Source organism: Lissotriton helveticus, chromosome 7, assembly GCF_964261635.1.
Source record: "Lissotriton helveticus chromosome 7, aLisHel1.1, whole genome shotgun sequence".
Lineage (NCBI taxonomy): Eukaryota > Metazoa > Chordata > Amphibia > Caudata > Salamandridae > Lissotriton > Lissotriton helveticus.
Window position 1 is genome coordinate 282,179,947 of NC_136068.1, and position 1,153,433 is coordinate 283,333,379.

The following is a 1,153,433-nucleotide window of genomic DNA, read 5'->3' on the forward strand; positions in this document are numbered from 1 at the left end:
CTGCTCAGCCTCTCCCTGCACTGTCCCTTCACTGATGCACTCTCTCTACAGCCTCTCCCTGCACCGTCCATTCACTGATGCACTCTCTGCTCAGCCCCCCCAATGCATCGTCCCTTCACTGCTGCACTCTCCTCAGCCTCTCCCTGCACCGTCCCTTCACTGGTGCACTCTCCTCAGCCTCTCACTGCATTATCCCTTCACTGCTACGCTCTCTCCTCAGTCCCACTGTACAGTCCCTTCACTGCTGCACTCTCTGCTCAGCCTCTCCCTGCACTGTCCCTTCACTGATGCACTCTCCTCAGCCTCTCCTTGCACCGTCCCTTCACTGATGCACTCTCTGCTCAGCCCCCATTGCATCGTCCCTTCACTGCTGCACTCTCCTCAGCCTCTCCCTGCACCATCCCTTCACTGACGCACTCTCTGCTCAGCCCCCCATTACATCGTCCCTTCATTGCTGCACTCTCTGCTCAGCCACCCCATCCAGGCTGCAGCCCTCACTCCTCCACTGCGCCATCACTCACTGCTGCACTCTCTCCTCAGCCTCTTACGGTACCATCCCTTCACTCTCTCCTCAGCTCCACTATACCGTCCCTTCAAACTCTCTCTCTCACTACCTCACTCTCACTACCCCACTCTCTCTTTCACTAACTCACTATCTCTCTCACTACCTCACTATCTCTCACACTACTACACTATCTCTCATTCACTCTCTCTACCTCAATCTCTACCTCACTACTCAACTCTCTTTCTCACAGCATCACAATATCACTACCACAGTAACTATCTCTCTAACACACTACTTCACAACTTCACTCTCTCTATCTCACTACCTCACCCTCTCTACATCACTACCTCACTCTATCTATTACTATCTCACTATCTCACTGCCTCACTATATCATGACACTCTCAAAAATTCACTACAACACTCTCTCACTACCTCACACCTTCACTCTCTCTCTCTCTCTCTCTCTCTCTCTCTCTCTCTAACTCACTGCTTCACTCTCTCTCTATCTCACTACCTCACACTTTCTCTATATACTACCTCACTCTATTTCTATCTCACTATCTCTCTCTCACTATATCACGACACTCTCTCTAAAGTTCACTACATCACTCTCTCACTACCACACAACTTCACTCTCTCTCTAACTCACTACTTCACTCTCTCTCTATCTCACTACCGCTCTCTCTCTCTCTCTCTCTCTCAAATACACTAACTCACTTTCACTCTCTCATACACTACCTAACTCTCTCTCTAGCTCACTACTTCACAACATCTCTCTGTTTCTATCTCAATACAGCACAACAACTCTCACCCTCACTACCTCATTCTTTCACTACCTCACTCTCTCTCACTACCTCACTCTATATCTACTTCACTCTCCCACAAAACAAAAATAACTACATCACTACTCAAATTATATCTATAACACTATCTCACTCTCTCTCTCACTAACTCTCTCCATAACATCACTCTATCTATTTCCATATCACTCTCAACTATAACACAAGTCACTCACTCAAAAAATAACTACAACACTCTCTCACTGACTCACTCTCTATCTCACTAGCTCACTCTCTCTCTCCAACTCACTACGTCACTCTCTATCTCACTAACACACTCTCTCTCTATCTCACTAAGTCACTTTCACTCTCTCTTAAACTACCTCAGTCCTTCTCTATCTCACTATGTCACAACATCACTCATTGTTTCTATCTCACTACCACCAAAATCACTCTCCATCACTAACTCACTCTTTCACTATCTCACTCTCTCTGTCTCACTACCCCACTCTCTCTATTTCTATATCACTAAGTCACTTTCACTCTCTTTCACTACCTCACTCTCTGTCTCTGTTTTCGTTCAGAGGTAAGCCATTTTGTTTTTTGTTTGCTAATCTTATGTTTATTCTCTCTTTTCTAGGTTCAACATGGCCCGTGGCGATTCCCTTCAGCGATGTGCACCGCTGTGCACGGAGTTGTTCAGACAGGTATGTATGTTGATTTTAGTTTATGTTAGAGGTAAGGCATATTTTTATTTTTACACTGCACTGTCCTTTTACTGCTGCACTCTCTCCTCAGCCTCTCCCTGCGCCATCGCTTCACTGCTGTACTCTCTGCTCAGCCCCCCCCCATCCAGGCTGCAGCCCTCACTCCTCCACTGCAACATCACTCACTGCTGCACTCTCTCCTCAGCCTCTCACGGTACCATCGCTTCACTGATGCACTCTCCTCAGCCTCTTACTGCACCATCCCTTCACTCTCTCCTCAGCTCCACTATACCGTCTCTTCCCTGTTTCAGTCCCTTCACTGGTGCACTCTCTGCTCAGCCCCCCACTGCACCGTCCTTTTAATGCTGCACTCTCCTCAGTCTCTCACTGCACCATCCTTTCACTGCTGCACTCTCTCCTCAGCATCTCCCTGCACTGTCCCTTCACTGATGCACTCTCCTCAGCCTCTCCCTGCACCGTCCCTTCACTGATGCACTCTCTGCTCAGCTCCCCATTGCATCGTCCCTTCACTCTCCTCAGCCTCTCCCTGCACCGTCCCTTCACTGATGCACTCTCTGTTCAACCCCCCATTGCATCGTCCCTTCACTGCTGCACTTTCCTCAGCCTCTCACTGCACCATCGCTTCACTGCAGCACTCTCTCCTCAGCCTCTCCCTGCGCCATCGATTCACTCTCTGCTCAGCCCCCCCATCCAGGCTGCAGCCCTCACTCCTCCACTGCACCATCACTCACTGCTGCACTCTCTCTCAGCCTCTCACGGTACTGTCCCTTCACTGCTGCACTCTCCTCAGCCTCTCACTGCACCATCCCTTCACTGCTGCACTCTCTTCAGTCTCTCACTGCACCATCCCTTCACTGCTGCACTCTCTCCTCAGCCTCTCCCTGCACCGTCCATTCACTGATGCACTCTCTGCTCAGCCTCCAATTGCATCGTCCCTTCACTGCTGCACTCTCTTCAGCCTCTCCCTGCACCGTCCCTTCACTGGTGCACTCTCCTCAGTCTCTCACTGCACCATCCCTTCACTGCTGCACTCTCTCCTCAGCCTCTCCCTGCACCATCCCTTCACTGATGCACTCTCTCCTCAGCCTCTCCCTGCACCGTCCCTTTATTGCTGCACTCTCTCCTTAGCCTCTCCTTGCACCGTCCCTTCGCTGCTGCACTCTCCTCAGCCTCTCACTGCACCGTCACTTCACTGCTGCACTCACTCCTCCTCCCCACTGCACCGTCCCTTCACTGCTGCACTCTCCTCAGCCTCTCACTGCATTATCCCTTCACTGCTACACTCTCTCCTCAGTCCCACTGCACCGTCCCTTCACTGCTGCACTCTCTGCTCAGCCCCCCATTGCATCGTCCCTTCACTGCTGCACTCTCCTCAGCCTCTCCCTGCACCATCCCTTCACTGACGCACTCTCTGCTCAGCCTCTCACTGCACCATCCCTTCACTGCTGTACTCTATGCTCAGCCCCCCACTGCTCCGTCCTTTTACTGCTGCACTCTCTGCTCAGCCCCCCACTGCACCGTCCTTTTACTGCTGCACTCTCCTCAGCTTCTCCCTGCACCGTCCCTTCACTGCTGCACTCTCTGCTCAGCCTCTCCCTGCACTGTCCCTTTACTGATGCACTCTCTCCTCAGCCTCTCCCTGCACTGTCCCTGCACTGTCCCTTCACTGCTGCACTCTCCTCAGCCTCTCCTTGCACCGTCCCTTCACTGATGCACTCTCTGCTCAGCCCCCCATTGCATTCACTCATCTATCCATCCTTTCCCTCATCATTCCATTCACCCCTTCACTCATCCATTCATACTTTCACTAATCCATCCAGCTATGGCTTCCTTGTATAACACATTTTGTCTGCAAAATGTCTGTAATATACATTAAAAATAAATTAAAAAATAAACTATTTCCAAGATTGTCTTTAAAAATTAATCTAAGTGATGAGCGCAAAAATCTGTAGAACAGAGCTAGCTCTTTCACACCACACCTCCCCTTCACTCCCACCCCCTTTGAAAGGCTGGGGCCCTGGGCCAGAGTCCACTTTGCAGATGCCTTAAAAGTTCTCTGAAAAAGTAGAGCTAACTCTCCCAGGAGGGGGTTAATTCACAGCGCTGAAATGCTTCAGCTGCAGTGGGAGGCAAGGGGTCTCCTCTACTAAAACTGAAAGCGTGTCTAACTTTCTGTAAGGCGAAACCGTTGCATTGTAAATGCTTGTTTCTAATTTGATTTCCCTGTTCAAGTGGTTTGTGGATTTGGTACTCAATGTAGATGCCTTTGCTGGCATTTGCTTCTCATTTGGGCTGACAAGCCTATATTTAACACCGTCTAGCATGATTGCTCTCTGATCATTTTCTTGAGTGTTATGACAGGGGATTTTAAATCCTTATCTATCTTGATGATTCTTTTTTGCTTTGTCTGTTGATTACAGTTTTTGACCAGATCTTTATTGTAGGTACAAAGATAATTGCTACACCTATCATTTGAAAACAAGCATATATGTTTGCAAGTGTATGAATTATTATCCCTCTATCTGTCTCACATAAATTATCACTGTCTCCTTTCTGCTTCTATTGCTAATTACATGAAATTGCGACTACAATGAGCGATTCGTCACATTTTCCTTGCAGGTTTTGACCTACTTTTTCCACAATGGCCCGAGCCAAGCTGCAAATTACATGTCATAAATATTTGTTAAGGTAAATGAACATGAGAGCTAATTGTTCATGTCTGTCTTTGATCTTAGTCATGGGTGTTATCAGGTTTACAATTGTAATCTCTCTGATCTTCTTTGTTAAGTCTAAACCACCCTTAGTGCCCGTTGATATTCAAAGATTTCAGGGTAGGAATCGATCAAATGTTTGCCTTCACAGAAGTTGATTAATGGTTGTTGTTTTTCGGGCGGATTAATATATTAGTTGAAGTAAATTTTAAAGTATTGAAATATTTCACGAAGACTGCTTTTGGGAAAAACGTGTAACCAAATTTAGTTGGAAAAACTCATTAACAATGGATATCACAAGGGGGCAGCCCAATAACCCCCGCAAGAGACTGTGTAAATATAATGCACAAATTATTCCCTCAAATAATTAATGTATACTTAAAAAATCGAATGCCTCTAGTTCCTTTAAATGGCTTTAATTTAGCTTCTAAAGTATACGCAAGTCATTTTGGAATTTATTTTGTTAGTTTAAACTAATTACCTGGTAAATATAATAGAACATGTTGACATTTGTTCTACAAACGAATACATCACCGTATACAGAGTCAATTACCTTGTTTTTCAATCTGTGGCACATTCTTCTGGAATTTTAACAAAATCTTCTGCCTTGTGACACAAGTGAACAGACCTTTAGATCCCTGTTGAACTTCACAGACTCTACACACACAGGGGGATATTTTTCAATAATGGGCGATAATCATCGTCAACCTAGGTTTACGCAATTTTACATAATGCCGTCTATCGTGGGAAACTATTGTCAAATGTCTGCGTTAAAATGACCAGGACGACAATAAAAAAGGAAACCCGAATGCGAAAAAAGTTGCGATGGGCCCAGCAGCGATAAAAACATCAGCGATAAGCAGCGCCAGGCTTGCAATTCCCACGTCAAGCAGGAAAAATCACCATAAAAGCAGAAAAAACAAAAAAGGAACCTAAACTACTGAGAAGCACCATGGAGGAAGCTGAAGCAACTACAGAAGCCAACAAAAACCCCACAAACTAAAAAGCACAACCCCTACAATCCACTCCAACACACATATTACCTCTTCCACCAATCATATCTAGCACAAATACTCTTAACTCATGTCCATCCCCTCTCACACACCATATGAACTCTTTTCCCAAACACATCACCACCCCCTTTATCTTTCAGCTTCCACACACCAATACTACTTTACATATAAATACTTCTCACCAAACAACTACATCATCATCTACTCTCACTACTCCTCAAAATCAAAACATAACACACACACCAACACAATAAAATCTCACACACACACTACCTCAGAATACTTTCCATAGCAAACTACAAACACACGCCCATTGCTACCCTCTCGACTACACAAATAATACACACCGTCATCCAACTCAACTGCCAAGCTTTCTCACTTCCCCAACACATATACAGCAACTCTCTTTCAACTGTCTCTCATCCATTGGGCAATTTAGAACCCTAGAACATTACCCACATGCTGCAACACCACCCCTAATTCATACACCTTCCACCCTAAACAGACAAAAACAAAATTAACAACATGCTACTCTTCATATTTTCGATTCGCTACATTTACTGCACAACAAAACTACTCTACAAAAACTGCACAGCTCACCAACTCACTCTCAAACACCATTTCCGCAACCTACACATTGCAGATTCATCAAAATGACTTCTTAGCCTGCTGGGTGAGGAATACAATACAGAAAAGCTACACTATTGCTATCCTCATACAGCTAATACTAACACTAAGCAAACACCTGCTACAAAGCCACAAAATACTGCTCACTCTTCTATAAAACGAATCTACACAATCACCAAAACACATTCTCTAAACTGACTACTAATAAATGCTTGATCACTCTTCAAAAACAAGTACCACATCTAAGGCCTTCTCACTGACTCTCAACCTGACTTACTCTTTATAACTGAATCATGGTTGGGATTTGACATTGTTCCAATGTTGCATGAAGCCACCATGTAGGCTGGCAAGCTATCACACAAAATCTTATAGGGAAAAGAGGAGGTGGCATGGCTGTTGTATTCAATCAAACATTAAATATCACTAAAGCTGACTACGCCTCCATACAAGGTTGTGACGTCCTTTCACCAGATGCAACCCTTCACCATCCTCCTTCTGTAACTTCCTACTCCTTTGCAGACCTCCACGTAACAATGCAATATTCCCAGCATCTCTGGCCTAGACGCACTGCACCTACATCAGATTGTGCAAAAACCTACACACATCACTGGACACACTCTAGATGCCAGTTTTGCTAATACAGAATGAATTATCTGTCAAACGATTACTCCTGTCACATGGTGAGACCACCCTTTGGTTGCTTTCTAACATAAAGCAACACAAAGCAATAATACCAACTTACATGCATCTATCTATCAACCGTTAAGCAAACTCAATTTCGAACACTTATAGGTCGATTCCGATCCGGTAAAATGCGCTCCGAATCGTCGTACGGAGAGTTTTTTCCCCCATACGAATCGTACCCGTAGACGTCCCGTACGTACGACGAAGTACGATCCGTACCAGGTGCCAAACTCCGTACGAGTCGTACAGGACTCCGTACGACTCAAATCTCCGTACGAGTTTCACTCGGAACCGGTTGTACGCGACATCACTACGGTTCGCGGCTGGTTTTTACGACCCAGCAAGTACGATTCGTGTCGGGTACGCGCCGTACGACCCTTTTCCTACGGGAGCCGAAAACAGTCGTAAACGCAGAGTTCGTGCCAAAACAGGTACGGAACGCCCCCCCGGGTACGGCACGTACTCCCCATGATCGCAGGGGTATGCGCCGTACCCCTGTGATCATGCGGGGTACGTGCCGTACACCCAGCGTACATGGGGTACGCACCGTACCCCATGTACGGTGGGTGTACGGCACGTACCCCATGTACGCTGGGTGTACGGCACGTACCCCGCATGATCACAGGGGTACGGCGCGTACCCCTGCGATCATGGGGGGTACGCGCCGTACGGTGTGTAGGTGATCGTGCACTTTTCCGTACGAATCGACGTGTACCGTACGAATCGCATCCGGGTCGGCCGATCGGGATCGGAATCGTCCGGTCGTACGGCGTCCGTACGAGTCGTACGGAAACGGCTCCGGATACGATTCGTACGGACGGGGATTTTACCGGATCGGAATCGACCCCCTAGAAACACAACTAACATCCAATACAGATCTAAGCACTATAGATTCTGTTCAAAACCTATACGAGTGGGTACAAGAAAGTTTTGATATCCTAATACCAGTAAGAACAACAAAATAGGACCAAAGAAAACAGGAACTTTGGAGAAATACAGAGATAAAGCAGCAAATTAGAAAGCTGCAACACACCTGGCTCAAAACAAAAGCAAATCAAGACAAATTTCACCTACAGAAATTTAACAGATTATGCAAGTCAACCATCAAAGAAGCTAAAAAAAGATACCATTAAGACAGAATTCAAAATGCTAAATGTGCAAAGAAAGAGTTCTTTCAAATTCTCACCGAATTTCGTAAACCAAATTGTCTAGAAGGAACTCATCCCATTACTTAAGAACTCACAGACAAACTGGCAAGTCATTGCACAACGAAAGCAGACACAGTGGACTCCTATTTAAAACATGGGAAAGGCACTAGCACTGACTCTTCTTCAAAAAACACTCCAAGGGTAGGCTAATCCAGCCTCTGCATTCCTTCCAACAAATATCACACAATGAGTTTATGGATCTGGTCAAAGAAAGCAGGCCTGACGGCAGCCATTCTGACCCAGGTCCACTATAGAAGTCCACTATAAACTTTCAAGAAAAATCTTCTAACTAACTCTACTGCCACATCAGTAAGAAGAATCATAAATAATGTATTAACTACAGGAATATTTTCAGAAGATCTAAACAAGTCATACATATCCCCTTTACTAAAGAAAACAAACTTGGACCCACTTAACCTGACAACTACAGACCAATTACAAGTGGACCTTTGCTTGACAAATTTACAGAAACAGCAGCATTCTTCCAGATTCAGACTTCCAAACCAGATTCCGCCCAGGAATAGGCATGGAATCTGCCCTCCTTGCCATCTGGGATGACCTTAAGAACACAGTTGACCAGAAGGGGTTTGCTGCACTACTTCTCATAAACCTCTCAGCTGCTTTTGAAACAGGTGACAATGACACTCTGGTACTAGAGGCCACATGCATCATTGTTGCCGTTTGCGATTTCTTAATTGCGAAAATTAAGGAATCGCAATTAAGAAATCGCAAAAGGCTATGCATCAAGAACTCGCAATTTAATTTGCGATTTCTTAAAATTCCTTAATTACGATTCACAATTTGCGAATCGCAATTAAGGAATCCCTTTCCATTGATTCCTATAGGCCTAGAGGCCCATAGGAATGAATGGGAAGTCATTCTCAATTTGCGATTCGCAATTTGCGAATCGCAAATTGAGAATGCAATTTCAAGGGTGCAGGGGGGTCCAAAGGACCCCCCCTGCACCCCTGAAATATAACGTTAAGTGCATTTTTCACACACACATGCCCCAAGGGCATGTGCGTGTGTAAAATGAAACTTTCAGAAATGCACTTTTGTGCATTTTTGAAAGTTTTCGCAAATTACCATGAAGGTCAACTTCATGGTAATTTACCTCTCCCTATTTGCGAATTCGCAAATTTAAAATGTTCATGCATTGCATTTAAGAAATCGCAAAATGCGATTTCTTAAATGCAATCGCAATTTTAGAAATCGCAACATGATTGCAATTTCTAAAATTGCGAAAAACATGATGCATCCCAATTTTGTCAAATGCATTCGCGAACGGCCGAAAATTGCGATTCGCACCGTTTGCGAATGCAATTGACAATGATGCATGTGCCCGAAAGACTCTATAAAGTCAGCATAGTGGGAACTGCCCTTTACTGGATCACATCCTACCTTCAAAACAGGACAAATGAAAGTGAAAAAAAGTATTGTTCAGTTAATAAAAACTTACAATAAAAACACCTTTATACAAATTTCATACATTTCATACATATTTATTATTGAACCATTTTCTAAAAACCGACATGATTAAAATAAGATTCATCAGAGTAAAACCTATACGATCTCTTTACTAGGCACTATTAGGCAATATCCTCTCTGCTATATCTACGAGCATCAAGAATCTGCCAATAAATTGTAAAAATTCTCCCTGCAAGCAGGCTATAATTGCTTGTTGACCTGTTTGTGTAGTTTGACTATTAAAATCCTGCCTCAACAGGCTTCTGCATTCAGCTATTAAAGCTGGGCAACTGCAAACTGATCATTAGCAAGGTATCTGGCTTAGAGAGTCTCAGAACAGTACACAATAGGTTATTTCCATAGAAGGAAATATTCATTGCAGCCAAATTGACAATTCCTTATATGTTTGTTTTGCATTATAGTATAGGGTTCCTTGGGGGCAGGGATTTTAAATTTAGCTGGTCAAGGAGCTTTGTATTTTTAGGGCTCACTAAACAAATTTTTCAGCATTTGATGGTGGTCATGGAGATATGTGAATCTGATTCTGTAAAAGATTCTCACTGTTGACATATCCTCATTCATGTTAATAATATGGGCTTCATTACATGTCATCCCACTGGACGGGATCAACTCCAAGTGATACTCGATAATCAGGTGTTCCTGGACAAGAAGTTTGCAGTTCTGCAAATCCCAGATCCCCTCCTGATTGCACCCGAGCTACGGCTCAGCCCTTGCAAGACCTAACAGACATTAACATATGGTGCTGTGTCTGTTGTTCATATACAATTAAAGCATTCATTATCCCAGTGAGGTTAAGAAAGGGACAGAAGAGGAGCCTGGCATGAGTAGTATATGTCAACACAGTAGCTGCACAGAGAGGAAACCTCTCCAGAGCCACAAAGGGAAAGAGAGGGGTTCCACGTGGAGATACAACCTCCTCAGATAAACTAATTACCACTATAAGTATCCTACCATACAAGTGGCTTAGGATAGATGAGAAATGCCTGTCTGGGATTGCCACTCAATCATGGGGAAGGAAGCAATTCCTTTTGTTCATGTAACCCTCACACAGTCTAGTAGTGTCATGCTTTATCATCAGGTTCACCCTGACTCCTAAAGGTCAGGGTGGTCTCAACCATATTTCAGGGAGCTCTTACTAGAATAAGGCCAGGGGGTATAAAGATTAAAACTCTGCCTACAGGTCCAGGTATCCCACTTTGCACAACAAAAATTGGACTCAAGGAAGTGTCATGAGTCTGGAAAACATATCAAATAGGTATGAACATTGACAGCTCCCACACGTCCCTCTTGAAGGATGAGTATGGGGACGTAGAGCTTATCATGAATGGATCGTTTTACATGCAAACAAAGGGTTTTTTCTGTGATACTTTCATTTCAGATGGAGTGACCATAACTCAAGGAGGGAACAAGACAAGGTATCTGTTTTCCGTTGTGAATGAGGAGCAGCTATCTGCTTCCTAGAAATATTAATAAATAAATAGGTCATTCCTATGATACTATAACTGGGGAGGATTACACTTTTTTACCCTGAAGAAAGTCCGGGACCCTTTTGGGCCAATTTGTGTATGGACTGAAACAAGTTGGCACCAGGGTCCTAGGACCATTAATCTCCTGACGACCCGTATTGATTTTTTAATATTTTAATTTCCCCTACAGTTCCATAATAAAGGGATACCTGGACTCATAGGAGGAGTTTTAATCTTTATACCCCCTGGGCTTATTTTTGTACGAGCTCCCTGAAATACGATTGAGCCCACCCTGACCTTTAGGAGTCAGGGTGAGCATGATGATGAAGAACGACACTACTAGAGTATGTGAGAGTTACATGAACATAAGGAATTGCTTCCTTTCCCAATATTGAGTGGCGAACCCAGACAGGCCTTTCTCCTTTCCTATCCTAAGCAACTTGTATGGTAGGATACTTCTAGTGGTAATGAGTAGTATATGGCCTTTACATTGCAGAATGTAGCATATATTGTTTCTGCCAAAATTCCTAATGCTCTTATCACTTTGTGTTAGCGGCACACAATATAGAATTAAAATGTGGTGCTGGTACATATTACAACAAATGTTTAATGAATGTAAATAATCTGTGCAACTATTTGACAGTCATAAATCCTATCTTGAAATCAACAAGGTATAAAGTGATATATGCAACCCATAAATTATCAATGTGATCTTGTCACAGCACAGCACAGCTAAAAAGAATTTAGGTACACAAAAGCCGGAATCATTCCAACCTTCTTACTCAGCCCCTGTACCTTGACATTTTCATAACTGTTTGGGTGTCTGAGTGTCTAAGTGGGTTTGCGAGTGCCTTCATGAGTGTGGGAGTTAGTCTGTGAGTGAGTGCATCAGTGTGTGAATGGGTCTGTGAGTGGATGTGTGAGTCTCTCAGTGGGTCTGTGAGTGGGTGTGTGAGTGTCTGAATGGATCTGTCAGTGGCTGTGAGAGTGTCTAAGTGGTTCTGTGAGTGGGTGCATGAGTGCTTGTGTGGGTTTGTGAATGGGTGTGAGAGTGTCTGAGTGCATCTGTGAGTGGGTGCATGAGTGGATCTATGAGTGAGTGTGAGAGTGCTTGAGTAGGTCTGTGAGTTGGTGTGTGAGTGGGTGTGTGAGTGCCTGAGTGGGCCTGTGAGTGGGTGTTCTGAGTATCTGAGTGAGTCTGTCAATCGGTGTGCAAGTGCTTGAGAGTGTCAGTTGGTGTCTAAGGGTGTGTATGGGTGTGCTAGTAGCTGTGTGAGTGACTGGGCCACAACGGAACTGCACTGGCCCATTTTTCCAACAAGAGTTCACAGTTTTGACAAAATATCCACCCAAGCAGAGTACTTTCTACTGGTTAATTACTAAGTGCCTCCTCCTTGGGAAAATGTCCAGTACATATTATACACTACAGCTGTGTAATGGAGCAAGAGGAAATATCACCAGTGACCTTGTTTACGATTTGGGAATGTGATTGCTCCTGTTGCGTCTTTATCCAGAAATATGCGATAACATAAATCCTCCTATGGAGAAGAAAACGAGACTATGACGAGGTAAAAGTGCTTCTATTTTATGTCCTCATATTCCTCCGCATCAACAACACCTTACCAAAATCGACGGGAACATGCTGTGGGGCACTTGTTAATTTTCCATCATCCTGGTAAAAGGCAGGAAGACATTTGCATACTACTAAGTAGGGCGGTGCCAAATGGCGAAGCTTCCAAGTGATTTGTACATTTGAATACTCATGACAATTTAAAGGGAGAACAATGGACTCTGCTCTCACCACAAATGGACAAGAAAGGACCCATTCACCATGGTCACTACAGATTGGGCTCCAATCGATCAACGAGGCATTTACCTCTAGGAAGCATTTCAGATGGTCTTCAATATGGAATTGCAGAGAAAACACACTTACTTTGCCTTTGCCAAGCCCAGGATTTAGCATAAGCTGTCCTTTATTGAAGTGGATCTTTAGCTGTGGCCCCTGCTATGTTAATATTTGTACGTGCATCCTGCTGAGGTATAATTTCTGTAAAAATGAGCATCAGGGTCAGACCAGCCCTGTGGATCCCATTCCCATGGACCCAGCCACAATTAATGGGGGAGGGGGCTGCTCGGCCCCACAAAGGGCAGATTCTGGCCCCGGAGACCCTATTCCCCGGGGCCTGGACATAATTCAATGCAGGAGGGAGGCCCAATTCCCCAGGCTGATTTTGGCCCCAGGGACCCCATCTCTCAGGGCCTGACACGACTTTCTGGGTGTCCTTGAGTCCTACCCAGGTCACCCAGTGACCACTGTTGGAAACCACGGGGGAGTCCCAGCCAGCTCCATGCCTCCTTCGGCAAGACCCTCCTCCATTTTAATAAGCCCCGCGGAGGTGGTGGTCGTAAGGGTTCTTAAAGCCACAGTTGGAGGGCCGTGCAGCCCTCCTCCATTTAAATAAAGACTTGGCCAGTCCCGGAGACGTGGTGATCCCAGCGGCCATGTTTGGCCATGTGGAGGGTGGCTTTGTGCACCCTCCTTCACTTATTGAAAAAAATAGGCCCCTGGGATCTGGTGCAACCAGGGGCTCCATTTAAAACAAGTGCAGGAGCCCGCACTTGTTTTTTTTTGTTTGTTTGTTTGCTACCGATTCATTACCCTGTCACAATGTTGGGGCAAATTCTTTTCTAAAAGTGCTTTTTGCCATGGCAGGGTCCCAGGGGTTCCCCATGAACAGGGCAAGGTGGTCAGGGTATTCCTACCCTGCCCCCTTTCCCCTTGCCAGCATAATGGGGGTGGTATTTGGATTTATGTATGGGGGCTCATTTCCCATAACACTTATCCACCCTGCAGGGCCAGGGGCTCATTGAGTGGACCAATTTGTGGTGTATGGAAGTCTGTGAGCCTGTCCCGCCTAGCCTCCTAAAGGATAAAGAACAGAAATAACTCTAAAAGAAAATCGAAAGGTGTGCTGGCACAGAAAGCAGGATAGATGTTTTCTGCTGGCTGGCTGAAAGAGTGGCAAATGCTAAGTGGAAACAAAAAGGCAAGAATACACAAGTTTAACAACGAAAAATTGCACAACAATCAGTATTTATTTAAGTACAGGATTGCAGCGCTTTTTTGACATTGAATTTAAAAAGTATAATCATACTGCTGTCCCTTTTGAAATTATTTACAACAAGGGGTGGTGAGGGACAGAGTCTCTGAATTAAGCAGAATACTCTCACCCAGTCAAGAGATCTGGGCTAGATCCAACACCGTTTTTTAGCTCATTGCACCATCCCAGTTTCAGAACCTGGCTGTATGCAAATTAGTCTGTCCCTGGCCCAGTGCATCATGGGAACAGGGCAGACCAGACTACAAAAGCCAATTCTTACACTGGGAAGGAAACAAGCTTCCGGGGACCGGTTTCTGGCATTACAGCCGTCTTCGGCCCGGCTTGCTTGAATCCTGATGGTGCAATGAGCAAGGGACTCATGTCTGAGTATACCCTTCCACGCTTAGGGTGGACAAAAATATTTACAACAAGGGGTGGTGAGGGACAGAGTCTCTGAATTAAGCAGAATACTCTCACCCAGTCAAGAGATCTGGGCTAGATCCAACACCGTTTTTTAGCTCATTGCACCATCCCAGTTTCAGAACCTGGCTGTATGCAAATTAGTCTGTCCCTGGCCCAGTGCATCATGGGAACAGGGCAGACCAGACTACAAAAGCCAATTCTTACACTGGGAAGGAAACAAGCTTCCGGGGACCGGTTTCTGGCATTACAGCCGTCTTCGGCCCGGCTTGCTTGAATCCTGATGGTGCAATGAGCAAGGGACTCATGTCTGAGTATACCCTTCCACGCTTAGGGTGGACAAAAATATTTACAACAAGGGGTGGTGAGGGACAGAGTCTCTGAATTAAGCAGAATACTCTCACCCAGTCAAGAGATCTGGGCTAGATCCATCAGGATTCAAGCAAGCCGGGCCGAAGACGCCTGAAATGGCAGAAACCGGTCCCCGGAAGCTTGTTTCCTTCCCAGTGTAAGAATTGGCTTTTGTAGTCTGGTCTGCCCTGTTCCCATGATGCACTGGGCCAGGGACAGACTAATTTGCATACAGCCAGGTTCTGAAACTGGGATGGTGCAATGAGCTAAAAAACGGTGTTGGATCTAGCCCTGATCTCTTGACTCGGTGAGAGTACTCTGCTTAATTCAGAGACTCTGTCCATCACCACCCCTTGTTGTAAATAGTCCCTTTTGAAATTGACACTCCTGTTTGTAATTGGGTATTCGGGAAGATGATTGAACTGCTGTGCTAGATAACATGGCCAATCGAAAGGCAGAGACGTTGACCCGTGATCAAGCGTCTGGAAGAGTAGATACACATTGAGTTTTCTTTTACATGTGTGCAGATTGCCATGTGAATTTAAGTACTTGAAACGGCGTTCAGTAGGTATCGGTGTGCCTCTCTTTAGAAAAGGGAGGTGGTGTTTAGATTGTATGGGGTGTTCCTTTCCCGTAACACTGACCCAACCTGCAGCATCTGGGGTTCATTCCTTGGAGCAGTTTGTGGTATACATATATATATATATATTAGGGGGAGGAGTGCCAGATGCTGGAACCATTATTTGAGCAGGAAGGAACACATAACGCACATGAGATTGATTACACGTGATCTTTCTACACTTAGGTCACGAAGAAAGACTTTTTCGAAATATTAAAGCTGTCTGAAAAGGACCCATTTCTATTGTCAGCGGTGGTTCCTCCGTGCAGATAGATAAGATTGAGTTCTATCGTCAAGGTAAAGAAATTAGCCTTTGGTACAATACTTATGGTAGTCCTGGCACTAGTAAGAAATAAAGGGGCACCTCTGTTTCTGTATCCTTTACAGACTCTCTTTTTTATAAAAACAACGGTGATAACTATTCGAAAAGTTCACATCAAGTTGGATAGCAATTGAAAAGCTCTCTCAACCCAAGATACAGGTACATTCGGTCATATCTTCGAGAACTAACTTAATGGAACTTGGTATCCAGCAGTAATATCCTGGGGTCAAATAGATAACATAAACAAGTCTACTACCGGGGTTAGGTAGAAGAATGGGATTAGCATAATGTGGATTGTCTAGATAATAGTCTTAAAAATGCAGGGCATGGATAAAATGAAAAAATATAGTACACAATGATGATAAAACACTGTTATTCATTTGTAGATACGGAGTCAAATGTCCTTAATGTCCTGATGAAGGTGTCAAGATTGATTAGCACCGAAACGCCGCGTCGACCTTTTATACTTTGTCTGTATTTTTATTGTGTTACCACTTTAGGTGGTATTTTAAATGTTTTGTATTATGTTTTAGAATGTGACCCAGTTGGGAGGCTAAAAATAAATTTTGCATACTTTTATAATTCTATGTAGCAGTGCCATTTACTCTTGTGTACTTTATTAACTTGGTTGTATTTAGCTATAAGTTTGCCTTGTAAAATCCCTACTAGTTGACAAAAAGACAAAAACCTAAGAAACCCCCCCCCCCCCCCCCCTAGCTTTCTTTCAGCGATCCTAGTCTGCTACAACCATAACAGGGACTTCCAATTTTCTGTGACTGAATATTCCCCTCCCTGGCATATATGACAGGGGAACCTCCCTTTCTTTGAGGTTGAAATGCATTCACCGCCATTGCTGAAATGAAGAAATAAACGAGCTGTCTGACCTGTAATCCCCTTTGGCCTCCGCGTTCTTCTTCGAGGAATGTTTGCTTTATATTTTCTGTGCCTGCCAGAGACACAGTACGGATGGCCCCGCTGCACCAAGAGTCTCGGAGATTCAACTGGCAATCAGCTGCTTGCAGCTTCAAGACTATCGAGTGATCGATATTTTCCGATGACCGCCAGAGGACACAGATTATTGTTGGGGAAAACGAGGTATTTCACTTCGGTGGGGGCGAATAGTCCGCATTGACTGCCCTGACTCAGCAGCTGATTTGTGTTGCGCTGGATGTAGCGGTTACAAGGGGACCCAGGACTACGGCCGTTGACTTTCCTCATTCCGGGGCATTGAACCTATCACCACCTACCTGTCAGCCAGTGGGACCCACAGTCTACCTCACTCCCCCACGCCATCAACCCAGTCGTGCCGGTACAGTGCCTTCTGGGAGTTGAAGTCCAGCATCTAAACGGACTCATACAGGATGTGTCGACCACATTAGGGGGAGGAGTGCCAGATGCTGGAACCATTATTTGAGCAGGAAGGAACATTTGTGAATAGGACATGCTGCAGTGTTGGGCGCTGAGGAAGGCTACTGATGCCGAAATGCATTCGCCGCCATTGCTGAAATGAAGAAATAAACAAGCTGTCTGACCTGTAATCCCCTTTGGCCTCCGCGTTCTTCTTCAAGGGATGTTTGCTATATATATATATATATATATATATATATATATGTGTGTGTGTATATATGTATACGTGTTTTATGCATATATATGTATATATGTATATATATATATATATATATAACATCTCTGAAAAAACAAAGGTTACGGGGGCGTTACAGGTATGTTCAGATTTCACTCCTACAAAAACATACACATTCAGCAGTTATAGTTACCTAAGTTAACTATAACTTACACCCCCACAATGCACTGCTTATGACCTTGCATATTACAATACTTTTGACCAATCAGTGACATTATTGATGACATCCCTGATGACATCTCAAATGATTTCACTGATGACATCATCCCGTAATTGTGTTTCATAAACATTTCTCAGACTTAAAGATATATCCTAAGCTACAGCATAAGTTAAATTAATATTCTTTCGGTACTAATTATTAGTCATTCTATTTCTAACCTATCTCATATTTTCTCGTGACGGGATAAATTTGTCTTTTTACCTCAGCTAAAATGCTTCACTATATTAGATAGGAGTGCATATAATATTTTATTTTCATGAGCCATAATGGATATTGTGACACCTCGTATATATGGGTCAAAAGCATTCCAATAAATAATTGAGAGGTGTTGTTGGATTTATTGTATACAAAATATATTAATGAGATTCAGAGCTATGGCAGAATTAATTCTCCATCGTTTTCAGGCAAAAATGACTCATGTAAGTTTAGAGTAAAAGAGATTAGGGCATGGTCAGGATTTGAAATAGGTTTAATGGCAGAATTAGTGATCATACACCTTAAGTGTCTAGAAGTAAGTAGATAGTAAATCCTAGAAAAAATGGAATGTGTGTTTGAAGGAAAGCTACATTTCCAAGCAGGAGGATGGACTAATCTCCAAAAATCAATCAATTTAGAGGTAGAAAAAAAAATTCAATATGTGAAAAGATTTATTAGGCCAAATTGACAGTAGATGAACAGCCTAAGAGTGGGTCTCGAATCAAGTTAAAGTCTCCCCCCATAATCAGAGGAGCATCATCAGTTTTGATAATTTCTGTGGTAATATTTTTCCACAAGAAAGGGTCATCGAGTGTTGGAGCAATGATGTTAAATAAATTGAGAATATGATGATCAAGTTTGACTTGGCCATATACAAATCTACCATCTGAATCACGATGGTGATTCAACAATTGTGCATGAGATTGGTGTGAGAAAAAGATAGCAACCCCATGTGTGCAACCCATAGCCAAGACAAAACAATGTAATGTGTCCATCCTTTAGAAAACAAATATCAGCACTGATTTGTTTTAGGTATTCCGTCATTTTATGCCGCTTGACTGGATGTGGTAGACCTTTCACATTAAGAAAGACAAAATGTAGGTTCAGTTGTTGACAAAAAAATATATAGAATGGTAAGGAAAAGATGGGAAACATAGGGCAAGAAAAAGAAAGTAGCACATAAAAAACCTGACAAACAAGACAAACAAAACATAAAAAGGTCAGAAACTAGGACCACATATTAAATGGGGAAGTAAAAATGAAGGTGCGTAGCAAGATAGAACACACTGCATGTACCTGCTATTGTATATCCCATATATATTATACTGTGGGAAACTGATATTAACCCGCAAAACTTGTGGGTTATGAGTCTAGCATAACAGGATTGTGTTGCTCTAGATATGTTATCAGTTCCGTTGGAGAGTTAAAAAGACTTAGCTATGTTGTTTTTCCAAATACGCATCGCTAACTGATCAAAAAGGCCATATTTACACACTCCATCTTTTAGTCTGGGTCTTAGATTCAGAAATTGATGATAAAGCTTCACTGTCTCCTTTGCAAAATCCTGGTGGATAAATATTCTGTTCCCTTCTATGAGTAGAGTTGGAATATCTCATGCTGCCTTTCTGATAAGGAAAAGATGGTGATTTCTTAATGTTTTTTATAAAATTCGCCTGGGCTTGAATTGATGTAGCTTGCGGAGAGAGGGGATGCCGAGAGCTTTATCAATTTAGAATTTTCTGGAAATGTAATATTAAGTAGTTTAGGTAATGTGGAATCCAAGTATGGTCGACAGTTCTGTCCTCCAATACTTCCTGCAACATTAAAAAGTTGTAGATTATATTGTGGGTTTCTGTTCTTCAGATCTAGGAGGGTGGTTTGTGTTTGAGATATCTGGTGAACTGGAGGGTTCATAGCTGAGATTGCCTTGACGTTAACCCGTATTTTGATCTCATTATCTCATGCATTCATTGAAAGAGAAGCAATGTCCCTTTGAATATGCTCTATGTCTGAACAGATAGAGTTAGCATTTAGAATGATGTATAGTTTGAATTTCTTCCCAAATTCTAGTAAGTGATTTTTCTTGAAATTCCACCACTTTGGATTTGTTAGGTGTAGAGGAAGTAGTTTGTTTCCATTTGTATTAATGAGTTGGCATTATTAGCTTCATCTCCATAGTGACACTTGTAGAGTTAATGGTAGTAAAATTTAACTTAATAATTGATGATGAGAAAAGGCAAAGCCCAGAGGTAGTGTCAGGCAGAGGCAGCCCAATATAGAATATGAGCTGCAGTATACAAGAAGGATAGAATACATTAAATGTTGTATTTGCAGTATTGGTTATAAATAGATTGTTTTACCATATGCATTATGAACAGTTATTTAACAGAAGGCCTCAAAAGAGTTAAGATGTAAAGTGTTATGACGCAAGTCTCTGAGGGTAAAACTTGTAGGCTTGTATAGTTGCCCCCATGTTAAGCAGCCTGCAACCAAGTTCATTACACAACAGAAGGATCACTTTAAAAAACAGGGATTAAACCCCTTAAAATAGAGCCAAAGTCGAAAGGAGGCGGGTTAAGCCAATAAAACTCTATGCACTAGACTGCCCCCTTCACTAGAGGAAACTGCTGTCGGAGGGGAGGAAAGCCGATGGAGCGTGATAGAAGGAAAATTCTACTGCTCTCATTAAGGAAATGCAGCGAAACCTCCCTGCATTTCCTCTGTGTTATCTGCCACCTGCCGGTCACAAAGAACCCCACAAATCCTGCCCCACATCAGAGATTACAGTGCAGCAGCCATATTGGTTAGCGCGCACTACTATCTCCCAAGCTGTAGTCCATTTGGGTTGGTATATTGGATGGGTGCCACTCCTTTGGCAATATCCACTTAACTACCCTAGTACTTTCCTTCCTGGAAACTCTGATGAGGGGAAAGGCCCAGAATGTCCTAATACATCTTTGCATCATTCCCAGTTTGTCATTTTGACTCACTGATTGACATTACACTTTCTGAAGCACAGGTAGCACCGGAAGGATCTAAGGTGATTTGAAGGCTGCTTAGTCTTGGTGATGCATGTGCCATAGATTTATATTGAGTGAACATATGAACAAATGGAAGGGTTAGTTGTGGGTAGGTACGCAACCATCTTTGGTCTTCTATCTCGGCATTTTGAGGTGCTAGGACTTTTCATGTTTGTTTTGGTCTCCCTATTATCTTCCCCATTTTCCTGTTTATAAACAAGGATTTATTCCTTGCAAAATAAAATGCTTAGTGGTTTATTCTACATTTAAACAAACCCAATACTACCTAAGGTAAGACACGAGTGTTTAATCAAGCTACTGAAGGAGTGTAAAACATACAAAGGGAGTCTCGACTAAACTTTTCAGTGCAATACTACTTATATTTATGGACACCTAGTAATCAACTACAATAAGCATTGTGGATATAGGCCAATAGTAACCAATTTGCCCAGAACTCTAAGAAAAGTTTTGACATACTCATTTTATGTATCAAATATCTCTATGAGGGTGGGATCTCTACAACCTACGCTACTCAATTCTTGTTGAAATATTTAAAAATGTTTTGACATTGTACTGCATAGGAATGCTGCCTTTCACTACTAAGAATAACAGAACATCACGTTCATTTTGTGACAAACAGAAATTTTTGAACAGCAGCATCTCCCATGGCCCTTTTGACGTAATGTTGGGGGTCTTCTTCTCAAATTCAGCATTAGCGCCGTCGATTAGAGATTTCTAGGGAGGTGTGGTCTAGCTACTATACTTTACTATACTTTACTGCCAAGATTCCATCCTCTCTGCTCCAGAATCAAGGACATTGTTCAGCCAATATTGATTCCTAATCATCGATTATCAGGAGCAAATATTTTGTTGACTAGATGTGTAGAGAATCCTTTCAAACTCCTTACTGATGCAAGATGCTTTTTGCTCCAAAAAGGTTCCATTTATTCATTTTGTTCCAACTGGTTCATGTTTGAAATCTTTTGTTTCTAATGCTAACCAGTGGGTTTATTTGATCATCATCAAGGTAGCTGGGATAGATGTTCCTAGAACAGTACACAATAAGTTCTTCACATAGAAGGACATATTCAATGCAGCCACATGGACAATTCCTTATATGGTTGTTTTGTATTATAGTATAGGGTTCCTAGGGGGCAGGGCTTTTAAATCTAGCTGGCCATGGAGCTTTGTATTTTCGGCGCTCACTAAACTCGCGTTTCAGAATTTGATGGCTGTCATGGAGATATGAGAATTTGATACTGTAAAAGAGTCCCACTGTTGACATATCCTCATTCAGGTTAAGAATATGGGCTTTATTACGTGTCACCCCACATGTTATCCCACTGGACGGGCTCCACTCTAGGTGATACTCGATGGTCAGGTGCTCCTAGACAAGAAATCTCCAGGTCTGCAAATCCCAGCACTCCTCCCGATTACACCACAGCTACGGCTCGGCCCTTGCAGGACCTAACAGACATTGACATGGGCCTGTTGTTCATATACAATGAAAGCACGCATTACAGCAGTGAGGCTAAGAACGGGACAGAAGTGGAGCCTGGCATGAGTAGTATATTGCCTTAAACATTGTAGAATGCAGCAGATATTGTTTCTGCCAAAATTCTTAATGCTCTTATTCCTTTGTGTTAGCAGCACAAGATATAGAATTAAACTGTAGTGCTGGTACATATTACAACAAATGTGTAATGAATGTAAATAATCTGTGCACCTATTTGGCAGTCATAAATACTATGATGAAATCAACAAGTTATAAAGTGATATAGGCAATCAATAAATCATCAATGCAATCTTGTCACAGCACAGCACAACAAAAAAGAATTTAAGTACACAAAAGCCAGAAGTACTCGAATCGTCTTACTCAGCCCCTGAACCATGACATTTTCATAACTGTTTGCAGCAGTGAAACCACTGTGCACTTCACTGCTTCCACATCTTTTTTCTCCAGACTAAACAGTCTGCATCTATCCGTATTACTGTACATAGACAGAAGACCATTCTATTTCTTAGTTTATTTGACAGTTATGAATCAAAACATAAGATTATATTAACGAATAAGGATGTTTATACTTCATCAACAGTTCACAGCCACAATTTATTTCTGACTGCAGATTTGATTTAGATATGATAAGAATATATGTAATCAATAGATAGAGCATTTATCATTATTCTAAATCAATGCTTAATTTCGCCTTGAGTGAGTTTCCTGAACAGTGGGCTTCATCACACTGATTATTACACTATAAATGTGTCTTGGAATTCACGCTTGAGCTTCAGCTTGATGCAGTTATGAAGCCCCTGCCACACTGATGGTCTGGAACCCTTTCATGTTCAAAAACGTGTTACACTTGATGTAGATCTGCAGCTGTCTGTCGCCCTTCTTGTATGGGATGAAGTCAAGGTGGATATGCATGGTCTGTTTGGCCTTCAATGACAGCCTGGAAAAAAGAAGAAACAAACCTCAAGTTTAGAACAGGTGCGCCCCAGTTTGGAACCCATGACACGAGGTCTTGACTAAGTGCTGCTGGGACAAACATGTGGGGTATTGAGGCCAAGTCCCAAACACAATGTTCTGCTAAGAAAGGTAGAAGGGAAAGGGAGCCCAGTTATATGTATGTGTTATTCTTTCACTAGGCTTCCATGCCATGATGTTTAAATGATACATATACACATATTCACACAGCCCAGAACCAGTGTTTTTATTATAATATTTATCCTGAGTTTATAACAGAACCACGGGCAAGATATACAAAGCATTTTTCCTGTCGCAAACAACACAATTAGCTGAATTGGGCAGTTTGTGATTGGAAAAATGCTTTTTCAGATGTACAAAATGTGATTCAGTAGCCTGATACCAAATGGCAATTTAATTATGTGATTCGGTATTTGAAAGGGGCATGTCCCTTCCAAATACTAAATCGGTATGGTATGTATAAAAGTTTTGCAACCAAATTCCGGTCACAAGCAGTAATACTTTACCACCATTTTAAAAGTGGTGGTAATCCATGCACAAATAGGAAGGGGCCCCCTTGGGACCCCTTGCAATTTGAGAATGTTTCAAAAATATCTTTTAAGAGCAGGGACTGGTACCATGTAGCACTCCCTGCTCTTAAAAAATTAAACTCAAAAGTTTCTTTTTAAATGCATTCCAATTTCTTTAAAGCTAAATAGGCTTCATTCAAATATATGGTCGCCAGCTGGTAGTTATGGTTAGGACCCAGTTTCTATTAAAAAAACATTTTTTCTTTTGCCAATATATTTGGCGCCGTTTGACTAATCTTCGCGACCAGCTCAGGTCAGCTCCTGTCTTGAAAGTTTGGGGGTGATTCGTCAAGCGGGAGCCGAGGCAAAAGAGGGGTCCCAAAAGGCGTTTTCCCCATGTTAATGTCCATAGGAATTTTGGAACAGGCTACAGCCCAAACTGCTGAACGGAATAACACCAAATTTGGCAAAGAGGTAGCTCTTGGTTCAGAAAGCACTCTTTTTTTTAAATGGTGTAAATCTGTTCAGCAGTTCCTGAGAAATAAAAAAACTAAAAATATCGATATATGATCTTCGAGGAGGATTCGCAAATCTTCCCGAGCACGAGTTTCATTTTGATTGGCTGCCAACACTCCAAACCAGGAAGTGTTGGCAGCCATCTTGTGACTTTGTACCCGAGTCACAAGACAGTAGTAGAAAAAAGTTGAAAAACAAGAAAAGGGGGCGGGTAGAAACACCCTGACCCCCTAGGCCCGATCACAGGGTCCCACAAGGACACCCAGGCCCAAAAAAGCATTAAAAAAACTAACAAAATAAGCAGAATTTGTGCTGGGTGCGCGAATCTTGGCAGAAAAAAAATGAAGTGCAGGGTCCCACATTTTGTTTTCTATAAGCCCCCAGGTGGGCCAGGTCCCGGGGCAATTTATAATTATGGTGTGGGGGCCCGGCCCTCAGCCCCAGGGACGTCCAGTTCCCGGGTTTTGCTCATAATTTGTGGGGGCACGCGCCCCCCGCAGCCCTGGGCACCACCACCTACTCGGACCTTTTTAGAAAAAATTTATGGGGGACTCCTGCCCCCCCATGCTTCCCCGGGGACTGCCACCTCCTTGGAGCTTTGATTTAATAGGGGTGGGGGCCTCGTGGCCCCCCAAGCGTCAGAGACCACCACCTCCCGGGGCTCCAATCAAATTAGAGGAGTGTGGGGGGACCTCTTCCCCCTCACACTGCCCCGGGGACCACCACCTCCCCGGAGCACTAATTATTTACATATGGGGGTCTATTGCGGACTCCCGGGCCCCTGGGACCACCACCTCCCGGGGCTTTAAAGAGTTAGGAGGGGGCGTCCTGGAGCCCTAGATGGCCCTCGGGACAGCCACCACCCAGGGCCAGCTCCTGCAATGTCCCGGGGTGCCCACCCCGGGCCATTGTCGTTTGGTATGGCTGGCCAGGAGCACGGCTCCCACCCTGCCACAGTAGCCACTGCTTTGCTTCATGTAAGAGAGAGCAGAAAACCTACTCTCGCTTCATGAATGCGAAGCAGGTTGCTTTTGAGCAAGGGGAGCTGCATGTCAGCAGCTCCCCCTGCCCAATAGCAATTCCGGCTCCCGCAGGAGGCTGCGAGCCGGTAGGGACAGTGGGGGCATTGAGGCTCCCTCCACAATCCCCATCAAAGAGGCCAGGCCCCGGGGGATGGGGTCCCCGGGGCCCATAATCAACCTCGGGAAGGGGACCCTTTCTTGTTTTTTATTTAATAAAAAAATATGGCGCAAGCCCTGGGCGATGGCGTCCCCAGGGCCCAAAAAATATTGACAGAAGCAGTGCTACACAGCCCCCCTTCTAAATAAAACCGAAGATGGCATCTCACCGGAGCCCCCGCCACCTCACTGCACCACTCTTCAAACGCGCCTCCTGGTGCGTTTTTGATTGGGGGATGCAGTCTCCTAGAGTCCTATGGGTCCTTAGGGGCCAACCAGGTAGGTCCAGTAAGCCCCACACAGTGGGATTGCTGAGATGTGGCATGAGGCCATGCCCCTTTTTAAACCATTCTGCATGAGTGCCTCTTGGTGCATTGCTGGCGGGGCGATGAGGTCCTTGTGTGTCCTGAGTTCCTCAAGACTTAAGTGGACCTCATCCCCGAGCAGCAGTGTGCCAGGATCCGCGATTGCAGAGTGGTGTAAAAAGGGGCGTGGACTTTGAGAACTCTCAGCAAACCAGCTGTATGTGGCTTAATGGCGGTAACAGGAGGGCTAGTTAGCCCACAGGGACCCTCAGAAGGAAAGGGAACTTCATCCCCAACCAAGAGCGCACAGGAGGTGCATTTGCAGAGGTCCTTGTGCGTCCTGAGCTCCTCAAGACTTAAGTGGACCTCATCCCCCGAGCAGCAGTGTGCCAGGATCCGCGATTGTAGAGTGGTGTAAAAAGGGGCGTGGACTTTGAGAACTTTCAGCAAACCAGCTGTATGTGGCTTAATGGCGGTAACAGGAGGGCTAGTTAGCCCACAGGGACCATCAGAAGGAAAGGGAACTTCATCCCCAACCAAGAGCGCACAGGAGGTGCATTTGCAGAGGGGCGGAGAATGGGGTGTGTCCTGTGTCCACCTCTCAGCAATTCCATTGTGTGGAGTTTACTGGAGGTAAAAGGTAGGCTAGTTGGCCCTTAACCGCCCCCCAGCAGCGAAGGGGACATCAATCCATATCCAAGAGTACGACAGGGAGCACGTTTTCAGAGTGGTGGACAAAGGGGCGTGGCCTGCTATGAAAACTTAGCAATCCTGCTCTGTGAAACTTACTGGAGTTAATAGGAGAGGTAGTTGGCCCCCAAGGATGTCCTTGTGGGTCAACTAACCCTCTTGTTACCTCCAGTAAGTCCCACACAGTGAGATTACTAAAACGTCTTCGTAGGCCACGCCCCCTTTCTTCATAACTCTGAAAATGCGCTTCCTGGAAGACTACAGGATGGGGGATGAAGTCCACTTTACTCCTGAGGGACTTTGGGGGGTAAGAAGCCCTCCTGGTACCTCCTGTAAGTCCTACGCAGTGGAATTCCTGAGTGTTGGTCAGATGCCCAACACCCTTTCTCCGCTACTCTGCAAAGTGACTACTAGTTAAAGACGCATTTGGAATGTAATAGGTTTTGCATAGTGAGAGTTAGAGCTATTGGCGTTGTAAATGTAAAAGTGTTTTAACAATATTTGCTTTAGTGGAGTGGATGTAGGTTGTGTGTAGTGGAATTATGTGGTATGTTGTGCAGTGAAATTGTGTGGATAGAAACTATCTGGTATTTAGTGTGGGATTATGTGTTATTAGAGTAATTGTGTGGTATGAAAGTCTGTGTTGTGGAGTTGTAACCTCAGGTTTAGTCTTCCTTGTTTCCATATAATCGAAACTATGAACTCAATGAGACAAAAAAAAAGGACCCACTGAGGAGCACTTCTGGATCTACTCAGAGGTATGAGCAGGGCCACTGGAATTATGTGACTGTTTGGCTGCACCAACTTTTGCAGAATTATACATTTACTGCATTTGCCACATAATTCATCATCTACTGACAAATCTGCAGATTTGAACAAAAAAAAAATTGTTTCTAGCTCAAACGGCTCACACGTTGCCAAAAATGCAGCGACAAGTGTTGCACCGTGGTGGAAGGCACTGTACAAACCTAGAATGGTCACCTGTTACTTATTGCTAAATGTGGGTATTAAATTGGTACTAATGTTATATAAACCACTTTTGCTTCTTTCTGTGCCTCTCTTGCCTCATTTGCATTTCTGTTGCTACTTTCTGAAATCCTCATACCTCTTTCACATCACTCTTCCAACTTTCCTGCACTCCTCTTCCCTCTTTCTGTACCTCTCTTGTTTATTTCTGTATCCCTCTTGCCTCCTTCTCCACCCCACTTCCCCCTTACTACATCACTTTTGCTTCTTTATATAGCACTCTTAATTGTTCATGCACCTCTCTTGCGTCTTTCTGCACCTCTGTTGTGTCTTTCTGTACCTCTGTCGATTCTTTCTGCACTCCTCTTGCTCTTTCTGCACCCTTGGTGCCTCTTTCAGCACCTCTGTTGCTTCTTTCTGCACTTCTCTTCCTTCTTTCTACTCCCCTCCTGCCTCTTTCTGTACCTCTCTTGCCTCTTTGTGCATCACTTCTATATTTTTCTGTACTGCTCTTGATTATTTATGCACCTCACTTGCCTCTTTCTGACTTCTCTTGCTTCTTTCAACAACTCTGTTGCTTCCATCAGCAATTCCCTTGCTTCTTTATGCACTTCTCTTGCTTGTTTGTGCACCTCTCTTACATCTTTCGGCATCTCACTTGCTTCTTTATGCATCCCTCTTGCCTCTTTCTGCAACCTTCTCCCCTCTTTCTTCACATCTCTTGCCTTTCTGCACCCCTGTACCCTCTTTCTGCACCTTTCTTGCTTGAATCTGCAGCTCTCTAACCTCTTTCTGTACCCCTATTGCTTTTTTCTGCACATCTCTTGCTCCTTATGCACCCTTTGGGCCTCTTTCAGCAGCTCTGTTGCTTCTTTCTGCACGTCTCTTCCTTCTTTCTGCACCCCTCCTGCCTTTTTCTGTACCTCTCTTGTCTGTTTGTGCACCTCTCCTACCTTTTTCTGGACCGCTCTTGCTTCTTTTTGCACCTCTGTTGGTTCTCTCTGCACTGCTCTTGCTTCTTTCTGCACCTCACTTGTCTCTTTCTGCACTTCTCTTGGTTCTTTCTACACCTCTGTTGCTTATTTCAACAATTTTCTTGCCTCTTTCTGCAGTTCTTTTGCTTCTTTCTGCACCTCTGTTGCTTCTTTTTCAAATTCTCTTGTCTCTTTCTGCACTTCCCTTCCTTCTTTCTGCACCCCTCCTGCCTCTTTCTGTACCTCTCTTGCCTCTTTCTGTACCTCTTCTACCTTGTTCTGCACCCCCTCTTGTCTCTTTTTGCACCTCTGTTGCTTCTTTCTGTACTTCTCTTGCTTCTTTCTGTACCCTTCGTGCCTCTTTCAGCACCTCTGTTGCTTCTTTCTGCACTTCTCTTTCTTCTTTCTACACCCCTTGTGCCTCTTGCAGCATCTCTGTTGCTTCTTTCTGCACTCTTCTTTCTTCTTTCTGCATGTCTTGTGCCTCCTTCAGCACCTCTGTTGCCTCTTTCAGCACCTCTGTTGGTTCCTTCTGCATTGCTCTTGCTTCTTTCTGCACCTCAATTGACTCTTTCTGTACTTCTCTTGCTTCTTTCTAATCCTCTGTTGCTTCTTTCAGCAATTCTCTTGCCTCTTTCTTCACTTCTCTTGCTTCTTTCTGCATCTCTCTTGCCTCTTTCAGCACCTCTCCTGCTTCTTTCTGTACCACTCTTGCCTCTTTCTGTACCGCTGTTGTTTCTTTCTGCAGTTCTCTTGGCTCTTTCTGCACCCTTTGTGCCTCTTTCAGCACCTCTGTTGCTTCTTTCTGCACTTCTCTTCTTTCTTTCTGTACCATGCAATTCATTTGGCATTAGATGGACCACAACCATCTAAAATTAGACCCAGGTAAGACAGAACTAGTCCTGACAGGTGGCACCCGCAATCAATGGGGCCCACACTACTGGCCAAATTATTTAGGACCCTCTCCAATTCCTTCCTCCTCAGTAAAATGCTTAGCAGTCACCATAAACAATGACCTCTCCTTAATAACCCATGTTGACACTGTGATCTCTACTTGCTTCTCTCAGTTGCGTAAAATTAGGAAGATAAGCAGACTACTCCCCCAAGCAGCTCTGATCCAGGTCGTGATAGCTCATAATCTACCTAGGTATGCCACTTGGCCCTACAAAATGGCTACAGCTGGTGCAGAACGAAGCAGCAAGACTGACTCACAAACAACATGCCTCCCCTGTCTTAAGAAAACTGCATTGGCTTCCTATTTCCCAATGTTGTGCTTTCAAAATCAGCTGCCTGGTGTTCAAATCCCTGAATGGCTGTGGCCCCAACTTTATAGACAGCCTTATCTCTCGCTATACCTCCTCACGTACCCTCCGCTCGGCTCATCTCCGACTTCTGACTATCCTGACCTTCAAGTTGAAGCGCCAAGGAGGCTCTAGGTTCGCAATTCTGGCACAGAGACTGTGGGACTCCACCCCCCTGGAAATCAGGTTAAGCACCGATCTACTGAGGTTCAGGAAATCCCTTAAAACCTGGCTGTTCACCCAAGCCTATGTATAACTGCGCTGGTCCAGCACCTCCTAGTATTGGCGCCAAGAAACCAACTGGTGTACAAGCACTTTACAAAACTATTTTAACATAACATAACCCCTTCTCCCTCTTTCTGTAGCTCTCTTGCCTCTTTGTTCACCTCTCCATCCTCTTTCTACAGTCCTCTTGCCTCTTTCAGCACCTTTGTTGCTTCTTTCTGCACTTCTCCTCCTTCTTCCTGCACCCCTCCTGCCTCTTTCTGCACCTCTCATGCCTCTTTGTGCACCTCTTCTACCTTTTTCTGTACCGCTCTTGCTTCTTTTTGCACCTCTGTTGGTAATTTCTCCATTGCTCTTGCTTCTTTCTGCACCACACTTGACTCTTTCTGCACTTCTCTTGCTTCTTACTATACCTCTGATGCTTCTTTCAGCAATTCTTTTGCCTCTTTCTGCACTTCGCTTCCTTCTTTCTGTACCCCGCCTGCCTCTTTCTGTACCTCTCTTGCCTCTTTATGCACCTCTCTTACCTCTTTCTGCACATCTCTTGCCTCTTTTTGCAATTCTATTGGTTCATTCTGTACTGCTCTTGCTTCTTTCCGCACCCCACTTGCCTTTTTCTGCATCCCCTCTTTTCTACTTCTGTACCTCTCTTGCCTCTTTCTGTACCCCTGTTTTCTCTTTCTGCCCCTTTCCTGCCTGTTTCTGCACCTCTCTTACCTCTTTCTATATCTCTGTTGGTTCTTTCTCTACTTCTCTTGCTCCTTCTGCACCCTTTGTGCCTCTTTCAGCACCTCTGTTGCCTCTTTCTGCACCTCACTTGCTTCCTTCTGCACCCCTCCTGCCTCTTTCTGCACTTCTTTTGCTTCTTTTATACCTCTCTTGCCTCTTTCTGCTCATCTCTTGCCTCTTTGTGTACCTCTGTTGGTTCTTTCTGCACTGCTTTTGCTTCGTTCTACACCTGTTTCTTCTTTCAACAACTCTCTTGTCTCTTTCTGCACTTCTCTTCCTTCTTTCTGCACCCCACCTGCCTCTTTCTGTACATTTCCGACCTCTTTATGGACTCCTCTTGTCTCTTTTTGCACCTCTTTTGGTTCATTCTGTACTGCTCTTGCTTCTTTCCGCATCCCTCTGGCCTCTTTCTGAACCCCTCTTTTCTATTTCTGTACTTCTCTTGCTTTTTTCTGCACCTCTCTTGCTGCTTTCTTTACCCTTCTTCCCTTTCTTGCATCCCTCTTGTGTATTTCTACTGTTATCTTGCCATTTTCTGCACTGCTCTTGCTTCTTTCTGCATCTCACTTGCCTGTTTCTATACTTCTATTGCTTCTTTGTACACCTCTGTTGCTTCTTTCAGCAATTCTCTTGCCTCTTTCTGCACTTCTTTTGCTTGTTTCTGCACCTCTCTTGCATCTTTATGCACCTCTGTTGCCTCTTTCTATACCTCTCTTGCTTCCTTCTGCACCTTTCCTGCCTGTTTGTGCACCCCTCTTGACTCTTTCTGTACCTCTGATGGTTCTTTCTGCACTTCTCCTGCTCATTCTGCACCCTTTGCGCCTCTCTCAGCACCACCGTTGCTTCTTTCTGTACTTCTCTTCTGTCTTTCTGCACCTCTCCTGCCTCTTTCTGTACCTATCTTAACTCTTTGTGCACCTCTTCCACCTTTTTCTGTACTGCTCTTGCTTCTTTTTGCACCTCTCGTTCTTTCTGCACTGCTCTGCTTCTGTACCTCACTTGCCTCTCTCTGCACTTCTCTTGCTTCTTTCCACACCTCTGTTGCTTCTTTGAGCAATTATTTTGCCTCTTTCTGCACTTCTCTTCCTTTTTTATGCACCCGTCCTCCCTCTTTCTGTACCTCTCTTGTCTCTTTGTGCACCTCTCCTACCTCTTTCTGCAGTCCTGTTGCCTCTTTCAGCACCTATGGTGCTTCTACCTGCACTTTTCTTCCTTCTTTCTGCACCCCTCCTGCCTCTTTTTGTACCACTCTTGCCTCTTTGTACACCTCTTCTACCTTTTTCTGTACCGCTTTTGCTTCCTTTTGCACCTCTGTTGCTAATTTCTGCACTGCTCTTGCTTCTTTCTGCACCACACTTGACCCTTTCTGCACTTCTCTTGCTTCTTTCCACACATCTGTTGCTACTTTGAGCAATTATTTTGCCTCTTTCTGCATTTCTCTTCCTTTTTTATGCACCCCTCTGTAGAGAGCCACTCGGGCTCTCCCCGACAATGTATCTACTCTACACGCATACATACACCCCTCGGGACGGGCTCGCTCCGAGGGTATAAATAAACAGGCGGAAGACCGCTCGTGGTCTACCGGCCAACTGTGTAGCTATAGTGTCCCGTATGATCTGTTGCAAGCATCTCTAGGGCCTAGTTCCACCCAGGCCCCGCCGCACCACATTGGCAATGAGGCTGGTTGCACCACACGCATGCCCGCCTACCTGCAGTATCACGATTGGGGAGCGCGCGGCGCCCACCCGCGACTGCCCTGCTCCCGTGGTCCTGCCTGCGACATGAAGAAGAGCTGCGGTGCACACCCGTGTCGCTCCGTGTGCTGCCGCCTGCTGTGACCACTCGACGCTGCCGGCTCGAGCCCGCCCACGCACCGCCCGCTTCACGGGAGCGCCTTCGGCTGGCAGGACTCGCCAACAGAGGCGCCCTATGTACGAAGACGATGACGAGGTATTCGTCGTGTCGTATGTCAGTCGATCGGGGACCAGGCGAAGACCACCTCCCATGTGCTCCATCTCCATCGAAGGCACGGATGTGCAGGCCCTCATCGACACTGGAGCCTCAGTTAATGTAATGGATTCTGATCAGTATGAGAGACTGTCGCCGAGGCCTCCCCTCGCACCATCCGATGCAAGAATCTACACATATGGAGGGACAGACCCACTACCGCTGCGGGGCATCATTCAGACTACCATTGTGAGTGGGAGCTACTCCACGGAGGCAAGATTTCACGTGACCGAAGGAAAGAAGGGGACTCTGCTCAGCTGTCACACTGCGGAGGACCTCGGACTCGTCTTCTTCGCGAACCAGGTGCACGAGTCCCATGCAGAAGCTCTGTTGAAGGAATTCCCAGCATTCTTCCAAGGCTTGGGTAAACTAAAGGGGAAGAGGTTCCGACTCCACATTGACACCTCTGTGTGGCCTGTGGCACTACAGCACCGGCGTGTGCCCTTCAACCTACGCCCACAGGTGGAGGAGGAACTCCGAAAGTTAAAAGAACTGGGAGTAATCGAGAAGGTGTCCGGGACCACACCATGGGTGTCTCCGCTGGTCGTGGCGCCCAAGCCCAAGCAACCAGAAGCGATTCGACTCTGTGTCGACATGAGGCTGCCTGACATGGCGGTAAAGCAAGAGCAGCACATCACCCCCACTATGGATGACATCGTAGCCGACCTGAATGGCGCGAAATGGTTCTCAAAACTAGAACTTAATGCGGGATACCATCAGTTGGAGCTGGAGCCAGACAGCCGGTACATCACCACCTTCTCAACTCACGTGGGTTTGCGCAGGTACCAGAGGCTCAGTTTTGGCGTATCCTCAGCAGCCGAAGTATTCCAAAAAGCCATTCGAGAGGTGCTGTCAGGGCTGCGAGGTGTGATTAACCTCAGTGACAACATCCTGGTGTATTCAGACATGCTTGAGGAACACCACTCGCAACTGAGGGCTATGTTGCAACGGCTGGTAGACTGCGGACTGACCCTACACAAGTTTAAGTGCTCCTTCTACCAAGAAAGCATTGATTTTTTCGGTTACACCTTCACCCGCGAGGGACTCCGGGTGGATCCAAGGAAGGCCGAGGCCATCCGTGTGGAGAGTACCCCACGAAATCCCATGGAGGTGAAAAGTTTTCTTGGCATGGCCATGTACTGTGGCCGATTCATCCCCAACTTGGCGGCAATGTCAGAACCCCTGCGGGCGCTCACGCGCCAGGACCACAAGTGGGAATGGTCTCTTGTGGCTAACAAGGCCTTCCAGGACATCAAGGCGAGCCTGCTCGACAAAACAGTGATGGCGTACTTCCATCCACAGCAAAAGACGGAACTAGTTGTTGATGCTAGCCCCGTGGGCCTAGGGGCAGTGCTCATGCAAGAACATGGCCCGGAAGTGTGGAAGCCGGTTGCCTATGCCAGCAAAGCCCTAACCGACACGAGACACGGTACGCTCAGATCGAGCGTGAAGCCCTGGCCATCAAGTGGGCATGCCAGCATTTTCATTTATATCTGTGTGGACAGGAGTTCAATGTTGTGACCGACCACAAGCCGTTGCTTCCACTGTTTGCGGGATCCTCCCGGCTGCCTCCCCCAAGGATTGAATGGTGGGCCGTACAGCTGCAAGGATATAATTTCAAGGTCATCTTCCGCCCTGGGGCTCACAATCCGGCAGACTACCTGTCCCGACACCCGGACTCGGCAGTGCCAGCCCGCCCTCCGGCTGACGGCTGCAACGAGGAAGCGTTCGTCCACATGGTAGTGCAGGCAGCATGCCCCAGGGCCATGACGCTGAAGGAGTTAGGCCAAGCCACCCAGGAAGACGCAACTCTGTCTCGGGTCCGGGAAGCCCTGGAGAACAACAGCTGGGCTCACTTTATGGATGGGGCGCCAACCCTCCGGCAGGAGGTCGGCCATACACGTCAGCAGTTGTGGCAGGTTAGGAATGGGCTAAGTGTGGGAGAAGAAGGAGTCATCCTTAGGGGACATCTCATCGTGGTCCCCGAGAGCTTACAGAAGAGGATCCTCGCATTGGCCCATGTGGGACACCAGGGAATGGCCAAGACCAAGGCAAGGCTGAGGAACAAAGTCTGGTTCCCGGCCATGGCCACCATGGTAAACGAGATGGTGCATTCATGCCATGCCTGCACAATCGCTGGGGGAGACCCAGCGCCAGCACCGGTGATCACGGAGGGACCGTGCAGTACCCCGTGGACACATTTGAGCGTGGACTTCGGAAGCTTCCCCGACGGTCGTCACATGCTAGTCATAGTCGACTCGTTCTCGAAGTTTCCCGTCGTCGAGGTCGTCACATCGACAGCCTTCCCTCAAGTAAAGAAAGTTATGGACTGCGTCTTCGCCATGATGGGGCTGCCTAAAGAAATCAAGTCCGACAATGGACCCCCCTTCCAGGGGCGAGAATTCCAGGACTACCTTGCAAATCTGACAATACGAAACCGGAAGATCACCCCATTGTGGCCCCAGGCGAACGGGGAGGTAGAGAGACTGATGAGAACCATCAATCATGCGCTCCGCATTGCAGTGGACAGCGGGGAAGATCCGGAGACAGCCCTTGATCAGTTCCTAGGCGCATATCGTCAAACTCCCCACAGCACCACTAAGTGTGCCCCCGCTTATCTACTGTTCAAGAGAGCCCCCCAAGACAGCATTCCGTCGGATCCAACGTGGGTGCCCTCGGCACGGGATGATGAGGCGGTCCAGGGGAGAAGAGAAACCACGATCCGGAAGGCAAGCGAGGCTCGTTGAGCGCAGGAGCTGAAGCTCAAGGTGGGAGACCCGGTGGTGATCAAAGACCGACACCCCGGGTGGAAGTTTCGGACACCCTATGAGCCGGAGGTATGGGTTGTAGAGTGGATTAAAGGGACGATGGTGACAGCCAGGAATGGACAACAACTGGTCACCCGCAACGTGTCCAGCTTCAAGAAGGGTACGGAGACGGAGGCGGACCCTGAGACCGTCGCAGATCAGGACTTGGCACCGATGACACCCCTCTCGGGGTCACCAACTGTGTGGAGTCCGTCAGCGGAGTTGTCCCAGCCATTGGGCCATGGGACAGGGGGCAGTCCCCGGTTGACCAGTCAGACCGAGGACGGCGAGTTGGCCGATGGAACCCCGGCTGGGGTTACGACATCTCCCTGTGGCCGAAGCCAGCGATACAGCCTCCAGCCAAACCCTGGCCCGAGTCAACGGCTCCGAGACTTTGCCTGTGCATCCCCATGAGTGTGGTGGAGTTGGTGGTATCGGACTAAAAGAAAGGAGGGATGTAGAGCGCCACTCGGGCTCTCCCCGACAATGTATCTACTCTACACGCATACATACACCCCTCGGGGTGGGCTCGCTCCGAGGGTATAAATAACCAGGCGGAAGACCGCTCGTGGTGTTCCGGCCAACTGTGTAGCTATAGTATCCCGTGTTATCTGTTCCAAGCATCTCTAGGGCCTACACCTAGGCCCCGCCGCACCACACCCACCTCCCTCGTTCTGTACCTCTCTTGTCTCTTTGTGTACCTCTCCTACCTCTTTCTGCAGTCCTCTTGCCTCTTTCAACACCTATGTTACTTCTTTCTACACCTCTCTTGTCTGTTTTGGCACCTCTGTTGCTTCTTTCTGTACTTCTCTCGTTTCTTTCTGCACCTCTGACTTAGAGGTAGTTTTAATCCCTCTGCCCTATTATGTACTAGGGCCTTACAGGAGATGTCATGCCAATCACAGGGGTACCCCAACCCATAGTGTGCCCTAGTGTATGTAGGTATTTTTATTGTATTCCAAGTGTCTTTCGGGATAGCACTGGTTCCGGGCCTGGTTAGTCAGAGTCAGTTACCACCAGTACCAGTCAGCAAAAAGTTGGGGGCACAGGATGACTTTGCAACAAGGCCTCTTTCTGCACCTCTGTTGGTTCTGTCTGCATATCTCTTGCTTCTTTCTGCCCCTTTCTTCGTCTTTCTGGACTTCTGTTGCCTCTTTCTGCATTGCTCTTGCTTCTTTCTGCACTTTTTTCCTCTTTCTTCTTATGTCCTACCTCTGTAGGCATAGTTAGAAGTTAGTATTTAAAAACCTTTGAAATTCACTGAAAAAAACATGGGTTTCAGGGACGTTATAGTGAGAAATTAGCATTTAAAAAACCTTAGAAATTCATTGAAAAAAACACAGGTTTCAGCGACGTTATAGTTAGTTGGACATTTCACTCCCACAAAACTAGAGAAATTTGGCCGCTATAGTTAGTTGAGCTAACTATAACTTGCGCCCCCGCAATGCACTGCTGATGACGTCACATATTACATCAGTCATGACATGATCAGTTACATCACTGATGACATCACTGATGACATCTCAAATGACATCACTGATGACATCATCCACTTGATAATCTGACGCACCTCCTCATACCCTAATATAACCTTTAATACACCCACTCTAAAATACACACTATCATTTTCGAAACCATAGACACACCAATACCAGTTATTACATACCCACTTACTGATTCCTAGGTCTACACACATCCACTCATTCACCCATACAGTCACTCATACATGCAGTCACTCATCAATACAGCACTAACATATGCACTTGTATACCAATAAAGACACTCACACACCGCCACTCATCCATAGAGTTACTCATACACCTAGTCAGTCATGCAAATAATCAATCACACTCCAGTTTATTCACCTCTACAGTTACACACACACCATCTCACGTATTCATACAGATAGTAACATATACTTACTGTCTTATACAATCACTGATACAAGGACACACTCATCCATACAGCCACTATCCCACTCACTCTCACATATAGTCATTTATATATTCCAACACTCACATATACTGCCTTTCCACATATGTAGTTACTCACACATGTACCACTGAGACATCCATTCAGTCACCAATACACCCATACACACACCCACCCATACAACCCTTCACAGATGCACTCATGAACCATACACCCAGTAATTCACCCACTCACACATCTATGCACAGAGTCAAGTCCCCCCCACTCACACAGACACTCATGCACCCATACAGATACTCAGACAACCAATAAATAACCCATACAGACACTCACCCACTCACAAATATATGCACAGTCACACACACGCCACTCACACAGATACTCAGGCACCCAAACAGATACTCAGACAACCAATCAATAACCCATACAGACACTCATGTAGCTACTCACCAACCCATGCAGCCGCTTACACACCAACTGACAGAATGATACAGACATTCACAAAGTCACTATCCATGCATTCGGTAAGACACGTTTAATCACTCACTTATACAGTCAGTCATGCACCTACTAAATCATCTATTCAGACACTTATACACCCACTCATTCCTCAATACACCATGGCATGTATTTATATATATATATATATATATATATATATATATATGTATATATATATATATATATATATACATATATATATATATATATATATATATATATATATATATATATAATTTAAACTTTACAGAAAGGCGCAGTCACTGGATGATGTCGTCAGTGATGTCAATTGAGATGTCATCAGTGATGTCACTGACCATGTCATGAATGATGTACGTTTTGTACATTTGAAGTAGCTAATTTTTTATTGGTGTTAGAAAACAGGGCTTATAAAAGATGTCCACCACCTTATTGCTCCCATTTGTTTTTTGACTCTGACCATGCACTGAAGCCTGCTAAGGAGGATCCAATGCTAATGCTCTCTCCCTAAAAGTGACATCTGTAATTAGCATCCCCAAATGACAGAAACCATGCACCCCTTATACATTGTCTCTGGTAAGTGGTACTGTGGTACCCAGGGCATGGGTGGTAAAGGGGTACTCAGGGTCTGCAGCACTGATTGTGCCACCCTCTGTGACCAAGGTAAACAGATGATATTAGACCTGACCATGTAGACTGCAGGAACAGGGTTCACTGCACTATTTCAACGTTGTCCTCACCATGTATAATAGGGTCACAGCACTGCTCTTAAGTATATGTCATTCACCCCTAGAAAAGGTTTCTTGTTCCCAAGAGGCAGGTTGCAGTATATTCAGAGTGTAGACATGTAAGTGCAAGCATACATGTCTCTATAGTGACTTTACCAGTACACTATAAGTAGGCTTTCCTGTTTCAGTTTCTATTTTTGGTAAATTCTGGTGGGGTTTTTTCAGTGTTTTCAATATCTTAAAAAACAGTTGTTATCAGTGGTTACACATTTTCGCGCCACTAAAAACAACAGAAAAAGTGTTTTTCCGGTGTTTATGGAACATTTTGATTTTATTATTGCTTGCTTTCTGCACTGAAAGAACATGGTATATAGACAGTGTACTTATAGTGTAAATGAGGTCCAAATAGAGTTTTGCAAATTAATCTTATTGTAGTACACAGTACAATACTTCTTCAGTGAGTCTTTGGGTCATGTGTGTTCGCTCTTTCCTTCCCATGTAAACTTCCTTGAAAAGGCCCTCTCAGCATTCTTAGCCCATTGGGCTGAGAACCCGCAGCTAAGGGACACAGTAGGGATGACTCTTTCTTTGATGCCACATAAAGCACGAAATTATAAATATTTGCGATTTAGTTCCTGTGCATTAGAAACCAGTGCACCGGAATGGACTAAAAAGTATGTATGTATGTATGTATGTATAAAATATTTTATTACGCGCTCTGCTACTACAGAGTATCCTGGCGCGATATGTGAACTAAAACAGAGCCAAACCAGAGGGAAAAGAAAAGCAACTAGATACTGAGATTAAAAAGGTGGGTTTTTAACCCCTTCTTAAATTCTGTCAGTGTGGCTGAAGCTCGCAAAGAGAGCGGCAGGGCGTTCCAAGATCGAGCTGCTTGGACAGAAATAGACTGACCACCCAATCTCACATATCTGATTTTAGTCGTGAACATCAGAAGGAGATTAGCTGATCGGAGTGCACGGCGAGGGGTATAGAAAGTGAACCTCTTGTGCAAATATTGTGGTCCTTGTTGGTGCAGGGCGCGAAAGGCCAGGACCAGTGATTTGAACACAATACGATGGGCCACTGGAAGCCAATGGAGCTTTCGGAGATGAACAGATGCGCTAGTTCTTCTCGGGAGATGGAATAGAAGTCGAACCGCCGCATTCTGAATGATCTGCATTCGGTTGATGAGATATTTAGGGAGACCGCTAAAGAGGGCATTGGCATAATCCAGCCTTGATAGAATCAGAGCACGCAGAACCGTCTCTTTTGCTTCCCTATGGAGCAGTGGAAGGAACCTTTTTAGTGACTTGAGGGTCGAAAAACAGGTCGCCGTAAGTTTTTTTAGATGTACTTCAAACTTAAGATCCTGTCCAAACCAGACCCCCAAGTTTTTGGCCGGGCCTCCAAAAGAGCTGGGACAAGCAAAATCAGGCGGCCAAATAAGATCCTTAAAATTGGCCGGAAAGTTGCCATAAAACAGCAGCTCTGTCTTGTCCTCGTTGCATTTAAGTTGGGCTGAAAGGAGCCACCGAAAGACGTTGGATAGACAGGAGCAGACGACACTGGCATCTAAGCACTTCTTAGGCCAGGTAAACAACAGCTGTGTGTCGTCGGCATACGCCATTATTTTGGCTCCCCACTGCTCAGCCAGATGGATCAGCGGGGTCATATAGACGTTAAACAGCAAGGGGCTTAACGTCGACCCCTGGGGGACCCCTGTGCTGAGCTTCTTGGGAGACGAGGCGTAAGGAGGCATCCATACTTGCTGCGTCCGCTCCGACAGAAACGAGGACAGCCAAGCCAGAACCGCGCCTGACAGTCCCACCTCTGCCAGCCGATTCAGCAGCAGAGCATGGGGTACCGTATCGAAGGCGGCAGATAAGTCCAGCAAAACCAGGACCGCTCTGCCGCCTCCGTCCAGACACTCCCTGATGGCCTCTGAAACTTCCACCAGGGCCGTCTCTGTGCTGAAAGCCGCCCTGAAACCCGATTGAGCCGGGTGCAGGGCCTGAGAGGACTCAATAAAATCAATAGCCTCACTCATTAACTCTTAAGATTGTAAAGATGCTTTCAGCATACCATCTAACAAGTGTCAAGGATCTACTACAGGGAATCAATTCAGCTCGGGTATCAATTTTGACAGGTCATCACACAACTTTTCTATATACGTAGCTGAATCACTGCAAATACAAACAATATCACTCCAATCTTTGTTGAACTTGGAAAGAACCTTTTTTGCAGAACATTACAAGTGACACTGCGTTCCATGTTTTCCAAAAGTCTGGTGTCATGTTTTCACCACTATCCCAGATGCTTGGTGATAAATATATACTTGTCACTATACCTTGCATTGAATGTTTAAAGCCTGAGGTGTTGGCAATTCACCTACTATCAATACTGACCCACTAGAAACTATGGTCTGATGTATTAAGGGTTTTTACCCATTCTCTGTGGGTAAATGTGATGACACATATTAGGAAAGATTTTTTTGAAACCAGCCATTTTACCTATCGGTGAAAGAATCAAATGCAGCCAAAATATCAAATATGAGTTTGACATTTCCTGATTCTCTATAGTTTACTGTACTCTGTACATAAAACTCTTTTCTTAATAAAATAATTTGAAATAAAAAATAAATAAAAAATAATTAAACTAGACCTAAAACATGAAACTAAACCCTGCATCTTTAGACCAAAGGCCACAAAACTGAAAAAGTAAAAGGAAGAAGAAACAATATGTTAGTGGCATCCCTAAAGAACAAAACTCAAGCAGAATAATGTTAGCCAGTCTTTCTTACTGCTACTTGTATAACAAATTTACATTGCATTGACCCCTTAAGGAAGAAAAAAATAACTTTCACTCTCTTTTTCCTTTCTTTGAATAACATTTAGTTTGTGGTTGTCCAGGTGTTTTTTCAGTGTTTATATGTTTTCACCGGTGAAGGCTATTTTTCTTACAGTGGGGTTTTATCAGTTATTATAGGTTTAAACCTAAAACCCCACAGCCTAACTATAAGTGATAGGTGGTCCATAGGATAAGACTGGGCTTGCACTCAGATATACCCAGGTTGCTAACTCCTTTATAGTACCACATAACCATGTCAAGTTTTGTGTCAAACAACATGCTTTCTGTCTCCTGACACAAATTTGATGCTAAGGGAAAGCTGACAGGCACCCCGGTGGCTACCTAGTGGTTGCGCACCTGGTTACCCCAGCTGACGTGCTTTGGCAAGCCCAGGTTTCACCACCCCAGCTGCCACCAAGACAGGTTTATGTAGGGTGACCAACTGGTACAGGCTGCAAATTCAGGGCGGTTAGTGTAAAAATTTAGGACAAAGGATCAAAATTCAGGACAAAAATTCAGGACAGAATACCCCACCCTAAATGATGAAGGGTAATACCCAGAAAACGGTCCCTGGTTGCTTGTTTCCGGTCCAGGGAGGACTTGGCTTGGCAGTTCGGTCTGGACTGTTCCCATGAGGCACAGTGTCAATTGCATATGGCTGGTCTAAAATTTGGTGGCATAGTGAGCAAAAGAAGAATGGATTTAACTCAGCTCTCTTGACTGGGGGTGAATGTATTATTTATTCAGCATTCCGTCCATCATTTGTTTGCGTAGTACTTTCTAAAAGTGCTATTTTCAAAGGCACAATTTAAAAACCACCCTTCTAAAAAGATGTATTATTAAATTCTAAGTTTAGAGAACCTAAACTCCATTTCTCTGTCTTGTCCCAATAGAAAGTTATACTTGTAAGATGTTACAAAACACCTCTCATGTTAGCCTATAGGACAGATAGCCTTTGAATAGTAAAAACGAAATTGGCTGTATTTCACTATCAGGACATCTTACACACACTAGTACAAGTCCTACCTGTCACATACACTGCATCCTGTCCATTGAGGTACCTTAGGCCTACTTGCGGGCGTCCTTAAATGTATAAAGAGGGGAGAGGAGTTGGCCTAACGGGTAGGGCGCTCGACCTCGGACCTGGGGATCTGGGTTCGAGTCCCGGTAACGACACCAAAAACTTCCTGTGATTCTGGGCAAATCACTTAATCTCCCCGTGCCTAAAATGAATGTGTGTCCGTCCTCATGTAACGTAACTGGTGCTATGTAAAGCGCTCTGATACCTGATTCGGTTCGGGTCTAGTTCGCACTATATAAAACTCTGCAAAAAAATAAAATAAAAGGGAAAGTTAAGGCCTGGCAAGTGATTTGATTTGGCAAGTGAGTGCATTTGCTAGATCAACATGGCAGTTTAAAACTGCACACGGACACTGCAGTGGCAGGTCTGAGATACCTTTACAGGGCTACTCCTGTGGGTGGCACACTCAGTGGTGCAGGCCCACTAGTACCAGTTGATGTACAGGCCATGGGCACACAAATTGCACTTTACTAGGGATTTACTAGTAAATCAAATATGCCAATCATGGATAGCTACCATTGATAACAATTTACACAGGGAGCACTTGCACTTTGACACTGATGAGCAGTGGCAAAGTGCTCAAAGCATCTAAGCCAGCAAAAATTAAATCCAGCATACTGTCAAAAATACAGGGGGTAGAGGCAAAAAGTCAGGGGAAACCATGCCAAGGATGCCAAGGCAAGTGTAACACCCTTAGATTGGTGGGACACGTCCCCTGCAAAGTGCAGGTAAAGTGGCGCTCTGCATCTGAAGACTCGCTGGCCATCAGGCCCTCTGAAGGATTACCCAAAGTAAATGGTGAAGTGCATTTAGGTAGTTGTAGTCTAGATTTCACTGACGTTACAAGCCGCTACCGCACTCCTGTAGACTGCAAGATATCCAAGGTTTTTTCCTTACCTTTACTGCTACCAAGGTTTGATGGTTACGAGTGAGGTAAATGACCTCCTAAACTCGACTCTGTGTCAAGAGGGCACTTCATAACACTGGCAACTGATGTCAGCCACGACTCGCTCTTCTGTATATGCATCCCCTTTTTGTCATCACTATGGTAAAAGCAGCTTGGGCACTAGTCCCGTTCAAAGACAACGGACAGCCATGACAACCACTGCACCTGAACTCCACCGGACAGGTAAAATTAAATTGACTGTTTGTCCATGGTTCTGGGACCCAAGGACCTACCTTGTGAGGGTACAATGTAACTCGACCCTTATGTGCCTGATTGTCACTAGCAGATTTTCCTGTTGACCGCCATGTTAAATGTCTGCTCTTTTAAATACATATTTTCTAACGCTTTGAAAATCTATAACTCTGGTTATATGTATTCTATTTAGTTTGTCTCGGTGTTTAAATTTACATGAAAATATACTCTATTTTTATACATTGGAGTTGAATTTTTCTCGAGTATTGTCGATTTCTTATGAACCCTTATGGTTCTATAAAATACTTAACACATGTTTATCCAGTAATGCCAGACTGCTCTTTACTAAGCTACCAGGACTGTGCTAAGGATTATTGCTATGAATCCAAGGATCATATTTGAAGCATTGTGATAATATTGCCTGGTAAGGGTACCCAACCATACCACATAATATTCAATTTTCCTACAATTGCAATTTGCAGGAAATCGGATATAGGAAATGTCTATTCGTAATCTTCGTTCATCTGACCCCAGATTACGCGACACAGGGAGATGAAATGATTTCCACAAAATCAAAGGGCGTTGAGTCAAGGCCAGGATTAGAACTTGGTTCCACAGGTCCAATGTCTACATTTCTAGCCTTTAGGCCACGTCATTTTCCCTATGTAACACAGTTAAGAATGAACAGGAAATAGCCACAAATGAACACATCTAATAAACAGGAAATAGCCACATTGGTGTCATGTTTTTGCATAGCCATCCCACATCCAAGGAGGCTGGATGTGTAGTCCTCTTCTGCAGGGCTGAGTTTCACCAGTTGTTATGCTTACCGTATTTGACTCTATCTCTCTATTTGCAAATATTTCATTATGAATAGGAATTCCAGACAGAGTAAAACTCATGATCACATGCAGTGGTGTCTCCTGTGGAGACACCATTCTGCACAACTTCGTATGATGGCCAGTAGAGTGCTGACAGTCTATGTTCATTCTTTGGATCTCTCATATGAAAATGTACTAATCCCTTTATGGGTTACACTCCATTTAGTGGAAACCATACATAAATGGTGACCGACTGTAGTCAGTTACTGTGAGGCCCTAGTCTAGGCAGACTAAAAAAAAACTCCAACAAGATGTTTTCTCCACGGACCGTAGTCTAAAAAGTCTTAGTAGGGTTTGCACTACCTGTAAATGGTAGCCATAACGAAACTTGCAGAAACAGAAGAAGGACAAAAGTATACAAGGTATAACAACTGGCCATAAGCTCAGTTTTCTACTGTTTTATATTGGTATTAAAATAGCACTTTGCAAACTCCTTGGTGAGCCTTAAGCGCACATCTATTTAAATAATCAGCACACCTCTGGGCTGTCACAGAGGATAGTGATCAGGACCAGACTGAGAACTCCTAGCATCAATGGCAATTTACTCAGACCAGCCCCTGGTGAAGCACTGCCTGGCCCTGGGAGGCTGGAACCGCTTGCTTGCTGCTTTTGTTACTGGGGGCAAAACCGGCTACCAGTAATAAAAACTGGCCCCTACGGTTGCAAACCCCCTCCCCCCCCCCCAACCCCCAACCCCCAGCCTCCCGGGCCAATGCCCGGTACGGCTAGTCCAGTCCTGATAGTCAAGATAGACCTCAGAAGCTAATGTACGTCTACAGTGTAGTTTTACATTTAGGGTTGGAGCAAGACATAATGCGCATGCAGGGTGCACTATTGCTTTATATATACTTCTTGTGTTTTTCAAGGGATGCAGAACATTTGGGGATACCACACCCGAAAAGTAAATTTTTCTCTAAATATACTTTTGCACGCTGCCTCTTTTCATTGAATCATATTAATTCATAAATAATGGTTCACCCATGCAAATACTAACAAGCAAAGAAACATGGTATAATGTAAGTTTAGAATACAAAACGAACGGTAGACTCATCTAACCGACATAACAAAATCCAGGGAAGGAAAAAACTCTGACCAGAACAAAACAAGGAGAAAGTAGCAAGGCCTGAAGAAGAACGAGACATAAACAAAGGGTTCAGGGCGTGTAGGAAATGGTGAAAAATACAGAAGCTCCTGGGAATAAAATATAAAGTGCAAGCTGTGCGAAAATCCTAGAGGAGAATGACAGATGAAAATAAAGATATAGAGAAATAGTGCGAAGCAGCAAAGCACATAAATAATTAATTGGAGGCCAATAAATCAGAGAAAATACGAAATACTAAAGGAGGTGTAGAACTTTATGAGCAGTAGACTCAACTAATGAAAAAAAAGTGTGGTGAAAAGCCACGTTCGAAAACTTACAATTTTATGACTTCGTTTGCAAACAGGCCACTGCCTTCTGCATGCATCTCACAGTCATTGAGCTCTTCAGAGAGAGGGTTGGAAAATGTCAGGTCCACCCGAGCTTTCTCATTCACCACAACCTGGCCAACAACCTGAGCAGAGAGGAAAGAAAGAGTCACAATGTGTGTGGTAAGCACCCCTACTATCACAGACCATTGTATTCATTGGATCGCCTCTGCCCACCCAAGTGTCTAAAGTTGGTCGGAAGACATCAGAAATTCCATCTGTCAACAGTGCACTAATCAGTCAGACTTTACAAACATGTGTTTACAATCACAACAGCCAAACAAGTAACAACTAGGAGTGTGCTAAATGTACATTTCACTTGCATGGTTGATATAAGAGTTAATGTAATTACTTCACTATTTTGGACTCCATACAACTTAACCTGAACTGGATGATGCTTAACAAAATGAATGAATGAATGAATACTCATTTCTATAGCGCATGGCTACCCAAGGGCATCCCAGCGCTTAATGTGACACCTTCAACACAGAGCCGATCACGGAAAGAGGAATGTTTTAAGCTGTTTTCTGAATGTAAGATGGTCAGATTCTAGCCGTAAATGATCTGGTAGCTGGTTCCAAGACTTGGCTGCACTATTCGAGAAACGCCGGTCTCCGATTTGTGACTGCTTGATCATAGGAACTGCGAGTAGTCGTTTACTGTCAGATCTCAGAGTTCTATTAGGACGGTATAGTTGCACCATTGAGTGAGACAATGGGGAACCCTTCCCAGAAATAGATTTATGGACAATGCACATTGCTTTGAAACTGATTCTTTCCTGGATGGGGAGCCAGTGCAGCATAGTAAGGGCTGGTTTGGCTGAGCTACGTTTGGGAGTGCCCATTAGAAGTAATCTGCTCAGTTCTAAACAATCTGTAGTCTCTTAATTGTCCGCTGTGGTGCTCCCAAATAAACTGCATTCGCGTAGTCCAGGCAAGACAGTATGAGTGCTTGGACCAAAATTCATCTGGCAGCAAAAGGATGAAGAGGGAGAATCTTCCTAATTGTCCTAAGAAGTCCATAGCAATTGGGGGCGGTTTTACGGGCTTGTACTTTGAAATCCAAGTTGCAATCCAACCAGACTCCCAGACTTTTAATCAGTTTTTTTGGTGACGGTGGGGGGGCCTATACAGCTGGGCCACAAAAAGTCTATATTTGTGGGTGCAGAATAACTCAGGAGCATAAGTTCTGTATTTGCTTCATTGAGTTTTAGGAATGACTTGTCCATCCACTCTGACACCTTCACAAGACATGATGTTAGGCCAGGCTCAGATTTGTCCTGCTGACTAAGGGAAACCACCAACTGAGTGTCGTCAGCATAGGTGACGATCTGAATCCCCCAGGGAAGCACCACATCAGCAAGGTACCTCATGTAGATGTTAAACATGGTAGGACATAAGGATGATCCCTGAGGGACTCCATACTGCAGAGGGATCAGCTCAGAGGAAGTATCCTCCTCGTAAACAGCGAAAAATCTGTTTTCAAGAAAGGACTGCAGCCATTTCAAGGCGATTCTGACCACCCCCACCTCCCTGAGTCTTTGGACCATAAGTCGATGATTGACCGTGTTGAAGGCTGCGCTGAGATCTAACAAGATAAGAGCAGCGCAGCCTCCACTGTCCAAAACTTTTCTATACTTTTCTATCACGGCGAGAAGAGCGGTCTCTGTGCCCTGTTGATAAATATATTTATCCGGAGAAATTCCCATGAAAATATTTGTATGGGTTAATTTTTGATTTAAAATGAAGTTTTTCTTGGGTTTCCCATACAAACAGGTGCAAATTTAGGGCACTATCATCCACCTTTTGAAAAATATGATAGCGTTGACAAAGTTAACCAAGTTAAAAATAAAACTTTGTGCCTTATTTACAAGAAAGCGACTCAGCGCAGTGCCGCAATCCCTTTTGTTGTAAATCTGGGAATGTGGCAGAATCCATAGGTGTTGAGTGGGAACACCCATAGCAACACCCATGGCATGCCCCTTTCACGCAAAGTACTGCATGAACAGGGGCTGTATTTACTAGGACACAAAAAGCCACTCAGGGTGGCTTTACATGTCCTTGTAAGTATGGGACAGCAAAATGCGCCACCGGCAAGTCACAAAAAGTGATGTACCAGCGGCGCAAGAAGCTAGTAGATAAGCTCCTTTGTATTTTTCGGATGTTCGAAGATGGCTAACTTAGCACACTGCTGGATATGATAAAGTGTTCTTGCAGCTATAGCTATAACATATTGTACACTTCATTAGACGAACAAGGGTGGAAGAGGAAAAGTAAACAAGTGTAAGCCCAGTGCCTATGAAACTCACACTGTTATCCCTGCTTGCTTATTGCTACCCTGTTGTTGTTCTACAAATCCCCCACTTCTGCATGAGCTTGACAGTCTTTTTCGTACTGATGCAGTCGTTTATAGATCTGGCTGAAGGGATATTTTGCATTCGCATCAGCAAAATGCATGTCCATTAACACATATGCTAAAGGCTGAAAGGGTGAGTCGGCCAAGGTTTTTGATGTGGGTTCCAATTTATGACTAGTGTGTCTTATTGTTAAGATATATTTAATGGTGCACCATGGGATAGGTCTTTTTGGCATTTCATTGGTGCAGTAGTAACTGTCCTTCTACTTTATGAACAGTTAACTGGACTGCTGTGCACTATTTGAGGCACATTGTGGATTGCATTTTTAGTTTTCCCATGTAGTTTAGTTAACATGCAAATATTAACTACCAACAACAGCCTCTCAGGCGTCTAATGTTGGTTGGTGGAATGCCTCAATTTAGGAAGGGATTCAGAAAAGGGGGTGGTGATGAACAGAGTGTCTGAATTAAGCAGACCACTCTTACCCAGTCCAAAGATCAGGGCTTGATCCATCACCGTTATTTAGCTCACTGCCCCATCCCAGCTCAGAACCTGGCTATATGCAAATTAGTCTGTCCCTGGCCCAGTGCATCATGGGAACAGGGCAGACCAAACTACCAGCCAATTCTTCACCAGAAAGGAGACAAGCTACTTTAATTTAGGAAGGACCTCAAGACTTGGCTCTTTGACTGAACTTCAGAACCCCTTCTCCCAGAGCCTTGAGACTTTTATGGGTGATTAGCTATGCTCTACAAGAACCCTCTTTGATTGCTTATGGTGCTCTCCCTGCTTTTATTGCTGTGTCCCAGAGACCCTGGGCTCCAACACATAGTCAACGAAAGAAGAATTTCAGTTCATCTACGTAGATCTATTGAGACATAGTGTCTACTCTCCCTTATAAAAAAACATAATTTATAACAAACTTTTTTAGCTTTCTTGAAACAATTTCACCATCCTACGCACATGTCCTTAAAAACAAGCTACAATGTCTGAATATCGACCACAAAAATATATTGCAACGTACACAATGTAGCAGGAATATCACCCAAAAATATTGTGAAGGTAAGTATATTTAGGTAAGTGTAGATTAACTATTCTTAATCCAAAAGTAATGTCATCTAAAGATATCTGCATTGTCATGATACATCGATGTGAAGTATAGTAAACCATGGTTGAAAAGGCATACCCTCAAAACGTATATAGTCATGACTTTTTTGTATTTAAAAGATATATTGATGTGCTTATAAAACATACTCTTCTGTCTATCCCTTTAACCTTCTTCGAGAAAGTCAGATCCATTGATTTTGATAACGTTTATTTTATCTGTGGATTTTTTAATTTAACTTCTGTAAGGTTAGATAAACACCTCACCACCATATCCCACCATAGGGACTGTGTTAGAGATTGGTAAGTAGGATACTTGGTCACAAATGAGACGAATATCCCATTCTCCTTGTTACAAGTGCATTATATCCTATGACCCTTATAATGAGGTGTACGTGAAATCTTCATAATTGTGATGGAGTACCCGTCTGCAAACTCTAGATCAGGCCTATAGTATTTACTACGGGAACTTCAGGATGCAAAGTTGTTTACCTTAATGTTAATGGAGGGACTCTTCAGGGTGATGGTCTGACTAGCCATCACTTTGCCCCCTTGACCGACATTGCACAGCGCAGACACTTCAATGACATGGTCATCCGTTAAAGATAGCTTGTACTGCGCATATGGAATATTCACTGGGAGCTCCTTTTCTGAAAAAGTGAAATAGACCATCAGACCATCAGTTAGAGTATCTAGCATTATTTTATCATCTCTAACATGAGGGGACGTGCTATATAATATTATCTGAAAAACAGCTAGCTACTGGGTGGAACTTGACTGTAGACTTGCACATTTATATTAATCCTTTCAAGTATCCCACTGATGTTGGTGCACAACATTGACACGAACAAAGACCAAGGGGCATATTATCAAGAACGGCATTAAAAATGATCGCTGGTTTAGTGGCAGAAAACTGCTCGTAAAGTGGTGAAAGTGGGCATCATAATATGCCTTTGAGAATTCCAATAGAAGTCCATGTTCTGGTGTGAACATGGGCTTCTATTGGAATTCTCCAAGGCATAATATCAAGCCCATTATCGCTGCTTTAGCTGCAGTTTTCTGCTGCTAAACAGGCGATAATTTTAACACCGTTCTTGATAATATGCCCCCAGGTCTCTTACTGCAGACATTGTTTCAATAGTTCCTTTAAGTCCAAGAAAGATCTGCCTAACCCGTTGTCTGTGCACACTTGTCCCATTCCTGACAGTCACCTTAAACATTTGTTCATGATTTCATAGCCCTTCACTACTCAAGTCCCCATTCGCCAGTTTGGGCTCATGCACAATTTATCAACAGGACAGGGTAATGGAGACCAGCCACCAGAATCACCCACAAAAAGAATCAAACACTTACATTCAAAGTCAGCGGGGTATTCAGACTTTCTGCTACTTTTCTATTTGTTGACAGACAATTCGCTGCCTACACTGCAGCACCTAATTTTAGTGCACTGCAGTTGAAGGTGGCAAAAGGCCTTCGGGCAGGGTCTGGAGGGTGGAGGAGACACAGGGATGTGGGGGAGGACACCCCGGTAACAAAAAGAAAAAGAAAAAATGGTCAGTGCAGCGCAAATACCACCATTGAAAGTGTGTCATTATTTGCCATGGAACCCCTCCCTGGGGCAAAGTAATGTAATGCAGCGATTTGTGCAGTGTTGCGCTGCTTGGGTTTATCAAGCCACTCAGGGCCACACAAGGCATCCTGTGTCATGGTGCAAAAACAAGAAAACCCTTTAATAAATATATAATCCTGAGGTCCAGATTTACAAACAGTTTGCACTGTAATTGAGTTACAAAAGTGACACAAAACAACTCCCCAAATTTTTTTATTTACTTTCCAGCACAAAAAACTTGCTTTGCGCTGGAAAGTTTCCGATTAGTAATGCAAAGCAACATAAACCACTGCTGTGCATTACTCACCGTCAAGGAGGCGTTACAAGGGTGGTATATTGGCTTTCCCATGCAATCACACATGCTTTTTTTTTTCAATCCATAGCATTTGACAACACATATTTAATACATAATTGTTCATGGTCATGACAAACATATATCGCAAAATAGGATAAAAACAAAACAGCACATACAGGACACATTTTACCTAGATCGTACACTTTAAGAAAATGTTCTACCATTGGGCCCCAGATCTGCATACTCCTTTTTTTCCGCTTCATTGACTTAAGGCAGTAAAGACTATATTCCAAATTAAAAATGTTATAAAATTTAACCCGCCATATCTCAAACGTAGGGGCGTCCCGCTGCAACCAAACTGATGCAATACATAACCGTGCCACCGCGGCTGCGATGAGTATAATATATCTGAATTTATATGCCGGCTGATCAATTTGTAGATTATCCCCAACCCACATCAGCATTATATCCCTTGTCATATAAATTTGAAGCCCTAAGATTTCCGACAAGTACTGGTCTATTTGAAGCCTTACTTGCTGAAGCACATATTGCAATCGAAAAACACATGCACAATGCCAGCTCTTTCCATACTACATCTAAAGCACTTCCCATCAATAGAGTCCCCCCACTTCATCATCCTCTCAGGTGTATGATACAAATCAAAAATTGTCTTGTACTGTTGGGCTTTCAGATTCGTCGATAACAAAATCTTTCCTACCATATCAATTGATTGCGGCACATAATCGCCTTCCTGGCCCAGCCATTCACTCCATTTAACAGTTTGTGCAGTCATATCATCTGGTTGTGTCTCAATTAATATAGCATACAATACCCCTAGCCGTACCCTCCTTCTAATTGCCTCAACCATCCAGGACGTGGTTATGCCCTCACCCATGTGATATTCAAATAGGAAATCCCGAACTTGCAGATATTAAAAAAATTCCTTTTGTTGGAGTCCATATCTATCCACTAACCCTGAAAATGAATCCAATACCCCCCCTCGTAGAGATCTCCTAATTGTCTAATACCTTTAGTCCTCCAACTCTGCATCCTAAAATCTCAAAATATAGCGGGGGGAAATAGATGACGCATTTAACGGCATATAATAACTAAACCGTGCGATGTCTAACATTTTCCGTACCGATTTCCAGAATTTATACACTGCGAGCACTACCTTAAAACAAGTTTTTTTCAAGTAACTTGGTTCATAGAACTTGGCTAAAAGGTTTCTAGCTTCTAATCCTAACAAGATCTGATGTATTGACAGTGATCCCGCTATTGACACATCTTCACCTGTCAACAATATCCGTATGTTTTGAAGTATACATACATAATATTAAAAGGTAAAATTAGGAACCAATCACCCCCCCCCCGATTGTATGGTAACATTATATATTTAAACGCCTGTCTCGCTTTCCTTTGTCCCCATATAAACCTATCACAAATAGATTGGACTCCCTGAAGTTGTATTTTGGTTAATTCCAGCGGTACCGCCCTAAAGTATTACATAACTCTAGGAAGGATAATTATTTTAAGCACATTGCATCTTCTCACCATCCTGAGATGCAAGCATTCTAAACAATCTAGCTGTTTTTTGATCCCATAAACAATACTACCCCAATTCACTTCCATCAAATACTGCTTTTTGACACAAACCTGTCTACAAACAATAGCAGACAGGGTTTTGTGTCAAAAATTAACACTGCTTGAATGCAGCCATTAAAAAGAGAAAGATTTTCAATTCTTCTTTATTTTCCGAATTTGCATGTGTGCTGCACTGTACAACACACCTACAAAGTAGGAAAAGTTTTAAAAGTTGTCTAGGCATAGTATTTTGTACTGAAATGGAACCCTTCCAGTACAAAACCTATTCTAGACCACTCTCACATACCCTTACACTATGGCACAAAGGTGTGTGCGAGGTGATCGGGAGCAACATTCTGTATCAGCGATAGGGAGGGGGGGAGAGTGCCCCATGTCTGTAGATATGGTTCTATCCTGGTCACTCCCTGTCACACAACACAGTGCAGCATTATTGGGTGCTGCGCTGTGTTGGGTGACACTTTTGTAAATCTGGCACTATGGGTCTGACTTTGAGTTTGGCGGGCAGAGTAGTGTCGGTCAGGATGGTGAAGGACATTACCTTCGCTAAGCCATCTATTAACATTGATTTAATCACCTTCGTATCAGTTCCTTTAAAGGCACAAAATGTTTGCTGGACAGCCACCGCTGTTTTGATTGCCACCCACTAAACATTTTTACATTTTTTGTTTGCCAAAAACCGCTCTCAAAGTTTGGAAAAAATAATGATCTTCAAACTCTGGGAGTTTTCTCCCTGATCATGGGGGGATTTATTGTTTTTTTTCCTGCCCTTCTGTGCCAGGTTTGTGATGTTGATGGTGTTGATGGATAGAAAAACTGTATTACACCATCCCCCCTAAATAGAGAGGTTGGTGTCTGACCGCACCTACTTCATTGGCCTGTAGGAAGGAGCAGTCAAACAGTAGAGCCAACTGGGGCTTCACGAACGAAAACCTAAGATCCACCGGGAAGCTATCCCCGAACATTCAGGTGGAGTGACTAAAGACACGGATTTTATTGTTTTTATTGTTTTTAGTGATTTAATCCATTTGTAGTATGCCCACTTTTTATAACTATTGAATGTATTCTTAATATCATGATTGCTGTATGTTCCCAATATGATGAAATGTGCCATTTTACTGTATTGTTTCTGCTTTTATGATTTTAATCAATCGAATAGAGCTTGTTTTGACTGAAGATCCACCCTTTTCTATATGCGGTGGGCAGACCAAGGGTTTGGAGGGTAGGGTACACTGCTACATTTGCGTCAGAGGACACATGTCCGACAAACTCTAAATCACGGCCTTTAATTTTTTATAGAACCCCCTACACGAGTCCTAGTAGGAGTCTTGGGGCTCCTTTTATCTTCAGCTATCACATTGCTCAGAGTTAACCTTCTGCATTCCTTGCTTTAATGTTTACTTATATTTAGCCCACATTAATAGTTTTATATTCTGATTGGTGAGGACACTAATGTTCTATCCCTTGCACCATCCTTGTTCATTAACGTGAAACGATTATGCAAATAAAAGCAAGGTCATGTTTATTGTCTTGTGAACTCATACCTTCCTTGGGACCCAGCGTGATAGCATGAGCGCTGGACATGAATGACGTCATCTCTCTTCGGGTGTAAGTGGTGCACGCTGCATCAATGTTAACTTTCACAGCCTTGGCAGAAGAAGTGCTGTTTGTCAATTTCAATATCAAGTTGACATCTTGACCGACCACCGGGGGATTGAACTTCATGAACTTGCAGGTAACTTCTGCCTCAGGTGCTACTTCCGGCCTCCTCGCAGCTACGCTGCCAGAGTCCACTTCGGCACTGAATGAAGTAAACTCCTTACCAAAAAGTTTTGCAGTAGCCTTTTCATACACAGCTCTCTCTTCCTCAGAACCTGGTTGGAAGACAACATGGCATTACTTTTATCATTGTCTATCAGACAGCCATTAATGATACCCCCATTTAATGTCAATGAATAATTGCTCAGGATGTGCAGCTTCCTGCAGTGCAGTAGCTCGCCGCACTCCAGTGGATGGCTGACCATCTGCCTCAGTTAGAAACTCACCGATGATGCTGGGTAGGTTTTGTATGTAAAGGTCGTTTTTGTTGGTAGGGAATATCAGAGTCAAAAGTGAATTACCGCATGGGCAACATGGGCCGCCTGTGTGCAAACTGACTTGCCCACAACCATTTTCCCCATGCAGATGTTACCATCTGATATGCATCAGGAGATGTAGATGTCCTATTATTAATTCCAATAAGTTTATATTTTTTAACCACTATTTAGGGCAGTGTATTTTTGTCAGACGAACTACTCCGTCACCAGCCTCGGACGCGCTGTGCTGGTGACGGACCGGTTCCGTCACGGCTCGGCCACCGTGCCTGCGTGGCGCGTTCTATTGAGCGGGCGGGGCCGTGACAGAACCGCTCCGTCACAAGCACAGCGCGCCCGAGGCTCATGACGGAGCGGTTCAGTCACGAGCATGGGAGCGCCGCACGCCCCCCCTCCCCCCTAGCGCTGCGGCGGAATTACCGCCGCAGCCAAGTTGTTAATTCTCCTTGCTAATTCCCCTTGGCATGGGTGCTGCATTTTGCAGCGTCCTATTCCATTTGTGACTCTGGCTTAGTGCATGGGGCAGTCAGTCAATTAATAAAATCATGTGTAAAAGGGAGGACTAGAAACATGGACCCTACCCACTTGCATGATTTGACAACTCTTGTAGCAGAGATGAAAAAAAGGACACAGAGTGAGGATACATTTCAAATATGTGATCCACTCCTGACCATTAGTTTGTATTTGAACGCAGTCATGGGATCCCAGGGAGAACTGTATTCTTGATTTGGTAGTCCTGGGGCCCAAGAGCTGGGTCTTCTATGTCTATGTTGATTTTTTATGCCATTCTCAATTAATTAAGAGGTTTTACTGGGTTCAGTTTTATGATCGGGATTATAAATATATATAGAGACCAGTTTATTCGAACCTAACCCTGTTTTGTCTAATTGGTGTCCATTTTAAAGTACAATGTTCACAACTTTTCATCTGGAATATAGGCTTGCAAAACGAGCAGTGAATATTATTTAAAATGTAAAAAACATGTTAGTGGGGCTATTTTAGCGTGCGGTGCAACACATCTAAAAGCAGACTTGCTGATGGAGAACCGTGGAACATTTAATGGAAGGGTTTCATATCACATGATTTAATTTCCATTTTACGACTTTAGATGTTCTTCCACTTAGTTCAATCTCATTCCAGAAGTCAGTTGTTCCATTTTTTCCTTTTCCAAAATGGCTAAATAATTAGTCATAACCCTACCGAAACAACATAAAATAGTTTATTTCCCATCCCAATCGTATTGCACAGTTATTTCTGAACTGAATGCTGCACTGTAGACACACTGCATTAAACCCTGTACTGAGACCGCCTCTGGCGGGGTGCCAGCTCGGGCAGAGCCACTGTAACTGGGGCACCTGGAGGGCAGAGAGACACATGGGACTCATTTATACAACTCGCTTGGTGCAGACCTCCAGGAAGTGTGGGCCAAAGAGGTCCTTAAATGCTTTATAATACTCTGCCATCAGATAGTTTGACCCAAGTGCATTCCCATTAGCCGTACTCATAATGGCGTGCAGTCATAAACCTCATCAGTGGTCAAGGGTTTGTTTTAAGGCTATCGGTCGTCATGTTCAAGACGGGCACAGCTAATGTTGTCTGGGTAGTCAGCTGACCATGTCCCACAGACAGTATTTAAAAGCAGTAGATTCAGCGGCGGCCACCACCAGTACATAAAATGAAAATAAACGGGTTTTAACCCCTTTGGCGCTGGTGACGGAACCGCTCCGTCACCAGCCTCAGTCGCGCTGTGCTGGTGACGGAGCGGTTCCGTCACGGCCCGCTCAGCGCGCCTGCGTGGCGCTGATTTCAAGCCTGCGCGGCGCGTTCTATTGAGCGGACGGGGCCGTGACGGAACCGCTCCGTCACAAGCACAGCGCGCCTGAGGCTCGTGACAGAGCGGTTCCGTCACGAGTACGGGGGTGCCGCGCGGCCCACCCTCCCCACTAGCGCTGCGGCGGAATAGCCGCTGCAGCAAAGGAGTTAAACCTGTTTTATTATCATTTTCTTTGAATCCTCTGAGCCCTCACTCAGGACTCTCATGAGTCTTGCGGGTGGGTCCAGGGGATGACACTGCTGATGGAAGAGTGGTGGGCTCTCCCTTCACTGCGCATTAGGGGGCAGATTTACAAGCCCCTTGCACCACTTTTGCAAAAGTGGCGCAAGAGGCTTGTAAATCTGCCCCTAGGTGTTTGGTCGGCCGTCTCAGGCGAGCCAAACCCCTCATGCGCAGTGAAGCTCGACTCCAGCCTCATCTGGGTAGATGGGGCTGGAGAGAGCAGGCACAGGCTTCCAGTCTGCATGGGAGTGCAAGTTGCCAATGCTAAGGCCAATCCTGAAGCTGTCTTCAAGTGAGAGCAGGTTCAGGATTGGCCAGAGGGCAGGCTGGGCGCCTGTGCCCAGCCTCAGTCCCAGAAGCAGGAAGATCAAATGTGTGGGAGGCAGCAGCTTAAGGTAAGTTTATTTTTATTATTATCATTATGTTTTTCACCCAAACTGTCTCCACCACCTTCCTCCTCTGACCCCAGCCCCCCCCCCCCGCCCTTTGGCATGGGACGGGGCGCTACTGAGTATATCTGCATTCAGACAACAGGCTAAGTCCTGTATACGGTGTCAAAATTCTGTCTATATCACACAGTACTGATTGACTAGGCCCTTTCCATGCAATGCGCTGAAACAGTAGGCCCTTTCAATCTTTACGATTTTTTGGGGAGTGACAATCCAAATGTACTAAAGCACAGCGCTCTATCAATGGAGCTTAAAAGGAGCAAAACGTGATTCCTTTCTTGGAACGCCTCAGGAGTTATGCGTCCTGCTTGCCGAGAAGTGGGTACCGTGAAAGAAAAAAGCAGCTTTTATCACTATTTCCAGAGATCCTGACCCACCTCTTCTCACGGGTTTTGTGTATGACGTATACTGTCTCTTTTTTAAGTTCTCGGAGTGTGTATTTGGCAGTGTGACAACCTGACATGTTGAACGTGTGGCACAACCTGCAGATATAACCCCTTACCCCAACAAACTCCCCAGCCTGCAACCCAACTTCGCCAAATGAGAAAGTAGCATAAAGACGTGCACAGTTGTTTCTTTATTTGCGTTTACAACTTGAAGCTGGTGTGTGCGACTGATTGGAATTTGCTGCAGTGCCACAGTAAAGGGATTGATCTGAAGGTGGTTGACTTCTTACAGCCAGCGCAAACCTAACCAATCCTGGAGCTCCTCTGATGCTGCTTTCAGCATGAGGGAAGCGCCAGGATTGGTTTGAGCAGGCTAGTACAGCAGTCCTTTTGAGCCTAGGTGCCTGTGCCAGCAATCCCCAGCAGTGTAACACCACTGGGATTGGTGAAGTCTGAAATGTGCATGTTGGGCTGTCCATCACAAGACAGTCAGCCAATCCAAGAAGCACACTGGCTGCCAGCCTCACAGGTCATTCTAATCATGCTGCTATCATTCATGCCCTCATACTACGACACTCACTGCCTGTAATAAAATGATAATAATGACCATTCTTTATTTACATGTATCTGCTGCACTCACAGCAGGCGGGCGACTCTCCTTCGCCCTTTAGGAGGAACCACCACTGCTTCTGACAAACACAAAAAAGGATATTAGATGAATGCTTGTAAATAGTTGAACCAGTGGCATTCCAGACCATCATTTTGCACCCACTCTGCCACTCTGGAAAGAGGCCCACCTGATGTATATCAGTACTGACCCTATTCCTCATGGAAACAGTCTAGTATTTGTTACCACTTCCTACTGAATGACTGGCCATTCCCATAGTATATGTATGGAGGTACTGTGTTGCCCACATTTTCACAGCCAGTTATCATTTACTGCTCTACAATATGCTGTGTAAAATTGTACTACTTTAATCTGAAGGTTGAACCTCATCAAAACTTCTCATTCCTACATGAGGGCTTGCTCTCATGTTCTATCATCAAATTGTCGTGTATCTTTTTTTCATTGCCTTTTCACTGCTTGAAGGTCTTTCTGTTAGTTGTAAGTATGATGTTTGTATAAAATATAGCTTTTTTTCATCATATGTGTTTAGTATTCTAATTTCTAATGGCGACTCTTCCATTTTAGTCCATTTTCCTGTGTCATTGAATAGAAGGCATGTCTCATTTGTATGTATTTTATTAGTCTATGTCTCTGCCATTTCATATTCAGTCCCAGCTCTCAAATCTCCTTAGGATGTCCAGCCCCAGAATGTTGTTCCCCCATCCACTGAGATACTGTAGGTGTCCTTTTAAGAAGCTTGTTGCTTTTATCGTCTTTCTCATCATGGCATTTAGTGTACAGTGAAATAGACATGAATGTAGCACAGTGTGTGTAGATGCACATTGTACACAAACAAAAAAATGTAAGAGTGCATTATTCTATATGCTATGAATGCTGCATTACCTTCTTGATATTTGTAATTTCCAGTGACATCTTCAAAATCGTCGGTGCCCACGGCCTTGGTCCTGGTAAACTGACCAATTGTGGTGGTGTCTGATTGGACCAGCTCCAAATCTTCATTTTCTTGATCGTATACCCATAGTTTGCGATCTGCATTCATTTCAGAAAATACGAAATGCCCATCATATAGCAAGTCGATATCACCATTCTTGACCGCTTTGACAGATGTCGGTCCCAGTTGGAATAATCCTATGGAGGACAGAGAGTGGTAATGTTGTCATTGAATGGTTGCACTCCATCAAGGCTTATTATGAGAAATACAATAACTTGCATCCTGTAACAGCAATTTCCTTTGGGCAGTATGAAATTAGTTACTGATAACTCAGGGGCATATTATCAAGGACCGGTGTTAAAGATATCGCCGTTTTATCGGCAGGAAACTGCAGATAAAACGGCGATAATGGGCTTGATAATACGCCCTTTTTAATTCCCATAGAAGCCCATGTTCTTGTGTTAACATGGGCTTTTATTGGAATTAACAAGGGCGTATTATCAAGCCCATTATCGCCGTTTTATCTGCAGTTTCCTGCCGATAAAACGGCGATAATTTTAACACCGGTTCTTGATAATATTCCCCCAAGTCTCATGTATCAGTAAGTTTGTAACTGATTCTTCATTTTCCAGATATGTGGCTTCTAGGATTTATTATGAGCACATCTCACCTTTGTCCAAATCAGTGCAAGTTGCAGACCTGACAAGTTCAAAAGAAATCTCACCACACTGAATTGGGTGGGGGGGCATGAAGGGGTTGGAGCTTCATGCCGAGAGTGCACTAAAAGACACTTCTGCACCCTCCATACTTTGACCCACCATCAACTCTCCCCAAGGGAAGTAATATCTTTTGGAGGTGGCTGCTGATGTCCTATGGTGTTTTTACGCCCCTTAATGGACATCTGCTGGTCAGAGCCTTCCGGGACAAGATGGACTGCATTGGGTTCCAGCTCATCTTCCCTGCCAGCTTGTGAAATTGGTTCCTCACCCGGTGACCATGGGAGGGGAGCCCATTTCATGTGACACACAATGGCATCATGTGAGTTGGCAGGTCTGCAGTTGTGTTAGATCCCATACCAGCAATGATCTCTTTGCCTGTTTCTTGTAAAATGTCAAAAATGTCCTGAGATATAAAATATATAATTGCGCCCTGAACTATCAGGCATATAGATTAGCTTTTATCTTCCCCAGTTTTACGTTTGCTTTCCCAAACCATCATGTACAGCTTGAGCAGCTGCTTTTAACACTTCAGGTGGCCTCCCCCCTCCCTCCTAACTCCTAAAACCAAATTAGTCAAAATAGTTTAGGCAGATGGGTTAACCTCTAAACAATGGCATTTCTTCTCTCCTTCCAATATTTTTGACTAATAAATTGGCCTCCAGCGTCTTCCTCCACTCTTTGAGATGCAAGCCTCGAAGTGTATTTTTCCTGCTCAGGGATAGAAATGAAGGCCTCCTTCGAGGCTGAGAGAGTGTTCTCCTTAAAAGGTCCCCTACATTTGAATCTAGCGTGACGGAAATGTAATGCTTATCAGAACTTTTTAGAGTGACATATAGAGACAGTAAAAAAATTAACATTATTAACTGCAAACTGCAGAAATCCTTCACTCAAAATGGTATATCTAGAGGACCAGAGAGCATCACATAATGCAGAGTTATATGTTAAATGTAAACAAATTGCAGCAGATTTACGAGGGGGGTCCGGCTGCAGCGCCGGGCAAGCCCTTTGGCTGTGCCACGCTGCGGCACATCCAAAGCACAGGAATGCAACATATTCATATGAATATGTCGAATTCCTGTGCTCTCCCCTGCGCTGGCGCACAAACAGCTGACATGCGCTGGCGCAGGCATCCTTGCACCATTCCTCGGAAATCTGGAAATGTGTCTGGTTCCATGGGTGTTGGTTGGGAACACACACAGCTACACTCATGGAACGCCCCTTTAACGCAAAGTGCTGAGTGTAATGGGGCAATATATACAAGGACAGGAAAAGCCACGCAGGGTGGCTCTTCCTGTCTATGTAAATATGGAGCAGTGAAATGTGCCTCTAGTACGTAACAAAAAGAGATGTACTGGTGGCGTAGGGGGCTTGTAAATCTGCCCCATTATATTTAGTGGCAAACTGAATAGCTGTAAACCCCTTAACTGTCAATCTATTGTGTCTCACCTTACACTCTTAAGAAAGGTAAGTGACGTCATCCGAACTGACGCCATCTTGTGCTATGAGATATCACCTACTGATACAAGTTTCTTGCAAACAGTCCTGCATTAGCTAGTTGATATTGCCTAAACATATATACCTCTGACCTGTGGAAGAGCGACTTGATCTCAGATGTAATTCAGTATTTGCACCAGGCCTGGTAACTGTAGTCATGTTCACCTTATCATCTGAAAACTAGATTTGTCAGTGCTCAATCAATCCGTTTTTTTTACATTTTCCCCTCTTCCAATGGGTCTAATCAGCAGATATATTTAGTGCTCTCCCAGTTTCCTTGAATATACTGTACTGGCTGCATGTTGTTATCTAGTGGATGTGAAGATCTTCCTATATTTCCCCGTGAGTGTATAGGCAGCTGTGAGTTCCCTAGGCGTTCTCTACACAGGAGAGTAACTGGCTCAAAGATTGCACATTCCCTGGCTCCAAAGGCCATTGCCACTATTCAGTAGTAGTCACTCCATTTCCATGTACCTGCTAATGGCTCATTCCTTTGGTTATTCTGAATTCCAAAGGCAACACGGGTACAAATTCTTTAGATATTTTGTCCGTATCAAAATTGGATGTTTTCTAAATGTCCTCAAATAATTCCTTAAGCACACGTTCTGTGAAAATGCAGGCCTAACACCCTTCGCCGCCATTGCTCATCCGCAATGGCGGAGCAGCGTCGCCTCACTGCCTGGCTCAGAGCCAGCAAGTGAAAAATAAAACAATGTAATTGTTTTATTTTTCATTTGCCGGATGTGAGCCAGCTTGCACGGGGAGCAGGGCATCGGGAGAAGGAGTGCTATGTGCACCCCCTAATAGCGCATATGTGTTTGGCGTGCTGTCTCAGGCCGTCCAAAACCCACATGTGCACTTAGGTTTCTCCAGCCCAGCTGTATTGAACAGCCAGGCTAGAGAAACACCCACAGAGTCCCTGGTCTGAGCGGATCGTCTTACCAGCCTGCCCAGACCAATCCCCGTGCTGGTTTGACATACGAGTAGCGCAGGGATTGCAGGAAGTCTGTGATGCGGTCCCATTGCTTGCTGAAACCAGGAAGGACGAGGTGCGACGCCGGATGCAGGCGGCATCTCCAGGTAAGGGTTTTTCTTTTTTTTATTATTACCCCCCCCCCCCACCCAGACGCTCCCCCTCCCGCACTCCCTCCAACCGCCCCACCACATCTTTATTGTGGCAGTCGCCACTGCCCCTTCAATTCGAAATTCAAAATAGTTGCCATCAGACCCTCCTCACTCAAGGAACAACATAGCTTACAAGGTTCCTGTAAACACTTCTCCTATTAATGTAAGTGTGTGTTCTCTATGTAACAGGCACAGAATACCTCCACTTAGCTCCTGAGGTGTGGCATCCAGAACCTGCCATCCATCGCACTGTGGTCCCAGGTCCTTTCGTTTGAACCAACATTCATTCCAAACATGGAAGTTCCTATGTATAAAATTACAAAGTACTGGTCAGCTTCTGTCATCTCAAGCACATCAAAAGAATATTTTAAAAAAACTTTGTATTAAGTGATGATTCCCAATCTACCATGTGAATTACTAAAGCTGTCATATATTATATTGACCAAATCCTAGAAGTGTAAGTAATTTGATGGGCCTGATTTCAAGCGCAGAATATGGTATTTACTCCATCAGGGCAATGCATTAAAATAGTCCGTCGCTCTGACAGCGAACCCATTCTCCGCATTCAGAGAAGTCCGATGGCACTGCGGTCATCTATTAACCGTGGCAGAAACCACTGTCGCAGCTCAGTCAAATAAGTCGGACACCCGTTAAACTTTTATTACGTTTTTTTTTTTTTTAAATACAAAACCCTAAAGGGGGATTTCATTTATTAAAAAAGCAAAAAGTAATGACCACCACACCATTGAAATGTCTCCTATGGTGAAGGGGTCATTACAACATTTTAAACTGCTTCTCACTGATGGGTTTTACCCAGCGGTTACTAACAGCAAAAAAAAACCTATAGCACGTTCAATGTAAAGCGGTTAGGCAGTGGTATATCTGGGAACCTGTGAAGTCCAGTACTACATTAGATTGTCGGAGGATTATGTCAGTGATGGCGCCAGAGTACGTTCCATCCCTGAAATGCTTAAGGTCCACCAGCTTGTAAATCAGGCGGGCAGACGGACGGTTTGGCAGACAGGGTACTTTTCCGCTGTTGCAATGGAGTACACTCTCCGCCAAACTCTAAATCAGGCCATACGCTGCAACTATAGTCAAGGAACCCTCTTGCGAAGGTGAATTTGCTATGCATATTTTATTTTTGGTTACTGAATGAAATCCATTTCAATATATTGAGGGTGTTCACTACAGTGGAGGTTGGAGAAAAGCAGCTTTGTGTCCCATGTAGTTAGAAACATTACATGGGTTTCTATTCCATTGCAACAATGGGACAAACAGTAGCATCTATCACTCTGAAGACATAAAGATTGTAGGTTTTGTGTTCTGTATCCACACATGGTGAATTAGCTTGCCTTCCATAGGAAGCCATTTTCTGACACACATTGATGGAAGAGAGAAGTTCCCACACTGTAAAATGTCAATAAATAATAAACCTTCAATTAAGCAAAAAGCAGTATACATCCAAGATGTAGGACCCTAATAGGCGGCGTACTCCTTTTGCACCATTGGTTTTAGAATGTAAGTAACTGTATTAAGAGAAACTGTTATACGTCACTTCTTTCCTTTTGATCAAGATGGGCTAGACCTCCATAGTTGAATTAATGTGCTGTGCTGTATCTTTTAGATTCTTCTTCATACACTGATGGATTCACAAAGATCTATGAATTGTATTTGCAGCATGTCACCCTTTGGTGTGCATAGTAGAAAGGATTTTATGAGACTGCCTGTAATGGGAAACATCTATTACAATGCAGGCATTACAACATAGTTCCTTTACAACACAGTCAGTACCACGACTGCAACGTTATCACTAGTTCCATTAAAACGCAAGTCATTACAACGACTTGCTTTAGGTAAAGCAGTGACAGACTGGTGTAGGATTTTAAGCCCAACACCTTCCCTACTGATACACAAACTGGAGTTGGAATAGTAATTTAAACTATTCCAAAGTCCAGCGCTTCCCTAAGCAAGTCGTTGCAATGACTTGCGTTGTAATGGAACTCAAGATAACAACACAGTCATGGTATTGACTGCGTTTTTAAGCCACCCGCTGTTTTGGCATGCGTGGTAACAGATGCCTAGCCCACCCAGCTCACCCAGACCAGGCAGAAAAATTAGCAACTGCCTATCAAACACGGGCCACATACTTACAAGCCGGGTCAGGGACACCCAGGAAGACACCCCTCCTTAGGGCCCCCTGGTGCATCCTTGGCACATCCCCTCTCTGAAAAGAAGGGATAAGGCAGGAGAAAGTGGAAGCGTGGCAGTTTTTTTCCCTAAGTACGTGTCTGAGCAGTTGTCAGACGATCCCCGGCAAGGTAATAGCACGGCACAAAACATCAGTTGTCCGCCAACGCACCTTATAATAAACAAACTTTACACCTTAGATGCCTATGCCCGAAGCTCGTCTCACCCTGGAGAGCTGCTCCTGCTACAGGGTACCCATGGCCCCAAAAAGAGGGAGCCAAAAACCAAAGACACAGGATCTGGAAATAATTTGCCAGAATCAATTGATACCTCCATGCCTATCCAGGGGGATTCACAAACTCCTCAATCTCAATGCGTCATGACCAATTCCAACAAGACAACGATGTCAACCCCAGTGGCTCCTGAGCCAACCCAACCTACTAAAGAAGCAGTTTGTGCACCTGGCCCTAGTCCTCCAATGGTAGGTTCAACATCAGCACCCATAGCACCGAAAGCAAAGGATAGTAAGGACATAACCAGGGGCAGCTTCAGAAACAATGGTTGCATCATAGGAACAACAAAGAAGACAGCAATAGCTGACTACTTCCATAGACAAACTTCCCAGTCGACCCAGCCATATATTCCCTTCTCAACCTTGAAATGGGGTGCCAACGGAAGTTCAGTGGCAACACTAAATCTGATGGCAGACATAATATCACTCATAACGCCATCTCCAGGAACCAAAAGAAGATGTAACCAGGTGCCTCAGCAGCCAGGAAACTGCACCATAATAGAAATGTAATCAGGAAGTCCTCCGGACAGTGTGCTGGCAAAAATCGAAGTTTTCCAATGTCATGGAAAATGATCAAAGAGGCGAGATTGCCACTCACTTTACAACCGACCTTCCAATTTCCATGGATAGCCTACTACAGACTCAAATTCCACTCAAAATAAGCATCAAATTAAGGAGCACTACCACGATTGCCCAGATAAATAGCTCAGGGGGGCAGGAGTCACCGGCCCATAAGCAGCAACTTAAGGACAGCAGAACAAGGTAACCCAGCATGCGATAGATGGGATCAATGGAGCCCAGACTAGGTCAGGGCCTAGATGAGGCTCTGCCCTGCAGCAGGGAAAAAAGAAAAAAAACACAACAAATTTAGAAGAGATAGTGGACAGAACCCAGAAGCAACATTTTCAGCACTCCCTCGTCCACAACCCCATGTAGAGTATGAGTATTCTGGAAAACCTAACTTCTTCCGCCGTTAAAAACACTAATGCCAGCAGTTAACAAGACAACTTAATGGCTTCCATAAGTACCACAATATTGCAGTACTACAGTAAATGCCCTGATATGACAGTCAGACAAATTATAACTGCAGCTTGACCTAATCCAAGCCTTGGCCATCTCAATAGTAAAAATAGAGGAAAAAGTCAACACCATGACAGGGAAGACAAAGTACGCCGGAGGCAAACAAACTTTTTGCTCCTTGTGCACCTGCCACCAGATTGCGAGAAGACTCTGTACTGTTCCAGAGGCATTAAATTCAATAATAATGGGTATAACATCGGCACTACAATCAGAAGTAAGAAGCAGCCCTAGGAGGCCCGACATAAAACCAATAGACAAGGGATCTGACCAACCTGAGCAAAATGCAGCCTATATACCGGAGTCTGTAGGCAAGGTAATCACATTAACAGCCTCAATACTGGGCATGACACCACCACCAAAATACACCCTATACATCTCTCTGCCCATCTTACCAGGAAACATTAATAAGGGGCCGTCCAACGTTTCCCTAGAACATGAACCAGACTCAGAAGTGAAGGACAAAATCCACCATGGTCATCTTCAGGACAGAACAACTTTTAGAGAAAACCAATGGTCCCTCCCCTGTAGTGCTACAGGCACTCCTGTGGTCTGAAACTATATGACGACCTTTGACTACCATCAATTTAATTGACTTTAGTGTGTTATTTTATCCCAGCCTGAATGTACGACGTCCTGCATATTCCTTGATTCTCTTCTCGTACCTTTGAAGTGGGAGCTGTCACAGTAGAACAGCCTTGCCAAGAACAGAACATCTGGGATGTGCATTTGAAAGCATGAGAGAGAGAGAGAGAGGTGTGGAAAGTAGTTGTTGGTCTCGAAGTGCAGTGTTATGAGCAGTGGTGCACAAATGTGCACTGTGCTGTACTTTGAGATATGAAATATGTGATGCTATATGCAGTGGTACACAAATGTGCATTGTGTTGTACATTGGCAAGTATTATTACATTCTTACTATTACCTTTGATATGGACTCATGTCATCCTGAATTCTGACTCTGCCTTGCTTGAGCTTTTCTGCGCACACAGACAGTGGTGCAAGTTGTTTGGGTTAATCACGTTCAAGGGATTGTTTTGTGAGAGATTGTTTAATGTACCCTGGAAGGCTTTTGTAAGCTACATCAAGATAAAGGCTGGAACATGTGAGAATATAGAGGTAATTTGGGAATCCTTCATGCCATGGAATGCTTGCCTGGAAGCTGGCCAGTTCCTGTAAGTTTCCTTGGCGTGAGTGGAAGACTCTCGAACCTTCTAGTGTGTGCTTTGAGATTATAAAGATGAGGGTTGTTGACTTAGAAACTGTGATTTTGGAATCCGAATAGGGAAGGACTCATCTACTTCGGTACAGCCGAACACTGGTGGCTGAGGCTTTAAATCCCCTTGTCTGGAGTGGGCTAAGGTGCAGATGCAGTGTTTGTACCAGGTGAAATGTTGAGTTTTGATTATTGCCATTGTGATGTGTGGCCTGTGGCTTTGAGCATTTGAGGTGTTTTCTTTGTGATGTGTGAGTGCACATCCAAAGTCATATTTAATGTATATTTCTTTCTGATTATTTGTTGCAGGACGTCCAGTACTATTTGCTGATTGTTTATTCATTAGTAATATTCATGTATTTAACTGTTGCATTTACCAAGTGTATTATTATTGCTTACATATAAATATATATCTCTATGTTTATTTGAATGCTGCTTATTGACATCTGGGAAGTTTTTTTGTTAGAGAGAATTGCATAAATAAAACCCCAAGCCTTATTTTAAAAAGAGAGTCTTTGCATTTTAATAAAGTGAAACGCTTTTCTAGGTGTTGTTGAGTTTTATGTCTCCTGCTCCGCCGTGTTTGGGCCACCGTGTTGTGGGATTATATGTAGAACTCTGTATTATCTGAAAGGCGGAGCAAGACATCCCTATCAAAAAGAGCAAAAAAAGACAAGAGAAGGTCAGAAGCAAAGCTGAGAAAGAACGACTCTCAAATCCACCCCCACTCAACCAAATAATATCAGACAAAAATTCGCCTAGCGTTTACCCAATGTTTAAAGGCAGTGGGAATAAGAAGGGGCATATTCTCAAGGACGTATCACCGAGTTATCGGCACTTTATCACAGCCAAAGTGGCGATAAATATATCACCCTATTCACAAGCTGGTGCTAACAGCCCACATCACCAGTTTACCTGCGATAGCAGCCGCAAATAATATCGCCACAGATGACCCTGGCAACTAACGCTAATGAGATGCAGAGTAGGCGTTTCCATGCAAAAAGCAGCAAACACACCACTCCGCAACATTCTCAGCGAACAGCAAGATTGGTGATGAGATCCCAAAATAAGGCGCGTTAACAGCAGGAATTAACACCTGCTTTGACCTGGTATAAAGTCGGACAACAACCTGCACCATAAAAGGGAGCCCAGCACAGCCCAGAGCCACACCAGAAGAACAACAGAAGCCATGGAGCCTAACGAACATGCAGCTCTGACATCCAAGCGTGCAAAACACCAATCCCCATCACCCCAGGCCCACAAGCCCCCCCGGACTCCCCTCCGACAAAGATATGTGACATCAACTTTACGAAATCATGACCATAACAATTTGCCTGATGTCGCGCAAGTACAACACTCATGTGAGTTCGAAAAAAGGAGAATCACTCAGTCATCTTTGAGTTACCAAACAAAACATTTTATTAAAATTAAAAACCAAACAACTATTTTGAAGAGCCATGGTGGGTCATCTCAGGACAAACTGTAAGTTACACCCTGCAAGACAAAATGCAATATAAGAAGGTGTGTCATGCTCAGATCAAAGGACAGAGAGAGAGAGAGAGAGAAAGAGAGAGAGAGGGAGAGAAAGAGAGAGAACGAGAGAGAGAGCATGAGAGAAAGAGAGGGAGTGAGAGAAAGAGAGAGAAAGAGAAAGAGAGAAAGAGAGGGAGAGAGAGAGTGAAAGGAAGAGAGGGAGAGAGAGAAAGCGAGAGAAACAGAGAGAGAAAGAGGGAGAGAGAGAGTGAGAGTGAGAGTGAAAGGAAGAGAGGGAGAGAGAGTGAGAGTGAGAGTGAAAGGAAGAGAGGGAGAGAGAGAAAGAGAGGGAGAGAGAGGAAGAAAAAGAAAGAGAGAGAGAGTGGGTGAGAGAGAGAGAGAAAGAGAGAGACAGAGAAAGGAAGAGAGGGAGAGGGTGAGAGAGTGCCGACACTGCAGACCCAGGCCTCACTGCTCACCTGCTGCCACCGGTGTATCTCCAACCACATGCTGGTACACACTGCAGTCCACAAAGTTCCTTATCTGAAACAGAGTCCAGATTTAGGAATGGCAGAGTACATACAATTGCACACGCCATCACCGCATGTTTGCCCCTGCACACACACGCTGCTGCACCCCAGCCCCTCCCACCGCCCAGCGGTGACTGCCCACCCCTGCGCACCCAGACCTCAGTGCTCACTTTCCGCCACCGGTGTGTCGCCAAGAGGGCCCACCATATGCCAGTGCAGGCTCCAAGCCCAGGCCCCGTGACCTTGGCAGCCTCCACATCATGCAGCCCTGCACAGTGGCCCAGCAGGTTGCATTCTTGATTATTGGTCTTGATATCGCAATGGCCGAGAACATATCAGTGCACAGGGCATCATCGCAGGCTGCACACCCGCTCAGCCCTTTAGGTTCTACTAACTCTGTGATTGGCCTCCTTGCAACATCACGTGGTGGAAGGCCCGCACTGCCCGCTGGCTCAGGCCTACACTGCGGTCCAGCAGGGCACACAAATCTTTAGCAGTCCGGACCGCCAGGATGGGGCATAATCGCAGGCGGCACACTGGCTCAGCACCTAAGGTGCCCCTACCCCAAGGCACCAAAAGTCACCGTCCCCTGGTGGTGTGCCTGTGCCGGCTGCAGCGTGCCCAGTGCCACCAAGTCTGTGACCCGCAAATCGTGGACCCTCTATAATTGAGTATCAAGGTGCAGTCGCCATCAAGTAACCTCCGGCCCTGGGGAATGTGTTGTGGTCGGGCCCTATGCCCTCATGCATAAATAAGAAGCACACAGACACACCCAGATGGAGAGTGGAAATGGGGTCCAGCATGTGCGCCCCGGCCTTTTTATTGGCAGGGTCACATGTCCTGTGACGCGTGTGCTGGATGAGTGTGGTGGTGTGGGTGTATACCAGCCCTGAGGGAGTGGCTGTGGCATGCTGACAACTAGACCTGTGATCAGCAGATCACTACAGGGAAGACCTGGGACATGTAGCGTTGTCATCCCCCCCTGTGAGTGTAAGAGGAGTGGGCTGGCCTGGCATGTGCCAATCCAGCGTAAGGGTGTGAACAATGACCCCGGGGCTCTGGGCATGGTTTCGTACTGGGCTGGACAAGGAAGTAACTAATGCGTGTGTCCCTGTTGTAGTGCCTGCGCCACCCGGACCAAATTCGGCAATGTTTCACCCTCTGAGCCAAGTCCAACGACATGAGCAACATGGATGTAAGCGGGAATCACTGATCCTAAATTCATCCATACTTCCACACTTGAAAGATCATAAACATGACTCATCTGTGTGATAATGAATGTTTAATGCACATTCAGTGTGGTGTTGCAGCTGGAGCAGTACAGGGCCATGCAAACCCCACATACCAATTAAGCCAGTGGAGGGCCAGCAAGAGTCCTTCACGGAATGGCACATCCAAAGGAAGAGGAATAGTTCAGTCCACAGTCTGAGTGCTGTGTCATTGGCAATTAAACAGAATATGGCAGTCCGTTTCGAGGTCCAAGGTGAGTGTCGCAGAGGGCATCAGGGGACAGTGGAAGGTGATGATGCTGAGGGCAGAAGCAAGCAGAAACCGTCCAAATGGCGCAGGTGAATGCTACTGCGTCCTTCTTACCACGCAGACAGATTCATCCGCATTAACGTCCTCTGCAGTGTCATGTGCCTCACGTGTGGGCGGTGGTGTTCTGTATCCAGCACTGTGTAGCAGTGATACCTCAGTGGCCGGAGGTGGAATGTCTGCTGCACTGTGTGGCACTGACACTTCAGGGGCGCAGATGTGGGTGTAGTGGTAGCAGCAGCATGCATCAGGGCCAGGCCTTGTAGCAGCAATGCCATGAGGATGGTCTCGAGGTCCTTGCGGAACCCAGGTACCTCTCGCTGGTGTGCAGCCATTGCAGACTCTCTTTCCACCTGCGTACGCTCCATGGTCTCCATCAACCTCCGCATATGTCCCAACTCCTGTGTGACATTGCTAGAGCCACTCTGACTGGACAGCTGTTCTAGTCAGGGCTCCAGCGATGTCAGACATGGTCCATTGGAGAGCATGTAGCAGACTGTGGGTGTCCGTTAGGGACTGTGAGTGGTCCCTGATGAGACTTAAACATCCACGTTTGGCTTTGAGTTTGGCTGCCATGCGGCCAAACTCCACCCACACCTGTGCAGCCAGATTCTCCTGGCACCCCAACACACGGCGTTGCAAGGCCATGTGTACTTCGTGGAGGTCCCAGGAAACATCTGTGGTGGTGGGTGCTGCCTGCTGTGTTGTCTGTACAGGAGATGGGGTCTCCACGTAGCAGCTGAACTGCCCTGCTCCTGGAGCTGGGCTTCGGAGGTTCTCCACAAGTTGTTGGAGGGCGTCGGAGTCGAAGGTGTGGTGGTCCTCTTCGTCATCAGAGAAGAGAGGTTCGGGCTGCTCTGCAGGAGGTGTTGGACTTCCCTCTGCAATATGAAGGGGAGATGCAGTTTAACATTGTGTTCACATGTATGTTATTGCATTGTACCTGTTTACATACAGACTGCATGACTGTGTACATTGTGGCTGTTTGTGAGGAGCTGCCTATTTGATGCGGGACAGTGGACATTTCGACAACATAACAGATGTGTGTTGGTACTTGTACATTATCAACTCACAATTCCCTGCAATGCCACATGTGAGTGGGCAGTTTCTACACACATGTGGCACCAGTTGTGTCCTGTGTTCTGTTGTGAACGTGTTGCGGTTTGTACCACATTGTTGTAATTGTTGATTTGCTCTGCATGTTATGTGTGTGTGCTCCATTTTGTGTGAGTCGCCCCTGCAGCTTTGATTTTGCTGCCCCTTCTCCCTTACATGCGGTGTGCCTTTGACTTCTGGGCTTGTACAGTGCTGTGATTTTGCTTACTTGGGTACATTGATCTCTGGGAAGGAGTTGGGGGTCTGGGGCATGGTTTGTCTGCAGATGTGCTCGACTTAATTGTCCATGTGTGCCATTGTGCCCAGCTCCACCGTCTCCCCAGTCCCTGGTCGTTACTCACCCTGGTGCTGTTGTGTCCGGTCATGTTGAGCAGTGTACAGTCCCCCAAGTCCTTCCACCGTCTCCCCACTGATGACTGTGGACACCATTTCCTCCATCTCGTCCAGGTCCTTCTGTGGCGCTGGACTCCCACCCCCAGTCTTCATTGCTGCCTTCTGGTTGTTGGCGAGTTTCTGCTTGGGTTTGCCCTTGACATCATTCCAGTGGCTCTTGACCTCTTCCATTGTCCTCTTCAGCACTCGGACTGCATTCACCTTGTCCACGATGGACTGCCATATTCCATTTTTCGTTGCCAATGACACAGTGGAGGTGACAAACAGAAGTTGATGGTGTTCTACCACCTCCGTTATCAGGATCCTGTTTTCCTGCAGACTGAACCGCTTCTTCCTACTCTTCTTGTCCTTGCCCTTCCCTGACATTGAGGTCCCAGGATGGTCCTCCGGGGGGCTTGTGGGGTTCTGGTTGTCCTCTGTACTTGCTCCGGCAACATCCATTGTGCTCTGCTGTTGTTTGGCTTTTGTTTGTATGTTTTTTTTCTACTTTTATGGTGATTTTTCTCTGACGTGTGTGAATTGCAGGCCTGTCGCTGGTTTTTGCTGATTTTTGTATCGCGATTGGCCTCCTTGCAGCTTTTTTTGCGTTCGCCTTTTGCAGCGTAGCATTGACTTTATCGCTGACCTTTGACGAGTTATCGTGGGACTATCGCATGGTACCTCTGTGTTGTGAATTCAACGTTAATGCATCGTTATTTGCGCGCGATAGACTGTGATATGAAGAGCTTCCTTAAGCTACTTTTGCGGTACTTATCACACATTCTTGAGAATATCCCCTGAAGAGCGACCCAAGTCAGAGCAAATGATTGCACCTCAAACCCATGCAACTCTTACCTCAGCATCTACCTCACTTAAGTTCAATACGGACCCAGGCAAGGCACAAAATATAGTAACCCACCAACAGAGGACAGAGCATCAACACATTCGGGAACAGATGGAAGCCTCGTCTAGAAACAAAGGAACAGAGAAGAAAGATCTAAAATTGGCCCAATTGTCAGCCTGCCCATCCCATGGTACCGAGATATTAGCCTTCTCAGCATGCACACAAAACATAGGTTCTTCAATAAGTCAAAGTTCACTCACTTCAATTACAGTAACCAACTGCTTTATACAGACGGTGCAGCATCCATCTGGCCGGGCTCCAACAGCTGCTCTGCAGTATAATAATGATGCCCTACAAAGAGCATTGACCCTGCTTGACAGGATTAGATCAACCTCCTCAGACAATCCCATTCTTGCCCAAGTTTGTAATAAAGGCCAACCTGGAAAGAACTCAAGCGGGGACAAACCAGCAAAGCTGGTACTCATTCCACATTACCCTTCAGAGGGGAGCCACATCGTTCTGAACTGCTCCAACCTACTAAGGCTGTTTCATGTCACCCCCAGCCAGTCAAAAAAGAACCTCAAAGACATTCTGAGCATTGAGTTCAAAACTATTCCGGAGTGCGAAATGGGAGGGAAGCTACAGTCTTAACCCTAAAAACAAATCAACTTGCTGAAGCAATACTAGAACAAAAGCCTGTCCTTGAGGAATGGGGCTTTGGAATCTCATAAATCTCAGCCCCCAATACCGTGCACCACTAAAAATGCCAAAAGACCCACCCAACCTAAAAGCTTGCCCCTATAGCATGTTAAGTGGGTCTGGGCATTCCTATGACCACACTCAGTCAGAGACCATATATATAGTTCTCTCCTATTCTCCAACAAGGGGCACCATTAGGAAAGTTGCCACAGGAAAAACTAGAGGAGAACATACACCAGACTGGAGCTGGGTTCCACTCACCCAGAGTAGCAACAAACTGCTCCTAGCATCAAGACTCGCCCATCCAAGACACACCAACACATAAAGCTCCTGACATGGAATGTCGCTGGACTATCAAGATTATTAAAATCAGACTCTGCAAAAACTTTGCTAATGGCAACTGATGTTCTTTGCTTACAAGAAACATGGCCACTTACCCCACTAATAATCACTGGCTTCCAAGGGGTGCATCAAGAAGCAAGAAAAAAGAATAACTTTCGGAGGCCATCGTTGGATCTGTCAACTTATGCCAACCTCAATCTGAAACTAACAGTAATAGAAATGCCAAATCAAGATGGGATTCTTAAAGTGATCGCACTGGAAAGACCTAATACAACATCTTCCCGAATTAGGATTCTTCTGATTAGTTTTGGCTCAGCGCGAGCAAAAAGGCTGGGCCAGCTAAGCAAAAAACTGGATCAAATACTCTCCTACCATGTGAACTAGGAAACAATACTCTGCTAGGATTTTCATTTGCGAAATTGGGATTTGTTCCCACTGGCTGTCCATCAACAAACTGTTTAATTAAACAACAGGACAAAACTTTAAAAAAAATACAGACTGAAGTCCATTCAGAACACAACTGAAAACTCCGAGCCATCACTTCAGTTTCTGAAAACCTACGTGGGCATAAGCACTATTGACTACGTTTTTGTTTCAGGAAAACTTGGGGAACGCCTCGAGTGCTTTGAAGTACTTTCCTTATATGAGGGCAACCACCTTCCACTTCTCATAAACTTTAACCTTAGTTTAGCCAAACATGAAAGCCACAAGACGCTAGGCAACTCTCTCCACGGTGAAGCTACATGTCTAATCTGGAGAATTAAGTGGGGCCTGGTCTTTCTGCAGAAAACAAGAGCATGAAAAGCTACTATAGGGCAGTCCTTCCAGGTCCAAAGTGGCAAACATGTACTTACCTATTGGAAAAATCATTAGGGCACCTAAAAATCGCTAGCCAATCCTCCAGGTCGTGGGCGCCTTTTGCAAAACATTTCCAACAAAAACCAATCTATTCTGATCAGTTCACCACAAATCCGTAAACTTATGAAAACATGCCACAGGACCCATAATCACCATACCAAAGCCGCTCGGCAACAGCAACTGAGGGGTGGAAGAAAACAAGACAAGCACTTGGTATGGTCTGTAAAAAAACAGCAGAGGGAAACGGAGTGGCAATATGTATACTCACTTATGAGCAACGCAATCAGGCCAATTTATGGAGGCATATCAAAAACAAAACAATTGGATGCCACCAGAACCAATGCCATCAATGAACCTACATGGACCCTGCAAGTAAAAAACTGTACAAACACCCGAGTGCTCCATTACCAGAAACCTTATACCCCATGGATGACCCAAAGGAATGTGACTTAATGTTTACGATTAACAACATCATGTTTCTAATTCTGCCAAGTCCCCGATAGCTGGAGAGGCTCAATATTGCATCCAATTATCGAAAAGGGTGACAAACAGAATCCCTCCAAATATCGCTTGATTGCCCTTTTGGACATAGACGGCAAGATAAACACCTCAGCTATATTAAAAGATCTGAAGTTATGGGCAACAACAAATGCAATAATCACATTTTGTCAAACAGGATTTAGATCAAATTCCTCACACTAGAGAGCAGAATTACCCTTTCTTATCTCATCCACCAGCCAAACAACCAGAAATCACAAGCTATCTATGCATGCTTTGTTGACTATTCATCAGCATTTGACCTGGTGGACAGGGGCATCCTATGGAGCAAACTCCAGGCGTGAGGCATTCGAAGCAGCCTGCCTAATGCTATTATCTCACTCTAATCAACTTGGGTGAGGGTCAAGCTCTCGGACACTGCTCTTACAAAAAAGATTAACACCAACCTAGGTCTAAAACAAGGATGTGTGCTAGCCCCAAGGATTTTTCATTTATACACGGCAGACATGTCTTTGTCACTAAACTACACCAATCAAATTCCCCCAAAAATAGGAACAGCAACGATTACAATACTGCACAATGTGGACGATATAGTTCTTCTTGATAATCTGAAAATAGGGATCGAGAGAGCCCTTAATGCCCTTCATACATATAATAAGACAAACAAGATGATAGTAAATGCTTCAAAAACTAAGGTGGTATCTTTGGAAGAATGCATAAGCAAAAAAATCGTCACTGGTCCCTAAAAAATGACAGGATCAAAATCTTATAACTATCTGGGCACTTGGACTTCGGCAAACAGAGGACCCAAACCACATTTGATTCAACTTAAAGATAAGGCCGCACTAATTACCACCAGACGTTGCCAACTGAATGCTTCCCTCGAAAGCCCCACTTTAGCCCCAATAAAAAAAGTTCTTAGGGCCACATTATCTCTGCCATCACTTATGGCAGTGAGGCCTTATGGGGCTACTCATTACAAACAAGAAATAGTGTAGCTAGAAACCTACAAAACAGTGTTTAGGCTTCCACATTACACCAGGGGATCTTTGGTGAGATAAGAATTTTGCTGAGTGGGTCTCTTCCTTGAGTGACTTTACAACTTGTACATTTGCAATTTCTTTTTTGTTTTTTTCTTTTTTTTCTTTTTGTATCTCTTCCTTGTGTGACTTTACAACTTTTGCATTTGCATTTTTTTCTGTTTGTATCTTTTATGTAACTCATGTAACCCTAAGTCCTTATGTATCGCAACTAGTTCTTATGTAAAGCGCTCTGACACCTTCGTGTAATCTTCGCGCTATATAAAATCGCATTAAATAAATAAATAAATCAGATGGACCAACAAGGGTTATATCCTAAAATAGTACCACAGATGCATCACAGTCACACCCAGTATGTTGAAGTTTGTCCTTAAAAACATATTTAAAACCAAAAACAGTCACATATTTATTGGCATCAGTAGATGCCCTTCAAATAGACTTAACCACACTAAATGCTCTCCTACTAAGCAGTGGAAAGTATACTGAAGAAACACACAAAACTTCTCTCGAAATTTGCTGATGTGGAAAATATCAAGACCGTTCCACCCTCACAAGCCCTGACAACTTCATATGCCAATGACTACCAGGTTGGCCTGAAGCCACAGAAATATCTTTGTTGTTCAATCAGGAAAACCTGCCCCACCCAAATCTTGGCTGTGAGGATGATGACACTGCAAATCAAAGACTTCAACCCAAACTGGTCGCTCCTCTCCAATATTGTGAAGTGCAGGCTGTGCAGTTATAAACTTGAAACCTTATCGCATTTACTCTGCTGCTGCCTGTCGCTACTTTACTTAGGTGGACACTGCTAAAGCCACTTTTTTAACCTATGTCTTAAGGACTTTCAGTGACGCTACGACATGGATTTTGAGTACCATGGTCCCTCCAGAACTGGCAAGAATAGGCAAATGCTTTCAGGCAAAGCAGGACCTCCTTAAAAAGCCACAACTAAGCTCAGTGATGACCGCTGAATAACAAAACACACCTTGCACCTTGGCTACAGACTCCAAACAATTATATAGCCTTTTATGTAACGATTGCTGATTTCAAGTTATGCATTTTATTCTCTGAAACCATAAGCTTGTGAAGGTTCTATTGTTCCGCAAACATCTATCCATCCCAATGAGCTGTGCACTTTGGCTCATATTGTCATTAAGACAACTATAGTAGATTTTACATTGCTTGTCCCATTTTATACTTGTTCATGCTATATGGCACTATAATGTACGAACGACTCTTTACCTGTCCATTGTATAACATGGTTTTCATTTTCTTCCAAAATTTTCTATATTGTCAAGGCTTTATTTAACCATACAATAAAATGTTCTACTACTACATTGTATAGCAGATGGCTGTGCCATACATCAGTGGTTTAGCAACAAGGACATTTTAGCCCAATTCAGTATTTCACTAACATAACACTTGTGAAATATTGATAGTTTCAGACACCACAGAAAATCTGCTACTTGATAGATAGGTTACATTTTTAATCTAAAACTCATAGAGACGCAAATAGTTGCTGACATTACCATACGCTGTCAGGGCTGCCGATGTATTTTCCAGCGATGTCATAAAAGTCATCAACACTCAGGTTGTCGTTTGCGTCGTGCGCAGAGTTGAAATTTGTAACAACACGAGTTGGGATTCCGAGGCACCTGAGAGCTAAGGAGAAAAATAGAACAAAGAAGAAAAAAATTTAAAAATAGAGTTGCTTAGAAATCTGTTTCAATTCCTGTTTCAAATGTATCTCCCATACTAGCAAGGTATCCTTAAATAAATCTTGTAGAAGGGCACAACATGATGCAAAGCAAAATGTGTTGATTTCTATTGTCAGTCAGAGACACTGGAATTATGCAGCAGGAAAGCAGGCTGGCTACAGGTTAACTCCCTGCAATTCAACGCAGGTAAAACTGAATTGCTCTTCTATGCGGGGAGTAAGATTTCACACTCTCTCCCTGATAATCTCTGGGCCACAGACTTTGCCACTAGGGTTTCTCCTGTTAAAACAGTGCGTAACCTAGATGTTATGCTGGACAATAAGCTGTCTATGGAGGCTCAGGTTGCAAAAACTGTATCGTCCTGTTTCGCCCTGATTAGGTCCCTTCACAAAATCATGCCATTTTTACCTTCCTCTGCCCGGGCCCTGGTGGCCAGATGCACAATTCTGAGTAGACTCGACTATTGCAATGCACTGTTGCTCGAGTCTCCCAGTTTTTTGCTTGATAGGCTCCAAAGAATTCAATCAGCGGTGGCCAGAATGGCCTTGGGGTGGCCCAGAAGAACATCAGCATCCGCGGCCCTGGCTGAACTCCATTGGCTCCCCCTTAGACAGAGAATACGATTTAAGTCTCTCTGCCTTGTTTTTAAGGCCCTCCTTGGGCTTGGACCCAGAATGCTGCAAGCTAAATTTGCATGGTATACCCCCGCCAGGGCACTGCGCTCCTCGTCAGCACACCTGGTGAGAGTCCCTAGAGTTAAAAAAGTCAGGGCAGGGGGAAGATCTTTTGGGGTGGCTGCGGCCAAACTGTGGAACAGTCTACCTTGGGAGATTAGGCAACTGGATAAACTTCTCCTGTTTAGAAAATCCGTGAAAACTAGGGTTTGAGTTGGCTGTTTTTTTGCTGTCCCTCCGTTTCATGTCTTTGGAGCTCCAGCGCCAGGATGCCTGCAACGGCGATAGTGCGCTCTATAAGTTCTATAAATAAATAATAAATAATTATGAGGCAGGATTGACAAAAATATGTGGCAAAAAGGGCAAATTATGTGGCACAATTTGTGATACTACTACTTTATTATTTTGTTATTTTTACACTTTTTAACACTTTCTGGACATAGGTTTCACCTTATTAGTACCAGTTTAACACCCAAATACAGCAAAAAGCAACAGTAAGGTGGCAAATCAACCTCGCCGAATGCCTTCACTGTGGGGCAACAAGTGACACCACATTTTAGTAACTTTTGATCCGTTTGAGCTAGAAACAACATTTTCTGTTAAAACCTGCAGATTAAGTAACAGATGTGTCAAACAGATAATTATGCGGAAAATGGCACTACTGCAAAACCGTACAATTCCAGTGGCCCTGATGTCAATCACTTTGCAACTTGCTTAGTACATTATGATTTTAAGAAAGATTTTGCCACACTGAAGAATCGAGCATGTCCTCCACGTTAGTGATGCTCAACTTGATAACTAGTGTGCTTGCAATAGCTCTCAACATGGCAGGATTATTATTCCTGGTGTTAAACTGCCTAAGAGCATTCGTATCCTGGCCGCTGCAGCGTATGGTGTCAAACTAACTATGCACCCTGAGTTTTTAATCAGTAAGTTGATCATTTCCTTACTCTTTCAGTCACTACAGTGCACCTCAATGCACCACAGTGCACTCTGACATCTCTACAGTGTTAAAGGGCAGCTCTTTTTTGGTATGGGCGGGTCATTAATAGCCCCTATACTTGCCGAGCAATGGTTTGGCCTCCTTTCCTGAGCCTCTCATGAATAGATTCTTACCAGCTTTGGGCACTTGGGGGTCAGAGTAGATGCCAAGAGCCCCCTCTTTTCCCCAGGTTCATCTACTCAAGAAGCAAACCTCCTGTCAGAACATCATGCTAGGGTGTTAACCTGCTGGGGCCATGAATCTAAAATAGGAATCTTGGGAGCAGGAAGTATCTCTGCTTTAGAAGGACTAAATGTGATAGGAGTTCAAAAAGAGGTGGACGAGTTGTCATACCCCACATGGTATTGCCTTGCAAAGTCTACACTGTGACACCACTTACTCTCTGTGCTTGGCAAGCAAAAGAGCAAAATAATCTCTTGTGTAGGAACCTATAATGGTCTCCATTATTAATCTACTTGAAGAAAGTAATAAAAGAAAGAGAAAAAAATCACCAACAGCCCACTTATTAGAAAAGGGCTCAGATAGTCTCTACAAACCAACGGCCTCTCAAGTGGCTATTTTCCCTTGAACTCCCTTTTTAATTACCTGAGCTGGCTTTGTTAGATCCTCTTATTTCTTCGGCAAATCTAAATCATTTGCAAAAGGTGTATAAACAACTAGGGATTTAAACTGTCTCCGCCAGGAGCGCTGAAACAGCACAAGTAGTATTGCCACCTTTGTTTGTGCTACCTCCATCTATGATCCTATGTTACAAAGGAAGGGCAAACCAGTAATACCTTGTGAGCTTGGGTAACAGAATTAACTGAAGTATATGGGCAACAAGGTGATCATTCACACAACTGATTATGCTTAATTCAGATCAGATTCTACAGTATGTGACGCTTTGAGTCAAACCAAAAGAATTCATTGCAATCAAACATTGAGCGGCATTAAATCAAAGACAAAACAAAATACATTTGATTAAAAAAAAATACAAATATGAAAAATAGGTGTAAAAAAACCATAAAGATGTTGCATTCACTTTGTGTGTATGCCAGATTAAATAAATTAATACGGGTGCAAACAAGCAAGTACGTAGACGACTTTATTATACAATAAAGTAGTTGTTCCTGATTTAGAACAAATATTGAAATATTCAGGAAACTTCCAAGCAGCTATCCATACTAAATCTTTGGCTGCCATTTCCATAATATCCAGAAAAATTCAGCAGATTTGGTGGCCTACCTTTAGAGACTTACTTTTCATGGGCCATTACCAGATTTGTCCTTCATCAGAAATAGGATGCTGGAGAACTGATGGAATGCTGGTTCACAGGCAACACTCCATAGTAGAGTTGTAGTTCTTGGAAATTACAGAGGTAGTAAAATGGCTTGAAGAAGAAGTATGTCTGATAAGAAGACTACCAGACTCTACTCCCTCACTTCAGCAAAAGATGAAATCCTAAATGACCCTCTTCTTATAGCTATTATTTAGTAGTTTGGAAATATGTTGATACATCATGAATATGCATCTTAAATTCTCCCTTCACCAATAAGACCACAAAACAAAGTAATCTAATAAAGACCGATGGACCAGGGAGCTGAAAGAGGACACACAGATCATACAGTCAAATGCATGCTTAAGTGAAACAGAAAAAGGGGGAAAGAAACCTTTGGTGAAAACCGACTATAATCATAGGCAATATTGGCAACAATATATAAGAACCTAAAATGTAGCATTGTTATCCTAATAGGTCCATCATATGAAGTGTATCAAGAATGTTACAGTAGGGTGTATTGTTTGTTTCTAACAGTTGCCCAATTGGAATTCCATCACCATTTTGTATACATTTATTGGATCATCTGCCTTCCTCACCACACTCCTCATCATCTCATGAAATAGGCTAGCCTAGGGCTCCAAGTAATGAACATTTCTGTTAAGTAATTGGGTCATTGGGCCTGTTCTAATCACAATGCTTTCAATCAATACTCATTGTTTCATTGGGTAACTGACGCACCATCCCTAAGACATTTGTTCAATACACGGTATCAACATACTGAGTGGAAGCTCATAAGGACACCTCTTCCATCAGCTGGTCAGCTTTTAGTCTACTGCATAGTACCTGTGCACATCACCCCAGCGAAGACCCAGCACTGCCCATATCGAACTGGTCCGGTTGAAGCATACTTTCTGAGTATCTCCACGCTTCCGTTCCACCTGGATGGACTTTCCTCCATTGTGTATTTACTGCTCCAGTTTCCTATCAACACTCCAGTATCATCATTGCTGTTGACCTGGAGAAGATACATTTATCAAATATCATGAGAGCATAGTGGAATTTTACAAGCTCAAGATTATAAATGGAAGGTTTTACTTTCAGGAAGAGTTAATGAAACTTTTTTACTTAATTGGCAAGAGTGGAGGGAATTACATCAGAAACCAGTTGACTCTTCTCTGATATCATTGGTTATGTCAACCTTAGCCTGTCAACAGCCATTTAGTTGCTGCTAAGGAGGTAGGGGCAAAGCAAGGAGCAGAAACTACAGACACCAAACATGGCTATGCTAACCCTGCTTAGTTTCAGTTCTGCCTGCTTTCTGCATGACCCCTGAGGTCAGGGGTAGCAAGACCAGCTCAGGGGTTACGAAATGGCAAGTCAGGGTTAAAAACTGTTGCCACTGGCTACTTCTGATGGCCTTGGGTAGCTTATTGAAGAAACCCATGGTTGTATTTTCTGAATCTATATTGAATGGGAAGCATTTTCTCTTTTCTGGGCTATGAGCAGACAACTCTACTAACATTGACTGGTTGGATTTTGCTTATATACCTGGTACTGGTGTTTAAGAGGAAAAACATTGTTAAGCCGGTTCCTTTGACTCGGTGCATTAATGTATCCACTCGAGGTGCCTGTATTTGACTTTGTGGTCACCTGTTCATATCCTGGTGGATCCATTCAGCCTTTATTCTTCCGATATCGAACAAAAACTACCATTGTGTGACATAATTGTATGTTTAATGAGGAAGGGCCTCATGTCTATTTAGTAAGGTACTGTTTTGCTTAGATCTATGAGTTAATGCCAAACCTTAACAAGAAATTGGTTGCTTCTTTTTGGTATTATTACTAAAGCATTAATTCATTCAAATCACTTGGACCTATTTAAAAAGAAATAGCAATGTTCTTTAGCTCTCTTTTTGCTGTGCATAGAAAGCAGGGGTGTGAACAAATTTGTTTTCTTAGTTTTTAAAATGTGAAAAATTAAACAAATATCTGTTTGCTACAACCTTACACTGAGGGTCGGTCTCCCCATCAGGCCTGGGCCAAATTTGAATTAAGCCAGACTATTCCTAGTAATTTCAATCATTTCATATTACTCAGGTGATGCTAATTTATATCACATTACATGATGATGTCCATTCGTGTAGTTTTGCGTATTTGCAGTTAAAAATGCCTACCCAAAAGAACACGAACAATGCGTGACGGTCTGTTAGCTATTGCTGTTTCTTTTCTGTTGCATTTAGCCCTATTTTCTTTTTTTAAGATGCATCCTTAGGTCCATCTTTGACATACGCTTTTTACGCTGTGTTCGAAGTAGGGGAAAAAAGTAGGGGGACTGTGGGAGGAGAATCAGAGGGCGGTATTAAACCGTGGATTGGGTCCGTGGGCGTAGTCAGAGGTGTGGCAGAAAGAGAAAAATATCCCAATTTTTAGTATTTGTTTCCCGTTTCACTAACTGGTTACAGCTTTTTACGTTATTTAATTTACCAATGGGTACACATGTTTATTTAAGGTTTAATATGAGTTATTGACATTAAAATACATTCACAAAGTGGGATGTTACCAAACACAGACTGTCCCAAATAGGCTTATAGGTGGAAGCACAAGCCATTGTCTCCCAGCCATGGAGTTTCTGTCATCAGCATTTCTCCTCCCTTTTTCCTGAAAAGCAGCTCAAACATAAATTGCAAAATATGCTAGTTTGCAAATGTTTTCCACATAATTATGGCTCTGCCATATTTTCCACATAATTTACGCTAAAAACATGGTTGTAAATGCAGGATTACGATCCTTGCATAATTCCGTGTAATCTTGCATAATTTTGATGTAATTTTAGGTAATTACCCTACAACAAATTACACGAGTTACATTCACCCCTGCTTCTCACAATAAGGTCAGAAGAATTAAACTGAAACCGACCAAATTGCAATTCAGTGCGAGCCCTAGGTGTCCACAAGTTGATTCGTGAGAGTGCATGCTTACCAGAGCACTAAATACACGCCCAATGTATCCTGGATCCCTCCGAAGGACGTGGTCTGTCGTAGAATTCTTATCCATCAAAGAAAGAGTGATGTTTAAAATGTCCGGTTCAAACTGTTAATGGAAACAAAACGAAATATATGAATATATTTCCCAGACCCCTACACAAATTGATTGACTGACTTAAAGGAATGAGGAGAGATCATTTATGTATATTAATGTTTTAACCTGGACAATAGTGGTCATTAATGTTCCAAAATATTATGAGAAATTGTTCCGAAATTCAATTTTGTACAGGATGCGGCTCAATAGTGTCTCTGTAGTGTCATGTACAGGGAATAGTATGTATGTTGTAATTATGAGGTAAGCCACCACATGAGTCAAAGACAGTAACACATGAAATGTAGAACAATTTTACTGGTCACTAAGATACCATTTGGTTGCAAAACGACAAACAATGTTAATCACATGAAAGTGAGGAGCCAGCAACAAGTAACACAAAGAAGCATTGGCAAAACCAATCAGTCGTGCCTACGAAAGAGCTGTTGGCTTTGCAAATGTCGTTTAGCCATGTCCTATAACAGCATAGCTGTTGTGCAGCATGGCTGAAATTGAGAAATGTATAATGATACCACCACTGCTGGCCGGGTGATAATATTGCTTTGTGTTTTTATTTCTGGTGGGATGGGAGGTAACATGGACAATGGAGGGTGCGGGAAAAAACTATATGAGGCAGCCAGGGCGACTCAGGAGGCAAGACAGACAATGGGGTGAGAGGGAGGGGTTGGGAGCCAGCACACGGACAACAAAGGGTTGGAGTGGGGTACAAGCTGACAGACAACTGATGATGAGAGCGGCTGGGGTAAACAACAGCACAGACAGTGGAATGAGGGAGGGCAGATGGGGACAAGAAATCACACAGAAAACAGCAGAAGGTTTAAGGGCAGATGAGGGCAAGTAAGAACACAGACAACAATGGGAGAAAATGGTGGGTATGGCAAGCAACAATACTGACAACAATAGAGGGAGGGAGTGCGGGTGGAGCCAGCACCACTGGCCAGGAAGGCAGGAATTGGGGGGAAGCAACAGACAAGGAGGGAGAGATTTAAAAAAGAACATGAATGGGAATGAAGTACTCAAGGGAACCAGCTGAAAAAGACTCTCTGGAAGATTGCTTGAATACAAAGAAAGCAAGTAGCATGTAAATAATGAGCAGTTGAAGAAGAACCCAAGTGATGCATCAATGCTCCATGGAGGGACAAACACCTAAAGAGAAAGCAAGCCTACAGCAGATGACCAGTAAGAATCAAACAAATGAGAGTGAGAATGAAGCCAACTAACTTTAAGCAATGGGTGGCCTCTAAGCCCACTGTAAGAAAACAAAATGACTACAGTGCATGCATTGTCTAGGTGAGACCTAAAAAGAGAGAGAAGAAATCCAGCTTGGGACCAAGGCATTTGAAGACAATTACATTTACCTATACCCACAGGCAGTTGTTAAGGCAGCCATAGATAAAATATAATCATAGCCCACAAGTCAAGCACTACACTAACATAGCTGAGAAAGTCTGACACTAATGCCCTCTGCACAAAAATTCCCCGACAACTATATAGTATTTTTCAATACACTGATTCCAGTAGTTCTTACTTCCAGTATTTACTTAATCAGGTGTGTCCACACTCTGAGATATATAACTGGTTATCCTACTAAACATTTCCATTTTTGGGTTTTGCATCTGACTTCCCTAAGTTGTGTGCTGCAATACCATGTTTGAATGATTAACCTACAAAATATTGGATTGATTTTATCAACTACCACTATGTCTTCAAACTAAGAGGTAGATTTATAAGCCGCTTGCAGCACTTTTGCTCCGCTGTTGTGTCACTTTTTGTGACACAGCGGTCGACGTAAACAATGCGTCAAGTTGCGGCCCATTTACAATGGGGCGCATCTAGGGAGAAGAGTCATGTTGTAAAGCTCTGAACTACATTATAACTGCATCAGGTATGATGTATGAAGTGTGGGCGTTCCCACGCAAAAAGCCATGTAGAACTGACGCAGTGAAATTTACAACATTTCACTGTGTCACTCTACGCATTCATTGCATCAAAATCCCCAAGCCTGCTAAGACCAGGCATAAGGAATGGCGCAGGGCCTTTCGAATGGGACTGACCTATCTGTTGTAGCGCAGTGCTTGAGTTGCATCACATTCATGAGCAACTCCATCAATACATCACTTTTGTGCCAACAGATGCATCAGAATTTCTGATGCATCTGTTAATCCTTGCGCCATGGAGCACTGTATAGTAAATACAGCGCATCCATGGTGGGGCAAGAACGTTTGGTGCTGGTGCAAAGAAAGTGAAGCATCTATGCAGATGTGTCATTGTAAATTAGGACCTGAATATATATAGGAAAGTATACATTTGCAATTCAGAACTCTACATCTACTTACTTTGTGGTAGTCGACAATGTGGATGCAATTTTTGTATGGGTCAATATTTTGACTGCGAAACAGTGGGCAGTTGCACCTTCCCTAAGACTCACCCTCAAGAATTCTGATGAAGGGAGACAGTTGAAAATGGAACAAGACAAAGCACCCTACAGCAAAACAGTGAACAGTTAGTGATCAGAGAATTACTTCCTTATGTTTTCTCATTTTCAGGTAATGACAGGTTGTGTTTACATTGTGCTTCATGATAACCGCTGAGTTGGTTCTGCAAGGATTAGAACTCTAACCTGCAGCCCACAGTTAACGACATAAGTGAACGTTTAACTCAGTTGGCCACTTTGTGAGTCGTTACCTATATATGATATACCAAGCAGTGAACCATCATTGGATTGTTGAGAATCATAATATGTAGAACAGCAAATGGGTATTCTAAAAGCAAGGCATCAAAACTGTTCTTAATGTGTAATATGTATATCTACCAACTACCAAAGAGTGGATGGACCTTATGCTGCTGTCAAAAAAGGCACCAGAAGTTGACTTAGGAAATGTTCAAGAAGTGTCTGAAGACCATTCACAGTTGATTAAGGCTTATCCTCCTGTGAGTGCCAGGAAAGCAAACAAAGTGGAGGAAATCAAGCCAGGGTAGGATTTGTTTTGCTAAGACGTAAGTACGGGGTTGTTGGAATCAGTGATCTTTTTAATTACCGGGCTTAAGATGCAGATTCTTCTCAACAGACTCCATGTCCAAGTTCCTTGTCCAGAGAAGCCATGTTGAATAAACTCATGGCCTCAACGTCAGCAACAGGAAATGATCAAAACCTATGTTGAAATGTAGCTTCAACTATGACTCCCCCCAATAGGAGTAGGTCGCACCTCTTTGAATGATCTCATACATTGACTGAACGCTATCAAAGAGCATTTATCATGCAAGACAAATCCAGAACAAACAAAGACCCATGCAGAAAACGTTCCTTGTGGTCTCAACCCACAACAGACATCCCCAGCGATGACTGAAATCCGGTATACCAAGCTTCACCAAAGGATCAGCCTACATAACCAGCAGCTTCCTCTCACTGTCAGCCTTAACCCTTCACCCCCAGCTCTCCTTCCTTCCTTCTTCTGTCCACTTATGGCCCCGCGTCCCTTCTCCGTTAACTCCCCATCTCTGTCCCACTGAGATGACTATGGCTGTCCCACACACTATTGTTCCATCTGATGAAATAATAGTGTTTCCAGAAAGACCATTGTAACCACAAGGCGTTTTCTCTTCCCCACTAACTTGTCCCCTCTTGTCCTCTCTCCTGGCCCCTCTTTTTTGTCACTCCTTTTCGCCTTGCGCGCTCTGAAGCATCCTTGTGGTGTCATAAAGCACTATATTGATATTCTTTTATTATGACAATGTTCAAAACGTTCGGGAATACATGAAATAGAAGCATACTTATTCAATTGTAAAAGACCAAAAGCCATGGAAAGGAATGAAAAGAGACGAGGAAAGTGCAGCATTATGGGTATTGTAGTTAGCTGTCTTACTCTAGTCACTGCAAGATGCCACACCAAGGAACAAAGGGACACAAAATGTCTCTACAACTAGATTAGAAGGAAAACACTAATGGCGAGCAATCCTTTTGGCTCGGTTTCAAATATATTTGCAAAACAGACAGGCACAAAGGACTATTTGTTAGTCCTTTGAAAACTGCCAACAACGCCTTGGTGTCACGCTGCATGCCTTCTACTGAGGTCGAGAACTTGAAAAACACCCAGGGCTGGTGTGCAGAAAAATGTTGATAAACACAGGAGTGACTCCAGAAGCGAATTAATAGTAATTAAGTCGTTAAGTACGTCGTCAACCTATACCATGTACGTGCAGGCGGCACCGTTTCCAGACTGCATTTTTTTACGAGTAACCAAAGAGTTGTGCTGAGCTGACAGCTAACTGCAAGAGGCTAAAAGAGTAAAACAACGACAACACCCTGCCATTAACAAGTCAATTGAAATATGACCGACTCCTGCAAGGGATGGAGATGAAACTAAAAGCCTTAATGGATTTTAACACAACTTGCAGGTCAGGCATTCAAACAGGGAATGAAAGAAACTAACACAGGCGGCAACATCTCTAACAATCAGTGTCATCTTCAGGATATGGGGGGCCTGGAAAACGCATATTTTGGGGGCTCCTGTATGCAACGAATTTTGAATTTCATTACACGTTTCCTGCTGCCTCAAGCCCGCATCTTGTCAAACAATTCTAAATTATATATTAAAGTTTAACTGGGTCGCAGTGGAAAAATGTCTAAAAATCCTTAAGATGGCAAGTGTTGGAAAGACAAGCGTAGAAGTAGGCGGAACGGCAAGAGGTTTAGATAGGGAAATGGAATAGACAGAGGTAAAAGAGAGAAAGTTCACTCTCCCAGGGGGCCCCCTGAAAGGCGGGGGTGGGGGATGGGGCTGGGTAATAACCCACTTGGATAATGCCTTAAATAGTCTCTGCTAACAAGAACTTGGGCTAAGGCACTCGTGACAGCAAATCCTAGCTCAACAATTCTTCACTGTCGCTCATTTCATAGGGGTTCTTCATCTGAATTCTTAAAAGTTGTTGGTCACCTAGGTGGTAAGAGCAAAGTCCATTCCGCCTTCACAGAATGGAAATTGTAGGATTCTACTTGCAAACTACCATTACACATATGTAAATTACACCAGGATAGTCCTGACATTGCAATTGTAATCTTGGATATATGCATCTAAAATGTGTATTTCCACCGTTTTTTAACATACTTTATTGCTTTTCTCAAATCATTAATCTCGTGCTACACTGCAGGATACATTGTGTAGCAAGTTGTTATTATGTCAGTAATACAATAGGTGATTGCACAGGACCAGAGAAACGAAACATGTTGAACTCACATTAATGAAGCAAGCATAACATAAAAGTGTGATGCAGGAAACAATAATGTGTATTTTCACATACGGAATTAAACAAGTGCACAATGGAAAGATGACAGAGAAGTATGTTTGCGCTTAAACCTATATATTGTTGGCCTCCTCTGGAACATGTTTTTAAGCTATGTAGAAAAACTGCCCCATACAACCCCATCACTTTTGAATGTGGCTTCTCTCCATTCCCATATACAAAAGGCGATGGGAGGATGCTTGGAACAAGTCTAACCACTGGCAACCGCTCAGGTAGTATTCCAATCCATTGTTCTTTTGCCCAGTATTCCACCTCACTTTGGACCTAGTCATATGTGAATAAATCTTTACACTGCTCCAGTAGGAACAGTCCAGAATGAACCGCCTGGCCAGGTCCTCCCTGAAATGGAAAACAAGCAACCCAAGACTGGTTACGCCCTAATTGGGGTTCATCAGTCGGATGTAGCTTGGTTCCAGTGGCGCAGTGAGCAAATAACTCATGTCTCGGCACACCCTTGCCACTTAGGATGTTACATCAAACACACAAAAGATGATGGGAAGAATGCTTGCAATTTGTCTAACCACTGGGGATTGCTCCAGGTAGCATGCCAACTCCTTGCTCCTTTGTTCACCATGCCAACTCTGCAAGAAAATAGCTTTACTCTTGCCTCTGACAAGAGACAGCTTTCAAATATTTCCCGGATGGCCATCCACGTGCAAATTGTTGATGGCTCTGCACAAACATACATGTTTGGTGGGTATTAATCAGCCAGTGCTTAATTTGCAAAATAATAAGTGCCAGGCCCCATATTTTGCTCAAAAGCTTGCATCTGGCACCACTGAATGTAAGTGCACCATGGTAATCTTGGATATATGCATCTAAATTGTGTATTGCACATGCAGAAATTAAAAAGCGTACAGTGGAAAGATGACAGAAAAGTACATTTGCGCTTAAAAAATATATTGTCACTTCTGGAATTTCTTTTAACTTATGGAGAACCACCGTCCCATATAACCCCATTACTTATTGTGAGGTGATGTGGTTTGTTGGCAGCATTCCATACACTGGATACAAGAGCCTGGTTTCGAGCTTGGTGGTAATAAAACAAAATCCCTAATGACTATCATTCTCCTTGATTATATTGTGTAATGTCATGCAAATTCATTCACCTCATTGTGACACAGGTCCCATTTCTGTTTAAGATTGGGAGAGATTAGAAAAAGATTCACATTATACATACCTTACTGCACATCTCTGTAAAATACAAATTCAGAATACCACGTAGCGTGGCATCATGTGCACTTTGCTTCATTATAACACTAATATATTTACGTATCCACAAGTGCTCCTTCTCAACCTGGGCTGCTCTTCCACAGATATCTTTACCTGACCGTAGTTCCATCCACGGTGGGCAATATGGTCCACGTTGCCTTGGTACACGATTCCATGCTCACTCAGAACATACTCCTGCCGCTTAGCCTCATCGGGTAGGTACACAGTGTCAGCTAGAAAAAGCAAAGGTGGAGCTTGTCAGTTCCTTCTTTACTAAGTTCCCACAGATTAAGGGGCATATTTACAAGTTCTGGCGCATCTCTGCATATCAGCAGGGATGCGCCAGAACAGATGCGTCACGCTATCCCCTCCTTGCGCCACCACAGATGTGCCGCATTTACAATGCGGCGCACGATGGTGCAAAGAAGGGCAGATGCGTGATGCATCTTGTGGTGTACGGGTGGCACATTGCTGGAGTCGCGTCACAAGCACGACGCGACTCCTGCAAGGCACAGGGGTCACCCATACTCAACGTGGAGCATCACTCCTTACGCCTGCTTCAAGCAGGCGAAAGGATTTGACGCAGCAGCGTTGTAAAACTGACTCAGTGAAATCTTGTAGATTTCACTGCGTCAGTTTTACGTGGCTTTCCTGCGAGGGAACGCCCACCCTGCGACAGAACGCCCACATGAAACCTGATGCAGGTTTCATGTGGCGCAGGGCTTTACAACGTGACGCATCTGCCTAGATGCGTCACGTTGTAAATAAGTCGCAACGTGGCGCATTGTTTACGCCGCCGCTGCGTCATAAAAGTGACGCAATGGCGGCGTAAAAGTGTCGCAAGGGGCTTCTAAATCTGCCCCTAAATGTGTTGTATGAGACTACATCTGTAACAATAATATCAACCTACTGCTAGACCGTATGGGAAGAATATAATCACTATTCTTACCTCCACTTATACTTAGCTAAACGTACCATGCAATTTTGTGGTTGGTTTGATGTGGTGGATGTGATATTATTGTTATGCAATATAACAGAAGTGTTATAGTGAGGGTTTCCCATTGTGTTTGACGAATTAACAAAATATAGCTGTCTGATAATCACTTATGCTTGGGAAGTTCTCATCATTCTAAAAGACATTATACACTCAAGGACATTGCTGGGTATGAATATGCTCTGTAAACATGCATGGGAAGAGAGGCAATGGCCAACATGCAACATCCTTCTCACAACCAGTAGAGAATTTTTGCTTCCGTAACATGCAAGGTCATTATCACGCGCCTTCCATGCATGTTCTCATGCTATCTTTTGCAACACAAGTGTTGCCGGTGCGGTGCACTACAATTAAGGCATAATTGTGCACATTTAGACTGCTTACATGTTGAACCTCCAAATCCTGCAGCGTCCCAGGAGCAAATTGGGTTTACGATCAATAATGAGGCTCAGATTTACAAACACATTGCACTAGGACTGCATTACAGAAATGATGCAAACCAGAGTGAAGTGTTATATTGAGATTTACCTTGCAGCACCAAACTTGTTTTGCACTGTAGAGTAGCTTTTAAGTAATTCAAAGTAGCATTATGCACTACTTTACGTCGAAAAGGTGTAATATGCGCATTCCCTAGAATCACACATGATTTCTTTTTGGTCAATTAGTTTTTATTTCCATATAAAAAAGACAAACTAAATAACAATAAATAAATAGTATACCATACAATCCTTTTATCCATCTGGAGGAAGAAACAGCGTTGATTAGAAGTCTTAAACAAGCATGGTGGGAGACCTAATGAGATACAACAAGATCTGCGTTCATTGTGAATTAAAAGTGCTGCGTTGGTGTACTATGGATCCTGGATCGGCAGGAGTGTAACATGGCAAAGTGAGAGGCTAATAAAGAGAGAGAGATAGGAATATAGGAATGAGAGGCTGAAAGATGAAGAAAGAGACACAGGTAAGGGGAAGAGGGCTGGGAAGGGAGGCTACACTCGGTTGGGCTCGCACTTCCACAGGGGGAACCATAATTCAGATGCGCGTATCCAAAAAGATGGGAAAGAGACCTTTACAAATCCTTGAGTAGGTTTAGAACTTGAGGTGAGTTCAGGATGGTTTGTTTTCTTGTAGGTATTTGTCTAAGGAGTCCCAAAGATGTCTGGTCCTGGGGAGGTATATATTTTAGAGTGCAGTATGTTGTTAGCCCCTCGGATCGTGTATAGTAGGTTCCACCATTTGTCAAGAGAGCTTTGGGATGTCACTTTCCAATCTGCGACTATAGTCTTATTCCCTATTGAGATGAGGAGATCCACTAGTAATGCAGTATTTCCAGTATTTTTGGAGGAAAGGGAGTTAGCTCGGATGCCCAGTGCTGGCGTTAAGAAGTCAATTTCTGTTGCTGACCCTGAGATTTTCTGTATTAATGATTGTATTCTCGACCACAGCTGGTAAGACATTCTGCAGGTAAGGAACATGTGTTGTAGGTCACCTTTGACTTCTCGCATCTCCTGCATATGTCCGAGTCTCCTAGCCCCAGTTTAGGCGTGGGTCTAGTAAGTGTTGTGAATATACCAGAACCTTGACTGTACAAGAGCTGATGTGATTCTTAATGAATAGGGGGACTACCCAATATTACCCCACCTTTTGTCAGTGAAATCCACTTGATGACATGTTGGTTGTGTGTGCGGTCTCCATTTCTGGGTAAAGAGTCGCAGTGGAAGGGTGTTGGGTGTGCCCAGGAGTTTGTAACATGTGAAGCGATGTGGCCCTCTCTTCCAAGTTTTCCAAGGAGGTCCGGTAGGTCTGGGTGGTGTGGAAGCTTCAACCTGCTCAAAGCGTATTTCAATCTCAGGAATCTATAGAAGTCTATGTTTGGGAGATAGAGATTCCGCTGCAGAGGTGAGAATGGAGTGGGGTTGCAGAGATGAGAATGGGGTGGGGCTGGTTTGTGAGACCAGGTCATTTATCAAGCTAAATACCTTTCCGAGCCCACGTTTCCCAGTAGACAGTTTTGCCCTCTATCTTGATTGCATGGTATTGCCATTGGGAGGCTATGGTGGAACCATATGTGTGATGATCTAATATAGCCTTATAACCCGCCGTAGCGGGCTATACCAGCTATTAAAATCCCGCCGCAGCGTTAAATGACCAAGCCGAAGGCGAGGGACTTTAACAAGTCAGCAGGACTTTAATAGCCAGTATAGCCCTGCTACGAAGGGCTATAAGGCTATTAGAACATTCTGCCACTTGAGGACAGAATGTTCTAACAAATAAAACAAAGCCTTCAGGGAGCGCGAGAGGATTGAAATCCCCTTTGGCTCCCTGAAGCCTTTGTTCACTGTCAGAGTTGTGAACAAAGAAACATTGGAATGTTGGAGCGCCAGGCTTATACCAGCCATTATAAGCCGGGAGCACGCCATTGTTTTCAATGGAGCTACCATCATTCCAATGTTCTAATTGGTTGTCTAGTAGTGGGAGAGAGGAAACAATATCTATTATGATACCTCTGGAGTGTTCCAAGTGGAGTTTTGACAGATTGTGTATTGTGAGGGAGTAGGAGAGAGGTATAGGATAAGATAAATCAGATTCTATGACAAGCCAAAATATGCAGCTAACTCTGAACAAGCAATTAGAAAACAACAATTCAGAAAGCAAAACCTGCCCTCCCCATAGCATTCAATTGATTGTTCTTTCTTTGCATTAAATGAACTCTGTAAATAATTATAGAGTAGAACTTTATAGAACACTCTCAACTGTACTTGTCTTCACACACACAAATAAATCATGAGATACTAAATCATGCTAAGTATAGTTTGTGGGGGTGCTACCATGCAGGGCTGGTGTTTCCTAAAGGAAAGTAAAGCAACAAGATGTCACCTAGAAGCAATGACAAATTATAGTAAAAGACAAAAAAATTACGTATTTCATAGTAGACATTGAGTGGGCCACCGGCAAAATGTCATTCCACTTAATGAGCAGAAACGGATTGTATCATTGCAGTTGTCACGTAAGGTGTATGGCCAGGTATTTGACAATGATGCTCAGAAAGCACTGTGTACACACAGCAAAGGTTAATTTAAATATGTGAGCTGGGCAGTAAAGGAATGATTTGCAGATGAGTAAAACATAAAAGGGATCTGTGGACAGAGACAGGGAGTCCTTATGTTACTTGAGAAATAAGATTACGTTTCCACTTAGTCACTCTAAGAAACTTAGAACTGTTTTCCTGTGAAGAGGGGGTACTTACTGGAAGTTCAATTAAGATCCTGAAATGTTGGTTTAAGTAGCTGATACCTCCAGTGTCACCACCATGCCCCCCACCCCTCACCAGCTGCCTCAAAACATCAGGAAAGTAAAACAATAATATACACGTTTTACTATCATTTAAGTTGTCCTTTCCTTTCCTGCTGAGTCTTTGGCAACGGTACCATGCACTGATCTGTGCGCATGACGGTTTGGCCATGCGCACTGAAGCTGTCTCCAACCCGAGCTGCATTGCAGGGTTGGAGACAGCAGGCACAGCTCCCAGTCTCACTGGGAACACAAATTCAGAGCCCCTTGTCGCTGTTTCAAGCAGCATGAGAACAGCATCAGGATTGGCCGCAGGGGAGTCTGGGAGCCTGTGCCTGCAGAGGAGAGGGGCAGTAGAGCATGACGCGGCCGACTGCAGGTAAGGTTTTTTTAATTGTTCTTTTTCATTTTGTCATTTGTCGTCCATCACCTCCTGACCCCTTCTCCCCCCTGCCCCACCACATTTCGACAACACCAGCCACTACCGGATACTTCTGGTTACAAGTGAAATTAGTTATATTTTACTGCACGTTGGCCTGCGTCCAGAAGCATTATATCCTTTGTAATACTTCTCATTTATAACTCATTTTCAATAAACTATCTCAAATTGAGGTCTTGCCGGGATATAACCAACAGAGAAGCTACAGATACTGAGACATACTGCAATTAACGCCAGTGCTTACTTTGTCCAGATGGTTGAAGGGGATGGGCGCAGAATCTCATTTGTGGGTACCAGGACTTATTGCACATCATCGGAATTTGGCTGTGAGGAAGAGAGTGCATGGGAGAAATAAAGAGGAAGAGAAAGATAGGAAAACAGAAAGATAAATCAGGGATGAAAAATGCCTTACAAGAGTGGTAAACAAACAGGAAGTGGAGGGTGGCAGAGGAAAGAAATAAGATGCGGAAACAACACCCTGAAGCCTTGGTGTTCCTGCGACAATGGACAGAAAGTGTCTGGTGTTGGACGAAAGAGGCTTGAGTTGGATTTAAGACTGAATAGTCTTGGAATGAGGCAACCCTCTTGTGTTGCACTTAAGGAATCTTTTTTTTTTTTTTTACAATTTAAGCATTGAGCACTGCTGTACACATGCACATCCTTTACCTGAAGCCCAAGGATTGAAAAGGACAATACAGTCCAAGAGCTTGCTGGAGGTGACGGTGCCCAGAGAGGAGATGATCACGCCCATCTTGTAGCGCCCAACGATGGCATCGGCTGAGATAGTCATGGTGACCTTGAGGGGGTTGGTAAATACAGGTCCATGCACAGCGCTCAAGGAGCCGCTGGCAGCAGAACTGGTCATAGGGGTGGTTAGCTTTGTTCCATTTGCTTCAGAAGGATTGGGCCCTGTGATACAAAATTGAATGTTGAGACCAAATTCTCATTGTTCGCAAGCCAGACCTAAAAACAAACAGTTGCATGAAGTAACTTTGGCAAACTCTCACTTCACTCATGCCAGACCTAAAAAAAAAAAGTGGCATGAAGGAGCTTAGGCAATCTCTCACTTAACTCATGCCAGATTTAAAACAAACGCTTGCATGAAGTAGCTGAAGCTCTTTTGTTACTTGTGCGTTGCTAACATGTACTTTGACTATATAAATGTGCCAGTCTTTGTGAGTCTGTTAGAGAGCATTAAAATGTGATTTTAAATTTAGAATAATCAGATGTGTACATCTAAATACAAAAGCTGAGGCATTTCAGCTGGAAACCAGTGCGAAAGCAGAGATGTGTTAAGAAATTAAATGAACAATGTGCATCAGAATATGAATTGTTCATAGGTATGTAAGGGGAAAGTCAATGCACTTAAAATGGATGATTTGAATTTGTGTTGCAATTTGTATGTTTGTGCTTACACACTACTTCACATGTGTTTGTCTAATGAATAGCTAGGCTGGCTCTCACCTTTGTATGAAGTAAGAGTGTGATCGGTAGAGGGCGCTTGACCGGAACTTAGACCAAAAACATTACCTCTACAAAAAGTATACGTAAAAGATGGATGGAATGCTGAGCGATGCAAAAATTCACCCCAGTCACAAATATCTGGGTTTATTCCACTGGGGTGGTGTGCTGCAAATTACTTGTCTTTAAAATAAATGTGACTATTCTTTTCTGCTAAGTGACTATGGGACTGACAGCACCATTAGCAACCAAAAGGTGGACAAAATACACATTAACTGTGGAGCAAATTTACTAACATTTTACATCGAGTTTGAGTGACAAAAGTGACCAAGCCAGTGCAAAATGTTTATTTGGGATATACTTTCAAGCACAAAGGTTTACTTGCACTCAAATATAGCCTTACACTATCAACATAGCACATGTGCGGCTTTGCGTTGCTTTATGTCACATCGCTGTTCCCATACAACCACCCATTGATTTTGATACAAAGCCCTATCTACTAACGTTTGGTGCCAGGGCATTGTGCCAAAAATAATGCCTCTCTGAAGCTGGCATGAAAAAGAATAATTTTTTTAATTTCTCCTAATTTGTATGTGTGCTGCACTGTAGGAAATATTTTAAGGCTTATCTAAACATAGTATTTTGTAGAGGAAGGAATAATTTAGCAGAAATGGGTCTGTCTTGCTTTCTCTCTCTCATGCAACTCAGCATAGCAACGTTTGTTGGACTGCTGCATTTTGTGACAACTTTACAAATCTGCTCTTTATGGTTCCGACATCACCAAAGTAATGTTGTCTGCAAAAATACGTTTTGGTTACAGTGGGAGTCTTCCTGCCAAGGACACAAAAGCCAAGTAGATGCCATGCGTAGTTGCCATGCATTGGTGCCATTTCTTACAAGGATTTTATTAGGCCAATGTAAGGCTTGGGAGAAAAATCACTGTGACAACCCTAACCAATATGTCAAATATGAAGTAAGTACATGTTAAATAGTGCAATCTATGAGTTGTGGATTGAATGCAATGATTTTTGTTTATCTGAGGCTAGTGTGTCCCTGACATTAGTGTTCAGAGGATTCCACCATTGATTTGCAGCGCTAAACAAAAAATCCAAAATAAAAGTTTTGAAATGTAAGTGTGATGAAGACAACCAGTCTAATAGTGGAATGAATTGATGAGACGTATCGGGGAACTATTCACTCAACATAACACTCAATCACTTACTCATAATATAAACTGTCTGTGAGGTGAGAGCCCCAAGAATATTGCTTGACTATGAGTTGAGGGTGTGACAGAGGTGTGATCCTTGTGACAGATGTTGCTTTTTTATCTGAAAGTTAAGATAGTACAGATGCTCACCTGTTGACATAGTAAAATATAGTCTGTCATCAGCCACGGGTGCTCTGTTGAACTTCATAAGCACGTCGAAGGGCTGTCCCCTCCTTATAATCAGCTCTGGGTTGCTTGTCAAGTCATCACAGTGGTGAGCAATCTTATTGGATGCAAGCTGGAAGTTCACGGATAAAAGCCTGAGTGCTACAAACAAACAAAAAGATTCTCATTTGAAGCAGCAAGATTGTGTTATGTAACAAAGTATGAGTTGCATAAAAAAAGATGAGAGTATACAGCCAATCACTTCAAAGCAGGTAGTTTTAATACACTTACATACGAATACAAGTTTCTGTAAAAGAAAAGAGCAAAAGATCTTACTATATACAGTATAGAGCAGAAACCTGATGCTCATCAGGCAACCAAGATGTGTTTCCAAACTACTTTGACACTCGACACAGAGGGGATTTGCTGGCCTGGGTGGCCTGGGTGCCATAGTCACAGATGATGTTCCAAATACGGACGCAAAGGAAGCAAGTAGTAAAAAGTTGGAGTCCACGGGATCAAACTGTAGTTACCCATGACCACTTGTGTTTGTGTGTGCAACTGTCTCTGTTTGTGTTAGTGTGTCTGTGTGAGCATCTGGGTGTGTGAGTCTGCTATCTCTGTGTGTGTGTAAGTAGTTGGGTTATTGGTTGAGGGTGGTGGAAGCCTCACTCAAGCAATAACCACAAACCTTGTCAGGGTGAAACACAAAAGTTGTTAATTAACCTGTGCTTAACTTTCTGGGAGCTTAGGGCAAAGCAGTCTGGCTTAACACAGCAGCAATGTGTGAAGTATTTATGCATGACACAAACAGTAATATAGTCAAAACACAACACAAGAAAAACCCCAAACCAATTTAGCAAAATAGAGTAAATTTTAATAAATAAAATAATACCAGGGCGACAAAAATCCAATCAGTAGAACTACAGTTTTAAGTGAAAATGGGGCCTCCTAGCACAAAGCACTACCTGTGGTCATCCGGTTGCGCTAGACATGGGGGAAGTCTCAAGTTCAGGCTGACCACAATAGACTACAAGTCAGATAAAGAGACCAGGTTAATCCTGCTGAAATGTTACCGTCTCAAATGTGGCACAAATAACTCCGTTCACGTTGTAAGAGACCCCAAGTAGAAGACTGACTGCCTCAGATGATCATTACTGTGGCGAGAAGAGCAGGTTGGGCATCGTGGATGGTCACTGCTGTAGAGCAGAGAGCTGGTCAAGTGTAGTGGACAGTTATTGCTGTGGCTTCACATTGAAGGTCATCAGAGGCTGTTGTTGCAATAGCACGAAGTGCAGTTCTTGCAGTGCCAGTTGCTGCAGACAGTTGTCGGCATGAAGATCAAGTTTTACTGGAGCTTTGCATTGGCAAGTGGCAGAGTTTCATCACATACAGGCTCATTCACGGACATGAGGAGCCCAAACCTCAGTATTTTCAACTTTTATTTAGGAGGGGTACACACTGATTTCATCCATCCAAGGGTCCAGGACCTCGAGAGGCACATCTTAGGGATCTGGACTCAATGCAGCAGAGGTCAGCAGGGCTCAAGCAGGTCCAGTTGCAGATCCAAAGACAGTAGGTCATCTGGGCAGTTGCAGTGAGGCCTCTAGAGCTTCTTGTGTCCCTGTAGTTAGAAGCTCAGCCAACTGATCCTTGAAGTCACTCTGATAGTCTGAAATAAAGACAGGCAGGTCCAATCTTCCTTCTCAGACAGTTAGGCAGTCCTTCAAGAAGCAAGACAGTTCTCTGGTGGCAGGATAGTCTTTCTTCTGTAACTTCCACAGATCCAGGAGTGTTCTGATGAGTGTCGCAATTTACAATTTCAATTGTAATATGAAATACGTGACTGTGGTGAAAAAGTGACAAATATGTATGACCTTATTATTTTAGCACATATGCTTCAGGATGCAATGACAAATGGGACTGTGATCATGAGCGTTGTGTAGACATTTACAATATGTGTATTGTATGTGTCTACACAGCGCTCTTGATCACAGTCCCCATTTGTCATTGGATCCTGAAGCATATGTGCTAAAATAATAAGGACATACATATTTATAAAATCTTTCTCCCATCTATTCATTGCACGCTCAATTGTTTCTGTATATAGTGTACTGTCCTTATCACCAATCACCACATGTCACTTTTTCCCCACAGTCACATATTTCTTATTGCAATTGAAATTGTAAATTGCAACAGCCATGATTATTTTATTTTCTCTGAATACAGTATTGAATTGTAATGTTGCTGTGTGTTATTTTTTTCTATGCAAATCATTGATATGTGTTATAAGTAAGCCGTTGCTACTTGCCCTAAGCAATTGAAAAAACACTGACAGAACCAATTTGTACTTTAAACAAAAGTGACTTAGGCATACTGATAATGGGAGGTGGATTGCCAGGTTAGGTCCACACTCCCCTATCAGCAAGCTTCTCCTTAGCGCTGTGAAATCATCGCTGGATTTCACACGCTATTCCTGAGAAGTGGCCTCTATTGCTGGATTTACATTGCCTGTTAGGAAAACATTCATGATACGTCGCTACCATGGCGATGTAATCCAGTGATAGAGTAAATCGCACTAAGCGCGATTTGCGATAATTATCGCATCTCCTAGATAATATGCCCCAAAATGTTATAATACCCCCTGAAGAAGAGACATGAGATCCTTGTGGTAGGATAATTCACTCAATCGCAATGTTATGAAAATAATACTTGATAAAATATATAGATAATGGAAAAGAAGTATGGATTGTGAAATTAACTGAAGCAATGCAAAATAAGTAATTATTTCAGCAGAGTGCATAAAGGAGTTAATTGAGAGGGTGATTATTACGTAGTATTTGGCTTGAGAACCACGCTGCTTTTCCCTTACCCTTCATCTCAGAGGCACTGCTCTCTTAGGAAATATTTCCTGTCCTAGGAGAACGGTGATCCAGTAGTCTAGTATGGCTGAGGCACAGTTATTCTTATTTCAGGCATGCCTTAGGTAAAACCAACACTGCTTCAAACCTACCAGGCTTAATGAAGCACCAGCCTGTGAAGAAAAATTCCTATGTTTCAACAGTTATATGCTTTTCCTAGAAAGATTGGACTAGTCAGAGGCAGGCTAGGTTTTCTCCACCCTTAGCTAATGCACCGGAAAGTGTTGATTTAGTTCCACACTAAGCACATATGTATGTCAAAGGCAAGCTCATGGGTGATGGGAGGTATCAAGAACATCAATTTTCTTCAGTCTGTGATTTTGTCAGTGGGGAGCATATGTGGACAGAGGCAACAGCAGCATTTAATATGTAAAAGAATAATAGTGTAGGAGCCTAAAGTTATTCTCGTAGCAGACGGCAAGTTCTGCCCAATGACGTGGTTGCTGATTACTAACCCTGCACAGTCTTGATTACATCTGATGCTTCTTTCTTGCATCACTCTATACTTCCGTCTCTGCATATCTTTCTTACTGGTTCTTTTTAATCCCTGTAATCTCTCTTTCATATCTTTCTTGCCCTACTTATTTGTCACCTTTCTGTCTTTCTCTCTCTTGCTCCTGATTAAAGTTTGATGATTAAAAATAAGTCCAGGTCCTCAAATGTGAGTGCCTCTGCACACCACCCACAGAAGCAACCACCAATTAAGTGCTGGGAAGAAGTATAGTATAATATAGTAAAGTATAGAAACTCATAGTATATTCTTCTCACATCGTATGCATTGCAAATGTCCTTAGCTATTACCCGGCAAGATTTCCACACTTTTCAAGGGTGTTACCAAAATGTATCAGCAGTGGCGAAACCTCAACACCTGTTGTCATATTAAAGTGAAATATTGAATTGACAAGATGTGACAAGATTGTTGGTTCGTGGAGCAGATGCGTTGGATATTTTGCCAGTGGTGGATGCAGGCATGATCCATTTGGCACAGAACGTTTAGTGAATGAGTCAACTCACTGCTTGCCAGAAAACATAAATTGACTTCTTATCACAAAGACAAGAGTGAATATCCAATTCAAATAACTGCCACACTAGTAGGAAGTAGGATGTTAGTATAGAATGATGTAAACATGTATTCCATGTGGTATATTAGTGAATTGTAGAATGGTGCAGTGGCCTTGAACCCCCTAGCCTCAGGAAAAGGAATTTTCTCTGCACCTGTCAATGGATTGATGATGCCCTTGCTTCACAAATGGTGGAATTGAAGGTTCCCCTATTCTTGTGTTTCTTAAGACGAGCATATTCATGTCGGAGAGTAGCTAGATAAGAGAGGAAGCATTTTCACCGAGATCTTGGAGAATGAAATCGAAGTTTGATCATTTAGCAACATTCATCTGTGCATTTCACAGTAAATGAAAGTACTATCAGTGATGGGGACAACACCTTATAGACTAATGTCATCCAACATGAAGAACCCTAGGGGCCTGGTAAAACATTGGAGTTTAACAGTCTAAACTGCAGAGATGCGAAGTAAATCAAGCGAAGCACGTAAAGGTGTGAACATTTGCAAGAGCTATAATTTGCAAGTAAAAAGTATAGAGAATTATTAGTTTTATTTTAGTTTTTTACTTTATTGCATTTATAATGCACAACACTATCCATAGTGGCACTTTACATATGACAATTCAATTTCAATCGATCATCATCATAAGTTCAACTTTAAACTGAATTATGGGGGAATCAATTTATTTATTTATTTTTGACATTTCTATAGCGCGCTGCTACCCAGAGGTGTCCTGGCGCTGAATGATCACTAGCGGGTATGGATAGGGGGGTTAGCGGGTAAAGAGCAGGGTTTTGAGTTCTTTCCTAAATTTAAGCAGATCGGGAATCTGTCTGAGGCTGGAAGGCAACGCATTCCATTCCTTAGCAGCCCCCAGGGATAGACTTCTGCCTCCCCAGCGGGCTTTCCTTACTCTCGGGACTACGGCCAGCCCCTGCTCGGCTGATCTTAGAGCAGGTACTGGCTTGTACCACTGGAAAAGAGGGATCGTGTATTGGGGGCCCATGCCATACAATGCCTTGAATATCATGCAGAGTGATTTAAACATGATTCTCTTGCGAACTGGCAACCAGTGGAGCTTTACTAGGTCCTGAGAAACTGAGACAAACTTGGGGGTGCCCGTAATCAAGCGTGCTGCTGCATTCTGCAGGATTTGAAGTTTATCTAAAAGTCCCTGCTGGGCATTCAGTAGTAGCGCATTGCAGTAATCTAACCGCGACATTACAAGCCCAGTCACTACTGTCTTCTTGTGTTCCACTGGCAGAAATGGCGGAACTTTCATGATAGTTTTGAGCACATAATGGGTGGATGAAGACAGAGCATTGATTTGTGGCCTAAAGGACAGGGAGTCCTCCATCAAAACTCCCAGATTTTTTACCTTTACCACCAACGCGGGGACCAGAAATTGTCTCTTGCTCCAAACAGCAGCACTTCTGTTTTAGCAGAGTTGAGCTTGAGACAGTTTCCTGCCATCCAGTTGCTCACCTCCGGCATGCAGCATCTAAACCGATCTGCTGTGCTGTCCAGTTCTCCCGGACTCAGCGACACCACAATCTGTGTGTCGTCAGCGTAAGATGTAAGATCAAATCCGAAGGATCTAATCACTGGCGCCAGGGTGGAGACATAGACATTAAAAAGAGTAGGACTCAGGGATGAACCCTGTGGGACTCCGCATGGGAGCTTAAATAGCTCGGACTCGAAATCCCGAGGGCCACCGAATGAGTCCTACCGGAGAGGAAGGCTTTCAAGATGTCAAGTGCCTTTCCTTGAATCCCGCTGGCCCGCAATCGGTCCACAAATAATGTGTGGTGGACCGTATCGAAGGCCGCTGATAAATCTAGCAGGATCAGGGCGGCTCTGCCCCACGCATCCAGCACCCTTCGAATGTCTTCGGCTGATTTAGTCAACGCCAATTCTGTGCTATGTCTCACCCTGAATCCGTGTTGAGAGGGGTCCAGTTTATCTCCTGCTCCCAGGAAGGTGCTAAGCTGTTTGTTTAGAATTCCCTCCATGATTTTAGCTGGGAGGGGAAGTCTGGCGATGGGATGGAAGTTGTTCAAGTCGGCTATGTCTAAGTTGGGCTTTTTTAAAAGGGGCAAGATAGAGGCTTGTTTCCAGCACAGGGGGAATTCTCCTCTGTCCAGCATGACATTGAACAGAGGGGTGAGACCTGAAGCAATGGTGGCAGGACCTAGTTTAACAATAGCGGCAGGGCAGGGGTCATGAGGGGAGCCTGATTTTATCCTCATTAGCTGACTTGATACCTCCTCCTCACTAATAGGGGAAAACTTCTCTAATGTATCATGTTTCCTATTAGTCTCTGAATGAGTATCGGTAGTGAAGTCTGAGGCGTTAATCATGATTTGGCTGTCCAGGGGATAAAAGATCTTCCTACCTTGCTCAAAAAGAAATTGGCCAGGTCTTCACAAAGTTGGCGACTGGGTGGTATATCAACTGATTTAGGAGCAACCAAGGAAGAAATTGAGTTGAATAGTTCCTTAGAAGAGTTGTTAGCTTCTTTGATACGTTTAGAGAAGAACTCACATTTGGCCTGGCGGATCATTTCCTTGTAGGCTCTCAACTCTGCATTGAGCAGTTTTTTATCCTCTTCCCTATAGTTTTTCCGCCATACTCTTTCTAATTTTTTGCAGAGGATTTTGTGGTTCCTAATTTGTTCTGAGAACCACGGAGCAGAGGGGCTTGTACGAGTGGAATGGTAGATGGTTGGGGCGCGCGTTGCACGCAGGCGGCGTCTAGCCAGTTCGTGTAATCTGTAGCTGCTTCCTCCACGTTGCCTGAGGTAGGCATTAAAGAGGATTTCAGAAGACCCTCCAGTGTCTTGCCATCTATGTTTCTCCATTTCCTGATCCTCTTAGGGTTTTTTTCGGCCTTACTGGGTCTGGTAGGGGGGGCTATGATGATGTTGTAATGGACTGCTGAGTGGTCCAACCAGGAGACCGGCTGAACTGTTGTAACCTCTAGGTTAGGGTGATTTGAAAAAATCCCGTCCAGGGTATGCCCTGCCTTATGAGTTGGGCCGCTGACCAATTGTTTTAGCTCCACCCCATGTAACAGTTCCAGGAGATCCTGCGTGTCTGGATCGGAGCTGTTCTCTAAGTGAAAATTCAAATCCCCTAGTAGCGTGAAGGAGTTGGCACAGATAGCTTCTTCTAACAAACTACTCAAGGCTGACCACCATTGGTAGGTTCCAATATTACTGGAACCTACCAACATGGCAAGAGAATACAAAGAAGAAATAATCTCTTAAAGTGTGTTTTAAGACTTTCCCCAGGGTAAGGAGTTTTGAAATGGTTCCTGGGAGTCATTAAGTCTTATGTCTTGCTTATCTCCTTCTTAGTGTCTGATCTTTGTCTTTCTTAGTGTCTGTTCTTTGTGGGGTGGAGTTTTTCTTGCAGGTAGAATGAAAGCACTGAGTGTAACACCTTGTGTGTTATGCATGTAATCTTGAAATTGATATACACCTCTAGCAGTTGTCAATAGAATTGCCTTAGGAGTGGAGTTAAATGACCTGAATTATTTGTGCTTGCTACCAACTGCTGCGTCGAGCAGTGTGGCTTCAGGGGTGAGGTCTTGCTGCTGGCTGTGAAGGAGAATACCAGAGCTTGAACAGATGATCTGAAGTCTTCTGGTGGGATGGAGTTCTTGATTTGTTCTAAGAGGGGCAAGTGGTGCAGTGGAATGTAGCTGTAACAGGCCAATCATGTTCAGACCGCTAGTACCATACACGGATGAGTGTCCGAGGACCATGTAATAGTTTGAACATCGTTGGAAAGACACTGAGGCAGTATAAGCTTGTTCAAAGGAGATTTGTACATCCAACGAAATTGTTGTAGGCAATGTTGGCACTAACCTGGTGGGCATTTAGAGACCCCACTTCTAACTTTTCAGGTGAGGAAAAGGGCCAGGATGTTAGGGAACTTGGAAAAGCTTCACAGGTAGTTGACAGTAGCCAGAAAGTCACTGCGATGAGTCTTTCACCTCAATCTAACATAATTCTCTTCCTACTAAAATATTGAGTAACTTTAAATGTCTAAAATCAGCCGAAATCACTTACCACCTATCTATCATCAGCTTGAAATGTAGTAGTCAGTCTCTGGTACTAGCATATTTAGTGAAAGAATTTGGTAGTTAGATTAGGTAATCCTCAAAATTTGTGTAGAACAAAATGAATGTTCAGTTCAAAATTTTCTCAGTCTATATTTTAAGCAAATGTTTTTGACAACTTATATTTTTTCAGTTTGTTTCAGCACACTACAGCCCATGCTCTACAATATAACTAGGATCTTTCACATGAAACATTCATTCAGACTGGCAGTGCCTAATGTCCCCCCCCCCCCTCAGTTTACTGATTTCTGAGTTTGGTAGTCATTCTTTTTTTGGCACGCATGGTGGGTTTGATTCAGGATGTGAGGGTTGTGAGAATGCAGTTGATGTCACTTGACACAAGAGAAAATTGGTAGAAGCATATGAGCAGGAAGAAGAGCTGATGGTCAGAGTTCAAGTGGAAGCCTTGGAAGGGCTCTTTGTCTTGGGGTAATTGAAAGAGCCAAGGGTGGTTTATACACACCGTTTCAGACTTGAAAGTCTTAGTAAGCTCATTTTAGATCATGGTGATGGAAGGCCTCCAAACTGGAAAGGAGGTATGTATTCGAAGTTGGTGGTGGATGGTGGATGTGGAAAACCTAAAATGATTCTGTTGTTTTTGGTGACTGATGTGGCTGTGTTGTTTTCATTTCGTGTGCATGTTATTTGTCCTTTAGATAGAAGGAGAGTGGTGTCTCAAGCCCTGGTTATGAGCAGGGCTGGGATTTCATACCCATTTGCATATTGCTGTTTGCGTAGAGGTCACAATTCCGAGTTGTATGGCATTTACAGGGTGCAATAAAGACCTCACCATTAATTACATTTAGTCACATTAAGCCTGCTAGGATATAAATGGAGGAAAGGTGTACAATATTTACTATAAGATGTGCATTTTGGTACTTACTGCACCAAAATCCATATGTCATTCCACAAAAACTCAGAATAAGTGATATAATTATAACACCCAATAAATTCCAAACACGATGGCGTCAATGCAATAATTATCGCATCCAAAATTGCCGACTGGTAATCAGGCCCCTGGGGTTTGCATAGGATTATGTTATGAATGGATTTCATAGAGAGCCTCTATGTTTTATTTCAATTTCTGAAAGTCATAACTCCTTGCTATGGCATCACAACATTTGATAATGAAACTGGTTATTATCTTTTGTGATATGATAAGTCCTTCCAGGCTGGGTGGCAGGTCTCTCTGAAAGCCTGTCAGCGCAGCGCTGCTTGCCTGCTTTGTTTGAAATCTGTAAGCACAGTGGCAGGAGGGGGAAGGAAGGCAGGGAAGGTAGTGGGTTTTAGTTAAGGATGGCAGGTAAAATATTTATTTTTCACATTTGCGTCCAGAAAGAGTGAGCATGTTATGTATAGCTCTCCCATTATCCTCTGCCCCTGGGCAGTGGTTGAAAGCTGGGGCAGATGATTTTGGGGACCATACATAGCATAACATTAGAGATGGGTAAAAAGTGAACTAAGGGAATGTGTTTCACCTCAGAGTTCTTAGTGACATCATAGACAACTCAAGTTCTGCTCTCCTTGTCTATTTGATGGTATTCAAAAACTCCTCCTTGAAAAACATCTCTGTAATTCACTGTTACTCATCCATAAATCTTTATATCTTTCCTCATGCGTGTGGGTGATTCCTCCTCTGCCTAGAATGAGAAATGTGACAAATTCACGGAAAGGCTGGAAGGTGGGAGGCAAGGATGGTGGATTATGTTATGCCCTGCAATACTGTGCTAAGTTTTGCTATGTTATATTTTTTAATTGAATACTGTGCTATGCAGTTTTATGTTATGCAATGAAATTCTGTTGTATTTTTTATGTTATGCTATGCTTTATTATGCTATTACATGCTTTGTTGCTATATTATTATACTATGATATAGTGTTATGTGTTGTTATTTTTGCTTAGGTTTGTTTGCTAGGCTATGGTATTCTATGTTGTGTTGTGATGCTATGCTATGCTGTTTTGCTATCTATTGTCCTTTTAAATTGTTTTAATTGAACTTTCCTGTACAGCGCTTTGTCACAGACATACGGTTTAGCCGCGCTTAAGCAAAAACCTCAAAATAATGAAATAATTGAATACACAATTATTAACTCACTAAATAAATAACAACAGTGACATGAAACTATTGGCAAGGGCCCCTAATTCTTCATCTGAAAGCTTCACACCTTCAGAGAGGTAAGAAATCAGGTAGTAGGTGTGTTTTTTCAAGAAATGGAGCTCAGCTCCCTGTCTTTCTCATCTGAATGGCGTTTGGAGTAAGAATCAGTCCATGGAACCCGGGATATCACACACATGCATAAACCTTCTGTAGCACAATGGGGTCCAACATTGCCAGTCGCTCATGCCAGGTAGTTCGTCCATGGAGCACTGAAAATGGCAACTGGTCAAAGCGCTAATGTCAGTAGAACACAAGGGGGCAGATTTACAATTCTTGGCGCATCCCTGCAAATCAGCAGGGATGCGCCAGGAAACGTGCGACACGCATCACGATCCTTGCGCCACCATGGATGCACCGCAGTTACAATGCGAAGCATCATGGCACAAGGAAATGCAGATGTGTGTCGCATCTGCCTTCGTAACTTTGGCACAGTGCTGGAGTTGTGTCACGGGCGCGACGCAAATCCAGCACTGTGCCAACCTGGCCTATCTTGCACATGTTGCATCACACCTTACGCCTGCTTCAAGCAGGCACAAGGTTTTGACGCAGCGGGGTCAGTGACTGAGTGAAATCTTGTAGATTTCACTCAGGCACTTTTCCGAGGCGTTCCTGCACCGGAACACACCGCCCTGTGCCGGAGCGCCCACATGAAACCTGACGCAGGTTTCATGTGGCGCAGGGCTTTACAACGTGACGCATATCCCTAGATGCGTCACGTTGTAAATCCCCCACAGCATGGCGCTAGCTTTACGCCGCCGCTGCGTCACAGAAGTGACGCAATGGTGGCGCAAAAGTGGAGCACAGGGCTTGTAAATCTGCTCCAAGGTTTTTTGGGAGTGACTCATAAATGACTGGACAGTTACATTATGGAATGTGTGCTATGAATTTCTGTAGTCACATCCAACATTTTGTGTTACCCCCGCTACTTGCAGCATATGTTTACCACCTCATCAGTAGTAGATTTCAACTAAATCCTCTTGTACCACCCAAGCCACTAAACGTCACTGTCGTCAAGTAACAGGAGTTGCTTTTCCAAATTGGTTTAAAAAGTGTGAAGTAATTGCAAGCCCTGCAACTCACAGCTATATTCCTACTACACACCTGTACTTGGAGTTAATGCACCGCGCATTCACCCAACCACCATGTATCCAAGTAAGAATTCCTGGGATTAAAAGACCTTGGGGCACATTACCAACAACTACCGATAATTAACGCTATGTTGGCTTAGCGGCAATATTTTTATCACCGAGCTTCGGAGATTTTTATCGCTTAGGAACCTTGCTATTATCAAGGTTTATCTCCTAAGCGATAAAAATCGGACGAAATGCATGAATATCGCTGAAAAGTCACCGATTTTCATGCATTACCGAGCTAATGCTCTTAGCCATGTTATCCACCTACCATTGGATAACATGGCTAAGAACTGCTCAGGGGCAGGTGTTAGCTTTTGGAGATAATCGCGCTTAGCGCGAATATCTCCAAAAGTTGGTAATAGGAGATAGTGATGTTAGCGACTGTTTCCAGTCGCTAACATCTTGGCACGCCCACTTTGCATGTCATTACTGATAAATTTCACTGACATGCAAAGCGGGGCCCAAGATGGTCGCTATCTCCTAGTAGCTGTCGCTAACTGGTGTTAGCGACAGCTAGGTAATAGGGAGATAATTTTATCTCCGCTTTCTTGGTTAATAGGGAGATCATTTTATCTCCGCTTTCTTGGCTTTTAAAGCCAAAAAAGCGGAGATAAACCCCCTTGATAATATGCCCCTCGTTTGTTTAAAAAACAAAATGGCCGACAATCAATCAATCAATCAATCAGGGATTTGTGAAGCGTACTACTCACCCGCGAGTATCTCAAGGCGCGCATGATTGAAGGTTTCAGTGATTTCATAATATGCATTATAATGATTAACAAGGTCATATGACACACTTAGCTAATATAATAATATTGTCAGTGGTTGATTTCAACTTGATGTCATGGGAACTGATTGGCGGGAGAAAAGAAAGCATGTCTTTAAAGAGGCAAACTCGTCGGGAGAAATATAGAGCTACAGTCAAGAAAACTGTGAAACATGTGCCCCATCGAACTCACCTTCCATGCTGTCTTCCGTGCTCTCTTCACGGCTGCCTGCAAGTGGATCTTTTGCTTTGGAGCTCAGCAAAAGGGTGATGAGCGTGCCACCGGCAAGGAACAGTGTCTGTATTTATAACCGACCTGTAATGCTATCTGCCAGGCTAGCCATGTGGAATGCAGTGGGTGAGGCAGTGGGCTTTGTTCCTGATCATCTTAATAAATGTAGTCATCCTTTGCAAAACAAAACCTTGCATAACAGCAGTTGGTTAATCTTCTCCAGACCACAGAGGGCAGGGAAGGATCAGTGCCAAGAGGTACATTCTGCTGCTTGCTACCTCAGGCATCTTTTAAAGCATGATCTTTGGTTTTATCATGCTGTCAAACCAGTTCCCTGTGAAACTAAGCAGCAACTGGACATCCCTGTGATCAGTAAATGGGTTGACCCATGAACCCCTGTAATCAAGTCCTCCTGCAAGTTCAATGACAAAAACTTTCTTTTTAGCATTTGACTTTCAATGGGTCCCAAGGATGAAGAGTAAATTCTAACCCTTGTAGGGCTGCATGGAATAAAAAGTTTACATAAGTGCAAAATATTGGCTTTCAGCAAAGGTTTTATGGACCAGTCAATGGTACATCTTTTTCAAAGAAGTTGTTAGCTTAGTATTCAGCAAAGCTTTATTCATTTTGGAAGTGCAAGCTACGACCTTGGTGACTCAAGAACTTTCTTGGTAGGAATGCCATCACCTGATTTTTGGTTTGCCCATGAACATAATTTGCACAAATGTGAGCATATATACATTACACACTAGGAGGCATTTTTAGAATGAACTGGCAGAGCGCAGTGCAGCTCAAATATTGCTAATGCTCTGCTCCGTCAGTTTAGGGATGCGCTGTATTCACAAGAATGCTGCCCACCCCTGCATTTCCCCTAGTGCTGACGCTAAATCTAGCTACCTATCACCAAAGCAGGCACCCTTACACCATAGTGCAAGGGTGTATGGTGTTGCAGGGAATGATTGTTCCTGTGCAGTAAGGTGTCCCTTCCTGCAAATAAACAATCACTAATGGCGATTTGTAACTTCTAAGTGTGCTGCAGAGTGCAGCACATATAGAAGTTGCAACTCATCCTTATTTAATGATTGTTTATGCGCAGGAAGGGGAACCATGAAACATCTACTGGCAATTTGCTCTTTCTACATGTGCTGCATAATGCAGCACACTAGAAACAGCAAAAAAACAAAGAGAAATTAATAATTTCTTGTTTCACCAGGTTTTTTTGGGCGCTGCTCCATATTTACCCCAGGCTTGTAAATAGGGGGCAGCGTCAAAAGCAATGGGTGTTGCAGTGGAATGTCCACTGCAACACTCATTGCCCGCAACTTTCACACTAAGTGCTGTGTGAAAAGGTGCCTTATTTACAACACGGCGTTGCTGCCTTGTAAATAAGGCAAAGAGATTATTATCACCAGAATGCCATAAAAAGTGACGTTCTGGTGGTGATAAGCCTTTGTAAATATGCCCTTAGGTTTCATGTCGAAAATAGTTATTGCCTTTTTCTTCTATATTCATCCTTTTCCATGGTGACAACCGCTTAGCAGTGAAAGGTTATATAGATAATATGTGTTTCTCTCCTTCGTAGTGCACAAACCTGAGGCTCACTCAAGGCTGCTTTTAAGTCAGTCAGACTTATTACATCTGCACGCACACATAAGGAGTTGGTTGTGGGGCAGCAGGGGGACGCTTTAGTTGGCATGGATTCCAACTGGGCAGTGTTCAGTCAGAATTCTAGTGATGTGTGTGGCAGTGGAAGGTACCAATACTGAGTTCCCTCTGCAATCCTAGCAATTGTTTAGACTTGTGACCGGGCTCTTCTGTGTCTCAATAATGATGACTGCTTGTGTATGATGTTTGCAGTTGTGTTGCAGAGATATAAATTGGATCATCAGCCTGCAGAGAGCCCACACCTGTAAGTAGTGTGATCCACAGACATTCACCAGGTGTGTCCAGCACTCACCGGGCACAAGCTCACTTGAGGCAACAAGTGTGAGGTGTGCAGTGTCAATGTGACCTTCATTGTTGGGCAAAGCTGGCTTGTGCACTATATGGGACAAGCATGCGAAAGCTGTCAATCTTCGTATGTGCACAACAAAAGAAAAAATGCGGTCATATGATGGGACCTGCATTGATATGAAAGCAATGTTTTTCAACAAAAATCATGACCAGTGGAACAAATGAAGGAAGGAGACTTAGTTGAAGCGCCTTAGATTCACCAATATTTAAGGATACTCTTAACTCACCGGAAAATGTTTTTAGTTTAGAAGTTGGGTGCCCTCAGAAAAAAATAAGGGTATCCGAGTCACCCACTTGTTTTCCCTCTCTTCTTCTTTTGCATGCACGTTGTGTCTTTGAGAATTAAAAATAGTTTACCGCCACAACTAGACTCTAGTGATTGAACCTACTAGGTCTTTTTTATTGTCATTTCCATTAAACAAAGTAATAAGTGTCACATTATTGATCCAGCGGTTCACCAACAACAGATACTCAATTACCATATACTCACCTGGGCCCATAAACTTCACAAGTGGTAAAAACCGCTGGAGGGGGGTCGGGATTCAATTTTTATGATTTTTCTACAGTGCTCAAGATTAGTTATTTAATACTCCTAACTAACCCTTCACTGATCAAAACGTTCTTTTTTCTGGTCGGTGGACCTTTAGTTGATCTAGTTGATGGTGAAAATTAACATAAGAACTAACTTCTCTTTATTCAATGTAAATAACCACAGACTCAGGAAAGTTTAAAATCTTTATCTAAAATGAATGCATGTGAACCATTCCAAAATACATTGCAGTCACTGTCACTCATAGGAGAGAAAATTCAGTTAATAAACACCAAGCATATACTTTGAACTCATACAATAATAAATTCTCAGAAGGGGAGAGGACAGAGAGAAAATTACATCAACTATTGCGAAAAATATAATTACCAAGGACCGTGTGAAAGACCAACCCCCTGACCAAAGGGCTGGTGAGGGTCCCCCGGGATAGGGCAGGAGACAAAGACTTCTGGACAGGAATCAGGACAGGATACTTGACCTCTCTAGAATACCAACGACTACGTCATACACCTCTCTGAAACTCTCTTTCTCCTTCAGATTCTTCCGCGGTCTTCTTATCTAACCCAATTATTTAGGATAGAAAGTTCTGTTCCAGTTCTGCATTTGGTTCTTCATCAGCATCTCACAGCATCTCTCCCAGCAATAGCATCTCCCGCAGCAACAGCATCCCAAATCGCGCTAACTAACTAACTAAGGCTATCTTAATTATACCTTTCGTTCTTCATGTTCCATCCATTAATGTTTCAGTATTGTAAAAATACGAAATCTGATTGGCCAGGCAAGGGGGAAGTTCCATCACACCATGCCTACATGTCGTTAAAATCAGTACAACTATTGTTCGCAAACCCTTCCCCTTAATTTTTATTCACAAATTTTATTTCTCACACATCTTTACTTTACTTTGCAACATTTTTATTAATATTATGAATACGAGTCTTCGTCATTGAACTCTTCACCATCCGTTCTCACGCTTGTTACACTCGAATTTGGCTTCCTCTCAAGTGCTAAGTCATGACCTTTATGGCTCCCTTCAGTGAGCATACGCAGGCATCGCGTCATATAATTCAATCCAGGTATACGGGAGAGGCTCAAATACACATTAGTGATAAAAGTCCGAAGACAGATGTTACTTTCACAAATAAAATGGTCGCACTATATACCACCCACCTCTACTCTAATCCAGTTTATTTATGTCTTTTCCCGCATTAGCATTTGTAAAAACCACTCGATTTAGTTCAAACAAGCAGCTGCCATGCACGCGAGTCTTCAAGACTCCATTTTAGTATCTTCTGCTCATGCGCCAGAATTTTCCTCCAAGCATTAGCTCGTCATACTGCATAGATGCAGTTGACGCATGTGCACATGTTTCCCCATTTCATAGCATTGTTAGTCCATCTTCATTGGTATCCACATTAGTACACACATAAGCAAGCTTCACTAAACTGCATGTTCAACGTGGTGCGTATTAGTTATTCACGAAACACGATTTAATAACTTGTTAGTAATTTAACAAGTGGATCGCATCTGAGCAAGTTTCTTTTCACCAAACCTTGCTCCATCAGTATGTCTCTGCATAATAACACCCAACACATTAGTTAGCTCACTACTGAGTAGCTTTGTTCACTTGGAACAGGCCAATGTTGTGTTGCTCATTCCGTGGAGTTGCGTGGAATGCTTCAGGGCATTACGTGGAGGTGCATGGAGCCAGTATATTCAGCTTATTAAAGTGTTCAACTTTAATTGAAATAATGTGTAATGTATATATCCTCGGCACACTTCCAGTTGGCGACGAGCTGGCGAAGGTCAGATTCAAATGTTTACAAGTAATTCAAAGGATGTACAAATTTACAGAGGAGAATATTCAAGGCAGGGCTAATATTCAACCCTTCCGTTGAAAAGAGAACCCGTAATTGCCAAAGAGAAGCGTGAGGAGAGGGCTGTACGGTGAGTATTGAGCAGGAGGGAATTAAATATTTATGAAAGCAGTGGATGTGAGGCGTACAAACTTAAAGAAAGCCAACCTCTTACTTCGGCCACATTTTTTGAGCGGTAAGTGGTATTCCCTGCTCTTGCATCCACTGTAGAAAAGAGAATGCGCACACGTCAGCTGCTGATTCCTATTGAGGCTGTCATCACGCACGGGTAACCTCTATGTTTGTTACATCAGAGCGTGACCCTGCGTTGCAGCCATATTTTTAAAGTTTTTTTTTATTTCTAAGTACAATGTGGCACCGAGTAACAGATACTGAGCGGAGCTCAGGATACGTCGCAGTTTGAAGTTCTTCGAGGACTGTACTAGAGGATCATGAAACAGGTAAATGCTCATATATATATATATATATATATATATATATATATATATATATATATATATATATATATATATATATATATATATATATGTTTTTGTGAGGCTTCTCTTTATATTGAAAAGTCATATTCACGAACTATACTTGAAGGTGGCATGATATTAAGGTCATGAAAGTATGGCTCTACAGAATTTCGTATCAAAAGGCCTTTTGGCCCATAGGAATCAATGGGAAGGGTTTTCCTTAATTGCGATTCGCAAATTGTGAATCGCAATTAAGGAAAAATACTGAATCGCAAAAATAAATGCGAATTATTCATGCATTGCAGTTTGCGATTTCTAAATTGCGATTCCTTAATTTTCGCAATTTAGGAATCGCAAACGGGTGCAATGATGCATGTGGCCGTATGTGATTTATAAAGTGTTAACTCGTTTTCAATCGTGTTTTCAATCGTGTTTTCTCTTGTCAATGTGTTTATATCAACAGAATTATTCCATTAGTCCTCTGCACACATTCTGAGGATCGGGAGTGGAGCCACGGATAAAGTGGATAGAGTCGAAAGATTACTTCACTAATTACATTTGTGCCATCGATGAGGAAAATGAGATGTTTATGGAGCAAAAAAAGAAAATTCTTTTGCATTCTTTGGGATCAGTTGGTCTGAATATCTACAATCTATGCCAAAGGCTGTAGTTGGTGGGGACATCAATGTATTTTCTGCAGCTTTGAAAGATTTGGACAATTACTTTGCAACTAAAGTGTGCATAGGCATTATTCGTTACACATTCTCAATGTAAACAGAACAAAAATGAGTTAGTTGATATGTTTGTGGCTGAATAAAAAAAAAATGACTACCGATTGCAAGTTTGGCTATTTACATGATGGCTCGATAGGAGACCAGTTGATCATGCATGCCAGCAATGCAGCCATCCAGGAAAGACTACGGATAAATGGGGATTCACTGCTGGATGAAGTGTTGGAGATCGTCCGGACGGCTGAGATGTCTGGAAGGTGTGCCATGGAGTTAAAGCAGTCAGATTCTGAGAAAGTCGCTGATGGTATCTAAAAAGTACAGGGTGCTAGAAGTAAGGCACCTATTAAAGAACAGAAGACATCAGCTCTGGACAAATTTATAGGGGATGACAGAAGATGCTACCGTTGCGGCAGTAGAGACCATTTGGCTTACAACAAAAGCTGTCCAGCGGTGAAGCAAAAGTGCAGCAACTGTGGGATCATTGACCACTTTTCAAAAGTAAGCAGAAAGAAAAAGCTAACAATCAAATGTGTGAATGAGAGATCCAATAACAATAGCAGTGAGAAAGAAAGTATATACCTTGCAGAGGTGATAATGAAGAGCATACAGGGCACATTTGTACATAATGTGGATGCTGGGCTGAATAAGAACAAAACTATGCGTGACATGTTAATAGGAGTTGTTCCTCTTCAAATATATGCAGACTCGGGGTTCCTGTTCACAATTGTGACTAAGAAAGTTTGAGAGAGGGATTCTCGTGGTATGAGTGATCCACAGTTGTTTCCATATGACATTATTCCAGAGAGTTTCACGGGGGACAAAATTGACATTTTGGGATTTAGACAGTTGTCTTTTTTCTTTCAAGGACAGGCACACGAGAGGTAAACTTTATGCGGCCAAACAGGGACCATTTGTACTGGGATGGGTAGATAAAGGAAACCTACACATTATTCTTGATCCCAACTGGTTTTTTTGGGTTTTTTTTTCCTCATATACCATTATTGGAAATCTTGATGGGAAACTGGCCGCCTCTATACAGTTGGTCATCCTGGTCCAACACTAGTTTCGTATACCACTGGTAAGAAAGCAGGCCTGATCCCTCAAGTTGCCACTGCTTTCCCAGTTCAACTCCATTTCACACCACGATTTTTGGGGGCCCTGTGTTACTTTGAAGGCAAGGGAACCATCAGTGCTCCAGATAAATCATAGGAAAAGGAAAAAAAAGAAACCGTTTAAATCATAAGAAATCCATTCACTTATCCTGCTAATCCACTAGGGCTGCCCATGTCTTAACGAAAGTTGTAGGATCACATATCATATCTGATTTACTTATAAGAATAATATGTTTGAAACAAGTTGAAAAGGAAGGAGGGATTGGATCCTTCCAGGCTCTGCAGATTTCACGCCTAGCCAAAAGAATAACATAAAAGACAAATCTCGTACGAGGTTCATTTACCCCATATTCCGTGCACAGCCCAGAAAAAATGGTTCTTGTGTTGAGATCCAAGGGTGCCTGAAGGACTTCTTCCAAAAATTCCCGAATCTTGATCCAGTATTCTCTGATCTCTATACAGTCTACAAACATATGGACATCGTCCGCTGCAGAATATTTACATCTTGGGCAATGGTACTCCGAGTTAGAAAATGTGCCCAATTTTTTGGGGGTAATGTAGGCCCTATACATTGTGTACAGGTGGTTCCTTTTCAATGTTGCAGGTTTTACCACTGATTGTAAGATGACAAAAGAATCAGACCATAGATCTTTGATATTCCCACTATTTGTGTTCAGAACATTACCCCAAAGTTTTTGTAACTCTGGTTCATTAACGATTTCAAGATCAAGCATAGCAGAGTACCAGAATGAGATCTGATTTTTCCACCTTCCACACCTAAATACTTAATCAAATTTCGGGTTTGGATCATTAGAGTCCCATGTTCTAGTCAACCACCATCCAGATAGCTGATAATATTTAAATCTGGTAAGGGTACCCCATGTCAGATTGGAAAGGGCCTCCCAACTTAAAAGCTGTACACAATCCCGTAAATCTCCCCACCTTTCTAGTCCTGCTAACTTCAGGGGTCGGGACAGTTGGTCGTCCAAACAGGCAGGAGTCCCAGGGGAATCCCAGATCGGGGCTTGTATTGCATAATATGGGATATCGAGCCTTTTTCTGACAAAAACCCAGTTTTTTAGGGCTGCCTCCAAAATCTTGAGCCTCACTTTCTTATAAAACTTGGGGTCTCCAAATTTAAAAAGAAAGGAATCCTGTCCATTCGGGATGTCCTGCAATAAAGCTGAATAGAGTATGCCGTGAAAAGATAAATCAATTTTACCGGCTAATAGTCTGAAGTTTTTAAAGTGAAATGCATGGCAGTATATGAGTAGATCAGGCAGAGCCAGCCCTCCTGTTCCTAGACTTCTCCTGAGCTTTTTCCATGATATTCGTGGAGATTTTGAGTTCCATATAAAGGATCCTAACTTCCCTTGTAATTTTTGGATTTAGACAGTTGTCTTTTTTCTTTAAAGGACAGGCACGCGAGAGGTAACTTTATGCGGCCAAACAGGGACCATTTGTACTGGGATGGGTAGATAAAGGAAACCTACACATTATTCTTGATCCTAACTGTTCAAAAAAGCTGTTGGTGGTGGACGAGGGGAGCAGATGAAGCAAAGCAATGGCAGAGTAATTTCCCAAAGTTTCCAGTAAAAACCTAGGGTTGTTAACGGGTTTTGAACATGAGATCATACTCAAAAGCAATGTGACCCCTAAATTACACAAAGGAAGGATGATACCGATTATGATACGAGAGGAGGTGTCTAAAGAACTGGACAAATTGATTGACTTGGAAGTTATTTAACAGATCGAAAGTTCAGACTGGATTAAGTCAGTTGTTGTGGCATGCAAGAGCAATGGAAAATGTGTTTGCGTGTCGACTTGCGCCACCTAAACAATAGTATTTTCATTGGCCAGTTTTCCCTTTCTAAAATTACGGAGATGGTAGCATCTTTAAAGGGGGCTATGTATTTTTCAGCCATAAACTTGTCGGCGGCTTACCATCAGATTCAACATGCCCTGAAGTTTAGAACTTGCATGAAGGCAGAATCCCAATGGATGATCCAGAACTTTTTAAAACTTAACGGAGAAAAGACGGAGGTCTTGATCTTCGGGGGTAGTCAAGACATTTGGTCAAACGACTGGTGGCCGGCCTCCCTTGGGGATTGTCCCCTTCCCTCCTACTTTACTAGGAATCTGGGGGTCTTGATAGATACCTCTCTTTCCTTTGACCGCCAGGTCAGTAGGACTGTGTCCACCTGTTGTGGTGTTATTAGGATACTCAGAAAGATTGCATCTTATCTTTCTCCTGATGCCCGAAAGCAAGCCACGGTGTCTCTCGACTCCTCGAGACTGGATTATTGCAATGCTCTGTATGTGGGCATTAACAAGAGCCTTGTTTATCGCCTACAGATGGTGCAGAATGCCGCGGCCAGGATGGTCCTAAATCTCCCTGGGCTTTCCTCTGTATCCTTGACCAGGAAAAATCTTCATTGGCTGCCCGTCCAGTCTAGGATTTCTTTTAAGCTTCTTTGCCTTGACCACGGGGCTATTTATGGCTCGGGATCAGAGGGCATTAGGGCCCTCCTTCATCCCTATTCTCCCAGTAGAGCCCTCCGCTCATCATGTAAAAATCTCCTCCTAGTTCCTAGATTCCACCCTGGTACCCAAGCTCTGGAACTCCCTTCCCCCAGAACTGGTACGACAACCCTCTCTGGTGCTTTTTCACAAAGCATTGAAAACCTGGTTCTTTCTAGAGGCGTACTCATAGACTTGCATCTGGTGAATTGAGACTATCTGTCCTGTTTGGCGCCTTGATGCCCTTCGGCTAAGTTGCGCGGTATAAGTCTCCCCTCACTCACTCACTCACTCTAGAATCAAGGAAGCTGACAGCTTTCTTCACCCGGTTCAGATGTTACCAGTTTAAACACATGTGTTTCAGCTTAGCATCCACCGCTGCAGTCTTCCAGCTCCTAATGCATAAACTATTAGGGTAGGAGGGTGGAGTGTTGTTCTTTCAGGATGATATCCTGGTGTTTGGTGTGGATCTTAAGGTTCATGAAGAGAGATTGCGAAGAGTTTTGATTCTACTATAGGATGTGGGTTTGACAGTAAAGATTAATAAGTGTACATTCGCAGAAAGGAGTGTAACTTATTTGGGTCATGTAATCAGTGAAGCAGGTGTCAGACCCAAACCATCGTTAGTAAATGTTGTTGTGGAGCTCTCTGCCCAACCAGCAAGGAAGAGGTAAGATAATTTCTAGAAATGGCGGAATATTGCCCCAAGTTCATAGCCAATTTTTAAGAGAATATGTATAATATTCGGCTATTGCTTAGGAAAAATGTAAAGTTTGAATGGTGTTCATTGTGTGATGCTTTAGGCAGCTTTGACCCCGTTTGGATTCTTGGGTTACCACTGACACGAGTAGTAAGGGCCTGGGAGCGGAGCTGTCACAAAGGGATGGAAAAGGGCAGGAAAGAATCATTTGGTTTGCCTCTAGATCCCTGTCACCAGCAGAGGAAAAATATCCCATTATAGAAAGAGAAGCATTGGCTTGCGCTTGAGCTTTAGAACATTTTCGAGCATTTATATGGGGCAAATCAGTCACAATCCATTGTGATCATAAACCATTGTTAAAACGTTTCACCATGGAAGGGAGTGTATCTGCGTCGGCAAGAATTGCTTGGATGTCTATGCGCATTAAGAACTTTGGGGCAGATTTACAAGGCTCTTACCGGCACTTTTGCGCCAATTTTCCCATGCTGAAAGTGACGCAAAAGTGGCACATGGGGCTTGTAAAACGGCCCCTTTGTGTTTAAAATGGTGGATGCCAGGCAGAGAGAATGTAAATGCAGACAGTTTGTCAAGGATGCCTGCTCCTTTGGATGAAAGTGTGGATGACTCGTGGAATGATCATAGGGTAGCACTAGTACATGACTCTGGATCTCCGGCCATAAAAAAGGGGCAGTTGGAGGCTGCACAGTATAAGGCAGTGATTTGCAACGTGTTTTGAAATGTTTACAGGAGGGTTGGCCACGAAAGGAACTAGTGTCTGAGGAGTTAAGGCCTTTTGTGAAGAAATGATGGAATTGCCAGTAGATAAGGATTTGGTTGTTAGAGAGAAACACATTATCCCTCCCAGTGGTTTATGTGATATATATGATTTTGGAGTTTTGCCTTGAAGGACATTTTGGGATTGTCTGGACCAAAGCTGTGGTCAAGGAGATGTTCTGGTGCCCATCTGCGGACAAAGTAGTGGAAAGATTTGTAAGATCATGCAAGGTATGTTCCTCGGCAGATAAGTCTTTGCGTTCATTGAGTCCCCCCATGAATGAGTGTTTAATTGCAAGGCAACCATGGGAATGGGTGGCTATTGACCTGTTGCGTCCAGTGGGGGAACTACAGGAATTTATTATTGTGTTGATGGACCTTTTTGCAAAATGGCCTGTGGTGGAATTTGTAGAAAAGGCGGATACTACCTCGGTTTTGAAATATTTATATAATGTGTTTGTGTCTGAGGGTATTCCAGCAGTACTGTTGAGTGACATGGAGTGCAGTTTACATCTAATGCAGCTAAGAGTTACTTTGAGAGGATGGACGTGAAACACAGGACAATGTCACTTTATAATTCAATTGGGAATGGCACTATGGAAAGATTTTACCGAGGCTAAAGGAGAGACCAAATCCTTTGAACCAGAGGAAGTGGTAAAGGTTTTGAGGAATGCGGTTCAGTTGAAAAGTGGTACGTTTGGAACCTTAAGAGGGTGGCTTTAAGGGTCAGTAACAGGAATTTTGCAGAGGAGAAAGTGGGTGAGAAGGAGGTAGGTAATAATAATACTGAGTGATTGAAGGATATTTTTGAAAATAGGTGGGGGGGTTCAAGCCTCAATGGATATGATGGGTTTGAATGGTAATGAGGAGAATTGTACGAGTATGGATGGTTTCCTTAGCGATGCGAGCACCACAGAAAGGAATAACAATACCATTGGGGGCCATTGGACCAGGGCACGAGAATTGTAAGGCCGGATGGTCTTTCTGGAAATTCTTTCTCAGAGGAAGGCTGCAAGAGAAGAAGAATTTCGCAAGGCTGGGTAAAAGACTATGTTAGGCGGGTGGATGAACAAATAATTTCTTCATTCCATAGCCTTTTTGATGGTACAGAAGTACTGTGTTGTCAAGTTAATTTTTTTTTTCTCTTTCTTTAGTCTCACTCTCCTTCTTTTTCTATTCTTCTTATTTTTCCTTTATCTCTTTCCTATTTTTATTTCTCTGATTACACCATTTTTATTATTTTGGTGAGGGAATGGGTGTGTTGTTCTTATTTTATTACTGTTGCAGTAGAAAGGGGGGATGTGTTGTGTTGTTTGTTCTGTGCAGGTGCGTGGAACGCCTCGGGCATGACTTGCAGGTGCATGGAATGTTGGGGGGATGACATTTCGGGATTTTAGGTTTTGAGTAGATCGTTGGATGACAGAGAGCCTAGCAGACCTGTTTCCTATACATGCAGCTTATTAAAGGTTTCAACTTTAACTGGAGTCATGCGTAATATACATATATATCTCCGGAACACTTCAGCCAATCTCTGATCAGTCGAATATGGTGTTTCTCTTCTATTGATAACAGCATTTGAAATAAGAAGAGAGCGGTGTGTTCCTAGGTTTTATAGACTATTAGAATGTTTAAAAGCTCTAAATTCTTTCAGTTGTTGCTGCTATGAGTGGCGTAAAAGGGAACACAGTGCATAATCTTAGGCTCCATGTGTTTAATAATATCGAGATTTTTTGCCCACCAGGCTGTGGAAAATCAAAATTTTCCAAGCACTCAAGACTGGAAAATATATATTTATTTTAATCTAAGAGAAGAACCAGCGGACGCCCCTATCCTGGCAGGGGAGAAAACCCCAACCCTCCTTTTTGCCGACGACACCCTCCTGATTTCCAAAACACCGGGTGGCCTGCAAAAACTCCTAAACAGGTTTAGCCTCTTCTGCGAATCTTGGGGGCTGTCAACTAACATCAGCAAAACCAAGCTAATGGCAATAAGCCCGTCAAAACGCTTTAGAAATGGCATTACCCTTAATGATACTCCACTTGACACCGTCGAGTCTTTTGACTATTTGGGAATCCGGGTCTCCAACTGTATGAAGTGGAGTTCCCATATGGCCAAGATGCTCTTCAGTCATAAACGGGTGTCTGGGGCTATCATAAGAGAACAACATCTTTCCATGAGTAGGCCAGTAACCCCGGCCCTGGCGGTTTATGAGAGCAAAGCGCTACCCTCAGCCCTATACGGAGCCGAATTATGGGGCTTTGAGAATACCATCGAACTTGTAAGATCTGAAAGGGTTGGTTTCACTTCCAACCTCTACACCATTGAAGCCCCTATATCAGGACATGGGTAGATGCTCTATTAAGGACATTGCACGCCTCCACCCCCTACTGTTTTGGGCACGTATAAGAAGGACTCCCGAGTTCTCCATCTATGCTGCTGCTTTAAGCGGATTAATAGCAGCAGACATAGGAGACAAGATCAAATGGATCTCTAACCTTAGGCAGCTTTTATCCGACATAGGGTTTGGGGAGGCTTGGGCCAATCAGGTTCCGCCATCCAAGCAGGATTTAAAACGCGCCTACTGGTTTTGGGTATTGGGTACAGGCAGAAGAGATGAGCAACTCTAACATGGGGAAACTCACAGAGCAGTTTCTGGAGCACAAACCTGTCCGCAAATTAGAACCCTTCCTGATTTCATTCAAATACCCAGGGACAGGGTTCTCTATCTGAAGATGAGAATTGGGACCCTTCCGTTGAATGAAACGACAGCTGCATGGAACCGGCGCAATCCATCATCTGCCTCCTGCCCATGCTACGCAGCTCCCATAGAGTCTATTGCCCATTTTCTCTTCGCGTGCCCAGCCTACAGGATGGCTAGAACCAAATGGCTCAAGCCCGTCTGCAGAAAGCTGGGTTCTAAGAACTATCGGGTGGCACTCCGGATTTTAAAAACCGATACCTCCTCCCTTACCTTGGTCTGTGGTGTAGCAAAATACTTAGGCTGCGAGTGGCTAATAAGAACAAAGCTCCTAGCGAAAATTAGCAGCCCGGTATCGGCTATGTCTGCCCCTGATGTATTGATTTTATGGTTATCCAATTTTTATTTATTGATCCTGTTTTATGCATTTTTAATATGGTTGTATGATGTCTAGTTGGACTGTTCTATGAAGTTGGATGTATATGGTTTTATGATAAAAATGTTATCGAATAAAGTTATTTAAAGCAGTATTTATTTTAAAGGCACAAGGGCTAGTGGAATCATATATCTCCCTAATTCTACAACAATGTAATCCAAGATAATTAAAATGGATGTTCACAATGCAAGATATGAAAGGTAAGGTAGTGTAACAGTCCATCAGAATTCTTCTAAGCTACTTGAGTCATAGCAGGTGAACTAAATCACAAATAAAAGGCGGTACCCCACAAATTAAGGTGTTAGGAGTCAGGAACTGGAGTGTTTATGTTATTTATTTGTGAATGAAGCACCCACAGTTGATTGTTTTAAGGTACAACTGCAGAGTCCAGCATGTGGTTTATGTGTGTCTACCTGTGCAAGTTTGTAGTTGTGTTTGGACTTAGACGCATATAAGCTTCCGCATTTGTGTGTGTGTGTCATAAATGTATCATTGAAACATTGTTGTGGGTTGCACACCTGTCCTTCCACCAAAAGTTTTTAACAATATTATTCGCATAATCTTTCATCGTGCGGCGTGCTCACTGCTAGACATGCCAAGCCCACACAGCATGTGACGAACATGAACATCCAGAATGTGGGGCTTCAGTTTTAGCCCCACTCCAGTGGCGACTGCCTTTATTCATTTTGCATTTGCATCATTTCCTTCTTCTATAGTTTGATTTTCTTCATTTTTAAACCCATCTTTATTTCTCTATTTAATTCATTTTTTCTTTTTTCGTTTAGTTGTCCTCCTTAATTCATCCCCAAGCAAGGAAATGCAATTATACGTAGTTTCTCATGCTTTGGTGGGCCAGAAGAACCTCTCTCCCCAAAACACGAACTGAAGCATTATTTTCTTTTTGAGCAGTTTATTTCTTTATCCAATGCATTTCGGGCCCGTATTAGGGTCCTTCGTCAGGGAAAACTGTTAACAAACAAACAATAAAACATACGTTTACAATCACTTACTTTTGTATATTCTCAAAGCAATTAGTTTAAAAAACTTCAATACAGATTGCTTACTCATAAAAATACTCATGAAAATACTGTTCGTCCCTCACCATGCTCGTCTTTTCTAACAATGTTAATATATTCAAATGCCCGGTTCCTTTCAACAGAATTGCTTCTTCACTCACAGCGGGTCTAAACGCCTCTCTATCTCATATCCTCGGCTGCTACTCTTAACTGTCTTCACTGTGTTATATCTCCGAGCCTTCGTGTCCCTCGTTATTTCCCTCCCATTCTCTCGATGTTACACTCTATGCATACCTGCCAAACATGAAGTCCGCCTTTACTCTCGTGATGCTGGAAGCGTTACCTTCAGCTGTACTTCCCGTTATTTAAATGGAAAAGCTCCCTCTCTCATTTCTCAGACCCGCCCCCCTCGTTATACTCCCCGATCATCCACTCACATTAGAGACAGCCTACATCTCCCATAATCCTCCATTACTGAACAATCTCATAACAGTGGCTTAACCAAACAATTAAAGCATTATGCAAACTGATTCCTCAGTATTTGAACAGTTTTTTCGATCACATTCTGAATCATATGTCCAAAAAAATATACAAAACGTTTTCACTCGACTCTTTTGTTGAATAAACTGGCTCACTAAACCGGATGTTTTCACCTTGCTTGAAGAGTCCAAAGATATTGAATTATACATCAGTCTTTCAATCCATTTACTTCTGTTGGGTGCAAACCCCATGGGGCATGAAAGTGGACGTTGAAACATTGTTGTGGGTTGCACACCTGTCCTTCCACCAAAAGTTTTTAACAATATTATTCGCATAATCTTTCATCGTGCGGCGTGCTCACTGCTAGACATGCCAAGCCCACACAGCATGTGACGAACATGAACATCCAGAATGTGGGGCTTCAGTTTTAGCCCCACTCCAGTGGCGACTGCCTTTATTCATTTTGCATTTGCATCATTTCCTTCTTCTATAGTTTGATTTTCTTCATTTTTAAACCCATCTTTATTTCTCTATTTAATTCATTTTTTCTTTTTTCGTTTAGTTGTCCTCCTTAATTCATCCCCAAGCAAGGAAATGCAATTATACGTAGTTTCTCATGCTTTGGTGGGCCAAAAGAACCTCTCTCCCCAAAACACGAACTGAAGCATTATTTTCTTTTTGAGCAGTTTATTTCTTTATCCAATGCATTTCGGGCCCGTATTAGGGTCCTTCGTCAGGGAAAACTGTTAACAAACAAACAATAAAACATACGTTTACAATCACTTACTTTTGTATATTCTCAAAGCAATTAGTTTAAAAAACTTCAATACAGATTGCTTACTCATAAAAATACTCATGAAAATACTGTTCGTCCCTCACCATGCTCGTCTTTTCTAACAATGTTAATATATTCAAATGCCCGGTTCCTTTCAACAGAATTGCTTCTTCACTCACAGCGGGTCTAAACGCCTCTCTATCTCATATCCTCGGCTGCTACTCTTAACTGTCTTCACTGTGTTATATCTCCGAGCCTTCGTGTCCCTCGTTATTTCCCTCCCATTCTCTCGATGTTACACTCTATGCATACCTGCCAAACATGAAGTCCGCCTTTACTCTCGTGATGCTGGAAGCGTTACCTTCAGCTGTACTTCCCGTTATTTAAATGGAAAAGCTCCCTCTCTCATTTCTCAGACCCGCCCCCCTCGTTATACTCCCCGATCATCCACTCACATTAGAGACAGCCTACATCTCCCATAATCCTCCATTACTGAACAATCTCATAACAGTGGCTTAACCGAACAATTAAAGCATTATGCAAACTGATTCCTCAGTATTTGAACAGTTTTTTCGATCACATTCTGAATCATATGTCCAAAAAATATACAAAACGTTTTCACTCGACTCTTTTGTTGAATAAACTGGCTCACTAAACCGGATGTTTTCACCTTGCTTGAAGAGTCCAAAGATATTGAATTATACATCAGTCTTTCAATCCATTTACCACCAAAAGTTTTTAACAATATTAATTCGCATAATCTTTCATCGTGCGGCGTGCTCACTGCTAGACATGCCACGCCCTTTTCTGGATGTTCATGTTCGTCACATGCTGTGTGGGCTTGGCATGTCTAGCAGTGAGCACGCCGCACGATGAAAGATTATGCGAATAATATTGTTAAAAACTTTTGGTGGAAGGACAGGTGTGCAACCCACAACAATGTTTCAACGTCCACTTTCATGCCCCATGGGGTTTGCACCCAACAGAAGTAAATGGATTGAAAGACTGATGTATAATTCAATATCTTTGGACTCTTCAAGCAAGGTGAAAACATCCGGTTTAGTGAGCCAGTTTATTCAACAAAAGAGTCGAGTGAAAACGTTTTGTATATTTTTTGGACATATGATTCAGAATGTGATCGAAAAAACTGTTCAAATACTGAGGAATCAGTTTGCATAATGCTTTAATTGTTCGGTTAAGCCACTGTTATGAGATTGTTCAGTAATGGAGGATTATGGGAGATGTAGGCTGTCTCTAATGTGAGTGGATGATCGGGGAGTATAACGAGGGGGGCGGGTCTGAGAAATGAGAGAGGGAGCTTTTCCATTTAAATAACGGGAAGTACAGCTGAAGGTAACGCTTCCAGCATCACGAGAGTAAAGGCGGACTTCATGTTTGGCAGGTATGCATAGAGTGTAACATCGAGAGAATGGGAGGGAAATAACGAGGGACACGAAGGCTCGGAGATATAACACAGTGAAGACAGTTAAGAGTAGCAGCCGAGGATATGAGATAGAGAGGCGTTTAGACCCGCTGTGAGTGAAGAAGCAATTCTGTTGAAAGGAACCGGGCATTTGAATATATTAACATTGTTAGAAAAGACGAGCATGGTGAGGGACGAACAGCATTTTCATTAGTATTTTTATGAGTAAGCAATCTGTATTGAAGTTTTTTAAACTAATTGCTTTGAGAATATACAAAAGTAAGTGATTGTAAACGTATGTTTTATTGTTTGTTTGTTAACAGTTTTCCCTGACGAAGGACCCTAATACGGGCCCGAAATGCATTGGATAAAGAAATAAACTGCTCAAAAAGAAAATAATGCTTCAGTTCGTGTTTTGGGGAGAGAGGTTCTTTTGGCCCACCAAAGCATGAGAAACTACGTATAATTGCATTTCCTTGCTTGGGGATGAATTAAGGAGGACAACTAAACGAAAAAAGAAAAAATGAATTAAATAGAGAAATAAAGATGGGTTTAAAAATGAAGAAAATCAAACTATAGAAGAAGGAAATGATGCAAATGCAAAATGAATAAAGGCAGTCGCCACTGGAGTGGGGCTAAAACTGAAGCCCCACATTCTGGATGTTCATGTTCGTCACATGCTGTGTGGGCTTGGCATGTCTAGCAGTGAGCACGCCGCACGATGAAAGATTATGCGAATAATATTGTTAAAAACTTTTGGTGGAAGGACAGGTGTGCAACCCACAACAATGTTTCAACGTCCACTTTCATGCCCCATGGGGTTTGCACCCAACAGAAGTAAATGGATTGAAAGACTGATGTATAATTCAATATCTTTGGACTCTTCAAGCAAGGTGAAAACATCCGGTTTAGTGAGCCAGTTTATTCAACAAAAGAGTCGAGTGAAAACGTTTTGTATATTTTTTTGGACATATGATTCAGAATGTGATCGAAAAAACTGTTCAAATACTGAGGAATCAGTTTGCATAATGCTTTAATTGTTCGGTTAAGCCACTGTTATGAGATTGTTCAGTAATGGAGGATTATGGGAGATGTAGGCTGTCTCTAATGTGAGTGGATGATCGGGGAGTATAACGAGGGGGGCGGGTCTGAGAAATGAGAGAGGGAGCTTTTCCATTTAAATAACGGGAAGTACAGCTGAAGGTAACGCTTCCAGCATCACGAGAGTAAAGGCGGACTTCATGTTTGGCAGGTATGCATAGAGTGTAACATCGAGAGAATGGGAGGGAAATAACGAGGGACACGAAGGCTCGGAGATATAACACAGTGAAGACAGTTAAGAGTAGCAGCCGAGGATATGAGATAGAGAGGCGTTTAGACCCGCTGTGAGTGAAGAAGCAATTCTGTTGAAAGGAACCGGGCATTTGAATATATTAACATTGTTAGAAAAGACGAGCATGGTGAGGGACGAACAGTATTTTCATGAGTATTTTTATGAGTAAGCAATCTGTATTGAAGTTTTTTAAACTAATTGCTTTGAGAATATACAAAAGTAAGTGATTGTAAACGTATGTTTTATTGTTTGTTTGTTAACAGTTTTCCCTGACGAAGGACCCTAATACGGGCCCGAAATGCATTGGATAAAGAAATAAACTGCTCAAAAAGAAAATAATGCTTCAGTTCGTGTTTTGGGGAGAGAGGTTCTTTTGGCCCACCAAAGCATGAGAAACTACGTATAATTGCATTTCCTTGCTTGGGGATGAATTAAGGAGGACAACTAAACGAAAAAAGAAAAAATGAATTAAATAGAGAAATAAAGATGGGTTTAAAAATGAAGAAAATCAAACTATAGAAGAAGGAAATGATGCAAATGCAAAATGAATAAAGGCAGTCGCCACTGGAGTGGGGCTAAAACTGAAGCCCCACATTCTGGATATAAATGTATCATTGACATATATGATTCTATAAAGGCCATACATGTTCAATGGCATTTAACTGCGAGTTAGGTATTAGCAATCAACCAGTCATTTTCAATTGTCAGGATTCTGTACAGTAGGAACATGCATGTGCCACCAATATTGCCATGGCAGGTGCATGTTGTTGACAAGTCAAATTTTACGGGTGTATGATGTGCCATGTTCCAATGAAGTATTGTCTTTAAGGAAAACAATAGGAACACAGCAGCTACCTCACCGGGACACATGATATATGACCAAGTGGCCATTATTTCTTTCACAAAAATACTGTTAATATTGATGTTGATGTGCGCAGTGTATGTACGTAAACAATTCGAATCGCTGTTGTCAAAATCTGCAGATATGACCATTCCATCCACCCCGAGTCCGAAATACATGGTCAGGCAGGCCCTGCGACCTAGGCCTGAGGCTATCAATTACAGATCACAGATCAGGTGGCACATAACCAGCAAGACAAATGCTTGAAAAGGAAAAACCCAGATTAGTCCCACAGATAGGCTGTAAAACTAGGTCCAGAAAGATTGGCCCCAATAAAATGTACGTGGCCAGAGGGGGGCTTGTTCCCAAGAAAACATAAAGTTAGTTGCTGCATGAAGTTAGGAATACTCAGCCAATCAGAACACAGCACACACAGCATATGCAGTGATCACGTGCTCCCTATGCCGGACATCTGGGCACATTACCCACTCGGGCTCATTGTGTCCACACAAGGTCGAGACCCATTAGCCTTTGTCATCAGGTGGTAATGATTTATGGCTCCATGACTAGATCTACATTCCTTTTCCAAAACAGGATCTATGAACAGTTTCATGATGCTCCAATAAATGTATATAAAGACGCTCGCTCAAACCAATTGTACTATAACACAGTCTGTAGTATCTGCCCAGCGTTTATGCTTACCCCGTGGGCAGTGTGATGCGTCATACTGGGGGTCGCGAGCTCTTTCCCAACTGACAATTGGGACTGCGAGTCGTGACCACTCGTTAACGGATGCTGATCTATGTCTGAGGGGTTTGAATTGTGTTTGACTACCAATAAACTACTAAATCTCATCGTAGTTCGTGCCTCGTCATTACATGCTTGATGTGGTGACAATTTTTAATCTAACCCCCCAAAGAACTCATGTTATGATGGTCTCTGTCAAATCGTGGAGTCCATCACATATCATTGTAAAGAAATCAAGGAGTGCCCAGCAGCATATGTCACGCTAATCTAATACAGCATCGGCTTCGGTCGTGTCAAGTCTCCGCCTTCAGGGGTGGATCAGAAAATTGCTTTGATATCCTGGAACGCCCCCTTGAAACTCTTCCTCCCATGGGTGGTCTCAAGTTTTGATGAGCTTGTGTTTCAGCATGGAAAAAGAGTGAAGCAGAATGTGCGGATATTTCCACATTGCGGAGCAGTAAATTGTGGAATACAGGATGTTTTGTACCATGGGATCTTGTAAGTACATTCCAACTTTACACAGCGCAAGGCAGATGTTTGAATTCCCTGCGGCACCCCCACTGGTATTTATATTTCAGTGTCTGCCTTGAGACACAAGGGCAGAGAAGTAAAGTAATAGCCCTAGGTATGATTATTGTATGACATTTGCGTGCAGATGCACAGCTAGGCTTAGCAGTGGAAGTATTCCCATATAACATACAATGCAGACAGTAAATCCACCACCACCATTTTTAGAGACACCCGGAGAACTCCTGTTCTGTGGTGCCAGTAGGTGGACACATTTGAAACATATCTTGATGCCATTATCACATACAGATTTAGAGCAGAAAGGAAGACTTTACTTTTACTCCATTCACTAGGTTTTGAAGGGAGGGAAACATTCAAACATTTACCTGCTGTGGTGGTGACAGATGATTCAGAGTTAGATGAGTACCAGGAGGCAATAAATAAATCGGCCAGTAGGTATGATGTACAGCCGAGTCTTGTTGTTTTGCATCACATGTTTTTTTAAAAGAGAGCCGAGAGGGGGTGAAGACATTGACACGTATATTACTGCTTTAAGAAAATTGGTTGCTGAATGTTAGTTTCAAAATTGTAGTGACCACTTGGTAAGAGATCAATTTATAAGTCACTGCTCGACAGAGCTATTCGACAAAAGCTGTTGACGTTAGGTAATCCTTCTCTAGAAGAAAATGTGAAAGTGGCCAAGAGTATTGAAATGACTCAAAAATCTACAAAAGAGTTAGAGGACAGAAAAACAGAATAAGTTAATCCGGTACATTTGACATCTGATGTAGCCAAAGGGAAGAGAGCTTTTTCACAGAAAAGTTTCTTCAAACGCACAGATATATGTTTCAGATGTGGCAATTCATGTCACAACAGAGTGAAAAAATTGTCCAGCCAAAAATGTTGTATGTAGGTCTTGTGGCAAGACTGGACATTTTGCCAAAATGTGTTAGGGTCATATGAAAACTAAAACACAGATTGGGTCTGTCAAAGACAATAGGTTCTGGATATTGGTGATGACAATGTGCGTACTGGTGACCTGCCAGATTGCGTCGATCCCTTTGTGGATATAGCTGTGGGTGACAAAAGTCTGCATTTATTGGTTGACTCTGGGGCACTCATTACTATGATTACACAGGCCTTATTTGAAAGTAAATTGGGAAACAGAGAATTATTGCCACCAGGTCATGCCCCAGTCTCTTATGAGGGTCACAAGATAGAGTTACTTGGCTATTTCGAAGATGTGTTGGAATTCATGGGAAGACGCATTCAAGGAAGAATATATGTTGCAATCAATGGATTGAATATACTTGGGTGGTTCCACCAAGGTCTATTTGACATGATGTTATACCCTGGTGCGCAAGAACAAGTCCTACCCTTTGGAGATGATAATTCAGTGGAAGAATGTCTAAGCAACTATCCCAGGGTATTTTCTGGAGACGTGGGAAAAAGAAAAATTTACAAACATTGCATATGGATTAAAGATGGTGCCATACCTATCAGACATAAGATGTGAGGTGTTCCATTTAGTGTCAGAGAAGACCTAGAAAGATAACTCAGAGTATTGTGTAGTAAAGGTATAATTGAACCACTAGAGACTTCCACATGGATTTCTCCATTGGTCGTGGCTCATTAAAAAAATAATGACCTTAGGATTTGTGTGGATCTTCATAGCTTAAACAAATAAATCTGGATTGACTCTCACCCTCTTCCCAACATTACCGAGATGTTGGCCATGGTTGCTGAGGCAAATCTCTTTTTTTTTACAAAACTGGATTTTGCAGCGGCATACCATCAAGTAAAGTTCGATCCTGAATTGAGACATCTTACAGCCTTTGTTTTGCTCTCAGGATCATTCAAATACTGTTGCATGCCATTCTGACATGCTTCAGCTGCATCAGTATTTCAGCATCTTATGGTCAATCTCTTAATATTATTGCAATTTTTCAAGATGATATTCTTATTTATGCTCCTGACAAAATGATCCAAGAGGCAATTTTGCACAAAGTGTTAAATATTTTTCAAGATCAAGGGGTGGTGGTGAAACGAGAAAAATATGAATTTAGAAAGGAGTCAGTAGAATATCAAGGACATATTATATCTGTAAAAAGAGTACAGCCAAGACTGGGTTTAGTTAAAGCAATTCTAGAGGCACCTGCACCACAAGATAAAAATTGTGTTAAATCTTTTTTAGGTTTATGTGAGTTTTATTCATGATTCATTCCTGATTACATAACTAAAGTCAGGCCAAATTTCTAATCTGTTGAAAAGAAATATTGATATTGAGTGGGATGATGGGTGTGAAGCAACTTTTGTTTGGGTAAAGAAACAGCTAAGTCAGGTTAAGTCTTTGAAGCCTTATGATCCTGCTGTTCCATGTGTGTTTACAGTTAATGCAAGTAACCTTGGTTTGGGTGCAGTGCTTACAGGCTGACAGGGAGGAACATACAATCAGATTTGCATCCATATTACTTAGAAATGCTCAATTGCGTTATTCTGTAATTGAAAAAAAGCTTCCAGCATGTTGGTGTGCTATTGAAAAATGTTAAAGCTATCTGTGGGGTAGAAGATTTGTATTACAAATGGACAACAAACATTTGGTGTTTATCTTGGGAGATGCATCTAGCAAAAAAAAACACCCCTTATAGCCAGATCAGCCACAAGACTGCATCAATATCAGTTCAATGTTGAACATATTCTAGGTGGCAAAAACATTCATGCAGATGTTCTCTCACGGTTTCCCATGAACATTGATGATTCAGGAAATACTAAAAACAATGCTGATTCAAGTAATGATGAAGATCCAGGTGATTGTATAGGAGCAGCATTAAAAATTGAAAATGAATGTGCAATTTTGGAGGAGGATTGGATAAGGGCTGTTGAGCACAATGATACTTTGAAATCTGAAACCAAATTCATTGTTGAAGGATGGCCTAAAGAAAGGAATCTTCAGGTAAACTTGCAACCTTATGCCATGGTATGTGATGAGTTGTCTGTAGAATCTGGTCTAGTGATGAGAGCTGAGAAAATTGTTCCACCAGAAAGTGTCAGAAACTGTTTGTTATCCAAGACTCATGATAGACAACTGGGGGATATTCTTACAAAGCGTAGAGTTTGTGAATATTTTTGGTGGCCATAGAGGGATAAGGACGTTGGGAGACTTGTACATAGTCGTGTAATTCGCTCGAGGAGTGACAAAGTATTGTGACCTTCTACGACTCCTTTGACTCCCATTCCTCTACATTCAAAACCTTGGGTAAAGTTGGCCATTTATCTTATGGGACCTTTCCAGTTCTCCCGCGTTTCGTTCTTGTCATGGTCGATTTCTTTTCCAGATGGTCAGAAGTTAAATTTATAGGTGTACCTGATTCAAAAGCAGTGGTAGACTTTTTGAAGGAAGTGTTCATGCATGATGTGTTTCCAGAACAGATTGTGTCTGATAATGGGGTTCAGTTTGTTTCTTCAGAAATGGAATTATTATTAATAGAGAGTAGAATAAAACACCTCAAGAGTTCATGGTCCCACCCTCTAACCAATGGCATGTTTGACATGGTTTTAGGGGAATGTATACGCTGGGCAATTATACATAAGTGTGTTGTACCAGTAGCTTTTAGAGCCATGTGGTTTTATCTAACAACACCACATTCATCTACTGGTGTTTCTACTTTCAAATTATTGAGGGGGAGAATGTCTGCTTCTGAGTTTAAGCCAGCATGAATGTCCAAATGTATTAAACTGAGTTCAACAGTGTCTGATTTAGACAGCAGTGTGAGAACCAAGGTTGAGCATGCTCAAATGAAACAAAGGATGTTTTATGACGAGAAAAATGTGTAACAATTAAAAGTTTTGAGGGGGGAGATGTTACTTGTATTAAGAAAAGTAAGTTTGTGAAGAAAGGTGATTCTAAATATTCTGAGTCATTGAGCATTGACAAGATTTGCGTTACTAAGCATTAGTACTAATAACTGGGTGGATAGTGATGCGGCAAGTAATGGCGCCTCTAATTTCAACGTTAATATAGTCCAACACAAGTTTTCAACAGTGCTACAGGTGATAGGATAACCCACAACCTCCAAATCGGACCGCAGTCCTCAAAACATAAATACAAAGGACTTGTGCACACGTAATTGTAAATATACAGTATTAATACTGAGAGTATTTCAACTATAACAAGATCACAAAATATATGATCCAGACGATGTTTTTTCTCCTTTGGCAGGTTTATTAGTTTTCCAGGTGCCCAGCTGTAAATTGACAATTACGTGTGCACAGGTCCTTTGTATTTAAGATTTGCGTTACCTCAGGGCTTGTAAATGGTTCCAATTGGTGGAACATATTCAAGGTTGTCAAAGTTGATTCTAAACTGTTGAATGGAGGGGCGCTGAACCTTTGTCCAGCAAATAAGACCAACTTGTGTCCACAAAATATTCCACTCATAGGGATAAGCTTTGTGCAGAAGTGTTAGACATGCAGGTGTGCCCTTGAGATATAGATAGGTTGTTTTCTCATTGTGAATCTGTACTGTGTGCTGTTTAATAGGACATACAGTGTTTAATTTATTAGTTTTTTTGTTTTCATTTTTTTTATTCTAGAAATGTTATTGTAGTATCCTTTTGTAGCAGATAACATTTGTGAAATCCTAGTTAATATAAATCAATCAATATATACTTTATTCGGCATAAAATACGATACCATAAAAGTACAATTTATAAAAACAAACAAATATTACAAAATCAAAGACCATGCCAAAAATACATATGCAATCCGTTCGCAAATGGAGCCCCTTCTCCAATATCTTTCTTGTGCAGGTCATTAATAAATAATCCTGAGTTCAAAAGGATTGGTGCGGATAAATAAGGGGGTAACACTTGTAAAAAACAGCCTCTTAACAAGATACACAAATAAATAATCACGTGTATAAAAAAATACCCTCACCCACCCAATTCATTACTGGAACCTTTAACCTGCCAATACTACAACCAGATATTTTCACCCCTCTCCTCTTGTATTTCTAAGTCTCAGTGCCAACCTTAAAAAGTTTACGGTTCAACAAAGTGTTAAAACCTCTGTGGACATCTTCAAAAACAGTAGGGCCACCTTAGCCTGCTTAAAACCAACGTTTTAAAAAATACTTTTCAGTAAATTCAATAAGAACTTTATTCGGATTAGAAAGTATCCATAAAAGTACAAGTACATAGAAAAATCACAAAACAATTCAAAGAAGCATCATAAATTCACATAATACATACAAGTTCATAGGTCAAGCATGGTCTGTCTAGCTCGGACTGCTGTAGGCAAAAAAGTGCTAGTGCGAAATATGAGTTCATCATTATCCATAGTTAATATCATTAGATATGCATTTTCCAAGTTAAGAGGTTTAAGTTTTTTGAAAAAAAAGAGTTAAAAACCATTTAATATATTTCATATAAAATGTGCAAAAGAATAAAAAAATGCAACGCAGATTGACCACTCAAACCATCACACGGGCAAGGCAAGTTCTTTCTGATGGCCAAGGGGGAAACAAAGTGCAAATTTAATTGAGCCTGCCCTTAGGCGGAATAATAATTCCCACACCCAATGGCTCATCGGAAGTGTCAGATAGTGAGGCATAGGCGAAGTTAAAAAATCAAAAGCGAGATATGTAGAAACAGTGATCTTAAGAGATTCCCACTTTGATCTTTCTTCGTCATACAGTGTGTACAGAGCATTTCTTATTTCATTTTTGTCTGGGAGATTATCTACAGTATGCTTAGTAAAAACATTCCCATAGTCGATGCTACAGAGACTATTATACACTCCAGAGAGCCAGGGAATATCCAGACATTTATCACAGTTCCGACAGTCAGTAATAATATCCCTGGTAAGTGATGCCGCCGGGTTCTTCCAAATAGAAAGCCAAAGAAGGGCAGGGCAAGCACGAATGAAGTCCTCGATGAAATTCAAGTTTAGCTCCTTGTGACAAACATATTGTGTAGTAGAGATGGGGACACAGAGCATCTTCCTAAGGAATCTATTCTCTTCCAATTGTATGGGTCCAGACTTGGCCACACCCCAGATCTCCGCGCCATATGTGGCAACGTGGGTACACTGGGCTTTATACATTTTTAAAATAGCAGATAAAGTGCCAGTTTGTTTAGAATGGGGTAGGCTAAGAATTGAGTTGATGCCATTTGAGAACCTAGCCCGCAATATGCTCAGTCCAGGAGTTGTTCGCAGCAAAGCAAAAACTAATACGGGTATCAAATAATATCCCCAGATATGAGAAAGTCTGTACTTTTTCCAGGCAGTGAGAGCCAATCATATATTTGTATTTCCTTTTCAGAGTTTTCCCCACCTCCATGATATACGATTTTGAGATGTTGGCAGACAGGTCTAAACTCTCCTTGAAACAGACAAAGCCATCTATCAGGCATTGTAGGCCTTGCGTCGTCTGTGTAAAGCAGACCGGGGATCCCTCTTATTCCTATCCTTGACGAGTCCACCCCGAGAGCGTCTAGCGCCTGCTCCAAGCCATTTATATACAGGGTGAATAAGAAAGGTGCCAAAATGCAGCCCTGCCTTACCCCCCCTTGAGCAAGGAAATTGGTCAGTAGTGCTCCCCTCCTCATTATATCTGACTTGGGTGAAAGTATTCAGATGTAGCTCTTAAAATGTTTACTAGACCAGGGTCCACACCAAGAGCCCCCATGAGATCCCATAGTTTCCTGCGGTTCACCCGATCAAAAGCTGTCGTCAAGTCCATGAAAGCCAAGTACACGGTCTCTTGACTAGCAATAGTGTACTTGGCTACCAGTAAGTATAAATTGAGACATTGGTCGCCAGTTGATCGTCCTGACCTAAACCCATACTGCGTGTCAGTGATTATATGGTGTTCCTCCCCCAGTCCAATAATCGGTTGAGGATAACCCTGCCTAAAACCTTCACTGTCACATCAATGAGAGAAATGGGACGGTAACACAGAGGGCTGGCCCTATTTCCCTTTTTAAAGATGGAGACAATTGTAGCTAAGGCTCTATAAAAGGCTTCACCTTCCACCTGAGACCATCTAAGCCTCCTACCTTGATCAGTGGCGTTTATCGTACCACTCTCCCCCAGTCGGACAGAGTGCTTGATTAAATTTGGGTCCCTGTGCAACATGACCAAGAGGTTAGGATCACTAAAAATACTTAAATGTATCTCAAAACCTAAAATCCACTGCTTTAACGTATTGGAAACAAAAATGAAATCAATAAAAGAATCACAGACTCTACATTTAAAGGTTGGGTGGACCAAACCATCCTCCTCTGCTTTAATCAGGTCCATAGTCTGTGTGAGGGCATGAGTACCTAACACCTTATTTAACTCCTTTCCCTCCCTTGTGTGCTCTAAATGCGGACCCTCTTCCAATGGGCAGGAAGACCAATCCCCCTTCTGAATTTCACATTTGAACAGAGGTGGCAGTTAAAGCCGCCAAGTAACACCAACTGGGAAATCCGTGCCCCGTGACCTTGTATAACTGCCGCCCTTCTCTCCAATTCATTCAATCTTATCGTGGGCTGTCCTGTTAAGACAGCGTTATAGAAATTAATAAAAATTATCTTATAACCCTTATTACACAGTCTAATCCCCTGCAAAAAATCTGAGTCCCAACCCAAATCGCCCCACCTCCCTTGAAGTCTCAGGTCCACATATGTTATCAGGCCTCCCCTTGCTCTTCCCGCAGCTACCTTACGTGTCAGTGCAAAATACATTTTGTAACCCTCAAGAGAGAACGCGCTACTATCCATCTCCCATGTTTTCCGGAGGCAGATAACCTGGAATTTCTTTATGTAAGCTAGCCAAATCGATGTTAGATATTTTGGATGAGAGTCCAGCTATATTCCATGAAATTATCTCAGTGTTACCCTGTCTAAGGACGTCTGGGCTTTCTAGTACCGGGCAGAAATTGGGCCTGGGAGATACAGTAGTTACTTGAGTATTCCCTTCAGTGGCAGGCCCGCTAGGGTCTCCCGAGATAGAAGGAGAGATAAACTCCTTGATCTTTGACATGGGTGTCCCTCCCATTCCTGCTTTGAGAGACAAGCACTCCAGTCTGTGGCCATCCCAGATTGATGTTCTCCTGTCGCGTCAACCTATGTCGTCTAGGGTTGAAACATTAATAAGAGTGGCATACCGGTTAGTTAGCGGGACCTGGGGACCCCCTCAAGCAAGTCCTACTAGATCTCTCTTCTGATTGTCATGATTATTTGCTTCCATCGTGTCCCTATAAAAAAAAACAGTGGTAACGTTCTGATAGTTGATCCGCCCTCCTCATGGAAGGACCCCTTACACTGGGTGAGGAGATCATATATCAGCCCTGGAAACCTTGGATTTAAAATCACGGTGTCTCCGGGAAAGCTCTTCCTGCTACATCCAATCCAGGACACCCTTCTCGCCATTAGTATGTGCCTGTGGTTTGAGATGTTAAAGTGTGCATTTCTGTTCAACCAGTGGGTCACCTTATTTATCAACATTCGCGGGGTTTCTTCTCTATTTTCACTGAGGGCCGGAACCCCTGTCAAGACTATTGTGTATGGGCAGGATGCCGGTGGTAGATCTAAAACTGGCAAGCCCGCAGTACACCTAACAAAGTCACCTGAGGCGGGCACGATTTTCTGTGGTATGAGTGCTCTACCCGCTAAGCCCTCTATGATTTTGGGGCCTACTTTAGGGCTCAAGTTTTGTGCTGCGGTTCCCCCCTCATGTGCCTAATATCTCCCACAGTAACTCTTAGTCTCGAGGCATTTCCGTCCCTGGGCCCCACCATTTGGTCTTTGTCTACACCCTCCTTTGTTCCCTCCAACTGTTCACATATGTGCATCCCACCCTCTTTTCTCTCTAGGGGCATTACAACCCTTGGAGGAATGGGACCATCTAATGCCCCCGCGCTGTTAGCTGTGTGCCCCATGACCACATTTGTCTGGGTGCTATTCTGAGCGATCAACAGGGACACTTTCCCTTCTATCAATTTAATTTTCTCATGCATGGGCCCTAGGTGAGTAGTTAACATTGTTTCCAACCTAGACCACAATCCCAAATCCGCCCGAGCCTTTTCTACCTCTCCGCAATTTGGACACTTGTCTAATTGCGGGACCTTCTGTGTCTTTAGACCTGGCTGATTTTAGAACACCCTTCTGCTTGGCTTACCATTAACAATATGACGCCTCACCCCCCAGGTTCGCTTTGCTACCACCGTGGGACCAGCTGAAGGAGTGACTACACTGTTTTCGGCGCTTCTATCTAATAAAGCCCTTTTGGACCGGGTAACAACCTCCCCGCCTTCCCTCAGGGCAATTTCGCACCTGGTTGGGGCCGTGGCCGGTGCAGGGACTCCCTCTACCTGACCTCCTCACTCTCTTCTACCAGAATCTCTGTTGAGTGTTTTGATTGGCGATCCCGCCAACTGTGGTGATAAAGGCGCAGGAATCAAGCTATTTTCAGTGTGACCACGTTTTGATTTATCCTGAATTGCTAGGTTACCGACGTTGGGTGACCTAGCTGTGGCTAAACGCCCCATTGAAGACCTCTTTAGCGACACAATTGAGTCCAGTGAGAGTCTCTCCTCGGCCAACTGGATCTCATGCACTAATAGAGAATCTGCCCTCAATAAGAAGGCATCAAGGGTCCCATTTACACTCCCTCCCACCATGGAATCCTTCACCTTCTGCTTACTCATCCTGCCAAATAACCGATTTGGCTGCCCAAATAGAAAGGGGACAGTCCATACAGTCCAGAGCCTTAAACGAAACTGGGTGAGACCTGTCCTGAGGACCTCTGTATTTTCCCGGGCCTAAAGTGTCCGAACTGGCCTTTTGGCCACCACCAAACATTTGTTAGTAAAACAAAATACAGCAATTAGACACCTTTGCCTTGTCCTCACCTCCTCTTCCAGTAAGTGGCAAATAAGTATCCGTACAACAGGGCAGTCATTCAGGGTTCTGGTGATGTTAGAGGGGTGGCCCAGGCTTTGCCCGGGCAGCACCCATGCACGACCACACGCGTTGCCGCTGCGGTAGCCTGTGTTGAATTTAAGCGCCTCCTGGCGCTATTACATAGCGTGGGCGCCGGTTCCTGTTGCTGCCGCTAGGGTTGCTTGGATATGTGGTCCCGACTGGCGATCTCCACTCCCAACTGGGACCGACACAACAGATTTGCCCAAGTAACTCGTCTGGTGGTGGGTGGCAAGAGAGCGGCGTCTCCACGGTGAGTAGCACAATGTAAAAAGGACTCCCGTGCTGCGGGAGCCCTGCGTTGAATTTAAGCGCCTCCTGGCGCTTTTACGTAGCGTGGGTGCCAGTTCCTGGGGCTGCCACTAGGGTTGCTGGGATATGTGGTCCCGGCTGGCGATCTCCACTCCCAACCGGGACCGACATAACAGATTTGCCCAAGTGACTCGTCTGGTGGTGGGCGGCAAGAGAGTGGCATCTCCACAGTGAGTAGCACAATGTAAAAAGGACTCCCACGCTGCGGGAGCCCTGCGTTGAATTTAAGCGCTTCCTGGCGCAGTCACGGAGTGTGGGTGGCGGTTCCTGTTGCTGCCGCTAGGGTTGCTGGGATATGTGGTTCTGGCTGGCGATCTCCACTCCCAACCGAGACCGACACAACAGAATTGCCCAAGTGACTCGTCCGGTGGTGGGCGGCAAGAGAGCGGCGTCTCCACTGTGAGTAGCACAATGTGAAAGGGACTCCCGCGCTGTGGGAGCCCTGCGTTGAATTTAGGCACCTCCTGGCGCTGTCACGTAGCGTGGTCGGGGGTTCCAGGTGCTGCCGCTAGGGTTTCTGGGATATGTGGTCCCGGCTGGCGATCTCCACTCCCAACCGGGACCGACACAACAGTATTGCCCAAGTGACTCGTCCGGCGGTGGGCGGCAAGAGAGCGGCATCTCCACGGTGAGTAGCACAATGTGAAAGGGACTCCCGCGCTGCGGGAGCCCTGCGTTGAATTTAAGCGCCTACTGGTGCTGTCACGTAGCGTGGGCGGCGGTTCCTGGTGCTGCAGCTAGGGTTTCTGGGATATGTGGTCTCAGCTGGCGATCTCCACTGCCAACCGGGACCAACACAACAGAATTGTCCAAGTGACTCGTTCGGCGGTGGGCGGCGGACGGCAAGAGAGCGGCGTCTCCGCGGTGAGTAGCACAATGTGAAAGGGACTCCTAGTTAATTTAATTGATTATCATCCTATAAAGATTATATTATGATCTTATTCTTGCATGCTTTTGTGTCATTTATATAAGGAAAAGAGATATGTAGCATCTGCCCCGCTTTGTATGCTTACTGTGCGGGCAGTGTGGTGCATTATACTGAGGGTTGTGAGTGCTTTCCCAGCCGATAGTTGGGACTGCCTGGTCTGACCACCTGTCAACGGATGTTGATACATGTCTGCAGGATTTGAGATGTGTTTGACTACCAATAAACATCCAAATATCCTTCTGGTTCACGTCTCATCATTACACAGTCCCCAGACCCCGACTCTGTAACTGTGCTCCTGGCTGCATTGTTTGATTCAACCAACTTTCTTGTTTTGCCAAAAGCCTCTTGTGTTTGTTTTTTCAAGGCAAATTCATAATTAAGCAACTTTTTGGTGAGCCAGCCATGAGAGATTGGTGCTTTGAAACCAATTGTAGCCGAAGGAAAAGACCCCACTCCGATTCACATCGGCGCAGAAAGGAAGTTGCAAAGATGCCACAATTGATTGAAAGTTCTGCTGAATCCATGGGGCTGATATCCGCCCTGAAGCCCCGTCAATTGGGTAAGAGACTATATCTGATCCTTAGTCCGAACAATTGGCGTATGGCAAAGTAGGAAAAAGTACTAAAATTCAACCCGAGCGTCCTGCCACTGACAGAAATCTGATATATTTCTTATTTTATGTGCCCGAACTGAGTGTCGCAATGCAGCCTTGGAGACAATCCCGCAGAGGTAATTTTTTTCCGATAGCCAACACTCTAAGAAAGGTGAAGGTTGTTAGTTGCTTGGACCGCTAAGTATGACACAGATTGTATACTTGCCTCCTGAGTGTAATACAGGGAAGAGGCCTCACCGCTTGGACCGCTAGTGTGATACTGATGGTACGCATAGACCCTGGGTGGGATAATGGGCCAGCACCTTGATCTTATTTTCTAGTCTAAAAGGGTTTTCTCAGTGCTACCAACACTGTTGGTATCTAAAAGAAGTGAGAGGTGTTATTTGCTTGGAGAGCTGGGTGTGATACAGATAGTATGCATGGAAATGGGTGTGATATAGGGTGTAATTAAGATATTAGGTAAAATTGGGACCTTGGAGATTAGGTGTAGCTTGTGCTTGGCCAAGGAGGGCTTGAGTTTGCAAGTTAATCCCCCTTTCCACTTAAATTGTTATTATCTTAGTCCCGGAGCTGATATTGACAGACTATCGAACTCACTTACTCCCAAGTACAGCGCAAAGCCTTCCCTTGTAATTGGGTAGCATGCCCTAAGGAGCAGGCAAAAGTATTTTTTTTTACAAAGTCATAATTTTTTCTCTGTCAGTTTTTTTCTCTTTCTTCATTGTGGTTATTAACTAATGCCTTCTTGATGTTATTGTGGGGTAAATTGTTGCCATTGCACATCCTGTAAAACCCAGACCCACAAAGCATTCCCACACTGCATGTACACAGGCAAGGACAGTCCCAGCCATTCATACCCCCTTCACTGAGACAGTGCTGGAATATACAGGGAATTTTTTCAACTATGCGGGTTAGCCCAGTAGTTGGCATGTCGCACACACCACATCCTAGTTGAAGAAGACAAAAGAACGAGAACCCTGAAAACCAACAGGGTTTGCAGGGAGGAAGGGAGTTGGGCCCACAACACGTGCATGCCACCTGGATCCGCTGAAACTGGGTTGCAAGCAGGGACAAGGTGAATAGTGGCACTGGCGGCAACAGCCATAGTGAGCGTACCCCCGAGATCACATAATTTAGCCCCTCTAGTCACCATGGCACCTCCACGCATAGAGAATTAGTAAAGACATAGTTGCCTGGTACTCTGTGGTACATTTCCCATGCCTGAAGCCCCCTTGTAGCTGCAAACGGCGGTATCTAGGTACGTACCAACCATAGAAAATTCGGCAGGAGGAGCAAATAGAAAACCACCCAGAGTAAATTTCCACTCCAACCACTTAGGGAGATACCCTGAGCAAGTCCAGAGAGACAGAACCATGTTGATCCAACACAAATTGAAAAAGATCACCCTCGACAGGGCCGTGTTGGCTCCTAACGTAGAAATGGCACCTATCTTGAAGGGAGCTCCACCACGGAACCCCAGAGGGTTTTAACCCAGTTATAACGGCAGAGGTCAGGGAGGATGGCAGCAGCAGGACCCCAGATAATGTTATTATTGTCACTGAATGGGCCACATGGTCGACAGATGCTGCTTGAAAGAATTTCATGAGCAGAGATCAATAAATCTGGGCCAGTCCCCTAAAAATCCCCATCCTCAAAAGCAAGCCTAAGGTAACCCGAATGCACTGTATGCTCAGCCACAGGGAGGGCAGACAGCCACTGCACCACCACAGCAGGGTTGGTCAAATACATGGCAACAGCCGCAACAGACAGGGACCCCAGCCCAACACGGACAACAGCAGGGAGGTGTACCTGTTATAAGAAAATAAGATTTTTTTTAAAGTGCCTGATTACACTAAGGCCAGTGTGTCCCCGCGCTATGGTATGGCTAACAACAGTTAAGAGTAACAAGTCCTTCTCTCTGTCGGGCGAAGCAATGCCTTTACACGATCGCGAAATGCACCTATGGAGTAAGTTCAAAGCCCCAATTCAGAATGTACACTTCACGCAAACCCCAAAAGACTTTTTAAAATAAAGACTAGTAAGACTACATTAGGGATTCCAAGTCTTTACTTGCGTTCAGGAAACTCAGGGCTGCTGCATGCTGTGTCGATTGGGAATCATAAAAGCAAGCACACAGGTCACTTCACCCAAGTCCAGTTGGGACAGGCTCCTATTACCAGGTCAAATGGACCTCACTCTTGGGAATCTGGCCTGGGACCAAAATTCCTTCATGGCATGTGGTCCTAACTACAGCACAACAGCCTCCGGGCCAATGGAGGCGCCTTCTCAGTTCCAAAATGAAGCAACGTTCCAGTCTCGGGAGCCAAGTTTCCAGCTCACTTGGGTTGATAAATGCCCCATAACATCCACAGCCGGGGCCAGCAAGCCCAAAAATTCCTATATAGGATGTAGTGGAAGGAGAAAAGGGGTGCCGCGAAGGAGAGAGTCCATATAAATCCATCACTGCTCCGTGCGAGATCGTCAGAAATAGGCTCATCACCATATGCGGCCTAGCAATCAAGCTGACAAACCACAAGGCCTTACACACACTGACTAGGGGAGCAAATAAGTCCAATCTTGGACACTGCAGGTCAGGTCTCCGAACTACTCGTGTACACGACAATGGAAATGGCCCAATCCCATGAAAACCTAGGGATACACCCAAGATACCAGCAAACAGAAGCCCAAAACTAGCCTAAAAAGAAACCTCTGGATAAAGAGTGTAATCAAGACACCTGGGGTTGTTAGGGAGAGTCCCATTATACACTGCATTCTGGGACTAGAGGGGTATACATGTAACCCCAGAGCACGCTGCCATCGGCCACAACAATTGGCCACAACACCCAATTATGGCATACCCCCTCTTTATACATCACCCCACGCACGTGTAGGTCAAAAGGCATGCGTGCACTCCCTCACTTGGGAAGGCAGGATATAAGACGTCGAGGGCCAGATGTAGGTATCCAAATACCGGTCGGTAACGGCCAAAAATACTGATTTTCGGCCGTTACCGACCGGTATTTGGATACTGAGAACTGAGATGTAGGGGCATAAGAAAATGCAGATTCGGTAATTTTACAGAATCGGTAATTTACCGAATCGGTAAATACCGATTCGGTAAATACCGAATCCTACCGATTCGGTATTTTTTACTGAATTTTTACCTACATTGGATTTACCGATTCATAAATAACGAATCTGTAAAATTCGGTATTTATGAATCGGTAAATCCAAATTACCTACATCTAGCCCTGAGTGACTAAAGTGTCACTGTAGCACTATGCATTGCACAGAGAAAATATTTGTTGGACACTTACTGCTGGTATCACAACAGCCTGCTGAAATAATACTGATCTCATCAAGATGTATCAATGTGATAAAACATGCATTGTATGCAAACACTATGTTATGCCATCCAAAGGTATGTAACTAATGTTTCCTTTTTGGTTTTACACTAATGTTGGATAGTTCTATCCAAAAGGGGAGATTGTTACAAAATATATATGAATATCCATATAAATTCATTTGCATGTACTTCCAAAGATCTCATGCTTATATAAAATCACATTAACATGAGGCCTGGAGCTCAAAAGGGCATCCTATCTGACCTTGACTGGACAAGCTTCAACAAGCTATTCTGTAACCCCTTACAGGTCACCTTGCTTGTCTTTGACTACATGATATGCAAGTGTTACACAGTACAGAGCCTGCCTTTCTGGTCTGCCCATATCTGGCTGTTTTGCATGACACAGACATTGTACATCCATGTCAGCCACATTTGGCTTGGTGCCTTATTCTAGTTCTGCTGATATGGCATTTCATACTGTATATAACACCTAGAAATCTGTCACTCTGGGAAGAAGCAGTCTAAGAGCCCCTAAGGTGGCAGATCTGACTTCTTCCTTGCTAATTAGCAATGATGCATGCTTTTGGTACCATTAAATAAATTTCACTCTGTTTCTGAGCAAACCTGCTATGTCTGGTGAGTTTCATTCATATGCTCCTGGGAGGGTGCCAGTATTTCCCCATCAGTAGCAGTGCCTGAAGTCGCGTCACCGTGGTGCTAGCAGTGAAATCACGTGGTTCAAGTATGTGTGGGAGCTGTCTATGTTGGATATCTATTGCAATATCTCAAATGCTTTTAGTAGGTGTTACAGTGGACCACAGCTTGGAGGCCATGATCCGGTGCAACAAGTTTAAAGTGGGGCAGGGTCACGGACCCGGAGGAAACTTGCCAATAAATAGAAATACCACTTCGCTTGTGTATATACATTTGTGACTGATGCAGAATCACAAGCCGCTGCATTGGGGGTGATAGCCTGGGGACACACCGTGGTAGGTAAGGTAGTCCCGGTACAGCCTGGTCACAGAAGTGCATACCAGATATTGTGCTGTACACATTAAGCATGCTGCTATGCCTCAGCTCTGACATCGGGCGCCATCTTGCTGGGTTTCGGCAAATTCCAATTATGGGCACTGGAAATCGGGTCCTCCGACATCCGCAGGATTCCGCAACAGGCCAGAGGGCTGCTCCAAGTGCTCCGGTGCCCGAAACTGGTGACGGTGAGCAAAGAGCTGCACCATAGCAAAGAATATTTAGGGTTTTTATAGCTCGGTTGGAAGAGCTGCCCGATCCAGCTGCCATCTTGCTGCCAGCAAAGCCACGCCCTGTGGATTAATAATCTTGTGTAGATTTTTGTTTCTGTTCTAGGTGGGAGAATGACTTATTAGTCTCACTCAGGTAAAATTCCACTTAGATGTAAGACCTGACCATTGCACGGTCATTTTGTGTGCATGTCGAGTGTGTGTGTATGAATGAGAGGTGTTTGGCAGATGTAAGGTACCAAGACTGTGTGTGCTGAAATTCTGAGTGCTACAACTAGATGGATTCATTTTGGATGGTACATGGCTGAGCATGTCAAAAGATGGAACACTGATACAGCTTCCCCAGGCAATGTCAGTGTATTGACTGCATTCCTGAAGGTATATGGCGGAGAGCCAGACACTGAAGGGATAGAGGATGGAGACAGGGATACCTTTAGAACCTTTAGAAGTGAAGGAACATGTAGACATGGAATCCCCTTTTGTCTTTTCCTGATTTCTACCTCAGGAAGGCTGATGAGGAACACATTCAGAGTATTTGTGACCATGTTTTCAATGCCCTGCTCAGAACAAGCATTAGCACTCTCTGCTTTGAGAAATATCACCTTGCACAAAGGTTGCGCCTGTCCTTCAGTCAGAAGTTGACATTTGATAGGGAACCATCCCAAAACAGTCCCTGTGTGAAAATAAATATAAAAGTGGGACTCAAACACTGCACTTTGTTCCAGTTTAAGCTGCTTCACTGAAGAAGGAAGGGAGAGCTCCACATAGTATTTAAAGAACTGTTGTGAAACTGGAGCTGATGTCTGCATGGGAGCCAGTCTCCAGAGGTGAAGGGAGGTCACCTGAAGTCTGTGCTATTTGCTTCACAAGCTGATAGCCTGTCTAGGGTATAGACATTTGCCAGTACAGAGAGAAAAGGATAATTCCATGTCTTGCAGGACAAGAGACTGTGTAGAAGACTCAGCCGTGTCCAAGCCATTTCCATAGTGGAGACCCTGCTCACATAGCCCAGAAGCCACAGCTGTCAAGGACAAAGCACCTATCTACCAGGACTGCTGTAATGTGAGGCCATGTCCATGATTCTCTCCCAATTCCAAAGACTCCGCTTGCACTAATCCAACAAACGCACCGACCGGAGCTGCAACAGCGGCATTACATGAGAACAAAGATCACATTGGCCTGAAAACAAAGGATTAAGGGGCCTATTCACAAAGGTAAATTTACATGAGCAAAGCTATATGTGTACATTTACTCTTAGCCTTTGTAGTAATTTTACTATTTAGTGCTATTCACTATTTCAGAGTGTAAAGTTACAACAAAGTGTATACTTTCATGCCTCCACACCCAGAATTCAGGGAAAGGAGCCTAATTTACTAAAGTTACTAGTACTATAATGTCACATGTCAAAACAGATCTCTGCTCCTTAGCAGAGATCTCCCCATTGTAAAATATCTGTTAATTATAAAAACTGTATTAAACCTTAAAAAAACTATATTTTTAATAATATTTAAGTGTTATATATATATATAATATTTGCAACATTAAATTCAATTGATTTATTTTCGTTTTATTTCCTTTGGGGTTATACTGTATGTCTTTATCTCCATTATTTTCGACGGGAGGGAGCTGCAGTACAAGTGGTTGGCCATATGTGGAGTTTGATTTCTTCCAAGTCTGAGCATGAGTGCATTCATGACTGTTTTGGGTCTTTTTTGGCTACTGTAACTATAGAAGTGTAGTTTTTGAATAGCAATTGGGTTACTCTTTTGTGGATGCATATCCAACCATAAACTGTTCCCTAACCCTCCCTAAAGCCCCTCTTTCTCCTCTCTTTACCCCTCCCATTTTGATGTGAGTAGTCCCCATTTTCCATATACTCCCTTTGTACATTCCACATTTACTACTAAAGCATAGGTGGACATGTGCTGAAATCGCTGCGGTCTGGGCGGAGATCTAATCACAGAGAAAAAAGGAGAGGCAGAGATGCAGACCTTCCGCTATAGGTTAGTGAACAGCATTTTGCAGTATGTGAGTTGTACTACTGTAGTCGTATTAAAGGTACTACAAAATGCAGTCTGTAATCCAACACCATTGTCACAATGTGTCCCATAAAGCAAGTCATTGTAGCGGCTTGTGTGGTAAAGTAACGCGTGGTAACGTCTCAGTCGGGATACTGACTGCGGTGTAAAGGCACACATGGTATTGATCTGCTGTGTAAAGTTTGTTTTCCAGTGGTGTGTCAGACAGTGCTACTGAACCAAACTTTTTAATTCAAATAAATGTCAACAAATGAATGAGACTAAGGAAAACAACCACTAGTAATTATTTTAAGCCACAGGCCTGCCGGATATATTTCTGCCTACCATGCCAACTCTGACAGGAACCAGCTATGCATAAATCAGATTTCGGCCTGCTTTACTAAAAACTACTGCCACACCATATTTCCACTGAACAGAAACTCAAGCAACCCTAGCCTGGTTTTGGCCAATTTACAACTCATCTTTAGGATGCAGCTTGTGTCCTAGGACACAGGGAACAGAGCCACATCTGGGCATATTTGTCACACTTTAGGCAATGTTATGAGGAAAACAAAAACGTGATGGGTGGATTGCTTGAATTAATCTCAACTACATCCGATTTCATTCTGTTTTTTCACCACCGTACCACCAAATTCGTCTTGGACCTGTTCCAATAAGAGGGGCCCAACCTGAACTACTAGACCAGGCTCTATCTCTGTAATTACCAATTACTGATAATTATCACAGCATTTCACTCATCACTTTTTTGTTTTCAAACGAATTAGAGCCATGCATATTGGTATAGATTACGGGGAGGCTCCTGTTCTTGTGGATAATTGTTTTTAACTGTGATATAAAAGCACTTGACTCCAACACATACAAGGGGGCAGACATATAGAGGCAATAGCAAAAGTATGAGAGAAATAATTAAAAATTACAGGGTGTTTTGCAGCGCTTGCTGTGAAATCACCACAATGTCACAATGGGTAATGTATTTCAGTCTCAGGTATCCAGTTATAACAAGCATACATATTTACCTTTTGAACTTCCTCATCTGAAAGTCACTTAAAGGTTCACGCCCGTCTCGGTATGCTGTATTGTCATATTTCATTGAGCCATGTGCTTGTTCTTTTGGTTGCTCGAAGCAATAATCTTATCTCTTCGCATTAATGTCTTAGTTATGTTGTTGTAATGACTCAGACAGTTTTATATAGGGGTTATCTAAACAAGCCAATGTCTTTCCCAGATAAGAATGCACTGTAAGCATATTCCAAATTGAAAGACTAATGCAGAGCTTACCATTGTATGTTTGATTGTACATTTGCATTGCAACGTATCTCCCAAGGTTTTCTGGCCACTCAGACAAGGAGATGGCTGTATGTCACCCACAGATCAATGGGGAGAATTAAAAAATAGAGCAGAGTCAGGTCAAAGAGCAGAAACTGTAAGTTATGGCATGTTTGGTACCTTTGATTGCTGAAGTAAATGAATTGTATAAGGAGCATTCATTGTCAAAGGATCTGTGTTCTCCTCTTTCTGTTCTTGGCCCCCAGCCTCCTCCAACCTACTTTGAAGGAGCCTCTTGGGATGTGTTGCATCTATATACAAATGCATTGGCAAAGACAATAGGTCTGGCCTCAACTGTGTCTTATACATGGCAATATTGAATGTATTAGAAATGTATTAAAAGATGAGAATGTATGTACATATTTAGGTTTCGTATGTTATAGTGCTTGCACCATTATTAGCTTTGGAGTGTAATGTTGCTTACACATTTGTGGCAAACATACTGTGTTCAACTCATACCCCATACATACAGAAATGAGTTTCAGGTCAGCCTTCTTCCAATATTGGCTTAAGCTACTGTTAAACAAATCGTGGACTATCCCACAGTAACATTTTGTTCACAAGTCTTTCTATCAGCTTAGATAGGTCCTTTTGCTTCTTTGTTGAATGAACAAGGAACTATTTTACCTTTGAAAGGCAGACTCTGTCATCACGCATTTAGTTCATTATCTCATTCATTGATTGTATAGACACATCAATTTTTTGTATTGCACTGCTGCAGGAATCTTTATATATTTACTTTTGTCATTAATGAACTAGGAGAAGTAAGTGTCTCCACAACCCAAAGACGTAAATGGCCTGGCCTCCTTTTTCCCAAAGTGCCATGAGGTTGCTACTGGCAACCAAGTTAGGACCAGGAAAGCTGCAGTTTTACTATACAGCCAACAGGTGAACTGTAAGGAGAATACAATTGCTTGGAAGTTGAAGTTGCACTATATCGAGCAAAAAGATGTAGTTATACAAGAATGCAATGGAGAGGGAAAGCTAAAGTTGCGCTATACCAAAAGATGTCCTCACAGAACATGGAGGTGTGATGTACTAAATGGAAGAATCTTGAATAAATTACCCCCCTCCCCAATCAATGGACCTACTGCAGCCATTGCTAGATTATGACGTTGAAGTAATGGCTCGATATTATCAGTGTTGGGGCCATAATAGTTAACCAGATTTAACAAATTATTTTCGACTGCCACTTTGACCCATAGCCAAAGCCCTTTAACAGCTCTGAGAACCTCACAAATTAGTCAATTATTGTATTGGCTAACACAATTGCTACGTTCCTTATGGTAGTGCCTGCCGAAGCATAAAATGAATTGGAATTTCTCTTACGTATGAAAAATTTGGGAAGGTTGTCTTTAAGGCGAGTCTCTTGAAGAAAATTTGCTTCTGGCTTGAATGTGAACAGACAGTTCATCAAAGCTTTAGCTTTACGCCTATTAATAAACCCACTGAAATTACATTAACTAATATTCAACTTTTGCATCATGGGATACATAAATAAGCTTTCTGGGATTTCCCTCCGGACCTTAACCTCTCGGTTTTATTTTGACACATATCCCTATCACCTGCACAGATAAAGGTAGCCAAGATATCAAAAATAATACAGATTATGGACCTCTTGTTTATTTAACTGCTCATTTTTTCTGCAAGAGTCCCACCCGGTACCCCCCTCTCCTAACTGCAAACCCATCCCGACTGAAGGGGAGGAGTGCCCAAGTTCCTTCCTCTCAACCCACTCTGTTTACTGTTGTGCCCTGACATAGCACTTTGAAGGAGTAGATGATCTTCTTGGCATGCTGTTGCTCTTCATAGTTGTTTTTTCAAGTTTTATATAGTGGGGACGTGACCCAAAAGCTTTACGTGAGTACCAATAGCATCAGCTAATGTAAGAACCAACATTCTTGGCAGGGTACTCCTCCAGAGATCGACTTCATGTTTGGTCTGATTTCCGTTTCTGGCTCAGGACCGTTGGTGTGGTTTGTTGTGTTGCGTTGGAGTGTCAGAGCGATTGTTCGGCGGCCGGTGGTCAGCGTTCGGCGTTGTGCTTTGGACAGAGCCAAGCCAAGCCAAACAGGGCATTGAAGCGGTGTCCACGTCAGAGCGAGCTGGTTATGGCCTATCTGTGTCTGTGTCTGCGGCCGCCGGATCGACTGTCCGCATCTATGCGGGCCCGCCCATTGCAAGAGGCAGAGGCGGTGGGGGAGCAGCTGTGCTACCTTCGCATCCCTACGGCCCCCTACTGCCCCCGCTCGGCCCCGCACACAAAAGGAGGCGGAGGCGGCCAGTGGCAGGCGGAGGCAGAGGCGGAGTGCATAAGGAAGCCGAGCACTGGCAGATGAATACTGGCTCATGCACCGAGCAGGCACTGAGTACTGAATACTGTTGTGTCTTGTGACTAGCATTCACTTGAGCTGCCTCGTGAGCTAAGTGGGCGAGGTAAAGCGAACCACAAGTCCTATCTGAAGATCCTCCAGTGGGAGAGGCCAGTGACTGCGTCCCGACGCTCTGCCCACAGTTTTTGCTACAGCTGCAGCTACTGTGAGTGGTGAAAAGAAAAAGAGTGGGAGCCAGGAGATGAGCAGGTGGCTTCGAGGTACTGAGGCTCTCTGCGGACTTGCGACCTTGCAGACCTGTGGCCTTGTGGTCCGGTGCCCCTTGCACTTTCTAACACTTTTCAGTACTCCCTAGTAAAGCTCAGTTGAGGGCCGAGAGCACTGATTTCCCCACTTCTCCACTCCTATTACCCTTACGCGGCCCGGTATGTCGCAATAATTTACGAAGGGTGCGGTTAATGACTGTGGGCAAGGTGGTGGGAGTCGGGGGGTGAATCCCTCCTCTTTAAGAGAGTTTGTGGAGTCAACGGAGTAATTGTAGAAGAGCAGAGAACTGGACTTCTTATCCTTCACACTCCCAGCCCAGTGGGATTTCAATGGACTATCATAGAACATAAAATAATATTATTGAGTATTTTGTAATGCCATCCAGGTGCTTGCGCTCAAACTCATCAGTAGAAACAGTACCAGGCCAGTCAGGGCCATCAGCCAGCTCAGTAAGTCACTTTACAAACCATAGTAGTTCCCTTAAACTCCAAAAAACCATCCGGCGTAGGAGAAATAGGGATCACCGTTCACAGTTGAAAACTCAGCCATCAGTGATGTCGATGCTTACAAAAGTTGTAAGATGCTCCAAGCGTGGTAAGGGGTTATAGGAAGAGAAAAAGGAGACCCAGGAAGATGTGGAGATGGACACCCATGTAAAATCAGAGAATGAGGAGTGCTTTCAGTCTACTAACCCAGAGGTTAAAGCAACCTTTTATGATTTATCCCGCTGTAATTATTCAACAGAACAATAATGGTAAAAATATTAAGTTGTCATCATATACACAGCCACCCGTTGAAATTGTTGTTGTTTTACAATCAGGAGGGGAGGATAGTAAGAAGGAATTGGATCTAGCGGTAGGCAAAGTAGAAGTCTCCCCAAAAGAGATCTTGAATAGAAAGGAAATTACACAATTTTTACCATTGGCACGGTTGGTATTTCTGTTTGACAATTCTCAAGCCAATCCAAGAAGTGCGATCGGATTTAAGTCAGGTCTCCCTTCGTTAAAATTGGGTGACCGATCACTAAAGGTACCAAATTGCACAGACCTTAGTTCTAGCTCTGAACTGGCAAAAATGGAGGACTATACTCTACCGGATATTGCTAAACAAATAGAAAAGAACACGGGTGGCACATATGAGAAAAACAAGCATCATGGAGATGGATCCGGACTTGGGAATGTCTCCGGTCTTATTAGCTGGTCAACCACATATGTCTGCCCTGTATAGTAGGACCCCCACTAGTTTATCACATGCTCATTCATTAGAATTTCCCGCTGAAGGGACATCAGCAGTATTGCTGGACAAGGGAGCAGAGAACATCATTAACTCATTTGAGAATACACGGAGGAGGGGAACCTTGGAGATTTTGTATGCATTGGAGAGCATTCTCTCAATTTTATCTTTTTTAGAAAAAAATGGTAAATTCTGATCATATATTGGAAGTCCTCTCTCCCATATTAATAGGGGTCCAAGAATTCAACCAGATCAATCAAGCCATAAATTAATTGGTAAATGTTCCTGAGGTAGCATGTCGCTCATGTCAGATGTGTAACGGGATGCCAAAAAGTGGTATTAAATTAGAGGATGGGGAAGGGAAGGAAACAAATGAGGGCTCTAATGTTGTCTCGCTCAGAGGTAGCCCAATTGTAAGTTTATCCCCAGCTAAGCAACATGCAGAGAGCGCCCAGCATACTAGCCGAGGGGGAAACTTAAATTTAAAAGTATCTCCGGTTACGCCCCATTTATGGGTATACCCTATATTTAAAAAAAAATCTTAAAAAACTCATGCTTACAGATAATTGAAGAAACAACAAATAATTTAGATATTGCACCCTTAGGTGAGGTCCATGTATTAAGAGAAAGTAATATCTGACTTGGTCGGAGGGGTAAGAAGAAGAACAGGATCTGAGGCATTCCAAAACGGAAACAGAAAAAATTGTGGTTTCCTTCCGTAAGTGAGGAGTTAAATAGTACAACATCTCCTCCAAGTAGGAAGGTTCCGGGGATTTTGGGGCAATCCACATCGAATACGGGTCAAAAAACAGGGCAAGATAATGATAACCAGCCGATCTGCTCAAACTTGGTGCTGATTAACTCACAGAGCCAAGAGCGACATGAAGAAAGTGGGATTTCTAAAGTAAACATAGGCGACAGCGAGAATCAGAACCAGAACCTTCCCCGGAATATTAACTTAGTTATTTATGAAACACATAGTGACCACATACCTGGAAACGTTTTGGAAAACTCACATGAGCCTGTAATAGAACAAGTCTTAGCTACTGGATTTGCCCCTCTTCGTCCCCGTGGGCGGGATACTTTCCCAGTACGGTTTGATTCCGGCCAGGTGAAAGTCGGGGAGGTGGACTTGATAACAGCTTGTAATAGTAACAGGGCTATGATAGAGAGGGGTCTGGTCCTAGGGCAGCCTGGTAAAAGGCCTATAGGGAATACAGGGCTAGTAGTCGGGCAGGTGACAGGACCTTGCTCTTTGTTTCTCTGTTAGAAACTTAATCAATGTTACTGAATAGAAGTGCCCTTCTACGGCTGTTAACAGAGATAAAGAACTTGGGTCCGATAACAAGCAAAGGCCTGGAGATGGTCGACTTAGATTGGAGGAGCACTCCTCCAAGCACTAGTGTTACATTTACATCAGGGGTAGTTTCAATGTTGGTAATAACTAATGTAGATTGCTTTAGGAAAAAAGGTATAGATGTGTTCCCTAGTGTAACCCCTTGCCTTGCTCCGTCTGAAAGCTCAGGAATGGTTCATCAGATGCAAGGGTGTGGGTTCTCTAATAACAGGGGAGCACAAATCCCTATAAACCTTAACAACATTGAAATAGTGGTAGGGAGAAATCTACAAAACAGAGAAATTAACATTTTAGGTGCCAAAGTCCGAAGGCTTAGTAGTCCCAATGTGGAGGATGAGGTGGCTAATTGGAGTTGGGTAGCTGGTACCCTAAATGGGTAAAAAATAACCACTACAAAGCCCAAAGCGCGGGTGTAGCCAATTGGGAAGTATCCTATCCTGGAATGTAGTGGGGGTAGGAAAGAAATGCTGCAAGCTTAAATCATTATTAGAATATGACCCCAAAATAATTTGCCTCCATGACACCTTGATGGGGGAGGATTTTCAGTTTGGGAACTTTTATGTGTATTGTTGTACAGCAAAAAGATCTGTAAAAGGGCATGCTTGTAGTGGTTTAGCTATTTTACTCAGCTGTGCTATGAGATAGGATCCTGTGATCTATAAGCATCCCTCAAAATTTTGCATTGGAGTGAAGTTGAGAATTGGTGAAAATAACTTGGGGCAAGCAGTTTTTCTTTTACTGGTAAACGCGTATATTCCGCCTGTGAGAGCATCGAACCCATTGGTCGATTCAATCAGTACTTTTGTGCAAAGGTTAAGTAATACTGAAGAATGCTCATGGATTATGACGGTGGGTGACTTTAATGCCAAATTATCCAACAGTGCAGTTATATCCTTTTGAAATCTTGAGTTGGAGAAAGTATGGTCCATTCCAGATTCTGTATTACCAGACCATGTAAAATCAGATAAACGAGGCTTGTTACTTCTGCATATTTTCAGAATTTTATACCTTTCCAGAGTACTCCCCTGCTGTTGACACTTTTTGGGGCTCATATGGGCACTCCTTAATTGATTACATAGCGGTATCTTACCAACTATTTAATGTATGCACCCATTTTATGGTATTGTCCACAAATATGTGCGACCACCGTATTTTTGCTGACAATGTAGATATAGAAATTGAGAAGCCTGAACTCTGGAATCAGAAGGATGAAAAGATCTTATACAATTGTAACAATGGGCGCACTTGCTGGTCAAATAATGCACTCCCAAATTTTAAGAAGGTCCTTGAAACTACTGCCTTTTCCTGCACCCAAGAAACCCCTGTTTACAGGTTAGAGATAACCTTGGGTGCAATTAGAACCTTTGGGAGAAAGAAGCAAGTCATCAGTTTTGCACCATTAGTAACTATATCAAGGAATATTAAAAAATGGAATCAGGAAATTAACTCCTTAATTATAGATCAATTTAGGCTGCCCACAATACAAAGGCACAGAGAAATGAATACTGAAACAAGTACGGAAAAGGAAAATGATATTGGATTGTAGAAGGATTGAAGACTCAAAATGGGTTATACTTTGAGAGGTTGCCCTGTCTGAAGATAGTAGGAAGTATTGGGCACTAATTGCAAAATGTTGTGGTGGGAGAGAGAAGTCAACACCTATTTTAATCTCGGAAGCAGAATGGACCGCATATATTTCCCAGTTTTATGCCTCAAATACCGCAGTTGAGCAGAATCTAAAGGTTAACATTGCCCCGACCGTGGGGAGCAATTATGGTGCACCATCATGCTTAGAGATTGAGGGTTACATTAAAGGGGCAAGATATTCCAGTGCAATGGGCCCAGACGACGTACCAATTGCCATAATAAAACAGGATGGTGAAGAGTGGTCGAAATTTCTGCATCAGCTCTTTGCCCATTTTTATACCCATAGTGACATCCCACAATCCTGGAAGGGAAGTATAATTGTTCCGCTGTATAAAAAGGGTCCAAAAAATTCACCTGCCAGTTTTAGACAGATTTCTCTCCTGGATGCAACTGGGAAATTATTTGCAAAGAGCATACTTACTCATCTGCTAGATTGGACATCTGGAAATAACTTCATATCTTTAGAACAAACAGGATTTCGTAAAAATAGTGGCACTTTGGATATTATCACCGCCTTGCAAACCTTGACTGAAAAATATCCAGTAAGTAGGGCAATGCCATTATATGCGGCTTTTATAGATTTCTCCACAGCATTCGACAGGGTAGATCAGGAAAAGCTGTGGAGGAAATTGGTCACAATGGGGATACCAGGGAATCTTTTACGATTAGTTATTGCTCTACACTCCTCCACTTGGGCTCAGGTTTTATTAGGGGGAACACAAAGCCTCGCGAGAAAAATAGAAACTAATAATGGGTTAAAGCAGGGGTTGCCTTTTGGCCCCTCTACTTTTTTCTATTTATATTAATGATTTGCCAAGAAGAGTGGGACTCATTAAAGGGGATTCCCCTAAATTAGGAAATTTAGAGCTGAGCTGTCTGCTATATGCAGATGATGCCATAATAATGGATTTAACCCAAATTGGACTACAAAGACGACTTGCTGAGTTGATCAGGTATACAGAAGAGCACTATTTAAAAATAAATATTTTAAAGAGAAAATTCATGATTTTTAGTTATCAAGGATGTAAGGTCAGAAAAAACTTGAATTGGTTTTTGGGAAAAGAGAAACTGGAAGTAGTACAATTCTATCCATATCTAGGAAAAATATTCACAAACAGGTGATCAGCTCACAATCATATGGATCATTGCAAAGGCAAAGCAATTTCACAAGCCTTTGCAATTAACTGTTTATACACACTGCGGGAAAAGACCCTTTTCACATATCATATAAGTTTATTAAATGAATATTCCACCCACACTGAACGACGCCAGCGAAACAATAGATGCACAAGAGTGGGACACATTTGAGAAAGGGGAAGGGCAAATCTGGCACCAAATTTGTAATTTGAACTGTGCTGCACCATTTGCAGCGCTTAGGCTTGAATTTGGTGTACTCTTCACTTATGTGCTATCGATGGCTGCGTGCTTGAGATGGAGCAATGCATTGTTAAATGGCTCAGAGAACCTGCTACGGGAAGCACTGTATAGAGAAATAATTGCAAATATGAAAGAAAAGAGTGCTCTTTTTAGGAATTATCTAAAAGCTTTAACAGTGTTCGGCTTAGATAAGGATGGGGCGGCGGTCCTCTGTAAAAGGGCTCTGAACATCAGAATTAAGAAAACAATCTATGGGGTCTCTCGTGAAAGAGATATTAAAATGTGCACAGAGAATAGTAATAATGACTGTATTGTGGGGAGTAGTATTGGCAAAAAAAAACAACCATATGTTTTATGGAATCTTAAACATGGAGTACGTAGGGTGATTCTGATGCTTAGACTGAATTTACTTCCTCTAAGAATTATAACAGGAGCTTGGGAGGGTATTCCTAGACATGAAAGATATTGTCATTTATGTAATACCTGTATATAAGACTTAAATCATGTCCTATTCATCTGTCCCGCATTACATTTAATATACCTAAGGAATTGTTTTTCTCCTAACTTTTCTCACGTCCACGGAACTGTCTGCTCTCACCCCATCTGAACTTATGTGTTTTAAATTTTTTACTTTTTTTAAACAACTCGATTAAATATGTATGTTCTGAGCAATTGCACTTCTTGACCTTTCTGCCTTAAGGTTAAGGAACAGTAGGGGCTGATTTATAAAATACGTAACTGAGCACGTGCACTTTTACAAACGTTTTACCAGCATGTTACGCGTCCTGTATGATCGTTTGCACTTTAGTAAACCCTTGTTTTGCAGCTACTTAGCGTGTGTTTCACGTTGAAAATGGCTCTTTCAAGTATTTAAATACTCTTGCTCTGCTATTATGCTTCTGATTATCTTGTACTTTTTAGTGAATAGACAAATTATTGTTTTTCACCACATGGCCACTCTGCTGGTTATCTAGTACTGTATAGCGAATTGTCAAATTCCCGCATTTTATAATAAGGTTTTAATTCTGAAAGTTTTATGATAGTATTACATTATAAATTTTGTACAAGTCCGCAAGTATTCATCCATGGTAATTTGATTTTTTATGGTTCACTCCTCTTGGCACTCAAAAATTTATAGAATGGCTGCTAGTGATATGTTTATTTGTGCTGTTATATGATATGTTATGATGAATTTAGTACTTGTAATTTCAATGGAATGTAATGTTGTTCTTAAGATGTATTTTTATGTGGAATTCTTCGGAATTCCAAATCATAAGAAAATAAATTGTGAATTGTGTGAGTACCAGTTTAGCACCTGTCCATGCTCTCATTGGGTCTCCCCTGATCAAGAACCGTCTAGAGCAATGAAATGATCACAATGTTTTGGCCTAAAAAAAACAACTATCATTAACAACCAAGTGCAAAGTACAAGAGATCAAGTGCAAGTGCATGAAGACCCAGGTATTGCATAAGCATCATAGAAAATTCCAATATCATCATCATAAGGAATATAAAGTGCTATGCGCGAAATATCAGGCTTAAAAAGGACCTACCGCACAAAGGTCATACATAACTATTAGAAAAATGTAGAAGGTGTCTAGTGCAAAGTACAAATAAATCTATTTATCATCTAAACAGGATGTTCATAGAGGCTCTAATTAACCCTGGGTGAAGCACTACGGTACGCTCGCGTAGTTTGAGCAACTTCGCACTACGCGAGCTGCACGTAGCACAGTGCGAACACGTGTAGCGCAGCGTAGCGTAGTGCAGCGGTCATTTTTTGCTTGTTCGTGGTCCTCAACGTCATGTTCGTGACCGCGAGCAGGCAAAATGACATCCCGGGGATGGTCAGGTTTCTCATTGCGAGTGGTCGTGCATGCTCGCGACCGCTCGTGATGAGAAACTACCAGTTCGCGTTGAGAAAGCTGCCGCTCGAGTAAAAATCTACTCGAGCGGCAGAAAACTACAGCTCGCACTGTGCAAGATGCCGTTTTCAATGATTGCACAGTGCCGGATGCTTGTTCGCACTGTCAATCATTGAAAATGCATCTTGCACAGTGCGAACATGCTACTACGCAGCTCGCGTAGTGCTACGTGAAGTTCGCGTAGTGCGAAGTGCACTTCGTGTAGCGCTACTTCGCTAACTACGCCCATGGTTAGCTCTAATATTCAACTCACAACACAGCATGCAAAACTGTAAAGTGCCACATGCTAGGCATATAACATTAGTCACTGAACTCAGCAATTTTTATATTTTAAGACTTTCTGAAGAACCTGTTGCGCCTTTTCTAGGGTAACACAGAGATAGAATCCTCATTTTGGATTGCTGGTCTATTATGACCAGTGCTCCAGCACTTTTAAACTGACCAATCAACCCTAGAAAATCTCTTCGTCGATGACCTGCCAGTGCTAACATATAAAAAAACTCTCTGTGTTTTATAAGGCAACAAAAAGGATTTCTTTTGGATGACACTAGAAGGAATTGCCTCTTAAGTATCAATAGTGGATAGAAGTCTACTTGTAAGAAACAACGCAAGATCATTAGATGCCCATCTGATAGGCGTAAAATGCATAACCACCACCAGCCATCTTGGGAACATGTCACCACAAAGCTGCATGTCAACCACAAGGTGCAGATTCTTCTTTATCTGTACAAGGAGTGGGCCCATGTACCTCTGCCAAGATAAACATCCTGAAAGAAACAGGGGAGCAAAAGAGTCAGATTCACAAATTCTGGTTGCATTTCTTGGAGATCAGTAATTACAGAGATATGGAAAGGTGAGGCATTTCCTGATGTCCTATTGTGCTCGTCTTTTGTAGTTTTTGAAGTCTGGATGTGATGCTATAAAATAATGATGTTCAAGCAAAAAAGGATTGGGTCCTTATTCTGCCTTGATGGGATCACTATAGTAATATATAATATACAAGATGTCCAGATAGAACATTCATGACACGTAAATGAGTGAACGGGACCTTAGACTACAATTCCAAAGTCCATGTGATTTATTTCACTTTTCTTTTAGCTTTTTTGAAAACAAGATTATGCCATTATTTTCATGTCATATGTCTGGCAACACTGTTTCAATAAACATTTTTGTATAGTGTTCACTTACATAGAAATCATACATGAACCAATTGTGATACAACACGGTGAAAATCAATAAAACGACATAATAAACAGGCAATGATTTTCATTATACTACAGGCACACGTGTAACAAGTAATTTAAACTTGTTCCTTACATGGTAGAGGTTGTCATTTGAAGCCATACCTGGGGTACTGACGAGCAAGTGAAACCTTCCTATTTACTTTAATTTCAGCTCCAGGTGAGTCACTCCCTGGACCTAACAATAAGACACTTTTTAATTACATTTTAAAACATGGAGTCTGATGTTATAGTAATTTCACATACAGGGTGCTCTAGTGACTGTCCTTATGAAGACCTGTTTTGAAGTGGATATATCACACACCTTCTAAAAGAGGCAGAACATCGACCATCATTGTGTTGGCCTTTACCTTATCACCATAGTGGGCAACAAAGGAGAAATGACCAAAACCCAGCTATGAGAGACTATATTTAAGTATATATGGCCAGGTTGATCACATTTTTTAACTGATTCTGTATGGATTGTGTATTCACTTGTTGAGCTTGATGCACTGCACAAGCACTTTTTCCCATATGACTTATAGAGCACTGTGTAAATTAATATTGTGAAATATTGCTGTTTGATTGCAATACATATTGACTACACATCAATCTAATGATTCAGATCCTCTGTCTGTTGTACATTACAGCTCTTCCATTTTTTCCTAGGATGAACTTGTCCATCAGTCATCAGTACCATAGGCGATCCAATGTACATTATTTCTATGAAATCCACTGCGAGATATTGGCAAGGAGGCATATTTCTCACAAAGGGTGTGAGGTTTTCACTGTATCATATTAACTGAGATGAAAGAATGGTAGAGCTTTAGAAACTGCGGTTCCCATCATCAGGGCCCTGATCTTTCAAGGTAGCAAACAAAGTAGTGGCTAGATGTCAACCTGTATTATGAAGCCGTAAGTAGGGCTTCTTAAAAGTTGTTTCTCCCAAACAACCATCAGTGCTTCCTGACACAGAAGCTACCAACGTCTCCAAAACACAAGCCGGACAATAGCACAAGGAACTACAGTCGGAGGGAAAATTATCATTATCCATAGCTTCAATAAATAAATGCCACAACTTTTGAACAAGTTGGCAGAGCCTTGAGGAAGCTCTTTTGGGTGGACTAGCAAGGTGGGATGAAACACGGGTTGACTAAATAGTTTTCTTGTGAGTATCACAGGAAAAATAAAAACAAAGATTTTGATCAAAAAAATTGAAAATCCTCTCTTATTTTTCTCTTGTCGCAACATCAACTCTTTATATTGGGCAATTAAGCCAATGTAAAAATATATATTGTGATTGTTCATACTCTTTATTCTAGCATCTAATGCATGGGTTTCCAGTTAATAATCTGACACACTAAGTAGCTCTTCCAGAATTGTATTGTGCAAGGCAGGTAAAATGGACAGCTTACTTCTTCAGAAATTAATTACGATATTAAGATTAGGGGTCTATGCAGCTATCATCCATTATAGGGTTTATTAGGATAGAAAACCTGTGATTATTTATATTTGTGCTGGGATGTTGTAGAATATGATCCCTCCTTGGGATATTGATCAGTGAAATTGATCTCATGACACGTCACATCTTGCTCCTCAGCAAGTCACCACTGTTAATAATATTTCAAGAAAATGAATCATGGACAATCTTATAGAGAAATGTGAATGAAATGGACACTTAAGTCCAGATTTACAAAGATGTCACAGAATGCAGCTCAGCACATAGTTGCTGTGCTGCCTTGTGTGACAGGAAGAGAACAGGAAAGAGAGAGATGGCAAGATCCTGCTTTCTCCTTCGAGTGGCACACAATCAAGCAGGCATACCTCACGCATACACATTTGCACCCTAGGGGAAGGATGTCAGATTGCATGAGTCTTGCTTAGGTTTTGTACTGAGGGGTGCCATTCCAGTACAAATTACTTTGCTTAGACTAACTTTAAAAGGTGTTCTACTTCAGATGTGCGCTGTACAGTGGAGCACACATGCAACGAGGGAAAAGTTAGGAGAAAAACAAGCATTTCTCCTTTTAACACCTGTTTCAAAGTGATGTTATTTTTTGGCACAAAACACTATATACTATTATTAGTAAAAATGGTTTTGTGTCAAAAAGCATGGGAACGCCCATGCACCATCCATGGAACACTCCCTTGATGCAGAGTAATGCAAATCAGGGCTAGACTAAGCCTTGAGTGCTCACCATGCCATCATTTGAATAATCAAAAAGTAATACTTAAAAGGAGTACGACCTGCATGACTCCCAGCACTATCACTACATACGCCTAACCCACGCACTACGGGCTCATATAGGGAGCGGCACGTCTATCCCAGAGTACTCCCCCATGGAAGCTAGGCTACTCCTGGACCCGATAGTGGAGAAGCCCACCTCCACAATATATAGTAAACTCGTAAACAACATGGCGGACCCACTGGTGACGCTGCGAGAGAGATGGGTGGGGGACATTGGACAATTGGAAGGCGAAGACGTGCAGGACGCCCTACAGAGCCCACAGGAGATAGCAATCCACTGCAGGTTCTGGTTAGTACAGCTTAAGATCCTGCACAGAGTATACTATCCCTGCACCCATCTATATGCTTGGGGGGGGGAGTCAGTCGGCCCTTTGTGCACGGGGATGTGGGGAGGAGGGCACCTTCTATCATATCTTATGGTAATTCCCGGAGATAGTTCCCTTCTGGACTAAGGTGATCGACATGATGACGGCAGTGGGGGTTTCACTGGTCCCGCTAGAGCCCAGATGGCTACTTTTAATGATTAGAAGTGACTCAGACTGGACTGGGCACAAGGAGATCTGGCTGGCACTGGCGGCAGGGGTGGCAAAAAGGAATATTGCAAGGGCCTGGGGCTCACGGACTCCGGCTCAGTGGGACCAATGGGTGTGAGGCATAGACTGGTGCCAAAGGGCAGAAGAAACCATCTGCAAAAGCAGAGGTTGCGCCAAGAAATGGCGGAAAATTTGGGGGCCATGGCGGAAATACAGGGAGATGAGGGGTGGTTTGGGACTGTAATACCAACTGTCATTTGTCTCACTTGTGCCATCAAAGGTCTGTCATTGTCCAGTAAACTGCAATTTCACTGCATGCACTGTGCTAAATTTCCTGTATTGTTTGATGATATGAGCAATGTTAATAAAAAGATTTATATAAAAAAAGTAATATTTGACACTTAGGCCCAGATTTACTAAGGACTTGCATTACGGTTGTGTCACACAAGGTACTGCAAGCCCTTAAAGCAATTTACTAAGCCACCTTGGTGGTTCTGCATGGCTTGGTAATCAGGATTAATGCAAGGCACTGCCCTTTGTTGATCTGCATTGGGAAGTCATTCTATGGTGGGAGCGTAGCTGTTCCACCGCATCCACCCATGGTTTTTGGTGCATTTCCAGATTGACTAAGAGCAGTAAACATGGGGTTGTGTCACAATGGTATGCCATCCTAACATAGGTAGAAAGAGGATAAATATTTCATTATTTATCCTTGCTATTTTCGCTTTCTACATGTGCTGTATTCTGCAGCACACATAGAAAGAGGAAAATGCCTCTGAGAATTGTTTTTGTGCAGAAAAGAGTTCCTCCCTGCACAAAAATAATTCTGCCTGTAACACACGCATCTATGCACCATGGCAAAGGGTGCCTGCATTGACACTAGACTGCAGCATTGCTCCAGTGCATGAAGAGAGCAGGAACCTGTCAATTCTTAGTAGATATGGGGCATTCCTTTTCTCTCCCTGTCACAAAGAGCAGCAAGTTGTCTTGCTGTGTTGTGCTGCATGACTTTTTAGTAAATCTGGGCCTCCATGATCAGTGCAAGAGCACACAAGGTCATGGATCAGCAGTTGAAAACACCAGAGAACTACCCAGTGACCAATGACTGTGGGAAAATGACTAAACAAAAGCTAACACACACAATTGACATTGTACTCGAATGGTAACCTGAAGCAACCCTGGGACATCTTACTGAGATCCTCACAATGCTGATGGGGCTCTTCAGTCCTCGTCTGCAAGTTCGCTGTTCTTTTAAGCATTGAAAGAACATAGCTGTTAAAATGAAATTCACAACAAGCACTCTGTGCCATGGGGAAACCCAGATTGCAATGTTAGACTTTAATGTAGCACAATAAATGATTCTGGGACATGTAGTATTGGCTTCATTCAATGTATTCCATGGGACTATCACACAGGGATTCAATGGTTTCTAAGAGAATGGTCCGGCAATGGAAAGCATGTCTCTTTTTAACACTGAGATATATGTATGACAATACACCCTAGTCCTGACCTGCTCCGGGCTATTACCTGCTCCGGGCTATTTGATTAATATTATGTGCCACACCTCTAATCATGCAGCTCAGTTCTGACCTGCAGTACTCCCTGTTAATCTCTAGCTGTGATCCACATGCAGCTCCGCCTATTCACATCAATTGACGTCAGATGTACAATAGTTATATCCGAATCCATGCATGCAATGATGATATTTTACAATTTTGAATGAACAAATCACTTTACCTTGCCACTGTTCACAGATGTGTTGATTGACTGCCACCACATCAACAGAAACCTGGCGCAGCCCTTTTAGCACAGGGGAGTCTCTTGTCCAGTAAAAAATAATTTTAAATACATATAGTGGGGAATGGGAGGGATACTTGGCACAAAAGCAGTGAAAAATTAGTTTGAGACAATGTGTTCAGTATGTATGCAGCACTCAAACAGTAATAAAGTGAAAACACAACACAAGATATTTCACAACAATTTAGAAAAATAGAGTAAAATGTAATAAATAAAATGAGACCAAAAAACGACAAACCTCTAATCAGTGTTACCGGAGACACACATATCCAATGGCACAGTTATACAGTTGGTATCAAGCAGAAATTAGGTGTCATTTAATTGACCAAGTATTCATATTGCTCTCTGTGGCTCTCTGTTGTAAGGTGCAAATCACACTCTCCTTGCCACAAAGAAGTGCTTGCTACTATGCATCTCTATAGTTTTCTGTGGGAAATGTACACAAACAGATGTGATTACTGCACACATTTCCAGATATAGGACATATTTTCTGCACAATTTCACACATTTCTTGCCGAAATTTGTCACAGAAAAATGTGGAGATGTGGTGTACCAAACTCCTATTTGACATCAGAATCCACAACCCACTCAGGTAAGAGACAGATAATTTGCAGTCTGTGAAGTAGTATAGTCCTGCTGCCCAAGTGGGCTAGTTCCCTACACATCCCAGGGTGACATAAGAAAGTGTGGTTCTCGTTAGAGCGTATACATCCCTACAGTAGTAAGGAGTACAAACCAAATGACAACGCATCTAACCATGACTCCAATAGTGTATCATCCAATGACAGCTCAGACCAAAGTGGAGATGAGCTTCCTAACCGAGGCAGAGGAAACTATCAAAATAGAAGAGGCAATCGCCGAGGCCGAACATCTTGCGATCCCCCCTTTTTTCAAACAAACACACAAGGGATGCATTTTCACCCTTTTAATCCACATTTTCAAGGCTGGCCTAACCCCTACTTCCAAATGCCACCACATATGAACCACCAGATGCAACAACAAATGGAGCACAACTACCAACAAGAGATTCCTTTTTTAGAGAATGGCCAATTAACACAACGGACAAGGAGAAGAGGAGTCACTTGGTCCGATCAAACCAGGCAAGTCCAGACAAGGAGTGTGACCAGGGCCAAAACAGGGTCGGGCACAACAACTTAATTGTAAACCTCACCAATAAGACCCTCACTATTGACCAAGAAAATGTATTGAACAAAGGCCTAGGATATGTTCCCACCCCAAAATTTGACCTTTTCAAAACAAAGTGTGAACTCGCGGAGTTTTGCCGGACATTAAAGCTAAAAGCTTTTTTCAAAGACCAGCAACCACAAGTTCCAAAGGGAGACACCTCACTGAGGAATAAATCCACCTTTTGTCCCCTCAACTCCCAAGTAGCTATCGAAATTTCCACCTTCGAACAGGCCCTTATGAAGGAAGTAGATCTGCTGAGTCAACAATCACAAAAACCATTCCACAACATAACAAGAGCGGAACAGCAGGCCCTCACTGAACTAAAAAATGACAGTGAAACGATCATAAAACCTGCCGACAAAGGCGGGGGCATTGTCCTACTAACAGCAGCTGGTTATGACAAACAATGCATGGATCTCCTGGCGGACACAATATTCTACAAAGTACTGACTACAGACCCAACTGTAGGACTACAAAGGAGCATAGCTATGATGGTAGAAGAAGCAGAAACCAACGGCTGGGTATCCAAAAAGGAGGCAGACTATTTAGAAACAAGATCCCCAAAGACCCCCTACTTCTACTCTCTCCCCAAAACCCACAAAGGGATAACACCACCCCCTGGAAGACCGATTGTCTCAGGGATACACTCAGTCCTCGAACCACTTTCGCAATTTGCAGACCAATATCTAAGACCTTTGGTTCAAAAGACACCTACATACCTAATGGACACCCGAGACCTCCTGAACAAACTAAAGGACATTGAATACTCACGAGACACAATGCTGCTAGTAGGTCTCGACGTCGAGAGTCTGTATACTAGCCTGCCTCAGCAGAAGACTCTGGACACATTGGAAACCATCTTATTCAACAGAGACTGGCCATATAAGAATCCCCGACATTTTGTATTAGAGTGCTGCAGACTAGCCCTAATGGAGAATTACTTCCAGTATAAAGACACACTCTATCTACAATGCAAGGGAACATCGATGGGCAGCACATTTGCCCCCAGTGTGGCTGGACTTTATATCAGTACTTTTGAAAGTACCTATATCCAACATGAGAACAATCCGTACCAGAGTAAGATCCTTTTTTGGAAAAGGTACATCAATGACATTTTGCTAATATGGGACGGAGACACTACAAGCCTGAAAGAATTTCATTCCTGGATAAACTCCCGAGATGAATGTCTGAAATTCACATACACTGCCAACAGTGATAATCTGGATTTCTTGGACATCACCATTTTTGCAGAGAACAATACCCTCCATACCAGAACCTTTTTCAAACCAACTGCTAAAAACAGTCTCCTCTTCTTCAAAAGTTTCCACCCACGCCCCTTGAGGGAAAATCTCCCATACAGCCAGTTCCTCAGATTGAGGAGGAACTGTAGCAAAACTTCGGATTATAAAAAACAGGCAAACGACCTATGTGAAAAATTGACAATCCGTGAATACCCGAGAAAAGTGATCAACAAATGTAAAAAGCGGGAACGCAATCAATCAAGAGAAGCCCTACGGAAACGTCACAAAAACAGACACAAGAAGATGTCATTACCTGCGTTACCACCTATAGCCCAGCAACCAATCAAATTAAGAAGATCATTAACAAGAATTGGAGAATCCTTACATCCAATACACTTACCTGGCCAAAACCAAGGTTTGCGAACAGACGGAGCCGCAATTTGAAAGACCTCCTGGTCCACACCAGACCTCCTCCTAAAAAACAAAAAGCACAGACTGGCCTGTGGAATCACCCACCAGTAATGGGACACTTTCCCTGCGGTTCCTGTTCAGTTTGCAGTCTCACAAAACCAACAAAAGAACTTCAACTGCTTCCAAATTTGAAATGGATAATAAAAAGACATACTAACTGCAATACTAGTCACATAATCTACATGATAACATGCCCGTGCCAAATGCGATATATAGGCATGACATGTAGAAAAGCTAAGCAGAGACTATGCGAGCATCGCAGCAATATCAACTGTAAGAAGATCACTACAAAAATGTCAAGCCACTATCTGGAAATGAACCACACCCCTGCAGACCTCCAATGGGTCATCCTGGAGACCTTGGATATTAAGGACAGAAATGCTGAAAAAATTCTTTTTGAAAAAGAACAACGTTGGATCCATAGACTTAAAACCGACACCGCAGGTCTAAATGACAATATACCCTGGCTGAGCCTCAATAGATAATTGATTACCCTTATACAACATCCATGACCTTTGTGAGACTCACAGTTAGACATTAATTAATTAAATACATGAGTGAACTAATATACAATTTTTTGGCTAAGCCCTCTGCACCTATCTCTTTTTACGATCAATGGAAAAAACCTACACCTAACATTGAACCACTTCATTTAACATCCCTTTTTTAAAAAAAACATTACCCTAATTCATCAATGTTTTACTTAAATCAAATTCCATATTAAATTCACTTCACCATATTATTTTCCCTTCACCATTAACTAAAGAAAATATAAGAAAGTAGTGTTTACATTGCACTCGACACAGCGTAAGTAACTTCTCGCTGTTCATGAATGTTACTCAAATAGCCACGGAAACAAACCCGGAGCATATCCGGGTCAGCGCAGGCAGTGACAGCACATGCTCTGGGTGAAGAGAGAAAGCCGAAGGTAGCGTCTTTGAGTGTCGCCGAGTATGCAGCACAACATAATCGCAAGTATTTCGCACCTCTAACCACTCCTCTCCCTTCCTCTCCTCCTCCCCCCCCTTTTGTAGAAAGGCTCCTTTTTCCATTCGCCTCCTGCCCGAAGAAGTTAAACCTAACTCTCCGTGAGGTATGTCAATGTTTCCACGTGTTAGCGTTCAAAACAACACGCCCTTCTAAACAATGCTAATTATCACTAGGACCTATCCGAAACAAACAGTCGCCCTATCACGTTACCGTTCTTTTCTAGAACCAATATGGATCACACCAAAATCGCTAAAAACAATTACAACAATCTACTAGTGAGCACTTGGTTTCGCAATCATATGTGGTCACCGGATGAGTGCTAATTTCACCGAGAATAGCCCCACCACCCTCACCAACTGAATTGACCACCGAAATGCATGTACCACATTGCCAAACACCTAATGCATCACCATTATAGAACTACAGTCTAAGGGTCATGGATATTTACTATATCTCGAGTATACATAGTTACCAGAAAAAGATATATTTCTCCCCCCAAGCATGATATCACCACAGAAGCATGAGGATGAGAGAGTTGACACCCCATGTGAGCGTGGTTAAATGTAAAGTATTGCCATTTTTTTGTTGTTTTACTCGTTTTCAAAATCCGCTTGGTTTTGATTTAAGTACAAATTGTACAAAAATGTGTGTCTCCCAACCTCCCCTATCCCTATATGTGTGTTTGTTAATTCTTCCAACAGGTACAATGCGACCTCACTCCAACTGAAGAAACAGGTCACAAATTTACCTATTTCTATTGTTTGTCTTTCACCACTTCACCATTTGCACTGGTCCTGAAGAAAGCTCACTGACCTATAGAGGCAACCGGAGCTGAAACATGTCGACCTTATTTTAACAATCACCCTTACAGTGCGCTTGAATTTCATAACCAATTCCATAGCTGCACAACAGCATTTTACCTCCATTTGGGCTACCCGAATCCAGACACAATAAAGTCCTATCTGGCTGTCCGGGTATTTTAACCCCCTTTCCCTATCACACACCATCCCTCATTTACGATCACTACTGTTTTAACCAATGGTTAATACCTCCAGGTGGAGGTTGCATGAATACTGACCCAAGGATTATGCACACACGTGTGTATCAAAGCGGGGAGACAACATATACCGTTACGAAAAGTTTACCTACACGTGCATGAGGGTCATTTATTTTGAGGGACACCACACATCGACCTGCAAACCTTGGTTATGCAGGACCAGTGATCCTTCCCCCATGATTATTTGAGTAACCACTAGGAGACTGAATGGATCAGTACTCTTCCTCCCCCCTTTTGATTTTGTGACCACAGAAATGGCAATAAAAGGTTTATCAAACCTGCATCTGAACAATGGTCAGACTTCTTTAGTTGGTGAGACCAGTCAGACAATATCAGAGACGAGACCGTGAGTGGGCCCCTTCAGCCTAGAATGAGAGGCATTCGATTTGTGGTGTAAAAGTGACTTCCCTGACTCTCCAGAAGGGTAATTCAGGATTAGTATAAATCAGGTGGCATGAAGGTTTAAACACTATACAACAGAGGCATTGATGCAATAACATTTGGAATTCTAGCAAAAGGTATTTTAAGAGTTTGTATATATATATATGACATACTTCGAAGGACTGCTGTACTTAGCAGCTCCCCTTCTTACGGTGTTGGTGACAGGTAACGCCAACCGCAACCATTAAATTTCTTTTAAACAGTTTCCAAAACGACATGGCTCAAAATTAGAAAAGTAAGGAAGTGGCACACCATATATACTTATTCTTTTGTGATTTGGTGTAAATCTATTCAGTAGTTTTAGAGACATTGAAGTCAAAATATATGTATATATTGTGCGGTGGATCTGCAGATCTATCAGATCAACAGATATATTATGATTTGCTGCCATCACATCAACAAAGAAATTAGAGTCAAATGTTATAACAACAAATATCCAATCAGTGGAACCAGAGATATACAATTTTAAATGTTTAAGTAAAAATAGCACCAAGAAGCTATGGGGTATATGGTCTTGCTAGACCCGGGAGAAGTCGCAAGCTTAGGCCAAAAGTGATGGATGGCATGCCCGACACAGGTACCAGGCTAGTCCCGCTGAAAAAGTTAGTCGGGCGAGCTGAGTTCAAAACTTCAGGATTTCACAGGAGGAGCTCAACTGATGCCACCCAATGGTCCGGGACCTGGGGAAGTGCCTCTTGCGAATCAAGAACTCACTCTTGCAGAGGTGAGAAGGGCTCAAGCAGGCCCAGTTGCAGGACCAGGCAGGGCCAGCTGAAGCAGGTCAGCTGGGCAGTTGCAGGGAGGCATATGGAAATTGTTGTGTCCCTGTAGTTCAGAACAGGAGGTCAGCTAACTCACCTTTGGAGTCACTCATGTTAGTTTTGGATGAAGGGAGCAGGTCTAGGCTTCCTTCTCAGACAGCAGGGCAGGCATCAAGGAGCAAGGTGGTCCAATGAAGAACAAGGCAGGCCTCAAGCTGCCCAGCAGTCCTCTGGAGAACAAAGCAGGCTGGAAGTAGTTGGGCATGCCACTGGGAAATAAGGTACTCAGTCCTTCTTATGTAATATCTAACCCTGGCCGTAGTTCGCGAAGTAGCGCTATGCATAGCTATGTGAAGTGCACTTCGCACTACGCGAGCTACACGTAGCACTACGCGAACTGCGTAGTACCCTGTTCGCGATGATTGCACAGTGCTGGATGCTTGTCCACACTGCGCAACCTTTGAAAACTGCATCTTGCACAGTTAAGCTATCTTTTACTGCCACTCGAGTAGATTTTTCAAGCTGCAATTTCTCAGCGCGGACTGGTAGTTTCTCATTGCGAGCGGTCGCGAGCATACTCGACCACTCGCATTCAGAAATCTGACCTCTGATGGAGCGAGATAGAAAACAAAATTTTGTTTAAACTCGCGAAGTCACATTTCCATAACTTGAATAATAATATTAATGATTTGTGATATGTCGTGCTAATACAACTTAGATTAAACTTTACACATGGGGGGACTAACATGTGTGCTCATAAACGTGCATAATTGTTGCATCTTTTTGTTCGTGCAAAATAATAAAATAATTTATTGTTTTCGTTTTTGTCATTACTAACTGCTGCAAACTTAAAGAAGCATGTGCTTGTTTTGCTTTTCCTTGTCTGTGTGATGTCATTTCTACTATTTTAGGTGCATATGAGTCTCATGGAATAACGGAGACTGGTAGATATAAACGCTGCTTTATTTGTTTGCAATGGCTAGGTAACATTTTGATTAACTGGGTGGGTTAATTAATTAGTAAATCCTGGGGTGGATACAGAATCTACATTATTTCTTACATTAATACTTTTCTTGTGTTTGTTTTATACTAGAAATCATAAGTTGCCTGCTTTTGGGCCTAGTCACTTGAGTCGCAGAAAAGAGCTGACTTGTAATTCTGCAAAAGTCACGAGACGCCCATTCTGAATTAAAGCGTTTATCAAAGCTGCGTTCACAAAGCAAAAACTAATGTGCTGTCATCATTCTGTCGGACATGGCCAAGGTCGAAAGTGAACATTTTGTCAGCCTTAACTTGGCATCCGCGGAAGTTGCTTGGACGTAGTGAGAACAAATTTGAACATTTGTTGCAAACTCAGGAAGCTCCTGGTTTCACGTGGAAGAGACAATGGTCTTTATGAAACATGATTTAATGGAACTTTTTGAAAAGTGGGTGACATGTCACTTGTCACTCTCAGCCAATGGGACGTCGAAGATTTCTGAAAACTTTCCTTTGCGTAGTTTAGTTAGCATAGAAAGGTATAAAAAGTCATGCCCCTAGGGATGGGCTGGCTGCTGCTTTCTGACTTTCCGGTGAGGGTGATGTGCTGTCGGACTTTGCGTGGAGCACGTAAGAATCCTCAAAGAACTTTACTTTAATTTCTATCTATTTAGCTCAGTTAGGGAATTAGATTTTAGAAATGCTAAACTTTAAATATTCACTTTGAATTTGATTCACTTGCTTAAATTGTAATTTTCTCATATTTCTTTACAATCATGCTTGCTTTATTGCAAATAAAATTCATTTATAAAACTATCAACTTATATACCATCATTTAGTAAATAAAATCTTACTTTTGACAAACAAGCTGGTCTTGCTTATTCAGAAGTGTAGGTTACTATTAGCTAGATCACGTCGCCAATGGTGGTCATTTAAATGGTTAAGTTTTATTCTAATGACAATATTCTTTCCGCAGATGTATAAAATTGTATATATTTTGTAGATAATGTGTATATAGATTTAATCTGACCACCTGATTCAGTAGGCCCAAAATATGTCAGGTTTATAAATGGGTCCATATCTAGTATAGAATTTTGTTTATAGGTTATGAAGTTGGGTAGCGTTGTTTATGATATATTTTCTATAGGCCGCTGGATCAATTCTCTGGTAGCAGAAATTGATGGTTGCTAAGAGTAACCAAGGTAATATGTTGGTTGCTAAGGGTTACTAAAGTATTATGGTATGGAAATAGGATCGATGTTTTAACACATGTTGAGTTCGTTTTTCGTGCTATCTGTAAGCTATACCGGTATAGATTGTGTGGCGAGAAATTAGTCACGCAAGCCATCTGTTCTGTTTGTAGTGATATCGCCGAGTATCACAAGAGGTATCGCCGTGTACCATAGTGTTGTCGCCGAGCAGCACAGTTTTAGGGCTAGGTCTGAATCTTGTATAGTGAGGGTTTTCTAAGAAATTAGAGCAGCATGAGAATAGGGACAAAGCGCCTTCCATAAAACTCACTGTGATGAGAGTATTAGTTATATCCGAGCTTGAGTGAAGGGTAAATTAGCGTCGGTGCATGATTATCTATAAACAGGTTAGAGTCCTGTACGGGTACATGTTTCATATCTATAAACAGGTGAGAGCCCTGTACGGATAACGTCGTTATTTTGCTAACGGTGCATGATCTCTATAAACAGGTGAGAGTCCTGTACGGATTTCATGTGTGTTTGAAATTAGGGAAATTTCAGTGTGAAAGTGCGAGTTTGAATTGTATTTTATGTTCAAGTGGAACTCTTAGAACTTTCACTTCGCGGTGGGTTCAGAGCAAAGCGAGTTCATAATTATACGTGTTAGAAGGGTGGGGTAAAGTTACTCTACTGACAATTGAATATTATCCTTAGTGTGAATAGCGCCGTCTATTCCGAAGTGTGGATACTTGAATGTATGTAAACTATCCTAAATATTGAAACGAACAGATGTTGTCTTTATAGTCATTGTTAAGAATTAATTTACACTAAAAAGTGTTCTTAAAATGGCGCTGTGAAAAGATTTTGTGAAGGAGGGGTAAGCGCCAGGAGTGAGAAACGAGAAACCGCAGCTGCTGTGTACGTCACAGAGCCGCGCTGGGATTGGGTGACCTACGTCACAAGCTATATTCTGATTGGCTCTTGAGTCTCTGACGGCCTGTGAGCTGATTGGTCCTTCAGAAAAACTCTAAATTTATTGGTTGAGCAGAAAAGTGACGTAGCTCAACTGTCATTGGCTTGTTGGTGTGTTTCGCGCACGGATTGGTTGTTTTACGGAACATCCCGGAAATATTTTACGAACGATTTTGTGAATTAGATTTAACTCCTAAAAATGAGTTATCATTTTAAACATGTTGAGAAAAAGCCAACATTATTTCAGAAGTTTAAGAATTTATTTTCACCTGACAAGAAAATCGAAACGCGAGGTGGTAAACTACTTCATAAGTATAAAACACCTGCAGCGTATATGGAAGGTGAATATGGATATCATACTGTCTTATGGTTCGATAGTTGGAAACGCTATACTAAAAACGACGGTGTTTTAACGTGGCCTGATGATGGTTCATTTAATGTAAAAGTCTTAAGAAATTTACGAGAGAAAATGAATGCTCTTGTTCCGAAACCGAGACCAACTCAATTTGAAGCTTTAGTTGAGTGGGAAGACGAGATGTATCAGTTGCAAAGAGAAGCTAGTGGAATTAAAAGACCTTCTAAAAATCCACCTTGGAAAAGAGAAACTCATGAAGATAGATTGCGAATGTGGAGACAGGGAAACATGAGTGAAGGATTGTATTTAATTCATGAAATGGTAATGGGTACTCCTACAGGGAAATCTATGGAAAGTGAATCTGAGGATGCAGTTATGGAAGAAATATATACAACTGCTAGAAAGAATCAGCCTTTGAGACCTCCTAGATCATGGTCTACTCCGGTGGTTTCTACTGAAACTTCACCGAGTGCACCTCCAATTAATGAAGCTCCTAAACTTTATCCAAATAATTGTGAAATTATTGAAACTCCTAGAAGACCAGAATTCGAGAATGCTCGAAATGAAGGTAGACATTTTACAATGGCTCCAAGAGCAAGAGAACCTCCAAAAGATTATTCAAGAGAGGAAAGAAATGTTGAAGATGTTGATTATAATGAATATATAAGATCTAAAGAAGAATTAATAAAAAGAATGACAAAAGGCATGGAAGCTGTGACAGTTCCAGTAACAATTGGTCCTGTTCAGCCCGTATTTAATCAAAAGGAAACAAACAAAACTGGATTAACTATTCCTTTAAATACAGAAATTCAAAAGGCTGCTGAAAAATTTTATTCAGATTTATCTGAAATAAACACTTCTAAATCGAGAATGCCTGATTTAACCTTTAATGAGGATTTATCTCCAAAAACACCAATGGGTGCTATATCAGATATAGGGAGTCCTGAAGTCAGGGTAACCACACCAAAACTTGATGTGGCCAAATTAAAAGCGAATATCGAAGAATTAATAATTGGAACAATTGGTCCAGATAGTTTAAATTACTATCGAGATGATGAACTACTGTTCATTTGCAAAAGCATTCAGTGGAAAACGAAAAACAAATATGATCAACTAGAGGATCTAGCAGCAGAACTTGAAATCGATGTGAGTAAACAAAAGAATTTTGCGAAACATTACAGATTAGACTTTTCAGAAAGTGACATCGAGAGTTTAAACTCAATGGGAAGAATAGTTCACATTAAAGATTTGATTGTCTATATCAAAAAGCTAGGAGAACTGAACAAATGGAGAGTAAAATGGACGAAAAAGAAGGAAGATGAAAGATTGGAAAAATTGTCAAAACAATTTCCAATGAGAGAAATTGCAGGTGGAGGATATGTTCATGTCCCTTGGTCGAGACAGGACATTCTGTTATTTACAAATGACTTTCCAAAATTGAGGGAAAAACCAGTTGAGTGGTACAGGCAAGTCGATAGATTTATCAAAGTGTCAAAAGTTCTGTGGATTGATTTAGATGGATTTTTTGACATTGTCGTTCCATCTGATCTTTGGACAGAATGCAAAATATCGATTAGTTGGCCAAAAACAGAACCTGAGCGAATTAAAGAAACAGGTGCTCCAAATCCACTTGTAATGGATTTTTATGAAAAAGTAATTGTTTGGATGAAAAACAAAATTCCACCCAAAGAAGTCGACTGGGTTAAAATAGAAAGGACAGAACAGGAAACAAAAGAATCAGTCCATTCTTTTTATGAAAGACTACTGTTAATCTTTAAACAATACAGTGGTTATGAAAAATTAGATGAAAAAGACATGAGCCTTTTTGTCTATAGATTTGTTTATGGATTAAAACCTGAAATTGGAGAAATGATCAGAAATAGTATTGTCGGATGGCAATCACTATCTGTAGATGATATTCTAAGAAAAGCAAAGTATTGTAGCGATGAAATAGAAGTAAAACAGAAGAAGCTGAAGGAGAAAGCCATGTGGGCTCAGGTAAAGGTGGCTGAGCAACAGATTGCCAGCATGGGTAATAAGAACACTAATTTTGTTCAAACTGGAAATACAAACCAAATACAAGGAAAGTTTAAAGGTAATAATTTCCCAAAGAAATTTAGCCCAAAGATTGAGGAGTTGAAACAAAGATTACCTTGTTTTAATTGTGGCGAAATTGGACATTGGAGAGACGAGTGTCCTCATCCTCCTAAAAACTTAAAGAATCCCTTATTGAATCCACAGATGCAGAATGGTGTTGACCTGCAGCGACAGCTACAGATGCAACAGGGGTTAAACGAATTTAATATTCAGCGACAGTTACAGCAACAGCAACAACAACAGGTGAATAATCGTCAAGACCAATTGCCACAACCACCTTTTCCGAATTGTGGGGGAGTTCAAAAATATAATCCAAACGTGGGATTTCAGGGAAGTGAACAGGTAATAAAACCACAAAAACAGCAAAAGCAGCAAAGGGTTCAAATGCAAAATGCTTCACAACAATTTTTATTAGCAGAAAGTCAAGACAGTGATTCTGATGATTATTGTTGACGGTGCCCGAGAGAGGAGGAAGAGTGTGTTGTTGGAGCCACTCTTGAGGTTGACCAGTCTGGTCCTTTTGTAAACGGGAAAGTTAATGATGTAGACATCACTTTTCTAGTGGACACTGGTGCTACCCGTTCTACTGTTAGATCAGTGGAAATTGAAAACCTACCTCTCTCTGGGGATACCATCCAAGTTGTCGGAGTAAGTAATCAACAAATTAAAACTGACTTAACTGATCCAGTACCAGTTGAAATTGGAAACTACAGAGATAAACACAGATTTGTGGTTTGTAATAGTAGTCCAGTAAATCTATTGGGCAGAGACATCCTATGTAAAATGAATTGTAGAATATATTGTTCTCCTGATGGAGTTGAGTTACAAACAATGGAGGAAGATGGTTTATACAGAATGACAATGATGATGATAGAAGCAGAAGAAACAAAATTGTTTCCTGCATTTGAAGAAAAGGATTTACCTGAAGAACTCAAAGAAACAGTGAAATCTGAAATATGGGATTTTACTGGAAATGAGATGGGTCTGATGAAAAACGTAGATCCAGTAAAAATTACATTGAAACAGGGAATAGAATTTCCAAACACTCCACAATATAAAATGAAAACAGAAACAATTGAAGGTATTATACCTATAATTGAAAAATTAATCAAGCAAGGTGTATTAAAAGAAATGGAAAGTAGCTCTTGTAATTCACCAATTATGGGAGTTAAAAAGTCTAACGGAACATTTAGAATCGTACAAGATTTGAGAAAGGTTAATCAAATTGTTGTTCCATGTTGTCCTGTGGTTCCAAATCCAGCAGTAATTCTATTTCAGATTCCACATGATGCTGAATGGTATACAGTCATTGACCTTTGCAATGCATTCTTTACTGTTCCCTTACATCCAGACAGTTATGAAATCTTTGCTTTCAGATTCCAAGGTAAGACCCTCGGATGGTCAAGAATCCCTCAGGGCTATACAGAAAGTCCTTCAATTTTTAACGAACTGTTAAAAAGATCATTAGAAGATCTAGACTTACCTGGTAGGTCTACGCTAGTGCAGTATATTGATGATTTGTTAATAGCTGCAAAGACAAGAGAAAATTGTGTAACAGACACAATAATTCTGTTAAATCGCCTTGCAGAAGAAGGACATAAAGTGTCCCCAGCAAAACTACAGTTTTGCAAACAAGAAGTAAAATATCTTGGTCACAGAATTGCAAAGGGAAAAAGACAAGTAACAATAGAGAGAATAAAAATGATTCAAGCAATGTTACCACCAAGAACACAAAGACAGGTCAGAATGTTCTTGGGAATGGTTGGTTACTGTCGACAATGGATAAGTGGATTTTCAGTAATTGCAAAACCACTACAAAGACTGACAAAGTCAGATGTAAAAGATCCAATTATTCTCAATGATGCTGAGATGGATTCTTTTGAGAACCTGAAAAAGAGCTTATGCCAAGCTCCTGCTTTAGGTATGCCAAATTATGAGAAAGATTTCGAACTGTATTGCAGTGAGAGAGAAGGATGTGCATTATCTGTGTTAATTCAGAGACATGGAAATTTAAAGAAACCTATTGCATACTTCTCTGCAGTTCTTGATCCAATTGCTAAAGCATTACCAGGTTGTTTGAAAGCAGTTGCAGCTACAAGTATCAGCCTCGAACAAAGTGAGGGGATCATTATGGGATTTCCTGTGAAAGTTTTTGTGCCTCATTCAGTTGAAATATTACTGACAAGAGGTAAGACTCAACATCTAACAAGTAGCAGATTGACAAAGTATGAGAAAATCATACTGGGAGCAGATAATGTTTCGATTTCAAGATGTTTAAATCTGAATCCTTCTACATTACTGCCTGATTCTGAAATTGTTGATGACATTGAAACAGAACATGAATGTTTAGATGTCATGGAATTCTGCACTAAACCAAGAAAAGACATCAAAGACAGACCTTTGTCTGAATCGGATTTTGTCTACTTTGTAGATGGGTCATGCTTAAGATCCGAAGGAGGTGTCTTGAAAGCTTCATATTCAGTTTGTACAGTCGTAGATGTTGAAGAAGCATCATGTCTTGAAGGAGTTCGTTCAGCACAAGTGGCTGAATTAATTGCTTTAATTCGTGCATGTGAAATATCAAAGGATATAAGAGTTACCATCATTACTGATAGTCAGTATGGGTACGGAGTTGTGCATGATTATGGACAACTCTGGTCACAGAGAGGATACATGACATCAACAGGATCACCAATTAAAAATGCAGTTTTCATTAGGAGATTAATTGAAGCAATACAATTGCCAAAAGAAATCGCCATTGTTAAGTGTGCAGCGCACACTAGAGGAACTGATTATATTTCCAAGGGAAATGCCTTCGCAGATGAAACAGCTAAATACTGCGCAAGGAAAAATTATTCATATAATCGGGAGAGGAGTAAAGAAACTGATTCAAATTCATTAATGCTAACAACTGTTGTAGAAACATGGCACGAGATTAGAGATTTACAAGATGAAGCAGAAGATGAAGAAAAAGACTTATGGTTAAGATCAGATTGTAGACCACGTGAAGAAGATGGAGTGTGGGTTTACAAAGATGGCAGAGTAGTCTTACCAAATTGTTTAATTGCTGACATGGCCAGATTATATCATGGTCCAGCACATCTAGGAAGAGATTCTATGGTTAGACTTTTCAGAGAAACATGGTTCAATACCAAGTTTAGAACTATTGCTGAATCTTTTTGTCAAAGGTGTTTGTCATGCCAACAAATGAACCCAAACAGAAAATCAGTGGTGGGGACAGGAATAATTGGTCGAGAAGGTGGTCCCTTTACCAGGTTACAAATGGATTTCATTGAAATGCCCTTACACAATTGTTTGAAATATGTGCTTGTAATTGTGTGCTTATTTTCAAGATGGGTAGAGGCTTTCCCTACACGACATTGTGATTCAATTACAGTGGCAAAACTAATGCTCAGAGAAATCATCCCAAGGTACGGTTTTCCAGTCACTATTGAGAGTGATGGAGGAAGCCATTTTGATAACAAACTGATGAAGTTAATTTGCGAAGCTTTGAGCATTGAGCAGAAAATACACTGTGCATACAGACCAGAGGCATCAGGAGTAGTTGAACAAATAAATGGAACAATTAAAAACAGAATTGGAAAAATGTGTCTTGAAACAGGTATAAAGTGGACTGATGCTCTTCCACTTGTTTTGATGTCATTAAGAAGTACACCAGATAAAAAGACAGGTTTGAGTCCTCATGAAATTTTAATGGGAAGAGTTATGAGGCAAGCTTTTGTACCTGTAGGTAAACTGTTGAGCATAAATGATAGTGCAATTTTGGATTACTGTAAAAGGTTATCTGATATGGTAACTTCTGTGTCTAATCAGGTGGGAACTGAAGCTCAATCAAATGAAAAGGTTTTGACACATGATCTGAGACCTGGCGATTGGGTCAGAACGAAAGTACATCGGAGAAGGAATTGTCTAGCTCCTAGATGGCAGAAACCTAGGCAGATAATCTTGATCACTACTAATGCTGTAAAGTGCAGAGGATTGAAACGTTGGATTCATCCTAGTCATACTATTCCAGTACCAACTCCTGAGAGTTCTGACGTTGAAAGTGATACCACAGATGATTCTGATTCTGAAGCAGAAGGCGAAAGAGAAGGTGAAATAATTCCAGATTCTGAAGATCGACAAGAAAGTCGACATCTGGAAACTGTGCCAGTGAATGGAAATTTGACAAGAAAAGACTTGGAAATAATTGAAATAGATTCTGAAGGTGAAGAGAATCTGTTAAAAGGAAAGATAACTGAGGATTCGGTTGTCTCCATTGAAGACAAAGAAGCTGAACAAAAAGAAGTTTCAGACCAGGAGAGTATCGAAAGGCAGAGAACAAACTCTGAAGTAAGGAACAAAAATCCGAAATCTGGGAAGTTGGAGGTAATTGAGGAAGAGGAGGAGAACGAATTACCGAGTACCAGTGATGGAAGACAAAGTGAAGTTCCTGAAGGAGTGAAATTGCCGAATAGAGAAGTTCCTGAGTCAATTGAGATTTCAGACTACGAAACTGAAGAAAGTGACGTGGAAGGTGAAAGTGAAAACAGAAAGAAAAGGACTTGGAAGTCAGAATCAAATAATTCTGAACCAAAGAAGAAGTACGTGAGAAAAGCAGACTACTGGCCAGGTGGAAGATTGAGAGTCAGATTGATCAAAAAGCCAAAAGAACAAGTTGAAGAAATCAGTAGTCAAAAGAGTCCTGGAAAAGAAGTTGGAGTTGGAAGGAAAATTGAAGTGATATCAAGAAAAGGGAAGAGAATAATAAGACCAAATCAAAAATACAAGTCTCCTGAGTGGACTTACTTAGTAATTCCACCTGTTATTGACATATATGATAGTAGTGAAGAAGAAAACGAAATCCAAGAAATTAGTGACAATGATTGAAGTACAGAAATATTAAATTGGCAAAAGGCTGAAGAAAATTTGTTAGTTGACACAAGGTCGAAGAAAAACTGTTTAGTTGAAGAAAACTTATGTATGACATAAGGTCGAAGAAATCTTGTTTAGGGTTTTAAAAAAAAAAAAAAAAAAAATATATTTTAAAAGGGGGGTGTAAATATAAATTTAGAATTTTAAAATTTATTTTTATTTTTTGAGGCTAAAACTAAACAAGAATGCCTTATGTTAAGGAGAGCACTTCAAAGTGTTCTGTTTTTAAAAGATGCTGTAAGATGACTCTGGTGTGTCTGCTCATTTTGGTTCTGCTCTGGTTGGTTCTAGCTGTAATTATCCCTTTGGAGATGAATAGAGAATTACACAAAGTTAACATAACAAGCAAAGCTCTGGTTAGCCAAACTAAACATAGTGCGTCTGCAAAAGTTATTGACCATCAGCCTAACATTCATCAAGATAAATCAATTGGTGATTTTTCAAGTAATACATTCACAAAGCTATTGAGTGAATATGTTAAGGTAATGGATGCAAAAGACTGCTATGTCTGCGTTAAGTTACCTGCTTCTGTTTCTGAGGGAGTAACATATAATATGCTTCCTCTCACTTATGCTGTAACATGTAGTGTATTAACTAGTTTATTTTATCAAACTGGACGTTTAGAATATTATTATTCGAATTATGATGAAATTTTTGCAAATATTAAGATTGATAATGCTTTAAATAAGCATAAGAAAGCAAAACAAATGAGAGAATTTTTCCTTGTTACTAATGAACTCACTTACGAGTATGCTTACAAGAATAATCTAACATGTAAATTAAGTGCTGAAGGAAAGAAATTTTTGAACATGGTTGAGGAGAGAAGAGCAATTTATAAGAGGAATGAATTAGTCAAGCAGACTAAGTCCAACTTCTGGCAGAAAGAGGATGAAAAGTTAAATGGCAAAATGCTTGAAAATATTGCAATTCACATAGACAAACCAGTTAGTGGAAAACTTTGCATTAGAAGAGATAATACACTTTTTGATAATTATTTTGTAGGTGCAAGTAACTGTGAAGATACTTATCAGATTATGGGAGGTTGGGGATTCAAAGGTGGAAAAGATCCTATCTTTCCTGGGATTTATTTTGTTTGTGGTGACAAAGCCTACTACAACCTTCCAGACCACTGGTATGGAACTTGTTATGTGGGAATTGTTTTTCCTAAAGTGTTTCATGTTGACAGAGATTCAGAAGGATTGTTTAAAATTCATAATTATGTAAATAGAGTTAAAAGAGAAACTTTTACTGAAGTTCTGGGAGATATTTTTCAAGCTGTAATACCTTTTGTTGGTATAACCCTAAATGCAGGGAGAATCAGAAAATTGTCCACTATAGTTGATAGATTATCAACTGACACAGCTGATGGATTTCAATTAGTGAATGTTGAAGTTATTGCAATTAGATCTATGGTAATTCAAGACCGCCTTGCTTTAGACATACTCCTAGCAAAAGAGGGAGGAGTCTGTGGCATTTTACATGTACAACATTGTTGTACATATATACCTGATGAAAGTAAGAATATTGAAATGTATATTAAGAATATTACACAAATGCATTCAGAGATAATTCCTTTAGAAGAAGATGATTTTACAGGGAAACTTTCAAAAAGGTTTCAAGCAATTAAAAACTGGTTTCATAATATCGGAAGTTCAATTCTTGGCAAGATTCTGGCACCTTTGATTATAATAGTATTCATTTTTATTTTGACTAAAATAGGTTGTTTGTTACATAAAAGAAAGAAACAGTTGAAAGAAAAGAAAAGAATCTATAAACTCAGAAAAGAAGAAGAAAGGGAGATCGAATTACAGGAGTTACATAGAGAGCGTTATGCTAATTCCAAAGATTATGCAGAAACAGACTTTTAGGTTTACTGATACAAATGAATTTGAATCGATTTCTTAGAAATTTAAATTATCAAAATTTTGAGTGCTGGTGTGGTGATTTGTTAATCACCAGATGAGGGAGTTGATGGAGCGAGATAGAAAACAAAATTTTGTTTAAACTCGCGAAGTCACATTTCCATAACTTGAATAATAATATTAATGATTTGTGATATGTCGTGCTAATACAACTTAGATTAAACTTTACACATGGGGGGACTAACATGTGTGCTCATAAACGTGCATAATTGTTGCATCTTTTTGTTCGTGCAAAATAATAAAATAATTTATTGTTTTCGTTTTTGTCATTACTAACTGCTGCAAACTTAAAGAAGCATGTGCTTGTTTTGCTTTTCCTTGTCTGTGTGATGTCATTTCTACTATTTTAGGTGCATATGAGTCTCATGGAATAACGGAGACTGGTAGATATAAACGCTGCTTTATTTGTTTGCAATGGCTAGGTAACATTTTGATTAACTGGGTGGGTTAATTAATTAGTAAATCCTGGGGTGGATACAGAATCTACATTATTTCTTACATTAATACTTTTCTTGTGTTTGTTTTATACTAGAAATCATAAGTTGCCTGCTTTTGGGCCTAGTCACTTGAGTCGCAGAAAAGAGCTGACTTGTAATTCTGCAAAAGTCACGAGACGCCCATTCTGAATTAAAGCGTTTATCAAAGCTGCGTTCACAAAGCAAAAACTAATGTGCTGTCATCATTCTGTCGGACATGGCCAAGGTCGAAAGTGAACATTTTGTCAGCCTTAACTTGGCATCCGCGGAAGTTGCTTGGACGTAGTGAGAACAAATTTGAACATTTGTTGCAAACTCAGGAAGCTCCTGGTTTCACGTGGAAGAGACAATGGTCTTTATGAAACATGATTTAATGGAACTTTTTGAAAAGTGGGTGACATGTCACTTGTCACTCTCAGCCAATGGGACGTCGAAGATTTCTGAAAACTTTCCTTTGCGTAGTTTAGTTAGCATAGAAAGGTATAAAAAGTCATGCCCCTAGGGATGGGCTGGCTGCTGCTTTCTGACTTTCCGATGAGGGTGATGTGCTGTCGGACTTTGCGTGGAGCACGTAAGAATCCTCAAAGAACTTTACTTTAATTTCTATCTATTTAGCTCAGTTAGGGAATTAGGTTTTAGAAATGCTAAACTTTAAATATTCACTTTGAATTTGATTCACTTGCTTAAATTGTAATTTTCTCATATTTCTTTACAATCATGCTTGCTTTATTGCAAATAAAATTCATTTATAAAACTATCAACTTATATACCATAATTTAGTAAATAAAATCTTACTTTTGACAAACAAGCTGTTCTTGCTTATTCAGAAGTGTAGGTTACTATTAGCTAGATCACGTCGCCAATGGTGGTCATTTAAATGGTTAAGTTTTATTCTAATGACAATATTCTTTCCGCAGATGTATAAAATTGTATATATTTTGTAGATAATGTGTATATAGATTTAATCTGACCACCTGATTCAGTAGGCCCAAAATATGTCAGGTTTATAAATGGGTCCATATCTAGTATAGAATTTTGTTTATAGGTTATGAAGTTGGGTAGCGTTGTTTATGATATATTTTCTATAGGCCGCTGGATCACCTCCCCGCATTGAGAATCTCGCCGGTAGGTTTATTTTTCACGCTCGCGATTGGCAACTTGATGTTGCTGATCGCGAATGAGGAAAAAGTCTAGCCGGGATGTCATTTTGCTTGCTCGCGGGCCAACTTGACGTTGAGGACTACGAGCAAGCAAAAAATGACCGCTACACTCTGCTACGCTACGCGTGTTTGCACTGTGCTACGTGCAGTTCGAGTAGTGTGAAGTAGCGCATAATTCACAAACTACGCGAGAGTAGCGTAGTGCTTTGCCCAGGGTTAGTAATTTCCGTATGTCCAAGAGTGTACTGATTAGTGGCTCAGGACGTCCAATATTTATACCTGGTGTCACCCTTTGAAGTGGGGAAAACTTCTAGTCCACATCAACATTTGGTTCTGGAAAGTTCATTTCTTCCCCTTTCTTCCCCTGCCAAGGCTCCAAGAGGTCTAGGGTGACAAAAGGCTGGTGTCAAGTTTCTTTGGAAGTGTGCTGGAGGCCGCCCTTTAAAATTTAAGGGACCAGCTTCCTCCTTTGATCCTGGTGGAAGGGTGGGCTCAGCAGATCTGGATCCCTCCTTTCTCCTCCTCTTTACAGCCTGTGACCATGGGAGTTCCCCAGGGTTCCTCACTTAGTCCCCTTCCCTTTAACATTTATATGATTCCTTTAGTCTATTTGGCCGAGAGTTTGGGGGCTAAGGTGATGGCTTATGCTGACGACACCCAGCTGATTTTTACGTGGGAAGATAGTGATGAGTCAGTTGCCTCGGTTCACCACTGTCTCTTTTCCATTTTTAAATGGTTGGCAGTTGCGCAATGAAAGTAATGACGAGACGTCAGAGATTCTCCTTTACGGGAAATTCCCGCCGAACTTTCGAGAATCTCGGTGGCCTCCAGAGTTTCCCCTGCCCACCTCTGCTGGGAAGCCGGCCAAGAATTTAGGGGTGTGCTTCGATGAGAGCCTCTCCTTTTCATGCCATATTAAGAAGTTTGCTGGCAACTGTTTTGGCCTTCTCAAGAAGTTTTTTCCTCTTCTTCTCCAAGCAGCGAGAGAAACAGTCACATGTGCACTTATCTTATCCCAGCTTGATTATGCCAATACTCTTTACATAGCCATCCCGGGATATCTGCTAAAAAAGCTCCAGGTGGTCCAGAATGTGGCAGCCAGACTTATTTTGGGTGTGTCCACCAGGAGCAGCGTACGACATCCCCTGCGATCTTTGCATTGTCTACGTATGGTGGCTCGGGTAAAGTTTAATGCACTGGTTTTGGCCCATCGAGCTCTGCATGGCCTAGGTCCACTCTACCTACAAAAAGGGTTCTCTTTCTATGTTCCAGCTAGACAGCTGCGCTCTTCATCCTATCGCCTTGTTCAGGTCCCCCGATTCAAATATCAGAGGCGAGGTGGCAGCCCGCTGGCAAGATTGGCCACTGTTGCATGGAATGCCCTGTCTCTTGCCCTCCGTAACTTGCAAGACCTAGCTGCCTTCAAGAAAAAATTAAAAACACATCTTTTTGCTTAAATAGACTCTTTTACCCTTCCTGCAGGCTTGGTGCCGGGACACTCGTGAGTATCCGTGCGCACTACAAATAAAGATAACATAACATAACATATCTTCCCCCTTCCATCCTGGTAGATGGCCCTCTCCCAGTTACACCCAGGTCCTTTTGTTCATAGTCTGGACCCAATACGCGTTCTTGATGGGCAAGCATTTAACAGGCTCAGGTACCTGGAAACTCCTAGGTGTCAGAAAGGTTAGGTCAGGAAAATGGCAATTTTCTTGAAGGGGCATTTTCAAAATTGTTATCTAAAATTCAACTTTACCATTAAAGAAGATTTAAAATTACAATCAATTTGAGTCCAAACATGATATTTCGACCTGCTCCCAATCAGACCCAATCAAAAGTTAGCACTTATTAAATGTAATAAGGTAGCCCAATGGTATCCTATGGAAGAGGTAGACCTAACAGTAGTGAAAAATGAATTGGTGATTGTTCACTACTAGGACATGTAAAACTTTAAAAAAACACATATCCTAGTTTTTAAATACAATGCGTCTTGCCCCATGGGCTCTCTAGGGCCTGACTTATATATAATGAAAAGGAAAGTTTAGGCATGGAAAAAGGTTTTATTTTCCAGGTCGAATTGGCACTTTAGAACTGCATATAGGTTGCAATGGCAGGCCTGAGACATGGTTTAATAGGCAGCTTTCAGTGGGATTTACGAGTGCTGCTGCCCACTAGTAGCATTTAATTTACAGGCCCTGGGTACTCATGGTACCAAAATATGAGGGACTTGCAAGTAAAATGTATCAATCAGTTGTAAACCAATTGTACTTTGTTTTACGGGGAGAGCACAAGCACTTTCGCACTGGCTAGTGGTGGTAAAGTGCACAGAGTCCTACAAGGCAATAAAAACGGGTTCAGAAAACAGGAGGGTGAAGCCAAAAAATTTGGGAGTAACCCTGCAGGGAGGGCCAAGTCTAACCCTGCAGGGAGGGCCAAGTCCAACAACGGGGTCTTGCTTGACCATGTCATTTTTCAGTCGGCAGCAACCATCTTCAATTTACAATTATAATTCAAACAAAGATGTGACTATGTACAAATAACGCTAAACAGCAATATTTTCGCAACACTTATTCAGATGTTCACAATCATTGATGCAAATGTCATCTATATATAGTTTCAAAACCGTCACAAAATAATATCACATAGAGGTTCCATTTACCTGAGGTCACTGGTCTTCATTTACATGGGGTAATATATACTTACTTATATACCTGGGTAAAACTATTGTACCTCAATAGCATATACATATCAGTTCACTGTACATTTGTGGTGGGGGCAAGAAGGGTGCTGTCTTGGGACTACAGTGTTGTAAGATCTATTTATGGTCACTATTTTCCATTAGGGAGTATTATGTTTAAATGTTTTGAGGTCCCTTGGGAAAGGGGGCCACTCAAACTCAGACAAAATAGAAAATGTATCCAACAAGGACAGAAGAGAAAACTAACATGGAACGAACAGCTGCATAATCAATCCAGAAGCAAAAAAACTAACATGGAAGGAACAGCGGCATAATCAATCCAGAAGTTTACAAAAAACAACAACATGGATGGAACAGCTGCATAATCAATCCAGAAGCAAAAAAACTAACATGGAATAAACAGCTACATAATCAATCCAGAAGAAAAAGAAACTAATATGAATGGAACAGCTGCATAATCAATCAAGATGCAAAAAAAATCAGGGATGGAACAGCTGCAGACAGTCGGTTGCTTCTATCAACATGCTAACTAAAGGGGTTGCTCACTTTATTAGGAGGCAACATGAGTTATGTGCTTGCTGCTTACTTCTACGTGATCTACAGGCCAAGATGCAGAATTCTAACAAAGAAACCCAGCATTTAATCATTATGGGGGGTCAGAGAATTATTACTAATCTCATTAAAAATATGTACAAGTAAAATTCTTGTTTTTATCCAGGCCCGCATATTTTATATAGAAACGAAGAGATATTCACCTATCCTGCGACCCTTAAATTAAGGCATTCTCGCTTTCGATTTTGGCAGAGAATGACATTTTAAGGAAAGGTGACTCTGAAACTGTATCAGTGCTCAAGCTCTGGGTCGGATCGTGTTTGCTCTATATCCTTGCTGAGCTACACTGTACGGTAAAGTATTAACTAAAGAGTGCACTGCCACAGGGCTGCTTTCGAAGTGACTTATGGGTGCGCCATTAACGGATGTACCTACATTATGAAATATAAGACACTGAAGTCGTGCAACGGCCCTTAGGCAAGTTCCCGTTTCAGTGTTCCTGTACTCTCCTGTGAACTCTGTTTTGAAAGAAAGATACAAAACACACTTTGTGACGATTGCCCGCATCTCTCCTGGCACTGGTTCAGATCTAATAGTCTCGGTAGAGTTGCAAATGTCAGGAGCTTCTCCAGTCACCTCAGGTTCTCTGAGGACGTGGCTTCTTTGAGGAAGTCTCAGTTGCATGCGGGATTCCAGGCAGTCTGCCACCTTCTCCGTGGCCGGATATGACCCCATTAGGGAACGCACAACTTGGTGACTCACCAATGAAGGGAGACGCGAAATGCATACATATTAATAGGTTTTCTGCTTGTTCTGACCCGGTCTGAGCTTCGGGAGTGGGCGTGAATAACTGAAGGACTCTTTGGGGGTCTTTGCCCCATCGCATAGGTGGGCTTGTGGTACCCTGGTGCAGGGCCAGGTGTTCTGGCCAGGTGCAGCAGAGTGGTTCTGCTGAAGGGAACCCTCCAATAATTATTTGAGGCACTGCTTGAGGCCCTCTGAGGGGGTACACTCAGCCATCTCCTCATGCACCGTAGCGTGTAGCTAGAGTGGCAGGGGTCCTAATGCAAAAAGGAAATTATGCCCCAACCCACCAGGTTCTAAGTAAAAAGTAGCTACCAACTGGGGTAAAGTGGGCCTCATACCCTTGGCCCTAGTGCCACTGCACCTGTTGGACTATTGACAGCTATGCCCCTGTCGTGTTGTGTCAGAGTGGCAGAAGAAACCTCAGATTTTGTCCCTGGATAGCATGACACCATAGTCCATGTGATACCGCTCGCTGTGCAGTCGTTTTAGACTATCCTGAAAAAAAAATCACCCAAAGTCTAAGAATAATGGATGGATGACATCATAAAAATTGTCGATTCCAAGCCAATAATGTGAAAAATGTGTACCGCTGTCATTATGTTATTAATACAATTGTGGATTTACAGCATGCACCATGTGGCGGGGAATTTTACAATATCAAAATTCTCTTAAGTTGTATCTCATGTCATATCCTTTCTGATAAAGCTGTTGTAACTTGCAGGGCTCCTGAAAGATCCACGTTATCCACTAATCATCTTACTAGTTTTCAAGCCCTTCATTTGCGATTATGCCATATACCATCTATAACCATATGCTACTGACAGTAACACATATATGTAGATGTCTATAGATCCCTTGGAATGTTTATAAAGCCCTGATAGAACACAGAACTGGATGTGGTGGAACTGGCTGTAACTTATTAGTAGTAATACAGACATCATTTTCTTTGGGAAGAAAGGGAGAACCTTCCTGGGTAATGTAGTGCAATGAGACTATGTGCTCTATGGTCCTTGACAGAGGAATTGCATACCTTGCTGGGAGGTGTTAAGATGTGGCTATTAACAGTTATGATGTAATCAGAGTGCAGTGTGTGATAGTCTGCTGAGGAATAAAGACGTCTGTTGCATACCTTCGTGTGTGGGGTATTCATTTGCATACATCAGGGCTAGGGAGGACTCTACGGGGCATATTATCAAGGGCTGGCGATAACATTATCGCCGCTTTAACGTCCGTTTTCGGCGAAAAGCGGCGATAACATTATTGCTTTATTAACAAGGACACGCTGGCGCGTGTTTCCTTGCCTTAGCGAATGTTGTCAGCACGCCTCGCATCACATCGTTAATGAGATGGGTAGCCATATTTGAAATCACGTTAACTATGCCTTAACGCAGGAATTTCATTTCTGTTAAATTCCTGACTAAGGTATACCTAACATGGGAGGTGGATTAAAGGGCTAAGGCCTCAGGGCCTTATCATCAAGCTATCACCGTTTTCCATTGAACATTGCTGGAAAACCAGCGATGTTCCATGGAAAACCCCGCTATCGCTGGAATATTTATCGCCATAGCGCTAAGCGTTGATAATACAACGCTAGCTTGGCGATATATTCCAGCGATAGCCGGCGATAATTTAAAGGGCGCTAAGCGCGCTCAGCGATAATTATCGCTGGGACTTGATAATATGCCCCTACATCTGGCAACGAGTAGGGGATATGTGTCCCAAAGAAATGTGAGTGCTCTCCCTGAGGGTTTGCAAAGGGACAGCAAACTACTTTTGCATGCCACATACACCCCAAGTCAATGCAAAGCAGTCTGAAGTTTGTGTATGTGGAGTCATAGCCCCGCTTCTGCCCAGGCACGGCCGTTGAAGATATTGAAGGCCCTACAAAGGAACATCTTCAAAAGCCCGTCAGAAATCCACTGGTAAGGCCAAAAGAAGAGATACTGCGCCACATCACAACACAGAGCCATTATCAATGCAAAGCAAATGCTAAAGCCAGCGATGTCCATATACAAAAGTGCAAAAATACAACCTCGAACCAGGTGTGACGACCCAGGCCCAGTTGAGAGGCCAATACGTGCACACCGCACAGTGGCATCCAGCGCACCAATTGCCATTGGAATAGTGAATATATTCAATGGCTGCAGATAGGAGCACAAATGACAATACAGGTGTGTTTCTGAACCCGGCATTTGACACCGCCAAGAAACAGAATATTGGCTCCAGGGAGACTATATGGATTGAGCCATTCATTGACTTCATAGATGCCCTAGAAGAAGTAGATAGGAAAATCATTAACTATTTAAAGAACCTTGCCGGTGACTGACGGAGTAAAAGAGGTGCCTAAGAAAATCTCACAGACTGATGTAATATCGCATCATCAGATCAAAGAGGGTACCAAGTTCAATCCAATGCCGAATGGTGACTATGAAAGGTACATTTTCAAACAAGTGAGACAGTAAGCTGGTAAAATGAAGGACGAGCTTGTTGAAAGACTTAACATGCTTATCAAACACTGCAAGTTCAGTAAATTCAATAATAAAGAATCCTTTCGCCTTAGAGTCATCGACGGATGTCTTTCAGACTTGTTCAGAAGATGCATGTTGAGACACACACTCATTTTAGAGAAAGAGCTAATGGCCGCAAGCACAGAAGAACATTCAGATAGACAGGCCACTTGTATGGAAGCTGGAATAATGTCGGGTGAGTCAGCATTGATAATGAAAGGCAAGCACAAATACAAGGTAGATGCACACAAGTCAATGTCTCAGAAGAAAACAAAATTGTGTTTTGGATTTGGATTTCCATTTCCCTTTGAAGGCAAATGTGTCCAGCCATAGGAGAGACATTCGAAGGCTGCAGGAAAGAAAAACACTTTATAATGGTGTGCAAAGTGAAAGAGAGACCAAATGCGTCACAGTAAGAAGGGTAAGTGGATGCTAGAATGTTCCAGAAGTATTCTTGCCACACACACCCAAGGCCAAAAAGCAATATAAGTTACAAGTAGAAACCAGACAAAGTTGATCATCATCAAGTTCCTCATACTAAGGCTCTTCAACATCATTATCAAGCGCCAGTGAAGAAGATAGATGTGCAATGATGGTATTGACCAAGGAACAACAGGCACATGCAGGTTTGGCTGCTTGCATGGAAGAACAAAAGACAAAGGCAAACAACCAAACAAAACAACCACATTAATTTGGACACTGTCCCAAGATTACAATGAAGGTCAACTGTTGCCCTATAACCTTTATAATAGACTGCTGTGCTTCAATTAACATTGTGACAATCAAAAAGTTCAATTGTGTGCCCCCTGTGCCACTCCTCAACCTGTTAAATGCAAAGGTTTATATGTGTGCTGCTTCTAAACCGATGCAGAGTTAGGTGTCATTCACAGCAACAGTGTGACATAAAGCAATAACAGTGCAATCGCCAATTCACGTTCTTCAAGGTACTTTGTCAAGTGCATGCCTACTCAGTATTGCTACTGCTGTTGACATGGGACTAATATATCTCAACTACAAATCGTACTCAGTATGAAATTGTGGGTTAGTACCCATTGTTGTTTCATGTCCTAAGAAGGCTCAAGACAATGAAAGTGCAACTTTATATCATTGAGGACATTTGCCCTGTTGCCCAAAGGCACTGCTGAGTCAATTGCCATTTACAATGAGAAAGAACTAGAAAGATTGTTAAAGCATGACATAGTTGAGCACTCCACCAGTCATACACATGGGTTTCACCATAGTGGTGAGCAAAAAAAAAGACAGTGGCGGTGGCGTGCGCATCTGTCTTGATATACCTATGCACTAGGTCAACAAAGAAATCAAGAGAGAAGGACATCCTGGTCTACACATAGCAGACATGATTATACAATTGAATTGCCAAAGTCTCTTGTCCTGACCTGAACAAGCAAAACCATCAACTTGAGTTGGAAGAGAACTGTTGGAACATCAATACTTTTTAGGCTCATGTTGGTGTGTTCAGATGCAAAAGGTTGAGTTTTGAAGTGTCGTCAGCTGCAGAATGTTATACATCGAATAATTCAACCTGTCACTCATTTTTTAAATATAGTGATGACATATTGGTATTTGGAGCAATGCTAAAGTAGCATGATAAGGCTCTTACACAAGTATGTCAGTTACTTTCTGATGCAGATCTCACTCTGATTGCAGCGAAGTGTGAGTTCACAACAAACTTAAACTCTTTGGGCACATATTCTCTGATGAGGGAAAGACTCCTGGCCCAGATAAAGTGCAAGCGCTGTGAGCTACTTGCTCCCCCTTCAAAATGTCACCACGCTACAATCCTTCTTGGCCATGGCCAGTTATTGCTCAAGATACATTTGTAACTTTTCTACTGTGAGTGTCCCATTGAGGGACTTGACAAAATGAAACGTCCATTTCCAGCGATCTGCTGCACTTAATCATAGTTTCAAAAAAATCAAGCATTCAATTGAGAATGCAACGAAGACAGACAATTTTTACTCTGAGTTAAATACTGAGATCACAGTAGATGAGAGCCCGGTGGGGCTGGTGGGCAATCCTTGATCAACATATTGGTCAGCTGAATGCTCAGAGACACATAGTGGCTAAACACAAGTCGAAGCCTGTCTGACACAGAGCATGCCTATTCTCAGCCGGAGAAGGAGAGTCCGGCTGTAGAGTGGACTTGTTAACATTTTCACGTGTTTCCATTCAGAATTTTTTCACCATTATTACAAACCACCAAGTGCTGTTCACTCTTTTTGTAAACCCGAAAGCCAAGCTGCCCCCTCACTTTGAGGGGTGGGAGTTGTGACTGCAAGAGTATGGCTATAGCAAAGAGTATGACTATAGCAACCTTACTGATTATTTTTCACGGGTACCGCTACAACGTCAGAGTTCAACAGCCAAACTGGGTGAGGAGTACATTAACTTCAGTGTGAGTTCCAGCACACCAGAAGCTATCCATTGCTGCTACTAATGTTGATAAGAACATGCTTATCCTCAAAGACATAATTACAGCTCACTCATGGAAGAAAAGTGCTCGACCTTTTGCTGGTGATGTTGAATAAAAATAAATCCAACATGTACAGGATGAACTGCCCATGACCAGGGAAAGTGTTGTATTGAAAGGCTAGAGAATTATCATACCTGTGCGCCTAAGACAGCAAGTAATTGAACTAACTCATTAAAGTCATTGTGGCATTGTAGCCACCAAAAGAACAATAAGAGACCGAGTTTGATCCTGTGCCTAGACGAGCCAGTTGAGCGGGAACTAAAAGAATGCCATCTTTGCAACTGTATTTCCCCCAAAGTGATGTAGCAGCCATTGAAAATGTCTGACCGTCCTGCACAGACTTGGAAAGAGTTGCAGTTGATTTCTTAGGGGCCTTGAGAAATGGACATAATCTCATAGTAGACATTGATGAGCATTCATGCTTTCCTTTTGTAGAGGTGTAATCATAAACAAACATGATAATGTCATTGAAGAGGCTGCATGACAACTTAGCAATAAGGTGTATCCCAGCCATCCTCAAATCTAACGCAAATAATTCAAGGAGTTTCTTGTCAGACTAAATGTTAAGCATCAAAAGAGTACACCTCTGTGGCACCAAGTCAATGGTGTAATGGTGTTGTGGAATGATTCACGGGCACCCTCAAAAGGGTAATTCAGTTAGCATCGATGGAGGAAATTATGTTGATCCAGGCCCTGTGTCAAGCCCTCTGTGCTTATCATTCAACACCTCACTCCACAACTGGTGAGAGTCCTCATACCTTGCTAATTGGGAGAGCCATCAGAACCAAACTGCCGCAGTGAACAATTCACCGATCCTTGAGTGCAGATATGGTTCGTGTCACAGACATGTTCTCAAAGGTACAAAATGAAAACATATGCTTCGCCGAGCTCAGGAAATAGTCTTCAATGAAGGTGACTGGGTCCTGGTCATGCAGAAATGAAAGCAGAATACAGACACTCCATTCGCTGTTTATCCTCTGAGACTTGTAAAGTGCAATGGATACATGGTGATGGCACATCGTCCCAGAAAGTTCATCAGATTGGGCTTGTCACACTTCAAGCACCTACCTCGATATTCATCAGCTCCAGCAATTATGAATGAGGCGATTCCGCCTAATAGTCCAGATCAAGCACCAGAAAATGTGCCATCTGTGCAAAATCAGAGAGCATATCAACCACCTCATACCACTCGATCTTGCCAACTACAGCAAGTGCCTCAATGACTTATTGAGGAAATGTCTTGTGGCTGTTGTTGGTACAGTTTATTTAACAAAAGGGAGGGTATAGTGTCATGAGTGCAGGGACAGAATATTGATGCAAAAATATCGACTTGCACATATATCGAGGTAAAAATATTGTGGGTCAGAAATATCGGGAGACAAAATATCGATGTTTAAAATATTGAAATGTTTAATATCGTTTCCAAAAATATAGTTGTTACAAATATTGATTTCTTAATAATGTTATGTATTTTAGTATATATTTTATATGTATGTGATGTATGTTTATTTGTATAAGAATTGTTTGTATTTTTATTATACGTGTTAAAAGTTTAGTAGTAATTAATTTTTTGGGGGAGAAATTTGCGTTTTTAGTTCTGTTGCATGTTGTGGGTTTATAGGGGAATAGGGTGGTAAGTAATTTAATTTTATAAAATGTATACATAATTTGTAGGTATTATTATCATTTATTTACTGAATTTTGCGTTTTTAGTTCCGTGGCAATAGGGGAATAGGGTGGGAAGTAATTTAATAATATTAAATGTATTGAATATATTTTATTTATTAATATTTGTTTAATTGATATGTTATAGTATTAAATGTGTACATTAATTTCCTATGAATTAATCAATAATCTGTTGTTAATTACTTTTAATTAATTAATTGGCAGTTAAATATAGTAATTGCGTAATAATGTTTTAGGTGTGTGTTGTAGTGTTTATAGGTGTAAATGGTGGGAAGGTTAGGAAGTAAATTATTTTTAATTGATAAATTAATAAGTTGTTAATTATTTTTAAATTATTAATTAGTAATTAATTATGGTCATTGTGTAATTAGTTTTAGGTACGTTTTGTGGTGTTTATAGGTGTAAATGGTGGGAAGGGTGGGAAGTCATTTATTTTTCATTGATGAATTAATAATTAGTTGTTAATTAATTTAAATTAATTAATTAGAAATTAATTATGGTAATTGTGTAATTAATTGTACCTATCCAGTACTTTCCCTACTGTTGCACTCACTGGAGTGGGAATATTAAGTTTTACCCCTCTGCTATCAAACACTTTCCCTGCTGCTAAACTCACTGGAGTTGGAATAGTACATTTAATTATTTTGCTATCAAACATTTTCCCTACTGTTGCATTCATTGTATTGTAAGTTTAACTTTATTTAAATAATTCAATGTTTTAATTTATTATAGAAATTATTGATATATATATATATATATATATATTATTTTTATATAATTTAAAAGTTTAAAAATTAAAAATTTGAAGTTAAATATATGTATATGTATAAATTATTATGTTTGTGTGTTTATATTTTTTATAAATTAAGGTATTACTGCATGAAAATGTGGTTATACAGCATTCTGAAAAATGCTAGAGCTTAATCTACAACTTGTAATGTGGAAAAGCATGTGACTGGTGGTCCCCAGTAGGTAGTTATATTTTGGACCAAAGCTTACCTAGGAACAGTTTTTTTTTCCTGCCAACAACTTTGGGGTCGCTTGACGAATCTTCATGAAAGCTTCACAAAACTTCCCCTTTTTGGTTCAGCTACTATGTTGAAAGTTTTTGGATGATCTGTCAAGCAAGGGACGAGAAAAATGGGGGGTCCTTAAATGTCTATGGGGATTTTTCATTTTTTGAACATGACTACAGCCTGAACTTCTGAATGGAATTACAAATTTGGCAGAATCCTAGATGTTGGTCCAGAAAGTGTGCTTTTTGTGATTTGGTGTAAATCTGCTCAGTAGTTTTTGAGATATTTAACTTAAAAGAATATAGATATCTGTGGGCGCGATTACTTGCAGTGGACTCGCGGATCCTACTAAAATGTGAATGGGTACCAACACTTCAACCAGAAAGTGTTGGCAGCCAGTTTGGGACTCGTCTTGAAGTCAAGTCTTACAAAGAAAGTAAAAGACAAAGGAAAGGGGGCAGGGTAGGAACACCCTGACCCCCCAGATGTGGTGGGGGGTCCCTGCGTGACCCCATTGGGCCTAAAAGAAGCATTTAAAAAAACCAAATTGCTGCAAATTTGCAGGTGGATCCTCAAATCCATGGCAACATTTTAAAAACAAGACATCTTTTTTCTAAAGCCCCGTGTTGGTCCAATCCCGGGGGCAGAAGGCAAATCAAGGAGGGTAATCAATCGTGGAACACCCCTCTTAGAGCTTTCTAAAGCCCAGAGGACTGCCAACTACCCAGACCACATACATTATTTAATTAAAAAAGAAGGCGCGTGAGACCCTATGGCCTCCCTCGTTGCCCCAGGGACTGCCACAGGGACCGCCTACTTCCAGGGCACATAAACATATTCTTTAGAATTCAGGGAGGCCCAATAGCCTCTCCTGCAGCCCCAGGGGGGGGGGGGGGGGCACCATCACCCTAGGGCTAAAATAACATATTGGCAGGGGAGCCATGCAGCTCCCCGCTGCCCCGTTGACCGCCACCTTTCTGGGGCACTAGCAAAATAATCAAGGGGGTCTGTGGTGGACCACTGACCCACGGAAAAACCACCTCCCCAAGGCAAAATAGTTGAAAGAGGGGGGGGGCGTAGATGGCCCTGAGGACCACAACTCTCCAGGGCCAATCCATAGAAAAGACTGCTCCGCTTTCAGCAAGTGAGAGCAGAAACATTTTCATGTTTGCCGAAAGAAGAGCAGAATTACTTTTGGACAGAGAGTGCTGCATGTTAGCAGCTCCCTCTGTCCAAAAGCAATGCCAGCTCCTGCAGGATATAGGGAGCTGGCAGGGACAGCGGGCCTTCAGGCTACACCCACAGTCGCCAAAGTGAAAGGGCACCCAGTATTATGGCTAGGCCCTGGGGGATGGTGTCCCCAGGGCCAAAATCAGCCCAGGAGGGGGGCCCGCAGCCCCCCTTCCTTGATTTATACATTAAAAAAGAATTTTAAAGGACAGGTTGCGGGGATGGGGTCCCTGGGGCCATAATAGGCCCAGGGTAGGAAAGCCACGTGGCTCCCCCTTCCTTTGATTACATAAAAAAAGACTATTTCAAAAGGGAGGGAGAAAGAGTATACGGCTAGGTTCAACCTCCTTAGTTTAAACTACAGCACAAAAATCCATAGGTAATGGATTGTGTTAACCTAGCCAGAAAAATTATTATAGGCTTATCCAGACTTTGGGTATACCTATTTAGAAAGGAAAAGAAAAATGTTCTTTTCTTGAGTCCCCTCACTCACCCAAGGTTGCCCCTAGGTGACGTGCTTCATCATTGGGGCCATCCCAAGCATCTACTGCTTGGGGCGTGCTGCGACTTGCGGAAGACGTAGGAGCACTGATTTGTGAATCTATGTGTGGTGCAGTGTATGGTGGAGTGGTGATTGTGCTAATTAAAAATACCTATGTAGTGAGCTTAAAACTTTATTAATGCTCTAAATAGGTATTCCCAAAGTCTGGATAAGTCTATAAGACTTTTTCTGGCTAGGTTCCCACGATCCATTACCTATGGATTTTTGTGCTGTCCATAAAAAAAGAACACTGGGCTTTGGGGAAGGGGTCCCCAAGGCCAAAATCGGCCTGGGGAGGGAGGCTGCCCAGCCCCCCTCCCGATTCTAAAAATGCCTGGGGTAGTTGGCCCCCAAGGACCCCAAGAGCAAAAGGGACTTCATCCGCTAACTAGTAGTTCAATAGGGGTGAAAAAACATGCGTTTTCCATGTTAATTTTGATAGGAGCTTTGGCATAGACTACAGCCTGAACCTCTGAACTGAATGACACAAAATTTGTCAGAAGGTAGATATTGCTCCAGAGAAGCGTCTTTTTCCGATCTGGTATGAATCCGCTTGGAAGTTTTGGAAAGACAGTCATCGTGCTCAGATCTGATTGGCAGCCATCTAGAGACTCGGCTTCCGTGTTAAACGTTAAAAAACAAGAGAAGGGGCAGGTAGGAATACCTGCTCTTTTAATATGTTTTTTATGCTCAAATCTGAAACAAATTGTACTATGTCATGTAGAAACTACGAGCCTGTTGTTCATATCACTCAAGTTGTAGTTTTAGAAAAAATTCACGTAATTCACTTTAACATGGCCACGATTTCAACTTTGTTTACCAGTGACAAAGACTGTGCGGCAGTCGAAACGGGTTTGGTAGCGGCAGAGAATAACATTTGAAAAACTGCACACAGCATCGTCATTTTTTATACACACATATATATATAGTGAAATAGTATTCCTGGACACCAAAATATATGTTGAAAATGGTCAATTGGAGACAACAGTCCACAGAAAAACAACTGCCACGAATAGTATACTTCATGGCCAAAGTTTTCATCCGGAAGCTCTAAAAAGGAACATACCTTATGGTGAATTCATAAGGATGAAGAGAAATTGTTCTAATCAAGAGGAAATGAACAAAAAATTCAAAGAAACTGCTGCTAGATTCAGGAAAAGGGGATACAAACAACATGACATTGAACAAGGTGAAAGGAGAGCAAGAGAGAAAAGTAGACTTGAAACATTAATTCCGAAAAAAGAAAAAGGAAAAGAGAACGAAACAACCGCCAAGGAACCGATCAGAATGATATTGACGTACACAAAAGTGAGCCACAAAATACGGAAAACATTACAAAAATTTTGGCATGTTTTACAAAAGGATCCTGATATAGGGAAGGAGCTTGTAAAGTTTCCACAGTTGACATTTAGGAAAGCTCCATCATTATCGGATAAATTGGTTAACAGCCACTTTGAAATAAAGAAAAAATCGAAAAATTGGTTAGATGGAAGACGGAATGGCTTTACAAAATGCAGCCAATGTAAGGCCTGTCAAGTGGAACGAAATCTTACCAAAATAAAGGACCCAAATGGAAAAATCTTCAAAGTGGAAAGTACAATCACCTGTAAAACCACACATGTGGTTTATTTATTACAATGTTTCTGTGGCCAAAGGTACATCGGAAGTACCATCTGCCCTCTCCACAAAAGGATATTAGAGCATATCCGTGCAATAGAGAATCACGATCAAAGCTATGCAATGGCAAAACATATGCTAACCCATGAAAAAGAAAAAAAGACATGGAAAGACATTACATACAGTGGCTTGGTAACAGTGCCAATAAAGGAGAGAGGGGGTAACAGACTGATGACTTTACGTCGCCTGGAATCAAGGCTAATCATTCGATTTAAAACTAAGATCCCTGGGGGACTAAATGGGGATGAGGAACTTTATGTGCACCTTTAAGAAGTTAATAAAATCTAAAAATAATAACAAAATCTGGCTATAAGAAGAACATTCAACAGTCAACTATGCAGGCTTTTTTTGGGAATAGCAAGGCACTGAGTCCCGAGATATATTTGTAAAATGTTAATGCAATGTGCAAAATAATATACACGAAAGATGTTTGGTCTATTGCTGCAAATAATATAGTATATAAATGAGAACAATCAACTGTTATTGATGCAGTCTGGGATGAAAGTAGGGCACTAAGTCCCGAGAAATATGTATGCTATCAGTAATAATGTTATAGCAAATAATGTAATGCTTAAAAACAGAACTGGTTTGCAACTTGCAGGTAACGTGGTGTATAAATTAGACTCACTTAGAGACTATGCACTTTTACTTTTTGAGCTTCCCTAAAACTGCTTTGCACTGAAAACAGGATATTTATGTTGATATTAATGCCAGAATGTTTTACACTTGATATTGGATGTAAGCAAACGAAATACGCCACGTTTTTGTAAATGATAAAATGCATAAAATGCAAAGAGTAACTACCAGGACCACAATGCCTCATAACAGGGCAATTGTGATTCACTGGTATAAATAGAGAGAAACAAACAAGGGACAAATGTTTGTAACCGTGAACAAGCAGCGGATGCTGCGAAACGCGTCGGTAAAGCTGTGTGCTGTAATGGCACAGAAATAAACCTGCTATTAACTATCTTCCTGGTGGAGTGCGAGTATAATTGTTTCTTTGGTGAAAAAAAAAATATATATATATATTCTTCTGGTTCAGAGGCAAGTGTTCATATATATATATATATGCAGCAGGAGTCGTCGAAACATAGAATCCAAAAGACGACAGCGGACCCAGAGATTTTGAAGGTGCTATATTTTTTTGTGCTTTTCCCCGCACCTCGGCCATGACGCATTTCAAGCCTAACGGCCCTTGATCACATGACTCCCTTATTAAGGAAAATTGGATTAAGATAATTTCGCCCTGCATTCCTATTTTTACAATTATTAGGAGAAGATTATATTGTTGAATTCATCTTAGTGTTTTTAAAGAATGTTGTAACATGTAGAAAATCCATATTGATGTGATTATAATCAAATGTACTTCTTAGATTTTTATGGGAATCTTTAATTGCCAATAGCTGTACAAGGAATGTATATATTTTTTTATTTCTGCTTTTATTATTATTATCTAAAATAATCGAATAAAGCTTGTTGAGTTGAGTATATATATATATTCATAACCTTTTGACTGAACATCCAATCTGGTGGCGCGTTCATACAAACACCGATCCACTCTTCAGGTCAGTTTCTCTGTTTTAGTTTTTTGGCATAGATAGTTTGACATTTCATATTCCTTCTAAATCAAAATCAAGGCCTATGCGTTTCGGCGTTCTGCCTTCTACTGGGTCACTGTGGGTTCGACGTTGTGCTGCTCATGTTACATGTCCATTTTCGGTGTCCTTGACCCTAAGTGACCATTAGAGCGATATTTCTTGCTACTTCTGGCAACTTCAGGCACATAATTTCCGCCATTAATATGAAGTTCATCAAAGTGCAAAAAATTCCAATACATTTAAGCACACATGAAATATATTTATTTTCCCTTTTCTCTTTTTTCCTCCTCTTTACTCATTTCTCATTTCTTATTTTTATCAATTTCTTTTTTCTTTTTCTCTTTTTCTTTACTCCATTTCACATTGTTGTTCAGTTTTCCTATTTTTATACATGCACATTTTAAAATAACATATATTCTGATCTCATTAACTCCAATTGTGTGCACCTATTGTCATATTGGTTTTTGTATAATCATGAAACCAAAGTAAGGATAAATCAAGTTACAAATCCATTGTTTCTAAGGTAGGCAATTCTTATTCTCAAGTGCACTTATGTTGAATGGAGCTGAATATTCCTGCTTGGGCCACACGACAAAGAGAGATGCTTTCTACATAATGAACCTTAAAGGTAATTCATAATAAATACGTATTATGTGATAGATAAAAACATGTAACGATAAACATAAATATATACTTTCTTAGTTGTTGTCATATTTCGTCATCCATCTTGAAGTGCAAATGTGCGTAGCACCCATTATTTTTTATCTATCTCAACAATAATATTTTACCCTAGTCCAGAATTCTCATCCTGAAAAGCACCAATCAGCTGTTTGTATAAAATATTCCCAATATTACCAAAGACGACCAGAGCACAAATAAAAAAGGAATTTTTTACTCCTCTTTGTTGATAGTAAATTTTCAATGAAGTGCCACGTGCAGTTATTTGAAGTGATGTGCTCCAAAGATCTTTTCTTCACTAGAGGTCATTCTTAAATAAAGTGTCATGTGCTAGTATTCAAAGTAACATGTGCCAAACCTAATAATGATCATTCATGATTAAAGTGTCACGTGCTGTCATCTGAAGTGACATGTGCAATGACTAATTCCCACTCTTGATAGAGAATGTCAATGACTGTTCGGAAATACTTCGCCATTGGCAATCATGATATTGCTGATCCACTCTCTGCCCTCCATTATTCCTTAGAGCCCTATTGCCCTTGTTAATTACAAAGTGCAAAGTTTTCAACTAAAGTGCTTGTGCCAAGTTCTACCTGCTATAACCAAATATTTCCTGCATCTTAGTCAAACGGTCAACAGTAACAGGGTGCTCATCATTGACAAATCTGTAGAGTCCTTGCAGGGTATTGTACTCTATTTGCTGAAGTCCAGAAATCTAAATCTATTATATATACACGTGTTCTCTTAAATGCTACTCAGTTGCAAAAAAATATCTTTAAACAATCCAAAATTTCATAATTTCTGTATCCACACTTGTCACAAAGGCTAATTTTGCACACTTCAGTTATCTTGGAGACACTGATGCTATCATCACCAATATGCATACATATATTCATAAATGCACAAAAGGTTCCGCATCCTTATTATGGCCCCAAGGTGTTTCCCATCCCATCATTAGAATCAATCGGGATTCTTGTTTATGCAGCTCACTTTCTCGGTTTCCACCTCTTGGATGGGGTTTGATGTGTTCGATGCCCCAATATGAGAAAGTTAACAATGATCGATTATGCATTTGATGAAAGTGGCAAGTCATTGGGTAGGACTTATCACCGTTTCTGATGGCTCTCATGTGCTGTAAGATTCTTAGTTTCAACTTTTTTTTAGTGAGGCCGATGTACAGCTTGATGCAGCCACATTTCAAAGCATAAATAACAAATTCTGTACTACAAGTTATTATTTCTCTGATTGGTACCTTCCGACCATCCATTGTGTGGAAGCTCTTGCTGTTCACTCCCTACTCACAGCCTTTACAAGTTCAAGTTTCAAAGCTTTATTCGACAGCATTGTCATAAAAGCATTTTCACCCTAATCTAAACATGAATAAATACTATACTAAGTTACAATCAGTTTAAAATACACATTAAATACAGAATGCTGGCGAATTCATGCTTTAAAAAGAAGATTTTTCAGCTAAAAATACAGAGTCACTATACCTAGTACACATGATAATAAAACCAGCTAAGAACATAATACTGTTCATCAATCACATTTCATTGAAGTTAAAGTGCGGGTGCGAATAATCCATGCCCAACCCAAGTATTTAGCTAGAGCAATTGCAAGACAAGGGGAGCAATTTGATCTTAAGATTCTAAGTGCGTCTTGGTATCTTCTTATCCCCAGATTCTTGCACACTGGTTTTAACCATCTATTTCTTGGTGCAGCATAAAGGGGGCATACAAACAAAAAATGTGGAATGTCCTCAGAATAGACCTTGCAATGGCAACACGTATTAACATTACTGGGTGACCATTTTAAAGTGAAAGCATTTAGAGGTAGGCAACCAACTCTGAACTGAAAATACAGCGTTTTGTCCAAGGGTTTTGTGATCAAATCCCAGTATTGTTCGCAAGTTGGGACAATTTTGGACTCCAGATACTGAAATGTCAACATAGACGGCTGATTGGAAGTCAAAACAGATTGGTGTATCATGTCCCAGTACATTTTCTTCAACAACACCTTAGATGGAAAGGCTGTAGTGTAAGTGATAGTCCATAAGTGGTCTAAATGCAGTTTTTGTAATAAGTTCCTGATTTCATTTAGCCAAGTTATTTTGTGGAATCGGTCTGAACTGATAATGTCCATGAGTGCGGATGCATAGTGGCCCAGTTCAGGTGTTGTCTTTATGCGCCTCCAAAATAACAGTGGGCGCAACCGAGCCAAATCCTCAATCTTTTTCCTCCCTAAGTCATATAAAAGTGGGATCGATGGAGTGCTCTGCGGGACTCCAACCAATCGGCGTAAGAATTTATTCTCTGCAATTGACAGCCCACTCACATTGGCGAAACCCCACAGCTCTGCTCCATAAAGACATGCACCCAGCACTTTCATACTATAAATCTCCAGGACAGGATGAATAGGTTTTGTTAATGAAGATTTGTGTTTCAATGCTATGGCCCCAGAAAGCTGGTGGAACTTTAAGACCACAGAATCAATGTGAGATTTCCAATTCATATTGCCCTGTAAGGAAATACCAAGGTACGTAAAGGCATCCACCTCTTCTAACGCTGCCCCATTAAAGTTTATTGTGCCCTTGAATTGTTTTGCAGGATTCATGTTCATAAACTTGGTCTTTGTGGTATTTAGTTCCAAGCTCCGAATCCGACAGAAAACCCCAAATGCATTAATTGTCTTTTGTAAGCCACTAGGGGTTCGCGAGACCAGAAGTGTGTCATCAGCAAACATTAATACTGGGACCCGCACCCCGTCAAGTATTGGGGCATCAGTTGGTGATTTCTTTAAATAGTTCACTACGCTGTTGATGTATAGGGAGAATAAGGTGGGAGCCAGGACACATCCCTGTCTCACCCCACGCTCTACGGGGAAAGAGTCAGTGACCTCGCCCTGGGTCCCCCACCTAATCCTGGCGTAGTTGTTTTAGTGCATACGGACTAGTAATGTCAATAATTTGGGGCTAATTCCAAGCTCACTAAGGACAGTCCATAGTTTTTGACGAGGCACTAGGTCAAATGCTGACTTTAGGTCAACAAAAACGGCATACAATGGGCCATTTGCCAGGGTCACATTTTTCCAGTAAAGAGTTATAAAATGGAATACCTGGTCGATAGAGCTAGTTAGGGGGCAGAAACCAGCTTGGTACGGGGAAAGAACATCCTTATCATCTATCCAGGCTTGTATTTTATTTTGTATCATTCTACCCATCAGTTTTTGTGCAGAGTCAATAAGGCTGATGGGTCTATAATTACTTGGTAAAGCCTTATCTCCTTTTTTAAAAACTGGAATGATCTCCGCTCCCTTCCACGAGGCAGGTGTCAAGGCTCCTTGTGCGATGGAATTCGCAAGCCAAACAAAATATTGGCACCAGTTAGCCCGATCACATAGAAATACATCGGCCGGTATTCCATCAATTCCTGGGGCCCTCCCTCTTGTCACCCCGTCCAGTGCTACATTTACATCCCCCAGTGTAAAGACTTCATCTTTATAAAATACCATAGGGGGGGAAGGGTGAAGCCCAAGGGGCAAACTACAAGCATATTGTGGCTTGAAAAAATCAATCCAGGATTCCTTTGCCACGTGGTTTTTTTGGACATTCCGCTATTCCACCCCTATCCCATTTTATAATTGTCCAAAACTCTTTTTGCTGCTTGGCTGCGCAGGCCTTTTTTAGATCCAGCCATTGATTTTCATCCCACAGCCTTTTGCCCTAGCTTGTGCTTTTCTATAATCATCCCTGGCCTTCAGCACACCTTCTTTACTTTTGCTCCTCAGCACTAAGCTGAGTTCCTGGCGTGCTCTTCTACAGGATTGATCATACCATCCTTTCTTAGTTGGGGGATGTGCACCCTTTTTTTGATTAACTTGTTTTAAAAAGAACCCCTGTATTTTTGAAAAAAACTTGGGGTGTGACTCTTCAATTAGTTTGTTAAAATTGGGCTCATCCTGCAAGCTACTAATCCCACTCACCACAGCCGCCTTTAAATCTTGCATTTTCTCTGGCTTATCTAACAATATTGCCCATTTAACATGGCGTTGATTATTGGTGGAGATAATGTCCAGGGTCGTAACGCCCATTCCTAAACTTGCCACTAATGCTCCTTGGTTTAATTGGAAGAGCAAACACAATGGGTTGTGGTCACTCTCCAATCTAGATGTAACCCTCATGTCTACTAGCTTGTGCCAGTCTCTGACATCTACAAGGATGTAATCTATCCGACTACTTGCCCTTGTATTGTCAAAGGTATGGGCCCCCAGTTGGTCGGACGGGGTACGTCCATTTGCTGCCCTCAGGCCCCGGGCCAAACACATACTCTTTAACTGTACTGCCACCTCGGTCCATTTCTTTATCGCAGGCAAATCTAAATGAGGGACTCCCCATTTAGTATCCTCCTCTTGGGACATTTCACTATCCTCCTGGCCCAATGGTTCGAATGTGGTATTCATGTCTCCCCCCACCAAAATTGTAATGTGCGGTGAGAGGTATTCCAGATCATTGTCTTATGCAGCTACCACCTCTGAAGCTTTACCCCCTGCTACTCCCCTGGCGTATATATTGTAGAGGGCCATCTCGTGGCCATCAGCCCAGGTGATCACAACTGGCAATATATCACAGTTATTAATCGATCTTGCTCTAATAGTGCATTGCAATGATTGGCGTACCCATATAATTAACCCCCCTGAGGGCCGCCCTATGGGATTCTTTTTTGCAGGGACAAAGAAATTTAGAAATCCCTGCCGATAGGCAGGGACAACTGCCCAGGTTTCCTGGAACATGATTACATCATGAAGCTCAATAAAGTCGCACCATTCTGGGGACACTAATTTATTCGAAATTCCAGCCAGATTCCATGATAAAAGTTTAAGACCTTCCTTAACTGGACTAACCCTCACTTGAGATGGCAATACATTTTGAATATAGGGAGGTTGGGCCAGATTAGGTGAGGAGGTGCTTGCCCTGGAATTGTCAGTGTAACAGGGAGTAAGAGCCAAATGCCCTGTAATGCTAGGCTGAAACCTATTCCGAGAATATATGCTCCCGTTATGAGGATTGGTGACAACAAACGAACTATATTTAGTTACTCTCTTCTCAGCAATGTCAATCTCACCAGTTGGCGTACCGACTATTCTATCTTGGGCAGCACTCTCCGGCCCATTCAGTCAGTCACACGCATTGAGGTCAGATAGGGCAGAGTATCTGTTTTCCAAAGACATACCCCAATTACTTTTTGTACCCAAGGACTTTCCCTTCCTTACCACAGTGTTCCATTTTGTTCTCAATACTGTGGGATTTAGAGTATTACCTTTCCTAGCATAGAAAAAGTCTAATGTTAGAGGAACTATCTCAGTGGATCTGCGCTGGGGAGGATATATGTTTGCCAAAATGTTTGGCAACACTTCTGGGTCTGAGAAGTGTAACACCACACAGTCCCCTCTAAATTTTTTATTACCACCCCCGATCCATTCTACTCTTCTTGCCTTAACTACCTCTTGTGCCAGCTGGTCCATGCCCCTCGGAGAGAAGGCCATATTCCGTGATAGCCAATGCAATGATTTATTAATTAGGGAGGATGGATTCTCTACTTGCCCTGATTCCAAGTGAGGGACATTAGCCAGAATCAATACTAGGGGAGAAGCCTCTACAATTAGTTCTACTGGTCCCTTCTCTGTGTTGCTGTCTATAGGCCTGTCCCTTTGCCCCAGCCCTTCATAGGCCCCATTATTTTCACCCAGTCCCCCGGAGACCCCCCTCCCGAATCATTGCTCAACGCAGAAATAAGGGGTGTATTATCCAAAGGTTCTGGCCTGGGGGCTGTCTGGGTTTTTTTGTCTCAACTCTACGCGTCTCTTGTTTGGGGATATTTGCCACTTCCTTCAATGTTTTTTGCAGGAGTCCCCCTAACCTATTCACCTCTTCAGTTAGATGGTCAATTTTGGTTAGAAGAGGTTTAGTTATGAACTTGATTTTAATGTCTAGGGCGTTTACTAATTTCTTAAATTGATCTTCGTCCAGTAATAACTTCCCCCCAGAAGTACCCCTCTCATCTTCTCCAACCCTTTTGGGTGGAGAGGTATCTGGGCGTTTTTTACTTGAACGGAGCCCACCCCGTTTCGGGAGACTCTTTCCCCCCCCCCTTAGCAGCTCTTGGAGCTGGTACCGGTACTGGGGGCTCATCTTCTAGCAATACTATTTCTTCATCGGGTATGCTCTCAGCATCTGACTCAGCTAAAGCTACTATTAGCTGGGTTAATGAATTACTCTCGTGGTTGGTCTGCTGGAAAACCTCATTGCTAGTATCAAGATCAGGTATGTCAGAAGGCACATTTTCAATTGATGGCAATAGAGGGGAGAGGCTCAAGCCCAAGGAGGATCTCCTATCATTATTTATTTTTGCAACAACCTGGACTAGGTAATTATCAAGAGTATTAACAGCTTGGGGTGTTTTTGATTTCGACATGTTAGGTGCTTATAACACTATTTTCCCCCAAATGACACCGTACAATGACACAGGTAGGTGCAGTGTTACTAATAAGGTTGCCCAGGAATAAATACCAATAATCACAGCAGAGGATATAATCAAAGGTAAGAACTCATGAATGATGATTTGGGCAGCGTACCTGGCCCAGTCCAGTCTCAGCCAGTCCCGGACTGTCACAGACTGTCCCGCCCTTGTCCCGGGCTTATCCCGGGCGCTCCCGCGCGCGACTCGCGGGGCGAGAGGTGCGCCTCCCTCTTATGGGGCGCTCTGAGTACAGCGTCACGTTGGTCGCTCCACACCCGCCGGGGCTGATGGGAAATGGAGTCCCTGCGGTGGTGTGGTCTTACGCGACTTCGTTGGCCGTTCCCCTCACGGCGGCAATGCAAACACAAGTGGCGGCGGTAGTACAGTGAAGAGCCGTTCCCCACACAGCAGCGTTTCAATGGCAGGTAGGTAGGTTGTTGCAACGAGCACCGTCTTTACAGGAAATGCATTTCACAAATCCCTCCTGATTTTTCAAAAGCCATGAGCCCATATCTGGTCGAACATTTCTTGGAGTGAAGTGACTGGCTGTCAGTATGTCACCCAATGACCTAACCTTCTTTGATGTCATGTGTGGGCCCTTTTCAAAGATTTTCATTAAATGTTCATCATTTTTCAGCACACACCAATGTTTTTTGAGGATTTATGCCACAGCCGACTGTGCCAAATCATACTCCAGGAAGATTCTCTTGGTGTTATTGTTGTTTTCTTCCTGGGGCTTTTGGGGATAAAGTGATTCCCTTCTTGATCTCTCCTTTACTATGTGTTGTACATCATCAAGAACGCTTTTAGTATATCCTCTTTGTTCAAACATTCCTGACAATCTATTTACTTCATTAATGTACAGTTCCTCAGTTGAGCAGATCCTTCTAGCTCTTAACATCTGTCTGTAAAGGATGCTCCATTTCAATGCATATGGATAACTGCTATTCGTGTGTAAAATTGAGTTTGTTGCAGTTGTTTCCTGTGAATCCTGGTGGTTAGTTCTTCCCCTTGGACCTCGAATTGTATATTAAGGAAGGCACAGTGCTGTTGACTCCATGTATAAGTAAATTGCAAATTACACTGATTGAGGTTCAATTTGTTCATGAAGAGTTTCAAGTCCTCCCCACTGCCCTCCCAGAGAATAAATAGATTGTCAATAAATCTGGTTTACAGGACCACCTGCTCCATGAATATCCTGTTCTCATCTGCCCAGGCAACCTCCTTCTCCCACCACCCCATGAAGAGATTTGCGTAGGTGGGGGCGAAGGAGGTGTCCATAGCCATACCTTGCTCTTGCAGGTAGAACTTCCCATCAAAAGTGAAAACATTGGGTGTTAGGCAGTATTCCAGCATTTCTATTAACATATATGAATGTTCTAGACTTTCCACGGGTCGATCCTTCATGAAATTTGTACTGGCTTGTATTCCCATTTCATGCTTGAGGTATACAATGATACAACATCCATTGTCACCATGATGTATCCGGTTTTCTAAGGGATGTTGTCTAGTTTTTTTTCCAGAATCCTGGAACTTATTTCAAGTAGGGAGCCAATGGAGCTCACTATTGGCCTCCCAGGTGGATTCACTGTATTTTTATGGACCTTGGGAAGTAAATAAAAAGTTAACACTTTTGCAATTTCTGTGCAGAAATATTGTAGTTCTTCCCAATCCAGTAGGCTTCTCTCAAACCATCACTTTAATTTCTGACAGTATCCCATTTCCAATCTGTTTGTGGGGTTTGTTTTCAAGCTGATGTAATGCTGTTTGTGTTCAGTTGTGGTTGTGCCTCTGTTATGTTTGTTACTTGATCCATGACAATAATATTTCCCCCTTTATCAGAGGGCTTTATAAGAAGGGCAGAGTTGTTTCTCAGTTCGTTACTATCCTTCCAGTCCCTTTATGTAAAGTTGCTTTTAGTGGGATCCATCTTCCAATCCTTCTGAATATTGTTCAGATCCTTGACCACAAGTTCATGAAAAAGGTCCAAATGATTCCCCGGTGGGAGTTGTGGACAGAATTTACTTCCAGGTCTCAAACCACTACTCACATGTTCATTCGTCATGAACTCCATATTAAGAAGCGGCTCAATTGACTGGACAGTAATAGGTTCTCCTTCTGGTGATTCATCTATGTCTTCTCCCTCATCCAACTCCTGGATATTCAATAAATCTGGAACATCAGCAATTTTAAATGAAGAATGTCTTTGTGTTTCAGTTGTTGTTCACAACTTGTATTTTTGTCTCATTTGGTGGAATTTATGCAGTTTTAGTTTTCTCACATATTTGTAGATTTCTATTCTTGTGTCCATAAAATCTGGGCAGGATACTGAACAAAATGTTAAGCCTAAATTGAACAAGAGTGTTTGATTACGATTCAATGTTATAGAAGAGATGTTGATGACTAGGGGTCTCAAGTCTTAATTTGTTGTTTCCTCATTTACTTCTGATTCCGGTTCCTTCCTCCACTTCTTCCTCTTGCCCCTTCTTGTTCTGGGTCTTGCTTTGGTTGTCCCTGTTGTGCACTCCCCTACCTCCTTGTCTCGCAGTCCTTTTGTGTAGTCTTAACTCCTTGTGAAAATTTAGCTTCTCTCTTGGTGCTTCATCTGCATATATATATACATCTATATAAAAATATTGTGACAATATGTTTAAATCGGTATGTATAGATTTACTATTCATACGTTCACACACAAACACATCCACATCCACACACACACGCACACACATAAGAATAGTTAATTTATACATCCTGATTTAAACATATTCTCACAATACTTTGATATTCAATATTCTGTCAATGATATTTCAGTAGCACATTTGGTAGTAGTGAATATCATGTAGGTAATATTGTTTTACCTTAATATCACAGCCAAACTATTGAGGACTAAATATGGAAAGGAAAGTGCATATTGAGAAGTATGGATTTACTTTTCTTAATTTCACATTTTTGGACATATTGTATTTCTATTCTCCACAATTACGTTATCTTCAGGGTGTGTAGATGTGAATGTGGAGTTAGGTATAGAAAATCTATACATACTAACCTGTTTATATTATTCTCCTTGATGTTTTAGCAAACTATTATGCTATCAAGTTATTTCCTACTTTAAATCCCGACCCACACTGGCAGCACAATATTTAAAAAATAATATTATGTGAGTATACCGCATATATGACAGCAAATCATCCACTCAGCAACTAATTCTTTCATCTATAATTGAAGTGATCTGGCCCCTTTAAAAACAAGCGATAAGAATGTTTTTGATACTATTTGAGCTATTAATTCTCATTTTGATATTAGAAAATCCATTTGTGTGTATATAGATTGATTCATGGAGCGTACATTTTATATTTTTTTGTAATTTTTATTATTGCAGTTTCTCTTACCCCCTGCTATTGCACAGTAAGCAGATGGGTAGCACACTACATGCTGTGACAACATTTTGTTGGAAGGATATTAAACAGCAGTGTTGCGTATGTGCTAAGTGTTTTGTTGGTGTTTGTGAGTGAGGAGAGTGGTGTTCTTATTTTGCCTTGGGTCACAGGACTGTTGGGTGTCATAGTGGGAAGCGGAGTGAGCTATACAAAGCAGACACTATATATTAAATTGATTGTTATTTTACACTGAGAAGGTATCTATATAATCCAACCAAGGAACAACTGTTCAAGGCCAGCACTCATACAGGCATTCATTAGATGTGATGAGTATTATCTTCCTGTAGTGGCAGTAGAGTAAGCTGAACACATCCACTATATGGAGCTAGCTGCGGTAAATGTTCTGGAGTCCATCTGGAGTTATGAGGAGTGGCACTGAGTCATGTACATAACACTGTTGGGGCATATTTCCAAGCCCCTACCACTAACAGAGAGTCCATTTTTTTAGGCTGTGGTGGCATAGTGCTCTTTTCCATATTTACAAGGTGGCACTAAGCCACTTAGCATGGCTCAACACCAGTTTGTAATTATGCCTATTTCCACCACTGTCCTCTGTGGCAAAGGGACATGCAATGGATCTTGCTGTGGGCGTTTGTCCAAAACACCCATTGATTTTTGACGCTGCCCCAGAAATACAAGGTTGAGGCAGCAGCAAAAACAAATGCCATGGAATACCAGGCGTTAGATTGGCGATACGAGGAGTCTCCTCATTTTGTGCTCTTTCCATATGTGCTGCATTCTGCAGCACACATAGACATAGACAGAGCAAATGGCCATTATTAATTGTTTATATGTAGTAAGGTGTCCCTTCCTGCACATAAACAACCGTCCCTTGCAACAATGCCTGCGTATGCACCGTAAATTTGTGAATACACCGCATCCCTGCAGTATCAAAATGTCAGAGCGTGTCGCTGTCAAATTTAGTGCAGCCCCACGCTCTGACATGGGTATTGACAGAAGCATACGTGCCCTACAAGGTCTAACAAGATCAAATTGGAACAGCTGAAGACAAGACCTGAAAGCAGACAGTCATCATTGTTGGTGTAAGAATTTTGTTTATGGTTGATGAATATTAATTGAATAGACATATAAAGAAGAAAGGGAGCCCTGCGTTAGAGTCTAGCCAGGAGCCAAAGAGGGTAATCCGCAGATAATAACTGGCTACAAACAGCCAAGGCACAGGGTCATATCTGGGCTTGCGTGACCACTAAAAAGGAATGTAGACAATACAAGGTAAACAAATGTGGTGAGCCACAAATCATGGATGCTATTTCCTAATGTACAAATTATACCAAAGTCTTTATCTTGTTTGTCATCGAGAATTAGCACTGCCAGGCAGATTTCACACAGGGATCTATAAAGGAGCAGCTCAAAGTTACTGCCAGTGGGGAAAAATGCTTTGTAGAGCCTATCCATGAGAGACAGAAGTAACCTTCAGGCATGCATTGGTTACAGGCAGCCAGGATACCTGCACAATAAACGGCTACCCAGGAGCAACTGACTACCAACCCACAGGCATTGTACTGTGACTGACAGCTGGGATAAAGGCACTGTAAAGTCCACTCAGGAACATGGAGGAGCAGCTCATTTCATTGAAGGCAGAATCAGTGCACAACAGAGACTACAAATGATGTAAGGTGCCCCCAATAGATTCAAGACCCCATCATAAAGAGAAATGGAGAGGGCAAGAGGAAACATTTTGAAGGGGACGAAGAGCAAAAATAACAGAGATTGTGGCACAGGCCTACTCCAGACATTTGAGGCTTACACAGGGAATATGCTACAGAAGATGCTCAAATACCTCTCCGTCTTCACCTGGGCACTTGGGCTAGGCACTTTGGAAGTGAGGTTAAGTAGGGATAGTAAAAGGTATCCAAAAGAAGGTGTTGGGAGGGGCAGCAGAAGAGGGTCGATGAAGTCACCTGCTTATCTTGGTAATGGCAAGTAACATCACATCAGGCACTGCTCTTGAACATCATGCGAAAAAACAACCTGCAAACAAAAATAAAAAAACACAAAGGGAAATTCTATAAACAAACTCAAGTATGTGTGCACACACACAGATTAAATAAAAAAAAGATTTAAATGTGCAAGGTACTCTTTTTGTTGTTAACTTAATAAGAGCAGTTCCGATTTGAAACTTTCAGGTTCAAGAGGGTAACTATTCAGTCAGTCATATCTCTTTTTTAAACTCAGTAAACGAGCTGTAAGAATGGGGAGGGAATGAACACTGAGAGTTTGGCGGGGGCCTGCCATCAGCCAGGTTGACAGAGATCATTATCTTAACCAGCCAGGTAGACTACTGCTCACCGTATTTAGAGATCTCTGCAGACTTGGCTAAGATCTCTCTGCTTTCAGAGGAGGCGACACCTCAGAAACTTCTCAGAAGGCATTTGCAGTTTGCTAAGCAACCCAGTGTTTTATGTGGAGATGAGTCAAGACTGATTTGAATATGACTTGATCCAAACAGGTGGTATGGTGCCTCATTTACTATATTTTGATACACAGCAGCGCAGCAAGCCTTGCCTGCTGCACTGCTGTGCGTCAAAATAAAAAAGCAGGAGTGTGTCTTATCTACAAGATACTGCGCATTCCTGTCCTTCACTCTTGTGCCGGTGCACAAACAGTAGCCGTGTGCCAACGCAGACAAGAGCGCCATGGTGCAAGGGTGCATGTGTTGCAGGGATGATTGTTGTTGTGCAGGAAGGGACACCTTCCTGCACAAAAACAATCCTTAATGGTGTTTTTCTCCTTCTATATGTGCGGCATACTGCAGCACACATAGAAAGAGCTAAAAACGAGGAGAAATAAAAGTATTTCTAATTGTTGCACCACCCAGGGAGGCGTAGGATTCTGGCACATTCTCAGGTGTATGACACTTTGAATATCTGGGATTGTGTCAGGTTCCAAGGATGTTGCATGGGAAAACCCACACCACCAGCAACCTTTCATGCAGAGTAATGCAGGAAAAGGGCCCATATTTACAAGGCCATGGAAAGTTATGCAGGGTAAGTTTGCATGGCCTTGTAAATCTGGGCAGGCACACTGCGCCGATTGTGCATCTAAAAAAGTAACACACCAGCGGTGCAATGGGCTTGTAAATGAGGCCCATAGTGTGCAAAATAATAATGGATTAGGATGCAGCACAAGTAATTGTCAGTGGCTGAGATTATTTCACACTTTCCAGCCTTCACTTTTGTAAGCTTTAGTGTGTCGCCCTGTGGCGAGTATGCCCAGACATAGGTCTCTTGGGAATTGTGTCACTGGAACCAAGCTATAGCAGGATGATGAGCCCTAACTCATGCAATACCTGTCCTGGGTTGCATGTGTCCTGTTTCTGGGAGGGCCTGGCAATTTGGTTTGGGCTGTTCCCATTGGAGCAGGGTCAAAACTGATTTGCACATAGCTGGTTCCAAACTGAGGTAGCATAGTGTGCAAATAACAATAGATTAGGAGGCAGTTCGAGTAATTACCAGTGACTGAGATTAAATCAAGCATTACATTCATCATTTTTTGAATGATTTACAATGACTCTGACACCTGGAAATTTTCTTTCGGTGTGTGGGGGGCATTTTATGTCTGTTCAGGACGAGCTTGGTTTACCAGGCAGTTTTGAACATAAAATAATTACATCAGACCATCCACTGTAAATTGGGAGGGCGGCCTGATGTATTTACATCGACGGCCCAAAGTCTGTTGGGCCTTTGGTGTAAGGTTTCTGCCAGCGGAGCCACAAGGGGCTCAACCAGAAAAAACATAATCTACCGCTCAACTCTAAACTTAATGAACAGACTGGAAATTTGGCAGACTTAGTACTCTGCCATGTTAATGAAGGAGTAAGATGTCCACCAAACTACAAATAACTCTCATAGGGGCATTTTTCGTTGGAAAATCAGCGCTTTTCCTTTCGCACAATCATCAAGGCACCGCTAACATGCATTAGCGCATGTTAGCTGCCATTTTTGTAACGCTTCTCATGTTAGCGATATACATCGCTAAGAGATGCAAAATAGGCGTTCTTACGAAAAACAACATGAAAAAAGTTGCAAACACAACATCGAGGCATTTACAACGCGGCTCCGGAACCGCGGAGCGTTAAAAAAAGCTGTGTAACCGCGGTTATCGCTGGATTTTTACGGTAGGTTACAACTTGACTTAAGCATGTTTTGTATGGGAGGTGGATTGTCTGGTTAATTCTACACTCTCCTATTAACAAGCTTTTAATTAACCCTGTGAAATCATCACTGGATTTCACATGCTAATGATGATTATCACAGTCTATCGCATGATTGTACGTCACCTGTTAGCAAAGCGTTGCTAATATTCCGCCAACACAGCATTATAATTCAGCGATAGAGGGAAATAATGAAAAATGCGCAAAGCGCGATTTGCGATATTTATCGCGTGTTCTTGGTAATATGCCCCATAGTGTTATAGACACTCATGAGAGAGAATTAAAATACTAGTACCCAATGGGGAATCTGCAGTTACTTTAGAAACATGAAGTGGGCATAAAATGTTATGTCTTAAGTACAGATTTACCTTTCTTCATAAAGGAACCGCTGCTTGAAAAACTGCTGAACTGCATTACACGAACGATAAAAAATTGTATGCATTAGACAAATGATAAAAAGTTGTAGAGTGCCAGATGTTCAAAGGGTTGCACGTCAAAGACGTCATCACCAATGCTCACATAAAAATACATATTTTGTGCAATACTCAGGCCAGTATTGTGGTGCAAAGGCAATGATGTAAAAATAGCCCCTCACAGACTGCAGTGCTGGGGGCCTTAGCTCCAGGGGGCCCCCTCTGGTACTGTGCATGGGCGGTGGGCCCCTGGCCTGAGAGCTCCTGACTGGGTTCGGAGCATGTGGGGCCCCCCTCCATATACTTTGCAGGGCAGCCCCCTCAAGTTTTGTTACACCACTGTGCAAAGTCAAGCCAGCACTGGTAGTGTGAAATATGTAGTCAAGGCACCCCCCATTATAAATTCAGATGCACAGACAGCTGCAAATGTTTATATGTGTAAGATACATGAATTAGCATAAATCACTTATGTTATGAATAGGTACATCATGCAATATACCATACAGGGAAGGGCGTCTTTGAACATTGAAGTTGTCAGAGTCTATTCGGGTGAATAGAATAAATCACTGTGTCTGTTGCCAGAGCAGGGTGTCCAAAATAGGTTCATGAAGGTTGACTCCAAGGCAGATTGTCAGCATATCCTAGAAAGATAAATATACAACTAATGAATCTTAATGAAAAATCTGCCATTGATGCGGCCGCCATGGAGCTATGTTGAATTTGACACTATAGTGGTAAATGAGAATATTAGTTCCCACATCCTACAAAAGATTGGATGAAGGAATACCAATCCAGACCACCAGAGACGGAATGAAGGTCGAGCTTGAGAGAACCCACAAATGAGCAAATCTGCAAGAATGTGGTAAGTGTGATGGCTACTCTACAAAACTTGATGACCAAAAGTGCCCAAAAAGCATGCAAAGGAAATCAACAATAAAAGTTTCTTATACTTGAATGTCAATTCAAGTATGACTTTCCATCTATTTATTTTCTTCTACTTTTTGGGCATGTTCTTTACTTATCAACTCCAATGCAATCAAAGAACTAGGCAGGATTTCTATTCTCAACATAGACAAAATCTGCAGCATCATCTTCAATGTGATTAGACACAAGCCTGATAGCAATTCTGGGTCTATAGATCTAATGTTAGGACCTAGGATATATCTTGATTTCCCTTAAAATCTGATGGACTAGTTGCAAAGAGAACAAAACACAGTCGCCCACACGACCCTGATTTTAAATACAGGGAAAACACCAAGCCAACACATCAAGAGTGGTGTTTAGAGGTCTGCATGTGTCCAAACATGCCCACTGCAGAGACGGTTTGATGTTCTTATGGTAGTAGCTTTTACAATATGAGCCTAAGTTCTATTTCTGCCCTCTTGTCTGTTCGTAGATTAAGGAAATCTGAAACAGGCACATGTAGGGCCGGACTGACTACCGGCATTTTGGAATGCTGCCGAGCTGGGGGCTGATTTCGTTGATGGAGACCTGCGTGAGCCTTGAAATAAACAAAGCAAAACGAATTTCATTCAGCACACGCAGGTCCCCATCAAAGAAATCAGCCCCCACCACAGTGAAATCAGTCCCCAGCTCGACAGCATTCCAAAATGCCCAGTAGTCAGTCCGGCCATACATGTGCTTGTTTCAGATTTCCTTAATCTACGAACAGACAAGAGGGCAGAAATCAGCCCCCAGCTCAGCAGCATTCCAAAACGCCTGGTAGCCAGTCCGGCCCTGGGCACATGCCCTTTTTCTGTTTGTATTGACCTGCTATGAAACGCATTCTATCTATTTTAAGAGACAGAAGATCATCCTTAGTTTAGCAAATGGCTTGACGAAACCTGATTATTTTAATTATAATTTAAGAAATGTAAGATGTTTTTCATACTGGTAAGGAAGTAATGTAAGGTTACGTCCTATCCTGGGCAGACACTTAAGATGCTGGCATGCTTAAGCTCTATGCGAGATAATTTAATATGATATCCTTTAGTGAATGGAAGAATCAACAGTTTATTGGCATTTCAAAATACGGTGCACAGACATAATATCGACTCCAAAATATCGTTTGGACAGAATATCGAGTCAAAAATATCGTTTGGACAAAATATCGACAGGACAGAATATAGACAGCCAAAATATCGTTTTTAAGGTAAGTGAAGTAATATCGACTGTAAATAATATAGAAAGTGAAAATATGTAAGTATATAATATAGATAGTAAAAAAAATCGTTTTTATTTTTAGGGTTCAGGGTCAGTTTTGGGTTTTTGGGTAAAGGGGTATTTTTAGGGTTCAGGGTCAGTTTTGGGTTTTTGGGTAAAGGGGTATTTTTAGGGTTCAGGGTCAGTTTTGGGTTTTTGGGTAAAGGGGTATTTTTAGGGTTTAGGGTCAGTTTTCAGTTTTTGGGTAAAGGGGTATTTTTAGGGTTCAGGGTCAGTTTTCAGTTTTTGGGTAAAGGGGTATTTTTAGGGTTTAGGGTCAGTTTTCAGTTTTTGGGTAAAGGGGTATTTTTAGGGTTCAGGGTCAGTTTTGGGTTTTTGGGTAAAGGGGTATTTTTAGGGTTCAGGGTCAGTTTTCAGTTTTTGGGTATTATTTTATTATATTTTGTTACTATATATATATATGTTTTAATAAATATGAAATAAAAAAATATTTATTTAACTTTCATTAATTATTTAATTATTATAAGTTAATTTAAGTAATTTTAAGTATATTTTAGTAATTAATTATTAATATTAATTTAATTTAACACTGTTTTTAGTAAATACGATATTTTTTACAACTATATTTTTGTAAACGATATTTATTTTTAACTCGATATTTTTGTACTTACCTGTTTGTAGATAGAAACTCGATATTTTGACTGTCCATATTTTCTCAACGATATTTTTGATGGTCGATATTCTGTCCCTCGATATTATTTCAGTGATCCTCAAAATACATTTCTTGACAACAACATTCAACAATAAAAATACACAATTTTATTTTCTTCTAAATGTAGCCAGTGTGTTTCAATCTTTATAAAGAACACTCATTTATGAGGGTCTTCCTCAGGATTGGGACTAGCAGTACACACCACACCTCAGTATTTATAGTGACTTACCCAGTTTGGTTGCTTTCATTTATTGATATTACCTGTATTGACTATGGGATACATCTGTTTACAGGTCAATAGTCAATATTCTTGCATAAGACCCTGTGAATGAGTTCTTACATTTTTCTGTCTCTCTCTCTCTCTCTGCAGGTCATACATTTTTATCTGTAGATTCATTCTTTCCTCAGCATTTGAATGAGATTTTCTAGAGAATCGTCAATTGAGCATTTCAGCTTTGCTTCCTTCCAAGTACTGCCGAGTGTCTCAGTCAGGAGGGCGGAGTCACTCTGAGGAAAGGGTGCGGCTGAGGCCTGGTCACTTTCCCACTTGGTTTTAGCAGATTCACATCCTCATAATGATCAGCCTTTATTTTAGTTTGTCTTATTTTTTAATAATGATTGCAAACAGCTTTAAAATAATTAGTTTCTTACTATGGAATGAAAAAATACTCCTGTGAGGCATAGCAAGCGTAAACAAAATACTTCTCCTCCTCCAGTCAAGTCTAAATTGGTAGAAGCTGGTGAACCTTCTTTTGCCATATTATTTGAGGAAATTCAAGCTATTCGTTCCAACACAGACACTATTGCATCAGAAATAAAAAAATATACTCAAAGACATACCAATGCAATCAAAATTCAGGACAATAAAGTCAAACTAGATAGTCTTATACCTATTGCAGTAAAAATAGTGCAGATAAGTAAATTATTACTTGATTAAGAAAAATCGTAATCAACAGTACAACTTGACAATTTTTAATATATCGGAAGATGTGGAAGGTAATGATTTGAGGATGTATTTCAAAAATCTATTGCCTGGCTTTTGCGCATAAAATGTCCTGATAAATGTGAGATTGACAAGGTGCATAGATTCACTTCCCATAGAAGTCCAAACCAAAACAAACATCACCAAATGATATTTAAAGTAACCCTGGGTATAGTTTGCGCTCCGCGCAGCTACGTGAAGTGCACTTCACACTACGCAAGCTACGCCTAGCTACGCTAGCTGCATAGTGCGGTAGGGAAAATGCTGTTCGCACTGATTGCACAGTGTCGGATGCCAGCCCGCACTGTGCAATCATTGCAAATGGTGCAAGCGGTCGTTTTCTGCCGCTCAAGTAGATTTGTCCTCGAGCTGCAGTTTTCTCAATGACGACTGGTAGTTTCTCATCGTGAGAAGTCGCGAGCATACACGACCACTTGCAATGAGAAACCTGACCTCCCCGTGTTGAGAATCCCACCGGGAGGATTATTTTCCACGCTCTTGATCAGCAACTTGATGTTGCTGATCGCGAACGAGGAAAAAAGGCTCGCCGGGATGTAATTTTTCTCGCTCGAAGTCGCCAACTGGACATTGAGGAACGCGAGCAAGGAAAAAATGCCCGCTACGCTATGCATTTTTTCACTGTGCTACGTGCAGTTTGCGTACCACGTAGTTGCGCAAGCTACTCACGCGTAGCGTACTCCTACACCCAGGGTTAATATAAAAATTTGCGTCATCATCATCTAGTGCCAACACAGAATACCGGCAAGGGAAATTCAATCCTTAATGGTCAATGGAAACAACATTTTTATTCATCAAGACTTTGCCAAGGACAATGAAAAAAATCCACAAAGAGTTCACTGATCTTCGACAAAGACTGAGAAGTTGTGGTTTCATATATGGTTTATTCGATCCCTCCACAATGCGAATATGGAAAGATGGCTTCTTGAAGTCCTTTCAAAGTCCTGATGATTTTCGTTTATACTTACTAATGAGAGTGATACTTGATAACTATGCTTTAAATTTCCTTATAAGTAGCCTAAATAGCTGAAATTCTTAAAAGGGCATTTCCGGATCGGTTATTCTTGTCATGCGTGTGTGCAATTCAAGAATTCTATTTATGTTTCTATGTTGTCTTTGTTATGTGTTGGTCCGTGTCTTTCCTTTTCTCCACTGCTTTTCTATTTGATCTATGTTTATTCGGTCCATTTTCTTGATTCTTTCTTCTCTTCTGTGTTGGATCTTTAATGAGGATTTCTAATATTAAAGGTATTAAAATTGTTTCTTTTACGTCAAAGATTTACTGCAACCTGTTAAATGTATCAAAGTTTCAGATTATTTAGCTAGACAAAAGGCTGATATTTGTTTACTTCAGGAGACACATATAGATGATACTGTTTTATCTTACATGAACAACAATGGGTTGGTATTATTATTTCTTCACCGGCTCTCAATAGGAAAAAGGGGTTGCTATTTTCTTTAAAAACTGCATCTTCAAATATTACACAAATGTTCTGATTCTAATGTTTGTTTTCTTCTAACTAAAATAAACGATGATACGGTTTTACACCTTAATAATGCATATTTTTCACGAAGGATGACCCCGATTTTTGGTCTCTTTTTACATCGAAAGTCCTAAAATTGGGTAATATTCCACTTGTTATTGGAGGTGACTTTAACCTTATATGTGATCCATATTTTGATAGAAATGGCCAAACAAAATTCTGTCCTTCAAAAGCTTACTTTACTCCTAAATCCTTTTCTAGAACTACTAAATAAGTGGATATTTGGCGTTTGCATCATCCAAAGGATAAACAATTTACTTTTATTTCTAATCCTCCCAAGAGATATTCTGGAATTAATTTTTTATGAATATCCCGTCATTTAATACCTTCTAGTTCTGATCCTACTATCCAAAATATTGATATTTCAGACCATGCACGTGTTTCATGTGTTTTATGCCCTAACGTTTCTCAACAATCGCGAGGAAGATGGCGCATGAAAACCAATGTGGTCCTTAGCAACAACAACCATTGGCAATTCATGAGTATTTTCCTTTTAATTCTGAATTTTCTACCTCAATTATTATTCAATGGGATGCATTGAAGGTATATATCAGTCTGTTGTTAAGGCAGGTTGGAATGTGGGCCCGTGGCAATGTTTTTCTGCCTTTATGACTGCCTTTTCCACACCACGAATGTACTGAACTATTCTAGCAATGGAACCCGCATCTGATGAATTGAAGCAGGTCAGAACTGCTTCCCTGAAAGTGCGCACCCTTTGCTGTTTTCAAAGGGGGTGCAAAAGTATCCAGCGAACTCCTAGTGTGATTGGGCACAGACAGATGGTGTGGACCAGGTTTTCGACTGTCAAGCCACATAAACTGCAGGCCATATCTCTAGCTGTCCTCATCCAAGGCTTAATAAATGGGAGCGATGGGAATGCCCAGTTGGCAGAACAAAAATAGTTTTTTGTCTTGGGATTTAGGGATTCCGCAAGGTACTGCTGAGGTCTCAGGGATGTGTAGCTGTTCAATACAACCCAGGCATGTTGGTGTTTTGCTAGGCCCTATAGTCTAACAATGCTGATATTTTAGATGATTTTGTTGACGCCTTTTTAAATTGATCTAGGCTTGCTTAGCCTAGCCACAAATCCTTCAGGGCTAGTAGTTCAGTGGTATCATTGTAATATTTGTAAAGGCGAGTGCGGCTTTCTTGCAATCTCCTCCCAAACATAGTAATTAATAGAATTGGGTTCTGCGTTTTTTTGCTTATAGCAGAGAACAGCGAAAGCTGCTCCCCTTGCATGAGTCTGCTTTGTTAGCCCAAGCTAAAGTCTGATTTGTGCTGGTGAAGTCCATTGGGGGAGATGAAATATTTGCCTGTATATCTGAAGTAGGATTTTGTCCAGGACCAAGTTGTCTCTGCCTCTCAATGCTTCACACCCATAAGCTAGGGTTGGTATTATTTTTGCTTTGGTGGTATCAAGAATCGTGGTATCGGAAGGTCCATTTAGGTGCCTTAATATCCCTGCCAGGCCTGTTGCGAGGGCCATCCCTTTCTTTCTGATCTCCTCTTTATGATTAAAAAAATCACTGTGACTACCTCTACTGTTTTGCTAAAAAGATCCGTAATACTGAAGTCTACAAAATTAATATTACAGTATTTTGACTGAATTTTCCAATCTCCTATGTCACTTACACTAAATTCCTAATTATGTTATATTCCTATGTTTAAACTAACTCTCAATCACAAGTGGTAGTACTCTTGGATTAAAGCTGGGTTTTTTCTATTTAAAGGATATTTATCATAACAATGCATTTTGAATCTTTTATGAATTACAACAAAGATGTAAGTTAAAGTCATCAGATAGTTATAAATATGAACTTTTATGTAATTTAATCCTTGATTCTTTTCCAAATAATTTTCCTAGGCATGATACCTCTGATTTTGCATTCTATATTCAAACAACTGCTTCATCATCTCACACTGTGTTGCTCTTTTATAAAAAATGGAATAGTTGTGCAGGGTATAATATCTAATTTCTATCTTCTTTTTGGAATAAAGAGTTAGATTTATCGCTTTCCCTAGATATGTGGAGAAACATTTGGCTAAATAGCATCTATGGATGGCTGCCCATTTCTTTATTATAAACTAATTCATGTATACTATACATTTGCCTGGGGACTCCTTTAAGGGTATTCAAGGCAAGAAATTTGAATTTGTATAATTGTTGGAATTGTTTTCTGCATATTGACTCATTAAGTCACATGCTTTATGAGTGTCTTGTTATTCACTTTTGGAAAGAGGTCTGAAATATTGTGCCAAAATATTGAATAGCACAAATAATTTTTCCTATTCTATATTAATTTGAAAGTCAGTGTCACTTTCAACAAAATTGTCTGATCTTAATGGCAAACTTCTGGATTTCTGCAGCTTTGAAATCAATTACAGGCAATTAGAAAAATGCTTTATTGATATCAATGTATACGCTGACCAGAAGAGGAGTCAATTTGTCTCTTTCAGGCGTTACCCATTTTAATTATAATTTATTATGGAAACCAATTGATGATTACATAGCTTTACAGGTATAAATATTCTTATTACTATTGATGAAATGTTGCATGCATAAGACATATTGGTTGAAATTTAGTAGCTCTAAGATTTAATATGGTAATGAATGTATTTATCAATTTGTTTTCCTTTTTCTTTTCTTTCCAATTCTTCTTTTAATTACAGGATTGGAATACTGTTTTATAGGTACTTAGGGGCATATTATCAACACCGGCGATAAAATTATCGCTTGCTTTATCGGCAGAAAACTGCCGCTAAAGCCGCTTTTGCGGCTGAAAACTGCCGCAAAAGCGGCTTTAGCGGCAGTTTTCTGCCGATAAAGCAAGCGATAATTTTATCGCCGGTGTTGATAATATGCCCATATTAAGCTGATGTATAAATATTTAGATAACAAGGTTATTACAAGGATGTACATCTATTTGACCCTTTTTTCAGTGCTCTTTCCTGTATGGCCTTTTCATCTTTATCAAATTTAATAAAACATTTTGAACATGACATTAAAAATTGTTACTGTTGAGAATGGGAGGGGAATTATAGACTAAATGGTAAAAAAGATGGCGGTGGTACTAATACAAATTCTAGGTTTATAATGTCTTCTTTCTCATTATTTTAGCAGCATATTTGAAAGTACCTGTCCTGTATTGCTATGAATGATGCATAATCCTCACAGTGACAGTGTTCATTATGGTGCATCATTAGATGCAGAATTGTGCATGGATCCATGGCCCACATGCATCATTGTGTCTTTTTGCATTTCTTAATTTGCGAAAAATAAGGAATCGCAAATTAAGAAATGCAAAATGATATGCATCAATATTTTCGGTATTCTTGTGGGATTCGGTAAAAATCGCATTTTTTACCGAATCCCAAAGAAATACCGATTTCTAAACTTAATTTTCGCAATTTCCATTGATTCCTATGGGCCAAAAGGCCCATAGGAGTCAATGGAAATTGCGAGTGGCACTTAGAAAATTTCATGGGTGCAGGGGGGGGTCCAAAGGACCCCCCCATGCACCCCTGAAATGTACTTTTCAGCATAAGTTACATACACACATGTCCTAAGGACATGTGTGTGTGTAACTTTACAGTTTAAAAAATGCATTTTTGTGCATATTTAATCAATTTCGCAATTTACCACGAAGTTGAACTTCGTGGTAATTTGCACTTCCAATTTTAAAAAAAGCATATTTTTCTATAATGATGCATAGCATTTAAGAAATCGCACAATTGCGATTTCTTAAATGCTAATGCAATTTTAGAAATCGTAAAAAAGATGCGACTTCTAAAATGGCATGATGCATCCCAACAAGCACTTTTGCATTCGCAAACGGCCGATTTTAAGGAATCGCACCGTCTGCGACTGCAAAAATGCTTGATGCATGTGGGCCCATGTCCGTGCTTTTGGACAAATAATAGAGGTTGCACATTTTTCAGTAAAGTTAAAACATTACCAAATTTGAAAGACAAGTTTTGACAATGAGTGGTGCATGCACTAGTGATGGATCAGGAGGCCATCCACGTATGTTTCTAAATCATGATTAATCTACTGATGACAAGTGCCATTAACGCAAAGACACCGGGGGAAAAATCATAATTGCTACAAACACCTAATATTCCCTACGTAAAGGAGGCTGCACAGGATGGGGATTCAATGACAGCATGATTTGTAAACCTTAAAAAGTTGGTGATTTTAATCAGTCCAACATTTTATTACCAATTATTTAAAATACTCCCAGAGCCAGCTTTAGCTCCCCCTCGAGAAGTATTTATCAATCTCTTCATGTTATTAGAAATATGCTGTATCAATCCATCTCTCATGGAGTGCTTAAAATGAATGAGGAATTATTGTACATTTAGACAGTATTCTCCCCATAGCATTTTGACACATCGGATTCTTTATCACATACATGGAATACTATTACAGCCACCAAAACTACAGTAACCAACGCTCCACCACTAAAATCATGACCACCATTACAAATACCAATACTACCACCATCATCACCGTTACCATCAGCAACGCCACAACTACCACCACTTCTGCTACCAAGCTTTGATAAAGCTAATAGAAAAACCTTCCTCCATGTAGGTATGTGCATGTGTTATTAAATTAAAGCTAGACCTATTGCTTTTGCCAGTTTCTATATAGACATGCTGAAAACCCTGAAGCTGACTACCTCTGAGCTTTCCTGTACAAATCGTTAACCCTAGGGCTAACAATGCTTTATTCACTGCTATTGTTTTACTGGAAGAAAAACATCTCCTCGTTACAGTATCAGGTTTTTAATAGGACAAGGATCACTTTAATATTCCATCATCTCATCTGTCCTCCTCTAACAAAGAGTTTTTATCTCACCAGTAGTGAAACTGAGAGGTGTTGTTCGAATCACTTGCCTGTGAATGGAAACATAACAGCCCAAGTACTTTAAGGCAAGTAATGTTAGTAGATCCATGTAAAAGTAAGTAAACATATGATCTTATTACAACCTGGGTGTCGTTGCTAACTCTGAACACACCAGTGTACAAAGAAAGAGTATATGCCTAGATATTGCCCAAAGAGAGAGAAAGAGAGAATGTGTGTGCTCACAGAGTTCTAATGCAAAAAAAGCCAGGACACGATAATCAGAACAGATAACTACACTCATCATCATAGGAAATATCAGACTGGGGTAGGTGATGGCAGAGTGGTGAGGCAGGCAAAATACGGGTGGTAATAAAATAAAAAATAAATTGCCACTAACCTTCCTGACTTGCCAGGTGACATCCTCCTCACTTGGAGGTTATCTTCTCTCCACGAGGCTCTAACGCGAGATCCAGGAAACTGCATTAACCAATCCTGGCACTGCTCTCATGCTGTTAAACAACATGAGAACAGTGCCAGTGGGCAGCGGGGATCTGAAGAACTGTGTTTCTTTCCCCCTTCCACTTTGCCGTAACCCTGTCTGCCGCGCTCGGCTTCAGCAGACCTGGACCCTGCCGTCGCACTCTGGTGTGGCATCCTCCAGTTTAACTGGGAACTGGGTCTTGTACTCTAGGCACTACGCCTGTGCCCATGGCGAAGCTCGACCCACTGGCATAACGAAAAGTGAGGGGGCCTCCCTGCACAGTACTTAGGGGGGCCCCCTCCGGGCTCAATCAGGAGCTCTCCCTGCCAGAGTTTAGTGCCGAGGGGCCCCCTTGGAACTAGGGCCCCCCCGCACCGTGTGGGCTGCGGGAGCCTGTGTTACGACCCTGGCTCAACCTGCACGTTTTGGCCCTGGACCGGCTTTAAGTGTGGTGAAGGGGTGCTGGGTGTGTATCGGCTGACATTCCAGTCAGCTGAGGTTTTCTGATCTGCTTTCCTTATCCCCTCTCCACACTGTTGTCGGTGCAGAGACACTCCTAGACCTCAGGGACCTTTCCTTCCTTTCCCTTCCCCTGCTTTGCTGATGCCCTGAAGCTGTGGAGAAGGAGCACAGAGGGCTGGCTGCCACTATGGGCAGCGGGAGTGCAGCTTGCTCGGACTCGTCCTCCTCCCCCATCTGTCCTGCATGAATGTCCAGGCACCAGACCACATTCACTCCTAAGGGGCTGCAGGCAGGCTCGCCGGTACTCCTTTTTGGGCCTCCTACGAACAGGGGGCACATAATTTAACAGCGCTGCAGCGGTGTGTCTGATCTGATAAGTGCCCTCTGTGAGGCCTTGGTCGCAATGGAGCAGATTGGCTGTCTTTTTGGACAGTAGGGGGGTAATTGCCGGGAGCCCCCCTTCGCACACCCTGCCACTTGGGACTGAGCGCCTGAAAAGAGGCGACCACTCACCTATAACGATGGAGATGGGCGCTCTCTCAGAATCTTTACGTCCAGTTTGGAGACTTAACACCTGGTTTCTCCAAGACAAGGACTTTAGGAAATCGGTAGGCAAAGAGCTCCCACACTACTTCACCACCAATCAAGACTCTGTCTCCTCCCCTGGTACCCTTGGGAAGCTGATAAAGCCACCATTCTTGGCTTCTCTAAGGGCCAGCTCACGCTCAAATGACTTGCGCAAGACTCCCGGATTACCTTCGTGGAAGCTCAAGCCACCCTCATCGAAAGTCAATCGTCTGAGGAGAGATCCGAGTCCCAAGACAGAAGATTGGCATTTCTGAGGGACGAGATTAGGCAGACTTCCTTGGAGGCCGCCAAGCTGTCATGGAGGTGCTCTGTAGCCAGAGACTATGGATGGAGAGACAAAAATGTGAAGCTCCTTCATTGACTGGCCAAGTACCCAATGGCCAACCGCATAATTCCGGAAGAAATAGCTCTGGATGGCGTGGCCCAGCACTCTCTGGTGGTGGTGGCCCAATGTTTCGCCACTTACTACGTTGCACTCTACTCCGCACAGCCTCCCAGTCTTTCACTCCTGGAGCTGCTTCATAAGGAGCAGTTCTCTCTTCCGTGGCTCAGTGAGCCTGAGGCGGAGGCGCTGGACCTCCCTATTACTTTAGAGGTCAATGTTGCCATATCTCGCATGGCCTTTGGCAAGACCACAGGTCCGGACGGATTCCCTCAGGAGTTTTACGCAGCCTACCGAGACACACTAGTTCCCCACCTTCTGGAGGTGTATGCTGAGGCGGCTGGCAGGGGCTTGTTCTGCACGGAAACTGATATTGCCACTATTGTGGTGATTCCTAAGTCTCTGCTCCCTTGAAGCACTGCTCTGACTTCCGCCTCTTCTCTCTCCTTTGCTCAGAGGTCAAGGTGTTCGCCTCCGTCTTAGCCAACCGCCTGCAACCGCATTTGACCAAGCTGGTCCATCCGGACCAGTGTAGATTCATGCCCTCTCAGGGCACCAGACACTGCCTCAGGCGCCTCCACATCGCTCTAGCGAACCACCAGTTGTTGACCCCATACTCGTCGCTCCTTCTCATTGACTTCGAGAAAGCCTTTGATTCATCGAAGAGGAAGTGAGAAGTGGACTTGGAATAGAGACAAATATAGTTGGTTTGAACACAGTGATGCCTATTACAAGTGATTCATCAATCATTCATCTTTCGGACCATTGTCTTACAACAGATGAATGTACAGTATTGCAAAAGGATCTATGTTTTTGTTCAACACAGGCTTGTAAAATCATTGATGTTATTGTTGATTTGTACAAATGTATACATATTTTGAAATTAAAGCATTTCTTCCATTCCAATCCAAAAAGTACTAAGACTGATGTTTCGAGGTGTGTACCTCCAAGTTATGCGGTGGAGATGTGGAGGGTATACATTAATCAATGTCATTGAATGAAGAAACCAATATTACGTTGGAGGAATTAAATATGTAATTGGGGGTTTACTCTAAGGCGGACATAGATAGTGGGTTAAGAAAACAATCTAAATTTGTGCCACAGATTTTGCACCCCAATATTGACTTGTTTAAGAACCGTGTGACAGAGGACCTTCACAAGTTATTCAATATTGTGTTTGATAAACAATGTTGTAAAAATTACATGGGTAACATTATTGTACAGATATGTTACAATGTTAGGGGGAGAACCTCATTGATTTATATGATTGTGAACAGCCAGTTCTGACCACGTTGAGGTATACACATTAGAGTGGATAAAAACAGGACCAGTGTATGTTTTCTTAATTTACAGGCATGCTATAATCAAAAGTGAAGTAAAGTGGAGGTAGAACAAAAATTGGACCAATGATTTATAGAGATGTCATATTGAATGTACTCTATATTTTATGCCAAATCAATTGGATTGTGGGAGGTATTATTAATAATATGCTAATTTTGTTATACATCGGAATATAACACTTATGTCTTGCTACCATCTATTCTTATTTTTTCTTTTTTCTTTTGTTCTGTACTTGACAAGACCTCTTAGTTTACACATTTCCGTTTTGAAATAGTGCAGTGCTGTAATTATTAATTTGCCACTGTGGTCATAAGTAGAAACAACGTGGGCAATGGAATCATTCCACTGATTAAGTGATTGCTCTGTAGGTGGAGCCAGAATCTCAAGACCAGGGAAAATTCCGAAAAGAACTAGCTCGTCACATGAGAAGAATGGTTTCTTTTTTATTTTGAATAGAAACTCATGAATTATTTTTCTAGGAACTCGAATATCTCAATATTTAATATTTTAATATTATGATAAGTATTTTGTTAAGTACTAACTAGAATATTATTAAGATAAGGACGAGGCATCAACATTATTAAGGATGAAGAAATGGCTATGAACAATGTTAGGGGTAAGAACACGCTTGAAGTCATAATAGCTTAATAGGCGTATATACAGGACTTTTAATTGAGTACCCTATAATGTCTATACGGCCTTGATTATTACACAGAAATTAAACATAACATTGGATGGGAATAGGGTGACCAACCGTCCGGAAATTTCATGGACTTTCCGTAATTTGGACCTCACGTCCGTTTTTCCTGAGGCTCCTTTTTACGGACGCCTTTTGTCCGTAATTATGGCCATTGAAGGGAGCGGCACTACTCTCCTAAGAGAAGCCTTAGCCCCCTGCCACCTCACACTCCTCTGAGCCCATTGCAGCCCCACCCCGCCCATTGTAATTCTGTTTGCGGCTGATAGCCACATACAGATTCTATTCAGAAAATGGCGACTGATTCAGTTAAGGACCCTAGAGGCTGGAATCTGTTAAACGTAAGACAAATGAGAATACCTCTGGGACCATAAATTAAATATTTTGCTCCAGACCTAGGCTGAATTATTTTACCTACGTCCATACATGAAATGCAATTCTTTTAACAAATTATAATCTTAGGTAGATCAACATCAACATATCTCTCCGCTAGTACAATATTAACCAATAAGCGGTCACATCTGCATATTCTTTTGTGGATATGATTTACTTAATATTTTTAATTTTTTAAAAAAAGATATACTTAATTCAAAAATCCAATATACATATCTTTATCTTAGTACTTATTTTCACATAGTTTTGTACATACTCTCCTACAAAAAATACTTTTCATGAGAGTTAAACATACATAGAAAACCAGTGCGAGAAACTTACTTACACATATTCATTCTTAAATCTTAAATGTCCTACTCAATTGTATATATATATCGGGATAGACTAAACACAACTTATCCTCGATAGTCTTTTAATGAATGGTCCTAAAAAACAATACTATGATCAAAGTACATTTCCAATACTTTCCCAATGTTTAGGCCATCTTAAGTTTGCTAAACTGCTAAGTCAATTTTTCAGTCACAATTTTGTTTGTTAATACTCTGAGCCATGTGAAATAGAACAGTGAATTGTGGGGGTGCCTTCGTGCGGGGGACCGGGAGGATTCTAGAAAGGTCTTCCTCAGGGCTGGGATTTTACGTGTAGGACTTTGTGATCTAAAAAAACATAAAGAAAAGTGATGGGGGAAAAAAATTATTCTCAGAATCAAAAATGTTGTGTTATTCTTAAACATAACCTCAATTTTGCTCATGTTCCATACCTAATGTGCAGAATTTCTCTTAGGACTGATCCTGTTGTCCAATTGTACTAGGCACTGAAGAATTACATCTTGTTCCTTCTCTTTATCTGTGGGTATGAACACGCAAATCGTAATGTTTTTGTCCCTATATGTCTAATCGTATTTTGGGTATTTGGTTAGAAAATATAAGTGCCGAAACGTCAAAATACTTAATTAGAAGTGTTGTCAGGAAGAATCAAGGCAAGCGTGAAGGATTTGGCATAGCAGAAGTTATACATGCAGCTAGTGCAGATTTATCGAATCTCTTCTGGTGTTTTCCCCTGTAAATAGTGAATTACTCATGCTCTGGCTGTTGTTTAACAGGTGAGTGTGACCGGGGCATTGCGCTCTTTATTTACATCTAGTTTGGGTCTTACGGAGTTACCGATAGGTATCCCTTCTCCATGCATAATCTGTGCCTCTTGGTAACATTGTGCCTTCTCTCATGCATGCCTACTTCTTTTAGAACACGATACCGACCCTTTACCTTCAGTATTGTGTAGAGTCAATCTTCATCTTTCTTAGAGCTCTCACCAGTTCGCTCTCTGGACGCTGCTACGGCTTTCCTTTTGCGGCTCTCGGGTTCTGTATTGGTCACGTGATAAAGATTGCATGCAGCTTTTTATTGGTGCTGGGAAAACGTTCATGTCGGTACGCTGAAGTGATTCGCGCAATAAGAACAATCCACACCAGATATTTATAGCAAAAAAGGTCACTTTTTATTTAACACAGTAAAAAACAGATATCAATTTCTTGCATTTGCTACGATAGAAAGAACACACATTACTAAAATTTTTCCAAAACATTTTCCATAATAAATGTAAAACCGGAAACATTTCCCAACAACTTATCACTCAATACCCCCAATACAGTACAATGCCCAACCATTGTTTTTTCCTCCTCATTACCATTTTTTCTCCTACCCTCCCCCCACCCCCAGAGGGAAAGGATAAGCCTGCTCTAGACATCCAGACCCCCAACAAAGCGCCTAATAACAGTATAAACCAAGAAAGGATAGAACTGTAACAACTGTCTTAACGTGACAATTTTCTTTTTTTTTCTTCTTTTTGTTATTTATTAAAACAAATAAAGAAAAGAAATAAAATTAAAAAAGAGGGAGGGTGGATGGGACAAACAAACTGCGCCACTCCTCCAGCCTTGCCGATGACACAATACCCGCCCACCACTCCTAAGTTCTACTAAGCCCCGCCCCTTTCCCCCTAACTATCCAATCGCGCTAACTTGAATTGTTCCACCGCGTTAATCTCCGAGGGGGACACCGGCTCACGCCACGGTCCCCCTGGGTCCCCAGTCTCCTAGAATTGCCTGACTTCCTGTTTTCGTTTTGGCCGTGTATGACTGTCAATTTTGTACTAAAGATACCAGATTTGCTGTCCACTGTATGTTAACATGTGGGGGAGCACGATTAAACAATATTTATTAAGATGGCTTGTATCCATCATTCTCCTAAGGTTTTCACCAGCATAATGGAGGACTCTATTGCGCATGATCTCAGAACGTTTGCTTAACCCATTTTTTATCGTTCCCAACTTCAGGATAAATTTTGCTTCATAGTTTGTCAGTAGATTTGTTGGCATTTTTCCTTTGATGTGTTTAAGAACTGTCCATTTCATTTCTAGTGTGGTATGATTTTTGTCCATACAGTGTTTAACCATCGGCGCTGATAGCGCTTTGCATTTAATTCTTGATTTGTGTTTTGTTATCCAGGTTTTTACTTGTTAGAGGTATTACAATTAGTAAATGATTTTGTTGCCATATGAAAAGTCCGTACCTTCCAGAGTGGTGCTGCATGCTATACAATTCCTGCATCGATGATGACCTTTAACTGGTGGAAGTGCTAGCATCGAGTGTAGGGTAGGTTGAATTTTTTTGTGTGTGTTTGCCCTAACAAACTGTTCCTTAATGCTTCTGGTTTTTTTCAAAGCAAATATCGGCAGTTCTTTAAATTCCTTTAGTCCTTTCACACATTGCCATTTCCGTCTGATGATTTTTTTGATGTCATTTGTAGATCCTGAAAAGGTGGTTACGCACATCAATGGCATTTCCTTATTTTTGACTTTTGGTTTTAACAGGGATTCTTTTGGTGTAAACCATGCTCTCTTCATTGCACTTTTTGTCAATTTTCGGGGATACTTTCGTTCTACCAATTTCTGAAACAGAATCTTGGCGTTAGAAAAGTAATCCTCCTTTTTGGAGCAATTCCATCTTATTCAAAGAAATTAGCCAAATGGAAGGTTATTCTTTAAATTCCTCTGGTGAAAACTCGAGAAATGCAGCAATGTGTTGCGATCTGTTTCTTTTGTGAATAACGAGGTAAAAATCATACCATTCTCATGCTTGATTTTCAGATCTAGAAAGTTGATTTCCTCAATACTGAATGTTAAAGTGAACTGAATGTTGGGGTTCTGTTGATTTAACCAGGTGTGGAACTAATTTAACATTTGTGGTGTTCCCCTCCACAGCATAACAATATCATCAATATACCTGTGCCATAGGGATCATTGCTATAGATCCACTGCTCCTCATATAATGCCATGAACATTATATCCATTTCTGGGGCAAAAGGACACCCCATCACTGTACCTTTCGTCTGTAGATACTGCTCCTCATTAAATTCAAAGAAATTGTACTTGAGACAGATTTTTTCCAATTTCTATCAAATATGAAGTGGGAATGGTGTGAGGTCTAGTTCTTGTCTCCAGAAAATAATGCATGGCTTCTAGTCTCTCTTCTTGTGGTATGTTTGCATACAAACGGATGATGTCTAGAGTGACTAGAAGTCAAGAGTTGCAGTTCAAAAGCTTTTGAACTGTCTCCCAGGGCACTAGTTGATTGGCTGTAATCCTGCTGAATTTCAATCCAAATAAATCAATTCTCTCTCGTTTGAATTTCCAAAACTATGAAATTTATTTCATCGTTCTTCATCAGTGTTTTCATCTCACATTGGTTATTTTGCTTTTAACCATGCCTTTGATGCATTTCAATCAATTACATTTTTTGTTACATCTTTACCATTCCCCTTTCATTCCCAATGCATTTCGGCATATGTATGCCTTCATCCGGGGAAAATCTGTAAAGTAAATAGCATTTGTTCAAATATCTTAGTAGAATTGCCTCCACCCTCCCATTTAGCGCCCTCGCGCTTGCGTTTGCGGTGTATTCTTGCCTCTCCTATGTCTGTATGGGATGTTGCTAGTTCGTGCTGTTGTTATGGGTGGTGAGTGTCCCTGTCTATACAAGCCCCTTAAATTATGACCCCGTTTGCCGTGTCACTGCTCTCTCGATGTAACTAATATTACATGCGATTATTTACTGAAGGCGCATTAAAAAGATTGTCCCTTGGCGTTTGTCCAGTTCAACGTTGCGTGTGCTTGTTCGTGATTCCTAGGCAGGACAGTAAAACTGAATAACCTTTATCTAAACACTGCAGTTCACACGTATTACTAGCAATTATTAGAGTGACTAGACGCTCATTTTCATGGTCGAATGTTTGATCTTCCAAAATATTGATGGCTTGCATAGTGTCTTTTATATAGCTTGTTGTTGAGCTCACCAATGGTTTCAAGAATGTATCGATATACTTTTCAGTGTACAGCAGGGCATTCTGTCAGATGGATAAAAGGTACAGCGCCCGTGCTGAAGGGTGAGAATACAGTTTACCCTTACCGAAGTGGAATACTACATTTAGTGGTTAACCTGTCTTTTTATAGCATTCGAAGACTATTTTATGCCAATATTAGTATTCAGTAGTATTCTTTTTGGGAAGGCTAGTGCATGAAGACTACTGAAATGTGAGTGGTATTTCTTGAATACTAACAGAATACTAAGCACACACTTATTTGTAATCGCATAGTCTTCATTTACAATGCAGAACATTTAGTGAATACAAACAATTTGAATACTACTGGACTTTATCCAGACTACTATTAACATTCTAGTCAAGCTGCATGCTGAATGGTAGATTGGTGCCATATTTATTATACTATTGTTATGCCTTATGTATTATACTATTGTGGTGTTTGTGTAGTGTAGGGTATTGTTTTAGGGTAGTGCTGGGGTATCGTGCAGGGTAGTGATTGAGTGTAGGGACCGGACTGGGGGTTGGGGGAGGGTCGTGCTAGGGGTAGTGTTTTAGCATTTAGGGTAGGGTTGTCGTGTTTGTGTAGTGTAGGGTAGTGTTTTAGGGTTTATGGTAGTGATGGGGGGTCGTGCAGGGTAGTGTGTAAGTGTGGGGACAGGACTGGAGTTCGGGGGGGTCGTGCTGTGGGTAGTGTTTTAGGGCGTAGGGTAGTGTAGTGGTATTTGTGTAGTGTAGGGTAGTGTTTTAGGGTTCATGGTAGTGCTGGGGGGTCGTGCAGGAAAGTGTTTGAATATGGGACCGGACTCGGGGTCGGGGGAGGGTCATGCTGGGGGTAGTGTTTTAGGGTAGTGTTGCTGTTTTTGTTTAGTTTGTTTGCCCTCTGGGTAGGTCGCTTCCCCACCGTTGCAGCGCCACCCGTGCCCCCGCCTGCTCTGCTCCCCTGTGTGCTGTTTTTCCCGCCGCTGCCTCCCGTGCAGCCCCGCCCCCCGTGCCCATTTGCTGACCGCCCTCCCGCCTCCCAGCTGACCCCTCCTCCCCTCCTCCCTTTAAAGGGCAGCCGCTGCGCGGTGGAGACAGCGACCCTTGACCCTCTGGATAGGTCGCTTCCCCACCGCTGCAGCGCCACCTGTGCCTGTGACCCCGCCTGCTCTGCTCCCCTGTGTGCCGTTTTTCCCACCGCTGCCTCCCGTGCGGCCTCGCCCCCCCCCGTGCCCATTCGCTGACCGCCCTCCCGCCTCCCAGCTGACCCCTCCTCCCCTCCTCCTTTTAAAGGGCGGCTGCTGCGCGGTGGGGACAGCGACCCTTGACCCTCTGGGTAGGTTGCTTCCCCACCACTGCAGCGCCACCTAGGCCTGTGACCCCACCTGCTCTGCTCCCCTGTGTGCCGTTTTTCCCGCCGCTGCCTCCTGTGCGGCCCCGCCCACCGTGCCCATTCGGCGACCGCCCTCCCGCCTCCCAGCTGACCCCTCCTTCCCACCTCCCTTTAAATGGCGCCCGCTGCGAGGCCGCGCAGCAGACGCGCGCAGAGGGCGCGCCAAAGGCAGGCCCGTCTGCGCCCATCCACGCCTGGACAGCGCCCACGCCAGAACCCCTGGCCCCAGCCGACGCCAGGGCACCCAACTGAGGTACGACAGCGCCACCCTCACCGCACTCAACACCGGACGACCTGCCGCCTGCCACCGAGCAACCCCGAGGCGCACCCACGGACCCTTCAACTGTCAAGCCTGCAAATTCACCTGCCTCCGAACTTGCACCCCGCCCACCGAACACAGCAACGACAACAACAACCACCTCAAGTGCATCCTGCTAAACACCCGCTCCGTCCACAAACACGCCGTCGAACTCTGGGAACTCCTCGATACTACAGCACCAGACGTCGCCTTCCTCACGGACACCTGGATGAACGCCTCCTCGGCCCCCGACATTGCCATAGACATCCCGGATGGCTACAAGATCACCCAGAAGGACCGCGTCAGCAAACCTGGAGGAGGAATAGCCATCATCTACAGGAACACCATCAGCGTCACGACCAACTCCGAAGAACCCTCACCGCCGCCGAACACCTACACTTCCAGATCCACACGACCCCCAGACCACCCTCAGAGGAACACTCATCTACAGGCCCACGTACACAATTCAGCGAAACCATCGCCGACTTCATCAGCCCGCACGCCCTAGCCTCACCAGAATACATCCTCCTAGGGGACCTTAACTTCCACCTGGAGAAAAACAACGACAACAACACCACCCTGCTCGACAACCTCGCCAACCTCGAACTCAAGCAACTGGTGGACATGCCAACCCACCTCGCCGGCCACACGCTCGACCCCATCTTCTCCGCCAGCAACCACGTCTCCTTCAGCCACTCCACCAGACTACACTGGACCGACCACAGCTGCATCCACTTCACCTTCAAGAAGACCACCTCCCACCACCAGACGCCACAGATCCCCCACAGATGCTGGAGCAAAGTCACCGCAAACCAACTGACCACATCGTTGAGCCAGAACCCGCCTGTAGGCACCCCCGACACCAATGACGCAGCACGCAACCTCGCACAGTGGATCACCAACTGCGCCGATGGCCTCGCTCCTCTGAAGAAACCCCCAGGCAAGACGAGCTACAGAAAAAACGCATGGTTCACAGATGCCCTCAAAGTCGCAAAGAAATCATGCCGAACCCTCGAGAAAGCATGGCGCCACGAACGGACAACAGAAAACATGACAGTCCTCAAGAGCGCCACCCGCGAATACCACCAGATGATCCGCACCACCAAAAGGACATCGTTCAAAGAGCGACTAGACAACAACGCCCACAACAGCAAGGAACTCTTCAGCATCATCAAAGAGCTCTCCAACCCCAGTGCCAGCAACAACGACATCACACCGTCGCAAGACCTCTGCAACTCCCTCGCCACATTCTTCCACCACAAGATCGCAGACATACACGACAGCTTCGGACTCCGCCTCCAGCCACCATACCAACGACCCCCATCACCAGCCTCAGCACATGGACCCCCTTCAGCACTGAAGACACCACCCGCGTCATGAACACCTTCCACTCCGGCTCTCCATCCGACCCATGCCCTCATTATATCTTCAACAAAGCCGACACCATCATTGCACCCCACCTCCGGAACATCATCAACAGCTCCTTTACGTCAGCCACCTTCCCTGGAAGCTGGAAACACGCAGAAATCAACGCCCTTCTGAAGAAACCAACAGCGGACCCCAAAGACCTCAAGAACTTCCGCCCCATCTCTCTTCTCCCCCTCCCGGCTAAAGTCATCGAGAAGATCGTCAATAAACAGCTGACTGCATTCCTCGAAGAAAACAACTCGCTCGACCCTTCCCAGTCCGGATTTCCAGCCAACCACAGCACCGAGACCGCCCTCATCGCAGCCACCGATGACATCAGGACCCTGATGGACAACGGAGAGACAGCCGCTCTCATCCTCCTGGACCTCTCGGCTGCCTTTGATACCGTCGGCCACCGTACCCTAATAACCCGCCTCTACAATACTGGGATCCAAGGAAAGGCCCTGGACTGGATCACATCGTTCCTCTCCGACAGAACCCAGAGAGTCCGCCTCCCTCCCTTCCGCTCCGAAGCCACCAAGATCATCTGCGGCGTACCCCGGGGCTCCTTGCTCAGCCCAACCCTCTTCAATATCTACATGAGTCCCTTCGCCACCATCGCACGCAAACACAACATCAACATCATTTCCTACGCCGACGACACTCAACTGATACTCTCCCTCACCAATGACCCTCCCACCGACAAAGCCAACTTCCAAGACGGAATGAAAGATGTCGCAGAATGGATGAAGCACAGCCTTCTGAAGCTCAACTCGGACAAGACGGAGGTCCTCATCCTCGGACAATCCCCGTCCGCCTGGGACGACTCCTGGTGGCCCACGACGCTGGGCACCGCACCGGCACCCACGGACCACGCACGCAACCTGGGATTCATCCTGGACTCCTCCCTCACGATGACCAAACAAGTGAACGCAGTCTCGTCCTCATGTTTCAACACCCTGCGCATGCTCCGAAAGATCTTCCGGTGGATCCCCATCGAAACCAGAAAGACATTCACCCAGGCCCTCGTCACCAGCCGACTGGACTACGGGAACACCCTATACGCAGGAACCACGGCCAAACTCCATAAACACCTTCAACGCATACAGAACGCCTCCGCACAACTCATCCTCGACATCCGGCGCCACAGCCACATATCCGCCCACCTGCGAAACCTGCACTGGCTCCCAGTCAGCAAGAGGATCACGTTCAGGCTACTCACCCACGCACACAAAGCGCTCCACAACATGGGCCCCGAATACCTCAACAACTGCCTCTCGTTCTACACCCCCACCCGCCAGCTCCGCTCCACCAGCCTCGCCCTCGCCACCATCCCACGGATTCGCAGAACCACCACCGGAGGAAGATCGTTCTCCTACCTGGCAGCCAAGACATGGAACTCCCTCCCGGCACACCTACGACCGACCCAGGACCATCTCACCTTCAGGAAACACCTCAAGACCTGGCTATTCGAGCAATAGCGCCCCCTCCCTCAGCGCCTTGAGACCCTCACGGGTGAGTAGCGCGCTCTACAAATGTACTGATTGAGTGTAGTGCAGTGTAGCGTTATAGGGTTTAGGGTAGTGCTGGGGGGTCATGCAGGGTACTGTTTGAGTGTAGGAACCGGACTGGGGGTCAGGGGAGAGTTGTGCTGGGGGTAGTGTTTTAGGGTTTAGGGTACTGTAATATTTGTGTAGTGTAGGGTAGTGTTTTAGGGTTTAAGGTAGTGCTGGGGGGTCGTACAGGGTAGTGTTCGAGTGCAGTCCTATACCTTTCCATCCCTGCTGTCGGATGTCCCAAGGCAGGATTTCCAGCAGCAGGGAATGGGAAATATGTGACTTGTCAAGAGGTTATTGAATTCTCTGTTGTTATTCAGACCGACAATTCCCTTCAGTATGTCCCTCTGTACTTACAGCTGCATGAAATAGGGCAAAACTATCCAGCTGAAGTTTAGAGTTTGCATGCTCCTCATTGTATGTTGTCAAATTGGGTGTTATGTGACATGATAATCAGCTCTGGGTACATTTGTCATCAGACCTCAATAACATGTTATACATTACTTTAAGTTACATATGTTTTGAAATAAAAACGAACATGCATGTTTAATACAGTCCTGCAAAACACTGCTGCATCCGACGGTTTTCTATGGGAAATAAATAACTCATGCTGGAATTATTCCTGCCGCACCTCGCAGCTTACGAGAAAGTGTGACTCCCTGTTAACACGGAGTGGCGGGAATGTTATGGGCCAAGTAACTGACTAATATCCACCACTGAAATTACTTCATATTTCACCATATTAGTTCACCACTAATCCTTTATAGGCTTCCTGAATAGCGTGCGTCAACAAGCGCTATATAAATACAAACCTTTGTCCTCCTCTATCCTTCTGCTATCATTCCAAATAACTGACTAACCTATCTACCACTTAAAATGTGCTTGCATGTTTCACTATACTAATTCAACATTAAACCTCTGTGGGTCCCGGAGTAGCGTGCTACTCGCCGAAAAAGCGATTTGAAGCCTCGTCAGGGGTAGTAAGAGCTATTTAAATGCAATTGCAATACAATACAGCCACTCAAGTGTCAACTCAGATAGCTGCTGCGCAAAAAGAGGCATCGGTTTTCATCGCGGGCGGTGGAGCAAACTAAACTGCGACCAAGCTGCGGTGGGACTGCAAATTCGTTTATTAGTGCCAGCGCGATCAGCTGCCTTCAGGTCGGTGTTCTTGTGCATGTTGATGCTGGGAGCTGCCGCGGGGTAGGCGAGGGGTTGGGCAGGCCTTCTCTAACTCTGTCTATTGTCTTTCAGCCATTAGACCCGTGAGAGCTGGCCTTCGGTTGCCGCTGGCACTGAGCTTCTTACAAACAGCAGCAGCTTCTTTCTACGCTAAGTCCTTGTCCTGCAGCCGCTGTCCCTCTTCCATACTGGATCCTGAGTGCTCATTCCTAAAACATGCTTTAAAACTGGGCAGAATGAAAGTGACATTCAGGCCCCTGCTGAGGAAAAATCAGGTTCAGATACTAACCAAACTAGTAATTTTTGGCCTTACTGTTTTACAAAAAAGTGTAACTGAAATGTGTTTTTTAGAATTTAGAACTATTCTTGCCAATTTTGTATTTTTCGTTTAAATGGTTCGAGGAGTTTGTGTGTATTTACAAGAAAGGTGGATTTGCAGCGCTTTAAATGGGCGGTACTCGCCGGTGGCACTCCTGAATGTTTTGTTCTCGGGTACCAGAGCTGGACCAAAGAGAGTACCGGTACTCGTGGGGCAACACGGCCAGCTTCGTGTGATGGCACTGGGTCCACTACAGCCTTTACAGTCAATCACACATAGTAGCGTGATGGGGCTTGCTGAGTGCCAGCATACATGCATATCAAAAGCTAACTCATTATTTCACTGTCACTATTCTCAACTTGTCTGTAACTACAAAATGATTACAACTTATAATAGAATCAGAATCAAAAGAAAATGACAAGTTTTCAAGGATAAAAAACAAGTTGGATGCAATTTTAAAATCTTTTTGGAGATTCTTGTTTCTCAACCGGGTGTAATTTCTGGTATTTGTATGTTACCCAGGTCTTCATTGCTTGATTTTGCTTGCGAGCAAGTGTCCGTCATAGTCATTGAAATGTCACTCATAATTACACTGGAATTGTGAAAATGTCATACGTAGCTATCTGAAACCTTGGCAGCTATGGGAATTGGTGTAGGAGAGATTCGATGGCCGAGGTGTGAGGCAGTTAATCCATGGGGAATGGCGATTTACTACACTGTGCAGTTGCTGCTCTGGTGTTTGTGTTTACAATCCATGTCATCTTCTAGCCAGGAGGTAGTTCCGATGACGCCGACCAGGCTGGGTCACCTTTGCTTTCGTGGACGTAGTTCTGCTGGGCACTCGCAATGCTGTCCATTTGCCACCTGAGTCAGCTAAGTGGGAGGGGTGAGCGGGCAGAAGTTTGTAAGTTTACCCCCCCACACCACCACACACACACACCTAGATGGGTCCCACAGTTCAATAGATCGCTTGTTTGAAAAAACGAAAGGCAGCGTACGTTTCCCATTTGAACGTTTGGATACACCCTCTCTAGTCAGGGCAAGGGAGTTGCACGCCAAAGATAACCCCTGCTCACCCCCTTAGCTTGGCACGAGCAGTCAGGCTTATTAGGAGGCAATGTGTAAAGGGAAGGCTATAACAAGTCTTGGTAAAATTTAAAAAGGAGGAATTAGGTCCCAGAAGTCCTGGGCAGCAAAGGTGGGGCACAACAGCTCCCCACAAGGAAAATCCTCCAGGCATCCAGGGGCTGGGCAGGGCCCAGGGAGGCAAGCTTTCCCCTGGGCCCCAGCAGCAGCACGCCCCTGATAGATTCAAGTCAGGACAAGAATTTTTTTATGGGGTCACAGCCCCTTTTTATACACTGACATCCTTTGTCCCCAAAGGTGCAGGCAAGGGGCGAACCAGATGCAACTGGTTCTAGAGCACTTTGTTTTGCTCAGCCCCTCTGCCTATTCACAGGGTGGGTCAGGGACATCACACCACGGGCGGTGGAGCCAGCATTGTGGAGGGAAGGCCCAGCCCTATTCAGGTCCCAGGTGCACTCCTCCCTCCCATCAACATGCAGATCTCTCCATTCACCACCGGGGCAGACCCATCCTGACGCCTGAAGCCAGGCAAACCAGCCAGCTCCAGCCAATCACAAGCCAGACAGTCAATTCACATTTACTGCACAGACATGGCAACTTCTAGAAGTGGCACTTCCACACTTGACACAATAAATGCGCGCAAATCATCGCGCAGCATTTAATCTCACGAGTTTGCACATTCCAAACTCGACCCTGCACTCCCCACACATCAGGAACTACCATGGACACACATATCCCCATGCATTCCTATGGGAGGGCAGGCCACTCTCACCACACATTCAGAGAGCGCACGCACTTTGCACTGGACCACATTAAAAAAGTGCACAGAGGCCTAAAATTCCCAAAACCAGGTTACAGAAACAGGCTAGGCAAATGCAAAAAGTTTCGGGGTGAACCTGCCGAAAGGGCCAAGCCCAACACCACCCATGAGCCCCAGGGGTGGGAGATCAAAGCACCCGCTACAAAGGCCCTCGTGAATCACAATGCACCGAGGAGCGCGCCTGCTCACACTGACACACCCCAACAAGGAGTCCTGATGTACTGAGGCATTACCAGGCAAAGACCCAAGGATGCGGGAGAGGAAGAAGGGAAGGGATTATTCATTGTAAATCCGTGATACGCGGTCAATGGCCACTCCAATGCGAAGCCAATCTTTGTTTTAAAGGGGGTGCTTACACCGGTTGTATGTCAATACAACGCGGTTGTTACACCGCACTACCATTACAACGCGTGCTTTACAACGCAAGTCGTTACCACGACTTGCGCTGTAGGGTGCTGGACTTAGGAATAGTAAGATTTACTATTCCAACACCAGCCTGCATACAGTAGGGAAGGTGTTAGAATAGTAAATCTACTATTCCTTAGCCTAGAGCGCCCTCCAGTGCAAGTCGTGGTAACGACTTGCATTGTATTGCCCGCGTTGTAATGGTAGCGCGGTATAACAACCGCGTCGTAATGGATGTTCCCAGCTTACACCTGGGAGCTGGCCGGTCATTGTGGAGTCCTTCAGTAAGTCAGCAGATGAGGTGTTTGGTCCCTGTAGGAGCTCATCCATACCCACAAACTGAGGTAGCTTCACAGCACCGGAAAACCAAAGATTCGTCAGTTATCACTTCAATTATTACCCTCTTCACATGTCGAGCGTTTGCCATGCTTCTCCAGCTCTGACAACAGAATGTTCAATTTAGAAGTAAAGCCAGGCACACCCAATTAAATCCCAATTTTTCTGGCCACCAACAGAGGTCTTCACCAGGGATTTAAGTGGGCCGGGTCCTGCCGGTGCTTAGCACGGACAGTTCTTAAAAGCACATGCTGAGGAGTCCCCATCGGGCTTTCCATTTTTGCCCACACCATCGGTATAAAAAATAAATCTTAAACCTTTATATTTTTACCCCCCCCCTGCCTTTAATGTAACTTCAAAGAGACTCCTTATCGTACTTTCACAATCTTATTTCCGAATGGAAGCATTTTCATTATTATATACAACGCATCCATAGTTGCTGCTTATTTACCTCATGGAACTAATAACCACTGACAAAGCAAATAGTCCTGGTATTTTGTAGGTGCAATGTTACATGTTGTAATATGTCTGAATGCAATGACAAAAGCAACAAAAATACCAGTGGTTGGGCATACTATGATGGGCCTATCAGAAAGATTGTTAATGTTTACACTGGTGTGGAGTCACTCATGCCTTTATTCACAACTACAGTTTTCACATAACAAGGTCTGTCACCACTGCATTGTCCAGTTATCCATGAACTCCTGCTTGCTGCTCTCATGCTCTCCTGTTTCAAACCCTCCCCCAGGCCGTGTCATTCTCTCCCAGTAGTCTCCTGCAGTCTACACAAAGGACTCGCGTCCACTTCTCCCAGGAGTACTAATCGGGGAACTTCTGCTGCCTACGTGAGGGAAAATAAAGGCAGCCTGGAGCACCATTTGTCATCGTGACAGCAGTAAAAGATAATCTAGACAAACATTTAAGGCTCTGTGAGTGCCTGAGGGAGTAGTGTTGCTCCCTTTGCCAACACTGGTGATATGCTGACCCCCCCTTCCCTGTGCGACCCCCCCTTCCCTGTGCGACCCCCCCTTCCCTGTGCGACCCCCCCTTCCCTGTGTGACCCCCCCTTCCCTGTGCGACCCCCCCTTCCCTGTGCGACCCCCCCTTCCCTGTGCGACCCCCCTTCCCTGTGCGACCCCCCTTCCCTGTGCGACCCCCCCTTCCCTGTGCGACCCCCCCTTCCCTGTGCGACCCCCCCGTCCCTGTGCGACCCCCCATCCCTGTGCGACCCCCTTCCCTGCGCGACCCCCCTTCCCTGCGCGACCCCCCTTCCCTGCGCAACCCCCTTCCCTGCGCGACCCCCTTCCCTGCCCGACCCCCTTCCCTGCGCGACCCCCTTCCCTGCGCGACCCCCCTTCCCTGCGCGACCCCCCTTCCCTGCGCGACCCCCCTTCCCTGCGCGACCCCCTTCCCTGCGCGACCCCCCTTCCCTGCGCGACCCCCCTTCCCTGCGCAACCCCCCCTTCCCTGCGCAACCCCCCCTTCCCTGCGCGACCCCCCCTTCCCTGCGCGACCCCCCCTTCCCTGCGCGAGCCCCCCAGTTAGTATTCAGTTAGTATTCAGTTAGTATTCAGTTAGTATTCAGTTAGTGCTCACAAAGAATACCACTAGTCTTCAAACAGTGGTCACAATCAATGAGATTAGCCTTCATTTTGCTCTTGAAATAGCACAAGAGCTGCAAATAAACCCTAACAGAATACTACTAAGCTTCAAATACTATTCTTCTAGAATACTACTAGTCTTCTTTTAGCAATCATTTGAAGTGTTCATTATGTATTTGAAGGGTAGTTGAGTAGAACTAGTATTCCCTCATTAGCATATTTCGGCTCGTGGGCATACTACTTAGACTTCATCCTTACTAAATGAATACTATATTTAAATAGTAAATGAATACTGCTTTAACCACTGGAATCACACTAAATGAAGATCTTCCATTTTGGTAAGGGTAGATAAAGATACCAGTGAAACAAGTAAAAAAGAACGCGTTATAGTTCTTTCACTGTCTCATCATTTTAGAACTGCTGCATTTTCAATATTATATTCAACAAAGCCATGATTGCTGTGTTTTTATTTTAAGCAACTAACAACCATTGACAAAGCCAATAGTCCTGGCTTGTTGTTGGTGTAATGATACTTGCTGTATTATATATCTGGATGCAGTGACAGAAACAACATAATACCAGTCGGAATGAACATTATACTAAGTATAGATTTTTAGGCTAGGTGTTTTAAGTCACGCCCTAAATTCCATCGAACACCCTCTTTGAAGAGACCCCCTCAGTTTTTTTACCCCACTTAAGTCCCTGGAAACAACACCATGTCACAGTCACCTCACGCCCTGGCACTGTGCATCATGTATGACTCATTACTTCTAAGTTTTCAGATTGCCTATGTGCAGGGACCTAGTGAACCCCACCCCTTGCTTTAGGAACTAAATGGAAGTGAAGTTCTTGATGAGCCTTTTCTGTCTGCAACTCTGTAGACAAAGGCTCAGCTCATACATTGAAAAGGTGGGTAAGTAAATAAGTGAAGGAATGAGTGAATGGCTGGATGGATTAGTGAAAGGATAAATGGATGAATGAAAGGGTGAATGGATAGATGATGAAAGACAAGATAGATGAGTAAGTGAGTGGAAGGATGGGTGACAAAAGGTAAATAGATGGATCTATGGGTGGATGGGTAGATAGATGGGTAAAAGGGTGGATGGGTGAGTGAAAGCATGGATGGATGAGTGAAAGGGTAGATGATGGGCGAGTGAATTGGTGGATGGATGAGTGAAATGATGGATTGGTGATGAATGGGTGGGTGGAAGGATGGATGGATAAGTGAAAGGGGGATGTAGAGAAAAAGGGAGGATGAATGACTGAAAGGGCGAATGGGTGGAAGGATATGTGACTGGGTAGATGGATGAGTAAGTGAAAGGATGGCTGGATGGGTGAAAGGGTAAATTGCTGGATGGATGAGTGAATAGATGGATGGCTATAAGAGTGGATGGATGAGTGTACGGATGGATGGAGTGAAAGGGTGGATGCATGAATAATGTATGGATGAATGAAAGGGTGGATGGAGGGATGGATGAGTGAAATGATGGATGGAACGATACATGATGGATAGGTTTGCAAATGGTTGATTATGTTTGGATGTAGATGGGCACACAGATGGGAGGACAGAATGAATGGTGAAAGACTGAATGATAGATAAAAGAGTTATTACACCTTGTATCACCCATTATCATAAGTTACATTTCCTATACATTGACTTTTGACGTTTATATGGGTTATTGTCTCTATATGATGTGTGTGTGATGTAACACGCTCAGACACACTGGCCTACATACTTGGGATGAGCAGCACTATAAGAGAAATTAAATACACATGAGAGACGGTCTATGTAAAGATGAGGGGCACCATTGGAGGGCGGTAGCAAGGCCGGACTGGCCGGACCGGGCATCTGGTGTTTCCCTGGGAGGCTGGAAGGGGGGCGGTTTTGTTACGGGGGGTTGGCACTACAAAGTTCATTGTAAATCCAGTAGTTTTCAATCAGCAATAAAAGCGATCCCACTTGAATTCAGGTGTGGTTCACCATTGTCTGGTGACTAATACCTGCTGGAGCCAGAAACATTTGGTGTCTGGCTGGAAATGAGTCTTCGCATTTTGCCTACTGCCTGCAAATAAAGAAGGTGATACTTACTTCCGTGTTTGCGTCTCTATGCAGGGCGACTTGTGATGTTTGGATATATATATATGTGACCAAGATCTTGTTTTTTATATCCTCAGATCTACAGTAAATGCTTCTGCAAATCCCTTTATTTGGGTTATTATTTAATCTGTTCTTTCTTCAGTCCATAATAATCTTGTATAGTCATATGCTGCTTGTCTGTGACTAATGCTCTAGCTCAGTGTAATGAACTAAAAATCAAGTGGACAGATGCATTAAACAAAAAGGCATGTGGTCAGACACAAGGATTAACCAGATTTACCAAACACAAATATAGGCTTAGTCATCAAGATGTTACAGTGAAACTAACATGAGGGTTAAGCTAACAGTGTACATTCTGAGCAGCTGACTGCTGACAAAATGGTGTTTTAACCAATTACAAAAATGGAGTATGGTTTAGAGAAGTCGATTCTATTTTTCAATTATGTATGTATGTATGTTTTGATATTTCCAAAGAGCAAACCTAACTGGCTAGCAAAAGAATGCTGTATAGGTGATCAGCAATATTACAAAAAGCTGATACAAATATATAGCCAATTTGTACTACGAATAAATATTCATGTACACTTAAACTAAATCATAAGTACAATTACAAATATTCTGAAGTAAAAAAAAGAAACAATAAATGAATTGTTTAAAAAGTGTATATAACAATAAAATGTAAAACACAATACTTTATAAAAGCTAAACACTCAATTTATGGTATGAATGAGCATACTTCTATAATGTTTAAAATAAAGAACACAAACAAATGCAAACAATGTATTGATATCACATTTAATAGTCACAATAAAAACTTAACCACATTGGAGATTGACATGGATATTCTGACTTCCTTATCTTGTAATTGACAGCTGCCTCACATTAGCCACCATCAAGCCCCTCCACTAATGACAATCCAGGTCACTATATAAACATCCTTAAGAACTGAAGAACAGCCTCTTCTTTCTTCTGCTTTATAGGTCAAGAACAATCTAAATATCAACAACATTTTAAATATTGCCTTTTATTGTGTTTTATTTTCAGATTGACATTTGCACCATGTTGATTGGTACTCCAAATACTTGATGTGTTATTTGGTTTGTACCCCTTTTGGTAATCCAGTGCCAATTTTTTGTCAGCATCTGAGGTTTCTCATGCTTGCTGCTCTTTCCCTCGTCTGCTCTGCTCCACATCAGATCCGTGCTGTGACGGCACAATGCTGCTTGAGTACACTGACACAAAGGAAATCCCTGAGGTGCCTCTGACATAATTTACCTTATCACTTTTTCTAGTGCAAAACATCCTGTTGGATTTTTCCATTTTCCACAGGGTCACCCCACATTTTTGCCTTCCTTTAATGTCCCCATTCTGGTTGGCTTCAAAACTCTGTGCATTTCCCCCAGCTAATAAATGGTAAGGTGTTTGTGCGCTCCTTTCTAAATATGGTTAAATTGGCCTCCCATGGTTGGTACATTCAATTTACTTATACATCCCCAGTAAATAGTATTACATGTACCCAGAGTCTTTAAATTAAATGCTTCTAGTGGGCAGCAGCAATCATTCTGGCACTCACTAAGTTAGAACTGTAAAACAAATTGCTGATCCGCTACAACAGCCTGCAGTGCATTCTTAAACTGTAATAACAACATGACAAACTAAACTTTTTTGGCAAGCCTAACCCTTCCTTTTTAATACTTAAAGGTCACCCCTAAGATAAGCCCTAAAGGCTCATAGGACAGGGTACATGGTATTTAAAAAGTAGGACATGTGTACTTTCATTTTGCATGTCCTGGCAGTGAAATATCCTTTTCACTGATCCCGTAGACTAACACTGATTTACCTTATTACACTTAATACGTGACAACTGTATTTGAAGTGCAATTTAAAATCCTCTCTCATGGTAAATTCAGATTTTAAGACACTATTCTGAAAATATCACTTTTAGAAAGTTGACATTTTTCTTCCAGAGTCATATGACCTGGAAGGGCTCTCCTGAAGTGTATGGTGTATTTCTTCCAGACACAGGGACTGAGAGGGGTCTGGGTATAGAAGAAACTGGTCTTCCTGACAGGATGGCTGGGGAGGAGCAGGGTCCTGCCCTGATTACACTTCAGAGGACCATGCCTGCAGCACACTCAAAGGAACCTTTCACCAGGCTAGCCATTGCCTGTGTCACCCTAGATAGCTTGGATCCAAACCCAAGGGAAGGGGAAGAACTGACTAGAAGCAATTTGGGAATATGCCAGAGATTTCACCCAACCCCCAATCAAAGGCTGTCACTGGGCGCAAGTGGCACCTTCAGAACCTTTCACCAGAACACTCCTCGACCTGTGGAATAGTCAGAAGGACTGCTTGCCTTGGATCTTGGACTCCCAGAAGAGACTCTAAGAATCAGTTGGCTGGCCTCCTGTTTGAACTACAGCAGTGGTTCCCAAACTGGGGTCCGCGGACCCCCAGGGGTCGGTGACACATTCCCAGGGGATCCGCAGGCAGCAGTTTTAAAAGCACTGCAAAGTTCCTTTGTAAGAAAGTGGTTCTGTATATACTGCACCAAAGTAAGGTACAGTGTGCACAGAGTCCAGCAGTCTCCAGAGGTTTAGCAGAGGCTAAAGTTAGATATAACCTTACTCTCTAAAGTTGTAGCTTGATCGAGCAGTAAGGCAGTATCAGAGAACAGTGTAAAGCATGTGCTGTACACACTCAGTCAGCAAATGGTCTCACACATTCAAGAACTGAACTCTAGGCCATTGTTTTGCATAACAAAATATACTGTTGTTTTATTTCCAGAACCAAGCAACCCTGGTAAAGGTAAGCATAAAGATACTTTTCAGTAGTAAATTACTTGTGTGAACACAGTTCAAAATAGCAGTGTAACTTGTACAGCTTTTGATTACAGTTTTCAGGAAGCAGTTTGCAACACATTGCAGGTATATTACATTAAATTGAATGGGCTTTTTAAGTAAAATGCAGTTAATTACTTTTCTGATTACTTTTGCTAACACAGGACTGGATCCTGGATTCAGTCCAGGGACATTTCCTGAAAACAGATGGGTAAATGTGTTTTGGTTAAAGGAATGTTTTTTAAGGAATAATTTTGCATTTCAAAAGTTGACCCTTTTCACATAGAATCGCCAATGTTATCCTATGGGAGGAAATTCACTTTGCAGGTAAGTTAGTTTATCGTTACTTTTTCTTACTCAGTGCTGGATCCTGGATTCTGCACAGGGACATTTCCTGCAAACAGTCGAGAAAATGCGTTTTGGTCATTCTGCTGATTTTTAAGGAATATTTGCAGTTTTCAGTTCAAAGTAAAATTTATTAGGGTATGAATTACATTAATACATAAGAAATAATGGCAAGGAAAGTAAAAGAATTACACACAATATAACAAATGTGGTATCAATAAACTAAGAGAGTCTGAGTTAAATACAGTCTAACATATCATGCATGCATAGGGGAATAACAACATATGAAAAAGCTATAACATGTAAGATATACAGAATTTTAGAGGATAAAATCGAATACAAATTAACACATATTATATCTCAATTTAAAGAACGTCATGGGGGTTTAGCTACCTCTTGTTGTTTAGGAGAAGGAGTCATAGAGCATCTTGCACTTGTATCAATGAAAAGCGTGACAGGTGACCACAGGTCTAAACGTTTTGTTGCCATTTGCAAGGGATATACAAAGGCTGTGTCCAACCTGTGATTATAGCAGACAGCATACCACCATGCTTGATAAGATAATTTGGTGAAGTCTTTCCAATTTTCGGTCACTTGCTGAAAGGCCACTGCTAATAAAAAGTCTATTATCCTAACATTGTAATCACAATTTTCCCAAATAGGGGACAAGCTACCTAGAAAGATGTGCGAATTAGAAAAAAGGTGATCGGACTTAAAAATGGAGTTAATTTGGGACCATACTCTTTCCCAAAAGTTCCGGACAAATTTACATGTGAAAAGCATATGATATAAGTCAGCATGCGGTGACGAGCAAGACCAACAAATATCTGGAAGGTGAGAATGTCTCATACTAAGAGTGAGTGGAGGAAGTAACTGTCTATTATATATGAAAAAGAGTGTCTGTGTGGCGTTTGCAGCCCTAGAGGACTTTCTAGGTTTGAGACAAATTTTAACCCAAAATTCCAAAGACCAGGAGCTCCCTTAATCGTTTTCCCACAACACTTCTACTTTGGTTTTGTCTCTCAGACAAAACGAAGTATGTAAGAATTTATAAATTGTAGATGCCTTTGATTCATAGGTAATAAGGGTTCTCAGTTTATCTGCGTGAATGAGCTCATGTGGAGTAGTTGGCTGAGACGGTATATATTGTGCTCGGGCCAGTTGAATAGCATCCGATAAAAGGGAGTATTTAAAACTGAAAGTTGGAGGTAAGGCAAATAAAGTGCTGGCCTGTGTAAAAGACATAATTTGGTCCAGATCATAGTGTTGACATACCCAGATTAGGCCCTGTTGTCTCCAGGATTTCCTAAAGAAAGATTTGTTATTTATCAAAATATATTTATTGTGCCATATAGGCAAGTTAAGGAATGAAGTTAGGAAAGCAGGCGGGATTATCTTGGAGGTATGTTTGATTATAGGGGTAGAGACAGACTGCAGTTTGGTGTGAAAGAGAGATACTCCTGAAATGAAAATGGTGAAAGGAAGGATTGTTCAAGCGCAGTCTACAGAGGACAGCTAATGGAGGGTTCAGAAAGCCACTTTGACGCTTGATGTAATAAGAAGGATTTGTGATAGGTATGGAGGTCAGGAAAGTTTGCCCCACCCTCTGACTTTGGACAAATTAATTTTGCGATAGACATGCGTGATTTCTTATTACTCCATAAAAAAAGAGGATACAATAGAATTTTGGGCCTGATGTAGGAACCCTAATACCAGTCGGTAATGGGCGAAATTACCGAATTTCGACCGTTACCGACCGGTATTAGGCATTTGGGATGTAGGTGGCTACATTTCAGATTTGGTAATTTACCGAATCGGTATTTTAGAATTCGGTAAATTACCGAATTCTTAAATACCGATTCGGTAAATTACCGAATCTGAAATGTCGGAAGCACTCAAGTGAGTGCTTTTCACCTGTAAGGATTCGTTATTTACCACCAACTACAAGTTGGTGCTACATTACGAAAACCCTAAAAAAAGCAATTTTTTGCATTTAATAACAGTGCCATGTGGCAGACATACATGCCCTTAGGGCATGTATGTCTGCCACATGTGTAACCATGCACAATTTAGGAGTGCAACAGGGTGTCAAAGTGACACCCTGCCACCTTTGAATGTTTCCCCCCTTTTACCGAATTGGTTAAATACTGATTCGGTAATTCCCATTTATTCCTATGGGCCTACAGGCCCATAGGAATGAATGGGAATTACCGAATTGGTATTTACTGATTCGGTAAATATCGAATTCTACCGATTCGGTAATACTTACAGAGTACCTACCTACATAGCATTTACCAATTCTAAAATACCGAATCAGTAAAATTTCGGTATTTTAGATTCGGTAAATGTAGTTTACCTACATCTAGCCTTAAGTTTCTTCAAATATTTTGAAGGAATGGGTAATGGGATATTAGAAATTGTGTATAAGACTGTTGGCGCGAGCATCATTTCAACGGTGTCTAAGCGACCAAGATAAATAAAGGGGATGCCATTTCGTTGTTAAAGTCAACAATCTTTGGATGCAGTTTTCTAAGCAACGAGATATCATCCCTGAAATAGTTGGAGTAAAATGCAGACCTAAGTACTTAATGTATTGAGGGCTCCATGTAAAACCTGAGGAAGCGAAATCAGCGCTAGGAGTATATTTGGTAAGGGGTAGAATCTCACATTTATCCCTATTTAATTTGTATTCAGAGACAGATGCGAAGGAATTGACTTCTTCTAAAAAATCAGGAAGAGAAACCTGAGGATGTGATAGAAATAAAAGAACATCGTCAGCATAAGCTGCCATTTTAACAGCGGTATCTTTAAAAGTAAAACCCTGAATATTGTAATTTTGACGAATCGTTAACAAAAAAGGTTCCAGGGCAAGATTAAAAAGAAAAGGGGAAAGTGGACATCCTTGTCTGACACCCCTACTGAGAGGGAAGTAAGAAGAAATGCCCCCATTCGCCCATACAGCTGCTCTAGGAGCAGAATACAGAGTGGATATTAAAGCAGTAATCTTTGGGCCAAAGCCAAACCATTGAAGCACACCGAAAAGATAAGGCCATTCAACTCTGTCGAATGCCTTTTCTGCATCCAAGGCTATGGCTTCCAGGGGATGGGAGAGAAGTGAGGCCTTAGACAGAATATCGAAAAACAAGCGAGTATTGTCTGTAATGAGTCGTCCCTTAACAAAAACGGACTGTTCTGTACCTAACAAATCAGGCAACTGAGATTCCAAACGTAAAGCTAAAGCTTTTGAGAATATTTTATAGTCTATGTTGACCAAAGAAATAGGCCGATAATGTTTACATTGTTGTGGATCTTTGCCCTCTTTAGGTATAAGGCAGATAAGAGCATCTGAGAAAGAGCCAGAAGATTCGCCAGACTGTAAAAAGGCGATTATGAGGGTATTATATTTTTTAGCGCTGTTAAGGCGGATAAAAGTTTGTTCTGTTTTAAATCCGCTTCTAAGAGCGAAAGATCCAAGTGAGTATTAGGGTTGTACCGTATGTTCAAAAGAAACTGAGCTATGGTTTGATCTGAGGACAAGTTTTCCGTGGTTTAAAGTGATTTATAAAATTGGAGGAATTCATTGAGGATGTCTTCGTCTTTAAATTTTAAATGATGATCGAGACCAAAGATAGATTCTATATTGAGCTTGTTTTGTTTGACCTTTAAATAATTAGCTAATAATTCTCTGGCTTTATTCTGGCCACCATAATATTTTGCACTAGACTTTAACAAATAATTTGAGGCATTGTTAGTTGCAGGGCCGGACTGGCTACCGGGCATTATGGAATGCTGCTGACCTGAGGTCAGATTTCGTTGATGGGGACCTGCGTGTACTGAACGAAATTTGTTTTGCTTTAATTATTTCAAAGTACACGCAGGTCTCCATGAGCGAAATCAGCCCCCACTGCAGTGAACTCTGCCCCCAGCTCAGCAGAATTCCAAAACGCCCGGTAGTCAGCCGGCCCTGGTTAGTTGTGTCCTGATAAAATTGAAATTTGGCCTTGAGGAGATCTAATAAGCAGTTTTTTTATTTGGAGGAGTAATAGGAGTGCTCCAAAGCTTTAATCTTGGTTAACAGGGTGTTAGTAACTTGTCGTGCCTTGGAATGTTTTTTTTAGACAAATCTAATAATAAAATCTCCGGTTGAGGCCTTAAAGGCATCCCAAACCACAGGGAAAGGCATGTTACCTACTTGGTTTAAAAGATAATATTCATTAGAGAAAGAGGTAAAGGATGATGTAAATATTGGATCTAATAACAAAGTGTTATTAAAGCGCCATTTACAGGATAGTTTAGGTTTGTAGAAAACATCAAGTTGAATAGTGACGGGAGCATGGTCCGATATTAAAATGGAAACGATATCTGCCGACACGAGTGAATGGGAGCGATTGTGAGACATAAAAAAAATAGTCTAATCGCGATTGGGTATGATGTGCCAGGGAGTAGAAGGAGTACTCTCTCAATGAGGGATTGCAGAGTCTCCAGGCGTCTGTAACATTATGTTGTTTAATTAATTATGTACAAAACTTGTGGGACTTGTGAGGGACGAAGGAAGACAATGAATTTCGATCAATGAAGGGATCGAAAACTTTATTGCAATCTCCTGCAAGGATAAAGTTATCATCATAGCATTGTGTCATTTGTAGGGCCAAGGATTTCCAAAAAGAGGGATCACCTACTGTGGGTGCATATATGTTTAATAAAGAAAGTCGGGCATTATCTACTAGAAATTTAGCAAATATCCATCTTACTGCTGGGTCAGCACAATGTGATATTACCTTAGTCAAAATGGATTCCCGAAAAAATAAGGACAGCATTGCGTTTGTCATTACCTGGGGAGAAGAGAACTTCACCCACCCAACCTCTTTTCAGTTTTGCAGATTCTTCAGCTGACAAATGAGATTCTTGTATACATGCAATATCTGTACCTAACTTAGCCAAATGAGTCAAGACTCTTTGTCGTTTAATAGGCGAGTTTAAACCCCTGACATTCCATGAAACAATTTTTAAGGGCGTAGAGTAAAACCGTAACAATATAATGCATACAAAATGAAGCAAAGCTTTAAACAAGTAGAACCATATTCAACAACAAACCAACTGTATGTAAAGTGAGACAATAAGGATGGAAAAGAAAAGGAGGAAGAAAAGAAAGGGAAACAATTAGACAGCATTGAAAGATCAAAAGGATAATGAAAGACACAGAAAAATGTTTTGAGAAGTAAAGACAAAGGCAAAGTAGTCAGACTAAAAGAAGGATGTGAAGAGAAGAAGATAGTAAAGAAAACAAGGAGAATAGTGAAGACAATAGACTTACAACTAATCCAGAACATACGAGAGGTGGAGGGATGGAAGGCCACAGGGAACAATGACATGCTCAAGACCCATGGGGAAAGACGGAAAGGAGAACAGAACCAACAGACTTCAGTACAAAGGGGAAGGGCGAAGACGCTGGAACAACCTGTGGAGCAAAAAGAAAAATGTCAAGTACGTGCTAAAAGCAATAGGAACAAAGGTTACGATAGTACATAGACATTAATACTCTATAATTGAATCATAACTAAAATTAAGATTTATGAGAAAAATAGAAAACAGAACAGAAACCAAAATGTCTATTTGAAGTTTGATGAAGAAGCAGCATCCATTGGTTCAGCCTGATAGGAATAAAGGAAACTTTTTAATTTCATTGGATCCTCAAAGTGCTAGTTTTGTTGTTAATGGTCACTTTAAAAAGGCAGGGGTGAAAGAGACCATACCGTGCACCAATAAAGCAGAGTTGAGGCCTTAGTGTTAGGAACTCTTTGCGAGTATTTGCTGTTGATTTAGCATAATCTTGGGTAAAAAATAAAGAGCTTCCTGACCAGGTGATCTTGTTTATTGCTCTAGCTGCAGACAAAACCTATAATAATCAGTGTATTCAAGAAAGTATAGAATCATTCCCCTTGGTTTTCTAACTGAAGAGGAGGATGCCAAGTGCGTTGTTGGACCGATGAGCTGTTTGGATGTTCAGAACAGTGCTTTCCGGTAGGTTAAGGAGTTTTGGAAGAAAAGTTTTGAAAAGGCAATTGGATCTGAGCCTTCTGTTCTTTCAGGTAAACCATAAATGCGGAGATTATTTCTCCTATTTCTGTTTTCTACATTTTCTATTTGCTTGTGTATCAGCGAAACCTGGGAACATAAGGAGTCCTCTTTAGAAGTGGAAGAAGTTAAGGATTGAACATTCTGCTCCAAAGTAGTGACCTGTTCTTCCACATTTGACCATTTATCAGAGAACACCTGGAGCTTGGAATTAGTCTTCTCAACAAATGGACGTAAAGCCCTGATTTCTTCTAACAGCAAGTCCATTGTAATTGAAGAGGTTTGTTTAGGAGGAGATGGAGGATCTTTTTTCAACCTTTTAGTAGAGACCTTGGTAACATTAGAAGTTAAGGTACTCGCTGGTGTTGACACATTGGTAGACGAAGTGCTGGTTGAGTCATCCATATCTAAACACTGGTACCGTGACCTGGTTTGAAGTAAAAACCTACGGGATGAAGACATAGGCTGAGGTAAACCTTTAAATTGCCGTCCCATAAATGAAGAGTTGTGATGTCCAAGATAAATGACCAATAATAGCAAGCTGCTACCTTACAAAAAAACCTGAAAGAAAGCACCACAATACAATAAGAGTGAAAAGACAAGCAGGTAAGTATACAACGTAAATATAACTAGAAAAATTACTACACCATTGCAATTGCACCACTAATAGTGGTTCAAGGAGACAGTGCACATTTGTCAAACAAGTGTTGAAAAAGGGCCTATACAAGGCTAATGCCGCACGAAGAAAAGGTGCTCTAAAAAGCCTATGTAATTATTATACACAAAAAATAGAGAACATACACTGTTTAAATAAAGAGCGATAAAAAATTAAGGAAATATGCGCTCATTTAAACATTAGTACTGGTTGACTACAAGGTTGAAGCAAACTAGAGTTGAGACAAAAGTACATGCAAGGCACTCTAACATATCCATACATAAAGTACCACAAAGCACCACGAAATTATAAGCGGTGAGTTCAGTATTCAACATGCATTGTGAAATTTCAGTTAAGCAGCGCACTTTTGTGTTGTGAGGAGGACATAAAAATGTGTTGATGTAAAAAAAAAAAAAGGCACTGTCCACAGTAAAATAGTACAAACAATAAAATGGCAAGCAAAGTCTCATCGTGGTTATAATATATCCTGGTTGTAAGAAATTAGGTATTGCAGGCCTTGAAAATGCTGCAGATATGGACCCTTTTATTAGCCTTGGAGATCGCACAAATCATCCGTGGAGAGGATGAGACTCATGATAGGCATCGCATTGAATGCAGCTGCGCCAACAAACATCACAAAAATACAGTCATTGGGTCCAATTACCAGCAGACATCGTAGAAGGCACTGCTTTAAACTAGTAAGCACTCATTTGTAGCATGTGGAGAAGAGTAGAAGTACAGCATTTGAAGGAAGCTCCGTCGGCGGTACAAGAGAGCAAAAAAAAAAGCAAGGTAGCAGGCAAAAGCTCAACGGAGCTGAAATGCACTATACATGAGGGAACGAGGTTTCATATGCCTGAAATAAGCCTTGAAATAGAATATCTTTGGCATACACGAAAGTCGAAGACCTCATCCCCTGTGCAAGCGGCAGGCGCAGCAACATAGAAACCGCGTTAGAGACAGCTCCGTCAGCGGTCGATATAAAATGGCAGGCGGACCCTTCACAAAGCCGCGCCAGTGCTTATACGAAAAGTTACGTTGAGAATGCAGAACTGGAAGAGGCTCGGGATAAAATGCCTTGGCTGCTTGAATGATTTGCATACCTTATTCTCCGTAAGCGCGCAGCAGGTATAATTGCGGGAGAACTGCCTTAGAAGCAATTCCGTCAGCGGTCACCTCAAAATGGTGTGCGCAACCTCCGTAAAGCCGTTCCTCACCCAGGAATTAAGATTAATAGCAGACCTGAAAACGGCTCAAAATGGACTTCCCTGGAGTCTTGAAAAGTTAACACAATTCATCCTCCGTTTTGAAGTCAATGCAGGTATGTAAAGCATCACATTGGTCCGTCCTCACCCCTATCAGCCCCAGAGAGTCACAGCCGCCATCCTCGCCGGGCGCAAGCCACGCCCCCCGAATATTTGCAGTTTTGAAAGTCGACACTTAGAAACTTTTTGGGAGAAAAAGTGTCAATGTTATCCAATGAGAAAAAATGAGTTATCGGTTTCAAGGTAGGTAATCGGTCTTTTGAGTTAGGGTTCTGGGGTTAGACTTCAGGGTCTCCCAGGGTCAGTGAAGCACTGTTGTTGCACCCTAGGCGGTACTAGGGCGGCCAGGTGCAGAGTGTTGAGGCCCAATGTTATCCAATGGGGGTTACGGGAACTCCGGTTAATGCCGGTTGGCACACAGGGTTGTGGAAGCAAGGCTCCTAGGGTTAAGGTCAGGGCACGTTGGGGACCAGGTTAGCACCAAAGGGGCACCCTCAGTGGCACTAGGGCAGCAAGGTGCAAGGTGCAGTTTTGAGGTTGGGTGCCCTGTTTATTTCAATGGGATTTCTCCGGGACAAAAAAACACTACAGACTCGGGATGAGGATCTTCCAGGAGTGACCAACACTTCGAGGGGTAAATTGTGATGTAGAGGGATGGTTAGGCACCTCTCAGTTGGGCACACAAGGCTGTGGGGCGTCGGGTGCAGGGGGGCCTTTGGACGTTGGATTTTCTTACCTGCTCTGGTTGCGGTAGGGGGGCCCTCTGGATTGAGGCTGCAGGCGTCGTCTGCAGGCTTGAGGCAGGTCAGGGGTCGCCAGATTTCGGGTCAGGATTGCTGGGGGGACCTCCTTGTGATGTTTTTCCACTCGAGCTCGTGCCTGGTTCTGCGGGTACAGAGTGGGCTAGATTCGCGGTTCCTGGCTGGCACAAGAAGCTGCAGTTCAAACACGTCCGGTGTTCACGGGAGAAACAGCTTGCGAAGTGAATGCTGGCAGGTCCTCCGGGGTTTGTGAGGTTGCTGCCCGCTCGACACAACTTGATTTCGCAGGATCATGTTTGAGGGGAGACAGGCCTGTAGGGCTGGGGCCAAGTCAGTGGGCGTCGTGCTATTGTTAGCTCTGCACAGCTTCTCGTCCTTCATCTTTTCTTGTCATTGCTTGATCTGAGGACGGAAGGTTCAGGTTGCCTCTAAATAATAAATTTAGGGGCGTTACAGGTAGGTAAAGGTCAGGGACCAATGGGTCCCTTCCCTGAGGTGGGCTTACCCCCTATTCTGCTACTCTCCAGTTGGAGGGGGGCAGGAGCCTGTCCCTGGTTGGCTAGGTCCCGCATCCCCAAGATGGCAGGGATACGAGCTTGTGCTTCACCTCGCCCCCCCCACCCTAGGGGTGGAGTTGGCTGAGGTGGGCACACCTCTCCTCCTCACTTTGTTTTTCCCGCCAGGTCTCCCGCCCAAAGTGGGGGGTTAAACCAGTGGGGACTAGTTGCTGAGTGCAGCAAGTGGTCTGGAGAGGCTCACAAAGGCAGTACGCCTTTCAAGCTTCTCCTTCGTGAACCCTGCCCATCCTGGCTTGGCACCTCATACCAGGATGTGCAATGTTTAAGGCCCCTGAGAGCGCCAAGCTCTCGGCCCAGGGGTCCAGAAACATGTCTAGGGGTGGCAGCCTCAACAGCCACTCAGTCAGGTCACTGGGAGTAGGTCGAGTTTCAGGGGGCATCTCTAAGATGACCTCTGTCGTGCATTTTACATTAAATCCCACACTGGCAGCAGTATGAGTTTAACGTGCTGAGAAGTTTGATACCAAACTTCTCAGTCTTCAGTGTAGCCATTATGGTGCTGTGGAGTTTGTAATGACAGCCTCCCAGCACCATATACTCTTAAAGGCAGCACTGCACCGAAAGTGGCCAGGAATGGACCTGGGTACTGTAGTGGTACCGGGCTCATGCACCTGTACCCTCACCACTGGCATAGGGCACCCAGCTAGAGAGGTGACTGATGTATGCCAGGGCAGTGTTTTGTGTGCATGACACGCAGGCATGTGTGCCATGTCGACTCTTTGTTTTGTTCTGCACCAAGACACGCACATGTGTGTTTGTCAGGGAACCGGGACTCTAAGGGTGGCGCAATAAGTGCTGCAGCCCTTAGGGGCCTTCTCTGGTCACAGTGCCCTGGGTACCTAGGGTACCATTTACCAGGGGCTGACATGTGGCCAGAGATGCCAATTGAGTTTAGGCTTCAATACAGTTTTAGGGAAGGAACACAGGCCCTGGGTACCTGATTTGCAGGAGCCCAGGGCACACTTAGTCAAAGCACATCAGCAATTTAGCAAAATACCATGCAAGAAAGAGGGCACTTTCTCACATCCTTGTATAATCAGCAGTTTTTGGGCAGCAATAAAAGTGTCACAATAGCGCCGGTGATTAATGTTCCTGCTGAAGAGAGATGGGGGTTTTGTCCAGTGGTAGCTTTGACTCACCTAAGGAAGCGCATATGGTTAATATGCCTGCTGCGAAGAATGTCTACAATGCTGGGTCCCGAAGGATGCGGGGAACCGCCTGGGACCGTGGAGGCATTTTGGCTCCCCCCACGGTCCCCAGCATTTTATGTAAGCCCCTGGGATATTAGAAATTACTGATAAGGGCTATTTTTTTATGGTAAAATTAGAAGTCGCGCACCCAGCACGGTGCTCAGTACAGCCCCCTGGTGTGCACGCGCTGGATGCACGACTCATAGGGGCAGATTTACAGGGCCCTTGCGCCATATTTGCGTCACTTTTCTAATGTTAAAAATGATGCAAAAATGGCGCAAGAGCATTGTAAATAAGCCCCATAATCTGTAGGGTGCGCGACTCCAGCGCCTTTGGTGCACAACTCCTACGCGTGTGGGAGCCGGAATTGCTTTTCCACATGGGGAGCTACTAACATGTAGCTCCCCATCTGAAAAAGCAATCTGATTTAGATTTTGAAAGAGAGAACAGATTTCCTTGCTATGGGAGGGTGGGATGGACACCCCGGGACACTGCTGGAGCCGGCCCTCCCACAATACATAAAGCCCCGGGGTGTGCTGGTCCCCGGGGCTTTGGAGACCTTGCAGTCCACCAACCATTTTTTTTTGTAGCCCTGGGGGGTGATGGGGCCCTCGAGTGCTCCAGGAGAGGGGCCACACAGTCTCCCTCCCACAACACATAAAGCCTCCGGGATGGTGGTTCCCCCGGCTTTGGGGACCTTGGTCCCCTCACCCCACCATTTTCTTTTTTTTAGCCCTGGGGGGCTGACAATCCCCAGGGCTGGGGGGCCCCTCTGGACCCCCCCATAAAATGTTATAGTTTTGCCATGGTATTTAGCCCCCCTGGGGGCTTTTTATAAAAAAAGCTCTGTTTTAATATATTTGGGTTTTTTTTACAGCAGAGTCCGCGTACCCTAAATGTACCTGCCGGTTTTTTTTTAACCCCTTGCGTGCTGCCGTCGGCCGTTGGCTGTCGCGAGCACTACCTTCGTAGTGCTGCGCAAGGAAACGCCCGCACCGCGGTGCAGCGGTTAACAGGTTAAAAATGAAATTGTGGGCCCTGGGGTCCTTCTGGGACCCCTGAGCAGGTCTAGAGGGAAAAAGTATTACTAACCTGCCCCTTTTCTACGTTTCGCACACATATTCCACTGACTTCTTCAGCCCCGCTTCTACCGAGACACAAAATGGCTGCCAACAGTTCCGGGTTTCGAATGTTGACAACCACTTGACAGCCAATTATCATTCAGCGCGTGATCGGAAGTGTGCGCTTATGATACACTCACTGTGTGCTCATAGTCTGCAGATCGTCCGCGCCCATAGATATATAAATGATTTTAACTGTAATTTTCTCAGGAACTACTGAACAAATTGACACCATTTAAGCAAAAGGCACAAGTCTGAACCGAGGACTACATCTTTGCCAAATTTAACGTAATTCCGTTCAGCAGTTCGGGCTGTAGCTGTGGCTAAAGGTCCTATGGGAAAACATGTTTGGGACCCCCATTTTTTCTCGGCCCCCGCTTGACGAATCACTTTGAGAATAGGAGCGGACCAGAGCTGTAAGTTTTGAAAATTCCGTGAAGATTCGTCAACCGGCGCCAAAATTATTACAAATAGAATGTTGCGGACTTCCTATGGAAAATAGGTCCTAACTATAACTACCTACTGGTGACCAGTAGGTTATATTCATAAATATATATATATATATATATATATATATATATATATATATATATATATATATATATATATATATATATATATATATATATATATATTTTACCGGTAAGTAGTTATAGTTAGAACCTTGTTTCTATTCAAAAACCGTTTTTTCTTTTGCCAATATCCTTGGCGCCATTAGACAAATCTTAGCGAAATTTTTAAAACTAATAGTTCACTCAGGTCAGCTCCTGTCTTAAAAGTTTCGGGGTGATTCATCAAGTGGGGCCGAGAAAAAAGGGGGGTCCCAAAACATGTTTTCCCCATGTTAATTTCCATAGGAAATTTGAAACAGGTTACAGCTCGAACTGCTGAACAGAATTACACGAAGTTTGGCAAAAAGGTAGTCCCTGGTTCAGAAAGAGACCATTTTTAAATGGTCTAAATCCGTTCAGTAGTTCCTGAGAAATTCAAGAAATAAAAATATCGATATCTGAGCACTGAGGAGGGTTTGCGAACCCTCCCTGGCATAAGTTTCACTCTGATTGGCTGCCAACACTCCAAACCAGGAAGTGTTGGCAGCCATCTTGTGGTTCAGTAACCGAGTAACAAGAAAACGAGTGGAAAAAAGATGAGAAACAAGAAAAGGGGGCAGGGCAGAAACACCCTGACCCACTAGGCCTGGTCAGAGAGCCCCACAGGGACCCCCGGGACACAAAAAAGGATTAAAAAAAATCCCCCAAAAATCAGCAGAATGTTCGCTGGGTGTGCGAATCCTACAGAGAAAAAATAAATAAAAATAAAGCGTGTCCTCCCGCGCTTCATTTTAATAAGCCCCCAGGTGGGCCAGGTCCCGGGGGCAGTGCCAAAATTAAATAGAGGAGGACCGCGGAGGCCCCTTGCAGCCCTTGGGACCGCCACCTCCCTGGAGCTATGCTAATTATATTCAGGTGACGCTGCCCTCGCTGCCCCAGGAACCGCCACCTCCTTTAAAAAATAATAAATATATAATTGCGAAGGATTGGGTCCCCGGGGCCAGAGGTGGCCTGGGATGGGGTCAAACAGCCCCACTCCTGTATAAAAAAAGTAAAAGAAAGAGGCAATGCCCCGGGGGAATGGGGTCTCCGGGCAGATAATTGACTCAGGAGGGGGGCCACATGCCCCCCCTCCATTAAAAGTTAAAATAAAATGTATGTGTGGCCATGCCCTCGGGGATGAAGTCCGCGAGGCCAAAATTGTCCTTGGGGCTTCTTTTTTGGAGGTGAGGGGGCTCCCAGGCCCCACAAGCACCAGGGACTGCCACCTCCCCGAAGTCCCGGGGACTGGCACCTCCCCAGGGCTTAAATTATTAAAAAATAGGTGTGGGGGGACCTCCTGCTCCCCCACACTGCCCGGGGACTACCACCTCCCTGTGGCACTAATTATTCAAAATCGGTGGTCCGTTACAGACACCCAGGAACCACCACCTCCCCGGGGCTTTAGCAATAGAGACAGGGGGGCCACGTGGGCCCCCTCCTGGAGGCCTTTATGGCCCTGGGACAGCCACCCTCCAGGGCCGGCTACTGCAATGTCCCAGGGTGCCCACCCCAGGACATTGCTGTTTGCTATGGCAGGGTGGGAGCATGGCTCCTGTCCTGTCATAGCAAACACTGCTTTGCTTAGTGGAAGCAAAAGCAGGAAAACCTGCTCTCGCTTCACCGAAACAAAGCAGAATTGCTTTTGAGCAAGGGGAGCTGCATGTCAGCAGCTCCCCTTGCTCAAAAGCAATGCGGGCTCCCAGAGGAGGTGGGGAGCCGGCGGGACTGTGGGGGCATTGGGGCTCCCACCACGGTCACCAATGCAAAGGGCTGGACCCGGGGAATGGGAGAGGGGCCGAAATCGGCCTGGGGAGGGGGGCCGCGCAGCCCACCTCCTTTAAAAAGAATAAATACATAATTGCGAAGCCCCAGGAAAGGGGTCCCCGGGGTCAGAGGTGGCCTGGGAGGGGGGTCAAATAGCCCCCCTCCTGTATAAAAAAAAATAAAAGAAAGAGGCATTGCCCCTGGGTCCCCGGGCAGATAATTGCTTCAGCAGGGGGGCCCCCTCCATTAAAAGTTAAAATAAAATGTAGGCGTGGCCATGCCCTGGGGGATGTGGTCCACGAGGCCAAAACTGGCCTCAGGAAGAGGGCCCCTTTCCCATTTTTTTTCTTTCATTAAAAAAAAGGTCAGGCCCTAGGGGATAGGGTCCCCCGGGACCCAAAAATAGTAAAATAAGGGAGCCACAGAGCCCCCTTCAGAAAAAAAAGCTGGCATCACTCAGGAGGCCCTGCCCCCTCCCTGCACCACTCTGCAAACGCAACACCCTGGCACGTAGTAAGATGGGAAATTAAGTCCTAATGATTACTGAGGGTCCCTGGGGGCCAACTAGCCCACCAGGTACCTCCAGTAAGCACCACATAGCTGGTTTGCAGAGTTAGTCCGAGGCCACGCCCCTTTGTACACCACTCCGCAAATGCGCCTCTTGGTGCACTGCTGGTGGGGCGATGAGGTCCTCTTGTTTCCTGAGGACCTCAGGACACAAGTCGACTTAATCCCCCAAGCAGCAGTGGGTCAGGAGCCGTGTTTGCAGAGTGGAGTAAAAATGGGGCGTGGCCTCAGACCACTCCAGGTGCGTGGTGCTAACTGGAGGTACCTGGTGGGCTATTCGGCCCCCAGGGACCCTCAGGAATGAAGAAGACTTAAAACCCCAACTTAGAACGCGCCAGGAGGCACTTTTGCAGAGTGGTGGGGAATGAGGGCATGGCCTTTGTCTACCTCTCAGCAATCCCACTGTGTGGGGCTTACTGGAGGCAAGAGGTAGGCTAGTTGGCCCCTAAAGGACCCCCAGCAGAGAAGGGGACTTCATTCCCCATCCAAAAGCACACCAGGGAGCACGTTTGCAGAGTGGTAGGCAGAAGGGACTTGGCCTGCTATGAGAACTTACCTATCCTGCTGTGTGCAACTTACTGGAGGTAATAGGAGGGGTTGTTGGCCCCCAAGGTTGTCCTTGGGGGCCAACTACCCCTCCAGCTACCTGCAGTGAGTACCATATAGTGGAATTGCTAACACGTTTAAGGAGGACTTGTCCCCCTTTCTCCATCACTCTGCAAACGCGCCTCCTAGCAGAATACAGGATGGGGATCAAGTCCAATTTATTCTGAGGGACTTTGGGGCCCAGGAAGCCCTCTTGGTACCTCCTCTAAGTCCGATGCAGCGGAATTCCTGAGCACTGGTCGAAGGCCCAGCACCCTTTCTCCACCACTCTGCAAACGTGACTCCTACTTAAAGAAGCATCTTTCTGCACCTCTGACCTTAGGTAGTTTTAATCCCCCTGCCCTAATATGTACCAGGGCCTTACAGAGGAGATCATGCCAATCACAGGGGTACCCCAAACGCATTGTGTTCCCTAGTGTATGTAGGTGTTTTAACTGTATTCTCAGTGTATTGTAGCGTAGCACTGGCTCTAAGCCTGGTTAGTCAGAGTCAGTTACCACCAGTACCCATCAGCAAAAAGTTGGGGGCACAGGATAACTTTACAACAAGGCCTCTTTCTGCTCCTCTGTTATTTCTTTGTGCACATCTCTTGCTTCTTTCTACACCTTTCTTCGTCTTTCTGGACTTCTGTTCCCTCTTTCTATATTTCTCTTTCTTCTTTTTGTGCCTTTCTTCCTCTTTCTGCACATGTCCTACCTCTGTAGGCATAGTTAGAAATTAGAATTTAAAAAACCTTTGAAAATCACTGAAAAAACTACAGGTTTCAGGGACGTTATAGTTAGGCATTTAGCATTTAAAAAACCTTTGAAAATTGTAGTCTGTATTATAGAGTGGATGTATCAAAGGCTATATTATGGTATGAGTAGGTGAATCAGATTATCATTTGTATGAAGTCATCAGTGATGTCATTTGAGATGTCATCAGTGATCTCATCAGTGATGTCACTGACCATGTTATCAAAGGGGAGGGACACATTTGTGGGCTTTAGTAGTTCCAACGTACAAGCCCTAGATGCATTTAACAAATGAACATTGGCAGGCACAGTGTGTTTTCCCTTTTTTGGCACCCACTTGGGAATGACATTTGAGTGTTTGAAAAAACCCGGAGCACCACCCTTGGGCTAAGTAGGACTACCTGACCCATAAAGCAACTTTGCATTTCGAAGTCCCAACATGGGCGGAGCAATATGGTAATAAGTCCACACAGCTGCCGGGACTTTCAAAACACGCCAGTGAACAAGGGCATGGAGCCCGAATCGTTTGGCGTCTAGCTGGAAATGAGTCTTTGCATTTTGCCTACTGCCTGCAAATAAAGAAGGTGATACTTACTTCCGTGTTGGCGTCTCTATGCAGGGCAACTTGTGATGAATGGATTTAAAGAGTGGTGCGCTTTGCCTCAGAGATGCCCCCCCGGATATCCAGCGGGCCTGCAGCGCCTGACAACACGGGCGCTTTGAGGGGAAGTAAGTGCCGAATTTTGCAGGAATTAACATTGGCAGGCACAGTGTGTTCTCCCTTGTTTGGCACCCACTTGGGAATGACATTTGAGTATTTGAAAAAATCCGGAGCACCCACCTTCGGCTAAGTAAGACTACCTGACCCATAAAGCAACTTTGCATTTCGAAGTCTCAACATGGGCGGAGTAATATGGTAATAAGTCCACACAGCTGCCGGGACTTTCAAAACCCGCCAGTGAACAAGGGCATGGAGCTCGAAACTTTGGCGTCTGGCTGGAAATTAGTCTTTTCGCATTTTGCCTACTGCCTGCAAATAAAGAAGGTGATACTTACTTCCGTGTTAGCGTCTCTATGCAGGGCGACTTGTGATGTTTGGATACATATATATATTTTTTTACTTTTGCGCGCAAGTTTGAAACATTGCGCAGGGGTGGTCCCAAACAACAACCCAAAGCAAGAAATCCCCAAAGCCATACTAGCACTACACAAATGGGAACCGACAGAATGAGTGATTCTTCGAGTGCCGCAATCAGTTCTGATCCGGACACAGATTCGGAAGCGGACCGCCGCAGGCAAGCACAGGCGGCAGGTCTACCGAAGCTCACACCAGGCCAGGAAATTATTTTTTTAGGCCAGGACAGACGGAACACCCTAAGGTCCCATACAAGGGTCAATCAAGAAAACACAGGGCAAATTACAGGCGCCGCCAGAGGGCGCGGGTGGCAAAAAAGAGGATCTCAGAAGAAGAAAGGAGGTGGAACCGGGCGAAGCAATGCCCGCCAACAGGAATAAATGGAACCACCAACCGCACTGTTGTGAACCTAACAGAATTGTCACTCACAGAAAAAGAGGAGAACATTCTTAAACTTGGCCTATCTTATGCATCCCCATGTGATTTTGATTATGCCAGTACACGATGCAATGTATATAAAGCGGTCAGAAAACTTAAGCTACGCAAGTTTTATGCCATGAAAAATAAAGATGGAACAATACCTGATATGCATCAAACAGTTGAAATAGAGGAGTCCGAAGCATCACAAGGAACTCGGATACTGAGGGAACTATGGGAGACTGAAGGAGCAGGGTATGGAGAAATCCCATGCAATAACGAAACCAGCAAGGGGATTGATGAGAGCGGCAATAGAATCTCAACTACCACCCAATTTAAAGCACCATCTACATTTTACCCTATCCTTCTAAGAGATAACATTGATATTTTCCATGAAAATGTTGTGGCTGAGTTAAAGAAGTTGCAAAGCCAAATAGGAGGCAAAAAACGCAGATATTCTGCCCAACAACAACAATACAAGGCATTGACTGACAAGTTGAATAAGGAAAAGAATTTGGTAATCAGAAACAGTGACAAAGGGGGAAACGTTGTCCTCATGACAAAAACTAATTATGACAAAGAGGCATATAGCCAACTGAATGACCATCTATGCTATGAGAAAATCAATAATCGAGAATTATTGACTATTAGAGACCAATATCATCGCAAACTTTGCAAATGGCAATCAGCCAAACTCATCACTGACACTGAATTCAAATATCTGAAGATTGAGCACCCTGTTACCCCAATTTTGTATTTTATACCTAAAATACATAAAGACCCCAACCATCCACCTGGAAGGCCAATTATATCTGCACGGGGGGGCCTTCTGGAACATACCTCAATTTATATTGACTACTTTTTGCAAGGTTATGTTCAACAATTGGGGTCATACATACGTGATACAGGGGACTTTTTGGTTAAGATCAAAGAAGTACAAATTCAGGAAGGTGATTGGCTGATAGCACTGGATGTAACAGCACTCTATACTAGCATCTCACATAGCGATGGGTTGGAGGCAATACGTTACTACCTCTCCAGAAGGGAACCAGGCAATGAAAAACATACCAAAATGCTGCTAGATATGTTAAGTTTCTGTCTTAGCAACAATGTTTTCTTGTATAATCAACAATTGTACAGCCAGAAGCAGGGAGTAGCAATGGGGGCCAGCTTTTCTCCGAGCTACGCATGTTTGCACATGGGGGCTTGGGAGGAGCTGGTCCTCGGCTATGGGTATCAACACATCATCAGGAACAATCTAGTGGCTTGGTTCCGCTTCATAGATGATTTATTCGTCATATGGAGGGGTAGCTATGAAGAAGCCCAGAAATTTGTGGAGGCAATCAATGACAATCCCCTGAACCTCAGATTCACAGCGACTCTGAGCCAAGAAAAAGTCACATTTCTCGATGCCGAACTCTACATCAAGGGGAGTCGTTTGGAATCTAAGGTATTTAGAAAAAAGACGGCTGGTAACAGCATTCTTCATGCTGCGAGTGCCCACCCTATACATTTGATCTCCAGTATCCCATATGGGGAGATGCTGCGTTTAAGACGCATATGCAGCAACCCCATAGATCTGGAGCAGGCGCAGAGTGAAAGCAGAAGTAGATTCCTTGAAAGAGGCTACTCCAGAAAAGTGATTGATCAAGCGATCCAGAAATCCATGAAGATGAGCAGAGAGGAGCTCCTAATCAGGAAAGTAGATAGGGAGCCAGACATGGTACAAGACACAGTTGTACCTGAAAAGATAGAGCCTGAGTGCTTCAGGTTAATAACGGGGTTCACTAATCAACATCGACAAATCAGAAAAATAGTGAACAAACACTGGCCTACAGTGCTTAAAGACAATGTGATAGGCAGTACTTTGCCTAAACAAATTTCATTAACCTTTAGCAGGGCCCCCTCTTTAAGGGATCACATTGTTAAAACTAATCCTGATCCCTTTGCTAAAACAGAGTGGTGGCAAAAAAACAAAGGCTTCTATAACTGTAAGGTCTGCAAGGCATGTACACATGGCATTAACATGAACACATTCAAGGATGGATTCACTGGAAAGAACCATGTGATAACCCAAGTCTTAACATGTAAGACAGAATACGCCATTTACGTCCTATGCTGCCCATGTGGATTACAATACGTGGGCAGCACGAGGAATGCTGTCCATAAACGCATATTACAGCATTTGCGAGCAATAACGAATGAGGACAGCACTTATCCAGTGGCGCGTCACTTCAGAGATCAGCATCAAAGTAACAACAAGGGTCTCAAATATTGGGTTATCGATTCGGTCATTAACAACAGACGGGGTGGAGACAGGGAAACCAGGCTCAGGAAGCTTGAAACAAAGTATATTCTTCTGCTGAATACTAAGGCGCCCTTTGGGCTCAATGTGACAGAGGATCTCCACACTTGCTTGCTCTAAATTAGAAAATAATTTTTGGGTGGTGGGCTCTCCCCCACGTGGGTAATGTCCAGGGCGATCATCCGGCTGGGTGATTGTTGTGACAGACCTCGTGGGGGCTGCGAGCACACACCAACTAATACTGAAGGAATTGCTGCTATAGGAAAATTATTCATTTAGATCAATTAAATTTTTATCACTGTGCACAATTTTAACCAGGTTAGGAACCAATATAATGAAATACACTACGGGGATCCTAACATTGGATACTTTATTGTTTTTTATTTAGGGCTGGGTTTTTGGGTCTTCAAGACCCGGTTTACTTTTACTCACTTTCTTACACTTATATTTTTAGACATACTAACAATGGCACCCACATAATGAAGAAAGTTTACAAGTTATATGCAAACAGGATTGAATCGAAATGTGACTTAGGAATCCAATATTAACAGTATGACAATGCAATATTTATGGCTATATTAGAGACGGTATTCGGTTAAGAACCTTTTTGAAATCTCTACCACTTTTTACACCAGATGAAGTTAAAAATCCAATTTTTAAAAATATCCAAGTAGGGCCTAGGAATTGTAAAATATGCATATTTGCACAGTTTTGCTAGATTTGCACATTTGTTAGGATGATGCACTTTAGCACGAATTTGCACTTTATAATGTCGGCACATAGCACTTTATATTATTCTGCATTTTTTTAGGTCCACAGGCAATGTCGCTGATGTATATAGTTAAGTGGTAGACAAATGATATGTTTTTAACAATAAGGTCCTTTTATACTATTTATCCGTTTTTACTGTCCATGGTATTTTACAATAACTGTTAGATGAACGAGTTTTGGATTCCTATCAGCATTGAAAACAACAATTTATTGTATTATACATGTTATTCTTTAAATGTATTTTTCAGTGTATAGAGGTTACGGATTCTGATTAGCATTGAGAACAGCAATTTAATGTATTTCACATGTTATTCTTTAAATGTATTTTACATCTATTGAAAATACTGTATTAAGACTGTTGGTTGCCCTACCTAGTATGTCTTTTATGTTTATTCACGTATTTGCACAGGTGATTTCAGTTAAATCACACACTAGCACTTTAAAAGGTGTACCTTGCATTATAATCGCTGTCATGTGATCAAGGCTCCGCTGAGCCGAAACGTCTGTGACTCTTTCTGCGCAATAAAGTTGTAAAGTACCTCGAGGTCCGTGTCCGGTGTCTACTTGCTGGCAGAGGAAGCTGCATGTGCTTGTGAGGAACGGAATTTAGGAGATATATATATATATATATATATATATATATATATATATATATATATATATATATATATTACCTACTGGCGGTCGCCAGTAGGTATATATAGTTAGGATTTTTTCCCTATGGGATTTTTGAAAATTCTATGTCTAATAACTTTGGCGTTTGTGGACGGAATTGGCTGAAATTTTCAGGAAAATGGAACATTTTGTTTCTGAGCAGCCCCTGGAAATTTGGGGGGGGGTTCGTCAAGGGGGGGCCGAGAAAAAAGGGGGTCCCAAAACGTGTTTTTCCCATGTTAATTTCCATAGGGCGGTTGGCCTCACTTTTAGTCCGAACGGCTGAATGGATTTGCACGAAACTTGGCAAAATTGTAGGGACTGTTAGCCAGATGTGCCTTTGCTAGGTCTAAATATATGTGCTCCAGTGGATTTTGAGAAATTAACGTTCACAAAAATATATATATCTGTAACAGCGCTCCGGGCAGCGCTCCGGTTCGCGTACTTGACGCGTAACGGAACTTCGCGTAGCGAAGCTGATTGGCTCTCCGGTGTCTGTCAACATTCTAAACAGTGCGGAGCGGCCGCCATCTTGTCTCTCGGTGGGATCGAGAGACAAGAGGAGGCCAAAACAAAGGGGGAAATGACCATAAGGGGGCATAGTAGATCCTCCCTGACCCCCTAGGTTTGATGTGGAGGCTTTAAAAGGGCCCCGCAGGGCAAAAAACCGCGAACCGGGAAGCGTTCTGGGGAGCGTACTATAAGGAAAAAAGAATGATAGACTTTTCAAATACTGTATGTTAATTGATTGTTGGTTTTGTTAATTATTTTTTAATTTCTTTATTTTTTAAGCAATTATTTATTATTGTGATTGTGTTTCAAAATTTAATAACATTTCTAACATTTCACTGTCTGAAATGTCGTCATTTTCATTGAACATAGCGTGTAATCTATGAGGGTGTAAAATGTCCTCATTTTGAAGGAGGTCATCTACTGCTTGCACACATTGCAGTAGTTCTTGGTCCCAAGTTTCATCCATAAATTCTATATAATTTGGATCAATTAATTCTTGGCTGCTCTCTTGCAGGACAATTTGAAATGAAACTTTCTGTTCGCCTTCCATGTTGCCTGAAATTTGGATAAAAAAAATATATATTAGTAGAGATAGGGCACTGTTGGGATTAATTTTAGATAGGCAGTTTTTATCAGTGAATTTATCTTTGGGCAGTGTATAGTATCAGAGTGGAAGTAGGAATATAAAAAAGTGTATGTGATTTAACGTAAGTAAATTAATAATTATACAAGAGAAGCCTAACTCCATCCATAACTATAACAGAGAAGTCTATCTAAATCTATAACTACTACAGAGGGATAGTATATAACTATCAGAAAAAGTTTACCATATTAACTGATAGTGCACAATATAGTTCAGTTTTTAAAATAACAACTTACCTTTACAAAGAAGTTGAAGTGATTAGTGAAAATCCAATTGAAATGTACACCAGGAAGTAGTAGTCAAAATGGCTGTGTTTCATTCTCTTCCTTTATATATATTCAGGTATATAACCAATCAAATGTCAGGTAAAAAAAGTAGAAAATGAAAGTAAAATTTTCATTGGTTGTCAATTCCAACACTTCAGATGTGTTGTGTGAAGTCCAGAGGTTTGTTTAAGGAGAGGCCTACTCAGGGTTGCAGATTAAATGGAGATGGGGCATCCCTAAGCCTTGCTGGACCTGCATGGCACTTGCGATGCAGCTCCAGTAATGTGCCACCTTTACGGCACAGATGCGTCACGCATCTGTGCTATTTTTGCCCCATGGTGCGCCGCATTGTAAATGCAGCGTACCATGGGTGGCGGAACAGCCAGTGCCATGCCATGCAGCTCCAGCAAGGCTTAGGGGTGCCCCATCTCCATTTAATCTGCAACCCTGAGTAGGCCTCACCTTAAACAAACCTCTGGATAGGCCACACCTTATCGTCATCCTGAATCAATCATTTAACATGTTAGGGACAGATTTATGATAGTCGTGTGCCTCTTTTGTGCCGCTGTGCGTCACTTTTGTGACGCAGCGGCGGTGCAAAAGATTTGCTATGTGGCGACATATTTAAAAATTGATGCATCTAGGCAGATGTGTCATGCTGTAAAGTCCTGTGCCACATGAAACCTGCGTCAGTTTTCATATAGGTGTTTTGTTGCAAGGTATGCATTAATTTGCAAGAAAGCCCTGTAAAACTAACACAGTGAAATTTAGAAGATATCACTGACTCAGCTTTATAGCATTGCTGAATCAAATCATTACGCCTGTTTGAAACAGGCATAAGGAGTGATGCACCATGCAATGTGTGGCTTGCTCCTGTGCATTGCAGTAGACATGTTGCGCTTACGACGTGATTCCTGCAATGTGCTGCTTTTTGCGGCACAGATGCGTGACGCATCTGTGCTGTTTTCACTCAATGGTGCTCCACATTTAAAATGCTAGGGACAGATTTATGATAGGTGTATGCCTCTTTTGCGCCACTGTGCGTCACTTTTGTGACGCAGTGGCGGTGCAAAAGATTTGCTATGTGGCGACAAAATTACAAATTGATGCATCTAGGCAGATGTGTCATGCTGTAAAAAAACCGTGCCACATGAAACCGATGCAGCAGTGATGCAAAAGATGCACCATGTTGCAAGACAGGCCTCACTTCATCTCCAACAAGATAAGAAGCTTAGGGATAGATTTATGATGACTGGTGCATCCCCAGGGATGTGCCAGTCATCCTGCGCCGCTGTTCCGCCACCCATGGTGCGCTGCATTTACAATGCGGCGCACCATGGGGCAAAAACAGCACAGATGTGTGACGCACCTGTGCCGTAAAGGTGGCGCATTGCTGGAGCTGCATCGCAAGTGCCATGGAGCTCCAGCAAGGCTCAGGGGTGCCCCATCTCCATTTAATCTGCAACCCTGAGTAGGCCTCACCTTAAACAAACCTCTGGATAGGCCACACCTTATCGTCATCCTGAATCAATCATTTAACATGTTAGGGACAGATTTATGATAGCCGTGTGCCTCTTTTGTGCCGCTGTGCGTCACTTTTGTGACGCAGTGGCGGTGCAAAAGATTTGCTATGTGGCGACATATTTAAAAATTGATGCATCTAGGCAGATGTGTCATGCTGTAAAGTCCTGTGCCACATGAAACCTGCGTCAGTTTTCATATAGGTGTTTTGTTGCAAGGTATGCATTAATTTGCAAGAAAGCCCTGTAAAACTAACACAGTGAAATTTAGAAGATTTCACTGACTCAGCTTTATAGCATTGCTGAATCAAATCATTACGCCTGTTTGAAACAGGCATAAGGAGTGATGCACCATGCAATGTGTGGCTTGCTCCTGTGCATTGCAGTAGACATGTTGCGCTTACGACGTGATTCCTGCAATGTGCTGCTTTTGCGGCACAGATGCGTGACGCATCTGTGCTGTTTTCACTCAATGGTGCTCCACATTGTAAATGCGGCACACCATGGGTGGCAGAGCAGCGGTGCACATTAACTGGTGCATCCCTGGGAATGCGTCAGTTAACATAAATCTGCCACTTTACATTTAAGTATGAGCAGGGGACACAGAGTTGGTGAGGCTTATCCAAGGTTAAGAAGAGATGAGTCCTGTTCACTGAAAACTTGGACATAGGCCTTACCTCCTCAGCATCGCTGGTCATGGCTAAATAATAGCTGCAAAATGTTACTCTTGTTAAACAATTTTACTATTATAGTCTCGGAGATTTGTGCCTTACTCTGCAACATCTCATTGTTGTTCTCTTTCTTTAAAGATAACGACAACATCAACATGAGCGACAATCAGCAATCAGTTGATCTCGACCTCATAATTGAACTCGTAATTGAAACATCAGTGGAAGTAGATCCCTTGGATGATTTAAATCCTGAGGATGAAGAAGAACATGATGAGGATGCAGATTTGTCAGAATTGTATGACATAGGGTGGGAAGCTGACGTGCTTGAGCCTATGGAACTATAAACATTTATTTTAAAAAATTTATAATAAATGAAAAGTAAAAATGTAAACCGTTTAATTTAAAAATAAAGACACCTTCAAAAACAGGTTATGTGTAGTGTCTTCAATAAAATATTAAAATATGCTCATAAAATTAGATCAGATTCACATATAAAACAGCACAGGTAAAATGAATATGAATTCCATTTCTTTTCTGCTATTTCTGTATTCTAAATTTGCCAAGCACTAAAAATGTCAAGTAGTGTGTTAAGTTTTTGATGACTGTTATTGATTTAGTGTTTGGTAATAGTGGTTAATAACATTTTTTATTATATTTTACCACAGATTCAACTGCAGATCATTTCAAGATTTCAGCATGCCAACTAAAGAAAGACTTAGAAAGGCTGCAAAACGTCAAAGACAGCAGGTAAATGATATAATGCAGCAGTCCTCTAAGAAAAAAACTTGTCAAGTCACCAAGAAAGCACCGGGTAAGAGCACAAAAACATTTATAAGAAATGTTTGTAGTAAAAAAAATATTACTACAGAAAATGTTTCAGTCCAGAAAAAGAGAAGCATTTTAAACGGAAAGGAAAGGCCAATCAAAAATTTTACTGCTAGAGCAAGAGATAACTCTGTGCATGATAGTAGAAGGAAACAACAGTTTAGGGACATTCCTAAACGAATGTTCCGCAACAGGATAATTGGCAATTTGTTAAAAAATATTAAGAAAGGTCAACAGAAAGTGGTTTTTTATAAGAGAAAAAAAAAGTTGAGAAAGTTATTGATCAGGCATTTGAAATTAAACGTAAGTTATTTATTTTGATAATCAATAGAATTAGGAAGCTAAACAAGGCAATTTATGATTTCAAAAGATATAGTAGATGGAAGAGAATAGTTAATCGGAGTAATTTTTGTGAAGTTTTTTCCGGAGAATGGATGCATAGTTCAAGTTGTGAGGCATTTTTTAATGAGGAGAGTTATTTCCAGGATAATGATTTGGTGCATGCAGTTGACACCAGTGGTCGAGCTTATGAAGTGAAAGATGGTTGTCCAGTTGAAAAAGAAAAACTTTTGACAACAGAGACAGAAGAGTGTTAGGTAATGAGGTTTTAGGAAGACGTCCTAAGGGTCCTGTGTACACCTGGAAGTGTAGTAGTATTTGCAGTGTGCGACAGGATTCCATCAATTTGCTTTGTGATTTTGTACGGACATTTAATAAGAAAAGTTTGAAGCAGAAAATGAAGTTGTTGCAAGAATTAGATCCTTGCAGAGTGAGAGAAGTGACAGGTTTGCATGGTCATTCACTGGCTTGTCTTTCCAGGAGAGTATGCCAGAGTGTTTTTCATCATTTCAGGATGCTAGCAGTGCATCATAATAAAGTGAGGAAATTAGTTAGAATGTTGTATTATGCTAAGAGTCCAGTAATTATGCTTTAACAATTATGCGCTGCTCTTTTGCATGGTTCAGAAGTAGATGTGGAGAATATTTGTGCAGAAATTGAGTTTGGTTACTTTGGAAGTAAAGAGGAGAATGTTGAAATTGACCAAGAAGAAGAGGGTAATGTGGAAGATAGAGTACAGGTTTCCAGTACAGATAATTTTCAGAGGGAAATTGCGACATTTCAGGTGAAATCAAGTGAGAGGCCTAATTTCACTTGTATGTGTTGTCGACGCCCTTATTATAAGAATCAGACTAAGTTAGTGGATTTATATGCAAAAAGTGAAAGGGAAAATAATAGTGAATGGAGGGATTTCACAACATACTTGATGGTAGAAAATTGTTTTGATTTGGGATCGGATCAACGTGTGTGTACTTATTGTTGTAGCAAATTAAATAAAAACCAGATGCCTGCTAGAGCAGTTCATAATAATCTGGAATTGGTTGAGATTCCTTCTGAATTGAAGGATTTAAATACTTATGAATCTATTTTGATTCAAAGTATCCATCCCTTTCAGGCTATTGTAAGAATGGAGCCAAAGACAGGGAAATTGCCTCCATCAGATTTACAGAGAGGATTAAAGGGAAGAGTTGTTTATTTGCCTCTAGATTTGAAGAAAAACATTAACACAATTGGAGTAGAAAAAGTGGAAGAGGAACCTCTGGTTATCTTAGTTAATGGGGTTCCGACAAAGAATAAGAAAATATGGCAAGATTTAGTGGATGTTAGGAAAGTCAAAAAGGCAACATTGTATTTGAAAAAAAGTACTATAAGAATGTTTATGTGGCTGAAGAGGAAGTAAGTGAGGAAGAGGATAGCGATTTGTGTGCTGGTCAAATTGAGAAAGTAGAACCCTCTACTAGTGAAGAAATATATGAACATTATAGTGTTCATCCTTTGCATTCCAAGGAAGTCATGGGGAATGCTATTGAGTTGTTTCAAATGAAACAAGCCAAAGGGAGTCCCATTAGTGTTTGGGAGGAAAGTTTGGAAGCTCGGTGTTTCCCACAGCTTTTTCCAACAGGTCAGGGAGGAAGATATGATGAGCGACCTCATCAAATTCCTGCTTCTGAATACCGGACTTTGCGATTGTATGCAGGAGATGCTAGGTTTCGACAATGTATTCCCTATTTGTTTCATCTCCTGTTTGAAAGCGATCTGTCTGGACTGTCATATGCAGTGAACCACATCTTGAAAAGTGGTATACACATGCAAAACATCTCGGCAAGTGACTTTATGGATAAAGTCAATGTCCAAGACAGTATTTTGGATTCTCACCTGATTAATCTCATGGCGTGTCAGCGTGGTACTAATGAGTACTGGTACCGTCGTCATGGTGATTTAAAATGTATGCTGAGGAACTTAGGAACTCCCACATGGTTCCTCACTCTGAGCTGTGCCGAGTATGGCTGGGAAGACTTACTTGAATTTCTACGAGAGGCAAATGGAAACATCGAAAACATCGAATTCAAGACACCCGGAGAACTGTGCTCTTTGGATCCAGTCAATGTATGCCGGTACTTCAATCATAGATTTGAAGCTATGATGTCTTTCATCATGAATAAGAAGAATCCACCTCTTGGAGAGGTGTTGGATTTCTTCTGGAGAAAGGAGTACAAAGCAAGAGGTGCTCCTCACATACATATGCTGTTGTGGATCAAGGATGCACCTAAATTTGGAACAGATCCAGAAGACTCAGTGATGTGTTTCATACAACAGTATTCTACGTGTGCTGTTCCAAACGCAAAGGAGAAGAAAAGCCTAAGAGAAAAAGTTCTACGTTTCCAAAGCCATCGTTGTGGAAAGTACTGTCGTCGTAAATTCCGAAACAAGGACAAGTTCTACACCAAATGTCGTTTCGGCTTTCCACGACCGGAGATTTCTAAAGGAAGAGTAAACAGTTTGATGTCTTCGCTGCGACATAATGTGATGAAGAAATCACCTAAAAACACATACAATTTGAAAAGGAACGAAGAGTCCAAGTACATCAACGACTACAACCCGGTGATTTTGTCCATGTGGAATGCTAACATGGATATACAGTTTGTGGCTGATAACTGTATGGCTGTGGCTCGATATGTCACATCTTACATCACCAAAAAAGAGAAGACAGAATTGAAGGATATGTGGGAGGACATTTCCCATGAAAAGAGCCTCAGCAAGAAGTTGTACAGTTTCAGTCTGAAGATGTTGTCGCATCGAGAAATCGGAGCTTACGAATGTTCTGACCGGTTGTCTTCAGCAAGTCTCTATGCCAAATCCAGGAGTATCGTTTGGGCGAGTCTTGGTCTTGCTGCAACGCGTAATCGAGTTCTGAAACCTGTGCGGGAAATTGAGTATTTGGCGGAAAAGGAGCCAAACAGTACCGACATTTTGAAGAGCAACATGTTGGATACATATTATCCAAATCGAAGCAGTCACCTCGAGAATGTTTGTCTGTATGAGGTTCTTCAAAATTACATATTCAAGAGGAACATCAAAGAAGATACTGAGAAAGGAGTGTATGCTGTAATTGGAAGTGAGGGATGTCTGGTCAAGCAAAGAAAATGCCACTTGGTAAACCATCGAAAATTGAGTGGCGAATCTCCTGAAAAAAAAGGAGTTTTTCTATTTAGCACTTTTGCAACTTTTCAAGCCTTGGCGTGCAAAAGAGGAACTGCTTGGAGATTTCCTCTGTTACAAAGACTCTTTCACTGCCGCCAAGGAGACCATAGAATGTCCTGCTTTTCCCAAATATGTAGAAATGTTGAATGCGGAAATCGAGCAGGAAGCAACGATTGCAGCCGAGATTGCCAGAGACAGTTCTCAGGACAGTCAGAGTTCTGCTTCATTGAGTCAGGATCCACTAGGAGGACCTGTTATTGAAAATGAGGCTGCCACTGCTATGAATGAAGTGGAAAGAGCCATGGCACATGCTCAGGAGGATGCGGTTAACTTAGAAGAGTTGGAAAGACAACTCAACGTTGAGCAGAGGAAAATATATGACGAAGTTACCATGCAAATTGATCATGGATTAAGTCATGAGAAGAAAGAGTGCTCATGTACGTCATTGAAGCCTATCCAACTCTACGTGAGTGGAGAAGCGGGAACTGGAAAAAGTTTCCTTATTAAAGCAATTTCATGTTATTTGCAGGAAAGGACTGAGTCATCGCTGTCTTGTGTTGTCACCGCTCCAACTGGACTGGCAGCACATAACATTAAAGGGATTACTTTACATCGTTTACTGATGCTGCCAGTGGAGCATGACAACAAATTACAATATCACAAGCTATCTGGAGATGCTTGTTGTGAAGTTTCAAGAATCTTGAGGAAAGTGAAACTTCTTATCATTGACGAAGTAAGCATGGTTTCCAATGTCATGCTTGCCTTTGTGCATTTGAGAATGCAAGAAGTTCTCAAAACAGAGTATGATGTGTTATTTGGTGGCAAACACATCATTGTTTTCGGAGATCTTCTGCAGCTGACACCAGTGAAAGGGCAACCTGTGTTCAAAATGCTCATGCATGAAGATACCAGGAAGTGCCTAGGGAGCATTGGCAACGTCAATATATGGTTAAACTTCAATTATGCTGAACTGCATGAAAATATGCGTCAGGCGAAGGATGAAGTTTACAAGAATATTCTACAAGATGTTAGAATTGGAAAAGTGACCGAGCATGGGAAAGAAGCTTTACATGCACGATTACTGTCAAATTTATATCCAGAACAAGATGTTGTGCCTGAGAATATTTTTCAGAAAATTACTGAGAAGAAATCTGGAATATGTTTGATGCCAACTCTTGCAGAATGTGCCATCTTCAACAACAAAATGTTGAATTTAGAAAAGCAAGAGATTGTGAAACTGGAAGCTATTGACAGAGTAGAGCATATGGGATCAACAATTATTTTGTCTGAGAATTTGAAAACAAAATTGGATTCATTAGAGAAGACTATATCTAAAACTGCAGGTTTTGAAAAGACTCTGAATGTGTGCTTGAACTGCCGTATAATTTTAAGAAGGAATTTACATGTTGAAAGAGGTCTGGTAAATGGATCAATGGGTAATGTTGTTGATTTTGAGAAATACAGAAATAGAGATGGAATTGAATTTTTAAAAATTTAATTTGATGGCATTGAGGAAGTACAGCTAATTGGTCGTTGTTCTGCTAGATTTTTGCTTGTAAAAGACTTATATGTTCGCCGTAAGCAGTTTCCTGTTTGCTTGGCATATGCGGTGACAATCCATAAATCGCAAGGTTTAAGTGTAGACAGTGCATTGGTGAATATTGGCAGTTCTGTGTTCAAGGAGGGTATGGCATATGTGGCATTGTCAAGAGTTAGAACTTTATCGGGATTGTACTTGATTGAGTGTGATGTCACAAACATTTGTGCGGATCTAGATTGTGTTAAGGAATACAATAGGTTGAGAAGAGAGTATGCGCCACATTTGCCTCAATATCCTTTGTTTGAGAAACGTGTGGTAGGCCGGAAACGAAGAAATGTGACCAATACTGGGGAGGTTGTAGCAAAAAGACGAAAAGTCGATGAACATGAAATTATAAGCAGAAACAAAAAGGATTCTGTTGAAGATGTTGTTGGTTTTCAATTTGAAAACAGTTCTGGTGTCAACTGCTATGCTAATGTAGTGGTTAATGTTTTGTTTTCTCTAGAAAATTTAAAAGAAGAGATTGTGGTCAATTCTGATCAAAGATTATGCAGTTTGTTAAATTCTGTGTTAGAGAAATGTAGCACTGATAGAACAAAAATAGAAAGTGTGTCTGAAATTCGAAATCTGTTAGACAGATGTTCAGGCCAAACACAATTCTCTCAAAATATTCAGCAAGATTGTCAGGGGTTTTTAATGTATATGCTTCATGTATTGCATGCTGAAGGTGTAGATGTAGATCACCTGTTTGGGCTTTCTTATCAATGGCAGCATGACTGCGAGAACTGTAGGGTATCAAGTACTACTAGTGTAGACTCAGAAAGATTTATATATTTAACTTTGCCAGACAGTAAATCAGTCTCTTTTAATAAGCTAGTAAAAGCAGCTGATCACAACATGGAGTGTAGCCAATGTAAATCTGAAATGATGTCAACTTTATTTATACGAACATATGGCCAGTATGTCATTTTAATGTTCCAACGATGTAGGTCTGATGGAACAAAATTGACAACTTTAATTAAAAATTTTGTGGCTTCACAGTTGTCAATATCAGGAAGGACTTTTGTAACTGTAGCAATTATATATCATGACGGTCCTTCAATAACATCAGGACATTACACAGCTTATTTAAAGTCTAGAAATGGCTGGTCATTCTGCAACGATTCTGTTTCAATTTTCAAAACAAAATTGCCTTTTGACCTTAAAAATTCTTACCTGGTGTTTTTAAAACCAAAATTTTAGGGAAAGAATCTCGGGATGTGCTCTGAGGAATTTCAAGAAGTTCTAATGGCTCCTACACGATTTGGCCTTGAGGATAAGTGTAGTACAGAGACATAACTTCTTACCATAACACTGGACATCATGGAAAAATAAGTGCACTTTGAATGAGTTCAGAAAAACTATTTCTTTTTATAACCTAATTCAAGCAGCCAATCAAAACATGGAGTAGAGGGAATGTAAGTCTGCAATGCTGTCTACTGTTTTATATTGCTTTGTAATTAAAAGTGATGTAGAGAATTAAATAATTGTAGTAGTCATACAGGTAGTGTAAGTCTGCTTCATAGTAAGCAGTATCAGTGTCATAGGAAATGTAGAACATGAGTGAGCAAGAAGGGTAAGATATTAGTAATCCAGGATTGTGAAAATGATCTTCAACATTTTAATTCTGAAAGTTGCGGAAATACAACATGACGGGATTGGCTTACAAGAATTCCAAGAGTTATAAATGTCTCTGACATGATTTGGCCTTGTGGAAACGTGTGGTAGAGAGCGAGAAGTCATTTATTGTATGTAACATATTTTTCAAAACGATGGAGGTTTTCTTTCAGAAAGTGGCGGGCTCAAAGTAATACCAGCACAACAGAGTGTAAGCTGTTCATAGGACATCCTTCGACGTCATGGAAAGTAAGTTAACTTTAAGGAGTTCTGAATTCTGATTTGTTATGTTGTATGGGTTTTTTAAACACAATCATTTTGATTGTGGTTTTTTTCCCCGCTGTTATATGATGAATACCTTCAAGACACTGTTTTTAGTGAAATTTGATACATTCTGAGAACAGCAAAAATAAACCATTTAACATGTATAATTAATTCTGTACTGTTTGCATTTATGATGTACATGTAGAACTGTGTAGGAGGCATGGAGAAGGTGAGGCTTCTGTAAGTGTCAAAGTTGTTGCATACAGTGCTCATATTCTACGTAGTCTTTCATATGATAGACTACATTTCCTCAATGAGATACCTAAGCAAAGGAAACACAGGTGATATGATTGTGGAATGAGCAAAAAAAATTGCACGTTTTTCAATTATATTACCTGTGTTTCCTAACATTACACATCACATTGTGTAGATGAGGTTTAGGCCTGTTCCTGGAGACAGAGGAGGTCTGACATTTGTTCAAGAGTGCAGTGGACATGACACACTTGGTTGGTAGGACTGCACATGTATTTTCTCCTCTGTATTCTTCAACAAACCTAAATTTCATCTGCAACTCTGAGTAGGACTTACCTGAAACAAATCTGTGAATAGGTTACACCTTATCGGCATCTTGAAACAATGATTTAAAATGTTAGGGTCAGATTTATGATGGCCGTGAGCCTCTTTTGCTCCGCTGTGGGTCACTTTTGTATAAAAGATGCACCATGTTGCAAGATAGGTTTCAGTTCATCTCCAGCAAGATACCATCAGTTTGAAATGTATATAATTAGCACTGTGTAGGGGGCATGCAGAAGCTGAAGCTTTTCTAAGTGTCAAAATTGTTGTATACACTGCTCAACTTCTGTGTACTGTTTGATATGCTAGACTCCATCTGCACTATGAGATACCTAAGCAAAGGCAACACAGGTGATGTGATTGTGAAATGAGGAAAATAAACTCCACATTTTTTAATTACATCACCTGTGTTTCCTAAGTTTACGAATGACATTGTGCAGATGAAGTTTAGGTCTGTCCACGGACACAGAAGAGGTCTGGCCTTTGTTCAAGAGTGAAGTGGACATGACTTACTTCATTAGTAGGCCTTCACATGTATTATCTCCTCTGTATTCTTCAACAAGTGTAAATTTGATCTGCAACCCTGAGTAGGCCTCACCTTAAACAAACCTCAGGATAGGCCACACCTTATTGTCATCCTGAATCAATCATTTAACATGTTAGGGACAGATTTATGATAGGTGTATGCCTCTTTTGCGCCACTGTGCGTCACTTTTGTGACGCAGTGGCGGTTGAAAAGATTTGCTATGAGGCGACAAAATTACAAAATGATGCATCTAGGCAGATGTGTCATGCTGTAAAAAAACAATGCCACATGAAACCGATGCAGCAGTGATGCAAAAGATGCACCATGTTGCAAGATAGGACTCACTTCATCTGCATCAAGATACTGTTAGTTTAAAATGTATATTTTTAGGACTGTGTAGGGGCATGGAGAAGCAGAGGCTTCTGTAAGTGTCAAAGTTGTTGAAAAACTGTTTGTCCTTCAATCTTTTCCCTTGTCTTTTCTAATTTATTAAAAACATGTTTTAATATTTTTCAAATGTTTGTTCTCTCTTTCACAGATTGAAAGTATAAAAATAACAAATGACTAACTTAACGACAATTATAAGGTAAATGTTTTGTACTCTTTTCGTTATATTTCTATCACATTTAACTTCTATTAGTTCCACTGCTTCATTTCTTTAAGCATCACTTTCCTGCCTTTGCTACTTCCCTCATTCCTTTCTCTATTACTTAATTACTCTACTCCTTCCACTATTTTTCTTAGTCCCTCTCTTCTCATACTTCTTCACTCTTGGTCACTCACTCTGTCTCTATTACTGTCACTGTTTCTGACTGATCAAAATTTTTTTTTTTTAAAAGAACAGTAAGTATAAGGGAAGGAAACAGACAGTTATGTTAAAAGAAAGACAGCTATAGGGAGTAAACTAGGGATACTGTTACCCGCAATCCTCTGCTGATGATGTCACTGACCATGTCATGAATGATGTAATATGTGACATCATCAGCAGTGGATTGCGGGTAACAGTATCTCTAGTTTACTCCCCTATAGCTGTCTTTCTTTTAACATAACTGTCTGTTTCCTTCCCTTATACTTACTGTTCTTTTTTAAAAAAAAAAAAATTTGGTTCGCTCCCGGTTCGCGTACCGGCGAGCGAACCGGGCAGCGAACCAAGAGAAATAGAGGTTGGCAGAGTTCCAAATATTCTACCAAATTTTTTATAACGGGGAGGTAGTTCTGAAAAGAACTTTTTTTTTATTGTTTTTGTTGTTTTACAATTAGGAGCAGGAATAGGGTTGTCATTTGAGATGTCATCAGTGATGTCATCAGTGATGTCACTGACCATGTCATGAATGATGTAATATGTGACATGACTAGCAGTGGATTGCGGGTGCGCGATATATAGTTAGTACAACTAACTATATATGGAATTTCAATGGTTTTGTGTGAGTAAAATAAGGTTTTGTAAATGCTAATCCCTAACTATATATGGTCTATAACCTATGGTTTTTTCAGTGAATATATATATATATATATATATATTCATTCCGTCTGGTCCAAGTTCGAGGCTTCCGGGTGCTCTGGGGCGGTGCACGCGAGGCGTGGCAGGACCCGCCGCGAAAATATAATTCCACTTTTCTCCTTTCAGAGAGGTTTTTCCTCGTGCACTCCTGTGTGCTTCCAAATTACACCACACAAATTTTAGTCGAGTATAGGGTTTATTTTCTCAGCAACCAGCAACACCTTACGCGTTTCGGTCTCCACGGAGACCTTGCTCACAGGTTAACTGAATCGACATTTTTTTACCATTTAAATAAAGTGAAAAGTTACTCATGCAATTACATCACTTCCTGTTTATCGCACAGGATTTGTGGGACATGTAGTTTTTTAAGAAACATGATCTTACATATAAATTCTATCATACATTCCATCCCTCCATATCTTGAAACAGCAGATATAAGGCAATTCAATAAACTCATGTAAGGCAAATCAAAAAACTTTAACTGAAATTGAGCCCTCCAGTGGGCTTAAACATTAAACTAACATTGAGCCCTCCAGTCGGCTAATGTTTCTTGTTATAATTCGATCCCGCCATATGGGTAGGACGTTTTTTCCGTATATATTCTATGTATCGATTTTGTTAATTATGCTCGTCATGATTGTTATTACATGTCCTTCATTTTTGAAAAATAAAAATAATTTTGATAACATAACAGTGCAGGTTAAAATAATGTTTTACAGGGTAGGTGTCATTGTTACTGATCAATTTTCATTAGTTCTCTTCGAGTCAGTTTAAAGGTGGCAGTGTAATTCCTCATCCTGGTTGTGCCCATGCAGGCTCAAGGTTCGAAAGCTCATAATGTGTTTCGATTCTTTTTGTCTCATCACTTTTTCGCGGTCTCCACCTCTTTGATTAGGTCCAACACTTTCTATTCCATAGAATACTATATCTTTCCAATTTCCTTTGTGTTCCTTTTCCATATGTTTTGCCATTGCGTTGCTGCGGTCTGAGTTGATAGTGGCTCGAACATGCTCCAAGATGCGTAGTTTTAGTTCCTTTTTAGTGCTTCCGATGTACTTTAAGGAGCACGGACATTCCAAAGCATATATGACAAATTGTGTTTTACAATTGATTAATTGATCAATTTTCCAGAGTTTTTTATTCGCCATCTCCAGTTCCTTAGTTGTTTTGGCAATACAGCAAACTTTGCATCCAGAGAATTTATAAAATCCTCTGGGTCTGCGCCACGCTTCGGGTTTTTTTTGTTCTTGGAAGTGACTGTGGATTAATTTGTCTTTCAAGTTTTTAGCTCTCCGATAAGTCACATTGGGATAATCCCCCACTATTTCAGCAACTTTTGGGTCCATATGTAATATGTGCCAGTTTTTCCTGAGGATTTTGGTAATTGCTTTGTTGGCCGTTGAATGAGTTGTAATGAATCGAATTTTTTGATCCTCTGTATTTGATATTTGTTTTTCTCTGAGCAAATCAGTTCTTTTGATACTGGAGGAACGATTCAAAGCTGTTTGAATACATGCCGGAGTGTATTTGCGTTTCTCAAATCTTTTCCTGGCTAAATTTTTGTGTGTTTGCCAGTCTTCCTCATTAGAACAAATCCTCTTTATTCGAAGAAATTCTCCGTATGGAATGTTATGTATTAAACTGGATTGGTGAAAGCTTTGAGCATGTAGAACCGCATTCATTGCGGTACTCTTGCGATGTAATGTTGTTTGTAATACATTGTCTTTCACAAAGATTTCAGTGTCCAGAAATACTACCCTTGACTCACTGATTGTGTAGTGAATTTTAGACCGAAATCTGAGTTGTTGAGGATTTCGAAATAAGTTTCAAACTCTTCATTTGTGCCGTCCCAAATTAACAGCAGGTCATCTATATATCTTAACCATGCTATGGTTTTTGATACCGCTCCATCGTTTTCAGATCTCCATGCCCATGTTTTTTCCCATTGTCCCATTGTTAGGCACGCATATGATGGACTAAAAGAAAAGCCCATCGCTGTGCCTTTAGATTGACGATAAATCTCCTGTCCAAACAGAAATATGTTTTGCTCCAAACATATTGAAATCATCTCCATAAGCATGGTGTTATGGTCTATAAATTGTATGCTTCAGTCCATTAAGAAAGATTTGCAGGCCTCCAAGCCAATTTTGTTCTGGATATTAGAATACAACGATACGACGTCCATCGTGATCAACTTATATGATGGTTGCCATGGAGTATCTTGTAGTCTTCTCAACATATCCCCCGTATCTTTTATATACGAAGTTAAGCCTTTGACATATGGTAGCAAAAACACATCTAGGTAGTTTGCAATGGGTCCCAGTAGGGCTCCTTTGGCTGAAATTATTGGTCTCCCTGGAGGTCTAGTGGGATGTTTGTGAATTTTAGGGAGAAAATATATTGTGGCCATTTTTGGATGTTTAGTTTGAAGATATTTGTACTCATCACTGTCAATAAGATTTTGGTTGAACCACTTATCTAGTTTTTTGTCTAAGTCTTCTTTCAGTTTTGGCAAGGGGTTGATTTTCAATTTTTCATAATATTCCTTGTTCTGTAATTGTGAGTGGGCTTCTCGCATGTATGCCTCCTTATCTAGAACAATCACATTGCCACCTTTGTCTGCCATTTTGATTTCGATGGTATCATCTTTTTGAAGTGAGTTTTACGCTTGGCGTTCTTGTTTTGTTAAATTGTCTTTGATGCATGGAGCTTTCAATTGATAAAGATCCTTTACAACACATTCTTGAAAAAAATCTATTTTATTTCCAGGTGGCAGTTGTGGATAGAATTTAGATTGAGGTTTCATTTTGGAGATTCCTGCTCCTAATTGTACACAGTATGCCTGTACTTCTCCACCCCCCTGTTGCGGGGCCTGGCTTAGTTCCATGAGATTTACAAAATGTTCAGCATCTTGTATTGGTATTTGCATTGTTGGTTGAGAAATATTTCTTCTATAATTGGCCATATCTGGTTTGTCAATAAACAGTTTCGCTAATTTTATCTTTCTCACGAATTTGTAGAGATCTATCCGTGTCTCAGCCAAGTTCATTCCACTCATTGGACAGAAATTCATACCTCGTTTGAGAACTTTTAGTTCCAATTCACTCAGGTTTTTCGATGATAAATTGATTACTTGTAATTCTTGGTCGTCAGGTGTAATATTTTGTTCTTCATTTGATAATGCCATTTCTTGTGATTCTTGATCAACCAATGTAATATCGTGATGTATGTTTAGTGATTCCACTTCTTTCTCATATTGCGTGCCATGGTTCCTACGCAGCCTGCGCCAGAAGTTTGTGCCGTATTTTCGTTTGCCTCTTCTGGTTTGTTTTGGGGTGTATTTACCCGTCCCCTTCCTCTCCCCCTTCCTCTTTGGTTTTGGCCTTTCGGAGGGCCCATTGTTTTTTCCCAAGTCTTTTGGTTGAATGCTAGTTTCATCTCGTCTAAAAAGGAATTCCTTGCTCTAGCTTCTCTTTGTTCCTCTTCCCCTCCGCTGATGCTTGGTTCTGTTGATGCGAGGGACGATACTGAGGACATACTTCCCAAGTTTCCAGGTTCATTTTGTCTGAATCTCTCGTACTTTCTGGCATAAGTAAAAATACGACCATCCTCGTAATCTTCTTTATCCCGTTGGAACTTAATTTGTTTTCTCATTCGTACATTTTCTTCGTGTTTCTCAATGTGTTGTTCCAAATCATCCTTAAATTTTTTCATTTCTGGATTTAGGTCTATTGTGGCCAATTCTTTTTCCATTTCTCTAAATTGTTTGGTAATTTTATCCAACGCAATCTCTATGTGTTTGACTAGGATCTCCATTAGTCCTAAAGAAGATTTTAGGATAAATTCTCCCCATTCGGTTAATAGTTCATTACTTGTGTCTTGATGGCTGGGCATTAAACTGATGCGTAAACCACGCGGTATACGTTTGACATCCAAGTATTTTTTGAGGGCTGCAACTTCCAACCATTTGTTAATTTCTTTTTTTGATAATTTTTCCCATGTGCGCAGTTTGTTCTTAACATCTGATTTTCGAGCGCCACCGCCTTCTCTAATGGCAGTTGTTTCCTCTTCAAAACATGTCTGGATCAGAGTATTTCGTGATGCCTCCCTTTTATCCATGATGTGCTGGTATTATTGATATTTAAGCTGTTTCTACACTTCTTGATTATTTATTTGTGTGAACAAAGTTTATTGTGATTTCTTTCCCACACGACTCAATATGTCACTCTGAAGCCATGTCAGGTTTCTTTTGAAACTTAAATTGTCAGGAAATTCAGTTCCTCAAGTTTGTCTTTCACTCGTAAAATTATCAAAGTTCTGTGACATATATTTAAGGACCAACCGACAAATTGCAAATTGTGCTTTTCATAAATCTTATAATTGCAGGCGAGTCCTGCTGAGGTCGCTTACCGGCTACAGGGTACTTCGGAGAAACCCGCTCCCTCCGGGACCGCCGTCTCCCGTTTCCAGCCTGTGCTTGCAAGTTTCCCTCAGCTTTTCTCCGCGACACTTGTATGTTCAGTGTCAATCCTGTTGTCGGCGTTCACCCGAGCCTCCTTAGAATTCATTCCGTCTGGTCCAAGTTCGAGGCTTCCGGGTGCTCTGGGGCGGTGCACGCGAGGCGCGGCAGGACCCGCCGCGAAAATATAATTCCACTTTTCTCCTTTCTGAGAGGTTTTTCCTCGTGCACTCCCGTGTGCTTCCAAATTACACCACACAAATTTTAGTCGAGTATAGGGTTTATTTTCTCAGCAACCAGCAACACCTTACGCGTTTTGGTCTCCACGGAGACCTTGCTCACAGGTTAACTGAATCGACATTGCATGTAATTGCATGAGTAACTTTTCACTTTATTTAAATGGTAAAAAAAATGTCGATTCAGTTAACCTGTGAGCAAGGTCTCCGTGGAGACCAAAACGCGTAAGGTGTTGCTGGTTGCTGAGAAAATAAACCCTATACTCGACTAAAACTTGTGTGGTGTAATTTGGAAGCACACGGGAGTGCACGAGGAAAAACCTCTCTGAAAGGAGAAAAGTGGAATTATATATATACTCAGCCTTGGTCTAACCTTTTGCTCCAACACTCCCCTAGAATACACCCAAACCCGGATCGATCTCTTCCGATTTACACGCAAGCTCAAATTACATAAACACTTCAAGTTACGACCTCACCTGAAAGAAACTGGTGACAAGGGTACAAGACTTACAGCTACGGATGCCCTGACGGGCAGAGAAATTGAAGCTCTCGAAACTCTTGAGGAATTGCGGGAAGAAAAGTCTGCACATAATCCATCAGAGACCCCCAACAGAGCACAGAGAGCGCAGGCCCTTGGAATTGAGCAAGATCGGGAAGAGAGCGGGTATAAACCTCCTTCAATGTTCATACCACAGATGCCCTGGGATGCTATTGACGCCTTTACTGAGGCCATGACTCAAGAACTAATGCAGTATAGAAAAGCGAACCATCCCATGAAACATAACATCACTGAGAAACAAAAACTGGCTCTACATAACCTCATGAAGGATAACAACATCATAATCAAACCCTCGGATAAAGGGGGGAACGTGGTGCTGTTAACAAGAGACTATTACAGATATGAAGCACTACGCCAGCTTTCTGACACCAACTTCTACATCAAATGTACCAATGCTATATACCAAGACAGTATCCGGAGTTATGACAGACTAATAGGGAAATGGCATGAATGTAACATGCTGAATAAGGACGAATTTCTCTTTCTCCGAAACAGCCAACCACTCACACCGACATTTTACCATCTACCTAAACTACATAAAGACAATAAACATCCACCGGGCCGCCCTATCGTGTCATCTATTGGCAGTCTCACTGAAAACACGTCCCTTTTCATTGACAAGTTTTTATTCCCTTTGGTACTAACTCTATCCTCATATGTCCAGGATACCAAGGATTTTCTTAACAAAATTCGGAATGTGAAATGGGATGACGAATGCCAGTTAATTGTGTTGGACATCACAAGTTTGTACACAGTCATAGAACATCAGCATGGCCTGGAAGCTATACAGCATTTCCTGAACTTAAGACAATTAAGATTTACTCAACATAATACTATGATCCTCGAATTTACTGAGTTTTGTTTGAGTAACAACATTTTTTTGTTTGAGGATCAACTGTTCAGGCAGGTGTCTGGAACGGCGATGGGTACCTGCTTCGCTCCCAGCTATGCGAATCTTTTCGTTGGCTGGTGGGAGGAGCAGGTACCCAGGAGCTGTATTGTAGATGGTTCAGAGGGTAGAACTGAGGGTTGGTTCAGGTACATTGATGACCGGTTCATCGTGTGGCGGGGCACATCTGAGACAGCACAAGTCTACATCAAACTACTTAATGAGAATGATTATAATCTACACTTTTCAGGGACGGTGAGTCCGGTGGCGGCGGACTATCTTGATCTGAAAGTGTTTTCAGAAGATTATCACATTCACACAGCCCTTCACAGAAAAACCACTGCAGGCAATTCTACACTTTTTGCCAGCAGCAGCCACCCCCGCAACTCATTAAGAGCATTCCTTACGGAGAGTTACTCCGACTCCGGAGAAATTGCTCGAGATTAGAAGATTTTGAAGTGGCGGCGAGGGAATGCGTGAGTAGATTTGCTGCCAGGGGATATGGAGAAGTCCTACTTAATAAAACCTTGAAAAGAGTGAGGGCCATTCCAAGAGATTCCTTACTGACACCCAGATCCACCACAAGTAAGGATCCCAAAACATCACTAACTGACAGCGGAAAGTTCAGACTAATAACTCCTTTTTCCGCTGGAGCTGAGGATTTGAGGGCCATGCTCCGTAGAAACTGGCATATTCTCAAGACAGACAACACACTCAAGGATGACTTACCTACCCACCCACTTATTACCTTTAGTAAAGCCAGATCTCTTGGGAACCACCTAGTGACTAGCCATTTAGAGAAACCTCCTCTGAAGAGTAATACCTTAAAAACTATGAGTGGGTTTTACCCATGTGGAAAATGCAAGGCCTGCGCAGGGAGCAAAAGGGTCCTCTCTATTGAGGTGCCTGAAACCGGTAAGAAGTTGCGGATCAAGCAATTTATTACATGTAGTACACCCCTAGCGGTCTATTGCCTGACCTGCCCATGTGGCCTTCGCTACATAGGGAGCACTATCAATATGCTAAAACTACGGATCCTGGAACACCTAAGAGCGATTGATAAAGCTGATTCATCTTATCCAGTCGCCCGGCACTTCGCCGAGAAACATAACAGAGACCGTAGTAAGTTGAAATACTTTGCTCTTGACACTATCAGAAATAACATCAGGGGAAGAGATTGCCTACGACGATTACGTAGGCTAGAATCATGTTATATTATAGATCTTTCCACAAAATGGCCTAAAGGTATGAATAGCGGGGAGGAGATGGTATTTCACCTAGGTAAATGATGTATGTGCTTTCTATGAGTCTCCATTTATAAGATAGGTTTCTGTTTGTTAAACTTTTGTGGATCTACTGTATGAACTGTATATATTTTATGTGCCCAAGACAATTGGCAGAACCACCAATCTGATGAATTTTAGATCGGACAGCTGTTGTCATACTTAGTCTATGCACATGAATGATTATTCTTGGTTCAAAGTAATTGCAATGATGATTTATAGGTTCAAAGGGCTCTTTGATTCCTAATAGAACATGACTTTTGTATTTCAGTACAACCTAGATATGGCACTTTTTCCGTGTTGACCTTTTTCTTAGTTTATACATGCTGACATAGACCCCTTCTTTTTCATTACTTTGGTTATATACCCATTCCAGTGTATGAGTTGGACCCACCTCTAATGAGCTAGAATATTTCTCGAGGACAATTGCCGATCCACGGCTATATCTTTCAATGCAACCTCAGCATAGTGATGTATGTTACCTCTCCCACTATAGCGTGTTTACCTATCTACAGGTTACATAATGCCTCACTGCATCTATTGTGAGTAATGTATATGGTGGATATTGACCAGTATAAGATGGAGCTCGCAATTGTTGGGAGGGACATAGTCCTCTTTCTATGCTCATTAAGAGGTGTAACCCTTACACGATTTGAATGCTGACCAAGATAAATGTACCTGGTTGTGCGTGTGGATACACACACTGATGAAGGCAAATCGCCGAAACGCGTCTGTGGTGTAGCTTGTAGTCAAATAAATTAACTCTGTGAGAAGGAACCTCCCGAGTGCTGTTTTCATTCCTGGGGATCTGCCGGGATTTGACGAGCGCAATATATATATATATATATACATATATTACCTACTGGCGGTCGCCAGTAGGTATATATAGTTAGGATTTTTTCTCTATGGGTTTTTTGAAAATTCTATGTCTAATAACTTTGGCGTTTGTGGACGGAAGTGGCTGAAATTTTCAGGAAAATGGCACATTTTGTTTCTGAGCAGCCCTTGAAAATTTGGGGGGGGTTCGTCCAGTGGGGGCCGAGAAAAAAGGGGGGTCCCAAAACGTGTTTTTAACATTGAGTTTTCCATAGGGCGGTTGGCCTCACTTTTAGCCCGAACGGCTGAATGGATTTGCACGAAACTTGGCAAAATTGTAGGGACTGGTAGCCCGATGTGCCTTTTGTAGGTCTCAATATATGTGCTCCAGTGGATTTTGAGAAATTAACGTTTAAAAAAAGATATATATCTGTAACAGCGGACCGGTTAGCGCTCTGGTTCGCGGACTTTTCGCGCAACGGAGCTTTGTGAAGCGAAGCTGATTGGTTCTCCGGCGTCTGTCAACATTCCAAACAGTCCGTAGCGGCCGCCATCTTGTCTCTCGGTAGGATCGAGAGACAAGAGGAGGTCAAAACAAAGGGGGAAATAACTATAAGGGGGCATAGTAGATCCTCGCTGACCCCCTAGGTTTGATGTGGAGGTTTTAAAAGGGCCCCGCGGGGCAAAAAAAAATAATAAAAATAATAATTGAACGGCTGAATGGATTTGCACGAAACTTGGCAAAATATTAGGGACTGGTAGCCCGATGTGCCTTTGCTAGGTCTCAATATATGTGCTCCAGTGGATTTTGAGAAATTAACGTTCAAAAAAAGATATATATCTGTAACAGCGCTCCGCTTCGCGTAACGGAGGTTTGCGAAGCTAATTGGTCATTCTGTCACTGGGCTATAGTTGGGCTACATCTGGCTGATATTTGGGCTACATTTGTTTTTTTGTGTGTCTGGCGGCCATCTTTGGGCTACATTGGGCTACATTGGGCTTCATTGGGCTACATTCGGCTAATTAGCAAATAGCTCATCGCAAACTAGGAATGGTAAAGAATCGCTATTTATTCCTTAAAGTTCGCTATTTAGGAAATGCAAATAACTTTGATGATACATATGGCGGTTCATCTCTAACAAGATAAGAAGCATAGGGATAGATTTATGATGACTGGCGCATCACCAGGGATGTGTTAGTCATTCTGTGCCGCTGTTCCGTCACCTATGGTGTGCTGCATTTACAATGCGGCGCATCATGGGGCAAAAACAGCACAGATGCGTGATGTATCTGTGCCGTAAAGGTGGCTCATTGCTGGAGTTGTATCGCAAGTGTGATGAAGCTCCAGCAAGGGTCGGGGGTGCCCCTGTCGCAGGGTTTCTGTTCTCACACAGAACTGTGGACAGAGGATTGGAACCTCGGCGAATTAGGGTGTCCCAAAACTCACGTTAGTAATCAAAAACTATTTAGCAAGCTAGGTACAGTGTCACATTGGATATAACAAACTCTCAATGTTTAGACAATCCAGAATATGAACTTATAGTACCTCAGGATACGTGGAACTCATGAACAGTCGGTCGTTATAGATTTCTTAGAAACCAGAACATGGAGTTAAGAAGAACAGATGTGTATTTGAAATGTTTATTTACTAATGCCGTCTTCTCAGGCGTAGTACCTTAGATAATAAAAGTACACATATTATCAGTAGCAAAATTACCAGCATAGTTACTAGTACATAAAAAGCGAATGGTGACAGTATGTTAACATGCTGTAAATGAATAAGAGTTAGCAACACTTATAAGCAGCCGCGGGCCGTGGAGGGAGTTACGGTGGGGCAGGGAGGCGGGGAGGGGGAGGGGCAAGGTAGAGAGGGCTCCACCCTGCTTCTCCCCCTCCCCGCCTCCCTGCCCCATCGTAACTCCCTCCACGGCCCGCGGCTGCTTATATCTCACCCTCCCTAATACACATATTATATTATTTGCTAAGAAGGTCTCTTTGTGTTGGTTTAGGGCGTGTCCATACTTTAGTGTCTTAGATTTGAAGAAATCACATCAGCATACACCAGCTCTCTCTTCATGTGAACCGCATCAACTGTTGTGTATGTGTGTTCGGCAAAGCAATATAAAACCCGCCTCATGCCCAGAATTGGCAGAAGTTGCACTTATGTTATGAGTATGAAGTCGTGGAGATCAGACCTCATAAAAATTCTGTATCGTGTTGTTCTTGAAACTTTAGCACTCGCTGTACAGATATAGTTTAACAAGTAAAGCAGATAGTAGACCAATAACATATTATTCTCATGTAAACCACGATGAACTACTAGGTGGAAAGCTAAAGCAACAACTAAGTGTCGTGTGCAGAAGTTGCAAAAAAGGAAAAATGGCGTTTAAACCGGTAATGAGCCCATGCTAACTTAACACGGTGTAAAGATATCCAGGACCTAGATGACACCTCCTCATGATCCGGAAACGAACTGAATAAGATAATAGAAGTGCCATCTCATGAGAGCAGATTGCAAGTTTATATGTGGACGGTCCGCAAGGTAAAGCATTAAAAACTAGGAAAATTCAATGCTAAAGAAAAATAAAACAGCCAAGTACTTTATCGAGTCTTAAGCCAATAGGCAAGGTAAATAATAAAAACTTGACAAATAAGTCAATGAATTGTCAATGAAATGCTAGTACTCAGCATATCAAACATGAAAAAGGTCTATGACATAACTGTGTATGCAAAATAAGCTGCAACAGCCTCCAATAGGAAGTCACCGTCTTCATCCGAAAACAGTTCAGCCATCCAATTTAAAAGCGGAAAAGAACATACGTGCTCTCCCAGCACCGGATCCTCTATCACCATCAGAGGACAGCTCGGTGGGTTTTCAAGAAAGCTGTGTTCCAAGAAAGACTGTGCTGCCGCCAGTAAATTCCAGGGACCAAGTAGTCCATGCATCAATGCCACAGCCATAATCCTTTCGCCAGGACAAATCAACTCGTGAGTAATGATAGGAGTCCTCAGCTGATTAAATTCGACGTCAGGAGAAACCGGTCCGCAGAGACACAAATCAATGGCCCAATCGAAATCACAGGTCAGGCAGTGAAATACAGGCTGGACACAGGTGAAGTAGGAGAACCGAAAAGATAATCCATATGCCGTGCTTAATATCGCCAACGGCATTGTGCCATAATATTCTAGCATGCGATTGCGGAACAGTGTCAGCAGCTGCAGGGTCGGAGGTTGCATAGGAGGGACATCCATATTTAAAAATGTAAAAAAGCACAAGAGCGTCCGCTGGTAATGCAAGTAAAAATGCCAATCCACGAACCAGAGTGCAGAAAATACAATGAAAGGGAGCAGGGATGACTCCAAAGATTTTCTCAAATGAAGTCACGAGACCACTGGTAACAACTTTAAAAAAGTGTGCCAGGGATTTTGTGGAGGATGCGTTAAAGATAGTCGGAAACATGTTGCTGAAATTGAAAGGCAAACCTGTGTACGGGTGTTCGCTATGTGAAGTACGAAAGTTTCACGGGCCGAACTCAAGGCCACCTCTCTCTGAGACAAAAGAGCTCTTATTCTTGTCATGCCGTTGAAACGTGTCCCAAGGTTGGTATTTGTGGCCAGATTGAAAACTCCCTATGTTCATGTGTGGGAGGAAATAGAACATTTCTGCAGCAAATAACCCGTTCACTTACTGTTACGATAAAAGGAATACTTTTAATTAACTCAGAACAATCTTCATTATTGAGCATCAAATAACTACCATTTTCCAACAACTTGAACGTGGGGATGATAGCAGGAACTGGCGTGCCTTGCAACACGCAAGCCATATTTGGTCGGTGTTTGTTGCATGAATCGTGTAACTGTATGTGCCTACACATTAGTGAATGATCTGGCGTCTCAGTGCATTCCTCTCCATTCAGATAAACTTCTTGATCATCTTTGAAGCATCTGTATGTGTATGGAAGCGACCAGACCTCATGAACAAAAGCACTACCTAAAGGTTCATAAAGACCTATTGGTATATATTTCATACAATTTGAAAACTTATATAAAGCAAAAGGCAGCGTTATTAAACCGTGGATAAGGCATGTTGCCAAAAAACCCGCAATCCTCTGCTGATGATGTCACTGAGCATGTCATGAATGATGTAATATGTGACATCATCAGTAGTGGATTATGGGTAATAGTATCTGTAGTTTACTCCCCTATAGCTGTCTTTCTTTTAACATAAGTGTGTGTTTCCTTCCCTTATACTTACTGTTTTTGGTTCGCTTCCAGTTCGCGTACCAGCGAGCGAACTAGGAAGCGAACTAAGAGAAATAGAGGTTGGCACAGTTCCAAATATTGTACCAATTTTTTAATAACGGGGAGGTAGTTCTGAAAAGAACTTTTTTTTTTATTTTTCTGAACATTTTTTTACTGTTTTTGAATTTTTCGGAACAGTTTTATATTTTTTGGGGTTTTTCTTGGAGGGGGCAATGAAAACGATTCATTGTAAAGGGCTCAACAGGAGCAACAAAACAAAAAAAAGAAGTATTTATTATTTTGGGCGTTTCGGACAAACTTGCATATGATAGTCAATAGCTCTGTTGATCAGAGTGATGCTTCTTTCTCCGTAGGAAATGAATCCATCGCAAAATACGCAGGTGTGTTTTACTTCACCAAATCTCATTTGTATATTTGGCACCATCTCCCTGCCCTCTGGTCCCGTTACTTTCGGTACAACAGATCTTCTGGCCATAATAGGGAGATTATCTAGGTCGTTCCGAAACTGTGCAGCACTGTAGTTGTTAGGATGCCACCTAGTCATATGGCGATGCATTGTGTAGTTTCCGAAACTGTATTTTTTGTCGGTCCCTCTGGACAGTCTATCTTGACATATAAGGCAAGTTACGTATCTTGCATTTACTTTTTTCTGACCTTTGGGAATTTTAAAAAATTGCCAAATGAAGTTTTCTTTCCGGTGAGACGTCTTGGGCTGCTCAGGCAAAAACTGCCTCTCTTCGTGCTCGTCCTCCTGTTCCTCTTCTTCTTCTTCTTGTTGAATTACAACTTGAGCAGGTGGTCCACTCTTCCTTGGATGTGGTGGAGGTGGTGGGGAAGCACCAGCTGAAGCTACTAAAGAAGCCATTGCTCAGTGATCACAAAGGGTCTTTCTCTCACAATGATGAAAGTCAGAGTGAGGAAAGAAGGAGGGATTTTCATCATTTGGGAAAAACAAGAGTTCTCAACCAATCAAAAGTGTTCATTTTAGATTATATGACCTAGTCTTACATCATTAGGAAACCAAAAGTGAAATGAACCAATGAAAAGTGTTATTACCAAGTCACATGACTTGCTGTGTTTACGTTAAGCGCTTTGCAGGGCCTCCCGGTTTGCTTCCAGAAACCTGCGCTTTGGCACTCGCTTCGCGTACCAGTTCGCTAACGTAGCACGTCATATGACGTATCACGCGACAACGTGGAACGTCATGCGGACGGGAGGCGTCACGATGTTGTTTTCTAACGCGGCACTTGCGGTAAAGAAACGTTTACCGGCTCGCGGTCTATTTCGCGGCATCAAGGTCAGCTAACGGGAAGCTTCCCGATTCGCGAAGCGGGAACGAAGAAAAAAATATATTTTAAAAAAAAATTATTCATAAACATATAAAATATATTTTTGGATTTAAAGAAGAATACATTTTACAGCTACAGATATTAGCTGTTAAAAAACCAATGAAATTCACAGAAAAAACCATAGGTTATAGACCATATATAGTTAGGAATTAGCATTTACAAAACCTTGAAAATTCACTGAAAAAACCATAGGTTATAGACCATATATAGTTAGGAATTAGCATTTAGAAAACCTTATTTTACTCACACAAAACCATTGAAATTCCATATATAGTTAGTTGCACTAACTATATATCGCGCACCCGCAATCCACTGCTGATGATGTCACATATTACATCATTCATGACATGGTCAGTGACATCACTGATGACATCACTGATGACATCTCAAATGACATCACTGATGACATCACTGATGACAACATCCAGTGACTGTATGCTTCTGTAAAGTTAAAATATGTCTTACATATTGAAGAATGAGTGGATGTATAAGTGTCTGGATGAAGGATTTAGTAGGTGCATGACTGACTGTATAAGTGAGTGATTAAATGTGTCTCACTGAGTGCATGGGTTAGTGACTAAACTGTTTTAAATTGTGCATCATTGTGTCTGTTGTTTTGTAATCTGATGCATGTGTTGATCATTAGCTATATGACTAACTATATGGGTTATTGATTAGTTGCCCAAGTATTTGTATGGGAGACTGAGTGTGTGTGTGGGTGTCTGGGAGGTGTATGACTCTGTGCATAGATGTGTGAGCAGTTGATTCACTAGATGTATGGGTTCAAAAGTGCATGTGGAAACATCTGTATGGGCGGTTGACTGTGTGCATGAGTGTATTGGTGAGTGAATGGATATCTCAGTGCTACATGTCAAAGTAAGTACATATGTAAAACACAGTACATGTGATAGTTGACATATATAAATAACTGTGCATAAGAGCCAGTGAATGTGTGAGTGGCTGTATGGATTATTGTGAACTTGTATCAGGGATTGTATAACAGAGTAAATATGTGTTATTATATGTTCCAATAAGTAAGGTGTGTATAACTATATAGTTGAGGAAATCGAGGTGTGATTGATTCTTTGCAAGACTGACTAGGTGTGTGAGTAACTCCATGGATGAGTGACAGTCTGTGAGTGTCTGTTTACACTGAGTGTATCTAAGGTTATATTAGAGTCTGAAGAGGTTCATTGTATCATCACATGAATGATGTCATCAGTGATGTGATCAGTAATGTCAAATGAGATGTCATCAGTGATGTCATCAGTGATGTCATTTGAGATGTCATCAGTGATGTCATCAGTGATGTCACTGACCATGTCATGAATGATGTAATATGTGACATCATCAGCAGTGGATTGCGGGTGCGCGATATATAGTTAGTGCAACTAACTATATATGGAATTTCAATGGTTTTGTGTGAGTAAAATAAGGTTTTCTAAATGCTAATTCCTAACTATATATGGTCTATAACCTATGGTTTTTTCAGTGAATATATATATATATATATATATATATTGGTTGTTGTAACTGGTATGGGTATCTCCATTTTTTTGAAAATTTTTGTTTCTATTTTTGAATATGTGTTTCAAGGGTTAGATTACAGTGAAAGGAGGTCTGTCACTGTGTCACAAGGATGGTGTCATCAGTGATGTCATGAGTGATGTAATATGTGACGTCATCAGCAGTGCATTACACGCGCAAGTTATAGTGAGTCCAACTAACTATAACGTGGAATTTCATTGGTTTTATATCAGTAAAATTTCCAGCTAACTATAACTGGTGTCAAACCTATGTTTTTTTCAGTGAATTTCATAGGTTTTGTAAATGCTACTTCCTAACTATAACGTGTGTAAAACCTATGGTTTTTTCAGTGAATTTCATTGGTTTTTAAAATGCTAATTCAGAAATATCTCGTGTATAAAAACTATACTTTTGTCAATAAAGTTCTGGCAATATTTTTTTCGGAAACAAGCCGTTTTCTTCACTGTTCAAGTTGCATAGAGACTCCTTGTAAAGCGATACAGAATTAGAAAGTCTGTACCTTGCCTTTTTTTCAACGCATTAAAATTTGTCTGTAAATAAAAATTGCCTTTCTAAACTTTCGTGCACGACCCGGTGTGCGCACTCTCGGCAACAGTTCTCAATAAAATGGATAGCGCATTTCCAGGCTTTTGTGCGCGACCGACTGCGCGCACCCGCCTATATATATCGTGAAAACTTTGCAATCTGAACTTATTGAATTTCTTCATAGACCCATCAAAGAACTTATAATACGTCAAAGAGACTAAACCTAGGCTTCTTTTTTAATATTATGAAAATGTTCATTAAATGGAGCCGAATGTCTTTATAAACTTTCGTGCGTGACCGAATGTACACACCTTGGTATTTTTAAAAAAATATATAAAAGGTTTTATACTTTAACAATTGTATGCTTGAATCGAGCTCAGAAGATATATTCAATCCGGATGTGTTTGGATTTACTCCTTTTCACGTTTTGAAACTTCGCTGAATTAGACCGCTACTTCCAAATGGCGTACGTGACCAGATACTATCACCGCGTACACGTCCTGAGACGCGCATGTGAAGTCATGTGACTTGAAAACAACACTTCCAATTGGTTCCTAGTAGTTTCTATGCTGCGTCAATACCTACGCCTGCTTCAAACACATGCACAGTTTTGAAACAGCATGGGCCTGAAAGTCACTGAGTGAAATATCATACATTACAGTCAGCCACTTTCAAGACGCATTCCTTCAGAGGAACACTTACCGTTTATTAGAGGTAGATCGTCCGACTCCACCGGAGGACACCCCTAATAAAAAAGACATATATATAAAATGCGGACTAGCTGCTGTATCGTACTAGCAAACTTTAACTTAAAAATCGTTAGAGAAAACAAAAGGAATAGAACTAAATCAGTAGGCCACTGATAGGATCTCTCTTTGACCTCGCTAAAATAGAAACATTAGGAACAACCCCTCATGAGAAATATGAAACTAGTGAGAGAAACCGAGCTCGACGCCATCTTGCCCCCTTTTAGGCCCCATCACGAACATAGATAGCCCCACATAGCAAAACGTGATCTTATCGCCTGCCCAACTTCAGATCTGACCCCCCCCTTTTGCTCTCATGTCCTGTCGGAATGTCCGGCTGTAGATTACAATCACATGTTACATTTGGGAGGGGAAACGACATCAGAGCGACAAATATTAGAAATATACCACACGACAGCAAAATAACAGGTTAAAACGTTTTTATTCTTGAACAAAAATATATTAAAACAACTATTTACATGACAAACGGCCGCAGCAACAAACCCACAATGCATTTCATCATCTTCTTCACGCCGTCCCTGTCCCTCCTTCCCCAAAGTAGCAATGTTGGCCTACTTTCTAGTAGGGTTTTTGAGCGTCAGAAAGTCTACAAAAGCCGTCGGCAACGGCCTGGGGTGGAGAACCATTACGCGAATAGTCCGGAGGCGACACCACGCGCCAAGGCCTGTCCCCAGGATGAACCAAGGGATCCGTTCCTGGGGCCGTGGCAAAGAGCAGCCGGCCGCCTTCGGCCGGAGAAGGCATGGGCCCGACCCGAGATGTAGTTGTCTTCCCATTCTCTTCCTCTTTCGGCGCCTTGCAGGCCACGAGGGGGGGATGTCTTGCATATGCCTCCGACCCCCCCCTCTCTTCATCGCCCGGTCCGGCCATAACAAATGTCAGCAAGACGCCGTGGGGTGCACTGGGAGGGAGTGGCGGCGCGGACGAGCCTCTCCCGCCTCCCCAGGTGGAGGCCCCTCAGCTGCACCCCCAACGCTCCACGCACCCGTCAAAGGACTCGTCCACTCTTGCGGTGCAGCGACGCTCCACGCACCCGGCAAAGGACTCGTCCACTGTTGCGGTGCAGCGACGCTCCACTCACCAGCAGGGTCTCGTCCACTGTGGCGGTGCAACGATGCTTAGCCCGACAGACTTGAGTCCATCTGCTCCTGCAACCCAGTGACTGCCGGTGGTTGCAGATCTCCTAAAAATGGCGGTCGACTTTGCAGGAATGGGCCTGGCGTGAAAAGTTGGCCTGGTCGCCCGTTAACCAGAAAATGGGCCCCTGTCTTTCCTTTCAAAATGCTGCCAACAATATTTTCTGAATGGAAGACACCTGTCCAGAGGCGTTCTCCTCAACTTTGAAGATTCTACGAGAGCTGCGGAGGGCCCTCGGCCTCCGCGGGCCTCCGACCGCCCCCGATGGAAAAGGACTGCCATGATTGCCCGCAGAACGATCAAAGCGTAGCCACGAGACGTTGGCGCTCTCATGCTGACGCCAGCCTCAGTTTGAATGACCAAAAATCCTGCAGACTACTGATTCGATCGGTTCCGGTGGAACATCAGTATGACCCGGTAGGAAAGATTGTTGCCCCTCAATTTCTTTGATTGATGGTTCATGTCACCGGTCCCTTCTGTTGCCCCTTAACGGAACTTCTGGACTGCCGAAAGAGATTCTGGTCCAACCCCGAGTTGGTGGAGACATTTTGACTATACTTGGGCCCGCCTGACCCCACCCAAAATGGCGCCGATATAAACGAAACTCGCAATTCCCCGTTGTGTTCCGGATGCTCAGACTTCAGATCATGAAATATGGATGCAGTTCTTGAAGCACATGGCGGGAGGGGATGAGTATTGCTTGAACATTCGGACAATGAATTGATATTAAGTTCTGACGCATCATTAATTACAGTATTATTGAAAGGTCGATTTTTCAACACTGATGGTACTTGCCCACAATGAATTTTCGATATGATTCTATTGCACTTATCGTACCTTGATGAAATAAAATGACCACCGACTCAGTTATGTTTTCCTCAGATAAATATGCCCTCTTGTACAGCCCCAGTCTGCTCCGTGGCTGGCCCAAGTAGTTTTAGGCCTGCATTTGTGCGTCATCACTTACGTGGTTGTATGCCTGCATTTGTACGTCATGATTTTGTGAAAACCAAATATAATAGTAGCTCTTGAATTGGTAAGTTCGAATACATAGCCATTGTTTCCAATCTACGTAAAATACAGGCGAAATAAAGCAAGTCGGTTACTGAAAGGTCAAAAAGCAAAGTGCCCAGAAATAGTGAAAATGTAAATTATCCAAGTCTGTTACGTGTATTTTTTTCTTTTGTGCAACATAACGCAATCGATAAAGGTCCCGGTGTTCTGTTTTACCTTGTATGCCACATATCTCAGGGAAATTGTTTCAGGTGTACACAAAAGAAAAACTCGAATTACTAACAATTTTTGGGGCAGATTTACAAACCCCTATCTCCATGGGAACGTCACTTTTTGCGATATTCCCGTGGCGATATGGGTTTTGCCCTATGTACAAGGCACCGTTGAGCCACTTACTATGGCTTAACGCTGCTTTGCAAATAAGAACCACTTTCATGCAATACTTAACGTGAAAGAGGTGGGCAGTGGGTGTTGGGATGGGCGTTCCACTGCAACAGCCATTGATTTTTTAACGCTGCCTCCTATTTACAAGGGCAGCGTAAATAGGAGACTGCGCCATAATTAAAACCAGGAAACACCTGGACTTAACTTGACGAAACGAGGATAAATGCTTTATTTCTCCTCGATTTTGCTTTTTTCATGTGTGCTGCCTTATGCAGTACACATGGAAAAAGCAAAACGCCTTGGATTTTTTATGTTCAGGAAGGAGGATCTTCCTGTACATAAACAATCTTCCCCTGCACGCAGCCACACTTGTACTATGGTGCAAGGGTGCCTGCATTGCCGCTACCCTGCTAAGTGTAGCGCAAGCGCAGGAGGAAACACAGGGCTGCACCATATTCTTGTAAATATGGCCAAAACCCTCGTTTCCGAAGTGGTGGACCGTGTCATTAAGCCAAGGAGGATAACGACACGCTCCTCCACTTCTGTGAATTTACAAAAAACTAAATAATTTAATGGGAAGATTGGTGCTGCATCCCAGTGACAAACCTTTACATGGCTGGTTTTATTTTGCTGTTCGAGGCTCCTGCTCCTGCAAGGGCCAGTCTGGAAACCAAAAGCAGCCCTAGAAAATGTTTTCAGACCAGTCCCCATACGGTGCATACCAAGTGCAATGAGTGAGCCTGACCACTACAGAGGGTGCTTTGGAATGCTCTCCCCAAAGGTTTTTGGGAAACAATGGTGCAGTCTACAACACAGTTATCATTACAGATTGAATTTTATTAGCTTTCAAAGAATAGTAAATGAAGACCTTATTATGCACAAGGATACGACAATCTGGGAAGAAAAATAAGTTACTTACAAAAGCAGTAAGTAACCCACTGACCTATGCATATAAAATTTTTTTTAATTAAATACATGGTACATATTCTTTGCAGTAACCCTCTGTGCTGCATTAGATAAGTTGAAGTTGCCACTGGACAAAACTCTCCTCTCTCCAGCAGGTACATTAATCACTGGTGTTATCTTGACACTTTTATTGTTGCTCCAAAACTAATAATTCTGCAAGGAACTTTGAAGTGCTTTTAAAACTGCTGCCTGCGGACCCCCTGAGAATGGGTCAAGGACCCGTGGGGGTCCGCGGACCACAGTTTGGGAAACACTGGTCTAACCACTAGCATTTTCATGTATCGTTCCTAAACTGAAAGGCCAGAGACCTTCATCCATTTATTAACATATAATGAGCCTTATTTATGTTAAAAGTAACGCACCGGCGGCGCAAGGCCTTCATAAATCTGCCCCAATATACTTCCTCATAAGAGTGTATAATTAATTTTGCTAAACCATATTCATTTTTCATCAACTATACCGTTTGTATTTTATGTACTAGTGGCTATACCGATTACTTTGTTTTTTAAAATGTCTGCACTCGTATTAGATAAGAAACTTGCCTTGAAAACAGTGCATTTCTGAATAAACATTTCAAATATACACGTTCTCTCTTTTAATCCATAATCTCAACTAAAATGATTGTATATTGAAACAGTATTCATGAGTTCCACGTAACTTCAGCTGTACTAACTTAATATTTTCTTTTGTCGACCTGATTTACTCATACTAGAACCCACAGGCCTATAACAGCCCGTGAACCCTTTCTTTTACAGTACATGACAAAACAAACAATTACAGACTTACCTTTACCAATGCTTTGTACGATGTACAACAGTGACAGTCACAAAATAGATATTCATTTGACGGAAGTCTCAATTATGCTGCTATCACTGCAACCAAAATTCAATGGCACAGATATCCAGTCAATACAGACTCATATATGTCTCTTCAGCCAATCATATTTCCTCCCGCAAAATTTTGTATTCAAATTTACATTTCAGTTGGTTGTCCCACACAATATTTTCAATGTCACATAAAAGTCACCCATCACCCACTGCCATCTCTGGCTGTTTCCATGGTAACACCTCATTCTGCACCTGGCTGAAGGCACAGGTCAAAAGTTCATATCTCAACGTTCTACAGCAAACTAACAACACTGTTTTCCCTCCAGAAACACCTGCCTATCCACAGCTCTGTTACATGTCATTTTCTTCACACCCAATACTACTTTTTCTTTTACATAACATTAACATGCAACGTAGTCTTCAATCTTCACGTATTAGAATCAACCAATCATCTTTTGTTTTTCAACCACACCAAGCCTCATCCATTTTTTTATCCTGAATTTCAGCTTCTAACTGCCATTCCACTTCCACAACCCATCGGAGCACGACTGCATCTGCCTTGAAAATGAAGGTTTGGCTTTTAGGACACAGCTATATTCACTGGAGTGGAAAATATGCAGCAAGCAGACGAATTTCCAACCTTGATTTACCAAATGTGCAGATAACGTGGATTGGGCAAAGAGGATTAAGATGTCACCAATTAATACCATTGGTGAAAACTTTTATGCATCTCCCGGAACCAGACCTTATAATTGTGCACTGTGGTGGGAACGATCTAGGCACATTGACTGGGGTAGGTCTGGAAATGCTTCTAAAAGACACCTTTAGACAATTGATGACACTTTTTCCTTGAACTGCCTTGGTATATTCCAATATATGCCAAAGACAGAAATGGAATTGGTCCAATCAACATTGTGCACAAATTGAGAAAGCAAGGAGACATGTTAATAAATCTGTTTCTGCTTTCCTCAGAGATTATAGCATGGGTTCTATTTACCACAACAACTTGCGTTACCACATGCAAGACATCTATAGGACAGATGGTGTTCATTTCACGGATGAGGGAAACAAAATCTTCCTCTGCAACATCAGACTCTGCATCGGTACTTACTTATAAATGCAGAAACAACTCAATAAACACAAGGGCTCTTTTCAGAGCCACCTTATATCAAAGCACTCAAACTTCTGATTTATCTCCATTTTCACGCTCTTGTAAATAGGTGTGCGCGCACCCCGCAACTTTTTTTCGAAAAAAAAAATATATATATTTTCGCCTTTAAGGACCTTACTGCACACCCTGAGAAAACCTACGCAGCAAAACAATCTCTACCTTCTCCCCTTTCCATGTTCCAACGCTTTGAAATGACAATATATTTACTCGCAGTAACAAAATGGCGGTCAACACTTCCTGATTTCCTTCGAATCGAACGTTAACAGACGTCACGCAGCAACAAAAACAATTCCGCTCGCGCGCAGCCGCTCGAGTGCGCGCACCCGTCCGCGCTTATAGATATATAATTAACTTTAACTTTCATTTTCTCGGCAACTACTGAACGGATTTACACCACTCCACAAAAAGCGTAATCTGCGAGCCGGACTCTACAGTTTTGCCAAATTTCTTATAAATCCATTCAGCCGTTCGACCTGTAGCCGTGTCTAAACGTCCTATGGAAAATAACATGGAGAAAACACGTTTTGGGACCCCCCTTTTATCTCAGCCCCCACTTCACCAATCCCCCCCAAATTTTCAGGGAAGGAGCGCAGTGGACCGAGCCATCTTCTTTGAGAAATTCGCAAAGATTCATCCACCAGGGCCAAAGTTAATCCAAATAGAATGTTGACGATTTCCTATGGAAACTAGGTCCTAACTATAACTACCTACTGGCGACCGCCAGTAGGTAATATATATATATATATATATATATATATATATATATATATATATATATATATTACCTACTGGCGGTCGCCAGTAGGTATATATAGTTAGGATTTTTTCTCTATGGGATTTTTGAAAATTCTATGTCTAATAACTTTGGCGTTTGTGGACGGAATTGGCTGAAATTTTCAGGAAAATGGCACATTTTGTTTCTGAGCAGCCCTTGAAAATTTGGGGGGGGTTCGTCAAGGGGGGGCCGAGAAAAAAGGGGGGTCCCAAAACGTGTTTTTAACATTGAGTTTTCCATAGGGCGGTTGGCCTCACTTTTAGCCCGAACGGCTGAATGGATTTGCACGAAACTTGGCAAAATTGTAGGGACTGGTAGCCCGATGTGCCTTTTGTAGGTCTCAATATATGTGCTCCAGTGGATTTTGAGAAATTAACGTTTAAAAAAAGATATATATCTGTAACAGCGGACCTGGCAGCGTCCCAGGACGCGTACTTTACGCGCAACGGAGCTTTGTGAAGCGAAGCTGATTGGTTCTCCGGCGTCTGTCAACATTCCAAAAAGTCCGTAGCGGCCGCCATCTTGTCTCTCGGTAGGATCGAGAGACAAGAGGAGGTCAAAACAAAGGGGGAAATAACTATAAGGGGGCATAGTAGATCCTCGCTGACCCCCTAGGTTTGATGTGGAGGTTTTAAAAGGGCCCCGCGGGGCAAAAAAAAAAAATAATAATAATAATCGAACGGCTGAATGGATTTGCACGAAACTTGGCAAAATATTAGGGACTGGTAGCCCGATGTGCCTTTGCTAGGTCTCAATATATGTGCTCCAGTGGATTTTGAGAAATTAACGTTCAAAAAAAGATATATATCTGTAACAGCGCTCCGCTTCGCGTAACGGAGGTTTGCGAAGCTGATTGGTCATTCTGTCACTGGGCTATAGTTGGGCTACATCTGGCTGATATTTGGGCTACATTTGTTTTTTTGTGTGTCTGGCGGCCATCTTTGGGCTACATTGGGCTACATTGGGCTTCATTGGGCTACATTGGGCTACATTTGGGCTCCAACATATATATAGGCCAATGTAGCCCAATATATATTTTTCAAAGTTAATTTTCGTAAAAACCACTGGAGCATATATCTTGAGACATAGCAAAGGCACATCGGGCTACCAGTCCCTACAATTTTGCCAAGTTTCGTGGAAATCCATTCAGCCGTTTGAGCTAAAAGTGAGTCCAACCGCCCTATGGAAATGAAGGAAATGAATGGGTAATTTGTAATTAGCAAATAGCTAATCGCAAACTAGGAATGGTAAAGAATCGCTATTTATTCCTTAAAGTTCGCTATTTAGGAAATGCAAAAAACTTTGATGATACATATGGCGGTTCATCTCTAACAAGATAAGAAGCATAGGGATACATTTATGATGACTGGCGCATCACCAGGGATGTGTTAGTCATTCTGTGCCGCTGTTCCGTCACCTATGGTGTGCTGCATTTACAATGCGGCGCATCATGGGGCAAAAACAGCACAGATGCGTGATGTATCTGTGCCGTAAAGGTGGCGCATTGCTGGAGTTGTATCGCAAGTGTGATGAAGCTCCAGCAAGGGTCGGGGGTGCCCCTGTCGCAGGGTTTCTGTTCTCACACAGAACTGTGGACAGAGGATTGGAACCTCGGCGAATTAGGGTGTCCCAAAACTCACGTTAGTAATCAAAAACTCCTTAGCAAGCTAGGTACAGTGTCACATTGGATATAACAAACTCTCAATGTTTAGACAATCCAGAATATGAACTTATAGTACCTCAGGATACGTGGAACTCATGAACAGTCGGTCGTTATATATTTCTTAGAAACCAGAAGATGGAGTTAAGAAGAACACATGTGTATTTGAAATGTTTATTTACTAATGCCGTCTTCTCAGGCGTAGTATCTTAGATAATACAAGTACACATATTATCAGTAGCAAAATTACCAGCATAGTTACTAGTACATAAAAAGCGAATGGTGATAGTATGTTAACATGCTGTAAATGAATAAGAGTTAGCAACACTTATAAGCAGCCGCGGAGGGAGTTACGGTGAGGCAGGGAGGCGGGGAGGGGGAGAAGCAGGGTGGAGAATACAAGTACACATATTATCAGTAGCAAAATTACCAGCATAGTTACTAGTACATAAAAAGCGAATGGTGACAGTATGTTAACATGCTGTAAATGAATAAGAGTTAGCAACACTTATAAGCAGCCGCGGGCCGTGGAGGGAGTTACGGTGGGGCAGGGAGGCGGGGAGGGGGAGGGGCAAGGTAGAGAGGGCTCCACCCTGCTTCTCCCCCTCCCCGCCTCCCTGCCTCACCGTAACTCCCTCCACGGCCCGCGGCTGCTTATATCTCACCCTCCCTAATACACATATTATATTATTTGCTAAGAAGGTCTCTTTGTGTTGGTTTAGGGCGTGCCCATACTTTAGTGTCTTAGATTTGAAGGAATCACATCAGCATACACCAGCTCTCTCTTCATGTGAACCGCATCAACTGTTGTGTATGTGTGTTCGGCAAAGCAATATAAAACCCGCCTCATGCCCAGAATTGGCAGAAGTTGCACTTATGTTATGAGTATGAAGTCGTGGAGATCAGACCTCATAACAATTCTGTATCGTGTTGTTCTTGAAACTTTAGCACTCGCTGTACAGATATAGTTTAACAAGCAAAGCAGATAGTAGAGCAATAACATATTATTCTCATGTAAACCACGATGAACTACTAGGTGGAAAGCTAAAGCAACAACTAAGTGTCGTGTGCAGAAGTTGCAAAAAAGGAAAAATGGCGTTTAAACCGGTAATGAGCCCATGCTAACTTAACACGGTGTAAAGATATCCAGGACCTAGATGACACCTCCCCATGATCCGGAAATGAACTGAATAAGATAATAGAAGTGCCATCTCATGAGAGCAGATTGCAAGTTTATATGTGGACGGTCCGCAAGGTAAAGCATTAAAAACTAGGAAAATTTAATGCTAAAGAAAAATAAAACAGCCAAGTACTTTATCGAGTCTTAAGCCAATAGGCAAGGTGAATAATAAAAACTTGACAAATAAGTCAATGAATTGTCAATGAAATGCTAGTACTCAGCATATCAAACATGAAAAAGGTCTATGACATAACTGTGTATGCAAAATAAGCTGCAACAGCCTCCAATAGGAAGTCACCGTCTTCATCCGAAAACAGTTCAGCCATCCAATTTAAAAGCGGAAAAGAACATACGTGCTCTCCCAGCACCGGATCCTCTATCACCATCAGAGGACAGCTCGGTGGGTTTTCAAGAAAGCTCTGTTCCAAGAAAGACTGTGCTGCCGCCAGTAAATTCCAGGGACCAAGTAGTCCATGCATCAATGCCACAGCCATAATCCTTTCGCCAGGACAAACCAACTCGTGAGTAATGATAGGAGTCATCAGCTGATTAAAGTCGACGTCAGGAGAAACCGGTCCGCAGAGACACAAATCAATGGCCCAATCGAAATCACAGGTCAGGCAGTGAAATACAGGCTGGACACAGGTGAAGTAGGAGAATCGAAAAGATAATCCATATGCCGTGCTTAATATCGCCAACGGCATTGTGCCATAATATTCTAGCATGCGATTGCGGAACAGTGTCAGCAGCTGCAGGGTGGGAGGTTGCATAGGAGGGACATCCATATTTAAAAATGTAAAAAAGCACAAGAGCGTCCGCTGGTAATGCAAGTAAAAATGCCAATCCACGAACCAGAGTGGAGAAAATAGAATGAAAGGAAGCAGGGATGACTCCAAAGATTTTCTCAAATGAAGTCACGAGACCACTGGTAACAACTTTAAAAAAGTGCGCCAGGGTCTTTGTGGAGGATGCGTTAAAGATAGTCGGAACCATCTTGCTGAAATTGAAAGGCAAATCTGAATTGAAAAGGGTCTGCACCTCTGTACGGGTGTTCGCTATGTGAAGCACGAAAGTTTCACGGGCCGAACTCAAGGCCACCTCTCTCTGAGACAAAAGAGCTCTTATTCTTGCCATGCCGTTGAAATCTGTCCCAAGGTTGGTATTTGTGGCCAGATTGAAAACTCCCTATGTTCATGTGTGGGAGGAAATAGAACATTTCTGCAGCAAATAACACGTTCACTTACTGTTACGATAAAAGGAATACTTTTAATTAACTCAGAACAATCTTCATTATTGAGCATCAAATAACTACCATTTTCCAACAACTTGAACGTGGGGATGATAGCAGGAACTGGCGTGCCTTGCAACACGCAAGCCATATTTGGTCGGTGTTTGTTGCATGAACCGTGTAACTGTATGTGCCTACACATTAGTGAATGATCTGGCGTCTCAGTGCATTCCTCTCCATTCAGATAAACTTCTTGATCATCTTTGAAACATCTGTATGTGTATGGAAGCGACCAGACCTCATGAAGAAAAGCACTACCTAAAGGTTCATAACGACCTATTGGTATATATTTCATACAATTTGAAAACTTATATAAAGCAAAAGGCAGCGTTATTAAACCGTGGATAAGGCACGTTGCCAAAAAACCCGCAATCCTCTGCTGATGATGTCACTGAGCATGTCATGAATGATGTAATATGTGACATCATCAGCAGTGGATTACGGGTAATAGTATCTCTAGTTTATTCCCCTATAGCTGTCTTTCTTTTAACATAAGTGTCTGTTTCCTTCCCTTATACTTACTGTTTTTGGTTCGCTTCTGGTTCGCGTACCGGCGAGCGAACTGGGAAGCGAACTAAGAGAAATAGAGGTTGGCACAGTTCCAAATATTGTACCAATTTTTTAATAACGGGGAGGTAGTTCTGAAAAGAACTTTTTTTTTTTTATTGTTTTTGTTGTTTTATATTTTTTTTATTATTTTTCGGAACATTTTTTTACTTTTTTTGAATTTTTCTGAACAGTTTTATATTTTTTTGGGTTTTTCTTGGAGGGGGCAATGAAAACGATTCATTGTAAAGGGCTCAACAGGAGCAACAAAACAAAAAAAGAAGTATTTATTATTTTGGGCGTTTCGTACAAACTTGCATATGATAGTCAATAGCTCTGTTGATCAGAGTGATGCTTTTTTCTCCGTAGGAAATGAATCCATCGCAAAATACGCAGATGTGTTTTACTTCACCAAATTTCATTTGTATATTTGGCACCATCTCCCTGCCCTCTGGTCCCGTTACTTCCGGTACAACAGATCTTCTGGCCATAATAGGGAGATTATCTAGGTCGTTCCGAAACTGTGCAGCACTGTAGTTGTTAGGATGCCACCTAGTCATATGGCGATGCATTGTGTAGTTTCCGAAACTGTATTTTTTCTCGGTTCCTCTGGACAGTCTATCTTGACATATAAGGCAAGTTACGTATCTTGCATTTACTTTTTTCTGACCTTTGGGAATTTTACAAAATTGCCAAATGAAGTTTTCTTTCCGGTGAGACGTCCTGGGCTGCTCAGGCAAAAACTGCCTCTCTTCGTGCTCGTCATCCTGTTCCTCTTCTTCTTCTTCTTGTTGAATTATAACTTGAGCAGGTGGTCCACTCTTCCTTGGATGTGGTGGAGGTGGTGGGGAAGCACCAGCTGAAGCTACTAAAGAAGCCATTGCTCAGTGATCACAAAGGGTCTTTCTCTCACAATGATGAAAGTCAGAGTGAGGAAAGAAGGAGGGATTTTCATCATTTGGGAAAAACAAGAGTTCTCAACCAATCAAAAGTGTTCATTTTAGATTATATGACCTAGTCTTACATCATTAGGAAACCAAAAGTGAAATGAACCAATGAAAAGTGTTATTACCAAGTCACATGACTTGCTGTGTTTACGTTAAGCGCTTTGCAGGGCCTCCCGGTTTGCTTCCAGAAACCTGCGCTTTGCGACTCGCTTCGCGTACCAGTTCGCTAACGTAGCACGTCATATGACGTATCACGCGACAACGTGAAACGTCATGCGGACGGGAGGCGTCACGATGTTGTTTTCTAACGCGGCACTTGCGGTAAAGAAACGTTTACCGGCTCGCGGTCTATTTCGCGGCATCAAGGTCAGCTAATGGGAAGCTTCCCGATTCGCGAAGCGGGAACGAAGAAAAAAAAATATTTTAAAAAAAAATTATTCATAAACATATAAAATATATTTTTGGATTTAAAGAAGAATACATTTTACAGCTACAGATATTAGCTGTTAAAAAACCAATGAAATTCACAGAAAAAACCATAGGTTATAGACCATATATAGTTAGGAATTAGCATTTACAAAACCTTGAAAATTCACTGAAAAAACCATAGGTTATAGACCATATATAGTTAGGAATTAGCATTTAGAAAACCTTATTTTACTCACACAAAACCATTGAAATTCCATATATAGTTAGTTGCACTAACTATATATCGCGCACCCGCAATCCACTGCTGATGATGTCACATATTACATCATTCATGACATGGTCAGTGACATCACTGATGACATCACTGATGACATCTCAAATGACATCACTGATGACATCACTGATGACATCTCATTTGACATCAATGACCACATCACTGATGATATCATTCATGTGACAATACAATGCATCTCCTCACATTTTAATATAACCTCTGTTTCACCCAGTGTTAAAAAGAGAGTATAATTTTTGAAACCATTGACACACCAATACTAGTTACTACATACGCACTCACTGATTGCTACGTCTACACACACCTTCACTCATTCACCCATACAATCATTCATACATACAATCACTCATCTTTACAACACTATCATATGCACTCATACACCTATACAGACACTCACAGTCTGCCACTCATCCATGGAGTTACTCACACACCTAGTCAGTCCTGTAAAGAATCAATGACACTTCCATTTTCTTGTCTATACAGTTAAACATAGAGCACCTTACATTTTCAAACATATACTAACACATACTTACCTTCTTATACAATCATTGATACAAGTACAGATTGATCTGCACAGAGTCACACACCTCCCAGCTAGCCACACACACACTCAGTCTCCCATACAAATACTTGGGCAATCAATCAATAACCCATATAGTTACTCATATAGCTACTGATCAACACATGCAGCAGTTTACAGAACAACAGACATAATGATGCACAAATTAAGACAGTTTAGTCACTAACCCATGCAGTCAGTGAGACACATTTAATCACTCACTCATACAGTCAGTCATGCACCTACTAAATCCTTCGTCCAGACACTTACACATCCACTCATTCTTCAATATGTAAGACATATTTAAACTTTATAGAAACAAAAAATCACTGGATGTTGTTGTCAGTGATGTCATCAGTGATGTCATTTGAGATGTCATCAGTGATGTCATCAGTGATGTCACTGACCATGTCATGAATGATGTAATATGTGACATCATCAGCAGTGGATTGCGGGTGCGCGATATATAGTTAGTGCAACTAACTATATATGGAATTTCAATGGTTTTGTGTGAGTAAAATAAGGTTTTCTAAATGCTGATTCCTAACTATATATGGTCTATAACCTATGGTTTTTTCAGTGAATATATATATATATATATATATCCAACAAATGACAGGATCCCTTTTAAGGTGAGGCCACACAAAGAGAAATTCAGCTCCCGTTTATTTAATGAAGGTTTGCCAGCAAGCCCATTCTGAACGCACAAACATCCATAAAATCACTGCCAGACGCGTTTCAGGAATCACCTTTCTTCAGTGGCATTAGTTCGTAACAGCGCTGCTGCTCATGCAATCTTCTTTTAATCACCTGCCTCAGTGGGCGTGGCTGCAAAGCCTCTTGGTAATTGTAGTGCACCAATGTTCAATCCAAGTGGACGCGCTGTTAACTGTAAATTAAAACTCAATCTTGGCCGCCGCCGTCCCCCGCATCCGAAGAGCCACCACAGGGGGACGGTCCTTCTCCTACCTCGCCGCCAAGACATGGAACTCCATCCCCACCCACCTCCGCCTGACCCAGGACCACCTCACCTTCAGGAAGCTACTCAAGACCTGGCTGTTCGAGCAGTAGCGGACCCCCCCAGCGCCTTGAGACCCTCTGGGTGAGTAGCGCGCTATATAAATGCATGATTGATTGATTGATTGATGTGAAAGTCATTCAGGGGACCAGCCCTGCTTTGTAACGGTCATTAGGAGCAGAAGCTTACACCAGCCTGCCTCGGTTTCAGCTTCTTCTTCGTTCTGTTTTTCGCCGCATTCTGTTGATGCAGACACAGACCTGCTGAGTCCAGTGGGCTTCACCTCATGACCGGGACACGGCCGTTATAAATCCAACAAATGACAGGATCTCTTTTAAGGTGAGGCCACACGAAGAGAAATTCAGCTCACGTTTATTTAATGAAGGTTTGCCAGCAAGCCCATTCTGAACGCACGAACATCCATAAAATCACTGCCAGGCGCGTTTCAGGAATCACCTTTCTTCAGTGGCATTAGTTTGTAACAGCGCTGCTGCTCATGCAATATTCTTTTAATCACCTGCCCCAGTGGGCGTCGCTGCAAAGCCTCTTGGTAATTGTAGTGCACCAATGTTCAATCCAAGTGGACGCGCTGTTAACTGTAAATTAAAACTCAATCTTGGATGTGAAAGTCATTCAGGGGACCAGCCCTGCTTTGTAACGGTCATTAGGAGCAAAAGCTTACACCAGCCTGCCTCGGTATCAGCTTCTTCTTCGTTCTGTTTTTCGCCGCATTCTGTTGATGAAGACACAGACCTGCTGAGTCCAGTGGGCTTCACCTCACGACCGGGACACGGCCGTTATAAATCCAACAAATGACAGGATCCCTTTTAAGGTGAGGCCATATATATATATATATATATATTACCTACTGGCGGTCGCCAGTAGGTAGTTATAGTTAAAACCTAGTTTCCGTAGGAAATCTTCAACATTCTATTTGGAATAACTTTGGCGCCGCTGGACGAATCTTCGTGAATTTCTCCAAGAAAATGGCCTGCTCCGCTCCGCTCCTTCCCTGAAAGTTTGGGGGTGATTCATGAAGCGGGGGCCGAGAAAAAAGGGGTGTCCCAAAACGTGTTTTCCCTATGCAATTTTCCATAGGACCTTTAGCCAGGGCTACAGCCCGAACGGCCAAACGGAATTACACCAAATTTGGCAAAAAGGTGGAGTTCCGTTCGCAGATCACGCTTTTTGTTAAATGGTGTAAATCCTTTCAGTAGTTCCTGAGAAAATCATAAGTAAAATCATAAGTATATCTATAGGAGCTTACTGTAAGCTTACTGTACTCTGTACCTTCCCGAGCACGAGCTGAATGCTAATTGGCTGTCAACACTCCAAACCAGGAAGTGTTGGCAGCCATCTTGTGCAAAGCAAAGAAACAAACGTGGAAAACGCAAAAAAGGGGCAGGGTAGAAACACCCTGCCCCCTAGGCCTGCTCAAGGGGTCCCACAAGGACCCCCAAGGCCCCAAATTATAATCTTTTTTTTTTAAATCACGGGGTCCGCGTACGGTACGCGAACTCCGCGAAAGAAAAAAAACCTTGTTCTGCTTTTTTATAACTTAGCCCCCGGGGGGACCAAATCCCGGGGGCAAAATGATTTAAAAAGTGTGGGGGGGTCCCAATCCCCCCCACACTACCCCGGGGACCGCAACCCCACGGGGCAAAGTAATTGTGATTGCGGGGGGGCATAGAGCCCCCCTGCAGCCCCGGGGACCGCCACCCCCGGCACTTTGTTATTAGTGAGGGGGGCCTCTAAGCCCCGGGGACCGCCACCCCCTGGGGCTTTTTTTCTAAGTTTGTGGGGGGGCTTATGGCCCCCAGCAGTCCCGGGGACCACCACCCCGGGGCTTTTTTCCTAGGAATACGAGGGGGCTCACAGCCCCCCCCCCGCAGCCCCGGGGACAGCCACCCCCCGGGCTTTGTTTTTGTAATTTAAAAAAAAATCTGTGGGGGGGCTCAACCCCCCCCCACATGCCCAGGGACCGCCACCTCCCTGAGGTACCTATATGTAAATTAGGGGGGTCCGTGACGGACCCCCAGCCCCAGGGACCACCACCCCCCTGGGCTTTGTTGATGTTGGAGCCCTCGATGGCCCTGGGGACCGCCACCCCCCAGGGCCGGCTCCTGCAGTGTCCCGGGGTGCCCACCCCTGGGACACTGCTGTTTGCTGTGGTAGGGCGGGAGCCTCGCGGCTCCCACCCTACCACAGCAAACTGCTTTGATTTTTGAAAGAGAGAGACGATTACTTTTCTGTATGGGGAGCAGCATGTTAGCTGCTCCCCATACAGCAAATCAATGCCGGCTCCCGCAGGATGCGGGGAGCCGGCAGGAACCGTGGGGGGCTTGGGGAACCCCCCACGGCCCCCAGTGAGGTAGGCCAGGCCCCGGGGGATGGGGTCCCTGGGGCCAGAAGTGGCCTGGGAGGGGGGCCACGCAGCCCCACTCCCCCAGAAAAATGGCCCTGGGGGATGGGGTCCCCGGAGCCTTAAGGGGGGCACAATAATTTTAAAAAGAAAGAAAGTTGGCCATGCCCCGTGGGATGGGGTCCACGGGGACGGAATTGGCTATGGGAGGGGGACCACGCGGCCCCCTTCCCGATTTAAAAAAATAATGAAATAATATTGGGGGCAGGCCCTAAGGGATGGGCCATAAAAAAAGAAAAAGAAGGGGGGGGGCTACACAGCCCCCCTTCTTAAAAGTTTTTTTTTTACGTGATCGGGAGGAGGCCATGCCCCCTCCCTGCACCTCTCTGCAAACGCGCCCCCTGGCGCGTTTGCAGAGGTGGAAGTACTTCCACTTGCATACTGGGGTCCCTGGGGGCCAACTAGCCCACCAGGAACCTCCAGTATGGGCTTGGGGGCTCCCTTGCAGAGAGGTGTAATGATGCCACGCCCCTTTTTACACCTCTCTGCAACGCTGCCCCCTGGCGCACACTGGAGGTTCCTGGTGGGCTAGTTGGCCCCAGGGACTCCCAGTATGCAAGGGGAATAAGTTCCCCCTCTGAAAAAGCGCCAGGGGGCTGCGTTGCAGAGAGGTGTAAAAAGGGGCATGGCCTCTTTACACCTCTCTGCAACGCAGCCCCCTGGCGCACACTGGAGGTTCCTGGTGGGCTAGTTGGCCCCCAGGGACCCCTAGAATGCAAGGGGAATTAGTTCCCCCTCTGAAAAAGTGCCAGGGGGCTGCGTTGCAGAGAGGTCTAAAAAGGGGCGTGGCCTCTTTACACCTCTCTGCAACACAGCCCCCTGGCGCACACTGGAGGTTCCTGGTGGGCTAGTTGGCCCCTAGGGACCCCAGTATGCAGGGGGAATTAGTTCCTACTCTGCAAACGCGCCAGGGGGCTGTGTTGCAGAGAGGTGTAATGAGACCACGCCCCTTTTTACACCTCTCTGCAACGCAGCCCCCTCATTTGAGATGTCATCAGTGATGTCATGAGTGATGTCACTGACCATGTCATGAGTGATGTAACATGTGACGTCATCAGCAGTGCATTGCGGGGGCGCGAGTTATAGTTAGCTGAACTAACTATAACGGGAGAATTGCTATGGTTTTGTATGAGTGAAATATCCAACTAACTATAACATCCCTGAAATACATGGGTTTTTTCAGTGAATTTCTAAGGTTTTTTAAATGCTAATTTCTAACCACAACGTGCCTGAAACCTATGTTTTTTTCAGTGAATTTCAATGCTTTTTTAAATGCTAATTTCTAAGTATGCCTACAAAGTTAGGACATGTGAAGAAAGAGGAACAAAAGCGCGCGAGTTATAGTTAACTATACCGGGGGAATTTAAATGGTTTTGTATGAGTGAAATGTCCAGCTAACTATAACATGTGTGAAACCTATGGTTTTTCAGTTAATTTCTAAGGTTTTTTAAATGCTAATTTTAACTATAACCAGTGTGAAACCTATTTTTTTTCAGTGAATATATATATATATATATATATATATATATATATATATATATATATATATATAACCTAACAAATTAAATACATTTGTTTTTTATATCCTCAGATCTACAGTAAATGCTTCTGCAAATCCCTTTATTTGGGTTAGTATTTAATATGTTCTTTCTTCAGTCCATAATAATCTCTTATAGTCATATGCTGCTTGTCTCTGACTAATGCTCTAGCTCAGTGTAATGCACTAAAAATCAAGTGGACTGATGCATTACACAAAAAGGCATGTGGTCAGACACAAGGATTAACCAGATTTACCAAACACAAATATAGGCTTAGTCATCAAGATGTTACAGTGAAACTAACATGAGGGTTAAGCTAACAGTGTACATTCTGAGCAGCTGACTGCTGACAGAATGGTGCTTATACCAATTACGAAAATGGAGTATGGTTTAGAGAAGTTGATTCTATTTTTCAATTATGTATGTATGTACTTTTTGATATTTCCAAAGAGCAAACCTAACTGGCTAGCAATAGAATGCTGCATAGGTGATCAGCAATAATACAAAAAGCTGATACAAATATATAGCTAATTTGTACTACGAATAAATATTCATGTACACTTAAACTAAATCATATGTACAATTACAAATATTCTGAAGTAAAAAAAGAAACAAATTACATGAATTCTTTCGAAAGTGTATATAACAATAAAATCTAAAACACAATACTTCATAAAAGCTAAACACTCAATTTATGGTATGAATGAGCATACTTCTATAATGTACAAAATAAAGAACACAAACAAATGCTAACAATGTATTGATATCACATTTAATGTTCACAATAAAAACTTAACCACATTGGAGACTGACATGGATATTCTGACTTCCTTATCTTGTAATTGACTGCTTCCTCACATTAGCCACCATTAAGCCCCTTCACTAATGACAATCCAGGTCACCATATAAACATCCTTAAGAACTGAATAACAGCCTCTTCTTTCTTCTGCTTTATAGGTCAAGAACTATCTAAATATTAACAACATTTTATATATTGCCTTTTATTGTGTTTTATTTTCAGATTGACATTTGCACCATGTTGATTTGTACTCCAAATACTTGATGTGTTATTTGGTTTGTACCCCTTTTGTTAATGCAGTGTCAATTTGTTGTCAGCATGTGAGGCTTCTCATGCTTGCTGCTCTTTCCCTCATCTCCTCTGCTCCTCATCAGATCCGTGATGTGACGGCACAATGCTGCTTGAGTACACTGACATAAAGGAAATCCCTGAGGTTCCTCTGACATAATTTACCTTATCACTTTTTCTAGTGCAAAACCGCTTGTTGGATGTTTCCATTTTCTGCAGGGTCACCCCACATTTCTGCCTTCCTTTAATGTCCCTAATTGTGTTGGCTTTAAAACTCTGTGCATTTCCCCCAGCTAATAAGCGGTAAGGTGTTTGTGCTCTTCTTTCTAAATATGGTTAAATTGGCCTCCCATGATTGGTACATTCAATTTACTTATACATCCCCAGAGAATAGTATTACATGTACCCAGAGTCTGTAAATTAAATGCTTCTAGTGGGCAGCAGCAATCATTCTGGCACTCACTAAGTTAGAACTGTAAAACATATCGCTGATCCGCTACAACAGCCTGCAGTGCAGTCTTAAACTGTAATAACAACATGACAAACTAAACTTTTTTGGCAAGCCTAACCCTCCCTTTTTAATACTTAAAGGTCACCGCTAAGATAGGCCCTAAAGGCTCATAGGACAGGGTACATGGTATTTAAAAAGTAGGACATGTGTACTTTCGTTTTACATGTTCTGGCAGTGACAAAATCCTTTTCACTGATCCCGTAAACTAACACTGATTTACCTTATTACGCTTAATACGTGACAACTTTATTTGAAGTGCAATTTAAAATCCTCTCTCATGGTAAAGTCAGGTTTTAACCCCTTGACCGCGGCGAAAATTCCGCCGCCGTGCAGGTGATTTACGGCGTGGGCGTGGTTCAGACGGCACCCGGCCGTCCTCCGCACACGCCCACCGTGACGTCGGACGGCCGCCGGCCGTCCGACGCATGGAAGGGGTTAAGATACTATTCTGAAAATATCACTTTAAGAAAGTTGTCATTTTTCTTCCGGAGTCATATGACCTGGAAGGGCTCTTCTGAAGTGTATGGTGTATTCCTTCCAGACACAGGGACAGAAGGGGGTCTGGGTATAGAAGAAACAGGTCTTCCTGACAGGATGGCTGGGGAGAAGCAGTGTCCTGCTAACACAGGACTGGATCTGGGATTCAGTCCAGGGACGTTTCCTGAAAACAGGTGAGTAAATGTGTTTTGGTTAATGGTATTATTTTTAAGGAATATTATTGCATTTCAAAAGTTGACACTTTGAAACTTTTTCACATAGAATCGCCAATGTTATCCTATGGGAGGAAATTCACTTAGCAGGTAAGTTAGGTTATCGTTACTTTTTCTTACTCAGTGCTGGATCCTGGATTCAGCACAGGGACATTTCCTGCAAACAGTTGAGAAAATGCGTTTTTGTTATTCGGCTGATTTTTAAGGAATATTTGCAGTTTTGAAAGTCGACACTTAGAAACTTTTTGGGAGAAAAAATGTCAATATTATCCTATGGAGAAAAATTAGTTATCAGTTTCAAGGTAGGTAATCGGTCTTTTGAGTTAGGGTTCTGGGGTTAGACTCCGGGGTCTCCCAGGGTCAGTGAAGCACTGTTGTTGTACCCTAGGCGGTACTCGGGCGGCCAGGTGCAGAGTGTTGAGGCCCGATGTTATCCAATAGGGGTTAGTGGGACTCCGGTTCATGGCGGTTGGCAAGCAGGTGACAGGGTTGTGGGAGCAAAGCTCCTAGGGTTAAGCTCAGGGCACGTTGGGGACCAAGTTAGCACCAAAGGGGCACCCTCAGCAGCACTAGGGCAGCCAGGTGCAGGGTGCAGTTTTGAGGTCGGGTGCCCTGTTTATTTCAATGGGATTTCTCCGGGACAAAGAAATACTGCAGGCTCGGGATGAGGATCTTCTAGGAGTGACCAACACTTCGAGGGGTAAGTTGTGATATAGAGGGATGGTTAGGCACCGCTGGGTTGGGCACACAAGGCCGTGGGGCGTCGGGTGCAGGGGTGCCTTTGGACGTCAGATTTTCTTACCCGCTCTGGTTGTGGTAGGGGGGCCCTCTGGATTGAGGCTGCAGGCGTCATCAGGAGGCTTGAGGCAGGTCATGGGTCGCCGGATCTCGGGTCAGGATCACTGGGGGCACCTCCTTGTGGTGTTTTTCCACTCAAGCTTGTGCTGGGTTCGGCGGGTACAGAGTGGGCTGGATTCGCGGTTCCTGGCTGGCACAAGAAGCTGTAGTTCAAACACGTCCGGTGTTCATGGGAGAAACAGCTTGGGAAGTGAATGCTGGCAGGTCCTCGGGGGTTTGTGAGGTTGCTGGCCGCTGGACACGACTGGATTTCGCAGGATCAGGTTCGAGGGGAGACAGGCATGTAGGGCTGGGGCCAAGTCAGTGGGCGTCGTCCTCTTGTTAGCTCTGTACAGCTTCTCGTCCTTCATCTTTTCTTGTCATTGCTTGATCTGAGGAAGGAAAGTTCAGGGTGCCCCTAAATACTAAATTTAGGGGCATTACAGGTAGGTAAAGGTCGGGGACCAATGGGTCCCTTCCCTGGGCAGGGATACGAGGTTGTGCTTCACCTCGCCTCCCCCACCCTGGGGGTGGAGTTGGCAGAGGCGGGCACACCTATCTTCCTCACTTTGTTTTTCCCACCGGGTCTCCCACCCTAAGTGGGGGGTGAAACCAGTGGGGACTAGTTGCTGAGTGCCACAAGTGGTCTGGAGAGGCTCACAAAGGCAGTATGCCTTTAAAGCTTCTACTTCGTGAACCCTACCCATCCCGGGGGAGGAGGCTTGTCACCTCGTCCCAGGATGTGCATTGTTTCAGGCCCCCGAGAGCGGCAAATTCTCGGCCCAGGGGTCCAGAAACATGTCTGGGGATGGCAGCCTCGGCAGCCACTCAGTCAGGTCACTGGGAGTTGGTCGAGTTTCAGGGGGCATCTCAAAGATGCCCTCTGTCGTGCAATTTACATTACATCCCACACTGACATCAGTGTGAGTTTAATGTGCTCAGAAGTTTGACACCAAACTTCTCAGTCTTCAGTGTAGCCATTATGGTGCTGTGGAGTTTGTAATGACAGCCTCCCAGCACAATATACACTTAAAGGCAGCACTGCACTTACAGTGGCCAGGAATGTTAAATATTGCAGGGATTTGTTAGCATGAGCTGAAAGCCATTTTATATTTCTGGCAGCCATCTTATTTGCCATGTGCTGCCACGTGCTCGCCATGTGCTCTGTCCTCCCTCAGTGTTGACTGCTCTTGTAATCTGCCTAGAAACAAACTATATTTAGCATCTTCCACCTTCACACATGCTCAGAAGGGCCTAGCTAGTAAAATGCACCTGCTCTTCTTGTAGAACTGTCAGGCTATTTTTGCTGCTGTATGGAGAAGTAACTCTCCTCCCACTTTGTTGAGCAAGCAGATCTTGCATGTCCAAATTAGTCATTTTGCATGCTTACATGAGCCAGGACTGCCCCTGGTCTTATGCTGACTATGTAGCCCTAAGCAATATATAAGGCCTCTGTTTTCTGTTCTCCTCAGACCACTTCATTCAGTTGCTAAGGCTTCTGTGTGATATAGTCTCCATCATTTGAGGTTAATAAAGATGTTACTTTTATATTTCAGCTTCTGTGCCAATTTCATCTTTGTTGGTTTGATAGGACTAAGTATCAGTGGGACCCCTGAGAAGGTTTCTATTTTCTACAGTACAGGGCTCATGCACCTGTACCCTCACCACTGGCATAGGGCACCGAGCTAGAGGGGTGACTGATGTATGCCAGGGCAGTGTTTTGTGGGCATGACACACAGGGATGTGTGCCATGTCGACTCTTTGTTTTGATCTGCACCAAGACACGCAGCCTGCCAAGGCAGTGTGTGTGTGTCAGGGAACAGGGCGTCTAAGGGTGGCACAATAAGTGCTGCAGCCCTTAGGGGCCTTCTCTGGTCACAGTGCCCTAGGTACCTAGGGTACCATTTACCAGGGGCTCACATGTGGCCAGAGATGTCAATTGGGTTTAGGCTTTAATACAGTTTTAGGGAAGGGACACAGGCCCTGGGTACCTGATTGGCAGGAGCCCAGGGCACACTCAGTCAAAGCACATCAGCAATTCAGCAAAATGCCATGCAAGAAAGAGGGCACTTTATCACATCCTTGTATAATCAGCAGTTTTTGGGGAGCAATAAAAGTGTCATGATAACGCTGGTCATTAATGTACCTGCTGAAGAAGATGGGGGTTTTGTCTACAATGCATTTTTAAAGAAGCAGTATTTGGTTTTGTGCATAGCTAAGAGGGTTCCTGCTTTTCCCATAGAGATTCTTATGTTATTGTGCAGTTCACAAGTTCCAATCATAATCTAGCACAGTGAGCTATGACTTGCCATCAAAGAGCTGCATGCAAACTGCAGGATACAAGTTAGTAAGTTGTGCTTTTTCCCGGTCTTTCATAATCCCAATGCTGCTAAAAATGTTTGTTTGGGTAGAAATAAATCCTTATTAATAAAGTCAATGCTAACCCCTGTGTTATCTTCTGAATCCTGAGTTTGTGCTTCTCCAGACTAAGCACTCTTGAAAAATGCCTACCCGTATGGTTAACATGTGAATCCTACACCTTGTAGTCCCTTTGCCTTATGTAACGTTTTCTATTCACTGAGTTACACATGTATGATTCATTATCTCTGTATGTATGTGATGTAAAGTGATCTGACACCCTACAATGGAATGAGAGGTGCTATAAAATAAATTAAATACATGTGACAGTGGGGCTATGGAGAGATGAGAGGCACTGTTGGAGGGTAGTAGTGAGGGAATCATTGAAGATTGCCAAAAGATTGTTGTATCCTGGTGCATAGTCAGGTCATTACTTACTATGCTTTAAAAGCTAATACAATTCAAATTATAATGACAAATGTGTTGTAAAATACACCATATCCCCCCAAATTGTATCTGGGGAGAGCCCCTCAAAGCCCCCTTTGTAGTGGTCAGGCTCACTCACTGCACTTGGTGTGCACTGTACAGGGACTGGTGTGACAACATTTGCCAGGGCTTCATTGGGTACCCAGTCCAGCCATTGGCAGGAGGAGGAGCTGGAGCCTCGGGCAGCAAAATAAAACCAAACAATGATCAGTTCGTTGCAAGATGCTGCACCAACCTTCCCATTAAGATTTTTCGATTTTTTCAAATATTTTTAATATAAAAATACTAATATCGCTAGTAATTTAAGTCTAGTCTTAGTCTGATGTGCCCATCTGTGTGTTTATTTTTTCAAATTCCAGTTTTAATGTTTGACATTTAAATCATATAAATTGCTTGGCGGTCCCAGGCTTCAAGTAGTGACTCAAAGTGGCCCTCAGGAGTGAAAAGTTTGGGACCACTGAACTACAGGAACACAAGCTTCCAGAGACCTCCCTGCAACTGCCCAGCTGACTAACCCCAACTGGATCTGCCTGAACCCTGCTGTTGGGCTCTGCTGAAGTGAGTACCGAATCCCAAGAAGTGCCGCCCAGGTACTGGACCTTTGGCTGACATCAGCGTATACTCCTCCTGCATCAAATCAACAGAATTTGGCACTCCAGGTAAAAATCCAGATGTTTGGTGCTTTTTGGACCACAAGTGGACTCCCCACTTCAGCCATGGGTACCGCATCTCCTGCCACCGCAATTTCCAATATCAACCGTCGTCTCTTTGTGTCAAATGGTGACCGCTCACATCAACCACCAACTCTCATCTGCAGCGCCCTTCTTGCGGCCCCCACCATCAAGAAGCTCCAGCCAAGTGTCCTTGCATGGACTTTGACTTTGAGAAGGTAAATTATTTAGCAGGACAAATATGATCCTTGTATACGACCCATCCTCCATCAAGGTAGGCGTTAACTTCTGACATTGATCTCGTGCAGTGCGACTAGATTACAGCAAGTGGCGCTTTGTTCTTCTTGGTGCTATTTTTACCAAACAATTAGGAAATTTATAACATTGATTATACTGATTGGATATTCGTTATTTTAGTGTCTATTTAATTATTATAATTTACTCTATTTTTCTAAATAAGTTGGTTTGGGATTTATACTTAGCTATGTTTTCACTTTGTTATTGTTTGAGTCCACCATAAATACTTCACAAAGTGCCACTAGTTAAACTAGACAGCTTTTGTCCAAGCTACCAGAGGGTTTGGAACAGGTTAATTTAGTGACTTTTGTGGTTCAACCTGACAGAGATTGTGTTTATTACCCGAGTGAGGCGCTCACACTCCTTAACTAATAACCCAATTTATTTCACATCCCTTTATATTGCTGGTGGTGCATGTGAATAGTGAGTGGTGCTTTCAGTATTGTTTGCCAGCCTCTGCCGCTTGACCCCTTTTCTGTGCCTACCCACTCCTTCTCATTCTTGCCCTTGGGAGGTATGTGGGACATGTTTATTCTACTTCGCTCATGATCCCTCTCACTTTTTCAGGTTGTCCACTTACTTGCTCAGACCTTTTCAATCAATCAATTTTTAAAAGAAATATGCTCTGGCTTCGAGAAGTCTAGAATTGCAATAATTTATTGAATTGTGTGACATATATATAGCCTGCAGGAGTTTTTAGGGCACTGAATCTAGTCCCAACTCGCCTATTGTTACTCCCCCTCCTTCATCAACCTCTCTGGGAAGCAGTGGTGATTGGCCCTCTTAGTAACAAGGGTGTGTGGATGGGGACATAAGTTGGAGACTGCCAGAATTGCCTCTATTGACCTGGGATCGTATTTCAGGGCAAACTCGCTCCCCATGAGCACATCTCACTTAAGAGGAAGTGGACTAGGACAGACCAACCTTAGACCAGGTGTTCACATATTACATCCAGAGGTCTGTTTCAGGTTTTCCTGGGCCTTTAACCCAGAAACTGTGTACTTTTTTCTACCATTCCCAGAGCCCACATGTCAACCCTCCCTACCAGCCCAACCTAGTGGTCAAACTCCATCAACTTATGTTACTAAAAAAAAATAAAGAGCATCTGATGAATGCAAACTTAAAGTTATGTACTTAGACTCCCTTCTTATAACCTCATACATTGTGAAGGATGAAGAATTCTCAGATGAGCATAGGTCTACCCAAGGTCATTCAGGACTACAGCCTTCCTACAGAGGTCTGCAATGCAGAACAGGCTCCTGGAATGACATCCAGTGAGCGGACACTTTTTAACCATCTTGGGCCAAAGATTTTAGAGGATGTTTCCATCACTGTTCTTCCATGGGAGGTTCTTCTACTGCATTACACATGTGAGTCACAAACTTTGGTCCCCAACAGAGATCAGGATGAGAATACGATGGTTCAACTACAACTGGTTGTGCATGTCACAAGGTCCTAAATCTTCCAGACTGCAAATGGGTTTGCAGGTGGAGTTACATGTGTCTCCTCACCAGATGTCTCGGCTAAGGCATATACTGTCCGCACTGGAGAAATAGAAGTTTATAGATCAATAAATTCAATCTTTCCTTCTGAAGCATGCTATTAGGCCTTGCTCTCCCTATCATTGGGGTTTTCTGAGCAATGTGTTCTTGGTGGACAAAAAAGGATGAGGCTAGCAACTAGTCATTCTAAAGGGCTACAATACATGGATCTGTTGCAGACATTTCAAAACGGAGTGTGTGTACTTTTTCTCTTAAGCGAAAGAGATTATGTGGTGCAGGTAGACCTAAAAAATGCATACCTTACAATCCACCACATCAGAGAGCATTTCAATTTCAATGGCGTCCAATGAACTACGAGTTTTCAGTGCTTACATTTAGGTTTTCATCAATTCCTTGGTATTTTACTAAATTTATTAAACTGGTGGTGGAGTTTTTGAGAGTGAGAGGATTTTTTCCCAAAATGTATTTAGACTATATTCTTATTATGGCTCAAGACCTAATACTTCTGTGTAGTCGACTCAATCTAATGATCTCTCTATTGCAAAGCCTGGGGTTTGTAGTTAAACTGGAAAAGTTTGCCTCTCTCCTTCTTTGCAGACAGAATTGTGGGGTTTTGTCATACATACAATCTCAAAAACCCTAACCCTTCCATCTGAGAAGATCAAATCCATTAATAAGGAGATACACCGGGTGCTAACAAGCAATAAGGCCACTGTCCAATGGATAGCCAGACCGGTGGGGCTTCTCTTTGCCTCCATCCAGACCATCATTAGAGGGCTCCTTCGTGGAAGGGCCCTACAGTGACTGAAAATTCTACACTCATGTTCTATCCTATGCAAAAGCAAATTCCCTTTTCCCTGGAGGGTTGCTTTGGAACATTAGTGATCGTTCTCCCATATGGGAGTGTACAGCCATTTCAGTCTAGTTCCTCACATGATCACAAAGTCCGATGCCAGCCTTTCCGGCTGGGGATGTCAATGTGGAGACATTGCCATGGGAGGCAGATGGTCCAAGGAGGAGCTTCAGTTGCACATCAACTGTCCCAAGCTCCTAGCAGGCTCATTTTCAATTCATTCTCTAACCCTTCAAAGATCTCACTGTATTCTCTACAGGATAGAAACAATCTCAGCGCTATAATATATCAACCACCTGGGGGTTTGAGGGCTCCTATGCTGGAAGGGATAGCCAAGGATGTTTGGCATCTGTTGGAATTCTCTCGTCAGACTCCCTTCCTTCCTGGCCATCCTCCATTTAGGGCAACTCAGTTGTTGGCTTGGAATCATTTTGGAGTTGCTGGGAAGAGCAAGGACTGTCGGACCAAGCTCTCTCTCCTTCTTTGACAAAGCATGAGAATAATTCACAAAAGCTACCAATCATCTGAAATACATGGTCATGCTGGAGCCTGGAACAGGATATTGATCCAGTTGCAGCAAATGTAACCTTTGTAGTGAATTTCGTGGTGGTCCTAGTGACTGAAGGCTATCCTTTGGAACAATCAATTCTTATTGTTCAGCCATTCAGGGCATTAGATTTGTTTCACCACATGTACGTAATTTCTCTTTTCTTTGGGATTTGTACACTGTTCAAAGATTTTTCCAAGCTTTGTCTCACAATGGCGCACTATCCAGGAAGCAGATATCCGCTGTGTTGACCATGCTTCTGTGCCTGGCTTCATGTAGAAAGATATCTGAGGTGAGAACCTTAGATCTAGCTGGCAGAATTATACACCTCAGGGTGTCACCTTTATTTTGTTGCTGTGGATGAACATCCCATCCAAACAAATTTCCTAACTCAGTTTTTCAAGGGGGTCTCAAGCTTTGTGCAATGAATTGGTTACAGGGGTATTTGAATGTGTGTTGGACTTGTCCCTTCTTGCAGTGTCATCCCTAAACTTTTTGCCTTTCTCCTAGACTTTTTTCTGACATGGTGTTGGTGGTTTTAGGCCTCTGGGCACTTTAGCACTGCTGTCCAGTGTAAAGTTCGTGTGCTCTCTGTGATAAATGTGGTAAGATTGGTCTACACCTGTTTGGCCTATTTAATTTACTTGTCAGTCCACTGTAAAGTGGTATCTCAGATACCCATGGCTGGTAAATTAAATGCTACTGGTGGGCTTGCAGCGCTGATTGCGCCACCCACCAAAGCGCCTTTCAAACCTATCTCAGGCCTCTGCCATTGCAGGGCCTGTGCGCGCAGTGTTACTGCCGCTGTAACGTGGCACATAAAGTGTGTGCCATGTCCGTGACCCCTTTTATACTACATGTCGGTCACCCCTAAGGTAGGCCCTAGCTAGCCCTATGAGCAGGGTGCATTGTAGGTAAAAGATAGGACATGTACCTTAAGTGTGTGACATGTCCTGGTAGTGACAAACAGCCATTTTGGTTTCTCACTACTATTGGGTTGCCCTCCCATAGGAATGCATTGGGGATTCCCTGATAAGTGTTTCAGTGGTAATCCCTGATATGAGAGGTGTGGCGTGGTCACGTTTAGTATGTTTGAAATAGTGATAATAAATGCTACGCAATAGTGTGCGCAGATTTATTATAACTATTTTAGAAATGCCACTTTTATGAAGTTGGCATTTATGTGTGCCATGTGTCTGCATGCCTGATGTGAATTGCATGTCTGGCTTTTGAGTGACAGGGGCTGGTGAGGTGTGTGTGGCTCCAGGAGAAGCAGGGTGAGTCAGCGCTAGGCTGAATGGGACATCTCTATTTTTGAGTAGTGGGAGGGGAAGTCCCTGGTCCCTGAATAGGATTGTGCCTGCCCTAGTAATTGCTGGCTCTGCTCCCCTGTGGTGTGTCTGATGCCCCTACCTAACAAAGGGGAAGAGGAGCTTGTAAAACAAAGTGCTCCAAATCTCCCCCGAACCAGTTGCATCTGGTTCCCCCATGCCCTGCACTGCAGACAAAGAAATGCTGAGTATAAATATAGGGGCTGTGACCCCATGATGTTACTCTGTTCTATGCTGGGGGCTTGCTGCTGCTGAGGCCCAGGAGGAACCACCATGGGGGGTTACCTTCCTGCTGGGGGGCTCTGTGTGCTGGCCTCCCTGGGCCCAGCTATGCCCCATAGACCTGGAAGAACTTTTCTGCTTGGACCTTTTGTTTTTCTTTCGATCCAAGACTTTTGCTTGCTCCTAGTGCCTCTTTAGCGCTCTGATTTTTAATTCCCAGGAGAGAGGAGCTGGCTTCTACAGTGTGCTGCTACCAAGAGGTTTGGAGAGTGAATTCCATCATAGGGAGTCACCTGTGATGCTGCCTGTAGTGGGTGCCCACCCCGCATTGCACCGCTGTCCGAGGGAACCTCCGGGCCGCTGCTAGTGCGACCCGGAAGACAGGCAGAGGTTGCCTAGTCTGGGGCGGAGCTGTGCCAGTAAAGGAGGGCATGAGCCTACCCAGCCTCCCGACCACCGCAGGAAGGGAGTCAGCGCTTGCCCGAGCAGGGCTCCCATATGCTGGTGGGAGCCCTGCGTGCCTGCTAGGTCAAGAAGTTGGCGCCTCCCTCAGCATGGCCCCCTTGAGCTGTGGGAGCCCCGCAAGCCGTCAGGAAAGGAGATCTGTCAAGGAAGTCCTGAGCCAGCCCGGTGAGTGGGGCTTCCCCTTTTGCTTCATTCTGGCTGCAAGGGGGGCTCCCCGAGTGGTGTTGGTGCAAGAGCTGCACCCGAGGTGCCCCGGTGAAGGGGGCACAGGGATTGCTGAGTTCCCGACGTGGAGGCCATTTGCTTTTGCAGACGCCCAGAGTGGGGCTTTGCCTGGCACATCGTTGATGTTTCCTGGCTTCCTGAGCGGTCCCACTTGAGAGCGGGCAGCTCCCACGTGGGACATTGTTTTCAGGGCCCCGGTGCATGTTAGTGCCTGTGCCTATTGATTGCTTCAGTTGCGCCGCTGTAGCAGGCCACTGCAATGATTGGGCAATGATTTGTTGTGGAGAGCCCCAGTGGGGGCCCAGTGAGTGCCATTGCCCACATTTTTGTCCCCAGCTGCACCGCAATTAGCGGCAGCTGCAACGATTAGGCCCTGAGCTTTGTGCCCTTTAGAGTTTGCTGCATTGGCAGCCCAGCCCGGACTATTTCGACAAAGGGCATTTGAGCCCATTTGGAAGGCCAGATTGGCCTGGGGACAGTTGGGTGATGTATGCACCTTGTAGTAGTGTACTGTGGTGCACTGCTTAATTAGGCTTAATGTGATATTGCGTAATATGTTTATGCCTAAAGTGATTACATTACAAGATTTATGCTTGGGAGACCTATGCCATAATGTGTTATGTTGGTGAGGTTTGGGCCTAATGTATTTTATTGCCTAATGTCATGACATGATATTTCAGGATGGGGTCTAATTGCTAATGTGATAATGCTTAGGTCATTATGGTATACATAGTTATTGGTTGTGTTTTGTATTTACTTACCTGCATTTTTCTCGTTCTGACCATGGCCCGATTGGCCCAGTCCTGTATATAATCCCCTGTGAATATTGCCTAGTGCCAGTTGGCACAGTATAAATGCGTGATTATGTTTCTAATGTGTTTATGATAATACAAAGGCTATTTTTCATATAACCTTGTGTGGAGTTTCTTTTTTGGTGTGCCTAGTGTGTTGCCGCTGTCTGTGTGTGTTGCACAAACTCTTTACATATTGCCTCTGGGATAAGCCTGACTGCTCGTGCCAAGCTACCAAGGGGGTGAGCAGGGGTTATCTTCAGCGTGTAACTCCCTTGCCTTGACTAGAGTGGTGGTTTTTGCCTGGCTTTGGCGCAAGCCTTAGCCAACCAGAAATCCCATTTCTAACAATGTTCCTAAGAATCTCAGATCCTCTTCTTCTTGCAGGCCCTTGATCTCTTTTGCACAACAATATGCACCAGTTTCGTGGTCTACTTTAGCCAGATTAGTCAGATGGAAATAGACTGAAGTTTGAATTGATACCTTCATTTTCAGAGCTCATTTGGATAGAGGAGACATGGCCTCTAAATCTAACTCAATGGGGTAATATTGGAGGATTATTGTGAAAGGCTGACTGGTCGATAGACTCAGGGGCAGATATACAAGCCCCTTGCGTCACTTTTTCCATGTTAAAAGTGACGCAAAAGTGGCGCAAGGGGCTTGTAAATCTGCACCTCAGTATTTAAGGAGTCCTACAAAAAAACGGTAACTAACCAGTTTTAAATTGCCGTTGATGAGCTTTACATTTATAATCAGCGCTTTTGGTCCTGACACAGAATTGAAAATGTTCTAGCTTCAGTGAGACTGTATTTTTAAGGACACAATAGTGAGGATTATCCCACCCTTATTGTCTCAAAATGGTATGTTTGCATTACTCTACACACATTTGTTTTAATAATAAAACAACATAGATTGTTCTAATTATATTTCCACCCAGGGGTGTGTATAGAAACAACAGTGATATTTTTTTCTTTTGTTGCAGACCATAAACAGGAATGAATGGTAACGTTGTTCACTTCTTAAGGATGTTTATTTGGTAGCTGTGACTGTCATTGGTGGAGGGGCTTGCTGATGGGAAATGCAGTTTTTACTCAAAGCCCCATGGACATTGTAGTTTCCTTGAGTTTCTTTTACTATATTTATTATGCCTTTATTATGGCTGTGGTTAAAATAAGACATAATACATAATCCTAAACTCCTTGCTCTTAATCGAAAAAGAATGTCCTAGAAGTATTTCAGATCTCTAACTCCTCCCAAACTTCCACCCTTTCTTCCACTGCATCCTGCTCCTTCTAATTCCAAGCAATATAGCACCTTTATGTTTTAGGGTTGAGAAGCTCCATGTGGGATTTTTAGCAGAAAATATCCACCAGACCCTACTGACTATTATGGGGAGGCGAAGATGTTCACTTTTATCCCTAGAAGGGTTATTACTTAGTCCTCTGTTTAATTAAAGCTCCTCGACTTAATTGCCCTCTGCTTTCCCACTCCATGTAGTGGAATCCTGTCCTGATTTTATTTCATGTCTTGATTGATGCTCTTCCTCTGGGTTAGGTTGGCACTATCTTCGGGCTGCTCTTGGCAACTCAATAGATCTGAAGCCAAAGGAGCTCCTTTGCTCCTTTGCTGTCTCCAAAGTTCCTACATTTGTTGACCAAGATCCATCAGCTAAATATGCAAGGGAAACATTGACCACTGTTACAGTACCCCATAACTTTGAAAAACAATGTGGAAAATCTCAGAACATGATGCCAGCTTCCTCTTATATGAAATAAGTTCTATGTTAAAAATCTCACCAGACTCTCATCAATAAAGGAGCAAATAAATGTGCATGCAGCTAGGGTTATAGCTGGCTGACCCATGAGTCTTAGGTGCCTCATCCATTGCCCTTTCATGTTTGGAGAGAACAAGTAAGGAGTCCTGAGATTTACCTGTCAGCGACTACTAATTCCTATTGGTGTTCTGCCCCGAGTGCCCAAATTGCAGAAAGTGGCAAGTGTGGCTCTCACCTCTTCTTATCTTTCCCCCTCTGATAACCTCAGCACCTTAATCAATGAAATCAGGTCTTGAAATATAAAGATGTTAGTCTGGGAGAGTATTTGGCTTTACAGCTCTCAGCTTGCTGCTGCGGTTCTTACGGTACCACACATTCACTCTACACACTGCTCTGGGAGTATTGGAACTCAATATGCCTACTCGACAATTCTTTAACTTGCCTCTACTTATCACTGACTTCAACAAAATCCATGCCGCAGGAACACCGGGTGATATATGTTGTTCTTTTGCATCACTAAACAACCTTGGGTATTTATACAGATTAGAAATTAGCAGCACACTTCACGGACAACTGAGCAAGGCACCTCTTTGTGATAAAAAGAAGCCATTCATGGTGACAGAAAACTCAATAATATCGAACTATATCTTTTAGGATTGGAAAGGTATTATGCCTATGTTTGATCCATGAAGTCCGCATTAGGTATGAAATTGAAACTAGGTCGGTGCAAACGGGGAAAGTTCATCAATTAACTCCCTCAAACTAGTCTGGTTCACATTGTGATGAGTCCCAGGAAACAAATTGATATAATCAAGCGTTAACAAGTAAAATGTGCACCAAGTTGTAAAACTTACACTAGTTCAGCAGTCAACACTCTGGTAGTAAATATGTTATGTTAGAAATTGGGTTTCTGGTTGGCAGAGGTATGCACCTTGTCCAAGCAGGAACACGACCCTAGTCAGGGTAAGTCAGATACACACCATAAATGTATCTGTGCTCACCCACTGGTAGCTTGGCACAGAGCAGGCAGGTTTAACTTAAGAGGCAATTTGTAAAGTATGTGTGCAACACTTCAAATAGTAACACATGGAAAACACCACAAAAAGACTTCACACCAGTTTAGAAATATAGATTATGATGATTATGGTTTTATAGATAAAAGAAAACCAAAATGACAAAATTACAATTAGTAGAAGTCAAGATATGATTTTTTAAAGATTAAACGGGAAAAATAGAGCTTAGAAGCAATAAGTGCTCCTGAGGTTATTTGGTTGAGCTTGATCGGGGCAAGGCAAGAGCTGAGGTCGACCACAATGAAGCGCGTGCCGGACACAGGAGCCACGTAAGACCTATTGAACAAAAGTAATTTGATCCTGGTCTTCAACATCGAGATGAGGGGTGCAGTCAAGGGGTGCATCGGTGTAAATTCCGCAGTCAAGGTGATACGTCGATCTTCTCCATGCAAGAATGCAAATGCGCCAGTTCTGAAGAAGAAATAGAGGTTCCGAGATTTGTTGGCTCTGAGTGCGGTGTATCGGGTTTCTCCATGCAGTTGCGGGTCCCTGACTATCGTCTCTCACAGCAGTGGCAGTGATGCGGTGGTTTCAATGCGTCAGTTCTGATGGAGATGAGCTGGTTCTAAGTGAGATTGTGCCGGTTCTGTTCCCACAACAGCTGCAATGCGGTGATTCTGATTCATGCAGCAGAGGATGCGCTGGTTCCATTGGAGTCCAATTCCTCCTCAGAAAATAAGTTATTTTTAGAGCAGCAGGCCAGCAGAGTGGTAGTCCTTGTCGCAGCACAACAGTCCTTCCTCCTGGCAGTTTCTGCACAGGTCCAGTAGTGTCTGATTTGGAAATAAAATGAATTTCCTTGTTTGCTCGCTGCATCGCAAAATGCGATGCAGCGTGCACAACGAAATTCGTTTCATGTATTTAATTGTTTACCTACCTCCGTTCATCCATATACTGGAGTTTACTAATGCCCCACCGTGCCCCTCCCCGCCCCACCTCACTGCCCCACGGAACTCCCTCCATGGGCCGCTACTGGTAGTGATAAATGCAACTTTATCAGTAAAGAGGATTTATCACTACCATTCCAATTATATGAAACATGGTAAGAACTGTTCCTTCTCTATCAGGAATTACAGCTTATGAATGTAGTATGGAATTCCCAATGCTAACCTATGAGAGTGGTAAACCTCACTGTAATGAAAACAAATTTGGGTGTTTTTCACTACCAGGACATGTAACACTTAAAAGTATGTGTCCGGCCTTTTGATTACATAGCAACCTGCCTTAGGGCTCACTAGGGCCTAACTTAGGGGTGACTTATATTTAATAAAAGGGGAGTCTAATTCCTTGCCAGGGATTTTTAATGTCAAGTCAGCATGACAATGTAAACTGAACACACAGTCTTTACAATAGTAGGCCTAAGACATGTTTTAAAGTGCTGCTTGTGTGGGTGGCACAATCAGTGATGCCGGCCCACTAGTAGCCTTTAATTTACAGGCCCTGGGCACAGGTAGGGCATTTTACAAGGGACTTATAGGTAAATTAAATACACCAATTGTGGATAAGTCAATCAAACCATGTTTTGGGGGGAGAAGCACATGAACTTTAGCAGTGGTTGGACTGGTAAAGTGTTCAGAGTGCTAAGGCCAGCAAAAAGAATTCAGAAAAGTTGGAGGCAAGCAGGCACAAAGTTTGGGGGAAGACCACCCTAGGGCTGCCAGGTCTAACAGTCCCATTTTATGTGCAAACATGAGCAAGTGAAGATTTCATATGCTAATAACACACAGCTGGCAAAGTTCTCAATAGCATGTACAATAGCTTCAGTCGCTCCTTTCCTTTTAGCCGCCAGCACATAGCATTCTGTGTTTATGTATTATTAAAAGTATTTTATAGCCACATAGAGAAAACATATGTACAGCAACAGAAGAGCTTATGAGAGAAGAGTAGCATTTTGTAGATTTCAAGAAACAGTGTAAAAAGATGAGCTTTTAGGTCTTTTCGAAATTAAACATATTTGGGTTGAGTCTGAGGTGTCCAGAGGTCCACGAAGTTCATTCCAAATATTTTGGGGTAACATTATGAAAAAGAGGGGGAGTGGAGTTAACAAGTCACCTTCCTGCACTGCACTGCATCAATGGGAAGGGGCAGGAATGCTTTGTTACTTGTCTCGGTCTCTTTGGTTATTAGTGTTCCAGACGGTGGTAAACTTGTTCTCTAGCTTCTCTGGCATCTCCTGTCATACATCGTTGGCTTTTCAGTTAGCTGGAATGACCTTGTTGGATGGTTTTATCAGTGTTGTTTGACATTTTAACTGTTTAAATAATTTTGTTATATATTTCAAACATAGTTACATTACCTAAAACAATTAATGAATAGACAAATAACCTTAGTTATAATAATCTAATGCAAATGGTATACATATGTTACAAATTGGATAAAATAATTTAATTAAGTGGACACTATAATGTACGACATCAATTACATATTGAAGAATAATGTATAATTTCTTAGGCATATACCCACACATAATAGAGAAAGAATATAGAAACATTTCATGTTTTCTTGAAGAACATTTCCACTATGTGTCAAGTTGTTTCTAAATTAATGGATGAGATGAAAACGACTTATAACGTTTCCATAAGGAAAGATAGGCAACCGTTCTATTGAAAGTAATACAAGCCTTTCAGGTGCGAGTAGAAAATCATTTTGCATCTTTCCAATTATTGGTAATTCATTCATTTTACAGTAAAGGACACACAATTACCAAATAATTTCATTCATGTTAATCATAAAGAACATGAAAACATGTTCTTTTTGCAAATAACGAATTCCTAACTAATTTGTCTACAATACGATTCCATCCTTTGCTGAAGGAGTGAAAATAAGTAAAGAATCATATAATAAATGCTTTAAAGATCGGGGGGCATATTACCAACAACTAGCGATATTTATTGCTAAATGGGCTTAGCGAGTATTTTTTTATCGCCAAGCATCGGCGGATATTATCGCAGAGATAACGTGCTATTAGCAAAGTTTATCTCTAAAGCGATTAAATATCCGGCGATGGCGGCGAAATGCGTGAATATCGCTGAGAATACAGCGATATTCACGCAATAACCCCAATAGGGTCTTAGCCATAATATCCACCTCCCATTGGATATAATGGCTAAGAACTGGTCTGAGCAGGCGTTAGCTTTTGGAGATATTCGCGCTTAGCGTGAATATTACCATCGCTATGCCTGCGTTGATAATAGGCGATAGCGATGTTAGATGTTAGCGACTGCTTTCAGTCACTAACAGGTTGGGTACACCCACTTTGCATGTCATCAGCGATACATTTCGCTGACATGCAAAGCGGGCCCCAAACAGCTCGCTATTGCCTACAAGCTGTCGCTAATTGCTGTTAGCGACAGCTTGCTAATAGGGCGATAGAATTATCGCCGCTAAGCGGGCGAAAACGGCCGCTTAAGCGGGGATAATCTCTTATCGCCCTCCTTGATAATATGCCTCCAAGTTTTGACTTGCATTGCCAATACAACAAACTTCAAACTAACATAGGTTTGAATGACTAGAGTTACATCCAGAGAAAATTATATAGCACGTATAAGTAAGTTTGATATAAAGATTTGGTAGTCAGTCTGAAATGGTACAAGACCGTATCACATATCTTTGTTCAGAAGAAAAGTGTGCTTGATACTCCAAAAAGTATCCAAATTACTTAGGGGCATATTCTCAAGAACGTGTGATAACCATCGCAAAAGTAGCTTAACGCAACTTCCAACATCGCAGCCTATCGCGGGAAAATTACGCTATGTTAACCAAGCATTCTCAACATGGCGGTACCATGCGATAGTCTCCAGATAGCGCATCAAATGTCCGCGTTAAAATCAACGCCACACCGAAAAAATGTGAAACGCAAATGCAAAAAATCTTGCGATGAGGCTTATTGCGGTACAAAAAGCACTGAAAATCAGCAACCGGCCTGCAAATCCCACGCGTCAGGTGGGAAAATGCACCATAAAAGCAGAGTAAATAAACGGTGAGATGACAATGTGCTAGCACAACCCAGAGCTGTGATGCAGAACAAATGACCATTGTCCAAATCAGATAGGCAATTCCCCACAAACAGCCACAATGTACATTGACATGCATTCAGTATGTAACCTGTGCCAATGCGGAAACAAACATGGTACACACCGTGAAACCGTATCTCCCCCTCACATTGCAGATGGACAAACAACACCCCCTTCACACCGACGTGCCATGTCCATGATCAAACAAGAATGAAAGCATGGACTAATATAGGGGCAGTGACTTCCCCTTACGTACATGTTGCCCATGTCGTGAGACTTGAGACACAGGGTGCATCCCTGCATCGTGGAGGCACATATCAGAGCACAAAAGAATCCCTGTTGTCACTTGTAGGCCACATATGACAGCCAAAATGGAATGATTTGGGACACCTGTGAAACGCTGAAGAGTGGGATACCTTAACAACTGTGACACACAGAACCGGCAGTTCGAATACGTGACACCGTAAACAGTCTCTCCGCACAGAGGCAACACACCCAACATCCATTAACAAATCCCTCAATTGACAGCACATGTCGTACCCACACTTGTCTGGGTGAAGTGCCTGTACAGATGAGTGACATGCACGCAGGGAATGTGTATTGGAATGCTTCGATTAGCACATGCAGTGCTTGTGGTCAGTCAAAGTACTGTGCCAAGAATGCTAAGAACACACACAATGTGACGTCAACCAGAGAAGAAATTGTCAATGATGTAGTGGGGTGTGGTCCACCTGCCTCATCTTCATCATCATCGTCCGGTGCATCTGGCACTCATATCCATGGGGCCTTGCTGCATACACATATGTTGTGCAAAACACAACATGCAACGATCATCTTGCACACAAGGTCTGGGCTGTACAGGAGCTTACCACCTGTGACATCCAGGCACCTGAAACGTGACTTCAACACGCCAAATGTGCGCTACACAATGCCCCTGGTGCGTATGTGGTCCACATTGTACTACCTCTGGGCCTGTGTGTTCGGGGCTCAGAGGGTGTCATCATCCAAGCGCAGAGTGCATATCCTTGGTCACCTGTGACAGTGCAGAGAGACATGAGTCACGACTACATACTGCATGATGTGTTGGCAGGCTCACTGGTTCATTGGTGTGTGATATGTGTGAACTAGTGATTCCTGAATGACATGTACTGCATGTTTCACTTGAGCTGCATCACTGTGTATTACGTAGCTTCACTGCTGCACCTCCCCCGAGCACATTCACTGGTGTGCGCAGCGTGATTACATCACATGCACCCCTATGGCACACCATTGACATGCCTGTCTGAGAATATCTACAAGCCTGAGTACGACACAGTGATGATGCTGGGCAGAATGTGGCCGCCCATGTGTGTGTAGGCCCATTGCAAGGACAGGTCTGACACAGATGTAGAGCACCTGCCTGGCTGCACTCAACATGCAGTTGAGGGTACATCTTTGGCTCATGCTGCGATAATAGCGACACACACAACAGTTGGCATGTGTGATCCCTGACCCTGAGTGGGTATGCCCTCCCCCATGTACCCTTTCAGCCGACCACGCACACCGGGCGCATGCCACATAGCAACATTGTCCATTGCGAGATGGGTGGCGCAGACGACACTACAACAGAGACACATGCATCAGCCACATCCTTTGCAAGGCCCACACTGAACCACACCCAGATCTACGTGTCGAGGAGCTACAACCCTATGCAGTACTGTTGTACGCCTGTCCACCCCTTATGCACACATGAAGATACGACACAGTTACATGTCCCAGGTCTACACCACTGCCTGGGGTGACAGGGTTGCACACGCTGTACACAGCACAATGTAATGTGGAATGGCCCTGGTGCCACATGCTTACATAGTGACCACACGGACATACTAAGTGACTTTGTGGGACTGGCTACGGGCACGTGCGCCCGGCCCCTTTTATTGCCAGGGTTGCATCTTCAGTGACGCCTGTGCTGGAATGGTGTTGGGGTGTGCAAGCCACCACTCAGGGGTTGAGTGGTGCTGACAACAACCACAACAGTGAGCAGACAATCAGCAGTACAAGCTATGGACATCATGTGTCCCTGACTTGAGCAGCACATAGTTTGTGGCCCCAGATGCACAGCAGCCCGCACAGGCACCCCGCCACAGGACGGTGACTTGCGGTGCACTGAGGTAGGGCCATGCGAGCTGAGCGTGTACTCGTCAATGTCCAAGGGGAATGTTGCGGAGGGTTGCGGAGGACAGTGGAAGGTATACCTCCAGGGCATGACGCAGAGCGCAGAAGCAAGCTGGAACAGGCAAATGGCGGAGTTGAATGCTACAGGCTCCACTTTTCCACCTTGTCAGTATCAGCTACATGTAGAGGAAGACAACCTACCGCCAATGGGCCCAGATGCCACCGACGTACAAACATGGATCGACAATGAATTTCAGGGCACACACTCAGGGGCACCAGAGCTGGAAGGGGATGCAGTCTGCAATGAGGCCTGTGCGATGACATTGACTCTGCCATGTAGAGGGCAAGACTCAGTTCAAAATGTGTGACCTACTCCACCTCAGTGTGTGCCGGAGCCAGCGGTCATCAGGGGCCCACAGCCATGTGTGGTAGGCATGCGCTGCACAGAGTCAGTGGCACCAGTGCAGTTGTTGGTAGTGTTCCATCACCTCCATAAAGGTGAGCTTTTTCTCCTCCGGACTGAATCGCTACTTCCCCTTACTCATCTCCTTGCGTACTGTGACATGTACACTGCTATGAAGATATCAATACTCAGTTCCAAAAATTCGACCTAGTTGGTCGCAGTGTCAGATGGAGGCTGCGGTCAGCGTGTGTTAACCGCTATCCAGCCATCCCCTCCTGGATCTCTAACACACGACATTGGAATGGCATTTGTATTAGATTTGTGGGTGACATAGGTAGTGGCACCAGAGCTGAGTGTGTGTTTAGCCAGCGACAATGCTGTGTCCTGCAGGTGGCGGACTGCATTGGATTGGTGTGAGGCCTGCAAGACCACAGTGTAGGCCAAAGGCCGCAGTCAGCAAGTGCCCACAGACATGTATGGTGCGAGTCCTATGCACAGCCTTGGTGGCACCACATTGAAGGGCGTATAGTGACATAACCTCAGCCTTAAAAAATGTTCTCTGCCATGGTGTAATCAAGACTCAGTTCTAAATGTGTGTCCTACTTGTCCTCTGTGGATGCCGCTGGAGTACATCAACGAGAATGGAGTTCTGTGGGCCTGTGTTGCGGAGTCCGTGATGGTTCGAGGAGGCTGCCAAATTCATGGGCCTTGGGCCTGGAGCTTGCACGGGCATGTGGTGGACCCTATCCGACACACGCCGGTGTCGGCAGTTGGGCATTGAGCCCTGGGTGTGTAGGGGTGGGCAAGACGGGTTCGGGGACCAGCGGCCCAGGGAGCAGCAGGCTCACAGGATCGCAGGCAACACCGCTCACAGCGACGGCCTTGTGGCGGGGTGAGAGGCGCCGCCCTGGCAGACACGTTGGGCATTCCGGAAGAGAACCACACCCAGAGCTACGTGCTTTTTATTCACACTCCTACGCTGGCCTGCGGTGTGTGTTGACAAGGATATGTGTGTGGTCTGCATACTGCAGTCTGACCAGCACATCCACGCCACACTTGGCATTGTGTACATGGTTATTCATGGGTCACTTGCCTCCTTCGCACATACATGGTTCCCACCTCTTCCCAAAATCTACTATTGTGTGGCTGAGGTGCCATGCCAATGATGGCTTGTGTACATAGCTAGCCCAGGTTTCCACAGTAAGTTGTGCTGTCTTGTCTGGTGGGTGGGCATGTTGTTTGGCATGTTGTATGTGAATTTGTAACGTGTGCATTCCCAGAATTGTGAGTTGCATGACTGTGAAGTTGAGGTGTGTGGTGTTTTCATTTGATACTTACTAACGAGCAGTGCTGTTCAGGAGGTGCCATCCTGGAAGCGCCGGTTGATGATGGACTGTCAGAAGATGAAGGAATCATGCACACTGCCTGGGTAGTTGGCGACAACATTGGTGAATAGTCCCCGGTGGTCCACTATTGCCTGCACATTGATGGAAAGCATGTGCTTTTGGTTCCAGTAATTGTGTGCAGTGTCAGCAGGGGGCACAAGTAGGACATGTGTGCAGTCTATTCACCCCAAAACATGCCGGAATCCAGCAATGGCGTAGAAGCCTTGTTGATCTCCAGCTGTTCCTGCGCAGTGTGGGGAAAGTATAGGTACTAGGGTACCAAGCTGATGATGGCATCCAGGACATGTTTGAGAAACTTTGATAGGGCTGGCTGTGAGACTCCTCCGACTCTGGCGGTTGTTGGTTGGAAGGTACCAGAGGCCAACAGATGCAGCATAGCCAGCAGCTTTGTCTGCGGAGGTATTTGGCTGTCTGCTGAGTTGGTACCGTCAGCCTGTGAGCAATGATGTTCAGGATGCGGAGGATGGTTGTCCTTTTGAGCCTGCAGTGGGCAATGACATACTCTGGTGTCATGTCTGTGAAGCTGGTGCATTTTCTGAAGGTCCGCCGACTGTGTCTGAGCTGCCTCTGTAGTGCTCCGAGGGGATCCGGGGGGTGGTCGTGGGCCTGGGGGTGCTGGCGGTGGGTGTTGTGGGCTTGTTGGGGCTCCGAGCTGCATGATCAGTAGCTCCATGACATCTGTTGTTCTTCAGGTGTGGCTGTCGGCTGGGCTCCCTTTTGTGGTGCAGGCTGCCGTTCGGCTTTGCATCAGCTCAGAGCAGGTGTTAATTTCCTTATTGCATGTTTTGAGGTCGTTTCGCCAATCTGGCTGGTCATTGAGAATGCGGCGGAGTGGTTTTGTTGCAGCTTTTTGCACGGGAACGCCCACTCTGCATCTCATTAGGGGTAGTTACGGGGGTCGTCTGTGGCGATGTTTTTTGCGGGTGCTATCGTGGGTAAATTGGTGCTATGTGCTGTTAGTACCAGCCTGTGAATGGGGTGATAACTATCACAACTTTGGCTGCTATGACGTGCCATTAACTCAGCGATCGCTCCTTGAGAATATTCCCCTGATATCGTTATTGCCAGAATTAACACATTTCTTAAATAGCATTATAAGTTGAACATTTGCTGCTGCAACAGAGCTTTGATTGGCAGGTCATGAGCATGCATCCTAGCGCAGCCTATTCAGCCTTTATTCCCAGAGTTCGGTATATTAAGTACAATGCATGGTAACATCATTCATTGACTGCACTTAAAAATGGCAGTTGTACGACTGTGATCCATATAGGAGTTGAAGCAGGATTCACAGTTTGAAACCAAAGGATGTCTAATTATAAAAGTTGAATTATATTTATGAAAACCTACAAAATAATTCATTTTGGCAGCTTTGAGTAAACTATGATTCATTCTTAAAGGCTAGTTAGCCCATACAAATTTAGAGATTATTGCATTGAATGTGTTGCAAAAATAGTAGGGAATTATATGTTACCCCACAAATTGAAGTATAATGAGTACTAGTTATGGATCTTCCTTTTAACATTCAAAAGTACAGTTTTATGATTTATGTAACTGGTATCTTTATTGAATGTATAGAAGGTAATTCAAAGGTATTTGAAAGTATGTTAACACTAGATAAGGCCAATGTCCTGTAACATATCAGGAGTACAATAAATATTTAAAGAAAAAAGAAGTTTGGTTGCTATGTAAAGGCTTAGAACAATCAACAAGACCCTGTCCAGGGGCGTCAATATGAGTCAGTAAGGGAGAGAAACAGTCACATAGTACTGATAACCACTCCAGCATCACACAATTAGTGTGGAAGTGCTTTAACTGCTATGCGCCAAAATACACAAAAAGACCACTTTTCCTTGACAGGAAGATAACGAACACCCAGTCGTGTGACCCAACTAGGTCTAGCACACACCTCCACCTTCAAAGTATGGAGTCACATTCTCCTCAGGAAAAAATGTGTGAAGGCCAAATGACACCTCACGGAAACACCACCAACGGGGTAACTGGTATGTAATTTCCAGACAAGCCCCTGTCTCATCATCGGTAGTCACTTGGTCCTCAAAGAAAAAAGGGGAAAGAGTGTCCAAACACAAACAACACAAATATGTGACAAATTGTGAGAAGCAGAAACAGTCTGCTAGTGACAAACATATAACATAAAAAAGTGCATAAAACACACAGCAACTAATTCCCTTAATCAACTTTATTCATAGGGACAATTTTTAGGTGCTGTGTCAGTAAAAAGGCTGGTAGCTAATCATGCACACCATTACCTAGTGCCAGTGCCGACATGTTTCACTGCCATATTCTGTGGGGCAGTTTCATCAGGGCTGCACATTATGCTGCCACTTAACTTTGGACACTTGCTCTTTGTTTACTGTCAAGGAAAAAAGGTCAAGGAAATAATTAAAACCATGTAAACCCATAGAGCAAAATGAAATGCTGTCCTTGATAGGTGTGTGAACATATTTACCCTCAGACCACCTGGTTAATCATACCGGTTGCCCAAGGGATGAACGAGATACATGGAACTCCAAACGTGAGATCCTGCATTCACTCCAGCCTGTAGCTGTATGCTGGGGCAAACAAGAACAAAAACCGTAAAAAACGTGAGCTCAGGATCATATATTCAGCTCTACTAGTGCCAGGTATCAAATAGCCAAGCCCAGTATGTACCGCACAGCGTATTAGAAAGTGCGTGTGCATTCATTACTCCAGCCTGTAGCTGTATGCTGGGGCAAACAAGAACAAAAAACGTAAAAAACGTGAGCTCAGGATCATACATTCAGCTCTACTAGTGCCAGGTATCAAATAGTCAAGTCAAGTCATAAGCTTTTATTCGATTTGAGAATACAAATCATACAAGCCAAACAGGTAAAAACAATTCATTGCATGTATAATAATTCTAAAAATGCTCAAAATATACTCAGGAGTAACACATTTGGGAACCTACACAGACATACATTGGACAACAGTATATACTAAAAGATATAAAACATAGCTAAAAAGCTTATAAAAAGTCATGTAAGTACAGACAGGAATAAATATATTTATCGCATCAAAGGCTTTTCCTGGCAGCTGTACCTTAGAACTAAAAATTAAATATGGCTCAGGCAAATACGTGGTAAATCTAAAAAGACGATCAAGCGTTGACAAACTATGGGCATAATACAGCATAAACAAGAACATTAGTGTACAGACAGGAATATATTAAATTATAGCAACACTATGCTCTTCCTGGCAGCTGTACATTTCAAAATAAAAGTAGCAACAAAAAAACAAATATCCACATTCTCTAGAGAGGATAGTAATACTAGAGCACTCTTTGTAGATCGGATATTATGTTTTAGAAAAATGGGTTTTAGATACTTTACCCTTAAAAAGTGGTAAAATTTACAAAAAAGTAAAAAATGACAGCAACTCTGACGTGAAATGTTGTCGCACGGGCAGGGAGTTTCTGATCTTATTTTCTGGTTTGGAAATGCAACAAGGTGGTGTACAATACCCAATCTAACTCAGGTTAACACGAATTGATGGGAGGGACGAGACACATTCGCAAGATAAGCTTGAAGCCCCGGGGATAAGTTCAGTTCCTTATAGAACCTCACGGTGGCTAACTTACCATTCACCTTATCTCGCTCGTTCTTTTTAAAGTTAATAAATGTTTGTTTAATTTCCTTTTTGGGGATTGCTACTGCCAGTTCAGGGTCTAAGAGAACATCAATTTCAAATAGGGTTTTATACCAGAAATGAATGTATTTCAGCCACTGTATTCGTGATGAGTAATCCAGTCCTATACAATCAAGGATAATTTCTTGAGTGAATCGTGTCTCTGGCTTAGCCCAAATAGTACGCCACAATAAGAGTGGCCGAACGGCTGCTAAGTCAGAGATATACACGATCCCTACCTCATCATGGATTAGTTGTACACAGGCAGAAGGGGGGGCACATAACAGTCTCTTTAAAAACTTGTTTTCGTCTTTTTGGAGCGAAGGGCCTTCAATATGACCCCAAACGCCCGCCCCATACAATGCTGAAGAAACACAACGAATGTTATATATATTAATCATATCTGGGATACTTCTTGAACCAAGCTTGGATGCAAAACGGAATATACTATTGGTGGACCGCAGCATCTTCAGACTAATGTTATCAAACTCGGATGACCATGACCCATCATTAGTATATGTAATTCCCAAATAACAAAAAGATTTAACATGTGTCATTTTATTGCTATCCAAATAAAAGTTATGCTTCTGTTTATTTACAGCCTGCCCGCACGACATTACATAGGTCTTGGAGTTATTCACGCGGAGCCTCCTGTTTTGAATAAACAGCATAAAGCTGTCAATTAGTCGCTGTAACCCAAGCTGAGTGCGGGATAAAAGAACAGCGTCATCCGCATATAATAAGATTGGGACAGGTTTACCTCCTATCTCACCTCACAGGGGTACAAATGTCACTCCATACCAATCTGCCCCCCGCATCAAGTATATATGTAGTACATCCAGGGAGAGTCTAAACAACATCCCAGAATGCTTCCCAGTCTTCTCTGGACATATTTCTATACTGGGTCTGCTTTTGATTTTTCTCAATTTTGTCAATATCTTGTAAGACCAAGCATTCGAACACCATTACCTCAGGGCCCACAATACATAGGACTTACATCACGCAAAATAAAAGTGAGAGTGCAAGAACATCAAAGCACCATAAGGGCAGGCAAATTAACGACCAAGCTAGTGCAACACTGTTTCACAGAGAAACACACATTCACCTGGACAGTGTTAGAAAAGTTGAAGGGTAATCCCCAAAATGCAGAAAGAATCCTGCTCGCTAAGGAGTCACGCTGGATTTACAGTGAACAAACGGATCAAGGGGGTCTGAATGAAATTATCGAATGGACTAAGATTAGGGTATGAGTCCTATATCTTTCCATCACAATCTGACGATGTTGTTTAGACTCTCCCTGGGATATACTACATATATATACTTGATGCGGGGGGCAGATTGGTATGGAGTGACATTTGTACCCCTGTGAGGTGTCTTAATGCACAATGGGAACCACTTGGTATCCCTTACCATCTTAAAGTCCTAGGGTTTATAGGTTTATTACCTTAGCTGTGATGAAGAGGGACTAGCTCAAGATGGCCGCCGTGGACGAGGTGGTGCATACGGGCTGAGTAAGTCCTCTAAAGTGTTTTTTTAAACATGCAGAAAATGGGCATACTGACACAGACCCAGTGGTCTGCTTTCGAAGATCGGAAATTCTGTTGTTAGGCTTCTGAAATTGACAGTTGCATCCATGAGGTGGGGTTCCTATAACCTACAGATACATTTGTTAAACACTCTAAGATGGCCGCCCCGTTTTGTCGGGTAAGTCATGTGACCTGCAGCATTGGGCGGGGTACACCGCCGGTGTTTATCTATCGAGCTGGGACCTCGAGACGGTATGGATGAGACATTCCGCTCCGCCTGAGCGTTCACGGTGAGGAGTTTCTGGGCGCGGGTAGTTTGAGCGTAGACCCGCTCCCCACACAGTACGGATGGAATGCCTGTTATGCTAGACACTAGATAGGCGGCAGGCTTGGTTCTGATGGCCAGTAGTGTGTGCACACACGAGCACTCTGTGGTGGCTCTGCTTGTAGTGACTTTGCAGAATGAAATCCTGCACCGAGCAGGTCGCTGCAGGTTTGATTTTGGCTCGTATGGGTGCGTGAATGGGTGTCGCCTAGAACTAACAGACTTACAGATTAAATGCACCCGCACCTTCTAATACGCTGTGCGGCACATACTGGGCTTGGCTATTTGATACCTGGCACTAGTAGAGCTGAATGTATGATCCTGAGCTCACGTTTTTTACGTTTTTTGTTCTTGTTTGCCCCAGCATACAGCTACAGGCTGGAGTAATGAATGCACACGCACTTTCTAATACGCTGTGCGGTACATACTGGGCTTGGCTATTTGATACCTGGCACTAGTAGAGCTGAATATATGATCCTGAGCTCACGTTTTTTACGGTTTTTGTTCTTGTTTGCCCCAGCATACAGCTACAGGCTGGAGTGAATGCAGGATCTCACGTTTGGAGTTCCATGTATCTCGTTCATCCCTTGGGCAACCGGTATGATTAACCAGGTGGTCTGAGGGTAAATATGTTCACACACCTATCAAGGACAGCATTTCATTTTGCTCTATGGGTTTACATGGTTTTAATTATTTCCTTGAACTTTTTTCCTTGACAGTAAACAAAGAGCAAGTGTCCAAAGTTAAGTGGCAGCATAATGTGCAGCCCTGATGAAACTGCCCCACAGAATATGGCAGTGAAACATGTCGGCACTGGCACTAGGTAATGGTGTGCATGATTAGCTACCAGCCTTTTTACTGACACAGCACCTAAAAATTGTCCCTATGAATAAAGTTGATTAAGGGAATTAGTTGCTGTGTGTTTTATGCACTTTTTTATGTTATATGTTTGTCACTAGCAGACTGTTTCTGCTTCTCACAATTTGTCACATATTTGTGTTGTTTGTGTTTGGACACTCTTTCCCCTTTTTTCTTTGAGGACCAAGTGACTACCGATGATGAGACAGGGGCTTGTCTGGAAATTACATACCAGTTACCCCGTTGGTGGTGTTTCCGTGAGGTGTCATTTGGCCTTCACACATTTTTTCCTGAGGAGAATGTGACTCCATACTTTGAAGGTGGAGGTATGTGCTAGACCTAGTTGGGTCACACGACTGGGTGTTCGTTATCTTCCTGTCAAGGAAAAGTGGTCTTTTAGTGTATTTTGGCGCATAGCAGTTAAAGCACTTCCACACTAATTGTGTGATGCTGGAGTGGTTATCAGTACTATATGACTGTTTCTCTCCCTTACTGACTCATATTGACGCCCCTGGACAGGGTCTTGTTGATTGTTCTATTACTTTTGAGTGGAGGGCGACCCTGCCTGTTTTCCCTCTGGGCTCCAATTGTGATTTATAGCTATGTAAAGGCTAACTGCTGAGAATGATTTGAAGAATTTCTGGTGCAGAGGGGAAGGTTCAACAATAAAAATAGATCCTCTGCATATGCTAGAGTTTTCAACACTACATTTCCTACAAAAATGCCTTATTTTCCGCAAGGATTAAATTATAACACAGTACAGCTCCAACCCTAACAAGAAAAAAAGAGGATATACGGGCATCTTTTCTTGTAACTGCTAGGACATTAATACAGAAATACAAAAATAGTACCATTGTCAAAAATTCTGACTTTTAGTTTTAATATACAAAGCTTTAACCATATTTTGGAAATATAACCAAATCGAAGCATTGCTTGGTTTTCAACAAAAAGTGCCAAAATAATTTTTTGAATGCCTCTCTATAATCTAAAGCCAAGAGTCAAAGGGTGAATAAAGAGGCCCAAATGAATGGTAAATCATGGCAAGTAATCATTGTATTATAAGAGGATAATCTACCTCTCTTAAATCCTGTTTGATTAGGGTGAATAGTAGAGTGGCCGTCTTGGAGAACATGTATTTACATAGATTTTGACAATATTAGTTTATTATTAAAATAGGTCTAAAGATGGGCATAGGCATATGATGTTTATGTTCATAAACATAAATCAGAGCTTCTGGATGAGGGACAACCCATGAGGAATTATTTTCCAGTTCTCAAAATAAAGGTAATAGATATAGATATAACTGAGCTTAAATATCTTTATAGAATTCAGCAGGTGATTCATTTGGACCTGAGGTTTTACCTGCGTTAAGTGATTTACTAGTATTAAATATTTAATTAAACATATAAGAAGGTCAATGAATCTTTATCATGAGATCGGTGAAACAGTAGGAATTTTAAAAGACCTAACATTTTTCTCTGTAGCTTCAGATTGGTTCATCCTCCAGTGTTTTCATACAGCTTAGCATTGAAAGTCATCAATGCCTTAACTATGATTTTAGCAGGTTACAATATTCTTTTGTTAATCTTTCTGCTATCATGAGTCTGATTTCTGTTTGTTTGTATTTGCAAATACATATCTAACAACTTTCCAGGTCTATTGACATTCAAAATATTTACTATATTGTTAGTTGAAAACCGGCTCTTTAACTAAGTTATGTTCCGTTCAGTTCAGAAAAATTGATTTGGCAGAAATATTGCTATAAAAGATACAAGAGCAATACATAAAACCAGTAAACCATAGAAAAGCAGCAATATGATCGAAGATTTTACAGCCAAACATTACTAACGGTAGCTGACTTCATGGCATCATAAAAGTTAAATAAACTGATCAGAACACAACCGCCAATCAGTTCATACTGACAATTCCTTTACGCCTCAAGTCCCCCCCCCAAAGGTATTAATCTATTATCGCTAATTCAGGGGAATCAGGGCGTAAACAGTAAAACCCTAACCCTCCATCTTATCTTATCTTAGTAGGCATTTATAGAGCGCACGGTCACCCAGGGGTTTCATGGCGCTAATCAGGCAGGAAGTCACACACAGGGAGATCACCCGAGAGCTTGCTTATATAGCCAGGTTTTGAGCATTCTTCTGAACACCAGGAGATTGTTGCTCAACCGGATTGATAGTGGCAGGGAGTTCCAGAGTGTTGGGGCGAGGTAAGAAAAACCTACACGCCCCCTGGCGTCTAAGCTTAAAAGTAGGGACAGACAGCAGCTGGAGGTGGGCAGATCGAAGGTTGCGGAGCGGTACATGCCTAACTATTCTGCAACTGATGAATTTTGGGCTATTGCCATGAAGAGCCTTAAAGACAATACATCCGTTCTTGAAGGTGATACGTTAAGCCATAGGGAGCCAATGGAGTTTATCCAACATTGGTCTAGCAGGTAGCCACCTGGGTTGCTTATGGATTAACCTGGCAGCCTGGTTTTGAACCAATTGAAGACGCTTGAGTAGGCCCAGAGGAAGGCCCAGGTAGATGGAGTTTGAAAAGTCTAAGCGTGACAAGACCAAGGCAGTCACAACCCGTATCAGAGCAGAGTGAGTAAGCAGATGGGCACATCTCCTGATTCTGCGTAACTGAAATAGGCAAGATGAGACCACTGCGCCCACTTGACCTCTGAGGGAAAGGTCGGCGTTAATGGTGACCCCTAGGCTTTTTACCGATGAAGAAGGAGGAGGAGGGGGACCCAGTTCCGCTGGCCAGTAGTGAGGGCCCCAAACAAGTTCACTCTTCCCGGGCAGGATTAGTTCAGTCTTGCCCGGGTTGAGTTTCAGGTGGTTTCGGTCCATCCAGCTCTGAATATGGAGCATGGTGGTTTGGAATTGAAGAATGGAATCGGTGGAACTATCCAAGGTGAAGACCAGCTGGAGTTCATCCGCATAATTGAAGGTGGTAACCGACATATCTTTTAAAGAGTGGATCAGCGGCCGAAGATACAGGTTGAAGAGAAGGGGCGAAATGGAAGAGACCTGTGGGACTCCACATGAGGTAACCTGTTTCGGAGCGATGAAAGGGGTGAGGCGGACAGCTTGAGTTCGGCCCTCAAGGAAAGAGCTGATCCAGTTATAGGCAGAGCCCTGGATGCCGGCCTGTTTGACACGGTGAAACAAGATTTAATGGTCGACCGTGTCAAAGGCGGCCGACAGATCTAATAGAACTAACGCCTGGGCAACACCTCTATCGGCATTGGCTCTCATAGTATCCAATAGAGTCAGAATTACAGCCTCAGTGGAATGGCCCGGCCTGAAGCCCGCCTGATGTGGCTCCAGGTATTCTGTCTGTTCTATAAAGTTGGAAAGGCATTTAGTCACATGGGCCTCTAAGATTTTGGACAGGAAGGGGAGGAGAGAGATGGAACGATAATTCGAGAGATTCGTGGGGTCGGCCCCAGATTTTTTGAGTAGGGGGACAATTATGGCATTCTTGAAGGCAGAAGGGACACGACCTTGCGCCAATGACTCATTAAGGAGAGGTAAGGCACTGTGAGGTAGATGAGAGAAAACATCTCTCATAATGTGGGGGGACAGCAGTCAATCGGGAAACCCGATTTGACGTGGGACAGAAGATCTAAAAACGTCGAGGGGCTGATAAGAGGGAAATTTTCCAAGGTAGAGACATTCGTTGCCAGATTGTCCTTCGAATCTCTGAGCGATATAGTTGGAATACTGGCTTTGATGGTCGTGATTTTTTCCAGGAAAAAGCTATTTAAGGAATCACATAAATCTTGAGTAGGAGTTTGTTTTGGGAGGATCCTTTCTGGATTACAGAGGTCATTTACTATTGAAAAGATTTCCTTCGACTTGTTCTGGGAGTCTAATATTCTTTGTGAGAAGTGGGTAGCTTTGGCTCCCAAGATGGCAGTTTTATATTCCTTACGGGCTAGGGAGTACTGGAGTTTATCTTCCGGGGAGTAATGTGACCTCCATTTCCTTTCCTTTTGGCGAAGCTTAAGTTTCTGTTTTTTTAATTCGGCAGAAAAACATTTTTGGGAGTCTGAATGACGGGTACGAGTGAATTTGGTAAGTGGGGCATGAAAGTTACATGCCGACTGCAACCAGGAGGAGATGTTAGCTTCTATGGCATTGACATCTGAGTTAAAGGGGGGAACTGAGCTAGCCAGTGTATCCGAGAAGGCTTGTGTATCCAAGGCCCTCCACTTTCGGGTAACTCCACCCCCTAAAGAGGACTTCTTTGGCAGAGAGGGAATAGCAATATTAAATTGTATTAAATGGTGGTCTGACCATATACAGGGAGAGATGGTCAGATCTGTCAATGAAAGATTAGTGGACCAGATTTGGTCCAATGCGTGGCCTTTGATATGAGTAGCAGAATGAATATGTTGAACAAAATTTAGATTTAAGAGCAGGTCGAGGAGTTCTATAGCATGGGGTCCCCCTAAGGTGCCGTTAAGCCAATAATTCAGATCGCCTATGAGTAGGATGTTGTTGAAGTTAATGGTTAAATTAGCCAGCTGTTCGCATAAGGAGATGGGAAAATTAGGCATGGGTTGGGGGGCCGGTAGAGCAGGACAAAAATAAGGACACCAGAACTAGAATCTAGTTTGATGGCTAAATTGTCCGTCACCGGCAGAACTAGAGGGGAAATGCAGGAGAAAGTGTGGTGTTTTAATATAATAGCAGCAACTCCACCACCGGGTCTGCCTGAAGAGCGATTGGCCTGCAGGATATAGTAGTCCTGGGGTAAGGCAGCCAGGATATCAGGAGTGGAGTCCTGGGTCAGCCAAGTTTCAGTAAGTAACAGTATATCTGGTTTGGCTGTTGAGAGCAGTAAGAAGATATCGAGCTGGTGTTTAACAAGGGAGCGTGTATTGGCATACAGAACGCGAAGAGCAGGGTGTTGCGAGGTGGTGGACACAGGAGTGAGGAAATGGTAAGGAATACAGGGAGGGGCAGGAGGAGAGCTGTGTATGTGGAGGATACCGTTAGCTTTGAGGCAGTTACCGGTGGACGCCGTGAGAGGTGGATGTAGAGAGGAAAAGGACCTAAGTTCCTCAGAGGAGTATTCCAGGAACAGTCCAGAATGCCTGGTCCCCGGGCTCGCCGGGGCGCGGACGGGCGCAGACGGGCTTGCCTTTGGCACGCTGCCGTCGCGCCCGCTGCGCGCGTCCGCTGCGCTCCCGCTGCGTTGCATGCATGTAAACTAAGGTTTCGCCTCCGACTCCTCCCCCCTTGCGGCCGATTGGCTGAGGCCTCAGGGTGGTGTCAGGAGCAACGAGGGGGCGGTGAAAGTTACAGGCAAGAAACGATTTTACCCACGAGCAGAGATAGGTTGGTAACAGAATTCAATTTTTAAATTAACAGCTTTTAAGAACAGTTTTTAAGAACAATAAACGAGCAGCCGCCCGTCAGTGTGACAACCGGCCTAAAATTGCCAGAGGTTGCGTCGCGGGAAGCTATCTAGCCTAGGCTCCGCCTCCGACTCCTCCCACCTTGCGGCCGATTGGCTGAGGCCTCAAGGTGGTGTCAGGAGCAACGAGGGGGCGGTGAAAGTTACAGGCAAGTGCCGATTTTACCCACGAGCAGAGATAGGTTGGTAACAGAATTCAATTTTTAAAATAACAGCTTTTAAGAACAGTTTTTAAGAACAATAAACGAGCAGCCGCCCGTCAGCGTGACAACCGACCTCCATCGATATTCTACATCTCAGTGCTTTAAAATAATAACAGACACAAAAACAAATATAGGGCTGAAGATAAAGCAGCACATCCCTGGGCTTCCTGAACCCCTGAACGTTAAAACCGGTTTCATAAAAGCTTAGAAAAAAGAATATGGGGCATATTATCAAGAACGGTTTAGCGGCAGAAAACTGCCGCTAAAGCGGCGATAATGGGCTTGATAATATGCCCTTGAGAATTCCACTAGAAGTCCATGTTCTGGTGTGAACATGGGGTTCTATTGGAATTCTCCAGGGGATATTATCAAGCCCATTATCGCCGCTTTAGCAGCAGTTTTCGGCCGCTAAACCGGCGATAATTTTAACGCTGTCGTTGATAATATGCCCCTATGAAAGTTAAAAGAGAACATAAAGTGCATCATCGTTAGCTCAGCCTGGTAATCACAGGGGCAGGACCGCTCTAAACTACCTACAGTGCCCCTAGGCATTAGGAAAATACAGAAGCCCCCACACCCTACCCCCCATAAATCCTAAGAGCAAAGATCTTTCCTGTGTCATATCTAGGGTCACGTATACTGTCAAGTGAACTGATGCTAAGACCATGAGATAGTCTTTAATGGAGCTTTTTGCCCTGTCCATATGCAGCCTCTGCTCCTGGAGGAACTTTAAAAATGAAGCTTCACCTCTCATTTGTCAGCCTTTTTTTTTATTGTAGATGGTACCTGGAATAAGTTTTGTAAGATGTTGTCAGTGTAGGCCAGCCTGGAAATTGAAGAGCCCTTATCCAGTTTAAGGCAGTCAAAAATAATTTTCCGGTTAAGACTCACCTCAGTATTGGTCCAAACACTAACCCAAAGTAAATGAGGGGACAACTCAGCTTTATCTGAGATTATTTGGAGATTTAACTCTTAATTAATGATGAAATGAGAGCTAGTAGGAAGCAGTAATAGAAGCCACCTACAAATGCGGTTTTCCCCGATTTGCAGAAGGGTAACATTATGATGTCCCCAGACCTCCACGCCATAAAAAGCAGCTGACACACACTGTGACTTTTAATGTTTAAAGAGGAAGAAATTGTCCCCCTCCCCTTGGCTTGGAGCAAACTAAATATTGCTCCAGCCGATCTGCTGAGCGTTTGGTGGGAACAGCTAATCTGTGGGTGCCTGGATCCACTGGAATCAAGGTGACCCATAAGTAATTGAAATTGCTCACACTGCTAAAGGGTTGTCAATTCACTGTTAATTTTGCTATGTTACACTTTCCGGGCCCACATGACATGATATCTGATTTCCAGTAGTTAGTTACCAAATCTATCCTACTCATCAAATTTACAAACGATTACACCAGCATGCATAAAGCAGCTGGTGTCTGTGTCTGCGTAGATTAACACTAGTATAGGAGATTGGGTAGTTACAAAAATGTCTCTAGCGGCCTTCATCAGAGAGCAACACAATTTATTGATGTAAATAGTAAAAAGCAGTGGAATCAGGATGCACCTTTGACGCACCCCGCAGGCTATGCAAAGGTGTCAATCAATTCTCTTGCCTGGCCAAAGCAAACCTTCGCGACTAGCTTTTCATGCATATTGTTCATAAAATTCATGAGGGCTACTGTGGGAAAAGTTAAATACATCCATGCAAATGATGAAAAGAGGTGTTTGAAGTCCAGAACAGTTTAATCCATCCTTTTAAGTCGGAAAGCAGTTACATAATGCCACATAACAGAAACATAGCAAACCGCCCCCAGAACACTCTACATTAGAAAACAAACACTCGGAGTGGAACAAGACCACTGCAAACATGAGAATGAAATTGCTGTGAATGGAGTGTGACCTCCACAAGCATGGAAAGAGAAGTGCTTGTGGGAACCACGCTCACATATGTAAAACATATATAACACATCCTCCACCTTTTTTTTTTTAAAGCTAATTCTTGACAAAATCTTTGAATCTCTCAGGAAAATGACGTTCACGTTTCCTCCTAGAAGAGTCGCTGTCCCAATGGGAGCAACCTGGATTCTGTTTTGAAGAAAGATTATTGTGTGCATCACGTAAACATGCATTTTGGCTGGTATTCTTAAGTGAATGAGAATTCCCCTTAAACAAAGAAAATCCTGTTCAGGTTCCAAACACTCCCTGCTTCTGTTCTCCCCGCATTTTTGAACACTTCAATAATTCTCTTTGGATCTGACCAGCATTGGGAACCTTTATGAACATTTACTTTTCTTCTTATGCGAACAAGATCACCAATAACAACTTTTTGTTTGCTTCCAGAACCTCTTTTTTTTATCCATGACCTGTTTCATTTTTCCTTTGTATATCTTGACCCTTTGTGTGACCACATCATAGTCAAAAGCAGTCAATTTATCATCACTCAAACATTTTTTAAGCCACTACGGGACTAAACATGTGCTTGATTTGCGTCCCCTCAAAAGTTCAAAAGTACTTGCTAAAGTGACTGAATTGGGAGAAGTCCTATATGCTAGTAGCATGGCTTGCAGAGCATTATGCCAATTGGGACCCCCCTTCTCTGCAAAAAATATTATCCAGAACCTCAATCACACTTTCTGAATTTACCTCTCTGACCATCTTGACCTCAGGCCACTTTGAGAAGTAGTCAATTAAAACAATGCCAAAAGATTCATCTTTGGGTAGTACATGAAATGGACCAATAATATCTAGACCCAATTTCCTCCATGGACCAACAGAAAAATCAACAGGATGAGATTCAACACTCAAAGGTAAAGACGATTTATCGCTATTTGAACACTTAGTGCCTCCTTCTCACTAGATATCCCAAAAAGTGCAAAACCAATTCAGTGCCTGATACATTGCAATTCAAAAGGGGATTCACTAAGGTATCCCTTTGCTTGATCTTTTAAACCAGATCCCAGAATATCTTGCTGTTATTTTTTAGTGCGGCATCTTCCAGAAATTCCCAGTTGTCCCTGTTCACGACATCCTTTCTGACCTTCAATTTACTTTTATAGAACTTGAAGGCTTCTCTGACCACAATAGGATCATTCAGAGTATCAAGGATCTCATTCCTTAAAACTTTTATTGGCTGCTGAACAATGGCTGTCATTCAAACCCTCGAGGGTTCGCCTGCATACCCTATTCCGTTTTAACTGTACCTGCCTAATATTCAGGCTCAGATTATTATAATGGACTAACATTTCTTCCCCCCACTTGTCCACCAGACAGTTAAAAAATAGTCTAAGGTGCAACTTCAAAAAGGTGGAAAGGGTGACACCGGCTCTTTTAAGTGCCATACGAGCCTTAAACCATCATTAGAATGTTGGGCGATTGGGATTAGTGCAGCAGGGGGAATAGATCCGTGTATCAGAAAATGGCCCACTGCATAGACGGTGTTGTGATCACCTATTCTGTCGCTAAACCGCACCATGCAAATACCAGGATGAGAGATTTCTTGTCACAAATATGTAATCTATCATGGAGGTCCGTCCATGACCTCTAAACGAAGCCAGGGATGTCCCTTCTTTACCAGACGAGTCAACAATTCATGCCCTGCCTGCTCAGACAACATCATGTGATTTGTCTGCCTAAAATCTCCCAGTTCGGAGATCCCCAGCATGTTCCAATTCTGGAAACTTTGCTACTTCGGACAGCCATACCCCTTCCACCAAGTCGTTTTCTTGGTGAGTACACCCACCACCTCATAGAATTACCGCTGCTGATGATAGGAATAGCCTTAAGGGCTCGGAGGTTGAGCGGGAGGCTCCCTCGGCTAACCAGGACCATGGTGCTTGCTCTGTGAGAGAACTTCACTCAAGCCTTGTGGTCAACTCATCCCAGACTCTGAAGTCCAGTCATTAATCAGAAGCAGCTGTGCTACCCAATATTATAGCCTCCAGTCCACAGCCTCATTCCACCATCGTTTGGGGATTGTATGCATTTCTTTAGCCTACACGCCCCATCATGTTCAGGGGAAGGGAGCTCCAGCGTGTCATGTACCCCTGCGTTTTTGTGGAGCAGAGGATTTGTTACTTTCCTGGGGCCTCATTTATGAGAAATGACGCATCGCTGCGTGAAAGCAGCGATGCGTCACTTCTCAGTGCGCACTCCTTGCGACATGATTGATGCGTCATATTTACAGTATGACGCATCATGTCGCAACGAGTTACAGATACGTCAGTATTTCTGACGTATCTGTAAGCGCAAAAGTCACGCATTGCTGGGGTGTGTCACAAAAGTGACGCAACGCCAGCAATGCGTCCTTTCACATGGGGAAAGCCCCATGTGAAAGGGCTTGCGTCAGTCTTACGCCTGCTGTGAGGCAGGCGCAAGATTTTGACGCAACAGCGTCCTATAAGTGACGCAGTGAAATCTCATAGATTTCACTGCGTCACTATTACGAGGCTTTTTGCGGGGGAACGCCCCCTCTGCATACATTATACCTGACGCAGGTATAATGTGGCGCAGGGGTTTAAAAAGTGACACATCTACCTAGATGCGTCACTTTTTAAATATGGCGCAACAAGGCGCATGTTTTACGCCGCTGATGCATCACAAAAAGTGACGCATCAGCAGCGCAAAACTGACGCAAGGCCTCATAAATGAGGCCCCTAGCATTTTGCCAGGTCCCTAGATATATCTACTTATACAGGTATTTGAAAGGCCCACATTGTGTATGTATCTTCTTTGATCCTGATCGCATGCTGTCGGGTCGTATACTTTTGGAATTATAGCTGACTTCCCAATTCACATGCAGTCCAGCTGCCTTTCCAAAGATATCTAGCATGTGAATTAACCTTGGGATCAACTGCTCTTGGCGTTGAATGCATGAGAGTACATCATTCTCATATACATTGGACAATGTGTCACCATTAAAACGTTCATTCTTAAAGCAGGGTGCAACAATAAATATAGCACAGACAAATGAAAAAAATAACTAAATCACAGTCACAATTTTTGAAAAACAGGTGTTTCCCATTGATGAGCAATTCCTCACCCTAAGTAGTAGACAGCCACCCCGAGATGCTTCGCAATCACCGATCCATACAGCAACGCAAGAATGCACTAATGAGAGTGGTAGTTCGGTAACAATAAACAAAGAAGCACCACTCCACAAGCTGGACACCTTCAGAATGGCAAACCTGGTATGACAGTGTATCCCTAGAACAACATGCCAAGTTCTGAGTAACCCATGGATGCCACAAGACAGTCCCAGGAAAGTACCTCGAAGATCTCCATTCACCCTGTCTCTTTCAAATTAGCTTTTCTTTTCCTTGTTCTGGTGTAGTGGTGCTAGATAACCACTAGATGGCACGGTTGTATTACGTCAATATTTTCCACAGACTCTGACGCAGAAACAAGACACTTCAAATGCACCGGAAAAACTGAACATTTGAAAAATGCTGTTGGTGCTGAGGCTTCAAGCCGCATCCCAAATGCAGACACTGAGACTTGAAGTACACATGAATAATGATTCCCAGAATTAGGAAGTTCCTGGATATTCCAAGATGGCGGCACGTATTCAACGCGGACCATGACGGCTCACCCACATCCTTACTGCAGAGCGTCCTTTGGCAGCGCAGGAGATTGGCACACGAAGACGTCACTGAAGACAACTGTGGAACGGCAAGAGAACAGAAGACAGGTATGGTGCATGCGCACAGTTCCAATTTTGAATTTGTAGATAACATTATGAACGGTTTCACAGCAGCCGTGTAGAAAGGCTTTAAAGATATAAAGAAGTGTCACTTTACAAACTAGTCATGTAATTTTGCCAACATCACCGATCTTGACCATAGTGATATTAATCCAAAACAAAACGGGTGGCATACAGAAAGTCGTAGTGGTAGGCACAGGTGCGTTTCCTTGAAGGAACAGTTTTGTAGCAGTGACCAAATGAAACCAAATACAGCACACTTGAGCTGGTAGGCTGCGTCCATGGCGACACACTAAAATCCATGAAGAAACACAGGAACAGCGGGCTTTCTCTCACCCAACTTGAAGTTCTTCACTGAGAACTTGTAGCACTTCCCACACGGAGAGAGAGGGAACAGTTGCTCACCACACAGTTGAAGCTCTCCAGACTCACTTCACCTGACAAGTTGATAGAAGTCCCTGACGTGAAGGTACTTTACCAAAATGTATATAGAAAGCTAAGTAAGGACTGGCACACTTGGGTTGTGGGCGACCGATGTCAAGGTCACTGGTGGGGCTCAGGGGTGCCAGTAATTTTAAATAAGTAGCTGTTAGTTTCAAAAGAAGTTCCTTTACCTTGAAGTTTCTTCAGGCTTCAAGAAGATCAGGTTTCACAAAGACTTAGGTTCCATGTAGTTCTCTCATGCAGGTTCTTTTATAAATCGTCACCAAAATGTAGTGAACAGAAGAAGGTCTAATCCAAGTAGTTTCCTTAGTAGATTTATTCCAGGTATGTTGTTAAGTAGAGCCCTGCCAGGAACAGCCTTCCTGCTGCTCAACCCATCCACCAACTGCCATCCTCATCCATCCAACATTCCATTGCCACCTCTCATACCAACATTCCACTTCACAGTCACACCAGCTGATCAGCAGGTATTGATGGAGCTAGGACTCGTAGATAAGAGGCTTGCTCGGACGCAATCCTCTCATGTAACCTTTAACCCCGTATTAACCTCGTATTGTGAAAAATAATATGCACAACATTGATATATACACAAGAAAGAGAAGCTTGCCTATGTCTTTTATGAACCAGTAACTCAAGTGTGATTCTAAAATGGCTGCTAACTGAAATTCTTTAGTACGCATGCGTCAACTACGGGAAACATCCTTTACAACGCAACTTTTACCACGCAGTGCCTTTACGACGCAACTTTTACAACGCAAACCATTACAACGCATTGCGCTGGGGGGCGATCTAGGATAGGGAATAGGTTTAATGTACTATCCAACACCTTCCCTACTATCCACGGGGACTGGAGTTGGAATAGTAAATTAAACTATTCACTATCCAGTGCCCCAAAGCACTATGCGTTGTAATGGTATGCGTTGTAAAACTTGCGATGTAAAAGCATGCGTGGTAAAAGCATGCGTTGTAATGTCATACATCCGTCAACTACATCTAAGTAGTATGACGTACTTTTGCTTGGAGGGAAATTCTAGCACTTGCGCAGTAGCTAACAAGATTTCTGTTATGAAACTCACATGCTTGGCAGCTGCTTTGATGAAAACTAAAATAAGTTATTTACTAATGCTAACACAGGGAAAGCATAAATAAGTAATTTGGGTTAGACTAGAGATAGGTGGTGTACAGTGAAACCATTTATTTTTTCAAATAACATTTGTTTTTCTGACTTTATTATTAGTATGTCTTTGGGCCTTCCAAGCTTGACAGAAGTAAGCTGAGTGACATGTTTGAAAGGTTTATCCACGCATGCATGTTGAGAGTGAATCCGCAACGATGACTACAAACTTGAATACAAGGCAAGGCCACTGAGTGTCCTGGCCTGGAAACCAAGTGGTGAAGAGTTTACCAGGATGGAAGAAACTGTGGAAGCTATTATAAAATGTTGCAAATATAATGTGGATACAGGTGGGAAATAAAGTTTGAATAAAGAATTAAGGGGATGGGTTTACTAACAAAGGACCAACTGAAAAAGAGTAATATGTAAGCATGGCGTGATGATCACCTCCCCTCGCCTGTCCAATCAAAGTAAGGAGTTTCATGATATTGAAACAATTTTGGCAAGTACGAGAATAATATAAGGTTTAATTGAGGTAGTTCTTAGTTAGTTAGAGAGCATGAGACTGAGATTCTGTCCGAGAGATGTCGATGCTGAGTGCTCCTGAGACCGAGATGCTGTCGGAATGACAAGATATGCTGAAACAAAATCGAATTGCAGAACAATATATCTTAAGCTAATTAATTTAGAAGAAGATCGCGGAAGAATCTCAAGGAGGAAGAGTGTGTCAGAGAGGGGTGCTACGCAAGCGTCGGTGATAGTGAGGTCATCTGTCCTGTCCTGAAACCTTTAGTAGCCAGATCTTTCCTTGGGGTCCCTTCCCAGCCCCTTGGCCAGGGAGTTAATTTTTACACCATACTTGGCAACTATAAATATACGTTTGTTTATGTGCCTATGTCCTTTTCTCTCTATCTCCTTATCATGCATTGTCATTGTGTAGTATAATAAATGCACTTGTTAGTTGATTTATTGAACCTTCCTTCCATGAATAGACGGAGACTGACCTTTACTTTGTAAGTGATTCACATGAAAATAATCTCTTAGATAAAGATTTTAAAACACATCCGGATTCTGTGATCATTTAGTATTTTCAGACAAATCGATCAATGTCATTTCACCATCAACTAGTTCTACTAATTTGGACCATCGACCAGAGGAAAGAACTTTTTGATCAGTGAAAGATTAGTTAGGAGCCAGAAATAACTAATCCCAATATGGTAAAACATTCACAAAACATGACCCCAGCGTTTATTGCCAGGTTGTTGTGAATCTTATTATGGGCCCAGGTGAGTATATAGCTGTTGCTGGACAACCGCTGGATCAGTTTTTCTGTAGCAGAGCTATGGTTATTATTGACTAGTTTGGTTATTAGTATTGACTATTTATGCTGAATATTGATTGATGTTTACAGGGCTCGAAAAATCAAAAAAATGGTACTAGTCCTGCAGGACTAGTACCTTAAAAAATGTCCTCAACCTAACTGCAACCTACTTGACCTCCGTCTCTGAAAGCGGAGCAAATGTGACAAGATAACAAGATTTAAAAGGCATCTTTATTGCTCATTAACTTTATGAGCAATAAAAATGCCTTTAAATCTTGTTATCTTGACACATTTGTTCCATTTTCACAGACAGAGGACAAAAGTTGGTTTGTTTTCCTACTCGCCAGAAAGGGCGAGTATGACCTAAAAACAATTCGACCTAGTTAAATTTAGCTTGACTATGCGAGCGGTCGAGTGGAATTTTCGAGCCCTGGTTTAACAAAAAGAGTTTGTATATTTTTTTATGTTGTCTAGAATACCTGGGAAATTGAATAGAGGGTGACAATAGAAACCACACTGCAGTAAGGTTACTCGTCTGTTGGAATAGCACTAAAAAGCTATACAGGGCTGGCAGTTTTAAACTAGGAACTATTTTCGGTGTAAAAGTGAGAGGTGATTGATAGCAGAGAGTTAGCTGGTGAAACTTTGGTCTTATATCACCTAGTAAGGGTAACACGGAAGGAATAGCAGGTTATTTCGAGCTTGATTGAAGAGTAACGCAGTGCATGAAAAGTAAACGGAAGGTCTTACTCAGAGAAGAGTGAGCGGAAGGTTTTACTTGCAGTTGAAAGAATTAAACTATCCTTTTAATTTAGTGGAGCAGACAGAGTAGCGAATGTTTCTATGTTGTTACTAAAGGATTTTAGTTGAAAGAAAATAGAAAAAGAAGTTTCTCGTATTACCTTGTAATGGGAGGGTCAGTCGCCAGAGTAGCACTGACATCACAGTGAGCCACACTGGGATAGGTGGAAACAGTGGGTGTGTGTCTGACGCGAATTTGTAAAGGAGGGGTCAGTAGTAAGGAGCAAAACTGACGACATCCGAAAGGTAGCACTGGCATTGGTTAGACCATGGGCGTGACCTAAAGCTTGAGTGGAAGCTTGAGTGAAAGCTGAATTTGGATTGGCTAGAAGAAATTTGTGTATCAGGTTCTCATTTGTCCTTTGGTACAAGTTGCCGGAAACAGGAAGCTTGAAGTTTTGCAGATTTGAACTACCTATTGAGTGTCCAAATGTACGGAGAAAGGAGAAAAATGTCATTTATAAAGAAAATAAAAAGTTTCTTTACGAAAGATAAACCTGTTTTGACTAGAGAAGGCATTCCTATTCTTCCACCAAAAACGCCTGCTTCATTTATGATGATGGAGAGAGGTTATCATACATGTGTATGGATGGAAAATTGGATGGGGTATACAAAGGATAATGGTGTTTTAGCTTTTCCAGAGCATGGTACCTTTCATGGAAGAATTTTACAGAATTTGAGAATGCGGATGTATTAACTAGAACCAAGACCTAGATTAACTCAGTATGAAGCATTAGAAGAATGGGAAACTGAGTCGTTTGAGAGAGAGAAGGGTAGAAGAGGGAAATTTACAGGATTTTATATCAGAGGTATGAATGGGACGTGTGAAGAACAGGTGAAACAGTGGAGAAGAGCAATGGTATCAGAAGGATTGTATCCCATATTAATGGCTGATTAACAAACAGGGAGTAAGTGTAAAGAAAAATTGAAACACTTGAACGCGACAGGGTATGGAGAATGTGGAGTGACATGTGGAGTGAATGTGGATGACAGTGGAGTAGTGTGGCTCACTGGTTGGAGGCGGCAGGCCTGAGAGCAGAAGTCAGCCCTGGACCAGGGTTCAATTCCCGACGCGGCAGGGTCGTGGACCTTGGTCAGCGGACTCGATAATTCTTGCTTCGGTGCTTACTCTAATTAGGGGTTCCACTCGGCAACTCTGGGCATTAGCTTGCCTAATCTCCACAACGGCCCCACCAATTCTGGGGATGCCTGGCTCCACCTTGGGGACTCCCAGCAAGGGAACATCCCACAGGGAAAGCCAGGACGGGTTCCCCAGAGTTATACAGCGCCGGGACGCCCCGTTGCTGGGGCAGCTGTGCGCTTTACAAGTATACTACATTTACATTTATTTACAGAATCAGATGATGAATTTTTGTAGCATATTCTGACTAAAAACCCTCCACCGTATCAAAAAGGACCAAATAAAATTATCCCAGGTGCACCAGTGTTAGGACCACCTTTAATTCCACAGGTATTACATGATCAGCCAGTTACTAGAGTATTGTATGATAAAGAACAAGAAGCATTGAACAAAAATAGAGAAGAATGAATACAGAAAATAACTCAGATAAATATAAACCCTGAAGCATCGACAATACCCGTAACTATAGGTCCTGTTGTCCCTTTGTATGGAGACAAGGTAAATTGTCCAAAGCCACAAGTTGCAGTGACTCCTTTGAACAATCCCAGGAAAGATACTATAATTGTTGAAGACCAAGCCAGTGAGTGTGATACTGTAATTTCATTAATGGACCTGCCAATAAGAGACCCAGTGGGCGAAACCCAAAAGAGAGGTATGCCTAGTAGTTCAAAAGAAGGAAGTCAGAAGTGCCACAGTGGTAACTCCAGAAGATTTAGAAAGATGGGCACAAGGGATAGAAAAGCAAAATTCACCTTTTAAAAGATTAGAGATTTATAAATTAAAAGTGGAATTGGAAGAAATTATAGCTGGAAATATGGGAATAGATAGATTAAACACCTACAATGAAGAAGAATTGTTGTTCATATGCAGGAGTATAACTAGAAATGCGAGAATATTCAATGAAAAGTTAACTGAACTTACATCTGAGATGGGACTAGACATAGCTAAGTCAAAAGTATTACAAAAGCCCTATCGAGTGGATTTTTCAGACAAAGATTTAGAAAACATGAATGTGTCTGGAAGGAAGTTACAAGTGAAAGAATTGTTGAGTATTTTACAGAAATGGGGAGACATTGACAAATGGAGAGTAAGATGGTTGAAGAAAAAGTAGGAAGTACAGGCAAAGGAAACATCCACTGCATATCTAATTAAAGAAACAGGGAAAGTAGAAAGATTGTGTCCCATGAGAGAGGTGCCTGGAGGAGGATCTGTTCATGTTATATGGATTCTACAAGATATTTTGTCATTTACAAATGATTTTCTAAAGCTAAGAGAAAAGCCAGTTGGATGGTACAAGCAAGGTGAAAGGTTTGTGAAGGTTCAGAATGTTTTGTTGAAAGATTTAGATGGTTTGTTTGACATAGTAGTGCCTGCAGATTTGTGGACAGAATGTAAAATCACAGTTGACCTAGCGATGAATATCCAAGAGACTTGAAAACAGGAGCACCATCAGAGGTAGTAATGAAGAAATATCACCAGGTAATTACTTTTTTGAAAGGGAAAATTCCACCAAAAGAAACAGATTGGGTAACGATAGATAGAACGACGTAAGAGTCAAATGAATCTGTTCATGCTTATTATGAACTATTGTTGCATATGTTTAAGCAGTACAGTGGATTTGAGAACATTGGAGACAAGGATATGGGACATTGTGTGTATCGATTTGTTTATAGTTTGAAACCTGAGATTAGTCAAATGATTCAGCATCATAAACTTTGCTGCCAGAGCAAAAGCATTGATGAAATATTGAAGTACGCCAAATATTGTGGCGATGATATTGAGGCTAGATCTAAAAAATTAAAGGAGAAGATGATGTGGTCACAAGTAAAATTGGTAGAATAGCAGGAAAATAAGTTAAATGGTGAAATGGAAGGTCCAGGAAAGGAACAGAATCAGAATGATAGTGTGGCAAGTGGTGGTACACAGAAAGGACGGATGAGTAGAGAAGATGCAAAGAAAAGGTTTCCTTTTCATGGATGCGGAAAGCTTTGACATTGGAATAACGAGTGTAAGAATATTCAGAATAATAATGGCTCAACTCAAAATTTAAATCCACAGACGCAGAATGAGGTGTTTGTGAATTAACCGCAACATGCAGTTAATCAGAAGTGTCAGTTGCCACCTGCCCCTTTGTAAACTTTTGTAAATCAGACGCAGTACAGTACGGATGCTGGATAAATTCAGTAGTTTCACTATATTGTTTGCAGAAAAGGGACGAATAAAACACTTTAATGCAATAACGGTGCCTGAGGGGGGAGGAAGAGGAATGCGTACTTGACTCATCCTTGCCGGTAGATCAGTCAGGTCCATTTATTAATGGGAAAGTGGAAGGCAATGATATCACTTTTCTTTTGGATACTGGTGCTACCCGTTCTACTGTGAGAACAGCAGACATCCCAAACCTACCCCTCTCGGGTGAAGCAATCAAAGTAGTTGGAGTTTCCAACCAGCAGATTAGAACCCCACCTACAAAACCTATGGAGGTGCGAATAGGAACATTCAAAGATATGCATACATTTGTAGTTTGTGATTCTAGTCCTGTGAATTTATTAGGTAGATACCTTTTATGCAAGATGAATTGCACAATATACTGCTGTTAGACCTGTCTGCTTCTGAGAGTCCCCTCACACTATGATTTATTTTGTTCCCCCGTGCCTCCTAAAATTTGTCGCTTTTTCTTTGTCTACCAGGACCTTTTTGTGTGTTGTCCCATGGGGCTAGATGCTCTTTGATGCCCAGTTGCTCACCAAGTTCCTGGCACCTATGTACAAGGCGCCTGACGGAACCAGTGGCATAACCAACTGGGGTTGTCAACCCTAAAATGGTGGACACCATTGTCCCCTATGAGAGTGACTCCCATTGGAGCCCCTCTGACCTCTGACCCTTTGAAGGTTTTGGTGCACTTTGTGTAACCTGCAAACCTGACAGGAATCCCCTCAGGAGTTACAAGTACACAAAATGGCTGCCTTAGGAAGCCCAGTACGGTGGCTCCTAATGACCAAAAAGATACCTTGAAAGGGCCATGTCATTGATATAGCCAGGGAAGGTTCTAGAACCTTCTGGCTCGTGCTGGCATCCTAGGGCACGGGCTATAAAAGGCCCAGTCCCTGGCGGCCATAAAAAGAGAATGATCAAAAAACACCAGAAGAAGAGGACTTGACCCCAGATTGACACCTGCCCTGTTAACCCCCTGAGGCAGCTGATAGCGCAGGCAGAAGAGCAGCAGAGGTTGCTGGCGTGGACCCTGACTGGCGTTCCAGTCAGAAGCGTGAGCAGTGACCTCTAGCCTTCAGCGCCTGGTCAGCGAGTGCCCAATTGCCCCTCAGAGACTTTGGCCATAGTTAGAGCCTCCCCGCCCCCCAGTGGTGAGATCGCAACTGCAACTCTTAAAAGTGCCACCTTCAACTTAAGTGCCTCCTGGCGGGCGTTCGGACGTCTCCGAACCCACCGCCGTCGACGCGCTGTTTGTGGATAGAAGGTGAGGTGCTGCGCTGGGGCGGGGAAAGGCTGGCCTTCATTTGGGCGAGATTACTGTCTCTGCCCTGCCCGAGTGACTTGGGAGCTGGTGTGTGGGCGGGAACCCCCCGTGAGTGAGCTCGGAGGGAGGATCGCGGAGCCCCTGGAACCCCCCTTCGCCCTTGGGAGAAGTGCCATACTGACCGGAGCGCTTACCGGCGCTGCCGAAGTGAGGTGGGCCGTCTCTACCCCGAAGTTGCCGCGTTGTTGTGGAACTGTGATGCGGTCTCATTTTGAACTGTGCGCACAGGTGTTTTGGCCCCTCCGGCAGCCCGTTCGACGGTCTCAAGACTCGTGAACTGGAGCCGCCTTCGGAAACCCCGCCTGCGCTGACAGAAGCGCACAGACTCCTCCGGCAGCAGTAGCATTGAACCGGCTGGCCGCGGAGTGTAATTGCCGTAGTCATTTTATACCTTTATCTTCCAGATATACGCGCAATGAGTTGTGAGTGCAACTAAGAGATTATCACGCGTATCTTGTGCCAGAGGGCCCGAACCCGTGAACACTTAAAAAACTGTAAGAGCACGCATTCCGCATTGAATGACAAACGTAATGTGTTTACCCTGAAAGTGATTAATTGGTGGCAGCGATACCAGAATGACCCTGTGATATTTATGTGAAACGATCAGTATCTAACCTGCTAGGAAACTGTCCAGTCATTGCTGATATTTATTCCAGTCATTGCTGATATTTATTCCAGTCATTGCTGATATTTATTCCAGTCATTGCTGATATTCATTCCAGTCATTGCTGATATTTATTCCAGTCATTGCTGATATTTATTCCAGTCATTGCTGATATATATTCCAGTCATTGCTGATATTTATTCCAGTCATTGCTGATATTTATTCCAGTCATTGCTGATATTTATTCTAATGTATTGAATCCTGATATTTATCCAGTATATTTATTTATTAGAGTCCAACTATTTATTCCTGAGAAACCAGTACACAGCTAATCAAACCCATGTAAGAAATGTGAATGTGATTACCTAAGTGAACTTCCTTCAAACCCAGAGAACTTTTACATAAACGAAACGTATTTTTCTATAACAGTGGTGTGGTGTCCTTCTTTTTGTGTGGTGTGCAGGGAGTTATTATTTGGTCATAGCCGGCTTAACACAACAGCCTTCTACCGCCTTGTCACTCAAGCCAAGCTACCCCCCTTTGTGCTGGGCTTGCCTATCGCAGGTCCAACATAAAATTGGTGGCAGCGGTGGGATTGCGAGCCGTGCTTGTTTTGAACCACATAATAATTCAGTGTGCACCACAGGTATACACCCGGAGTTTTCTCCTAGCGGCCCTCAAATTCAACGTTTTGCTTTTTCCAAATTCTTTCCTGGAGGTGGGTGGAAGTGACCCTCAAAGTTCTTATCCTGGTCACCTACTTCGGGGTGGTGGTCCACACTTTTCACTGACAAGATGGAATTCGAAATGTCAGAGCTGGAGACCTATACTGTGGCCCAGCTCAAGGATTTCTGTCAGGAGAGGGGAGTGTTTGTCAGGCGAGGGGCCAAAAGAGAGGAGTTCCGTACTAGTCTGCGAGCATGGGTGGAAGCACACACGGAGGGAACGGTGGAAGAGGAGGAATCGGACAGAGGTACTATCATTGATAGGACTGCGGAATGTCCCTCAGGGGTGGGTGAGATGTGAAATCAGCCCCAAGGCAACCTCGCGGAGGGCAGCAGTGTGTCATCGAGAGGGTTGTCAGAAACCGAGTTAGCTGACAGGAGAGAGGAAAGACTGTTAAGGTGGGAAATAGCAAAAATGGAGTTGGAAGAACGGAGGGAGGGGAGGAGGTTGGAACATGAGTCCAAGCTGGAGATGGAAAGGAAAAGGATGGAACACGAGTTCAAGCTACGAGAACTCGAGTTCCAGGCCTCTAACATCACTCCGAAGGGTGTCGAGTCAAAGGAATTTGCCAGGGAGCCCAGGCCCCATTTACCCAAGGACGTAGTCGCCAGTTATACCGCTGGAGACGACATAGCCAAGTGGCTGGCAGCCTATGAGGTCTCCTTAAGAGCCCATGGGATCCATGAGAAGCATTGGGGTGGTGGATTATACCGGTACATGCCTCCGACAGGTAGGGATGCCCTATTGGCCCTAGACCGGGAGGAACAGGTTAATTACCCCGCCATGAAGGTGGCGCTCATCAGGAAGTTTGGGTTGAACCCCGAGAAATACCGGCAAAGGTTTAGGGGCAGCCACAAGCTGAGCTCACAAAATTGGGTTGACTTCCTGGATTTTGCCAAGAAAGCCCTGGAAGGGTGGGTCCAAGGTAGTGAGGTGGAGGACTATCAAGGGTTGTATGACTTAATCCTCAAGGAGCATCTACTCGAGAAATGTCTTCCCGAGCTGAGGCAACACCTGGTAGACAGCAAACTTACTTGCCCCCGTAAGCTTGCTGAGGAGGCGGACATTTGGGCGAGTACCCGAGTGTCCACGAAGGGGACTGGAGGAGATTCTCAGAAGTCCGGACAGGGCGCTCCCCAGAGGAAAGAGGGGGGAGATAATAAGAAAGAGTTCTCCAAAGGTCCCCAAAATAACTTCAAGGGGAAAAACACCTTTTCCAACTCTAAGGCTAACCCGCAGAAGAACCCGAACCCTGGCCAGAGTCAGCAGCCAAGGGTTGTCCATTGCTTTGAGTGCGGTGGTATTGGACATTACAAAGGAGACCCGAAATGCCCAAAGAGACCACCCCCTCCCACTGGAGGAAAGGCCCCGGGAGTCGCTAGTGTAGCGCTCGGGGAGGAGATGTCCTTAAGTAAGGGAAGGGAGTGGGCGGGAGTCACCTTAGTGTCCCTGGGTGATCGGGAGATGGTTCCAAAGATCCAGGTGCCCGCGAATACTACCAAGTATGGGCAGTGGATCACCATCAATGGCCATAGAGGGGAAGCTCTGAGAGATACAGGAGCCAGTATGACTATGGTAAGGAGTCATCTGGTGTCCTCGGAGCAGGTGATGCCAGGCGTACTTCATCCAGCCGCAATGGCTGACGGCAGAATGGGTCACTATCCTGTGGCCGAGGTTCCCTTTGAGTGGGGAGGGGTTGCAGGTCCACTTCGAGTCGCCGTAAGCCCCGCCGTGCCAGTCGATTGTTTGCTGGGCAATGATATGGAGCACAATGCTTGGAAGGAGGTGGAATACCGGACTCATTCTGAGATGCTGGGTACACCTGATTGGGCCTGTGTGAGTACCAGGTCGGCGACTGCTCGAGAGGAGAAGTCGCAGAAGTCGGAGTCTGGAACAATGGCCCACCCCGTAGCTGCTGATGAGGGAGCATGTCGAGGACAGAAGGAGCCTGCCTCGACGTCCGTGCCCCGTGAGGCGGATAGGCCACCTGCGGAGGTGGACCCGGAGTCCACGGAGGACATGGTTCCGTTGGAGAACTTACCTATCCCCGCTGATTGGCGAGTGGAGGGAGGTCCATCCAGGGAGGAACTGAGCAAGGGACAAAGGGAATGTCCCTCCCTCAAGGGTCTGAGGCAACAGGCTGAAGCCCAAGCAGCGGGTAACGAGTCTGGGAACTATCATGTTTACTGGGAGGATGGCCTTCTCTACAGTGAACCCAGGGCGCCAGTGCACGGATTGTCACGGGCCCTGGTAGTCCCACAGTGTTACCGAGCCTTCCTGTTAGAGTTGGTTCATGAGATTCCCTTGGCAGGACACTTGGGTCAGGACAAGACCTTTGCCAGGCTTGTCCCCCACTTTTATTGGCCTCGAATGAGGGTGGCGTCCGACGCATACTGTCGGTCGTGTGTGTCATGCCAAGCCAGTGGGAAAACAGGGATGAAGCTGAAAGCTCCCCTGGAACCACTTCCCGTCGTTGGCACCCCCTTTGAAAGGGTGGGCATCGACATTGCTGGGCCCCTAGATCCACCGACAACCTCCGGTCACAGGTTTATCCTGGTACTGGTGGATCATGCCACAAGATATCCAGAGGCAATTCCTCTGAGAACCATCACTGCACCGGTGGTGGCAAAGGCCCTGATGGGGATCTTTACCCGAGTGGGTTTCCCCAAGGAAGTTGTGTCTGATAGGGGGACCAACTTCATGTCAGCATACATGCGGGCAATGTGGAAGGAGTGTGGAGTGACCTACCGGTTCACCACTCCTTATCACCCACAGGCCAATGGCCTTGTGGAAAGATTCAACAAGACGTTGAAGGGTATGATCAGAAGTCTACCCGAAAGCCTGCGGAGGAAATGGGACGTCCTCCTACCCTGTTTACTTTTTTCTTACAGGGAAGTGCCGCAGAAGGGAGTGGGCTTCAGCCCCTTCGAGCTTTTGTACGGGCACCCTGTACGTGGACCTCTCAGCCTGGTGAGGGACTCCTGGGAAAAGTCTCCCCGGAAAGTTCCCCAGGATGTGGTGAGCTACATGCTGGCCTTCCGGAGCCAAATGGCTAAGTTGTGGAAGCAAGCTTCTGACAACTTGGAAGCCAGCCAGGCAGTGATGAAAGCGTGGTACGACCACAACGCTCACCCAGTGGAGCTGGAGCCTGGACAGAAGGTGTGGGTGATGGAGCCGGGAGAGCTGAGCGCTCTTCAGGACCGTTGGACAGGCCCCTATGAGGTATTGGAAAAGATGGGCAAGTCTACCTACCTGGTGGACGTCAAGACCCGACGGCATCCCCATAGGGTGCTGCATGCCAATCGCCTCAAGCCCCACTATGAGAGGCCCGAAGTCATGTTAATCATGGTGACTGATGGATCGGAGGAAGAGGACACTGAGCCTCTCCCCGACCTGTTTGTGTCTCAAGAGAAGGATGGGTCAGTGGGGGGAGTGAAACTCTCACCATCCCTAACTCTGGAGCAGCAGGAGGAATGTCGCCAGGTCTTGGGGTCTTTCTCTCCTCTGTTCTCCCTTGTCCCGGGTAAGACCCATCTGTGTGTTCATGACATGGACACCGGTGATAGCCCACCTGTGAAGTCTAAGTCTTACCGGCTGTCGGACAAGGTGAAGGCCAGCATCCGAAGCGAAGTAGCTAAGATGCTGGAGCTCGGAGTCATTGAACCTTCGAATAGCCCTTGGTCTAGCCCGGTGGTTTTAGTTCCCAAAGCTGCACCACCTGGCACCACGCCAGAATTGCGATTCTGCGTGGACTATCGAGGACTCAATTCGGTCACGAAGACCGATGCTCATCCGATCCCTCGGGCGGATGAACTAATTGACCGGTTGGGAGCTGCCCAATATCTGAGTACCATTGACCTCACAGCAGGGTACTGGCAGATTCCCATGACTGATGGAGCAAAGGAAAGGTCAGCCTTCTCAACACCTGATGGACACTACCAGTTCTGTGTGATGCCCTTTGGGCTCAAGAACGCTCCTGCAACATTCCAGCGACTGGTGAACACGATCCTCACTGGGAAGGAATCCTTCTCTGCTGCTTACCTGGACGACATTGCCGTCTTCAGTAGCAGGTGGGAGGATCACTTGCAGCACCTGCAAGATGTTCTCCAGGCCCTGGAACAAGCTGGTCTGACGATCAAGGCCAGCAAGTGTCAGATTGGGCAGGGGTCGGTGGTGTACTTAGGTCACTTGGTGGGCCGGGGAACGGTGCAACCCCTTCAGGCAAAGATTGAGGCAATCGTGGCCTGGGAACCCCCCAAGACCCAGACTGAGGTCCGAGCCTTCCTGGGCCTCACAGGTTACTACAGACGGTTCGTGAAGGGGTATGGCACTATCGTGGCTCCCCTTACTGAACTCACGGCCAAGAAGCAACCCAGGAGAGTCATCTGGACCAAGGCTTGCCAACGAGCCTTCGACACCCTGAAACAAGCATTGTGCAACGCTCCAATTTTGAAGGCTCCAGATTTCTCAAAGGAATTCATTGTCCAGACAGACGCATCCGACATTGGCATTGGGGCGGTGCTATCGCAACTCAATGAAGAGGGTCTGGATCAACCCGTGGTCTTCCTGTCACGGAGACTACTTCCCCGGGAACAGAGATGGAGTACCATTGAGCGGGAAGCCTTTGCGGTGGTCTGGGCACTGAAGAAGCTGCGACCATACCTGTTTGGTTCGCACTTCCTGGTTCAGACAGACCACCGACCCCTTCGTTGGCTCATGCAGATGAAGGGGGAAAACCCAAAACTGTTGAGGTGGTCTATCTCCCTACAGGGAATGGACTTTCGGGTGGAACATCGGCCCGGAGCTGACCACGCCAATGCAGACGGTCTCTCCAGGTATTTCCGCCTTAGTGTTGAGAACTCCCAAGGGGTTGGGTAGCTCTCCCCACTTTCAGCTGGGGGGGACGCGTGTTAGACCTGTCTGCTTCTGAGAGTCCCCTCACACTATGATTTATTTTGTTCCCCCGTGCCTCCTAAAATTTGTCGCTTTTTCTTTGTCTACCAGGACCTTTTTGTGTGTTGTCCCATGGGGCTAGATGCTCTTTGATGCCCAGTTGCTCACCAAGTTCCTGGCACCTATGTACAAGGCGCCTGACGGAACCAGTGGCATAACCAACTGGGGTTGTCAACCCTAAAATGGTGGACACCATTGTCCCTTATGAGAGTGACTCCCATTGGAGCCCCTCTGACCTCTGACCCTTTGAAGGTTTTGGCGCACTTTGTGTAACCTGCAAACCTGACAGGAATCCCCTCAGGAGTTACAAGTACACAAAATGGCTGCCTTAGGAAGCCCAGTACGGTGGCTCCTAATGACCAAAAAGATACCTTGAAAGGGCCATGTCATTGATATAGCCAGGGAAGGTTCTAGAACCTTCTGGCTCGTGCTGGCATCCTAGGGCACGGGCTATAAAAGGCCCAGTCCCTGGCGGCCATAAAAAGAGAATGATCAAAAAACACCAGAAGAAGAGGACTTGACCCCAGATTGACACCTGCCCTGTTAACCCCCTGAGGCAGCTGATAGCACAGGCAGAAGAGCAGCAGAGGTTGCTGGCGTGGACCCTGACTGGCGTTCCAGTCAGAAGCGTGAGCAGTGACCTCTAGCCTTCAGCGCCTGGTCAGCGAGTGCCCAATTGCCCCTCGAAGACTTTGGCCATAGTTAGAGCCTCCCCGCCCCCCAGTGGTGAGATCGCAACTGCAACTCTTAAAAGTACCACCTTCAACTTAAGTGCCTCCTGGCGGGCGTTCGGACGTCTCCGAACCCACCGCCGTCGACGCGCTGTTTGTGGATAGAAGGTGAGGTGCTGCGCTGGGGCGGGGAAAGGCTGGCCTTCATTTGGGCGAGATTACTATCTCTGCCCTGCCCGAGTGACTTGGGAGCTGGTGTGTGGGCGGGAACCCCCCCGTTAGTGAGCTCGGAGGGAGGATCGCGGAGCCCCTGGAACCCCCCTTCGCCCTTGGGAGAAGTGCCATACTGACTGGAGCGCTTACGGGCGCCGCCGAAGTGAGGTGGGCCGTCTCTACCCCTGAAGTTGCCGCGTTGTTGTGGAACTATGATGCGGTCTCATTTTGAACTGTGCGCGCAGGTGTTTTGGCCCCTCCGGCAGCCCGTTCGACGGTCCCAAGACTCGTGAACTGGAGCCGCCTTCGGAAACCCTGCCTGCGCTGACAGAAGCGCACAGACTCCTCCGGCAGCAGTAGCATTGAACCGGCTGGCCGCGGAGTGTAATTGCCGTAGTCATTTTATGCCTTTATCTTCCAGATATACGCGCAATGAGTTGTGAGTGCAACTAAGGGATTATCACGCGTATCTTGTGCCAGAGAGCCCGAACCCGTGAACACTTCAAAAACTGTAAGAGCACGCATTCCGCATTGAATGACAAACGTAATGTGTTTACCCTGAAAGTGATTAATTGGTGGCAGCGATACCAGAATGACCCTGTGATATTTATGTGAAACGATCAGTATCTAACCTGCTAGGAAACTGTCCAGTCATTGCTGATATTTATTCCAGTCATTGCTGATATTTATTCCAGTCATTGCTGATATTTATTCCAGTCATTGCTGATATTCATTCCAGTCATTGCTGATATTTATTCCAGTCATTGCTGATATTTATTCCAGTCATTGCTGATATTTATTCCAGTCATTGCTGATATTTATTCTAATGTATTGAATCCTGATATTTATCCAGTATATTTATTTATTAGAGTCCAACTATTTATTCCTGAGAAACCAGTACACAGCTAATCAAACCCATGTAAGAAATGTGAATGTGATTACCTAAGTGAACTTCCTTCAAACCCAGAGAACTTTTACATAAACGAAACGTATTTTTCTATAACAGTGGTGTGGTGTCCGTCTTTTTGTGTGGTGTGCAGGGAGTTAATATTTGGTCATAGCCGGCTTAACACAACAGCCTTCTACCGCCTTGTCACTCAAGCCAAGCTACCCCCCTTTGTGCTGGGCTTGCCTATCGCAGGTCCAACAACTGCACACTGGATGGTTTTGCTATCCAGATCCCAGATAAAGACATGATATACAAAATAATGTTAGCTAAACAAGGCACCGAAGTACTATATTTCCTTGTTATACATCTTCAGCATTACCTGGCTGCTTAAAAGCAGTAGCTGCTACTTGTATGAGCATAGAACAAAGTGAGTCAATTGTAATGAGACATCCAGTAAAAGTGTATGTTTCACATTCAGTCGAGATTCTATTAACAAGAACTCGAACACAGCATCTTACCCCTAGTCGGATGACTAAGAAGGAAAGAATAATTCTGGGAGCAGAAAATGTTAATGTTATTCGGGGTACCATGGTTAACCCAGCTACACTATTGCCAGACTCAAGATGTGAAGAAGTGAGGGATGAGGTAGAACATAATTGCTTAGATGTGACCGAGATGTGCACTAAGCACCAACCTGATATACAGGAAGAGCCCCTGAAAGAACATGACCATGAACTATTTGTTGATGGTTCAGGCCTTAGGCGTGAGGAAGGTGGATTGAGTGCAGCTTATGCTGTATGCAAATTGACTGGAGTTGTTGAAGCATCCTATTTACCTGGAGTAAAGTCTGCACAAGTAGCCGAATTGATAGCTTTAATTAAAGCATGCACAATTTCGAACAATTAGAGAGTAACCATATTCACTAATAGCCAATATGGTTACGGGGTTGTGCATGACTTTGGCCAACTTTGCCTGCAGAGGGGATTTATGACTTCACCAGGATCACCTATAAGAAATGGGAAATTTGTAAAAGAACTATTGGAAGCAATACAACGGCCAAAAGAAATAGCAGTGGTTAAATATGCTGCTCACCAGTCAGGTAATGATCATGTGACAGCTGGTAATAAATATGCTGACCAGGTTGCTCAATATTGTGCTAAGAACAGCATGTCAATAAACAGAAAAATTGAAACAAGTGGATTCATCTGCCAACTTATGTCATTTTTGGTTATGGAATCATGGGAAGAGTTGAAACAGTTGCAGGATGAGGTGGACGAAAGTGAAAGGGAAAGCTGGATAAAACAAGGTTGTGAAAAGAGGGCAGAAGATGAAATGTGGGTATACCATGATGGCAGACCAGTCATGCCAGGTTGTTTGCTCTCACAAATGGCAAGAATGTACCATGGAGACACACATGTAGGCAGGGATGCAAGGATGCGACTATTCAGACAAGATTGGTACAATCCAAGGTTCAGGGTAGTCACATAGAGTCTTTGTCAGCAATGCTTAACTTGTCAGCAAATAAATCCAGGCAGAAAGACCGTGGTCAGTTGGGGAAAGATTAGAAAAGCAGAAGGACTTCATTACATTATCATCATGTAGAGGAATGAAATACATCCTTGTGATAGTAGGTTTGTTCTCAAAATAGGTGGAAGCATACCCTACCAGGAGAAATGACAATATGACAGTTGCAAATTTGTTGTTGAGGGAACTAATTCCACTCTGTGGTTTTCCTGTAACTTTGGACTCAGATGGAGGATATCATTTTAATAATGAAATAATTTGAATCATCTGTGAATCATTCAACATTGAACAAAAACTGCACTGTGCATATCGCCCAGAGGCTTCTGGAGTGGTAGAAAAATTGAATGGCACAATCAAATCGAGACTGGCCAAGGTGTGTGCATCCACCTCAATGAGTTGGCCAGATGCATTGCCTCTTGTACTAAGGGTGCTCAGAAGTATCCCTGACAGAAACACAGGTCTGAGTCCCCATGAGATTATCATGGGTAGAGCAACGAGAAAAGCAAATATACCAGGACATAAAATGCTAAATATATCTGATGATCTAGTATTGGACTATTACAAAAGGTTGGCTGACCCAGTGCGTTCTGTCTCTCACCGGGATGGAGAAGACGCAGTGACCAGGCAGCCGGATCAAGTCCATGATTTGAATCCAGGAGATTGGGTGGTAGTAAAGAATCACACTCGAGAGTCGTGCCTGGCACCCAGGTGGGACAAACCAAAGCAAGTCATATTAGTCACCACCACAGTAGTGAAGTGTGCAGGTGTACTAAACTGGATTCATGCCAGTCATACCAAAATGGTGCCAGCTCCTGATGAAGAAGGACCACAATTAACTCAAAAAGTTGGGGCAGCTGAAGGTTGTACATTTGAAGAATCTGTTGCACAAGATTCAAGGGAAACTAACAGAGAGCAACTGAGCATAAGTCAGGAGGACTGAATACCAGTGGTCGACATACCGAAAGTGTTTATCAAAACAAGGAGCAGAACAAGACTAGAAGAGCAGAAGATTAGAGAGGACCAGTTAGGTATAGAAGAACACGCTCAGGAAAAAGAAGGCCAAGAAAGTAGCGATCCTGAGCAGGACTAGAAAGGGACAGAAGAACAAACTCAGATACACCAACCAGTTGAAGAACCTGAGCTGGGACAATCAGGCATAGAAGAACACGTTCAGGCGACAGAAGGCCAAATTGTGGTAAGACCTGAACAGGACCAGACAGGAAAAGAAGAACAAGTTTGGGAAGAAGCAAAACAGATTAAGAAAGTGTTGGAACTGGGGTCACCAGCTCCCCGAGGGTAGCATGACAGGAGCGGGAAGGCATCCGAAAGCTTACGTGTAAAGTGACCATACAGCACACACAACCACTGAGACAGTAAAATGGGCACGCAATGACTGACGCCACTCCAGTGAACTTGTATAAAAAGCAAGTAACTTTTATATAGAGCAGGATCAGGGTAATCAAGAATTCACAGTATTATTAGCCTATTAGTTTTTCTTCAAAATTCTTATGTTTCAACACTTGGCAATGAATACTAGATGAATAAATATTCAATATAAGATAAATATTAAATATTAGATAATCTTAAGTAATAGATAACCACAGGCCTGACCTCAGCCTTGCTCCTTGTCAGTACCTGTAAGGATTACATTACAAAGGCAACTAAATGACATTGCTTCTTATTAGTTCTGTAGGCATTTTACCCACTTCTCACCAAGCAAGGGTGAGCGTTTCACAGCAGTAAACCTGTTAATAAATAACTGTAGGCTTCCAATAAATGCGGCACTAAACGGGAGAAAACATTTCATTAAGAATAAAAATCCCTTTGTGCAGGATTAACCATTTTAAGAATCACTCCCAGCAGGAATGAGCATTTCCTAGATTGGGACTATACATTTCATTAGTTGTTTACCTTCCTGTAGGCCAAAATTACTCATTTCATTAGGTAAGAGTAAACCCTTTTCTTTAACCAGGGTAGCCTTTCTTCAGATAGAAATAAACAGTTCCTTATGCAGAAGTTAGAACATTTCATCAAGGATCAGGCCACCTTTATGGAAACAGTATCAGACCCCTATGCAGGACTAAACATTTCAACAGGCAAGCCTGAGCTTTGAGGACTTAGCTTACGCATGTAAAACCTTTCCTTATATAGATAGGAACATTTCCTTGAACAGGAATGAGCTTTCTATAAATGATCAGGCAGATCCCCCATTTCCTGATGCAGATCTGGACATTGCATTATCTCCGTCAAGCATGAATAACCGTTTCATTATCCAGCAGACACCTTTCATTATATAGATGTAGGTGTTTCAGAAACCCTGACATCAGGCAGGAGTAGAAAACACTCCCTTAAAGATCAGGCAACATGTCAGTATGCAAAAACCCACATTTCCTTAGGCCAGGATAACCTTTGCATTTTACTAGGGGTCAACATTTCATTATGTGAGCAAAGGGAGTAAGTTATTAACCGCATGCGGGCTAGCGGTTTTCCCACTGCGCGCTGAAAATTTGAAAAACCCGCGTTACGTGACAAAGCCAGCTCCTCATGCGCGTAGCGCAGGTAACGCCCATGACGAGCTGGCTTTGTCATGAGCGCTGAAGGGGTTAATCCATATAGCATCAATAACCAATTCATCAGGAATAAACATTACATCAGAACTAACCATTGCAGCAAGGAGATATTGCATCAAGAATAAACCTGGCATCAAACATAACCATTGCATTAGCCAGCACTAACCCGGTATAAGGCCCAAAATGAGCACTTAACTTTACTCCCAGGCAGGGGTTAACCTTAGTGGCCCAGCAGTACCTTAACTTATTAACCCTTCTCAGTGGGCAAGAATCACCAGGGCCATAACAGACCTTTAGCCAGGGGTTAATTCTTAAATAGGGCCAGGCCTAGTTCAGGTGCTTTTATGGGCCTAATCAGGGCCAACAGGGCCCAACTACAGTTTCTCCAGGAGGGGGGGCGGTCTCAGTCCCTCCAACCCCCCACTACGGAAGTTACCTTACTCTTCGGCTCCTCGGGGAGCCTTTGCGGAGGTTTCCGTAGAATTTCAGGGGGGCGGTGCTCGGCTCTCCTCGGAGCCCACCCCGCTCCAGGATGCAGTCCCCTTCTGCAGAGCCGGTGATGGTAGGGCTATTGCGGAGCCTCCGATGCAGTAGAGGAGGCTTCGCGCTGATGATAGACAAGTCCCGGGTATGGTGGGTCGGTCAGGGGAGGCCCGCGCTGCTACGGCGCTCTTCCCGGGCCTCCCTCCGGTCCGAGGGCATTTCCGGTTCTCTGCTCGGCCCTCTCAGGGGGTGTTTCACTGGCAGCCAATGGCTGCGCGGCAAGGGGCGGGGATGCGGCCGATGACACGGCGCACCCCCGTCACGTGATGCGGGGTTAAGGCTTCGGTGGGCCTAGTGAGGCCTAATGCGGCCTTTTGAAGATTCCGGCGGCCCTCTCCTGACACCGAGGGCCGCCACGGGGGCACAGTTGACGGCTCTGGAGCCGCGGGCACGAGACTCGGCTTCGCCGGGCCTCGGCCTCTGGACACGATGCGGCGGCCCTCTCCTGGTCCCGGCGGCCGCCGAGGGGGTTAAGAACACGGCAGGAGCAGGGGTCAAGGAGCCTTCCGGGCTGCAGCGGTGAGTGTCGCCGGTAGCGCGTCTTCGTCACAACCCGATAGCAGGTAGAGGGGTGCTGGAGAAGTATAGCGCCCAGGAGGGAAAATGCAGGATACAGCTCTTCACAGGACACAACGCTATTGAAAACAGCTCTGTCAGGTTGCAGCGCTGGGCAGTCAGCAGGCTACAGCATTTCAGGTAGCTCAGGGTGCTAGTGTTAGGGAAAGAGGGCGCTTAGACAGCAGGCAGTTTATCTAAGTTGGAAGTAGGTCTCAGTTCCAGCAGGACAGGCCACACAACAGTGGTAGATCAACAAAGGGGACCCAGGTGGCGTCAGGGAGCGCAGGGGGGTGTCTCAGCACCAATACCTGGTTGCTTCCTCAATAGTCCTGTGGGCAGAAAAGTTTCCTCTTGGCGCTTAGAGGTTCTTGCGCCCTTGTAAATAGCAGTTTCTTGTTTCCTTGAAGGAAGGGTTGATTTGATGGCCGATATCCAATCTCCTCAGCCGGTCTCCTCAGGTGGACTCTGGGTTCCCCTCCCGCCGGGCCAGATCAGAGGGTAAGTTCAGGATTCCTCAACACTTGGAAGGCAGCACCTTAGCCCTGTCACTCCCAGTGTCATAGGTCCCTGCCTAGGCCCCACTGTCTAAAACTCCTGCGTAGGTTCTTCCCCAGGTCTGTGCTCCCTCAATCTGACAGGAAAGTTTCCCTCCCTTTCCTTATATAGTGCCAGTTGACAGTTGGCAGTGGCAGTTGGTGTCACCTCACCTGTTCCAGAAGGTTCCAGGAGGTGCTAGGAGGTTCCACCATTCTGGCTATGGGCAGGCTGGCAGGCTAGTATTGATACATTGTTTGAGGGTTCCAGCAGCTCCTAGACACTAGAATGCGCCTGAAAGGACCACGCTGCAGTAGCAGGGGTCAGGGGCAGCCATGTTAGGGGAAGAGGGCACCTGCACCTTAACATTAGTTTAACATTACGCAGGGCATCTCCACTACACAAGGCCTATTCACTTTTGTTACAATAGGGGGCACCCTAAATTAAAGGAATAAAAAGCGAAACATTTCTGGGAAAAGGGCCAAGTCCCACAGAAAGTACCCGAACAGAACCAGTTAGAAAAAGGAGAATGAGTTCAGGCAGAAAAGGCCACACAGACAAGTCCTGAACAAGGATAAAGTAGAGAGTAACTCAGAAATCGAAGAAAACCAGGTTGTGCCACAACGTAACGAGAATAAGAGAGCTCATGAAAGAGACGAAAAAGGTGCAAGTGCAGTACAGTTTAAACAGGTCTGAAAAGGTGATAATTGGTCTGGGGGAGTCAAAAGATTGAAACATCGCCTGAGAAAAACAAATGAAGATCCAGAACAAGTGAATGAGGTTACTAGCCAAACTCAGACTGAGCAGTCACTTACTAGAAATTTACGAAGAAGTCCAAGACTAAAGGTTCTGAATTGCAAATTCAAAGGACCTGAATGGACTTATGTGGTTCTTGAAGAATTCGAGAATCTAGATTTAAATGAAGAATCTGATGAGATTGGCAAGAGCCAAAACATAGGGTTTAAGGGTTTAGCACCTAGAATTCTAAGCGCTACATTTTTAGAAAAAATCAATTTTAGCCAATTCTGCTTTGGACACCCACACAAGTGAGGTATCATTTCATTTGAGAGAACAAGGGAAAGGCTGGGTGGTAGGACATTTGTGCCCGCACGGTAAACTCACACAAAAATGTATGGAAAAAGTGCCTTTTTCAGCTAAATTTGAGGTATGAGGGGGATTCTGGGTAGGGAAATGTTGGGGGATCCATGCAAGCCACACCTCATTAGACTCCCAGGGTGTCTAGTTTTCAGAAATGTGTGGGTTTGGTAGGTTTCCCAAGATGGCGGCGAGCCCGGGGCCAAAAAACAAGGTGCCCCCCCAAAACCAGGTAGTTTTGTTATAGGTAATTTTGAAGTCTCCATAGTACGATTTGGGGCATTTCTGTTGCAGCCACTATGTCTACCTGCACAACTGAGGTACTATTTTTATTGGGAGACCTGGGGGACCGCCGGGTGGTAAGAAAAATTTGTTTTTTTCTACAAAATGTGAGGTTTGCAGGGGATTCTGGGTAGGAAAATGTTTGGGGACGCATGCAAGCCATACCTCGCTGGACTCCCCCGGGTGTCTAGTTTTCAGAAAAGTTTGGTAGGTTTCCCTAGATGGTCGCCGAGCCTGGGACTAAAAACTCACGGGACCCCCATTACAAAACCAGGCTGTTTTGTGATAGGTCATTTTTAAGTTGGCTCAATAGGTTTTGGGCCCTTGCCTGTCGCTAGTACTTGACCCATCCAGGTGAGTGAGGTACCATTTTTATCGGGAGACCTGGGGGAATGCTGGGTGGGAGGAAATGTGTGGATCCATGCAGATTCCAGAACTTTCACACACAGAAATTTGATAAAAAGTGTTTTTTTTCAGCTAAATGTGAGATTTGCAGGGGATTCTGGGTAGGAAAATGTTGGGAGACCCATGCAAGCCATTTCTCGCTGGACTCCCCAGGTGTCTAGTTTTCCGAAATGTGTTGGTTAGGTAGGTTTCCCTAGATGCCCGCCGAGACCGGGGCCAAAAACTAATGGGACCCCCTTGCAAATCCTGGTTGGTTTGTGATAGGTAATTTTGCTGTCGCCTCAATAGGTTTTGGGCCATTGCCTGTCGCAGGTACTTTACCCACCCACACAAGTGAGGTACCATTTTTCTCAGAAAACTTTTGGGGAAGGTGAAAATTTGTGGATTCACACAGATTCCACAACTTTCCACCACAAAAATTGAGGGAAATGTGTTTTTTGACACATTTTGAGGTTTGAAAGGGATTCTGGGTAACAGAAACTGGTGAGAGCCAGTCAAGTCACCCCATCCTGGATTTTACTGGGTGTCTAGTTTTTAAAAATGTATAGGTTTGCTAGGTTTCCCTAGGTGCCAGCAGAGCTAGGGTTCAAAATCTACAGCTAGGCACTGTGCAAAAAGTGTCCACATTGCATTTTGGCTGTTTCCTGTCGCGGGCACTAGGTCTACCGACACCAGCGAGGTACTATTTTTTTCGGGAGACTTTGGGGAACGCGGGGTGGGTGTAATTTTGTGGATCCACGCAGATTCCAGAACTTTCCACCGCAGAAATGTGCAAAAAAATGTGTTCTTTTTAACAAACGTTTAGGTTTGCAAGGGATTCTGGGTAACAGAACCTAATGAGAGCTAGTCCACTCACTCCATTATGTATTTCCCTGGTTGTCTAGTTTTAAAAAATGTGTAGGTTTTGTTAGGGTTCCGTAGGTGCCGGTAGAGCTAGGGTTCAAAAGCTACAGCTAGACACTTTGCAGAAAAAGGGTCAGTTTTCACTGTGAAAATGTGGTGTGTCCATGTTGCGTTTTGGGCCATTTCCTGTTGCAGGCAATAGACCTACCCACAGAAGTGCGGTACCATTGTTCTCTGAAGACTTTGGGGAATTTTTGTGGATCCACGCAGATTCCAGATCTCTCCACCATGGACATCGGAGGAAAATGTGTTCTTTTGGACAATTTCTTAGGTTTGCCAGGAATTCTGGGTAACAGAACCTGGTGAGTGCCAGTCAAGTCACCCCATCCTGGATTCCCTGGGTGTCTAGGTTTTAAAAATGTATAGGTATGCTAGGTTTCCCTAGGTGCCGGCAGAGCTAGGGTTCAAAATCTACAGCTAGGCACTTTGCAAAAAAAGGATCAGTTTTCACTGTGAAAATGTGGTGTGTCCACGTTGCGTTTTGGGCCATTTCCTCTCTTGGGCACTAGGTCTACCCATACAGGTGAAGCACCATTATTCTCGGAAGACTTTGGGGAATGCGGGGTGGGAGGAATTTGGTGCATCCACGCAGATTCCAGAACTGTCCACCACAGAAATGTGAGGAAAATGTGGTTTTTATGACAACTTTTTAGGTTTGCAAGTGATTTTGGGTAATAGAACCTGGTGAGAGCCAATAAAGTCACCCCATCCTGGATTACCCTGGATGTCTAGTTTTAAAAAATGTATAGGTGTGCTAGGTTTCTCTAGGTGCCGGCAGAGCTAGGGCTCAAAATCTACTGCTAAGCATTTTGCAAAGGAAGGGTCAGTTTTCATTGTTAAAATAAAGTGTGTCCATGTTGCATTTTGAGCCGTTTCCTGTCACGGGCACTAGGTCTACCCACACAAGTGAGGTACCATTTGTATTGGGATATTTAGGGTAACACAGAATTGTGGAGCAACTGTTATTACCTATTGTCTTCTGATGCATTTCTGCCTTCCAAATGAAAGACAATGTGTAAAAAAGAAGTCATTTTGAAAAATGACCTATAATTCTCATGCTACAATTTCGGAAATGTGCAAATATCTACTGTTTCTAAACTCTATATTTTGTTCCAATTCCAGAAATAAATAGGTGTCTTTCGTACCAATTTTCCATGTATATATTTTCCCAAATTAATTGCTATATACCCGGTACATAATAATAAAAACATTGCTAGACACTGCTCAGTTATTGGCTCTGGGTTTGTCGGGTTCTTGGTGAACCTACAAGTCCTATATATCCTCACAACCAGAAAGGTTCTTTGGATGTAACGCTATTTTGCTTTCAAACAGCTGTCACAATTAGAAGAAGTTACAGGTGAAAACATTGGCTCAAATGACTGATTTTTTCAACTAATCTTCAATATTTCCAATATTCAACTGTTAGTTTCTATAAAGAAACCTTGAAGGATTTACACAAATGACCCCTTGCTGAATTCAGAAGTTTATCTAATTTTCTGACATGTATAGCTTTGCAAGGATCCATTATTGCTTTTATAACCATTTCTACCATTAACTGAAAGCACAAAAAATAGAAAAAATAGGCTTCCCAGTAAAATGAGAAACCTGTGTAAAAAATGTTGATTTTCTGACAAAAGTCAGTCAGTCCCTAAAAGCTGGGAAAATGGTGATTTCAGCCCCATAAACCCTTTGCAAGGACAAAAACAGACGCTTTCATTTGTAGCACTTTTTTCCCATTTTAACCCAAAAAAACAAAAATAGCTGTATTTTGGCTAATTTCTTGTTCCCCTTCAGGGGAATCCACAAACCCTGGGTGCATTTAGAATCCCGTTGATGTTGGAAGGAAAGGACGCAAATTTGGCGTGGGGACCTTATGTGGTCAAAAGGTTACAGGGGCCTAACCGCAAACTACCCCAAATGGCCAAAAAAAGGCTTAGCATAGGGGGGTAAAAGGCCTATCAGCGAAGGGGTTAAAGTTAGAATCTCTGTTTTGTTTTGATTTATTTTATATCCCTTCATTGATTCAAATTGACTAAATTCTGTTAGGAACTGATCTAATTTCTGGCTCTCGGGACTGAGATATAGAATAATATCGTCCGCAAACAGCTTTAATTTTGCCATTCCCATAATTGGCACTTTAATTACGTCGTTGTTGCGGATTTTATAGCCATGGGTTCGATAAAGAAAGTAAACAATAGGGGTGACAGCGGACACCCTTTTCTAGTCCCATGGTTGATATTTACTATCCCAGCACGATTAGCATTTATCACCACCTGAGCCTGGTCCCCCTGGTAGATATTCCTAAACATTTTTATGACACGGAGGTGGACACTGAACATGCCCAGACCATAACAAAGGCCGTCCCAATTAACCTGGTCAAGCGCCTTTTCGGCGTCTACCATCATAATGAGTGCATGAGTACAATTATTATTAAAAAAGTCGAGAGCCTGTTTTAAAATCCCTGTATTTGAGGACATCGACCTCCCGGCGACAAATCCAGACTGGTCTCTGTGGATCACTTCCTGTGCTAGGGGAGTAACACGCTGATCCCAAAATGTCATTAAAATGATGTAGTCGGCATTAAGAAGGCTAATTGGTCTAAAGGAGTTGACGTCCTTGGGATTCTTCCCCTTTTCCAGAAAGCTAATGATAATAGCTTCTTTAAAGATTGAGGGGACAGCAACACCAGTCTTTTTATAATTAAAAAGCTTTGTCAAGAAGGGGATCAATCCCTTAGCGAATGCTTATAAAATTCTATGGCCAACCCATCATTGCCACAGGTTTTCACTCCTGCTATTGTATTCAGGGCTGCCAAAATTTCAGCACCTGAAATGTCGAGTTGAATCTGTTCCACGAGGGAGTTGGACAAACTCGGGAGATTTGCACTCTCAAAATAGTTCAATTGAGTCTTGCCTAACTGCATATTTGGTAGCTTAGAGCTGTTGATAATGCTCCATAAAAACTTGGGCGATTCCATCCCTGTCCGTCACCGCGACTCTGGTCTTGGGATCTATGACCTCTGTAATTAAGGCCGCTTCCTGTCTAGTCTTTGTTGACCCGGCTAAAAATTTGCCAACCATTTGGCTTTCTTCATATACTCGTTGTTGAAAAGCCTGGGAGCTGTTTATTTATTCTGTTAAAAAAAATACCCTTAGCGCTTTTTTAGCCTTTTCAAGCTGAAATACTGCTGCCCCGTCTCCCTGTAGAGGGGCATTTATCTGATTCAAGGCACTATCGACTGCCTGCTGGAGTTCAACTATTTTAGTACGTCGTGTTTTGGACTGAGTGGCCGAAAAGGTGATATTTGCCCACGTACAGTCGCCTTAAACCCCCCCCAAACTGAGAATGGTTCCGCCATCCTCTCATTAATCCTGAAATAATCAAGGATCCACTCCCTTAAATCTGCTATGAATTAGCCCCAATTTCGGCATCTACATAATTCAACGACAGAGATGTTAAAAAGAAATCAATATGCGATGCTGTTTGAAATTGACAGGAGTAGCATGTATAATCGCATCCTGCCAGATTGGCTTTACGCCATTGATCAATGAACTGATAATCCTATATTATGGCATCTAGGACTTTTTTAGTCTTTGGCTTCAATTGCTTCTTGTTTTTGTTGGAAGTGTCTTTCCTCAGGTCTTAGATAGAGTTAAAATCCCCTCCTACAATGATCTGTCCGGCAGCCCCCCTGAGCAGCTCGTTCACCTTCATTAAAGCTGAGGGATCATCTGTGATTGGGCCATAATAATTCACAAAATGTAATGTAGTCCCATTTCATTTAACCATGACCCATAACCATATTCCCCGAGGATCTCTCTGGACTTGAACAAACTCCCATGCCACACCTCTACAGAAGTAAATAGCTACTCCTCTTACAGCCAACCCAGCTGATGCAAAAAAAGCATTCGCAAAAACTCTAGGGAGAAAGAGCTTAGGTGAATTTGTTTTGAAGTGGGTTTCTTTCAGAAAAAGAACGTGAGGTGTAAAGGAGGCCAGCCATCTTATAAGCCCTCCTTATTTTTGTTTGTTTAGCATCCCATTAACATTTACCCACATAATACAACATTTACTAACTATTTCTAAAATGTAAATAGCTCCGAAAATCCTTAGAGTTCAAAACCCTGTTTTCCTCTTCCTCTTCCTTGCCCCACTTGCTACTGTTCTTTTTACTGTGAGACACCCCCCACTACCACCCAACCCCCCAAGACAACCCCCCAAGAGATGTGGGAAACCCGCTGGCCACATCTCCCCCCCTACTTCGCTATGGAGGGTCCTTGAGCTACACCCTGGGTGACCCACCCCCCCAGCCCTGGAGACCCTTGCATCAACCTGAATACATTTTAAAATTGGGAAGAGATCTCTTCCAGCAAATCCTGGGCTTCCTCCATATTGGAAAACATATGGAGTTTCCCCCTAATGAGGACTGGAAGCTTAGATTGCTAAGCTATTGAAGCCTGTGCTCTTCGTCCTTTAAAAGGATATAGAAGTTTCACACACTCTTTGCGCCTGCGTGCAGCCACCACTGACATATCAGCAAATATCTGACATTTCGAGACTTCATTGATAGAAAATTGTCTCTGCTGTATTTCCTAAGTCAGAATCTTCTCTTTAAAATGATAGTCAGCGAAGTTAATCAAGATGGTGAGAGGGATCCTTGAATTGGGCAGCGACTGTGAGGGAACTCGATGTGCCCTTGTTATCGTATCTGATTGATAAATGACTCAACCCATTGAAGAGTTTGAGACCTCTCACTCCCCTCAGGTAGCCCAAATATTTGTAGGTATGAGTGTCAAGAATGATTTTCAAGTTTCTCGAGTTTGTTCTCTAAAGCGATTTTATCTTTTGCAGCCATGTTAACTCTCAGGAGCAATGTATTTATCTGATCCTCCAGCAGGGCGATCCTTGATTCCGCTTCTTGGATTTTAGCTGGAAAAAAAGCCACCGCCTCCTCGATTTTTCCAATATGCTGGTGGAGGGAAGCTATCCCTCCAAGATAAGATTCAGCATGTTCTTTATATCAATCTGTTGAATGTTGGCCCCTTCTGCTGATGATTCAGATTTATGCTGTTGTGATTTCCTGTATTGCTTTTGATTCCCAGCTGGCTGGCCTGAGGGCTTTACAAGGCGTCTGGGGCTGAATCTGCGGCTGTATCTGAGCCTCTGGCTGCAGCACCATGATGCCTTCAGGAGGTGACTGAGCCAGCACCAAAGCCTGAGTCTGTGACCTAGATTTTATAAGCGTTAATAGTATGGCCTAACCGTCCAGGGGTTGACCAGACTTTTGTGCTACCAGAGTCACCGTTAAAGGAGCCTGCCAAGGCACCAGAACCCATGGTAATGAAGATAAAGTCTGCGAGGGACTAGTTAGAGCAACCTCTGGCCCCTCCTCTATAGGACGCTGCAGTTTTGCTGTAGATTTGGTAGGAGCCGGCTGAAATACTTTTTAGAGAATAACGGAAAGTCTTTGGAATTTTTCATATCATCCTTGTTAACCCCTGCTATGGAGTCGACAGTCTGTTCCTTCTCCATGCTGATTGATCCACCTAGTTGCTTCTGTGCAGAGAGAACTCCCCCCCTCCTGGTGCAACTAGGACAGCTCTTCTTCAGAGTGCTCAGAACTTGAATTTAGGCCAGGTCTATCTGAAGTGTGTTCAGCTCCGACGCCGAATATACCGCCTTTTCCTAGGCTAGGCGAGTTTTGGCTTTAAGCCCTCCCGCAGAGTCAACCTTTGCGATTGCGTTCACCTGCTTTAAGTGTTTTCCCATCTTTACCCCCTGGATCGTGGGTCCAGTTGCAAAGCCCCAATTGATGAACACAGGGATGGCTGCGGAGAACCCCGCCTCCGGTAGCCACAGGTGACCGATGCTTCTCCCCCGGCAATGGAGCTTGCAGATTCTCGCACCTGAGGGTCAGCGACCCGGAATGGAGGTCTTGCTGGCTGGCGATTTCAGTATTTTTGGCGTTTTCGCTCGAAAACAGGGCTCACTATAGGAAAAGCCTCAGCGCGACGGAGGATGACTGACAGAGACTAGTGCAAAATTTAGCCTTGCATGGCCTCTACGGTGACTAGCGACAGGGGAAAGTTTGGCTCCTGAAGCCTGAAAGCAACTACGGCGACGTGCAGGAAGGATGCAACCCGTTTGCATAAGGTGACCTGCCTGGTGATATTTGTTTCAGCTGAATTAGCTAAAAGAATAGCTGAGGGATCGTTCGCAATGTCAGCCTGAGGGTTTGCTTTTTCCTTTCCTCCTCCTGGGTTTGATGGTTCTAGAGTCAGCAGTCCTCTCCCCTTCCAGCTCCAGGTTTAATGTGTGAAAATCAGGACTTCTTTTTTATATTTTGAAGAGACTTTATAATATTTTCTGTGGTTTGTTGTATAATTTACATAGCAAACATTTAAAGGCCTCTGCTTGTGCACGAAATGGAGGTAGACCTTCTCTGAGCCCTGACTCGGATCTGCTTATTGATTTCTTGGATAGGCACCACCACATGCCAAGTTTCTCAGCTCAAACTGTTACTCAGTTTTAATAAAGTATTCAGGGCCAGATTTATTAAAGTTTTGAGTTGCCCTTGTGCCATGCAAGGGGGTGCAAGGGTGACGCAAAACCTAAGTAAGTTTACTCAAGTCACGCAAGGCTATCGGTATGTAACGTTTACAACAAAACTTTTACAACGCACTACCATTACAACGCAGGCATTACCACGCATACCATTACAATGCATTGCGCTGGGGGGCGCTCTAGGATAGGGAATAAGTTTAATTTTCTATCCAACACCTTCCCTAGTGTCCACGGGGACTGGAGTTGGAATAGAAAATTATACTTACCACTATCCAGCACCTCTAAGCGATATGCGTTGTAATGGTATGCATGGTAAAAACCGCGTTGTAAAGGTATGCGTGGTAAAAGTATGCGTTGTAACGTCATACATCCAAGGCTATCTTGCGTGGCCCTGCATGAATTGATGAATCTAGAAATCACTGCCTTGCGTCACTCTATCCCAGGGAGGCATTCCATGGGTGGAGCATGGGTGTTCCCATGCAATGCTTTTGAAATTTAAGGAATAACACTTCTTGCACGTTGCATACAGCTTTTTGATTCCGGCCCATTACTTGCTGTCCTATAATGCAAGGATTGTATATTATATCCTTCAACAATAACAATGATCTCTGTGACAAACTGAGTAACCCATGGGGCTCTGTACTTATATACACATCAGTGACCTGCAAATTACATGTTGTGCTTTGCAGCAGGCACATTAATCATCTATGCTGTTTTCTGATGAGTCAAACCTGAGACTTGACAGATCAGTCCAGTAAGTGTAATAATCATCATCCTTATCTTACCTTTATTATGCCCTCGAAAATGCTGGGAACACAAAGATCTCTGCAACAGGTGGCTTAACGTGTGTGACATTTTAAAATGCAGCTATTTTGTGAGAAATTAGGAAAGCCACAATAAATATATTCTCACATTTGCCTCAGATGCTAATTTCTTTGGTCAAAGTTTAAAAAAATTATTTAAAAAAATAAATAATAATAATAATAAATGTATATGTTAACTATCAGTCTCCTCTTCTCATGATTCTACTCGAAGTGGCTCCAGCCCTTTTCTGCTCCACACCTTCACCTTCAATTGACGGTATTCTGAGTAAATGTTTTGCATTTCTAGCTCTACGAACAAGTCAAGTGGGGCACATTATCAAGGGCCTTATCTCCGCTTTTTTGGCTTTAAAAGACAAAAAAGCGGAGATAATGTTTTCACCCTATTTACAAGGCAGTGCTAACATGCATTAGCGCATGTTAGCAACCATTTTATGGAATCCTCGCTTTGCATCTCTAATGAGATGCAAAGTGGGCGTTTCCTTCAAACACAACACGGGAATCATGGTTGATAGCACTTCTCCTTATGAACAAGCTGGACCAGGACACCAATACCAACATTAAAATCTGCGCTAATCGCGGATATCGCCGAAAGCTAACATCTGCAAAAAAGGAGACTTAGCTATACATATGATAGGAGGTGGATTCTATGGCTTAATCCACATCTCCCCATTTGCAAGGAATACCTTATCGCTTCCGTTGTTGCGATGGATTTCCAGCGATGTTCGCAGATTTCGCCGCTATCGCCGGATTTAATATCGCCATGGAGATATCTCGGCGATCAAATCTGGCGCTAGCCGATGTTAGGCAAATCAGAGATAAACCCACTCAGCGATATTTAACTCTGTTCTTTGATGTAATGCCACAAGTATTTGTGAAGGCTTCATGATTCAGTGCTTACTAATTATTTGTACTAATTAATTTCAACGGCTCGTGGTCGGAACATTTATTCACGCAGCTCTCTCCTGTCCTACAACGTCGAACTACTGCCACCTTCTGGAGAGTATCAGAAATAGTATGAAGAAGTAAAGAAGGACATTTTGTAAACTCCTACTAGTTTCGCCTTCCAACCAAGGTCCATGTATTCATGGATGTCTGTCGCATTTGATGCATTCCTGTCCTAGTCTGATTTCTCTGTTTGAACCCCAAGTATGAACCTCATGTTGGTCATAACAGAAGATTTGTCAAAGGGCGGGTGCTAACAGAGAAAACTCAGAATAATAAAGGGCTGAGATGGCCCTGCCAAGATTCACCAGGCCACATCTCGCTGAGCTAATGTGGCAGTTATAGAAGCATGTCCCGATCCACAATGCATTCTTAGGAGGCAGTGTGACTTACAGAGGTTTAGGGAAAAATGATATCTGTGTCAAAAACAAATCACCACTACCCGCATCAAATCTTTTTGAATCAGACCAGACGCTCGGGATGTTCACTGGAATTTATGAAACTCAGAAATTCATTCCATCTACAAATTGCAAAGCCTTCTTTTCAAAGTATCTCTCTGCGAAAAGAGTAATGGAGATTTTAGACACAGAGATGGCTCAGTTATTTACACAAATGAAGCTGACATCTACTGTTATTGGCCACTCATGAGTTTCAAAGCCAACATAATTAGCTCAGCCTTTGGCCTAGAGGTGTCAAACCATGAACCATTCATTTATAAAATAACACTATAGCACAAGTTTGAAAATTGCGTCCAGTTTGTGTTGCTTTTTTAGCGCAGATCCAACACAAAATCCAGGTAGGCAATTTACAAACCAGTGTACATGGCTATTTGCGTTTATTTGTAACCTAGAGTAATACAACTCACTGCAATGCTCTCCCTTACGTTACTTTGCACCAAGGGGGCATTCCATGCATGGTGCACGACTGTTTACATGCATCCAACAATGGATTTTGACAAATATCTACAAAGAATTGTAGACATTGATTTACTCCAAAATACTACGCCTCCTGGAGACTCCACGTAACAAAGAAAAATATTTTACTTTCTCCTCGTGTTTCTTCTTTGCATGTGTGCTGCATACTGAAATGGACGAAGAAGATATGTAGAAAGTGGCAGAGGGTGTGCAGACAAAATATCGAGTTGGGAAATTTCAAACAACAGAAATTATCGAGTCCTAAAAATCGTCAGTGAGAAATGTTGTTAGCAAGAATATGGTGATCAAGAATATCGAGTGGAAGGTAAGAAATCATTGTTTTTTAAACAAAAGAAGTCCATAATATCGTTTGCAAAATGATTGTTGTTTAAAATATCGTTTTTTTAATTAGTGTTATGTAATTTACTATATATTTAAATGTATCACAAAAAGCAAACTGGGTCCTTCCGGGTACCTCCTCCCATAGTCAGGTGGCGTGGCAAATCGACAAACCCAAAGCCGAGTAGGTTTCAATCCAAATTTTTCAATTTTGCAAGTAAGCAAAGCCGCGCACTCAAGTATTTGCAGTCATAGAGTTTTTATTTCCAATAACGCTACGCGTTTCGACACCCCCCGGTGATCAAAACAGACTTGAGTGCGCGGCTTTGCTTACTTGCAAAACTGAAAAATTTGGATATTTAAATGTATGTGTTGTATTTTTTCTATAATTATTGTGTATGTTTTTTAATATATGTGTTAAAAGATTAGTAGTTATCAATTTTATTTTAATTAATTTTTGCATCTTTTTAGTGACGTAGCAGGTTGTGGGTTTATAGGGGAATAGGGTGGGAAGTAATTTAACTATAATAAATTAATGATATATTTTTATTTATTCATATTTATTCAATTGAGATTTTATAGTGTTACTTGTGGGAAGTAATTTATTTTTAAATAATTATTAAATAGTTAATTATTGCTAATTAATTAATTGAAAATTAAATATAAAAATAGTTTAGTTAATTTGTGGTGCATTTGTGGGGTTTATAGGTTGGGAAGTAATGTATTTGTAATTAATTTCTAATTAGTTGTTAATTAATCTTAATTATTTAATTAAAAGTTAAATGTGAAAATTGTGTAATTGTTTTTAGGTATTGGTTGTGGGGTTTATAGGGGTAAAGGCTGGAAAGTAATGTATTATTAATTACTTGCTAATTAATATTTCATTCATTGAAAACTAAACATGTGAATTGTGTGAAATATTTTAGGCACGAGTTGTATGGTCTATATGGGTATAAGGTGGGAAGTTAATTGTTATGTGTTTTAATTTGTTTTTTAATTAATTATATGTATTTAATTGATAAATAATTATGTTAAATATGGAAGTACATTGTATTTTTAATTCAGATTTGGGTTGTGAATTGTGTAGTGTTATAGGGTAGGATGTAAATAAAATACATGTATGTAATAATGTATTTGTTTATAAGTAATTTCTAATTAAAAAAATGTGTTTGAAAAATATTTTTCTATTTTTTTTAATATAATATTTGTAGTTATTTGTGATATGTATCCATACTAATATTATAAAGAGAGAGCCCAAACCTTTGAGGCGGGTAATCTCAGTAACCACAGCACCAATCACAACACCCAATACAGCGTTGGAAAGGGCAGTTGCAGCAGAAGGACATAGGCTATGCAGACGCCCACCATATACATTTAAAAGGTAAAAGAACCGTGCCAGCAAAGTAGTCCCTTGTGGGTGTGTCTGCGTTGTGCTGTGGGCATGTGCTGGGGGCGTGACAAACGCTGGGGGCGTGTGGTACGTTCCGCCCTTCGTGCCATGTCTCATATCGTGTGCTGTGGGCATGTGCAATGGGCGCGGTATTACGAAAACGTGTGGTACGTTCAGCCCTTCATGCCATGTCTCATATCCTGTGCTGGGGGCAATGGCTTGTGCGGGGCGCGGCATTACGAAAAAAAAAAGCGAGCGTACATTCCAGCTCCGGGTGTGCTTGCCCCGCGCTCCCAGTGCCGTGCACCTGCTTTACTGTATGTAGGTCAGGCATGGTGCCTTTCCCAAGGGCCAGAAGGAGCGCAAACAGGGGCCATTGTGCAGGAAATCTAATCTCGCCTTATAGTCCAGTGACGCCTGATGCGCACACTGGAGATTTACCACTTCTGTTGCGCACAGGCCTTGCGCGACGCACATCCGGAAACAAGGCCCGCCTCCACGGAAATAGCAAGAAAGGGCCTATCCCTCCCCCGGTAAGTACATTGCTGGCACGGCGGCCCACATCTCCAGCAACATACTCATATTGTTTCACCACCCATTTGAAAAATGCACAGGTCTCTCTCATTGATGGCCAGCACCGAGATACACTTTTAGACACACCTCCCGCCAGACGTTCTATGGAGGGCGCTCACATATTAGGATTTAGGCATTTGTTATGGTAATTTTTATTGGGCAATATTTCGTGTTCTGGGGGCGTGGCCAATGGGCGCGACAATCGGCCGGCAGCAATTCATACCCGGACAATGTCAGGACGGGCTGCTAGTTTGTTATAAAAAAAAATGAAATGCATAATATTAAATATATTTGTATTTTAATTTTGAACATATTTAGATATTTTTTCAATACATTTTTTTCAAATACTTTTTGTTGTTGATATTCTGCTTGTTTTTAATTTTGAATTGACTGTAGTGGGAACAGTAATTTTTACCTCTCCGCTATCCAATATTTTCCCTACTGTTGCACTGACTGTAGTATGAACAGTAATTTTTAGTCCTCCGCTATCCTACACTTTCCCTACCGTTGCACTCACTGGAGTGGTAATTGTAATTTTTACCCCTCCGCTATCCAACACTTTCCCTACTGTTGCACTGGTTGGACTGGGAATAGTCATTTGTATCCCTTCCCAATCCAACACTTTCCCTACTGTTTCACTTACTGGAGAGGGAATAGTAATTTTTACCCCTCTGCTATCCAACACTATTCCTTCTGTTGCATTGACTAGAGGGGGAAATGTAAGGGTAAATATTTTTATATGGTTGAATGTTTTAACTAATAATAGAATGTTTTTAACATAAATTTATGTTATTGGTATGTATATATATATATATATATATATATATATATATATATATATATATATATATATATATATATATATATATATACCAATCAAATACAATTTATGTTAAAAAAACATTCTATTATTAGTTAAAACATTAAACCATTTTAAAATATTTACACTTAAATGTATATATATATATATATATATATATATATTTATTTGCTACATTTTATATATTTACAAAATGTAAAATACATTTAAATTATTAGTTTATTAATTGTTTTACAGTACATATATGTAATTAGTATATATATGTGATATTTTCTACATCTATATTCATGTCATTGATATGTTTTCCGATATTTTTGTACTTACCTTTATAAATATAGGATGATGATATTTTTGACAACTATATTTATGACTCAATATTGTGGTGTGATGTTTTGGGTGTCAATGTTTTGTCGGTGAACCGTGGCAGGCAATGTTAATGTAGATAAATGGCTTTATTCAAGGACAGCTCAAAGTACCCTCGACTGCTCCAGGAAGGCAAGTGGAAACTAACCACCACTCTCTGGAACATTCACATTACTTTGTTCCATGACAGAATGCATGGGCTAAAAGCAACATAACACAAACAGTGCATAACTATTAAAAGACATTACTACATTGAGTTTTCCTTTTTTTTAGGTCGAGCCTAGGCAGTCTGCAAGACCTGTGGTAATCACTCTTTAGAGTGTAATGTTGCCTGCTGCTTGCCATTGGCTCACTCCTCTGTTGCTCTCTTTTTTTCCTGGCTCCTTAATGGCTGGTACTCTAAAACTTAGGGGTATATTATCAACAACTAGCGATAATTTTTGTCTCTAACTTGTTTAGAGACAAAAATTATCGCCGCACATCGGCGATTTTTATCGCAGATAAACCTTGCTATTAGCAAGGTTTATCGCAAATGCGATAAAAAACGCCCGCAATGCATGAATATCGCTGAAAAGTCAGCGATATTCATGCATTATCGAGCAAATGCTCTTAGCCATGTTATCCACCTCCCATTGGATAACATGGTGTAGAACTGCTCAGGGCAGGTGTTAGCTTTTGGAGATATTCGCCCTTAGCGCAAATATCTCCAAAAGTTGGTAATAGGAGATAGCGATGTTAGCGACTGTTTCCAGTCGCTAACATCTTGGCACGCCCACTTTGCATATCATTAGTGATAAATATCACTGACATGCAAAGTTGGGCCCATGATGGTCGCTATCTCCTAATAGCTGTCGCTAACTGGTGTTAGCGACAGCTTGGTAATAGGGAGATAATTTTATCTCCGCTTTCTTGGCTTTTAAAGCCAAAAAAGCGGAGATAAAACCCCTTGATAATATACCCCTTAATTTCCGTTTTATAGCAAGGAGCACAGTCAAAGTACAGATTACTTGTGCAGTAGGTGATTAAGTGTTCCTTTCGGGACTACTTATGTTATATCCTGCTAGTTATTCACCCAGGCACCCACCTAATTAGCTTCAGTCCCATACACTCTGATGATTTAAACCAATCTTTCTTGAGTTCCACGTTGAGCATGAAAAGGGTTCAAAAAGACAACGGGCATATTATCAAGACAGGAGATACAATTATTGCCGTTTTAGCTGCAGAAAACGGCCGCTAGAACAGCGATAATTGGCTTGATAATATGTCTATGGAATTCCAATTGAAGCCCATGTTAAATGTGAAGGGCATCTAACATGGGCTTCAATTGGAATTCCATAGAGCATATTATCAAGCCCATTATCGCCGTTTTAGCTGCAGTTTTCTGCCGCAAAAACTGCGATACTTTTATCTCCTGTCTTGATAATATGCCACAACGTTTTTCCGTATTCCACTGCTTTTGGGTGTGATCGGAAGTATACCAAAGCTGACTGGGACGTTACTGTCTGGCCTTCTTTTATGTCTACACATCCCTTTGAGAAACCAGGTACTGAGTAGAGTGTTTAGGACCTGCTTCAGATTTGGCGAACTCCAGCCGCCTTGTTTGTGTAACTCTGTTTAGCCTCTCTGTGTTTGTTTAATACTTCCCTGAAGAAAAGAGGCCATTGGCCGAATGCTGACAGCCCCCCAGAAGACTCTGAGCGAGTTCCAAAAAATGGTGGCTAGAGCTGCCTGCCTGCCTGCCTGCGTTCTGCCACCCAAATCGTTATTATCTGCCTTGTCAGTCGTTTGTGTTCCTTTAAAACACAATGCCTGGAGTGATGCCCCCCTGCGATGCCAGCAGTGCACCTCCACTTGCCAAAAAACGGAAGCCACGTCAAGAACAGCCACCTCTCCCTAAAGCTCTTCCAAAAGAAGGGCCCCAGTAGAGCCCGAAATTTTGCCAAAGGGCGACCAGTAGAGAAACAGTGTTAGCCTTTCATCTTCCTGTTTTACGTCTGAATAAAAGTTATCTCGTCCATTATTAGGTCCAATGCTAAAAGTTATGTTGGCGAAAGTAATGCCCACACTTTATTTTGGTACACCGTTTTTGTTTTTTTCAAGCAAGTGGTACGTTTTCTTCTTGATATTATTTAGTGCCTTAGAGAGTGAACACTTTTCTTTCTCAGCAGTGTGATGGTGTAAATCAGATTAGAATGTAATTTATGTAAATTGAAGCCCATGTTAGATGTCCTTCACATTTAACATGGGCTTCAATTGGAATTCCATAGAGCATATTATCAAGCCCATTATCGCCGTTTTAGCGGCAGTTTTCTGCCGCTAAAGCGCGGTAATTTTATCGCCTGTCTTGTTAATATGCCCCTCAGTCTGTAGTTTTTTGTATTTTACTGATTTCATGTTTTTTACTAAGTAGTCTACTCTTGGGTGACTCTTGGGTGACTAACCTTGTTTTACTTTTTTCACTTATTAGGCCACGAAAGTGATTGTGATTTATGTTTTTTACAGCAGTATTTTGCAATGGGTTTTAGTAATCGCGCAATACCGTTTATGTGTATAAAGCCGTGAAAACAAGGTGGTCTGATCGCTTGACTCGTGATTTATTTTCTATGAAACTATCTAAGGAGGTAAATAGTTTCATTATAAAAAGCTTGTTGTTTATCCTTACATTTGACATGCTTTACTTAATCTTGCATACCGTTGTGTTTGCTTTTTCAAGGCTTTAGTACCTTTTTTTTACCAGACAGCATATCACTCTTGTCTCCGCTCCCTCATAACCTATTTCCAAGGTTCTCCAGCACCACAAAGACTTATAAATGGCAATAGTGCTATAGAATAATAATCCCTCCACTGCAAATAAAAAGTCTATAGTTAAAAACATTGTACACCGAAAGCACTAACTTTCACAAATGCAAGACCTATTGCATTGCAAATGCTTGTTTTTTTTAACATTTGAACTTAGTTTTCAGAAAAATTACAACAGATGGTGAAAAGAGACCCACAAGAAAGGGAACAAAAAAAAACAAGTATGAACCCCAAGTTGGTCATAACAGCAGATTTGTCAAAGCGCAGGTGCTAACAGAGTAAGTTCAGAATAATAAAGGGCTGAGATGGCCCTGCCAAGATTCACCAGGCCACATCCCAAACAGGGAGATTGTAGGAAAGACTATACTAACACCAGGTTACCTTACTAACGGCACCTCCGTGGAATCTTATGAGCCATGAGGCTCCTCCATAGATATTCAACAGGAATCAAACCACCTTCAACATTTCCCCTGAAACACCTTGACACATCGTCATTTTGTAATCCTGTCCAGCAGAACTTGTTTTTTAAACAAAATAATGTGCTTCAGGTGTGTATATCCACCACATCAAAAGGGGGATATGGCTTGCCTTGCTAAACATTTTCTATGTAGACTTTGCGCAAAAACTGCGCATTTTGCCAAGGTGTGTCAAAGTGTGAGACACAATGGAACCAGAATCTCAACTGTGAGCGATGGTTGTGAAGTTGATGTCGAGAATTTAATGGGTGAAGTCCAAGATATGAATTTGGTGGTGGGCCATGACAAAATGGACAGTGTCTAGCAGGAAATGTGTGTCGACACGTATGTGTACGTTGAGGTGGGAGAAAAACAACTTTATCTTTTAGTAGGTTACGGAGCCAGGATCACCATAATCACCCAAGAGCTCTTCAAACAGAATTGGCCTGGACAGTCATTGTTTCAACCTGATAGAGTTCCATTTTGCTTTGATGGTAGAAAAATTGATTTCCAGAGGTTTTTTTAGGAAATCATGGCATTTAAAGGGAGACGCATTTGTGAAAAAATGTGTTTTGCTGTAAAGGGGTTGAACATCTTAGGATGGTTCCACCAAGAATTGTTTGGTATGATCCTGCACCTAGGTACAAAGGAACAGGTCACTGTGATTAGAGATTCTAATACCATTGAGGATTTGTTAAATGGATTACCAGGCGATCTTGGGAAAATTTTAGGATTCCAACACAAAGAGAAAAAAGGCTAATGCTACACCTGTGAAGCATAAGTTGAGGGGTGTCCTTTTCAGCATACATAGTGAGTTGAAAAAGGAATTGGAGGGCATACGGATGAAAGGAATAATTGAGCCAGTTGAGTCCTCTTTGCAGCTAGCTCCCCCGGTAGTCACCAAGAAGAAGAATGGTGAGTTGAGTGTTCATGTGGATCTCAAAGCTCAACAAAGAGATAATGCTAGATTCAAATCCCCTTCCCAAGATTAGTGAGATGTTGTCAACAATCTCTGGGGCTAAGTTCTTCTCTAAAATGGATTTAGCGTCTGCCTTAAATCAGTTACAATTGGCATATGAATCACGTCATTTGACTGCGTTTGCTTCCCCTTTATGGACATTCCAGTACTGCCGCAAGCCATTTGGCTTGGCATCCGTAGCCTCTGTTTTCCAGAGACTGATGTCTGAATTACTTAAGTAAATTTCCAACGGCTCTGTTTTTCAGAATGATGTATTGATCCAAACAAGTTTTCGCATGGAGCATGACCAGATCTTAAGGCAAGTGCTTATCACTTTCGTTAAAGCTGGTCTAGTGATCAAGAGGGAAAAATGTCAATTTGTAAAGCCTACAGTGGAATACTTAGGAAACATTGTCTCTGAGGATGGTGTACGTCCTAAACATGGATTAGTTGAAGCCATTCTGGAAGCACCTCCCCTAGTGAATAAAGCAGGGGTGAAATCCTTTTTGGGTCTTTGAGAATTTTACTCACGGTTCATACCCGAATTTGCATCCAGGATTAGGGTTTTTTCAAAGTGATTGAAATTCAAGATGGAATTTCAGTGGAATGATGAGTGCATGGCTGCTTTTGCTGACATCAAACAGCAGTTGATAACCGCGAGTGCGCTCAAACCTTATGATCATAACCTTAAATGTTGGTTGACTGTGGATGTAAGCACATTTGGAGTTGGTGCTGTGTTGACACAGAGAGCTGGTGACATAGAAATAGGGTGATAATCCTTTCTCTACTTTTCATGGTAATTTCACCATTTATTTTGTTGTTAACCCTCGTGTTTGGGTTATAGGGTGATAATCCCTTCTCATGGTCTTTTCACCATTTATTTTGTTGTTAACCCTCATGTTTGGGTTATAGGGTGATAATCCCTTCTCTACTTGTGTTGGACACTTTGTTGTACGTCATTTGTACGTCATTTGCGTGCATGTCGCTTTGTGCGTTATTTTCTCTCGTGTCCAGTTTGTAAGCCGTTGTGCTTCATTTTGATGTTATGTGTGCGCTTGCCACATTGTGCTGCACATCTCGTGCTGCGTGTGTTCTTGGGTCTGTCCCTTGTGACACCTTCGTTTATGGGTTAGCCCCATATCTTCTCAGTTCATCACATGAGGAGTGGCATTTGGAGTTTCTTTTGGTTTGCCACATTGTGCTGCACCATCTCGTGCTGCGTGTGTTCTTGGGTCAGTCCTTTGTTACACCTTCATTTATGCGTTAGCCCCATATTTTCTGACTTCCTCGCATGAGGAGTGGAATTCTTTTTGTTTGCCACATTGTGCTGCACCATCTCGTGCTGCGTGTGTTCTTGGGCCTGTCCTTTGTTACACCTTCATTTATGGGTTAGCCCCATATTTTCAGAGTTCCTCACATGAGGAGTGGAATTCTTTCGGTTTGCCACATAGTGCTGCACCATCCCGTGCTGCATGTGTTCTTGGGTCTGTCCTTTGTTACACTCTCGTTTATGGGTTAGCCCCATGTCTTCTCAGTTCCTCACATGAGGAGTGGCCTTGGGCTGCCACAGTCTACCTTCGTGAAGACCTTTTCTTCATGTTAGGTCTTGCTCACTTGTTGTTTGTGAGTTTATCTTTCATTTTTCATTTTCTTTGTTCAGTATTAAAGGAGGAGGATGGTGTCAGTGTTAGTGTTTACCATCTCTTTCTTCCTTCTTTCTTTACTTTTGTCTGTTTTCCCTCTCGTGATGTGGTGTCCTTCTCATCCCTGGGTTTACAGCTTATTATTAACGATTGTATATTATTGTGTATAGTTTTCTTCTTCGCTGACAGTTTCTCTTTTGTTTTCCATTTTGAGAGGAAGAGGATAATGTAGTATTCTCGGTTTTGTATTTATGTTCCTGTACTTCTCTGCATCTAGCTGCTCAGCCAGTGTGAGTGTTCCAGGTAAGAATGTTAGTGTGATTGACATGGATGGAATGCTTGGGTGACTGGTATGAGGGTTGGCAGTTGAGAATGGGCTGAGTAGCTAAGAGGCTGCTCCTGGTGGGGCTGCTTGTTCCAGAGTTATACTTCCTGTTATCCTACCTATGGCTGAATAAACCTTCTACATAACTCAACTACATCTGCCTCGGCTACATCATTATATGTATGTATGGACTTAGATGCTACAAAAACACTATTGGATTTGCGTCTAGAGCCCTCAGAATTGCTGAAGTCCACTATTCTGTTGTAGAAAAAGAACTCTTGGCTTGTTGGCGGGCCATAAAACATTTTTAGTGCTATCTCTGGGGCAGAGGTTTTGCCTTGCAAACACATCACAAACCATTAGTTTCTATTTTGAATGGCACCAATTACAAGAGTCCCCGGCTCGAAAAACCAATTGCTTACAGGCCGCGCCCCACTAACGGAAGCACAGGCGTGTCAGCATCAGGTAGGCGTGGCGAGGCAGGACAGCGGTGGGCGCGCGGGCGTGAGCTGCTTGAGAGCCGGAGAGCCGGAGGTGTGCACGGAGAGCCGGGGGACCCGCGGAGGTTGCGATACCCAAGGCCGCTGAGGGTCGGAGGCAGGAAACAGAGGGAACGGAGGTAGAGCAGGCGTTGATCGGTGAGTCAGCCGACGACAACACGCAGTGCGCTCGAGCTCGAGCTCGAGCCAAGCTAAGCCTGTGCTGAGGGTGTGGGGTGCGGGGTGCGGGCTGTGGGTCGCGGGTTGAGAGGCGGGTTGAGAGGCCTGCTGCCTCCCTCCCTGCCTCCCTTCTGTCGTGCCGCCCCAGTTAACCCCCTCCCCTCCACAGCAGTACACTACCGCAAGTTGCCTGCTCCCTCCTATTGCTCCCTCCTATTGCCTATAGCGCTGCTTATGCTGGAAGTGCTGCAAAGTGCCGCTAGTGCTCCTGCTTGGGTGCTGCTTGGGTGCTGCTCTCTCGCGGTCCTCTTGTTGGGTAATGCACCGTTACATCGCAACTTTTACAACGGGAGGCTTTCACAACGGAACTTTTACAACGCAGGATCCATTACATCGGATGCCATTACAACGCATGGCATTACATAGCAGATGCTATTACAACGCATGGCATTACATCGTAAGTATAGGTAAGTATTTAATTTTTTTAATTTTATTAATATTAATTATAATTAAATATATTTATTTATGTTTTTTAATATTATTAAATCATTATTTATTATATTAAATAAAATAATTTTTAAAATAAGTACAGGTGTACAGGGGTGTTTTTAGGTTTCAGGGTAGGGTTTGGGTTTTGGGGTACAGGGGTGTTTTTAGGTTTCAGAGTAGGGTTTGGGTTTTGGGGTACAGGGGTGTTTTTAGGTTTCAGGGTAGGGTTTGGGTTTTGGGGTACAGGGGTGTTTTTAGGTTTCAGGGCAGGTTTTGGGTTTTGGGGTACAGGGGTGTTTTTAGGTTTCAGGGCAGGGTTTGGGTTTTGGGGTACAGGGGTGTTTTTAGGTTTTAGGGCAGGGTTTGGGTTTTGAGGTACAGGGGTGTTTTTAGGTTTCAGGGCAGGGTTTGGGTTTTGGGGTACAGGGGTGTTTTTAGGTTTCAGGGTAGGGTTTGGGTTTTGGGGTACAGGGGTGTTTTAGGGTTCAGGGTTGGGTTTGTGCTTAGGGCTAATTAAATTATATTTACCATTTATAAATTAATTAAAATATATTTATTAAATTAAATTAATTATATTATATTAATTACATTTTTTATTTAAATTAATTAAATAAAATAAAATATTTTAATTAATTTATTTTAATTATAATGTTTAAAAATATTTAAATTAAATTAATTTCATTATATTAATTAATTAAAATTAATTACAATTTTTATTAAAATTTAATTAAATAAATAGATTTAAATTTATTAAATTAAATTAATTACTATTTTAAAATGTATTTTAATTAAATTAATTAAATTAAATTAATTAAATTAACTTAATTACAGTTTTTTTTAAAAGATATACTTACCTATACTTACGATGTAATGCCATGCGTTGTAATAGCATCTGCTATGTAATGCCATGCGTTGTAATGGCATCCGATGTAATGGATCCTGCGTTGTAAAAATTCCGATGTAACAGAATGCGTTGTAAAAAACCACGTTGTAGTGACACCAATCCTCTTGTTGTTCTCTGGTCCTCTTGTTGTTCTCTGGTCCTCCTGCTTTGGTTGCTGCCTCGCTCTGTCCGGCTCTCACTGGCTCGCGTGCCGTGCTCTCCCTGTGGGCCTTGCTCGCCAGCCAGCCCTGCTGTCGGGCTGCCGCCCCCAGCTCTGGGGCTGCTCCCCCTGCCCTTCTTACCTTGCGTACCACCCAGGCCCGGACCAGCGGTGGCCAGCACCGCTGCCCCCTCTGCCCATCCTGTGAGTCAGCCTGGTTGTGCCACTTAATTGTGCGATCGTTGATTGACTCGGGATAGGGCGTGAGGGGAGCGGTGTGTGGGGGCTACTGCGGTCAGTGCTTTGGGTGGGGGAGGTGTTGCTGAGCGGGGGGGTGCCTTCATACCTAGCACTAGCATTGGTACCCACAGCGGCGCGGGTGGCGGATAAGATACTTCACACTGCTGAACCCTCCAGCTTGCCAAGCGACTTCGCCTACTACCCTGTTAATCAGCCTGCTGGGGACTGGACGACCTAAAAACCAAAAGCTCTATCCCCTGGCAGTGCTCTGTGCCCCGCATTCGGAACCCAGAATTCGAAACTTGGAACTAGGCACTCCTTTCAACCAGGAACCATGAGATCAGGGAAAGTAAGGAAGGCCGCAGCAGTCCCTAAACGGAAAAGACCCAAACAGCCTGTTTTGGCAGAGGAGCCCCACCCGGACAGTCAAAAAACGCCTAGAACCCCGCAAGAAACAACAAAAGCGGCAAAACCACCATTGACCGATGGTACAGACCGACACAAGGACAGCACCACGGATATGCCAAAAGTCTTAAAATCCTCGACCTTGTTGAATTATTTCAAAAAAGACCAAACAACCAGCACCTCATCCCTTCAGAGGCAGTCCCAACGCTCAGAGGGAAGGAGGCCTGGAGCCCGGTCCGAGCCAGCTGACTTAAGCGCACCCTCCCAGCATTCGTCTCCCTCCCAACCTTGGCCTTTTGAAAGCAAAAAGTTGGTCCAACCCCCTGGAGTCTATATCTTTGGATCCTCACCCAGCGCTCAGTCCAGGGATTATGGGGGAGATGTAACTCTTAACCATAACCATAACCTTAACATAAATTGTCAAGCCCAGTCGTTACTGGGTCAGCTGTCTATGCCCTCCGTGGTGGACATAGAAGTATTAGGCCACTTGGTACCCCAGCTGGCGGGCCCACAACCTGCTTTAAGCCCATGCCTCGACCCTACACAGCCATCGGAACCCCAACAATCACACACCAACCAAAATCTGGTGCTGCCAATGTCTCCCTTAAAGACCTTTTCTAGTCAACTAACCTATGTGCAAATCCACGGCCAAAGCACCAATGAATGCATGAATAATATTCAATCACCGGTCAACTCGCAAAATATAACAAGCCCAATGGAGCTGACAGCCGTACAACCCTCCAAGCATATTTTACTACTCTCACCTGGAGCCATTATGTTATCACCACAAAAACAGTTAAAAATGTCTGACCCAACTGACCCAAGTGAGCAATTTCTAGCAGATTTGTCAATCTTTTTCAAGGATACCAAAAATTCTCCCAATTCAACCCCAAACTCAGCGCTTAATAAAAACCATCACAACGAAGAGTATGTAGCAAGCAGTGTCTGGCCACAACTTCTTCAGACTTTCGAACATACAGTCACCGCTTTAAATTACCATTCGGAAAAACTGGAGGTCCAGGTTGACCTTTTAAACACCTTAGCACTTTTCACGTCTGGGATCGACAACAAACTCGATAAATTAAATAACTTAATATTAGGGGCGCAAGCATCCTCGAAGCTTGTTCAATCAGTTTGTTGTTGCTCCCCAATCATTGATTCTCTCTCTTCACTTCCAGAACTTCTATCTAGCATCATCAAGGAAGTCAAATGCACGAAGGGAGGCAATTCATCCACAAACCTTAGCCAGCATCACCAAAATCAGCCTGCACCACTCCAACACCCTGCAAACCCTAGGTCCACCACAAACGAAGAAACAGAGTTACCGGATGGAAAGGTCCCATGCATAACCCAACACAAAGGGCAGGGGAGTAACGGGCAATCAGAATCCTTACCAACAAGTGTCAAACCGAAGATCGAAAAAGGCGGGGCTTCGTGCGGGCACCCAATCAACCCGGCCCACTTAGCCACAGGGCCGAAGAATAGTCCAGGTTCTTTGAATGGGTCCACACGGGAAGAAGTATCAGTCCCCCCACCACCGCGCAGCAAGAGAGAGCGCAAACGCCTAAGAAAAAATAGAAATAAAACCAGGGCCCCCACCCACACTGCACATCGGCAGTTTTCCCCATCTTTGAGAAAATGTCAAACAACAGGACCCCAAGTGAGTCGGGTGCCTCGTCACCCCCGACGAATCGTCAAAAAGAAATGACTGGGCCCGCCACCGAACAGGGCATGACGAGTGCCCCTGCTCCAAGCAAACCAGCTATGGAGATAGTAATAGATGAGCCTAGTACAGCCACAGAAACCTTAAGGTTGAAAATAAACGAAACCAACGAGGCTAAGCCAATGAGGCCGATGACAAAACAAGAAAAAACGAATCAACCGCTGGCCCCAACCCCTGCCGGAGTGGATAACGCTACATCACGAATGACCTACAAAAAAACAATTCACAACGATCATGTGAAGCAGCCTAGTTCTGCACAACAACCATGGAGGACCCCCTATCGGCAGACTGACCAGAAGCACGAAATAGATGCAGGGCAGCAGCCCAATGAAATAATCACGTCTGAGCACGCGACAAAAAACGACACGCCACACTACCAGCTCCTGCTGGCCCCGGAATACAAATCAAAGGGCCGCCAAGATATTCTCAATAGATCAAATATATTAAAACTAGTGGTAGGCATCCCGGGGCTCGAAGGGCTGACCTCGGAGGACATTGATTCCATAGAGTTCCTCCCCCCCAGAGGCACTCAACCTTCTGAGGTAACCTTGGTGTCATTTAAGATGGCCAGATGGGTGGGAGTCTTTCTGGAACACAAGTGCACACTGCGAAATTGGGGTATCAGAGTCTTCCCATACTCCACCCCTGGCTATCCCACCTCCTTGCTTCCTCAATCGCCGCCGCTGCAGCAAGGCGCCAGCACTGGACAGGCTGCAAAAGTTAGACCATATTCGATTTTAAAAAACGCATCTGGGCCACCAGTTCATTGTAAGACTTTGCAAACAGAGGTCCACGAGGTTGATCCTAGTCAGGGTTGGTGGTGGCTTCCAGGCATCTTGTCATCCAAAGGCACAGAATGAATCCCAGTGGCAAGGCACCCGCCCACGACAAACAAACCTCTGAAGGCACCAATAAGGCCCATAGCATTTCCCATCATAGATGAATGTCATGGATATGCTACATTCTCAATGTGCTCCTGGAACATCAGTGGGCTTCACCAAAAAATCGAGAACCAGGAAACTTCATCTTTCCTATGCGAGCACACAGCAATAGCCCTGCAGGAAACCTGGGCAACTGATGGCCACCCTATTATTGGATTCATCGAATTCTGGAACTCAGCCCTTAGGGATAGCCCCTATGGTCACGCAAAAGGTGGACTATCAATCTATATCTCCACCAACCTAAAAGGTACAATTAAACAACTACCCATTAAAGAAGATTGGGTACTAGGGGTCAAAATCGATCGGTGGCGACATCTGCGTTCCCTAATCCTTTTAAATGTGTACATCAATCCAAACCCTCGCACCAAAAAAGTCCATCTGGCCCGCCTAATAGAAATTATGAGCAACTTTGTGGTTGAGCATCCAAACTCTGACTGCATCGCCACGGGGGACTTGAACACCTACCTATTTCAGGGAAAAACAGCAGAAACCGATGAGCACCTTCTTTTCAACATCATTGAGGCCGTAACCCAAACCAGACCACCTAACCAAGCGTACAGCAAACTGGGAGAACTCTGTGTGTCGAGACTCTATAGTGCAGGCTTCCTGGTAATGAATGGCAGGTCCGCAGGCGATACTCTGCCAAATTGGTCTTGGACAAATGGCAGCAAACATTCCCATCTAGACTATACTATCTGCAACGCTGACCTGCTTTATTACCTAGACACTTTTTGCATCCTCCCTCGCACCGAAAGCGACCACAGGCCCCAGGTCATCTCCCTCAATACAAAGCCAGAGTTTCATAAACCAGCGCCCCTAACTTGCAAGGGAACATACACCGAAAATCTAAAGCGACTGAAGTGGAGCGACGACATCAGCCCCGAAATTCTACAAGTGAGTATGGATTTTATAAAAGGCGGCAACAATTTTGACGCCTCACCGACTGTTACATGGACGAGGCTCTGCTCCCATCTGACCGGCAGTTTTTCATCTAAAACGCAGGGGCACAGCCGAACTCAGTCTTGTACGTTTGAAGTATCCATAAAAACAAAATCGCTTAAAAAGGCAAGAAACAACGCGCTACGGCTACTCGCTAAATCCCCTGGGAATAGCGAGATCCTGAAAACTTATCACAGAACCCAAAAGGCCTTTAGGATGGCGATCACTGAAGATAAGCGGACCCACGAAAATCAATTCTGGTGTAAACTGGTGAGGGAGAGTAAGAGAAAAAACTCAAGGAGATTCTGGACCTTAATCAACAACTCAAATTTGAGTTCCTCGAGCCTGGGATCTGCAAACATTGTAGAAGCAGAATGGGTTAATTACCTCACGGATCACTTCAAGTCTCAAGTCCAACCAGACCCCGCAGGACATGGTCTGCAAGGAGAAACAGGCACGAGTCTCGGCCCCTCAGGGTGCACTCCTACCGCGCCAAAACATCTGTCTGACGAGACTTATCAGGTGACCGAAGACAGGGTCATCATTGCAGTGACAAAGGCCAGAAAAGACGGAGCTCCAGGGCCTAATGGCATCCCACAAAAACTCTTCAAATCGGACACAACCTTTTGGTCCGGACTGTTAACAAACCTTTTTAACTACTCACTGAGAACTGCAACAATCCCAGACTCATGGCGGGGTGCAATAATACACCCCATTTACAAATCCGGTTCCCATGCTGTCCCCAATAATTACAGACTTATAGCCCTCCTGGTTATTGAGGCAAAACACTACGCAGGGCTCATCTTGGAGGACCTGAGGCATTGGGTAAAAGATCATAACCGGGTGCCAATGAACCAAACCGGGTTCACTGCCAACTCGGGGAACATGACCAATTTATTAGCGGTGTCTTCCATTGTCGACAAAGCCCTATCTACATCTAGGTTTGTGTTTTGTTGCTTTGTCGACTTCAAAGCCGCCTTTGATAGGGTCCCCAGGGAGGCCCTTTGGGAAAAGCTGAGGAAGTGGGGAATCCCAGACAAATTGTTGAATGCAATCATCGAACTGCACACACGCACCTGGGTTCGAGTAAAGTTAGGGAACGGCACGCATCTCTCGCGAAAAATTTCAACAACCAGAGCCGTTAAGCAGGGATGCGTGCTGGCCCCTCTCCTTTTCAACCTATTCAGCACCCTGGATGGCGTTAACAGTCACCCGCCAAAGGTAGGGTGCTGTTCAGCCTCACACGGGTGGGGTTGCAAAGGCTCCTTGACACACTGCTGCAATACACGATTAAGAACAAACTAGAAGTAAACATGAAGAAAACCCAGGTAGTTCAGTTTGGGAAGAAGCGATATGTCGGAGGCGGATGGTCATTTAATAACAATGGCCTCGTCACTGGCAAGTCGTATAAGTATCTGGGGGTTTATCTAGACTCTAGGGGCAACCTTAAAAAACAGAGCGACGAGATCGCAGTCAAGGCAACGACGCTCGCGGTGTCATTGTCTAAGCTCTCGAAAAATCTGTCAGGTCCCATTCTGTCACCCCTTCTGGAAGTCTTGAAAGCAAAAACGGGCCCCACTCTGTCGTATGGCATAGGGATATTTAAGGGCAAATTGAACACCGTTTTAAATCAGCACACGACCAAAATTTATAAAAAGGTCCTTCGGTTGCCATACTCTGCTTCCCCCCCACAGATTAGACTAGAGATGGGGTTACTGAACTATGATGCCTCCAGTATTGGGGTATTTCTTAACCTTTGCCACAAACTAAGACAATCTAACCCAGGCACACTAGAGTCCCTAGTCTGGCTAGAAATAAGTGCGAAAAATCCAGGAGGCACATTTGGCCGTCTTTTTAAGGACTACATTCAACAAATATCAGCAGACGGTCTCTGGGCCCTTAACCCTAGTAAGTCAGCGTTCAAGCTTGCAATTAAAAAATGTGTAAGAACGCTATCACTTACTAGCGACAAAGCACTGTTTGCAAAACGAAGCCACGCATGGGCAGTTATTAATTCTTATAACCGCCTAACCCCTGCCTCCTACCTCTCCAGCCCTTAATCATTGTATCTAAAACATAGTTTCACAGCAATTAGAATGGGCAATTGGCGATTTTTGCAAAACCTACCCGCCTGGCGTCGTACGGAGGAGGATACAACATGTAGAGGGTGCGGCGAAGCAGCAGAAACGCTACTGCACGTGGTCTGCATCTGTCCAGCATTTGATTTTCAACGTAGGTTTAAGTTGAAGGGGGAATGGAATCGGCTGGGTGTTCGGTCCTGCAGGCAAGCTATCATTGCGGCTTTGAGCCCAGACAACACAGACCTAAACATAAGGCTGACAAACTTGATCCAGCAGGCATATCGCAATTTTAAACAAAAGTGACCAGCTATAGCTTTCCCCTAACCTTTTTTAAATTAATCAACGTTCTTAAAACAAATAATCTCAAACCATTAGGTAATTAGAGACAAGAACAGCTAAATAACTTTTTAGGACCATGGTTTGTTTTATGTAATCACAGATCAGGGGATCAGTTTTAATAATATTTGTAATCAAAAGACCAAGGAAGATGATTATGCATGCTTCTGCTGTGTATTTGACTGTCTGTATTGTTTTTAATACTTGTAAACAACATGAATCGGGTATTTCTCTTTTAAAGATATTTGTTAATATCTAAATAAAGATTATTTTACACATTTTACAAGAGTAGTACTCCCAGGGTTGCAAGATTTGCAGCCAGGTTACTAATTCAATTTGGAAGTGGTTCACATTTCTGGAGGGAGAAATGTGAGGGCAGATTATTGTCAAGAAATCCGATTGTGGGAAAAAAAGAAGTGAGAGGTGAGTGTAAAGATGAATGATGTTTGATTGCAGCTATGTAAGTGGAAAATATCAGTCAGTTCACTGAGGCAGTGTGGAAAAAAAGATTGACAAATGACTGGTTAATGAAAGAAGTAATGGAACATGTTACAGCAGGGTGGCCTAGAGAAAAGTCATTGGATTTGAATCTACAACCTTTTTTAAAGTGTTGGATGAGTTAACCATTGAGGATGGTTTGCTTTTGAGAGGTGAAAAATTGAAACATCCAATGGAGTTGAGGTGCATTATACTGGCTAGAGCAAATGAAGGGCATTTAGGGGCTACGTTGACAAAACTGAGGGTGTGAATCATTTTGGTGGTCACAAATGGATGGACGGCCAATGCACAAAGTTAGGGGCATATTAACAAGGCCAGGCGATAATTGTCGCTAAGCACACTAGGTACGAGGATAATTATCGCCGGCCAACTCTGAATTTTATCGCGGAGATAGCGTGCTATCAGAAACGCTTATCTCCAAAGCGATAAAATTCAGAGCGCAAGCTGCCAATTGTGAGATTATTGCTGGAAATACAACGATAATCCCACAAGGTTTGGCGATAGCTTGCTGATAGGGATAGACATATTTAGCCATGATATCCACCGTACATAGGATATCATGGCTTAGTCAGGAAAATACCAGACGTAAAAAAGCAGCGTTAACCACGGTTAGCGCTGCTTTTTTATCGCTAACAGGGTTAGCGATATCCTTGATATTAGGAGAAATGTCGCTTAGCGACATTTCTCCTATTATTTTACTCTGGTATGCCCCCTTAGATGCAAGGATAAGCGTAGAGTAAAAGGGTGCTAACATGCAAATTTGCATGTTAGCACCCTGTTGCTGATAGGGCGCTAGTTTTATCTCTGCTTTTTTTGGCTTTTAAAACCAAAAAAGCAGAGATAAAGCCCTTATTAATATGCCCCTTAGTATGGTACAACCAAAAAATTATTTATATTGTGAGCAGAATCTTTTATCACACTTTATATTTGATTTTCAAAAACAGGCTTTCAATGGGACCATGTTCTATAGCCCTGTAATGGTTGAATAACAATTTCCCCATGTTGTGGCCAGCCAATCCAGGTGGTCCCTTTGGGACAACGTCCCCACAAATACCCTTCGGGGTTAGGGTGTGCTCATCCTGCACTCCTATAAATATTTATTTTCAGGACAGAGGGACCATGTCCATAGATCCTGTAATGGCTTTCACAACATATTTTCAAGCTATGAGCAATTAATCAGGATTGATGTGTCCCCACTAATGCAGCCAATCAGAGCTTGTTCAACAGTCTAGCTATCACTATAATATGGATCTTAATTTCTCGGAAATGGCTAAACGCATTTACACCAAATCACAAAAAAGCACGTTTTCTGAGTAAAAATCACGCTTTCTGCCAAACTTGGTGTAATTCTGTCCAGCCGTTTTTCTGTGTCAAATTAATTTACATGCGAAAGGATGTTTTGGGACCCCACCAAAGTCCTGTTTTGAGCTTGGCCACAAGGGGATAGTTTTGGATTAAATGTTTCCTTTGGACAACGGATCACCCCAGAGGAGAATTACTCTTGCAGTACAATGCTGTTTGTTGGATAGTTACGAATGCACTAGTCTTCGAATGGAATGCTGAAAATATGTTTGGAGCTCAATACCTGCTGTGATCCATCGAAGAGCTAATAAAGAGGAAGGAAAGGCTACGCAAAATGAAATATTAGAACGAGATGAACAGTTATAAATCTTTGCTCCGTTGTAAGAACTGCAACTTTGCATAGATGGACCATATTGACCATAATGCATTGGGAGCACCACTAAGTCAGGTTTCAATTGAAACTCACACCTGAAGGCCATTGATGAGTGCCCTTCTTGTTTTGAGTGCTGCCACATTGAGACTGTTTTGAATGAAATGGTTCCTGGGGACAAGGACTCACACAAGAATGATGACCCTTGCAGTAAACTGTTGTTTGTTGACAGTTAAGAAGGCCCTGGTCTTTGAATGTTATGTTGCAAACAAGTTTGACACTCAATATGTGGACCACATTTACAACAATGCATTGGGAGGTCTACTGAGTCTGGTTCCACTTGAAACTCACTGTCTGAAGGTGATTGGTGAGTGACAGTCCTGTTTTGAGAATGGCCACATGGGAAAACAATGTTGGTAGTTCCAGGTTATCTACTGTAATATGGAACTTTTATGACAAGTCCCTCAACATCAACAAAGAATGGTGCTGTTTATCTGTGTGCCCTTGCAGGGGATCTGGAATGGAATCTGAATGCTGCAGCTGATTTAGATCATCATATTTGCATGTATGTGGTATTTCTGTAGCTAAACCTCGCCAAAAGGTAGCAATATACTGAACAGTGTCAAAAATAACCATATGGTCAACGAGTAATAGGAGAAGTAGCTGGTTTTTGGGCTATTGTGATGTAGTATTATTCAAAGATGTGCGTCTTCAACCAGTGGCGTAGCAAGGTCAGGTGGTACCCGGTGCGGAAAATTTCTTGTCACCCCCGCGTTGAGTTTGTTGACTGAACTAAAAAGGTTTCAATACGTAAATATTTTTGCCATTTTGTCACCCCCCTCAGTGATGACACCCGGGGCGGCCACCACCCACCTCACCCCGCTTCCCACGCTGCTGTCTTCAACTCTTTCCTAAACTGGAGCGGCATTGGCACAGTTCTGATGGATATGGGAATGGTATCCTAGATCGTGGGCGTGTAGATGGGCGTGTAGACGGAAAAGACCAGCTGCCTTTTTTTTTTTTTTTAAACTTAGTCTGCAGTCTGATGGGCAGCTTGTGTGCAGGACAAGTGGAAGTGGTGATCATGATGGCTTTGCAAAGATGCAACTGGTTCTGAGCACACTGACAGCCAGCAATGGGAACCAATTGAGTCCCATAAGGCTGAGGTTGATGACTACCAGCTACTGGGAGCAAGTTGCCTGCTGTCCGTAAATGCAACACTTTGGAATGGGACAAAATTCAACTGAAGAGTTAAATTTATGTTTATATGCACTACATAAAAGTAATCATTTAATTTTCTCCCTTGTCAAAGTGTCTTTACAAAGAGCAGGCATCTTACTCCCAATGCCCTGTAGACACTGTGTTATATTTATAACAGGACAATACAGTAATTTGATTAAATGTGAGGAATTTAATGTGAAGAAACATAATCAAATGGATTGATTAAAGTAGAGAAAAACATTGGCATAATGTTTCATAGAAATGTTTTTCTTCACTTTAAATTTCTAAATTTCTTCCATTTAAAATAAAATTACTATTTCTCAGTTATAAATATGGAACTGTTTCTACCAGTCACCTGTAGCAAGATGCTAGCAGTTTCTAAATATGACACTTTAACTCTTCATTTTCCTTTTCTTTCATTTAAAAGCATTCAGAAATATCCTTGTGTTCTGATACTCTAATATTGAGTTGAGAATGATTGTGAGTAAAATGCCTCAGTGCTTCAGTTCTGAACCTCTGTGATCCACATGGGTCATAAATCTGAGTGGAGCACTGTTCATTCTCAGGCTCTGCTATTGATGGCGTTGGATTGCCAGCTTGGTTTACACATATCACAACATACTCACCCGGGCCCGTAAACATACACACAATAAGTCGGTAATCTATTTGCTGCCAATCAGGAAATATTTACCTTTTTTGGCAGACGTTAGCTTTCGACGATATCCGCGGTTAGCGTGGATTTTAACGTCGGTATTGGTGTCCTGGGCCAGCTTGTTGATAGGGAGAAGTGCTGTTAGCCATGATTTCTGTTTTGTGTTGGAAGGAAACGCCCACTTTGCATCTCATTAGAGATGCAAAGCGAGGCGTTGGTAAAAAGGCTGCTAATATGCGCTAATGCATGTTAGCACTGCCTTGTAAATAGGGCGAAAACATTATCTCCGCTTTTTTGGCTTTTAAAGCCGAAAAAGCAGTGATAAGGCCCTTGATAATATGCCCCTCGGCCCCAATAAACATATACACAATAAGCCGGTAATCTATTTGCTGCCGATCAGGAATTATTTACCTTATAATAACATACCTCAATCAATCAATCAATCAATCATAGAAATTTGTAGAGCGCTCTACTCACCCGCTAGGGTCTCAAGGCACTGGGGGGGGGGGGTAGTCTCTACTGCTCGAACAGCCAGGTCTTGAGTTGTTTCCTGAAGGAGAGGTGGTCCTGCGTCAGCCGTAGGTGGGTGGGGATGGAGTTCCATGTCTTGGCCGCCAGGTAGGAGAAGGTTCTTCCTCCGGCGGTGGTTTTGCGAATTCGTGGGACGGAGGCGAGGGCGAGGCTAGCCTATCGGAGCTGGCGGGTGGGTGTATAGAATGTGAGGCGGTTGTTGAGGTATTTGGGGCCCATGTCGTGGAGAGCCTTGTGTGCGTGGGTGAGGAGACTGAACGTGATCCTCTTGCTGACGGGGAGCCAGTGCAGGTCTCTCAGATGGGCAGAGATGTGGCTGTGACGGGGGATGTACAGGATGAGTCGTGCCGAGGAGTTCTGTATGCGCTGGAGTCTTTTCTGGAGTTTGGCTGTGGTTCCAGCGTAGAGGGTGGTCCCGTAGTCCAGACGACTGGTGACGAGGGCCTGGGTGACCGTCTTCCTGGTTTCGGTGGGGATCAACCGGAAGATCCTTCGGAGCATGCGCAGGGTGTTGAAGCAGGATGACGAGACGGCATTGACTTGCTTGGTCATCATGAGGGAGGAGTCCAGGATGAAGCCCAGGTTGCGTGCGTGGTCCGTTGGCTTGGGGGCACTGCCCAGGGCCGGGGGCCACCAGGAGTCGTCCCAGGCAGAGTGGGATGGTCCCAGGATGAGGACTTCCGTTTTGTCTGAGTTCAGTTTCAGATGGCTGAGCTTCATCCATTCCGCGACGTCTTTCATTCCTTCCTGCAGGCTGGTTCTGGCGGTGGTGGGGTCGTTGGTGAGGGAGAGGATCAGCTGGGTGTCGTCTGCATAGGAGATGATGATGAGGTTGTGTTGGCGTGCGATGGCTGCGAGGGGGCTCATGTAGACGTTGAAGAGGGTGGGGCTGAGCGAGGATCCTTGCGGAACGCCGCAGATGACTTCGGTGGCCATGGAGCGGAACGGGGGGAGGTGGACTCTCTGGGTTCTTCCGGCGAGGAACGAGATGAACCACTCCAAGGCAGCTGTTTCCCCGTTGTGGAGCAGGGACCTGATGTCGTCGGTAGCTGCGATGAGTGTGGTCTCGGTGCTGTGGTTGGCTCGGAAGTCAGACTGCGAGGGGTCGAGGGATCCGTTTGTCTCGAGGAAGGCAGAGAGTTGTTTGTTGACGGTCTTCTCGATGACATTGGCAGGAAAACGGAGGAGCGAGATGGGTCGGAAGTTCTTGAGGTCCGTGGGGTCTGCAGTGGGTTTCTTCAGGAGGGCGCTCAGCTCGGCATGTTTCCAGGTCTCCGGGAAGGTGGCGGATGCGAAGGAGCTGTTAATGATGTCCCGGAGTTGGGGTGCGATGATGGAGTCGGCTTTGTTAAACATGTGGTGGGGACAGGGGTCGGTAGGGGAGCCGGCGTGGATGGTGTTCATCATGCAGGTGGTGTCTTCGGTGCTGACCAGGGTCCAGGTGCAGAGGGTGGTGTTTGGGGGCGTTGGTTCGGTGGTTGGGTGCGTGGTCTGTGCGCCGAAGCTGTTGTGTATGTCGGCGATCTTGCGGTGGAAGAATGAGGCGAGTGAGTCGCAGAGGTCTTGTGAGGATGTGATGTCACTGTTGCAGGCGCTGGGGTTGGAGAGCTCTTTAACGATGCTGCAGAGTTCTTTGCTATTGTGGGTGTTGTTGTCCAGTCGTTCTCTGAATGTTGTCCTTTTGGTGGTGCGGATCAGCTCGTGGTGTTTGCCGTGTCATGTTTTCTGTAGTCTGGTCGTGGCGGCAGACTTTCTTGAGGGTGCGGCAGTTTTTCTTGGAGTTTTTGAGGTCGTTGGTGAACTACAAGGCTTTCTTGCTGCCGGGTCTGCTATGAGGGTTCTTCAGTGGTGCGAGGTCGTCGGCGCAGTTGGTCAGCCACTGTGTGAGGTTGCGGGCTGCTTCATTGGGGTCCGTCGTGTTGGCGGGGGGTTCTGGCTGAGGGAGGTGGTGAGCTAGTCGGCGGTGATCTTGCTCCAGCTTCTGAGGGGAACCTGTTGCGGGTGGTGGTGGGTCATGGTTCTCCTGAAGTTGAAGTGGACACAGCTGTGATCTGCCCAGTGTAGTGCGGTTGAGTGGCTGAAGGAGATGTGCTGTCTGGATGAGAAGACGGGGTCAAGCGTGTGGCCGGCGTAGTGGATGGGGGTGTTCACCAGTTGCTTGAGTCCGAGGTTGGTGAGGTTGTCCAGCAGGGTGGCGGTGTTGCTGTCATTGTTGTTCTCCAGGTGGAAGTTGAGGTCCCCGAGGAGGATGTAGTCTGAGGAGGTGAGGGCGTGCGGACTGACGAAGTCTGCGATGGCTTCGCTGAATTGTGTGCGTGGTCCCGGGGGTCTGTAGATGAGGGTTCCTCTGAGGGTGGTCTTGGGGTCAGTGTGTATCTGGAAGTGAAGGTGCTCGGCGGCGGTGAGGGGATCGTTGGAGTTGGTCTTGATGCGGATGGTGTTTCTGTGGACGATGGCGATGCCTCCTCCGGTTTGGTTGGTGCGGTCCCTCCGAGTGATCTTGTAGCCCTCTGGGATGGTTATTTCAATGTCGGGGGCTGAGGAGGCGTTCATCCAGGTTTCCGTGAGGATGGCAACGTCCGGTGATGTTGTATCGAGAAGGTTCCAGAGTTCGACGGCATGCCTGTGGACGGAGCGGGTGTTGATCAGGATGCACTTGAGGTGGTTGTTGCAGCTGGTGCTTGGCTTGGCGGGTGCGGTGCAGGTGAATTTGCAGGCGTGGCAGGTGAAGGGTCCGTGGGTGCGTTTCGGGGTGGCTCGGTAGCAGGTGGGGTTCCGGTGGGCGTTGAGTGCGTGGAGGGTGGCGGCGTCGTAACTCCGTCGGGTGGGTAGGCATCATCGAGGGCCAGGGGTCCTGGCGCTGGGCACGGTCCAGGCGCGGACGGGCGCAGACGGGCTTGCCTTAGGCGCGCCTTCGGTAGCGAAGTGGGAGGGAGGAGCAGCTGGGAGGCGGGAGCGGGGCATCCAATGGGAGGGGTACAGAAGAAAAGGGGCGGGCCGCGAGGGAGCAGCAGCGGGAAGAGGGGGGTCGGGCGGGGCACACCAGAGGGCAGAGGAACACAAAATACAATAAAACAGTAAAACGCCTAGAAATACAGGTAAAGAAAACGCCTAAAAATACAGGAGAAAAGCACCAAACAAGTTCCAAGTGGGCAAACAGTGGGAAACACAAGATAAGGTTGCGGCAGGGGGACACCGAGGTCAGGGGTGAACCTGCGGTGCGGAGGGCAGAGACGAGCTCGCAGCTGAGGAGCCGTGCGGCGTGGGGGGTGTCCTGGGGTCAGGACACACTCACCTGCGCTGTGGGGCCTCCATATGAGGCCAAGTGGGAGGGAGGAGCAGCTGGGAGGCGGGAGCGGGGCGTCCAATGGGCGGGGGTACAGAAGAAAAGGGGGCGGGGCCACGAGGGAGCAGCGGCGGGAGGGGGGGGTCGGGCGGGGCACACCAGAGGGCAGAGGAACACAAAATACAATAAAACAGTAAAACGCCTAGAAATACAGAAAAAGAAAACGCCTAAAAATACAGGAGAAAAGCACCAAACAAGTCCCAAGTGGGCAAATAGCGGGAAACACAAGATAAGGTTGCGGCAGGGGGACACCGAGGTCAGGGGTGAACCTGTGGCGCCGAGGGCAGAGACGCGCTCGCAGCTGAGGAGCCGTGCGGCGTGGGGGGTGTCCTGGGGTACACCATAACTGACCAATTCCTTGTCACTGCAGATTTGAGTTATTCAGGTCAATAGATCAAGTAGTTAGAATAATAGGCATAAATAAACAATTTACCTTTATTTCATTAAATGACCACGGACTCAGGAAAGTTTTAAAAGCTTTATCTATGCAATATTTTGTGAGTTAAGTGCCAATACATACTAATCAACAGTTTCTCAAGAATAAAAATAATTATCAAAGCAAAAATCTTGAGAGACTTAGTTAAATTTCTAGACATTGGTACCTGGGAAGGGTGAAATGGGAAGACAGTACAAGGACATACCACACAGATTTATATTTACCTAGAATGGTGCGAAGACTGACCAAGGGCTGGAAAGAAAGGGCTCCCGACTAGACAGGAGCCTACAGGTCAGGACAGGTGCAATGCCATCATTACACCACTCTCTGATGCTACTCTCGGACCCCTCTAGATGGATCAATTCTTCTCCTTCAGCGATCTCCCGATTCTTCTGTCAGAGTGCTCGACCAGCCCTCTGCTCTCGATAACATCCACAATCTTCTTCAGCATACGTTGGGTCAGTGACAGGTCTGTGACAAATCGGACAATCTAACTGACTGAGCCTACCTTAGCTATACCAATTTCCAGGGCATGTACCACCCCCAATGTTTCAATATTCATGTATTCCCTTCATTTGATTGTACAGTGGGATGGGGAGAGGTCATCACACCATACTAGTATAAAGTCAATTCAATTAGTCTTTATTTCGACATTATGTCATGAAAGACAAACATATTATTAAAAAAACAACAAGGATTTTAAAAGAAATTTAGGGGAACAAGTAAGCATTTTCATGCCTGGATAGTACATCGAGAGCATCCAATTCTGTCCTCTGGCTATTCCTTATATTTAATTGAATAAAATTTCCACTTAAAATCGTAAATACATTAAAAAAATATATTAAAAAACATTTAAATAAAAAACATTATTTACAACAATTTATCTAAAAGAAAACCTTATGTAAAAGACATTATTTCATGAAAAGTAGGAGTAACCTAGACGGTGGTGACAACTGCTGAATTCAGTTTATTCCTACGTATTGCCCACATCCAGCTAAGAAACTTCGACACAGCAATTATTAAACTTTCAGAACTGTCCGTTTTGAAGACTCTAAGGGCCTCTATACCTTTTTGTATGCCTTCTGAAGGCAAATCGGCCTGATCCACCTTAATCGTGGAATTTTATAGACCGGGCAGATAAACAAGATGTGGGCAAGGCTCTCCGGTTGTGTAATGCAAAAGGGGCACATAACACCCCCACCAGTGGACCATTTGCCTGTAAAGGTATTAATTGGCAGAGTGCCCACCCTATATTGGTGGAACCGTTTCCTATCCTCGGGGAATGTAATAAGGTCCCAATAGGGTTCATAGGCTGGTAGGTGTTTAAGCTCAAGGAACTCATATTGTAATGAGGGCACAGTACATCTTTGGAAGTCTCGTAGGGAGACCATTGACCAATACAGTTCCATAAGGATCTTACGTGGCGGAAAGATGTTTCGCGCTGGGTTTTCCCATAGATCGCCAAGGCCCATAGCGGTATAGGTGGCCTTGGAGTCTCGGAACCATTTTATTTTATTGGCTGTGTCCATGTCTCTTACCTCAAGGAGTGCCTGAGCATAGTGGCTGAGTTCAGGGGTAACCCAAATCCTCCGTCAGTATGCTATGTGTCTAAATTGCGCAACATCCTCTATCCTCTGACTGCCCAAATCTATATATAGAGGTAAAAGTGGGGTAGATGGAGGTAACCTCGCTAGGGCTCTAATACATTTGTTTTGGGCAATTGCCAGAGCTGAAATGTTACATGACCCCCATAGTTCTGCCCCATACAGCACCGATGCCCGAATTTTTGTGTTATAAATTTTAAGCGCTGGAGCTATGGGTTGGGTGGCCGAGGAGCGCATTCCCTTAAGAGCACTCCCGCCAACTGGGCGTGTCTAGTTACCAGTTGGTTAATATGGGGTTTCCATTCAAGTCTTGAGCCTAGTGTAATACCCAAATATGTAAATGATTGGGTTTGCTCAAGTGGCTCCCCATTCATTATTACTCTCCCTGTCACATGTTTATGCCTATGCATCACCATAAATTTAGTTTTAGGCACATTGATAAGAAGACCGTAGTCATTACAGCAGGTCTCAAAACGCCCAATTGCTCTCTGAAGGCCCTGCTGGGTCTTGGAAATCAAAAGGGTGTCGTCTGCAAACATCAGCAGGGGTATCGACACACCACTAAGCTTAGGAGCATCAATTGGAAAGTCCTTGTAGTAGTCGATAACCCTGTTTATGTACAGAGAAAACAGCGTTGGAGCTAAGACACATCCTTGTCTTACGCCTTGCAGAATTGGGAACCTATCTGTTGCCTGTCCTTGTTGTCCCCACCGAACCTGGGCATAATTATTGTCATGAAGTTTAGCTAAAAACTTAAGTAGTTCAGGTGGCATGCCTTGTTCCTGAAGGACTTGCCACAACTTCTTTAGAGGCACTAAATCAAAAGCCGATTTTAGGTCGACAAATGCAGCATATAGTGAGCCCCCACCAAGAACTACCCACCTCCAATAAATAGTGACAAATCTAAAAACCTGGTCCACCGTGCTTGTATGTGCACGGAACCCGGCTTGTAGAGGTGACAAGGCATCTACATCATCAATCCAGCATTGGATTCTCGTTAGGACTAGCCAGGCCACCACCTCTTGAATACAGTCTATAGGCTGATTGGCCTATTGTTAGCGGGGTCAGAGCGGTCGCCTTTCTTAAATATGGGAATAATCTCAGCTCCCTTCCAGGTATCTGGTATTGGGGAGCCTTTAGCAATCGCGTTTGCAAGGTGCATTATATATTTAGCCCATACATCTTTCCCGTGAATAAAAAGGTCCGCTGGTATGGTATCCAGACCTAGCGCTCTGCCTTTCGGGACTGTTTTTAGGACATACTCTACCTCCTTTTGACTAAATTGTAAGGGGGATTGTGAAGAATTGGCAGGGACAATGGCAGGGGATATCCCAATGTCCAAGTCCTGGCAAGCAAACTGCTTCTTAAAATGCTTCACCCATAATTCAGGAGGGACATTATTTACTGGTTGGGCTCTGTGGCAACCCTTACCCCATTTTACCAGGTCCCAAAATCCTACCGTGTTTTTAGATCTGCTAGCCTCATATAGTTCCTGCCAATATTTTTCGTCCCAAGATTTTTTTGCTTCTTCCTGAGCATTCTTATACTTGTGCCTTGCATCTTGGATTACATCCCTGTTTTTCGACTTTGCTGCTGCAGCAAGTGTTTTATAGGTGACCCTACAGCTCTTATCATACCAGTAAACTGGTTTGTGGTTTTTAATGTGATGTCTAGATCCTGTTTCCTCCTTAGTAAAAAATCTTTTAAGATTGTTAAAAAGTGTTAAATGGATAGGAGCAGCCTTGGACAGAGAGGCTTGGTTTAATACACATTCCTGAAGCTCCATGGATGCCTTTTCGGCTAGTTCCCCCATAGCTAGGATGTGATCCTCTTTCATTAGACATTCAGACCATTTCACCCTCCGTTGATCATTTGTTTGGAATAGGTCAATGGTTGTTATTTTAGAATCAACCTGTGATACACCATTCAGGTCCAAAGTTAGACTAAGGGGATTATGGTCACTCTCTGCTCTTTTTATGATAGACATATCATGAATAGATTCCCAAAATTCTAAATTAACCAATATATAATCTATTCTTCTGGTACGCACCCCATTATCAAAAGTTGGTGCTCCTTCTTTGTCTGCGCTGGTCCTACCATTAACTGCACGCAGCCCCTGTTCTAGGCATAGAGCTTTGAACTGGAGTGCGGCCTGGGTCCAGCGCTTTATCGGGGGAATAACTAATTGCGGGATGCCCCATGCACTATCTTCCTCCTTAGCTAGGTTAATGTCATTTTGATCAAGGGGCTCAAAACAACAGTTAAAATCTCCCGCTATTAGCAAATGTGCTTTACCATTGAATTTATCCAAATGGAATCCCAGCTTAGAGACTACCTCTGACTGTTTGCCACCCGCTTTTCCCCTCGCGTATACATTAATAATATACAGGTCTCTGGCATTTTGGCATTCTAACCTTATAATGAGAATATCATTGCAACCAGAATCAATCTGAGTAACCATGTAACTGTTATCCTGCTTGACCCAAGTAGTTAAGCCCCCCCATTGGCCTCCCTCTTGTAGTTCGGATTGCAGGAACAAAAAAGTTTAAGTAGCCCTGCCTAAACTGAGGGTCCACCTGCCAGGTTTCCTGGAATAAAATGACCATATAATGGTCAATAAATGCTAGCCAGTCCAGAGATGATAGTTTACTCTTTATACCTGCTATATTCCAGGAAACTATTAAGTGAGATGGCGTTTTATTTAATAGACGCTCGGTATCCTGCAAAAGGGTGGGAGGGTGTATTAACAAGCGTGTTTCTATTCCTTGTTTGGGTGATGGGTACACTGCAATGATCGATACAGCGTGGGTCAAGCCTGTGATCCCTCGCTAATTCTAAAACCTGAATGTCGGGATGTTGATCCCTTGAAGTGGAGGCGCTCTTACCATCTCCCTTAACTCCTTCCCGTTCATCTGATCTGACCTCTGCTGTGGCTACCTGGGTTGTAGAAAGGGGCTCACCATTAATCTCTTAGCAAGTCAGTCGATCCCCTCTAATCCTGACAGGAGTGAAAAGCGATTGGACGTTGGGATGTTGAAGCCTTTGTCGGGTGGATATCTTGTGTATGAGTTCCAGGGTCTTTGCGGTTTTGCCACCAGGGATACAGGGTAAAAATAGCTAAGATCATACGTTGATATTCCCCCCTCCCCACTTTCCAGATACCAATCCCTCATATGTACAGTGACCCTATGGTCCCTGAAATTTATTATGATGACATCTCCTTTTTTATCCTTTGGTCTCTGACCCACCCAACCCAGTCGTCTTACATGCAGTATCTCACCATCTAGGTTGGGTGGCAGGGGCCGGTTGTTCCGGAGCCAATAAATCACCTTGTTTTTGAGTTCAGGGTAAGTTTCCTTCTTCCCTGCTGCTAATTCAGGAACCCCAGTCAGGGCTATAACATATGGTGCTGCTTCTGATGGGAGGTCTATATGTTGTAAGGCACCATATGTGAATGTATTCAAAAGGTATTCCCTCGCAGCTTGAATGGGCTTAGGAACTGGTGAACCTACTGAGCCTCCCTTGTTTCCTTCTTTTTCTCTTTAAGGAGCTTCCAGGGGTGCCTGTTTATTTGTTTGTGAACTACTGGTGATTCCATCTTTGGCAACCTGTGGTGTGATCATTTTATCCTCTATCGGTTGCCCTAATGATATCGGATTTAAAGAAGGAGCGGTCAAGACATTAAGCCGGTTAGTATTGGTTGTAATGACTTTTTTAAGGGACTCCAATTGGTCACTGACCCGTTTCACTCTCTCTACTCTCTCTACTAAGGGAAGGAGGAGGGATTTCAATAGCTGTTCCATAGCTCCCATTAATTCTAGGTGTGAGTTAGAGGGTGGAGGTGGAGGTGGACAGTAGGGCAGAGTTTCTCTACCTTCATTATTTGGATTTAAAACCTTCGTAACACCTGGGGTAGTTTTGGTAGTTTTTGCACGCTTACCCGCTTGACCAGTCCCCCTGAGCTTCCTTTTGTTTCCCTGTCCTGGCTTTAGTGAATTGTCCACCTTCGTTGAAGAAACAGTTTTGGGTTGACTTACCCCCTCAGTAATAGTTATTGTTGGGGGTTCAATTTGAGAGAGGTCAGTTTCGTATCCTTACTAGAATCGGTGAGTACGTACTGATCTTGTAGTTGCAATGGAATACCAATCTCTCTATCTACAACCCTTTCTGTTTCCCTAGGATCGGGGGTAGTAGCGAGTTGGATAGGACCCATGGAGGAGCGTTTGTTTTGTAGTAATTCTAAGGATAACTTCCTCTCGGTTAAGGCTATCTCTTTTTCCAATACGTTTGCTGCCCTTGTAATGAACTGGTTTAGAGTCCCTTGGACGGACCCACCCACCAGGGATTTCCTACCACCACTTATGCGGCGATTCTTATCCCTTATTGGTCGGTTTACCGACGTGAGGTCTATAAAAGTGACAGTGGACTAATAGTTTATCAGCCAATAGATTCTCGGTGCAAGTCCTTAAACAAGAGTCAGTGTCAAAGTTCTTACATGTAAGGAGCCGTTGATCCGAAATCCGATGTCAGGGGGGTGGCCCTGCCCTGCCTCCTCCTTCCCCGGATGGCCACAGACGGCCCGACCTGTGCCCCAGTTTTAAGCGCCTTCCGGGCCCGGGAGTGGGCGGGGCTTCACAGCGATGGTTCCTGGGTGCTGTAGTCCCCCCGCTCGGCGGCCGCGATGTTCCTGAGCGGCAGCGGGGGGGACCAGTCACCGGAGTTGTTAAGCTGGGCAGAGGTAAGCGCAGAGCGCTGGAAGGTGGGCGCTGGAGGGCAATGGCACACACAAAGGGTTCCGCTCAGAGCAAAATGGTATCCCCGCTCCACAGAAGGAGCAACACAGTTTTAAGCGCCTTCCGGGCGTGGGAGTGGGCGGGGCTTCACAGCGATGGTTCCTGGGTGCTGTAGTCCCCCCGCTCGGCAGCCGCGATGTTCCTGAGCGGCAGCGGGGGGGGGACCAGTCACCGGAGTTGTTAAGCTGGGCAGAGGTAAGCGCAGAGTGCTGGAAGGTGGGCGCTGGAGGGCAATGGCACACACAAAGGGTTCCGCTCAGAGCAAAATGGTATCCCCGCTCCACCGAAGGAGCAACAAAGTTTTAAGCGCCTTCCGGGCGCGGGAGTGGGCGGGGCTTCACAGCGATGGTTCCTGGGTGCTGTAGTCCCCCCGCTCGGCGGTCGCGATGTTCCTGAGCGGCAGCGGGGGGGACCAGTCACCGGAGTTGTTAAGCTGGGCAGAGGTAAGCGCAGAGCGCTGGAAGGTGGGCGCTGGAGGGCAATGGCACACACAAAGGGTTCCGCTCAGAGCAAAATGGTATCACTTTTCCTTGACTTAATTGTTCTATGTTTCCACCCATAATTTTATTTCCCATGCTGTTATTCCACCCAGCTATTCTAACACAAAAAATAACCTGGTCTCGATTTTATGTTGCTGCTATTTATTTAGACAGACTCAGTACCTAAATTACTTATTTCTTAGTCACTAATTTCATTCTTCACATTTCAAAACTTGTAATTTACACAATTTCAATTTTCAATATGTCCAAGTTTGACACACTATACCTCATTTAAAATAATACACATATTTCAAACACAAACAATATATGTGCACCCGAAGGTGTGGAACTCATTACGAACAATTTGGTGCAAATAATACAAAACAATATATATAATATTTCATAACAACAGTACACCAGTTGTCTTTTAAAAAAATAGTCCTGTCTGATATGCGATATCACAATGTGCAAGGACAAGACCCCCCTTTGGTCCAAAGTTATTCCATAAATACAATAGAAGCTATAGGGGGAAAGAACAGTAGGACAGCCAGCCTCCCACTCAATCCATTCAAAAACAATAAATGGCTGCCCTTGATTGGATACAGCAAACGAAAAATTCACTATTTCCAGCACGAGGGGGGTTTCTCTCTATAACCTCTTCCACAATTCCCTCTACGACCGAACGGCCACTTTTACTGTTGTGTATCCGAAATCCGAAATCTAAAATACACTAATTCTACAAAGAACTACCATCAACAGCCCACCCATACACTGAAAAAAAGGTGTGGGGAGGAAAGAAAGCACCTCACGGTTGCAACACCAAGGGGGCCGCTGACTGGTACTCGCCATTCTTTGTAGAATTAGTGTATTTTAGATTTCCGATACACAACAGTAAAGCGACCGTTCAGTCGTAGAGGGAATTGTGGAAGAGGTTATAGAGAGAAACCCCCCTCGTGCTGGAAATAGTGAATTCTTCGTTTGCTGTATCCAATCAAGGGCAGCCATTTATTACCAAAGTTAATCCACCCAGCAACATTCCCATCATTTCATATACAATGTATAAATTGCATTGAGTCTTGTTCTTCCCCTCTCCGGGTCAAAAGGTGGTGAGATGAAACTTGGCATTTTTTCAATGAAACCGTTCGAGGTCTTGCAGTATTCCAGCACATGCCCATTCTAATTTTCAAGATGGCGATACCAGTCACCCATCAGGCCCAAATATGAGCTAATAGTAAAATTAAAGAAAGACATATTAGAATACTAATATGCACTGTATACCACTTATTTCTACTCCATCCCCATTACTTTATTTTAACTATGGTATTGGATGATTAGCAAAACACACAAGGTTTAGTTCAAGCAGAAGTATATGCATTAGCATGTGAGATTTTAAGCGGCCATTTTAGGCACTACTGCACAGCTGCAAAGAATTCCCACCAAAAGCAAAAGACATAGATGGAGTTGACGCATGCGCAGAAGAGTTCCCGCATTTTAAGCACCCATTTCAAGACTCTCAAGTTACTTGTTAGTATAAGCACATAGATAAGCTTCACCTAGATACAGAAAATGTAGTGTGGTGCACTATTAGTACTCACAAAACATGTTGGTTAACTTATTACATGTTATTTCGAGAGGATTGAGTCCAAGCAAGTTTCTTTACATACGAAATCTTGCTCCATCCCCTCTTTGATGGCATTGTATGCCATCACTAATTATTGAACCAGATGCCAACTTTAGCAGTTTCCCATTTCAGTTTCTTCTATTACTTTAGTATTTCCCTTTTCTCTTTCCTTTTGAAAACCTTTCATTCTCTTGTAAATATCCCCTTTCAGTTCGTCAAGTTGTATTTCATCAAATTTTCTTTTCCTTCCCTTTTTATTCAAAGTATACCATGTTCTGTTTCTGCAGCATTTGGCACCAAATCATTATCATTAATACTAATAGAGTTATTCCCATTATTGGCATCAGTATTCGACCTAAAATATTTCTTCCAACATTCAAAACCAACTATCTACAGTAGAGAGACCATCAGTAAGTCTCTTCCATGCACTATCAACCTACAGTGGTTTCAATTACTTGTGCAAAGTTGTAATATTCCTGACATATCTCCCAATTCCAATACTTTTGTCAGGTATGCACCTTCAACATTTTACAGACTCCGCCCTCTTTTGCCAATAATATGACAAGAGCAAGTCGATTTTGCAAAACCATAGATCTTACCGCAACTAGTTCGGTATTGATCAATAAAAATCCTCCAGCAGTGTCAGTCGATAAGTGATCAACCACTGTAGATAATTTACAAATTCTTTATGTATTCAGAATTACTCCCACTGAAGGTTTCGATGCAATTTCTGAAAAACTACCCCTTTTCTTTTGTGTTAGTCCATTATTTTCTTCATTGCTTCCAGTGATTCTTTTTACATGGTACACCTTTGGGAATACTATTCCAAAATAGCAACTCCCATACCAATGATCAAGCAGCTTAAAGTAAGCTTTATTTCCACAAATGTAGTAGACACCAGGAACTACTGGATCAGTTCCCCCTTTTAGTCCCCAAACCCCGATAATTAGGAAGTTGTGTTCACATTCACTGGAACCAATGAATACATTATTATACTCTGTTTTTAACCTATGGAGACAGATTTTCCCTTTCTTTTCAAGGTCCAGGGACATAGCAGCATGAGTCTTGCCAGTTGCAATAAAATCTTCCCTCTCAGCCCATTTAGGTAGTTGAGGTTTCGGTTCAGTAGCCCTTCTATCGAAATCCTGTCTCCTTTTCTCTACTAAATTCAAAAATATCTTTTCTTCTTCATGTAACTTGCATGTTAAATTATATTTATGTGCTTCAGCTATATCTATAGTTTTCATTGTTAGAAAATACTCACCCATGAATTGTGAATCTCTACTGCTAAGGACAGGGTTCATGTTTCTACGCAGGGGTATTTCAGGAAAAATCACATCTAGGTTATAATATTAATATTGTAATTTTCCAGTTCTATAGAATAAACTAGCTAGAATACTAAATGAAATACCATATGTCAGTGGTAAATGATGATATGTCACTCCTTCTGCTACTGATGTCGGTAATTTCATACCAACATACATAATATTCACTAACTTCCATTGTTTCTACATAATGTACTAACAGATTAGCAAAAACATTTAAATCTGTCTCATTTCTAGTTATACTGTGGTGTAACTCTGTCTCATCTGATCCTTCTAATTCTACTCTGTCCTGTTTAAGGTTAGCTACCTTTCAATGTGTATTAGTGTCATTCTGTTTAATTGCAGTCGTTAGATAAGGTATGGCTATTGTCAGTCCTAACTATGCTATGAGCACTACGAATATACTACATATGCATATTCTACAACATGTCTTATACAATTTCTTTTTGGTTTTCCAGCAGCTCTATTATCAGCCATTTCTGACTAAGGAGACATATTCCCCTCTTTTTAACTTGTATGGAAAACAAATTATACATTTTCATTATTTGAAGTTGGTCTCACTTCTTCGTCAATGCGATCAGCACTTAATTCTTCATCACTGTCTCTACTTATATCTAGATTCTCAAAGTTCTCAAGAATCACATATGTCCATTCAGGACCCTTGAATTTATTGTTCAGTCTTTTTAAACGTGGACTTCTCCTTTTAGGTTTTTCTGTTGATGGTCCAGTTTGACTTGTTACTTCATCTACTTGGTCTGGTTCTTCATTTATTGTTTTAAGGCAATATTTCAGTCTTTTAATAATAGTAGGAGAAGTATCACCTTTTCTGAGTCTTTTAGCTGGCACTGTGCTTTCACTTTCTTCAAATGATCTTTTGTTTTCATTGAATTGTGGCACAAATTGTTTACTTTCGTCTTCAGAATTCCTCTCTATCTGACCTTGTCCAGGGCTTATTACCTTTTCCGTTTCTGGCCGGATGTGTTTTTCTACTCTATTCTTACCCTGTTCAGGAGTTTGTTTACTTTGACTTTGTTCTCCTTCTTCTTCCTGAACTTGTTTTTCTTGTCCTATGATTGTCTTCTGCCTGGGAATTTTCTCTAGTGCCTATCTGTCCCTCCTCAGACGCGCAAGTGTTGCTAGTATTTTCATCTTTCTGAGTGTATTGCCATTTCCTTATCTGGTCCTCCTCAGATTTGATGTTAGCTTTGATTTCTGCAATCTGAGTTCATTCTTCTATTCCTGTCTCGTCTTCACTATCACTCTGTCTGTCTAGATATGTTTGGCTTCTTGTTCTCACAGGTATTTCAGGTATGTGCACTATTGGGATCCAGTCATCCTGACTAGTGCTAGGTTGTTCTCATTCAGCTACTTCAGAATCTATTACTTGTGATTCCTCAGCTATACAACCATCTGCCCTTTCAATCACTTCAGCTTGTTGTGATTCAGTTTCATCAGGTGCTGGTATCCGCTTTGTGTGGCTGGCATGTATCCAATTAGGCAATCCTACACATTTTACAGCTGTTGTCGTAATCTATATAACCTGATGTGATTTTCCCCACCTTGGTGCTAGGCAAGATTCTCAAGTTTGCTCTTTCACTACTATCCAATCACCAGGATTTAGGTCATGTGCATGGTTGGGCTACCTGGCAACAACATCTTCCCCAACCTGGTGAGAGATAGAATGCACTTCGTCAGCCAACTCTTTGCAATATTCTAGTACCAAATCATCAGATATATTCAACAGCTTGTGTCCTGGTACACATGCTTGCCTCATTGCCCTTCCCATGAGTATCTCATGGGGACTCAAGCCTGTATTCTTGTCTGGAATGCTTCTGAGTCTCATCAGGACAAGAGGTAAAGCATCAGGGCACTCCAATGGGGTGGATACACACACCTTTCCCAGTCTTGACTTGATTGTGCTAATATTCTACCAATCCATAAGCCTCTGGGCAGTATGTACAGTGCAGCTTTTGCTCAATGTTAAATGCTTCACAAATTAATAAAATTATTTCATTATTAAAATGAGACCCTCGGTCTGACTCAATTGTTACTTAAAAACCAAACCTAGGAATGGGCTCTCTGAAAAGGAGTTTGGCCACAGTCAAACTGTCATTTCTTCTGGTCGGGAATGCCTCCACCCACTTGGAAAGTAAACAAACAATGACTAGTAAATATTTCAGCCCACGACAAGCAGGTAACTGATCGAAATCAATCTGGAGTCTTATGAATGGACCTACAGCTTTCCCAATTTTCCCAGGACAAACTACAGTTTTTCTGCCTGGGTTTAATTGTTGACAAATTAAGCATCTCTGGCAAAGACTCTCTACGACATTCCTGAACCTTGCGTTAAACCAATCTTGTCGGAAAAGTCAAATCATTGTATCTCTGCCTATGTGTGTGTCTCCATGATACATTCTAGCCATAGGTGCAAGCATACAGTCTGGTAATACAGGTCTCCCATCTAAATACATTTTTACACCATCATCATTTCTTCTCTGACAACCTGTTTTCTCCCATCCATCTTTCTCTTTTGGTTCTGCTTCATTTTGTAAATCTCTTACTTCCTTCCAGGTTCCTATGCCCCTAAGTAGCATAAGTTGGCAGCTGAGTCCACATGCATCAATTTTCTTGTTTACTGCTATTTTATATTTAGCACAATGTTGGGCCACTTGGTCAGCATAACAATTACCAGCTGTCACTTTATCGGTTCCAGATTGGTGAGCAGCACACTTGACCACGGCCACTTCATTTGGCAATTGAATTGCTTCAATTAATTATTTTACAAAATGTAAATATTTAATAAGGGTTCCTGAAGAAGTCATGAAATCCCTTTGCATCCAGAGTTGGCCAAAGTTATGCACAACCCTGTAACCATACTGACTATCAGTGTAAATAGTTACTTTCCAACTTTTCCCAATTTTGCAAGCTTTGATTAAAGCTACCAATTCGGCGTTTGTGCAGACTTGACTCCTGGTAAATAGGATGCTTCGACTATTCCAGCCAATGTGCACACACGTAAGCAGCACTCAATCCTCCTTCCTCATGACGCATGCACGAGCCATCTACAAACAGCTCATGTTCTGCATCCTTTAAAGGTTCTTCCTGTATATCTGGGCGTGGTTTGGTACTCATCTCAGTAACATCAAGGCAATCATGTTCAACCTCATCTTTTACTTCTTCGAATGGTGAATCAGGCAACAGAGTTGCGGGGTTTAAGACAGTACATCTGACTATCATTACATCTTCTGCACCTAGTATAACTCGCTCATACTTAGTCAGCCAACTAGGAGTAATATATTGGGTACGAGTTTGCATTAGCAGAATCACGACTGCATGTGCAACATATACTGTTACAGGGTGTCCCATTACAATAGATTCACTTTGTTCCAAACTCATGCAAGTTGCAGCTACAGATTTTAGGCACCCTGGTAATGCAGATGCCACTAGGTCCAAAGTGTCAGAGAAGTATGCCACAGGATGTCGCATCAAGCCATGTGTCTGCAATAGGACTGAGAGAGCACAACTGTCTCTTGCATCACAGAATAATGCGAATTCTTTAGAATAATCTGGCATACCCAATGCAGGTGCTTCGCACAGACAGTTGCGTAATTTCACAAAGGCTGTCATGCTTTCATCATCACATTTTACTGGATCTCTTACTATTTTCTTTGTCATTTGTATCAATGGTTTAGCAGTACTGCAAATCTCACAATCCACTGCCTGCAATATCCTACAACTCTGGGAAACATCCTGATCTCCTTCTGAGTCTGAGGTAATTTCATATTTCTGCTTATTATTTTGATTCTTTCTTAAGTCACTCTTCTGACCCCCCTTTCTATTTGGTGTCCCAAATATTTGACTGAAGTGGTACAGAATTGTATTTTCTCAGGTGACACTTTATGTCCACCTTCAGCCAGTGATTCAACAATGCAATTGAATCAATGACACAATCATCTCGGGTCTTGGAGGCAACTAATAAGTCGTCAATGTACTGCGCCAAGACAGATCATCTAGGCAACACCAAAGATTCAAGACACTTTTTCAAAATCTGATTAAAGATCGATGGACTTTCTGCGTATCCTTGTGGAATACGATTCCAAACATAAACATGCTTGTCAAATTTGAACGAAAATAAAAACTGACTGTCTGGATGCAATGGAATTGAGAAAAAGGCATGACATAAATCAATTACAGTGAACCATCCTGCACTCCATGGTATCTGATATAGGATTACTGCTGGATTTGGTACTATTGGGCAAAATGGTACAACTATTTTATTTATTTTGCGCAAATCTTGGACCACCCTATATTTTCCGTTTGGTTTCTTTATGCCAATTATAGGTGAATTACAGGGGCTACTCATGATTTCTTTTAATATGCCCTGTTCGATCAGTCGTTCAATTTCTGCTGCAATACCTGCTTTTATTTCTGGGCTCATTTTGTATTGTCAAGTATTTGGGTAGACTGCACCTTCTTTTACAGCTACTTTTACTGGGTCTACATTTGCCATTAATCCTCCTTCTTTTCCAGAGAAATCCCATACATCGGGATTTATGGTATTTTGGATCTCTTCTGGTAATTCATCAGGGGTCATCTTTTTAACTGTGTCATTTACTGCTGTTCACTGTCTGGCTAACATGATCTTATATACTCCGTCTTCATCAGGAGTTTGAATTGCAGCACCATACGGTGTGCAAAATATTGTCCAATTCATTTTGCACAACAAATCTCTTCCTAGCAAGTTTACAGGACTCGAGTCATAGACTACAAACTTATGCATTTCTTTGAAATTGCCAATACATACCTCCACTGGTTCGGTAAATCGGGTCCTAATCTGCTTATTAGAAACACCCACTACTTGGATCGCTTCTCCTGAGAGGGGTATGTTTGGGATGTCTGCTGTTCTTACAGTAGAAGGGGTAGCACCAGTATCCAATAAAAAGGTAATATCATTTCCCTCAATTGTACCCTCTATATATGGGCCTAACTGGTCTACCGGCAAGGATACGCCAAGTATGCATTCCTCTACCCCCCTCTCAGGGATGGTCATAAATTCTCTCCTTGAAAAAATGTGTCCTGTAAAAGAATTTGTTGGGTTACAGAATTTTTCTTACCACTTCCCTTCCGGAATCCAGTGTCCACACTTAACTTGGCTTGACTCACGAAATCTGCCATAGGGGCAGGTGGCAATTGATTCTGTAATACCTGTTGCAGTGACCTCATTAACACCTCATTCTGCGTCTGTGGATTTAAGTTTGGATTTTGGACATTATTATTCTGTACAAATTTACTCTTGTTTTTCCAATGCCCCAATTTTCCGCACCCGTGACAGGGAAACATTTGTTTGCCCCTTCTTTCCTCATTCGCCTCTTGATTTGCCTCCACTACCTTCACCTTGTCCTCCTTTTCCTTGGTTACTTGCCTGATTACTGAGTTGGAGTTCTTGTTGTTCTGCTAATTTTACTTGGGCCCACATTACCTTTTCTTCCAATTTCTTTCGTCTGTTATCAGTTTCATCCCCACAGTAATACTTGGGGATTTCATCAATAGGTTTAGCATGCCAGCATAACTTATGCTCTTTAATCATTTGGGATATATCTGACCTTAACCCAGACACAAAACCATATATAAAATGTGTTATGTCTTTATTATCAATGTTTTCCAACACACTGTACTGTTAGAATACCTGTAAAAGGCATTCATATTATGCATGTACAGATTCATCTTTCTCTTGGGTTGTTCAATCTATTTTAATTCAATCAGTTTCCTTTGGGGGGACCTTTCCCTTCAAATAAGTTATTACTTGATCAATGCTCCAAAACGTGGTATTGGGTATAGCTGTATGGCGCCACTAGGCAGAATCACACAGATAATACTGGATCTAACTATTCGCTTAGACGGTGCTGCAGGGTGTGGAGAACCACCAAATTCCACAGATAAAAGCCTCCGCTTACACAAAATAGAATTCACTCCCCAGCACACGCCAATTCTCAATATGGTCTCCCAATTATAACAACAGCAAGCAATTAGTAATGTGTCACACAGTAAAACACCAATGTAAGCATCTTATGTTTTCCTTTTCAAGATTTATTCATGTAGGCTTCCACATCAGCTCTCAAGAGCCAACACGTGTTTCGTCACGCATGGGATGTTGTCCCGTGACTTCCTCCGGCCGGCCGGTTTTACTCACGGAGCTTGTTGCCGTACTCAGTAAACAATGAGAGCATTGACTGATATTATACACTGAGAAACCTGGATACTGAAGTATAAGCGGACGCAGAGGACAATACATGATTATACATATGAGACGACGCTCACAATAGAAACCCATCGTGGTGCTGAATTATCACCACAATTCAAAGAAGTGCAACTTGGAATATCTAGCCTTGAGGAAGTTGCTGGACAACATTCCATGTGCGACGAAACACATGTTGGCTGTTGAGAGCTGATGTGGAAGCCTACATGAATAAATCTTGAAAAGGAAAACATAAGATGCTTACATTGGTGTTTTACTGTGTGACACATTACTAATTGTTTGCTGTTGTTATAATTGGGAGACCATATTGAGAATTGACGTGTGCATTTTCTACACTCGGCCTATGGCGATTCTCTCAATACCCTCATGCTTAAATTGGACTTATGTATTATGCTACCGGGGGAAGACAATGAGGGAAATCCGGTACCAACCTTTATAGGCAGGAACTGTGCGACGGTTATTGATTACCTCATTGTCTCCACCAGTATTACTGCTTTGTGTACCACCCCCCAAGTTGTCGACTTAGCCCTTAGTGACCACAATTGCTTAACAATGAATTTATCTCTGTGGGGGGATAAGATAAAGGCTTCGCATGATACAGTGTCAGACGTTGGTCCACATAGACCCAATGGCCCTAGAATCAAATGGGGTAGGCATAACGAGGAACGTCTATTAAGTACCATAGTGTCAGCTTGTTTAGAGGAGGTAGAGTATTGCCTTGAGTCTGATATAGATAGTGCCGGTATATTAGGCAGTTTTGATACCATTAATAAAAATATCGTTAAAATCCTAACTGGTACAAAGACAAAAGGCATTGGGACAACTTGCGGGTGGTTCAATAGGGAATGTACTAAATCCCTACAAAAATTGAAAGCTGCTCTTAATTGTAAACCCAGGGATAGGGAAGCAGTTAGGACCCTAAGGAGGGACTATACTTTTCACCTGAAGGCCAGGAAACAGGAACTAAGAGAAGAAGCCTGGGATAACCTGACTAAGGCCGTCGATCTTAGGGATACCAAGTTATTCTGGGCCACGGTCAACAGTCCATTCCTCCAGAAGGATGAATCCCCGGTACTGTCTGCACAGGTGAGCGAGGAACAGTGGGTGGCCCATTTTTCTAGCATCTTTAACCCGGATGGATTAGATGCAAGGAGCGATAGGGACGTTGTGATTGACACCCCCTTACCCCTTAATATTACAGTTACTGAGGTGGACATGGCCATTCGGTGTAGTAAGGGGGGAAGGCACCGAGCCCCGACGGGGTACCCGTGGACCTTTATAAATCCGGGGTATCCCTTTGGAGTCCATTACTGACAAAGGTGTTTAATGCAGCAGCAACGACCTCGGCCCCACAGGTCTGGGGGGAGTCCATTATCATCCCTATTTATAAAAAAGGAGAGAGAGGAGAGGCAAAAAATTATCGCCCTATCTCACTCTTTACTGCCTCCCTTAAAATCATGAGTAGGGTGTTATTGAGCCGTTTGGAGGACTGGGTTGAAGAAAAGGGTATCCTCGCGGACTCCCAGTTTGGATTCCGCAAGGGGTTAGGCACAATAGAACAGTGCATAAACCTGGACCTCTTAATTGGCAAATATACTCGCGCTAAGCAAGGCTCACTGTTTCTTTGTTTCGCGGACCTTTCCAGCGCCTTCGATCTGGTTGACCATGGTCTTCTGTGGTCAACTTTGCTGGATATGGGCGCCCCACGGGAAATCATTTATTTCCTGGCACAAATGTATAGGAAGCTATCTGCAAAGATACGTTATGGGCAACTGGGCGAGTGTTCTCCTAATATCCCTGTAGGCTCTGGTATTAGGCAGGGATGTGTCCTTGCCCCTCTTCTTTTTTCTCTTTTTATCAATTCCATTGAGTCTGAATTACGTGATATTAGTGCTGATGCACAGACTGTTGACAGTATTGCTTTATGCTGATGACACAGTCTTGCTTTCGAGAACCCCTGTCGGGTTGCAGAGACTCATGGACAAATTTGTAGATTTTATTAATGGGAGGAAATTAAAGATCAACAATTCAAAAACTTTTATTATGGCCTATGGCAAGAAAATTAAAAATGTAAGACCCTTTACAGTCAGGGATCAAATAATACAAGTAGTGGATACATTTTGCTATCTAGGTATTACTTTTAATAGTAGGGGCATATGGGCGTCTGAAGTGACCAATGTAAGAGCTAAAATGGGCAAGTGTGCTTTTGGCATTTTTAAGTTTGCCTCCAAGTTAGGATCCAGGCGTATACCCGATATGTTGTATTTATATCGTCATAAATGTGTAGCCCTGGCCCTTTATGGTTCAGGGGTATGGGGCCACTGTAACCACAATATGCTTCAGGTGGAGGAAAATAAATTTGTGAAAAAACTCCTCTGCTTACCATCCTCCGCTTCAACCAACCTGATCCACCAGGAGGTTGGCCTGGAATATCTTACCGATCTAATAAGCCTAAAACCACTTCTGGTGTGGAGATCCATTTGGTTTAAGGAGCAGACAGGGTTTACAAGAAAGATCATTTTAGACTGTCTCCATATGGACAAGTGTTCCCGTATCCCCTGGCTTAATTACATTATTCGCGTATTTAAGGATGTCTTCAAACTACATGTTTGCGATAATCCCTCTAGAGTCATAGACATCCCTAAGAAAGAACTCAAACAAGTCTTTATGAGGGCCAGGATTCTAAAGCGCAATGTTGCCATTTCTCTGCACTCTACACATGTTTTTTATGAAAAGTATAACATGTTGGAACCGGGTTTTGCAGGATACCTCAAAACGGTTACCATCGGCTCTCACCAATATGTATTGACAAGACTGCGGATGGGGACCGTTCATACGCTCGTAGCATGCCCGCACATTAAGACTCATACTATTTCCCCATGCCCATGCGATGGGACTTCAAAGCAAAGCCCGGAACATTTTTTATTGATATGCCCGTTTTATCTTCAACTTCGTAAAACCTATTTGAAACCACTTTTTAAAAGATATAATGTATCCACTATTAAATCTGCCATGAGTCTTTTATTTGCGCTTGATTCACAGGACATTTGTTTCTTCACCGCTGTATTTATTTTAAAGTCGGTCCAGTTGAGGAAAAATATGTCCTTTGTTACATGAGTATTTATAAATCAATCGAATTTTAAAATGTATTTTTATTGTATCATGTTTATATGTACTTTTATGATTATTGTTAACAAATGATCGAATAAAGTTTTTGAATTGAATTGACGTGTGCTGGGGAGTGAATTCTAAGTTATTGCTTGGTGATATTTTTATTACTTACATCATCTGATGAGGCTCCTGTTTTTGCATCTCGTGGGTATTAATCATTAGGCCAATCTACTGAAATTTTACATTCTGTCCATAAGTCAGCAGGAACAACTTTGTCAAACAAACCATCTAAATCTTTTACTAGCACTTTCGAAACCTTCACAAACCTTTCAAATTGCCTGTACCATTCTACTGTTTATTTCTTAAAGCTTTGGGAAATCATTTGTAAATGACAAAATATCCTGTCGGGACCATGGGAAATGTACATAACCTCCTCCAGGAACTTCTCTCATTGGGCAGACCTCTCAACCTTTTCTGTTTCTTTCATGACGTACTCCAATGTCGTTCGATTTGCCTGTGCTTCTTCCTATTTCTTTGTCCATCTGGCTTTCCATCTATCTAAGTCTCCCCATTTTTGTAACAATGTCAATAATTCTTTATTTGTAATTTTCTTCCTGACACATTCATGTTTTCCAAATCTTTGTCAGAAAATTCTGCTCTATATGGTTTTTGGAAAACTTTAGATTTACCTACGTCACTTCCCATTTCTGATGCCCATTTAATTAATTTTTCATGAAATATTTTTGTATTTCGAGTGATACTTCTGCATATGAATAACAATTCTTCTTCGCTAAAAGAATGTAATCTCTCTAGCCCTACATTCCCTGCTATCATTTCTTCCAATTCTACCCTTAATTTAAATATATCTAATTCCTTTGGCTGTGATTTTTGCTTTTCTATGTCTCTTGTCTATCTCTCTATTTCTTCAGGGGTTCTTACAGTGGCACTCCTCGTTCCTGTGGATGTTTCAATCTAAACCTCTCTTGAGCACCCAGGGTAACTTTACTGAATGATTCATTTGTTGGCACACTTATAGGATAATCCAATAATAAAATCACTGACTCACACTCACTCGCTTGGTCATCCAACTATTATATTTCCCTTTCTGGGTTGCATGATTGGAGTAGTCAGAACGGGAGTTTTAGAATTGGTTTGCTCATCTCCATACAAAGGAACAACAGGACCTATAGTCACTGGGATCGTTTGTGCTTCAGGACTTGTATTTAATGGAGTTATTTTCTGGATTAACCCACTTCTATTTCTATTTATTGCTTCTCTTTCTTTCTCTTGTAAAACCTTCTCTATAGTAGTTTCATGTACAATTTCTGTTACCAGGGGAGTTTTTAGAAACTGGGCACTAAGGGTAATTGTATTTGTTTCTTCCTGATAAGGTGGAGGATTTTTCATTAAAAGGTCTTCAAGATAATCATCCTCAGAATCTCCACTACCAGTCATTAAGTGTTTTGTCTTCTCTGTACATTTACTGCCTGTCATTTCTTCTGTGGTCAGTACAGGATATACCCATTTTACTACCATGGCCTGTCTCCATTGTTTCATCTGTTTGTCTCGGGTTTCTCGGGGAAATCTGGGATAAAACGTACTCAAATTTCAGTTACATTGTGGTCTGTCTTGTTCAAAAGCCTCAGTCTCCCATTCTTCCAAAGCTTCGTACTGAGTTAATCTAGGTCTTGGTTCTAATTCATTCATGCGAGTTCGTAAATTGTGCAATATTCAACATTAAATGTTCTGCACTCTGGAAATGCTAATATTCCATCATCTTTTGTGTATTTTATCCAAATTCCTAGCCATACACAAGTGTGGTAGCCTCTTTCTATCATCATATATGATGCAGGTGTATTCGTGGGAGAAATCATAATTCCTTCTCTAGTTTTAATGAGTTTATCCTTTTTAAAATAATTCTTAATTTTCTGCATAAATGACATCTTTTTTTCTCTCCTTACATAGTTCTTGGTTTTCCTCTAACATACTGCTCATGGGCAAAACCTATCTGGTCGGGACTGTATTGTAGTTGGATCAGGGTTCCACACAAAGGGGGTCATTAGGAGCGCTGACGGACTTGAGTCCGTCCGCGACCCCAGAGGAGGAGGGAACGTCCGCATGGGCTGCGGCGTTCCCTCCGTGCAGATTAGGATGTGACCGCCAGGGTGGCGGTCACATCCTCTATCTTTAACATTGCGGCGGGTTCAGCTTCAAGCTGCACCCACCGCAATGTTAAAAATGCATGCATCGCATTTGCGTGCACAAAGCGGTGGGCACCGCGCGGTGCCTGCTGCTTTGTGCTCGCAAATGCAGGGGGGTACCATAGGTACCCCCCATGTGCACCCCCCACCCCCCCTTCACCGAGGGGGCCCGCAACGGGCCCCTGAAGTGAATGTCCGTATGCTTTTCCACGGCGGAAAAGCCGCCGTGGAAAATCATATGATTTCCGCCATCCTAATATGGCATGTTAGAGCTTTTCCGCCGCGGTCGGAAGGCGACCGCGGCGGAAAAGCTGCGGACAGATTTCAAGACCCACCGCCATCCTAATTTGGCAGTGGGTCTTTCGAGGCTCCGCAGCGGTTGTCCTGCATCCTCCAGGCCGGCGGTGGCTTCCGCCGGCCCGAAGGATGCGGGTAAACAGCTTTCATAATCGGCCCCATAATCTCCACTATCTATTAACACTGCAAATTCAATTTTTGCAAATAATCAATTGTTTATTTCACTTTTAAATGCTTTTCCAATACCAGCGCTTCTCTTATTCTAATGACTAATCAACTTTGATTCACAGAAACACTTTAACCAATGCTTGCGCGGCTTTCCTGTGACATGAGTTTTTGCTCTCTTCACTCACCCCTCCTTTACAATTTTACCTCGGCTACACGCCCGCTGTTTCTGCCAATCCCATCGTGGCTCTCAGTGACGTCAGTGCAGCACTTGCAACTGACCACTCCTTTGCAAGGTAATACAACTCAATTTCTTTAAATTTTACTTACGCATTTCATTAATTAACAACATAAAAACATTCGCTACTGTGCCTGATTGACTACATTTAAAGAAATGTCAATTTCTTTCACGGCGAGTAATACTTTTCCATTTACCCTTCACATCCTACCAGTAAAACCTTTTCCGCTTACCCTTTACTAAAGCAACGAAGGACCTGCTACTCCTTTAGACTTACCCTGTCTAGGTGATACAAGACCAAAATTTCACGAGTGAACTAATTTACTATCAATCACTCTCACTTTTACACAAGGAAATAATCCCTAACTGGTGCTTCAAGTTTAACCTAACTTTCCACACTTACTTCATCAAGGCAAGTAACCTCACTGCAGTATGGCTTCCACGTAGCACCCGCTATTCAATATCCCCAGGGATTTCTGCAAATGGGTATTGTTAATTACATAAAAGCGATAATATATACAAATTACTACTAACTACCTGTCTTAAATAAAACCTAACCATCATTCTACTACCAAGAACTTACTTATGGTGTGAGATTACCAGCTTGGTTTACTCATATCACAACATACTCACCTTGGGGCATATCATCAAAGAACAGGGTTAAATATCGCTGAGCGGGCGGGGGCGCTAGAGGGCGCAATGCGTAATGGCCGCTCTGTAGAGCTGCTCTGCTTGCCGAAGTAAAAATCCTTCATTATACTGCCTTCCCGATCATGACTGTGGTTTCAAAATCAACCTTTGAGGTGGCTGAGTATCCTGTGCACCCTGGAGTGGGTGAAGTTGGCTGTATTGGAGCCACTCTAGGACGGAAACAATTGCGGACCTGCCGGGACCCTGCCAGCCACAGCGGACTGCGGAGTTGAACTGTGAGCCAGGTGACGCCGACTTGCACTGGCGGCTGTTGTGCACTACCAGCGGACACACCCTGAGATCGCGAGCCCGGTGTGGTCTGGCCGCAAAGCAGTGTGTGGCCCTGAGAAGATTTTGCTAAGGGCGGCCAAGTATAGTTCCCGGGCCTGCTACTGGGTGAATGCGGCGCGGCTCGCTGTGGGTTGCGGGGCCTGCCTGGCTGAACTGATATCACTGCTGTGGCCTACACTGCCAGTACTACTATACTGCTGCCGCAACCGCCCCGCAGCTTAGGCGGGTGCCATGGTTGCGGTGCAACAGTGAAACAGCGCGGTGTGCCTCCCCCTAAGCCTAACATCACTGGATCAATTCTTGGCTGCCGCGACAGGTTCGCAGGAGGCATCCCTTTGCGGGTTACTGCTGCCTTCTGATTGATTTCATCTGACCACGAGACACTGTTGTGCGGCCTAGTGCCAATCTCGCTTTAATCTCTGCCGGCCCAGAGTGAGTGGGATATTGCCGGAGGAGGGCGGCTGCAGCCACCCAGGCCTGCTCCTGGAGGATTGGGGCTTGGTCTGCTGTGAACATTGATCCTGCATCACTGCTGTGGCCCCCCATTGTCATCACTGCTGTTCTGTATTGAGGCGGCCCGCATCTTTGGTGAGTGCTGCTGTTTGGCGACATAACCAGTTGGGCTTCCCCTAGTCTGGGCCTGACATTGCTGGGCCTAGCCTTGGCAATTGTGGCTGATTCGCGGAGGATACCGCCCTGGGCACTGCATGCTGCACGCTGTTGAATTACTCTGCCATCATGCGGCCATTGTGGGGCGACAGTGATAGTCACTTTACCTATCCATAGCTAACTATGCTACTGGCACGAGCCCTGACCTGCACTGCACCTCGGTAAAGGCCTCACTGCACGGCGTAGAGTGCATCCTAGATTGACCTCCTAACACTTGGTGTGCCCAATTGCCTTTGCCTTCTGCTTCCATAAAGCGAACTATAGCTGTGTCTCCATTAAACACATTCGTGAGGCCGGTGGTGGGGCTCTGTGGGTCCAGTGCGGGACTGCGTTGCCCATCTACAGCAGTGCACAGCTAACTTCACCGCCACGTAGACATCAGTGGGACATCAAAAGAGGACCATGTGGAAAACGGACAGCAACCAAACCTGAATACATTTTGAGCCACTTTGCACAGGAAAATCCTCTCATCATGCTGCATCTGACTCTGAGGCTGAGGCTCCTAGTGACCAGCTGACGAACATTGATAAAACTATACTTGCAGTACAAGCCAGTCTACAATCCATTGATGGGAAATTGTCAATTTAAACCTTTGAATGGATCACGTGTCATCGAAATTAGACACACATGCGATCTGGCTGGGGGAAGCAGAGACGCACATCTCTGATGCCAAAGACGGCTTACAGCAGGTGACAACTAAAATACAGTCTATGGAAAAACTACTTGCAGTAATTCAAGCCCGCAAAGAGGATTTGGAGGGCAGATCCCGGCGCAACAATGTGCGCTTTACAGGCTTGCCAGAATCCACCAATACAGGCCGCCTAGAAAACTACATGGAGATGCTACTAACTACTATTTTTGGGGCCGAAAATCTGTCCTCTGTGTTAATTGTAGAATGAGCTCAGCGATCTCTTGCCCCTCGACCTCCCCCCGGTGCGCCTCTGCGCCCCATCATAGTGCGGCTGTTAAATTACCGAGATTGTGACACTATACTCCGATAGGCAAGGGAAAAAGGCACCATCACACATGAAGGCAACACACTTGCCTTTTATCATGATTTCACAGCAGCCGTGCAGGAAGCATGAAGAGAGTGTAAAGTCAGTTAAAAAACTTCTCTTAGTGGAACACATCCTATATGCAAAGATTTTCACCACTCCCAGCTCTGCGATCGACTTTGTTAAAACTCTCAAGCGCCGCAGCCGTGAACCGCCTGACGTGGCTGATGATGACTGCGGAGGAGCCAGCTCAGCAGGCCATTAGACACTGTCCAATCGGAACAAGCTCTGTGTTCAATATCTATCAGATTTGCGTAGCACCCTGGCTACTCCCCTGGCTCGTGAGATCTGCTGTGGGTTACATGTCAAGAGCAAACTGAACTGTTGCTGGAGATGTACGTTATCTTGACTTGCTCTGTATTCTTGACTCACCATGCACTGTGCCTTTGGATGTCTGTACAATTGGTTATGTACTCCAACTTTGTAATGGGAATGCTCTTATTCTTCAGCCACCTCCTGCCGTGGTGGGAGTGGATGTGTGCCCCAGTGCCCCCACATGGGTGATCCCCATAACTTTTTGTTCTCCTGGGCTTTCTTGTAGGAGTTTTATTTTGGTAGACACAAATTATACACATTTATTGTCAAGCCTGCCAATCAACACACCAACTATGCATAGATCTGTCGAGGGACACACGGGGACATTAACTTAATAAATTGTCTCACATGGAATGTCCGGGGGCTTAACACGCCGAAAAAAAATCACCAGGTACTAGCATACTTGGACCGCCACGCTGTCAAGATAGCACTATTACAGGAAACACTTACCCCCACAGGCAGAGCTACGTAGAGGGGCACGCTGGACTGGCTATCGCTTGACCTCCTCCTTTTCCTCATACGCTCAGGAGGTGCTTACACTTATTAAGAAAAATCTCTCCTTCACCATGATGCACTCATGTACCGACGAAGCTGGGCGCTATGCTTTAGTCCAAGGTAAATTGGAAGGCCCACTTGTCACGAGTGTCAACACGTATGGACCAAATACAGACGATCCCGCCTTATTCAAAAGAATCATTTCCATATTGTGGGACTGGCCCGAAGCGGTCATCATGTGGGGAGGGGGTTAAATACCCTGCTTGATCCCACTAGAGACAAATCAAGCGCCCAAGATGGTCATTCGCCCAGAGCAGCCCGTGTCATTAGAGAGGGGATGGCGGAACTGGGGTTACTTGATGTATGGTGTCACCACAATGCAGACCTGCGAGAGGGTACTCATGTCTCCACTATCCACAACAGTTGATCCCGGCTAGATTATTGGTTGTTGGGAGAGGAGGCTGGAAGGTGGGTCTCTGATGTGGGAAGACTGCCTCGTACACTCTCGGATCACAATCCCATTCTGCTAACTCTAAATATCCCGTTGCCTGACTCTCAATCTTTCATGTGGCGCTTCCACCCTGAGGCGTTGCTTGATCCTCATTACAACACAACCATACGTGAAGCCATTACACACTGTTTTGACGCAAATAAAGATTCAGTTGACAGTGCCAAAACCCTCTGGGAGGCATTTAAAGCAACAATAAGAGGCATGTGTATCAGCACCTCTGCTGGCATATTGCATGACATACGTGGACGGTTGGCTCAAGTGGAGACAGCCCTACAAACTCTCGAAAAGGACTATGAACGCTCACCGCCTGCGCTGCTCCTCGCGTCCATTAAGGAATCTATTCTGGAATATAATACACTTGCTAAAGAGGAAACACAGTACATTTCACTGCGGCATATAGCCCGTGTCTTTGGTGAGAGAGGGCAGCCAGGTCACCACCTAGCTAACAAGATCAAAACAAGCACAGACAAGCACGTCATTGTCAAAACCATAGAAAACAATGGCGTAGATCATTTCACTACTCCTGCTGTTGTACACCAGTTTAGAGACACGTATGCAGAGCTTTATACCTCCCAAGGAGCAGTTGATAACCAAGAGTTAGATGACTATCTATCGGACGTTGCCATTGCGTGGCTCATGGATGGGCAGCGGGAATATCTAAGTTATGCCATCACGGAGGAATAAGTCAAAGAGGCGATTAAAGCACTTCCCAACAGGAAAGCACTGGGACCGGACGAGCTCCCTGGTGAATTTTACAAAGCATTTGCGGAGGAACTAACCCCATATCTCTTGGAGATTATGTCGAAGCCTACGACTCTGGTACCCTATGAGAAGCCTTAATTATCACTCTCCTTAAAAAAGACAAAAACCCGTCCCATTGTGACTCATATAGGGAATTATTCCTCATCAACACCGACGCAAAAATACTGGCAAAAATCCTAGCAACCAGATTACAATCCCTTATGACGCTATTAGTCCTGACGGATCAGTCTGGATTCATCCCCACTAGATCAACCTCTCATAATCTACGTACACTTTTTGGCATGTTTCATGCTTGCAAGCAGCAGCTGTTATGCTGGATGCTGTCAAAGCATTCGATTCTATCGAATGGGGATACCTTTTTCAAATTTTAACATGAATGGGATTTCCACCTAGATATATCAGCTGGGTAAGATTGCTTTATACTATCCCCACAGCTCGGGTTCGGGTGGGAGGTTGCACCTCGGACCCTATCTATATCACTAGAGGGACAAGACAGGGCTGTCCTCTTTCCCCACTCCTGTTCGCTCTGACGCTGGAGCCACTGGCCTGTATTATTAGACAGCGACACAAAGCCTCAGCCCTCTACTTTGCTCTTTGTCCGGTTAACATCTTACTCTATGCTGACGATATGTTACTTTTTGTCAGAGAAACGCACACTCACCTAGCTCTGATTCTGAGTGAATAGATTAGGTTTGGTCACTTTTCAGGACTTCACATTAACTGGTCCAAATCGATAGTGGTGCCATTGACTGAATGTACTCACCCTCACACACGGGAGTTTCCACTCGTCTGGGCAACGGAAACTGTGAAATATTTAGGGATATGGGTGCATCGGGACCCTGAACTTGTCATTCGTGAAAACTATGACGCTGCATACGCTGCCCTCAAAACACAGATTGATAGGTGGGTGAAACATCCGTTATCCCTAGCTGATTGTATAGCCCTCCTCAAAACGGTTGTGTTACCTACATTTTTAAATTTGTTCTCCAACATACCGATTCCCTTAACTCAACACTTTTTTTAAATCACTGCGCTCTTTACCGCTCCGATTAGTATGGGGAGGCAAACAATCTCAGGTGTTTTGGGAAATACTTACGTTAGATTATAAACGGGGGCTTTAGCGTGCCTGATTTGTATTTATATTATCTAAGTGCACAGGCGCAGTATGCCCACTGTTGGTTTGGAAGCCATGACTTCATTCCACACATTGCTGTAGAGGACGGTGATTCGCATCCCATTCCACTATATTCCGTCCTTACCCACATCCATAGACACACACCTCGCACTGAAATTAACTCCATTGATACAACGGTGGCGGCCTGGCAGGCACTAGGATGACTGGCTGGGAAATAACCACTTTATTCTCCCCTACTGTCGCCTGCCTTTCATTCGAGTCTCTCAGTCACACATGACGTTGGTGCTATGCACAGTAGGAAACTGGCTGGGTTTGCACGCATGATGGATTTATACATAGATGGAGTCTTTGTTACTGATGATGACCTCAGCTATATACAGCATAACACACCCTTATTCATTTTCTTATTTAATGGGCTCAGAAAAGTGATACAGACACACTACTCCACTTTCCCTGCTGAACCTCCGCCAATACAAACACTACATACTATGCTACTTAGTCCCACGCATCATAAGCTTATTACCAAACTATATCAAACTGCTCGTGCTGAGAAGCTCATCTCCCATGACAAGAGAGAGAGATGGAATGAGCCCCCAATTAACGCACCAGGACTGGGATTATTGCTGCCAATTGACCAGTGCTTTAACGTCTAATGGGAATCTTCAATTAATTCATTTAAAATACATTCACCAGGCCTACTATACGACACTGAAACTGTTTAACTATGGGCTAAGAGATACCAATATATGTAAGAGATGCAAAATAGCAGGAGCAGACTTTTGGCATATGGCTTGGTCATGTCATGATGTAGCTAGATACTGGGAAGATCTAATATGCAAACTGTCCACTATGATTGATGCTGATTTATCATGTTCTCCGCAAATATGCTTGTTAGGCCTGGTGCCTTTTTTGAAAGGGGTAGTGTGGAAATTTGTTACAGTGGCCCTGTTTCTAGCAAAAAGACGGGTGGCCCTGACCTGGGAGGGAGCGGCAAAGCCGCAATCTGCTCACTGGATCAATGATTTGATATATTGTCGTTAAAATCTAACACTATATGCTGAAGATCTGCCCTCTTCCTCTCGACCTCGTGATATTTGGGAACCCACCCATATTGCAGTACCTGCGCACTGTGGCATAAGATGACCCCCCTGAAACAGCAGATTAGGGCCTTTGTTCTCCCTTCATACTACTGGTGTGATACTTCATTAAGATGTGCAATTTAAATGTCAACCATTACTATGGCTCGGTATTGTACATGTGTGGGTTGTTTGATGCTTATTACCTACGCTTTTTGATGCTGCATTTGTACTTTTCCGAGTGTGTTAATAAAATCAATACAAATAAAATATCGCTGAGCGGGCTTAGCACGGATTTGCTTAACGCCGGCAATCGCCGGATTTGATTGCCGAGATTTCGCATTATTTACAACGCATATCTCCATGGCGATATTAAATCTTGTGATATCTGTGAAATCCGCAAACATTCTAAGTGCAACACCAACGTTACACCCCTCTCTGATGCTACTCTTAGACCCCTCTAGGTGGATTGACTCTTCTCCTTCAGCGATCTCCTGATTCTTCTGTCAGAGTGCTCGACCAGTCCTCTGCTCTCGATAACATCCACGATCTTCTTCAGCATACGTAGGGTCAGTGGTAGGTCTGTGCTAAGGCGGACAATCCAACCGACTGAGCCTACCTTAGCTATATACAACAATAGTACAAAGTTCCCCAGGGGAGAAAAGCAGCCACTCTCAAGAGTGTATAACAGGGAATCAAGTAAACCCTTTACGGAATAAGGATGCCTCACACAATTAGAAGGTTGGACAACAATAGCCGTCCGTCCAAGTAACCGTATCGCGTCATCATTGGCCTCCTGCTCCAACGACAAGCTGGCGGTGCAATGCCTGCCGGGTAACATGTAGTGTTACTCTTTTGGTGGAGATCTTTTATTCCTGGCCAATGGGTGCATGTGTGTGAGGGACCTAGAAAGTGCAATTGTGAGCGTGAGTGAAAGTTAAAGTTAAAAGTAAGTCAGTAGAGTCCATTTGAACATTTTTAATAGGATGGCTCACTGCTTAATTAAAATTGGTAAAGGGAGGGGTAGCGAAGCACAACAATAAGGGTGATGCGGCTTCGTTCAACCCTCGCCTATGATGTGGTCGACATGTTTCACGCCAGTTATGGCGATTCTTCAGGACCTAGGGTTGCTCATCAATTAGTGTGAAGTATCCCCCAAATTGAAGAAACTTCAGTATACAACCTGTGTTACAAGGCAGCAAGTGTTACTGCGTTGGTTCTTGCCCTAGAAGTTGGGAAGAAATAGACAATTTCAGACCCGAAATGTATTCACTCAGGTTCTTACATGCAGCAACAAAAACCCAACATTCTACTGTGGTTAAACAAAAATGTGTCCAAACCCGGTAAGGTGAAGGGAAAGAGAGGGCTGTGTGCGAAGGGGGAAGAAACTGGGGGATCAATGCATCACGTAGGGAAGTTACTACGGATACCATGGTTAAGTATATACCATTAATTATACTCCGGGCTGTGACACCCATTCGTGCTAGTACAGCTTAGTGGTAGTATAGGGATATCAATTAAAAAGAAATTCTGTGAGTACAAACTGAAACAGAGCCCCACGTGTATTCATTAAAGCTCATTTGATTTGTAGCTTTTTTAACTTCTTTAACTTCTTTTGACTTTTTATTATTGGCGTGGTCGCTGATTGGTAAAGGTCGGCGCAATCTTACCTAAACCCTTTGATGGTCGGGCCCCACCGACTGTCCCTGGGAAGCCTGAGCGGCGGGGAGTCCCCTGTGTTTTGAGGGTAAAATGCAGATAATTTCTGTCATAATGATAATGTGTGTGATGTGATCGCCAGCGTGGATCACACAGTTTCACAAAAGAATTAGACATTATTGTGTGTTTACACTGGTAATGGCGGTCATGGGTGATCAATAGCGTGAAACATGCAGTGTTTGCCAGGCATCTACATTTATTCTCAGTTTTGGTTTGACAGTTGTTATATTGGTCACTATTATACGTGGTGACTTAACCTGATCAGAGAGTAATGGTGATAATGCCAGCAGCCACAACAACAACAATCGCTCTTATCGCTGGTTTCAGGCTATACTAAAAACGGGTCGTGCAGTCTTGCAAGGCAATCCGGTACCGCGTCCTGATCGTTTGGACGTCCATTGTGCCCGGATCCCTGTGCCTTACCTGGATAGCTCTAGGCTGTGGCGGGTCAGAACCTACCCATCCCACGGCGGCGGTAAAGCAGAACAGCCGGTAGGACGCTGTACTTGCCGCGCTGTATTAAAGGCGGAGACCGCGAGCTCCGTGAGTGGGCGTGTCCCCGCGGTTGCTAGGAGACGCTCAGGAGCGTCGTGTGGGCAGAGAGAAAGGACTAGCTGGCAATGACTGTACCAGGCTTGCTGAGGTTGCACGCCATCTTGTAGTATTTGAGAAAGTCAATGTGCACAGATTAACTCGCTGTTAGTACTGGGGGATGGTAACCACTATATGTATATACAAGGCATCATGCAATATTTGAGGAAACCAATGCGCACAGATTGAATGGCTATTGGTATTGGGGGGTGGCAACCAATATTACAGACATATACACATACACACACGAGCCACAGAGGATGAACAAGTCTGGATGGGTGGATGACCAGACAAGTAGAAGGAACGCAATATCATGCGTGTGCAGCTCAATGGTTGGATTAAATTGATATTTATATTGATATTTAGATTGGGGTTTATCTGGCCAGCGCATTCCACGGGACAGAATCATTAAGCCCCTGTGCATCAGTCTGAAGGCGGTGCACCCAACGCTGCTCCACCTTAAAAAGTCCCTGCTGATTGATTGAGGGGTGGCATTCCAGAACAGTCCATTTTACATCAGTGGGCAAATGGTTTGATTGTTGACAATGTTCATATAACTTAGTATGTGTCTTTTTACAACGAATATTGCTGTAGTGCTCCATAATGCGCAATTTGACGGTGCGCATCGTCATTCCGATGTAAATTAGGTTGCATGGGCATATAAGCATATAGATGCATTTAGCACTGTTACAGTTCGTATGCTTATTAAAATGCCAGATGAAATCATTGGGTAGTTGCAGGGATTTGCCCTGGATCGTCTGAGGGCAGATCACACAAGAACCACATCGATGATGACCCACGACAGGTGGCAAGTCCCATAAAGTATTCAGGGGGCGTATGCTGGACTTCTTCGGACGCGTGTGGATAAGAGTGTCCTTTAGGTTGGCCGTCCTCTTGAAAGCAAACCGGGGCCGCGGTAAATCAAGGCCTGCTGTATTTAAGATGCCCCAATGCGAGATCACAGCTTTCTTTATGAAGGAGGAGTTTCTGGTATAGGATGTCACGCATGTGATCGCGTCGTCCTTCTCCTTGGTATGGGTTTCCAAAAGTGAGTCTCTGTTATTGTTCAGGGCTCTTTTCATTGAATTCTTTAGGAGTTGTGTGGGGTAGCCTCTGTCCAAGAGCTTGTGTTGTAGATTACTGGCTTCCTGTTTGTAATCTGATAGTGAGGTACAGTTCCTGCGGAGACGTAAGAACTGCCCAAACGGCAAATTGTCTCTCAAGGATCTGGTGTGATGACTCTTATACAGGAGGAGGCTGTTGCGATCAGTCTCCTTTTTGAAAAGGGTAGTGGTAATTTCTGTGGGGTCCAGCCTGATTGTAAGGTCCAAAAAGGGGACTGATTGTTCAGAGATTGTGCCTGTGAACTTCAGAAAGGGGTCCTGTAGGTTGATCCATTCACAAAAGGCCTCACAGGTCGCTCGGTCTCCTTTCCAAAATATTAGAATGTCGTCAATATAGCGACGCCACAGGGTTAGATGTGTCCGGAATGGGTTCTGTTCAGGTGGGTAAATGTGATTTTTCTCAAATGATGCCATATAAATACAGGCCAGGCTGGGAGCAAAGGTAGAACCCATCGATGTCCCGCTCACTTGATGGTAGAGCTGTGACTCATACCTGAAAAAATTCTCTGTGAGAGCTATGTGTGCTAGCTCCATTATGAAGGTGATTGGGGTGGGGGAAGACCATTCCTCCAACCGTAAGGTGGTCTCCACCGCTGCCAAAGTGGCCTGTTGGGGGATGTTGGTGAATAGTGCCTCCACATCCAGAGTTAGGAGAAGGTCCACATCCTCCCTTCCATCCACTTCCTCAATGAGGCGTAAGACATCCCTGGTGTCCTGTAGATAAGAAGGGATTTGCTTTACCACGGGCTGTAGAAAGGCATCACAAAATTGGGATAGTGGCTCTAGGAGTGACCCTATCCCAGACACAATAGGTCTCCCTGGAACCGGAGTGATTCCCTTGTGAATTTTAGGGAGGGTATAGAAATATGGCGTGATCGGTTCCGTGGTGGTAAGGAAATCCGCCTCTTTCTTGGAAATCCATTCGTTGGTTTCTCCCTCAATTATTAGACTCATGATAGTCGTTGTTAATCGTTTTGTAGGGTCATCCATGAGTGGTCGGTAGTGATTAGTGTTAGACAGTTGTCGTCTGCATTCACGGTCATAATCCTGATAATCTTGGAGGACCGTAGCTCCCCCCTTGTCTGCCTGTTTTATGACAATAGACTGGTCCTGACCCAGAGTGATGGAAGCTTGTCGTTCTTCAGACGTAAGGTTTTGAAACTGTTTGATTGTGGGTTTGTTTTTCAGACTGGTCAACACCGCACGCTCAAAAGTCAGGATTTCGGGGGGGACCATCCCATCAGTGGGGGTAAAGGTAGATGGTTTTCTTAATCCGGTGTCATCGTTAATGGTCTCTGGTGCTTTATCAAAAAATGCACGGAGGCGAACTTTCCTAAAAAGTTGTTGGATCTCGATCATCTCCTGGAAACTGTCCGGGGTCGGTGTCGGCACAAAACCGAGGCCCTTCTCCAGAATACTGGTCTCCACAGGTGAGAGTACTTTCTTTGAAAGGTTGACAATCAGGGTCTTCTCCCTCTGGATGTAATGCTCCTGGTTTCCATCGAGGTCGACGGGGTCGGTTGGTCCTGCCACTGCACTCCTTTTTGCCCTCCTCGCTTGCGCCCTCTTCCTCTGCCCCAGCCTCTGCCTTGAAAAGGTGGCGGATTCGGAGGGTAGTATTGTGGGGGGCCTTGTTGGAAAAACGGATATTGCCATGGCGGTGCCAAGTGAGAAGGGGGAGGACCCATAAAAGATGGGCCTGGTTGGTAACCTTGTTGCCAGTTGGGGCGTTGTTGGAAACGAGTGTTCCTGCCTGGTTGTCCACCACTGGAGTCGCTACTAGATGAGCCCCGTCTGTTGGTGTTATTGTCTGAATTCTCATCCGAGGAATAGCTGGTTTTCTTCCCTTTGAAATCATCCTTGAGATAGGGATAAACTTTTTCCTTTTCAAATTTGGTAATGTCTTTCTGTAGTTTGGTAGTTTTTTGGTTTAGCAGAAAGTCATGGTGGTCTGACATTTCCTGATTTATTTCGGCTAGCTTGGTCGTGAAGGCCGTTTTATTGTTCTTGCTGATAGCACTTTTCATAGTGGCTTCTATAGCTGAGATTTTATCCTGTAAGGCATCAGCGAGGCGTTTCGCAGTTTGCGAAATCAGGAACAGGAGATCTTTGGTGCATTTCCAGGATACCTGGCACCAATCAACCTTGAAGGGTTTATCCTCCAGGAATAGTCTAGGGATGATGTTCACGATTAAGCCTAGTGGAGCTATATTGCTTCTTAGGTATTCCGTCATCATCCTGCCATGTAGTGTGATTCTGATGAGTTCTTTTTTCATAATTGTTAGTGTAGACCAATCATCATTGGACGTGCCGGAGGAGGTGCCCGTCAAATCGGTAAGCAAAGGTGGAGCAGCTTTTATTGCCTCAGCTATAGCCTCCTCATCAAAACTGAGACCGGGTACGTCTTCCATGTTATCAATGGAGAGAACACCGGTATAGGGAATGCGCTCGCCAGATGAGCACGGGGACTCAGTTTCAGCGGTATTCAGAATGTATGTTTTGGAATGGGCCAATTAGTGAAACAATTTTCCACTATTGGTAACCTGCAAGTCCCGTGGGTCGAGACCACGTATAGAGTAGTATACAAAGGGGGGGACAATGTGGACAATATTTATCGGGGTCCAATGTACGTGTCCAGTGAGCAATATACAACAATAGTACAAAGTTCCCCAGGGGAGAAAAGCAGCCACTCTCAAGAGTGTATAACAGGGAATCAAGTAAACCCTTTACGGAATAAGGATGCCTCACACAATTAGAAGGTTGGACAACAATAGCCGTCCGTCCAAGTAACCGTATCGCGTCATCATTGGCCTCCTGCTCCAACGACAAGCTGGCGGTGCAATGCCTGCCGGGTAACACGTAGTGTTACTCTTTTGGTGGAGATCTTTTATTCCTGGCCAATGGGTGCATGTGTGTGAGGGACCTAGAAAGTGCAATTGTGAGCGTGAGTGAAAGTTAAAGTTAAAAGTAAGTCAGTAGAGTCCATTTGAACATTTTTAATAGGATGGCTCACTGCTTAATTAAAATTGGTAAAGGGAGGGGTAGCGAAGCACAACAATAAGGGTGATGCGGCTTCGTTCAACCCTCGCCTATGATGTGGTCGACATGTTTCACGCCAGTTATGGCGATTCTTCAGGACCTAGGGTTGCTCATCAATTAGTGTGAAGTATCCCCCAAATTGAAGAAACTTCAGTATACAACCTGTGTTACAAGGCAGCAAGTGTTACTGCGTTGGTTCTTGCCCTAGAAGTTGGGAAGAAATAGACAATTTCAGACCCGAAATGTATTCACTCAGGTTCTTACATGCAGCAACAAAAACCCAACATTCTACTGTGGTTAAACAAAAATGTGTCCAAACCCGGTAAGGTGAAGGGAAAGAGAGGGCTGTGTGCGAAGGGGGAAAACCAGTTTCTTCCCCCTTCGCACACAGCCCTCTCTTTCCCTTCACCTTACCGGGTTTGGACACATTTTTGTTTAACCACAGTAGAATGTTGGGTTTTTGTTGCTGCATGTAAGAACCTGAGTGAATACATTTCGGGTCTGAAATTGTCTATTTCTTCCCAACTTCTAGGGCAAGAACCAACGCAGTAACACTTGCTGCCTTGTAACACAGGTTGTATACTGAAGTTTCTTCAATTTGGGGGATACTTCACACTAATTGATGAGCAACCCTAGGTCCTGAAGAATCGCCATAACTGGCGTGAAACATGTCGACCACATCATAGGCGAGGGTTGAACGAAGCCGCATCACCCTTATTGTTGTGCTTCGCTACCCCTCCCTTTACCAATTTTAATTAAGCAGTGAGCCATCCTATTAAAAATGTTCAAATGGACTCTACTGACTTACTTTTAACTTTAACTTTCACTCACGCTCACAATTGCACTTTCTAGGTCCCTCACACACATGCACCCATTGGCCAGGAATAAAAGATCTCCACCAAAAGAGTAACACTACGTGTTACCCGGCAGGCATTGCACCGCCAGCTTGTCGTTGGAGCAGGAGGCCAATGATGACGCGATACGGTTACTTGGACGGACGGCTATTGTTGTCCAACCTTCTAATTGTGTGAGGCATCCTTATTCCGTAAAGGGTTTACTTGATTCCCTGTTATACACTCTTGAGAGTGGCTGCTTTTCTCCCCTGGGGAACTTTGTACTATTGTTGTATATTGCTCACTGGACACGTACATTGGACCCCGATAAATATTGTCCACATTGTCCCCTCCTACCTTAGCTATACCAATTTCCAGGGCATGTACCACCCCCAATGTTTCAATATTCGTGTACTCCCTTCACTTGATTGGACAGTGGGACGGGGAGAGGTCATCATACCATATTAGTATGAAGTCACTTTTCCTTGACTTCATTGTTCTATGTTCCCACCTATAATTTTATTTCCCATGCTTTTAATCCACCCAGCAACATTCACATCATTTCATATACAATGTATACATTTCATTGTGCCTTTTTCTTCCCCTCTCTGGGTCAAAATGTAAAGTTCTCAGGCGCATCGCTGGTGAGATGAAACTTGGCACTTTTTCAATGACACCGTTTGAGGTCTTGCAGTATTCCAGCACATGCGCATTTGAATTTTCAAGATGGTGATACCAGTCACCCTTCAGGCCCAAATACGAGCAAATAGTAAAATTAAGAATGACATATTAGAATACGAATATAAATTAACGCATTGTATACCACTTATTTCTACTCTATCCTCATTACTTTATTTTAACTATGGCATTAGTAGATTAGTAAAACACTCAAGGTTTAGTTTAAGCAGAAGCATATGCATTAGCATGTGAGATTTTAGGCGACCATTTTAGGCACTACTGCAAAGAATTCCCACCAAAAGCAAAAGACATCATACTACGTAGATGCAGTTGACGCATGAGCAGAAGAGTTCCCTTGTTTTCAGCAGCCATTTTAAGACACTCGAGTTACTTGTTAGTAAAAGCACATAGGTAAGCTTCCCCAAGATACAGAAAATGATGTGTGGTGCATTATCAGTACTCACAAAACATGTTAGTTAACTTATTACATTTTACTTCGAGAGGATTGAGTCCAAGCAAGTTTCTTTACATACAAAACCTTGCTCCATCACTATGTGCAGCCTGATAATAAAGTAAAATAAACATAGCCTTTTCTAAATTTTAAAAGGAAAATGCAACACTTATTTTTTGGAAGTTCTTTGTTAAAAATGAACTCACAGCTGGGAGCTACTCTGAAGGTGTCTACGAGGTACTGGTAGCTTACGATCGACTGGTCGGAGACACCTGCTTTAGTGGGTCACCCTAAGTGGGATTGGTATGCCCAGACGTAGGTCCCATGCACACTGTATCACTGGAACCAAGCTGTACCTGGCTGATGAGCCCATAACTGGGGCGTAACTGGTTCTGGGATGCCTATTTTCCAGTTCAAAGCGACCTGGCTTAGCAGTTTGGGCTGGACAGTTCCATTTGGAGCAAGGTCAAGTTTGATTTTCATATAGCACGGTCCCAACTGAGGTATCATGGTGTGCAAAATAACGATAGATTGGAATACGGCCAAGAGTAATTATGAGTGGCTGTGATTAATTCAAGAATTCCATCCATCACTGTTTTGTGTACTGTAAGAATGTGGAGTATTATGTGGTATAGGGATAGCCCTCACCATGTAATACTATCACAGTATCTCAAAGATGGTCCTTGGATTCACAGTAATAAATCCTTAGCTCAGTCCTGGTAGTGTGGCAAAGAGCAGTCAGGCTTTACTAGAGGAACATGTTTCAAGCATTCCAGAGTACCTACATGGACAATAAGTAATTGACACACCTCAAGAGAAATCTGACATCAATTTATAAAAACAGAGGGAATTCTTATCTTACTTTAGACACCAAAACGGACAGAATAGCACACATATAATCAGTTTTATCGAATTCTGAAGCAATATTAAATCAGTGCAAAATATTACACATAAAAATATAACATTGTGGTCAATGGAAAAAATTACTAGTGACAAATCGGTAACTTGCAGGCCGATTTATGTAGAACCCTTACAGGGTTAAAGTCATGCAGGTCCCTGGACCAGGCCACAACAGTCAGACCAATTTTACTTAGCCTGTGAAGTCTGCGTGTAGAGTTGTCCTGGCTGTCCATGGTGCTGAATGGGAGCGAGGGGATTCTAGTTTTACCGCTACACAGTGCTGCAAGAAACAGAATGCAAAAACACAACAGATACACAGTTGCTGACGTCGAATAAGGTTGCACAGACTTCCCTGTGGATACAGTGTCGAGTGTGGGGGTTAGTTGCCGGATTAGCGACCAACAAGCCTTTACAGTGGTAAGCACAGCAAAAATGTCCTAGAACTTCACTGGGTCCCAGGGAGTGAAGTTGTGGGTTGAAACTTTGTGGCAGGCAAGACTACAACTCCTATAATGCACTGGACCACCTGGATTTGGGCGATCCCACAGAAGGAATGATGGCGAGCAATTCTTCATAGCGGGTGAGTGTTTTTGCCTGCAGTTTGGAGAGGACTAGTGCCACTAGTCCAGGGAAGGTTGAGGGTGCTTCTAGCATCCACAGGGGTCTATTTCTCTCTCTGAGGGAGTGCTGAGTTTTAGCCAAGGATGAGGCTCAATCACTCAGTTTCAAGTATGGTGCCACAGGGACAGAGTGTCCCTCTTTTGCTTTGGTGCTGTGGGCAAAGTCCTGTTGTCGGCACACGGGTGTCCTCATGGTCCTTCCTTGATGCGAGTTGTTCAGATCTGAGGCTCTGGTGTCAGGGGGTCCATTAAATCCTTGATTTAGGGGAGTTAGGGGTGTGGGAGATAGTAGAGAATGGCCATCTAGTCCCTGCAGCATGTCTGCCCCGGAGGTGACCACATCCAGGGGTGTAGGTCACCTTTTCTACCTAGAATCCTCTATTCTGCCATTTCTAAAGATGGCAGAAGTAAACTTGTGGTGTAGAGACCATGGCACTCCCCCTGGAGGTGTGGCTAGCCTTCTGTTGGTGAACACCTTCCTGCATAGCTAGTTTCCAGGTGCAAATGTGAATGGGCTGTTTCCTTCCTCCACTGGCCATCAGCCTTGATGCATGTCAGCGGTAGTGTAGCCTTTGAAGCTCACTGACCTGCTTGGGAAGAGGGAGGTGTGACCTCTTTTCTGCCCAAGCCTTTGATCCTGATTTCTGGGAGTGATCACACTGCCTGGCAGGAGGTCAGAATCCTGTTTTGGCAGCCGCAGGCGAGGGAAAGTACGGGAGGGCCAGCCAGAGCACAGAGAGACTGAGGCAACCAGAAGGGAAACCTCTAAGGTAGCCACCTGTGTCCATGCCACATTACCCAGAGCACGAGATTTGTGTCAGGGGTGAGAAGGCACATTGTTTGATACCAAACATGACATATTTCAGTGGTACCATAATGGAGCTGCCAACCTCGAGAATGCCCAATAGGCAACCTATGTTATCCTATGTACCCCTAACCACTATAGAGACATATAGGCTTGCCCCTATATGTCCTCATCGTTAATATACTGCAAACTGCCTTCTTAGCTGAGGAGGACTTCTTTAGGGGTTTCTGACATAAATTAAAGAAAGGGTTGTGACTGTGCAACACATGGCGTGGGCACAGTTGAGTTTGAGCGGTTTACACTGTTACTACAGTATGAAATGGCAGGCTTGCTGTCAGTAGTTTGCTTAGGTCACCCAGGGTGGCAGAAAACAATGCTGCAGCCCTGGGGACCCTTTTACCACCTATGCCCTGGGAAACCCTGGTACCATGTACTAGGGGCTTATAAGGGGTTAAAGTATTTGTCAGTTGCGACTGCTTATCCACACACAACTGTTTTAAGAAGGGGACACTGGCACTGGAGCCTGGTTGGCAGGCTTCAGTCCACTGTTAGAGTCAAAAGCCAGCATCTAGTAGTCCAAATGGGGGCAAAATATGAGGGATATCTGCCAAGAGCCCTGTTTTCTTACATGTACTTATTATGCCACCCTAATTGGAAAAGGGTATGACCGGACATGGGTCCGGTGCACGCTAAGTCATTGGAACCAAGCTGTGCCCAATTGACGAGCCCATAACTAGGACAAAATCGGCTTGTGTTTCAGTTCGAGAAGGATATGGCTTGGGAGTTCGGGCTGGACTGTTTCGATTGAGGCCCGATCAAGACTGATTTGTATACAGCTGGATCCAAACTGAGATGACAAGGTGTGCAAAATAACGATGACTTGGGATGCAGGCTCGAGTAATTACCTTGGGAGGCCTATCCTCATTGTTCTGCGTCACTCCTTACGCCTGCTCCAAACAGGCGTAAGATTTTAATGCAGTGGCATCCTAGAAGTGGCGCCGCGAAATCTAGTAGATTTTCACTGCGTCACTTCTAGGAGGCTTGTTTGCATGGGAACTCCCACCCGGCATACATTATACCTGATGCAGGTATAATGTGACGCAGGGCTTTACAACGTGACGCATCTCCCTTGATGCGTCACGTTGTAAAGGGGCCACATTTTTATGCCACCACTGCGTCACAAAGAGTGATGCAATGGTGGTGCAAAAATGATGCAAGGGACTTTTAAATCTGACACCAAATGTGCAAAATCCTACCCACTCAGAATCAGGCAGAAGTGAATTCCAAGCATTAATTCCACTCTACGAGACTCGTAATGAGGTTAAACCCCAAAGTGACTACCTGTAGCTTTCCAACCTACCCGTTTAGGTCCCTCTTCTGTGAGGGTTGTCCCTTCACGTGTCTTTGTTTATATGTTGGTTTTCAATTAAAATGTTTGTGCTTCATATAACTCATTTCTCTTTGAAGAGTAGCATACTGTGTGAAACGTAAAACTCAGTATCCAAGTTTGGAATACGCAGTAGAGGTCGTCTGCATGTTGGCCGTTTTATTTTACTAAGCGCATCTATTGCAATGTCAGAAAATATATAATGTGTCCCATCTTGAGATCATGTTAACATATTTCAGTTGTCTGAGACACATCATGTGAATCAATCAGATCAATAAATGTGGCGTTTGTTACTTGTATCAATTCATTATTTACTGCGCTACAAGTACATTTAAATCCGCTCGTTATTTCCTTTTAAATATTCTATAGAGCACTGACAGTCTTACACTTACTGTGTATCACGAACCAAATATGCCCTGCATTGATGGCTTGATTGTTGTTAATCATTAGAATCATTCTGCCATTAATATGAGGGTTTTTTTCTGATTGCTTGTTAAGTTTTCTTTTCTTGGCGTCCCTGGTGTTTATCGATTGAGCAACAGGATGCTGTTTGCCAGCTATTCTGCAGTGAATCATGTATAAAGGCAGCACAGGCTTTAGTCTGTACCAAAATGATTGGTGTGGTTTCTCCCAGGACAACGCTACAATGGCAATAGATAAATGAGAAACGAATTCAAGGACTGTATCTATTGTATGCCCAGGGTGGTGACCAAATCCCAGAGATCTATGTAAACTACATGCACTTCTATATAGAAGAGTTAGGAAACATTGGGGCATATTATCAAGGGCAGCGATAGTGACTTATTGCCGCTTTAGTGGCCGTTTTCGGCCGCTTGGCGGCGATAATTCTATCGCCCTATTAGCAAGCTGTTGCTAACAGCAGTTAGCGACAGCTTGTAGGCGATAGCGAGCGGTTTGGGGCCCGCTTTGCATGTCAGCGATATTGATCGCTAATGACATGCAAAGTGGGCGTACTCAACCTGTTAGTGACTGAAAGCAGTCGCTACCGTCGCTATCGCCTATTAGCAAGGCAGGCGTATCGATGGAAATATTCGCGCTAAGCGCGAATATCCCCAAAAACGAACTCCTGCCCAGACCAGTTCTTAGCCATGTTATCCAATGGGAGGTGGATAACATGGCTAAGAGCATTTCTTCGCTAATGCGTGAATATCGCTGTATTCTCAGCGATATTCACGCATTTTGCCGCTATCGCCGGAAAATGTATCGCTTTGGAGATAAACGTTGCTAATAGCACGTTATCTCAGCGATAAATTGCGGCGATGCTCAGCGATAAAAAAATCGTCGCTATGCCTATTTAGCGATAAATATCGCTACTTGTTGGTAATATGCCCCCTTGTGATTTATAGCCTGATGTTTCAAAGGTTTATACACTCGAAAAGATTGCAAAGAGAAGAACAGTGTTTTACCAAATGCCAAATCCATCTCTGCAATGTACAAAAGAGACATGAAGTCAGAAAAATGGATTTGCAGCACGCAGTGTTGTGAATGTTACAGGCTAGTAAGGAAAATGAGGAGTTAAAGTTTTGTTGTCCTTTCCTTCAGACTCATAAGAATATCTGCCAATGAGTTGCGACTGTCAGTTTGGTTGCAAACCACACTGATAAGCAAAAGAGGGTCATTTTATTAGGAAGTGGAAGCTGTCCTTAAGTGATTATCAGCTGTGAGCACCTGGGAGAGCAGACAGCGCTCCATGCTCCATCATTCATGTACAGTACAGCATTTTGCAAATGCAGGGATAGAGGTTGGCTCTACTCCATCCCTGCACTTACAGCCATTCGGGTGCATTCCCCAAGTGATTTCTTCCTTATGAGAATCAGCCATTATTTCCTGTGAATCATTCAGAATGGCAATTTGTGCTGTGATGGGTTAGTACATCATATCAGTACAAAGGGTAGGGTGGCTTTGCACTACCTAATAGAGCAGACTTCCCTGAACAGAAAATCATATGAATGAAATACAGATGCAAACATTTTCTCTGTCGTTTTGGATCTGGGCTAGTGGAACCTTTAGATATATCTCCGGAATTATGCACTCCACATTTCAATAAAAATACACTTTATTACTAAAAACATACAAGAGTTCTTTCAGTCCCTTTAGTGTGCTTGTTAAAATGTCATCGAAATTTTGCAATAGCTCACTGAAGCAACCATGAAAGATCGGGGTTTTCTTTATCTTAATCTTTGGGTGTAATTATTAAATAACCACAGTGATTGCTCGTACGGAACTTTGCTCATCGACAAGGAGAAGTTAAAAGGAGCAATCATCTACATCCAAACCATATCAACAACAAAATCATTAAGTACAGTCAATAAAAAACGTTTGTGCGAGTTAAAGGGTTTTAATAGTCCATTTTTTTGTTCCATTATTTATTAAATAAACATTAGACTTTTAAGCAATATGATTAGATATTAATGTAATTCAGCAAACAATAGTTCAATATAAAGAAAAATACAATATTGGTAAGTATGACAGTTAAAATTGAAATAATACAACAAGCATGTTCTATAAAGGACTTTCCCTGATCTAAAATAAATTGGAATGAAGTAGAATAAGGTGTCAGCTCCAAAACCCAATAAAGGGTTCAGATGAAAAAATATATGAATAAGCATGAAGCGTTTGCACTTTAAATAAAAGAACATGTTAAGCTGGAAAGCATTCTCAGTTATAAATCATCAGACATATAATAAAGCAGAGAATAACTACAAAAGTAATCTCTCATGAAGAGAGATATGGTCTTAAGAAACCCTGGGATGGATCTCTGGAAATGTGAGGGAGAGAAGCCTCTCCTACTTTAGGAACACGGACTGATAATGTAAACACAATGAATTACAAATTGCAACAGGTATCACATCTTTGTTCACAACATCCAATAAGAATCCAGTATGCTCCTGGAAGTAGGTAAACTCCTCACATCTTCACAATGAGCTTTGGACACAAGTCCTTTAAAAGATACTTTGTCCACATTTTGCTGTTTAGACAGTTCTTCTCATGAATCATCCTTCCTGTTGTCTCCTTTCCTCGGGGAGAGAACCTCACTATCAGTTGTCTAATGAGTTACATATGGCTATTTACCAACTAAAAGAAAACAAAAAGAAAGATCTCATGCAAAACAACAGCTAAATAGGAAAAATAGGCCTTTCAATGTTAATATATAAATCCCTGAAACATGGCATCGACAGCTAAGCTAACATAAATCAACATATTATGTTTATTCGCTTATATGCTTATAACATCTAGGTATGACTACTGTTAGAAAGTGGGTATTAGTCGACTGGGGTGTCCTAGTCGAGCAGTAACTAAAAACATAGTCAGGGTAAGGCACAAGCAAACCCCAAATTAACCTGTGCTCAACCCCCCGGTGGCTTGGCACAGAGCAGGCAGGTTTAACTTAGAGGTGATTTGTAAACTATCTGTTGAAAACTTCAAACAAGAAAACAGTGAAAACACCACAGAAAAAAAGATCCCTCACCAGGTTAGAAACATAGAGCTACTTTTAATAAATAAAACAAGATCAAACCGACAACAATCTAATCAGTAGAACCAGAGTTATGAATTTAAATAACTAAGCTGTAAATTAACACCTAAAAGCATAAAGCGCCAACTAGGGATATCTGGTTGCGCTGGACTGGGTTCAAAAGTACAGGCTGAACGTGATGGAGTGTTGGCTGGATACAGATCCAGTTCTTCTTCCCCTGGCAAGAGGACCGCAAGGCAGCAACTACATTGGAGCAGCAGTCCTTCTTCCTGGTAAAATATCCACAGGTCCAGAAGGGGCTGAAGAGTTGGTGTCTGAGACCCTTCTTTTTTTCAAAGTTGTGCCTTTGAATTGGGGAGAAGCTTCTACATTGCACCCGACCCTTGGACTGTGCGGTGAAATATATGTTTTAAAATGGAAATACATTTTGAGCCTAGCAAGAGGTTTATTTTGCCAAGTAGAAATGGCAGTTTAACACTGCACACACAGACTCTGCAATGGCAGTCAGCAGATATGTTTAAAAGGCTACTTAACTAGGGGGCACTATCAGTGCTGCAGACCCACTAGTAGCATTTCATTGAGAGGCCCTGGGTACTTGCAGTAACACTTTACTAGGGTCTTACCATCCTATGACTGACAGGGTTTAAGAGCTACCTACTACAAAATTGCTGTTTATTATATGGGTTTTATGCAACACAGACTTTTGCACATTCAATTGTAATATTTTTTTTTGTTGCAAAATTAAGAAATTCACTGCAGCAACCCCTATCAGCCACTGGATTTCAACTTTCTAAGTCAGCCCATAAAAGAACCATTGGATGTTTAGAGTGGCAGTCTCAGTCAACTGCATCTAGCCCTATTACATCACCTTGTGCATCAGGAAGTGCCAAGTAGAGACCAAATCATGGTGTTCCAGTTATCATTATGGTGCACTACACACCAGTCCCCCCAATTTCTCAAGCTGTTCTGTGAGGTACACGTAGTGAGGCTGGGGACAGCAGCGCAGCCTCCACATGAAGGTTTAAGCCAGGTTTCTTTTTTTTTAATATTAGCGACTTACTTGCTTATGAAAGGGCTTCAGCCCAAGTTAAAATGGACACCAATGTCTCGCAATAGCAAGAGACACACTTCAATTAACTGGCAAATAAATAAAAAACTACATCTAGTTGGTGATTTATTTTGATCAGCTAGGTTTGGCCCTACTTAGATGGCACCTTCATTTTGTTAATGAGAGACCCACTCCCTACAACTCACTGACGCACTGTTACATGTGCATGCATTTTAGAATTATTTTTTATTCTTCATAAAGCAACCACTTTTTAAATTTGACACCCTCAACTGACTATGACACCTATTCTTCTCTCAAAATATAGTGATGACACAAACAACTGTCAAAATTACAGTACAGCTTATACAAAATAGAAATCATGCACCCTTTAAATTCTAAGATGCTGCAAGAGGGCCTCAGAGTGGGGGTGTACCTGGGAACGCCAGGTGCTCTGAGGCTTTCTGTGGTAAAGGCCATCAGCCACTGCAGCCCCATCTTCACACATATGCATTGGAACACAACAGAAATGCATCACAGCACTCGGAAGAGTGAGGAGTAGGAACTTTGGACCTTTGCTCTCCCCCAGGATATCCAAAAATTCTAAACTGAAATTGAGTCAGCCATGTCTAAGATTTGAACTTGAAATCTCTCATGAAAAATCATTACCATATTGCCTACAACTCACCTCCTCTGAGTTAGTATGTTTAAGGGCAGGGCCACAGGAATTATGCATCAGGGCAGGACCAATTTATGCGGCAGGGTTGTCTAAATTGCACGTAAAGGAAAAGGAAATTATGCTGCATAATGGGAACACTGTCTGAGCAAAGATTCCACCTTGTTATTACCAATTTAACACCCACATATACCAATAAGCAGTTGAAAAATGACCAACTATTGGAAAGTGGCTTTCCACTATAAGGTATCACGTGTCATTACGCTTTTAGTAACCTTTAATCCATTTGAGCTAGAAACACTTTTTTGTTGTTAAAATCTGCAGATTATACAGCAGAAGATGCAATATGTGGCAAACACAAGTCCATAATGACGTGAAAAACACAGCAGACCCTGTTTCATGACTAAAGCGATGTACTTGTTTGATGGGCTCAATATAAAATGTTCTTTTCTGTTAAAACTCAATGTGGTGACACTATTGTCATTCTATCAATCACCACCCTGACAACTTCCTCAACCTCCAGTGCAAACTGACAGTCATACCACAAACTGTGGGGCATATTAGAAAGAAGTTGCGATATTTATTGCAAAATACGTTTAGAGTGTTTATTTTTATCGCTGCCTATCGCTGGATATTTTAGCGAAGAAAATATGCTATTAGCAACGTTTATCTCCACTGTGCTAATATATCCCACGATAGCGGCGAAATGCCTGAATATTGCTGGATATCCAGCAATATTCATGCATTCACGCACTTAGCCTGATGATCTACCTCCCATTGGGGAATACTGGTAAGTAAGGTTTCAAGCAGGTGTTCATTACTAGCCTGCCTGACCCTTTCCATCACCATGGGGGGTAGGCAATGATCCATCCCAGGCAATTAAAAACCTTCCCTCTGCCAGGATGCCCTCTGTCCCAAACTCCCAGAGGCCCTCATTCAGATTTACCAGCTGCTCAAAAAAAGTACTAAATGAGACAGGAAAACAAGTAAGTAAGTAATTTTGCAAGGTAATTCCCCATTCGGTAGACAAAACTCATAATGGTCGAATTTTGACATGGATATATCAGCCAGAATCAGTAAACCCGGCCACCTTTAATCTCCCATCATAAATCCACGGTCTTAGAGACCTCACACTCCGTCTCAACTTTTTTTACCGGCTTCTTTGAGTTTTAATGACTTGCCTCGTTTTAAATATTTGCCTGGGGTGTGTCGGGGTGCCATATGTGAATATGCTTAGTGCTTGAAGTATTTCAAAAGAGAGCAGAATAGGGACCGTTCTGTTAAGATAATTGTTTCTCCAGAGAACCTCTGGTACTAAGAAAAGAGGGGCATATTATCAAGGACCAGTGTTAAAATTATCGCCGTTTTATCGGCAGGAAACTGCAGATAAAACGGCGTTAATGGGTTTGATAATACGCCCTTGTTAATTCCCATAGAAGCCCATGTTAACATCAGGACAAAATAATAATGGTTCTGTCGGCCAGAAATACACACTGCTTTAGTATTTCACTGTTTCCTCTTTGCAAGTCTCGTTCCTAACCAGGATATCAAGACAAGTGTACTAATACATTTGCAAACAAACACTGATCACAAAGTAAAAAATGAAAGCAAATTTTTACTCATCCACTTTCAATTCTGAAAACAAATTACTTCAATAGCTGTCCCTAACAAATACTTAAAACACACATGGCACGAAAACTTTGTGCTAAAACATAATACACATTAAAAACAGTAAGTGAAATTATTACTTCATATACTTTTTGGGATCAACAACTATATATATACAATAATCCTGTAGGTACATCAATTCAATCTTGGGTCCTACAGGGTTTTGAATAGTTTGTTCACGCCAAAATAGGAATTGCGTCGACGTTTCGACCCGGGGGGGGGGGGGGGAATGCAGAGTTTTCACGCATCAAGGGCAGGTCTTCATCAGGACTGTATATAAATGTAGGACAGCCTCTTGCAGACCTAGCTCCACATGGAGTCCTGGTCTCTTTCTGAATCGTATTGTCGGTCCGTGTTACTCAGGCCGGCTGGATGTTCAATATACCTCTGTATTGGTTTAATCTATACAGATGGTTGTAAAGATGCTCCTTAGTATTTCTACCTCGCGTGGATCGCGTCCTTCACCTTCCGTTAATATTGGTATCAGAACATGAGCTTCTATGGGAATTAACAAAGGTGTATTATCAAGCCCATTATCGCCGTTTTATCGAACGTTTCCTTTCGATAAAACGGCGATAAATTTAACACCGGTCCTTGATAATATGCCCCTGCGTTTTTAACGTAATCCTCTGTGTCTGGTGCCTCTGAACTCCACAATAAAGTAAAGTATCTACATTAAAAGCAATACCGTGCATGAGTGACAGCATGTTGCCTCTTTATGCCAAGAGGTCAGTGCCGCCTGTAAACATTGCGAATTGCAAAAAACACAATTGATGGACAGAATGTAGAACAATGTCATACATTCACCCCAGTACAAGGATCTGGACCTAAATCCATAGTTTTTTTGCACTCCACACCACCCTGGGTTAGACACTGGCTATATGCAAATCAGCTCTGACCCTGTGCCTCATGGGAACAGTCCAGTCCGAACTACCAAGCCATGTCTTTCCCAGACCGGAATCAAGCATCCAAGGACTGGTTTCTGGCTATCAGCCTTCATCAGCCTGGATAGATTGACTCCAGTGGTGTGGAGAGCCTGGGACTCACGTCTGAGCATACCCAGCACACTCGGGGTGAAAATTGCAAAAAAAAACAGTTGATGGACAGAATGTAGAACAATGTCATACATTCACCCCAGTACAAGGATCTGGGCCTAAATCCATCATTTTTTTGCACTCCACACCACCCTGGGTTAGACACTGGCTATATGCAAATCAGCTCTGACCCTGTGCCTCATGGGAACAGTCCAGTCCGATCTACCAAGCCATGTCTTTCCCAGACCGGAATCAAGCATCGAAGGACCGGTTTCTGGCTATCAGCCTTCATCAGCCTGGATAGCTTGACTCCAGTGGTGTGGAGAGCCTGGGACTCACGTCTGAGCATACCCATCCCACTCGGGGTGAAAATTGCAAAAAACACAGTTGATGGACAGAATGTAGAATAATGTCATACATTCACCCCAGTACAAGGATCTGGGCCTAAATCCATTCTTTGTTTTGCACTCCACACCACCCTGGGTTAGACACTGGCTATATGCAAATCAGCTCTGACCCTGTGCCTCATGGGAACAGTCCAGTCCGAACTACCAAGCCATGTCTTTCCCAGACCGGAATCAAGCATCCATAAACATTGCAACATACAGAAAAATGTGATCCTTCCAAAGTACAGACATTACAGCAAAGGACACATTCACCTAAAATAGTACAGACCCAGGAGTTTGACAAGAATTGCTTTATTTATTTTCATGATAATTTCAGGCAGGCACATGCGGTACCAAAAGACAAGGCATTCAGAAATGCTTTTACTGTTTATAAATATATTGTCCTCGTGTTTGTTTTTACTCTTCAAATGCAGTGTGTGCAAACAATTAAAAAACAAGGAGTAATATATATCAAAAACATTTGTATATCTTTCTTTAAAAACTCTCTCCCATTTGTTTTGAAACAGACAAAAGATGTTGGTCTTAGAAAGGTTAGAGCTTCATGCTGGCAATTACAAAAAAACACTTTTTGAAAAGTAAAACGTTTGTTTAAAATATTAAAACATGTTGATATTTATGAAAGATACAATCACATCAATATCATGATTATCATTAAGAATGTAATGTACAGTTGGAACAGAACACTAGGCACACATATGAAACTAGAGAAAATGGCTCTTGTTTAGAATGATAGGGTGACGTAAACACTTTGGATTTACAGAGTTCAAGCTGTTGTGCGCTACACACTCTGAAAGCAGTAGGATTTGACTGCCAAACTATTTCAATATTTGCTAAACATGTATTCTGTTCACAAAAACGTGCACTGGCACTTTCCCACAAATTATGAAATACCACATTTGTTTATTTGCTACTGATTGTCTAAAGGACTGTAAGAATAGTCTAAAAATCAAGCACTGCAAAATGAACATGTATTTTTCAGTAAAAATTCAAAGCATATAACAACTGAATGGGCACACCTATATTGGTTTGCATTATATTCTTTGTAGTAGCATCAGATCCTGATGCAAATCTCACCAGTGATCCAGAAAGCGTAAGTTCCTGCTGCAGGTATTTCAAGTAAAAGTGTAATTATTGCTACGCAAGAATGCAACATAAATAAATTATATATTTAAAAAAATTGTTAGTTAACACATCATTTGCTACAAAGATTCATAGGCTTCATTTAGAAAAACCTTTAAGGTTTCATACTGTTTTCAGTAAAGAAGATTAAAGATATGTGCCATTGCCTTACATTGTAACAAGTGTTTTCCGAGATTACTTGAATGGGGCTTGGAAAAGGCAAGCCTAACAAAGATCAGGCAAAGATGTATTGATTAATTAATGGTACTTGGGTGAGGCGAATAACTCAGGGCCATATTATCAAGAAAGGGCGATACAATATTGCCGCTTTTATCGGCAGGAAACTGCAGCTAAAGCTGTGATAATGAGCTTGATAATATGCCCTTGTGAATTCCCATAGAAGCCCAGGTTAACACCATAACCTGGGCTTCTATCGGAAATTAACAAGGGCATATTACCAACCCCATTATCGACGCTTTAGCGGCAGTTTCCTGCTGATAAAAGCGGCGATAATGTATTGCCCTTTCTTGATAATATGGCCCTCAGTCTATTATAATATTAAAACCTATGTTTTATATTTTTTGCATACTTTTCTAGACAATTCAGACCCTTAGTCATCAAGAAACTATAGGTTATTCTACAGGTTAGTTACAACAAATTGAATGACCATTTCAACCAAGGAAGCATGAGTAAATGTACAAGTAACATTAACACCCAATGCAGGCCGATTATCGGCCTTTTGGGGGGAAATTCACCTGACAAAAATCAGAGGACCAGGAGTACTCCTTAAAATCTATGACTGTTTCTGATTTCCAGAAGCACTTTTGTGGATTTCATGCAAAGAAAGAATCAATTTCAATGGTAGGATAAAAATACCATAGCGGATATCCAACTTTCTTAGCATAAGCACTAATGAGATAAACACCTGGCCTAGGGGAGTAATTCTTACAATCATTCTCAACTTCACATTTTTACCTGGGTGGAATAGTGGCACCACCCTATGCCTGCTGGGTGAATTACAGGCATACCTTTATTTTAGGTGCATGTGATATCAATACAATGCACGCCAGAGGTGTTGGCATTGTGAATGCTTGTTTTAAAACTGCTTTTTGAATCTGACTCAAGGACTCACATTTTTTAGTTGACCACAGTAGTTTGGCACAGTAAATGTTTTCTATTTGGTACTGCCTCCTAAAGGGATGCCATTTAATGCTTAGATTCCATAACCATATCATAATTATTTTTAGCAATTGAGGATTATAATGCAATATATAAATTGTAATGTTTGTATTTCATGGTCTTAAAACCAAATCATATTTTCAGGAAGTTGGGCTATACGTTTCTTTCTCTTCTCTTTGATTTCTAAGGTGAAGTAGGCTGCTTAATTTAAAAATAAGAGACATCTTAATACACTTTCTTTTTAGGATGACAAGCAATTGATTTTTATTATTGCATAACTAGCTATATCTCATACAAAATAAAAAAACTTAATAGATACTAAAAACATATACAATCATACAAACTCTGCAGGTAAAAAATCATTTAAAACAGTTGAAAACAAGAAAAAGAATCGATCAACAAGTGCATATGCACCAGGTTCTTATATAAGCCCAGTGAATGGTCTTCCACACCTTTAACGGGAAATCTGAAATAGCACACCTCACAATGGAATCACGAATAGAATACAGCAACATTATAAACATGAAATATTAGCTATTATCAACACATTCTCTACTCTGAAAGAATAAGTCCTTAGCTATCTCATATTATGAAGTCAACAAAAATCTGTTCTCACAGCATGCACAAAAAAACCTGCAAAATACATAAAATGTAATAGACTCAGGCTGCAGGGGGAGCATAAGCCACATGCTTACATTACACATATTGGGACACCTGGCAAAGGTAAATTATTATGCATTTATCACCTTAACATCCTGGAACCCCTTAATGTCTGAAAACCTTTTTGAAGTGAAAACTAATAGCAGTTTTCGATTGCCTTTTCGAGAAGGGGTGATCTCAAACTCGATACTGGTGGTCTCCCTGGGCTTCAGGGCCGGCAGCCTAGAAAAAAAGAGGGTACAGGAATCACTGTAATTTAACTCACAATTGGATACTAATTTTACATCTGAGAGAAGAGTTAAAAAGACAGTTGAAGTCAGTGGAAACGAAGCAAGATGGTAAATGACGGAGAACAAGAACTACTATCAGAGACATCCAGAGTATGACAGATAAAATAGTTGAACATATAGGAACATTTCTCAGAATATAATGAATCATGCATTAGGTTATGATGTTATTTGTTATTTTGTTAATAAAACATGTGATAAGTTATATATGTAGCCCACCGGGCGATGCTGTCATAAATACACAATAACATTTTTATGAAAGAAATATATTGGAATGGGTAGGGGATGCTCAGGTGGCAAGAACAAGGGAAGGAAGAAAAGCTAAACAGAGTACAACAATAAAATATAATAAATGAAAACAGTGTTCAAGCACCATGTGACAGAGACAGGGTTAGAATTTCATGGGCTCATATTTTTGTACCACAAGATCAAACCTTAAAAATCCTGTTGCCCCAAATTCAGTAGTTACAGGCTGTGGAACTACCATACTAGTCTGTGTTCCGCAACTCAGAGTAGACGATACAATGATAATACTGGGTGTGTGTTTCAGTGATCAGCTGGTCTGATCTTTGAATGTTATATATTTTCCATGCATGTTGGCAAGAATTTTGCAGAGAAAAACCTGTGGTGTCCATCTTAGAATTCCGGTTCAGATGAAAAAAAACAGTCTGGAACAAGAATAGACTTGGGGGAAGTTGGCCATTTGTAAAGGTCCATCTGACCTAAGACTGACAAAGGGATAGAGTACCAGAATCTAAAATCATCTTCAATTATTTGTTTCAAAGTGGCACTAAGTGATGTCAAAGCATGTATCTGAGCAGGCTTATAGTAAACAAGTATCCACAACTAGAAAATCCAGTCACTGAATGTTATGTTGAAGTGCGATTTGTGCATTGAACAATGAAGTCTCGTTTTTGAATAATTTGAATTACTAATGTCACTCTCACTTTACGATTGATGCAAATGCGTAAGTTAATTTGAAAAGCTTCTGGAAGTTCTTCCTTCCTTGCCCTTAAATAGGGCAACACCATTAGCCTGATACTTCAATAGCATCTTTGTTAGTAGGTCCCAGAAAAAAAGGAACATAAGGCTACATCTAAGGAAATGAAGGGGCATATTACTAACGATTAGCGATATTTATCGCTAACTAGGCTTAGCAACGAATTTCTTATCGCTAAGCATCGCCGGAAATTATCGCTGAGATAACGTGCTATTAGCAACGTTATCTCCAAAGCAATATATTTTCTGGCGATAGCGTGAATATCGCTGACAATACAGCGATATTCACGCATTAGCGACAAAATGCTCTTAGACATTTTATCCACCTCCCATTGGATAACATGGCTAGGAACTGGTCAGAGCAGGCGTTAGTTTTTGGCGATAGCGGGAATATTTCCATCGCTACGCCTGCCTTGCTAATAGGCGATAGCGACGTTAGCGACTGCTTTCAGTCTCTAACAGGTTTGGTACGCCCATTTTGCATGTCATTAGCGATAAATATCGCTGACATGCAAAGCGGGCCCCAAACCGCTCGCTATCGCCTAAAGCTGTCGCTAACTGCTTTTAGCGACAGCTTGCTAATAGAGCGATAGAATTATCGCTGCTTAGCGGCCGAAAACGGCTACTAAAGCGGAGATAATTGCCTATCGCCCTGCTTGGTAATATGCCCCAAAATCTCTCCACCTTTATTGCAAGGTGTACAGTGATGGAGTTAAAGAGGCATTGAGCTCTTCCTTTAGAGTTGGTAGAAAGTATTTATTTTCGAAGAGAGGGCCTCAGATACCTCTGATCTCTGCAGTGCGTTAGTCACCACCTGTGCAAGAATTGGAAAACAATTGCTCTTGGGAGCCTTAAAATGTTGGTCAAGTCGTGGAAGAGGATATTGGTGGGGTCACGAGGGGCAGAGCTCGAAAAGCAGAGTCTGGAAATCAACGTATAAACTTATTTAAATAAACAGTTGCTGCAAAGAACTTGGCAACAAGGACAAATGTGACTGCAAATCTATCTTACTTTAACTAATTGGTCACAAACAGGCAGTATTACAAATATCTTACAGGGTTAAGACACCTGCTGTGGAGATCTTTGTGTTCCCAGCAATTTAGAGGGGATTATAATAGCAGTAAGATAACTCTGATGGTTAATGCAGGTGTAGGAGAGTTCTGGGTTTTGTCCAATCACAGTTTTGACTCAAAGTAGCATGGAGAATTAATGTGCCTGCTGCAGCAAAGACCGTGCTACATGCAGATCACAGATTTGTATTTTTGTAGATAGGTAAATGGGCTATTGCTTTTGACACTAAGATCATTTTGTTACTTTGAGTCAGAAGTTGCAAATCCTTTTAGTGATCAATTTACCAGTATCATGGACTTGCAAGCAAACTATGCGATGGGATTAGATCCTTATTGTTCTTTTTGTCTCTCTATCTGTTGCTTTTCTAAGAATGCAAAGAAGGACTCCTCTGGGAATACAAGTCCTATTGGTACAGACAACCCAATCACTGCACTACTATTATATCCTGACTTTGTTGTTATCCTGACGTTCACTCTTAACATAATGTACACATGTATGGACAATATGAAATCCCTACCCCTTACACCCCTTATAGTCTTAAGTAACATTTCCAGTACACTGATTTTCATAATTCTATTATTTATTGTGCCTCTTTGTGTAATTTTAAGCAAGAAATATGCATCTCCATGAAGTGATGCATATAGGTCATTACACCCGTATATGCCTCCTGTACTTACCTGTTGGTACATTTTTAGTAAACCTGGAATAACACCTAATAAAGAACACATTTGTGGTTTATCCCAAGGTTTTTTTTAACCATCAAACCAGATCATAGCATTATCCAGAAAAGATAAATATCTAAGAACTTCCCCAGGTGATCCCCAGCCTGAGGTTAAATCCTCCCTGGTAGTACCATCTTACTAGGGTGGGACGATGTGGCAAATGATGAAGCATTGCGCATTACGTGAGTGAGCCATCCTCAACCAATTCTTGGAATTGTCAAGTAACTGGGAATAAAGTAGGTAGCGGTAGCAGAGATGTAAATACGCTCCTCCTTTATGTCTCGCTAAATAACCAATTGGGGTTATAGTTAAATCGAAGGGTGGCACGCCACTTTGTGGTTTCATAAGCACTCTGACACCCCACACAGTAACAAGTACCGCTATAAAAGAACTAAATAAAAAATAGATTAGTAGGTGCCATTTAATTCTTTATTAGTGTAATTACTCACACACAAAGATAAATGTTGCAATCTTACAGTGCATGCACCTGTTTTACATTGGAGGTTGAACAAACTCAAACACCTGCTTCCACGTCATAGTTTTTCTAAAGTGCTTGTGAAGCGATAAGTTGCATATCTTTGTTTGTTTCCATTGCCTTGGCATCCAGATGTTAGAAGGCCTCAAAAAATCTACTTGCTCACTCGCTAAGGCGAGTTAGATTTTATCAATGCAAGCTATTTTTAGGGCCTACTGGCCCATTAAGAGAGCTCCGGCTGGAAAATAATGGATGTTCTGTTCCTTCGAAAAGAGAATGAGCAATGAAGATGCCTTTTAATCTTGTTTTTATCTTGTCATATTTGCTGTGTGTTCAAAGACAGAGGGCAAATGTCATATTATTTTTACTTACAAATTGCTGCTTGTTTTATCCTCGAAATTGTTTTTTTCTTTCTCTTATAGCTAAATTAGAGAATTATGTCATGAGGACTACCTTACAGTCATGCTGGGAAACAGGAAGTGTAAAACGAATGTCTGATGGATGTCAGTTTTTTTTAATCTAACCCAACATTTAAATAGCTTGTAAATGAAAAGCACAAATATTTCAAAATATATCAGCAGTTAGGGAAGCACTTTTTTTGTAATTCAGAAGTGTGATCGAGAAAAAGATATGAATAGGATCAAAACAAATCAGAATACTTAACTTGGGGATGGGCAACGGTAAATATCTGTTGAATCCAGATTTCTGGGCTGGGTCTGCCTCTTCGGCTACTAGCTGCCATGTCCCAACTCCCCTACATCCAGGATTTAAGCTGTCTCCCTGACGTCAGAGCCTCATATCTGAACAATTTACATCAAGGAAGGACGCAGAAGAGACCTGTGTCGGCAACACAAGAATTTGCCCACAGCACTAAAGCAAAACTGAAACTCAGGACTCCTTGGCAGAGGGACTCCTTTGGAAGCCTGAAGCACCCACAGATTCCCCTGGACTAGTAGTACTAGTCCCATGGAAACAGAAGGTAAAATAATGCTAAGGATCCAAACATTTGTTTGCCAGTGGGCCCTCGGAGGGAGCGCCCAAATCCAGATGGTCTAGGACATTGTGGGAACTGTAGTCCTGCCTCCCACAAAGGTACAAGCAGCTAATGCGTCCCCCCAGACCACCCTATGTCGAAGTTACTTTTTGCACTACTTACCGTTGCCAAGGCTTGTTGGTCACCAGTCTGGCAATTGACCCCTTCATTCGACCCTGCAGTAAGATGGAACTCCATCCGACCTGCGACCGACACTAGCAACCACTCAGTTGTCCTTTTTTTATATTTTCCCATCACAGCACCATTTCAGCGGTAAAAGTAGCTCTTCCATGGCCACGGACAGCCAGGACAACCCTGCATCTGGGCGCCACGGACCATGTAAAATTGAACGGACTGTCGTGGCTTGGTCCTGGGGCCTGCATCACCTTTACCCTGCAAGGGTATAAAGTAACTTGACCTGCAAGTCACCAATTGTCACTAGTGGTTTTCCCTTTTGACCGCAATGTTAACTTTTTACTGTTGTATTATGCATTGATTTGCTATTACTTCTGAAATCTATAATTCCGGTTATATGTAAGCTATTTTGTTCATATTGGTGTCTAAATTAAGATAAAAAATACACTCTATTGTTATAAATTGGTGTTGGATTTCTCTCGAGTTGTGTCAATTAATTATTGTTCATGTTGGTACTCTGAAAAATACTTAACATATGTTTCTGTAGTAAAGCCTCACTGCTCTTTGCCAATCTATCAGGACTAAGCTAAGGATTTATGAGTGTGAATCCAAAGGATTATCTTTGGGGTATTGTGATAGAATTACATGGTGAGGACTAACCCCCACACCACATAATACTCCACTTAACTACAGCTTCCCGGTAGCATGATGTAGGCTGTTAGGGACGGATGCCTTTGAAAGAGGATATCTCACAGAGAACTTTTAAGGAAATTTGAGGTGAAATGTTCTTTTGCAAGAAAGAGACATTCCCAAACCCTAACAACACCCTGCCCTACCCCTTGTAAACAAGGTAGTCAACTTTTAAGTGAATGAAATTCCAGCACCTTCTGGTATCCCCATATAGGTGATGAGAGGATGAAGGTCATAGGGTCAGGGGGAGCTGGTTTTACTGCTTGCACTGTGCGGGTGAGGCAACTGGTGCAAAAAGTTAACAACAAAGCCACTGCTGATGTCAAATGAAGGTGTTACGGTTTGCCCTTGAGTTGCAGCATCAAGTAAAGGTGGTGGGTGCCGGATTGCCCGCCAACAAGGCTTTGCAGCTGTAAGATCAGCAGAAAGTTATTTCGACATCGGAGGAAAATGGTAGCCGCCTGTAACTTCCTGGAGGTCAGAACTACATTTCCCACAATGCACTGGACCCTCTACTTTTGAGCAATCCCTCAGAAAGCCCTCCGAAGGCCAGCGATTTTTTGGTTCTGGTATATTGTTTTTACCTGCAGTGCCACTAGTCCAGGGAAGTCTGGATTTGCCGTGGCTCTCAAAAGAGTCCTTCTGCCTGGGGAACTGGTCTTTGGTCAGGGACAAGCTGCAGGCATTCAGTTCCAGGAAGTTGCCACAGTGGCAGAGTATAAAGCCTTTGTTTTGGGCAGCCCCTGTTGTCGCAGCAACAGACTTCTTGTTCAGTAGTCCCCTGGCATTAGACTTCCACTCGCCTCGCACACAATTCAATCTGAGGCCTGACCCACATACTCGGTCACCAGCAATGCTTGAACGGACTTCAAGAATGAAAGATGTCAGATACCAAGGCCTCCTATTAACTATAGATGCAGCTGATTGGCTGTTAGGGCTCTTCATAGTCTCTGCCCTAAGTGAAAGGACTGCTTAAAAAGTAGGGTTGGCAAATATGTAAGTAGCTCATTAGAGTCCAAACAGCTCAATTCTTAAAACCGGGGGTTCGCCAAGACTCACTTGATAAGACCTTTTGACAAGCAAACTGTAATTCTGTTTATCTGTCCCCTACCATCAGTACTAAAATACAATAATTGATTTATTGATAATAATTTAATTCTGACTTTGGCTGTGTGACTACTTAGAATAAGCACAGCGAAAGAGTACACTGTACAATGTATTTTATTCACAATCTCCCTTTTTCATAAAAACAATAGTCCACACCCAAGCAACCCTATCTAAGGTCCCATAGCAGAAAAATAAGTTTTACTCACGGTTTCTTCAGTTGTCCGTTAACCAGGCCGCTTCCTTCCACCAGAAGTAGTCCATCTGCCACCGACACTGGAAGAGGATTGGTCAAGGTGACCTCCACCTGAACTGGTTCATTCACCACAGCTTTGCCATGTACCTTTTAGGGAGAATTAGTACTTTCATGTTCTTAGATCATGTATCAGTTTTCTTTTATGTGATCAAAAGGGTTATTCATAAAGCAAGCAGAGTATAGAAACCTTAAAACAAAGAAATCAGGAAACAGGATATGATTCACATTTTCAACAGTTGCCCAATGGATCAGCTTTTTAAACTTATTTAAACTTGTTAGAGCCTCTGTACCCTGGGAAAGTGGTACTGTCAGTAAGAATACTAAGTAGGAGCAGTGCTTTAAATGGGCCTGTACTCACTTGTACTGAGTACCGGCACTTCTAAATTTTCTACCGGCTAGTACCGGCTCTTTTCTGTAGTCAGGAAGTCTACCGGTACCCTGATTGATGGTACGGCACGCTCGAGTTCGGTATCTCCTCCAATCCAGGACAGATGCCGCTCTGCTTTCGGATCTCACAATTGCACTGAGCTTCCTCTAAAGTAGACTTTTGAAGGGATGCTACTAAAGTCCAGAGGCGCCCCTTTGAATTTCCCCACACTGCAGGGGTTTGAGCGTACTTGGATCACGCTGTGATTAACAGTGCAGGGTCTAGGCAGACCCTGCACTGTTAATTAGGCGTTCAATGACCATTCAGGTGCAAGTGCTTTAACCCCTTCCCCTCCTCCACCCATCCCCAGCCCCCTCCTGCATGAAAGGGCCTGGGCTGGGACTGTGCTCAGTAATCCAGTCCTATTTAGGGTATTGCACTGTCCTTACTAAAGCGAGCGGCAGTGCAGCACAATCCTACACCTTCCCCAAAGCCGGTTTTCTTTTCATTTTCATTTTCTTCAGCGCAGGAGCTGCTTCCCTTTGTGTGCCCCTCCAGCACTAATGGCTGCATTTACATCACAGCGAGGGATCCATGGGTGCGAAGGTAGCCCTGCCCAAGGAGCAATGAAGGGGAATGGAATGCTGCAGCACCCCAGGAACGAGCTCCTGTGACAACTGGTAGGGGGTCTTGTTGTGGGGAAAACGAGATGAGCAGTGGGTCAGGTTTGGGGAAAAACGAGATGAGCAGGGAAAACGAGATGAGCAGTGGGTCAGGTTTGGGGAAAAACGAGATTAGCATAGATGGAGGGAGAGGGGAATGCACAAAAGTGAGGTGACAGGTGAAGTTAGGGTCGACACTTTTTCAGATTAAAAACACCAGATATTTGTTCAGTTCTGAAATCGGAGCTTAGAAATGGCATTTTTACACAAATGTGTGTAAAATTGAAATTCTGCTGTATTTCTTGTTAACGTATATATTTGTATACAAGGACATGTTAATATATCATCCTGTTTGGCTTGCATTTTGTGTAATGCGTTAACCTGTTTTGTTTACTTAAACACATTTCAGTGTTTTAATATGCGCTGCAACTGGTATAGAAGTCATTATGTACATCATGTCTTGCCCTTAGCCCCGCCCACTTGCCACAACTCTCGCTAATTTTAATGAGTACCTGCACTTATTTTTTCCCATTTAACCCCTTCCATGCTGGTGACAAACCCCAGCCGTCACGCTCCACGGTGCTCGTGTGCTGATGACGGCTGGGGTTCGTCACGACCCCGCCCTGTTCGTTCGGCGGCCTCACACGGGGGGAATCGCGGCCGCACGGAAGGGGTTAAAGCACTGAGTAGGAGGAACTAAAAGGGACGATGAAAGGCCTTACTTTTGGTTAGCGATTGATTACCTCTGTGGGGGTCACTGTTTCCACTTTGCAAGTATAGTTTATTCATTTGTTTATTTCATGACTTTCATGACTTCCCTCATTTTCCCTGTATGAACAGCGATCTATTAGGGAGCAATTTCTTTGTTCATATTTGAATGGTTATATTTTGTCCAACCAAATATGAGCAACTCTGCCTAGATCTTCCTTGGGTGGTGTCTTCTTCATTTGTGTTATAAACCGCAATGCAGAAGACGAAGAATTAGTGCAAAAGATGCATAAATGGAACAGAAAAGACCTGACCAAAGTTGCTGCATGGATCATTCTACCCTGACTGCACATAGCGCCAGCGCTGCCACCAGCCCTGACTCTGCCATCCTACATGATAGTAAGATTGTATCTTCTTGGGCAGTGCACAACTGTCCTACCATATTTCCACAATATCCTGTTAATGTCACCAAAGAACACCAGGCCCCTGAACATTGGCAAGTGCTAGGTGAAAGGGTTACAGTCTAGCCCCTATGCTTAGGCTGTCTCTGGGCTTAGAATGTCTTTGTTGGTTGTCTGAGTGAGCCACATTGAGGAACCGTATTCGTGTGTAACGGTAGGGGCTGAAGTCTATTTGTGTCTGTAGGGGTAGTGGTGGTGGCTGCAGCCTCTTTGTGTCTGTGGGTAGTGGTAGGGGCTACAGTCTCTGCACTGCGTGGGTTGTGGAAGGTGCTGCAGTCTCTTTGCACCTTGTAGGTAGTGGTAGGGTCTGTAGTCTCTTCGTGATTAAGCAAGCTATTTCCCAGAGGCACATGGTGCTAGGCTGACCTGCCGCCGAAGCTGGGGATCGAACCGTGAAACCTGTGGTCTGGAGTCAGGCACCCTGGCCGCTGCGCCACACCTCTTCCATTAAACGGGTGCCAAGCTAAAAATATGCATTAAGTATGTAAAACCGAGGCACAATATTTATTTAGGAACATTTCGCAAAAATAATCACAGAAATTGTCTTTTGAAAACAAATGGTTAGCTACTGAATTACGTTTTGTTGTTTATAGTAAATTAATGTAAATAAAGGAGGATGTAACGGAAACAAAATGAGGAATGATAAAGCAGGGCGGATGGGAGGTGGTGGTGTGGGGACAGCACTGGGGAGATTAGGTGAAGCAATAAAGGGGGAGGGAGAGGCAACTACCCCCCCCCCAAAAAATGAGTACTCACCAACTTATAAAGCAGAATGTGTAACAACACAAGTAAAAAGTACAGTCGTTATGGGAGGATACAAATGCAGACAAGGCGGAACCAAGGAGGGACAGAATGTGTAACAACACAAGTATAAAGTCCAGTCGTTATGGGAGGATACAAATGCAGACAAGGCGGAACCAAGGAGGGATTACTAAGCCTATTCACAAATGGAAAGCAAAGATTTTGAAAGGATAGTAATAGGAGGCAATTGAAAAGATGGCGGAAGCTTCTATGGTATACCTCAATACAGCATGCCTCGTGGCGCACGCGCTGCCCTGGTTCGACCTAAAAATGGGACTCAGCAGTCCATGCCTCACCACTCTAGTTCTAAATGTGGCAACAAATCGATTAGAACTCTTAGCCGTGACATCATACTCAAATTCAAAGAAACTTTATTCGATCCATTTAAAAATAAAGATCATAAAAGTACAAAGCAATAAAAACATTTATAATCGAATAAGTTTGGACATAATTCCTAATTTAATTCTTAACGCCAAACATGTTAAAAAGACGAGTAAGTCTGAAAGTTCATTTAATAAAAACTAATTACAGATAGCCGTATTAAAATTGGATTAATAAAACAAGGTAGCCAATTCCTCAATATTCATAAGGCATGTGCAAAACAGTTTTCCTTCTCCTTAGACATGCCAATAAAAAGTAGCTACTGAAAAGCATACAAATGGATCCGAGAGTTTCTTTAAAAACTACAATGCCGGGCAACATTGAGTAAAATTCATTTTCTTTAAAATTGGGCATACAAATCTGGTACGTTCATTTTTATAAAACCTACAAAAAAGAGTTTATGAAGGTCAGACTGCTCTAAGGCACAGTCACAGGGGCAAGGTACCAAATCAGTATGTCTAAATCTCGTCATAGGAAAACCCAGCATGAGAGGGATTAGGTTAAACCGGAATCTAAGCAAAAAAAATCTGAGCTGCGAGTTTCTTATATGGTCTAAATATCAGAACCCCCCCCTAGATGACATTCCAGGACAGTGACCTTAGAATAATTTACACTTTGGCGCTCATATATCAATTTTTCTAAGAGCATAGACCTCCATTTTCCCTTTGTTATTGTGTTGCACAAGTTCGGGTTAACAAAATATTTTTCCAATCCTAGTGTCATCAGTAATGATCTAACATACAAAAGGCAGGAAATTTTACAAGTATTGTCTAGGTTTATACAATTTTTAATCATAACTTTAGTCAGGTTCACTGTGTCCCTGCACCAGATCAAGTGCCAGAAGAGTACCGAGACAAACTTAATGTTGTCGATCAGGTACAGGATTTCTAGTTCATGATGGTAATTGAAATTTGAATATGAAATAGGGATGGCATACAGCTTCTTATGAAATCTGTCCTCCAAGGATTGGAGTTGGGTTGCCGTAGCCATTCCCCATACCCCTGCTCCGAAAGTTGCTGCTGTTACTATCTTCGCTTGGTGTATTTTCCTTATTGACAATAATGGTTTAGACCCTAATCTTTTTGCAAAGGTTCAGATTGCTGCCATACCCCCCTCTATTACTATCGCCCTGCTATTCATCACAGGTACCCATGACCGTTTTTTGTCGAAATGAACCACTACATATGGGAATGGATCTATAATCTCCAGTTTCTGTGGGCCTATTATGAAATTCAGGGATTTTTTTGCAGAGGGAGTCCCTGTAACAAGGACAAAGGACTTTGATTAGTTTAGCTTCAAGCCCAGAGAAGACATGAATGTGACATAGGCTGTTATTAACTGTTGAAGGGCCAGCCCTGTTCTTGCGATTAAAACAGCTTCATCGGCGTATGCTCAAATAGGTAAGGGAGTGGGGTCAAATTTAGGAATGCCTGGGGTTACTCCAAGAAGAGCTGCTTCATCTCCATTGGTGTATACAGAAAATAAGAAAGGGGCAAGGACACAGTCCTGCCTAACTCCTCTTTCTATATTAAATGTGCATGTCAACTCTCCCTCTTTCCCATATCTAACACGAGCAGTGGCCGTGTAGCACATTTGTCGGCTGAAGCAAATTATTGTTGAGTCCACCCCTAACAGCTCCATTAATTCCTGAAGCTTTGAATAAATAACACAATCAAACGCATGGCTTAATTCCATAAATGCCCAAAAATCTGGCTGGACTTTGCTCTAGTATATTTTCCAGTAATTCATGATAGATTGAGGCACTGGTCTATGGTGCCTCTACTGGACTGAAAGCCATACTGTGTTTGCATGAGAATATTTATTTTGGCTGCCCACTCTTCCAACCTATTTAATAGTAAGCACCCCATGAGTTTTGCTGTGGCGTCTAATAATGAAAGCAGCCTATAATTCTGGAGGTTATCCTCAGGTCCCTTTTTATGAATGGGAACAATTCACTGGTTTTCCAGGAATCTAGTGGAGTGGTTTTGCTATGACATTGAGTCATGACACTGTCACACTTAATGGACCTCACTGAAAAATTAAAGCAATACCAATTTCACTGTGAACGGAACACACACAGCCACAGACTGCCTTTTTGGTTCTCATCAATTAGGTGCACTATGTGTACAGCATAACCAGCCCCGGGACCTTTGTCTGTAGGCACCCATTACACTTAGGGCATCACATGGAGAAAAATAACCAATTTTTAATAACTGTATTGATTTAACAAATAAACATTCCTATATTAGGCTTTTTGGCTACTGTTATACTCTCTAGGAGATTTATGGTTGAACGTGGTGGATGAATAGTTTGGTATGCTATTGTGGGTTCCCAGAGGGAATTTATTTTAGACCTAAGATCCAGGATGGCCAGAGTTTCAACACATGTACATCTACAGTTTCAAACCGACCACTCTAGATATGAAGGACAATAGCTCCTTAAACTTCCAGATCAAAGAATCCCAAATTTGATGCTTCGATCTTCAAGAAGCCCAGATGTCTAAAATCTTACTACAGGCACGTTTAAACTCCCATAAGCCTGATTTCCAAAGCATAAACACCTGCTGCATCAGGCTGCGAGAACGGTGGCTTCAGCAAAATAAAAGTGAATTGTTTTTTTAACTTTCCTTTTAAAGCCATGTTAATTATCGTTATGCTGCGGCATTCACTTCAAAACTAACCAACAGCAAAACTGTATCTGGGGTGCTTAAAATATTGGCACGTATATGTAGCAGTGCAAATAACTGACAGTTTCCACTGTGATTAGATGTCTGGCAAGTGACTGTGGCAGTAGCTGTGTGCAACGGTTGACTGGCTAGTTGTGACTTCTTTAATCCTTACCAGTTTCATGGAAGTGGTCCAGTAAGGGACACACATGGTCATACAAGCCTGTTTATATTTATGAATGATTGGTTGGTTTTTATATAGTGCACAGTAGAATGGAATGGAATGGAATTGGATTTGTAAAGTGCAAGGCTTCCCGGGGGCATCCCAGCGCTGAGTTGTGGACTGGTTAAGGAGCAGGGGTGACCTAGGGGAAAAGGCAAGTTTTCAGGAGTTTACGGAATTTCAGTAGGTTGGCTTGTTTGCGAATGTTGAGGGGGGGACAGTTCCAGAGCTTTGCGGCATTGTAGGAGAAAAGACGTCCTCCTGTTCGAGCCTTCCTAATTCTGTGAGCATTTGTGAGGAAGTGGTGGTCAGATCTTAGCTCTCTGTTGGCTTTGTAGGGGGTGATCAAGGCTCTTAAGATGGGGGCCCCTGCCCTGAAGGACTTTGTGCGTTATGCAGAGGGACTTGAATTTGATTCTCTCCCAGATAGGGAGCCAGTGGAGGGAGTTTAGGGCGGGTTTGGCTGAAGACCGAATTTTTGTCCCAGTGAGCAGTCTGGCTGCCGAATTCTTGACGAGTTGGAGTTTCTTTATGACAGATTCTGGTGCGCCTAAGGAAAGGGCGTTGCCGTAGTCCAGTCAGAATAAGATGAGGTCCTGAATGAGGAGTCTCTTGGAGTGAGGTGGTAAAAGGGGGAGGATTTTCCATGTAGTGTGAAGCAGGCCAAAACAGACACCAGCGGTTTTCCTGGCTTGGATTTGGAAAGTGAGATCCTTGTCGAGCCAGAGGTTTTCCTGGCTTGGATACTCTAAGAGTATCCTGGTGCTGGGCATGAGAGAGCTGACGTTGAGATCAGAGAAGGACTTTGGAATTAAAGTTTAAATAGATAGGTTTTTGAGAGATTTCTTAAAAATCACCTCATCCCTCATGGATCTGACTAGGAGCAGCATCTGATTCCAGATCTTCACAGCCAGAACCACAAAGGAGACCCCCCCGCCCACTCCTGTAACTTTCTTCGAAAGCGGGGGACAGTTATCAGGCGTGCATTACTTGTGCGCAACGCCCTACCTGGATGTACTCGAGAATCCTCTTGTTCAAGGATAGGGGCCTTGAGTTGTGAAAGGCTTGATGAGCTATTGTTTAAGCCTGATTCTCTTATGGACTGGCAGCCAGTGCAGCTGCTCTGAAAAATGGGACACTGAAGAATGTTTAGGCAACTTGTACAGTATTTTATATCACCTGGAGTTGTTGTAATAGATAGTGTGGAATTCCCAGGTACAATACATTGATGTAATCCAGCCTAGAGAGAATCAGCGCTCTCACCACTTATCTGGGCATCACGTAGAAGAAAGTTAAGGAATTTCTGGAGCATTCTTAAAGTCCAGATGCAGGGTTTCACCACTGCCACAATCTAGGCTTTGAAGGAGAGCTCAGAGTCAAATATTACACCCACATTTTCCGCCACCTCTGTCAGAGAGGCTGGCTGAGGGTTGCTGCTAGGCCATGCCCCTAGCAGCTACACTCCGCCCTTTGTATATCATTTACAAATGGACTACAATCTTATTTCAGGCAGTTGTGGAGTTCCCAATCTGTCAAAGAGGGAGTACCTCAAGGTGGGAGTGTAGCAGTTGCTACTAGTGTTACAATTGAGGACCAGTTTTAGGCTATTTAAGGTGCTCAAATATTTTAAACCCACTACCCACAGAAATTGGAAATATCATTTTAGGATATATTGGACTACAGTGCCATGTAAGAACAGTGTTAGACGTGGAAAGAAGCACAGTAATATCTCACCAAGGTGAAACAATGGGCAGGGGTACATGGTCAAGGTGACCCACCATTTATAAGCAGCCAAGGTGAAATGCACTCCTATGATTTCACTCCCACATTAATAATGACCCATCGCAATACGGCTGCTTAACTCAAAGCTATATTATGAAAACTCATTAGATGCCGTAAAGTATACTAGTAAAAGGCAGTTTTATCAATAATCGCACAGGCTATGGGGATGTGTGAAACTGTGTTTCAAATAAAATGTCATAAATATATATGAGTGAAATGTGGTTTGCCATAATCTTTTGTCACTTTTTTTAACCAAATGTGTATCTCATATGAAAAAGTAATTTGATATACTAGTAGGAGACTGGTTTGCACATAAAATCTCTCAGGGCAACATTTTTGGTGCAAAACAATCTCCTACTAATATTGTGTGAACCCTTATTATGTGAGCAATTAGTTCAGGTACATTTCTACATAATTGCCTGAAGTGAAATGCCAAGACATTTTGTGAATTTCATGCAGCGCGAACATCAGCAAATTCGAAAATTCAATTCGCACAATTGAAATGTTGTACAGCCCTAGTATGACTGCTTCATAGTCTTTCACAGTACCACCACTTCGCAGCAGAGCTGCTCTAACATGCAGTGATGGTATCAACTCTGTGTGGGCTGCTATACGAGCAATGAGGCAGTCCTAGTACTTCTCAGCAAAGCTGTTGTGTTCTTAGAGGGACAGTGCCAGAATTACAAGTTACTTAACTTTGGTAACGATATAGCTGTAATAAACATTAGTTAGTTATAGATTCCTTACCTTAGAATTATCCCAGGCCTCAGACTGGATCCAGAAAGTTTTTTCATCAGCAGTACCTTTGCTCGTCAGAAGGTGGCGTTGGTCAGCTCCGCGTTCGTCGTTGCCGTCGTGTCGCCGGGATGATGTTGTGGTAGACGCCGCCCTTGCGTGCTGACGTCAGTTCTGTACACGACGTTCCGTGCCAGAAACACAGAGCCATGCAAGACACTGACCACTGGTGCACAAAACTAGGGCCCTGAAAGGATATCCTGAACCCTAGAAATCAGTTTGCAGAAGGGGCGGACGGGGGGGGGGGCGTTAATAAATCTATAACTAACTAATGTTTCTTACGGATATATCGTTACTGAAGGTAAGTAACTTGTTGATCTGAAAGAAAAACGTAAGTTATAGATTCCTTACCTTAGACTAGATACCCCAGCAATACCTACCTCGGAGGTGGGTCTGCGCATTGAGATCACAGCAGAAAGTCCTGGAGAACAGAACGGCCAAAGAAGCCATCTCTCCGGACTTGGCTTTGAAGTCAGGAATGTTTTGTAAAGGTGTGCTACGAAGCCCACGTAGATTCCTGACAGATGTTGTTCAGAGGAACGCCTCATCCCAGAGCAGTGGTCGCTGCCATCTCCCTGGTGGAATGGACGCGCAGCCCCACTGGAGGCTCCTTCTTCGCTAGAGAATGGCATGCTTGTATACACACAACAGCCCTTTGGGAGATAGTCCGCTTGTGTACGGCCTGACCTTTCTTGGCACCCACGTATCCAACAAAAGAGCTGGTCATCCACCCAGAACTGTTTGGTGCGATCCAGATAAAAGGAAAGCGCATGTTTTGGGTCCGGGGTCAGACGGTGAAGCCTCACTTCCTCTTTCGAAGGATGCGGAGGCGGAAAGAAGGTGGGCAAAGTGATAGTCTACCCAATGTGAAAGGCAGTGACAACCTTGGGCAGGAAGGATGGACGAGTTGTGAGAACAACCTTGTCCGGATGGACAGAAAGGAAAGGAGGCTTAGATGAAAGAGCCTAGAGCTCACTCACTCTTCTGTCAGGTGTAATGGCCACCAAGAATGCAGTTTTAAGCATCAGAAGTCTCAAAGGACAATTGTGAAGCGGCTCAAAGGGAGCGCACAGTAAATAAGTTAAAACTAGATTAAAGTCCTACTGAGGAATAACGAAAAGAATAGGAGGAAAAAGATGAGTTATGCCTTTCAAGAAACGATTGACAACCGGGGACTTGAAAAGAGAAGGCTGATCTGGAAGCCGAAGGAAGGTGGAGATGGCAGAGAGATAGCACTTCATAGTTCCCATAGCAGAGCACTACTGGGCCAAAGAAAGGAGGAACAGGAAAATCTCAGAAAGAGGGGTAGAGAGGGGAACCACAGACTTTGCTGTGCACCATACTACAAAATTGTTCCACCAACAGGCATCATGTCTTAGTGGAGGGGCTCCTGGCTGCCAAGATTACATCGCAGACTTTGGGAGGCAAGTCAAACGACGTCAACTGCCACCGCTCAATCTCTACACAAGGAGGTGGAGGCTGGACAGGTTTGGTTGGAGGACAGTCCCCTGTTGCTGTGCCAGACGATCCTCCCAAAGAGGCAGACAGGTCTGAGGATCGATGGCCATGTTGAGCAGCTCAGGATACCAGATTCTTCGTACCCAATCTGGAGCTACAAGGATGACTTGAGTCCAGTCACACTTGATCTACTTCAGCACTCTGGGAAGAAGTGGTATAGGCAGAAAGTCATAGAACAGTACGCAACTCCACTTGCGACAAAAAGCGTCGCCTAGCGAGTGCCGCCTTGGAAATTTCAGATCTTATCAAGGCTTTGTCGAAAGAGACCTTTCAACACCCCCGAGTGAAGACGCCATTCATGATCCATCATGCACCTGTGGCTGAGTTTGTCAGCCCTGGCGTTCAGAGAATTTGCCAGGTGTTGAACAACCAGGGATATTCACTGATTTTCCAGCCATGTCCAGAGGCAAAGGGCCTCCTGACGTAGGGTCCATGACCCCACCCCATCCTGTTTGTTGCAGTACCACATGGCGGTGGTGTTGTCCGTGAACAACTGCACTACTCTTCCCCGGACAGAGGGAAGGAATGCCTTGAGTGCAAGGCGGATCACCCAGAGCTCCAGAAGGTTGTTATGAAGCCTGGTCTCCGCTGGAGACCAGAGGCCTCTGGTCTCTGCTTCCACCATGTGGCCATCCCATTCCAGTAGGGATGCGTCTGTCACCACTGTGTGTTCTGGTTGGGGAAGAGAGAGGGATTCGCCTTTGACCCAATCCTGGTTCGTGAGCCACCACTGCAATTGTCGTGCAGTGCCCTCCGAGATCTGGACACCATTGGACAGATTCCCCTGATGTTGTGCCCACTGGAACTTCAGGTCCCAGTACAGAGCCCGCATATGCCACCTGACGTGATCGACCAGCAGGAAGCAGGAGGCCATGAGGCCCAGCAGCCTCAGGGTCATTCTGACTGACACCCGGGATAGAGGTTGAAAGATAGGAATAATAGCCCGAATATCCCGGACTCGCTCTTCGGAAGGATAGACCCGAAACTGCACTGTGTCCAGAACTGCTCTTATGAGGAGGTGCTTCTGAGAGGGATTCAGGTGTGACTTTGGCACATTGATGAAGAACCCCAGCGAATGTCGGAGGTCTGCAATTGTCTGGAGGTGGGAGACGACTTCCTAGGGCGAGCACGCCTTTAACAACCATCGAGATAGGGGAAGATTTGCACAGAGGAGCGGTGCAAATATTCGGACTATACTATCTGCAAAACCCACCTGTCCAACGTGATGGTGCACCAGTGGGGAAGGTGATGGCGAATCTTGTCACCCACTGGCGTTTGATGGGCCTGAAATATTGGACTAGGAAGTTCTGAAGGCTGCTCCAGAGGCGGTTGTTCCCACGTCCCCAACCGTGCGAAGGTCGGGTAACTTGCTGTGGTCTGTGGCTTTGGGCGGGACATAATGGGGCACCCCTTCAGTAACCACAAAAGGGGCTAAAAACAGACTGCGCTGGGCGACTGGAGAGGCCCAAAGACTTGGCCATAGCCCGCGAGTCCTTGAAATGCTCTAAAGCATTGTCTGCTTTGTCAGTGAAAAGGCGACGGCCATCAAAGGGCATGTCCATGATGGTATTCTGGACATCCCAAGAAAAGCCAGTCAATCTCATCCAGGCGTAGCATTGAAAAGCTACCAACATGGAAATCGTCCTACCCAGAGAGTAGGCGGCATTCAGCCTACAACGGATGGTAAACTTCGCCATATCCCTCCCGGTGACATTAGCCTGGGAGAGCACTGTCCGGGCCTCCTCCGGACACTGAGGCAGCACCTGCGCACAGAGTGGGAATAACGGCCCAATAGACATGCAGTGTTTACTGACCGCAGTCCCAAGCTGGCAGAAGAGAACATTTTCATTCCAAGATGATCCAGTTTCTTGGATTCCCTTTCTGGTGGAGCAGTAGGGAATGCGCTCTTGGAAGTGGAGACTTGGACCACAAAGCTCTCGGGTAAGAGAGGAAAGTGCGGTCGCCCGGAGCCGGGCAGTTGAGTCGGGCAACTATCCCATCCACGGGAGCCCTCGTGTTGGGACAGGACCAGGTACCAAAACTACGTCGTAAGGGACTCATTAAATGGAAGCAGAGACTCCTAAGAGCTCGCAGCCGGCTTAAGCACCTCTGTCAGGAGGTTAGTCCTGACTGCCACTGTAGGGAGTTTGAGGTTGAGAGCCTTGGCCGCCATATGCAACACCACTGCATATGACGCTCCCTCCTCCATAGCCACGGTAGGAGGAGACAACATGCCAAGGTCAGGGGAGGTGTCCAGACCACTGGCATCCCCCAGGTCCTCTCTCCAGTCCTGTTCACTATGTCTAACTGGTCAGTCAGAGGGTCCCCTGACCCCTTTCAGTCCTCCTCCTCTGGGTGCCAATCTGGCCAAAAAGTGACCCCAGGAGTGAGCAGGGGCACAAAAATCCCTCTCAGTATCGGATCCGGTGTCAGCCGATGTCAGTCTGGATACGGGTCCACATCAGAATGGAGGCTGGGGTCGACGTTGGCCGGGGGGCTGACGGGCGTCGAATGAGGTAGCGGTGCCAAGGGAAGCGGTGCCGGTGGAGGCATAATGAGGTCAACCGGTGAAGCTGGGCAGGAGTCTCTTCGGGTCACGGGAAGGGAGGGAAACTTGGAGTCGTCTCAACGGGCTCCACACTAGGAGGTGAAGTTGAAGAGCGACAATGCTTCTTCAACATCTTCTTGTGCTTCAACTTACCTGATCCCGAGTGCGAAGACTTCAGTGACTTAGATGACTGATGATGGCTCCGCGACCTGTCCCTCGACCGGGACCTCGAACAGCACTGAGCCGACTCCCAACACTCAAGAAGCTTTCCGAACCACTCCCGCAAAGCCTTAGGCGCCATGGACCGGCAGTCGGAGCAAAAGAGGCGCACGCCGTGCGGATTCGTAAACGACGACAGCCGGGAGCAGGATCCGCAAACCTTCAATCCGGGCATCCCTACGTGCACCAGGAGTCGTAGACTCAAAAGACGTTGACAAAAGTCACTCAAAAAGTTCAGTCAAAAAATGACTGGAGGTACCGCTCACTCCAGATCTGTGCTGGCTGGCGCAGAAAAAGAAAGGAATGACTTCAGTGTGCGAGGGCGACATCTAAATAGCTACTGCAACGTTATCATGGCGACACGACGCCAACGACGGATGTGGAGCCGACCGACGCCACCTTCGGACGCACAGAGGTACTGCTGACAAAAAAACTTTCCCTATCCAGTCTGACGCCTAGGGGTAATTCTAAGGTAAAGAATCAATTACTAACGTGTTTCTTTCAGATATTCTCTGCAGCACCAAAACTAGTAATGGGGTAGCACTGGTTCCACTCTGTAGTGTTGCACACTTTTAGCAGGACACCTATTTTAAATGAAGCAGTACTTGCACTACACTGTATATATTCAGTAATGAGGTCACTGTATTATTTTTGCAACTCACTTATACAAACAAACTCCAATGTGATTCATACTTTTTGGCCATAGTAAGGAATGCTGACATTGGAAGCACTGGTGGCGTCGGTCCATTCTGAAATGCTTGCTCCTGTCCTCAGTCCACCTCTGCAAGCGAACAGTCCATCCATCAGCTGTCCGGAGAGCAGCAGGAAAAAGAGGAGAGCCGGACCTCGAAGACCAGGAATGGGGTTGTGCTTTTTTCATAATTTCATTGCCCAGCCGCAGTTTGCCGCTATCCCGGTGTGGCGAGGGGAGGGCACTACATCCCCCAGCAGCCCTTGCGGCACGCACACCGCTAGCATCCTCCGGTGTGCCGGGAGGAGCTAAAAGGAGACCAGGGCTCCTACAGCACGGGAGTCCAAACACACTTGCCTGACACTTTGTGCTTGTGCCACAGGAGAGCAGGACCTCGACGACAGGAAGGGGGCCATGCTTTTTTCATCATTTCATCACCCAGCCGCAGTTTGTTGCTATCCTGGTGCCGTGACGGGAGGGCACTACATCCCCCAACAGCCCTTGCGGCGCGCACACGCCGCTAGCATAATCCGGTGTGCCGGGAGGAGCTAAAAGGAGGCTGGGGCTCCCGCAGCATGGGACACGTGCGGGCATGCCCCGACACATGCCCGGGCAAAGCCCTGATCAGTAGAGGCTTGGCTGTACCATTGGATTGCCGGTACACTGCCTAAACCATCCGTCGCCACACAGACAACCGGGACTAGTGGTCATCGAAGGAGGTAGGCTTGTGTACCTTGCCATGTCGCATATCATATTGACCATTACAATATCCGTATTGATTGATACAGACCTTTGGCAGGGGTCTGTGGAGGTTTTGCAGACTCACTTTGGACAAGCACCACGTTTACCTCCAGATACGGGGTTACCCTTTGAAACATAATTGTTATTCTGTCTGCACTTATTTATTTGTGTTACCGTATTGAATTCCCTTTAGGTCATGGGGAGGCGTGAGATACAAACGGGTCCAGCAGGAGTAAAGGCAAAGGTTGGCACCAATGCCACCATTACAACCATGCATTTTTTTCTGTTGAGGGCGGCAAGGAGATTGAACTTGTGAACAGACGACTCTCTAGGTCGCCATCTAATAGTCTGTACCCATCTTTAGCTGGCACAAATATACCTCTGGCTGAGGCTATCACTGTGTGTCTGAGTCTATCCACACGTTCAGGGTCGCGTGATGGCTCTCAAGCCATTGAAGGGTCATTTTCTGGGGGAACATCCTTTACAACGAAACTTTTACAATGCACTACCATTATGACGCAACTTTTACAACGCAAGTTATTACAAAGCATTGCGCTGGGAGGCGCTCTAGGATAGGGAATAGTTTAATTACTATCTAACACCTTCCCTACTATCCACGGGGACTGGAGTTGGAATAGTAAATTAAACTATTCACTATCCAGCGCCCCCCAAAGCAAGTCGTAACGACTTGCGTTGTAAAACCTGCGTCGTAATGGCATGCGTTGTAAAAGCATGCGTTGAAACGTCATACATCCCATTTTCTGTGCAGGAAACCCCCCTGACCACGCACGGGCCTCTTTTTCCTGTCATCATAATAGAGAACAGGGAGAGTATTGTTCCCCACACTTTGCAAGGGAAAGATGGTAACCTTATTCAAAAACATGCAGACAGACATTCAGAAATCTGTAGGGAGAATTCCCAACTTCCCGCTAGGGGGGGGCTCTTAAGCCTGGAGGGGGCACAAAAAGGAAACTTCAAACCATTGGGGTAAAGCTAAGAAACCCAAACCGACCCCAGTCCCCAAACTAGTTACCAAGCCCATGGCATCCGAACTGGTAGCTACGAATATGGATCTGTCGGTTACAGAAGCCTTTAAAGCTATAATGACCAATTTGTTGGACATTAGCTGGGTCCTATTTTTGAGAGACTATCCATGATCGAGAAATGTCTAGTAGGGCGTAACCGGTCTTATGAATTTGCCAACCCAGGCAGGCTTAGCAATAATCCGAGATCCAGTATTGGAACTGATTCAGGTCCATTGAGACACCCAATTATCACCCATGGAGAACAGTTACGCACCCAGTGTCCAATGACACATGCAGCTCGGGGGGAGGTAGACGGTCCAAGGGATAGCCAGGTATCTAGAAGGGCCCTGCTGGTTCACCATCAAATGCTGGATTCTCAGTCTTTAAGTGGTCGGACAGCAGGCCCATGTGGGCAACCAGTAGAAGAAACCCAGCGCCTACCATTTATTCATCTCCCACCAGAATCTATGCCCTATCTGGTGATCCTGGGAAATGAGCCACCGCTACCTCCGGGTACAAATGAGGCTTTTAGCCAGCTTAAAAATAAGGTATTCCACTGGCTATCAAATAATACTACTGTGGGTTTAAGGGCGGAATGTAATATCCTCATGGTGCGTCGAGTTGGCTGGATAGGCAGCTCGCGGAAACCTGGATCATGAATTTTACCCGATCATCCCTGGCTGAAAGAATTCTGTCCAGGGACTCTTATGTTGGCCCACCAAAACACGGGTCCTTAATACAGGCACTACCATTAGTTTTTTTCTATAGAGCTGATACACAAAGGTACAACTCAGGGACTAGTGGCTTGGATATTCCTCGAGATGGGTGGGCACAAAAGCCCCTTTTGGCAAAAGAGAAATGATACCCACAAGTAGCACATAGCATAAATCAGCCTGCTGGATTCTACTCCGCCCCTCCTCTAGTGTTATCTAACAGATTCTCTACACTATAAATTGGAGGAGTGCGATTGACTGCATATCTCTGCAGAGCCTGTAGTTGAGATAAAGCCCCAGCAGATGGTTCACCCACCTATTGTACAGAGTGTGGTGGTCCCCCGCATATTTGACAACAATGCTTTGTCATGGAACATCGCAGGTCTAGCAGATAAGTTTCAGGATCCCACATGGCAGCAGTTCGTCAAGCAGTTCTCTGTAATCTGTCTCCAGGATACATGGTTGGTGAACTGTAACCTATTTTTGGAGGGATTCAAGTTTTTTTTCCCATTCCAGCCTCCCCGTCGGTCTGTGGCAGAGCCAAGGGTGGCCTGGAGATAGATATATATATATATATATATATATATATATATATTCACTGAAAAAACCATAGGTTATAGACCATATATAGTTAGGAATTAGCATTTACAAAACCTTGAAAATTCACTGAAAAAACCATAGGTTATAGACCATATATAGTTAGGAATTAGCATTTACTAAACCTTATTTTACTCACACAAAACCATTGAAATTCCATATATAGTTAGTTGCACTAACTATATATCGCGCACCCGCAATCCACTGCTGATGATGTCACATATTACATCATTCATGACATGGTCAGTGACATCACTGATGACATCACTGATGACATCTCAAATGACATCACTGATGACATCACTGATAACAACATCCAGTGATTTTTTGTTTCTATAAAGTTTAAATATGTCTTACATATTGAAGAATGAGTGGATGTGTAAGTGTCTGGACGAAGGATTTAGTAGGTGCATGACTGACTGTATGAGTGAGTGATTAAATGTGTCTCACTGACTGCATGGGTTAGTGACTAAACTGTCTTAATTTGTGCATCATTATGTCTGTTGTTCTGTAAACTGCTGCATGTGTTGATCAGTAGCTATATGAGTAACTATATGGGTTATTGATTGATTGCCCAAGTATTTGTATGGGAGACTGAGTGTGTGTGTGGCTAGCTGGGAGGTGTGTGACTCTGTGCAGATCAATCTGTACTTGTATCAATGATTGTATAAGAAGGTAAGTATGTGTTAGTATATGTTTGAAAATGTAAGGTGCTCTATGTTTAACTGTATAGACAAGAAAATGGAAGTGTCATTGATTCTTTACAGGACTGACTAGGTGTGTGAGTAACTCCATGGATGCGTGGCAGACTGTGAGTGTCTGTATAGGTGTATGAGTGCATATGATAGTGTTGTAAAGATGAGTGATTGTATGTATGAATGATTGTATGGGTGAATGAGTGAAGGTGTGTGTAGACGTAGCAATCAGTGAGTGCGTATGTAGTAACTAGTATTGGTGTGTCAATGGTTTCAAAAATTATACTCTCTTTTTAACACTGGGTGAAACAGAGGTTATATTAAAATGTGAGGAGATGCATTGTATTGTCACATGAATGATATCATCAGTGATGTGGTCATTGATGTCAAATGAGATGTCATCAGTGATGTCATCAGTGATGTCATTTGAGATGTCATCAGTGATGTCATCAGTGATGTCACTGACCATGTCATGAATGATGTAATATGTGACATCATCAGCAGTGGATTGCGGGTGCGCGATATATAGTTAGTGCAACTAACTATATATGGAATTTCAATGGTTTTGTGTGAGTAAAATAAGGTTTAGTAAATGCTAATTCCTAACTATATATGGTCTATAACCTATGGTTTTTTCAGTGAATTTTCAAGGTTTTGTAAATGCTAATTCCTAACTATATATGGTCTATAACCTATGGTTTTTTCAGTGAATTTCATTGGTTTTTTAACAGCTAATATCTGTAGCTGTAAAATTTATTCTTCTTTAAATCCAAAAATATATTTTATATGTTTATGAATAATTATTTTTTTAAATATTTTTTTTTCTTCGTTCCCGCTTCGCGAATCGGGAACCTTACAGTAAAAAAATGTTCAGAAAAATAAAAAAAAAAGTTCTTTTCAGAACTACCTCCCCGTTATTAAAAAATTGGTACAATATTTGGAACTGTGCCAACCTCTATTTCTCTTAGTTCGCTTCCTAGTTCGCTCGCTGGTACGCGAACTGGAAGCGAACCAAAAACAGTAAGTATAAGGGAAGGAAACACACACTTATGTTAAAAGAAAGACAGCTATAGGGGAGTAAACTAGAGATACTATTACCCATAATCCACTACTGATGATGTCACATATTACATCATTCATGACATGCTCAGTGACATCATCAGCAGAGGATTGCGGGTTTTTTGGCAACATGCCTTATCGACGGTTTAATAACGCTGCCTTTTGCTTTATATAAGTTTTCAAATTGTATGAAATATATACCAATAGGTCTTTATGAACCTTTAGGTAGTGCTTTTGTTCATGAGGTCTGGTCGCTTCCATACACATACAGATGTTTCAAAGATGATCAAGAAGTTTATCTGAATGGAGAGGAATGCACTGAGACGCCAGATCATTCACTAATGTGTAGGCACATACAGTTACACGATTCATGCAACAAACACCGACCAAATATGGCTTGCGTGATGCAAGGCACGCCAGTTCCTGCTATCATCCCCACGTTCAAGTTGTTGGAAAATGGTAGTTATTTGATGCTCAATAATGAAGATTGTTCTGAGTTAATTAAAAGTATTCCTTTTATCGTAACAGTAAGTGAACGGGTTATTTGCTGCAGAAATGTTCTATTTCCTCCCACACATGAACATAGGGAGTTTTCAATCTGGCCACAAATACCAACCTTGGGACACGTTTCAACGGCATGACAAGAATAAGAGCTCTTTTGTCTCAGAGAGAGGTGGCCTTGAGTTCGGCCCGTGAAACTTTCGTACTTCACATAGCGAACACCCGTACACAGGTTTGCCTTTCAATTTCAGCAACATGTTTCCGACTATCTTTAACGCATCCTCCACAAAATCCCTGGCACACTTTTTTAAAGTTGTTACCAGTGGTCTCGTGACTTCATTTGAGAAAATCTTTGGAGTCATCCCTGCTCCCTTTCATTCCATTTTCTCCACTCTGGTTCGTGGATTGCATTTTTACTTGCATTACCAGCGGACGCTCTTGTGCTTTTTTACATTTTTAAATATGGATGTCCCTCCTATGCAACCTCCGACCCTGCAGCTGCTGACACTGTTCCGCAATCGCATGCTAGAATATTATGGCACAATGCCGTTGGCGATATTAAGCACGGCATATGGATTATCTTTTCGGTTCTCCTACTTCACCTGTGTCCAGCCTGTATTTCACTGCCTGACCTGTGATTTCGATTGGGCCATTGATTTGTGTCTCTGCAGACCGGTTTCTCCTGACGTCGACTTTAATCAGCTGATGACTCCTATCATTACTCACGAGTTGATTTGTCCTGGCGAAAGGATTATGGCTGTGGCATTGATGCATGGACTACTTGGTCCCTGGAATTTACTGGCGGCAGCACAGTCTTTCTTGGAACACAGCTTTCTTGAAAACCCACCGAGCTGTCCTCTGATGGTGATAGAGGATCCGGTGCTGGGAGAGCACGTATGTTCTTTTCCGCTTTTAAATTGGATGGCTGAACTGTTTTCGGATGAAGACGGTGACTTCCTGTTGGAGGCTGTTGCAGCTTATTTTGCATACACAGTTATGTCATAGACCTTTTTCATGTTTCATATGCTGAGTACTAGCATTTCATTGACAATTCATTGACTTAATTGTCAAGTTTTTATTATTTACCTTGCCTATTGGCTTAAGACTCGATAAAGTACTTGGCTGTTTTATTTTTCTTTAGCATTGAATTTTCCTAGTTTTTAATGCTTTACCTTGCGGACCGTCCACATATAAACTTGCAATCTGCTCTCATGAGATGGCACTTCTATTATCTTATTCAGTTCGTTTCCGGATCATGAGGAGGTGTCATCTAGGTCCTGGATATCTTTACACCGTGTTAAGTTAGCATGGGCTCATTACCGGTTTAAACGCCATTTTTCCTTTTTTGCAACTTCTGCACACGACATTTAGTTGTTGCTTTAGCTTTCCACCTAGTAGTTCATCGTGGTTTACATGAGAATAATATGTTATTGGTCTACTATCTGCTTTACTTGTTAAACTATATCTGTACAGCGAGTGCTAAAGTTTCAAGAACAACACGGTACAGAATTGTTATGAGGTCTGATCTCCACGACTTCATACTCATAACATAAGTGCAACTTCTGCCAATTCTGGGCATGAGGCGGGTTTTATATTGCTTTGCCGAACACACATACACAACAGTTGATGCGGTTCACATGAAGAGAGAGCTGGTGTATGCTGATGTGATTCCTTCAAATCTAAGACACTAAAGTATGGGCACGCCCTAAACCAACACAAAGAGACCTTCTTAGCAAATAATATAATATGTGTATTAGGGAGGGTGAGATATAAGCAGCCGCGGGCCGTGGAGGGAGTTACGGTGAGGCAGGGAGGCGGGGAGGGGGAGAAGCAGGGTGGAGCCCTCTCTACCTTGCCCCTCCCCCTCCCCGCCTCCCTGCCCCACCGTAACTCCCTCCACGGCCCGCGGCTGCTTATAAGTGTTGCTAACTCTTATTCATTTACAGCATGTTAACATACTATCACCATTCGCTTTTTATGTACTAGTAACTATGCTGGTAATTTTGCTACTGATAATATGTGTACTTGTATTCTCCACCCTGCTTCTCCCCCTCCCCGCCTCCCTGCCTCACCGTAACTCCCTCCACGGCCCGCGGCTGCTTATAAGTGTTGCTAACTCTTATTCATTTACAGCATGTTAACATACTATCACCATTCACTTTTTATGTACTAGTAACTATGCTGGTAATTTTGCTACTGATAATATGTGTACTTTTATTATCTAAGGTACTACGCCTGAGAAGACGGCATTAGTAAATAAACATTTCAAATACACATGTGTTCTTCTTAACTCCATGTTCTGGTTTCTAAGAAATATATAACGACCGACTGTTCATGAGTTCCACGTATCCTGAGGTACTATAAGTTCATATTCTGGATTGTCTAAACATTGAGAGTTTGTTATATCCAATGTGACACTGTACCTAGCTTGCTAAATAGTTTTTGATTACTAACGTGAGTTTTGGGACACCCTAATTCGCCGAGGTTCCAATCCTCTGTCCACAGTTCTGTGTGAGAACAGAAACCCTGCGACAGGGGCACCCCCGACCCTTGCTGGACCTTCATCACACTTGCGATACAACTCCAGCAATGCGCCACCTTTACGGCACAGATACATCACGCATCTGTGCTGTTTTTGCCCCGTGATGCGCCGCATTGTAAATGCAGCACACCATAGGTGACGGAACAGCGGCACAGAATGACTAACACATCCCTGGTGATGCGCCAGTCATCATAAATCTATCCCTATGCTTCTTATCTTGTTAGAGATGAACCGCCATATGTATCATCAAAGTTATTTGCATTTCCTAAATAGCGAACTTTAAGGAATAAATAGCGATTCTTTACCATTCCTAGTTTGCGATGAGCTATTTGCTAATTAGCCGAATGTAGCCCAATGAAGCCCAATGTAGCCCAATGTAGCCCAAAGATGGCCGCCAGACACACAAAAAAACAAATGTAGCCCAAATATCAGCCAGATGTAGCCCAACTATAGCCCAGTGACAGAATGACCAATCAGCTTCGCAAACCTCCGTTACGCGAAGCGGAGCGCTGTTACAGATATATATCTTTTTTTGAACGTTAATTTCTCAAAATCCACTGGAGCACATATATTGAGACCTAGCAAAGGCACATCGGGCTACCAGTCCCTAATATTTTGCCAAGTTTCGTGCAAATCCATTCAGCCGTTCAATTATTATTTTTATTATTTTTTTTTTCCCCGCGGGGCCCTTTTAAAACCTCCACATCAAACCTAGGGGGTCAGCGAGGATCTACTATGCCCCCTTATAGTTATTTCCCCCTTTGTTTTGACCTCCTCTTGTCTCTCGATCCTACCGAGAGACAAGATGGCGGCCGCTACGGACTGTTTGGAATGTTGACAGACGCCGGAGAACCAATCAGCTTCGCTTCACAAAGCTCCGTTGCGCGAAAAGTCCGCGAACCAGAGCGCTAACCGGTCCGCTGTTACAGATATATATCTTTTTTTAAACGTTAATTTCTCAAAATCCACTGGAGCACATATATTGAGACCTACAAAAGGCACATCGGGCTACCAGTCCCTACAATTTTGCCAAGTTTCGTGCAAATCCATTCAGCCGTTCGGGCTAAAAGTGAGGCCAACCGCCCTATGGAAAACTCAATGTTAAAAACACGTTTTGGGACCCCCCTTTTTTCTCGGCCCCCACTGGACGAACCCCCCCCAAATTTTCAAGGGCTGCTCAGAAACAAAATGTGCCATTTTCCTGAAAATTTCAGCCAATTCCGTCCACAAACGCCAAAGTTATTAGACATAGAATTTTCAAAAAACCCATAGAGAAAAAATCCTAACTATATATACCTACTGGCGACCGCCAGTAGGTAATATATATATATATATATATATATATATATATATATATATATATATATATATATATATATATATATATATATATATATATATATATATATATCTGGCAGTGGATTGCCGGATTTGGATTCTTTCATCTCCAAGTCTGGGTATCCAAGCCATTGTCTTGTAGGTGGGGAACACTAGCATGGGCCTGGTCAATTTTTACAATGCTACGACAAGTATTCAGGGGGAATGCAATATCACTCAGCTGGGCACTTATATAAGGCAGTCCTGCGGTTCTATATCACATACTTTAATGGTTATGGGTGACTTCAATATCCACCCCTGTGGAGATCTAAAGCACATAATCATGGCTGATTTGGGATGCCCCCGAATGAGGGAGTTTCATTTTGAGCACTTTATTCAGGAGGAAGAATTGAACAACTTACTTAATGAATTTGATCTATTGTCATTGATTTCTCTCTCTGACCCACTTAGTAAAGCCCCTACTTCTTCCTTTAAAGGGAGTGGTAGCGGATCCTTTATCGATTATATTTTAATTGCATCTACTCTTCAGTCTTCATTTCACAGGTTCACCATTAGGGATAGTGCTTACAGTGACCATAACCCTCTATGTGCACAAATGAGTGGCCCACTTCTATTTAGAAAATCCAGGGTGGCGAAACCAGGGATTTTAAGACCAACGGAAGGTAGGCGCTGTCTCAAATGGTCACAAATTTCCCCAGATGCCTTTTACAGCGAGGTAAGAGAGTCTTGTGCTGTTGAACTAGAGCTTTGTCCCTCACCAGGTACCTCATCGAGGGATGTTCTCAGGGCCTTTAACATCATATCCAAAAAGGCAGGGGAACTCTTAAGTGTACCAGCACATAGGGCAGTCATTTCAAATCCGAGATGGTTTGATTCATCCTGCTCCCAGGTGACACGGAAGCTGAAGAAAGCTCGGAAGGTTACCCTGAGAAATCAATTGCATATACGTGCCTGTCGTACTGAATATAAACAGGTTCTGGCCACACGTAGGGTTATCCTGAAGGAGGATGCCTGGAGGGAGCTGTTAGAGATGAGCACCTTAGGGAATAGCTCATGGTTTTGGGGCATCGTCAATAGACCGTTGTTTGAGAAACATCCTGGTGGTGGATTAAGCTCCCATATCACGGAGGAAGAATGGGTGTCCCACTTTCAAGCTATGTTCAAGGGCTCTACGGTTTATCCAGAACAGACAGATAGGGACACTAATACCGTCGCTGTGGTCTTTGAGCAGAAAGAGGTTGCGGCAGGGATTGCTGGCCTGACATGTAATAAGGCATCGGGTCCGGACGGCATCCTCCAGATCTCTATAAATCCGATCCACCTTTTTGGGCTCCGATCCTTGTGGCTGTGCTTAATGCCGCAGCTAGGGACGGTTGCCCTGATTCCTAAGCTACTTCCACCATCGTGCCGGTGTTCAAGGGGTATTGTAATATCACTTTTTGCTGTAGGCCGATCTCCCTTCTTGACTCAGTAGTAAAGGTAGTGGGAGGGGTGTTATTAGAAAGATTATCCTCCTGGGCAGAGGAGCATAAGAACATCTCTGACATCCAATATGGGGTTCGCCCAGGGCAGTCAACTGTGACCCAATGCCTTAACCTTTACTTGATCCTCTGTAACTATACGATTGCTCGCCCAGATATGATCTACCTGGCCTTCATGGACCTTTCAGCCGCATTTGACTGTGTTAATCGGGTCAAGCAGTGGAAGCCCATGAGGGCCATTGGGGTGGAGGACAATATCGTTAACTTCCTAGAGGATCTGCATAGGAACACCAAGGCAAATGTTAGATATGCTTAGGATCTCCGTGTCTCCAAGGGTTTTAAATCTGGAGAGTGGTACAACAAGGTTGCATCCTGGCCCCTTTTCTGTTCAACCTCTACATAAACGCTCCAGACAGAGCTTTGGTTGGCACAGGGGCAGATTATCCATATGTAGAGCGGCGGGCCTTCCCGTCCTACTATATGCAGATGGCGCGGTCCTCATAGCCAGAACTGCTAGGGGACTTCAATCCCAGCTCAACACCTTTTTAAATGTTATGGGTTGTCTAGATCTGGCAATTAATAACGCCAAATCATACATATTACAGGTAGGGATGCGACCTAAGAAAAAGTATCCTTTTTCTGTAGGACCTGAAAAGTTCCCAGTGACAACTGTCTTTTCATACCTGGGGGTTTTATTGGATGACTGCCTGAAGTGGGGGGCCCTCATTCAGAAGAAAAAGGGGGAGTTCACAAGGGTAATCGCTGATATTTTTAACTTTACTTTAAGGATGGGTGAGCGCCCAATCGCTGCCATGTTGAAAATCTATCAGGCCAAAGGAGTAGCAACAGCTTGCTATGGCAGTGAAGTCTGGGGGCATACCACCACAGAAGTATTGCAGGTGGTTCAGTACAGCTTTCTAAAGCGTTTGTTGGGCGTGCCAAGTGGTCTATCAAACCTGGTGGTCCATGAGGAACCGGGGGTACCTTTCTATGTGACACCCTGGCTTTGCGCCCCTTAGTGGTTTGGCTTAAGTGCTGGCTGAACAAGGAATTGGTTCTCAGCCAGAAGATTGGAACAGATTGTATGAGCCTTGATTATATGCCCCGAATACCATGGCTGAAATACATCAGAGGTGTTTTTGCAGAGCTGGGGCACCCCAAACTTATTTTAAAGCCTGATACCATTGTAAAAAAGGATGTGGAGTTTGTTAAGAAAGCTTTTAGCTGTATAAGGAAGCTAGAAAGAGATGAGTTGGAAGTGCAAAAACCTAGCGTTCTCAAATTTCTGGCGCTAAAAACCAACCCATCGCAGAGCCTTATCTCCTGGGGTCATTGTCCCAATATGAGCGTTTTTTATTGCCCAGGTTTCATTTGGATCTCTTTCATTTGTTACTTGCCATTCCAAAAGGGTGTAGTAGAGGACAAGTGTTAGCAACCTGTGGCTGCGACAGTGTTTCCTCACGGGATCTGCTACACTTTATGTTACTCTGTAATTTCTATGAGGTACCCCGGAGATATTTTTTATCTCCCCTTTTAAAGAGGCTGAATTTTAACCAGGTCCGCTCAGCGCTTCGCATTTTTTTCCTCGTGGGTGGGTTATTTGAAATCTACGGTGAGAACTAGGGCTTGCCTGGAAATTTAGCAGTCTCACTGGTAGAAGGACCTTTTGTATTAATGTGTGGTACATGTGTATTTTAATGGATCTAGCTTCTTCTCTTTTTTTGATAAGGACTGTAATTTTAACGTATTATGTTTTAAATGAGTTTTGGATACTGTGTAACTTTTATGGCTTTCTATACGCAAAACTGAATAAAGTTGTTTTGATTGATTCATTCATACTTGAAATTCCTTCCATGAAAAGTCAGAATACATAAAATACCAACCCAACCCACCACAGTGTTGTTACTTTAATGGGATCTACCTAACAAAGACCCATCTCATCTGTGCTATTAAACCTGCTTGAGTACCCAATGATACATTGTGCAGTAATCCATCGCAAACACACACCAAACTACATTGTTATGTATCTGAGACCGGCTTGACTTTAGACGACCAGCATGTCTCCACTCCATTACAAAAGCTCTGGGTATTTGGCTGTCTTTCAGACCACCTAGCCCACTGCACACAGGGTCCTCACCCTTTTTAGGATGAGTCAGAGGAGGCACTATTGCCACAGTGGAAACTATATTTTCTCTGCCAGTCACTGGAAATGCTTGTAATATGCACACTGCACCCTGCCACTGCTGGGGCAGTACGTTTGACGGAAAGCTGGTCGGGATTGAAAGTCCAGTAAGCAGAGCACTGACAGAATAAATATCCTGAGAGTTCTATCCAATCCCTACTCTGTATATTAAATATAAAAGTGTTTTACATACTATCCTGATTGATATGTGACCAATGGGTGCCAAGTTCTACTAACCTTACGTTTATATGAATTAAAGAGTTGGTGGGCTAACCACAATGAGACATATGATGTTTGACAGGCATTAGAGAGAATGCTATGCTGGAGATATAGGTTGACTAGAATTATCCTCTACTAGGTTTCTAGGTATACTGGGTTACCCTATTTTTTGCTTACTACCTCTAGTGGGTGGGCAAAGGCTTCGTGAGGTATCCAGGTGGGAGATTAAAAGAATTGAGACCTAACAGGTATTTCTGCAGTTAGTGACATGACAGGTGGGGCAGGGATAATAGTCCTATGAGGACCTTCCAGCAGAACCTGAACTCTGAGCAAATGAGATCTAATAATACACTCAGGGTCTATGAGGTGAACAGGGAAAATGTTGTCAACTCTTCGCTTGGAGGGTCCAAGCAGAGACACTTGGGGAAAAAAGTGTGATTTCTGTGGCATATAAGATATCAAGAAATGATATGCCAAACCCCCGGACACCTGAGGGGGCAACAGGAGAGTAGCATGAGAGTGATGAAGACAGATTGGGATGCTGTGTTGATGCATCCTCAATGTGTGAAAGCTTGCAAAATATTCAAATACATGTTTTACACATGACATATTAGAATCACACTAGGGTGTTTGCCATGGGAACAGTAATTGATACTATGTTTAGACACACAAAGTGGAGGAGGCAATGTTCTTGCACTGAATAAAAGTTGTGCGCGTGGCAGCGCCAACAGATTGTTAACGGAGGGCCTGTTGCATGGTGAGACTTCATCTATCATGTCTTCTCAGATTGGACAGTGTCGATGATTTGGGAGCTTGGGGTTTAGGATGTATAAACGCTGTTGACTCCTGTTACACTGACCTTGTAATTTGTGAATATCTCACCAACAAGCCTTGAAGAATTCTTCTTGCTCTTTTTTCTTTGTACAACCAAAAGGTAAATATAACGAGTTAAAAAAGCTCTTTACCTTAATTTCAAGAGGAGGTTGCCCCAGGGACACATGTTTCCGCACCAGCAGTTTCCCTCCCTTCTTCACCTCACACACAGCTGCCACCTCAATCATGTTGTCCCTTGTCAAGTTGTGTTCATAGTCTGATGCAGAGATGAGAACTGGAATGCGTTCCTCTGAAGATCACAATAACAAAGACATTTGTTAGTCCAAAAGGAAGATATTTCTCAGTGACTCCAAGGGTCAACAATCACAAGAATGTTACAATCAAAACATTTTGAGAGCAGTCACAACTCTGCTGTATTACATTTTGTCTGTCTGGAGGACAAAGACCTCTAGGCACGGACAGAACTGATGCTGCAATAACTGACTTCATGTTCTACACAATCGCAATATTAACCTTAAAAGAAAATCAGCTCTCTGACACCAGTTTCCTCATCCAAATCAAGGTCTAAGATTAATATCTCTGCTGTATATTGCATGAACAATTGCAGAAGAGAAAATACCAACTGGAAACCCCAGCTTGGTCCTGATGAAAGCCGGGTGACCACGATGGGCATATAAGTAGCCAGCTGAAATATGTAGACCAATAGATTTAGATCCGGGCGTACAAATATACCCCACGGGAATCCACCTAGTATTTTTATTGTTGCCAATAGACCCCCCCCAAATACAATTTAGAAAACTGGTTATTCCTTAAGAGAATTTTAATAGAATAGCTTCACAGATCCTGTGTCAAGAGCTGTATCCAAAGAGTTACCACTTCTACAGAGATTCAGCACACCCCGATGTGTTTAGACTCTGGACAAGGACTCAACGATGAAGCATGCCACAGAATTTTCTGGGTAAGCATACTTTTAAAAGACCTAGTATCTTTTTTGAGGGATACAGATTCTAGGGAAAATTAGGGAAATTAATGATTATACAATATCAGTACCACACTAATCATACCCCTAATTGATTAAAACCAGGAGTGGTCTGTCTCTCTAATGATTTGTGTATTCTTGGGGAGTGGATTTATAGTGCTAATACATAGGTGCTTTTATTCTACATCGACCCATAAGTTTACATACAAGGCTCTTTATACATATAACAGTTTACAACTTATACTGTTTAAATCCACAACTGGCAGACATATTACTGGCAGAACTACCACTTGAACATTGCATCATGGCTGCAAAAATTCATCCAGAATTAATGCCGGCAATGGTGGATATAGCCAGACCAGCCTTTTTCTCTATGTTAAGGAGAGGCAAGCCTACTGACTCCTGTTGTGTAAAGTACTGGAGCCAATGTGACCCACTATGGATGCTCCAGGATTTTCTTGGCACAAAATGGAGATTGAGGACAAAAAAGAGGAAGTATACTGCCTGCATTTCTGTGGTTGGAGGGTGGATACCCAGTTACTGTAATAAGGATGGATTTAGACAGCGCTAACTTATACATTCCATTAGAACCTCATTAGCGAAGGGCTGCTGATTAGTTCTTCCTGTACACTGCCATTTGGTAGGTGGTGAAGTGAGGGATGGGACTGTGTGTGAATACAAATATAATGTTCACAGTGAACACAACTGCTTCAAAGAGCAAGCCTAAGTAAACTGAAATTGAGATGTTTAAGTAAGACAGGGTTAATGGGGAACAATAAGCAATAGCAGCCAAGGGCCAAATTTACGAAGGCCTTGCACCACCGATACCAAAGCGCAAAGTGCTGTGTGTGAACTAATTTCTGTTTTGTGTTGGAAATGTGACGTTTTTACAGTGTCAAAATCCCTTTTAGTCACTTTGTATTAAGGGGGCATACCTAAAGGTAAATCTCCACACACAACAATAGGTCTTGATGCAAAGTCCAGTCTACTAACCTATCTAGAATGGACTTAGCATAAAAAACTAACACATACTTGAAGCAGGCGCCAAGAAGGGAGATATGTGTGCATTTAAAAAAAAATATATATATATATATATATATATATATTCACTGAAAAAACCATAGGTTATAGACCATATATAGTTAGGAATTAGCATTTAAAAAACCTTATTTTACTCACACAAAACCATTGAAATTCCATATATAGTTAGTTGCACTAACTATATATCGCGCACCCGCAATCCACTGCTGATGATGTCACATATTACATCATTCATGACATGGTCAGTGACATCACTGATGACATCACTGATGACAACATCCAGTGATTATGTGTTTCTGTAAAGTTTAAATATGTTTTACATATTGAAGAATGAGTGGATGTATAAGTGTCTGAATGAAGGTTTTAGTAGGTGCGTGATTGACTGTATGAGTGAGTGATTAAATGCGTCTTACTGAATGCACGGGTTAGTGACTAAACTGTCTGAAAGTGTGCATCAGTATGTCTGTTGTTGTGCAAGCTGCTGCATGTGTTGATCAGTAGCTATATAAGTAGCTATATGGGTTATTGATTGGTTGCACAAGTATTTGTATGGGAGACTGAGTGTGTGTATGGCTGGCTGGGAGGTGTGTGACTCTGTGCAGATCAATGTGTACTTGTATCAGTGATTCTATAAGAGAGTAACTATGTGTTAGTATATGTTTCAAAAATGTAAGGTGTTCTGTGTTTAACTGTATAGATGAGAAAATGGAAGTGTGATTGATTCTTTTCAGGACTGACTAGGTGTGTGAGTAACTCCATGGATGAGTGGCAGAGTGTGAGTGTCTGTATAGGTGTATGAGTGCATATGATAGTGTTGTAAAGATGAGTGATTGTATGTATGAATGATTGTATGAGTGAATGTGTGTGTAGACATAGGAATCACTGAGTGCGTATGTAGTAACTAGTATTGGTGTGTCAATGGTTTCAAAAATGATACTCTCTATTTAACACTGGGTGTAACGGAGGTTATATTACAGTGTGAGGAGATGCATTGTATTATCACATGAATGATATCATCAGTGATGTGATCATTGATGTCAAGTGAGATGTCATCAGTGATGTCATTTGAGATGTCATCAGTGATGTCATCTGTGATGTCATCAGTGATGTCATCAGTGATGTCACTGACCATGTCATGAATGATGTAATATGTGACATCATCAGCAGTGGATTGCGGGTGCGCGATATATAGTTAGTGCAACTAACTATATATGGAATTTCAATGGTTTTGTGTGCGTAAAATAAGGTTTTTTGAATGCTAATTCCTAACTATATATGGTCTATAACCTATGGTTTTTTCAGTGAATTTTCAAGGTTTTGTAAATGCTAATTCCTAACTATATATGGTCTATAACCTATGGTTTTTTCAGTGAATTTCAATGGTTTTTTAATAGCAAATATCATAAGCTGTCGAATGTCAAGTACGTGGTAAGTAAAAACATTTTCGTGTTTATGCACACTGATCTCCTTTGAATGCTGCCCCCCACCCCTCATTTCTATTAGGAGTACTCTCTCTTTGCAGATAGTGAAGGGTAGTTAACGCAGCCCTTTGCCCCCTTTGTAATCCGTCGTGCCTGCTTCTCTCTCCATTTGATTGATTGTTCTCTTTGGTTCATTCTCTATTTACAAACAAGCACAGAGTCAAAATACTCTGTTTAGTCTTTGCAGATAGCGAAAAACCGTGTAAAAAAACAAAAGGAATCGAGCAAAATCAGTAGGCCACTAATGGGATCTCTTTTTGACCTCGCTAAAATAGAAACATTAGGAACAACCTGTTGAAAATAGCAATGCGTATGTACATAAGCGGCGTTCATTTGTGTTCACAGTACCCCTTGTTGATTGTTTGAATCGAGCATTGAATTGTTCGAAGTTGATTCTCTTAAGGATCTTCTCTGCCTGCAAACGAGGAAGAATAGGAATATTCTCTCTCCCTTTGCAGATAGTGAAGGGTAGGTAACGCAAGCCTTTAACACGTCGTACCTATTTCATTCCTCATTGATTGATTGATTGTCCGAACATTGACTGTTTGGGAATTAGTTCTTTTTGGAGGTATTCCCTGTTTGCAAATAAACGTAGGAAAATCTTTGCAAGTAGTGAAAGGGTACGTAATGCGGACCTTTCTCCCCCGTTGTAATCTGTCATGCCTATCTACTCCCCACTGATTGATGCACCTGTTTCACCCGGACCATTTACTAGACATACGTCATCTGGCCCGACCAGAGAGCACCCCTAGTGAAAAGGACATATGCAATAATAACGAAGTGATCACTGTATCCTGTTAACAGAAACTTTAGCATGAAACAACCTGGAAAGAAAAGAATAGGAAATCGAAAATCAGTAGGCCACTGATGAACATGAACTTTTATTAAACAACGAACAAAGAAACGATAACATAACGTAATGATAAAACCTATTAATGTCCTAGAAACAAGAAAACGTTAGAAATATGCCAGTGGTGAGAGACCAGAAAAACAGTAAGAGAAACCAAATCACCCCTCGCTGTCCCACCGCCTGCCACGCCAAAAAAATCGATAGACTAGGGAAAATGCAAGTCAGTAGAACATCCGCCCCCACTCTGGAAACTTCCAAGGTGGGGCAGGGTTCCGGCTACGCCCAGCCGGGAGCAGCCCATATAAGGCAGGTCCTGCTGCCACGCCTCGGCCAGGAGATCCTAACGTAGGGTGTAGCCGGAGGAGAGGCCGAGACCAGCGGGACCCGGCCAGGGGATTGCCTTTACAACGCTGAACAGTTGCAGGGGGGGGGGAATGTCTCCTCGACCCTCCCCTCTCTCTCCCAGTCCGGCCGCGGTGGCCCTTGAGAGTTGCAGGTAGTCCCGCCACATGCTCTTCCGGTCCGGCCACCAACGGTCGGGGGGCCGAGGCCGACGGGATCCGGCTGCAGCCAATAAACCAAGAAACCCGTTCATGGGGCCAGAGCCAGGGGCGTCCGGCCGACATCTACCGGAAGCCCGGCCCGAAGACGGACGGGACACTTCTTCTTTCTTGTATAATTGCTGCAACAACCCTGGGGGGGTATGTCTTGCACATGCCTCCAACCCCCCCCCCTCGTCCTCATCGCCTGGTCCGGCCATAACAAATCTCAAGCGAGACGCCGTGGGGTGCACTGGGAGGGAGAGACGGTGCGAACAGGCCTCTCCCGCCTCCCCAGGTGGAGGCTTCCCAGCTGCACCCTCAGCGCTCCAGGCGCCCGGAAAAGGGTTCTTCCACTGTGGCCATGCTGCAACGTCTCGCCCGGCAGGGGGGAGCCCGTCCGCTCATTTGACCCCGCGATCGCCAGTAGCTACCGAACTCTCAAAATGGCGGTCGACCTGGCAAGAGCGGGCCCAGCATAAAGAAATGGCCCGGTCACTGGTTGACTCCACCACCGTAGTCCTCCACGACCTTGAAGATTCTAGAGGAGCCGCGGGAGTCTCCGACCCCCGATGGGGAATGACTGCCATGATCACCCGTGGAGTGACGAAACTGTATCCGCGGGACGTCGGCGCCAGCCTCACTTTGAATTACTAGAATCCTGCAGACCTCACTTCCGGTGAAAGCACAGTGTGACCCGGTAGGAAAAATTGTTGCACCCCCTCCCCTTTTTGACTGATAGTTCAAACCACCGATCCTTTCCTTTGCCCTTTTAACGGAACTTTGGACTGCCTCCCCCTCTTTTACATTTTCTAGAGAAAACAAAACATTAACCACTACAATAACATAGCAGTTGACACCAGAACTGTTTTCAAATTGAAAACCAACAACATCTTCAACAGAATCCTTTTTGTTTCTGCTGTGACCCTGCTACAGCACAGGCATTGTCCCCAGCAGTAATTCTGCAATGCCGGTAAGAATAGCTGTGTTGCCTACTGGACTCACTCACCCCCGCGGCGCCCCACGCCGTTATTTGCTGGGCGGCAACTTGCTAGACATCACTTTCGTGCCATCTAGATTTCAGCGCGTTCTGCTGCCTTGGAACTATTCGCACAACAGACCGCTACTGACAAGAATATTTCATTATTGGTGCTGTAAATTTCAATAAATCTATTGGATAATTCAAAAGAAATTGCCACGGTCTCTTCGTTGTTTAAATGTTTTTACTGTTTTTGTTTTGTTGTATATATTTATATGTTATTAAAGTTTTATATTCCTACTACTTTGTTGGAGTGCTATATATTTTTAATGTGACACATAATTGTAAAAACTTTGATGTACAAAGAGTGATTCCTGGAATCTTCCGCTTCAGGCTCGGTCCCCTCCCCAATCACAATACAGGATAGTTTTCAGATAGTAGGAACACGTGTGGTGTGACGGATCTCATTGGGTGTGGGCCTTGATCTACTATAACTCCTTTGAAGAGGGGTGATTCTTTACAGCTGGGGCCATAAACTACATCTGCAGGGCTAGCTGATAGCCTGGACAATCGGACACAGAGGAAGAGGAGTGTCAGAGGGTGCGGTAGTAAATAGGGCGAAAGGGAGGTGTCGGGCGGGCACAGTGTGATTCTCAGGGAAGAGCAGCGCAGATGGGGGGAGGTTTATTGCCCATGCATAAGACAGAGAGCGGGGGTGACCAGTGCCTGGGGAAGATGCTTGCGAGGGTGAGGAGCCATGCTACGAATCGACAGCGTGCAGAGAGTGGGTCTGGTCAAGACATCTAAAATGGCTGCCGTGCACGACAAAAGTGTGGCATTTCAAAAAAGGCAAGATGGCGCAGACAATGTTTTTCAACACTTCCTCATTTCCTTCGAATCGAACGTTAACAGACGTTGGGGCATATTACCAAAGTTAAGCGATATTTATCGCTAACGATGCTTACCAACGAATTTTTTACCGCTAAGCATCATCAGAAATTATCGGAGATAAACCTTGCTATTATCAAGGTTTATCACAAATGCGATAATAAACGGCCGCAATGCATGAATATCGCTAAAAACTCAGCGATATTCATACATTACCGAGCTAATGCTCTTAGCCATGTTATCCACCTCCCATTGGATAACATGGCTAAGAACTGCTCAGGGCAGGTGTTACTTTTTGGAGATATTCGCGCTTAGCGCGAATATCTCCAAAAGTTGGTAATAGGAGATAGATATCTTGCATGTTGTAATGCAAGTTATTGTGGTATATGGAACTCATACCATAATCTCTCAGGAAAGCAGAAACTGATCCTTTTGGGACCGCCTAAAAAGGCCTAGGGGGTGAGGAGTACTCTACTTTGCCCCCTTTTCACGTTCCGAACTATTTTATTTTACTCTCTTCTGTAATTACACAAAATAGCAGCGATAAGATGCATCGGAGACACACAGTGAGAGAAAGGAGGCCGGAGATGAAGAAGAGATGTCAAATACACATTGGAGATAATATAGTGGCAGAAGGGAAGTAAATATGAGTAAACTTACCATGTAACATAAAAATGTTGCACTCTATACTATAAGTCTCATTTTATACTACAATCACTTCGCTACAACCTCATAAATTAAAAATAAAAATGAATAATGTCTCAAACAATTTTTGATTTCTAAATATAAATTTATTCTTCAGAATTTTCTAAATTTGAAAGAACTAGTAACATGTCCTCATCAGCAATGTCCTCATGAAAAGTCTCCAATAATGATTCTTGTAACTCTATGGTCTCCAAACACTCGATAAATTCGCCATCAAGAGATTGATCAAAAAAATCATTCAAGTCATCTCCTCCTTCTGACAATATTTCATTATTGGTGCTGTCAATTTCAATCAATGTAGTGGAATCATTTAAGTCATCTCCTCGTGACAATATTTCATTATTGGTGCTCTCAATTTCAATCAATGTAGTGGAATCATTCAAGTCATCTCCTCCTTGTGACAATATTTCATTATTGGTGCTGTCCATTTCAATCAATCTAATGGAATCATACAAGTCATCTCCTCCTTGTGACAATATTTCATTATTGCTGCTCTCAATTTCAATCAACGTAGTGGAATCATTCAAGTCATCTCCTTGTGACAATATTTCATTCTTGGTGCTGTCCATTTCAATCAATCTAATGGAATCATACAAGTCATGTCCTCCTTGTGACAATATTTCATTATTGGTGCTCTCAATTTCAATCAATGTAGTGGACAATTCAAAAGAAATTGCCACGGTCTCTTCATTGTGAGCCATTTTATTTTGAAATTGCTTGCTGTAAATTGCAGAAAAAAATAATCACTTTCATTTATCGTTTTTAGTAATACATAATATAAAACTAACTTTATCAAGTATTTAGTATAACAGAAGGACTGCGAATAAATAACAGAAAACATTTTTCAAATTATCTTCAAGTGTACAACATAGTTCCCCTTACAAATTAACAACTCACCTTTTTAAAAGTAGGAAAAGTGTTAGTACTGTGTAAATCAAACACCAGAAATTCACCACCAAAAATTCCACACAAATGTACCTCAGACAGTAGTATCACAAAATGGCTGTGGTTTCCTCTCATTTGACATATATACATAACCAATTAACTTTCATCACACACAAATACAAAACCAAAGTAACATTTTAATTGGTTCTAAATTTCAACACTTTCAAATGTGTTTTCCCCATGCAATTTTCCATAGGACATTTACATACGTCTACAGCCTGAATGGCTGAACGGAATTACACCAAACTTGGCAAAATGGTACATCAAACCTAAGAGGTCAGGAAGGATCTACTATGCCCCCCTATGGTCATTTCCCCCTTCGCTTTGACCTCCTCTTGTCTCTCAATCCTACCGAGAGACAAGATGGCGGCCGCTACGGACTGTTTGGAATGTTGACAGACGCCGGAGAACCAATCAGCTTCGCAAAGCTCCGTAACGCGAAAAGTACGCGAAGCAGAGCGCTGTTACAGATATATATCTTTTTTTGAACGTTAATTTCTCAAAATCCACTGGAGCACATATATTGAGACCTAGCAAAGGCACATCGGGCTACCAGTCCCTAATATTTTACCAAGTTTCGTGCAAATCCATTCAGCCGTTCGATTATTATTATTATTTTTTTTTTTTGCCCCGCGGGGCCCTTTTAAAACCTCCACATCAAACCTAGGGGGTCAGCGAGGATCTACTATTCCCCCTTATGGTCATTTGCCCCTTCGCTTTGGCCTCCTCTTGTCTCTCGATCCTACCGAGAGACAAGATGGCGGCCGCTACGGACTGTTTGGAATGTTGACAGACGCCAGAGAACCAATCAGCTTCGCTTCACAAAGCTCCGTTGCGCGAAAAGTACGCGTCCTGGGCCGCTGCCCGGTCCGCTGTTACAGATATATATCTTTTTTTAAACGTTAATTTCTCAAAATCCACTGGAGCACATATATTGAGACCTACAAAAGGCACATCGGGCTACCAGTCCCTACAATTTTGCCAAGTTTCGTGCAAATCCATTCAGCCGTTCGGGCTAAAAGTGAGGCCAACCGCCCTATGGAAAACTCAATGTTAAAAACACGTTTTGGGACCCCCCTTTTTTCTCGGCCCCCACTGGACGAACCCCCCCCAAATTTTCAAGGGCTGCTCAGAAACAAAATGTGCCATTTTCCTGAAAATTTCAGCCAATTCCGTCCACAAACGCCAAAGTTATTAGACATAGAATTTTCAAAAAACCCATAGAGAAAAAATCCTAACTATATATACCTACTGGCGACCGCCAGTAGGTAATATATATATATATATATATATATATATATATATTCACTGAAAAAACCATAGGTTATACACCATATATAGTTAGGAATTAGCATTTACAAAACCTTATTTTACTCACACAAAACCATTGAAATTCCATATATAGTTAGTTGCACTAATTAATATATAGCGCACCCGCAATCCACTGCTGATGATGTCACATATTACATCATTCATGACATGGTCAGTGTGCAACAACTTTGACACTTACAGAAGCCTCAGCTTCTCCATGCCCCCTACACAGTCCTAAATATATACATTTTAAACTGACGGCATCTTGTTGCAGATGAAGTGAGGCCTATCTTACAATATGATGCATCTTTTGCACTGCTGCTGCGTCACAAAAGTGACGCAACAGTGGCGCAAAAGAGGCGCACGGCCATCATAAATCTGCCCCTAACATTTTAAATGATTGTTTGTAGATGCCGATAAGGTGTGGCCTATCCAGAGATTTGTTTGAGGTGAGTCCTACTCAGGGTTACAGATGAAATTTAAGTTGTTGAAGACTACAGAGGAGATAATACATGTGCAGGCCTACCAACGAAGTGAGTCATGTCCACTGCAAAAACGTCAGACCTCCTCTGTCTCCCTGGACAGGCCTAAACCTCATCTACACAATGTGATTCGTAATGTTAGGAAACACAGGTAATGTAATTGAAAAACGTGCAATTTTTTTTGCTCATTCCACAATCACATCACTTGTGTTTCCTTTGCTTAGGTATCTCATTGTGCAGATGTAGTCTAGCATATGAAAGACTACGCAGAAGGTGAGCACTGTATGCAACAACTTTGACACTTACAGAAGCCTCAGCTTCTCCATGCCCCCTACACAGTCCTAAATATATACAGTTTAAACTGACGGTATCTTGTTGCAGATGAAGTGAGGCCTATCTTGCAACATGGTGCATCTTTTGCACTGCTGCTGCTTCACAAAAGTGACGCAATGGCGGCGCAAAAGAGGCGCACGGCCATCATAAAACTGCCCCATACATTTTAAATGATTGTTTCGGGATGCCGATAAGGTGTGGCCTATCCAGAGGTTTGTTTGAGGTGAGGCCTACTCAGAGTTACAGATTGAATTTAGGCTTGTTGAAGAGTACAGAGGAGATAATACATGCGCAGGCCTACCAACGAAATGAGTCATGTCCACTGCACTCTTGAACAAAGGCCAGACCTCCTCTGTCTCCATGGACAGGCCTAAACCTCATCTGCACAATGGGATTCGTAATGTTAGGAAACACAGGTGATATAATTGAAAAACGTGCAAATATTTTTGCTCATTTAACAATCACATCACCTGTATTTTCTCAGCTTAGGTATCTCATTGTGCAGATGTAGTCTAGCATATCCAAGAGTACGCAGAAGGTGAGCACTGTATGCAACAGAGCAATGTACATTACTCACCTCCCTTGACACTTACAGAAGCCTCAGTTTCTCCATGCCTCCTACACAGTTCTAAATGTATATCATTATCATCATAGTAACTATGAAAGTCTAGCAGTACATATTGTGAAACCTAAATGTCTTAAAGTAACGATTTTTTAACCAACAAACAAATAATTTATTCTCCTAGATTGATGGCGAGAAGTGATAAATGTATTTAAAGATGCAGACACCTTTGTGTCATTGTTATAAATGTAAAAAGCATTCCTTTTCTTTATGAACAATTTTAATGTTATAATTTGAAAACACAGCACAACTCCTGTGTACACCCTGTCAGTACTTAAATTTGCCAAGCACACATGCGGGCGTATTTACAAGAGGCTTGCACCACAGAGAAATGACTTAAATTTACCAAGCACTCATGAGGGCTTATTTACAAGGACCTTGCACCACCTTTAAAGTCACTTTTAACATGGGGAAAATGACGTGAATGTGGCTCATAAGCTTTGTAATTTTGCCTCCATGTTGACTATGAAACTCTTGCAGAACATATTGTGAAACCTTAATGACTTCAAGAAACGTGTTTTTAAACCGGCAAACAATAGAATTATTCTCCCATATTCATGGTGTAAATTAAATATTTATTTAAAGAAGCACACACCATATTGACGTTCTTATGAAATGTAAAAAGATTTTTTTTTTTTTAAAAAACGATTTTGTGGTTATAATTTGAAAACACAACACAGCTCCTATGTACAAGCACACCATGTCAGTACTTAAATTTGCCAAGCACACATGGGGGCGTATTTCGGACAGTCAAATGTTAGACGTTCTATTAAATTTTGAAAAACAATCACAAAAATTAATTCATATATAATAATCATACATATTGCTACTTAAATTAAAAAAAACAACAACAAAAACAACAAAACGAACAATCAATAAACATACAATATTTGAAAAGTCTATCACTATTTTTTCCTCATAGTGCGCTCCCCGGACCGCTTCCCGGTGCGCGTACCGGGCGCTCCCCACGCAAAAAAAAACAAACTCTTTTTTTTTTTTTTGCCCCGCGGGGCCCTTTTAAAGCCTCCACATCAAACCTAGGGGGTCAGGGAGGATCTACTATGCCCCCTTATGGTCATTTCCCCCTTTGTTTTGGCCTCCTCTTGTCTCTCGATCCTACCGAGAGACAAGATGGCGGCCGCTCCGGACTGTTTGAGAATGTTGACAGACACCGGAGAGCCAATCAGCTTCGCTTCGCGAAGTTCCGTTACGCGTCAGGTACGCGAACCGGGGCGCTACCCGGAGCGCTGTTACAGATATATATTTTTTTTTAACGTTAATTTATCAAAATCCACTGGAGCACATATATTGAGACCTAGCAAAGGCGCATCGGGCTAACAGTCCCTACAATTTTGCCAAGTTTCGTGGAAATCCATTCAGCCGTTCGGGCTAAAAGTGAGTCCAACCGCCCTATGGAAAATTGCATGGGAAAAACGCGTTTTGGGACCCCCCTTTTTTCTCGGCCCCCCCTTGACGAAACCCCCCCAAACTTTCAGGGGCTGCTCAGACACAAAATGTTCCATTTTCCTGAAAATTTCAGCCAATACCGTCCTCAAACGACAAAGTTATTTGACATAGAATTTTCAAAAATCCCATAGGAAAAAAATCCTAACTATATATACCTATTGGCGACCGCCAGTAGGTAATATATATATATATATATATATATAATATATGTACATATATATATATATATATATATTTCCTTTTTTTAATTATTATTTTTTTTATGGAGGAGATGCAGACACCCCATACAGGGCGAGAGTATTATAAAATTGTGACATTCATGTGAATTCAACATGAATTGGTGGATTTTGAATGATTCATGCATTAATTGAATTTAGTATGTTGAGATGTATATATGTATATAACTGACTAGCAGCCCATCCCGACGTTGTCCGGGTATGAATTGCTGCCGGCCAGTAGTATATTGTTTTGTAGGATTTCGTTTTGATAGCATTTCTTATCTGTGACAGGCCTGTGAAACGCTCCGATTCACGGTGCACTGCTGATGCACTTAAGAGTGCGCGTTCAGTAGTGTGTGAACTCGAGTTTCCCTACTTTATCGTTCCTTGCAATATTATATAGCGTGAACTCTACAACATGGTATGAGCACAATTTACATTACAGAAGAACACATTCATTTGTGGTAGGCACGGGGAGACAAAGCGATTTGCCTGGAATCACAGGATGTTGAGCTGATGCCAAGATTCGAACGTAGCTCCCCAGCTCTAAAGTTCGCAATTCTAGAACTTGTGGCGGAGTGTGTCTAAAAGTGTATGTCGGTGCTGGCCATCAATGAGAGAGACCTGTGCATTTTTCAAATGGGTGGTGAAAAAATATGTGTATGTTGCTGGAGATGTGGGCCGCCGTGCCACCAATGTACTTACCGGGGGAGGGTAAACACCCATTATTCCGCAACTTTCTTTCCGCATACCATCATTCCGCATACTTTCATTACGAAAGTACCATGACTCCGCAATGACATTATAACGCATGGCATTACATTTGATATGCTTTTACCACGCATACATTTACAACCAGCGGCGGTGCGTCCATTAGGGGCGTTGGGGCGTTGCCCCCCCGCCCGCACCCGCAGCTCCCTCGGGTACTGCTCTGAACTTAAGTAAACTCTCAAGTTCAAAATGCCGAGGGACAATTCCTGTCAGTCAGCATGAATCAGGACCGCCCACCCCCTTCAGAGCCTGAAGGGGGTGGGCGGTCCTGTGTCATGTTGACTGACAGGCATAAGGCAGCAGCACACAGGTGCGCATGAGTGGGGACGAAGGCACATTTTTCAGCCTTGCCCACGCATGCGCAATTGAGCCTGCTCGCATGCCCATTAGAAGAGCGAAACCTCGCTCTCCTAATGGACAGGCGGGCAGAAAGCAACCATGCCCTGTGTCAATCCTGGCGCTGGAAGGGCTGAGGACGGAGGGCGAGGTAACGGTTTCCATGAAGGCGCCAAGATCGGAGGTCCCAGGATGCGGCGCTGACGGATGGCGGTCTCAACAGTATGAGAAAACATAAGTTTTTATATTTCATTTAACAGTGACACATTCAGTTAATTATGTTTCGAACATGGCGCATGATCGTTCTTCATAGCTGGCAGGCAGTGGCAGCACAGCGGCTCTTCTAGCCTTTGAAGAATCTGGGTCCGGCGACGGTCGATATTCTTTCACTCGACAGATCCGTCCATGGTTCATGGAAAAAAGGTCATAAGTAAGCAGCCAAAATATAATGTATTATTGCTGCGATAAGATTGCACACAATGAAAAAGAACACGTCTTCTCTTCAAATCTTAAAAACCGTGGCATTTTCGGAGACCCACCTTTATCTTGCGAGAAACGGGTAGGAGCCTTTGGGTCACATCAGAACCAGGAGCAAAATATGTGGAAAATGTCTTTACACTTACTTGTTTCACTGCGTAGACCAACATAGTCTCTTCATCTAAGCCCTATAGGTGTAAAAAATGCAAATTGAATTTCAAATCACATTCGTCTCTTTTTTTTCCCTGGCTGGTCACCAGACGTCAGTAATCTCTGAGCACCTGCACCCTTCGCAACGACCCCTGCCAGCAATGAATTACTACCGTGGAAGCCCAGTAGATTTCAGTAATAAGATTGTCGGGATTCGGGATAACACAATGTTGTGGTGTAAAATAGCTCGGGCACCCCTGACATTTGCTGTGGGTCATTTAATCTCACGGTCTTTAAAAGGTGCGCCTGTGCCACTGTGCTGATTAATGCCCCCCAGAGGAGAGTGCTGCAGTGTGCCTAGCATGTTATGGTTAATTGTACTACAAGATCTGTTGCTGCGGGAATATATCGACCGTCACGATTCTGATAGCTTTGCTAATTGTTTTTCCCAACGGTGTCACTTTTTAAACAACCCCCATTCAGAGCAAAACAATGAAGCTATTTCTGGGCCCAGCAGTGTGTGCTTATTGGTGAATTCTTCAAGTGATGATCATGACACACTCCGCGGCTAAAACTGCCCAAAGGGTCTGTGAACAAGATGAGAAAGGGGTCAGCTCCTGTGGTGTTGTGTTGTGTGATGTTTAAAGTGGGTGTTTGCAAGGATTACCCGAGGCTTGTGGCCTGGCTTTTATTGTCGCAGGTAATGCATACATTTTGGCAGGCGCACAATGGAGCCGGTTTCATATAGTTTAATGGCACCCACCCATGTACACCAGCAGACAGGCCAGGCATGCTGCCACTGTCCCACAGTGTTTCATACCCGCCGTGGGGCTGGGCCGCTCTCTGCCTGGCTCAGTAGCCCTATCATGGAGTAGTCGTGTACATATAGTTTACACATATCACAAGGGTGGGGGTGAAGGGGTGCACGTGGATAGCAGGATCATGGTGGCCCTGTGAGAGGTGCTAGTGTCACTGGTTTTATCTGCCCAGTGCAGGAAAGCAGGCAGTGTTTTTATTTAATTTTTGAAGGGCAGTGTGTGTGAACTCGGGGTCTTTACATATGGTAACTGCCTGGGGAAAGCTTTCACTTTATTAGTACCAGTTTACCACCACCCACATACAGTAATAAGCAGCTGAAAGATGACAAGTCAAAATTTGAGATGGGCTTTCCCCTTTCAAAAGAACGAACACATTCTGCCATGTTTTTTGTTACTTTTGATCTGTTTGAGCTAGAAACAAATTCGTTTTTTGTTCAAATCTGCCGATTATGCATCATAAGATGGATTATGTGGTACTTCATGTCACATTCACAAACTGACACCACTGCATAACTACACTTTCAAAAATGCTTCAGTAACCTTCTTGCTTTCTCAAATTTGCTTGAGAATGCACCGTTTGCCCACTATTTTTTAAATAAAATTCCCATGGGGAGAACTCCCCTGAACTAACCCTCTTTATGACCCTGAGGCGCGCTCGCTATGCTTACTCGCCACCAGCCACTCAGAATTTTTACGCCTTACCACTTTCAAATGTCACCAGCCGCCACTGTTTACAACGAAATTCGTTGTAAATGCATGAATGGTAAAAGCATGTTTTTTTAATGTTTGGATAAGGTAAGTATGGGTATAGGGGTATATGTTTTGGGGTACTGAGGTATATGTTTTGGGGTGTTTGGGTATTTTAAGGGTTCAGATATAGTTTTGGGTTATGGGGTACAGGGGTAGTTTTAGGGTTTAGGGATAGGTATGGGTTTTGGGGTACAGGGGTATTTTTAGGGTTCAGGGCTAGGTTTGGGTTTTGGGGTATAGGGGTATTTTTAGGGTTCAGGGCTAGGTTTGGGTTTTGGGCTACAGGGGTTTTTAGGGTTCATTGCTAGGTTTGGGTTTTGGTGTACAGGGGTATTTTAGGGTTCAGGGGTAGGTTTGGGTTTTGGGGTACAGGGTAATTTTTAGGGTTCAGGGTAGGTTTGGGTTTTGGGGTACAGGGGTATTTTTAGGGTTCAGAGGTAGGTTTGGGTTTTGGGGTACATGGGTATTTTAAGGGTTCAGGGCTAGGTTTGGGTTTTGGGGTACGGGGTATTTTATGGTTCAGGGGTAGGGTTGGGTTTTGGGGTACAGGGGTATTTTTAGGGTTCAGGGGTAGGTTTGGGTTTTGAGGTACAGGGGTATTTATAGGGTTTAGAGCTAGGTTTGGGTTTTGGGGTACAGGGGTATTTTTAGGGTTTAGGGATAGGTTTGGGTTTTGGGGTACAGGGTATATTTATAGAGTTAAGATGGGTTAGTGTTTAAGGGTGTTGGGGTATTTTAAGGAGTAAGGGTGGGTTATGATTATGGGATGCAGGGGTATTTCAAGGGAGCAGATTGGGATTAGCTCACAATATGAGACATGGCATGAAGGGCGGAATGTACCATACGCCCCCAGCGTTTGTCACGCCCCCAGCACACACCCATAGCACAACGCAGACACGCCCACAAGGGACTACTTTGCTGGCACGGTTCTTTTACCTTTTAAATGTATATGGGGGGGGTCTGCATGGCCTATGTCCTTCTGCTGCAACTGCCCTTTCCAACGCTGTATTGGGTGTTGTGATTGGTGCTGTGGTTCCTGGGATTACCCGCCTCAAAGGTTTGGGCTCTCTCTTTATTATATTAGTATGGATATAAGAATGTTATTATTTTCCATCATCCAATTAAATCGTAAATGAGAATGATTTTAAGACCTTCAAATATGGCCGCCAAAATGATTTGAGATAACATTTACTTTTGTCCCTCATTGATGTTGCCATTTCATGAAATGTGAGTCCTCTCTTGATCTTTATGATTTTGTCTACACATTTTTCTGTATAAAGTTGCATCACTTTCAATTTAATTTTGTGACATTGAGGAAGGCGTAGCCGAAATGTGTCTGTCCATCTATTTTGAGTAACTTAATAAAAACGTTGAGAATTTACTGTGTCAGTGTGAGCCTCAAACAGTGACTGTTGGATCTGGTCACACACTGGGAACACACACACACACACACACACACACGCACACACACATATATATATATATATATATATAACGTATTGCATTTGTGCTATAAAGCAATAGCACACATTCAATGCGTCTGAATCTTTTGTTGTCCTTGATAGAAATTTGTTCTCAAAGGGTATGCTTCCATTGCAAATCCTGCACTAAACAGCTCTCACTTGCCTCTGGACCAGGGTGTGGTGCCGTGCTGTGCGTGACACATGGCAACTACCTTCGCACCAGTGCAAGGATTGTCACAGCAACTTGTCAATCTAAGTAGATATGGTTCTGCATTGCTTCCACATTTTTGCAATGTTGCCTAACTCATCTGCATGCTGCAACTCATGAAAAATTATTAACTCTGGGGCAAAGTATTTAGCAGCTGATTGTTTCCCCAGTATTTTTTGCCTTGACCTCCTTTGTTTTTGCTGTGTATTGGATTTTGTTTTGCTGGTCTAGATGCTTTGGGCACTTTGTCACTGCTGTTCAGTGCCAAAGTGCAAGTGCTCCCTTTGTAAATTGTTGTTATGGATTGGTGTTTTAATGATTGGCTATTTGATTTACTAGTCAGTCACTAGTACAGGGCACAGTGTGTGGCCAGGGCCTGTAAATCATATGTTGTTAGTGGGCTTGCAGCACTGATTGTGTCACCCACATAAGCTGCCTGTAAATGTAACTCAGATCTGCCTCAGCAGTATCTGTGTGCAGTCTAGACCTGCCATGTCGACTTGGCAAGTGCACCCACTTGCCAGGCCCTACCCTTTCCTTTTCTTATATGTTAATTACCCCTAAAGTAGGCGCAAGGTACCCCTGTGGGCAGGGTGCAGTGTATGTGAAAGTTAGGACATGCCCTGATGTGTGTGACACATAGTGAATTACTGCTAATTTCGTTTTTCACAATTGCAAAGCTATATGTTCCCAAAGGAAAGAATGGGGGGTTTGCTTATAACATCTTATAACATAACTGCCCCTGGGAACCAGATGGGAAAACAACATTTAGTATGCCTGAACTAACAATGTTAAAATGCATCTTTTAGTGAGAGTGATTTTTACACTCTGTTTGAAAATACCATTTTAGAAAGTAGGTATTTTCTTGCTTAGCCATCCAGTGTGCCTCTGCTGGGATGTGGATTGACTGTCTGGGTTTGGAGTGGCAGGAGCTGTGGAGGTGCAGTGGCTCCAAAGAGCCTGATGAATCAGGGCTGGGCTGATTGGATCTGGGCTGCATTTAGAGTTGGAGGAGGAGATTTCCTTTCAGCGGAATGGGCCTGGTCTGCCTTCCACAATGCTGTCTCCACCTCCTGCAAGGAAGCTGCACCTGAAAGGAAGAACTGGTTTTGACAATGCACAGGGCTTCTCTGCTATCAGAGAACACATGATGTTGTAGTATAAACATTGGGGCCCAGATCCCAGAACTTTAGATAATTTCTGGGAATCTAGAGGAACCTTTGCCAAGGAGAAGAGCTGGAGAAGCTGAAGATAAATACTGCTCCTGCGCTGTTTGCTGTCTGGGGTTGGCCTGCAGTGGCTACTTGCTGCCAAGGAAGGGAGAAAATGACATTGCTGTTTAATGTGTCCTCTGCTTGAAGAATATGTCCAATAGCTTGAGTTGAGCTTGCCTCCTGTTTTGAAGTCTCAGGGACACAAAGACTTCACCTCCAGCTCCCCTGAACTTCCTTACTGGGAGTTCTGACCTGCTAAGAGGTGCCTGCTCTTGTTTTTGACCTCTGGAGGCTGTTTGCCACTGAGTTCTGGGAAAAGTAAAGCACCTTTGAGAAGCGAGATGCATCCGCACCTGTTTCCAATGCATCGCCGAAGTAATCGTCATAACGCCTGCCCACGGCTCGAGTTATCACCGCAGGCCGCATTGAGTGCACCGATCTCCGAAGTCCAAGATCACCGCACCGATTTCAATGCAAGGCCTGCTGCTGCATGAATCCATGCATTGTTCCATTGCATTGGGACGCCAAGTTCATCGCATCATTGGGGGATGCAGTAAGAAACCCACACATCACCTCCCCACGGAGTAAGAAACCAATGCATCACCTCCCGCGGTGCAAGTAAACAATGCATCACCTTTCCTGAATGTAAGGAACGAACGCATCACCTTCCCTGAGTTCCATTTTGTTTGTTTGCGTGATGCGTCAGTGGTACTTTGTGTGAACAGTGTTGCATCTTCAGTTTGTTTTGAACTGAACTACTTCTACCATCTGAAAGCCATATTTGTATTACTGTATGTGTTCACAAATGCTTTACACACTGCCTCGGAGATAAGCCTGTCTGCATGTGCCAAGCTACCAAGGGGGTGAGCAGGGGCAGAGATGTGGAATTCCTATAGCCCGACACCCAAGGACATATTGTTTGGGGTCAAGGGCAAGAAGTTTTAATCTGTATTTTGTTCTTGGGACAAATAGGCCCAACCCCATACAGCACACAACCTTTGGCTGTCAGTTTACAGTGCCACATTATAGATCAGGTAAGGACATTGTCTGCAGTAAAGTTAATATTTGTGCTCATATGTTTAAGTTGTTCAAATTTGTATTCATGGTTCACTAATGCAAAGCCTTTATTATTAGGGTGAGCGCTCTAAGTAAAGTTTGTAAGGTCTGACTGCACTACTGGCAGTGGTTCCAGTATAAAAATGTGTACACGTGTTTTCAAAGTTTAGCTATATGAGGCTACGTGTAATGCTCCCAGAATGCTCTCTGTTTAGGTGCAAATATTTACATAAGCTTGAAAGCAAGATTGTTGATTTTTTGTTTTCAAAATAAAATGTTCACAAAAAAATGCAAGTAGGAGAAATTTGTTTTTAGCTAAATTACTGTAAAATTTTACGTACAATTTCTTTGCAGCATCATTTAGTAATATGTGTTGATGTATACTAGTATTTCCCAAAAATATTCATAATGGAAAATCAGTGTAACCAGCTTCAATAGGATTATGTAAAACCTAAAACAAAACAAGCATTGGCAAAGCCAGTAGGTCTGACATTAGAGGTCAGCATTTTGGTTTTTTCAGTGTGTGACTTGTTTTGGCATGTTTTTTATAAAACCACCATTTTAACAAACATTGGCGAAAGTAAAAATAGTTTTTGGTCCCAAAAAGCACACATTGCCACAGTAGTTCCTGACAATGAACAAAACTACTTTTTGTGCTGAAAGGCTCCTTGTGAAAGAGCAGAATGCTGTCACTTACAGTGAAGCCAGCCAATAGACAGAGAGAGAGACAGAGAAAATGTTAATAAACACAAAAGGTCATGGTTAACACCAGACCTAATTAGAAGCCCAATTATTAAAGAAAGTCTCACAAGTGCACCCGTGGTATATGTCCATGCATTAAGTGCAGCTATACGGCTTTCATGAATTCATAAGAAGTAGGACAAGAAATAGTACTCCTAGAAAATAATTGTGAACAGCACTTTAGCATGAGCAAATATGCATGTGTAGATTTGCACATTCGAAAATCTCAGTGTTTGTAAGTTCACTTTCCATCCAACAACTTTTTTACCAACCCTGGAAGAAGTTTTACATTTCCTATTATCAGGAGTAAATTTCCAACCTTTCTCAGTATGGGAAAAGATTAGAGAAGAGTTGGTGAAAACCGTTAAAACATGCAAGTTAGTAGGTTTGCACAGACTCAAAAGGGCATTCCATCCCTGGAACTATTGCTTATCACTACCTTCCCCTCCAGTATGTAGATCTGTGGAAATGTGGGAACACAAGGGAATTGCTGGTATTCAAACCCTACTATGGTATGAGTCCTGTTATAATCTGAGAGGCTATATCAGTTTTTATACATTACACGGCACAAAAGAGGTAAGTGGATTTTGTTGCAGGACAAGTAGATTTATGAAGCTACCTGCCCCTTGGACTAGTAGATATTTTAATAAATTCCACATCCCTTAGGGGTTATTTTAGAAGTGTATTCCCCTTACCCTGACTTGAAGCAAGGGTCCCTATTTGGACAAAGGTACTTACCTCTACCAACAAGAGACCCCCCATTTCTAACACTGATGACCCAGGACGGTTCGCAACGGAACAAAATTTACTGGAAAGATATTACGTGTGGAGCAACAGTAACTTTAAATAATGGCTGCATCATTTCCCAGGGCAAACAAAATTAGTCTGAGGTTACTTCCTATAGAACTCCCTCTTTTTGACAGGGATGATCTTATGGTATGTATTTTATTTGTGATATATTGAGTATGCCAGACATTGCCTTGATAACCTACAGTAACTTATGATGAGTCCCAATCTTTCTTGTCAGAGTCCTCTAAATGAAATTGAACCAAATTTGACATACACATTTTAATGATAGTATACCACTAATGACTCAGTCTCTTGGGAAGTAAATACACTGAAGATCGTTGGCATTAATTCCTACCCCTGTGTGACACTGATTTCCAATATGATCTTCCTCAGGGCCAGAAATGGTGACACCCTCCTTTATTAGTGGAAATAGCCACTGCAATGGGCAGGGCCCAGTCTTTTAGATTCACGGGAGTAGCTGATTTTTTCTCTCCTAGTTTTTATCTGCAGCTGCCATACCGCCAACTGCTATATGCCCTCAACTCTCTTTGAGCTACCCATAAAGGGTTACCCTTCGAAGACCCTGTTGGAAATCAATACCAGAAAGAGACTGAAACATCAAAGCTCTTTAGTGTTTTTGGTTCTCAAGAGACTTTAAGTCACAAGTGTCCCTCTAAATAGTAAAACCGCTGCCCAACTAATTTCTTCTGACTTTAAAAGGCAGATCACCTTAGTTTTGTTTTTTATGGTTTAAATGTTGTGCACTGTTGTATTACTTTCACTTAGCACGTGTACTGTGTTGGTTGTTTACTGGGAGCTCTCTTGTACAAATTTGTTCTTTGGATTCTTGTGGATACATGAACAACATTCGCTGCACTCGCTTGAGAGTGGTGTTCCAACTGCATGCAATGTGCACCCACGTTCCTAGGAAAGTTACACATAGATCACTCAAGTATCTGTTGGCAGAATGTACCTTATATCACAAACAAATCAGTAAGTTGTGCTTCAGCCCAAATTCTAATACTTTCAAATAGCTTGCATTGGGGAGTTCTATGCTTCAGCTTCTATTTGACCCTTCTGGGGTGTACCATGTGGTATCAATGCATCCATTTCAGCAAAGCCTCTTGGCTCTCCATCTGTCACACATTCAGAGCAGCATCGTCCATGCACCAAAAGGGCGAGCTGTACCTCTGGGCACCAGCTCCCTCACATGTCAAGAGTCTCAAGATCCATGCGATATGTCATTGGTGTGCCTGCTTTTCATCGGGTTCTACTTCACCTTCCAGCCATCTTAAGGCATTGCGCTGTTAAAGATCCTTACAGAACCTCATTAAGTGCAACCTGCCTATATAGAGAGTGTTCCATAAGACAAGTGGAAGCCTTTCGAGCAGCAAAGCCTTTAATCACAGTAGGGGCATAAAAGCATGAGGGACACTTACCTGCCCTCCGGCAGATAAACATTGGAACTAAGAGAGGGCGTACTAATAAATGTAACCTGCTCTTTGGAAGTAATTCTAAAGTTTGAATTCCGAAGAGTCAGACCTTAATGATATATAGCCTTGGACAAGGGAGAAGAGTGATGTGTAAATGCCTGTGTTGGTCAGGGAACCCACTTTAGTTACTTAATGAGCATTAACCACCATTGCACCAGGGAATGCTTGCTTCATTTGTTCTCTTTGCTTATCGCCCCACGCCCCCATTTCATGAGTTCTGAATATATCTTCCCAATTTTTACTTTGACCCTGCAGTCATTTTCAAACTTACCACTGTTAGGTTTCACATTAATATCATGTGAGTCGCTAAATATCTGAGCTGTTGGACGTCCAGTATACCTGACAGTTGAAGCGCTGATGTTCACATGAATAGTCTTGCGACTCGAAGTTGGGTTTTTGAGAATTAATGCTATGTTGATGTCCTCATTGATCAAAGGGCGCTCAGACAACTTGAACTTCCCTGATACTTGTGGATTTTTTGCTTTTCTTCTGCGGCCATTTTCATCTTCAGACATCCCGGCAAAATTCCTCATTCTTTCTCTTCTTGAACTGCCAATACTGCCCTTTTTTTTGCCTTTTTTTTCCATTACATGCATTTTGAGTAGCTTCTCCCGAGCCTTCAAAAATATTGCTCTTTCCTCTTTGGATCCTAATCAAGCAGGGAAAAGGGGAAATAAATATCAGGTATGTTTCTTATTTCATGGTCAGTACAGTACGACAGACTGTTCTATCTTGGCTCACTTGAGATCCCGAACACAACTGTGATATAAGTCGAAGATATGGAACACAGCCAAAAAAAGACCCCTACAAACAGTCATACACATCACTGAATCTGAGAAGGTATGCTGTATCCAATGATAATGAAGGAAGTGAACATTGAGTAAATCTTTCCATCCCCATAAATTCATCCTTCTGGATATCGGGTATTGGACAAACTGTATTTTCACGTTACCACCAATGCCTATTAAGTGGTTAACTTATCTCATTTTCAACTATGTAAATTTACATAACCGTAACTTTTAAACAACTTACAAAATGAACGTCAATAGATATCACTATCTGCAGAAACTGAAGAGGGGTTGTTTTTTTAAAGTGCCTCCCTATTCTGATTAATATTATTCAGAATGTAACACCAAAGGGGTTGACCGTGTGGTTAACTAGCAACACAAAAAGAGTAGATCAATTTTCTCCCATTTCCATCCCAAATGTTTTCTTGATTGATTATATAAGTGGTGCTTACACTGAGGATGTATGAGAATATTAAATGCCAAGGCTATATTGGGTGACTTTCTGAACCATTAAAGCTCCCAGGTTCAAGAGCAATCCTTGATTTTATTCTGTTGAATTTATTCAAGCCAATGCTGACATTTGTGAATCAATTTTCCTCTGCAACTTTGGCCGGTGATTTGCTTTGTTTTCTCCAAGTATTTTAAATCTGAAAGACATCTAACTGTTTCTCTCCTTTCTTTGCTGATCTACACTCAGACTTGAAGCTCTGCCGAAAATACTACTTGATTTGAGGAGGCACATTCAGAAGTGGGGATGTTGTTTATTTGACTGCTTCTGCATTCTTAGAATATGGAGATAACCAACTCAGTAAATGCAAAGATGGAGGTGTAAGTGGATTCAGTGCTGGAAAAATGTGCATGATGCTATACTCTGTGTCTATCCCACCTGATACTGGGCATCTTGTTCATCAAAAAACTCTCTTTCGATGCCCAGATCACTGCCCTTGCAGGGAAATGTTTTGTGGGGTGTTGAGATCCTTTAAGAAAATCCTCGATCTCCAACCTGAATCTGCCCATAAAATGGTAATCCGGGTCCTGGTGATATCCAAGCTGAACTACTGCAATGTCCTCTACGTGGCTGTATCCCAACCCCATCTGAACAATCTTCAACAGGTTCAGAACCCTGCTGTTTGGGCACTGCTCAAGCTACCGAAAAGGGCCTCTATCGGTCCCACACTAAAAGAGTTGCACAGGCTGCAGGTGAGGGAAAGAATCATCTTTAATGCAATCTGTTACTGTTTCTTCTTACGGCCTACGCTATCTTCAGTTGATTGTGATGTACCATAGAGAAAACTAAAATTTAAAAGAGCCAAAATAGGATGCTGGTCCTTTGGCCTTCTCACACCCAAGATCTGTAACTCTCTTGCTGTGTTAATTCGGCCAGTCCTATCCGAAACCTTTTTCAGAAAAAACAAAGCGGCAGATTTACAAGTCCCGTACGCCAATTTTGCGCCGCTATTGCGTCACTTCTGTGATGCAAAGGGGGCGTAAAGCCGGTGCCATGCTGAGGGGTGACGGATCTAGGGAGATGCGTCATGTTGTAAAGCCCTGCGCCACATGATACCTGCGTCGGGTTTCATGTGGGCGTTCCGGAGCGGGGGGGGGCGTTCGGGCGCAGGAACGCTTCTGAAAAGTGGCTGAGTGAAAGTTACAAGATTTCAACTCAGTCACTTTTCCGACCTCGATTGCGTCAAAACCTTGTGCCTGCTTGAAGCAGGCGTAAGGCTTGATGCACCATTTTGGACATAGGCAAGGTTGGAACAGTGCTGGAGTTGCGTCGCGCTCGCGATGCAACTCCAGCACTGCGCCATCCTTACGCCGGCCCGGCAGTTGCGACACGCATCTGTTTATCCTTGCGCCATGATGTGCCAAATTGTAAATGGGACGCATCTGTTGTGGCACAAGGGTAAACTTGCGTGACGCATCTTTCCTGACGCCTCCCTGCTGATTTGCAGGGATGCGCCAGGAAACATAAATCTGCCCCATTAAACCTGGCTTTTTGGATCTAGGTAAGATTTATCCTGTGGGATGGGCAACATTATTCTCAAGATTCAGCATCGTAGTGCTGGGACACTTTGTAAGAAGTAGCTATGCGCGTTATATCCCACATTATTAAGCACATGTATACCGAAAGGTCTCTTGGCGCTGAGGGTGGAGGGAGAGTTTTCTAGGGCTGCTAGCAGTAAGCCAGAGTAAACAACCAAGTTTTCATTTTTTTCCTGAAAATAGGTGTAAATGTAATGTCTATTGGCAGGGAATTCCAGAGAGTGGGCCAGGGACAGAGAAACGGGAACCACCCGTTCTTATGCGCTTGAATCTTGAAATTGTCAGCATAAACATTGCGGCCGATCTGAGATTCCGTTTGGGTACATACTTTGAAATCTTAGCAGAGATTAATTTAAGGCCCTTCTCACTAAGGGCATTAAAGACCATACAACCTGTCTTACCTGGGATGCAATCCCCAACCACACATGCCTGAACAACGTGGTCTTAACAATGACCACGTCTTAACCACGCATTCCCCTTAACGTCTAAACCATGCATATGCGTGGTAAAGGCACATGCAGGGTTCAGACATTAGAGGTTCCGCTTGCGTTGTTTGGCCATGCATAGTTTAGGCTCCATGACAAAGCCATTTCCCGTTGGCACAATGAGGAGGTAGAAGTGTGGAAACGTGGTGCCAATAGAGAACATACAGTTAAAGGATATGTTTCTATACTGCACTGACTAGATCCCATTTTCTACTTTTGGAGTTTGGCTGACCATAGAAAATTGGTTTTTTTTGTAGAATTTGAAGGAGCTCATAGGAGAAAGAAGCTCAGTTTCGAAAGAGAGACCAGCTATCAGTCTTTAAAACTTCCACCAAGAGAATCCTTTGACATATTGTACTGTGTTTGGAGAAAGAAGTGCGATATGAAAGTGTACATAGTCACCCACTGATGTGGTCACATATTAACTCACTCATCTAAACAAATAATAAGATTTATTTCAAAGGTAAAAACTTTTCCATTACTTCGCAGATGAAAAATGTCAATAAACCTATATGAATCAATTATTACAAATGGTAACATTCAGTATACGTGATTGAGAATGAACAGCAATCCCTGTAAACAAATAATTATTTAAGATGGTTTTCTCTTGCCAGTCATGCGACTAGTAATACATCTTTATTGCTCATTTAGTTAAAAGCCGTACAAGCCAAAACTTAAAATAATATTTTCTAATCAAGTATACACAGTCACTCTCGCAACGTAAGAATTATAACAGATTTGAGAAAAGTATTTTACATTGCAGTCAAAATCTGTAGTTCCTAGAATTTGAGCCTCTCACTAAATAGAGGTTGACATAAACATAAGGGCAGACTTAAAGGACAAAGAAATTTGAACATGCATTCAAGTATTAGGAAAAGCAGTATTTTCCTTAGACTTGAGATGCATTCTCACCTTCAGGATATTTATAAGCATCAGTGATGTCCACACGTTCATCTGATCCTACAGCCTTTGTGCTAATTTTCTGCCCAATAGATTTGATATCAGTGTGGACTGGCTCCATTAACTCTTCATCATCATCATAAACGATCCAGGTGACACGGTCAGCATTCACCTCCGCGAATACAAATGGGCTGTCATAGGCCATGTCCACATCACCTTGTTTAACAGCTTGGACAGATGTAGGGCCGCACCGATAAAGATCTACAAACCAAGAAAGGCAAATGACTTGGGGTCAGAAGCATTTAAGCACTGTTTATATGAACTTTATTAGTTTTTTAGAGAATTGTCTTTTTTAATATTACCATACAGAAGCAAATGGCGATGGGACAACACACAAATAGTCATCACAACAGAGTCAAATGGAAGGCACAATACTGTAAAAAGGTAACTGTGATAATTAACACTGTGGTTTTTAGTTAACACTGCAGCTTTAATAGAATCTTAATAGAATCTTAGGATGTCACTAGGTATGTCAGGAATGTTAACTTAGGAATGTTCTGATACCAGTCAGTTGATGTCTGCTGGCATTGTATGTGGATGGGATCTTTATTCCTGGATTAAACTTCACTTAATTCACCTTCCTGCATCCTGGATTTATTTATGGGAATACTTCACTGGCGTAGTCGGCTTGGAACCTATTCAGGAATCATCTTGAACAGATCTCAACACAAATCTTCGTGAGGAGAAGGTTTAGCCCTCCTGTGACTTTTGTCAACCCTCACTTAACTGCCTAGCACTTATTATGATTACATCAACCAGCATCAAGAACTCTTGTCATCTTCAATCAACTTGTGAGTAGCCTTTTACTTCAGCTTATTCAGCGTGGTCTTCGCTTTTATTTAAACCCTGTACTTTCATATGCGCAAGGCTTTAAATTTCACTCTGCTAACATTGCGCTTTCACATTCCCCTGCGTTTGTGACTCAGCCTAATTAATAGCCTTAGCGCGAGCAGCCCGGCGTCAAGCATCTAATTAAAAATAAAAGCGTCTGGCACCTAATTGAAGATAATCTTTCTTAAGCGCGAAGAACGGAAGGCTAGCGTGTGTACCCGAGTGTGAAGCGCTTTGAAAACAAACGTTGTCTTGCGCGAAGACCTGAAGCCAAGCGCGTGCAGCCAGAATCAAAAATAAACATTGGCGCGTGCAGCCCAGTGTGAAGCGCTCAATTGTAAACAAAGATTGTCTTGCGCCAAGACCCGATGTCAAGCGCGTGCAGCCAGAATCAGAAGTAAACATTGGCTTGTGCGAGCGCGAGGAACGTGAAGCAGCTGCCTTTGTGCGTTCGTCCCGCGCTCTGTCTCGTGTCTTGCCTGAGGAAAAATCTGTTCGCACCTCCAACAAAAAAACAAACACAGAAATCTGTCATATTGACCCGCGCTGACCTCAACGTGAAGTTGAACGCGAGCACCCAGAATTTAATAATCTCCATTAAATAAGCCCTTGCTTGCCAATCTGTACAGTTTAACATGCAATTTCCTGAGACATGAGACAAGCGCCTTCAATTAACGCTGCCTGTTACATAAATACATGTGAACACCCAACTAATGCTTACATGTGAAAAAAACTTTCTCCAACACCAGGATTTTGGTTCTTACCTTTTCTTATTTTTTATTTTTAACCAACTCCATTTGTGAGGAAAGAAGGTTTTCTGCATCTCACCTCAGTCAAACCCTTTCAGTTGAATTTTGATTGGAGCAAACCTTTTCATCTGGATTTTAAAGAAGAAATTTGATTGGATTTCGAGCCTTGCATTTAATTGGTTCTTACTTATTCTCATATGAGCGTTTTGGTTGGTTTGATTGGTTGTTATATATTTCATATATTTTTCTCACAGGTCTATAGTATTCCTCAACATTTAGGAAAATGCAAAATGTTACAGCTGCACCGTTTTTTCTATCTTGTCCTGGTAAACCTCCAATCAGATGGAAAAAATGGAAAGTGGTTTTTGAACGCTATGCTAAAGTTTGTGGGACTAATCTCAGTGCTGAGAGGAAATGTTCTCTATTACTTCATTGTTTGGGATCTGAAGGCCAGGATATTTTTGATGATTTGCCTGACCTTCCTCCTGCAGAAGCTAATGGCTTAAATGAATATGAAATTAGCATAAAGAAATTGGACTTACATTTCTTACCCAAAGTTAGTACTATTCTTGAAAGGTACCAATTTACCAAATGCATGCAAAATGATGAAGAAACTATTGAATCCTATGTAACTCGTTTAAGAAAACTTGCATCTTCTTGCAAATTTGGGGGTTTAATTGATGAACGCATTCGCGATCAATTTATGTTTGGTTGTGGAATAGAAAAAGTCCAAGATGAGTTGTGGCTAAAAGATGAGCCTTCACTTGATGAAGTTTTATCTGTTGCCAAGCGTATAGAACATTCTCTCAAATGTGTGGCGATAATAAAAAAGAGTACTGAAAAAGAGAATAAAGTTCAAATAGTAAGGTCTAAAAGTGATAAATATGTTAAGGATCCTGACAAGCTAGATTCTAGAAAGAGTGGATATGAACTTAAGTGTTTTAGATGTGGCAAACCTGGTCATCTAGCCAATGATAAACAATGTCCTGCCCTCAAACAAACCTGTTCTAAGTGTAAATTGAAAGGTCATGTCACTGCTTTATGCAAAACAAAAAGTAGATCTAAAGTGAAAGAGGTAGAAATTTTTTAGAGGACTTCTTCTGGATCTGATTGTGATATTGAAGTGGTTCAAACCATTGGCGATGGTGGAGAAATCCAGCGCATAAGACCTGATCCCATTGATGAAATATCAGTTGAGGGCAAAAAGACCAAAGTATTGTTTGACTCTGGTGCAAAAATCACAATTGTTTCTGATGAATTTTTCACTAAGAAATTGAAAGGTAAAGTGTCTCTTTTAAAACCTGACATCATTCCTTATGGGTATGATAAGAAACCTATAAAGTTGCATGGTTATTTGATAGGCCTTATAGAGTATAAATCTAGACTAGCGTCTGGAAAAATATATGTCTCAAGGAAGGGAGACAGCATTATCAGCTGGATACATCAGGGTGACTTAGGAGTATTTTTAGACCCCAATGCTACTCCTTGCATTCAATTGAGAGATAATATTCTTAGTGTTTTAGATGGGAAAGAAAAATCAATCGAAGGGAAATCATTGGAAGACAAATTTGCATGTGATCTTAAAATGAATTTTCCCAATGTGTTTAAAGAAACTCTAGGGTGTCTCAAAGGTTATCAACACAAGATACGAGTAAAAAATGATTCTATTCCAGTGAGTTGTAAAGTCCGGAGTGTACCGTTAGCAGGAAAAGAAGATATGAAAAAAGAAATTGAAAAACTCATTCAAAATGGTATAATTGAGGAAATAGAAGGTTGTGAATGGATGGCTCCAGTCGTCGCAGCGCGAAAACCTAATGGTGATTTGCGTTTATGCATTGACCTCAGGCAACTAAACAAATGTGTAATTGTTGACAGGTATCCTCTACCTAATATCGCTGAATTGTTAGTATTGTTAGGAAAAGCCAAAGTTTTTAGTACAATAGATCTTACTTCTGCATATCACCAGATTGAATTAGAAGAGTCTTGCAGAGATTTTACGTCATTTATTACACCTTTTGGTACGTATAGATTCAAGAGGATGCCATTTGGATTAGTATCTGCTTCCTCTGTGTTTCAACGGGTGATAGAAAAAGTTTTAAAAGATATTCCTAGCGTTTGTATATATCAAGATGATGTATTAATTTTTGCAGAAAATATATCTGATCATGATATAACTCTGAATATGGTGTTAGAAAAATTCAGCAAACACAATCTCACGATAAAAGCAAGCAAATGTAGATTCAGATCTGACTCTATAAACTACTTAGGGCATAATATTTCTGGTGAGGGTGTGAAACCAAAACCTGAATTGGTGGACACTATAAACAAAATGGTGGCACCAGAGAATAAAACTGAACTCATGAAGCTTTTAGGCATGATTGAATATTATGCAAAATTTATAAAAGGTTTTGCAGAATTAACTGTGAACATGAGATGTTTGTTGAGGAAAGGTGTGGAATTTCATTGGTCAGATCAATGTGACAACGAATTCATCGAAATTAAGCGAAGGCTAAACAGTGCTCCTGCGTTAAAGAGTTTCAACCCTAGGATTAAGTCCATATTAGTTACAGATGCAAGTGAAAAAGGGTTAGGTGCTGTATTGAAGCAAAATGGTCCTGATGGCATGCAAACCATAATGTTTTTGTCTAGAAGTTTGAGAGACGCTGAAACTCGTTATTCTGTTGTAGAGAGGGAGGCTTTGGCTGTGTTTTGGGCGGTGAAAAAATTGAAGAAATTTCTTTGGGGTCTAGTTTTTGATGTCCACACTGACCATAAACCCTTAGTGGAAATCTTTAGTAAGAAAGGTTTGGATCTGGTGTCTGGGAGAATATCAAAGTGGGTTATTGGCTTACAAGAATATAGCTTTGGTGTTCAATATATTCCAGGTGTTGATAATGGAATAGCAGATGTTCTTTCACGTCTTGTTTCTAAAAGTGATTTGGATGATGATGATCATTTGGAGTTAGATGATGAATTGGTTTGTTCTGTCGATTACGAATTTCTATCAGAAAAGAAATGGTCAGAAGAATTGGCTAAAGATGGTACACTATGTGAGGTTATGTCTTTATTAAAAAATGGTTGGGCTAATAGCAAGGAAGGTTCCTCTTCAACTAAGCCTTTTTGGACAGTACGCAGTGAATTATCTGTTGATAGTGATTTGTTGTTTCGTGGGACAAGGTTAATTCCTCCAACTAGTCTTAGGAAAGATTTGATAGATTTAGTTCATGTTGCTCATTCAGGATTATCCAAAAGCAAAGAGAGGCTTCGCATGTCTTATTGGTGGCCAGGCATGGATAAGATGGTCGAAAGAGTAATTAGGGAATGTATACACTGTAATGTTAGCGACAAATCTTATAATACACACACGCAACCCATGTTTTTAAGAAAAAGACCTAGTGGTCCTTGGCAGGACATAGCTCTGGATTTGGTGGGTCCTATACAACATAAGGATTCTCAGGTATTTATATTAGTGGTCATTGATATGTACTCAAGATGGCCAGAGATTTTTTTTTGTCAGGAATTGATTCAGGTAAGATTATTCAATGCTTGGGGGAGTTATTTTATAAGGAAGGTTTTCCTGCAACCATTTTGTCAGATAATGGGGTACAATTTGTTTCCAAAGAGATGGCACATTATTTATCTTCTAAGGGTATTACGCATAAAACTTGTTCTCCTTATCACCCTGAGGCCAATGGCATGGTCGAGAGATTCAACAAAGTGATCAAAGATACTATCAGTCTAGCCAAGAATTTGTCATCTGACTGGAAAAAATGTGTTATGGAAAAGATAGAAGAATACCGATATACTCCTCATGCTACAACTGGAAAGACTCCATTTTTGTTGTTTCGTGGGAGAATTCCTAACACACAGGTGGAACCTTTTTGGGTTAATAAGTATGAAACGTTGAAGGGTAAAGAATGCGTATGCAACAAAGATGACATTGTTAAAAACGAGATGGATAAAGCTGTACGTAGGAAAGCATATTTTGATGTTAAAAAAAATGTTTAAAAAACTGTTGTCTGTGTTGGTGATATGGTCATGGTCAAACGTCCTGGCATAGTGGGTAGCTCGGAAACAAAGTTTATGAAGCCTATCAAAGTGATAAAAATTTTTAACAATGCAGTGCAAACTCAAGATCATCGCATATGGAATCTAAACAGAATTGTCGTTGTTAGAAATAAATTGCAAGGTGGTGAAAGCTTGGATTTCAAAGAAGATAATTTGACCAATGGTAAGACTATCAATTCTGAAAATATTAGGTCTTCCAAACGTGTGTCTAGGAAGCCTTCTTATCTTGCTGATTTTGTATAGTTTATGTATATGCCTTAAATTCATGTATATATTTTATTTTTAATTTTGTTTTGGAGGGAAGGAGATGTGTGATAATTAACACTGTGGTTTTTAGTTAACACTGCAGCTTTAATAGAATCTTAATAGAATCTTAGGATGTCACTAGGTATGTCAGGAATGTTAACTTAGGAATGTTCTGATACCAGTCAGTTGATGTCTGCTGGCATTGTATGTGGATGGGATCTTTATTCCTGGATTAAACTTCACTTAATTCACCTTCCTGCATCCTGGATTTATTTATGGGAATACTTCAGTAACTGTATACACAAACTGTGGGCAGCTGAACGAGGACGTCTACCACACAGTGTTCATCTATGTGCATCTGAAAACTGCCTTTTGTTTTCTCTATTTTGATGTTTGCTGTAATGTTGTCAGGTTGGTGTACATATTGAGTGGATGCACTTTGTTAAAGTATTCTAAAAGGTTTCCGTGTGTGTTTGTCAAGAAATTGTATTTGTGCTGTTTTTTTTAACACATACACTCATTAAGTTCTTTGCTTGATTGCTCTGGTGTCTTTTCGGAGTCACGGTTTTGGTTTAGCAACCATTAGATTCGCAACAGAAGAAAGGCTCAGATGTTATTTTTTGTCTTTTTCCTTCACGCTGACACATTGAAAGCCGACAGTCATCCACGGTATCCATGGATCAGATGGTGGAAGAAAAGACAAATAAGTCCAATTCGGTTGATCATTTCTTTCATTAGGTAGATGGTAGGGGAAAATGCAATAAGTCCGATCCAACTGGTCATTGCATCCAAAGGTTTGAATAAGGTAGCAAAGGTAATTAGTGTGATCCAACTGGTCATTGCATCCATAGGTTAGTTTGTAGTGGCGAAGGTGTTTAGTTGGATTCACTTCTTTTATTTCTTCTCGCTGTGACTTTTCTAGGACACAACAACCGTGTGGGTAAATTAGAGAAGCTGCTGTTCAGATTCCTGTATTCATCAGCATCACATCGGCTATTGATATTTTTCCAGCCATCTGAAGAAGCTATGATGCAGTACAGCACTTGTTGATTTAGGGCTGCAATTTCTGCAGGTCCATAGCACAAGCAAACTCTTTCTTTCTAACGTACACAGGCCTGATTCTTTGGCTAACACTCCCTCATCAAATTTCCAATTTGCCATTATTCATTAAGTTGCCACCAGCTAAAAAGAGACTTTATCCTTCATTGTGGGTATATGTTTGGACTACATAATGCTTCGTGATTTTGAGACCTAAAAGGAGCAGTGTGATTGCTAATGGCTTCCAATGACCTTCTCACAACCAAAGAACCACCATTAGATGTTAGATTGGTCTTCTGTTACCAATATGACAGAAGATGTACCCTAATGCCATCATTTGCCACACTGTTTATATTCTAGCCTGCTATCCCCAAGAATTATGATGCCTGACTGTGTTAGAGGATGATGGTACTCCACGAAGGCTTATCCTAGCCTGAATGGACTGAGACATCCCTATCACACAACACTATATACATGTGTTACCTACCCTATAGCAATATGATTTTATAAACATTAAGGATCATTCTGTTAAAAGCTCTTCAATGTATACATTACAGATTACAGAACATCAAGGAGGAATTATTTATATTGAAGCGCTCGACGAACAACTATTACAGAAGATGCAGCAGCAGAAGAGAAGACCAGAGAGGTGGCAATTTGGAGTAATTGGAAGCTAGACCCCAAGTTGTTTCACTACAAACTGATGGTCTACTTCATGTTGAACTCCTTCCCGGTTAATGAATGCTCAAACCTGGCAAATTTACATCTGCATCTGGAGACAGGGTCCATTAAGACCTACCAACCAGTACTTTCTTTTTGGATTAGTCATAGCATCTCAATTCTGTATTTGCAACGATGCTTCGTAGATTTCTCATCCAGATACAGTGAGGATTACTGAATACAATCCATCCCAAGTCCAACAGCCAACACATCTTGAATTATCCATGAATTTTCCAGATCATGTTTCATTATTTTGGTTATACAGTCTCTCCCTACCAACTTCAGCTTTTTCACTCACTTCCTTCTGTACATCTATCTATGTGAATGGAGTATTGGAGCAATATTATGTGATAAGACCAAACCCACAATCCGGGGTTGCACTAGATTCATCCAAACCACACACAAATATGAGAAGAGACATTTTAACTGGAGCATACAACAGATTAAGCGTATGATTCGTGGGTCTAACATACAATCATTTAGGTCTGGCTCTTGGTAGGCCCTGCATGCTCAAAGACGTGTTATCTCCCTTCCTTAATATCAATGCTATTGAGGAGGAGATCTGAGCCCTGGTAAGGGGCAAAACAAAACATGCAACTTGGTCAATTAACCTCAGTCATCCAAGCCATGTCCATCTCAGAAAACACATGGGAAACAGACCTGGTAAAGGGTAAGACAACTGAGTTCTTTTTAAAATCCTGTAGGAAAACAGGCAAATGATTATCTCTCTGTTCATTGTTTTTGTCTCTGTGCATATTACATAGAACTAGAACTCTTAAGTAAAATGGTCACACACAAAACAACTGTTGCATGACTGCTTGTGATGGGTCTTATGTGTCATGGCTTCTCGTAGGTGCTCCTCCTCACTCTCATCCACCTCTTGCCCTGGGCATTATTGGCCATGTCACAAGCAAAATAACTGTTGCATGACTGCTTGTGACAGGTCTTAGGTGTCATGGCTTCTCGTAGGTGCACCTCCTCACTCTCATCCACCTCTTGCCCTGGGTATTATTGGCAAAGTCACAAGCAAAACAACTGTTGCATGAAAGCTTGTATAAGGTCTTAGGTGTCATGGCATGTCATAGGTGCTCCTCTCCACTTCTGTCCACCTCTAGTCCTGGACATTATTGGCCACACCTTATTGCCACTCAGTACACTGTCTGCACTGTGTAATGGCAGTCATGCCAGTAAGAATTGTGGTTTTCACATGAGTGCTGCCCAGAACTTAGCCCCCAATCACCAGCACAGTTAATTTAGACTCCACGCAGCACTGCAAAAGCAGTACCTTTATGCCCCATTTGAGTGGCATGCCTTAGAGGATTTCAAAATCACCCACAAAATCTGTGGACCCCAGTTATTCAGTGTTTGAGAATTTGTCGCAGAACTCAAGGATCCCACAGCCAAAAAATGCCACACCTATTGCAAGGCAAGGTGGTTGGCTTTTCTACCTTTTGATGCTTGGGATCTGCCCATTTACTTAGGCTTGTTATAGTTAACAGTTGGTCCTAGATGTAAATTCACCATACAACACAATTCCTATAGTTCAAATAATTCTTTACACAGTCCGCTTTAGATTGAATCACCACGGTTGTTAGAAAAAACACGACATGATAGATATATTAGCCCAAAATGTCAATTGATACATATGGAAACACTGAAACAAAATAGTTTTAGTCGAGTCCAGCCGGACTCTCTTATTTAATACACATTTTGAACAAAATTGGCAAATTTATAAAATTATTTACAAAACCAAGGGGCTCTAATAGCAGTAAAAGTGCACAGAGAGAGGTGAAAGTAAGTGCTCAAGTGATTGATCAAAGAGATCAGTGAAACAAAGTGCAAATGATTTATATACAAGACGACTGGTGAGCTACGGCGGGCGCTTTGCTTCTGCGTTTACATTGAGAGACAGAGTGAAGCTATCAGCAGCACTTAGAGAAGATTGACTCCTCCGTGCTTTCGGCAACATAATTGAGCAACACCACTTATACCAGCATCGGAACACCGTAGACGACATAATATATGGTGCCAACCCGGCTTTAAGTTTTGGTGCGGACAAACGTCGCACATGTGGTGGCGTACCACATGAGGGTGCCCACTGACATTGGGGTCCTTTTAACCTACGTGCACATTGAGTTACCCTTTGCCCTTCCCTCATCCCGTCCTGATGAAGACCTTGTTCTGAGGAATTAATTCACCCGTTCTTTTTGTGGGTCGAAACGTCGACATTCTCCTTTGGAGCCTGCACCTGTTATCTCCCCCCCCCCTCCCCCCTTGCTAGCAGTGCAAATCAAGGAATACGGAGGTTTTCAAAACCACGAGCTAGTGAAAAAGAGCTACTTTTTTTGCGAGCTTCTACAGTCAGGGCAGGCTCATTCTTGTATATAAATCATTTGCACTTTGTTTCACTGATCTCTTTGATCAATCACTTGAGCACTTACTTTCACCTCTCACTGTGCACTTTTACTACTATTAGAGCCCCTTGGTTTTGAAATTATTTTATAAATTTGCCAATTTTGTTCAAAATGTGTATTAAATAAGAGAGTCCGGCTGGACTCGACTAAAACTATTTTGTTTCAGTGTTTCCATATGTATCAATTGACATTTTGGGCTAATATATCTATCATGTCGTGTTTTTTCTAACAACCGTGGTGATTCAATCTAAAGAGGACTGTGTAAAGAATTATTTGAACTATAGGAATTGTGTTGTATGGTGAATTTACGTCTAGGACCAACTGTTAACTATAACACTTGATACCCAGGTCCTTTGACTACAATTGGGTTACCCCTTGTTTTATAACATTTACTTAGGCTCGGCACTTGACGTGTGTTCTTGGCTCTTCAGGTGAGATTATCTTCAAGTTCGATTTGAACAACATCTTCTCAGCAGTTTTCTGATTGTGGTGCTTCTTGGATTTTTTCTTGAGTGTCACCTCAAACACTTTCCTTGAACACTTGAAAATTAATCAACCTCTTTCAGCACTGTCTTGAGAGGCCTCAGGTTAGTGGTAGCTAGGGAGAGTTAGACAGTAGTTGTTTGGAATGTGGGACTCCAGTTGGGCCACTGAACTGTCCCCTGAAACTAAATACTGGGATTCTGTCACACCCTCAAAGTTGGGCTGTTACAACTGTTTCTAACACATCTGCACTGTTATATTCAGACCCTGTGTGAACCTTCCTTTTTGATCAGTGACACAAGTTGCGAAGAGTGAAAAACTGCTATAGGACATTAGAACATGACCAGTCTCATGACATTTGTTTCGGCTCTAGCAATAGAAATGTGATGTGCCATTGATAGGTTGAATATTTGCCAGAGAGCGTTAGTTACTTTATTAAATATTGCATATGCTGCATTTCCTGTAGAATGTTACCATTCATGAGAAGTCCATGTAAAAGAAAAAACAGGGTGTATTCTAAGGTGATGTAAAAGCAGAGAGGAACTGAGTGACTACAAACCGCCAACATCTCTTGTGTGGCTTTCTTACATCCTTATTCTCCATCCCAACTCTTCTCTATCAACGCTAAGCAGTTTTGAAAGTGTTTTGCTATTTCTACAGGGAAGGCAAAAGGTGGGTTCCACATCATGATAGTAGCAACATTTGGTTGTATAGGTTAGTACCGACTTCATTCTGTCATTAGGTCACTATTAAAGGTAAGTGTTGTGAAGAAAGAACTACATCCTGAGGACAAAGCACAGGATTCAGTTCCTACTCAATTCTGTTAACTCTTGATCTAGCACTTCCCCCACAATGGGAGGATTTACACTAATCATCAGTCTCTACAATAGGCCAGAAATGCTGCAAGAGACTCTACTGTATCAGAAACTTAGCAAAGATTGGTTGAATTAAGTTCACTCCCTAGATATTTCTGGTATAGTTATTTTGCAGTATTGTCAACCTTTGTTGATAAAAAAAAATATTAAAGAAAAGAAGGCAAAAACAACCTAGTGTTGAGTACAATTGAGAGCTTCCTTAGTGAAATTTAAGAACATTTGAATTGCTTGGGTAGGAAAGGACAAGTTACTTCTGTCTGTAACAATTTTTCTGGTAGAGATTCTGTCTAACTGCATATTCCTTAACTTAGAATATTCCACAGGTGTCAGATGGTACCCGGAAACATTTGAGAAGTACCTCTGTGCACCGGTAGGTGGCATCAATAGTCTTGTATTGGTGTCATTGAAGTGATGTCACAGTGCCCATATAAGCGCCACTACAGGTCACTGACATCAGTTTATTTGGTGACTTTTACCACGCCAAAAACACAGAGCCACCCAAAAACTAATATATGACCAGTGAGCAGATTCTAATGGGATCATTATGTTAAAATGCTCAGTGTGCAGTGTGGGCAAAATGGGTGGGTTGGTGAGGAATCTGCGGGTAGATAGAGTCTCTACCAGAAAAAGCATTACCGAAGGTAAGTAACTTGTACTTCTGCTAGAGACTTCTAACTGCAGATTTCCCACCTTAGAATAGATACCCAAGCATTATCTCCCATAAAGAGGGTCTGCAAACAGACTCAAAACAAAAAGTCCTGGAGGACTGAACAGGCAAAATGCCTCTCTCACCGGACCTTTTTAGTTTAAGCAGTAGTACTTAATGAACGTGTGGAGTGACACCCATGTAGCGGCTTGACAGATGCCCAGCATAGGTATCCCACACGCCAACGCAGTACTATCAGTCTTGGTCCTGGTGGAATAGGCAATCAAACCCTTAGCGGGTTATTTTTAGCTAGTGAGTAGCAGATCTTGTTGCAGAGTAGAAGACATTGAGTTGGGGTCCAATTCTGAACAATCTTGCCTTTTTTGCTCCAGTGAACATTACGAAGAGCTGGTCATCCACCTGATGGTCTTGGGTATAATTATTGGAAAACAAAAAGCTCTGTTTTGGATACAGGCGATGGAGTCTCTCCTCTTCCTTGGAAGAAAAGGCAGTACGTTAAAGGTAGATAGAGTGATACTCTGGCCGATATGAAAGAGGTTGAAAACCTTCGGCAGGAAGGAGCCATGCTACCGAAGGACCAGTTTGTCAGGAAAATAGCTGCTGCAATTAGGGAGAACTTACAGAGCTTAAAGCTAGTTGGGCCCTCCTGGCCATTGCAATGGTCACTAAAAAGAATGTTTGGAATATCAAGAGCCAGAGAGGACAGCTTTGTAGAGGCTCAAAGACAGAACACAACAGAATCGTGAGGACTAGATTTAGGTAATATTGGCGTATCACAAATTGGGAAGAAGGAAACAGGTGCTGTAAACCTTTCAGGAACCGAATAACAACCGGTGTCTTGGACAGAGACTGCGTGTCCAGAAACTGCAGGAAAGATGAAAATGCCTGAAAAGTAACCCTTAACAAAGCCCAGGGAAAGACTAGCTAGGCTAGAGATAAAACAAATAGCAACACCTCCAACAGTGATGCAGAAAGGGTGTCCACGTGAAGCGAGATGCACCAGGTGACAAACGTATCTCAACAGGAGGCATATTTAGTTTTAGTGTAGGGAGACCTGGTTGTCAAGATGACATCACAGACCTTGGGAGGATAGATTTAAAACTATAATCTGCCAACACTAAATATCCATGTATGAAGTTGGAAGAGGCATAGCTTATGGTACAGAACACTGCCCTGCTGCTACTACAGGAGTTCCTCCAGCAGAGGCAGTCTGATCGGAGGACTGTTACTCGGGATTGAGAGTTTGGAATACCATAAAGCCAAATCCAGAGCTATTAGGAAGACTGAAGCCCGGTTGATCCTGATCTTCCCAATAACTTGGGCGGGAGTGGTATCGGTGGAAAGGTGTACAGAAGTTCCGAGTTCCATCCTAAATGGACTACATCTCCGAGCGAGGCCCGTTTTGGAAACTTCAACACGCAGACATGCTGATATTACATGTTCTCACAGTGGCAAATAGATTCAGCCAATGATTCTCCTCATACTTGCAAGAGTTCTTGCCCCACCTTGGGATGTAGTCTCCATTAGTAATCCACAAGGCATCAATGGCTGAGTTTGTCTGCCCTGGGGTACAAGAAGCCTGCCAGGTGCTGCACTGCCAGGAAAATGTCCTGACCCTCCAGCCAAGTAAAGAGATGAAGAGCCTCCAGGCACAAGTCCACGACCCCAATCTTCCCTGTTTGTTACAATATCATACGGCAGTGATTTTTTTCATGAATACCTGAATTCTCTTTTTTTTTGTAAACCAAATTTTATTAGGTTTTTCACATGTAATCTGCATCATACATGAGGCATAGTCACATTAATTTTGGTACATCTATGAGACTTAGCCTTGTAACTTAACTTCCCCATGCCCCCTCCTCCCCCCTTGAGTTGCATGTGGAGTGATGTAAGCATATCGCTGGGTTCTACTAGTCATAATAGGTTGTGCCTTTTATTCTGGTGCGCTGGAAGACTGACTAATCCTGACCCACCTGCTCGTCCCCAGCCCCCTCCAGGTCCTGTATTATCGATCGCACAGAGACTGCCCCGCTGGATCCCTACCCGTCAGTTATTGATTCAGCTTCCAGGTGTTCCCATGCCCTTTCTCGATCTATTTTACCTATTCCTCATTTGGCTTCTCTGAGTAAGAGTCTACCTTTTGCTCCAACCCATATTTCCAGCTCTTTTTTCCATGCACCTATCCGTGGTCCCCCCTGGCGCTTTCCAATTCTTAGCTATTTCCCTCTTGTCCAGAACATAGGCAAGGTCTTAGAATTTGCCAGTCATTTTGTTTTTGGCAGTGTGTGGGAACCACCCTACTTGATAGTGCTCTGGGGTTTGTGGAAGATCCTTGTTGATAAGGTTGCCTACTGTGCGTCGTATCTCGTCTCAGAACACTTGTACTGTGGGGCAGTCCCAGAACATGTGCATTATATGGGCTTCCCTCTCTCCGCATCTCGGGCATGCTGCGGTCCCCGTCCAAAGTATCGCCGAAAGCCGGATGGGGTGAAGTATGCTCTGTAGAGTATGTAAAAGTTTATTCATTTGAAGCAGGCATTTCTAGATGCCTTTGGCGTGCGTTCTAGTATCGTGTCCCAGTCTTTCTCTGAGATCTTTTTCTCCAGGTCCTCCTCCCACTGCAGTTGCAGGCTCTCCACCGTCCTCTGTATGTCCTGTCTAATCACCCTGTAAAGGCAGGAGACCGTTTTGATAATCCCTGTGGACATTACGATCAGCATCCTCAAGCACCCGAGGTTCCTCATTGGCCACTCCCCAGTGTTCCCTGATCCTCCTAGTGAGCGCTCTATGCTTCAGAAATTGATTCCCTGGCAAGTCATATGCAGCTTGCAGTTCTTCGAAGAGGAGCATTGCTGAGTCTTGGTACAGGTCCCTCATTACTTTTAGGCCTGCCTCATCCCAGTCCTCTAGCCCCGTCCAATACCCTCCCTGCGGTAGGTAGTGAAGCATGGTTATGGGCAAATCCAGGAAGTAAGCGATCTTAGTGCCCGCTCGTCGCAGGTATCTGGTCCAACAGTGCACCCCCACTCTGGTCTCAGCCTTGTCTTGAACCAGCCTCTCTTTGATGGATGGAAGGAAGGCTTTCAATGCCAATCAATTGGATCACCATCGGCTTCAGAAAATTGATATGAAGCTGAGATTCCGCTGGAGACCAGAGTCCTCTAATCTCTACCCATCCCAGAAGGTTCCCCCAACCCTGGAGGGATGCTTCGGTCACAACTGCCACCACAGGGTGGGGAACAGAGAGGGGTCTGCCCACGATCCAATCTTGGTTAGTCAGCCACCACTGCAGATCTTTTACAGTCTCCTTTGAAATCTGGACCAGCTCAAAAAGGTTTTGCTGGTGCTGTGCCCACTTAGACTACAGATCCCACTGCAGAGGTGCACGTGAAATCTGACATGCTAAGCCAGTAGGCTGCAGGAGGCCAAGAGACCCAGCAGTCTCACGGTCAGTCTCACCAAACTCCAGGATTAAGGCTGAAACATAAGGATCATTGCTCAAATATCCTGGACTCTACGCTCCAGCAGATATGTGCGGAACTGCACTGTATTCAGAATGGTTATGATGAAAGGGAGCATTGGATAAGTATTAAGGTATGACTCGGGATGTTGATAGTGATCCCCAGCAAGTACAAAAGTTTCCCCGTAATCTGAAGGTGGGTTACAACTGCCTGGGATGAACCTGCCTTTAGCACCTAGTCATCGAGGTTGGGGAAGACTGAAACCGCAGCCCTACAACGATGAGCTACAACCACCAAAATACCTTCCATGAGCACACAAGGGGCCCTAGTGAGGCAGAAGGGAGCACAGCAAACTGAAAATACTCGTGGGCCACTGTGAACTGCAGGTAAGGACTGTGGGCTCGCAGGATGGGTATCTGAAAATAAGGGTCCTGTAAATCCAACGCTACCATCCAATCTCCAAGATCCACTGCAGACCAGACCTGAGACAAGGTGAGTATTTTCAATTTCTATTACTGTTGAAAAGCGTTATGAGGGCACAGATCTAGGATAAGACAAAGTCATCCATGCTTTTTCGGCAACAGAAAGTAGCAGGAATTACAACCATAACCTACTTCTTGCGCAGGCACGCTCTTGATGGATTCTTTAACCAATAGAGCCTGCACATCCTGAAGGAGCAAGGAGTAGTGGTGCGCCATCAGATGTTCTTGCGATGGTGAAAAAGGCAGAGAGGTTTCCTCAAATGGGAGGGTGCACCCCTCCTACACAATCACCGACTTGTCAGAGGTAATTACAGACCACTGGGGCAGGTGGTGTCTGATCTTGCTACCAATGTAATTGCTGTGCTGGATGGAGGGTGTCCTATAGGAGCTTAGAGGCTGTGGCTGCAGGAGGACTAGGGACAGGACAGCTTGCTGACCCTGGCCCTCACATCCTCTGTCGGGATCCACCGCCCTGTCCTGCATGTGGGCTCCACAGGTTGCTTTACTAGAGGAAATGGCTGGTATAGCAGTTGTCCTAACCACGTCTGTGTTAGGAGTGAAAGGACTGCTGCTGAGACTGGGCAGACAGAGAAAGCCTGAGAGATCTAGAAGTGACTTAGCTCTCTCGAAAGTGCCTGAGTGCCATGTCAACTTTATCACCAAACAGGCAGGAGCATTCAAAAGGCATGTCCATCATGGACGCCTGGACATTTCCCGAAAACCCAGTTGAACGTAACCAGGCATGGCAAGGCAGCACCACCAAAGAGGCCATGGTTCTACTGAGGAGTCTGTTGTGTCCAACCTGATGGCAAACTTTGCTGTATCCCGACCATCCAGGAGTGCCTTCGGGAAGCATGGGAAGCAGCAGTGCTATTGAGTCCCACAATGCATGGGAGTAATGGCCCATGAGATATGCGGTGTCCACCGTCTGCAAGGCTATAATGGTGGAAGAAAAACATGCTTCACAAATGAGTCCAGCCTCTTGGGTTACCTGCTCGATGGGGTGGAATGAAATCCATTTGGGTTGACTTTAGATGTTGAGTCCTGCACTTCCAGGCTCTCAGGGGAGAGGTGCTGGGAGAAAAGGGATGGGTCTCCTGTGCCAGGACGATGGAATTAGGCAAGCATTCCAACCACAGAAGCCCCTGTTCAAGGTTTGGCATAGGCACCCAAGAGAATGTCGGTGAGGGCTTCATTAAAGGGGAGCAAGGGCTCAGCTGAACCCTTTCTTAGGTGAAGCACCTCAGTTAAGAGCTTGGTCTTCTCCTCGACTGACAGCAGCTGTAGGTGAAGGACCTCCACTGCTCAGCGCAATACAATGGCAAAAGATACGCCTTTGTCCGAAACCAGGCCTGGAAGGGAAACCATGGCACAGTTTGGGCAAATGTCCAAACCACTGGCATCACCAAGCACCTCGTACCAGTTGTCAGTTGGATAAGGGTCCGCCTCCATGGGAATAAACCCTTTCTATTTAGATCCCCCTTCATGGAGGTAGGAACTGTCTACTGGCGGGAAGTCCACGGGTTGCTAGGGCCGGGAGGGCACCAGTGTCAAACTTTGCCTTGTTGAGTCGGCTCAGATTTGGAGGTGAGGAAAGGCTAATTGTCGAGCAGTGCCGGTGGCGCCGGGGGAGGCATTGGAGGAGGCAGCAAAGAGGTTGAAGAAGGCACTGGAGTTGGCATCAGTCTGGATCTGGGGCGGAGCTAGAGGGCCTAACTGGGGATGTGGGAGGACCAGCCAACAGTAACCCAGCCAGGGTACCTCGTGACTCCATGGGCACCAGATGCATGCCAGAGGGAGCGCACATGGCATCGTACAATTCTTTTAACTGGGTGGGTGTCACTCTGGGAAACGGGGTAGCGTTGAGAGGCCCTGATGCCGGCTTCACAGTTGGGAGTGCTGGAGTGGGGCATAGAAGCATGGTATTCAGCCAGACAATCCCAAAGAACATTTCAACTTCTTTTCTTGTGTTTCTTGGACTTAGACAAGACAGAGAATGGCACAGAGCCTTCTTATGCCACGAAGCCATGCCCTTTATTGCCCACTTATGATTTGCCTTGTGGTGCTTTGACTTGCACCCGGCACAGGTCTTGGATTCGTGACCCAACCCCAGGCATCAGAGACAAACCACGTGAGTATCAGGCACAAACATCTGCATGCAACATTCCCCACAAGATTTAAACCCCATAGGTTTTGTAGGGGCATGCTGCTAGCACACTGGGAGCAATAGTTAAAAAAATAGGCAAAACAAAGTAGCAAAAGATGGTCAAAAAATGACAGATGTAGCTCTCTGGATCCATGGTGTTGGCACAGGGAGAAAATAACTGATGTTAGTGCTCTGAGATGGGACTTATATGGGCATCACATTACTACCAAGGAGGATCTGATCAACGCCACCTACCAATGCGTAGAGGTACTGCCCAAGATTGTCCGCATCAGTTTGACACCTAGAGAATATTCCGAGGTGAGAAATATGTGTTTATACGTCTTTAGTAGAATGAAATGCATTTGGTTTACTATCAGATCCTGAGATCAAGAACACACCGATGATTTAATGTGCAGCGTATGCTATCCAGCTAAAAGAAACAACAAGAATATGAATTAGCGCCTCATCTAAAACAGAAAAGGCTGTATCCATCTGTACTGCGTGTGATTATGTAGTTAGTTACAGTAAAGTAAAAAGGGTGCTAGAGTGGGGCAATGAGGGAGTCATATTAGGACATTGAATGCATCATAGACAAGAGGTGAGACTGATAGTAATGTATTACTACAGAGGGAATCAAAAAGAGTTGTCTGTTTCATTCCAATGCATAGAGCTGTTGCATACTGGTACCAAATCTAAATGAAGATGCATCCAAAGGAAAACATTCAAGGCCAAAAAATGTCTTAATTTGCAATTTGTAAACATCTAAGAAAAACGAATATTCACTTGCATATTATGTCAGCGAGCCCCACATCTAAATCCTTAGCAAAAATGCCTTCCTTTCAAAACCAGTTTCCTAGACAATAGTAACACTGAAGAATAGTTAATACTCTGTTCTCTTACCTGAACTTTGTTCCTGAGGCGTTGAGTCTATAACTTGCCAACCACTGTATGTGGATTTAGAATCTAGATCATGTCGGGCAAACCAGGATTCATCCCAGACATGGAAATTCCTGCAGAAGAAGGAGACCAGAAGTAGTGTGGTTGGGAACCATGCTATCAGATTTAGTCATATCCCATTATTCATATATAGGAATTCTAACCACATTTTATCTACATGCTCTAATATAACAACCTTAAGTCTTATCACCGAAGAAGATGCACACAAGTCAAGAAACACAGCTCAGCTGAAACAATAGGATCATGAGAGGATTTTGACTTTAATGGGAATATGGTTCCAACATTTCAGCCCTACCATGGAAAACATGCAGAACCCGTGGCTTATGGTATACCCCAACTACCTCAATGGTATTCCATCAATGGGTCTCTACATCGGTATAAATGCATTAATTAACAACAAAAGATATGTCCACTACATTGTTCTAGGTCAGGACAATAACATTTAATTTAGGCTAAATAATTAAATTTAGGGTAAGAGTTTATTCAATAGTATTCATTAACATAAATAGACTGAGGGCTAAATACTTAGGGGCATATTTACAAGCCCCTTGTGCCGCTTTTGCGCCGCCGTTGCGTCACTTTTGTGACGCAGCGGCAGTGCAAAAGATGCGCCAAGGTGCCGGGTATTTACAACCTGACGCATCTGGGAGATGCGTCACGTTGTAAAGCTCTGCGCCAGAAGGAGGCGTTCTGGCGCAGGAACGCCTCCTGAAAGTGGCGAAGTGAAATCTACAAGATTTCACTCAGTCATTTTGGTACTCATGCTGCGTCCAAACCCTGCGCCTGCTTGAAGCAGGCGTAAGGATTGACGCAGCATTGGAATAATAGGGCCCCCGAGCATTGCTGGAGCTGCGTCGTGCTTGCGACGCAACTCCAGCAATGGGACACTAAAATTAGGATTTTTCTCAGTTTAGGAGTCCTAAAGTTAGGAATCCTAACTTTACTACTCCTAAACAGTGAAAAATCCTAATTTTAAGACTTTGAGTATTCACAGAAGGCATTTAGGAGTCCTAAAGTTAGGAGTCCTAACTTTACTACTACTAAATTCAGAAATATCCTAATTTTAAGACTTTCGGTTTTCACAGAAGGCATTTAGGAGTTCTAAAGTTAGGAGTCCTAACTTTACTACTACTAAATTCAGAAAAATCCTAATTTTAAGACTTTCGGTATTCACAGAAGGCATTTAGGAGTCCTTTTTTTTTTCATTTCAAAAGAATTTTATTATTAGAAAAAAGCAAATAGATATACACAATAGATGAAAAAGTGACACAATCAATAAAAAAAAAAGAAGCAATTAGAAATTGGAATTCAAAAATGAGTCGTAACCAGGACATCAATAAACAAAAGTAGCCTGCCAAAAACTGATAAATGGATGAAGTGAAATAAAGTAAGTGGCTAGGCAAAGTCTACAATCAAAAGTATCACTATCAGCTGGTATAATCAGGGGAGGAGAGGAAAGGAAAAAAGAAAGAGAGGAAAAAGAAAAAAGATGGGAAAAGGAAATAGGACAGAGAGGAAGAAGAAGGAAAAAAGGAGAGAAGGATTTCCACCAAACTACCACAACAAACAAGACACCAGTCATACAGACAAATCGAAGGGAAATTGTGCAATCAACCCTTTTGCTGACAAATCCATATAATTATCCAGGGAACTCCAAACCCCACTAGAAATAGGAGGAGAAAGGTGAGCATGATCGGCCGAAGTATGGGCACTGCGTAAAAAGGAAACCCAAGCCCACCAGGTGTGATAAGAAACAGCGGAAAAGGATTTCCACTCCATAAGAATTACTTTCACTGCAATAGTCAATAGGAGATCCAGCAGCTGTAAATCCAAGGTATCTAAGGGAAGTGGAACTGGGGCAGCTAGTGGACCCAGAAGAATTAATGGAAAGGAAAGTTGGAACTTAATATTAAAGATGAGCATTAGGTGTTTGTGAATGAGGTCCCAAAAGGGAAGGAGGAGGGAGCATTCAAAAAACATATGCGGAAAGTCACCTGGTAGCAAACCACAGCTCCAACATAGGTTATCCTCTTTGAGATTGAGCGAATGTAAACGAACAGGAGTCCAATGAAGGAGGTTAATGGAAAAAAATTTAGATTGCATTAACGATGGGGCTATCTTATTGCGAAGAGAAAATTTACCAATCATCTGCCAGGTGTCGGACGAAATATGGTCAGTAACACAATGATCAAAATGATGCAACCACTTATGTTGAGCAACCGTGTGAGTAGGTAATGAAATGGTTGATAAGAATCTGTAGATTTTAGAGGCTACATGACCAGATTTAGTCCATATTTGAAAGAGAGAAATCGTAGGGGAAGTAGGATGAAGATGCACCTTAGCAAGAGCTACTTTGATTTTAAGAAAAGTATAAAAGTCCAAATTATTTAATGAATGTTGTTGAGCTAAGGATGAGAAAGGAAGTGGCTCATTATTAGAACCATAAAGGTGTCTAACAAGCGATATCCCCTTAGTAGCCCAATAAGACATCAGAGAAGGATCAATATTAATTTTGATTTTAGAATTCCGCCAAATAGATGACCACCTGGATTTGTGCAGTGGTATCGCCACTTTCTTGTCTACCCTCCGAACCGCAGCAAGAGTATCAAGAATAATCGAACGGGAGAACAGGATAGACAGGGTAGATGCAGTGCAAAAGGAGGCAGTCGGTAATGGAGACGCCAATTCCTGCTCTATTAATAGCCAAGAAGGAATATGAATAGAGGGAACAGAAAACCAAAGAGCACCTTGAGATGCCAAAAAGGCAGTTTGGTATTTTTCCCAATCAGGAAGATTGCAACCTCCCATATCATAAGGCTTTCGCAAGAATTTATATGCAATCCTAGCCCGTTTGTCATTCCATAGAAACTTAGAGGTCAGAAAATCAATTTCGTGAAAGAAGGAGTCCGATAACTTTACTGGGAGCATAGATGATACAAAATTAATAATAGGCGTAATCATCATTTTGAGGGTCTGCAGGCGACCCCACCAAGAAATGTGTTTAGGCGACCAAGTATCCAAGAGACGTCGTACTTTAAGAATAGTCTGAGATTCATTATAGGCAATTGTAGCAAATAAGGTAGAGCAAAAATAGATACCTAAATATTTTAACTGCTTAGACTGCCATTTGAAACCAGCAGAACCCATATGCGGAGAAAAACAGTAGGCATTCAAGGGGAACATCTCAGTCTTATCCCTATTTAGGGTGTATCCTGAGACTTTCGAAAAAAGGGAAATCGTATCTGAGATCGCCGGGATAGCCAAAACAATATAATCTGAGAAAATAAGAACATCATCCGCGTAGGCCGCAGTTTTAATACAATGAGGTCCAAAAGCAAAACCTTTAATATTTGGATTTGTGTCGATCAATCTGAGGAGAGGGTCAATCGATAATAGAAACAAAAGTGGAGATAACGGACATCCCTGTCTAGTACCTTGGCGAAGAGTAAAAAAGGACGAAGTAGCCCCATTGACCCTTATATTAGCTTTAGGTTGAGAATATAGGGACATTACCATATTAATGAAGGAGTCACCAAGATTATGTGCACACAAGACAGCTCGAAGAAAAGGCCAAGAGACCTTGTCAAAGGCCTTTTCAGCATCAAGGGCCAAGGCCGCGGCAGGGAGAAGAGAACGTTTAGCTGCACCAAGAATATGGCAAAAAGTACGTATATTATCGCGCGCAAGACGGCCTTTGACAAAGCCCGTTTGAGAGGGGTGAACCAATTTAGGAATGAAGGACTCTAATCTCTTGGCCAAGATTTTAGCAAAAATTTTAGCCTCCATGTTAAGAAGGGAGATAGGACGGAAGTTTTTGGGCTCTGAGTGATCTTTCCCCTCTTTTGGAATCACGACAATGGTAGCCTCAGCCGCAGTGCCAGAGCCAGAGCCATTCTTAATAAAAGCGTCAAAGACAGATTGAAGCTTGGGAACAATCACTGGAAGAAAGGTTTTATAGAACAAAATAGGGTAACCATCAGGCCCTGGAGCTTTCCCAGAACAAGTAGCTTTAATTGTGGCAATGATTTCTTCAGGAGTTATCGGACCATTTAAAGAAGTGCTATCTTCCACAGATATCGACTTCACCGGGACATTTTTCAAGAAGTCCTGACACTGCTCAAAAGAAGCTTGATTAGAAGGGGTATATAATTTATCGTAGAAGTCACGAAAGACTTCAAGAATTTCCCCAGTCTGAAATTTTTTAGAACCAAGATGATCATTAATAGAAGAGATTTGAGAAGACTTAAAGGAGGAATCCTGAAATTTCAATGTAGCCGCGAGAATCTTCCCAGCACGATTTTTTAATAATAGTCTTTTGGATTTTTGAGCTTGAACCCCAATATGTGCTCTTTTGGTAACTATAGTATTATATTTGTACTTTAATTGCTTGATAGCCTGTAAACAAGACTTATCCTTAGAGTGTCGAAAGGAAGACTCTAGAGATTTTATTTCAGTTGCTAAATCTGAAAGTTCTTTTTTAATATTAGCATTCCTTTTCGACATACATTTAATAACCTGTCCACGGAAGGTACATTTAAACGAATCCCAAAGGACAACTGGGGAAGAGACCGAGCCTTCATTCTCAAGGAAAAAGGTCTCGATATCCGTAGAAAATTGATCCACTTGGGCCTCATCATACAAAATTTCTGTATTAAGCCTCCAGGAACGAGCACTTGATTTAGGAGCAAAGGACAACAAAGTAAAAGTAACCGCGGCATGATCAGAAATCAAGATAGGATGAATAAGCGGAGAAGAGGAAGCCGAGACTAGAGAGGAGTGAACCAATAAATAATCAATACGAGAAAAGGTAGAATGAGGTGAGGAAAAGAAGGAAAAATCACTACCAGTGGGATTGTGAAGACGCCATACATCTTGAAGATGAATTAAGGAACACATGTTAAGCATTTGTTTATGGGATTTTGGAGGGCGAAATTGAAAAGCTGAATTCCTATCAAGCATGGGGTCCATTGGTAAGTTAAAATCTCCACCAACAATAAGATTCCCAGAATGAGGTGTGTCATTCAATTTTTTGGTAACCGTTTTCCAAAAGGACGGATCATCTTTGTTAGGGGCGTAAATATTCATGACATAAAGATCCGTATTGCCATCAGACAACTTAGTTAATAACCACCGACCCTCAGTATCATGATCAGAAGAGACTATGGATAAACCAGAATTTTTTGAAATTAAAGTAATGACCCCATTTCTTTTACCATAAGCATCAGAACAAACAACATCTGATACCCATTCCTTCTTCAGAAATAGTGCCTCTCTAGTAGATACCTTAGTTTCCTGAAAAAGGACTAGATCTGATGAGAGAGATTTGCAATAGTCTAAGATTTTCGATCGTTTCACTGGATGATTTAAACCCTTAACATTAAGGGACAACACATTCAAACCGGCCATTAATATACATAGAAAAGGATAACATAGACCCTAAATGGAAAATAAAAGAAAACATAGAGCACGAATAGAAGCGTCCAGACAATAAACAAAACTGTCGAAGAGGAGGAGTCCATGGGGGAAATCCGAAAGGAGAAGAGAGAGAAAATAGAAGAAAGAAGAAGAAGGAGAGGGACCAGCAGGGGAGGTCTGAAAAAGACCAACTTCATACTAGGGGGGAACGTGGGAAGGCAAGCAAGGATACCGTCAGAAGAATAAAATTCAATCAATAATAACAACAACAACCCTAATACAGTGTATAAACTGGTTAAGCTTAATGAGGAGAAAGCAACATCTGAAAAATGAACTAAAACCATTAGATTATATGCAAAAACAATTCATAATGTGGGTCTAAAGAGTCAGTAAGCATGTAGCAAATTAATACATAGGTAATATAGCGAGTATATCATAGACAAGTTGCATAGGAAGAAGAGAGAAAAACATCTAGCAGAGAAAATAAATAGTGAAATTGTATATGCCAAGTCAGAAATAAAAGAAAGCGCCAAAAACATAGAGAAGTAAACGAGGATGTAGATAGAACAAAATCAGGATTTAGAGAGAATAAAATCAAGGATAAAAATAGAAAAAAACGCTATATCAGGCAGATGTATATGCAAGAATGAACGACAATCAATTAAGTAAATTTAGTAAATAGAAATAACTTGTAATACGTAATTTGATTTTTTTAAAAATATAAGAACATATTAACTATAGAGAAATGAAAAATAGGAGAGCAGGAGACTAGAATATGGAGAATAAGTATAGAAAACTTAGAACTAGGATAGAGAGGCAATTATAATACTAGGTAACGAAGCAAGTGATGAGACTTATCATAAGCTAGATATATAGACAACTTGTACAATAATAGGAATTGAGCATTAACTATATAAGCGTACATAATAAGCATCTATGAAACAGTTTATCTAACCAATGTATAATATCATGCATTAGCAAGTAACGATGTAAACATTGAAGAACAAACCACATGACAAAAAAGCCATACGAAATGAACATATAAAACAACAACAACAGTAAATGAGAGATAAATTAGAATCAAAGGAAAGAGAAGAAGAAAAGAGGGACATAAGACCAAGACTCATACATAAAAGAGAGGGAAATAAAAAGAAGCAGAAAAAGAAATACTAGAAGAACCGAAAAACTAACTCGAGCAGAGAACAAGCAGAGGGAAGGAAGAAGACGAATAAGTACAAGAAAAAAACAAATAGGAATATGGACAACATAAATAAAAGGAATAGCACCAAAAAGGTTAGAAGATAAATAAATAAGATATACCGAAAAGAGTGGTAAAGTACAACATAGAAATAGAAAACGCATAGAGAAGGGAAAGAAGAAGATAGACCGTAAATCATTAATTGACAAACCTCACACAGGATAGTAAAAGAATACAAACAACAGTGAAGAGTAAAAGTACTATACAGAACAAAAAGAAATAAACTTAATGAACCTGAAAGAAAAATAAGTCATTGCATATAACAAACCACCCAATTGGTAAAGCCAGAAACAGACAACCGCAATATATCCACAACAGGGAAGCATCAAACCACCAAACAGATCATAAGAGACCTAGGGGCATATTATCAAGGGGGTTTATCTCCGCTTTTTTGGCTTTAAAAGCCAAGAAAGCGGAGATAAAATTATCTCTCTATTACCAAGCTGTCGCTAACACCAGTTAGCGACAGCTAATAGGAGATAGCGACCATCTTGGGCCCCGCTTTGCATGTCAGTGATATTTATCACTAATGACATGCAAAGTGGGCGTGCCAAGATGTTAGCGACTGGAAACAGTCGCTAACATCGCTATCTCCTATTACCAACTTTTGGAGATATTCGCGCTAAGCGCGAATATCTCCAAAAGCTAACACCTGCCCTGAGCAGTTCTTAGCCATGTTAACCAATGGGAGGTGGATAACATGGCTAAGAGCATTTGCTCGATAATGCATGAATATCGCTGACTTTTCAGCGATATTCATGCATTGCGGCCGTTTTTTATCGCATTTGCGATAAACGTTGCTAATAGCAAGGTTTATCTGCGATAAAAAATCGCCGATGTGCGGCGATAATTTTTGTCTCTAAACAAGTTAGAGACAAAAATTATCTCTATTGGTTGGTAATATGCCCCCTATAGATCAACAGATCTGAAACCAAAAGAGAAAGCAGAGAAGATATAAGTATACACTTCAAGTGCCAGAAGCACCAGGATCAAGAGAAGTTGCCATTTGAAGCTCCATCTGCAGTTCCATCTGATTGTCCAAGAAGGAGGTTAGGTCAGCGGGTTCGTCAAAAATTCTGGAGCGACCCTTGAAGGTAATACGAAATTTCGATGGACCAGAGAAGGAAAAAGGGATGTTCATGTCAGAAAGACATTTCCGAAGATTAAGGAAGCCTTTTCTCCTTATCACTGTATCCCTGGCGAAGTCCTGAGAGATTGAGATTCGATGACCTTCCCAGATAACAGCTTTAACCTTCCTCCTGTGGACAAGAATCTGCTCCATGTGTTGGTGACGCAGTGGTTTAAAAATTATGGCTCTTGGCTGTGTGGCAGATTTAGAACGAAAGGTAGGAACACGATGAGCCCTTTCCAATTCAAAGTCTCTCTGGAAGGAGATTTGTAGAGTAGAAGGAATCCATTGGTATAAAAAGTCAATCATAGAAGAGGATGATTTCTCTGCATCTTCCGGCAGCCCAAAAATGCGCAGATTTGATCTGCGATTACGATCCTCCTGCTCCGTGAGATCCCTTCGCAATGCCGCCATTGAGCGCTCCATGCTGGAGAGAGACCTAGATTGCTTCTGCATATTATCCTCTGCCCCACTAATACGTGAGTCTGTGGCCGAAACACGGATAGAAAGAGCCTTAAAGTCATTCCTAATAGCAGACACCTCCATTTGTAGTAAATCTGTATTAGTCTTTGTGGACTGCGCTATATCATGAACTTCATTAAGTCTGGTCAAGATTGCATCAAGAGTGGTATTGGTATCCGATTGAGAAGACTCAGGCGTAGGGGACTGTGATTTGATTCTTTTAAGAGAGGTACCAGGCACTTTAACATCTTTAGTAGTTGATGACCGTCCCATATTTGAAGCCATGGGATACCAGCCACAGAAAAAAAAAAAAAATGAAAGGCCACTTGAGGTATAATAGAGGCAGGCAAGGAAGGTCAAAGGTAGAATATTCCTACAAAAAGTAAGGAATATAGCACATTGGAAGCACGCAGGCAAAATAACCCAAAAAGTCGGACTTATAATGCATTCAGTCTCAGGAGATAATAGTAGAGAATACAAAAAAAAACTAGCAGGCGAAAGCAGAGAAACACAGAAGAAACAAATGCAGCTGCAGTTTGGAATTAATACCCAGGGTAATCCAATGCGTCATTGAGCATAAATCGCCACAAAATATCAGCCAAGCAGTGCAGAGAAAAAAGAGAAAATAATAGATAGTCACAAAGTAACCAAATATGGGTAATGGTACCTGTGAACTCGTTGACCCTGCAAGATTGTGTTCATGTTGTGCTTTCTGAGAGGAAATTGCGAGCTCCGTCACCAGCAGCTAAAATGGCGGTCGCAGACAGAGATAATGAGCGTCACCGCTGTCTGTCATAAATCACACACGGAGGGCTGGAGAGCGACGGAAATATAAACAAACCGCTCTCGGCATGTTCAGCAGACCAGGAGAGGATTTCCACCGCAGAAGGGCAGCTGGAAACGGATGAAGGAATCTCCAACGGACCTCGTCGCCCTGGAGCTCAAGCGCGACCCGCCATCACTCAGCGGCGCGCAAGCCACGCCCCCGGCATTTAGGAGTCCTAAAGTTAGGACTCCTAACTTCTGTGAATACCGAAATGAGTAAGTGCCTTCTGTGAATACCAAAATGAGTAAGTGCCTTCTGTGAATACCAAATTGGTAGTAAGTTTAGGATTTTGTCATAAGTTAGTTCTGTGAATCGGGCCCATGGTTCGGCAGATGATAATTATTTAACTGTTATTTAATTCAATGTAACTAAATTCATTTGGAGTTTGAGTATGACAGGGTTATACCACGGGACATATGTATTTTAAATGAGTGTAAACTACTTAAAGGTTAGAATTAGGGTTATTATTTGGTTAAGCCAAGTATAACTATTTATTGAAATATAAATTAATTAAGGATTAGTAATAACGTTAGAGTTAGGAGAAATATTAAATTACATCCACTTTAATTTAAATGAATTAGGAAATAAGGTATATGCCAATTAAGGTATGGTTAACTGTAGACTAATTATTATGAAAATATTTAAACAATTTTACGTTAATTAAAATATGCTAAGAGAATGCTGGGGTATTCTAGACAATTGGTGCAGACAATGGTAAAATAAACGTAAACTGTACCCTGGGGATGCTGAAGCTGCCAATGCACTGGTATAGTGCCTCTTAATCTAGGGGAGGACTTGAAGGGAAGAGTGCGCATGTTTGTTTTTACCAGTGTGAAGGGTAGTATGTATTCCTTCCCCAAAGATGGTCGAAGATGCTACCCAACAGATATTTCCATGTGCAGCATGGCAAATGGGAGTGAAGTTAAGGTTGACATGAATTGACAACAAGGAGAGTATTCATAGCGCAGCTGCACTAAACTGGCCCATGCACAATTGCAATATGATCCAAACATATCAGCAAGCTCATCTCTCTCCTAAAAACGTTACTTGATTGGCCACTTTCACATCCTTTACAGTGGCCATCTCCTTTTTGTGCAGCTTTGCATCTCCTCCACTACTGTTGTAACAAAACAAAATTCTCTTCCTGTAGAGAAGGCAGACACATAATAGTATACTTTTCTGTCTATGTCTTGGCAAGCTGCATTAGGGCCCTATTCACAAACAAAAATGTAAAAGTACTGGTGGAGATTTAGATGTCCACCTGAACGTACTTTTAGTATTGATTTTTAAATTTACAAACATTGACAGTAGTATGCCTGGAAAACGATGCCAGGAACAGGTCTCAAGGAGTACTCCTGAGAATGTTATGGGGCTTTCCTAATGGTGCCTCTTATCCCGAAAAGCTGCTTCATGTGCAAAATGCACTTTTTACTCTCTACAGTAAAATATTTTTTTACATGAAGGAATACATTCCCATCAATACCCAGCACACCTGGAGGAACCCTTTATTCCTCTCTTCGATGAAGGGGAGCTGCTCCAGCCCTTGGATGGAGTAAATCTTTAGATGATTCCATGGGCCTCATTTATGAGAAATGACGCATCGCTGTGTGAAAGCAGCGATGCGTCACTTCTCAGTGCGCACTCCTTGCGACATGATTGATGAGTATATTTACAGTATGACGCATCATGTCGCAAGGAGTTACAGATACGTCAGTATTTCTGACGTATCTGTAAGCGCAAAAGTCACGCATTGCTGGAGTGTGTCACAAAAGTGACGCAACTCCAGCAATGCGTCCTTTCACATGGGGAAAGCCCCATGTGAAAGGACCTGCGTCAGTCTTACGCCTGCTGTGAGGCAGGCGCAAGATTTTGACGCAACAGCGTCCTAAAAGTGACGCAGTGAAATCTCATAGATTTCACTGCGTCACTATTACGTGGCTTTTTGCGGGGGAACGCCCCCTCTGCATACATTATACCTGACGCAGGTAGAATGTAGCGCAGGGGTTTACAAAGTGACGCATCTGCTTAGATGCGTCACTTTGTAAATAGTGCGCAACAGGAGGCATGTTTTACGCTGCCGATGCGTCACAAAAAGTGACGCATCGGAAGCGCGAAACTGACGCAAGGGCTCATAAATGAGGCCCTATGTGTGGAAAAGGGTGACCGAAGAGTTCGTTAAAGTCCTCAAAAGTATGTTTGTAGGAATTTCACAACATCCAAGGCAAATCTAACTTAGAACACCCACGTCCCACCCTTTCAGTAAGATTTACTATTGTGGATTTCTCAGCAATCATTGCATTTACACCCGCCAAAATTCCCTTTGTGAATTTGTGTCAGGCATGTACAAGGAACATTTAGTTGTTTAGGACCGAGTATACCTTTGTAAATAAGACCCAGTGTCTCTATACAGTGAATTACCTGCAGCATCCACCGTTTTGCTGTTAGAAGATGAAAACCGGGAAGCTAAATCTAAGCAAGTGAATACCTGCGTCAGTAGATATATTCTGGCCAGTAAGCAAAAAATTAAACACTGAGCAAAATGCCATTGGCCATACCATATGCTGTCACCATCCTCATCCAAGATATGTCCGGAAACGTCATAACACTGGTCATGGCATAGATTTTGATTTGTGTCATGCGCAGATTGGAAATTGGTGACTACACGGGTCGGAATCCCCAAACACCTGAGAACTAGGAACAAAAATAAGAAACAAGGAAGAAGAAATTAAGTCTCGGAGGATGAAACTCAAGGACCATTTACTGTATCATTGGTCTAGATGGAGACACTGGTGGTTTTAAGATGCTCGTATTTCTTAGCAGTACTATATACATGTACATTCCTACTCTACACTTCTTGTAGTGACAACTTTCAGTTTATGTTTAACAATACACTGACACATTGTTCGCAACATTAATACTCTATATAAATGTTTACAAAAAATAAATTGCTACCATTATAACCCGTCCTGTGTAACCTTTTTCACTCCTTGAATTTCACCAAAGGGGTCATGGGGTGAATGATTCCCCAATACGTCTTAAACTCCCACATGACGTCATCAAACAAAGTAGCAATCTAGAATGGCCAGTGTTAGTGACTGTTGAAGATGCAGGACTGGGCAAAGAGAATTATTCTTCACTTCATTAGAATCACACTACCTTACTTAGCATTCACTTGACACACCCTAGAAAAATGACCAGTGACCCAGCACTTATTGCATTCTTTAGTCACTGCAGGACACTGTTTGGAAAAAGATATGTGAAAATTAGAGCCAAATTGATAGCAAATATTGCCAGAGTTAAAGGTTCTTCTCTCATCTCCTTGTTTGTTCGCATTGAGTTTATTTCCTTTAACAAGTCAAACTGCATCACCCATCTCATTAAGTTCTTTGGCATATTCTTATGAATCATAAATGCTGTTAGCTATTTCTATAGCTTCATCTAATGGAGGGTTTTTACAGGTAAGCAGCCTTTCATATATTTTTTTATTGTGACACTGAGGGCCAGATGTAGGAGGCCATTTACCGACCGGTAAATGGGTATTTGGTATGTAGTGGGCCATTTTTACAGATTCTGTAAATTTACAGAATCTGTAAATTTACCGAATCTGTAAAATACCGAATCGGTATTTTTACCGATTCGGTAACGCCAGATGTAGGTGGGACTCTTCAGAGTCCCTAAGGCCTTACAGAATCGGTATTTTACCACGCAACCCAATTGGGTGGTAAAATACCGATTCCAGGTGTGCATGCACATGTGTGATTGCACACCTAGCCATGTGACAGACAGACATGCCCTTATGGCATGTCTGTGTGCCACATGGCAAACATGCCCGTCTTTGGGGTGCTAGAGGGTGTCAAAGTGACACCCCCTGCACCCTTGCTAAAATCGGTATTTACCGATTCTGTAATTACAAAATCGGTATTGCCCATTGATTCCTATGGGCTTCAAGGCCCATAGGAATCAATGGGCAATACCGATTCGGTATTTACAGAATCGGTAAATACCGAATCTTAACGATTCTGTATTTACAGATTCTGTAATACCTACATCTCCCCCCTTCATATTTACCGACTCTTAAATACCGAATCGGTAAAATTCGGTATTTAAGAGTCGGTAAATATGAATTACCTACATCTGGCCCTGAGTTCCTAATTGGTCTCTAAGCAAGTGATTTGTAAAGTTTTCAAATTCACATTTGGCTGCAAGTACATCCAATGAGACTACCTGCATGTCTATTGACTTGGATGCAGATTGTTCTCTCGAAAGAAATGCAACCAAATTTAGAAGCTTTGAAAAATGTTTTTCTAATATCTTTACCGCCTCCTCACACTCATCTAGTTCATCATCAAAATTTCCTGAGCCTCTAAGCCCAAAAAGTGTTCAAGCATCCATCTTTTCCTATCAGGTTTCATTTGAAGCCATCAATGGCGCCAAGAAATACACTGAAGGCTCTAAACCATTGCTTCCAGGCAATGGTTGACTCTCCTGGTGACTATAAGAATGGAGTAGGAGGGTTGGTAGCTTGAATGTTCAACGTAAAGTTTAAAGCAACTCAGCAGGGTCACAATGTGCAATAGAAGCTGAAAGTCACTTCAAGAAAATACTTGACTACAGACACAGTGGTCACAAAAGCACAATCCAATTTCGATGGAGTTCACCAGGCAAAATAAGTTGATCAACAAACGGTGTTTCGTTGTGCCTATTGAGGTGTACACACTTATTAGCCCAGCACTCCGTCACTCCTTAGCTTGCACGCTTGGACAGAAACGGACCACCATATATTGACAAAAAGAAAGTTTATTTGCCTGCTCAGTCCTGACGCGTTTCAGCTCGGGTGAGCCTTGATCACACCTAATAGCCCTTTCACCATGCCTCATGCCTACTATTGCAGAATTTTTACAAGGTACATGTACACACTAACTTATCAAGAAATTGACCTCGTATGGCTCACATCTGTCAAATTAAGATAGCCACGGGCAGCGTGTGTAACTCCTAAATATATCTAGACCATTGCCTTGAAGGAATGGTTTAGAGCCTTCAATGCATTTCTTGGAGCCATTGAACGAGAAGAAGGTGTAAGGTTTGATATGGGAAATCGAAGGATATCGGGAGATGCGCTATGGGGCCATTACTCATTAAACCATTGTGCCACCCATTTATTTAGCCCTTTCACAATGCCTCATGCCTGCCTGCCAGGGCTTTTACAGGCCTCAGGTACATGCTGTACCACTTTACTAGGGACCTATAAGTACATTAAATATGTTGACTGACGATAAGCCAACATTACCATGTTTAGAGGAGAGCACAAGCACTTTAGCACTGGTTAGCAGTGGCACATTGCACAGAGTCTTAACCACTTGGCTGCTATGGCTTTTCCCCTCCTGTGCTGAGAAGCTTTGAAGCCCATTGTTCACGACGAGCTCACCTTGTCATGAGCACAGCTCCAGTGTGCCTCATGACGAGCTGAGCTCGTCATGAGCCTCGAAGAGGTAATACTTGCAAAAACTAGGTCAGAACAAAATGGAGGAGCAAAGCAAAACGTTCAGGGGGAAGACCACCCCAAGGCTGTCAGGTCTAACACATGGATTATCTAAAGGCACTACTCCCTCTTGGTTTAGTTAAAAAACTATCCATGAACGTCTGCTTTGTGAATTACTCAACTGCTTTTGATAAGATAAAATGAAATCTACTTTTTTCTAAACGTTCAGCATACACAATGCACTTTTTCACCTGATCCTGTCTCTCCACTCCAACACTTGGCTTCAGGTAAAGCTACCAGGAAAGTCTGCTATATCTCCCTGAGCAAACACTGACAATGGTCTTTAACACGGATGCATCTTAGCCCCTCTACTCTTTTGCTTTTATATATTGGATATAGGCTCCTATATTCCTAATCATGAGCTCCTTGCACCGAGACTAGGTGACAGATTAATCAGGTATCTACCATACGGATCCTAAAAGGTCTACAGAAACAACTCTCAGCTCTTCATAATTTCAACCAGGCTAACAGCCTTTCAGTCACCATCTTCAAGACAAACATTCTCTCCTTTGGAAGCGGCCTCGGATGTTCCACTGGAAACTCAGCCAAGAGTTTGTCGAGACAAGAGGCCACCTATGAGTACCTGTACTTCACATTGCACAACATACTGTTGTCCTCAAAATATCTGGAGAAATTAGAATCTATATCTGCTATGGCAACCAAATTATTATTATTTTGTACTCAGAGTTATATATACCGAAAACTTGACCTGAAGATATCGGGCATCAGAGAGCTTTACATGAGCACCAGTTGTGTTACACAAGGACACATTCATTTTTTTTTGTGAGGCATGGGGAGGTTACGGGGCATATTATCAAGAGCGGGGTTAAAATTATCGCTGCTTTAGCGGCAGGAAACTGCCGCTAAAACTGCGATATTGGGCTTGATAATATGCCCTTGAGAATTCCAATAGAAGCCCATGTTCACACCAGAAGTGCATGATCTCTATTTAATCTCTGAGCGTCAACACCTCATATTATGATTCGTCTTGAACTAAACCATCCTTCAGTAAAATATGCCTAAGTATCCCAAAAAATCAATGACTTTTGTGACAGCGAATACTCCAAGCAGGGTTTGATTTCCCAAGAACTGAAGTTCGACTGTTTGTCAGCCTCTTTTCTCTTGCTTTGCTAACTGAATACAACCTTCCCACCATCGATGATCAGCTGAGAACGAATAAACTCACCCACAAACAGAACATCAGAAAGGGTCTGCAGGCCTCACGCCAGACAACCCACCTGCTGAGGCCGTCAATTTACCAACATACACACTACCTAATCAAATCACACCTAGGGAATAATATATTGATTTCAATTCGGAGGCAGAAAAAACGCAAACATTTCTAAGATTTCAACTTCTCTCCATCCTGGTGAAGCAGTTTGAGGCCTCCTGGAATTTCTGCAATCCCGCCCGGTCCTGCAGACTGTGAAACTATCACAACAAAACCTTAGAGCACTTACTATGTAATTGTCTAGAGTTGAGGAATATCCAAAACAAGTATTTATTACAAATCCTTACAGAACTCTCTCTACAAATTATGTCAGAAGCAACCAAGCTATACTTTTCTGTACAATCGAATAGCCCGATTGTGAAACTGATGTAATTTCTGGGCATTACGTACCACAGATTTAAAATGGCAGACAGACCAAGTTAGATGATTACTGCAGCGCCAAATTAGGTTTTGAGATTTTATTCCTATAAGTAGTCTCATCCATGATGCTTGCAATTGTTAAATTCATTTAGATTCTCTTGATGGGACCAGTTGTTCACTTTTATTCTCTTTTTATTTCACTTGCTTTTATTGTAATAGATATAAATGTACACAATAAAGTCTTACACACAGGTAAACAGATTGTGCTCTGTAAATATTTTTTTTAGTCTGCGGTAAATCAAATTAGAATCCACAATTTTGAGGGATCATCTTCTGTCTGCAATGGGCTACAAAGCCAGTAGACAAGACTAATAACGGTGGAGCTAATATCCATTCATGGTTCTTCCAAGAAATATGTGGATTACTGCACCTTCATCTTAAACCCACCTTCTCCAAAGATTTTAAATGTAATCAGTAAATGAGTGGTCAAAGCAAGAGGAGGAGGAAAATGTTGGCAACATCACTGTAGGGGTGAAAACTTAAAAAGCTCCCAAGTAGCAATTCATTACTTGATCTTTCATACTTCTTTTTACATCTCTTGTCAGATAATCATTATATGTAATCCTCATGTGGAACACCTAAGCCTTTGCAGCCAGATTGATCATTGAAAAATGGGCTCGCAAAAGGCCAGATTCTGAGAATCTGGCCCTTTGCGAGCGCATTTTTTGCATTTGGGATTCATCATCCCAAATGCAAAAATCGCTAATTGCGAAATCGCATATTTGCGAGGAATTGCATTTAAGGAATCTCTATTTGAGATTCCTTAAATGCAATTCATTACCCATTTTTTATTTGCGAATTCGCTATTTCTGGCCGCTATTTACCGCGAAGTCTGACTTCGTTGTAAATAGCAAAAACGTAGAAAAATACACTTTAGTGCATTTTTCTAAGTGGTATGTTACACACACACATGTCCTTTGGACATGTGTGTGCGCAACATCAGGCTAAATTTACATTTCAGGGGTGCTACAGGGTGTACTTTGGACGCCCCTGGCACCCTTGAAATCGCATCCTTATTTGCGATAAGCAAATTGCTAATCGCAATGACTCCCCATTCATTCCTATGGGCCTTTGGGACCGTAGGAATGAATGGGGAGTCATTCCTTATTTGCGATTAGCAATTTGCTAATCGCAAATAAGGAAGCTGTAGAAATCGCAATTAAAATTGCGATTTCTACATGAATCCCGTTCTGCAAGTCCTTAATAGCGATTCCTTAATAATCGCTATTAAGGACTCGCAAAACGGGACAATGATGAATCTGGGGGTTGATGAGGATAAGGTATTCGATTCTGAGAGAAATTGACTTTACTTCTTTTTCTCTTTTGTTGTTAAAAGTTTTTTTTTATCTTGTCTTTTTTGCACTGGTGCTCTCGAATAATTTTCAGTCAAACTAAACTTAGTACTTAAAATGTGTCAAAACTTTTTTTGTTTGTTAATTGCCCTTTATTCCAGCGTTGTAGGTAACCACTGTTCTACTAAATGCTAGCCTCTCAAAATTCACCTCAAAAAGTACTTTTAAAAGGTACAATAATGTTCGAGATCTTTAGTAGGAAAGTGAACAACAAAGAATCCAAGGTTTACATCTACATTACTTTTCCCTTAAGATAATTACTCAGGTTTTATCTCCTAGAGTTTGCAATAAACATATCGTATTTAAGTTTCCAAAGAATTTGCAAATGAGAATCCACTAAATTATGTACATTTTGTTCTTCATTTTACAGTCTTATTGTTGCTAGCATTATGTTTAATTGGTCTTCTTTCTTCGGGGTTTATTAAGGAGTTTAGCTTTATCAAGAATGTCATAACTCAGCAATGTCAAAGAACTTCATCTCAAGATGGCCTTCAGAGTTTCTCCACAGGAACCACTAGCCGGTAAGTCAATACAATAATCAATATCAAGGCAAAGTACTGCCAAGATGGCTGCTTGGATCTGTGTTTTCACAAGTTCCCGTAAAACGCATGATCTCACAAGAATTCAGGGCCAAATCACTTGAGACCGCCAATAGGAATGCAATGCCATGAGGAGTGGGTTCCACTGTAACCTTGCTACTCCCCTGGTACCTATTCTCGTAAAAAAAAAATGGTATGGCTTTTCGGTTGTGGGAGAGAAGGCAAGAAGGGAGAAAGATTTAGTGGGTCCCTGACAGTGAGCTGCAAGATGACCATGATGTGCAAGTTGTGGGAATTCCCCAACATTTGAGAAAGGGCTGTTCTGAATGCTACCAGCAGTCAATCAGGATGCACTAACACAGGCCTATTGTGAGTGGGTTGAAGAACGTCTAATCAAATATCTGAAACAATGAAAATCTGATGCGATGCCAATATAATTGTAGCACAAGGTTCACAGAAGAAACAAGCAACAACATCAAATGGATCCCTTGATCTAAAAAAAGAGGATTCTAAAACTCCTCTGGACCTCTTTGGCCCTTTCTTTCTCTGAGGTGACATGTTTCTTTAGAATAAAATGACACCTCAACAGTTAAAGCAAGTAAAATTGTTTGAGACCTCTAAAGACTTTATTTAGAAGCGCATGGAGGAAAGTTCCCCTTTGTTCTTCATATCACCTTGGACTCCAAAAATTACAGAAGCTTTACTAGAAATAACGCTGTACTGGGTTGAAACTAAATTGGCCAGTAGATGATGAGAAACTTTATAAATGCAATACATTTACCATTTCTATTTGGAAAGTCAGATTACCCACGAAGGACTATGAAAATCTCATAGTTTATAGTAAATGTTTTAGTACTCATAATAGTGTTCTATACAGATTGACTGTAAAAAAATATTTTTTAACCTTATTAGCTAAATTGTACTGAGAAACATGGTAAGTAAACTTAAGGATGTTTGACAAAAGATAGCATTAGAAGCCTTACCTGTACAGCAGGAATCACTAGGAAGCCTTTGATAGTAGTAGAATTTCCAGCATGATTTATTGTGCACATGTAAGCTCATTAACCTCCAAATACATTTATCCTGGAGGAGGTTTATTTTGCATGGGAATGTAACCCTTTTAGGGATTCCCATACTTGAATTAAGAGGAGTTAGGGTCTGACTTAGATCTTGGCGGGACTTGTACAGCCGTCGCTTTTCGGCGGTCTTTCCACCCATCAGCTTGGCAGTCAGCCCGCTCTACTTAGATATTGGCCGGTCTTTGGATGGAAGACTGCCGCAGTCCCACCACATCTGCCATAATTTTTCTCCTGTGTCAGAGGCAGAAGCCGCTGTTGGAGGGAGTCCCACCAAGATTTCCAATGTCCTGATTGCGATGTGCCTTTCCATCGAAGCAACTGTGGTGGGGAAAATGCCAAACTCGGATTGGCAGAAACATCGTAAAAGAGGTGAAAACACCTTTTTTTTCGGGTTCCCACTTCCGTTTCCATTTTGATCCCATCATCCAGGTCCTTCCTATGCTGCTACGACTTCACCACTGACTTCATCTGCAGCCTCTGAGAGTGCCCATGGACGGGGAGCACTCAGGAACTCTGAATGCTTCACACCTGCCAGTTCAGTTAAGACGGGTTTTAGGCTTGTCAGCCTCAGGGGAACTTTCTGCTGAACTAGTGTGGTACAAAAGGGTGTGGTGATGGACGGAGCATCTGAACCAATCAAACACTCACACCCAGTCAAAAGATCTGTGTTTAAGCCATCACCGTTCTTTAGCCCACTCTGCCACCCCAGTTCAGGCATGGCTATATGCAAATCAGTCTGACCCTGTGCCTCATGGGAACAGTCCAGCCTGAACTGCCAAGCCATGCCTTCCCTGGACCGGAAGCAAGCTTCCGAGGACCGGTTTCTGGCATTACAGCCTTCTTCAGCCCAGCTTGCTTGAATCCGGTGGCAAAGTGAGCAAGGGACTCATGTCTGAGCATACCCTGCCACACTTATGGTGGCCAAAGCGGTACAAAAGGGGCTGGTGATGGACGGAGCATCTGAACCAATCAAACACTCACACCCAGTCAAAAGATCTGGGTTTAATCCATCACCATTCTTTAGCCCACTCTGCCACCCCAGTTCAGACATGGCTATATGCAAATCAGTCTGACCCTGTGCCTCATGGGAACAGTCCAGCCCGAACTGCCAAGCCATGCCTTCCCTTGACCGGAAACAAGCTTCAGAGGATCGGTTTCTGGCATTACAGCCTTCTTCAGCCCGGCTTGCTTGAATCCAGTGGCAAAGTGAGCAAGGGACTCACTCTGAGCATACCCTGCCACACTTATGGCGGCCAAAGCGGTACAAAAGGGGGTGGTGATGGACGGCAGGGTATGCTCAGACGTGAGTCCCTTGCTCACTTTGCCACTGGATTCAAGCAAGCCGGGCTGAAGAAGGCTGTAATGCCAGAAACCGGTCCTCGGGCTAGACTGTTCCCATGAGGCACAGGGTCAGACTGATTTGCATATAGCCATGTCTGAACTGGGGTGGCAGAGTGGGCTAAAGAACAGTGATGGATTAAACCAAGATCCTTTGACTGGGTGTGAGTGTTTGATTGGTTCAGATGCTCCGTCCATCACCAACCCCTTTTGTACCGAACTAGTGTGGTAGCACTGGAACAATCTTGACTTTAAGTTACAGCCATAGTGGACCTTTGAGACTCAGACTACTGGTGAATAATCACGATCACTAAACGCGAGGGCCGAATGGGACAGGAAATCGCCAAAGAAACACTAGAGCCACAACCTCAGCGGAGGACTGTGTAATTATTTGAGAATGTCAGATTTTTGCCTTTTGTGGTTAGCAGTAGAAATAATATACTTCTCTTCATAAAAGTGAATGTTTGGCTGGACAATGATCTATTACGGCTGATGTGAACATTCTGAGTTGTGAGCCTGTTTTCACAATCCTGTATCCACTTCCCCACTGAGGGAGCCTTGGACTGCTCAGACGACACTATCCTGAGAGTTAACTGCAGTGAGTTCTTTGCCCAGTTGTTTAGTATCCACTGTAGCTGAATCATATGAATCATATGATGTAATATGATTTATTGATGCAGTTTCTGATATTTGCCTAAGTCTTATCAAAGGCTATCTTGACTTAGCTCAAATGTCACATATCAAATTAGAGGAATGCTGAAAATGATAAGGTGTGGCGAGTGTATGGCAATACATCATAAAGAACCCTATCGCTTGCTAAACATTTAGAACAGTAGCAAATCTCCAGAAGAAAACCAAGTCATTCATTAAAGATGAGCTTGACTATAAGAAGTGGGCAAGTTTAATGTGGTAGAAGCTAATGACATCTTCATTATCTCAGAAGCGGAGGTGTAAAGTTATAAGAAAGGCGCATGACCAAAATGGCGGTGGAGTAGAAGCATTTCTACTCTGCTCCGCACCTAACCTCCCATTCCATCCACCAAGCTGCCCCCACTCAATGGCCGGAACCTTGCCCACGATGGGATGGCATACATAACTCAGCACAACCGGCTCTTTCCGGGTGGCCCCAAAGGTGCAAGCTTGGCACCCCTGTGGTGTACCGCTGAATGCATTGCGAATGGCAGATCAATGGGTCTGGCTTCACATCCAGGAAGCACTGGCATTGCGGCGAGCCGCATGGTATCCTGCCTCCTGATAGCGGCTGCATCTACCACAGCCCAGGCATCTGGAGGTGCCCCAGTGGTAAAAGAAAAACCGGATGAACAGCTTGCGTAGGGTGAGTGCAGATGGTGTTGGTGCTGATGGGGCCTGCCTCACATACCTAAGCGGGTGAGAAACCTGGATCGGCACCTGCACTCAGAGAAGCCGTTCCCAGGGTAGAAAGAGCCATGCTCTGACAGGGACCACTCCAGCTTCCGCCCCCGACCAGGCTGGCTCCTGGGAGATACTGGCACTACAGTGAGGCCACTAGGTGTCCCTGCCCTTTTAACAACAGTCATTTATGACCCCCGGAGGTGGACCAAGGAAGGAGACAAGCAGGTGAGAGGATCAAGCCAGGTAAGTGCAGTCCGAGTGCTGCAGAAGAAATTCAGGCAGGCACCCACATTTGGAGGAGCCTGGCCCTGAGTGAGGAAGAGCTGGGCCCTGGTGGAGCCTACCTTTGCCTCCGCCTCTCTACTGTGGCAGGAGAGACCATGGATTAGCGACTCCATGCTATTGGCAGTGACTCTGAAGAAAAGGCCGAGACCCTTCCTCAGAGCTATGGGCTTGGCTGGAGAACCACTGTGGAAAGCCCACCACCTGTTTGCTAACCCAGCATCATCAGGCATCAGCTTTGAACTTTGAGAGTACTGACCCCGTCAACAGGCCAGAATGTTGATCAGGCCTCCTGGGGCCCTACAAGTTAGAAGTGAGGCAACCTCGATCACTCAAATTGAAGTTGCATCCTGATGACATTCCCGGCGACCCCCTCGGATATGGCAGTCCACAAATCCCACAAAAGACTCGATCCCTCACAGAAAGCTGATACGCACCGCAAGTGGAGCCCTGAGATGAGGGAGAGCAGAGTTCCCTCTCTTCAGAGATTCTCACCAACAAGAGTGGAACTTCGCTAACCAGTGTCTTCAAGGAGGGCCTCTTTAAAAACATCTCCAGGATATTACACTGATCTTGGCGGAAGTCTTGAAAGTCAAATTGTATGCAACATGACATGGGGTACCTGGGGCAAATAATCTCCATCTTTAAGGACTCCAGCGATGCCAGAGCGGAGGAACTGGACTCCTACAGACAGGAGCTGGTTGACTTACAGGACGAAAACTATACACTGTAGGTACACCTGGAGGACCTGGAAAAAAGATCACAGAGATTCAACCTCTGCTACGTCCCTTGGGGTGAGAAGGCAGGCGAGCGGGGGATATTGAGATGTATGTGCACCACCTATTCCATCAGGTACTGCCTGAGCTCCCAATAGCTGACATGTAACTTTTCAGAACCCATAGTCAACAGGGCTTGGTTCTGACAGCACCCTGCCAGATATTTTGGCCTGCCTGCTTTACGTTCGCCAGAAGGAAGCTATCATTGAAACAGCTCATCAAGTGGATGCCATCCAGTATGGGGGCGCTAAGATTTTCTCCACCAGGACTTGGCACTGGGCACCCTAAAGCAACATTGGAAACTAAAGCTAATCACCACCTTCCCTCAAAGTAAAGCTGTGTAATTGCACTGGGAGAATGCCTTCCAACTGCTCTTTAGCAGGAATTGGGAGGCCCGCACAGCTTTTACCTCATAGTGGCTGCTGAAAATCTTGATCTCTCAGAGCCGGCAAAGTTTATAATCCATCCAGGTACCACTTCCAGGGCAAAGCGCCCCCGGGAGGAGTCAGGAAATGAACCAGAGTGACGCAGAAAAGATCAACAGCAAAACCCTCAGAGGACGAGATGCAAAGAGAGTGGCAAGCGATTCTGAACGAGCTGCAGACCAATGATACGGCGTTTAGATTATGAGAATATGATCAACAGCCAGGTATCCACCCCGAAAGGAGGGAACAAAGCTGTGAAGATGCAATCAGACAGATTAAGGGGGACTGGGCCAGAGGGAAACCAAGGGTTACACTAGTGACTGGCAAGATGGACCATGGACCCTATGGGTATATTATTGGCTCACAATCCATACGGATTACTCCAGTTGGGTGGAGTGGAAGCCTGTTAATGTTAGTTGATACATTTACAAGGTAAATTGTGGACCCAACCACTGCATAATAAAAATTTCTTTATTTCAAATTTGCCCGAAAACACACAGAGCTATAGACAACAACTGCATTCACTACCACCAGCAGGGATCTTTTGTTATCCTACCCAACCCTACCACATACTTAACATGAACACAAGGGGCCTTAACGGCCCAGTGAAGTCTGGCTCTGTGCTGCATATGCTCAAAGACTCAAGCTGTGACATCTGCTTATTACAAGAAACTCACCTGCACAAAAGAAATTGGAACCGGCTCAGAGGTGAGCTCTGGCCATACTACTTATCAATAAACTTAAAGGCATACTATTGTCCACCGTTGCTGAATTCCCAGGTAGACTACTGGTGGTACGAATATTGTAACATTCCCACACAATCACATGCAACATATATGCTCCTACCGATACCTAGGAAGGCTTTCTCAGTGAGGCAATATCGCAAATTCAGACAACCGCGGATGTGGAGGTACTTATGGAGGGGCTTACACATGGTGATGAAGGGCACGGAATTTGACACATAGAATGGGGCAAAAAGGAGTCTTCTCGAAGGTGACCCACAAATAGCTCAAGAACTTTGAACTGGTAGATACATGGAGAGCCCACCGCAGGAAACAACTGTACTACACATTTCTTTACAAGAAAATGTAAGTATGTATCAGGTAAGAGAAATCAATATAAATATATATATATATATATATATATTCAAAGAAGTTTGCCACTTGTGAGGACGCACTCCCTCGGGGTTGCTCTCTAAGGTGAGTGAAAGCCGCACAACACAGTCTCTTCCTTCTAATCAATGCTTTTGGTGGCCCAACGCGTTTCAAACTTTCGTCCTTCATCAAGAGCCTTGCATAGATAGAACACAGCAGCAGCAATGTGGAGCACCATTCAGCTTTATTATTTTCTCGCCACAGTGGGCGTGTCTTACTTCTACAATGAGCAGAGCATTCTGGTACTTGCAGTGTTCCTCATTCAAAATAATTCCCAAGTGGGTGCTGCTGTCTTTTAAAATGTTGCATAATGTTCCCCCAGTGGGTTGATGAAAAATAGAGGCTCTGCGTGTTGCCAATTGATACTCACTCGCTCTTGAGCCCTGAGGTCCCGTTGCCGGAGCTCCGTTCTCAGAGCGCCGGGGATCCGCTTTCATGCGGCGGTTCGTCCTCGCGACCCGACAATGGCCGCTTAAATCAATTCAAAGAAGTTTGCCACTTGTGAGGACGCCCTCCCTCGGGGTTGCTCTCTAAGGTGAGTGAAAGCCGCACAACACAGTCTCTTCCTTCTAATCAATGCTTTTGGTGGCCCAGCACTGTACAAACACACACTGTGGCGCATTTTAAGTTGGGCGACTACGTCCCCTTGAATCCTGAAGGTCCCTGGGGGCCAACTAGCCCACAAGGTACCTCTAGTAAGCACCAAGGAGCTCTGTGCCGCTTACTGGAGGTAGCTGGTGGGCTTGTTGGCCCCCAGGGATCCTCAGGACTCAAGGGGACTTAATCCCCCAATTTACAACTCACCAGGGGTTGTGTTTGCACAGTGGTGCAGGGAAGGGGGCGTGGACTGATGTGACAAGTGTGCAAATTTGCCCTGTGGCGCGTTTTAAGTTGGGGGATTAAGTCCCCTTGAATCCAGAGGGTCCCTGGGGGCCAACTAGCGCACCAGGTACATCCAGTAAGCGCCACAGAGTTGCATTGCAGAGAGGTGTATAAAAGGGCATGGCCTCAGACAACCTCTCTGCAAGCAGCTCTGTGGCGCTTAGAGGAGGTACCTGGTGGGCTAGATGGCCCCAGGGACCCTCAGGTTTCAAGGGGAATTAATCCTCCAACTTAAAACCTGCCAGGGGCGTGTTTGCACAGTGGTGAAGGGACGGGATGGGCCTAATGTGACATGTGTGTACTTATGCAATCACTCCGCCAAAACCAAAGAACTTATAAATTCACCATGCACTCTCCTTGCAGTACTCTAATCATCCAAATCAGTACACATGTACTCATGCAATGACCAAGGCACTAACACATGCACTGCTACAATCGCCTGAGCACTACCCATGCAGCCTAGCCTTCGCCCTGTCAGTACCCATGCAATCCTTTAATCACCCAGCCAGCAGCATGTACTTATCCAATCACTCCACCAAAACCCAATCACTTATAAATTCACCATGCATTCTCCTTGCAGTACTCTAATCTTCCAGTCAGTACCCATGTAGTCGTGGAAAGTACCAGGCACTAACACATGCACTGCTACAATCCCCTGAGCACTAGCCATGCAGTCTAGACATTTACCTGTCACTCCCTATGCACTCCTATCATCTAATCACCCATTCACCACCATGTACTTATCCAATCACTCTGCCAAAATCCAAGCACTTATAAATTCACCATGCATTCTCCTTGCAGTACTCTAATCATGCAGTCAGTACCCATGTACTTATGCAATGGCCCAGGCATTAACACATGCACTGCTACAATCCCCTGTGCACTACCCATGCAGCACTCTAACCACCTACACAGTACTGATTCACTCCTGCAATTACCCAGGTAGTACCCATGCAATCCAGCAATTCCCGTCACTACCCATGTGCTCCTCTAATCACCCATCCAGCATCACATACTTATCCAATCACTCCGCCAAAACCCAATCACTTATAAAATCACCATGCACTCCCGTTGCAGTACTCCAGTCACTACGCATGAACTCATGCAATAGCCAATGCACCAACTCATGCAGTGCTAAAATCTCCAGAACACTACCCATGCAGTCCAGCAATCCACTGTCACTCCCTGTGCACTCTTCCATTCACTCCACCAGCACCATATACTTATCTAATCACTTCGCCAAAACCAAAGCCGTTATAAATTCACCATGCACTGTCTTTGCAGTACTCTAATCATACAGTCACTACCAGTGTAGTCATACAATGGCCTAGGCACTAACACATGCACTGCTACGCTCCCCAGAGCACTACCTATGCACTCCAGCAATCCCTCTGTCACTCACTGAGCACTCTTCCAATCACCCTGCCAACCCTATGTAATTATCCAATCACTGCGCCAATACCTAAGCACTTATAAGTTCACCATGTATTTTCTTTGCAGCACTCTAATCATCCAGTGACTACCCATGTACTCATGCAATGACCCAGACACTAACACATGCAGTGGTACAATCTCCTGTGCACTGCCCATTCAGTATTATAATCACCAAGCCAGCAGCATGTACTTATCCAATCACTCCGCCGAAACCCAAGCACTTATAAATTCACCATGCACTCTCCTTGCAGTAGTCTCTTCCTCCATTCAGTACCCATGTACTTATGCAATGACCCTGCACTTACACATGCACTGCTACAATCCCCTGTGCACTACCCATGCAGACCTCTAACCACCCACACAGTACTGATTCACTCCTGCAATTAGCCAGCTAGCAACCATGCACTCCAGCAATCCCCCTGTCACTACCCATGCCCCACTCCAATCACCCATCCACCATCATGTACTTATCCAATCACTCCACCAAAACCCAAGCACTTATAAAATCACTATGCACTCTCCTTGCAGTACTCTAATCACACAGTCAGTACCCATGTGCTTATGCAATGGCCCAGGCACTAACAGATGTAGTGCTACAATCCCCTGTACACTACATATGCAGTGCAGTAATCTCCCTGTCACTACCTATGCACTCCTCCAATCACCCAGCCAGCACTATGAACTTATCCAATCAGTCCGCCAAAATCCAAGCACTTTTAAATTCACCATGCTCTCTCCTTGCAGTACTCTCATCATCCAGTCAGTACCCATGTACTTATCCAATCACTCCGCCAAAACCCAAGCACTTATAAATTCACCATGCACTCTCTTTGCAGTACTCTTATCATCCTGTCACTACCCATGCACTTATGCAATGACCCAGGCACTAACTCATGCACTGCTACAATCCCCTCAGCACTACCCATGTAGTTCAGCTATTGCCCTGTCACTACCCATGTACTCCTCCAATCACCCAGCCAGCACCATGTACTTATGCAATGGCCCAGGGACCAACACATGCACTGCTACAATCCCCTGAGCACTTCCCATGAAGACCTCTAACCACCTACACGCAACTGATTCACTTCTCCAATTACCTAGGTAGTACCCATGCACTCCAGAAATTCCTCTGTCACCACCCATGCACTCCTCCAATCACCCATCCAGCATCATATACTTATCCAATCAGTCCACCAAAACCCAAGCAGTTATAAAATCACCATACACTGACCTTGCAGCACTCTAATCATCCACTCACTATCCATGTATTCATGCAATGACCCAGGCACTAACACATGTACCGCTACAATCCCCTGAGCACTACTGATGCAGTCCAGTTATCTCCTTGTCGCTACCCATGCACACCTCCAATCACCAAGCCAGCACCATGTCCTTATCCAATCACTCAGCCAAAGCCCAAGCACCTATAAATTCACCATGTACTCTCCTTGCAGTACTCTAATCATCCAGTAAGTACGCATATACTCATGCAATGACCCAGGCACTAACCCATGGGAACTACAGAGGAGGTCATGCTAATCACAGGGATACCCCAACGCATAGTGTTCCCTACTGTATGTAGGTGTTTTCACTGTATTCTAAGTGTCTTTTAGCATAGCACTGACTCTAGACCTGGTTAGCCAGAGTCAGTTACCACCAGTACCCGTCAGCAAAAAGTTGGGGTCACATGAGGACTTTCTGCTTATCTGTTTATTTATTTATTTCAAAGTTTTATAGAGCGCGGACAAGACCCTTGCGGGTATCAGAGCGCTTTACAGTACATGGGAATAATAGTGTCGCAGGTACAAGACAAGTGCAGGAGTGAAGTTAATACAGTAGCGGTAAGTAGGTCAAAACAAGAATAACATCAATGGGACCGACAAAAGCGGACCAGTAATATGAAAGATAATAACGAGCTGAGGAGCCCTGATAACGAGAGATAAGGTGCTTTACATTGATAACATGTACATAGGAACTCAAGGAAGCAAAGGCCTGTGTTTAAGAGAATTTTGCCATAAGAATGCCTTTTACTTCCCGTTTGAAAGTTGCAGTGGACGGGTTCAGTCTTGTTTCCGGGGGGAGGTCATTCCAGATCCTGGGTGCCATCCCAGAGAAGGAGCGCTTATAACTTTTTTCTTGCTGAATCTTTGTGCCTTCAGAAGGAGGTTTTCCGAACTTCTCATGGATCTTAATAGACCTGATATTGTAAGTTTCTGTGTGAGATAGTTGGGTGCCTTATGGTGTATGGCCTTATGCATCATGCATGCTATTTTCAGGTGAATTATGGCTTCAAATGGCAGCCAGTTTAGAGATTTAAGGTCAGGGGAGATATGGGTCGATCTTTTTGAACCAGTGATGAGTCTCGCTGCAGCATTGCTAGAGGCTCTTAGGGGGGCAGTAGTAGCTGCAGGGAGACCGCAAAGCGAAACACTTCCGTAGTCCAAACGAGGTAGAACTAGAGCTTGCACTGCCATTTTTAAGTCATTGGCCGGTAGGAAGGGCTTCATTTTTCTCAGTGTGTTAATCTGGAAGTTTGCTCCCTTAGTGGCATTCCCAATGTGTTTCTGCATGTCGAGGTTGCAGTCCAGTGTTATGCCCAGTGATTTCGCTGAGTCCACAATAGTTGGCTGTACGTTGAATGCCGTGAGGTATTTGATCCACTCGTGCATTATGGAGACTTTGGCAGGAGGGGCAATAAGGAGGAATTCAGTTTTAGAGGCATTCAAGTTGAGGTGATTCTCTGCCAGCCATGTTTGGGTGGTCTTTAGGGTCGCGTTGAGAAGGTTGATATCTTCAAGGGTGTTGATCTTAAGGTAGAGTTGGGTATCATCTGCGTACATGTGGAATTGCACGTTAGACGTTTGAAGCAGATCTGTGAGTGGTTCCATGAATAAATTAAAAAGTGTTGGTGATAGCAAGGAACCTTGTGGCACGCCTAGCGAGACTGGCAAGGGTTTGGAGAAGGAGTTGTTGACCTTGACTATTTGGGACCGGTTTTTCAGAAAAGAGGTAAACCAGTTGAGCACTGCTCCAGACAGGCCCCTTCTAGAGCTCAAAAGATCTATCAACTTCTTGTGTTTGACAGTATCGAAGGCTGATGAGAGGTCTAGGAGGATAAGCAGGCATGAGCCATTATGACCCAGTATCTGGAGAGCATCATCAATGATGTGAGTCATGGCTGTCTCCGTGCTGTGACCTGCTCGGAAACCGGACTGGTGTTTATTGAGAAGGTTAAAGCGGTCAATGTGTTTAGTTAATTGGTGTTGAACACATTTTTCCAGAAGTTTGGCTAGCGTGTGAATATTGGTGATAGGACGGTAGTTGTTTAGGTCCGACGGGTCAGCTGTGGGTTTCTTAAGGATTGGAGAGACCTGCCCAACCTTAAGGCAGTCAGGGATGCAACCTTGTAGGAGTGAGTTGTTAATGATTTTGGTCCAGAGAGGGAGAAGCAGTGGGGTAAGTTCCTTAACCGCATCTGCGGGAAGAGGGTCGGTGAGGTGATTGGAAGGCTTCAGGGCCTTGAGAAAGTCGCCTATAGCGTCTTCAGTGTAGATGTGAAAGGAAGATCAAGCTGCATTGTTTTTTAAAAGATACTTTGAGGGTGATTGAGGTGTTATATTTATGGGTAGAAGAGAAGTATTGGTGAGTGGACAGGAGTGAGAGAGAAGATCATTGAGGAGATCTTTCTTGATGTTCTCAGTCTTCAGATTGAAGAAGGCCGAGAAATCTTCACATGTGGGTTGTGGTTGCGATAGGTCTGGTGGACGCTGAGACGCGTCTTTAGATTGTGTTTTGATTAATTCGAAGAGTTTTTTGGGTCGTTTCTTGCTTGGTCAAGTTGGTGACTGAAGAAGTCTGCTTTAGTGTGCCTAATCTTACGGTAGTACGTATTTCTCTTTTCTTTTAGAATCATGAGGCACTTGGCGGATGGGACCAATCTCCAGTTGCGTTCGGCAGTTCTAAGATAGCGTCTATCATCATTAAGCGAGCCATTGAACCAAGGTTTAGAGTCTTTCGTGGCAACTCTCTTAAGTTGAAGAGGGGCAAATTCGTTGATTATGGTAGTCATGGAGTTGAGATAATGGTTGGTGAGATCATGTACGTTGGAGGCATCAGCGGTTGGCAAAAGTAGATTGTGACTGGAGATGGGTAAAATGTTTGGCTTGGGTTTTTTCCAGGCTCTTTTCCAAACTTTGGGTTTTGAGGGTTGATCCGAGTTGAGTTTAATAGTTTCATTGATAAAGAAGGTGATGATGTGGTGGTCCGACCAATCGAAGGGGAGGATCGACTCAAGGTAAGTGGAATAGCTCTTGGAGATTATTAGGTCCAGAGTTGCGCCTTTATTGTGTGTTGGGCTGTTGCAAATTTGGTTGAGGTCCAGGGCGTTGAGCACGTTTTTAAGACTGTTGACCACAATATCATTGAGGTCGTTCCAGTGGAGGTTGAAATCACCCAGGAAAATGTGGGTGTTCTGTCGTCCCGTGTACGAATTTACCATGTCCATGAGATGTTCTATGAAGATGGGGTTGTCCCCAAGAGGGTGATAAATGGTGTGTAACGTACACACAGGTTTGCCCTTACTGTTGATGTCCAGGCATATGTATTCGCAAGAGGGGAGTGCAGGGGATATGGCTCCTTTTTCGGTGATGTTGCTCCGGTGGATGCATGCAATTCCACCTCCTGTCTTGCCACTCCTGTCTAGCCTGATGATGTGATAGTTAGGTGGAACAAGGATGTCGATGAGAGGCGAGGAGGATTCAGTAAGCCAAGTTTCAGTGAGAATTAGCAGATCCAGATCAGTGGAGATAATGAGGTCTGCTATGTCGGTTGCGTGCTTGGAGGCCGACGTGCAGTTCAGAAGTGAGCATTTAAGTCGGGGAGTAGCGGGGGTGGTGCAGTCCTGCATGATTGGGACTTTACTTAGGTTGTTGTTGTTTATTCCTCTATTGTTATGGGTTGAGGGCCTGTTGGGTGACTAAGGGGGGGCGTGACTTGCGATGGGAGGTTCGTAGGAGAGAAGAAGAGAGGTCGTTCTCTGTCAAAGGGTTGGTGGGGCGCCTTGGGCGGGAGGATAGATTACTGTAAGGTATTGTTTCCCAGCAGGGACAATACTGTATGGGGGTGATAGGTCGGCGGGCGGGGGGCTTTCTGGGTGACCATGTTCTGTAGAGACTAGGTAGCCATGGCTGTCTCGAAAGCATTGCTTTAAAAACACGGAGATCCTCTTTGATTGAGTGAAGAGTGGACATGATCTCATCTAATCTGGTGTCGGATGTGGTAGTTATCAGGGCGGGAGGCGGTAACATAGGGGAATGCGTCTGAGGAGTGAGCTGGAGGCGTGTAAGGACCGAAGCAGGGGTGTCAGGATTAGTCATCTTATTTGCGTGTGTGTGTGTGGGCTAGGTTTTACTATGGGTGGTTGAGTAGAGGGATGCGGGTGGGTAGGGGTGTGTAGTGACGTAGGGGGCAGTGCATTTTCAGAGGGTTATTTGAGAGGACGGGGGGTGACCCAAGAAGTACAGGCAACTGCGTTAGGGGTGACTGGTTGGCCTAGGAGGGGTCCTTGCTGGGTATGTTTTTGCGGGGAGGGGAAGAGGTAGAGGTAGAGGAAATGCTGAAAGGAGGGGGGTTGTGTTATAGGGGTAAGGGCGGGATGAGGACCGCTGGCGAAAAGTGTATGGATTCAAGCAGGCTAGGGATCCATGGAGCTTGGGGGCCGCGAAGGGAGGGTTTGATGAGGACCGTTAGCGTGAACTGTGTGGATAATAGAAGGCTAGGGGGACGCCTGGGTAGGAATGGGGTACCATGTCCACAGGGTCTCGGGCAGGAGGGGGAAGTGAGATAGAATAGAGGAGCAAGGTAAATTGTTAGAGGTATACATACCGATTCTGCACCTAGGTAAGAGAATCGAGAGGGTGGACGGGGGGCGTAGCTTATGAGTTAATACCTTGTGGTGGGGTCGTTCCAATATGGCGCACTATTAGGAAGAGCCCCCTAGACCACTGTGAAGTCCGATGACTATTTCCATGTCCCGGGGGACTCCCTGTTGGTTCTTTCTGCACATGTCTTGCTTCTTCCTGCACTTTTCTTCGTCTTTCTGGGCTTCTGTTGCCTCTTTCTGCATTTGTCTTGCTTCTTTCTGCGCTTTTCTTTCCCTTTCTTCACATGTCCTACCTTTGTAGGCATAGTTAGAAATAAGCATTTAAAAAACCTTTGAAATTCACTGAAAAAAACCATAGGTTTCAGGGACGTTATAGTTAGAAATTATCATTTAAAAAACCTTTAAAATTAACTGACAATCCATAGGTTTCAGAGACGTTATAGTTAGAAATTAGCATTTAAAAAACTTTTGAAATTCACTGAAAAAAACCATAGGTTTCAGGGACGTTATAGTTAGAAATTATCATTTAAAAAACCTTTAAAATTAACTGACAATCCATAGGTTTCAGAGACGTTATAGTTAGAAATTAGCATTTAAAAAACCTTAGAAATTCACTGACAAAACCATAGGTTTCAAGAGCATTATAGTTAGAAATTAGCATTTAAAAAAACATTAGAAATTCACTGAAAAAAACCATAAGTTTCAGAGACTTTATAGTTAGTTGGTCATCAGTGATGTCACTGACCATGTCATGAATGATGTAATATGTGATGTCATCAGCAGTGCATTGCGGAGGCGCGAGTTATAGTTAGCTGAACTAACTATAACGGACGAATTTCTCTGGTTTTGTACGAGTGAAATGTTCAACTAAGTATAACGTCCGTGAAACCTGTGCTGTTTTCAGTGAATTTCTAAGGTTTTTTAAATGCTAATTTCTAACTATACCGTCCCTGAAATCTATGTTTTTTTCAGTGAATTTCAAATATTTTTTCAATGCTAATTTCATGCTGAGGGTTCTTGGGAGGATAGAAGCCCTCCTGTCGCAGGGTTTCTGTTCTCACACAGAACTGTGCACAGAGGAGTGGAACCTCGGCGAATTAGGGTGACCCAAAACACACCTTAGTACCCAACTCACCCCTTACCGAGCTAGCTACAGTGTCTCATTGGACATATCAAACTCCCAATGTTTAGACAAACCAGAACATGAACTTACTGTACCTCAGGGTACGTGGAACTCATGAACACTCTTTCGTTATATTATCATTACAAACCAGAACATGGAGTAAAGAAGACACATGTACATTTGAAATGTTTATTTACTAATGCCGTCTTCTCAGGCGCAGTATCTTAGATAATACAAGTATACTTATTATCAGTAGCAAAATTACCAGCATAGTTACTAAGACATAAAAAGCGAATGGTGACAGCATGTTAACATACTGTAATGAAAAAGAGTTAACAACACTTATATCTCACCCACCCTAACACATATATTATATTATTAGCTAAGAAGGTCTCTTTGGGTTGTTTTAGGGCGGGCCCATACCTTAGTGTTCTAGCATGAAGGAATCACATCAGCATACACCAGCTCTCTCTGCATGTGCACCGCATCAAGTGTGTTCTATGTGCCTCGTGCAAAGCAATATCAATCCCGCCTGAAGCCAGAGTTGGCAAAGGCTGCACTTGTGTTATGACTATGAAGGCGTGGAGATCAGACCTCATAACAATTCCATATCGTGTTGTTCCTGAAACTTCAGCACTCTTCGTGCAGACATAGTTTATTAAGCAAAGCTGATATCAGAGCAATAACATATTATTCTCACATACACCACGGCAAACTACTAGGTTGAAAGCTAAGTCAACAATTAAGTGTTGTGTGCAGAAGTTGCAAAAAAGAAAAATGGATTTTAAACCTCAAATGTACCTATGCTAACTTAACACGATATAAGGATATACAGGAGCTATATGACACCCCCCCATGATCCGAGAACGGACTAAATATGATAACAGAAGAGCCATCACATGAGAGCAGAACTCAACAGTAAACGAGCATGAACCGAAACTAAACCTTAAAAAGGTAATGCTAAAAAATAGGCCAAAAATATAACGTGGCCCAAGCCAATAGGCAAGTCAAAAATTTCTTGACAAACAAGTCAATAAAATCAATGAAATGCTATAAATCAGCACGTCAGTCCGAAGCAGTGTCTATGATAAAACTGTATACGAAAAGTAAGCAGCAACTGCCTCCAATAGGAAATCACTGTCCTCATCCGAAAATAGTTCAGCCATCCAATTTAAAAGATGAAAGGAACATACATGTTCTCCCAGCACTGGATCCTCTATAACCATCAGAGGACAGCTCGGTGGGTTTTCAAGAAAACTTAGTTCCAAGAAAGTCTGTGCTGCTGACAATATATCCCAGGGACCCATTAGTCCATGCGTCACTGCTAAGGCCATAATCCTCTCGTCAGAACAAACCAACTCGTGAGCAATGATAGGACTCATCAGCTGATTAAAATCGACGTCAGGAGAAACCGGTCCGCAGAGACACAAATCAATGGCCCAATGGAAATCACAGGTCAGGCAGTGAAATACAGGCTGGACACAGGTGAAGTAGGAGAATCGAAAAGATAATCCATATGCCGTGCTCAATGTCGCTAACGGCAATGTGCCATAATATTCAAGCATGCGGTTGCGAAACCGCGTCAGTAGCTGTTGTGCGGGGTCTTGCACAGGAAGGACATCCATATTTAAAGAGACAAAAAACCACTAGCGCGCCAGCTGCTAATGCAAGTAAAAATGGGAACCCTCCAAACAAGGATGAAAAAATAGAATGGAAGAAAGCAGGGATGACTCCAAAAATCTTTTCAAATGAAGTCACGAGACCACTGCTGACAACTTTAAAAAAATGTGCAAGGCCCCTTGTGGAGGATGCGTTAAAGATAGTTCGAACCATCGCTCCGAAATGCAAAGGCAAATCAGTATTCAAAAGAGCCTGCACCTCTGTACGGGTGTTTGCAATGTGAAGCACGAAAGTTTCATGGGCCGAGCTCAAGGCCACCTCTTTCTGGGACAAAAGAGCCCTTATTCTTGCCATGCCGCTGAATTCTGCTCCCAAGGTTTGTATCTGTGGCCAGATGGAAGACTCCCTATGTTCACGCGTGGGAGGATAAAGCACATTTCTGCAGCAAATAACCCGCTCACTTACTGTTACTATGAAAGCTATACCTTTAATTAACCCACAACAGTTTTCATTATTGAGCATCAAATAACTACCATTCTCTAATAATTTAAACGTGGGGATGATTGCAGGAACAGGCGTGCCGTGTAAAACGCAAGCCATATTCGGTCGGTCTTTGTTGCATGAACCGTGTAACTGTATGTGTCTACACATTAAAGAATGATCTGGCGTCTCAGTGCACTCCTCCCCAGTCAGATAAACTTCCTGGTCATCCTTAAAACATCTGTATGTGTATGGGAGTGACCAGACTTCATGAAGGAAACCGCTACCTAAAGGTTCATAACGACCTATGGGTACATATTTCATACAATTCGAAAACTTATATAAAGCAAAAGGCAGTGTTATTAAACCGTGGATAAGCCACGTTGCAGCAGTGGCTTCAGCCACTGAAAAAGGTAAAGATTCTAACCTTTCAATATGTAACATAGAAAAGGAAGCATCACGCATTGAAAGTAAGCGTTGTTTGTCAGTCAAATTAAACCATTAAACGGTGCAAATAAAGAAGAAACGTTCATGTACCCCCAGGGAACTTTACCCATTTTCAGAGTTTGAAGGGTCCATGCAAACTGCATGACTGATCGTAATTGATTTTGACCATGGTATAATACTGACACTTCATCATGTACAATATCGACGACTGACGACACAATATTATCCAAAGTGTAAATTCTAGAGGAAAGCACATTAATGCTATTGTCAACAACTGCAAGCACTTTCTCAAGATTTGATTGATCACTAGCCCTAAGGCGTGTAGCAGCCTCAATCTGTGATAGCTTCCAAATTTCATTGTAAACCCCATATAACCACCTTTTCGACCTGCCACTAGCCGGGCCTTTAATGAAATCATTCAAGTCCACTTCTGCATTTAGTTTAGAAAGGTGATCCTTAACCGCAGGTAAAGTTGAATGTTTCAGCCAATTTTGACACAATTTGCCTGCAGAATACGAGGTGACAGTATGACCTAAGCCAAACCTGGGATCAGATCTAACAGCTTTAAAACCGTCAGTTAAATTCAAAAATCTATGTTGGCAAGAATCCGCACTACGGTGCCAAAGCAGCCAACCCTTAGGATTCATACTGGAAATGTTAAAGGAAGAATTAAGAATTAGAGTCTGTAATTCTCTAATGGACAACTGAGTAAAATTACCCCAACCATCATATTCTTCCAATTCCGGGAAAGAAGGAGTGTTTAACTTTTTAGAAGTAGCCAATCCAAAGCATGTGGTCTGGGAAATCGTTTCATTCAGAAACAACATATGATTCGGGATGAGACATGCACGGTGCAAAGCATCAGTGCCTTGTACCTGCCAGGCCCTTGAACCCCAAACCGATTTAAGGTCTATTGTATCCTTCCACAACTCATAGCCTCCAGTAACTAAGTGATCAAGGAAGGCCTTCGAATACAACAATTTAGTATCGGTAAGTCTAACCTTGGACATTGGCATTTTTCGAAACCTAAAATAAAAGGACTCGGGATTGGTCTGATTAAAGTCAGTGAAGTAAGTATACTTTTTCAGAAATGTTTCAGAACTCCCCTGATGAGGCGCTGGGCAATGTTCCCACTGAGTAAAGTTAACAGAATCCCTTTTGGATGATGTTTTGTGTAAGAAGTGATTGCCATAATATTGGTAACAGAATAATTCACCATAATTAGCAGATTCTAAATATAAATCCTCAGCATCAAATGCAGCATAGTACTGCAAATCAGAAAATAAACTTTCTACAGCATTGACATCCCAGTCATCAGAACGAATGTTTTGTTTCACCACATCCCCCATATTCACTCTAAGTACATTAGGGACATCAACGACTTCCGTTGGGCCATGAATCTGAAACCGAACTGCATCCCACACGATTCCATCAAGGACTGGCCATGCTGTGATGTTAACCAAAGTCAAGTCTCTTTTAAATCTGTGTGTAGAATGGGACGAGGAAAGCGGGGCCAAAGTTCCATTCAGATGAGTAATGCAAGTTCTCTCCTCGACATAGTGTCCATTCATGATTCGAAAAAAATAAAACACAAAACCAATTGACATAAAAAGGTAAACTGAAAAAAGGACCAGCCAAATGTATGTCCAAGGGGGTATTAAATTTTTTTTCCTAAACAGGCTAGCATAAACTGCAATTCGAGAGGGTTTCTTCGAGGCAAGGGAAGCAGAGTCAAATGAAAATCTGGATTCCGTGGCTAAACGTGCTTGCAGGTCAGGCATGGACAAATCAGTGGGGTAGGTATAGTCTATCTCATCAATGTTAGTTCCGGGTAAATTATTTAATAACGGACTGGAAACAGCAGGTAATTCGATGGCCACTTCAGGTTCAATATTAGAAGCAGTGGGCATAACTGAATTTCTCACAATGGAAGGACAGGTAACAGCCGGTGTCATGCTAAGAAGAATCGGCCACTCCGTGTATCTTGACATTGTCAATTGAAATAAACCTGTTTTCCTTACGACCAGGAAGTGGTGGTAAAATGACTGTTCTTGTGCCCTTCACTCCAAGGACTGGAACCGGAGCTCGATAGGAAGGACCAAATTCTTTCTTGTTATCGATCTTCTCTCGAACCAGTTCGCCAACTTGGGGTAGCCAGCCTACTACCGGGATCTGCAAAGCATCATCCGACGTGGAGGGCAAATGTTCCTTTGCAAGACTGTCTCTGGTCTTTTGTAGATTCTGTAAAACATTGCAATGTTCATCTGCGTCAAAGGAAGTGGCGCGAACCACACAGTCTAGACCGTCAAGGTCAGGGACGTACATCTTGATGCCAAAGAGCATTTCGTATGGGGTCCGCCCACCCAGAGACCTTCTAGGGAGATTATTAAGAGCACGCTGCACGCCATAGAGGTGAGCCAGCCAGTTTCTGCCAGTGCCTATAACTCGGGCTGTCAAAGATTGCTTTAAATCACGGTTCATTCGCTCAACTACACTGTTACCCTCAGGTCTGTAGGGAGACGAAAACTTGACTTGGACCCCCAACGAAGTCATGGCATCCTTATACGCCTTAGAGGCGAAAGCCGGACCCTGATCCGAATGGAAGGTACCACAGGCAAAAATCCCTATAAAGACACGCAAATCTCTAATGACAGTCCGTGAATCAGCGCTGCGATGTGGCCATACCCACACAAAGCGTGTGCATGAGTCAACTGCTACTAAGATGTACTTATACGCAGTATCAGATGAAAAAGGACCGCAGTGATCTAAATAAACACAACCTAGCGGTTTATTAGAAATGTACAACTGAGTCTGTGGCGGACGCGTAGCAGTTGAAGGTTTAATCTGCTGGCATATGTCACAAAGAAGGACATAATCACGCGTCTGTTTGTACAGTCCCCGCCACCAGAAACGTTGTTGTAATTGAGTCACAGTGGCCGAGACGCCCGCATGCGCAGACGCCACACCTTCATGTGCCGCTGTAATCAAGTCTGCTCTGCGATCCGAGTTGGGAATCAGCCGTTCCCCAACGTCAGGAATTGTCACAAAAGGAACCTTTTCGGGACTTAAGTGGTATTTGTACTTCGAAGGGAATCCCGCAGGATGCTTACTTCCCTTCTCAGAGGCAGCAACTGCTGCCAAGATGTCGCTATCAATCTTGGTTTTTGACCTAGTAACCGCTGCAACTAAGTATGTAGATACTGCTGATTTCGCTGCTTCATCAGCAAGCGAGTTGCCAACAGCGTGAACTCCTACGCGCTGATGACCGAGAGTATGAATCACATAAACGAGAGGCAACATAGCTTTAAGCTCTGCCACTCGAACCCAGATCATTTTGTGTTTTATTGTGCTACCCTTGGAATCATGAAAATCATTTTGAATCCAAAAGAACAAGTTTTCATTGTAAGACTGGACACAGTAGTAAGAATCACTTACAATCAGAGTAGTAACACTTGGATCTGCGTACTCCAACGCTAGTAAAAGAGCACGAAGCTCAGCTAATTGTGCAGTGCAATCGCCCAGGGGCAACGTGTGTACCTCCCTGGAAATGAATTCATCGTTCAACATAGCACCAACCACAATAGCGCATGCGGAAACGTAGGCATGTTTAGAGCCATGCGCAACCTGCGCCGACCCATCAGTGTAAATGATGCAATGGAAGTCCTCCAAAGGTCGCATAGCCAGAGGAGCAGGATGAACGAACTCATACTGCAAGTACTCTTGCGACCGTAAAGAGGCGTCAAAAATAAACGTGACATCCGTGGACGTCAATGACGCTGCCCATTGAATCCACCGTGGGTGCAAAGCTTTAGAATTCGGTACACTGGCTTTCGTGACTGCCTCCAAATGAGGACAGGGTGTTACCACTAACATGCGCTTCCCCTGTGACAGAGCTCGTTCTTTAAGAATCGCCATCTGTACAGCAGTTAAAATTTTCTCCACAGTGGGAAACCGCAATTCAGCCGAAGTGTACAAGTGTGACTTGTAAGCAATAGGCACTGTGTCACCTTCATTAAAAGTCAGGTAGGTGAAACCCACCGCCCCTGGAACTATTCTTATCACCAGGTTGGTGTGGTTATCACGAGTCAGTAAATATTTAGAAGCGAGCAGATCAGCCTGCAAGGATTGCAAAATGGCTGAATGCTCAGGCAGTCAGCATGATTTTGAGAAAGTAGGTTGTATTAATGCATACAACGGCTTGATACGCTGGGCATATTCCGGAATGTATGTCCTTCCGAAATTCAAAAAGCCCAGTAAAGATTGTAATTTTTTCAGTGTTGTAGGAGCGCGCAATTGTGCGTACTTCTCTAAGAAGTGAGGAGCCAAACCTCTACCTTCATTGTTGAGCTCATAGCCCAAAAACAACACTGTGTGTTCAGCAATGTGCGATTTTGCAAAGTTAAATTTGTAACCCATGTCAGCGAAGTTGCAAATAACAGAATTTACACGACACAGATGCTCCCAAATATTGTCGTCCGTGAGATAAATGTCATCCACATACGAAAAAGCATCAGGGTCGAGTGCCTCCAGTATAGAGACAATACGAGCGGTAAATATACCAGGACTATTCTTATAGCCCATTGGCAGACGCCGGAATTGTTTTTGGACTCCAGCGCTCGTAAAACTGGTCCATTGGGAGCTAAAGCTGTCCAATCTGTGGGCATAAAAACCGTTGGATATGTCAAGCGTTGTCTTGAAACGCTTACGCACGAGACTATCCACAAGGGCAGAGCCTTGAGTATTCTGTACTGCACAGTTACGGCAATGCGAGTTCAAATGCCGGTAATCCAAAACCAAACGATACGATCCGTCAGGTTTGTTCACAGTAAAAAGGGGATTATTCATCGGTGACACACACGTTTCAATAACTCCCTGATATTCCAATTGTTCAAGGATTTCCGCGACGGAAGATTTTGCTTCACGCCTAATGGGATATTGAGGTTGAGGCTGCGGCTGAGACCGCAACGGAATTTCGTGGCAAGGCGACAATTTATCCCAACCACATTGGTTACGGTACAGAGCCGGCGCGAGAGCCCGAGCCCACTCTTCTGCAAAATGCTGCGCATGCTCTTTCGAGACAGTGTTCGCGAAACTGGGGAGGATCACCTCCTCCCCTCGCGGCGCCGCGAGCACAAAAGGTGGGGGCCAGTTAGCCTCCGAAAGTAAAATATCATATGTAGAAGACAGATTTTCCCAAAATACACCTTTAACGGTACGCTGTATGTCACCTTCAATTAACAGGACAATTTCATAAAGTCGTTCAGGGGGAGCAAGTCTCGTATCCGCTGTTTCTATCACAACGTAGACATCAGTCGCTGTCACCCTCAGTAATGGACGCAGCGCCTCTCTGACTAGGGTTATCTCCGCCGCGCTGTCCAGCAAGGTCAGAGCCCACGTCAGATTCCGAAGCCGCGTTCTCACTATGTAATGTAATGTAATGTAAATACCAATTTATAACGCGCGACAATCGCTCCAAGGAGCATCTAGGCGCCCGGAAAGGACCACCAGATGTTAGGTAGTTCCTATGCTTACTTGACCGAGACCCGAATTACACTAGGCTTTGGACAGTCGTGTCTTGTAGATTAAAGATCCAGGTTTTTAGGTGTTTACGGAAATCTATTTCTTTATCCAGTGATCTCAACTGGGGGGGAAGAGTATTCCAGGCTTTTGCTCCCAGAACCGCCAGGGATTTACCCCCTCGAGTTTTAAGTCTGAAACTTGGGACAGTAAGCAGGTTGGCCGTTGAAGAACGCAGTGCTCTGGTTGGGCAGTATCTGCTGAATTTTTTCCTCAGGTAGGATGGGCCTGAGTTGTAGACAGCTCTAAAAGTAATTAAGAGTACTTTAAACAAGACCCTTTTTATAATAGGCAGCCAGTGTAATGCCTTAAGGGCTTTGGTTGCAGATGATCTTTTCGGCCACTTTAAAACCAACCTCGCAGCTGCATGTTGCACCATCTGAAGTTTGTGTGTGACAGCTTTATTTGTGCCAGCGTAGAGGCTATTACAGTAATCGATGCGTGATGTTACTAGTGCAACCGTAACTGTTTTCCTTGCTTCAAAGGGCAAAAGATCAAAGAACTTTCTCAGTCCCTTTATTACCCCAAAGCACATGCCTGCCACTCTAGCCGCTTGTTGTCTAAAAGACAGGTCAGAGTCAAAATGCACCCCCAGATTGCGGGCCACGTTGGTTATATGAGGTGGTATTTCAGCTTTTTCTGGCCACCATAATCGAGGGATAAACTCATTATTTGGGCCTATAGGCATGATCTCTGTTTTGCCTGTGTTGCATTTCAGATGGTTTAGACGCATCCATTCGAAGGTGGCCGTTAGGCAACCTTTGAGATTTTCCTCCCAGGCTTGGTTATCCTTATCCATTACCAGGATAAGTTGTGTGTCATCGGCATAGGCTATGGCATCTATGCCAAATGACGAAATCAATTTTATCAGGGGTGCGGTATAAACATTAAACAGGGTCGGGCTCAGGCTCGAACCCTGCGGGACTCCCGTCAACAGCGCTTTTTCACTGGAACAGAATTCCCCCAGGGTCACCACTTGCCTCCTGTCACTTAAAAAGTTTCTTATCCACTCAAGCACTGTCCCTGTGACGCCAGATGTTATTAGCCGGTCTACTAAGATGGCATGTGAGACCGTGTCGAAGGCCGCCGATAGGTCTAATAAAATCAGGACGGCCTTCTTACCTTGGTCTAGGGCTGAGCGGATAGTTTCTGTGGTGAACAGGAGGGCCGATTCGGTGGAATGTTGGACCCTGAAACCTGCCTGGTTAGGGTGCCATGCCTCACTCTCTTCCAAGAAACGAGTAAGTTGTTTATTTACAATTGACTCTGTAACTTTACACAGGGCCGGAAGTAGTGAGATGGGTCGTAGGTTCGACAATGTAGTGGGGTCGGGGAGTTGTTTTTTTTGCAGTGGTTTCACCGCCGCCATTTTCCATTCAAGGGGGACTTTGGCTGTGGACAGTGAGGTGTTGACAATGGCATTTATTATTGGATTGGCGATGTCCACAATGAGGTGTAAGAGTCTAACTGGACAGGGGTCAAAGGGGGATCCAGATTTTGTTGCCAGAATTCCTCTTTTGGTCTCCTCCAGGCTAACTGGAAGGAAAGTTTTCAGCTGCATGGCTCCTTGCCTCACTATATCCTCCTCTATTCTGGGCTCTAATATAGGAACATCAAAGTCCTTCGTCAGCCCCTGTACTTTTCCCTCAAAGAAATCTGCGATGTTATCACAGAGTGCCTGCGAGGGCGGGATATCCTGCGCTAAACATTTGGGTTTGTTAAAGCCGTTAACAATTTTGAATATTTCCTTTTGTTTGCTGCTGGCTGTTTCTATTGCCAGCGAGAAGTACCTTTTTTTTGCTTGTTTGATCAGCGCATGATAGGCATTTTTTATCCTTTTGTATTTGCTGCGTTCTAGGCTAGAATAATTTTTCCGCCAGCTTCTTTCAGCTCTTCTGAGCTCTCCTTGTTTGTCTTTGAGAGCTCGATCGAACTAGGGTGCAGATGTTTTCTTTCTACCCTGCCTCATTCTATTTTTTTCCTGCCCAACTGTGCCTTTCAGATCATTCATCCATGTTCTGAAGCTGATGGGATTAGCAGGTACTACCAGCTGGGGTCTACAGTTCCTGGCTATGGTTATCAGTTCTGGGTGGGACAATATCGTTTTCCATTCATCCCTTGTGACCATGCTGTGTTCCTTTTTAAAATCGTTTTCTCGGTAGGACATAAGAGGGAACGTAAAAGGAATCAGCATATGGTCAGTCCATATTTGGGGTCTAAGGGGGTAAGTTGTCAAAGCATCTAGGTTGGTGGCAATGCAATCTATTGTATGCCCTGCCTCATGGGTGGCTAGGGTGTCTAGGATAGTCAGACCCATGACCTCCATGGTTTCCCGATAGGAGGCGGCAGAAGTATCGGTAGTTGACTCAAGGTGGATGTTTATGTCACCCATCAGAGTGAAATTAGAATACCTAAGTATCAATGGGCTGAGCACCTCTCCTATGTTACTCAGGAAACCCACACAGGGTCCTGGTGGGCGGTAGATCAAAGCCCCCGAGAAGGAGAAGTTGTCATTGATTTTAATTATAAAACCCATCCCTTCTGCATCTGTCAACTCTTGCAGTGGTACCGTCGAGCAGCTGAGGGAGTCCCTATATATGATGGCCACTCCTCCACCACGTTGTTCATTCTCTCTATCTACTCTTTGTATACCATATCCAGGGGGCAGGGCATGAACCACATCAGGGGTGCACCACGGTTTAAGCCATGTCTCCGTAATGAAGAGACAATCTAAGTTGTCATCAATCAATAGGTCCTGGATATGCTGGGCATGCCTCGGTACAGATCTGGCATTAATTAGGGCAGCTTTAAAGCTATCTTGGGGTGTTGAGAAGGCCGAAACCTGGGACCACAGAAAAGTGTGGCGGCAGGCCTGGCAGATCACTGGTCCTGCCCAGTGTGAGGGATCAAAATTGTTTGAGTCACAACAGGGCTTTGTTTGTAAGGCCAGCAGGTCTTGTCTATCATAGCGCCTGGGTATGACATTTTTTACGGGGTCCCTGGCCCGGCGCCCGGCCTGTGCGCGGACGGGCGCAGACGGGCTGGACTCTGGCGTGACTCCGGCGTGAATGCGGCGTGCCCGCTGAGCGCGTCCGCTGCGCGGAGTCATAGCCGTCTATTTTTATAGTCACTAGCCCTACCCAAAATGGCCGCTGCCGTTTCCCTTCGCTGTCCCGGCAAGAGCGCCCTGAACTGGCCGGTTGCTCTGGGGGGAGGCTGAAGTGCTGTCCGTGCAGCGCGGGATTCGGGGGAATTCAGGAGGTAATTTTTAAAATTAAATGAGATTATGCCTCCACCCTCTATAAGTGGAGACACGCGCTGCGTTAAATCCGCGCGCTGTGCAGGGGGGAGAAAGGACACAAAGGAGGTGGTATTCCACAAAGTATTTAAAAGATTTTTAAAATTCAAGTCAAAGCATCTGCCCGGCTCAAGCCTCAGGCATCAAATGGCATAGTATCTCGCGAACGGAGTCCTTCTACTCTTTTTATAGTCACTAGCCCTACCCAAAATGGCCGCCGCCGTTTCCCTTCGCTGTCCCGGCAAGAGCGCCCTGAACTGGCCGGTTGCTCTGGGGGGAGGCTGAAGTGCTGGCATATCGATGCGCTGTTAAGGCTGCGACTTTCTTTTTCGCAAACTGCGGTCTCTTAGGCGTAGAATCCTCCTGCTTCACCGCGCCGTCCGTTTGGCGGGACTGACCACGTCCTTGTTGGCCACCACGTCCACGTCCACCCCCTCTTCCACCGGTCTTCGGGGCCGATGTTTCCTGAAAGGAACGAGGAGAGCATTGATCAGAACCCTGAAATCGATCAGGTGATTTAATCATCGCGCGATCGTGCAAATCATAAACTTTCTCTGTCGGCGCAGGAGTCTGTAGTGCAGGAAAAGAATCCTGAGTCTGCTTATATTGCTTCCCCTGTGTCTGTTTTTTAGGCCAATTCTGTTTTTTGGACTTAGGCCGGACATCTGCAACTGCAGATTGTCCCTGAGGTTGTTTTTTCTCCTTTACTGTAAAATATTTCAGACCTCTACTTGTGCGGCCAATTGTCTTATAAGCGGCCACAACAATCTTTGCTAACTGACGGGGTTTATCGGCATCGGGCAGAGCAGCCAAAGCGTTCGACACCTGAAAGTTCACAGCTTCTCCTTTAACATCGGAGAGTATGAGATCACTTACAATCTCAAAAGAACCACACAGGCGCATACCCAATTCAACCGCTGCCTCTGGACCGTGATCATTCTGAACACGTTTAATGATGTCAGGCAGGGCATTCATAGACGGGGTGCCGAAGCACCTCGTATAAACGGCCGCAAATGTTTTTCCCCAGCTTTCACAGTCAACAAGTTCAGGAGTTAAATCCTTTGGTAAAGTAATCGTCAACATTCTATGCTTATCAGCAGGAGTAGAATTCGGAAAAACCGCCTCCAGTTGATCAAACTTCTCTGCTAGCCAGAACGGGAAGTCATCGTTGTCAACTGGACGTGCACCAAAAACCGAATTTACCATCACTGGATTGAGACGCATACCGCCTCGATCCATGGGAACGGCCGCACCCCCCTGGGGACCACCAGGCAGGTGGCGACCGATGTATTGCACTAATGCTCGAATCACGGAAATGGAAACAACATGTAGCCTACGAATTTCCTGCAGGGTACAAGCGCCGTGATTCGGGTGCGGGGTAAAACCACCCAACGCAGGCCAATTTGTACCTGGAATTGAGAGTGGACCTAACCTCGCAGCGGACAAAGAGTGGGGGAGGGCGCCATCAAACCAAACTCGATGCTGCCAATGATCAATAGGTATTTCCAATGCCCTGTACGGTGTATACTCAGCCGGGACAGCTGAGGCGGTGTAGGAGTGGAACAAACCAGAAGTTGCGTCCACAGCCGGAAACGTAACCCAAGAGTAAAACAACTCGAAAGGGAACGCCGGATCTGCACACACCACGAAAATCACAGCCATCCCATCTACCGGTACTTGGTACGTCTGAAGATGGTTGCGCACCGCCACGCGACTATGCTGCGCAATGGCTACCGCCGCCATGACAACACTGGAAACAAGAAAATACAAAGAATACTTTGTAGCACAACTGGGTAGTAATTCAAAGAAACCGTTTAAGAAAGAATCAAGCTTGAATAAGACCTATTTCAAAAAATAGGTAGGTTTCACCGACACCCCGCTTTCCGGAAAAGAAGGTGAAGGGGTTAAGGTATGAACGATATACTACTCGAGTGTCATGATATAAGACCACCGAAACCGTTGGGCGCCATGTCGCAGGGTTTCTGTTCTCACACAGAACTGTGCACAGAGGAGTGGAACCTCGGCGAATTAGGGTGACCCAAAACACACCTTAGTACCCAACTCACCCCTTACCGAGCTAGCTACAGTGTCTCATTGGACATATCAAACTCCCAATGTTTAGACAAACCAGAACATGAACTTACTGTACCTCAGGGTACGTGGAACTCATAAACACTCTTTCGTTATATTATCATTACAAACCAGAACATGGAGTAAAAAAGACACATGTGCATTTGAAATGTTTATTTACTAATGCTGTCTTCTCAGGCGCAGTATCTTAGATAATACAAGTATACTTATTATCAGTAGCAAAATTACCAGCATAGTTACTAAGACATAAAAAGCGAATGGTGACAGCATTTTAACATACTGTAATGAATAAGAGTTAACAACACTTATATCTCACCCACCCTAACACATATATTATATTATTAGCTAAGAAGGTCTCTTTGGGTTGTTTTAGGGCGGGCCCATACCTTAGTGTTCTAGCATGAAGGAATCACATCAGCATACACCAGCTCTCTCTGCATGTGCACCGCATCAAGTGTGTTCTATGTGCCTCGTGCAAAGCAATATCAATCCCGCCTGAAGCCAGAGTTGGCAAAGGCTGCACTTGTGTTATGACTATGAAGGCGTGGAGATCAGACCTCATAACAATTCCATATCGTGTTGTTCCTGAAACTTCAGCACTCTTCGTGCAGACATAGTTTATTAAGCAAAGCTGATATCAGAGCAATAACATATTATTCTCACATACACCACGGCAAACGACTAGGTTGAAAGCTAAGTCAACAATTAAGTGTCGTGTGCAGAAGTTGCAAGAAAGAAAAATGGCGTTTAAACCTCAAATGTACCTATGCTAACTTAACACGATATAAGGATATACAGGAGCTATATGACACTCCTGTTACCTCCAGTAAGTCCGATATAGCAGGATTTCTGAGAGGTGGTCGGAGGCTGGGCCACCTTTCTCAACCATTCTACAAACGTGACTACTAGTTAAAAAAAACATAGCATGACCATAGAATAGGGATGTTATAGTTAGAAAATAGAATTGGGGGGCGTGGCTTGGACGGCAATGGAGACCGTCGTCTAGGTCCGTCAGCTCCGATGCCCTGAGGCAACGAAAGCGGATTTTCAACAGCCAAACGTGACGGTTCTGACATTAAGAAAGAAATTAAGACGTTGGGGCTTCGAGGGTAGCGGCTAGCAAGTGATTTCTTGAAGAAAATAAAGAGCAAATCCCCTCCTGCCTGCAGCACGGAGAGAAGACAAAATGGCGACCATCAGCTCGTAGGGGAAGGAGGAAACCCTGCAACCCCGAAGGTACGAGACGAGCTAGCACCGCTAACCCACACCCATCGTAAACGAGCAACCAAAGGGCAAGCCAGGAGAAAAGAGACATGGGGGAACCACCGCAAGCTAGCGGAGGGACCACAAGGTGACAAGAGGTCACCGTGCAGAGTGCAAAATAATTCGAGCAGGGATGGAAGCGCACTGAGGTAACCGGAGCACACGCCCTATCCCCTAACGTCGATCGGAGAGCTCTTGTATCCACGGAAGTGGCAGTAGCGGTAAATAAAATGGCCGGAGGCGGAACAGAAAGTGAAACCTCTCCCTGGGCGCCGCCATTACCGGAAGTGACTCCTGACCACGGCGGATGCAGTAGAACGGAAGTGGAAAGCACCGAGTGGTGTACGGCCCGAGGATCCCTGTGATAGCGCCAGCGTAAAGGAAACGCGGAGACACAAAGGGGACTGGGACTGCGCATCACAAGTCAGGAGGCATGAAGGAAGAGGCCGGAAGCAAGACGAGGTGCAGCCGCGAGGAGGGGCACCAAGTCAAGCAACGGCACTACCCAATAACAAGCCGCTGATACTCCTGATCTTTTGGCGGCAGAGTACGAGTCAAGCAGGGAGCAAGCAAACAACACAGAAGAGCCAGACCAGACCACCTGGGTGCCGCCATTACCGGAAGTGACTCCTGACCACGGAGGAAGCAGTAGAACGGAAGTGAGGAGGCACCGAGTGGTGTGCGGCCCGAGAATCCCTGAGACAGCGCCACCGTAAAAGAAACGCGGAGACACAAAGGGGACTGGGACTGCGCGTCACAAGCCAGGAGGCACGAAGGAAGAGGCCGGAAGCAAGACGCGGCGAGAGGTGCAGTCGCGAGGTGGGGCAGCGAGTCAAGCAACGGCATTACCCAATAACCAGCCGCTGATACTCCTGATCTTTTGGCAGCAGAGTATGAACCAAGCAGGGAGCAAGCAAACAACACAGAAGAGTCAGACCAGACCTGCGACGCCTGCAACCCAAACCAAGGCCTACGGCATAAAGACAAGGACGCCACCAAACATAGCAGGATCCCAGGACTCAAGGCACACTCGACACTTGAGGCAGTGAGAGCCAGGCCCGAGGGTAGGCGAACGAGACAAAGCAACCGCTGGCAGGGGCTAAATCAAAAACAAGGACCCGGTCCATTAGAGAACCAAGCCGGTTTCGAACAAACAGTACGAAGACCTCCGCCCCAGCTCCAAGACCCGCACCAGCCAAGGTACTAGCAGAAATGCAAAAAGAAGGCAGGCTAGGCAGCGTGCAAGTGAGAAGAGGGATTGGCACGATGTCCGGACAAGAAGGGAAACCTGCAGGCGACCAAAAAATACTGAGGAAAGAGAACCCAGAATCGCCTATGAAGCTGAAAGGTGAAACAGCAAGCCTAGAGACAATCCTAAGGAAGATTAACGAGGTAAAAGACGTGGCGAAAGAAACTAAAGTCACAATTGACAATATGCAACTGGAGCTAGCTGCGATACGAGCTGATCAACACAACACCAACACAAGGATTGAAGTCGCTAAGGGGAGAATAAGTGAACTGGAAGATGCAATGAGTAACAACACCAAAACCACAGAGGTGTGCTCAAAGATCACTAAAGCCTTACAAAAACAACTGACTGAACAGGACGACCGAGCCAGAAGGGGCAACATAAGAATACTGGGTATGCCAGAAGGAACAGAAGACAAGGCGGGATCCTGCTCAGCCATGTTAGAGGAAGTGCTCCCAAAACTAACAGGCCTGAATTTTAACAAACAGTTCGAGGTCAATAAAGCCTATCGGGTGCCAGCAGGCAAACCGGCACTAGGGAAGGGCCCCAGACCGATAATCTACTGCCCACTCAGAGCTGAGCATACCGACGCTATCTTCGCATTTGCCCGGAGAAACCAAAACCTAACCTGGGCGAGCAGCAAGATAGTGCTAACACAGGACTACTCCAAGCCAACTGTGGAGATCAGAAAGGGCTTTCTAGCCATGAGAGACACCCTACGCAAAAGGAACCTCAACTTCAGTTTCGCAGGCCCCTCACGCTTCAAGGTTACAGACATCTGGCGATCTCTGTTTTTTGAAGAGCCAGAGGATCTGAGGAAGTACCTACGAGAGCAGCCAACAGAGGAGATGGAGACGAAAAACCTGTCAGTAGTAAAGAGAAGAGCCTCACTGCACGAGGCGGACAAATTGGAATAAGGCCGAAAGCTTGTGCACATCTACACACAGTACTGCCTCACTAATAAAACCTACCTCACCGATATCTACCTCAAGACACAGGGCCCCTACAAAAAACGTCAAGCCATGATCTTTGACCTATGGCCAAGGAACGGCAACACGCAGCAAGCCTCCTTAACCAAGAAATATCAATGGAGCAACAAAGAATGATAAACAATGGGGTACAGCTAACTCACAAGCCCTTAACACAAAGAAAGGATTGTGGACAGGCTACAACGACCTACCTCGCAGACAGTGAAAACCGTTTGGAAACGAACCGTATTCCAGAAAAGACATGAGAACCCACAGCCCATTTTAGAAGAACACCATGAATAACGGAAGAACCGTCAACAGAACCTCAGGGAGCATGCGGAGCAAAAGGAACTTTGTTGTCGCACTCCCACTCAGCAAGTAAGGGGAGGGGGAGGGGAGGGGGGCACGTGGGGGAGGGGGACACGGGGTGCACATGCATGGGGTAAATCTATTTCCTTTCTTCTATCTTTCTATCTATCTATCAACCACTCGTTACATCAGGAGAGGTCAGCGCAGAGGTGAGAACAGACAACCACACAAAACTGAGGGAAAGAGAAGAGCCCAGGAAAGGAAGCACACAGAACAGGGCCATACACAACGCCGGGTGCACAAAACAGCAAATGACACATAACAACCAAACCCAACTAAGCACAGACATCAAGGTAGTGTCCCTGAACGTAAAAGGCCTGAATCACCCGGTGAAAAGAAGGAAAGTCCTAGACTACCTGGCGAAAATGAAAAACGACATATATGTACTACAAGAAACAAGGCTGGAGGCTGAGGACATAGGGCGACTCAAAGCTAGCTGGATAAGCGAAGTTATAGGATCACCAGCACAGAACAAAAAGAACGGGGTGGTAACAATAGTAAGCAAGAAATCAAAGTTAGTACTGTGTAGCTCACAGGCGGACGAGGAGGGCAGAATGCTAGTGACCAGTATGACGAGAGGAGAAGAAGCAGTACACGTGGCCAACATCTATGGCCCTAACACCGAGGACAGGCCCTTCTGGGACAGAGTGGGAGAGCAACTAAACACGTTACCAGTGGGGGAGCTTCTAGTGGTAGCCGGGGACATGAACCAAGTTCTTGACCCGGCCATCGACAGGCACCCACACAGATTAGGCCAAACATCGCAAAAGAGCAACATCCTAAGGAACCTTTGCAGCAAACTAGATCTCAAGGACCCATGGCGATCCAAAACCCGGATGGCAGGGAGTACACGTTTTACTCAAACTCCCACAACTCCTACAGCAGAATAGACTACATCCTGATATCAGACACACACACCCACCTCATTGACCACACAGAGATAGGGATACGAACAATTTCAGACCACTCACACATCAGCCTAGTGCTGTCAGGGAAACATAACGAGAAGCCAACACGCAGATGGAGGTTCGATGACTCCCTGCTCAGAAACATAACAGCAAAGGCAGAAATAGAGACAGCAATAAGAGAATATCTAGCCATCAATGACACTCCTACACAGACAGGAATGCACTATGGGACGCACTAAAAGCCACGATCAGGGGGACAATACTCGCCATCAAAGGCAGGCTGAACAAAGAGAGGAACAAAAAGATCGGAGACCTTGAGAAAGAAATCAAACACTTAGAGGCAGGGCATATAGCGAACAGGGAGGATAGGAACACCCTCACAACATTAACCAAACGGAAGTATGAGCTGAACAGAATCCTCAGTGACAGAGCAGGGACATAGATAAACAAGTACAAAGCCATCAACCTATGTACAGCAAACAGGGCAGGCAAAAATCTCGCATCCTACCTCAAGTGCAAACAGAGACAACACTCAATAGCAGCCGTCAAGGACGGAAATGACAAATCCCAGACCGCAAACAAAGAGATACTCAGAGTGTTCAAAGATTTCTATGAACAACTCTATAAAAAAGACACTACCCTAAGAGACGACGGAGGCAAAGAACTCCTAGAACGAATATCCACACCAACTCTAACAGCCACCGAACGAGAGGTGCTTGACTTACAAATCACGGGAGACGAAATAGGGCGAGCCACAGCCAGTCTCAAAGACAACAAAGCACCAGGGCCAGACGGTTTTACAGCCGGTTTCTACAAACAGTACCTCCACATACTTAAGCCTACAATGACAGAAGTCTTCGCGACCTGTGTGCAAAATGGGCGCATGACACCATCCATGGCAGAGGCCAACATAATAGTTATTCCAAAAGAAGGCAAATACACACAGCAGGCAAAAAACTATAGACCAATCTCACTTATAAATGTGGACTGCAAAATCTATGCTAAGATCCTTGCAACTAGGCTCAACGCACACCTACCCAAGCTCATACACTGCTCGCAAGTAGGTTATCTTAAAAACCGCATGCCCCATGACAACACAAGGTTGCTATGCCACATAATAAACCACTCTTCCAAAAGCGGCAATGCGGCAGTAATGATAGCCCTTGATGCAGAGAAAGCATTCAATAGAGTTTCCTGGCCGTTCCTAGATCAGTGCATGCAAAAATTTGGGCTGGGCCCCAACTACAGGAAGATGGTCCTGGCCCTCTACAACGAACCCAAAGTGCGAGTAGTAGTCAACAGAGGGACATCTGACCAACTTCGCCTGGAACGGGGAACGCGACAAGGGTGCCCACTATCTCCAGCCCTGTTCCTCCTAGCAATAGAACCACTCCTAAGTATGATAAGAACCAACACCAACATAGCGGGGATACCAGTGGAGGGGGAAACTTTCAAACTGGCGGATGTGCTAATCATTACTGAAAATCCAGAGGAATCAATCAAAGCCCTGATGGATACCATAGAGCAATATGCACAAGCCTCGGGATACAAGCTAAATAGGGAAAAATCAGAGTGCAAACCCCTAAACGTCCACACCACAAGGTCAGCACTGGGCACATCGGGGCTGACGTGGCAGAGAAAAGCCATCAAATACCTAGGCCTCCTTTTCGAGAGGGACCTCAGGTCAACACTAGACCAGAACTAACAGGCCATACTCCGCAAGATCAAGGATAGAGTAGAAGAATGGTCACCCAAATTCACCACCTGGTGGGGAAGGGTAGAGACGATCAAAATGATGCTTACACCGATAGTGAACTAAATGCTCAACATGCTGCCGCTGGTCATCATGGATGACTTCCATAAAAAATTGGATAAATTGCTCAACACCTTCCTATGGAAGGGGAAAAAGCCCAGAATTAGCTTACAGAAACTAAGACTAACAAAAGAGTTAGGAGGCCTAAACATAACAAATTTCAAAACATTCCACACAGCATGCATAGCAAAACAGGGACTATACTGGCTCACCCCCAAACAAGAATACACCCCGGCCTGGCTCACATTAGAAAGAGGACTACTGGGTGGCATGGAACCCGTCGCACTTCTAACAGCAATCCGGCACCCTGGCATCAAGCACAACCCCATCCTAAGACGCACCAGGAAAGCCCTCCTAAACGTAGACAGACTACTAGGCACAAGTATAAAGGGCACTGAGATGGAGTCCATATGGCACAATCCTAGAATTAAGTACAGAGACAAAATACTGGACATGCACTCATGGTACAGACATGGCATATCCACAATAAGCCACCTTCATAAGCAGGGCACACACACCACTTTTGACACGTTCAAAGAGAAACACGGAATGGACAGCATTGAATTGTACAACTTCCTAAAAATAAAGGTAGCACTAGGGAAGGCAGACCTGAATAGAAAAACACCGACAATCCTGCAATACGCCATGAATCTCAACAAACTAGGGCACTAAATAGCACACCTCTACAAGGCCCTGAGCCCCAAATCCACCAAACTCAACAACAAGGTCATGTCCTACTGGGGAGCACTAGCGGGTAGGGAGCTGAGCGAAGAAGAGAAGGCTGACATCTGGAGATCCACGTCAAGAAATAAAGTAACAACAACACTAGACCAGACCAAATTCTGGCTGATACACAAGGCATACTGGACCCCGCCCGCCTAGCCTCCATAGGAATATGCGAGAGCGATTCCTGCTGGAACTGCAACAAACAAACGGGGGATCTGGCACACCTCATCTTTCACTGCACCAAAGTCAGGAAGTTCTGGGAAATGATTGGCACAATGATAAATGACATCACAGGGGCCACACTACAACTAGACTTTCATAGCCTAGCAATAGGGTTCATGTCTCCCTCAATCACAGCAAAAGAAGACAGAGACCTGATTGACCTGCTGCTAACAGCAGCGGTCAAAACGGTACTGTACAACTGGAAGGACACAGGGAAGGCCACGTTCAAGGCCTGGTTCAGCTGGGTCACCTTCCTGAGGGGGGCGGACACCATAACGGCGAAGCACACACCGAAGACGCACAGACAATCAAACATGTGGGTGTCTCTAGACAACTATCTTTCCTCGCACAAACCCCCATAGACAACACAACCAGGGAACACAGTCTGAAAATCGCCACATGCACATCACCCACCCGGTAGTAGACACATCACAAGACCTGTAACGATCCTGCGCTTCTCACTCTCCTACTCTCTCTCCTTCTCTCTCTTTTCTGCTACGATCGGGGGAAGGATGTAACAGCGACAACAATCGGAATGAGGGGGGACGGAGGAACAAAAGGACCAACACCAAGGGGAAATGAGACCGAATGGACTAACGCCAAGAAAGACTGTGGTCATGAAGAACCCCCCCCCCCCCATCCGGGGCGGCTCTTTTTTTCCTTTCTTCTCTTCATCTTCTTCTCCCCATGTATATGTATGCTCCATGTAAATATAATCTTTAATAAAAATATTACAGAAATAAAAAAGAAAATAGAATTGGAAAAAACTTACAAATTCACTTGCAGAAACAAAGGTTACAGGATCGTTACAGCTATGAAATAGAATTAAAATTGCCTCAGAAATTCAGTGACAAAACCAAAGGTTACTGGGAAGTTATGGTTAGCCTCAGATTTCACTCGTACAAAATAAGTGAAATTCGGCAGTCATACTCACCTGAGCTAATTATAACTTACGCACCCGCAATGCACTGCTTATGACCTCACATATTACATATCTCGTAGTCAATGACATTACTGATGACATCATCCACCAAACCACTCACACACCCACTGACATCCCCATACAACCTCTTGTACACACACACTCCCACACAACCCCTCATATAACCATTCAGAGACCCAAACCAGTACTCACATACCCACTTACTCCTCCACTGAGGCACTCACATACCACTCACTCAATTGTACAGCCACTCACACAACATTCACTCACTCACCCATTTAATCACTGATACAACCAGTCCTCACCTATACAGCTACTCACACACCCACTTAATTTAACTACACAGTCACTCACTCACACACCCACTCACTTACCCATGCAAGCACTCACACCCCCCACAACCACTTACATACCCATTCACACAACTGAACAAGCAATGACACATCTGGTCACTCACCCATACAGTCATTCACACATATACTTACTCTTCACTGCAGCCACTCATACACTCACTCACTTAACCAAACACCAGCTCAAACATCCACTGACTCATCCATACAGCCACTTGCACATAGAGTCACTCACCATTACAGACATTCAGACACCCAAACACTCATGCATACAATTACTATGTTATGAAGCTTAATGCACCCCAGTAAATTCCTAGGTAGCTGCACTACCTTTTCACTACATTTGTCCTAACTTGCTCTACATAATGGCTTTGGCTCTGACCTTTTACCTAGTTAGGTGCCGAATAAATGTTGTGTGGTTTTCTTTGGAAACTTGCTTCGTTATTATGCATGAGGATAATTAGTATCACAGCAGTATTACCATCTTCTGCATATTAACTCTGTACAAAAGTCACTGCTTTTGCCATCCTTGGACGACAGGCCCACAGTACCATGACTCATCTAGGTGGAACCCCTGAGGGTACATTTTGGGTATATAAGTGCCACTTCTTCGCTGGGCAAACTGGAGGAGAAGCTTCCATACTGACATGAGACACTGAAGTTCCTACACGCAGACACTCCAGGATGCAGTGCTCTGACATCCCTTGTGGGGTGTCCAACTCGACACCTAGACATGGTCATTTGTTATCTCCCATTAGGTAATGGGGATGGCTCTTTCCTAGGGAGATTCTTGGCTCTCCACCTACATACATGCGAAGTACACTTAGGTACACTTAGCTGGGGCTAGCAATCTGGTATGCCTGATTACGAACATGTATCTATATATATGCATATATTCACTGTTTTAGCACCATGGTAGAATTCTACCTTTTACTTACTCTGTTGTTGCTTGTGATTGTATAGAACAAGTTACTTACCTTCGATAATGATGTATCTGTAAAAGACATCGGTTAGTTGTAGATTCCTTACCTTCGAATTACCCCAGGCGTAAGACTGGATCCGAAGAATTTTTTCTTAGCAGTACCCCTGTTTGTCAGTAGGTGGCGTCGGTAGACTCCGCGTCGGTTGTCGGCATCGTGGTCGCCGGGATGACGTCGTGGTGCCTACTTAGATGCCCTCCATACGCGCTGACATCAGTTCTTACACAACTTTCCATGCCAGAAGTGCAGAGCCATGAAAGACGCGGACCACTAGGGCTCTGTAAAAGTGTCCCTATCCGTAGAAGTCAGTTTGCAGAGAGTGGAGGATGGGTGGGGTGATAAGGGATCTACAACTAACCTATGCCTCTTACAGATACATTGTTACCAAAGGTAAGTAACTTGTTCATCTGAAAGAGACAGTTGGTTGTAGATTCCTTAGCTTAGAATAGATACCACAGCAATACCATCCTCGGTGGAGGGTCTGCAAAAGTAAGTTTACACCAGAAAGTCCTGGAGGACAGAATGGGCAAAATAGCCCGGCAGATGTCAAGAAGTGGGACTCCACGTGCCAATGCAATGGTTGCTGCTGTAGCCCTAGAGGAATGAGCACGCAGCCATACTGGAGGCTTCTTTTTTAATAAGCGTACAGACTTGAATACCAAGGACAACTCATCGAGAGATGGTACGCTTTTGAACAGCCCGACCTTTCTTGGCACCTACAGAGCCAAAGAAGAGTTGAACATCCTCCTTGAAATCTTTTGTGTGGTCAAGGTAGGACAACGCATGTTTCGGGTCCAGACGGTGGAGTGTCTCCCCCTCCTTGGAAGGGTGTGGAGGTGGGAAAAAATGGGCAAAGTGATCATTTGTCCTATGTAAAATGGTGTAACCACTTTAGGAAGGAATGAGGGCCTCATTCTAAGCACCACTTTGTGCGGATGCACAGAGAAGAAAGGAGGCTTGGAAGATAGACGCTAAAGCCCACTCACCATGTGAGCAGAGGTAATGGCAAAATGGAAGGCAGTTTTCAGAGTGAGGAGCCTGAGAGAACAGTTGCGAAGAGGCTCGACGGGAGCACACATATTATGGGTTAGAACAAGATTCAAGTCCCACTGGGACATTATTAAAGGAGATGGAGGAAAGAGATGAGTAATGCCCTTAAAAATCTTTTTACAATAGGGGACTTGAATAAAGATGGTTGATCTGGCAGTCAAAGGAAAGGAGAGATAGCTGCAATATAACCTTTAAGAGGGCCCAAAGCGGAGCCCTGCAGGGCCAAAGAAAGTATATACAAGAGCACCTCTGAAAGTGGGGCAGAAAGAGAGTCCACAGCCTTTGCTGTGCACCATGCCACAAAGTTGATTCAAGCGGATTCCATTTTAGTGGAGGGGCGCCTGGCTGCCAAGATGACATTACAGACTTCAGGTAGAATGTCAAGTGCTGTCAACTTTTGCCGCTCAATCGCCACACAAGGAGGTGGAGGCTGGCTGGTTCAGGTGAAGAACAGCCCCTGTTGCTGCAAAAGAAGATCCTCCCGAAGGGGCAGTCTGATTTGAGGATCGATGGCCATGCTCAGGATCACGGGGTACCAGACTCTTCATGTCCAGTCCTGGAGTCCTGGAGCCACAAGAATAACTTGGGCCCGGTCGCTTTTGATCTTCTTCACCACTCAGGGCAGATGTGGTACTGCTGGAAAGGCTTACAAGAGGCCACAACTCCACTCGCGATGAAAAGCGTTGCTTTCGAAACTCCAAAATGTAGAACTGCTGACATTGTGCATTCTCTTCAGTGGCGAATAGATCTAACCAAGGTTCTCCCCACTGCTGAAAGAAACCTTGCACCACCTCAGAGTGAAAACTCCATTCATGATCTACCAGGCACCGACAGCTGAGTACGTACGCACTGGTGTTCAGAGAACCTGCCACGTGTTGAACCACCAGGGTCATGCCTTAATGTTCCAGCCATGTCCAGAGGCGACATAATGTCCATGACCCCACCCACCCTGTTTGTTACAGTACCACATGGTGGTGTTATTTCCCTTTGAGCGAGAGAAGGAATGCTTTCAGCGCCAGATAGATCTGGTGCCCGTACTCCGCCAGAGACGAGACGCATCTGATCTCTGCCTTTCCTAGATGGCCACCCCATCCCAGGATTTACGCATCTCTCACCATTGCTAGATCTGGTTGTGGAAGGGAGAGGGATCTGCCTCCAACCCAAGCTTGGTTTGTTAGCCACCACTGCAATTGTTGTGCAGTACCCTCCGAGATCTGGACATAGTTGGAAAGATTCCCTTGATGCTGTGCCCACTGGAACTTCAGGTCCCAATGCAGAGCCTGCATATGCCATCTGGCATGATCCACCGACAGGATACAGGAGGCCTTGAGGCCCAGCACATCGGTATCGTAGCCTAAATATCCCGAACTGGCTGCTCGGGAGTATAGGCTAGAAACTGCACTGTGTCCGGAACAGCTCAGATGAAAGGGAGTGTCTAAGAGGGAGTCTGCTGTGACTTTTGCACGTTGATAGTGAACTAATCCTGGGCGATGACCTCCGCTCCGCCTATGGAGTTTTGCACACTCTGTTTTACGCTGAACTCACAGAGTTCTGAAAAACTCCGCTCCGCAAAGCAGAGCCGAGTTTTTTCCTCCCTTTTTCCTCCCTTGTGGTCGTCAACATCAAGTTGGCGAGCACGAGCAAGGAAAATCCACCTCCCAGTGAGATTTTTCCTTGTTGGCGATGATCAACGTCAAGTTGGCGAGCGCGAGTGTGGGAAACCTCCTGGTGAGATTTCTCAATGTGAGTGGTCATGTATGCACACAACCGCTCGCGTTGAGAAACTCTTGTTCGCTTTGAGAAATTGACTTGAGTGGCAGACTGGAAACAGCGACTGCTTGCGCTGTGCATGGTGCCATTTGCAATGACTGCACAGTGCGGACAAACACCCTGCGCTGAAAATCACCACAAACGACATTTATCAAACGCACTCCGCCACTTTGAGAGCTCTGATTAGCGCAGCAGATGTTTTTTTTTGCACGTCGCTGAGTTCCACATAGCGGACTCCGTAAACTTTGCCCAGGCTTATAGTGAACCCCAGCGAGTACAGGAGTTCTGCCGTAGTCTGGAGGTGGGAGACAGCCAGTCGTCGAGATAATGGGAAGACTGTAACCACTGATCTGCGCAGATGAGCAGCGACTACCACCATAGCCTTTGTGAACACCCGATGGGCACTGGTAAGGCCAAAGGGGAACACTGTGAACTGAAAATGCTTGTGGCCTACCGTGAACTGTAGGTAGCTTCCGTGGGCTGCCAGGACAAGAATATGGAAATAGGCGTCCTGCAAGTCCAGTGCCACCATCCAGTCTCCAGGGTCAAGAGCATTTTGAACATTTCTTTCTGGAGCAAGTGGTTGAGGGCACGGAGGTCTACAATAGGACGCAGGCTTTTGCCCTTCTTGGGCACCTGAACAAAGTGGGAATAGCAACCACAACCTACTTCTGGCGCAGGAACTCTCTCAATAGATCCCTTGGCCAAGAGAGCTGAGACTGTCTGGTGGAGAAGTGATCCTCCGACATGCGATTGAAAGATGGTGGCATGGAGGGAGTGGTAGTCTTGATGGGGACGGAGTAGCCCCTTGGGTCTATAAGCAAAACCCACCTTTCCGACGTAATAGATTGCCAGTGGGGGAGATGATGGCAAACCCTGCTGCCCACTGGCCATTGATGGGCCTGAAATGCCGGACTAGGAGGGTTTAGAGGCTGAGACAGGGGGAAAGGGTGGACTGGCCCGCCCCCTGGCTCCCAGATCCACGAGGTCGCTGGGTCTGATGTCCAGTGCCACGCAGGGGCTGAGCAGCTTACGTGAACCATTGGCTAGGCTGGCCAGACGTAGCTGGGCCGTGTGGCTGGGTGCCCCTTCCGTAGCTACGAAAGGGGAGGAGAGCAGATGGTCGGGAAGACGCAGCGAGGCCCAAAGATTTAGCAATGGCCTGAGATCTTTAGAGTACTCCAGCGCCGTCAAAGGTCACGTCCTGAAAAGTTGACTGGACATCCCCTGAAAAGCCCGATGTTCTCAACCAGGCGTAGCACCTAAGGGCTACCGACATGACAATCATTCTGCTGAGTGAGTCAGTGGTATCCAGCCCAGATCTGATTGTGAATTTGGCTGCATCTTCTCCATCCGCCACTGCCTGGGAGAGAATGGCCCAGGCCTCCTCCGGGAACCGAGACAGCACCTGAGCAACCATATCCTAGATGGTGTGGGAGTATCAGCCAAAGAGGTACATGGTATTCACGGACTGTAGTGCCAAGCTGCAGGAAGAGAACATGCTCTTCCCAAGGTGTTCCAGCTTCTTGGATTCCCTATCTTGATGAGTAGAATGGAATGCGCCCTTTGAAGAAGATATTTACAACAAGGGGTGGTGATGGACAGAGTCTCTGAATTAAGCAGAGTACTCTCACCCAGTCAAGAGATCAGGGCTAGATCCAACACCGTTGTTTAGCTCATTGCACCTTTGAAGAAGAGGCATTGACCACCAAGCACCAAGGGGAAAGGTATTGGGTGAGAAAAACTCGGTCACCTGGGCCCTGGCGATGGCAGCAGGCACTTGTCCTCTCCACAGGAGCCCCTGGGGGACATCGGTAAGGGCTTCGTTAGAGGGCAGAACAGATTCAGGGAAGGATGCCGCAGGCTGAAGCACCTCTGTCAGGAGGTTAGTCCTGACTGCCACTGAAGGGAGCTCTAGTCCAGACTGCCACTGAAGGGAGCTCAAGGCCCAAGACCTCGGCCGCAGTACGCTCCACCACACCCTAGAACGCTCCCACCTCCGTAGCCATGGTAGGGGGAGAATGCACAGCAAGGCCTGGAGAATTGTCCAAACCACTGGAGCCACCAAGGTCCTCTCTCCAGTCCGGTCCTTTCAGCTGCTCTGCTAAAGGGTCCAGTGATCCCACCCAGTCCTCATCACCACCTTCTGGGCGGTAGGGAACACCAGGGATGAACTGGGGAGCAAAAGTACCCTCCGGCGTCAGATCCAACATCGATCGACATCCGGGTCCATCTCTGGGTGATGATGGGGATGGCGCCAGCTGGGGGCATGGCTGGCACCGGGATCAGCACCGGGGAAGGTCGAGTAAGATCAACTAGCGTCGATCTGGACCCAAGCCTGGATCCGCTGGGCCCCACGGAGACGCCAGCATCCGCAGGGCCCAAAGCTGTGCCAGCTGAGTCAGGCTGCCCAAAGACGAGGTGGAGGGCCTCGTAGAACTTCAGGAGTTGGGCAGGGGATGCTCCAACTCCCATAAACAAGGGAGGTGCAGAGTCGTCCCTGAAGTAGGCCTCGGAAACCGAGCCTTAAGAGCGACAATGCTCAGAGTCCTGCATCGCGTTAGTTAACCAACATGGTGAAGGCAAAGAGAGCTGGTGCTTCTCGCCTTCTTCTTCTTGGACTTACCTGAAGACCTCAAAGACCTGGAGTGCAACAAGGTGTGGGGGCTTTGCGAGCGGCCTCAAGGCCTTCCTCTCGAACAAGACCGGGAATGACGCGGAGCTGACCGCTGGGCCTCCAATATCTTTCGGGACCACTACCGCGAAGACTTTGAATTCATGGCCTGGCAGTTGGAGCATGACTTAGGGTCATGGTCGAACTGATATCAACGTATACGGGCGGCTCCTTAGTAGGCACCGCAACACCACCCTTGCCACCACAACAGACGCGGAGTTGACCGACAACACCTACCGACGCATAAGGGTGCTGCTAAGAAAAAATTTCTCCTGATTCAGTCTGACGCCTGGGGGTAATTCTCCAGTAAGGAATCTACCAATAATTGTCTCTTTCAGATTATATGCTTCTGTCTAATGATTGCTGCAGCACATGTATTTTATACTAGAATGACGCTGGTTCAATAAATGCTTATTGAAAACATCCCCACCGTTATCCATGTGTATCTCTCTGGGACCAAGTGAACACGAGTGACTGAGCAAAAAGTACTGTTCTGTTTCCATGATCCCTGAGTGTTCAGGGTTGTCATGTTCGATAGTTTGCAGAAACTATTCAATCCTTGGTAAGGTTGTGGGGCTTATAGAGGCAATGTGATTTGGCTAGTGTACAGACTAACGTATGCTTTGGGGTGTATCTGGAATCAGTTTTAGTATTTGTAGTAGTAAAGTTGAGAAAAATCCTAATTTTAAGACTTTCGGTATTCACAGAAGGCATTTAGGAGTCCGAATGTTAGGAGTCCTAACTTTACTACTACTAAACTGAGAAAAATCCTAATTTTAAGACTTTTGATATTCACAGAAGGCATTTAGGAGTGCGAAAGTTAGGAGTCCTGATCTTTACTACTACTAAATTGAGAAAAATCCTAATTTTAAGACTTTAGTTATTCACAGAAGGCCTTTAGGAGTCCTTAAGTTAGAAGTTCTAATTTTACTACAACTAAATTGAGAAAAATCCTAACTTTAAGACTTTCAGTATTCACAGAAGGCATTTAGGAGTCCTAAAGTTAGGACTCCTAACTTCTGTGAATAACGAAATGAGTAAGTGCCTTCTGTGAATACTAAAATGAGTAAGTGCCTTCTGTGAATACCAAAATGGTAGTAAGTTTAGGATATTGGCCTGCAGTCTCTATGAGACCCTTCCACTAGGCCTAGAGGATAAGGGTACTCCTACCCTGCCCCCTCGTGTGTTTTTTGGGCCTTTTCTTGGGACATGGCTGAGTCAGAGGCCAAAGATGGTTGCCAATACTTCTTGGTTGAAGTGTTGACCGCCAATCAAATCTCAGCATGAGATCTGGCGGGTCAGTAGAGGATTCACGTCCCTAGATATCTATATTTCTTTTTTCTTAAATAACTCCAAAACTACTCAAGAGATTTACACATAATTACAAAAAGAGCTCTTTCTGGACCAAGAGCTATCTTTCTGACAAATTTGATGAAATTCTGTCCAGCAGTTCGTGCTATAGTTCTGTCTAAAATTCCTATGGGAAATTGCATGGGGAAATGCACTTTGGGTCTCCGCCTTTTTCAGATGTCATCAGTGATGTCACTGACCATGTCATGAATGATGTAATATGTGACATCATCAGCAGTGGATTGCGGGTGCGTGAAATATAGTTAGAACAACTAACTATATAGGAGCAATTTCAATGGTTTTGTATGAGTGAAATTTCCAGCTAACTATAACACCCCTAAAACTTATAGTTTATTGAGTGAATTTCAAAGGTTTTTTAAATGCTAATTCCTAACTATATAAGGCATGAAACCTATGGTTTTTTCAGTGAATTTCAAAGGTTTTTTATATGCTAATTCCTAACTATATAAGGCCTGAAACCTATGTTTTTTTCAGTGAATTCGCAAGGTTTTTTATATGCTAATTCTATTAGTGGATAACGTTTAAATATGTTAATATCCTTGTGGGACCACCTGAGCAGCCCAGGTAGACCAGGTAGAAACAGGTTGTTTCCACCCTGCCCCCTTTTAGTAGTCTTCACGTTTGTTTTTCTGCTTCTTTTATGCTTTGGTCTACCTATCACAAGATGAATGTCAACACTTCCTGATTAGAACTGTTGACAGCCAATGAGCATGCTGTTTTCCTGTGAAAGGCATGCTGATTGGCTGCCACTATCTGTCAACACTCCAAACCAGGAAGTGTTGGCAGCCATCTTGTGCCTCGGTAGAACCAAGGCACAAGAAAGCAGTGAAACAAAGGTGCAAAACACGCAAAGGGGGCAGGGTAGAAGCACCCTGACCCCCTAGGCCTGCTCAGGGGGTCCCACAAGGACCCCCCAGGCCCATAAATCTGTATTTTTTTGGTTTTCCCCGTGGTACGCTCAGGGTACGCGTACCTGTAAGCGTACATGGCATCGCACCCAGCGCGTACTCCACGAAATTTAAAAAAAATATATATTCTTTTTTTTGCCCTTCGGGGTCCTCCTAGGCCCCCCTGAGAAAACCTAGGGGGTCAAGGGGTCTCTACCCTGCCCCCTTTTATAGTTTTCCCCTTTTGTTTTTCACCTCTTGTGTCTCGGTTCTACCGAGACACAAGATGGCGGACTCTCCGGACCGTTTGGAATGTTCACAGACACCCAAGAGCCCATCAGCTTTCCGCTCGCGCACTTCCGTGGCGCGCCCGGTGTGCTCCCCGGTACGTGTACCGGTAAGCGCTGGAGGCGCGCATATAGATATATATGTGTTTTTCAAGTTAATTTTCGTAAAAACCACTGGAGCAATTTTCACCAAATATAGAAAAGGCACTTCTGCGTACCAGTCCCTACAATTTTGCAAAGTTTGGTGTAATTCCGTTCAGCGGTTCGCGCTGTAGCCTTGTCTATTCGTCCTATGGAAATTAACATTTTCTCGGCCCCCGCATGACGAATCCCCCTGAAACTTCCAGGGAAGAAGCGGAGCGGAGCGGGCCTAAATTTTGGAAAATTAGACGCAAATTCTTTAACCGGGGCTAAAGTTATTCCCAATAGAATGTTGCGGATTTCCTAGGGTAGCTAGGTCCTAACTATATATACCTACTGGCTATTGCCAGTAGGTAATCTATATATCTAAGCGCGAATATCTCCAAAAGCTAACGCCTGCCCAGAGCAGTTCTTAGCCATGTTATCCAATGGAAGGTGGATAACATGGCTAAGAGCATTGTCACAATAATGCATGAATATCGCTGATTTTTTCAGCGATATTCATGCATTTCGCAGGATTTTTCCCGCTTTTGAGATAAACCTTGATAATATCAAGGTATCTCAGCGGTAAAAATCGTCGGAGCGCGGCGATATAATTTTAGCAGCTAACCATGCATAGCGATAATTATCACTATTGCTTGGTAATATGCCCCTGTGTTCTTTTCTCCAATGCCTAGCATTGTAGAAACTGATAATCTGGAAATATATATCACTGGTGAGAGTAAACGGCACAAGAAACATCCTCATCTCTAACATGTACAGTCTCTTACCCTTTCCATGCAGTGCCATCAGTTCATACATAACAAGTGTAATCTCAATTTCATTTTACATTCAGAGTAATATAGAGAGAGCTTTACCTGTGCAAGCGACTCCTCCAAAGACCCAGCACTGCCCATATTTAACAGATTTGTACCCTCCTTTCTTCCAACGCTTGAGGATATCAACACTTCCAACCCACGCCTCAGGGTGCACACCTCGGCGATAGGATCCGTCCCACCTGCCCATCAATACGCCCTTATCATCCAAACTGTTGATCTGTGGGATGATTAGCTGAGGCATTACTTTCAAAAGCATTTGAGCTATTAAGAAGAAACTGACAAAATAGTAAGCAACATGCATCTTTTGGTAATCTTTGCTATTTTCTCAGTATGTTCCCTCATTTACACTTCAGAACTAGCCACATGTGAACATTCTTTGAAAAATAAACCTGCAAATTGTCCAACCTCTGCTTATGTATTCTCTCATTTCTTACTCAATCTGAATGGATTTAACAATCTTCAAATAATGCAACACCTGGCAGCATAGCGCTATGCAGCACACTAAGCAATGTACCTAGCAAAAGCCTTGTTAAGGTAGTAAGAACTGATATGAAGTCATATTTATAAAAGCATTCAGGTGCAGTCTAATGTTTTATAAGAAACTGTGAAGAAGGAATGATATATGAAATATGGGAAATACCTGGAGGGGGTGGTTGGGGAAAAGAGGTCAGGGGAAAAGCAAAGACGAGAATCTCAGAAGGGAAAAGCAAAGTAATTCTTTCCTGCATGAATCAACGCAATCTTTTTTATTATTTAAATTTTATCTCCCAGAATACAATCCAGCAGTAACCAGTAACTAGAATTTAACTCTGATATAATAGAGCTCGGAAAATTTAGTTGTTCTGAGGTGGCATTGGTTCAATCTAGCAATGCATTAATCAAATAAAGAATACATTTGAGAGTCAACATTGCTTTGATTTTCCTTCAATAACAACAAAATATCTTCCACTCTATCACAACCTGCCATCTGCTACATAGTGCAGTCCAAGTATAATTCTTTTTTCCAGTAAGCAATGGAAATTGACACTGAATCCTTGGGTTTGCAGTCCTTGCACTTGAGCAGAGAAGAAGTAGGTGAGACACACTAATGGAAGTCCTTGCATACTGAGCGGTACACACACCGCAGATCGGTCGACTTTAAAGTGAAATCTGATGCACATACTTTGGAGGAGGGTAAGCTGCAATTCCCTTCAACTATCCTCTAGGCATTGGGAGAGTGGCCAAGCAAGATGGCTGACTGGACGCACTAGTGAGGAGCTCCCCAGTTCCCTTTTTCAATCCTCTATAACCCTGCTATTACTGCTATTTCCCCACCTGACGGCTCTAAACAAAGCTCCCCCAGAATGGTGCGCACACAGTGACCCTGTCAGTGGATGCAGATGGAGAGCTGAAAGGTTGTTAAACGTGGCCAGTCTAGTGGTGCCACCTGAGGGCCTTGCTGGTGTTTGAGACTAAGAGCACCACTGGTGCAGCATCAGACCCTCTGGGTTGCAAGCTGCAGCAGACACCAAGGGCACCACCTGACAGCAGGGCGGCAAACGCAGCTCCCCAGAGGGCTGAACTGAATTGGCTTGATGCATCACATCATGGATTCCACTGAGCCATGATACAGTCCTGTGACCATGGGCTTCTGGGTGCCAGGAGGAAAGCCTGTGGGGTGTACCTAACCCCCCACTGCACTTATCCACGATCAACAGCAGGACCGTTCTCCTGCTGTCACTGTCTCTTCACCTTCAACACCGAAGCCCCAGCGCAAGCAACCACCACCACGTCTAACACAACTGCATCAGAGCAACTTCACTGCCTCCTCCTCAACACCCAATCACTCTGCAAGCGTGCCACAGAGATCGGGAACACCATCACTTCCTTCACCCCGACGTTGTCTTCATCATCGAGACCTGGCTCAACACTGCATCAGCATCAGGCATCGCCTCCGTTATGCCCATCGGCTACAAGGTAGCTCAATAACACCACATCAACAAAGACTTAGGTGGAATCGCCTTCATCCACAAAGAAATTATCCACTGCACTACACCTCAATTTTAAAATCAATGAGCTTAATGACACCAATACAGCCAATTTCGTCGAAGCATGAACATTGGCCTCACCCAACTAGTCTCCAACCCCACACAAAACGCAGGGCACACGCTCGACCACTCCATCGTCCACTTCACCATCATAGTATCACCCAGCACTGTCACCAAGCCACCAAGTACCTCACTGCAACTGGAACAAAGTATCTGAGAGCCAATGGATGGATGCCCTCAACACCTCCCACCCTGACACCACACCCAATCTTGATCAGGCTGTCAAGAACCTCTCTGCCTGGTTCACCAATTGCATTGACAGTGTTGCCCCTGCCAATTCCAAGAGATGCACCAAGCAAGCCAGCTGGTAAACCACGGAACTTAGAACAATAAAGCGCAAATGCAAGCGACTAGAAAGGAAATGGAGCACCAGCAAGGAGCCCACAGACCGCGCTACTTTCAAGACATCCCTCAGCCACTATCACAAACCCCTGAGAGACCTGAAAAGGAACACCCAAGTCTACTGCATCGAAACCAGCACAAACCACAGCAAAGTACTCTTAAACATCGTCAGGAAGTTCTCCAATCCCTCAGCCACTGAAAACATCATCACTCTTTCCCAAGAATTCTGCGACATCCTGGCAGACTTCTTCCATGACAAGATCTCCACAATTTACAAATGCTTCCAAGCCCAATCTGCCGCCTACGACATACTCAGCCTCCCTACTCCCACTCATACAAACTCCGACCACCGGATTATTGCTTGGGACCAGCTCACCACTTAGAGAACTACAGCCATCATGCAATCCGTCTGCTCAGGAGCACCCACAGGCCCCAGTCCTCATCACATATTTGACCACAGAAGCAGTTCATCAGCAACAAGCTCACTACCATCTTCAACATATCACTCACCATGGCCAACTTCCCAGATAAATGGAAACACGCTGCACTCAAACCTCTCCACAAGAAACCACTGCCGACCCCAACAAGCTCAAGAATTACCGGCCTATCTCTTTGCTGCCTTTCCCCTCTAAAGCCCTTGAAAAGGCCATCAACCGCCAACTTACGAATACCTGGAGAACAACGATCTTCTGGAATCTATACAATCTGGGTTCTGCACTAACTACAGACTGAAATCATCCTGATCGCTGCCACTGACGACATCAGTGGATACAGCCGCCCTGATTCTCCTCCACCTCTCTGCAGCGTTTGACACTATACCCCACCACACCCTGATCAAGAGGCTTTATTAGATCAGCATCCAAAGGGAAAACCTCAATTTGATCACTTCCATCTTGACCAGAAAAATTCAGAGAATTGGCCAACCCCCATTCATCTTTAGACCCAAGAACATCATCTGCGGCATCCCTAAGGGTTCATCCCTCAGCTCTACAGTGTTCAATGCCTCCCTGGCTAACATTGACAGAACCCACAGACCGAACATCATATCCGATGCTGAAAATACCTAGCTCATCCTGTCTCGATCTGAAGACCCCTCGACCACAATGGCCAATTACTGCCTGTGAATGACCATCATCACAGACTGGATGCAAAACAACTGCCTCAAACTCAATACAGACAAAATAGGAGTACTCATCTTCGGGAACAACACCTCCCCATGGAATGACTCCTGGTGGCCCTCTGGACTAGGACCCTCAGCCCATTCAACTCAACACACCCGCAACCTCTACATCTTCCTTAACAGCAAGCTCACAATGAAAAAATAGATCAACTTTATCTCATCTACCTGCTTCCTCACGGTTCGTATGCTCTGGCTCGCCATCAGCACCAGACGTACTGTTACCAAAGCCCTTGTCACCAGCCGATGGGACTATGGCAACGCACTCTACGTACAAATTACCACACACCTCCTGAAGAGATTGCAGACGATACAGAACTCATACATAACTCAGCGGCCAGGCTCATCCTCGACCACCCAAGAAACTCCACTGGCTCCCTTGCAAAAGAGATGTCACGTCAGGAGGTTGACCCACACCTACAAAGTCCAGCACAATCAAGGACCAGCATACATCAACCACCGCCTCAGCTTCCACCAACCCTCCAGACACCTGTGTTCCACATCCCTCTCGCTCGCAGACACACCCCTGCATCCATCGGAAAGTATAGTCGACGATGCTCCTCTTCCTACTTTGGCAAAAGGTTCTGGAACAGACTCCATCACCACCTCTTGACTTCACACTCTCTTCAGAAATTCAGAAAGGGACTAAAGAACTGGCTGTGCAACTGATTCCACCAACTACAGCAAGGCACCCCTCATGGGTGACTAGCAGCACTTTATAAATCCGGTTTGATTGATTGACAAATCTTGCCAGGCTACACTCGCAGGATCCAGGCCCAGAGAAAATTGCTTATGGCTCTTAAACAAAAATTCCTAACACTTAACCGCAGACACATGCTCCTGTTTCCGGCTAAGTTGAGGGTAGTGGAGGGGGCCGCTCCCACTTGCTCGACTCTCTGGAGGAGGTCTGGGACAGGCTGGACCTGAGGCACTGGTCCAGAGCAAGCCTGGGGTTGCACAGGAGCCTGCACACAACTGCCCCCAGGGGTATTCACAGTGGATTTACCGAGCAACGGAGATGGGGAATGGCTCAGTGCAACCTGGTGGCACGCTGGAAGTGGCTGAAGGCTGGGTTCAGGACACTTTGGGGTCTTCAGAGGATGCCCCCAACAGACATTGTTGCAAGCCACCAGCACATGATAGTGTATTTTCAATAGAGTTGTTTTTTTTGGGGGGAGGGTGGGGGGGGGGCTGCCAACTACCAGGACCTCAGCTGACTCCAGCTGGTCTTGAGATGACTACCATGGGCTTGCAGGGGGGCTGAACCCGCGAGACCAGGGGCATCCTGCTCTCAACTGCCTGTTTGGGAGATGCCACAGTAAACTATGTGGGCTGTCCCTGCCATTACTTCCAATTTCAATCATCCAGAAAGGAGCTGCCTTACACAAGGCCTGGACATGCAGCAGCAGGGAACCTCCACCAAACTTGTAAGCTGAATTGGTGAGAGCTGGGGCTGCCACGACACGGGCTCGGACCCTCGATAAAACGAAACTCTGCAGATTAGGGTACTACAGGAACCACTGGGGGTGTCTGCCTTCTTCCAACTAGGTACACCCCTATGGCCGGGGAGGAGCCATGGGGGTGAATTGCCAGCCCTCTCCTGAAATTGCGCTTTTTCTTAAAAAATATGAACAATCCTACAGGATCACAAATCTATAGTTTTGGGATGCAGAATTAAAACAGAAGAAGGAAAGAAGGTTTGACCGCTATATACATGGGGAAATATTACAGTTTGATGGTTCCAGGTGTTTACCCGGGGCAAAAGTACTGCATGGTATGAACAGGGAAGATATTGGAGAGGTTCTCGTGACCTCCGCCTTCAGGTGGACTGAACAGAGGCGGCATAGATGACTACACACATGGCAGGAGCCCTAAAAGTCATCTCCTGGAACACCAGGGGACTACAAGACTACACCTAGCATTATAGAGTACCCACCTACCTGGACATCACAGGGTAGGCTTGTTGCAGGAAACCCACTTGGGCACCGAGGAGCTGGCAAACTAAAGTAATAATGGTGCGGCCAGTTGTATTTCTCTCAACTCAACCTACGCCAGGGTGTACCGTTTCTATACTGGGAGTCCTGGCTGATGTGGAGGGGTGTTAAATCCTGATATGTGGATTGTTTGATGGGAATGAGGTATGTATGTTATACACATATACTCCCAGTCAAGACGATAAGGTTTTCTTTCAGAAGATACAGAACTTGCTGGCACTATACAAGGTATACCCCTCTTCAGGGCTGGTGATTTTAATTGTATTCTAAATGGTGAACTAGATAGAAAACCCTCACTGGGACTGTTGATTCAGGGCATGGCAGGCACACTGACTGAGGTCATGGCGCAAGTGGACTGCATGGATGTTTGCAGACCTTTACCCCTGACAAAAAGCAAGTTTATCTATTACTCTGCAGTGCATCATTTTCACAAAACACTGGATATGATTCTTGCCTCACAATGCCTGTGGGACTGCATACAGTTAGTAAAACACTTGGGTAGATTCTTGTCCGACCCCACACCTGTCCTCCTCACATACACATGGGCCAGGAATCGCCCAGCTATCCCCTCCACTTGGAGACTCCAACCAGAAACCCTGAAAGACATCACTTTTCAATCTGACATCATCAAAGTGTTAACAGGCCATTTCATCAGGAACTGGGAGATAATGTCAACCTGGGTGTTGGAATAGGATGCGCTTAAGGTGATACTAAGGGTGAAATGCCTCACTAAAACATATGGCATTAAATGCCAACTGCAGTGCAACTTTAGAAAGCAGGAAGAGAAGTTAGCGCAACCACAGAGAGGTGCCACTTTGGTGTGTCCTTATAAGAAGGAGCTCAGGTACTATAGCGAGCAATGGGAGACATACGGGACACACTTGATAAGTTTACCCTGAAAGACTATAGACAGAGGCTACACAGGGAGTGTGACAAGCCAAGCAGGCTCCGAGACTGGCTTTCACAGAAAGAGAGACCCCCAACTACAACTATGGCTCTAGGGAGACATGAGAGAAAAATGATGATCACACAAGCCACAATTAATAGTGAATTATACCAACATATGTCGAACCTTCATTAGAAGCAAGACACCCCCAGTGGTACTGCCAGGTCAGAGTCAGATACCCCCACACTAAATAGGGACCATGTGGTAGCCTTAGAAAAGGACCTCACCAAGAACTGCTTGAGTCAATAAAGGGCATGACCTGTTACGAAGATGCAGGGCATGGATAGGCTCCCTCCTGAGTTTTACCAAAGCTACTCTGAGGTACTCCTCGATAAGCTTTTTAAGGTATTCCAGGAAGCCTGAGTGTCTGGCAGATAGCCAAAATCTATGCAGGAGGGTCTTGTAATCATGCTGTCAAAATCAGATCGAGATACAATGCACAAGGTCTCCCATTGACTGTTGTCAATGATAAACACTGACGTTAAGGTACTGGCAGAAGTCCTGGCTAATAGGCTCAAAGGCTCATCCACTTGCCCCACGATGACTGATGCTGGTTCATTTTGCAATGCAGTACCCTCATAAATATACATAGACTGATTCATGTAATGCATTCCATATGGTGTTCAGATATGGAGGGAGCTCTGATTGCTAGGGGAGACTGTGATCAGCCCGATGTAGGGTTGTACTACCTGGAATTGCAATTCGACCACAAGAAACTGGCAGCGCAGTGTGAGTTCGACCTCCCCCCCCCCACTGTGCACATCGGTCACCAACCTAGCCGACCATTACTCCTCCACCATATTAGACATTCTAGATGACCTGGCACTGCTAAAACTGAAAAGAACCCAGATCAAAGACAGTAATCCCTGGTTCAGTCTGAATGAATCTGGAAAAACACTCATCTGCAGCACATCTAAAACTCCTTCGACAGACCAGAAATGCCTACAATAAGAAAATCCTCAACACTAAAAAAGAATTCTTCAGAACTGAACTGCAGAACGCCAAAAATCGACCTCGCAAGCTGTTCAACTTGGTCAAACGCCAATCCAACAAACTAGAGAAACTGTCAAAGAAACACCTAAACCCTTTATATGAAGCGAGGCATTCTCTTCCTTCCTCTGTGACAAAATCTCTGCCCTAGGAAAGGAACTTAAATCTGCAACCTACCACCAAAATCAAAATCAGCCAGCTCCACCTCTTCTCTCCGCGTTGTCCTCCCAAACCTCACCCAAAAACCTAGCACACTAGTCCAAATTTAAAATCTATGACGATCACTCTATCTCGAGAATTCTTGCCTCCTTAAAACCGAACACTTTAATGATCCTCTCCCCTTTAAATGCCTAGCTGCCACCTCCATGGCTATCATCCCTTCCTGGACCTCAATAATCAACGCCTCCCACCTACACGGCTCTATTCCTGATTCGCTCAAGGCTGTCCAAGTTGTTTCCATCCTGAAAAAACCCATGCGGGACCCTGCCTCCGCTGAGAACTATAGACCCATATCCAACATCCCACTTCTTGCCAAAGTTCTGGAAAAATGTGTGCAACAGCAGTTAAGCCTACACATCAACAACCTTCACCTGCTAGATAACTTCCAATCAGGTTTCAGACCTGGACACAGCAAGGAAACCACCCTCCTCCACATTGTGGATTGGATGATTCCCTCCAAGCCCTAGACGTAGGCAAAATCTGTCTCCTAATCCTTCTAGAACTTTCCTACGCCTTTGATACGGTTAACCACGAAATTCTTCGAGAACGCCTCAAACTCAGGGTAGGGTTAGATGGCACCGTCCTTGAATGGTTTAGATCCTTCCCCCAAAACCTCTCACAGAGAGTCCTCATCAACGGTGATCTATCTGCCCGCTCTCTGGTTTTTGTTGGAGTCCGCCAAGGATCAACCCTCTCCCCTACCCTCTTCAACCTTTACCTTGAACCTCTCACCGAGGTGCTTCGTGCCGCCAACATCTCCTACCCTATGTACGCCGACGATACACAGGTCTACATAAAAATCTCTTCCCATGAGGACATTTTCTCCATAAATGAGGCCCTGAAGCTGACAGTCCATTGGCTCACTGCCAACCAGCTTAAACTCAACGCAAACAAAACAGAATTCCTTCTGATCACCCCACCCAAACCCAATCCAGACATCCAGGAATGGATCAAGACCATCACTGCACTAAACTGTCCCCTACCATTGTTGACTCGTTGAAATCCCTGGGAATAACCCTTGACGGCAGCCTAAATATGCATGGCCATATAAACTCAATGGCCAAAACGGCTAGATTTCACTTGAGCTACCTAAGAAACCTAAAACCCTTTCTTGATGTGTCCAACCTTAAAACGGCAACCCAGGCCCTAGTCATTTCCAGACTTGAATATGGATGCTCAACTCTTGCAGTGCTACCCAAGAACTCTCTGGCCCCATTGAAAGCCTGCCTCAATACTGCTGCCAGACTCATAACGGGTTCAAAAAGAATTTGACCACATCTCTCCCCACCGCAAAGCTCTGAACTGGCATCCCCTGGAGACCAGAATACAATTTAAACTGGCCTGAATTACTCACATAGCTCTGTACTCGAATTCACCTACATTTCTCACACAAAAACGTGTGATATCCGGACGTGCCAGAAACTCCCGATCTGCCAAAAACCTGCTGCTGCAGCCAGCACGCTTCCGGAAGAAAAAAACCTACAATCGAGCCTTCTCTGGGGCCGCTCCAAGAATCTGGAACTCTCTCCAACCCTCCATCAGAAGACTTCCGTCCTTGGCACACTTTAAGAAGGAGACCAAAACTTTCTTAATGGGAAAATACCTCATCTAATGAATACTTTACACTCACCTCATAGACTTGTTCCATCCTCCACCTCAGCATTATCCACGGACTCCACGAATGATAAATCTTTCTGCACTCCTGGGCATTAACCCTAGAGCTGAGACTGTGTGCCTTCTTCTATAATATAACTACCTGCTTTAATTTTTATTCCACATGTAGTTTGGACCTTAGATGGCGTGGGCCTCCTGTATAAGGTAGCCTTCTTGTATTTTTTTATCTACCTGCTTTCATTTTCTCCCACATGTAGGTTGGTGTGTTCCTCCCATATAATGCACCCCTATCTCTCCCAATCTGTTCCCTCCCATCCTTATGTTTTGTATTCCTCCACCTAAATCCTGTAAAGCACTCTGATACCCGCACAGGTCTGGTTCGCGCTCTATAAAACTATAAAATAAATAAATACAATCATTGCAGCATGGGGCACAGTGGTGTGTTGATAGCGATAACTGGGAAAAAAGCCTTCTAGCTGTGGTTCCTGGCACTGAGCACCTGCCAGCAGCTATGTTGGCAGAGTCCAGGAGTGGAGGACCCTACCCGTTCATAGTCAGACAGGTCTTTGCAGCGTGGAACAGTGTAGTAAAAAGAGTGATATGCACAGCACCCTTCTCCAGAAAGCTCCCAATATGGTGGCTGCAACCGTTCTCTAGGCTCAGATGTGCTATGTCATTGGCTAAGAGGAGGATGTGAGATTCCCAGGGAGCTCTACCCAGAATTCAACTGCATCACCTATGAGGAAGTGCAACAGACATTTTGGGTGGTCCCAGAACGGGGTTTGCAATTCGCTACTCTAACCAGAGTGGAATGAGAGGCCCTAGAGATGCTGCTAGATATAGGGTCATCCTGAAGACTGGTGCACAATCTATGTAGGGCTTTCAAGAATGATGGGCCATAGGTTTCCTTTCTGGCTCGGGTGTTTGGGAAGCAGACCTGCCGGAGCCCATATCTGATGCAGAATGGAACAAGACCTGTGCTCTAATGTAGGAAGTGTCTGGAAATGCTCTGTTCAAATTTGCCCATTTTGAAGTTGTTCACTAAGCATACCTGGCCCCAACAAATCATTGCAGGATATACTTAACCTGCTCTGACAAATGACCAAGAGGTAGGAAAGGCGGAGCAGGATTCAGTCATATGACCTGGAGATGTAGCAAGATAGTATTAGTTAAGGTGGTCGGTTGCGTGCAACGGACAACTAGAGTCCAACTCAAGGCTACTGATCAGCATTGCCTGTCTGTACTTATCCCGAGGCTCAAGGACAGGAAGGCACACTATAGATTCACATAGCTATTGTTGGACAACCTCAGGGTTGCCATCTGGTGGATTTCCCCTCTAGGACCCACCATACCAGCATGGTGTAAAGATCTGGCTGAATGGACCTGGGTAGAATTGGAGAATGGCTGTCGGGAATGGGAGTGCATGTATGGAGTAGTGGAGGATCTAGGGTTCCCTCCCACTGCCATGGGCATGGATGAGGAGGTCCAGAGCACTAGGCAGGTAGGATGGACACCTCGCAGCAACCTATGGCTAGACACTAGTATCGATTACAGACAAAAGCGTATTTAGCCAGTGAGGGTAGGGTGCAGTAACTAATAACTACCCAAAGAGCTACAGGTTCTGCTGAAAGGAGGCTGTGGGTTATAAGCGGAGTGGGGTGGGGGCGGTATGTCAAGCGACACAGACACACAGATATCACAACTTGTTCTAGATGTCATGACTAGCTCAATATTCCATAATAGAGAGCAATAATATGTACACAAACCCTGTTACTATATACAATAAGTTTAATGCTCCACCACAACTGCATATTACACGTTGCTACGCTGGCAACATCGGATGTATCAGTTATTGATTCCTCTTTTATTTTTCCTTTTTACAAACTGAAAATAATATATATATTTTTTTCACTTAAAAAAAAGTCTCCTGGAGGCATACGAGGGGGAGACCACACTGTAGGAATTATCCTAACTCTATTACAAAAAGAACACTAAAGGCCAAGCTGATACTATGACTATGCTCTCCATGAAAAAGGTGATTTTATTTAAGAAAACAAACTCGATTTAGCAATAACCACAAGCCAGTTAAAATGGGAGTATTTGAAACAGTGAATACATGTAACAAGGTGTAAAATCCTTACAAGGAGGCAACGGATCACGTAAAGCAGGTAATCTTGAGGTTAAAGTCCAAGATGTATTCATAGACAAGAAGGAACCCATCCAGGAGCTCAGCCTGACAGGAGTCACAGTTTCACCAATTTAAAACGTTACATTCCAATGCTAGAGAAACCAACAGCCGAGTAGAATTTCCAGTAACCATTGTATTAGAACAGAGAATGAGAAGGAGGCAGGATGCCACATAAGGCTATCCACTGGAGCAATATAAAAGGCATGTCATTCAATTATCTGTGGGACAGTTATGATATTCCTTTTTTTAATATTTTTATTACATTTGTCAGGGCACACATATATAGCAACACACAGAGCACACATTCAAAGATGAACTACCTAAGTACATATAGTAATCAAAATATCGAGAAGAAAAAAAAAACAGTACAATACCTACAATATGGTTTGCAGTAACACCCACAAAAAGAAAACAGGAAAGAGACCGGAACCCCAAACAACAAATTGTCGCAGCATACCAAAACAAAACAGTTTCTTCCTGGGATAACTCAACTACGACTTTCTATAGTCCTCTCTTTCCATTGATGGACTGGTTCCTATATTTTCCTTCCCAGCCTCCTTGCCCTTCTACCTTTCCTAGCATAAATACCTTTTTCTAAAGTAAAAGTTCCCAGAAGCAAAGCAATCCATTGTTGTAGTACTGGGGGTGCTTTATCTAACCAAGCTCTGGCGATCATCAGCCTATAAACCGCCATTGCTATAAACAGAAATTCACGATGTGCCTCGCCATCAATCCCCCTGACCACTAACATAATTACTGTTGGTGTTAACGACACATCCAACCCAAGTGTTCGGCCCAGAAAGTCTTCCATCCCTTTAAGCAGAATTCGTAGTTGAGGGCAGGCAGCGAATATATGTATGCTATCCGCTGCTGGCTCACCACAACGTGGACAGGTAATCCCTGTAGTTCCTCCCCACTGTGCAATACGAGCCAGGGTGTAGTATAATTGATATAATGTTTTGTAATGTTGGGATTGGAGCGGGGCTGAGCAAAGAACTGTGCGTCCTAATTCTAATGAATCCGAGAAGTGTCTACCTTGGATTCCTAACTTTAATGCCCATTTATTTTCGTACTTTCCAATATCGTCCGCCTTCAACTCCGCCAGAATTGCGTAGAAACTACGAATAGAGCACTTCCCTCCGCGTTCTATATTTTCCAGAATGCTATTTTTAGTGAAGCCAGCCTCCCCACCTTCCTTCCTACTCAGGAAGCTCCTTACCTGTAAATATTAAAAGAAACTCCGACTGTTGATATTGTACCTTGCCACAAGGTCGGAGAATTGCAACATCTTCTCATCTAAGCCCAGCAAATCTCCTATTTTAGCAATTCCTTTACTAGCCCACTCTGCCATAGTAGCATCAGCAAAGATTGAGGGTGGCAGGGTCTTGTTCAAATACAGTCTTGTGTACCTATTAAATCTCCCCAGTCCGCATTTTTTTGCCACGGCGGTCCAGATGTTATACGCCGCCAAGACAGTCTTAAACCGCGTGCGTTTATAGTATGAGGAGTCAGCACAGCCTAAAAAGGCATTCTCTGCTTCTGGGCCCAACACCATAGAGTATACCTTAGTCGAAGAGGCAGTGATGATTGGGTCTGCCCCACTCGCGCCAATCAAACCCTGCATATACTGCAGGGCCGAGGCCCAATAATATAATTTGAAATCTGGGACCCCCCATCCCCCCTTGCCCTGGGTGGCCCTCCTGGTTTTCCCATGTGCCCAAATAAATTTATTCAGAATGGATTCCACCTTGTTAAACCAGGAAGCCTCGAACATTAGGGGTATTGTTCTAAAATAATAAAGAAACTTAGGGAGTATAAGCATTTTTATTACGTTGGTACGACCCACCAAAGAAAGTCTAAGATTGTTAAACCTGACCAAATCCGTGCTGACTTTTGCCAATAAGGGAGTCATATTTCGTTCTACCACCGTCTCAAGTTTGGCCGATATTTCAACCCCCAGATATGCTGCCGCTGGGACCACCCTAACATCATCACAACAGGCAAATGAGTTCTTGATTATTTGGGTTTTGCTACTGTTTAGCCTATAGCCTGAGATCTCACCAAATTTTAGGGCATCCTGTTCTCCAATTGCCAGTGATGGGTCCGGAGTTATTATAGCGACATCGTCTGCGTATGCCAACACATTGATCTGCAGTCCGTTCAGGCAGAGGGGGGGGGATTCTAGGATTATTAATGAGGCTCCGCAAATAAGGGTCCATATAAAGTGCGAAAAGGAGAGGAGAGGTCGGGCAGCCCTGCTTTGTCCCCCTTTTAATCTGTACCGCAGAAGTAAGCTCTCTGTTGATCCTAATTCTAGCAGTTGGTGCTTTAAAAAGTACCTGGATCGCTCTAATATATCCTTCGCCAAACCCAAAGTGTCTCAGTAAGCCCCAGAGATAACCCCAGGCGACCCTGTCAAAGGCCTTCTCCGCATCCAAAAAAAGAGCAGCGACAGGGCCGCCCGATATCTCCATGGCATCAAACGAGGTAATTACCGTTCTGATATGTTCTGTAGTGCCTTTTCCCGGGATGAAGCCATGTTGAACTGGGGAAACCAATTTCTCAATAACTACTGCTAATCTTGTTGCCAGAATTTTAGAATATAGCTTAACATCTGAGTTCATTAATGCAATAGGTCTGTAGGACGCAGGGGCTGTGGGAGGTTTACCTTTTTTCAAGATGACGATAACTTCAGTACCCCCCCAGGAGTCTGGAATCGAAACCCCCCTCTGTGCTTGAGTAAGTGTATCCAGTAACTCCACTTTCAGGACTCCCAGAAAAGTTTTATAAAATTCTACAGGGATCTGGTCTGGACCTGCAGCCTTTGCTGATGGGAGGTCTGATAGAGCTGTTGTTAATTCCTCAAGTGTTATATTAGATTCAAGATTTTCTCTTTCAGCTACCTCTAGCTCAACCACTTGAAGGTTTCCCAAGTAATCCGTAGTACTCCTATTCCCAACCTCCTCTGAATCATACAGCTCTGGGTAAAATTTCCTGAACACTTCTCTTATTCCTGCAGGATCAAAAATCTAATTACCTTGCCCATCACTTATACTCTTGATATCACTCGCAGCAGCTTTCTGCCTCATTCTAACAGCAGGAATATGTCCCACTCTTTCACTCAGCTCACATGCCTGCTCCCTCCTTGCCAAATATTTTGCTGCTGTTTTATTAGCGATGCTTTCTGCTATTACAGCTTTTAGTACCACGATTTCCAGCCGCTGTTGATCCAATAAACATCCACCCTCAATTAGGCGACCCAATGCTTCCTCTGCAACCAAAAGGGTATTAACTTGCTGCTCAACCCTGTTTCTCTCTGCTTTCTGCATATAAGTTGTAAAACTGAGTGTCTCTCCTCTTACCCCTGCCTTAAACACATCCCATGCAATTCCTGAGCTGGTACTTCCCTTATTAATTCTCCAAAATTCCTTGATCCAAGCAACCATATGTCTACAATAATCTTCATCTTTAAGGAGAGCTCTCTCAAACATCCAGCTATATGGTTTCCTTGTTATACCATTTAAGCTAAATGACAAAATTAGGGGGTTGTGATCTGAGACCAACCGAGGTAGTTTCCTAATCTGTGAGTTTGCTATTAGTGCATTGGAAATTAAAAAGTAATCAAGTCTTACTGTAATTCTATGTGGAGCTGAAAAAAATGTAGTACCATCCGCCTGGGGATAGAGGTTGGCCCAGGCATCAGACAGAGCATTATGCAGTGCCATATCTGCCGCAGCCCTATGCATTCTCTTCTTCCTCCCTTTATATCCCTGTCTATCTTGTATCTTAACACTAGAAGGACAACCAATATTAAAATCCACGCAGCATATAACTGGTTCGGGCCAGGTTGATAATTCTTGATCCAGATATTCAAATATATCAGGGTCATCTCCTGTCGAGCCATACACAGAAACCAATGTGACCTTACCCCCCTAAAGCCCACTTCAATCATAACCCACCTCCCCCATTGATCCTCTTTTTTCCGATGTACTATACTGTCTCTTCCTTTCCCTAACACAGCAACTCCACGAGTCTTTGATCCTTGCTTAGTATATGCTAGTACAGTAAAACCTAGCTGTTCCAGCAGATAGCCCTTTCCTCCCTGCACATGGGTTTCTTGCATGCAAATTAAATCTGGATTCATTGATTTAAAAAATGCTAATACTCGCAGTCTCTTCTGTAAATCGTTTAGTCCACAGACGTTCACTGTCATGATTCGGCATGTCATAAAAAAACATCAAAGGTTGGTACCAAATCTCTATTCCACTTTTCAAATTCTCCCTTTTTTTCTCCCCGATACCAAATATATGTAGTGTTAACCTTCATGTTGCAGATCTGTGCGTGCAATGTGTGCCCTGTTTCCGCCCCCCAACCCGCCCCACCCCCTCCCCAAATACCACCCGCACTACCTCCCCCCCCCTACAGGCAAATAGGTCACCCGTGACCTATGTTTGGACACTAGGGATGCAGCAGTCGCCTCCCCCTCCCTGCCGCTATTCATGCCTCCCGAGAGAACTCTTCCCTTACTTCTCCTTAAACCCCAGAGCCTCCACCATATATGCCTTTGCTTTAATCTCGGTGAAGAACATTTTAGCCTGCCCTTTAGTAACTATTTTCAGCTTTGCGGGGAACAGCAAAAAGGCCTCTGAGCCCAGGGCTTGGATGGGGGAAATCAGCTGCCTCAATCTCCATCTGCTCTCAACTGTAGTATGGCAGAAGTCTGGCCTAGCAAAAAAAGTAACATTGTTAAATGTACGTTTGGACTCTGGTTTGGCTTTGTCTAGAATAAGCTGTCTAAGTAAAAAATTTCCTACATATATCAACAATGCACTAGGTCTCCCCTCCTGATTCCCCGCTTGACCCCTTTTAACCACAAATGGGAAACGGTGGGCCCTCTGGATTTCTGTTTCCCATTGCCAGGTCGTCAGCTCGGGGAAGGCCCCTTTTAGAAGATTCACCACAAACATTCTAGGATCTTCCCCTTCAAGACCTTCTGCCACCCCTAGGAGTCTGACGTTATTACGGCGCTGTCTATTTTCATATTCCTCCAACTTCCAGTTGACATCTTCTGCCACTTTCTGGTGTTCTTGTTTATAGGACTTCAGGTCTCTCAAATCGTCCTCTAGTCTGCCTGTGCGTTCCTCCACATGGTAAACTCTTCCCACCACCTCATCATACCTTTTACTCATTTTCCTTAGCGTGTTCTGAATCTTCCTTGATTCCTGTCTTGCCCTCCTACTTTCACCCCTTGCTTCAGATTGCATTGACTTAAGGGTATTAAATAGTAAGTCCAACGTAACCGGTGCCGGGGCCATTTGCGATGAGCCTTGATCACCGGCCAGCGAGGCGGACCCTTCTTGTTCCATGAATGATAAGGGGGTAGCGGAGTAGTCCCAGGCTAACTTTCTTGTGGGGTCAGTAGTACTGCCTGTTGTAGAGGGCTTTCTTTTAGACAAGCTTTTCTTCTGCGTACTTCTCTGGGCCGGGGAGCTACTTCCTGTATCGATACCAGTGGGTTCATCTGAGCTTACTTCGTCTGAGGCCACAGATTGTGATTGAGAATCTTCGTTTACAGAATAGAATTTTTCAGGGGAAGCAGCGCCGCTACCTGTACCAGCTTCAACCAAAGCCTCGCCCCCCAGCTTAGCAAGGCCATTCGCCTAATCCATGATATCTGCCCAGTCTGAGGTGCTCGGGCCAGGCAAAGTCCCTTTAGTTAACTCCTCTAGCTCTTGTCTCTAACCAAGCAATAGCGATAATTATCGCTATTGCTTGGTAATATGCCCCAAAATTTTACCGCTGAGCTGCGGCGATTTTTACCGCAGATACACCTTGGTATTACCAAGGTTTATCGCAAATGCGATAAAAAACGGCCGCAATGCATGAATATCGCTGAAAAGTCCGCGATATTCATGCATTACCGAGCTAATGCTCTTAGCCATGTTATCCACCTACCATTGGATAACATGGCTAAGAACTGCTCAGGGCAGGTGTTAGCTTTTGGAGATATTCGCGCTTAGTGCGAATATCTCCAAAAGTTGGTAATAGGAGATAGCGATGTTAGCGACTGTTTCCAGTCGCTAACATCTTGGCACGCCCACTTTGCATGTCATTAGTGATAAATATCACTGACATGCAAAGTGGGGCCCAAGATGGTCGCTATCTCCTACTAGCTGTCGCTAACTGGTGTTAGCTAGGTAATAGGGAGATAATTTTATCTCCGCTTTCTTGGCTTTTAAAGCCAAAAAAGCGTAGATAAACCCCCTTGATAATATGCCCCTGAAACCTTTAAGGAAGGTGTTTCATTGTATTTAAAGCATAAAGAAGGTCAAGAAAATTGTGCACAGGCATCAGTCCATCTACAAATACTGAAGGAATGTCTTTCAAAAACACAAAAATTAAACAGGTCAGCTGCAGACTAGTAAGAGGGTTTTTTTTTTATAGTACATCACAATAATAAATGATTTAGCCCCAAATGCTAGTTGGATACCTTCAGTCTAGAGAATCATCAGGTTTCGGTCTGTGATGAACTATCTCACTAGTTTAATGGCAAAATATTCACATTCCGATTAAGAATTGAAGGTGAAAAATATTCTACCCCTTCAGCCACTTTCAGGGGAATGATAGTCTCTTGCCCCACCTTTTTACAAAATAGACTGCTGACAATCAAGTCATTGACCTCTTTGTAGCTCGCATTTGCCCACCGGTTTATTTCAGTCAAAATTATGAAGCAAGTGATTCCCCTTCTGTCAGGAGACACGGGCTGTCGTAAATTGTTTGAAATGTGTGGTCCTACTTGAGACATAAAGCATACATCAAATGCCGAGAAATAACACATTAATATTGATTGAGGTTATAAATCTTCCAAACAAAATGTATGATAATCAAATGTATTATTTGTTTTACATTAGATGGATCACGTCCTTTTTTTTCAACAAATTGCTTTTTGGTCAATAATTTTAGGAGTACCTTTTTGATTATTTTGGATCCTTATTTGCTGTGTTAACTATAAAAGAGCAGTTTGTGACCAGGGTTAACCTTTTGTGGACGGGTGTATGTCTCACCCTAGAGTTAAACCACAGACACTTCCAGTAGATAATACATACAAAAGGGTTAGTGAAATAATTCAAGGAAGGGAAATGTAGTAAAAACCCACCAGTTTCCATGAATGTTATCCATCAAACCATTTCGAACCCCTTGATCAAAATTTAAAATCTCCCAATTGCACACATAACGTCCCAGAACCTCATGTTCACCAACAAGCTTGATCAAGATTTGTACATATTTGATAGAAATTGTTTTTAACAATGCTTTCCGCCCATCTAAAAACCACAAACAATCCAGTAAAATGTGGGCTCCATTCCATTTTTTCTTTATCCCACAAATGCACATACCCTGCTTATCCCTCATTATGGATTTTTTTAAAAATCTACATAACGGATTTATTCCGACCCTAAATTTTAACACTGCATCCTTGAGCTTGGAATTGGGTAAGGCTTCAACATATGGGAAGCTGTCATCATCGCTCCAACCTGTTAACAGCCTTCCCCTCAAATACCGCAGGTACTTGTCTTTAGCACAGTTAGGTGTGAGAGTGCGTAGCTTGGGTTTGGAGATCCGCAGACCATGAATCCCCTGGCACAGGTTCATTGTCAACCTATTACACATTTCATTTAACAACTGTCTTACTTGAGAAGCTCATTTTAATCCAATATGCTCTACCTCAGCTTTACAGAGGTGTGATATTTTATGATTGTCTTCCCTTATTAGTCTCTGCCAAAAAGTAGGTGTGGCTACAATTCCCAAATAACTCCAGGCCTTGAGCTGGCACTCTACCTTATGGCTTGAACCATAGCTGAAGGAGGTAGTGCAAGGAGTTTTATCACACTTTTGCATTCTTCAATGTTACAATCTAGTTTGCCACCTAGGGTTGATACTTCCACCTCATACTGGAATTAAGGGCGAAGCGTTGCATTGTTGCAGACAATATAGGGCAGAGAGAGGGCCCACCGTATTTCTGACTAACGGCCCGATTACGATGTCGTAGCAAACGGCTCTGGCCCTCAGTCGGAATGCATGCTCCCAATGTAAAGAATAGGAATAGAATGTAAAGAATAGGAATGCGACCAAACAGTGTTTGGTCACATCCTAATTGCTGGGTTGGGACTGACGACAGGAGGTTGTTCGGTCCCAGTTCCCAAATAATGTCTGACGGACTCAGGTCCGAACGACATCGTAATACAGGCCTACATTTTTTTAAACCCTAAACTGAGGTCAATGCCGTTGTTTTTAATGATTCAACATGACCTCTCCAGTTTAACTTTGTTTCAAACCACTTGCCCAAGTATTCGTGTTTTTCAACCATGTCCACTTTGTTCCCGCCCAGATATCAATTAAACTCTCCTTTTGCTTTCCCTGACACTATTATTTTGGTCTTGTCTAGATTAACAGTGAGCTTTTTTCTTGAATAATAATCCTCGAAAACAATCAATTTCTTTTGTAACCCTACTTCTATCATGTCCACTATCACCAAATCATCGCCGTATAGTAGGCACGGGATGTAGGTACCATTCATCTTGCGGCAGAGGCCACTTACTTCCTTTTTTGTGTCTGGGAAGTTGGACAAAAACAAGGAGAATAATAGGGGAGCCACGACACAACCCTGTCATCGTCTGTTCTTAATTTGTATTTTCTTCTATATGGTTCCTCCAGTATCTAGTATCACCCAGGCCCAATTGTGACTATGTAGCTCTTGAAGAAGTAAGAGGAGATCCTTGTGAATCCCAGGCCACCTCAGCATTTCCTATAGTAACTTCTGGGTCCACTAAGTCAAAGGTGGCACTGAGGTCAACAAAACAGCAGATCATGGATGAGTGGCCTTCTTTGAAGCCACTTTTCTCAGTAGGAATTATGTCGTTTTCTTCTACCCAGGTCTTCATTAGGCTTACAGCACTTTGAAGAAAACCTTCTACCCCACATCTAGTAAGCTAATTCAGCAGTAGTTCTTAGGCAATGCGACATCATTCTTCAAGACTGATCTAATTATCGGACATTTCCAGCTTTCTGGGGAACGCCCCAAGGCCAAGCCTTTTGGAAGCTGACATAATAAAAGTGTGCCCACCAGTCCACATTGTTTTTATTATTATTGCCATGAGGTTGTCTGGTTCCGCCACTTTACTTAACTTAAAGGGCCTGGATAGTTTATTGTGCGACCGAATCTCATAACCTATCTCGAAAGTTTTCTTTGTACCCATTTCCTTGTCATCAGTACCATATATATTACTTAGGAGGTTAACCAGTCATCTTCACCAACTAGGCATCTCATCTTCCCTGGCCCAATCCCTTCACGCACCAGCTGCCAAAATGTCCTGATGTTATTCGTACCAATCAACTCAAACATGATTTGGAAATCTTTACTTATAAAATCCATTTTCCTGTTCCTCAGCATGTTTTTATATTCAATTTTGCATAGCAGAGGTTACCATCTATTACCAGATTATGTTTTTCTCTTGAACAATCTCTCCCATTTACGTATGCTTAGTGTCATGCACTTGTACCTCTTTCTGGGCTCTTGGGCTAAGTCTTACCCCCAGACAGTTAAAGACCTGCCCCACCACTCGGTCACACCATATTAAAACGGCACCCTGGTCCTCTAGTGCGTCTAGCACAGAATAATATAACATAAACTCCTTAAAGTTTTATCTGATATACAAGTTGTTATACATCTAGGCTATTCAACATGCAGAGGAACAACTTTATCTATTTGCTCACAATATCCTATACTGAACACTAACTACAATGGCCTGTGATCACTACTTCTGTATGCAACACTTCAAAACATTTCATTGCAGAAAAGTGCCAGGCATTGATAAAAACATAATAAATCGGGCAAGTCTGGTTTACTACATGAGAGGTCTGAGCAGCAGAGCAATCGGTATCTACCTGCCCGCGTACACAAAACAGCCCTATAGACCCTAAAAACTTTACTAGGGCTTCATCTCGCTTTAGGTGACAGGATCTTGGAAAAATGGCCGGGGATATTCAGTTAACAGATAACAGGTCTTTGCACATCTGATCACTAGAAGTTCGGTTTAACTTATTATTAAAATCCCCCTAAACAGCTAAGATGGATTTTCTGTACCAATTGCCTCTAGGTCTACTTCTAACAGCCCTAACTGCAATGCATAATCTTCTGCATTCCATGGCTGGATGTGATCAAGGATACCGTGATATCCGAAACGCTTCTGACAAGCTGAAAATAAGAAGACCTGATTTTCCACGAAAACTTGGCATCTGTTTCCCTCTCTTCAAGCATTTGCCGGCTGGGAAGTGTGGAGAGTCAGGAACAGATTTTTTCACAGAAATTACGCGACCACTCAAGGCTTGGATTTATACTGATTTAATCTTCCGACCACACTCAAACCAACGCTTTTCAGCCCTCTCACGGCTTTGCTCATGGTTAGTGAGTCATTCCTCAATTACACCCATTTTACCACGCTTGCCTTAATGCAGCATTATGGGAATTGTAGGGTACAAAAATCATTTTACAAACTTATTTACATTTATACAAAAATAAATTTTGAGCGTCTTGTCAGGCATGTACATTATACAATTTGCAATTTATAAAAATCATTTCGTTCTCATTTTTGACTGAATAATAAAGTTTCTCTCGCTCGTATTGGTGTAGTACCAGTATTGTCGAGGAACTTGCTGCACTGTCTACCCATATTTCTAGGTGTTTTTGTGTGCATGAAACTGCTCATTATTGCATGATGTTTGGGTATAGTACCCCATATCATGCTATTAGTGTAAAAGAAACCTAAACTCATTTCAGTTTGGTATCCACTTATGCACAAGATGATTATTGATAGTTCTGATTATCGATATAGAACCCTCATCTCACAGTTCATCTCTCAAGTCTTTCGATATTACTGATATTTGTTGCATGTTTTTTAACAATTATTCATTCAATCCAGTGTACAAAAAGTTCTTCATCGTTATTGATGCCTCTAGGGGTTTTTGTTCTCAGTCTAATGATGAAACGTGACTCCATTTGTCTCAGTTTCTTCATTCTATTTCCCCCACGTTCTTCCTGAGGTATCATATATATTCCGTAATAGTTCATGGCTTTCCAATCGCCTTTTTGGCAAGATGCCATATACTTTTGCTGTAGCATACGTCATATCCTTGTTCTTTACTGCTCGAATGTGTTTGAGGATGAGCTTTTTAAGCATGCAAATAGTGCTGCCGATGTACTTTACCCACAGTTACATTCTATTATGTAGATGACAAGCATTGACATACACGAGATTTTTTGGTCAATACTGATTATATTCCCATTTGGTTCTATGATAGATCCCATGTTTTTGCCGTTTTTGCAAACTTTGCAGAGATAAAAAAATTTAAACCCTTTTTTTAGTTAGTCAGCCAATTCACTTGTTCCTTTTCTTTAAAATGGCTTGTGACCAAAACATCCTTAAGAGATTTCGTTTTCCTATAGGTAACTACTGGTCTCTCTCCCAGTGTTTTTCCTATATCTGGGTCCCCTGAAATTAAGTGCCAATATTTTTTGATTTTGTTGACTATTTGACCACTTTCTTTGCAGTATGTTGTTACAAATCTCGGAGGCCCATGGTCCTCATGTTCCTTTGTTTTCGGTATTAATGTTTCTGCTCTTGGTTTCTTGTCTATCCTTTTCTTGCACTTTTTCAGAGTTCTTTCATTATATCCTCTTGTTCCTTGACTCTTGAATTTTTTTCTCTGCAGCATCTTCTTTAGAACAGTTATGCTTCATTCGCATAAACTCCCCACAGGGGATGCTTGCTATTAATGATTTGAGATGGAAACTCATTCCATGTAGGATGCTGTTGGTAGCAGTTTTCTTCCGAAAGAGTGTGGAATGAATTTGGTTATTTTCAATATACATTTTCGTGTCTAGGAAGTCTATTTCTTTCGTACTCGAAGTGCATGTGAATTATAGGCCTATATTATTATTATTATTGCTCAATTTCAGATAGTATTCATTGAACGTCTGTTGTGTCCTATTCCATATTAGAAATAAATCGTCTATGTAATGGACCCATAGAATAATCTTGTCTAGATCTTCTTGATTATCAGAGTACCAAGCTATTGTTCTTTCCCACCATCCCACGGTGAGATTTGCGTAATTTGGTGAAAACAAAATGCCCATGGCAGTTCCGCATTGCTGTTTGAAAAGTTGCTTGTTAAAGAGAAAGATATTAATTGCAAGACAGATCTCGATCATCTTTAGGAGCATTCGAGTGTGTTGTTGTTCAGTGATGTTTCGCTGTTTTAAAAAGTATCCACATGCTTCCAGTCCCACTTCATGCCTGATAGATGAGTAAAGGGATACTACATCAATTGTGACTAGAAGGTACTGTTGGCTCCAGGTTATCCATGTTAAGTCCCCTGTATCTCTTATATATGAGCTCATATTTTTTGCTATTGGCGCCAAAAACGTGTCCACATGTTGTGAAATGTTCTCATATAATGAGTCACACGAGAAGACTATAGGTTTCCCCAGCGGACGCTGCAAAGTCTTGTGAATCTTTAGTACGAAGTAGATTGTGGGTGTCACTGGGAAGTCCTTTACAAGGAATTTCAATTCATCCTCACTGAGCAAGTTGTTGTTATGTCATTGTTGCAGATAGAGATTTAAATCCACTGTCATCGTGTTGATTGGATTATCTTGTATCCTGCAATAGTTGGTGGTATGGTTTAATTGTCTTAATGCTTCAGTTATGTAATCCTCAGTGTCCATCAGGACAATATTTTCCCCTTCATCAGCGGGCTTCATCGTTAGATCCTTGTCTTCAGTCAGTGTTCTTATCGCTTCCCTTTCCTTTGTGGTAAGATTCTTTCTCTGATTTGTGTTTCTAGTTTTTGGCATTTTTTCTAGCTCTTCTATTATGGCGTCTGAGAATAGGTCAAACGTATTACCAGGGGACTGGGCTTAGCAGTATTTGGATTTCTTTTTAAGTCCACTTTCAACTCTTTTTTATCAGTATCGATGTTTAGATGTTCAAATAATTGTGTTTCTGTAATCTTTTAACCATTCTGATTATACATGAGATCAAATATATTTTGAAGATCAGGTATTTGATCTATTGTCATTATAGGTTTGGCGTCCTCTTTTTGTCCTGCTGCTTCATTTTGTCTGATGTCTTGTTTGTTCGCATGTATGTTCCCTAACTTTAATTTCCGAACATATTTGTGTAGGTCAATCCTGACCTGTGTATAGTTGTAATGATTTTCTGGACAAAATGACAGTCCTTTGTTCAATAAGGATGTTTCTTCTTTTGTAAGTACATGTTCAGACAGATTCACAATTAGATTTTCTGTTTGCGATTTCGTAGTGGGTATTGCCTTTTTTCTTTTGGCTCTTCTTGTTTTTCTTGAGTTTGCATGTTGTACCTTGCTCCTCTTTCTCGTCCTCGGTTTGATGCTCTTCCGCGACCTCCTCCTCTGGTCAATGTTTTGTCCAGGTTCACGAGTCGCATTTCTTCTAAAAAAGTGACCTTGGCTGCTCCACTTGCACCACTAGGAGTTTCCCCTTCACTTATGTCCGATTCACTGATATTTTCTGGGTGAGAAATTATTTTTAAGTGTGGCAAATCGTTTGGCAAATGTTAATATTTTACCTTGCACATAATCCTGTTTGTCTCTTTTAAATTTTCTTTGTTTGCGCTCCTCAATTTCCGTTTCATATTTCTCCAATCTGCCATCCATTTCTTTATGCAATTTGGCCATGCCCTCTTTATCCATTTGTTCTTTTATTTTATTTTTAATCTCAACTACATCCATCTTGGCAAGTTTTATAAGTATGCGCATCATGTTTCAAGAACATTGTAAGTTGTTTTCCACCCATTCCTCAAGCGTTGGCATCGTGAATATTCGTAAGCCTCTGGGAATGCGTTTCACCTCTGTGTAGTATTCTAGCGCAATTATTTCCCAGCTTTTATTTACCTCTTTCTGTACAATTTCTCGATCTGATTAAATTGTTGTTTCAATGAGTTGGTCATATTGTCAGTCGTGTTGCTCGTACTTGCCCAAGCATTTTGTATCTCTCCTGTTGGTTAAAATAGGGAAGCAGCTTTGGTTGCACGTTTGGCCGCTCTTGCTTCCATTTTAACGTATTGCTCTTGTATGTCTTATTTATAGATGCCTGACTGCGCCTCACTTCTGGGTGTTGTTTTGAAGACTTTTGTACTTGACTCTTATAATCAAGCTCTCCAAGCTCTTGCTGGTTCGTTTGATGACCCGCCATATTGTTTACGGTCATAGGCTGCACTCGTAAAAACAAACCCAGCCGCTTCAATTCACTGCTCGCTTCGTGCCACTCACCTCCTTGAGAGTCGGCATCCTTCGACCCCGTCCGCAGCGCTCTACTAGCAGGTGATTCGGTTCCAGGAAATGTTTGTGCACAGTGAATCGGGTGCCACTGGATCACTTCTGTTTGACTGCAATATGATCCTTTCAATCCAGTGCGCTCACCAGAGGGTGCTCTGTGTTGGGGCCAGACGCAGGCCCAAAACTTTCAACTTTTCACACAAATAACACAGCACTCAAGGCTTGGATTTATGCTGATTTAATCTTCTGACAACACCCAAACCAACGTGTTTCAGCCCTCTCACGGATTTGCAGGGGGTTAGTGAGTCCTTCTTCAATTACACCTTTTATACCACATTTGCCTTAATGCAGCATTATGGGAATTGTAGTGTATATTTAAATCAATGAGAGAGAGAGGACTAGATAGGCTAGCCCGTATCCCCTGGATTATATGTATGTATCAATAAGGACTAGCTACTTTAGAGAGAATTTAGGAGACTCAGATAGGTACGTCAAGAGATAAGGAAAAAACACTGTTTTCCTTATAAAGCCCTCACCCACCGACCTAGTCGGTGGCATGCTTCATCATCGGGCCCACCACAGTGGCACCGAATGTGCCCCGGGTGTGCTACAACGCCAGGTGACTGCGGAGCTGGTATATTGCTGAGTGTGCTGTGAAAAGGGTGAGAGAAGTGAAGTTTTAAAAGCTATACAGTAGGTCCCAGCACCCGAGGGTTACTTATCTTTAATAAACTGGGCCTCTGTTAGCGGATAAAAAGGCAAGGAGACGTGGACTGGAGTGCTGATTATGACCTCCAACGTCTAGTGTGGTCTACATGTTTCAGCCAGTGCCTTGTAAATTTTAAGCTGGCTTTCCTCAGGACCATGCAAACCAAATTGCTTTTCCACACGGGGTGCTGCATCTTAGCAGGTCCCCATGTGGAAAAGCAATGCTGGCTCCTGGGGGGATTGGGAACCCCCCTACGTGCCCCAACGAGAGGCGAGGCCATCGGGATGGGGTCCCCAGGGCCATAAGTGGCCGGGAGAGGGCCCAGAAGGCCGCCCTCCCCAACATAAAAAAAATTACATCCGTTTTAAAAAAAGGCCGGCATGGGGTCCCTGGGGCCATAAGTGGCCTAAGGAGTGGGGCCGATTAAGGGCTTGGGAGGAGGGCCACGTGACTCCCTTCCAAATTATGTTTTTTTAAAGAAAAAAAGGAGTCAGGCCGTGGGGGATGGGGTCCCCAGGGCCAAATAAATAGGAAAAGGTGGGGGGGCACACAGCCCCCTTCTTAGAAATGCACTGCTGATGACATCACATATTACATCACTCATGTCATGGTCAGTGACATCACTCATGACATCACTGATGACATCTCAAATGACATCACTGATGACATCATCCTTGTGATAGAGTGGCAGACCTCCTCTCAGCCTAATATAACCTTTGATATACACACACTCAAAAATGAAAACTAAGATTTTCCAACCAATGGACAACCCAATACCACTTACAACACACCTATTTAGTAATTCCAAGATCTACACACACATACACTCATTCACTAACAGACCTATACAGACACTCATACATATACTAGCTCATCATATGTACTCATACACCTATACATCCTGTTACACAATGACACTCATCCATAGAGTTACTCACACACATAGTCACACATGTAAACAAAGTATCAAACATCCATTAAATTGCATATACAGTTATACACACACCACCAAACTTACTGGTACAGAAACGTACACATACTTACTCTCTTAAGCAATCACTTCTAGAAACACAGACTAATTTATACGGGAACTCTACCAATCTCTCACTCTCACATATGCTCACTTATATACACCAAAACTCACATATAGTAGTTTAACACATATGTAGTTACTCATAAAGACACTATTTAGACAGTCATTCACTCACTAACACACCCATACACACACTCATCCACCCATACAGTCCTGCACACATACTGTCTCAACACATACAAACAGTGACACACTCATTCATGCATCTATGCACTAAGTAATACCCCCCACTGAACCATACAGACATTCAGACACTCATACTGATACTCAAAAAAACAACTAATAACCTATATAGACACTCATGTAGCTACTCACCAACCCATGCAGCCACCTATATACAAAGTGAGAGACTGATACAGATATTTACATAATTAAACATTACTCACCAACCCATGTATTCACTAAGATACACTTAATCAATCCGCTATATAATCAATAAAAAAAAATCATCCATTTATTCTTCCATCGACCTTGAGATATACATATATTAAACATATTTAATTTTCAGAAAAACGCACATTCACTGGATGATGTCATCAGTGGTGTCATCAGTGATGTCATTTGAGATGTCTTCAGTGATGTCATGAGTGATGCCACTGATCATGTCATGAGTGATGTAATATGTGACGTCATCAGCCGTGCATTGCGGGTGCGCGAGTTACAGTCCATAACGGTGGAATTTCAATGGTTTTGTACGAGTGAAATGTCCAGCTAACTATAACGCCCCTGAAACCTATGTTTTTTTCAGGGAATATATATATATATAATTATCAACACGGCTGCCCGGCCGTGGAAGCCTGCACCACTTCAGTAAAATATGACGAAAGGCTGTGCGGAGCAGGAACTTTGCCGCCACCGCAATCAGCACAGCGCCTACGAGAAAATAAGCCAGCACGACAGATGGGGGCACACTGAAGTGCAAAACAATGCTTTTAATGTACAGTTAACACGGAGCCTAGAAAGGTAATCACTACTCTCCAATCCCAGCATGCATTGTACTATACTACTACAACTACCAGTATCCACTGCGGGTCACAGCATGTACTTCAAAAGGCGATTTGAGCAATCTGTGCCAATTGTTAAGCGTCCATGAATAAGAGGCTACTTGCCTTGAAACGCGTCGGACCAAGATTCTTAACCCGGACTGAAAAAGCTGGCTCTCTGAAACTTATGGTTTTTTCAGTGAATTTCAAAGTATTTTTAAATACTAATTTCTAACTATAACGTCTCTGAAACCTATGGTTTTTTCAGTGAATTTCAAAGGTTTTTAAATGCAAATGTTTAAGTGCAATAGTAGTTATACCTATTTTTTTGTACTGAATTTCTACAGTTTTTTAACTGTTTATTTATAAATATTTTATTTATTTAACAACATTATATATTTTTCAGAAAATTGCAAGAAAAATTCAAAAGAAATTTAAAACTGAAATACGTTTAATTATTTCGTTTTTTTTGTATTTTAATATATTTATATAATATTCTTTTTCAAAATTTTTGTGGAGTCGCGCACCCAAAGCGTACCTACCGCAGCGGGTCCGCGTATTCTAGCTGCCATTTTGGAAAAGTCGTGAAGGATCCGCGTTTGGTGAGCGACGAGTGCGTGTTTTTTTTCAGTTACGTCATATACGTACAATGTTACTTGGTGTGCGCGACAGGTATACCACCGGTCCGCGACTCCTGCTCCCGCACATTTGCGACACATGCGTATTACGGTACGCGACACTTGTGCGGTGGCGGGCCCCACATGACGTCATATATGTGCTCGGGCGCGCTGGGTGCGTGACTCCCGCTAAATGTTTTATGTTCTAAAAGGATATGTAATTGTCTTTAATGTACATATTAGTGCAAAAGATTATCTAAGGTATTCATAAAAATTATATATTTCTACTTGTAATAAACTTATATTATTTTTAAATATAGTTTCGCGAAGACGCATCGGGTGCACACTCCGTGAGCGCTCGTGCGCAGATCCCATGTGACCTCAAGATTTGATTGGTTCATAATATTTCCCACTGTAACTATTGAAGGACCCCACCCATTTTATTATTCTGTTTGGAGCAGTTGATGAGAGACATCTCTTCTTCTTCCAGAGCTGGTTTTGGAATTTTTGGGGGTTTTTAAAAAAATTGCATTGGAAAAATGTCATCTGGTTCTCAAGCTCCTCATCATTGTTCTTCTTCATCTTGGAGGAAGATCTACGCAAGCAGAGGCCTGAATCAGTGGTATGGAAATTTTTCACATTTCCTGCCGGAGAAAAAATGGTAAACGCAAGAAAAGTCACATGCTTGCTGTGTGACAGGGTCCTGTCGCGAGGCAGTGACAAGAAATACTCCTGTGGAACAGCGAGTATGTATAAACATCTGCGGACCATTCACCTGAAGAATCTGGCACGAGAAGAAATGAGTGCAGCAAGAAATCCACCACCAGGCATTGCTAGCACCTCCGGAGCATCCACTTCAGCACCACCAGTAGACATTCACCCAAAATTTGCTTTTCTGCAGCAGCACTGCACTAAGTGCAAAAACATCATCTGTTGTGGTGAACAGTCAGTAGACGCTATTTGTGCAGCTCAACGGAACCACAAATGCATTTTTTTTTTACATTTTTTGTTTTTGGAATGATGTTGAATTTCAAAAGCTAACTGTTTACTTAGTTCCTTTTTTGTTCAATTTTTTAAAAACACCAAAAAACTTACAAAATTGTTAAAAAACTACCAAAAAAATTTAAACCAAAAAACAGAAGATAAAAAATGTTCAGAACAACCTTATCTGGCTTTAAAAAAAGAACTATAATTGCATGGTAATGTCTGAAAGTTGGGTTGAATGCATGTGTAGAGCATGATTGACTGAAAGAATGCATTAGTACTGTATGGTGAATTTATAGGGTCAGATCTATGAGGAAGTGCTGCAGCGTGACACTGCAAGCCCTTTTGCTGCACCGCGCTGCAGCAGTTCTGAAGCACAGAGATGTGACATATTTACATGAATATGTCGCAATTCTGTGCTCCCTCTGCACTAGCACACAAACTGCAGCCATGCAGTGACGCAGGCACCCTTGCACCATGGTGCAAGGATATCTGTGCCGTGGGGAGATTGTTTTTGTGCATGAAGGGACTACTTCCTGCACAAAAACAATCATTAAAGGCATTTTCCTCCTTCAATGTGTGCTGTGGAATGCAGCATGCATTGAAAGAGGAACAAGCATTTACAATGCAATGGTCTTGGCATTCTTAAAGTTAGAGCTATTGGCATTGCTCATGACATTATTTTTATTTATGTTTTTGTTTTTAAAACATAAATAAATGGCATTGCCATTTACAATGCCAATAGCTTAATCGCTCGCAAATGCGAGGCCTATTGCATTTGTACCCACACAGAGCCACACACAAAGCCACCCACACACACACAGAGCCACCCACACACAGAGCCACCCACACAGAGCCACCCACACACACACACACACACAGAGCCACCCACACACACACACAGAGCCACCCACCCATTTCTTCTTCTGACCACCACCTTGGTTCTGTACCTTCTGCTTCACCCCAGTTCTGACCCATTTGTCTGTCTTCTTACCCAATTCTTGGGGAGAGGTCAAGTCAGAGTCAACCAGGTGTTGATGCAATAGCTGGTTTTGACAGTTATTAAGAATCTGTTCTCTCATAATAAGGTTATAAAATCCTGTATAGTAACTTACTTTACTGCCCAGTAACTAACCTTCCAGAGCCTTAGTTCCACAATCTACAAAATCAGTCCAGTCCTGAGTCTGTCTCTTTTGGGTATCTCTGAATAGCATCCAATACCAAAAAATCCCTGTACCCTGGACTTTAGTTAGCATCCGTCTAGTTGACATGAGAACCAAATCTGCTGGACCACTACTTTGATTCCAACACCACCCCCTCTCAATTTATGGTTAGGTGTATGTTCTCTAATGTCATACTGTCCAAACCCAACCACTGTTTGTAACTGTAAGTAGGAGAATCCGGGAAGAATTCAACTCAACACATCCAATGATGTCCATCCCACTGAAACAGTCCATCCATCCACACTCAAAACATAAATAAATGAAAAAATGTGTGGCGGAGAGGAAGGCACCTCACGGGCGAACTACCCTCGGGGATCTTGGCAGATGTTACCAATTCTATGCCCCTTTCTCATCATCGGTTGCCATTCCTTTTCCAAGAAAAGAACAGTGTCAAAGTAGAAAATGTGCAAACAGAAAGGTGCTCAACAGGAAGCTAGGGAAAATAGCTCCCTGATGTGACAAACAACAAGAAGTGAAGTTTAAAATCAACAGACACACCAATTGTACAACTTTTATTACTAACTCAGGTGTGTGCTGGTGAAGTAAAAAGGCTGGTAGCTTACTGTCGCATACCATTACCTGGTGTGTCTGCCAAGATCCCCGAGGGTAGTTCGCCCGTGAGGTACCTTCCTCTCCGCCACACATTTTTTCATTTATTTATGTTTTGAGTGTGGATGGATGGACTGTTTCAGTGGGATGGACATCATTGGATGTGTCGAGTTGAATTCTTCCCGGATTCTCCTACTTACAGTCACAAACAGTGGTTTGGTTTGGACAGTATGACATTAGAGAACATACACCTAACCATAAATTGAGAGGGGGTGGTGGAATCAAAGTAGTGGTCCAGCAGATTTGGTTCTCATGTCAACTAGACGGATGCTAACTAAAGTCCAGGGTACAGGGATTTTTTGGTATTGGATCTAATTGAGTGGAGGGCTATCCCGTAGGTACCCGTCTTTTCCCTCTGAGCTCTTTTGTGATTACATCTGTGAATAGCAACCTGTACTGCTCAGGGGTTAGGCCAAACCCATCTATCAGAGCCCTCTTTAGGACATTGTAGTTGTCAGCATCCTCTTCTCTAACAGTGAGGAGCTTGTCTCTTCCTTTGTCTGCAAAAGAGAGCTGTACTTTGCAAGCCCTCTCCAAAGCAGTTATCCACTTGTGGATGTCATCCCCAATCTGATAGGGAGGGACAATCTTGTTCAGGTTTCTATGGTCATGAGACCTTTCCCTACCACTAGGGTTGTTGCTGCCACCAGTGGGCTCTAGCCCACTCAATTTCTTCTCTCTTTCAAGAGCCAGTGTCTCTTTGGCAAGGACAATCTCTTGCCTCTTGATCCTAAGCTTGACTTCTCTCATCCTAGCTTTATGCTCTCTTCTCTGAGGGGAAGTCATTCTCCTTTGAGCAGAGGCATTGGACCCTATTGATGAGTCAGAATGGTCAGACCCACTGGAAAGGGATCTGCGCCTTCTGTTCCCACCATTAGGCCTACGTGGAAGGTTAGAGGGAGGCCTTCCTAGGCCTTCTCCACCTTCAGTTAGTCCTGTGTTGCCCAGGTCAGGTTCATTAACCTCTTCCTGGTCAGCATACTCATCATCATCAGAGACCACTGGGTCATCCCCATTAGGATTCTCTTCTGATGAGGGATGGTCCCCCTCTCTACTACCTTGGCTACCTGGGTCCGATGCTTTCTCTGCATCATGTGCCACTACGATATCTACCAGGTGGTTAAAGGTTGGACTATGTCATTGTCTTAGCTTTCTGACCAGACACAAGCTTCTCAACTCTTGAAAAGAGAATGTGTCATACTTAGAAGGCAACCTTGGGTTGTTTTCTGGCAGAGGCCGACTAGGCCCTGCTTCCAAGGACATGGTTAGTGTGGTGTGGTGTTTGCACCTACCTACACTACTTGTTTCCTACTAGAACCTCTCTAGGAGCTGTAGTGAGGGTGTCCTGAGCCCTTACCACCTACAACTGCTAAGTTCAGTGGAACTTATGTATATAAGACTTGATTCATATGTACCTACAGGCACCTTGATATGATCTTTCAAATGATATTCTCAAGATTATTTGGTAAAACAATGCAAGCTCTTATCCCATCCGCTCCACACCAATGTGAGAAGTTAGCCTGGCAAATGATGTCCACTAGTTCTAGTGGGCACCTTGCACCAGTCTAATCAACCCTTATTGATGGTGGTTGTAAAGTCAATCTTATATAAAGCTATCCTAGTGGTAGCATGGACCAGCAGTCATCAGGCTAAGACATCAGAGAGCGTATTAAGCAAGTTGTTTTACCAATTATAATCCCTTGAGTCCCAAATGAAAGGACACCACACAAGGTATATAACAAATATATATGTATTTATTCTAAACACAACCTCGCTGAACTCTTTATGAGGTAGAGGTAAAAATACAAAACAAGTCACTGAGTAAATATACGATAAGTTGCGCAGTAAACGTTATGACCTAGGGGCCTCACAAACCATATACTAAAATAGTGGTATAAGAACCACGAGAGAACTAGAAAGCAGGCCTGGGGCCTGTGGAATCGCTGGAGCTACTATAAACATCCAAAGGTTAGGAAGTAGGAGGCCCACAGGAGACACGTGCAGTGTCTAAACACAGCCACGGGTTACCATTGACTTTCTATGAGAAACGTAGAAGTTACAAATATACAATTTAAGGACACTTCCGGATAGACTACGATGGAACCCTTTTAAACTAGGACACTTTGAGAGTCAAGACCCATGGGAGTACTGGAGTATTTCTGTTACCTCACCCAGGGAAGCCGGGTGCATAGGTGTCTTTTCGTGTCGGGTTTCGTCGTCGTTTTCAATGGAGAGCTGCAAAGAAGTGCTGTAGGCGACCAGAGGAAACGTGTCCAGATGGATCCAAGGGTGGAACGAAGATCTGAAGAACCTGAAAGCAGAAGGGACAGAGTCTGGGTCACTTGCCAGTGACCAGGGCGGCGATAGAAAGATGCCATCAGATGTCGGGTGATTTCAGGTGAAGAAGTGAAGCTTGTCTCTTCAGCCACGAGGACCAGGAGGTGTCGACGATGACCAAGAGCTGGATTCGAGCTGTCCCATGAAGGATCTAGTTGACTGCGGTGTCGGTATCCGGACTGGACCCAACAAGCCTTGGCAAATGCAATCCATGCAGGAGGTCAAGATTGGCTTTGGTGCAGACCAGCAAGGTCTGAGGATCTTCTCCTTTGTAGGGAAGTTGGAACAAGCCTGGAACAACCAGGAAAGCAAGTTAAATATAAAAGGAAGTCTTCAGGGGGCTCACAAGCCAATGGACTAGGAACCAGGAAGATGCGTCGAGCTGAAATGCAAGAGTGGGCCTCATGGGACACTCATGGAGTGTGGAGGCCTGAGCTTTAGTGCACAGTCTCAGCTTTGCTGGAAACGTCGAGCAGCAACAGCGATGTCTGGATGTCCATGTCCTGTGTCGCAGAGCCTTCAGGATCCAGCAGGAGCCTCGACAATGCAGACCGGCAAAGTTGCTGTTGGTGCCTGTTTGAACAGGGTGGTCACTCCTTGACCACAAGGGAGATGTCTTCCGTCTTCCAGTCGAAATGGAATGTCAAAGGTCCAGGATTTGTGTTTCAGAGTTTCATCCAGGTTAATATAAAGTCCTAGGGACACAGCTCCTATATTTATACTGAGTTTAGGGGCTGGACTACCCCTAAAAGTCTTTGTTCTCTTTGTGCAAGTGGGACCTGAGCCCGGTCTGAACCAGTTCTGGGTGTTCCTTGAGCACTTTGTTTTCCTGGCTTCTCCTTTCCTTTTAGAGTGAGGGGCAGGGTCGTCAGCCGCCCAGCAGGAGGTGGATCCAGCATTGTGGAAGTCAGGCAAAGCCCTATTCAGGCCCAGGTGCTATCTCCTCCCACCACTCAAGTTGCAATGCAGTCATTCAACCTAGGGCTGACTCAGCCAGCCTCCTGGGGAATCCCCAGCCCCTGTCACTCTCAAACCAGACAGTAAATACACAAACAGGCCAAGGCACACAGAAAGGGCAGAAAAGAGAACAGCAACTTTCTAAAAGTGCTGTTCTGAAACACAGGATTTAAAAACAACCTTTCCCAAAAGGTGTGTTATTAAATTCTGAGTTCAGGGATACTAGACTTTTATGTCCTATCTTGTTCTTATGGAAAGATATGCTGGTAGCCACTGTAGCCAGCAACCTCCATGATAGCCTATGGAGCAAGATAGCCTTGCAGCAGTGAAAAACAAAAATGGCTGTAATTCACTACCAGAGCATGTCACCTGCACAAGTACATGCTCTACCTTTCACATGCACTGCACCCTGCCCAAGGAGGTACCTTGGGCCTTCCATAGGGGTGACCAATGTGCACAAAAAGGCAAGAGTTGGGCCTGGTCAGTGGGGACACTGACCAGGAGGACATGGCAGACTGCACAGAGGCACTGCGGTGGCAGGCTTGAGACACCATTTTGGGGCTACTCCTGTGGGTGGCACAATCAGTGCTGCAGGCCCACTAGTAGAATTTGTCATCACCAGCCCTGGCACACCCAGTGCACTTTACTAGGGACTTCTTGGTGATACGAATAAGCCAATCATGTATATCCAATAATCATAACAATTTACACAGGGAGCACTTACACTCTGACACTGATCAGCAGTGGCAGAGTGTCCAAAGCATCTAAACCAGCAAAAACGAAATCCAGCACAGCATCAAAAATACAGGAGGTAGAGGCCAAAAAGACAGGGGAAACCATGCCAAAGATGCCAGGTCTAACACTGAGGCTCTGTTTAACTTTAACTGGGCAAACCAGTAACTACATGTCTTCTTCCTCTAGAAGGGTGGAATGCTACCCCCGCCGCCGGGACTGGTGGGGAGGGGGGGTAGTATTCCAAAGTGCTTGACACCTTACACAACATGTTTTGATAAAGCCAAACTAAAGTTAGCATTAGCCACGAGGATTGTAATGCACTTAAGAGTATATGGTTTGGCTATATCATAGAACAGCTATAAGGAGATGGTTCTGAAAGCTGCAGAGGGGCTCAGCTCATGCTAGGGCACCCTCTCACATAAAACCAAGCACTCTGCCACCAGGATTGTTGAGCCCTGCCATAGGAGTGACTTATAGGTGTATATGTGTCTATATGTATACATAGATATAGGTATACTATATCTAAGTAAGGGGTTATTACGCCACCTTACCCAGGCTGTGTGAACAGACCTGTGGTGTCAGTTTGGAAGGCAAACAGGGGTGGAACAATACATGCTGCAGCCCCTGGTAGGCCTAAGGTGCACCTATTCCCTGGGTACATATGGTACACTATACAGGGGCTCACGAGGGTGACCCAGTAACCAATCTGGTATGTACCTAAAGCACATGGTATCAATTTAGTGAGAGAACAGCTAGGCTGTGGGTCTGTTTGGCAGGTCCACAGCCACACTAAAATCGAAAAACCAGAGAATCACAGCAAGAAAGTGGGGGTAACCATAGGAAGCAGACCCTACTCTCCTACACCCACCACACCACCAATAAGTGTCAGACAGAGTATAGCAAGAGTAGGCCTCACATTACTATTTACTCTATCACCCTAGGGCACCAAGAATCCAAAGGAGGACTTAAAATACATGTCAATATTACTGTTTACCGTTAATGAACACCTATTCCTAGTTCAGTAAATCCTGTGCATATAGTCAGCAGTCCTGTGAAAAACAACATTGTGTCCTTAAGGCTACATGCTTACTCTAAGACCTCTATCAAAATAATATACAACTGACATCTTGTAGTCCAGTCAAAAAAACTTTTTACTTAATTACTAATGAATTTGCTTGATGGATCAATGTGGTGCAATTGCATATCGTAATATCGCCTTAACGACTCAATTTTGTTCTTCACAGGACTACTGACTATGTACACAGGATTTACTGAACTAGGAATACTTGTTCATTAACGATAAACAGTAATATTGAAATGTATTTTAAGTCCTCCTTTGGATTCTTGGTGCACTAGGGTGATAGAGTAAATAGTAATATGAGGCCTACTCTTGCTATATTCTGTCTGCCACTTATTGGTGGTGTGGTGGGTCTTTCTGATCCTTCTTCTAGACTTGACTTTAGATGTTGAAGTGTACTATATAATCATTTAGACAAAGGTCTAGTAATGTTATATAGGTTACGTTGCAGCCCTGAGAAAGTCATATTTGCACAAATGAGTGCATGACGAAACACGTGTTGGCTGCACTTTTTGGAAGTGGCTGTATTTTGGAAACATTGAATTATTCAAATTACTTGGAGCACTGAATTATTAAAATGCACTTTTGGATTACTCAACTATTTGATTGAAACGTCATCAGTGTTGGAATTGCCAAGGATTAACCCTGTTGGATTTGCTTATATTTCTTTTTGGATAAACTCAAAACCACATTGAAGAAGGATTTATTTTGGAATTTAGAAGGGACTTCTTTTGGAATTTGGAACAGTTGTAAACACCTATACTGGATTAGAAGAAAGAGATTTTTGTAATGTAATTATAATATTTTGAGAAAATGTAACCAATTATAGAATACTGTTGAATTAGGCTGTGTCTAAAACGTTTTTAATTTTGTACCCAAGGATTAATATTCCTATGCGAGTGTTTTGCAATATACTGATTTGGAATGTGCCCAGGGAGGAATTGTATTGCAATACTCTCTACTACTCACTCTACTACTCACTCTCTACTACTCACTCCCTACTACTCAATCGAATACTCATGCTCTACTACTCTATACTACTCACTCTACTACTTACTCACTACTACTCCACTACTCTCTACTACTCACTCTCTACTACCTTCTACTACTCTCTCTCTACTACTAACTCTCTACTACTCACTCTCCACTACTCACGCTCTACTACACTCTCTCTACTACTCACTCTCTACTACTCTCTCTCTACTACTCTCTCTCTACTATCTACAACTCACTCTATACTTCTCTCTACTACTCACTCTCTACTTCTCTCTACTACTAACTCTTTACTTCTCACTCTCTTCTGCTCACTCTCTACTACTCACTTGACTATTCTCTACTACTCACTCTCTGCTACTCTCTCTACTACTCACTCTCTACTCTCTATTGCTCACTCACTACTCTACCTCTCTACCTCTCTCTACTTCTCCCTCTACTACTCTCTACCTCTCTACCTCTATCTCTCTACCTCTACCTCTCTACCTCTACACCTCTAGCCTCTCTACCTCTCTCTACCTATCTCTACACGCAAACACATAGGCATATATATATGCATATATATGCATTTATATATATGTATGTGTGTGTATATATATGTATTTATACACATACATATATAAACATATATATAATCTGCATATCTATATAAATACAATTATAAATGCATGAATACATATACATATATATATGCATACATATGCATGTGATGTACATGAAAGTTTAAAAAACACTGATAAAAGCAAAGCTAAAAAGCCACCTAATTACAAACAGAATTGCTTTAGAGTGCGAGACCTATTGCATTTTGAATGCTTGTTTACTTTGGTTCCATCAAGAGGGCATTCAGATGTGTCACACATTTGTGATAAATTCTGAATGTTAGCACTCTAGTTGCTCATTAGATCACTGTAGTAGAGCTACTGCTCACCAGGGAAGTCTGCTGCTGGTATTCAAAGGGCATGTTTCACTCTGCATGTTAGAATTTTTTTATGAAATAGAAGAGGATTTGAGAAGTCAAAATGTGCCCTAATTTTTCTTTCTGCAGCACTAATCATAATTTCTATGGTAAAATGAAGCCCCTCATTTTGTTCCTTTGCAAATTCAATGTTTTAAGTGTTACCACTTTATTCCAATCAAGATGGCTTCAGGTGTTTGCCAAATTTGATGTAATTCCGTTCAGCAATTCGGGCTGTTGCTGCGATTAAAGGTTCCTATGGAAAATTGCATGGGGAAAGCACGTTTTGGGACCCCCTTTTTTCTCGGCCCCCACATGACGAATCACCCACAGACTTTCAGGATAGGAGCGGACCAGGGCTGGCCAAAAGTTTTGAAAATTTTGCGAGATTCGTCAACTGGTGCCAAAGTTATTGGGAATAGAATGTTGCGGATTTCCTATGGAAAATAGGTCCTAACCATAACTACCTACTGGCGACTGCCAATTGGTTATATATATATATATATATATATATATATATATATATATATATATATATATATATATATATATATATATATATATATATATATATATATGGTATATATATATGGTATATATGCCTGGGGTCCACTATAGATCTCTATCTGGCCGGCCAATATCCATCAACTTTTGACCTTTACCACAGTGACTTTGTTGGCTGCTTTTGTATGTAGTCCGCCCAAGAGCAAGCAAGGGCCCGATGCTAAGCGTCTTTAAAAAGCATTACAAATCCACCTAATGGTTTGGCTGCTTCACACAGCCAGGTCCCTTGCACGCATGTAATCTAGTCATTTCCCAATAAATATACCACGTGATAGAACCTGTTCATGTTCATAATTGACACCAAACAAACCGGATATTCACAACCAAGAACTATAACCGTGAAATAACAATAAAATAGCACTACAAAATACAGCTTAAAATAATATATGCCAGCTCACCATGGATAAAAGAGAGATATCGAGGAACACTTTAATTCAATCATGTTTTGAGGAGGAAACGGCGGCCACAGGAGCAAGTGGCGGTGTCCGTAAAACTGATCTTAAGAATAAATTACGCAATTGGGAAAAACTTTCTAAAAAGGAAATTAACAAATGGTGGGAAGTTGCGGCTTTGAAAAAGTATTTAGATGTGAAACGAGTACCTCGGGGCTTACGCATCAGTTTGATGACCAACCACCAGGATACCAGTAATGAACTCTTAAGTGAATGGGGTGAATTTATTTTAAACTCATCTCTGGGTTTAATGCAGATATTGGTGAAACATATTGAAATTGCTCTAGAAAGAACCACAAAGCAATTGAAAGACATAGAAAAAGCACTGGCAACACTTGATCTAAATCCTGAAATGAAAAAATTCAAGGAAGATTTGGAACAGTATATTGACAAACACGAAGAAAGTGTACGCTTAAGAAAAATGTCTAAATTCCAACGAGACAAAGAGGACTACGAGGAAGGGCGTATTTTTACATACGCAAGAAAATATGACCAATTTAGACAAAATAATTTGGAAAGCATAATGACCATGGGAAGCATGTCCTCTCTAGCCTCAAGTTTATCAACAGAACCGGGTGCAAGTGGAGGAGAAGACGAACAAAGAGGAGTAAGAGTAAAAGTACCTTTTTTAGACGAATTGAAACTGGCGTTTCAACAAAAAAATTGGGAGAAAACCATGGGGCCCCGACAACCGTTCCAAAGAGGAAGAGGGAGAGGTCGTGGAAAGGCGCCACAAAACAAATCAGAAGAAGTAAGCGCAAACACAGCACAAAATATTGGCGCAAATCGCGTGGGAACCATGACACGGAACATGAGAAAGAAATGGAATCATTAAACATGGATGACACAGATGATAATCAAGAACTACAGGTTATCAATTTATCCTCGAAAAATCTGAATGATGTGGAATTGAACTTATTAAAACGCGGGATGAACTTCTGTCCCACAAGTGGAATAAATTTCGCGGAAACACGTGTGGATCTATACAAATATATCAGGAAGATCAAGCTAGCAAAATTATTTGTGGATAAACCAGATATGGCTAATTGGAGAAGAACAACTCCACAACCGACCATGTATGTACCAATGCGGGATGCGGACCATTTTGTCAATCTAATGGAACTCAGCCAAGACCCACAACAAAGTGGAAGAGAAGTACAAGCATATGTTGTTCAATTGGGAGCGGGCATTTCAAACATGAAACCCAAATCTAAATTTTATCCTCAATTACCACCAGGAAACAAAATAGACTTTTTCCACGAATGTGTAGTGAAAGACCTTTATCAACTTAAGATCCCTCATAAAAAGGACAATCTTACGAGGGAAGAACGACAAGCTCTTAACCAACTACAGAAAGATGACACCATTGAAATAAAAATAGCCGACAAGGGTGGCAATGTCATCATCCAAGACAAGGAAATATATATGCGGGAGGCATATTCTCAACTCCGCAATAAAGAATATTACGAGAAGTTGAAAACTAATCCATTGCTGAAACAGAAAGAAGAACTAGACAGCAAGTTGGACAATTGGTTCAAATTAAATCTATTGGATAGTGATGAATATAAATATCTCCAAACTCCACACCCCAAAATGGCGACCATATATTTCCTACCCAAAATACATAAGCATCCCACGAAGCCACCAGGGAGGCCAATAATATCAGCCAAGGGTGCATTGTTGGAACCAATTGCAAATTACCTAGACATTTTCCTTTTACCCTATGTTAAGGGTTTGACATCATATGTGAAAGATACGGGGGATCTGTTAAGACGACTGGAAGATACCCCCTGGCAACCTTCATACAAACTGATAGCAATGGATGTAATATCCTTATACTCTAACATTCAAAATGAAATCGGCATAGAAGCTTGTAAATCTTTCTTGATGGACAGGAACATTCAATTTGCAGAGCATAATAAGATGCTTCTTGAAATGATTTCGATGTGCCTTGAACAAAATGTATTTATGTTTGGTAATGAGTTGTATCGACAAGCAAAGGGCACAGCAATGGGCTTTTCTTTTAGTCCATCATATGCCTGCCTAACAATGGGTCATTGGGAAAGAACGTGGGCCTGGAGATGTGAAAACGATGTGGCAGTATCAAAAACTATAGCTTGGTTGAGATACATAGATGATTTACTTTTGATTTGGGATGGAACGGAGGAGGAATTTGCAATTTATTTTGAAGTATTGAACAATTCTAACTTTAGTCTCAAATTTACTTATACAATAAGTGATTCAAAGGTGATTTTCTTGGACACTGAGATTTTCATTGAAAACAATACTATACAAACAACATTGCACCGCAAAAGCACAGCGACGAATGCAATACTACATGCTCAAAGTTTTCACCAATCAGATCTAATCAATAATATCCCGTACAGGGAGTTTTTGAGAATTAAAAGAATATGCTCAAAAGAGGAGGATTGGATCATCAATCAAAAATTGACAAGCAAAAGATTTGAAAAACGGAAATACCATCCACTCATAATTAAAAATGCACTAACACGCTCTTCCAGTATTAATAGAACTGATCTGTTGAAAGAAAAACCTAAACCAGAAAGTGAAGACCAAAACATTCGATTCATAACCACACATTCAACAGCAAATGAATCTATAACTAAAATCTTAAGAAAAAACTGGCATATTTTGCACATGGACCCAAAAATTGCTGAAATTGTAGGAGATCATCCGAACATAACATATCGTAGGGCAAAAAACTTAAAGGATAAACTAATTTCCAGCCACTTTCAGGAGCAAATCAAAACTAAAGTTTGGTACAAATCCAAAGGTTTCTACAAATGCGCGGGATGTAAGGTGTGCTGCATTGCCCAAAATACCAAAGAACTAAAAATGGCAAACAACAAAATCTGGACAATCAACCAATTGATAAATTGTAAAACACAATTTGTAATTTACGTTTTAGAGTGCCCATGTTCGCTCAAATATATTGGCAGCACAAAGAAAGAACTAAAGTTACGAATTTTGGAACATGTACGAGCAACAATTAACAATGACAGAAGTAATGCCATGGCCAAGCACATGGAAAAGGAACATAAAGGGAACTGGAAAGACCTAACATTCTACGGAATTGAAAGTGTAGGAACAAACCAGCGAGGAGGAGATCGTGAAAAAATAATGCGACAAAAAGAATCAAAACACATAATGACCTTTCGAACCCTGAACCCTCATGGGCTTAACCTGGATGAAGAACTTCATTGCCATCTTTGACCTAAAAAAACTGTATTGAAAATGAAAAGAATATGAACTATCTCTCTCAAAAAACCTTTTAAGTAATTTTCACTTTATTTAGTATAGTTTAATCTCCATTATTGAAGATACAAGACATTGACAATATGATTGTAATTGTGAACAAGACAGTAATAATCCTAATTTTGATTGAATATCCCATCAAAAGACGAAATCATAAGTCATCATGAAATTATAATGAATTATGTAAATGTGAATGGAATACCAACTAGAAGGTTGGATGAGTAGATGTGATCTATAACACCCACTAGAGGGTAGATTATAAGAAATCATGAATTTACAATGAATTGGTGCAATTATGATTTGATTACCCACTAGAGGGTTGGATAAGTACAACAATTTGTGCAATATAATTTGTTTATTCTTAGTCACAATGTTGAGATAACAATCGCTATATAATTGATTATTTGGTCGAAAGACTACATGCCCCAGAATCCCTGTGCCACTAACAGGAAGTGATTTATCGCAATGGAGGATGTTTGTGTTTTTTTTTTTCATCTTTATTTAAATTACGCAAAAAAATGTAGTGATGTTTTCCTGTGAGCAAGGTCTCCGTAGAGACCGAAACGCGTCAGGTGTTGCTGGCTTTCTGAAATATAATAAATCGAAGACCGAACTACTAACTTGGATGTATGGCTATTATTGATAAAGATTATCCTGGGAGTGCACGGAGATACCTTTCCCCTCATGGGGAAGCCTGAATAATTTGATTACGGCTTGCTTCTGCCGTGCTCCGAGTGCACCGCCTCAAGAGCGCCCGGAGGCCCGCCCTGTGGACCAAACGGAATGAGATATATATATATATATATATATATATATATATATATATATATATATATATATATATATATATATATATACCTGGGGTCCACTATAGATCTCTATCCGGCCAATATCCATCAACTTTTGACCTTTACCACAGTGACTTTGTTGGCTGCTTTTGTATGTAGTCCGCCCAAGAGCAAGCAAGGGCCCGATGCTAAGCGTCTTTAAAAAGCATTACAAATCCACCTAATGGTTTGGCTGCTTCACACAGCCAGGTCCCTTGCACGCATGTAATCTAGTCATTTCCCAACATTTCTCTAAAATAATTTTGGCAAAGTCCCTAATCCCTAGTCCAGATCACTCCTGCCCCCCTTTTCAATATGGTCGAGGCTTGATACCAAGTAAGATAGGCACTCAAAGCGATTTCATAGCCATGGACCCTTGTCTCCACTTGCAATGGTCACTCGTAAACCACCTTACCTTAAGTCAGTAACTGTTCTATGTGTTTGATGAATGAAAGACTTTAGGAGTATCCTGGGATGCCACCTGCAGTAACAAGCTCTAGTAAAGCTGTATTCAAAAGTTAAGTTGTTTTGCACAGAGCTGTCTTTTTGCTGAATGTATTTTTAGCAACAGCTAATGGAGCTAACGGAAGAGGATGTGAGCTATATGTAAATAAGAAAATACTTCTTTCCATAAAAAGTCTTGTTAAAATCAGAAGTATGCTATCTGGTATGGAAGGGTGAAAAAAGAAGAGGAAGAAAACACATGCACTGTCATGGAGTGCTGCAAACAAAAGAAAAGCATTGTTCCCTTATATAAACCATGGCAGGATACAAGTTATTCAGTCAGAAACATTGCAAAACAGCTATGCTCCAGGGGAAGAACAAACAAAAAAGAGAAGGGAAACAATCAAATAAGAAGCAAGCAAATGAGATTGAAAAAGTAAACTAAACAATGGCAAACAGTAGCCTGACCCAAAGCCTACTGTAGGCATTAGTACTGACCACAATAGGTTTTTGACAACAGATAAATGCTGCCTCTAGGCAAAACCTTAAAAGGCCTTCATTCCTCGATTTTTAGAACGAAGCCATCTGTTTCTGCATCATATGTAGGTAGGGGGTAATGCTCATTTGCCAGTACAAAGCATTTTAAATTCATATTTCTTGTCCTATCATTACATAACGAAATGTGAAGTTCAAAGTATTCTTAATGAAATATGCTTAACCTTATCCTTACCATGGAGGCCACCACCCTCCCCACATAGACTGGGTCATTCCTACGAGAATAGTCTATAATTGGATCCTCTTTGTATTCGACGCTCCGATCTAGGATGGCAAGGCAGATATTCAATATGCTTTCTTCAAACTGTAAAAGAAATAGAGGCTGGGTGTCAACAAAATCGATCTCTTCCTGATAGTAATTCCACCCCCCCCCCTCACCATCAGCCTCGTAGCAGTGAGGCATCAAAGATAGAGCCCTGTATGGGCATACCTGCAATGTCCAGGCAGGAAAACATCTATTTCTTACAGCAACAAGCGATGTATTTGTTATGCTACTTCCCTGAGTGAAATACAGATACAGCATCTAAATCTTCCACTTTATACTTTGCAGAAACCATGTACACTCAGGTTACTACCCTTAGTATTAGGTGCTATGTACATCTAGGGGCCTATTAGGATGGCGGACCGAACTGCGTCCGTCCGCCACCCCCGAGGTAGAGGGACCGTCCACAGGGGGAGCGGCGGTCCCTCCAGTGCAATTAGGATGTGACCGCCACCCTGGCGGTCACATCATGTATCTTTAACCTTGCGGCGGGTGCTGCTTGAAGCAGCACCCGCCGCAAGGTTAAAAATGCATGTTTAACATTTACATGCACAAAGCGGCAGGCACCGCGCGGTGCCTGCGGCTTTGTGCATGTAAATGCTGTGGGGTACCATAGGTACCCCCCAAGTGCACCCCCCACCCCGACACCCTGGGGGCCCGCAACGGGCCCCCAAACACCAAAGACCACATGCTTTTCCACGGCGGAAAAGCCGCCGCGGAAAAGCATGTGTCAATGCACATCCTAATTTGGCTGACGGTGTCTTGCAGACACCGCCACCAAATAGCCCTCCACACCCCGCGGATCAGCGGCGGATGGACCTGCCGTCCGCCGCTGGTCCCACCGCAATCCCACCGCCATCCTAATCTGGCGGTGGGTGATGTCTGTGGCCGCGGCGGTGAATCTGCATCCTCCAGGTCGACGGTGGCTTCCGCCGGCCCGGAGGATGCAGATTCACAGCCATCCTAATCAGCCCCTTAGTTAGTAGTAGGGGTAATAGAAGTGAGACTATAAATAGGAGATGCGAAACCTCTACTATGAGTAGTCTCACTACTATTCACAGTAGTATTGCAGTAGTAGTAGTAGTTATTGTAGTAGTATTAGATACAGCAGCAAAAAGGTTTCAGCAATCTATCGCTAAATTAACAATACTTCTTATCACAGTCCACTTCAAATAAGTGTTGAGAAAATAATTGCACATAAGGAAAAAAGGCATCCAAATTCGAAAGATGTATTTCTTGTTACAAAATTATTTTTATTATTCACAGAACAGAATCTTCTTTCACAGACGGATTCATCATAGCCAACGCGTTTCGTCTCATTAAGAGACTTCTTCAGGGCTTTAAGTATATGGCATATGTTATATTCTTCAGGCAACGTGTAGTATTTCAAAGAAACCTACATACTGACCGGATTGCGTGCGGTTATTATGCCGTTTTAAGACTGTACTGCATTGAGTATTTTACTCATACTGCTTCTTTGAAATACTACGCGTTGCCTGAAGAATATAACAAATGACATATACTTAAAGCCCTGAAGAAGTCTCTTTATGAGACGAAACGCGTTGGCTATGATGAATCCGTCTGTGAAAGAAGATTCTGTTCTGTGAATAATAAAATGAATTTTGGAACAAGAAATACATCTATCAAATTTGGATGCCTTTTTTCCTTATGTGCAATTACTTTTTCTCAACACTTATTTGAAGTGGACTGTAATAAGGAGTATTGTTAATTTGTCTATAGAGTCCTGAAACCTTTTTGCTGTTGTATCAAATTTGCATGGAATTGTTCCAACACTGTGAGGAGTATAGGGGGAGTACTCTTTGGTTTTGTGCACCTTCAATTAAATAAGGGGACACTAATCATGTGTTGGGTGCGGATTCTATTGGCCTCTGCCCTCTGTTCTGTTGCTTGTAATTGTAGTAGTATTAGTTGTAATCAGTTAACAAACTAGGTTTCTAGATTGTCTCTTTTCTCAATGTTTACTCGTGATTTTAAGTGAACAGGGATCACATTTAGTTGCTGGCCCCTTGAAGAAAGCCGTTTATTTACGGTTAAATTTCAATAGTTCCGATATATAATTTATCAATGTTCTAACTGCTGTCTAGGCCATATAGATGGAAAATAGTTAGCGAAATGGGAATCATTGATCACGGAAAATTGCCTGAAACTGCCTCTGTGCTGTATAAGGCCCACTCATATTTTTTGAGTTGCCATTTCATTAGGTACACCATTCACTTACCTGTCCATAGTTCCATCCATGATCCAAAATAAAGTCTTCTAGTCCATAGAATATTATTCCATTGTCATTCAGCACATACTCTTGCCTTGCTTCCTCATCATCCAGAAAGACATCGTCATCTTGAAACACAGGTAAAAAGAAGTGTTACGGTCAGAGTCAATACCAGCAAATATCTTCTTTATCTATTTTTTTTGTTTTGAAGCATTTCAATTTGAATTTGCTCCTTATCAAACTGTCTACTTTAAATGTAAGTAATATTTGATCCTACGAATTTAAATGCTAATAAAATGAGTGTGTGGACTCCAGAAATTGCATAGCTTAACATTTCTCCAATACTCTTTTATAAACAGCCATCTTGATTTAAACAAACACCTAAATGCGAAACAAACTTTGCAGAAGTTATCAGTCTAATAGTCAATGGTCAGAGAAGGCAGGCGTCCCAAATAGCATCCATAGACATAGAGGGTCCGATTCACAGAACTAATCTTTGATAAAATCCTAAACTTACTACTTTTGGTATTCACAGAAGGCATTCAGTATTAGTAAAGTTAGGACTCCTAACTTTACTACTACTAAACTGACACTAAATCCTAACTTTACGACATTCGGTATTCACAAAAGGTATTTAGTAGTAGTAAAGTTAGGAGTCCTAACTTTACTACTACTAAATGCCATCTGTGAATACCAAAAGTAGTAAGTTTAGGATTTTGTCTAAGTTTAGTAATAGTAAAGTTAGGAGTCCTAACTTTACTACTACTAAATGTCTTCTGTGAATACCAAAAGTTGAAAGTTTAGGATTTTATCTCAGATTAGTTCTGTGAATCGGCCCCAGAGTGATTAAAAATATTGTAGTCCATTTGCCACTGGCGGACTACGTTTTTAATTCCCTGCACAAGCACCGGGTCTTTTTGCTCCGACGTGGCTCCTGCTGATATAGCAAGAGTTGCTTCAGGAAAAATCTGTGGTAGCTTAAAAGTCCCTCCCTCTCCTGACAAGCTCTCTTCTCCCTGTCTACACTTCAGGGGAAAAAATGTAGGTAGATTCTGTCCTTTAAGAGTTAATCTTTCGTGCGCTTTTCTCCTTATTTATCCAGGACTCTGGCCACTTTTCCTCATTTGCTGCCTTGGCTCGACTCCCAAACAACTGCCTTTCCCTGAACCTAAGTGGGTCCTGAAAATATTTCCAAGACTCAAGTCGAAAATGTCAATGATGCACTGGGAGCTTTCCACAGCACACCAAGGAATTTCTTCTCACGGTCTCTGTGAGATCTCTAGGCTGCTATGATGGTAACACATGGAAGAACAGCCAGCGGTAACAGTATTACGCTAGTATACTATCTATATAGTGTACTAAAAGAAGTGCACACCGTGCAGAGAGTCAAGTGGATAACTTATTGGTATACAGAGACTAAAGTAGATAATACTGATGCTCTTTTTGTGGTAGTGTGGGCGAGCAGTTAGGCTTATGAGAGGGCAGTATTAAGCATTTGTGAAATTAACAGAGGTAATAAATAAGACACACTCTCAAGAATAAATCCGAGACCAATTTCCAAAAATAACACTGCTTTTTATATACTTTTTAGGACCAAGAACTTCATTATACAGTAAGTACTTTTAAAGATAGGAATTTTCAAAGTTTGCAAAATGAATTATTTTTGTGCCCAATTAAGCACCATTGAAATCAATGGTAAAAATAAAAAAATCCATATAAAATCATACAGTTGGATTTCAAGGTTCACCTTCAGGATTCAGGTAAGTAGCAGGACAAATTCCAATGAACAAAGAATGGATTCATTGGAGCGTCCTAGATTCGGTCAGTAGCAGGGTCCTTAGGTGGTTATTAGCTGATGGGCTAAGAAGAAGGGGGTTACTTGAAAACACACTGCACAAGGGGACTTACAGGTATGTCCAGGGGATCCCACTCGAGGGAGCAGGCTGCAAGGGCCTCAGGACCATGGGAGCAGATCTGGTTTGTCAGTAACCAGGCCTAATGTGCTGGGGTGGAGAGTAGTTAGGTCAGCCAAGCAGTGTGTGTTAAGATGTCCTCGTGGTCAGTAGCAGACAGCTAAGAGACGCAATTCCAGGACAGCTGGGCCACTCATGCAGTGGATCGCATGGGTCTCAACGTCCCTCAATGGGTGCTTTCTTCCTGGGCAGTTGGAGTCCAATTTGGACGCTTTTTTCTCTGTCTTCTGTGTAGGTGGTTCGGTACCCCGAGTACTGGCAAGGCATGACTCTGGTAGGTTCTGGTGTCTACACACTTAGAGGAGAGGGGAGACAGATCTGACCCTCCAGAGCTTCTGCTTTGAAGTCGCTGGGGAGCAGCAGGTCAGTAAACTGGACTTCACAGTTCAGAACAGCAAGCTGCATGGGAGTAGCTCCTCTACTCCAAAGTAGGCTCCTTTACTCCAAAGTAGGTTTACGGCAATTTGTCGAAGGTTGGAGGTGCTCTGTGGTTCTCGGAGACTTCACAGTTGCAGGACGAGACAGCAGGCCATGATGGTGGAGTCCTGGAAGCAGCTGGCAGGGTTTAGCATCAATTTCCTGCAGCAGCTCTTCTTTTTACATTGCTCTACCTAGGGCCGTCAAATCAAAGTTGCCAGGTCCAGGGATGCCACGTAAGTACTAAATTTAGGGGCGTTAAAGGGGGAGGCAATTGGCTATCTACCTTTAGGGTGTCTACACCCTCTAAGTGACCACTTCCTGTCAGAAAGGGCACTACCCTATCCCTAATAGGTTGCTTTCCTACCATCTCAAGGTGGAGGAATTGAAAAAGTACTGTCCACATCGCTTGCCACACCATATGGGTGGTGCTGGCTGAATGTGGGAACACCTCCTCATCTAACTAATTTTCCTGCCTTTCCTTCTGCCAAAAGTTAAGTTGGAAACGGTGGGGGGGGGGGGGGGGGGGGGGTTGGCATCTTCTACTATCCGCAGATGCCTGGCTTGGATTTCGAAGGCGGCAGCGTCTTTGAAAATTCCCGCCCTGGCAAGCCATTCCAGCCTGGAGGAAGTGTGAAGCGCCTCCGCCCAATGCAGGCTCTGTTCGTGGCCTCTGAGAGCTTTCGCTCAAACCCCATGAGCTACTAAACAAGTCTTGAGGTGGCAGGCTGGCTAAGACTAGTAAAATACCACACCTGTGTTTGTTATGTTTTCAGGGGACCCTGCTGTGCACATTTATTAACAAATTCAACACTGGAATCAGTGAGGATTTATTAAGACGAGATGTTTAGTACAGTGAAGCCCTCATGGAGTAAGTTAACTAGTAATGACAAGTATGCAGCATGTGTACTCTCTATGGCTTCCCTGTGCACTTACAATATCCAAGAATGGCCTGGATATTGTAGGGTCATATCTGCTCATGCAGATATGTCCACACATGGAATATAGTGCACCCTGCCTTAGGGCTATAAGGTCTGCAGTAGGGGTGACTTACCTATATCTCATACAGTGCATGGAGGCATGGCACACAGGGCCGAGTGCCATGTCGACTCTAGTTTTCTTTGCACAGAGACACGCAGCCTCCAATGGAAGTTTGCATGGCGTTGGTGAGGGGTCCCTAGGTAACACAATCTGTGCTGCTGCCCTAGAGGACCCTCTTCAGTACCCATGCCCTGCATAACAGGAGTACCATTTACTAGGGACTTACAGGGGTGGCTGAAGTGGTTCCAATTGTGGTACAGTTTTAGGAAAGAGATCTGACACTGGGAACCTGATTAGCAGGGATTGAGCGCACCTACAGTTCGAGGTTTACATAATGAATCAGGCAAAAAGAGGGGGCTAATCATAACAAAAGAGGCCCTTTCCTACATGACCCACTTCCGCAAATGAAAGAAGGTGAGACTAACCTTTTTCTTTCTTGAGAGTCTTCATCCTCTAAGTGGAAGAACCTGGAAAGGCCATCTGCATTGGCATGGTCAGTCCCAGATCTGTGTTCCACCATAAAGTCTATTTCTCTTAGGGAAATGCACCACCTTAACAATTTGGGGTTTTCCCTTTTCATCTGCATAAGCCATTTGAGAGGAATCTGTGGTCAGTTTGGACAAGAAAGAGAGAACCAAACAGGTATGGTCTCAGCTTCTTCAGGGGTCAAACCACAGCAAAGGCTTTCCTTTCAATGGCAATCCAATCTGCTCCTTTGGGAGAAACCTCCGGCTTATGAAAGTAACAGGTTGTTCATGACCATCATTACTGGTCTGGGATAGAACTGCTCCTATCCGATTTTGTTTTTTAAACCAACTTTATTGAGTTTCATACAAAGAATATAGGCCGTGGTATCTCGCAACAACAAGAAGCGTAGAATCATGTTTGCTATATCACCTGTGTACCCAACACAAATAACTTGTTGAAAACTGCAAAGTACCTGTAATTATGCCCTGAATATATTTTATACATCTGTATTATAACTCATGTTATGTGATATATTAATATATATTAATGTTTTAATGAAGATGGAGTAACATCCTTTTAAAATGTATTCAACCTGTATTTGTATTGTGATGGTTTTATTAACTAAAAACAATAAACAATAAAAAAAAGTTTTAAAGTTACTTGGAACAAAAGAAGAGCAAAGCAGGACTAATAAGGTGGCAGTTCACTTGGAGTTTGAGGTGCACCCCTCGGCTAACCGGCTCTGCGTCAGTTCTTGTAGTCAGGTCCTGTTGCAACTGTGGAAAATGCAGCCTCTAGCCCCAAACTGCCCTCTCCCCCCTACCCTCCAACAACCCCCCTCCAATTACACTCCCTCCCAGGAGTGTCACGTATTTCTAGATCAGGGATATGATAGAACCATACAGGGCTTGGCGGGCATCCTCCCTAGATGGGGAATCACTGTGGGGGTGCACGCCTCGGTAAGGTGTTTCGATGAATTCTCCTGAGGCAGGGTATCAGGTCCCGGAACTCTGAATTCACCCACTGATTACCCTTTGTCGACTGTGGGGCCTCCCATCGAGGTGTTATCATCTCTATTATCAGGGGATTTGAGTGCTACAACCAATGTCTCCCAGGCGTTTGACATTTCCAACGCCTTCTCGCTCCCTGTGCGTTTGGCTATCTGTAATCTAATCACTCCTTCGCATTCAGCCCATTTAAGGAGCTCAGCTTTCCATCACGCTATACTTGGGTTCCCCTTCACTTTTGAATGCATAGTGATATTACGCTTAGCCAGGAGTACACCCAAATCAAGAAACGTACTTTATTTATTGACGCATGAGGGAACCAATGTAAGATGCAGTGTCTCAGGGACTGTTCCAGTTGCCTATCTGTGACATTGCTGTAGTTATGCATGTTACCACGGGAGGTTCCCCTCACTGAGGTCCTTAGTATTTTTCGTAAGTCTTTGTTTTTTGTAAAACGATTTTCTTGCCCTACCCAGCTTTAATATAAGTTTGGTTGTAGTAAGGAGTTCCCAGCCACTCAATTGGTATAGGCTTGGATACGCTGGTTTAATAATGTCTGCCACATCCTTGGGAACTCATGTTCTTACAGTCCTTTCTTTCTCATTAATCACAACTAGACACTGTATACTAATCCTTCATTCAAAAAGTACCATAACCTTACCATTATACCATGGGATTAAGGTCACAGAGGTGTTGTCATGCCATTAATGTTGTCTCATTACATGTGACTCATATGGTTTACATGTTTTTGTTGTGTGTGTTTTGAGTGTCAGTTTGTTCTCTTTCCTTCCTCTAGAGGTATCTTTGGCTGCTGTAATCCACAGTGTGCCGGCACGGGTAATATCCATGAGTAACTACACTTTCACTAATACATTTAGAATTTTTTCACATGAAGTGCTTCACGGGAGGGTGTACCTTAGCGCGTACATACCACCGGAGTGCCATTTAGTTGTGGTCCTGACGAATGCTGTGCAATCCCGCTTTTTGACAGCAGAAACATGTTGACCAGATATCGTAATTAAGGACACAGGTCTCCTAAAATAGAACCTTTGGTGGTCCGGCTTTCACGTTTTTAACCCTAATACAGGTTGGCCCGCATTAAATATTTGGTTTGGGTTCCAACCAAGTATTTTTTAACCTTGCACTCACTTATTTTGCACATCCTTTTGAGTTTAATCACTATTACAATCACCATCATCCCGCTCCGCTGTAACGCAGGCATTGTAGCACGCTGGGGGGGCATTCGGCCACCCCAGCGGGGACCCGATGATGAAGCATATCACCAACTAGTGGTGAGTGAGGGTCCTTCTAAACAAGAGGTTACCTGTCTTTCCCTGGTGGATGCAGTCATTCCTGTCCACTGGGTTTTTGCCTCCTGGTTATTAGGATTGGAAATGCCAAATCCTAGAGTTGCTTTAACCAGGTAGGGGTTTTTGAATATCCTGTCACTTTATGTTTTTCACGTATGTTACGTTCCACAGAGTCACTCCTTAGTTGTTTCTGATATACTTGTTGGGGTACAGGAGTGTTTACTCGCGCCCTATCTCTCTTGTTGATATAAAGTTATCTGTGACATTAGTCAGTATTGTTGTTAATTCCTCCCAATAACTGTCTAGAAATGGGCAGTCCCACAACATATGCTTAAAGTATGCCCCCTCGCCGTTGCATCGGGGGCAAGCCGCCGAGGTGTTGGGGAAATACTTATTAAGCTTTTCCGGGTTAGATAAGCCCTGTGCAGGATATAGAAATGTACTAACTGAAATCGTACATTCCTGGTGCTCTTCCAAGCTCTTTCCACCTACTCCCCCAAGTTGTCTCCGGGATATCTTCCCATTTAAGCTTTAAGTCAGTCAGGGGAAGTAAAGCCTCCAATGTCATGCGCCTGTATAGTTACGTCACTGCTTTGAATGTGCCTGTTGCCATTACTACATATTGGCAACCCATTGACATCTTTGGTTCATTGAGGCCCTCTCCCCAGTGCTTTGAGATAGCCGCAGTAAGTGCTGTATACAGCAGAAAGTTGCCCCCGGGTAGGTCATACCTAGCTTGCAGATCATGGAATGTGAGCATGGTGCCCTCCTCGTAAAGGTGTCCTATACTGGACAACGCCCGGTCCGCCCAGTTCTACAGTCTCAACCAATTGCCACCATTTGGCAAGGCCTTACACATCAATAATGGAATTTCTGGAGCATAAGGGCGCTTAATTTTATCCCTACACACGTATCGGTTCCAGCACTTTCGCATTGTGCTCAGCTCTGTAGGAAGGGTTTCAGATCCAACAGGGAGCTCAGGACTATGCGGGCCAATATTTGCTGGGTTCCAAAATCCTCTCACTGTTCCTCAGCCCCTCTAGTATTGCGGGCCACTCGTTGCATTAGCCAGTGGCATTGTGCTGCTAAATAGTAGGTCTCAAAATCTGGAACTGCTAGGCCCCCCTCCGCTCTAGGTCAGATAAGAGTAGTCAGAGCCACTCTGCGTCTGCCCGTGCCCCAAAGGAACCCAGTGACCATGGGCCAGAGTTGTGCAAAGTACTTCGCCGGGATCCAAATCAGTAGAGTACCAAAGTAGTATAATAAACACGGTGGGGTGACCATTTTAAGCAGTGCCAACCGGCCGCAACCGAAAGTGGCAAGGAACTTCAGAAGTCCAAGTTACTTTTCGTCCCCCTTATGGCCCTCCCTATGTTACCCACCAGAATGTCGTCTTCTTCATGGGATATTCGTGTTCCTAGGTACGTCAGGCATCTGTCTTCCCAGGCCACTCCCTCTGAGTCTTGTGGGCCTATTCTGCCCTTTTTTTTGCTGGAAACAGGCAGGATTTTGTCCAGTTCACATTGAGTCCTGCAACCCTACTGAGAGCCTGAAGCAGGGTTTTCGCCCCAACAAGCTCCTTCCCCGAGCCAGCCAGAAAGAGCAGCAGGTCGTCTGCATACAGCGCTATGTGGTGAGTCACCCCATGTACACTAAGCCCCAGATAGGTGGCCCAGATCTGGCCCGCGCTGCCAGCGGCTCCATAGCCAGAGCAAACAACAGGGGGGAAAGGGGGCACCCCTGACACGTTCCCCTTCCCACCCTGCAGGCCCCTGAGATGAGTCCCCCGGTTTTAATTCGGGCAGTGGAGCCTGTATACAGGAGAGCAGTCCAGCTCACAAAGGCATCACCCAGACCCATTTTCCGCATCACATGATATAGATAATGCCACTCCAGGCTGTCAAATGCTTTTTGTATATCAACGACAAACTGTTGCTGTGTCAGTGTCATAGGAGGCCCCTTCTAGTATTCGCAGAAGACGCCACACATTAATCGCAGTGTTTCTGGAGGGGATAAACCCGTATTGGTCAGTATGGATTAGTGTAGTCGTATAGGGAAGCAAGTGTGTGGCCAAGATTCGACTGAGGATTTTATAGTCCAAATTGCGCATGGATAACGGACAGTATGCTGTTCTATCAAATGCTTGTTTGCCCAGTTTAAGTAACGGCACAATAACCGCCTCCCTGGTGAACGCAGGGAGTAAGCCAGCGCTTTTGGCATCGTTATATCACTGCACCAACCTGGGAGCCCGTATATAAATGTATGCTAGGTAGAATTCAATGGGGAGGCCCTCTGTGCCTGGAGTTTTATTGCGGACCATACCCTTGATAGCTCCCCTATTTTGACTGCCCGCCCTAATAATTCTGCTGTGTCCTCGTCCACTGCTAGCAAGTCAGTATCCCGCATGAAGTCATTCAATTCCTCCTCTGTAGGAGCTAGCTGACTACTATAAAGGCCAGTATAGCAGTCGAGAAACAGGTTGTTTATTCCCTGCTGGTCATATTTAGCTATACACTGTTGGTCTCCAAGCTCCAGAATTACTGAGCCTCTCCTGGCTTGTCGCCTTAAAACCCTGGGTCCTCTAATGCCTCGGGACGCAGGCGCCAGGTGGGGATCTTGGGTCGCGCACAAGACCATTGCAGGCTCGCCAGTACTGGATTGTGGTCCGAGAGCGTCCGCGTGAGATAATGGCTACTGGCAATCCCCCCATGGATGTCCGGGGAGCACAGAATGGCGTCCAATCGGACGTGGAGGTTGTGTAAGGCTGAGAAGAATGAGTAATCTCGGGTCACCGGGTGTTGTGCCCTCCAGGAGTCTACCAGGCCCCCTTTCTGCTGCCAACGGCAGCGCACTGCTGCTAGCCTGTGCGCTGGTGCATCAGGGAGTGGGGGATGGGAACGGTCTAGCATGACATCTGTAGTGCAATTGAATTCTGCCCCCAACAAGACTGGGCCCGTAAGGACAGTCACCAGTATGCGAGATAGGTGAGAGAAAAAGGCTGGCTGATCCGAATTAGGCGCATATATGCTCCCTAATGTAAGGTCCCTGCCATCCAGCTTCCCGGAAACCACAATATAGCATCCCTCAGGGTCTATGACTTGACAACTGCACTGAAACGTAATACCTGCTCTTATCCAAATTAAAACCCCTCGTGCAAACGCAGACTAAGTGGTGTAATGTGTTTGACCCCTCCAGCGGCCCTGCAGTGCCAACCCTTCCTACGCCAATGTGTGGGTTTCCTGTAGGAAAGCTATTTGAATAGCCCTGCAAACTAGATAGGAGCGAATTTTATGATGGCGTACCATTGAGTGCAAACCCAGAATAAAGGCGAATCAAGCCATTCCCAGGCAGCTTGTGGCTACTGAAAGAAACAAGGTCCCCTAGGGTCTGCCACCCGGGGTCGCACAGGAAACAGCATTGCATAGGGAATTTGCAACTGACGGAGTTTCTTTTAGTAAAGTCCGAGAAGATCCTTATGGCACTGTTGTCGATTTGCAACCCTTGCTTTTGGCAGGCTTGTTGCAAAATGTGATCCTAATTGCGGAAATGCAGCATTCGTGCTACAATAGGTCGGGGAGGGGCTCCCGTTCTTGGTGGTTTTGCTGGGACCCTGTGCACACGCTCCAGTGCATAGAACGGGGAACAATCCTTCTGGGGCCACCACTGTGCGGAGCCAGTCTTCCAAGAAGCTCACCATGTTGGGCCCTTCTGCCCGCTCAGGCACGCCAATGAGACAAATGTTGTTTCTTGGGACCTGCCCTCACTGTCTTCGGCCCGCATTTCTAGCACCTTTATCTTTGCTTCGTGGTCCATGAGGGAGCGCTGCATCCCTTGAACTGTGTCCGGTAGGCCCCCAACTCTTTCTCGTTAGCTGTTACTCTCTCTTTGAGTTTACGATGGTCATCCTTTAGTATATTGAAGTCTGCGCCGATTGCATCAATCTTCTCTTGGAGTATTCTGCTGGAGGCTGTGATTGTCTGCAGGATGTCGGACAGAGTAGGTTTCCTGGGGGTTGCATCATTCCCCCCTTCCAACCCTTCCTATTCGTCATCTGTGTGGGCACCAAGGTGTTCTGTACTTAGGGCACTAAACCCTCGCTTCTTCTGTGTTCGGGCCATCCCCACTGGGTTTCCGTGTCGGACCTCTTGTTACTAACTCCGCAACTTTCAGCAGCCGGACCAGTGTCTCCTGGCGCCCGCTTGCAGCTACTTGTCCCAATCCTTCTCCTCAGCTCCTTTTCCCTGTTTCGTTTTACCACAGGGATATTGCATTTGCTGTGGTGCTGTTGGCGTCCCCGTTAGGTCCAGTTCGACAAGGCTCTGGGAGCTGTGTAGCTGTTTTGTGTCTACTGCCAGTCCCTGAGCAACTCCCCGTCACAGGAAAGCGGCCTGGGCTAGGGGCGCACCCTACCTCGAAACTCACCAGCTTCGGTGCCTCCATTCACCGAATGACACTATCCGCTGATTGCAGGGTGCAGCCTCCCCTCAGTTCATGCCTCCACGTGGGAGCCGTGCTGCCATGCGATCTCCGTCTTGTAGTCAGGGCGACTCTCCAGCAGGGGTCCGTTCATGGGGTCCAGTGATGCTCACCACTGGCAAGGTCCCCCACGGAGCGCGGTAACGTCATAGCAAGCCAATGGAGTCTCCACCTTTTGGTAGAGGTAGCCGGGTAGTGGGTTGCCCTGTCAGGACAGAAGCTGTCTCCGTTCCAGCCCAGATAGGGACCGCTTTACATCAAGCACGCCGCTGTCACAGCGGGGTGCGCGGTATCAATCACTGGCCCCTCTCCGCTAAACGCTGGTAAGTGGGAAGGCTGTCCACCAGTATTGCAGGGTTCTCCGTACACCATGAGGCAGACAGGGCACAGACCGTCTTCCACTGCCCCCCGCCAGTCTGGGTGTCCTTGCACCCTAGTTGGCCCCATCTGTCAGTTGGTGGGCTCAGTCAGCTCTCAGTCCAATTTGGCACTGCCAGTGGGGTAGGTTCTGCTGGCCACTATAAATCATTTCTTTCCTCCCCCGCTAACGTATATAAAACACTGGCACCTACTCGATTGCACGTCAGTCCAGGTGCCACTGCATTTGGGCTCCTCGCAGCCACTGCACACCCTGGGGCCCCGCAGGCGCACTCACCGCTCCAGGCACTCTGCAGGGAATGGGGGTGATCCACTGCCATCTGACTGGGTCACGCTGCAGTAGCCTCTCCAGGCACCCCCGCTCTCTTGCCGCCAGTTGAGAGAGAGCCCATCAGAGTCCATTCCGGCAGTGCCGGTACACAGGTCGCTTCCCACTCCCACTGAGTTCACCTCTAATGAGGCACCACAGACCTCTCCACCTCACCGGGCAAGGTCGCTGCGGGGCGTTAGGCACTGATCAGGGCGGGTACTAGAGGAGCTGCCCAGTCGGTAGCCAGGAGGGTGCCATCTTGTAGTCAGCCCTACCGGACCCTCATCACAGCACTGTAACAGCCCTGGGGGCTCCCCAGCGTAGGCCAGCACCCCTCCAGAATGCAAGAGGCTTCTGGGTTCCCAATGGGGCCAGTTGCGGTCTGAAGTGGTTGGTCCCCTCGCTGTCGCAACAGTCTCTTCAGGATGCAGGCGGCCACCATTTTATCACAGGCCTCACCAAAACTGCCGCAGGTCATCAGGGCTAGACATGCAGGATACCATGATAACCGACACTCACCTCTCAATTCCGCCGCATACCATTGGGCTCCACTGCCCGGCATGGGCTTCTCCGCCGGGTTCGGAATGTCAGCTAAACCCGCAGGGCAGCAGTGGCCGCAGGAATCAGAAGCCAGCCACCACTTTGCGCACAGGTCTGGCTGGCCGGCCAGGAGCTCCTCAAATCCCTCCCAAACGCAGCTTCAGAGCCGTCTCAGGGCTCGCCGTCAGAAGCATCCACATTCCAGTGCCACACTCAGTGGATTCTGGCTCCCCGCTGTGTCTGGGGGTCAGGATGATTGTGCACAGGGAAGCGGCAGCCGGAGCTCCTCAGCTTGCGTCCGTCACCATCGGCTGCAAGCCACGCCCCCGAACTGCTCCTATCCCATGTTCAGAGACATCTATCTGCACTATGAACTGCTTAGTATAATCTGGAACTTTCAGAATGGGTGCTGAGTACATTACTCCCTTTAGGGTCTCAAAAGCCTTTTGACTGCTCACTGTCCAGTTAACCTTTTTGTGAGTCTTTTTGGATATCAGTTCTATGAGGGGTTCACAATGGATCCATATCCCTTTACAAACCTCTGGTAGTACCCCATCAAGCCAAGGAATGTCCTGACTTGAGTCTGGGTGGTTGGAGCTTCCCAATCAAAAATGGTCTGGAGTTTGGGCTGTAGGGGTAAAACTTGGCCGCCACCCACAAGGTGGCCCAAGCATACAACTGTGCACTCCCCTATCTGGCACTTGGTTGCCTTCATAGTGAGTACTGCACTCTGCAGAGCCTTTAGGACCTTCCCATGGTAGATAAGGATATCCTGTCAGGTGGACCTAAAGACAGCAATGTCATCGTGATATGCTGCACTAAAGGACTCCAGCCCAGCAAGGACTTTGTTCACCAACCCCTGGAAGGTGGCGGGGCATTCATGAATCCAAAGGGCATCACAGTGAACTTGAAGTGCTCATCTGGGGTGAGAATACTGATATCTCTTTTGCTCCAGGGGTCAGACATATCTGCCAGTACCCTGGTGTGAGATCAAAAGCACTTAGATATTTGACTGCCCCTAACCTGTCAATTAACTCATCAGTCCTGGGAATGGAACGTGTTTGTGACTGCATTGAGACCCTTATAGTCCACACAAAAACTAATTTCCTTCTTTCCACCCTGGGAATGAGGCTTGAGGACTAAAACAACCAGGCTGGCCCTGGGGCTCTCTGAGGGTTTAATGACACCTAATTCCAGTATCTTACTTAATTCAGCCTTGTTGCTTTCTTTGACATAATCAGACTGCTTTTAGATTTTATTTTTGACAGGTAGTCTGCCACCAGTGTCTACATCATGTGTACAACAGTTAGTTTGACCGGAGGTAAAAAAAAGAGCTCAGCAAACTGATTTAAAACTTGCCTCCAATCAGTCTTGTTTTGGACAATGAGGGTGTCTGACAAGACTACTCGTTCAACTGACCCATCTTTGGGGTTGTGAGAGAGGAGATCAGGGAGAGGTTCGCTCTCTGCTACCTGATGCTCATCTGTAACCGTAAGCATGGTCATTTCAGCCCTTTCATTATAGGGTTTAAGGAGATTTACATGTATGACCCTCTTGGGGTTCCTGCATGTGCCAAGTTTCACCAAGTAGGTGACCTCCCCTTTTCTTTCAAGGATAAGTTAGGGCCCTGTTCATTTGTCCTGCAGGGCCATAGGAGCCAAAGGCTCCAAAACCCACACCTTCTACCCTGGTTGAAATGCCATGATGGCAGCCTTTCGGTCACACCAGAGCTTCTGGAGCTCTTGGCTGGTCTCAAGGTTTTTGTTTGCTTTTTTTCACATACTCAGCCATCCTGGAACAAAGGCGCAGTACATAATCCACAATATCATGATTAGTTTCTTAGAGAGGTCTCCCCCATCCTTCCTTCACAAGACACAGGGTCCCCTTACAGGGTGTCCAAACAGAAGGTCAAAGGAGGAAAACCCTACTCCCTTCTGTGGCACCTCTCTGTAAGCCAAAGGGAGGTCTGGTAATAAAACATCCCATCTCCTTCTGAGCTTCTCAGGGAGTCCACCAATCATACATTTTAGGGCCATTTTGAATCTTTCATCAAGCCCATTTGTCTGCGGATTGTATGGGGTAGGGAACCTATGGGTCACTCAAACTCAGTCCACATGCGTTTTTAGTATGCAGGCAAAGCTTGTACCTCTATCTGATACTATCTCCTTTGGAAACCCAACCTAGTAACAATACCAAGGAGGACCTTCGCCACTGCAGGGGCTGCGGTGCTCATCAGGAAAATTGCCTCGTGTGGCATGATCCACTACCATCAGATTTATTTGGCTTCCTTAGACTGTTTGAGGGTCAAGGGGAAAAACAAGGTCAATCCTAACCCTCTCAAAGGTTTCCCCAACTACTGGAAGTGGAATTAAGGTAACATTTAGGTAGTTATCTGTTTTGCCACAGGCTTGGCAGGTGGCACACAAGCTGCAAAATGTCTTCACCTTCGGGGGCATGCATGGCCAGTAGAAGTTGTTCACCAACTTACTCCAAGTTTTGGTCAGGCCAAGATGTAATGAGTCAAAGTAGGAGAAACTATCTAAATGTCTGAGGCACTAACACATTCTAATTGGCACCAGGCTTAGGGTCTCTGACCTCAGTGTATAGGAGTCCCTCCTCCCAATAGGTCCTGTGAGAATCACTGACACTTTACTTTTCCTGATCAGCAGCTTTCTGTCTCAGGATTTTCAGGAGTGAACAGGTTCTCAGCCCTTGGCAAGGATCTTCCCTAGAGGGCCCACTGGGCCCAAAAGCTCTCTTGTTTAAGGTCCAAGCTCCTGGGGTTCAGTTTTCTCTGGGGATGTCAAGTCTTATCCTGAGGCGATGGGCCTTGATCTGAGGTCTGATCAGAAGTTTGTTTTCCTGAGATCTACTCTGTGTTCTCGTTTTTATACAAACCCATTCATGTGTTCTCAGCATTGCTACATGGGTTTTCTTTTCTATGTCAGCACATGCTGAGATCTCCAAATCATTGCCAAGCAGACACTGTACAGGGATAGCAGAAGACACCACTACCCTTTTGAGACCAGTAACCCCTCCCTAATCTAAGGACACCAACGCCAGTAGATGCACCTTAGGCTGCTTGTCAGCACTGAGGACTTTATAGGTCTCCCCAAGCAAATATTGGTCTGAGGACACAAGTTGCTCAGTCTCCATGGTGACACTGGTACCAGTGTCTCTCGGAGCTTCCACTCTAACCCCATTGATATTTGGCACTTGTCTGCATTCACCAGATTACTGGGCCAGACAGCCAGGGTTGCTACATCCACCCCTCCCTCTGAGACTACAGTTGCCTCAGTGAGCGCCTTGACATGGCCAGGGACATCTGGAGACTCACTATTGCATTTACTGCAGGTGTGCTGGAAGCTTTATTTTTATTTTTTACAGCTAGGTTCTCCGGTTCGGTGGCCAAGGGCCTGACAGTCATTACACCAAGCCTTTTTGGGATCACAGTTTTTACCCCGGCACCCATCTTGGGGGAAGTCTTGGTCACTGGGGTCATGTGCAGTCGACCCCAGAGTTGCTGAGTTGGTTCTAGGCCATGGAGCCGGAGCCAGAGGTGCAGCGCGGAGTAGAGCTCCCCAGCTTCTGACAGCCGAACCAATCTTCTGCACGCAGTCTCGCAGTCTCACAGGCGTACAAGAAGTTGCTTGTCTCAGGGGCACGAGCAGCTTTCCCTTTTTCAGGCCGGGAATCGCGGACATTTCACAGCCGCAGCCCAAACGCGGCAGGAGCGGACTTTACCAGTGGACACTTTCCAGCTTGTGCAAGCAGTTTTCCCCGCAGCAGGAGCAGTGTTTCCCCACAGCAGGAGCCTGTTGGAGATGCGGCCGCGGTCGTTCTGCCCAGCTGCGAGATCCCAGCCCAGCCCAGTCTTCAAAGCGCAGCAAGAGTGCAGAGGGTGGGAGTCTCCGCACGGGCCTTTGCTGCGGGGGCCTTGCCCTTGCCTTTGCCTGACGTGGAGGGCAAAGGGAAGTGGGTGACGCACATTGCTTAGGGGTTGCATTGCTTAGCGTTTTGTGAAGGTCACGTGACGGCAGCAAACGCGGCAGAAGCCACAGCGCAACAGAGCCTATGCTTTGGCCAGGAGCTGCAAAGACAGTTGCTGAGCAGCAGTGGCCACGAGTCACTCACGAGTCCATCTCTAGCATGGTAGTAGTCACAAAGTCTTTCCCTGGTGCGGCAGGAGCCACAGAAAAAGTTGGTGAGTGCAACAGGAGTGCAGCAGAAACCACAAGTTTTTTCCTGAAGCGGCAGGAGCAGCACAGGAGCAGTGCAGTGCTAAGCTATCAGGGGAAGACAATCATTGGTGAGTCTGACTCAGTCACACTTCCAACATAATTTTTAATTCTTAATACGAATTTTGTATACTACATCAAAGGGAAGGAGGAATCTGCCATATTTTTACCGGTTGAGCCGTGTTGAGTTGGGTGGAGTCAGGTTGAGCTCGGTAGAGTTGGTTGAGAAGGTCTATGCCCCTCCGCTCCTTCTCCCCTGCTCCCTTAAAAAACACTAACGGTTGGAAATACAATACAATGCAATTGGAAAACGTTTCAAGGGTTCTCTCTCCCTTCTAATTAAATTGACACAGCTAACTAGGCTTGGTAAAGTGCAGCATGAGGTCAGGTCGTGTCAGAGGAGGCCCAACCATCAAAGGAGGCACAAAAAAGCACAAACGAACCACCAAGACGCTAGAGTTGGACCAGGGATGAACCACCATCTAAAACAAGGCCAGCAGTACAGAGTGACTGATCCTTAATTGAAATAACAACAGATATAACAGATACAAACATTTTAAGGAGTGAGCATCCATCAAAAATGGAAAAAAATCAATAAAACAAAAAACCGCCAAACCTCGTTCCAACCTAAAATTTACACAAAATGTTGCTTTTTAAAAAATGCGGCGGACACTCTACTTTCAAATGCCAGAGAAGTGCTGGGCCTTCAATCACATCGTCAGCCATTTCAGCCGTTACAGTTTACTGGTGCACAGAGAAACATTAACAATAAGGAAAGTCCTAGTACGATAGTTAGCAGCTTACCACAAATAACATCAACCCCACAATGTAATAAAAATTGGATGGCTCAGGACACTATAGCCATCAGCAAAAAAGTTGCACTCGACACCGAACTAATTCAAGTACACATGTCCAACAAAGCACAAGAGTTATCTGTAGACAAGCTAGAAGAAAGTCAAACAGACATCTGTGATACAGCTGGGGCCAGTGGATCACCTTGCGGGAAAAGTATAATCAGCAACTGCGTCGCAATGGATGCACCAACGACTTGTGAACAGAGAAGCAAAGATGCAGCAAAGCACTCTAGGAATAAAAAATATAAGAAAATGAGGGCAAGGGAGGATCAGGAGGAAAAAGAACTCTCTCTGGCAGCTTCAGTATCACCACCGAATGAACAAGTGACAGATCACAATACAACGCTAAGTTAGGGGGGAAAGAAAGAAAAAGAAGACAGGCCAGCAACTCACTCCTCAGAGGAGTTAGAAATCTCTTCATACCTGGGGAAGGAAGAGTGGGAAGATCTTATAGCCGCCTACTCCCATGATAAGAGTAGGCGTGGTCTTACTGCAAACACTCTGATCGTGACAACTGAAGGCAATCGGGGACAACAGGTGGAGGGGGCGTCTAAGGGAGACCAAAACGTTACAACAAATCCATGAAGTCAAGAGGGATCATCAAAACATACAAAGTATGAAAGTGCTTTGCCAAGTCTCTTAAAAACAATGCAACTCCTGGTAGAGGCCCTCCATTACCAATCCGACAAGATGGATACTTAACTAACGCTACTAGACACTTTGGCCGTCTTTGTGGTTGCCATAGACGGGAAGTTGGGTACATTAAATACGCTTCTACAAAACAAGTTTGACCAATCACGAGGCGCAAATTTGAGTTGCGAAGGTGGATGCGGATGTGGCACAATTATTGATAAACTGGCCTCACTTCCAGCAATGCTGAGTGATCTGTGCACACAACTTAAAAGGCCCCCGCAGTGCCTACATGACCAACCTTTTGAGGACCTCTTGGAAAAAGAAACAAACGATTCAAAGAACACAGATATAATTGAAACCAATATAAAAGGATATTCCAAAACAAAGGATACCCTGGCTTATACGTTAAAGGGAACAGAGGACAGTGAAACCAAAACATTAGTTGCCCAAACGTCCGAAGCCTTAGCGGTAGACAAACAAATGGACACAAACCAAAGGTGAGCAAAAAAAACGAAAAGGCAGAAACCAAAAAAATAATTCAAACCGTGAAGGGTTAATGCGTCTCTTTGGGAGGTCATCACCAACAGCACAAAGCAAACTCAAGCCTGGGAGTGACATCAGCTTAGCAGGGACCCCTGTTCGAAACATAGTAGCGGCAATAGCAATAAATCAGACCGCCAACAGAGAGAGGCAAGCAACAGAGAAAACACAAATACTTGGGAATACTATGAATGAAGATTTAGAAGCCCCACACTGAGAAAGGTCTAGTATGTGTCTCCAACCATCCATAGAGGATAAAGCATCTTCAAAAAGAAAGAGAGGAAGTAGAATCTTCCACCTATCAGGTATTATCATCAGCAATACGAGGAAGTAAGCCTACATCACCGAGCCAAATAAACAAAGGGTCCAGGAGCTCAGACAAATTAAGGAATCACAAGTGCTATATGGTTCAGTCTGGATTATATCTCGAAAGGTAGGAACGACATATACTGAATACAGGTAATATTCTACGGCTGCTATCTCATACTCCCTCTTTGGAGGAAGTGACAACTTTGGATCTGGTTTCAACCGAATTCATAGATGACGACGGAACGGGCGGTGAAAAAACAAAAACACCATGGTCATCGTCAGCAATTGCACAGAAAATACTAGCAGATGCTCATATATTTAAAAATTAGGGGCTAACAACAACTCCGTATATAAAGCCAAGATAGCCGGAATTATTAATTCCGGCAGTAATGGTGGAGGATCAGGTTCCTATTAAAAGTTCCAGAATATCAGTGCTCAGAGGAGCGGTAGGGAAATGTGGAACAAGTAATAAGCAACATCCTAGTATCATTAGAAGGACCCAAGATGGAAAGTTATCACCAGCTGGATTAACTGATCTAAGATGGATTGCTAGAACAATAAACAACAATATAAATTGACAAACCGGCTCACACTTAAGAGCGAGTAAGCATAATCAACTATGTATATGTTCGTGGAATGTTAATGGTCTAGCCACCCAAATATCTGACTCAGATTTTGTAAGCTATATAAGATCTTTTGATATTGTGGCATTGCAAGAAACATGGCAAGCATTTTCAGAGATTTTTTGTGTTTCTTTACTGGTGCAATAAGTATTGCAAAATACGGTCATCTCCAAGGCGGTCTAGTAACCTATGTTTCAGCCACAAGTGCACACACTTTCAAGGAAGTTGGACCAATTTCTTCAGTATCAATGACAGTAAACCTTCTCTCCTCGCAACTAACACCAGGCAATGGGGAAATCGATCTTACCTTGATCAATGCCTATGTCCACCCGAAAAAGAAAAGAAAGGCAGCTAAAGAATTATGCAACTTCCTGGAGGAGTGTATAAGGGAAAGACCGACAACAGATCTTATGCTCACCGGGGACTTTAACCTTAATCTTATGGGAATCTCGTCAAATGACGAAATTCTAATTCAAAATTCAGCCTGGGATATACCATCACAAGGGAAGCCACAAGTATGCAAACAAGCCAAATTAGGTAAACTTCAACACTTCAACATCAGATAATTAAATGGAAGGTTTGCTGGAGACAACTCCTCAGCCACAACATTTCACTCAACAAGAATCAATACTATATTGGACTATACTTTTATTTCATTACCTTTATTTGAGCACATGACCTCATTTCAGATAGGTGAAACAGCAGACAGCGACCACTGTCCCCAAGAAATTGTCCTCAAAATAGTCAAGCCTAAATTTAAGTTATCCTTGGTGCCGAAAGAGTCAGTTTATACTATTTACTATAAAAGGATTAAGTACTTAGCAGCAATTGATGAAATCATATTGGAAAAGGCTAAGCAGCACTTCAGTGCTAGAATCGGATCTAGCGAAATTGAGAAATGGGAACAATTCACATCTATGTCCGCTTATGCTACAAGATCTAAGCCACAAGTCCAATTGAGTTGCAGCAGCATGAATCAGTTTACGTAAGAGTATAAATAGAAGATAAGGTGCACATAAAAATCAACTTATCACATGATGACACAACTTCGGCAGAACCCTATGGATATAGGGAAATACGATCTCCTACGGAAACTAAAGGCAACGCTGAAAAAAAAATAATGTGAAGCCAACAGATCTGTGGAGGGCAATATATGGGCAAAACTACACCCTGACACCAAATGGAGCGATGGTGCAAGATTTTGGAAAACCATAAACCACTCCATAAGATCTATGTGCGGCGGCGTCTCCTCTAATATTACAGAAAAAGTATGGGCTAGCCATCTTAGGAATCATTTTAATCAGGATATGGATTACAAATTGGAGACAAAAAACTGATAGTGTGATAAAAAATCTTATAAAAAATTAAGCACAGACTTTCCAAAAGAGCACCAGCTATCAAGAAGGTCACACACTAATGATAAATGATGGACTGACAAGTATACGAAGCATCATTGAACGTCAAATTAAAAAAGGAAGAAGAGAGGGGGCGCCAGGTCTGAACGGAATTCCGCTGATTCTTTATGAACAAGATGAGAACGAATGGGCAGCAGCGCTCGTACCACTATTTTTGAAATAAGACATTTTAACAGATTGCCAGGTTCCTGGAAGGGCTCAATCATCTCTCTAGTTTTTAAGACAGGGGACAAGTCTCTCCCACAAAATTATCGATTAGTGGCCCTAATGGACAACGAGGCAAAGTATTTTGCAGGTACACTCTTGGAGGAGTTGAATGCATGGGCCACAGAGAAATCCCTAATTCCAGCCAATCAGTTGGGACAACAACCAATATCCTAACTATGGGTACGTTAATAGATAAGGCTTAATCAACTAAAATGCCCATCCACTTCTGTTTTATAGACTATAAGACTGCCTTTGACCATATTAATCGGAAAATTTTATGGTACAAATTATGGTACAAATTGAATGGTTGGGGGATACCAAGGCCTCTGTTTGACTTGCTGATTAACCTTCACACGGAGACAGGGGTGGCTGAAGAGGTGCCAATCGTGGTACAGTTTTAGGATAGAGATTTGGCACAGGGACCTTAGTTAGCAGGGACCCAGTGCACTTACAGTTCGAAATTAAATCATGCATCAGGCAAAAAGTGGGGGCTATGTCAAAAGACATAGATGCACTGTCCTTTAAAAGCTGTTTCAGTTGGCATCACAGCTCCAAATGATATACACAACTTCCACTGTCCAAATTAGGCAGCTGAATGGAGAAAATGGCAGGCAGACAGGACATAAATCTTTTTTGGGCTGATGTTCTCGTACCTTCTGCCACCAAATCCTGCCCAAAGTATTAACAAAAATTGGATGTATGACGTTACAACGCATACTTTTACAACGCCTACCTTTACATCGCAACTTTTACAACGCATACCATTACAACGCATAATGCTTTTAGGCGCTGGATAGTGAATAGTTTAATTTACTATTCCAACTCCAGTCCCCGTGGATAGTAGGGAAGGTTATTGGATAGTAAATTAACCTATTCCCTATCCTAGAGCGCCCCCCAGAGCAATGCGTTGTAATAATTTGCGTTGTAAAAGTTGCGTTGTAATGGTAGTTCGTTGTAAAAGTTTCGTTGTAAAGCTTGTATACCACAAAAATTATATTGATCTTTACAACAATACCATCTTTCAACAAGTCTGATGGCAGGATCTCCAAAAGTTCCCATTTCCAAAGGTATACTCTTGTTCCTTTTGATGGTTAGTGAAAAACCTTCCATCGTTTGATACAATAGTCTGCAATGTACTACCCTAAAAACGAATATTACCTATGAATCTGCTTCGCAGCTGACAGTTTTATTCTAAAAAAACAGTATACAATAATAAAAAATGTTCAAAGTAGAAATGGATGCATCTATATTTGGATTATCACTGATTTCAACCCATAGCTCAGCTTTGTGTATCATTATAATGAAATCTATGGAAAAAATAAAAATAATAATGATGCCGATTTCAACAACAAATCAAGTACTAGTAATGCTATGCAAATATTTATAGCAGCTCAAAAATGCTTACACAATTAGCCCTATTCACCACAATTCCTAATGTATACTTGGTAAGCTGTACCATGCATAGTATTGGGAATATCATGTGACATGTCCCTAATGGTCAAAATCCCCAGTGCAGAATTCTACATAATGTAGGATTTCACAATTCTACTTAACGTAGAATTCCACATTTGGAGAATGAAGCCTTTTGTGCACTTCCTCTGTCTCTCCACTGGGAAACCATGTTTCCCCAAGGAGAACACTTCTACCTGAGCTCTTCCATTAATCTGGTATGATCCGTTCCCCTTCATGTTTCATTGTAGCCCCTGGCAAGCGTTTGCATTTGTGGCATAGAATGACCCAGGAGTAAATAGATGTACACCTGCAAGGTAGCTTGAGCTATTGACTCTAGTTCAACAAAGAGTGTGTCCTCCTGCTATTAATGAACAGCCGATGATTCTCCCTTTTAATTACTCTAGAAATCCCCAAAGAGCCCCGAGGCTACAATGTAATCTTTGTTACACAGGCTACAACATTGTAATACCAGAACAAGTATACATTTCTTAAAATATTCATTTCGAAAGCTACACATCAGATGTTAAAGAATAATCTAGGCAAACAGTGCTGAGACAAAGGTAGGAGAAACCAGGTCAAACAGTTGTTAAGAAGTATGTTGTGGTGGCAATGAAATTTCGAAGTTAGTTAGAAATGTTGACAACTACGCAACTAACATTCACTTCTTAAATCTCTAAAAGGATCATTCACCAAGCTTCGGACTCTAAGAGACAAAAATTTAGGGCCAGATTCATCAAACAAAAATCCGCTCGCAAAGGGCCAGATTCTGAGAATCTGGCTCTTTGCGAGCGGTATTTTTGCATTTGGGATGCATCATCCCAAAGGCAAAAATCGCAATTGTAGAAATAGCTAAATTGCGATTGTTAGAACTGGCTATTTCTGGTAGGCTAAGGCTGACGCCAAAGCCAGGCAGAAACCACCATTCTAGTCAGGGCAAGGGAGTCACACGCCAAGATAACCCCTGCTCACCCCCTTGGTAGCTTGGCAGTAAGGCTAAACTCGGAGGCAATGTGTAAAGCATTTGCGCCAGCACACAACAGCAACAACATCCTAGGCACACCACAAAAGGAACTCCACACAAGGTTATATGAAAATAACTTCTGTATTGTCAAAACACATCAGATAAAAATCACACATGTACATTGTGCCAACTGGCACGGGCAATATTCATAAGGGATTATGTACAGGACAGGGCCACATGGGCCACTGTCAGAATCAACGCTCTTAGAAATAGCACTTTTAGAACTTAGAATAAGTATAGCACAAAATAACAGTTATAAATCACAACCAGTAACTACTGGTAACAGGTAAGTACCACCTACGCAACCCTAACCACCTTAGGAGAATGTCACGCAAGGGACCAGGACCTCACTAGGACCACCTGTACTGGAAAGAACAACCACCTAAGAATAAAATACATCTAGGGGTATAAGTAAGAACACATCACACATGATGCATCAAACATTCAGAGGTGTAGGGAAGGAAAAACACATGATGCATCAACCAACACATTCAGAGGTGTAAAATCAAGGAAGACACATGATGCATAAAAACATTCAGAGGTGCCAGACCATAACTCAATAGCGCAAAAACACATGATGCATAAAAACATTCAGAGGTGTAAGATCAAGGTGCGTAATCATATTAAATGCATTACATTTCCTAGCACCACATCACATTGCGCAAAACTCACATTAGGCAAATACCATCACATAGATAATTACATTGCGCCTAAATAAAATCACATACCAGCCCCCATCTAATAAAGGGACTAAAGAGCCCTGTGTCCAGAATGTCAGGGCGCGCTGCCATGCAGCGCCAGTCAGGGGTGCGCCACTGGCGCAAAACCTAAACGTTGCAGGTGCCCACTACTTGCTGGGCACCTGGGAACAGTCACAAGACCTAAACGGTGCAGCTGCCCACTAATTGCTGGGCAGCTGTGAATCAAAAACTGTGACAGGGTCCTCACTGACCCTAGAACAGAACTGCACCAAAATGTAGGAGCCACACAGGCTCTGGGCAACACTGCGCAGAACGTTGGAGCCACACAGGCTCTGACACTACACATAGTCAAATGTGGGATGGCTGAGTGGGCTAAAGAATGGTGATGGATTAAACCCAGATCAGTTGACTGGGGGTGAGTGTTTGATTTGCCCAAACGCTCCGGCCATCATCCCCTTTTGTATTGCTTTGTTCGCCCTAAGTGTGGCAGGGTATGCTCAGACGTGAGTCCCTTGCTCACTTGGCCACTGGATTCAAGATAGCCTGGCTGATGAGGATTATGAATCCGAAACCGGTCCCAGGATGCTTGTTTCCGGTCCATGGAAGACATGGCTTGGAAGTTCGTGCTGGACTGTTCCCATAAGGCACAGAGTCAGACTCATTTGCATATAGCCATGTCTGAAATGGGGTGGCTGAGTGGGCTAAAGAATGGTGATGGATTAAACCCAGATCAGTTGACTGGGGGTGAGTGTTTGATTTGCTCAAACGCTCCGTCCATCATCCCCTTTTGTATCACCCTTGAAATTGCGGCACATTTGCGATTAGCTAATTTAGGCGCATAGGAATGAATGGGGAGCCATTCCTTACCTGCGATTAGCAATTAGCTAATCGCAAATTAGGAATCAGTAGGAATCGCAAATAATATTGCGATTCCTACATGCACCCCGTTTTGCGAGTCTTTAATAGCGAATCCTTAAAATTCGCTATTAAGGACTCGCAAAACATGACTTTGATGAATCCGGGGGCATATCTGTAAAACCACTCATATGTATAGAGCAAACTTACAACTTTACTGGGATTTACAGAATAACCCAAGAGTACCCAAGAACTCAACATCAGTTGTAGGTTTCCTTCAGTACTTCAAAGTGAACTATTTATGCCTCTGGAAATTTCACATGGTGAGAATCCAGCATATGGAAATCTGAGGCAAATGTGCCTTTGCACACGAACTTTGTCTTTGTCTCTGGAGTCTTATTCATTCCACCAGAACACAACTTTACTGCTATGGTCTTGAGTTGGTGATATCTACAAACCAAACTTGGCATTTGATGGTTCAATCCCCTTTGGATTTTCACGCTCCAACATCAACAAGGATCCACGATACAGATAATTCTTTCTTTCTTTTTTTTTTTTAAAAACCTTTATTGGCAAGAGATAAAATACAAATATTGGCCTACAACCCACCGGGCCGGCCAGTGCAATATTGTAAAACAACAGAAAGTGACACAGCTCATCAGCCGACAACCGGGGGTCCGGCAGCCATGGTGCACGAGATCAATCAATTCCAGAACAAAAGCATATGGAAAGGTTTCATTTTTAAAACAACCAAACAAAAATGAAGAAGAAAAAACAAGGCTGTGCCCTAGTTATCATGCCTGTTCCATATGGTACGGGGAGAGACAGTCCAAAGACAATATGGAAAAACAGGAGAACCCTCAGGAGAATAAAAGGGGGGGGAGAAGGGGGACCCAGAGCCAATGGCCTATCGATAACATAGTACAGGAGGGAGCCGAAACGTACAGTCAAGGGGAACAAGGAGCGTCAGGGGGATCAATGAAAGGGGGGTCGCATATATCCCCACGGATTGAGTTCCATTGGTCCCATACCCTACCCCACTTTTTGGGCCTGCCACGGGCGATATAAACAATCTTGTCCCTGAACATGCACCAGTCCATATTGTCTTCCCACCCGGAAACCGACGGAGCCCTCTGAGATCCCCACTAATTGTGCAATGTCCCTCTTCGCAACCATGTTCCCCAGTGTCACCCATTGAGTCTGAGCGACATTGCAATCGTTCGGTTCCCATACGTTCAATAGACAGCGCCTGGCTTCAGGTAGTAGCTGAATATTCGTAACCTCACTCATCACCTCATGTACTCCATTCCAAAAAGACACAACCTCCGGACACTCCCATACTATGTGGAGGAAGGTAGCAAGCATACCACAACCCCGCCGACACAGTCCATCCTCGGAGAAACCCATATGCATCAATCGCGGACCCGTGACATAGACCCGGTGCAGAATCTTCAGCTGAACGAGTCGCAGACGCGCCGGAATCGCAACCTCTTTAGGAGAGGATATCGCGGCCTGCCAATCCTCATCATCCAGTTCCAGCCCATCGTTAGTCCAGGCACTACGTAGGTGAACAAGCAAGTCCGATCGAGTATTAATAAGTTTCTTATAAATAAGGGAGATAGTGCTGTCCGGAACATGTCCGTCCAGCACCCTGTCTTCCAGGAGGGAGCACTCCGGGATGTCAGAGACGGCCGGAAACACCGACCCAATGGCATGACGAACCTGAAGGTATCGAAAAAATTCCGAATCATTCAAACCATATTCCTGCTGCAGTTCAGCAAAGGTCTTAACTCTATCCTTGACCCAGAGGTCACCCAACTTACTGATCCCGATGAGGTCCCATCTATCAAACCCTTTTGAAGTCCACAGTTCACCCAGCCTCTCCGCGGCAAACAGAGGGGTCGCTCTGGTCAGCTTATCTGTCCATCCAGTAGCCGCGGCCGCGCTGCCCCACACCCGCACCGCCACTCCAGTGGGACCCGTCAAATTCTTCCTAGCGCCTCGAGAATAAAGTGCCCTGTAGTAATCTCCCCCGGGCAAGAGCCACCGGTCCATTTCGAAAGCAGGATTCGGAACTGGACCGTACATAGCATGGTTTACAGCACTCAATTGAGATGCCCAGTAATACCGTCTTATATCAGGTAACGCTATGCCCCCATCGTACCAGGGTAACGTGAGCTTAGCCAACGCAATACGGGGTCGGCCAGCCCACACTAGCTTCCTCTGGAGGCACTCAATTTCGCGAAAGTAGCTAGCCGGCACTAGATCAAGTGTGTTTTGCACGGCATACAAGAACCGGGGAAGAGACATCATTTTAAACAAGGCTGCCCGTCCCAAGGGGGACAAGGGCAGATTACACCAAGCAGCGACGTCCGACCGAAGCCGGGCGAGTGGAGGCAACAGGTTCTGGTCATAGCGTAACACAGGGTCAAGTGAAATATAAATCCCCAAATACTTAAAACCATCAGTAAGAACCGGGATCGGGCATACTCGGGGCAAAGAAAGAGGGTCACTGGTGAGCGGGAAGATACAGGATTTGGACCAATTGATAACCAACCCGGAGTTAGGTCTAAAGAAGCGCAGAACATCAAAGAGAACTCCCAGTGACTTACGGGGGGACGTCAGATACAACAAAATATCATCGGCATACAATGATATACGGTCTTCGAAATCAGGGGACCACCGAATGCCCTTTAGGGAGGGTTCCCATCGGAGCCAGGCGGCTAGCGGCTCGAGCGCAAGTGCGAACAACAGCGGCGACAAAGGACATCCCTGCCTCGTGCGTCGCCCAAGAACGAAGGGCTCCGAAGCTCTACCATTAACCACCACCTGCGCCAACGGCTGCTCATACAGGAGTTTAACCCATGTAATAAACTTTGGACCAAAGCCGAACTTGGCAAGAGTGGCCCACAAATATGGCCACTCAACCGTATCAAAGGCCATCGAGGCATCAAGAGAAACCAAGATGGCCGGCTCACTAAGAGATCCCGCCCTCGCGATGACGCCGTGCAGACGACGAAGATTAAGCGCAGTATTGCGTTGGGGGATAAAACCGGACTGATCAGGGTGAACCAGTCCGCTAATCACCGTGGCCAGTCGGTTTGCCAATAGTTTCGCCAATATCTTGGGTTCAGCGTTTAAAAGTGAAATCGGGCGATACGATGAGCAGTGCTCGCGGGGCTTGCCGTCTTTATGAATGACTACAATAGAAGCCAGCCTCTGGTCCCTGGGAAGAAATCCAAGGTCTCGCGACGCCGCAAACATACGCAGTAAATACGGCGCCATTTTATCTGGGCATAGCTTGTACAGCTCAACCGGTATACCGTTAGGGCCCAAGGCCTTCCCTGAACGAAGGGAGCGAATAGCGAGCGCAACCTCATCAATGGAGAAATCAGCCTCCATCAACACCCCGTCCGATTCCGAGAGACTGGGCAACTCAAGATCCCGAAGTAGCAAGCGCGAGTCCTCCTCCGGCAAGCCCGAAACCGGCGCATATACGACCCGAAAGTGCTGGGCAAACACCTCAACTATCTCAACCGGGTCCACGACTCGCGTTCCATCAACTTTCTCAACCACAGGCACCACACGATTCAATCTATCTCGCCTATCCAGCCAAGCAATCAACTTCCCCGCTTTATCACCCACATCATACAGACGCCCCTGCTGCACACGATTCATCGCCTCAGCCGAGTCAGTCACCAAAGCCCTGTAATCAGATTGCTTAAGAGCCAAAACATGCAGTTTCTCAGGCGTAACCCCAGCCTCCAACTGTTCCTCCAACCCAGTAATCTCAGACTCCAAGCTCACCACCTCTTCTTGTTTGCGCCGCTTCTCATCAGCAACCAAGGACAGAGTCTGACCACGGATCACAGTTTTATAAGCCTCCCATAGGGAGACTGGGGAAGACACCGATCCCTCATTTTCGGCAAAATAAAAATTCATGCATTTGACCACCTCAGATCTGAGTTTGGGATTTTGAAAGTGCCACGGATTGATTGGGGCAATTCGGCCCCCAGTCCCCAAACAGATATCAAAGTGGAGCCATATCGGGGAGTGGTCTGAAATCCCTCTGGCCAAATGTTTAATTTCACGCACAGAGATCAACTGCACCATCGGCACAAGGATATAATCAAGTCTCGAGAGACTTCCATGGGCTCCCGAGTGGAAAGTGTACTGAAGCCGGCCAGGGTGCAGTTGTCTCCAACAGTCGGCCAACCCAAAGGCATTCAAAAATTTCCCCAACCATAGCTGCGACTTAGGGAGGAGCCTGGGGGGGCTACGATCACTCTCTCCATTCGCCACAGAGTTAAAGTCTCCACCCAACACCAGCAAGCCATCGGGCAAACCCAGAATTACCTCACCCAAGTCGGCGAATGTGGTAGATTGCAGCCCAGGCGGAACATAAATAGACAGTATGGAAATCAATTTCCCTTCCCATCTCCCCGTAATAGCTGCATAGCGGCCTCTGTCATCCAACACTGTGCTATCTATCTCCAGGGGAAGGGAATTCCTAACCAGGATACCAGCCCCTCTCGATCCCGAGGTGAAGCCGGAATGTGCCACCAAACGGTAGCCTCTTCTGTTCAGTGCATGACATGTATTGCCCACCAAATGGGTCTCCTGGAGCAAGACCACATCCGGGGAACATCTCTTCAAGTATTGTAGCACAATCCCACGTTTTATCCTGTCCCCAAGACCATTAACATTCCAGCTCAACACCCTAAGTCCCCTACCCCCCGTCCCGAAAGGAGACTGACCGCCCTCCCCATCTCGAAACAGTCACATGACAGCAAATGTAAAACAGAGCACAGCTTCGAAACAAACAAAGAGAAAAGAACCCCCCCACCACCCCCAGTGAACCCATCAAACTCAAACCCCCCTCCCTGCACCCCTGCGGTAGACCTAAGAGCCACCCCAACTTGCAGTGTGCCTGTCGCCCCAGTGAACTAACCTACAAAAAGAGAGAAAAGTCCCCAGAGGAGGAAGATCCTGTGAACCCCTCCCACCCCCGGGCATTCACACCACGATTGAAAACATAGTCTCTAAGCCACTGCAACGGATTCTGGCTCGCCGATGTAGACTCACTGATCCTGATCCTCCATGCCTCCCTCAGGGCCTCTCGAGTCCTCCGAGCCCTCATGTCGCATCGGTAAAGTGTCCAACCAGTCACTAACCACCTCAGGGCGGTCAAAGAAGAACGCACGATTAGCATGCTCGATTCTCAGGCGGGCCGGGAAAAGCATAGCATATTTCAGTCCCAGGTCTCTGAGGCGCCTTTTCACACCCGTAAAGCCCATCCTTTGTTTCTGTACTGCCTGAGTGAAGTCCGGGTAAAAACTAATCGATACGTTCTCAAATTTAGTGGGCCCATTGGTTCGTGAAGCTTGCAGGATAGCGTCTCTATCACGAAAATTGAAAAGTCTAGCAATTATGGGCCGCGGAGCGGCTCCCAACTTTGGCTTGCCACCCGGGACACGATGGGCTCGTTCCACAGCGAAGAATTTACTTAGGCCTTTCGGTACCAAATGCTTCAGCACGAGGTCCTCCACCAGGATATCAACAGGCAAGCCGGCAGAATTCTCCGGGACACCCACAATGCGGACGTTATTGCGTCTGGCCCGGCCCTCAAAATCTTCCAACCGATTGGCAAACAGATCACAAGTAGTCCGAAGATGGCGGACCGTGGTCTGGAGTTCCGAGACATCCGTGGTCAAACTAGCAGTCTTGATGTCGAGAGATTTGACACGCTCGTTGGTCTTCCCCAGGTCTGCTCTGATGAGGGTGACATCAATCGCCACCGTATCTATCTTAGCCGCCAGGGTTTCATATTGCTGGCCCATGGTGGATTGGACACTCGCAATAGCGCCCATAACGTCTTTCAATGTTGGCTCCTCGTCATCAGGAGTACCATCACCAGCTTCCTCCAGGGCACCACTCGATCCGCCCGGGGAGCCCCTTGGTCGAGTAAATCGATCAATGGTCTGGGATTGGGTGACCCCCCCTCGGGACGAACCTCTAGCGTTGCGCCTCTCGACGACTGTTGTGCCCGTCATGACGGGTAAGGAACTCCAACGGGAATTGTAGAATCCAGTCAAAACGATCTTCGTCGTGGCAGGCTCGGAACTGCGAGTGGATAGGGACACAGCGCTAGCAAAAGGCTGGCAGCGATAGCAGAATCGGAACTCCGATCGGGAATTGGGCGTTCACAAAAAGGACCAAAAACGAAACCGAAAGTACACCAGGGGCAGAGGGCGTGGCTTATCGGCCGTTGTTGTTCGATTGCCACCTGGGTACCTCAGGGACTCAAGTCCCCGGCTGGCATACGATGTAGGCCTCAAATTTCAGGGTGCAGTAAGTCCAGTATCCGACGGCCAAATTGATTTTTGAAAAGAACGCTGGCATCAGCAGGGCATCAATAAAAGGTACCCGTTGTCATAATCAGGATCATTCACAGGATAGTCGCGGGAGGCGGAAAGGGTCTCGGGAGCCCTTGGCTCACGCGTCCATCTTGGAATCGCGCGAAGCTCCTCCAAAGAGATAATTCTTTCTTAAACAAAAAATAAACACTCTAAGTTGTAAGCCACCAATGCATCACATTTAGGGGTCCATTTCTTTCCACTATTTGTGGTGCTTTCCACACAGGATCAGACATGATGAGGAAGTAAGCCGCATGATGCGGGTGAGGTTCAACTTCCTTTTAATTAATACACTCAGACAAATAATAACACACTGATCATAGATTTGTCTCTATTTGAGAACTCTGATATCACGTTTGGCCTGTTAATGTGAATGGGGTGCGAACCTGTAGCTGGTTGTTGTGGGGGCTGGACCTCAAGCACCAGACTTCTTTGTGGCAGGTTGCTGCCCACATTGGTCCTCTATGCCCAGAGGACCCTACATCTTCCTGATGGGGCTCCAACTGCACGGGGCGCAAGCCTATTGGCGGGTGGGGGCTAGACCTCAAGTCCCACACTTTTTTGCGGCAAATTGCCACCTACAATGCTCCCCTGCGCCGTTAGGTGCTCACATCTTCATGTTCGGGCTCCCGCTGTGTGGGACTTGAGCCTGTTGATGGTGGGGGCTGAACCTTAAGCCCCAGGCTTCTTCGCATTAGGCAGCAGGCCATGCTGCTCTTCTGCGCCCGGAGGTGCCTACATCTTCCCGTTGGGGCTCTCGCTGTGCGGGACACACCCGCACTTAGCCTAGGCAAAGACCAAGCCAAGAGTGGGGCTATCTGTGCCCTTTTGTGGCTGGGCTGGGCCCTTTCTCCTGGTCTTTTGTCAGACGCCTGCCAAAGGAATTGTGGCATATAAAAGGTACTATGACAATCACTTTTTATTCTGGCCTGTTTTAGGATAATCTGTGCTGTTCTTCAGTCTTATCAGAATGGCGAAACAAAAGATTAACTCTGTACCCCTGATAACTGGTACACTCTGGAAGGCTTCCTACAGTTTGCCATGGGAGCCATGAATACAGAAACTGAGTTCTGAGCGCAAGTTATCCCTTTCCTCACCCTCATTTCCTCATATGGTTACAGTGCACGGACTGACAACAGAAGGAGGACAGACTTAGCAGGCAATCCAGTTAGTAGCACTCGTAGTTTCATCCTTCCCTATTGTTGTCTGTAGTCAACCTGCCAGCAATTCTCTGGATATTGCGCAGAGCACAGATGAAAGTTTAAAATCCAAAGCAGGATAGAGGAAAAGGTTGGAGCCTGCAACCACCTCTAAGAAATACATTTAAGCCCCTATGAGATGCACGTAGAGCAGTCAGCAGCAGGATATTTCCTTTGCACCTAATTTGGACGATGACCGGTTTCAATCGCTTTTGGATGGATTCTATCCCAGGACAAATACACTTTTGGCTGACACCCTAAAGCCTATTTTGGTACTTCTGGGGAAAACAGAAAATAAACTTTTTTCTTTTGTGAAGACTGCCAAGCTTGAGTGCCAAACAAGCCACACACAAGAGAATGATGAGATCTTGACCAGTCAGAAATTAGTTAATCAACCTGATACTATAGCTTGTGCTCCTGGGTTGCTATCCACTACTGTTGGGCACTCTTTTAAAGGACCGGGGTCTCTATCTGGTCTTGCCACGGGTCTTAATAATCAAAATCTAAAGGGTGATGAGTGGTCCACTTAGTTGGGTTCCCAAAGGTTATTCGAGACCCACCCATATTAGGGTCTTTAAACATTGAAAGTCATCATTTTGCCCCCGTTACAGTACCTCAGCATTTAAGTGTTTCTGATAGCTTGCATCTTGCTTCAGAATGCACTCCTCATAAAGTGGTTTTAATGTGAGTTCCACCTTTAGATGAAGGACCTCAGGAGGCCTGTCAAAATCTCATTAATAAAGCCGGTCATTGGTGCAGGAGAAATGCAGATTGTAACCCAGCTATCATAATGACTCGATAAGTCAAATGGGTTAGGCCTACTCTGAAATCTGTTGAGGGAGATAATATAGGGGCAAATTACCAAGGGCCCTTATCGCCGCTTTAGCGGGACTTTTTCCTGCTAAAGCGGCGATAATTTTCTCGCTCAGTTACCAAGCTGTCGCTAACACCAGTTAGCGACAGCTTGTAGGCGATAGCGAGCATTTTGGGGCCCACTTTGCATGTCTGCGATATTTATCGCTAATGACATGCAAAGTGGGCGTGCCAAAATGTTAGCGACTGAAAACAGTCGCTAACATCGCTATTGCCTATGATCAACACAGGCGTAGTTTTGGAAATATTTGCACTAAGCGCGAATATCTCCAAAAGCTAACGCCTGCCCTGACCAGTTCTTAGCCATGTTATCCAATGGGAGGTGGATAACATGGGTAAGAGCATTGTCACGCTAATGCATGAATATCGCTGTATTGACAGCGATATTCACGCATTTCGCCTGATTTTTTTCTCTTTTGAGATAAACCTTGCTAATAGCAAGTTATCTCAGCGATAAAAACAGGTGATGGGCGGCGATAAAAATATTACCGCTAACCCTACATAGCGATAAATATCGCTGTAGGTTGGTAATATGCCCCATAGTTTTAAGTTTTAGGGATCCTGAGTGGGTACATTTCCTGTTGTCCCGTTTGACCTCTGCCAGCTTAAATTCCAGTAAGATAAGTGTTTCTCCCTTTTTTTTTACCTGCCCCCAGCCAGTCATGCTCTTCACAGACAGGATAATCGTACACATAGGCCTCATCAAAATTAGCCTTTTCTGGTTAACTTTTCTCACCCTAACTGATTCGAACTACTATCAGAGCTTTCAGAAAATGACTGAAGTCCAACTCAGTCTAGCAGTGTGAATGTAATTAGCCAACAGGAGATATCCCTTCTCTATTAGTCCCGCAGGCATGTATCTTAAATAGGGCTCCCGGTTTTATGGTATTTATTTTTTGGACATTTCCGTCTGTATTTATCCCTATTTATTTTTTGACAACTCTCTCTGCATTTATCCATATTTAATATGGGATTTGTGAAAAAATAAATCTGAAACTGGAATATTACCATATTTATTTAACCAATAAATATGCACTCATGCTTGAATGCCTGCCAGGTTTCAGTTATATGAACACCCTCAGAAGATAGATCAATGCACTTGTATGAAAATATGCATATTTCAGTATCAGCCTTGTGCATAGCTGCTGCTGTTAAAGCCTCTTTACTAACACTTTCTTTTTTAACCCCCTTACCTATCAATTCACATAGTTATTGGCCTGGCAGTCATGGTAAAGGGAAATTAGAATCACTCAAAAAGCGACCAATTTCCTTTTTTTTCCACATTTAAAAATAAATACAGAAAATAAAAATAATGTTTTTCTGTTGGTATTCCTCTTTAAAAAGCAGTACATTCAGAAAACAGGGAGCCTTGATCTTGAATAATATAAAGTCCAACATAGAGAGAGGGCTTGGTTTTCATTTATTTTTTCTCTTGGAATATTGTGCGATTTGGCTAGCATATTTACAAAATGTTGATATTGTTTGTTTCCAAGAAACCTGGGCCACTGATCCTACAAGTGTAAATGGTTATAAATCATAACGCTCTCAAGCTATTCCCTCATCTGCAGAAAGGGCAAACGGTAGCCTGGCTGTACTTATCTCATGCTCTATTAAGAATCTGAGGGTGGATGTATTAGAATGAAGTCCATATTATCAAGTTGTGGAATTGCTCTTATTTCAACTTTTTCTCCGTGCAGCCAGTAGAGATTATGTGTCAGGAATGGGACTACAATTGTTCCAATACGACCTCGAAATTGTGTGGTGATTCATAGGTTAAGGTATAAGAGGGTGGGCAAATGTCCAGTTTCTAATCACTGGAAGAGATCTCCAGATTGGATGTTCAAAAGGCCATTTCAAGAGGGCTCACGTTTAGCTTAGACTTGTACTACTCTTGTTGTTGATGAACACTAGCGAGATTGAACCCTAATATATGAGACCCACAAGTTCCTTCCTGCGCACTTCAATGAGAAAATTCCTGAGGAGAGTAGCGTTCCCCATACTCTCCATCACAGTTATTTTCAAAAGTCCTATATAGCTCAGTATCTATAGTGCTCACCTGGTTCCTGTTTGGAGACTCTCTTCCAGCGCGTTTCTCTTGAATTAGTCGCGAACAAGTTGTGACGGTACAGACTCTGTCATCGTGAGTCCACTTCCAGCTCATCTTGAAGAAGAGTGTTCCGATACATCGCAAGTTCAAACAACACTGCCTTCACCTCCGGGTCTCTCGTTACAGACTAGTGTTTGAGATAAATGAAAACTCTATCAACAATCCAGTTGCTGGCATCTCGTCAGGAGAGAAGTGTCTCAGCTACACGCAAGGTCATTAATACAAATCTTGTCTCCAATCCTTCGAAAGAAACTAGCGTCTCAGCAAGATGCAGGACTGGAATAGTAGTGATCTGGTCCAATGCAAGGTAATAGAAAGCTTCAAGAACTCCCTTCGGGAAGCAACGAATCGGAGGAGAATAGCCTTCTCTAAATAAACCGTTGCATGGTAAGGCGTCTACGCTTTATGGTTCCTTCCCCCTCACTGGTTGACCTTCCTCACCTTCTCCTTCCTTATTCCTTTTTGCGGGTCCTGAACTTCAGAAGTCAACAGTATGGTAAGGACTTCAAAGACTTGTCTGAAGAATATTATGTAAATATTGTTGCTGAATTGGAAAGATCTAGTTTCTTTTCAAAAGACTTCTTTTACAAACTGTGTAAGTCATTTTGCAAAGCTTCCAAAGATGAATGAACTATTTTAACTAAACTGAACTATACAGCGTGAAGAGAAGCAAAACTCTCCTGATTAAGGGGTATATAGTTTAATATGGAGGCATAGTGTGAGTGATGTTAATTTGAATACTGCTATTATATTTCATTTGTTTCTGTGCATTAGGTATTCACTCCTGAAGATCCAAATCACATCTTGAGAGTCCTGAGAAGAATTCAAAGGAGTATCCCTAATACTAGCGGCCTAAGAACTGCCTTAGAACAATCAGGAGTGTCTCGTCTCTCGATCTCATTCCTTTCTCTCCCTTGTTGGTATAGCCTGTTTAGTGTTGATGGGTGGTACTGATAGGGAAGCATTGGGAGCCTTCACTTGTTCTGCTCATGTGGGGATCAGTGGTGCCTTGACATTATGCATGAACTGGGAAGGTTACTGTCAGATTCACTGGATAGACAAAGCAATGGGCATTTGTGGTTTCTCACATCTTCTGGGAGATTATATAAATAGTTTTAAACATTCTACATATGGTGATTCCTTAAATCACATCATTTTAATCCACAATCTAACTTTTGCCTCCGATTGTCGCCTTAATGATAATCATGCCATCTAACATTTACAGGTAGAGGTCAGGGGACTATGATAGATTTTGCTCTCTTCTGATCTGACCCGTTATCTTTTGAACCATAAGATTTGTTTGCTCCACTTTAGTGATCATATTCCTACTTCTATATGTTTTGACTTGAGCCTCCTAGGAAAAGGTTTAACAAGTGAGCTATCTGTAATCTAGGCATTAAACAAATGAGCCCAAATAGACTGGAGGAAAATTCAACTAGACAAATGTTAAAGCATCTTGATTAGTAAGGCATCTGATGATATTACCTGTTGTCTCTCCCCTGATATTGCTCCAGAGAGGATTGTGGAAGGTGTTCGCAAAATGATTACATTTGTGGCCTCTGAGTTGTCTATCAATAAGCCATTAAGCGAGTGCCCTCCCAATTCTTGGTTTAGTCCTAACTGCACAGCAGCCCTCAAAACTCTAAAACATGTCACAAATAAAGTTCCACAAAATATAGAGGATATTAGAGCAGCTAGGAAAAACTACAGGCAAATCTTTGAAAAGAGAAAGCTTGAGATTAGAATTACGGCCTGGGAGGATTTAGAAAAAGCGTCCAACTTGAAAGATTCCAGATGGTTTTGGGAAGTTGTTAATAGGCCTTTTTTACAGAAAAATTCAAAAGTGGTATATAGTATCATAACAGGACTGGAGTAATCATTTTGCCATCATTTTTAATCCAGATTATGAGATGTTTGGCCATGATAAGGATATTAGGCTTGATTTCTCAAAATAAAGGTGGATTGGCTGGTCGATTTTAGAAGTCTCCCTACTCTCACCACAGCTATCCAGGTTGCAGTAAGCAACAAGGTTCCAGGCCCTGATGGGTTACCAACTGATCTTTTTAAACATAATATTGATCAATGGGCCCAACTTTTACCTAATGTCCTGAGGGCACCTGTTAGGGGTAACCTAATTGAGTCATGGAGAGAGGCCACAATAATCCCAATTTTTAAAAATGGTGATCCGAATCAGCCCACCTGTTACAGACCAATTTCATTAATTGACTGTATGGCCAAAGTCCTTGGGAGGGTTATTTTGGAATAGCAGGAGGATTGGGCTGAGTCTACCTCTTTCTCTTTACCTTTTCAATATGATTTTCGACCCAATTTTGGAACAGTGGAACAGGCACTTAATTTACATCTTATCTGGGACAGGTCTGTAAAGGTGTGGTGATCAGCCCTTCATATGGCTTTTATGGACCTCTCCTGTGCCTTTGACTTTGTAGACAGAAAGAAGCTGTGGGCACTAATGGATCAGGGGGGAGTGGACCCTATCCTGCTGGACATTGCCAAGCAATGGCATTGGGATTCTTTCCTTAAAGTGCGTAATACACATACAAGGCATTGCATGAAATCTATAAGGGTGAGCAGAGGACTGAGGCAAGGCTGAATTTTGGCCCCTTTCTTGTTTTTATTTTATAGTAATTCCCTTGAAAGATTTTTGGGAGCATGTAGCAAGGACATCCTGTGAATCAGCTCTTGTGTAGTGCCGTTTATTCTGTATGCGGATTATGCTGTACTCTTTGGGTTAACTGCAAATGGCATCCGAAATCTTTTTAATGGTTTTAGTGATTTTAGGAGTAATTTAAAGCTTAAGGTAAATCATCAAAAATCATACATAACGCCCTGTGGTCCCAAATGTACAAAATCAAACAAATTCTCTATTGGAGGGACACCAATTGTGAAAGTATCCTCTTTTAATTATTTGGGCCTCTTAATAAATGCAAATGGGTCTTGGGAATGCTCAATTAACCAGAGAATACAAAACATGGGGGCTGATTGTGAAGTGTTATCTAGATTTGCTAAAAAGTTGGGTCATGAACTGATTAAGGAGATGTTTCAATTATATAGAAGTGTTTATTCCTTGGTTCTTCATGGAGATGGATTGTGGGGCTATACAGCTCTTAGGAAGCTACAGATGATGAAAAATAGGTTTTTAGCTAGACTTCTAGCCTTACCCAAATCTACCTCAAGTTTTATCACATGTGTGGAAGTGGGGGCGGGTTTTTTGGAAGATCTTATTAATATAGCTCCCTTGTTAGTGAGGGTAAAACTCTGAAGCACCCATCGGGCTGTTTTTTCCATGGAAGTTTTGAAAGATTGTTTATTTCTTGATAATATCAATGCTATTCCATGGCTGGCTTATGTTAAAAAAGTCTTTCTTGCCCTAGGTTTGAGCACACACTTTAATTCTTCTGAAAATATAGGTCCTCGGACAAAGGAGAAGGTTAAAAAGATTTTTGCTTAAAGTGAAGAAGATGCCAGGATTGAAAAGTCTCTGGGCTCTTGTACAATCATTAATTATACGCACATTCTTAATGTTTCTGGTACTGAATCATATTTAACTTGGTTTGCAACCCGCAACACAGATTTTATTCGACAAGGCTGAGATTAAAACTAATACATCATTAAGGGGTGCCGCTCGCTCTGAGGTTCTCAGTGCAAACTCTTGCCTGCCGCTACAGGAGTAGCTTCTCATTTCTCCAGTGTTCCAGCCCTTGTGCCCTTGGTGAAGAGGAGGAAAACCACCGGCGAGGCCGCAGAGGAGACGAGAGGCGCGGCCCCGGGACTGCGAGGTTCAGCGTTCAATTCCATCAGCTGTTGCCTCTTCCCGCGTGAGCCGCACCCCCTCCCAGTGCCACGCCCCCATCAAACTGCTCATAACCTCTCGCGGCCCCCGCTTCGCGGTTGCCGCTCGCTCTGAGGTTCTCAGTGCAAACTCTTGCCTGCCGCTACAGGAGTAGCTTCTCATTTCTCCAGTGTTCCAGCCCTTGTGCCCTTGGTGAAGAGGAGGAAAACCACCGGCGAGGCCGCAGAGGAGACGAGAGGCGCGGCCCCGGGACTGCGAGGTTCAGCGTTCAATTCCATCAGCTGTTGCCTCTTCCCGCGTGAGCCGCGCCCCCTCCCAGTGCCACGCCCCCATCAAACTGCTCATAACCTCTCGCGGCCCCCGCTTCGCGGGAGCCGCTCGCTCTGAGGTTCTCAGTGCAAACTCTTGCCTGCCGCTACAGGAGTAGCTTCTCATTTCTCCAGTGTTCCAGCCCTTGTGCCCTTGGTGAAGAGGCTGAAAACCACCGGCGAGGCCGCAGAGGAGACGAGAGGCGCGGCCCCGGGACTGCGAGGTTCAGCGTTCAATTCCATCAGCTGTTGCCTCTTCCCGCGTGAGCCGCGCCCCCTCCCAGTGCCACGCCCCCATCAAACTGCTCATAACCTCTCGCGGCCCCCGCTTCGCGGGAGCCGCTCGCTCTGAGGTTCTCAGTGCAAACTCTTGCCTGCCGCTACAGGAGTAGCTTCTCATTTCTCCAGTGTTCCAGCCCTTGTGCCCTTGGTGAAGAGGAGGAAAACCACCGGCGAGGCCGCAGAGGAGACGAGAGGCGCGGCCCCGGGACTGCGAGGTTCAGCGTTCAATTCCATCAGCTGTTGCCTCTTCCCGCGTGAGCCGCGCCCCCTCCCAGTGCCACGCCCCCTCTCACTCTACAGGGACTTAACCAAGGGCATTAACGCGCATCGCGGGACGCGCGGGGTCGCAGCCCGGGACGAAGCCCGGGCAAAGGGCGGGCCCGTTGTTGCCCGTTAGTGCCCGGTAGAGACCGGACCGGGCCACCCCCCTTGGATTCAACTGTCATTACTGGTACCACTCAGTGCATAGGCCTCCATAAATGTCTACCATGCACGGTAGAACTAGAAGCAATACTAAAAAAGCAATGGCCGTAGCACAAGTCACTGGGCCTATTGACCAATTTATTTCCCGGGTTAATGAGACAATTGACCATAGCATTATTCTATTGGAAAAAAGAGTATCTTTGGACCTTATGAATGCCAAACGCTCGTCCTTGGGCCTTCTAGCAACTGCAAGTTCACCCGTCCAGCAACCTTTAACTAATTGTTCCCTTCCTTTACCTACGACTGCTGCTGGCACATATACAGTTCCAAACGCAGTCGACTTATCAGTAACTCAATCAGATTCTGACCCGTCATTAGTTGATCTTGAGGTCACTCCAGACCTAGAAGCCTGCCAATCATCCGAAAAGTCAGAGTTAATTGTAGATAAACATCCCCAAGTATCAAGGGTAGGAGCTATTCCTGTATTGCCAGAATTAGGGAATACAGGTTCTACTAAGAACGCGTTTAAGATTAAGAAAAAGCCTAAAACTAAAATTAGGAACCACAACCTTGTCTCACCTACCCCTAACTCTGCATCAGGCATACCTTGCTGGGTCGAAAATATGGTAATAGATTTAAAATCGGACCTTGAAGCTACGATAGCGGCTCAAATTAAGCCTTTAATATCCAAAATTGATAGACTGATGCCGCTAATCAATTCAAAATGGGCTAATAAGGCAAGTGGGAATGTGCCTACACAGACGCACGGGAAAACAAAAGAAGTGCCTCTGGAAAATACATCTAGTAGCAAGCCTTCGAGAGATCCTTCCACTAAGGCCAAAATCTCACCAGATAACCTAGGAACAGCAACACAGCATTCGATTCAAATAGGGGGTAAATCTGTTGCATCTCCCCCAACCCCTAGTGTGATTGGTCCCACCCCGGAGATGCAAACATCCTCTGGCCCAAAAAAAGTGAGCAATCAACTAGTAAAGGGATCTAATGGTTTGGATACTAACTCGACATCAACTTCTTCCTCAAATAAGACTCAGGAACCAAAGACAAGGCCGGCTCGTTTTAAGACAATCAACTTGCCGCCGGAAGTTTCTCCCTTTGTGGTTGTTTTGACAGGTGTACCACCACTGAAGGAGGGTAGAAGAGAAACTTTCGTTGAACTAAGAAACAAATGTGCCCAGTGGCTTCAGTTGCACAAACCTCTACCCATCCATATGAGTGGTGAAATTCTTGCTGTACGTAGAGGAGAGTGGGTGGGCAGGAACACCAAGACCATAGCAGGAGATGTTATTACTGTTAATTTCAGGGATACAGGGGCAGTGAATTATATATGTAATACACCCAGTAGTGGACCTGCTACTCAAATTAATCCACTTCCCTTGTCTTACTTCTTACCCATGCCCCCAAGACAAAATCCCCCTAGATTCAGCTTCCCAATTAACAGAGGGTACACACATGCTCCACACCATATTACTCATCAGTGGCAGCAACCATGGCATGGCCCACCTCCTCCATTTGACCCCTTTGTTTCCCAGTTTGCCCACTGGAATAGATTCTGTGCGCTGGATGAGGTTGATTGACTCAATTCTGACGAAGCTTCCTCCATACATCTTGGCATTAATAGGGGCGAGGAGGAGGTTTCTTCAGTCACATCTCACCCCTTATGCCCTAATCTTCCAACTGCGGCGGTTACCAGCCTGACCAAGCCAACACCTTTTGCTCTAGATAGGGACTGTGTAGATTCCCATAACCCTAGAGATATTAATGGCAATAGAGGAGAAACCATCAAGGACAAAATAAAAATTCTCAGTTGGAATCTCGCGGGGATTTACAGGAAATTAGGTCTGCCCGAGTGGAGTGATTTGGTTTAAGCACACAAGATCTGTGTGTTTCAGGAGACCTGGAGCACTGAGCCACTCCACCGGGTTGGGTTTGTCACCTATTTTGTTCCAGCAGAAAAACCCAGGCAAGGGAAGGGGCGCCCTTCGGGGGGGCTCATTATTTGGGTAAGCATCTCCCTTAACTGCCGAATAACCTCTAAGCAGACAAATAACCCAGATATTCTGGGCATTTCTCTGTCTAATCACCGTAGAGGTTTGACCTTAGATCTTTACAACGTCTATGCTAGAGGCACTAAAAATGGGTGCACCTCATCTGTAATATCCGATCTTGAGGTGCAACTTAGGGACTATAAAGAAGCTGACCACACCCTAGTAGCAGGCGATTTTAACTGCACATATGAGCCACTTCCCCTGGATGGAATCCCTGACCTAGGTGAAGAAGATAGCAGATGGGGTATTCCCACACTCTCCATCCCTCCGATTAAACGTTGGACCCGTAGTGCAGTGCAGTTAAATGCACTGACTTTGGAGTTTGGGTTAAGAGCCACTAATGGCCGTACATCTTCTGACCGGATGGGCGCTCCAACGTTCAACAGGGTTGGTCATACCTCGAGGATTGACTATATTCTGTTAGACTTGGGGCTCTGGAGTTCGGTTGAAGATATGGTAATTATACCGACTGTGGAGAGCGACCATAATTCGCTTTCCTTAATCATCACGAATCCCTGGTTTAATGGAGCATTGTTAGCACCACCTAAATGTACACATAGGGTCACTGTCTCCTCCTGTGGAAGACGCTTAAAGTGGAACAAAGTTGCCAGCAATGCTGACAAACTTTCTACCATAGAAGAGGTCCTTATAGCCTCACAAGCAGAGATCAACACTATTGATTTAGTCACGGTAGCAGATAGGGCAACACCCATTTTTGAAGCAGCTGTAAAGGCTATAGGGGAAGTTTTTTGGATAAAGGGTACTACAGGGAAGAATATGTCCCAGAACAAATCTAAAGGGATACATGATTGGTACACTGTAGCATGTAGGAAAGCTAAGACTAGGCTAATTGAGGCCGTTAAGGGCAAGTCCCAACCCCTAATACAGATAGCCAGGAAAGAACACAAGAGAACACTGGGGCTAGCAAAAAAGGAGTGGGAAGAGACCTATTGGTCTACCCTTAAAGAGGCTAGCTCTAAGAAAGATTCAAAATGGTTTTGGGATACTATAAGAGCTCGTAACAGGCCAGATAGTGACCTGATAACTTGTAACATCCCAAGTCAGGCGTGGGTCAAACACTTTTCAAAGCTTTATACCCGTCAAGATGATCATCTCACTCCTACTGTTTCTTGTGATCCTGATGGGGGGGTGGTGGCTCCACTATTGTTCCCCCCAATTTGGGACATTCAGCCTAATGACTTTGATTTTACAACTAAGGAAGTGGACTACGCAATAAGCACTATCATTCCCCAAAAAGCGGCTGGTCCGGACGGCATCCCTGGCGACCTCTTGAAATCTGATATTATGAAGTGGGGGAAACTGATCCACTCCCTACTCATTGCTATCTGTAGGGGTGCCCCTATCCCCTCTTCGTGGAAAGGGGCTGAGGTGGTCCCTATTCATAAAAAAGGCTCCAGAGATGACCCATCTAATTATAGGCCCATTAGCCTGTTAGATATCAGTCAAAAAGTAGTTGGCAAGGTTCTGCTGGTCAGAATTTTAAACTGGATAGAAGAAAACAAAATCCTTTCTGACTATCAGGCGGGCTTTAGAGTGGGTACCGGGACAATTGAACAAGCTTTTAGACTCATGATGGTGTATTGGAAAGTTGTGGTCATAGGCAAGGGCAGTCTTTATCTCGCGTTTATCGATTTAAAGACTGCCTTTGACCTTGTACCCAGGGAGACCCTATGGAGTGTACTGGCTGATATGGGGTTGCCCCACTACTTGCTATCCCTACTTGTTAGGTTACATGAAAATAGTTTTGCCCAGGTTAGGTGGGGCCCAGGGGGGGAAAAAACAAATAGTATCCCGGTTGAGAGAGGTGTCCGCCAGGGATGTGTGTTAGCTCCCACCCTCTTTTCCCTTTACATCAATGGGGTGGTTGAGCATCTTCGGAAACATCCTTCAGATGAACCATCCCTGGCTGGCGAACGTATACCAACCCTCCTCTTCGCGAATGATACGCTTTTAATCTCTAAAACCCCCATAGGCCTCCAAAGGCTCCTAGACAACTTTCAATCCTTTTGCACCAAACGAGGCCTGGTAATCAACACAAGCAAAACTAAATATCTTGTGCTGAACCCTCTCAAAAAACAAGTCCGCTCTCCTACCCTGAACGCTGAACTTTTGGAGAGGGTAGAGGTCTTCGACTATCTTGGGATACGCCTTTCACACAAAATGGAATGGACCCCACACTTGGACAAAATGCTGTTAACTCATAAGAGGATCACAGGAGCTCTCCTGAAAGAACAACGCTCCTGTATAATAAGACCAATAGCTACAGTCCTTGAGATCTATTCGGCCAAAGGGGTTAGTTCTGTTCTCTATGGGGCCGAACTTTGGGGGTCATCCATTACTGACGCTTTGCCAAGATCAGAGAGGAAATTTTGTAGAGCGATTATGTCTCTCCCGCAGGGCACTCCTACAGTCCCGCTAATGTTGGATTTAGGCTGCCGCCCAATTGATGACCTTGCAAAATTCCGTCCACTATTGCTATGGGCACGCCTATGGCGTGTGGAGGAACTCAGCAGATATGCGCAAGGCCTAGCAGAAATTATGTCACTACCAGGGTGGCACAAAATTAGATGGTTGAGGGAAATGAAGGTGCTGCTAGTAAATTTGGGCCTGAACGAAGCATGGGCAAATAGAACCGAAGTTAGCTCTTAAGAAACTTTATTGGGACTGGATCCTTTCTCAGAGGAACATTAGTACCACCACGGGTAGACTCACGGAGGACTTCCTGAAGTTCAAAGATCAACCTAAACGGGAAGTGTACCTTGACATTATTGAAAAACCTTTCGATAGGGCTTTGTACTTCAAATTTAGAATAGGAACTCTTCCCCTCTATTCTTTTACTTCACGTTGGAAATCTCGTGTACAAATTACAGAGCTTTGCCCAGCATGCCTAGATAAAACAGAGTCATTGGCACATTTTATGTTCGAGTGCAGAGAGTATACAATACCCAGGAGGGTTTGGCTCAAAAACTTATGTCGGCAGCTGGGTACTAGGAGCCACGCGGCTGCAATCAGGATATTAATGTCTGACAGCCGTGCAACCTACGTTTGTGCCTTAGCCAAATTTTTATCATGGGCTTGGTCCATTCGAATCAAAAGGCTAAAATTGACTGTTTTAATTTTATTTTAAATTCACTGCTTAAATAAACTGCCTTATGAACTGCCTTGCAAATTTGTAAAAACTAAATGAACTAAAAGGCTAATATTGATTGCTTAAATTTTCTTTTAAATTGATTGCCTAATGTACTGTTTTGTCAACTTTTTTTAAATAGGTTAAATCTTTATTGCATGTTCACGTTTGCTTTTAAAATTGTTGCATTGTGATTTCTGTGTTGCTTTTATATAACTTTTTATCGAAATAAAGCCTTTTTGACTTTGACATCATTAAGTCACTTTTACCTTGGCTGGCTCTTGGGTTGGTTTCTTCTCAAAATGCATGTATTACAATGTTTCAACCAAATGAACTTTGCAGTTTATTCTATTTTGCGCCTTGTATTGTTCATTAGGGTTCGATTTTTACATACTATCCTTTTGCACGAGCATGTTACCTCAGACAGAGAGGGTTTAGGCTATATCCAGCCCTTAGCCTTCCCAGACATTTGCACTGCTACACTTAATTATATTACTACTGCTGTGAAACTCAGGAAATGTTGTGCAATGTAAAAGATTCTTCATTCTGATGTTAGCTTTTTTTAAACCTATTCTATTAAGGGTAGCTATTGTTTCATTGTTTTATTTGTTCTTAATTGTGAATTCTGTATTTATTCTATGTGCATTTATGACCAGTATACTGGTTGAATAAAGATCTTTGACTTGACATGACTGGGAAGTATTGTAATATCACATGTGGTCACCTATCACTGCTCTAGCAGTAAATCGTGAGGTCTGCATGCACCAGCAACCTTAAGAGACATTAGCAAGAGGTATACATTCACTGATAATGGAAGATGGGGGTGTGTTCTGATGAGTCCTGATCTTAAACTGAGGGCACAAATATGGGTGGAGCTAATTCCCACCCAAATTTTCACTCTCTTAATTATGGGTATCCACATGTGATGGTAGAAAAACGGAACAACTAAGACCTGAGGGATTTGCACTGCTCTCTCTCTATTAGTTATTGATAAAACTGCTATGTTTCGGGAACCACTGTGAGAGAAAGCTTTTATTAAAACAAATCGTAATATAGTTAAAAAGGATTGTGCAATGTCAACATGCAAAGTGATATTGTACTGACAAGACCTTTACATTGTGCTAAACAGCAGTGTGTGTGTGTGATGTGTGCGTGTGTGTGTATATATATATATATCTATATATATATATATAGATATATATATATATATATATATATATTCAATTCCAATCCTGGTGGTGGCGAACAGTCAGGCACAGACCTTATATATATATTCTATCAGTACTAGGCCTCAGAAATGTTTAGAGCAAGCCCCCTTTTCCAGTAGTAGAGTTAAATATGCCGAAATGTGCACAAAAAGCTGAAAATTTGCCTTATCCTGACATGTTTTCCTAAAGCTTCACATCACACAGCAAGAGTGTTTTTGAATAATGTTACATTTTGTTATGCTGTGCTAGCAACACTTTATAATTGAATAGAATGACTTCATATTATTTCACACATTAAAAGCAAAGTATGAAGAAGCCATTTGTTTTATGATACCAAATGCAGTAAAGCTTCTAGGCCCTGTTAAGTTAACATTGCACAGGATGGTGTATTTTTCTTAGCTTCAGAGCTTCAGAGAAACAGCTTGGGTAACGCAAGGCTTGCTAGAAGACAAGATACGTGGCACAAGGGAGGATGCTTGCTTAGGCACGTACACGTACATTTCAGCATATCCCATTTCACAATATGTTTCTGGTCACTACTATTGTGTGCACATATTAACTGGAAAGGCACCGGACTTATATCTTACATTAGAGTGGAAAGTCCCAGAAGCTGCCCACTTGGGGCCACGTGGTTGGCAACAGTATAGTTCGGACCTTACATGGTATATGGCTACTCAAACACTTGCTAACTGGTCAAATGAACTACACTTAATTTGTGCTACGTATGTTATGATGCTGTATCCTTTGTGGTTTTGGCCTATATAAACTGTCAGACCCGTCACCTCTTTGGACATTCAGTGGCTTTGCTGATGTCTCCGTGCTGCACGTTAATTTGCTGTTTGTGGGTCTCCAATAAACCTTGCTATCTTATGTACTGACAGAGACTTGTGGTATTTGTATTATTCCTTATTATTATTTTTTCAGCTTCCACATTTGGTGAAGAATGCGGCCCCAAACATCTGACCAGCTTCGACGGCCACCGGTTACTGGACTCCGACACCTCGGAGCTCGGAGACCTGTGGTGATGACATTTCATTTTGTCTTCTCTCTCTCCGCTCTCTGGCTGTTGGAGGATGACACTGGTGCTTAACAGTTTGTTGTCTGTGTCAGTACTTTGGTTCCTGCTTTGTTTCGCTCAGCACATTTGTATGGCACTGTTTGTATTAGAAAATGTTGATTTTGCTTAACTGAAGTTTCCTCATAATATACTAATGAATAGCGGTGCTGAATAATATTCTTCGTAGCAGATGTTTCTAATATGCATAGCCTATCGTCTGACGTAACATGTAATTGCTTCATTAGAAGGTTAAGGATCTTCTCATACCAAAGGAAAGAAGGCCTACGAATCGAAAAAGCCTCATACATAGAGATAGCTTAATAAATGTTTCATACTTTCTGATAAGTTTTAGTAAACCCATTGTATGTAATCATGGCAAAGGAGGAGAACAATCTGTTCCCATGAAGCATCAAAAACAAATGGACAGGAGGGGAAGATGCTACAAGAACTGCAACAGTTTATTCAATTGTTTATATTAGTGCATGTTTGAGAGGGTTAACGCTTTTTCCAGATGCACTTTTTAGGTTGAGCCTAGAGTCAGCGCGCAAGTGCTGCTCTGGTGAAGATCCGCTGTAGTTCAGTACGTGAGGGAAGCCCCGTCCACTACCCCGCCCTTATTATTTATTAGCTTGTGTCTTTGCCCTTCCTAAATGCTGCCTTCAGATTCATTTATAGGCTTGTTAGTCCCACCTTATTACAGCCATGTTGTCATTTGTATCCTCCCAAGGCTACGGGCCCCTTTACTTCGAGTGTTACATGGTACATGGTATTTAGACTGTGAGCACTATTTTCTTTAATGAGGTTCGCCTACTGCCTTCTCTTCTGCCTCCCTCCCATTATCCATGCCTTCTCACCTCCTCCCCCGCCTGCACTCCCATTGTTCATGCCTTCTCGCCCCCTTCTCTCCCTCCTCCTGCCTGCACTCCAGTTGTCTGTGCCTTCTCCCCCTCACTCCTGTTGTCCAGGATAACTACTGTTTACAATGCAATTGGTCTCACCTAAATGTGTAAAAGCCTATTGCATTGCAAATGCTTATTGTACTGAGTCTGTCAGTCAGTCTGTAGGTCACTCCCTTGTGACCTACAGTAGCACACACCAGGAAAGGGAAAAGTGCTGAGCGTGTGGCAAGGGCACTCGAGTGACTGTGTAGCGCGGTGGGAGGGGTAGGAGGTCACCCGATTGCAAGCAGCACCTGGTCCAGGGCAGGTCGCTTCTGCAGGCTCCGGGCTCAACCAACACAGAGGCACCCAATCCTTCTGTATCCCTCTGGCGGGCCTACCACCCACCTCTTGCCAGTGAAACAATGTTGGATCTTGCACATGTCCTGCACCTCCTCACTTCTCCTTCTCCTCTGGGCCTTTGCTCTCTTGCTCTCAGCGGCACCGCTCTTTTGCTTTCAGTGTCGAAGTGTGCAGGGTAAGCGCTACAAGATGAAGCATGTGTGGTGCTGAATAAGGTGTTTAGGTGGCTTGACAGCCACCGCGTGCCACCTCACTCTCTGCTGGCCACCTTTCGGGATTTCGGCGAGTTGGGTGGCGGGCTGTCACTGCTCAGCTCATCGCTCAACAGGCCATTCCCACTGTTCACTCCCCTCAGGGTTGACACTCATGCTTTCCTTGCCATCGCCCTTTTCACAACTTAACAGAAAGCACCGCCTCCTGGCGTAATGTAGTTATATGGAGATTTAAGAGCAATAACTCTATGCCAGACATGCATGTTTGTATTATCAATCTTTATAATTGCTGGGTTGCGAAGGAGCCCGCCGATGCCTATACCCTTAGAGGCTAGCCACTGTTCCTCTGGCACTGCCCCCGATATATGTTTTCCAGTTTGTAGTTGCACACGGGCTATCAAGGTATTAGTCAGAGCACTCGTTTGCACCTGACCGGGAGCTGGGGAGGATGTTCTTTTTATTGTGATGTTTGGGGTAATGGCATCCAGGAACACTTAGTTTATACCACAGCAGGATCCGCTGAGGTCAGTGGTACCTACGCGCCTCTTGGGCATGATAACACTCTCATGTAGCCACCACCCTATTTTATTAAATGTAGCAACACATAGTACCGCATCATAGGGGCAACTACCACTTCACAACCTGGAAAGTTAGGGTCTCGGCTCTCCACAGAAATTATATAAAATACTAGCACAACTTAAGCAACGGAGCAGGCATACAGCATTCCAGAAAGAAATGCATTTAACTGAACTCGAGAGAAAGAAATTGCAATACAAATGGAGAGGGAGGCTTTTTGGCACAGTGTGTTCTGCTTTTGCCAGGGGGGTGGCTGTCAGGCTCCACTCTGGGATGCCTGAAGTGGTCGAGGACACATAAGTAGACCCTAATGGATGCATGTCCTGCTTAAGGGGAAACTTGATGGTTCTCCCTTAGTCAGGGCTTTACGTGGGATGAAATAACTGGAGTGGGGGGTCTTTTAAAGGTACGTGGCACTTTTAAGCTAAAAATCTGTGCTTAGCATAGTGTGCCGCTCGACTTGTATTTTGCTGTTTCAGTCATTGCATCCAGATATATCATACAACAAGTAACATCATACCTACAACAAGTCAGGACTATTGGCATTGTCAATGTTTGTTAGCTGCATACGATAAAAAAAGCAGCAACTATGGCTTGCATATAATATTGAAAAAGCTTCCACTTGAAGCCCTGGTGACACCACAACAATGATGAAGGCCCTGAGTTTGAAAAAGAGAAGGGAAATCCAGAGAGAAAATGACAATCTTTAAAGGATTTCCCGTACCCTACAATGCTTCAACCACTTCAAATGTGTTGTGCTCATTAAACAGCCAACTGTGCACGTCACCAGAAACACCCGCAAAGTACCACTACTTAAAAATTAAAAAACATTGCATGATGGCCCGCATTTGGACATGTTAATCTAATTTTAGCTGTTGCATAGCAAAACCAGGGCTGAGGGGTGAACCTGATGTCATAGGCTCTTTGGGCAACCTGCAGTTTATTCATTAGACCGTATATCCTCCATCAGTTACTTGCTGGAGGAGTTAGTGTTCATAAAAGATGCAGGTTGTCGAACAACAAATAGAGAGTAAAGACCTCAACAACAGTGCAAGCCTCCCCAAACTTCCCACCAGAGCATGTCACCCCTTTTCAGTTTGTGGCCTCTCTTGCAAGTGTCAGTTTTGTGTCTCTTGTGAGAGTGAGTCTGGGAGGGAGAGGTAGTTCCAACAATAACTGGTGTCTGTAGTTTAGCAGATTCATAAGTTGTAGTAACCACACAACCCTCGAGTGCCATTCTCTTCCAGCTGGGGTTGAGTGAGGGGGTAGAAGAAGCGGCAAGCAGGCACCCTGGCCAGCATGGATACAGCTTACTATAAGCAATGACTTTCCACACTGTGGGTCAGTCTTAGGTCACCGAGAGAGTACAGCCAGCTTTGGGCCTAAAGCATAAAAGACACATGGTACTTTAAGCACTATTTTCTTCATCAACTTTCTCTTACTGCAGGCATGACGGGCTTTGGGGCCTTCTTTTGTCTGTGTCTTCTTTACCCCTGTGACTTTTTTGCCCTCCCTCACTTTGTCTGTGCCTTCTTGAACGCTACACCCTCCTTCCCGTTTTCCTTGCCTTCTTTACTCCCCGCCCTCCCTCTTGTTGTCAGTGCCTTCTTAAAACCACCCACAGCTTCCCTACCTCGTCCCATTGTTCGTGATGCCTACCATTTGCAATGCGAAAGGTCTCACATTTATGCAAGTTCGAGCTACTGGCATTGTAAATGTCAATGCCTTTTATTTATGTTTTGGTTTTTAAAACATAAATAAAAACATTGTCATTTACAATGCCATTAGCTTAAACTCGCATAAATGAAACCTATTGCATTGCAAATGCTTGTTTTAGACCCTTGTAACTTGGCCGCACTGAATATGAGTGCTAATGGCTTAATGCTGGAGGCTAAATGCTGATTTGCCTCTCCTTCCCTACCTGATTTGCTGAATGTAGTTGCAACTTGTAATTAAGCTTAAAACTCTGGAAATAGTAGTTTTATGTAGCGGCTTTATTATAGGGGCCCCTTCCATCGAGGACTTGAGTCAACAGACTCTCTGAGAACATCCACGCTCCAAGCTCCATGTTAGAACATGGAACTTTAGCGACATCACACTTCTTTCTCTTTACAATTTGAAACTAAATAAAATGGAATTAGCACCTACAGATTCTAAGTACACCATAAATACATAAGTATATATATTGCCCACATATTTCCTCCCATCTGATGTGAAACAACAATTTAAAAAAAATATATATATATATCATAAATAACTAACTTCTTATAAAATGCTTCAGATTAACCAGACTTTTAAAATATCTTACACTCTTGCGAATGGGTTCAAAACACTGCTTTTGCAAAGAAAAACACTGCAACTTTCTTCACCACTTCCATCATCACATTTAGATTTTACATGAACAACACGGCTAAGATTCCAGATGCTACCATCATTTGTTTTCACCGCATTCTTGAACATCTTCACCACTGTCTTTTCATCAGTGAAATTCGACCAGTTGAAACAACCTACAGGCGCTTTAACTCTAACTTTGTCTCCCACTTTGAATTCCACTTGTTTAGCTGATTTTCAAGCATCAAAATAAATCTTCCTTTTCTTTTGTAAATCTAATTCTTTATTCCTTCACTGACCAATGTCGTTATCCTTTATACCTTTATACAAGGCCATCCAGCCAGGGCAGATGATGGTATTTGCAGATCTTCCTTTGAATAACTTAAAAGGAGTCTTCCCTGTTGATGAGTGTGGCGTAAATCTGTAATCTGTAATTCTTTGCAACTCCTCTCTCCAATTCAAACTGTTGACTGTTGCTAACTGAATACTTTCTTTCAAGGTCTTGTTCAATCTTTCTATGGCCCCATTGGTCTCTGGATGATAAAGCGAGGGTTTTTTATGTACAATCCCACACTTAGTCAAATATTCCTCCATTTCACCAGAGCAAAATTGTGTGCCATTGTCTGATAATAAAGAACCTGGAAAGCTTTCACGTTTAAAAATAGTATATAAAAACTTAATTCCAGCCTAAGTAGAGATGTCACATACAGAACTTACATCAATCCAACATGAGTGTAAATCAAGTAAAACTATTAGATATGGAGTCTGTTGCTCACCATGAATCGGTCCAACAATATCAATGGCTATTTCATCCCAAGGAAACATGAGTAACTTCCTGCAGACCATAGGAGTTTGTCTGGGTTTAAGAATCTTGTCGCTCATGGAACAAGGAACACAATCACGCACTAGACGTTCTACCATAAAATCTAGACCAGGCCACCAAAACTCCTGCCTAATGCATTCTTTTGTTTTACAAATACCCATGTGTCCCTCATGAGCCCTTTTTATAATGTTGTCCCTCAAACCCACTGGGAGAACCAACCTTGTGCCTCTGGTTAAAATGTCATTACTGATGGCTAACTCGTCACACACCATTAACCAAGGTTTCTAAAGCTTGTTCCCTTTACCTTGTGGAATCATATCCATAACTTTCAGCATTTCCTTGTCCTTTTCCACTTGTTCCCTTCATTCATCTTCCTTGATGGCTCCTGAAGTGATTTCACAAAGTTTCACATCAAATTCATCCGCCATGTCTTCAACTCCTTTCACATCTTGACATTCTACAGTACCTACCAAACGTAAGAGGCAATCTGCCGAAACATTACTTGCTCCTGGAATATACTCCATAGCAAAATCAAATTCCTGAAGTGAAATCACCCACCTTCTGATCCTAGAAGAAATTGAGTCCAAACCATTTTTCTCAAAAATCTCTTTCAGAGGTTTATGATCAGACCTAACAATAAATTGAGTACCTCAAACAAATTTCTTAAATGTATTCAAAGCCCAAAAGATGGCTAAATTCCTCCTTCTCAATGACTGAGTAGTTTATCTCAGCACCTCTTAAACATCTTGACACACAAGCGACCAAACACTCCTGAGTATCTCTTTTCTGGATCAACAATATGCCTAATCCTTTCTTACTTGCATCTGTCACGATGTACGTCAAATCAGTAGGTTTGAAAGCTTGGAAATCAGGTGCACTCCTAAGATCCGCCGCTTGACATTCTTGAACTTTTCCTTACACACCTCATCCCACACAAACTCTGTCTTTTTGCACAGCAAACTTCTTAGTTAACAAGTTTTATACGCAAAAAAATGTATGAACTTGCTATATACCCAAAAATTATGTTAGCTCTTCCTTCGAACACGGTTCCTTTGGATTTACAATTGCATGTACCAACTCTTTTTTTGGTTTTACACCACTACAAGATATATGATGACCCAGATAATCTACTTCTGTCACCCCAAACTCACACTTATCAAAACATAGAGTCAAGCCAGCTTTTATAAGTCTGTTCAACACTTTTTCAACTCTCCCATGTTCTTCAATGGTCTTACTGTAAATTAACAGATCATCCTGATAACACCTGACGCCCTTAATCCTCTTTACCACATCGTTCATAATTCTCTGAAAAACAGAGGCAGCTGAGACCAGTCTAAAAGGCATCCTTAAAAACTTAAATGCTCCCATAGTTGTATTGTAAGCAGTAAGCTCCTGTGAATACGCCAAAGCAAAATCCAGTATAGTAAAATAACAAGCACCATCCAAAGTCAAAACCATCTCCTCTATATTAGGTAATGGAAATTTGTCTACAACCACCTCCTTATTGAGAGTACGTAAATCCACACAAAGAAAAATGTCATTTTTGCTCTTTCTAGCCACCACAATGGGAGCCAACCACTCTGTCGCTTCCACCGGCTCAATCACACTTGCATCCAATAACCTGTCAATTTCTTTTTGTACAGGTTCTTGTACACTCAGAGGAATTCTCCTCACATTTGCTGCAATGGGCTTTGCACCTAACTTCAACTTGATACTATGGCTGTAGCCCTACAAACGTACTAAAGAGTTCTTGAATAATTCACCAAACTTCTTCACATACCTGTCACCAACATTCTATATAGACTGCACCTGTACAGGAGGATTCCCATTAGGATCAAGAATAATTCCAAGCCTCACTTGGTGTGTCCAACTCAGTAGGTTATCCCCTTTGTTTGCTACATATATCTTAGCATCGGTAAATCTCTCTTTGCACTCCAGACAAGTCTGAAAGTATCTCAACATCCTTATTGGAATACCCCCATAACCTGTTGGCCTTACATCAGTTTTTAATAATGTTACTTTGTTTTTTAAATTCTGTTCAAAAATATCTTTAGAGATAAATATGGGAAGAGAACAAGAATCAAATTTCATCTTTATCTTCACATCTTCTATCTTAACCCATTCCGAAGGATATCCCAAACCACACACCTCATTCACCTGAAAACTGATCTCTTTCACATCAATCTTACCATCTCTTTTGTTGCGTAAATGACAGTTCTTTGAGAAATGCCCTTTTTTGCCACAATAGTTACAAACCACACTGAGTGCAGGACAAAAATTGGCATTCGCTTTATGGTCACTTTTCCCACAACTATAACAAGTCCCATGAAAAGGCATAACATTTCTTGTTACATACTCACCAGTCTTGTTTCCTTTCTCATCCTCACCACTCTTCTTATTATCAGCGTCACTCTTATGTAAAGCCTGACACACAACTTCCTCTACCTTTTCTTGAGTGACTGCAGACTTCCCAACCTTGCTCAATTCACTCACACATTTTAACACATGTTCAACCCTTTTTGCAAAAATTTAAAGGTGGCTCATCTTTTAACCATAGTTCCTCTCTTATTTTGCCACTACCACATATTAGCACAAACTCTTCACAAATTCTTTCTTCTACCAGTTCCCCAAATTTGCAACTTGACGCTAGTTTCCTAAGAGGAGTCACAAACTCCTCCACAGTTTCTTCCTTTCCTTGCTGTCTTACACCAAAATATTATCGCTCCATAATGGTGCTAACCTTTGGCAGAAAATGTAGGTCCAATTGTTTTACACATACCTCATATTCATTTATTCCTCTTTGACATAACGGACTTAACTGAGGCAGATTTTCTAACACTTCTTTCCCCTCTCCACCTAAACAGTGAAGTAAAAGTGCTTGTTTTCTTTCTGCACTTAAATTTGAACCACATACACCTGCATAATTCTCAAAAAGGTTCTTCCACTTCTGCCATTTCACCTGTGATTCCCCTGGACTTGTCATGAAAAATGGTGGCTCAGTTACATTTTGCATTTTATCTACTTAATGTAATTTCACTTGAATCATACCCTATACAACTTGACACAAATGACTACTAATGAAAAACTAGCATATAATATAACATTTAACGTATTATACTGTAAAATAAAATAGAAATACAAGACACCGAAAACAAACAACAAAATTATTATTTGTTTAAGGTGTGCTTGTCACGTGTTGACAAACTTGCAGCTGTACTTTAAGGTGTGACAAGCTTGCAGCTGTACTTTAAGGTGTGCTTGTCACCGTGGTGGCAAACTTGCAAATGTTCTCTATTTTCTTCTCTTTCTCTCTTTTTTTAAGTTAATCAACTATAATCCACCTTTGAACTCCTCCTTTTCTCAATTATCCAATGAAGTTCACTTTTCCCATTCAAAAATGGCCACCGTCATCCCCACGCAAACATTCCGGACAATATCCTTCGGAAACTGGGCTTGATTCCTTTCCCACATGCCTGACACTCCGTCTTCTTTTTAGATAAAACTGGGCTTGTTTCCTCTGTGCAGCCCATTCAGGCTTTTTTCAACTGGCAATAGAGCATGCCACTCACAAAGCTTGTAAAACAACAGTTACCGTGAAGCGCAGGCGCAATCTGCATGCGAGCAGCCACTTCTTCCTCACGCTTGCTACTACTCACGATTTTACCAGCAGGTCCACTTTACCTGTACAGAACGACATCCACAGATAACCGCTACACCGGTAGGATGTTTCCGCAATTCCGCTTTGCCGCTTTCTGTCCTATTCCTTTGATGTACTGTTCGTTCTGCACTATTCTCCTTCTTCTCAACGTTGGGGTCAACTAATCCTCTTCCTGCACGCGATCGTTACCAGTTTATTGAAGCTCAAAACACTGAAAGTAGTAGTTTTATGTAGAAGCTTTATTATAGCGACCCCATCCATCGAGGACTTGAGTCAACTGACTCTCAGAGTACACCTGTGCTCCACGTTCCATGTTAGAACATGGAACTTAAGCGACATTACACTACTTCTACTGCAGGATAATTTTTCTTCATTCTCTGAGACCTATTGAGTTTGTGAATCTCTTTATTGGAAGTTTAGCCATTATTGACTGAATTTGAGCTTTATGCTCTATCTTACTTTTTGCCTCTCGAACTTGGACTCTTTATGAGTTACTACTAACACCATTTCCGCCTCATTTTCTAGGAAAAAGGGAATTCTTTCCTTTATAGAACACACTTCATGCATAATTTGTTATGATTGCTCTAACCATTTCTTTTATGATTAATTACGTAATCTGGTTGATATTTAAACTAACTGAATAAAGAATAAAAAGAAAAGAAAGTGTACTAAACACTTTTAAATAAAAATTAAACCCTAAAACGTACACCTACCTCTCGTTATTGACTGAAATTATAAATAGCATTGTGATTTTCATTTATGTGAAGTATAGCTCCTGATCTCATAAATGACGGCAAAGGTCTGTCACCAAGAATTAAAGGGAAACACCGCGAGTGGGGATCAACACTTTAAATGTGAGATAGGCATGTTAAACTGTCTTATTCAAATTGATTCCTGCTCCAGCAACTGCAAACCTGTGTTTGATCGCTCGTCACTCTTCCCTCACAGTAAAGTGTTTGCACCATTAGCGGTTTGTTGCTAAACTGACATTAAGTCTATCTAAGTTTCTTTGCTTTCAGATTCATCACATATGGATTCTTTTGAAGTCTCCGCAGCTAATAACCTTCTTTGGATGCAAAAGCCATATAAAGGCATTATACACAACAAATGTATTGCTCTAGAAACAAATAAATTGATATAATAGCTGATACCATGTTTAGTATCCCGTTACCCTATAGAGGCAGAATCTGACCAATAGAAGCACAATTGCAATACATCTTTTTGGCTATCTGAGAAGTTTTTGGGACTTTAAATCATATCAAATATAGTTTTTACCTGGAGCCCAAGGATTGAATAAGAGAATGAAGCCATCCAGTCGGGAGGAGGTAGTCTTGCCGTTCTTTGATGCAATTTTGATACTGAGCTTGTAGCGCCCAATCACTGCATTGGCAGGACTAGAAATGGTGACAACCAAACCATTTTTACTATTGCTGTGTTTAGTCGCCACCCAGGATGCTGACTCCTGAGCCTTGGAGATAAGAAAGCTGGCCCATGTGTTGTCCTTCTCAGAAGGGGACGGCCCTGTAAAACAAAATGCATACAACATAATAATCAGTCTGTTACAATGGAAATATTGGCATCTGAAGAGAAGTGTGTGATGAGTATCACCTGTTTATGAGGTCTATGGTTTAGATATGCCTTTCAATGCCGTGGCTGTGTGCTGCAGATTGCCTGCCTCTGCGGATAGTGTGTGACTGAGATTGCCTGCATGAGAGATAGGTTAGTGATTAGGATTTCCTGCTCCTATGGCAAAAGCCTCATCAGGACAACGCATCACTATGTGAGCGTGTAGTGGAGATGACTTGGTGGCATGGTGTTTTTTCTGGGAACGTTGCTTACTTTTGTGAGCTAGCTGTGTGGCAGACATTTTATGTTGTTCGAGTGAGTCTTTTGAGGCTCCTTGTCTGTGAGGTAAAGTGTTGTGTTTGCTATTACCATTGTATGTTGTTTGTTTGTGTGCTATGGATGATCTGTTTCTGATGATGTCGTAGTGTGCTCTGAGGGAGTCATGTTTGTGTACATAGTGTAATTGTCCTATGGAACTGTACCTGTCATAATAACAAACTGAAACTCGTCTTCTTTCGAGACATCTCTGTTGAAGGTTAATTGGATCTTGAAAGGCTGACTTCTCCTCACAATGAGGTCTTCGCTTACATAGTTATCTGTGTGGTGCTCTATGCTGTTTTCTTCAAAGCGTAAATCGTACAGCTTCAATCTTAAACCTGTTACAAAAATAAGAAAATATGAATGCCATTTCCTTTGTATTACTTCAAGATATTGAAGTGCAATAAGATAATGTACCTCCATGCTCAGAACAAACTTAAGTCAGTGATAATTATATATGTGCTAATTGTTCTTACATTGTGCACACTGTAGAAGCCCACTGCAGGTAAACATTACAGAGGCAGCAATATGATAATACTCTTAGGCTCTCATTAGAAGCTCTCTAGATTTAAGCATTCGATTTCTGCCACAATACTCACACCTACATACGGGAAATACAAGCTATTTATCAAGGATATGATGGCGAATAACCTGGAAAATATTGTCGAAATCACTGTGGCACCTGCTTGGAAATGCTTGTAAAATGCTTTGTTTAGACCCATGGTAAATGTGGCGGGTGCACGCGAGGGCAGAGCAGGCGAGAGGGGAGTTTAGGAGGGCATTTGTGGTTCCTCATGCAGTGCAGGAGCAGGACAAGAGCGGGCGCACAACTTTAATTCAATCCTGTAGAATTGCCTCAATCAGGAGGGACACCAAGTGAAGAACAAACAATCCTTTATTCAGGTTACAGAACAAACGACCCCAGCCACAGCTGACAGGGGACAGCTGCCAGTGACACACGTTTTCAGTAACCCTGGGCGTAGTTCGCGGAGCCGCACTCCGGAGCTACTCGAAGACGCAGTTGCACTCCGCGACCTTCACGTAGCTCCGCGGACATGCGTAGTAGCTTGCTAGACCCGTTCGCGCGCCGTTTTTCGTCTTCGGGAGCGCGGTGCGCGTGTTCGGGGCGCTGCCTGCATGCTCGACATAGCTGTGTGTTAGACATGTTGGGGAACTCATCTTCTCGTTCGCACTGCCAAAGTGCGTGATCGCGTCAAATATCGCGCGAACTTACCCCGGCGCACGCGATAATGTTATTCAGCGCGCGAGAACTACGCTACGCACCGGATCGCGGAGTAATCGACAGCTTCGCGTTCTCCGTAGAACGCGGAGTTGCCAAAACTCCGCAAGCTCCGCGAACGGAGCGTAGTTCTTCGCCCAGGGTTAGTTTTCAGGCGCTTGCTTTGGAACGCTCACGGTGGTGACATTCTGAATATCACCCCCGAGTGTTCCAAGTCATAAAGTGGGGCAGGGGGTGGTGAATGATTGAAGTAAAGACAATACCACAAATCCTCTTTCCCAACATCAACTGCCAGATCCAATTCACTGTTTATTTTGCTTGTGCTTCTCTCCTGAATCTCTTGTGTGTAGATCAATGCTGCTTTTATGTGAATCATTTCAATATTACTTTACATGCAGACACCATCTTCAAATGACAATTTTGCTCAGAGATATGTTATATTCTGGTTATTTACGTATGTGTATCCCAGTTTACTCATCTGTCTGCTGCTCAGCCAGTGTGAGTGTTGAGAGTGGAATGTTGGAGTGACAGTGATGCTTGGATTATTTGGGAGCCTGTGTGGGTGAGGTGTGACAGTTGGAAGAAGGGCTGAACAGCAGGCAGGCTGCTCCTGGTGGGGCTGAAGGGCAGATGTACATGGAAACCAACTTATTGTACGAGAATGCCATCCTGCAACATGACCTTAATAAAGAAACACTTTTAATACAACTCGACTACATCTGGCAAGATACAACATATTTTTGGCAACGACCTGGATAAAGACCCAAGCAAGATAGCAATTACTATTTATTTATTTTATTTACCAGCTTATAGAGTGCGCAGCTACCCCCGGCGGCGGTGTCCTGGCGCTGTGGACTAGGGCAGCACAGCAGTCAGGCGCAGCTAGAGGTTGGAGAAAAGCCAGGTTTTCAATTTGCGTCGGAACACGAGTTCAGATGTGGTCAGCCGAAGACACAGACGTAGGCTGTTCCACAGTTTAGCTGTCACAACAGCAAAGGCTCTTCCCCCCATTCTATAGCAACGAAAGCGGGGAGAGTAGAGGAGATGAAGATGATTCGATCTAAGAGCTCGGGCAGACTGAACCGGCTTTAGCCTGCATCTGAGATAGGCCGGGCCAAGGCCATTGAGCGCCCTGAAGTCCAGGACTAAAGATTTAAATTGGAATGGATGCGATGGTTAACTGGCAGCCAGTGAAGTTTCGTCAGATATGCAGTAATTGAATGGCGAAAGGGAATGTTGCATATCAGCCTAGCTGCTGCATTCTGTATCAACTGTAGCCATTTGATCAAATATGCTGGAGCTCCAGCATACATGCCGTTAGAATAATCCAGGTGATAAGTGATTAGGGCATGAATGACGGTCCTGCGCGAGTCTGGGGGGAAAAAGGAAGAATTTTCCTAATCATACGGAGTTTACCAATGCAGGATGAGGTGACCTTATTAATTTGACTCTTACATGACAGTTCATTGCCAAATTGAAAGCTCAGGTTGATTTAACTGGTTCCAGGGGAGGGTTAAGCTCCGATGGCCACCACAGTATATAGGGAAGTGGGGTGCTTTGATTGAAGAATAATACCTCGGTTTTATCAGTGTTCAACTTGAGGGTGTTGAGAGTCATCCAGGAGGATATGTTGGTGAGGCAGCGTCTGAAGTTGGCAAAGCTGCCTTCAGAGTGATCTCTAAATGAAAACACAAGCTGAGTGTCATCAGCGTAAGAGATCACTCTGACCCCCCAGGATTCAACATCCTCAGCCAGAGGCGAAAGATAGACATTGAAAAAGAGATGGATTAGTGCAGAGCCCAGCGGTACCCTGCAACAAAGCGGTTTATCCTCTGAAACATAAGGCCGAAGGTAGACCTGCTGCGTTCTGCCCATCAAAAAAGATCTAATCCAGGCCAAAGGGGTATCCCGTATGCCAAGACTGGACAGTCTATCTAACAGGATGGCATGTGGGACGTGTCAAACGGAGCAGATGAGTCAAGGAGCACCAACATGGCCTCCTCGCTTGCATCCACGCATTCACGAATGGTCTCGGATAACTCCAGTAGTGCAGGTTCCGTGCTGAATCCGGATCTAAAACCGGACTGTGAGTCATGGAGTAGTGATCTAGACTCCAGATCACTGCCTAATTGCTCTTGCACAACGTTTTCGATTTTAGCAGGCTTAGGGAGGAGCGAGATCGGGCGATAATTGCTGAACACTGAAGGGTCAGCGTCAGCCTTCTTTAAAATGGGGATCAACATCCCCTGCTTCCATAGGGAGGGGAACTGACCTGAAAGTAAGAACATATTCCAGATAGAAATTAGAGGGCCTGCCACAAGGGGGGCAAGAGTGCTAAGCACCTGGGCAGGAACAGGGTCTAATGGTGACCCCAATTTACACTGCCTCAACCTAATCGGAGCAGTTTCCATAGATAATGCCTTAAAGAATACAAACACCTCCTCCTGAGGAACTTTAGGCTCTAACGGTGGAGATACGGTGGCTAGATTGAAAGAGGCAGAGATAGCCGCAATTTGTCCTAAAAAAAAAATCAAGAGACCGTCACAGAGGAATTGGCTGGGGGGGATCGGACAGGCCAGAGCTGAAGGTTTGGCAAATCCCTTCACAATTTTAAATATCATTTTTGAAGAGTTTTCAGCAGCACTGATTTTGCTAACATAAGATTCCCTCATAGTGGTATGCTTAAGTTGGTGAATTTTTTTTAGAGCGGCTCTGTAGGTAGCCTTAGAGATGGTATCATATGTTAGTCACCAGTTACGTTCAAGTTTTTTGCATTTACTCTTTTCAGTGCGTAAGGCCACGGAGAACCAAGGAGCAGAGGGCTTAGTTCTGAAGGAAGATAAAGGTCGCACAGGGGCGATGAGATCAATGGAAGAGGACAGACTGGTGTTAAAATTGGAAACATCGGTGTTCAGATCATTGGATGAGTTAGCCAAAATGGGTTCAAGGGCCTCGCTGGTGACCTTGTGCCATTTTCTGCCAGAGTCCCTGGATTTTGTTGACGTATCTGATGGCTGGGGAATGGCCAACCTAAACGGGATCAGGTAATGGTCGGACCAGGTGAGGGGTAACGGAGGTAGGGTAGAAAGGCCCGGATGATTAGAAAATAATAGATCAAGGGTGTGGCCTGCTTAATGTGTGGTGGGAAAGGAAACAAGGAAACCCTACTCACTGGGAGCCTGGGTGAAGACTTTTACAAGAAACAATGGCTCCTGTGGGTAAATAAGAACTAGTTATGGTAAGGATAATGCACAATGGCAATGAGGGTGATTGAATTAGATGTCAAAAAAGGAAACTAAATATACACGATGCGAATGTCTTGGTCATTTATGAAATTATTTATCAACAGTTTACAAATAATTTTTGTAGCCGGTAAACGCGATGGAATGTAGGTGCCTCTCCTCTGATACCCCGTCAATAATTATCAACGGATCTGCGGACCTACATTCCATCGCGTTTGCCGGCTTACTGCACACCCTCAGCAGGGGTCCCGGACGGGATCCCTGTAAGTTTTTAAATTCACATTTACCTCACAGTGCCAAATTTGCACACTCAACAAGCAAGGCAAACCAATCACAGGTGCCCCTTATTGAATAGTCCTGAAGAGACCTGATACCATATTGAGGTCGAAACTTCGTCGACAGAGATAAAGAGATAGACCTTTCTCCACAGTTGTCTATACACTTCAACTGCTGTACCTCAAATTGCTTATACCTACAATTAGGTTGTCTCTTTTTAACTGAAATGTACATTTGAAACCTTATGTTATCTACACAATATTATGTTTCACCTTAGCAGTTTAGGTTCTTTTTTGTTAAAATTCACTTGGGACACACCATCACTTACTTGATTGCCTATGTGTTTATAATGTTGCTAAATAATTTCATAAATGACCAAGACATTCGCATCGTGTATTTTTAGTTTCCTTTTTTGACATCTAATTCAATCACCCTCATTGCCGTTGTGAGTTATCCTTACCAGAACTAGTTCTTATTTACCCACAGGAGCCATTGTTTCTTGTAAACAACTGCTTAATGTGTGGGGCCCTGTACCTGCTGCAGAAGGTTAAGGCCCTGTAGGGTGACCAGGTGTCTAGCCTTAGCGCATGCGGCGACATCCACATGAATGTTAAAGTCTCAGAGGAGAGCAAAATGGGGTGCTTAAGGGAGAGATCCGCAATTGTGGTGAGGAGTTCCGTAAAAGAAGATGGCGAGGAGCCAGGGGGGGTATATAACAGGACGCCCGCTAAGATGAGGCATCCGAAATGGAGAAATACATAGCTTCGATGGCACCGAGGTAGGTAAGTTTCCTGGGTGTAATCTTCCAATGGGATCGAAGGATAACAGCGATCCCGCCCCCCGTCTTTGAACACGAGCGATGGATCCCCACAAAGCGATAGTCTGGGGGGATTGCCAGATTAATGTCAGGATTGGACGAATCTTTGACCCACGTCTCTGTCAGGAACATGAGATTCCAAGAGGGAGTAGAAAGGGAGAGCCAAATATCTCCTGCGTGGCGCGGGAGGGACCTGCAGGTAAGCAGGCAGGCTTTGAAAGAATCCGTGGGACTGGGAGACATGGCACCCCTTATCTGCAAATGTAGACCTTTACTAGGAGGCTTCAAAGTAAATGGGCAATTCTCACATCTAAAATCATACGTTGCCAGCCCAGGAAGACTGCAACTTGAGGGGAGGGTACAATCACCTTGTCATAGAGACAGTAGCTGGGACCTGGTCGAGCAAAGCCTAGCAGTGGGGGGGCAACTATCAGAGTGGCTGGTGATGGTCGCCGGACAGGCGTGGATCGGCGCAAACGGGCTTGCTTTGGCGCGCCTTCAGCCAAAGGCACTACGAGGAACGCGCATCATTCTCACAAACTAGAAGGCTTTCAAAATATACAGGTCATAATGATGTGATAGGGTCGATTTTCCTGTACCTAAATATCCTTATGTGGCCATTGTATAGGGTCCTCCACTAGACATATGGAATTTCTTGTCAACAATAGAGACAGAGAGAATGGTGTCTAAACGAACAAGTTCCTTGCCTTTGGTAATGCATTATCTGGTAGAGACAATATCTAGCTGCAGATTTCTTACCTTTGACTTATCAGGCGTCAGGCTGGATCTGGAAACTTTTGCATGAGCAGTATCCCTACGCAAAGTCAGTTGGCTCCTAATGATGTCGTTGGCATTGATAGAGTCTGTTATGACATCGCAGTCACCTATTAGGCTCCACCCAGGCCTGTGGACGTCAGGTCCTTTCCATTTTTTCCACGCCAGAAGCACAGAGTCATGAAGTGAACTGACTTTTGTGTGTGCCACCAATAGGGCCTTGAAAAGGGAGCAACCCTCGCCATATCAAAGGAGTGCACAGAGCGGGGAGGCATGGGTGGGTTTTTAAGGAATCTGCAGCTAGCTACTGTCTCTACCAGATAAGGCATTACCGAAGGTAAGTAACTTGTTTTATCTGCTAGAGACTTCTAGCTAAAAATTACTTATGTTTGAATAGATACACAAGTCATATCATCCATAAGCTGTGGACACATTTTCTACACTAAAAAGTCCTGCAGGACCGAACGCATGAGAAGCCCATCGCTGCATACCTGACTGTTCAGGGAGTAGTGCTTGGCAAACGTGTGCAGAGAGGCCCACGTTGCTGCGTGGTAGATATTCAGGACTGGGACAACCTGAGCCAACACGGTGGTCGTAGCTTTTCCCCTGGTAGAATGGGTCCATAAGCCCTCAGGAGGCTGCTTCCTAGCCAGGGTGTAGGAGATTTTAATGCAGATAATAACCCTGCGCAAAATGGTCTTTTTCTGCACTGCCCACCTTTTTTTAGCTCCAGGGTAACCCACTAAGAGTAGGTCGTCCACCCAGAACTCTTTTGTGCAGCCAAGGTAGAACGGCATGCTCTTTTTGAGCCCTTACGGTGGAGACACTCCTTTTCCTTAGAGGGATGAGGGTGAGCAAAAATAGCGGGCAGTGGGAATGATTGAACCAGATGAAATGGGGTAAACACTTTTGGTAAAAATAAGGCACAGGTGAGAAGCATCACCTTATTCACAAATGTAATCATCTAGGGAGGGTTGCATGATAAAGCCTGTAATTCACTTACCGTCCAGGCAGGGGTCATTGCCAATAGAAAGGCTGTCTTGATGGTAAGCAGCTGGAGAAGACAATTGTGCAACGGCTCAAAGGGGGCACACATAAGGCATGTGAGAAACAAATTAAGGTCCCACTGCAGCTTGATAAAGGGATTAGATGGAAATATATGGACAAGCCCTATTAAGAATCTATTTACGATAGAGGGCTTGAATAAAGAGGGTTGGTCCTTCAGCCACAAGAAAGCGGACAGAGCAGAAATATAACCCCTGAGAGTACCCAAGGCAGAGCCCGGCTGGGCAATGGTAAGAAGAGAAGAATATTAGACAGAGAAGCAGAAAGAGGGTCAATATACCTTTCTGCACAATTCTTTAAAATATGTTGGCAACACCAGGTATATACCGTCTTAGTGGGGGGCCACCAGGCCGCCACAATAAGATTACATACTTTGTGAGAAAGGCCGAAAGCTATCAACTGTTGCTTATCTCCATGCTAGGAGGCAGAGAGTTGACCGGTTTGGATTGAAAACCCTCCCCTGCTGCTGCGATAGAAGATCCTCCCAAAGGGGCAACCTGATTTGGAAGATCAATGCTCATTTGAAGAAGCTATGCATACCAGACTCTCGGTTCCCAGTCCAGAGCCACAGGAATGACTTGGGCCTGGTCGTTCTTTATCTTGAGAACTCTGGGCAGAAGTGGTATTGGTTGAAAGATGTACAGGATGCCTCAGGTCCAATCGCAACGAAAAGCGTCGCCAAGCAATAGCCACATTGGAAACTCCAGCGTGCAAAACTGCTGACATTGCGCCTTCTCTTCGGAGGCGAAAAGATCTAACCATGGCGCTCCCCACTGCAGAAAGAGACCTTGTGCCTCTTCCAACTGGAGAAACCATTTGAGATCCTCTAGGCATCAACGGCTGAGTTTGCCCGCCCTGGCGTTTAGAGATCCTTCCAGGTGTATGCCCTGCTGTTCCAGCCATGTTCAGAGACACAAGAACTTTTGACAAAGGGCCCAAGACCCCATCCAGGCCTGTTTGTTGCAGAACCACATGGTGGTAGTGTTATCCACGGACATCTACACTAACTTCCCCTTGACATAGAGAAGAAATGCGTTCAATGCTAGTCAGATAGCCCTAAGCTCCAACAAATTGAGGTTGAGCCACAATTCTACCAGTGACCAGGGTCCCCTGATCTCCACCTCTCACAGATGGCCGCCCCACCCCAAGCGTGATGCATCTGTCACTACTGTGAGATCTGGTTGGTGAAGGAAGAGGGGTCTGCCTGTTACCCAATCATGGTTTGTCAGCCCCACTGCAGGTCTTTTGCAGTTCCCTCTAAGAGATGGACCACATCAGAGAGATTCCCCTGATGCTGCGCCCACATGACCTTCAGTTCCCACTGCAGACCCTGCATACGCCATCTGGCACGATTTACCAACAGGACGCAGGAAGCCATAAGTCCCACAATCCTCAGAGTCACTCTCACCTAAATCCAGGATAGAGGCAGATCAGTATCATAGCCTGAATATCCTGGACTCCCTGCTCGGGAGCATAAGCCCAAAACTTCACCATGTCCAAAACAGCTAGATAAAAGGGAGCATCTAAGAAGGAGTCAGCAGTGACTTTAGCCATTTATAGAGAACCCCAGCAAATGCAGGAGATCTGCCGTTGTCTGAAAGTGGGAGACAACAGCCTGGGGAGAAGACACATTCAACAACCAGTCGTCGAGGTAGGGAAAGACTGACACCCCTAACCTGCGCAGATGAGCTGCTACCAACGCCTTCACCTTGGTGAACACCCAAGGGGTGTTGGGAAGACCAAATGGAAGCACAGTGAATCGAAAGTGCGTGTGGCCTACCTTAAAATGCAGGTAACTCCTGGGGGCAGGCAGGATGGGGATGTGAAGATATGCATCCTGCAAGTACAATGCTACCAGCCAGTCTCCTAGGTGAAGTGCAGTCAAGACCTGAGCCAGCGCAAGCCTCTTGAATTTCTCCTTTTTGAGGAAGAGATTGATGGTCCAGAGATCCAAAATGGGACTCAACTCTTTGTTCTTTTTCAGAATTGGAAAGTAGAGGGACTACCTACCACTGCCTACTTCTGAAATCTGAACCTTTTCTATAGCTCACATTGCCAGGAGAGATGTAACTTCCTCTTGGAGCAACACTAGATAATCCTCCAACCAGCCGTTCTTGAATTGGTGGTAAAGAAGGAGGAAAAGAAAAAGGGAAGAGAATAGCCTTTCTGAATGATCTGTAAGACCCATTTGTCCGATGTTATATACCTCCAGTGGAGGAGATGGTGTTGAATTCTGCCTCCGACTGGAGTAACACGGTCTTGCAGAACCAAACTAGGAAAGCTTGGAGGCTGCAGTTGCTGGGGGCTGGGAGGCAGACAACTTCTGACTACCATTCCGAGGAAGGCACATCCACGTCCTTGCACACCCTGGGTTGGCTGTGCTGGATGGTGGCTGGAATGTTGCTGACACAGTGGAAAACTCCTTCCATTACCTTGAAAGAAGCAAAAGCTAGATTTACCACAAGGTGTAACCGAGAGGCCCAAAGATCTGGCCATAGCACAATATTCCTTATAAAGCTCCAAGGCAGAGTCCGCTTTCTCACCAAAAAGACGAGTCCGGTAAAAGGGCATGACTATGAGATTAGCCTGGACACCCCCGAGAAGCCAGATATTCGCAGCCAGGCGTGGCGCTGCAATGCCACTGTCGACTAAACTGCTATGTTCAGCAAGTCAGTGTTGTCTAAGCCACATCTGATGGTTATTTTTTCTGCATCTCTCCCATCCTTCACTGCCTGGGAGATCACAGCCAGGTCCTCCTCAGGGACCTGTGGCAGCACTTGCGCAACTGTTTCAAAAAGGCGGTGCAAGAAACGGTCCATTAAGCATGCAACATTCACCAACCGCAATACCAGGCTTGTAGAAGAAAAAATCTTCTTCCCAAGTGTGTCCAGCTTCTTGGATTCCCTGTCCGGAGGAGCTGAAGGTAATGCCCCATCGAGCATAGGAGCCTTACCCACTAAGCTCTCACGAGTAGGGTGTTGGCTAAGGAACCTTGAATTACCCAGGGCAGGGCGATGGCGGCATGAAATTGCGCTGTTCACAGGAGCACATGTGCTAGGCTTGGATCTCGTGGATAGAAGAACTTTTGTTAGTTCTTCATTAAAGGGCAAAAGGGGTTTGGGCGTGCAAGCCCCAGGCTGAAGCACCTCAATAAAGAGATTAATCCTCACCTGCACCGAGGGCAGCCTCAGACCAAGGACTCTGCTGCCCGCCTCACCACCATGGCATAAGAGGCCACCTCCTCTGTAGCCACATTAGGTGGAGAGAGCATACCAGTACCTGGAGACGTGTCCAGTCCTCTTGCTTCTCCAAGATCCTTATACAAGTCCAAATGCTTCACAGGAGCATCTAATTGTTGTTCTAATGTATCCATGGACCATTCTCAATCCTCACCCATGCCTGAAACATCCTCAATATGTACAGGCAATGACATAGAACCTCTGGCTCTGGAGATCCATACCTAGAGCGTTGATGCACTTTACCTGTCTCGTCGACAGACAGCAGGCGAGGCGAAGTCGAAATCTGTTTGGACCTCTTCTTCTTTTTGTGCCTCTTCCTCGAGTGTCCCGAGAACCTTGAGCAAGAAGAAGAGGACTTGGAACTCTTGGACCGGTCCCGCAACCTTCTGCTCCTTTAACGGGACAGAAATCTCGGAGGAGTTGCGATATACCGTGTTGACTGTTGGGCCGCAAGAAGCTTCAAAGAAAGCTCCAACAAGGCCTTCAGCACCATGGCCCAGCAGTTCGAGCATGACACAGCAGACAGGGTGGGGGTCAGTGACCGACACAGGGCAGTGGCGGGCATCACATGTCTTGTACCCTGTACATCTAGATGACATCCTCAACACACAAGCAAAAAAATTTTGGCGACAACATGTCAGAAAAAACTGTCAAAAAGAGACAGAGGAGTAGCTTTTCTCTGAGTTAGCCCCTAACTGGTGCAGAAAAAAATAACTGACTTCCGCTCACCTGTGTGGTGCCTATATAGGTGACCATGACGTCATAACTGATGTTAACAACGTCGACTGGGTAGCATGAAGCCGAATGGAGCCACCCGATGGCTCAAGCAAAAGTTTTTGGATCCAGCCTGACACCTGGGAAATCCAAAGGTAAGGAATCTGCAGCTAGAAGTCTCTATCAGATGATGAAGGTTTATTAGCAACATTTTATTTGGTTACAAACTACTACCATTATTAAATGTATCCAAAAGCAGTACATATCTATATAATTCTGCAATCTGAATTTGTAGCTTTTAAAGAAGAAGATGGAAAAAAAAACAAGATCACGGAATATAAAATGGATCAGTTCCAAAAAGGAACTCCCCTTATCTAAATAAAATCTCAGAAGTGGCAAGAGAGAGTTAAAAGAGGAAGGTGTCAGGATCAGAGGAACCACATTATGGTTATAGGGAATTAAATGGGCATTCAAGCATGAAGCTCAACACTCTCTGCAACGGGAATCTGCACTAAATCTTTAGCTGCTTGAGTCATTTGATTTATCTTCAGCCAACTAATCTAATTCTGTGGACCTTTGCCTTCAAGAAAGTAACTACCTGTTTATACTTTCACATATTCTCAGGAGAAGGCATGTGTGCTTGAGCCACTCATGGGGGCTTAATATTTAGCTACTATCCCAACAACTTACATTCAGCCCCCAAGTCACTGGGAATCACAATGTTCAAAAAAGTGTTCACATTTTCCCACAAGATCTTCAAACATATGACACATCGATCAAACTGATGTTACCACAAGTCGAGGTTCCCCTTCAATTTTGGAAACTGATTTGTGAAAAGAGCAAGAGCACCTCGACTGCAGGGCACATGCAAGTATCCCGCCCCATGAATGTCTCTTAAAGGGAACATACTTGTTTCGGTATTCCCTGCAGGAGTGACTTTCTTAGTCCACCTGAGCCTTATCTTGTCAAATTCCTCTATTTCTATATACTTACGGCAATTTCTCTAATATGTACCTTCAGCCCAGACGTCTGCACAATAGTGATCCTTTCCTCCTCAATATAAACCCTAAAGCTTTTTTAACACAGGACTCTTGGAAATATCAATATTATGCGCATTTTCCAATCGCACCAACCTCCCAAGAGCCTTCACAGCATGGCATGTGATTTCCTTACTCAAATATTGAAGCCCTCGTTCCAGCTAGTTATCTAGGTGGGACACATCTAAATTTCCTTTAGTAAGCTAATCAAATTTCACAATGAACCTAGAAACATCAAAAGGTGTTATAGTCATTCTAGCAAGGGAACTGTCATCCACCTCTTCTGTTTTTCCACTTCCGAAGATACTCCCCCAGCTCGGCCCTGTCCTGTCCGCCTAGATCGAAAAACCCAGTAGTCCCCTGAACAACCAGTGTTGTGAACACTAAAATCGATTTGGAAACTACAACTTCCGTAAATGCATTGGAATTCCTTATCACTACCTGTGAGTTTTGGGTCGTAGGACCAGCAGCAGTAACAGCTCCACCTGTAATCGCACCTGAGACCACAGGGATCAGGGCTATGGTAATTGGAGTTGTCACAACTGGGACAGTCACAGCCTGAGTCGTTATAACAGGGATAGTCACAAATGGAATTGCCACACCTGGGTAGTAGCAATAGGAACTGTCACTATGAGCGTTGTTTGATTTGGGGCTGTCTCAACTGGGGCTGTCAGGTATGTCCTCCTGTCTGAGTTAAGACGGGAATGACGAGTGCAGTTGTGCCGTTACCAGGTGTGTTTCATTATTAGGTTGACCTGCGTTTTTGGAAGGTGATGGGGAGGAATGTAAATCCTCCACGAAATCGTCACTAGAATCACAATCAGTAATGGATTTATTCTGGGCACCAGTTTGATTCTCTCACTGGGCCTTTCTTTTCTTGGGCCTCTCATATTTTTTAATACTGGGTATAATTTAGCTCCCTCAATTATGTCTCTTCACCATACTAGCTGTTCTCTATCCAACTTAGCTTCTATCCAGCTATGAACTGCTCTCTTTGCTTTACTCTGATATTTTTGTCTTTATTCTTTGCATGTGCAGCCCATTCCCAAGCATTCAAAGCCTCGTAGTGTGCTGTCTTGGGTTGAGATTTCATGTCATTCAACATTTGTCGCATATTTTCGATAATAATCGGATTAAAGATACCATATTGAAAAATATTGTGAAGCCCCCTCTTTCTCAGTGATCTTGCTCCATTATTTATGCCAAATAAATGTATGCAGCCTGGCATTGATGACCTCGAGAGGCACTTTCTCACCTTTTTGAAATATGAAGCCTTTAATAGTACATGTTACAAAGCACCAACTGTGAATGATGCATGAGGGTTTGTGGAGGTCGGTCACTTAGAACGAACACAAAGAGTTGGAGGGTCTGCTGGCAAACAATGCTGAGTCTAAAAGGTCCTGTAAAAGAGACCACTCCTTTGCATTGCACTAACCCAGACCTAGTGGTCACATGACACTTGCCTCTGGTCGATATCCTATCAGCCCACCCATTTGGCGGAGCCTCGTCATGTAGGATGTCTAACCAAAGTGGTTAGTCAAAGCCCAGTGAAATGAGTGATGTTAAAATGACGGTCGAGGCAAAAGAAACATTTTTATTGGTATTCACCAGGACGCCAGGTTAAAAAAGAAGTGTAAAATATCAATAAAAATGTTTCTTTTGCCTCGACCGTCATTTTAACATCACTCATTTCACTCCCAATTTTTTTGCACTGCACTTTGTCAGCACCACTCTGTGGCATGGACACTTCATCAATCTGAACCAGTAGTGGGTGTTGTCTGGCCACTTCATCTGGGCTTTGACTTTTACAGGACCTTTTAGACTCAGCATTGTTTGCCAGCAGACCCTCCAACTCTTTGTGTTCGTTGTAGTTTGATTAGGGGTATTGAGTTCGGATGGTCTATAAACATAGTCCCCTTGACCCTCCTTCAACTATTGTTTTTCGGTCGGTCACTTAGGCCATCTCCATCTGAAAACAATGTTATTGATGTCGTCTGTAGCTTTCTTTGAATAATTCTTGCGAAACATTACGAAATAAAATAGACTTTATTTTGCAGGAAAGTCATCGTTTTTGCCCTGATTATCCCTTTTTTTTGACTTATGCTGGTGGTTACTGACGCTAAAAGTCAAGGATAGAAAAAAATCAGAGAAAAAAGCAGTCATGGCTGGCATGACTCGCGGGTGGGGGGGTTGCATGGGGAGGGGGTCACGTAAGGGGAGTGTAATTTGAATTTTTAACTTACCTTCATCAGCCCGGTCATGTACCGCGTCACGCCATCCTGCGTGTTTCTACTCCTGACAGAAAGCAGTCAGCATCCCTCCCCTCTCCTAAGCCAATCACAATGCTGCAATGGCAGCGGTGCGATTGGCTAGGACACCCACCACACAGTCGTCTATGGGGAGGCCATTTTCTCCTTGTAGGTTGCATGCAGCCCACATGGAGAAAAGGGAGAGTGCGTATAACTGGTTTGGTCGGCCCTGTACACAGTATTGTACAACCCTGCCAATGGTGATGTCTGGGTCTATCGAATCCTTAAGTATGATCTCAGCAGCTATATAAATGAACTGTTTTGGGGGTCGGGAAGCATTCAAATATTTATAAATGAAATGCATTCTTATAATAAGATAACATTTCTTTATGACTGCTGCTGGAGGTTTGAATTATCTTCGTCTACAGAGGAATTTATATGATTTTTGCTCCATAATTAAAAGAAAAAGAAAGAGCTGATGCTTTAAAGGCAAGGACTGGCTGTGAAGATCGCACTATGATATGGAGAAACTTGGAACATCCAAGCCAAGTTTCACGAGTTAGGTAAGTAGGAAAGACAGTCAAACATACAATAAACACAAATTATGTTATTTCTATTACATATGTTATTGACACGTTCTGCCTATCTACAAATGAAGGTCCAAACCTCATTACCTTTAGGGTCTGCCAAAGAAATTTCCAGTTGACACCATTGAATGCCTTGGCGGCGGCGTATGCGGCCACCGCCAATGGTTCCGACGTGCCACTGCCACATCTGTACAACCAATTAGTTGTAGGGTTTGCTCTTGAATGTATCTTCCGGGCAAAAAAACCTTTTGATCTTCATCAATCAGTTGGGGGGCAACCCTGACCAACCTCCCTGCCAGAATACTAGTAAAGATCTTATAATCTGCATTCAGCAGGGAGATTGGTCTATACGAGTCAGCCTGTAACGGGTCCTTTCCGGGCTTCAAGATTAGCACTATTATTGCTTCCCTCCATGACGGAGGGATCCTACCTTCAGGGCTGTATATAAAGTTAAACAGTTCGCTAAGTCTAGGTACTATAACGTCTTCCAAGATCTTATACACCACGCCCGCGAGAGCATCCGTATCTGCCGCTTTATTATTTTCTATCTTTTTTAGGCTGCTCTTGATTTCTTCTGCTGAGATGGGGCCTTCCAATGAATCCCGATTCAGAAAGGGGGTGGTGATGGACAGAGCATCTGAGTTAAACAGAACACTCATATCCAGTCAAAAGATCAGGGCTTGATCCATCACCGTTTTTTAGCTCACTGCACCATCCCAGTTCAGAACCTGGCTATATGCAAATTAGTCTGACCCTGGACCAGTGCATCATGGGAACAGGGCAGACCAAACTACCAAGCCAATTCTTTACTGGAAAGGAAACAAGCTTCCGGGGACCGGTTTCTGGCATTACAGCCGTCTTCGGCCCGGCTTGAATCCTGATGGTGCAGTGAGCAAGGGACTCACATCTGAGCATACCCAGCCACTCCTATAGTGGCCAAAACGATTCAGAAAGGGGTGGTGATGGACAGAGCATCTGAGTTAAACAGAACAGAACACTCATACCCAGTCAAAAGATCAGGGCTTGATCCATCACCGTTTTTTAGCTCACTGCACCATCCCAGTTCAGAACCTGGCTATATGCAAATTAGTCTGACCCTGGCCCAGTGCATCATGGGAACAGGGCAGACCAAACTGATAAATCCCGGCCCTCTCTTGAGAGACTAGGTAAAGCTTAGCTTTTTAGCCTGTCTTGAATTAAATCTGAGGAAGGTACCTTCTCTTTTTTATAAAGTTTTGAAAATAGAGACAGGAGGCACCTCTGCATATCCTCCTGGTCAGACGAGGTCGTGCCAATCTCGTCTACAGTCAACTTGTTGATGTTATTCCTCACCTTATCTGATTAAATCTTCCATGCCAAAGTGGCTCCTGCCTTTTCACCATATTCGTAGTTTTCCATTTTATGGACTGCTCATTGAGCTCTTTTTTTGGTCTAGTATACCTCTATAGGTCAAACGTTGGCTCGCCAGATCGCTAAGGATTTGTGGCAGGCGATCAGGTGGGCAACTAGATCTAACTTTTTCCAGCCTGGATATCTCCTTCTCTACTTTTTTAAGATCTAACATTTCTGCCCTATTTTTGGAGCATATCCAACTGTGTAAAACTCCCCAAATATGGGCCATGAACGCGTCCCAAACGTACTCCAAAGATGTTGACCCTATATTCGCGGCAAAGTACTCAGTGGTCGATAGCACTTATTAGCTCCTCATTTGATAACATTGCCCTTTTTAGTGTCCACCTTGGAGTGGATTTCGGTTTACCACTTCAGTATGAAACAGTTATTGGAGCATGATCGGATAGAATAGATGGCTGGATGGAAATATCCACTAAGTGCTCTAAACTCCACCTGTCAGTAAGGATATAATCCAATCTTGAGGAGTGGCCGTGCTTTTTACTAAAAAAGGTAAAGCCTGATTCCCCATCCCTCTTCAATCTCCATAGATCAACCAACCCAAGCTCATGCATCATATTAATCATTGCCCGACGTGTGCGCTGAGCAACCACATGACGACTATGGTTCGACCTATCTTTGGCAGGGTTAAGGAGGACATTAAAATTGCCACCAATTAATATTGGGGCAGTGACTTCTACGAGTTTGGCCTGTACTCTGAGAAGACAAGCTGGGTCGTCTGTGTTAGGACCATAATAAGATACTATGGCAAGTTCTGCCCCCCTTATAACCACCTGTACCAGGATCCATCTCCCAGATTGGTCTGTTAACGTGGACTTAATGGAGCTGCCTGAATTAGATCTGAACAAAATCGCTACTCCCTTGCTATGTATTGTCTGCTCAGAGCAGCGAAAATACTCAACCCATTTATATTTAGCAAAGACAACTCTAGACTCAAGATAACTCAAGTGGGTTTTTTGCAGATGGAAGACCTGGGCAGAGGATTGCTCCAGATATTTCATAATCAACCATTGTCTTCGGGGGCATCGCAACCCGTTGACATTCCATGACATAAACTTTATTTTTGTAGTCGACATACTATCCCAGGTTTTTCACCAAACCCCCCTTTCTCCATAAAACAGGCAAACTAAGAGAGAGCTTTCTTTCCAGAGTATAATGTAAAATGAGGACTTTAAAAAAAAAATTCTCCCACTGCAGCCCCACCCGTGCTCCCCCTCACCGTGACCCCATCGATCTTCCACACCCTTGGGGAACCCTCCCTTTCCTCTGGGCATACGCCCTTGGACAGATACCTCCTTGACGTGTGGCTTGGGAAAAAAATATATATACACTGAATGCTAAAGGAGTTACCCTTTTCAGCTACGTGGCCTTATCATTATTCTGTTTCCTATTAAGACTCACCCTGCTCTTATAATTTTTTCTATCTCTAAAAGGTAGATTTTATAAATCCTGCATAGCTTTACTGATTACACCTTACTGATTATACCTTACTAAGACTTCCACTCCCACCCCCCCTACCTCTGTGATTTTATCTATTAGGGAGTCAACTTCTTCTAATTGGCGCATATTATACATGTGATTGTTCCACATAATTCGCAACAATGCAGGAAATCTCAATTTGGTCTTAGCTCATAATGTGTTCAGGATCATCATTCTTTTGCCCAATTCCCACTGCTTTGTGGCTGTAATATGAGAGATGTCGGAATGGATAGAGAAGGAAAATGCTACCGAGAATGAACTACACTGAGAGCAGAAGGTCTGCTCAGAGCCCGGGTTGAGGATTTGGTCTGCTGCACTGGAGCTGAGGAGAGGTAGAAAGCTGCGAAGTCTGGTCCCCCCTATTGGGGGCTCAGTAAACGCGGTGAGCCTTCGGCGTAAAAGAGGGAAAACGCCGTGCTGTAAGGAAGAATTACAAGGTCAGCTACGATATTCTTGTTTAACTGCTACAGTGGAGGGGTCAGTAGTTTCTGAAACTGGTAAGGGGGACTCGGCATTTTTTACATCTGTGGAGGGGGTGTCTCGAACTGAAATGAACCATACTCCTTTTGACCACACTCCTTTGGCTGAGGTTATCCCACAGATTCCACAGATCTCCCTTACTATAAATACTTCCAATACCTCTAATACCTCTAATACCTCTAATTCCCCCAGTACTTCCAAAGGGTGTGGCAAACGTGGTCGAGGGCGCAAAAAGAAAGTTGGAGTGAATAAGGCGGGTGTCTCTGGGGGAAATGTGGAGGTAAGAGAAGCTCGGTCCTGCTCTTACTGCACCAGCTAAGACAAAATCTTCGTCCTTTTTGTGTACAGAAGTCAAGTCTAAATATACCAACTCTAGGGGCAAATCTACAGCTAAAGACCCCAAAACGGTGCTCTCTATAGGGTCAAAGATTACCCCCTCACTTCGTCCCTTTTTCAAGGTAGTCCCTCATATATTACATCTTTCAGACGATATTGACATGGCATCTGTGGCATCCGTTTCAGACACTCATCCTTTCCTTCCCAGTCAACCCTTGGAGCTAGTATCTATACTGTCGCTGGAGGAGAGTGATGCAGTTGAGGAGAGGTCCCTTTCTACTCAAAAGTCCTAAACACTCAGCACCTCCCGAGCTCCTTGGGGACTCTCAGGGTTTTCAGGATATAGGGAGTGAATCACAGCCTTCGCAATCTTCTATGACAGCGCAGTGCCTACCCCTGACCTTAACTACAGGTTTGACTGAAGAGACAAATCTACTCGAGTCAGCAGGGGCATCTGGGGGGGCAGACATGGAAATTTCTCCTGTTCCTGCTCTAGTTGATACAGAGTCACTAGCGGTCTCTCCTGAGTCTCCGATGACGGCCGCGTCTTTTTTGGGAATGTTCTCTGCCCTTACTTTGGAGATAAGGAAAGGTTTTGCTGAATCTTCTGCCAACCAAGCTGAGATTAGAAAGTATTGCGAAACCTTGGACAATAAAATTGATGGGCTCACAATAAGAACTGGTGTGCTTGAAGAAACAGTAGCATCACACTCAATCTATTTGTATCAGGTGAAAATTGACATACAGAAGCTTACAAGGGAAGATTTGGCTCTTAGCGAGAGGATGGAAACCCTTGAAAATAATGCAAGACGGGGGAACATTCGTATCCTTAACGTACCTGAAGGATCGGAGGGGTCAGACATCAAGCAGTATATCATCGCTCTACTTAAAGATTCCCTATGTTTAGAACATTCACTTGAAGAATTGTCTGCTGACATTCAAAGAATTCATAGGGATCCCTTTAGACGAAATCCCCAGAGATCCAAACCTCGCAAAATTTTAGTCAATTTTCATACTTATGTATTGAAAGAGCAGATCCTTAATATGGCCCTGAAACAGAAGGCATTGACTGGGAAGGGGTTTACTTTTCTCATAAGATCAGACCTCTCAAGAGCCACACTCGAAAAGCAGTGGGAATTTGGGAGGCGCCTGGATGCCTTTAGGAGATTAGGTGAAACAGCTCAGCTCATGTTCCCGGTGGCTCTTAAAGTTATACATAACAACAAGATGTTCAACATCAGGTCCGTGCAAGCTGCTGATGAATTATTAATGGAGTTGGGCAAAGGGAGTACTTAAGGCATACATCTATCAGATTTCCTTAATGATATTTCCTACCTACTATTTACTTATTAAATCTTGATGTAGGTTCTTCACCTGCCTCTTTCGCCAACATGTGGAGTTTAATATGCTCATAGTATAGGCTTCTTCTATCTATTTTTTGCCTTATTTTTGACCTTTATATCCTCTTCCTATTATATAGCGGGAGGTCTTTTTCTGCTGGGAGTTCACGGAGGGGCACTATCTACTGGACATTGTTCCGGTTATATATTGCAAGGGTTTTTCACGGGGGGGTGAGTGAGGGGAGGGATGGGCACTTTGGGGGGGTAGGTGGAGGGGGGTGGCAAAACTATAAAAATGTCCTCAATAACCTAAATAGTAATATAAGGAATGGTAACAGGCATATTTTGAGTAAAGAAGTGATGGATGATAATGTACAACTGCCGCTTTTACCACAGTATTCTTGGTTTTCCTGGATGAGGGATGAGTAGCGTGAGGTTTATCTCCTGGAATGTCAACGGCCTCCGCACCAAGCCCCGAGCTAACAGAATTTTGCAATACTTGCGTGACTTGGATGTGCAGGTAGTGGTGTTGCAGGAGACCCATTTGACTCATAGTGAGATGCTCGCCCTCATTAGGAAGAATCGGTGGATTGACTTTGAGGTTTCGACCACTCAAACATCGCATACTAGGGGTGTATGGCTTATTTTTTAAAAAAGGTGCTACGTCCAGATTGGTATCGCAAGCTGTGAATCCTTGTGGCAGATGGGCCATTGCGTCAGTTATTATAGATGGGTCTCAAATTACAGTTTTGGGCTACTACGGTCCGATCCAGGACGATCCTTCAGTTCTGGAGTCGGTTTTTTCGCAGTTGCTCTCCTTCTCAGGCCCCACAATATTGGCCGGGGATTTTAACATTGTGCTGGATCCTGTCTTGGACAGATCTCCTAATAGTCGCTCCTTTGTTTTGTCTAAAACTAGATCCTTCCTACTGGATGCCATGAGGCAATATGGGTACGTGGATGTTTGGCGACAGAGGTCTGCCCAACAACAAGGGGTCTCTTTTCGTAATTTTAAATATCATCACAAGTCAAGGATTGACTTTATCTTAATTAGTCAGAGACTGGTAGATTCTGTTAAATCCATTGACTATCTGTCGTCTCATCTTTCAGATCATTCTGCAGTTGAGATGGAATTGGGCCTCTATACTAAGGAGCCCCCCAGTATGTGGTCCTTTGATCGCTCTTTCCTTTCCAATCCTGAGGATATTCTATATTTAAAGTCGGAGACCCATCATTTTTTTATATCTAACAACGACTCGGCCTCAAATAGAATTATTTGGGACTCATTTAGGGCTACCTTGAGGGGGCTCATTACGGGCAAAGTTGCCTATCGTAGGAAGCAATACAGGGAGGAGATTTCTTCCATTGAAGCAGACATTGCCCGGATTCAACAGGACATAGACGTTAAATGCACAGCTTCAGGGTCTTTTTTAGATCCTCTTCAGAATCAACTGTTGATCTTAAAAGGTAGCCTTGCTTCGGTCTTAAATCTCAGAGTCCAACAAAGATGGGAGGCCAGCGAGTTGGCAAATTTCGAATATAGTGAGGGTGCTGGGAAATTACTAGCATGGAAGACAAAAATAGATCAGGTCCGCAATAATATAGCGACTATAACAGTAGGAAATAACATCTTTTCATCTGATGAGGAAATCAGGAGGGTCTTTAGGGAGTTCTTCCAAAATATATATGAAGAGGATAAGGTAATTACACCCGAGTCTGTTGCAGGCTGGTTGAGTAACATTGTTCTTCCCTCTTTTTCCTCTGAGCAGTCTCAATATTTAGACAGCACTATCACGGAGGATGAGGTGAGATCAGCCATCAGGAAGGGTAAGAGGGGGAAGGCGTCCAGACCTGACGGGTTGCCGGCTGAGTTATACAGAGCCTTGGAGTCAGAAATTGTTCCCTTCCTCACTATCCTTTTCAATCAAATTCTTCTTGAAGGACTGCCACCTCCGGTGTGGTGGGACAATGCCTCTATTACCCTTATTTTAAAACCTGGTAAACCTAAGGAGGCCTGTGGATCGTTTAGGCCTATTTCTATACTAAATGTGGATTATAAAATCTTCACCACAGTGTTATCAACTAGGTTGGCCTCGATTGCCCCTTTGGTTCTTCGTTCTGATCAGAAGGGCTTCCTGAAAGGAAGACAACTCTATCAACTGACTTATGATTTAATTGGCGCAATGGATATGGCAATAACCAGCAATCTCCCGTTGGCCGCCCTCACGCTGGATGCAACCAAGGCCTTCGACAGAGTTAACTGGGTGTACTTGTCGGAGGCCTTGGCCAAATTCGGCGTGGGCGAGGGGTTTCGTAGGGCGATAAGCCTGCTGTATAATAATCCATCTGCACGCCTCCTAGACAACAGAGAACTGTCGGACCCTTTCTTTATTTCTAGGGGGACCCGGCAGGGATGCCCGCTCTCCCCCTTGCTTTTCGATTTTTATATCGAACCCTTCGCGCAACAACTAAGGGAGGAGGGGACCATCAAACCCTTTTCCTACCAGGGTTGGACGAGGAAGGTAGCATTATATGCCGATGATGTGCTCATTTTGACATCAGAGGTTACCACCGCACTTCCGGCTATCTTGAGATTGGCTCATATATTCGGACAAATGTCAGGATATGAGATCAATGCAGCCAAGACTGAAATGCTGATATGGAATGATGATGTCTCTGTAACAGAGTTTCAGGCAGGCACCTCAATGCGGTACTTGGGCTTGACGATTGTGAAGGACATTAATAAACTCGTCCAGGTTAACTTATCAGCTGTTGTCAAAGAATGCCGTAAGCTTCTCCAATCATGGTCGCACCTGCCTCTTTCATTATTAGGTAGAGCTAACCTCATTAAAATGTCGATCCTACCCAAAATTTCTTTTTTATTTAACACTATTCCTTTATATTTTGATCAAACTATTTTAGCCAAGTTTCAGTCCAATATTTCATCTTTTATTTGGAATAACCATCTTCCAAGAATTGCATGGGAAAAGCTACGACGGCGAAGGGATAAGGGGGGCCTGGGGGCTCCAGACCTGAAGATCTATGTCTGGGCCTTCCAATTATCCCATTCCCGAATGTTGCTGAAAGTGCCCTCAGCCTCTGGAGTGGGCTCAATGTTTGCAGCTATGTTGGATGGGGAAAGAGTCAATCGTTCGGGCTTTCTTTTTAAATTCGGCAATCCCAAGTTTAAAAAAAAAATCAAACTAAAGACTCTTCAAGGTCTTGCAAGAACATGGGCCGTGGTTATGAAATCTATAAAACAAAATTATCTCTGTGAAAAAACACTGTTGTGGGGATTACCTAAAAGCCCCGCTTGGCTTGAAGACAGCCTAGCTATTCCTTTGAGAGAGGCAGGCCTGGAAGTTTGAGGAGACCTCTTTTATGAGGGAGATCTACTCTCGTGGGAACATCTGCAGGTTAAGATCGGCCCCAACTTTTCACGATTCAAATATCTGCAAATGGTTAGCTGGACTCAAGCTTATAAAACTTCTTCCGCCAACAGGAATAAGTTCAGACTTGGAGGATACAGTCCATTGGTATCTAACTTGGTAAACCTTGGTCCAGCTAAGAAAGAAGTATCCAAGTGGTATAATCTCATACTGGATGAGTCGGATGGCGACTTCGTTCTGCCGAAGTCGCTGTGGAGCTCTTTATTGATGGACCACAATCTACAAGATCTTTGGCTGGCTTCATTTGAACTTTTGTGGTACATTGTCAAGCCCTCTTGGTTACGCAGGAATCACATCTTTACCCTGCATAGGGCATATTATTCCCCTCTTAGGCTGTCTAAATTTTCCGAAGGAGACTCAGGGGCATATTACCAAGCAATAGCGATAATTATCGCTATGCATGGTTAGTGGCTATCATTATATCGCCGTGCTCCGACGATTTTTACCGCTGAGATACCTTGATATTATCAAGGTTTATCTCAAAAGCGGTAAAAATCCTGCGAAATGCATGAATATTGCTGAAAAATCAGCGATTTTCATGCATTGTCGTGACAATGCTCTTAGCCATGTTAACCACCTTCCATTGGATAACATGGCTAAGAACTGCTCTGGGCAGGCGTTAGCTTTTGGAGATAATCGCGCTTAGCGCGATTATTTCCAAAAGTAGGTAATAGGAGATAGCGATGTTAGCGACTGTTTCCAGTCGCTAACATCTTGGCACGCCCACTTTGCATGTCATTAGCGATAATTATCGCTGACATGCAAAGTGGGCCCCAAGATCATCGCTATCTCCTAATAGCTGTCGCTAACTGGTGTTAGCGACAGCTAGGTAATAGGGCGATAAAATTATCGCCGCTTTAGGGGGAAAAATTCCCGCTAAATATGCCCCTCAGTTTCTTGTGCTAAATGTGGGCTTGTTGCTGCATCAGATGCACATATATTTTTTGAATGCCCTCACATAGACACATTTTGGAAGGAGGTTGGCAAGTCCCTCACAGCATCATTGGGAACATCAGTCACTATAGATTTATCTCTTGTGATATTTGGCGTCCTAGAGGGTGTACAGAGTTCAGCCAAAAGCCTAGTATTTTATGCAATCCTGTTGGCAAGAAGGGAGATCTGCAGGAAATGGAAGGACTCTTCACCTCCTACCTTCACAGAATGGAAAATATCAATCCTGCAGAACTCACGTACTGATCTGGCTAAGTCAGGCAATCAGAGCAAAAGGGCCTTTTGGCATTTACTATCATGGGTCTTTTGATTTAACCGGGGTTTTTCTTTTTTTTTTTTTTCTTTTTTTCCCCGGGTCCAATGATTGATCTCCTATGGTGCCTCTGATGCTTGCACCTTGGAACAGCCGTTACCCGGTCTTACCCCGGCTCGATTTGGCTCGATTCAGCTGTATCACTTTAAAGTGATAAAGATTGTGAAAAATAATATCCTATTGGATTTATGAAGAAAATGAAATCATTGGATAATATGAACTATTGATTCTATAGCATCATTAACAGAAGGAATCCTGGTAATACCAGGGGATTAATGAGAAGTGCGTCAGGGGATGCTCCCAATGAACCATTGAGAGCACTACTTGAGGCTTTTCCCATTAACCATCAGACTTGCTGGAGTAGTAGTACTAGTAGTCGTACTAGTGGCAGTGGCTAGGACAGCTATGTCAGTGGTAGGAGTGGAGGTCGCCATATTTGATACCTCAGCCTTAACCTCTGTATTTTTACTCTGCCCGTACACAACAGTATTAGCAGAAATGCCTTTATAAAACGACTTCAGTGATGGCGTGATTTTCAGTTTGGGGCCTCCTCTGGGTTTTTTCCGGCCTTTACCTGTACCTGGGGGTGTTCCTTCTGTTACACTAACATCTAACTGCTGCCTTGTGGTGGCTTTTACCACTACTATCGGAGGTGACACCACCTTTGATTTAGGGATCACTGAAAGGTTACTGGGAGCTGGCCTATTACGTAACGTGTACCGACAAACTGTAGGCTCTTGAGAGGATATTTCCTTTGGGAGACACAAACTTCTGTCAGAATCACTACTAATGCACTTTTCCATACGATATATTATTTGGCATGCAGGGTTTTTAGGAGTATATATTGCGATATCCTCTTTGTCTTCTTTATATAATCCCAATACTGGAACTCCCAACCTCTCCCCAGTCTGAGACACGGGCTTCCACCGCTTTACTTGAAGCAGCACAGTCTCGCTCCCCTCACTCCCCACACTTCCGCCCCCACCTCCTACCGGAATCGCTGGTCTAGGAGCTGCTGTATCTCCCGCTGCCACCGCCACTGCTGTTGTGTGAAGGAACAGATGGAGCACCACAGGCACTGCAGGTGGGGGCAGGCGGAGCCGCAGCACGAGAGCCCACCGCCTCCACTCTCAGGCCGCACCAAGAACGCGGCTACACGAAGGCTCCAAACCTGCTCCACCCTCCGCGTCCAGCACCATCCGCACGCCGCCTCCCAAGCCCGCCAACGCTGCGAGGGGCATGGAAGATCCCGGAGGCACAAGCAGGTATGAAACGATTCCAACGAAAACCTCTCGAAGATCACCAATCCCGCATTATTCCTGCAGCATTCAGCCGCAGGGTAAGATCAAAAACAAGTTACCGCCGTAGCGATCTGGGCAAAAACCTAGTTAAACACGATTAAAGCCACACATCTCGGGAGCTCTGTTGCGGCCGTTAGCTTCAGGCCGCCATGATCCCTTACATGCAAACCAAACCCTTCTGCTTTCTCACAGTGCGAGAAGCAGAAACAGAAAATAATATTTATAATACCATTTTAAGTTTCTGCTTCTCACACTACGAATAAGCAGTGGGGCAACGGTCCTCCACCCACGTGGAGGAGCCGCCCCTGGAAAAGGGTTTTGCACCAATATTGGCAAAAGCCAGACAAGATCTGAAGACAACAAACAGCTTGCATTTAACCCGGCTGGCAGATGTAATGTGGTAAACATTATTATACTTCCCAATGTCTTGTATCTATTTAGAGCAATACATTTGGAAGTAGAAATAGAAAGGCTGAAAAATTCGACACTATCTGTGCCAAAATTGTATGCCAGTACAAAAGGGCTCAGAAATCCCTAAGATATATGGTGCTCGATAGAAGTAGGGGAAGATGGGCAGTCCCAACTTTAGATATTACTGCTGGTCATCATTAATGCAGCATATGGCAATCTCATCACAGAGAGAAGGGACACTGGCGCAGAACGGCCGGGAGTTACCATCCTTATACGGATTGACCTTGGGAGCAGGTGTCAACAGATGTTTTACAAGGAATGTCAAGTATAGTTGCTAAAAGAAAGTACAATTTCAGACAGCAGGTGCGGATTTTAAAATTTGGAAATTATTTAAGACTAAAATAGGAATTATAGAGTACAACAAATATACCCACCTTTGGGGGTCATTCATCTTTCCATCGATATTTCACGATAAAGTCAGCAATGCATGGGAGCATGAAGGGGTGGACAGAGTTGGGGATTTATTCAGACATAGTCAAATGTACTTGTTTACTGATCTTCAGAAAAAGTACGTCCTGGCACAGCAACATTTCTTGAAGTACTTGCAGACCAGGGACTTTATACTCAAGATTGGTAGTGACCAACTCTCTGTAGATAAAATCCAGCTCTAGGAACTTATAAGGGGCACTAAAGGAGATGGCTTAGGGAAATATTTAAAGTATTGAATGATTCAGTGCCGGGTGGTATTGAGCATCAAGTCGGAAGATGGGAGACAAGATAGGGGAGTAAGGGTATAAACTTGCAGAAATCAGTCAAGGTGGGCATGGAAGTATTGTTTACTGCTGGTCTGAAAAGCCAACATTATAAGACCATCTTTAACTTGCATTACACTCCCACTAAGATGTTCAGTTGGGGAAAGAGACCTGATGACAAATGTATTCGGAGTGGGGAGGGCCTAGCAGGTATAGCGCACATGTATTGTTCATGTATAGAACTACAGGCAGTAAAAGATGGAATTTAGACTTTCTTAAAAGTGCTACTTAAAGAGAAACTGGAGCTTACCCCACTGTTGATGCTATTTGAAATTGGTTGTGTTTTTTGGGCAACAAAGGTAAGCTTTGTTTTATATTCATAGCCATGGCAGTAGCTCGTCTTAGTATAGCGGCAGCTTGGTGGTCCACGAGCCACCAACAGTGCAGTTGTAGTTTCCATGATTGATTTGTATGTGTCCTATCTGTGCACTAATAGCAGAATGGGTGGAGTACAAATTTAGAGTTGGGGAATGGACAGTTTAGTATGGCTCGCATATTAATGTTATCTAAAAATGGGCACAAGCATCGTAGTAGCTCAACTGATAATCGAACGTAATGACATAGGTCAACAATCGGGGAACAGGTACCAATAAAGGGAGGTAGGCAAATGCCGGGTAAAGAACACAAAGGGAAAATGTACTGGATATTCTTTATGCATTGCCTGTCTTTGGGAGAAAAAAATCTCACTTTGTTTCAATTATGCAAATTAACTACTGGTTGTCTATAATTATTACTGCCAATCATGTATATATTTATGAAGTTGCATGCATTTTGATGATTAACATATTGCAAGGAGGAAAGAATAAATTTGTGTGAAGGGACTGGTTAAGCCAGAGCAATTCCAGGAATTATACACAGTATTGTACAACCCTGCCAATGGTGATGTCTGGATCTATCGAATCCGAAAGTATGATCTGAGCAGCTATATAAATGAACTGTATTGGGGGTCGGGAAGCATTCAAATATTTATAAATGAAATGCATTCTTATAATAAGATGATAACATTTCTTTATGACTGCTGTTGGAGGACTGAATTATCTTCGTCTACAGAGGAATTTATATGATTTTTGCTCCATAATTAAAAGAAAAAGAAAGAGCTGATGCTTTAAAGGCAAGGACTGTCTGTGAAGATCGCACTATGATATGGAGAAACTTGGAACAGCCAAGCCAAGTTTCACGAGTTAGGTAAGTAGGAAAGACAGTCAAACATACAATAAACACAAATTATGTTATTTCTATTACATATGTTATTGACACGTTCTGCCTAAGTAAATGAACACATTATTGTAGCAAAATCATCCTTTTTGCCCCGATCACCCCCATTTTTTAACTGCTACTGGTGGTTACTATCTTTGAAAGTTCCCTGGGCTCTACTAACCAAGTGAGCTCACATCTTGGGTGTATAGGCTGTGTAGGTTTGTCCTGGTTCTCTGGAGGTCTAGGGGTCCAAATAGTTTCTAAGTACCAGCCCCCTCGTAGCACCTCGTAAGGGTATCTACAAATGAAGGTCCGAACCTCATTACCTTTAGGGTCTGCCAAAGAAATTTCCAGTTGACACGATTGAATGCCTTGGCGGCTTCGTATGCGGTCACCGCCAATGGTTCCGACCATGCCACTGCCACATCTATACAACCAATTAGTTGTAGGGTTTTCTCTTGAATGTATCTTCCGGGCAAAAAAAACTTTTGATCTTCATCAATCAGTTGGGGAGCGACCCTGACCAACCTCCCTTCCAGAATACTAGTAAAGATCTTATAATCTGCATTCAGCAGGGAGATTGGTCTATACGAGTCAGCCTGTAACGGGTCCTTTCCGGGCTTCAAGATTAGCACTATTATTGCTTCCCTCCATGATGGAGGGATCCTACCTTCAGGGCTGTATATAAAGTTAAACAGTTCGCTAAGTCTAGGTACTATAACGTCTTCCAAGATCTTATACACTACGCCCGCGAGAGCATCCGTATCTGCCGCTTTATTATTTTTTATCTTTTTTAGGCTGCTCTTGATTTCTTCTGCTGAGATGGGGCCTTCCAATAAATCCCAGCCCTCTCTTGAGAGACTAGGTAAAGCTTAGCTTTTTAGCCAGTCTTGAATTAAATCTGAGGAAGGTACCTTCTCTTTTTTATAAAGTTTTGAAAATAGAGACAGGAGGCATCTCTGCATATCCTCCTGGTCACACGAGGTCGTGCCAATCTCGTCTACAGTCAACTTGTTGATGTTATTCCTCACCTTATCTGATTAAATCTTCCATGCCAAAGTGGCTCCTGAGTTTTCACCATATTCGTAGTTTTCCATTTTATGGACTGCCCATTGAGCTCTTTTTTTGGTCTAGTATACCTCTATAGGTCAAACGTTGGCTCGCCAGATCCCTAAGGATGTGTGGCAGGTGATCAGGTGGGCAACTAGATCTAACTTTTTCCAGCCTGGATATCTCCTTCTCTACTTTTTTAACATCTAATATGTCTGCCCTATTTTTGGAGCATATCGAACTGTGTAAAACTCCACGCATATGGGCCATGAACGCGTCCCAAACTTACTCCAAAGATGTTGACCCTATATTTGCGGCAAAGCACTCAGTGGTAGATGTTTTGATAGCACTTATTAGCTCCTCATTTGATAACATTGCCCTTTTTAGTGTTCACCTTGGAGTGGATTTCGGTTTACCGCTTCAGTATGAAACAGTTATTGGAGCATGATCGGATAGAATGGATGGCTGGATGGAAATATCCACTAAGTGCTCTAAACTCCACCTGTCAGTAAGGATATAATCCAATCTTGAGGAGTGGCCGTGCTTTTTACTAAAAAAGGTAAAGCCTGGTTCCCCATCCCTCTTTGATCTCCATAGATCAACCAACCCAAGCTCATGCATCATATTAATCATTGCCCGACGTGTGCGCTGAGCAACCACATGACGACTATGGTTCGACCTATCTTTGGCAGGGTTAAGGAGGACATTAAAATTGCCACCAATTAATATTGGGGCAGTGACTTCTACAAGTTTGGCCTGTACTCTGAGAAGACAAGCTGGGTCGTCTGTGTTAGGACCATAATAAGATACTATGGCAAGTTCTGCCCCCCCTATAACCACCTGTACCAGGATCCATCTCCCAGATTGGTCCGTTAACGTGGACTTAATGGAGCTGCCTGAATTAGATCTGAACAAAATCGCTACTCCCTTGTTATGTATTGTCTGCTCAGAGCAGCGAAAATACTCAACCCATTTATATTTAGCGAAGACAACTCTAGACTCAAGATAACTCAAGTGGGTTTTTTGCAGATGGAAGACCTGAGCAGAGGATTGCTCCAGATATTTCATAATCAACCATTGTCTTCGGGGGCATCGCAACCCGTTGACATTCCATGACATAAACTTTATTTCTGTAGTCGACATACTATCCCAGGTTTTTCACCAACCCCCCCCCCCCCCTTTCTCCATAAAACAGGCAGACTAAGAGAGAGCTTACTTTCCAGAGTATAATGTAAAATGAGGACTTTTAAAAAAAAGATTCTCCCACTGCAGCCCCACCTATGCTCCCCCTCCCCCCATGACCTCATCGATCTTCCACACCCTTGGGGAACCCTCCCTTTCCTCTGGGCATACGCCCTTGGACAGATACCTCCTTGACGTGTGGCTTGGGAGAAAAAAAATATATACACTGAATGCTAAAGAAGTTACCCTTTTCAGCTACGTGGCCTTATCATTATTCTGTTTCCTATTAAGACTCACCCTGCTCTTATAATTTTTTCTATCTCTAAAAGGTAGATTTTATAAATACTGCATAGCTTTACTGATTACACCTTACTGATTATACCTTACTAAGACTTCCACTCCCACCCCCCCTTCCTCTGTGATTTTATCTATTAGGGAGTCAACTTCTTCTAATTGGCGCATATTATACATGTGATTGTTCCACATAATTCACAACGATGCAGGAAATCTCAATTGGGTCTTAGCTCATAATGTGTTCAGGATCGTCATTCTTTTGCCCAATTCCCACTGCTTTGTGGCTGTAATATGAGAGATGTCGGAATGGATAGAAAAGGAAAATGCTACCGAGAATGAACTACACTGAGAGCGGAAGGTCTGCTCAGAGCCCGGGTTGAGGATTTGGTCTGCCGCGCTGGAGCTGAGGAGAGGTAGAAAGCTGCAAAGTCTGGTCCCCCCTATTCGGGGCTCAGTAAACGCGGTGAGCCTTCGGCGTAAAAGAGGGAAAACGCCGTGCTGTAAGGAAGAATTACAAGGTCAGCTACGATATTCTTGTTTAACTGCTACAGTGGAAGGGTCAGCAGTTTCTGAAACTGGTAAGGGGGACTCTGCATTTTTTTACATCTGTGGAGGGGGTGTCTCGAACTGAAATTAACCATACTCCTTTTGACACACTCCTTCGGCTGAGGTTATCCCACAGATTCCACAGATCTCCCTTACTATAAATACTTCCAATACCTCTAATACCTCTAATACCTCTAATTCCCCCAGTACTTCCAAAGGGTGTGGCAAACGTTGTCAACGGCGCAAAAAGAAAGTTGGAGAAAATAAGGCGGGTGTCTCTGGGGGAAATGTGGAGGTAAGAGAATCCGCCGGTCCTGCTCTTACTGAACCAGCTAAGACAAAATCTTCGTCCTTTTTGTGTACAGAAGTCAAGTCTAAATATACCAACTCTAGGGGCAAATTTAAAGCTAAAGACCCCAAAACGGTGCTCTCTATAGGGTCAAAGATTACCCCCTCACTTCGTCCCTTTTTCAAGGTAGTCCCTCAGATATTACATCTTTCAGACGATATTGACCTGGCATCTGTGGCATCCGTTTCAGACACCCATCCTTCCCTTCCCAGTCAACCCTTGGAGCTAGCATCTATACTGTCGCTGGAGGAGAGTGATGCAGTTGAGGAGAGGTCCCTTTCTACTCAAAGTCCTAAACACTCAGCACCTCACGAGCTCCTTGGGGACTCTCAGGGTTTTCAGGATATAGGGAGTGAATCACAGCCTTCGCAATCTTCTATGACAGCGCAGTGCCTACCCCTGACCTTAACTACAGGTTTGACCGAAGAGGCAAATCTACTCGAGTCAGCAGGGGCATCTGGGGGGACAGACATGGAAATTTCTCCTGTTCCTGCTCTAGTTGCTACAGAGTCACTAGTGGTCTCTCCTGAGTCTCCGATGACGGCCGCGTCTTTTTTGGGAATGTTCTCTGCCCTTACTTTGGAGATAAGGAAAGGTTTTGCTGAATCTTCTGCCAACCAAGCTGAGATTAGAAAGTATTGCGAAACCTTGGACAATAAATGTTATGGGCTCACAATAAGAACTGGTGTGCTTGAAGAAACATTAGCATCACACTCAATCTATTTGGATCAGGCGAAAATTGACATACAGAAGCTTACAAGGGAAGATTTGGCTCTTAGCGAGAGGATGGAAACCCTTGAAAATAATGCAAGACGGGGGAACATTCGTATCCTTAACGTACCTGAAGGATCGGAGGGGTCAGACATCAAGCAGTATATCATCGCTCTACTTAAAGATTCCCTATGTTTAGAACATTCACTTGAAGAATTGTCTGCTGACATTCAAAGAATTCATAGGGATCCCTTTAGACGAAATCCCCAGAGATCCAAACCTCGCAAAATTTTAGTCAATTTTCATACTTATGTATTGAAAGAGCAGATCCTTAATATGGCCCTGAAACAGAAGGCATTGGCTGGGAAGGGGTTTACTTTTCTCATAAGATCAGACCTCTCAAGAGCCACACTCGAAAAGCAGTGGGAATTTGGGAGGCGCCTGGATGCCTTTAGGAGATTAGATGCAACAGCTCAGCTCATGTTCGGCTCGGGTCTTAAAGTTATGCATAACAACAAGATGTTCAACATCAGGTCCGTGCAATCTGCTGATGAATTATTAATGGAGTTGGGCAAAGGGAGTACATAAGGCATACATCTATCAGATTTCCTTAATGATATTTCCTACCTACTATTTAATTATTAAATCTTGATGTAGGTTCTTCACCTGCCTCTTTCGCCAACATGTGGAGTTTAATATGCTCATAGTATAGGCTTCTTCTATCTATTTTTTTGCCTTTTTTTTGCCCTTTATATCCTCTTCCTATTATATAGCGGGAGGTATTTTTCTGCTGGGAGTTCACAGAGGGGCCCTATCTACTGGACATTGTTCCGGTTAGATATTGCAAGGGTTTTTCACGGGGGGGAGTGAGGGGAGGGATGGGCACTTTGGGGGGGGTAGGTGGAGGGGGGTGGCAAAACTATAAAAATGTCCTCAATAACCTAAATAGTAATATAAGGAATGGTAACAGGCATATTTTGAGTAAAGAAGTCATGGATGATAATGTACAACTGCCACTTTTACCACAGTATTCTTGGTCTTCCTGGATGAGGGATGAGTAGCGTGAGGTTTATCTCCTGGAATGTCAATGGCCTCCGCACCAAGCCCCGAGCTAACAGAATTTTGCAATACTTGCGTGACTTGGATGTGCAGGTAGTGGTGTTGCAGGAGACCCATTTGACTCATAGTGAGATGCTCGCCCTCATCAGGAAGAATCGGTGGATTGACTTTGCGGTTTCTACCACTCAAACATCACACACTAGGGGTGTATCGCTTATTTTTAAAAAAGGTGCTAAGGCCAGATTGGTATCGCAAGCTGTGGATCCTTGTGGCAGATGGGCCATTGCGTCAGTTATTATAGCAGGGTCTCAAATTACAGTTTTGGGCTACTACGGTCCGAACCAGGACGATCCTTCAGTTCTGGAGTCGTTTTTTTCTCAGTTGCTCTCCTTCTCAGGCCCCACAATATTGGCCGGGAATTTTAACATTGTGCTGGATCCTGTCTTGGACAGATCTCCTAATAGTCGCTCCTTTGTTTTGTCTAAAACTAGATCCTTCCTACTGGATGCTATGAGGCAATATGGGTACGTGGATGTTTGGCGACAGAGGTCTGCCCAACAACAAGGGGTCTCTTTTCGTAATTTTAAATATCATCACAAGTCAAGGATTGACTTTATCTTAATTAGTCAGAGACTGGTAGATTCTGTTAAATCCATCGACTATCTCCAGTCTCATCTTTCAGATCATTCGGCATTTGAGATGGAATTGGGCCTCTATACTAAGAAGCCCCCCAGTATGTGGTCCTTTGATCGCTCTTTCCTTTCCAATCCTGAGGATATTCTATATTTAAAGTCAGAGACCCATAATTATTTTATATCTAACAACGGCTCCACCTCAAATAGAATTATTTGGGACTCGTTTAAGGCTACCTTGAGGGGGCTCATTACGGGCAAAGTTGCCTATCGTAGGAAGCAATACAGGGATGAGATTTCTTCCATTGAAGCAGACATTGCCCGGATTCAACAGGACATAGACGTTAAATGCAGAGCTTCAGGGTCTATTTTAGATCCTCTTCAGAATCAACTGTTGATCTTAAAAGGTAGCCTTGCTTCGGTCTTAAATCTCAGAGTCCAACAAAGATGGGAGGCCAGCAAGTTGGCACATTTCGAATATAGTGAGGGTGCTGGGAAATTACTAGCATGGAAGACAAAAATAGATCAGGTCCGCAATAATATAGCGACTATAACAGTAGGAAATGACATCTTTTCATCTGATGAAGAAATCAGGAGGGTCTTTAGGGAGTTCTTCCAAAATATATATGAAGCGGATAAGGTAATTACACCCAAGTCTGTTGCAGGCTGGTTGAGTAACATTGTTTTTCCCTCTTTTTCCTCTGAGCAGTCTCAATATTTGGACAGCACTATCACGGAGGATGAGGTGAGATCAGCCATCAGGAAGGGTAAGAGGGGGAAGGCGTCCGGACCTGACGGGTTGCCGGCTGAGTTATACAGAGCCTTGGAGCCAGAAATTGTTCCCTTCCTCACTATCCTTTTCAATGAAATCCTTCTTGAAGGTCTGCCACCTCCGGTGTCATTGGACAATGCCTCTATTACCCTTATTTTAAAACCTGGTAAACCTAAGGAGGCCTGTGGATCGTTTAGGCCTATTTCTATACTAAATGTGGATTATAAAATCTTCACCACAGTGTTATCAACTAGGTTGGCCTTGATTGCCCCTTTGGTTCTTCGTTCTGATCAGAAGGGCTTCCTGAAAGGAAGACAACTCTATCAACTGACTTATGATTTAATTGGCGCAATGGATATGGCAATAACCAGCAATCTCCCGTTGGCCGCCCTCACGCTGGATGCAACCAAGGCCTTCGACAGAGTTAACTGGGTGTACTTGTCGGAGGCCTTGGCCAAATTCGGCGTGGGCGAGGGGTTTCGTAGGGCGATAAGCCTGCTGTATAATAATCCATCTGCACGCCTCCTAGACAACAGAGAACTGTCGGACCCTTTCTTTATTTCTAGGGGGACCCGGCAGGGATGCCCGCTCTCCCCCTTGCTTTTCGATTTTTATATCGAACCCTTCGCGCAACAACTAAGGGAGGAGGGGACCATCAAACCCTTTTCCTACCAGGGTTGGACGAGGAAGGTAGCATTATATGCCGATGATGTGCTCATTTTGACATCAGAGGTTACCACCGCACTTCCGGCTATCTTGAGATTGGCTCATATATTCGGACAAATGTCAAGATATGAGATCAAAGCAGCCAAGACTGAAATGCTGATATGGAATGATGATGTCTCTGTAACAGAGTTTCAGGTAGGCACCTCAATGCGGTACTTGGGCTTGACGATTGTGAAGGACATTAATAAACTCGTCCAGGTTAACTTATCAGCTGTTGTCAAAGAATGCCGTAAGCTTCTCCATCATGGTCGCACCTGCCTCTTTCATTATTAGGTAGAGCTAACCTCATTAAAATGTCGATCCTACCCAAAATTTCTTTTTTATTTAACACTATTCCTTTATATTTTGATCAAACTATTTTAGCCAAGTTTCAGTCCAATATTTCATCTTTTATTTGGAATAACCATCTTCCAAGAATTGCATGGAAAAAGCTACGACGGCGAAGGGATAAGGGGGGCCTGGCGGCTCCAGACCTGACGATCTATGTCTGGGCCTTCCAATTATCCCATTCCCGAATGCTGCTGAAAGTGCCCTCAGCCTCTGGAGTGGGCTCAATGTTTGCAGCTATGTTGGATGGGGAAAGAGTCAATCGTTCGGGCTTTCTTTTTAAATTCGGCAATCCCAAGTTTAAAAAAAAAATCAAACTGAAGACTCTTCAAGGTCTCGCAAGAACATGGGCCGAGTTTATGAAATCTATAAAACAAAATTATCTCTGTGAAAAAACACAGTTGTGGGGATTACCTGAAAGCCCCGCTTGGCTTGAAGCCTAGCTATTCCTTTGAGAGAGGCAGGCCTGGAAGTTTGGGGAGACCTCTTTTATAAGGGGGATCTACTCTCGTGGGAACATCTGCAGGTCAAGATCGGCCCTAACTTTTCATGATTCAAATATCTGCAAATGGTTAGCTGGACTCAAGCTTATAAAACTTCTTCCGCCAACTGGAATAAGTTCAGACTTGGAGGATACAGTCCATTGGTATCTAACTTGGTAAACCTTGGTCCAGCTAAAAAAGAAGTATCCAAGTGGTATAATCTCATACTGGATGAGTCGGATGGTGACTTCGTTCTGCCGGAGTCGCTGTGGAGCTCTTTATTGATGGACCACAATCTACAAGATCTTTGGCTGGCTTCATTTGAACTTTTGTGGAACATTGTCAAGCCCTCTTGGTTACGCAGGAATCACATCTTTACCCTGCATAGGGCATATTATTCCCCTCTTCGGCTGTCTAAATTTTCCTAAGGAGACTCAGGGGCATATTACCAAGCAATAGCAATAATTATCGCTATGCAAGGTTAGCGGCTATCATTATATCGCCGTGCTCCAACGATTTTTACCGCTGAGATACCTTGATATTATCAAGGTTTATCTCAAAAGCGGTAAAAATCCTTCGAAATGCATGAATATCGCTGAAAAATCAGCGATATTCATGCATTATCGTGACAATGCTCTTAGCCATGTTATCCACCTTCCATTGGATAACATGGCTAAGAACTGCTCTGGGCAGGCGTTAGCTTTTGGAAATAATCGCGCTTAGCGCGATTATTTCCAAAAGTAGGTAATAGGAGATAGCGATGTTAGCGACTGTTTCCAGTCGCTAACATCTTGGCACGCCCACTTTGCATGTCATTAGCGATAATTATCGCTGACATGCAAAGTGGGCCCCAAGATGATCGCTATCTCCTAATAGCTGTCGCTAACTGGTGTTAGCGACAGCTAGGTAATAGGGCGATAAAATTATCGCCGCTTTAGCGGGAAAAATTCCCGCTAAAGCGGCGATAAGGCCCTTGGTAATATGCCCCTCAGTGTCTTGTGCTAAATGTGGGCCTGTTGCTGCATCAGATGCACATATGTTTTTTGAATGCCCTCACTTAGCCACATTTTGGAAGGAGGTTGACAATTCCCTCACAGCATAATTGGGAACATCCGTCACTATAGATGTATCTCTTGTGATATTTGGCGTCCTAGAGGGTGTACAGAGTTCAGCCAAAAGCCTAGTATTTTATGCAATCCTGTTGGCAAGAAGGGAGATCTGCAGGAAATGGAAGGACTCTTCACCTCCTACCTTCACAGAATGGCAAATTTCAGTCCTGCAGAACTCACGTACTGATCTGGCTAAGTCAGGCAATCAGAATAAAAGGGCCTTTTGGCATTTACTGTCATGGGTCTTTTGATTTAACCGAGTTTTTTTTTTTTCCCCCCCGGGTCCAATGATTGATCTCCTATGGTGCCTCTGATGTTTGCACCTTGGAACAGCGTTACCCGGTCTTACCCCGGCTCGATTTGGCTCGATTCAGCTGTATCACTTAAAAGTGATAAAGATTGTGAAAAATAATATCCTACTGAATTTATGAATAAAATGAAATCATTGGATAATATGAACTATTGATTCTATAGCATCATTAACAGAAGGGATCCTGGTAATACCAGGGGATTAATGAGAAGTGCACCAGGGGATGCTCCCAATGAACCATTGAGAGCACTACTTGAGGCTTTTCTCATTAACCATCAGACTTGCTGGAGTAGTAGTACCAGTAGTCGTACTAATGGCAGTGGCTAGGACAGCTATGTCAGTGGTAGGAGTGGAGGTCGCCATATTTGATACCTCAACCTTAACCTCTGTATTTTTACTCTGCCCGTACACCACAGTATTAGCAGAAATGCCTTTATAAACGACTTCAGTGATGGCGTGATTTTCAGTTTGGGGCCTCCTCTGGGTTTTTTCCACCTTTACCTTTACCTGGGGGTGTTCCTTCTGTTACACTAACATCTAACTGCTGCCTTGTGGTGGCTTTTACCACTACTATCGGAGGTGACACCCCCTTTGATTTAGGGATCCCTGAAAGGTTACTGGGAGCTGGCCTACTACGTAACGTGTACCGACAAACTGCAGGCTCTTGAGAGGATATTTCCTTTGGGAGACACAAACTTCTGTCAGAATCACTACTCATGCACTTTTCCATACGATATATTATTTGGCATGCAGGGTTTTTAGGAGTATATATTGCGATATCCTCTTTGTCTTCTTTATATAATCCCAATACTGGAACTCCCAACCTCTCCCCAGTCTGAGACACGGGCTTCCACTGCTTTACTTGAAGCAGCACAGTCTCGCTCCCCTCACTCCCCACACTTCCGCCCCCACCTCCTACCGGAATCGCTGGTCTAGGAGCTGCTGTATCTCCCGCTGCCACCGCCACTGCTGTTGTGTGAAGGAACAGATGGAGCACCACAGGCACTGCAGGTGGGGGCAGGCGGAGCCGCAGCACGAGAGCCCACCGCCTCCACTCTCAGGCCGCACCAAGAACGCGGCTACACGAAGGCTCCAAACCTGCTCCACCCTCCGCGTCCAGCACCATGCGCACGCCGCCTCCCAAGCCCCGGCAACGCTGCAAGGGGCATGGAAGATCCCAGAAGCACAAGCAGGTATGAAACGATTCCAACGAAAACCTCCCGAAGATCACCAATCCCGCATCATTCCTGCATCATTCAGCCGCAGGGTAAGATCAAAAACAAGTTACCGCCGTAGCGATCTGGGCAAAAACCTAGTTAAACACGATTAAAGCCTCACATCTCGGGAGCTCTGTTGTGGCCGTTAGCTTCAGGCCGCCATGTTCCCTTACATGCAAACCAAACCCTTCTGCTTTCTCACAGTGCGAGAAGCAGAAACAGAAAATAGTATTTATAATACCATTTTATGTTTCTGCTTCTCACACTATGAAAAAGCAGTGGGGCGACGCTCCTCCACCCACGTGGAGGAGCCGCCCCTGGAAAAGGGTTTTGCACCAATATTGGCAAAAGCCAGACAAGATCTGTAGACAACAAGCTGCTTGCATTTAACCCGGCTGGCAGATGTAATGTGGTAAACATTATCATACTTCCCAAGGTCTTGTATCTATGTAGAGCAATAAAATTGGAAGTAGAAATAGAAAGTTAGACACTATCTGTGCCAAAATTATATGCCAGTACAAAAGGGCTCAGAAATCCCAAAGATATATGGTGCTCGATAGAAGTAGGGGAGGATGGGCAGTCCCAACTTTAGATATTACTACCGGTCATCATTAATGCAGCATATGGGAATCTCATCACAGAGAGAAGGGACACTGGCACAGTACGGCCGGGAGTTACCATCCTTATACGGATTGACCTTGGGGGCAGATGTCAACAGATGTTTTACAAGGAATGTCAAGTATAGTTGCTAAAAGAAAGTACAATTTCAGACAGCAGGTGCGGATTTTAAAATTTGGAAATTACTTAAGACTAAAATAGGAATTATAAAGTACAACAAATATACTCAGCTTTGGGGGTCATTCATTTTTCCATCGATATATCACGATAAAGTCAACAATGCATGGGAGCAAGAAGGGGTGGCCAGAGTTGGGGATTTATTCAGACATAGTCAAATGTACTCATTTACTGATCTTCAGAAAAAGTACGTCCTGGCACAGCAACATTTCTTGAAGTACTTGCAGACAAGGGACTTTATACTCAAGATTGGTAGTGACCAACTCTCTGTTGATAAAATCCAGCTCTTGGAACTTATAAGGGGCACTAAAGGAGATGGCTTAGGCAAATATATAAAGTATTGAATGATTCAGTGCTGGGTGGTATTGAGCATCAAGTCGGAAGATGGGAGACAAGATAGGGGTGTAAGGGTATAAACTTGCAGAAATCAGTCAAGGTGGGCATGGAAGTATTGTTTACTGCTGGTCTGAAGAGCCAACATTATAAGACCATCTTTAACTTGCATTACACTCCCACTAAGATGTTCAGTTGGGGAAAGAGACCTGATGACAAATGTATTCGCAGTGGGGAGGGTCTAGCAGGTATAGCGCACATATATTGTTCATGTATAGAACTACAGGCATTAAAAGATGGAATTTGGTCTTTCTTAAAAGTGGTACTTAAAGAGAAAGTGAAGCTTACCCTACTCTTGATGCTATTTGAAATTGGTTGTGTTTTTTGGGCAATAAAGGTAAGCTTTGTGTTATATTCATAGCCATGTCAGTAGCTCGTCTTAGTATAGCGGCAGCTTGGTGGTCCACGAGCCTCCAACAGTGCAGCTGTGGTTTCCATGATTGATTTGTATGTGTCCTATCTGGGCACCAATAGCAGAATGGGTGGAGTACAAATTTGGAGTTGGGGAATGGACAGTTTAGTATGGCTCACATATTAATGTTATCTAAAGATGGGCACAAGCATCGTAGTAGCTCAACTGATAATCGAACTTAATGACATAGGTCAACAATCGGGGAACAGGTACCAATAAAGGGAGGTAGGTCTGAATTATCTTCGTCTACAGAGGCATTTATATGATTTCTGCTTCATAATTAAAAGAAAAAGAAAGAGCTGATACCTTAAAGGCTAGGGCTGTCTGTGAAGATCGCACTATGATATGGAGAAACTTGGAACAGCCCAGCCAAGTTTCACGAGTTAGGTAAGTAGGAAAGACAGTCAAATATACAATAAACACAAATTATGTTATTTCTATTGTAGGAGAGTAGGGTCTGCTATCCTATGGTCACCCTAAATTTTTGCTTTTTGCTTCACTGGTTTATGACTTAATGTGGCTGTGGGCCTGCTAATCAGACCCACAGCCTGCGGTTCTCTCTCTAAATTGTAACCCATGCACTTTAGGTGCATAACGAAGTTGGAACTGGTTCACCTTATTGGCCCCTGTAACAGTGTACCCAGGTACCCAGGGCATAGGTGCTTCCAAGGCCTACCAGGGGCTGCAGCACGTATTGTGCCACCCCTGGCCTGGCCTCCATATTTGACACAACTGGCTGATAACTCAGCTGGGGTAAGTCGGTGTAACCACCCCTTACTTAGGTGTAGTATGCCTATACCTAACCTAAAATGGACACATATGTTCCTATCAGCCACTCCTATGGAAGGCCTCATCAATCCTGGAGGCAGAGTGCTTGTAAATATGTGAGATGGTGCTCTGGCATGAGCTGAGCCTGTCTGCAGCTTTCGCAACCATGTCCTTTAGTTGTTTCATGATACTGCCATACCATATACTCTTAAGTGCATTATAATCCTCGCGGTTAAATGCTATCTTGGGTTTGGCTTTATCCAAACATGTCGAGTAAGGTGTCATACGAATTGGAATACTACCCCCTCGCCAGTTCTGGTGACGGGGGTAGCATTCCACCCTTCTAGAGGGACACGACATGTACCTAACCTGAACCCCGGTTAAAGTTAAACAGAGCCTCAGCATCACAAAATGGATGCTGCCACCACAGACACAAGTCTGACCTCCTGTTGCTGGGAGTCCTTCCAGCGAGGGCAACTTGGACAAAGGGTTTCCTGCCTTGGGAGGTGCTAGCACCACCCCAGACAGGATTTTGTGTATTGGGTAGGACAGGGCTGAATAGAATCAGACATGCCTGGGGCACACAAGGTGTCCCCGTGCATAGGCCAGTTCAAACCGGTGCTGGGGCCTTCCAGCCCCAGTCCTGGCGCGAACTGGACAAAGGAAAGGGGGTGTAACCACTCCCCTTCCTGGTCCCACCCAGAGGAGGGACCTAGTAGGTGATCCGGCCCCCCAGATTCGAATAAGAGTGGGAGCTGTGTCCTGAGACTTCAGATCATCCTGAATCAACTTGAAACTAAGAAGACGACTGGACTTCGACATTCTGCTGCACAGAAGACTGAAGAACATCTCCCTTGTGGCCTAGGAGTGGCCACCCTGTGAACACAGGCACCATCCAGCAACTCGACGTCTGCTTTGCCGCCGCCTCCCGCCGGAGCCTGAGCCCAGAGCCTGACAAGACCCAGACTTCCAGACATCTCACAGCCCGATCCACAGTCCCTGCAAAGAAGGGACCCGTGGAGGCACCGAGAGACGTGGGACCGGACCTCTTGAAAGACCCCCGAGAAGCTGACTGTGCAGCATCAGAGGCACCCTCGACGCTGTCCTTTGGGGTTTAAAAAGCCCCAACTTCGAGCAGCCCTTGCACTGAAGATCAGCCCCCCAGCATCTCCACGATCTGTGTGGGGCCCTTTTGCACCGTGCCACTCGATGCGCCATCCCGGCCACTTGCCACGCGGCCATCTTGGCGACGAAATCTACAATCTACACCACTGGTCTGGTTGCTCCAGACTGGCCCTTGCTCCCCTGAAAAGGAGCACCCGCTCTGACCTTGCTGGTCCGAGTGAGAAGCTTGAATCACTTCCTGCGTGGCTTGCTTTAGCCAAGGCCTGTTTGCTCCAATCAAGTTGCCGACACCGCCATCAGCGAGAGCCTTCGTGGGACAGCTCGTGACCAATGCCTGGACGTCCTTGACCTCTTCGTGTCCATGTGGCTGCAGAGACAATCTTCACATCACCTGTTTGCACCCGACATTGCCTGGTTCCACGGTAGTCACTGGCTAGTGACTTTGAACATTGTCCCCTCTGCTTTCAGGTCTTCACCTCTTCAGATCCACCCTTGGATCCACCGGAACTCTTCACATCGAGCCGCCTGCAGCATCTTCAGCTCCAAGCACCATCAACCTGCGTGACGAAACCCGACACTACTTCGACCCTGTGCACCCGCTTCCTGTGGGTGAGGTAACTCAGCAACGCCAGTGTTCCCACACTGGTACACACCTCTAGTGTCTGTGTCTAAAGTTTCATCCTTCTAGGTCACTCGGAAGGTTCCTTAATAACTAACTTTGTAACTTTTACGCACCATTGACATTGCATTGGTACATGCGTGCACTTTCCGCACTGCACCCGAGTCCCGCGGGCCTTTCCCGACTTCATCACTGCTAGTCCCGAACAGCTCCAGCGATTCCCCGGGCCCTAGGCCTCTTCACTTTCCCCATAGTGGTCCTTATACCACTATTTTAGTATATGGTTTAGGTGGTCCCTAGGGCTCATCCATATTCGTGCAACTTTTGTATATTTAAACTGTGTTTTGTTTTAACGCATTTGTTTCTGTGCTCATAAAGAGTATCAGGGATATTTGTAGAAATAAATCTATATATATTTTCAATATATATCTGTGTGGTGTCCTTTCATTTGGTATTCAAGGGATTGTGTATGGTAAAACAGCTTGTTTCACATGCCTTTACAGAGTTTAGCCTAAGACTGCTTAGTCCACGCTACCCCTAGGATAGCTTGTCTATAAGGTTGACTTTACAACCTGCACCATAAGGGTTGCTTGGCATGGTACATACAAGGTAATCACTAGAACTAGTGAGCATCATATACCAGGCCAACTTCTCACATCTATTACATATGTTTTGCCTAAGTAAATGAACACATTACTGTAGCAAAGTCATCCTTTTTGCCCCGATCACCCCAATTTTTTAACTGATCCTGGTGGTTACTAACTTTGAAAATGCCCTGGGCTCTACTAACCAGGCCTAGGGCCAGCACACTGCCCTTCAAATGTATATGTAAGTGATATAAGTCTAATTGGCCAAGACTGCCTATCTATAAGTCACTAATATATGGTAGGGTATGTAGGTTTAGAGACCCCAGTGGACTTAATACACTTAGTGTCCACTGCTATGGTGTCCGGTGTCTTCTTAAAGCCAAAACTGCCTTACAGACTGGTTTTTAAAATAAAACTATGCCCAAATTTGACTTTAGACTTTAAAGTACTTCCAAAGTCCACGCCTACCTTTTTATTACATAGAAGTCACCCCCAAGGTCTGCCCTAGGTGTCCCAAGTGTAGGGTGCATTGTTATAAAAAAGAAAACAGGGACAATATAAAAAAATATATATGCCCTAGTATGGAAAAAAGGCAAAGTAATTTTTCCCCACTGTAATGCTGCTAGCTCAATAGGCTAACATCGGGAGGCTTTATTAAACTTAATAAAGTCTACCTTTTCATGGGAACTAGCTAGCAGTAGAATTCAAAGTATCACAATAATGGCTAGAATAACACCAACAACGTGTCAAAGTTGGATTTGCTATTACTGCTACAGGAAAGTAGTTTCAGAACTTACTAGTCTGAGGTTTCCTTAAACAGCCTTGTAGTAGCATCTTCTAATTGCCCAGCCCTTGACAGCCTGAGCCATGCTGCTCCCTGAGTAGGTGTGAAGAGACCTGGGGCTGAAAAAATACAGCCATTTGGTGGGCGGAGATTTGCTCTTAGGAGAAGCAAGGTAGAGAAAGGGGATGGGGTGATAAACTGGACTTCAAAAGCAGGAGAACAGTTGTCACAGGACCCAGGTCAGCTCTCACTTCTTTGATCCCCAGCCTAACGGGATCCCCCTAATTAGATGAAGAGAGGGGCTGGATAGGAAGTGTAGTAAAATGTTAGCCGCTCCTGTGGGTTGAGTTAGCCAAACAGACACTCCAAGGAGAGAATGTCTCCATTTTAAATTTTAGAGAGCAGTGCATTATGGGGCAACAATATGCAGCACTTCGCAGGAAGTGGTCACATAAGAGTTTGGTAGCTTAAACCTTATTGGCTGTGGTGCCCAGCCCCTGCAAGCCAAGAATAGAGAATAACCATAGACAATCTGTAGGAGCCCTTCGGATCCTGCCTGAAACTTCTGGAGAAGAAGGACTGCCCTGCTGGACCCTTGGACTGCACCACAAAGGGCTTCCACTCGGAAGGCATGCAACTGATGAACACTGAGAACTCCACAAAAGAAGGACTCTGCCGCCCTGATACAAGGAAAAGGAGTGGGCTCCCAGAGCAACATCCAAATAAGGGAATATTCGAGCTGACTAGTTCCAACTGGATTCTCCTGGACTGACCAGGTGCTTTGTGGGATATTGAGTCCCAGACCCCAAGAAGCAATCCAGAGATTCTGAACCCTTGGCTGGTGCTACTGGACACGTTTCAACACAAAAGAACCCATTCAGAGGACGTTTTGAAAGTTTGGGATCTTTTTTCGAATTTGGCTAATAAGCTCCAGAAGAAGACTGGCTCGACCTCAAGAGTCAAGCAGCCGATGTGACTCACGAAACGGCCAGACCGCGCTGTTTTCTGCCGCTGAAAGCTTTGGGGCTCCCCATAAACATAGAGGATAAAAACCTACAGAGACCCGCTAAGGCATCACGCTGCAGCAGGCTGCAAACGTCGAAGCCAACTCTGGATCATAGGAACCTGAAGGCTCATATCTAGAGAAAAATCTCCCAAAAATGGACACAGTGAGATGGTAAAAAGCTGACCGGGACCTGGCACTCAAGCTATCCAACCTGCACTCCATTGTGATCGGCCTAAAACCTTGACTATGTCCCAGTCCAGCGAGACCAGATAGCTGTGAATGGTGCTTTCAGCGTTTTGGCCCTAAAATGTATATTTGAAAATGTTTACTTTAAAAATTCATATCTCCGGTTCCTAACATAGGTGCTTTGTAGTTTTTCTGTAATTTTAAAGATAAAAATATTCTCTATTTGTTTGAATTTTTGTTGGATTTGCATTGTGTTGTGTCTTTTACTTATTAACTGTTTTGGTGCTATTAAATGCTTCATACACCGTCCCCTAAGTTAAAATTCACTGATCGCCTGACAAGCTACCAAGGGTTGAGAAGGATTATTTACTGAGACTTGACTGGACCTTATTAGTGCTTGTAGTATTATTACTAGCTGAAGGTACCTACCTCCACCTACAACAACCCACTTCCTACAATTACATTAAAAAACCTACACAAATGACAATAATGAGCATTTTGTTTCATCCATGTAAGGACTCAAACCTTCATAAGCCCATGTAAAACAAATACAGAGAGAAGAGGTCAATAGCCGGTCACATACAAATGGTTGTCAAAGGCTCCATCAAGATCTACAAAACTGCATGAGTTTCAAAGCAACACTGTCACTGACAAAATAATGTATTGTCTAATTTGGTTGAGTAAATAGATCATACATATTCAACTGCAATTTACTGAAAGTATTTGCAAGATGTGAAGGGCAATGTTTGAGACCTATATGGGACCATTTCATCTTGACACATCCAGTATATCTTTAGTACGCAACAATGCAATTTGTAAAGGTAAAGTCCATATCAGATACATACAAATCTGTATTTCTGTTATTTTACTCCAGGAAGGAGTACTTATGAATGTAGAAAATGTACTTGCATGGAGACATTGCCTCATTGTGAAGTTTACACAAATAACAGGAATGTGTGAGTCCAAAGGTGGATGGATTGCCACAAACTCAAACATTTTCATAACTTTGCATGCCATCACCTACCCTGCAAAGTACAGAAATGTACTTCTGTCACATGAAAAAGTAATCCCTTCAAGGGTAGAAAAGATGGGGTAGCTCCTTCATATTTGATGTGGGAGTATAAAAATCGTGCAATATTCCATTGAATTATCACTTTAGCATGTAAAATGTTCCATATGCTGAAAATACTTCATGCACACATGATGCTTAATAAAGTACACAGATATTTATGAATGTAATAGACATTCATGCCTCTTATGTCAAATGGTTTGGCTTTCAGGAAGGCTAACCTGATTACTGCATAGTATATAACTTCTAGAATGATGTTTTCGAAAAATAATTATCAGCTATCCATTGACTACTCTACCAACAATCTCTGCTGACAATTTCAGCAGCATACCTTTTGGAGGGATTCATCAGGATTATCAAAACAGTTACAATAGAGCATTTCACTGTATTTGAAACTAAGTAAAAGCATGTTCTTGGTTACCATTGCTTGCCGCCTTAAAAGATAAACACATGTAATTAAAGATCTACACCATAGGAGTGGCCAATGAATGTTTAAAAATGTAGTGTGATTGGGTACAGACTAGGAGGGACAGGTCAAGTTGTAATGTTGTGTCTCTTTCTGCGCTTTTGCATCATTGGCTCATTTCTGTGATGTGAAGCTGCTATTTAGGTAGCTCAAATGAATAAAACATAGGTGAATAAAAGGAGTTCACTATGCAGCAATTCAAGAAAACCACAAACGGAACCCATAGAATTAAGGCAAGTAGGGGCATATTATCAAGGCTCCGCGATAAAATTCTCGCTGCTTTAGCGTCTGTTTTCGGGTGCAAAGCGGCGATAATTTTATCGCACGATGAGCAAGGGCACACTAACACGTGTTCCTATGCCTCTGCTCCGGTTTCCCTAACGCTCATCTTTGCAACGCCAATGATATGCTAAGTGGGCGTACCCTGCTAAACTAACGTGGAGAATGTCGCTAACAGACATTTCTCCAATTATCAAGCTAATCGGTAACCTGTGTAGCAACGAGAAAACTAGCTAAACTAGCTAGCCCTGCTTATCGCAGGTTTGCTTATGCCTGCTTGTAAACTGACTAAGCCATTATACTCTATGGGTGGTGGATCATAATGATGAGACCACCCTGCCCTATCATTAACGTATCGCCTATTGCTGGATTTCCAGCGATAATCGCACAGTTTTCAGATATCGCTGGATTTATTATCGCATTGGAGATAAGCGTTGCTGATAGCGCGCCATCTCTGTGATAAAATCCAGCGGTAGCCGGCAATAATTATCCTCGCGTTAAGCGCGCTTAGCGATAATTATTGCCAGCTGTTCCTGTTATGCCCGAAGTGAGGCCATTCTCCAGGGGCCTGGATTTGTATATGTAAGATGGCCACATCGAGTGAGGCAGCTCAGCACTGCCCATGATCCCAAATTGAACTGAATGAAGATGGAAAACATAGTGAGCAGCCAAGGGATGCATGCACAGCATCGAGTATGAGCATGAAGGCACTGCCCCTCAACATGATTGGAAAAAAGACCATTGGGTGGAAGAGAGGTAGTGATGCCAACGTGAAGAGAAGAACCAGGGTTTGGTTGCAGTAACAAATTGTCATCACTGAAGAAGAAACAAGTGCAGCAATTACTGTACCATTTCAGTCGTGGTCGGAACACAGTGAAGGAAGTAGTACAGGACTATTGTCAGACGGTGATTCGCTGCTCCAACAATCTACACATTCAAAGTAGCAGATTAGTCTATTATCTGTTTATGACAATGGAATGAATGGCCTACTTGGATGAAGCTTATCCATTGTAGTGGATCTCTCCGATTGGATCACTGTTGTCACGTATCATAAACTACACAGGTCCTTCTAATTTTTTTTGGGTCAACCCATTGGTATGTAAGGCTACTTGGATGAAGAGCAGAGATAAACAACATGACTCCTTACCATTGTTATAGTTGATTTTAGCGGCCAATCACCCTCTGGCTTTAAGACAGCACATATTTAGTACAGAAGAAAAAAAATACTTTTTCATCAAAACTCTTGCATTGAACAAAAGAAAGGCTACATGAACCTTATGTGGATCAATACTATCACACTCATAGGAGTCTATAATCTAACATTATTGCTGCAAATATTCCAGCAGACACCATGGGGCTATGTGGGTAAATACACACCACAACCTTAATTTTGCATAACCGGTTGAGCCCATCAATTGCTACTAGAGAGGTCATTACTTTAAATAGATTTTTTTGTATTTATTCTCACGTATAGATTTTTTGACTATCATCGTCAAACAAGTAATTTGTCTGTATATCCTATCAATTCTCATTTGATTCTGACCTTATCAATCTTTAATTAGCTATAACATTGTAACACACAAAATCAGAGACCCACCATGGTCTGCTTTACCAATACAAGGTATTTTGTTGCCATTGTGTACTGGCTATGATTTATCTCTTTGCATTGCAGAGCTGAGCTCTGAGTAGTTACTCACAATCCATGTGTTTAAGGTGTAAAGGAAGCCATATAGTCTTGCTTTGCAAAACTCTTCCTGGACATCTATTTTCAGAATAATTTGTGTTTCATCTCCTTCAGTGTAACAGATGGGGTTGAAGACTTTAATCAGGTTTGGTAAAGGGATTAGTAACTGTTAAATATTAGACGGGATGGGATGGATCTAATGGGACACAACATTATTGGGTCAACTATCAACTGTGATAGGTACACCAAACATTGGGTCTGAATTAGAGTTTAGCATTCAGGTTACTCCTTCACAAATGTGACGGATATGCTATCCATCGTATTACACATACATTTGTGAGAAAGTGCCACCACCATTTTGCATGGCTTGATGCTGTTGTTTTTTTTACTCTGTATACTGAAGGCACTTTTACCCAGGCTCCACTACATGTACTCTAATCCGTAAAACATGTCCAAATTGGCAAACTCATAATTAGCATATTTAACTTCCCTAAAAGGCCAGACTATGTAGTGCACAAGATACACCCGTGGCATAGACAGTTGAATGGCACCTATGGAATACAGCACTACTGTGCCATCCCTATGTCTGATCAAACAAACATGACTTCAGGCCTATTGCTGTAGACTGGATGCCACATTTAAAACCGGAAGCCCATACTGTCAAAATAACGCTTTTAGGCAAGAGGAAACTTACCTTTATGTTGGTCATGTAGCCCACAAGGCGGTGTGAATAGTATTTTAAAGTTGGACATGCAGAAATTTAAAGTTAACATGTCATAATAGTGATTAACATCAAAAGCTATTTTAACTGTATCAAAGCTGCAAGGCCCATGGAGAAAAAATGGGAGGCAATATTAGATATTCAGTCTGCTATCTCTAGTTAGGGACCAGCTAGAAAAATTATTAAAAAACTATTTTTAATATTCATTAAAATCCATACTCAATAGTGAAGTTGGATATTTAATAGATATTAAGGAAATTAAACTTTCATAAAGTTACCTTTTTCCTGCCTAAAGCTCCGTGAGGCTAGTTTTTCTTACCTCTCCAACAGTAACCCACCCAGTGATTAAACCTTGATAAGATGTGAAAACTGCTCCCAGATCAGAGACAAAGACTTGGGTGTGGGGAAGTATTATTGTTTCCCTGTCAAGAAGACGAATTAGGATGGGCTTTGGTACCTTATTTACTTTAAAGGGGCCTTCACTTCACTAGCAAATGTTAGGTAACCCCAAGAGAGGCCCTTACTTTTGTCTTTTCAGTCAGGCAGACACCAAGTGAAGTGGGGGAAAAGCTCCCCCAAGAAATGGTTGAAGTGGCCATGGAGGACAGGGCTGCTCATTGCACTGCCCACAAGTCTGGGTGGGCACAAATGCTCTTCAAAAGTAAGAAGGGTTTGTTCTTCTTGGATTCTGAGAGTATGGGGAACTCTAGCATGTGCAGTAGGACTAACAGGAACTGCTATAAAAGTGAGCAGTGTTAGCCCTGGGGACTTTTATCCCATTACTTAGGGAGGGGCCAAGAGGCATCCCCAACCATTAGACAGTGTTATACATACATGTGGAATACCCAAGCAATCTTTACAGAATGAAATGAAATGAACACTCTGGACCTATGGAAGAACAGAAGAAGGACTGAACCTGCTGTTTGAGAGTTATGAGGAGACCTCAAGGGCTGAACCTTCCCCCATTTGTCCCCAGGACAAAGAAGTGGACTCCAAGCGTCAGTTGGCTGACGTCCTGTGTAAGACACAAATCACAAAGCTATTTGCCTTTTTATCTGAAATGACCAGCTGACCAGAACCACCTGACCTGGACCCTACTGGTGACCCCTGCTAGTGTGAGTCTAGATCTCCAAGTGCTGTTCCTGAGGTCCTGGGCTCCTTGACTGTGCCAAACTGTACTTCTATCACCTCTGAAAAGCTTGGACTTAGAAACTATTTGGACCCCTAGACCGCCAGAGAACCAGGACATACCTCCACAGCATGTTTTTCTTGCTTAGACGTCTCTGCAACAGCAAATTCAGGTCAGCGGGCCCTCAATGAAAATGTATCCAGCCTCATGGAACTCATTGTCAGATACAGCCGCAGCTGGAGAATTATAAGCTCCAATGAAAAGAGACAAAATCTTGAAAGGCAAAGGTGTCAAAACTATCCGCTGGCTAGACAACTTACTTGGACAAATTGTCCCACTCTTAGCTTTTCCTGCCAAAACCAATGGCTTTAGTTGGACCTCATCCAAATCCTATCTTACTTCATGAAGACTGCTTTAGATGCAGCCTGCAGTCTTACCCCCTGAAGGATTTTGACTTCAATTTCAGAAACTGTCCAGGTTGTACCTGGTTTGTATAGCCAACCCATGCTCCATTGTAGTCAGTCTGAAGTCACTCCTAGGTCTTGTTCTACCATGATCATAGACCATTGCTGGTGCTTTGTGCTTTTTGGCACTATTTTCACTTAAATCTTCTAGCATTAATATTTTTGGTTTCCTATGTTGGATTTTTACCATTTTGCTGTGATTTTGTTCAAAATACTCAACGTTTCTAAATTTGAGTGGGATAATGATTATGTTGTGTTTTTGACTTTTTAACTGCTTTGATATTTCTAAAAGTTGTACAGATTTTCTTTAAGTTAAGACTGTCTGCTCTGTGCCATAGCTTTCAAGGGTGAAGCTTGGGTGTAAATTACTGAAACCAATAAATGGACAAGATGGTGACTTTATTACTTGTGATGGACCACGCCCACCAAATCTAATAAACTGTCTTCTCACAGCATTATATAATGTGAGACATGTAATAAGGTGGATGGAATACCCATCATGTCTACAACATGTAGCCCACCTGACAAATTCTGAATCAGGCCCTCAGTCTTTTATTTGGGGTACATGCAATCCACTTTTGACCATTTCTGTACAATCTGAGATGATGGAGTCCTTGTGGTAGTGTGTGGTGCCAGAGAGTGTCAAATGCTGTTGACAACTCCAGAAGCAGTAGTAGAGTCACAATGTTCTTGTCCTCTCTGAGTTTAATGTCATTTCAAATGGATGTGAGGGATTACTGTGCTTCTACTGATTCCGCATTGTTGGTCTGACATACATTTATTTTTCTCAGTTAACTTGGACAGCGGAGTAAAAACAGTTATTTCAAATATTTTACCAAACAAATAGCCATTAGATATTGGTCTATAGTCTGCCGGGGTAAATACGGTGAAGTTTATCTTTCTGCAGGGTGATCCAATGTAGAGGGTTTTCAACTAGTGTGTGAGAGACATCTAGTTGTAGGGAACTGTTGAGTAGGATTCTAGCTCTTATGCTTGAATAGGTTGTGCAAAGGTTTAAAGATTTTTTAGAATGGCAGTTGGCTTCTGTTAAGAGTGTGGAATAGTATTGTCATTTGTGGTTCTGATGGTTCTTCTGTGGGATTTGTTATACAGGTGTAGTAAAATGTTTTGTTTCATGTTCATTAGAGCAAGAGATGATGGGGAAAGCCATAGGAAAGTATGATATGGAGGACGGATGAAGTACTCAGAGAAACTTAGCCTTGTGGGAACTACTACCGGTACAAGTAAGAGAGTAGAGAGTAGAGAGTGAGGAGCACTAAGATGCTGAAACCACAAGGTCATAGAGAAATGACTGAAAGTAGTCTAATGCTAAGTCTATGAAGCAAAGACAGGTTCATGTGGGTGATAAACAGTTTTAGATGTGCCTGGGTGATCAAGAAGGATGAAAAAGGGGAAGTGATGTTGATCGGTTTCATGGGGTTTCATTCAGCTGTGCACAGTAAGAATGGTAATCAAGTTAATGACGTGGACAAACATTGACGGTGAAAGCTTACATAGGAGATGAGAGTTTGAAAAGAGGTTGATTTTAAAAGCAAGCAAAATAATGCTAGTGGTTTTTTTCTGGGCTATGAGATTCAATGTGATAAGTGGCATAGTTTTTCCTCCATTTACGAAGGAGTGCACACACTGAGGTTTTTAATGCTTAGGAGATGGAGTGATCTAAGGTTGATGACAAGTGGCCTGTAGGCTGCAGGGGCAAAGGTACAAAGTCTGTAGGTAGCAGCGGCAAATTTACAAATGGGGCACTTCAGGTGAAATGCTGTTTCAAGACTACTGTCAAGTGCTCTGTAGGAAGTGTTCAAAGCTGTAATGTAGTTCCTCTAGTACCCCTGCAGGACCTGCACTTTTGGACAACTGTTAGATTTGGGGGTCTCTATTTGGCACAGGTACGTACTTGTGAAAAATAGGGACCCTTGACTCTAGTCAGGGTATGGGGGTGCACTCCTAAAATAACCCCTGCTCACCCCCTTGGTAGCTTGGCACGAGCAGACAGGCTTATCTCAGAGGTAGTGTGTAAAGCATTTGTGACCACATACAGTAATCAAATGACAACACTACAGATGGACACCACACAGGTTTTATATAAATATATATATATATAGATTTAACATAACACCATAAACGACAAAAATTCACAATATTGTACTTAAAATGTTAGTTTAAGCTTAGTTCTGTTCAGTTCTTAAAATGTGACACTTGAGTCAATGTACCTTTCTACACGTTGCGCTTCCACAACAAAAGTGTTGCAGCGATGGAAATGCGGCAAAATTCCGGTACAAAGAAATAAAGACATGAAGATCTTACAGATGCAGCACGCTTCTCGGATGATGCAAGAAGTCTCGATTCGATGCGTCAGCTGCAGCGGCGCCACCCTTGTTCCGCGATGCGACAACAGCACCTTCGGCTGCGACACTCTTCTCTGACGTTGCAAGACGCTTCCGCACAATGCGACAACTACAGTGGCGACATTCAAGATGCGACGGCAGCAGCTCTGATGGCGGCACGCTTCTCCGTGGATGTGAGGTGCTTTTCTTGATGCGGTGCAATACGACAGCTACAGCGGCGACATCCAAGAATGCGACAGCAGCAGCAGTGATGGCGACACGCTTCCTCTTCGTTGTGAGACGCTTCTCTCGATGCGGTGCAATATGACAGCTACAGCGGCGACATCCACGATGCGACGGCAGCAGCAGCGACGTCGACGCGCTTCTTCCTCTTGAGTCGCGCTTCCAGCTCCTTGCAACACGCAGTCCCTTAGAAGGCCCAAAACAGCAGCAGGCACTCCCAAAGAACTCTGGGGAGCTGGGGGTTGAAGTCTGTTGTCCCTGAGACTTCAGTAGGAGGCAAGCTCTGTTCCACCAAGCCCTTGCAGATCCTTAAAAGTTGATGAAAGTACACAAAGTCCCTTTCTCCTCTCTTTGGCAGTCAGGCAACCACTGCAGGCCAATCCCCTAAGCAGCACTTCAGCTTAGGGATAGTCCCTCCTCAGTTTCTTCAGGTTCCTCTCCTCAGCAAAGGTTTCTTTTTGTTTGTCCAAAAGTGATCTAATTTCTTGGGATCAGGGTCCCAATATGTATACCCCAAAATCCTTTGTCCTCTGAGGGCAGAGGGGCCTTTGCCTAGTCCAAACCAGCTCTGGAGCACTCTGTTTACATGACTCCTTCTTTCCTTTCACAGTGCAGGGCAGAAACATCAGACGCCCCACAGGAGGTGGAGCCAGCATTGTGGAGGAAAGGCACAGCCCTGGAGCACTCTGTTGACATGACTCCTTCTCTCCTTTCACAGTGCAGGGCAGAGACATCAGGCGCACCACAGGATGTGGAGCCAGCATTGTGGAGGGAAGGCACAGCCCTATTCAGGTCCCAGGTGCAACTCCTCCCTCCCATCTACATGCAGATCTCTCTATTCAGCCCTGTGCCGACTCACCCTGTCTCCTGGAATCCATCAGCCCCTGTCACTCAAACTCCAGACAAGGAATACACAACCTAGCAGAGGCAGGTTTGGATAGTTAGGCAAGAAAATACCTACTTCCTAAAAGTGATATTTTCAAACACAGAATGTTAAAACCAACTTTACTAAAAGATGTATTTCATCATTCTGAGTTCAGGCATACTAAACTCGAATTTCTACCTAGTTCCATGAGTCAGTTAGGATTATAAGATGTATTAATCAAACTGCCCATTCTGGCCTATGGGGAATAGTTAGCCTTGCAATAGTGAAAAACGAAAAGGGCTGTAATTCACTATTAGGACATGCCACACACATCAGAGCATGTCCTTCCGTTTACCTACAATGCACCCTGTCCTTGGGCCTACCATAGGGGTAACTAATATGCAGAAAAGGGAAGGTTTAGGGACTGGCAAGTGGGTGCACTTGCCCAGTCAACATGGAAGTACCAGACTGCACACAGGCTCTGCTATAGTAGACCGGGGACACACTTTTACAGGCTGCTTCTGTGGGTGGCACAACCAGTGCCAATCATGGAATCACTAATACATACATCAATTTACCATAGGGAGTGATAGAGCGCGCGAGGCCACCCGACCAATAGTTTTCGCCGTTTCCGGCTTCAGGGCCCATATACTTTTCAAATCACCATATACATCGATCAGGTGACTTCACGAGCTCTACCAATTTGGTGTGTGTGTGTTCCCTGCTACCAATTCTCAGTGCACCCGACTTACCATCCACCGATGCAGGTGCCTAATGACCACAATGAATCAGGGAGCTAGCTGTAAAGGAAAGGCAACAAAATACAAACCCAACCAATAACATTCAAAATACTGTGTAAATGACCACGGACAACTGGAAGTTTTTTAAAATGTTTATCTAAAGTTCAATATTTTCTTGCATGAGATACAGTAAAATAAGGCAATCAATAACCAAGAAAATGTAAATCACATATGCATAAAGAAATAATGGCAGAGTAATCATCAAAGTACTAATAAAATGTAACGAGAAAAGATACTTATGCAGGTCAGTATTATCTAAAACAGTGATAGACTAAGTGTGTGTGATTATAGAAGAACTTATAATGAATAACACGCTTCACTTAAGGTGAAAGGGCCTTTGAACAACCTAGGCAACGAAGTTCTAGACCATATCAGGAAATGACACACTGCTATGCAAAATATAATTTCTAACAAATGAGAAGACATAGAAATAACTTGCAAAATTTTAAATGACTTTCAATAGTTGCGGAAAGGCATGGAAAATATCACATTTGCAATGTTGAACTTTATTGAAGCAAAAGTTAGAAATTCAGAAGGTGCAAGAATTTCAAGAGATTTCGGAGCAGTATTTACCTAGAAAGGTGTGGAAACCAAACCCTGGCCACGGGTCAGTTAAAGTCAGGAAACCCTCAAGGAAGGATACCCCTCAAAGGACAGCAGGTGCAGAATGGACACCCAGGACAGGACAGGATACCCTCGGAATAAGAGTCAGGACAGGACCTCAGGACAGGACAGCAAACCCTCAGGACAGGACCCTCTTCAGGACAGGACCGGAACCCACAGTTAGGAAGCAACGCCTGCGCTCCACCCGCTCTGCAGATATCGATCAAGACCCCGATTGGGTCAGCGAACTCCCAGCTAAGTGCCTTGCCAGCACTTTAAGGTTCAGTAAAACCTTAGTCTATGGTCAAATTCGGACAGAGTGCTCCGCAGCTCTCTGTATTTTCAGTCACCTATTGAGTGCGTTGGGTCAGTGACAGGTCAGCTAAACCAGACAAGTCGGACGGTTCACTAGGTGAACCCAGGGTAGATATACAGTTTTGGGACAGTGTACCACCCCCCAATGTTGCAAAGTGTCAGAATCCCTCAATTTCGATTGGTCCTAAGGTAGGATTTGGGTAACACACCAATCACAATATGCGATTTGAAGCCTTCATTTACATATTTTGGGACCGCCTAGCATGTTTGGGTTCCCATGAGCTAACAGTAGCACATCTATACAATGTAACATATAAGAAGCCACATTCGCTGTTCTCGCAGGGCAGAGGTGACTTTCTCAGGAGCATCTCGCCCATCACTGCCAGCTGGCTAGGTTCCATCAGCCAAGGTCCCTCGTGCTGCCGAATGTCGCACAGGCGCAGAAGGGACCTCCAATATGGCTCTCCTCTCACTCAGACCCCCATTGCCCGCGGTACATGAAAAGTAAGCGAAAACAAATTAATACATAATAATGTCATTATGAAAACACATCGCAGGGTTTGTACTTTTAACTCATCATCAAGAAATAAACTTATGCAATTTAAATGTTAGCTACATTTAGACGAAATACAAGAGCAGTGGCACGAGCAGTACCACATGATAAGCACAGCTATGAATTACGCATGCGCATAACTTTCCCTCCACTTCTGCAGACGCGTCAGGACACGTGAGTGTGGCTGACGCATGCGCAGTAACTAAAATACAAGCGGCGGCCATTTTTAGAGGACATAGATTAATTTCATTAGAAATACACATAGGCAAGCGTCTCAAACTTTACTCAAACTTAATATAAACGTTAGTAAAACATACACGGGTTACCTTATTACACATAAATGAGGTTCTTGATTTCGGCAAGCCGCAAAATATGCGAAGCTTTGCTTCATCAATCCCCTCTTTGATGATATCTACTATCATCACAAATTATAATGGAACCAGATGCCAACTTTCTTTCACACTTTATAAAGTTCTATTTCTTCCAGCAACCGTTCTAGCTTTTCTCTTTCAGTTTTAGCAGGGTGAGAAGTCTTCACCTTTTTGTATATCTGATCATTCACTTCCTCTAATTCAATCTCATCCACACTTCGTTTCACCCCTCTTGCATTAACCTCGTGCTTTCTGGTGCGCTTGCGGTATTTACAGCATAAGAAAATGGAAAGTATAATAAAACCTATAATACCAATAGGCATCAGAATTTTGAATAATAAGCTTTTACCTATGCCAGCAAGCCAATGACCTACATTTGAGAGACCATCTACCAGTCTCTTCCAGGCACTATCAACCTCGAGTGGTTTGAGTTCCTTTGCCAAATTAGTAATGTTTCGCACATATCTTTTGATCTGTACACTTTTGTCCGGAATATAAGTGCAACAATGTTGCGCCTTCAACATCCGGCAGACTCCGCCCTCTTTCGCTAATAAGGTGTCAAGAGCAAGTCGATTTTGTAAAACCATTGATCTGATCGCAACCATTTCAGTATTGACCAGCAGGAATCCATGAGCTGTTTCAGTAGACAGCACATCTACTATAGTCGACAATTTGCAAATTCTGTGAGTGTTCAGAACCACTCCCACTCCAGGTATCAGTGCACTGAAAATACTACCCATAATTTCACCTATACTTTCTCTTTTACTACGCACTAAGCCATTAGTATCTTCATTGCTTCCAGCTTTCCCATTCACATGGTATATTTTCGGGAAGACAATGCCAAAGTAGCAGCTTCCATACCAGTGATCCGGCAATTTGAAATAAGCCTTGTCCCCACAAATATAATAAATTCCAGGAAACACAGGCTCTGACCCATTTTTGAAACCCCAACCTCCAATTACCTTGTAATTATGTTCGCATTCACTGGAACCAATGAAAACATTATTATAATAGCTAGTCTTCTCGCGGTGAAGACATAGCTTGCCTTTCTTTTCAAAATCCAGCAACAGAGCAGGACCCGCTCCACCAGATGAGGTGCCTTCCATGTTTTCTGCCCATTTTGGCTTTTTCTGACTTTCGTCATTAGCCTTCTTCTGAATTTTAATTCTCCTTTTCTCTGCCATGTTCAGGAACATCTTTTCCTGCTCACGCAAAGAACAAGTCAAGTTATCTCTGTGTGCGTCTGCTATGTCAATGTTCCCTATAGTCAGAAAGTAGTCTCCCATATATCTTATGGTGTCAGTTTTGGTATGTACAGGATTCAAGTTCCCACGTATAGGTAGTTCAGAAAAGATCACGTCATTGTTAGAGTAATAATACTGTAACGGTCCCCTTTTGTAAAATAAACTAGCTAAAATGCTACAGGAAATTCCATAAGTTAATGGCAGATGATGGTATGTCACGCCTTCAGCCACCGAAGTAGGTAGCTTCATGCAGACATAGCAATCCTCAATTTCCATAGTCTCTACATAGTGTATTAACAAGTTTGCGAAAACATTTAAATGTGTCCTGTTCTTCATGCCATGATAATGTAGTCCTTTCTCATCTGATGCTTCTAAGTCTCGTTTAGTTTGTCTCAATGCTCTCTCATGTCTTTCTACACTCTGTGTTGTCAGCTCTTCACTGTCAGTATTTACAACTTCAGTAGGGACAATGTTAGTATCTTTACTTACAGCAAAGGGAATGAAAATTGTTAATCCTATCCAGATAACTATCAGTACTACTATACTACATATACACACCTTGCAACACGTCTTAAAACGGCTGCAACTAGGTCTACCATTCACTGTTGAATCAGACATTTTAGCTCAGAAGGAGTCTCTTGAACCCCTCTTTGTTGCTTTACACAATTAGCTTACTTTGTGCAAATTCACGGTGGCTCGTCTTCCTCTTCAGCTGAGTACTCTGGGACAGGTTCTCCGTCACTCACGTCAGTTATATCAAGATCTTCAAGCTCCTCCAAAACCAGTGTCCATTCAGGAGACTTGTACTTTTTGTTTTGTCTTTTTATTCGCTCACTCCTTCTTTTGGAAGAGTCTTCTTCCTGCTCTGCTATTCGAGCACTTCTTCTTGCTTCTGCACGTTTTTCTTCCACTGTCTTTATTCTTAGTCTTAGTCTTTTTACAAACCTAGGCTCAAGGTTGTTTCTTTTCTTTATTCTCTTAGTTGGTACTTGGACTTCACTTTCTTTTCTTCTTCTCTTGTTCTCTTTATCTTGTGGTAATTCTTCTCCACTTTCTTCTCCTACTTCCCTTATCTGACTAGTTCCAGGGCTAGCATCAAATTCTTCTGCCTGGTTGCTAATCTGGCCTTGTTCAGGAATATTTTGTTTTTGGCTTTCAATTGTCTCTGTTTCTGTTTCTGTTTCCTGAACCCGTTTTTCTAACTCTATCTGATCCTGTTCAAGCACTTCGATCTCTTGATTTTCTTCTGCTCGAACTATTACTCTATGTCTCGTCTGTCCCTTATCCACATCAGGAGTTAATGGAGGAGTATCGAACACTTGCTCTGTATCCGGCACTTGTTCAATATCAGGTATTTGTTCAGTCTCAGGTACCTGTTCAGTATCGGGTACTTGTTCAGTCTTATTCACTGGATCTGTATCAATCACGTGCTCTGTCCCTGTCTGACCTTCTCCTTCCTCAGTTTTGATTTGGATCTCAAGTGGCTGAGGTTCTTCGCCTGTGCCTTGCTTTTCCTGACTAGTCCACTCTCTACCTTCACTAAGTCGTTCTCTTGTTCTGATAGGATCTTCGGTCAGATCAATCATCGGTATCCATTCTTCTGGCCATATGCTTGGCAGCTCGTCTTCAGCTACTCCTGGCTCAGTTTCCTGGACTTCTTCAGCAGGCTGGTTTCTTGGCAGTTCGCAGTCAACTACTCCTGGGCCAACGTCTGCTGTTCCTGCAACCTGACTGGTGCTGGGCTGCTCGTTGTCAGTTGCTACTGGTCTGGCTTCTTCAGGGTCCTCTGCTGGTTGCCCTGGTTCTTCAAATCCTTTGTCTGGCAATACCTTCTGGGTGTGTCCGGCGTGGATCCACTGGGGAACACCTGCGACTTTCACTGCAGTGGTTGTCACCAGGATTACTTGGCGCTTCTTTCCCCACCTGGGTGCCAGACAGCTTGATCGAGTGTGCTTCTTTATTTTGACCCAGTCTCCTGGAACCAAGTTGTGGAGAGGAGTCGTTGGATTAAGGATGCCGTCGTCTCCAATCTGGCGAGAGATAGAACGCACTTGGTCACCCAATCTTCTGCAGTATTCAAGCACCAAATCATCAGTAATACTCAACAGTTTGCTTCCTGGCACCCATGCTTGTCTCATCACTCTTCCCATAATGATTTCATGGGGACTTAGGCCTGTCTTGCGGTCTGGAACACTTCTTAGTCCCATCAGGACCAGGGGCAGGGCCTTCACCCAGTTCATGCCAGTAGCATCTGTCAGCTTTGCTAGTCTGTTTTTGATAGTTCCATTTACTTGTTCCACTATTCCAGAAGCCTCTGGATGGTATGCACAATGAAGTTTCTGCCTTATCCCAAAGGCCTTACACAGTTCAGCCATTATTTCATTGTGGAAATGTCCACCTTGGTCTGATTCAATAATGTATGGTATTCCGAACCTAGGTATCAGCTCTTTTAGTAAACACTTTGCTACTGTCAGTGCGTCACTCTTGGGAGTAGGGTAAGCTTCTACCCATTTTGAAAATACACAAACAATGACAAGGACATATCGTTTCCCTTCACAACGGGGCATGGTGATGAAATCAACCTGTATTTTTATAAAGGGGCCCCCTGACCTCCCAATCTTGCTCAGTTCAACCATGGTCCTCTTGCCTGGGTTCATCTGTTGACATGACAGGCACCTCTGGCAGAGGGACTCTGCTACCTTCCTGAATTTCTTGCTGTACCAAGTCTGTTGAAATACCAGAATCATGGCATCCCTACCAATGTGTGATCCTTCATGTATTAATCTTGCCATTGTGCCAAGCAAGTGTCGGGGTAACACAGGCATACCAGTTGGACCTATGATGACACCATCCACACGTCTCGGTCTACATCCATCCTCTTTCCATTTCTCTCTTTCTTGCCAAGGAGCCGACTCCTGCCACTCTCTCACCTCATCCCATGTAGGCACTTCCTCAAACACCTGAAGCTGGCAGCTGGTTCCTGGCCCCCCTCGTTTTGGATTTATAATATATCGATCTTTGGCACACCATTGAGCCACTCGATCAGCATAATCGTTTCCCAGTGATACTCTGTCCATGCTCCTTTGATGAGCAGCACATTTTACCACTGCCAGTTCTTTGGGCAACTGGATGGCCTCTAAAAGGTCATGAACAACCTTTGCATTCCGAATGGGAGTACCTGAGGAAGTCATGAATTCCCTCTGCATCCATAATTGGCCAAAGTCATGCACAACGCCATAACAGTACTGACTGTCAGTATACACTGTTATGCGTAAGTCCTTCCCAATTTTGCAAGCCATTATCATGGCTATCAATTCGGCTACTTGTGCAGACTTGATGTTATATAGATAACCTGCTTGTTCAATCTTTTCGAAAGACACTACTGCATAAGCAGCACTCAAGCCTCCTAATTCATGTCTTAGACAGGAACCATCCACAAATAGTTCTTTATCATGCTCCGGCAATGGTACTTCTTTTATGTCTGGGCGTGGCTTGGTACTGAACTCTGTCAGATCAATACAATCATGTTCATCATCATCCCTACCTTCCATTTCTGAGGGGTCAGGAAGTAAGGTGGCAGGGTTCAGAATACCGCACCTAACAATGTTTACATTTGCTGCGCCCACAAGAATCCTCTCGTATTTAGTCAGCCGACTAGGGGTGAGATACTGTGTTTTAGTTCTGGTCAATAGAATTACCACTCCATGTGAAACATAAACAGTCACAGGATGTCCCATGACAATGGACTCACTCTGTTCTAAACTTGCACAGGTAGCAGCTACTGCTTTTAGACAACCTGGTAACCCAGCAGCTACTGGGTCCAGTGTGGCAGAGAAATAGGCCACAGGCCTCCTGGTTGTGCCATGTTCTTGAGTCAGGACTGACAATGCGCAATTATCGCGAGTGTCACAGAAAAGGGCAAACTCTTTTGAATAATCTGGCATTCCCAATGCAGGGGCTGTACACAGACAGTTTTTCAGTCTTGTGAAAGCCATTAGACTTTCATCATCCCACTGTACAACATCTGGCATTCCTCTCGTGGTCATTTTTATCAAGGGCCTGGCTAAGGCTGCAAATCCCAGAATCCACTGCCTGCAGTACCCTAAAACACCCAGGAACATTCTGACTTCCTTTTGAGTACGGGGCAACTGCATCTTTTGAATTATTCTCACTCTTTCTGAAGTGACTTTTCTGACACCCTTTTCTATCTGGTGTCCCAGATATTTCACTGATTTCGCACAGAACTGTAGTTTGTCAGGGGACACTTTATGCCCTTTCTCACACAGGTGATTTAGGAGAGCAATGGTGTCAACTACACAGTCCCTGTGACTTTTAGACGCCAATAGAAGGTCGTCTATGTACTGCACTAATACAGAGTTCCCAGGTAATATCAAAGTCTCTAGACATTTCTTCAAGATCTGATTAAAGATAGAGGGGCTCTCTGTATACCCTTGAGGGACCCGGTTCCAACAATACACGTGACCCTCGAAGGCAAATGAGAAAAGAAATTTGCTGTCGGGGTGCAGGGGTATCGAAAAGAATGCATGACACAAATCAATCACAGTGAACCACTCAGCATCCCAAGGAATCTGGTACAGAATTACTGCAGGGTTCGGGACAATAGGGCAGCAAGGAACTACAATCTTGTTAACCTTTCTCAGGTCCTGCACTACCCTATACTTGCCACTAGGCTTTTTGATGCCCATAATCGGTGAGTTGCATGGGCTGCTCATCACTTCTTGTATGATGTTTCCTTCCAATAATTTTTGTATCTCCAGAGTGACACCTGCTTTCACTTCAGCATTCATTCGGTAGGGCCTAGTGTTAGGATATACTGCATTGTCTTTGATGGCTATTTGTATGGGGTCCACATCTTTCATCAAACCCACATCTTTTCCAGTGAAATCCCACACTTCTGGTTTTACGGCTTCCTGTAGTTCTTGGGGCAAGTCCTGCAGGGTCAATCTTTTAAGTTCTGAGTCAGGTCTAAGCAACAATAATTTATAAATGCCGTCTTCATCTGGGGTCTGTATTTCGACACCCTTTGGTGTGCAAAAGATGGTACAGTTCATTTTACACAGCAAATCACGTCCCAGTAAATTTACTGGACTGGTGTCACAGACTACAAATCTATGCATCTGTTTAAAATTTCCAATTGAAATCTCCATTGGTTCGGTAACAGGAGTACTAATCAATTGATTAGATACACCTACTACTTGGATGTTTTCTCCCGAGAGGGGCAGGTTTGGAACGTCTACTGTTCTTACAGTAGAACGGGTAGCGCCAGTGTCCAACAGAAAGGTGACATCATTTCCGTCAACTTTTCCTTCAATATATGGTCCAGACTGGTCTACCGGCAAGGAAGCGCCAAGTACGCACTCCTCGTCCTCCCCTCTCAGGCCCCGTCAGTCCTGATCATTACAAAGGAAGGTATCATTCAGCAGATACTGCGAAGTTGCTGTATTTCTGTTCTCCCCGCTTTCCCAAACCTCTATCTCTTCATTTTCTGCCTGTCTTCCCCTGTATACCTGTTTGGGTGCTCGAGGCACCTGAACTGTTTTTACCTGGGGTTGAGTCTTTCTTGGTCTTTCTTTCTGCGTCTGTGGAATTAAATCAGGAGTTGTCTCATTAACATCGACTAATTGGGGACACTCGTTTCGCCAGTGTCCAATTTCGCCGCACTGATGGCAGGGAAATTTTTTCATAGCCTCTTCCCTGCTAAATTTGGGCCGGGGCTTTCCTCCACCCCCTCCCCCAGGACTTTTGTTCTCAGCATTTTTAACCATGTTACTCAATTGTTTTTCCTGCTGTTCTGCGAGCTTCACCTGAGCCCACATAACCTTCTCCTTAAGGGCCTTTTTCTTTTCTGCCATCTCGTCCTCGCAGTACTTAGCGTACCGCAGGACCTCATCCATTTTCTTAGTATGCCAACAGATTTTATTGTCTTTTATCCACTGACAAATTTCAGGTCTTAAACCATTTACAAACCTGTAAATAAAGTGTGTCATATCCTTCAGGTCGATGTTGTCAATACCACTGTATGTTTTAAATACCTGCAATAACCTCTCATAGAAGGAGTGCACTGTCTCGTCCCTTTCCTGTGTTGTTCTATCTATTTTTGTCCAATCAGTTTCCTTGGCGGGCACCTTTTCTTTCAAGTGCTGAATTACCTGCTCATATTTTCGCATGACTTCCTTTGATGGCTCCCCTGTGTCCTTGTCTCTGGGATACTCTTCACTGGGCCAATTTATGTTTATTTTACACTGGGTCCATAAATCTACTGGAACCACAATGTCGAAAAACCCATCCAGGTCTTTCCACAGACATTTCTGTACCTTCACGAACCTCTCCACTTGCCGGTACCAGTCAACTGGTTTCTCTCTTAATTTTGGAAAATCGTTCGTGAAGGACACAATATCCTGCCTAGACCAGGGGACATGCACATATTTCCCTCCTGGAACTTCGCGCATGGGGCATAACTGCTCAGGTTTTTCTACCTCTCTTAAAGCAAACTCGGGAGTCACTTGTCGGGAGCGAACCTCTTCCCTCTTTTTCGCCCACCTGCTTCTCCATTTTTCCACATCTCCCCATTTCTGCAGTACCCCCATTAATTCTTTAATCTGTAGCTTCTTTCCGGCCACATTCAGATGTTCTATATCCTTGTCTGAGAAGTCTGCTCTGTATGGTTTCTGTAAGGGCTTGGATTTTGATATATCTACCCCCATACTAATTGCTGTTTCGGTCAGTTTTTCATGGAGCACTCTGGTGTTCCTGGTAAAGCTTTTACATATGAACGACAATTCTTCCTCAGAGTAGGTATTCAATCGATTCAACCCCACATTTCCTGCCATTAATTCTTCTATTTCAACCCTCAGCTTGTAGAGGTCTAAAGGCTTTGTTTGCGGAGTCTGCTTTTCTAATTCACGACTCCAACTCTCAATTTCATCCGGAGTTACCAGAGAGACATTCCTAGTACCTGTTGCTGTCTCTAATTTAATTTCCTTTGCATTAAAAGGGTTATACCTCAGCTGTGTTCCCTTTGCGGTCTGTTTGTTTGGCAATTCCAAGAATGCAACTTCAGACTCGCACTCACTGGACTGATCATCTATGATGATTGGTTCCTGTCTCGGGGTTGCTATGACTGGGGTCATGACTGGAGTAATCGGATTTCCCTGACCATTTCCGTATAACGGGACCACCGGTCCAATAGTTACTGGAATAGTCAATGCCTCAGGACTGGTATTTATCTGAGAAATTTTCTGAATTATTTCTGTTCTTTGTCTAGCTAGAGCCTCTTGCTCCTTTTCCACTAGTACCCTTCTTAGAGTTGTGTCATGTAATATCTGTGGGGTCAATGGAGGAGTAAAACTCGGGGCAGTAGGCGGAGGAGTAAAACTCGGGGCAGTAGGATGCGTTTCACTTGGTCCTCCACCATAATTTGGCTTCGGGAATAAAGTTCCAGTATTAAAGGACCTGCGCTCTTCCCCATATGGAGGTTGAACAAAAGGCAGTCCTGAATTCGATGGTTTCTCTTCGCTTTCATACAAGGGTCTGGGGAAAAAAGTTTTTGTACGTGAATATTTTTCTTCCTGACTTGCGGGCACTTTGGGATATATATCCCTTGTTTCCGCCAGTTCGGGTTTCTCAGGATAGGGTAATACTTGACCACCCCCTCCCAGTCCCAGGGACCTGTCTTCTTCCTTTTGGAAGGGGCGTCGGGGAACATCTCCTACACTGGAAGGTCGGGTTCCCTCATTGTAAGGTGGCGGACTTCTGGTACAGATGTCATCTATTAGTTCATCATCTGAATCCCCTAGGGCCCCCCAATGCTTACATTTTTCAGTACTTTTCCCCCCCGCTTCAGGGTTATGACATGCCGGCATCATGGGAAACAGACCCTCAACAATCATGCTCTGCCTCCACTGTTTCATCCTTTTATCCCTGGACTCCTGTTTCAGCCTGGGGTACCACTTGGTCAAACCCTTGTCCATTCGGGGTCTTTCTCTTTCAAAAGCCTCAATCTCCCATTCCTCTAATGCTTCATACTGCGTTAGTCTCGGTCTGGGATGCAGTTCATTCATTCGGGTTCTTAAATTAAATAAGATCCTACCATTGAAAGTACCATCTAACGGAAAAGCCAATACTCCGTCATCTTTTGTGTACTTCACCCAATTCTCCAGCCACACACAGGTATTGTACCCTCGGTCAAACATCATGAATGAGGCAGGAGTATTGGGTGCTGGGACAAGAACACCTTCCCTAGATTTAATGGGTTTGTCCGTTTTAAAATAATTTTTCACCTTATTTACAAGGGACATTTTTCTCTTGGTTCCGTACATAATATCGTATCTGTTAGCCTTCCACTGATCCCTTTCAAACCCTAGATGCCTTGGATCAGGTCGCGTCTCTGTAGTCCGCGAGTGCCACATACGACTTCTGCGCTAACTTTGTTTACAAACTACCTCCAATCAGAATGCGCTTCAGAAAATTCGTGCAACCAATGGGTGCGCGACACAAAATAAGCTCTGCCAATGGGTGCGCGGCCCCTTCGTGAGACAGTTCCCACGCTCCGGCGCTCACCCCTCCTTTACAATTTCAGCTCCGCTACCCGCCCGCTGTTTCTACCAATCCCAGCGCGGCACAGAGTGACGTCAGAGGCGCTTCTCGACTGACTCCCTCCCTTCACAAGGTAACGGAAACTTTCTTACTTTTAAAGTGCTCAGTGCTTGGTTATTTTACAACAAATACACATTCGCCACAGTGCTCAAGTGTCTAGACAGAGATAGAATTCTATTACTGCAAGTAAACTACTTCCATTTACTTTTCACTTGCTGCGGGCAGATCTCTTCCGCCTACCCTTCACTCTAGCATCGGTGAACCTGTTATTCCCCTAAACTCATCCACTTCTTTCCGGGATATGTTCCGAGTTTAAGGTTTCTCAGCGGACCCCTCTGCTTTCACGCTAGCTCCGAGGAACCTGCTACTCTTCCGATGTGACCCTTACTAGGTTACGCCACTATGGGAATTTTGCCAATGAACCCCGTTACTGTCATTTATTCACACATGTATTCAGAAAACCCTAGTTAGTGCTTCCCGGTTATCCTAACCTGCACCTAACTTTCCTCGAACCTGTGACCTCAGGACAATGGATTCTATTCACCACTTGCCCTTTCAATTCCCCGGGGAGTTCGGACAACACTTAACAAGTCGATTTACAAATGCATTGATTAGTACATATAACAATATAAGAACAAGAATAATGACAATACAGTAATTCATAAATTTCAGCAGCGTATTCACAAGAGAGTGATCAGTTCCCTCAGAACAGCCGCTCTTGTAGCAGCATTAATATAATAGCAGCTTCCGACTTAACTAGCCTAACTAGTCCCTGCCTTACTCTCAACTAGTCCCTAACCATCCTCTGATCTACCAGAAAAACTGATAGAGCGCGCGAGGCCACCCGACCAATAGTTTTCGCCGTTTCCGGCTTCAGGGCCCATATACTTTTCAAATCACCATATACATCGATCAGGTGACTTCACGAGCTCTACCAATTTGGTGTGTGTGTGTTCCCTGCTACCAATTCTCAGTGCACCCGACTTACCATCCACCGATGCAGGTGCCTAATGACCACAATGAATCAGGGAGCTAGCTGTAAAGGAAAGGCAACAAAATACAAACCCAACCAATAACATTCAAAATACTGTGTAAATGACCACGGACAACTGGAAGTTTTTTAAAATGTTTATCTAAAGTTCAATATTTTCTTGCATGAGATACAGTAAAATAAGGCAATCAATAACCAAGAAAATGTAAATCACATATGCATAAAGAAATAATGGCAGAGTAATCATCAAAGTACTAATAAAATGTAACGAGAAAAGATACTTATGCAGGTCAGTATTATCTAAAACAGTGATAGACTAAGTGTGTGTGATTATAGAAGAACTTATAATGAATAACACGCTTCACTTAAGGTGAAAGGGCCTTTGAACAACCTAGGCAACGAAGTTCTAGACCATATCAGGAAATGACACACTGCTATGCAAAATATAATTTCTAACAAATGAGAAGACATAGAAATACCTTGCAAAATTTTAAATGACTTTCAATAGTTGCGGAAAGGCATGGAAAATATCACATTTGCAATGTTGAACTTTATTGAAGCAAAAGTTAGAAATTCAGAAGGTGCAAGAATTTCAAGAGATTTCGGAGCAGTATTTACCTAGAAAGGTGTGGAAACCAAACCCTGGCCACGGGTCAGTTAAAGTCAGGAAACCCTCAAGGAAGGATACCCCTCAAAGGACAGCAGGTGCAGAATGGACACCCAGGACAGGACAGGATACCCTCGGAATAAGAGTCAGGACAGGACCTCAGGACAGGACAGCAAACCCTCAGGACAGGACCCTCTTCAGGACAGGACCGGAACCCACAGTTAGGAAGCAACGCCTGCGCTCCACCCGCTCTGCAGATATCGATCAAGACCCCGATTGGGTCAGCGAACTCCCAGCTAAGTGCCTTGCCAGCACTTTAAGGTTCAGTAAAACCTTAGTCTATGGTCAAATTCGGACAGAGTGCTCCGCAGCTCTCTGTATTTTCAGTCACCTATTGAGTGCGTTGGGTCAGTGACAGGTCAGCTAAACCAGACAAGTCGGACGGTTCACTAGGTGAACCCAGGGTAGATATACAGTTTTGGGACAGTGTACCACCCCCCAATGTTGCAAAGTGTCAGAATCCCTCAATTTCGATTGGTCCTAAGGTAGGATTTGGGTAACACACCAATCACAATATGCGATTTGAAGCCTTCATTTACATATTTTGGGACCGCCTAGCATGTTTGGGTTCCCATGAGCTAACAGTAGCACATCTATACAATGTAACATATAAGAAGCCACATTCGCTGTTCTCGCAGGGCAGAGGTGACTTTCTCAGGAGCATCTCGCCCATCACTGCCAGCTGGCTAGGTTCCATCAGCCAAGGTCCCTCGTGCTGCCGAATGTCGCACAGGCGCAGAAGGGACCTCCAATATGGCTCTCCTCTCACTCAGACCCCCATTGCCCGCGGTACATGAAAAGTAAGCGAAAACAAATTAATACATAATAATGTCATTATGAAAACACATCGCAGGGTTTGTACTTTTAACTCATCATCAAGAAATAAACTTATGCAATTTAAATGTTAGCTACATTTAGACGAAATACAAGAGCAGTGGCACGAGCAGTACCACATGATAAGCACAGCTATGAATTACGCATGCGCATAACTTTCCCTCCACTTCTGCAGACGCGTCAGGACACGTGAGTGTGGCTGACGCATGCGCAGTAACTAAAATACAAGCGGCGGCCATTTTTAGAGGACATAGATTAATTTCATTAGAAATACACATAGGCAAGCGTCTCAAACTTTACTCAAACTTAATATAAACGTTAGTAAAACATACACGGGTTACCTTATTACACATAAATGAGGTTCTTGATTTCGGCAAGCCGCAAAATATGCGAAGCTTTGCTTCATCAGGAGCACCTGCACTGTGGCACTGAATAGCAGTGGCACAGTGCCCAAAGCATCTATAAACAGTAAAATTACATGAAGCAACAGCAGAAAATGGAAGGGAGACCCTCACCAACAGTGCAAGGTCTAACATCCATGAACACCTGCACTACTCTTCCCCGCACAGAGGGAAGGAATGGCTTCAGTGCAAGATGAATTGCACGGAGCTCCAGAAGGTCGATGTGGAGCCCAGACTCCAGTTGGGGAAGGGAGAGGGATCTGCCGTTGACCCAATCCTGGTTCGTTACCCACCACTGCAGCTGGCGCGCAGTGCCCTCCGAGATCTTGATGCAATCAGAAAGATTCCCCTGATGCTGTGCCCACTGGAACTTCAGGTCCCACTGCAGAGCACGCATCTCAATCAGGATTTAGACCAAACCATAGCATTGAAACAGAAATTCTGCACATCGTGGACAATGCTCTACTGGCCCTCGACCTCAACAAAATCTGTCTCCTAATCCTGCTTGAACTTTCATCGGCATGCATCACGGCAAACCATACCAAAATACTAGATCGCCTGGGAAAAAGGATGGGCTTAGAGGGTACAGTCATAAAGTGGTTTAGTTCATTCTTAGAAAACAGATAGCAAAAATTCTGAGTAAACTAAACATTATCTGCTTCATCCAGAAATGGTATCGGAGCACCACAGGGCTCAACACTATCCCCTACTCTATTCAATTTGTATGTAGAGGCACTCACAGAAATCTTACAGCAAGCAAACATCTCCTTCCACATCAAGATTCATCAATAGAAGAGATCGGTATCATGAACCAGGCAATAAAGTTAACCGTCCATTGGCTAACGAGTAATCACCTCAAGCTTAACCCACAGAAAACATAATTCCTTCTGATTTCCCCCCCCAGAAAGGCGCTATGAATATCGTGGAGTGAACCAAACTAATCACAGCGATAAACTGTATTCCGAGGATTGTAGACTCAACAAAATCCCTGGGCATTATGCTAGATAAAAACCTGAACATGTTTGCACATAATACCATGATGACAAAGAACGCCCACTTCCATTTAAGCTACCTCAGGAAACTGAAACCGTTCAAAAAATAACTCAGACCTTAAAACAGCAGTTCAGGAACTAGTCATATCAAGGATCGAGTATGGTTGCACAGACTAGCTGGTCTTCCTGAAATTTCAACAGCACCACTAAAAACCTGTCTCAAAGCGGCCACAAGACTTATAACTGGGCCCAGAAAACCCCTCATCTGAAAGTGCTCAAATGGCTGCCCTTCGAAGCAAGAATACAACTCAAAATGGCATGTATCACTCACAAAGCAATTCACCAATGAACCTAGCCCAGAAAATCACTCTATCAGGAGGATGCAGGGTGTCCCGGAGTCATGGAGATCTATTACTGAAACCGGCACTCTTCCGAAAGAAAAGAACTTATGACCGAGCTTTCTCTGGCGTAACACTAAGAATTTGGAACGCTCTCCCCCTAACATTGGACAAATCTTGTCAATCGCTGCTTTTAAAAATGCAGTAAAATACTTTATTATGAGCAAATTCTTTCCATAAATCCAGCAGACTTGACATTATCAAAGGACCTTCTTGTTCAATACACACGCTACCACACTTCAACCTCTAATTTCATTTTGGCCTTATAAATATGATTATCAAGCACAAATGTTTTTTCACATATCAATGTACAATTAATTTATAACTTTGTAGCATAACTGTTTCTAGTAACTTGCTGTACACTGATTAGGTCTACTGAAACGGCATGACGTCCGTGATGTTCTAAGCTGAAAGATTTGCAGATGTAAAGTGCTCAGATACCCTATTAGGGTCATGTTTGCGGTATATAAAACACCAAATAAATAAATATGCCACCAGGCAGGATCCACCAGCAGGATGCAGGAGGCCATGAGGCCCAGCAGCCTAAGGGTCATTCTGACTGAAACCCAGGATAGAGGCTGAAAGATCAGAATCATAGCCTGAATATCCCAGACTCGCTGCTCAGGAGGATAGGCCCAAAACGCCATCATGTCCAGAACCGCTCCAATGAAGAGGAGCTTCTGAGAGGGACTAAGGTGTGACTTCATCACGTTGATAGAGTACCCCAGCAATTGCAGGAGGTGCGCCGTAGTCTGGGCAGCCTGGGGCGAGCCCGCCTTCAACAGCCAGTCGTCGGATATGGGAAAACTGGAACCCCTGATCTGCGCAGATGAGCTGCGACCACTGCCATCACTTTCATGAACACCCGAGGGATGCTGGAAAGGCAAAAGGGGAGCCCGGTGAACTGAAAATGCTTGTGGCCTACAGTGATCCATAGGTAACGCCTGTGGGTGGGCAGGACGGGGATGTGGAAATAGGCGTCCTGCAAGTTTAACACTACCATCCAATCTCCTGTGTTGAGAGCAGACAGAACCTGAGCCAAAGTGAGCATCTTGAACTTCTCCTTCCGGAGGAACCGGTTGACGTCCCTGAGGTCCAAGATAGGATGCAGGCCCTTGTCCATTCTGGGTACCAGAAAGTAGTGGGAATTGCAACCATGACCTACTTCTGGCACAGGGACACGCTCGATGGCTCCCTTGACCAAGAGAGTCACAACTTCCTGGCGTACAAGGGCCAAGTGATCCTCTGACATGCGAAGGAATTTAGGTGGCATGGAAGGAGGGGTAGTCTCGAAGGGGAGGGTGGTAGCCCCTTCAGATTATCTGCAAAACCCAGCGGTCTGATGTGATGTTTTGCCAGTGGGGGAGGTGATGGCGAATCCTGCTGCCCAATGGCGCTTGATGGGCCTGAAAGGCTGGATTAGGAGGGTTTGGAGGCAGCTGCAGAGGTTGAGCTGGTGGCCTGGCCCGCTCCCTGGCCCCCTGAACCATGGCGGTGGAATCCACGTCCCCGGCCACGCAGAGGCTGGACAGCTTGCACTGGCCTGTGGCTCTGGGTGGAACGTGGCAGGGCACCCCTTCCACAGCCACAAAAGGGGTGAGAAACAATCTGCACTGGGCAGTAGGTGGAAGCGAGGTGTAAGGATCTGGCCATAGTCCTAGAATCCCTAAAGTACTCGAGCGCAATGTCTGCCTTGTCGCCAAACAGGCAACAGCCATCAAAGAGCAAGTCCAAAAGCGTTGCTTGGACATCACCTGAGAAGACAGTGGACCTCAACCAGGCTTAGCGTCTCAGTGCTACTGACGTGGAAATCATCCTGCCCAGTGAGTTGACGGTGTCCAGCTCACATCAGATGGCGAAATTCGCTGCATCTCTCCCTTCGGCAAAAGCACAGGAGAGCACTGTGGCCGCATCTGCGCAACCGTGTCCCACACCAGGTGGAAGTAACAGCCCAATAGACATGCAGTGTTCACTGCAGTCCCAAGCTTGAGGAAGAAAACATCTTCTTCCCAAGGAGCTCCAGCTTCTTGGATTCCTTATCAGGTGGTGCGTTAGGGAATGCGCCTTTGGACGTGGAGGCTTGGACTAACAAGCTCTCTGGGGTAGGAGGGGAAGAGAGGAAAATGTGGTCACCCTGGGCCGGGCCGGGGCATCAGGCAATCATCCTGTCCACAGGAGGCCTTGTGTTGGGCTTGGACCAAAGGCCCTGAAGGATGTCCGTAAGGCCCTCATTGAACAGCAGCAGGGGCTCCAAAAGAGGCAGCTGCCATCTGAAGCACCTTAGTCAGGAGGTTAGTCCTGACCGCCACAGTAAGAAGCTCAAGGTTCAGGGCCTCGGCTGCTCTAAGCAACACAACTGCATAAGACACACCCTCCTTCGTTGCCAGGGTTGGGGGAAAGCCTGGCAAGGTCTGGGGAGGTATCCAGACCACTGACATCACCCAACTCCTCGCTCCAGTCCGGTTCCTCTAACTGGTCTGCAAGAGGGTCCACAGACCCCTCCCACTCCTCCTCACCCTCTCCTAGTAGCTACTCAGGGTAGTAGGAAATATAAGGGGGGAAAAGGGGTACAAAAGTGCCAGTCAACACCGGTCCCGATGTCGGATGATGTCAGTCTGGCTCCGTGTCCTCAACGAGGGGGAGGCCGGAGATGATGCCGACGTGGGACACAACCGGCATCCGAGGTGGCGGAGCTGTCGCCACTGGATTCGGCACCAGAGGAGGTGTCACGAGGCTGACCGGCTCCCTTGGGGGCCCTGCAGCACCGGAACCGAGCCCGCGGGGCCAGAGTGCGCGCCAGAGGAGTCGGGTTGCCTGGAGATGAAGTGCAAGGCTTCGTAACAGCTTTGAACCTGGGCAGGGGTCTCTTCAGCTCCCTGAAAGGGATGGAAGGCTGGAGTCTACCTAATAGGATCCGCGGGCAGAGCCAGACGACTACCTTCTGCTTCCTGCTTTATGTCGACCGACAGACGGGGAGAACGCGAAGAGCGACGATGTTTCTTTGCCTTCTTCCTGTGCTGCGACTTACCTGAAGATGAAGCATTCGATGACGAGTGGTGGTGGTGGCTTCGCGACCAGTTCCGTGACCTCCCTCTTGACCGGGACCTCAAACAGCATGGAGCAGACTTCTGGGCCTCGAGAAGCTTTCGGACTGCTCCCGCAAAGACTTCAGGTTCATGGCCCGGCAGTCGGAGCACGACTTTGGGTCTTGTTCGTGCTCCAGGCACAAAAGGCACACGAGGTGCAGGTCTGTGACCGACTTCAATTTGTGACAGGAGTCACAAGCCTTGAAGCCGGTCCAACGTGACATCCCTCCAGGCACCAGGAGTCGATCAACTCAAAAAAGGTGTTGACAAAAGTAAAAAAACAGAGTCAAAAAGTGACTCGAGGTACTGCTCTCTCCGGATCTGCACTGGTTGGCGCGGAAAAAGAAAGAACTGACGTCAGCGCGGGAGGGCGGTGTCTAAGTAGATACAGCACCGTCATCCCGGTGACCAGGATGACGAACGCAGTCGACCCACGCCACCTATCGACATGCAGGCGTACTGCTCCGAAAAAATTTCTCCTGATCCAGTCTGACGCCTGGGGATAATTCTAAGGTGAGGAATCTATAACTAATAGTCTCTATCAGATACTTTTTTTCCAACTGAATGTGACTCCCAGGGCATCTCGTTTAAATTACAAACGTAGCATCAAACACCCATCCTCAATATGAGGACACATATGCAAATGTGTACATGAAACATTACCTAACTTCCTCCTCTTCTTCTAAACCTCTACCAAGCCCAGATGCAATGACCATGTGCACTAGCGAGAGCATGTCTTGCAGTCTCAGACTCAGCACCAAGAGCGTCCCATTTAGACTGCTATGAATCATTCACTCTTTCCACCATAGATGGGAGAGAATGCTTGCAAACAATCAGTCAAAGAAAGAGCATTGTGGAAATACACCACTATTTTCTGTGCATAATACAAATGCAAAGTCCCAAAGAACAAAAACACCAACAACAGCTCAGGGAAGCCACATAACAAGCACTGGCATCCTCAGCAAGCCAGGTGCACAATTCCATCAATGGTACCATTATGCCACGGAAACAACCTTTACAACGCAGTCATTACATCGCACTACCTTTACATAGCAGTCATTACATTGCAACATCCTTTACATCGCATGTCATTACAAGACAGCCATTACATTGCATGTCACTACAAAGCATGTCATTACAATGCATGTCACTACAACAAAGGCATTACATCACAAGTCATTACAACGAATACCATTACAACGCTTAGTACCATTACACTATCTAACACTTACCCTAGTGTTGCACTCACTGGAGTTAGAATAGTAATTTTTACCCCTACACGATCCAGCACTTACCCTACTGTTGCGCTCCTGGAGTTAGAATAGTAATTATTACCCCTATACTATCCAACACTTACCTTAAATGCAATGTAATGGTGTGCATGGTAAAGGTATAATGCGATGTAATGGAATGCGTTGTAAAGGTAGTTTCTGAAAATGCGATGTAATGGCATGCTATGTAAAAGAATGCGTTGTAAAGGATGTTGTGATGTAAAAACTGCATTGTAAAGAGAGACCTGGCACAGGCCTGGAAGAGCGAGCGCGCCCCCCCAATCGGGGCTTGGAGGGCGGGCCTGGACTTCCTCATGGGACTAGAGCAGCCTGTTTTTGAAGCCCGGGGATGTCCCCGCAAACACTACAAAATCTGGAAACGGTGGGCGGAATACCGGGGCCTGCTCCTTGACCCCCCCGTGGACATTGATGATGCATTACAGCTGGATGTGGATCCCGCACTCTAGGCTGCTGGCCGGCTCCACCTTTGTAGGTTATATCATGTTGCTGGACTGTGATCACGTGCTCTGGGTTAGGGTGGGATAAGGGGTGGGTAGCTGCGGGCGGGGCTGGTTGGTGTTTTTGGGGTTGGGTGGGTGGGGTAGTTCGCTGTCATTCACTATATAACGCTGGGTTCGATGCTGTACTAATGATGTGTCTCTTTCTATCTGTCGTTGACAGTCTCCTCCTGACTGTGGAGGGCTGTGTTGAGCTTTGCTTGAACTCATAATAAAATTGGTTATGAAAAAAAAAAAAACTGCATTGTAAAGGCATGCGTTGTAACGTCATACATTCTTATCCCACTTATGAAAAGTGGATGCTGAAGCATTGTGGGAATTTTGTTGCCTAAAACATCCCATTCCAGAATATAAAATGTTCCAGATTGATAAATCTTCAACCTTAAAACTATTGCAATATTATTTAATAGTCCAACTTTTAGAGATAAAATAATTCACAGTTCAATTCACAATGTATTTTATGGTGATCCGAGTTAGTAGTTGAGAGTGAGCCATTATTGCAGCTGCGGCTTTATATGGATGTGGTAGTTATTCCTCAGGCTTCTGGTTAACAGGAGTCAAAGCTAACAATCCCTTTAAGTCTGAACGAGTACTCAGAGATAAATAAACATACGGAAAGTACCAGACTAATGGCTAGATATCATGTAACGGGTAACCCGGGAAGAAGAATGCATGACAATGACAAAATATATTTCTTGTCAAACACAGAGATTAAAGCCTAAACAAATAAATGATTTGGTTTCCAAAATTTAGGTGGGACAAATGCAAACACTAATTTACATAAAATGATGGTCTGGACCATAAACTCACAACCTATACAAGTGAATGAGATTAAGACACAAGAGTATGCTAGGGATGAGCTGCTGCCAATCGTCATCAATTTAATCCCTGGAGTCAGGGACAGATGTCTGAGCAAGTGTGAAGAGATCACTTTGCCAAGGTTAGCTCATTTCTTCAGAATGCTGATCCACAGGCTCTTTCCTGGGCACTTCCAGGCGTAACTTTTGATAAGATAAACATCTGTAAACATAGCTTGCAAAGTAGTTGTGAAACAGACTAGAGTTTGATCATGGTAACACCTGTGGAGTCATAATTATATCCTGACTGCTGCTTACACGCCTGCCTTGAATGCCTCTGAGATTTCAGGATAAGAAGATAAGTGTATTTACTCGTCTGTGTACACGGAAGTGGCCGGGTACCAAGTGCATTGTACAGTGTGAACAAGAAGACACATTTTGAATTACCTCCCTAAAACAGGGAGCTTACTGTCAGGGAAGTGTCTCTTACTCAAGGAGAAACAGGAGAGGAAAATGTTCTGCATAACAGACAAAAAAGGACCAGCACTGAGAAGATGGTGTAAGCCAAGCGGTCTAAAACGTTGTGAGAAATGAGGCCCTCGTGGAGCGATAGGAAGCACAGTCTGTTAAAAAGATGCCAGTGCATGCCAGTAGGAGTCAGGGACCCAAACCAACAAACAGAGAGCAACCATACTGGCACCCAAGCAGTCCCATACAACACAAATGCTGCCAGTCAATGCACAAGCCAGCAAACACAGACAATGGGGGGCATGATTCAATAGAAAGTAGGAAGTAAAGGAGCATGGAAGAAGCTTTCATGTTCACTTAGCTGACTAAATCATATTTGAAGTAGAGGACAAACTTGTGTCACAACCTTATCAATCCTTTGCCTCTCATTGGAGAAACCACTTCTTCTGGGTGCTAGATTAATTAAATGTGCATACATACTAAGTCTCTGCCCTCTCTGAGATGATCACGCGTCAATACCAATAGAGTGCTTCCTGCATGCTCCTTCAAACGTTTGCCTCTTTGCTAAAATCATACACATGTACAACTGTAATTGAGTCACTTCATTCCTTTTATATAAACATAATACACACTTAGGTTTACAAGATCACTTCATCTTCCTCACCAATTGTATATCCCAGTGTAGGACCTCTCTTTTCCAAATTGTCTGCTTTATATCTCGTCTTTTTGGGCCTGTCAATGGCCTTTGACTGCATCAACAGAACAAAAATGTGGCAACTCCTTTAAGAGATGGGTGTAGATGCTAATAGAGGTCATTTATTAGCATCATTACACAAAACACTAAGGCTAGGATCAGGCTGGGGCAAAGTGGTGCGGTATGGAACGAGATCAGTATCGTGAGTTCGGCAAAGTTGATTCTTCCCACCCTTGCTATTTATTCACTATATCAATAAGCTCAGCTCTTAGTTCATTTCTAGTGCTCCTAATGTTCCCGGGATAAACGTCGTCCCATTGACAGTCTTCAAATATGTGGACAATACTGTATTAATTGCCCGCACACCCAATGAGTTACGCTTGTTAGTGGATTCTTTCTTACATTTTATTGCCAAGCTTAAGTTAACAACTAACTTCGTGAAATCATTCATAATGTCCTGTGATCCCAAGCGTGTTAAAACAACAAGCATTACAGACGCCGTAACCCTCTAACTAGTACAGGCCCTTTTTTAGGTCTTGCCTACACAACGTGCATGTGCTGCATAGGAAAATGACCTTAAGCTAACGCTTCGGTTTTTCTCCCAAAAACGTGCACGCGTTCCATTGCCTTCAATGGCAACGCGTGCACGTTTGGCGATTCCCTTGCGGGAGCGAGCTTGACACCATATGTTTGTAATTAACTTACCCACATGGTGCCTCTGGCTCGCTCCTGCAAGGGAAACGCTTTGTGTGCTGTCGGCAGCACTCCCCTAAACCCTCCCACTGTTAGCGTGAGGCACGTGCGCTTGTTATCTGAATGCAGCAGAGACTTAAAGTCCACGTTTTATTCCACTAAACTCAATCACAGTCCAAAAATGGGCGGAACAGTGTGCCACATGTCCACGGAAAGGCACACTATACAAATGCCACTAGGAAATTTAGCAAAACAAATCATACATGAACCTCCACAAAAGATTGGGAGCATGATAAGAAAAACTTCCCCCTCGGTTATAGTGTCTTGTCGATTGTGCAACTGTCACACACGCATTGTTGAGCGTCCTCTAATGCGTCACAACCACCGCTTCAGACACGTCACTAACAGGAAAAGAATTACAAACACACTTCCACCTTCAAGCCGAAGGATGGCGCTACTGATGCCGAACTGCAGATACCAGAGGCAGGAATGAATGGCCTCCAGAGAGGCCCGCAGCATGCCTCTTAAAGTTCAAACACAGGAAAATGTACCGACACGGGTAGGAACGCCTGAGCAAGGTGTAATTACATTTGATAACACACCGCAGGGGGAACCCAAAGACACGAGCTCTGACTCATTTCGTAACCTGTTCAGTGCTTCGAGAGCACCTCCCAGACAGGTGGTACAATGTTCACGAACCTACACAAATATGCACGGCCTCCGCCAGCGTTATCAGAGGACTTGAGAGCTGGACAATGCAGAATGCAGCGCTATTTCAGCAAACTTCCAGCATTAGCACGCGCTGAGTGATTCCTCAGCCATGCACCAACACACTAAACATTTCTCTCAAGCAATGCATGACTGGAAAACTGTATCCGCATCGAATCCAAATATGGGACATGGGAGTGAACAAAACCATTTTAGCATTGGTTACGGGGAGGAGAGTCCCCCACTGTGAATGTACTTTAAATGAGGTGAAAGTGAGACATTTAAAGTGCATTTTACAGGGGGGCACACACACTGGCCAATAATCTAAAAGTTCTGCCCCTCAGACAACAATAATTTAAAACATGATCAATAAAATCCCTCAATCAGGTTTAGCAGTATGGACAAGCAGGGACTGGTCAGCAGTCAATAACGACAGAAGCCAAGGGATTTGAAAGAATGGCCGTGAAACAGGATAGGCAATAATGTCTTCCGTGAGTCCCACCCCCAGCGCTCATTGATGAGCCCACGGAGTCCAGGTTCGGTTGTTGGATCAGGGCTAGGGTGGCTCCCCTGCTATTTCGGGGTATACGTCTTAGAGCATATATTGTGGCTGGCTGTGTAACATCCATTCCCATGGGTTATTTGCTGTAGTCCCCGGACTAACTCTACATAACTTATACTTTGGTTGTATAATACCCATTCTATGAGGTTTCTTCGCTGCTGCTCCTGTCTGGACTTCTCGGAGCATATAGCTGGGGCTAGATGCAAGTGCATCAGTGTCACACCTGAATGTGAATGTAATACCCATTCTGATGAGTTTTCGCCCCTGCCGCTCTTGTGAGGGTTCCTCAGAGAGCATATACTATGGCTGTTGCTTAATGGTGACTCCTTTGCCTCAAGTGGCTAGACTCAGAAGAGCATATATACTGTTGGAAGTTGTACTAAGCCATTACTGTGGGCTGCTGCCTGCCAAACCCCGAAGGCACATACGCTCCATAAGTCTTCTGCAAGCTTATCAACTAGAACAAGGGATGGGTAATACTGGCTAACTGAATCCATTAGCCCATGCCTTTTTCAGGAAATTTACAACTGTCTGAATCAACATAAACAGTTCCTCTGGAGAGTATTGTATTAACATCAGAGAATAATGGAGTCCAGATACATTTGGGGTCATTTCAGAAAGTCTAGTAAGTTTGTAAAAAACAAGTCATACAGTACCTTTCCACGTACTCTTAAATGCCTTGTGAATTGTCCCCAAAAGATCTAAAATGTCAAATACACACACTGTAGAAATTGAAAGGACTGTGCCCTCTTGTACTTTTAATGCTAGAGAGTTGGACATTGTGAGGCATATTTGCAAAGACATGGAAGAGTAAGTAAAATAGTACTCCTGTAGTACCCCTTCCCATACTCGTAAATGCTTTTGCGCATTGCCCATATGTATTTCTTAGTCCTTCTTTGTGCTTCCTATAGGGCGGCAAGATCTTGAAAATCAAAAACCTGGACATTCCACAAACATAGAAATAGAACTTCAAATCTGCATCAAATGAGAAGGATACAATTAGCTAACATACAACACACAACAGTGAGGCACTAAGAGAAAGTAAATGCAACCTTTACACACAGAATCATCCATTTTAACTAAACTGTGATTGGAGGATGCAAACACATGAAATGTTGCTTCTTTCTCTCCAGTTGACCCTCTTTGCAAAGAGGGACGTGCAAAATGTACTGAAAATTGCTCGGGCAGAAGTTGAGAAACCAGGGCTGTCCCTGCAAATCCAGGATCCTTGGTCATCCTACCTTGGTACCAGCTACAGTCCGTGGAGGAAATTCAGATAAAGTAGGACTTCCTTCCTGTATCACTAACATTCCAAAAGATAGTGCTAACAAACAGCCCGATTCTTTCCCACTTAGAGACACATTCATTATTAGCCATATTAAAACTGTATTACCCTATTCCACATCTTCCAAATGATGCTAACTCTTACAAGCAGTCGGATCTACCACGTTATTTCTTTCATTTAATTTATCCGTTCAGCTACTGGTTCATCAAATGAACTCACTAAAAGGGATCTTTGGTATATCCTTCAATGTGGGCCAAATCCTGGGAAATGGAGGTACGTTCATAGGTGGGCATCACACTGTGGTGGATATTATTCTCCAGACAAGCCTCTTTTTAACACTTTCTACAAATTGAATCCAAAGCAGATCTTATGAAACAAAAGTTAAATGCAAATCATTCTGGACTATGACTGTTGGCACGGTATGATCCAAAACAATGAAATCCCATTTGACAATAATTAACCACTATCTAACTGAAAACAAGCATTGGCATAGCCAATAGGTCTCGCCTTTGGGACCTCATAAGTGTTTAGCCATGCAACACTTGATGTTGTTGCACCAAGGATATTGTGCTGGATAACTAAACACTTATAAGGTCCCAAAGGCGAGACCTATTGGCTATGCCAATGCTTGTCTTATTTGGCTGTTAACTTCAGCTCAACAGGCTCCCTGGCCCCACACTATCCCTATGCAGAGAAAAATAATCCAGAGCAGTTGGATCACTTCTTTGCCTCCCATGACCCTCGGGCTAAGGGTGATAACTCCTCTCTTGCCGATATACGCTGGCCAATGTGTCCCTATAGCTTGATACAGGGCCGAAATCTGGGTCATAAATGACTGTGCAATCAAAGAGGGAAGATAACTGATTTCTTAGGGAAATCTTGGCAGTCCCATTAGCTGCCTCCTATTATTTGTGCAACAGGAAACTGGGTTTAAACTATCTCAGCGAGCTTATCTGCACCAAACACCCCTTGCTGTGGTTATCTATCTGGCGGAAAGAGGAGGTGGTACTTACAAAGGATATAATCAATGACTGTCTGGTATTCGACAAGGTCCTACATATTCTATGGCTGGCGTACATCCAAAAATCATTTGATGAGATAGGCCTAAACCATATTTTATGCGATAGTGCATCCATTACAATTCCTTAAAGCATGTACAAGCTTTCTTATCTCAATTGCAAGACGATAGGGTAATGTGTAATGCTTGAGACCATATGTTGCTAAATACATGCACTTAGATTTTGAGCTGTCCTCTGCAGCCTGCCTGTGGAATACTAGAAATCACTGGGAGCGTTCATTGTTATTCCACTTAAGAACTGGCATGATTAAATACTTGCTTTGCTTTCCACTCTGATACCAGCACAATCTTGATCTTAGAGTCTGTCCCTGCAACAATGTATTTAGGCAGTCAACACTACGGGGTATATTATCAACAACTAGCGATAATTTTTGTCTCTAACTTGTTTAGAGACAAAAATTATCGCCGCACATCGGCGATTTTTATCGCAGATAAACCTTGCTATTAGCAAGGTTTATCGCAAATGCGATAAAAAACGCCCGCAATGCATGAATATCGCTGAAAAGTCAGCGATATTCATGCATTATCGAGCAAATGCTCTTAGCCATGTTATCCACCTCCCATTGGATAACATGGCTAAGAACTGCTCAGGGCAGGTGTTAGCTTTTGGAGATATTCGCCCTTAGCGCAAATATCTCCAAAAGTTGGTAATAGGAGATAGCGATGTTAGCGACTGTTTCCAGTCGCTAACATCTTGGCACGCCCACTTTGCATATCATTAGTGATAAATATCACTGACATGCAAAGTGGGGCCCATGATGGTCGCTATCTCCTATTAGCTGTCGCTAACTGGTGTTAGCGACAGCTTGGTAATAGGGAGATAATTTTATCTCCGCTTTCTTGGCTTTTAAAGCCAAAAAAGCAGAGATAAAACCCCTTGATAATATACCCCTACATTTCCTCTTTTTTTGTGATTTTTATACATTTTATACTAAAACATTTCTAGTCCACTTATTAAAAGCTCAGGAATCTTGGACACTATACTCAGGCCTATTAATATCTTCTACAACAGCTGCATGAAGAAACATGTGCCACTTTAAGACCATTTCTCCGAGGCAGCCGTGCGATCACGGGGCACTATGTACTCTGACTAACTATATATTTATCTACCTTTTTACTGCATTTTTAGGTGAAAAAAATGTAGCACTGAGTTTTAGTACATGTCTTTTGCATATTTATGTGATGGAGCAAGGATTCAAGAAAATGAAACTTGCTCGGAGAAATCCCGCATTAACAACTACTAATCAGTAGAAATAGTAAGGAAAACTAAATTAATATACACACAGGGCCTCATTTATGAGGCCCCTTGCCCCATAGGAACGTCACTTTTTGTGACAGTGTTGGGCGCAGAAGCCTGCGTGATATTTATCAGGCAGTACTAAACCACTTTTTTAGGCTTAATGCTGCCTGATAAATATCAGTCCCTTTAACGCAGTGTTCTGCGTTAAAGGGGCATGCAATGGGTGTTGCTGGGGTTGTTCCCAGCAACATCCATGGCCTTTTGACACTGCCCCAGATTTACGAGAAATAGGGAGGCGCAACGGGGGAAATATCTTCATTTCTCCTCGTTTTTCCTTTTTCTATGTGTGCTGCATTCTGCAGCACACACAGAAAGAGGAAAAGCCTCTTGTGAGTATTTTTGTACAGAAAGGTTTCCCTTCCTGTACAAAAATAATCATCCCCGCAATGCAGGCACCCTTGCACCATGGTGCAAAGGAGCCTGCATTGGCGCAGGCAGCCCATTGTGGGCCGGCACTGGGGAAAAGGACAGAAATGCGCCATATCTTATAGATACGGCGCATTCCTGCCCTTTCCTTTTGCCGCAGGGAAGCGCAGCAGGAAGGCATGCTGCGCTTCCCTACGGCCAAACATCATAAATGAGGCCCTCACTATTTACATGTGGGAAGAGAGCTTTATGCATGCTTAAATAACGAAGAATAAAGTGCAACGCAACTACAACCCGCTTTTAACTGGAAAATGCTTTTGAGCATGTGCGAACTTAGATTGCGTAAACAGTAATGTGACTACCCCGTTTTGAGAGGGAAAACTCTCACGCATGCGTAGAAACTAAAAAAATTAAGTCTTGAGGTACCGCATGCTTGCCTGAATTTAAAGAGAGCTATTGCTGCTAAAGCGTGTGCTTAAAGAAAGAGTTAATAACCTGGGATAGAGTAGAAGTGGGCAAAGAAGAGTGAAAATCACATATTTGAGAAATTAACATATGTTTATGATTCCTTTTTTTATAGTGTATGTTTGGTCCTATTATTACATGGAAGGGAAAAAGATGGCGGCGAAAATGGAGGCAAGCTAAGCATGTGCAGTAGAATCATCATGTGACCCGCTAACCGTGTCATTGAGAGGCTGCCAAGAGCCAAGAACGAAAGACGCGTGAAACCTCACCTCGACTATGGAGCTGCATCCATAATTTTATTGATTTTGCAAGATTAGATATATGGGAAAGGAAATAGGACAGAATAATGATTGAGCTAAAGGGGATGGGTTTGTTAGACAAAATAGTTTATTAAGAAATTAAATATGACAGCATGAGGTGAGTGACAACTCCCCTGCCCCTGGCCAATCAAGTTCGTACTTCATCAATATTTGCAACTTTTGAGGGTGCGACATACAGAAATAAAGACTATAACTATAGTGACTTAAGTTAAGTGGTTGTTGCATGCACAAGGAGATTGATCGGAGAGCAAGAAACCGGGAAAGAGAGATAGAGGCGAGAAGTGTTGCTGATGAGGAAAAGAGAGAGCAGACTGGGAAGATTCATACCTGAATTACATCCTAATTAGATTGAAGATTCGGGAAGAATATCGAGGACGGAGAGAGTGTAAGAGAGGGAGGCGCACAGGTGCTTCGGGTTTATAGAGAAGTCTAGTAAGTATTGCCCTGTCCTGATCCTGTCCTATAGCCGTTGTCACCTGATTCTTCATCAGGGGACATCCACCAGCCCTTTGGCCTGAGAGTTGGTTTTCCATTATCACTTTTGGGTAATTATTATTCTGTTTCAAATTTGCATATCTTTTGCAAATGTATGATTTATTATGCCTTTTGTCTCTACATCTATCCACTCTTAATGCATTGATGTGTTGAATGTGTCTATGATTTGAATGTATTGCTATTTGAATATTCTCTCCCATGGAGTTTGCACTGTGAATTTGTACTGATAAGGATTCATTTATGACTGAAATTTAGATAAAATTCATTAAATCTTACCCAGAGCCTGTGGTTATTTCACTGAGATCTCTACATTAGTTAGTTAAGTGTTAATATCACCATCAACTACTCAACTAACGGTCCATCGACCAAAGGAAGAGGGTTTATCTGTGAAGATTAGTTAGACATTAAAGTATCTCAAATGATGTTGAGTTTACAGTGAGTAAACTAATCAGGATTAAAGTAAAAATTACAAAAACATGATCCTTCAGGAAAACAGCCAGGGAATTTGAATGTGTATATGGGCCCCATTGAAATTTCTCTTTTGATTGTGAAGTGTTCATTCCTGGCCTTCCGCTGGATCATATGTACATACAATTTTACTTGCCAGTTTGATGAGCTTGCTCTTGTGTATTTTTATATACCTTTGTATGCTTTTATGATTTATTCTGGAAGCCAAATTAAGTTTTATTGAACTGAATTAATGCACACTTAGATTTACAAGATCACTTGATCTTCATCGCAAATTGTATATCGAGTTGTGGACCTCTATTTTCAAATTTGGGTTAGGAACTACATTGATTGGGCCTTTGATAGGGTCTGCTGGGTATATTTATGGGAGGTCCTGAAGGCTATGGGATTCGGTCCAATTTTTATACAGACCTTGCAGAACTGTTATCAGGGTGCCTCTGCCCGAATATTTTTGAATGGGTTCCTCACTGCGAGTTTTAATATTCAGAGGAACGAGGCAGGGGTGTCCGATATTACCTCTTTTGTTTAATTTGTACGTGGAACCATTAGCCCAGATGCTCAGACTGGATGACTCAATCCACCCATTTAGACCGGAACAATACTGCTCAAAAATAGCTTTGTATGCTGACGATTTGATACTATATACAAGCGACCCAGATACAGCCATCGCAAGGGCAGAAGAGTGTATGTGTGAGTTTCGATCGTTCTCCAGGTTTCTTGTTAATAGAACTAAGACGGAGGTGATGTGCTGAAACCTGGAGTGGTCAGGGGCAGTAAGTGAAGAGATGAGATACTTGGGGATTTTTGTAGTGAAGGAAATTGAAAAGATCCCGGATTTGAATCTAAAGAGGGTGTTAAAGAAAATTGGCAGTTTATTTTGTTGATGGAGCAATCTCCCACTGACCATCTATGGGAAAGTCAACTTAGTGAAGATGGTTATCCTCCCTAAACTGTCCTACCTCTTCTCTTCAATCCCATTAACATTTCCGAGTAAAAATCTGATGAAAGTACAGAGTAAGATCAGCAATTTTATCTGGGGCAATAAAGGGGTCCGCCTGGCGTGGAAAAAACTTAGACGTAGACTAAAAAAAGGCGGGTTAGCCCTCCCAGGTGTAAGGCTGTACGCAGCAGCATTCCAGTTTAAAAGCATACAGATGCTGTTAGTAAAGCCAGGGGAATCAGCCTGGGGGAGGCTGCTGGGTGAAATGGTGCGGGTGGAAGGAGGAGGAGATGGTGAGGCGTTTCTGTATAAATTCGGATCACCTAGGTTCTTCAAAAGGGTACGTCTGAAAGTTTTAAGGGCATCCCTGGAGTTATGGTATAGGCTTAGGCGTAGCTGGGGCATTGGATACTATTCTGAAAATGCCCCTGTGTGGGATACACCAGGAACTCCGGACTGCCTGCAGGATTGCCTGGCATTGCCAATAAAGAGGGCAGGTGTCAGAATTTGGTCCGAATTGTTGGACTCTGGGGGATATATCCCTGGGAGTATCTGAGGGAGAAGATTGGCCCGGGGCTCTCGAGATTCAAATACATACAGTTAACATCATGGTATGAGGCAGAAAAGGGGGAGATCACGGGAAATAGAGAGATTGAAGATCTGTTGCAAGGGGCATGCCCATAGAATAAGGAAATCTCTATGTGGTACAACAGCTTGTTGGTGGCAGAGGATCAAGAGACACCTGCCCCTGCGGCAGTGTGGACGGAAACCCCATTTGGGCCATTAGCAGACTCTTTGTATGAATTATCATTAAAGACTCTATATAGATTTCTTAAGCCTGCCTGCTTGAAAAAAAACCACTTCTTCGTCATTAATAGACTCTACCATACCCCTGGAAAAATTGCAAAGTTCGCTCCTGATCCTGTCCCCAAATGCCCTAGATGTGCGGCACCTCTTGCTAACAACCTACATATCTTCTACGAGTGTTTAACCCTTGCAAGATTTTGGACGGATGTGGGGGACAATTTAATGGACATCTTCAACACCACCATAGAAATAAATTTGCAACTGGTATTTTTTGGAGATGATGGTCGCCTCAGTCAGACTTTTTCGCAGAAAGACAAGGGTCTATTATTGTATTTGATATTGCTGGCTAGAAGGGAAGTGTGTAAGAGGTGGAAAGACCCCCTTCCCCCGCAAAGGGAGGATTGGCTCAAAGCCGCATTCTCCATGGCTCGATTAGAGTACGATGGTGTGGAGGATAAGATTTCGAACATTTGGTACCCCCTCATGAGCTGGGGTAAGAATTTAAGATTACTGTAACATCTTTGGTCTTATGATTACACCAGGGTCCCTTACAAAACAAAGGGACCGGTCGGACGACCCAAGCGAGTGCGGTAAGCCGTAGGGGCGACAGATAACGAAGGCGGCTTCATAAGACCTGCAGAGGCTTGAAAGGTGAGATGAGGACCAAATAAAAAAATTTAAAAAAAAGGAACTACATTGATTAATTGAAGCAAATGAAGACTACAGTTCTCAGAATGTACTTATTTGTTCAATGAAAGTCGAGGCCCAAGATCACAGTGCACTAGCACATGGAGCATACACACTAAAAATGTACCTCATTTCCTAATCCTGGTTTGAAATTAAATGCATCTTTACATTTCCTAAACTGAAAGAGTGCTAGAAAACGTTACACATTCCTTTGAGGTGCTTTACTGTGCCATTACTCTGCATTTCATGTGTAACAATCTTTTTAGGTCGAGCTTAGACAGCATTTTCACTGTCTCTTCGAGACATGTTGTATATACTTTGTAGGCATACAGCCTCCCCTCCCACTGCTTTTCATTTGTTTATGTCAGTGTCCTTTGAAAATCTTTTCATGTAAGTGGTTAATATTTCCTCTCTGTTTCACCTTTTGGTCAATTGTTTACTCCTACAGAGCATCGCCATAGTACTTGTACTCTTCCACTTGTCCCAAATTATTTCCTGGCTCAGGCAAAAAATGTTTAAATTTGAACAAGTATTTCTCATAAATGTTCTTGTTTTGTTTGTCTGGCTCAGTGTGGCTCCTGTCAAATGTCGGTAATTTCCTGTCTCTTGGCACCTCACCTCAGTCACATTCATTCTCCAAGCCATTATGCCCCTCACTTCTGCTTATCCCTGACTGGTCCCTTGGGGGGGGGCCCTCAGCTCCAGGAGCACCAGGCCTGCAGGAGGGACAAAGTCCCTGTGTCAGCATAAAGAAACTACACCGACATGAAGCTTAGCCCTTACTGCATTTGCGCTATTCGTTAGAACTACTTTAGAGCCAACACTGGACTGCTATCTCGAAGTCAGGAAAGACTTTGTGAGTGAGAGAGAGCTGGTTACAATGGCCCCTAGGTCCAACAACCTACCCTCTGAATCAGGGTGTCCTACAGACTGGCTCTGGGGCTCTGCAACTCTAAAGGTTGACCCCATATGTCTTTGTGTTCCTTTCATTGTCCTATCTATACTTTGCTTGTGGCCAACCCTGTAATCATACATCCTATCCCCAGTATTAATGTGCAGCGTATCCTAACCTCTTCTTTATTCTTAGCCAGTTTGATTGTGTTTGAATTGCCGTACATTACATTGCACCCGCATTTACTGCCTTCCTGTGGCACACTTTAGGCGTCCTAAACCAGCCATGTTAAAAAACATTGAGGACCATATGCCCTGTGAGGCAGCATAAAGTGTTGAAGCTATGTGGCTTAGTCGGTGAGGACGCGCCCCGCCGGAGCATAGCAATTTAGGGTTACCGTGTCAATGTTTGGTTCGCACACATAGAGTAAATATGTTTTTGCTTTCGAGAAAGGGAGAAAGTCACATTTTGTTTCATCTCCATTTTCTGTGAAAATGTAAGAGGTATAAATATATAGGCAATCCCAAACATATTCACAGCTTATAACTGGCTTTCAATCTTTTGGCTTTGCCAGTGCTTGTTTTGGTATGGTTTTTGCGGAAACGTACTGTTGGGAAACAGTAATAACGTTGTACAAAAAATTATAAGACTGATGTTGATCATGGTTACATGGCCCTCCTAATAACTTACATTTTGTTGGGGGGCTGGCTTTAAATATCCACTTGTTTTTGGGGGGGTGTTCTTGCAATGTTTTGTAAGCACCATCTTCATGTGTTTTGTATTTTTGCAAACATGACGCATCACTTGTAGTCCTAGGTTATGTACAGTGTTTTGTTTGTTTTTTGCTAGACATTCGAATGGCAGAGCTTTCTAAAATGTTTGTCATATGCTTGTTAGGTCGAGCCTAGTGTTGCAGCGCATGCACTATTGCTCTGCAAGGTATATTGTAGTAGGGACAGATGTGGAAGTGCTGTGGAAGCCCCACCCATATTTTTCATTGGCTGGCGTCACGGTCCATGGTAAATGCTGGCTTCCAATTGATAATGAGGATTCTTTGTCCCCTCCTTGTTACCACCCTGTCTCCTTTTGGGACCGCCCATCCGGACTGGATCTTTCACTTGTGGAGTTACGGTGAAGCTCTATGGGGCATATTAGCATGAACCTCGTTAAAATTATCGTCGTTTTAGCGGCAGGAAACTGCCGCTAAAACGGCGATAATGTGCTTGCTAATATGCGTAATAGAATTCCAATAGAAGCCCAGATTAGATGTCCTGCTCATCTAACCAGGGCTTCTATTGGATTTCTATAACGCATATTAGCAATCCCATTATTGCTGTTTTAGTGGCAGTTTCCTGCAGCTAAAACGGTGATAATTTTAACAAGGTTTTTGCTAATATGCCCCTGGGTTTTTTTTTTCAGTCAGTTGGCTTTTGTTGCCATCCACTCTTGTTGCCTCGTTTTCTCTCTCTCTGCTGTTCTGTTTCTGCGCACCTGCCTTCTTCTTCAAAGTGCTTACTTTTCACGGACTGTCTCTCGCGCTTCTTCCCTGTCTCACTGATGGCCGGGCTGACATCTCACTTCAGGGGCAGAACTGAGCGCCGCCCCGTGAGAGCTCTTTTATGCTTGTTTTAAATTGTGCTCGATTATTGCGATGTCTTAAAGTGCTTACATGGTTTATAGGGGTGCCCTGCGAATAGTAATTGTGTTGACGTTACAAGTTGGGTTTTCCAAACCCACGTCTGTGGGACCTTAAATGTAATTTTCACATCTTGCCTTCGCTGGTTGTCTGATAGCCTGCCATAAAAGAGTTCACATGAAGCTGTAACATCTCCGGGTTGGCCAGGTCACTGTTTACCAAAACCTCAGGTGCTTCGAGGCTTGTTGTGAGGACAAGGCAGAGTCTGCCTGTTGGAATGTGTAAACACCAAATTTACAGCCTGCTTTTTCTCGGGCTAAAAACAAAGGGTGCATGTTTTGTTTTTTGACAAAGAAACATTAACAAAATCCCCCATTTTATATTCTTTTACAGCTACCTTCATTATTTTACTGTGAATATGTTTAATCCAAGATGCTAAAACCTGGGACGCCCCCCGCCCCTTCATAGTGGGCCATCCCACCCTCTATTCCAGTGGTCTCAGAATGGCCTGGATTACAACACCATGGACATGTATTTAAGTACTGAATGGCTGACTTAGCCTTTTACCCTTCTAAGGTCAATAAAATGAGTACCGCTGGTTTTCACTAAACCTCTTTCATACATTACCAAGAAACTCTCAGGTGAATCTGGCTTTACAGACTTGCTCTGTGGTTGAATGGCATTGTACTCACAACCACACTACCTATTAACAGGTACCTGACACCACCTTACAAAAGGATTATGAAAGAACCCTGAACATACATCCGGTTCAACCCAACAATACAGCTAACTGGCTGTTGAGGCATTCAGTAGCACAGTGGTTCTTAACTTATGGTCCGGGTGCCCTAGGGTCCATTCCGCAAGGCCTCTTCAGGGGGGCGAAAAATGTTTTACAAAATTAAATAATAATAAAATTAATACATTTAAACGAATAAAGCATACACAAATAAAGAAGCAAAGTAGAAATTTTAAAACTTCCAAATTTGATTGTGAATTAAACTAAATATAATGACTGAGGGCCTGATTTTAGATTGGTGGTCTTGGAGTGGGCCACCACACCAGCGCACTGCTCCAAGACGCCAAACCTGTAGTCTGGCCACCCTCCATATTCCGATTGGAATACAGGTTAGGTGGTCCTGCAATGGCGCCTTTCGAAGGCTCATGTCTCAGCCTTAGGCACCCCAATGGGAGCGCCACAGCATGTTCCTGCATTCATGCTGCCCGGAACTGGGGGTGCATGCATGCAGGGGGCACAACATTTGCCCTCCTGCATGTATCCCCTGCCCCCGAGGCAACAGGTTCCTCACCACTACACTTTTCATGGGTCTCACTGCCATGAAAACTGTGGCAGTGAGGAAACTTGTAATATGCTTGGTGGTGCCGCAGCAGCACCACCAGCATATTGCGAGCCGCCGACTTCTGCAAGACTGCCAGGGATCGCAGATACCTGGCGATAAGAGCCTATGGCAGTCCGATTGCCCAACACGTAATTCAGCGGTCGGACCGCCTGTGCACATTAGCTGCACCGCCACCACAGGTTTGGCGGTCCATCAGACCGCCAAACTCGTAATTGGCCCCTAAGTCAGGATCCTTGGGTTTCAGTAATGATTCACTGGGGGGCACAGTAGTTAAAAGTTTAAGAACCTCTACAACCGCACATGCTACTTAAGACGCACATGTTTGCAGGCTAATGGGCCCACAAAACAAAGTTTAAACTATTGGTATTGTAAATGACAATGCCTTTTAAATTTGTTTATAAAAGGCATTGCCATTTACAATGGCAATAGCTCAAAAACTCGAAATTGCGAGACCTATTGCATTGTAAATGCTTGTTTGTTAGGTCTCGCATAGGCAGCGCTTCGCCGTCTCTTTGAGACATGCTGAATTCTCCGTCCATCTTTTCAATTGGCTCCATTCTAAATGGTTGCTTTCGATTGTGAATAGATTTAGTAGTTCCTCCTCCTGTTACTGTCCATTCTAAATGGTTGCTTTCGATTGTGAATACGTTTAGTAGTCCCTCCATAGTGCAACCTTTTCTGCTTTTTTAACCTCCCATAAGGACTGGCCCTTTTACTTGTGTTGTTACTCAATATGTTTCATTTACAGTCTGTGAGTGCTATTTTCTTAAATAGCTTTCTCCTACCTGCGATTGCAGGCACACTTTTTGCTTCCCAGCTAACACACACAATTTGTTTCCTGCTCAGCACCAGAGGTGTTTCGAGGGCACCTGTTCTGTTCCGTGCACATCCCCACTCTGCTTGTTTTTTAATAATTGTGAAATACTTTATGAGCGCTGCACCCGTTTCATGAGCGCTGCGCTGCTTTCGCTTTCATTGTTGTGTATTTCACCGGCTCCTCTCCCCCACTTTTCCTGCTCTGCTCCCCCTCCCAATCAGTCAGCAGGCTCCAGCCTGACCTGCCTCACAGCAGAGCAGCTGCTCGAGAGGGAGGTTTGTGCTGGAGCCTGCGTCAGAGCAGGGGCACTGATGTCTGTGCCTGCCCTACTCCTCACAGCACAATCCTCTCTCCCCGCAGGTTTGAGTTCTTTCTATCAGCGCTGCGCCCTTTCTTGAGCGCTGTGCTGGTTTTGCTTTCCTTGTTGCATCTTTTCCCCCTGCTCCTCCACCCCACTCTCTCTGCTCTCCCTCCCCCTCCAATCATCCACCAGGCTCCAGCTTGAGCCTGCCTCACAGCGGAGCCAAGTGGGCGGAGATGGAGGACTGTGCTGCTAATTTACAATGCCCTCGTCATAAGGCTGAAGAGCTGGTGGCAGAGACCGGTGTCCCTGCCTTGCCCGCTTTTGTGATTAGCATTTATAACTTCCTTTGTTTGCTCAGGCATACTTGCTCTTTTGCTTCCCTAATTTAATTGGAGGTCCTTTTTTTACCAACACGGCCTGGTCCGGGCCGCAGGTGGTGAAAACATTTGCATACCCATCTACTACAGATAGCACAAAAGCGCTGCCCCCTGCAGTAGTCTGTATATAACTTGAGGTTGCACTCCCAATAAGCTATGTTCCAGGAGGCTGTTGTCCTTGGCCTAAAAGGAACTTGGCCGTCATAGTCACAAAAGTGTTAGTCTTCTCTAGACCCTCTGTCACCGATCTGCGGGGTTTCCTTTCAGCCCCAGTACTACAAGCAAGATGCACAGATTATAAGGCTGATGTTAGCGCCTTGCCTTTCTGACAGACCACTAGCCCGAGATGTGATTAACTGTGCACCAGCCCTACAAGCCTCGCAGAGGACCGACCCGCACCCTCAGTCAACTGCTGCACAGAAGAATGCTTCAGATCAGAGGTCAGATTCACTGGCTTCCTCGGTGAGCAGCAAACATTGACTAAAACCTTATCTGCCTCACTTCCCCAGCGACCAAGACTTTAATTTGCAGAGATTGAAGCTCTTTGTTTCCACCCTCTCTCCGATGCACATTGTTTCCCTTGAAGTAATGGCTTGGCTGAACAAGTGATTAAACAAATCTCTGTTAGTTAAAGCATAAGGAGCACCCCCTTACGCTGTAGAATCTATGCCTCACCATCACCTTGTTGTTTTCACATCAGAGCTCATGCACTGCTGCAGGAAACAGATACATTCTAATTGAAAGTTGCAGGGATAGAAGGTAAGTGAAGCGCTTCTACATTAGGAGATCTGCACAGGCGCAGTAATCTGCAAAGTGGCAAGAATTTGGGGGCATATTATCAAGCCCGATTTCGACGCTTTATCGCCATTTTTGGCCGAAAAGTGGCGAATTAAACATCGCCCTATCATCAAACACGCGCTAACGCGTGTTTCCGTGTGACGGCTGCCGTTTTGAATACGCCTCGCATCACATCTCTAATGAGATGCAAAGTAGGCGTTCCTCAACTAAATACTTGTGAATATCTCCCATAATCAGCTTCTCCATATTAACAAGAAAGCCACAGACCCGCATTGCGATAATGGGAAACGCGGTAAACTCCCATTATCGCCTAATCTAACGTCTGCTGAAATCCAGACTTTGCAGTATTCCCTATGGGAGGTGGATTGTATGTTTACATCCACACTCCCATATCAGCGAGCTGAACAGTTAACGCTGCTCGCTTATCTCCATTTATGTGGCGATAAGGGACTTTTCCACTGCTATTGCTGTATTATATATCACCCTTGAGTTATGCGTTGATGATAACGCGCTAACTCAGCGATTTAATTCAGTGATAGCCGGCGTTAAGGAACTCAGCACTAGGCGCGCTGGGCGATAATTATCGCCACTCGTTGTTGATATGCCCCTTGGTTAGATAACAGTGATCGAAAGAGGAATCTGTTGAATGGGACACTTCATATAGCCCAGTGAGTATATTATCAGTTGCAAAAACAAGTGACCAGGTTCTAATTCTAGTTACGTCAGGTGGCTTATCTGTGTGATCCTGGGCAAATGAGCATATCCCCTTGTTCCACACTGCCCTTATCTGTCAATGTTGAGAACGCTTGCAAAAGCCCTAACTGCTGGCCATTAATTACCATAAAAATAAGCTTAGGAATCTGTGCTTTCACACATTAGATAAAAACGTTTGTATAGAAAAAAAAGCCATATTCAAATGATTTTTTGGGTACCCTACAGAGGTAGGTCAGGGATTTCTAACAGGGTGCAGGGTGCGTCGCTCACAGACACCTTTACATCCTTCACAGTCCCCAGGCCAGCAACAAATTCAATTATACTCCACTCATTCTTTCACATTTTATCTAGTAAGTAATCTATACAAATAAAACATGCCAAATAATCACTCAACTGCAAACAAAGAAAGAAGTAAAAAACATTATTATTTACAGTGCCAATACTTTAGCTTTCAAAAAGGCGAGACCTATTGCATTGCAAATGCTTGTTTTTAATCTTCCTACATGTATAGCTGACAGGTTTAATGAAAAAAATGCATTTTTTTGGAAAGCAAATTGGGGCTAAATTGCTGAGTAGCTTTTTAAAAAAATCTCATGTCAATTCAGCAGAGGACTGATGTACAATGACAAGCCGACTATTTGGGAGTGTTTGTCAACAATAAAATTACTCTCTTAGCCTTTACACCCTTGGCAGAGAGACTGGATAGTGAAGTCTTACCCGTCAACAATGTATTTCGCAGAACTGTTCATTAAATTTGCTTATAGGATTAGTCCAGTCTATTTTTATTACATATGTGGCTCTCTGCTGAAACTGGTATCAAGGGTGTCGATTATAGTAGCCTGCCGGCAAGACAATGTGTGTCAACTTTCCCTCTACAATTTCTTGATAGACGAGTTTCTAAAGTATCGACTAACTCCTTTAAAGAATGCCAGTTTTGAGATGGTAGAGGATCACTGTTGTGAGTAGTGTTTTGTTTGCCTCATTTATTAACAATTGTTTGAATGCATAGCCACTAACCCCTGAAGTTTGCACCATAGCTTAAGCATTCTATGCTTTATTGCTGGGTCTTTTAGTTTACCTATTTAAGCCAGAGACTGGATGACCACTTTTGCAGTTCAATTTCTGTAGCCAACACGACACATATCTACATTCATTTATCCTGTGTATGCTTTTCTTATGAAAGCCAGTAGTCGTTTTTGTGCAGCACAGCCCTCAGGAGAAGGTCCAAATTGCAAAACCTATTGGCTGTGCCAATGTTTTTTTTCACTTTTCTCTTCCTGCTTTTATACAAGTTGAAAGGTGTTGCCATTACAATGATTTCATTAGTTCTTTATAATACCTTTCTCATACTCAGCTATTTGCCTCTGTTTTTTGTTAATATCTAACAATGATACGATCAATCAGTGTTGTACGGAGAACAGTGCTCTAACACATGAAACCCTGTTTAATTTTTCAAAAATCGAAGGCTGGGGGGCGTGGCCAAGATGGCAAGCTGGTGAGACTTGTTTGATTCGTCTCTCCACTTCAGATCGCCCAGTCCAGCCCAAACAGAGCGGTAACCCCTTCAAGAGCAGTATTTTGGACAGACTCTGGTGCCCTGCTGCCATCTGCACCGGAGGAGAGTGGAAAACCGGCCCGGAACCCATTTGAGGAGGAGAGCGCGTCCCAAGTAGGAGTGGCTCACAGGCCGAATATGGCGGCCGAGCGAATCCTCCTGAGGCCTGAGACGAGACGCCGCATCCCATGAGCTTACTGGGGACTCACCATATCCCTAAAAGGACACCCCCTGACCACAGCGGGGAGAGCAGCTGAGGCACGATGTAAGGTCTGTGGGCAACAGCTGCACGTCCAGGACTGCAGCTCAAGTGAGTGTGGTGGGCAGAAACGCGGCCAAGCTGCATCGAGCCCAGATACCAGTGATCTGACCCAGGACACTCAGCACGACTTGCCACCGGAGTGCGCTGCATCAGCACCGGAATGAGAGTAGGTCAAACCGATACGAGGGAGCGCTGCTCTACAGAGCAAATATCAGCCTACACGGCTGCGGCAGACTGAGGCCGGGAGAACAGGGAGTTGGAGGGTCGCACCGCCGAGACTGGCAAGCAAGAGGCAGAGATGACAGATAGGACCCTCTCACTCCACCACACGCAGAGGGAAGTGGAAGCAAGGGAGCCAGCTTGAGAGGACAACGCCTGCTCATTAAGTATGTGCCTCTTCTGCGCACAGCACCCCCAGGAGACAAGTGCTGCCACTGGCCCGGGAGAGGCCTACACACGTGGGGGTAGCCCAGCGAATAGCCCGTGAAGGAGAAACAGCCCCAAATGTGAGAGACAGCAGGGTGGCAGAAGCAACAGTAGACAATACCCACGAGGGATAGTAGTAGAGCGGCCAAGTACTGAGCGAAGCCTCTTTGAGAGGAGCAAGGTGGACCCCTCAAAATTGAAATTACGAGGATGTGAGGCAGTGGCAAGCTGAGTTGATGGCATCCTCCAGATAGGACAGAGTCCGGACGACACGAATGATAGGACAGGCCCTGGGGCGGAGAGGAAGACGGGGATACTCTAGGCTCACCCACGATACGAGGTCTGATGGTGGCATAACACCACAAGGTTGAAGCAATGACATAGCGGAGACCCGACGTTGGCTGCCTGACGTCCCCCGCCAATACAGGAAATCCTTGCCACTAACCGGGGCAGAATAGAACTACTGAGGCCCAGACCAAGTACTTCACAGGGGGCCTTCCAACACTTGGGAGCCGACTTACCCACACAGTCTGAGTGCGAAATGCCCGAAACGCATTACATGCCAGGAGATGCCAGCGGATAGGAGCAGCCAGCATGTCCACAGTACAGACAAAAAAAGACCGAAACATAAAGTAGATGCTCTTCAAACTCCCCAAAGCAGGCCGGAATGAGGGGCGCACCGCACTGACGCCACCACTGGGGTAAGGCCCCAAATCCACAGAAGCGCCAGTCACCCGGACTTTGCTGAAGATGCTATTCAATACTTTGCGGGAGGATTTACAGTCCCTGAAAGGGTAAATAGCTTCGGAAATGAAAGAAGTTCACAGAGACATCGACGCAGTGGGAGAAAGAGTGGCTAATATCGAAGAGCAAGACCAGTCACAAGATGAAGAGGTGGCACAATTACAACAGGAGGTACTCAGGCTGAGGGAGCAACAAGTGGACCTCTAGGCGCACGCTGAAGATTTGGAAAACAGATTGCGCCACAATAAGATCCGGATTAAGGGGGTCCCTCCCAAAGAAGAAGGCGCAAATATGGTCCAATACCTACAGGGGCTCTTTCGCAGTATACTAGACTACGAAATCAAGATCGACAGAGCACATAGGGAGGGCTTACAGAGGGGAGTGCCCACACCACCTCCTGATATCCTGGCTTTCCTCTTGGACTTCCAACTGAAAGAACTGATACTAAGGAGGGCCAGAGGAAAGCACCATCTCAAATACCAGGAACACCCTATAGCTCGATATCAGGACCTAGCAGCGATCACCTTGAAAAAGAGAAGGGAATTCCGACCGGCAATGCCAAACCTACGATCACAAGGAATAGAATACTCGTGGGGGCACCGGTTCTGTTTGATCTTCAAGCTTCAGGGCTAGCTGTATCAACTTTGTTCTCCTACAGGAAACTTGCTGGTACTAGGCATTGATGATTCACACCAAGAGGAAGGGACGAGGAAAGGTCCTACAGCTCCTCAGGGCAAATGGCAGCAGATCGGAGGTGGTCATAGATCTGAGCGCAAGGTGAAACCGGACCCAACAGTGATAGCCAAGGAGAGACAAGCGGTGCTGGATTCCCTCTCCAAGGAGACAACCCCACAAGAAGAAGACTGATGTCTTGAGGGACAGATAAGTTGGAAAAGAAGGCTGGGTGAGCGGCGGGGCATTCCGTTGGAAGCAGGGAGGCCAACATAGGGTTTTCTTCCCTCTTGGGGCGCATCATGACCCCTACACTTTCATGGGACACATGATCTTGAACTCGACCTCCAGGTCCTGGACAATTTTAGGACTTGTTTAAGGCAATGTTTGGGTTAGGCAGGATGGGAACTGGCACTCATGGGGAAGGGATTATGGGGGCATATGGTACTCAATGAGAGCGCAGGCACACAAGGGCACATATGGAAATGAGGGTCTGTACATTCTTGGGAACAAAGCTGACTAACGAAACACCCATTCTTAAATGATGCCACATGACACACTGAAGGTCCTCACACTCAATGTAAAGGGCCTCAATAACCCTATAAAAAGAAAGGCGGTCCTCACCTATTTGGAGAATTTGGGCACAGAAGTATGCCTCTTACAGGAAACCCATCTGCTCTCAAAGGATTGGCATCAGCTACGGTCACAAGCCTTTCCCCAAAAGTTCTTCTTTTCCTCTTCAGATAAAAGGCCAAGGCTAGCAATCTTGTTACGTTATGTTATGTTAAAATTATATTTAAAGCGCACTTACACCAAGCAGTTTCATGGCGCTAGGGGCGGGAAGACTGCAGCAAAAAGATTCCCAGAAACATTATTCATAGGCTTGTAAGAACAAGAAAGTTTTCAGGAGAGTTCTGAATTGAATATAGCATGTTACTGATCTAAGCTCATTCGGAAGAGAGTTCCAAAAGCAGGGGGCCAGAAAAGAAAACCTAAGACCACCATGCTTTTTTCATTTGAAAGTAGAAGTAATGAGCAGGTTGAGGTGAGAGGAGCGGAGTTCACGTGAGGGAACATAACGTTGGATCCTGGAAGAGATAAAAAACAGGGCCTTGACCAGCAAGGGCTTTGAAGATAACACAGCCTAATTTAAATACACAGCGTTTGGCTATCAGGAGCCAATGAAGGCTCTTCATCAGGTGGCTAACATGTTGGTGCTTAGGCTGATGAAAAATGAGCCTAGCTGCCTGATTTTGTACCAGCTGTAGACGATGAAGCTGGTATGCTGGAATGCCAACATAAAGGGCATTCGCATAGTCAATGCGGGAGGTGACCAGGGCCAGGATGACAAGAGTGAGGGCCTCCGTGGTCAAGAATCTACAGATCTTCCAAATTCTACGAAGATGGAAGAAGCAGGAAGAGACTACAGCATTGATTTGTGGCGTTAATGACAAGTCGCTACAGATGATGACTCCAAGGCTTTTTACAGAGTCTGCTGGGCGGGGAGGAGTGCCCAGAGATGAAGGCCAGAAACTGGAATCTTGATTTCCAAACTTTTTCAGGGGGAGGTGAAGGACAAAATTGCAGAAACTAAAGGGTGTCTCCTGGCTTACACACTTCAGATAGGTGGACACACCTGGGTTGTGGGTTCAGTGTATTCACCTAACTTGGGACAGGAGCGCTTCTTATGAACAGCCTTCTCTGAGTTCATGAAGAGACAAGAACGCATGACAATGGTGGGGGGAGATCTCACTATAGTGATGAATGTCCCCAAAGGGAGACTGGGGAATCAATTCACCCAAGTCGGAGGATTGTCACAAGAAGGGATTGGTTGGTTCCAAACTATGAGGCTAGTGGATTGTTGGACGGACAAACATCCCCACACCTCACAATATTAATTTTATTACCACGCCCACGGCACATACGCTAGACTAGACCACATCATAAGCACGGCGGAAGTTAATAAATTGGTGGCAGACGCCGTTATTATTCCAGCGGCTCTTTCAGACCATGATGCAGTAATGATCTCTGTGAGGCTTCCACCACAGCCTAAGCTTTCAAGGGGATGGAGGCTGAGGGAAACCATGTTACATAAACACACGGTAGTAAAGCAGATCACCAAATGTATTACAGATTACCTTGAAGTGAATGATACTCCAGACATCTCAGTGGCTACGTTATGGGAGGCTTTGAAGGTGGTGGTGAGAGGCGAACTAATAGCCATTGCGGCAGCGGAGAATAGGGAGCGCAAAGATAAAAGGGAACAGCTTGGGGCCCCGGTGATTGAATTAGAAAGGGTTCACAGACAGACAGGAGTGCCAAGAGTTTGGAAACAAGTGAAAGCAGCAAAGGGCACAGTTGTCACGTTTCGCCATAGGTTACCCAGGCACACGAGGAATGATTGAGCGTGAATGACAACTACATCGCCCAGAATGCTTAGGGGCAATGTCCTTTCTCTCTTTCCTTCCTGTCCTATACTTAACTCCTCCTGCACTAGAGTCCGGTGCTTGTCACCTGACCGTAGGAGTAGCTGTGATGTGCAGCTCTGGACGCTTCGTATCAGCCTGAATAAGCCACCTCTGATCCTTATCCGTCTTCTTGGATTACTAGCGCACTGTGGCGCCTCTGGACACTGGGCGGTGCCTTTCCTCGATCGCGCATTGGACGCACTGGGATACGAGGTTAGCGCGGCCAGGCGTTCTCTTTTTCTGCCGCTTTCTCGAAGGATATGTTTCGGCAGCTTTAAGGTAAGACGCATGGGGCGCTGCCTTATCGCGTATCTAAACGTGCTGAATTCGCTTGCAGAGCAGATGCTCTACCGTTTTACAGGAATTAAAGGAAGTCCTTAACTCTTTGATCCTGGGGTTTTTTCCATGTTCTTCAAACCACACCTGTGCATTGTTATTTTGTTTGTTATGCTTTGTCTAAGGATCCAGTAATTTTTTTTCTCGCATTCACCCGTACGCCATAATACAAAGGTGAGACGGGCGGATTACTTCAGTACCGTGTGCACTAATCAATCTTCAAGGGCTCAGTTCAAGACATTATTTTGATCTACGTTTTGTTTCTTCATTTGATAGTGGTGTTGCAATCGAGTCTACTGGCACCATTCCAAGAGAATCCTACAGTAATAAATACTTACCTGTATCACTATTGGAGGTGACTTAACCTTTAATATCCAGAATGCCATGCACCATGCAGGAATGGCGCTTCTTTTCTTTTATGCTTTATTTTTCCCTTTTGTGAATCTGTTTTCTATGAGCTTCAAGCGGCAGCTTAACTTGTAAGTTTATACCCAAGTATTGCATTGATCTTTAATCATAGAAGACTTGAATGTATGTATGATTCCTTGTTTCTCCCTCTGCAGGGTTCATCACCAGATACCAGGGAGGTTTATACATCATACATGTTTCCGAACAGACCTACCTGATTATTTGAGCTACTGCTCCTTTATTGTTTCCTTTGTCCCTTTTTTCCCTTCCATGGAGGTGATACACTTTGTGGAGTTTTCTATATGCTCGCAGAGTGTGCCATTGCGAAGGGATAGGGGGAATTAGCTACCTTCATCGCTCCTGCTGTACCCGACTGAACAGGTTAGTGGAAACCTGCATGATATCACAACAGAGTGACAAGCCCATGGTATAGTACAGCCCGAGCGATGGATAACAACACTGTCTTAACTTCAGTGTTGGAAACTATGACAGCCTTAAGGATGGAGGTCGATGCATTTAGGGGGGAGAACCTAGAAATGAGGAATGAGTTAGGTACTCTAAGAAGGGAAGTAGCTGGCCTCTCTCGAGGTATTCCGGCAGGTACACGCGGGTCTCCTTATATAAAGAACTGGACTCTTCCTCCTCCCTCTTCCCATGATGCAGCACAGTCACAGGCAGGGGGGTCTGGATCATCCACTATCCAAGTAATACAACCCCTGCAACTGCCACTAGCCCCTCCGGAAAGATACTTTGGTGATCCAAAAAAGTTTGGTATATTTTTGGGGCATTGTAAACTGCACTTCATGTGCAAGCCTGCTGTGTTCCCAGATGACCAAGCTAAGACAGCATTTGTTATGTCATACCTGGGGGGAAATGCGGCTAGCTGGTCCTTCCCATTAATAGAAAGGAATGACCCGGTGCTGCGCAATTTTCATGACTTTTGTGAGATGCGTAAGCTCTTTGATAGAAAGGCACACCAACTGACCCTAGATCGGGAACTCATTACGCTTAAGCAGGGTTCACAAGATCTCCTAGCATATATCACCACATTCAACAGGCTGGTCATAGAAACAGAATGGCCAGTGGAGAAAAGAACATCGTTGTTTTATCACGGCCTGAGAGGCGAATTGAAAGACGTGTTAGCTCAAGTTGTGAATATGCCATCAACCTGTGATGAGTTAATAGATCTGACAGTCCAGTTAGATCATCGCCTCCAGGACAGAAAGGGAGATAAACAACGGTCAGACACTAGGTTCTTGTTTACTAGAACTAATCCCACCTCAGAAGAACGTCCTTCATCCACGGATGGAGCGGAACCCATGCAGGTGGGCAGAATCAGAGGTCCACTTAACTCTGAAGAAAGACAGAGAAGACGTACCTTACGACTCTGTATGTACTGTGGGAAATTGGGTAATTGTATCAAAGACTGTAAATCTCGAACAAGAACTCCATACAAACATCCTCAAGGAGTAAAAAAGGCATCTGTGGTTGAATATCAGTAAGAATCGTCGGAAAACTAATAAGCGCAAATAAGAAGGAGACCCCTTGTTTGATGCTAGATGATTTTGAGGTCTTCCCTACCTTGGCCAACACTGTGCAAACCTCTGTCGCACATATGAATGTGTGTGTCGTATTGGAGATCCAGGGTTTCGGAACCATTCAAGTACATGCCCCTTTGGATTCTGGGGCTACAGGAAACTTCATGGATCAAAGGTACGCATATGAGTTAGGCATCCAGTGTGTTAAGAAGTTGAAACCAGAACCTGTCAAAGCAGTGGATGGGACTGCCTTGACATCCGGACCTGTGTGTTATAACACTCAGCTGTTGCCCATGCAAGTTGGGTCTACACATTTCGAGACAATACAATTCGACCTCATCGACGCCCCTAATTTCAAGCTCATTTTGGGGATGCCTTGGCTCAGTTTGCACGATCCGCTGGTGAAGTGGGCGGCTCGCACTATAGACTTGAATTTCTCCTACTGTGCTGAGCATTGCAACCGAGCGATGAATCCATTTCCTCGAAAACAAGAGAATCCTGCATCTCTCTTAGCTTCCAGTTGTACCTCTCCAACTGTGTGTTTAATCAGTTCTATACCTGAAGAATACATGAAGTACAAGGAGGTGTTCAATGAACAGGAAGCAAGTAGACTGCCTCCCCATAGGGAGTATGATTGTGTCATAGATCTGCAACCTGGGGCTTCCATACCCTGCAGTCGGATTTACGCCTTGACGGAGGCCGAAAACACTTACCTGCAAACCTATCTGAAAACACTGTTGAGCTCTGGATTCATCCGCCCTTCTTCTTCTCCTGCATCATCGCCACTATTCTTTATACCGAAACGGGAAGGTGGCCTACTCACGTGCATCGATTATAGAGCCATCAACAGGATCACCAAAAAGAACAGGTATCCGTTGCCATTGATTCCTGTGTTACTCGATCAACTGAAAGGATCCACGATTTTCCCGAAATTGGACCTCAGAGGAGCATACCACTTGGTGCGTATGCGGCGGGGGGGGGGGCAAATGGAAGACTGCCTTCCATACCAAGTATGGATTATATGAATATCAAGTAATGCCCTTCGATCTTTGCAACGCCCCCGCCGCATTTCAATATTTTATGGACGATGCGCTGAGGGGATTGTTGGATGTATGCTGCATAGTCTGCATAGACGACATACTGATATACTCCGCTTCACTGGACCAGCATGTGCAACATGTAGCAGCAGTATTGGAAATGCTAAAACAGCATGCCTTGTACTCCAAGTTGGAGAAGTGTCTCTTTTACACAGAAGAAGTTGAATTCCTGGGGTATGTGATAGGGCCAGGAGGGCTCTGCATGGACAAGAAGAAAACTGATGCCATAGTACAGTGGGAGTCGCCCTCTAGTGTGAAGAGTCTCCAGAGCTTCCTTGGCTTCTCTAATTTTTATCGCCGATTCATCAGAGATTTCTCAAAAACCATTCAACTCATGACTCATCTCTTAAGAAAAGGAGGTCAGTTTCGGTGGACTGAAGAGGCAGAGAAGCCTTCCAGACATTGAAAAAGTGTTTCACCAGTGCGCCCATACTACGACATCCTGATCCCAGTCAACCCTTTGTAGTGGAAACGGATGCTTCTTACTACGCTATTGGAGGAATACTATCTCAGAGGAATCCTGACACAGGCCAATTGCATCCTGTTGCTTACTTCTCCAAAAAGCTCCCACCATGCGAAGTAAACTATAGCATCACAGACAAGGAGTTATTGGCAACAAAGAGAGTCTGCGAGGAATGGAGGCATCATTTGATAGGGGCTAGGCATACAGTGGAAATCTTCACAGACCATCGAAATCTACTGTTTCTGAAGAGCGCTAGGGCCTTAACGCCTAGACAGCTTCGTTGGTCACTGTTCTTCGCTGATTTCGATTTTGTGATTAAATTCAGACCAGGACCGCAAAATGGTAAAGCTGACGCCTTGTCACGACCTCCCTCGAGTGTGGATGCCCACCAAATAACAGCGGAAGAACCTCCTATCGTCTTACAGAAAGCCTCCTTTGACTCTGTGATCCCTGCTGTGACAACAGCAGACGATTTCCTAGAGGAAGTAAAAACCCACTACAATCAGATGGACGAACAAGCGTGTCTGAATGGAGCCCCACAACATAGAACCAAGTCTAATGCCTTGTTGTTCCACGACAAGAAGCTGTATATCCCTCATTTGTCTCTACAACAAAGAGTACTACTATGGACTCATGATTCACCTCTGGCCGGTCATTTGGGACTACAAAAGACCTTACACACCCTGGCTAGATACTTTTGGTGGGACAATATGAGAAAAGATACAGAGTCTTATGTCAAGGGATGTTCTGTTTGTGCTCAGTCTAAGTCCAGGCATTAGCCGTCTAGTGGTCTGTTGAGACCCATACCTGTACCTCCAGCACCTTGGCAGACTGTCTCCATGGACTTCATTGTGGAGATGTCTGCTAGTCGGGGTTATGACACCATTTTAGTAATCGTAGATCACTTAACCAAAATGGGGCATTTTGTATCATTGCCCAAACTACCTACGTCTGGAGAGTCAGCTATCACATTTCTGCATCAGGTTGTAAGAGTACACGGTCTTCCTTCTGTTTTAATCACTGATAGAGGGACCCAGTTCACCTCTAAGTTTTGGAAGGCGCTATGCTCAGTAATGAAGGTTGATGCCAGACTGTCCACTAGCTATCACCCCCATACAGATGGCAAAACAGAAAGGTTGAACCAAACCCTGGAGCAATACCTTAGATGTTTCACCTTACAGCACAGCGAGGAATGGAGTATGCTTCTCTGGACAGCTGAATTTGTGTACAATAATGCTGTCTATTCCTCCTTAGGCTGTTCTCCCTTCTATTGTCTCAACGGATTTCATCCGAACATGATGCCCTTTGAGCAACCAGTTACCACCATGCATCCTACCATACAAGAGCATCACACACATCTTCAGGCAGTGTTGCAGGAAGCTAGACAGCATCTAGAATCATCCAGAGCTAGGGATAAGCACCAGGCAGACAAGAAAAGAACGCCTGAACCTTTGTATAAAGTGGGGGATAAGGTATGGCTCAACACTAAGCATTTGAGGTTCAAAGGTAACACTAGGCTGAAACCTAAGTTCGTGGGCCCTTATCCCATTAGCAGTGTCATCAATCCTGTGGCCATGAAACTCACTCTTCCCTCTTCCTGGCACATTCACCCTGTGTTTCATGTTTCCCTTCTGAAGCCTTGTCCCCTTCTCACTAGGTTGCCGACCAAACCTTCCCCAGTGGTAGTGGAGGGGGAGGAGGAATATGTGGTGCAGGCTATCCTAGACTCCAAGTGCGTGTGAGGGAGGGTATTGTACCTCATTGATTGGAAGGGTATGGTCCTGAGGAGAGTTCCTGTGAGCCTCGTGCTAATTTACATTGCCCAGCGTTACTGCGGCGTTTCCACGCTCGTTTCCCTGCGAAACCTGGTGGACCGCCCGGACGTCGGTCATTAAGAGGTGGTTCTGTCAAGTTTCGCCATAGGTTGCCCAGGCACACGAGGAATGATTAAGCGTGAATGATACATCGCCCAGAATGCTTAGGGGCGATGTCCTTTCTCTCTTTCCTTCCTGTCCTATACTTAACTCCTCCTGTACTAGAGTCCGGTGCTTGTCACCTGACCATAGGAGTAGCTGTGATGTGCAGCTCTAGACGCTTCGTATCAGCCTGAATAAGCCACCGCTGATCCTTACCCGTTTTCTTGGATTACTAGCGCACTGTGGCGCCTCTGAACACTGGGCGGCGCCTCTCCTCGATCGCGCATTGAACGCGCTGGGATCCGAGGTTAGCACGGCCCGGCTTTCTTTTTTTCTGCCGCTTTCTCGAAGGATATGTTTTTGCAGCTTTTATCGCGTATCTAAACACGCTGGATTTGCTTGCAGAGCAGATGCTCTACCGTTTTACAGGAATGAAAGGAAGTCCTTAACTCTTTGATCCTGGGGGTTTTTCCATGTTCTTCAAACCACGCCCGTACATTGTTATTTTGTTTGTTAGGCTTTGACTAAGGATCCAGTAATTCTTTTTTCTCGCATTCACCCGTATGCCATAATACAAAGGTGAGACGGGCGGATTACTTCAGTACAGTGTGCACTAATCAATCTTCAAGGGCTCAGTTCAAGACATTATTTTGATCTACGTTTTGTTTCTTCATTTGATAGTGGTGTTGCAATCGAGTCTACTTGCACCATTCCCAGAGAATCCTACAGTGATAAATACTTACCTGTATCACTATTGGAGGTGACTTAACCTTTAATATCCAGAATGCCATGCACCATGCAGGAATGGTGCTTCTTTGCTTTGATGCTTTATTTTTCCCTTTTGTGAATCTGTTTTCTATGTGCTTCAAGCGGCAGCTTAACTTGTAAGTTTATACACAAGCATTGCATTGATCTTCAATCATAGAAGACTTGAATGTATGTATGATTCCTTGTTTCTCCCTCTGCAGGGTTCATCACCAGATACCAGGGAGGTTTATACATCATACATGTTTCCGAACAGACCTACCTGATTATTTGAGCTGCTGCTCCTTTATTGTTTCCTTTGTCCCTTTTTTCCCTTCCCTGGTGGTGATACACTTTGTGGAGTTTTCTATATGCTCGCAGAGTGTGCCATTGCGAAGGGATAAGGAGAATTAGCTACCTTCATCGCTCCTGCTGTACCCGGCTGAACAGGTTAGTGGAAACCTGCTTGATATCATGACAACAGTTGGCGGGATTGGACCTTGACAGGGCAGAATACGCAGCATTGCAATTAAAGTTCTCCTTCTATGTAGGAGGAGACAAGACGGGGTGAATTTTGGCAAATAAACTCAGGGCCAGGAGTCAGAAATCTAAGGTCCAAAGTATCAAGAATGGCAAAGGGGACGAGATAGTGGAAAATGAGGAAATAGCACAGGCATTCAGCGACTTCTACACTGCCTTATATACAGGAGAGGAACGATTGGAGCAGCTTATGACAGAGTATTTGGAAGGGACGCAAACAACCCAGATATCTAAAGCTAGTGCAGATCTGCTGGATTCCCCCATCAGATTGGAGGAAGTAATTGGGGTCATTTCGTGGTTTAAACTTCTCAAGTCGCCAGGACCAGATGGCTTCTCGGCTGGTTTCTACAAACGCTTTTGCCATATTTTAGCACCAGTATTGGCACAGCTCCTTAACTCATTCAACGGTCCAGGTTCTATCCCGCAGGGGATGTTGTCAGCATGTGTTGTGGTACTTCCCAAGTCCAGAAAGGACAAAAACGTATGTGGGCCTTACCGCCTTGTGTCCCTCCTTAATGTGGACTTAAAGATATTCATTAGCATACTAGCAGGATGACTTGGCCCATTAATGACCAGTTTATAGAACCGGACCAAGCCAGTTTTGTTCAGACCCATCAAAGCGAGGATAACACTAAGCGCACCCTTTATTTAATAGACAAGGCTCACCGCACAAGCATGGAGGCTCTATTTTTAACGGTAGACGCCGAAATAGCGTTTGGCCGAGTGCATTGGGTATATCCAGAACAAGCTTTACTCCACTTTGATGTGAGATACCATTTCCGCTCATGGGTGGCCAGATGTTATAGATACCCCACGGCCACAATTAGGGTTAACAGGGTCTCCTCACATCCTTTTGCTATTCAAAGGGGCACCAGGCAGGGATGCCCATTGTTGCCACTACTGTTTGCCCTATTCATGGAACCGCTAGCCCAAAAAGTAAGACACAACCCAGACATCCAGGGTATTCCATTTGGAGGAGAGCAACATGTAATACGCCTCTATGCTGATGATATTCTAGCTTATCTGTATTTCCCGAAGAGATCGCTCCCGGCTTTTTTGCAGGGATTGAAATTTTTTGGACGGGTCTCGGGTTTCAAAGTTAATGTGGTGAAATCTCAGATTCTTCCCCTGGCCGGGATGGTACCAGACCCAGAGATGAGGGGACGTGGCGATTTGGAGATTCAGGTAACGGAGTCTATCCCATATCTGGGCCTTGAATTGGCTCCGACTGTGACGCAAACGGTTAAGCTCAACTACACAAAACTCCCACAGCAGATTAGGAATGATTTACACAGCTGGAAACACCACTGCCTGTCAATACTACCCAAGGCATTATAGATATTTCAAACACTACCAGTCGCACCACCTAAAGGAACGCTCGCTGAATTACAATTGGAAATAATCCAGTTTGTTTGGGCAGGAGCGCGCCCCTGCATGCGCAGAGAATTGGGATACATGAGACTAGAGGAGGGTGGCCTATGGATCAGAATCCCCTAGATTATTTTAGGGCAGCCCAGCTGCGATATTTAGTGGAGTGGAGCAGAAAAGAGTCCAAAAAGCAATGGCTTTTACAAGATTGAGCTCTAGCAGGGCAGGCCAAAGGTATTGGACAAAATATACCTAAGATTTGAAACACAGAAGCCACAATTACCACCCTACATCATCCTGGGATTTCTTAACGCCCTAATGTTCCACTGAAATCAAGAAAAGGGAAGCAGATGGGATTGGCCTTGGGGGCTGCAATTCGGAATATTCTAACTCACTGGGGGACACATATTTTACCCACATTCCACGGCTGGCTCCATAGAATATGGTACATAATGGGGATGGAATGAATCCATGCATCCCTCACAAACCCCGAAGACACATTCACAGAGGTGTGGAAACTGCTTATCGAGCTGCTGTCAGAGAATTCCACGAAATTACGTGCCTGAAGTACCTCCGTCTCCTGAGGCTCACAAATTCTATAGAAATCCCACAGACAGACCCAGTGCAGAGCGATTAGGTAAATTCATGAAAGCTCACTACATAATTGATGCAGTAAGAAGAGTACCAGTGGGGGAAGGGGCAGGGGTATTGGCATGGTTTGATTGTTAAGTTTGGTTATACTCTCTTTCCGAACCATGGTTTGAGCTATGCATGCGATGTTTTTGGAAATGATCCTTTTTGCAGGGTTATCCCTAAACTTTTAGATTTTTCCTCCTATTTTTTCCTGACCTGTGTGTGTTGGTTTTAGGACTCTGGGAACTGTACCACTGCTAATCAGTGCTAAAGTGCATATGCTCTCTGTGTACACTGTATAATGGATTTGGATTTCCATGATTGGCTTATTTGATTTATGTGCCAGTCCCTAGTAAAGTGCACTGCAATGCTGTTGGTGGGCTGCAGCACTGGATTGTGCCACCCACGCAAACAGCCTGTAAAGTGTATCTCTGGCATGTCATTGCAGAGCCTGTGCGCAGCCTGGGGCTGCCATGTCGACTTGGCAAGTGCACACAATTGCAAGTCCCTAAACCTTCACTTTTCTACATGTGAGTCGCCCCTAAGGTAGGCCCAAGAAACCCCCATGGGCAGGGTGCAGTGGATGTGAAAGGTAGGACATGCCCTGGTGTGTGTGGCATGTCCTGATAGTGAATTACAGCCTACTTCGTTTTTCACTATTGCAAGGCTACCTGATCCCCATAGGCCAGAGAGAGCAGTTTGATTATAATATCCTAAAATCCTAACTGACTCAGGGAACATGGTAGAAATTCGAGTTTAGTATGCCTGAACTCAAAATGATAAAATACATCTTTTAGTGAAGGGTGTTTTAACATTCTGTTTGAAAATACCACGTTTAGAAAGTAGGTATTTTCTTACCTAACCATCCAGCCTCCCTCTGCTAGCTTGTGTATTGTCTGTCTGGTTTGTGAGTGACAGGGGCTGGGGGAGGCTCCATGAGACAGGGTGAGTCAGCAGAGGGCTGAATAGGCACATCTACACATAGATGGGTGGGAGGAGTGGCACCTGGGTCTGAATAAGGCTGGGCTTGCCTTCCACAATGCTGGCTCTACCTTCTGTGGTGCGTCTGATGTTTCTGGCCCCCACTAACAAAGGAAGAAGGTGCACACTGGCAGAATTCACCCATAACTGGTTTGAACTAGGTACAGGCTCCTCTGCCTTCAGAAGACAAAGGATTTGCTGGTATAAATATTGGGGCCCAGACCCCAGAGACTTAGATTACTTCTGAACTAAGGAACCTGCAAGGAAGAAGGACCTGGAAAGCTGGAGGAGGAGTACTGCCCCTATACTGCGCATTGTGGGGTTGGCCAACAGTGGTTGCTTCTGTCTTGAGTAGGGAACGGACTGGACTGCGCTTTCCTCATCCTGCTGTTAGAATTTTTTCCAAGGGTTTGAAGTAGAGCTTGCCTCCTGTTGGTAGTCTCAGCGATAGAAAAGACTTCAAATAACTCTTTTGGGATCAAGAAGAAGAGCCGGAGAAGCTGTGAGGAGGAACTACCACTTTGCTGCGTGCTTTGCTGTGTTGACCTGCAGTGGCTGCTTCTGTCTTGGGCAGTGAAAGGACTGAACTTTCGGCAAACTACTTTTGTGAGTGTCTCCAAGGGCTTGAGGTAGAGCGTGCCCCCTGTTCAAGAAGTCTCAGGAACAGCAAAGACTTCAAGCCCGACACCCTCTATGACGCTGCTGCTGACTCCGTGTCCTGAAGACACCACAGAGGGCACCATCATAATGCCGCACCGCGACCATGATCTCACCGACGAAGCCTGCTGATGCCGACCCGAGCCACTGCTCGCACCGCGACCTGTGGGCACCGCACTCCACACCGCCTCCTTTCACGATGACGTCTTGGTATCCCCAATGACGCTGCTCCACGCCAGACTCAACGCTGCTGCTTGCACCGTGGTTCGAGGGCACCGCTCGTAATGTTACACGATGCACAGCCCTCAACCACACCACAGCCTTGGCCTGCCGACGCCGGTGCCATCAACTCCAGTTCGTCAGCCGACAACAGCGCTTCAGCAACGACACCGCCGCTGCTGCACCGTGACCTGCCAGCACCGTGACGAGCACCGCCTTCATCTCACACCGCGACCCTGGTCTCACCGACGACACCATCTGATGCCGCCACCGAGCCGCTGCTTGCCCCGCGACCTGAGGGCATTGCACCACAGCACCCCACGCCTGCCGACTCCTGCCGATGCCAGCGCCCCTGACTCCATCAGAGAGGAGATCGACCTGCAACGTGTGTGACATCGAGGGCCCAACGACTCCTGCACCGACTTCCAGAACCGACGACTGCGGACACCTTGTCTTTCGGAAGCTCAACAGAGGTCAACGACACCCTGCATTTCTTAAAGGTACTCTTGTGGGTCTTCCCGACACCATAGCTGACCCGCGATGCCGCGGTCAGCCAGAACTGTTTGGATTTGTTTGTTCACGATGCCGTAATAGCCCCAGACAGAGCTATTGACATCAAGAAACTGTTTGTCAAGAATACTTTGATAACTGAAGATTTTTAAAGTACTGTACTTGGACTTTTATTGTATTTGATCTTGTTTTAAGTATATCAAAATATTGGCTATTTTTTAAACTGGTGTGGTGTCCATTTTGTAGTGCTTACACTGTATTACTGTTGGTTTTGTGCAAATGTGATAAGCCTGACTGCTCGTGCCAAACTACCAAGGGTGTGAGCAGGGGTTATTTTAGGAGTGTAACTCCCTTATCCTGACTAGAGTGGTGGTTTCTGCCTGGCTTTGGTGCAAACCTTAGCCAACCAGAAATCCCATTTCTAACAGATGTACACTATATTGCTATTAGTCGCAGACGGAAATAGCTTGTACACACAGATTCAGTCATGGAACAATGCAAAGTATCAGAAGTTGTAGGTTACAATAGCTGGAATTGTTAAATAAATGAAAACAGAGCTAAACCTTGAAGAGGAGGGAGGGGCCGGGAGGATGGTCTTTGGTTTTATATTTCTGGGTTATTGTTTTTGGGGTTGGTGATCTATCGATGCCAGCCCTCTTGAAGGGGCGTATAGCAGTAACTATACAATGATCTTCAATTTTGTATGTTCCATGCTTGTTTGAAAATCAATACAAATATTTAAACATAAAAGTAGAAGGCTGTTATTTTGGAGGACAGAGCCTCTGGATCAGAAATTCTCCAGAACCAAGCCCAGCCATTTGACCGTCAGATAAGTCCAGGACACTTGAACATTCATGAAAAAATGTGACTGCCAAATGCTCTGTTTTCAAAAATGCTAATACACATATTCCAAGCCTTGGTCAGGCACAATTTGGCCCGCACATATCCTTTGGACACAAATGACTGAGGGCCCGATTCACAAAAGGACTTACGACTCGTAGAGTTATAAGTGCACTTGGGGAGGAATCTCCACACTGTAGTGATCAGTGCTGAGATTCCGCCATAAGTGAGAAGCCTCCGCCCCAAGGGAGGAATCCCTGCACTCATAACCTTACGAGTTGTGAATTCTAGCAGCCAATGCCAACGACAACAATGCATTGCAATCAGGCCACCTCTCCACCCACTGTTTCTATGTAGTAAAATGGCCTACAGCAAGGTTACAAACTGTACCCGATTCAAAACAAACCAGATTTGCAAGCCGCTCAATTCTTTAATCTTGTCAGTAGCCTGCCAATTGGGAAATGGAAGAAACCAGCGCTAAAAGCCATCATAGAAAATTTTACACTTTCCTGAATCTGTTCATTTAAACTGACCTGCTATAAAGCTTACAATCAGTTTAGTCCAAATCCCAGAAAAATCCACCCAAGTTTGTCCCCCAAAACCCCCTCTTTAACCCTAAATACTCTGTCTGCTCTCTCTTCTCTAGCTGAGTAGGATGGCTTAGGGGACCAGAGCATCTACTCAGAGATCTGCATTTCACCCATGGTTTAATGCTTGAATCACAGAAAACCTATTCAACCATTCATCCTTTGAAAGTCAGTAAACTGAGTTCTTCTGAGTTGTGTATTCATAGGCATCTGTTACGTTGTGCCCAAGAACCCCAGGGACAAGAAGAACTTTAAAAATACTGCTTATGTCTACTATACAATATACTTTTGAAAGTTTTCGCTGTTTTGCTTAATGGTATCAGGATACCCTAACATAAGTTTGCAGATGCTGTAAAGCTTATAGTAAACACACCATGTAACCTTGAAACTCCATAAAGCTAACCAGTTTCTTTTACCTGGAAATGGATACCCAATAACTGTACTTGAACATGGTAAACCAAAAAAAAAACAGTTGACTAATTTCCCCTAAAATGCATCCCAGTTCATTGTTATTTTTTATAGTGTGCCACCTTAGTTTGCATTCACCCATATGCAACTCATTCTTGACCCTGCTCCTTTAGGAACACTCCAGCACGAAATAACAAACCAGGTCCTCCCTGAAACAGGACAGAAGCAACCGAAGGCCTGTATCCTGTTTAAGCAAAGACTGATTTGCATATGGCGGGGTCTAATCTCAGGTGGCATGGTGGGCAAAAATCGATGGACTGGGACCCGGCCCGAGTAATAACAGTGGCTGAGATCAATTCAAGTATTCCATCCATCACTTTTTTGTTTACTTCTGAGCATGTCTGTGCCTGGCAGCTGAACCACACGTCAATGAAGGAGGTGAATAAATTGTGGATTATGGAACTAGGGGCCAGATGTAGGAAGGCTATTACCGGCCGGTAACGGCCAAAATGAACGAATTTCGGCCGTTACCGACCGGTAATAGGCTTTTCTGAGGTAGGGGCCGAAATTAACGATTCGGCAATTTGCCGAATTGGTAATTTAAGGAGTTGGTAAATTACCGATTTCTTAAATACCGATTCGGTAAAATACCGAATTTATGGTAAATAATGAAAACACCCCAAAAAGCTATTTTATGCAAATTGCTTCAGTGCCAGTAAATACCGATTCAGTAAATACCGAATCGTAACGATTCTGTAATTTTTACCAAATGATTTGCTACATAGCATTGACCAATTTAAAAATACTGTATCGGTAAAATTTGGTATTTATGGTAAATAATGAAAACACCCCAAAAAGCTATTTTATGCAAATTGCTTCAGTGCCATGTTTCAGACATACATGCCCTTAGGGCATGTATGTCTGCAACATGTGCACCCATACGCAATTGAGGGGTGCAACAGGGTGTCAAAGTGACACCCTGCCACCCTTCAATGTTTTCCACCTTTTTCCAGGCCCTTAGGAATAAATGGCAATTACCGAATCGGTAAATATCGATTCAGTAAATACCGAATCTTAACGATTCTGTAATTTTTACCAAATGATTTGCTACATAGCATTTACCGATTTGAAAATACTGAATCGGTAAAATTCGGTATTTTCAAATCGGTAAATGCTATTTACCTACATCTAGCCCTAGGAGATCTAAGCTATAAAGCTCGCCGCCACGCTACATGAAATTGTGTGTTGTTTAGCAAATCCCTCAATCACTCCTGCCTCAGACCTAAGCTTCATGGGCGTAGGAAGTGTGGGGGACGCGGTGGACATATTACCCCCAGATTTTGGAGTGGGGGGGATGCAGGGGACAAGGGTGAGGGGGGGACGAGAAGACAAAATTATTTCTTGTCTCCCTAGCGTGCAAAAGTGGTACCTTTAATGGCCCTGCAGGCAGAGCGAGCCTTTGCTAAGATAACACCCTGGGCGAGAGACATCTGGCGCCCTTGCTGATGGTAGTGAATTGAATGAGGCAGCAGAGGGTTTCTTTTGTGTTCCCTGGTCAGTACCTGGGTGAGCAGGGACTCCCCCTTAACACAAACATTGGGTTATGGGTTTGATGATGTGTGCCAGCAGGGGTCAGAGGGGGAAGGGAGGGTAAGGAAAGGGGCCAAAGGGGTGTTAAAAACATCACCTGCCCTATGATAATGAAGTACTAAAATCACTTTTAATTGGCACATCAGACAGAAACGAACAGGCAGGGACAAACACAAGTCTGGAGCAATGTGAGAAGGGTGCTGCTGTTGGCATAACCATAATGTAGACAGCTCCATGTGCCCTTCATAAAATTGGTGCCCAGGGCCTGGGCCCAGCTCTAAAGACCAGCCCTGAATGCACATGACCTGTGACCAGTCTCCAGTTACTTGTGACCAATATGAGACACAGGCCACCCGCCCCCCACTGGCGTAATGAAACTCGAGGGGGCCTCCCTGCAAGGCACGTGGAGGGGCCACCTCCGGGCTCAATCAGGAGCTCAGCAGCCAGAGTACTGTGCTGAAGGGGGCCCCAGGAACTTGGGGCCCCCCCTCACTGCGGTGGCTGCGGGGGCCTGTTTTACGCCCCTGCCGAACCCTACACTTTTGTTGCATTGCAACGTTCCAGGAATTGTTTATAATCTCAGCCACAGCTGCCTGCAGTCTGCACTTTGAGAACAAAGGGAGAGAGGTCCTTTGTTGACTGCTGTCGGATACTTCCCCCATCTCAGCCCTACCCTACCTGCCGCCTTGAAGACCCAGGCCTGAAGGCATCAGAATGATTTAATGAAGTAAAGTATGGAGATTTGGGAAAATACAGTATTTCCCCAAGTGTTTCACCACTCTTGCAGCGAGCATCCTCAAAACATACACACACATGCATACACCCACCCACACACACGGACACACACACACAAACGGGCATACACACGCGCAAGGCTGTCCATGTCCCCCCAGAAATGTTGTGTCTCCTACGCCCCTGCCTAGCTGGCCAAATAAATGCCACTTACACTTTCCTTTTCGTTTCCTCGATACAATAAGCCTAAATGTGTGTAGCAGTCTACTGGCATTGACATTTTAGAATGTCTTACCTCCAATGTAGAGTACGAGACAATAACTGCCTTAAACATCTCTGTATTCCAGTCCACTGTAAAAACTTTAGAACTCATCTACTGAAATTACTCCTGCCATAGTCTACATGGGTGCCAACAGCTTCTATCATTGTCCTTTTTCCAGTAGTGAAAACACATTTCTCACCATTTTTCGTGCAATATAAAGACTCCCTTTGGAGAGCACCTGAGTCTGTGACTGGCAGCACAGCAATACATTTTGACAGCACACCACTCTGCTAAGAACCGGTTATTATTTTAGCAGTAATCGGCTTTAAATGTGCTTTTTACACAGGTCAAAAACAGCCCCATGACACACAGGTAGGAGAGGATCAGGTTAAATCTTAGCATTGGAGGGACCGGGGTCCTGGTTATGGTTGTGAATCGAAGGCCCCATTGGCGCAGAGGCCCTTGGGTGATAAATGCTTCCTGAATGTCCTTTACTCACCCGTCATTGTGTCTGTCTGTTCCGCTCCAGGGAAGCGTCTCTGATGAAATTCACCGAGTTACTCCAAGTGTTTCAGTGAGAGTCTAAACACCGGCCGCGCCTTTTAATGCCACAGGCAGAATTCAAATGAGCCCTGGCATTGGCTAACGAATATTCTGCATGTGGAATAGAAAGAGGCGGGAGTGTGTGTGGCAGGGGAGGAGTCTTAAAGTGTGCTCCCAAACATCCCTGTCAGTAAACGTTTAAAGGAGGGAGGACACTGCAGAGACACGCATTGCTTGCCGTGACTCATTTCTGTAAATATGCTCTTGGGGTGTGTAATCTTGGAAGCTCTCACAAAGTATAAGGACATTACAACTGTGGAATGTCAAAAGGTGCATCCGAAGTCCACCATGCGGCCCTCTGCCGCACAATACAATGTTCAGATATATGAGAGAGACCCCCTATGAACACCAGGGGATTAGGGTACTAAACTAGTAACAAAATGTATTATCCCTTGGCTCATGCACTTCTAATTACAGATAAAGATGGCAGAGTATCAAATTTAAGCCATCGAAACGCGGCGACAATCGCGAGATAAATACCTTCCCTGGAGTCCAGGAAATAACGGGCCTAGGTTTAGTTGGTGACAATCATTTGAATCTCTGATGTGTAACTTTCAATGACAAATTGTTGGTGTCTTGTACATGTCTCTCCTTTGTTGTGATTTTTCTCCTCTTTTTATAAATTCAGAGCAACTGATTAGCATTGCCCTTTTTAATTATTGTAGTGTATGTTTTTTTAAACGTTTTTATGTAACATTGTGATAATGCTTTGTGATTTTAAAGGGAAAATACATTTTGGCACAATACAATGACCCATCATTTCAAATCCCAAACACTTTATACTTATAAATGTATTTCATCTGCTTCCTAATTCGAGTTTCTAGTCTTAAATATATTTTTATTATTTTTCAATGCCTTGTGCATGCAATTATTTCTAGGACTATACAGCCATATAACATAGACGTAGTGTCACCCACATTTCCAAGGAAGCATCTCCATCAGATATCTTATGTATGTAGCCTGTATAAATGCATCCAATGTAATTGTATTGGTAGGGCATGTTCTACAGATAAAAATACATGAAATCTAACAATAATAAAGAAAATTAAAACAGCTCAACGATTCAATACTGAATTATATTTGATCATCTCTTATTTTCTTGCAAGAAAAAAGATCTCCCATCGGTTTATTAAATAATCCTTATTTTCATTTTATAAAACACTGTACTTTTCCTACCCCCAAGCACCACAGTGTTCACCCTATTGTTCCATCACCCTGGGTTCAAACCAAAACTATCTGCACTGCTCACCGACGATCCTTCAGATGGGTTTGAGTAAAAAAGTACTAATTCGTACAGGACCTTGGCACACGTCCAGAACACTGTCCAACTCTACCTTGTTGTTTTAGGTATGTTCGAGAAGGGGAATATATTTTTTCCAATTATGGGACTCTATCCCTGTTAGAAATTGGGTCTCAGGTTGGAAAGAGTATACCCCTACGCCAGGCGGAACCCACCACTCTAGCGAGGGCAAGTAAGTTACACACCAAAGATAACCTGAGCTCACCCTCTGGTAGCTTGGGGCAGAGCAGGCAGGCTTATCCTCAGAGGCAATGTGTAAAGCATTTGCGCAATACACTCACACTACTAACACAATGAACACACCACAAAAGAGACTCCACACAGGATTATATAAAAATATATAGTATATTGCACATAACCATAGATCAAAGCGACCTTATTCATAAATACTGTGCACACTAGACAAATCCTGAGTCAGTACAGCACACCAGGGCACGAAACACAACAGTTTGGTTATAGCAGAAAATATATGAATCACCATGTATCATAAGTACTGTACATGCCATGCAGCTCCTGAAATGTTACTCGTTATCCGGGATAAACAAGAATCAAAACGATATATGTCCTAGTATCAGGGCATGTAATGCAGCAGATTCTGGAGTAAGAACAAATGAATGGGAACAGGTTACCATAAATGCATGGGTCCTGATTTCTCCCCACAAGCACAACTATCCAACTATTGGGTGATATATGGTAATCTGAGATACCAGGAAGGGCACAGGAGCGCCTGAGTGCCTACTAGTTGCATTACAGTACATCCCGTGGCCTTCCACTGAGGCGATTCACTGCCTCCCTCAGGGTCTGCTATGGAAGTTCTACCCCCAAGCCCACAATGCCCCCAGTCACTGCACAGGGTAAGCTGGGGAGGATGGTTCACACCCCATAGGTTATCACAGGAAAACCCCGCTGAGTAAACAAAAGGTGGCTGCCTGCGAACAAGCAGGGGAGCTGCAGAGCATTACTTTTCTCGATGCAGTCCCTCCTCAGAAGGGCCACCGATGACGCTGATTCCTTCCTCCCGAGGGATAGTGGAGTGAGGCTGGGGCGTAACACAGGCCCACGCAGCCCCCGCGGTGCGGGGGGGCCTCTAGCTCCATGGGGCCCCCTCGGCACTGCACTGTGGCCGGAGAGCTCCTGATTGAGCCCGGAGGGGGCCCCTCTTAGTACCGTGCAGGGAGGCCCCCTCACTTTTCGTTACGCCAATGGAGTGAGCCCAAGGCAGAGAAATGGCTTGGGGCTCCGAACACACTTTTGTGCAACACAAAGTCAGTGAGGTTGCTTGCTCAGGGTTGCCGGGCAACATAGTCCTGTCCCAGGGCTTCTCAGAAAAGGGAGCAACAGCGGTGTGGTTCCGGCGGCGCATACCCACAGGCAAGAGGAGACTCATGGCTCACGCCTGCACTGGCTGTGCAGTGCAAGTCCCTTCAGAGAGCCCGCCGGCTCAGAGGTCATGCTCATTTCCCTACAAAGCCTCACTGGGAAACAGTACCCAACACCCAAAGGCTCAGCACACACATATCCTGTACATCTCAGAGGATTTTACAGCGCTCTACAAGCGCTGGTTGAAATGATTGGGGGAGAAGTAGGCCAAATGAAGAGCTCATCAGACACTAGGTGGGAAGTGCCTGCGATGGCCGGCTGCTTCGTCCCAGGACCAATTCTGGAGCAGCCAGTCCTAGGAGAAAACTTGTGGGCACTAGAGCAGCGAGCAAATGGCAGGCCAGCACACAAAAAAGACTGGCTGTATGGCGGTTCCGCCTGACAGTCAAGCAGTTCCTAGTGAAGATAAAGACAGGGAGCAGCTGGCAGCAGGGCAACCAGGAGAAAAGCAATCCAGTGAGACCTTTATGCCACCCAGCAGATAGCAGGCAGAAGGGCAACAGCAGAAGAGCAGTCCAGATGAGTCTTTCGTGAAGGCAGTAGTCCTTCTGAAAGAGGTTCAGTCCCAGTTCCAAAAGGGCCCAAATTGCTTTGATCTAGAGGCTCTTCAATATAAACCTTAGAAGTGCACAACTTCCCCTTTCAGCCCCAGCTCTGGCTTCAGACATCAGTAGGGGGTAAATCAACCCTCTGTGAGAGAGCAGGACACAGCCTATACAAATATAAAGAATGAGCGCCCCTCTCTCTCTCAGCTCAGGAAGACTATCAGTATGTGATGGCTGTCTGGAAATGATGCACAAGTGCAGCTGTCAACCGACACCAGACGTGGATTGGAGTCAGGCCTCAAAGCACAAAGAGTCACGAATTTCGTTGCGCGCACTGCATCGCATTTGGTGATACAGTGCATGCAACGAAATTTGTTTTATTTATTTATATGTTTACTTACCTGTTAAACTCCGTAGTCAATAGATTTCTACCCCCACTCTGCCCCTCCCCCTCCCCACATCACCGCCCGGCCGGTACTCCCACTACCGGCCGCGGCTGCTGGCCACATACTGTTGCCGTACAGCTCCAGTAGAATGGGCCTTGCTGATTTTCTTTACCTGTTATTTGTGTAACAGTTGGATTTTTCACTATCCACAAGACTTTAGTGACTTAACATTGATGGCTGCACCCCAGTCTGAAAATTGTTCCAGCACTTTCGAAGTCAGTGCTTGACTCTTACTAGTCATAGGCATCTTCTAGCTTGTGTTTGCCTCTGGTCGCAAGCCTCTTTACAGGGTACCCCTGGAGGACGTGTCTGACTTCTGGTTACAGTATATCTTTGATATGGGACTCTCATCTGTAAGGTCATCAAGGTCACTTCTTCATCCCCTGACTCTGTTTACAAGGGGCACTGCCAAAAATTGTGATTTTGGTCGCAACTTTCAGTGCCTTACTTCTGGATACACAGTGCTCCGGCTTCCGGTGCCTTACATATGGCTATAAAGTAGCACAGCTTCTATTTCTGACTCTGGTTACAATGTTGTACTGCTGTACGTGTCTGACTCTGACTAGTGCCTGGGTGATCAAAAGCAGACCTTTGTGGCATGCCAGATTAAGGCATTGACAGCAGTGAAGCACTGAGATCAGAGTCAAACACTTGTAACCATCCCAAGCTTTGATATGGCTTTTTTTTTCATTGTCACGGGTGAACTGTCTGACCTGGTCCCAGCGTGTCACTAAGGCCATTGTTTACAGTTTTAGTGAGTCGTGTACCATTGCCTGGCACAGAGCAGAAGGTGTTAACTGGATATGACTCTATGTCACTGAATGACATTATTCAGAACACCAGGTATCAATGATCTGACTTTGCTCTCAGAGCAAAACTGATTTAGGTCCTGACTCAATTTACAGGGTGACAGTGCTTGACTTTTCTACAAGATGTCACAGCAGCAGTTTCTAACATCAGGCATAGGGGTGTTGTATTTTATATTACTTGTTAAGTTGTTTTCAGCTTTGAAGTCATAACCTCATGCATCTTTGTATCAAGTTAATTTACGTGTGTTCTGATTCTGGAATTTCCAGATGCGTTGGCAAATGGAGGCTGGGTTCCGAATTAGATACACACGGATAGATTGGGTTAGTTGACTATGCGTTATTCTCCAGAAAATAAACTTACCTTGCAAATCGCATAGTTCGATCAATAACAGATATTGACACGGCGCTCGTTTCACTTATCTGTAGATATCTGTGCAATTCACAAAGAGGTTCTCACTATGTGTGTTTTAAAATGGCACAAGCCGAGTTTGAACAAGTGTGATGCAGGCACTGTGGGCCCAATTCACAGAACTAATTTAAGACAAAATCCTAAACTTACTACTTTTGGTATTCACAGAAGTTAGGATTTTGTCTTAAGTTTGTCTTAAGACTAACTTAAGACAGACTTAAGACAAACTTCAGACAGACTTAAGACAGGATTTTGTCTTAAGTCTGTCTTAAGTCTGTCTTAAGTTTATCTTAAGACAAACTTAAGACAAAATCCTAACTTCTGTGAATACCAAAAGTAGTAAGTTTAGGATTTTGTCTTAAGTTAGTTCTGTGAATCGGTCCCATCATTTCTGTTTTGTTTATACCGATTCTTACTGAAATCCTCCTCCTGTAGCTCGAAGGAGCGCCCCTTTAGAATACATTCTGTAACCTGTCAAAGCAATTTTCTAAAATTAGACATTCAGGGGGATATTCTCAAGAACGTGTGATAATTATCGCAAAATTAGCTTAACGCAACTCTTCACATCTCAGTCTATCGCGGGAAAATAATGCTGTGTTAACCTTGTATTCTCAACACGGCGGTACCATGCGATTGCCTCACGATAACGTGCCAAATGACCACGTAAAAATCAACGCAATGCCGCAAAAATGCAAAACACGAACGCAAAAAAAGCAGCGATGTCCCAAACCACGAGATAAAAATCAGTGATAACCAGTGACAGGCATGCAAATCCCACGCGTCCTGCGGGAAAATGCACCATAAAAGCAGAGAAAAAAACAGTGAGATGACAATGAACGAGTACAACCTCACATCCGTGATGAGGCACAAATGTCCATTGGCCCACATCAAATATGCATTTCCACACAAACAGTCACAATGTACATTGACATGTAGTCTGTATGTAAACTGCGCCAATGCTTAAACACACATGGAACACTCTGTGAAACCGCATCTCCCATTCACATTGCAGAGGGGCAATCAACACCTCCTGCACACTGATATGACGTGTCTATGATCAAACAAGTATGAAAGCATGGACAAATGTAGGGGCAGTGACTTCCCCTTACGTACATGTTGCTCATGTTGTGGGACTTGAGTCACAGGGTGCATCCCTACATCATGGTGGTCCAAATTTGACCCCAAAAGAAGCCCTGTTGTGACTTGTAGGTCACAAATGACAGCCTATATGTAATGATATGTGACACATGTGAAACGTCGAAGAGTGGGATTCCGTATTATCTGTGATACACAGAACAGGGATTTCAAATATGTGACACCCTAAACAGCCTCTCTGTACAGAGGTAGCACACCCACCATCTATTTTCAAATCATGAAATTGCTAGTACTACATGTTGCATTTACACTCGTCTGCGTGATGTATTTGTACAGATGAGTGACATGCACATAGAGAATGTGTCTTGGAAAGCATTTATTTGCACATGCTGTGCCTGTGGTCATTTTGTACTGTCCCATGACTGCTAAGGACTGTCACAATGTGAAGTGCTCATGTGAAGTAATTGTCAATGATGGTGTTCCTATGGGCTATTCCTGCTGCGGCTGCATTGGAGTGTGGTCCACCTACCTCATCTTCCGGTGCAACTGGCACTTGTATCCATGGGGCATTGGTGCGTACACATATGTTGTGCAACACACAACATGCAACGATCATCTTGCACATGATGTCTGGGCTGTACAGGAGCCTTCCACCTGTGATGTCCAGGCACCTGAAACGTGACTTCAACACGCCAAATGTGCATTCCACGATGCCCCTTGTGCGTTTGTGGGCCGCATTGTACTGCCTCTGGGTCTGTGTGTTTGGGGCTCGGATGGGCGTCATCATCCAAGCGCAGAGTGCATATCCTTGATCACCTGTGACAGTGCAGAGAGACATGAGTAAATAGTTGGTCATGCATGACGTGTTGGCAGGCTCACTGGTTCATTGGTGTGTGATATGTGTAACTTAGTGATTCCTGTTTGACATGCACTGCTTGTAGCAAATGAGCGGCATCAATGTGTATTACATAGCCTCATTGCTCCTCCTCCATCCCCCCGGGCCTAATTACTAGTGTGCGTAGCACAGTTGCATCACTTGCACCCCTACGGCACACCATTGGCATGCCTGTCTGCACATGTCCACAAGCCTGACAACGACACAATGATGTGCATTGAAGGTGGACGGCCACATGTGTGTAGGCCTATGGTAAAGATAGGTCGGACACAGATGTGAAGTTCATGGCTGGCTGCACTCACCTTGCGGTTGAGGTTAGACCTTTGGCTTATGCTGCAGTAATAGCAACACACACAACAGTTGGCATGTAAGATACTGGACCCCGAGTGGGCTTGCACTCCCTCATTCACCCCTTCGACCGAGCCTGCTCTCCGGGGGCATGCTACATTGCAACATTGTCCATTGCGGGACGGGTGGCGCCGACACTACAACAGAGACACACGCATTAGTTACCTCCTTGACAAGACCAACACTTAACCACGCCCAGATCCCTGGGTTGATTAACCACACCCCAACACTGAACTGTCGTATGCAAGTCCACGCCGCTTACGCTCACAGGGGGTTACGAAACAGCTACATGGCCCATGTCTAACCCACTGCCTGAGGTGACATGGTTGCATCCGCTGGACACAGCAAAATGTAATGTGGTAGGGCCCAGGACCCTCATGCATACATACTGACCACACGGACACACTTAGATAGTTTGTGGGACTAGCTATGGACACGTGCACCCAGCCCTTTTTATTGCCAGGGTCGCATGTTCAGTGACGCCTGTGCTGGATGGGTGTGGGGTGAGTGTTAGCCACCCCTCAGGGGCTGGTTGGTGCTCGCAACAACTACAACAGCGATCAGACAATAAGAAGTTCAAAGATCAAACAGCAAGGGCCCATTACTTGAGCTGCACAGAGTTAGTGGCCCTGGATGCACTGCGGCCGGCACAGGCACACCGCCACGGGACAGTGACTTGCGGTGCATTGAGGTTGGGCCATGCGAGCTGAGCGGGTCCTCGCCGATGTCCAAGGAGAATGTCGCGGAGGGTTGCGGGGGACAGTGGAACGTGTTCTTCCAGGGCATGATGAAGAGGGCAGAACCAAGCAGAAACAGGCAACATGGAGGAGATGAATGCTACAGGCTCATTTTTACTACCAAGTCAGTATCAGCTACATGATGATGAGGACAACCCCCGGCCATATTCTCAGATGCCACCAAAGTTCAACCAGTGAATGTCTATGAATGTCGAGGAACAGACTTAGTGGCACCAGAGCTGAAAGGGTATACAGTCTGCGATGATGCCTGTGCAATGATATAAACTCTGCCATAAATAAATCAAGACTCATTTCCAAATGTGTGACCTACTCGACCGCAGTGTAGGCCGTAGGCATCAGACAGCAGAGGGACACAGCCATGTATTTTTAGCTTTCTATGCACAGAGTTAGTGACACCAGAGCAGTTGTTGGTAGTGTTCGATCACCTCCGTAACGATGATCCTTTTTTCCTTAGGGACTAGATTGCATCTTCCTTTTACACCTCTCCTTGTGTGCAATGATATGAACTCTGCCATTGAGAAATCAAGACTCAGCCCCTACTGGAATACGCAGTGTGGGCCGAAGGCAGTCGTCAGCAAGGGACCACAGACATGTGTGGTTGGAATGCGCTGCACAAAGTTGGTGGCACTACATCAAAGGGAGTACAGTGATATCAAACATCCCATGAACTCCCAAGACTCCGTTCCAAAAATATGTGACCTACTTGATCGTAGTGTAGACCAGAGGCAGAGGTGGAGTACTTTAACGAGAAAGGAGTACTGCGGGCCTGCGATGCGGAGGCTGTGATGGTGTGAGGTGGCTTCCAAGGTCGCGGCCTCGGGCTTGGAGCTTGCACCGGCACGTGGTGGGCCCTCTGACACATTCCGATGTCGGCAGGTGAGCAGTGAGGCCTGGGTGCACATGGGTGGGCAAGACGGGATCGGGAACCAGCGGCCTAGAATGCAGCAGGTGCACAGGATCGCCGGCAACACCGCTCACGGCGACAGCGTCAGCCTTGTGTCAGGGTGAGAGGTGCAGCCCTGACAGACATGTTGGGCATTCCGGAAGAGAACTACCCCAGAGATAAGTGCTTTTCATTCACACAACTATGCAGGCCTGGTGTACGCCGGGCCAGGCCACTCCGCTCGGCCTTACAGGGAAGGACTTAACAAGCTACATTTCCAGCAATCTTCCCCACTGGCTGGGGTGTACATGGTTGCGTCCACTATCCACTACACTCAAGACACCAGCAGTGTATGTCAACATGGATACGTCTGTGGTCTGCATACTGCAGTCTGGCCAGCACATCCACGCCACACTTGGCATTGTGTACATTCTCATTTGCAGGTCACTTGCCTCCTTCACACATGCCTACCATTCTCAGTCAAACATGTCCATCCAACAAGGGCAGAGACTGTCAGTTGATTCCTTTGTGTTCTACTGCAGCTTCCCAGAGTGTTCTAAAAGAACAACCAGAGCACTAAAAGCCTTACTATTGACAAACGTATTGCACACCTGAAGCCATCTTGATGGGAATAAACTGGTAACACTTAAAACATTTAATTTCTAACAAAACACATTGACCAATTTGACCTCCTCAACCATCATCAATCAGGCTTCCGAGCGAAACATAGCACGGAAACAGCTATGACACACATAATTAATGATGCCCTCCAAATCCTTGATCGCAATGAGTCCTGCCTCCTCATCCTTCTTGACCTCTCTTCAGCATTTGACACGGTCAAACATGAGAACTTACTGGAGCTGCTAAGCACTAGAATGGGTCTATCGGGAACTGTTCTCAAATGGTTTTCTTCCTTCCTTCATAACCGGTCTCAGAAGTTCAAGATCGGCAATGTGCTATCTACACCTGTGCCTGCAGATCTAGGTGTTCCACAAGGTTCCTCCCTCTCCCCCACACTGTTCAACCTCGTCATGGAACCGCTCGCCACCTTACTCCAAGCATCCAATGTTCAATTCCATATGTACGCCGATGACACACAACTTTACCTAAAGTTACAATCCCCGGAAGATATCAAACTTCTGAATTCCACACTTAGTAACACTCAATCTTGGTTGGCCGATAATCACCAAGCTCGTACAGCAGTTTGGAAGTCATTGGCAGGGAGGAAGGGTTTAAGTTTCCTGTGTGTTCATTTGGAAGTTGGCTCCTTTTGTGGCTTTGCTAACGTGCTGTTGCATGTTGAGCTTGGCGTCAAGTGTGATGCCTAGGGATTTCGCAGAATCCACGATGGTAGGTTTGACATTGAGTGCTGTTAGGTTATTGAGCCAGGTTTGGGTGGTGGAAATTTTCGCCGGAGTTGAGATGAGTAGGAACTCAGTTTTCAGAGTCATCCCTCGCATAGACTACGGAATTGTGGCCCTCAGCGGACTCCCGCTACCCACAACAGCACCCCTAAGAGCCTCCCTGAACGCTGCCGCGAGGCTCATCACTGGCTCAAGAAAACATTCGCATATATCCCCAGACTTAAAGTCTCTAAAATGGCTGCCTTTTGAAGCCAGAATACAGCTAAAAATCGCAGTCATGACACATTCGGCCGTGCACCACAAGGCACCCAACTACCTCGCTCAAAAGTTGTCTATATCAGGAGGTTCGAGATCCAATAGAAGTACAAATAATGTACTCCTGAAACCTCGTAGATTCCGGAAAGAAAAAACATACAAGCGCTCCTTCTCAGGAATGGCACCCAGGATCTGGAAAGCGCTCCCTCCTGAAACCAGGCTTATCACCTCCACTGCACTCTTCAAGAAAGAGGTGAAAACCATCCTTCTGGCCAAGATCTCCTTAACTTTTTAGACGCTGGATCAGAGACTCTGCATCGCTTTGTATCATTGATCACCTTGTCTCCGGGCATTATACTCTTACCTGAATGTGACACTACTACGCTACTCTCGTACTACCGACCAATATATGATACACTTTAGTTTATTGAATAACCCTCCCCATGCCCCCACCCCGTGTTCTCTCTATCCTAAGAAATTGGTATAAGCCATCCACACATCTAAGGTTGACCTGAACCCTACTGTAATGGGATCAATGACTTGTGCGTTCTTATATTACTTGTTACCTGATTGTATATTGATATGTTTTCTGTATGTTACTGTTATCCTATTATGTTAGTGACTATTATACTGCTCCCATTATCTGTTCAGTCCTGCTGCCCCTACCCTTGTATCTGTGAAGCGCTCTGATATCTGTAAGGATCATGTTCGCGCTATATAAAACTTTGAATAAATAAATAAATAAATGCCTGGTTCTCACCTCTCCCCACATTCTGCTATTGTGTGGCTGAGGTGCCATGCATTTGATGGCTCATGTACATGGCTAGCCCAGGTTACCACAGTAAGTTGTGCTGTTGTGTCTGGTGGGTGGGCATGGTGTTAGGCATGTTGTATGTGAGTTTGTAACATGTGCATTACCAGAGTTGTGAGTTGCATGATTGTGGAGTTGGGATGTGTGGTGTGTTCATTTGGTACTTACCAACGAGCAGAGCATTTCCGTAGGTGGCATCCTGGAAGCGCTGGTTGATGATGGACTGTCGGAAGATGTAGAAATCATGCACACTGCCTGGGTAGTTGGCGACAACATTGGAGAAGAGTCACTGGTGGTCCACTATTGCTTGCACATTGATGCAATGTGTGTGCTTTCTGTTGCAGTAATTCTGTGCAGTGTCAGCAGGGGGCACAAGTAGGACATGTGTGTAGTCAATTGCCCCAACACGTGAGGGAAGCCAGCTTTGGCGTAGAAGCCTTGTTTGGTCTCCAGCTGTTCCTGCGCAGTGTGGGGGAAGTGAATGTACTGGGGTACCAAGCTGATGATGACATCCAAGACAGTTGTGAGGAACTCGGATAGGGCTGGCTGTGGGACTCCTCCGACTGTGGCAGTTGTTGGTTGGAAGGTACCTGAGGCCAACTGATCCAGTACAGCCAGCAGCTTTGTCTGTGGAGGAATGTTGGTTGTCCGCTGTTTTGGTATCGTTAGCCTGTGGGCTATGATGTTCTGGATGCGGAGGATGGTTGCCCTTTTGAGCCTGTAGTGGGCAATGACATCCTCTGGTGTTAGGTCTGTGAGGCTGGTGTGTTTTCTGAAGGTTCACTATCTTTGTCTGCGCTGCCTCTGTGGTAGTCCGTGGGGGCGGGCGGGGGCCGGGGGGGCCGGGCCTGGCGGTGGTGGTGGTGGCAGTGGGTGTTGTGGCCCTCTTGGGGCTCCGAGCTGTATGTTCAGTAGCTCCATGGCATCTGTTGTTCTTCTGGTGTGGCTCTGGGATTGGCTCCTTTTTGTGGAGCAGGTTGTCGTCCGACTTTACACCAGGTAAGATCAGATGTTAAATCCCTGCTGCTAACGCGTCTTATTGCATGTTTTGGGATTTCATCGCTGATCTGGCTGGTCATTGAGAATGTTGCGGAGTGGTGCTTTCGTGGTTTTTGCATGGGAACGCCTACTCTGCATATCATTAGCGTTAGTTGGCGGGGTCATCTGTGGCGATGTTTTTTGCGGCTGTTATCACAGGTAAACTGGTGATATGGGCTGTTAGCACCAGCTTGTGAATGGGGCGATACGTTTATCACCACTTTGGCTGCAGTAAAGTGCAGATAACTCAGCGATGAGTCCTTGAGAATATGCCCCACAATGTTTTGATTCAAACGTGTTTTGCATAAATTCACACAGAGCGTCAGCAGTAGCATTGCACAGACGGTCAGTGGTACCCAGGACAACGGAACCAAAGCTGCAGGCTCAGCATTGGAGTGAATCAGCCCCATGCTGTGTACCATTCACACCACAGCCCCTGCACATGGATTGCAAAGCATTAAGAACTTGTTTTAATAATACATTATCGGAAGCACATCTGGTCGTCACATCAATGGCTGGATACCATTAAAATCCATTTCCGTGCTAGATTCATGTGCATCGAAAGCACTGTTAACCGGTTACAAAAATAAACTTATCGCACTGCAAGCAAGTTAAAACAACGTTTTCTGCGCAGATTGCAATCAACAATCAGCCACCAGCCCTCCTGGGTGTTCGCCTGACACATGCACCCAGGGAGACTGGCAAGCAACAAACAGACCCCGTTAAACTCAATGCCAAGTAGCTCTCCTTCGAGGCACAGGTGAACATATCCAAGCGTTGTGCAGTGTGAACTCTATCATGCATTGTTATGTTATGCCGATTTGCACAGTGCACTATTACCTGGGACGGTATCCTGGCCCTGAGTAGGTGTGAGTCTAGTCAAACCTAGGCCCTTGTGAGGCTACTTGAAAAGCCAGGTTTTCAGCTTCTTGTGAAATTCAAGAACTGATGAGACTCTTATGTGTAGCAGCATTATTGTACATAGGCAGTTACTCTATCCTGTGCATTGAGGTGTACATAAAGCAGTTATTTAATAGCATGCTGGTGAATATGTTCTTCTGTCATGCATTATGGTATATAGGCAGTTACTGTAGTGTGTGGAAGAAGAGGTACGTACTTAGGCAATTATTCTAGATGCGCTAGTGTAGATATTCATTTACTCTATGGTTCAATATTTTACATATTCAGTCTTGAATTTTTGTACCTAGGCAGCTACTGTAGCCTTTGCATGAAGGGGTCAGTAGCCATTTATTGTATGATGCATTAGTGTAAATATTCAGTTATTCTATCGTGCATTACTGTACATAAGCAGTTACTCCACTGGGCACATGGAAGGGTACGTAGGCAGTTATTCTATGATGCACTAGTGTACATATTCAGTTATCCTGCATTATCGAATGTTGGCAGTTTGTTATCCTGTGTTAATGTACATTAGGAGTTATTGTATCCTTGTGTATTGTACATAGGCTATTATGTCATGTACCGGGGTGAATATCTGACATTGTTCAACATTCTGTCCCTCAATTGTTCTTTTTAAATTTGTCACCCCGAGTGAACAGGTATGCCCAGACGTGGGTCTCCTGCTCTCCATGCCATTGAAGTCAACCTAGCCTGGCTGATGAGGGGAGAAACCCCGAAACTGGTACCAGGATGCTTGTTTCCAGTCCAGGAAGAACCTGGCCTGGCAGTTAGGGCTGGACTGTTCCCTTGGAGGGCAGGGTCAAGACTGATTTGCATATGGCTGGGTTTAAACTGAATGGCATGGTGAGCAAAAGGACAATGGACTTAGATCTCTGTACTGGGGTCAATGTTTTACATTGTTCAACATTCTCTTCATGAAGTGTTCCTTTTGCATTTGATATTCATAGGCAGTTATTTTATCCTGCAGGAGGGTACCTGTATATTGTGTTGGGAGACATAGGCATTTAGGCTATCGTTTTTTTTTTTGCAAGTCAGCAGCTCTGGCTGTTTTGCCACATCCTCCCCGCGTTCCATAGGTATCCTGTCACGTGTTGAACTTCCTGGAAAATATTCTATGACGCACCAGGGTACAAATCCCAATATCTCATTATCTTATAAAGCATTGGGAGACAAAGGCAGGCGGTTTCATGATGGAGAATACCTAAGCACTCTGGGTGGGCAACGGGGATCTATAAACAGCAATGTAAGTTCTGACCATCTAGCCTACTAAAACGGTGTTATTATCTCCCAGTACACCATTTCTTCCCTAAGAGATAAAACCAAACCCACACGCTTGAAAGTTGTTTCGGAAATTGCAAATCTGCTGTTGCTTCACTAAGACAGGAAGAATGTTGGCGGCAACTTTGCTCGCTCCATGGGAACCGAAAGCGACTGGAAAACACTCTTCTCAAGTCCCCTCCACAATAAGTCCCTTTTTCCGAAAAACCTATCACGTTTTGCTTTTGCATCAAAAAGATGGCTTCCTGCACCACCCATATATAGGTCATCCCTGACGCTCCTGTTCAGCAGGCCACAAAATTGCTAGAATTCCGGACCTGAAAATACACCGTGACACAGGCCAAACACACTAGAACACAATGCTGATGTGAAACAACAAAAAGTTGAATCCCCCTGCTCCACACAAAAGTGTTTCTGAATGAGGGCTAAATGACAACCCTGCATGTTGGGCTTGCAGAGGAGTTCCCGGCTCCCTTGGATTTCTAGAATAAAGCCTGCCTCTGAGAAGGTGCCCTCATTAGGGCTCCCACGGAGTATTTCAAACCCAGCTCACAAGAAATGAATCTTGCATTCCTCCCTTTGCCTTACGCGGGGCGGGACTCTTCTTTCCGCCTTCGTTGATTTAATGAGGGATTATATACGACGGTGTAATGGTCCCCGTTCTAGTTGTTGCACACACCACTCCCACTCATCCACACATCCGCAGGCCAGGCGTGGCCTGCGGGGAGATAATAAAAGGAGGCCGCTTGCAAGTGGGCGGCACTTCCGACTGTGACCCTGTGTGTGGTTGTGGTTATTTCCCCTAAGCCCTTTTGCCCATACTGCGTCCTTTCCCCAAAAGCATACCTCCGGAGGTGCCAACCTCCGACAGAACACTGGCGACGAGGGTGGGATGACCAGAGGCATTCGTGGTCACCCCGACAATACACCCATTCAAAAGAAAAGCAAAACCTTACCTGGGCCCGGCCGGACCTGCCTGCCGGAGAGCGGCGCCAATACCGACGCCGGGAAGCGCCTGGAAGAAGACCGGCCGCCAAGAAGCACCCCGCCGGTAAGCAGCGAGTGGCAAGGGCTGCGAGGAGGGACCGGCAGGGGAAAGAACCAGACGGCGCGAGCGGGGCGAGGGAGCTGGACGTTGCTCCGGCGCCATCTCACCGGCAAGGCCAGGCACGCATGCGCACTGCGGACTGAGGCCTACTCCCGACACGCGAACCGCGTGAGGAAGCGCCGGGACAGCACTGAGGCCTGGGTCACGTGGGGAATAGCGCGAACCACGTGCAAAGCCCGCGCACTGGACGAACAGGGGGAGATAAAAGACGAAACAGGCGCACAACGTGTAAACTTCAAGGGGCACAAAAAAAAAAAAACAAGAGAAAAGAAACAAAACAAGCATTTGTAGCAGCAACCAATATCAGGGAGTAAATACCCAACAGTGCACCGGCGGCAAACAACTACAGGGAGTCTCCACAAAGCAAGGACAGTCAAAGCACACACTGATACACAGGGCCAGAGACAAACATCAGAGGTAAAACCAGGCAAACAAGCACTGATAACTACAAACGTAACAAACATCATCACCAGCCATGGGGGATAATGACGCACCAGCGGCCCCGGTTCACATTCCTTTTCAGCACGCCGCATCAGGCGTCCTACCACCATTCAGTGAACTAGCAGACCCATCCACTGCGTCTCCCCGATGGAAAACATGGTTGGAGCGGCTGGAAAATTACTTTGTGGTATCAAGAGAAACAGATAACACGGTCAAGAGGTCTTTACTCCCCCACTACGCAGGGGATGAGATATTCCAACTATTCAAACACTTACCTGACACTGGAGCCGCCGGAGACTACAATGCGGCGGTAAGGGCACTCAACGGCCATTTTGACGCGCAATTAAATCTGGATTTTGAGGTCTTCAAGCTGGGCCAAGCACGGCAACGAGATGGTGAATCCATGGACCGTTTCTATGCCCGAGTGAGGGAACTCGCTAGCACTTGCACCGACGAAGACCAACCCAAAGCCATCCGGAGACAGATCATACAAGGATGCAGAGATAAGACACTACGAGGACTCATCCTAAGGAAACCGGGGATTACACTAGAGGACATTCTAATCCTCGCCAGGTCGCACGACCTTTCAGCCGTCAGGGCCACGGTGATGGATCAAGCACTAAACAAACCTCCAGGCAAAACCGAGGCTGTGAAGGTGGAACGAGCAGATGCAGTGAAAACGCAGGCACGGAGTCGCTACTCCAAGGAAGCCCGGAAAGAAGGTTCCAGAACAAAGTGTGGATACTGTGGGCACGAGCCTCATGCTGCAAAAGACTGCCCAGCCCAAGGGAAAACATGCGCACACTGTGGGATCCCAAACCATTTTGCATCAGTGTGTCGAAGACGCAACCACGCCAAAACCCCAAGGAAACCTCAGTCGATGTCTAAGGCGGTGCGACAATCATCCGTGAGTGACCCACCACTTCCGGAAGGAGCTCAACGCAATCCTGGGGCCTACCTACCGACCGTAGATGAATCATCGGATTCGGAAGATGAAGAGGTACACGTAATTTCCTTCGCACGAGAACTGAAGCGGCACCGACGACCACAACCTACGTGTATCGTCCAGTTGGGAGGAAACGAAGTCAAAGCGGCGATTGACACAGGGGCCACGGTGAATGTCATGGGCCTACCACAGTTCAAGAAGCTACGTCCACGCCCACCGGTAGTTCCTTCAAAAACTCGCATCTTCGCCTAGGGGAAGACACTCCACTTCCCCTAAAAGGGAAAATCACAGTACCAATCAAAGCAGATGACTTGGAGGTAATGACCATCCACATAATCGACAGAGAAGCCGACACCCTGCTAAGCAGCCACACGTTTGTTTTTTTTTTTGTTTTTTTTTTAAAACCTTTATTGTACAAAGAGTGCTCACAAATACGGGCCTACAACCCAACGGGCTGGCCACCACATAGCCAAAGCATAATTAGCAGTACAAACGTGTCCACAGGATATGACAACAAGAACACAGGAGATATACCAAAAGCCATAGAGCAATCAGCAAGGACAGGATATGTGAAGGTTGATTTTCTTTTATGGGAACGGGGAGTACAGGATCATGACGGGCAGTGAGTCAAGCAACAAGGGAGGGGCCGTGGTGAGCCGCGATCCGGCGATCATAGAAATTACAGGATAAATCCAACACGAACTAAACATATCGATAAATACAATCCCAACTGAGGTACCACAAGGAGAGGCAATGGCGTTCGCCGTCCAGCGCCCACCCACCACAGCTACAACCCGACTTAACAAACATAAGTAAAAAGGATCCCAACGTTGAAAGCAATACGGTACACACCCCAATAAAAGGAAGGAAATCCCCCACGAAAGAGGGAGGGGAAGGAAGAAAAGGAAAAAGGAAGGGACTCCTCCTCAAGCACGCGCCCCCGGCGACAAAGCAGGAAAATATAAACCGGTACACGGCATCCATTAAAGATCGATGACAGAACACGTAGTGAGCCATAATCACAATAAGACCGGAAGGTCAATGCATCAGAAACACCCCAGGGGAACACATGACGAGACGGAGTCCCGAAAAAGAGAATACTTAAGAGCCATAGAACAAAAAAGGGAGAAAAAAGGGGGGAAAAAGACCCCCCAAAGTGACAGACCCCCCCACCCACCCCTCAAGCCCACCCTGCACCCCTGCAGAAGGCTATGGCCTACCCCCCAGCAGCGTGCCTGTCGCCCTAATTAGAACCCGAAATATAGAAGAGCAAAGGCAAGACGGAAACAGAAGACAAAAAAAGGGGGAGGGGAAGGGAAAAGGGAAGAAAACACACGGAAGAGGGCCAAGGAACAGAATTATCTGCACCCACCCACCCGCCTGAGAAAAAAGGCAAAGCCCTCGGGAAGTCAAAAAGTATCAGGATACACTCCAGGAGCACCATAAAGTCACACATAGTCATACCGTTACATGCCGATCATCCAACCAGTACAAGACTACCGCACACAAAAGCAAGTTTGTCTCAGCCCTGTCCTTGTTTGTCCAAAGTTGTAGCCGTCCGATTCACTAAGAACCAGACCGCGAAGAACAGAAGGCAAAGAACAGGGAGATCAAACGGCAGTCCAGATAAGACAAGTGGAGTAAAACCCGGAAGATCCAGAAAAGTCAGGGAACATCGCACACAATGCAGGCACAGTTTCAGGGACAGTTCGAGAAAAGCCGACCCAGCTGGGTTGGCACAGGAGCCATGGTCGGTCAGTCGAGGCGAAAAGAGGCAGAAAGAGTCATCGAGTCCAGTCCAGACGGGATCCGGCCCCCGGACCAGCGGCGGAGGAGACAGCACAGGACGATGAAGGGCAACGGAACTCCGCACACCCACAGACGCGGCAGTCGCCGGGCCCATGCTTCCCAGGATAGTTCCAGCCGCACCCTGCAACGGCGAAGCCGCACCCAGTGTAGGGGGCCCGAACGGCCCGAAGAGAGGATCCACCTCCAGGGTGACAACGGGTGCGGCCAAAGAAGCTCGCCAGGAGTGTAGGGCGTCCAGGATGTCCTCAAGTGTAGGAAAACCTTTACAGTATCCGGCACCCGGGCCATGCGGCGGGCCTCCAGCGCTCGTCCAGGCCCGGCTGAGACATTCAGGGTCGGCCGCCATCTCGGAAGCCCGGCGGGGCCGCGGCGGCCGTCAACCCCCGTCCGGGCAGCAGCGAGGCAAATGAAGACCAGCCGACCGGCAGCAGGGCACTCCAGGGCAGGAAGGGGGGCCACCAGAAGATGGGGGATCGCCGGCTCCCCAGTGCCGCCGGTCCCGTTCTCCGAGTCCGGGCGGAGGAAATCAAAATGGCCGGACCGGAGAACAAAGGGGGAGCAAGCCGAATGTACGGTTTGCCCCGTCAACGGAAGGCAGCGCCTCCACCCAAGGCCTCCGGCCCACCGGAGCCGGCCAGCAAGCCACAGCCAGCCTATACGCACAACGGCCTCTACGACCACGTCCACTGCGCCATCAAGGGCCGATCATCGCGCTCCGCCCCGTCCGGGCGCCGCTGAGAAGATCCAGGCCAGCCCGCTCCGGAGACCCTGAAGCGAGCGGGAGCGCCGTACAGGATCCACGGCACCCAAGGACCACCGGAGCAAAAGGTGAGTGCCTGCAAGGCGTCTTAGCGCTACAGCACAACAAAGAGGGCTTCCCGGGGCAGGATAACAGCAGGATAGACGATAAAAACAGGCAGGCGAACGGAGCCGAGCTAAAACGCGGCCATCTCGGACGCGAGCTTGGCTCCTCCCCCCAGCAGCCACACAGTTGAAGATTTAAGACTGATAGCGTTCGCCAATCGGATCCGAACCCATCAGGTGGACGAACTGCTGGATCAATTCCCCGAGCTCTTCAGAGGACTAGGCTGCATCAAGTGCGAGCCGGTGAGACTGCACATTGACAAGACCATCACCCCCGTCGCACTACGACACCGTCGTATCCCTTTTCACCTGAGACCAGTGGTGGAGAAAGAGCTGGAGAAGTTAGAAAGTCAGGGCGTCATTGAGAAAGTATCGGGGCCTACCCCGTGGGTGTCCCCAATGGTGATAGTTGAGAAACCTCGGCAACCCGGATCAATCCGGCTGTGCATCGACATGCGCCTCCCTAACAAAGCGATCAGAAGGGAGCGCCATCTGACACCCACTATGGACGATATTATCGCAGATGTAAATGGCTCAAAATGGTTCTCCAAAATTGACTTAAATGCAGGGTACCACCAACTGCCCTTGGCAGAGGAGAGTCGGTTCATCACCACCTTTAGCACACATCTGGGGTTGCGGCGCTACAAAAGGCTAAACTTTGGCATATCATCCGCAGCGGAGGTGTTCCAGAACACCATTCGGGAACTGCTTTCTGGCCTACCAGGTGTCATCAATGTCAGCGATGACATCCTGATACACTCCAAGACAGCAACGGAACATCACAAGCATCTCCGAGACATCTTGAAACGACTGATTGCTCACGGGGCAACACTTAACAAGGAGAAGTGCCAGTTTTTCCAAACCACAATCGAATTTTTCAGGTACGTCTTCAGTCAAGAAGGAATACAAGTGGATCCCTGAAAGTCGAGAGCCATCAAAAACACACCAGCCCCGAAGTCCCCGACGGAAATCCGAAGCTTCCTAGGAATGGCCACTTATTGTGGCCGGTTCATACACAGTCTAGCCACCTGGAGTGAGCCGCTACGGGCACTGACCAAAACAGACACAGCCTGGCGGTGGGGAACGAAGGAAGAGGAGGCCTTCCAGGGAATCAAAGACGCACTATTGGAGAAAGCCACCCTAGCCTACTTTGACACGGAGAAACGAACAGAGGTACTAGTTGATGCCAGTCCCGTAGGGTTGGGAGCGGTCCTCACACAGGAACAAGAACCAGGACAATGGGTCGCATTGGCGTTTGCTAGCAAGGCCCTCACCCCAACGGAGGCAAGGTATGCGCAAATTGAGCGGGAAGCGCTCACCATCAAGTGGGCGTGCAGCCATTTCCACCTGTATTTGCGAGGACACCCTTTTATCATGGTCAAAACCATCAGCCACTGGTATCTCTCTTCAAGGGGACGGCACCACACCCCCCTCCTCGCATTGAGAGATGGGTGATCCAGTTACAACCATACGAAATGGAAGTAATCTACAGGCCGGGGACCAAGAACCCAGCGGATTTTCTATCCCGCCACCCAGGGAATCAAGGCCAGGCGGAGGAAGATGGAGACAGTGACGAATTCGCCCAGTGGGTAGCACTAACATCATGTCCTCAGAACGTGACACTGGAGGACGTCAAAGAAGCTGCTGCCACCGATACCGTGTACACCAGGACACTGAGAGCAGTACAGGAGGGATCCTGGGCGGAATACCTCCGCCACACCAATTCCTGGGCGGCGGCAGAGAAGGAAGCACTCACGAAAGTATGGCGAATCCGGCATGAACTAAGCGCCACAGAGGACAATATACTACTGTGGGGATCCCGACTAGTCATCCCACAAGCTTTGCGACACCGGGTGGTACAACTTGCCCATGGAGGACACCAAGGGATCACAAAGATGAAGACAAGAATACGAGAAAAGATGTGGTTCCTGGACCTGGATGAGCTGGTCGAAAAACACGTGCGAGGCTGCATGCCGTGCCAACTGACAGGTGCTCCAGACAGACCCCAGCCTGTTATCACCGTAGAATTGTGTGCGGTGCCCTGGACCAACGTAAGCGTCGATTTTGGAAGCTTCCCTGGAGAAGGACATACCCTAGTGATCATCGACGCCTATTCTAAGTACCCAGTAGTGGAGGTAGTAGCATCCACGGCTTTCAGTCACGTGGGACCAGCACTCGAGAAGATCTTCGCAATGTTTGGGTACCCCCAGGAAGTGCGCAGTGACAATGGACCTCCATTTCAATGTACTGAATTCGCTGTATTCCTCCAGCAGAGGGGAATTCATCACCGCCGCATCACCCACAATGGCCCCAAGCCAATGGTGATGTGGAAAGGTTCATGCGCACACTTAACAAGACCTTTCGCATTGCCCTGGTGGAGCAAGCCGACCCCGAACACAGACTACACGAATTCCTGCATGAGTACCGGAGCACACCGCACTGCACCACCCAAAGAAGCCCGTGGAGCCTCATGTTTCAAGGGCCCCGAAGAGACCTCCTTCCCAACAACCTGGAGTGGACACTAAACCCAACTCTCGTGGAAGATGCCCAGTCAAGAAGAAGACGGGGCAACCAGCGAGCCAGCCGCACCTGGCGAGCAAGACCCAACAGGATAGAGCCGGGGAAACCGTCATCATCAAAAACAGGCGACCCGGAGGAAAATTCCAAACCCGTTTCGAGCCGGGCACGTGGACGGTCACCTCAACTTCTGGAACCATGGTGACAGCACGAAAAGGAGAAGAAGAAGTGTCCCGGAACACCTCTTGGTTCAAGAAGATTACTCCCACCGAAGATGAGGGCACTACCCCGGATCAAGGAAGTGCCGAGGGAGACATGGTAACCGAGGGCGTAAGTGACTCAAACAAAGCTGGAACACAATTGAAAAATGAGGAGGCGGGAGGCCCGCTGATGCCTGCGGTCACGGTGAACAGTCCAAGCCAAGACGCCACAGGTAGAGGAGCTCGTTCACAGAATTATGGATTGCGGCCCAATCCGCGACCAAGTCAAAGACTCCGAGATTATGCCTGTTCGCTGAGACGCTGATCCCCCAACAAGGACTACACCAGCAACCTGGCAGGCACTGCACATGTTTTGAACTTTTGTTATGGACTGTTCTAAAAGAAAAGGTTATAGTTGGATAGGGATGTAATGGTCCCCGTTCTAGTTGTTGCACACACCACCCCCACTCATCCACACATCCGCAGGCCAGGCGTGGCCTACGGGGAGATAATAAAAGGAGGCCGCTTGCAAGTGGGCGGCACTTCCGACTGTGATCCTGTGTGTGGTTGTGGTTATTTCCCCTAAGCCCATTTGCCCATACTGCGTCCTTTCCCCAAAAGCATACCTCCGGAGGTGCCAACCTCCGACAGAACAGACGGGGATAGGCAAGACGACGGAAAGGGGTGACGCGACCACTTCAGCTGCCTGCCGAGTTGCATGTCTATTTTTAGAGAGTAGGGGCTGCCTTTTTGGGGGTGGAGGTGGGGGGATTGGCTTTCAAAAGCAAAAATCCCTTGTTTGTATTATTGTGTGCAGAACCCTGCTTTCAGTATCAAACCCATTGGAAGTTGGGGTTTTTCTGTGTGCGTTTTTTTGTTATTTTAGGATGTTAGGAAAATATGTTTTAACAGCCCTGTTTTAAAAAGCACCATTTTACTTAAAGCTAATTTTATTATCGATGTATTTAGAGGTTGGCTTCTGACTGCAGCGCTCATAAAAAAAAGCATTTGCCATGCAATAGGACTTACATTTATGTGAGACCTATTGCATTGGAAACAGCAGTGCGGGCGGGCAAAAAGGCACGAACGGGAGGATGGGGCCAGGGGGGCGAGAAGTCACAGACTGAGGGAGGGGACGGAGGGGAGACAGGGAATAAAATAGTGTTCGGAGTAAGGGGGCCAGTAGCCATGGAAGGATACAAATGAGGACATGACTGTCATGAGGAAGGACTAACAAGCCTAAAACCAATCGGAAGGCAGAATTTAGGACCTATGCCAATGAAAAAGATGGGCGGAGAGTGGGCAGAGCATCCACGAAGACTCCACACTATACTGAGCTGCGTTGTTCGTGGGAGCAGTACGGACGTTTGAAGCACCATTGCGAATACAGCACAGGACATTACTACCTAGATACTGCGGTATCCAGTTTTTTAAACACTCGAGGAACAAAGACATCATGCTCTAATTACTGGATTATAGTGTTCTAAGGACTCAGTCCTCAATAAGAGAAGTGAGATAAAAGAGTCATCGCTTCAGTAGCACATGAATAGACCATTTCAGACACTGCACGTGTGTCTAATACAGCTAAAAGTGTATCAGACAAATCTGAAAGCAACTTCACTTGAACTGCATTTCGTAAAGCGGTTCTTTTACTTGACAAATGTGAAGAACCCCCTCATTTTAAAATATATATGTATGTCTATGTATTTGTTTGGCCCTGATGAAGGTGATGTAAATTAAATAGTTCACCGAAACGTACGTAGGCCCTATACATCTGGCATCCTCGCATAAAGAAACATAGAAGCAATAAGAACTTAATGAAGAAATAACATAGAAATTGAACTCATCAAAGAAAAGAATAACATGGACATCAAAACATATTAGAGCATGAGGGATACTCAGATGTATTGACGTTTTATGTTGTTTTTCATTGTATCTTGTCACCAGTATGAGTATGGTTGTAACTTGTATGAATGATGTAGATTGAATGATAGAAAGATTGACAGCATTGCTTAACTTGTATGTGGGGTTCAAAATGTGTCTTTTTACTGCAAAACATTGATTGTTTAGTTTTGTTTCACCTTTTTGTTCTGTGTTAAAAAATATTAAAAATGCCAAAAACTGTTTTTTTATCTCAAATTATGAAAATGAAAATAAATAATTAAGTAAAGAGTACCATGTCTATGTGAATATGTTCTAATATTGTGGCATCTCTGTGCAAGTTTCAGATTAATTCTTCCATGAAAGATTTATAGGTCAGTTTAGAGGTTTTGTTCTTGCATCCACACTATACTGAATACTGCATGCCTCGCACAGCGCTGCAATGCTAGGCTTGACTTAAAAATGGTCAAAAAGCACTATGAGATATTTCCAATCTCCTTACTCAAGCATAGGTTCTGTAATAGCCATGCCAATTCTTTCCCAAGGCATGTTTTAACTACGTATGGGGCATAAAGGTGGCCTCAGGGCTACTTGTGTCTAGTGAATCATTACAACTAACACATTCACTAACTTTCCTTTCAATTGCTAAATCCTTAACTGGCAACCAATTCAACAATTTCATCCTCCCTTAGTTTTAGCAATACCCAAATGACCTTCATGACAAATATCCAAAAACGTCCCTTCTGGTCAACCAACTCTACAAATTCTCATAACTTTACTTTCCACCTCAGAAAGCTCATTCCTGACTTCCCAAGAGCACTTTTCTCAGGCCATCCTTGACTAAACCAGCTTATCAACTCTTTTAATAAGGAATCCTCCTCTTGAGCTTCTGACCACTCCTTAGTAGAAATATACTCATCATTCACCTCAGCCACACACAGTTTCGCACATTTATCCATAGGTGCTTGTTTCAAATGAATTAGCATCCTGCTAAAAAAAATGGCATCTCTGTTTTCACCCCAGTACATATTGCACCTCATAGTTATAGTCCAGCAATTTTATAGACAAACGCACTAAACGGGGAGAAGAATTGTACAATTCAAGTGAGGATTCTTGTCAAGGGTTTATGATCCCTTCTCAATGTAGCAAGTAAACCCCAAAGGTATTGCCTATAGAATTCCAAACGCCAAACACAGGCAAGTGCTTCATGCTCTATCTCAGCATTTTTCTATTCAGTTGGTGTTAGAGAGCGTGAGGCAAAGGTCATAACATTCTCTTGCCCAGTTCTGTTGTCCATTTGTGTAAGAACTGTTCCTATGCCTTTTCCTCTTCCATCTGTGGTAGCTATGCTTCTAATTTTGAGGTCAAACGCACATAAAAGAGGAGCTTGGCAAATATTCATCTTTACTTCCTCAAATGCATCCTGACACTAACTAGTCCACTCAAACGTGTTCTTATGTTTTAGAAATTGACCAATGTAGCATGTTTTACTCAAAAGACTTCTCCATAAACTTCGAGAAAAATTTCTGTAGACCTAAACATTTCCTTACAGCATCCTTATCTTCGGGAAGGGGCCTTCAATATAGCATCAACAACACTGTTTTGGGTTTTATTCCTTATCTGCTTATCACATGGCCCAAGTATGTTACCTCCTTCTTTGAAAAATGGCATATCCCATATTGAGCAGTAAGAACCCTTTCATTCAAAATACTCAAAACGTGCTCCAAGTTTCTGATCATGATCGTCCTTGGTTGTCCTTGGTTGTCCCCATCACTAGTGCGTCATCTTGAAAAAAAGATTATATTCTCCACCCCATACATTAACCTTTGAAACATAGCCACTGCAGGTCTAAAAGGAACCCTGACAAATTGGAAACACCCAAAATATCTTCTAAATGCAGTAAGTCTCCTACTGGATAGGTGTAGTGGAACCAGGTGGTAGGCAGAATTAAGGTCCATAGTTGTGAACCATTCAATGTTTTTAGTCAAGGACAATAATTTGTTTAAGGAAACTAGTGAACCAAAATATTTCTACTCCAATCCCTTAGGTCCAAACATAATCCAGTCTTCCCATTAACACATTGTGCCACTGCAAGTGGTGCAACCCAATCAGAGGACTCTATTGGTTCAATTATCTTATTAGACAGTAATTTAAGAGTTGCTTGGGGATGGATGGGGAGAGTAGTAGAAAGCAATGTCTTATCATTTTGAGAATTGTCAGAGGACGGGAGAATTCTCATAAGGGGAGCAGGGAGGGGTAGTTGGTTTCCAGCAATTTTCTTCTTTTTATTTACTTTTGACGGTGCTGGTGAAGGACTGCAAGAAGGTATTGGGTGGTTTGAAAGACTTCAGGTACTTCTAAAAAGAACTGAACAAAAGGTTGTAGTCATAGACATGTTGTACATGACTACACATAACTCCTCTTCCTCTATGCTGCTGATCTGTGCAGTGGTAGACAATAGAGACACATCTATAACTTTATACGTGGTGTATGGCCTCCGTGGGAACGCATTATACTGTTCCAGGGATAACTCCATTATTTTCACTGCAGTGACATTTAGGTAGTGAGATGCAGTAGTGGGATACATATCTTGTTTTCAATTATATGGCTTCAGTGAAGAGAGGCAGCCTCTTCCACCACATCGCCAGCATCTACAGAGATCTGATAGAAGAAGTGGAAACATGCAGGTGGATTCTCCACTCCCCTGGGTTTGTAGAAACCCAAAGGAAACAGTGAATTGTGATAATCAGAACCTCTCTGTCTTCTGCCTTTCTAGTGGGTCGATAGATGAAGGTCAGCACTACAACAGCAGGTGATACCAAGGCACCACCACTACCTGCTCTCTCCCAGAGCTCTTTTTAGGAAAAGAGGGAGTGATGGAAGGTCACAGTGAAGTAGAAGAGAATTGCAGAATGCCACGTACATTTCTCATTAGATGGAAAGGGGGATGTAGCCTACATATGTCGGGAAGGATGATTCTCACTATGATCTATGACCCCGTGTTTTGGGAGGTAGTGAGCCAAACATAAGATACAATGGAGCAGGGCATGTGTCAGTATGATAATTTTTTAAGTTTTGAGGTTTGATGAAACCACATGGACAACTCAATGATGTTACTTCTTGGTTTCACAAGTACCAGTTATTCACCACTTGCTAAATTGTCATCCATAAAGCTTGGCTACAACATATGTGATTTTGACATTCTTGCAAAGGGAATAATTAAATGTTTTTGCTGTAACACCAGATTTTTTTAACTCAACATTTAAGATATTATGGCAATGCTGTAATTATAATTGTCTTGCTGTGGCTTCTGTTTATGTCTTAAAGGTAGCAGATCGCCTCAGCTCCACAGTTGACTTCTTATTTATGCTGTAGTTACATGTGGCACATTTAACTCTAAGGAGCGATGCAGAGAACCAGTACAGTAGGTGCATCTGGCTGTGGTGGGGTGACTGCAGGGCTTATAGGGAAAGCAAGAAATATCTGAAGAACTTTGAGAAGCACCAGGCTCTGAGCAAATCATACCTGGATGAACTCTTAGGGCCTGATTCACAAAGGGCCCCTGCCATTTTACCAAGGTCAGTGGTACTTATTTTATCAGTCTCAAAAGTATAAACGGCAGAGTCAGTCATGCCTTCCTTGTAGGTGATACTGCGCTCCATCACATCTGACCAGTGAGCTTGAATGCTCTTTGGGGCTCTACAAAATCCATTCCAGTGTGATATTTGCTTATTTGGATGATTTACACATGACTATCAAGCCACCTAACTGCCACCTCAGAGTACTACTAAATGCTGCAAACGAAGATACTAGAAAAAGACCCATGATCCAGGCATTGAGCATTAAAGGACATACACTCAGACAGGATCTCATTCTCAAGGCATTAATTCCCAGAAAATCAGGAGCACTATTTAGCCTACAAACACTCATGAATGCCCAAGTACCTCAGGTAGGTTAGCAGGATGAGCCTGGGGACCATTTCAGCTGAAGGGGGAAATGGTGCAGGCTTTCCCTGCATAATGTAGTGCCATGAACCTGGTAACTTAGCACTGCTGAAATACTGCTGGGAACATATGTGGTCATGACTCCTTTAGGTGATGATGATGATGACGATAAAGGCCACCATACATCTGAAGGTTTTTGACTATGGGTGGTAAGAAAGTGTGTTGCCAGAGGAGAGTATCTATGGTAGTATCTTGTGAAAAATGAGAGAAAGCAAAATGATAATGTGAGGTGAGAGAAAGGGATGTTAATGGGGAGAAATTAGAAACAATGGTTTGTAGGAGCATCCAGGGATGTGCCTGTGAGATAGATGAAACAGAGACACAAATAATACTAGTGTGTGTTTGTGTGTTAGTACAGGTCACGTGCACTTATTGTGTTGTTTGAAATAAAAAAAAAGTTTTGGGATGTTTTGTGTAGATTTTAAAAAGTGGAAATATAAGAAATCAGCACAAGAAAGCAAGATGAAGGAGTTCGAAAGAGATGTAAAGACTAGAAACTATGGCATGGTAAGGCAGGGTCGGACTGGCCTACAGGGCAATCAGGCAGTGCAACAGATTAGTGTATTAGCTGTTTTTTTTAGAAGTTTCTGGGACTCTGTGATGGCCAAGTGAGTGGGTCTCGACTGTTGATTTCTATGAGATTACAATAAACATTGCCTGCAGTGAACACAAATGCATGCAGTAGCCAGTACCTTGAAAAATACACATTCAGCATGTCTTTAAAAGTTCAAAACTGCCCTAATTTGCAAATGTGAGCCACTTCTTTTTAGCTACCTGGTTCGCCATCTGGTTTGCTAAAGGGGGCCACTTTTATACTGGTGCCAACGCCTATTTTTTGGCCCAGTCCGACCATGTGGCAATGGCAGGGACCCAATCGCTCTCTCCCCTTCTGAACACCATCAACCGGGCCCCACAATAGATGAAATATTCCATGAAGAGGAACCATAAACGGGACATATAAGAGATTGTGTAGCAACAGTGTGGCATGGAGCATCATGCGATAAGTTTAGAATTTGGGGATGTTGCTGATGAATAAGTTACTTACAGTCGGTAACGTCTTATCTGGTAGATACATGATCAAGCCGTAGATTCCGAACCTTTGAGTTTCCCAGGCGTCACACTGGATCTGGAAGATTTTTCTTCGAACTGTAGCCTTGCACGCCAGTAGGTGGCGTAGCTCGGCTCCATGTGACGGTATTGGCGTCATCTCCGCTATGTGATGTCCATGTCACCTATATAGGCACCATCTCTGCATGCTGATGTCTGTTACTTTTCACATCTTTCCACGCCAGAAGCTCAAAACCATGAAGCGCACTGCCACTGGTGTGTTTCTGAACAATTAGGGACTTGAAAGGAGGTCAGCCCTAACCCTAAACACCTGTCCGCAATGCACAAAGGATGGGTGGGTCAATAAGGAATCTGCGGCTAGATCATGTTTCTAGCAGATAAGGCATTACCGAAGGTAAGCAACTTCTCCATCTGATAGCGACATCTAGCCACAGATTCCTTACCTTTGAATAGATACCCAATCAATACCATCCACAAAGGAGAGACTGCGGGCAAGGTTAGACAAGGAAGTCCTGCAGGAAAGTGCGACCAAAAAGGCAGTCTCTTCGGGCTTGACTGTCCAAGCAATAGTGTTTGGTAAACGTGTGCAGGGATGCCCACGTTGCTGCTTGACATATGTTGAGGACTGGTACGCCACATTGCAAAGCCGTGGTAGCAGCCTAAGCTCTGTTGGAAGGAGCCCTTAAGAATTCAGGAGGCAGCATATTGGCCAGAGCGCATAAATACAGAGATGCAGAGGATGCCCCATGGCGATATAGTTCTCCTCTGCATTGCTCAGCCTTTCTTTCATCCAACATACCCCGTGAAGAGTTGGTCTTCCACCCGGAACTCTTTAGTGCCATCAAAGTAGAACGACAACGCTCTTTTTTGGTCCAGACGGAGGAGTCAATCCTCTTCTTTAGAAGAGTGGGTAAGGTGACAGACTGCCCCACGAGGAATGGTGCTACCACTTTCAGTAAGAAAGAGGTCCTAGTACAAAACCAACATATCAGGGATGATGGTCAGGTAAGGAGGCTTGCATGGCAGCACCTGCAATTTGCCCATCCTCCTGGAAGAAGTTATTTCCCCTAAAAAGGCTGTTTTAATGGTAAGCAGCTCGAGGGGGCAGTTGTGCAGAGGTTCGAATGGAGCACACATGAGGAAGGTAAGAACCAAATTAAGGACCCACCAAGGTATGATCAAAGTGGCAGGTGGAAACATATGTAGAAGCCCTTTAAGAAATCTATTTACAATAGAGGATTTTAATAAAGAAGGTTGGTCTGGCAGCCTCAAAAAGACAGACAGGGTAGAAAGGTTCCCTTTGAGAGTGACCAGAGCAGAATACTGCTGGGCAAGGGTGAAAATAAAGAGAAGGACTTGAGACAGATCTAACCAAGGACCAATCCACTGCTGAAAGAGATCTCTGGATGAAGATGCCATTCGTGATCCTCTAGGCATCGATGGCGGAGCTTGTCCGGCCTGCTGTTCAGAGAACCTGCCAGGTATAGAACCACCAGGGATATGCCCCGCTGTTCCAGACACGTCCAGAGACGCATGACTTTTTGACAAAACATCCAAAACCCCACTCGCCCTGTTTGTTGCAGTGCCACATGGCGGTGTTGTTGTCAGTGAACGCTTGAACCAGCTTTCCCTTGATTGAAGGAAGAATGGCTTTCAATGCCAAGTGAATGGCTCGGTACTCCAGCAAGTTGATGTGAAGTCCGGATTCCGCTGGAGACCAGAGTCCGCTAATTCTCACCTCTCCCAGATGGCCGCCCCGTCACAGGAGTGACACATATGTCACTACTGTGTGATCTGGTTGGGAAAGGAAGAGGGGTCTGCTTCTGACTGAATAGGGGACGGTTGCCCACCACTGCAGGTTGTGTGCAATTCTGGAGTATTGCTGGCACGGCTGAAATAATCCCCTTCCGTAGCCACAGACGCAAGACTGGGGGTGAGTGACCACTGAGAGCCCAACAACTGGGCCGTAGTCCGGGATTCTTTAAAGTGCTCCTGTGCCATGTCTGCCTTGTCTCCTAAGAGACAGGTGCCATCAAAGGGCTTATCCATGAGAGAGGTTTTGACATCCGCGAAAAGCCAGAAGTCTTCAACAAGGTGTGGCGTCCTACAGCCACCATCGTGGAAATTGCTCTACCCAGTGAGTGTCAAGCTCCAACGGATGGAAAACTTTGCTGTATTTCTCCCGTCTGACACAGCTTGGGAGATGTTGGGTCGAGCCACCTCCGGGACCTGTGGCAAAACTTGTGCTCAATAAGCATGCGGTGTTCTCTTCTCTGCCCGCAGTGCAAGGCTGGAGGAAGAACAAGCATTTGCAATGCAATAGGTCTCACATTTGTGCAAGTTAGAGATATTGGTGTTGTCCCTTACAAAAAAAGAAAAAATGATTGTGTTTTTGAGAAGATCCGGCCGTTTTCAGTCCATGGGCAAGGTAGAGACTCTAGATGCCAACATTTACTGCATTAAAGTGCTTCAATTAATGCAATAAGAATCCACCATTAGTTTGTCTCAACCCAATATATAAAGCGAAAACTGGTAACTTCATTCATGTTAAAGAGGATTTCTAAGCTTGGGTTGCATGAGGGAATTGTGGGAGAGATGTTAACAGGGGGAACGCTGACGGCACGGGATATGAAGTCACTGAAAATAACATGCAGTGCATGGCCCTCATGGTATTGTTAGAAATAGGGTTTCTGGTTGGCAGAGGTATGCACCCTGTCAAAGCAGGAACCACAATCCTGGTCAGGGTAAGGCACAAACACACTATAAATTAACCTGTGCTCGCCCCTTGGTATTTTGGCACAGAGCAGTAAGTCTTAACTTAAGAGGCAATGTGTAAAGTATTTGTGCAACACTTCAAACAGAAAAAAGGGTTAAAACACCATAACAAACATAACACATCTGGTTAGAAAAATAGAGCTTAGTTCAAAGAGCAAAACCGGACCAAAATGACAAATCCAATATGTAGAACCTGAGTTATGAATTTCTAAAGAATAAACAAATTTAGAATTAAGCACCAACCGGGGCTATCGGGTCGAGCTAGAGCAGATCAAATCCCTAAAGTTCAGGATGACTGCGATGGAGTGCGAGTCGGATACTGGGATCAGCCTTGGTCTGCTGCAAAGTACCTTAGTTGCGTCATCAACAAAGCTGAGATACAAGAAGCAAAGAGGTGATGCGTCATCAAACAACAAGATGAAGGCGATGCATCGGCTCCCAGGTATGTAATGTCGAAGATACGTTGGAAATTGAAGCAAATGTAAGTCCTGGGGAATATATTGTCCATCTCATAAGATTGCATGGCAACACCTATGCACATGTGCAATGGGATGCTTATGCTCAAACTCAAGCCACGCAGTCGGCGATGCAATGTTCTCCATCCTCAAAGCAGCAGCGATGCGTCATCGTCGATGAAGATGTGAAGGTTCCAAACAGCACAACAGCGTCATTGTGTGGATTTTTCCTGGAGCAGCAGTTTATATCCACTTCCAAGGGTCCAGGACTGGGTTGGAATAACTTGGCAGGGCAAGACTCACAGATGGCAGAGTCCAGGTGCTGTAGCAGGGGGAGTTGGAAGTCTTTGATGTCCCTAAGACTTCAGAACTGGAGGCAAGCCCTTGAAATCACTCTGGGTTCAAGAGCATGTATAAAAATGCACCGCTGCTTTGGCAGAAGCGTCCTGGAGCTCAAAGCAGGGACTGAAAACATGCTGGGTTATCAAGGACTAATCTTGACTAAAACAGCAAGTTTTTAGCTCTTCTTTTTAAAGCTTGTCATACTCAGCCATGCAGAGATTAAGCATTAAGGTGTTTCAAAGCTTTACCGTAAATTCACTGAAAGAGCTAGCTCTGCGCTGGACTTTAGAATATATGGGGATTTGCATGAACCAGAGTTTTTTGGACCTTGGCATTATCTCTTGCTTGTACACAATGAGTCTGTTCCACAGGTAGAGAGGGCCCTTGAATTTGTGGGCTCTGATGACCAGGACGAGGGCCTTAAATGTAATCTGTTCCACCACTGGGAGCAAGTGATGCAAGTCCAGTCCTTCTCAAACAGGCAAGGAGAGCAACAGGCATGTCAGCACAGCAAGAAGGCAGTTCTTCCAGAACACTAGTCCAGCTGGATAGCATTCCTTCATCAGCACAGCAGTCCTTCTTCCTGGCAGAGTATTCACAGGTCCAGAAGTGTACTGAGATGGTAGGGTCAGAAGTCCAGTTCTTCTACCCAGTGGTGCCTTTGAAGTGGGGGGGGCTTCAAGGGGGGGGGCTTTGCAGTGCACAGAAGTATACCCTTCCTGCCCTGGCTCCAGACTCACTACATGGGGTTAAACGGTACTTTGTGTGGGGACAGGACACAGCATATTCAGGTGTAAGTGCAAAGTTGTGGCCAGCTCGTTCCTCCAATCCTGCCAAGGATTACCCATCAGGATGGAGAAGCTCCCTCTGTGTGTGGCTGTCTAGAGGGAATCCACAAAGCCAAGCTGTCACCCACCCGAGAAGTGTATTGGCAGGGTTAAGAGCAGAAAAATGCCATCTTTCTTATAGTGAAATACAACGGGGTTGGGCCCTTAACTTCAACACCCCGGGCCTCTATTACCAGTAAAAACAACTGGAAAAGGTGGTTGGTTCTGATTCAAAAACATTTTACCTAAGACCCAGTTAGTCAATACACTAGACCTATGTGTTCATGTACAAAAAATGTTTTTGTTAATGTTCAAAAGTAGTAGGATTATTTACATGTCACGTTTTCAAGGTTGCACTATTATCACTGATTTATTAGATTAATGTGGTTTGTGTTAAAGAAGTGTGGTTTTCCTTTCTGAAGACTTGTTAAATGGATTAACCATTTTTAATGAATGGTGATATGAACACATAGGTCCAGTGTATTAACTAACTGGGTCATCAGTAAAATGTAATGGACCAGAACCAACCACCTAATCTTTCTAAAAGTGGCATTTTTAGAATTGGAATGACTTTACCATTAAGGAGGATTTATCATTTCAATTCCATAGGTACTAAACATGACAACTCTATCGCCTTACAATTGGGAATTACAGCTTATTAGATGTAACACGGAATCCCCAATGTTAACCTAAGGGAGGGGTAGGCCTCATAGCAGCGATAAACGAATGTGGGCATTTTTCACTACCAGGACCTGTACAACTTAAAAAGTATGGCATACCTTTAAATTATACAGCACCCTGCCCTATGGCATACCTTGGGCCTACCTTAGGGGTGACTTACTAAAAGAATGTTTAAATGCAAAGTCGACTTGGCAGTGTACACTGCACACACAGGCTTTGCAGTAGGTGGACTGAGCTATGTTTTAAAGGGCTAATTGTGTGGGTGGCACATCAGTGCTTCAGGCCCCCTAACAACAATTACTTTACATGCCTTAGGCACATTTAGTGCACTTTACTAGGGACTTATAAGTAAATTAAATATGCCAATGGTGGAAACGTCAATGAAGCCATGTTTAGGGAGAAAGCACATGTACTTTAGCACATGTTAGCATTGGTAAAATGCCCAGAGTCCAAGAATAAACAAAATCAAGATCAGCAAAATTGTAGGGAATGAGCAAAACGTTTTGAGGAAGACCACCCTCAGGCTGACAGGTCTAAAAGTTATGCTGAGAAAGAGGGCGTTATTTGAGGCACAGGAATATTCTTGGGGATCCCAATACTCTTATAGAACATTAATGGCCAGTCAATATCTTAAATCTTGATCATAATCTGACTTAACTATGAGAAATTCAGGGGTGTAGGTTGATGGAAATAATGGGTAATCATATAATTTTCTGATGATAAAAGACTATAAGGGATAGAATACTCAGACTGCACAAAGCAAGACTTATTGCTGCTATAAAAATCTTCCTCAAATAAAGTAATGTGAGAAGCAAGATTGTGAAAATAGTCACCTTTGAGAATGTGCCCAATCCTATGCCTTATGTGATCATGACACGAGGCTATAGTGAACCCACAGGTGTAGGTGGGTTCGAGGAAAGACCTATTAATGCACACAAAGTAATCTGGAGAGTCCATGCCTAACTGTTATCTGCCATTCATTTAAGGTAACGATATACTGGCAAGCGAGTACAATTTGATTTACAGCTTTCACACAATCCACCCATCTTTTCTCTGTGAATCCAAGACCCTGACATCCGATCAATGTCCAGGATAAGATCCGACCTCCATGAGGTTCACTACCAATGTAAGTGTAGTTGCATTTATATATTGCTTACTACCCCTGACGAGGTGTTGGAGCGCTTTAAGCTAGGCAGCAGGCTGCTCCAGAACCCAAGGTTAATGTCAGCAAGTGCAATTGGTTATTGTCAGTTATTGTAATGATTTTTTTGTGCTCAGCAAACCATTACATGCATTCAATCCAGTTTGTTTGCGATTACATTAATATGAGTTAGTTCAAGTGAGGTTATTAGTAAGGGGTTATGTGAATTCAGTCACCTGGTTGATGGGTGAGTATATGCTCTTGAAGAGATTAAGTATTGTTATGTTGTAGGGGTGTGTCAGTCAGTCAGTCAAAGTACTTTAATCGATAATTCAATATCATAAAAAGACAGTATTGAACAATATATAAATAACAGTTACATGCTTAAAAAGAATTCACAGAATTTCACAAAATTTCATAGTTGTAAAAAAATAGTTAAAAGACATAAAAAATGTAAAAAGGTCAATACCTATACATTATATATGCTATACAAAATTGCATCAGCGTAAGTTGTAAAAATACGATCAAGTGTGGAAATTCAGTATCTTCTTCCTTTCCCTGACAGCCCCCACCAAAAAACTTGCAACGTGAGAGATGACCCTGGGGCTGTTTAATAATTGCAAGTATAGGAGAGCAGGTCTCACCTGAATGAACCCTGCTTCCTTGAGGATAGGGACAAGAAACTTCCTCCTTTGCGCCATATAATGGCCGCAGAACATTAAAAAGTGCATCGTGTCCTGCTTAGAGGAATTATCACAGCTGCACGGGGGCGCTTGATCAGAGGTACACCATGCTTTTAATTGACCTAAGTTCAAATAAATCAGGTTTAAACGAAAACGCGTTAAAATAAATCTGTGGTAGGGTCTATTAACTAAAACCAAATAAGGCTCAGGGCCTGGAGGATTAGAGATCATAAGGTGGGATCTGACAGTTATTTTTCTAAGTTCATTCTCTTCTCTGGACAAAGACAACATTTGTAGCATTGCCGCTTTTGTTAAAGATACATCCTTCGCCGTTATATTTTCCGGCTCAGAGAAGAGCTCTGGCCTTCCAATGTTTTGAAAACCTTTCTTGACATACGATAACCACTTGATTTTATTTGCGTTATCTAAATGGAGACAATCCTTGAGAATAGAGTGATTCAAGGAGAGTTCTTCATTTAGCCAGGTCTTTAACCAGATTATTAACGGCGCTACTTTTAGTAAGTCAGTGATAAAACCAACACCCAGCTCAGAATGCACTGAGAAAGAGGAGGTTGACTGGGGGACTGATAGAATTACCCTCAGGAATTTGTTTTCAGTAATTTGCAGACAATCTGTCGCACCATATCCCCATAAAGAACAACCATACGTTGCTACCGCCAAGCACTTTGCCTTGTATATACTTAGTAGTGCTTCTATGGGCCTACCCCCAAGCTTTTTGCTGAAGGCCATAATGGCCATGGAGGATCTAGCGAGAGCAACATTTCTGGCTTTCATCTGTGTGTTCCAGAGCCACCTCTCCTCAAAGGTGATGGCTAGGTAGGGGAATGTTGGAACTCTGCTCAATTCCTCACTACCGCAGAAGAAGGTTTTCACATTCTTCTTTCGGGAGCCTTTCCCAGTGATCATGATATGGGATTTTTTTACATTAATTTTAAGGTCTAATGATTACATAAAAACCTCAAATGCATCCAACAAAAGTTGAAGCCCCACCCGGTTCGTGAGAGAAGGACAGAGTCATCCGCGTACAGGAGAACCGGTATACCCAGGTCTCCTGCACGTGGTATGTCTGCCTTCACCGCCTTAAGCACCGATTCAAGGGCATTTATGTAAATCGTGAACAAGAGAGGGGCCATAATGCATCCCTGCCTAACCCCCCTTTCTGAGTGAAAGTAGCTAGAACAACGCCCCTCTGTTTTTACCCTAACGGTGGCCCGCAGGCCAGAGTGCAGTTCCGCCAGGAAGTTTACTAAAATTGGGTCAAGGCCTAAGTCAATTAGGGACTGCCACAATTTCGACCGGTTCACCAGGATGAAGGTTGAGGAGAGGTCCATAAAACCTAAGTATAAGGACCCTTCCCTAGCGACGGTATATTTGTCCACTAATAGTTGTAGATTGAGACACTAATCTAAAGTGCTTCTTTTGGATCGAAATCCATATTGGACATTTGATAAAATCCCCTTGTCATCAAGCCAGTTCTGCAATTTACGCAGAATGACCCGCCCCAGAATTTTAACAGATGAATCTATTAGAGAGATTGGGCGGTAACATGCTGGATCTGACCGATCCCCCTTTTTAAACACTGGGACGATAATAGACTCTTTCCATGAGGGTGGTATATTCTTCTGGTTTAATGCATTAAAAACCTTACTCAGGATTTTTGACCACAATCTAGACTCGCACTTAAAGATATCTGCTGGAACCCCGTCTGGTCCGGGAGCTTTATTTTTCTTCGTTTCGTCTATAGCCCTTTCTACTTCTGAGACTTCAAAAGTTACATAGTGACCCTCAACTCTCTCTTTGGTCGCAAAAAGTGACTCTTGAGGAGCGGTACTAGAGTATATGTTACTAAAGTGCGTGATCCAAGCCTCATCAGTAACATTAGATTCAAGAACGCTATTCTCTACAGGAGCGATAAGGGGTTGATTTACTACTTTACAGAATTGGGAGCTGTTTTTTAAAACATCTGGATCTAGTAGCTGTGACCAAGCATTATCTTTTAGCTCATTTTTTCTGTTTTGTATAGCGTGTTTATAGGTTACTCTTAGCCTGGCTACAAGGGCGCGATCTTTTGGGTCAGACTTTAAGGCCTTTAACAGGTCAGCATGAGCCTTGGAGCAAAAGCGATCAAACCATTTCTTGGCCCGGCTTTGTGGAGCCACCGTTAAGCTCTGCTTGATCTGTTTACAAATACTGTCGAATGAACTAATCACTTGCTCAGTAGCAGCCTGTGAGTCTAAGCACTTCGCTACGTCTTCATCCACCTTGTTTAATACATCCTGTAAGAAGGCATCTGGGATTATATTTGCCCATTTTAGTCTACGACCCTGATCTATCGGGGTCACCTTCTGACCACCCTTTTGAGACCCTGTTTCAAATGATAAAAAACCCTTAGACAGAACTTCCAGTAAAACTGAATTGTGGTCACTAAAGACTGAAATTTCTGTTCTGTACTTTAATACTTTTCCTATAGTGTAACAAGACATAAAAATAAAGTCAATAACTGTACCGTCACCCGGGCCTTTAAAAGTAGGGACAATCGAGTCACCTTCCCTGCAACTTGATTCATACAGGTTCCAAGCCGCCAGAAATTCTTCGAGAGCTTCCCCCCTTTTTGTGTGTTCAAAGTGCACAACTGCAAAACATGGGGGACCCTCTTCTACAGAAACGGCGCACGGAAAAGTACATGGGTGAATATTGAAGTCACCTAAAAGAATTATCTCACAACCAGTTGCCATAGTTGTGTAGGCTGACAAAAATTTAGCTAACTGATCCAGATTAAGTCTGGTACTATCATTTGCAGAAACATTATAAAAATTTATGAATAAAATATTAATGGAATGTGGGGGATTCAATTCCACAATTAAACAATTGCTACATCCTGAGTCAAGCTTAGTTAGCTTTCCCTTTAACTCTGTTTTAAATAGGGTTAGCAGACCCCTTTTCACTCTTCCCGCCCGACTAGATGTGGGAGGGGTAGAGAAATGAACATATCCATCAAGCGAAAAACTATTCGTTTGGTCCCATGTTTCCTGTAAGGCCACAATATCAAAAGTTTTTAGATAGTCAATCCAAATTTCATTGCCCATTTTACCCGTCAGTACAGCAACGTTCCAGGTCATTATTCTGCATGGTTGAGCTTGAGGCTGTTGATTTTCAACCAGTCAATCGTTTTCCTCCAAGGATGTTAAAGGAGAAAACCGGTTAAATAAGGGTAAGATTTGCTCAGGTGGAAAATTTGGTCTGCATAGATTATAACAATAAGAATCTTGAATTGTAGGATTGTTATGACCTGGAAGAGCATGTGGCACTGTGTTTTGTACAAAGGGGGATGTTAATGAGTGATGATAAACAGCTTGTGGTTTTGAGGTTTCATTTAGGTGATTGTAAAAAAAAAACAAAGGGCGGGCACATACAGAGTTGTCCAACGATGGCAAGGAGGCTGCCCTCAACAAAACAGTTGCAACATGCTGAGGGTGCCTAAAGTTTATGATGACACAATCTCCCCTGACAGTCTTTTTTGAATTGCCTATCCAGCCTACTCTTCGTGTAGACAAAATGTCATTACAGAAGGCGACGGGAAAGCCACAGTATTTGCTTGACCAAGCTATTACTTTGTGATTTAAAGAATCACGCGTTTCACCCCTTGCATCATCTAGATGTGAATCTAATCCTGGCACGTTAGTCAACACAACTATATAGGGTGCACAATCGTGTGGGAGGTTAACTGTAGGTTTTGACTTACCCTCCCTCCACCCAGTGGCTTCTCCTGTGGTGTTTGGCTGTGTATTGACTCGTAAGGATGGGTGAGTAGTAGATGTCTTAGTAGGAAGCTGGTTATTAGCTACAGCTGAGACCAAGGTATTATTTGTTCTGCCATCTGTGTTACTCTCGCCTCGTTCACCATCACGTCTACACTGGGGGGCCTTGCTGTTTTAGTAGAAGATAAATGAGTAGATAGAAGAACACTCAGTTTAGACACTTCCTTGACAACCTGGTCAAGTTTAGCTCCTTCCCCTTTGCTTGAAACAACAGGACCCTTGTGTATTTTACTAATTGCACCTGAGTTTTGCGGTGCTACTGTAGGAGGAATCAGAAGAGTGCTTAGTCTAGAAACTTCTAGGGAGATCGATTCTACTTTTTCTATCAGTGGCCTAATCATGTCTTCCAATTTGAGCGTGAACATATTTGCTAGGAAGTCAAATTGGTCTACAGTCAGGGTATCAACGTCATGCTCTTTGGGGGTAGCCGCAGTAGATTTTGATTTAACAGCTGCGGAGACCACCTTTTTTACTCTGTGGTGCACTGCGCGGTTATTCTGTGACCTTCTACAGGCCCTAACCACTCTACGGGCAGGAGGGGATACTTGGGAGATTACTGGTGAGTTAACTGAAGATGCAGATGTTGACCTTTGGGGTGTATCTAACAGCGTAGGGGCAGGGAATTAGTAATTTCCGCTGGGTGTAGATGTATTGTGTCTAAATCCCCTCCCAGGTTAACGCTGGAAGATGTCTCCGGAGCTGTTAGCTCAGGGAGTGTAACACTACTACTTGGTGAAACAGGAGGACTGACACGACCCAATGACATGCGGCGATCTGAGTTAATTTTAGAAACAATTTTGACCATATAATTATCTATGGTGCCGGTGGGAGCGGACATTTTGGATGAGCGTAATTTGGTCATGACTGAAACTTAGGGGTTAGCCACTCACAGTTCTGTAGGATGTCCTGTTCAACAAAGTCAAGAGCCGTGGCCCAGCCCAGCCTCCTTCGGCCTCTGACGGCCACAGACGGTCCCGCCCTTGTCCCGGGCTTCTCCCGGCGCGTGCCCGCGCGCGTCCCGCGGGACGAGGGACTTGCGCTGCCTTTATGCGCCTCCTGGCGCAGCTGAGGGCGTCACAGGTGGTGGGTGGGCCCCGGCGGAGCCAAGCCCGGCCGGGGAGTAGGCGGAGCAAGGCCCGGCCCTGAGCTGCTGGTGCTGCGGCGCTACTAGCGGAGCAAAGCCCGGCCACGGAGAAAGCTGAAGCCGTAGGTATGTCTACCCCTGTAGGGGTGTGACTTTCAGCTAAGAAGAGGTTGTGATCTTTCATACGAAGCGTGGACACTTCTCAGAAGTACAATCCTGGGGCCTCATTTATGAGGCCTTGCGTGAGTTTTGCGCTTCTGATGCGTCACTTTTTGTGACGCATCGGCGGCGTAAAACATGCCTCCTGATGCGCACTATTTACAAAGTGACGCATCTAAGCAGATGCGTCACTTTGTAAACCCCTGCGCTACATTATACCTGTGTCAGGTATAATGTATGCAGAGGGGGTGTTCACCCGCAAAAAGCCTCGTAATAGTGACGCAGTGAAATCTATGAGATTTCCATTCCTCACTTTTAGGACGCTGTTGCGTCAAAATCTTGCACCTGCCTCACAGCAAGCGTAAGACTGACGCAAGCCCTTTCACATGGGGCTTTCCCCATGTGAAAGGAAGCATTGCTGGAGTTGCGTCACTTTTGTGACACACTCCAGCAATGCGTCACTTTTGCGCCTACAGATACGTCAGAAATACTGACGTATCTGTAACTCCTTGCGACATGATGCGTCATATTATAAATATGACGCATCAATCATGTCGCAGGGAGAGCGCAGTGAAAAGTAACGCATCGATGTTTTCACGCAGCGATGCGTCACTTTTCATAAATGAGGCCCCTAGAGATTAAGGCAAATACACTATTGGCTTCCCTGTTCCCATCTCTCCTGAACTTTTAATGTGGATTGTGTATTGCCTTGAACAGGAGATTTGGTCACTTTTAGGAGACTAAACTGTCAATATATGTCCTAAACTGTGACAGCAGGCCCCATTATCTTCGCACTTTTAAGAAGCTGCTGAAACTGGCCTTGATTTCACAACATACCGTCAGGTTGAACTAAGGTGAGTGTACAGCGTGTGCACCCTTCGAACTCTACCTGAACGATTCCCCCACGATAACCCACTGAAAGAAATCCTGTAAAATCCTCAGCTCGCAAGAGATTAAAGTGTTTAGTGTGGCAGCTACATTTTATGTACAGTAGCTTTTTATTACCAGAAAAACCTGTCGTTCTGGTCTATTGAAGCAGTCAGTGCCGGAGTAATTTGAAGCAAACAGATTTGGCAACTCCTGCTGCCCTTCCAGTCTGCCAGTTGAGTCATGCCAATGGAAACCCCGGTGGATTTCTGGTTTAATCTGGTGTATGTTTTATTAGCAGTGTTTTACAAAGAGAAGGGAGTGAATGCTAATGACATCGAAACCATCAATATGAATGTCGTAATATGCCTACGGATTGGCCAGGGACCCAGAATTCTCGATAATTTTGACACAGAGGTGATCTTGAGAGCAATAAGATGCACTAAAATGGGGCTGAGGAAGTGGTTTGCGTAGAACTCGCAGCATTGCAGCCTGTGCAGGATGGAATGGCTGTGCTCCTTAGAGAATGCAGACCTGCAGGTCATTTTTGTTTAGCGTACTGCCGTCGCTCAAAATTCAGGTCCCAATTGCAGTCTTCTCTTTCATTACATTTATTGCGCTAGAATGTATTTACTAGCTTAATTTCTTTTAGATGTGCTGGTTGAAAATCAAATAAATGTAGTTTGCTATACCTGGCTGATAAGCTGTGAATTGGGCGAAACCAGTTCTGAGTTGCTTGTGTTCCAGTTAGGGCTGACCTGTCCTCCTAGTTCGAGTTGAAATGTTACCATTGGAGCAAGTTCAAGACTGATTTGCATATCCATTTGAGATCAATTCAAGCATTCGATCCTTCACTTTTTTGTACACTTTAGCATTTTCAGACCAACATGCAAATAACTAAGGCAAGTCAGAATTATATCAATTGATATGTCACGCATTTACTTCACTTTTCCATCCTTTTTAATGCTAACTAGACAGAAAAAAAGAGTTTGTCTGCACTTGCACTACTTGGTTAATTTTCCTGACAGGAACCCACATAGGTAATCCTGTAAAAAAAATTCTACAGGACTTTTACCCTCTGAGTTTTATTATTCAGTGGTATGCTTTATAATTGAGTCCTTGCCACATATGCAAATGTGTATCTGGGTTGTCTCAATTATGTCAGTCCAAGTGAGCTCTTTGCATGTTATTTTCCCCTCACAGGAATATCCTCATTGTGGAAAAAAATATAGGCAGGGATCTAAAAAGTTTGGTCCTGATGATAGCCAACTGGCCCGGTCAGGGCACAATTGGGCTGAAACATGCAGACTTGGCTTTAATGAAGATTTAATAAGAAAACTCTGGTAGCATCAAAATACTGTTTATAACCTTGTATAGTAGCTCAGGAATAAAAACAAAAAAACACACTTAAAGTGGAATTTGAGCACCCTGAGACTATTTGAAAATTTGAGATCCCCTCTTTATTGTTCAGTTGAAAAAAATTAACATACAAAGAGGTCCCTTGGACTGACAAGGTTGAGCTCGACCTTGACAAAATGAGATAAACGGGTCCATGGCGGCTCCTGTTGTGATTTTGAAGACTGCTGTAGTAATGGAGCTATCTGTCCCTTGGACGGCCAAAGTGGTACATCACACAAACCAGTGGCGTCACTAGGGAGGTGCGGACCGCACCGGGTGTCACCCCATCATGGGGTGACACCAATCTGGTTACGCTGGCTGGCTCGCTCTGCACTGCACAGTGCAGCCTCAGCCTCACCTCTGCTCTGCTGCCAGACACTCAGTGCTGCTTTTATTTATTGTGCAAGCCGCAAGCGCACGGAAGAGACTAGAGTCACTTTATCTCAACATTGGCAGCTGTTTTTAGTTCAGCTCGTCTGACCAGCCCTCATCTTACATCAACACTTCCGCGGCATCTCCCGAAACCTGGTAAAAACTCGACTCTTCCAGAACTAGTCCGAGTTATTCGGCCCTTCTTGCCTCACTGCACACCGCCTCATCTGCCTACGTGCTGTAAGTCACAGGATACAGCACTTCATAAAAACAAAGTACATTACATTAAAAACCCACAGTGATGCAATCTGCAAAGCATGAACTTTTCATCTGTGAGGCTAGCTCAGTGGGTTAGGCGCTGGTAGCAGAGGTCTATCACTTAACTTTCCATTCTTGTATTGAGTTTGAATTGGAAAACGGCAATACAATTTGTGTGTTTGCATGTGTCTGCTTTAAAAATGGTACTATTAATTACGTTTTGTCACCTGTAAAACCAATATAGAATATTAGTAAACTTTTTGGTTTTCCCAGGCTATGCCTCCAGGCTCATCAGCACAAGGCTGCATTCATAAATCCTTTCCATTGCTTGTTACCTCATTAAGAATGCGGAAGTTGTGTGCTGTGAGTGTGTTTACGTCTGTCTTTGTTGCTCGTGGGACATGAGGCGTACAGGCTCTGGTGCACATCCCTCGTTTATGAGCGGCTGATGGAAGGAGGCCCAGAGCCCATGCAGACATGAAAGAAAACATGGCTGTTTGTTTACTGCAGCGAGGCCCAGCCTGAGAGGTGAAAACATGAGATTTGTCTTCATTGTAGCGCAAGGGTGCTTGTTTTGGAATGGAAATGGTGGCTAGTAAATTACCTGTCCATATTTCTTCCGGCCAGTAAAACAATCAAACCTCTCTGACTTTGAATAAATGAGCACAGCGCATGTTTGTGTTGCAAAAATGTAGAAACAAGGTTTATTTATTTCTCCTTTTCTTTAAGTTCATAATTCTTCTAATTTAAAACGAGTGAGAAACATTAGGCTGTTTAAAAACAACTGCATAATAATACAGCAGCTTTTTCCTGTAACTGTGCCTGGCCTCTAGAGTGTGGGGACAGAGGCCACACTGGCATCTTGGTACACTCTTTACCCATGACCACCCAACCTGGCCTCAGTGTGTATTCTTGCCACACGGTGGCTGTAGGAAACCGCCTTTGTGTACAGTGTGCTAAAGTGAAGTACACTATGTTGAGAGTGCGAGAGATCCCACGCTGGTGCGCACTTGCAGGCTGCACCTGCTTACAAATTAAATTACTGCAGCCAGTCAGTGCAGTGAGTGCAGCACGTCGCCACACATGCACGCACCACCTATAGTGGTGATGTGATGATGGTGGTGCGATGCGGATGCGGATGCGTGGCGACGGCGTACCCAGTTTATGGGTCCCAGGGCCGTCAATCTTTAGCGCTACCAATGATGGCCCTGGCCCCTGGGACAGCCCCCACGCCTCGCTGTGCTCCTCTGACGCATCGCGGCTGTCGCGCACCAGCACCACGTCTTTTGGGAGGAGACTCGGCAGCGCAGGGGAGTGCGTGCGACGGTGCGCTGCTAGAACAAGAATTAATGGTTGTCACCTATATTCTTTGATATCGCGAGCACCGTCCGTCGTCTCCCCTTCAAATTTGGGACTGACTTGGGTCCGGAGGCCGAGGTGAGAGAGAAATATCATTTACAAATATGAATGAAGTTACTTAGAAATGTGGCAGTGCAGTGGCACACAATCAGATCGCAATCGCATTACTCCCAGACAGTCCCCATCAAGGCCGGCCCAAGAAGACAGTCACAGTGTGGCTGGTGGGCATGCACCCTAAGCTTCACCTACCACTGTAGTAAGTTTAAGCTTTTTTTAATTCCCAAAATAGTCCTGGTACCATATCACACCAGTGCCCCGGGGCAGAACGGGTGTTAGAGCTCCCAGCAGCATTGCGTATTATAGGCACCGGTGCGTAATCATGATTGAAGTAGTGCACATGTTGTGCCTCTTAGATCACTTCAGCAAGCAAAACCCCCCACCATACGCTGTTCTTCGCCATGCTATCCCACGACAAAACGTTGGTGCCGCCTTTGAAAGTAGTACAACTCACATCATATCCAGGATGGTAACAGGCCTCCGCCTTCCAGAAATGCAGTTAGTTACAGACTCATAGATATGTAGGTGATCACCGATTCGGCAAGGCAATCCTGTCCTGGAACGTCCACTGCCACCTCTCTGGGTAGATTTACTTCCACAGAGTAGTACACCATCCGGTGTAATACTATGTGTGAGTAAACTGATTTGCATGTGTAAATTCACATTTTAAGATTCTCAAAAGTGAATCTGAACCTATGATACGTTGAACTTATAATCAAGGCATGAATCCATTTTGGCTTCATTTTTGTCTCAAGCAGGATGGGCAATGTAACAAATATATTTCGCTCCAGCCATTACAGCATAAACAGTTTTGCAAAGGGGGAAATGAAGGAAACCAATTTTTTATTACAAAATAAATAGAATGCATATTTTCCTTTCAATTAATTTCTTTCTGCCGAAGAGATAAAGGAAAAAATCATGCTTTATTAAAAAGATATGTTAAAAATGAGCTACCCAATAGATCTCGCGGTTTATTTTGCTGCTTAAATTTTAAAAAAGTGAATTAATTAAAATCGTATAAAACAGATTTTTCCTTCATTTTAGAGCATTCTGTCATATTAGAAAGTGTATAACATTGTGTTTGCTTAATTTCATAATATAAAAACAAGTAACGGACAATACATTTTCTCCTGGTGTAAATCCTGCTTGCTCAATTTCCAAATTTGCAAAAATACCTAAATTGGTGCACAATACATTTTCTCCACTTTGAGCTCCACTGTGATGCTTAACGTAATTTGGAAATATTTAGGAGCATTAACTTTGGACTGAATAGGGTTAGGAAAGAGAAAAAATTGATTTCTCAAAAAAGTGTTGCACTGTTGGTCGAAATAACTAAGTCGTAGTTGGGTGGGCTTATCAGTGTGTGATGTGCTTGAGGAGATGCTTTAGAATATACAAACCATTGGAATTATAAAGTCTGTGTTTCTATAAGGTAAAGTGAACCTCAAAATGGGAAGTTTAGGGAAAAAAATTGACAACCACTGTTTGGGGCCTGCCAATAATACTTCATTTTCCCTTATAAATGGCAGGGCATTTGATGCTAATATTTAAGCATCCTCTTGAGTGACCAATTTTTCTCATTTATATTAGTCCTTATATTTCCCCATCTGTGTCCACTGGTGGATTCGGAGCGGAGGAGGTCCATGCGGTAAGTCGTGAGGGGGTGACACCATGAGTTACCCGCACCGGGTGACACCAACCCTAGTGACGCCACTGACACAAACAATCTTTTCCCTAAGCAGATAAATGTTACTACCCAATAATCAACCAAAGCAAGTTTATTGACCAGGAATTTAGCTGGGATGCAATCCATTTTAGCCGACCCTTATTGGTGTGCCTCCTTTGTAGATATTTTAAACGTTTGTATTTTTCAAGAGACGTGGTGTATACAGCCCATGTTTATCTCTGGCATTATGAACAATACTGTAGGTGCTCTCTCAAAAGAAAGTGGGAAGTCCGTATGGGGGGTCTAACGTTTAGGCCAAAAACTACCCCGATTGTTAAGATTAAACCATTAGACGTCAATCTGCATGACATATTTGACATTAGCAAAAGATCTGCCAAAAATGCTAAATTTAAACATTCTATACCGCCCAGCAAGGGGCAAAATTCGTTCAGAAACACTACGACATCTAGGATCACACATTGAAAGTCTCAACAATAGCAGGCCCTTGATTTTATCATTACTTATGAACCATTAGATATGGCTGAATATCACTGCAGAGGAAGATGAAATGTGGGTTGTCTTTGATTTACAAATACCGCCTATGAAACCTTTGTCAGCAACAGCTATTCAGCTGAATGCTCTAACTCTGTCACTCGGAGTTGAGGCATGTAATGGGCATACTCACTCTGACTTGATCGGTGGCCCACCCATATTAGACCCAAACACACAAGTCGAATAGATTATATTATTTTAGTGCTAAGGCTATGAAAGGGCACGGTAGATATGGTTATTGGTGAATGTCAAGACAGCGACCATAACACCCTAAAACTGGCTTTAGATGGCTCTTTTTTACTGCAGTTCGACCCCCTTCGCTCATTAGGAGCAAATGGACCCTTTCAAGTAATACACGAGCAGTAAAGCGAGGTTCCATATTGCAACACCCTGAGAAACGAGTTACTTTGTACAGGGGCGGCTCTAGGCTCATGGCGGCCCTGGGCAGGGATCGTAGGTAGGATGCCCCGGAAGAAGGGTCCGGGCGGGCCGGAGCCCCCCGGATCTCAGGAAGGGGTTTTAATGAAATGTACAGAAAAGGTGTTAGATTACCAGTACCTGCGACTGCTCCTACCCTTCCGAATTTGTTTAAGAATAACAACATTTAGGAGCAGGACGGTATTGTGACACACGAAATGGCCAGCAGTGGGTCGTCGTCGGTCTGTCAACTCTGGCCCCCGGTGATTAATAAACACAAACAGAATATAGCAGTCCTGTCAATTCATACACCATCCCCTGTCCAGCCTGTACGAAACACAAAAGGGGGAGAAAAGGAGTGACTACCACTTGCAAAGCGAGCACAGCCCCAGTATAGACTCGTGACTACATTGCCACAGTGTCGGCCATAAGCAGATATCTGCGTTGTACTCCTTTCTGGCATTTACTTGCCTTCTATTTGGTCGGGTAGGTGGAGGCGCAAATGACAGCTCGAACGCCGCCTGGACTTGTCAAATAACGACTTAACTGCTAAACGAAAGCAACAGTAACAGTTTGCTGGGACTCTGAACTGGTTGGTTAAATCAGTTGAGCAGATCAATTTTGGGGGCCCTCTGTAGCACTAGCAACTCTGGTACTGCTTCTCTATTTACCCATGCCTACTAAACTGTTAATTTGAACATTCTGGTAACTTTTTCCGACAAACCAGGCCTCAGTAATTGCTGGTGCCGCCCGCCCGGCGCTGGCTGAGTAAAATTGCAGTAAGACTGATGCCTGTCTTCGACATCCTGACCTCGCCACACAAGTACATATAACTGCCATTTGATTGCTGGTACTTTGAAGCAGTTTTAAAAACTTCTTTGGCCTTATCATTTCTCAAATTCGTGTACTTTCTGATATTTGTTATGTGCCCCTCATCTTTATTGCTTGATTTTGCTCGTGAGAAAGTGTCACTCATAGTTGTTGAAATGTCACTCCTACATAGACCGAAATTATGAAAATGTCACACATGGCAATCTGAATGAAACCTTGGCAGCTATGCATGACTGGAAAGGGGTGGCGTCTGAGGGGAGCGGGGTGTCCGTGTCCCACATCACCGATACATGGATAGTGTATGATTGTGCTGTCTCCTCACTTCAAATGATTGCAGCAGGAAATGCAGAATCATCTTTCTAAGATGTCTTAGTCATGTATAACATTAGTTCAGTGCAAAGTTATTAGAAACCCTGCACAATAGGGCTTCCATCCCCTGTGTGTGTGTCTGTGTGTGTGTGTCTGTGTGGTGTGTGGTGGTGTGTGTTTGTGTGTATCTGTGTTGTGTGTGTCTGTGTGTGTGTGTGTGTGTGTGTGTGTTTTGTGTGTGTGTGCGTGTTTGTGTGCCTCTATGTGTGTGTGTGTGTGTGTGTGTGTGTCTGTGTGTGGTGTGTGTCTCTGTGGTGTGTGTGCCTCTGTGTGTGTGTGTAGTGGGTGTGTGTCTCTGTGTGCTTTTTTCCCAGAGCCCCAGGACAGCGCATCCATGTAATCCAGTCATGTCTATGAACAGTTCAAGTGACTAGTAATAGTTTATTCATTTATTAAAAGTATAAATATGTAAAAAGTGTGCATCTAACATATTTACCACATTTAAAAAGCAGTGTAAGAACAACATTGCATTTCCGGCTTAAAAAAATATGCCAGTTAGAAAAGCCAACGGCGCATTTCAAGATTAAACAAAGTTACAAATCACAGCCAGAGAACTTTCCCATGCAGATGTATTCTGTTTGAAGAGAGCTTGGGGGATGGGGCGGGGAGGGGGGGGTAGTACACTTTGGTCTGGGTGTACAATCACATCATGAATTCTCAATGATCTTAATTAAGTCTGTGGGCAAGTGGTGCAGTGGGGCAGAAACGGTGCTTCCGTCTTGGGATTTTTTTATGTGATCAGGTGCCTGCTATCAGTGGAAGAATCTGTAAGATGGCAACCTATCCTGCTAATCCTATGACAGTAATAAGCGTGTTAACCACCCATTGTCCATATTGTTCTGTGAAAAATAATGGGGTTTAAGTCATTTTCCTGTGTGTTTCTAACTGCTTCACATGCACACATGAGGATTTTTGCTTTTATTTGCTGATATCCTTTCAATTTTTTTGGGCTCCTCCTGTGAACCCCTTTGCTTCTGTTTTCTTGCATAGTCAGCATTTGCTCTCTGTGGTTTGGAACAAAGCTGCAACATATCTAAGAGGAGGCTGAGGTGCAGGACCTCATATATCTAACAACTTTAACCTAAAGTCTAGTTTAACTAGAATGTGGGCCAGATGTGGTTGATTTCATGCAGCTTCAATATTACCTTTGACACACTGATATGGACCTACGTTCTTTGTGGAGGTCGGGAGTTTGGAAGAATGGGTTTAAATGTGGTTGCATGGTTTCCCCATGCCTGGTTGCATGAGGTTGTTGATGGCATTTTTGCAATTATTTTTTGTATCGTATTGTAATTGCATTTATATAGCACTCACTACCCATAACAAGGCATCGAAGCGCTTTTTCAGTGAGTGAGACGCTACTCTGGAACCCATAAATGATTAGTGGTGAATTATCATAGTGAAAATTTGAAACTAATTTGAGTGGTGTATATGTTAGTCAGTTATTAGGATTGAGAAGGATTGAGAAGGATAGTGGAGGGATAGAAGAGGGAAAAAGGTTATATTGCGCTTGCTTCCCTTGATGGGGTGTTAAAGCGCTTTTTTGGCGAGTGGCACGTTACTTCGGAACCCAGAGAGGAATAGTGATGAATTAGTATAGTGAAAATATGAAAGTAAGGTGAGTGGTAAATATGTTAGTCAGATTATGTGGACTGAAAAGGATAGTGGAGGTATGGAGAAGGGAAAAAAGGTTTGCCTTTATATAGAACTTGCTACCTCTGATGGTGGGGCTGAAGTGTTTTTTGGCGAGTAGCACACTTCTCTGGAACCCATACAGTGTTGGTAGTAAATAAGTATAATGAGATATGCAAGGTATTTTTAATAATTTGAGTGGTGGATATGTTAGTCAATTATTTGGATTAAGAAGGATACCGAAGGGGTAGAAGTGGTAAAAAGGTTTGCATTTATATAGCGCTTGCTACCCCCGTTGAGGTGTTAATGTCCTTTTCTGCGAGTAGCATGCTACTCCGGAACCCATAAAGGATTAGTGGTGAATTAGTATAGTGAAATAGGACATTTATTTGAGTAGTGGACATGTTAGTCGGTTATTTTCATTGAAAAAGGATAGTGGAGGGATAGTAGGGAAGGATTTTTCATTTTTTGTTTTTTGTTGTTGTTTTGTTGTTGCTATACCCTTCATTATGAGTGGTTATTCCCCCAGTAATGAGGACTAACGTCCAGATCTTGCTGCTTACTGCACCTAAGTGCCATCTTCCGGTTTTCCCCTGATAGATATCAGTAGGTTTGACCTGAAAGCATTTATCAAGGGAACATGGTTTTCATTCCAAAACTCATAAGTCCAATAAGTGTGGTTCCAGGAGTTACCGCACATAGCAGAATTTAATGCAAACTCGTAAGACAAACTTACCTTGAGAAATTTTTTATACAGCATAAAATTTACATTTCTCAAAACTTTAGCAGCATAAAACAGGATTTCAAAAATTCTAATTTTATGTAGGGCTGATATGTGGTATGCACTCCTTTCGTGTTATAATTGTTCTTGCAGCTCTCTGATGGATGTCACATGCAGTCACAGGGCTGATTTTGTTTTCCAGTTCGACTCCATGTAGTAATGGGCAATTTAAAAGAGGCAAGGCTTGCATCTATATTAATTTTTCGAAAAATTCAGCTCATATAACTGTTGCATGCTAGAAGTAGTATACTTCAGACTCCATCAAAAACAAAAAACTTGTTTATAGAAAAAGTTTTTGTTTTTTTAAATCGGATAGGAGTTTTCATAATTGTCATAATTTCGAGAAATGTTAATTTAGTTAATGTGTATTCCTAAATGTTACATGCACTGGCAGATCTTGAGGCAAACACATCTTGTTTAATAAAAGCTAGCACAATTTAACATAGATTATTGTACCTATAACTTTATATATAATAAAACAACTGAATTTTAAGGGGGAATGAAGATAGGCAAACCATATTGTGGCACTGTAAAAGGCAGATGGATTGTAAATACTGAGTTATCTATGCAGCCTAGAGTTACAGGTGCACTGTAGGACAGGTACGTTATAGTGTTGCATCGTTTTGAGGCTAGCAACATGAAGCAGGTAAAAAAAAACAAGAATGATGAGCTTTAACTCAGCTTAATGATCTTAGCCAAAGCAGGATGCACGAGGAAGCGAGAAGTTAAAAGACCTCATAAATTCAAAGATTGTGTCATGTATTAGTGCTGAGGTTACTTTGTTATGCACATCTTTGGTAAATACAGCTGTATTTTCCGACAAATGTTTTGTAGCTGTGTTTTTCTATAAACTGTTGTAATGTCACGTCTCTTATTTTTATTTTCTCCGTCCCTTTTATTTTTGTTGTTTTATTTGTTGGGGCAAGGTGATGTATTGTAGTACTGTGCGATGTGATGCAATGCGCAGATCGTCCTACGTAACATGTGCCGTGTTTACTATTGAATTTGCTCAGTGCTTGAAGACTGAACAGTAGGCGGGAATTACTGCTGACTAGAGGGTATCCGAGCCGGCTGGTCGCCGCTTGCCGTGGGACAAACCTTTGGATTTCAATAAACCACGTTGTTGCACATATCTGATTGCATCTCCTCTCCTACAAGTGCTAATGCCTGGTTGCCATCTGGTTGTATGTGATCTCCACGAAAACTCGACAAGTAGAAACTGATCTTGCTCAAACCGTTGTAGACATTATTTATAGAATGGATTTCACCAGTTTAAACAAACCAACCTGCTGAAAGTCGTCTTGAACTTTTCTTCATGTTTAATTTTCGATTTGTGATTGTTTATTTTGTGGTTGTTACCCCTCTCTGCCATTCCTTTTACTTTTTCAATAACCTCTTCTCTGCCTTCCATGCCCCTTATTATGCTCCCATCCCACTTTTTATCCAGTTTTTATGTCCAGCCTAGCGGCAGCGCACATATACTACTACTGTAGTAGACTAAGGAAGAGAAGCCCTGCCCACTCTCCGCCTATATTTTTTATTGGCTTGTGTCATTGTCTTTCGTAAATACTGCTTTCTGATTCGTTAGTAGGCTGGTTAGTCCCTCCTTAGTAGGGCCTGCTCTTCATCTGTAGCATCACATGGCTACTGGCACCTTTACTTCAGATGTTACACGGATATGTCTTATTTAGTTTGTAAGCACTACTTTCTTTAACTGTGTTTCACCTACCGCAGGCATGGTATGCTTTCCTGCAACGTTCCCAATGAAAGGGAGGGGGGCAGTCATCCACTCCGGCTCGTCCTCCAGTAACTGAGCCAATCACGAGGGCCAGCAGCATCGCGTAAGGGGGTGGGACGACACACCTCCAGACCAGGGCCCTCCTCAAGCTCCGGCAGATGTGGTGAGGACTACCACACCTCACATACGGACGGCTTCCTCGGCGATGGCAATGCAGGTGCGGCCTCCTGTGGGTGGATGGAGCCACACTTCCCACACCGCAAGGCCAGAGATCCCCTCGGCAGCCCCACAGGCAGCGGCAGTGAGTGCTAATGCACTCTATGAATGTATGTCTCCCATGTGTGCAGTAGCAGCATAGGCACAGACCCTGCATATGGGGATGACGTGGCCGCACAGCTCAGGCCTACCACGTCAGATGGAACTAAATGTAAGGGGCTTTGCTAGCATATCACCCCTGTTCAGTGGAAAACTCATCTAGGGGTACCTCCCCACTGCACAATCCACCCAGGTGTACCAGTGTAGATATGGGCTGGATAGGCAGACTATTTACGGAGCAATGACGAGCCAGCAGCAGAGCTTCTCACACTGGATCCGATACAGCAGCCACCTTGACCATGCCATTTATGGGGTCGATTAGGATCGCAGACCGACTTGAGTCCGTCCGCGACCCCAGAGTAGGAGGGAACGTCCGCATGGGCTGCGGCATTCCCTCCGTGCAGATTAGGATGTGACTGCCAGGGTGGCGGTCACATCCTCTATCTTTAACATTGCGGCGGGTGAAGCTTCAAGTTGCACCCGCCGCAATGTTAAAAATCCCTGCATCGCATTTGCGTGCACAAAGCAGCAGGCACCGCGCGGTGCCTGCTGCTTTGTTCACGCAAATGCAGGGGGGTACCATAGGTACCCCCCATTTGCACCCCCACCCCCCTTCACCCAGGGGGCCCGCAATGGGCCCCCGAAGTGAAGGTCCGTATGCTTTTCCACGGCGTAAAAGCATACATTTTGCACCATCCTAATATGGCTGGCGGTGTCTGATAGACACCGCCAGCCATATTAAAGCTTTTCCGCCGCGGTCGAAAGGCGACCGCGGCGGAAAAGCTGTGGACGGAATGCAAGACCCACCAGCCATCCTAATATGGCGGTGGGTCTTTCTAGGCTCCGCAGTGGTTTTCCCGCATCCTCCGGGCCGGCGGTGGCTTCCGCCGGCCCGGAGGATGCGGGAAAACCGCAATCATAATAGGCCCCAATGTTTGTTTCTTAATGTCATTTTAACTATGGTTTGATTACTTTTTCGCTTCCGAAGCTTTAATTGGGGACCCCTGTAGATAAAGTAGGGTGGCCTGAGCCTATCAAATTGCAGTGCCGGTTTTGGGATACTGATTGCTTTCTTCAGGGTGACCGTCCTCAAGTTATCATTTCTTGCATTTGCTTAATTACGTTCCACAAGGTGTCTTTTTGTATGTGTTTTTTAATGCAACAGTGAACCACCGGTTTTTATTGGCACTGTAAATAACAAGTTAATCCCCAACTCAATGGGATTTATGCTTTTTCACCTCTAAGAGATAAAAGGGGAGCTTGCCTTTGTCACTGACCGAGGTTTTCTTTCTTAGACGTTAAGCTTGTTATGACGCTTCAGGTGAAAGGCCTAACTGGTGCAAAACAGGACATATCATCCATACAAACTGGGCCGATTTTGCCTTCCAGGTCATTAATTCCTCCATGGCCAGTATGTAGTTTGTGTGATGGAACACAATAGGTGTGCTATGAGCTGGGGAGCATGGTGTTAAACTCTTGAGTCCTGCCAAGTAGACAAAGGTTGCCATCTTCCTACCTCCTGTTTGGTTACTTTTGTGTCTTCTTAGTGATGGAAATTAACTTTGAGAGCTGTTCGTTGGCAAACACTATGAGTTGTGCCTTACAGGAACCGAGTGAATGAGAAACGAGTTAGTGTTAAAATCAGCCGCGGCTGGTAGTAGGTGTAACTGCAGGGCGGTGACGTGGGGAGGGGGAGGGGCAGGGTGGGGGATAGTAGTGTATGTAATGTAATGTGTATACTTGTAAAGCGCACTGTTGCCAGCCGGCGTCCTGGCGCTGTATATCGCTGGGTAACCCATCCTGGCTTTCCCTGTGGGATGGTCCCTGCTCGGAATCCCCAAGGTGGAGCCAGGCATCCCCGGCGTTGATGGGGCCGTTGTAGAGATTAGGCAAGCTAATGCCCAGAGATGCCGAGTGCGAGCCCTGGTTAGAGTAGGCACCGAGGCGAAAATGATCGAGTCCGCTGAACCTGGTCCATGACCCTGCCGCGTCGGGAATCGAACCCTGGTCCCGGGCCGACTTCTGCTTCCGGGTCTGCCGCCTCTAACCAGTGAGTCACACCACTCCACTAATGTATGGAATATGGACTTTAACAGGTAAGTAAACATATAAATAAAATGAATTTCGTTGTGTGCACTGCATCACCAAATGCGATGCAGTGCGCGCAACAACATTCGTTATATATATTTATATGTTTACTTACCTGTTAAAGTCCGTAATCCATACATTACTACCCCCCACCCCGCCCCTCCCCCCGCCCACGTCACCGCCCTGCAGTTACACCTACTACCGGCCGTGGCTGGTTAAAATAAGTGCGCACACATTCTGTGTCTATTTTAGCGTGAGCTCAGTTACAAGTAGAGAGTACATTTCACTCCTCTTTTGTATACTTCAGCAGTCACCACCTGATTTTTCCTGTCAGCACACAATATGTAGAACCATATCCTTTTTCTTTTTTAACTTGTTTTTATTTTAAAAAAAAGTATAAACAGCATGGTGCATTTGGCATCTGTACACTGACACAGAACACTGAGAAAAGGCGTACAGTGCATGCCTGCGATTGATCTCTGTTTTCGATAAGTGGGCTCTAAGTAGCGTTTACTATCGTGGCGTGTACTTTGCACAGTTACTTAACGTTAACATGGCCATAGCTTTGCTGTACAGTTTCTCGAAAACGTTATAATGTTGTATACCATGCACTTTCTTTTCTTTAAATAATAACTCCACTGCAAAAAAAAAATTGAAATTTACAATGCCAATAGCTCCAACTACAACAAAAGCATGACCTATTGCATTGCAAAGGCTTGTGTTAAAAACCTGCTCCCTCTCCTACTTCTCTTTGGTTTTTAATAAACCCCACTGTCATTCATCCTTTACTCCCTTTTAGAAACCCCTTCCTCCCACTTTACTAGCTTTTGCAAACCCGTTTACTTACCCTCCAGGTTTACTTCCTTTTTTTTATAAATACAAACCACTTACTCCCACTTCAATACTATTTATTAAACCATTATTCTCCTCCTTCTGTAGATTCTTTTTGTGCAAGCTCTTTACTCAATCAATCAAAGGGGTTGTAAAGCTTAGTTACTCACCCGAAGAGTCTCAAGGCGCTAGGCGGCGCAGCTCTTGGAAGTTCACGGAGCTCCCTCGGGAGTGATGGCGTCTGTAGGAGGTGGAGAGGGCGGGAGTTCCATGCCTTGGCAGCAAGGAGGGAGAAAGAGCGTCCTCCTGATCTGGTCTTCTTGATGCTCGGTACTGTCGCAAAGAAGAGCTGGGCCGAGTAGAGGGATCATTGGGGTGCATGCAACGTGAGGTGGTAGCTTATGTAGGCGGGGCTAGTGTTGTGAAGGGCCTTGTGAGCATGGGTGAAAAGCTTGAAGGTGATCATTTTCTCGACAGAGAGCCAGTGTAGTGTCCTTACGTGGTAGCGTATGTGGCAGTGGTGAGGTAGGTTGAGTACTAGTCTGGTGGAGGCGTTCTGGAGTTCGGGGTAAGTTTCTTGTTCATCCCGGCGTAGAGTACGTTGCTGTATTCAAGTCTGCTGTTGAAGAGGGCGTGAGTGAAGGTTTTCCTGTGTTTAAGGAGTATCCAGTTGTAGGTCTTTTGGAGTAGGCAGAGGGTGTGGTAACAGGAAGAGGTGACAGCGTTGATCTGGGAGTCTATTTTGAGTTCGGAGTCCAGGATTATTCTGAGGTTGCGTGCGTGGTCCTTGCGGGAGGGAGAGTTCCTGAGGGTGGGGGGGGGGCAACAGGTGTCGTTCCAGGTGTTGGGGTGTGGGCTCATGATGGAACCTCTGTTTTGTCTGTGTTGAGTTGCAAGCAGCTGTTCTTCATCCACCTGGCGATTGCTTCCATTCCGTCTTGAAAGTTGTGTTTGGTGATGTTAGGTTCATTGGATAGGGAGAGGATGAGTTGGGTGTTGTCCGCATACGATACAATGATGAGTCCGTGTGATCTGACACTGGATACAAGCGGGCCGAGTACACATTGAACATGGTTGGGCTGATGGGGGATCCTTGTGGGACTCCGCAGGTGGTCGGTGTGGGTTCTGAGAGGAAAGGAGGGAGTCTGACCCGTTGCGTTCTGCGGGAGAGGAATGAGTGGATCCAGTGGAGGGCCTTGTTCCGGATTCCCGCATTGTGGAGTCTGCGGGCTAGGGTGGGAAGAGAGACTATGTCGAAGGCCAGGGAGAGGTCCAGGAGAGTGAGGGACGCCGTCTCTCCTCTTTTTAGGAGGGTGCTGATGTCGTCTGTTGCTGAGAGAAGGGTGGTTTTTGTGCTGTGTTTGTTCCTGAGGCCTGATTGAGAGGAGTCGTGGATGTTGTTTTCTTCTATGAAGGCGGCTAGTTGACTGTTGACAGCTTTTTCATGACTTTTGCCGGATATGGGAGTAAGGAGATTGGTCTGAAGTTCTTGAGGTCGGTGGGGTCCGCCAAGGGTTTTTTCAGGAGAGGTTTGATCTTGGCGTGTTTCCAGTCATCAGGGAAGGAGGCGGTAAAGGAGTGGTTGATGATTCGTTGAAACTTGGGCTTTCTTGGCGTGAGGGTTGTAGGCCTTCTTGAGGGGGGAGATGGTGTTGGCATAGTCTCCCACTCCTGCTTTACTCCCTTTAATTTGTAAACCCCTTACTCAGGTTCTGCTTTACCTACGATTTCTCCCCATTTTGTTTTTTAAAAGCCTTACTCCTCCTCCCATTACTACTCCCTATTATAAAACCATTTAAGTAACGCTCCCTTCATTCCCATTTTTGTTTTAGAAAACCCTTACTTCGGCTCCTGATTTACTCCTCTATATTCTTTTACAAACCCACTACTCTCTCTTCAGCTGGTCTCTTTTCTAAAGAACACTTACCTCCTTCCTGCTTTACTCCCATTTATTTTTACAATGCCCTTACTCCCACTTTTGCTATAGTCCACTTTTTTTATACAACCAATTGTTTCCCTCTACTCTACCCCTGTCCTGTCTACCCAATCATTTCCCTTTTTACCTCTTTGGCACACTGTTATCTTCTTTCTCTACATTTACCTTTTCCACAAAAACATTACATTTTCATGGAAATTCTACTTTTTATTTTTACATGTCCTGGTACTGAAAACTCCTAAATTCATTTTTCACCACTGTGAGGCCTATCACTCACTTAGGATAACATTGGGGATTTCTTACTAAATTCAATAAGCTGTAAGCAGTTAGTTGTGTCCTGTTTGGCATCTATGGAATTGTAATTGCTAGAAATGGGGGTCTCTAGTTGGCAGTGGCTTGGACCCTGTTCAAATAGGAACCCATATTCTAGTCAGGGTAAGGGAGTTACCCACTCAAGATAACCCTTGCTAACCCCTTGACTGCTTGCACGAGGAGCAAATCCTTTTCAGAGGTCCCCAAAGGGGTATACGGCCTCCTGTAACTGTCTTTGGCTACAGCCATTTGTGTCGTCCCGCTGGAGATTTTCGACTTCTTAAAAAAAGCACGCAGTCCGAACGTAGAAATCTTCACTGTGGCTTCAACCCAAGGCACCTGACGACGACTCTCCCTCCTCGGACACTTTCTGCAGCCTACCAATAAAATGTTACGATTTATTAACAATTTTGTTAAAAAGAAAACAGTAAAACAAATATAAAAAACAAGAAAAGGGGGCAGGGTATAAACACCCTGACCCCCTAGGCATCCTCAGGGGCTTAATGAAGCCCCGGGGATATGGGGGACTGCCATCTCCCCGGGGCTTCATTAAATAAAGGCCAGGGGACCACCACCTCCCCAGGGCTGTCAAAATTAATTAGTGTGGGGGGGCTTGAGCCCCCCCACACTGCCCCGGGGACCACCACCTCCCCGGAGCACTTTGAATTTGAAAACAGGGGTCCACTACCTCCCCGGGGCTTTAAAAGTTGAAAGGAGGGCCGCGCGGCCCCCCTCCTGCACGGCTCCCGCCCTGCCATAGCAAACTCTGCTTTACTTCATTGAAGCGAGAGCAGGGAAACCTGCTCTCGCTTCAATGAAGCTAAGCAGGATTGCTTTTCTACAAGGGGAGCTGCAGGACAGCAGTTCCCCTTGTGGAAAAGCAATGCCGGTTCACGCAGGAGGCAGGGAGCTGGCGGGACCGCAGGGGCATTGGGGCTCCCCCCACGGTCCCCAACACAAAGGGCCGGCGCTGGGGGATGGGGTACCCGGGGCCAGAAGTGGCCCAGGAGGGGGGGCACGCGCCCCCGCCTCTATCAATAATTTTTAAAAAAGTACGAGGCACATCCCTGGGGGCCAACTAGTCCACCAGGTACCTCCAGTGTGCGCCAGGGAGCTGCGCTGCAGAGAGGTGGTCCATGGCCATGATCCCTTTTTACCCCACTCTGCAACGCAGCACTGTGGCACTTACTAGAGGTACATGGTGGGCTAGTTGGTCCTTAGAGACCCTCAGGACTAGAGGGGACTTAATTCCCCAATTTACAATGCACCAGGGGGCGCGTTTGCACAGTGGTGCAGGGCGGGGGTAGGCCTGAAGTTACAAGTGTGCAAAACACACCCCTGGCCCTTTGTAAATTGGGGGATTAAGTCCCCTTGAATCCTGAGGGTCCCTGGGGGGCAACTAACCCATCAGGTACCTCCAGTAATCGCCACAGATCTGCATTGCAGAGCAGTGGTCCAAGGCCATGCCCCTTTTTACACCTCTCTGCACCAATTGCCTCTAAGATACATAATGAAGATCTGCCATAATGATCAAATGTTGGCAATTTATTCTGTGAAAGATAACATCTATATGCTCACACTACGATTGACGATTGACAACTGTACAACAAGTTTTATATGGACCTTGTGACATTGATGTCTTTAGTTGACAATGTTTATTTGTGTTAAATTAATTGTATAGCATATTCCATACTGCTGCTATTGTGTATCGTAAATGTTGACATATTTAACACTGCAGAGATGTATACAATTGCTGCCCCGGTACCAACTGGGCAGGCTGTGTCTGTCAAGAATAAAATTTGTTGAGGAAAAAAAAAAACTTTTAAACTAACAAAACCACTGAAATCACCAGTTATCGTTATCTTAAGCAACTGTACCTCGTGCCTTAAAATAAATATAACTCAGGCCCGCCGAGCACAGTGCTGGGATTAATGATATAATTTCAGTAATTTCAGTGATGTTATCAATGATGTCATAGAACATGTCATGAGTGTTGTAATATGTGAGGTAATTAGCAGTGCATGGTGTGGATGCAAGGTATAGTTACTTTAGGACACGATTGGTGTTTGGGTCATGTGTCCTGGTGGATGCGGTCCCAGGGCCCTGCTGCCATCAGGACCCAGGGAATGATGTCCCTGAGCCACTGGTTGGCTCGGAAAGGGCGGGCCTCATGTCCCCTCCTCAAAAAAATATTCTCACCTGGGTGATTGGGTCCCAGGGCCTTCAAGGGGCTCAGGAAGGAGGGATATGTGCATTCTTCCTCTAAACAATGCAATAGGCCCCATGGGATGGGATGCCTGAGCCATTCATAAGCCTCAGGGAAGGGGGCTGCATGCCCTCCTCCCCTAAATAATTCAATTGACATTGGAGGATGGTGTCCCAGGGGCCTTAAAATGGCTTAGGGAAGGGGGTTGCACACTCCACTCCACCACAAATTTCTGTTACCACAATCCTCTGGTCCTGTCAAAAATATCATTTATTTTTTAACACAGGAACAGCACTCTCCTCCTAGTCACAAGGCAATGTGATTTTACCTTGCTGCAAAAATGTAACCCCTTGAATCCTGGTTTTCATTAAATACTTTTTGGTACACATGTAAAGATGTGGATACATCATATATGCAGATGCGTTGAGAATAGTACATTATTTAATAACTTTGTTGAGGAAGGTGGGGGGCACATGACCCACTCAAGACTTTACTTCTCATGTGCGGGTGCCCCTTCTCACACTCAGCAATACTAATGCATGAAGGCTTAGCAAAGGCTCCGCCTCCACATGGAATGGATCATAGACGTCATTTAAAGGTCACAGTTGCGACCCCTAGCTTGTCCTTTGCGACCCCTAGCACTGCTTTTGCGACCCCCGGGAACAGAAGTTGTGAAATCAGTACCAAAACAGCCCTTGAAAAATGCACTCACTCCATCCCTATGACGAGCGGACCCAGAACACTTAAACCATGCAGATTATACCTGGCCTACAACAGTTTACCTAATTCAAGGCAAAAACTGACCTGTAAAAAGAAATGGCTAAGCCTCAAGGGAGACAAAGAACAGCTCTTCTACTGAGGTGATTACAGCTCCAGCTCTGGCTGCAGAGACCGCATTACAATCAGTCAATCTCAGGGCTGCTCACCACGGTGTTATCCACGCGCATGTCTGTGTATTGCTCCTCCCCGCCAGCTGATTCATTCAGGGAGGGTAAGACATGCCGCTCTGGAAGCACAAACTACTTCCAACTATTACTCCAAGCAGTACCTCCCCAGTCCTGCCAAGCGTCACGCAATAGGTGTGACACTCACGCATTTCAGTGCGGTGATCCGCATCACCGCACTGAATGCATTTGTCACGCATTTTTGCCACCTGTGCCAGCGCGCCAGCAGCTCCTGTGCCCAGGCTCTCTGAGAGTGCTGCTTTCAGCCCGACTAGTGCCTAAACAGTTAACTTAGACTGCAGCTGAGCTCTCTGAGCTCGTGAGCGGCGCCACGCTACAAATGTATCTCTCTGCTCTGCTAGTCTGACGAGTCTGTTGCCCTGGAAACTAATACGAAATGGTGCAGTCTGCAGGGGGGCCGGCCTGGGCTGCCTACTATGTCGATTACAGCCTCAGAGCTGTCAATCACGTCGGTCGCGCACCACAGGGGCCAGGATTAATCTGGATGTGCCGGCCTGGGATAGCGCCGTCACTTCCGGAGGAAGCAGGAAGTGCAGAAGCGGCGGGAGATTAGAGTGCAGGCTACAGCGCACGAGACGCAGTCTGGCATCATCATGGCCACCCGCCGCGGCCCCCTGTGCAGCCCCGGCGTTAAACACAGCTGCAGGCTACAGCGCACCTTGACCACCACTGTGGCAGCTCAGCTGAGCCGGCGACAGCTCTGGCCACAACCAGGAAAACTGCAAGCACGGCTGCGCCAGGCCCGGGGGACCGGCGCCACCGCCCCACGGCGGCAGCAGAGTCCAGCCCAGCCCGAGGCAAGCCGAGTGAGTGTCCGTCGGCCGGTCGTGCGGGACAGAGTAGTGGATGACCATCGACCTGGGTGGGTGCCGTGGCCGACAGGCAGCAGCAGGTCACTACCAAGTAAGTGTCAGTTTCACTAGTGTCCACGCAGCGCTGCACACGCAACGCAGCCGGTGTGGTAATGGTTTTATTTATTTATTATTTTATGTTATGCATTTAGCGCGGACTTTACCCTGGGGCGTCAGAGCGCTTCACATAGGAACAGACAGTACTGAGACATGAGGAGAAAATTACAATACAACAAATATTACACAAAAGCAAACGTTAATTTATTACATGAGGCAAATATCTCACAAATCTTTTTTTCTTGAAGACAGAAATCTAACACCTTTAATATGCCGCTGTGTGTTTTGTCCGGAAATAGAAATGCATTACGAAATTTCAAGTCCGCTTTCGAGGCAGTGCCCGTGAAAAGTGACGTTTTATCAAACTGGGGTTATTAATTCCAACATGGAAGCTGCCCTTTTATTTCTGTCATTGAGTGGCCAGTAAAGTCACTGTTATATCTCTCACAACATGATGTAGACGCTCCTTTGTTACAGTGGTTACGCTATCCCGCGTGGCAGCAGCAATGTTCTTGATCACGCATGTTTCCAGGCACAGCCAGGTTCTAACTGCATAATGTTGGCAGCATTACAAATGGTTGTCTACCGACAGGACTGTGGACACTGAGGGCCGCCCGCGCAGCGCAACACAGGCGTGATCGATGATGATCTCAGGCGCAAAGTAACTAGTCAGTGAGTCTGCACTCAGTTCAGTGTCTTGGAGCAGAAGACTGCTGCAGAGTGCATCATCACGCAGCGATGTAACTGGTGTGCGGCCCCGACCGGACCGGGACAACGACCACAGACAGCACTCTCAACTCGTCTAGGTCATTAAGTAAGTGTTGTTACAGTACTTACTTTGGCCAACGACTGCGCGCCATGCAGAGCCGTGAATGACTGACTGTACTATACACACTTAGTTAATTGTCCGTGTGTCTGTCAGCGCTGCCGCATCATTCCTCAGAGGCCCCCTGTCGCTCTCATGATGATCACAGTTATAATTTACTTCCCAGCACGGAGCGCACCACGCAGTGGCGTCACTAGGGTTGGTGTCACCCGGTGCGGGTAACTCATGGTGTCACCCCCTCACGACTTACCGCATGGACCTCCTCCGCTCCGAATCCGCCAGTGGACACAGATTGGGAAATATAAGGACTAATATAAATGAGAAAAATTGGTCACTCAAGTGGATGCTTAAATATTAGCATCAAATCCCCTGCCATTTATAAGGGAAAATGAAGTATTATTGGCAGGCCCCAAACAGTGGTTGTCAATTTTTTTCCCCAAACTTCCCATTTTGAGGTTCACTTTACCTTATAGAAACACAGACTTTATAATTCCAATGGTTTGTATATTCTAAAGCATCTCTTCAAGCACATCACACACTGATAAGCCCACCCAACTACGACTTAGTTATTTTGACCAACAGTGCAACACTTTTTTGAGAAATCTATTTTTTCTCTTTCCTAACCCTATTCAGTCCAAAGTTAATGCTCTTAAACATTTCCAAATTACGTTAAGCGTCACAGTGGAGCTCAAAGTGGAGAAAATGTATTGTGCACCAATTTAGGTATTTTTGCAAATTTGGAAATAGAGCAAGCAGGATTTACACCAGGAGAAAATGTATTGTCCGTTACTTGTTTGTATATTATGAAATTAAGTAAACACAATGTTATACACTTTCTAATATGACAGAATGCTCTAAAATGAAGGAAAAATCTGTTTTATACGATTTTAATTATTTCACTTTTTTTTAAATTTAAGCAGCAAAATAAACCGCGAGATCTATTGGGTAGCTCATTTTTAACATATCTTTTTAATAAAGCATGATATTTTCCTTTTTTCTCTTCTGCAGAAAGAAATTAATTGAAAGGAAAATATGCATTCTATTTATTTTGTAATAAAAAATTGGTTTCCTTAATTTCCCCCTTTGCAAAACTGTTTATGTTGTAATGGCTGGAGCGAAATATATTTGTTACATTGCCCATCCTGCTTGAGACAAAAATGAAGCCAAAATGGATTCATGCCTTGATTATAAGTTCAACGTATCATAGGTTCAGATTCACTTTTGAGAATCTTAAAATGTGAATTTACACATGCAAATCAGTTTACTCACACATAGTATTACACCGGATGGTGTACTACTCTGTGGAAGTAAATCTACCCAGAGAGGTGGCAGTGGACGTTCCAGGACAGGATTGCCTTGCCGAATCGGTGATCACCTACATATCTATGAGTCTGTAACTAACTGCATCTCTGGAAGGCGGAGGCCTGTTACCATCCTGGATATGATGTGAGTTGTACTACTTTCAAAGGCGGCACCAACGTTTTGTCGTGGGATAGCATGGTGAAGAACAGCGTATGGTGGGGGGTTTTGCTTGCTGAAGTGATCTAAGAGGCACAACATGTGCACTACTGCAATCATGATTACGCACCGGTGCCTATAATACGCAATGCTGCTGGGAGCTCTAACACCCGTTCTGCCCCGGGGCACTGGTGTGATATGGTACCAGGACTATTTTGGGAATTAAAAAAAGCTTAAACTTACTACAGTGATAGGTGAAGCTTAGGGTGCGTGCCCCCCAGCCACACTGTGACTGTCTTCTTGGGCCGGCCTTGGTGGGGACTGTCTGGGAGTAATGCAATTGCGATCTGATTGTGTGCCACTGCACTGCCACATTTCTAAGTAACTTCATTCATATTTGTAAATGATATTTCTCTCTCACCTCGGCCTCCGGACCCAAGTCAGTCCCAAATTTGAAGGGGAGACGACGGACGGTGCTCGCGATATCAAAGAATATAGGTGACAACCATTAATTCTTGTTCTAGCAGCGCACCGTCGCACGCACTCCTCTATGCTGCCGAGTCTCCTCCCACAGACGTGGTGCTGGTGCGCGACAGCCGCGATGCGTCAGAGGAGCACAGCGAGGCGTGGGGGCTGTCCCAGGGCCATCATTGGTAGCGCTAAAGATTGACGGCCCTGGGACCCACAAACTGGGTGCGCCGTCGCCACGCATCTGCATCGCACCACCATCATCACATCACCACTATAGGTGGTGCGTGCATGTGTGGCGACGTGCTGCACTCACTGCACTGACTGGCTGCAGTATTTTAATTTGTAAGCAGGTGCAGCCTGCAAGTGCACACCAGCGTGGGATCTCTCGCACTCTCAACATAGTGTACTTCACTTTAGCACACTGTACACAAAGGCGGTTTCCTACAGCCACCGTGTGGCAAGAATACACACTGAGGCCAGGTTGGGTGGTCATGGGTGAAGAGTGTACCAAGATGCCAGTGTGGCCTCTGTCCCCACACCCTAGAGGCCAGGCACAGTTACAGGAAAAAGCTGCTGTATTGTTATGCAGTTGTTTTTAAACAGCCTAATGTTTCTCACTCGTTTTAAATTAGAAGAATTATGAACTTAAAGAAAAGGAGAAATAAATAAACCTTGTTTCTACATTTTTGCAACACAAACATGCGCTGTGCTCATTTATTCAAAGTCAGAGAGGTTTGATTGTTTTACTGGCCGGAAGAAATATGGACAGGTAATTTACTAGCCACCATTTCCATTCCAAAACAAGCACCCTTGCGCTACAATGAAGACAAATCTCATGTTTTCACCTCTCAGGCTGGGCCTCGCTGCAGTAAACAAACAGCCATGTTTTCTTTCATGTGTGCATGGGCTCTGGGCCTCCTTCCATCAGCCGCTCATAAACGAGGGATGTGCACCAGAGCCTGTACGCCTCATGTCCCACGAGCAACAAAGACAGACATAAACACACTCACAGCACACGACTTCCGCATTCTTAATGAGGTAACAAGCAATGGAAAGGATGTATGAATGCAGCCTTGTGCTGATGAGCCTGGAGGCATAGCCTGTGAAAACCAAAAAGTTTACTAATATTCTATATTGGTTTTACAGGTGACAAAACGTAATTAATAGTACCATTTTTAAAGCAGACACATGCAAAAACACAAATTGTATTGCCGTTTTCCAATTCAAACTCAATACAAGAATGGAAAGTTAAGTGATAGACCTCTGCTACCAGCGCCTAACCCACTGAGCTAGCCTCACAGATGAAAAGTTCATGCTTTGCAGATTGCATCACTGTGGGTTTTTAATGTAATGTACTTTGTTTTTATGAAGTGCAGTATCCTGTGGCTTACAGCACGTAGGCAGATGAGGCGGTGTGCAGTGAGGCAAGAAGGGCTGAATAACTCGGACTAGTTCTGGAAGAGTCGAGTTATTACCAGGTTTCGGGAGATGCCGTGGAAGTGTTGATGACGATGAGGTCTGGTAGGCCGAGCTGAACTAAAAACAGCTGCCAATGTTGAGATAAAGTGACTCTAGTCTCTTCCGTGCGCTTGCGGCTTGCACAATAAATAAAAGCAGCACTGAGTGTCTGGCAGCAGAGCAGAGGTGAGGCTGAGGCTGCACTGTGCAGTGCAGAGCGAGCCAGCCAGCGTAACCAGATTGGTGTCACCCCATGATGGGGTGACACCCGGTGCGGTCCGCACCCCCCACACCCCCCTAGTAACGCCACTGGCACCACGCATTGCAATAGAGATGAGATTTGTTAATTGAGACACAGTAAAATCTGCAGGCGCAGGGCTGGTCTCTCTGATCATCCTTGAGGTTTACGTGATCTGCAAGATCTGAGATTTCAAATTCAGACAGTCTCACAGTAATAATATCAGCACTGGCCGCAGGACTGCTCTGTCTTGTCATCCTTCTTGGGTACCAGTACTTATCAATTGAGGGTATTCTCGTCAGACTACAGAGTGCCGGTGCGTGTTTTGCCACTAGATCTCTCGGTGCTCGATCTGTTGCATCTAGTAAGTATTTTTGTATTTAATTTGCAAGTGTCCGCATGTACACAGAAGTTTAATGAAGTACTGCTACTGAAAAACTTGTTTAATATCATGGTTATGCATTCGTTTACAGTACAGTCAGGTTGCAGGACGGAGCACTAGGGTTAGTGTCCTTCCATTTCTGGTGCTCTGCAGCAGTTTCAAGAAGTTCTTGGAGTTTCTTCTTGCTCAAATGGCTGTAATTTCTGATATTTAGAAGTTTCTCTCGTCTTCATTGCATGATTTTTGCTCGCGAGAAAGTGTCACTCCTAGTCCTTGAAATGTCACTCATAATTTCACTCAAATTATAAAAATGTCACACATGGCAATCTGAAACCTTGGCAGCTATGCCTCCCTGCTTGGCTTAGCACTCTAGGTGTGAAGGCAATAGTGTGCTGCAGCTGGGATCCTGGTTATGAAGCTCCTGCAACACATCTACCTCATATCAGCTGGCAGACTTCCCCCACCTAAGCAATTGACAGCTGTGACACCTACAGGCCCCAAGTAAACTAAAAGCACGGTACCAGAATACAAAAATAATAAATGTATGCTACGAAGCCTCTTAAGCATTGTTTGCGAGTTCATTGTCTGCAGGGAGTGTAGGGGAACTCCTGCTGCTGTGCTAGTCTCTCTCTGTGCCTGATACAGCGCTAAGAGACCACATGCAAACCTGACATACAACATGGTCCCACCCTACCCATTCTTGCTCCCAGCCGGCTACCCTGGCCTGCATAGATTATCACATGATTTGTGCCACTTTCAGGAAAAATAAAAGCAGCAGTGAAAAAATGGGCCTTCAGTGAAAAAATGGGCCTTCTTCCTTGGCCGTCGTGAAAACTGCTTACATGTTTCTGTGGCTATCATTGGATGTGTACACATTCTCTTTCCCCACATCCTTCTGATCAATTGCAAGCTCGCAAGTGTTTTTAGCTATTTCCAGTACATCACTTGATTTTGTTTTGGTTATCTGAGAAAGAATAATTCATAGCTGAGTCAGTAGTGAAACTCTAGGAATCTGGGGAGGCGCCACCTGGTATCGGGGCAGAGCCATTTCCTAGGTTTAGACACAAATACTTGGAAAACAGTAAGCGAGTAAATAAACATCTCAGACAGGGCATTGTTTTTTTTTTAAAGTCCAGAGTTTGAAACTATACTCAAACATGTGAAAACATGCACAAAACATGTATGTACCAGAAAAAAAAGTATTAATGTACAAACAGCATAAGAACACACACATAGGGCCAGATGTAGGTAAATTTTATTTTACCACCTCTTAAATACCGCATCATACCGACTCGGTATTTAAGAAGTGGTAAAATAAAAGTACCGAGATGTAGGTAAATGCAGATGTGCATTTACCGAATCGGAAACAGTCGGTATTTTCCGATGCGGTAAATACCGACCAGTTAATGCCCATTCATTCCTATGGGCTTTGAAGCCCATAGGATTGATTGGGCATTTACCGGTCTGTATTTACCGCATCGGAAAATACCGACTGTCACAAGGGTGCAGGGGGTGTCACTTTGACACCCTCTGGCACCCCCAAAAGAGGCTCGGGTGCCATGTGGCAGGCATACCTGCCCTAAGGGCAGGTCTGCCTGTCATATGGCATAGGTGTGCATGCACACATGTGCATGCACACCAGAATCGGTATTTTACCATCAAATAGTATTTGATGGTAAAATACCGATTTTTTAATGCTTGTGGGACTCAGAAGAGTCCCACCTACATAACAATTTTCCGGAATCCGTAATAATACCGACTCGGTATTTTACATAATCGGTAAATTTACCTATCGGTAAATTTACCGAGTCTGTAAAATACAGGGCCCTACATATCAAATTGCTTTTACCGGTCGGTAACGGCCGAAATCGGCCGTTACCACCCGGTAAACGCCTACCTACATCTGGCCCATAGCAACGTAAATACACGTCATATAGAATCATAATTATAATGGATAGGTTTCTTTTTTTATTCACTGTTGCTAAAAGTAAAATACTTGACAACTCCAAGAACTGAATGAGTAGAAAGAGTGATTGACACTGAGGTTATCCTATAGTTTTCAAGCAATTCTGTATTAAACCTTTTCAAGAATCGAACAGAAGGTTGAGCACAGATGTCTAAGAAGGTCCAGATGCATGGCCATTTTTCAGGATAATCTGGATTTAACGCTTAAATGACATTCATAATTTTTGGATGCAAATGCATGCTCCACAACTGAATTGATTCTTACTCTTTTAGACCTAGCTTGGACACCCAAAAGTATTATGCACAGCGATTATTTGCAGCCATGGCCCATCCTAATGGCCTGAGAGGCCATATTCCTTCACCTTTTGTTCACTATAAAGAATGTCTGTCAGGCTGAGCAAAGGTCAGGCTGACAGCCACACTTTGGGGCAGATTTATGAAGGCCTTGCGCCACCGGTGCGTCATTTTTAACATGGGAAAAAGTGACGCACCGGCGGTGCAAGGCCTTCATAAATCTGCCCCTTTATGTTTTTGGTCAGACAGCCAGGAGCTAGACATGGGCCGGCTCCAGGCTACCTAAGCTGACATTTGCTGGGCTGAGCAAATCTCTGCTCATGTGGGCGTGACATTTTCGGCCCGACAAAGAATCTCAAGGCCCTCTCCCTTGTGATGGGGGGAGCATCACTGATTGCCTCAGACCTGGGAGCTTCAGTTCTAAGCCCTGAAGTGCCAGTTTTGAGTGTCAATCACTGACGGGAAACGACCTTTACATTACGGTCATTACACCGCGTTGCCATTACAACGCGCGCATTACATCGACTTGCAGTAGGAATAGTATAGTTTACTATTCCAACACCTTCCCTACTGTTGCTTAGGCTGTAGTTGGAATAGTAAATTATACATTTCTAATGTTAGCGCGCCATCTACTGCAAGTCAATGTAATGAATTGCGTAACAATGGCATTACGTGGCACGCGATGTAATGACTCATGTAGTAACAATTCATATTCATCACTAACACATCATCACAGAGAGGTGTGGGGTCAGCCGTCTCACTGACCACATCCCACTCTGTGACAAGTGAGGGACTGCTGCCTTCCTGCAACCCTATAAGTTAATTGAATACATGAGAAGCCAACTACTTTAAATAATCCTTGTGTTCAGTCTGCAGAGCTTTCCTTTGTCTATAAGATAGCTGGGGAACTCCTTTTGCATCGTTGACTCCCACTACACATGGTAGCACTGCTGGCTCCCATGCACATCAGAGACACAACTTGTCAAGAATTCTCATGTTAGCACTACTCAGCCTCCTTGTTGAATTGTATAGAAACCAGTTCACTCACAAAGAGGTGCATGAAATCGGGAGGTACTCTCTGTCCCAACAATGCACTTAATATTCTAAAACCAGACTGTCATTCACCAGCACACGTCATGATGGTGCAGCAATGCCTATATAGACCCTCTGTCTATTCAGAGACTGAATTATTGAAAGAAAGGGAAGCCTCATGGAGTACTGAAACGTTCACAGACCATACCTGTGGACGCACGGTTGGGGTCCATTCATAAGAGGAGGATTCCTCTTTCCATGCACAATTTAGCATTTGTCTGACTGGTCCACTGAAGGAAATTTCACTTTCCACTTTTAGACTTGAAAAAACATTCGCTTTATGAGTGCACAACAATCATTTGTGACAGGGACTGAAACATCTCAACCGAATATGCTAATTAGCACGAAGATGTGGGAACAAGATCTAACTTCGTACATAGCCCAAACCAAGGCGAGGAGCAATGGAGAAATGTAAATTCAGTCATGCATGCAGTCATTTCACACAAAACCAACAGACATCTAAAATAAGCAAGACCTATGTGTTATTTACATAGCACACAATTCACCCAGGAGGGTATCTTTGCTATGAAGCTGGAGCTAAAAGGGCCAAACCAGGGTCAGGGCTAGGTGAAGAGCCAGGTATTCAGTTTCTTATAGAATTCAAGAACTGAGGAGGTGCTTCTGATGTGCAAGCCCATGTAGTTCCAGGCTTTAGGAGAAAGGTATTAGGAGGCACGACCACCGGATCTGGTTCTGAGTTTGTGGGAGGTGTGTGCGAGTAGGAGTCCGGTTGAGTAGAGGTGTCTGGAGGTTAGTGAAAGTTTAGGTGGTTGTTGAGGTACGTGGGGCCAATGTTGTGTAAGGTTTTCAATGTGTGCTTGAGGAGTTTGAAGAGTCATCAATCTATGGGAGTGTAGGGGGAAACAACAGTAAATAAGGCTGCCCCCCGCTCAATTATCTATCAATCAACAAGAGCCTTATCTAGTCCAAGAAACATCAGTGTTCTAGACCAGTAATCAAACTCTGATACACCGTTATCAGTAACTAAGCCCTGAATGTGTGAAATAGCACTATTCAACAGGTCTAGTTGTATATATTTAGAAACACAAATATGCACACAGGTACCCACAGAAACACACAGAAAGTGTGAGAGCAGAGAGAGTGCCTCACGGTTGCAACACCCGAGGGGGTTCCTGGCTAATGATTGCTGATATACCCACTTCTCATCATTGGTCACTCTCTCTGTGTGAAGACAAAAGAAGTACACACTAACATATAAATGTGCACAGATAAGAATAGTGATAGAGACACAAACAGTGAACAAATACAGACACCTATTGTGAAAAAAGTGAAAAAATACATCCACAACCCCATAAGAGAAGATAAAAAACTGGTGAGGTTTTGCTGGCTATCAATATTTTTATTCCGGTGCTGCAAAGCCTCCTAATTAAAAAATGGTTACTTATATACCATTAGCATTTATTTATAACCGACATGTTTCGTTGCTCCAATTTCAGCAACTTCATCAGGGCAAAGAAGGGGTTCTCTATTCTCAGCCTTCACACTTTATTAATAAATGAATTATTGTTCATAAAAAGCCGGAAGTGCACATACCGCGCACACAGAGCCTGCTCCAACACACTGGTCTGTTCTATGTCAATATGTATGCATCGTAGTAAAGCCCGAACCTGGACAAAAGTCGCTATGATGATTAATTAAGTGGTACCTAGTGTACTACCCGGTGGCCTTATAGACCCCTGCGTGGACAATCAGGTAGACTTCCGTATACATTTTTTGGCTGGCTGTGGATATTTTAAATCTCGATCCATCAGCCTTCACTCAAAATTACGGGGCCACGCACAATTAACCGCTGTGGCGCCCGCCCAGTCAAACAGGCCCGTTCAAACACACAAACACACTGCCTTACTCGTGACGAGTCCCTCCGGCGCTTCCGACGATCCTCACAGAGACACGCTCAGAGGGTCCGGAAATAGGCCGGGGGGCTCCGCCCCCCGCGTTGTGTTTTGCGGCTATGATGTAATGGGAATAGCGTATCAAAGGTCCCGTGATCTCGGTGAGTAAAAAAAAGGATGGCTCATGAACGACTTAATACAGATATTCAGTCGAAGCCGCGGCCATATTGGAACAGGTAAAAGCTCAGAAACCAGAAATAAATAAATAGACACCAACCCGAATGGCACTGAAAGGCAGCACGAAGTATAGAGACATCTATCCAACCAGGAAGGGATCGTAATAGATGTAGAGGCTGATAGGAATAGGGGTGAGGGATAGAAAAAACAATTGCTAAATATACTGTGATACGGCACCAAACCTCATCCCCTGTTTATTTTGCATAGAGGGAGGTGTATGTCCACAAAGTTCATATATGTGTATCAGCCCATGAAAAAGTGGATGGTGAAGCAAGGGCGGGCAACTGTTGATAATATTCCCCCATATATAGGTCTGATCTAATGTACCCCATATGTATTGAAGGGAGTGGATGTGGTTAAGGCTCGAGGAAATTCACAGGTACAGTACACAGGTTGCCAGGGTTCACCTTCTGCTTACTTTATTCCATTCGATATTCTCGTTCAGCCCTTCCCTATCTGCCTTCTCAGAAAAGATCCATTTAGCCTCTTTTCTTGCCAGGATGGTGTCCAAATTATGTGTGTCCCCTACCACTTTCTCTAAGACTGTCCATTTGAGATTTCTCTGATCATGCCCCTGTTCCATAAAATGTTGCACCAGCCGGGTCGTGAGTTTCTTGGCTCTGATCGTGCTCAAATGTTCTTGAATGCGGATCTTTACTTTGCGTGTGGTTAACCCAATGTAGTACAACCCACAGCTACATGTAAGTCTGTAGATTACATGTGACGTATTGCAGTTGCTGAACCGATTTAGAAACCAGGTACTGCCATCACGCAACGTGACACTCTTTGTTGCTGACGTGAGGCCACACACAGAGCAACTGCCGCATGGATAGTGACCCGGAGGGATGGTACTGGCCTGAATTGAACTGGCGCATCGAGTGTGGACCAATTTGTCACGTAGGTTCGCCCCTCTTTTGAAGGCAAATCACGGAGACGGCATCTTATCATTGGTAGTGTCCAGGATCGACCAATGTTTCCTAATAATCTGTCTTATTCTGGTCGACAGAGGGTCAAACGTCGTGACCACTAGGAGGCAAATTTGTTTTTCTTTCGTATTTCTCTCTAAAAGAGCTTCCCATGGTGTATTCAATGCCCTCTTCCGGGCCTGTTTAATCACCTTCACTGGATAGTCCTTCAGACTGTTCCATAAAGACCTCGGTGGTGGAGCAATTGCGCCGTTATCTCAGAAATTGCCCTACCGGGAGATTGTCCCGGAGGGCCCTGGGGTGGTAAGAATGATAATGAAGAAGGGAATTCCTGACAGTTTCCTTATGGTGCACACTGGTCGCCAGTTTCTGATCCACTGCAACGATGTCCACATCAAGATAGACTGCCGATGCGTTACTGATAGTCCAAGTAAAACGTAGGCTGGTATCGGCTTGGTTCAGCCATTGTAAAAACAAGTTCAAACGGTCCTCTGTACCTGTCCAGAAACAGAGGACATCATCAATGTATCGCCTCCATAAGGAGATGTTCCCCTGATATGGATTGGACGGGTGGAGGACCACATTTGACTTGAACTAGCCCACATATATGCAGGCCAGGCTGGGAGCAAATGTGGCCCCCATCGATGTCCCTGAAGTCTGTAGGTGCAACTGGCCCCTATACTCAAATTTTTTTGGGGTGAGAGCCAACTCAATACACTGCAACACAAAAGTCTGGGATGTGTCATAGAACCCTTCCAAGGACCCCAGGGCCCTCGCTGCTGCCACCAGCGTGGCATCCTGGGGGATGCTGGTATACAATGACTCTATGTCAATGGTTACCAGCAATTGGTTCTCCGGATCGAAGTCAATCTCCTTTAAAATGTTGAGGATATCGGTGGTGTCCTGTACATATGATTTCTGTGTAACCACGGCTTCCCTAAGAAAGAAGTCCGCGAACTGAGAGAGAGGTTCGAGGATTGACTGAATCCCCGAAACAATGGGGTGGCCGGGGGCGGACGTTGGGGCTTGTGAATCTTGGGCAAGATGTAAAATGTCGGAACCCGAGGTTTAGTATTCACAATAAAATCTGCTTCCTTGGTTGAAATCCACTTTTTGGCAACGGTCTCCGCCTCCAAATTCTTGATGGTTTCAGAGAGTTCAGGGGTGTGATCACGTACCAACGGGTGGTAATTCGTGCGGACCTCCAACAATCTCAATATCTCGGCTTCGTAGTCGCTGGTGTTAAGTACGACTACGGCCCCGCCTTTGTCGGCCGGCTTGATGGTAATAGTGGTATTCTGTTGTAAGGCTCTAATGGCCAACCAGTCTTCCTTGGTCATATTATGGCAGTGTTGTTGTTCTTGGTGCTGTTCTAGAGACTCAATCTCGCGTATGATGCGTTGCTCAAATACTGCAACTTCAGGGCCAAGAAGTGAACTGGGCGGGCAGAAGGTGGAAGCCCGATGTAGATTGGTGTCAAACAATGATGGAGGAGTTTTTCTTTGTCAGCGAAAAATTTATGTAATTTGATTTTTCTCATCATCTCTGAGATTTCAATCCTACACAAGAAGGAGTCGTGTCTAGGTGTAGGGACAAACCCAAGACCCTTATTAAGTACTCCCCGTTCAGTTGATGTGAGTTCGTGGGAGGACAGATTTATCACAATGTCATTCTCATAAATGGGTTGAGATCTATTCTCTACCCTTAGTTCTGGAAGGACCTCCCTCTGCTCCGAGTGATGCGTGGTGAGTGCGTCTGCCATGTGGATTGTGCTCTCCCTCTGCTTTGACCCCCCTGTGCCTGGCCTCTGCCACCCCGAGCCCCTCTCGGGGTTTGTCCTAAAAAAGCTCTTAGTAGGACCCCCAAATCTTCATCTGATCTGATCTCTGGGGCAAAATTTACCCTGCTGCCAGTGGGTGCTGACTGGCGATCTGGCGCCTCCTCGTCCTCACTGCTTGTGTTATTGAAACGCCAGTTGTTAGGTGTGCGTCTATTCCCTCTCTGTCCACCTCTCTGACAATTCTGGCCTTGTCTTTGATAAAATTGGCCCCTAGATTGTTCAACTGGTTTGTCGTAGTGTTTTTCTTCTGTGTAAGGAAAGGCCCAGGTGTGTGTGTAGCGATCAAGGTTTTTCTTTAATCCCTTAATCTTCTGATTAACCATATATGTTTTATATTCGGCTAAATCACCCTGGATGCGTGCTAGCTGTTCCTTCGCATCTGTGAGTGCAGAGTTAGTATTCAGACTTTCCTCCAGGTCTAAGATTTCCTTTAAAAGTGACTCACTCAAGCGTTTCGCGGTGTTAATAATAAGGATAAGCCAATCCCTAGTGCATTTATTTGCTATGAAACTCCAATCAACTTGGAACTGCTTATCTTCAAGGAAAATCTTAGGTTCTAGACGCACTATCAAACTTGGAGGGGAAGCACCCGCCCACAGATATTCGGTCATAAGGGCCCCATGTAGGGCGACCCTTATTTGACGTTTCTTAAGGTTGCTCAATTTATCCCACACCTCTCGGGCCGTGCCCTCGGTGTTGAAGGTGGCATCCGGTAGTAACGAGGGGCCAGATAGAATCAAGGCAATCTGTTCGTCTGTAAAAGCCAGAAAATTCATCCCGGGTGCTCGTGGGGTGAGCAAAAGGAGAGACAAAGTTATGTAATTATTATTCAGTGTGTAATGGTGTAGTGCCCCGCAAAATCAGTGCTGCTGCCTCTGTGTAGTAAAAACAACTGTATGTGGAATCACCCTCACGGCTGAGCCGCCGTACTATACTCATCAATCTATGGGAGTGTAGGGGGAAACAACAGTAGATAAGGCTGCCCCCGCTCAAATATCTATCAGTCAACAAGAGCCTTATCTAGTCCAAGAAACATCAGTGTTCTAGACCAGTAATCAAACTCTGATACACCGTTATCAGTAACTAAGCCCTGAATGTGTGAAATAGCACTATTCAACAGCTCTCGATGTATATATTTAGAAACACAAATATGCACACAGGTACCCACACAAATACACAGAAAGTGTGAGAGCAGAGAGAGTGCCTCACGGTTGCAACACCCAAGGGGGTTCCCGGCTAATGATTGCTGGTATACCCACTTCTCATCATTGGTCACTCTCTCTGTGTGAAGACAAAAGAAGTACACACTAACATACAAATGTGCACAGATAAGAATAGTGATAGAGACACAAACAGTAAACAAATACAGACACTTATTGTGAAAAAAGTGAAAAAATACATCCACAACCCCATAAGAGAAGATAAAAAACTGGTGAGGTTTTGCTGGCTATCAATCTTTTATTCCGGTGCTGCAAAGCCTCCCAATTAAAAAATGGTTACTTATATACCATTATCATTTATTTAGAACCAACATGTTTCGTTGCTCCAATTTCAGCAACTTCATCAGGGCAAAGAAGGGGTTCTCTATTCTCACCCTTCACACTTTATTAATAATTGGACCTGTGTAGATATAAAAACCAGAGCGCAGTAATGAATGTGCGGCAATCCTCCGAACGGAGTTGTTTCAAAATACACCAGGGACACACACTGAGATAATAAAAGACAATGTTTTACCTTGTGATTGCCAAGTCTTCACATACCGGCAACCAGGTATCAGACCCCGTGTCAACTGATCACGTGTCCGCCTCGGGCTCCACGTATAGCAAGCCCCCTAAATGAAGCCAATCCATCAATGAAATATTGTTCATAAAAAGCCGGAAGTGCATTCCCACCCCGCCCTGATGAAAATGCTGTAATGAACTAAGAGGCAAGTCAGGGGTCATGTGTATCCTACATGTGGCAAGATTTGTATTATATATGGAAAGGAAGTTATTGTGAGCACAAAGGATCACTGTGGGGTTACTAATTGATGAATCCATATAGGGTGCATTGCTCCTTATCCTCAAAAAACCATTGTACGATCTGACAAAGCCTTTAAATGAAGTCTGAGTGCCATCAAAGAACCACAATGGGTCCCTGGAAAACGAAACATGAACACATGAAAACATTCAACTAATGAAACTAAGCATTCAGCCAATGAAAATGTGACCATGAAGCAAGGGTAAGAATGGATTGCCATGATCCCCTTACCTAAATGAATAACCCAAAGAATCGATTTGTGATACAAACAGAGTTTACAGGGCACATAGGCTTCTCGAAATAACAGCAACTTCTTCTTTAGCAGTGTAATGGGAGTCCCCAGAGAAAAAACTGCAGGTTTTTGCGGGGATAGAAAAGTAAATTGCCACTGAGGCACTAGAGATATATCTCGCAAAGTTATGGATACAGTTTCAGGCATGCTATATTGTGCTTACCTATACGGGACAGCCACGTCCTTCAGTACATGAATCATCGAAAGAGAACCCGATCCACCATTTAATCGTGGCGGGTCTCTGAAACACCTTAAATAGAACACAGCATAAAGCGTGTTTGTCAAAAAAATTAACCATAAAACAAAAATTACAAGAAAAAGGACTCAGAGGTCGGGGTCCGCTTACCTTAATGGGACGATCACAACAGACAATGAGTCAAGCCGGGTGTGCAGGATTAAAATGGGTAAATGAGCAGACGCGGCAGAAAAGTGCACATAGATGGGTGCACAATGGCCTGATCGTTGGCCCTACCTTCAAAAGCATACTCCTAAAATGGGGAAGTCCCATACTAGTATTTCGGATGACAAAAAACTAAACAAAGGAGCAGCACACGCTCAATAGTATAACAAATTGAATTTATGCAAAAAGAGGTCCTGCATGGTGACATATAAACTGGAAATAAACTATTCTCAAAATACAAAAAGGCCTATGGCTACAGGTGGAAGAGGGAAGAGGGAAGATGAAAGTAAAGAGAGAAGTACAGATTATAAGAATATTCTGCAATTATACAATGAGATTGTTACACATAAATGCTCATTTACAAAAAAGAAGGTAGTACATCCACAAATATAATCAAACATGAATGACAAAACAATTAGACATACTCCACAGACAAACAAAGGAATACAAAACTATCCAAACATGAATTTACAAATGTACAACAGGATACATTACAGTATATACATATGTACAGAGGAACACATTTAAAAATTAAAGATGAAAGGTTCATGATATGCACATTTGTGGCATGATATAACAAATAGACAAATTGATTCAGATATTACTGACGGTGGACACCTGTCTGGAGATTTCTTCGTACTCATTCAGACCCCAGGTCACTGTATCAAGGTTGTGTATCCATTTGTATGCTTGTAGATTCAGGATGGTTGTAAGATTTCCACTCCTGGGATTGGCATGGGCCCTTTCTATGACCAACCACCTCAGGCTCTAAGCCTGGTGTCCAAAGATACTGAAATGCTCTACTAGTGGTGCCCGCTGGACCTTACACCGGATCCTACTACAATGCTGTAATATATATGTTTTTACTTTCTGTCTAGTTTGGTCTACATATAAAAAAAATCACATGGGCACAAAATCAGATATACTGCATCAGTACTATTACAGTTTGTGTGGTCCTTGAATGTGTACATTTGTTCTCTGTATGTGAAGGCCTTCATTTCTAGAAGAGAGCAAGCCTTGCAATGACCACATTTAGAATGTCCTTTGATTTCGGCAAATTCCATTGGGTCAGTAGATTAGACTTAACAGGTCCTATGAGGAGGGGTGTGGCCAAGCAACATGGTCGAAAGGACGTGTCTCTGAGAGGCTACCTACCGGTCCGCTCTTATCCTGCAACGTCCTTTGCCTTATCAGCACTCAAATAACCGCAGATGTATGGCTCAATGCCATTGAGAGAGGCAGCGAAGCTGGGCAGTTAATAAGTGTCCCCCCCACTCCCTCCGGAGCTGCTGTAGTTTCCACTGGGCCGGATCAGGCCTACAAAGAGGCCTAGGTGCAGGCGGTTGCCCATACTATTTGGCGGTGCCTGGCCTAACGTTTGCTGGAGGCCGGACCTTTGAGCCGGTGATCGTTAAAGGAGCTCCGCTGGCCATGGAGGGCATGATCGACTCCCGTGAGGACTGCTCAAGTGCTGCGGAGGGTCCTGGCCCGGGCTCGAGTTTGTGGTAAGCAGCCCAGACTGGGGTGAGAAGGCCTGAGACTGCGGGCTGCATTGGTCCAGGCGGTGGGACAGAGTTACCTGCAGGCCGCTTCTGTTTGGGGGCGGAGCAGAGGAGCAGTGAAGCCTGGCGAATTCTGCCTCACCTGCCTGCGGTAGTACGGCCCTGCCTGGTGGGCCGTTCCCAATTGGAGACAGCAGGGCTGAGGAGCATAGCCCAACGGATCCTGCCTTGCGGGTGTCCTCGGAGACACCATGGTGTGGGCGGTTGCTGGTGGGGCCTGCCTCGGATGTTCGGCTGCTGACGGTGTTTGCCCATCCTGGGGAAGCCAACGTGAATCTTCTCTAAGGTCCGGTGAGGAGGTGGGGCTGGCACATGGGCTTTGCTTCAGTGCTGGTCTTGGTGGCGGCGTTGGGGCCATATTGCTGTTCATGGGGCAGTGCTATCCTGGTTGGAGCCCCATCAGTGCTCCCTACTGTGCGGTGCACAGACATAATATCGACTCCAAAATATCGTCTGGACAGAATATCGAGGAAAAAATATCGTTTGGACAAAATATCGACTGGACAGAATATCGACAGCCAAAATATCGTTTTTAAGGTAAGTGCAGTAATATCGACTGTAAATAATATCGAAAGTGAAAATATGTAAGTATATACTATAGATAGTAAAAAAAATTGTTTTTATTTTTAGGGTTCAGGGTCAGTTTTGGGTTTTTGGGTAAAGGGGTATTTTTAGGGTTCAGGGTCAGTTTTCAGTTTTTGGGTAAAGGGGTATTTTTAGGGTTCAGGGTCAGTTTTCAGTTTTTGGGTAAAGGGGTATTTTTAGGGTTCAGAGTCAGTTTTCAGTTTTTGGGTAAAGGGGTATTTTTAGGGTTCAGGGTCAGTTTTCAGTTTTTGGGTAAAGGGGTATTTTTAGGGTTCAGGGTCAGTTTTCAGTTTTTGGGTAAAGGGGTATTTTTAGGGTTCAGAGTCAGTTTTCAGTTTTTGGGTAAAGGGGTATTTTTAGGGTTCAGGGTCAGTTTTCAGTTTTTGGGTAAAGGGGTATTTTTAGGGTTCAGGGTCAGTTTTCAGTTTTTGGGTAAAGGGGTATTTTTAGGGTTCAGAGTCAGTTTTCAGTTTTTGGGTAAAGGGGTATTTTTAGGGTTCAGGGTCAGTTTTCAGTTTTTGGGTATTATTTTATTATATTTTATTACTATATATATATGTTTAATAAATATGAAATAAAAAAATATTTATTTAACTTTCATTAATTATTTAATTATTATAAGTTAATTTAAGTAATTTTAAGTATATTTTAGTAATTAATTATTAATATTAATTTAATTTAACACTGTTTTTAGTAAATACGATATTTTTTACAACTATATTTTTGTAAACGATATTTTGTACTCGATATTTTTGTACTTACCTGTTTGTACATACAAACTCGATATTTTTGCTGTAGATATTTTTTCCTCGATATTTTGGGTAGTCGATATTTTGGTAGTCGATATTCTTTCAGTGATCCCTACTGTGCAGGCCCCGCTGGAAGACGGTATTAGAACCCTGGTGGCTCTACGTCGATGGAACCCAGGCTTGTTGTTTGTGCACACAGAGCCAATTTTGATGATCCCTAACCAGCTCTGCGTTAAGAAGGGAGTCTAGGATTTCGTGGACTAACCTTTGAGGCATAATTGTACCGTGTTGGACTGGGGCTGAGTCAATGAGTGGAGGCTCCATTGATTCCCCCTGTGCTGTTGGGCCTGAGGCTGGAATTGGTGGGGGGAGTTACAGATGCAGTGTGGATAAGTAAGGAGATTCTCATTGGAAATGGCGCTTCTTTTCTAACCTTGCCAGTCTTTTTGCACTCTTTCCATGCCATCTGGTCCTCGACATAGGCAGGGTGAAACTGCCAGCACTCCCTCAGGGGAATATCATTGAACAATAGAACACGCACAAGCTCGCTCCCCAGCACAAGACGTGCCATGAGAGTTTGTGTGTTGATGCTGGGGGGTGTTGTGGTCCTCGTTGCCGCGGAGGAACTTTCCCAGGTGGACCTCATGGCAGCTATCCAGGGCTTCAGGACAATCCTTGACGGGAAAATTGAGGCTGTGTCTATAGAGGTAAATCTCTTGCGTGCCGGCTTGAGGAAAGTGTTCGATAAGGTAATACGGTTGAAGGTGCAACTGTGGATCTTCAATCTGAAATGACAACTTTGAAAGAACAGGTGGCGGTCCTCACATGCAAGACGGGGGCACTGCAGGAGGATGCAGAGGAACAATATTCGAAGTATGGACTTTCTCGAATGAGCGAAGAGAGGTGAGACAGAGCGGTTTGTGGAATCATGGATATGTGATACTTTCTAGCCTGCTGGCCTGCCATCGCAGTTTTTAATTGATAGGGTGCACCATCATTATAGCGCGTGTCCTGAACTACAGAGATTGGGATTGTCTTTCATGGGCAGCTCGCAAAGCTACTAACCTCTTGTACTAGAATCATAAGATATCCATTTATCCAGATTACTTGCAAAAAGTACAAGCCCAGAGTAGGTCCTTCTTGAAGGCTAAGAGATAGCTGAGGAAGATGGGTCTTCTGTATATGCTCCTGTTTCCTGCCCATCTGAGAGTACTTTTGGAGGGCAAGTCACACTTTTTTTACAACGCTGGGGATGTATGGAGGTGGCTAAAGATATGGGACACAGTGTCGAAAGAACGACAAGGATCCTGGAAGGCATGGTCGCGGGGGAGTGTGGCATCCCAGCACTCCAACTGGAGAGTCAGGGTGGGCGCTGAGAGCAGCCAGATGGATGAGGGGGAGATCATGCGAGGGTTATTCTCCAAGAAGATGGCACTATGGTGCTGGAGACTCCTGATTGATGCTCTGGACTTTGAAACACCTACAACGGCCAAAGTGGTGATCACTGATAGTGCGACTGGACCCGAGGGGACCTGAATGCTTGGAGATAAGGATGTGGGGGGATACACAAGGATAAATAACAGTTAATGTTTATTGTATGTAACAGTTGTGGTGCTTTGTATGGGAGGATGGGGGGGATCCTCCACGTTTAGTGGTAGGCTTTAGATGGGGGAAGGAGGGTTTAGGCTGTTGGTCCTAGGAGCAGAACAGTTTTGTTCAGAAGTTGTTTGTCCGGGGAGAGGGACCTTTACTGATTGAATTTTCATTTTAGCTCGAGTTCTGATGGGAAATTGATGGTTTATTGCAGTGCGTTTGCAGGAGCTCTCCAAGCTACTGCAGCCTTTCACTATGATTGCCCTACAGTGCTTCAGGCGTTCTAATAGATAGGGTAGGATAGGTGAGATAGTCGTGCCCAACAGCTAACTATCTTGGTATTGTAACCTGGAATGTCAGAGCTCTCAGAAGTTACACAAAGCACTACAGAGCTTATTCATTTTTTAAGCATCACCCAATTCGAATAGCCTGCCTACAGGAGTCACATCTATTAGAACACAAATTCGTGACACATTAACACATACTCTAAGAGAAAAGGTGTCCTAGCCCTCACATTCAAATGCTGCTAAACCAGTTTAACCAACTAAAGGCCATCAATTCAATTGATAGAGGCTTGAAGCATTTATTTGCTACTTCATTCTATGCACTTTACTCCACATATAATCATAAGTCAGGTCAGGTCAAAAACAAATTATACATATTAAGGCAACAGATTTTGTGATGAGTAATGTGATGTAACAAACAATATATGAAGAGTGATACATAACAACAATTAGCTAAACATTATATCACCAGTCTTAGTTCACAAAAGGAGCAGCCACTAGGACATCCTTTACCATCCACAGTGTGTAACCAATTTAAGAAGCTGCTACCCACGGGGAAAAGAAACATTAGACCCAGAACTGAGACCATTCAGAAAACATTTCTACTGGGGGAAACCTAATTGAATGCGAAAGTCCCCGTGTGTGTAATGCTGACGCATTTCAAATGGTTTATTTGTTGCCTTAATATGTATAATTTGTTCTTGACTAATACGTATCCGCACTTACCTGACCTATGATTATATGTGGGGTAAAGTGCATAGAATGAAGTAGCAAATAAGTGCTTCAAGCCTATATCAATTGAATTGATGGCCTTTAGTCTGTTAAATTGGTTTAGCAGCACGTGAATATGACGGCTAGGACACCTTCTCTCTTAGTTTATTACGGCCCCGTCCAGCCGCCTAGGGCCAAACCCCTTGTTGCTTTTACATTGACACATGGCACTTACAGTCAATTGGACTGTTATTGGTGGGAATGGATTGGGAGATGATTCATGCAGTGGAACACCTGTGGAGATTTCTGTCCGATTATGCACTAGGACTGTTGAGCCTCCACTGGGGCAGCAGTGCGGAGGTGGCGCATGCCCTCTGATCTACTGACTGATTCTGCCAGTTAAGAGACTTTGCCAACCATCATACATGAATATTTGGAGGGGAATTCGGGCACCTCTGTGTCCAGCACCACGGAATGGGATGCACTTAAAGCGGTAGTGTGAGGTACTTGCATAGGTGTCACATGTACTGTACGTTGGCAGTTGCTGGTGGACATTGCTACTGGCGAAACTAGATTGGTTGAGCTCTAGGTGGAGGAAGCATTACCAGAGGATCGGACAAACATACTAGCCATCCAGCGCACCTTAGGTGAAAACTGGGAATCCCTCGATGGCCACACACTGACTGACTATCATAGGCATTTGCATAGGGAGGGAGACAAGGATAGGCGGCTACTAGTCCGGATATTAAAACCCGAGTGTGAGATCCCGCCTCTAATTTGTTTGCAGGCACCAGGTGGCCGATACGTGACAAGGCATCAGGAGGTTCTTGGGGTCCTGGTCGACCACTTCAAGAAGGTATACAAGGCTGGGGGGGATGATTGTCTGGAATTGATAGAAAGGTACCTTCCTGGACTGGCTCTTCCCATATACGTGGAGAGGAGACATAAACCTTAGATACAGCTGTTACTCTGGAGGAACTAAGGCTCGCACTCGAGTTCCCACAAAGTTTTTCTGTGGTGTTTACGGAGAAATTGTTGAAGGTGTTCTTGGAGGCTAGGGCCATTGGGACTCGGCCTCCTACCATGTGCAAAGGTGTGAAGCGGGGGGGGGGGAATGGTGGTGCCCAAGAGAATCTGTCCTCTTACTGTCCCCTGACTATGATCAACTCTCATGTTAAAGTACTCGGTAAAATACTTACGAATTGGTTGCATGAGGTGGTGACTGGCTTTGTTCATGTAGTATAACCCATAATCATTTGGAAAATTCGGGGCCCCTGCCTTAACGGATAAACCCTAGCAAGGTAGAATACTGTTTAGAAAGACTGAACTGCACACACCGGGTTACGTGTACTTTTACTCTAAAGTGAGCAAGACGTTGTGTTATGATATATTAAATTTCCAGAGAAGCCTTATTTGATGTTATTCTTTTTTTATTTATATTCAGAAATTCTATTTTTTCTTTTTTTCTTTTTTTCTTTTCTCAGTACAAAAAAAGTGCGTTGATGTATTTAAATTCGTTTTTGTATTTCAATCACACATTTATATCATAGATATATGGTTATTAAAAAAGTTCCAAACATGATATAACAACTGATATGGTAGGAAATGAATATAAGCTATAGATAAAATGCGAATAAATAAAAGGAAAAGTAATTGTTAGACGTTGTTAGCAGATTGAAATTCTGCAGATGAATTACTAAACTATTATTTCTCATTATTGTAGCATGAAGTTCTTGCAATAATTGAAAATACAGATTTCCTGAGGAAGGCGACTAGCCGAAACGCGTTGGAAGGGAATATATGCTGTATTTATATATGGAAATCATGATTTGTTAATTGTTGTAAATAGTCATATCAGTTGTTATATCATGTTTGGAACTTTTTTAATAACCATATATCTATGATATAAATGTGTGATTGAAATACAAAAACGAATTTAAATACATCAACGCACTTTTTTTGTACTGAGAAAAGAAAAAAAGAAAAAATAGAATTTCTGAATATAAATAAAAAAAGAATAACATCAAATAAGGCTTCTCTGGAAATTTAATATATCATAACACAACGTCTTGCTCACTTTAGAGTAAAAGTACACGTAACCCGGTGTGTGCAGTTCAGTCTTTCTAAACAGTATAACCCATAATCTCCAGAGACTGACACATGTCTTGCATGAAACTAATGGTAGTGATCAGGATGTGGTCTTAGTGTTGATAGACCTAGAGAAGGCTTTTGATACTATTAGATGGCTTTATGTTATGGCAGCGCTCGGGCGATGAGGTTTGGCCTAATGATCCTGAAATGGAAACAACTGTTTTAGAAGGACCACGTGGTTAGACGAAGGGTGAGCAGTGAACTTTACGATGCCTGGTTGTTTGGCAGGGGCACCAGGCAGGGCTTCCCTCTCTCGTCACTCCTTTGTCTTGGAAGTGGAGCCCATGGTGATATTATTGCGCAGAGAACTAGAGCCTTGGGGTATACAGGTGGGTGGACGTAAACACATTATTTCTTTATATGCAGATGATGCACTGATTTATCTACACTTGCCTTTGGAAATGGTCCCCTGCCTGCTTGATCTTATGAGGTCGTTTGGTTGCATCTCTGTGAGTCAATATTGATAAGACCCTATTATTCCCATTGGGGAGATTGGTTGCAATGCTGCCCGAGCAGTTGCCTGACCTCAGGATCTGTTGGCAGAGAACAGGCTTTCCCTATATGGGGCTGTTGGTGGCACACACAGAGGACAGACACAGACGCCTTAATGTGGACAGGGTGCTGAGGGGTTTAGCTGCATCTATTGCCTTCTGGAAGACACTGCCTTTGTCGGTGATTGGGTGGGTGGCCATTGCAAAGATGGTGTTTTCCCCGCGTTGTTTGTATCTTATCCCAAATTCATTGTTCCCCTTAGAAGGTACTTCTTTCAGCACCTTGATAGTGTACTAGTTTACTGATTGCATCGGTATGGACTGGCAGGCGCAGTTGCATTGCCTTAGCGGTCCTGAAATAGACCTGGAGGAGGGGGGTCTGGTGCTGCTGGATATGCAGCTTTCTTAATACGCATGCTTCTTCTGCATGCAGCTCGATGGTTGACTGAGGTTGACAACTGGGAGAAGCGATTATTGGGGTTATGTATGGTGAAAGCACCTTAACGCGTTGCTTATGAGAGGTGGTCGCACGGATGAATCAGTGCCTTATTTGGTGAGGCATACAGCTAGGTTCTGGGAACAGACGTCAAAAAACTATTATGCAGAACCCCCTTCAACAGAGAACTGTGTATCTGGGACCTTGAACCCTTCCGGGACATAGAACGGGACATGTCTCTGGTGAGGTGGAAAGAAGGGGGATGCCACCTGGCGGACGATCTTTTCTCATGAGAAACTGTCCTTACAGTTCAAGATGCACAGGACACTTTCCAGGTGGGGTATGGGCAGTTTCTGCACTACGCCACGTTGGAGCACACGGTAGGGGAAAATTGGAATACATATCTGGCTGGACCACCTGCCTCTCACACGCTGGGAGGCCTGATTAGATCAAGGTAGGGTAGACATCTTGTCACACATTTTATAGGGCACTTAGCGACGATGCCACTAAGCCTCCCTACCGTAGCAGGGCAGCATGGGAGGGGAATTTGGTTGCACCAATTGAGGATAAGGGTTGGGAACTTGGGGGCTGCTTGGTGCAGAGAGTATCCTGTAATAATAGGTTCAAATTGCTGCACTTTAATTACTTGCATTGTACCTACATAACCCCTGTTGGGCTGCATAGGATAGATCCTACTAAGATGAGTACGTTGTGGAGAGGATGACACAGGTTTCCTCCATCTGGCCTGGTACTGTGCTGAAGTTCTGAATTTCTGGAGGCAGGTGATTCCCAGCGTAGGGGAGGTCACAGGCACTAAAATTCCCTGGACGCCTGCGGCATGCTTGCTGGGAATAATAAAGAAACTTAGAGGATGTAAGATGTCTTACACATTTCTACAATTTACGTTGCTTCTAACAAAGCGGAGAGTTGCTGTGGGTTTGATGGGGAGCAGGGTACAGAGTGTAGATCTATCTGTATGTGATATTTTGGAACTACAGAGGAACATCATATACGCATTGTCCACACTGATGAGAAGGCCCCTAAGGATGGCGGCCTAGAGACAACTAATATATAACTATAATACAAATGGGACTCTGGATTTTGACTCTGGTTAGGAATGGATTTTGAGCTCCTCAAGACAGTAATACTGTAGCTATTAACGACATCTGCACCTTCCTCGTCTGAGACGAAACTGCAGCCCTCATCCTCCTGAACCTCTCGGCCACCTTCGATACCGCCTCCTACCGCACCCTATGCACAAACTCTGCGATGCCGGCATCCGCGACAAAGCCCTGGAATGGATCTCTTCCTTCCTCACCAGCCGACCACAGGGTCAGACTACCACAGTTCCACTCTGAACTCACAGACACCAGCTGTGAAGTGCCTCAGGGATTCTCCCTGAACCCCACTCTCTTCAATATACTTGGCCCTGCTCGCAGCCATTGTCAGGAACCACAGACTCAAAACTGTCTCCAACGCCGACAACACCCAGCTGATTCTCTCCCTCACCAACGAACCCACAGAAGCCAAGAACAACTTCCATGACTTGATAAAAGCTATCGCCAACTGGATGAAAAACAGGTACCTCAGGATCAACTCAGAGAAAACAGAAGTTTTCTGGGACGACTCCTGGTCGCCTGCAGCACTTGGAACCCACAGACCACACACCAAACCTCGCCATCATCCTGGACTCCTTGCTCACCATGAACCACCAGATCAACGCCATCTTATCAGTCCGCCTTCACACACTATGCCTGCTCGGAAAGATCTTCACGAGGATCCTCACCGGGTCCAGAAAGATGGTCCCCCACCCACTCATCATCAGCACAATCAACTACGGCAACGCACTCTACACCAGTATCACCCAGAAACTCCTCAAAAAACTGCACAACATTCATAATGCCTCCGCCAGACTCATCCTCAATATCCCCCGCCACATCCACATCACTGGCCACCTGAGAGACCTCCACTGGCTCCTAACCAACAAAACAACACCTTCAAGCTCCTCACATAAGCCTACAAAGCCCTCCATGATAAGGGACCTGCGTACCTTAACCACAGCCTTGCATTCCACGCACCCACCAGAGAACTACACTCCACCCAACTGGCCCTGGCCACAGTCCCACAGATCCACAAGACCACGGCTGGAGGAAGATCCTTCTCCTGCCTCGCAGCAAAGACCTGCAGCACCCTGCCTCTCCACCTCAGGCAATCACTATCACTGCCTCAATTCAGGACGGACCTCAAGACCTGGCTTCTTCGACTGAACCACAGCGCCTTGGATGGATCAGTATCCCCCCCAGAGCCTTGAGACTCTCAAGGATGAGTAGCCGCTCTCTACAACACACTTGATTGATTGATTGATTGATTGATTGCAAGACCAAAAGGTAAACCATGTCTTTATAAGCACCTGCCTATTTTTTGGAGGTTCCACAGAGATATTACACTTTAGGTCTTATAAAATAAATACATTCAGCATTGAAATACCAAGTCTACTTACTTACTTACTTACTGTTAAGTCTACAGATGAAATAAACAAATGATCTAGAATACGTTTTAAATAAGTTCTTGCCATGTTTCTTTATTGTATGTAAATAAAAAAATGATTTGTATGAAAAAAACTTCATCTCTAGTTCATATTGAAAATAAATTATCGATATCAATTAATACACATGGATGTGGCTGCTATGCTTTTTAAATTATTTTTCTTTCCCAATAATTTATCAATCCATTTCTCATTTTAGTATACACTAAAAAAAGCTAATAAATCATGACAGTTTGTGGTATAGATAGTTAATATTCCCAGTGCTGTTCTGTTTTGTAGTACTATATTTCTTTTAGACAAACACATAATTGTTCATGTAATCCAAAGAGAAACAAGTGGCCTGTCATAGCAACACCCTAAAATAGGTGTTGTCTACAACAGTCTTTGTTATGTTTTCTTAATCATGCAGATATTTTGAAGCATCAGCAATTTCAATTATTGTGGTGTCATCAGGGTTGCTGTCATGTGGCATGATTTCCTGGGAAAAGTGATTGTCAAAGGTCATATGATGTCCCTTCTTGCAATGTTATTCAGGTCAAAGGGTGTGTGAGGTCACTTCCGCTACCCCTGGCATTCTGGTGAATCGAGTACATGGGAATCCTGATTTGCTTAAATCCTGCAGCACTTGCATTTAGGTAACACATTTTAAAGGAGGCTAAAAACACGTAAGGGGATGTGTGGGCATCCTGTGAGAACACTTAACGGGTCTTCTCAAGTGATCCTGATAAAACAAGTATTCAACGCCTCGTCAGGGGTAGTAACCGCTATTGATGACTTGGTAACAGGAAGACATAATGCAAAGAAACAAGAAGCTACTTGTTGTGTTGCTTATCCCATTCTGTGTTCTACAGCACGGGGTGTGCTACGTCATCCCTGACACAGTAATGTTCTATGGGCCATGATCCTGCAAAGGGAAGCTGGCAGAGACAGCAATATTGTGCAGACCTGTTTCATGAATGTTATGCTTAAACAAAGCATTCATTACTTGTAACATGCTACCTGTCTGCTCGTGTCTTACTGGAAAGGAACACACACTACAAATTGGCGACGAGGGGAGGCGTGGTCTCACCACGCGAGAAGATGGCCGCTTAGACTTGGAGCTCCGCGCTGTGGAGGGGCCCCGGACGGTGGCAGCAATACTTTGACAGCCCAAAAGCAGCCTCGGAACAGCTTTCCTGACAGCTGAGAGGTCAAGGCTGAGACTGTGATGTTTTTGCTTCAGATAACGGCTCCTGCTACGTCTCTCAGTTTTAGTGATTAGTGGCTCCCATGCTGAGAGGATAATTACCTCATGACTGTGAGGGGCGACACTCTGAGGTGAGACAACTGCTTTTCCCTTAAAGAGTAGTTCGCTCCCATTACACCAAGTCTGGCTTCAGTGAATAATGCCTCCCATGCTGAGAGGATAATCACCTCATGACTGCAGGGGCGGCATTCACCAGTATAAACTCTGAGGTGAGACTGCAGTTTTTATCTTGAAGAGTGGAACTTTAATAAAGATTATGCAGTTCCCATGATGTGAGGAGAGATGCAGTGAAGCGCGCCCATGTGCTTCTGAGGTGATTTAGGACTCTGAAACTTTCCAGTTGGTCTTGGAAAATCAGTTTTTCTGGTTTAACAGCACCAATGAGCTAAATGAAGTCCTGCATAGAAAGCTACAACATAATATGGAATAAACAGCACTGAAGCAATTTTCTTTCTTTTTCTCCTCATGTAATGACATAACAACAACTTGCGTATTTTTTCTTGGATATACGTTTTTCCATTGTTTAAGCTCACATTTATTGTGCATGAGGCACAAAAGTACTGAAAAGCTGTTGCACTGATTGTGCGCAAAAATACAAAAGTAATACAGTTAATTAGAACTGTAGAGAGGTTGTTGCTCCACTAATGTGAAGAAAATACTACTAGCACCCTGCATTATCAAAAAAGGGGCAATACATATGAATTCATTTCAGCACTAAACAACTTTAATCTCAACGCTATTACATATTGTCAAGTCACATATTTTAAGCTTTACCCCTGAATACTTTTAAGTGCAATGCTGAAGTCAGCATGTATGACTGTACAGATACAGTAGTGGTGGTTATGATCGCTATGATGCAATACTGCATGCATGTTGCATGAAATGAGGTGACAACATATACCTAATGAAATGTGACCCTGTCTATATATGTTTTACTGCCTAATATAGCGCTCACTCACACATTAAATCTCACCAGATATCAAGCATTTAAATCATAAGAAAAGATATACGACATTCCGAAGTGGTGGGAATTGATATTCAGTCTTGACCCTTGAGGCCAATTACTGTCACTAAGATACATTTGATAACTCTGTGCACAGAAATGTCATTTAAAAAAGATATTACAGAGGTCAAGATACATTTTGTGCGAGGCTGATATTAATGTCACTATGGAAACAAGAAGAGAGTCACCCTTACTTAACCACAAGGGAACAGGGTCAGTCAACAAGTAAAAAAAAACCAAGGGGTTCCCTTGGTCGTGTAACACAACTTCACACAATAACTCCTTACCTACTCAGGTCTATTGGTCTCGGCCTGTGGGACTCATCAAGCATTCAAATCTTTCAATCACCAGTGTGAGGACTATTTTAGAAGTGACACCACAAAAGGCACTTACAATCTACAGGAGGTCATTGTGTAACCGAGATAAAGTCTCAGACTTTTATTTTCATAAAAACATAGAACCACATATAATTCATATTTAGTCAGTACATCAACCTATTATGCAGATATCAAACAGATTAAAAACAATATCACCAATATGCAAGTAATGATGGACTCAACTACATATTCTATTTAGCCATGTGCAGAAAAAACGAACATATTATCATCAAACAATATTCATAACAATATATGAAAATACATAAAAATGTGTCGACGCGTTTCGGTGGATCTTGCTGTTGGGATAAATTAAAACATAAAACATAAAACATAATCACTAGTTGATCTTGGTACGGTTTGATACACACAATTCTTATTGACATCTAGCATGTATTTAGGTTCTATATATCAACAGAACCACTCTTTGGTTTAAGACTCCTGTCATGTTGCTTTACTCGATTTATGCATCTACAGCCTGTGCACTTTTTTGGGGGAACCCACTTTACACTGATACCATTTTCTCATACAGTTATATCTTGCATAGAGCTACCCCACTGTCTCATTCTTGCTTTTTCTCACTCCTCAGGTAGTGAAACATCCATTCTCACATTTATCTCAATCGTCAATGAAGTACGCAGAATTTATTCTGCACACACCTTATTTTTTGTTTTTAACTGCTCCACTTCTCGCTCTTCGAGGTGATAACGTAGATTGTTCACTACAGCTCTTGTTTTAAAAAATCTAATACGGGAGAGAGATACTTTGTTAGTCTTCACAGTCCCTCTAAATTTTTGCTTTCCATAGAGTGGTTGCGAGTAATAATACTTACTACTCAATGAGAGATGTACGCTCTCCTCATATACTGTCATTCGATTTGCAGTATTTGGTTAAAAAAGGGCAACAATTTCTTTTCAGCTCCTCATTATGGTCTGTCTGGCCTAGGTTAAAACATCATTGAATTATTATCCAGTCTTTTAACCTGGGGGGGGTGTCAGTTGTTCAGGGCAATTATGGATTACCTCCAACCTTGTTATTAGAAGATACATTGACTTACCCCTTCCTCTTCAGTATAGGCTCCACCTCAGTGGATTATTTTACTTTTTCTTAATTGCTCCTTCTTGTCAGTTTTTGGGGATTTGTTCAATTGTCCCTCTCATCGGTTACCTATGTACAAGGAAATTATATCTTACTGCCATGCTCTGAGACGCCTCCGCTGTTATCTCAGTCATTAACGTTGTTAAATTGTTAATATTAGAGATTCTAAGAATATTTGGGATCTCCGTAGCTTTTTAATAAGCTGGCCCCACTTATGGCTTACGCATTGATCTACGCTTTTCCTATATTTCTCTTCCCCTTATGCGGTGGAAGTCTTGCCCCCTCCTATCGGCTTTCCCTTTACAAAACATATGTCTCAGGTCCCCCATTGCTGACCCCGCGTACAGTCTCGTACTGTCACGCTGACTGCGCAAGTGCCCCACTTGCCAGTCCCGGAACCTTCCCTCACCTTCTAAGGTAGGACAAGCCTAGAGTGTGGCATGTCCTAGTAGTGAATTACCGCCCTTTTTGGTTCTTCACTGTTGAAGGGCTACCTGTTCTCTTAGGCCAGATGAGCTGTCGGAGCTATTACACGCTAAAGTCCCGGCAGGCTCAGGGAACACGGTAGCATGTCGAGTTTAGTATGCCTGAACTCAGAATAATTAAGTACTTCCTTTAGTAAGGTTTATTTTAATATCCTGTATTTGCAAATGCTACTTTTTAGAAAGTTAGCCTTTGCTCGCCTAACTGTTCAGCCGCCTCTGCCAGGATGTGTATCTGCTGTCTGGGGTTTGTGTGAGTGACAGGGCTGGGAGATTCCCGGGGATAGTCGGGTGCTTCAGGTGGTGAATGGGGTGCTTACACCAGGATGGGTGGGCGGAGTAGTCCTTGACTCTGAATAGGGTTGTGCTCCACCACCACAATGCTGGCTCCACCTCCTGCGGAGCGTCTGATGTCTCTGCCCTGCACCCTGAAAGAAGACGGCAGCGTCCTGTCAACAGAGTACTCCAGAACGGGGTTGAACCAGGCTCAGGCCCCCTGGCCTGCAAAGACAAAAGAAACGCAGTATAAATATAGGAGCTCCGCTCCTTACAAATCAGATCCAGTTTTGACCACAACGAACCTCTGCCTGACTAGAAGGACCAAGAGAAGCTGAAGGACAGAAACCAGTCTGTATCCTGTTAGACTGGCCTGCAGTGGTGCCTTGCTGAGAACGGAGAGGAAAGGACCAGAGAGGACTTTGTATACTTGTGCCTGAAACGATCTCCAAGGACTTGATCGAGAGCTTGCCCCCTGAACGGAACCCCAGGACCATTAGGTTTTATCTGCTTGTGCCCGTCTGCTGTTGGGCCTTAGTTCTTATTCCCTCGCCAGAGTTGTGACTCGGGTGCCTTCGCCCTCCCAGGTCGTGACAGCTCGGAGCCTGGTCGCCCTGCCGTAGAGAGTCCCGCTCATCCCTGAGTCGCTCTCCGCTTCAGTGCCGGGCCGCCCGCTCTCCTGTCACCTCGCCGCTTACGGAGCGCATTGTGTGCCTCTCATCTTCTCCAGCCGGAATCTGCACGGAGAGCATTCCATAGCCTTGGACGGTCCGTACGTCGTAACGTACCCGACTGTCTCGCTTTGCCCTCCTGCATACCAAGGCTCGTGCCGCACCTCAAGAAAGTGAAAACACAACACTGGGTGTGGGCTTCCCACAGTAAGGCCAAGCCTCTCAAATACAACTAACCAACCAAAGAGCCAGTACTGTAATCTCTATTTATATGAAATTGCCTGCGCGCAAAGAATTAAACTAAGTACGGGACAGTGCTACAGTTGACAGCTTAAATCAATTTTATTTTTGCAATCAATTTTTGAAGGGAATCAATTGGTTCAGAGTTTACCAAAAGTTCAACAAAATTTGGCACACAAACAATACAGGGACAATTATTCATAAAAATGACATTTTCATAAACCAAAACTGAGTAACACAACAATAAGTAGAAAAAGTTCATAAAAAACCTACCATTCCTAGTTGATCAACATTTCACGTTCATTCTCTCATGCACAGCACACACACACAACTATATATACAATTACAATGTCACAAATTAGTTTTTAGGAAACAGATGAATGAGAAATCAAGAGAACACCATAGACAACCGTGCTAGAAAAACATATCAGCTTGTTTTTATAATTTTGGCAGGGATTAGTTGGAGTTTAATGGTCTTATGGTGTAGTAGAATGGTCTACACGTTTCAAACCCTTTTTGAGTTCAAGGGGTTCTCATCAGGACCTCATGGCTTGTGTGAGAACTCATACTTTGAATTGAACACCCGAACGTTGGGCAAATGCACAACGCTGGGGACCACACGAATTATTTGTGAGGAAATTCGTCGGTTCTCTGTATGGTAGTGTTCAAATATAGCAATGCTCAAATTAATTGAGTGGCCGGCCTTTGATTCGAGCCTTCGCTGGTCCTCTATATCGCAGATGGCAAGTCAAAATCCGTGTGTACCCCTTGTACTCAAAAAGGGTTCGAAACGCGTAGACCATTCTACTTACTGCACAGCCCGTGGCAGGGGCACAGGGCGTTTTCCATACAACTTCAGCGCCGTGAGGGGAACGGCCGCGCTGACCAGAGAAGCCGTAAGGGGAACGGCGGTAGTTCCCATCGGGGAACTACACTACCCAGCAGCCCCGGGACCGGCGCACGAGGGAGGAGTCACCAGCGCGCTTCATAGCTCGCACCCTCGGCGAGCCCCTGGGGAGACCAAGCCTTACCTGCACAGCCTGTGGCAGGGGCACAGGGCGTTTTCCATACAACATCAGCGCCGTGAGGGGAACGCCGCGCTGACCAGGGAAGCCGTGAGGGGAACGGCGGTAGTTCCCATCGGGGAACTACACTACCCAGCAGCCCCGGGACCGGCGCACGAGGGAGGAGTCACCAGCGCGCTTCATAGCTAGCGCCCTCGGCGAGCCCCTGGGGAGACCAAGCCTTACCTGCACAGCCCGTGGCAGGGGCACAGGGCGTTTTCCATACAACATCAGCGCCGTGAGGGGAACGGCCGCGCTGACCAGGGAATCCGTGAGGGGAACGGCGGTAGTTCCCATTGGGGAACTACACTACCCAGCAGCCCCGGGACCAGCGCACGAGGGAGGAGTCACCAGCGCGCCTGGAGGCGCTTCATAGCTCGCGCCCTCCACTCTCCCCGCGAGTCGCGCGCTGCCCGGTAGAAGCCCGGGACAAGGGCGGGGCAGTCTTTGGCAGTCCGAGGCAGAAGGAGGCGGGGCGGGGCCACCCTGCTAACATCTACCACTACAAATGGGTAAGAGGAAAAAACAGGTAACCATGGAGGATGGGGGGAAAATGCCAAAGTACCAAGGCACTCTAACTCTATAATGTCATACCTCTCCTCTGCTGTGGGGGCACTTACTAAGGAGATTGCCAACGCTGAGCAAGAACTGGGCATTGCTCCAACTTCCCCTCGGTATGTTGCATCATCACAGTCTCTGGAGGCAGCTGTTCCAGGCCCCATTAATGTACCCAGTTACCCCCTGGAACCACTTGTCACTATAGTAAACCCTCCCCCTCTCGGTGAAACGAGTAAAGACACTGTCCCCATTCTTACTGTTACATCTCCAAGGGTGTCCCCCCCAGCGGCCGCCTCAGCTAATTAAAAAAGGGGAAAAAGTCATTTCGAAGCCACATACAACTGACATTTCGGACAGTTTGGAGGATAAACTGGAGGAGCTTTTTGTGGCGAGGATTGAACCCCTCTTGGTGGGTATTGCAAAAGACATTGTGGACACTTTAAATACATGCTTGGAAGGCCTTCTAAAAAAATGTTCCCTCATTGACAGACTTGTAAGCTCCTTACCGGCCTACCCAGTTCTAACAAACAAATGTATAACTGAGGTGGCGGGTGGGGTTTTGACACCAGTAGGCAATACGATAAATATACTCCCCACAAGTAGTACTATGTGTAAAAATGCCAGACCACAGGTTTTAACACCAGTTCCCCCTCAACAGATGGTGAATGTCCCTATTTCAGGTGCCCAACCATCGGCTCAACCCCCGAAGATCTTACCCCTACTGAGGAGGGCCACCCCAAGCTCATACAAACTTCACCTTCCCCCAGAGGCCTTTCCCTTGGTAGCTGTGTTTATTGGCGTGGAACCCCTTATGGAAGGGGAGAGAGAATCTACCAGGGATCTTATGGCCAAAGTGAAAATGTGGTGCTCTGATAAATGTTGTGGGGAAAACATTGCTGATATGATAATCCATGCAAGGAGAGTGGGCAGGATTGGCAAACAACCAAAAACTACATATGGTGATTGTGTGGTGATCAACTTTTGTAGGGACAATGTAGCTGATAGGCTGTTCTGGGACGGTTCTGCGATCTCGTTTAGGGATCGCTTGAGACCCGTTCCCTTAGGCTTCTTTTATCAACCTCCAGCCTACTCGGGGCCTATAATAACTTACCAAGCTAGATGGCAGGGCAGGAGGGCATCAGTGGAACGCAGAAATGCTAATGTTGGTATAGCGACTCAATCAGCAATAGTCCCAAATGTCCCTCCGCTCATCAGCCCACAGATCGCACAGGACACAAGCGAGGATGGTGGGCTTATCTTGAGTAACCATTATTGAGCTAACATCGACTGTGGGGGGAAGCAATCCAATTCGAGCAACGGGTTGCAAAATCCTTAGCTGGAACGTTGCAGGAATTAGATCTAAATTGAACGACACTGATTGGATGAGCTTTATTAGAGAACATCATGTTATTGCCCTACAGGAAACTTGGGACACCTCATGCCAGTTTTGGCTGGACGGTTTTGTTGGTTTCGCTGTAGCTGCAAGCCCAAGTAATGCAGGCAGAGCTAGGGGGGGCCTTTTGACTCTCTTTTCACTTGACCTTAAAGGGTCGCTGCAACAGATTGAACATGACTCCTTGAATTGCATGATTGTAGAAAGGGTGATTAGTCCTTCTAAGAGTACTTTGTTTATTAATTTTTATAACTCCAGTAATAAGGACTGGGGAGGGGAGAACATCGCCGCACTGGAGTTTAAATTCAATCAGTCATAATACTCACACTAATTATGAATATGTGTTAATGGGTGATTTTAATATCCACCCTTGTGATCTAGGCTGTGGCTCAATTGATTGTATGGAGACAACGGGTCAGGAGGGCCTCACTCTGAGCACACTAAAGTGGGTGAAGAACTTGAGGAACTTTTGGCCTACTTTAATTTCTTTGAACCAGGGAATAGGGAGGGAGAGTCTAGATTACCCACCTTCAAGGGGACAATGCCTGGGACAACGATTGATTATATCTTTGCGACTCCTGCCATTCTCACCCGTACTATTTCTTACTGTACAGTCCCTTCCCCTGTTAGTGACCATAATCCCGTCCTTTTGGTGGTGGCATGGGGGGATTGTATGGGCCCCAAGCCAGGACAGGTTAACCCTGGACCTGCACTAAGCCTAATTGACCAGGGTAGACGGCTGAAGTGGGCAAATGTGGTCCCTAGTGATTTTTATGCTGATATTGGCCCACAGATAAATGACCTGATAATGATTTGCCAAAACCCATCCTCGCAGGGCGGGGTCATCATGGATGCTTTTCAAAAGATCTGCAGTAAAGTCTCTTCTAGCCTCATGGTCCAACTGAGGAAGGGAGAGATTAAACCCTGCCGATGGTTTGACGCTCTGTGTTCAAAAGCCCATAAAGCCTTAAAACTGGCCCTTAGAGCAAACCCTAGGGATAGGGCACTGGTTGCAAGCCTAAGAAAAGAATATAAAAGAGCTATCAAGAACAGACAGGATAAGATCAAGCAGGAGGCTTGGGAGAATTTAATTTCCATAGACATCTTGCGGGATAGCAGGCAATTTTGGTCTGTTATCAACCAGCCTTATTTCTCAGACTCACCAAACTTAGACACGGACTGTGTCATCCCAGATGACAAGTGGCTGGGACATTTTAGTTCTGTCTATGGAGAAAATGGTACCATCACCCAACCACTTGATACCACCTCCCCTGAGGCCACTCCCTTGCACTTTAATAGGGCTGAGGTGGAGAAAGCAATCTGCGCCACAACTAGGAACAAAGCCCCTGGCCCGGATGGGGTACCGGCGGATTTTTATATACATTCACCAGAACTATGGGTGGGCATCTTAGCTAATGTATTCACAGCTGCAAATAGTACCTGTCGCGACGTCAATGGAATATACCACTAACCTCTGAAAGATGTCAGCAGGAACGATGGATAGATGTCTAGTCCCCCCCTTCTCCGGAAAACAAAATACACAGTGCAGGGGTAACACAACTATGCATGAATGTCTCCCAGGGAGGAAGGGGAAAGGGGTAAACAATAAAGGATGTTCCAAAAGGCTTCTGGGAATTGTATGGACGCCGTCCACCCACTCGCTCGCCAGTGTCTATGAACCCCCGGTGTTTTCTGCGGTTAAAGAAAGAAAAAGAACCAACATTAGACACCCAGTAATGCGCAGGAAGCACGATCACAGAAGTTCATGAACTGACAGGTACTAACTGTAAAGGTGTATAGCAGCGCTTGTGATGCCCTCGGAGAAACAAACAGCAAACAGTACGTCGTGAAGAGGGACCACGCCTACTCAGGAGTAGTCGGACAACAGGCGTCTACGGTTTCCAAAAGGACGGCAAAATCAGCAAGGAAAAAACAAACAACAAAATCAGCAAGGGTGTCTTCAATTTATGCGCACCGGTACCGGCACGCCTGGAATGCACAACTGGAACCCCCAGAAAAGTACAGCGGCGGAGACGACAACGCGCTCCTGCGCGGGTCTCACAAACGCCACCTGACCACAGCCAGAAGATAGTTCAAAGAAAAGTACAGCGGCGGAGACGACAACGCGCTCCTGCGCGGGTCTCACAAACGCCACCAGCAAAAGCGAGGCGCCCGTCTTATCAATGCGGGGACTCGCTAAAATGGTTTAAGCACCAAACAAATGGTCAAGGAATGCGGGGAAAGCAGAATCCGTTCTGCTCGAAGGGGCAAAGAAGTACCTGGATACTAGCTCCGGTTACACTGACAAGGCTCCGTCCTGAACACAATCAAGGTCTTGATTGACAAGCCCCGAGCCGTTACCTCGGAAGGCTTTTGTCAATCCAGCGCTTCCGTTTCCGTGGCTGCAGGGTCTCTGGGGAATGTAGTCCCGCAATCGCCTGGCTCCCTCCAGTGGCCATAGGCGGGTACTACGTCTTCTAATTACCGCTCTCCGTCTCTTCCTGACCCCCACACCCCAGGTAGGCGCTACAGTACCCCTCCCCCAACTACATGGGTGACTTCTACTATAGTCCCCATATTTAAAAAGGGGCAAAGGGACGATCCGGGGTGTTATCGGCCTATATCCCTTCTGGACTCCTCAATAAAGATCTTGGGTAGAGTGCTTTTGGCTAGGTTAAGGGATAGCCTGGAAGGTTGTGGTGGGTTGGCCGACATCCAGTATGGCTTCAGAGAGAAAAGAGGTACGATTGAGCAGTGCTCTAACTTGCACCTGTTGATCTCAAAGTATACGGTGGCCAAGGAGGGGTCCTTGTACTTAGCATTCATGGACCTCTCCTCGGCCTTCGACTTGGTCAACAGGTCCAAGCTCTGGGCTATCCTTTTGAGGATGGGGATTGATGAGGCCTTGGTTAGGTTCATGGCTTCACTCCATCAAGAGCTTTTTGCAGTAGTGAGGGTTACAAGAGAAGGCAGATGTACGCCCCGTTTTAACTCGATGCGGGGTGTTAGGCAGGGCTGCATACTAGCTCCTCTGCTTTTTACAATCTATATCAACGACCTTGGCAATCATCTAGAGGGGGCTGCGAGAGACGTTCCGCGTGTAGGAGAAGTTAAGATCCCGGCTCTCCTATACGCGTACGACGCAGTGCTTATAGCACGTACTGGCGTTTGTCTCCAACAGCTTTTGGATGCATTTGGTATCTTCATGGACCATCTTGATTTGAAGGTTAATTCAAATAAATCACATACTATGGCCGTTGGACCGCAAAACAAAAGAACCATGGTAAAAACATTTAGATGTAAAGGTGAAGTAGTGTCTAGAGTTCCCGTTTTTCCCTACCTGGGTGTGCTTTTTGACAACAAGGGTACCTGGGGTCCCCAGGAAAAAGGCCAAAAGCTTAGCTGTGACAAGGACATCAATGGCCCTCTTGGGTTTTGCAAAAAGGTTGGGCCACAGACCGATGGAAGCCATCTTAAAGGTGTATAACAGCAAATGCTTCTCTCTGGCACTTTATGGTGCGCCTTTATGGGGTTATGTTCGTTTGGAAAACATCCAGAAGGCAGAAAATAGATTTTTTCGCGCTCTTTTGTGCCTTCCCCAATCAGCACCGACTTTTTCCATTCACACAGAGGTAGGAATGGATTACGTCCAAGATAGGTTAAAATTAGCGCCTTTAATATATTGGCTCAAGACATGGCTAAATCCAGAATTAACCCTTAACCATCTGATCATGAAAGATGTTATGTGCTTGGAGCATAATAGAGTAATTCCATGGCTGGCTTATTTGGAAAAAACCTTCACGAACCTGGGACGGCCAGATTTGTTTACTGACCCTTCTGGAATAACTAAACATGACGTGGATACCATAAAAAAACAATTTATGCTAAGTGCAAGAATGAGCCATGAAGAAACTGAACTGTTAAAGCCATCAGTTAGACGCCATTATTTATTAGTTAATTCACCCGCACTTGAACCTTATTTATGTTTTGTCACTAATTCATTTCATAGGTTTCTTTTAACGAAATTTAGGTTTAATCTTATTAATTTTTATTTGTTCAGTTTCAATACCTGGACAAAACCCGAGCTAGCTCCACCGTGCACATGTGACAATTTCTCTGCACAAGACACCATGCACTTTATTATGTTTTGTGATTATTTTTCCGAACAGAGAAAAAAACATTTGTTACCTGTTTTAAGGGAAGCTGGCTTTTCCCAGGTTAGACCAGCCATGCTTTACCTACAATCATTGAAAAATATCCGCATTACATTTTGCATGGCAAACTTTTTAGTGGCGGCAGCTAGATCTAGATCATGTAGGAGTTTAGAAAATCACCCTGTATAAATTGCTTGTATAGATTTTTAATCTTTGTTTTTATCATTACACTCTGTCATATGTATTCGATTGCAATGAAATTGTTTAATTGTATTTTAATTGTATATAACACATTTTTATGCTCTTTGTATGATTTTTAACTAAATCGAATAAAGATAATTTGACTGACTGAATAATTGTCCCTGTATTGTTTGTGTGCCGTATTTTTTTGAACTTTTGGTAAACTCTGAACCAATTGATTCCCTTCAAAAATTGATTGCAAAAATAAAATTGATTTAAGCTGTCAACTGTGGCACTGTCCCTCACTTAGTTTAATTCTTTGCGCGCAGGCAATTTCATATAAATAGAGATTACAGTACTGGCTCTTTGGTTGGTTAGTTGCACCTCAAGAAAGGCCTCCCCGTACCGTGGTACCGGAAGCCTGGTGCTGCACCCGTCTGCCCTAGAACGCGACGCCCCTCACAGATCCACGAGTACGACCCGGCGTGCTAAGAAGTAGTACGTCCCGCAGCCCTGAACGGCGCCTCGCCCCGTGAGCTGCATCGATCCCGGATCGCCGCAACCCTCCACAGTCTAGCTCCCCCGCCTCGCTCCTCGAGGGGGACCGAGCCGGAGAGATCCTCTGGAGAACCGTCGGCCTCGTCCAGGGTCCGCCCTCACCAGTAGCCGCACCTGAAACGTCTCGGACTTCCACAAGCAAGGTACACTTGAACTCCGTCCCGAGTTCAGATCGGATCCAGGGTCCGCAACGTTCTTATTTCCCTGTCATCGTACCTTGCTGAACAACGAACATTTAAAGACTAAGCTTGCCTATTGTAACCTGGTGGCCTCCAATCGCTAAACGTTATTTTGGTCTTGTGATAATCCTGCTTGAACATATCTTTTATATAAAGTATACGTATTTTTGATACAAGCATTTGACTGGTGTCCATTTGTGGCGGGTCAGTGGGTTTACTGTGTGTGATCATAAATGCTTAACTTACTATCGCCCTGAGGATTAGCCTTGTCTGTTTGCGCCACACTACCTAGAGGGTGAGCAGGGGTTATTCAAAGGAGTATTCCCTTGCCCTGACGTGGAGTTGAGGGTCCCTGCTTGTCACAAGTGTATACCTGTGCCAACCAGAGACCTCTGGTTCCAACAAGGGTAAAAGTTAAATTGGGACGTATTGTTATCTAGAATGCCTTGTCTGTTGGAAAAATGTGAGGACAATGTATGGAATTACTTTAATATAGCATTATTATATGACTCAGGCACTCCTGCTATTAACCTCTTCGAGGCTCATGACGAGCTCAGCTCGTCATGAGGCACACTGGAGCTGTGCTCATGACAAGGTGAGCTCGTCATGAACAATGGGCTTCAAAGCTTCTCAGCACAGGAGGGGAAAAGCCATAGCAGCCAAGTGGTTAAGAGAGAAGAGTAGGCGAAGGAACTCAAGGATGATGTGGTTTTATAAAACATTTTTGAATGCTTGTATTGTTTGGCCAAGGAAGGAGCATTTAACTGATGCATGTAGGCCTTCTTGGGAAGTCAGGTCGGAATTATCTGTGGCTAAGTAAGTAATTGTTTGCAGGTGGTATAATTCCTCTGTGGAGTTTACTTCAGAAATGTTGAGCCAATGTCATGAAGGACATTTTGGAGGTGTGAGGATTTAAACAGTAGTCAAAAAGATGTTTTGTTGGCCCGGAGTTGACAAGGTGGTGAAGAGACTTGTCAGATCCTGTGGGGTATGCTCATCTGCATTTAAGTCTCTTAAGACATTGAGGCCGCCAATGAGTGAATGTTTGTTCCTAAACAACCTTGGGAGAGTGTTGTGTTGGATTTATTCAACCCGTAAGGGACTTACAGGAGTATGTGATGGTGCTTATGGTTCTTTTTTTTAATGGCTTGTAGTAGATATTGTTAATAAAGCTGATACTGCACGGTGTTAGGGTTGTTAGACAGGATATTTTGGTCTGAAGGGATTTCTGCTGCTATGTTAAGTGGTAATGGAGTGCAATTCGTGTCTAATGCTGCTAAAGCATATTTGAAAGAGTAGGGTTGAAACACAAACACATGTCTCTTTATAATCCCAGCAGGAATGGCACTGTGGAGAGATTCAATAGGGTAATTAAGGGACTTATTAAATGTGCTGTGGGTAAACAATGTGACTGGCATAACACTGTACGGAAGGTTGTGTGGGCATATAGAATTACTGCCAATGACACTACAGGGTTATCCCCTTTTATAATAATGAGAGGAAGAAGCCCCGGATGCAAATGTACTCCTGTGTGGTTCCGTGATTGTGCTGTGGAGCAGTGGTCACTGGATTTTGTGAGAGAAAGAATGGAAGAAACACATAAGAAAAATAAGTCTCATTATGACTGTATTGATGGTGTTAAACCTGTATATGTTAATCTGAGAGATTGGGTACGTGTACAGAAACCCAATAAAGTTCCCAAGGGTGGGAGTCAATTCTTTGAACCGGAAGAAGTTGTCGAAATTTTGCAGAATGCGATGAGGCTTAAAAGTGGCAAAGTGTGGGATCTCAAGCGTGTTAGTTTGGGTTCAAAGGATCAGTGGAATAAGGGCAGAAAAGATGTGAATGAAGAGGTATACTCATCTTTGTTGGATGATGCTGTGGAGTTGAATAGTGTACATTTGAAGGGCACTATGGAGATTAACCCTGATACGTCTTGTGACTCTGGTACGTCTGGGGTTACTCTGGAGAATGCTACTGGTGTGGAAGGTAGAAGAAGGGAGAGTGGATGATTTAGCTAACTTGAAAAGGGAATATCCAGGATGGTTGAAGGATTATGTTGTTGGTTGACTTTATCCATTTCTGTATAATTTTTGTTGTTGTTTTGTTGTTATTTTCTTCCTTCCTTTTTTTTAAGGGGGGCGTGGGATAGAGGTTATACTTTAATTCATGCATGAGGATAGAGTTTAATGTTGTAGAATATAGAGTACAAAGGTGCATTATTTATAATACATCTTGTTAATGTAAACTTTATATACAGGCTTGTAATTATCTATTGTAATGTGTTCTTTGGAGTTAAGGGGGATATGTTGTGTTGCTTATCCCGTTCTGTGCTCCACTGCACGGGGCATGTTAGGTCACTCCTGACATAGTAGTGCTCTATGGGCAATTATTCTGTTTGGAGCAGTTGGCAGAAGCAGTGTTATGGTGCAGACCTGTTTCCTGAATGTTATGCTTAAATAAAGCATTACTTGAAACACGCTACATGCCTGTTCGTGTATTTCTGGAGAGGAAAACACTCTACACTACTATACGAACTGACTGCAATGCAAAGGACACAAAATAGCAGATCGATCACCTAACAGTAACAAACAATCGCACTGAAAACGGCTTACCTATTTTAACTTCGCCCATTCTCCTAGCTCTCACTGTCCCGTCTGCCAAGCGCCTCAGACTCTGTCTCAAGTAACTAGACCGTTTTTCCCCATTCCACTTCCAGCCATAAAGGCTGTTTCATTTATTGCATGAGTGCATTTAGTAATCTGCAGACTTCCCCAAAAACGTTTCAAATCCGCGCGATACTTGTAAAGTCTGTTTACACTATTTATGCAGCAACAAGTCAACCAAAGCCGGCCGTACCATTATATTCAGTACAAAAGGGAGAGGCTGGAACATACCAAATCTTTGACCTATTTGCTTTTTATATTATAGAAGAAAGATGTGTGGTGTTTCATAACTCCGTTTTAAGGACTCGTCGTGTAATTTCTTCCTTATGTCCCAGTAAGGCGCACTCCAAAACTAAACAGGAAGATCTATATTAACCATGTAAATGCCATACTGTGCGCGCCTCCTGTGCCAGGGCATTTTGTGGCACTTTGCCAATGCTCGGTTGTTGACATGCAAACCTGGTCCCCGGAAGCAGCTGAGTGCTTCACGGCGAAGAGAGCAGTTTTGTAACAGTCTAAGTTGGCCGGAGAAACATGGCTGAGGTGCTGAATGGAACAATCTGTTGCAAGGACGGATCGGATTTAATAAGCATGGACCTTATTTACAAGCCTCTTGCGCCACCGGTAGTCATATTTCCCCATATTAAAAGTGATGAACCAGCGGCACAAGGGGCTTGTAAATAAGCCCCAAGGTGTTTTTTAGGAGTAACTCATACATGACTGAACAGTTACATTATGGTCTGTGTGATATGATTTTCTGTAGTCACTCAACATGTTTTGCAAGAATGATCCAACATTTTATGTTACCCCCTCTACTTGCAGCATATGCACACCACCTCATCAGTAGTAGATTTGAACTAAAGCCTCTTGTACCACCTAAACCACCAAACTTCACGGTCTTCAAGCAACAGGAATTTGCTTTTCCAACTTAGGCCCCCATTAGGATGGCGGGCAGACTTTGCCCGCCCGCCACCCTTGCGGAAAACGGGACCGCCCGCCTTAAGGGCGGTGGTCCCGACGTCAGCATTAGGATGCGCCCGCCACAGTGGTGAATGCATCCCTCATTTCTAACATTGTGGCGGACGGTGCTCACTGCACCGCCCGCCACAATGTCAGAAATGCATGCATGCCTTTGCATATACGAAGCGGCAGGCACCGCGCAGTGCCTGCTGCTTCGTGTATGCAAATGTTGGGGGGTATGCACCCCCCACCCCCACCCCTCCTTCACTCTGGTGGCCCCCAGAGTGAAGACCGCATGCCTTTCCGAAGGCATCTGAATTGGCCCATCGTAATATGGCTGGTGGTGTCTATTAGACACCGCCACCATATTAATCCTTTTCCGCCCCGGCCGCAAGGCGACCGGGGCGGAAAAGCGTCCGCCACGTTCCCCCCGCCATACTAATATGGCAGGGGGCAATTCACTTGTGGATGTCAGGCGGATTGCCCCCGCCAGGCCGGCGGTGGCTACCGCCAGCCTGGCGGGGGCAATCCGTCCAACATCCTAATGGGCTCCATAGTTTAAAAAGTGTAAAATAATAGCAAGCCCTGCAACATCAGCTATATCCCTACTACGCATCTGTACATGGCCTTCATGCACCGAGCATTGACCCAACCACCATTGTATCCAAGTAAGAATTCATGGGATTTGAAGACCTTGTGTTTTTTTTAAACAAAATAGCCGACAATCAATCAATCAATCAATCAATCAATCGGGGACTTGTGAAGCGCACTACTCTCCCGCGAGGGTCACAAGGCGCTGCATGATTGGAAGTTTCAGTGATTTCATAATATACGTTATGACGTTTAACAAGGTCATACGACAAACTTAGTTAACTTAATAATATTATCAGTGGTTGATGTCAACTTGTTTTCAAGACGCCATGGGAATTGATTGGAGGGAGAAAAGAATGTGAGGCTTTAAAGAGACAAACTCGAGAAATATAGAGCTGCAGTCAAGAAAACTGTGAACTTGTACCCCATCGAACTCACCCTCCATGCTGTCTTCCGTGCCCTCTTCACCACTGCCTGCAAGTGGATCTTCTGCTTTGGAGCTCAGCAAACAGTTGATGCGCGTGCCACCGGCTAGGAACAGTGTCTGTATTTATAACCGACCTGTGATGCTATCTGCCAGGCTAGCCATGTGGAATGCAGTGGGTGAGGCAATGGGCTTTGTTCCTGATCATCTTAACGAATTAAGTCAGCCTTTGCAAAATAAAACCTTGCGTAACAGCAGTTGGTTAATCTTCTCCAGACCACAGAGGGCAGGGATGGAGCAGTGCCAAGAGGTACATTCTGCTGCTTGCTACCTCAAGGCATCTTTTAAAGCATTATCTTTAGTTATATCCAGCCGTCAAACCAGTTCACTGTGAAACTAAGCAGCAACTGGACATCCATGTGGTCAGTAAATTGTTTGACCCTTGAACCCCTGTAATCGGGTGCTAATGCACGTTCATTCAGTTGCCAGGAACTTGCTCTTTAGCCTTTAACTTTCAGTGGGTCCTAAGGGTGAACAGTCAATTCTAACCCTTGTCGGGCTGCATGGAGTAAGAAGTGACATAAATGCAACTTACTGACTTTGAGCAATAGTTATATGGTCCAGTCAATGGTACATCCTTTTCAAAGAAGTTGTTACCTTCACATTTTCTGTTCAATTGCTTAGTGTTAATGTTCAGGACCGGCTTGTAGGACACCGAGGGGCATATGTACGGGTTATTAACACCACCTTAGAGGCACTTTTCCGACGGTTTTGCAGCGATATTTGCATCGCCATATGTACAAGCTGTCGCTAACCTCTGTTAACAGCAGTTTTCTGGCGAAAACGTCCATAGAAAAGATCGCCACTTCTGTTAGCGATAATGACATGCAAGGGAGGCATTCCTGTGCAACAACGGCCGCTAACCCCACTTTGCGTTATGTACAAGGGAATCCTTGAAGATATGAGGACCCAAATAACTGCCTCTAACTGCAGTTAGAGGCAGCTTTCTAAGACCAGAAAATAGCTGGTCTTAAAAATGGAGCAAACACTTGGGACCTCATTTCAGCAGGTTTTGGTGCTGGACTGCACTGCAAGGAATGTTGCTGCGCTGCCCTCCAACAAAACTACAGGGCAGGAAGGCGCTCCATCAATAAGATAGTGCGCATTCCTGGGCCTCAGTCATGAAAAGAGTTGCAGCGATGCGACAAGACAGTTTATCAACACTTTTCACTACACCCTTCTTACAACACTATGGATGCGCTGTATTTACTGGACAGCACTCCAAGACGTAAGTAATGACAATGAAGTCTGGAATCCTGACATATTTGACTGCGCTAAAGTCACGCATTGCTGCAGTTGTGTCACAAGCATGATGCAACTCCAGCAAAGCATGGTGCCAGCCTATCCGTGTGGCACTGCGTCACCAATGGCGTAAGGTACTGACGCGGTGCCGTCCTAGAATTGTTGCAGTGAGATCTGATGGATTTCACTGTGCCACTCCTATGAGGCCTTCAAGCAACAGGAATTTGCTTTTCCAACTTAGGCCCCCATTAGGATGGCGGGCAGACTTTGCCCGCCTGCCACCCTTGCGGAAAACGGGACCGCCTGCCTTAAGGGCGGTGGTCCCGACGTCAGCATTAGGATGCGCCCGCCACAGTGGTGAACGCATCCCCGCCACAATGTCAGAAATGCATGCATGCCTTTGCATATACGAAGCGGCAGGCACCGCGCAGTGCCTGCTGCTTCGTGTATGCAAATGTTGGGGGGTATGCACCCCCCACCCCTCCTTCACTCTGGTGGCCCCCAGAGTGAAGACCGCATGCCTTTCCGAAGGTATCTGAATTGGCCCATCATAATATGGCTGGTGGTGTCTATTAGACACCGCCACCATATTAATCCTTTTCCGCCCCGGCCGCAAGGCGACCGGGGCGGAAAAGCGGCGGACGGTCTTTCCGTCCGCCACGGTCCCCCCGCCATACTAATATGGCAGGGGGCAATTCACTTGTGGACGTCAGGCGGATTGCCCCCGCCAGGCCGGCGGTGGCTACCGCCAGCCTGGCGGGGGCAATCCGGCCGACATCCTAATGGGCTCCATAGTTTAAAAAGTGTAAAATAATAGCAAGCCCTGCAACATCAGCTATATCCCTACTACGCATCTGTACATGGCCTTCATGCACCGAGCATTGACCCAACCACCATTGTATCCAAGTAAAAATTTATGGGATTTGAAGACCTTGTGTTTTTTTTAAACAAAATAGCCGACAATCAATCAATCAATCAATCAATCAGGGACTTGTGAAGCGCACAACTCTCCCGCGAGGGTCACAAGGCGCTGCATGATTGAAAGTTTCAGTGATTTCATAATATACCTTATAACATTTAACAAGGTCATACGACAAACTTAGTTAACTTAATAATATTATCAGTGGTTGATGTCAACTTGTTTTCAAGACGCCATGGGAATTGATTGGAGGGAGAAAAGAATGTGAGGCTTTAAAGAGACAAACTCGAGAAATATAGAGCTGCAGTCAAGAAAACTGTGAACTTGTACCCCATCGAACTCACCCTCCATGCTGTCTTCCGTGCCCTCTTCACCACTGCCTGCAAGTGGATCTTCTGCTTTGGAGCTCAGCAAACGGTTGATGAGCGTGCCACCGGCTAGGAACAGTGTCTGTATTTATAACCGACCTGTGATGCTATCTGCCAGGCTAGCCATGTGGAATGCAGTGGGTGAGGCAATGGGCTTTGTTCCTGATCATCTTAACGAATTAAGTCAGCCTTTGCAAAATAAAACCTTGCGTAACAGCAGTTGGTTAATCTTCTCCAGACCACAGAGGGCAGGGATGGAGCAGTGCCATGAGGTACATTCTGCTGCTTGCTACCTCAAGGCATCTTTTAAAGCATTATCTTTAGTTATATCCAGCCGTTAAACCAGTTCACTGTGAAACTAAGCAGCAACTGGACATCCATGTGGTCAGTAAATTGTTTGACCCTTGAACCCTTGTAATCGGGTGCTAATGCACGTTCATTCAGTTGCCAGGAACTTGCTCTTTAGCCTTTGACTTTCAGTGGGTCCTAAGGGTGAACAGTCAATTCTAACCCTTGTAGGGCTGCATGGAGTAAGAAGTGACATAAACGCAACGTACTGACTTTGAGCAAAAGTTATATGGTCCAGTCAATGGTACATCCTTTTCAAAGAAGTTGTTACCTTCACATTTTCTGTTCAATTGCTTAGTGTTAATGTTCAGGACCGGCTTGTAGGACACCGAGGGGCATATGTACGGGGAATTAACACCACCTTAGAGGCACTTTTCAGACGGTTTTGCAGCGATATTTGCATCGCCATATGTACAAGCTGTCACTAACCTCTGTTAACAGCAGTTTTCTGGCGAAAACGTCCATAGAAAAGATCGCCACTTCTGTTAGCGATAATGACATGCAAGGGAGGCATTCCTGTGCAACAACGGCCGCTAACCCCACTTTGCGTTATGTACAAGGGAATCCTTGAAGGTACGAGGACCCAAATAACTGCCTCTAACAGCAGTTAGAGGCAGCTTTCTAAGACCAGAAAATAGCTGGTCTTAAAAATGGAGCAAACACTTGGGACCTCATTTCAGCGGGTTTTGCTGCTGGACTGCACTGCAAGGAATGTTGCTGCGCTGCCCTCCAACAAAACTACAGGGCAGGAAGGCGCTCCATCAATAAGATAGTGCGCATTCCTGGGCCTCAGTCATGAAAAGAGTTGCAGCGATGCGACAAGACAGTTTATCAACACTTTTCACTACACCCTTCTTACAACACCATGGATGCGCTGTATTTACTGGACAGCACTCCAAGACGTAAGTAATGACAATGAAGTCTGGAATCCTGACATATTTGTCTGCGCTAAAGTCATGCATTGCTGCAGTTGTGTCACAAGCATGATGCAACTCCAGCAATGCATGGTGCCAGCCTATCCGTGTGGCACTGCGTCACCAATGGCGTAAGGTACTGACGCAGTGCCGTCCTAGAATTGTTGCAGTGAGATCTGATGGATTTCACTGTGCCACTCCTATGAGGCCTTGTCGTGTGGGAACGCACACCCTGCATACATCATACCTCAAGCAGGTATGATGTGGCACAGAGCTTCACAAGTTCACACATACACCTACATGCATCACATTGCAAATACGGCACAATGTGGTGCTAGATTTTGCCTGGTCTTTTCTTGAGATGTGCCAGGGTGTTGGCGCAGTTAGAGATCCATCAGTGGCGGTTGAGCACTGCGGTGTTATTGCCTGTAAGCGTTGGAGGAGTGGTGAAGCTGAGGGAGTTGACAAGAAGTTCTTCGGTGACCATGATCCAGCTGCGAGGGGGGGTGATTGAGGTACTGGGTTTTTAAGAACCGGCACAGAACCGGTAACCCAGCGGTGCCAGGGGATCAACACCCAGAGACCTCGGGTTCTCCTGAGTCAGACCGACAGAAACTCAGAGTTTTCTAGGTGAAGTCAAAGATTAGTTTATTGGCTGCAACCAAGGTGACAGGGTCCTAGAAGTACAATACGAGTATATTCAGGAGACTGCACACTTTCACGAAGTTAGGCTTCTCTTCTTATACATAATATTCAGCCTTGGGCAAAACATTCCTTGGATTCGTGGTATTTCATTTATGGTTACTGATTACAAAAGAAAAGCAGAGTCATGATGACATGTACATATTTCACGTCGTGCTGCCCATAACAAATCATCCGGCAAGGCCCAACATTTCATCAGATATCGCTGGACCCCTAATAAAAATGGTCACCTCCCCATCATAAAGCAAGTGAAGAAAAGGAGTGGAGAAAGATGTGAGCGAGATATGGCAGGTGTGCGAGCTGAAACGGTTTTATGGCTGGTTGGGCCTAGATGCTATCTTGCTCGGCCACTGGGAGGGAACTGACCTAACGAGTTCGGCCTGGGGCAATGGTTCTAACTTGTACTGAGGTCAGGGAGAAGTCGATTAAGGAGTATGTGTCCTTGTGGAATCAAATTCAACTGGATTAAGGCCTATGTAAAGGGCAACATGCAGCTAAGGGTTTAGAAGGTAAATGACGACTTCGAGGTGAAATCGTCAATCGAATATGCCGAAAATACATGTACTTGATGTACTCGTCATTCTCGGTCTTTTGATACCAAATTCGTCCTATTTCGACGAAGTTTTTATTCTCGAGTCCAGTACTATTATATGAATCCAGATTTTTCAGAACCACAGACCCTCCTTTTGCCCTTACATAGGCAATTAATCTATCCTCATGTTAATCTGAGTCCAGATCTATATTCCTAAAGTCATTGAGATGTTGCTGCAACATCATTCTAGTGCTGAGCTCATGTCTTGACACAGGCTTCCTTACACATGATGTAACACAGAGGCCACATATTGCAGGAGCACACTGTATGCATAGACAGAACAGGAAAAGAATGGCTAAGACCATCCCAATGACCATCAGAATTTTCCATCCCCAGGCAGATATCAGTCCCCAGAACCATCCCATTAATGACCAATCTCCTTTATCCACATGAATAGATTCGGAAATTTTATGTAGTTTGGAGATGGCCCCGTATACTGTTGGAGCATTATCTGGAATAAAAATGCAACAACTGGACTGGATCAATTTGCATACTCCACCTCGGTCCGCAAGTATTACATCCAAAGCGACCCGGTTCTGAAGGGTCATCAGTCGATCCGACTGGAGCTCAGCAGTCAGGTTACTAAGGGCACCAGCAGTTTCAATCACGGTGGATTCAACTACCCTTGTCAATTGCCTTATGTTTCTGCTGTTAGCCATGGCTCCCCAGAACGGCAGAACACCCATTGCAAAGTCACCAAATTCTTGACCTGAAGTGTCTTCTTTACTCAAAACACCTCTAACTACCCTTGTCCGATGGTAATCCGCCGCTGCTGTGTAGGTGGGAGGTAACAGGAATGAAACAAAACATGAGCCCGAGAAGTCAGGGGGCAACCATGTATAGGCTCTATCATGGCAGATGAAATAAGTACCCTTAGCGGCTAAAAAGGCAGGGGAAGTCTGAGATCCAAAAACGTACGTTTCTGTACAGATACTCTTCCCTAGCTGAGCTCTGGGATTCCTACCAATACCTTACAGACACAGGTGACCTTGATGGGGTACGATCCAGATAGGGGACGATCTCTTGGCTTGCTGTTTCTCACTTAATGTAATGCCATATCCGGTCACATTCCAACCTACATATGCAAGTATCTCATCATCCGGGGTATCTTCGTAAGAAGTTACTTCTTTGATCATGTCAACTATACCCTTGACTAGGGCGCTAGTCTTGAGGTTGTCTTTTACCGAACGTAGGGGTTGGATTTCTCGTGCATATATGAACATTGTCCTATATGCCCATACTGACCCATTGCGACTAAATGGCAGGACCAAATAGGGGATACCTCTATCCGTGGTGTGGGGCATGAGACCACACACCCAACAGTTCGTTGTGTTCATTACAAGTTGGTGTTGGTGTAATAACTGAACGAAGGAGTTATTAATGAACTCTAATCTCCTATTTGATTCGTGGTCAGGCAAAGGGTGGAAAGAATGAGAGGAAACAGTAGGAGGAGGTATGGGTGATGTAGTGGGCGCAAATGTCACATGAAAAGAGAATAAAACATAGCTTATCAAAAAGACCATTACGCTAAATAGCATAAAAATACACATTATTATAAAAATTTTCTTCGTCATTGTTTTCAAAAGTCTCTGCTTAAAGTTCATTTGTTTGGCAGGCCTCTCCACATCAGGAAACTCCATCCTCTCTAAGGTGCTGCCCGCGGTGGTAGGTTGTTTCTGCTAAAGGATGCTTCCGTCAGTCTAGGGCAGCTCCCTTGGACCAACTGGAACCAGCGACCTATCGTCGTCAGCTGCACCCAAAAGTCTTTAATCAAACGCGACCCTAGCAGCGGAACCCGGATGGCTGTTCGAGAAAAACAAAAATAAGCAAGTTACCTAGATGGGAGAATCTGCACTTTCAAAAATAGGATTTGGGGAAAAACACATTTTTTATTAGTCCACAGGTTTTTCTCTCGGATCATAAAATAAATCACTTTTACTTTAGTCTGTTTTTCTTGGTCGCAACTTGTAGCGTCTTTTCCCGGGTACTGTCTGGTCCAGAAATAGTAGCTCAGGTTCCACAAAGTTCAATTGTTCTGGTGGTGGCGCAGTTTCTTGAAAAATGTTCCCACTTTCACAATCAGGATTGGCTTCTCTTACACGTTCATCAGTTGTGCGCTCTGAGTCAGTGCCTCCTTTTCGGACCCATTGGTCATGTGGCAGAGGGAAAGGTATTTTCTTACAATGGATCCCGTGGACCCAATTGGCCTTCCCCTCCACCCTAACAGCCGACCTTGTAGACAGGAGGACGAGGTGAGGCCCGGTCCATCTGGGCTGGTCGTTTCTTGTTCTTTGGAAGTTTCTGACAAGCACCCAGGAACCGGGGTCAATGGAGTGACCCGGTGTCTCAGAGACCGGAGGCAAGGTGTTGTGGACCTGTTGATATAAAACACGCAATTTAGCCGTCAATTCATACAAATAGTCAAGCAAAATGGGGTGTTGCAGCTCGCTAAACTTCGTGGGCCTAGGCACTCCCCATATGTTGGCTGGCCGACCAAAGATTATTTCATAGGGGCTGAGTTTCATTCGCGAATGCACAGTCATTCTGGTGGATAGGAGTGCTAAGGGTAGAGCGTCAGGCCATTTAAGACCTGTGCCCGCTTGGATTTTGGCCAATTTAAGTTTAAGCGTGCCATTGTAACATTCCACTAATCCAGCTGATTGGGGGTGATTTGCAGCGTGGAACTTCTGCCTAATGCCTAGCCCTTCACACACTCTTTTCATCACACAACCCACAAATTCACTTCCGTTGTCAGACCAGACCATTCTAGGCATTCCGAACCTGGGGAAGAACTCTTTCACAAGGGCTTTCGCTGTGGACAAGGCAGTATTGTCCCTTAGGGGATAGGCTTCTACCCATCTTGAGAAGGCACAAACAACCACGAGCACGTATTTTAAGTTGTTGCACCTCTCCATGTGTATGAAATCTAGCTGCAAAACCTCGAACGGATACGTAGGAGGTGCAAAATGACCAGCTGGAGTTGGGGTTCCCCTACCAGGATTGTGTTTCAGAGATACCATGCAATTCTTGACAACATTCTCTGCACACTTGGGAATCCCTGAATTCTTCCACACTGGGGCCAACAACTCGCAAATCCCTTTCGCGCTGATATGGGCCATCCCATGAGCCATTGTAACCACTGCAGGCACATATGCATCGGGTAACAACCATCTCTGTTGCTCTGTCGATTCAATCCAACAACCATTTGCATCCATTCTCCCTGTACTTTCTCTCCACATGCTTAACTCTTTCTCCGTGGCCTCAGCTTGGATGGACTTCACACTTTCTATCGTGTCTTCACATATTCCAACATCACCAGTCCATCTTTCTGGGCTCACAACATACATTCGGCTCATCATATTCTTTGCAGTTTCCTTAGCAGTTTCATCAGCAAATGCATTTCCACGACCAACATCATCAATCACTTTCTTGTGTGCACTACATTTCACGATCGCTACTTTCAGGGGCAACGTCAGTGATTCAAGAAGCTCATTCACCAACTGACCATGCTGAATCTTAGCTCCATGCGAAGTCAGGAACCCACGTTCTCTCCACAATCGTCCAAAACTGTGAGCCACTCCAAAAGCATACTGACTGTCGGTATAGACAGTCACTTTCATTACTTTAGATAACACACATGCTCTCGTCAGTGCCACGAGTTCAGCGGCTTGAGCTGAACCATGTGGTATTCGTGCAGTTTCAATGATTGTGTGCAAAGTTGTGACAGCATATGCTGTAGTCACGTTACCATTTGGGAGTTTAAAGCAGGAACCATCCACCCATAATGTACCATCACATTCAGCAAGAGGAGTGTCGAACAAATCAACTCTCCCTTTCGTCTCTTCCTCTGTTCTGAGGAAACAATCGTGCTGTTCTGAAGCATCCGATTCCTCTGTAATTGGTAACAATGTGGCTATGTTCAAGGTACTGCACCTTTTTATGTGCACATGGCTCGCTAGTAGCGTCAATTCATAACTGGACAGTCGAGCACTAGTTAAGTGCTGTGTCTTGGTCCTATTTAACAACGTGTCTACTGCATGCGGGACCATCACGATTAGTGTATTATTCATTACTAGACCTGCAGACTGTCGAATAGAAACAGCTGCTGCTGCTGTGGCCCTTAAACAACTTGGCAATGCTCGTGCCACCGGATCCAAAGTTGACGAAAAATAGGCGCATGGCCGCTGTCTATCTCCGTATAACTGAGTCAGTACAGACAATGCACAGCCCTCCTTCTCGTGGACATATAATGTGAAAGGTTTACTGTAGTTGGGGTTACCTAACACAGGGGCCGAACATAATGCTGTGCGTAATTCGAGAAAACTTTTCTGACACTCATCAGACCAAGGAATGGGATTGGGTGTATTTGTACACGTTAGTGCCAATAAGGGTTTGGCTAATAACGAAAAATTTGGAATCCACTGTCTACAGTACGATGTAATGCCCAAGAAAGCGCGTACTTCTCTCTGCGTTCTTGGCACATTCAATTTAGCTATTGCCTGAATTCTTTCTGGGGTCAGTTTCCTTCCCTCCTTCGATAAGAGATGACCTAAGTAGGTCACTTCTTGTCGGCAATATTGAAGCTTGGAAAGTGACACCTTGTGATGCAGATCACATAGATGACGCAGTAATTGCAACGTGGCCATTTTACATATTTTCTCAGTATCCGCAGCTATGAGCAAATCGTCCACGTACTGTACGAGAGTGGCACCTTTGGGCAAAACCATTGTGTCAAGCTGACTTTTCAGAGCTTGACTATATATTGAGGGGCTTTCACAGTAGCCTTGAGGGGCGCGTTTAAAGCGGAAGCTGCGACCACCTAAACTAAAGGAAAAAATATCCCTGCTTTCCTCAGCAATCGGGATACTGAAGAAAGCATTCTTCAGGTCAATCACCGAAAACCAGGATGCAGAGGCTGGAATCATAGTCAATAATGTTGTAATGTCGGGGACAACTGGGAATTGTGGCACCACTATCTTATTTACTTCCCTAAGATCAATCACAAATCTATACACAGGTGGCTGAGAAGGGTCAGTTCGTTTTAAAACAGGCAGAACAGGACTATTGCAAACATTGCCTCGTGTTTCTTCAATTACGTCTTTTTCAATCAACTCGTAAACAATCGCTAGCAAAGCTTTTTCGCCCTCATTGGATATCCTGTATTGGGGAATTCGTGGCATTTTGACATTCGGCTTCAATGTTACAACATACGGTGGGATTTCTAAAAGACCTACATCATTCGGACCAGTAGCCCAAAGAATATCTGGTAGAAGTGCCAATTCTGCTGGAAGTGTATTTCTCGACAAATACATGGGAGAAACCACTTTCTTACCTAAAGTCAGTTGTACTCCTGAGGGAGAACAGTACAAAGTCGCATACAATCTTTTTAGCAAATCTAATCTTAGCAAATTTTCACCACAACCTGTTGTCAAAATAAGGGGTGCTTCGAATTCACAAGGACCAACAGAAAGAGATAAAGGGTCAGAAATCGGATTTCTAACCGGGGCGCCAGAAAAACCTACGGAAACGTTCATTTCGCCAGACAAAGGTGCGCCAGGGAGTTTGGAGTGCATAATAGAACTCTTTGTAGCACCAGTATCCAACAGAAAAGGTTCTGACACACCCGATGTAATCACCTCAACGTAAGGTCCACTCTGATCTACTGGAACTGAAACAACTCCCTCTCCTTGTCTAAGGCTGTCCTAGCAATCATTACTCTCCCACTGCTCATTTTCTGTGTAATACTCGTCAACGTAGTATTGAGCTGTCCTGTCAGATACGTTATTTTGCTGGTCAAACCTGTTCATAGAGTTTTGTGGTGGAAGGGGACGTGCGTCCTGAGGGGCGTTTCCACGCCCTCTACCTCTAGGCGCTTGCTGACTACCACGACCTCTTACGCCAGTAATTCCATTTGCACGTTGTGGTAGGGCAGGACAGTCATATTTGTAATGACCCTCTTGTTTGCAGTATAAACACTGGTTGGGACCTACGCGGTTTTGAGTGTAATCGAATCTTTGCAAGTTTCTCTGATATTGTTGAGGCTGCTGAAAAGTGTTCTGGTAGTTATTCTGACCATTATTATTTTTATTACCACCACCACGTGGCGGATAGGCTTGCTGTAGTAAAACCTTCGTTTTGAGTTCTCTAGTTTTCTTCTCTACTTTATCTTTCTCATCTTTGTCTCTATTCTCGTAGTACTGTGCGGTAGCTAATATCTGGGCTGAAGATGAGACTGCCCAAGAACTTTCCGAATCTTTCAATTTCCTACACAAGTCTGGAAGTAGATTGTGCACAAATTTATCGACAAACAATCTCTGACCACCTTCCGTGGTCATATCTTGACCGCTGTGGTCAATGAATGTTTCTTCAAATCTGGTGAAGAAATCTGACACAGTTTCTTCTTTCTTTTGCTTGCATGCAGATAACTTATCCCAATTTACGCGTATTGCAGGCATTAGCGTTTTCATGTAATCTACTATTCTACCAGGTAGTTCCGCTATCAGAGGCTCAGGCTTGGCACCACCAACTTGTCGTGCATCTGCAGCAGTAATATTAACCCACGTGTCACCTAATTCCTGGTCATGATCTACATGGCGAATTTTTCCCCATAAAGGCTGTGGAACAACGTTCCCGAATAACATATCGATATCGGCCAAATTCATTATACACGACCCAGCAGTTTGCGACAATTCTTTATAGTACCCTGCAGGATTTTTACGCGGATCTGGTAGTGTTTGTTTGAGTGCTAAAACTTCAGCTCGCTTCCATGGAACATGTACCCATACGCGGTGAAAGTGGGGCAGGACAGGTGGGACAGCTGTCGCGTCACCCTCTCTCCACTGTGGGGGAACTTCTCTCATAGGGTATTGTCGTGCCTTTTTCCTACTAGATGCACTGGATTCCGATGGTGACCCAAAACTGCTTCCCTTACTTCGATATGATAATAGCATTTCAACTGCTTTTTCCACATCGGGACCTACAATCATACCCTCTCCAAACTTAAATCGTATACGACACATCTCTTGCGGGATGCATTCTTGATCATTGTCTTCTAAATCCTCGCCAAGAAAGACACACATTTGTTCGAACACATATCTCTGTGTCCCTGCTTCCCATTGATGGAAGACTTCCATGACAGACTGTAAATCATATTTTGCAGTGTCCATGACCCATTTCCGAGCTAAACTATTCAGGGAATCTCTCTCTTGATAATCAGGCAGTTGACTTCGCAACTGTCTTCGTCCTATGTTAGGGGTCGTAGCAGGCGACCCGAAAAGAGGTAAAAGAAGATTAGTAACAGTGCTGGCCATTTTCTGCCGAATGGAAGGTGAAACTGAAGGACAAACAGATGAAAAAACGGGGTGAGATAAGGCGGGGGTAGAGATGGCAGAAGAGGTATCAGGAATAATAGATGTGGTACTAGGCAAAATCATAGAGGGGGCATTAGGAGATGTAGAAAGTACAGTAGGCAAAATCGTAGAAAACACAGGTGAAACAGAAGTGGTCGGTGGGCCTGGAGGAGGCTGCACCGAAGAAGTAGGAGCCAGCTGAAGAACAGCTGGTGGGTGCTGTGGAAGAGCCGGAGGCGCAGCTTGTGCAACTAAAGGTTGCGGGGGTGCTGTAGCATTCTGCGCATAGGGGGGTGGTGAAGTTAATAATTGCGACATTAATTGGTCTTTTTCACGCTCTTTTGCTGTCCCTTGCTGAAGAGACGGCAAAACTGGATAACACTTATCTATTGCCATTTTACGTTGTCTGTGCAACTGCTCATTTATCTGCTCTTCCTCATTATCTTTAAACTGCACGGCAGCTTGCATTACTGAAAGTCCCCCTTCTCTCTTATTTTTCTTAGCTAATTTAATTTCTTTTTGTTTGGCTTCTTTGCGCCATAAGCGGAAAGAGTCAAACATCGCCGGCCGGGCTTTCTTTTTGAAGAGTTTAACTTCAAGGTTGTCTAAGATTTCAGAATCAAAGCTACCATATTGGGGCCATTTTAAAACACCATCTTTCCTAGTGTATTTAATCCATACCTCGTTGTAAACGATGGGGCCTACCCCATGTTTAACGTATAGCTCGTAAGTCGGAGTTCCAACTGGAGGAACCGGACATGAGTCCTCCAATCGGGAGTCCCTATTATTACTACCAAGACAAAACCAATTCCCGAGTCTAAGACTAGGCATCCTCGCTCTCTAGTCTAGTTCCAAAACTTCAAAGGATTTATCGATTACGATATTTCTCGTGAATACACGAGTCCTTCGGTTATGGTGCTTGCAAGAACCAATAAAAACCTTTTGTATCTCCAAGATACCACAAAGTAAGTCCAACTAAGGACTGGGAGACGCTCCACTTATACTTAACTGAAAATATCGATGGCTTCACCAGAAGACTCGTCTCAGCGTTTCGCTCTACCGAAAATTTCAAGGGTCCAACATCAGGGCGATAGCCAGGGCAGCAGTCCTTGTAGCCGCCGGGAAGCGGGGAACCTCGCAGCAAAGACCTTCGGACCACGTCGACATGCAGGGGTCGATGAGGTGGTGGGCCCTCCTCCGGAATTTCCACACGAAGCTCCTCACGATCTTCAGGCTGATTGGTACCACTGGAATCGCCCCAAACGCTGGGCGCCAACTGAGGTACTGGGTTTTTAAGAACCGGCACAGAACCGGTAACCCAGCGGTGCCAGGGGATCAACACCCAGAGACCTCGGGTTCTCCTGAGTCAGACCGACAGAAACTCAGAGTTTTCTAGGTGAAGTCAAAGATTAGTTTATTGGCTGCAACCAAGGTGACAGGGTCCTAGAAGTACAATACGAGTATATTCAGGAGACTGCACACTTTCACGAAGTTAGGCTTCTCTTCTTATACATAATATTCAGCCTTGGGCAAAACATTCCTTGGATTCGTGGTATTTCATTTATGGTTACTGATTACAAAAGAAAAGCAGAGTCATGATGACATGTACATATTTCACGTCGTGCTGCCCATAACAAATCATCCGGCAAGGCCCAACATTTCATCAGATATCGCTGGACCCCTAATAAAAATGGTCACCTCCCCATCATAAAGCAAGTGAAGAAAAGGAGTGGAGAAAGATGTGAGCGAGATATGGCAGGTGTGCGCGCTGAAACGGTTTTATGGCTGTTTGGGCCTAGATGCTATCTTGCTCGGCCACTGGGAGGGAACTAACCTAACGAGTTCGGCCTGGGGCAATGGTTCTAACTTGTACTGAGGTCAGGGAGAAGTCGATTAAGGAGTATGTGTCCTTGTGGAATCAAATTCAACTGGATTAAGGCCTATGTAAAGGGCAACATGCAGCTAAGGGTTTAGAAGGTAAATGACGACTTCGAGGTGAAATCGTCACTCGAATATGCCGAAAATACATGTACTTGATGTACTCGTCATTCTCGGTCTTTTGATACCAAATTCGTCCTATTTCGACGAAGTTTTTATTCTCGAGTCCAGTACTATTATATGAATCCAGATTTTTCAGAACCACATGATGATGACGGTGGTTTACTGTGGGCATGGTGAAGACGTGATGTATACATTGATGGTCGGTCCAGGAGAGTCAGGTGGTGTGGCTGTAGTTGAAGTTCCTGTTGGCGGAGGTGTGGTGTTCTGGTCATTGGGTTGTCCAGGCGGAAGTAGAGTTCACCGAGTAGGATGTTGTCGGTGGATGGAAGAGCCTGGGGTGCAATGAGGTCTACAATGGTATCGGAGTGGGGCTCCATGGCTTCTGTAGGTGATGGCAATGCCTCCTCCTGGATGGTCGGGTGGTGCTTGCGGGTGATTTAGTAGCCATCAGTGATGGCGATGGCGATGTCCTGTCCGGAGCAGAGGTTGGTCAGGGCAGACGATGTTGCATCTAGGGTTGATGGCGAGGAGGGTGCTGGCCTCGTAGTGGTAGAGTATCAAAGAGGAAGGGGCCTTGGTGCTGAGCGCGGTCCAGGTGCAATTGGACGTAGACGGGCTTGCCTATGGCTTGCCATTGGCACAGGAGATGTCCATTACAACGCAGGCATTACATCGTAATGCCTTTACAACGCAACTACAACAATGCAGGTGCCCTTACATCGCATGCAATCCCAAAGCATTTTGAGGTTAGTTATGTTGTTTATTAAGTTTTAGGGTGGGGATGGGTTTCGGGGTCAGATATTAAATTTGGGGTCTATTATGGGGTAAAATATGAAATTTGGGGTGTGTTTTGAGGTCAAATATGAATTTTAGGGTGTGTCAAAGATGAATTTTAGGGTTCAGGGTGTGTTTTGGGGTGCAAGGGTTAGTTTCGGGTTGAACTCAATGAAGTGGCAATAGTAATATTTTCATCTCCGCTACCCAGCACTTTCCCTACTGTTGCACTATGTGTAGTATTAGAAGGCATTGTAATGGAATGCGATGTAATGGTATGTGTTGTAACGTCATATATACCTTTGGCACACCAGTGGTATGCCCGCTGAGCATGGGCGCACAGCGCCCACCATAGAGAAGTGCTGCAGGGGAACTGGACAGCTGGCAGGTGAAAAACGCCCGGAAAGGACACTGGATGGGGCGGGGAAGCTGTCTGTGCGTCTGAGCGGGTGTTGTAAAAATGAAAATGAAAGACATCTTACCCTGAGGTCGGGTCTGTGTCTTTGTTGCTCCGGCTCTCCTGAGTCTGCTTGAAAGCAGTGGGGTGATGCTGTTCCATCATTACGGCTGAGCCGCCACTGGGGGTGCATCACACCAGGTACTAGGCCTGGGTGACTCGACCCCCGGTCCTCCTCTGCTATGCGTCCTACCTTCTCCTTACCTGGACATTGACACTGTGGCACAATCAGCTACACTCTCTCCAATTCTGTGAGTCAGCCAACAGGAGCCTCAGCCAGGTGGGATTTCACGAGCCAGGGTATAGCAGTCACCGCCATGTCCGCTGGGGAATCTTCTGATGCAGGTGATGCAGCAGGGCCCCCTTAGGCGTGAAGTTACAGCGCTCCCGTCGCACACGTCCGGCACAGCTCAGTGGCCTCACCCTTCACAGCGTCCAGCCAGCGCAACATCATCTGACCTGTGATGCAGAGAGGCGCTGCCCACCTTTGGAAATCCCTTCCATACACCCTGGTGTAGTGATGGATAGTAGTATGCGATGCAGACCTCCCTATGTTGGTGCGCAGGAGTGCCTCTAACGTTCACAGCTCCAAGGGGTTCAAGGCAGTCTTCTCACACAGGTCAGCAATGTGTCTCTGTGCGCCCTGCCAGACTTCACCAACAGGTAAGGGCGATCAACCACGCCTCAATGTCTACCGCATTGGCTCATCGACTCCATAGCACCTCTGCATACCACTCCAGGCTTGAGACGCAGGACCACTGAGGCATCCAGGCTCCAAGCACAGGACCAGCGAGGCCCCAGGGACTGTCTGCACTTTCAAGGTTTTGGATGGTATTGTGTTGCGAAGAGTGCGCAGTGAGAAGTGATGCATCACTAGTGTTGCACTGCGATGCACCTCTTTCATGGATGTAGCCCTCTATTTCCTCTTCCCCATGGCCTCTGGCTGGTCATCCTGGATGTTGGGGGGCTTGAGGGAGGGGGTTGTTGATCTGTGGTGCACTTAGCCCTGGTGCTCTATTCTGCATTCCATTGGTTGTTTTGCCTATTTTTCATTGGAGGTCGACTGATAGGCTATTTTTGGCTATAGAGGCAAAAAAACACTCATATTAGGCTGACTAACGCGCTTTTTGTTGCTGCTAATGGGCCTTTCATTAGTTTTCCCCCACTAAAGCTGGAATCACTATTGCTATCATGCTAATGTTACCAGCAGTTTTCACTGCTGATCCCTGAAGCTATCGCCATGTAGTGACGTCTTGTAAATATTTTGCTAACAAGACGATAGTTTTCAGTGTTAAGAAAATTGCTGCTAACTAGCGGTAGCGGTAGTTATCGCGGGTCCTTGTACATATGCCCCAGAGTGTTTCATGTTAAGGAGTCGTGTGGGGACAATCCTGATACTTTCAGGATGTAGAGGATGGTTTACTTGTACTAGCCATATCATCTAGAAAAGGCTGTACAAGTGAAGCAGCTGAGCCCTTGTGTCTCGTCTATGCAAGCAGGTTACATTGCTAGCTTAGTATTCAGCAAAGCTTTATTCATGTTGGAAGTGCACGCTATGGCCTTAGTGACTCAAGGACTTCCTTGGTAGAAATGCTTCCACTTGATTTTTGGGTAGCTCATTAACCTCATTTGCACAATTATGAGCATATATACATTCCACACTAGGGGGCATATTTACAATGAACTGGCGGAGAGCAGTGCAGCTCGGAAATTGCTAACACTGCACTCTGTAATTTTAAAAATGCAGGGATGCGCTGTATTCACAAGAATGCCCTAGCGTTTCCCCTAGCTCTGAAGCTAAATCTCGCACCTTCGCGCAAACTCAGGCACCCTTGCACCATAGTGCAAGGGTGTATGATGTCTGCGTTGGAGGGAATGATTGTTCATGTGCAGGTATGTGTCTCTTCCTGCACATAAACAATCACTAATGGCGATTTGCAAAATTGCAGAATGCAGCACATATGAAAGTTGCAACTCATCATTATTCAATGATTGTTTATGTGCAGGAAGGGAAACCATGAATAATCACTACTGGTGATTTGCTCTTTCAATGTGTACTGCATAATGCTGCACACATAGAAAAGCAAACACAAGGAGAAATTAATAATTTCTCCTCATTTCACCTGGTTAAGACCAGGTCTTCCCTGGTCTTATTTTTGGTGCTCCCCTATATTTATGCTTGCCTTGTAAATAGGGGGGTAGCGTCAAAAGCAATGGAACGTCCATTGTAACATCTATTGCCCACACCTTTCACGCTAAGTGCTGCATGTAATGGGGCCTTATTCACAAGGTGGTGTTAAGCCACGTTAAGTGTCTTAACGCTGCCCTGTAAATAAGTGGAAAGGCTTATCACCACCAGGACGCCATAACAAGTGATGTTCCGGTGGGGATAAGCCCTTAGAAATATGCCCCTAGGTTGCTTGTTGAAAACATTTAGTGCGTTTTCTTCTATATTCATCCTTGACCATGGTGACAACCACTTAGTAGTGAAAGGGTATACAGGCAATATGTGTTTCTCTCCTTCATGGTGCCCTGAAGTCTGCTTATAAGTCTGTTAGTCTTATTACATCTGAAATTAATTGCACTAACACATAAGGAGTTGGTTGGGGTGGCAGGAGGTCCTTTTAGTTGGTTTGGATTCCAATTGGGTAGTGATCAGTCAGGATTCTAGTGACACGTGTGGAAGAGGAAGGTACCAATGCTGATTTCCCTTGGCAATCCTAGCAGTTGTTTAGACTTGTGACAGGGCTCTTTGGTGTCTCAATAATGACTGCTCGTGTATGTTGTTTTTTAGTTGTGTTGCTGAGATGTAAATTGAATCATCAGCCTGTAGAGAGCCCACACCTGTAAGTAGTGTGGTCCACAGACATTGACCAGTTGTGGCCAGCATGCATCGGTCACAAGTTCACTTGAGGCAACCAGGGTGAGGTGTGCAGTGTCAATGTGACCTTCGTCGTCGGCCATAGCTAGCTAGTGCGCCATATGGGACAAGCATGTGGAAGCCATCAATCTTCGTACGCACACAACAAAGGGAAAAACCCAGAAATATGATGGGACCTGAAATGATTTGAATATATATTGATTACAATCAATAAATACTTTTTCAGTATCCATACTTAAGATGATTATTCCCTTTTCTCTAGCTTGAACAGTTGATGGGTGCTCTTTATATGTTCTGTTCTGATGATGAGCTGACAAATGAATATGGTCAAAACGCCGTAGATACTTCCTTGGCAAAAAATAAGAGGAAGCATTTGTCTTTTATGTTTTTGTATATTTTTGTATATAATCTTTCCTTTTTTGCCATTACTATTTTTGTTTCCACTTTAGTTTGCCCTTTGTTATTGACATATTTTGTGTAACCCTATGAGCACCTTTTGTATTATTGCATATTTGAATTTTCTATTAATGAAAAATACATCTTTTGATAATTTCTTAAGGGTACTGTATTATTTCATGATTTTTGAATGAGATTCTTTGAATGAATCTTTTGAAGTCATAACTATTTCTTCTTTAAATAAGGAACCTGAACCATTGTGTATTCACACTGAATTGATGTGAAAGCATTGTTTTTCAACAAAAATCATGACTATTTGAACAAATAAAGGAAGGAGACTTATTTGAATCACCTTAGATTCACCAGTATTTAAGGATACTCTTAACTCATCGCGAAAATCTTTTTAGTTTAGATGATAGGTGCAAGAAAGAGGACGGCTGCTGACCTCAAAGAAAAAATAAGGATATCCGTGTCACCCAGTTGTTCTCCCTTTCTTCTTCATTTGCTTGCACGTTGTGTCTTCGAGAATTAAACATAGTTTACTGCCACAACTTGACTTTGGCGATTGAACCTACTTGGTTTCAAATTTTTTTATAATTTTTTTCACTGTCATTTCCATTAAACAAAGTAATTAGTGGCACGGTATGTCTCTGCATAATAACACGTGATGTAGTCGAAAATTCATTTTCATTTGTAGAGGTGCATTATAATTACATGTGTAGGATACGCACCTGCACATAATCCTTTGTCCTGCTAACATAAAGTGTGAGGATCTTGAAAACTAATAACATAAAATGTGATGTATTTAGGCCGTTGAATAAAAAACGTGAAAGTCAAGGTGGAAATCAAATGTAACTAACAGAAAACACTAACATGAAGAATTTGTGTTGTGCAACTGACAACCATTCATTATTGAATGTGTTCATTAATTGTGTCATTTTATATGCATGTAGGAATAATAACTGAACATACCTTCTTTTCCATGCAATTTTATATGCAACTTCTCTTATGTAGGCTGACTCTTGGAGGCCTGAAATGTAATTTCCCTGAAAGCTCTCGCTTTAGAATTAAAAGCTTGAATTTCATGTGTGCTGTGGATTTCGTTCTTTCTCACATTTGTGTTGCAGGTGGAAGAAGTGCCCTTGTTAGTTATAATAATGTCTTAGTTTTAGGAGTTAGGCAAGGAGAGAAGAGGATACACAGTGAACTAATGCTGATAAGGAGAACTGTTGTATTTTCACACTGGAGGCCAGGCAATCAACTTCATCATGTTGCTGTTCAGGAACATCGCCGCCCTGTGGAAAAATACCTGTGTGAACGTGGTCAGTGTGGATGGCATGACCCTCAAGGAATCTTGGGAAGATACCTATAATATTGGGATGTTGTAAGTAGGGAAAGGGGGCCCAATTCTTCTCTGCTTTTGGAGAGAGAGCATCTCAGAACTAACTCTATTGCAATAGCTTTATGCTGTCTGACTCCTTGATGGTGGAGAGAATTCTTAGGAAGACACCACAAGATGACACATTTCTTTATCTTTTCCTGAAGGATGCTTAAGTAGGGATGCCACGTTAGTGTAGGGGTAGATTGATTCTTTATATTCATCAACCCTTGATTCAGGGAAATTTGGACTCATGCTTTTTAATCCTCTACATCCTACACTTCTTGAGTAAAATGTCCAGGGCATGTTGCACCAACTCAATTTTATTTGCAAATTTGGCTTTATGTTGATTCCAATGTATTTCTACTTCCTGATCTTGAGGTGACTTTATGTTCAGTTATTTTTGGCTTCGTAATCATTAACTAAACTTACGTAGTGCTCTGTAGTTACTATGTGTCCAGAGAACTCCTTATTGAATTGATTGACTTGTTAACTATTTTCTCCCATCTATGCCTACATGCTGCAAAAAAGAACCATCAAATTGTGACTCTAGAAATGATCTAGAACTTATTGGCCCGGCCCTTTCACACATAGCACGTTAGTCACCTAGTACTGAGCACCTGCGTACACTTGGACAGGCCAATCTCTCCATTATTCAAATATGGTGTTTTTCTTATCTTGTTGACAGCATGTAAAAGAAGAAAGAGAGCTGTGTGTTCTTAGGTTTTATAGACTATTAGAATGTTTCAAAGATCTAAATTCTTTCAATTGTTGCTGCGGGAAGTGGTGCATAGTCCTAGGCTCTATCCCCCAGATTCATCATTGTAATGTTTTGCGAGTCCTTAATAGCTATTATTAAGGATACGCTATTAAGGACTCGCAAAACGGCATTCATGTAGGAATCGCAATATTATTTGCGATTCCTACAGCTTCCAAATTTGCGATTAGCAAATTGCTAATCGCAAATAAGGATGCGATTTCAAGGGTGACAGGGGTGTCCAAAGGACACCCTGTAGCACCCCTGAAATGAAAATGTAGACTGATGTTGCACACACACATGTCCAAAGGACATGTGTGTGTGTGTAACATACAACTTAGAAAAATGCACTAAAGTGCATTTTTCTAAGTTTTCGCTATTTACCACGAAGTCAGACTTCGCGGTAAATAGCGGCCAAAAATTGCGAATTCGCAATTTCAAAATGGTACATGAATTGCATTTAAGGAATCTCAAATAGAGATTCCTTAAATGCAATTCCTCGCAATATATTGATTTCGCATTTTGCGATTTTTGCATTTGGGATGATGAATCCCAAATGCAAAAATTGCGCTCGCAAAGGGCCAGATTCTGAGAATCTGGCCCTTTGCGAGCCGATTTCACAATGATGAATCTAGCTGTATATCTTTGGTAAAATCCAGATTTTCTGCCCACCAGGCTGTGGAAATTCTACATTTTCCAAGCACTTAAGCCTGGAAAAATTATATTAATTTTAAAGACACAAGGGCTTATGGACTTATATTTCACTCTAATTCTACAACAACGTAAAACAAAATAATTAAAAAGGATATTGAAAATGCAAAAGAAGAGGAGTAAGGTAGTGTAACAGTCCATTAGGATTCTTCTAAGGACATCTAATCAAGCTACTTGAGTTATAGCAGGTGAAATAATTCACAAATGAAAAGCGGTGCCCCACAAACGAAGGTGTTAGCAGTCAGGTACTGTAGTGTTTATGGTATTTATGTGTGAACCAAGAACCCACAGTTTACTGTTTTAAGGTCCAGCCTGGGGTTTATATGTGTCTACATGTGCAAGTTTGTAGTTGTGTTTGGACTTAGATGTATGTAAGGATCAGCATTTGTGTGTTTAAGAAATGCATCATTGACATATTTGATTGTGTAAAGGCCATACATGTTAAATGGCATGCAACTGCAAATTAGGTATTAAAAAGCAACCTGGCATTTTCAATTATCAGGATTCTGTACAGATGTAGGAACATGCGTGTGCAACCATTATTGCCATGGCAGGTGCATGTTATTGACAAGTCACATGTTCCGAGTGTATATTGTAGGTGAAAGCAGAAAAGCATGCTTCAAATCTTAGAGTTTGATGTGCCATGTTCCAATGAAGTATTTTAATGCAAACAATAGGAGCACAGCAGCTACGGCACAGGGACACATGACATATGACCAGGTGGCCATTATTTCTTTCACAAAAATACTGTTAATATTGATGTGAGCAAGGATACATATATGTACAAAAAGAAATCAAATCACTGCTGTCAAAATCTCCCAATATGAACTCTGCATCAGCCCTGAGTCAGAAATACATGGTCAGGCAGGCCCTGCAACCTAGGCCTGAGGCTACTGATTGACAGATCACAGGTTGGATGGAACATAACCGGCAAGACAAATGCTCAAAAAGGAAAAACACAGATTAGTCCCATAGATAGGCATTGACACCAGAAAGGTCCATGGAGAATGCCCCCAATAAAATGCACATGGATGGAGGGACACACGTTCCCAAAACACCTTGAAGTTATCTGCCACATGAAGTTGGAACACTGAGCCAATCAGGACACAGCACACACAGTGATCACGCGCTCCCCATGCTGGACATGTGGACACATTACCCACAGGCTCTCATTGTGTCCACGCAAGGTTGAGACCCATCTGCCTTTATCATCAGGTGTGAATTCTTTCTGGCTCCATGACTAGGCCTACATTCCTCTTCCAAAACAGGATCTATGAATAGTTTTAGGATGCTGCAAGAAAGGTATATAAAGATGCTCAAAAAGATTGTACTTTGAGACAGTCATCAGACTCATAATCTGTAATTGTACTCCTGGCCACAGTGTTTAATTAAACAAACTGTTCCTGTTTAGCCAAACGCCACTTGTCTCTGTTTTTTAAAGGTAAATTCATATTCGAGCAACATTTTGGTGAGCCAGCAAGGAAATATTGGTGCTTCAAACCCGATTGCAGCTAAAGGAAATTACCTCATTTTGATGAATTCACATCAGTGCAGCATTGAAAGAGCGAAGATGCCACAATTGATTGTAAGTTCTGCAGAATCCATGGGGCAGATGTCCTCCCTGAAGCCCCGTCAATTGGGTAAGAGACTACATTTGATCCTTAGTACCAGCATTTTGCGTATGGCAAACTGTGAAGAAGTGCTAAAATGTAACATGAACACCTTGCCACTGACAGAAATTTGACATATTGCTTATTTTATGTGTCTGAAAGTTACAAGGCTACTTCAGAGGCAATCCTGCAGAGTTCCTTTTTTTTCGATTGCTGGCACGCTAGGAAAGGTGAAGGTTGATAGTTTCTTGGACCGCTGGGCATGACACAGATTGTACACTTGTTCCCTAGGTGTAATACAGGGGAGAGGCCTCACCGTTTGGACTTTTGGGCCTGATACAGATGGTACGTATAGGCCCTGGGTGTGCTATAGGGCCAGCACCTTGATCGTATTTTTTGTCTATACAGGGTTTCCAACTGTTACCTGTTTCTAAACACTGTTGATATCTGAAAGAAGGAAGAGGTGTTTGGACTGCTGGGCATGATACTGATGGCAAGAATGACTCCTGGGTGTGATATATGGTGAAATTCGGAAATTAGGGAACATTTGTACCGTGCAGATTAGGTGTAGCTAGTGCTTGGCCAAGGAAGGGTTCCTACCACGAGAGTGAAGCTACAGCAGCGGCCCAGGAGACCAAGGCGGAAAATAGGGAACCTATGCCAGAAACCGACAAAACAACCAAAAGCACACACATCCTACTGTCCACCCCAGGGACAATCGGAGAAAGACTCCTTGGTCACGGTGTGAACAAGACACCATATAACTTCCTGGTGGACACAGGGGTGACAAGGTCATGCCTACAAGAAGGGACAGTCCCCTTATCAAAACACACTGCAACTAAACAAGGAGTCTCAGATACAGTGGCCGGGATCCCCATCACAAAACCCCTTGGGCTGGAGATAGAGGGAACAGGATGAGGGATCAGTTACTATACTTTCCATCATCCCGGCTAATATCTCAGGATGAGACCTAATAATCAAGCTAGAAATGTCCATTCAGTTTGATATCAACTGAACTATATCCTGTTCCTCCCTTGGAGCTTCTTCCCTAGAACCCAGACCCACAAAGCATTCCTTACTGCATGTACACAGGCAAGGACAATCCCAGCCAATCACACCTCCTTCACTGAGGTAGCCCTGGGATATACAGAGAATTTCTTCAGACTATGTGGATTAGCCCAACAGTGGGCATGTCACACACAACACATCGTAGTTGTGGCAGCCGAAAGAATAAGAAACCTGATAAACAACAGATTATGCAGGGAGGAAGGGATTTGGGACCGCAACAGCTGCATGCCTGCTGGATCCCCCGAAACTGGGTGGGAAGCAGGGCCAAGGTGAATAAGGGCAATGCCGGTAAAATCCAGAGCACACGTACCCCAAAGATCACTTAGCTTAGCGTCTGTCGCCACCATGGCACCTCCACATATAGAAAGGTGGCGCAGTCATGGTTGCCTGGCACTATGTGGTACTATTTTCCTCGTCTGAAGCCCCCTTCCAGCTTCCAATGGCAGAATCTATGTGGGTACCCACAATAGGAAATTCGGCACATAGAGCAAATAGAAAAACACCCAGAGGAAGTGTCCCCGCCAACCACAAAGGGAGATACCCTGAGCATGGGATGTGTATGCTGCCTACTGACCCCCCAACGCAGCAGCCCACTGGGAATGGTAAGGAGCAAGTCCAGAGAGACACCACAAAGTTGGTCCAACACAAATGTAAAAATTTGACCCTTGAGTTGGCTGCTAACATCGAAATGGCACTCTTTTCGAAGGGGGCTCCAACACAAAACCCTGGAGGGTTTTAACCCAATTATAACGGCAGAGGTCAGAGAGGTTGGCAGCAGCCGGACCTCAGAGAATGTTAATATTGACACCAAATAGGCCACATGGCAAGCCGTTGATGCTTGAAAGCATATCACGAGCAGAGATCAATAAATCTGGGCCTGTCCCCACACAATCCCCACCCTCAAAACCAAGCCCAATGTAACCCAAATGCACTGTATGCTCAGCCGAAGGGAGGGCAGACAGCCACTGCACCACCACAGCAGGGTGCAGGTGGGTGGTCAAATACGTGACAACAGCCGCAACAGACAGGGACTCCAGCCCAACAGGGACAACAGTAGGGGGGTCACTGACTGGGGAAGCAATGACTTTAGGCAGCCACAAAACTCACCAATGCAGTAAGTTCAAACCCCCAATGCAAAATGTACACTTCACACACACCCCAAAACAAATTTTATAATACAGAATATATATATGCAATAATAGGTATTCCAAGGTGATTCTTTCCAAAAGAAGTGAAAAAGCACAGCTTTAGTCTTGTTGGCTTAACGCCGCACTCTACCACTTCTGAAAAGCAGTGTTGCACTGTATTTACAAGAATACTGTGCATCCCTGCATTTCTACCTGCACAGGCGCTACATTTTTCTGCCTAGCACCGACCCAGGCACCCTTGCACAATAGTGCAAGGGTGCCGGCTTGAGGGGAAGCATTGTTTAGGTGCAGGAAGGTGTCCCATCCTGCACATAAATAATCTGAAATGGCGTTTGGTAACTTCTATGTTTGTGCAGCACACATAGAAGTTGCAATTCATCATTTTTTTATATGATTGTGTATGTGCAGGAAGGGACCCCCTGCCCAAAGCAACACACATAGAAACTGCAAAACGAGGAGAAATAAAGAATTTCTCCTTGTTTCGCCAGGGTAAGACCAGTTTTTCCATGGTCCTAATTTTGCTGCTGCCCCATATTTATGCCACCTTTGTAAATATGGGACAGCATCAAAATTAATGGGAGTTGTGGTGGAACGCCCACCAAACCACCCATTGCCCCCCCCTTTCACTTTAAGTATAGTGTGAACGGCTGCCTTATTTACAAGGCTGCGTTAAGCCAAGTTAAGTGTCTTAACGCTGCCTTTTACATAAGGCAAAGCCCAAAGCGCCACAGGAACTTCTCTAAAGTGATGTTCCTGTGATGAAAGGGGCATGTAAACATGCCCACAAGTCTTTACTTGCATTCAGGAAACTCAGGGCTGCTGTACGCCATGTCGATCAGGATCATAAAAGCAAACACCCGATTCCCTCACACAAGCCCAGTTGGGACAGGTTCCTATTACCAGATCAAATGGACCCCATTCTCGGGCCTCTGGCCTAGGACCAACATTTCTTCATGCTGTGTCGTCCTAACCACAGCCAAACAGCCTCTGGGCCAATGGAGGACACTTCTCGGTTCCAAATGAAGCAATGTTCCAGTCTCTGGAGCCAAGTTTTCCTCACACTTAGGATGATAAATACCTCATAACATCCACAGCACACATAAAACTCAGACCATTTTCAAAGCACCGCATGGCACGAGTCAGTAGGGAGTTCACCAGAACAATTGGTCATCCCTGTACATTACCCTTATCGAGTGAAATTCAACAAGTTCTGGCCTCCCACCAGACTCTCCATTGAGCAACATTCTGCCTTCTTGCCCTCAAACTTCTCCAAGCACTCAAAGCCTGCTCACCAGGTCATGTCTCTGCAAAACAGCGAAGGTAGCCTGTCACCAGTTGGAAGTCCCTGGTCCCAGCCGGGGACTGGAGGCCCAAGTATTCCTAGATAGGATGTCGTTAAAGAAAAAAGGGGGTGCCAGGAAGGAGAGAGTCTGCAAATATCCATCACAGCTCCATGCAAGATGCTCAGAAATAGGCTTACCACCATATGCGGCCTAGCGATCAAGCTGAAAACACACAAGGCCTTACACACACCGACTAGAGCAGCAAATAAGCCCAATCTTGAACATCGCCATATCAGAGAAACATGGCGGCCCCGGGACAGCTCTCCGACCCACTCCGGTACACAACAATGGAAATAGCCAAATCACATGAGAACCTAGGGAAATACCCAAGATACCAGCAAAAAGAAGCCTAAAACTAGCCTAAAAAGAACACTCTGGAAAAGGATGTACTCAAGACATCTGGCACCGTTAGGAAGGGTAATCCTCAGGATGGAATTGAGATTTCTTCTGAGACTAAATCTTGTGTTGGGAGGGACGAGTACTCACTCTCACCTGACTATGTCTTTTACTCCTTTCCAGTGAATGTTTTCCCATAATTTTTGGGGACATTTCCTCCACTGATTTAGAGACACACCCAGTAGAGTACGGATCCCTGAGACCTACATCTAGTTGGGCAACCAATGATCAGACTAAGACATGGGTAACCGGTGGATTTGACTGCGACAGAACTGAAGAAGACCGGGGTGACCTTTCGGGGCACAAAGAAATCGGTCGAAACATGTTGACTCGAGCAGTGGTAGGAGGGAAGTCTTGAGAAACCTTATTTTCTCACCAAGATATTTTTTTCCCATCCTTTCTTTCCTTTTAATCCTGATAAGGGTAGCACAATTGGTTCTAATAAAGTATTTCTTTCTCTTGGCACCCCTAATCAGTTTTAACACACGTCCTTACTGCACTAATTTTTTGTCGCACACACATCAGATCCACGAGGTGTTCCTCTACACACGGTTTCACTCATGTATGTTACTCGTTGTACGTATTTACGTATTATGTTGTACGTCTTGTAACGTGGAATTTATTATTTTTTCCCCTCCCTGATGCTCCGCCCTGGATGTGGCTACACCAGGGCGTCTGTAGCAGGCCCTATGATGAAGCATGTCACATACTTCGGTATGTGAGTGAGGGCAGTTTTTTCTAATTTGGGAATTTCCCTTCCTTATGTTGGTGAACTCTATATACCCATTTTGTATGTGATTATAGTCCATTCAGGGGGTTCGGGGTATTGGAGTATAAACAATTTGGCCCTCTCCCCTTTTGTGTGTTCAACCGTTAGGAAGGGTCCCACTGTACTCTGCATGCCAGGACTAGAGGGGATAGATGTGACCCCAGAGGATGCTGCCATGGCCCACAACACCCAATTACAGCATATCCCCTCTTTACACGCCATCTCAAGCACATGTAGGTCAAAAGGCAAGCCCCGCACTCCCTCTGGAGGAAAGGCAGGATATTAGACGTCTAGCGACACCCATGAAACATTAGTCAAAAGATCCAGACCATCCACAGGGTCACAAAAACCACCCCTCAACAAAATATATCCTTTTCGCTCATGGTGAGGGTGTAGAACCGATGACATGTAAGCATGAATTAAGGCAACCCATGAATTAACACCAATTGGCTCCAAAAAAGCAGATACCCTGATTGGGGGCCACCATCCAATGCTACACCAAAAAAAGAGGCGTATTAATGTAAAAATACACCCCTAAAAAAGAAAGGAACAGGAATCCCCACGAATGATTGATGATAATACATAAGGATGCAGATGTTTTCTAAAACTTTACAAACAAACAACAGCTCTTATCCAACAGGTTTGAAATCGAGCCACGAAAGTGCACCACCCTTAAAGGGGCCACTTCCATAATCCTAACAAAGACCCAAGTGTGCAAATCCAAGACCTCAAACTTTTATCAAACTTTTATACCAAACACTTTCCTAAGTGAAGAAATCCCCCAATCACCGAAGTACTACAGACACCTTTTCTAGATCCATCCCCAAGTTCTGCAATGTTCCATAAATTATGTATTGTTGTACACTTGTATAACCTCTGCTAATTGTGGGTGTGTCTGCATCCACATGTTGGTAAAGATCTGCCTAGTCAAATGGAGTCCACCCCAACATTTGGTCAACATTTGCATAGGGACCTTTCCCATGGTACCTATAATTTCACTGAGCACAAGACTAGTATTCCACATGCACTACACAACACACCCTTACACAGCACATGGTATCAGCACCCAACCACTGAGGGTGCCCAGGCATCAGCCGGGTGATGTTACATATGTTCACTGATACCACATGCAGTAGGCGCAGACAGGCTGTACTTGTCCCAAGAGGTAGCACCCGAAAAAGCAAAATGCCTTCTCCACCTGTACCAATGAAGGTTTAAGGCCCAGATACAGATACAAGGCTACCCGAATTAATAAATCTAGAAGAGAGTAGAAATGGCTGCATTCAATTAATAATAGATGAAATTGATGATGCCTCAGTAAGTGGCTAAGATGTTGAAACCTCACCTCCCTCATAGAGACAGCGTAACTTAGAGTTGCCAAAGAAGTCTGCTCTTATTCAGGCAGAAACTCTCCAGGTTCATCCTATGAATGGCCAGTCTAAAAACACATCGGCTAAACAACAGGGAAAAAAGGGTAGTTCCCAGAAGCAAAAGGCAAAAGAAAGTATTCTTCGCCCTAAAAACAACAGTAGAGCACATCCACTAACAGGCAAGAACAGCCTAGAAAATCTTCTTATAGAACTAACAAGTTATGTTAAACTTCATATAGGTAGCTGGAGGAACATGGCGGCAGCAGGCTAGCTGCCGCGGTACCCCGCTCTGGGCTTTAGCGGAGCGTTTGGGTTTTCTCTGTTGTAATGAGGGCTTTCTTTGAGTATCAGCATTTTTAGCATTTTGCTATCTCTGGGTGCACTCTATTTTTGGGGAAAAATCACCGAAAACGAAGAGTATTTCTTCAATCGTCAGACCGTCTGATCCGGTCTCCTTTCGTTTTCTATGCGCATTGACAGGGGCGTGTTTCAGGCTGACTCGGCGTCTGCTCTCCTGAGTGCTTCGTTGCCGATTCTGTTCCTGCAGCAGACGGGGATTTGGACGCCGGCAGCGCCGTGGAAGTGGCACCGGGCCGCCCTGGAGCTCCGTAGAGGGAGGCAAGTGCTCTCGCTCTGCAGAAACATTCACTTCGAGGTTGCAGGCAGAAAGGGTTGCGTGGCGGCATCAGGAGGCACTGCCGCATTCACCATCGAGCCAGCTTTGGCTTCGGCGACAGCAACGGAGGCAGCGGTGGATCTTGACCAACCCGGGCCAACAGCGAATAAGGTGAAGGGGAGCCAAGGAGAGGGGAGGGCAGTGGATACCTAATCTCTGAGGGCACTAGAAGAAACGCTTGAAGAGGGATTTGAGGAGGGACTCGTTGGGCTTAAGGAAGGGCTAATACTGGGTGCAGGGTCCGTAAAGCAGAGGACTTGCTTGGTTAAAAATCCGTATTCCCTCAGAAGTCACAACTCAACCCAACCTGAGTTCTCCTCAAAATTGACTCCAGTAACAACCAATAAGGGGCGCAGAGGAAAAAGGGCCGCTAAAAACTTGAATTTACATCATAACCAGGGGGGGAAGAATAATTGTGGGAAATTAAACTCGTTTGGTGCCTCAGCTCTGGAAATCACGCAGGAGCTTGGGGGGGAGGGCCAGGACAATACTGCTGCGAGACCTAAACCAATTAACCCAACCAGCGTAATACTTGCTAACAGCAGCAGTAGTGCTAGTAGCACCATTAAAACGCCATCTAAACCCTCTTCCTACCTCTCCTCAGAGGTCAAACCTAAACGAGCCAAGAAAACCAAGGCAGTAAAATCAGTTTTAGATTCTGGTTCAAAGATAACACCTTCTCTGCGGTCTTATTTTAAGGCCATACCTCAGGTCTTGAACCTTGTGCAGAGTAGTCCCCCCCTGCTTGTGTAGATTCTGGCTCAGCTATATCTAGTTGTGTGGTCTCTACAGTCTCTGGTTCTCAAAATATGGAAAGGCAGCTACACAATGAAAGTCAATCTGGTGAGAAGGGGTGCTTATCCACGGATATTACATTGGCAGACACTACACTAGCAAATGTAGAAAAAGTAGCAAATGTATATCCAACCTTAGAGGCACCAATGGAGCTGCGTACTAATAGCAGCAACAGCCCTATTAGCCCTATTAGCTCTTCAAGTCTCAACAAGATTGTCTCAATACCAGCGGTATCCATTAGTATTACGGAAGTGGAAGACTGTAGCCTCCTTGGAAAACACACTGGTTTGGAATCGGACACATGTCTCGAGCCAGTAGAGTCAGATAATCATCAACTACAATTTGAGGCCTCCTTAAATGAGAATCAGAATATTCAGCTGCAATCGGCTCACAGCCCTTCCCCTAGTTCTGATACACAATTATTTGCCAGCACTACTGCCTCTGTTACACCCCGAGATCTCTCCTCAGTACTAACTATGTTTTCTAATTTGTCGGCCGATATCAAACGTGGTTTTGAGGAGTCATCTAAAATTCAGAAAGAGATAAGGCCATACTGTGAATCACTAGATAACAAAATAGACGGGCTTTTTTCAAGAACTGGGGTGTTAGAAGAAACAACTGCGGCAATGTCTCTAGAATTAGAAAATGCCAAGGAAGAAATAGTGAAACTCAAAAGAGAGGACATCGCACTGGCTGAAAGAATGGAGACCTTGGAAAATAATGTGAGGCGCTGTAATATTCGCGTCTTGAATGTACCAGAAGGAAGTGAAGGAACTAACATCAAGTCATATATCATCCAACTCCTTATAAAATCTTTAAATCTAACACATACAAAGGAGGAACTGAATGTAGACATTCAGCGTATTCACAGGGATCCCTTCAGGCGGAATCCGCAGCGGACGAAGCCCCGGAAGATTCTGGTGAACTTTCATACTTTTCTATTGAAGGATCACATTCTTAACTTGGCCTTTAAACAAAAATCCCTGACTGGAGGGGGTTTTTCTTTTCAAATACGATCTGATCTCTCAAGGGCAACCCTTGATAGACAGTGGGAACTGGGTAGGAGAATGGAGGCCTTCAGGAATTTGGGGGCGTCTGTGCAGCTAAGTTTTCCTGCAGCACTGAAGATCATGTTCAACAACAAAATGTTCAATGTTCGCACAGTCCAGGCTGCAGATGAGCTACTGATGAGTATTGGCGCTTCTAAAAGTTGACGATAGGCTAGATCTAAATTGAGAAATTTGGGGGTCCCTTCTATTGTTGTCCACAGAGTTTATGTATGATTGAATATATTATAACTTTAGGTTGACATAAACCTCCCTAACAAAAGAGTAGAACATAAGATAAATTAGAAAGTTAGTTGAAATAATGAAAAAAATGACCTAAAGGGGAAAGGAAAGGAAAAGGGAAAGGGAGAAGAAAAAAGGATAAAAAAAAATAATAAATAAATAAAAAAGAGAAAATACAAGTCGAATAAAAATACACACACATCTCTAAAACCTTTGCAGAGTTACAATTCAATGTAACCCAATTAATCTTGAGTGTGGCCACAACAGGCTTAACTCTAGTTAGACTTACTTAGTCCTCAACACTATAGTTACCAACGCTTCGCCTGAGCCTAGATAGGGTCAGGGGTATCACAACCCGGATCTGTTCCGGTTGGTCAATCAAGGGAAGGGTTCCTCAGGGGAGGGGGGTGGGTCACATGTGGGGGAGGGTTAGGGTAAATAAATACAAAAAGTTTCTCATCTCCACTTTGGCGGTTGACAATTTCATATGTGAAAAATGGATGGATTTTGTATCTTCAAGTAGTACCAAGGGGTGTAAGTTAGCAGGGCCCAGCCTCACTAGATATACTAACTATGAGTATTATTAAGATTCTCTCCTGGAATGTTAATGGCCTGCGCACCAAACCTAGATCTAACACGATTTTACAATATATTCGTGATTTTGATGCACAGGTCATTATACTTCAGGAGACACACCTAGTTGAGGCTGAAGTATTAGACCTGGTAAAAAAAAACAGGTGGATAGATCTATCTGTTACCACTTCTCAAACAGTTAACACTAGAGGGGTTACTATTCTTTTTTTAAAAACTATTACTACTAGACTCTTGAAGCAGAAGGTTGATCCCTTGGGTAGGTGGGCCATTGCGGCTGTCATGATAGGCAGTTCACGCATCACGTTGGTAGGGTATTATGGGCCTAAGAAAATGTTTTGACACTAACCTGTCCCTTCCCATATAAAAACACTTGTTTTTGCTTAAGGCGCACATACTTCGTTTGACTTAAGAGAACTTTCCACTACTTAGGCCGCCCATGGTGATGGGTAGCTACATTTCATTTCATTTTATTTTATGATCCCTCTGCCCTGGCCTCGCTGTTTTCTGAGCTTTTGCATTTTCCAGAACCAATGATAATAGCGGGAGACTTTAATATCGTTTTCGATCCCCTGCTGGATAAGTCCACCTCTAGCCGACAACTTGCTCTCTCTAAATCCAGAGATTTTTTACTTAAATCCATGCATCAATATGGAATTATTGACATTTGGAGAGCAAGGTCGGGACAGAAAACCGGCTTTTCCTTCCGAAACTACAAATATCGTCATAGATCTAGGATCGACTTCTTTCTAGTAAACAGAGTTCTGACTAATTTCGTTAGGAGCATAACCTACTTACCATCTCATCTGTCGGATCATTCGGCGGTACTTTTAGACCTTGAACTACAATCTCAACCCCCGATTAGGTCATGTTCTATTGATAGGTCTCTCCTCACTTCTCCTGACGACTTAGAGTATATTGGAGTAGAAACGCAAGAATTCTTTAAAGTTAACACTGGTTCTGCCTGTTCCAGTACAGTATGGGACGCTTTTAAATGTTTTTTGAGAGGGGTCATTAAGAACAAAACTACGTTTCGAAAGAAACAGTATACCCAAGGGGTCGCATTGATAGAGGCTAACATATTGATAGCCCAATCAGAGTTAGAAAATCTCAACAACGCCCCTGAGTATGCCACACTGACTAAACGGGAGGAGTTGATGAAGCTCAAAGGGCAACAAGCTTCTCTACTCAACCAACATATTTTGCAAAGGTGGGAAGCTAGCAAACTAGCCCATTTTGAATTCGGTGAAGGGGCGGGTAAATTACTAGCCTGTAAGGCTAGAACTGATCAGACCCGGAACAACATTGAGTCTATAATTACTAGCTCCGGTACAGTATCTTCTGACCCAGATATTAGGTCAGCCTTTCAACACTTTTTTCAGGCTATCTACCAAGAGAATAATATCATCTGCCCTGAAAATGTAGGGAATTGGCTGAGTAAAATTTCATTGCCATCACTCTCCACAGAACAAGTCGCTTTTTTATCAACTGCTATACTTAACAGCAAATGTGGAAAGGCGGCGGGACCTGACGGCCTGCCCGCCGAGATATATAAACATCTTGTAGCTGATATTGCTCCTTTTCTTGCCAAGTTATTCAATCAAGTTTTGATGGAGGGTGATTTACCGCCCACATCGTGGAATAAAGCTTCAATCACGCTTATTTTGAAACCAGGAAAGGCCTCCACCGCCTGCTGCTCGTATCGCCCTATTTCAATACTCAACGCCGACTACAAGATCTTTGCGTCACTTCTAGCTAAGAGGTTGGGGCAGGTCGCTCCCTCAGTTCTACACTCTAATCAAAAGGGCTTTGTCAAAGGTCGCCAGCTCTTTGAACTGACGTACGACCTAATAGGAGCGATCGACATGGCAACTAGCTCATCGATACCCTTAGCTATTCTCAATTTGTATGCAGCCAAGGCCTTCGACAGGGTTAACTGGGTGTACCTGTCGGGGGCCTTGGAAAAATTCGGCGTGGGTCGGGCTTTCCGCAGAGCGGTGGAATTGTTACACCATAATACATCGGCTTCAGTCTTGGTCAACGGCGGACTGTCGGAACCATTTACTATCACAAGGGGTATACAACAGGGCTGTCCGCTTTCGCCCCTGCTCTTCGATCTCTATATCGAGCCATTTGCTCAAAAAATTCGGGAGGATAATAACATCATACCTTTCAGATATAGAGATTGGGAAAAAAAGTATCCTTGTATGCTGATGATATCATGATTATAACTTCAGATATCAGCACTGCGTTTCCGACAGCCATAAACCTAGCACGACAATTTGGTAACATCTCTGGCTATGAAGTAAATGCCACAAAGAGCGAGGTTATGGCGTGGAACAGCATAGCAACGGGGCTTCCTGTGCAACCCTGCGACAACATGAGATATCTTGGCATAAAAATTGTAAAGGATATCAATCTGATTGCCTCTACAAACTTTACTCTGGCGGCTAAAGAATGTAGGAAACTAATGAGTTCTTGGGTACATCTTCCACTAACGCTCTTGGGCCGGTCAAACTTAGTTAAGATGTCTATCTTACCTAGGTTGACTTTTATCTTTAACAGTGTACCACTCTATTTTGATAAAACATTGATAGTGAAGATGCAGAGTGACATCACCTCATTTGTCTGGAAGAACAAGAATGCAAGAATAGCATGGAGGAAACTGAGGCGTCGTAGGGAGAAGGGTGGTTTGGCTGGTCCTGACCTCCAGATTTATGCTTGGGCCTTTCAGTTGACACATGCCCGAATGCTACTTAAAACTCCATCAGATCGAGGCATCAGGTTGATGTTTTCTACATTACTACAGTGTGAAGGTCTAAGTCAGTCGGGGTTTCTATTTAGGTTCGGTGACCCCAAATTTTTTAAGAAGATCAAACTGAAGGTATTGCAGGGCCTAGCAAGAACTTGGTATAACCTCAGAGTCACCACCAAAATAGGTTACCACTCTAATAGATCTCCTATCTGGGATCTCCCTGCTCCTCCTGGCTGGACTAACAATGTACTGACAAGCCCATTAAAAGACGCTGGAATCTCTACATGGGGAGACCTGTTTTTTGAAGGGGATATGTTCTCCTGGGAACATCTAGTGAGAAAGGTAGGCTCTAATTTTTCTAGATTAAAATTCTTGCAAATCTCAAGTTGGGCACAAGCACAAAGAACTGGGCCCCCCCGTCGCCAACAACCACCTCTAGGAGGAAGTAGCCAACTGGAATCTTCTTTATTTGACAAGACGCCAGCACCCAAGGAGGTCTCCTACTTTTACAATCTAATTTTAGAGGAGATTGACGGGGAATTCCATCTTCCAGACCAGCTGTGGGGCTCCCTGTTGCCTGCAATAAATTTACATGAATTATGGTTAACCTCCTGCAATGTTCTCTGGGATATTGTCAAACCTGCTTGGCTTCGTAGAAACCACCTTTTTACCCTTCACAGGGCTTATTATTCACCTCAGAGATTGTCTAAATTTTCAACAGGTGAACCAGTGGCCTGCGCCCGTTGCGGCCAAGTAGCAGCCTCGGACGCACATATGTTTTATGATTGCCCACACTTAACATCTTATTGGCAATCAATAGGCAATAAATTAACATCTTCAATAGGCTCCACCGTGAGTATAGATCTCCGGCTGGTAATTTTTGGAGTAGTGGACAAAAAGCGAAGTACAAATAACAACCTTTTGTTCTATTCAATGCTGGTGGCTCGACGAGAAATCTGCAAGCTGTGGAAAGAGGTTTCTCCTCCGTCATTTCATGACTGGTGTTCCTCCATGCTACAAATATCAAAATTGGATCTCTCTAGGGCTGGAAAACCTGATAAAAGAGCTTTTTGGTTGAAACTCGATTGGTTCCAATAAATTGAGCTGGCTTTTTTTTTGGGGGGGGGGTTTCCCCCCCAGTTCCAATGATTACGAAGCCATGACACACTCTTTTCGCTTTAACACCTTCGCCCTTTCTCTAAGGCGAACTAGTGGTAATAGCAATGGTGTAATCTGGTTAATGGCAATCATCTGTCAAGCGGTACATAAGGGGCAGAGATCAGTTGGGAAATGACATTGCTGTAGGGTTTTGACGGATCCGTATTACGATTACACCCTAACCAGTCTTGGACTGAGACAGTAAGTTTACCTCTCATATTCCATTCTTCTCTGTCCACGGTACTGACGGTTTAAGCCATGGTTGAGATGAGGAACAAATTTTATTTTTATTTTTTAAACAAAAAAAACTTCATATAGGTAGTCTGGAATCTAGGCTAGACAGAATTGAAACGGGCTTAGAGAAGATCATTGAAAACCTATCCCCTACCTCAAGATGTAGGAGCCCGTGTAGATTGGGCACCCCGAGGAGTTCAGAAAATATGACTGAATGCTCTTTCTATTGTTTTCTGACCTGCCATGAGGGGAACTACATTGCTGGGGGAAAACTGCTTCGTTCTCAGCGCCGCTAACAACATCTAGCGCGGCCACAATCACCACGACGGACTCCACTTCCCAGCAGGCCCGGTGGGGTCCGCAGAGCCAGTAACGCTGTGAGAGGGCGCCGGAGGCATTGACAATCGGCCCGGCCCTCCAGCGGCGCGGGACACTGAATGCTCTTTCTATTGTGTACTGACCTGCCATGAGGGGAACTGCATTGCTGGGGGAAAACTGCTTCGTTCTCAGCGCCGCTAACAACATCTAGCGCGGCCACAATCACCACGACGGACTCCACTTCCCAGCATGCCCGGCGGGGCGCAGAGCCAGTGAAGATGTGAGAGGGCGCCGGAGGCATTGAAAATCGGCCGGCCCTCTAGCGGCGCGGGACGCGCGTGGGCGTGCCCGGGCAAAGCCCGGGCCAAGGGCGGGCCCGTCCGCGCCCGTCAGAGGCCGGTTGAGGCTGGGCTGGGCCTATTCCCTAAGTTCTCCTTCAGGATTCCATCACAGGGAGAAAAGCCAGTAAAGACAACTTCCCTATTTGACTGCTAAATAACGTGATCTATCACATATTTGGAACTATTAGTGTATAACCATTATCGTGTACCGTTCCCCTACCTCTATAGTTGAGTGCCTACAATACTATTAGAACTTAGAGATCCCCCTCAGGAGTGACAGCAGAGGGTCTTGGGGATCACGTATTACCCAGAATCACATAAGAACTTCTTGATCAACTCTATTTTAGAGGTCCCCATGGGTAAGAGAAAGATGCCTAGTCCCAAGGTGGGGGGAAAAGCCCGAATTTCAGGCGACACGCAGCAAACACTATTAAGCTATCTCACAGGTGCCATGGGCGCTTTAGATAAATAAATATCATCGGTGGTCGAATCACTGGAAGCAGGTACTGCTTTACTCCCAGATCAAACAGAGGCCCTAGAATCCCTGGCGGTAGCTCCACAACCTAAATCAGCTGTAAATGGCGGTGTACAGGTGCACTCAGAGGAGATAATAGTAAGCGATCCGGACTCCCCTAAACAGCCCCCCCAGAAAAAGCAGAGGAAGCCAGCAGAGGGCATGGAAAAAACAGGTGCTCAGAACCAAGGGGAAGGCAATACCATTTCTCAAATATTACCGAAGCATATACTGCCGCCGGACCCAAAATATGGTCATCAAGGGAAAAAGAGAGCAGGATCAAGAAAGAACTCCCAGAAGGGGAAGGAAGACACTAACAGAAGAAGTGAAAATAACTCAGATGAAATAAAAAACTTAGTGTCATTAGTTGAAAGACTGGATCTCTATCTAAGAGTTAGACTCGACCAAATGAGTGATAGAATAGAAAAAATAGAGCAGATAATCACAAAAAAACCTGTCCCTGAGAATGCGAATTCTCAGAACTTGGCAAACTTTGGCCAAGTCTCTGCGATGATAGGGAATAATACATTAACCAGTCAGCTACCCCCTATAGATACTGATACTGCTGCCGATACAAGAAATCCATTGACCCACCCAAACCTCCCAAACAATGTTCATCGGTCAGCTAAAGACACACTTTTAATGAAGAACACTTTAAACCCACTTAGCAAAGATCAACATCTTCATTTACCACCGGAGGCAACTCCGTATGTAGTCGTCTTAACTAACGTCCCAAAATTAGTTCCACCCCAAAAAGAAAGCTTAGACTCATTGAAGAACACATCTCTTTATTGGTTAGGAGAAAGGACGGGAATAACCCACCAACTGTTCAACGATATTAAGATGGCTAGGAGGGTACAACGGGTTGGGTCTCGTAGTAAAACTTGCCAAGGCGACTGTATAGTCCTCACCTTTAAAACCCCCAAATTGGTGAAAAATATAGTATGGGCAGCTCGCAGGCACTCATCAGTGTCAGGAGACATTAATGTTTTGCCTTTAGGTTTCTTTTACCCACCTTGTTCCGGGGTTGATGTTACTAATACAAACTTACATACCAACACCTATGGTCTTCACCCTGAAAATCGTCAGTACCCCCACCTAACTAATAGATCTACAGCCAGATTCATCAAGGGAAATTGCGCTCGCAAAGGGCCAGATTCTGAGAATCTGGCCCTTTGCGAGCGCAATTTTTGCATTTGGGAATCATCATCCCAAATGCAAAAATCGCTAATATAGAATTCTCAATTTTGCGAGGAATTGCATTTAAGGAATCTCTATTTGAGATTCCTTAAATGCAATTCATGAAACATTTAAAAATTGCGAATTCGCAATTTTGGGCCGCTATTTACCGCGAAGTCAAACCTCGTGGTAAATAGCGGAAACTTAGAAAAATGCACTTAAGTGCATTAAGTGCATTTTTCTAAGTTGTATGTTACACACACACATGTCCTTGTGACATGTTTGTGCGTAACACCAGCGTCCAATATCATTTCAGGGGTGCAACAGGGTGTCCTTTGGACACCCCTGCACCCTTGAAATCACAAACTCAGATTGCGAATCGCTAATAGCGATTCACACATTGATATGTGTTCCCATTCATTCCTATGGGCCTTTAGGCCCATAGGAATGAATGGGGAGTTATTCCTTATTTGCGATTAGCAATTAGCTAATCGCAAACAAGGAAGCTGTAGGAATCGCAATAAATATTGCGATTTCTACTTGAATCCCGTTTTGCGAGTCTGTAATAGCGATTCCTTAATAATCGCTATTACAGACTCGCAAAACATGCCGATGATGAATCTAGGTGCTAGTGTCTTATCAGGTCTTGAAGACACCGATTGACTTAACATCGTGGACACTGAAGAACAACAAACAAATAGAGCCCTGAATTCACATGTCTCTATAGTTAATACTTTTTCTCCCTACTTTCAAAAACCTTCTGCGCTCAAAGAGATCATAGAACCTCAGGAAAATCATATTACCATCCACACAAATAAGTTAGTCCTTAATTTATGCAACACAATGCCACAGACACAGATAGAACCACCGATTGTGGCTCAACAGGATAGTCCTTTACGCTCTAGGACAAATGATAAGTCAGGACTCTATGTGAATGAAGATAGGGACAGGTCAGGGATCGACATAGTTTTCTGGAATATAGCGGGTCTTCGAACTAAAATAGACAACGATATATGGCTTGAGTTTTCAAGTAAGTTCTCAGTTTTATGCCTACAGGAAACGTGGGCTACTTCTCCAATTCACATGGAGGGGTATAAAACCTACTTTTCTTCCTCTATCCCTGCTACATCCGGAAGAGCTAAAGGTGGCCTGATAACGTTCATCTCTAACCTTTTTGGCTTTAAAATTGTCCCTCTCAAGCTAGAGATAAATTTCCAAATAATTTCCTTGGGAATTAGCAAACAACAGATTTATCTTCTGGTTAATGTCTATAATAATATCTATAACATGCAGCTTATTCCTGTGATGAAAGAGACTAGGTCCACTCTGTTGGACTTCAAATTCAAGAGCTCAAAAAATGTGTACATAATTTGGGGAGGAGACTTCAACTCATCATTGTGTGGTAAAACCAGCGGCCCTGTTTGTGGCCTGGTTGATGAGGAGGGGAAAAATGTTATCCATTTCCCTCACACGCTAATTGGGAATGGCTTAATTGAAACCCTTTCCCTAATAGAGCTCACAACAGCCAGTGAGCTGGTTACACCTCAGGTCCCGCTGACCCAAACTATCAGTGGAAGAGGAGCAAACACAATAATTGATTTTATATTTGTATCGAGAAATGCAGTGTCACGTATATTAAATTTTAAAACTCACAAAAATGCGATTAGTGACCACTTCCCGATCAGTTTAAAAGTAAATAATCCAAATATTCCTAAGCGGAAGTATAGGCTTAAAGCATTAGCACAGGACAAACTAATCTTAGATAGATTAAACGGTTACTCACTGAAATGGGAAAAGATTAACCCAACACAAATAACTGAGACCGTAGTAAAAAACTCCTGTGACTCCATTGAGGTATGCTTGAGTGATTCTCCCATGCATGGGGAGATTTTAACAAGTTTTGCAGCTATAGCAGGAACAGTAAAAAATGCTCTTAGCGTACAACAGAAGAGAACAAAACTATCTAAGGGCTGGTTTAATATCAAATGCACAAAGGCATACACTGCCTTAAAAGAGTCTTTACGAAAGCCAAAAAGAAATAAGAATGAAATAGTACTTCTGAGGAAAAATTATAATAAGGCCATAAAAACAAGGAAAGTTGAAATAAAAAATGAGGCCTGGGATCAATTACACAAGAGTTGCTCCGACAAGGATTCTAAGTCCTTTTGGAAAATAGTCAAAACGCCATTCTTAAATGATGATAGTGAAACCCCGAAAGTAGAGGTAGCTATAGATGAACAAGCATGGATAGATCATTTCTTACAGATCTTTAGAAGAGCGACTAAGGAAAGGCATCTTACCAATTGTTAGCGATGGGCAAAATTGTACCAGCTTCCCCACACCCTTCCCTATCCCATTTGGCATTTCCTTACAAGACGTAGAAATTGCACTGAAAGCTAGTAAGGGGGGAAAGGCACCAGGGCCCGACGGGGTCCCTGTGGACCTGTACAAGCACAACATGGACCTTTGGACCCCAATACTCACAAGAGTCCTGCGAGCATCATGTGCAGTTGGCCTCATCGAGTCTTGGACTAAATCTATTCTGGTCCCGATATTCAAAAAGGGTGACCGACATAGTCCGACTTGCTACTGGCCAATCTCCCTTTTAGACTCCTTGGGTAAGGTACTGGGACGAATTATCCTCGACTGTCTAACTGATTGGTCAGAGGATAATAACATTCTCTCTGACATTCAGTATGGGTTCAGAGAGGGTATGGGCACTACAGAACAAGCCTTAAATTTAGCCTTAATAATGTCCAAATATGCTAGCGCTAAGGTGGGTGGCTTTTACATGGCTTACGTAGACTTGTCAGCAGCATTTGACTGCGTAAGCCATGCTAAACTATGGAAGGTATTGGATGAAATGGGGGTAGATCCCCATCTATTAAGCCTCCTAAGAGAACTTTATTCAAATGCTACGGCTCGAGTTAGATATGGAATAGGGGGAGATCTTACGACGCCGTTTAGAGTGGAAAGAGGGGTCAGGCAGGGCTGTGTCCTGGCCCCTTCCTGTTCTCGCTCTATACAAATGGGCTGAAGCGAGCGATGTTGGAGGGGTCCCGGGACCTACCCTGTCTGGGAAAAAGACCAATACCCGCTCTACTCTATGCGGACACCGCCGTAATAATAGCACAAACTCCCCTAGAACTCCAACGTGCGGTTGACAGGCACCACGCCTACATGGCTGAATTAGATCTAAAAGTAAACATCAAGAAAACCTTTGTCATGACTGCAGGGGTTGAGAACAAAAAAACATGCAACATATACATTGAACAACTCAAGCTGGAATCCACCACTGCGTACCCCTACCTTGGCATCCTTATAGATAATAAATCTTCTTGGAAGCAGGCAATAGAGGCAAGAAAACTGGTGTTTATCAGGACTACCATCGCCCTTGTCAATTTTGCCCATAGGCTAGGTAAACGATCACCTGTAGAAATTATCAAGATTTACCAGGATAAATGACTTAGTGTAGCGATCTATGGAGCAGGAGTTTGGGGCCATGGAAAAGTTGAGCCACTTCAGAAGGTGGAGAATAGCTTCCTCAGGTTCCTTTTAGCGGTTCCGCGTAGTACCTCTACCTTCACCTGCCACATAGAATTGGGCCTCCCTTATATTACTGACCTAATCAAACTCCACCCGCTACTACTATGGCATTGAATATGGTCCGTCCCAGAATTAGCATTCAACAGGGAACTGATAAGCGATTGCCTCACTCTCGATAAGGTACATAAAATAGTATGGCTGACATATATTAAAAAACTTCTGACCGACATGGGCCTAACTCGGTATTATAATAACCCACAACAGATTACCGAGATTCCTAGAAAAAACTTTAAGAAGCTATGTCTGGCACATCTGGCGGAACTACGATTGGCTACTGAATCTGCAAAAAGTTCAGCCCAACACATTCTACAGGTTCAAACCACTCCGAATATCCAGCCTTATTTGACCTTCAATCTTAACGGATTTGATTGATTCGTCTTAACCCTTTTCAGAATCAATACGTTCCATCGTTTGATTACATTCCCCAAGGTCAATGATTGGTCAAATCAACTGGCTCCCTGCCCCTGTAACGGCTCCTTTTCTCAGTCCACTTTTCATGTGGTAATGTTTTGTAAATTTTATCAGGAAGCACGGTTACAGTGGGTCAAACCGATATTAAAAATGTTGCGGGTCCGGCAATGTCGTCCAGTTTTTCTGGCAATTCAGTATTTGGAATCAGAGTGCTTTGCAAAGAGTTTGGCTAGATTTTTAAAGTTTTGTATAAAACATAGGCCAAATTTAGAATTATTGTCCTGAATTTGATGTACCACCTCATAATTACCTATTTTTGTGTCTTGATCTAAACATATATTTGGACAATTTGTTTAGCTTTTAAATTCATATGTCATGAAGTGGTCCTCATTCCAAAATGATATTTGTTAAACACGTTTTATTCTTTTTTTAACATACTTATTGTACTATTGATAAAAAAATGCTATATTTTTAATCAACTGTTTTTATCACTGAACTTTTATGTTTTTTTCTACTTTTTAAAAACCGAATAAAGTTTATTTGAATTGAATTGAATTGACTAGTCGTCATACACCGGCTTTAACTAATAACCCCGTAGTGAGGAATTGTAATACTCAGAAAAGTGATAGGGCACAAAAGAACACTGTTAGGAGCACACATAGCTACAAAAATATCACAAGAGAGCCATTAGAGACCTGTACGTCAGAAATAGAATTCCAGAGTGGCAAACTGGGGGTAGGCCATTACGTGAGACAACAAATGCACAGACCTTAATTACACTTAGCCCTCATGGACACACACAACATATATATAATCTTGACCTCCCTCCAGCAGCAACCCCCCTTTACTGTGATCTTGGCCAATGTCCCAGTACTCAAACCAGGTGAACTTGAAACGTGGACGGCTTTGAGAAACAAGGTCATTCACTGCCTGGGAAATAGAGTAGGATTGACCACAGATATGTTTAGGGCATTTAAGATGATAAGACGTGTACCCTGGTTAGGAACAAGCAAGAAAACCCTCAGAGGGGATTGTATAGTCATCTCGCTGGGTTCACCACAACTGGTTAGGGAAGGGCTGACCAGAATTGGGGTAAAGAACATCACTGAAGCAGGTATAAATATCCTTCCGTTGGGATACTTCTACGAACCAAATTGGGTGAATAGGCAGAACGAAACTCAACCTAGAACGCAGCTGTCTTCCTCAATGGATTACAATCTGCAGGTGTTTAACAGATTCGCACCCCTCCAATCTCTTGACGAGAATGATTGACTACTTGATAAGGGAGTATATATGTCTGATATGACATGGCCTGCACCATCAATAGTATAAAGAACCATAATCCACATAGGAAAGAGTACTTGGACTGGAAGTATTGCGAGAATGAGCTAGCGGCTAGCTTAATTGATTCCCCCGAAATAAGTAATTTTAGTCCCAATGCTCATGACGAATACATGAGGCCCGCACAGGCTAGCCACCCAGAATCAACTTTAGAAACACCAATTTTAAACAAACTAACAATCCAGAAGGCCAAAAGAGTCCTCTTCTGGAATGTGGCTGGCCTTCGTACAAAAGAAAATTATTCAGCCTGGTTTGACTTTATTGATGGTTTTGAAATCCTGTGTTTCCAGGAGACCTGGCTGATAAAGGAATTTCATGTAGAAGGTTTCAAAACCTTTCACACGCCAGCAATCTATTCAAAACACGGTAGACATAAGGGGGGGCTCTGTATTTACATCTCAAACCTATTGGTGGTGCAAAAGATTTTGTTGACAAAAGCTACAAACTATTATCAGATAGTATCGATGCACATGGGTTTAAAATGTATCTTACATATAATCAGTTCTTATAACAATATTGAGAAGGCAAATTTGAGGGACATCTTAAAACAACTTAGTGAAGATATTAACAGTCTAAGTACCCCAATTGACTTCAATATGATTATCATTTGGGGAGGGGATTTTAATTCTAATTTATGCACTAAACAAGGTGTAGGGGCATATGGTTTGATGATAGAAAAGGACAACCCAGTGACCCATTTTGATCATTCAGAGAGGGGAGAAAAGTTTAAGGAATTTATGTTCTCCCATGATCTTGGCTTTGCAAACCAACTATGTTCACCTAAAGTGGATTTTAATTATACTTTCATAGGCAGAGGATGCCAATCTATAATAGATTATATAACAGTCCCTAACTGTAAAGCAAATTGGGTAGTAAATTATAAAACCCACTCAAACGTTATGAACGATCACTTGCCGCAAAGTATCGACATAGCATGTCCAGATACCATCGCTGAGAAAGCAATGAATAGATTGATCTGGACTAAAGATTTACACCTTTCCAGACAAAATGGCTACTCTTTGCGCTGGGAGAATTGCGGCCCCAAGCAGCTGAATAAGCAAATTATAACAAAGGCTATAACCTCATTTTAACCTGTTTGCAGGAAGACTCCTCCCATGAATCGATTTTAAATGCTTTTGTGGAGAATACCTCAGTCGTCCAAAACCTCCTTAGTGGTGTAAACAAAAATAAAAATAGTTGAAACCATACCAATGGATGGTTCGACTCAAAATGCACTAAGGCATACTCCCGATTAAAAGTGGCTCTTCATAGGTCAGTGAGAGACCAAGATGAAATTAGAGAGTGTACGAAGTTTTACAACTTAGTGCGCAACAATAGAAAGAAGGAGCTAAAAAACAGGCATGGACGGCTTTACATGAAGCATCATTGAGCAGAGACTGTTCCTTATTCTGGCGGGCAGTCAATGCACCATTTTTAAACCTAAGGATGTTGCGACAATTGCAGTAGCTGTGGAAAAGTAAATTTTGCCATGTTCTGTGTCCCTACGTGTCCTCCATCTTATGTTATGTGTGCATGATTAAATATGCATATGTATCCTGTATGTTTGATTAAAGACGCAATTACAGTTGTGTCCATCACTAGTATGCCAGTTTCCAGTTCTCGTGAAAGCTACGAGTATCAGGCCTATGTAAAGTTACGTTGCCACGTTTCTCAGTGTGCACGTTATTTCATTGTAAAGTCCCCGTTTCTAGGCCTCAAAAGGGCCCGGACACCAGATTCAGCTCCTGTCTCCTGAGCCTCGCTGAGGAGCGATACAGCCCCCACCTGTATCCTCGACCCTTCACTTACTTCCTGCCTCTCAGTGCCCGGCTCAGCCTGGCTCTGCCTACGAGTCTGCCAAGAGTATGTTATGATTCTAGTTATCAGTCCAGCCCCCCTTCTCTGCATTCCTAAGCTACTGAATCGCATCAATAGTTTCCGTCATTGTCTAGCCTTTACGTCTCCATGTAAGAGAAATACTGCATTTAATGGTCATTTAATATTCTTCATCACGCACTACATGTAGAATAATGCATGCTCCAGTCTTAGAGTCCGTTAGCCTTTACCTGATAACTTTTGGATTCTATCAACATGTTCTCTAAACATCAGATACTAGATACTGTTTAGGTACATGTCGCCCTGACTTTCCAGACTTCAGTCTCTGCTCCTAGCACAGAGTTCATAGCCCCCAGCTTCTCCTAGTAACACGTCATTGTCAGTTTACGCGCACCATTAGGTTAGAGGTCCCGGCTCCTTAGGTAGCCCCCTCCATGTTTTCGCCCCATTTATGACATATTCTGTTACGTTTACATCACATGTCTATGTATACGCCCCTGTTACACCCATTTTCACCCTTATCTTTCGCGACTGCTATTGACCACACCCACTGCTCCGCCTACTGTAATTCATTGTAATGTAACTGTTTTAGTATATATATATTTGTGCACTGTTATTAAATGTTGTGCCGATTCTGATCCTGCCCCGGCAGCGCTGCCATCCTGTTCCCGTGCAGGTTGTCCTGTTCCTGTCCTTTATGCTGTATTAAACCTGCAAACTCCTACTACCTCGAATCTTGACTCTTATTTATTGAGCTATCTGTTATTGCTATGTCCAGTAAAACCTAGATCCGGTATTATTTATTTATATACCACATAATGGCGCCCGAACAGGGACTTGCCCTTTCCCCACGCGCCGGTGAAGCCACGCCGGCCCCCTGACCCTCTGCAGCCGTGACGGAACCATACCGTGCACGTGCAGATATTTCTGCTTCAAGTATCCCTCAGGCCCACGGAGGAGACGGAGGTGGCGGTCCAGCATCCAGACGAGGCGGTGGAGGAACGCGGCGAGTCCCGACCAGAGCCCAAGCCGAGAGTCCAAGGTCCGAGGTATCCGGAGGCCCACCCGTAACAGAAGTTCGAAGTTCGTCCGTCCGGCGTCGAAGCAGTCCAGTCCAGTCCGAGGCCTTCCGTTCTTGCTGCCCGGTGAGTACCATTGCTGGGGTAGTATCTAGACAGGGTCAATCTAATTGACTCTGGTCCGTGGGTTGGTGGTACACAGACCCAAAACGAAGTGTCCACTTCGGTGGATGCGGGTCCTGACGTGTCTCTTTATGAGACCGGTAAGTTTCGTACTGTTTCAGCAGTGCATCTAGTTTCTGTTCTAGTCAGTTCTGTTCTCGAGAAAATTCATGTATTCTGTTTTCAGTATTCCAGGTAGTATTCTGTTCGAACTGTTATTTTAAATGTTATTCATGTATTTTTAATGTCGTGGTATGAATGTGGAGTAATTATCGTGTTCATTGTGTATTGTATTGTGTCTAGATTACAGTTCAGTCATGCCCTTATTCTCGAAATTACGTCAGTTAAAAACTAGAAAAGGTCTGCTAGAAGCAGCAGTTCCTGTCCCGCCTAGGGACAGTCCAGGTCATTTTATGTATCAGAAGCATGGCATAAGTGCCATATTATATCTAGATTTATGGGTAGAGTATACCAAAGAGTTAGAGGAAAAGTATAGATGGCCCGTATCAGGTACGTGGGATGCCGAGTGCATCATGAGAGTAGAAGAAGCATTATGGAAAAAGAAAGCCAGACAGTCACAGAAAGATGCCATCGAGTTATGGCGCAAAGAATCTCATAAAAGAACCGAAAAAGAAATCAGAAAGTCAGAACTAAGTAGAGAATCCTTGGAACGAGCCCAGGAAAGGGAACTAATCGAGATAGGTGAACGAGTTAAAACAGAACAGTCAGACAGACAGAGGCATGCCCTCATCAAGGGTATGTATCCTCTTCTTGCCGAGGGCTTGCCAAAAGCAACCCCGGAGGCATCCAGTAATTTTCCGCCACCACTAGTTCCGACTAAGCTACGTCACAAACCGACCGCAGCTGATATTTTCATCTCATCCTATTTGGACGACACAGTCCCGGAATATGCAAATCCTGTTCCGCCAGTCCCTGTAAATCAGGCAATTCCTGCTCCCCCAGACACCGGGGCACCTCTTGCAGTACCTGCTACGGTACCCCCGGTCCAGCCTACATTACAATTTCCCGCCGCGCTGGTACGAAGAGTATCAGTCGATGATTCCAGTTTAGGGGCCGCAGGAGGAGGTCCTCCTGGTACCCCGCCACCGCACCAACGTAGAACGTTGGCCGAGTTACATGAATGTGCGTTACAGCGTACGCCCAAATTTAAGTCCGTTGCAGAAATCCGACGAGCTCTCACTGAATGCCGCTATGATCCAGTTGCAGGTGATGATAGTACAGTAATATATTCCATCCGTGTAAGACGGGTGACCGGGTATTTAGACACCCTACCAGATATGAAAGGAGATCTAGACAGAATATATCGTTTCATCCGTACAGGGGATGATCCAGAAAGTATTGGCGAAGCCATGTCTCAAAGGAAAGCTGAGATCCAGCTCATGATATTAAAGTTTCTGATTAATTGTCTAATAAGAGAACAAGATTCCCCGACTAAAGATCAGGCCGAAATGAAAATCCTGACAAGGTGGAGTGATAATATAGCCGAGGGTAAACACAAGACTATCAGTAGTATAGAGAGTATGTACAAGAAAATTCGTAAGGAAATACTAAAGTTACATGAACAACGTAAAGCAGCACAAGTAAGCGAGAAAGAAAATGACTCTACTGAAGAGGTAGAGGACGAGAATCCCACTAGAATAGCGTATGTAGGAAAATCTAGATTTCCAGATCGCCATTTGCGCCTAGAACACAAGTCAGTTTTACATCATCCAGCACCAGAACAAGGTTCTCTGGAACAAGTATTTCAAGCTACCGATCACATTCTGAAATCACGAATCGGTTACAGTGAGTTAAGTACTATGCATGAACAAGAACTAGCCCGATCAGCAGTCCGATGGATTACTGATTCTACCACTTTTCCAGACGAAATAGTGGCACAAATGTTCCTGAAATTGCCCCCAGCCGAGCAGCGACTGGTGGGTATGTATATAATCCAGCACCTCATTACATTGTATGAGGGTCAACATTCTGATCCAGGTCCGTTACACGATGTCCTGAACGAGTTACTCCAGTATAGATGGAAAGGTTTAGGTACCGATTTAATTAGTGTCATTCTAGAACAGCGCTACAAATATAGTATGTTTTTGAACCCGCATTTTGTTCATGTCTCACCTCCAGAAAGTAAACCGTTTTATATAGACAGACAGAATCCGTTACGAGAAGTACACCCAGTTAGGACAACAGATGGTGAAATGCAACGAGTGTTTGTTTACACTCCGATTACAAAGATGGAACTCTTAGAGATGAAAAAGTTAATTCCCTGTCATGATAAAGATCCAGCAGGGTTCCACCGAGAATTAAAGGACATGCTCCGTATGGGAGAATACACGTATCCAGATATAATTAAAATGTTAAAAGTCCTGTTGCCCGCAGGGGTATATGAAAAACTCAAGGAAAAAGATTGGGAGGTGGGAGAGAAAAAGATCGATTGGGCAGTTCTCGAAGCTGAAGACAAGATACGAGTACCAGGTACCGGTCTAGGAGAGAAATGTAAAGAATTACCAGAACTGTTAATACAAGTTTTGCCAAGATTATTAGCCACTAAAAAGGAAGACTGGGATGCAATCTCAGCCTGTAAACAGAAACAAGACGAAGACACTAGTGATTTTTATTCTAGATTCGAGAAATGTTTTAGTATAAACAGTGGCCTCAAGACAAGTAGCGAGTCATACCCTCATCTTTTTGTCACTAAATTAGTCGAGAATGCAAGTCCACAAGTTAAGAATCGAGTTTTGAAAGTCGAAAGTACCTGGCAAGCTAATACCCCGTCCCAGATGTTACAGATGCTCCAATACCACCAAATAGAATCAGAGAAGAGCAAGATCATGAAAGAAAACGTATGAAAGACACGAAAATGAAAGTACTAGTTGCACAATCTATTCCTCAAGACAGTCAGAAGAGGGGTCCGAATCAAGCCAGTCATCCTACAGCTCCCGTTAAAGGGACATGCAATTATTGTAAACAGCCAGGTCATTTTATAAACGAGTGTGCAGTTCTGAAACACAATATAGCTACCGGTAAAACTAAAGAAAGACCACGTCCGCCTAGACAAGAACAAGTTTCACAGACTTCTCAGCCACAGAATGCACAACAGACAGTTCCAGTACCGCAGCCTATTGCTGCAACACAGCATGTTACACAGCAGATGTACCAGTATGCGCAGTCTGAGTATCCAGAGTATCAGCCATATTCATGAAACAGCCTAGAGAGGGAGGTAGGCTTGCCTCTCATCGAGATACCTGTAGATCAAGAGGGTCCCTATGTTCATAGTCAAGTATTAGGGAAAGACAGAAAGTTTTTGATTGATACAGGGGCAAGTAGGACCACCATCAGTCACGCCGAAGTTCCAGGGGCTCCGCTCTCAGGCTCTAGAAATGTTTCCCTTGGATTTTCAGGAAAGCCTATTGTAAATGAGATATCTCAGCCAGTTACTCTAGAAGTAGGTCCATTGTCCCGCACTACTGATCTGTTACTTACGAAGTCATGTCCAGAAAATCTGTTAGGCATTAAGACACTGAAAGAATTAGGTGCAGTCATATGCTGTTCCCCAGAGGGAATACGATTGTTCCTACGTGACTTCAAGGGTCACTATGTATTACGAGATTTTGATCCGAGATTGTCTAATGTTCCGCAGCATCTATGGGCACAAGGTCCAACTGATGTTGGCTATATGCAAATCACACCCCATCGTGTGACTCTCAAGCCAGGTGTAGTGTTACCACGAATCAGGCAGTACAGATTGCCACCTGAGGCTGTAGCAGCCTTATCCAAAATTACTGACGAGCTCATCGCTCAAGGAGTAGTTGTAGAAACTGACTCCAATGTATGTAATTCTCCGATCATTCCAGTCATGAAACGTACTGATCCAAATGCACCCCCAGTATATCGATTAGTGATTGATCTCCGAGAGCTTAATAAATGTATTATTCCCCAGTACCCAGTTGTCCCAGATATCTCTTCCCTATTGACAGCCATTGATTCTGAAGCCTCATTTTTTACAGTCATAGACCTCAAGAACGCGTTCTTCAGTGTCCCCATTCATCCAGACAACCAGTTTCTTTTCGGATTTTGTTTAAATGGAAGGAGCTATATGTTCACACGCGCTCCTCAAGGTTTCACAGAAAGTCCAAGTATTTACAGTCAAGCACTTAAGAGACAACTAGACAATATTCACATGCCAACTGACACTGCCCTGCTCCAGTATGTCGATGATCTACTGATCACAGCCCGTTCTGAACGTGCTTGCGAGCGAGCATCCCTTACAGTCTTGTATTTCCTTGCCGAGATGGGGCACAAGGTGTCCCCTTCTAAGCTTCAATTCTGTGTCCAGCAAGTGATCTACTTAGGCCACTTACTGTCCAAGAGGGGTAGGCAGTTGACACCCGACCGTATCCAGTTAATAGCGAGTCTTCCTCAGCCCAAGACCCAGAAGGAGGTACGTGCTTTTATTGGCCTCACTTCTTACTGCAGACAATGGATTCCTCAGTATGCATTTCTAGCTAAGCCATTGATACAGTTAACGACACAGGAGGCAGCCGTATCGACTGTCCTCCCTTGGACATCTGAACATACATTTAGTTTTAATGAGTTAAAGAAAGCTCTATGCCAAGCTCCAGTTCTAGCAACACCGAACTACAGTAAGCCTTTTACACTTTTTGTCACTGAACGCGAAGGTACAGCATTATCTGTTCTCACACAAGATCAAGCAGGACAATACAAGCCCTGTGCTTATTTTTCGAGCACATTAGATCCTGTAGCCCAGGCTCTGCCTGCGTGCCTCAAGTCAGTTGCAGCCACAGCACTAGCTATCAGACAAAGTGATTCCATAGTATTAGGACATTCCTTGACAGTACAAGTCCCACACTCCGTGGAAGTTCTTTTAAACCGAACACAGACTCAGCACTTGACAATTGCACGTTTAACAGGTTATGAATTGACACTGTTCCAGCCACACATAGAAATCAGACGCTGCAACGTTCTAAATCCTGCCACACTGTTACCGTCAGTAAATTCAAATCCTGCCACACACGACTGTGTGGAAGTAGTTAATATTATGACTAAGCCAAGACAAGATCTGACAGATATTCCATTACCAGATCCAGACCTGACACTTTATGTGGATGGTTCATGTATGAGAACAAGTACAGGAGAACTAGTAGCCGCGTATGCAGTGACTACTGACACTGAAGTTATTGAAACACACCGTATTGACACCCTGTCTGCTCAAGCAGCAGAGCTAGTTGCTCTGACACAAGCCTGCATACACGCCAAAAACCTGAAAGTTAATGTTTACACAGATTCACGTTACGCATTTGGAGTCGTACACGACTTCGGAGTGCTCTGGCAGGAGAGAGGTTTCATGACTTCTCATGGAACCAAGATTCAGAATGGTCTCCTTATTCAAGCTCTGTTAGATGCCATACACTTACCGACATCCATTGCTATCATGAAATGCAAAGCACATACGAAAGTTACTGACACTATTTCTCAAGGTAATGATCTAGCAGATCGCACAGCCAAGCTTACAGCACAGACACCAGACATTCCAGTTAATAAGATACCGACATACACTCCAGATCTGACTACCTGTATGACAGTTAAGGACCCTACTCAAGATGTCATAGATATCCAGTTACATGCTACTCCCGATGAAATCAAGAAATGGTCCGAACAAGGAGGGGTCCAGACAGATCAGGGATGGGTAACGAAGGGTAAAGCCAAATGGTTTCTCCCCGACTCCATGGTTCAAGTCATTATCAATACCGCACATAGTCCAGCACATTTAGGAGAAAAAGCTATGTTAGACAGTATCCAGAACATTTGGTTCAACAAGCATTTACGAGCTGCAGCCAAGCAGAAAGTCCGTACCTGTATGATATGTTGCCAGTTTAATCCAGGTAAAAGTGTTCCGGTGGAACAAGGTGGATTCCAGCCCCCTGACCACCCTTTTGAAGTCCTCCAGATGGATTATATTCAGATGGAGCGATGTCGAGGTTTCAAGTATGTCCTTGTAGTGGTATGCGCTTTGTCCAGGTGGACAGAGGCATATCCAGTCCCAGATTACACAGCCGCGACCACTGCCAAGCAGTTGGTTCGTGAATTCTTCCCCCGCTACGGACTCCCTAGAGTCGTATATTCTGACAACGGCCAGCCATTCTCATCCGAGTTGATGAAACATGTTTCCCTTTTGTTAGGGTACCAGTGGAAGTTCCATTGTGTACGCCATCCAGAAGCAGCCGGTCTCGTAGAGAGAAATAATCAGACCCTGAAAATCCGAATCGCAAAAGTATGTAAAGAGAAAGGTGTGGACTGGCTAGTAGCTCTGCCAGTTGCCTTATTTTATATGCGCATGGTCGCACATTCCAGATCAGGTCTGTCCCCTTATGAGGTCGTATTCGGCCGCCCCCCTAACATGTGGGGTACACCTAGACCTCGAAGTATTACCGAAGTTTCAAGTAATATGCTGACAGATTACCTAGCTTCCTTGATGTCTGCCCTCAACTCTTGTCGTTCACAGGTTGCTGCCGCATTTCCAGACAATACCGAGGTGGCACCGCATGAAATCGTTCCCGGATGCATGGTTTTGGTCAGGAACTTTGATCGTTCAAGTCCGCTGGAGCCTCGCTGGAAGGAACCCCGACAGGTCCTCCTGGCCACCCGTACTGCCGTCAAGCTGGAAGGCAGGAAGGGCTGGGTCCATTTGTCACATGTGAAAAGATTTTTTGGATTGAAACCTGTTTCAAAGAACATTTCCGAGGATCTTAAAGACTGCCAAAGTACTATTCTTAAGGACTGTCCCGCAAAGGACATCGCTACGAACCCTTCCCTGTTAGAGAAAACTCCGCAGCAGGAGTATAAGCTTAAACTAAGGTCTAGTAAAATAAGTCAGCCAGTTTGATTGTCTAAGTCCTCCCCTAAGTGAAACGGTTAGACCGGTTTCTGACATGTATATAATAGACCCCCACAGAGAGAGAGTTAGTGAGAACTCTAGAAGTTGCACTATTATTTTATGTTTTCTGCTATATTTCAGCATTATGATTTCCTGCACCAGTTATGCATTTTATTTGTGTTTTTCAGTTTCTCATGTAAATAAGTCTGCTAATGTTACAGTAGAGCACACGTTTAGTGATCTGCCTCCTCATGAACTTTCTTATCGTCTTGCTATGCGTAATAACTCTTTTATCCGCATGTTACATTATTCACACCAGACCAACAATGCCACAAATTGTTGGGTGTGTGGTCGACTCCCCCCTTTTCAGACACCGAAGGGAGTTCTGCCACTCTTTCCTTATCCATTTTCACATAATGGTTTGTGTGGAGCATGGTCCACGTTAACGTCATCCTCAACAGATATGTCTTTTCTGAACAGTACATGTTTCCCAGACAAGCAAGGTCTTCCCCACAGAACAGGGTTAGATCTAGAGAATGAAGTTTATAATCTAGGTAATTATTCTTCGAATTTCATGGTCCTGAATGTTCAGTCTGATTCTACTCCAGACTTACCTGCTATTTCAGTACTACCAGTCAAAGGTGAATTATGTGTCCGAAATAATGGTTCCGTACATGTAGGCCATAGTGATTGTACTACTATTGTCAAGTATAGTGACAGTAGGAAATCTATTTTCAAAGCTTCACGTCATTCTTATTTTGTTTGTGGTCAGACCGCATATGTTCGTCTGCCCCTCGATTGGGAGGGTACATGTTACATTGCCTTCCTACTGCCACCAGTTTTCCTAGCCCCACCTGATTATCATAGGAATTCCCACCTAGTACATACTAGACACAAGAGAAATTTCCCGATTGTCGATTATACTGAAACTGCTCTAGAACAATACATAGATATCAATAAAGGTGTCTTTCCCTACTTAGGTACTGTTGTAAATAGTAAACTGATACGTAGATTAACCAGAACACTTGAAGCAGTAGTGATTGAGACTACTTCTGCTCTAGGTAACTTAACCGAAGAACAATCCTTTATGAGAATTGTCGTGCTCCAGAATCGTCTCGTCCTTGACGTCATACTGGCCGATAGGGGCGGGGCCTGTAGAGTCATCGGATCTAGTTGCTGCATTTTCATTCCTAATAACGCGCCGTCTGTTTATTCAGCTATTACCAGACTCCATAAAATTGCCCATATGTTACACCAAGATCCAGGCACCTGGACATGGTCCGGTTGGTTCTGGAATATAATTTCCGCCTGGGGATGGAAAGTATTGTCATTTCTGGGTATTGCAGTAGCGATCATATTCAGTTGCTGCCTCTGTTTACAATGTGGCCCTGCGATTTGCGGCATTTGTGCTACATCATGTGTTCCTAGTCCCAAGTCCCGTCCTAAATCCAGTTCCAAGAAAACTCGAGACGAGCAAATGATACTGTATGAAATGATAGATGGTATCATGAATATTGATGTTTCCTGATGGAAACGTAGTGACAAGGAGGGAATGTGGAAAAGTAAATTTTGCCATGTTCTGTGTCCCTACGTGTCCTCCATCTTATGTTATGTGTGCATGATTAAATATGCATATGTATCCTGTATGTTTGATTAAAGACGCAATTACAGTTGTGTCCATCACTAGTATGCCAGTTTCCAGTTCTCGTGAAAGCTACGAGTATCAGGCCTATGTAAAGTTACGTTGCCACGTTTCTCAGTGTGCACGTTATTTCATTGTAAAGTCCCCGTTTCTAGGCCTCAAAAGGGCCCGGACACCAGATTCAGCTCCTGTCTCCTGAGCCTCGCTGAGGAGCGATACAGCCCCCACCTGTATCCTCGACCCTTCACTTACTTCCTGCCTCTCAGTGCCCGGCTCAGCCTGGCTCTGCCTACGAGTCTGCCAAGAGTATGTTATGATTCTAGTTATCAGTCCAGCCCCCCTTCTCTGCATTCCTAAGCTACTGAATCGCATCAATAGTTTCCGTCATTGTCTAGCCTTTACGTCTCCATGTAAGAGAAATACTGCATTTAATGGTCATTTAATATTCTTCATCACGCACTACATGTAGAATAATGCATGCTCCAGTCTTAGAGTCCGTTAGCCTTTACCCCGATAACTTTTGGATTCTATCAACATGTTCTCTAAACATCAGATACTAGATACTGTTTAGGTACATGTCGCCCTGACTTTCCAGACTTCAGTCTCTGCTCCTAGCACAGAGTTCATAGCCCCCAGCTTCTCCTAGTAACACGTCATTGTCAGTTTACGCGCACCATTAGGTTAGAGGTCCCGGCTCCTTAGGTAGCCCCCTCCATGTTTTCGCCCCATTTATGACATATTCTGTTACGTTTACATCACATGTCTATGTATACGCCCCTGTTACACCCATTTTCACCCTTATCTTTCGCGACTGCTATTGACCACACCCACTGCTCCGCCTATTGTAATTCATTGTAATGTAACTGTTTTAGTATATATATATTTGTGCACTGTTATTAAATGTTGTGCCGATTCTGATCCTGCCCCGGCAGCGCTGCCATCCTGTTCCCGTGCAGGTTGTCCTGTTCCTGTCCTTTATGCTGTATTAAACCTGCAAACTCCTACTACCTCGAATCTTGACTCTTATTTATTGAGCTATCTGTTATTGCTATGTCCAGTAAAACCTAGATCCGGTATTATTTATTTATATACCACATGATGATGAAAAGACATGGGTGGATCACTTCTCTAATGTCTGTAGCAGCCAGACACAAGAGAAATCCCCTCAGGGCCTTTTATCTAACCAGGTGGAAACCCCTACTAGCTTCAAATCTATCGAACTTAAGTTTTCCCACGACGAGGTAAAAGAGGCACTAAATGCAAGTAAGGGAGGTAAGGCGCCAAGACCCGATGGAATACCCATCGATTTATTTAAATCTACTCATTCCCTATGGTCACCCTTGATAACTAGGGTCTTACAAGCCAGTTGTGCAAAGGGCTTTATAAAAACATGGTTAGAGTCAGTAATTATCCCAATATTTAAAAAAGGAGAATGTGATAATCCGGCATGTTATCGCCCGATATCACTACTCTACTCCCTGATGAAGGTGATGGGTAGAGTCGCTCTGAATAAATTACAATCTTGGGCTGATGAAAATAATGTAATAAGCGATGTACAATACGGCTTTAGACAGGGGTTGGGGACAAATGAGCAAGTCCTGAACCTAAATATCCTGATAGGAAAATATAATCAGGCTAAGGGTGGGAAACTTTACGTAGCGTTTGCAGATTTAACTTCTGAATTCGACTGCGTTATTCACAAGAAACTATGGAGTACACTCCAAAATTTGAAAATTGACCCGGTCTTAATTCATTTCCTAAAGCAACTATATTCTGGGGCCTCAACTAAGGTGCGCTATGGTACAAACGGTGAATGCAAAGAAAAAACATAGAGAAGGGTGTTCCCTAAATGTAGGGGCAATCTAATCAAGCATTCAGCTAACCCACACGACCACAGAGAAAACAGATGTATTCAAAGAAAACTTTTTTTAATTTTTAATTTGTTATATATACACATTGTTTTCATAGAAAATTGGTTTCATTTAGACAATAAAATAATGTCTGTAAAGTTTTTGAATCATATACAAAAATACTATATAAAAACTAGGACACGCAAAAGTAATTCAAAAAGAGGGCACAAAATCCATTCACTCATACACTCAAACACACCTAATGTACAGTCAGATTCATACACAAACATTCACATACGTATCATCACACACAAAAGCGCCGACGCGCGTTTCGGACAAGTGCCAATACAGGCTTCCTTCATCAGGGCGCACTTGAGATGGAAAAACCAGGCAGACGCAGAGAAGAACGTCTGACATAAGATGCGAGGGAAGCGGTCCTAGTGGCATCAAGGGCTGAAGGTGGGTATTCTGTGGATAGAAAAAGCAACATAAGCAAAACTACAAAACGTCATATATGCAAAGGAGAGGGGGGAAAAAGGCCAAGGAGAAGAGTCAGCAAGAACCAAAATTCAAATGGCAAAGTCCACACATCTCACAGAGGTAAAGTATCCTTATACCCCAAGATACATATCATGAAGACAGCCAAGGAAAATTGTGCACGGAGTGTAGCCAAAAATGGCCAGGTGTTTCAAGAAGCTAGCGAGTGCATGTAAGGGCCACCACCATAACAAAACCAATACAGTCAGTGTGTAAAAGACAAGAATGGTAGCCTACCAAGGGGTCCACAAGGGCGGGACCACTGGGAGATTTCACGGGATAAACAGATGATTTGCTACCAATAGCAAAATCCAGGGGGTATACTCAAAAGATGATCAAAATACAGAGCATAACACTTTAAGGGGCCTCTGATGAGTCCAAACAACTTTTCAGAAAGAGAGCTGGGAGACCCAAGCAGTTCCGGTCGATACCATGAGACCATCCAAGTGTTTAAGGAAGATATATAAAAACACTTAAATACCACTACAAACAGAAAAAAACAAGCAGTACATATAACCGCTAAAAAAAATTACAAAAACAGGAAAATGAGGTAAATAGGGCCAACACAGAGTCAGGCTAGGGATCTATAATAAGGCGATCCGTGCGATTAAAAAAAAGACAGAAACTAAACTGAACATATCACACAGAATCATAAGTACAAAAAAGCGAGCCTATACAAAGCCTGTATTAATACAAGGTAGACTAGATGGGGGAAAGGGACGCAGCTAGACAATAAAAAATATAAAACTACAGAAAGGGCAAATGAGTGCAACTAGGCAGGCCAGCGGTGCAGACCAATGTGATCCGTAACTAGAGAGAGACAAGAAAGGTGTACCTTTACAGGGTTCCAAACAGAGCTTAGTTAAGCCTCTCTGTATAGATGAAAAATATTCCAAGACGGACTAGGAATCAATTCGGGTGACCTGTTAAGTTTAATCAAGAACAAATCATTGAATCAAAAAGAAAATAAACACGCAAAGTGATGCGGAGTGTTGCACAAAAAAAACTCATGAATACCTCAAAATATGGAGTAGAGTCATGTCCATTAACGATGCAAGGGCAGCATTGGTGCGCATAAGTGCTGGGCAACGTTTAAGAAAATGAAAAGGCAGAGAGCCTGTAGGAAAAAATAAAGACCGGTAAGGAATCCGAATAAAATGGAAAAAGGTTGAAAGAAAAGGACAGGGTGCCTTACTTACCTGAAGAGACCCGTAGGTCCAGACTAGATGGGAACCACGACGGAGGCAGCGGCCAAAACTCCTTTCCCCTATGACGAGAAAATGCGCCGGTATGGAGAGTCGGCGGAAAAGCGGTATATATAGTGCGGGTGGGTGCCGTGATTGAAAGCACCTGGGGAGGATAAAAATAGAAGAGGGGCCGCAGACGAAGAACAAGTAAGGTCAAAAAGAAAAACTGACTCATGGGCAAGAATCGCCGGAACTATAAGAAAAATAGAAAACAGACTCGTACGTCTAAAAAAAGCACAGGAAGCGTGAGAAGTTGAAAAATAAAATAAAATAAACAAATAATTAACTGAACCTAATAAATGAAAAACAAAATAGGAGAAAACAATAAGATGTCAAAAAGTAATAAAAATTATTGCGAAAAAGAGGGGGCTAGAAAGAAGAAGAAAAGGATCACAACAATAAACTACCATAATAAAATACCTACTATCATGCGAAGAGAAAAGACATTAGTAAGAAATGGATGGCAAAAAGTAGATAAGGAACCGGGACGATCTGGAACCGAAGTCAACAAGCATCAAAAAATGATGCTAAAAATAACAGAAATAAGAGCAAGGACCACAGGGGAAAAAAACCCACAAAGGTGTGTCTCCAGAGGTTTCAGAGGATGGCATTTTCCCAAGGGATGTAATCATTCAGTCCTGAGACAGCCGTCTCAAGATAAAAAATCCAAAAGACTTCTCTTTTGGCTCTTAAGGCATCCATATTGCCATCCTTGGGATGAATTATCTTTTTGAGAATAAGCCATTTAAGATCTTCCACAGTGTGTTTAAGGGCTTTCCAGTGTGCAACAAGGGGGGCTCCAGGGCGAAGGTTTCTGATGCACGATTTATGTCCTGACAGCCTAGTCCTGATTTCCCTGCCTGTTTCTCCTACATAGCCCCTGGAGCAAGGACATATGATAAGATAAATGACATTGCTCGTCCTACAGTTGGTCATGTTTTTCAGAACAATTCTTTTCTTGCCCCAACTGAAATCCGGCACTGTCCAGACATTATCACAGGCGTGGCATCCGCCACATTTGTGGCTCCCCATAATCGGATTTGTTCCTTTGATGCTACGTTGGCTAGCCATGGGTGTATCTGGGAGGGAAGCTCTTACCAGGACATTTCTGAGGTTCCTATTGCGGCGAAACGCAAAAATAGGTTTTTCAAATTTCTCCATAGTTTTATCCATGTTAAGAAGGTGCCACTGTGAGTTGATGATATATCGAAGCTTGTCATTGAAGTTGGAGTGGGTAGTGACCAACACCAGCTTGTCATCATCTTCCTTGGTCTTAGATTGTAACAAAGCCTCCCGATTGTAGTATTTGGCTCTTTTATAGGAGTCCCTAATGAGCCTATTAGGGTATCCCCTATCAAGGAATTTTTTTCTCATAACAGTGGCATGGACTTCAAAATCTCTAGGGTCGGTACAGTTCCGGCGCAGCCGTAAGAACTGGCTAAACGGTATGCTGTTCCTTTATGTACGCGGGTGGTAGCTATCGTACATCAAAAGGGTGTTCCGGGCTGTTGGCTTAGTGTAGAGGGAAACCTCTATACAGCCATTGGTCGCTTGGATCCAGACATCTAGAAATTCAATTTTGGAGGAGCTGATATTCGCAGTGAATTTAAGATGGAAGTCACAGAGGTTTATCCATAGGATAAACTCATCTAATTGTTCTCGTGGTCCCCACCAGATGAAAAAAATATTGTCTATAAAACGATTATAGTTAGTAACATTTTCAAAAAATGGGGCCACCTCATTGTAGATAAATTTCTCTTCGAATACCCCCATATATGAGTTCGCCACATTAGGTGCACATGCTGCCCCCATACTGATGCCAAGTATTTGTTTGTAGATGGTTTTATCGAACTCAAAGTAATTTTCTTTGAGCACAATCGCGAGGCACTCTAGGACAAACAGTTTCTCTGAAGGACATTCAGAGTCTTGTAATATCTTCTTGACAGCTTCAAGGGCGCCCACTTGAGGGATGTTGGAATAAAGTGCCTCAATATCCATAGAGACAAGGAAGTCAAGATCAGTATTGAATTCAAGCCCTTCGATTTTAGTGATAAGGTGTCCAGTATCACGAACAAATGCTGGAAGGCCACTCACAATGGGGGAAAGACAGGAGTCCACAAATTTCGAAAGGGGCTCAGTAAGAGACCCAATCGTAGAGACAATAGGCCTAAAAGGTGGACAAGTAAGGCTCTTATGCATCTTAGGTAGTCCATAAAGGACTGGTATTTTGAAAAATGATTTATTAAAAAAGTCAAATTCTTATTTGCAAATGGATCCACGCTGCATGGCGTTGTGTGTAACATTAGAGATCTCATTCATTATTCTCTTCGATGGATAATTTGCAACTTTCTGGTATTGTTCTTGATTACTCAGCATGAGAAGGATCTGTTCTTTGTAGTTCTCACTATCAAGAACTGTAATACCACCCCCTTTATCGCTCGGTTTAACAGTAAGAGAGCGATCAGCCGACAGTTGTTTAAGGGCTTGATATTCATCGTAATTGAGATTGTAGGGGGGTTTTGGAATGAACTTAGTGAGTTTAGTAATTTTGGAACAGACGCTTTTCTCGAATATTCCCACCTCAGGGCCAACTTGCTCGATGGTGGGCGTGAACACCGAGGTTGGTCTAAACCCAGAGATGTTCCTTTCTCCTTCAAACTCTCTTCCCAAGAAAAACTTCTTGAGCCGAACTTTCCGGAAGAAAGTTTGTAGATCTTTGTTAAGTTCGAAGGCATTAAAAGGGGCACTAGGGACAAAAGATAGTCCCTTGGATAGAACAGCAATGGTACTTTTTTCTAGAGGTTTTTTCGACAGATTAAAGATGGGGATCAGAGATTGATCAGTAGATGTCTCTAATCTCTCCAATAACGATTTTGTCTCGTTTCCAGAAAACGTTGCTGGTTCCCCGTCTGCTGATAGCCGGAGTTCTGAAATTGCCCTCTCTCTGATGGTCTAAATCGAACCCGATTCGTCCCTCGGCGATTCCCTAAAAAACGGTTGGATCTTTGAGGGCCATCAGAGTTGTTCCTTCTATCAGGTGGATTTTCATTCGAGGTGGAACCACCTTCATCTGATTCAGAGGTGTTAGAAAAGGTCCGTATTTGTCTATTTGACCAGTGTTGACGGTCACCTTGTTGGTAGGAATCCCGAGTGGTGTAATATTGGGCATGTAGGTAAGGATAAACTCTCTCTTCTGAAAAATATCTAATGTCTTTTTTAAGTTTATCCGTCTTTCTTTTGACAATATAGTCATTGAAAGAGTCTAGTTATAGATTAACTTCTTCTAGTTTCCGTTTAGCATCCCCAACTGCGTAATTTTTTAGGAGTGATTCCTCCAAAGTTGCAATTTCTTTGAGCAGTTCAGCTACCACCTCTCTAGCTGTATCAATAATGAGTAGCATGAGGTCTCTCGAACAACGGTTGGCAATGAGGGACCATCTTTCAAGAAAAAGACGCAATTCAACAAAAAGGCCTGGTATATTTCTGATGCGAAGCCCATTGGGGATGACCCCAGCTTTGAGATATTTAATCATGAAGTCTGCATGGGATTCGGTCCTTTTTGATTTCTTTTTTAAATTAAGAAGTTTAAGCCATTCATCATTTGTGCCTTTGTTCAGCGAGAAGGGTTGTTCAGATGAGGTGGTGGGTCCAAGCAACCTGGTAAAATCTTCCTCACTAAACCCAAAGGTTTTAATGGCATCCATAGTAGCTGGTAGAAAGGGTAGAACAAAGGGAAATAACCCAAAAGAAAAGCAAGTAAGTGTAAAAGGATAGTCTTAGAACTTGCCACAGTGAAGCCACACAGTAAAGCGTAGATTAGAGAAAAGAAATTTAAACAAAAAACAAGAGCCAAGATAACACTCAAATATATCGGGACCAGCAAAGGTGTCCCCCTTGCAAACAGTTCTTGCTAGACTCAAGGCCTGGGGGCAAAAGGAAAAAGGGGGGGGAGGGAACCTATCTAACCCTCATGGCAAAAATGCCGGGTAACCAGTCGAAAAAACAACAGAGGGGCCCTGAAACTAAAAATAAATACCAAAAGGGGAACAACCCGCCAGGGCGAGAATACAAAGAAAAAACATGGAGAAGGGTGTTCCCTAAATGTAGGGGCAATCTAAGCAAGCATTCAGCTAACCCACACGACCACAGAGAAAACAGATGTATTCAAAGAAAACTTTTTTTAATTTTTAATTTGTTATATATACACATTGTTTTCATAGAAAATTGGTTTCATTTAGACAATAAAATAATGTCTGTAAAGTTTTTCAATCATATACAAAAATACAATATAAAAACCAGGACACGCAAAAGTAATTCAAAAAGAGGGCACAAAATCCATTCACTCATACACTCAAACACACCTAATGTACAGTCAGATTCATACACAAACAATCACATACGTATCATCACACACAAAAGCGCCGACGCGCGTTTCGGACAAGTGCCAATACAGGCTTCCTTCATCAGGGCGCACTTGAGATGGAAAAACCAGGCAGACGCAGAGAAGAACGTCTGACATAAGATGCGAGGAAAGCGGTCCTAGTGGCATCAAGGGCTGAAGGTGGGTATTCTGTGGATAGAAAAAGCAACATAAGCAAAACTACAAAATGTCATATATGCAAAGGAGAGGGGGGAAAAAGGCCAAGGAGAAGAGTCAGCAAGAACCAAAATTCAAATGGCAAAGTCCACACATCTCACAGAGGTAAAGTATCCTTATACCCCAAGATACATATCATGAAGACAGCCAAGGAAAATTGTGCACGGAGTGTAGCCAAGAATGGCCAGGTGTTTCAAGAAGCTAGCGAGTGCATGTAAGGGCCACCACCATAACAAAACCAATACAGTCAGTGTGTAAAAGACAAGAATGGTAGCCTACCAAGGGGTCCACAAGGGCGGGACCACTGGGAGATTTCACGGGATAAACAGATGATTTGCTACCAATAGCAAAATCCAGGGGGTATACTCAAAAGACGATCAAAATACAGAGCATAACACTTTAAGGGGCCTGTGATGAGTCCAAACAACTTTTCAGAAAGAGAGCTGGGAGACCCAAGCAGTTCCGGTCGATACCATGAGACCATCCAAGTGTCTAAGGAAGATATATAAAAACACTTAAATACCACTACAAACAGAAAAAAACAAGCAGTACATATAACCGCTAAAACAATTTACAAAAACAGGAAAATGAGGTAAATAAGGCCAACACAGAGTCAGGCTAGGGATCTATAATAAGGCGATCTGTGCGATTAAAAAAAAAGACAGAAACTAAACTGAACATATCACACAGAATCATAAGTACAAAAAAGCAAGCCTATACAAAGCCTGTATTAATACAAGGTAGACTAGATGGGGGAAAGGGACGCAGCTAGACAATAAAAAATATAAAACTACAGAAAGGGCAAATGAGTGCAACTAGGCAGGCCAGCGGTGCAGACCAATGTGATCCGTAACTAGAGAGAGACAAGAAAGGTGTACCTTTACAGGGTTTCAAACAGAGCTTAGTTAAGCCTCTCTGTATAGATGAAAAATATTCCAAGACGGACTAGGAATCAATTTGGGTGACCTGTTAAGTTTAATCAAGAACAAATCATTGAATCAAAAAGAAAATAAACACGCAAAGTGATGCGGAGTGTTGCACAAAAAAAACTCATGAATACCTCAAAATATGGAGTAGAGTCATGTCCATTAACGATGCAAGGGCAGCATTGGTGCGCATAAGTGCTGGGCAACGTTTAAGAAAATGAAAAGGCAGAGAGCCTGTAGGAAAAAATAAAGACCGGTAAGGAATCCGAATAAAATGGAAAAAGGTTGAAAGAAAAGGACAGGGTGCCTTACTTACCTGAAGAGACCCGTAGGTTCAGACTAGATGGGAACCACGACGGAGGCAGCGGCCAAAACTCCTTCCCCCTATGACGAGAAAATGCGCCGGTATGGAGAGTCGGCGGAAAAGCGGTATATATAGTGCGGGCGGGTGCCGTGATTGAAAGCACCTGGGGAGGATAAAAATAGAAGAGGGGCCGAAGACGATTAGCTTGGATAGGGGGGTGAGACAGGGATGCGTCCTTGCGCGGTTTCTTTTTACTCTATATACCAACGCCTTAGAGCCGGAGCTTGAAGGAGCGACGCAGGACCCCCCTAATTTTGCAGACGCCCGATAGTATCACTTGTCCACTCAGACAACGCAGTGCTGATGGCGCGCATTGCAGAAAGCCTGTAAAACGTATTCTTGCATTATGGATAACTTAGGCCTGAAATTAAATGCTAAAAAAACATTTGTAATGCCGTGTAGGAAGGGGAGAAACAAATGTAATAGCATTCCTCTAGGGGACAATAGGGTAGACTCCACAAATATCTTTACATATCTGGGTGTTTTATTTGAAAATTCAGGCTCATGGGTCCGGCAGTGAGGAGTAGGAGTCTGTTATTTATGAAATCGACCGCTGGCGTTGTTAACTTCTCTAAGAAAATGGAGAAAAGGCCACCTGCTATACTTCTTAAGATCTATTTGGCCAAATGTGTCAGTTTTGCGATCTTTGGGTCGGGAGTGTCGGGTTACCATGACGTCTCTTTGGTTTATTTTAGCTGTTCCCTCTAGTTCTCCAGTTTTTAATTGTCATAGTGAGCTGGGTATCTCGTATGTCTCCGATATTATAAAAATGTAACCTGTATTATTATGGCATCCTGGATGGACCACTAGTAGTGCACGTTTAAATAGAGAAATAATCAGGGATGCAATGAACTTGGACCATGCTGGAAAGATTACGTGGTTGAACTACGTTAAAAATAATTCTGTGACATAGAGCATACGAAATATTATTTTTCACCAGAGAAAATGTGTACCATCCCTTGAAAGGAGCTCAAAATTATTTGTGTAACTCATTTAGAGTCTCTTAGAGCTGTCTCGGAAATGAATAAAGGTATGGTAGTGCAACATCAAATGACCATGATCACGTTCAATATTCAACCCTATCTTTTATGCTGTATTAAGGGATAAGATAGATATCTCTTAACCCGTTTTAGGTTTAACAGCTTCCATCGACTTGTGAGTTATCCAGAAATTAATGACTGGTCCGGGGAGCTTTGCCGTTGCCCTTGCGATAAAGTGTCATCACAATCTACCATCCATGTGATACTGTTTTGTTTTGTAAACTTTATGCAAGGGAAAGAACTAGATGGATCCTTCCTTTACTAAAACAAGCAGGTTGGAGACAATGTAGACCAGCTTTTTTATAATTGCAATTTTTAGATAGTTTGTTAACTATTTTTGCTATGTCTGTTTTTTTGAAAAACATACTTAGAGTTAGAAAAAGAATAAATGAACTATCTGATTGTGAATATAGTCTAGCCACTACTACCATGTAAATTAACTGAAGGCACAATAAGCACTTTGTAACTGATAATGTACAATGATCATATCAAATGTTTCAAAATGCTTTTATGCTTGTGTATGCTTTTGTGATTTTAACCGTCTAAAATCGAATAAAGGTAAATTAAAACAAATAGTAGAACCCTTTAGAGTAGTAGAGAATGTGCTCCATTATGAGACCAATCCCACAGCATTGTACCTCTTCACCGATCCTAGCGAGATTCAGACTGAGCTAGATGGGATGCCTAGGTGGGGCATCATAGGGGAGGTTACTGTTTGGCCCTAGACTTTCCAGAAGATAATCTTGGAGGTAGGAAAGCCACTGCACCAGTGCTCAAACATGTCTCCTCCCGCTTCTGCCTGTTGTCCCAGGGTGGCCCTTAGGGTATCTGGTGCAGTCTTTTTTAATAGAAAATGGACACCAGACATGGAGTAACACTGTAGGGCCATCCACCTTGAGGATATAAAGGGAAATTAGTTTCATAGGGGAAGGTTCAACACCAGCATAGATAACCCATGACAGGAAATATGGGACATTGAGATAGATAGGTACCCATGGTTGGAAGGGAAGGGACAACCCCAAATTGTACTGAAACGTACACTGTATTCCTTGTGTTTCAGAGGCTAATGAACAATTCCCCTCAGCACAAATTAGAACTATGGCGCAATACTGCACATACATGACATGCAACAGGGCACCTCCACGCTGATTGGTACCTACTGGCAAAGCAGTGAATTTGCCTACATCCAGCCCATCCCCGAATGGTGGTGTCTGTGCTCCCTAGTCACCATACGGAACCCTACCCTGATTATTCCCGGAGAAGATCTGTCAGAGTACAAACATTCGCTACAGAACAAAACAACTCTATTGCATCAGGCTCGAGAAAAAAGAACTGGTGATTACTTTGACTGGTCTCAGTTCAAGGACATTTTGAAGGAATTCAGACAGTTTTCTGACACATAGGTCAATGCGGGAGGGTCCATAGTCCATACCCTTCTTCACAGTGCAGACAAAAGCAAACGCCCATTAGTTGCAAATAATCGGATGGGAAATGATGAAAATTATGAAAAGTACTGAGCTTGGTCTTAATGCAATCATGGAAGAACTAAGGGCCATCCACCTTATGGTGATGCAAGATTGGTATGTGTTGGACTTGATGACCTCAATAGAGGGAGGGGTGAGTGCCAAAATCGGTGCGTCCTTTTGCATGTTCATCCCAGGCAACAACATGAACAATGGAACTCTGACTCTTGCCATCCAATCACTGCATCATTTACTAACCAACATGTGCGAGGAGGGAGGTGCCCCTGCTGCCTATTCTCATTTTTATACTGTTCTTGTGTGGTTTTTTTCAAGTAAAAACACAGTCTTCAATTGGGTAGAATGCACATTAATAGGGTAGCAGTAACAGTTAAAACTGAAACACAACAAGCCCCTAACAATGTGACTGTCATGAAGTATGGGGTAAATGATGTAGTTGAAAATTCAACTAGAGGTGGGAATGTTAATATTGATGTTGATATACAAAAGGATACATGCATGTACAAAAATGAAATTAAATCACTGTTGTCGAAATCTCCCAATATGACCGCTCCATCAACTCCACGTCAGAAATACGTGGTCAGGCAGGCCCTGCAACCTAGGCAGATCACAGGTGGGGTGGCACATAACCAACAGGACAAATGTGTGAACAGGAAAAACCAATATTAGTCTGATGTAAAGCAGGGACACCACAATGGTCCGGGGAGATTGGCCCCAATAAAATGCACCTAGCCCAAGGGGCGCAAGGTCCGAAAACATGATAAAGTTAGATGACACATGAAGTGAGGAACACTCAGTCAATCAGAACACAGTGATCACGTGCTCCACATGCTGGACATCTCCACATGTTACCCACTGGCCCTCATTGTGTCCACACAAGGCTGAGACCCACCTGCCTTTGCCATCAGGTGGGAATGATTTATTTATGACTCCCTGACTAGGCCTACATCCCACTCCCAAAGCAGGATCTATACATTGTTTTTGATGCTCCAAGAAATATATATAAAGACTGTGAGAAGTTTGTCTGGTATATGATGTCCACTAATGTAAGTGGGCACCTTGCACCAGTCCAGACAACCCTTATGGTGATTTAAGAGGTCTTAGACAACCTTAGAAAGCACTCTAAGTGGGAGCTGTGGAGAGCAGCTTCCAGGCTTAGTCTTGAAGGAGTGTAAAACAGCTTGTTTTAACAGAATGCAATCTTATAGTACAGATTAAATTAAAAAGAACCACACAAGTATTTATAAAAATATGTATTTATTATATAACACTATTGAGTGTGTTACAGTATCTCCTACACGGAGATAGACACAAAGCACACAATACTTTAGCACAGAAATCACAGTAAATAGAACTAATACACAGTGGGTCCCGGGGGGGTGGACAAATTCATATACTAAGAAATGGGTATAAGAACTACAAGTCGCGGTTGGATTTTTAAAGATTAAGGACCCTTCCCAGTGGACCCTGAAGAAACACCGTGGAACCGTGGAAGACAGAAGGTTGGAGAGCCACCCAATACCCTAGTACCCATGTTACCTACACCAGGGAAGCCGGGTTTGTAGGTATGAAGTGATGTCGGAAACCACTGTCGAACCCAATGGAGGATTCAGGAAAATGCCACTGCTGGAAGAGGAGAAAGTGTCTGTGGGAATCTAAACATGGATTCTTGAAGAAGAGTACCTGAAAGCAGAGGGGACAGAGTTTATGTCACTCAAGAGTGACAGAGACTTGGAAGACGAATGCCCTCGGAATTCCGGTGTTTCAGGAATGATGTTGATGACCTTGACTCTGCAGCTGTGGGGACCTGGCAATGCTGAGGATGACCAGGAACCAGATACCAGCTGTCCCACAAAGGATGTCCAGTGCTGAGGGGTCGGTCTCCGGCGAGAGCATCAACATGCCTTAACAAATGTAACCAATGCAGGAATCAAAGAAGGAGCAACGTTGGGACCAGCAAGGTCCAGGGGACTCATCAAAAGCAAGGGAGTTGGGGCAGGCCCCGAGAAATCAGGGAAGCCCAAAAGAAACAAGTGTGACCCTCAAGTGGACCCACAGGCCGGACGCACTGGAGTTGCAAAAGGACCTCAAGCAGCTCACCAAAATATGCAGGCCACGATGCACACGGTGTGGAGCAGCTAAAGACTATGGCCACTGGAGGTGCTTGAGGTTGGGGCTACTTGGAGCACAAATTCATTTTGGCGACAATGCCAACAAGGATTTGCAAATGCAAGTTGGACACAGTGCACAGGGGTTCAGTTATTTCAACCCCCACGAGGAACACTGGCCTCAAACTTGGGGAGGGGGTAGAGTAGGCCTCAGGAGCTCTGGAAAACTACCACCTATGTTGCAGAGCCCACAGATTCCAGAGCAGCTCAGGATCCGAAGACCGGTCGACTTAGTTGCGGTGCCTGCAAATGCTGGGGAGTGATTGGTTCACTCCAAGGGAGATTACTTTGGTTGTCGTTGATACTTCACAGGCCTTGGCAGGTTCCAATATGATGCACAGGCACAGACGATGCAGCAGGCTGGAAGGGAGATGAAGTAAGGCCTAAACAAAGTCCAGCAAATTCCAGAGTGCCCAGACAGTAGAATTGCAGTGGTGTTTGATCTCAATCTTATCCCATGATGAATCTAGGGACCCACACCCAGGTAAGCCCTTAAGTACCCTAGGGAAATGGTTGGGACGATTCAGGGGACCCGCCCTGGGGTGGGTCTGGATAGGGGGGTGTTTACTCCCATGTCCTTTGTCCAGTTTCAAGCAGAGCAGGAGCCAATGACCCCCAGGACTGGTTTGAACTGGACTATGCACAGGGATGCCAAATGTGCCCCTCATGTAGACCTTCTGGCGCTGGCAATCGCACCTACCCAGCCCTAATACACGAAATCCTGTCTGGGAGGTGGTCGATCCTCTCTGTGACAGGATGCCTATTGTTCCACCTTCCCCTCTGCTTGAGCTCGGCTCAGCAGCAGGAGAGCCGTAATGTGTCTCTGGTTGGCAGCAAGCATTTTGTGCTATGCGGTTCGAGAGGGCTGGTACCGGGAACACTGAAAGCCTAACAGAGAGCACTCCCAGGGATTGGATACATACCTCCCACACCGTTTATGGTATGGGGTATGATTCCAACATTATTGATATCAAACATGATAGAATTCATTGCAGCAAATTTCGAGATGGTCATCACGTATTTACACAGTGCCCCTCTATATAGTATATACCTGCTTCACTGACAACCCAGGAGAATGGACTCCCTAGGCTGCAGGGGTGTTCTGCTCATGCAGGGGAACCCTCTCACTTAGAACCAATCACCTTGCCTTCAGGATTGTCAAGGCCTGATATAGCGGTGACTTATACGTTTTAAGTGCAGTGACCCAAGATATAGGAAACCTATATCTTTAGTAAGTGGTGCAAGCACCAACTTACACAGGTTGCAATGGCAGGCCTATTGTTCCATTTCGAATGGTCTCTCATGGGTGGCACAATAAATGCTGCAGGTCATGGGAGACTTCTGGGGTACCTATGCCCTGGGTACATTGGTACCACATACTAGTGACTAACAAGGGTACCCCAGTATCCAATTTGGGATGTAACTAGGTACTGAACACAACCAATTGAGGAAGAAAGCAGATAGACTGGGGCCCTAATTAGCAGGATCCCAGTCAGACTAGTCAAAAGCAGCATTACATCAGGCAAAAAAGTGGGGGAAATCATAAGAAGCAGATCCTACTTTCCTACAAAGACACTCAAAACAATTGTACTTTGAGACTGTCCTCAGACCTCAACTCTGTAATTGTGCTCCCAGACATGGTGTTTGATTAATTCAACTGTTCCTGTTTTGCCAAATGTCTCTTGTCAATACAGTAACACCACAACACACCAACATACAAAGTGCTAACTCCCAGGGTGGAATATATTTGACTCAATTGTAGGACATACATGGCATGCTAACATGAGTGTGTTCTGGTGTCAGTGAACCACTATGCTTTCTTAATAACACTTCAATCCACATTGTAACCTGATGCTCTCTGGGAAGTGGCTGTACTGTGGGTACACCATATTGTACAAAATTGGCAACCCTATTCTCCCTTTTAGGCAAGAAAATGTGTTTCTGAAAAGAAGTTTTTATAGAAATGAGTATTGGTTTATGCGGAATGAGTGTCATTAATGATGCAGCCATTGAGTCATTTCACCTTGTTCCACCACCTTATTTTTGCATCTCTCTTTCATTCAATTGGTTCTCGAATGGTGACGACCCACAGTGCAGACCTCCTCAGTATGAATTTAAGGAATGCCCCAGTATTCCCACAAGAACATCTGTGTTAACCACTCGATATTCCCATTGTCGCTGGTTGTACATGTCAGTTTGGTGTTTCATGTGTGGATCTGTAAGTGATAGTGTGTGGATGCATCTTGCTCAAGTTGCCTGATATAGTTAAAGGTTTCTGCTGGCACAGGTCATCGAGCGCATATGAGATACAATAGTGTTGAAACAGGAATGTCCCCTATGTGGTATACAGACACGTACTTGTGCCATTGGTGGGCCAACTGCATGTGAAACCGGTATGCTGACTTTTATTAGCCCATAGGGCATACTAATCCAACTTGCATGCCAGTCCAAGATTTGTCCATGGAAATGTCAAGTCCTCAACATGCTCTGTTTAACCCTTGGTGTAGTTCACATAGTAGCGCTACGCATATCTACATGAACTGCGTAGTGCACTGTGCAAAATGTTGTTCGCACTGATTGCACAGTGCCGGACGCTTGTCCGCACTGTCCAATCAGTGCAAACCGCATCTTGCACAGTGCAAGCGGTTGTTTTCTGCCGCTCGAGTAGATTTCTTCTGACTGTGGTGTAAAGGCATATAGTGGTATTGACTGCAGTGTAAAGGATGTTTTCCAGTGGAATGTGAAACAGTGCTACGCAACCAAACCTTCAAGGGTTAATTCAAACAAATGTCAACAAATGCATGAGACTAAGGAAAGCAACCACTAGTAATTACTTTGAGCCACAATCCTGCCGCATATTGTATGCCTACCATGCCAACTCTGACAGGAACCAGCTATACACAATTCAGCTTTCCGCCTGCTTCACTAAAAACAGTCCGGACCGAACTACTACCACGCCATATCTCCATTGAATAGAAGCACAGGCACCCCCAGAATGGTTTTGATATATTTGGAACTCATCTTTAGGATGCAGCTTGAGTCCTAGGACCCAGGAAACAGTGGAGCCATATGTGGATATACCTGTCTCACTTTAGGCGTTGTTCTGAGGAAAACAAAAACATGAAGGGTGGATTGCTTGAATTAATCTTAACTACATCCCCCTTCATTCTGTTTTTTCCCCACCGTACCACCAAATTAGTCTTAGTCCTGTTCCAATAAGAGGGTCCCAATCTGAACTGCCAGACCAGGCCCTAGCTCTGTAATTACCAATTATTACAGCAGTTCAGCCATACATATTGGTATTGGTTATGGTTAAGCTCCTGTACTTGTGGACAATTTTCTTTATCTGTGATTTAAAAAAAAAGCATATGACTCCAAAACAAACAAGGAGGCAGGCATATAGAGGACGTAGCAAAAGTATGTGAGAATTAATCACATATGACAGGGTGTTTTGCAGTGCTGGCTGTGAAATCACCACAATGTCACAATGGGTAATGTATTTCAGTCTCCAGTCTCTACATAAAACAAGCATACATATTTACCTTTTGTGCTTCCTCGTCTGAAAGTCACTTAAAGGTCCACGCCCGTCTCGGTATGCTGTATTGTCATATTTCATTGAGCCATTTGCCTGTTCTTTTGGATGCTCGAAGCAACAATCTTACCTCTTCGACATTGATGGCCTAGTTATGTTGTTGTAGTGACTCAGACACTTTTACATGGGGTTATCTAAACAAGCCAAAGTCCTTCCCAGATAAGAATGCACTGTAAGTGTATTTCAAATTGAAAGACTAATGCAGAGCTTACCATCACATGTTTGGTTTTACATTTGCATTGCAACATATCTCCCAAGGTTTTCTGGCCACTCAGACAAGGAGATGTTTGTATATCACCCACAGATCAATGGGGAGAATTAGAAAATAGAGCAGAGTCAGGTCAAAGAGCAGAAACAGAAAATGTAAGTTTAGGCATGTTTGGTACCTTTTATTGCTGAATTAAATGAATTTTAAAAGGAGCATGACTTATCAAATGATCTCTTCTCCTCTTTCTGTTCATGCCCCCCAGCCTCCTCCATCCTGATTCGAATTAGCCTCTTGGGTTCTATTGCATCCTATATAGAAAAGCATTGGCAAAGCCAATAGGTATGGCCTGAACTGAGTCTTATAAATAGCAATATTGAATGTATTAGAAATGTCTTAAAAGGTGAGAATATATGGACATTTCTAGGTTTCTTGTGTAATAGTACTTGCACCATTATTAGGTTTGGTGTGTAATGTTGCTTACACATTTTTGGCAAAAATACTGTATTCAACTCATACACCATACATACAGAATTGAGCTTCAGGTCAGCCTTCTTCCACTATTGGCTTACACTATTGTTAAACACATCTGTCCCACAGTAATATGTTGTTCTCAAGTCAGCTTAGATAGGTCCTTTTCCTTCTTTTTTGAACAAACAAGGAACTATTTTACATTTGAAAGGCAGACTCTGTCATCACGCATTTAATTCATTATCTCATTCAAGGATTGTATAGACAAAGCAATTTTTTTTTGCACTGCATTTTTGTTTTACCTTTGTCATTGGTGGACCAGGAGACTTAAGTCTCTCCACAACCCAAAGACTTCATGGACGGTCCTCCTTTTTCCCAGAGCACCATGTGGTTGCTACTGGCAACCAAGTTGTGACCAGGAAAGCTGCATTTTTACTATACAGCCAACAGGTGAACTGTAAGGAGAATACAATTGCTTGGAAGCTGAAGTTGCACTATATAGAGCCAAAAGATGTAGTAACACAAGAATGCAATGGAGATAGAAAGCTAAAGTTGTGCTAAACCAAAAGATGTCCTCACAGAACATGGAGGTGTGAGGTACTAAATAGAAGAATCTTGTATAAAATAACCCCCCCCCCCAATCAATAGACCTACCGCCAATGCTAGATTATTATGTTGAATTAATGGCTTGGTATCTTCAGTGATGGGGTGATAATAGTTTGCCAGATTTAACAAATTATTTTCGACTGCCACTTTGACCTATAGCCAACGCCCTTTAACAGCTCTGAGAACATCACAAAGTTGTCAATTAATTGTATTGGCTAACAAAATTGCTACGTCCCTTATGGCAGGCCCTGCCGAAGCATAACATTAATTGGAATATCTCTTGTGTATGAACAAGTTGGGAGGTTGTCTTTAAGGTGAGTCTATTGAAGACAAATCGCTTATGGCTTGAATGTGAACAGCAAGTCCATCATAGCTTCATCCTTACGCTTATTAATAAACCCATTGACATTACATGAAATAATATTCAATTTTTGTATCATGGGATGCATAAATAAGCTTTCTGGGACTTCCCTCCTGACGTCAACCTCTCGTTTTTGTTTTGACACCCATCCTTATCACCTGCACGGATAAAGCTTGCCAAGATCTGAAAAATAATACAGTTTATGAACTTCTTGGTTATTTAAGTGCTCCTTTTTTCTGCTAGAGTCCCACCCTGCCCCTCCTCTCCTAACTGCAAACCCATCCGGATTGAAGGGGAGGAGTGCCCAAGGTCCTCCCTCTCAACCCACTCTGTTTACTGTTGTGCCCTGACATAGCACCTGTCCATGCTCTCAGTGGGCCTCCCCTGACCATGGACAGTCTAAGAAAATGACATTATCACAGAACAGTGCTCCAGGGAGGAACAGAATATACTGCCAATGGTTTGGGCTAAAAAAAATATATCATTAACAACCAAGTGCAAAAAAAGTCCAAAGTACAAGATATCACGTCAAATGCATGAAGACCCAGGTATCGCATAAGCATCATAAAAAATCCAATATTAACAGCATAAGGAATATAAAGTGCTGTGTGCGAAATATCAGGCTTAAAAAGGATCCACCCCACAAAGGCCATACATAACTATCACAAAGCCCCATATCGCTGGGTCGTTAAAATTTAGAAGGTATCTAGTGCAAGGTACACATAAATCTATATATCATCTATACATGATGTTCATAGAGGTTCTAATATTCAACTCACAACACAGCATGCAAAACTGTAAAGTGCTGCGTGCTATGCGTATAACATTAGACGCTGAACTCAGCAATTTTTATATTTTATGACATTCTGAAGAACCTGTTGTGCCTTTTCTAGGGTAACACAGAGGTATAATTGACCTTTAAACAAAATACTCATTTAGGATTGCTGGACTATTAAGGCCAGTGCTTCAGCACTTTTAAACTGTCCAATCAACCTTTGAAAATTTCTTTGTCGATGACCTGCCAGTGCTGACATAAAAAAACGAATCTGTGTTTAATAAGGCAACAACAAGGATTTATTTTGGATGACACTAGAAAGAACAGCCTTTTACATATCAATAGTGTATGTAATTCTATTTGTAAGCAAACAACTCAAGAGCATTAGATGCCCATCTGACAGGCGTAAAACGCACAAACACCTCCAGCCATCTTGGGAGGATGTCACCATAAAGCTGGATGTCAACCTCAAGGTGCAACTTCTTCTTTATCTGTGCACGTGGTGGTCCCCTGCACTTCTGCCAAGAATAGACATCCTGAAAGAAACAGGGGAGCAAAAGAGTCAGATTCACAAATTCTGGTTGCATTTAATGGAGATCAGTGATTACAGTGATATTCATTCATTCATTAATCTTTATTTCGGTCCATTGCAACCATAAAAGATACATTAAAATACAATGTAACAATTCCAAAATTAATCCAAGAGGGGTACAAGAAAAAAGGGCACCAATTGCTACACAGTTTGTACGATCTGTTCCAAATACGCCATAAAACCTATCTATCATCATAAATACATTTTAAAAAAACATTTAAAAACTAGGCATTTTATATCATGTTAAAATTTATCCAATCAAACACTACAAAAAAAATGCTGTTAGAGGGGGACGAGACATTAATCACAGTAAACACAACCAATTTGGAAAGTGCAAGTGCAATACTCTTCTACACAACATTTGGTAGAGTAGTGTAAACTTTTGACGCTAAAGCTTTAACCCAGCTTTATTCCTTATCAAGTATACATTGAATAGAAACCTGCTTACACAGAAGACGACTAGTTGTGACGTATCAGTCTTCAATATGCGTTCGGCCTCACTGCAACTTCTACACCCAAATTCCTACAGAGAGACCTAATCCATCGTTTCCTGGCTGGTTTGTATGCAGCCATCTTGGGAGGATGTCACCATAAAGCTGGATGTCAACCTCAAGGTGCAACTTCTTCTTCATCTGTGCACGTGGTGGTCCCCTGCACTTCTGCCAAGAATAGACATCCTGAAAGAAACAGGGGAGCAAAAGAGTCAGATTCACAAATTCTGGTTACATTTAATGGAGATCAGTGATTACAGTGATATTCATTCATTAATTAATCTTTATTTCGGTCAATTGCAACCATAAAAGATACATTAAAATACAATTTAACAATTCCAAAATTAATCCAAGAGGGGTACAAGAAAAAAGGGCACCAATTGCTATACAGTTTGTACGATCTGTTCCAAATAGGCCATAAAACCTATCTATCATCATAAATACATTTTAAAAAAACATTTAAAAACTAGGCATTTTATATCATGTTAAAATGTATCCAATCAAAAACTACAAAAAAAATGCTGTCACAGGGGGACGAGACATTAATCACAGTAAACACAACCAATTTGGAAAGTGCAAGTGCAATACTCTTCTACACAACATTTGGTAGAGTAGTGTAAACTTTTGACGCTAAAGCTTTAACCCAGCTTTATTCCTTATCAAGTATACATTGAATAGAAACCTGCTTACACAGAAGACGACTAGTTGTGACGTATCAGTCTTCAATATGCGTTCGGCCTCACTGCAACTTCTACACCCAAATTCCTACAGAGAGACCTAATCCATCGTTTCCTGGCTGGTTTGTATGCAGGACAGAAAAAGAGTATATGCGCATCATTTTCTTTAACCTCTTTTGTACATAAGGAGCACCAGTCATGACTACTGTCCACCTTGTTTTTGCCCCCATCTAGATATATTTGCATTTGTTTGTAAAACCCCATATCTAAACTGCAGAATTAGGGATTTCGCTAGCTGGGGACGTATCTCATCCAAAAAAGGTTCAAATTGAGCGACATCTTTAAAGGCTATGAATTTCAAGGTTAAGGACCCAACAGATGAACTATGTAGCATGTTGTTATTCATGTAGGCCCAAAAAGTGGACTTTAAATGTTGCTTACAAGATGACATCAGCTGTTATGGATCCTCCCAATAATGGGATAGGCCCAACTTCTTCGTCCACAATATAACATGTTTTAGCCAAGGAATGTCCTTACTTCGGTCGATTTTCATGATCTCCTTCAGGCCTTCTCTGTAGTGAGACAGCTCAGGAGTTGACCAAATCCGAACCCAAAATAGTAGTTGTCTTAATAATGCATGATAATCAGTACGTTTGGTATTAAGATCCATAACTACTGGGATTAAGGGCGTTCTGGTAGGGAGTTTTAATGATTTCCGGAAAAAATTATTTTCTTCCCGTTCAAAGTTCTTTTTTGCAATATGGCCCCCAAATCTCTGCCCCATTGAGCACGGCTGATTGAGCTTTAAACTTAAAAACCTCCAAAGCAAGAGAAACAGCCTTAGAAACACTAGCCCCATATTTTTTCAATATCGGCAGTGAATTTTGGAGCAACATTATCCTATTCTTTTCCAATTGCCCCTTCCAAGACAGTTTACTATCCAAGGTAAGCAACTCAACATCATTAGATGCCCATCTGACAGGCGTAAAACGCACAACCACCACCAGCCATCTTGGGAGGATGTCACCACAAAGCTGGATGTCAACCTCAAGGTGCAGCTTCTTCTTTATCTGTGCACGTGGTGGTCCCTGCACTTCTGCCAAGAATAGACATCCTAAAAGAAACAGGGGAGCAAAAGAGTCAGATTCACAAATTCTGGTTACATTTAATGGAGATCAGTGATTACCATGATATGGAAAGGTGAGTTATTTACTGATGTCCTATTGTGCTCGCCTTTTGTAGTTTTTGAGTCTGGATGTGATGCTATAAAATAATGATGTGACATATGTCTTTAAATGATTTGGAGTTCGGGTGAGTGCACATTTGATCGAATGATTTTCATCACACTACAAGCAGACGTCTAATGAGTAATTTCAACTTGTTCCTCACATGGTAGTGGTTATCATTTGAAGCCATACCTGAGGTACTGACGGACATGTGAAACCATCCTAATTACAAGTATTTCAGCTCAAGTTGTGCCACTCCCTGGACCTAACAAATAAGACACTTTTTAATTACATTTTAAAACATGGAGTCTGATGTTGTATTAATTTCACATACAGGGTGCTCTAGTGATGTCCTGATGAAGACCCGTTTTGAAGTGGACATAGCACACACCTTCTAAAAGATGCCGAACTTCGACGATCAGTTTTGGCCTGTACCTTATAACCATAGTGGGCAACAAAGGAGAAATGAACAAAGCACACCTATGAGAGATTATATTTCAGTATATATGACCAGATTGTTTACATTTTGTAAATGATTGTGTATGGATTGGATATTCACTTTTTGATCTAAATGCACTGCACAAGCACTTTTTCACATATGACTTATAGAGCACTGTGTACAATATTATTGTGAATTATTGCTGTTTGAATGTTACAATACATATTGACTTCACATCAATCTAATGATCCAGATCCTCTGTTGTACAATACAGCTCTGCGTTTTTTTCCTAGGATGAACTTGGCCATCAGCCATCAGTACCATAGGTAAGCCAAGGAACCATTGGTTAAAATGCCATATTTCTATGGAATTCACTGTGAGTCATTGCCAAGCAGGAATATTTCTCACAAAGGGTGTGAGGTTTTCACAGTATCACGTTAACTGAGGGGAAAGAATGGTGGAGCTTTAGAAACAGTGGTTTCCTTCATCAGGGCCCTGATCTGTCAATGAAGCAAACAAAGGAGTGGCTAGATGTCAATCTGTATTATGAAGCAGTAAGTAGGGCTTCTAGACAGCTGTTTATCCCAAACACTCATCAGTGCTTCCTGACACAGAAGCTACCAAGGTCTACAGAACACAAACTGAACAATAGTACAAGGAACTACAGCCGAAGGGAAAATGATCATTGTCCATAACTGCAATCAAGGAATGCAGCAACTTTTGAACAAATTGGCAGAGCCTTGAGGAAGCTGTGGGTGGACCAGCAAGGTGGGATGAAACACATGTTGACTAAATAGTTTTCTTGCGAATATCACAGGAAAAATAAAAACAAATATTTTGATCAAATAAATAGGGAATCCTCTCTTATGTCTCTCTTGTCGCAACATCACCTCTCTTTATATTGGACAATTAGGCCAAATGCAAACAAAATAACTGTGGTTGTTCAAACTCTTTAATCTAGCATCTAATGCATGGGTTTCCAGTTAATAATCTGACACACTAAGTAGCTCTTACAGTATTGCATCGTTCAAGGAAGGTAAATGGACAGCTTACTTCTTCAGAAATTAAATACGATGTTAAGATTAGGGGTCTATGCAGTGATCATCCATTATAGAGTTAATTAGGATAGAAAACCTGTGATTATTTATATTTGTCCAGGGGTGTTGTAGAATATGATCCCTCCTTGGGATATTGATCAGTGACATTGATCTCATGAACTTCACATCATGCTCCTCAGCATGTTACGACTGTTAATAATATTTCAATATTATGTATCATGGACAGTCCAATAGAGAAATCTATCAATAATTTATATTACTTCATTTCTTTCAAAATGTGAATGAAATTGACACTTAAGTCCAGATTTACAAAGATGTCACAGAACGTAGCTCAGCACATAGTTGCTGCACTGCCTTGCGTGGCAGGGAGAGAGCAGGAAAGTGTTGTATTTAGAGAGATATGGCAAGGTCCTGCTTTCTCCTTCGAGTAGCACACAATCAGGCAGGCGTACTTCACACATACACATTTGCACCATAGTGCAAGGGTGCCAGATTGCATGAGCCCTGCTTAGGTTTGGCACTGAAGGGTGCCATTCCAGTACAAATTACTTTGCTTAGACTAACTTTCAAACTTTTGCTACTTCGGATATGCGCTGTACAGGGGAGCACACATGCAAAGTGGACAAAGGTTAGGTGAAAAACAAGCATTTCTCCTTTTAACTCCTGTTTTAAAGTGGTGTTATTTTTTGGCACAAAAACCCTATTTACCATTTGTAGTGTCACGCTGGGCACACAGGACGCAGACACTGCTGTGAGGTTATACTCTCTTTATTCCATACGTCTGCCCCACTCCTAATCTATCCTCGAACTGGCTCTTCCCCTTTAACTCCTCCCTATCCGCCCGCCTACCCTTGGCCCTACTTCTAAGTGGACACACAGGTCCTAGCGCTACTGCTTTCACAACATTACATCTCCCCCTTTGTAGAAACAAACTGAAATGCATGTAGAAATGACTCTTTTCCTGTCACGTAATTAAACATAATATTTACAATTCTTCAATCAGGCGCAACGGCTTTCTGATGGTTCGTTGGGGTCGCAGCTGACCGTCAGGATTATCTGCCTTGCGTCTATCTGGAGCTAATAGGGATTGTAGCTCACCAGTGGACATTTCCTCATTTCCCTGTCCTTCTGGAGCAGAGTCAGTCAGCAGTTCTCGTACTCTTGGGCTACACTTTCGAAAATGTGTCACATTTCGGGTGACTCTCTTGCCCTCTGTTTCAGCCGTAATCATAGTTCCTTTCTGTCTAGTGACCCTCAGTGGGGTTTCGTAATATCGACAGTCCGTTTTCCTCTGTTGATCCTGCTGCACCAGCACCCAGTCACCTTTCTTATTCGATGCAGGTGCGGCATTCCGGTGTTCATCCGCATAGATCTTCACCTTTTCCTTTTTTACTTGGTCCATGACGGCAATTTCTTCCTGGTCCGAATCCTGGGACATCGACCCTTCATGTGAGTCTATCATGGGCAATCTAGTGCGCACTGGTCTGCCCAACATGAGTGTGGCCGGACACTTGCCTGTAGTAGAGTGTGGCGTGTTCGGATAAGCTCGCAGCACTTCAGTGAGCGCTGTTTGAGAACTCTTCTGAGTGAGCTTAGCTTGTTGGATGGTTTTCTTGACTGTGGCCATAAATCGCTCTACCATTCCATTAGCTTGTGGCCAAAGCGGCGTGATTTTGCGATGCTTGAAGTTGAGATGTTTGGCAAAATCAGCGAAGTCCTGACTATTAAATGGAGTTCCATTTTCCGTCGTTACTACTTCTGGAATGCCCCAGGCAGCAAATACTTCATCCAGAACTGGTATGGTACTAGACGCTTTGGTGGATGCAATCAGTTGTGCGATGAGGAACCGTGAATACCCATCCATGAGGACCAGAATGTACTGTCCTAACTTGAACGGCCCAAAGAACTCGACTGTGATCTGTTGTCACACACCTTCTGGCAACTTGGACATTTGCAATGGAGCTGGAGGGTCCAGACAGCTCGCCAGCTGACATTGTGGGCAGTCTTTCAGGGTTAGTTCAACCATCTGATCCAACATCGGGAGCCAAACCCTTTCTCTCAGGGCTCTCTTGGTGGCCACAATGCCTTTGTGACCTTCATGCGCCAGATTAACAATTCCTTGACGCAATTGTCTTGGAATCACTATTCGACTGTCTCGTAAAACCAACCCCTTTGCAGCGATCAACAGTTTTTCCTGGACGTGCTTGAAAGAAGACAGCTCCTGAGTGTCAATCTGATCACCTTGACTTTTGTCTTCTAGATGTCTCCAGCTGTTGGTTTGTATCCTACGTTTGACATCCTGTAGAGTGGCACCTTCCTGAGTAGCTTCACAGATTGCTTCGAGTGGGACAGCCGGCGGCCTGGCCTGAGCCACCATGAAGTGTATGTACTCCTCAGCAAGCGATTGATTAGACGGGATTGTCGCCTTAAGGTGTTGAGACATGTAGTCAGCAGGATTTGCCGCCTTCCCTGGCTTATGCACAATGGTGTAGGTATATTCCTGAAGACGAGGACCCCATCTCTCAATTCTTGGTGGCATCTTAGCCCGGGGATTGCCAAAGATGGTGATTAGAGCTTGATGATCCGTGATCAGCGTAAAGTGCTTTCCGTAAATAAATACGTGGAAATGCTCGCATGCCCAGACCACTGCCAAGCTCTCCTTTTCTGGCTGAGAATAAGCCCTCTCCGTCACCGTTAGACTCCTGCTGGCATACGCTATGATGTACTTCTGATCACCTTCACTCTCGTACTGGGCCAGTATGGCTCCTAGTCCTACGGGACTCGCATCCACTGTGATTTCCATTTTCTTCTTCGGGTCAAACTATGCCATGTTTTCAGCTGAGTTGACTGCCTTTTTGATGTCGTTGAAGGCTTGTTCGCACTGAGAGGACCACTGAAACGGTTGACCTTGCTTATTAAGTGTCCTCAGGGTATAACTTATTGTGGCATAGTCCCTGATATATCGCGCACAATAGCTTGCCATCCCTAAAAAGGAACGTACGTCCCCCACATCACAAGGGCTCAGAGTGTCATTCAGGGCAGCCACTTTGTCGGGGTCAGGTCTCATCCCCGCACCTGAGAATATATGCCCAAACAATTTCAGATTTGGTTTGTGGAATTTGCACTTGTCTTTGTTCAAGGTAAGGTTAGCCTCCATCAGGGCATGGCAGACGCGTTCCAGAGCCGTGTCATGTTCTTGTGTACTGGCTCCATATACTAAAATGTTGTTACTATAATTCAGGGCATTAGGAACATGATGAATCGTTTTCCGTATAGCCTCTTGAAAAATTTCGGCAGCCGAGGATACACCAAAACTAAGGGGGGCATTATGATGTCGGGCGGATTTCCTCCGCCGCCAGCCTGGCGGAGGAAATCTGCCCGACATCATCAGCCCAATTCCCCCCCGCCAGATTTGGATGGCGGGAGGGACCTGTACCCCCCCCTCATTTCAAGGTGCAACATGGCAGGCACCGCGCAGTGCCTGTCATGTTGCGCTTTGAAATGTAAAAGGTGCATTTTTACCATTGCGGAGGGCGGAGATTTCAGCTCCGCCCGCCGCAATGGTAAATATACAGAAAGCGCCCGCCTGTGTGGCGGGCGCATCTTAATCCTCAATTCGGGACCCCCGCCCTTTAGGCGGGCGGTCCCGTTTACCACTAGGGCCGCCCGCCATCCTAATGTGACCCTAAGTCTCTTATACCTGAAGAGGCCAAGGTGTGTTGAAATGGTCGTGATGTATCGTGACCGTTCATGTAACTCCAGTTGATGGTACCCCTTGTTGAGATCCAATTTTGAAAATATCTTTGCCCCATTAAGTGATGCAATCTTGTCACTAATGTGAGGTCCTGGGTGTTGCTCTCTCTCTATGGCGGTGTTGGGCGCCCTCATGTCAACACACAGACGAACTTTGTTGGTTTCACCCTTCTTGGGCACTACTACCACAGGAGAAACCCAAGGAGTTGGTCCGTCTGTCCGCTCAGTGATGTCAGCTTTGAGCAGGTCGTGAAGCTCCTTTTCCACAGCTCGTTGAGGAATGAACGGAATCTTCCTGTGGTGTTGAGCCACTGGAGATACTCGTTCATTGATGTGTAGCCGAATCTGACAGTTGGTCATTTTTCATAGTCCATTAAATAGCTTGGGAAACTTCTGAACGACGTTAAGTTCATGATCCACTTTGTACAGAATGTCCACCAATTTTAATCGCTAGGCCGTGGGTAGGCTTAACAGGCAGTCAGCTTCTGGCCCATCGATTACATGAATGTAAGCCTGTACAGTGTGATTTTGATATGTGAGATCTGTTGGAAACTTTCCAAGACAAGGGAGTGGCTTCTTGGACATCCATGTGTATACTCGTACATGGGCTTTACTTAGCTGAGGTTGTGTCTTCATTCTTCGATCGGCCACCGGTATGTAATTGAGAGAGGCTCCGCTATCTAGCACAAACTTGGTCCAGTGGGTGCCAATTCTGATTTCAAGCCGCAGGTATTTTTTTAGTCTGTCAAGGTCCGCAACCATGCATATGTATTCTTCGCTGTCCTGCGAGATAGGTGATAGTGACCTGGACTCTCTGGGCGAGGAGCGTCGAGACTGATAGGTCCGTCGTGAGTGACAGCTGGACTGTGTCGACCCAGTAGACGAGTCTCTACGATCTCGTACTGCTGTGGCATGGTGGCGATTTCCCGACGATCGACGTGAGCCCCTGTGGCCTCGCTGTCCTTCTTTACGAGAGGTTCCACACACATTTTTTAAATGATTGTCCCTTCCACACTTTCTACATTTCTGACCTAGTACGGGCACGTGTCCAGATGAGGAAAATCATAGCCACACCGATAACACTTGAGTTGTCGTTCATGCCTTTTGTTGGTGCGGCTCCAGCTGCGGCGTCGAGGGCTTGCAGGGTGACGTTGAGTCTTGGATCTGGAGGAACGTGTTGGCGTAGGGGACGGTCTACGTGTGTTACGAGACTGAAGTCTGAAAGCCTGTTCGCGTTTTTCACTTTTCCCGGCTTCCATTTTCTTCGCGTGCTCCTCCGCCTGATCATGCACCCGTGTCATTTCCTCAATTTCATCCAGCGAATAGCTTTTCTTTAATAGTCTCCGGTGTAGCGATTCAGATACACATCATGCCAGGTGTCTTAGACGGATAATATATACACTCATAGGTTAGTCTTTCTCTTGCGAGGCCAGGTTAAATGTGTATCTCTCATAGTCGACATTCTTTTTGTGTAAAAACTTCCTGTTAAGTGCTTCACACACATCAGAGTACGAAGAGGCAGTAGCCGCTGGCAGTTCTTTTATGATTTGCCCTACTTCTTTTCCTATTAAATTGCGCAACGCGCTATCAATTGTTGTCCTTCGTCGGTCACGTGCGACCCTTTCATAAAATCTTGGAAGTCCTCCAGCCATTCTTGCCACCGGAAGCCCATGCCTCTGCCTGCTTCAAGAGTCAATGGCTCTGGGCGGCGCAGAAAGGACACGCCTAGCACACCCATGAGACCAGTGCTTGCTGCCGCCTGATCCTGTCGGGACAACGGAGACCCTGACATCCTGCAGGCTTGAAAATACTCTGCCTCAACTAGGACTACAAAGGGACTTTCCCCACAGCTGCTTCACTCCTAGTGTAGATCACTGCTGCCCACTTTCCTGCAATTTCAAGGTGATTTTGCCAAGGTTTGATGAGTTTTCGACTATTAACCTGACTTTAAAATGGCCGCCGGAGGTTCCTCACAGTGTATTGGCCCAGGCGCCTGACTCCAAAATGGCCGCCACGAGATTCTCGTGCCTCACGAGATTTGGCTCCCTTGCAGCATAAACGAGGAGCACACCTTCTCCCGGGACCACAGCAATGCCGGTAACACTCACCGGAGACAGCTGCAAGACACCCGCCGCTCACAGCAGGTGAGGGCTACCCACACAGACCTCCGCGGCAGGCTGCGCGACTTTGGTGGGCTCCCAGCTCGCGTTCAGCAGTCCCTTCCAGACGGCGACATCGGGCAGTCTGACTGGGTTGGGCTCCCAGCTCGGGTTCACCAGCCGTCACAGCACACGCAGGGCAGTCGGGCGTCCTTCAAGCAACGACGCACCTCCGCAGATGCAGCCAGGGTGGGCTCCCAGACTGCGCATGAAATACCTCACAGCGCACAGCATGCACAGGTCCTCCGCAGCAGGCACAGACACAACGCAGGTACGGCGCCCACCCTCGTCGCCAGTTGCAGTGTTGCGCTGGGCACACAGGACGCAGACACTGCTGTGAGGTTATACTCTCTTTATTCCATACATCTGCCGCACTCCTAATCTATCCTCGAACTGGCTCTTTCCCTTTAACTCCTCCCTTTCCGCCCGCCTACCCTTGGCCCTACCTCTAAGTGGACACGCAGGTCCTAGCGCTACTGCTTTCACAACATGACACTATTGTTAGTAAAAATCAGCCGCGGGCCGTGGAGGGTGTTACGGTGGGGCAGGGAGGCGGGGAGGGGGAGGGGCAGGGTGGAGAGGGCTAAAAACCGGCACATGGATAATTACAGGTAAGTAAACAATGTAATTAATAAAACGAATTTCGTAGCGCGCACTGCATCGCATTTTGCGATGCAGTGCGCGGTACGAAATTCGTTTTATTAATTAAATTGTTTACTTACCTGTAATTATCCATGTGCCGGTTTTTAGCCCTCTCCACCCTGCCCCTCCCCCTCCCCACCTCCCTGCCCCACCGTAACACCCTCCACGGCCCGCGGCTGGTAAAAATGGTTTAGTGTCAAAAAGCATAGCGACGTCCATGCACAATCCATGGAACACTCCCTTGATGTAGAGTAATGCAAAGCAGCACTAGACTAAGCCTCAAGTGCTCACCATTCCATCATTTGAATAATCAAAAAGTAATACTTAACACTCTGACCCAGATTTACTAAGGGCTTGCGTCACTGTGGTGTCACGCAAGGCACTGCAAGCCCTTAAAGCAGATTTACTAAGCCACCTTGCGCGGCTCTGCATGGCTTAGGAAATCCTGATTAATGCAAGGCAGTGCAAGTCACTGCCCTGTGTTGATCACCATTGGAAAGGCATTCCATGGCAGGAGTGTGGCTGTCCCACCGCATCCACCCCTGGTTTTTGGTGCATTTCCAGATTTACTAAGACCAGTAGACTTGGGATTGTGTCATAATAGTATGCCATCCTAACAGAGGTAGAAAGAGGAGAAATATTTCATAATTTATCCTAGCTATTTCCTCTTTCTACATGTGCTGTATTCTGCAGCAGACATAGAAAGAGGGGAATGTCTCTGAGAATTATTTTGGTGTAGAAAAGTGCACAAAAATAATTCTTCCTGTATCACACGCATCTTTGCACCAAGGCGAAAGGGTGCCTGTGTTGCACTAGGCTGAAGCATTTCTCCAGCGCAGGAAGAGAGCTGGAATCAATTCTTAGTAGATTTGGGGCATTTCTCTTCTCTCTCTGTCACACAGAACAGCAAGCTGTCTTGCTGTGTTGCACTGCATGACTTTTTAGTAAATATGGGCTCTATGATTAGTGCAAGAGCACACACAGTCATGCACCAGCAGTTGAAAATACCAGAGAACTACCCAGTGACCATTGACTTTGGGAAAATGTTGATACAAACATTAACACACACATAAGATATTGTACACGAATGGTAACCTGAAGCAACCCTGGGACATATTACTGAGATCCTCACAATGCTGGTGGGGCTCTTTAGTCCTCATCTGCAAATTCACTATTCTTTTCAGCATTGAAAGAACATAGCTTGTAAAATGAAATTCACAAAAAGGGCTCTATGTCACGAGGAAACCGAGATTGCAAAGTTAGACTTTAATGTACCACAGTAAATGATTCTGGGACATGTAGTATTGGCTTCATTCAATGTATTCCATTGGACTATCACACAGGGATTCAATGGTTCCTAAGAGAATGGTCCAGCAATGGAAAGCATGTCTCTTTTCAACACTGAGATATATGTATGACTAATACACCCTATTCCTGACCTGCATCATACCCTGCTATGTGATTAATATTATGTGCCATACCTCTGCTCATGCAGCTCAGTTCTGACCTGCAGTGCTCCCTTTTAATCCCTAGCTGTGATCCACATGCAGCTCCGCCAATACACATCAATTGAGGTCAGATGTACAATAGTTAGGTATATCCATGCCGGCAATGATGATATTTTACAATTTTGAATGAATAAAACACTTCACCTTGCCACTGTTCACAGATATGTTCAGTTTGACTGCCACAACATCAACAGAAACCTGGCGCAGGCCATTTAGCACAGGGGAGTCCCCTGTCCAGTAAAAAATAATTTTAAAAACACATAGCGGGGAATGGGAGGGATAATTGGCACAAAAGCAGTGAAGCATAAGTTTGAGGCAATGTGTTAAGTATGTATGCAGCACTCAAACAGTAAAAAAGTGAAAATACAACATGAGAGATATTTCACAACAATTTAGAAAAATAGAGTAAAATGTAATAAATAAAATGAGACCATTCTCTATCACCATGAGCGGGTGGCATTTCCATCTCCTTGGTAACACTTTCTGGGTCCCTGATGAGCGCAGCGCACACTTGCGTAGATGGGGATTGGAATCCTTTTTAGCAAGGATAGCTGCCAAGGTTTCAGATTGCTATGTGTGACATTTTAATAATTTCAGTGTAATTATGAGTGACATTTCAACGACTATGAGTGACACTTTCTCACGAGCAAAAATGAAGCAATTAAACATATAGGGAAACATATAAATATCAGAAATTACACCCATTTGAGCAACAAGAAACTCTACTTCAATTACTTCACTAAAGTGCACCAACGGGGGTTGTGCAAAAGCGACGGCGAGCTGCTCTGCCAATCAGTGCGCCCATGCTGAGTGATAGACTGAGTAAAAGCATCTATGAAAACTAAAAATAAGGCATACATAAGTAAATGCGCAACTTACAATATGTGTAGAGAGAAGATCCAGTGTGGAAAGCAGCATATTCAGGGCAATGTCGGTGACTTACCCGCCCATTACACAATCCCTAATACAAATAAAAGTTATCCTCCAAGCAAAGTGATAGTCCGCAAACTCGTCATATACAACACAGGTGGAAACAATCCTTTTAAACATGCAGCAGAGCTAGTCTACAGATATGTGACTGCAAGCTGAGACAAGAGATAAATGAAAAACGTGACTCTCTACAATGATACTGTGCTCATTCACCATGTTTACTACGTGAAAATAATACCAAGCACAATGCAAGGAAAAGTGATAATCAAAACAACTGTAAACAGCCCAAAATGCAGTGATTGCTGCCTAAATTAACAATCAATTATTACCTTAAACCTGATGATGCAGCACCCTCACAATCTCGATTCAAAACATAAACGATGAAAATACTTTAGTAGTGCATCAGTCACCAATGTTTAAATGCCTTTCGTCGAAAACAAAACGCAAAAGAAAAAAAAATGAAACAATATCCCTTGCATAATTAATTACCATTTGGTGTTGTATAAAGATGACTCCTGCTTATGCACAGAATACCAGTCGATTTTTCCAGGGGGCTTCTGATTTTTTGTAATATGCAACTGCTCTTTCAAACGCTCAGGGTGCAACATAACCAGGCGGGACAGAAATAAGAATGAATGATAGTCCGAATGCACTCGGTTTTTTTCCCAAAAAGTTATCTTAGATGCTCGAAGGCATGAATATCAGGAACGAGACCCGAGAATGACCGCCCGGCGTGACTGGACGAGTAGTGTGCCCCGCGAGCCTCCCAACAAATAGAGCAGACAAATCATAATATTTATGAACTGGCGGTTAAGTGTGCCCCGCTGCGCAACATGTGAAGGTCTGTGAAGGTGAATGTTGCGAGTGTGGGTCGGCCGTAATACAAGAGCCGACTCCGAAATTAAAATTAAAACCTGTCCCCTTCCTCATAGTTTTCTCCAACACAAGTCTGCTGCCAGAGACGGGCATGCTAGGAAAATAAAAGCCTTGCAGCCTAGAAGGCCAATTACCCTGCAAGCAGTAACCAGAAAGCGTGCCTTGATAAAAACAACAACGAGGATGAGCTGCAAAAGACATCTTGGCTGTAGATTATTGATTGACCAGGCTTCACTTCTCTCCAGTTCACCATGTATTTATTTAAGTTCCTAACACAGTCAGACACATGCACGCTTTCTATCGCACAGTGAGCTCCCAGTTGCAGTTCCTTGTAACAGCATGCGATGGGGGTCCCTAATTATGCGTGACTAATGCATTTAGTGCGGGGATGCGGACACCAGCACTGAAATGCCTCGGTGTCACGCCTGATGCGTGACACTTGGCAGGACTCCGAGTTCCCGCTCACCAGTTTTTGAGACCGGGATTTTGCTAGTCCTATTACCATGGAAACAGTGCACAAGGGTCTCTAACTCGCGGTGAGTGTGAATTTGCAACTTTATTGTTTTCTCACTTGACAAGAACACGGGAACTATATACGGGGTCCTTATCTGATATGCGCATGTCTCACTAGCGGGCATTCTTTTCCGCTTAGACACGCAGCACCGAGTTGCACCTCACACGTTGTGCACTTGCAGATCATGACTGCTGGGGATACAAATAGAATTTTCTCTAGTATTCAACACGTCATTGTAGTGTGAATTACCGAACATTACTCAAAATGTATTTTACTTTACCATAGTACACATTATGTTTGTGACACTCAACAATGGCGGGGCGAGAACCCGACAGCCGTTTTCTATTCTGTTGGAACGCTGTGGTATTTATGTTTGTTTCTATGGTGTCAATGTACGCGTGATCAAGCATTTTGTTGAAACGCATTGTGTGCAATAAACAGCAACTTATACCACTAATTCGCTGGTTTTGTGTTTCCTGAGAGCGTGCGTACTTCAGAAGCTAGCGACGCATTGGGATTACCGGTTAACTCCGCCGGTTTGTACGCCAACCTTCACGGGTCCGGAGAAGTCCAGAAGGAGTAACGTGTGTAAAGGATTTAAAGTGAGGACTTCGCTTTTGGACCGGCCAGTGATAATATTGTTTTTCACACAAGAGAAGGCAAGGCGAATCCCGTACGATAGCGCTGACCAAGCAGGTAAGCGGGAGCCGAATCTTTCCATCCTTGGGAGGGCGGGGTGGGGCACCCAACGGCAGCTGGACATCGCCATCCTCGCGTTTGTGGGGCAGCGGGGGATTGTAGCATACCGTGGAGCCTGCAGAGCGCAGATTGCAATAAGGAGCGAGTAGCACTTAAGAGAGGGGTATCCATCAACTACTACCTCAACATTTGTGAACCTGCAGTAGGATTACTGAAGAGACTCTCATGTCTCGGACATAGAGTGGCAGAGGGAACCTACTATTTGAAAGGGGGAAAACAAAACCTGAGGACAAGAATAAAGACTACACTACTGTGACACAGCCATGAGCGAGGATGAAGAGTGCAAACAAGCAGCAAGGACCATGTTTACCAGGAAACAAGGTCCAGGGAACATGGGGAAAGACAACACCAAACAGGTGCAACCCTGGGAGGATAAACTGAAGAAGTATGAGAAACTTAAAAGGACAGAAATTACGAAGTGGTGGTAAGCTACTTCACTCCAACACTATGTAGACCAAGACATGGTTCCAAATGGTCTAAGAATTTTTCCCACACCAACATATGAGAAACCAAACCCCAAAATGTTGGAAGAGTGGTCAACAAACTCTGCGCAAAGCTCAAAAAGAATGCTAGAAATTCTTATAAAATATGCCTGGTTGGACCGGGAAAAGATTTTGGAGGAAATCAAAGAACATGGACAAAGAAAGTTTGGACAAAACATTGATCAGTATCAAAGAGCGACTGGTCAAACACGAAGATGACATCAAAGCTCAGCTAACTGCACTGCTGATGACGTCACATATTACATCACTGATGACATGGTCAGTGACATCACTCATGACATCACTCATGACATCTCAAATGACATCACTGATTACATCATCCATGTGATAGAGTGGCAGACCTCCTCTCACCCTAATATAACCTTTGATACACACACTCAAAAATACAAACTAACATTTTCAAAACAATGGACATACCAATACCAGTTACAACACGCCTATTCAGTAATTCCAAGATCTACGCACACATCCACTCATTCACCAACAGTCCCTATACAGTCACTCATACATGTACTCACTCATCATATGTACTCATACACTTATACATCCTGTTACACACCACCACTCATCCATAGAGTTACTCACACACATAGTCACATATGCAAACAAAGTATCAAACATCCATTTACTTGCATATACAGTTATATACACACTACCACACTTACTCCTACATAAACTTATACATACTTATTTTCTTAAACAATCACTTATAGAAACACCTACTTATTTGTACAGGAACTCTTCCAATCTCCCACTCTCATATATACTCACTTATATGCACCAATACTCACATATACTAGTTTAAAACATATGTAGTTACTCATAAAGACACTATTGAGACAGTCATTCACTCACTAACACACCCATACACACACTCATCCACCTATACAGTCCTGCACACATGCTGTCTTCAACACATACAAACAGTGAGTCACTCATTCTTGCATCTATGCACTAAGTAATACACTGCACCAAACCATACAGACACAAATACTGATACTCAAAAAACCAACTAATAATAACCCATATAGACACTCATGTAGCTACTCACCAACCCATGCAGCCACTTATACACAAAGTGAGAGACTGATACAGATATTTACATATTTAAATATTACTCACTAACCCATGTATTCACTAAGATACACTTAATCAGTCAGGTATACAATCAATTTTACAAAACAAAATCATCCATTTAGACACTTATATACCCATTTATTCTTCCATCGACTTGAGATATACATATATAAAACATATTTAATTTTCAGAAAAACACACATTCACTGGATGATGTCATCACTGATGTCATCAGTGATGTCTTTTGAGATGTCATCAGTGATGTCATGAGTGATGTCACTGACCATGTCATGAGTGATGTAATATGTGATGTCATCAGCAGTCCATTGCGGGCGCGCGAGTTATCGTTAGCTGAACTAACTATAATGGGGGAATTTCTATGGTTTTGTATGACTGAAATGTCCAATTAACTATAACGCCCAGGATACCTATGGTTTTTTCTGTGAATTTTGAAGGATTTTTAAATGCTAATTTCTAACTATAACGTGCCTGAAACCTATGTTTTTTTCAGTGAATATATACGTATTTATTATACTATGTATACATGTGGAAAATTTCTAGGTCTGCCTGTTTGCCTCGGTGACACGGAAAAAATGGGTGGAACTGACGTCAGCACAGACGAGGTCCTCTTATGGCTCCGATGACATCATAGGGTGTCGCGAGCTGAGCTGTGCTATTATGACGTCCTCGTCAATGTGGGAAGCTAGGAAACAATTTCCATGGAATGCTGGTGCAGGGGATATTCACCTAACTGTTCAGCTAGTCCTTTGGGAGCAACTGTTTATGGTGCTAATCCAGAAACCGAAACCAGTGATCCGAGGGCAGAGGCCCTGCAGGTGGCACACGAGGTGGGGTGCCCAGTCGTGTGCACTGGCGGGGCAGCAAAGTGACAAGCACCACAACCCACAAAAAAGGTAACAAGGGTACTGAATAACACAGGCTCTTCTCTTTGTATCTGGCAGGAACGACGAAGTTAAAATGCCCTAGTATCAAAATGTCAAATTAGTGCAACAACGGTCTTCAAGAGGACCTGCGATGCCGCTTCTGCCTCCTGTACGGTCATACTGCGGTGGGACGCACACTCGTTGACCTCTCATGGCACTGCTCCACACTTCAGGGAGGACGCTTTCCATTAGCTATGTTTTCTGATGATGTGTCGTGCTGGCCCGTTCAACAACAGAACTCTTTTAGATCCAAATAGACTCTTCCACTCTCTCACCGGAAGTGAAACCAGGCCACTCTGACACTTTCACAATACAACAGCCGGGAATGCACTTTTCGGTAAAAAAAAACACATTCCTTCCTCCTAATTACTCAAATAAACATCTCACTGAAGAACATGGGCCAGCTTCAATCGGTAAACAGCCGTTACAATGACTTTTTACTTCACAATACCATTACAAAGCATGCATTACCATGCATGCGTTGTAGATCACAAAGTCATTACTATGCATTTTTTTAGAACGCATAGTCATTTACCACGCATGTCTTTACAATGGATTTTGTTGTAAAGGTATGTATGAAAAATGATCACGCGTTCTAAAGAACATGTAGACGATCCACGTCATTGTAAGGAAACAGGCTGTTCCGTTTTCTCACAATGACGTGCACCGCCCCTCAGAGGCAACGTGAAGCAGAAACCGTGAGGAGAGAGGAACCAGGAGGAGTGAGAGGTAAGGGGGATTGGGCATGGGGTGGGGGTTTCTTTTCTAGGGTTTAGGGTAGTGCAGTGGTGTTTGGGTAGTGTAGGGGGTCGTGCTGGGGGTAGTGTTTTAGGGTTTAGGGTAGTGCAGTGGTGTTTGGGTAGTGCAGGGGGTCGTGCTGGGGGTAGTGTTTTAGGGTTAAGGGTAGTGCAGTAGTGTAGGGGGTCATGCTGGGGGTAGTTTTTTAGGGTTTAGGGTAGTGCAGGGGTGTATGGGTAGTGTAGGGGGTTATGCTGGGGTAGTGCTTTAGGGTCTAGGGTAGTGCAGTGGTGTTTGTGTAGAGTTGGGGTTGTGCTGGGGGTAGTGTTTTATGGTTTAGGGTAGTGCAGTGGTGTTTGGGTCATGTAGGGGGTCGTGCTGGGGGTAGTGTTTTAGGATTTAGGGTAGTGCAGTGGTGTATGGGTAGTGTAGGTGGTCGTGCTGAGGTAGTGTTTAGGGTAGTGCAGTGGTGTTTGTGTAGTGTAGGGGTCATGCGGGGGTAGTGTTTTATGGTTTAGGGTAATGCAGTGGTGTTTGGGTCATGTAGGGGGTCACGCTTGGGGTAGATTTAGGGTTTAGGGTAGTGCAGTGGTGTTTGGGAGATGTAGGGAGTCGTGCTGGGGTAGTGTTGTAGGGTTTAGGGTAGTGCAGTGGTGTTTGTGTGGTGTATGGGGTTGTGCTGGGTGTAGTGTTTTAGTGTTTATGGTAGTGCAGTGGTGTTTGGGTAGTGTAGGGGGTCAGTGCTGGGGTAGTGTTTTAGGGTTTAGGGTAGTACAGTGGTGTATGGGTAGTGTAGGGGGTCATGATGGGGTAGTGTAGGGTTTAGGGTATGGCAGTGGTGTTTGGGTAGTGTAGGGGGTCGTACTGGGGGTGGATTTAGGGTTTAGGGTAGTGCAGTGGTGTTTGTGTTGTGAGGGGGTAATTCTGGGTGTAGTGTTTTAGGGTTTAGAGTAGCGCAGTGGTGTTTGTATAGTGTAGGGGGTTTAGGGTAGTGCAGTGGTGTTTGTGTAGTGTAGGGGTCATGCTGGGGGTAGTGTTTTAGGGTTTAGGGTAGTGCAGTGGTGTTTGTGTAGTATAGGGGGTAGTGTTTTAGGGTTTAGGGTAGTGCAGTGGTGTTTGTGTAGTGTAGGGGGTCATGCTGTGGGTAGTGTTTTAGGGTTTAGGGTAGTGCAGTCATGTTTGTGTAGAGGTCATGTTTTAGGGTATAGGGTAGTGCAGTGGTGTTTGGGTAATGTAGGGGGTTGTGCTGGGGCTAGTTTTTTAGGGTTTACGGTAGTGCAGTGGTGTTTGCGTAGCGTGGGAGGTCATGCTGGGGATAGCTTTAGGGTTTAGTGTAGTGCAGTTGTGTTTGTGTAGTGTAGGGGGTCATGCTGTGGGTAGTGCTTTAGGGTTTAGGGTAGTGCAGTCATGTTTGTGTAGTGTAGGAGGTCATGTTTTAGGGTTTAGGGTAGTCCAGTAGTGTTTGTGTAGTGTAGAGTCATGCGGGGGTAGTTTTTTATGGTTTAGGGTAATGCAGTGGTGTTTGGGTCATGTAGGGGGCATGCTTGGGGTAGATTTAGGGTTTAGGGTAGTGCAGTGGTGTTTGGGTAGTGTAGGGGGTCGTGCTGGGGGTAGTGTTTTAAGGTTTAGGGTAGTGCAGTGGTGTTTATGTAGTGTAAGCGTGATGCTGGGGGAGGTTGTTTTAGGGTTTAGGGTAGTGCATTTGTGTTTGTGTAGTGAAGGGGGTCATGCTTGGGATAGTGTTTTAGGGTTTAGGGTAGTGCAGTGGTGTTTGTGTAGTGAAGGGGGTCATGCTTGGGGTAGTGTTTTAGGGTTTAGGGTAGTGCATTGGTGTTTGTGTAGTGTAGGGGGTAGTGTTTTAGGGTTTAGGGTAGTGCAGTGGCGTTTGTGTACTGTCGGGGGTCATGCTTGGTTCTAGTGTTTTAGGGTTTAGGGTAGTGCAGTGGTGTTTGTGTAGTGTAGGGGGTCATGTTATAGGGTTTAGGGTCATGCAGTAGTTTTTGGGTTTTGTAGGGGGTCGTGTTAGGGGTAGTGTTTTTGGGTTTAGGGTAGTGCAGATGTGTTTGGGTAGTGAAGGGGTTGTGCTGGGAGTAGTGTTTTAGGGTTTAGGGTAGTGCAGTTGTGTTTAGGTAGTGAAGGGGGTTGTGCTGGGGGTAATGTTTTAGGGTTTAGGGTAGTGCAGTGGTGTTTGTGTAGTGTAGGGGGTTGTGCTGGGGTTAGTGTTTTAGGGTTTAAGGCAGTGCAGTGGCGTTTGTTTAGTGAAGGGGTCGTGCCGGGGTACTGTTTTAGGGTTTAGGGTAGTGCAGTTGTATTTGTGTAGTGTAGGGGGTTGTGCTGGGGGTAGATTTAGGGTTTAGGGTAGGGCAGTGGTGTTTGGGTAGTATAGGGTGTCGTGCTGGGGGTATTGTTTTAGGGTTTAGGGTAGTGCAGTGATATTTGGGTAGTGGGGGGGTAGTGTTTTAGCATTTAGGGTGGTGCGACCAGCCACGATATCCGTGGACAAAGGGGATCCTGACTCTTTTGAACGCTCCGCCAATTGAATAATTTGGGTTTAGGGCCCTGCCACGTTCAAGACCTATCAATTCCTTTCTTGGGATCCCTCATATACTTGGAGAAAAAGGTACATAGTTTCTCATCAATTTCAGGCGTGTGTGCCACCTTCCCCTTCAGTGAGGTCCTGGGGCATTCTCCCCTCATCCTATTCCTGACCTCCCTTTCAAGGGGTTGATGGATTTTCCCCACCACATACTCTGCCACTTTGGTGTCAGGGGTCCACTCCACCGACCTAGGATGGTAAATTTGGATAGGCTCGAACATGTCCGAGTGGACCCCATCCCCAACCAGGGACTGAGAGGAGTGGGACTCTGGACGCCAGGGAAGCCCCGAGTCCTTATCCTCATCGGAGGAGAAATTGTCTTCCGATACACCCTCTCCCTCTAAGGGAAACCCACCATGGGGGTCTACAATAGGGGTTACAGCGTCACAATTTTCTCCGGGCTCCTCCTCCTCCTGGCAGGGTGCATGTGTAAGCATTTGCGCACTCTTGAGGAAGGTCTCCATAAGTTTAGCAAATCTTTCCAAGTGCCCCGCGTTATGCTTAACGGCCCTTTATTCCCCATCTGGGAGCTACTGGGACCCACAACCACCAGATCTGAGTCACTGAACACCCCAGGGATGCTTTTCGCCAGCTTATCAACCTGATCTCCAAGAGGAGCCAGCGCCCTAGAAATAGCCAGAGAGAGAGAGCTTGGTCAACTGCTGGAGGGAGAAGTTGGGGGGCCATTCCTCCTCCCCTTCCTCATAGGAGGAGTAAAAATGGTCTTCTGGAGAAGACATGATATCAGAGGGTGTGAGCTCAGAACAAATGTCCTTAAAATCCTTAAGGCAGCTTCCTCCCCGGTGCTCCAACAGCTGGGCTTTCCCTGAAGCTGGTATAAGAATAGACTGAGGTGCAATACCAATTACAGGTGATCACTAACATGGCCATGTGGGGAAATCACAGCGTAGCAGTGTCAAAATTAGGCGAGGGTTGGTCGGGAATCAAGCGGACACTAAAGGAGTGACCAGATTCCCAAACGCGAGTAAAGACCAGCGAGAGCGCTCGACGGAGCTGCCTCACTCGGACCAGACGCGCCTGACAGGATCTCCCCGCGCGCAGAGCGCACAGCGGGAGAAACTGCAAGGAGAAGAACATGCTTGGGCAAGAGCCTGCTGCACAGGAAATATGAAACAATACCAAGGCAATAATGCTAATAACGTGCACAAGAAACCGCTATACAAACCATAACAACGTCAGATTAAACCAAGAATGTAAGGAATGCACTTAACTGACGAGCAGTGAAGCAAGAGGAAGCAGAAGGGACGTCACGATATTACGATGGACTGTGATATGATTGGACTATAGTTGCCTTGGAGACTACCACGTGTTCTTTGAACTGCTATGCAAATAAAGTGAGGAAAAATAAGCATAATACTCCCCTCCGTCCTGCCATAGAATTCATTAAACTTTATTCAATCTGATTTAGAAACATAGATCATAAAAGTGTGCATGAAAGCAGTAAATCCTCTTTCCTAATACAATGCAGTGAAAATTAACTAAAACCAGTAGGTAAAAACGAGTGTTACAAAGCCCTGTTCAGAGCAACTTCAGGTTAACAGAATTGTAAAGTTCAATGTTTCGCAAGATCAATCTCATATACTTCATGCAAAATTCGCAATAAGGGGTCCAAAGTAAGATGTAACGCTCCAATACTTGACCAGTCTGCACTATATAAAACTGGAATCTATGACATAATATCGACAGACAGAATATCTACCTACAAAAATATCGATACAAAAATATCGAAGTCAAAATATCGGAGTTATATCTTCATAAAGGTAAGTACAAAAATATCGAAAATTTAATATCGTAGTACAAAAATATTGAAAGTAAAAATATTGTTTTTTTAAATGTATTAATAATAATGTAAAAATAGTTTAAAAATACATATAATTTTACAAATATTAAATAAAAACATTAAAACATTAAAAAAATGATAACTAATACATATACATTTAAAATAAATTAAAAACTACATATAAATTAATATATATACGTACTCCACATATTGCAACAGTAGGAAAATCGCTGGATAGCGTAGGGGTAAAAATTACTATTCCCACTCCAGAGGGTGCAACAGTAGGGAAAACGTTGGATAGCGTAGGGGTCTAAATTACTATTCCCACTCCAGAGGGTGCAACAGTAGAGAAAACGTTGCATAGCGTAGGGGTAAAAATTACTATTCCCACTCCAGAGGGTGCAACAGTAGGGAAAGCGTTGGATAGCGTAGGGGTAAAAATTACTATTCACACTCCAGAGAGTGCAACAGTAGGGAAAGCGTTGGATAGTGTAGGGGTTTAAATTACTATTCCCACTCCAGAGGATGCAACAGTAGGGAAAGCGTTGGATAGCGTAGTGGTAAATATTACTATTCCCACTCCAGAGGGTGCAACAGTAGGGAAAGCGTTGGATAGCGTAGGGGTAAAAATTACTATTCACACTCCAGAGAGTGCAACAGTAGGGAAAGCGTTTGATTGCGTAGGGGTAAAAATTACTATTCCCACTCCAGAGGGTGCAACAGTAGGGAAAGCGTTGGATAGCGTAGGGGTAAAAATTACTATTCCCACTCCAGAGGGTGCAACAGTAGGGAAAGCGTTGGATAGCGTAGGGGTAAAAATTACTATTCCCACTCCAGAGGGTGCAACAGTAGGGAAAGCGTTGGATAGCGTAGGGGTAAAAATTACTATTCCCACTCCAAAGTGTGCAACAGTAGGGAAAGCGTTGGTTAGCGGAGGGGTAAAAATTACTATTCCCACTCCAAAGGGTGCAACAGTAGGGAAAGCGTTGGATAGCGTAGGGGTAAAATTTACTATTCCCACTCCAGAGAGTGCAACAGTAGGGAAAGCGTTGGATAGCGTAGGCGTTAAAATTACTATTCCCACTCCAGAGGGTGCAACAGTAGGGAAAGCGTTGGATAGCATGGGGGTAAAAATTACTTCCCACACTACTCCCCCTTTAACACACAACACACTACACATACAAAAAAACAAAATTAATATACATTTCTATTAATCAATTAATAACAATTAATATTACTAAATTGATGTAATTGTAAATGAACTAATTAACACATATTAATTACTAATTAATTAACAATAAATACCAACAAATAAATACAATGGTGTCGATTCCGATCCGGTAAAAAGCGCTCCGAATTGCAGTTCGGAGCGTTTTTCCCCGTACGAATCGCACCCGTAGGCGTCCCCGTACGATTCAGCAAGTACGATCACAAATTAATGCGTCACTCCGTACGACTCGTAAAAAACACCGTACAAATCGAAAATCCATACGAATTGCAGTCGGCTGACGCACCACGCAGCGTCCGTACGTAAATAGACCGCGCCTTCCGACCCAGGAAGTACGATCCGTGTCGAACACACACCGTACGGCTCTTTTGCTATGAGAGCTCTAAACTACCGTAAACCCACACTCCGGCAAACCCGGCACCCGGTACACGACAAGCAAGACATGAACGCCATCGTCCGTGTCATCCCTATCCTGTACGCCCACCACCTCGTATTTAGAAACCGACGACGGCGCAGAAGGTGAGTACAACGAACTCCAACATACCTGTACGTGTTGCCACACGGGCACATCTCCATTGCACGACTGTCATGTCTGGGTACGTTGCACCACACACTCCCGCACATCACTAGTGTAATACGGATAGAGGCCGCACCAACGTCATTGACCACGGGGTACGTTAGGTCACCGCACAACACCATTGTAATACGGGGACGGGCCCACCTACGTCATCGACCACGTGGTACGGAACGTCACCGCACATCACTAGTGTAATACGGAGACGTCCCGCACCTACGTCATCGACCACGGGGTACGGAACGTCACCGCACATCACTAGTGTAATACGGAGACGTACCGCACCTACGTCATCGACTTCGGGGTACGGTACGTCACCGCACTCCACCAGTGTTATACGTGCCGCATGTACGTCATCCAGCTCGGGGTACGGTACGTCACCGCACAACACCAGTGTAATACGGAGACGTCCCGCACCTACGTCATCGACCACGGGGTACGGAACGTCACCGCACATCACTAGTGTAATACGGAGACGTACCGCACCTACGTCATCGACTTCGGGGTACGGTACGTCACCGCACTCCACCAGTGTTATACGTGCCGCATGTACGTCATCCAGCTCGGGGTATGGTACGTCACCGCACAACACCAGTGTAATACGGAGACGTCCCGCACCTACGTCATCGACCACGGGGTACGGAACGCCACCGCACATCACTAGTGTAATACGGAGACGTACCGCACCTACGTCATCCACTTCGGGGTACGGTACGTCACCGCACATCACTAGTGTAATACGGAGACGTACCGCACCTACGTCATCCACTTCGGGGTACGGTACGTCACCGCACTCCACCAGTGTTATACGTGCCGCATGTACGTCATCCAGCTCGATGTACGTCATCCAGCTCACCGCACAACACCAGTGCAATAGACGTGTGGGACATACGTCTGCTAAGTAATTGTATGTGTAAGTATCAGAGTGTGTGTCTGAGACCCCCCCCCCCTGCCCACCTGTGCCCAGCATCAGAGTGTGTGTATGGCTAAACCCCCCCCCACTGCCCACCACTGCCCAGCATCAGAGTGCCCACCACTGGCCAGCATCAGAGTGCCCAGCATCAGAGTGCCCACCACTGCCCAGCATCAGAGTGCCCACCACTGCCCAGCATCAGAGTGCCCACCACTGCCCAGCATCAGAGTGCCCAGCATCAGAGTGCCCACCACTGCCCAGCATCAGACTGCCCACCACTGCCCAGCATCAGACTGCCCACCACTGCCCAGCATCGGAGTGCCCACCACTGCCCAGCATCAGAGTGCCCAGCATCAGAGTGCCCACCACTGCCCAGCATCAGAGTGCCCAGCATCAGAGTGCCCACCACTGCCCAGCATCAGAGTGCCCACCACTGCCCAGCATCAGAGTGCCCAGCATCAGAGTGCCCACCACTGCCCAGCATCAGAGTGCCCAGCATCAGAGTGCCCACCACTGCCCAGCATCAGAGTGCCCACCACTGCCCAGCATCAGAGTGCCCACCACTGCCCAGCATCAGAGTGCCCACCACTGCCCAGCATCGGAGTGCCCACCACTGCCCAGCATCAGAGTGCCCAGCATCAGAGTGCCCACCACTGCCCAGCATCAGAGTGCCCAGCATCAGAGTGCCCACCACTGCCCAGCATCAGAGTGCCCACCACTGCCCAGCATCAGAGTGTCCACCACTGCCCAGCATCAGTGTCCACCACTGCCCAGCATCAGAGTGCCCACCACTGCCCAGCATCGGAGTGCCCACCACTGCCCAGCATCGGAGTGCCCACCACTGCCCAGCATCAGAGTGCCCAGCATCAGAGTGCCCACCACTGCCCAGCATCAGAGTGCCCAGCATCAGAGTGCCCACCACTGCCCAGCATCAGAGTGCCCACCACTGCCCAGCATCAGAGTGCCCACCACTGCCCAGCATCAGAGTGCCCACCACTGCCCAGCATCGGAGTGCCCACCACTGCCCAGCATCAGAGTGCCCAGCATCGGAGTGCCCACCACTGCCCAGCATCGGAGTGCCCACCACTGCCCAGCATCGGAGTGCCCACCACTGCCCAGCATCAGAGTGCCCAGCATCAGAGTGCCCACCACTGCCCAGCATCAGAGTGCCCACCACTGCCCAGCATCAGAGTGCCCACCACTGCCCAGCATCAGAGTGCCCACCACTGCCCAGCATCGGAGTGCCCACCACTGCCCAGCATCAGAGTGCCCAGCATCAGAGTGCCCACCACTGCCCAGCATCGGAGTGCCCACCACTGCCCAGCATCAGAGTGCCCAGCATCAGAGTGCCCACCACTGCCCAGCATCAGAGTGCCCACCACTGCCCAGCATCAGAGTGCCCACCACTGCCCAGCATCAGAGTGCCCAGCATCAGAGTGCCCACCACTGCCCTGCATCAGAGTGCCCAGCATCGGAGTGCCCACCACTGCCCAGCATCGGAGTGCCCACCACTGCCCAGCATCAGAGTGCCCAGCATCAGAGTGCCCACCACTGCCCAGCATCAGAGTGCCCACCACTGCCCAGCATCAGAGTGCCCAGCATCAGAGTGCCCACCACTGCCCTGCATCAGAGTGCCCAGCATCAGAGTGCCCACCACTGCCCAGCATCAGAGTCCCCACCACTGCCCAGCATCAGAGTCCCCACCACTGCCCAGCATCAGAGTCCCCACCACTGCCCAGCATCAGAGTGCCCAGCATCAGAGTGCCCACCACTGCCCAGCATCAGAGTCCCCACCACTGCCCAGCATAAGAGTCCCCACCACTGCCCAGCATCAGAGTGCCCAGCATCAGAGTGCCCACCACTGCCCAGCATCAGAGTCCCCACCACTGCCCAGCATCAGAGTCCCCACCACTGCCCAGCATCAGAGTGCCCAGCATCAGAGTGCCCACAACTGCCCAGCTCGTACATCATAAACATACCATTGTCAACCTCATTACCCTCAGGAGATAGACACATTTTAGTAGACCTAAATGTGAACATCACACCAGCTCCCAGGCACCCAGCAGTCACAGACATCATCACACAAACTACAAATCTGAAAAGCAAAAATTAGCTTTATTCAGCGGAATCACAAAAGAAAAGCAAATGAGAGTCCTCGCTCATTAAAGGCCAATGGCCAGTCCAATAGAGTCTCTGCAATAGTTTGTGCCTTCATGGGTGTCATCTCACCCAAACCTGCCTGCACATGGCGTTTAATCAGCTGTGCTGACTACGGGGGCACCATCTGTGGAATCCTCCGGCACTGCATGGACAGGAGAGGGAAGGACAGGTGGAGTGGGTGCAGGTGTAGTGGATTCATCCACACTGGTTGGGGCATCGCCGAAAGTAGATTCAAAAACCTGGCTGCACACCTCAGCCAGGGCGGAAAAACTACCACCTGAACCCGGGGACACATTGGGGGTGGAGGTACAGGGCTGTGAGTCAGTCCTACTGGGTGTGTGGATGCGTGTGTGAGGTGTCTCCCCGCTCCCTGTGGGTGTGCCTACTTGCCCTTGAGACTGTGTGCGTGGAGTTTTGAGCTTCTTATGCTGTGTGTGTGCGCTGGGTGTGTCTGACCTGTGGCGTGTGCGTGTATGCTGTGTAGGTATGTGAGAGGCAGAGGTGGATGGCTCTGAAGGAGGGGGGGGGACAGATGCTGCTGGGTGTAGAGAGGTGCCGTCAGTGTTGATTCAATGGCAGCCACACTCCGACACAGATCAGACATGGCTGATGACATGCCCTCCATGAACGACACCACCTGTGTCATCAGTTGTGTATGTCCATGGAGGACAGACAGCATGGATGCCTGACCTACTGCAATCTGCCGGAGTAGGTCCACTGTCTCAGCACTGAGGGCAGCAGGGGACACAGGGGCAGGAGCTGCGGTGCCGGGAACAAAGGAGACACGGGGGCTAGCACGGACCCTAGGCACACCAAGGAGTGAGAGGTTGGAGATGGGACTGGAGGAGGGGAGGGCAGCCAAAGATGTATGAGTGACCATTGCTGCATATTCCCCCCCCCTCCTGAGAGTCTGTCTCGGATTCGTCGGCATGGTACGATGTGTCAGTCACAAGTCGTCCGGCCTGCAGACTCTCCTCACACTCTGTGCCACTGCCTGCCTCTGACACCTCAAAGCAGGTGGCACTGTCGGTGTGTCCCTCCGCCTGGTCCGCGCCTGTGTCCCCTCCAGATTCAGATGATGATGCTGTGAGCAAGGAGAAGAATGAAAACATATCAGTCACCTGTACACATCAGACATATCAGCTGCAAATCATTTGGCCTCATTCCTCAACATGGCATGCATCATGAGTCACATGACACTGAACTCTGCATAATGACAAGTCTACTTGTGGACAAATGTCAGAGACACAACGCTCAATGTATGGTAGGAGACAAGGTACAGGCAAGGCAAATACTTGTATGAGAGACACAATCATGATGCACTGCCTGACAACAGGATAGCTGATGATGCATAACAGTTCATTAGCCAACCCAGCCACCCAAATCAAGACCTGGTCATGTTTGATTCGCTTAGACTCTGTCCAACATTACAAAAGTCCTGGCCGAACTGCCATGTGATGCCATCCTGGGACCTGAAACAAGTGTTCCATCACCTCACACTGCCATCACCGCTTTGTACATCCAAAGTCACATTGTGTGGCAGACCATCAATACTATGTACAAAGAACATGCAACAGATGTAGAGAATATGCACACACGCACTGCCCAGTGTGAGTATGCAGAAGCCCAAAATATAGCACATGTACATTGTGCACCTGTAGCTAACACAAGATAATTTGAAAGTGTACCATGGACAAAGGCCACTGAGGCAGACTTCTGCATAAAACACTTGTTGAGACTCAAGAACAGTGTCACAATATGAAGAAGGGCAGACATAGTGCACATGTGGTGCTACATTTAAGGTATGAACAGGTGTCACATACCCCCCTACAACATGATGATGTGCAAAGGAAGATGCAATCTGAGACACTGCACCATAGGAGTACATGTCAAAAACAAGCATTAGCCAAAGCAAAACTCTAATGTGTAGTAGGGCAAGGCATGTAAAGAAGCAGCTGCTGACAGAGGGACAATCACATTCCAATGCATGAACTGCCTGTCTGACCACACCACTCAAACTATGGGAGAGTGACCATGCCTTAGAGCTCTTCAGGTACCATTTCACACACACATGACTACAAACAGACATGTACATACCCCCTTCGTGCTGCTGTCCCTCCTGCAACTGCCTATGGAGGTCTGGGAACACCACTTCCAGGACCCGGAGCATGTTGGGGGTGAGGTGGCGGCTGCCGCCATGCCGGCGTGGAGCTTCCAGCTTCAGCTGGACTCGGGCGATGTGGCGGCTCCAGCACCGGATGTCCTGCCACCTCTTCTTTATGTTTCGAAGCCTCCTGCGAGGTCCCCCCTCTCTCCGGACAGCCCTGGCGATGTCCACCCAGATTTCACCCTTCTCATAGGCAGATACCTGTCACAAATGTAAAGTAACAGAACATCAGTATACCTGGTGCATGTTCCCAAGACACCCATATGTGCACAAAATACATGATGACAACAGGGCATCGTATGCCACACACATTTGCATCATTGTCCAGGAGTATGTGGCCTGTGTGCAAACACAACTGCTTTGCATGACATTGACAATCTACAGATGACATGAGGGCTGCAAAACACTCTTTGAGCATGGCACTCACTGAACAATATATGCTATATCTGGGTGCAATGCAGCACGTGACATGCTGTCACACACCACACTACGACAAATAACTCTCTTCTAACAACACTGTGCACCCTGGCACTCACTCACAACAACATTGCATCTATCCCCTATTACTACACAGTGGCAATGATGTCACACACACAACAGGTGCACACTCCAAGGTATTGCACAAATCACTCACCTGATCCTCTGGTCTCCCATACAGCTTGCTGAAGTTTGGCAGGAGGGCATCCAACAGGGCCTTGTTCTCACCATCAGTGAATGCAGGTGCCCTCTCCATGTTCAGCTAATCAGGGTCCAGAGGATTCAGAGACAGCAGCTGTGGTTAGCACACCAATGTTGTGCAGGCAAGTGCCCCCCCCACAGCCACATGCTGCCTTATATCTGTGCTGCAGAGGGTCTGTGAGTCCAAGGAGTAGTGTGTGATAGGCCACCATAATTTGCATCCTATGTTCCATCCAATCACATCACACCTAAGCCCATGACACACATATGCATGGTTTGAAAATAGAGCCAGAGCTGAACAACAACTTTCGCAACATTGTATACTTTTGCCCAACTGATTCTTCAAGGACACCTGTAGGAGTTGAAAAACACTCCGTATCCATGACAACCTGGTTGCATTTTGAACAGTACACTGTTCCCCTAGTTGTTGCCTATGCATTTTTTAAAATTCACACACAAGTACGGTGACATTGCCATTGGCAATGCTACACATTGAATGGTGTAACGATGCGTTCACACGCACGTACCATTGGGGTACGCTTAGCTCGCGTGGAGCCTAAAGGCGATAGGGAAACGATGCATACACACGCACGTACCATTGGGGTACGCTTAGCTCGCGTAGAGCCTAAAGGCGATAGGGAAACGATGTGTACACAGGCACGTACCATTGGGGTACGCTTAGCTCGCGTAGAGCCTAAAGGCGATAGGGAAACGATGCATACACACGCACGTACCATTGGGGTACGCTTAGCTCACGTAGAGCCTAAAGGCGATAGGGAAACGATGCGTACACAGGCACGTACCATTGGGGTACGCTTAGCTCGCGTGGAGCCTAAAGGCGATAGAGAAACGATGCGTACACAGGCACGTACCATTGGGGTACGCTTAGCTCGCGTGGAGCCTAAAGGCGATAGGGAAACGATGCGTACACAGGCACGTACCATTGGGGTACGCTTAGCTCGCGTGGAGCCTAAAGGCGATAGGGAAACGATGCATACACACGCACGTACCATTGGGGTACGCTTAGCTCGCGTAGAGCCTAAAGGCGATAGGGAAACGATGCGTACACAGGCACGTACCATTGGGGTACGCTTAGCTCGCGTAGTGCCTAAAGGCGATAGGGAAACGATGCGTACACAGGCACGTACCATTGGGGTACGCTTAGCTCGCGTGGAGCCTAAAGGCGATAGGGAAACGATGCGTACACACGCACGTACCATTGGGGTACATTGTGTCAGACATGGTCAAGTGAACGATTGTGTAGGCTGCGTCCCTGTCCACCTTCATGTCACCATTGGGAGAGTCACACCAGGAAATCACACAGCAGGGATGTAGTCTACACTCATGTCAACCATGTGGATGCATACATCAGCATGGCACACATACATCAGTATGTGCCAGGTTTGGCAGACATTGAAGAAGCACAGGGATTGTGACCCTGTGCCTCAGTTGATGTGTGAATAGCTTGCACAACATGTCATCATTCATGATGCACATGTGCATCACATGCATTCAACAATTTCAACACGATTAACGTCTGCAACATGTAGCGAGGCACATGAACACTCGAATGGGCCACAATTCAGTACAGGGAACTGGCACATGATGACAGGAACATGCCCACTGTCACAGAGGTGTCATAGCCGCACAGCATGACCCTGTGTGACCACGTCATGTGTGTGCCATGTGCTACATTGTGCATGCTGTTAGCATATGCCATGAACAGGTCAGTAAAGTATTACTCACCTCAGAATATCCCCACATGTCATCCTGGACATGGCAATTTCCGTAATACCGTACACTTGTGTGTTGGTGTGTAAATCCTCTGGCTCTGCAAGTATCCTTGGCGTTGTGTGTGCCCTGATGACGTTATCTGAGTAGTCATATGTCACCTCTGCGTCCACACGTCAGGTCCTCTGTTTGTTTCTCAACACCAACGCAGGTCCGGTCTAAGTTAAAGCTTACACATTTTGTACCCTAAATCATTGTACTAACACTTCAGAACATTTACCTTTTATTGTCATACTCAAGACCGTGCCAATAGGGATGTCACTTACAAAGCCTGTGAGGAATGAAAACGCCTGATGTTGGTGAGTGACCCTCACCGTCTGTGTCTCCACGGTTTTCACGTCAGGCACAACAACAAGAGCTGCTCCAATTGCGGGGACCTGACATATGAATCCAGGTGTGATATGTCCCACAAGCCACTCAGACTCCAGCAGTTGGCACAGCACCACTATAGCTCATGGTTGGGATGTAGGACCAGTGCATGTGTGTGGGTGTGGAGACATGTGAGCCCCTTATTAGTACATCATTCCCCAGGGCAAACTCGTCAGGTAAAAAAAAAAAGTCAGAGATGTGTAATTGCATTAACAAATAACCACAATGCAAGTGCAATTCTGCATGGGATTAGGGTGACGGCGACCACACGGCTCCATCAGAATAGCAGCCATCGTAGCCAGCACCACGACCTACGGTCCCAGCCCTGCATGTGACACAGGAGGAGTAAGTGCACTTCCTCATGTCCATGATGTCCCTCACCCCGCCCACTGACTCCGCATCAGCTTCTGGCCCACCGTACCCGTCAGGGGGCAGTTGCGCCTCTGTTGATATGCCCCTAACGCCATCACTCGCTGAGTGACGGACGCAGGCGGTGCATACGTCCCAGAACCGCTGTGACAGACATGATCGGAATGTTCATCCTGGTCCCCGCTGGTTCAACTCACAACCTCACTGCCAGATCTTCCCCAGGTGTCAGCCGTGGCGCCATTCTGGGGTGGTGCTGGCCCCGATAACACACACTGTACGGCTCCGCCGTGGTAACTGTGTGGCAGAACACCGCTCTTAATGCTGCATGGGAATGTAAACATCAATGAGCTGGCCACACCTCATTACAATTGGCACTAATGAGTATTGGGAGGGTAATGAAGACCCACTGGCACGTGAGTGTCAGTCCCAAGACCACAGGACAGGTGGACTGGGGGATGCGAGTGTTGTGGACACCTAGCCAGACACAGGTGATGTCTCAACTCAAAAGATGTATTTGAATGATTGGGCAACGTTCAGTGTAGTGTTTATGTGGGCGGTTGGAACCATGGCCCTTCATCTCCCTGTTGCTGCGATGAGGACCAACTTGTCACTCAGGTCCTTCAACTACACTAACGCTACGCTGAGCCTCTGCAGGCCTATCTTGATGAGAGTACTGTATGTATATTGGCAAGCATGTACAGCCACGCAGCATGTTTGTCTGTACATAGGCACGTTGTCAGACCCCCACTGCCCTACCCGGACTGACCATGTTCCCTGTCCTACCACCCCATCCCAGGAAGCATCTGTATGCAGCCCTCAAAACCACAGAACACATTCCCGTTAGCTACGCTGTAGAGGGTATCCAAGAGGTACAGGCACTACGCAAAGATGTCATCATCCTCCCTGACTCTGGGAGTGATGTTTAGCTACTTGACATGCATCTTTGCCTGCTACCCACACTCTCTGTGGGATATGTTTGTGTAACAGCTGCCAGTGTATGGGTTGTAGGTACGGCCAAAACGTGGCCACGCCCTTGTCGGATGCCAATCTACAACACTGGTTTTGTTCCGGTGTGGCCTGGATAGCCACCACTCACTGGTCAGATCGATGCCACCCAGGGAGGCTAATTAGTCCTAAGCGATGTATGTATTGAAATGTGACACTTTGCTACTGCCTACTGTTCCTTACAGATATTGGTTTACAAAAGGTAAGTAACTAGTCCTTGAAAGTACTGTGCATCTGCTGTAGGAGCATCTATGTTGTGTCCTTGCTGTGATGGCAGGGTGACTAATGTACACACACCATGCCACGTGTGTTAATGACCCGTTCACATGTGTGATGGCATCACAGACCATCAGTGACAAATTTAATTATCATGCTGTATGATGATGGTCATGTCATTGTCACTGAAAGTACACACCGCGACATGACTAAGGCTGATCAGTGCAAATGATTGCACATGTGGTGTGTGTGTGTATTGCAGTCTGCCCTCTGGGTGTGCAGACAACCTCCTACTGACATTGACATGACGTGTCTCACTGACATGATACATTGTCATGGTCACTAAGACCTTTACATCTGATCGTTTGTATGCATGTCACATCCATTCCACACACTACAGGTATTTTCCTTCGCCACGGAGGAGTGTGTGGGAGCTGGCATCTGTGTGTATCCCACGCCACACTCCAAATTGTCTACGTTATTTGAAGCAGTGTTGCTTGTGCCATGTACATTGTTATAGTCTTAGTCAGACAGTTGTAGACATTTCCTTAAAATTGTGTCTTGCAGGGCACCCCCTCTGGAAAGGCCGTTGCCTGACTTGGAAGCCATGAGGGAGCGCAACTGCATCCGTCGATATCGCTTCGGCCGACAGTTGATCAAGGACCTGACGGGCAGGCTTGAGGCTCACCTACAACCACGCCACAGGTATCCAAGTGCACTGACACCCAAGGTAAAGGTGATGGCAGCCCTCCATTTCTTTGCCACAGGTACCTTCCAATTTACCATAGCTGATGTGGGAGGGATGTCTCAGACCATGTTTAGCCGGGTATTGGGTGATGTTTTGGGAGCAATGTTGCTCCACCTTGATGAATTCATTACATTCCCTACTCCAGAAGAGTTGACAGATGTCAAGGGGGAATTCTATGGCCTGGGCCGTATGCCACATGTAATTGGTGCAATTGATGGTACACATGTTACTCTTGTCCCACCACAGGCTCAGGAGCAAGCGTATCGCAACAGGAAACACTACCACTCGATAAATGCCCTGGTGGTGTGTCTTGCCAACATGATTATCTCACATGTTTGTGCACGTTATCCAGGATCGTGCCACGATGCTTTCATCATGAGGCGTAGCAGGGTACCACAGATGATGCTGCAGCTGCACAACCACCGGGCATGTCTAGTTGGTGAGTATGCACTGTGAGCTCTGTATGTCAGTATGTCACAACTTCATGATCTGCATCATATGATTCACTCTTGTACATGATGTCAAATTGCAGGAGACGCTGGATATCCAAACATGCCGTGGCTAATGACTCCGCTACGCAACCCCAGGACAGCTGCAGACCAGCGTTACAACAATGCTCATGTGAAGACCAGGCAGGTGATCGAACGGACCTTTGGACTCCTGAAGAGCCGCTTCAGGTGCCTGGACAAGACAGGCGGAGCCCTCCAATACAGCCCACGCAAGGTGTGTGACATCTTCACCGTGTGCTGCATGCTACACAACATGGCAGTGGAGAAGGCTGTGCCACTCTACCTGGATCCTGATGAGCTGGAACATCCGCCCGTTGAGGATGAAGGCCTTGGCCAGGATGCCAGTGACGAGGAGGGTGAAGATGATATCCGCGGTCACCTCATCCGCAACTTCTTTTCATGATGGTGAGTCCTTTCATCTTTTAAGTAAAAGATGGACTATAGAGTAGCATGGGTAGCATGCTGTGTATGCAACAGACTGTAAGCAAGATCACTTGGATGTGTGTTGTGCTGTGTCACATGTTCAGTTGTAATGCTACACACATACATGCTATGTGTGCACTTGGAATCTACAGGTGTCATACTACATCTGGCTATTCAACAGACATTGACAAAATGACATTATACCGAACTTGACCCCTTGTGTGCCACTCTCATCCACAGCTCGCCCTGCCTGTTGTCCGTTGGGGTACATCGTGGTCATCCTGCTACTGCTCATTATGATTGCAACGTCAGCCACATCAACGGAGCATGCGTGAACATGTGGAGAAGTCAATTTGGGTAAGGACTCCTATGAGGCTGTTTAGCGTTGGTATGTGTAGAAATGTGTGGTACATTTTCATGTGCATGTGGTGTCATCTTGCATACATGCTACTCCATTATGTACCTCATGACATGTATGGCCACTCCCACGACAGGATAGTCACCCCTTCTGTCATCTGTTGTACTTTGATACTCTGGTGAATGCATCAATGTGTGTAGACATTGCCACAGCAACATTGCACATACCATGGCACGACATTGTGTCAGAGGTCACAACCACGGACTCTGTGGGGGATTGCAGCCTCACTGTGTGCATTAGAATGTGACTGGATCCTCACCTCCAGCTTGTGGGCCAGTCCAGTGTGATTACCATGAAACCATGTGGTGTTGGTGTTGCCCAGTGTATGTTCCACATCTTTAGACAACTGTCCTGTGAATCAGTTAACATGGATGCATTGCCCCTTGCAGCAGTATATCATGTCACTGTCATGTCGTTACCTCAGTGCAGGTTGAGAATACTGCTACGCCAGCCTTCACAGTGAGTAGCCGTGATGTTTAGATGCACATGATGCCATGTATGTTTAGCATGACAAAGTAAAAAGTGTGAAAGATGCATATGTGAATTTCTGTGTAGCACCAGTGGAGTGCGGTCATTCACATGAATCTCTGGTCGCCGGCACCATTACTGTGCTATGGTAGGGTCTGATTATGTTGCTTGGATGGACATCACTTGCACTTAATATTTATTGTACATGCATATCATGTTTAGCATTGTGATGCATACTTGACACACCAAAAGACTGGCTACAGAGTGCCTTCATTGCATGTCGATCATTAGCTTCCTCATCATATGTGATACTAACAGCTGTAGTGGATTTGCTCAAGTTAGCCTACAGGGCCCTTATGGCTAACCAATATCACATACAGACTTTAGAGTTAGCGGTAGTTGGATTTCCATATGTTTCCATTTGTTACTGAGGTCCACCTCATCTGTGCCTGGGAATGTGTTTATACTACATAGATCTTTTTGCATGGGTGCTCACTTGTGAGCGTTACACATGACTCTAATGGATGACAGACTGTCCCAGTTTTTATGTGTCTGTGTCACAGCATCGTATCTGATGTGATGGCATGATTAATCATCATTATTTGTCACCAGACAGTACACTTCACAGGTGTGACTGGTACAGTGTAGCTAATGAGGTTTTTGAAGTGTCTGTGACATGAGAATGTTGTCCTAATGCTTAATTGCCTCTGTTTCAGGTCTCCCTCCCAGCAGTTCCCATCCTCTCCTTCCCTCGCCTGATCACCCTTTTGTGTCTGTTGTTTGTACTCAGACCAATGGGCTATTTGGAGGTGGAACCCTTAGAGCATCACACCAGTCTGATGAAGAAAGGTACGGCCAGTCGTTGACAGCCTTGTAGGTATTCGTAAAGCGGCATTACAGGTGACATCATGATTAGTATAAATTGGACTTATTGACAATGCACATGTATGATTGTGAAAGCTCCATGGGCTCACAATGTAGATTATCATGTTGTGCATGACGTCTGACTCCTACAGAATATAGTGCCTGCTTGTGGCTCAACACACATGTCCGTCTAATGTGCACATATACTATTTTGAACGTAGTTACCTCATGCTTGTTAGGTGTGTAACTGTATATTGACCACACGCATGGGGTGGGTGAAGGCTAGAATACTATGTTGTGTGTGAGGTACATGTCTTTGTTGGTGCAGTTTTCGTTTGAACATACTAGCTCTTGTATACACCTGCAGACGCTGTGTGTCTTGTGCCCCACTTGACCGTAAGGGCCCTGATCCACTGACTGCGATGTGTGGTGATTACTGTGCCATTTAGTTGTCAGTGATCCTGAGTGAGGCAGACACTCCTGCCTTCACATCCACATGTCACTTTGTGCATTGCGGGTGCCCTTGTGTTATGTGTTTGTTTAGCAATTAGTCACACCCCTCCTGCCGTCATGTATTCACTCATTGCTGCAGCTGCATACACAGCCAACATGCAGCACACACTATCCAGGAACACAGACACCTACAGGATGACCCTCCTTCCATCCATTAATAGAGCATGCTCCGGCCACCCTACACACAGACAACACCAGACATTCACCCTCGTGCTATAAAAATGCTTTGTACTCAGCCATAGCTGCTGCTATGCGTGTGTGTGCAACACATACTGGCACGACTATGCAGATTCACATGACATTGGGTCTACGTACCACCAGGTCATGTGGCGTGTCCAACACACACACACCTTACATAGGCACAATATTGTACAGTGTTAGCTTGTCAACACCACTAGATCAGAAAACTGTTAGCTTACAGTCACGTGCCAGAACACAACATGCTCACACCACTTCAACATTGCTGTCACAGTCAGTCAAGTTGGCACATGGGACACACACCATGACCCTGTCTCTTGGGTGTGGTGTGATTTGGCCGTTCCGGGGTTGGTATTTGTCTGATGTGTGTCGTTTTTCTGTATGCGTTGCTCCCATTACAGTAGTATAGTACTTGTAGCTCCATAGGGGTAGGTCACCTAATCAGGTGTGCTTGTCTAGAGTGCTCCAGCCCATTGCCCACAGTCTGTCCTGCCACCGTAATCCTGTGCGGCATTAATCACATACACAGTAATGCATCATGCTGATGGTAGCTCACATACCTGAAGACACAGTTGTAGGTACTCCCTACATGGACTACTACTTTTGTGACACTGACATGTACTCCTCAAAGTGACTCTCCTGGGCCTGCCTGTGCTAGCAGTATTGGGATTCAATCCCCCCTCCAGCATTGACTGTCCCACACAGGTGTGTCTTACCATCCATGTATGTAGTTTGTGGAAATTTCTGACCAATGTGTGTCCTCATTCAGATTCTGATCCAAGTGTGTGGATGACTGCTGTTTGTTGTATACCTTGCATTTATGACATTTGCTGACACATATACATGTATGCTGTTTCAAAGATTACTCACCAAATGCGTATGATGTTTACATTATTTATTGGGTGCTCTAGTGCATGAAACGTGAATAGGTGCTGTACAGAAAGGGGGGGAATCCAAAATTCACTGCTGGAGATGAGATGCCTTACTGTTTCAGTCAACAGAGTCCAGCCCACAGTGCCTGACATCATTGGGCAGACTGGGACCAGCAAGTCCATGTGGGAGAGTCTCATAGGGGATGCTGTTGCACCCAGGGGCTATATGCCAGGTCCAGTGTCCTGGGAGAAGTCCATTGGCCACAGGCCCTCAACGTCTTCGGCGTGGACGACCGACCTTCCTTGGGGGACCCTCATGTGCAGGCATGGACGGTGCATGGGACGCTACGTCAGAGGGTTCCTCCTCCTCCCTCTCCTCCCTCCCTGTGGCTGGTGTTGCACTTTGCCGTGATGTTGCTGGCCTTGTGACACAGGGAGGGGGCTGCATGTTGGCAGCCATCTGACGTAGCACATGGACAATGTCCCTATGCACCATCAAGAGCTGAGCCTGGTGTGCCTCCACCCGTCCATAATGCAGGTCTTGCCTGGCTATTTGCTCTGCCTGCTGTTCTTTGAGCTGGTTGAGGGTCTCCGCAAGCTGGCTTACCTCACTGGTGTCCCGCCGGTATGCCTCAAGGATGTTACCGAGTTCAGCCATACCGGTCCCTGCAGCTGACTGCCCAGATTCTCGCCTCCGCCTTGCGCCACTCCCACCACCCTGACCCACATGAGCACGGCCTGCGCTTGTGGGCACATCCGATCGACGGGCCCCCCGAGTGCTGGGAGGGTGGAGGTTGTCACCAACCTCAGGGGCGCCCGACAAAGGGTGTCCCTCATTTTCAGACTGGCTCTCTTGTGAATCATGGCCAGGGCTCTGACCTGTCTGCTGGGATGTGGTGGGAATAGGTCCGGTGGTTGGCAGAGATGTAACTGGTACAGTTGCTGCAGGGGTTTGGGATCCAGAGGAGCCAGGTTGGTTGGGGTCATCCACAGTGCGTTGAGGGACGGCGCTGGCGGTGGGGTCTGGGTCCTGCTGAGCCTGGGATCCTTGGCCCCCCTGGCTGGGGGGGAGATCCGCACGTTGCCCTGTGTGTGGGAGAGAGAGACACTGTTAAGGCAATATCAAGTGACATGTGGTTTGGTTATCCATTATCAGCATCACTGTTCCACAAGCTATACATTGTTGACATTGTACAGTTGTGTATTTAGTGGTAGAAAAAACAATAGTACGATGGGGTATATACATTCTTCCAATCTCTTGACAATGACTGACACAGCCATTGCTGTGTCTTGTGTTGCCGGCACCACACGTGTAAAGCATTTGTAAGTTTCACGCAACATCCTGGATACGGTGAAAATTCTTATGTGTGCGTCAAGCATGCACAGAGTTTAGATGCAGCATGTTGATGTAAGAGACAGAGCATCATTATTTAGCATGTCAGCTACTACTTTGGATGTCTTTTGCTGTTCCATGCTGGCCAAACAATGCCAACACCGCTGGACCTGTACACCCACTTGTAGATCATGGCTTTAGAACTTGGCACTTCTCTGAGACGCATCACCTTGTCAATACCCATGTCCATGTTGGTACTTATGTACATCCACAAAGGTAATGAGATGGGGCACAAGCTTTTTTAGAGGGGCACAATGGACTGGAGCTTCTGTTATGTGCATGTAAGAGTTGTATGCATATTCATATGAGTACGTGTTTTGTTGTGGTACATGGCAATTGGGACAGTGTTGCAATACAACGCCTGTCCCCCGGGGATGAGTTTCTGTAAGGGGTGTGTACAACAGGCCATGCTATTACTTTGTTTGAGAATTGCAAGCGTCCATTGTTCATGATTTGGCTGTCCCCTCATGTGGCATGCTGCCATTATGTTGGATTTGTGTTGGTGCACAGGATGTGTGACCTTGTCCTGATGTTTGTGTTCGCAATGAGCACAGGAGGGACTTGTGCTGCCTACACCTGTGCCCATTGTGTACTATAGAGCTTTCTGAGATGTGTGTCCTGACACAGTACAGTGTTGACAGCAAATGGTGGGTGTCTTACAGGCACATAGCAGATGTTTGCTGGTACTTGTGAGACATCCCTTAACATTCAGCTCTATGGAGTTTGTGAGGCCTGTGCAGTGCTTGTGTGCAACTGTGTGTGTGCCCCAGGGATGTGCGTTGAGGTGACCGAGGGACAAACACTGACTGATGGAGACTGAGGGAGAGGGAGACAGAGGGAGACAGAGGGAGAGGGCGACAGAGGGAGAGGGCGACAGAGGGAGAGGGCGACAGAGGGAGAGGGCGACAGAGGGAGAGGGCGACAGAGGGAGAGGGCGACAGAGGGAGAGGGAGACAGAGGGAGAGGGAGACAGAGGGCGACAGAGGGAGAGGGAGACAGAGGGAGAGGGCGACAGAGGGAGAGGGAGACAGAGGGAGACAGAGGGAGAGGGAGACAGAGGGAGACAGAGGGAGAGGGCGACAGAGGGAGAGGGAGACAGAGGGAGAGGGCGACAGAGGGAGAGGGAGACAGAGGGCGACAGAGGGAGAGGGAGACAGAGGGAGAGGGAGAGGGCAACAGAGGGAGAGGGCGACAGAGGGAGAGGGCGACAGACACAGAGGGAGACAGAGGGAGAGGGAGACAGAGGGAGACAGAGGGAGAGGGCGACAGAGGGAGAGGGAGACAGAGGGAGACAGAGGGAGAGGGAGACAGAGGGAGAGGGAGACAGAGGGAGACATAGGGAGAGGGCGACAGAGGGAGAGGGAGACAGAGGGTGAGGGAGACAGAGGGAGACAGAGGGAGAGGGCGACAGAGGGAGAGGGAGAGGGCGACAGACACAGAGGGAGACAGAGGGAGAGGGAGACAGAGGGAGAGGGCGAAAGAGGGAGAGGGCGACAGAGGGAGAGGGCGACAGAGGGAGAGGGCGACAGAGGGAGAGGGAGACAGAGGGAGAGGGAGACAGAGGGAGAGGGCGACAGAGGGAGAGGGCGACAGAGACAGAGGGAGAGGGCGACAGAGGGAGAGGGAGAGGGCGACAGAGGGAGACAGAGACAGAGGGCGAGACAGGGATGGAGACAGGTAGATTGTGCTTGCTCTCTTGCTACACTGCCTTACTTTGTCACAAAATGATGCATCTCTGTAAGGTGTGTCAGCAATTAGTAAATATTTAGAAGCTGTGGTCTAGTATCTTGTGTGATCTTTACCTATCCCTGTGCATTTGTCATTATGCTTGTGTGTGTCCCTGGGACATATGGCATGAGAGCAGCCTCTTACCCTACACATTGCACCCTATGTGCCTCCCCCTTGCAACTACCACCATTTGGTTGTGTACTGCTTGGAGTCATGGCCACCCACCCCATGCTGCTGGGCACTGTTGTTAGTCTACCCATGTAACTTGTGTTTTTTGTACACTCACCAGACTCAATGGCTCCTTCTATTCCATGTACTCCCACCGCTGGCAGTAGGACCATGACCTTCTCCTCCCAGGGCTGGTATACAGGAGGTCTGCGGGGACCACCGCCTCCAGTGTGGTGTGCATTGGCATAATCCTGTGCCATCTTTTTCTTCACCATCCTCCGCAGATCGTACCACCTGGACTGGCAATCATCCCTGGTGCGTCTGATGGGTGCAACAGCATTGACCCGGTCTACAATCCTCTCCCACAGGCGTGTTCTTTCTGCCAGGCTGGTCTGTCTGACCAATGCGCCAAACAGCTGCGGCTCGACTCTGATGACTTCATCAGTAAGTATCTCCATCTCCGGGTTAGTGAATTTTGGATTCTTGGGTGTGGTCATGGTGTGAGGTGTATGTGATTGAGGGTGTGATGGTGTGTATGGATGAGGGTGTGTGTTTGTGATTGTGAAGGAGGTGGTGTTGGTGTAGATGTGATAGGGTGTATGTGTGAAGGTATGTGGCTGCAATTGTTGGTGTGCTCTCTGTTTCCTCGCAAGAATGGGTATGTTGCAAAGGATGATGGGTTGTATGTGTGGTCCCTTTTATTGGTCAAATGGTGGGTGTGGCTTAATTTGAATTGTTGGGGTGGGTGTTATTTGGGGTGGGTGTTGGTGTTGTCCTCTGTTTGGCTGCTTGGCTGTGACCAGGACATTGATTGTCAAAGGTGTGTACACAGGAGACATGTTCAGTGTGGTAGTGCGACTCGTTAGCAAGGTCCTTGTGGTCGTTTTGGTGTTGGCGTTATGTGTGCTTGCGGTACTTGTGCGTGCGTTTGAGTAGTACGGGCCGTTGGCGGGTGGGGGTGTTCTCGTAGGCTTGGCCGAGGGGTGTGCGTGTCGTACTTGTGCGTGCGAGTGAGCGGTACGGGCCGTTGGCGGGTGGGGGTGTTCGCGTAGGCTTGGCCGAGGGGTGTGCGTGTCGTACTTGTGCGTGCGAGTGAGTAGTACGGGCCGTTGGCGGGTGGGGGTGTTCGCGTAGGCTTGGCCGAGGGGTGTGCGTGTCGTACTTGTGCGTGCGAGTGAGCGGTACGGGCCATTGGCGGGTGGGGGTGTTCGCGTAGGCTTGTTGGGGGGGTGTGCGTGTCGTACTTGTGCGTGCGAGTGAGTAGTACGGACCGTTGGCGGGTGGGGGTGTTCGCGTAGGCTTGGCCGAGGGGTGTGCGTGTCGTACTTGTGCGTGTGAGTGAGCGGTACGGGCCGTTGGCGGGTGGGGGTGTTCGCGTAGGCTTGTTGGGGGGGTGTGCGTGTCGTACTTGTGCGTGCGAGTGAGTAGTACGGACCGTTGGCGGGTGGGGGTGTTCGCGTAGGCTTGGCCGAGGGGTGTGCGTGTCGTACTTGTGCGTGCGAGTGAGCGGTACGGGCCGTTGGCGGGTGGGGGTGTTCGCGTAGGCTTGGCCGAGGGGTGTGCGTGTCGTACTTGTGCGTGCGAGTGAGTAGTACGGGCCGTTGGCGGGTGGGGGTGTTCGCGTAGGCTTGGCCGAGGGGTGTGCGTGTCGTACTTGTGCGTGCGAGTGAGCGGTACGGGCCGTTGGCGTGTGGGGGTGTTCGCGTAGGCTTGTTGGGGGGGTGTGCGTGTCGTACTTGTGCGTGCGAGTGAGTAGTACGGACCGTTGGCGGGTGGGGGTGTTCGCGTAGGCTTGGCCGAGGGGTGTGCGTGTCGTACTTGTGCGTGCGAGTGAGCGGTACGGGCCGTTGGCGGGTGGGGGTGTTCGCGTAGGCTTGTTGGGGGGGTGTGCGTGTCGTACTTGTGCGTGCGAGTGAGTAGTACGGACCGTTGGCGGGTGGGGGTGTTCGCGTAGGCTTGGCCGAGGGGTGTGCGTGTCGTACTTGTGCGTGCGAGTGAGTAGTACGGACCGTTGGCGGGTGGGGGTGTTCGCGTAGGCTTGGCCGAGGGGTGTGCGTGTTGTACTTGTGCGTGCGATTGAGCGGTACGGGCCGTTGGCGGGTGGGGGTGTTCGCGTAGGCTTGTTGGGGGGGTGTGCGTGTCGTACTTGTGCGTGCGAGTGAGTAGTACGGACCGTTGGCGGGTGGGGGTGTTCGCGTAGGCTTGGCCGAGGGGTGTGCGTGTTGTACTTGTGCGTGCGAGTGAGCGGTACGGGCCGTTGGCGGGTGGGGGTGTTCGCGTAGGCTTGTTGGGGGGTGTGCGTGTCATACTTGTGCGTGCGAGTGAGTAGTACGGACCGTTGGCGGGTGGGGGTGTTCGCGTAGGCTTGGCCGAGGGGTGTGCGTGTCGTACTTGTGCGTGCGAGTGAGTAGTACGGACCGTTGGCGGGTGGGGGTGTCCGCGTAGGCTTGGCCGAGGGGTGTGCGTGTCGTACTTGTGCGTGCGAGTGAGTAGTACGGACCGTTGGCGGGTGGGGGTGTTCGCGTAGGCTTGGCCGAGGGGTGTGCGTGTCGTACTTGTGCGTGCGAGTGAGCGGTACGGGCCGTTGGCGGGTGGGGGTGTTCGCGTAGGCTTGGCCGAGGGGTGTGCGTGTAGTATGTATTGGTGGAGCTTGCAGTGAGGCGAATGTCCCGTACGAATCAATGTTGAAGCGTGAATACTTTGGCCCGTACGAATCTCGCTCAGGCATTTCGTTCCGAATCGGAATAGTGAGTTTGTACGGACTGATTACGAATCGTACGGTGGTCTGCCCGAGGCTTATTCGTACGGGTAAACGAATGTCATTCGTACGGATCGTAGCAAATCGTACGGAAATCAACGGTAACGGATCGGAATTCGCTGGTCGGACGGTAGTTTCCCATTCGTACGGAATCGGCTACGAATACGATTCGTACGCCGGATTATTTTACCGGATCGGAATCGACCCCAATCTCTTTAATTAATTAAATTTAATTATATCACACCCTATCCCCCTATAAACACACAACCCACTACACATAAATAAATCACATCATTTAATCACTTAATAATGATTAATTACCAATTAATTATAAATTAACAATAACAAAAACATTAAATATATTAGCACATTAACTCTAATTAATTTAATTAAATAATGAATAATATTTAATTACCAATTAATTATTAATTAACAATAACAATAAATTAAATATATTAGCACATTAACTCTAATTAATTTAATTTACTAAATAATATTATTTAATTACCAATTAATTAATAAACAATAATAAACAATATATATATTAAAACATTAGCTCTAATTAATGTAATTAACTAATTAATATAAATTAATTACCAATTAATTATTAATTAAAAATATCTACTAATATATATTAATTAATTAAATAATTAATATTAATTAATTACCAATTAATTATTAATAAAAAATATTTTCAAAAATATATTAATTAATTAATTATTATTAAATTACTTCCCACCCTATTCCCCTATAAACCCACAATCCGCTCTGATACTAAAACGCAAAATGTAAACAAATGTACTAATTTTCAAACATACATTACAAAACATATTTAACAAACATATAAACAAAATAATAAAATACATAACACTAAACAAAATTTCAATATTAGTGAATTTCGATATTTTTGATATTAGTAACATACATACCTTAAAAAAAACGATATTCTGTCTGTCGATATTTTGGACATCGATATTCTATACCATCGAAATTAAAACATCGATATTATTGTATATCGATATTTTAATTTCGATATTTTGTCTCACTACCATAAAACTGCATAAAAACTAAAAATAAAAAGTGTTTTGCACACTTCTCTCATTGGGCTATTTGTGGGCTACATATGGGTGATATTAGTGCTACATTTGGTCTTTTTTTTCTCTGGTGGCCATCTTGGGAGACTTATTTGTTAGGAAGTTTCCTAATTTCCTCATTTACTGCAGTCTCCTCAGTAGGAAATGCTTTCAGTTTTTACTTTGATTCCATCAAGAAGGCATTCAGATGTGTCACACATTTGCCATAAATTCAGAATGTTAGCACTCTAGTTGTTCATTAGATCACTGTAGTAAAGTTACTGCTCACCAGAGAGTTAACTGGAAGTCTACTGCTGGTAATGAAAGTGATTGTTTCAGTCTGCATGTCAGAATTTTCTAATGAAATAGAAGAGGATTTGAGATCTCACTTAAAACATGCCCTACATTTTCTTTCTGCAGCACTAACCATACTTTCTATGGCTAAATAAACCCTTTCAATGTGTTCCTTTTCAAATTAAATGTTTTAAGTGTTACCAGTCTATTCCAATCAAGATGGCTTCAGGTGTGCCATAATGTTGTCATAAGGTAGACTGTTAGCTCTCTGGTTGTTCTTTGTAACACTCTGGGAAGCTGCAGTAGAACACAAAGTCATCAACTGAGAGGCTGCTCCTGTTGAAATATAACAGGAAGATATTTGAGATCTCACTTAAAACATGTCCTAATTTGTCGTTCTACAGCACTAATCATTATTTCTATGACAAAATGAACCCCCTCATTTTGATCCTTTTTAAATTAAATGTTTTAAGAGTTTCCAGTTTATTCCAATCAAGATGGCTTCAGGTGTGCCAGTGATTGTATGAGTGACGTATGGATAACTGTATACTTGTAATAGTGATTTTATAATATACTAAGTATGAGTTACTGTCTATATCAATAAATAAAGTGGTGTTTGTGTAAGTGTGTAGCATAGTAAATATAAGTATGATCAACTGTTCGCATAAGTGAGTAGAATGACTGCATAAGTGAATAGGATGTGTGCTTGTGTGTAATGTTGATGCAGGTGTATAAGTATATTTATTAGAGTTCTATTGATCTTTGTTAGCATGTATGAGTTAATCTATACGTAGGTGTTTAGATGTGTGTGTAGATGTAGGAATCACTGAGTGGGTTTTTAGAAACTTGTATTGGTGTGTAGATGGTTTCCAATATGGTACTCCATATTTTATCATGAGTGTTGAAAGGTTATACTAGTGTATGATAAGATGTATCAGATTGTCACATGGATGATGTCAACAGTGATGTCATCAGTGATGTCATTTGAGATGTCCGCAGTGCTGTCATCAGTGATGTCACTGACCATGTCATGAATGATGTAATATGTGACATCATCAGCAGTGGATTGCAGGCGCGCGAGTTATAGTTAGTACAACTAACTATAACGGGGGAATTTCAATGGTTTTGTATGAGTGAAATGTCCAACTAACTATACCACCCCTAAAATCTATAGTTTGTTCAGTGAATTTCAAAGGTGTTTTAAATGCAAATTCCTAACTATAACTTGTCTGAAACCTATGGTTTTTTCAGTGAATTTCAAAGGTTTTGTAAATGACAATTTTTAAAAGTATTATTTCTTATATTTATTTTTTTGATACTGATTTACTACATTTTGTTAAACTATTTATTTTTAGATATTTTATTTTTTAAATTACATTATAATGACATTATACATGACATTAAAAAATATACTTTCTCAGAATGAATTACTTTAGTTTAAATACTTTGCAAATAGGCAATAGACTTTTAAGTACAGTAGTTACAGTTGTTGTAATGCGCAACCCAATTTCAGACACAATGCAACATTGAGCTCAATGTGAATTTCAGGTTAAATACAATTAGTTACTTTTCTGATTACTTTTTTAACCACAAGACTAGATCCTAGATTCAGTTCTGGGATATCTCCTGTAAACAGTTGAGTAAAAACGTTTTGGTTACAGTAGTGATTTTTAAGGAATATTATTGTATTTTAAAAGTTGACATTTAGAAACTTTTTCACATAGAATCACCAATGTTATCCTAAGGGAGGAAATTCACTTATCAGGTAAGTAGTGTTAACTTTACTATTTCTTACTCAGTGGTGGATCCTGGATCCAGCACGGGTGCATCTCCTGTAAACAGTCAAAATAATGCGTTTAAGCAGCCGCGGGCCGTGGAGGGAGTTACGGTGGGGCAGGGAGGCGGGGAGGTGGAGGGTGCTAAAAACAGGCATATGGATCATTGCAGGTAAGTACACAATTTAATTAATAAAACGAAATTCGTAGCGCGCACAGCATTGCATTTTGCCATGCAGTGCGCGCTACGAATTTCGTTTTCTTAATTAAATTGTGTACTTACCTGCAATGATCCATATGCCTGTTTTTAGCACCCTCCACCCCGCCCCTCCCCGCCTCCCTGCCCCACCGTAACTCCCTCCACGGCCCGCGGCTGCGTTTAAGTCATACAGGGAATTTTTAAGGAAAATGTTTAGTTTGTGACAATAGACACAGAACATTTTCTAGTGAAAACCAGACAACGGATTCCTACGGAAGGAAATACAAGTTACTGGTAAGTACGGTTAGAATTACTTTTCATTGTTAGTGCTGGGCTAAAAGAAGTAGCACTGAGGTCACTCCTGATAACAGGTGAGTAAATCGGAATTCGTAGTTCGGCTCATTTTAGAGGAATATTTGTATGTTTAAAAAATCAACACAGAAACTTTTCTGCTGAAAACCACACAATGGTGTCCTATGGAAGGAAATATAAGTTACTGTAAGTACGCTTAGAATTACTTTTCAGGGTCAGTGGTGGGCTAAAATATGCCGCACTGGGTTCTCTCCTGATAACAGGTGAGTAAATCGGCCTGAGGTGACATGTGTACAAACAAGCCCTGAGGCGCGTTTTAAGTTGCGTGATTAAGTGCCCTTGAACCCTGAGGTCCGCTGGGGGCCAATTAGCCCACCAGGTACCTCCAGTATGCGCCAGGAGGCTACGTTGTAGAGAGGTGTTCAGAGGCCATGCCCCTTTTTACAATACTCTGCAAAGCAGCTCCGTGGCACTTACTGGGGGTAGCTGGTGGGCTAGTTGGCCCCCAGGGACCCTCAGTATTGACAAGGAATTAGTTCCCCTACTTAAACCGCACCACAGGGCGTGTTTGCACACATGTGAATTCAGGCCCCGCCCCCTCCCTTCACCACTGTGCAAACACACCCTGTGGCGCGTTTTAAGTTGGGGTATTAACTCCCCTTGAATACTGAGGGTCCCAGGGGTGCAATTAGCCCACCAGCTACCTCTAGTAAGTGTGACTGAGCTGCGTTGCAGAGAGATGTGAAAAGGGGCGTGGTCTTAGAAAACCACTCTGCAACGCAGCTCCCTGGCGCATACTGAAGGTACCAGGTGGGCTTGATTCCCCAACTTAAAACGTCCCACAGGGCATGTTTGCACACATATCACCTTAGGCCCTGCCCCCTACCTTCACCACTGTGCAATCGCGCCGTGGCACCTTTTAAGTTGGGGGATTAAGTCCCCTTGAATCCTGCAGTCCCCTGGCGGCCAACTAGCCCACTAGGTACCTCCACTAAGCACCAGGGAGCTGCGTTGCAGAGAGGTGTAAAAAGGGGCATGGCCTCAGAACACCTCTCTGCAACGCAGGCCCCTGGCACATACTGGAGGTTCCTGGTGGGCTAGTTGGCCCCCAGGGACCCCAGTATTCAAGAGGAACTTGTTGCTCCTCTGCAAATGCGCCAGTTTGCAATGGCAGGGTGGGAGCCGCGAGGCTCCCGCCCTGCCATTGCAAACAACAGTGTCTCAGGGGTGGGCACCCTGGGACACTGCAGGAGCCGGCCCTGGGGGGTGGCGGTCCCGAAGGCCATCGAGGGCTTCAGGAGGGGGGCTACGCGGCCCCCCTCCCACATTTTTGAGAAGCCCTGGGGGTGGCGGTCCCCGGGGCTGGGGGCGGCCTCAGAGCCCCCCACCCAATTTTCTTAAGCCCCGGGGCGGGTGGTGGTCCCCAGGGCTGGGGGTGTCTAAGAGCCCCTCCACCCATGTGTTTAAAGCCCTGGGGGATGGCGGTCCCCGGGGCTGTGGGGGGGCCCGTGAGCCCCCACATACATTTAATTCTTGCCTCGGGGTGGCAGTCCCCGGGGCTGTGGGGGGGCCCTGTGAGCCCCCCACATATATTTAATTCTTGCCCCAGGGGTGGGCGGTCCCCAGGGCTGGGGGGGTCTGAGAGCCCCATCCCATTTGAAAATAGGGGCCCCTTGAGACCCCCCGCATACATTAAAATCGAGCCCCGGGGGAGCACAGTCCCTGGGGCTGGGGGGGCCTGAGAGCCCCCCACCCATTTTGAATAAGCCCTGGGGGTGGCGGTTCCCGGGGCTGCGGGGCCCCCCACATATATTAAATTAGAGCCCCGGGGGATTGAGACCCCCACACACTTTTTTTTCAATAATGCCCCCGGGATATGGCCCCTCGGGGCAAATGTACATATTTTCCGCGGGAGATCGCATTTCTTTTTTTTCAATGTCGCTGGGATTCACGGATCCTATGGGATCCCGCAATTAAAAAAAAAAAATACATTTTGGGGAGCTGAGCAGGCCTAGGGGGTCAGGGTGTGTCTACGCTGCCCACTTTTTGCGTTTTGCGGTGTTTGTTTTTGTTTTTCTGTGCCTTGGTTCTACCGAGGCACAAGATGGCTGCCAACACTTCCTGATTTTGACAGTTGTCAGCCAATGAGCATTCAGCTTGTGCACAGCAGGGTGCTTGTAGGCTGAGAGTAGGGTACGCGATACTACTCTGGATCCACAGCGCCCATAGATATATAAATAACTTTAACTGTAATTTTCTCAGAAACTACTGAACAGATTGGCACCAGATAAGTGAAAGGCACAAGTCGGAAATGAGGACTACCTCTCTGCCAAATTTGTTGTAATTCCGTTCAGCCGTTCGAGCTGTAGCCATGGCTAAAAGTCCTATGGGAAATTGCATTTGAAAAACATGTTTTGGGACCCCCCCTTTTTTTACGGCCCCCGCTTGACCAATAACCCCCAAATTTTCAGGGAAGGAGCAGAACTTGCCAAAAGTTTGGAAAATTGCGCGCAGATTTATCAATCTGCGCCAAAGTTACTGTCAATAGAATGTTGCGGATTTCCTATGGATAATAGGTCCTAACTATAACTATCTACTGGCAACAGCCAGTAGATAATATATATCTATATATATATTACTGCTCAGTGTAATAGCCTTGGTTTCAGCACTCTCAAGCGGCTGCCCGGTCCAGGGATGGCAATACCGCCCAATATTCACCTCCTTACATGCTGTTTACACAGTAAATGAGAACTGGCACTCACGTTAGGTTAAATCCACCTTCTGTTTTTATTAGCGATTAAGTGCTTTAAACAAACGCATTTCGGCGTCAGCCTTCGGCTGTGTCAACGGGCGCCGTTACTATGGCAACATTTATCTCATGCTGAATTAATTGCAATGAAAAATGGGCACCCACACTATCAATATAAACGGGCGCCTTCTTAGAGCATGTCTTACTCTAATACATTTCATAGGCTGCCTATTGTAGCATCATAGACATGCTCATGATTACACAGTTACCTTTTCAAATCGTCATGCCAGGCAGTTTTCAGCAACAGTAAATTCATACATCAACAGCGTAATAGTTCCATTGTGACATTGATCAATGGCCTATTTCCTCATAACATCGTCATATCAACTCAAGGTTCTTTTCCCACTGTTGATATATAGGTGTGTTTCTTTATTCTGCCCTGTATGGGCTTACACACTTATAACTGTATACTGCCTTGGATAGGCTATCTGTTGCATAGTGATAACACTATAACCCACAAAAAGAAAGTTTATTCTGCCCTGTATGGGCTTACGCACTTTTATCTGTATACTACCTTGGATAGGCTATTTTTTGCATGGTTATGACACTATAACCCACAAATGGGTTCCTCAAATGTAACTTTGTACCCTCTTTCCTCCTATGTATATCTAGTTTGCTTGTCTGTCTTATGCCCAGGTGTGGACATCTCCACCCAGTGTCATAAGTAAACTGCTATACCCTCCCAGCAGTTAAGGCCTCCTGGGGGTTTTGATTGCAGATCAATAATAAAGTGTTATTCTAGTCTCCTCAGGCACCTCTCTCTATTGCCCCCCGCTTATGTTCTTCGGGACGTGATCTAGACAAAAATACTGTAAAAGTGACCTGTTACTCTTGTGATGACTCTCAAAGTGGCGTGCAACTGGGTAATTAGTGTCTAGGCTCACAATGGCTCTTTGATGCTCCAGGATCCTCATTTTTACTGGATTTATGGTGCTGCCCACATAACGTAAGTTACATGGGTAGACCAAACAGTATACCACATATGGGGTACTGCGTCTCATAAATGTAGTTATCTTTCTCTCTTTGTCAGTACCACTTATCTTGTATTGGTGGCCCTTTTGCTGGTAGCACACACCCTATAGTTCCCACATGGGAAAGACCCATAGAGGCTTTGTAAGGCCGATTCTGGTCTAATAGCCTCCAGATGACTTTCCACCAAGTGATCTCTTATAGACCTTGATCTTCTGAATGTTATTCTAGGTTCTGATGGTAGATTTCTCCCTAATGTGGTGTTGGCCTTTAATATTCTCCAAATCCTAAGTAGGATGGATCTAATCTTGTGTGCTGCATTCGAGTAGCCAGTGATCATCCTAAACTTGTTACCTGTGGTTCCCTCTTTTTTGCTGTGCACAATCATTCTGTAAAAGTTTTCTCCTTTCCTTACCTGCAGCCTTTTGCTCTGCTTGTCTCAAGGTTTTCTGCGGATATCCCCTTGCTTTGAAGCGTGAAATACTTTCTTGAGCTGCCTGCATATAATGCTCATCTCTTGAGCTGTTTCTCTTGAGCCGCAGCAATTCCCCATAGGGGATGCTTTGGATCAGATTCATGGGAAGGCTACTCTTCCCATGCAGAACTGAGTTTCCTGTCGTTTTCTTTCTATAGAGGGCTGTATGAATTTTATTCAATTGAACAAACACCCTCAAATCCAGGAAAATCACCTGCTCGGTGCTCAGTTCTCCAGTGAATTGTAAATTCAGCTCATTGTCATTGAAGGAGGAGATATATTGATTGGTCGATTCCATTGACCCTCTTCAAATTAATCAATCAATCAATCAATCATAGCATTTGTATAGCGCACTACTCGCCCGGGCGGGTCTCAAGGCGCTGGGGGAGGGGGGTCCGTTTATTGCTCGTCAATATATCTCCTCCAGCAGACAATTTGTTCCACCCATTCATCCATTGTATCGGCCCAGGCCACCTGCTTGTCCCACCAGTCAACAAGTAAATTCACATAACTGGGGAAAAGCAGGTGCCCATCACCGTTCCCTGTATTTCCTTAGATCTCTGCTTCTGGAAAAGAAAGATGTTATTATTTAAGCAGAATGTAATGAATTAGATTAACATGTTATTATGCTACAGGAACCTCAGAGGACGTCCCTTTAGAAAGTACTTAATAGCCTCCAGTCCATCCGTGTGCCTGATACTCGTGTATAAGCTCGATATATCCAGAGTGATCATAACAAAATCCCTTTCCCACTCAATTCCCTGGATTTCTCTTAAAAAATCCTTTGTGTTACCGGTGTATGATGGAAGTTGTAACACTAGAGGAGATAGGAAATAGTCCACAAAGCTGGATCAATTCTCCAGCAGGCCCCCTATAGACAAATGCTTCATCATTGGGCCTGCTTCTTGTCAAGCAGGTGCTGCAATGCCCGATGGGCACCCGCGAAAGGACTCTTTGGCGGAGATCTTTTGGTGATGAAGCCATAGGGTGAGTGCGGGTATGTGGGGTAGGTAGTGCAATGAGTGTGATGATTAAATAGGACTAGAGCATCCCTAACAAATGTCTTTATTCCCAGGGAGCAGGAGCCTAGCTAAAAATAGTGAGCCCCGGCTGGATATAATGATCCTATAGGGCTAGTGTGGTGCATATGGTCGACATGTTTCATGCAAAAGTAGCCCCTAACGGGTCTGGTGGCACTTCATCAGGACCAAAAAGGGATTTTGTAGTACTATAGCACTACCTCAGTGCTGGTTCATGGATTCGTGTAGTTAACTAGTAACCAGATGCACTGAAGTGAAGTTAACTCATCACACTCACCGCACTACCTAGCCCACACACCTGCACTCACCCTACGATTCATCGCCAAAATATCTCCGTCAAAGAGCCCCTTTATCAGAGTGCCCGTTGGGCACTGCAGCGTCGGCTCGACGAGGAGCAGACCCAATGATGAAGCATGACATCCTTCCAGGTGTGTTAGGTCACTATTTAGAAAGACCTGACTTTTCCCTGCACCTTTAGGAACTGCATATCCCTTGTTTTTCTCAATACTACTTAGGAACATATATGCAGGACCTGCTTTAAAAAGCTCCTGCTTCCTCTTGTTTATGAAGAACTTTCTAAAAGTGGCATTTTCAAACTTGTTATCTAAAATTCAACTTTACCATTAAAGAAGATTTTAAATAACAATCAATTTGAGTCCAAACATGACATTTCTACCTGCTCCCAATCAAACCTAATCAAAAGTTAGCACTTATTAAATGTAATAAGGTTGCCCAATGGCATCCCAAGGGAGAGGTAGACTTTACAGTAGTGAAAACTGAATTGTGGATTTTTCACTACTAAGGGCAATGTTGGTGAATTGCGCATTCAGTTTAGTGAAATTAGACTGTGTTTTTGTTCGATATGTGTGCTATGTTAGAAGATATGCCTGCGGAGCATATATATGTACCTAGGAAAGTGACCTAGTCCCAGGATGGTGACTTTTTCACTACTAGGACATATAAAACTTAAAAACACATATCCTAGTTTTAGACACAAGGTGCCTTGCTTTATGCTCTGACTAGGGCCTGACTTATTTATACAGAAAAGGAAAGTTTAGGCTGTAAAAAGGTTTTATTTTCAAGGTCGAATTGGCAGTTTAGAACTGCATATAGGTTGTAATGGCAGGCCTGAGACATTGTTTAATAGGCATCTTTTAGTGGGATTCACAAAGAGTGCTGCTACCCAGTAGTAGCATTTAATTTGCAGGCCCTGGGTACTCATAGTACCATTTATTTGTATATCTTTTATTTATTTTTAGAGTTTTATATATTGTGTGAACTAGACCCAAGACATAGGGTATCAGAGTGCTTTACATGAGCACCAGTTTCGTTACAGAAGAACACGTTCATTTTTGGAAGGCGCAGGGAGATAAAGTGATTTGCCCAGAATCACAGGATGTTGAGTATTGTTGCCGAGACTTGAACCTGGTTCCCCAGCTTTGAGGTCGACCACTCTAGCCGCAAGGCTACATCCTCTTGCAAGTAAAATTAATCAATCAGGTGTAAGCCAATTGTACTTTGTTTTACGGGGTGAGCACGAGCACTTTCGCACTGTCTAGTAGTGGTAAAGTGCACAGAGGCCTACAAGGTGATAAAAACGGGTTCAGAAAACAGGAGAGGTGAAGCCAAAATTTTTTGGGGTAATCATGCAGAGAGGGTCAAGTCCAACAACGGGGTCTTGCTTGTCCATGTTGTTTTTCAGTCTGCAGCAACCATTTTCAATTTTACAATTATCATTCATACAAAGATGTGACTGTGTACAAATAACGTTAAACATCAATATTTTGGCAACACTTATTCTGATGTTCACGATCATTGATGCAAATGTCACCTATATATAGTTTAAAAACCATCACAAAAATTATCACATAGAGGTTCCATTTACCTGAGGTCACTGGTCTTCATTTAATTGGGGTAATATATACCTACTCATATACCTGGGTAGAGATATACATATCAGCTCACAGTACATTTGTGGTCAGGGCAAGAAGGGTGCTCTCTTAGCACTACAGTGTTGGAAGGTCTATGTATGGTCACTATTGTCCATTAGGGAGTATTATGTTTAAATGTTTTGAGGTCCCTTGGGAAAGTGGTCCACTCAAACTCAGACAAAACAAAAAAAGTATCCATCAAGGATAGACTAGAAAACTAACATGGAAGGAACAGCTTCATAATCAATCCAGAAGCAAAAAAAATAACATGGAAGGAACAGCTGCATAATTAATCCAGAAGTTAAATAAAACCAACAAGGAAGGAAAAGTTGCATAATCAATCCCGAAGTAAAAAAAAACTAAAATGGATGGAACAGCTGCATAATCAATCCAGGAGATTAAAAAAAACGAACATGGATGGAGCAGCTGCATAATCAATCCAAATGTTTAAAAAATCAGTGATAAAACAGCTGCAGTCTGTCAGTTGTTTCCATCAACATCCTAACTAAAGGGTTTGCCCACTTTATTAGGAGGCAAATTAGTTAAGTGCTTGCTGCTTACATCTATGTGATCTACAGGTCAAGGTAGATGCACACAAGTCGATGTCTCAGAAGAAAACGAAATTGTGTTTTGTATGTGGACTTCCATTTCCGCATGAACGCAAATGTCCAGCCATAGGAGAGACATGTAAAGGCTGCGGGAAAGACAACCACTTTATAACAGTATGCAAAGTGAAAGAAAAACCAAATGAGTCACAGTGAAAAGGGTAAATATATACTAGAAGGTTCCAGAAGCATTCTCGCCACACATATACACAAGGCCAAAAAGCAATATAAGTTACAAGTAGAAACCAAAGTTGATCATCGTCAAGTTCCTCCTGAAAAAAGGCTCTTCAATGTCATTACCAAGCGCCAGTGAAGAAGATGGATGTGCAATTATGGTGTTGACCAAGGAACAACAGGCACATGTAGGTTTGGCTGCTTGCATGGAAGAACAAAAACAAAGGCAAACCATCAAATGAAACAACCAAATTCATTTGGACACTGTCCCAAGATTACAATAAAGGTCAACAGTTGCCCCATAACTTTTATCATAGACAGTTGTGCTTCGACTAACATTGTGCCAATCGAAAAGTTCAATTGTGTGCCCCCTGTGCCAGGCCTCAACCTGTCAAACACAAAGGTTAGCATGTGTGCTGCTTCTAAACCGTTGCAGAGTTAAGGGTCATTCAGAACTGTAGGTACATCAATACTTTTTCGGCTCATGTTGTTATGTTCAGATACAAAAGGTTGAGTTTTGGAGTGTCGTCAGCTGCAGAACTATTCCAGGATGTTATGCATCGAATAATTCAACTTGTCACTCAAGTTTTAATTATAGTAATGACATACTGGTATTTAAAGCAACGCAAAAGTAGCATGACAAGGCTCTTACACAAGTGCATTAGTTACTTGCTGATGCAGATCTCATTCCGATCGTAGCAAAGTGTGAGTTCACAAGACCAACCTTACATTCTTTGGGCACATATTCTCTGATGAGGGAAAGACTCCTGGCCAGAAAAAGTGCAAGCACTGTGAGCTACTTACCCCCACTTCAAAATTTCACCACTCTGCAATCCTTCTTAGGCATGGACAGTTATTGCATAAGGTACATTTGTAACTTTGCTACTGTGAGTGCCCCATTGAGGGACTTGACAAAATGAAATGTCCCCTTCCAACGGTCTGCTGAACGTAATCAAAGCTTCAAAAGAATAAAGTATTCAATTGAGAATGTAACCAAGACAGCCAATTTTGACGCTTAGTTAAATACTGAGATCAGAGTAGATGAGAGCCCGGTGGGGCTGGGGGCCAATCTTTGCGCAACATAATGGTCAGCCAAATGCTCAGAGACACATTGTGGTCTACGCCAGAAGAAGCCTGTCTGACACAGAATGTGCCTATTCTCAGCCAGAGAAGGAGAGTCTGGCTGTAGTGTTGACCTGTTACCATTTTTATGAGTTTCTGTACGGAAACTGTTTGACCATCATTACAGACCACCAAGCGCTGTCACTCTTTTTGGAAATCCAAAAGCCAAGAATTCCCCTCGCATTGAGATATGGGGGTTGCAACTGCAAGAGTACGACTTTGCAATTGCACACAAACAGAGAAAAGATCACAACCCTGCTGATTACTTTTCACGACTACCACAACATCATCACAGTTCAACACACAAACCGGCTGAGGAGTACATTAACTTCATTGTGAGTTCCAGCACACTAGAAGCTATCCATTGAACAGATTATTGCTACTACTAATGCAGATAAGAACATGGTTATCCTCAAATACATCATTTCAACTCACTCATGGAAGAAGAGTGCTCTACTTTTTGCTGATGATGTTGTGTTGTATAGCGTGTTAGGATCCTAGTGTAATTTTCCCGATTCATGCCCTTATATAGGTATAAAATACTGTATCCTTATATAGGCATTGAAATCATAACCATATTAAGACATAGCTCATGTAGTCCTAATACGGCTTGGCTACTTCCACTAGTTCCAAAAATCTACAACGATTTCTTGGAAAAACCTGCCTTCAGCAGTCAGGGACTTCCCCCTGCATGAATATTAATTTATCCAAGAACTCATGGAGTTTTCAGAGAATTAAGTCTCTAAAGACATTATTATGCCCAACCTTACGTCAAACTCGGCACCTTCAAGGTATAAATATGCCCACACTTGTCCAAACAAACACACAGTGGTTTGGAGCAGTTTGACTATCAACTTGCCCGATGCACCCTGCTGCAGCATGTACCGAAGGAAGCCGACCCTCCAGCTGATGCACTGAGAGACGTTGTACTTTCTCCAGCCGAGAAATCCAGCTGCAGTGTTACCAGGCTACCCTTGTGGGTTGCTGGGAAATCGAGTCCTGAGATAGAGATACCAGACCTTCTACATATTAAAACCAAGGTACAGAGCTGATTAGACCCTAGGAGAATTCCTGGAGTAGATTCTTGGCAAAGAATACTAAAACTAAGCTACACCTCACTTACTTCTTCCCTTGTACTAGACCTAGGTTAGGTACACCGGGGTAGGCGTATTTTAGAAGCACCAGTTGAGTACTTTTAATCATTATTTATCAATGTATGTATTTTATATACTTTATGGCTTAGAAACCATATCATGCTTTTACAGTATTATTCTATAATACTCTTCGTACTGTACGGTTTGTACTGTACAACAAGTATTACGATTGCAGCAGTTCATTTCTTATGCTTGAGAAAGAAGACTGTTCAATAAATACATTTTATTGAAAACGCCAGTCTCTCTATTTTCTCTGCACCTCTGGTGAAACGAAGCATGCATGACTGACTGAGTGAAATAACTATCTATTGTTTTCATGACTCTAGAGATACATTTCTTATTCTTGGGAAACAAAGTTGTCATGTTTTAAGTGGTTGTCAGAAACAAATCCCTTCTTGTTCATTCAAGAAAGTTTCTAGTGACCTCTGAGCTAGCTGGCACACACACAATTAAGTCTAGTATATTCGGTAGAGACCTTGTTGACTTCATTCCTACGTCTAAACTACAGGATACACTATTCCAATGCACAGAGCCTATTGGGAATATAGCAACTACACTACAGTTGAATTAAAAAAAATACAACATTTACAGGATGAACTGCCCATGACCAGGGCAAGTGTTGTATTGAGAGGCTTAAGAATTATCGTACCTGTGTGCCTAAGACAGCACTTCATTGAACATACTCTTGAAGGTCATCATGGCGGTGAACAGTCAAAATATCGAATTTTAAATAACGATATGGCAAAATATCGAGTTTAAAATATTGAATGGACATAATATTGCCTGTCAAAAATATAGTGGTGCAGAACATCAAAATGCAGGTAAGAAATATCGTTTGTCATAATATCTCAGTTAAGTAATGAATGTTCTGTTATTTAATCTTTGTGTAATTTAATTACAGTAGTGGGTTGTGGGTTTATAGGGGAATAGGGCGGGAAGTAATTTAATTATAATATATTTTTTAAGAATTATTTAGAATTAATTAGTTATATGTTAATTCATTTATTAGTCTTTATTTCAACCAAAATGATCATAAAAAGACAAGAATATTTACATCATCACATAATACATATATAAAATCCATTTCACATCAAGACTATACAAATACAAGTTAAAAAGACAACAAAGACATCTACTAAAAACTGATTAATATAGTTCCCTTACAAAGGTTTAAAAACCTTACAGGCTAAAAAGGAAACAATTCATATAATGATCTATGCCATCTTGCCCCTATACAAATATACAAGTATAAAAGATTTACGAATATTTGTAGAACAGTGTATAACAGAACTAGAAAACTAAGCAGAAGTCGCAGTCTGCTTGTTTTCGGCCTTTTGTCTTATTCAACAGGCCCATCCCAAAAACTTCGCTATAGCAATCACAATTGTCTCTTGGGTGCTAGTCTTTAGTAATCTTAGCGCTGTATCGCTCAGCCTAGTACCAAGGTTCTGACAAATTGGTTTGAGCCATTTTCTCCACGGAGAACAATATGCTGGACAAGCAAAAAATGTATGGGGGGTTGATTCATTGATACTCTGTTAAAATTGACATTTGCTATCTTGGGAAGGGTGCCAGCTCTTGGTGAAAAGTTTGGTTGCCAACGTTCCTATCCGGAACTGAAAATAAGGTTTTCTGTCAATGGGCTTAGCTATAAAATCACAGAATTCTTAATATAATGGTTCCAGCTTGTCATCCAAGAAGGTACTGGTCAATGATTACGATCTGGAGGAACTCAGAATACCAGATCTAAACATAGTCCAGTACGCATCTTTAAATACTTTTTTAGAAGGAAAAGTATTATGTGCTGGATCCTCCGAAAGATTCCTCATGCCCATGTCAACCAACGATCTTTTGACCTGCTGTAGCCATCTGATCTTATGAGAAGTGTCAATTCCTCTGATGTCCATAAGAGCTGAGGCATATCGGGCTAGTTCCGGAGTAGACCAAAGACTTCTCCCGTAGGCCAATGGTTTAAACCTAGCAACCTCTGTTGGTGAACAGCACACCAAATCCAAATATAAAGGAGTGAGAGGAGTACTCTGGGGGAGACCAACCAAACCTCTCAGGAAGCTTTTTTGAGCCTGAGCTAGGGAGGACAGATTTTAGAACCCCCAGAGTTCTGCCCCATATAAGATGAACGACATAACCTTCACATGATAAATCTTGAGTGCAGGGCTGATAGGCTTTGTCTAGGAAAGCCTGTGTTCTTTCAAAATCACCCCTGTTATCTGTGAGTGTTTGAGCGTCATTATTTCAATTTGGGGCTTCCAGTCTAGCTTACAATTGATATTTACTCCAAGATAGGTAAATAAATCTGTTTGCTCTAAATACTCGTTGTTAATAACAACCCTTGACTTGATGACTTTGTGGTTGTGCAACACCATAAATTTAGTCTTATCCACTTTTACCAGTAACTCATGTTCTTTGCAAGATTTCTCAAAACGTATCAGGGCTTTCTGCAGCCCAGCTTGGGTTTTAAATAAAATGAAAGTATCGTCCGCAAACATGAGTACTGGTACTTTGGATACCTGCAACAGAGGCAGCATCAGTTGGGTAATCAGAAAAATAACTAACCACACCATTTATAAAAAGTGAAAACAGGGTTGGAACCAGCACGCATCCTTGGCGTCCCCCTTTTAGAATTCGAAATTTGGGGGTAGTATTCCCTTGAGCTCCCCATCGAACCTGTGCGAAGTTTGATTAATGCAATTTAACCACCAGCTGCAAAAGTTCAGGGGGAATTCCCAGGTCTCTCAATACGACCCAGAACTTATTTCTCGGGACTGTATCAAAAGCTGCTTTGAGGTCTATGAAAGTGGCATAAATAGTTCCATCCGCTAGCAATACAACACGCAATAGATTAATACAAAGTAAAAAACTTGATCTATGGTGCTTACAAAGGCCAAAAATCTGCTTGGAAGGGGGATAGTATGTTATTCTCCGTTATCCATATCTGTATTCTGTTCAGAACCAATCTAGCCATAATCTTTTGGGTGGAATCGATCAGCCTGATAGACCAGTAGTTATTAGGGCTGGAACGGTCCCCCTTCTTATAAATAAGAAGGATTTCCACCCCACGCCAGGAATCAGGAATAGATGCTCCACTGGCAATCGCAATTGCAAGAGACAGAATGCCCCTAAACCAATTTTCTTTATTGGATAAAAATAAGTCCACTGGGACGCTGTCGGGCCGGGTGCCCTACCTTTTGGTGCTGAGGTCACAGCAGTTTCGACTTCCACTAAAGAGAATTTTACTATAAATAAGAGAATGTTCTCAGCAACAGTATGTATTTGAGCTTGTAAAGCACACTGCTACCCGTCCTTAGGTTTCCGGGCGCTGTATAACCCGTCCTGGCTTTCCCTGTGGGATGGTCCCTACTGGGAGTCCTCAAGGTGGAGCCAGGCATGCCCAGAGTTGCCGAGTGGAACCCCTGATTAGAGTAAGCACCGAAACGAGAATTATCGAGTCCGCTGACCCAAGTCCACAACCCTGCCACGTCGGGAATTGAACCCTGGTTCCGGGCCGACTTCTGCTCCCGGGACTGCCGCCTCTAACCAGTGAGCTACACTACTCCAGTGTATTGATGCTTAAAAAATGATACCCATTGGTCTGGGCATTATAATGTGATGGCTGCCAAAATATTTGTGTGTTGTTCATCTTGCTAGCTTGCAAAAGATCATGCCACCTTTGTTCGTCCCATGCCTTTTTTGTCAGTAGTTGTGTGGTTTTATACTGCTTGCGGGCTGTTCTTATCCTATCTATATCATTGGATTTTATAGCCCAGGACAACTGCTTGTATCCTGCCTTATATGCCTTATATGCCTTATTATACCAATGGTCATGCTTTGGTAACGATCTTAGGGGTTTTATAAGGTTTAGTGAAAAAACGCCTGATATTTTCAAACATGGATTCATGAATGTGTGTAATATTATGATTGATTTCATGTTAATTACTTTTTGCGTAATTTAATTCTGTAGCGGGAATGTGGGTTATAGGGGATTAGGGTGGGAAGTAATTTATTTGAAATTAATTTATTAATTAATTATTTCGTATTTAGTCATTTATATTGTTAATTAAGTTATTTAATGTATTATTAACAAACTATTAATTGATTCATAACAATTGATAATCAATTGGTAATTATGTTAATTGTGTATTTCTATTAATTAGTAATTAATTAGATATTGATTAATAACAATTACTAATTAATTGGCATTAGGTAATTGTGTTATTTTTGTATTAATGCGTAATTGATTAGATATGAATTATTAATAATTAATTAGTAAATATGTTACTTGTATACTTGGGTTGAGGGTTCATAGGGGAGTAGGGTAGGAAGTAATTCAGGGGCCCATTACGATCGCGGGAGGACAATGTCCGCCCACCACCGTAATGGTAAACGGGACCGACCGCAAGAGGTGTGGCGGTCCTGCGGTGCCTATTAGGATGCATCCGTCACCATGGCTGTTGCATCCTGTATATTTATCATTGTGGCAGGCGGTGCTGCATACAGCACCTGCCACAATGTTGAAAAGGCATGGTGTGCATTTGCATGCACCACGTGCCTGCCAACTTGTGCATACAAATGTCTGGGGTACCATGGGTACCCCCAAGTACAGCCACCCACCCACCCCCCTGGGGGCCGGCAACCGACCCCAAATAAAAGACTGCATGCCTTTCCATGGCAAAGTGAAAGGCATGAGACCGCCATCATCATAATATGGATGGCACCGCCACCATATTGCTGGCCTTTTCCGCCCGGTAGGCAATTGGGTGGATTGCCTACCGGCAGAAAACTGGTGGACGGTCTTTCCGTCCACCTGAGGCCCCACCGCCATCGTAATATGGCGGGGAAAATGTTAGGTGGGCGGACAAGAACAGTAGGCAGATCGCCCGCCATCCTAATGGGCCCCTAAGTTTTAATGTCATTTTTATTAATTTTCACATTATATTCATTTAAGTTATTTTATTGTGTTAATTGTGTGAATTAATTTAGATTTGATGGTTATTAATTTTATTGTTAATTGTTTTTAGTTCATTAATTAATTGTTAATTAATTATGTTAATTTATTAATATTTTACAATATTGTAGGTCACGTTTATAGGGGAAAATGGTGGGTAAATTAATTTTGAAAAAAAATTACTTTTTAATTAATGTTAATTCTATTGCAGGAGTGGGTATACTAAATTATTCCCCTACGCTATCCAACACTTTCCCTACTGTTACACTTGGTGGAGTGGGAATATTAAATTATTCCCACCTGCTATCCAACACTTTCCCTACTGTTGCACTCACTGGAGTAGGAATAAAAATTTGTATCCACCCGCTATCCAACACTTTCCCTACTGTTGCACTCCCTGGAGTGGGAATAGTAAATTTTACCCACCCGCTATCCAACACTTTCTCTACTGTTCCAGGTAATAGTAATTTTATCCTTTACGCTGTGCAACGTATTTAGTATTGTTATATTTAATGTAGTGTAAAATTTTATTTTTTTTAAACATATTTATTTTAATGTGTTAATCTAAACATATTTCATTTTTTTCCATTAATATTATAGGTGTATTATATATATATATATATATATATATATATATATATATATATGTATGTGTGTAATTATATTTTAAATTATGTTTTTACATTTTATATTTAGAAATATTAGTTATTTTTTAATATTAAGTAGCCATATATAATAAAAAATAAAAATGTATGTTTATTTTCATTTTTACATTACATTTATTATTTATTAATTTTAACGTTTTTAAATTCTTTTTAAGTATGTTTCCTAATTATATTTATTATTTAATTAATTTATATTACTTTTAAGACATTTTAAAAAGTCGATATTTTAGCAAACCATAATATTGACAACGATATTTAGGATTCAATATTTTTGTACTTACCTGTTTGGTGAAAGGAATTTGATATTTTGTCACTTGATATTTTCTCATCGATATTCTGGCAGCTCGATATTCTGCTCCTCGATTTTTTTATTTTAATTTTTTTTGTGTCCTCATATCACCGTAAGCGTCTGCCATCGTAACATAAAAGACCCTATTGATCCTGAACGCCCTGGGTCCATGTTGCTGCATTCGCTTTCGGGCTCACCAGGCCAGTTTCTTTGTACGAGGCTTGGTGTAATCATCGGACTGTCCTACACCAGTCTCAGTTCATTACCCCAGAAAACCAGTGGCGACCAGATGTTTCCTTCTCTTTTATCAAGTCTCGCCATGTTAATTGCCGCCTGGATCCACTTTTCATATACTGGGGGGGCCGGATCTTTCAACAATATACAAATTTCCCTTCGGGCCAACAAGTTAAGGCAAAGAAATAGGCCCATTTGTGATCTGGATAGGTCATTTATGAGGGACGGGCTCAAACCAAATATAACCAAAACTAGATCTAGAGTGATCCCTAGGCCGAAAATTCCAGACAAAGCCAACTCTATGTTCTGCCAATAGTCCCTTAGCTGAGTACACTCAAAGAACATATGCAGATCATCTGCTGATATTATACCACATTTAGGGCATCTGGGGGATGGATCTGGAGCAAACTTAGCGATTTTATGGGGGTATAATACAACCTATTAATAGTGAAAAAATTATTTTTCTTCAAAGAAGCAGACTCGACAAACTTATATAAATTGTTAATAGATAGAAAGTAAAACTCAGTAGAGCTGTTCTTCAATATAGATGAATCCCAAACAAGATATGGTGGAGGGAGCTCAATATCTTCTCTATCTAGTAGGTCTCTATACCATATCCGAACCTCTTTTTTCATGGGAGCCGGGTTTTGGAGTTTGAACTCAACCTCATAGTTCCCACCTATGTTCGCATTTTCTGCCGCATACCATGAGCAAAGTTGTAGATATTTAAAACGAGAAAAGGAATCGCCAATCTTTGCTCTCAAAACCTCCCAGGGTAGAACTCCATCTGTAGATATTATATCAGACCATATCCGTATACCAGCGCGCTCTATTGGGATAGCCAGGCTATCTTTTAAGCAGTCAGGGGCGATGTTCTGTCAGTGATCCCAATGTGGCGTTGTAGCCACCAAAAGAGCCCTAAGAGCCCGAGTATGGTCCTGCGCCTAGATGAGCCAGTTGTGAGGGAACTAAAAGAATGCCATCTTTGAAACTGTATTTCCCCCAAAGTGATGAAGCAGCCATTGAAAATGACTGACATTCCTGCACAGACTTGGAAAGAGTTGCAGTTGATTTCTTATGGGCCTTAGGAAACAGACATCATTATATTGTAGACATTGATGAGCATTCAGCCTTTCCTTTAGTAGAGGAGTTATCATAACAACCATGATAATATCATGAAGCAGCTACATGACAACTTAGCAGTGTGGTGTATCCCCGCATTCCTCAAATTTAAAGCAAAGAATTCAAGGAGTTTCTTGTCAGACTAAATGTTAAGCATCAAAAGAGTACACCTCTGTGGCCCCAAGTAAATGGTGTTGTGGAACGATTCACAGGCACCCTCAAAATGGTAATTCAATGAGCAATGATGGAGGGAATTGAAAGCCAGGCCCTGTGTCAAGCTCTCTGTGCTCATCGTTCAACACCTCACTCCACAACTGGTGAGAGTCCTCATACCTTGCTAACTGGGAGAGCCATCATAACTAAACTGCGACAGGGAACAGTAGACCGATCGTTGAGTGCAGATATGGTTCGTGTCACAGAAGAGTTCTCCAAAGTAGAAAATGAAAATATATGCCTCGACGAGCTCAGGAAACAGTTTTCAATGAAGGTGACTGGGTCCTGGTCATGGAGAAATGAAAGTAGAATACAGAAAATCCATTTGCTGTTGATCCTCTGAGACTAGTAAAGTGCAATGGATACATGGTGATTCCACATTGTTCCAGAAAGGCCATCACATTCGGGTTGTCACACTTCAAGCACCTACCTCGATATTCGTCAGCTCCTGCAATTATGAATGAGGCGATTTCGCCTAACAGTCCAGAACAAGCACCAGAACATGTGCCATCTGTGCGAAATCAGAGTGCACATCAACCACCTCATACCACTCGATCTGGCCAACTAGATCAAGCGCCTCAATGATTTATTGAGGAAATGTCATGTGGCCGTTGTTTGTACAGTTTATTTAACAAAAGGGAAGATATAGTGTCATGAGACTATGTGCGATAGAACGATTGCGGTTCTGGGCGGACTCAACAGAGGAATTACTTAACTTGCTGGGAGGTGTTAAGGTGTGGTTATTAACCAATATGACATAATCAGAATGCAGAGTGCGATTGTATGCTGAAGTATAATGATGTCTGTTACAGAGCTCAGTGTGTGACATATTCATTTGCATGCTCCTGGGCTGGAGAGGACGCTACAACTAATAGCCTCTCCTCCCTTCCAATATACTTTCCAATAAAATGATCCCCTTTTAATGGATTGCACGACACTTGGCCTCTCTTTGATAAACCATCAGAATATACAAGAAGCGGTATTAAATGTAAATATAAAGCAGATTAAGGCACATTTGAAAAAAAATCTGTCCAAATTAGGAAGGTATTACAGCATGAAAATGTGGTTATACAGCATGCTGAAAAATGCTAGAGCTAAATCTCCACCTTGTGATGTGGAAAAGCATGTGAAAACACTGAATAATATTATACCCAGAGTAAACTTAGTCCCAGACGTCATTCTGCCAAGAAAAGCACTATTATGGACACTTTTATGGAATGTTTCAAGAAGATTCGTCCAACGGCACCAAAATATGACAACGCAGACTAACTATAACTAACCAGAGGGGACTAATATATATATTATGGTGGTCGGCGGTAGGTAGTTATAATTTGGACCAAAACTTACAGAGGAAAAGTGTTTTTTTTTGCCAATGACTTTGGTGCCGTTTGTCAAATCTTCGTGACATTTTCAGAAAACTTCGTCTTTTTGGTTCAGCTGCTGCGTTGAAAGATTTGGGATGATCTGTCATGCAGGGATTGAGAAAAAAGGGGGGTCCAAAATGCTTTTTACCAATGTTATGTCTATGGGGATTTTTCATTTTTTTTTAACACCACTGCAGTTTGAACCTCTGAATGGAATTACAGCAAATTTGGCAGAAACTTAGATGTTGGTCCAGAAAGTGTGCTTTTTGTGATTTGGTGCAAATCTGTGCAGTAGGTTTTGAGATATTTAACTTAAAAAAATATAGATATCTGGGGATGAGAGTCCTTGCAGTTGACGCACCGATCCTACTAAATTTTGAATGGGTTCCAACACTTCAACCAGCAAGAGTTGGCTTTGTTTGTAGGACAGGCTTGAAGCCAAGTCCTACAAACAAAGTAAAAGATAAAGAAAAGGTGGCATGGTAGGAACACCCTGATTCCCCCAGATATGGTGGGGGGTCCCTTAGTGACCCCGCTTGGGCTAAAAAAGCATTTATTTTAATTGTGCTGCAAATTTGCAGGTGGATTGGCGAATCCGTGGCAACATTTAAAAAAAAAACTCTTTTTTCTAAAGGCCCTTGTGGGCCAAATCCCGGGTTTAAGAGGGAAATCAAGGAGGGTAAATAATCTTGGAACACCCCTCAAAGGGTTTTCTAAAGCCCTGGAGACTGCATCCCCTGCAGCTTTGGGGACTGCCACCTTCCCAGGGCTGTAATAATATGCAAGCAGCCATCTCTCTACCTCCCTGGGGTACATAAACATATTGTGTAGAATTCAGGGAGGCCCTCTGGTCTCTCCCCCATCCCCGGGGACCACCACCTCCCTGGGGCTGAAATAACATATTGGCAGGGGAGCCACGCAGCTCCCTGATGCCCCGTGGACCACCACCTTTCTGGGGCACAAACTAAATAATTAAAAGAAGTCTGTTGCAGACCCCTGGCCCAGGAAACACCACCTCCCGGGGCAAATAGTTGAAAGGGGGGAAGTAAATGGCTCTGGGGACCGCCACCCTCCAGGGCCAGCTCCAGAAATTTACTGGGGTGCCCACCCACGGGACATTGTAGTTTCCTATGGATTGGCAGGACTATCATTCCTGCCGAGCCATAGAAAACACCACTCCTCTTTCAGCAGTTGAGAGCAGAAAAATGTTCATGCTTGCTGAAAGCAGAGCAGAATTAGTTTTGGACAGAGAGCGCTGCATGTTAGCAGCTCCCTCTGTCCAAAACCAATTCCAGCTCCCGCAGGATGCAGGGAGCTGGCAGGGACCTCAGGGGCCTTCAGGCTCCCCCCACGGTCCCCAATGTGAAAAAAATGGGTGCCTTGGGTGGGACCAGGGCACCCAGAATTAAGGCCAGGCCCAAATTAACATAGGCGGGTTGCCCCACAACCCCCTTCCTTGGTTTATAAATTAAAAAAAACGTATTAAGGGCTCAGGTTCCGGGGATGGGGGTCCCTGGGGCTAAAATCAGCCCAGGGTTGGGTAGCTGCATGGCTCCCCCTTCCTTTGATTATATTTAATTAAAAAAAACACTGGGCTCCAGGGAATGGGAGTCCCCTGGGCCAAAATCGGCCTGGGGAAGGAGGCTTCCCCGCCCCCTCCCCATTCTGAAAATGGCTGGCCCTGGTGGGGACGGGGTCCCTGGGGCCAAATACAATCCAGGGAAGGGGGTTCAGGAAGGGTACTTGGCCCCCAGGGGCCCTCAAGAGCCAAAGGGACTACATCCGCCAACGAGTAGTTGACTAGCGGTCAAGAAAACATGCATTTTCCATGTTAATTCCCATAGGAGCTTTGGCGTAGACTACAGCCTGAACCACTGAACTGAATGACACCAAATTTGGCCCACGGTAGATATTTGTCCAGAGAAGCGCCTTTTTCTTATCTGGTGTAAATTTGTTTGGATGTTTTGGAAATATTAAGGGAAATCCTAATTTGTAAATACTGGGACATAGATCGTCTGAGTCCCCATACTCAAATCTGATTAGCTTCCAGCACTTCAAAGCAGGAAGTGTTGGCAGCCATCTAGAGACTCGGCTTCAGTGTCAAATGATAAAAAAAGGAGAAGGGTCAGAGTAGGAATACCCGCACCTCCTGGGCCTCTTGGATGGGTCCCGCAGTGCAAAAAAAAATTGTATGAATAGATTTTCCACAAGGGCTGCATTAGAACCATGGATCACACTGAAAAAAAGAAAAAAGAAGCTTGGGCTCCTGCTTTTGTAATCTTTAGCTCTTGGGTGGGCAAGTCCCGGGGGTATAGGAAAATATACATATGTGGGGGTGCCAGTGCGGCACTCCCAATGCCCTGGGGCGCGACATCTCCCGATAGCACTCATGCACCCATTCACAGACACACTCAGACACTCATGCACCCACTCAGGCACTCCTGCACGTACTCACAGACCCAGTCAGACACCCAGACCCACTTAGATACACAAACACCCAGTCACACACCTATTGAGACACCCACTCACTCAGCCACACACCCACTGAGACACTGTTGCACTCACTCACACACTCATTTTCAAAGGTTACAGTTAGGAAATTGAATTTAAAAAATCTTAGAAATTCACCCCAAAAAATAAAGGTTACAGGAACGTTATAGTTAGGAAATCGAATACAAAAAACCTTGTAAATTCACTGAAAAAAACAATGGTTACAGTGGCATTATAGATGGGAAATAGATTTTTTTTAATTCACTGAAAAAATAAAGGTTACAGAGACGTTGTAGTTATTCTCACATTTCACTCATTCAAAACCAATGAAATTCAGCAGTTATAGTAACCTGAGCTAAATATAACTTACGCCCCTGCAATCCACTGCTTATGAATTCACCTGTTACATCACTCAAGATTCACAGCGTCACAGGATTAAATGCAATACATTAAAACACGATAAGATCTAAAACTAGTCAAAAATTTTCAGCTAAATCATACTTTTTTTATGATTTAGCTGTTAATCTAATGAACTTCATGCAATTTTACTCACAGTGCTTCCTGATTGCGATAGAACCCCTTATATAATTAACTACTGCAGAGCAAATTTCAGCGGTTGGCAATAACTGTAAAAAGTTAAAACCATCAATATAAGGACAGGGGCAAATGTGAAAAATAATACTAAATGCATAGTGTTTTGACTGGAGCAGTTATCGCACAGACAGGGCACAAGGCTGTCTAACCATCTTCCTTGGCATGGAAATGCCAGCAGAGGTGCACAGTGCATAAGCAAAACCTTGTTAAGTAAAATCGGAACTGAGAATTGATAGAGAAAGTTAAAATAGAATTGTAGGGTGGAGGGGGACTGGCAAAGCTCTCCCATATTGCCATTTTGCTGGCAATAACGTGTTACTCCTGGAACGATACGCCTCTTTAATAATGATCTTGGCATTTGGAGGAATACTTTCAGGGTTTTAAAAAAGTGTTTGCGACCAATCTCCTGATATTTTCTTCTCAGATAATAGAACCAGGGAATGTTTAAAACATTGTCTAATTTTAAACAGTCTTTTATGAAATCTCTCAAACAGTAAGTCATCTGAGAGCCAAATCTTGGCCCATAGGAGGAAAGGGGCACTGTCTGTAAGGACTTCAATGAACTCTAAGTTCAACTCCGTATGGCAGAATAGGGTGGGAGCACTTTTTGGTAGCATCAATAGTCTTTAAGTGAATGTATTTTCGATTATTGCGAGCTGACGGTTTTTATCATGGCCCCAAACCCTGCCCCATATGAGGCAATCGGGAGACATTTAGGGGCATATTATCAATACAGGTGGTACAATTATCGCCCCTTTAGCGGCAGAAAACTGCCGCTAAAGCGGCGATTATGGGCTCGATAATATGCTCTATGGAATGCCAATTGAAGCCCATGTTAGATGTGAAGGACATCTAACATGAGCTTCAATTGGAATTCCATAGAGCATATTATCAAGCCCATTATCTCCGCTTTAGCGGCAGTTTTCTTATCGTCTGTCTTGATAATATGCCCCATAGCTCTCTAAAGGATAGTTTGTTCCTTTACAGGCTTGTACCCGAATTTGCTGGCAAAACAAAGCAGTGCATCCACTGCTCTACCTGACTGCTGGGGTCTGGTGATTAAAAGTGGTTCCAATCTCAGCTGGTTATTAAATAAGTTGCCCATGTATGAGAAAATGTTAACCTTGTCTATCTTCTTTGCCTGGGCAATAAAAGTTTTAGAATTAGTGGTTTTAGGGCCTTATACCATTATATATGATTTGATAAAATTAACTTTTAAGTCGAGAGAGGACATAAAATCGGTAAAAGCATCAAGAGATCTCTGCAAGCTCTTTGCTGTCTTTGCTAATAAAACTGTATAATCTGCATATGATAATAGAGGAACAGGTGTGTTGGCTATTCTAGGGAAATCAAGCCTCCAGCCCATTTGAATAAATTAGAAATAAAAAAGGGGCTAAAATACATCGTTGCCTAACTCCCTCCGCTGACATGATTGGTTGGGTTTTCTCTCCTTTACTACGATATCTTATGGTGACTGTGGTGCTGGAGTGAAGCATACGGAGGAGAGTTACTAAGGCTTTTTCCTAACCGATGCCTTCCATCGAGGTCCATAATGTAACACTTTTAACAGTGTCAAAGGCGCTTGATAAGTCAATAAAGGCCAGGTGAATAGAGCTCTTCATGGACCTCATGTGTTTATTGGTTATTAAGGATAGGTAAACTGGGGTGGGATGGTGAGCAAAAGAACGATGGATTTAATACAGATCTCTTGACTGGTGGTGAATGTATGATTAATTCAGCATTCTGTCCATCATTTGTTTGCTTAGCACTTTTTGTCCTAGGTGGGATGAGTATGCCCAGATGTGGGTCCCTTGCTCACTGTGCCACTGGATTCAAGCTAGCCTGTCTGATGAGGGGTAATACCCTGAAACCCGTCCCAGGATGCTTGGTTCCAGTCCAGGGAGGACCTGGCTTGGAAGTTCGGTCTGGACTGCTCCCATGAGGCACAGGGTCAAGACTGATTTGCATATGGCTGGATCTAAACTGGGGTGGCATGGTGGGCAAAAGAACAATGGATTTAACCCATATCTCTTGACTGGTGGTGAAGGTATGATTTATTCAGCGTTCCGTCCATCATTTGTTTGAGTAGCACTTTTCACCATAAGTGGGATGAGTATGCCCAGACATGGGTCCCTTACTCATTGTGACACTGGATTCAAGCTAACCTGACTGATGAGGGGTAATACCCCGAAACTGGTCCAAGGATGCTTGTTTCAAGTCCAGGCAGGTCCTGGCATGGCAGTTCAGTCTGGACTGTTCCATTGAGGCACAGGGTCAAGACTGATTTGCATATGGGTGGATCTAAACAGGGGTGGCATGGTAAGCAGAAGAACAATGGATTTAACCAAGATCTCTTGACTGGTGGTGAATGTACGATTTATTCAGCGTTCCATCCATCATTTGTTTGCATAGCACTTAAGGATAGATTAAGGCACTGTTCCATTGCACCCTACCCCCTCCTAAAACCATATTATGTGTTGGACATTATTCCCTTTGTTGGTTGCCCAGTCTTCCATGTGTGCAAGAAGGACCCTGCCCAAAACATTTACTGTCGAATCAATCAATTAAATGGGCCACCGGGTCACTTCTATCGCCTCTTTTAAAGACCGGGACCACAATTGCTTCCTTCCATGATGCTGGCAATGGGCCTATAATGGCTTTTTTAAAACCGTTTGTCAAAAAGAGTGCCCACAACTTACGGTTACTTTTAAAAAGGTCAAAGGGTACTCCATCTGGGCCAGTGGTAGAGAATAAGACATCTTTTATTTCCATATGCACCTTGGAGCATTCAGAGTGGAACCATCGCACCTCTAGCTGTTGCTTATGGGGAACCTCTGGGATACATCAAAACACAGTAGCTCACATGCCCGAACTAATTGTGTTGGTGAGGAATCAGACTGGAAACATCCATCTATTAAATTATAGTTTCTTATAATAATATTTTCCTCAAATTTTAACGGGTTTACCTGTCACCAATACAGTCTAATTCCTTTGTTAGGATTAAAATGGATAGGCCGTTCACCACTATGCCTCATTTTTGGTTTTAAATTAAGAGATGCGATCAGAAGATAGTGAATGTTTGCGCAATTTGGTTTGACCTTGAAATCCTGGACAAGAGTGGCAAAATTCTTCCTCATTAGTGTAAAATCAATAGAGCTACCCCTTCTACCACCAAGAAAAGTTAGGTGATATGGGAGAGGGTTACAATCATAATTGTTTCAAAAACTTAAATCATTTGCTACAAGAATGAAGTGTAAAGCTTCGCCCTGAGGAGAATGAATAAAATGGGTCAGGTGCTGACCCTCGTTGTCCTCCAACACGCACACCAGATGAGAGCTGAACTGGAAGATTGTACAATTGAAATCCCCATTCCATAAAATACATAGTGATTGCCACTTCATAGTGGCTTGGGTAATTTCCATTTTCAGGGACTCTATGACGTGACAGCTTGTTTTGTTAAAAATGTTGTGGTACCTATTTACCATCAATATTTTAACCTTAGCCAAACACTCACACATCCACTCACACATCCACTGAGACACTTATGCAGGTATACCCAAACCCACTCAGACACTCACACACCCAGTCACACACCCATTGAAACACCCACTCACTCAGCCACACACCCACTGAGACATTGTTGCACTCACTCACACACTAATTGTCAAAGGTTACAGGTTACAATTAGGAAATAGAATTTAAAAAATCTTAGAAATTCACTGAAAAAAACATAGGTTACAGGAACGTTATAGTTAGGAAATTGAATTTCAAAAACCTTAGAAATTCATTGAAAAAAACAATGGGTACAGAGACGTTATAGTTACAATCACATTTCACTCGTACAAAAACAGTGAAATTCAATAGTTATAGTAACCTGAGCTAACTATAACCTACGCCCCTGCAATCCACTGTTTATGTATTTACATATTACATAATTCATTACATCTCAAATGGCATCACTGATGACATCATCCACAGATGCACTCTCACACTCAGTCACACCCCCTATACAACCTCTCATATACTCATACAACCACTCACATACCCATTCACAGACACATACAAGTACTCACACAACTCCTCACTCATCCCTAGAGCCACTCAGATACCTACTCACTCACTCATACAGGTCCTCAACCACAACTACTGACTCACCCATAAAGCTACTCTTACAACCTGTCACTTGCCCATAAAGCTACTCACACACTTACCCAAACAGCTACACACATGCCCACCTATTCACCCATATATCTACTCAAATACCCACTCACTCACCCATACTGCCTCTCAACACAGCCACTCACTCACCCATACAAGCACTCATACACTCCCTCACTCACATACACAACCTAGTATCATAAACTTTATTCGACAATTAAGTCATAAAAGCGCATAAAATCCACAGTTTTTCAATATAAAATCCATTAAGAACTATGCAATAAATATTAAGAAAGGATTAAACTATTATAGACTATTGCCGAATATCATTTTTCATAATTTCATAAAATATTATACACAACCACTAACATACCCATTCACACATCCATATAAGCACTCACACATCTTCTCACTTTGGGGGTTGGAGGTCTCCACGGCCATGTATGTCTCCAGGAGGGTGGCCGCATGGCCCCCTCCAATCTTAACATTAGCCCCATGGAGGTGGTGGTCCTCCAGCCAGGAGGCCATAACGGACACCCTCCATGATATCATTTGAACACCAGGGAGGTGGCGTTCCCTGGGTCTGCAGGGGGAAACATTGCCCCCCTCATTTCTATAACTTAAATGCCCCAGGGAGGTGGCAGTCCCCGGGACTGCAGGGAGCCACTTCTATAATTAATTGTCCCGGTCCCCTTGGCAGCAAGGGAGGCCATACGGGCCTCCCCTGCATTTTTTTTTAGAAAGAAGACCCGGGGAGGTGGTGGTCCATGGGACATTAATATCCCCCAGGAGGGGAGACCCATTTGCCCCCCTTTCTATATTTGCATAATGCCCCTGGGACCCAGAGAGGCGATAATGAACAAAGCGCGGGATCCAACACTAAATGTTCAGTCAAATCTGCGGATCCCACCACAATTTTTTTATGCCTTTTTGGGGTCCTACAGGATCCCAGTGGGACCCCCCCTAGGGGGTCAGGGTGTTTCTATCCTGCCCCTTTTCTTTTTTTACACTTTTTGTGTGACTCAGCTTCAAGCCGAGATCCAAGATGTGTGGCAACACTTCCGGATTGAAGTGTTGGAAGCCAATCAAATTTCAGTAGGATTTTTGGATCCAAGACATCTATATTTTTGTACTTGTTTACTTGAATATATATCTGAAACTACTGAATGGATTTACACCAACTCACAAAAAGCGCACTTTCAGGACCAACATCTAGCTTTCTACCAAATTTGATGTCTTTCCAGAAAGCGGTCCAGGCTGTAGTAGTGCTAAAATAATCCTAACAAATATAACATGGGAGAAACGCTTTTTAGGACTCCCCTTTTTTCTTCGCCCCTGCTTGAAGTATCACACCAAAACTTTCAACACAGCAGCTGAACCGAAAAGGGGAAATTTTTTGAAAATTTCTTGGCGATCGTCAAGCGGCGCAAAAGTTATTGGCACAACAAAAAACGTTTTTCCAATAGAAACTTTGGTCCTAACTATAACTACCTACCAGCTATCACCGATAGGTTATATATATATATATATATATATATATATATATATATATATATACACACACACAAATACTGTGGTAATATGTATAAATCAGTATATATGAATGTACTATTCTTACCTTCACACACACACACACACCCACACACACACACATATAAGTATAGTAAATCTATACACTCTGATTTAAACATAGTGTCACAATATTTAGATATTCAATATTCTGTCTATGATATTTCAGTAGCACATTTAGTAGTGGTAAATATCAAGTAGGTAATATTGTTTTACCTTAATATAGGAGCCAAAGTATTGAGGAATACATTTGGAAAGGTATGTGCATATTGGGAAGTATGGATTTACGGTTCTTAATTTCACATTTTCGGACAATAAATATATATATTCTCCACAATTACATTATCTTCAAGGATGTGAAGTTAGGTATAGAAAATCTGTACATGCTAACCTGTTTATAATTTTGTCTTTGAAAATTTAGCTACAATAATATGGTACCAAGTTATTCCCTACTCTAAATCCCTACCTACACTGGCAGCACAATATGTAAATATTGATATAAGGTGAATATACTGCATATAGAACATCAAATCCTCCACTAAGCAACTCATTCTTTCATCCACAATTGAAGTGATCTGGTCCCCTTTTAAAACAAGTGATAAGAATGTTTTTGATACGCACAGATATTAATTCTCAGTTCGATATTAGAAAATCAATGTGTGTGTATATAGATTTATTCATGGAGCGCGTATTTTATCTTTTTTTGTAATTATATTATTGCAGTTTCTCTTACCCCTTCCATTGCACAGTTAGCAGATAGGTAATACACTACATGCTGTGGCAAAATTGTGTTGGCAGGATATTAAACTGCAGTGTTGCCTATGTGGGAAGTGTTTTGGTGTTGTACGTGAGGGTGTTCATATTTTGCCTTGGGTCACAGCACTGGTGTGTGCCTTGGTGGGAAGAGGAGTGAGCGATACAAAGCAGACTTTATATATTAAATTGATTGTTAATAATCACTGAGAAGGTATCTATATAATCCAACTAAGGAACAACTGTTCAAGGCCGTCACTAATACAGGCATTCATTACAGGTAATTTGTATTATCTTCGTGTAGTGGCAGTAGAGTAAGCTAACACATGCACTATATGGAGCAAGCTGGAGTAAATGGTCTGGAGTCCATCTGGAGTGATGAGGAGTAGCACTTAGTCATGTACATAACACCGCTGGGGCATATTTACAAGCCCCTAACATCCGGAGAGTCCATTGTTTTAGGCTCTAGTGGCGTAGCGCTCTTTTTCATATTTATAACGTGGCACTAAGCCACTTAGTGTGGCTCAACACCACTTTGTAAATATGCCTATTTCCACCACAGTCCTTTGTGGCAAAGGGGCGTGCAATGGGTTTTGCTGTGGGCATTTCACCACAGCACCCGCTGCTTTTTAACCATGTGCCAGAAATACAAGGCTGAGGCAACGCCCAAAACTAATGGCTTTAGAATGAGGATACGAGGAGTCTCCTCGTTTTTTGCTCTTTCAATGTGGGCTGCATTCTGCAGCACACATAGAAAGAGCAAAACACTATTATTGATTGTTTATGTGCATTAAGGTGTCCCTTCCTGCACATAAACAACGGTACCTGCAGCGCAGGCACTCTTGCAACATGGCGGCAGGGTGCCCACGCTGACACTCGGCAGCTTTTTATGTGCCACTGCTAGGGGAAACACAGGGGTGCACCGTATATTTGTGAATACCCCGCATCCCTGCGTTTTTAAAATGTTGGATTTCGGCGCTGCCAAATTTAGTGCAGCCCCGCGCTCTGAACTTGTTTGTAAATATGCCCCGTAGTCATTTAAGCCACACACATGCACTGGTTGCAGGCATCCAGAATAAGGTTCCCCAGGGAGTGAGCAGAGCGTGATACATGGGCATGGTCTGGGTATTGCCAGAAGCATTAGTGCCCTACACGGTGTAACAAGATCAAATTGGAATAGCTGAAGACAAGACCTGGAGCAGACAGTCATCGTTATTGGTGTAAGGATTGTGTTCATGGTTGATGAATATTGATTTAATAGGTATGTAAAGAAAAAAGGCAGCCCATGCGATTGTGCTTTATTGTCTAGCCAGGGGCCATAGAGGGTAATCCGCAGATAAATACTGGCTACAAGCAGCCAAAGCACAGGGTCATATCTGGGCATGCGTGCCACAAAAAAAGGAATGTAGACAAAACAAGACAAACAAATGTGGTGAGCCACAAATCAAGGATGCAATTTCCTAATGCCCAAATTATACCAAAATCTTTATCTTATTTGTCATCGAGAATTAGCACTGCCAGGCAGATTTCACACAGGGATCTATAAAGGAGCAGCTCAAAGTTACTGCCAGTGGGGAAAAATGCTTTGTGGAGCCTATCCAGAAGCAACAGAAGTAACCCACAGGCATGCACTGGTTACAGACAGCCAGGATAACTACACAATAGAGGGCTACCCAGGAGCAACTGACTAGCAACCCACAAGCATGTACTGTGCCTGACAGCTGGGATACAGGCTATGTAAAGTCCAGTCAGGAGCACAGAGGAGCAGCTCATTTGAATGCAAAAACAGTGCATAACAGAGATTATTAGGTGCTCCCCAATAGATTCAAGACCCCATAATAAAAGGGTCCATGTGCGCCATGATAAAATGGTGAAGGCAGAAACATATGTGTGGTATAAATCAAAAAGTTATTATAAATAGTGCACTTAGATTAAAGAGAAATGGAGAGGGCAAGAGAAAAAATGTTGAAGGGGAAAAGGGCAAAAAGAACAGAGATTATGGCACAGGCTGTCTTCAGACATTTGGGGCCTACACAGGGAAGATGTTACAGAAGATGGTCAAGACCTCTCAGTCTTCACCTGGGCGCTTGTGCTAGACACGTTGGAAGCGAGGTTAAGTAGGGATAGTCAAAGGCATTCAAAAGAAGGGGTTGGAAGGGGCAGCTGGACAGGGTGAGTGAAGTCACCTGCTTATGCTGGTAATGCAAAGTGAAGTCACATCAGGCAATGTTCAAGTGGTGGGAGGCGAGTGGGGAAGAATGAGGGTCACGGAAAAGACTAGCTCTTGAACATCATGCGAAAAAACAACCTGCAAAATAAAATGAAAAACAGCAAAATTCTATAAACAACTTCACATATGTATGTATGTACACACACATAGATTAAATAAAAAGAAATGTAAATGTGCAAGGTACTTTCTGGAGGACACATAGGGCAGAAATAAAAGTATTTCTCCTTGTTGCACACCCCTAGGCCTTCCCTGGGGAGGCGTAGGATTCTGACAGATTCCCAGGTTTATGACACTTTGTATATCTGGGAATGTGTCAGGTTCCATGGATGTTGCATGGAAAAAACCAACACACCAGCAACGTTTCACGCAGAGTAATGCATGAAAGGGGCCAATATTTACAACACCATGGAAAGTCATGCAGGGTAAGTTTACATGGCCTTGTGAATATGGGCAGGCACACTGCGCCACTGGTGCGTCTAAAAAGTGACACACCAGTGGTGTAATTGGCTTGCAAATGAGACCCATAGTGAGCAAAATAATGATGGATTAGGATGCGGCACGGGAAATTGTCAGTGGCTGAGATTATTTCAAGCTTTCTATCAATCACTTTTGTAAGCTTTAGTGTGTCGACCTGTGGGAAGGGTATGCCCAGACATAGGTCTCATGGGCATTGTGTCACTGGAACCAAGCTATAGCAGGATGATGAGTCCTAACTAGGGCAATGCCTGTCCTGAGTTGCATGTGTCCTGTTTCAGGGAGGACCTGGCAATTTGGTTTGGGCTGTTCCCATTGGAGTAGGGTCAAAACTGATTTGCATATGGCTGATTCCAAACTGAGGTGGCATAGTGGGCACATAACAATGGATTGGGAAGCAGTCCGAGTAATTACCAGTGACCAAGATTAAATCAAGCATTCCATCCTTCATTTTGTCTATGGTTTACAATGAGTCTGACACCTGGGAGTGTTCTTTCGGTGTGAGGGGGCCTTTTTGTCTGTTCAGGTCGAGGTGGCATTATCAGGGAGTTATGAACATAAAATAATTCCATCAGACCGTCCAGTGTAAATAGGGAGGGCGGGCTGATGTATTTACATCAACGTCCCAAAGTCTGTCGGGCCTTTGGTGAAAGGTTTCTGCCAGCGGAGCAACAAGAGGCTCAACCAGAAAAACATAATGGTCCGCACAACTCTAAACTGAATGGAAAGTCTGGAAATTCGGCAGACTTGGTACTCTGCTATGTTAATGGAGGAGTAATCTGTCCACCAAACTATAAATAACTCTGATAGTGTTATAGACACTCATGAGAGAGATTTAAAATACTAGTACCCAATGGGGAATCTGCAGTTACTTTAGAAACATGAAGTGGGCATAAAATGTCATGTCTTAAGTACAGATTTACTATCCTTCATAGAGGAAGCTCTGCTTGAAAAACGGCTACACTGCATTACACGAATAATAAAAAATTGTATGCATTAAACAAATGATAAAAAGTTGTTGGGTGCCAGATGTTCAAACGGTTGCACGTCAATGACTTCATCACCAATGCTCACATAAAAATGCATGTTTTGCGCAATACTCAGGCCAGCATTGTGGTGCAAAGGCAGTGATGTAAAAAATAGCCCCTCAGAGCCTCCTCACTGCTGGGCCCCTTGGCTCCAGTGGGCCCCCTCTGGCAATGTGCATGGGCGGTGGGCCACTGGCCTGAGAGCTCCTGACTGGGAATAAAGCATGGGTGGCCCCCTCCATATACTTTGCAGAGCCCCCTCACGTTTTGTTACACCACTGTGTGAAGTCAAGCCAGCACTGCTAGTGTGAAATATGTACTCAAGGCACCCCCATTATAAATTCAGATGCACAGACAGCAGCAAATGTTTATGTTGTGTAAGAGACATAAATTAACATAAATCACTTATGTTATGAATAGGTACATCATGCAATATACCATACAGGGAAGGGCGTCTTTGAACATTGAGGTTGTCTGAGTCTTTTTGGGTGAAAAGAATAAATCTCTCAGCAAATGTTGCTAGAGAGCAGGTTGTCCAAAGTAGGTTCATGAAGGTTGACTTCATGGCAGATTGTCAGCTTATCCTAAAAAAGATAAATATACAACCAATGTATCTTAATGAAAAATCTGGCATTGATGCAGCCGTCATGGAGCTACGTTGAATTTGCCACTATAATGGTAAATGAGAATATTAGTTCTCAAGTTCTAGAAAAGATTGGATGAAGGATACCAATCCAGACCACTAGAGGCAGAATGAAGGTCGAGCTTGAGAGAATCCACAAACGAGCAAATCTGCAAGAATGTGGTAGGTGTGATGGCTACTCTACAAAACTTTACAACCAATAGTGTTCAAAAATCAACAATAAAAAGTTTCGTATACTTAAATGTCAATTCAAGTATGACTTTCTATCTAGTTTCTTCTATTTTTTGGGCATGCTCTTTAAATATCAAATTCAATGCACTCAAATAACTAGACAACCCTATCAGGTACAAGGGAAGCCATTCCTACACCGCCAAGTCCTTCTTTGAAAATGGTAACTTCTGGGTACGGTAATGACCATAAATGTGCCTCTGTTTTTGTATACTGCCATTTCTTACAAAACATTACCGTTACTACGGGTGATTATTAGCTCACTAAAATGAATGTCAACCAAAGTCCTGCTTTTGCTTTAGAAGAATTCACTACTCAAATCTACCCCCTTAATAGGGAAACTGTAATCAATATTTCAGGCAGAGGTAGATCCAGCTAGTTTCAAAGCAAGGATCACCACCAATATGTTTAGCAATTTTAAGAAAATTAGATTTCTATTCTCAACAGAGACAAAATCTGCATCATCATCTTCAATGTGATTAGACAAAAGTATAATAGCAATTCTGGATCTATAGATCTAATTTTAGGACCTAGGATATATCTTGATTTCCCTTAAAATCTGATGGACAAGTTGCAGAGAGAACAAAATGCAGTAGCCCACATGACCCTGAATTTAAATGCAGAGAAGACACCAAAGCAGCACACCAAGAGTGGTGTTTAGAAGTCTGCATGTGTCCAACCATGCTCACTGCAGAAAAGGCCTGATGTTCTTGGGGTAGTACATTTTACAATACGAATATAAATTCCATTTCTGCTCTCTTGTCTGTTCGGAGATTAAGGAAGTCTGAAACGGGTGCATGCCCTTTTTCTGTTTGTGCTGACCTGCTATGAAACCCATTTTCTATCTGTTTAAAGAGACAGAAGATCATCCTTAGTTTAGCAAATGGCTTGACAAACCCTGATTTTGTTTATTTATAATTTAAGATGTTTTTGATCCTGGAAAGGAAGTAATGTAAGGTTATGTCCTATCCTGGGAAGACACGTTAGATGCTGCCATGCTTGAGCTCTATGCTGGATAATTTAATATGATATCCAGTAGATAATGCGAGAATCAACAGTTTCTTGGCATTTCAAAAGACATTTCATGACAACAACAGTCAACAATAAAAATACACAATTTTATTTTCATCTAACTGTAGCCAGTGTGTTTCAGTCTTTTTAAAGAACACTCATTTTTGAGGGTCTTCCTCAGGATTGGGATTAAAAGTAATGATCACACACCCCACTGTTTATAGTGACTTACCCAGTTGCATTCATTTATTGATCTTACCTGTCATGACTATGGGACACATCTATTTACAGGTCAATAGTCAATATTCTTGCATAAGACCCTGTGAATGGAGTTCTTACATTTTTCTGTCTCTCTCTCTGCAGCTCATACATTTTTATCAGTAGATTATGATGTCAGTGTTATGGTTAGAAAAGGAGGTAGCAATTGCAGTTATAAAGGGAAGTGTCTGAGTTTAAGAGTGGCAGATGGTTGAACAGGTCACAATGAACATATATAGGTCACACGTGCATGTGAATCAAGATGGCCGCTTCACGCTGATCACCACGGTGTCTGCCCTTTCTTGACGGTAACAATAACAAAATTAGACTGGTCTTACCATTTATTTTGCCTACGGAGGCTTGCTAAGACCGGCACTTTTTGGATTCATACTTTCCTCACCATTTCAGTGAGATATTCTAGAGAATCTTCAATTGAGGCTTTCAGCTTTGCTTCCTTCCAAAAACTGCAGAGTTTCTCGGTCAGGAGGGCGGAGTCACTCTAAGGAAAGGGCACGGTTGAGGCCTGGTCACTCTCACACTTGAGTTTAGCTGCTGCACAGCCTCATATTGTACTGCCTTTATTTTAGCTTGTCTAATTTTTTAATGATTATTGCAAATAGCTTTAAAATAAGTTGTTTCTTACTATGGAAGGAAAAAATACTCCTGTGATGCATAGCAAGCGTAAACAAAATACTTCCCCTCCACCAGTCAAGTCTAAATTGGTAGAAGCTAGTGAACCTTCTTTGACCGTATTATTTGAGGAAATGCAAGCTATTCGTTCCAACACAGACACTATTGCATCAGAAATAAGAAATATACTCAAAGACATGCCAATGCAATCAAAATTTAGGACAATAAAGTCAAACTAGATAGTTTTATACCTATTTCAGTAAAAATATAGCCTATGAGTAAATTATTACTTGTTTTATGAAAATCTTAATCAACAGTACAACTTGAGAATTTTTTATTTATTGGAAGATGTGGAAGGTAATGATTGCAGGATGTATTTGGAAAATCTATTTCCTGGCCTAAAATGACCTGTACATTTTAAGAATAACAAGGTGCATAGAATCACTTCCCATAGAAGTCTAAACCAAAACAAACCTCGCCAAATCATATTTAAAGTTTTGCGTTATCATCATCTAGCGCTGATACGGAAAGTGGCAAGGGAAATTCTATCTTCAATGGTCATATTCATCAACACTTTGCCAAGGCAATGTAAGAATCCACAAAGAGTTCCTTGATCTTCCAATGTCCTGATGATCTTCGTTAATACTTAGATCAACATTTGCAGTTCTCCATGGAAAACTAATGAGAATGATGCATGAGAACTTTGCTTTACATTTCCATATAAATAGCCTAAATAGCTGAAATTCTTAAAAGGGCATTTCAGGATCGGTAATTCTTGTCATGTGTGTGTGTGTGTGTGCGGTTCAAGAATTCTATTTATGTTTCTATGTTGTCTATGTTATGTGTTGGTCCGTGTCTTTCATTTCCGCCTCTCTTTTTCTATTCTAGCTATGTTTATTCAGTCGTTTTTCTTGATTCTTTCTTCTCTTCTGTTTTGGATCTTTAATGATAATTTCTAATTCTAACGTTTAACAATTGTTTCTTTTACGTTAAAGATTTACAGCACCCTGTTAGATGTACTAAAGTTTTAGATTATTTAGCTGGACATAAGGCTGGAATTGGTTTACTTCAGGAGACTCATATAGATGATACTGTTTTATCTTACATGAACAAAAAATGGGTTGGTAATATTATTTCTTCACCTGCTCTCAATAGAAAAAAGAGGGTTGCTATTTTGTTTAAAAACTGCATCCTCAAATACTACACAAATATTCAGATTCTAATGATTGTTTTCTTATAACTAAAATAAAAACTGATGATACAGTGATGATACGGTTTTACACCGATTTTTGGTGTCTTTTTACATTGAAAGTCCTAAAATTGGGTAATATTCCACTTGTTATTGGAGGTGACTTTAACTTTATAAGAAAGCCATCATTTGATAGAAAGTCCCAAACTAAATTGCATCCTCCAAAAGATTACTTTACTCCTACATCCATTTTTACAACTACTAAATAAGTGGATATTTGGCGTTTGCATCATCCAAAGAATAAACAATTTACTTTTATTTCTAATCCTCATAAGTAATATTCTTGAATTGATTTTTTATTAATATCCCGTCATGTAATACCTTCTAGTTCTGATCCTACTATCCAAAATATTGATATTTCAGACCATGCACTTGTTTCATGCATGGTATGTCCTAACATTGCTCAACAATCTTGAGGAAGATGGAGAATTAATGCCAATGTGGTCCTTAGCAACAACATCAACCAAAAATGTTATCGCCAATTCATGAGTATTTTTTATTTTAATTCTGAAGTTTCTACATCAATTATTATTCGATGGGATGCATTTAAACGATATATCAGTCTGGTGTTAAGGCAGGTCGGAATGTGGGCCCATGGCATGTTGTTCTGCCTTTATGAGTGCCTTTTCCACACGGGGCAGATTTACAAGCCCCTTGCACCTCTTTTACGCCGTCGTTGCATCAATTTTGTGACACAGCGGCGGCGCAAAAGATGCGCCATGCTGCGGGGTATGTATAACGTGACGCATCTGGGAGATGCATCACGTTGTACAGCCCTGCGCCAGAAGTAGGCGTTTCTGCGCAGGGGGCGGTCGTTCCGGCGCAGGAACGCCTTCTAAAAGTGGCTGAGTAAAATCTACAAGATTTCACTCAGTCACTTTTGAGCCCATGCTGCATCAAAACCCTGCGCCTGCTTGAAGCAGGTGTAAGGATTGACGCAGCATTGTGAAGATAGGGGCCCCCAGAGCATTGCTGGAGCTGTGTCGCGCTTGTGATGCAACTCCAGCAATGCGCCACCTTTACGGCACAGATGGTCAAGCATCTGTACCGTTTTTGCCCCATGGTGTGCCGCATTGTAAATGCGGCGCATTCATGGTGGTGGAGCTGTGGCACAAAATAACTTGTGCATCACTGCTGATATGCAGGGATGCGTCAGTTATTGTAAATCTGCCCTTACAAATGTACTGATCTATTCAAGCAATGGAACTTGCATCTAATCAATTGAAGCAGGTCAAGATTGCTCCCCTGCAAGTGCGCACCCTTTGCTGCTTCCAATGGGAGTGCAAAAGTAATTGGCGAACTCCTAGTGTGGTTGGGAAGAGATAAATTGTGTGGACTAGGTTTTCGATTGCCAAACCGCTTAACATGCAGGCCATGTCTCTAGCTGTCCTCATCCAGGGATTAATAAATGGTAATATTTATCAGGTTAGTCATTGTGGACGTCCGCAGGGTAGGAAGAACATACACAGATATTGCTGTCAATTTTCTCCCAAGTAGGGAGCCTGTGACTTTGACATATTGTCACATTGTATCTGGGATAACGTCTGTGACCACTAGGGGGAAGTTTTTGTGGAAAAGAATAGCCACCCCTCTTGTGCCCTAAATGAACCCTGCATGATACACCCCGTTAAAGTAATCGGGTTAGAAGGGTACATTTGTTTCCGAGTAAGCCCGTTTCCTGTAATAGGAGCCCTGCTGGAGTTAGTTTATGTACCTGCCGGAGGATTGCAGTCCTGTTAACTTTGTCCATTCCAAGGCAATATCTTATAGTGTGTGCAGCACTCCTCTTTGGTCATGGCAATCATCTGTTCTATGTGCCTCCGTTACTGGGATGTGCCCAGAGTGTGATGTTTTAGATCAAGTGGAACTTAACTGAGTGTCCCCAACTGTCTCCTTAACTGCCCCCCATTTAATAACCTGAATTCAAACATAACCAATGTGAACCAAAAGGTAAAGTGAAGCAACACCACAGTGATTTGGAAGCAGAGTTAGCATTGCCAATGCCAGCCTCGATATTCCTTTATTAAATGGTCTAAAAAAGTAAAGTGCAGTTAAGCTGACTTCATTTGGGGCTGGAAAGTGCTCATCAGGTGTTTGTCAAAGTCTGCACTAGCACCAAAAATTGGGCTTATTTAGAGTTTGGCTAGATCGGAAGAACTTCGTGAAAGATGATCCGCTACTCTGTCAGACCTGTGGTTTCCTCTCTCTACTTAGAGCATCTGCTGGCTCTGCTGGCAGTAACCCTTGGCCAGGATCACTGATTTAATATTGTAATCATTTATATCGAGGTACAAAAACACTGTGCCAAAAATATTTTTAGCAAAAATATTGTGATACTCTACTTTAAATTTTCAATCCAAAATTGTGTCGATATCATTGACCAGACTATCGTCCAAAATAGGAAAAAGTATTGTTTTGTGATAAATATCTACTTGAATTCAGTGTATTTAAAGCAATTCATTATCTAAAATGTTTAATTAGCACATTTGCAGAGTTTTTGGGAGAAAAAAAATATATATATGTGCACTAAAAAAACAAAGCTTCCAGGGATTTTATAGTTAGGTTCAGATTTTACACACACAAAACCATAGAAATTCAGCAGAGAAAGTTATACTTAGCCCAAGAAACTATAACTGCTTCCTTTAGGTAACTTTTACTCATACCCCCACCATGCATAGTTTTCTCATTAATAATGTTATTGCAAATGTTGCAGTTATATTATGAATGATGTCTTGGAAGATGCAATGACTCGTAATGTGCGGGGTAATTAGCAGTGCATGGCGAGGGCACGAGTTATAGTCAGACTGCCACATACCACACCTAACTTTTAAGGAAGATCAGTTTGAAGCGGGTAAACTAGAGGGAATCATAATGATTAAGCAACCTAAACCCACCATATAGTCAAATGTACACATCGGACCCTTTAGGGTAGCAGCAGCAAAGCAAGTCTGACTCACCAGAGGTGCAGGTTCTTAACCATCCGGCACTAACTCAAACCGAAGAGCATATAGCAAACATGACCCTAGCCCGTATACAAATAGCAAACCTGGGTCACCTCTTTGTTGACTGTAAATTCCATTCCAACAAGCTTTATTCAACATCAAGTCATAAAAGCACAGTACGTACATACAGAAAAAAGCTCCATGATAAAGTATATACACATTTTTAAAACCATAGATTGATATTTCTTGACGACGAAAATTCCATAAAAGAGTTAAAACATTTTTAAATTACTATGAGATACTATGGCGTACGATCGGTAAGAATACTTATCAAAAATTAGGGCCTGGATTATATGAAAGAATTACAATGGTTAAAAAATATTTCATACTATTAGAAGTTATTAAGACCTTATAGAAATGACTTAACTAACCCTTCAAAGCGCCTTTAGTGCCTTTAATCTGATAACCCAAGACCATCCAAGCAATGTTGCCACTGAAATAACAATGGGAGCTGACGTATTCGTATGCAGTATTCTTAGTGACAGTAAATTGCTAACACTGAAACAGTTTAGAGGATCTGACCCAATTAACACGTTGGATAAATGAATACATTTCAGAATAAATATAGCAGCTCGTGCTGCCTTCCTTTCTTTCCTTGACAGTCAAAGTGGGTGGGATCTGTGGAGATAACCTGCCCATGCTTTTTTAATCCCCCAAAAATATTTTCCCAACTTTTTCTGAAAAAACATCCCTGGGCGGTTAATTCTGGCATCAAAGATAGCCCAGTAACTAAAGTATAAGAATGGAAGTCTCCTATGCTAAACAAGAAACTTACCTTGACTTTAAATGATGGAGTCCTTTGAAGCTTCCTGAATACAATGTATTCTTTTTGAGAAGCATTGTGAATATTTTAGCAACTGAGGTGTGGAGTGTGTGTTTTTAAAGGAGACTTGTAAAAAATGTTTGCCGAAGTACAGTCCGTATATTACTATATTTTGCAACACTTTTTATCTTAAATATCAATCTTTTGAGAAATTTATGTGGCAGCCTATCGTTACACTTTCTGTGATGCAAAATGAAATTAATGACATGCATATTCACAGTGTGTTCTTTCACAGAGTGAAACCTTGTAGCATTAAAAACGCGAAAGTCACTATTCCCCACTGCACTAGTAGGGATTACATTGTGTGGTTCTGCTGTTATACAGACATCTGAGAGTGACTTCACTTTTGCCGGTGCTGCTCAGACCCTTGTGCTGATTTGCTACAACTCGCCTGGAAATCACTGACGATTTATCAATGTTGGAAGAACATTTTTAGAATAATTACCGGTCACATACAACCTAGGGAGCACTCCCCTCTGGTAGAATTGCTGGAAAATGTTGCCAAGATCCCCACACCACACAGTAGACTGTTGGCATGTTGTTGCTCCTAGTTAACCACAGAATTGTAATACCATGCGTGAAAGGTATCAGGCTAAACTTAGGGATTGGTTGCGAGACGTGGCTGTGTACACCAAACAGGAGCTGACCATTATACCACATTGGAGTGTGGGCAACATCTAAAGAAACACAACAATGCTACAAGTGGTATAACTGAAAGACAAGTAGAATATTCAGAATAGTAGGTTAGATGAAGTACCGCCAATAGAAGAATTCATCATGAACTTGTAACCAGTGATCACACAGCAAAGTGATCAGTGAGGTGCAGACGTGTGTGGTATTGATGTAGTAAGGGCATTTTGGGGGAGTGGAGATGGGTGCAGAGAGCAGAATGTGGGGGGATAGAATGTGGAATGCATGGTGTAATGTTTTTTATTGAGCATTTGGGAGCTTAGACAGAGCTTTTGGGAAGAGCTATGTGGAGGCTTATGATGAACCTGTTTCTCTTTGTTACCTGGAACATTCTTTAATAAAACTTTTCTGTACACATAAAAACATTGGTAATAAATTGGTTTGTGGATGTTTAATTCGGCCAGTGTACTCAATTCAGACTGTTCACAATTCACACTACAATATTTAGTTTTTTAATGTGCTCCTGTGTTGAGGTTTCGAACCTCTAAAAAATACTGGGGTCAGCATAAGGACCAAGGACAATTATGGAGTTTGAAGCACCAGAAGCAAATTACTGTGTATCAGTCAGTGGCACTAAATATGGATGAAACCAATATGGTAAAACATCCAGAGGCTACTACAAGTAGGCCTCTGTGGGAGAGAGAAGTCCACTGGAATACATAGGAATTAAGGATGTAAGCCAAAATGTCAAAGTTGGGAAAGAGAACTTCTAAAAGGCGAGGCCCGAACGAAGAATGTGCCTATAGAGCCTGGCAATTAAAGCTGACCTGCCACATTAGGAAGTCAGGCCAGTCCTAGGCTTTCCCAAAGGAGGCATGAACCCTTTGGAGCCCGGAAAATACAGCCCCTCCCGCAGAAGAGATGTCGGTAGTGGAGTTAGCAGAAGGACGTGAAGAAGGAAGGGTGAAATACTTGGCAAACTGTGTACCGGGTGTGTCACACCCAGGAATGGGTATCTTTGTAATGAGCCAACAATTATGTCACCCTTCTGTCTACAGCAAGAAAACCCCTTGACTTGTTGGGGTCCCCGACGACATAGCCAACAGCGTTAGCGGCTCTTCATTGTTACAAATGAGACAACAACATTGTCATTATAAACATAATAATGTATAATAGTGCCTTTAATTAACTATTCATTCAATCAATATGAAACTTTATTTCGGCCAGTTTGACCATAAAAGTATATATACAATAACATACATTTCATTCAATAAAAAAAATACAATTAGAGGAAATCCTTTCTTTGTGTAGCAATGTATGTATAACAAGTAGATGTAACATACAGACAATCTATATTATAGTCAGTCCAATCCCACTAACTTCATTAAAGTGCATGTGCAGTCCATGTGCAATTTGCAATGCCGGGCTTAATAAGTCCAAGCTCTAGCCGACTGGGCATCCATTACAATAACTTTTTATAAACTGCTTGTGTCTATCAATTAAAAACTGTAAACATGAGCATACACCCGAGCCCAAGAGCCATCATTCAAGTTGTTGGCGGTGTTGCACACGTGAACACTATTCATCAAGCCAAATATACATCAATAATATGTTAAAAAAGAGCTAATAAAATTCATAAATATTGCATACAAGTAAAAAGACATCCAGAGTCCGTTTAAAAAAATATATAACAAAGACCAACCAGAGTCTATGGGGGCCAACTTCAATAGGGCTCTGCGGGTACACCACATGGAAAATAAAAAGCCTGCTACTGAAAATGCTACAGGGAGGCACATATCATATTTCAGTATCATAAAAGCCTCTAGGTAGTGCCTGGTTCCCAGGTTTCTGAATAACTGAATCAGCCATCATTTTCTCACCTTGGTATATCCTGGGCAGAGAAAGAACACATGATATTCCGTCCCTGCTGCGTTATTCCGGGCAGGGCAACCCAAAGTTAGTGAACCCGCCCATTTGTTTGTGAAAGCACACAGTGGCAGTACCACATGCCTAAACTGCAGGTATAGCTTCCTTGCAGCAGCCAGCTTCATGTCATACAGTACAGGCTCTAATCTGTACTGTTCTTTGATTTCTAAAAACACTGTGGTAAGCTTGCCAGTTGTGGAGCTCCGCTGGAGGTGGGCCAGTTTGCTCTCCTTCAATTCCTTCCTTGATACTATGGGACAAGTTCTTCTGGATTATGCGACAAATTATCCCTTCCCATATTCAGAAAGGTGTCCCGGATAAAAGGCAGCCATGGTAGTTTCCCCACCCCTGATATACTCAACACCTCTTTCAGTTCTTCCCTATACTCAGCCAGGTGTGGGGTGACCCACAAATGTCGCCAGAATAGAAGTGGTCTAAGGGCAGCTTCTTCTGAGATTGATCTGACCCCAAGGTTTAATCAAAGCTGTGTGAGGGTGGAGCTACGAGGGACACCAAATATATGCCTGGCATAGGTGTTCTCAACAGCAGCCCCCAGATGGAAAGCTTGGGAGACTCAACCACTACTATAAGGGGACACATGAAACCGACGGAACAGTCAAGAGGTCACTCCTCATATACTACGGGGGAGAAAAAATATACGATCTGTTCGAGACACTCCCAAACACAGGAGAGGAGGACGACTATGATGCGGTGGTCGCTGCGCTCAACGCACATTTTGACCCACAGCTCAACAATGACTTAGAAAAGTTCAAATTCAAAAGAGCGTGGCAAACCGAATCAGTGTCCGTCGACATGTTTTATGCAAGGCTCCGCCGGCTGGGTGGCACGTGCCCCTTCACTGAGCCAAGGGAAGAGATCAGAGACCAGATCATCTTGGGTTGCCGCTCCAAACTACTGAGGAAACTGATCCTACGACAACCAGGGATCTCCCTGGATGAGATCTTAGTCCTGGCCCGATCCCACGAGCTGTCCGACGCTCGAGCGGGAGTGATGGAAGCGGCCCTGCACACCCCTGTAGCCACTCCGTCGTCAACCAGGCTCCTACCGGTCAAGGAAGAAAAGGTGGACGCCATCCAGAGAAGGCCCACCCAGACACGCCAAGCTCCAAAGTCCACGCAAAAGAACCAGTGTGGATATTGCGGGGAAGATCACCCAGCGGAGGCCACGTGCGGAGCAAAAGGGAAGACATGCTCCCGTTGCGGGCGGCTAAACCACTATGCAAGAGTATGCCGAGGAGGACGTTTTTGACCTACGACGCCCAGGTCCAGAGGCCTATCACAGCGCGTCCGTCAGGTATCACTGGATGAACAGGCACCACCACCTGACGATCAGGCTCAGGGGAGACGTCCAATGTAGGAAGACGACGACAATGAGGAGGTGTTCTTCATCTCGTATGTCAACCGGGCAGGAACCAAGAAACGGCCACCGCCCATGTGCTCCGTCACCATAGATGGCACCGACGTACAGGCTCTAATAGACACTGGAGTGTCAGTAAATGTGATGGACTCAGAACAGTATGAGAAACTATCGCCAAAACCACCCCTCGCACCCTCAAGCCCAAGAATCTACACCTATGGAGGCACTGACCCCCTGCCGCTGCGAGGTGTAATCCAAACTACCATCGTGAGCGGGAAGCTCTCCACAGAGGCAAGATTCCACGTGACGGAAGGCAAGAAAGGAACCCTGCTCAGCTGTCACACAGCAGAAGATCTAGAACTCGTTTTCTTCGCAAACCTGGTGCACGAGTCCCATGCCGAGGCTCTACTCGAAGAATTTCCGGAGCTCTTCCAAGGATTGGGAAAACTTAAAGGGAAGAAATTCCGACTTCACATCGATACATCAGTACGACCTATATTCCTCCGGCACCGGCCTGTGCCTTTCAATCTCAGACCGCAAGTGGAGGAAGAGCTCAGGAAGTTGGAAGAACTGGGAGTAATAGAGAAGGCATCCGGGCCCACACCGCGGGTATCTCCCATGGTCGTCACCCCCAAGCCCAAACAACCTGGAGCGATTCGACTGTGTGTCGACATGAGGCTGCCCAACATGGTGGTGAAGCGGGAGCGACACATCACCCGACCATGGACGACATAGTGGCCGACCTGAACGGCGCAAAGTGGTTCTCCAAGCTTGATCTGAACGCGGGCTACCATCAGCTAGAATTAGAACCAGAAAGTCGATACATAACCACCTTCTTGACTCACGTAGGGCTATGCCGCTACCGACGACTCTGCTTTGGAGTATCCTCTGCAGCCGAGGTTTTCCAGAACTCAATTTGTGAGGTGTTGTCGGGGCTGCGCGGCGTCATAAACATCAGCGCAAACATACTGGTATATTCCGACACCCTCGAGGAACATCACGCACACCTGAGGGCGACACTGCAACGGCTGGTGGACTACGGTTTGAACTTGCACAAATCAAAGTGCTCCTTCTATCAAGAAAGCATAGACTTCTTTGGGTACACATTCACACGAGAAGGACTCAAGGTGGACCCGAAGAAAGCTGAGGCGATCCGGGCAGCGAGCACCCCACGGAACCCCACCGAGTTGAGGAGTTTTCTAGGCATGGCCACTTACTGCGGCCGATTTATCCCGAATCTGGCGGCAATGTCGGAGACCCTGAGGACCCTGACGCGCCAAGACCAGAAGTGGGAATGGTCTTTGGCAGCAAACAAAGCTTTCAATGACATTAAGACCAGTCTGTGATGGCGTACTTCCAGCCCCAACGCAAAACGGAGCTTGTCGTCGACGTGAGTCCTGTAGGACTCGGAGCAGTGCTCATGCAAGACCATGGCTCCGAGGTGTGGAAGCCAGTTGCCTACGCCAGCAAAGCGCTGACCGTCACTGAAACGCGCTACGCGCAAATTGAACGTGAAGTGTTAGCCATTAAATGGGCGTGCCAGCATTTTCATCTATACCTATGCGGTCAAGAGTTCAGCGTGGTCACCGACCACAAGCCACTGATACCACTGTTCGCAGGCTCGACCCGACTGGCTCCCCCGCGCATCGAGCGATGGGCTGTACAACTGCAAGGCTACAACTTCAAAGTCATCTTTCGCCCTGGGGCCCACAATCCTGCAGACTTCTTGTCCCGACACCCCGAAGCAGACGGTGCCCCAGAGCAATGACACTAGCCGAAATAGTTCAAGCCATCCAAGAAGACGACACCCTGTCCAGGGTCAAAGAAGCACTAGAAGTCAACAGCTGGGCTCACTTCATGGACGGAGCACGAACCCTCCGGCTGGAGGTCGGTCACGCTCGACAACAGATATGGCAAGTGAGGCATGGGGGAAGAAGGAGTCGTCTTGAGGGGTCACCTGATCGTGGTACCCGAAGGTCTACAGAAGAGAATCCTTGCCTTGGCTGACGTGGGACACCAAGGAATGGCTAAGACCAAAGCGAGGCTGAGAAACAAGGTCTGGTTTCCGGTCATGGATGCAATGGTTGACGAGATGGTAAGGTCATGCCATGCCTGCACAATCACGGGAGGAGACCCGGCCCCGCACCCGTGATTGCCCAGGAACCATGCAACACCCCGTGGACGCACCTGAGCGTGGATTTCGGTGGTTTCCCCGATGGCCGCCAGATGATGGAAGTCATCGATTCATTCTCAAAATTCACGATTGTGGAGGTCATCCCATCGACAGCATTTCCGCAGGTGAAAACAGCTCTGGACCGGGTCTTTGCACTAATGGGCCTGCCTGCCGAGGTCAAGTCAGACAACGGACCCCCTTTTCAAGGGCGGGAATTCCAAGAATACCTGGGGAACCTTGCCATATGATACAGAAAGGTTATCCCGCTGTGGCCTCAAGCCATTGGGGAGGTGGAGAGACTGATGAGGACTCTCAATCGGGTGTTGCGCATCGCTGTTGACAACGGAGAGAGTCCGGAGGCCGCTCTTGACCAGTTTCTGGGGGCATATCGCCAGACGCCTCACAGCACCACGAAATGTGCTCAAGCACACCTGTTGTTCAAAAGGGCACCAAGAGACAGCATACCGGCGGGCCCAGCATGGGTACCGGAACCCAGGAACGACGAGGCGATCCAAGCAAGAAGAGAAACAACCAATCGGAAGGCGAGTGAGGCTCGTCGCGCGCAATAACCAACGATCACAGTAGGGGACTCGGTGGTGATCAAAGACCGACACCCCGGGTGGAAATTTAGAACACCCTACGAACCTGAGGTCTGGACTGTGGAAAGGGCCAAGGGGACGATGGTGACGGCCCACAGAGAAAACCAACTAGTCACACGCAACGTCTCCAGTTTCAAGAGCCGCTGAACCGGAAGCTGACCCTGGGATTGGGGCCTCTCAAGACATGATGCCCAGAGCAGGTCCCTTGGGGTCATCACCGGCTTGGAGTCAGGCAGTGGAAGGACATCCGCCGTTGAGCCCGGGGGCATGGGGAAGCACAAGCCCGACTTGCCCGACCCGGGACGGCGAGGAGGCTCCGGAACGCCCAACTGGGAGTGGGGCATCTCCTAGCAGCCACAGCCAACGCTACTGTCCCCGGCCCAACCCGGGTCCCAGACAGAGACTCCGAGACTTTGCTTGCGCAACTCCGTGAAGAAGACCTAGGTGTCCTGATGTTGGACTAAAATGAAGGAGGGATGTAGAGAGCCACTCGGGCTCTCCCCTACACTGTATCCATTTGTCACGCATCCCTACACCCCTCGGGGCAGGCCTGCGCCGAGGGGATAAATAGACCGGCGGGAGACCGCTATGGGTCTTCCCGCCCATGCCAAGTAACTATCTTGTGTGTGTATTATTGCCGATGGTACTGGGGCCTAGATGTTGCACAGCAGACCCCTACACTGACCTCAAACCATACGATGTCCAGGTAGCAGGTACGCCAGTTCTAAGGGCAAAGCTCTGGAGGGTGGCCCAGACTAGCATCGTTCGGACGCGGACCGGCCCGCCCTCGGCCCTTGCGCGTCTCACGCTGTGGTCGCCTCGAGAATCTTTCAAGCGCCTCCTAGCTCGTTACAGGCCTCGTTTGCGGCTCCGGCAGCAAAGCAGGATGGGCAATGAAGTCCATGCACCACCCGGGCAGAAAGTAGCGTGTGCGATGAAGGGCTATACTACTGATACTCTTTTACGGTGGTGACTTATATTTAAAGCTTACTAACCTTCCCAGCCAACTTAAATTCAACGACATCACACGAAGAGTTTAACCATAATTAAACTACATATTGTCCTTCAGGGCTGTGTTTTATACGTATTTCTCCACATTTTTTTGTTACCTTTTTCCTTGTATGCTATGGCTAAATATATGTCCTCCAGTAGTGCTTACTTTATTGATCTATAATGTACACTTTCCTTCATTTGTCAGTTTTTTTTAGTTGGAAAAGCAAGTAAAACACATGTTAAATAAGGCTTTCCATACCATAAAAAACATCCAAATCCTAAGTAAGTTTACTCAAGCCTGTGTGGTCCTGCTTGGATTGATACATCTAGAAATTGCTGCCTTGCGTCACTCTACCCCAGGGAGGCATTCCATGGATGAAGCGTGGCTGTTCCCACGCATCCACCCATGAATTTTGGTGCATTCCCAGATTTACCATTACTGGTAGACCTGGGAATGCATCAAAATGCTGAGCCTCCGCAGGTGAGGCACAACAAGGAAAAATATCCTTATTTCTCTTCGTTATTTCCTCTTTCTACATGTGCTTCATTCTGCAGCACATGTAGGAAGGGGAAAATGCCTCTCAGGATTGTGTTTGTTCAGGAAGGTGTTCCTTTCTGCACAAAAACAATCCTGCCTACAACGCAAGCATCCTTGCACCATGACACAAGGGCATTATGTAGGCGATAGGCAGCCAAAAGTGCGCCAGAGCTAGGAAGGGACAGGAATGCACTGTATAATGTTATATATGGTGCATTACTGCCTTTACCCTTAGCACAGCGCAGCAAGGTGGCTTACTGCACTGCGGTAAAAAATGATAAATATGGGCCTCAATTTACAAACTACGGCATGCAATGTTGGAGGTGGTGCTGAAGGCACAAGAAAGACCAATGAAATTTAAGGAAAACACTTCTTGCAGGTTGCATACAGCTCCTTGATTCCGGCCCATAACTCACTGTGCTATAATACAGGGATTGTATATTATATCCTTCAATAATAACAAGGATCTCTATGACAAACTGAGTAACCCATTTGGCTATCTGCTTTACATCAGTGACCTGCAAATTACAGGTTGAGCTTTGCAGCAGGGACCTCAATCATCTATTCTATTTTATGAGGAGTCAAAACTACGACTAGACTGCAGACAGATCACTCCAGCAAGAGCAATAATCAGCCTACTTATCTTACCCTTATTATACCCTGAAAAATTCAGGGAACACACCGATCTCTGCAGCAGGTGCCTTAACCCGTGGTACACTTTGAAAAGCAGCTCCATTGTGACAAGTTACGTAAGCCAGAATAAATGTATTCTCACATTTGATGCCAATTTCTTTGGACAGAGTTTTAACAAAAAAAAATGTATATGTTAACTCTCATTCTCTTTTTCTCATGACTCTTCTCGAAGTGGCTCCAACCCTTTTCTGCTCCACACCTTTACCCCTTTACCCCCAATTGACGGTATCCTTAAGTAAATGATTTCCATTTCCAGCTCTACGAACAAGTATACGTTAAGGTTTCAAGATTTAGGGGCAGATGTATCATCCGTTTTTTTTGTCGCAAACGCTGCGATTCGCAAAAAAGCAGCATTTGCGACAAAAAAATCGGCAAATGCGATGTATCAAAAAATTGCACCGCAAAATTAAGGAATCGCAAAATTTGCGATTCCTTAATTTTGTGCAAGCATTTAAGGAATCGCAAATTGCGATTCCTTAAATGCTATGTATGTAGCATTTAAGCTTTGCGAATTTAGGCTATGAAATCGCAAATTACCACCAATTTGTAGTTGGTGGTAATTTGCGAATTCTTTTAAAAATGCACTTTTTTGAAAATTCTAAAGGTGCCATGTGACGCTCATACATTCCCTTAAGGCATGTATGTGCGCCATATGCGCGCACATCTCAATTTCAGGGGTGCAGCAGGGTGTCCTTAACCCCTTCGATGCTAATGACAAAGCCAGCTCGTCATGGGCGTTACCTGCGCTACGCGGATGACGAGCTGGCTTTGTCACAAAGCGCGCGATTTTTAAAAATCAGCGCACAGCGGGAAAACGCTGTAGCGCGATAGCAGTTAAGACACCCTTGCACCCTTGAAATTATTCTCAATTTGCGATAAGCAAATTGCAAATCGCAAATTGAGAATAATTTCACATTCATTGCTATGGGCCTCCTGGCCCATAGAAATGAATGGGAAATTATTCCTTAATTGTGATTAGCAATTTGCTAATCGCAATTATGGAATTTTAAGAAATCGCTAAAAAATTGTGAATTTCTACATACATCCCAATTTGCAATTCCCAAATAGGGATTCCTTAAAAATCGCTTTTTGGGAATCGCAAATGATGGGAATGATACATCTGCCCCTTGGCGCTTTCGATTAATTGTGCTAAATCATTTCACTGGTGGTGGTCGGAAGTATGGAAACTTTTATTAACGAAGCTCTCTCCTGTCCTACAATTGGGAACTAGTGGCACCTTCTGGTGAGTATCAGAAATAGTATGAAGAAGTAAAGAAGGACATTTTGTAAACTTACTAGTGTCGCCTTCCAACCAGGCTGTAGGTATGCATGAATGTCTCTCACTTATGGTGAATTCTTGACCTAGTCTGATTTCTCGGTTTGTTAAAGTATGAACCCAAAGTTGGTGCTTAACAATAGTTTGTTGTCAAAGCGCTCTTGCTAACAGAGTATACTCAGAATAATCAAGGGCGGAGATGGCCCTGCCAAGATTCACCAGGTGACATCTAGCAGTTATAGAAGCGTGTCCCGATCCACAAAGCATTTTTAGGTAAAGTGTGACTTGCAAAGGTTCAGGGGGAAATTCTATCTGTATAAAAAAAAATCACTACTACCGGCATCAAATCTTCGTGAATGAGACCTGACTCTCTAGATAGTAAATGGATTTTCTGAAACTCTCAGAAATTCATTCCATCTACGAATTCGAAAACCCTTCTTTTCAAGCTATCTTTCCGTGAAAAGAGTAATGGAGATTTTAGGCACAGAGGGGGATATTCTCAAGAACATGTGATAAGTACTGCAAAATTAGCTTAACACAACTCTTCACATGTAGTCCATCGCAGGAAAATGATGCCTTGTTAACTCAGTATTCACAACACTGAAGTACTATGCGATAGGCCCAAGACAACGTGTCAAATGTCCACGTTAAAGTCAACACAACGCCGCAAAAATGCAAAACACAAATGCGAAAATAATAGGGATGAGACCAATCGCGATACAAACATCAGCGATAACCAGCAACAGGCCTGCGATTCCCACCAGTCATGCGTGAAAATGCCCCATAAAAGCAGAGTAAAAATACAGTGAGTTGACGATGTACGATCACAACCCCACAGCCGTGACGTAGGACAAATGACCATTGTCCTGCATCAGATAGGCATCCCCTCACAGGCAGTCACAATGTACAGTGACATGCATTCTGTATGTAACCTGCGCCAATGCGGAAACATACATGGGACACTCTGTGAAACCACATCTCCTCTTCACATTACAGAGGGACAAACAACACCCCCTGCACACAAATGTGCCATGTCCATGACCAAACAATAATGAAAGCATGGACTAATGTAGGGGAAGTGACTCCCTCTTATGTACATGTTGCCCATGTCATGGGACTCGAGTCACAGGGTGCATCCCTGCATCATGGCGGCACATATCAGAGCCCAAAAGAAGCCCTGTTGTCACTTGCAGGCCACAAAGGACAGCCAAATTGAATGAATTGGGACCCATGTGAAACGGCAAAGAGTGGGATACCATTCCAATGGTCTCACACAGAACTGGAAGTTCTAATATGTGACACCCAAAACAGCCTCACTGCACAGAGGTGACCCAACCACCATCCATTACCAATTTCCAAAATTGCTAGCACTACATGTCGCACCCACACTTGTCTGAGTGATGTGCCTGTACAGATGAGTGACATGCATGCCGGGAATGTTTTTAAGAATGCATTTAATTGTACATGCTGTGCCTGTGGTCATTCATAGTACTATGCCCTGACTGCCAAGGACCGTCACAATGTGACGTCAACAGGAGAAGAAATGGTCACTGATGGTGTCCCTACGGGCAATTCCTGCTGTGGCGGCATTGGGGTGTGGTCTACCTGCCTCATCTTCATCATCATCGTCCGGTGCATCTGGCACTCGTATCCATGGGGCATTGCTGCGTACACATATGTTGCGCAACACACAACATGCAATGATCATATGGCACGCGATGTCTGGGCTGTACAGGAGCCTTCCACCCGTGACATCCAGTCACCTGAAACGTGACTTCAACACGCCAAATGTGTGCTCCACGATGCTCCTGGTGCATTTGTTTGCCAAATTGTACTGCCTCTGGGCCTGTGTGTTCGGGGCTCGGAGGGGTGTCATCATCCAAGCGCAGAGTGCATATCCTTGGTCACCTGTGATAGTGCAGAGAGACATGAGTCAAGACTACGCACTGCATGATGTGTTGGCAGGCTTACTGGTTCTTTGGTGCTGGATATGTGTGATTTAGTGATTCCTGAATGACATGAACTGCCTGTTGCAAATGAGCGCCATCAATGTGTATTACGTAGCCTCACTGTTGCTTCTCCCTCACCCCGAGCATAGTCACTAGTGTGCGTAGCGCGGTTGCACCACTTGCATCCCTACAGCACACCATTGTCATGCCTGTCTGTACATATCCACCAGCCTGACTATGACACAATGATGATTTGCGCTGAAGGTGGACGTCCACATGTGTGTAGGCCCATTGTAAGGACAGGACTGACACAGATGTATAGCACCTGCTTGCCTGAACTCGCCATGCGGTTGTGGGTAGACATTTGGCGCATGCTGCGCTAATAGCGACACACACAACAGTTGGCATGTGTGATCCCTGACCCCGAGCAGGGATGCCCTCCCAATGTAACCCTTCAGCCGAGCCCGCACTCCGGGGGCATGCCACATAGCAACATTGTAAATTGTGGGACGGGTGGCGCAGACACAACAGAGACACATCAATCCCTTCCTTTGCAAGGCCTCAATTTAACCACACCTAGATCCATGTGTGGGACAGCCACACCCCTACGCTGTACTGTTGTATGCCTGTCCACTCCGCTTACGCTCACAGGGATGTACGACATGGCTACATGTCCCAGGTCTACCCCACTGCCTGCGGTGACATGGTTGCGCCCGCTGTAAACAGCACAATGTATGTGGAATGGCCCCTGGCCCTCATGCATACATAATGACCACACAGAGACACTTAGTGAGTTTATGGAACTGACTATGGGCACATGCGCCCGGCCCCTTTTATTGCTAGGGTCACCTGTCCAGTAAAGCCTGTGCTGGATGGGTGTTGGGTAGTGTAAGCCACCCCTCAGGGCAACAACCACAACAGTGATCGGACAATCAGCAGTACAAGCTTTAAACCGCAAGGGCCCATGACTTGAGCTGCACAGAGTTAGTGGCCTAGGATGCAATGAGGCTGTCACAGGCACACCACCATGGGACGGTGACTTACGCTGCACTGAGTTGGGGCCACGCAAGCTGTGTGGGTCTTCATCGGTGTCCAAGTGAATGTCGCGGAGAGTTGCGGTGGACAGTGGAAGGTGTCCTCCTGGGCATGATCCAGAGGGCAGAAGCAAGCAGAAAAAAGGAAATGGCAGAGTTGAATGCTACAGACTCCTCTTTACCACCATGTCAGTATCAGCTACATGATGATGAAGACAACCCCAGGCCATGAACTCAGATGTCAACAAAGTTCAACCAGAGTGTGCCCATGAATTTCGGGGCACATACTTAGTGGCACCTGAGCTAGAAGGGTATGCAGTCTGCGATGTGGCCTGTAAAATGACATGAACTCTGCCATGAAGAGAGCAGGCCTCAGTTCAAATTGTGTGACCTACTCCCCCTCAGTGTGTGCCAGAGTCAGCGGTCAGCAGTGACCCACAGCCAAGTGTCGTAGGCCTGCGATGACCATAGTTAGTGGAACCAGTGCAGTTGTTGCTAGTGTCCCATCATTTCCGTAACCGAGACCCTTTGCTCGTCTGGACTTAAGCGCGTCTTCCTCTTACTCCTCTCCTTGAGTACTGTGACATGAACCCTGCCATGAAGAAATCAAGACTCAGTTCCAAATGTGTGATCCAGTTGATCGCAGTGTAGGCCGAAGGCCGAAGACAGTAAGGGCCCACAGAAGTGTTGTTGGAATTCTATGTACGGCGTTGGTGGCCCCATATCGAAGAGAGTATAGGGATTTAAACACAGCCATAATAAAATGTCCTCTGCCATAGTGTTATCAAGACTCAGTTCCAAATGTGTGACCTACAGGTCCGCTGTGTCAGCCGGTGGAGTAGGTCAACAAGAGAGGAGTACTGCGGGCCTGTGTTGCGGAGGCGCGATGGTCTGAGTAGGCTTCCAAGGTCTGGGGCCTCGGGCTTGGAGCTTGCACTGGCACGTGGTGGGTCCTCCATGACACATGCCGGTGTCTGCAGGTGAGCAGTGAGGCCTGGGTGCGCAGGGGCAGGCAAGATGGGTTCAGGGACCAGCGGCACCCTGTGCATCAGGCGCACAGGGTCGCAGGCAACACTGCTCACAGCGACGGCCTCGTGGCGAGGTGAGAGGCACCACCTTGGCAGAGACGTTGGGCATCCCGGAAGAAAACCACACCCAGAGCTACGTGCTTTTTATTCACAACCCTAGGCTGGCCTTGCATACGCCGGGCCAGCCCACTCCGCACACGCTTACGGGGGGGACGTCACAAGCTACATTTCCGTGATTTCCCACACTGGCTGGCGTGACATGGTTGCGTCCACAGTTCACTACACTCCAAACAGTAGCAGTGTGTGTCGACATGGATATGAGTGTGGTCGGCATACTGCAGTCTGGCCAGCACATCCACGCCACGCTTGGCATTGTGTATATTCTCATTCATTGATCACTTGTCTCCTTCGCACATGCCTGGTTCCCACCTCTCCCCACATGCTGCTAATGTGTGGCTGAGGTGCCATGCCGTTGGTGGCTTATGTACATGGCTAGCCCAGGTTCACACAGTAAGTTGTGCTGTTGTGTCTAGTGGGTGGGCACGTTGTATGTGACTTTGCGACGTGTGCATTTTCAGAGTTGTGAAAATTGTAAATTGTTGTGAGCACCACTCCACATATAATATAAAGAAGTCCAGTCAAACTTCTGTTCTCACGGCGATTTTATTCTTGAAGGTTGATAAAAACTTCTGTCAATCACAAGTGACTCTCTTCAGATCATCTATAGCCAACACGTGTTTCGTCAGTTATGATGCCTCCGCATCTCTGACTTCTTCAGGGCTATTCAAATATCTGTCCATCTAGTTATCTACCATATAAACCGTACTTCAAGAAGAAGATTTCTCAGCATAATAAATCGTTTTCGACGTTCGCTTCCATGCAATCCTAAAATCAGGACCGGCGTTCCATGATCACAACGCCGGTTCGCTTGGGTGAGGAGTACTCTCTGGCACTTTTGGTAACAGACTACATATTCTGTTAACCTCCTGTCCTGATTTGAGGTACGGTTTATATGGTAGATAACTAGGTGGACGGCGATTTGTCCTGATGGCTTCAGGAGTAGGAGTGCCACACTTTTGTTATATTTAAGAATGTTAGTGCTCCATTTCATTAGAACCCTGAGGGAGGCTGCAGTAGAATACTGGAGAAATAAATTGACAGGCTGCTGCTGCTACTGGAAGTACATGTTTTACACAGAATGGCAGACTTTATTCTCATATGGCTGAGGAAGATAGTGTGAATATACAGAAAATAATGCTCTCATTTAGGCTTCCGGAGCACCTTCCATAACCTCGATGTGTAAATAGTGAGCAAAAACAGGTATCTCTAAAACATAGTTCACGAAATCCCAGCAGAGGAACTGCATTACGCACATGGGAAAATCCCCTTAGTATACACCACAAAGCAAAAAGTTAGTATGGCACTGTTAGACATGGCACCATTGGCGTGAGTCTGCCTTCCATTTTACGCTGTGCCTCAGGTTTTTCTGCTGATAGATGCTTTGGGCACTGTGCCACTGCTGTCCAGTGCCATAGTGCAAGTGCTCCCTAGTGTAAAATGTATGTATTGATTAGTGGTTCCCTGATTGGATATTTGGTTTACCTGTCAGACCCTAGTACAGTGTGCCCGGGGCTTGTAATCCAAATGCTGCTAGTGGGCTTGCAGCACTGGTTGTTCCACCCACAGAAGCATCCTTGTAAAATGTGTCTAAGGTCTGCCATTGCAGAACCTGCGTGCAGTCTGGTACTGTCATGGTGACTGGGCAAGTGCACCCACTTGCCAGTCCCTAAACCTTCCCTTGTCTTCATATTAGTCATCCCTATGGTAGGCCCATGGGCAGGGTGCATTGTAAGTATAAGGTAGGACAAGCCCTGATGTGTGTAGCAAGACCTAATAGTGAATTACAGCCATTTTCATTTTTCACTATTGCAAGGCAACCTGTTCTCCGTAGGCCAGAATGGTCTGCTAGAATTATTATATTCTATAATCCTAACAGACTCGGAGAACATGGTAGAAATTCGAGTTTAGTATGCCTGGACTCAGAATAATGAAATACATCTTTTAGTAACGTTTCTTTTAATATTCTGTGTTTGAAAATACAACTTTTAGAAAGTAGGTATTTGCTTGCTTAACCATTTCAGCCCGCCTCTGCTAAGGTTGTGTATTCCTTTGTCTGGTTTTGCGAAGTGACAGGGCTGGGGGATTCCAGGAGACAGGCTGGGGCCACCCGGTGGTGAATAGCGAGATCAGCAACTAGATGGGAGGGAGGAGTTGCGCCTGGGACCTGAATAGGGCTGGGCCTTCCCTCTACAATGCCGCCTCCACCCCCTGTGGTGTGTCTGATGTCTCTGCCCTGCACACTGAAAGAAGAGAAGGAAGACTGTCAAGAGAGTACTCCCTGGACTGTACTTGCCTTCCACAATGCTGGCTCCACCTCCTGTGGGGCGTCTGATGTTCCTGCCCTGCATGGTGAAAGGAGAGGAGCAGTCTGGTAAACAGAGTGCTCAGGAACTGGTTTGGACTGGGCACAGGCCCCTCTCCCCTGAGAGAACAAAGGATTTTGGGGTATAAGTATTGGGACCCTGATCCCATGAAATTAGATCACTCCTGGAACTGACAAGAAGAAACCTCTGCTGAGGAGAAGGAACCTGAAGAAACTGAGGAGAGACTATTCCCAAGCTGAAGTGCTGCTTGGCGGATTGGCCTGCAGTGGTTGCCTGAACTGCCTAGAGAGGAGAAAGGACTTTGTGGATTTTACCTTTGCTTTTCCACTTGTGCTAAAAAGATCTCCAAGGGCTTGGAAGAGAGCTTGCCCCCTGAGCGAAGTCCCAGGACCAGTGGACTTCACCAGCCTTTGTGAATTGCTGCTGTTCCAGTGGCTACAGAGGCAGGGAGCTGACCGACGCCAGCTCCCGAACTCCGCCTCAAACGCTGCACCATAAAGCTGGAAGCACCGCAACGAGCAACGTCTGCCCCGAACAACGCAAGCTCTGAGCTCCCCGACGCCGTCAACGAGCCGTAGCCTGCACTGCGACGGAAGGGACACCGTGACCTGCAACGCTTTCTTTTTGTACACCGCGACGAACCCCGGAACCGCTCGCACATCCATGCCGGCCGCCTCAAGGAAAAGGTACTGTGCTTGAGTCTGTCGACATTTGAGTGGGCCCGGACCGCCGCGGTCCGCTGGATTTCTTAGACTCTGTGTTCTTTTCAGCAACGCTGTAGCCGGACAAGGCTACCGACTCGCACAGATATTTTAACTAAGCTTTTTAAACCTGAACTCTTGAAATTTGATAGTACTGTGGATTCTTTTTGTCGTTTATTGGTCTTGTGATAACTCTATATAAAATATACCTATTTTTGATATAAAACCTGCGTGGTGTCCATTTTTAGTGTCACTCGGATACTTTATGTGGTCACAACTGCTTACCTTACATCGCCTCTGAAATAAGCCTTGACTGCTCGCACCACGCTACCTAGAGGGTGAGCAGGGGTTATTTTGGGAGAGTAATTCCCTTGCCCTCACTAGAGGAGAGGGTCCCTGCTTGTCTCAAGTACCTACCTGTGCCAACCAGAGACCCCCAATTCTTACAGGCACAACAACAAAATATTTATATTGTGAATAGAATCTTTTAAGTGATTCTCAAAAAAAGGCTTTCGATGGGGCCATGTCCTAGAGCCCTGTAATGGTTGAAAAAAATTCCTTCATGTTGTGGCCAGCCAATCGAGGTGGTCACATTGGGACAACTCTCCCACACATACACGTTGGGGTTAGGGTGTGCTCACCCCGCACTCCATTATATTTATTTTCAGGACAAAGGGACCATGTCCCTAGATTCTGTAATGGCTGCCACAACATATTTTCAAGCTGTGAGCAATCAATCAGGATTGACTTGTCCCCTTTAAAGCAGCCAATCAGAGCTTACCTGTTCATCAACAGTCTTAATATCACTATAATTTGGATGCTAATTTCTCGGAAATGGCTTAAAGCATTAACACCAAATCCCACAAGCCTGTTTTCTGAGTAAAAGTCAAGCCTTATGCCAAACTTGGTGTCATTCCGTTTAGCCAGTTTTTATGTGTCACGTCGCAAAATTACTTTGTTTTGAGACACTCACCCCCCAAACTCCCCCACCCACCCCCTCAATCCTGTTTTGAGTGTGGCCATATGGAGGTAGTTTTGCATCAAATGGTTCCTGGGGCCAAAGGCTCACCCCAGAGGCGAATGATTCTTACAGTACAATGCTGTTTGTTGGACAGTTACGAATGCACTGATCTTCGAATGGTATGATGCAAACATGTTTGGAGCTCAATACCTGCTGTGCCCCATCAAAGAGCTAATGAGGAGGGAAAAATAGCTGTGAAAAATGAAATATTAGAAAGAATTGAACAGTTATAAACCTTTGCTCAGTTGTAAGAACTGCAAATTTGCAAAGTTGGACCACATTGACCAGAAATAATTGGGAGGATCGCTAAGTCTGGTTTCACTTGAGACTCACACCTGAAGGCTATCGATGAGTGTCCTTCTTGTTTTGAGTGCTGCTACATTGAGATTGTTTTGAATAAATGGTTTCCTGGAGTCAAGGGCTCCCACCAGAACTGGATGACCCTTGTAGTAACATGCTGTTTGTTGTACAGTTAAGAAGGCACTGGTCTTTGAATGTTATGGTGCAAAGTAGTTTGACGCTCAATACCTGGACCACATTTACAACAATGCATTGGGAGAGCTCCTGATCTGGTTTCACTTGAAACTCACCATATGAAGGTGATTAGTGAGTGTCAGTCATGTTTTGAGAGTGGCCACACGGGAAAACAACATTGGCAGTCCCAGGGGGGAACAGCCTTTACGACGCGGCTGTTACACCGCCGTGCCGTTACAACGCGGTTTTTCCAACGCAAGTCGTTACCACGACTTGCGCTGGAGGGCGCTGCAGGACAAGGAATTTTTTAATTTACTATCCAACACCTTCCCTACTGTACGTAGGCTGGTGTCAGAATAGTAAATTAAAAAATTCCGAAGCCCGCACCCCTCCAACGCAAGTCGTGGTAACGACTTGCGTTGAAAAAAACGCGTTGTAACGGCACGCGGTGTAAAAGCACGCGTTGTAAAGCCGTACATCCGTCCCAGGTTACCTACCGTAATATGGCTTTATATGACAAATCCCTCAACATCAACAAAGAATGGTGGTAAACCCCAATAATTGTGCTGTTTATCTGTGCGCCCTTGCAGGGGATCTGGACTCAAATCTAAATGCAACAGCTGCGGTAGATCATATATGCATGTATGTGGTATTTCTGTCACGAAAACTTAGCCTAAAGGCAGCATAGCACTGAACAGTGTCAAAGACAAGCATATTGTCAACAAGTAATAGGAGAGGTGGCTCGTTTTTGGACTGTGGTGATGTATTATTCAAAGAGGTGTGTCTTCAACTCTTCCCTAAACTGGAGCAGCATTGGCACAGTTCTGATGGATATGGGAATGGTATCCCAGATCGTGGGCGTGCTGATGGAAAAGACATTTTGCCTTGGTTTTTCTTTTTTAAACGTATTAGTCTGCAGTCTGATGCGAGCCTGTGTGCAAGACAAGTGGCAGTGGTCATCATGATGGCTTTGTAAATGGAGAAGCTGGTTCTGCGCACAGTGAAGGTCAGCAACAGGAGCCAATGGAGTCCCATCAGGTTGAGGGTGATGCCTAGCAGCCACTGAGAGCAAGATGCCTGCTGTGTGTAAAGGCAACACTTCTAAATCGGAGAAAATTTAACTGAAGAGTTAACTTTATGTTTATATGCACTACATAAAGCTCATCATTTAAATGTTGTCCAGTGTCAAAGTGTCTTTACAAAGAGCAGGCATGTTACTACCAGTGACCTGTAGACATTGGGCCACATGATATCAGCTCGTTTGTGAACGCAAAAAATACTCTTGCCATGTAGCAAACCCTAATTTACGATTCGGTAACCTGTTACCGAATCGCAAAATGGGTTTGGGATTTCGTATTTGAAAGGAGAATGTTTAGGGCATCCCTTCCAAATAACGGTATGTATGAATGTTTTGTGACTGTGAAAGCGGTTGCAAAACATTCACATATTACCACCTACTTCAAGTAGGTGGTAACCCTTCCCCTTTGTGAATGTTTGTAAAAGCATTTTTAAGAGCAGGCAGTGATCCCACGGACCACTGCCTGGTCTTAAAAAATGAAAAGAAAACTTAATTTTACTTTTTGTAAAGCACCTATTTTTCTATTAAGGAAAACAGGCTGCTTTACAACAACAAAAAAATGTGCTTTATTTAAAAGCCATTACGGACATGGTGGTTTGCTGACCCCAGCCGGCCACCATTCCCGTGATTTTTGTGATTCCTATGGAGTCGCAAATTGTGATCGACCTGATCATATTAATGAGGTAGAGTGATTTGCAACCCCCTAGGATTCGGTGTATGAAACCCTTTGAGTTTCAGACACTGTAAATTACGACAACCTTATTGCGATTCTCAGAAATTCGCAATTAGGCATAAGCAAATTGCAATTTTTATACATGTAGCTCATGGTGCAATAATTATAACAGGACAATAGAGTAATTTGTTTTAAATGAGAGGATTTAAAGTGAAGAAACATGCTACATAAAAAAAATTGCGCTTGATTTAGTAGAGAAAATCATTGGGATAATGTTTCCTACAAACATTTTTCTTCACTTTAAATTTCTTCCATTTAAAAGAAAATGACTATTTCTCAAATATAAATATGACACGGTTTCTACCAGTCACCGAGAGTAAGATGCTTGCTGCTTGTAAATTACACTTTACATTTTAATTTTCTTTCATTTAAAAGCATTCAGAAATATCATTTTGTTCTTATGCTCCAATATTGAGTTGAGAACCACTTTTATTTATAAGTTAAATGCATCAGTGCTTCAGTTCTGAACCTCTGTGACCCACATGGGCCATACATTTGAGTGGAGCACTGCTCATTATCAGGCTCTGCTATGTGCAGCCTGATAATAAAGTAAAATAATCATAGCCTTTTCTTAATTTTGAAAGGAAAACACAACACTTATTTTTTTAAGTTCTTAGTTAAAAATGAACTCATGGCTGGGAGCTACTCCGAAGATTTCTGCAAGCAACTGGGAGCTTGCGATCGACTAGTTAGAGCCACCTGCTTTAGTGGGTCACTCTAAGTTGGACAGTTATGCCCAGACGTGGGTCCTGTGCACACTGTATCACTGGAACCAAGCTGTACCCAGCTGATCAGCCCATAACCAGGGCGTAACTGGTTCAGGGTTGCTTATGTTTGAGTTCAGGGAGGACCAGGCTTGGAAGTTTGGGCTGGACAGTACCAATTGGAGCATGGTCAAGTTTGATTTTCATAGAGCTGGGTCCCAACTGAGGTGTCATGGTGTGCAAAATAACGATAGATTGGAATGCAACCCAGAGTAATTATCAGTGGCTGAGATTAATTCAAGCATTCCATCCATTACTGCTTTGTGTACTGTAGGAAACTGGAGTAGTATGTGGTGTGGGGGTTAGTCCTCCCCATGTAATAGTATCACAGTATCCCAAAGACGGTCCTTGGATTCACAGTAATAAATCCTTAGCTCAGTCCCAGTAGTGTGGCAAAGAGCAGTCAGGCTTTACTAGAGGAGCATGTGTTAAGCATTTCAGAGTACCAACATGGACGATAAGTAATTGACACAGCTCAAGAGAAATCCGACACCAAATTATACTAATAGAGTGAATTCTTATATTAATTTAGACACCAAAACGTCCAGAATAGCACACGTATAATCAGAGATATCAACTTTTGAAGCAATATCAAATCAGTGGAAAATATTACACAAAAATATAACTTTGTGGTCAATAGGAAAAACATCTAGTGACAAAATGGTCACTTGTAGGCCGAGGTACGTGGGCCCCTTACAGCGTTAAAGTGATGCAGGCCCCTGGACCAGGCCACACCAGTAAGATCAATTTACTTAGCCCGTGAGTCCGGGTGTAGAGTTGTCCTGGCTGTCTGTGGTGCTGAATGGGAGCCACAGGGATTCTGCTTTTACCGCTTACACAGTGCTGCAAGAAACAGAATCCAAAAACATACAGATACACAGTTGCTAACGTCCGATAAGTTTGGATGGTGTTCCCTGTAGATGCAGTGTTGAGCCTGGGGATTATATGCCAGATTAGCGACCAACAAGCCTTGGCAGCGGTAAGCACAGTGAAAAGGTACTGGACTTCACTGGGTCTCAGGGAGTGGGGTCGTAGGCTGAAACTTTGTGGCAGGCGAGAGTACAACGCCCACAGTGAACTGGACCATCTGGATTTGGGCGATTCCACAGAGGGCCCGATGGCCAACAAGTCTTCAGAGCCGGTGTTTTTACCTGCAGTTTGGATAGGACTAGTGCCACTAGTCCAAGGGCGTCTGAGTTTCCTTCTGGCATCCACAGGGGTCCTTCTTCCTCTCTCAGGGCATGTTGAGTTTTAGCCAAGGATGAGGCTCAATCACTCAGCTCCAAGTATGTTGCCACAGGGACAAAGTGTCCCTCTTTTGCTTTGGTGCTGTGAGCAAAGTCCTGTTGTATGTGCTAAAAGTCTCCTCTTGGTCCTTCTTTGATGCAAGTTGTTCAAGTCTGTGGTTCTGTGGTCCGGGGAGTCCCTTAAATCTTAGATTTAGGGGAGTTAGGTCTGTTGGAGCTAGTAGTGAATGGGCAGCTTGTCCGCCTCTGAGGTGACCACATCCAGGGGTGTAAGTCACCTTTTCTACCTAGAACCCTCTATTCTGCCATTCCAAAAGATGGCAGAAATCAAATTGTGGTGTGAAGACCAGGCTGCTCACCCTCGAAGTGAGGCTAGCCTTCTGGGGTGAACACCTCCCAGGATAGTTTATTTTGCATCTGTCCAGGTGCAAATGTGTATGGGGCAGGGGGAGGGCTTTTTCCTTCCTCCACTGGGAGTCAGCCTTGATGCCTATCAGAGGCAGTGCAGCCTTTGAATCTCTTCCCCTTGAACCACTTCACTGGCCTGCTTGGGAGAAGGGAGGTTTGACCTTCTTCATGCACAAGCCTATGTAACTGACTTCTGGGAGTGATCACACTGCCGGGCAGAAGGTCTGAATCCTGTCTTGGAGCTGGCAGGTGAGGGAAAGTACAGGCGGGCCAGCCAGAGCACAGAGAGGCTGGGGCAACCAGATATGCAATTTCTAAGGTCACCACCCGGGTCCATGCCACATTACTCAGGGCACAAGATTTGTGTCAGGGGTGGTAAGGCACATTGTTTGATACCAAACATGACTTGTTTCAGATGTACCATAATGGAGCTGCCAACCTCACGAATGCCTGAATTGCAGCCCATGTTATCCTACGGACCGCTAACCCTCATAGTTGTTTTCAATGGGAAATGCCGCTATAGGGACATATAGGCTTGCACTTATATGTCCTCACCTTTAATACACTGTTCCCTGCTCCTGGGCTGAGGAGGAGTTCCTTACGGGTTCCTGACATATATTAAAGATAGTGCATTGACTGTGCCACACATGGTGAGGGCACAGATGAGTCTGAGCAGTTTGCACTGTTCCTGCAGTCTGAAATGGCAGACCTGCTGTCAGAAGTTTGCTTAGGTCATCCCGGGTGGGAGAAAACCATGCTTCAGCCCTGGGGTCCCGTTTACCACCTATGCCCTTGGTACCCCTGGTACCATATACTAGGGGACTTATTAGGGGTTAAAGTTTTTGTCATTTGGGATTACCAATCGACACATAACAGGTTTAGGGAGACGGAACTGGAGCCCGGTTGGCAGCTTAGAGTGCACTGTCAGAGTCGAAAGCCAGCATCTAGTAGGCAAAATGGGGTCAACAAGCGGGAGGTATCTGCCAAGAGCCTTGCTTTCTTACATGTACTTATTGTGACACCCAAAGTGAAACAGGTATGGCCAGGTGTGGGTACTGTGCACTCGGTGTTACTGTAACCAAGTTGTACCCGGCTGGTGAGCCCATAACTAGCATAAACTGGTCCTGGGATGCTTTTGATCTGGTTCAGGGAGGACCTGCCTTTGTAGTTCATGCTGGACTGTTTCGATTGGGGCAGGGTCAAGCCAGATTTGTATACAGCTGGACCCAAACTGAGATGACATGGTGTGCAAAATAACAATGGATTGGGATGTGGGTCGAGTAATTAACAGTGGCTGAAATTAATTCAAGCATTCCATCCATCACTTTTTTTTTGTATATTTCAGAGTGTGGCCCTAAATGGGACAGGTATGCCCAGACATGGGTCCCGTGTACACTATCACTGGAACCAAGCTTTAACCAACTGATTAGCCCATAACTAGACCGAAACTGGTCATGGGTTGCTTGTGTCCCAGTTCGGGGATGACCTGGCTTGGCAGTTCTAGGTAGTGTTCTGAGTGGAGCAGGGTCAAGACTGATTTGCTATAGCTGGGTCCAAACTAAGATGACATGGTGTGCAAAATAAAGATGGATTGAGATGCAGCCCTAGTAATTACTAAAAGCTGAGATTAATTCAAGGATTTCTTCCCTCACTTTTGTATACTTTGGTAATTTGTTGGAGCACCCATTACTATTGACTTCAAGGTTCTCTCCTTTGAGAGGTGCACCCAGCTACTCATGTCAAATCTGTATATTTCCTAATGTTGTTTTATACAGATAGGCCCTATAAATCTGAACTAGTACCATGCAACTATAGGCTAAACTTACATTTTTTTGGTCAGTAATACCACACAGAATACTCAATTCCATGCGATTTAACATAAACTTTTACCTTATGTAGTAGAGGAGGGAAGAGGAAGGGTATTTCTCCCCTGGTCAAAAAAAAATGGGGAATGAGGTGTGGCTCCTCCTACAATCAAAGCCTGGTGTGACTTTTCATCATGCAGAACTATCGCACAGTAAAATCCGGCCTAGTTCTCCCACACCTAGAAAAATCTACCCACTCATAATCAGGCAGAGATGAATTCCATGCATTAATTCCACTCTTCCAGATTTGTAATGAGGGCCTTAATGATGAGTAAATGAGGTCAAACCCTTAAGTGACTACCTGTAACTTTCCAACCTACCTATTTAGGTCCCTCTTCTGTGAGATTTGTCTCTTCGCTTATGTTTTTTTTATATGTTGGTTTTCAATTAAAACGTATGTGCTTCTTATAATTAATTCCTCCTTGAGGCGTAGCATATAGTGTGAAATGTAATGCAAAGTATGCAAGTTTAGAATACAGCTGCTTAGAGGTCGGCTGCATGTTGGCTGTTTTATTTTAAACAGATGTATCTGCAATGTTAGAAAATATGTCTCATCTTGAGGTCATGTCAACATGTTTCAGTTTTCTCAGACACTTCATGTGAATTAATCAGGGCATAAAATGTGGATTTTGTTACTCATAACAATGCATCATTTACTGTGCTAGAAGTAAAAGCCCATCCTGTTTAAACCCGCTCATTATTTTGCTTTTTATTATTCTAGGGAGCACCGTCTGTCTTACATTTACTGTGTGTGCCTATAACCAAAAATAACCTGCATTGATGACGTGTTCGTTGTTAATCATTAGAATCATTCTGCCTTTAATATGAGGGGCTTTTCCTCACTAAAACTATTCTGGAGTGGATCAAGTATAAAGGCAGCACAAGCTTCAGTCTGTACCAAAATGATTAGTTGGGGTTTCTCCCAGGACAAAGCTACAATGGCAATAAAGAAATGAGAAAGGAATGCAAGGACTGTCTCTATCATAGGCACTGGGTAGAGACCAAATCCCAGAGATCTAAGTAAACTACATGCACTTCTACATAGAAGAGTTAGGGAACATTGTGATGTATAGCCTGATGTTTTAAAGGCTTTTCCACACAAAAAGATTGCAGTGCGAATCGGTTGCGATATCAGTGTGACACCCAAACGGGGGTGATATGATTAGGAAGTGGAAGCAGGCCGTATGTGAGTATCACCTGTTAGCAGTTGGGAGTGCAGGCAGCGGTCCATGTTTCCTCATGTCCTGTAACTTTTTTTTAATGTACAGAATTTTGCGAATGCATGGATTTTTTTGTGTTGTAATTTTTATTAGCATTTTTGCAAGAATTTATCACAAAAACAGTAATGATAATAGCCTTTAACATGTAACAATTCATAAAAAAAATACATATATTATAAGCAGAAACAGACACATGTGATGAATATTACTTGGTAATAAATAGAATATATGTGGCTACATTAAGTCATTAAGTGAATAAATAAGCCAATAAGTATAAACAAATGTAGATATTAGGGACAGGTAGAGGAAACAAATAAATACCAGAAGATAGTATAGTATAAGGTGAGATAAGATGGGATAGGATAAGGTAATGTAATGTAACCAGGGGTGGGAAAGAGTAAAGGGGAAAAAAGCAAAACAAAAAAACATTGTTGGACTAAGAGAAAGGGATAGCAGCAGTGGATGTATTAATAGCAATATCAATACCACTATTCATACTCAAGAAGGGTGACCAAACTTGAAGAAATGCCAGTTTAATCCTCAGAGTTGTATATCACTCTTTATATTGATGCTGTATGTATCATTTGTGTCAGCCATTCTTCTTGTAAAGGAGGAGATGAGGATTTCCAATGACGTAAGATACATATTACTGGTATAGCCAATTGTATGAAAAAGACATTGGGTTTGGAGAATTTTGGGGAGGGTCGTAAATCATGAAGAATGATAGTAGCAGAAGTAAGTGGGAGAGATAATGGCATTGTAGAGCGTAAGACTCT

At 44.0% G+C, this 1,153,433-nt stretch overlaps 2 protein-coding genes across 5 annotated transcripts; both read right to left on the reverse strand.

Moving 5' to 3' along the window:
• Positions 1–22,890: 22,890 nt before the first annotated feature.
• On the reverse strand, positions 22,891–111,338 carry LOC144766739 (protein-glutamine gamma-glutamyltransferase 6-like). Its single transcript, XM_078650489.1, has 13 exons — positions 111,236–111,338; positions 98,865–99,041; positions 96,713–96,955; positions 91,438–91,556; positions 84,694–84,804; positions 82,558–82,729; positions 78,591–78,723; positions 63,182–63,285; positions 59,595–59,840; positions 54,645–54,974; positions 50,087–50,244; positions 46,087–46,220; positions 22,891–23,335 (listed from the first exon to the last, which is right to left on the reverse strand). The coding sequence occupies exons 1-13, from the start codon at positions 111,240–111,242 to the stop codon at positions 23,185–23,187; spliced, it is 2,085 nt and encodes a 694-aa protein (XP_078506615.1). The 5' UTR covers positions 111,243–111,338; the 3' UTR covers positions 22,891–23,184.
• Positions 111,339–477,189: 365,851 nt separating this feature from the next.
• Positions 477,190–960,343, reverse strand: LOC144768424 (protein-glutamine gamma-glutamyltransferase 6-like). 4 transcript variants are annotated; one of them, XM_078652069.1, is made up of 13 exons: positions 960,216–960,343; positions 733,501–733,674; positions 732,728–732,973; positions 674,955–675,073; positions 672,629–672,757; positions 627,175–627,352; positions 572,560–572,695; positions 560,858–560,967; positions 541,730–541,978; positions 537,770–538,147; positions 514,524–514,681; positions 486,598–486,731; positions 477,190–480,094 (listed from the first exon to the last, which is right to left on the reverse strand). In XM_078652069.1, exons 1-13 carry the CDS (start codon positions 960,220–960,222, stop codon positions 479,944–479,946), a joined length of 2,169 nt encoding a protein of 722 aa, XP_078508195.1. In that variant the 5' UTR covers positions 960,223–960,343; the 3' UTR covers positions 477,190–479,943. The 4 variants fall into 4 exon arrangements, with proteins under 4 accessions (XP_078508195.1, XP_078508193.1, XP_078508194.1 ...); XM_078652067.1 differs by lacking the exon at positions 960,216–960,343 and adding an exon at positions 958,176–958,330; XM_078652068.1 differs by lacking the exon at positions 960,216–960,343 and adding an exon at positions 851,906–852,013.
• Positions 960,344–1,153,433: the final 193,090 nt, after the last annotated feature.

Excerpts from the sequence above, each read along its gene's own strand:
- LOC144766739 (XM_078650489.1), bottom strand. Across the intron at positions 54,975-59,594 it reads AAATTACAAATATCAAGAAG|GTTCTGAGGAAGAGAGAGCT; the intron begins GTAATGCAGCAT and ends TCTTCCAACCAG. Across the intron at positions 46,221-50,086 it reads GTCCCTCCATTAACATTAAG|GTTGTTGGCCAGGTTGTGGT; the intron begins GTAAACAACTTT and ends CTCTCTGCTCAG.
- LOC144768424 (XM_078652067.1), bottom strand. Across the intron at positions 675,074-732,727 it reads ATTCAATCCTTGGGCTCCAG|ATGACGATGTCTTTCTGGAT; the intron begins GTAAAAACTATA and ends CTGTGTTTCAAG. Across the intron at positions 572,696-627,174 it reads TGGAGGAGTCGCTTGCACAG|TTCTCAGGTGTTTGGGGATT; the intron begins GTAAAGCTCTCT and ends TTTTGTTCCTAG.